At 40.1% G+C, this 1,153,433-nt stretch overlaps 10 protein-coding genes and 2 long non-coding RNA genes across 33 annotated transcripts; 5 read left to right on the top strand and 7 right to left on the bottom strand.

Moving 5' to 3' along the window:
* Window positions 1–1,065: 1,065 nt before the first annotated feature.
* On the bottom strand, window positions 1,066–51,265 carry PXDC1 (PX domain containing 1). Of its 2 annotated transcripts, XM_054058104.1 has the most exons (6): window positions 51,132–51,265; window positions 27,371–27,489; window positions 13,538–13,629; window positions 13,135–13,252; window positions 8,481–8,592; window positions 1,066–2,709 (listed from the first exon to the last, which is right to left on the bottom strand). In XM_054058104.1, exons 1-6 carry the CDS (start codon window positions 51,170–51,172, stop codon window positions 2,592–2,594), a joined length of 600 nt encoding a protein of 199 aa, XP_053914079.1. In that variant the 5' UTR covers window positions 51,173–51,265; the 3' UTR covers window positions 1,066–2,591. The 2 variants fall into 2 exon arrangements, with proteins under 2 accessions (XP_053914079.1, XP_053914078.1); XM_054058103.1 differs by lacking the exons at window positions 27,371–27,489; window positions 51,132–51,265 and adding an exon at window positions 26,757–27,115 and having other exon boundaries at window positions 1,067–2,709.
* Window positions 51,266–88,810: 37,545 nt separating this feature from the next.
* LOC128851175 (uncharacterized) lies at window positions 88,811–125,069 on the bottom strand. Of its 7 annotated transcripts, none has more exons than XR_008448434.1 (7): window positions 124,767–125,068; window positions 123,129–124,416; window positions 118,031–118,170; window positions 116,332–116,466; window positions 115,330–115,464; window positions 108,630–108,753; window positions 88,811–104,128 (listed from the first exon to the last, which is right to left on the bottom strand). It is a non-coding gene; the product is annotated as an uncharacterized LOC128851175 (long non-coding RNA). The 7 variants fall into 7 exon arrangements; XR_008448435.1 differs by having other exon boundaries at window positions 116,332–116,419; window positions 124,767–125,067; XR_008448433.1 differs by lacking the exon at window positions 116,332–116,466 and adding an exon at window positions 111,583–111,726 and having other exon boundaries at window positions 88,812–104,128; window positions 124,767–125,067.
* Window positions 125,070–125,267: 198 nt separating this feature from the next.
* Window positions 125,268–147,596, top strand: PRPF4B (pre-mRNA processing factor 4B). Of its 3 annotated transcripts, none has more exons than XR_008448429.1 (16): window positions 125,268–125,425; window positions 129,273–130,451; window positions 133,429–133,602; window positions 133,843–133,998; window positions 134,699–134,780; window positions 136,327–136,537; window positions 139,004–139,077; window positions 140,530–140,620; window positions 140,998–141,145; window positions 142,348–142,485; window positions 143,668–143,821; window positions 144,380–144,494; window positions 144,979–145,130; window positions 145,601–145,687; window positions 146,265–147,037; window positions 147,551–147,596. XR_008448429.1 is itself a non-coding variant. In XM_054058102.1 (15 exons), exons 1-15 carry the CDS (start codon window positions 125,388–125,390, stop codon window positions 146,466–146,468), a joined length of 3,003 nt encoding a protein of 1,000 aa, XP_053914077.1. In that variant the 5' UTR covers window positions 125,268–125,387; the 3' UTR covers window positions 146,469–147,596. The 3 variants fall into 3 exon arrangements, 1 of the variants encoding a protein (XP_053914077.1); XR_008448430.1 differs by having other exon boundaries at window positions 146,265–146,542; window positions 146,903–147,596; XM_054058102.1 differs by having other exon boundaries at window positions 146,265–147,596.
* A 13,928-nt stretch (window positions 147,597–161,524) lies between these two features.
* Window positions 161,525–192,930, bottom strand: ECI2 (enoyl-CoA delta isomerase 2). Of its 4 annotated transcripts, XM_054059627.1 has the most exons (12): window positions 192,773–192,903; window positions 181,345–181,400; window positions 180,665–180,854; window positions 177,104–177,266; window positions 175,555–175,653; window positions 173,773–173,964; window positions 172,865–172,934; window positions 170,924–171,026; window positions 169,200–169,320; window positions 166,399–166,488; window positions 162,822–162,965; window positions 161,526–162,057 (listed from the first exon to the last, which is right to left on the bottom strand). In XM_054059627.1, exons 4-12 carry the CDS (start codon window positions 177,209–177,211, stop codon window positions 161,902–161,904), a joined length of 1,083 nt encoding a protein of 360 aa, XP_053915602.1. In that variant the 5' UTR covers window positions 177,212–177,266; window positions 180,665–180,854; window positions 181,345–181,400; window positions 192,773–192,903; the 3' UTR covers window positions 161,526–161,901. The 4 variants fall into 4 exon arrangements, with proteins under 4 accessions (XP_053915601.1, XP_053915604.1, XP_053915602.1 ...); XM_054059628.1 differs by lacking the exon at window positions 181,345–181,400 and having other exon boundaries at window positions 192,773–192,787; XM_054059626.1 differs by lacking the exons at window positions 180,665–180,854; window positions 181,345–181,400 and having other exon boundaries at window positions 161,525–162,057; window positions 192,773–192,930.
* Window positions 192,931–399,967: 207,037 nt separating this feature from the next.
* On the top strand, window positions 399,968–506,130 carry CDYL (chromodomain Y like). Of its 3 annotated transcripts, none has more exons than XR_008448686.1 (8): window positions 399,968–400,153; window positions 449,235–449,901; window positions 483,244–483,288; window positions 494,613–494,869; window positions 495,493–495,665; window positions 498,191–498,401; window positions 499,582–500,165; window positions 503,154–503,286. XR_008448686.1 is itself a non-coding variant. In XM_054059432.1 (8 exons), the coding sequence occupies exons 1-8, from the start codon at window positions 400,130–400,132 to the stop codon at window positions 504,459–504,461; spliced, it is 1,680 nt and encodes a 559-aa protein (XP_053915407.1). In that variant the 5' UTR covers window positions 399,968–400,129; the 3' UTR covers window positions 504,462–506,130. The 3 variants fall into 3 exon arrangements, 2 of the variants coding, with proteins under 2 accessions (XP_053915407.1, XP_053915408.1); XM_054059432.1 differs by lacking the exon at window positions 499,582–500,165 and adding an exon at window positions 504,303–506,130 and having other exon boundaries at window positions 503,154–503,297; XM_054059433.1 differs by lacking the exons at window positions 483,244–483,288; window positions 499,582–500,165 and adding an exon at window positions 504,303–506,127 and having other exon boundaries at window positions 503,154–503,297.
* A 19,522-nt stretch (window positions 506,131–525,652) lies between these two features.
* Window positions 525,653–540,466, bottom strand: RPP40 (ribonuclease P/MRP subunit p40). The gene is made up of 8 exons (XM_009564120.2): window positions 540,244–540,466; window positions 537,526–537,670; window positions 536,189–536,257; window positions 533,736–533,831; window positions 532,780–532,905; window positions 528,769–528,967; window positions 527,764–527,898; window positions 525,653–526,489 (listed from the first exon to the last, which is right to left on the bottom strand). The coding sequence occupies exons 1-8, from the start codon at window positions 540,370–540,372 to the stop codon at window positions 526,291–526,293; spliced, it is 1,098 nt and encodes a 365-aa protein (XP_009562415.2). The 5' UTR covers window positions 540,373–540,466; the 3' UTR covers window positions 525,653–526,290.
* Window positions 540,467–561,427: 20,961 nt separating this feature from the next.
* On the top strand, window positions 561,428–569,580 carry PPP1R3G (protein phosphatase 1 regulatory subunit 3G). Of its 3 annotated transcripts, none has more exons than XM_054058829.1 (2): window positions 561,428–564,831; window positions 567,944–569,580. In XM_054058829.1, exon 1 carries the CDS (start codon window positions 562,388–562,390, stop codon window positions 563,270–563,272), a length of 885 nt encoding a protein of 294 aa, XP_053914804.1. In that variant the 5' UTR covers window positions 561,428–562,387; the 3' UTR covers window positions 563,273–564,831; window positions 567,944–569,580. The 3 variants fall into 3 exon arrangements, with proteins under 3 accessions (XP_053914804.1, XP_053914805.1, XP_053914806.1); XM_054058830.1 differs by having other exon boundaries at window positions 561,428–564,164; window positions 564,328–569,580; XM_054058831.1 differs by lacking the exon at window positions 567,944–569,580 and having other exon boundaries at window positions 561,428–563,415; window positions 563,904–564,041.
* Window positions 569,581–569,785: 205 nt separating this feature from the next.
* Window positions 569,786–661,219, bottom strand: LYRM4 (LYR motif containing 4). The gene is made up of 3 exons (XM_054057878.1): window positions 660,732–661,219; window positions 638,084–638,204; window positions 569,786–571,203 (listed from the first exon to the last, which is right to left on the bottom strand). The coding sequence occupies exons 1-3, from the start codon at window positions 661,217–661,219 to the stop codon at window positions 571,141–571,143; spliced, it is 672 nt and encodes a 223-aa protein (XP_053913853.1). The 3' UTR covers window positions 569,786–571,140.
* An 8,163-nt stretch (window positions 661,220–669,382) lies between these two features.
* On the top strand, window positions 669,383–917,594 carry FARS2 (phenylalanyl-tRNA synthetase 2, mitochondrial). Of its 2 annotated transcripts, none has more exons than XM_054059316.1 (8): window positions 669,383–669,997; window positions 670,769–670,855; window positions 719,816–720,449; window positions 730,384–730,543; window positions 738,270–738,401; window positions 810,127–810,287; window positions 833,969–834,120; window positions 873,137–873,458. In XM_054059316.1, exons 3-8 carry the CDS (start codon window positions 719,832–719,834, stop codon window positions 873,159–873,161), a joined length of 1,248 nt encoding a protein of 415 aa, XP_053915291.1. In that variant the 5' UTR covers window positions 669,383–669,997; window positions 670,769–670,855; window positions 719,816–719,831; the 3' UTR covers window positions 873,162–873,458. The 2 variants fall into 2 exon arrangements, with proteins under 2 accessions (XP_053915291.1, XP_009562416.1); XM_009564121.2 differs by lacking the exon at window positions 873,137–873,458 and adding an exon at window positions 915,179–917,594 and having other exon boundaries at window positions 669,405–669,997.
* Window positions 917,595–967,501: 49,907 nt separating this feature from the next.
* Window positions 967,502–996,434, top strand: LOC128851411 (uncharacterized). 3 transcript variants are annotated; one of them, XR_008448787.1, is made up of 7 exons: window positions 967,502–969,465; window positions 969,976–970,093; window positions 970,702–971,775; window positions 972,745–972,762; window positions 979,235–979,395; window positions 982,854–984,462; window positions 985,606–996,434. It is a non-coding gene; the product is annotated as an uncharacterized LOC128851411 (long non-coding RNA). The 3 variants fall into 3 exon arrangements; XR_008448786.1 differs by having other exon boundaries at window positions 970,702–972,762; XR_008448788.1 differs by lacking the exons at window positions 979,235–979,395; window positions 982,854–984,462; window positions 985,606–996,434 and adding an exon at window positions 975,645–977,787 and having other exon boundaries at window positions 970,702–972,762.
* A 35-nt stretch (window positions 996,435–996,469) lies between these two features.
* Window positions 996,470–1,008,264, bottom strand: NRN1 (neuritin 1). Its single transcript, XM_054060536.1, has 3 exons — window positions 1,007,916–1,008,264; window positions 1,003,698–1,003,842; window positions 996,470–1,000,800 (listed from the first exon to the last, which is right to left on the bottom strand). Exons 1-3 carry the CDS (start codon window positions 1,007,968–1,007,970, stop codon window positions 1,000,569–1,000,571), a joined length of 432 nt encoding a protein of 143 aa, XP_053916511.1. The 5' UTR covers window positions 1,007,971–1,008,264; the 3' UTR covers window positions 996,470–1,000,568.
* Window positions 1,008,265–1,038,472: 30,208 nt separating this feature from the next.
* Window positions 1,038,473–1,114,468, bottom strand: F13A1 (coagulation factor XIII A chain). 3 transcript variants are annotated; one of them, XM_054058637.1, is made up of 16 exons: window positions 1,114,315–1,114,467; window positions 1,113,218–1,113,366; window positions 1,107,439–1,107,627; window positions 1,096,373–1,096,624; window positions 1,089,718–1,089,836; window positions 1,084,154–1,084,261; window positions 1,080,850–1,081,024; window positions 1,075,966–1,076,104; window positions 1,067,986–1,068,089; window positions 1,067,088–1,067,176; window positions 1,065,989–1,066,142; window positions 1,065,150–1,065,437; window positions 1,060,990–1,061,150; window positions 1,057,898–1,058,034; window positions 1,053,830–1,053,980; window positions 1,038,473–1,039,673 (listed from the first exon to the last, which is right to left on the bottom strand). In XM_054058637.1, the coding sequence occupies exons 2-15, from the start codon at window positions 1,113,363–1,113,365 to the stop codon at window positions 1,053,836–1,053,838; spliced, it is 2,208 nt and encodes a 735-aa protein (XP_053914612.1). In that variant the 5' UTR covers window position 1,113,366; window positions 1,114,315–1,114,467; the 3' UTR covers window positions 1,038,473–1,039,673; window positions 1,053,830–1,053,835. The 3 variants fall into 3 exon arrangements, with proteins under 3 accessions (XP_053914612.1, XP_053914613.1, XP_009562471.2); XM_054058638.1 differs by lacking the exon at window positions 1,038,473–1,039,673 and having other exon boundaries at window positions 1,052,823–1,053,980; window positions 1,060,990–1,061,066; window positions 1,114,315–1,114,468; XM_009564176.2 differs by lacking the exon at window positions 1,038,473–1,039,673 and having other exon boundaries at window positions 1,052,823–1,053,980.
* Window positions 1,114,469–1,153,433: the final 38,965 nt, after the last annotated feature.

Genomic DNA, 1,153,433 nt, shown 5'->3' on the forward strand with positions numbered 1-1,153,433 from the left:
ACTATTTTCTTGCAGGATGTTACTAGTCTATAATCGGAGCTGGTTGAAGAGAAAAGAAAAAGAACATTCTCTGTGTTTGTATTCAATCACATGTTCAAACTAAAATTTTTTTTACTCACCAGTAAGGTACCTGCACACGTGACTCGACCATATGTGTAATTCATACTCTGAACCTCTCCCACTTGTAGAGACCTGATCCACATGAGAAGGTTGCAGTGATTTAAACAAAGAAGGGGTTTAGAATTGACTATATGGACAAAGTAATACAAATAGTTAATTACATCTTTTTGATGTATCAAATAAACATAATTCAGCTAAGAGAAAAAAAATTACATGGCATCATCTCTGGAAAATATTTGATCAAACTGGTTTTTAAGTAATTCAAGTGAAATGGGTGCCACTTTTTTTGCAGATTAGTTCCTTTGCCATAGACCCACCCTTCCCTGAAGACTTTACTGTGAATGCAACTCAGCTGGCTTTCAGATGAGGGTGTATGTTTTAAAAATTAGCAATACTTGTCTATTTTTAATCCACATATTTTAAAGTGCTTTAAAAGAGATAAGTAGTTCTCATGTTAAAAATTCATAGGAAAATTCAAATGAATCAGGGGATGATGCTGCATCAAAAGCCAATGACACTCTGCTTTTCAAAATATTATTCAAGGAAAAATCAGGGATATGGAGATGAAGTAGAATTACCCAAAGTGAAACAGCAGGCTGACAGCAGGGCCAGGAACTGAAATCAAATACTGAAGTTCCCAATACAAGGCACCTGCTTACTAGACATTATTTCTATCCCATTGTGGTTAACTGAAAGCACAGACAGAAGACTAAAACAAGTAAACAAATATACTTCCCTCTCAGTTCTAATTCAAGAGGCTGTTCAGAAAGCCTTTGCATAAGAGAGAACACATCCCTTTCTATTCCAGAAATTTAACGCATAAGAACTGCCTACACTATAGGCAATACATGGAACACAGAAAGAACTGCCAAAGCTCAGAAAAAGAGAATTTAGCATGTCTAGAATGTACCCTCAAACAAAACAAAGGAAGACACTGTCTTAAGCTGCAGAAGTGTACTGAAGACGAGTTATATTTTATTTCATTAAAATATATTTTAAAAACATACTGTGTAAAAGAATTAGGATTCTCAATAATTTATTATTTACATTAGCAAATTCTATTTGAATGTTATTCTATAGATAGAAATGAAAAGTCTACAGAAAGGAGTTGTATCAACTTCTTTGGGACCAAGTAAGCAAGCCCCTTTACCAAGAAACAAGTCCAAAATGTATTCCTTCCCATTTCAATCCCTCCAAATTCATGTTTGCGAACAGATTGCAAAAAGCCCAATGGAAGGTTGCGATGGCAAGCACTAAGTGCTCACAGTGAGAGCCAGGATTCCAGGGCACTCCGCAAGACCTCAGGAAGATTTTAACTTTGCACTACTCAGTAGTCAAGAGGCTGCAGGATTCCATCTTGTTCTTGATTCCACTGTCCTACTTCCACTGAAATCCACAGCATTACCTGACAACAAGGCCTGCACCCAGACCTGCAGGTGGATCTCGGAAAGCTGGACAGACTAGTTGAGCCAGGGTGGCACTGGAGAGAGTGTTTTTTGTAACACTGTAGACACATTGTAGCTTATAATTCTTTTTCAGTCCAAACACAACACAAATCTCATTGTCTTCCTCCCCATCCTCTGGGGAGAAATATGCATAGGGAATTATCTCTCTGACGTGAATAACTGTAAGCACCATTCATATTTGCTGGTCCACTTAAAAAAAATCATATCCAGGTGCCTGCCATAGCCTTGACCATTCTTAGCAGGGCAGCTCAGCTTTCCCATCAGCTTTCCAGATCTCTGAAATCATACAGGTACCCAAACATCATGCACAGTCCATTGCAATGCCAGCTGCTGTCTTCTTTATTATTCCAGAAAAGAGCAGTTGCCTCTTCAGTGATTACATAAAACCCCATGATTAAAAGAAGGGAAGTGGTCAGCTCATGTGTTCTGTTTCCTGGAGGCACTCCATGGTATTTCTGACGTCTCGTGTAAGGCACCAGTCGTCTGGTAGCTGAGCAAAAAGTGACCTGCAAGACCTCCATTAAGCAACTGAAGAAGGAGCTGACAAAATTCAGCTGGTTTGCTCACCTTCTTGCTGACATAGCACTACAAATGTGGTCACGCCATCTGGGGAAGTTTCTCATGGCATCCTAAAAGAGGAAGCCTCGAGTTCCACTGCAAGCCAAGGAGCGTACTGCAGCACAAGTTTCCAATGGCTGTGTCAAAGTGGCAGTTCCCACAGACATAGCAGAGATTTCCTCGAGCCCGAAGAGGCCTCTGCTGCCTTTCTTTCACAGAAAACAAGTTTGTTGTCAACTGCGAAGTCATTACCTCCTTACAACACGTCTCCATTACACACAAGGGAGGGCGAGACTACAAAACCAGCTTTGTGCTGTACTTGCTGCAACTTCCCTTCTGCTGATTCTGCCCACATAGCCTTGTTCCCAGGGATGCAATGCCGGAGACAGCAGAACCTAGAGACGAAGAGGTTGGCTGGATGCTGGCTGATTGCATTACTGAGCAGCCTCAGTCCAGAATATCAGTCTCAAATGGGACCAAGTGGTAGTATGTCAAATTGGTGACATAAGCTGTTGGATCATCACTGTCTTCTAGCTCTGAGGTAAAGTCACTAACACTTTCAAACCTAAGGAGAAATAAATCGAAAACAAAAAAACAAACAACAGAAGGCATTAAGTCATTAAAGTTCATCTAGAAAAACAAAGTCAAAGGAATTGGAAGAAAAGTACTGAGGGAAAGGGAGAAGGCTAGACTATCTGAAGACTGATCCCTGGAAATTTTGGGAAAAGACATTTGTGAGGGAAAAAAGGCTGCAGGCAAGAATACTTCTGGTGCTACTGCAAGGTAAATTGCTGAGTAAACGTAGCATGTGAACTTGCTTCACACCAGAGCAGTGTTGCAGTGGAAATATTTCTAACATTGTTTTACAGTTGCAGCTTTGTCTAGCTCAGTTTGCAAGACAAAGATCTAAGAGTCCAAACTCTTCTTCCAAAGCTTCAATATTTCACTCCCTCTCTTGGCAGTCTGAAATTCTAATTCCTACTAGAAGTTGTCAAGGAAGTCCATGGAGATCAACTATGAACCATTAAGCTATAGTTTCTCTGACATTAGCCTATGTAACTTTGTGCTAGCATAACCCACTGGAGACACCCACAATGGTGTCTCTTTCATAAACCAAGATTCAACACTTTCTAGAAAGAGCTGAGAATTAAAGGAAACCATTACTTTCCACATCCTTAGATAAACAGAAAACCTGTCTCTCTATAACCTATGGAAATGAATGGACTGAAGAGTTTGGTTTAAGTAAAACAGGATGGCTATTGCCTTTTAAAACTGTGCTAAAACACAGCTGTGCAGTAGACTAGGAGAGCAAGTTCTCATCCCTTTAGATAGCAGTCTTCAGTGAAAGGGACTTTCATGACTCCTCACTAGTATGACACTGACTCTTCACAGCATTCATCATAATAATACCTGAACTTCACACCTCATGACACATGGTTGCTACATTGTATTTAAGATTAAATGGATCAAAACCATTATTAATTTGTTTTCATGCCCCAGGGCTCCCTTCCTACAAAGAAATGAATGATTTCCCTTTTTTGTCAGAGAATTCTGGGTATCTCTACAACAATATTTTTATGTGTCTAGAAGAGCGCTTTCACTATGGTATTGGAAAATCTTCACAAATAATACTCAGAGCCCATCCCATCCACCACCTCCTCACCACACCCATATGTATATGCATAAAACATAGGCCAGTGACAACCATGGTGAATGCAAGCAAATTATCTTGTCATCTCTGACTTTCAAAGCTACTAGGAAGGAAGGAAGGAAGGAAGGAAGGAAGGAAGGAAGGAGCAAGTGAACTCTGGAAGAGTGAATCACGCAGCTGAGATCTACATCCTTCCATTTTGTTCTCACAAGTAGCAGCAACACAAAATGCCTCAGTTCACACACAAGAATGGAAAGGAAACTGCCTTTGTTTCCCAGCTTAACTTAGCCTCTCACACCTTCACTTCACAGGTACCTTCTCTGGGTTTGGCTTCTGTTTGAGGCCAAATGTCAAAACAAACAGAAACAATGACTACAGTGTTCTTCCTCCAGACCCTTGCTGTCCTCCCCATGGCACGAGATTTAGGCTTTGACAAGAGGACATCCAAATAAAAAGAGATTCCCAAATTCCATTTCACTTGTTTTGATATTTTCCTTCCTACTTCCTAACTCCTGTGTTACAACATGAACTTTTGCAAGGATTACTCAGTGTCTCACACCTACTTTCAATCAGGAGGCATCAACTTGTTAAAACCCACACTTTCCCCAGTTACACATGTTCCTGTTCCAAAAATGCTTGCATTTCTGAAATAAGAAAGCATTTTACTTCTCCCAGATAGACTAGGAGTTAAAGGCAGTCACTGCAGGCCAAGGATTAAATCTCATCTCTGTTCAAGCATGGGACTTGAAGAACTGTCGGGTTTCTTTTTCACACCCTCCATCTTTAATACTTTGAAAGAACTTGCATTTATTCTGACAGCGAAAAAAAAAAAGAAATAGAAACTGAAAACTTGCACAAGATCAAAAAAGAAATCCTAACCTATATCTGACTATAGGACATGTTTATAACACCTTTTTAGGCTGGCATACTTCAGCTTTTTGAATAGCAGATAAACAGACGACCTCACCCTAGAGAGCCCTAAGAACCAGGTATTTCAGAGGATCTGAGGGGTAAACAGACAAATCTCCCACTCCCATCTCGTCACAAAACTTTCCTTAGAAGCATCACAGGTTATTGGATTGCATAGTCCATACATCCTGCAATGTATGGACACAGCTCTGTCTTTTCCACACTAATACCTGGTCCTTCTCACCATTTTTTTAACTCTGAGGACAACAATGATTTCTTGGGCAGAAATTCATGGATTTCCTCCTGCAGTGCTGTTGTTGTGCTCTTTACTTACAAAGAGACTGAACTTTGAATGTTTATTACCTTCATTCTTCTACTCCCTCCAGGCTGTTTGCTTGCCTGCATGTGTGGGAACATGAGCAGAAGGGATTTCACTCGGTATCTGGCAAACACTTCACGGATCACATTGTGCTGTCTTACGGTCCACGAGTGATCCAGAAATAACTGATCAGGAAAAAACAGTGGGACAGACAGAATGAAGAAAGTAGAAGAGGGGTCAAGAAGGCTATGCAGAGTCTGCTCTCCTTCTTTTGTCAATTGTATAAAACTAGGTTATTACAACTGAAAGGCCCCACAGATTTTGTGGTTGTTCAGCCTCACTGATAGGGTACTAAAAGCAGTATGTGAGGTACAAAGAAGTGGCATTCACATGCTGTGGTTATACAAAGAGCTTTCCCTGCTGCCAGACAGGAACTGTGGGCACAGAAGCTTGCAAAGCACTGCTCAGGAGCACTCGTACAAAACCGGAATAAATAATCGAGGACTGTTTACTACAGCTAGCAGCTGTATAGGACACCCAACAGTCAAAATGCTTTTGTGCCAGCAGGTATTTTTCCCAAAACAGAGCTCAGCCTTGTCTCTGCAAACTACTATGGATGTGCAGACTCCTAATGCCCAAACTGCTGCTGTTGCTACTTTTATCAAAAGTACCACGATAGACACAGTGTGCCTCACAGGGCCTACTCTTCGTGCTGTAAGACAACTGTCTTTGTCATTTTAACTCCTGGTAATGCATTACAGTTAGCAATCGCATTTGCCAGGAAGAAGAGAGAAAACACAGCACGCAGAAGCCCATTAACTCACAGGAGCAACCCTAAGTGTAAACATGACGCGAGATAACAGTCCAGCTCCTTTCATCACCTTATGAACAAGCAGTACCTAAACAGAACTCTTCCCACCTAAGACTAAAAAGCCCCAGGGAAGCATTATCTTTTCTTGTCAAGGGTAGGATTTCATTTTCCTGGAAATATCTTGTATCTAACTTCACCACCTCCGTGTCACTTTCGCATTGCCAACCATGAAAAGATGCTTGTGATAATGGTAGCACCGTCCTGAAAAGGTACATCTGGTGATTCACTGGAGTGAATTTGCCAAAAAGGCTGTATGTCCAATGACACAGCCGCTGCTTCTGGCTGAAAAGGCAGAAGTGCAAACACTCCTGGCAGAAGAAGGCACCTCTCAACAAACCAGAAGCATAGGTTTGAATGCATTGTTTTACCATCTTTCCTTTCAAAAAGACTGCAGAGTACTCCAAGAAATTCACATAAAAGGACTATTTACACCACATGGATGCCAAGCACACTAGGTTGACTACATTTTGCAGCAGTGTGGTGTAGAGCCAAATAAAATTAGAGAGAAAATGAAGGAAGCAGAAAGCAACTACTTCAGAACAACAGACTGAGCAACTCCAACTTGCAAAAATTCTATAGTTTCTTCTGCAACAAGCTTGAGACTTTTCAGCTGATGGATCACTCGGCAGGGAGCACTGCAGATTATAACAGTTAATCAGTGCAGTAGGACGTCAGGGAATGATTACTGCCACCGGAAGCTCCAAGTCCTTCTCTCCAAAATATACAGGTTTGTTTTGCAAAATATCTGCTTCAAGTATATTGACAGCCAAAACCCCAAAGTCATACAGAGTTTAATGGTTTTGAAAGGAAAAAGTTCTCATCTGAGGATATACAGGTCCATAAGGAATAAACTCTGATTTAAGAATAGAAAACACCAATCCTTTAAATCCAATTTTACGGAAACCAAAAGAAACTACTTAGGACTTTGAAAGATTTTAAAGCTCTTTTCTGGCTACTGAATTACACTTAAAACAACAGTATAAAAAACTTCTGCTTTTAAAAAAAACTATCAAGTTTTACAAAACAGCTGTTCTATATAATTGCTGTTACCTCCAAACCATTACCTCTCAGCTATAAAATACAGCTAGAGATGGGCAAATTTAGGGCACCATGTAAAACAGACATTTGAAATTTATTAGCTTCTTGACTTCTGATTTAACTTCATTCAGGAAAGTTAAAATACAAAGGCACAAAGCCAAGTTGTCATTGTGATTTATTTCTTCCACCACAGTTTCTAGGAAACTATGCCTACCACACAGGTTTTATCACGTTGATATTTTCTGCATTAATGTTCTCTGACTGCAATGGGATGGCAATTAGATGATGACAGTTTCTGATCCCAGCCTGTAAATTTTGCTTGGGCTGCAGCATGTTTTTAAAATCAAAGCTAGATTTTCAATAATTAAAAAGAATTTATATCAAAACTTTTTAATTCACCAAAATAAGGCAGAAAAAGGCTTTCTTTGGTGATTTGCTCCTATTATTTGTCACTCTCAGTAATGAAATGTGATCCAGTATGAAACTATGACAACTTTAATTTCCAGACACTGGCCTTACAGAATTACGGCCAGTGTGTTACTTCAGATACATTGATACAAGCTTATGAGCTTAAATGCTGTTAGTAAGGTCAAGGCTCAAAACACTAACTGATAAGTTACTAGAAAGATATCAAGGAATTATGCTGGAGCTACAGATATGCTCCTGCCCCTGACAAAATCTTAGCAAGCTCTAAACCCTTCCATAGACTGGTGATCACCACATTTCAAATGCGGCAAGAGAGAAAGCACTACGTTCAAAGATAAAACTTCCATAAGGCTCTTAGTGCTGTTTGCATCATTTTGATGGCTCTAATGAAAAAGTAGGTCAATATTTATCATTTGAAAATATTTAAACGCTTCACTATCTCAGGCTTTTCAAAATATCAATCACCTGCCACGACAAAAATCTGTAGGAATGCATTTTCATCAATAACCATCTGCCAATACAGTCCCTGACTTTAAGACCTGCATGAAAGCCCTCCTGGTTACAGGTTTCTGACCCTAGAATACCTACATGCTTTAGGAGGCAGAATTTATGAATAAGATTAGTCTACTTCCTTCTCCCCTGATGAAATTCACATGCTGCACTAAGTCTCAGTATGCCACAGCACCTGAGCAGTTTCTCATCTTCCTTGCAGAGGTGTGTTGCCCTGCTCTAAGGATGGCGGTTTGCCTCCCAAATAAAGCATGCCCTTTGTAACAGGATATTCCATTTGGATGCTTAAGTTTCCAAATTTGGGCTCAAACCAGCTCTCATCACAGTCATAACAGAAAGAAAAAACTCTTCTATTTTCACCTGGCATGACCCCTGTGAAAACCAGAGTATTTTTTCACACATGGTCCTTGGGATCAACCATTCTCACCAACAGCCATTTTATCCGTTTTAATGGAAAGAGCTGTGAAGCCTTGGCAATCAGACCCAGTCATCTTTAACCAGTCTGAATAACAACTGTAGCAGTCTTGCTCATAGACAGAGGATAACTTCTTGCTGGGGGTGAGGAAGGGGAGGGGAGAAAGCTACAGTTTATCGGAAGCTGACAGCACTTACAAGTGTTCTGCTGAATCTATGTCCAGATGCTTCTCTTTTCCATTGGGTATACTGTGGTCAATGACTATTGTTTCAGTGTTGGCTAAACAAAATCCATTTGATCGCATGATTTCTGTTGGGAGAAGAAAGATGGCAAGATGAAAATAGAAAAAACATCTGGAAAACAACTGCATATCATATGTAATTGACATAGTTATGAAATGAAGCTTGTGTGTGACACTTAAAATCTGAACATGAAAGCGGGAATGAAGAGTTGGTTTCATAGATTCTTACATCTGCAAACTGCCAGTGCTTAAGCACTTTTATTCACACAATCAATTCATGACACAGAGCATTCAAAGCAAGACTCAGTATCAGCCCTGTTACTGCAAGTGGCAACATTTTCATCACCCTTAGCAGAGTGACAGTCCATCCACATATTGCAACCTACTGCTACCAGAACATAATTGTATTTTTCCTAGACCTTCCCAGCCTTAAATCAGTTAGGCAAAAAATAAAAAAGACAGGGCAAAGGAAATAAAAAAGAGGAAAAGAAAGTGACCTTCCAAGTTAATTCAACCACCGTCTTTAAGCCACGTAAACCAATACCATCTTCTACACTGCCTTCAACTCTGCCTGTTTCTCATTGTGCAAGAAGCCTCCAATCCCAAAGAGCTATATTTTACACTTTGTTCCACTGACTTACTACCATGAGGATAATTTGTAATTAAATAATAATATTTGATGTGAACGAGAAGTTAATCCATGTCTTTAGGCAAGTCACAAGGATTTCTTCCAGTCTCACAATCTTGGATGAAGTTCGGGCCACTACAAAATGAACATATATCTCTCATATAAATCAGCACTGACTTAAGTGGGATGACTCCCTGTGTTACACCCTTGCACTATGAGCACAAACTAAAGGAAATTAGTCTGTGGCAGAAAAATTTGGTACGGACAAATCACGCATACAAGGAATCCTCAAACAAACCAATTTCAACTACACATACAGTTCAAGGAACAAGGAGGAGAGGAGATGGGAGAAAGAAGGGAGGTAATTTTTTGAAGTGTATGTTTACATGTTCTTACATTAAGGTAAAGTCAAAACTCATTTACATATTTTTCTTGAGAAAGTAATCTTTGAATTTCAGCGTGTATTTTATTGTGACTCACTTCAGTAGAATATGTTTTGAGATGGTCAAAGAACACTGAATCCCAGCAGAATCACACTTCCGTTGTGATTCATGTTGAAACAACATTGTACTGCAGAATAAGATTTACCCCATAAATTCAAATTCAGCTTTTATCTAAGAGGGCAGCTCTTTCTCTCTTCCTCATCACCTACCACTCTGAACATGATCATGTGAGGGATAGCTTGTTTTTTTCAAAGAAGACAAAAAATTTTTGCCAGCTCTTCTAAGACTGCAAGCCATGTAGAAATCTGCACCGTAACTAAAATAAATGCCATAGTGTTTTCCTAGTGTCCTTGACACAACCTAAGAGTTACAGCATTTCACTGCCGTGCGAACTGCTTTAGATGTTAGCATTTACTGCCATCTACTGACAATGCCACCAGACACTGAAACAATTTCCAGTGTGCAATATTCAGGCTAGGCAAAAAATCATCAAATTCCCACCTATGTTCTTATATTCTCTGTAGCAATTACTTAAATGATAAAACTAATTACAACAAGATGCTTTTGGATGGCTGTACAGGTAGGAAAATCTTTCTCCAATTAATTACGTATGACTTGATGACACCAAGCTGAGTGGTGCAGTTGCCACACCAGAAGGACAGGATGTCATCCAAAGGGACCCTAACAGGCTGGAGAAGTGGTCCCGTGAGAACCTCATGAGGTTCAACAAGACCAAGTACAAGGCCCTACAGCTGGGTTGGAGCAATCCCTGATTTCAGTACACGGTGGGGTATGACATGATTGAAAGCTGTCCTGCGGAGAAGGACTTGGGGGTGCTGGTTGATGAGAAGCTCAACATGAGCAGGCAAGGTGTGCTTGCAGCCCAGAAAGCCAACCGTATCCTGGGCTGCATCAAAAGACCTGGGGCCAGCAGGTCGAGGGAGGTGATTCTGCCCCTCTATTCCTCTCTTGTGAGACCTCATCTGGAGTATTGTACCCAGTTCTGGAATCCTCAACATAAGAAGGATATGGAACTGTTGGAATGGGTCCAGAGGAACCTCCTGTGCGAGGACAGGCTGAAAGAGTTGGGTGTATTCAGCCCGGAGAAGAGAAGGCTCTGAGGAGATCTTATAGTGACCTTCCAGTACCTAACAGGGGACTATAGGAAAGCTGGGGAGGGACTGTTCACGAAGTCTTGTAGTGATAGGACTAGGGACAATGGCTATAAACTGGAAAGGGCCAAATTTAGGCTTGACATAAGAAAGAATTTATTCACTATGAGAATGGTGAGGCACTGGAACACGTTGCCCAGGAAGTTGTGGATGCCCCATCACCAGCGGTGTTCAAGGTCAGGTTGGATGAGGCCTTGGGCAGCCTGATCTAGTGGGATGCCCCTGCCCATGGCAGGGGGATTGGAACTAGGGGATCTTTAAGGTCCCTTCCAACCCAAACTGTTCTATGATTCTATGACTGGTCTCTACCAAAATTAATTGAGAATTAAAACAAAACATGTTATTATTCAGATAATGTGGTCCTTCACACAGAGAGTCCTTTACACGAAAGCTGACAGGAGGGCTCCCTTTGCTTATAGCCTGTCCATCAGCCATGCACCCTCATTCTGAATTTCTGTTCATCTTGATCATTTCTTTGTTGTACTCATCCTGTGACATATTTGGTCGTGCACACACAAAGTACATGTCCCCAAAGGGGGTACACACCTTCACAAAAATTACACAGACCCCTTTCAAATACCAAAAAAGCCTCAAGCCAGAGAAGCACTGCAGTTTCTAATCAGTACAATTCCAAAGACATCTATTCTTTTACATTTGGCTGTTTGAAAAAGTACAAAGTATCGCTAATGGCAGCCACCCTTTGGAAAAATTTCATGGCATATAGTTTGAGGATCCTTCATTTCATAATGACCCATTTTGCAAAAATTCTACCTCAGGTTTCCACATTGACTCAAGAAATCATCTAACCCTCCCTAGTCACAGATAGGGTGTGAGACACACCTGCTGGTTCCCATCTCTTGCTCCCAGGAAGCCAGACCTGCGTGACTGTCCTTTGCAGTATGGCCCTAGGGGCTCTTCTTTATAGTTCCGGCGCTGTACTGCAGCCTGGACTCAGGGTGGGGCTATGAGAAGGCACCAGCCCAGGTGGGCTGGCAAGACCACCCCTCTCACTGGGGCTCTGTATTGCACAGTACATTTCTGAAGAGTTACTGATGGGCTTGTAAATCATTTACAATTTAATTAAAAGAATAGATATTTAACATCTTATTTAGAATCAGAGCTCAAGAACAATTGCAAAAAATCTACCCTGTGTATAAGATCAGTCTTGAAGACACACTGTTTATACCTTTAGCATGTTAACCTGCTGATGGGCCATTAATCAATGGACTTTTAGTACCTCAGAAAACTGATACTAGTTTCACGTTAAACACTTCATGCACCTTGGAAATAGACTCTTCTGCCAACACTAAACCAGCAGTTGCCATTAGGCTCACATAAAACATTTCAGTATAAAAATACAAAATCAGGCACAGTAAAAGTCCACGAACTGTTTAACAACGGTCAGTAGCAGATGCAGATGGGAAAGGCTGAAAGGATAGGCAAGGACAGAATAATACTGCTCTCCATTTTACCTACCAACAATCTGTGGCTTAGAAACTGCCTCTGTCTCCACCTGTGACAGGTCTCAATGTAATTTTCCTCAACTTGCTTGCCTAATTCCTTTTTGAAGTAATTTATGCTTTCAGTTCCACCATAACCTGTGACAATGAATTCCATTCCTCAACCGTGTTCCATACAGAAACAAAACAATATTATAACCTATTTGTTTGTTTGTTTAAAGTCTGTTGTCTGTCAGTGTTATTGCATAACCTACAGTTCTTGTTTCATAAGAAGTACAGGGTAATCAACCCTCTATTCACAGCTTTGTAGAATTCCATCATAAACACATTCTGTCATCTCTTATCAAAGCTGAAGTGCCCTTCTTTATTTAACCATTTTCTTAGAGAAGCGTTCAATGATCTGAATCCTTGTACCCTATTTGTATGGTTTTAAATTCTATTGCATCCTTTCTGAGATGGAGAGACCAGAATTGCGTACACTGTAGTGAAGGTGGGGTGGTGCTCCTTTCTTCTGCTCACCCCTTCTTTCCTAAAAATATCTAATACTCTCACTGCTGGTTTTGCTCACCACTTGGCATTGACCTTACATTTTCACATAACTGCATCAATAGCCTCAAAATCTCCTTCATAAGTGGCAATAGAACTATCATATGTGACAATAGCGACGACTGCATTTTCCTCACATCCACTGCTTCGCATTTATTTGCCTTCAATTTCACCTGCCACTTTGCTGCCTAAATGTGTGTTGCACATTATGTCAAGGCTAATAATATGTTCTATATTATAACACAGACTATGGAGAATTATCTTTTTAATTGTTGGTGGAAAAAGAATAAGGGAAACAACAAACAAAGTAATTTTACTTTTGTTATTCTTGTGTCATATGTAGGAAGCTAACAACTCTTACCTGATATTTTAACTGGACTTTGGAAGCTTGGCTGAATCTTATGGACATTGTCATTTTTTAGAACTTGGTCCAAAGGAGATCTCTCAAAGAATGTGAGGACAACTTCAGATCTCGAATACTTAAAAAGAGAAAAAAGAAACAGACATCTGTTTTTACCAGTAGTTTGCTTTGTCTCTCTTCTTCCTTTCCACTCCTCCATAGTACAGTAGAAAAACTTATTACGAGCGACAGCCTGGAGATACCATTAAATAATTCTGGCACTCAGCACTTCTCCAATATATTCAATAAAGTGCTGCTTCTTATAGAGTTTGGCAAAGCCCAACACTTTCTAATCTGCATGAGAATGCGTGTCACCATCAAGGAAGAGTCAAGCTGGGCTAAATGAGGAACTCGGCTTACTCACCTTCCAGGGCATGTTTATAATAGTCTTCAGAAGCTTTTCCACTTCATTAAGTCTGGCTTCTATATCATGGGCTTCTTTTATTGTGATGAGCCCTAGAAACAAAGTAAACAGATCGTGAGTATAGACAAAAGCACATCTTAAGTGCACACTTCAGCAACCAGAAGCAACTGCTCAAGAAGATGTAGAACAACCTCAGATATCATGCCTCCCAGAAATGTCTTTTAACCCACACTGATGATAAAGGGTGTACCTCAAACTGAGGCGGGTGTAGTTACAAGCAAAGTTGAAAGTCTGATACAAATTCAGCTGTTTATGATCATATCTAGGAGTTGCAAGACAAGCAGAAGTAGAACCACCTACTCCCTAACCCACAGTTTCACTACACAGCATTCCCAGCAGTGATAATCATACAGCCTGTTTTCTATTTCCAAGAACCATGATTCACCCTTTTTTCTGTCAATAAAAAGCAAACAAAAACCCAAGAAAACAAAAACGGGCAACCCATAGATAAGAGGAAAAGGTTAAACACAAGCTAAACAAAAGGCTTTGAGGGCAGGCTTTTATTTCTCTGAATGTAAACCCCAGTGAGTGGCCCAAGGAAGATTTCTCAGTATCCTATTCTTCAAATGCAAAACAACTTTTGGATTATCTTTTTTATTACTCACTGATTTATCACAGTGCTGCAGAAGGGATTAAAATGGAAATTTTGCTGTCCAATGTCCAGAATGATGCATTACAATGATTCTTATTTTGAATTGTTCAGTATGGAGATCTTCAACTGTAACATCATATTTCATGTGTATAACCTGCAGGACACCTGTAACTTCCCTTTCCTCTAGCAGATTCAGGAAAATTGTAGCACAAGTTACATGAACGTACAGGAAATATAAGAAGTAAACCCCAAAATGTTGCATCCCTCTAGTAGCCCTTTTATTTCTGATCTTTGTAACATACTTTTTCTAACCCAATCATCATTTCAGATCTACATTTGGGCAGCTTTTCCAAGGAACAGAATACATGCATGAAAATTAAATACCTTACAGACTATTAAATTTAACAAGCTTCACTGCTAAAATAAAAAAATACAAAAAGCTAGAGGAGAAAAAGATCAAACAAATAAAACCCATCTAAGTAAAGACAAAAACTAAAAATCTGCAATACAGTCTGTGAAAAACCACTTCACTATACTAAAATAGTAAATGCTAAAATCTTTATGCATCTCCATCTCCCTATACAAAAGCCAAACACACAGAAAGAGCCATCAAACATGCATGGTGTGAGGGCAACATCCACAAAACATTCAGTCTGCATCAGTCCTTGTTGCTTGTTACTGATGAGAAATGATCCTGTACAAACTTTCCAGACTAAAGCGCGACTCCTCAGATTACAGCTCTAAAAAAAACAGAGATTGTCTCCAGAGCAACCAGGTTTAGTTGATAGTTGTCCCACAAAAGTAACCTGGTTGCATAAGCCTTTCTATTGCTTGACAGTCCCTCATTTTGCCTACTTTTGTTAGCACCGCTACCACCTCACCCCAGTACACCTCACTCCCTCTCCTGACGGTGGAGCAGAGCATACTAGCAGGCACGTAAAAACGGCTGCCATGTATCCTGCTTTGACCAGTGTATACTACAGTCAGGTTGCTTTTCATGGAAATTCTCTGAAAGGCTATAAATGTGAAATAACTCATCTGCATGGGTCCTGAGACTGCTTATTAGCTGAGTTGTGCTTGATGGTACAGACCTGAATTGCAGACCAGAACCCCTAATCTTCTTAACTAATGGGTGTGAGCAGGCAGGGGTTCACCCCTTCACAAACACGTTCTCATCCCACATCTGAACAAAGCCCAAACCTTTAAAAAAAAGTCTTTTCATCTTCCCTAAAAAGAAGCTGCTAACAGTCTCGTGGTTCAGGCACTCGCCTATGATGTTAGAAATATGCTGTTGCCCTGACACAGCCCACATCAGAGAAAATGGAGATGGCCACCAGAGTGCTGGTTTCCATGATGTGCCTCCACTTCTCCTGTTCGTCCTGCTCCAGTCTGTATAAATACTGATTGATACAGATAGAACAGAGACCGCCTGACTGCAGCTCCCAGCTTCCAGGCTAACACCTCATTGCTGACCCATCTGGAATTCAGCATTCAACTCCTTTCTCTCAAATCTGTCCTCAACCTCGGATCTTTTCCCAAATAAGCATTTACTGTTGATACTAGTATTTTCTCAGGAAAAGGGATACTTTCAAATATATTAAGATATTAGGACCATGGGGAGAAAAGGGAAAACACAAAAAAAAAAATCAAACCAAAAAACACCTCAGCAACACTGAGCATTCATCCTGTAAGGAAAACCAGCCAAGCAGTAAGGATTTGCTCTCATTAGTAATCAGTGAAAGCATCTGCAGATGCATATAGCCTTTTTATGCTTCAGCAAGAGAAGTCAGACAAGGCTGTAAGCCTGTCGCACTATAACAGATCACCCAGTGGGAGGTTTTACAGCTTCTTGCAGTCACCAGGAATTTCCAGCTCTGGTATTATTTCCCTTTCCAGCTCTTGGAAAGGCACCAGCCATGCAAACCCACACTCCAACTTGGAAACTGGCACAGACAACTTGTAACATCTGACACAATAAAAACTATTCCCTACTGAAGCTTTTAGTCATATCAAAACCAAAAGGCAGACAGCGTAGGAAGGAGAGTAAGTGATACATCTGCCTGGACAGCTGCCTGTGTATATGCTTAATGACTACAGATGTACAGCTTTGAGGTTTAAAGTTGCTGACCTTACATGAATTCCCTGCACAGGGAATTCAGTTTGGCTGGGCTAAAGCCTTCCTTTTCATATGTCTACAGTCCACATACACAGAAACCACTTGACTGGCTATATATATATTTAGAACTCTATAATTTCTTCTGCAATAGCCACAAAGTTTGTAAGGCCCTCACTTATCTTAATTCTACAAGTCTGATTTAATTTAAGAGTTAACAGATGCCCTCATGATTTTTAGTTAGTCATAGCCTATGATCCCATAACCCAAGGGATTGCTTACAACCCCACAGCCATGCTTCCCAGAGCAAGGCACTGCCTGCCCAAGTAGCCAGGACAAGCCCTGGTCCTTCTTTTTGTTTTCTCCCAGTGCCCGCTAAATGGTTGCTGTCATCAACCACAGCATATATGTGCATGAGAAATGCTGTGGTTTCATGAGGTGAAGTCTCTGGTGGCAACACTGCTTTAAGGTGCTCTCACCCTCTCCTGCAAGTCATTTCCTTTCCCACACCGCAACACAGGGCTGTCTGTGCTCTGCCAGCACAATTAGGTGAGCAGCGGGAAATACCTCCAACCACTCTTGTCAAAGGCTTCACCTCAGGAAACCCCAGCCTTCACAGAAGCAGCAAAAGACTGCAAGTTGGGATGTCTGATTTAAACTCCTTTCTCACCCAGGCACTATGTGTTCATTTAAGTAGCTCGACTGAGTTTGAGCAGGAATCAGGACTCGTATAAGGAAGGGCCACAGAACTGCACCAGAGCTTTCCATCTTCCCTTTGTGGGGGTTTCTACCCTGCCTGTCATCTTTTCCCTGTTTGGAAGCTTTGATGAGAAAGAGAGAAAGAATAAAAAAAAAAAAAGAAAAAAGGCCAGAGAGTGGTGTAGGATCTCCAGAGGCTGGAAAGTCTAGACAAACAGATAAAAGTCACATGCCAGCTGACTCCACAGTCAGAGCACAGCACCTCCAATATTCATTAGCGCTGACATCAACACACCACAAGCTGGATGCATCTGGAGTGCATGGGATTCACTGGTCACATATGTAGCATCCATACAGCAGCTACAACATATCCTGAGGCTGTTGTGTCTCTGCCTACAGACCATAAATACATGTCTATTTTCCCATCTGAGACTTTTAGACCCCAAGTACCCTTTTTCAGACAGTTTGCTACAAAATAAAAATATGACACCAATAAAGCAAAAAAGTAGCCTGGAACCAGTTGCGAGTTCTTCCACTTGTTCAGTCATGTAACAGGGCTGAGCTCAGAGCTTGGAAATCTCTTTGTGAGGTCATGGTGAAAGGCTGTTCTCATGCCTTTTTCTCTGCCCTGGCCGCTGTCTGACTGCTAATGGAAAACACATGCAAATCCCTCCCAGGAAAACTTTGCTTTCTGTCTTGTTACCCGTATTGTGCTTGAATAATTAACTCTCATTTCAAGTGATTTAAATGCTATAAACAACTACATTTATAAGGCTTGAAGTAAACTGGAGCCCTACCGGCTCCTTTTTTACCACAAACCCCGTTGCCAGATACCACAAACCTCTAAGATTTCTTCACCTTGCACACAAGCAAGCTCACACGCTGTCACGAGGGACAACACAGGCACACCACCTAACCCAGGGTCACACTCAACTGTACCTGGGATATTTGCTTCTATCAGGGGTCTACTGGGTGTACAACCCCCTAGCCAGTGACCTCATTTTAGGAAAGGAGAAGACAATCCCTTTGGTATCTTCTCTGCCTGTTTGCTGACCAGCAGTCCCAAGTGGAATCCTTAAGACTGAATAAAAGGACGCAGTTTGAGACCATGCATACATAGCAACTTTAGGCATAACAACACGCCTCTGGAAAAACACAGCACAAACAGCAGCAGAGGCCTGCAGCATCCTTCCTGCTCTGGGACTCTGGTGCTGAAGCAGCTGCAGGAGTCTGAAAGAGAGCAAGCAAGCAGCTGCGTACCTGGCACACTGGCTCACAGCGTGGGTGAGGGGCCCAGAGCTGCAAATGAGCAGGAAACGAGACCAGCAGAGAAGAAGAATGAATGGGGAGCCAATTCCTGATGTCAACACACAAGTCCTGGTATGCTTGTCTTATTGCTGCCATGTGAGCCACCAAATCTGCAACTAATGTTGTTCTGACAATCACAGATAATGCTGTGTGCTTCTACCAAATGACGCAGGACAGGAATTACAGCATGTGCTCCATAGCTCATAATGAAATCACAGTGCAGTCCTGGTAGTGAGTTTCCACAATGAGCACATTGTCTCAACAACCCTCTAATGCCTTCCAGAAAAGAAGTCCATGCATAAGTCAAACATGTCTCATATACCATCTCTCAATGATGACACCGAGAAGTCTGTTTTCTGGAGATGTGTTGCTATGTACAAGTTGCTATGTATACATGATCTCAAACTGTGGGCAAACCTTATTTCTCCAATCCGAAGGACTCTACTTCAGGCTTGTGGTCAGTAAAACGAAGAAAGGCTGTCCAAGAGATCTCCTACTTTGAGGCCAAACAAGAGCAGAAGCCAAGGTGTGCTTTCTGAAGGTGTGTGCAAGAAGGAATGATTATATTCCTAAATGCTGTGCATTTTAGTATGTACATGAAGATTAAAATATTGTATTGAGCCTTCCTCAACTAATCCTCTCTCCATGCCCTATGGGAAGACTGCAGAGTAGATTTCAAAGTGGAAAAAGGAGTAGCAAATAAATCCAGGGGCAAATCTTATTGTGTTCTACTAATCTACACTGCAAGAAAAATTTAAGGCCTATAGATTCAGATCTTGACCCCATCCTTATCTCTTTGTACAAGTCCATGAGCAGCAGTTACGGATTTCAAATCTTTAGGGAGGACACATAAGCTGTCTTGCACAGAAGACTGCTACTCTGCTCTCTCCCATGACCAGACTGTATGGGTTTATCAGCAGATATGCTCCTTTTCACCAGTTACAGTACTAGTTAACACTGCAGTGCTCGATCTTTTTCATCCTGAACCCTCATTCCTCTTTTCCCTCAGATATGTTGTAACCCATGTGTGTGCACACACAATTCAAGATTTAGGTGGAGTAATAGCTGGTCCCTCACGCTAGAACAGCCACAAGAAGAGATATAGAAAAATCACAGAATAATGTTCAGTGGAAGAGCTCAATCCGGTTCATCCAAAGAAAGGGCAAGTCCAAAGTCAGATCAGGCTGCTATGGACCATGTCTTGTTGACTTCTGAATGTCCTCACAGATAGATATTCCACAGTATCGTGCAGGAATTGAAGCTACTCAGCTGGGACATGGATCAGAGCTGAAAGGTGGCAGCTCAGCTCAATGACTTCAGTTTTTTTGCTCCTTTGTGTTGTATCCCATTTCCTCTCTCTTCTCTTCTCAATACAACTTCAGCTGGCATCTTTCCCTGCTTTATGGCCATATCACCTCTCTCCTCCCAGCTGCTCCCCTGGTCGCGTCCCTCTTCCCCACAGCAACCCTAAAAGTCGCTGTCTGGGAACTACAGGATTAGCCACCTATCTCAGATTGGACTCTGAAGAGGCCAAAACTGCCTCTCCTCTGATGGAGGAGAAGAGAATAAAAGGTTGTTAGAAGGACAAAGGAATACTCAGGGGTATGTAAAGGCAGGAAATTGGAAAAAAAAAAAAAGCAGATGGGAAAGCTTGTTTCACATAACTTTTCTTTAATAACTCTGCAGAAATAACAGCACAGGAATCCCTTAAGTCCAAAGACATGATAAGATCCAGAGAGGGGGAGATAATTATAGGCAATCAGGGATATCAGATATCCAATTACTAGAGACCACTACTGTCACTTTTCTGTTCTCTGCTGGTTATTTATGCGGTCTTCTGCAGCCTCTGGTTCTCATGACTAGGGACAGGATCCCAGAGCTAGCTACAGCGATGGTCTGACTTAGTTTGGCAGCTCTGGCAACTCCTCTCTTTCTTAATTCTACAACAATCCTCTCTTGAGGCAGACACACTTTCTCCTTCTTCTCATGGGAAAAATTCATCTATCTCATACGATAAGAGTCACTACAGTCTTTACAGCCTTTACAAAGGACTAACTGTTTATGCAGTATCACTGACAGAATCCATCTTGATGGCATTACTCAGGGAGCAGCTAAAAGGATACTACGGAGTTGAAAAGACGGGTTAAGGTAGGTGTAGATTTTTAAAATGTGTTACATATTGTGCTGCCTTTCTTAAACTTGATGTTGAGCAACAAAATAGGGACAGTTTTTTTTAAGAGGTATGAGTACCCAAACTGCATGTGGGTCACTTTTAGAAGTCCCACTAGGTAGCAATGAGCATCTTGAAGATACTGAGAGAAATATTTTAAACAGAGAAAGACAGAGAGTTTTCAAAACCCTGCCTGCACTGCACACATCTAGCTCCAGCACAGGCCATTTCTTCTTCTAGAGTTCATATACAGCAGATGTAAAAATATGGATGGAGCAGACAACTGTCCAACTGAAAGCCCCCAGAGCAAAGGTTGTGACCATGACCACCTGAGGACCCTGGCACGTCCGAATATGTGTGCAAAGCACAGGAGGCAAGGTAAAAGCCTTGAAGTCCAGACCTTCCAGTGGATGTGTTTTCCACACATGTATTAATAGTTACAGGATCTCTTAGGATCTCTGGAGGGGAGATGACACCTCCTGGTGACAGAACTCAGCAGACAGGTTTTCCCCACAGGGCTCCCTGTCTTGATGCCTGATGAGTCACAAGACACAAAAAGATGTCAAAGAAGCGTGAGATAAAAGCAAACAAAGCAGTCAAAGCCTGATGAAAAATGCAAGATCCTGCAGCCATTTTTAGCACTGGTTTCTTATCAGGTGAGACCTGTCATGAAAAAAAAACCTTATTTCCATTCCTTTTTACCAAAAGCCTCTCAGACACCTTGCTTCAACACACCACAAAAAGGCAACTTGTGCCTAGCTTTATAATGACACAGCCAGCTTAATTTATCTCCATCATTATCGATGAACCATGAAATTCAGCTAATAAAAAACAAACCCATAAGCCCCAAACTTGATTTCAGTTACACAGTGCTGCTAGAGCCTGATAACCAAGAGCTTCATCCTTTGTCTGCCAGACAGAAGCTCTAAGCAAGCTCCACTAATGAACTGTTGACAATGTCAACATGAAAAGAGCACAATAGATGCAGTGCATTTATCTGTATTGTCACAGCACCCAAACACAGCTGCTGTCTGTGGAAACCACTATGCTGCTCCATAGAACTCCCTGTTCTCATAAATCACACTCCCAGATGGTCTTGTAAACAACAACATTATAATGCAGTATATAGAAAAACGTAAGTTATGAATGTGACATATGCAAGCAAACATAATGTTCTTGGGCAAGCTCTTTGAGAACTGCCTTCTGCTTTGTCTAAGCCCTTCTAACGGCAGTCTTCGAGGAACTTCCCATGTCCTTCCTGGTGCACAGCCACTCGGACAGAGAAAACAGCCGATCACCTCCTTCTCACATGAGGCAAACATGCTGGAGAGCAGGCATGAGCCTCGGAGCTAGAGCTCAGCATTAGTTGTCTGGTGGGGACTGCTCAAGGTCTGCTGCAGGGGAAGAGTGACTCTCTTATAACTCTGTGCTACAAGGGAAGCTACAGACACCAAATTCCTATAGGAATTCTCCACCAGCTTCTAGAGACGGACAGAGCTTGAGGGCTGGCAAAAGACAACAGAAAAGTCCTGGAGAGCCACAGATAACCACGGACAGCAGCAAGGTGGTGAGGGAAACCTGGAGGCAAAGAAAGGAAACAGAAAGTGGCTCAGGGAAAGCAACTTAGAGAAGCAGAGAGGAAAATAACAGAAAGGAAAGCGAGGGGAAAAAAAGGCCACGACAGAGCAAAATGAGTCAGTGAAGGCATGGAAAGAAAGAAAGGGAAGGAAAATCAATACTATGGGAAGAGAGAGTCCATCTAGTGAAAAAAATAATCTGTAAGACTTCAAAGAACTTCTTACTTGATGGCTCAGAGTATCAGAGCAGGACCAGACGCTAAATGTAGGTGCAATATGAACTGCGACATTGGAAAAGTATCTAAGCCTCAGTTTTGATGACAAAGACGATGAAATAGTGGCAGAGGAGGATTGCCAGAAACCACCCTTCTACTCCAAGGGCGAAATATATCCCAACTTTGAAAGGCTGCTAATGCACCCTTATGGCTTCCTGCTCCAGCACTTATGGGGCTGATCCTGCCCATGTGGAAGTCAGAGGCAGGTGTCTGACTGCACTGAAGCTGAATCAAGTTCTAGGATAAATATCAGATGAGAACCCCTTAGAAGTAATATACCTAGAGACAATGGGAGGGGAGGGTACTTTTCCAGGTTTATGTATACTTCACTTCCAGTGACTATCAGGTCTGTTGCAACTATTTCTAAATCAGCAATTTTAAGTTGGTTCTAAGTCCATAGTGCTGTCCTTCTCATTAAGACTGATTTACATACAATAGTTGCTTATTTTACATATAGAAGCAGACAGTTTAGTAACATTAGGCTGTGTTCTAGCTCTGCAAAGAGTGAACTAGCCTGTGTTTTTCTGTGATCCTCTTTTGTGCACTTGCCTGGAGCAAGGGATAGGCACATTTCAGACACAAACAAAATACTAGCAAGTTACTAGTAACATCACAGTGAATCACACTTAGTCATTCACAGGTATGCACATATCTAACCTTGTTTACCAGCTTACTAGTAAGATGGTTTGTGTTGTTGAATGTCCTTGACCCTTAACATCACGGTAAACTCCAGATGCAGAGTGCACTTTGCCACGTGTTGTTATTAGTTATCAAAGATGAGACCAGATTGAATGGATGCCATGCTCCTCCCTGGGACGTCCTCTCTTCTCATATCAAAGAAAGGGTAAGATGAACAGCCAGTGAAGAAAAATATACCTCCTATCCTCTTCTCTGTAATCTCAAGGCAATCTGCAGCTCTGAGAAATATGGAGAGGGAGAGCATTGTGGAAGTCAGCTCGAGAGGATGGGGTCATGTAGAAAGGAAAGGAGAGGATGGGTTTGCTATTGCTGAACAAGAAAAGGAGCACGCTCCTCCTCAGTATTAGCTGTTTGCTGAAACCAGCTATGATGGTAACAACCAACTCTCTCTAATACTGCTGACGCTTTAAAAAAAAATCTTTAAAAATGTTAGTAACAGCTCAAGCTTGCGCTTCTCAAATACATCCTTTAAATGTAATGCACTGCAGCGTGACCGAGCTGTAGGATAGTGCTAGTCCTTTTAATGCTCCTCAGGCAAATCTGTAGGAACTTTGGAATCCTTCAATGCAATGCAAATTTGGTTTGCAACATTCTACCACTTCCTCCAGATAAAAGGCACAGCTAATAGTCACCGTCTTTCAGAAAGCCTGAGATAAACACACACACATATGCAAACTCACATACATATGCAAATGTGTTTGTATGTATATAAAAATACACACAAACATATATGACTGAATACTAACACACATAAGAGTATGCTTTTGTCAGAGGTTTTTGTTGGGTTAAGTATATTGAGCTTTACTGTAGGGAGCAGGATGTCTACTTTTAAACAGGACATGAAGAAACCATGCTTACCCCACCAATTTTCTAAAGACCGGACGTGCCCCGTGCAATCGCTATGCACAGCCAAAGCTCTGCATCAATGTCACCTGGTTAAATGAGATTGTCATGTTTTAACTTTGTGAAGTTACACAAGGCTGTGGCCAGTCACTTTAAAATGCTCGTATGATGTAAGTGTTCTGTATGCAGAGAAGCATACTCTGAAAAGTGGTTTTCTTTAAAGCAGGAGCAGCGTGATTTTAAACAAAGTGTTACTGAAATTGTGAAGCATGCTGCCATTACTTAGAAACTAATCCTGATTTTTATTCCACCTCTGTTTCAAAGTTAACCCTCACCCCTCCACGAAGCTGAACAGATCAGGATCTGCTTATATTGGGTTTCGGTTTTTCAAATCCTGGTCTGATGCTTTGCTCATTCCTGATTCTACTGAAACCAGTACACTTATTCCTGAGAAAAGGATAAGTGAAAGTTGCTGGCTCCAGGTTGTAGGCAAGAACGGAGCATCACAGGCTGAAGATATTTCCTCTTTCTTGACTGTTAATGCACCAATGGTGTATGTTACTTGGAACCTGATATAAAGACAGTGCAAGGGACTGGCTCCAACTGCACAAATGATGTCTCAGAGAGATGTGGAAAAGTTTAATAACTTGTGAAAGGCATGACAGATCTTGAGGCAAGAGAGAAAACACACTCACTTGAGAGGGGCACTCAGGAATGAGAATGGATTTAGGATGCACAGGGGCTCCTGTGCCTAAGCAATGAGGAAGGCACACAGTAGAAGGGGCAGGAGGCCACGGCCAGCAGGGAGCAAGTCCATTTCCAGCCAGACCCAGCACATGCCCCAGCCCAGCTGCCAAACTACTCTTCTGACCCCATAAAGCCAACAAGTACAAGGACTACAGGTGCCCTGGGAAGTCAAATTTTAGTTACAGTGACCCTGGCAGGTGCTGTGCCCGGCAGCCTACAGGCAGACTAGTTCCAGACATACCTGCATCCTCGAAAGCTGTGGCCCAGGTGCCATATCATAGAATCATACAATAGTTTGGTTTGGAAGGGACCTCAAAGATTGTCTGGTTCCAACCGCCCTGCCATGGGCAGGGACACCTCCCACTAGATCAGGCTGCCCAAGGAGCCATCCAACCTGGCCTCGAACATCTTCAGGGATGGGGCACATAGACTTAAAGGCCATGTTAGTTAGAAATTATTGCCACTCAGCACTACTAAAAATCACACTCGGAGTACTTCAGGTAGGGCACTCACAACGGATAATGTATTGTCACAATATTTTAGATCCGTGGTCAGCAACCTCATTGTGTGAGATACTGGAAAAGTACGCTGTGCCGGGCATACGGCAGGGCTGAGAGATGGGGCGGGGAATCTGCAGGAACAGCCAGAGGACTCCCCCATTTCCAGCCTGCCCCTAAGTGGGGGGAACCAGCCCCAGTGCGGTACCCCAGCATCTCCAACCCCGCACCTCGGGGCTGGCGGGGGGGGGCTGGATGGCGAGGCTGCAGCCACGCCGGCAGCCCTGCTCCTGTCCTGGCTGTCTGCAGAGGGCACTCGGTGCCTGCGAGTGGCGGCTGGAGCCCAGCTGCCTCCTCCCGGCACCGGGAAAGCCCAGCCGGGGAGCGGGATGCGGCTCCCGCACCGCCGCGGGAAGAAGACGGGGAGAGGGAAAGGTATAAGCGCAGCCCTGCCGCTCTCCCAGAGGTCAGGCATCTGGCAGGCCAATAGAAAAAAAACTGTCTCACTTGAAGCACCCATCAGAAAACATCCTTGGTGAGTAACCCCGGCAGAGACCCGCCGGCGCTGCCTCCTGTCCGGGAACAGAGCCCGCTGTCCCACAGATAGGGCTCAGAAATCAATCCCAGGAAGGAGAACCAGCGCCGGGAATGTCAAAATACAGACCCTATGCAAGGCGAGGGGGTCAACACTAGCAAAGTGTGAGGCAAAGAGAGAGCAGGGTCTTCCCCATCCTCTCACAGAAGAAAGCAGACAAGGAATATCTGGTTCTCCCCATTTCTGTTCAATCAAATCATCTATAAGTAACTATCTATAAGACTGGAAGTGCTACGAACACATCTATTTTCAGCTGAATGGATGTTCCGCACCACTCTACACACTTGAAACACAGAATAGTTAGAATCATAGAATAGTTAGGGTTAGAAGGGACTTTAAAGATAGTGTAGTTCCAACCCCAACGATGTTAGAGAAAACCACACAGCCATGTCTAAAAAATACCCCAGAGATTAAAGAAATCAAAAGCAATCTCCAAAACAGCTCACAAGTACTTTCTACTCTGCACAGAGAGGCCTGAGCATGGGCAACATCCCCGGAGCTGGGATAATCCACTTCAGACACAAAAACACAGAACTGCTGGTGCAATTCCCCTGTTTTGCAGAAGTTATGCGAGGAATCATGCCAGCTCCCAGAGTCGCTCCATCTCCTGGCAAGCGTCGCTGACTCTTCCCCCCCCCTCGCTCTCCTTGTGGCAAACAACATACCAACATGGGGAGATTTTTCAGCTCCAGCCCTTTTCCTGCCAACACCCCGCTTGCACAGCCGGGAAGGAGGCCGGAGGCAGCGAGGAGGGGCACGGAGTCCCCTCTGCCCCCCAGCCCAGCGGGGACAGCCTCGGGGCTGGGCTCTCCTCCCTGCGGGACTCGCCCCGATGGGTTGCTGGGGCAGCCCTTCATCCCACCCGTATATCGACAAAATAAACGATACAACAGAAACCAACAGGAGGAGTTTCCCATCGCCAAACGCCCCCGCAGCTCCGCTCCCCCCCGCCCCGTCCCGCAGCGGCTCCGGCTCCTCGCCCCGCTCCCCCCGTTCCCCTCTCCCGGGGAAGCTCCGGCTTGAGCCCTCGGATGCTGCTCGAACCTTGGAGCAAAGGAGAGCGGGACAGCTCGGGCCGGTCCTCGGGGAAGGAGTCGAGGAGGCGCTTGAAGAGGCGCCCGAGGTCGGAGTAGCTGCGGTGCAGGTAGAGGATGTTGCGGTCCGACCACTCGGTGCGGATCTCGTAGAACTCCTCCTCGTCGCCCCTCCGGCTGATGATGAGCCGCCGGATCCCGTTCACCCAGCAGCCCCGCACGTACATGTTCACCAGCGAGGTGCCCTCAAACACGGCCGAAGCCATCCCGCCGCCGCATCCCCCGCCGGAGGGCGAAGCGCGCCGCCCCGCGCCGCCGAGCGAACAGGAGAAAGGGGAGGAGGAAGAGGAGGAGGAGGAAGGGAGAAGGGGGCGCCACCCGCCCCACGGCCACCCCCGGCCCTGCCCTGCCCTGCCCTCCCCGCCGGAGCTCAGCCGCCTCGCAGACGGTCCCCGCGCCGGGACCCTCCTCTTCCTTCTCGGGACGATTTCGTCGATGCCACAGACATGACGAGGAAATTTTTTTCCCTTACTGTGACCTCAGAAGTTTTTTTCCTTTTTTTTTTTTTTTTTAAATTGTTAAATTTCCATCCCGATCAGCCGAGAGAGGAAGGGAATGGCTTACGCGCTTCCAGCTGCTGCACCGAGGCTGTCTCGCGGGGGAAAAACGTCCCTCTGTGCCCTGGAAAGCCCAAACGGAGACCCCCGGCAGCCGTGCTGGCATCTTCAGGGAGAGGGAGGTCCCTTACAGAAAAGAAAAGTATGAGAAAGTGAATCATAGGATCATAGAACAGTTTGGGTTGGAGAGGACCTTAAAGATCATCCAGTTCCAGCCCCCCTGCTATGGGCAGGGACACCTCCCACTAGATCAGGCTGCCCAAGGCCCCATCCAACCTGGCTTTGAACACCTGCAGGGATGGGGCACCCACAGCCTCCTTGGGCAACCTGTGCCATTCCCCCTCATCCTATCGCTACACGCCTTTGTAAAATACCTGTAACAGCACTCTCGTCTCTGGGCTCTGCTTCATACTGAAGTTGAAGCAACTGACAACATGGTGACATGGGATGCATCAGCCAGGCCTCCGCTTGAAAGCAGTAGCCTCCAGCACCAGGCTTTCTGCTGCAGAGATGTTCAGTGAGGCAGAGGAAGGCATCGGGCATCTTCCTGGGGTCACGTCATGCCATAGCCCAGGGTGGGAGAGACTCTTCCTGTTTGCATAATTTGGGGAGGTCAGAGGTCACTGCACTCACACTATGTATTATCAAATTTAAGCCAGTTTTTGCCAACATGACATCTGCGGCTCAGTGTGCCAGGAATTCACTTGGTAACAATTAGGGTGCTGTTAACTGCTCAGAAAAATCAGCGGAGCCCAGAGACGAGAGTGCTGTTACAGGTATCAGCCAAAATCTAGTATTTGGAGAACATTGCAGATGGATCAGCTTGGAACAGCACATAAAAGCACAGGAGAGGTGAAAAATACTTACTTGTTTTCTGTAAAGTGCATAATTAAATAACTAAATCTTTTCAATAGATAACATGTTGCTAGTAACTGCCTAAATCATTCAGATGCCGCATGGCTCTGTGGTAAACCAACACTAAACCAACAAATGCAATCGCATCCCAATCTCCCTATCCACTAATTGTATATTTTCTTGATTTGTCTTCTATGTAACAAAACTGGGTTTAGTTCTGAAGCACAGTCATATGTAAAGAATGCAGACAACTGAGCCCTGTCTCTCCAAACAGAAAGTCATGTGCCTGTTTACTGCAGCCTCGCTCTACAGCACCTGAAGATATTTCTTTAAAGAAATCAGCATTTTTCAAAACAGGATGGGCTATACTTAAGATGTCAGAGCAGATCTTGAGGTGCTCAGCATCGGTTCCTACCAAACCGATTTCATTGAGAGCAGCACTGGGCCTGTAGCTGTGATATAAACCAAACAAAGAAAACAACTTGAAGTCACACACTTTCCAAGGAGAGCCGTGTTTCTCTTCATTAAGCAAAGTGTGTGGCAGAGGCCCACCCACTTCACCTTGCATCACTACAAAAAGGATTTTCATATTACTGTCAGGCTAGATATCTCCTGAGTACCCCATGTTTGGAGTATTTAGTGTGGCTCCACAGGAAAGGAATTGTTGAGAGCCTTTGCACTGTAGGAAGATCTTCATACAACTTCTTTTGTTTGAGGTAGGCTTTTGTAATCCCTCCTCTTGTTCCAGTACATGGTGGTCTTCCCAGTTCTTCCATGTGAAAACAAAACAAGAAAACAAAATACCTTCTGTTCTGACAGTTGCTCAGTAACCCAACATAACCACACATCCTAAGGAAGCAAAACTTCTAGGAAGAGAACAGTGAGAGTAACCCCTGTTTTTTAAAGATGTCAGCCTTGCTTTGCTTCTATTTAATCAAGGAAAGTACTTGCCCTCTGCTCGTTCTGAATGATATTTTTCTGCCTTTGCAATGGAACAATTTTTTTGTGTTGTAGGCCTGCCCACAAACTCTGTGTAAATTAGCAGACCTCTGAGGCTCTCAGCACCTTATCAGAGCTCTGGCTTCAGTTGGATTCTCTAAGGTCTTGGTTGGGAGTTCGCAACTTCTGGTGGATTAAGGATGGCATGCACTGTCCTGTAGGCTTGAGCATTAAATGCTTGGTTCTATTTTTCTCTTTCAGTCTGACTGGTGCCACTCTTCCAACTTCATTAAAATAGGAAAATCACATAAAACCCCACATGCCTGTCCCTGCTTGCTCATATAAAGTGAGCCTATGCCAAAAATTCTACATCTAAAGGGCTTGAAGCTGACATGCTGATGCCAGATCCTGAATTTTAGGAGTCCGAAATGTAGAAGTACTCCTATGCCTAACGTTGCACGTGCAGCATTTCTAGGATCAGTTCATTATTCTCCCATATGATACTGTTCCAGAAAGAGGAATCTTAATAGAGTAAGTACAGAAATACAACATCCCCTTTTTGGAGTAAAACTGTAGGACAGCTTTAAATCCTGCCACTGAGCATGTGTGGCATGCGTACCCTGTTGCTTGTGGTTCTGTCAGTAGCCCACTGCAACTTAATCTCATTCTCAGCTCAGGTGGCAGGGCATGCATATATAGGTCCTCTCACCTCCCAAGTATGCTCCTGAGTGTCCCTATTACCTCACTGTAATGCTGGCTAGCCATTAAATATGGGCACAATTGCTGTTTATGAATGTTTGTTTAGTAATAATCATCTCTTACTGTGTGGTTCCAGAGAAGTTTTGCCAGGGAAATACTCATGCACAGAAAATAAATATTTGTGTTACTTTAATGGTGTGCTGAGGAAGATGTCAGGACTCGCAAGTTTACCTGTAATGTGGAATGTAAAATGGATGTGCAAGAATGATGGATAGTCCCAAAGGATAGATGAAATTATTCCAGATGAAAGTATGTTTTATTGTCAGCATCTTTTATTATTGCTCTACAAATTGTATCTTTTGTTCCATTTTAAGAGTTCATAAAGGGCTGGCATTTGCATTGGACAAGGTTTTTGTGTGTATGCAGCATGGACAGAGGCAGTGTGCAGCAGCTGCTCTTCAGCAGAAAATGGGAAACATGTATTTGCCTTTCTTCAAATACAGGCTTTTACTAAAACACGTTTTATTCCTTCTTGTGTGACATGTAGCATTACTATTTTCCATATTTAAATTTCAAGACAAAAGTAAGTAGTGGCAATTGCACCTTAAGAGAATGAAGATGTAGGCTGAGTCTATGTTTTATCCCCTTGCACTGTTGGGATCTTACTGTCTCACTGATTTGAGCCATAAAATGTTATGGGAACACATGTATTTTCTTGGCCACTTATTAGTTTGTACTCTACTTATCAATTGTCCAATCTTCCATTTTACTTTTGCAAAGTGGCAAACAATCTCATTAATTTAAAAGACCCGCAGAGTACTTACCACTTCCTTCTAATCAGCTTACTGAAAGGACTCAGGCCCTGTGAAGGTTACCCCGCCCAAAAACTCACTCTCAATTCTTCATGTGATGCAAACACAATGAAAGTGATATGGCAAAATTGTCTGAATTTGAGAAGAGGCCAGGACCAAATCACAGGGCTTGGAAGCCCAAAGACAGGTAACTCTAGCCTCTTAAATTTGCAACGCGAACCATGGCTAGAAACACAGATGAAGTTGAGAAAGCCTGTGTTTCAAGCCTTGTGCTGTGATATGACATCTGTCAGCCCTGTTTTTTCAGGTTTCTTCACTGGAAATTATAGGGATGCTTGCCGTCTGTCATATACAAGAAGGGTATGAAGAATTCTGAAAGCTATTTCCATACTATCTACATTTTCTCTACATGTCTTACACCCTGCAGTCCACTGCAGCACTTTCTTTTGCCCTCACCAGTTACAGTCCTCAACAATTATCATTTCCCAGACTGCATATGCATTTGGCATGAACTTCATCAAGATAAGATATCTCCCTGTTATTGTTTGAAAGTAATTTTAGAGCTCCCTTTTGCAATGATGCCCTCAACCCGATTAACAAAAAGGTGTAATGATTCAGCCTCTTTCTGTCTATATCCATGAACTATATACTTCGCAGGGTAGGAACAGGCTTTTGTAGTGTATTTGTAGTTAAAGCCCTCATTTTGGCGACAGGCTTTATAGCAAGCAATAAGGAGTATCTACTACTGCAAACAAGGGATAAACAAAGTGATTTTCATTTTATGGAAAAAATAGACAGGCTCTTTTCTGAGCACTCCCAGTGAAGCTGGCAGGTTTCACTACTTCAGTTTAGATCATTAGCCTCTTTGAAACAAATGGATTATTGAAATATCAGCAGTCACTAACCAGCCAATATGCAACTCCACCCAAACCAGGTGAGAGGTGTTGCAGAGTCTCTGTGGGGCAGGAACACCTAAAGGCAATGATTGTCCTGGAAGTGTCAAGTTGGAGCTCAAGGACAGAGGCAGGCTGTGATCTGAAGGCACCCTATCTTTGCCAGCTCTGTCAAAGGGTTACATTTTCCTGCACTGCAGTGATTACCCCTGTCAGATGATCTGAGTTAAAACAGTATTCAGGTATGGAACAGGAAGAAACAGCCAAGGGCAGAGAGGGGAGATATTTCCCTCAGCTGATACTGCCACCAAAACTCAAGTGTTGGAAAATACTGAACTAAGGAAGGAGTCTGAGCCTTGGTGCATCACCCCGGAAAGAGCCTGAGAGGGGCAGGAAGGGTGCACTGCCTGCCTTGGGGTAGGAGGCTTGCTCCATTAATATGTTAATAGCTCCTTCTAACTTTTCAAAACTCCAAGATTTCATCAAGCCACTTCTTAACAAGTCAAAAAGCAGTCTTGGGAGTCACTGAGACTGGAGTCACCAAAGTCTTCTTGCCTGGTGACTTTTAAAAATAATTCCTGCTGTGAAAACATGGACAGCTTGGACTCTACAGTAAAGGACTGAGTCACATTTTCAGCCTTAGCTAGCAGATTTGTAAACACAGGAGACCAGAGCCTTTGCAAAGATGCTCAGTTAACTCATTCTGCTCTGTTGCCAGTGTGGTGCTGGAATAAATAAAATGCTTACCTGTTGCTCAACAGTACCAAAAATAATTCAGAAAGTAAGAGGGATTGAAGTTTTATCTGCTTACATATTGAAATTAAGATAATGAGGTTTAAAAAGCAGCCCACACCTCTGTAATACCTGCAAACAATTTGGAGTGGGCATTCTTTTTATGTTCTCTCATGATGTACACCCTTCTGTTAACGCTTTTTTATTTTTAAGATGTGCAATCCAAAGGCAAAGCAGCTCCTCCTGTTGTAGCGTTTAGTTCATTTGACCAGATCGTCCCTTCCTGAACACCTTTGGTGAGAGAGAGTCCTTGATGAAATGAGCTACTGACTGAAACATCCTTTCATGCTCCTGTTGGGCAGTTTGACTGAAAAAGGTTTGCATACACAGCCAGAGCACTGCTGGGACTGTGTATTCTCACTTTGTTCTACTCCTCTCTCCCTCAGGCTGATTCTGTGAAGTACTGAGCCATCCTGGAGCCAATGGGAGTTGAAAAAGTGCTCAACATCCTTCCAGCTTTGGCTACCTCATAATACAGCCATTAATATATGCACAACCTATTTTTAGAATCTGTAACATGTTTTCTGAGTAAAAAGCTGCTTTAAAGACCCCTTCTTTGCCTCAGAGTTGACATTGAATTTGATTTAATAGAAAAGCCTGAAATTCTTTCCATTAAAAAGTGTATTATAAATGCTCAAGGAGCTGTAACTGCATTTGAAAGCTAGGTATATTCCTGCCAAAGGGTAAACTAGCTTCATCTAATAGGAGAATATTCCTAGTGGAACAATTTACCCTTTATGAGCCTTTTTCCTGGAGACAATATAGAAAGTATATCTTCTCTACATTTCCAGCAGAGCAAAATAAATTAAATATTCCTGCAGGTTATGAAAGAAAACACTGGCATAAAAATATGCAAGACAAAATTTATCTGTGTTTTCAGACTCTTAGCCTAGTGCAATTAGCCAGTCGGGCAGTCAAAGGTCCACAGTACTGGCCCATATAGTTTGTAATGATTCTTTGTATGGCCTAATGCTGCAAATTTGTATTGCACATTGAAATGGAAAGCCCTGAAGTGTCCAAAAAGACAAGCATTATTATTCTGAGTCTGCAGAAGGGGAGACACAGCCACGGAACAGAGAAAGTAGCTTGCCTAGGACTGCAGAAAGAGGTTGTCCTAAAGGCTGGAATATTTGTAGCACTTGGCACATGGACTTGTATTCAACCCTTAGAGAACATACTGTTTTGCAGAGAGGAAAAAATCACACTGTGTATGTCCACTAGAGCTGTAAATGCACAACAGAGCCATTTGCACATGCTAAGGAATCTTAGCAATTTTTTTTTAAGGATGAAGCAGCTCTAATGTTCTTCTTTTTTTTTTTCTTATTATTGTGAAGGAAAACCACTCAGTTTAAAAACAGTAGGCAAAGGGTAATAACTTCAAGTTGGGCATTTCTTTCTGCTACTGTTGTTAGTAATTGGAACAAATTCTTTCTTTGCTCTTGTTACACTGCCCCAGGATAAGCAATTGGCCTTGTTTTAGATGCTGAAATCTCTGGCTGTATCCTAAGCAGTGGTAACTCTCCCTTAAGACATACGAGCAGTCCAGCTGACCTGCATTAGACTACTTGTGCTCTTAAAATTAAGGGCACACTAAGTGCTCAACTATGTGAATATGGAGCCCTTCAACATCTGCTCAAGGCAAGGAGAAGTTCTCAATGAAAGAAATATACAAGGAAATCAAAGCAACAGGAATGCGGAGTATGAAAGACATGCAGGATTGGGCCCTGAACCTGATGAACAAGTATTACTGAATTGCATTCATTCACATAGCAGCATCCATAAGATACAGCTCATCAGTGTTTGCTTCTTCAAATACTTCAAGTCAAAACAAGCGTGAGTGATTTGATGTGTCTACATGGCATAATTAGAGATATAAACAATGACTACCATTGCAGAAACTAGAGCAATATGCTAAGTAATTACCTGAGTTATTTTGGTCTGGCTATATTCTGCATCATTAGTGTAATTACCGGAATTAAATTCAAGCCCATCATACTTTCAGTTCATGCACAACCACCTCATCCTCAATTTTTATGATGTTTCCTCAGTCACCAAGGTGGCCCATGTTCTCCTCCGTTTTTTGTTATGTGAGCTACAAAGGAAAGACCCGTTAACAAAAACAAGGTTAATTATGCTTTCATCAGAATGGATTCATAAGGGATTCCTTCTGAGAAACAGCAGAGTGGGGAGTCCATTCGCTCTGTTCCCTTCCCCCTCAAAAAAATAAAGTAAAACCACACAATGAATGTCTCTATTTACATTTCAGAGTTCTTTTCATGCCTAATATGCCTCTGTGAATGTACCAAACACGAGTGAAGCATGAATAATATGTGACTATTTTTCCTTTTTTTTTCCTATATTGCTCAGCACTCTATTTTTCTAACTGTTCCTGAGAGCAAGAAGGAAACCATTTCCCTGCCCCCTTCCTCTTTGTTTCTTTTTCTTCTTATTCAGGACAGGGCTTGTAGTGAATCTGTTAGGACTATTGTACTGTATTCATCAGTTCTACTTGGTGCAGCTTATGTGTGAATCGAGGCTCTTTTCTCTAAGAGAAAAGATATTTCCCTTTATAGTGTTCTAAGTCAATTACTGCTTTGGCCTTGTGTATTTTTTTCCTTCCAGACAGACATATGATAAGTATTTTCCCTAAAGCCCTTTTTATTATTTGTCATATTATAAAGACCAGAGTACCTTAGAACATATATATGGTTCGGTTCACACTGAAAAAGGTCATGGAAGGTGACATAACACCTTCTCCTTATAAATAAAGGGAAAAATCTGATGGGCAACTCTGATCACTCTCGACATAAGAAGGTTAACAAAGCACCTACAAATTTGTTTTGTGTTTGCATAGGACAGCAATTATTTTTTCCTTAATAAATAATGTCTGCTACCTCAACCAAGAGTTGACTCTCAACTGAACACACTGTGAAGCCTCAAAAGAAAGTGAAAAATGAAGCAAAAGTAATACAGTGGTTTTAGTACAGATTGCTGGAAAAAAACAACCCCTATGCAAGCTAAAAAACCTTTGGGCTTGATTGCATAAATGCTCCAAGCACAGAAATTCATCAAGTTTCAACATTAATGATACTTTTGGGGTTTTAATTTGGGAGAAAATGGGATGCAAAGCTAGTGGGAGTTGTTTGGTTCTTATTTCCATACAATTGAGGTATAAAGCTCATTGTGTTCAGTGCTAACCCCACTGGACACCAGCTTAAGTTTCAAGCACAGTCAAGCCCAAATTAGACCAGCTAAAAGATCTGCAGAAGCCTCCTGGTTTCAGCACACAATGTTGTCATGTCCCATGGGACAGAGCCAAGAAGTACTGTAACATGATGCACCTAATCTTGTGGGAGAAGGAGAGTCTTTACAATCAATGTTGAAAATACAGGTCCTCAATTTCTGCTGCAAACAGAGGCTATGCAGCAGAAATCACTGCAATAACCTACTGCAATGTTACTTTAAATGCAATGCACGTTTTCTTTAGGCGTTTCTAGCAGAGTTTTACCCCTAGTCATCACTGTAAGAGCCCAATGCAGTCCTTAGTCCAAGACCATCTCTTCAGTGAAACTAATAGAAATAGAAACAAATTGTACTTGAAGCTTGCAGTTGTGCATACAATCACTGACCCCAGAAAATAGTTGGAAATAAAGAGAATTCAAGGAGCTCTCCCCTAGGACTAGGTTTTAATGATGATTCAATGGTACATCAAAAGAATTTGACTTAAAAAAAATAATAATGCAATACAATGAGTAAGGCAAGAATGATGCAATACAGACTTCTTATGGAAAATGCATAGTCTCTAAGCAGAAACAAAAATTAACAAAACATGAAGCCATAAACTTCTAAAGACGAAACGTTTCTGAAGAACTCTGGTAGGGAATTTACCAATGAGGGCTGAAAACCTTATTTAACTTCAATTCAGGGACTAACCATCAAACAAGTTTCAACAACCTCTGTAGATGGGAAGTCCGCATGAGCAGGGTTTCATTGCTGTGGGAACACCATCTTGGTGCCAGATGGACTTTCACGCCAGACCCTAACAGTATCATCTCTAACATAAAATGATTTACTTATACAAGGCAAAGAGATAAGATGATACAAACTTATCTTAATTTAAGCATGGTGAAAATTGCATTTACCGGTTAGTTTATTGATCAAGATGCTTCTCTTCAATTTTTGCCTGCAAAACACTAAGGCTTGTTTTTCCTCTCCTACCACTTCCGCTTCTTAGTTGTCTGATTTCCCATTAGCCTCACTCAAGCTGAGGTGACAAAAATTGCCTAGAATGTTTACTTGTAGCTGCTAAAATAGTACTCCCATTTTTCCTTCTCCAATCTTTACTGACATCCTATGTCAGTTCTTATATTACCTCATGGTAACTACTGCACTTAGGCCTACTAAAAAAATTAAGATTAAATGAGAAGCAGGTACAGTTAGCTAGATGTTTCTTATCCAAAAGAGAGATCTACATCCTACTATTATGTGCAATGTTCTTTAAATTGTATTTACCTTTGGAAACTTGTTTGATAGCGTAGATTCTCAGTGTATACTCTGCTTATAAATGAATGAATGAATGAATGAATAAATAAATATTAATGGTTTTGCGAGGATCTGGGGTTTTTTCTGCAATTGCTTTTTCATAGTATTTGTATCAAAAAAATTCACTGCTGCTTGTGTAGTGAACCTCTTAAACAAAAAGCTCTGGAATTAAAAGCACTGTTAATATTAAAAGAATACTGTTTGCTCACAGAGTCCCAACTGCAAAGCAAGACGTGTTAGTTGTTGCAAGAAATTTCTAATAATTCAGCTTGCAGGACTGGGTGGGAAGAAAGGGGGAAGAGTCTTTGTAAGGACTAAAGGTAAAAGGGGCACCTTCTTCCTCAGACCTAAAGATATTCCTCATAAGAACTGTAAGTTTTTAAGCCTCTGAACACTTTGGAGTGTTCATAACTACACAAACACAGCTTCACTGGTGCAAATCACTAGAGAGCTCTGATTGCTCCCATGTACAGCTATGTGTTAGCACAATCAAACACACATGCCAATGAAGCTCATGCAGGATTAAGCATAGAATCAGAGCTTTATAGTGAAATGTTTCAATGGGACCAGAATTTAAGTTTTCATTTCCTTCCTAAAAGGAGTCACAAGGAAGACAGAGGCATCTACATAGACGAAAAAAGAGATAAGAGACCTTGGGAAGACCTACAGGGAATAAGAAAACTGTCAGTCTAAAGCTTCAAAAGATCAGCTGCTTTCTTGTCTTTTAGCTACATGGAAAAATCAATGTTAGGGCCCTGTATCTTCCTATACTGAAAGGAAACAAGAAACACAAAGACAAACCAGCATCAATATCAGCCATATGCTTCGGGGACTTGACAGTCGCATGCTTTCCAACAGATGATGAAGAGATGCAAGCCCGTTCCTCTGGCTGGCAGGACAGTGGCAAGCTTTTGTTCTTGCCTTGCCTCAACTCATAAATGTCATCTTCTTTTCAACAAGAAGAGAAGATCTCTCTTTAGTGTGGCTTCATTCCACCACATGCCAGAAAAAAAAACCCTGTCTCCAAAGTAGTTAAGAAGATAACTATTTTATATATAGCCAGTCCCTTGCACAGCAGCTGAGTGAAACAAAGGAAACTCTTTCAACTTCCTTTTCTCCACTGTTTTCATTTTAAAAAAGGGGGTGTGTGCATGTGTGTGTAGATTCAACTGCCTCCTAATTGTTCCCCAGCTTCCGGTCAAAAAGGTCTGGACCTAAGTCCCAGGAAACTTCTCATTCTCTGTCTGATGCAGAACTTGGGAGAACAATAGCTGGCTACAATCAATGGTGCTGCAGCAAAGATGTGTTAAAATACATGCTTGCATTGCTGCCTTCTATTGTCAAATGTCAGTATATATTAACAGCACATAACAGTTATACTAGAAAAGTATTAGTAATTCTAAGTGCTGAAAATCACCAACTATTTTATCATTTAGCTTCTCTGACAATACGTAGCAAGAATTATCTCCTTTTTAAAAGAAAACCAGGTGGATGGAATAAAAAGATGCACAAAGAAATTTACTACAGTACCACCCAAACCCATGACACAATGGTATTTAGAACAGAAGAGCTCATTTTTCCCAACACCATCATTTTTCACCTCGATTTCATTTCCAAGGACTAGTGGTGCCACAACACCTGAGATGGTGAAACAGGGTGGCCTTGGAGTCATTATTCTTCACATCCTTCTCAATGCTATATCACAACATTCAAAACTATCAGCAATTTCTTTTGGTGTAAGCCCAGAAGCTATTTATCCCATAGAAGTTTTCCAAAGCCATATTCGGTACTCAAATGAGTTTTCCCAATTTTCCCAGAAAAAGAAACCCTTCTTTGCCTCCTGAAGCAATGACAAAGCTGCCCAGCATGGGAGACAGAGCCTGAGTAACTACCCCTTCACATGATGACCACTACCAGACAAGAGACCCCACATGACTGAGGGAAATAAATATCAGAATACATAACAAGACTATGTCCTTCTATGAAGTTGCCATTGTCTCCAGCTTATTTCCCATCATTGTCAGCATAAAACTGTTAAAAATACATAATATTTTCCAGGTTGCTTCAACACATGTGATAAGATCTCCTCTATAAAGGTCTTCCTCTTCAAATCCTTCTCTGATTTTCTCTGATAGCAAGGGACATAAAAAAAAAGTAGTAGATTTGAGGCTGACTTCTTTGAGAAGAAGGTGAAGTGCCATCTCTCCTATTTTTCTCTCACATTGCTGACACTTAGTTGAGTCTCCCACTCAGCATTGGAACCATCCAAGATATCAGCTGTTCCCACAGATTTGAAAACTTGAAAACCCAATTCTGAAAACAGCGACCAGGTCTGGCTTTAAGGCAGAACTGCATATTGAATGCAGTTCTTCTTTCTGCAAGAAAGCACAAAACATAGATGTGGTTGTATAAGCATCAGCAGCTTACCCAGGGAGATTGGGTTGGATGGCAACACATCAGATAAATTAAGAGGCCAAATGGAGAACAACATCCTCTGTCCTGTTGCGAACTAGGAAATTTGGTGATCAAACTCTCTCAAAATCAGGCTGCTTACTAGAAGCATCTCTGCATATGAATGTCTGGTGCCTACCCACAGGCGCTCAAGCGTGACCGAGTCTCACAGCCTGAAAATGTCAAGATCACCAAGGAAATTCTGTGGAAAAAAAAGGAATAAACCCCTTATTGTCCCATCACTACAAGGCTTGCTTTCTTCCTTTGTTGCAGTAATTCATTTTGTACAGATTTAACAAGCTAAATCTTAAAAGTCCTTCCTGAAACAGATTTGGAACCAAGCTGCTATGCATACTAGCTGGCATAACGGAGGTCAGAATTCAGACTTTCATTCTTCTTCATTCCTTTCCAGGAAGCACTCTTGCTCCTTCAAAATAAATTGTAGATGCCAGTTACAGAATTAAGAGTTCATCTCTATGTAAGCAATTAGAAGTACATTTTTTTGCAGTACTTTTTGTCTTATTAATAGCACCATGGTATTTCTGGAAAGTAATGGTGGCCTTTAACAACTAATAATAATTTTAGAAATAGAAGTAACTCTTAGCTTTGCTTTTCCTAATAGGCTTAAAGAAACACACTGTGCAGTAGAAACCTCTCTTGTGCATCTCAGTGCCCTAATGAGATCATTACTGGGGTGCATGTGTTTGAACAGAAGCACCATCCGCACCTTTCTATTCCCAAGGAGAAGAAAGACCACTGGAAGAAATTCATCACGGTTATTAAGCTACAGGTTTCTTGTGCTCAGAAAGGATCACTGGGCTCTTAACTCCTTAAGGAAGTGGTCTTCAGAAAGCCCAAGGGCTTGGTTTGTGACATGGAGTAACACTGAGGAACAATCCCTGGCTTCAATGCTGGCCGGTGCCCATCAGGCTTGGAAGCTGCACTGCTGAGAAGGACCTTGTGGTGGTAATGAGTGGCAAGCTGGGCACTAGCCACAACCTGCCCAGCAGCCAGGAAGGCCAGCAGCATCCCAGGCTGTACCAGTAGCATCACTGGCAGCAGATCAAGGGCAGTGGTTATTTCCTGTTACTTGGCATTCGTGAGACTGCACCGAGATTATGGCATTCAGTTCTGGCCCCAGGGTGAGAACAAGGACAGTCACGTAGGACATGTCCAGGGAAGAAGGGCCAGGGGCTGTCACACAGGTCTGTGAGGAGTTGCTGAAGGACCAGGACCACAAATGGCCACAAACTGAAACAGAGACAGAAAAGGGAAAACTGCCCATTGGGACAGTCGGGCAGTGACTCAGGTTGCTGAGAGAAGTTGTGCAACCTTGGTCCTTGGAGGTTTTCAGGACTTGACTGGATAAAGCCCTGAGCAACCTGGTCTAACATCATTGCCAATCATGCTTTAGGCAGGAAGTTGGACTACAGAACTCCTGAGGTCCCTTCTAACATAAATGGTTTTATTAAAAAACTACAAAGCAATAAAGTTGAAAGATATCTACACAAAGAATTAATTAAAAAAAAAATCCACCCCTTGTCACAGCAGAACTGTAAAGTTTCAGGAAGCAGTATTTTTCAGATGCAATGGATCAAACCAAAACCAAACACTCCCTCCTCTTCCTCAACAATATGTAATATTGAGCCATTATACTAAAATCTACTCCAGATATCATTATCTTACTCTTAAACTTTGTCCTGACCAGTCACTTCAGAGATTAATGCATTTGGGATTGAGAAGAAAGAAATCCTTTCCCTTCCTCTGGCAGGTATTCACAGCAAAGCAATGAAGGGAGTGTATTATTAAAGCTTAACTGCCGTTGGAGCTTTTGAAATAGACCTTTTGCCTGTTTCTCCCAAGAAAATCCCTCTACTCTACAAACATAAAACCAGACTAAATCCACTAGTGTCATCCAGGGAGATTCTTATCTTATTTACACTGGCCCAAGACTAAACAAGTCCCCAAGAAAGAAATTCCTCTTGATGTACATGATGGGGACTGAGAAATGCACAACTTACTGAATCTCAGTATAAATAACTGTATAAGAAAAAAAAAAATCACACTAGGTATTATGTAACAAGAATTAAAAGGTATCAAAAGAAAGCAGTTGGTACACATCAATCTTTGTTCGCCCAGGCAGGATTACATTCTCTGCTCCTAAATTTATGTGCCATGTAAGTTGGCCAAAGGGGTCTGGGGGACCTGAGCGGGGAAGGCTGCTCTTCCTAAAGTCCTCTCAGTGGTACAGGGATATGCATGAAATGTCCAGAGTCCTTACTGCATGTCCCATCAAAGGGCCATGCAGAGTACTGCCTTCTCACAGAAACAAAACGAGTCAGAAATGACTTACAGTTTACTGCTGCATTAGCTCTTTTAAAATTGACACTCATGAGCTTGGTTTAGTTCTTCATAATTAAGTAAGTGACCAATTTCTCAAGTTAGTGATGACCAACTTGAGAAAGATGTGCAGGATCAGGTTCCACATGAAGAAGAGTTTTTAGGTAGAACCTGAGTATATTACAAGTTTTTGATCTGGAAAGACAGTCTTTGTGGCAACTTATAGGGTAAAGAGTAAGTTTTGCGCTGAAAACTTACTTCATTCCACTCTTTGAAATGCTACACTTTTCAAATTAACTCCCATTCCTGCTTGGGTAGTGCAAGTTTAAATACTCCTTCATATATGTCTGTATTTTAAAAAACACTACAGAATGAACCCCCCCACCCCACAAGAAAAATGCTTTAGGGAATTTGTAGGAGGGTAGAGCTTTAATAACAATATGCAGAATAAAATATTTAGATCATAGAAAGTCTTTTCAGAAACCAGCCTTTCAAAAAGTGGATTTTCTCTGGCAGTTCTGTGGTAGAAAGCCCTGCCCATGAATCTTCTTTGCTTTGAAGTCTTAGCACTTTTGCAAATAGGAAAAAATGAATCTAGAGCACAGGGTCTGTAATTATACTCCATCATTCAAAATAAGGGTGAATAAAAAGCACATGCTTCCTTGAGTCTTAAAGCTGTAATGCTCATGACCATGAAGGAGATGGTAAAGCCTTGGGATAAAATTCCAGCTTTGCTGAAGTTGACAAAGGCATGGTAGACATGAGATTTTACACTTCAGTTTTCACTCCACGGTCTTGAACCCAGCCTAGTGCTGGTGTAGGTCTTGTTTGAATGTTGGTATGCAATGACACACAAGCCCCACATGTCAATGGGAAAAACCCTGTATGCAAAATTTGCCTTTTTGTCTGCCTCCTCCACACAAAAAGAAACACTCAAGCCTTTAGTTAAGTAAATAATACAGGAATTTTCAATACACAGAAAATAAATTTTTGTATGTTCAAGAAGAACAATTTTCAATTCTGGATAATATTTAGCAGCCTGTAATTACATGAAGTTTACAAAGCTTTTCGTTGCAAAATATAAGAGATAATTAAACCCTTTCCTTCAAAGAAAGTATGATGCCATTCACTATAACCAAGGTTATAAATGGGGCTAATGAAGAATTTTATTATGTGTATGGACTGCATTTTTTTCACGAGTGTGCTCTCTGTCTTCAACATACCCCTCTCGACAGAGAAAGATGTTCCATAAACAAGCTAGTGTTTATAATGGGGAAGAAGGCAAATGATCACGAATGATTGTATAAAACAAAGATTAAAAATAGTACTTTTACATTGTATATACATCCTAGTAAATGTAAGAAGGAACTATAAACAGTCAGATGATTTAATACTTCCCTTTCTTGTAACATTTCCAGTGTGAATTTTTGGAGTTCCTACTAACAATCCGTGACAGAAAGTAAAATAAAGAATAACATTTAAAAACGGAAATCCCATTGCTCAGTTTTGCTTGTCTACAAAACATGTATTGCACGCAAAAGAAGACAAAGGAAGTTAAAAAAAAAAAAAAAAGCAACATCTTCTTTAGTCCTGGTGGAAAGCAGAAGAATATCTATGGCGTATTTGCTGGCAAACTCTTGCAAACCGTCCTGAATCATGATGGCTCCCATTTAGGGAGCAATTTCACCCACACTTGAAGTGAAAACTTTCATGAACATATGTTTGATTACATTACAACATATTGCCATGCCTATGAATCATTCTACGACTCTACCATTTTATGCAGCACCATGTGTATGTTTAGCCACACACAGTGATACACTAAAGATCAGTGATACAGGTCACACATACTAAGTATTTACCATTTGATCCAAAGGAAGCGTATTTTAGCACTACTGCACTCATACCTTGCCTGCAAATTATGTTTTGTGTCATGCCCAAAACGCTATAATTCTGGTTGGATGTGATCATCTGCCATGGATTGTTACCAAGACCTGGCTAGAAGTAATACAGTTTTGGTAAAGCTCTCTTAGAAGTCTTTCAGGTCATTCCTTCTCTCTCATCACTTCTGGTACAGGCCTATAGCTCCAACCCAAGACACCTGTTAGTACTTTACCTTGAGCTTAGCATATATTTTGTGTACTCTGTTGCAACAGGCAATATTATGTTGTTATGTTCAATTGTGCCGTGAGTATATCTCCGCAGGATATTACAAACATTTCAATTTTAGATTCATTTTCAAAGACTTTGGGTAGTTCTGAAGTTCCATATTTACCTTCATTTTAATCTGCTTTCAAAGATTAAACCTCAAATGTCTTTGCTGTATCCAAAGAGAATTAAATGTACCAGAAATGTTAAAGCCTATAATATCATATTTGTTTCTTCTGCCACATTTATGGTCATTCCTTGTCCTGTGCTACATGATGGATTCATTTCCCTGAAAGCCAAGGTGGGACAGTATAGAAGGTAACAGGTTCTGTTATACTATTAGCATGCTTTAAATGACAGATATCTCTTACGGTCACTGACTGTAACAAAGCAGTCATTCAAGTGGTTTTGCACTATGTTAACTGTTCCAGGGTCATTTGGACTAGTAAATGAAATAAGATCTTTTCTTGACATCTATTCTCCTCCCAAAGGAGAAACCAAACTAATTCAGATAAGCACAACATAGTATTATTACAGCATGTTGCACTGGATTACACAACGCTTCCAGACTAATGCTGACTTCTCCCTTTGCCTCTATAGTCCCCCCTCAGCAGTAAAGAGACCAAAAAACTTGGGCGCGAGATCTTCCACTGTGTAGAATACATCCACATAGTCTCAAAGCCGATACCTGACAGTGTTGGAACTCAAGAACTTCAATAATTTACTGTAGTTCAAAATTGAAGTCCTTATACTATCTAGTAGCAGAAAAATGTGGTCCAAAAGAAGTTAGGGAATAACAGTATCTATTGAATCCTTCATGTTGTAGTTTTCATTAAGACCACAATGATTTATTATTTCTCTGACTGTAGGTTTAGACATTCTAGGAAAAAGTAACAGTAAACACATCAGAGACTAAAGGAAGAAAGAAAATGAAGTTCTGATTTGGTGTGACTATTTAAAGATAAACAATATCCCCGCTCATGCATGCTCTTTCCTGGTCTTTCTGACATCACTGGATTTTGACTGACATGCCTTTTAAATCCTGCCTGAAGAAAAGACTTTCCTAATTGGAGACTGAATAGCTCAGAAAGCAAAAATGAGGGCTAACCCAAGACCACATCACCAGAATTTTACAGTTAAGTAAACAAGAGACAATGAGAGAAGAGTAGAAAACTGAAGGTGCTCTGGAGACCCAAAATCCTCTTGGTGTCACCTTTGACCTCCACTGTGGTGTGACCCCCACAAATACAACTGGCAACTGTAATTTAGATCATGGGAATAGGGGGGCTTTTCTTCACCCCAAGTGTTTGTCCTTCTTAACTTAGTGATAAATGCTGGAGTGGAAGATGACATCTGACTCACTTCCACAGTAACTGATTGTGATTTCACAGAAGAGTCATTATGTTATTGACTCAAACAGAAGGAAACTGAGATAGATAAATAATAGTTAACAATTACACATACACCAACTATAATGATTTGCACTTGTAAAACCCTTCATTCAAGGAATTACAGCTCATCAGAATAAATATCATGGAAGATACATGGAAAGCATATATAATAACATATTTTATCAATGACAAGTGTTCCTACTCGATAAGTGGTTCAAGCATAACATGGACAGATACTCTAAAAGGTTGCTTCAGAATAAAGCACTGAACCAGGATCAAGGAGATCTAACTTCAATTCTCCCCAGCAACAGAGGTTTCTCCTGAAACTTTTAACGAGTCTCTTCTAATCAGCATTATCTGTGAAATGATTTTCTCTTGTCTAAAAAACTCCAGTATTTCAGTAACTTTCTTTAACTTGTGTCAGTGCCATAGGCTTTTCAGCATGTTAACAGAGACCAAGCCTGAATGCCTTGACACAGATCAAGAATTCAAATGTGATCTAAACTTCAAGCAGTTTTGTGGGGGTGCAAACGATCAGTTTGGCTACAGGACTTCACCTTTGCTAATTCTCTTCCATAATTAAAATTCTCATCCCAATAACAGGTTTCCAATCCTAACACTTCAGAAGCACAGATGGTCAGCAACCACTCTTCAGTTCAGTTCAGTTCGTCCAGATACAGACAGCATTTCTCTTGGTGTCTCATGGCCACAACATGATGAAGTATGCATTTAGCTTTGCTAAGGCAAAATGGCTCAGAAAACAGCATATTCAGGACCCCACAAATAGAGCTTCTTTCAGCTACCTGCAGAGCAGAGCTGTTTCATATGCTTTGGTCCTTTCTTGCCCAAACACAGCAGTTCGTTCACCTCTAATTATCCTGATAAAAATACTTAAGAGATCAATCCAGAATGCAGACTGAACTAGGTAAAAGAAGAAAGCCTTGCGTTTGTAAAAACAACAACAAAACAGTGGCTTCACCCTTCTGGTTGCATAGCATAGCCCCACAAACAATTGTTCTGGTTTCTGTTTGGAAAAGGAGGGCAGCAGAAACAAACAACACTCAAATCTAACTGGTTCTGTATTCTAGTTTCATTTCAGACAGCAGCAAATCTCACATTTACTTTATTAGAACTTAAGTTTATACATGTTTGCTTCTATTTGTCACTTCAAAAGCTCAGTTTGTCAAAACTAGTTCCTGCTCTGAGTTTCCCCTTAAGCACTTCAAATGCTCTCTGTCTAGACACTACTTCTATATATCAGCTCAAAATTATTTTCTGAGCTGTGCTCAGTTCTGGGCAGTAACTCCCTCCTGTGTGGTAAGTGCTACAAAGACCTTCCCCTTCAAAAATTGAAAGGATAAAAGTGGCATCTTCCTCACATAGAAACGGCTCTCCCTTCCCTTTGTAGACTTCATGGAAAATGTTTTAAAATGAGTTTTCATTGAAACTCTTCCCACTTTCATTTGCCTACATTTTCATTTTGAGAATTGTTACAAAAGGAGCAGAAGAGCAAGTTTCTACATTTGGTTGGTTGTTTTAAAATCCATCAAAAGTTTTTTCTCCTCAATTTCATATCCAAAATGTTTTCCAGGAAAGGAAAATAAAAAGTAATAGAAAGTAATACCAGCTTCTCTTCTTTCCACCAGCAATATTAGTTTTTTAAAGAAAAAGAAAAGAAAAAGAAAAGAAAAAGAAAAGAAAAAGAAAAGAAAAAGAAAAGAAAAAGAAAAGAAAAAGAAAAGAAAAAGAAAAGAAAAAGAAAAGAAAAAGAAATTATGTTCCTTCTATACACATACATACATTGACTTTTCTATCATCTCTGACAGAAATCTAGGACATTTAGGAGAATTTTACTACTCTATTGATTTCCCCTCATGATTTTATTCATGTTTGCAGAAAATGAGCATAAGCATATTAAGAGCTCATTTGGGAGAAGACCTTATCAGAAGTTGCTCTTGTTTATGGAATCAGACAAGGCATTCCCAGGCACAGCACAACCCTGCTCTGTTAGCAGCTCTATAATGAAAGACAGATTCGGCTTTGCCCATTACTTCCTGCTTTAATAAAATTAACAGAAGGGTTGAAATTTCAAGGGCTGGTATGTGTTCAGCCAAGACTAGTAGATGACTTCTGCCTTCAGCAGCAAGGAGGTAATTCCACCCTCAAAGAGCGTGATAGCTGCTGACATCAGGAAGGAGCCTGGAACACCTTCAAAGTCAGGCTCAGCCTTTACTTCACAAACACAAAACCGGAGGAACTCCATGTATCCGTGGCACTGCACTTGGGACTGTACACCAACAGAATTACTCTGAAGTTGAATCTTGGTTACTGGGGACAACAGGGGTATTTGGGTACACCAAGAACCCAACACAGAACCAACCTAGGCATGCTGAGACAAAACTAATGCCTCTGTGAGGAGGAGAGGAAAAGGAAATTCTTCACACATACACAAACAGTCTTCTATCATTTGAAAAGGGTTCTTTTAAGGACACTCCACAAGGACAGGTTTGGGAGTTTTTTTGATAGCTGCTATGTCACTTCCTTCTTGTCTGGCAAAAGATGAATTGATGCTTTTTGACAAATTCATACCCACAACTCAGATAATTCCTAATCAGCCATCACATACCGTACAATTTAAAACAGCATAAAAATAAAATAATGTGGAAAGTTTGGAGTTTTTAAGAACAACCTTTTACAATTTCAGCTTGAACTTGCTGCCACCAAAGACAGTTGGTGCTCTGGAGCTTGCAATAGTGGTAGACCTACCTTTCAGCTCTGAACACTTGATCCAGAAAGAGCTTATTTTCGGTCAGCTCTTCTGAAAGCCCAGGTCTAATGGTAGAGGACATTACCGCTATACCATCACTTAAAGACCATTTGCAGTTACAAGCTTAAGCAATTTTTAAATAGGAACCACTGGACAGTATGTGCACTGGGCTTGCTGGTGTATATGTTTGGGAACTAAAATAAGGAAGCAAAATAAGAAAGATCTCTTTGTATTGCTGGATATCGGCCTACTGAAGCTGCAGAACTGCAATTCCCGTGAACTCCTAACCTGGCCTTGATGAACTTAGTAATGCAAGGGAAATTAGAGCTTACAATGTAGAAAAGAAGACTCCTAGAAGAGAAGACATGGAAGGTTAATATGAGACAGTGAAAAGGCATTTTTTGCACCTGAACATTCACTTACACTTTCATTGCAAACATAAATGGGACAGTTGTAGGATAAAAGATGAAGACCACAGAAATGCCTTCTCTGAAAACTTTACTAACAGTATTCTAATACATTCAGTGCATCCTTTTGAGACTTATTATCCACACACATTAAGTTCTTATTGCTGCTTTTAAAGCAAAAGGGTCTCTGTGAAGACCCTGGATACCTTAAGTGATGGAGACTGTCTAAGAGCTATCGATGCAGAAGCACATACAGAAACAATATTTTCATGTTCAAGCTGATGTTCTTGGGCTCTCAGTATAAACTTCCATCACTGCTGAATCATCAGTCCTAACAGTCTAAGGAAAGCTGGAGACATCTATGGGCAGAAACCTATTGATCTGAGTTGGAACAGGTTTAAAGTCCCCTTCCAACAAGAAGGTGAGATAAAGAATGTCTATTACCTCGTTGGCAGCCTGGGCCACATCTACAGTTGTGCAGATCACACAACAGCAGGTACTCCAGTCTGCTGCTGCTCCCTCCCTTACCTCAACTCTGTTTGTCTCCTGGCATAGAATCACAGAATCATAGAATAGTTTGGGTTGGAGGGGACCTTAAAGATCATCCAGTTTCTCCCCAGCTTACTTGTAGCCCCCTTCAGGTACTGAAAGGTTGCTATAAGGCTCCTCGGAGCCTTCTCTTCTCCAGGCTGAACAACTTGAACTCTCTCAGCTTGTCCATGCTTTTGAAAACTGGCAGTCCGAAGGCCAAATGGCATAGGGCAGTATGGGGCACATCAGAACGCCCTGGTAGGATGGACTAAGGAAGGGAGGAAAGGAGCAGTGAGAACTCCACATGAGAACAGAAAGGAGGCTGTTGTACAGCAGCACTAACAGCCCTGCCAGGAATTTGCAGGACATACACTCTGAGAGGGAGGATGGTAAGAACACAGAATATTTCTAGTCCCAAGAAGCACCACAATGTAAAAATCCTCCCAAGTGCCAGGAAATACAGTCTACAGGAGCAACAAAGAACATAACCTTGTAGTTCAAATGCAAAATCAAGTTATGCCGTGTCTTAGTAGGTGACCTCTTAGATGTATGTATACATGCATAACAAGATGAGACAGTCGTGTGCAAAGGAAGAACAAGCACTGGTGATTGGATATAAAATGACGGGCCTTTTCAAAATAATGCACTTGTTTCAGAAGGTTTAGACTAACAGGCTTTTAGAGCAAGCCATTGCAGTCCACCTAACCTCACAAAGGCCACAGAGCTGTAGAGCTGGAAACCAAAGATTTAATTTGAATATGATTCTAGATCAATTTTGAAAAAAACTTCCAGAAAACTATCCCAAGGTGGCAACAGTCACAGTGCAAGGACTTCCAGGGCTGTGTCAAAGGCTCCTCTCAGGTCAGACTCCAACTTCAAGAGGAGGTGGACTACCTTCATGGAGTTTCAGATCTTACCTAGAACCATCATCTGCACCTGGGGATCGGCATCTGGAAAATACATGTGTATATGCAACAAGGGAGAAGCACAATGTGCAACTTGAATTTCTCTCCAAAGGAAAAGAGCAGCAGGCAAGAAAAATAAGACATTCCATATAAAAAGGGAGGAGTTGGCTGCAATAAATGTGACAGCTCAGAAACAGCACTTTCCAGTTTGGAGGCAATAGAAGTGCAGTCACAAGCAAGATTCAAGGCAGAAAAAGTCACAGAGGTTAATTGCCGAGAAGAAAAACACCAGATGTGAAGCACCAGCTCACAAAATCACGAGTTTTGCCACTGATTTCAGTGCAGTCAAGTTTTTCCTGCACATTTCTTCTTTTATGATTTTCCTACCATAATATTAACTGTTATCTCATTCACAAAACACACAATTAACTGTACCCTGCATCTTCTCAGAAGACCTGTGAATTGCTTGTTTGCACTATAGCAAGGGAGAGTTAGTGCTATATTTGGGACCATTACCTTGGTTGAACCTGAAAATCTGCTGATTTTTTACTTATTCAGTTAATTTCTTTGTTTGTTCAAAACCACTGACCTATGAGGAAAGGACTTTGCTGGCTCACATTATATCATTTAGTGCAGCGTCTACAGAGCATCTTATAGTGTTGGTAAACATAATGCTAGAGTAGCAGCAGCAATCCTGTAACTGAGTCACAAGGGACAACTATAATAAAAACTGGCAGCATAGACCCTGAATTATCTAGGCTGAGTTTCTTCAACTGATGAGGGCTTTGGAAAACACTGCAGAAAGAATTTTGAGGTGTACTTGGGTTTAATTTCTCTGCGTATTGCCCAGAAGTCAACTAAATCACTGCTAACAGCTGCTGGAAAACCCACGTGATGCACAGTCAACTGTTTTTAACCTTTTCACTTCAAACCTCCTCTATGACATTTTGGTACTTGCTGTTGTTTTTACCTGGAGTTTGTATAGGTTTCAAAGAATCCTAGACCTCACTTGAGGCTTTCTGGTGAACAGGAGACACAGTGCCCATGCTGCTCTGCTTTGGGAAACAGCTGTCAAATTAAGAAAAATGTCTTTTGTTCTTAAATATTTTTCTCTGCCCATTGTTTTCAATTGACTTCAGTAACTCAGTGTCAAGTAATTAGTTTACAAGGTTCGTCAGGATGCAGCACTCAAGTCATGATTCTTAAGGAAAAACAAAAGAAAATGGAAAAGACTGTATCCAGCGACTATTGCTGCTAGGGAGTGAACAGCAGGCAGTCAAAGTGTTTGCTTCTTACCTGGAGGATGAGATAATTGTATCGTGCAATCTTCTTGGCATCTGTCACCTTGATGAAATGATAATGCAGAGCTGTTCCTGCACCCTTCCATGATCTCACAGGTTTAGCCACCACATAAGCTCTTGCTTTGACTCATGTGGAAGACGGTTACTGCCAGTCTACATCCTGTGCACTGGCTGCAAAACAAAGGTAAAAAACCAAGGTCCAAATGCATCACTCATTAAAGACTACCAGGGTTTCCTTTCACTTGAGATTGCAGTGCTCGGAGTTAAGAAGTTTTATTGCTATCACGTCAGCATGGGAAGCCTTTGATCTGTGAAATCATTCATCTTGCCAGCATTTCCTCTCCTGAATTTATGTCCTTCAGCCAAGTCAATCTTCCCAGTGTTTCACAATGTTGCAATTATCACTGTCTCTCAGCATCAAAGCAAGCACACGGTGAGGAAGCCTGCACAGGTAACCACAGGAATGGCTCGGGAGACGCAGCAGAGTCAAGCTGGTGAGTAGTGCTGAGTGACATTATCTCCTGGAGGGGTTCAGCTACCTTCCCAGCCTCTAGTAAACACATCTTTCCCTCTGGCAGAAAAGAAGACTCATCACGAGGCATTACCTCCTCCTGCTATTTGTGAGCCTAATACAAACTTTGAGGTAGCTTGATAATTTACACAGAGAACTTTATTAACTTCTAATGGATCCAATTACAGGAGGGAGAGCTATGGCACAAAAGCAAAGTAAAGCACCATGGCTTCAGTTTTTGAAGGTAAATAGGTGATATTTACATGGCATTAAGAGGCCTAAATGTAATTTTTGAGAGTAACTTAGGTCTGTGGACCAAAGTCTTGATGACGTTCAAGGGGATTTCAGTTCAGTCACAGCCTGAGGTGAACTTCAGCCATCTCCATCACACAGGCCATGCAAAAAGTGGAAGGACACCCAGTAACCTTTAAAATTTGACCCTGGGTGCCCATTCATTACCCACTCTTAACTTTAGCAATCTACATTTTATTTCTTTTCTAAGGGGTTCAAGCCTTTACTATTCTACAGCAGAGTGAGCAAACCACAGACCTGATAGAGGGTACAGGCAGCACTTGATACACCGTTGCAAATAATCTGGATCCACCACATCCAATTTGTTTCAAAACACAAAGGCAAAGTGGTCTTTTCAAATAGTACAACAACTAGTAATAATACAAAATATTTACTTCAGAGCAACAACTATTTGAAAAGGAAATGTAATTTATCTTTATGTATCCTTTAGATATCTTTAGATATCCCTGTTGTATCCAAAGCCACCTTGGAGAGCATTTATAGGAATGGTTGGACCCATGATCTTAGAGGTCTTTTCCAACCTAGTGATTCTATGATTCTATTATTCTGCAAATCAAAGGAAAAAAGGGCATGAGAAATAACACAGCCACTCAGGTGAGCAGATTATCCAACAGAGCATGAACTCCTTGGTAATGTCAAGAGAGCTCTGCAACACAGAAGAAAATGGGATTCTTTTAAGAAAATGGTTGTAGGTAAAAAAGAAAAATACTCCAAGGAACATCAAAATATGGCCAAAGCATGTGATTTGTAGTAAAAGAATCTCAAAACTGTTTTGAGAAAGCATCTCTCTGAAAAGATCAGACTGCAGAAAATTTGCTACCTTTGTAGAGGTCCTGATTTTCAGAAGCAAATGAACGACAGTCACGCTTTCTTAGCTCTTCTACTGTGGATCACACATAAGGATCAAGAAGTAAGATCAAACAACCCCCTCAAGTTTCCCAATAATGCTATGAAACATTGGAGAACTGCCCAGAGTTTACCAGTAGAAGCATGGAGCCCCTGAAGGCCTTTTGTATGAAACCCCTGCTTAAAAAGAGCATAAAAATGCACCCTTTGCAAAAAGCCAGGCCCTGCAAGATGTGGGCTGTTGCTGAAGATGAACACCCCCAGCTCAGGGTGTACAAAAGGGTATGGGATGGAGCTGTACATGGGGAAACAAGCAATGCAGGACTGCAGTGAAGTACTGGGTGGGTAATGATACGAAGCGGGTAATATAATAGGGCAATCATTTTGCATAAAGGCCTAGGTCCTTTTCAAAGCATCCTTTTACTTTAGCACACGCTTGAAGTCCTAAATAAGCATCATTTGAGGCAATGGTGCAGATCCTTGTAATGACAGTGACATGAGGAAGAAGTACCATATGCCTTGGAAAGAAATTTCTCAGGAAACAGACAGCAAAAGCCAAGCAATACCTGTAAAATCTGAAACTGTCAGATTACGATTCATTTCCCCGGGAAAAGAGCTTTTCATGAATGCTTAGAAGGTTCTGTGTATTTTCCCAGCCCCACAACAGCTATTTTCAACATGGCATGTGATCCAGACAAAAACATTCAGTCACATAACTCTGCTCTGGTCTTGAACAAATCCTGGCAAAGTTAATCTCTGCATGGACTTTCCCATATATGTCCTCCACATGAAGCTGGCTTCATTTGCAGACCCCACACATTTCTATGGGTCAGATAAGAGTGACTTGCAATGTCAGATCCATGGTGGGAATTGTTGTGAGCAACTCTCTGCCAGGCAACAAGGGACGGAGATAACCTAGGATGCCTCTGCCCATGTGGAGGTTATTTCTGCAGGTGACAAAAAGGTTCTAAGGGAAGCTTCAGAATGCCAAAGATGCCAGATTCCTTCTTTGCAGAGAGCATAAATCTATCACCACTATCTTGTCAAGAAAAATTACTTAAGCAGCTGCCAAGCACTTGATAAAAGGTCAGCATTGCTACAGTAGCCAAAGCTGTGTTGGGGACACCAGTTATGTAGGCTCAGAAGTCCTACAACCTAATTTTCATAGGAAACATCGAGCATTTTGGTGGCCGGAAGGAAAGCAAGTTGTACTGAGCCAAGGAAATTATGTGGGAGTTAGCAGCTTCATTGAAATTTCCAGTTCATTGCTTTCCAGATCTCTCTTTTGTAAACTGTGGATGAAGTTTCTCTAATTGACGGAAGTGTTTTGAGAACAAGCTAATGTTTATGAAAGTAGAATGGTCACAGTATTATTTCATTGCATCCAACTTCTCAGTTCCTGTGAATCATTGTTCCATAACAAGACCTCAAACACTCTTAACAACTGTTTCTTTACATTCATATAGCTGTTCAAAATGGATTCATATATGAATTCATGCTGTTCAGTAGACAGATCTTCATCTAGACCACTAAATGGCCACTATTATTTCAGGCAAAGATCTTGAGGCACATATTCCTCCATTATTTCAGTCCATGGCCCAGACTGTGTCTGCAGACAGCATTACAGCATAGGCACACAGAGCAGTCCTCTGAATGTTCCTAGTAAGAGACTGCAGAAACAACATGAACCAATGAAACAAACAACAAAGAAAAATACATGTGAGTAAGATTTCCCTGGCTTCTCATGTGAGCATTTCCATTAGAGAGAAGAATCTCAGGGCTGGGGTGTCTGAGCTGGTCATCCACTTTCTAGGTTGCACCAGATGCTGCACATTATCTGTAGGAAGCAAAAATGACCTTTCTAGGAATATAGACGGTGTCTAAAAGGAGCTGTTGGATTGAAACTGCAGCTACCAACAGCTAACAAAAAAAAAAAAAAATAAAATATCAATAATGCATTTACGGAATAAAAGCCCAGACCAGAGGAAGCATATTCCAGCCACCTACTACCATCTGAGAGAAAGGGGCAAAACTCACTCAGCTAGCTTAAAGGCTGTGTAGCTAATTCCTCTTGAGTTTTCCGTTCTAGACAACGTACCTAAATAGAAGATATTTTTTCTCGCCCACATACATAGCTAATTAAAAGTAGTCATGGTGTTGCGGGACATCTGTAATTGCTCTTGTGTGGAAGCTCTGTATTCCACTGGTAATTGTAATTATTGTCCCACTGCAACCAACTTCAGCTTCACTAAATCAGCCATTTATTTTCTCAGCTGTCAGGATCCTGGCTGAAAACACAGGAACTATTCAACTCCCACCCTCCTCTTTCACACTGCAAATTACAAGAAACCTCTACATATTCTTCAGTTTTCGTAATACATTTTATTCCTTTAACTCGGAGCAGATTTCCTCCAATAATGTACACATTCAAAGTAAAATCCAGTTCCTTTTGGATGGCAGGCATCAAATACAAAATAACTCTTTGCTTCTTTTTTGTTTTCCTACAGTTATATATCTCCCTTCAAACTGCTGTTAGACAAAACTTCAAGCTGTAACACGCAACACCACCAAAAATGTCCTGATCCTACATCACCCCATAGTCTCAAATACAAGTTGGACCTTCAACCTGTGTTAGAACTAGGCAGTTTCATGTGAATTTCATAGAAACAGTAAATAGCATCACTTTGTTTTTGAGGGACTTCCTTTGAAATAGATTTTTCAGACAGTTCTAAATTTGGCATCAGTGCAAGCCCGCAGAGTTCATTAGAAATAGCCTTATTTACTGTGCCTCATGGAGAAGAAAAATGGCCTGAGGCTCTGGAATTCCTGTCACTTGTACGCACAGCATCAACTTTTTTAAATTAAGAATTCCCAGTTGTTCCTGGGAATTTCAGTGCTGATTTTGGTGCAGGCAAACTATCCATGGAGGTATGCATAGGAACCTGAATCCCTACTCAGGAAAGAGTGGCTAAAGCAGGGAATGCCAGCACTGCTTGCTTACACCTGGACCTTGGCATGCTTTGGGGCTAAAATAGCCAACTATATTAAGGTATATAATATGTTATATAACACAAAGCATCAATGAAAATGAAGTTTTGTGGATGGATGCAGCAACCTACGTGTTTGGAATAAGATGATTGAACAATTTAAATTAAAAGAACAGGAGAAAAAATAAGATAGCCAAAACAACTATTTTGACATCCTCAAAACAAATTCTGCTTTGAAAATTGACTAAATGTAATTTTTAAACTAAATTAAAGGAGGTTTGAACAAATGTAAATGCCTCAACAAAACTTGGATGCTGCCAAAATATTTTATGCAGTCAAAACAGTTTTGTTTTGTTTACTTTCCCAAGAAAAAGGGAGATTGGGAATGAATCGCTTTTATTTGTGCTTTCCTCATATGCAAATAAGAAATTTGCAGCATGTGCTAGAGTCGCCAGTCAATGTCACATCTTGTGACTTGACGTGACTAACCCACAGAAGGTCTAGTGGTTTCTGACTGGCTGCTGCTGCAGTGGGAGTGCTTGCTAGCCCCAGTGAAAGCTCCCTGAACTCTCAAAGGAAAATGTGACTTCCACACATAAAGCTGCCCACTGTTGCAGCGTTTTGCTCTTCAGCCTTGTGCTTGCACTACAAGACTGCCTTGCAATGGCAAAATATAAGGCTCTAATTAAACTGGTTTTAAACACTCATCATTCCTGAGATTTCCTTGCAGTGAATCATGAGTTTATTTCCATATGCCTGTGCCAACCATGCCTGCCGCGGTGGCACTGAAGCTGCTAGCAGGAAAGGGCTTTGCAGGGACAAAACCAGGTGACATTAGTTACCGTTTTTACACTACCTTTTTTCCTCACCAAACTACGTCTTAAAGGTGATAGAAGGAAATGTGGTGCCTGGGGCTGCTTGCTGGCACCAGGCAGAGAGACACCCTCAGCTGTGGCTTTGGATATGGCATAGGTGATGCTGACCTGGCGCAGACCTGCTCCAAAAAACAGGGCTGCTAGGAGACAAAGTGGTAAAACACAGTGACTTCCCCATTGGGCTTCCTTCTGTGAGAGCACCCATCACCTGCAGAAGGCCCTCAGCACCAACCAGCTTCATAAAAGCATCTTTTGCAGGCAGAGTCAGAGAGCTTTCCTGGCCAAAATAAACACAATTCTGAGCATCTTCACCTGCCACGGCAGGCCATGACCAGAGCCCTGCTGACAGCTGCGGCTGCTAGGAAAGCTTATTTTAGCAAACCACCGCTGCACACCATATGCAAGCTACTGCAGCCTCACCCCAAAAGGCATAGCACCCAGCAGGCTGGGATGCTTGCTCCTTCCTGATGCTGAGCTATTTTCTTACCTTTGCTATGATTATCACAGCCCGCTTCCACCCTTTTGATTTCTTCCTGACTTGATCTCATGGCTCTGCCAGTGACATTCTGAACTGACCTGCCCAGCACCAATGCTGCAGCCAGTTCACTTCCAGCAACTGCTTTGCTTTACACACCACTTGTGCCTATTGCAAATGAGCACAGTTAGGGAGGAATCACACATGAGACGGGTAGTCTAATTGGCTACACCTCCTTTTTCTGTACCTTTTTCTACACTACACTCCCCCAGAGCAATATAGAGAGCCTGGAAGAGTGGCACGCATTACAGAAGCAGTGCTTGCAGCAGGCCTGGGAGCATGCACACCCTCTGCTCTCTGTGTTAGCACGGTGTCTATGCTTCAGCTTCTCTATCTCTAGAGCAGAGCTGAACACCTGGGTCATGCTGCAGAGGTTAAAACTCAGCTTTTTCAGTCCTTTCAGCAAGAGGCCCATAATACAGGAAACAGATTCAATGTGGTTTTGTAAAATATTTTCTATGTTTTGAGTCTATTGATACAGAATCCTTTTTCACTAGTTTGCCATGAGGTATGACTTTTTAGATCATTGTATTTTGTCAGTAAAATGTCATGTTTAACATCAAGTTTGTACATTCCTCAAAACCAGGACACGTTGGATAGGAATAACGGTACAGATGCCCATAAATTTATACAAATAAAGTTTAAAAAACAGTTTTGAAATCAGCACATACATGTTTTTGTTCCTCACCAATGTATCTCTGTCACTTTTACACTGGGACATGATTCCAGATACTGCCAACGATTTCTATTTTATTCTTGCATTGCAGCAGGTGCAGAGACAACCTCTGTCTATTGAGCCATAGCAATGTGTTTGATTTCAGAGACTCTTATCAGCCCTGCCACTGAGTGGTTCTTAAGCCAAAGTCCTACTTCAAAAGGAAAATTCATCAACATAAACATGCTTCCTTAGCCTCTCAAGATTTTCCAGTTAATCTCTTACCAAATAACAGAAGCGCAGTCTCAAGAACCCAGGGGTAAAGGATATCAGGTTGTGATGAGTACCTGGCAACTTCCTTTTCATTATCTTAGGAAACAGATAAATTCTTTGCAAGCTTTGTGCTAGCAGAGCTTTCAGGAATTGCTGCCTACGTATAATTCCTATTCCTAAGGAGGGGAAAAAAAGGAAATCCAGCCAAGCGAACCTGCATTCACAACTGACTAGAAATGTAAAGAAGATTAGACACTCCTAAGAGTTTCTGTACTTTTTTACAGATGCATAATCACCTCTTTGGATTGGATTTTACTTCAATACTTTCAGCTGCTTCCCTTGCTACAATTTACACCTGCGTATCTCCCACTTGACTTGTCATTACTGATAAAGCTTACATGCCTATGTCTAGTATTATTTTGCAGGACAGCCAAGAAACCAAACTGCTTCTGCCTCTGAGCATCACTCTGCAACCCTTCTCACAGCAAGGGCTGCATTTTCCGAGGCCTGGGATCGGATGCCGAAGCACTGATGTCACTTGCCTGAAGTGCCAGGCCCTTCTTTTCCTGTTTCTCTTTGCTCAACAAACTCCTAGATAATTCCAGCTCCACCATGTGACTCACACACAGATTGTTCCATAAATAATTGGAAGTAGGAGGGAGCCGAGAGCAATAAAAACAACCTGAAAGAACTGAAATGAGATTGGTTGTCTTGGTGTTGGCTTTTTTTTGTTTTCTTTTCCATACGGAAATCTGCTCTTTAAAAAGGGAAAAAGAAAAGTCAACTGATTTATTTAGCAGGAGTAGCAATGCATGCTTTTTTCCCTGAAACCAGCCAAGCTGATGTCACCACCAGCAGCTGACTAATAAATATTTTTCAGTATAACTTCATATATTCCTCTAACCCTGGGGCTTCCCCCAAGTCAACTCTCCAGGTCCTGGATCTGACTTCATTAGGATGTCTGAGGTGGGTCAGGACCAAAAGAGACTTCCCAGCTTGTCCTTGCTGTCTTTCCTGTCCTGGAGCATCTGCATGCTGTCCTCAAAAAATTATCAGGCTCATGTCTAGAGGTATTTGGATTTTTTTCCCTAAGGCAAACATTCAAACCAGGAAATGTTGCAACCCATAGCAAAAGAGGACTTAAAATTAGGAAGAGAAACTCGAGCTAAAGAAGGAAGAAATCTGCTGGTTGCTGCTGTCACCACAGCATTATCTCCAAGACCGTTTTTCAGCACAGCAATGCCAGGAAGACAAAATTATCAGGGAGCTACCAAGTAATTAATTTTAGCCCAATGCTAATATTTGCCCACACCATCCTTTCCCATTTGTAACACAGCAAGATCTGTCTTAAAAGCAGTCATGAATCCCACTTGTAGGGCTACTGTTTGAATGCTAGAAACCAGAAATTTTCTAATTTACAGTTAAAGTTTATTCTTGGTCATCTGTATTCTAAAGTGTCCATGGCTTCTTTTCTCCTCCTGGTATTTACCCACCTGATGCATTTCCAGATAGCAAACATATCCCATCTCTGCTTTTGTTTTGCAAGGTTAAACAAATCATTCCCTTCAATTTCCTATTGTAAATCAGGATCCCTGTTCTGCTGATCTTTCTCACTGCTCTTTTCTGCATCTGTCAGTTCCAATTCACCTTTCTGCAATGAGAGTGATCAGAACCATATGTGGTATTGTAGTTACTAGCTACCTCAAAATAAGGAGAAGAAGGATCACTTTGAGAACCAGCTTAAAATTTGTAAAAAAACCACAACATTTATAGTATACGTTAGAACTACCGTATGCTATGCATTAAATCTGTGGAAAAAGACTTGAAGAACAGCACTATCGAAGAACAGTCTAATGATCAGGTGGTCAGTTGGTCATTGTGTTATAATTTGATCCCCGACTCAAAAAGAAATTGGCAGAAAATAAATTGTAAGGTTTGTGGGATGTCTACTGTGTCATGGTAACATTGGCTTCTGTCCTTGAATGTGAACTCAAGGGCCTGAGGCAAGGATGGAGAACTCAAGTCAAAGTCTGTGCACTGATTTCAGCAGGCAGAAAACTATCTCTAGAGGAGTAATTTTCAAATTTCTGAATAAATGGGCCTTTGCAAGTCCACAGAATTTCCTTTCTTTAGGCAGGAGTACAGTATGGTGCGTGGAATGCCTAACAGCTGTAAGGCCTCATACATTCTTGTAGCCCTAATGTTTGCCACCTACTGGGATGCGTCAAACACAAGCCCTAATGGAACCCCTGCAACCAGCCAAAACTACTTTCTGTAGCCTTCTGCCCAAGGAGGGTTCCCTTGAGCAGAGTTTGTGCAATGCTTCCTTAGAAGCATCCTCAGACACATACAGAAGTGCATGGCTCTGCCTGGCAATCATTTCAGTGACTTTCTTTCTGCAGTTCCCGAAAGTATTCCTTTAGTTGTGAAGGCAGCAAAATGCAACCACAGCAGATAGTGTCAACTTGCCACACTAGGATTCCGTCCAGGGAAAAAGCCTGTAACCTTCTGATACCACTCTATCTTGCATGGATGCATCCTGCAAGTGGGAAAAGGAGAAGGCCAAGAGATTCCCGCTGCCATCTGCTTTCTGTCCTTCACACCCTGAGAATTAATGTTATGAACAAAGAAAGGAAATATATACGGGCTCTGGAGCCATAGTGCCAGTAACATCCTCAGAGTATTGGCCAGGCCTTCTCTACAGGCTGTTTCTGAAGCCATCAAAAACAGGGGGATTTCCTCTGTACTTATAATAGAAATAAAGTTCAGGACAGAAAAATGTCATAGCTAACTCAAGCCATAGCTCCACTTTAGCGCTGAATGTACCACAGTTCTCAAAAACAAATATTGTTCTTATTGAACCAATTTAATTCCAACTGTACATGTTTTCTAGATTATATTTATACCGACATAACCTAGTACTCTATTCACATGTAGCAGACAGGAGCAACAACCTTGTGTTTTAAGTTTCCCAACTGTCATCCTTTCGAAGGTCTATATTGCACACTTACTCGGGTTTGCATTGCAATGGGAACAAGAGATGTTTGCTTCTAGGTCTTTTAATTTGAAGATATATGAAACATATGTATTGTTTGCAGCACAAAAGGTTTTTCAGGTTATCACATGGACATAAACAAAACACACTTTTGCCAGCATCAGCTGAAGTCATGGAGAAGTCACAGTCTTAAACAGGATCAGTTGAACAGGTAAGCCCTGGCTTTCACGCCTGCTCTATTTTCTTGGAGGAGGCTCTATGTTTACACATATTTATTCAAGGGAGAGAACTGTAGGAGAAGCAGAAACCTGAGTTTTAAATTTGCTTACCAACATTTTCTTGACGTAAAGCCCAACATACTGCCAGAGAGAAAAACATTAAAGTAACTGTAAATACAAAATTTCTGGTGAAGGGATGGAAGCCAACTCAAAAGGCTGAGCCCTTCCCCCAAGAAGTCTATAGTAGGCAAGAATTAGGAGAGAATCCAGGACGTCTAACGGTACTTAGTATCTCAGGAACAGGTCCTTAGATTGCATTTAAGTCTCCTTTTCTCATCACAAGGACTTGTTAGGTCATCTGCCTTAACGCATAAAGCCCTAATAGTAAATTCAAGCATGCCCACAATGTGCCTATGCACTACAACACTGTTACCTATGCTAATAAATTGTGGAAGAGTTCCCTGGTGTGAATGTAGCTAATTAGTGCTTTCCCAAGCAGCTTCTGGACATGTTTGGGTTGCGGGAGTGTGCCAGGAACCACACCCAAACAGCAGCTTTCTTGCAGCCACCTAGCGCAGGCAAACCCAGTTCACCAGCATAGAAGCAGGCTGTTCCATGCCAGTTGGCTTCAATGGCTCAGAATGTTCCCAGGCACGTTTAATGTAGTGGTATAAATGCAGCAAGTCCTTTCATAAAATTACAAGGTCAAATCAAATCATCACTGAAAAGCTGTTAAACATACGGTTTTAATAGCACATTGTTTTGCAAGTGCCTGGCATTTTCCATGCTCGCTACGCTAATACTGTGCTCCAGTTATGTACACTGATACAATTTCACAGTTAACAGTAGAATTGCTGGAGTGGAACTCCAGAAAGACTGAGATGAACTGGTTCCTTTAGAATGAAAAAGGTGGAAGGACCTAAAAAAAGACTTTCTAACTCAAGTTTGGCCATGATCTAAGTTGCTATCACTAAACCTTTTCTACATGTGACAATCTTATGATGATTTTCTGCTGTGTCATTGCAAATGCCTCCCACAGCCAGGCAACATCTGGAACCGGTCCAAGAAAGAAACTGCTCTACTTTTGTGACAGCAAAGTTGGAAACACAGTTGTGATCGATTGGAGGTCTGGCAAACTTCAAACTCCAATCACAAGATCTAAGGTGTCCCATTAAATTACTGAAATAAATAGAATACCTTATGTCCTCCAAAACCAGCATACAGTCATTCCAGTTGGAAAGGACTTCCAGAGGTCTCTAGTCCAACCTCCATCTCAAAGCAGATCTAGCTAAAGCAAGTTGCTTAGGGGCTTGCACAGCTATGTTTTGAAGATTCCTAAAGGTGAAGAGATTGAGATTATTGCTTTTCTAAGTACATGTCCCAGTGTTAGATCACCTTCACAGTAAAAAAAAATTTACTTATACAAAGTTAGAAATTCTCATGTTCCAGCATGTCAGGAAGGCACAACTGTCTGTGGCCAATTCTCCGTAGGACAACTCTGTCGGAATAACTGTCTGTAGGGAGCCATTAGTGTTAGGTTTAGGCTTAGGGTTAAAGATGTCCCATGTAGAGTTGTCCTCACATTGAGTTGTCCTGTGTTGAGTTGTCCCTGCAGAGAGTTGGCCGCATAGATTTGTCCCAGATCCCTACCATGTGTTTGATTCTTCTCATCCTGCCATGATGTGTCTGAGACGCCTGGCCCAATCTTCTATATACTTTCCCACGATGTAGCTGTAGACAGTAATAAGATTTCCCTCAGCTTTGTCCAGGTGGGACAGATGTAGTACTCTCAGCCACTTTTCACACATCTTGTGCTCTGAGCCTCTAATCATTTTGGTATCCCTTCACTGAACTCACTTCAGTATGTCAGTGCTTTTCTTGCACTGGTGAGCCCAGAACTGGACATAAAATCTCCGATGACTTCTTACAAATTTCCATGATTTCCCAGGGTCTGAGGTCAGTCTGAACAACCTGTAGCTCCTTGGATCCTCCTTCCTCTTCTTGAATGCAGATATGATGGCTTTTCCCAGTCATCAGGAGCCTACCTCAGTCCTATAACCTTTCAAAAAGGATAGAGAACAACCTCACTATGACTTCGGTCAGCTCAGTATCTTAGGTTTACTTAGTACTCCCTATTGTATCTACAGTAAGTTTGTATTCCACATACTCTGCTAGAACGCTCAGGAAAGTAGGAAGCATCAAATTAGATTATTTTGGTTTCTATACCTTTTAGACACAAATCTGGTCAGTCACGTGCACTGAAATTGTAAAAGTCAACAAAAACTTTACTGTAGTCTGTATGCCCAAATGGGCCAAATTCAGATTGCACGGAGACGTTAATTCCTTGTCTTCTCAGTTCCCAAGGTTGAGACTATAGAAATGTTTTTACCAACACAGGATTTAGAATATATTTGTAATATATTGTAAAATGCAAGATTGAATACGAAAAGCTTGACAGCTAAAAGCCTACAATTTACTCTGTCTCCCAACTTAGAGACAGATTAGCAAGGCCAAAGAGATTTCTTCTTTTCACAGTAAGGACAGCTAAGCTTAGTTTGGGTCACAATGATTGATGATAATTCTGATTGCTTCCATTAGGAGGCTTGCTGTACTATGAACAGTCAGGAAAAAACACATCACCACCTTCATTAGGATAACTTTTATACCATTTAATAAAAGACAAAGCCATCACACCTATGTTTCTCAAAAGCTTTTCCTCATCTCCCTCCTAAAGCACTTTGTTGGGTCAGAGCAGGAGATGATGACACCATACACTGAGCATTTAGGCCAGTGCAGGCACATATCATGACATGATTAGGCCCTAGGAGAGGCATCAAAGATTAATTACAGAGCATATTCTTTCCAACAAAGGGTCAAAACCTTGTAACAGAAGATACACTGTGCTCTGATAACTACTACTAGTACTACTACTTGTACGAACTGCCAATGAACCTTGTTGTTTGGTCTGCATCTTTTGCAGTAATTCATATTGTGGCATATTTGTCAGAATACTCACATATACAAAAATACATGCATAGGGCAAACAGGAACAGCACTACAAAAGGAGGTCAAATTATGGTTCCATTAACCTTGAGAGCATCTTTTTAAAAGGAGATGAAAAACAAAACAACAACCAACCAAACCTAACCTCCAGCTAAAAACACGAGCTCTTCAGCTGAGCCCTTTTGTACCACAGCAAATATTTATAGATTGCTCAGAAATGCAGAATAATAGGGGATTTAATGGAGTCTGAGAGGTTCCTAACTAAAACAGTGCTATCGGGTACTATGATGAGGTTTCTCTACCTTTTACTACAGGGGCCACTGTGCCAGCAGACAGTATGCAGTTTCAACAACCATGGATAATTCTTGTTACATAAATAATGACTCCTCAGAGGAAAGCAAATGATCATTCCTGGAGCTTAACAGCAAGGTAAGTGGGTAAATAAATAAAACTCACAGCTTTCAGATTTCTGTTACATCCATCAGGAAAATCTCAGAATATAATGCAGAGAGAAAGACCTATTGAAAACAAAAGACAAAACCAACATCATCATGTTTTTGACTGCCATCCATCTGCAACTGGAAGTGATGAAGGATTTGAGGCAGAGGGACAGAGCCCTCAAATTACCCAAACTGCATGTTTTTATTTAAGAATTTCTAGTGTTCATTTTTAAACTTTCCACTGGAGAATAAATGGCTCACTGTAATGTCAAAATCTGTCAAGAAATGAGCAAGAGATCTGCGAATTTTTCCTTCCAGCCCTAGGGAGGTCTGGAAGGCCTGGTGACAGCAGACAACCCAAAATGTGTCTGGATAACTCAGATGCTAAATCCTGTTAAGAAAGAGTGGGTTCTCTTTGCTACTCATAGCATTACGAAACAACCTCCTTTCCATTCCTTACAAACCCACCCTGACTCTTTTTTCAGGGCACAGGATTTTACAGGAGCTGGTGGGGTAGTTCAGGTCTCAGTGACAACTCAACAGGCTGAGATATTTGGCTCTAGAGCTTGGTTTGGGCTAACTCTAAAGACAGAAGAGAGCAACAGGGACCAGAACCAAGGCTAAACCTGGACATCTCTGGACTCGGCATGCTCATAGTTTGCATCTGGAGCATCCACTCATCTCTGCAGCAGGACTGGAGAAGTACTAACAGTTACAAACATGCTCAATCTAGTATTAATCCCTACGACTTTTTATCTCTCCATTTCAGAGCGACTTTGTTTATGACTCAAACACCAAGATAATTCTGGAAGCTTTTATTTTGGCAATCCCAGAGCATTCTTTCCTGCTTATGAAGACGTTTGTATTTCTTTGGGGTGTGGTATATAACTTGGATATAAACTTTGGCCGAGGGCTAAAGCTAGCTAAGAAGAGTGGGAATGACATTTTGTAAGAGATGAACCTTCTTAATTTCTCTTGGTCATTACTGTGAACACCTTAGGCACTTAATTTTGAAACAACATAATCTAAAGTACATTACAAGGCTAAAATATACATTGCAAAGTACTGATCCTAACACTACTGAATATAGAAAAGTTCAGTGCTAGAAACTGACTTTAAACCGGTAAATAAACAATGTCTTTTATTTTGTTTCACATAGCTGCAGAGTAGCCAAATCACAGATCAAAACCAGAAAGAAGTCCAGCTTTTATTTTGCTTACAAAATAAGCATATTTTCATCCTCCTGAGTGAGCATTCCAAAATAATGATTACTTAAAGAATTTGTCACCTTTAAACACAACATCTCTTTGACTTTGCATATCATTACTGTTTCTCTGAGTGCCAGCCATAGTAGCAGTATGTGCCAGCTACTGTCCTTTTCCTCATAAATGCCTGCCTTCCTACAACTTTGGCTATATATAACTACTAGAGCATTTGAGGAATTTGGGGAATGAAAAATCTCCAGCAGATTAATTTGCACAGATCTGTAATAGAAGCTCAAGTCCTATCTCTGCATTTCCTAATTAATGGTAATTAAGGAATATCTATTTTGCTGGCCTCTGTATAGTACATACAACTGCAGTCCACCCAGACCATAGCTTCTGGAGGGATCTCTCAGTGGCAGTGCCCATGTGAATCTCCACCAAATCTCATCGCCTTCACAGCTATCCATAATTCATGTGCTTAGTGGTGCCAGGACACTGATTGATTAGAAACTTGTGTTTGAACAAGCCTCAGGTGGTATCACTTTGCTCATAGGAAACATTGATTTGGGATGTGGTTATGTAAATTAGCTATAAAGACCACAATGTGAACTGATCAGGGAAGTGATCTAGGTTTTAAATCAGGATATTTTTAACCCAAGTAAGATCCCTGATCTGATTCGTCATTATAACTAATAAAGAATGAAAAATAAATGAGGAGACTGGTGGTGCTGGAGGCGGCACTAGCATCAAGAATGTCCATAGATGTCTTAAGCTTTCTTTCTATGCCTACAAACATCTACCAAGCTGCTTTATGCCAAAATTGATGACTTTATTTTAGCTGCTGATGGAGCATATTGACATCTGTGTAGGCCATGAATTAAACCTAAAGGTAGCTTCCCAAGCAAGAAATAGGAAGACCATTCAAGGAGTTCATCCTTTCCCAGTGATACTGGGTTCAGATGAAAACACAATGATCTGGAGGAGGGCTCTGTTTCCACCTGCGCTCAGCATGTGCAAGCTGAGGGCCATCCCTCTGGGCAGAGGTGGACAGAAACTGGATAAAGCTTGTAGAAAGGACTCCAGGCATTTCTCAGTTCAAGAGGAGAATTTATGCTGCCCAAGCTTAGACTGATTGTACAGGGAATGGAGAGAGGAAAGCACTGTCATGTAAGCACTATCGGTCACTCTCTGGAGGTCCCATTGGCTGCATACGATGCCCACAATTTTATTTTAGGCTCTTAAGCCATACAAAAAAGTGAGCTCTCCATATATGTCTCTCTATTTACTATGTCTTTTGTCACTTTGTGGGCTAAGGGAAATGAAAAGAGGGTCTAACATTGCAGACTGCTCAAGCCCCAGAAGCACTATTACAGATGTGTGTTTGCAAAAGCCATCAAACAGCAGTATGTAACAAATTGTTCCGCAGAAAAAAATTTCAGTTAGTAGTTGAAAATAAGATCTTTTTTTAACCATTCTCTTATTGCAGTTTCTCATACCACCATTGGGTATTTGAAATTCTATCTGGACACACAGGTAAACACGAGAACTATTTCCATCTTCTTTATTTTAACTTTGTACTTTGTGGTTTGTGTGGTTTAACCTGGCAGGTTAAACACCACACAACTGTTCACTCACATCCTACCTGCAGTGAGATGGAGGCAAGAATCAGAAAAAAGAAGTAAAACTCATAGATTGAGATAAGGACAAGAAAATGGAAGGAAAATACTAATTAAAAAAATAATATACAAAACAAGTGATCCATAATGCAATTGCTCTCCACCTGCTGATTGATGCCCAGTCATTCCCTGAGCAGTGGCTTCTCCTAGTCAACTTTCCCAGTTTATATAATGAGCACGACTTCATATGGTAAGGAATATCCCCTTGGACAGTTTGGATTAGCTGTCCCGGCTGTGCCCTCTCCCAGCTTCTTGTGCACCCCCAACCTTTTCGCTGGCACAACAGTACAAGAAGCCAAAAAGTTCTTCACATAGTGTACATAGTGTAAGCACTGGTTAGCAACAACTAAAACATCAGTGTCATCAACATTATTCTCATACTAAATCCAAAACAAGGCACTATACCAGCTACGAGGGTGAAAATTCACTCTATCCCAGCAACCCCCAAGGCAGTGGTACACAGACTTTATCTGGATCCCACTGTGAATTTTGTGCTTCACACTTCTCTGTTAAGGCCACAGATGGAGCAGATGCATCAGCAGGTGTTAAGTTTCAGACCATCTAGCAGAATGTTAAGAGTTCTGAAATTCTTTTTCATTTTTTTTCTTAGCAATATTTCCCATTCATTGAGTAGACTGAAGATACATATCTACAGTCTTGGTTCCTTGTAATACACTTTATTTTATTTTTCTTTGAAGAGGGAGTAGGAAAATCAGTTCCTGGAACAGCTGGGCAAAGCCAACAGTTTCAGTAACTATCATTATGCGATGCATGGTCAGAGGTGCTTACCTGCAACACAGTGGGAACACCACCCCCACCAGAGCTTTATAAACTATGCTAAAATCTTTCTTCACTGTTCTGTCTTAACACTATCAAGCACAGGTGTGACTAAGATGTACCATGCAATAAGCTTCCATAGATTTTTTTATTTTTTTATTGTCTAAATGCATCACAGAGTTCTCATGCATTTGTGCACTTGTGCAACAGCCCACAGGGCGGATTTTGTTGCCTCCATGACAGGCATGCGGCAACATGGGCTGACCATAAAAAGGAACACATAGAGAAAAGTTACAAGGTCTCAAAATGTCAATGGCCATTTGCCTCTGTTTTTCTGTGGATAACAACTAAAGATACTCCTTTTATTAGTACAGTCTTGGTAAAGAATAACCTAGATTGTTTTGGTTTTGTATATTGTTCTTCTAAATCTCCACTGCATTATACTTGTGAGCACACATCCACACACACTCTGCTACAAAATTTTCTGCTGTGATCCTGCCAGCTGAAAAGCATTACAGCCACTACTGGCACCAGCAGAGAATGGAAGGAGGCACAGCATATTTTTTTTACAATGATGCTAAGCAAGCTAATAAATAGAATTTGCTATGGTCAGCTTCATTCCAGAACACTTTACTGAAGGCACATTAGTAGTGTATCCTTCCTAAAATATTTTGTCCTTTAAGACTCAGGTTCATGCAGAAGACAGATGTGCATCTGTGGTTTGCAGCCTTCCAATAAATAAATTGCTTGCAACTAAAATTTAACAACCTGGAGAAAGCAACAGATGAACCCAGCCTCTAAAGAAGCAGATGAAATTTTCCTGCTACAAGGATGTCACACACAAAACTCCGTGAACAGAACATCTGTTGCCTATAATCTGATAGTATGATAGTTTCTGTGCTGCACAAAGAGATCCTAAAACTTGGGCAGATGTGTGGTTAAAGGCTGTGCACAGGATATTCCCCATCCTGTGCTACACTCTCCCTTCAGACAGAATAAAACTTCACGCCTACCAGAGTGCCATCTCACTGTCAGCATTCGTTTGGACGAATAGCCTAAGACCTTATGGCTTGTTTTATGGAGTACCAGCCTTGTATCAGTCAACCTGAGCTTTTGTCCTTGTGAAATCATGCCAAAAAGCTGCTCAGGCCAAGGACAGATGTCCTTTGTTCCAGAACAGATGCAGCCTTGCATTGGGCCCTTTCTTTCATGGCCTCCTGGCTGGGGCTGTAGTGGCACCTTGTCCCTTAAATTTCCGTGTCTGACATCTGCCATCACGGCACAGGGGACATCCCTGCCTTGGATGCAGAGCAGCTGCATGAGCCATAAGGAAGCTACTGCTGTGCAACTGCCAGGATCAGCTCACTGCTGCTGCGGCCATGCCGTACTGTGCCATGCTGTGTGTGTGCATGGCAAGGGGTAAACATGTGCCTGTGCTCGCCTCCCTGTCCGCGTTTCATGACTGCAGGAGGTGACACGTCCGTGACTGAAAGCGGTGACACCCCTGCTGAGGAAGCAAAGCAGCAGGATGCGGGGAAGCACTGGAGTTGCTATGGCTGAGTCCCAGCCAGTCTTGTGCCTATTTATCTCACAGCAGGCTGCAGCAAGCTTCCCATTATACCACACTTGCTCAGTAAATTAGAAAAGTGCATTAGAATGGTCTCAGCTCTCCCAAAGTAGAACAAAAACTACCTGACTACATCCCTGGGTTGGCCGTTTCTGCTGTGAACTTTGCAAGCAGAATATTGCTTTTATTTCATCTTTTGCAAGACCAAAACAACATTCCTACAGAATACATTGATGGAGTCAATGGTAAAGACATTTAATTCTGCTCCCCTATAGACTTCTGTTTCTTTACCGTCATTCAGAAAGAAATTCTATGCCCACAACTCTTAAAAAATGCCTATCCAACAGAAACCATGGAATCACTATGTGTGTGTCTAATGCAATCTTAAGCTTATTGTAGGATGTTGGATCATCCAGATATTCTGTCTTTGTAGACTGTCTCCTTACCTTTCCATTTGTGCCAGGAATAAGTAGTATAGCAACTGGAAAATAAGCCACTTCAAGAAGCTTAAATTTAATCTTTTAATACTTGCTAAACTCATTTTTAGCCAAATCCTTGAACCATTCCACTGTCTAATAACAGAACTACCTGGGGTGGGATCAAGCATGGACTCATGGCCAGTTGGATTTGGACTGGCTTCATAGATGAAACTATAATCTCCTTTGAGAAGGGAGGCCTCAACGAACACGACTCATGAAATGACCTGGAAGGTTCAAAAAAACTGCAGTAAGTGATAACAGCAAAGCCCTGGGCAGAAAAAAGGGTGAAAGATGAGCCAGGCAATGTGAAGTAAGGTGGTGTGCTTTCTGAGTGGCCAACCCCTTGGTGAAGCATGTAATGCCTCTCTTTTTCATGTACATTGTTATTTGACTGCCTCATGGCTGAGGATTAAACTTTCTAATTTCTAATCACTGCCTGGCGTAGTAAGGACTTACTAAATACACCTTCTAGATGGAAAAGCTATGAAATACACATCTGTGAAGCTCAAATAGAGAACTATCTTAAGACACCCAGATGAAGAAAAGGTCCCTGTGAAACCTGAGACACCTACAAGTGATAATGAAACTGGGGGGCGTGGGGAGAAGATATGAGTCTGCCTTGAAAGGGTGAGGAGAAAATACCACTATTTTCATAGAGAAAGTATCCAAGCATATTTTCAGTCATCACAGGAATACCCCAGCAGCTGGAAACTGTGGAGTGATTTAAAACTGTAGAAAAAAAAAATAAAAGACATGTCACCTGATGTCTCATGTTCTCTTCCTGAAGTACACATGATAGTCACGGCTTTTGATGTTTGGTACCACACCTTTAATTTGTAGGGAATGTTTCTGTAAGTTGTGATGTGTGAGGGCAAGTGAAGACAATGTTCTTTGTCCCCAAGGGCATCTGAAATTACTTTTGTCTTGGAAAAAAAAGAATCACTAGGTTGAAGTGCACAGGCTTCCTCAGCAACCTTACTTTACTGGGCAAACTACCTGAAATGGTGACAGTAGGAGTTTCAAAAATACTATCCCATTGTTTTCTGTAATATTTTTTCTCACCGAATTCAGAAATACTTTCAACCCCAGCATAGTCATTCTACAAGACTTCTTTTTCCTTCTAGCAGCTGAAGAGGAACATGTGTCATATCATCAGCCTGGAGATCAGAGCCAGCAGATGAATGTCAAGGGTTAGCCTGCAGTGAAATACTAAGCATCACTCTCTTCTTCAGGCATTGACACAGGCTTCATCTCTCTCCCTCAGGACCAGCCATCTCCCAAAGATTATCTTTCATATACAACTTCTTTCAAGTAGACTAATCTCCATCATTGTCTAGATTGCACAGTACAGCCCTCAAACAAGAAATGCACATGAGGACATTTGTATGTTCTCTCCTCATTCCTCCTACATGAACAGTCAAGAGATCTGCAGGGAATAGAGACTTAGATCTTGGATTCAGTTTATACACTGCAACAAAACTGCAATCCAAACTGTAATAATATGACAGGAGAAGGATTCTTTGGGAATATTCATGGACTCCACAGGCATTTCCTCAGAGATAGTCTTTGAAACTCTGGGCAAAGAGCTTCCTCCTCAGTCAAAGGGTTTTCTCGCTTTTCTACATTACTTGTTGCAGAGGGCTTTCCTTGGCTGCCACTTGGACTCCAGTTTTCTTTTCACTCTCTTTCTTTGAGAAACCCTCAGAAAGCTTTTAGTGCTGGCATTGACCCCCCCGTGGGAAAACCTGTCAGTGCCAAGGAAGAGGAGGTGATGTTTATAGTCTGCAACAATTAGGTGGCTCTCAGCCAACAAGAAATGAGGTCCAAGGGTCATGCGTGTCCTGCTCTGCTGCCTATTCTGAATGAATATGAAAGATCCTCAAAAGATAGATATTGATACAGAATTGTGCTGCAGGCTCTTTGTTGGTGTTTCAAGGATTTTATTTTGAAAATTATTTTTCTGTCCACAGTTTCCATCTGTTTTACCTAGGGTGGGTGGATGGTCAATTAAATACAGTTTGGGAAAATCAGCAGCTTTTTGTTTGCAATCATTCATGCAAATCTTTCTCTGCCTTCAGCCTGAACTGATTTGCAAAGACAAACAACTAAAACAAACATAGCGGTAACACTGCCATGCTCAGAGTCAACTGAACATTCAGCTCTGGAAGTACTGAGTGATTTTTAGGTAAAAGCATAAATCAGTTTAAATTTATTTCATGTTTGAAAGAGATTGATCACCAGATGGGCCTGCCTTGGAGCCAGCTGCTGACAGAGTTAGACTGCACTCACACTTCCTCCCTGGGAACAGCAGCAGCAACTTCAGAGAAAATGATTACGGAGTAAAAACTGAACCTTGCATAGGACCCTCAGAATTTATTCTTCTGGGTTTAATCCTCTTCTTTGGCTCCTGCACTGACAGGTCCAGAGAAAACACCCTTCAAATAGTTCCTGGCTTATTCCCCTGACTTCCCTGCCCCTTTCCCCATGCTGTTCACCTCTGCCAACACAGCTCTTTGCACAGCCAAACTGTAAAACCAATAAAGGGAAGAAGAGTCTAGCTTTAACACCAAACAAAAAAGCCCAAACCATGCAGAGGAAGGAAATAAGGAGTTATAACCCAAAGTGGTTCCCCTAGTCCATTTCGGGTGGGATCCCACCAGCCACTGTGTTAGCCCAAGTGAGTGGTGAGCCTGGAAAGAAGAAAGGGAAATCAAGGCAGGCAGAGATGGAGCAGGTCTTGCTGCTGGGCACAACAGCTTGTGAAACCCTGACCTGACGCAACAAGGACAGGAGCTCCACAAGCCAGCACTGCTGCTGCTGCAGCACCCATCTGATCATACCACACAACAGAGCAGAATTAAATCCCTGTGGGTCTTCAAAAGAAAATAAAAAGTCTGTAGCTTTGCAGAGGAAAAAAAGCAGAGGGTGTGTTTCACTGCTCCTCATATTTTATGATTAGATACTGATCTAAAGTCTGATGAATTAATTTGAAAGACTGTTACTGACTTCACCATTTTATATCAAGACTTCAAATAAAATATTTTAAAGGCTTTACCAGTTCTTCCGCTGGCTATAAAGCACTAAGGATGCCTGGCAAAGGATACAAAAAAGAGAAAGAAACACAGAGACAGAAACAGCTGTACACCACTGAAAGAGGATGCTATTGCGAGATATAGTTTATAATAATTAGTTGATCAACATGATAGGCAAGGGATTTTTTACCATTTTGAACCAGTTGATGTGCAGATGGGGTCTATAATAGAACTGGTGTGTGCCTGGATTCTTTTTTAAGGCTGCATAATTTTACAACCACCACCAACATTTGCAAGTGTTGATACAATTGTAAAGGTACTGAAATTTCTGAGAAGCTTTTCAAACTGGCTTCCCGCCCATAAGATGACACTGAAATTGCAATAGTTTTTGTCTGGAGCAGCTGGAGTGGCTACAGCCAGATCGTGTAGATCCACAAACGTCTCCTAAGTAGTAGTAACACAATCCGAAGTTACTTAAGAAACTTAATTTTCCCCAAGTTTTCATTCAGAGGCACAGTGACAGCTGCTTTGATGAAGATCAAGCAATAGATCTGCTTTTAAAGCAGGAATGAGCTTTCCTGACTTCTGTCCCAGTGCTCCTGCCATATACAAGGTTTCCATGTGAAAGAAAGCATTAGCACACACTATCCATATAGGTCACATTGACAAATCACATCCAAGAGCATTCCCAAGTGCTCCAACATGTTCCTTTCCACCAGTTAATTGCCTGAACGTCCTCTCTGTCACAAATATAGTACATCCAGCCGCATGCTCCTCAAATGATCACCAGGTATGGTGTGGCAGTTAGAATGGTCTAGGAACCATTTCCAGGAGGTGGTTTGTCTGTGACAAACCTATTCTGGAGGTGACAATAGACCCCTAGCCCAGAAGTGGGCTGTCCTGCACAGGCTGCCAACCACTTGGGTTGTTTGTGGCCAGAGTCATAGAGGCTACTTCATAAATGCACCTTCTGATAGCCAGTTCACACATTTATAAAGCGGCCAGATTTTCTAAGGCAAGTTTGAGGAAGAATCATTACCTCTTCCTCATTCACCTGTAAAAGTGAAATGGGAAAAAAATTAAATCAAATAACACCATCAGTAATAAGGAGCCTCAGAAAAAGAAATATAAGTAAAGAAATTTATATTGTGCAGTGCTCCAAAATGTAGGAAGTACATTTTGTTCTGGAACTTCCACAAGGAAGCAATTAATTATTGGAGATTAGCAAATAAATATGAGTCAATATTTTAAAATCTGGATGTGTTAGAAAAGATCAGCACTAGGAAAACTCACACAAACACACTTTCAAAATCCCTCTAGTGCTATCAGTTCAGTTGAATGCCACCAGGTCACATGAAGTGCAGTGGTTCCCTAAGGAACTCAGCACCTTTGAAATACTTATTTAAATATAAGTCAGCAGGAAAAGCCTAGCCTTAAGCTATGTATCTCTCAGAGACTCATACATAAAACATTACACTAAAAGTAACTATTCCAGCATTCTGCTACTCCTAAGACTTGTCCAAAATATTATGCAGAATTATTGGAGGATGTGTCCTGATCCCTGGAACACAACCCAGTTGTGATATATGCCACTGCAGTCATATTAGTCAGCATTTTAAAAGAAAGGCCTGTATAGGGCTAATCTGACCAAATCACAAGCTCAGTGCTTGAGCAATAAAACTGCAGAGTTTTATTGGTCTTTATTACTGCACAAGTCTTAAAACCTCTGACATGTAATACGACATCTAAAAGACTCTTGATAACTGCTGTTAAAAGTATAGCTATCCTAGACAGCAAAACAGTAGAGTAGAAATGTAGTAATAGTTGAAGTAACCATGATCCAACCAACTAGTAATCAAGAGTCTTTCTGGAGAGTTTTCTATTTTAGATGGGTTCTGCTGATCCCTTTTATTTGTTTGATTTTATCAGCAACATCAGTGAATCAAAAGCCCTAAGAGCTGAGGCCAATACAGGCAGCCACTGCACGGCACTGGACCAACATGAACCTTACTGCTCCAAAATGAGCTGCAAATTCTGGGACATTGGGTGAACAAAACCCACCACCACCAAAACAGAAAACTACAGAATGCGAGCTCTAAAGCTCACACAAAGAAAGCAATGCTATGCTAGGAGAGCCATAGATTTTTTCAAGTATGCTTGTCATTCAGATTATTGCCTCCTCAGCTGCTGGTAGCTGAATTCCCATCTCACAAAAGCTTTTTGGAGGAAAAATTTCTCAGAGATAGTCTACTTGCCCATTTTTTTCTTCATTTCTTTAGCTCTGTGGAAGGCCCACCCACAGTTTTGGCTCCCTATTGCAGCTCTCTATTCTCTTTCTGTTTAAGTTCTTTTCTTGCTCAGTTATTTGCAGCTTCCAACTAGAGCAACATGTCCGCAAAGAAAGAAAGACAGAAAGAGAAAGAAAGATCTTCATCCAAGTGCTGAAACCAAATATGGAAGGCTACAAATATTCCAAAATACATCTCATCTTTTTCTTTGTTTGGTTGGTTTTTTTGTTTTCTGTCCCTACTACCTCTGAAATTATTCACTATGATGGATAAGCACAAGAAATATACCATCACCTATAGCAGCAATTCTCAGCTCAAGGTTTGTGAACCACCATCTATCCATGGTGCTTTCCCTCAAGAGATGCCACAGTGGTTCTCAGAGGGCAAGGGTTGAAGATATGCTGAAATTGTCTGACCCATAAGAGTTGTATGATCAGCTTTTTGGCATAAAATGCTTTCTTATAGAGTGGGAGTTTTCACTTGGGTAACAAGGTACTGTGATAGCTCATGAAAACACCTCCATAGCTCCACGAAAGCATATAACCAGAAATAAGAAACACCTGTAATCTAGCTACCTTCTTTAAGTTCTGCCTGAAACTTAGACTGTGTATGCCTTTAACTTTTTTTGTAGTACATGTTTCCTGTCTCAAATCCGCACTCTGGTAAAGGTGCATTCATTAGTTGATGTCTTTTTATAATACTGTTACCTGAAATCTTCTTATTGCACAGTTGTCTTGTAGCCCTGCAAAACACTTTTCATTGCACTACCATTTTATTTCACTTAGTGCAATTATAAAGTTGCATATACACCAAAACATAATAAATATTATTATTAGGAAGGCAATAAATCCTCTGTACCACAAGCAATAGATTTTTTTATATAAAGTATATTTATATTTTGACACATTGTTATATTAACTCATGAAAAACAGAAGTAATACCCTCATTATTTATCTAGTCTAACATTGGATGCTCTAGCAAGTTCTTTCAGGAAGAAAGGGTATTGAATTTTTGATATATGTGATTCATGAAGTCTACAGTGACCTCTTCTAGTATTCTGTATTGTTAAAAGTCATCGAACCTTACGGAAGAAGAGGAACAGTTGTCATGCATTTAAGACAATTTCACAAAGCCATTAACATTCTTGAAGGAAACAGGTAACTTAAACTGATAAGGAACTTAGCCAAAACATGGGTAAAAGTCAACACCCAAAACAAAAGGTCATGAGAAACTGCTCAGGGTTTGAGTTCTGTGCCTGAGTGGGATTTCCTACATAATATTTAATGTTTGTTAGAAAGAGACAACAGGAACATCTCCGGATTTACCTCTTACTTTCAGCACCAAAATTTCAAATTACTACAATAACTTTACTTTTTCTATAGCTCAGCCCCTCAGCAAATCTGCTGGCTGCTAAAAACAATGTAGAAATGGACCCAATGTGTAATGAGCTCCAGAATCATTATCTCCACAGCAGCTGAATTGCAGGCTCTTTCCATCCAGACCCTAAGACAGTAAGAGTGGACAATGCACGTAAATGGGATTTTGGCTTAGGCTCTCCTCCAGCTCAAAAGGGTCAGGCAAAACCAAATCAATGCTTATATCTACACAAGTAATAACCTGTGGTCATAATTCAGTATTAACTAGGTTTACCCCTTCCATGATTCCAGAGCTGCCCATTCAGCCAGTGCTCACTGCCTTTTCCCAGCACTCAGTGGTTCAGGGATCCTCCCTTGCTGGCACATCCCAGCTCAGCTGTTGCTGTGGCAGATTGTGAAATTCATTCTCACACAGCAAGTTTGGGGATGCTACTGCACCCAGTACTTACTTCTGCAGTAACTGTGCCAGCTCAAAAGAGCTTTGTAGTTTTGCTAGGAGGTGTGGCAAGGGAGGCAGCAGAACGCAGAATTCCAGCTGTGATTGTGTTTCCCCTTCCCTCCCTTCCTGCTCCACAATAGCTTCAGTGTCAGACACAACAACAAACCGCAGAACTGCATTTGTGTTGATCCCCAAGTGCAATTCCTGTCAATTTCAACCCCTAGTTGTAGAGATCATTTTCTTAGGCACATTGAAGTAGCTCCACGCCCCTACGTCGGTCTAAAAAAGCAATATCAATTATTACTAAATGATAATACATAATTAGTAGCAGTAGTCAGAAGCAGTTCTGCCTTGCACCACTCTGGCTACTAGCTAATCAAGCTTTACACTGAAGCACGCTAGAAGATTAATTTTAACATTATCCTATCATTTAAAGTATATTTCTCCACATATTTCTAGGGTAACCAAAAGGCAACAACTCCATTCATGGAGTCCAGTACTGGCCAGGTGAACCCATGCTACAATACATATGTATATTTATTAGTCAATGACATGAAATATTGTATGAATTATACAACATGCTCAGAGACAGACTTTGTCAGAATTATAAATGGTGAGGGCCAAGTAACACTAATGAGATAGCAGTACACAGATACACAAACTGGTATTTGCCTGTGGGTCTACAATAACTGTCTGATCACTGTCCCTTTCCCTTCAGAGCACTTTCCAGAGGCATGGTGGGACAGCTAGGAGCACCATCCCCATCCTGCAGAGGAAGACGAGGTGCAGGTAGGTAGAGCAGCTGGCCGACAGCTCACCAGCAGAGCCAAGAGCAGCAGCCAGGTGCACCAAGCTCTGTGTCGACATCCTACCGAGCCAGCCACATGCAAAGGAGTGCCTTGCTAAAACAAAGGGAACATTGCCTTGGTAGAGCTTCCTACACAAGTATGTCAGAAAGAGATTTTGGGTCCTGATCCTCTCTGCTCAGGCCCTTTCTCAAGCACTGCTTTCATTTCAGAAGAATCTACTGAAAAGATTCATAATTCATTATCAGCCTTCGCACCACACTTTCAGCATTAACTACTGCAGCTCTCAAACCCACAACATAAATTGAATAAGCAAGACCAGAGCCACAGATAATGAAAGAGGCCATCAGCAGAAGAAGAGAGTTAAATAGAAAAGTGACTTTCAAAGACAATCAGATCACTTCAATGCCCACTAAGAAATGACAGCAGTGGCCTTCTTTGGGGAACAGGAACCGTGTTTGGTGTGGCATTTCATGAGGGAAGTGGTTTATTTATGAATTTGATTTTGTCTGGAGACTTTTATCTTGACTTTTGTGGTAGGAAAACCTGGGGCACAGGGCAGATCATCATATCATCTTCTGGAAGAAAGTCCCTTTTCAAAGGTTGTACATAACAAAGCGTTATCAATTTTGCTTGTATTAACATCTGTTCCCCAATACCTAAGAGTGAGTAAGAGTCTGTTTCTACACTTGGCAGAAAGAAACAGCAAAGGCACAGCAGAAATGGTGGTGAGGGCACTACACTATATGGAAGAGTAGTGATCCAGGCCTGCCTGACAGGCTTGCATGGATTTTAACCCTCTTTTGTCCTTCTGCTCCTCTCCCAGGCTAGAACAGAACTATTTTGGCACCACTGTTATATACAGTCTGTGTATATTGCTCCACTTTTGTTCACTGATAGATTTTTCTTGTAAAAGAAGAGATTTTTTTTAAGCATCACAGAAAACTCTTCTGGGGCTTTTTACATAGCATGTCGTAGCCAAATTCTGACTCCTACACAGCAATAGATGTACAACAACTTGTTTTGAAGTGAACTCTTTGTTTTTTTCAAAGCACAAAAAGCATTTCCCTCTCCTGCTGGGAGTAAGGCTACATATTGCTGATCACAGTGACTTCTCACAGTGATCACTTCCAGAGGCAATAAAATAAACTGCATTTCAGCATTTGCTGACCATAAGGCTTTAACTGTTTCAGCTATGAGCAAGCAATATATTTTCTTTTCTCTCATAGGTGTGTGAATTTCAGCTGTAAACTCTTAATATCATGTACCTTTTCCTGTTATGTTTTTCAAAACGCTTTGAGCTGAACACTTACTTCTGTACTTTTACTTTCTGAACCAAATGGCTTTAATGCTCTCCACACACTTTTGAGCTATGAAGCCTCATTTAACTGTCCAGTCTCTTCCTACATGTGAAGGACAAATCTGAACCCTGAAACAGACACTATAAATTTTTGGAGATGCATTTCCACTTCTGTCAGACACAGCAGAAACCACTCTGTGCTAGAACTAATCTTATGAGGCTTCCCTCATTTTGACCTGAGCAGCCTGCAATAGCTCAGGGACATTTAAAAGTGCTGGGTTTTAAATGCCTAAGTTTTCAGAAAAATCTTACCTCCTTTCCATCTGTCATTTTTCTCCTTGGAATAAACTGGCCAGCTCATGGCTGCCTTCTGCTGTGCTGCCCTAGATGGAGGAGTTACTTGTACAGAGCTCCTTCTTACATTAGGCTTAAAGAATTAGTGCATATGCTGTATTTTTCTTGGACTTTCTTTCTCTTATATATTTTTTTGCACATACACAACAGCAGTTCCAGACTTCTACTACTAACCACAGTGATCTGACCTATGAACTTCAGCCTAGCTGAACTGAACTGAACTCATGCAGTCTAATCACTGCCCTCCCTTTCTCCTGATAACAGACACAACTAATATAGCTGCACTTGCTCTTCTAGGTGCACCCTGTAAACCCAGGCGACGCATCTTGCAGGAGCTTATTCCAAACAATGGCATCAGGCTACAATGCAAAAGATGCTTCAGGAGTCTCAGATGCACTACGCAAGCTCTGGAGAATGTGTGGTTACAGCGAGTGGAATTTTAAAGTTTCTCCCTTTGCCAAGTTGTAAAGCCATCATCTACACTGAAATGTAAAGTTCTTGCAAATTGCTTTTGCCAGGGCTTAAATACTTTTTATTCACACCACCACAAAGACTTCTCTGTGCAATAGTGCCCGCAATGTCTAGAAACTCTGCTTGGCTTCATTTATATCTCTCTGGATGTCATGCGTACTATATTTTCATACATTAAGGATTTCTATAGAATTTATTGTTAGCCATAATGGTTTCCAGGAGAATTGCTGGCTCAGCTTTAAGAGTGAATAGCTTCATCCTTAGTTTAGCACTTCTGTCAGGCTAGGATCAAACCCAGACACTCTTTCAATTTCTCTTTTAGGGGACCATCTACACTTAATCTTAGCCTCTGACAAACAGGATTAAAACCTCTCTATTTTTGTTCAAGGTCCCAACCCCATATATAAACACTGTAATTTACTACATAATGGCAGTTGTTTCATGGTATAAGTGTAAGTAGCAATAACAATTGTGCCTTTTTTAGAGAAGTTCTTGTTTCCGGAGGTAAAAACCACATAGCTGAAGCAGTGTGACCATGACCTTCACATGCCTGATCTTCACAATGCACTGAAAATCCTGCTGCAGAACAGGAGGATCAACACGGTCCCTTTTCATCTAGAAAATTGAATGAGATTACATAGAACAGCAACAATTTCTCACCTGATCCCTCCTGTAAATGAGGTTTGCTAAATTTCCTTGGAGATTTCAGAGGGCAAATTCACCGAGTTGCAGGAGTTATGGCAGGGTTCAGTGGTTTCAGTACGGTGAACAGCTTTTGAATACTGCTGAGGTTACAATGTGTGCAGAGGTAATGAGATGAAATTGCAGATTAGGCAAGGCTTCAATTGCTAAGATATTTTAACAAAAATAGAATAAACCTATGGGTCTAGTAAATTTTATTAAATATTATTAAACCAAAAAACCCTCAATCCAAAAACCCTAAATCATTTTCCATGGAGGCTTTAAGCAAGGTGAGGAAGGGGTTTCTGAAGTAAAATGTCTTGTTTTCCATTTAACAAACAAAAACATTTTCTGCTATAAAGAGTTTTGAATTAAATATTTTCATTTCTAGTGAAAAAAACCTTTTAGGCCAAAATTAAAAATCCATTTGGCGGGGTGAGGGGAAGGTTTTGAACAACAACTGAAAATATTCTGGGGAAGCTTTGCCTTCTAGTACAGCCATGGCAGGCTAGAATCACAGAATAACAGAATCACAGAATCACAAGGTTGGAAAGGACCCATTGGATCATCAAGTCCAACCATTCCTAACACTCCCTAAACCATGTCCCTAAGCACTTCATCCACCCGTTCCTTAAACACCTCCAGGGAAGTCAACTCGACCACTTCCCCGGGCAGCCTGTTCCAGTACCCAATGACTCTTACTGTGAAGAATTTTTTTCTGATATCCAACCTGAACCTCCCCTGACGGAGCTTCAGGCCATTCCCTCTTGTCCTGTCCCCTGTCACCTGGGAGAAGAGGCCAGCTCCCTCCTCTCCACAACCTCCTTTCAGGTAGTTGTAGAGAGTAACAAGGTCTCCCCTCAGCCTCCTCTTCTCCAGGCTAAACAACCCCAGCTCTCTCAGCCGCTCCTCATAAGACTTGTTCTCCAGCCCCCTCACCAGCTTTGTTGCTCTTCTCTGGACACGCTCCAGAGCCTCAACATCCTTCTTGTGGTGAGGGGTCCAGAACTGAACACAGTACTCAAGGTGCGGTCTCACCAGTGCTGAGTACAGAGGGAGAATCACCTCCCTGGACCTGCTGGTGACCCCATTTCTGATACAAGCCAAAATGCTGTTGGCCTTCTTGGCCACCTGGGCACACTGCTGGCTCATGTTCAGTCGGCTGTCAACCAGCACCCCCAGGTCCTTCTCTTCCGTGCAGCTCTCCAGCCATTCTTCCCCCAGGCTGTAGCGCTGCATAGGGTTGTTGTGCCCCAAGTGCAGGACCCAGCATTTGGCCTTGTTGAACCTCATCCCATTGGTCTCGGCCTAGCAGTCCAGCCTGTTCAGATCCCTTTGCAGAGCCTCCCTACCCTCCAGCAGATCGACACTTCCTCCCAGCTTAGTGTCATCTGCAAACTTGCTAAGGGTGCACTCAATGCCTTCATCCAGGTCATTGATAAAGACATTGAACAGAGCTGGACGCAGTACTGAGCCCTGAGGAACTCCACTTGTGACTGGCCTCCAGCTGGAGTTAACTCCGTTGACCACCACTCTCTGGGCCCGGCCATCCAACCAGTTTTCAACCCAGGAGAGTGTGCGCCTGTCCAGGCCAGAGGCTGACAGTTTCTGAAGCAGAATGCTGTGAGAAACTGTGTCAAAGGCTTTACTGAAGACCAAGAAGACTACATCCACAGCCTTTCCCCCATCCAGTAGTCGAGTGATTTTGTCATAGAAGGTGATCAGGTTAGTTTGGCAAGATCTGCCTTTTGTAAACCCATGTTGACTGGGCCTGATCACCCGATTCTCTTGCATGTGCTTCATGATAGCACTCAAGATTACCTGTTCCATGACTTTCCCTGGCACTGAGGTGAGACTGACAGGCCTGTAGTTCCCCGGATCCTCTCTGCAACCCTTCTTGTATATGGGTACAACATCAGCCAGCCTCCAGTCTAGTGGAACTAAGAAGACAGTATATACCAGCTGTTATAAAAAGCACACACTTAGATTGCCCTGTTCTTACTTCCTTTATTGCTGATCTTGCAGAAACAACAGGCCAAGGGGAAGAAAGACTCCTATGAAGCATCCCTGTGCTCCTCACTGGCTGGTTTAGTCCACATCTCCCCACTCAGTCCCTAAACCAGACTGCAGCAGCTCCAGAAAGATTCCCAGGCAAGGCACTGTGGTGTTTCTTCTTTCATGTTGAAGTAATGACAATGTGTATAAGTAATTTTTTCTCTATTCCCTCACTATTCCTGCAAAGAGCTGCTAACAGAAGCTATTTATCTGAACATTGTGTTGGAACAGTGAACACGGACCTAAAGAAAAGGGAGCAGGGAAAAGGGCAATATTTTTTGCTTGTTTGAAAAGTTGGGTGAACCCTGATATATCAAAAGTACTTGTTACAAGAATTTCTTTAGTGCATGAGGTTTTAAATTAAGAAACTTTAAATAAATGAAGAGCTTTACACAGGGATAATAGGACTGAATAATATTCCAGCAGAGAATATTTCAGTGAGCCACACAGAAATGAGCATAATAAGAGTTAAATTGCTCCTACTCCAACAGATTTTTCTTAAAATAAATGCAATGAAAGCACCATCCCCTGAGTATCATTCAGTATTCTGGAGCAAAAATCCTCTCTTATTTACCCATAAATCTAAGGGCCTTATTCACAGGGAACCATTTACCTTGACTCATTTCCCAAGGCATACTCTCTCCATCACCCTATGTACAACCAACATCTGCAGTCAGGTTGTGGATCTCAATGGACGTTTTCCAGAGATATATCAGGATAACCACATTCAGAGCTTAATTCTCATACTTGGAGCTAATGAAAGCCCGATGTTGCAGAGGTTTATGTACCAGCAGAGGCCAGCAATATCTGAACAGGAGTAGTTTAAATTACCATGTACAACAGTGTTCAGACTCCTTTTACAGAAATATGGGGGGGGGGGGAGGAAGCCATTTGAATCTAACTCAAGAAAGGCAAGATTATTACTCAAATCCCAAGGAGATACAGTTTTTGTGATGAAATGAAAATGCTATTAGAGAAGAACAGATTCCTGTTATGATAGGCCAAGTAAGTGCTGGTTTCACTGGCAGACTGTTGATTACACATTCACTCTTTCACATAATAAAAAAAAGTTTGATACAGTATTTACAAAAGAGTCTTGCACATTCGCATATAATGAAACCAGAAGTGACAAATGTCAGCAGTACCATACACTACTGCCATGAATAATGCATAACACAGAACTGTGGAGCTAAAAGCACAGAAATAATAAAAAACGTTGATCTTTTTTTCCCCTCCCTCTCTCTACAGGCAGATAGTCTAATTTTCCAAGCACTTCAAACCCGAACATTTTTAGGGATTTGATTTCATACAGAGGAAAGTGATAAATGGTCATGGCAGCCTTCACTTTTAGAGCATCAGTTCTCGTCTGGTCAGTCAAGCATCTATCTGGCTTATTTATCTGCCAGTGGCACTGCCTGGGACTTTATTTGACCATTCCCAGTAGAGGCCAGGATTTACCTGTTTTTTCTCTCCGGGAGCAGCATCTACATAAAAATGGTGGGGCTGATAAGAGGAAATGTGGAGAGTAACCATTCTCTGCTGTATTTACTTTGGTTTCTAAGACTTTTGCTTGTCAGCTGGAAGCCTCTGAAAGGCTGCTTTGGAACAATAACTGAGGATGGAGAAGCAATCCCCATATTCACTCATGCTATATCCTCAAACGACACCAGCTAGGTTACTGAGTTGTGCTTTCTGACAGCCTGGCTGGGCAGATGGTACCCAGACTCTGCCAGATCAGAAGTTAACGTTTCTCCACTGGCTATAGGAGGCACTGCAATTGCCTGAGCTGAGGGTTTGCCTTGATAACAATTTGATTAAATAAGCAGATGCCAACTGACTTCAAAAGGCACCAGAACAAGCTCCTACAGAGGAGTCAGCATAACCAGCCCCACCAGGGGAGAAATGGAAACACTCCATTGGGAACGGGATACAGAGGAAAGCTGGGGGAGAGTGGTGTTGCTGGTCTGCAAGGATGTCTAGGAGGAGATTTCAAGTCAAGCAGTTCAGTAAACTGATTTCTCTGTCACGACTAGTATTTAAACTGGAATTTGAATAAAATCTGACCTGAATGAGGCAGCACTGATCTAATTCTCCATTGATAACACCTCACACTACCACATGAACAAGGAAGGTCACCATCTCTCTGCAGTCATCTCCAGACTAGAATAGGAAGGAGATATTACTTAGTTCACAGACAAAACACATTCATGGGAAGCTGTAAACTTCTTATTCAGCATCATCTTACATGGTTGGTTATCTCCATCACCTATGCTACCCTCTACACAGTTTCTTAATATATGTGCAAATTTGTTGATATTATGTAGCTTTTAACTATTGGTTGACATTTCTCAGCATCACCGGTCTCTTTTCCTACACAAATCCACATTAAGAGTTCCAACAGGATCTTTAATCATGTTTCCACTGCACTATACACTATGATAGTCTTCTAATAATTTGATCATACGCTGTTTAATCCATAAGAACTTAGTCTTGGTCCCTCCACAGAAAAGATGGTGTCTGTAAATGCAATAACATTTTAAAACAATTTCATTTCTTTGTCATTCTGGGTGTGTCATCGATATCTATCCTGCAAACAGTGTTCACTGCACAGATCTATGCAATTTTGCCCAGTCTGAAAAATTCTTTCTATAGAACTAAAATTATGGGTTTAAGTGAAAACAACACACATTGCAAAGGGAGCTAATTCTTTTTCTTTTTTTAAACAAGGAAATTAGGAAAGTCCAGGAATGAGGGCAGAATATTTTAAATACAGAAATTCCATCATGTGATACAAGAATATTTGGTCTGGAAAGACAAACTTCTTTGCTCAGTGCAGATAAGCAGTGAGATGGGGTCACTGGCAGCATGAGAGCGGACACTCCAGGAAGCTTGCTTACTTCCACAAACATCATCACAGACCACATAACAAGAGCCTTTATATATTAAAATGCAACATTCTTATGCATGCATGTGCAAATACAATGGACGACTGAGAGACTGTCTATTCAATGGGCATTGCCATACTATTTATGTTCGCATGCATGGGCAAAGCTAATGAAATGCAGAGACAACTTGGTTTATTGTATGACCAATAACAGTATATGCAAAAGAAACAGATTTTTAAGAGACTGTTGATTCAGTCCTTTGAGAATCTGTTTCTTCCTGGCGCCAAAAGACATACCATCTACCTTGAGATAGCAGTCCAGTAAAAAAAACCTCAAGCCTATGCTTAATTTCAGGCTTATGCCAATGTGCTGTAAGCCCAGTTACAATTAGAAGCTAAAAATTCAGAAGGCACTTGAAGTTTTCCTTACTCACGGCCTTGGTTTCTGTCGAACATGTTCTCATTGTCTCTTGATCAGGTCAAATATCAGTATAAAAATGTTACGAAGGTTGGTTTGGGTTTTTTTCTGGAGAATAAAAATCAAACATTTTTTTGTTGTTCTTGAAAAACTGCTAAACTTCCAGAGAGAAAAAAAAACAACAAAACCTGTTGATGTACCAAGAACAAGTTGTACAAGTATGAGCCAAAGAAGGAAATGCTGGATTAGACTATCTGAAGAGCGTGAAATGATGCTTAGCAACCAGCTGAGGACTTGCATCCTCCCAGATGCCAAAACAAACTGGCCCAGAACAGGATATCAATTTCCCACATTTCAGCCAACAATACTTTTAACCATTCCTGGCTTTTAAATCAAAATGACACTCCCCTCTCCTGCATATTTCTAAAGAAAGAAGTAACAGCAAAGAGCAAAAACATTGCAAAAAGTCTGCATTAAACCCAGAGAAAACATAATTTGATATACACTACAAAGCACTAAGGACCTTGAGGAATATGATCTTTTAGCATAGTCCTAGCACTCTGTAGCAACTAAGTACCAAGCATGTCTGCAAGGCAGAAAGAGCTCTGCAGAAAAGCAGAGGACTCGCATATTTTGAGGATATGCTTGTCACTTCAGAGGCTGGGATATAATACTGCATGTCTCAGTTTTTATCACTGTAAGTCATAAGTTAACTTTCTAGAAGACATAGGAGTCCCCAAACTGTGCTATGTGCAGTACTAAAGGGACATAGGCACCTTCAAAGTGGTAAACAGTCTAGCAGTAGAGGCATTCTGCTAGCATTGATTGTGTATTCACACATGCACCTTGCTTGGCAGCCGCTTGCTATTTACTCTGGAATTCTTATCCAGACAGGCCGTTAGAGGTTCAGCACAAACAAGCAAAAAGGGACTGATAAGAAATGAAGCCCAAAATACTCAAAATTATCTTATGTTGCCCCTCCTTGCAACTGTACTTATGACATCAAAATGGGAAAGAAATTTAGCTGAGAGAGAACAGGAGCAAAGCAGCTCCTAATCTGTTTGGGTCCCTCCAGGCTTTGCTCCCTTTAGAGGCAAGTGTTTCTCATTCCTAAAAGCTTAGGAACCAAAAGCCTGAGCTTGAAACTGAACTACTTTAAATCCCACTGTTCCAGAGTGACAATTCATACTGCATTTCAGGTCAGGAAGTAAACTGGTTGTTGCATGCTACTTATAATTTGTTTTGCAGATCAGGAGAAGACACAGTGTAATACTATTCATACAACCTTCTATTTCAGTTAACCAAAAGTGAGGGTAGGGAAAACCAAAGACAGTTAAGAGCAGACTGCTGTTGCCCCATGCTGCAGAGTCTTCTCCTGCACTCTTTTGCCTTGGTAGAACACTACCTGCTTACATGATTACAGGTGTAGGTCAGCAAGGTCTTAGAGTTGTATCTATCCTAGCTTCCTGTCCATCACCATGCTTCACCTGTGTCCATCACCTGCCCATCCCTCAGTACATCATCACCAGAGCAAATGCCTCACATATATGTGGTGTGAAAATTGGTATCCTTTGATGCAACCTATCCTGCTGCCACGACCTGATGGACTCAAAGCCTGGTATCCTGCTTCACTGACTCTGAGGGAAAAGTTTGAAACCAGAGCTGCTAGAGTTACTCTGGACACTTAGGAATATAGTTTTGCTAATGCAACTTACAAAAGCTAACAAGAACCTCGAAGATAGGTGCCTGCACAGCCATAGTGGATGCTCTCACACTACCGCAGCTAGTTAGGTGGTTATGATACACTAGGAATAGCCCTCCAAGCAGAAACCCAGAAGAGCAATTATAAAAATGTTACTGAACATTATGAAAGAACCATCAGGGACCTTTCAGAGAGGTGGCTGTATCATGTCTGCCTCTGGCTTACATGATCCTTTTCTGAGGTTAATGAGAACGACAGAGTTCCTCCAACCAGAATACTTCAAGACTGTTATATCTCTTAAGAAAATATGCACTTTCAAACGCTGCAGGAACACCTCAAACACCTGGACAGATCTTATAGCTTATAAGGTATATATATCTTATAGCTATAGAAAGTCAGTAAACTGGAATGGCCCCAACTTTCTTTAGGGACGCTTTCTATTTCCAGATGAGCTGGTCAGATTTTTCATCATGTCAGGTCAGCACAAGCTTTGACAGTCCTTTTAAAAAACCTTTCCTGCTACTAGTTTTAAATCTTGTCTCTTCTTTTGCTTGATGTACTAAAATTTCTCAACTTCTCATCCTCACATGAAACTTCCTTGCCTGTTCCAGGTAGCTAGTGATTCCTGCTCTGTACTTTACATTCTGAGAGTGAACTTGGTTTTAAACCCCTCCATCAATAAGAGGGAGTAAGTTTGGTGATAAGACAACCTACCAGACTGCCATCTGGAAACCAGATTTTAGAGACTTCAACAATAAATACAGATATCTGCAACTTATAAATATATACTTATAAATATATAAGTAACTGTATAGTTATTTAAATTAATAAAACTAATCTTTCAGAATGTCCATCTACTTTGGAGGGTTAAGTTCCTTAGCTCACTCCCCCACAAATCAGTACTATCTGGGGGCAAAGGGCTGGTTGGTTATTTTTTATGCCAGGAAGGAAGCAAATTCAACCTTTTACATTTAGACACTTCCCAGTTTTTTTAGTAAACTCTGAATTAAAGCCATATTTCTGATGCAGGCCAAATCACATAATAACTATCAAAACTACATTATTTTTTCCAAGGCTTACAGAATGTAGATTGACAACAACATCGACCCACGGGTAAGATTGGGGGTTTCAAATACTAAAGCCTTTCTTAAGTAAGCGTGTCGAGTAGTAACATTTTCTACAAAGCCCATCTGACATAACCAGAATTTGGGGGTTTTTAAGTGTAAAGATGTCCCTCGCTCTCAGCAAATCTGCTTGTTTGTCTCCTGTGATAAGCACACACAACAGTTCAATGGTGCTAACCTGATCAGCAACATAACAGACACCAAACCACAGTGGATGGCCCATGCTGAATGACTTCAAAATCACTTTCCATTGGCCTTCACAAGAGACACTGTAACAGCAAATAGAAAACTTGAAGGGTAAAACAAGAATTCATGCCCCAAAATATCTCCTGAAGAGATACACAGCAGAAATTCTAGAGAAGATTTTTTTAAAGCAGAGCAGGGATGACAGTTTTGGATCAGTGAGAGGAGCTCATAATCTTGCTTACCCTAAATGTTATTAGCTAGTGTGTTTTCCCACGAAATATTTGGACATGCAGTGAATCATCTGTGGCAGTCCATATGGAAAAAGTTCACTTTCCTTGTTTGCTTTTACTGGATGACGTTGAAGAATGCTCACCACATCACCGGATCAGGCCCTAGGATCATTTACTGTATTACACTAAAACTAGCAGTTAAGCCTCATTTTCCATCCTTTTGTCTTTATGTCATTAAAAATGGGTTTAAGTGTCCCAGATGTGTTGCAGAGAAACAGAGCCTCAAGGTTTCTTCATCTGCCTACCGAAACAAGGTGTTCCACTACAGCTCTCACCAGCAGTGTTGACTGTAGCAGTTTTCCTGGTGGTACTTCACTTCACTAGTTCTCAGCCTCATTTCAGATCACACATACAAAAAATTCTTTCTTTTGCCTCTGAAGGTTTTTTCTTCTCTTCTGATATTTTTCTCTGCAACGTCTTAATTTGGCAACATATTCACAGAGATGCCTTAAGAAGTCAGTGTGAAGAGGAAGAATTAATAAAACTAGTTAGAGAGATTAAAAATCCAAAGGTTGCTTTATTATAAGTTTCAATAGAAGCCTCCTTCAAATTCTACTAGTAAATGGATACAGTCATCAGATACATGCCCTAGCTGAATAGCAAGAATCATTACGACCTATCTAATAAGGATTTATGCTGCATTGACTGGAATGTAACAAATCTCAGACACATGGAGACCATACGTGGAGGGGAGGGATGTGAATCCTTCCGGGCACATATAAACTAGAGATTAATGCAAGTGCTAGTGTACACATAAGAACAAATTTGTCACACTTTCCCCACTCTGCCATCAGTATCAGTGCTTAGATTGTCCAAAACTGCAACAAATTACAGAGCAGAAGAGTTATAACTCTCTAAGAATCCCTGTGCTGGAAGCATTACTGCAAATCATGTTGTTAAAATAAAGCAAATAGCTAGAAAAAGTTAGTTTTATTTCTTCATTCTTCCTCTAAGAGAGCAGCTTGCTTATTTAATATTACTAGCTCTGTTTATTATTCATTTCTGGAACCTTGTTTATTTTTAACTAGGCAAAAGATCACCAGCACTTTTTCCAGACAAGGAGAAACGCTCCATAAATAAGGAAGGGGAAGGAGAAAAGAGCTCTGTTAGATGTGAAGCACCTGCTGTTCCCAGGGAGGTACATGGTTTTGGGACTGGGATGGACTGCAAAAGCACTGGGAGTTAGGTTGCAGGGTAAACTTAGATGAGATGCAGTATTGCTTCTCCTTCATCACTCAAACCCAAACATTGTATTATGTTTTTAAATCCCTGCAAAACATTTCTACTTCCCTTGGTATTACACATCATGTATTTTGGTAACTCTTGACAAAAATCAGCATTAAAACCCGGCAACCTACTGATTTATGAATAAAACACATACTTTTTAAAATCTACTTTTCTCCTGTGTTGTGCTTGCAAGGGGGTCTGTAATTACTATTTTACAAGTGCCATGATGCACGGGCTGGTTTTGGCAGCTTTATCCAGTCTTCCACAGTTTGCTGAAAGCCTCAGATCCCCCATTTACCTAAAGCCTGCTAATTATTAACTGCTGTAATAAAGAAGTCAGGTCTTAAAAGATTATATATCTGATCTAGACTAATAAGACCTTCTGCTGGAGTAACTGTTTCAGCCTATGCAGCCAACAGTGCATGCCTAATGGGGATGTAACTTAACAGCAGCACAATCACTGTATTCGGCAACCCTTCTGAAAGACATCCTATAACACTACAACACTTACATAGGTGTAACTGCATTTGCATTTGGAGGTTTTTCCAAGCCTGGCTCCACTAGCCACAGCTCACACCTTCTCATATCCCTGGCTAATACTGCTGTGTCAACAGAAGTCTGCTTCTATCTGGCTATAGATGTCCCTGCTGCTACTGATGATGAACTATATTCCATTAACGTGACTGGGTTGGACAGTTTGCAGGTGGACCAAAGTTACATTTTCATCTGAAGATATGTTAGGTTTTTTACTTGAATTATCCAAGCGTTTAAGATTTTTGCCTCATGCTAATGAGAACAAATTCCTTTGCAGTTGCCATGTGATTCAGAAAAATAAATTATAAGGAAAATTGGTGTCAACACTTTTTACTATCACGACTTCTACCAGCTACAGACCTGACCTCAAAAACCTGTACTGATACACACAGTACAAGTCAAACAACATAACACAATGCCATTTCCCAGTCTTAAGCCTCCCTCTAGCACCTCTGTACTTCTCATGCTTTCTTGGGAGATCAGTGACTAAGTTTGGGGTATATACTAGTTTATCCTGATTCTGTAGGTTTCCTACTACTTCTGCTGCATACCCATAGGGCTAAGCCGAAATTGGTCCCTTACGTTAGTTGTCAGCACTGAGGAAACCACCAAGCCACATGCTCCTCACACTTCACCAAGTTGCTTAGCAGTTCCCATGGCTTTTATTTCAGTTGTCACTGCATGGAGAGTTTAAATTGTTTTCTCCTTTCCTGGACAGCAGTCAGCACAACACACAACTTCAGGCAAGATCGACGCAGAGTGATCAGAGTGAAAGCATTTCACTAACAGAGTCACTAACATGAATAGAAAATAAGAAAAGAAGGAAATGACTTGTTACTAATGGCTTCATCTCCTCTACTTTTTAGCACATGACATCATAACCAAACCCAAGAGTGCAAAAGTCAGAGGGCAAAGCCAAAGTGAACATGTGAGATTTACCTTCTGACATGCACTTCATTCTGCTACCCAGTATGCAAAGCACAGTACCAGAGCTAATAACATCATGACCTGAAACAAGCAGAGAAAGATCCTGAGGGTGTGGGCATAGGAAGGCAGGGGTGGGTAATGAACAGTGTATAGCTACACTTCTCAGTCTGAGCAATTTCCTTCAGCATTTGCCTGCGTTGTCATTGTCTTACCCATGCCTGAGTCACAGCAGGGCTTATGAGTTTTTATCTCTGTTCTGATTTAGTTAAAGCACCACATAAAAGACAATGGGATTTGTGAAAAGGATGAGATCATACAATTATCCTCCTATGGAGATACAATAATTCAGGTGTGTACAGTCACTCATTAAGGTCATGCAAATTGTAAAGCTGGAATGATAAGCCTTTAAAAGATTTGGGTTTTCTTCCTCGACAAGGACAAAAACCACAGCCTTCCAGCAAATCTACCCACAGATGATTAGGCTCACTCACCACTTCCATGCTGGATAAACTGCCTTTTCTACTACACAGCTCTAAAGCGTCAACAGCTAGGTCTTCAATCAGCACTTTTTCTCCACCCATTATCTCAAACTCCTCTCCCAGCCATAGAGCAATTGAGCATTTCTCTAAACCACTGTTAATGGTGTGCCCAAAAGTAGCCAGCAGTGAAGCACAAAAATCGAGCTTTCAGATGAGAACAAGACATTTGCTATTCACTGAGGATTTCTCTACAATAAGAAGAAACACTGAAGAAGCATCAGCCTTAGTTAACAGGTTGAAGAAACCCTTGCCTGGAAAAGATACAGGGAATGTGTTTTCCATCTGGATTTCTGCCAGTGATCACCTTACCTCACCCTCCTTACACAATCTGGACAAGGCCCAAGATACTTGTACCCCAGGTCAAACACACAATTATGGAGTTCGATTTTAAGTGACTTTAATTAGAAAAGATTAAAATGAAATTTTAAGGGTAGGCTAAAATTAAGCTTCCATTAAGTTCAATGCTAACATTCAAGTGAAGTAACAGAGGCCTGTTTCCACTTTCTAGATCAAGTTTTCCATGTCCAGCAGCACAGGCAGACAGTATTTCACCTGGGGACAGTCTTAAACACAGACAACACACCTTACAGCTGGAATTTCCTCAATATATTACACTACACACAAACAGTTGACTTAACATATTTCACATTGCTGACTCTGCATCCTTATTCCACCATTACCAGCAATGTTTTAGCACAGATTTTGTAGTTTTAGAAAAGTGACAAATCAGCTGCCAATTGCTGGCATTTAAACTTATATAAGGTTACAAGTAGCTGTCTTAGGCCTGGTCCCTGTGTTTTTACTCAGCCAAGAGTTCCACAAAAGCCCACAGGCTGAGAAAATATATCCTCAGTAACAAATCTCTCATTTCTTCTTCACTGAAGATGGCCTGCAGATACACAACTTTTGATTTGACTGTTCCCATTACTATTTTCCCTCACCGTTAGTGATAGTCTAAAACATATTTGGAGAACCCTTGGGGGAAAACACACTGCTCCAATCCAAAAAGAGTGTGTTCACAGTTAATATAGACATGTTCTTAAGACTGGGCTTCTCTTGAACTTAGTATCATATCTAAGGCGTCAAACACAGATCATAAAGGAAGTCTCATCTAAAATATCAGTTTACCAGAGAAGTGTTTCTGTTGCTTCTGGCTCTGCAGAAGACAGCATGCTCTCTAGAAAAGCACTCTCAAAAGAAGCATGAGGGAGAAAAAGAAGAGCTCTAAGAGCAAATGTATACAGACATCAAAACACAGAAAATGTCCAGAATTTGTGGTGAGAATAGGAAGATGACTTTAAGGTAGGAGAGAATCAGAACGCTGGAGCCATTTTCCAATGGGTGAGCAAATGACAAATCCCAAAATGGAATTTGATAAATTAACCAGAATTCATCTAACTCTTGGGAGAACAGAGATGAGATTCAATGACCCACAAGATTCTTTGCAGTCCTGTATTCAAGAAGTGATAGTTTTGTAATTATTTTAGCTGTCTGTTTTAGAACTCAGTTGCATATATAGTTGAAATTTATTAATTATGTCCACTCCCTTAAATCAGGCATGTTTTGCCAGTACATCTTGCTCTAACATGAGATGGGCAGAAACAGATGTTGGCTTCACTCCTAAATGACTTTTAAAGGACAAAGAAAGAGTACATTTCTTCTAGGTAGGACTCCTGCCAGCAGTTCTGGAAGCTGGAGCTGTTGTCCTTATGCTTAGCAATACCGATATACAACACCACTTCATTTCACTGTAAGGAACATATGGTTTGTCTAGCATGTGCTTGAACTACTGCCATTTCATTCTAGCCTGGCTGTTTTGTAACAACAAAAGAATCTGATTTTCAACCTATCCTTTCTGTCAGTAGCGTTGTCTTAAACCCATACAACTTATCACTCAGCTAGAGGCACAGTTGCTGCCAGCTAAGTTTTAACTTTGCTTTGCAGCAGCAGACAAAGAAAATGACCTGCCAGCACTTAATCACTGAATATGTGCAGTTAAAATGCTCCTAAAAAAAAAAAGGACACTAGCACATTCTGCATAATTAATGTTTAGCCATAAGGTGAAATAGTTAACTTGTATCTATTGATTATCCTCAGAGACTAAGGATTAAGCAGATCACTGTGTCTGCGTGGAACAGCCACTGTTCCAGAGATGACTCTTTCATGCATCAGACAGGGGCAAGTTAACAAAACTGTTGCAAGTATTTACCAAAAAAACCCACAACAGGATGACAATTCTGGATAAAACTGAGACAAACTGTAAACTTAATAACATTTGTTTATTATTGTAATTAATAAATTAATAAACTATTACTTCCAAAGACATTTTTAAAAGAGCAAACTCTGGTAAAACACATGCTTTTTCTGCTTACAGCTTTAAATCTTCTGTGATGGTAGTTTGTCAGACAAGTTAACATAACAGAACAAGCCTGATGCTTCCCCTCTACAGGGCAAAGAGTTGCATCAATCAGGATCGCTAATGACACGTAGAAAGGAACAGCTGGCAATAATAAGTTTAAATTGGTTTTCATAGAGAGAAAAATTGAAACATTGTGATAGGCCAACATCTTCATGAATGCACACACTGCCTGGCTTTGAGCAGGGTATTTGAGGATCTCAAAGGAACAGCGTGGTTCAACAAATACTTGCTAATGAATGCAAGAGCTGTAAAAGGAAAGCTAAACATTATAAAAATGCAACTCCATAAATTAGCTTGTTTTACAGCTTGTACTGTGCTAGCATCTTCACAGCCACATTGGAAAAAACCCCAAACAGTTGATGTTGCCATTCTTACATTATCTTATGTTTTTATTGTGCAAAGCAGATAGGAAAGAGGATATCACTCTCTTTCTGCAGGTTATTTGCCAGCCAGAAAGCATACAGAGTCTGACAAGTAATTTAGAAATTGCTTTTTGACCACACTGGTTACAATCACAGAGTGAAAAGCCATAGTAACATGAAGGCTAGAGAAAAGGCCCTACTACAGGGGCTTAAAGAGTTCAAAGTGCTGCGTTTATCAAAAACAAAATCCAGAATGATCCACTTACAGCACACACACCCCCCCCCCCACTTCATCGTGAAAACTTAGAGGGTTGTTTAACCTAGCAGAGAAATGAACTGCAAGAACCTATACTAAAAAATTAAAGCTAAAAATAACAACACAGATTTAGAAATAAAATAAGCAAATCTTAACTGTGACACACTGCTGAGACAGATGATGAACAGAAGCAGTACATTTCTTTTTCCGCTTTAAATTATATAGTATTTTCGTAAAACACAAGCCACCTCTTGTCTAAGCAGAGCTGGCACACTGAAGTTCTGTGGAATGAACTACAGAGAACAAGCAATGTAACAGAACTGACACAAGTGCCTTTCTGTGCTTTTTGGGGCCAACCACACTTTGAAATTAGTAATTTCTCAATACTGTTAACACATCACCACACCTCTCACTCTAAATTTGTTGCCAAGTTTCCTACGAAAATAAACCACGTGTCTTTGTGCTCCACATAGACATGAGTCTGTCCACTGCCTCTTAGTAATTCTGGAACCCAGTGGCAAATATTAACCAACAGAAAGAAAGGGGGTTTCTAAAACACTAAACCCTTAAATAATTGGTGAAAATAAACAGAATCTCATATCCCCTCCCTACTCACCTCCCGCGCCTCCCCTGAGAAATCTGCCACAGCATTAGACACAAGAGAATTCCAGAATTCCCATGGGAGGAGGCAAGACATGCATAGACACACTGAGGAAATAAAGCTTCATTAGTTTTGCTATTCATGGAACTGAGAATACTGCAAAACCAATTTCGTGCTATGACTACCGGCAGGTTATCTTCTGAGCTAAACGTGGTCTGCATGCTGCCTGGGAGATGTTGATCTAATGATCTCTTTTGGCCTTAAAAGCTATGCTAGTATGTTACTCTGTCTTCAAATCTTTCACATAGTAGGGGTCTTTCACCACTCTTAGTCTGAGGAGCTTTCTAAAATATCATGATGGACAATACTGCTTTTCTTATTCATCTGAATTCCACATTGAGCAGTAGACTGCAGGGACTAGTCTTTTTCTAATACCATTGCAATTTTCAGACAGATCCCAAAAAGGAGTTTTAATAACCAGTTTGACTACTCAAGGCACTTCATTTTACTGAAAATCTAACCTTAAAATGGTCCCTAAGCAGATCCTGCTGTAACATCAGGTTTGCAGAGAGCAGAGGTAACAGCTACTAGAACAGATCCTGCTGTGGTTACATCTAGGAAGTGACCACCTTGCTACCCCACAACTCCCAGTCAGGTGGGAGTAATTACTCCTAAGAAATAAATACTGCCTCCATTAGCTCTAGAAGGAATCCAGGTGCCCAATTTTAAATGGGATGCATGACTTTTTAGGCTACTGAAGTTTGGAAAGACCACCCATCTGGACCCAGGAGAGTTCAAAATTAATACAAGAGCAGGTTGGAAAGATTCAGTAGCAGCCAGCATGACCTCTTCTAGCAGAGTGGGGAGTAAAGCCATTGCCTGTAGATGCAGCACATGAAATCCTCGCTTCGCTCTCAATAACTTGACTGGTACCAGCATTTAACCATATCTGTCATCTACAGGAAGAAAAGTACAATAGAAGGAAGGCCAAGTGAAGTCCATCCTTAGGAAGTAGGCGTTTTGCCTTAAGAGATTTCCCCAAATCTTTAACAGGACATGTTTGTCTCAGTTTTATTAGAGACAGTTTCTATTAAAAGACCTGTTTCTGCCTGTTTCTCCAGCAGTGACCAAGACAGGTTTAATTGTGGAAGGTGTGCTGCATTGCTCACTTTCTGCTAAGGAAACAGAAATGAAAGGTGCCACGTGAAAACTGAACTGCTGCACCTCCACATAGCAGATGGCAAGTGAAGAAAAAGCATTCCAAACACCAAGACATCATTTCCGAAATACAGACAACAATCAAATGCCTTAAGCCAGTCACACCAACTATTGCTGATGCTTTCTTAGGATATAAAAAGATTACATTATTTATTTCCTTGTATTTGCGTATGAACAGAAAAATTACAATAAACAGTGATTTCGCTATTTACCATTGCATGGAATTTGCTAACACTGGCTACACCCATCCCTTAAAAACTAGAAGCCAAAGAGGGACGCTGGCTCACAACAAGTGCATCAGTAACAAAACCTGGGAATGAGCAATCTCATTCTGGACAAGAGCTGCTAGTGCACGTAACCCCAGTGCCAGAGGAGCCACTGGAGAGACAGGTGGGACAAGGAGCCATAATTTCTTGCCAATCCACACTGGCAAGTAGAAGAAAATTCTGTCACAAGTATTCCTCATGACACAAAAGAGCAGTGCTACAGATTCCTTTCCCCTGGGATAAGAACTACTAATAATTATAGCAGTACACTTTGTTCTTCAGCAAGACTTGAACTGACAAGGCTATGAGCCCCACCTATCAAAAGGAAAATTCCTCTGTTCCTACTAACAGCTATTAATCAGTACAATTCAGACCAGAATAAATCAAGACCAGTTCAATTCAGTCAGCACTTTGAGAAACAGCTTATGGGCATACCTTTGAATATGCCTGCTTATGGACACAAAAAGAGTTTCTTTCTCCCTGGGCAATAGTGGTTTGTCACTGCTGTATCACTATTACTCACTGGGTGTGGAGTTCAAGGCAACGACCCAGAAGAATGCTGAATATCCATTTACAGCACGGAACTTTCACCTACCCCATCCATGTCTGCTTGTTCATCTTCACATGCCATCTCTTGGCATGTGTTTTCTGTATCTAAGAGTCCACAGGCAGCTGCTTATTGTGAAAATTATCAATACACTTTAAAAGAGGAAAAATAATCCATAAATGTTTAAGACATTTTCCACTGACCGCGCAGCTGTGTTAGTAGCAAATTTATTTCTGTTGGCCTTTTACATTTTCTGTTATATGCAGAATTACCTTTGAAAAGAGGAATGCTAAGTTAAAAACATTGATTTAGGTTATCAATAAACTTGAAAAATTATTCAGCATGCTTTCGAGTAATGCAATCAAACAACGTACATCACGTACAGCACTACGTCCTATTTAGTTATGATAAAGAAAAGAATAACAGACTAATACAATACATTGCCTTGCAGCAAGCAGTGCTTTAACTATTGGTCCTCCAACAAAAAACAGGTTTGAGCATTCCATCTAAGTCAAACTTCTCCTTCCTACCTTTTTTAGTTTTATTAGCTATGCTGAATTTGTTTTCAAGAAGAATCTAAGGGAAGGGAAGGAAGTTACCTTTCTTCTTTATTCTTGCTACTGTTCTAAAAGGACAGGTATATTTGAAAAGACTGATGCATAAAACAGAACTACTTTTCCTTATATAACTTTTGCCCCGACTTGCTTTGTATTTTTAATACATGTTCCAGTTAATATAGAAAATTTAAATGTTCGCTGGAATAGAAATTAGAAGCCTGGTGTCCTCATGCATAAATAACACTTTTATAGGAGCACTTGATGAACCTCATTTCCAATAGGTTTTACCTTTTTGTACTCTCTTGGGAAACAAAGAATATGAAACCCTACCCTCCTCTGCAAAGGAATGATCTGAACCACCGTGCAATATCTTCACACATGCAAGTAAACTAAAGTAGAGGCTCCAGGATTTTCCCTGGCTGTGTTTTGTCAAAGCTAACTCCAGTCATCAGACAAGGAGGTAAGAGTTCACAAGTGAATCATGATCAGCTGGAAGCACTTAAGTCTGAAGATTAGGGGTAAAACTCAATCCTACATTCAGCCTTGCTTCTTAATCTGAAGGCTCCTTGCTCAATGTCAGCATCTTCTGCATTGGACTCTGAAACACTTCAGCTCACCTGTAACTCAATCCATACCCACCTGGGCTGCTCCAGGTGTCTAGTATTACTACAGCATTTTCTAAAATCAGCTTTCAGTCACTCACAGAAGGATTTCACATCGCTTAGGAGTTCTACATATTTAAATCTTATTTCATTCCTAAATTCCACTTCTTATAAGCATTCTACAGATATGTTGCTCAGGCTTGCCCACAAACAGCAGGAGATTAGGGTGCCCAAACTGGACATCAATTGGACATTGGGCCACCCTAATCTGTTTCTCTTTTTTTTTCTACAGTTCTACAAGTTGGGTGGGGCCTTACTTACTGTTTTAGCAACTATAAACTACTAAAAAGAATGTGCACATTTCATGTTGACACTGTCAAATGAGTTTAAAACAAGACTGGTCAATGCATACAAACAGAAATTATCCAAAGTAAAGAAAAAAAATCAATCTGGTGCAAAGGAAACTAACAGCCTTCATGCAGATTTCTGTTCACACTTATGCACCACTCGGGTAACTGTTGGGACACCTTAACTGAAGTTGGTAGAGTGTTATGTTTAAAAGAGGCCTTCAGCTACGTTTTTAAACCAATCTAATTAAAAAGGCACAAAAAGGTTGTGCTCACTCTCTTTGACTGATGGGTATTTCAGCTTCGTGAACTACCCAGGTATCAGCTTAGCCAGGGTAATTGTGCATGCATGCCTAAACCTGTGGAGAACATCAGGCACAGCGTGATTAATCCCAGGGGAATCTGGCAAGAAATTAGTATGCTCATTATCTGCTTTTACATTCATCCCCTACTATTAGTTAAATTTACTTTCAGTTGATATGGTGCATGATCCTATTAACACTAACCAGGAGAAATGGAATCTAGAACTCTCAAAATCAACGGGCAGCCAGTTTTGTCACAGTATGTAAGGTAACTTTTATAGTATACTGTGACAGAAATTCCCAGATGATTACCTAGGCATGACATTTTTCTTAATTTATAGGAAGGAACTCACTAGCACAGGTAGTACTAATAAAAACAACCAACCACAAATTTGAAGAATGTGCTGTGTGTTCAGCATGTAAGCAGAATTTGCCCCTAACAGATTATACTGAAATCAACAAGCCTATAAAGACTGGTATTTCCATTTGCAGTTTCTAATTAAAACATGCATTATTTATAGCAACAGAATCTTTGCCTGAGTATAACAAGACAAAGAATCCTTTGTTGACTCTGTTACAACTCCTAATCTATGCTACGGCTGCACTTTGTAGAACTACTACTCTATGAAAGATCTTTCCTGACAGCAAAGGGAAGTAAGAAGGAAAAGGTCAATTTGTTCAAGAGGAAGCATGGTTAACAGCTTTATAACAGAACTCCACCTCAGTTCCTCACACACTCACATAAGTTGACATTCAAAAAACCCACAAACATCACTGTTTCCTGGTCTACACAGAAGAAAACTCAAAGCATATTAACTCAGATATTCCTAGAAAAATTGTGCTTGGAGATGGAAGCAGACTGGGAAGACACATGTGACAGCTGTACTAGAAACTAATTGTACAGATCGAACTATATTTGGAATATTTTATAATAATAGACTTCTACACAATAGCCACTTCAGTCTGAATGAAAAAAGTATGTATACTTTTATTAAAACACTAGTATTCCAAGATGTTTTACACAACAAACAAGAAACATGTCAAGATTATTAGTTTCTGTATCTAAATTTTGTTCCTTTTCTGTAAGGCAAAGATGTATATCTGATAGATAGTCATATTTGTATTGAAGGATCACACAAGGACATACCAAAATCCTTCACTTCACTGCAGAATAACTGTACTGCCTTAGGCTGGTATAAAGAACAAATTAGAATTTGCATCTATAAATCACACCTTATGCGTACCAAAGCTGCTATCAGTAGTCGGCCTTTTCAGTAAACTAGCTAATGCTCAGTATTTCTGTCCTCTTACTACAGGCTAACAGATAGATTAAAAAAAGAAATAAAGCACTTACTTTTATACTCAAGATCCCATTCCTAATTAACTTATGAAGTCCATTATACAACTTGCATAACAACAGTGGGAAAAAATTGAAAAAAACCCAAAAACTCCAGCACGTTAAAAATTCTAATGGGCATGCAACTGCACCATTCTATGCCTGCAGCTCTACTACTTCAAGCTGTACTCTGGCCTGTTCTCAAATGCCAAGGTTCAGCTTAGTGCTTATATGAAAACTAAACCCAAGATAGAATGTTGCCAGCAGTAATCTCTAGTAATTACTAGTAATTTACTAGAGTGGTACAGACCATCTCCTTCACAACATTACCGAATAGATTCCCTAGAAAAGTAGCTATTAGATTGCTTACACCACAATTGTCAAGGTGACATCAAAATGAAAGCTCAGTTCACTTACCAACTATTAGAAATTCCCTTGTGCTTTCTGCAAGATTGGGACTGTTGATCTAAGTTTTGGCTGAATTCCAGTTTGGTTAATGAAATTCCACATATCTACATTCCCTCCACAGTTCATATCTTTTGCTACTGCTAAATGCTATTAAACAATCAGCATGTTAAGTCAATGTCCTCTGGGCCTCACATCAACAATGATCAAAAAATTTCCCCAATGCAAAGTTAGTGAAAAGCTGCTAGAATCCCTTAATGTACTGCTGTTGCCGTAAATGAGTACCTACCATTCAAGAAATTAAGTTAAAGAGCCATCTGACTATAGTACAAACAAGTTAAAGTATTGCAACATGAATTGTATTAAGGATAGAAAATATTTCCCATTAGCAATTACGTATGTGCTCAGTTGCAAATGCCCAACTGTTACAGATCTAGATGAAAAAGAGCCAAGTATTTATGCTTGGTATGCATTTCCAATCATTTTCTGTTCCAACAGTACAGCAGGAAGATGAGGTCTGTGATGCCCATCAGTTCCTAACTGTATAAACACTATCTTTTCTGAACGAAGTTTCTCTTTAATTCTTTAACAAGGATTCTACCTACATTTTGCTAGTCGGTACTCTGCATGTAACTCTTTTACTAAGATTTCGCTGTATATCAAGAAATCTACAAACTTATCTAAAGGGAAACTTTTATCCTGTTGAAGTAATATATTCTTTATAATTGTATTTAAGAGAACAGTGTAAGCAACATTTCGGTCACTGTTTGCTTCTGTCTGGTAGGGAGCTGCAATGTTAGGTTTTCTATTACGTTTCCTAAGTAACGTTCATAGCTAATAACAGACTCCATAAAACCACCACAGTCACAGAATAAACATGGAGTCCTAGAGTAAAACCAGTAAAACCAGCCTAAAGTTAGAAAGCATTCCATTCTTCCAATTTAATCTTTTTTTTTTTTTTTTTTTTTAACGTGAACAGTTTCTGTTTGGCTAAATAAGGTACAGATATATTTAACCACTGAAGTTTCAAGTCAAGTTTATTTGATGTCATATTTCAAGTTTGTATTTTCACTTTAAAATTGCATTAGCTTTTTAAAATAGGCATATTTTGCTATTAAAAATAAGCATAAAGAAATACAATGAAACTTTTTTACCACATTATAAGTAGATTTTCTTGAACCATTTTCAGTTTTATACAGAGACCTGTATCAGAAATGAGAGACGTAGTCCAGAAACCACCTGAAGGGTTCACTGTCTGCTTTGGTACATTAAGTGTGCCTTAAAAAAGTCAAGTTCTTAATTTGTAAGTAAGTGGCATATGTCAGCAAGAAGTAACCAGAAGAAAGATAAACATGTCCATCCTTTGTGCAACATAAACCTCCATGCTCCTCTCAGCACATCGGAGTTACTACCTGTACCACAATGCACACAAAGCTTTTTGGGAAGACCATTCTAAGTGCTTCTAATTACTATATTAGGACCATTTCTTCTGGCCTCCAAGATGACCGGTGGCTTTCAGCACAGAGACAATGCCAACAGCTTCTTTATTTGCCGGGATGCTTTGGTGGAAGTTTAAGTGTGAAGACCTAATGTTCCACAGGAAGTGATTTGAGGGTAAAGGAGGACTGGGAACTGGTTAATGACAATCCTGAACCGGGCTGATGTTTCTTAAAGTGTTTTCAGAGAGGCTGTTTGTCAGAGGAGAAGAATTGCAGCAAAAACTACAGCCAAATACTGTATCACCAGTGTGATGTCAGCGCGTATGAAGGTCCAAGCTCTTCTGAATGCTGTAATAAATTAAAAATGTATCAGTCATTAGTATTATCAGAAGCAGTGAGTACTGCACAAACACAGGCAAGTCAACCTCTAGCTGGACAAATAGCCAAAACAGACAAACAGCAGGTCATGGGATGAGTCATCCCTAGCAAGACCTCATGGCTTTACGCAGTGGCAGGGCTAGATCAGAACACAGCTCTTCTGACTTGTGGCCCAATGATTTCACTTACAGCTAGCTGTATTCCCAAGTGAGGGTTTCTAGGCCTAAAATGTCTCTAATTTTACACAACAAAGATGACGTCTTTCACCACTTTTTCCTGCCACTGGAGTAAGTTAGTGGAGTTTACACCATGTTTTCACAGTATTTCCATTTTTGTGTCACTTGTGGATCTGTGGATATATCTGTTCCTCGAAAATAAAATATCTGTACAGACAACAAGAATCTGAATTCCTACAAGCACTAGCATCCCAATTTACTTTTTAGTCTTAATAGGACCTGTATGCATTTACATTGTTAGGATACAATTGCACCAGCATGCCCCCACACACACCAGAGATGCACACGTTTCCAGGTGCACATGTATCTGCATGCAATTCCAGCTCAAATTAGTGGAAGCTGCAAACCAATCTGAATACACTGATAAGTTTTGACCTTGCATTTGTTATTTCACACTACCCACTTTGCATTATGACAGAGGGACATACCTCAAAATAAAGAACTTAACTGTAACACATACCATCAAGATTCTTTCTATACTAAAATGTGAGGCCTGGTATATACCTACTATGGGTCTAAATCCTGCTCTAACACAGTGGAATTATTATCTGATCCTAATTAAAACTTCAGTTCTTTCAGATTCAGGGAATACCAAATCTAGAATCTAAATCTTTGGAGTTTGCCACTTCCTCTGTAAAAGGCCAACCTAGAATACAGTTGTACACAGGCTGTAAGAGAATCCAGACAGATTTGTGGGTTGGTCTCAGCACTTGTTACCTAACACGAAACAATCAGATTTCAAAACTTAATTTGTAGCATAAGCCTCTCTGGATTTAATGTTCCCCTTAAACAAACATTGAGGATCTGTTTATTTTGGCAACAACTATTTGCAGTCCTATGAGTTAGAAAATTAAAATAGTTGCCTACAGCAGGATTCATCCCACACTAATTTTAGCCAACAGGCATATTATCTTCTAGATTTCCTTTGTAAAGTTAACTTTAGGCAGGCAGAAAGTAACTCTAACATGGGTGCATTATTCTACACATTTAAGCAATCTTTCATATGAAATGAAGATGTTCTTGGGGGAATATACAAAATTTTCCACCGAGTTCAGAAAGAGATCCACAGAGAGGTCAGATTAAACAACTAGGTATGTATAGACTGTACCAGTTTAAAAACTTCATAGTTAGTGATGTAAATATTTACAGGTTTTTATATTGGGTGCTGTGTTATTTACGTGAATGCAATAAGCAAAAGACTCTAGACTTTGTTCAAGTATGCTTCATCAGAAAAGCATAATTTAACCCCCCTTTCCCATCCCACCTAACAAAAAATGTAATTGGTTGATCTGGCACGTAAGATAACATTTTACTAGACAGGCATAAAAAACATGCATTTTCAAGCTAAGAATTACACAAAAGATGAAATATTCCTCAATACATTCTTACTAAAGAATGCACAGCATTCTTACTAAAGCAGCACAGAACTCTTCCTATCTCTATAATCACCAGGAAGGAACAACTTTCAGGAAATTCTTACTGTCTTTGATAGCAAAACTACCAAAATGTGAACCTGTCGGATTCTGTGCCATCACAAGCAGCCATGTGACTTTTCCAAGTCACTAAGCAAGGCAGATACTTCAAGCAAATTTACATCTCTTTTTCTGCATGGTTCTAAGCTCTCAATAAGACAAAAGCCTTAAAGTAAGAAGACTAACTGTTATAAACAGCTCAGCTAGATAGACATTTTAAGTCTTGAGTTCATTAAACAGGCATATATAAATATATATATATATATATCCCTCTCAATATATGCAGAGATGCACTGTAAAATTAAATTCCACTGTAATGTTGAATTTTGATGAGCACTTCTCACTGCAGATTTCACTACATTGTTTTTCATTCCATGTATCTGGTAAACTCAAAGCACAAATAATGGATGAGAACTTGAGTAATCAAACTCGTTTCTAACTGAGTATCAGTGAACAATATATATTTGTTCCTGAAATAAATCAGAACACTAAAAAAGTTTAGAGATGACACTTCTCTGTATATTTCATCACTGCAGTTATGCCATCCAATGGTCTTGCTTACACTCAGACCTAGGTGGTCAAGTAGGATTTCTACCCTTCAGACCTCACTTTTGAAAGCAGCCCACTGAATCGGTCAATGTGTTCTCTGTGGCTGTAAAGTATATGTTTCTTGACTGGAAAAGGCCTGAGTTTGCTTAGAGGGTTTTTTTCTTCTTTAGTATTCCTACCTTTCGTTGTATTTTTGATACAGTTCCAGCAAAAGAATATTCTAGTGCACTTAAAAATCTTAAGACTACTATAGACCTAAATAGATTACTCATGACAACCAAAACTTAACTGTATTTACCCAATTCAGGCAAACTGAATTGGGCAACTTCAAAACATGCAAACTACTTAGGTCTGAAGCACTATGCAAGCATTTGCAATTACCACTATACAAACAGGAACTAAATAGTTCGTAAGTATAGATTATATATATAAGAAAAGAATACTTTCAGTGTTACTGTTTACTATTACAGACACTGGTTAAAATATTCACTTCCTGATCTCAGACTCTCACTGTATAAGTTTTTAACCTATTAAAGAACAATTCCATTAACTTCAAATAGAACTAATTCCACAGTAAAGTTAAGCAGGCAAGTGTTTATATTATGATGGCAAATGTGCATCTTATTATGATGGCAAATGCGCATGTAATAGGGAAAAGCAGGCTGGTGAAAGGAGGCACATCGTTAATTTGAAAATAACGCATGCTTTGATCCCTGTAAATAAGGATGTCTTATCACATATGAATGAAGAAGTATAAGCTTATAAAGTAATACTGCAAAAGGAGGAAAAATACTATGACAGATACTACCATTTATTGAAGAAATAAATTTTTAGTAGTACAGGATTTAATGGCAGTCCATTATTGTGCTTCCCTGTATCCTATAACTAAAGCTTATCTGATAAGAGAGGAAACTAGATTTCTTGTGCTACTACAGCAATTCATGAAGAGTAATAGGTTGCCAGTGTTTTCCACTCTATTCCCCTCAAGTTTTCCAAACATTGTTTTTTTCCTGCTCTTGCATTAGGACATACATGATACTTCCTAGAAAGTAAATATCTGCAAACAAATAACTGCCTTTGTAACAAGGCCAGTAAGTGACAGTTCCATTATACAAATGTCCTTCTTTTGTTGTTGCAGCATTTGGATAATGTTTACAGATCTGCATTTTTAGACAGCTGCCACAAAAATTAGGAAAAAGCCTTTTTCCGCTCTTATTCCATTACCGGATACTGAAAAAGCTCTCTGTGAAGAAGCAACTTACTTTGAGCTCAAAGTATCTTAGCACTTTTGATAGATGTATTCCTACATTTTAATTCTGGCATCAAAAGACTCTCAAAAAGGAACGTTAGTTTTGTAATCCAAATTATTTTTATCATGACAGATAAAGAAACAGTAATTTAAGCTTTCCTCCATGTAAGTAACAAAACAAAACTATTTAAGCTGTCTCCCCACCAGCCACTGTATGCCTCAATGTGACTTGTGGACATTAGCTTACCCTAGTTCGAACTTTTTGAGTTTAAACACAAAGCAAACACTACATCATTTAGCATACAGAGTTTAAACACAAGAATTTAACACTTAAACAGCCTCTAAGGCTGCTAAATACATACTTTCAACATGTACTTTGGCTTTACTAAGACTAGCTAATGCTTCCACTCATCACATGACACATGCTGCCAACACTGCAAGATAAAATGTGTTAGCATTGTCAAGAAATGTGATCATTTCCTCAGTTGGTGGGGGTGGAATCAAAACACTACAAGCAAAGCTGCAGACAAAATCACAGTGATAAAGCAGAACAGTGCACCCAATACAACAAATTAAGACATACAGCTGGTGAGAGAACACGTTTTTGTTTTTATACAGGTCACTACCATTTGTTCCAATATCCCTTCACACAAAGAGACAGATATTATCACCTTCTTCTACTGGATACTTTTTAATTTACCACATTAGCGTTCCATGCATCTTCCAGCACAATCTACACAGTAATTATATACAGAAAGAGTTGTAAAGATGGGACAGAAAGCAATCCCTTTAAACAAAAAAATCCTTCACAGAGCTGAACTTCCAACAAGAATACAGTTAAATGTTTGACTTCACTTTTATTAATGGCTATGACTGCATATCTTAAAGTGTGGGGGTTTGTAGTTATTTATGAAAAGCCAACAGATTTACAGGATTTATTTGACAGAGGGATTATTTATACTTACCAACAATATGAACCAAGTCAAAATTTGTTGGGCTTCTCACTAGCATGTGTTTGGAAGTGACACTGCAGAGAGCTTGCATCAATGGAGGCATAAGAGCAGATTTCAAGTTTGAAAGGCTTCTTGCCTACCCAGAAATGGAAAGCAAATATGAAGGATGAGAACATAAAATGCGTGTAGAAAACTCAAAAGAAAATCAGCGGATTAGCATTTACAGCGCATCCTCAAAGCCATCACTCATCTTTCATGTGATCTTGTTGCTAATGAAGCATGATCTTAGATAATGGTCTAAGCAGTTAAAGGTTATAGTCTGTTTTACCAGTGAGGAAACCCAGGGCATCTCATTTGGCTTCCACCATAAGTCTAATCAAGAAAAACCAGCCAGAGCCTTTCCCAAATATAGCTTTGATCTTCTTTTTTTTCCTTGAATCAATGTTCAGAGGGCCAGCTTACAGCCTACTCTATCTTGAAAAAATAAAAAAAACAACAAAAAACCCACAAACAAAAAAATTGCTCAGGAAGGGGATATGTGACAGAACAGGAAATTGTCAAGAAGCAAAAGGAAATGACATTAAGGGAAAGTAATTTTAACTTAATGAAGAAAACACACAAAGACTCTTCTGTAAAGACAGCAAGGACAACACTTAGGTCACAAATACAAAGTAAAACAATGGCTTTCAATAACAACAACACTGAGAGGTAGATTCTTAAAGGACTAGCCTCCCCTTTCATCTACATTCCCGTTGATAGTTTCTAATTTACAATATTTAACTTGATACTTTTCTGATGCATGAAAATTCTGAGATACTAGCCTTACGGTGGAAAACCTGAAACGAACCTAACCAAAAAGAAAGCAGAGACTGAAAAAAAGAAAACCCAAATAGAATGGTTGAGGTTGAGTGGGAACTCAGGAGATCGTTTGGTCCAACCCTCAAATAGGCAAACCAATTTTCATTTCTTCAGCCAAAATTCAAAACAAAAGCCAAATAAATACATTTGAGTTAAAAAATAATGAAAAGTGAACAGATTTTAAGAATCTACATCCTAACACCAATCCTGGTATGGTGATAATTCTCAAGACAGCATCTCACATCAGCATTATCACATGTAAATCTCCAGCTCCAGTTTTATTAGTGATATTACACTGCATGAACATTACACAGACAGCATGACGTGGAAATAAAAGCATTTTTAATGTTTACACCTAGTTGTCAATTGGGAAGCAATCAGGAAGAAGCTGATATTTTCAGGAGCAGTTATGAATAGCTCAATGTTTGGATAATAAATTACATTTTCCTGGGGAATAAGCATTTTCCTAAATCTCATTACAGGTGTTTGCTGTAGGTTACACAGCAGGTCAGCAGCACAACAGGGAATAGGAGACAGTTCTAGATTTGCAATCTTTCCACTAGATGGTGACTTCCTGTCTTCATTTTTTTGCAGGTTTCATTTATTTTGTATGGTTTTGGTCACCTGTCTATTTATGCACCTGAACATGATTAACAGTGCCCAGCCACACTGCCTAGCCAGTCAGTTACCTCTTCTCTGTGTATCCTGTAGCTTTTGAAGCCCTGTCAATTGCCTTCTAGAGAAGCTAAGAATATTTAATAGAGCAAATGTCTGTCTTTGAAGACACGGCATACTTGCTGCCACAGAGACTGAGAGCCATCTGTCCCAGTAGCATGAGAAGTCTATCAGCCCCCTTCATAGCTAGGTTTCCTGCCAGACATCTGCCTACTCTCCTCTGCCACCATGTGTGATGGTGCCACCATGATGTCATGGCTCCAACACTGTGGGATGGAGCACCACCCACATCACCCAAGTGTTGGAGCACCACCGCCAAACCACTGCAAGAGTACTACATTTCTTCAAGTTGCAGAAAAGTTAATTTTGCCAGTGAGGACAGAAGTGGATATTCCTTATTCATTACACTGAAGGTCCTATAGAACAAGTTCTCCGCAAGTAGGTTTATTTAAATATTACCACAAGCAGCTATTTGGCTTCCCACTGTCCTGTCCATCCACTCACTGCACACATCAAGTAGCAAATTTCAGAAGGCCATTAATGCAACATAACACATTCCCATCATATTCATTCAAACTCATTTTCTAATCCTGTAAAATGCTCAATTCAGAAGAAAGGAGAAAGGCTTCACTTTCCAAATACCAACAAGATGGAGCAGATCCAACAGTTCCAAGCAGACAGTGTTGCAAAGTATTTTCTTCTGTGTACTTAAGAATTTCTAATGCAAGTGCCTTTTTGGCAGAATGATAGATTTAATATAACCATGGCAACGCAAAGTCTATGTAAACAAATCACTTGACCAAGACAGAAAGAAGCATCAGTCATAGAAAGGCTGGCCCTTTGACAGAGGTAGAACATTTAACTCAACCAGAAAACTGAAGCAGGAAGCCTTCCATAAAATAAAAGTGAACGTAGCCAAAGTGGACAAATAATCTATTATATTAAAAATATTGAATAGGTCAATATGAGAAGACATTCGTGTTCTCTCCTGGCCATGGAGTACCAGTACAGGAAAAAAAATGACAAACTGGTTCACATTCTCTGAACTAGCAAAGACATCCTTTTCAGTTAACAAGCCAGTGACATAAGCTGTCCCTGTCTTTTCAGTATCTATACCTTTACATCGGTGTTCTCTGAATATAAATTCTAAACCAGGATCAAACATATCCTTAAATACCAACGTCCTTAAATGCCATAAAAACCATTTCAGTTAAAAACGTGCCTCTTTTGTTAAACTGGGATTACAGTATTTGGGTTTTGACATTCAATGTAAAATGGAGAACTACCAATAGGTAAAAAATACCCCTTTTCTCTAAAAATCCTTTTCATGTCATGAAAGAATCACTCCTACACAGCAATCAATATTCAACTGTACAATACTCTAGTTCTTCCCCAAGCAGTTTACCTAAGTGGTAACATAAAGACAACATACCTGCAATCCACCTGCACGCATTTGCATCTGCTGGATCAGAAAGGCCTTGTGCCTTGTTTTCTACTCACAGCGCTGGCAAGGAAAGGCTTTGATGGAGGCACATGCTCCCATGTGTTTCTGCAGAGCTAACTACAAGAACATTTCCTGCCAGAAAGGAAATTAACCTTGTCACAGCTGGAAAATCATCAACTATTCTTCCTGTGTGAGCAATCTGAAGGGATGACCTTTCTCAGTTACTGTGTAAATTTAGGATTTTAATGCCTTTTATCATGAGTATTTAAGGCTATTAGTTAGGAAAGACCGATACCACTGCGGAAGAGATGAGAGCACAAATATTCTTATCAGACCTGTCTACAATCAAATATTTCATTTATCAACTTATTATCTTCCAATTATTTATTTATATTCCCAGACTGACATAACTTGCTGTGTTGCAGTAACTTCATAGCAGCCAATGCTGCATAATGCAATGTGATCACATTGGATTGCTGTATTTGGATGTCTGAATGGCCCAACTAAGTTTTCTAAGAATGCTGTCTCTGGATGAAAAAGAGAGATTTTATCTTCTCCACTGCATGACCTGCTACTCTTCTAGGCCTGCAAGTGGAATTTGTTTAATGGAAAAATAACACATACGAAAATTATAGGTGTGCTTATATAAAGAGAGGATTCCTAGTGAACAAAATTGTAAAACATTTGAAAAGGCCTACACAGATCATAGTTCTGCTGTTCAAAATTCTTTGATTTTCCAGATTCTTCCCTGCATTGTGCTCAGAAGATCTCAAAACCATTTACCTGTATGTCTCAAGCACCTAAAGTCCCTCAAAACTCAGCAATAACACAGGAAGCACTGGCTGATCATAAAGAAGTCTATAATGCTGTAAAGTCACATCTTTAACACACAATAATTCCAAAGGAAGAAATAGAAGAATAGAACAACTTTAAAACTCTTGTCCTGCAGGAGTCAACTATCACTGGTTTAAAAGGTCCTTACATCTCAATGCACATTATTGATCAGCGCTCAGCAAAAGGAAGCAATGTCCTTTTGGATCACACCTGTAAATAATTACTTTCTAAGTAAATATTATTTTCAAATATACGCACTACAATCACATATTAGATGTAGTCAACAGGATTATTCATTCTTTAAACACTGTAATGAAAACACAGCTATTTTCACAACACATTTGTGCAGGAAATTAAAGGCCTGCTATCTTGAAAACAATGATGTTAGTTTACATTATACTCCACACTTCTACTGGCAGAAGTATTTGTGATAATTCTAAACTGAGTGAATCATACAGCTGTTATTTTAAGCAACAGTATTTAAAACAAGAAAGATGCAAAAGGGGATTTAATCCTCAGTTATCTGCATGGATTAACACCTCTTTGCACCACAGAAATAAAGCTTACATTGCTCAAAGAATAGAAGTCTAGAACTTGCATGAGGGAACTTAAGTCCTCAGGGGAGTTGTTGAAGTGTTTGATGCTTAAGATGGTGTGAAAGCTAAAACAATTATAGGCCCCTGGTTCTACCAAGATATGGAAAAGTCTGGGATTTAAACAGCAGGCTTCAAGATGAAAGTAAACTCTGAAAGACAAGCTGTACCATTCTGAATAACTCTTTGTATTAATTTTTTCCATCTTCCCTAAACATTTGAGATCTGACAAAAGGAAAAAACATTTAAAAAAACTGTTAAAGATCTAGATTCTATACTGCTACAGGACAGACAGAACGTTTTTGGAGCTATGAAGCAGAGACCAAAATGCAAAACCTCATTTCTAGAATACTTTTGTGAATCCAATAAAATTACAATACACCAAAGGTATAACATGCCAGTCACAGACCAGGAAAATATTCCTTGTTACCATTTCTATTCAATTACAAATTCTATTGAAATTAGAATAAAAAAAAAATACTTTTTATACATTTAAAAGTGACATCTATTGCAATGAGGTAACAGAACCGCCGTCATTTGTTAGCGGATTAAATGCTTTGTAGAAGAGAAGAGCTATTTGGATTTTCTAGCTGTTTGAATTACTCCTTAAAAAAAAAGTGTAAGCATATCTGCCTATTTCCAGCACACTCTGCTTCAAATGCAGATTTCAGAATTCTGATAATACCATGGGCAGTGTGCCTGCAGCGCAAACTTCCCACAAATACTGATGTATTCTTTTTTCTTCAAAGAGAATGGAGAGAAGACACTGTTACTAGGGTGGCTGATTCAATCTTCTGTGGTTAAGGAACAAAAGTCCAAAAGAACCTAGAATTGTAATATGGATAATATGGTTGATTTAACCTTTCATCCTTCAGATGTAAAGAAGATGTATTTGAGACAGTGGAAAATTCTGACTCATTCTTACCAAAGGGTCTTGGGTACTCTTAATTAAGCTTTAGGCTACATAAAGGTCCCACACGCATCATAACACTTAGGATTTTAATGAAATAGGTAAGATTACTAATAAATCAGTCTTCTTAGGTATCAGTTCCATTCTTCCTAGTCAGCTTTTGAACACTGATTGCAGGCAGCTGATCCTCACAGATACAACTATGATTTTTCCCTTCTTTATATGAACTATTGGATAAAACTCAGCAAATGAAAAGGTTAGACTGCCCCCTCTCTGTAGCTTCTTGCCAACTACGTGATCTGTAACTTAAATAGAATTATGGCCACACACTTTCAAGAAATTCACAATGATAGCTATGAAACAGCACTTTCCCATGCAGTCATAAAACCTCCAATACTCCAAATCATTAACACAGTAAACCTCTATAAAATTTTAGATGATAAAGCTGTACTTTGTTGTAGAAATAAGATAATAATATTTAGTTATACTGTTTAGTATTACTAGTATACCCTGCAAATTGAGGTCTTTTAACTTGCATGCAACTGTCAGCAGAATACACAAGCCAGCTCTGTACATGAATGCATGAATGAATACATGAAAGAAAAGCATCATTATATTTAGTGTATACTCAGTTTTATTTTCTGATGGGAGAAAAATGGCCATGAGAACATTATTTTTTAATTGTAACGTGATATTAATTTAATTTGAAACAGAGAAAAATATTTGAAAGACTCAAGCAAGACTCAGGCGACTTTAACTAAGTCATGGGGCTCAGCTGTTCAGTTATTTTAACCTTTGAAATATACACAACCCTAATGCCATAGGCATAAAAATATTCAACCCTCATACAGAACTGCCTTTTTTATAAACTTGAAACAGATTTTACTAAATAAATTCTGCCAAATACGAAAAGAATGAAGATTTACAATTCACATATAGGAAATGTAGCAAAATAAATTACATAGAAATCATAATTTTAAACTAACATCAGTAGGTAGTCTGCACTGAGGCAAAGAGGAGCACTGAAAAAGCATTTGAAAAGTAGAAGTCAGGGTGGTGACGTCCATTTGCTGCCCCCTTCTGGGGAAAAACAACAAAAAAAAAAAGCACCACTGGGCAGTCAGGAAAACAGCCTTGCCCTGTAGTTACTTACACTTCTCCGATAACTCAACATTGGGACAGCATATCTTTTTCAGTTTAAAGGCTTTCTTTTAAAGTTCTAATTTTAAAGTATCAACAGAGTCTCAAATATATTTCCCAAACGAGCCTGTTAATCTAGGCATAATGAGAAGTCGTTCTGGGAAGAAGAGAAAATGAGGCTTCACTTTGGCACTCCGGGGCTCTGCGTAGCAACACAGCCTGTGCACTCAAGAGTTGCAGCCAGCACAGCAGCATTACCTTTATGTCATTCTGCCATCAGCTATTCAACCTAAGCTCCAGGATGCAACACTGGGACTTGCAACAGATTCTGTTGAACATGCATGGTTCCAAGGAGAGCTCCAGGGACCCAGTCTGTAAATGTTTTTTTGATTTCTGAAACAGAGAGGTAACACTTTCATCATATTTCCTATGTCACCTCAGACTAAGTTTGGATTGCCATACTCGGCTCGTTCAAAAACGTTTTCAAATAACATAACCAACAGACATGTGGCCATAAACAAGAGCAACAAAAAAGCATACCCTCAAAACCAAACTTGCATACTTAGAAGAAACCTAGAGAAACAGAATGTACACTAACTTCTCTACCTAAATACTAGAAAAGCTGTCACTACACTACAGTGTGACATCAACTCATGGGCAGGTGGCTACTAGAAATCACAATCTTCTTCATCAAAGGAAGATACATCTTTTCCAAATTACAGGAAAGAATCACAGGCCTTCTCAAGTTCTCTTTAGAAGAGATGATGCACTTGAGGTCAGACAGAGTCTTAGTGTTAACTCTTTCAACAGCAGATAAGGGGAATTTTGCATTAACTGATAAAATTGGTGCTTCAATAAATGCGGCTCTTGGAAATGCATCTCTGACTGCAAAGGAAGCTGTACATTGTCACGGTTTTCATTTAGTGTACATGCAGAATTTTAAGAAGGTTCACAGCGCATCTCTTGGCTCTTCAAAGAGTACTGCTTTGTAAAAGAAAACCTTCAGAAACACCTTTGTATCAGCACCCTTACTTTATTCATCAAAAGACTGGTATTATCACAAACCAAGTAGAAGACAGCCATTTGAACAGGGTACCTTATTTTTGTTCATGCTATCTGTGGGCAACTTTCTTGTAAAAATCAGTAAGCAAAGTAAGTAAATGTGCCACACTATCAATCGTTCTGCAATGAAAATGTACAGAAGTACTTGGAGTACAACAAACAAAACGCAAGTTTTGCTGTAACACAGATCATACCTACCATAGGTTCTAGATGCAAATTAAATTGAATCTTTCTTTATAGTGTGTTTGGAGCACAGAGCTCTTCAGCTTTCTCTCTTCTCTTTCATCTGTTTGTAATGTCCATTAATTCGACATACGGTTTTGAGTAATTGATCTCAAAAAGATGACATAGGTAGAAAAAAGTGTTGTGATTTTCCATATGCTCATACAACTCTGTTCTACACTCCTTAACTTATTTCTTAAATGGCAAGCTAATTTAAAAAGAAACCCAAAATACAGTATCAACAAATATTTTACATTTCTATCAGTGATTGAAAAGTATTAAGAATCTGAGATAATATATTTTCAGGTGAATGTTGTAGAGGGACTTTTGAGGTAGTGTAGCACTGCATAATTCAGTGCACTAATAGAGAAAAAAAAACTTTGCTGATCATTCTGTGTTAACACACACAAAGGGGAAAAAATAGTTTCCAAAAAATCTAGATAAGCCATTTGCTTGGGATTTTTTTGTTGTTGTAGTTTGTTTGGGTTTTTTGAAACCATAGGGCAGCATTAGATCCAAGTTGTTAAATACAGATGTACTGTGCTGCTCAGCACAAAATAACAAAGTGAATTATAATGAAAAAGTCATAGCACTCGTAAAGTCACTACTGTATTTGACACACATGCCGCCACAATTTCCTTGTTTTTTAAAAGTGAAAAAGCAGGAAGGAGAACCATGATTTTCAGGAAACTTATATGAACTGAATTATTTAGGGTTACCAGTTTACAAGGTGTTCATCATATAAATCCTTTATCTAACAATGGACATTTTAAATATTTGTCTAAGTTTCTTCAGCTAAACTTCCAATGATCATTATACATGCACATAAAGAACAAGAAACCTATTCATGTAACTTCCTTGAAATATAACGGATGTATTATTTATTTTCATGTTTGGAATATCCAAATACCAAGTTTCCTTTCTTATACTGTTCTTAAAATAGCATAAAATTATAAATACATTGTTAAGACTAATATCAAGATCACTGAAACAACAGCCATTTCCAATCTAAAATATAAACTTAAAACCACAGTGCTGCATACACTTTTAAATATATAACTTCAATTGTAAGACTAGGAAAAAAAGAAATAAGCCAGTTAGATGATTGAGAAGATAGCCAGTATTTACTTCACAGCAAGGGGAATAATTTCATCCACAGAAAATATCATTTGGCATAGAATCATTTAGTTAGCTCATGCAAAGTATCAAGAATTCTCTTCTTGCTCACTCCTCCCCACGTCTATAAATAAGACATAAAAGGCAATAATTATGTAAATGAATCAATCTCAGAACAGTTGCACCAATTCTGAAGACGAGTTGTAAAAATCCAACAATTTAAGCAGTATGTACCAAATTCTCCCCGCAAGGGCTTGGTAATGTAAGACATTCCAGCACACTGCTGCTTACAGGAAGAGAAAAATAGAGACTTTTTTTTTCCTTGCCCAGTTTCATTAAGCCTTATTTATTAAACTGTCAATTCCTTTTAATGTGATGACACAGCAAGCACCAGATTACAAACCTTGCAGGATTAGGAAACCTCTAGTGACTGGGGGAAAAAGGAGGATTAATTGTCAGTTTCATGACTGTTCACAGATAAAAAAAAGTTTTTTTAAATATCTTATGCTTTTTTGAGATGGTATAGTCTAGATAGATTTATGAATAAACAAACACACACCTGACCCTCCATTCAGTGTACACCAGCTTGGCGTTTCAGCATCGTTCAGTGGTCAGTACATTACCACCAACACACTATATGTTAGGATGTCATGATAAATCTGAAGCCAGTGACCCTGAAGAGTATAGATGTCTCAGGACCTAAGGAAGAAATATGCAGACTTTTATATAGCAATGTACTGTACAGTCTCACAGCCTATTAAGATCATACAGCATACACAAAGATGATAGCACTTTTCATAATTAATTTTTGTTTAAGGTAGAATCCCAACATATTTCCCAAAACACAAAATAAATCCTATATAAAAAAACCAAAAACCTCCCAGCTCATTAATGCTGTTAAGCCAAGAAATAAAAATTAGGAATTGCCAAAATTAAAGTTGCCTTAGTAACCTTCATTTTGTTGCTTTTTGTGTATACAGTATATGCTTACTAAACAATAAACAAAGGCTAATGAAGCACTACCCCTTCTACACACTAAATTTTGGAAGGATCATGGGTGGCAGGGCAAAATTCGTATACAGTTAAGTCAGGCAGCTGAAGATTTTATAAGTGTATCCACCCACACAGATTCAGAATGTTTGATTTTGCAACCTTTATCATGAGTTTTATTTTTTTGTGTATTTTTTTTTAAAAAACCACATTTAATATGTTTTAGGCTTTATTTTTTTGAAACAAAATACTGAAAAAGTTAAAATATAAATTCCATATTTCACAATGTGGATTGTATTTAGGCTGGCTGGCATTGCTGAAATCCTTAGATATATCAGAAACCTCTGATGCTTGAAATAACTGCCATCTGAGTAATGACAGCAATAGTAAACAGAAGTGACCGTGTATCCTGTTATAGTAACCCTGGTTCACATAGCTAAGACTCTTAAATCCTCCTGCCCACTTCAAGTCACCCTGTTGCTCAAGTCATTTTCATTCTGTAAGGCTCTCCACTTTGTTTTACTCTCTGCCCACTACATCCTGTCCCACTTGCAGTTTTTCTAATGTGCCAAGTTCTGCTTGAGGTCATCTTCTCATCTCATCATGCCCTCTAGCAACATCTCACAGGTTTTCCAGTTCCACTGGTCTTTATTATCCAAATTTTTATACTGTCTATGAAATAACAAAAACCTTTGGAGCCAGTTAACAAAGGAAAACAGTAAGTTTTCTTAGTTCCTGGTCTCCACCTCCACAAGACAGTGTGCCACAACTATCTTCCTACTATAAACTGGCCTTCATCGTACCTTGCATTTTTCAAAGGCTGGGGAGAAGCCAAATCTTAACAGGCTTTTGCATCAGGAGGGTGCTTTTCATCTTTTCTAACAGAAGGCACCATCTGAAAAATGCTTAGATCTTTCCCACAAGCCATGGAACATCAGGGCATTTTAAATAAAAGGTATCCAGTGTCTTACTGGTTCCCTATGAAAATATTATGAAAAGGAAGTTCACACCCATGTGCATGCTACTAAATTGGTTGATTCATTTCATTTGTTTTGTTTTTAAAAGAAAATATCAGTTGGAGGCAAAGAAGAAACATAAAATTTCAGCCAGTACAGTTTAAACACAAACAAACAAGGCAGGTGAGCAAGTGAAAACTTAAACAGCACCATTGGTAACAAAGCAAAGCATCTAGTGTGGTAAAAAAAACGCAGTGTGGTTTTGGAACACAAAACATGAAGCAAGCATACAAGGGTCAAGCTCTCTTCTTTGATGGCTGGCATCCATTACAGATCTCATGTGTCTTTTTGACCCTGATTTCAGAAGCATGCGTTCCTGAATTTTGTTCCTGAGTCCAAATCCCTTCTGACACTGAGACCAGCTCAGGACCTTCTCCCTGTGCCTGTTCTGCAGCATCAGTGGTGATGTAGTCATAGAAGGAGGAGGGTGATGTTGTATATCTGTATATATTTTATTATTCTTCTATTAACAGTATTTTCTTCATTACTATTATTGTCCCATTAATGCTCTTTCAGTTTCCAACTCACAAGTCTCTCTTTCCCTAAAGGGGCAGGAATAGGTGGGCGTGTGGAATCAGGAGCACAATTGCTTATGAAGGTGAGCCGAGGCTAAACCACATCAGGCTTTACAGTATGAGAGTGTGGTTTTTTTCTTATTTAAGTAATACAAGGCTGAATTTGGCTGAGATGCACAGTATTTCAAAAGAAAGTGCAAATTTTAATTACAGAGACACAATTTGACCATGTGCAGCAAGAACAAGGTTAGCTCAGCTCTAAGAATGCTCAATGCAGTCGTTTCCCCCAAACCAAACAACAAAAAACCCAACCATGATAACGAGTAGTTCTCAAAGATTTCAAACCACAAGTTAAGATGAGTTAGCAAAATACATACTTGCAGCGGAGTTACTGTGATGTGAATTATGGAGCATACAAAAAATACTGAACGACCAGATACTTCAGGAACATCAAAATACCCAAGCTTTGAAGGGTTATTTTTAGTGGTGAGATGCAATACACAACCATTTTCTAAGCTCGTCTGCTGACAGTCTAAATCTGGTTAGGAGAAAATACTGGTTGAAGGCTGTGGGTTTCACATGAAGGTCTTATGTTTAATGGGAAATGCAATCAAGACCACTAACTCTTTCTGTAAAGGTTTTAACGTAAAAATCACTCAACTTTGTACCAGCCTCTGAACTCTTTTTTAAGGTTAAGATTCAAATCCCAAAAACGATAGGCCACGGGACTAGCCTTTCACATCTTTTCCCTACTTAATCCTAACGCAGATGTTGAACTCTTACTATACAGTCTATCCAAATATCAACAACCACTTTAGTTTAGATATGTAAACAATAAATAACACTCCAGAGTCGCATAAAAGAATCTCTCAGCATGACAAACTGATAGCTTTGTACCAAATAAGAAATTAAGAGGACACATCAGTATACTCCACCAAGGTATTTCAGCAATTTGTGTATTTTTTTCCACTAACCAGTTAGACTTTCAGGTAGGTTAAAAGCTATACCAAGCATACTGTAGCAAATAACATTAGCAGTCACAGCCAAAACGAGACACAAAGTTAAACACATGCTTGGTGTTAAGAAGCTACAGTTAAAACTTACTTAAAAAACCTATCCCTATAGCAAAAAGAAAGGCTCAAATACCGATTGTTATCAGTTCCACAAGCATAATAAACTTGCAGGCAACAGTTTTGTATAATGTAGCAGTAAAACTCCCTTTAATGGCATGAAGCATCTGAAAAATACCAGCAAGCTGAAGGCTTCACCCTATTTCTTTAATGTTTTTTCACCTCAAAAACGTGTAGAAATTAGCACATTAAACAGATACTGAGAAAGCATTCCTTTGTTCATATTCATCACAGAAATGCAAACAATATTCAAAACAAATGTAAAAAAACTCACAATTCTGTAGTAACACCAATAGCTTATAAAATTGAGTATTTAACCAACTAAATTTTTCAATGAGAAGCTAAAATTATGTAAACTTTCTGCATATGTTAGCACAGCGGTGAATGGTTCCGTTAGAATCTTCAAAATGTATTGCCCCCAGAGGTAACAGAAGTTGTCAAAAAAAACATTCCAGGTTGCTTTCTCACTAAGTTGTAAGGGAGAGATTTATTTCCCCCATCCTGTGTCTCCAAAAATATGGAATGAGATTACTCATTCAAGAGACAACAATTTGTCAACACAAACCAGTTATCGTTTCACTTAGGAAAACAATGTTTGTATAAGCACTCATAAATCGTTTCACTGTTGTGGTCACCTCTGTTTTGAAATACTGTGAACTTCTGCTGTCCTTCTATGTGTTCTCCCCAGACTCTTAGAGAAGAGGTTAGACTGGACTGCAGCCTTCTTGTCGGCTTACAGTCACATATGATTAAGTGGAGATGCTGTTTGCTATTGTGAAGCAAATAAGAGACTCATTTTGCCTTTAGTTCTAAAACTAATCCTTTTCTTAGAAGGTTATTGCAGAATTTCCACAGGAAAAGTAACTATCTCCTGCCCTTTTAAACAGTAAAAGCTCAGAACAACTCCACTTACTCTAAAGGCAAGATGACTTCAAAATAAGACTGCACAACACAACCTAATCTAAACTCTTCAAAACCTACACCACAATGCCCAGCCTGGCTACAACCACAGGAAGCCCTGTTATTCCACATTCCGCAATGCTCCTAACGCCTGTTTTCTTATCTGACCACTGCCACAAACCTCAGAGCACTCTAACGGGCCATCTTATTTCACCTAAGTTACTTGGTTTTACACTTCTAAAGCAATCGGAACCAAATCAGCAATTCAACCCAGACGGCAAGAATTTGGTCTATATTAGCAGTAGCAGCCATGAAAACCTTGCTAAAAACAATTCTTGCAATCTCATCCAAGAATGAATGGTTAGACTGCCCTTGTACTCCAATCTTTCAAGATTTCACCTACAGTCTGGAAGGCAAACACTAAGTGCATGAATTTATTGAGGGCAAAACACTAGCAACTAGTAACAGGAACATTTTTACATCTTTCCCTCCTTGCTTAACTAAAGCACAATTGGTACAAAAGCAATAAGTAGTAAACGCAAAGGAGAAGAGCACTGGAATACCAGAATTGTGTATTTTTGTGACTTAAGAGATACAGATTTTGTTACTCTGCCAAGATCGTTCATTTATAAATGGAGATAATATCTAGCTATTAGCAGTGTCACAAAATTTAGAAATAAAAAGCATTAACCTTGATAGAAATAACTTTACAGTAACATGACATAGCTATTAAAAGCTAATAATATTGCAATTATTGGAATACAAGAGTCAACTACTCCTACAAATATTCAGAATCCATGATATAAAATGAGACGGGGCTTTGCAGAATGAAGGAACACAAAAAGTGAACGTTTACAACACTTATTAGAATTTTTCTTGTATTTCTTTTTTTAAACTAATATGAAGATTTTACTGTAGTTTATCACTGTACAATTTACAGCTGACACTGTAACTCTCTAATAAATATTGCATTGACCCAAGTTATGTGCACAGACAACCTTATAGCTGAGGCTTTGTGTAAAACATAAATTTGACTTACTGGTAAAATCATTGTGAGGATATTTAAACATATCCTGGTAACAGCAAGCTACGGGGAGATTTCTTACCTGCTCATTTTCAAAAGAGAATGAATATGCTGTGCACTAAAAAAGATGAGGTTTCTTCTGATGGCTGTGTCTGTGAACTTTCCAGACACTTTGTGATATAAAAAATTTAACATATGAGGCATCAGCAGGTTTCTTTTATTCATTTGTGTGATTTTAAATAATTTTCTGTTAAGTCCCTCTCAGTCACAAGACAATAAACATATTTAAAGCCAGGATCCTGATCATGACTCTTTTTATAGATTTATGAGCATCTTCCAATGCAGAAATGCTGCATTCTCTCAGAACTTAGGTTTAAGACACAAGCACCTTTGTCAGGATGAACTAACCCTTTGCTGTCACATCTAGCTTTCTTCTGATTTGGCAATTGTTACAACCTGGTTCAGCTTCAGGGGTTTTAATCTCTGTTGTTAAGGTCCAAGTTCCAACACTGGAAACACGCTAAGATGCACAGACTGGGCTGCTGCTTCTTCATCTGTGCTCTTGGAACATGAAAGAGAAGTCAGCACTACAGAACACAACTCCTCAAAAGCTGCAAACGAGCTGCTGTTCTCTCAAACAAGGTGTTCACTTCACAGAAGAGGCATGAGGATTACTATTCTGACTGCTTGGTCTTACATCACAAGAGTGAGGACTCCTATTTTGAAGCATCTGGTACACAGACAATAAGACATTTTTTGCAAGATTTTCTTTGCTTTCCTTATTGTCTTGGTGAGCTTCATCTCCCATGCTATGCAACTCATTTTCACCTTGGTCCATTTTCGGACAGCTTGAAATCTGAGATGTGTTATCTCACGTTGTGCCAAGGAAGGTTCAGATTCGATATCAGAAAAAACTTTTTTACTTCAAGTTTACTTTAATAGCGATGAAGCATTAGAATAGGCTGCCCAGGGAAGTGGTGGAGTCTCCCTTCCTAGAGGTGTTAAAAAAACATGCAAGCATAGCACTTTGTGACGTGGTTTAGTAGGCATGCTGATGTTGCACAAACGGTTAGACTTGATAATCTTAGAGGTCTTCCCCAACCTTAATGATTCTATCTGTTTCATGCATATGAGCCAGCTGTGTTTCGGTCTTACTTTTGATGCTGCTTCTGAACTGGCAGAGCCTGCACCTGTACACCTCTACCTGAAGCATTTCCACCAGGCCAGCAATCTGGGTTTCAATACCTTCAAGCAGAACAGCATACAGCTGGGGTGCTGCAATTTCCTCGGAGTGATGGGGGTTCATTGACATAACACGTTCGCATTTGTATTTAAATTCATTCATCCTCCGTAGCTGCTGGTAGGTAAGTCTATAAAAGGCAATAAACAAGCCAGTTAAAATTCAGTTTATTACTTCAAATATCTTTTATCAAAACTCTAGGCCACAATGAAGCCTAGATTCAGACTCCAGCCATAGGGACTTCTGTAAATCTGACTATCTGAAAGGAGCGAGAGTTCTCCCAGGAGAAAAATTATGCCATCAATGATTACTCACATAAATTAGAAACAAACAACCGATTAATAACATTACATCATATTTTGCACTAGGTTTGTAACAGCTCCAGCTAAGAACGAAGCAGCATTAATCCTAAAGGAAAACGCGCTGGTGAGAAACCCCCAGACCGCAGCCATTCCCAGGCGCATCCCTGCACCCCGGTACCTTCAATCCGCGGCTGGAGAAGCGAACTGAGAAAAGCAACGCCTTAAGAGACGCGCCCCGAGCGCCCTTCCCCTCGCCCGCACCGCTAGGCCCTCTCCGCACTCGAAGCAGCAGCACCCGCCGAGGCTCAGGCCGCCCCAAGAGATGCGTGGTCCCCGCTACGATCGTGCGCGTGGGGGCCAAGCACCCGCCCAGCACTCCACCTCCCTCCGCGCGCGGGGCACCCCCCCACTCTCGGCAGCCCCGGGGGCGGAACTTCCGGCGCGCTCGCTGCCAGGAGCGCAGAACTCACTTCCGGCCGGCGGCTGCCCACCCTCCCCCTTTCCCGTCCTGGGGGCGGAGCTTCGAGAGTGTTCCCTGCCCAGCGCTCAGGGTTCACTTCCGGCCGGGTGTCGTTCCCTCCCCCCCAACCTCCCTTCGTCTTCTCTTCCGCGGCGCAAGCGCCCGCCCCCTCCCCCTTGGGGGCGGAGCTTCTGGCGCGCTCTCTGCCCGGCGCTCTCTGCCCGGCGCGAGAGGTTCACTTCCGGCTAGCGGCTGCCCGCCTTAGCTTGCCCGGTCCCGCGCCTGCGCTGCGGCCCCGCGTTCTCCCCCAGCGGCAGCGAAGGAGTTTGGAAGTTCAAAATGGCCGCCGCGGCGGAGCCCGAGCAGCGAGCGACCGAGTAAGAAAAGAGACCGATTAGGAAGGCTCAGTCCTCGCCGTGGGCGCCTTGGGGAGGAGGGAGGCGGCAGGGAAGTGCGGACGAGCGGGGAGGGCGAGAGGCGGCCTGGGTGGAGGTGACGAGGGAGGGAGAGGAGGTGATGGGAGAAGGTGGTGGCCGCTCTGGAAGGAGAAGAGGGGTTGCTCTGTAAGCCGTTCGTCTGTCCGTGAGGGGGGGGGACTTGGGGGAGGCAGCAGACCGTGGTGCGGGGCTGAGGAAGGGGAAGGGGAGGGGGGAGGCCGCGAACCGGGCGTGCGCCCGGCGGCCCATGGCGGGCGGGCCGGGGGGGGGAGTGGGACCGGGGAGCGCGTGCCCTCGGCCCCGCGTGCGCCTTCCCGCCTCGTGGAGGGGGAGCGTCGATCTCCTTTCTCCTTTTGCCTCCTTTCCTTCCTTCCTCAATTCCCGCTCCTGCCCCTCCCCAGGGAAGTGGGTTTGCGTCGCGGGGAGGGAAGAAGGGAAAAGGGCGGAGGGTGGGGGAGAGGAAACCCTCTTCCTCCGCGTGGTTGCGAGGCCGCTGCGCTCCCGGGCGGCGCGCAGGGCTCGGGCATCCCTGAGCGGGAGCCGGTCTGGCGCTTCCCCAAGATTTCCCCCCATCCCCGCTCCCTAAGCGACGCCTCCCCGGAGGAGCGAGAAGCCGGGTCGATGGGTGCCTCTGGGCTCTCCCTGCAACGAGCCCACCTTCCCCAGGCGCTCTCGCGTTACAAGGAGTGCCTGTGCCGGTGGAAGCAAAAAGCGATTTGTTGACGCCAGCCCCTCCTTCTAGTCCTCGAAATGACTGGCAACTCCCAGTTCCCGTTGGTAGCGAAGATCGAGTTGCCGCCTTCCCGCCGGACTGGGGCTCCAAGGGTGCGTTCTCCTGGCTTCCCGGTTAGCGGCTTGAGGTTTACGTCTATCGATGCCCACGAAGTCATGAACATTTTCTTCTCTGAAACTTTTGTGCATAGCTGACAACCTAAGCCTTAACTTTATTGCTGCTCTTTACTATACAAACATTTTAGACTCATAAACCACTTTCTATATATTTTCTCCCTTTAAAAGTAGCCTCTTGAAGCTTTTTTTTTTTTGTTAATCATGGGAGTAGAATGTATTCGAGGAAAAGTAGTGGATGCACATGTGAACCATGTCAAACACATAAGCACAGGAAAAAGTGTATTTAATATTGTACAGGGAAACATAACTAAGAGGAAGAAGGTAAAAACTGTCGATGAGAAGCCTGAACATAAGAAAAGATGGGTGAAACCTCTGTGCAAATTTTCCTGGACTTCCTGTGATCTTCTGTCTGAATTCAAAAGCAAGAAAAAGTGGGGCTATAACAAAAACATGTCACAGTTCCTCCCTAGCTAAAGCCATTAGTGCCTAAACATGTAGCTACCTACTTGCCTTATCACCTTTTAAAATCGAGTTCTCATCCATATCATTATACCTCTGAAGCACTTAAGTGAAGTAAAAGTTTATTTATATTTTGATGCAAGTACGTGAAATAAACATTCCTGCATGTTAATAAACTGTTGAAATATTTAATGCCTATCAATGAAATTAATAGCAATTTTATGATTGAGGTAGAAACCAAAGGAAGCCAGCAGTCATTGTTAGCAATCTGTGGCGGCCTGAGATACTGCTGTGGGGCTGTGTCTAATCTGGCACCTTCGTTACCAGCTTGCTGTTACAGAAAGTAAGGCGAGGTTATTACTTAATATTAAAATACATACAATAACAAAACAACTTCCTTTTAGATTCCAGTGTCACTTTCTGCTATTAAGAGAAGAGAGACTTAATCTGGAGTTGCTCAACTGGATGTGTTTTTTGTTGGTTCTATAATATTTTTGTAGTGTATTTAAGTACTGTTAATATGTTATCGGGGACTTGTGCAGCCTGTTACATCTCACTTAAAGAAATCCTGAAAGATGCATAGTTCCCTTAAAATTCACGTTGTGACATTTCTCTGCCTTTAGCCTTTATCACTGGCATACTTTTTCTGGATTGCAAATCCAATAGAAAAAGTTTTACATATAGTACTTTTTCCTTCTTTTTCTTGTATTTTGGGTCATATGCAACGTAGAGCAAACTCATTTTAAAGCAGCTTGCCTTCTTTCTGATATTCTGTTGTCATAATGCTGTGGAGTGTCGGGACGAAGAAATTAAAAACACCCTTCTTTATATATGTACTTTGAGTAAGCAGAAGTAGTGGGAAAGATGCAGAAGAAAAAGCATACGGCATTCTGAATATCGCATATTTTTAACTCAAACAGTCAGTTCCCTTAAGAAATTTCTCGTCTTGGAGCACTAAAATGCTAATAGTTTAGCAAATAATTTTATCACATGTTGTGAAACAGTCTGGATTGTTTACTGGTACTAGAATTTGCTTTGACTCAAGCAGGAGAGAATCAGCAGCTGCACTGTTTGAAGATCTGTAATTAGGAAGACACTAATCAAATTCATAGTGAAGTGGCATCCTTTTAGCCTGGTTTAGAATACCTCTGATGTACTTATTCTATTGGATCATCGATCATAATCTTCAGAAACATCTGTTGTATGAAACTAGTAGAGTTTGGAAGATATATGGTCATCTCTGTGTTCATCACACTACCTCTCCTGACCAGGGCATTCAGGAAATTTCTCTTCAGTAAATGTGGCTTGGGATACAGAAAGAGCTATATGTAAGTTATTAAAGTGTTAGCTAGTAAATTCCAAAAGTGTAGCTTAGGTGGAGTGAGTTTGTAGACAGGTGAACTCTGGCACCTATAATATTTGGCAACAAATTTCAAGATGTGAATAGCCGTCTTACTACAGAAGGTAACTTACCTGATATTCTGGAGGAGATCAGGAGGTGTGTGCTAAGCACTGTAAAACAACTGTTGGTAAGCCAGTTTCAGAGTCTCGGGAAGATAATATAAGTGCATGCATAGTGCCAGGACTGAATTTTATAGTTTTCAAAAGTATGAAGAATGCTATTTAATTTGCTTATTCCTGTCACTAGCAAATTGAAATTATTATTTAAAAAAAAAAAAAACCAACACTGTATGTTATTGTTTTAGTAACTTGCTGTAGACTTATTTTCTGCTGTTTTGGCCAATGCCATTTTGCATGTCTAAGAGTTACAGGTCTTTTTTTATTTGGGAAGCTGATAGTCTGCTGTATACTATCAGAAAGGTTTTCTGAAATTAGAGTTTTTTAATTACCTTGTGCACCAATAGTGTTTCCTCTATTGCATGAATAATATAAATGCAGTATTAGAACAGTTCTTGATTTTCTCACTGATGTGTACACTTACAGAAAGAAATTCCAGTGAAGAGTCAGTCGACTCCCATGTGAGATTTTGAAGGATAGTTTCTTTGGGTGGTCGGTGTCATCCTTGAGATAAGTTTTGATCTTTAGAGCACAGCTGTATCCTATCGTTTGAAAATACTTCAAAAAGACATTGCTTGCATTTGGCATCAGAGTGGAGCAGCAGATAAGACAGATGGTGGACTGATGGGATGCGTAGATATGCAGCACTGTTGTATACTCTTAACAGATATTATCAGTATTGAACCTAAAATCGTAAGCATTGGTTTCATCCCCATGATCTGTTTTGTTAGTGCATTTCTGTATCTTCCTTCCATAGTAGTTCTTTTTTCTGTCATAGCTGTCTGTTCTTGAGTAAGTGTATCCGCTGTTGTGACTTAGTTACATTAGTCCTACATTTTTAATTCTCCTGAAGGTGGGTAATTAAATGCCAGTTAGTTTCTATCATAAAAAAGACCGTCAACACAAGATTAAGGACTGCAGTGAGTTGATAGTACTGATCTGTACTTTTTATTTATTGTAGGGCTGAGGATGCTGACGCATCTGAGAAAAGTGTAAATGAAGAAAATGGGGAAGTATCAGAGGCAGACCAACCTCAGAACAAGCACAGCCGGCACAAAAAAAAGAAACACAAACACCGAAGTAAACACAAGAAACATAAACATTCTTCAGAAGATGATAAGGACAAAAAACATAAACACAGACACAAACACAAAAAACATAAACGGAAAGAGGCCGCTGAAACCTCTGACAAGGAAGATGGACCAGCTAAAAGAACTAAAATTGATTTTTTAGCTCCTCTGGAAGACTTGGAGAAACAAAGAGCATTATTGAAAGCTGAACTTGAAAATGAATTAATGGAAGGAAAAGTCCAGTCTGGGATGGGATTAATATTACAAGGTTATGAGTCAGGATCTGAAGAAGAGGGGGAAATTAATGAAAAAGTGCGAAATGGAACAAGACCTGCAGCTAAGTCAAACACTAAGGGGAAATTAGAACCTGTGGACAATAAAACTAGTTCCAAGAAAGGAAGTAAAAGTGAATCAAAAGAAAGGACTAGGCACAGATCTGACAAAAAGAAAAGCAAGGCAGGAGTTGATGGAATCAAAGAGAAGACAACTAGAAGCAAGTCGAAAGAGAGGAGGAAATCCAAAAGCCCTTATAAGAGAAGTAAGTCTCAAGATCAAACAAGGAAATCTAGGTCTCCAGTGCTTAAAAGACGATCTCAGGAGAAAACCAGAAAGTCTAAATCTCCCCCTGAGGACAGAAGTAAGGCTGATGATAAGAGTAAATCAAGAGATCGCAGAAAGTCTCCGGTTGTAAATGAAAACAAAAGCAGAGATCGTGGCAGAAAATCTAAATCTCCAGCAGAACTAAGAAGCAAATCCAAAGACAGAAGATCACGGTCCAAAGATAGAAAACCTAGGAGATCAGAGACTGACAAAGAGAAAAAGCCAATTAAATCTCCTTCTAAAGATGCTTCTTCAGGGAAAGAAAACAGGTCCCCTAGACGACCTGGCCGTAGCCCCAAGGGAAGAAGCTTATCTCCCAAACAACGAGAAAAGTCAAGAAGAAGTAGGTCCCCCCTCTTTAATGATCGTAGGTCCCCCTCTCGAACCCGGTCTCCGGTTAGAAGACTGAGGAGTAGGTCTGCAGAAAGGAAGAGAAGAGAATCAGAAAGGAGGCGTCTGTCTTCTCCCAGGTAACTTAGAGATGTCATGAACCATCACAAAAATGCATTAGACACTGAACTATCTTCTACTTCAATGTTTATTTCTTTTATTCTGAAAATAGCTGTTACAAAAGTTAATCAGATTGTGCATTATGTTATGAGCTTACCTTGTATGTATTAGTTTTTTAAAAAATACTTCCCCCAGCTGTCAAACATGCAAATTCAGCTTTGGTTGTTGAAGTGCTAGGTTCTTTGCTTCTCATGTCATTATTAGGGACAAGTTTTGTAGCTCAGATTCTTTTTGTCACTCAATTGGATTCTTAATTTGGCTTCTGTTTTGTTTTTTAGTTAATAGTTCTGTTACTTTCAGGAATGTCTGTGGAGTAAGAGTACCCTCTGCTGTTATGTATCAATATTGGCTACGAAGTGGGTAATAAACCCCCTTTTCCTCCTCAAAAAAGGTGCAAATTATAGAGTCGTCATGTGAGAGTGTAAGCAAATCTTTTGTATGAAGATGTCCTTATCCCAGTCAGTGTTTTCTTAGACATTTTTTATTTTTCACTTGCTAGAGGTATGGTAATGTTGCTTCATTATTTGTCTGTTGCATATCGTTACCATATTTTGCATACACTAAAAGGAGGAAGATTGAAATCTTTTTAAGGTGTTTTTAGTCTTGACACTTTTTAAAAAGACAATTTAGCCTGTGAAAGCAGTTAACCTTCAAATTTAATATTAACCATGAGACAAAAATTACTAGCATCTCCTTCCCTGAAGCTGTTAAGGCCTAGATGGCAAGTTCCAAACAGAGAATGGTATAAGTTTATACATTTTGGAAGTGAATTCATTAAATGTAAGTAGTTCAACAGACAGGAGAGTTCAGCATTACTTCTGGATAATGAATAGTTTAAAATGTTTTATCATGGGGTTTAGCTTCACCCACTCTAAAAATTAAGAACAAAGTAGTATGTATTTCAAACAGCGTATTGAAATCACAAAAATCTAGCTCGGTGGGTAAGTGCCTAATAAGCGTGAAAGTCTTTCTGCCTGCATCACTGAAGGTTACTCTGGTTCCAGGTATGGGGTATCTTTTACAGGTGCATTATTAGCTTATTTGTCTGTACAAAGACTGCTTAGCAATACTGCAGGTACTTTGGAGGATGACCCCAGTGGTATGAATCAGATTAAGCAAGTACTGTAAATGCTGGCAGTTTATTTGACTGCTTTCTGGTGAATCAGAAATGTATCAATGCAACCGAGTTTCTTTAACACAGCGTTTGACTTTTCTTCATAGCATTTTGCATCTTTCAGTTTTCATTTCTCATGACAGCTTGCATTGCAGCCAGTTTGAATTAGTTTCTCTAGATATTATTTTTGCTTGTGTCTAGACTTTTACTATCAAATTCATACTCCTGTAACACTGTGGTGAAGCAGCACATGAGTCCGGGGCTACCAAGAAATATTTTTTGCTGGAAGTGTTTGCAAATCAGCAGGAATAATCTTTCTTTGAGTAACATCCTGAACTAACTGCAACAACTAATTAGTCAAGCTGCCAGAGAATTTTAGGAGCTTTAATGAACAGTTTTAACTAAAAAAATCCCAGTAGTTTTATTTTCTGTGTTTGTTTCCAGTGTTCTAATCATATAAGATACTTCTCAGGTCTTCTCAGGACTGCAGTTACTCATTAGATGATGTTACTATGAATCCTTAATCAGCCTCTACCTTTTATCTCATAGCTGTGATCCCTGAACTGATTTAATTTTTTACAGTTACTTGAGTTTTGGCAGTGCAACTACTTTGTTAGCCAGGAAACCTGAATCTGTCAATTCATCCTGTGACTTTCTTTGTAATATTGTTCACAAGAGCAGGATGTAAACTAAATGGATTGAAGGCATCAGCCTGCTTCCAGCACTTGAGTCTGCAGTTATTTCTTATAGAAACTGCCAGTACTTCTGCATGTTTATGATTTTTCCTTATGTCCCACAGTTCATTATTTTATACCAGTTCTGTACGCCTGGTAATCATACATCACTCAGGTAACTAAAACTAATAGAACAGTCTCAAAACAAAAAAACCATTACAGAATGGGTGGAATTAATCTTTCAGACCCAAGAGATTTTGTTCATTTAAGTGAGATAACACCTGAAATAACTTGCCCCAATTTGATTTAAAAAAAAAAAATAATAAAAAAGTAGAGTAGCAAAATTTTTGGAAAAAAAATCTAAGAATTTCTGTGGCAGCCTCATTTGAATAGTTGTTAAATATTTTTAACTTATATCCTTTCCAATTTTTGATGATGTCTTGCTGTCGTGCAAGACAGTTAAGCTTTTTAATGTAGTTGTCTCATCAAGGGTTTTTTTTCTTAAATAATTACATATCTATATAGATGAGAATTAAAAAAATTTGTGTAGTTTATAGTGTGAAACTTGAATTATTTGTTAATTTGAGTAGGGCTAGTTTACTTGTTATTTAGGAATTTTAGTTTTCACCTGCTGTATTAGAATGTGTGAAAGGTTGAAGCCATCCAGTTCTAGTGCCCAAATTGAAACAGCCAGTAAAGCCATTGCTATGAAGTAGCACTGTTCTAAATTTCAACACAATGTTGTAAAGTTGCTGAGAAAATTCTCAAGCATTAGTTTTTGGGTTTTATTTATTGTTTAAATACTGTTTCTGATAAACATTAGAATAGAATACTGTTTTATATAAGACTTAAATGCAAGCTTTGTTTTAAAACCTGTCTTAGCTTTGTGGTAGCAGTTAACAAGCTCTTGTTTACAGAATTGTCCAGAACTAGATGTGTGTATGGGTATGTATTTTCCAGGGTGGGCAGACACACAGTAAGGGCAGCAAGCTCTGCGATGTACTTGCTCATCCATCTCTCAGAAGCCCATCTGGTGGTCCTTCATCTGCAGTGAGATTTTGAAGTGAGCTTTTAGAGGGAATTGTGATCTTTTTTTTTTGTTTTCAGCTTGCTCCTGATTTTACTACTGTTCTGTTCCTCTATTTTAAGAACACGAACCAGAGATGATATTTTGTCTAGACGCGAAAGGTCAAAAGATGTTAGCCCACCCAGCAGATGGTCCCCATCCCGAAGGAGGTCTCGTTCACCCATCAGGAGGAGGTCTCGTTCACCCCTTCGACGTAGCCGATCTCCAAGAAGACGGAGTAGATCTCCTCGGAGGAGGTAAAGACACACTGTGTTTTTTAATCTATTTTGTAAAATGTTACTGTAAGAATAAAATTGCAATCTTATGTGGAAAGAGGCAATGCTCTTTTTTTTTTCTTTAATTTATTTTGTCCTTTGTGAATTTATTTCCCTTATAGTCATAATGTGCCTTTGTTTTTATGAATCGGTTTTCCTCCTTTTCTTCAAAAAAAACCTAACCAAACTCCCAAAACTTCAAACCCCTCTTATTGTTACCAGGGATAGAGGCCGAAGAAGTAGATCTCGCCTTCGAAGGAGGTCCAGGTCACGTGGTGGCCATAGACGTAGGAGCAGAAGCAAAGTTAAAGAAGACAAATTTAAAGGTAGCCTTTCTGAGGGTATGAAAGCTGAACAGGAGTCTTCATCAGATGAAAAGTAAGAATTAATTTCTAACTCATTATGATTATCTAAAAATACAGATCCACGGATTTGGTGTATGAACAGACATTTATCTCCATGATGTACTTTTTAGATTGTCACCTAAAACTTACTTTAATCATGTTTTAGTAATTGTGGTCTTGTCAAATTACTGTTGAGATAATCTAGAAAACTTTGGAGCATGCAAGAAATATGATGACCTGCTGGTTAATGGGCAGACTTGAGGGGATGATATGTTGTTCAGTTTCTAAATTCAACTTGATCAGCATCTTGTAAAAATATTTTTTCTATTTCCTCAAGCTTACTCCTTGAGGAAAAACTGTACCACCTGGAGGTATTAATTGCTATTTGAAAATTGTTTTCTATGTGCTAAATATCTGCTTAATCCAATTGCACAAGTGTATAAATTCTTAATCAAATTATCAAGGAAGAATTATGGTGGAATGAAAATGAACAACTTTTTGTTTGTTTTTCTCATTAAAGCAGTTACTCTTAATTGCAGTTAAAAATTAAATACTCGCATCCCAGGGAGATAGCAAAACATACGTTTTTTAGAGTAAGATGACGTAAATATACACACTAGGGTTTAGCTCACCTTTGCTTTTTGATTCAGTTGAACAGCTATTGGTTAGTATATTGTGTGCTTTCAATGCCAAAGACTGCATTTGGTATATAAAAATTAATTGTATTTGTATAGTCTTGAAGACTTTGATTTGGAAGAAGAGGATGAAGAAGCAGAGATAAGACAAAGAAGATTACAGCGGCAAGCAATTGTTCAGGTACATGGTTGTTTTATCATTTGCGTCACAGAAAGTGATTTTATGCTGTGTAAAATATTGAGATAAAGGAAGGCTCTTAGCCTACTACTGTGTTATTGTAGTTATTACTATATTTTTCCAATTAATTTATTATAAATCTTAGTCTCCGTTAAACTTCACGCTGCTATTGCAACAGCATTGCTTTTAAGACTGAATCAACTCTTCTGCAAGTCACTTTTGTGCTGTGGTTAAACATTCTCTGACAGTTCTTTGGCATCTTAAAAACGTTCGGTTGTGTTAACCCATAGGTTTTCTTCCTAGCTGTATCATTGATATCATAATGCAAATGTTGCATTAAGTTACATATCAATTAACCTAAGAGGTCAGTTTGTTTCAAGTAGAAGGTGTCTTTGTTTCCAAAACTTCATAAAGCTACTGTCCTGGGTTCTTTTTTTGTGAAAGTAGATAACGTATTCAGTTACATGTTTGAGTTCCTGCAAAGACTCTTTGCTGGTAAGAAGGTAGCAGTAGTGACACTCAATACATGATCAAGACCCCTGAAAGGGAGCTGTGGCCAAAGGGAATGTAGTTCTACAGCACAAATCAAGTATCTTTTGAAGTTTGGATTTGACACAGAGTTAGAACATAGTGAGCAAAATGCTGTAGTGTATTTACTGAATATTTAGTTATAAAAGCAGTGGTTATAATATGCTGCTTATTTTCGTCAGAACTAAAAATACCGTTCATTGTTTGTCTTTTATGCAAAGCTAGTTGTAAAATCCTTCAGAATTGTAACTGAGCAAAACCATATAAAGTAAATTATTTTTCAAGGCCAGTTAGACCTGTTATTGGTCCATACAGGAGCCAAATTTCAGAGCTTCATTCCCTAAATAGGAAACGTCTGCTTTTATTATTGAGTAGTTCAACCTTGATAACTGAGAGGTATCAGCATTTATTCAGCTCGATTTTTAACTTTTGGAAGAGAAAGTGACATTTGTGTTATTTCATGCTTGAGTTTTAAAAATAATTTGTAAAGGTGTTGTCTTAAACTTTTTTAATGCATCTGAAATTTTTCAACAAAAATGAGGGAATAAATAGGATTTCCAATTCAAATAAAGAACCTGAATCTAAGAATTACTTTTCTGTACCATAACACTAATAAAAATGGAAAATATAATCTAGGATGTAAGATGTAAGATCGTTAGTTTTTCCTTGAAGACTTTATTTCACTACTTGTGTACCAGCAACAAATCAATTGGTACTGACATTTCGTCACACACAACAAAATAGTTAATCATGAATAAAAATAGCTTTTTGCAAAAATAAAATGCCTAAAGGGCACATGAGTTTTTCAGTCATCTTTTATGGTCCGGGCTGTGGTGCACTGTACAACGTGAGTTTTCAAAATCTGTATCTCATTCTGCAAGTAATTTACTGCCGTTAGAGACGTAGGTGATTATGAAGGCAGAGATTAAGGTTAGGCACAAACCATTGAAAGTGTGAGTATAAAAGTGTCTAAATTGGGATAAGATGTGATGGTGAGATTAATGATTAAATTTCTTTTCAGAAATACAAAGGCCAGACAGAAGACAGTAATATATCTGTACCATCTGAACCAAGCAGTCCTCAAAGTAGTACACGTAGTCGCTCAAATTCGCCTGATGACATCCTAGAAAGAGTAGCAGCTGATGTTAAGGAGTATGAACGGGAAAATGTGGACACATTTGAGGCATCAGTAAAAGCCAAGCACAACCTCATGACAGTCGAACAGAACAATGGTAAGAATCTGAAATCTCACTATTTAGTGCAATTTATGAAAGCTTGACTCTTAAGCACTCTGAAAGAGTCATTTTGCTTAGTTTCCTTGTATACTTAAAGGCTTGGAAGCAGATTGACTTTTTGGACAGAATTTGAGAATGTTTCCACAACTGTTATCGTACTTAAAATATAGCATTAAAATAAAGCTTGTTCATTAAGGAGGATGATGTGAATGGAAGATCTCCTCTGTATTTCTAATAACTGTTAACATGATTCATGCTATAAATTTGGAAGAGCGGTTAAAACATGTCTGTCTATATAGTGAAGAATTATCCTTTTTATCTTAGAAATTTTTATTTTCACTTAGGCATGTTGTTTTCTTAGGAGCTTAATATAGTTCTAGTCTTTATTTTGAGGTGGATTGGAAACCATCCCCCCTTTGTCCCTTTTTTTTTAGTCAAAGCCACTGTGTTAAAAGAATATAGATGATCTGCGGTATTTTAGAATTATTAAAACTTTTAAAAGTCATTGCTAGTTAAGTCCATTTTGGTGGCATAACTTATTGCTGAAGAAATGAAATGGCTATGTCCTCGTGTCCTTCCCTGCACGTAATCTGTAGTACAACAATATTGAAACGAAATAGATCTTGATGTAAAACCTGCATTGTGCCTGCTGTGGCAAAAGGAGCATCTCCCAGTGCAGCCTGTAATACGGAAAATCTACTAAAAAAATATTTTTTTTTGTCTTTTGAAAGTGGATTACTGTATGTCTTCCAACTAGTAAAAAAGGTGTGACTAGTTGCTATGTGGATATACTTGAGCTAGTTTTAACTACTTTAGTTTCTATTTAATTGTAGTTGCAACACGACACTTTAACAAGGGCTGCAAAACCTGCCCAACCCCCTCAGGACATGGTTGGACAGTTAGCTTGTATTTCACGTGTTGCGCTAGATGTCTTTGGGAGCTAAATATGCTATGTTCTAATGAATGCTTCTCTTTGAAGTAATAAAGCTGCATCTCTTTGGGACTGCTGTACTCTGTAGTTAGTCCTAGTGTTCCCTTGAGCAGTATACTTGCAGATTGTTCTCCTGCAACGTAGGTGGAACAACTGTCTTATGCACTTGTCCTTTATTTGTATATCACAAGTTTAGACTTAGTTATCTTATGGACAATATAGTTTTCCTTTTTTTGTCAAGGCATGTACTGCTTTCTAATTTTGTCCACTACAGTATACGAAAGTATAACTAACTACATAGATATTTTTGAGATACAGAAAAGGCTTGTTTTTAAAAAACAAGTTAATTACACTCAGATGTGGGAGTTTTCATGTATTGGTAGGATTCTGGGTTGGAGGTGACTGTAACAACAGGTGGAAGTAGTAGATTATCTTTCTAAGAGCCATTTTTTATTTAAACCCTTAACCTCATATAGAGGCAGGATAGTAAGTTGCTAAGGAGCCAGTTAATAACTCATTGTAGCCAAGTGAAAGTGTGATGAACTGGAAATAAAAAGAAGATTTGAGAAAGTTGCTGGAAGGGTTTGTATCTTGGAACAATGGCGTAACCTGTGTCCCCATAGTGTCAAGTGACAGGTCTGTGCCTTGAAACAACTGTGTCAGCATGATGGATGAGAGTTTTTGATGCTTCAGAAGATCTCAGTCTAGTTATTTTATGTGAAAGTGGTTGGCTGTATGCTTAATGAGACCTGAAGCAACTGAGTTCAACTGTTCGTTTTTCTCCTTTGCTTGATACCCTAAAAGGGATGTCTGTGATTTACTGTGGTCACAAAGGGATGCTACCATAACGTGTGTTCCGAAATAGTTTAAAGTTTACCTGCTTTCACTAATATGTACTTCATTTGTATTTCTTTGCTTTTATCAACCAAGTAAAATGTCTTTGGGACTTTAAAGATGATCAAAAGGTGAGAAAGGGATAATCTTGCCCACGTTAAAAGTATATCTCTTAAACATAATAGTTAACATTGTCTTTGACTGAAAGCTACACACAAGGTCCTTTTGACAGGGTGGAAGAAAACATTTTTCAAAGAAACAACTTCTGGTCCTTACAATTTTGGGTTTTAGTAAAATACCTTGTGATTATTAGAAATGCCTGAACTTGTATATTGAAAATGAGTCTATTTCTTATATATGCACACAGTCATTTTATATTTTTTTAATGCCTATATATAGTCACTACTCATGTGTATGTGCTTTTCGCTTTCTGCTGTGTGAATTGTTTGAAAGCAATTTTACTTAATTTTTCAAGGAAGTGTATATTTTTGAATGCTTTGAAGAACTTCTGCAATTTGAGTTTTGTATTTCTAGAATGCAAAATGATGTTTGCTAGAAACATTAGTAGAGCTACCTGTTTGCTGACATACTAACCTTAGATTATACAGTAAAGATACTAAATCACAAATTATCCTGGTAACAGAATTATTATTAGTTTGCTGCCTTTTCATGTTGAGTAATCTAAGTTTCATTTTAAGGTTCAGCTCAGAAGAAACTGCTAGCTCCTGATATGTTCACAGAATCAGATGATATGTTCGCTGCATACTTTGATGTAGGTAATTCTTGGAGATTACATGAATGGGTCTTTTGCTTGATTTTTGTTAGAGAGTTACTGTCACTTGAGGTTTGTGGGAACTTTGATTTGTAAAAGCTTGTGTAACTGAGTGGCTGGAATGTTCTGAATCTTTTGATCAGCCAAGGTAGACAAAGTAGTTCCTAATTAATATTCCAGTGAAAGAAAAGCTGCTGAAATTAATGGGAATTTTATCATAGTAAGCAATTAGGCAATTCATCTGTTTGAATAGGACCTATAGTGGCACACAGTAACAAACTTATACTTTATGTTAATGTTACTGTGCTGCACTGTTCCAAATACATGCTTTTTTCAGAGGGTCATGCATGGTTAATTAGAAAGCATTTGTGTACGATACTTTAATTTGCTAATGATGCTGTGTTGGAGTAACATGGTGTTTTACTGGGGGTTCTGGTTTGGTTTTTTTGTTTTTAATTAAGTTTTTTATTAAGTGGTGTATTTCCTGGTTTTACTTCTGTAGTAATTCAGCAGTTTTTCCCCAAATTTGCTGAAGTGGCCTGCAAATCATGGGGTCTAGTGACTTGTTTTGAGACTTTACTTGCTGTTGTCAGATTTACAATCTGCTTCATTGTTGCTAATGCACAACACTGAGAAATCAATCAACAACTTTCTCCTTAACTTAGAAATTCTCCAGTTAATTTCTGTTTGTCTGACATAATCTATTAGTTTTGACAGAAACATTGGTGACAAAAGGCTGTCATGGTGTCACTCTAGTAACACCGGTAATAAAATTTTAAAAATCTAAACCCCTTTGACCCTGGAAATGACGAATACTTAAAGGATTGTATGTGGAGGGGTGCCTTTAAAAATTTGAAAGTTGCAAGTTGGTATTGGTAGCTTGTAAGTGTGCAGTTCTCTCTTCCAAAAACTGTTCTTCAATTGAAGATATTCTCTGATACCCATAGATTTTGATTTGTGATATTGCCAAATGCGTCAAGAGATGTCAAGAGCAATTGTAGTAATTTTATGATCACAAATATTTTAAGTATCACGGTATGAAATCTGTGAAGTGGCATTGAATGAACAAAACCTCAAGGTTTAAATAGTTACATTTTCCCTGCAAATTGCTAAGCTTTATTACTACAAACATACTGTAATTAAGGCTCTTACTCGGATGAGCCAAGATGTGCGTTCTAGCAAGACTTGTATGATTTTTTTGTGGGTATCAGTTGAAACTTTACCCATTTATGTTGACTAATAGTTCCATGGTTGTTCCCATCCTCTTACCTTGCATCAGTCTCTAAATACTGGTGTGTAAATAGCATTTTGTGTTCAGTAGTTTCTTCGCATAAAAGATAAATGTATCTGTACTGTGGAGAGGAACAGTGTTTTGGGAGGGCAAAGGGGCTTTTGGTAAGCTAACATCAAGGAAAGACAGCACACAAGCAAAGCTGTTACTTTTTATTTCAGAGTGCTCGTCTACGGGCGGCTGGGTTTGGAAAAGACTTCAAAGAAAACCCCAATCTCAGGGATAACTGGACTGATGCAGAAGGCTATTACCGTAAGTTTTATTTTGTGATTTGCAAAGACAGCTAGAATGAGGGTGCTCAGTGGAAAAGATCCCCAGATAAAAAGCACTAAGTCGTTATTCTAATGTAAATGTACCACAGTGCCCACACTGAATGTTTGATATAATGAGTGAAATGAACATGCAGGTTTTAATCTCAGTTATGAAAAGACTCCAGACTTGCAGAATCACAGTTTGTTCCCTGTAATTTCCACAAAGCCAGGGGATATAAAACATTGTGCCTTCTGAAATTAAGCGATAATACTGTTTATGCTGTTTTTCTCAATTTTACGGAATGGTTTGTTTTCATAAAAAGTTTTACAATGTATGTCTATCGTAACTCCTTGAATTGCTTGATTTTTATCCTTCAGGTGTAAATATAGGTGAAGTTCTAGATAAACGTTACAATGTCTATGGTTACACTGGTCAGGGAGTCTTCAGTAACGTAGTGCGAGCCAGGGATATGGCAAGAGCAAACCAAGAAGTAGCGGTTAAAATCATCAGGAACAATGAACTTATGTAAGTAGTGTTTGTGTTTAATAATAAAGCATGTGTAACAGTTGGAAGTTTTTCATGATGTGATTTGAATCTCCCTTTGTTTCAAGTGAAGTAACAGATTACAGCTGGTTCCTGCCTTTTCTGCTAATATGAGCCAGATAATGAGAAGCACTTGAGGACTATGTATCTACACTACTTTACAGCTGTCACAGGAGAAGGGTACTGGCATTTTCATCAGGCACTTTCTCATTTGCAGACCTGCAGGGAACAGTAGTAGCCAGAAAGGTTACAGTTAATTGAGGCCTGCCCATCACTAAATTTTTTTACATAGGAGTTGTGGACTGCAAATATTTTGTTTTGATGGACCGAATTGATTTGGCAGGCTACAAGTTGGGTCCTAATTAGTTATCTGCAACTTGCAAAAAGACATCTGTTCATTAATTACTTAGAACATTCTCTATGTGTTTGCATGTACATAAGATACATGCTTGTTCAACAAGCAAAACCAAAATTACATCTTTCAGAATGCGTGAACATTAACGAGTATGATCGATTAAATTATATTATGTCAGGACTTGTCTGTAATATTAATTTTCAGCATCTTCTGCAGTATTTCTACAGTCTTGTGTTATGTCCTCTTTGGTTAAAGACAATTTAAATGAAAATCTTTTTTCATGCATTTTACTTTGGAAGTTTTAGAAGTTTTTTTTGTTGTATGTGTAATTGGGTTATTTTGACTTACTTGAATAGGTATGTAGAAAATCTTTTTTTAAAGGGGGGAGTGGTGATAAGCTATTTCAGTTCGGTATGTTGTATAGATACTCAGTTTGAGAGTGTATTTGACTCTAGTCAGTTTAGCTTAAAACACTTGAATGTATATGGTTCAGTGCTTTTTTTAGTAATGTAAACTTCTCAAGCGTGTGCTATTTGAAACTAAAGTGTCCTGTTGCAGGAGGAAATCTGAGTTTAGCTTTACATGCAACCAGGAGGGGGGGGAACGGATAGGTAGGTTGCAGAGGCTCAGTGAAGATCAAAGAATTAACTGAGTGTCTTGGCACCAATAGCAAATCATTGTTCTGATCTTTTGATTTTTTTATTTTTTTTTTTAAGCAGAGGTATGTTAAGTAGTGACAAGACACTTCTCATCTCCTGATAATTATAACCGTGCGAGTGAATGTCTAGATTTTAAAAAGGTATTATAATGTCACTGATTTTGTTTTCAGGCAAAAAACTGGCCTAAAAGAACTGGAATTTTTGAAAAAGCTCAATGATGCAGACCCTGATGACAAGTTTCATTGTCTACGACTGTTCAGGCATTTCTACCACAAGCAACATCTCTGTCTGGTATTTGAGCCACTCAGGTAAGATGACAAATGTTAGAGATTCTCTCTAAAAAGTAAAGTACTATTGAGTGATCTTTGACTTTCTTTACTTGGCTGTTGTTTTGATACCTTGTTCGGTTGCAAAGATTCAAGAATGCAAGGAACTTTTTTTTTAATGTATGTATTGTCTGGAGGTACAAATCACACACTACTGTACTATTTCTCTTTTATTTAAAGTATTGTGGTGAACTTTCTCTGGACAATATATGAAACAACACAATGTATTATCAGACTGTTCATCTTGCCACCGGTGCTTTTTTCTTTTTTTTGTGTGTAACACAATATTAGTTTTCGTGATTTTTTTGTTTTATGGGTTTGGATTAAGAACGCATACCCAGAGAGGTTCATCAAATGCTGTATATTCTGTGAAGAGTGCATACATAGCGAGAGTCTGCGGAAAAGAATTGTTGGTGCTTTGCATGCCCAGATTTGCTTTTAACTCATTAGACTCTTCTGACAGGTTAATTGTAGACACTGTGTTTTATGGTAGCTCTGGATATATTAATTGCCTGCGGTCCCATTTCCGCTTAGAGACTTTGGTTGTTCGTATCCTAAGTTTTCTGTATATGTCTTATTTTTAATTTTTGCCACATTTGAGTTGAAGATAAGTTATGCTGAAGCAAGGCAAGCTTTATGGAATTACTATAATATATTCATTAACAAGCCATGGAAGAAATTACTTCTTAGTGCTGTAGTATCTCTCTATAATACACTTGTTTGTTATTTATATCCAGTGTTTTGTCTTGAAATTGTGGTGGTCTTATCTGCTGTTTAAGTTATCAAAAAATTACCTCTTCAACCTGTATCTCTTGCATGCTTCCTTTTTTATTTATTTCTTCAGACAATGGGTACAAAGGTGATATAGTTAAGAAAATGGTGCTCATGTGCAAGTAAATCCTCTCAAATTAATCTTGATGAAAAATGTGTTCCTAGACCAGTCTAGTAAGTAATTATACAGTATAGGATAAAAGTGATTGACTAGCTTTTTTGTTTCATTGCTGTAGCTAACAGAGAGCTACGTTGTAGCTTAAGTTGAATTTTGCTTTTCTGGAAAGATATCCAAAGCTGACTGGTTTCTTGAAATTCATCTTACAGTTTAGGAGGCCACTATATTCTTCTTGTTAAGCTTTATTGTTTCTTTCTCCTTTTTTTTTTTTACAGTATGAATTTACGAGAGGTGTTGAAAAAGTATGGGAAAGATGTTGGACTCCATATTAAAGCTGTGCGTTCCTACAGCCAGCAGTTGTTCCTGGCTTTAAAGCTTCTTAAAAGATGCAATATTCTACATGCAGATATTAAACCAGATAATATTTTGGTAAGTTATAAATAATTGAAATGTATTTTGCACAGTCTATCCTGTAGTTGTTTGAAATGATACCATTCTGTTAATTTAGTTGAAGTCAATGTCTTCTTTAATTGAAAATGCTAAGGTTTCGTGTTTTTACTTTATTTAAAATGTTTCCTTCTTGCCATTCATCACAGCAATAGTCTATGTAGGCATGATATATGTGAATGATGTGCTGGTTTGTGAGTGGTACTCTGGATACTAGAGCTGGAAGTCTAAACTGATATAATTTCAGTATCTGGAATGAAATCTGGGTCCACTAATGATAATTTGGTAAGAGAAAAGTACGTAAAACTGACTTTTTTTTTTATTTGCTAGGATCTGAAGACATTCACTGTCACTTTCAATTTAAGAAGGCTTTATAGTTTCCTTAGAATATGGAGAGGAGGATTAAAATATAGGAAGGACTTCCTATTTAATGGCTGAATGTTTTTCTTATTTCTGAATGAAATTTATTGTTGTTTTCATGGTGCATTTGGTGATTCTGTCTACAAATAGTGCTAATGGATATCTATGTTTAACTTTCAGGTGAATGAGTCTAAAACAATATTAAAGCTTTGCGATTTTGGATCAGCTTCACATGTTGCAGATAATGACATTACACCATATCTAGTTAGTAGATTTTATCGAGCTCCAGAGATCAGTAAGTACCTTTGGATTGGTTACATGTATCATAAGCAATATCAGGATATATTGGTACTAGCAAATGAGAATTTGACCTGAACTTACTGTCTGTCTGCTCTTAGCAAAGCTTCACTCTAGAAATACTATGACTTTGAAAGCGTGCTTGTGTAACTCTTCATGTATGTTGTTGGTCAGCCTAGTGAGGACAGGGAGAATCGTTCTGACTGGTTAAAGTTACATTTTAATTTAGAGGCATTGTTCTGACTTCTTGTCTTTTACTAACTTAATTTATGCTGGTTAGTTTAGGTGTTAGGTAAAACCTCTCTTTCTAAAATAGAGATACTGTAAAAGTTATAAGTTATGCTACGTTCTTTTATGGTGATGACTTACGCTTATGAGGAGCACCAATGTAGTTCACAAATGAAAATTTTTTTCATCTGTTTTTTTGTGATATAGCTTTTAAGGCTGTCTTTATGGAATTAACTGGAATTGCTCTGTTTCAGTTATAGGAAAAATCTATGACTATGGTATAGATATGTGGTCTGTAGGCTGCACATTATATGAACTTTACACAGGAAAAATACTCTTTCCTGGCAAAACCAATAACCATATGTTGAAACTAGCCATGGATCTCAAAGGAAAGATGCCAAACAAGGTAAGAAACTATATGATTTTTAATTAATAACTGAGAGTGCTGTAATGAATGGTAGAACATACTTTTTTCTCTCTGAATTCTATTTCTTACCATATGCATATTCTCTTAACAGCAAGTAAATATCGGACATCGTTCTGACTGTATAATTAATATTGATTTAAAAGCTTATGAAGTAGAAGTATACAGCTTCTTTTTCATAGACTAAGTATAAAGTGAAAGCAGAAACCTAAGCACTGAACTGAAAAAAAAAACCAAAACCCGTAAGTCAATGAGAGATACTGTGTCCTTTTTCAACTGGTTTGAACTATTTTTCTATCCAGTCTAGATATTTCTTACTACCCTTGTGATATATTTTTAATCATTATTAAATTATTGATGTTTGAATAAGTTAGTAGACATTGATGCTAATTGTGGCGTTCTTAAGACATGGAGAACTTGCCTGAAACTCATGCCTCTCCCTTGTTTTCCAGATGATTCGAAAAGGTGTGTTCAAAGATCAGCATTTTGATCAAAATCTCAACTTTATGTATATAGAAGTAGATAAAGTGACAGAAAGGGTAAGTCCTTAATGTGTCAACTAATCTAGTACTTTTTCTGAAGCTTTCCTACTATTATCATCTTTCAAATGTCTTGGCATCTTAATTAAAAATAAAAATCTATAAATTATTGGAATGTCCTTTTGCAGTGGTGTATGTACAGGTTACTTGGCTATAAACTGGCAATGGATTTTTTCCTACGATTTAGGAATGCATTTAAGAGAAATCTGAGTTGAACCTTGGTAGGTATACAGTGTATCTCCGCGTACTCCATTGTCATTAAATTACTAATATAAGAAATTCTGCCTTCATTTTAGAGAAGGATGTCCAACTTCAGTGTGATGTGCTTATTTTGTAGGAGGACACTATCACTTTTTTTGCATCATTTTATTATAGTACATTTACCAAAAATTGCAGAATTACTGCTCAGATAAGGGAACTTTCCACATGGCTGATGTTCTCAGTTAACTATTATGTTAGGATTGTTGATCAGATCTGAGATAACCTTGTAGAAAAGTTGCTGCTGAAGCTCTGTAGAAGGGATAGGGGGTTTGTGCATCGCTTCTGTTCTACAAGGCTGCCATTTTTGTATTTGTAGGAGAAAGTTACTGTTATGAGCACCATTAATCCAACCAAGGACCTGTTAGCAGACTTAATTGGGTGCCAACGACTCCCTGAAGACCAGCGTAAAAAAGTACACCAGCTAAAGGACTTGTTGGACCAGATTCTAATGTTAGACCCAGCTAAACGGATTAGCATCAACCAGGCTCTGCAGCACGCCTTCATCCAGGAAAAAATTTAAGCCAGATGAAGAAGTTCAAAGGGTTTGAGTAATTAAAATACAAAGACTGAAGAAATTTCACAACAGTTATTAATGTATATAAACATAAATATTTCCCCTGCAAAGTTGAGGAAGAAATGATACATTTGAATTAACATCAAGGCTGATATTTCTTTTAGAAATGTTAGAGTAATTCTGTTTTGTGTCTTATGTGAAAATTTTCACTGTAGAACTGTTTTAATTGCCAAGACTGCACAGAAGTACAATGCTAATGTATATGGTTGCAGTTCGTATATATTATAAAAAGAAAAAAATGCATCTGTTATAAAAAAAAAAAAAAAGAAAAAAAAAGAGCAGTAATACTGGGTGGTTGATTTGTTTTTAGCAGACTTGGCTTCATTTTTGTCTTTAAAAAATGGCCAGCATAAATGCTGTTTATATTCACATTTTCCTAGGTGTGTGTGTGCAGGCCACAGCAGCATGCCCTTGGTGTAGTCAGTGCCGAAGGGGGTCTGTTTCTTCTTGAGCCTGCCCGCAGGGATGGTCTCCTCTTTTAAAGCAGGTTGTGTACAACTTTCAGTACACTGAAGGTAAGCTAACCCATCAACATCACTGGTGTTTAAGCTGTTATTTTACTGGAACAACTGACAAATGAAAGACAATAGCATTGTGGCAGAATTCCCTGCATGTTTGATAAATGATCTTGTTTTATTTTCTGGCATTGCAACCGTGGCATAGTTACAACTTCTGTTCTGTTCATCACATTTAAAATTTAAAGAGTGCGCACTTGATGGATAGAGCGCCTTCAGTGTACTGTTTCTTATTACTTTAATTTTTTTATTCAACTTGCTATAGACTTTGTATACATTTTGTTAAATACAATTCACTATGACATAGAACCAATACTTACAGAAGAGTTTTCATTTAGTAATTACATATGTTGGGCTCTCATTTGAAAGACCTTATATCTAAAGGATAGATAGACAACATAATGAGATTTTTAACTATTTGTATGTCATTTTGAAAGTGTACTGCTTTATGCTAAAAGTGTTTCATTTGTTCATTGTTTTCATTATTTGTGATCATGTTGTCTTTCAATACAGGCATAAACCTTCCACTCTTGAACAAAGCAGCTGCTTTTTAAAAGCGGTAATTGCTTCTTTACCTTTTATTTCTTTTGTAAATGAAGCTTTTCTTTAAGAAATGTGACTTTAAAGTGTTGTCTCTTGCATAAAACAGTTGACACTTACTTATTGTAAAGTGAAGATTGTTCTGCTGCATGTAAAGTGGACCATGCAGATTTCTGTATGTTTTCAGTATGCATCATTAGATAATAAAGTCTTTTGTGAACAAGGCATTCGTAGCCATTTTTAAAAGAATCTGTCTTCAGTGATGGTAAATCAGGTAATTCATAAGAACGGCCCCTGCATTTCCTATTAATCATTTAATTAAAGGGATTATTAAATGTTATGATCTTTGGGAGAGTTATAGGCTACGTTAATTAGATATGTAATTATCACTGCTTAAACAAAAACAAAGCAAAAAACCCTACAGATAATGTCTGTCTGCTTTCATTGTGATGAAATTATTCCTGTAGGACATGGGATTAAGTTCAGGCTTTAACTAATGTTTGTGCTGTTTTTCTCACTTTTCCTTTTGATGGTGCTGAAAGAGAAAAAGGAAAGCGAGTCACAGGCCACTCAACGCCTACTCCATGGGTCTGATTTGCTGAGACACCAACTTCACCTTCCTAACAAGGTTATTTCTGACAGCATGTGTAGATAACGTTTAGCAACAAGTTAAAACAGCTTGAGACATTTGAGTTGGTTATACAGCCAGAGGAAACCAAAATCAAACTTTGCAGGTCCATGCTGCTGTTTAAATCTGACAATATTAAGGAGTTCATCTCTTCAATTTTATTAATGTATTCTGAAAAGCTGTGAAAACCCCACTGGTTTCACATACTTGATAATACATCTTGGAACTAAGAAGGGGTTTTGTATCCATCTAGGTACTTGATGGCAATGATCATGCACTCTCGGTGCACTCAAGAATGGAAAAATGACACAAAGCAGTTATTCTGCTGGTGGGGAATACCCCACCGAGGAGATGTAATGAATTAACTACAAAAACAAGCAGGAGATGGGTGGTTTTGTATGCGTATTTGGAACCTTCAGCCTGTCTCTTCTCAATTTAATTTATAAAGAATAATATCTCCTTATTTCCACATGTTAAGGTACCTTGTTCGTACACGAAATAAAATTAGTTTTCATATTTAATTAAACTACTTGCTTGCTAGTTAAGTGCAAAAAGTAACTTGCACTTTTACAACATAGGCAGTGCTTCTGAGGGCAAGTTTGAACAGATGTAGTAATAGTTTAGTCTTTCTGTTGCTTTGTACTTTATTCTTAAAATAGGAATAGGAAACAATGAAATGAGTTGGCGATACAGAAACAAAGCAGTAGAAAAGATGCCCCTTAATGCCTACAGAACTGTTTTAAGCTATTCTGGAGAAGCATAAAGTTGCTCGTTCACTTGTTCTTTGTGTTGTAGGTGCAGCTCAAAAGAAGATGATGGCTACCAGAAGACATGAACAAAGGTTTCTGTCCTATAAAACATATGAAAGATACTCCTTGTGTAGTTCTGTCTTAATCTTTTGGTTTCCACCATTGCAGTTTAGAACTGATTAGCATGGCTGCAGTCCTGCTAATTCCTGAAGCATATTTTTACTGTATTAGAATTTGTTACATAGACGGGCTTGTTTCATTTCTGGCTGAAGAGATCTTTTTATTGTGATGAAATGTGGGTAAATAAACATTAGTCTTTAAATGCATTTTCTTAAAATGACAGAATGATCAGTACAAAACCTATCAAATTTAGGAAAAAATCTGCCATTATATTTAGTTAAAACACATGTGGTTTAACTAGTAAATATTTAAGCAGATGACACTTTTTTTTCTTTAACATAGCTGATTATTTATTTTACTTCTGTCAAACTTTATTGTTGGTGCAGAGGAATTGAGAGGACAGGGATTATTCAAAGAACAAGTGGATTTCAGTCCTCCATCCAGTATTGGCTTCAGCAGACAATTGTTGGCAACAGTAGAAAATCTTCAGTGCTGGCTTCAAAAGCCTCTGGAATTGAGGACTTCTAACATTGTTAAGGAACCTCTCCGGTTTTAGGCAATACCTATCCCAGCAGCCTGTGGTCTCTGAGGAGAGCAAAGTAGCTGCTTGTGTCACTGCAGGCAGCTGCATTTCTGTGGTTGGAGCTTGGTGCAAAAAGAAGAGCTGTGCAACTAGAGCTTTTGTGTTGAACTATTTCTTAGCTACTCCAAGAGGGAGGTTAATTTATTTTTTCTGCCTGTACCTGAAGATGTAATTTTTATCTTCACCTAAGGTCCTGCATACAGAAAGTTTGGCTAAATCTACTGCACAAATTTCCATTTTCTTCTCCCTCATGGTGACAAGTAGCTTCATACTTATCGTACTTAGTTTGCCAAGTGTTCAGAAAAAATGAGATACCAGCCCTATGCAGTTAGAATGTGGTTTTATTACCTTGTATACTACTATAATTTGAAAATTAAGAACTGTTTAAGAGTTTTTTGATAGACTATAATGATTCCTTTAAAACCTTTTTAATAATATTTATCTCCATATATAGGGTAAGTGGCATTAAACCTCTGAAGAACCTTTAAATGTGTATTAACCCCCGTACACTTGGGAAGGCAGACAAGTCTGTGGTACTGCTGGAGATAGAGCGATCTACAGTATGTGTAATATTGTAACTCAGGTGAAGGATGTTGGGAAGTGGCAATTGCTTGAAATTAATAAAGTACATTTAAAACTTACTTGCAGCCTGTCTTCTGTCATGTTCACAAATCATAGTGCAAAGCTGCTAAATGTAAGAACAATCTTCAAATACATTAAAACCAAAGTATAGTTCTTTGGGGTTGTCTGTTTACGTGTCAGAGATACTAAAAGATCTGTGACCAAAAATCCTCTCAAGTATGTGTAAAACGGAGCTGTTGTCTTTTAAGTTGCCCCTCTCCTGGCCCTGTAAGTGCCGATGACTTCATGTGGATTTCACTTTGATTTCCCCAATGCCTTTTTCTATCTTTCATAGGAGGTACTAGCCTCTGTGAGTTAAGGTTGAAACAGTTGCATTGTATTGCAGTGAAGGGAAGCCAAATATATTATAAATTAATGTTTTTAAGAAAATATTGAGGCTAGTCGAATGGGAGAAGCAGCATGGTGAGGTGGGATGGAGGGTGTGTTCATTTCTTGTGAATCATGTATCAAATTAATCTAAGTGTATTAATTGTACTTGGGTAGGTACATAAGTGAAACTATGAAATCCTAGACTTTTGTGTCTTTGTTTTGTTCATCTTAAATAACTGAAACATGATTTAGACTCATGACAAATAATAACGTTCTCTAAATGAAAATCTTTGCCCTTCCTTCCATGATAGCTCTTTGAATGCATCATTGTCTCAAAATTATTTTCTTGTAAACACTCTTGTTTATGATTGTGGCCCATCTCTTTCTACAAAGTAGGTATGAGCTAATTAGTCATGAAATAGTGGAAACCTATGAATATTTACACAGGGGTTCCCATTAAGAGCAAAGACAGAACCCCAGCAGCTCAGCCCTCTCTCTGCGTTTGCAAGGGGCAAACCAATCCTCTTGAGAGAAGAAAGCAGACTTCCATGTCTGCTACATGTCAAAATCCTCTATTCTTATAGGAAATGTATCTTTGCATAGACTGTTAAACTGTCTCTGCCATGCTCTACAAGTGTTTGGAAGCCTATTTAGACTTGCAGCTATGATAGAGCTGGGCCTTTGTAGAGGTAAATTTATCATAGAATCTGATACGTTATCAGGAAGAACTACCATTTCCTGCAGTGAGGATGCAGGTGAATTTCTGCATGAATGGAAACACTGGCAATTACCTTAACTCATCTGCTGTCTAAACACAAGGAATGGTAATAGTCTGGGTTTGACACTGCATATCCACTTTTCTAACAGTTCCATAGCTGCTTTGAACCTGCCATTTGCAAAACTCTGAAAAAGTTACTCTGCATTCAACAAGACCAAACGCTGAGCAAACTAATTTACCTCTGTAGCTGGCCGTGCTTTGACTATGGGGATGTAAAAACAGATGACCCATAGAGTATGGATTGGAGAGGACTGCTGTGATTGGAGGGGAGGGTGTCTGTCATTTATAAAGGTTCATTTAGTAGCAGCATTGATGTTTTTTAATTTTTTTTATGCTATGTACCTTGCAATCAATGAGGTTTTGGTTCTAAAGTAAAATGTGTCAAACCTTTCATAAGGCTTGTACCTCTCACCATAGTTTTTTCCCAATGTATAAAAACCTTAATTAGAACGGATTACAATATTTTACCTGCAATTTATTGGATTGGAGCTGGACCCCAGCGAAGAATAAGTATGGCACAGAATACATTACAAGAAAGAGCAACAGAACTAATCTTCATGATCTTTGAGGTCCCTTACAACCCAAACTATTCTATGATTTTTGACAAAAAAAAAAAAAAAACAACCCAAAAAAACCCGCCAGATTTCTTCTGCAAATACTCTTTGACAGTAGCTTTTAGCCACATTTGCCCACCTGTGTACTTGTCTGTATTCTTTCTGCTCCTAAACAGTGTTCTCAAATGAGGAAGCTGAACTTCATGAGTTACATATTAAAGGAGCTTTACCTTACCAAAATACACCTAAAGCTCAGACATTCTACAAATCTATCCCCTACATTAAAATAAAGCTCATCCTATAAACATTATGCAGATGAGATACGCTGTATAGAATGGCCCTACATTTGGGCTGCAGTCTTCTCACAAGAAAGAAATAAGTTCTGCTCAACAGAAGTCAAGCTGAGCTTCATACCATGCTTGTGTATCTGCTAGACATCTGAAAAGGTAACACCCAGAATTCCACTTATTTTTCACTGAATTTTGTCTGAATCCAGTAAAGTCACCATTCCCTTCAGCCTCTTGAATGACAATGTCTCATCATGGCTCAACAAGAAGACCGCTAGCAGTCACTCAGCGGTGAGTCTTTCATTGGTCTGCACTCAGGAAGATGGCATCTAGACACTCTTTCTGGGCGTTTTAAAGTTAAATCTGAAACACACGCGACGCCCATCCACTTTCTTCCCCTAGGAGGCTTAAATTAGATAAATTTGGCTGAGCAAATCTAGGCATGGAGTTCCCTGCCTCTTTTACAGAAAATCCAAGCACTCTCACAGGATGGGAAACAGGTGATTTCACAACCAGACCCAAGCTGCTCTGCTAGCTCATTAAAGCTAATAGACTGAGTCCACTTCTATTTGCAAGTAATTAATCAATTTCTGATCAGAAATGCTGAGTAAAAAAAAATCAGCTCTATTTACATGAGGATCTCAAATACTGCGTAGGTCAACATGCTTTTTTTTCTCAAGTTTTTTCTCCTTTAATATATAAATTCTCTTACCATGGGGTAAATTACAGAGTAATTGCGTATATGAGCTGACACATACACAAAACCAACACAAGACTAACCCTACAGCCTGGGAACCAAAATTGGGGCGGGGGGGGGGGGGGGAGAGGCAGTGATGGTTATAAAACATGTTCTAACCTGTCATGGTGAGACCAGTCTCAACTCTATCGCTTCATTCAGTGCGAGTAGACTCGTGTTCAAGTATAGAACTGTATCAAGGACAGATGCGTGTTCAAGTATAGAACCATAGCCTGGGCTGCATCAAAAGAAGCGTGGCCAGCAGGTCAAGGGAGGTGATTCTGCCTCTCTATTCATCTCTTCTGAGACCCCATCTGGAGTATTGTGTCCAGTTCTGGAATCCTCAACATAAGAAGGATATGGAGCTGTTGGAATGGGTCCAGAGGAGGGCTACAAGGATGATCAGAGGGCTGGAGCACCTTCCATATGAGGACAGGCTGAGAGAGCTGGGTTTGTTCCACCTGGAGAAGAGAAGAGAAGGCTCTGAGGAGAACATATAGGGACCTTCCAGTACTTGAAGGGGCTACAAGAAAGCTGGGGAGGGACTGTTCACAAAGGCTTGTAGTGATAGGACTAGGGGCAATGGGTATGAACTGGAGAGGGGCAGATTCAAACTAGACATAAGGAAGAATTTTTTCACCATGAGAGGGGTGAAGCACCGGCACAGGCTGTCCAGGGAAGTTGTGGATGCCCCATTGCCGGAGGTGTTCAAGACCAGATCGGATGGGGCCTTGGGCAGCCTGAACTGCTGGGAGGTGTCCAGGGGAGTAGGAACTGGATGATCTTTAAGGTTCCTTCCAACTCAAACTATTCTATGATTCTATGATAGATGTTTTCTTGCCCTTGTCTGGAAAACGTGCACCAGGCCACAAGACTTTGTGGAGCAGTTTTTAACTAACAACATCACTGTGCTTGAGCACCCACCCTATTCACCAAACCAGGCTCCCTGCAATTTCTGACTCTTCCCAAAGATCCAGTCAATGCTCAAAGGAACATATTTTTTTTGCTAGTAGATGATGTGAAAGTAAAAACGACAGAGATCCTCAATAGCATTTCAGAAAATTATCTGCAGAATTGCTTTGAATGTTAGCAGCATTGTGTGCAGCTTCCTCAGAGGGGAACTATTTTGAAGGTGATGAGAGTTAATTTTCTTAATTTGCTAAATAAAAAGAGTTACAGGCACAGTTTTGGTGTTTTTTTGTGTTGGATCTCATATACAATTAAGACCAATTTAAGACACCTCACAGAAGGCCTGCATACCTAAAGCAACAGACAGATTTCAAAGTGACAAAACTAGCAAAATTCATGTGTGGGAAGCTCCTGTACACAGAGAAAGTAATGAATGCAGTCTAAACAAAACACATAGGTAATGGAAACAACCCTCTTATAGACAAAAAGATTAAATCAAATACGTAATTTACTTATAAAGTTTAAGGAGATTTTCTGGGAATAATCACCATCCTCTGAAATCCAAGAGTCCACAGGAACATGTTCTATTCCTACATTCTGAGAAAGGGGTAAATGTATTTACTTAAATCACATATATATTTGACTTTCAGGCCACACATTATTTGGTCTCAGGCAACAGTCAAGCTACCAGTAAGCTGTTTTACAGGCTATTCTATTTATGCCAAGGTAAATACAATCGGTTCCACTGGAGCCTGAAAAGCTTTCAGCCCACACCTGTTATACGCAGTTGGAATGTGGTCAGAGACTGTAACTAAGTGATACCAACACTTTCACACTATTTCAATGTATTTACGCTCAGTAACAAATAATTATCATGTAGTCTGTATGCTATGTTTTATTACTGTTTTACAATTATTTGGGAAAAGCTGTAATTGTAGCAAGGATTAGCCTCTTGGAAGGCAGTTAAGACAGCTAATCTTATAAGCAGGTCTTACACAATGTTTCAAGATGCCAGCTTGACATTTTTTTTTATTTTTTTTTTTACAACACATTTGTATTCAGTTCCGATGAGGTCTTCTAATTCTGATGAGATCACTTCCAAACAGTAAGAAAACTCTGACTTAACTTATAAACTACACTAAACTAGCAGTGCTGAATGATACTCTTTCACAGATAGGAATCCAAGAAATCGATATTATTCAATATTAGTGTATTTCAGCTTTGCCATGGCAAGAGAGAGATTCTACCTTTTAGACAAGACAAGAGCTTACTCATTAGTGAGCTTCTTTCTGAAGAGGTTTGGATCCTATATTGTTCATATTCAGTGGTATAGAAAGAGTAGGGTGTAGCTGTAGTTGGTGACTGTGTCTTCGAAGTTACTAAAACAGATGAATGAGTGGTTGGTTCAGCAACAGAGCAAGTGGAAGATCTCCTCGTGGGCAAGTGTTTAAAATTGTGGGCATCTTAGGGCTCTCTGGAGCATCATGTGACACTGTAATGTCCCTCATACTGAAATGCCAGCAGCTGGTGTTCATTACGCACCTGCCTGTTCTACAGCACGGACAAACACACACATTTTGAACAGGTCTGTTCGTGTGTACAGCAGCTGGGTTTTTTTTCTGGATTAAAAGCTGTCTGAGGACAGGGAGAACGAGATAGGTCTGGCTGGCTGATGTGTGGACTTTGAAGAAACAGGCTGATTACTGACAACCATCGGAGGAGCAGCTGTAAAGGACTGGTCTTTTCCTGGAATGCAGGAAGATGCTACATTCCTTTCATTTCCAGTAGATGCGAGAACAGTTTCACACAAGACCCTTCACGGGGCGGATCAAAAGCTAACTTGTGGCTATCCTATTTTGAGAAGACTATCTTTTGTGAAGACTAATGAACAGTGAGGGGGAAAGGAATATTTTGTTTTCATGTCTGGATATTAGTTCCTCGGTTGTTTCCTGTTGCTTATGGCTTTAACTTCAAATCCATGCTTTTGAAATATTTAGGCAGACCATCATTTATCTTTTCATTCTCAGATGCATTATCTTCTTCCATTAAAAGACCATCCTCCATGGTACAATTTTGTAACCCAAAACTACATTTGGGAACAGAGAGGGTATCTTCAGTACTGCACTCAGTAGCAGGCTCAGAGTTAGAAATAACAGCTTCAGTACCAATCCTGAAAAAATATCCCATTTTGGATTTGTTCAGCAGATACTTGTTGAGAGTACGTGTTGCAATGTTAATAGTCAAAAATAGTCAAAAAACTATCCAAACTGCAGGAACACAGCCAGATACAGGGCAAAATTAACAAACCCCAGAGCAATGTGGGCTTTGTTTAAAAAGCACACTAGCTCCAATCTCCTTTGTTCTAATGATCGCGGGAAGCCTAGTGCGCCCTGTGAAAAAAATAGAGTGATGTCAAGTTGTGTATCTGCAACAGGAATCATAAAAGGAAATGAAGATTCAAAGGCACCAGGGAAACTGTGGTTTGTTTTAAGCTAATTTTGCACCAAACGTAAGTGAAAGGAGTTTAAAAATGTTTTAGTCATTTCTTGGTTTACCACGCATCACAGAAATAAAATATTACCTGCCTTTTCTGAGCACTGCTTAAGCCACTGGACTTCCACAAGGTTTTGCAGAATAAGGAAGGAGAGATTGACAGAGGCCATCATCATGGTTCTCCTAGTTTCCAGTTGACTCCCAGTAGAGAGAATCGAACATATTTTCATTGCTTTCCTGATTTTCTATTGAAGCAGATGGCACAACTACCACTGATACGTCCTATAATGGGAAGTGCAATCTCACAGAGATTATTCCTAGATCTTTTGAAATACAGAGTTTACAAAAAGCTTGCAAAATCATATGAAAAACCCTCCAAAAACCTAGCAATGTGCTCTCTGCTACGTACAGCACAGAGTAGCAAAACTTGAGAAAATTCCCACTCTATCCCATTAGACTCGCCTTCCTCCATGTTTTCCAACTAGCACAACGGAAGAGCACCTTCTCAGAGATGAAATACTAAGAAGGAACTGAAAGGCTTGGGAAGTGCTTAATAAAAGTGGTTTTGTATGTATTTTGGGTTCTTATCTATATGGTAGAATTTTTTCTCCCTTGATCGGCAGATGGGTGAGAACTAAATTTCAGACTAACATAGTTCAGGTTTTGCTAATATAAGATAATCACTATTGAAATAATCCTAGGCAAGCATTTTAGAGCAACTAAGTCAGTTTGGGAGCTATCTAGTTTGAGCATCACTAGAAGACAATCTAGCAATCAGGAGAATCATCAAAAAAAAATTCAGTAATATTTCGAGTGGAAAGATGCTTCTCTGATTTGAAAGTCATCCTGTTGATTATAAACAGTCCAACTCACCAAAATGATCTTAAAAGTTGGTGTTCACCACATATTTTATAATATAATGCTTTCTCCTGACATATTTATGAAGCCACAGAGTGAAAACAGCACTGCAATGAACTGTCAGATTCCAGTCTTCGCATTCTCGCTTTGATAACCTGATGGCTACTGCTCAGTAGATTGTTTCAGCCAATTCTACAACTCTACAGATGTGATTTAATTTAGATCACATTTCCTGGAATTGTTTATGGCAGCTGCATCGCACAACTGCATAAAACCTTTCTAAACTTACATTCCCTGCTATTTGCTTATACACCAAGCCAGTCATACTAATGAAGGAAATTACATCAGTTTGATATTGTTTGTCCTTGACAAATACAGGTTATGTTTTGTTCTGGTTTATGCTGCAGGGTAGGGAGGAGAATTCCAAGAAACTCTCTCCACTAACTTTATGTACTTAACCGTGCCTTCTGTTTCTTCTCCTACAATAGTAGACCTCGACAAAAAAACCTTAGCATTAGCACGCTGTCTTTGTATCACAAAAGAAAGGTAAAGTCACACATATCCGGTAGATCAGGGCTAATGGTCAGAACTTCACTTCTGCCCTTTTGTTACTCAGTCACCTTTTAAAAAGAAGTTTTAAAATGTTATTCAAATCTAATCACTTTAAACATCAAAAAAGAAACAGAACAATATTCAGCAGCACCATGAGAGAGCAAAAATATCCCTTCAATCAATGCAAATTGCAACAACTTATCGATTGTTTTGTTATCTTCTTTTAGGTATGCTGTTATAAACTCCGCATAATTTCTGTAACTACTTTCATTTCTATATTTTTTTAATCTATGCAAATCTTTTTGCAGATTTTTAAATTAACCATTGTATCAGGACGTAAAGAATTCCTTATTTAATATTTGTAAGAGTAGTCATTCTACTTCTTTTCTAAAATGCCAGGTAAAAAATGCATTTGCAATAGATACTTTACTGGCTGAAAAATGTGAAACACTACCCAACGCAAAAGGATTATTAAGGGGAGCACATACTATCACGAGGGATACAAACTGGAGATATCATCAGTTTATTTACATATACATTTGGGGGGAAAAAGGTAAAATAATTATTCAAAGTTCAGGTTGAAGTTTTCAACCTGCCTAAACATTTCCTATACATTGGAACACAAGGTACATAAGAAATGTCATTTGTAATCAGAAGTGCTAATATGGTTCTTACAGTTCTAGAGTTGTGACTAATTTGGAAGGGAAAACCCAGTACCAGTAAAAGAAAAACAGCTAGATAAAAATCTCCCTCTCTGCTGTATACTGCTCCTTTAATAATGAAAAACTGCATCAGATAGAGCATATAGAGAATCTACTGAAGAAATTACACTAATAATGGAGTTAATGAATTGTACACTCAAGATGTATACAAGCATCCTTGAGTTGTAACAACAGTACAAAATAACATGCTCTAGAAGAGACTAAAAGGCTTCTACTTGAACATACTGTTTTCTACCTCCCAAATGCCCCTCCTTAACTTTAATGAAAACAAATTCACATCAATTAATAAAAGCCCTTGAAGTGTTCCCATTCAAAAACATATAAATTGATAATTACCTGTTGATAATTAATTCCACAAAAGTGCTAACATGTCTTTACATGCATTGCTCTCACCTGTTCAGCCTGGCTGGCTGGCTATGACATTAACTACTCCACTTAATTTGATATTAAAACATTATTACCTGCTCACAGCAATTTTTCTTTCATTACTTATCTTCTTCCAGGCATGAAACACTCCTTCTCTGCTGATATTTTGAATTAGCTAAAGTAAGGAAAACACTTTTTTGGTTTTTTAAATATCAAAACCATCTTCCAGAACGTGCACAAGGAGCATGAAATAAAACAGGTTACCCAATTTATTTGACCAACAAAGTACCTTGCTACACTTATTTTCAGATGGTCTTAAATCTAACAATAGGAAAACTGCAAAAGCCCTGAAAAAAGAACAAACCAATTTGGGAAACAGTCATGCGAAAATACTTCTAGGAAATTATCACTTACTTTTTGTCTTTGATATTTTACTAGAAAGTTTTAACCCATTACATTCACGTATCCATTTTTAGTTCCAGCTGAACCTAGCTTTTAACAAAGTATCTTAAATGCTGTACCTGCATTTGAACAAGATGGGGATTTTAGGTAGGGAGAAATTACTATAAAAGAACCTACCGTTTGGACTCAGTGATCTCAAAGGTTTTTTTCCAACAAATGATTCTATATTCAGAGAAAAGAAGTGTGCTTTTGAGGATGAGAAGAAACAGCTATGTGCCAGAAAACTTTTCAACTTTTTACACTGCACTAACCGCTTAGGTGCTGTGGCAGCCCTGAGCCTGCCTTGTCTTCCGGCAGTGCTTGGCTCCCACTGGTACCTCTGCCTTGGCTTCTTCCCTGGCCACACCTGGGCCTCAGCCTCTGTTGACTGTGCATGGTGCCCCACAAAGCATCCTTTCCCCACAGCCTCCTCCATTCTGCAACAGGTGGCCACCACATTGGGAGCCTGGAGCCCACTTTCTGGGCACTGGGAGGGCGTTTCTGTTGCCTCCACTTCTGCCATCCTGTGGATGACAGCAGACTTGGTTTGGCTGGCAAGCCCGTGTGGCCGGCATTGACTCTCACAGAGGGTTAAAGAGGACCCCTAATCTATTCGATACTTCTTAGCATCAATTCTAACTGCTGTCGCGTAGCTGACTGGTCCATACCCACCCTTCTTGTTTTCCATTTCTCTACCCCCATTCCTCTCCCTTTTTCTTTCTTGGTTGTTAAATGCCAGTGGCTTGGTACCACACTGGAGGCAAAGTCTGGATTTCAAGACCTGCTTTACCTTAAGAGACCACAGTGCTGCTGCCGAGCAGCCATCCTGCACATCCGCACTGCCCAGGCACAGGCACATTTTTAGCAGCAGCAGCACAAGTCTCTGCCACTGGGTGCTGATGGCACCTGAAGCCATCCATTTCTGGCTGCTTTGCTCCAGCATCTCCCACCGCTGTGCTGCACCCCGGCACTCTGGCACTCACATCCAGACAAGAAATGGGCGCCCACCTCAACTGCTGCTGCACGCACACCTGTGGGAGCAACACCAACTACACGGAAGATTAATTGAGACTAAGCTAAAGCATGAAGCCAGTACCAAGCATATTAGACTAAACATTATTAAAAAGACCAGGTGTTCAAGACACACAGAATAACAAATCCTCAATGTGTGAGGAAGCCAGGCTGGAAAAACCTGCCTGGGAATAAGCGGACTGGAGACGTGGCTGAAGGTCACAAGAATGTAGAATAGACAAAACAAAATATCATGTTTGTTGTCTTAGTTAGGGAACCAAAAAGCTGTATAAATCTGCTTGAAAGAGAGAAGCCAGAGTAATTCCTTAATTTGGCTTCTGTACACCATGCTGATTAAAAGAATATACTTATAGAAAACTGCGAGGTCTGCTTCTCCTTCATTGCCACACACACCATCTTCCCTTTGTATTGCCTGCAGGCATACACTGCACTCCTCTTTTATGTATGTCATTTGATGTTTGTACATGGGGCCAGGATTGGAGTGCTGCCTTTTGTGTTACTTACTGTCAACGCTCTTGAGATCAGTCTAGAGTACTTAAAATAACTAACTAAATGACTAACTAACTAAATATATATACATATTTTTTACAATAATAAGCTCCTTGTCACTGAGAGGCTTTTCTTCATGAGCAAGCGCTGCTTCTCCACAATTCCCTTTTGTTGGCATGAGCTAAACGCCTACCTACTTCCAGCAGCCTGACCTTGTTCTCTGCAGCACGTGGTACATTCTCTATCGAAAGACATCTGTGAACAGTGGAGAAATTTTCTGTTGAAAAATAATTGTTTTGTTAAATTAACTCCAAAATGGCTACAGTAAAAGGTCATACTGTCTCTAATGAGATTTTTCACAGAAAAAGGGCAATACGAATCAATTAATGGAAAAATATATTTAAGAATAGAACTATAAAGCTCACAACAAATAATTTTTTAACAACACAAGGAAAGAGACGACTTCTAATTAGAAAAAAATCTCTCTCGTGTTCTCCTAAGTCAGGCCAGATTGTTCATGCCCCAGTAGCAATTATTCTCATGTAATAAATAACTAAGACAAAGAAGGCAAGACTAATTCAAGTTAGTGAAGTGAATACTTTTTCTAAGACTATTACATCAATACACCTCCAGGAACTACTTCCCCTCTCACTGAGGATGTTTAACAGAAAGAATAAGAATCAGCACAACAGCAATTAATTTTCCATTTATTTTATTTCCATTATTTATGCAGTATTCCCTTCCCCACAGATTAATATAAAAATCACTTGTAAGACATCAACTGAAGAGCTATGAAAATACAGTGCTAATCTGTAGCTTCTTTTGGAAGAAAGGCTGCTTTATGACTATTCAGAAACATCACTGATGGCTACAGAATAATGAACCTCCTTATCCTCCCACCTATGGATCCAAGGCACATAACATTATATTAATTTTATGAACTGGTTTTAACACAGTACTCAGAACAGAAATATACCACATCAAAAGGTATAAGAACTATTTCTTGAAGAGAAAGTTTATTAACAATGAGGGCAGATTAAGCTATTGCCAGAAGATGAATTATTCTATGGTGAAGATTAGAGTTTTGATCTCTGACTAAAGAAGCTGACAACAGCATTTACACATTCTTCGGACAACCATCTCCCCTGCAGGACTTCACACTCCTTACTGTTGACTGCATGGAGCTTCTCCTTTTCCATACTTCGCATCAGTTGCTTTGTCACTGCCAAGGACTGGAGGAGAAAGAGAACATTAGCAAGTTTTCTGTACCTTAACGTTTCAGAAAATAGCACAATAAACACACTGGAAGCCAAAGAGGGTTGTATTAACATTGTTTTAGCTTCTAGTCAGCTTTTTAGCTGGAAGTAATTATTGCGTTTAATTACTAATAAGGTGGAGGATGTTCATGGAAAATGAAGTAGTCCACTAAACGCTCGTAATTGGAGGAGATAGGCATATGAAGTGAAACCTGCTCAACTGCAGTGCCAAATGCAACCTATATTATTAGCAGTTGGCAAAAACATCTCCTCTTGTCCAATGTAATTCAAGTAATTATGCAAAACCTAAGCTAGTGAGCAGGATGACTGAATTCTGTCAAAAGTAAAGCCACCCAGTGTCATCTTGAGCACCCACAATGCACACTGTACAATTAACACTGTAGAACCAGTGATAAGGCTCTTAAACCTAAACTACTACAAAAAAAAAATCTAAGAGAAGGCATGCAAGGCGCACATGCTGAGAGACTGCAAGTGGACTAATTAATTAGTTTTTAAGACTTTTCAGCCACTGAGCTACTGAATCTGTGTACAGTGCACTATTTTGATTCAGCCAGGGTAGAAGAGAACTACCTGTTTCCCAGATCAGTGATTGAAGGAAAATATGTTGAGCCTTGTTATTTCAATTAAGGATGAAGCCAAACCAGGCAACAGGATAGGTTTGGCAGGAGGACTGGGAATGCTACAGGCTTATAAGGTGGAGGAAAATTTAAAATACTGACATTTTTTGGGAGACTTGCATAAGCTTCTAATCTTTTCCAAACTTCCTTCTGAAAAGTCCTTTGAGGGAAGACTTCAGTCACAAGTCCTTTGGCACAGGCTTCTGCTGCGGTCAGCTTTTTATTGAAAAGCAAAATCTCACTTGCCTACATAAAGAAAAGTAGAAAGTGTGATTCAACAAGACACAAGACTTGAGTAATCTAACCAGAAAGGTACAAGCTTCCAAGTTGCATTTACTTTACTTTCTTGCTTGTTAATGTCTGCCCTCACAGAATCACAGAATAGACGATGACAAAAGAAACCTCCAGATACTGCCTAGCTCAAACCTCCTGCTCAAGCAGGGTCAGCTGGAGCAGGCTGCCCAGGACTATGTCCTGTTGAGTTTTATCTCCTGGGATGAAGACAACTGTCTAGGGGTGAAGCCTACATAGCATCTCTGCACAACCTGTTCACTAAACACTATACAAACACTATAAATTTATTGTTTTACATTCAGGTGGAGTTTCCTGTGTTTCAATTTCTACCCCCTTCCTCCTGTCCTTTTACTGGGCATCACTGACCAAGAATCTCTCTACACCTTCTTTACACTTTGCCATCAGGTATTTATAAATATTGGCAAGATTCCCTCAAGCCTTCTCTGCTTCAGGAAAAAGAGTCCCACCCTCTCTCCACCTCTTCTCACGTGCAATATGCTAGAGTGCCTTAACCACCTTTGTGGATCTTTGCTAGGCCTACTCCAATATGTCCATGTCTCTCTTGTAGCCAGAGCCCAGACCTAAATAGAGCATGCCCGCTGTTTTCTAACCGAGGTTGAGCAGAGGGGAAGAACCACCTCCCTTGACTTGCTGCCAATACTTGGTCTAAAAGCAGCCCAGGATACCACTGGCTCATGGACAACTTGTCCAACAGGATGCACAGGTCCTTCTCTGCAAAGCTGCTTTCCAGCAAGTAAGCCCCCAAAAGGCACCAGTGTGTAGGATTTCTTTCCGGGTACAGGGTCATAATGAAGAGGTTAAATAAGTATTGGACCCAGTATCAACTACACTGGGCTACACCACCAGTGACTGGCTCACTTCTGTTGATCACCGAGAGACTATATGTCTTTTTAAGCAGAGTTTCAAGGTTGTCTCCTGAAATTACCTCATCAAAAATTATTTGTTCACTTCCTGCAGTGACTCCAAGATTCCTAGAACATGGACTGGTAGGTTCTGTCTCCCTGAATAGACTAACCTTGGTACCTGGATATTTATCAAGCATTTGCTCTACTCCTTACAGATTTAAACTCTGCTCAACACAAATCACTCATATTAACATAGGCAATAATATCAGTTAAGTATTTAAAAAGATCCAGATTTTTCCTGTGGGATATCAAAAAAGCAGAAGGGGAGTTATGCTGTTCTAAGGAATAAAAATGTAGATTCTGCTGTCTTTTTTTTCTTTTAAGTTACTATTATTTAGTGTCCTTATTTCTAGAGTAGAGAGAGGAAACGGAGTATGGATGAAAGACCAATACATATTAGAACAAAATAGGTAATATAAAAATTCTGGAAGTAACACATAAATGGATTGTTTCACATTCCCATTTGGAGGAATGGTTGAACACAAGTTTCCCCCAGGCTTGGCAGAAACCTTTAGAATGCTTGCTCCCTTGTCTGATAAAGACAGTCAACCAAGACATTTCTTAAGAGTGCTCTTATTTTCTTTTTTTAACCCTTTTTTACATCATTTCCTCCCATTGCTGGAATAAAGATACAACCTTTTGCAGGACACAAAAAGTGGAGGAAGCCGTGAAAAATAAAACTTTCATTAGCATCACAGTACGGCTTTAGTAGTGGTCACTATTCTATATGGTGTCTGTGCTGACACAGTCATTACATTTCTTGATCTCTGTTTCAAAAGATGTGAACAGGAGCTTTCTTTGAGGACTCTTGCTGTGATTCAAATTGCTCTTACAGTTGAAGGATATCAACACACAAAGGTCAGATGGTCCCACGTACAGGGCAGACATTGCTTTAGAGACTCGCTTGCCCAGCTAGACGCCCACAAGTCTATGGGGCCGGATGGGATCCACCCAAGAGTATTGAAGGAGCTGGCGGATGTCCTTTCCAAACCCCTATCCATCATCTTCCAGAGGTCCTGGCTGACTGGGGAAGTTCCACTAGACTGGAGGCTGGCTGATGTTGTGCCCATATACAAGAAGGGTTGCAGAGAGGATCCGGGGAACTACAGGCCTGTCAGTCTCACCTCAGTGCCAGGGAAAGTCATGGAACAGGTAATCTTGAGTGCTATCATGAAGCACATGCAAGAGAACCGGGTGATCAGGCCCAGTCAACATGGGTTTACAAAAGGCAGATCTTGCCAAATTAACCTGATCACCTTCTATGACAAAATCACTCGACTACTGGATGGGGGAAAGGCTGTGGATGTAGTCTTCTTGGACTTCAGTAAAGCCTTTGACACAGTTTCTCACAGCATTCTGCTGCAGAAACTGTCAGCCTCTGGCCTGGACAGGCGCACACTCTCCTGGGTTGAAAACTGGTTGGATGGCCGGGCCCAGAGAGTGGTGGTCAATGGAGTTAACTCCAGCTGGAGGCCAGTCACAAGTGGGGTTCCTCAGGGCTCAGTACTGGGTCCAGCTCTGTTCAATGTCTTTATCAATGACCTGGATGAAGGCATTGAGTGCACCCTCAGCAAGTTTGCAGATGACACTAAGCTGGGAGGAATTGTCGATCTGCTGGAGGGTAGGGAGGCTCTGCAAAGGGATCTGAACAGGCTGGACTGCTGGGCCGAGACCAATGGCATGAGGTTTAACAAGGCCAAATGCCGGGTCCTGCACTTGGGGCACAACACCCTATGCAGCGCTACAGACTGAGGGAAGAATTGCTGGAGAGCTGCACGGAAGAGAAGGACCTGGGGGTGCTGGTTGACAGCCGACTGAACATGAGCTAGCAGTGTGCCCAGGTAGCCAAGAAGGCCAATGGCATCTTGGCTTGTATCAGAAATGGGGTCACCAGCAGGTCCAGGGAGGTGATTCTCCCTCTGTACTCAGCACTGGTGAGACCGCACCTTGACTACTGTGTTCAGTTCTGGACCTCTCACCACAAGAAGGATGTTGAGGCTCTGCAGCGTGTCCAGAGAAGAGCAACAAAGCTGGTGAGGGGGCTGGAGAACAAGTCTTACAAGGAGCGGCTGAGAGAGCTGGGGTTGTTTAGCCTGGAGAAGAGGAGGCTGAGGGGAGACCTTATTACTCTCTACAACTACCTGAAAGGAGGTTGTGGAGAGGAGGGAGCTGGCCTCTTCTCCCAAGTGACAGGGGACAGGACAAGAGGGAATGGCCTGAAGCTCCGTCAGGGGAGGTTCAGGTTGGATATCAGAAAAAAATTCTTCACAGTAAGAGTCATTGGCTACTGGAACAGGCTGCCCAGGGAGGTGGTCGAGTCACCTTCCCTGGAGGTGTTTAAGGAACGGGTGGATGAAGTGCTTAGGGACATGGTTTAGGGAGTGTTAGGAATGGTTGGACTCGATGATCCAATGGGTCCTTTCCAACCTTGTGATTCTGTGATTCTGTGACATTCTTACCTTGGCTAAGCCCATGATTTTTGGAAATGTGTAAGAAGAACATCCTTCTGCGCTTTGTCCAAGTTGACTAAAAGGGGTGTGAAATGTAGCCTGGAAAAGTTAAAAAAAAGAACAAAATAAAGCAAACCTCACAATAGAGCACAAGACTGAAGAATCATTTCATTTTGAAGCTTCTACTGTAACAGAGTTCACCAGAAATAAATTTGAAATGTTACCCTAATAGGTTTTAATACCATCTGGTAACACTGCTTCATCCTCTCAGTGCACCCAAGAGCTGACTTTGTATAATTCAATTCCTTAATCATAACAACCTCATTGATGAAGTTATCTTATCTGAATACAGAACTTAGAGAAACTAATTTGCATGTGCAAAATCTTTACAGAAACGCTATTCATATACAATTGCCCTAAAATTTATTATATACGTAGTCCAAATAACTTCAGCAGTAAAGAGCATTTTGCTTTCTGAAGACACAGTAAATTTATTCTGCTTATGAAAAATTCAAGTCACCACATCTTCTCTCAAATTTTATGCAAATTTAGAAAGAACCTGTGGCAGAAATGCATCACAGGATCAGACAAAGCAATACCCTAATTGCAAGTTACAAATGCACTACAGAATTTTGTTTTGACAACTCACATCAACTTTAGGCAAGGAAGACAAAAGGCTTGTCTTTATTTTCATTTAAAAATATGAACTGACAAATTAAGAGTGCACAGACTGTCAATACAGCTTTACTGTGATAGAAGGCAATAATCTCTTAATGTACTGCAGATGGCCGCACATTACAGCAGATCAATAGTCTTCCTAGCAAGAAAGCGACATTTATGTCATCATAAGAAAACATCAGACAATATCTAATTAAATAACAATTTGGATGAGAATAACCTTTCTGCGTAGGAGTTCACAATCCTGGAAAGGGAAAAATAGACAACAATCACCTTGAGAAGGCTTTAATAAATTTGAAGTTAATAGGAAATTTCTCATGAAGACTAATCTAAGTGAAAAGCTAAATTGGAACCCTACAGAGACCTCCAAAGAACTGTTAACAAGGGCATATTCCCAGTTACCTGTCCCAGTGCAAGGGGATGGTACCAACAGGTTGCCTTAGCTAAATCATGAGGTTGTCACTGACTTTAAACACAAATACACAGAAAGCGAAAACTACATAAAAAAACAAAGTATAAAACTAACATAAGCATGCAGAGACTGAGAAAGTAGAAATACAAGGTAAAAATAAGATGCATATACCAATGATTATGTATACGAGTAGCAAAAGGAAGTTCGACTATCAAACCATTCAAGAAAGGAGGACAATATTAACACAAAAAAAATATTTAGCACTTATTTGGATTAAACTTCAACTAAATCTATACTAACTTGTGGCTGTAGGAGATATTATGCAGATGGAGAAGCGGTTAGAATCCAAAATAGTCTTAATATAAAGAAGAAGAATGAAGAATATAATGAGCAAGAAGACTACTTAATATACACAAGTTAAAGCTTGGCACGAATAACCTGGTATACAACATACGATAGGAACAACTGTTTAACTGGCAAATCTACACTAAAGGATCCAGGTAGCATAATCCAAAGAAGTTCTTCCGCTCCACATCAGAAAGACACGAGATGGAGTGACGTTTCCAGTTTGAACTACAGTGCTTAAAGAGATACAGAACAACTGGAAGGAGTTCAGAGGAATATGACTGTCGGTTTAAGAAAGCACATAAGGAAAAACTGAATGAATTGCAGCTGTTTAGCTGAAAAAAAAAAATAGAAAAGACTGAGAGAGTGGATATAAACCTGAGATATCTAAGTACCCTGATGGCTAAGCACGCTTACGGCTATTGCAAGGGAGGATGAAAATACTCAGTTCTTTAAATTCACAAACAAGAAAAAATAGGTTCACCCTGCAGCTAAAAATGATCAGATGGCAGGGGAGGAAAAGGGGGAACCCAACAATTTTTGAAACAAAGAAGACATCTAGAGACTGGAATAGACAGAATAAGTCATGCACATTATACAAGCACATGTCAGGAGTGACAAGGTCTATCTGATCCTATCATGCGGCAAGCAGAAGGAGTTTGTCCCTTGTAGCTCTATTTTCCCAAGTCTCTCAGTGACAAACCAAATCCAGCAGGGACTTTGAAGGAAAATCTAACACAGTGCTGAAGCAGGAGTCAAAGTACCCCCCGTCACAGACACTTCTGCAAGTAAAAGCTTGCATAAAATTAATTAAGACCTTAGGTTAAGTTCCACATCTGTTTAATAACCTTATATAAATGAAGAACAGGGAACACAAAAAATAAGCCATATAATGGGGTCCAACACTGTGCCTTAGATATAGCTTTTGGTATGTATTTGGCAAGTTACCTTAAAAAGAATCTTAAGTGGAACAAACCAAAGCTTTTCTGAAGTAACCATGGAACACAAATCAGATAAAATGTCAGTGCGCTTCCATTCCACAACAATATTTTGTTCTCCTTCCCACACCTGAAAAGCACCTTGTGACCCTCATTTCACGTTAGCTACTCTTTCCTGTACCCACCAATGCAGGAAAGACTTTCTAAACTGGAGTCAGCATCTTGATAACCATAACTATAGTAGGAAATTCCAGGCATGTTAACCACTAGCTGATGTACCGTGTGCTGGTAATTAATATTAGTGTTCCTTAATGTGATATAGAAAACCTTTACATTTGTGTGTTCTTTTCTGGAGGAAGATTACTCCAAACCAAATAATATTTGCTACAGGAAGAGCCTTGAAGACTGCCTCGGGATCACCTATGTAAGTTACTTACGCTGTCAGAAGCATACACGACATCACATAATCCAAGGAGTGTTACAGAGATTCCAACAGCTGGGCCATTTACTACTGCAATCAGTGGTTTAGGAAAATCAATAAAATGATCCACAAAGTCTCTAGAGAGAAGGAAAAACAGATTGTGAGATGCACACCCTAGGCTTTTCCACCAAATATAAAAAAACTTTCAGAACATGATTGGATACCGCATAACAAATATAGTGGTAGGTTCTAGGTAGCATATGTTTTTTTTTCCCAAATGAATTCTGACAAAGAAAATAAGAACTATTTGAAACACATGCACTTAGAATCAGATGTGTACATGTCAGCACAGCTATCCTAGTTCCTGCAATCAAGTTATGAAAGTGCCATCTTCTTCAGCTTCAGTTACTGAATACATCTCACTAACAAGAACAGTCTTTTGCCCTGTTTATCTATCTGCTTATATATCTATCTTAATTCCACCCATGGGATATCCATTCCCTTCAGATTCTGTTCTGCTGTGAAGTCCCACCATGTACCAAAACGGCAATGCTATCGTAACACAGAATTCCCAAGTGCTGTTCTGCTCATGTTTTAGAAACAAATGTTTTGTTTCACTTGACAGCTACTTCTCCATCCAAGTGCAAAACAGCACTATCAAAATATAGTATTTTTCTAAAGTGAACAGTGTTGTAAAAACTCCACTTCTCTGGCATTTCTATGCATCAGTTGTAATGAAGCAATATGCTTGTGTAAAGGTAACAGCATAGTAAATACAGTCTTCTCACAAGAGCAAGATGAAAGATCATAAAGTACACATGAGAATACACACATCCTACAAAACACTGGAGGCTGGAATGCTTGCCAGATACCACTGAATAACATTTTTGCAACAAATTTGGACTGCCTGATCATCACTTTGTACGGGGAACTGGGATCTACAGACAGCTTGCCTAAGTAAAAGCTGCAAAACTGAGTACTTTCCCTGCAGTTCATCTTTAAAAAATAAATCAAAACCACTGTTTTTTTAAAATTTTTGTGTATATTTTGGATTTTCCATCAGTCACAAGTGCCTGAGAAAGCAATCCAACTTGCAAGCATCTCTCAGATGTAACTGTCACATACAGAAGTAAAAAAGAAGACAAAATGTGCTTAAATAGGGAAGAAACAAACATGATGTTCCCAAAAAAGCATCTCAGCCACTCTGCCCCGACGTCCTTGGCCTTAGAAAAAGAATTAATTTAACAAGCATACTCAGACACTAAAATGGAACCACAATCTCAAAATTCTTGGGCAATTTTGAACAAGCTCATTACATCTCATCTTTATTCCAAGAAACCTGACAGTGAAGGTATTTTGGCACATCCTGCCAATGTGAGCACTGCTGAATATCAGAAAACCCACATTTTTTTTGTTGCAGCTTACAAACCGTACAGTCAAAATCATGTTTCTGTCATTATAGCCGCATGTAATTTGGAGACTAAAACATAAAAATGAGTCTTTAGCATCACTGTACTTGCACCACATTCACCTAATTTCCTCATTTATTTCACACAATTAATACTACATCTCCCGCAGGATCTTTGTGTTTATGCATACCTGGAGCCCTTAGACACAGTCATCTCAATAGACATAGCACAGCATAACTGGGTCCCTGCCGGCACGTTTTCAAACAATGCCCGCAACTTATATTTTACCGATTACAGTATCTTATGCATATATGAAATGAAGATATTCTACTTGAGTAATATTGCTCCATCTTTTGCCATCTTCTCCGCTTCACCAGCTAGGGCAGAAGCAAAATTATTCAGATCATTTCCACTACTATAGTAGTCTCCATTTCCTGCAGAGAACACATATGAATAAATGCACCAACAGTTTCTGAGTAGGTAAGAGAAGAGAAGTTTCCATTTATTACATCTACAAAAGAACTTCATTCTAAATGTCTAACATTATTAGGTAATTAGAAGGATTGTCTCAAAGTATACACACTACCTTAAAGGAGAACTATGGTTTAAAAATAAGTTTATACTGACAAATCACTGAAAACAATGGGTAAAAAAGCTAAAGAACATTAAATTTGAAAGATTCAAGGCGGGGGGGGGGAATTTATTTCTTCCATAATAGTGTCTTACTTGCTCAGGTTTGGTTTTTTTTTTCTGTCAATTCTCCATCATTCAAACAGTGAGATGCAAGAAATATTTTTTTTAAGAAAACGGAAATGTAAGTTTATGCATTTCCCTTCATCCCTCTTCAAACTGCTGAAGGTATCAAAAGTAGACAGAATAACCTATTAAATAGATGGTAGAAGTTTCACATTTTTTAATGAACATCTAAGGAAAAGGCATAGCATTCTAAGGATAAGACTGACAGCACTGCATTGAAATCATTGTACTGAAAGATGTATTCTTCAATATGCAGATAACCGGTTAGTGAATGTATAAGTCAGTTTGAGACACCATCAAAAAAGCAAGGAGTATTAAAAGCTAGACTGCATGACTTAATTGTCGAACTCATCCTGGGTTCCATGAGGACAATCACAGGATGGGACTTTTACTGCTTAGCACATACATTATGTTATGCTGCAGTGCTCTTACTAACTACATAAAATAGAACAGAAAGGTTTGTGAAGAGGTGTTCACTGTAATATTTACTCCTAGCTATACGTGTATTAGACATTCCAGTTGTGTGAACTACCTTTCTCATTTTGTAAGGGTAGTTGTGCCTAGTCTTTGCTACTGAAAGGAAATTCAGCATCTTAGAAACAGAAGGTTTTGGTAAAGAAGACAGTGGAGAAGGGTATGTATGCAATTATCTCAGAAGTAATGAGTAAACGGGCTTACGCCCTAGCTCTCCGTGCGTCCTTACTACTTTGCTGCCAGCCAAAATTCAAGCTTTGGCTAATTTCCTAAATGCACACCTCTCTGCAACAAAGATGGGCCAGGCAGGCGGCACCTGCCCTCAGCTGTTCTGTCCCTCCTGCCTGCCCCTGCCATTGTGTTGTTCAGTCAGCATCAGGGACGGACAAGATGGTCATCTAGAGAATCCAAATGACACGTCCCCAGAGCAGCTAGACTTCACAGGCAGCATGAGTTTGGGTTGCCCTTTTACACACAGTCATTCAGCTGCATGCATCTGCTCACTAGGATGTATACAGCTGTGCCAGGTTGAAGCCACAGAAAAAAAAAACCAAAAAAACCCCCAACAGAACAGAAAGCAGCAGGTTTTCCCCAATGATCTTCAGTAAATACGCAGTGTAAACTTTCTACTGGCTATGCTGGTGAATAATTTGAGTGGCTTGTTTTAGTATATTTAAATGTATTACAGAGGTAGAGAAAATTGACTAAATCCATAGCAATGAACTTCAAAAGCAGCAGTGAAGATGCTGTGGAGCAGAGATATCAGCTACTCAAAAGCAATAAAGCTCTTAGGAGTATTCCATGTCTATCTTCTCATCTCAGAAAGATGTTTTGATATAACAGCAAGCTTAGTCAGCAATTTGAAACATCGCCTCGAAAGAATTTTGCCAATTTTTGGAAAATCTTCAGTCTATGCTAGAGGAAGGAATTACCTCACTTACACAATTCTATCTTAGTCTAAATACAGGTAGATAGTTCATGTCAGTATTGTACTTTGGCAAAATATAAAAGAAATCTAAGAGAGGCATATGAAGTGTGGTACCAGTAATAACTGCTATGGTAGAATCATCTTTTCCAGCTTCTTCAAGTGCTTTCATAATTTCTCCATACATCTGCATAAGAGGAAAATCAACAAAGTACAAATGTGACGCTGCATAAGATCATAAAAAGAAGGTTCACACTGACAACAAGAAACTTGAAAGACAGATTACCTGATTAACTATGGTCCTTTTAAGTACAAAAATAATTTGCATCCACAGAAAGTCAAGTATTACACGTGAGGTATTTCTGCCCATAAAGACACGTTTGTAATACTCAACGATCCTGATACAAATCTAAAGGACAAAATAAGGTCCTTTGGGAAACAGACATTAACCAGAATCAGCTAGTTTTAAAACCTGAGAAGTAGTTTAAGTGGTCAAAATAATATATTAAAGAATTAGCAGCAGTGGGGTGATATCCCTGTTCCAGTATCTTTACAGGTGTGAAATGGGATGATCAAGTTTTTAGCAGGATGGACTTGCTCAGAAGATAGCTATGGGAAGTAGAAGGCTATCTAAACACACACATAACAGTGCTGAGCCAAAGTAGGCTGCACACACCCTTTGTTATTCATTAGGCTACAGTCAAATCTCGTATTCACAAAACAGGCTGATCTTCCTGCAGTCTGCCATTTTAGTTTAGTGGAGACTGTAATCCTATAGTATGAATGATAAAACCCCAAAAGACATAGAAAAGCCCACTCTATTAAATTTGAGCTGAATGGTTTCATTCTGTAGTGGAAATTTATTGCTTATTTTGTCATGGGAGTCAAGATGCTAAGCCTTCATAAAATTCAGACCACCATACTCCAGTCAGTTCTGCTAAACCTGTGGTTATGATTCATTAAAAACTTAGGTAGCTCATACAGGAAATTAAAAATCATGAATCTACCCAAGTTAGTTTCTTTACCTTACGGTTGATGGCATTCTTCTTATCAGGTCTGTTAAACATTATCTTTGTGATATTGTTTTTGGTGGTAACTAGTATTGTTTCATAGCCATCATGTCTGCCCTCATCCGGAGAATCATCTTTCTTCTGGTCAGCAGATTCTGCAGAGATCAGACTTGAGACAAGTTCTGTATATTTCTGCCTGGCATTATCCTGCAAGAAAGAAAAGAAAATAAAAGAAAAAAAATCTAACTACGCAGGATTATCAAAGGTTGAAATGGAAATCAGTTTGTTATGCTGCTCATAAAATGGGTACCAGGAGTGGGAGACAACTGTGCTTCAGGACAAAAGAAAAAAAAATATCTCAGTTAGAAAGCATTGTAATTAGGATGAGAAAAGCAATATGCTGCGATTCAAACACTGCAGATAGTGCATAAGGTCATGTGGAAAGCAGCAGCAATGGATTTGCAAAATGAAAGTACATAGATGCTTATTTATTTTGTTGGAGAAGTGCCCCATCTACACTTAAGAATACCAGAGAGACCTCTGCCATATTCCCAGCATTCACACATTTCTATGGATCCTTTGTTTCTGCTTTTCAGCTGGACATTTTTCCAACAAAATAAAAGTTTTTATTTTAGAATATGTGCACTGATAATTAAAGAGCTGAAACAGTTCTATGACATTCTAAAATTGCTTGAAGACACTGGTTTCCATGTAGCACAAACGCAACACGCAAAAGCCTCCCTATTTCTACAGTAAATGGTGATTTAAAAGAACAGCAAGTTCTTGGTTGTTACAACCTATTTTCTTGAAAGGATAATATACTTTGAACAATTCTACAATCCATATTCTGTAGCATATGAAATCGTCTATTCCACCTCCACTATAACTTTAAAAGCAGATTATTTTCCATAAGTATTTCTTGGCTATTCCTAGAAGTTGCAAGGCCAACTCAAAACAATAACCAAACAAAAAACCTCACAGCAGCATGAGAGAATATGTTATGTTCATGAAATTATGCAAGCGTGTTTTCTTTTAAAATAAAAAAATGCAAAAAATACTTCTGTATTAAGTAATATCCCTGACTGACCTCAGAAACTACTTCTGAACATCAGGCCTAATACAGCAACACAGCTGGTTTGTAAAGCATATGTTTCTTTCATTTAATAGTAGCTGAAGAAATGTGGTAGCTATATGCGACATCAGACTTACTACAGTCTGCATGAAAACAGAAGGCTTATCTGTCTTTTCATTTATATTCTTCCTGCTCTCTTCATTTGAAGTAAAGATTTCTCTAAAGCTTTAGAAATGTATTAAAGATGTCAAGATATACCGAGAAAGAATGAAGAGCGTCTCTCAATACACCACTTTTTTCTAGACTTTTTGTCAGTGGCATGAGACTGACTTTTTAAAATGACAAATTTATCAATATGCTGGATTCACAAATTTGCCCTTTGTTGTAAGAACCAAGCAGCTCAATCCATCCTTCTTAAAGGGAAGAGCAGAATAGAACATAGTGTGGAAAACAATATATTTTTTGAAAGTCAACACATATGTATGATATCTTATTATGGTACAAGCTGATAGTAATAACGCAGAACTAGGCTTACAGAGGAGAAAAACCTTCAAAAACTTAAGCAGTGAAATGACTGTATAACAGTGCAAAATGTTTTGTTTTCTCAAGCAGAGTCACTAAACCAGCATACAGCATCTTTAGACATCAGCTATTCACTTACAGACCAGGCATTTCAAGGAAGAGTAATCTACAAACTATCTAAGTGAAATTATAGGTATTATCACCTGAGATAAATCACCAAGGGAATTCCATGCATCCCACTTGGCTTTTTTGACAAAATCCAGCATACTTGGTTTGGGAGAATTGCAGGGACCTTCAGTAGCCTGAAAAGAGAGTGAAACAAAACTTATTTAAACCTGTGATGAAAGTTCAGGTGCCTTGGTAGAAAAGATGACGACTGTTAGGAATATTTATCTGATTAGGATACAGAATTCATCTGACACAGAAGGAATATCTAGTTTATATTCAAACAGTTCACATACCACGAAGTTTTCAGTGCCTGCTCTTTCCTAATACCCGGCACTGGGCTTTCAGAAGCACCTAACCAATAGGAGACACTAGTTTCCAAAATGCCCATGCATGTTAAATTCTCCTAAGTAAAGAACTGCAGAAATTCTATACTTGAAAAGAAAGTTAAAGACTCTAAAGCTATGTGAACAAGGAAACCATTGCAGAGGATCTATTAAGCTGGTTCTTAATAAAATTAAGCTGGCCCTAGTGTAAGCAAGGGTGTTGGACCAGTCAAACCACAAGACTCCGAACTATCCTGAAGTATTCTGCAATCAGATATCCTAAAGAAAAATTCACTACTGAAGAGAAATATTGCAACTGGGAGGCAGGAAAGGAAGTATATTTATAAGCTCGTTATTATTAATTAAGAGAACTACCTGGGACAGTTAGTTGTCTAAGTTTGTATTTAAAGGAACAATTGATTGCCTTCTTCAATACAACAAGCCACAGCCTGTACTATACCGCCAATCTTGATCAGAGAATCATAGAATAGTTTGGGTTGGAAGGGACCTTAAAGATCACCTAGTTCCAACCCCTCTGCCATGGGCAGGGACATCCCACTAGATCAGGCTATATCCCACTAAATCAGGCAGAGTATTTACTGGTATTTGAGAAAGTATTGGTGGATCAAGCCAACACTTTCTCAAATACCAGTAAATACGCTGCTAAGGACTTGCAGCTATACCTACAAAGGTCTCCTTCCATGCTGCAGGAGATGTAACCTTCACTCAAAGTGCAGAGGAGTAGTTACTTGAACCAAAAAACAACAAAAAAATCTCCAGCATACAAACCACTACAACAACCAGGCAAAAAAAAGAAAGGAAGAAGGAAATCCCCAGAAATCAACCTTCAAATGTCAATACCATTACATTATATGCTCAGCAGACTGACTGTAGGTACAACAAACTTAAGAGGAAGCATGTTGTATACTTTTCTTTCACTAGGCATAAGCCATTTTCTAGAGCTGCATCAATATATACTATATTCCATGGAAGGCATCACAACTGATGTAATTTGGCTCAGTTTCTTCGAATATAGGTTTGTATTCAAAGCATGATTTATACAATGAAACAAGTTTGGCTTCCCTCAGAATTCAGGCAGTGTTTACCGGGCTGGTGTTTCAAGAACAGAATTTGAGCACCTGGAATTAAGAGCTTGCTAAGACATGATACATTTGAACAACTCCTATTTTAAGTAAATATTTCACATGCCCATACCCTCAGACTATATATGCCCCTTACGAAAAAAATAAGTCAAGCCTACCTGCTTAAACAAAGCATAGAGCTTCAACTTAGTTTCATTCCCAGGATCATTTTTCAAAAGCTTCAGTTTTTCTTGAGCCTTTTCAAAATCTTCCTGGCTGGCTTGCATGGTGGCTGCAGTCACGTGCAGGTGAATTGCTGGAATGCAAACAGCTTGTGCCCGCCTGTTAGTAATTGGGAAAGAAATCCCATTACTTGTTTTTTGTATAAGACTACAGCAGAAAGAAGCACGCTGCTTCTTAAATACGTTTAAATGAAATGTAAAACAGTAATTATTTATATCTGCACTGATTAAAACAACAAAAAGCAAGATACTGAAAAACACAAGAAAGTTGCTTCAGAAGTTTCCTTTAGCTGCAACATAATTAACATCTGGAGAATATGGCATTATCTCTCTTTTGCATGTAAAGTGCTGGATTTAATGCTGCAACAAAGCAGCTACACAGTAATATCGCAGATGATCATATATAGACCACTAAATGGCAGTAGCAGTAAACTAATGTTTTGCTGTTTCTGGAATACATCAGAGCCCTACATCAGGTCCTGTCCATAATAAGCAAATAAGAAACACAACATTTTATTAATGATTTAAATCTCTGTACGCAACACCAACAGCTTTTATATGTCTTATAAATAAAAATGAGTATGCAGCCTGCTTTTCATGATCTTTTCAAGCTTGCACATTTCTACCTAGAAACACTTTAATCAAAGCCTGGTTCTCCAATCAGGGCAGCATAAGCGAAGGCTAATTTCAGAACGTGCTTTAGAAAAAGACTGGCTGTAAAACAGCCTGTAGACACTTGGAAAAAAGAGACCAAATCTAACCCAACCCTATAATGCTTCCTAAAAGCCGTTCTACTTCACCAGAGTTTGGAATCAAAACCTACGAAGTCTAAACATTTAGGCTTGTTTAAACAGGGCAAAGCATGCTGTCTCAGCTTTCTTAGGTTAAATTGCAATATATGTTTATTTTTACTCTATTTAAAATGTTAGCAGTTTATGTATCAACATTCCATCTCTATTTTAGTTAAAAAAAATCCCCCCAATGTTCCCCATTCTAACTTACAGACATAGCTGTCATGTTAGAACATCATATACGAAAGATTTCATAACCAGTCACATCTGAGAACTTAACATAGACTGATAAAATGTTTACACATTAATTTAACCTGTTAGCACTTCAGTTACAGAATCATAATTTAAAAATCATACCTAACATGATTATATACACTTTTATACACACTTAATGAGAATTTAAAGAGAAATTCTGCCTACTTTGAAAATATTCTCATTGTTCTTATTTCTTGATACAGTTTATTTTCTTAAACCTAAAAGTTGCAGGCAGAAGTATGAAGAATGTCAGTTGTGTCCAATTCATTTTATTATTCTTTAATTTAGTTCAGATAGAAGGTTTTAGCTGTCTTGTAAAAACGTTTATAAGGTATATTGGTTTTATGTCCTATTACAGCCCTTCTGTATGAACAATATCTAAGTTCCTGGTATTTTGGGGCTACCGAGTTTGAAAGACAGAAAAAGTAACTTCTTTTGAAAGAACTCCTCAGAAGAAAGAATTCAAGAATCTGCTTCAAAATCTTATCCTAGTAAACACAAATTTATCTGAGCAATATAAAATGCAATAGGCTACCAAAAAAGGCTGCAGGAACAGAAAGCCTTCTTACCTAAATTGATCAGCTGTAGGCCTTTATTAACATAGCAGTCCAGACAGACAGACCTGGGTTAACAGTCTGCCAGTTTAACTAACATTCAGATTACTGTGTTCAGAAGACTGTGTCAGAGTTTATTAAGTTTATTCTTTAACCAACTGGAAGGCTATTTAGCCAAATTGTGGACTTTACCTCCAGCATCAATAAAAGCCCTTTGACAGGTAAAAGTGTACCTAAATGGATACAGATACAAGTTTTATAATACTGAGTTGCTTTGGTTAGTCTGTCCTGGAGTCACTGAAAATGATGCTTGCTTTCACATCTTATCCCCAAACATGGTTTTAAAGTCACATTTACAGGAAAAAGAAAATGAGGGCATCAGAATAACTACTAGTGGTTTCTTCTGGTTTTGTGTTTTTTTCCAGTCCAATTTTGCTAGCCATCTTTGAAACTACTTAAATGCTGCTGTTCCCAAGATGATCCATGTATCTGGCACAAATTGTTTTTGTCAGTCTAGGTAGTGACTATACTGTAGTGGATTCAATGTTTAAAAAGTGAGATTTAGGTTTAAAACATGTTTGATAATTTGGACTGCAGCTTGGCTATGGCTATGGTTAATATTATAAACAAGCTCTAAGAATCTCTTTTACATACAATTTGATAGAGACTATAAATTAACACAAATTGAGGATGAGCACCTCGGGGAGAGGGGAACATCACAACAGCCAGTCTGAAGTTACATACGCACATGTATTCAAGGTTAAGGGTTTCTGGTATTTAGCAAGTTACAAGTTCTCCTCCTTATTAAGGATACAAAGTAGACAAGCTAGAACAGGATGAGAAAATTAGGTGACCAAAAAAACCTCTGGCTGGAGAAAAGTGGAATAGTCTTTCAGTAAAGCCAAACTCAGCTACTTTCCTTTGCTGTTTGATGGTATCCAGTTTTCCTTCTTAGCTACAACGTTTGGATCAGATATAATATGTACCCACTTCAAATACTCCACCTTTCATTCTTCTTTTCTTCCTTACCTACTTCTTTATAATAGCAGATTGTGCAACTTAGTTGTTTATTAAAGTCTGGTTATAAGAAAAGGTCTCTTTTCTTTAATTCTTCCTCACTGCTTGTGGCTCAGTTTTCTGCAGGAGATGATCTATCAATGATTCATTCATTTCTTTCTTTCTCCTTTCTGATCTCAAAGGACATTTACTATACGTTAGTGATGACCAGCAGTTCTCAACATGCTAAGCCTAAGCTGACTTTCTCTATTAAACTAATGAAGGATAAGAACACAAAGGGAAAATCGAGTTATTTCATGCTTCATTCATGTTGGGCAGGACCTTGTTCTTCAGAGACATGCGTGAATAGCATGAGCAGAGGTCCTTGACCCCAGGCAGATCATATAAAGAGTAAGGTGGAAAGGACTCACCACCTGTCAGCACACACAACAGCACTGCCATCTCTGGGACCCTATAGTGATTCCATGCCATAAACCCAAAGACCAAGGAGCTGGAGAGGCCGCTGTGGTCCACTACTGGGAGTACTTACTCCATTCACCTGCTGCTCCCTTGCTGTGAACACTGAATCCTTCTTACACCCACACTGAGCAAATCCCTGCCCCATTTTACCAGCCTCACTGAAACCACACAAGACATTGCTGCAACCACACGAGGCAGGCAAAGAGCCTGGAACATGACCTACAAACTACTAGTGTTGAATCTGCACTTCAATCTAAGCAGAAAATAAAGGTAGGAAAGGCAATCGACACCCCCCCCCCTTCAGTCCCCCTTCTCATCTACTCACTGTAACAGAGCTAAACGATTTCTTTCATAAAGCTTCCTCTTTATTGCCCTGCACCCTGTGGGCAATTAGCTGCCACTGCCCCACTGCTAAAAATTACCTTTGGTGTACCGGCACCTGTGGAAGAGTGGTGAGGGCCTGGCAACCTCCCCCAGCTGGGCAAAAAGCCAGCTCCCACCAAAGAGAGAGAAGCAAGTGGAGTCACAACTTGGCAGAGCAGCCACAGTCCATGACAAATGCCTGCAGACTCCCGCAAGATCATTCATTTGGTAGTTCACAAGTTGTACACTCTGCAAAAAGAAATAAATCCTGAGCATCACTGCCTGAACCTAAACATCAAGGCTGACAATCATTTCGTATTTACTCCCATGCCTCAGAGACTTCTGTCACCATTCAGTCACTCAGGACATCCTGCAAGCCAGCCACACATCCAATTCACTCTACCTGTTTGCGTAAGTGTCTCTTATCCTGTAAACTTTCAAACATAAGGCTCTTAATTAAGATTCTAAAAATCATTTACACTGTAGTTTCTTGATGTTTAAATGATTGGCAAAGACTGTAAAGACTGTTAAAGACAAGACCTCTCATTACAGTGTAGTTCCATCATTTGCATAAGGACTTTTATAGAGTCAAAAATGCCAATTATTCTTAAAATGCTGGCTGCTCACTTTCTAACTTTTAGAGAAATTAGCAGTGTCCTCATTAAGACCAAACAGAAGCCAAAAGACCTCTCTGCACAGGAAATATCAGACACACTCAGCAAAAGAAAGGGATGGATACCTGAACTCCATCTTCCTTTTACTTAATAAAGGTTTTCCTTTAAACGTTAGTAGATCCTGGGGAAATAAAACACAGACAAAAGCAGTTAAAAATCCTATCAGAATTAAAACCAGTGGGTGGTGCTAGAAACATGTGAGTTTAAAACTCCCCGCAGAACTGGGAAATGCTCCTTTTGCATTACTGTAACTAGCTTTAGAGACACAAGGAAGAAAAAGAATAGGGAGTGTTATCAGACAGAAATAAGCAGTACATTAAACTGTCCCTTGGATGAAACCTGGAACATATACTTAAGAGAAGATGTGGATATCTTTTGCATATTATGTGTAATACTTCAGATAATGCATGCAACATCTCTCCTTTGCCACAATCAATCTTTTTGCACTGTTCATTCCAGACATGCCTCATACAGAACAGCAAGCAGCATGCTAAGTGCCCCTGGCTGTTTTAGTATTACAGCATCATCAAGTGGCAATATTTCTGTTCAACTTTCCCAAAAAAGTTCTCAGGCTCGTTCTGTTAAGTCCTTCACTGCTATCACCCGTTAACATGCACATGGCAGTAGGTTAGTAATATTCCAAGTTAGTAGGTTGCAGCAAGTTAGCAGTAAGTTTACACCATCTTAGCAAACAAAGTAATTTTATTTCTTTGTGTAGCAACACTTAATGCACAAGTCTGCTTGGTGAAGCAACACTATTGTTCACCAGGCTCCTGTCAACATCTATTGTAACAAGCACATCGCCTCTTAGATGCGAAATGAGTAATCTAAGAACATCACCAAGGTTATCCTCTAGAAATCAAAACATTTGGTTCACTTGGGGAAATATCAAATTCTATTAATCCTGGTGATAACATGGAGGTGTTGATGACTCAACAGACAGAACTCCAGCTTTCCTAAAAACATAAGAAAATAACTCTCTGTCCTTGTTTTACCAGCACAGTCCCTGGCAGTGCCACATTATACTGTAGCTAGTATGGAGTAACTAAAATGTATTGCTCTCAGGTAACAGGAATGCTGCCAGCATTCTGGTATTTCCAAATTATCTAGCTAGCAGAAAAGATCAGTGCAAATGGTCTATAACCAATTCACTTACAGCTGCTTTTAATAAACAGAAATACATTAAAGTCAAATCATTTCCTCCTTTACATTAGAACATTTCAACAGTCATTCTAAATGCAAGTTTGGTGTACAAATCCTTATCATCTTTTCCTATTTTACACTCCTACACTGTTTTGACATATAAAAACTAGAAGATAATAATGTGTCTGTTGGCAAATTGAAGTGCTGAATCACTGTTGTTTAGTGTAAGTGGCTCAGCTGTGCTTGACAGGTTTTTTTTCTAATACTAAAGAAGAGCTAAGAATTAAAGATCTAAACTACCATTCACTGAGATGTGAAATGGGCTGCTCTTTGTGCTCTAAACAGGCACAGTTAATATTCTCTCTTCACAGCTGCTGGGAGGGAAAACGGCATCATTTGAAATCTCTGAAAACTCTCTATCCAGCAGACTTATGTTAACTAGACATGGTGAATGACTAAGGCACAAGAGAATATCGTGTACGTCTTCAGTCCATATAAGACATCTCAGCAAGAGGGAAGAATTACAGGCAGGTATCCTCTGAAACACATTTGAAAATTATAAACAAGAACATTAACACAAAAATAGAGCTGTGGTACTCATATATATAACATTTACTGAGACTCATTTAAAGATTATTGTAGTATTTGGAGAGCAAGAAACTCCATAGGTTCTTTATACATCCTTATGCAAAGTGACCTTAAAAAAACAGTTACGAACAAAAACTCAAAATCATTCTGCTGCTAATGGAGAACAGAAAAAGCCATTTTTGTTTGGCTTCTGGAAGCAGGTCCTACTGACTGTATGGAGAGCAAGAAAGTGTACATTTTGATGTTAATGGCTTTTGGCCAAGGTAGGTTTCTGACAAGGATACAACTAGCTGCTGGAGCCCCCATTCGCATTAGAAACCCCACCAACACTCCTAGTAGTTCCGCTGAATCAGCAAGACGATTTGTCTGAAGCTTACTTTCTCTCCTGAATCCATGACATCTAGATACAACGAGGATGGACACAAAGAACACTGAACAAATTATGAAAATAATGAAGCAGTAATTTTCAATAGCTTATCCTGTTCTTACCCACAATTCTTTCAGTTAATTTAGAATTAAACAAATTTGGTCTAAACATAAAGTAGCACAGTACTTTTTGTTTTGGCAGTATATCCAATGCCCACAAGCAGACAAATTCACAGGTGTCCTATAAAGACCTGGGCCAATTTACTCAACTTAGGCTTACAGCTAAAGTTATCACATACATGAAAGACTTGCGAGTACACTTCTGTCACGGCCTAATTTACAGCTGCTCTAGGAATGTTATTGAAAGGATTTATCAATTTTCAACTGATAACTTTCTCTTTAGATATCCTCTGCAATATGCCTTGCTCTTAATCAGAGAAAGATTAAGCTCATAAATGTGACACACTATTAAGCCTTGTGTACAAAATAAAGCACTGAGAATGTTTGTCACTTTTAGAAATGAAAGTCATGCACTTTTCAAGGACTTCCAGTCATTCCTTACTAAAACACCGTAAAAAAACTTATTTCATAGCATTTAGAAAGCTGCATTTATAGCGGCAGCTCCCAAGACAGAGGTCAGAGGCTCACGGTGGATCTGGCAGTTAGTAAATGCAACATGTACAGAGTCATTTTGGCTTCTGCTGTCACTGAAGAGATTACAAAGAACCATTGGTCTGGGGAAGTAGATGACAACTCAAATAACTTGGAAGTTCTTCTCTAGAATAAAGGTGTGTTTCATCTGGCATCTTGTTAGCAATTAGGAAAAACAACACAAAAGCAACCAGAAAGATTCTTTTGTTTCAGGAAAGCTTGCTATACTGATGTTTTTGAAGTAGTAAGCACATTTATCATGGTATACAACAGCAGCATATTTGAAATAAAAATTGTACTCTATTTTACTGGTTGGCTTCTAAGGATCAAATAATGCAAGAATTATTGTGCATTCTACAAGTTATACACTCCTTTTACCATACTTTCAGAATAAATATTATCAGAGCACCTTACTACAAAAACAGCAGCCACCTTTTTGGAGGGCCAAAGAGCCAGCAAAGAATCCACACAACACAATTAACCTAATCCTCGCGAAACAATTTTTATTCTCAATTAAGAATGGTATCCCCTCTGCTCGGCACTGATGAGGCCACACCTGGATTACTGTGTTCAGTCCTGAGCTCCCAAGTACAAGAGAGATACAGACATACTGGAAAGAGTCCAGCGAAGGTCCACAAAGATGATTAAAGAACTGGAACATCTCACACATGAAGAGAGGCTGAGAGAGCTGGGACCATTCAGCCTACAGAAGAGCAGGCTCAGGGGGATCTTATTAATGTATTTAACTACCCAAAGTAAAGAGGACCGAGACAGGCTCTTCTTAGTGGTACCCGCTGACAGAACCAGAGGCAATGGACACAAACTGAAACACGGGAGACTCCTTTTCAACATGAGGAAACACACTCTTACTGTGAGGATGACTGAGCACTAGCACAGGTTGCCCAAGGGAGGTGGTAAAGGTAAAGTCTCAGTCCTTGGAGATGTTAAATAGCTGTCCAGATGTGGTCCTGGGCAACCAGCTCTAGGTGGCCCTGCTTGAGCAGGGAGGCTGGACCAGATGTCCTCCAGAGGTCCTTGCCCACCTCAACTGGTCTGTGGTTCTGTGAAAAACAAATGCATTTAACCCCACCAGTTATATCGAAGCAGTACACAAGCAGCCCACTAACTTTAACAGTTCATCTCTAGACTAGACTTTGAAGCCGTAACTCTTCTTGCCTTCATACAAAAGCCTTCAGAGTCTATTTCAAGTAAGGAACTGGCATCATCTATTGTAGGACGTTCAGAAAACAGGAAGACTACATTTGCTATTGAACTGTGACTTTAAATTCTCAGCTGTCGGGCTCACTCTGTAAGTCAATCTACATTCAATGACGGTGCTGAGATGGATGTACACATCCAGTCTTTGTAGCCAAGAACTCCAATTACAATCATCAATCTGCAGGACCATGACATGAAAACAAATTCCCCCAAACTACTGACTGTCTAAATTAGTAAAGATCTTTCATAGACCAAAATACACCATTAATTCCTTGAACTCACACCATCTGCTGACAGCAAAGTTCCCCCCTCTGGCGTTGCTCAATAGTAGACCAGGCAAGGATAAAGGGTAGGTGTGGATGCTCTCTGCCACAAAGAGATTCATCTACAAGCTACTCACGCTAGACACAAAGAAAGTGAAATGTCAAGAATTACATCAGGACCTAGAAGGGACAACTCTTGTGCAGTTTCCTTCTCCAACCTAACACTACTTTTGGCAGAGCAATAAGATCACTAGGGTGAAGGAAACGGAGAGGGTGGAACCAGATTGGGAGGTAAAATAGAAGAGAGAAAAGGAAAACACCTTTTTCTCTGGGGAGTCAGTTGCCAATAGAAGACAACAGTTTTGCAAGCAGGTTAAAAGGACTCTGCCATATTCAGACAAGAGGAATTTTTTATTTTATTGGTGGTAGGGGTAATTTGTTTGGCTTTAAACATGGTTCTGCTCTACCACAGTCAGAGCTACTATGAACTATGTGGCCAGATAGCACTGAGGGCAAAGTTGTGTTTACTTTCTAAACCAAACCAGTGATAATTTCCATCTAATCTTCAATTAAAACAGACTTCATTCACTGACTGGATCACAGAGGTTTCTACTTGAAGTACTTCATGTTATCAGAAAAAGGGTAGCTTTCATACACACAGCAAAACAACAACATAACAAAACATTACACAAGTTCTCTTTGGGTATCAGCACAAGTGAAGTTTGTCTGAATATACTGCCATCTAGCGCTGCTGTCCTTTCTGTAGGCGTTCAGGTCAACGCGAAGAGTCAGTAGCTTATGAACAAAATGATGAAGTTATTAGTTCACTGATAGTGCCTATGGCCTCCTTGTGCCTGCCTAACCTAAATTACTTAATGCTGCTCATATTAAAAGCAAAAGCTGATAAAATAACTATTCTGTTACTTTTAAGAGTGATGTTTTTTCTTTAATATCATTGCTTTCGGTGATAAATGATTACCATTGGGATAATTAAAAAATCAGGATGTTGGCAAATTATGAAGTTGTTATGTGTTAATCACTGCCAGATCTCTCCAAAGCCAAACAAATTGCACCACTTATTCAACGACCTAGGCCTGAGTTTTGATGGAAGAAAGAAGCCTCCCACAACCCATTCCAGGAGCGTGTCTGCTTCCTCTTTTCTGGTGAAGCATCTAGTACTGCATTACTTGGCAATGATTTCTGTTTCTCTGTGAAATAAAGGATGGTTTAACAAGACCTTTAAAATCCTACCTCACAGTTTTTGCCAGAATTTACTGATTACACTCCAAATTTTATTACAATGAACTTCAGAGGAACTTGAAATATGCTTGCTCTAATCAGTGGACTCATCACAATCAAAAGGCTCAATCATTTATTATATCAGAATAATGAAGAAACATCCAATCTGAACTGCATATCAGTATATGATAGTTTTAGGCTGATTATTTCACACTGATCAACACTTAAATTATTCTTTTAAAACAGACCAATCAGGAACTAGGAAAAAACGCCCACAAATATTCTTATGCTGAATACAACAATAAAGTGGAAATAAGAAGAGACCAATATAACTGGTTCAATCTTCTGCATGTGTTCACTCTAACAAAGATAATTACCAGAGAAACCTTTAGGGTCTGCTCTGGCAATACTACAAATGGAGGTTACTTGTAAACGCTGTTTATTACAGGGAATTAAGACTGCATATCAAGTCCAGTTATAACGTCATGTTTTACTCTATGAATTCTGACCTCCTGACATTAAAGTGTTTTTCATTTCTTCATACATGCAATGTACCAAAAATTTTGCTAGAAATAAACAGACCACTTTCCATCCTAATGAGGACTGCCATGCAAGGATGAAGTATAGCTTGCTTGCTATCTTCACTAGATCACAGATGCAGATAGAACATAATTGCACAGGTGGAGAAGTACAAAGACAGAGAGAAATAAGTGGCTTCTTAAAATGGTATTATTCAAAGACATCATCTACTATCCTAGCAAAAACTCAAAATTAATTCCTAGCACCATATTAAGTTAAAAAAAAACCTTGAAACATTTGAAAATGTATTTACATTCCCCTCAAGAAACTTATAACTAACTTCTGATGGGGAGAGAAGTCTTAAAAAGCAAGAGCAGAAAGAGACTGTGGTTCATGTCAAGTGGGAGCTACTTGAGAATTCTCTTTGGGGAGAATGGCTGTTCAAGCCTAGTGTGTAGTTGACCACCACCTGATTTGCATTCTCACTACCAGATTCTTTTGAATTCGGCAGCAAAGCTGCTACAGAACCACCTAATGATCTTAGGCAGACAAAGCTGACAAGGTAACACTGATTTCAATGATCAGCTGCTTCAAAGCAAATTAACTACAACTGCAAACTATGTTCCAACCCAACCCGCCTTCAAGACTTCTAGACACCTTGGCTTGATATTAGCTACGAACTGTCAAATTTGGCTCAATTACACACAGGTAGTGAGCTTGCTGCTCTGGATTTTGTTTTGTTGATTTTAACTGCTGTGTGTATTTTGGTTCAAAAGAGTTTAAGAGGTTGCTTAAATAAGGTCATATGTTTATTGAAATGCTTTTCTGGGCAACTGTTCAATTGTTTCACCACTCCCTTCTGTCTTTTAAGTTGTATTGATAAACCAGCTTGTGAAAACAAAATGTAGTAACATCTGCAAATAATACCATTACTTGCAGAAAAAGCCTCCCATTAAGAGATTTAATTGTTTGTTTTCCATTGACAAGTTAGGCTATTGATACTATAGTAGCTTCAAAGAGGTTTTCCACAAGACAAGACTCACATGCACTCTGGGTGTGCTAATATACGCAATTATGTCCAAATGAAGGAAACTTTATTGCATATCTGCAGCAGTGGATGACTGTGTTTCCATCCTCCTCATATATTAAAAAAAAGCAAATGAAAACTCATAGTGCAGTTAATAGACTCTTAACAGCAATAAAGAAGTATTTTCAGTGAATGACCTGGAATATTGAGCCTCTTCTCACTGAGAGAGGCCCCAGAGCACAGCCATTCGATGAAGCCAGAAATAATCTCTCTGCTGCAAGAGATCAATTCTTCCTCCACTCTCAACAGAGGAGTTTTCTCATAATATACATAGTTGCAGTGCAAAGACAAATCCCCTGGACCTTTCTCCAGCACCTTACATCAGACTGGCATAGTGGATGGGAAGGCAGAAAAGAGCTATATTAGGTCTGCAGTCAAAGACAGCAAAAGGAAGAGAAGCAAGGGTTGTAATGTCATGGTATGCCATAAATGTATCAAAAGGCCCTTGATATAATGACCATAGAATGAAACTGCACTACTAAGTACAGGATAAGCAGTTCAGGAAGCAGGTTCAATTAATTCCCAGACAGAAATAGCAAAGGGCTGCAGAGACTGAATAGGACTGCTGAGTATTGTGCTGGGACTTAATACCACCTGAGCTCCTGCCATGTGGGTGGGCTGTAAACATCCAGATGTCTTGTCATGAGATGATGCAGGGAAGCCAACAAGAGATTTGGGACACTGTTCAAGAGCCAGGATGGAAGTGAACTCAAATCCTTAAGACTGCTGCCTCCCTAGCCAAAGAGCAGATGCTGTGGTAAAGACAGATCTACTGTAAGCCAGAAGCATGTCAGGCAAAGACCAACAAGGCCACATAAGCAAGGATGAGCCAACAGCTTAAGAGAAAATTAACCATTTTTCAATCCACTTTAAATAAAGACTAGCAAGTCTCTAAGTTGATGCTAAATCAGTTGCCCTGATTTGTGCTACAGAGCCCTCTTGGTGCATGCAAGTTAGATCCATTCTAGATGACAGAAAACTGGGAGATGTACTCCAGCTGCTGACAGGCATTCAGTGCCACGATCATACTACAACCAGCCTAAACGAAACATCTGAAACAAGGATAACATGGATGCAGGTTTCCCTGCAGCAAATGCACTGCTCTCAGTGCTCTGACCTGCTGTAAACACAGACACAGCCGGTCTCATAGCAGCAGAGTTGTGGGGAGTTGTCCAATCTCAAGCAGTTGCATGCAAGAATTGACAAATGGCTACACACCCAGTAAGACTCCTTTGAATGTGCATTTGTGTCAGCATCCCCCCTCCTCAGACCAGTTCAAACTTGAAAAAAGTACATATTGCAATAGGACAGGATAAGAAGTGGGCAGGTGGGAGAAGAACCCATAGAACTCACGACTCTGAGACTGAAAGGATCAGGAATGTCCTGCTTAGGAAAAAGAACCAAAACAACAAAGTAGAGGAATTCCTGAATTTTGCCTTCGTATTTGTATAAGTCTTCCTCTCCCAGCAGTCCAAGGATTTGCCTCTTTTTTTTCAGTTTAGACTGCAAAAAAAGACTGCAAGGCTGCCAGACCTTTTGATATAATTCTGCTAGTATGCTGTAAAGCCCACCTGTCTGGTGTTCCACACTGGAAAAACTGCATAATTTTTCTGTATTATATCTGATCATATACTAAAAATATTAACCTACTATTAATACTGTTTTACGACCTTATTTCATGTATTTTGCCACTTCAAATACATCTAACTCCACTAGCCTAATGTTGTCCAGCAGGCTAGTCTGTTGCATGTTTTCCAATTTAGAATTGCTTTCTCTCCTTCTCATTATAACAACTCAGCTATATGAAACTAATATTATCTATCTGTGGAAAGCTGGCCTAGAGCATTCTTCTTTTGAAATAAGGGCAGAAGTCATGTCGATAACACAAATTGCATTCGCTTTGTTTCTCCCTGTATCTTAAGATGTTCCTGTACATACTCCAAATAATTTTGCACAAAATTTTGGGAGATAAATATCACAGTTCAATGCATAAATGACTACCATTATCTGGTCAAGATGCACTCATGCTTAATGGAGATAATTGGATACTTGAGTAAAAGTATTTCACTTATGAGAGTGTGCATTAAACCAGTAAAATTTGCATATCTTTAACAACCAGAGTATCACAGGTCTTTAATGTATTGGTAATGATGACGCCTGATTCACCATTCTACTTAAGAACTTGCTTACTGATAACACACCTAATGCTGACTTTTCTTTAACAGTGTATTTATTAAGCTGGTTTTGATAGGAAGAGGAGATATTACAAATTGACTTCTTTTGTGATTCTTATTCATACACAAACAATCTTATAGAGGAATTTCCAATTTAACCATTCCCAATAAAAACAAGATGTCAGTCCTGCAATTCTAAGTCTACTCACCTGTCAAGCCATCCTCCCTGCTTCCCAGAGCCCAGCTAGAGCTGAAGGTACACAGCTGCCACAGCAAACACCACTGCATGTGACACCTTATTTGGAAACAGCTTAAAAGCAATAAGTAATAGAGGCACACCGCAGGAGATATTACGTCATGCTTTGGAAAGGCAGAGTAGTCGTAGCAAGGAGCCTTAGTTAGTTGGACACCCAAATAAGCTGGTTTTGTAGGATTGACGAGGGGGGTAAAAATAAAGGCAAGAAAACACAGAGTGACACATTCTTCTCTGTATTTCAGTATGGTTTCAGATGCCTTGGCCCCAGCCTAACCGACAATTTCTTTGGCAAGTCTGTTCACCCTCGAAAAAAGACTGAGCAGAGACCTCATTACGGTCTACAGCTTCCTCACAAGGGGAGGAGGAGGCGGCACTGATCTCTTCTCTCTGGCGACCAGTGATATGACCAGAGGGAATGACAGGAAAATGTGCCAGGGGAGGTTTGGGTTAGGTATTAGGAAAAGGTTCTTCACTCAGAGGGTGGTAGAGGACTGGAACAGGCTCCCCAGGGAAGTAGCCATGGCACCAACCCTGACAAAATTCAAGAAGCATTTGGACAACACCTTCAGACACGTAGTGTGAAGGTTGGGGCTGTTCTGTGCAGGAACAGGAGTTGGACCCAATGATCCTTGTGGGTCCTTTCCAACTCAGGACATTCTACAGTTCTATGACCTGTAATCATAAGTAAAATTCAAGTGGTATCATTCAGGACATTCCATGATCCTAAGTGGGTGAAGGCCCCGTTGAAGGAATCAAATGCAGGGTTCTCACTCCCACACTGCGTTCCATCACTTAAAAGGCAGGCAGCAGGGCTGGAAGGGTCCCTCTCCTATGCAGAAAATGATCTCATTCACCCTACGATGAGCACAGTGTCTCATCCTGTATAGGCCACCCAGAGAAAGCCAACCCAGCTCATCAAGTGGCACCAGGCAGGAGGGCACCTGGTTTCTAGGCCAGGTCTTGGCATGAGGGCACATGGCTCCTGCAGCACGAAGGCACGTGGATCCCATGGCAGGAGTGCACCTAGCTCCTGCTGCATGAGGCTCCAGTGATGCAAGGTCACGTGGGCCCCACGGTATGAGTGCATCTGGCTCCCAGGGCATGAGGGCACCCGGTTCCTGTGGCAAGAGCACACCTGGATCCTGTGGCACGAGGGCACATGGCTCCTGTGGCACAAGGGCACCTGGGTCTGATGGCAGGAGTGCATCTGGATCCCATGGCTCAAGGGCATGGCTCCCGCAGCACAAGGGACCTGGATCCCATGGCAGGAGCACACCTGGATCCAACAGCACGAGGGCACGTCGCTGCTGCGCATGAGGGTGCCCAGCTCCCATGGCAGGAGCGCATATGGCTCCCACAGCACATGGCCCCAGCAGCACAAGGGCACCTGGATCCCATGGCAGGAGTTCACCTGGCTCCTGTGGCACAAGGGCACCTGGATCCCATGGCAGGAGCACACTTGGCTTCACTGCGCGTGGCTTCCATGACATGAGGGTGCATGTCTCTTGCGGCACGAAGGCACTTGGATCCTATCACAGGTGCACACCTGGCTCCCGTGGCATGAGGCACCTGGATCCCACGGCATGAGGGCGTGTGGCCCCCTTGGCTTGAGGAAACTTGGCTCCCGTGGCATGAGGTTGCGTGGCTCCCATGGCAGGAGCGCACCTGACTCCCGTGGTACGAGGGCACCTGGATCCCACGGGAAGAAGGAACCCAGCTCCTGCAGCACGAGGGCACCTGGATCCCACAGCATGCGGCCCCCTCGGCTCGAGGGCACCTGGATCCCACGGCAGGATCACCCCTGGCTCCCGCTGCGGCGGGGGGCGATGGGGCTGCCCCAGCCGGGCGGCAGCGGCAATCTCCCGGGGCAGGACGGGCCGGGCTGGCACCCCGGGGCCGCGGCCGGAGCCCAGCGCGGTGCGGGGAGAGCGGCCCGCAGAGCGCGGCCGCCCCGGGCACAAGGACGCGGCGCGGGCGATCGGCGCTCACCTTATCTCGCAGAGAGGCCGCCTGCACAACCTCTGCACGGCGGTCAAGGTTGGGGACACCATGACAGGAGAGAAGAGGAGGAGACGGCAAAACCCGCCCCCGGAGCCGCCAGCTCTCTCCCTTTTCTGCGCGGAGCCGCCTCCAGCCCCGCGGAGAGGCGGGAGCGGGACGGGGCGGTGCCCGGAGCCGCCGAAAATGCCCGCAAATAAACTCTCTCAGACTTGTTTCGGAGTTCTAGACAGCGAGCGTCCTTGATCGGGCCTGGGCAACGCGAGGGAGCGATACCCCACAGTCGTGTGCAGCGAGACCAGAGTTGGGACGGTATCTGTTTCCCACTTACATGCAGATGTATAAACTTCCCCAGAAATCTTATGCCTATTCTATTACTTTCCAAGGTCTAATTTTAATGTTATTGTGAAACTTCACAACGGTCAAAACTAAGTTGGAGCTTTGGAGACGGCTCTCTGCTTGACCTTCTATTTGAGACTGGGAAAGGCTGCGAACAGAGGTGGTTACAGAAGAAGACATCTACTCAGCACAGATCACGCTCAACACAAGATATAACGGTGACTGGAAAAACATTATTTGAAAAAAAACACTGTAAAAGCCATGCTGTCGGACGGACATTCTTTCTAGCTTATAAAAAATACAGTTACTTGGATGAACTTAACTGTGCTTTAGCTTAAATCAAAGTATTCCACTTTTTGTCATACTAACTACTTCTTGTGTCACATATTCTATTACTTTTCAAGGACTAATTTTACTGTTATTATGAACTTCAGCCAAATCTCTTGCCAATTTTGGCACTGACTCCAGCTCTACCTGACCTTGCATTTGAGATGAGGAAAGGCTGCCAGCAGAGGTGATTACAGAAGAAGACACATCTGTTCAGCACAGATCACGCTGACCACAAGACATTATCATTTCCAAAGAATGAACAGTGTCTGGAAAAACACTCTTTGAAAGAAAACATGCTGTCAGAGGGACATTCTGTCTAACTTCCAAAAAAATACAGTTACTTAGGTGAAACTTAACTCTACTTTAGCTTAAATAAAAAATATTCCACTTTTTTTAATGGTAACTACTTATTTTATCAGGCTGGGGTGGGCCTGGTGGGAGCAGAGAGGTGGCGGTGGGGTTTCCACCAGCAAGAGAGGCTGGGATGGCAAATCCCCTTTCCTATCACTGTAAGCAGGCACGCACAGCTGCGTGGCAGCACTCTGAAGAGAAGCTGGTGGCTTGTAGCTTAGACAGGTGTACTCTTCACTAGGTAAAAATCTTACTGGATGGCCTAGTCCAGGGAGTTGGGGTGAACTTGTGGTGCTTAGTGCCTTCTTTGTCTCCTCTTTAGTAGTAAGGCAAGGTATTCTCTGGGTACTCAGCCTCAATGAAGGTCAACGAAGCTTGTGAAAGGGCTGGAGAGCAAGCCTTATGAAAGGTGTCTGAAGCAACTGGAGTTGTTTAGTCTGGAGAAAAAGCAGTTGAGGGGAGACCTTATCACGCTCTACAACTGCCTGAAAGGAGGTTGTAGCGAAGTGGGTGTTGGTCACTTCTCTCAGGTGACAGGTGATAGGATGAAAGGAAATGGTCTCAAGTTCCACCAGGTGAGGCTTCAGGACATCAGGAAAAATTTCTTCAGCAAAAGGGTTAGTATCGGGCACTGGCACAGGCTGCCCGGGGAGGTAGTTGAATCACCTTACCCAGAGGAATTTAAAAGACAGGTAGACGAGGTGCTCATGGATATGCTTTAGTAGAGCCCAGGTATGGCTGGACTTGATGATCTCAAAGGTCTTTTCCAACCAAATGATTCTATGATTATATGATTCTAGGAATGGATTTAAATCTGGCTGGGAGCCGGTCACAAGTAGTACTCCCCAGGGCTCAGTGTTGGGGTCAGTCTTGTTTAATATCTTTAACAGTGATCTGGATGAGGGGATTGAGTGCCCCCTCAGTAAGTTTGCAGATCACACCAGATTCAGTGGGAGTGTTGATCTGCTTGAGGGCAGGAAGGGTCTGCAGAAGGACCTGGACAAGCAGGACCAGTGGGCCAAGACCAACTGTGTGGGATTCAACAAGGCCAAGTGCTGAGTCCTACACTTCAGTCACAGTAGCCCCATGAAACACTACAGGCTTGGGGAACAGTGGTTTGAAAGCTGTCTGGCAGAAAAAGACCTGGGGATGCCAGTTGACAGCCAGCTGAACATGAGCCAGCAGTGTGCTCAGATGGCCAAGAAGGCCAACAGCATCCTGGCTTGTATCAGAGATGGTGGCCGGCAGGAGTAGCGAAGTGATTGTGCCCCTGTACTTGGCACTGGTGAGGCCACTCAAATACTCCATTCAGTTCTGGGCCTCTCACTACAAGAGAGACATTGAAGTGCTTGAGCGCATAAAGAGATGGGCAACAGCTGGTGAATGGTCTGGGGCACAAGTCTTATGAGCAGCAGCTGAGGGAACTGGGGTTGTTTAGGGTGGAGAAAAGGAGGCTGAGAGGAAACCTTATCACTCTCTACAACTACCCAAAAGGGGGTTGTAGTGAGGTGGGTGCTGGTCTGTTCTCGCAACTAACAAGTGATAGGATGAGAATAAATGGCCTCCAGTTCCATCAGAGAAGGTTTAGATTGGATATTAGAAAAAAAATTCTTTACCGAAAGAGTGGTCAAGCATTGGAACAGGCTGCCCAGGGATGTGGTGGATTCTCCTTTATGGTGGTATTAGGCTGATGATTGGATTGGGTGATCTTAGAGATCTTTTTCAATCTTAATATTTCTATGATTCTATAAGGCCATACTCTGGAAAATGTTTTCAGGGTCAGGAATGAAGCAGGGTGTTATACGAACCTGTCAGGCAGCCACAGTTGCCAGAGCGGTCTATGAGATATGAACAGATGCAAACGCAGAACCCCTCCATGGGCAAAAGTCATGAACTCGGCTCAGCCCTCACTGAAAGTACCTTGTAACAGACATCATGTTATTTATCACAGCCATTACTTGTTATCTTTCTGGTTTTGCATGCTAGGTAGATTGTAAAAACATTTGTGCTATTGTTTTTCCACACGAATCACCCAGCAGGCTGCTGAACAGCCTCCTGTCTGCACCTCAGTAGGGCTGGTGTAATAAGTGTGTAGGTGAAATAAAGGTGTAATAAATGCTAGCACCAGGGCCAACTAACTTAAGGGCAAAAGACATAAGTGTTTACTGGTGATTTTTGCTCATTCAGCTTCCAGCTCCTGAGGTATATTTAATTTTTTCCTGTTGTACATATGCTCTGTGAAAGATGCTTCTGTGTTTGGTCAGGTGCTGGGAATATCTTCATGATTCGAATACTCAGCTCTGTCAGTCTCATTTCAAAACAATCACCCAGTAAAATCACCTTTTAGTCCTTAGTTTGTTTTCTTTCCTCTCCCTGAAAGTAAACGCATTTAAGACTTTGAGTTCTTCCTTAAGGATAAATGCTTCAAAGCCACTAATGAATTGTGGGGTTCTCCTTTCTTGTTTGATTACAGTTTTCCAGAAGTGTACATAACTACTAGAGACTAGCAATTAGGATGGCACCTTTTCTTACTCACACTGTGAAGCTCCTGATGTGTGACCCTGGTCAAATCATACGTAACTGGCTTTTCCTAACATAGTCTTGGATTTAAAGAACAGGTGTTCTTCTTTGAACTTGATACACTCCGAGTTTTATTTATGATTACAGATCTAAAAGCCTGGCATTTGTCAGTTTCAGACGCAAACTTTATTGGCTTGCACCTCTAGCTGATCTACTTAAAATAGGTATTTATTTGCATTTTAGCCTCTCTGTGGCAATTTCTTTCTCAGCTACACAAGGCTGTGAGGTGACTCTGAAAGCACCCTTGCAAAGGTGGTGTAGTACATGCCATTGTTGTTACTTAACCCTAGTCAAGCAAAACTCATGGCTTTGAAGTATGAACCTTGTTAGACAGAGACAGTATTTTGAAAGCATAAAACCAAACTATGGGCTAAAATTTTGCTCAGAGATATAGGAATGAGGTTTTCTGAGAATAAGAAAGAGGAGAATTTGGCTCTAAATTTCTGGCAATTGTTTTGTTAAATAAAAACATTTTCCTTTTTTCACTCAAAGCTTATGCACCCAACAATTTTAATCTTGTAGTTTGAAAAGGCCAGAAGAATCATTACAGAAATGTAATACAATGTACATCAGTTGAAAGTTTAATGTAGTAGTATTGTTAGCACTAATGTAATGAATCTAGAGAGGACTCCCTAGAGAACTAATTTGGTAAGATGCTTCAGATTTATTGCTTGACAAACAAGTCCTTAATGACAATGCCCTCTCTAGTATTTTATTGTTAATGGTAAAATGAAGGGTTATTCCTGGCTACATTTTTATTCTTGTGTAAATTTCTCATATTCTTTCCGTTAGTTCAAAATAATACAGCTTCACATTTTGTTCTACCATCTAGAAGCTACATGAGGAAAGAATAAAAATGTACTTCTGCTGAATTCTCTGCCTTTAAATGATTACCCTCTTAAAAACATAAAAGCCTTTTATATATTTGCTTAGTTTAAGATAACTAACAGTAATGAAATAGATCCATTAGACCCAGCTCACCAATTTCAATCCCAAGGCAAAATAGTCTTTTGCAGTATGTTTTCTATTGCTTTTGTGCAGGTGAATGCAAAGTACCTGTGCTTTATTTGAGAGTTTCCTTCTCACCCCATAGCATTTGCAGAAAGCTTTTGCAGTTAAATATCTGAGACTGAATACCTAAGACTTAATTTCTTTCTATTGAATATATGTCAGTTTTGATAGGCCTTCCTTTTAGATAAAGTTACCCTGGAACTTCTGAGGCTGAATTAACATTTTCCAGTTTCACCTGAAAACAGCAAAAAGGCATCTCTGGGTTCAGTCAAAGATGGATTGTATGCTACAGAAATTAAATACAGACACCAGCAGTATTCAGTGCACACCAGAGAGAGGCATAGAGAAATACTAACTGCAGTGACTTCTTTCTCTCACCACCTCTCTAAGATACATATCACAATCCATGTATTGTGTCTACAAGACTGCCATTTGCTCTATGTGTCTGTTTCTAGAAATCTATACCTCCAGATGTCCTCCTCCCTTTTTTCCTGCAGACACACTAACAAGGGTCCAGAGAAGGGCCACTAAAGATGGTCAGACGACTAGGAAACCTGCCATATGAAGTAAGGCTGAGGGAACTGGTTTTGTTCAGCCTTGAGAGGAGAAGGCTTAGGGGAGATGTTATTACCCTGTACCAGTACATAAAGGATGTCTACCAATAGGATGGAGACTCTCTTTTTTACAAGGAGTCACATGGAAAGGACAAAGGGAAATGGACATAAGTTGCTCCTAGGGAGATTCTGATTGGATTCCAGAATAATATTTTTCACCATGAGAATACTTAAACGTTGGAATAATCTCCCCAGGGAATTGGTAGATTCCTCTGCACTGGACACTCTGAAGGCTCAGCTTAACAGGGTTCTGGGACATCTCATTTAAACTATAGATCACCTAACAACCATGGACCAGATGATCGTTGAGGTCCCTTCCAACCTGGCATTCTATTAATCTATACTTAGCTACTCAGCAGTCATCTGTCTGCTCGGGTAAGTTAAATATTAAAAAAACATTTTGTGAATGGCATGTCACAGAATTATCTTTCTCTTCTATTGGTGGTGTTACCTTTGACTTACATACATGATATTACGTATTTTCTTTGCATGTCTTTAGCCATTTCTTCTTTGCAATGTATTCTGGCTGGTGGAAGTGGGATCTTGGGGGATCGAAGTCACATACCTCATAGGATGGGATTTAAATGTGGCTTCATTTTTGTTCTGGCTCCTTGTATGTGTACGTAAGTACATTTTACCATGTATATCCTGGTGTAATAACTATAAGCCATGTATATGCTAGAGAAACTATTGTGCCCTTATTACAAAACTGAAAATCATGCAGTAATTTTCAGATCATTGGATCCTGATGTCTTGGTTACAGAATGAGTGGTTTGGCTGTTTGGCTGTTGTAATCTGTACCTGTGTGCTATGTGTTTCAACATAATTGCAGGTTCTTTGACATGCTTATACAAAGCCTGAGCAAAAGGTGTTTTGCATAACTTTATGGTGGAAAGGAGGAATGGTGCTGACATTATGGGAGCTGATTCTGATACATCAGGGTGATCACTCTTCTCATCTGCATCTGCAGTTTCTTCGAGATTGCAAAATAGTCTACAATCTGACCAGCATAATAGTGGTTTTTTTTTCCCTGTAATAGTAATCCTTGCATCTTTGCAATTATTTCTGCAGTCTTTATATTAGGTGTTTACCAGTTTTTCCCATAGATTTTTTGAAATATGCTTTCTGTAATGTCACTGAACTCTGCGTTAAAGAGTCGAATGTTTGTCATCCTTTACCATGACAAGGCAGCTGTTCTCTCTTTGATAGAAATTGCTTATCCAGGCAGCAGATGTGTTGGGTATTTTATTATTCAGAATTTTATTTCCATGGCGCACAGTTTTGCATTGTCACTACAGGGAACTTTAATACATATTTAACAGAAAGTTATCTTGATGATTTGTTCACCTTCCCCTTGAAAATCAGTCCAATAAATCCTGCAGGACCTATTGTGTGATGATATTATCATGGTTTTTGCGCAGATGATGACAAACCATTTCAGGTATGTGGGAAAGGGTTTTCCATAGTTTTGCTGCTGCAGTGTAGGAAACTACAATGTTAGCAAAGGGCATGAATCACTGATGTCTTTGTAAGCTTGGTTTTGGAACCCTCTAGTTATGTAGGCCACACTCTTAACTCAGCATGAGAGATATGCTCAGTTCCTGACACCCAGGAAGAAATTATCCAGTGCTGTATTCCACTTTTCTTGGCTTCAGTGCTGGTTCATGCTCACACAATCAGTAATTCTGGAGGGATCTCCTTTTTGCCACGTTGTTCTTATTTCAGATCTAAAATACCAAATTCTTAGTCCATGATTCTCATCAATCGACCATCTCGATTGGTCATGATGGTGCATGCCTTGAGCTGTCTCTGTCTTCTCACACTCTGCAGTAATGTTCCATTCGAAAACATCCCTGCTACTCCAGTTCATTGCAGTCCTTTCACCCTGAATGCAAATTAATTGACCCCATCTAGCTGCAGATTACTCTAATATTTTCAATCTTGAATTATGAATCTTTCTGAAACTCTTAGCATTTAGTAAAGTTGGGCAACACATATCTTTTTTATCATGATCATATGTGCTGGATTACACCTTTAGGCCTACCTCACCGAAATATTTTCACAAATGAGGATCTGAAGACTAAGCTTCACATCTGGAAAGTGTTGTAATTATTTAGGCACTTTGCTGCTATTGAAGGACTTGCCTTGTGTCATAAAGTTAGCTGTCACATCATATTTTTATTGCTTAGTCCTCCTCTCTATGTGCTGTAGTGTTTTCTGTCAGTATTTCACCGTACAGTCTTTCTGAACCCTTTAAACTACAGCTACAGGAGGCGTTGTGCAGGGTCTAGTACAATTTTCCTTAGGTAGAACATGGACAGATTCCTATTTACTTCAGTCATTCACCATTTGCTTCCAGTATTCAGAGGGAAGGAAAGGCTGTATACACTGCAATCATGGTAACTTTTGTGCGGCTTCTCAGGAGCACTAGGCTGCTCTTATCAGTCACTGTTGCATGTTTAAATAAACTATTTGGCAGTCTTGTTTTGAGGCTGCTCTTTGTAACTGGTGTGTCAGTCTTCAGAAATTGCTACACTTTCTTCAGCAGGTTGCTTAGTGTATTGACTGAACCCTTAACTTCATAGGAGTGTTATTCTTAAGGTATTTACCCAGAATAAAAACAAAAGTGCCATTAGAAATATTTTTTTTTTTTTTTTAAGGAAATAACATACAAAACAACCTCAATGAGATTTTGTAAAAATTTAGCTGATAACCAGCAAATCTGTATATTTAGCTTTTGAAAGAACCTTGGTTTTATATATGTTATGGATTTGCAACCACTATTAACACTCTATGGAATGTGTATATTCTCATCCTGCTGTTCTGAAGTGCTACAATTATTTGTGAAAAGTTATGTATCATACCCTCTTTGTCAAGACTGGTGAGATATCCACTTAAAAAAAAAATCTGTGAAATGCAGGAAGAGAGAAAGTACTGTTTGAATGCATCTCAAGCGATACATTGGGTTGCACTGTTTTTTCACACGAAGAGCACCTGGGAAAGAAACATTACTACCAGGACTTCAGTCAGGAGATGTGGTTACAGGGATCTTGTTTGAGATCTGAATCAACTAACAGCAGAGTTATTGTTAATTAAAGGAATTGAAATGTTCCTAAACTGGAGTCTTTTTTAGTTTCCTGGAGCATTAAGTGATGCAGGTGTTGGCTGTGGCTTGTCTTACTCTTACCAAAGAACTGGCACTCTTACTTTTTGTACTTTCACTTTTTAAAAATGTAGTATTTTGGGCCATTATTTCACAGTTTAAACTTTAAGCCAGCATAAGAAAATACTGCTACTGAAAGGAGCGGTCTTTGTATATCTCTCCATCCCTCCTGGTTCACTCCTGTGCCTTCTTTTCTGCTGACACAGCTGTTTTCATGGCCAAGCATTGAACATGTTCAGGGAATTGATCTGAGTTACAATTAACCAGGAAAAAACAAGTAAGTAAATGAATAAAGGTTAATTGTGAACCAGATCAAACCCCTGATCCTTTTCATCACACAACTGAATACACACTTGTGTCAGTGCCAAGGAGGGAGATGCATGGGAGCCTGGCAGGCAGTAGGATTGCTTCTTTCAGTGGCAATGCTTTGTTGCATCAGCTTATGACATTGAAGTATTAAAGCATAGCCTCTGAGGGATTTGACTTGCTTCCTGTTTTGGACTGTTTATATTGCTAAAATGTTTTACTCTTGTATTGCAGAACTTGTGTCTGTAAGTAGGTATAAATGGGGCTGTTATCTTGCTGCTCTAGGAAGTGAGTTATAAAGCATTAGTAATGAGCATCTATTATGGGTATAAACTGGAGAGGGGCAGATTTAGGCTAGACATAAGGAGAAATTTCTTCATGGTGAGAGCGGTGAGACAGTGGCACATGTTGCCCAGGAAAGTTGTGGATGCCCCCATCCCTGGAGGTGTTCATGGCCAGGCTGGATGGGGCCTTAAGCAGCCTGATCTAGTGGGAGGTAGGGGGGTTGGAAATGGGTGATCTTTAAGGTCCTTTCCAACCCAAACTATTCTATGATTCTATGATGAGCCTGTTAAAGCCAAAGCTGGCTTTGTTCCTAAAGACTTAGTTCCTTCACTAGGTTCATATATCTCACTTTCCATTGGTGACCACAAGCTACCTAGGGTAGATCTTTGCCTGGCTTTATTAACATGAACATTTGTGGAAAAGGTATCAACTACCTAACAACTCCTACCAAGCTGCTGAATTCAGTGCAGCATAAGCTTAGAGCAGTTAAACCATTTAAAACTTAGATTTACCAGTGTTGGGCTGCATTTTCTACAACTCCAGCACTTCAGCAATCCCATCTTGGCCCAGTGAACATCCAGGCTGCAGGATGGATGTGTTGCCTTTTGGCTGTGAGGTGTGTAATTTGCCTGTTATGCAGGACTACTTTGCTTCTCAAGGGCAGAGTTTTTTTTCAGGATGGTGTCAATTGGACTGTGAGGTAGTTCAACATGTTTTTTGTCTGCATGTTCCCCAAATACTTCAGCTTGTACTTAATGTACCATTTTGCTATGGGAGGATTTCTGATCTGATTTTCTTCATCTAGGGCAGTTGTGTTTCACTAAGGGCAAAATTCAACCTCAAAACTTCCCTGGTGGATCTCTTTAATATAGTAATGTCCTTCTCATTTGAGGAAGGGCAGCCCCCATTCCATTTCTCACTGCATTAGCTTTTAGGTCATAGGTAATCACACCAATCTCCTAACAGAGTTTAACTGTTGGCATTCTTTCAAGTAGCAATTTTTCAGTCTAGCAAAATGTATCTGTGTTGCTTTGAACTTTAGTTCACTATTCCCTTTTGTCTCGCCAAGTCTGATGGACAGTTACATATTTAGATCTGTTACAGCACGTTGCTGCGGTTTCTCACCTTTCCTGGCATAAGACTTGGATAATACATTCAGACAGTTAACCTATAGTGAAAACCCAGAAGTTTTAAACAATCTATAAAATAATGTCACTTCACTAAACAAGTTTCATACTGTGCTCTGATGATTATTTGTTGATATATACATTGCACCTCCACAACCCTTAATCTCTCTCTGCTGTTGCCTAAACCAGGATATCACCATTACATTCACCTTCCTTGATAGCATCTCCTGCTTTCTTGTAGAAATGATTTTGCTTAAACTGTGTAGCCAAAGTAATCACAAACAATTTCTTTGAAAAATAGTAATTGTGAGTTATTTCAGGTTTTTTTCAGAAAGAATATTTGTCAGAATGTTTTGGGCTCATCTGCTGCAGTGCAGTTACCGGAATCCAGGCAATTTGGTACTTATTACTTAGCAGTTGTCTTGAATGGTAGTGAATTTCTAGTTAAAGAATATATATATATATATATATATATATTTATTTTTTTTAAATGAGGACTGGCATTCCAGTTGGCATTTTCAGATGACAGCGCTTATATTTTTTTTTGCTTCTTAAGATTTAGGTGATTTTTAATTCCTCCTTGATTTAGTCAAGTACATGCTTAAATTGTCCCTGTGGTCAATATACATGCATGGTCTAGTTTGTATTTAGCACAGAACAGCACTGAATTTCTGAAGGGGACCAAGCAAACCACTGGATGGTTGTTAGGCCAAAGTTTTGTTTCTTCATTGTTTAACAGTTGTCTTGTGGTAGCACAAGTCACATTGCTGCTCCCAATATTAATAGGTTTTGTACAGACAAAGGACAAGAAGACATTCCATCTAAAAAGGAGTAAGGTTTGCAGTGTCTTATATGACTGTAAATCAAGAGGCAACATACAGATATGAATGAGACAAGGCTTAACAGTGACTACACTAGTCAAAGGAGCAAGTGATGTTCTCAGGTATGCCAGCTACATCATATTTGTTAGGTATAAAAGAGAGTATTAAAATACTTACATTTGATTGGTTTTGTAGCCTCAATTTATTTTACATTGAGAACAGGATCCATTCTGATGCATTCTGGAGACAGTACTAGGAAAAGGTAGTGAAACAGTGGTTCTGAGGAAGTGGTGGTAGATATGCATGAACTGTCAAAAATTTTTATCCAAATGGAAAAACATCAAATAAAAGAACCCATCTAAATAAATTCCAGGCCCTGATCTTCTAAAGCATTTTCCATGGCAGGGAGTTTGGAACTAGATGATGTTTATGGTCCCTTCCAACCCAAACCATTCTATGATTGTATGACTTTCAGTGGAAAAACATCTATAACCACAGCCACATTGGCATGAGAGTTTATGTACCTGCTGATAGGTTCAGCATCCCAAAGTGTCATACAACTTGCTTTCACTTTATTTAAGTGATCTCTATCTAAAAGAGACTGATGTGCCACCTACTGTTGTCTAGCTCTTAATCCCTCATGCACTTGTATGAGCAAGAAGGACCTCAGAAGGATAACATTAAAATTTATCTGCTGTTTAGGGAGCTGCCTAAAGCTCACCAGCTTGAACCATTAAGTTTAGGGGAATGCTTTCAGTCCCACTTGTCTCTAGAGCTTACACATGGTTATAGATAGGATCACCCTTCAGTAACGGGAGGGTGTCCATAGGATTCTCCCAAGGATACGTACCTATATTCATTCCTCAAGAAAACTCTAAAGAATTTGTTCTTATTTTAACTCAGGAATGAAGGAAGGGGATGGAGCAAGAAAAGTAGATGTCACCCATCTTTTACATATTACTCCCAAGAGAAAGGACCCAGCTAGGCATTCAGAAACTAAAGTTTAAGTCTACAGCTCTTTCAAATAACTTTAAATTTAATTAAACAATGCTTTTGTAGCATTCTGCAGTTTTCTCAGCACTTAAGCCATGTACTGTCTGTCCTCTCACACCGATTTTAATGGCAATAAAATTAGCATAGTACAAATGGAAAAGAAAACCAAGTGACTTTGTATCTTGAGGGAACTTCAAATGTGTTTTGCGCTGCCCTCTCAGCCTTGGCTTCCTCAAGCTCTCTGCGTGCAGGGAGTGACTGCTTTCTGCTGGCTGCCTGTGGCCACTGCCCTACTCCTGCTGGCTGATGGCTGTTGCACCTGTGGCAGATTAAAATAGCCACAGCTGGGCTGGCTGGAGGCCATGGCAACAAGTTGTCCGGCCGCAATATCTGCTTCAGCTTTGGCCTGGCTTGCAAGCTCAAGAGAAGACAAAAATTATTTGTTTTCCCTTCAGGTAAGGATTTCTATATTGATTAAGAAGTCAAAATTGCCACTAGATTTCAGTTAAGACTTAGCACTGGAAGACAGCAGTCTTTCCTTTTGATTGTAATTGTGCTGTACAGCTCATAATTTCCAATTTATTAATTCTCCTAAGTCATTAATTCTGTAAGGTATGGAACTGTAACATGCTTTCTATTTTTGCTGATTTCAGTGAGACTGTTCAGCTGAATGAAATAAAATACATGCGTGTTGGCTTCATAGTAGCCTTGGCATAGATTTGCTGAAGTGCTGTTTTGCAATTATGTTCTCTCATTCTTATTGTTTGTATAATATCAATGTTTTCTAGATATTTATCTAAAAATATGAGTCACTTCTAGCATGAGGATAATTGATGTTCTCATGATATTGTATCAAAATTTTCATGAAGCTGAGAGCTAAAAGATAGGTATAAAGCTGGGGAAAGAAGGAATTTTAGCAGTAAATCGCAACTGGGTTTAGAGGCAAGTGGAGCAGGACATTCAGCTAGGATCCAGTGTCATTTGGAGACTGACTTCTGATAATTCCTCCAACAGCCTTGGGCTTAGATCATATTGCAGACTCCAGGTCATGACAAACCTGTTGGCAATGGTATGATGTAAGTTCATGCCAGGAGCTGTGCTTGAACTACTTGCAAGTTCAGGTGCCAGAGGTTGGTCGCCTGTCTTTAAATGTGAGCTGGTGATTTTTTTGTCTGTGTATTTATGATCTTGGAAGCTACTCTAACTCTAGTTTTCCTTTGTAATTCTTCTTTGTGCTGTCTTTTAGCGTTAAGGCAAGTTTAACTTTGAAATGTGATTTTAGTCAATCTCTATTAAAAGATCTCTTAATTAAGTGAGATTAATAGAAATTATTAAAAAAATAGCATTTGTAAAAATATAGAGAAATACTGTATGTTGTTTTGATATGTTTTTTCTAAAGAGTAACAGAGTTAAGTGTGTAAGGGACCTCTGGCAACCATCTAGTCCAAGTGTCCTGCTCAAAGCAGTGTAAATTTAGAGTAGATTATTCAGGACCATGTCCAATTGGGTTGGAGTATCTCCAAGGATGGACACTGTATAAAATCTCTGGGCAACCTGTGGCAGTATTTGATCACTGTCACAGTAAAAAAGTGGGGTTTTTTGTTTGAATGGAATTTCCTGTGTTTCAGTTTGTGTCCATTGCCACTTGTCCTGTCGCTGGGCACCACTGAGAAGGGTCTGGATCCATCTTCATATCCTCCATCAGATATTTATACACCTTGATAAGATACTCATGAGGCTTCTGTGCTCCATAATCTCCCAGCCTCTCCTTGTGTGTCCAATGTCCCAGTCCTTTAAATGTCTTAGATTGCAGACTTCCACCAGCATGTCCTCTACTGAGCAGTCTAGAATAGGCAGATAGTTATAATAGAAAGTTCCATTGATAACATCCGTTTTGTGCTGCATAGCAATTAGGACAGCTGACTTTGCATCTCTGTTCCCCGTTTGTATGAATTGGACTGAAATGCCTCTACATCATATGCTTCTTATGAGGTTAAGTGAAAGTATACATGCTACCTAGATGCTTTGATACTAGGGCTATGTTACTCTGAACTGATGAGGTATTTCACATAATTAATCTGAATGGCTTAGTTAATTTGTTTTAAAACTATAATTTTCTTAAATAATTTGGTTGATAAGCAGCTTGTATAAAGGAATCGACTAATCATTAGAATAATAGCAGTACTTCATCAGGAGACAACCCCTCCCTTTTTTGAGGAATCCTGTTTACTTGAGAGTCAATCCAAGTAAAAACATACTTGGTAAAAATTTTCAAATCTCTATATTTAAAATCTAATCTACCTTTGCTTTCTCTTGAGTATTTTCTCTCCTTTCTTTCTGTAGATTTTTCTTCCCTTTATCTTGTTTCCTTTTCTCAAACTACCCTCTAAGTATTTATTCTCTTGTGCTCCCCTCCTTTAAATCATTAAGTAGTTGTAATGGAAACTGAGGCATTTATCTGTTTGGCAATGATCTGACCCTCCATTGCTACTTTTCTTTCTGTTGCATGGAAGCACCAGCAATGAAATCAGAGGTATCTCATGATTATGAATGAAGTGAGAACTTGGGCTCCCACTTGGTTACAGAATGAACTATGGCAATCCTGGGGCACTGTACTTTTAATTGAGGGAACCTGAGCATCACCAGCAAATGGCCTCGAGTTGTAGGTGAAAGGAAAAGCAAGACTACGTTTGCTTGAAAGGGAAGCCCAAGCTGTATGAGATGGATTTGGCGTGACCAGGAGTATAAGCTAGCATCTTTCAGTCTATGGTTCGTGGACTTCATAGCATGCTGTGTAACAGAAGATGGCCAGCAAATGACTGCAACAGCAGCTTTAAGAATGGCAAAATGTTACATTAAATTGCCTTTTGAGATCCTGTCAAATTCTAATGTCACCTGTTTTGTTCCAATAAGTGAGACTTTTTCTCAAACAACTTAGTAAAGTTTGCTGAAAAACACGATGCCTTCTTCCCGCACATACATGCTCAATCTGTGCAACACACCAGTGCTATAAACACTGTAAGCCATAAGCACTGCCTCATTCTTAAAGAAGCAAGCCATGCCTTACAAAGAACTTAGTGTTGTTGCAATGAGTCGGTGGATTTTTACTCTCCCTCTTGTGGTGGAAACACTTGGTTAAGGAAAGAATAATGGCTTTCTTCCTCCAATATATAGTGGATATCCTTTCATTTTCTGTCTCTAAAATGTGCTTTTAGCACAATGTTTTTCAGCTATTTGCCATAAGATTGAACTATTACTTATTTGGAAGGTGCAGGGCCACAATATGGCTCTTGGAAGATTTGAACTGATTTATCCTTGGAGACTCTAAATGTATCTGTTGTGGATTTTGGATTTGTTCTGGCAATACACAAAGAAAATGGAGTGTTAGTTTATTGAATGAGTACCTGGTGTATGCAGTCATATTCATGACAGCAGCTTTTTTATGTATAGTTCCAGTTCATATGAGGGCCTAGGGACCCTCAGCATAAGTGATGAAAGTTATTAGTAAACTATTTCAGTGCTTCAAATTATCCTGTTCATTATAACCCTGAAAGCAAAATTGTAAAGTTCCCTCAATTAAAATGAAACTGCATTATTGACTGAATACCCTGGGATGATGTATTTGAACAACATGTCAAGTTTGGTAAAAAGGATTTATTTTGCAAAATAAAATGCAGTCCTAAAGAGGCATACAATGGAATTAGATTAAGCTTGCTTCTAATTCCTAGTAAATAGGTGTCCAAATCATACAGTCACCAGCACCATGTCATGTTGGTAGACAGCAGCACACAGTAGAAAAGCAAAAGGATCAACAGACATGAAGAGTGAACTGATTTGTACTACTCATATGTTGGCAGAATAAGAAAGAAAGGTTGAGGCAGAAGAAATATCAGCTGATGGCTAAGTTTCTGATTCAGGATAGAGAAGGCTAGATGCTGAAACACAGAAAATGCAATGAAAAGAAGGCTTTAGAGGTATTATTTAATTTATATACTTATTTCCTGTTAGTTGGAGAAAAATTTGTAGTAATTTTCTCATCTTTCTCTGGTTCACAAAAAAAGCGTGATTAATCTAAATTAGGAAAAATTTAAGACATTTTAAAGTATGGTTGGCTTGTGAAATATTTGTTATGACTATTGCTTTGATAGTATGTTCACAGTATGCTGTTGGTGGTTTATGTCTCTATAACTAAATAGTATATCTGCTGTAAAATTGAACAGGAAAAACCATAAATTTCCACAGGCTTCAAACAAGATTCTTGACTATTTTCTCCTCTGGGATTTAAAAAACTATGTACACTGACTTTTTTGGAAGATATTAGGGTGTAAAATATGCTAATCCATTTTTCCTTATTCTCTGGAGAAAACTCAACCAGTACAGGCTTCAGTTTGTGGTTGACTTGTCTGCTTGAAGAAAACTAACCCTCTTCTACAGAAGGGACCTTTGCATACACACACACGTCACTGTGCATGAATCCCAGTGCTAACAGTTGGTTCCACTCATCCTGCATTTGGGAGAAGAAGTGGAAGCTAGGAACCTCAAAAGTGTTAATCAAAAGAATAAAAATTGTGTTGGATAATTTTGGGAGACAAGTGTAGCATTTGATTTTCAGCTGTGCTAAGTATTCTGATTATAAATGTTGCTGTTACCAGTGAGCTGAAATACTTGTTTCCGATAGCGCATGAGTCTAGCAAGCAAATGCTTGCTACTTGTGTGTTTGAAGATAAATTTTCCGGGAGTTTTCTACCTCGCTATGTGGAACTTTACAGCTCCTCCTGGTGGTAAAGCATTGCAAAATGAGGACAAGGAAGATGTTGTCTTTTGTACTGGAGCACCACAGATAATCAAATATAATACATGAACAAGCCCTAATAAAATAGTTCATAATCTGTCAAATCCTTAAAGCAACGGAGTGTGGAAAGAGTACTGTATATGCTTGTTTTTCTCTAGGATAGCTTTCGGATTGCAAGCAGCAAAGAATTCAAACGTGGTCTTCTAGAATGGGCAGGACTGAAAGCAACCTCACTAAGTAAATGAGTAAGATCTGAAGCATTAGCAATTTGTGACATCTGAAGCATAAATTCTAATTATCCTTTCTGATAAAGCATCTCTATGCCCAGGGTTTACTAGCCTTTCGAAACTTTGGACATAGCAACATTGATGAGTATTTTTAATGATGTTTCCATCTCCCCTACTGGCAAATCCCAGTTGTAGTGCTTAAGCTGTGTAGTAATTAAGGATTCTTAGCACAACCTAGAAAATATAACACATACCCGTGCATTATAAATAAACCAAATATTTTTCTTCTTGGAGAAAGGCCACTGGATGTACTGTAAGGAATTAAGTGTAAACTTGAGAAACCTACAGATTCTCTTCCCACCAATCCACTTCAATATGATCTTTAGCACCCTTTACTTCCCTAGTGTTTTGAACAGTGTAAGTTTGGGCTAATACAGCTCTATGTTCTAGGTCACTTGCTGCCAGAGAGCCAGTTGGCTGTCTGAAACTGATACTGTGGGCCAATACAGCAGAAATCTTCTGAATCTGGTTTTACCCTTACATAGGCACGCACTGCATAGGTAGCTTCTGCACAACAGGAGCTGTCTGGAGCGAAGCAGTAACCTTCTGGAGCAGAAGAATTGCTAATGGCTTTCACTAGTATAAGCTACTGTACTTTTAAGGACATATCTGTGCTTTGTGAATTCCTGAAAATTCTGAGGCAGAGATGGAAAAAGTCCAGACTTGCTCAAGAAGAGGTCTGCTGATAAATCCACCCATTTTGCAAAAACTACTGTGTTTTTTTTTTTTCACTTGCATTGTGGATGCAGGTTGTAAACAGGAATCCTGCAACACTAGTCACTGATGTGCAGGTATTGATTCCAAGGGAGCATACTCTCTCGTTAAACTTTGGTTTGGTTTCCCCCTCACTCCTTCCTTTTCTAGTATGTTGTGCAGGATTTCATTGCTGTATTCCCCTAGTTGGAGTGCAGGGACTTTTGTGTCTTCAGAAACAACTGATTTATTTATACCTACTGAGAGCAAAACAACAGTAGTGGAGTTCTCTTCTACAGACAATATGAGGAGTTAGGCTTCCTCACAGTAATCTTTGGCTAGAGGAAAGCAGAGAAACTGCTTTAAGTATCATAGAAGTATAATGGATACCTTTGTCGCGCTTATGCTTGTAATGTCTCTTTAACTGTCCTTTCGGTCAAGCATTTTATAAAATCGATGAAACTATGCAAAAGAGGTATTAATGTATCATATTGTATTCTGCATCTGTGTTCTTAAAACAAACACTTTTATAAGTCTCTGTTGTACCTGTCAGCACATTTTATTGCTATGCCCCAGTACATATGGATTACCACATCAGTTCTTGATTTTTGCACTGTTTTGCTTTGCCATTGACGGGGCACTTTCCACAAACTCTGCAAATCACTACTAGAAGTTCTTGTGCTTTGGCTTACTCTTAAGCCAGCAAAAATAGCAACCTAGCCTGGGGCTGGTTGTAGCACGACTTGCGTTCTTTGCTGTTCTTTTTCCTGAAGCTGCTTTGTTCTGGGTATTGTGGTTTTTGGGGTTTTTTTTGTTTGTTTTTTTTTTAATCATGACCTGTAGAAATTATGATTTTCTTTCCTTGAGAGCTCTGCACCCTTTTCTTTCAGATGAGACTCAAAACCATGTTAAGTTCTAGTAGATATATCATTATGACATTTCTTTCTTTTTTTTTTTTTTTCAAGGCATATCTGGAAGATGTTTTCTTTTTGCTCCTAGCATACGGTAGGACTTGTTTCACAGGCTGACAGCCACCTGATCACTGCTTGCTGGATCTGTCCAGTTGTTCTTGAGCATTTTGAGCAAGATCACAACATCCTCTTGATCTCTTTGACTCCCAGGCTTCTGTCACATGCAAGAGTTCAGATTAATTATTCAATTGTATTGTGTTTATCCAAATGTCTGTAAACAAGTGCTTTGGAGGTCAGCAGTTCTGTGATACCTAGTCCTCTCATGAGACTGTATTTCAAAGCCCTTTTGAAAATACTCCCTTAATCCAGTTGGTAAATAATGCTGTCGTACTTCAGGGGTTTTAAAAGAATTCAATCTGAATAAAAATCTTCTATTTTCATATATGTATAGGGAATCAGAGGGCTAGCTGACAAAGGTATTGCATGTACATTATAGTCAAACAGGTATCACAGATAGTTCAGCTTGTCTGACCCTGTGTGCCCTTAGTAATTACCTTTCTAGCATCCAGTTCCTTTTAGTAGATGCCTCTACTTGTATGGACATGATGGGCACTATACCGAGGAGAAACATCCAAAGAACTATTAGGTTTCCACTGCTACTATCACACATGTAAACAAAGAATGCCTCAGTAAACATATTGTTTGTGAAAATTAATAAGTCTGAAAGATAGTATTAAATTTTTCTTGGTAGGTGTAATCATAAGTACTGTGATCGCTTGATCACTTCAAGTAGGCAATGCCAGTGAAGTAATTAATCCTTTGTGATTCCTTTGTGTCTGGAAGCATTTGTTTCTTGTCTGACAAAAGAAACATTCTGCTTCTGTACTGTTGTTTCACATGAAATTTGTCTGTTACTTCGTAGAAATTTATTTCTAGCTGGAATTATAGGCACCTTGCTCTTTTGGCACAATAATATTGGAATACTTTTTCAGTGAGAACAGGGGTGCAGCACTTTATTTTACCTGTTTTGCTTAAGACTAGTTCAGGTATTCAGGCAACATGTGGTTTTACGATATGATTGAAACTCTGGGAAGGTCTTAGAAGAGTATCCCATGAATTAATGCTTTGGAGCAACACTAGGTGGACACCTGGATCTTCTGAAGCTTTGTGAATTTTATATTACTTGTTTATGCACCAGATCCTGCTTCCTTGCTACTTCCATACCTCTGGCACTTATCCTTCAAACATGCATTCAGTATTATTGTAAACAACATCAATTACTTGCTTGTCTTATGGAATTAATTGCAGTAACATTAGGTGCAGGAACAACAGTTAGTTTACTGCACTCAGTGTTGATTTCAGAGCCTATCTTGGAATAGCTGCTCATGTGGAAGAGCCACTCTGTACGCTATAAGATTCTCATAACCCCTATGAATAGACTTGGCATTGTTGATGATTCATTGGATTTTTATCACTCTGAATGACTCGATGTTGAATAGAAGGCAGGACAGTCTTCTGTCTCACGTGATGTCCTGGTATGGCCACTACTGATAGACACTAATGAAGCAACAGTTTTCTTTCTCCTTGTGAAAGAGGACAAATATGTGGAGTACTGCAAGGCAGTAGAGATGTGAGAGACCCTATTCTCAATGTAATAAAATAAGAAAATTCAGCCTTATAAGGCAAAGCGCAAGAATCCTTTGCTATTTGCAGGATCACTTAAAATGAGTTCAAATTATTTAGCTGTTTCTTTAAGTTTTTCACATGCAGTAAAAGGAAGTCATGCCTTAAAGTAAAGTGGTTATGGTGGGCATCTCAGAAAAACTAGCAGACCTAAAAGCAGATGATTAAATGATAAAAGAAAGAAACTCTGAGAGGCAGACATTTAATATTTTGCACACGCAGGCTGCCAGAGCTTTATGGTTGCACTTCAGACATAACGCTTAGTTCTTCGATCTTAGGTAGAATTGCATAGGGTAAGGTAAATATGATTAATTCTCTTCAGAAGTTTATTACAGACACTTAATACAGTTTTCAGGCCTAAATAGATGAAAACTTTAACAGATTAATGTGGCATAGCCCCAGGTTTCAGAACACAAGCGATTCTCTCGAGAAAAACATACAAGTACTAAATAAAAACAAAGTAAGTCGGGCTTCCAGAAAGGTCAGTTTTTAATTTTGCAGTTGCTTAAAAGTGTTGGGAATTTATTCACATAGCTGAAAGGAGAGACTAATTTATTCAAAACGTGCTCAGAATAGATAGTCACTGCTGGAAAAAAAAAAAAAAAAAAAGGTGTTCCACACAAAGTACTGACACAATTAAATGGTTCTGATGTATAGACACAGACGACCATATAGAGTCATTAGTCAGTAGTCCCAAAATCACATGCTGTTTTGATAATGCTGTTTTGAATAGACTACATAGCTGTAGACTGTGTTCTAGTCTGTTCACTGCAGCCGTTGGGATGAGAGTTACTCTCAGTACTGAACTGTCTGAAAAACGTGGATCCTGTGTCAAGTAGTTAGACTACCTCTCTATTGACCTGAGTAGTGTCATCTCCAGAGGCATATATTTTGTTGCCTCTCCTAAGCAGATTGTGGCATTTTTGGTAGTGTGTGCTAAGCTTTGGAAGGAACTCAGCTTATTGACTAATTGTAGAAGGGATGGTGTGTGTACTTGTGAAAAAGAAGACAGAGAGAAAGGGGAAACAAAGCCTTTAGAGACAGGCTGTTTGGGTTTTTTTTTAACTTTTTTCACCACCCATGAAACTTGCACCTGTGCTCCTGAGGAGGTATAACTTTTTTAAAGGCAAAGTTTATTCTGCATGATTGTGTGTCTTTGAAAGCATAATGAAACGTCGGTGTTCCAGTGTTCCAAAGCTTTAAAAAATAAAAAGTAACCTTTCACTGAGCCTAAGTGTATACTGTAAAACTTAAGTACAAATATGCCACTTCTTCACTGGAGGTTAATAAGAATTCTGTTCCCCTTTCCTGAAGAACAATATCATGTTCTTTCAAATTTGTCTTTATTTTTTTAACAAAACCACTCACTGTAACAAAGATAATTTTGTTCCCTCTGGCAATAGCAGCCTATAACTTGGTCATCTTTTTGTGCCTTTGTCTCTTCAGAAAGTTGATTATATCAGTAGATTATGTATTAGGCAGTATTTACATTACACATAGCTGAAAAACAACATTCAGAACAATCTTCTGCTCACTGTAGCTGAAACTATCATCTTTGGGAAGATATGTATGGAACACTTTCTGGAATTTGGCTGAGCTGGGGAAAGGGGGGTCTAAAATGTCACCTTTGTAGGTACAAAAATAGAAAAAAAAATGCATGAACACGTGTTGCTTAGTGTTATGGTAAAGCTTAGGAACCTCATTGTACTGGGTGCTGTCCAAAAAAATCCCACCACAAAACAATGAACAAAAGGATTTTCTGCAACAAAGAGCTTACAATTTAAGAGACAACAGGGTGGAGAAAGACAGTGAAGCATAAAGAAATAACAGCTGCTTCTGAATTCACAGGAGACTGGTACAGTTGTCATTGCTGGACATTTAAAAGAAAGTGGATAGGAGCACAGCTTCAAAATCCCCTAGTGCCTATTCTATAAAGAATAAATGTATTTATGTGACATGTCAGGATTGATAACTGTATCTTGTAAAAGTTGATACAAATTCCCCTGAATAATGAAATACATATGTGCACACAGTACAGCCTTTGCTATTCCCTACACTTTTTTAGGAAAGAAAAGAAAGTAAACATATTTTCTGCTGCACAATGACTCTTCCTGTGCAAGCATTTTGAATTCTGGAACTTTAGTTTACAGGAGTGATCTCTACTGCATGTGTTGTAGGACTGAGTACCTCAGCCTTTCAAACACTATGATCTGACATGATGTGGTTTGTTGATGAGACCAATGGCAGCCTTGTCTTTGATGGCCATGGAACAGCAATATTCAAAATCCTGAAAGGGGTGAGGTAGGTGAAGAACGGGGAACAGACTCTGAACTTCAGAAGAGAAGACTTTGGCTTATTTGGGGAACTGGTAGGTGGAATCCTGTAGCAGGCAAGTCTGAAGGACGAAGGAGCTCAAGAGAGCTGAGTCGCTTAGAAGACACAGTCCTTAAGGAGTAAAAAGTTGTCTGTGCCAGGATGTGGGGAAGCAATCATATCTATCACAAGACTGGCTTGACAAAGTAGGGAACATGTGACTGAGCTCCAATGCAAAGCCAACATATTCAAGAGGTAGAAGAAGGAGCAGACTAACAAGAAGGAATGTAGAATTTGCCCAGGCTGGCATGGGAGACAGGAGGAAGGCAAAAGTCCAGCTAGAACTGAAACCAACAATAAACATAAAGGGCATGCTTACCACTACATTAGCAGCGAAATAATAAGTGAGGAAAATGTAGACCTCTGGCTAAATGTGATAGGTGAATTAGTGGTAGCAGATAAAAATAAGACTGAGGTATTCAATAATTTCTTCGCCTCTGTCTTTAGTAGCATCTCCCAGGCCTTTGTGCTTGGAGGCAGGGTCAAGCAGGAAAGGAACTACTGGTAGGGGAAGAGGATCAATTGGGATTCTCTTGAGAAATATCAACCCAAACAAATTCATGGGACCAGATTGGTCCATCCCCAGGGAATTATGGTGCATGTTCTCTTTGAAGCCAGCTCTCAGCACATGAAGAAGATCTTTGAGAACAGACAGTGTGGATTTGCCAGGAGTATTATGCTAGACGAACTTGATTGATGTTATAATAAAATTACTAGATATACAGATGAGGAAAGAGCAACAGATGTTGTGATAAGGTCTCATGCAGCATCCTTCTGCCTAGGTCGGGGTGTTATGGTCTAGTTGAAAGAAAAGCTGTCAATTCTAAGAGTTTCGGTTTATTTCTCCAGTTCATTTTTGTGTGTTTTCAGTAGTGCTGCTTCTACAAATGGCTTTTATACTGTCCCACATTGCAGTTGTTCCTACCACTAAAATAAACACCAGGAATTTTTTTTTTTTCTTCTATTAGTGTTCCTTTTCAGACATGAACCTCATGAGATTGAACAAGGCCAAGTGCAAAGTCCTGCACCTTGGTCAGGGCAACTCCCAGTATCAATACAGGCTGGAGAATGAAGAGATTAAGAGCAGACCTTCTGAGAAGGACTTGAGGGTACTGGTGGATGGAAGCTGGACGTGGGCTGTCAATGTGCACTTACAGCCCAGAAAGCCAACCATGTCCTGGGCTGCATCAATAGAAGCATGGGCAATAGGTCATGGGAGGTGATTCTGCCCTTCTACTCTGGTGACACCCCACCTGGAGTACCACATCCAGCACTGGAGTCCTTAGCACAAGGAAGTCATGGACATGTTGGACTAAGTCCAGAGGAGGGCCACAAAAATTATCGGAGGGCTGGAACACCTCCTCTGTGAGGAAAGGCTGAGAGGGTTGGGGTTGCTAAGCCTGGAGAAGAGAAGACTCCCGGGAGACCTTATTGTGGCCTTTTAATACTTAAAGGGGGCTTATAGGAAAGATGAGGATGACTATTTAAATACAGCTTGTAGCAATAGGACAAAGGGTAATGCTTTTAAATGAAAAGAGGTAGGTTGAGACTAGATATAAGGAAGAATTTTTTTTATGATGAGGGTGGTGAAAAGCTGAAACAGGTTGCCCAGAGAGGTGGTAGATGCCCCATCCCTGGAAACAGTCAAAGCCAGGCTGGACCTGAGCAACCTGATCTAGTTGGAGATGTCCCTGCTCACTGCAGGGAGGTTGGATGAGATGACCTTGAAAGGTCCCTTCCAACTTGAACCATTCTGTGATTCTAGGATGTAACGATATGAAATAGCTTGCTCTGTCCTGGCTAATAAGTCATCCCTCCCTTCCCTTGTGCCTCACTTAGGGTAGGTAGTTGTGGGGTTCTGGGCTTTTTTCTCCCTCCCGTTGACTTTTTCCTGAGTTATGTTGTTATTGTATTCTGTGGCTCTTCCCAGTGTTAATTCATGCAATGCTTCTATCACACTACAAACATGCTCTTCTGTGAAATGCCTTCTAGTTTCGTATTGCTTTTCTTGAGTTGAGTTGCCCGTTGTAGTGTTGATTTATTTATCCTGGGTAAATAAATAATCTAAATTTTCCAGTCCTTATAGTTATAAAGAAGAGTTAAATTGCTTAAACAGCAATTAGACTCTTACCTTCTGAGATTATTCCTTCTTACACCACTTTTTTCACTGGTGCAATACTACTGACTTAGACACCTTGATCTTGGTGTAAGCAAGTTTGTGTAATTTGTATAGGTAGATACATCTATTAGCAACAAATCTGCCTTTTCAGAAAGTCCTCACTGCAAAGAGGGATCGATGAAACTTCCTGGAATACATAACAATCATATCACAAACAGTCGATTTCATGACCAAAACAACTTAGAAGGGAGCTTTATGAGCTTGGGTTTTAAATGGGCTGGCCATTGGGGTTCTCTGATTTGTTTTAACACAGTACAGAAAATACTCGTGAATGCATAAACTTAGATCCGTATTCACTGGCAGGATTCATTGCATACTCAAGATTTGGTTCAATGGTGAATATTTTGCCTTTTATCTACTGAGGAAATGCATCTGAAAATTAATTTCACTTTGCAATTTTCCTTGATCTTAATTCACATAGTATAAAGGAACAAAGTATCATTAATATCTTAATAAGGCTGGTAGTAAATTAGGATTTACTTATATTTTAGTGTACCATAGACACTTATAATCATATATGCATTATAGAACAGGATTGGTTTTTCAAGAAAGCAGTTCTTTTGTCATGGTCCTTCACTGTAAAGAAAACACGGTATTCATGTAATTCAAACACCTCTTTAAATGGCTTCAGTTTTAAATGGTTTTCACATTTCATTTTCAATCTGAAATGTAGCAACATCCACATTCACAAATGTCAACATGAATTTGTATCCTAGATTAATTTAATTACCTGGATATTGAAAGTAATTTCACACATGCAACTCTTGCCTAGTTCACAAAAGGCAACATAACTATCCTGGCCACAGTATTCCAAACAAATTGTTGCTCTAATGGTGTACTTCTAAACCTATTACATTTCTAAGTTTGTCTTAGTCTTCATCTTCTTGTCTTGGCAAGTTTGGTGGCTTCAGAATAATGCTATTTTATCACCTGAATAATTTGTTTAAAATATACCCGTATCATGGCATCTGAAGCAAATGTCTCAAAGTATATGAGTACAGCATTTGAAAAAAAAAAAAAAAGTTTGGCACACAGAACAAAAATTGTACTATTTTTTTGCTGCGTCCTGAAAGACCAAATGCAGAGATGTATCACATCACTGTCATAATGTATCATTTTAATTGTGGTGCTCAACAATGATGTGGTACTGTTATGACTGCAATCTAAAAGGCTTTTCTGGTACCTTCCTATTTTTAACTTTTCCTGACATTTGAAGAAAATGCAGATTATTTTTTTAAAAAACACGTCCTTTTTATTAAAGTAAAAGTGAAAAGAAGATCTTGACTGTTTTGGTTTTGTCTTAAGATTATGGGGAGAGAGGAAGAGAAATAAAAGAACTTGATTTAATTCATTTAAAGGGTTGCATAAATAAAAATGAAACAAACATCTTGGTTTATCTGCCTCAATTATCATCAAGCAAATGCTGAGTTTGAAATAAGGGGAAGGCATATGGCTCTTTCTGATCCTGTCCCAGGAACAAATGTGTATAAGTTGGTGTTCAACTGGAGAATCTTGTGGTTGGCAGGAAGTGATTATTTTATGATGTTCCGTCTAGACCTGTGTTTCTCTGCTAAAGGAGATGAGAGGTTACTGTCCCCTTCCTGTCTTGAAAAATGGTGCTTCCCATTCCTCATTTTCATCCTTCTGTCCCTCTTTCTGTTCTTATGTGCCTTGGAGCCTCTCTGCTGCTCTAGCTGGTGCAGGAAGAACCTGTCCCTCCTGTCTCAACCTAACTCAACCATCATGCAAAGAGTAAGTCACAACAGAAATCAGCTACCTCTGAACTCATTGTGGGTGGATAGACATTTCAATTAAAGAAAATTTGAAGGACTTCTAGTGCTTTAGAAACCTTATTCCATGTAGGAAGACCCCTGTAAGCAGACCAATAACCATGATATTTGAAAAGTCGTGGCAGTCAGGAGAAGTCCCTGGTGACTGGAAGAAGGGTAACGTGTCCATTTTTAAAAAGGGTAGAAAAGACGACCCTGAGAACTACAGACTGGTCAGCCTCAGCTCTGTGCCTGGGAAAATCATGGAACAACTCCTCCTAGAAGACATGCTAAAGCACATGGAGGACTGGGAGTTGATTAATCGCAGCCAGCATAGCTTCGCCAGGGGCAAGTTCTGTATGACCAACCTATGGCTTTCTATGATGGGGTAACCACAGCAGTGGACATGGGAAAACCAATGGATGTGATCTATCTGGACTTCTGTAAAGCCATTGACACAGTCCCCAACAACATCCACCTCTCTAAATTGGAGAAATATAGATTTGACGAGTTGACAGTTTGGTGGATAAGAAACTATTTGGATGTTTGTATTCAGAGCATAGTGGTCAATGACTTGAAGTCCAGATGGAGATCCGTGACAAGTGGTGTCACTCAGGGACCCGTACTGGGACCGGTGCTGTTTAATATCTTCATCAGTGATGTTGACAGCGAGATTGAGTGCACCCTCAGCAAGTTTGCAGATGACACTAAGCTGAGTGGTGCAGTTGTTGCACCAAAAGGATGGGATGTCATCCAGAGGGACCTGGACAAACTGGAGAAGTGGGCCTGTGAGAACCTCATGAGGTTCAACAAGGCCAAATGCAAGGTCCTACACATGGGTCGGGGCAATCCCTGATTTCAATGCAGGATGGGAGATGATGTGAGTGAGAGCAGCCCTGCAGAGAAGGACTTGGGGGTGCTGGTTGATAAGAAGCTGGAATGGAGCCGGCAATGTATGCTCACAGCCCAGAAGGCCAAATGTATCCTGGGCTGCATCAAAAGAAGTGTGGCCAGCAGGTCGAGGGAGGTGATTCTGCCTCTCTAGTCCTCTCTTGTGAGAGCCCACCTGGAGTATTGTGCCCAGTTCTGGAATGCTCAGCATAAGAAGAATATGGAGCTGTTGGAACGGGTCCAGAGGAGGGCTGCAAAGATGTTCGGAGGGCTGGAGCACTTCCAGAGGACAGGCTGAGGGAGTTGGCCTTGTTCAGCCTGGAGAAGAGAAGGCTCCAAGGAGACCTTATAGTGACCTTCCAGTACCTGAAAGGGGCTACAAGAAAGCTGGGGAGGGACTGTTTACAAAGGCTTGTAGTGGTAGGACTAAGGGCAATAGCTATAAACTGGAGAGGGGCAGGTTTAGACTAGACATAAGGAAGAACGCCTTGGGCAGCCTGGTCTGGTGGGAGTTGTCCCTGCCCATGGCTGGAGAGTTGGAACTAGATGATCTTTAAGGTCCCTTCCAACCCAAACTATTCTATGATTCTACAACTTCTTTTTTTTCCTGAAAACTGTTAGTAGAAATAAGAGATTTGAGAAGAGTGCAAAAGCCTTCATAAAAGCCTGAGATGCAATAAAATGAGGCTGGATACATGAATATTTAAGATCTGTAGTGGGAGGAGATGCTAAAAAAGCTGTGGGACTTGTGTTGCAAATAGACTGATGAAGGAAGTCTTATCTTCTCCTGAATTCTTATAAAGTTTCCTGGAAAAAAACTACTGTTTTCAGCTGACTACCACATTGATGGTACAAATATTGTTTCAAAATCCATCTGTATCTGTTTCAGAACAGTGCCCATAGCTTCCCTATATCACAGATAACAACACAGCACTCTCCAAAATAGTCTCTTGAGCCACTCTGTGTGTAGACTGTAGTTCAGTCTAGAGTAAAGATATTAGCTGAGATCTGGAAGCAGTGTAGCAGCACCTGCAGAGGTTTTGCACCAGGGTGTTTTGGCTGTCTACAGTGATCTTTGGCTCAGGTTCTTACAGACCAAAGTTTAAAAGTGCCCTTTCTTAATTTATTTGCTTACACCCAAAATTTTCTGCAAAAGTTTTGAGGTTGTTCTTGTAGTAATTGGCAGTAATTGCCATTTTCTGAAACAATGAGGAATTCTCCTAAACACACGTATGCAAACGAACGCTGTTCATAAAATGTGGGATTCAAGCACTTTTGCAGCAGGTACAGCTGATGATGGGGTTGCGTCTGACAGGCACAATGAAGTGACGGAGTAAGGGAGCCAGACCAGACCTCCTAGTGGTCATGAGGCATAAAAAGGCAACTAGTTTGTATTTATTTTAATCTGGATTCTTCCAGATTTTCACCTTTGGCTGTCAGTAATACATACAGAGTCTGAAGGTGCTTTGATTTGTAACAGAGGTCACAGATGTTTCCCTGTTTCCCTTTTCTTACTGTCTATGATTCTCTGCTGTCCTTGCTGGGTTCCCCTGCAGCCTGGTCTTTAACAGACCTGTTCTCTTTCAAGGCCTGCTGGTTCCTGGAGCCCCTTGTTTTACTCTGTAGACCCTACACAAGGAGGCAGGAGGCAGAAATAAGGAGTCAATCTGATGTGTAGTAACCCAGCAATTGCAACTTTGGTAGTAAATCTAGAAGATGCAAAAGATGCAAGTAGTCAACTCCCTGCCCAGTTTTCTAAGCTGTGAAGCTCTTCCTGAGGGGCTTTCCATGAGTTTCAGGGCTGGACTATTTCCAGGGAGGTAAACTCCTTGCACTCACACCAGCTTCCTCCTGCTATAGCTTTGACCTGGTAGATTGGTCTGTCCTCCACTCGCACATACCAAAGATCATCTGATCTTTCCTGTGTTACATCAAGGTTGGCTAAGAAACACGTGAAATGTGATGCCTGTTATGACACTTGTAGCTGAACTGTCCTTGGCAGCTTCTCCGAGTGCTGTGTAATTTCTATGTACGTCTGAGGAAAAAGGATAAAAAAGAGAGAAAAGGAGACTGTTTTTCTGTCAGGATTTCTAGAAAGAAAAGTGTAATATGAGTCAAGGGGAAAAAAATTTTGTTTTAAATAAAAGTTGTGAAGAGGTTGATACTGGATTCAAAGCGTGATTGTGGTCTCGCCTACTCATTTTTCACTGCCTCCAGTCAAATTACACATCACTGGTGCTGGTAGAAGGGTAATCGGGGCCAAGATCCTGAGAGCTGGCAAATTTTATTATAAATGATCACATAGTTTCAATCAGATTACTTTATTGTTTAGCTTTCAAGGAGTATTAATATTTTGGATAAATTTAAGGCCCAGTTCTTTGACTTGCCCTCAACTCCAGAAGAATTACTAAATGCGACTAAATAGAACTTGGCTGGTACTCAGTTCAGCTATTGAAATCAGTAATAATTGTATTTGATATGAATAGTTTTATGAACGAATCATAGACCAGTTAGAATCCTTCCATCCTTTTTGAGCAAGTGAGAAAAAGAATATTGCAATTGTTAATGTACTTCTCTTAAGTCAATTTCAGATATACTTAAAATATAGTAAGCCTGATTACTTTTTCAAATGAAAGGGATTTTTTTCTCCCTGTCCATTAGTTGGCAGTGAATGCCTTTAATAAAAGCATAGTAAACTTCAGTTGCTAAAGTCAAGTGTACTAATGTTTTGTAAACTACAGGACTAATTTGAGAGGATATTATTCTGAAAACGAACTTCCTAAGCTGGAACAAATATCCTACCTATAATTACAAAATCCAGTGTCCAATAATAAGGAGGTAACTTCAGTCAGTCGCTTGAGTATTTTTAAAGATAAATCCATAGCCTTGTATTTGATCCAAAGTTCAATATTCCTGAGTTTTAATGGAAATTTCACTCTGCTGGCTGAAGATTAGGTGTTCTTTTTGAGAGAACTCCACTTAAACCAGTAAGTTTGGTGATATTATTTGCAGGGATAAACATGTGTGGTTACATTTTAAGGGGAACTCTTGGAAACTGCTGTGTTTAGTATATGTGTTATTTTAACTTTTATATAATATTTCTACTTAATATTTACTTTAGAAGAGCAGAATGGTAAAAAATTACACTTTTTTCTTTGTATTAGGACAAAAGCTCAGCGCGTTTCTTCTGGTCTTGATATAGTCAAGCTCCTAAGAGACGACATATGCTTTGTTAGATGTGCTTCTTTTAGTCCTGATTGCGCTTCCGATGAAATCAATGGATGTTGGTGAGATCAGCAACTGCTTTTGACAGTCCTTCAAATAGATGTCAAAATTCTTTGCACAAGTTAGGTAATCTGTAGTTTATAGTGTATGTATTACACAGTGCACCACATGATTGGTATAATTGCTTTTTCTGGGAGGTTTTGTTTTGCTTTGATTTTTTTCTTAGTGGCAAGTTGTAGGAGTTGTAGGAGTCTTTTATTTGCATTTACAGTTATCTGAGTTTATGTCTTCCTAAATGAATAAAGTCAAATTATAAACAAGGTAAGAAAATTAGGAGGGATGTTATTTTATAGTTAAAGGAAACTCAATTCCAGTAGAATCCAGCATCAAACAGGTGCTTTCAATCTGACAGTGTTTTCTGTTGAACATTTTTCTCTGTAATAAGAGCATTAGCGCATACCTCAGATACAAAGTCAACAAGCACACCTAAAACTGGATATGGATTTCGTACTTTTCATCCACAGTTCCCTCCACAGTAGTCTTCTATCAGCCTCAAATCATCCATAAGTATTTGTTCCGTTGTTGTAGATGACTGCATTTGGCTTGAAGGAGGTCTTCAGGATGAGTTGCATATACCTCAAGTTTTTCTGAATGCATATAGCATAGCGGACTTACTAATCCAATGTATACAGTGTTTTTCTACATGCAGGTTTAGGGCAGAAATAAAGTGAACAAACAAAACTTTTAGTACTCCAGCACCTTCAAACAGACCTAAACAAATTCATAGACTACAGGTCCTTGCACATCTGCATCTCTTACAGTAGGCAGTAGCTGAAGAGGCTTGTGCCAAGAGGTATGCCCGACACCACCTGTCGCTCAGAGTTCTTCCATACAGTTAACTTCTATTCAGTCATGGCAAAGACTAGCAGGAGGCATGGATCATCTTTTGGGGTTGGTTGTTTGTTTGTTTCAACACTTTTTACTTCCCTAGGAATAATAGAGTATTTCCAGACAAATTATTTTTCTATTTTTTAGAAATATAATTTTATCAAAGAGATTTCTTTCCCAACACATGTATTAACATTTGAACTAATAGAAAACTATACGCACGTTTAAAGAAATGGAAAAAGGGCAATAACAAATTTCCTCTTTGTTAATGCAGGTGTTAAGCAGTATCAGTGCAAATACCAAGATCAACACTTTAGAGACATTTATATTAACTGTCTGTCCTTTGGACATTGAGCTCTTTGAGGCTGGCAGTTCAGCTAGTTTTCTGCTCACGCAAGCCGTTCCTTTCCAGACAGGCTGAAAAAATGCTTTTGTGGAAAGTGATAAAAGCCTTACTAAAGTGAAGGTAAATGACATCCACTTCCATCCCATTATTTGTTGAATCAGTCATTTGATCACCTTCATCTTCTTCATGTGTCCAGAAATTATGTTCAGGAAGATTTGCTGTATTTTCTTCTCAGGGCTTGAGGTAAGACTGAGCAGCCTGCAGCTTCCAATACCTTTCTTCATCAAATGGGAGTGATGTTTGCCAAAATAGCCTCCTGCCGTGCCTATTTGACTTACTGCACATCCAAAAGGACTGTTGTCTATGTTCTGATTTTGCCCTGGGAGGTCAGCCATTCTTCTGTTCTCTGTCTTGTTAGGAAACACAGGAGATAGATACTATTTTGACTGTAGTTCTATTAAAATCAATGAGACTGGTCACATGCTTATAATTGGACAGAGTATTAAATATGTCTTCAGTTGAGGTGTTAAAGCGCTCTGATTTCTAATTGGCAACAAAACAGACATTAGCTGAAATATATCATGTTCAAATGTCTGATTTTGTATTTCCGTTTCAGGAGTTAGAAAACAAATCAGAAAACCAAACCCAAATGTTTGCCAAGTGTTGAGGAAAATTGATCTTCGGAGTCAGGCTTTGTTTGTTAGGTCTATCTCTAGTCAAAAGACCCATCAGTAGTGCTTAATTTCTGAAAGATATAGCAGTGGGAAAACTAGTTTTACGCTGTTGCAGATGATCCAGTATGCTTTCCCTAACTGGATTATATGTATCGGTGGGACCCAGGTCTTTTTGCAATTGTACAGCCAATATTTCACCCTGAGAAATTTCAGTAGGAATAGTGCCAAGTTTTAGCCCATCTAATTCCAAATTCAATGCATTCTTCTAATTGCTGATAATACTTCCTGAAGTTGCTAAATGCTTCAAGAGCAAATCATTATAGGTACATCAAGCTCCTGAATGTTCATGAAAAGACTGGCAATACTCCTTAGCAAATAAAAGTACACTTATTTAATTTCATAAAATCTCATTCTTTCAAGATTTCAGAGAATAGAAATAAAATGCAAATGACCAAGCCCCTAATTGGTAAAGGAAACATGCATACTATCAAGGATGAACACTTCGTATATTTTTCATGCAGTTTATTTAAAGTATATACAGTCATTGGTCTTCTCTCTGGGTACTTTCTAATTGTGGAATTAAAATGCCATCAGAAATTTTTGTTTGTGGCTGGTTTGGTTTTGCATCAATCACAGATTTCACACTTGAGTACCTTTTATCTACAAAGGAAACATTACCTGAACCTTATGTATGTCATCACTGTTCTGGAGCTTTGCCTTTTCCAAAATTATTTCCATCTTTCCTGGATTTGATCAAACTTGTTGGCAATGACCATTTGGTTTATGTACTTTTCCCAACCATTTTAGCATGGTAGGTCTTCCTCTTCTTTTTCTTGCCTTCTCTTTGGTGTGTTGCAGAAGTTTGCGCTGCCGAGCCCTGTGTTGTGATAGCGATTGTCTGTGTGCTAGACGAGAGATTTTTCACAATCTTAATTCCTTCTGAGAGTAGTGACGTTTACAGACTTTACTACAAAACGGGATAGCTTAAAAGTATACTTTACAATACATAAGCTGAAGATGCAAAATTTTATACATTCTATACCTGGTCAAACTTGTCAGAAATGTTGGTGTTCATTTAAATCTGAAAGTATTTGAAGTTTATCTGATTATCTGGAATGTCATGCGGAATCACAGATTGTCTCAGCCATATTGAAATCATTGTCCCGTATTGTGATTATCTCCAAATTTAAAGTAGGAAAATAATTTTATACCTAGGCATTATGTATGCCTTTATTATTACTACCATCGAGAAAGTGCGGTTCTTAATAAGTCTTGCAAAAAGCCACTTCTTTTTGAAAACTTTCAACTACTTCTCTCAGTAACGTTGCTTTGACCACTTAGACCACAAAAAACTTGCTCCCAAATCTGTATTCTCAAATTTAATAGTTCTACTTTATTTCATTTCACTTTAGGTAGCTGTTTCCTTCTAACAAAAAACACTTTTCCTGGAAGAAAATTTTAGCAAAACAAAATTATACCTTAAATTTCTGGCTGTCTTTGTTCATGCTTCTGCTGGAATATTCATGCTTCTGCTGGAATATTTTGTGGGCTTATTCCAGTTACCAGTTTAGCTTCTGCTTGCATGCTTACTTCTTTCAAAGAAATTTAGAATAGTGGGAACTGTTTTCCTACATCACATCGCAGAGAATTCATGTGGCTTTTGTCACCAGCGCCCCCTGATTTTTTTCATAAAGATGCATCAGAAATTTTCCAGTGTTGCATTTTTTTCCCCTCAGAAACTAACAATTCTGTGATGTAGGGCAAGTTCACAAACCATACTTTTTATACGCCCAAGAGAGTGTTTATCAGACATTCAGAGTTCATGGACACTGAAGCCTCAACCCGTGGAGCTTGTCAGTCTTTCCCAGGGCAGGGGTGAAAGCTGAGCTGAGAATGCTCTTACCAAAGACCCAACCAGGCTTAAAGGCTTCCAGCCACAGTAATGAGCCACAGAACATCATGAAGTCTCTTCCACTCTTCTTGAGAACCAGATCCTTGTTGTTATTCCAACCTTTGAACAAATGACATGTCTCATTTAAGGAAAACATCTCTTTGTTCTCTCTTCTCATGCTTTTATTTCTCCTCTCTCTACATCTCCCATTTTCTTAAGAAAATAAGTTTCATACAAATGTGATAGAAATCAATATTTCATATTTTTTACCAAATCAGAAGGTCAGATTTTTTTTTGGTTTGTTCTTGAATGCTTGTAAACAGTTCTTCAATGTGTGAAGTTGACTTTCACTCTATTTCTTTGGTCTTTCCACATCTCCAGAACAGCTGCAATAAAATATATTCCAGTTTAGAAAGTGTGCCATAGTGTCTTTGAAAAAGATATTTCCTCTATTTTTCTGGTTTGCAAGTGAGGGGATTTGCAAGAAGCCTTCAACAGAGCATCTGGAAAGCACAAGCAGGGCAGTTTTGGAGCCTGAGGTTTGCTGGTAGTTTAAGTTCAGTGCTAAGGACCAGCACTATAATTGAGCACAGGAGAAAAGCTGACAGGCCGCTCTGTAAGCCTGCATGAACAGCAGACTATATAAAAGTCACAAAGACCATTCAGTGGTACGATCTTTGTGTCCTCCCTAGATGTATTTGCAGGAAACTGGGTGGTGGTGACTAAGCAGGAGGCAACTCCAGCAGCAGGTGGAGCTGTACATTTTTCTTTATGTATGTTTATATCACTAGGTCATTGCAGGCAAACGCTGAAGTGATTTGGAGCTTGGTTTCTGACCCACAAACATACATGTAAATACAGGTGATGCCTTTGCAAACTAGGAAGATGTTGGGCCCCGCTAAAGAAGTCGTCTCTAGAAGAATGCTTAAAGGAAACCATGTTAGGAATATGGTCAAAAGAAGAAACAGAAATGAGTAATGAAATTGGTGAGATATAACAATGAGAACTGAGAGAAATATTCACCAAACATTTGATTTAGATATATGTCTGCCAGTACAGTTTCCAGTCTAATAGCTTGGTAAACGAGGAGCTGCAAAGAACTGTTTCTATAACACTCATGTGAGAGAGATTGAGGCATATGTACTTCTGTGTTGGCAGGGGAAGCTTGTCCTGCTTTTCCCTCTGCACTTTTTGTATTCCTCTTCTTTGGAGGTTTTGTACATTTTCCTTCCCACAAAGTAGTGCCACTTTGTGTGCAGACCATTCTCTGCCATCCAAACTCACCAGCAGATCAACTCATTGTAGATTATTCCTTTAGTAAACCACAGAGTAGCTGCTGTTATGCACATGCAAGGCACTCCAACCATCTGTCTGAGGTTCAGAAAGACCTTCCAGAGGTACTTCCTAATCCTCCTCCTTTCTTTTCTGGTTCATCTGCAAACTTCGTTATCAGTAGCTAGAATACCTTTCAATGCAGATTTTTTTAGTTTTTGTTGTTTTGTTTTAATATCAGCTCTCATTCTCTCTGAAAACTTATTTTTTGCCCTTCTCCCCCCTCGCACTAACATGCATTTTTGCAGCAAAGAAGAACCCACTATAACACAACCTCATTGCAGATCATACATGACAATATGATTTTCTTCACGGCTGTGCAAAAAGAAAACAGGCAACAGAGCACAAAAAGAAGAAAGTTTTAGTGTTAATAAGGCAGATGCCATGCTCAGAGGGGTGAATCAGTGCAGCTCTACAGAAGTTAGTGGAGACTCACTATCTGTGTACTTCTGCCTGAAGGCTGTTCCCTCAAGCAGTGGGTGTTACAGACTGATCTATTTTATTGCCTTCACCATGTTATCAAGTTGTCTCTTCGATAAATTTAATACTGTAGTTTTTTAAGAGCTAATTGACATTGCTGTACAAGAGCCACAATTTAATTGGGAATACTGTAATTGCTTCAAGAAAAATTCTAATTCATGTATTTAAAACATGAACTTAGGGACTATTGTACTTAAAGGATATAAATTTCAGGGTTATGTATTTTTTACTCAATTTGAACTGTGGGTTTTTTTTAATACACTATTTCTTGTTCTACTGAATCCATAATTTTATGTTTCTTTCTTCTTGTTCCTCTTCCCTTTTGCTTGAAGTATACTTAGGCTTCCTTAACTAGATGACGAGATGAAGGCTGATATTGTTGCCCTTCCATTCCTCAGTGTCTTTGAAAAATATATAATGATTTTGACATAAAAGCAACTCATAAACTCTACATTGATTTAAAGGCTTGATTGCAAAAATATGTTCTCTCACATAACTTAGAAGTTTAATATAGATGGAGATGGATGGTAGATGGAGAACTCATGCTTAATATGTATTTAAGTCCCTGAAGAGAGCTGTCAGGATCCATCTTTCACCCTTATTTTTGAGTCCTCCATATGAAGACTTTTGTCGCTGCTTCCTAATTGGGACTTCCCTTGTTAACATACAAGGTATTCCCTGATCTATCTTCAGAGCAGATAGATCATGAAACAGCTTATACATTTATACAGAGGGATTAATTTATTACAGTCACATACTGCAGTGTGTAAGTGTCAAGAGAGAGGGGAAACATATTTTGTTTATTTTTGCATTGATATCCATGGTGGCTGCACTAAGGAAACACTGTAGACTCCCTGGCCATAAAGAAATGCGGTCCTGTTGGGCATTAACAATGCTTTGTAATGGAGCCTCCCAGCAGGCTCCACCATCTGATTAAAATGTTACTGCTGCTCTCTGTGTTATAACATAAATTGGGGAATTCCCCCTTGGTCATAGCATCAGGAGCCTTTGCAAATTGTGCTTGACAACTGGCCCACAGGAATCGTTCAGCCCGTATAATCGGAAATGCCAACTTTTGTGCAGCTTTGGAGCGCTTCCTAACTGAACCTTTTTGGTTGGACAAAATTTAGAAACAGTAGCTGTGCTCTGTGTGTGATGCACTATAGTTTATTAGCAGCAAAGAGGTGCTGAGCATGTTTTTATGAATCAGGAGGGGCAGCAGGAACTTTGGTTTTCACTTGTAATGAATAATGCTAATGAGACACACAGTCAGAATTTCAATGTGCTGAAACAATGCAACATATAGCCAAATCTATTCATGGCTTCAGTTGCTGTGATGAGACCTGGGGACTGAAACTGACTGTCTTAATATCACAAGTAAAATGAACTTGCTTGAAATTGTGCTTTCAATAACATAGCAGAATTAAAGTAATTAAATATTCATTTCCTTATTGTTGGAATGCTTCATGGATTAGTGCATTTGGGAGTTTGGGGAAAAGGTCTTCTTTTTCAAAGAAAAACATAAGAAAAAGAGAAGAATAAAAGAGGGTTACATGTCAGCTGGTCTATGACTAATTCCTAGTGTAGTGTTTTCCAATCAGTGTTATCCAATGTCACTTATGTCATCCTAACTGACAGTTTCAGAAGAAAAACAAAAGAAAAAGATTTGGCATGGGGAACGAACTGAGCTCTTGTCCTTGTAAAAAGGAAAGAGGAGACAATTCCTTGAAGAAGGAAAAGGAAGGGTAAGATGTTGAATGACCTGCTGATACATACCTATATATAAGGTGTTGAAGGAGCAAAAAAGATTTTGAAGAGCAAAATGAGCAGTAATAGAAGTATTGGTTAAATCACATGCTCTACAAAATGCTACATTCTGCAACCAAAATGGTTTGAGTATTCACAGTAGGATAGTCTTGACTTTTCATGTTTGTTATCTGTAAAACTTTTAGAGGTTGTCATGGAAAATAGCCACATTTTCTTCATCATAGATTGCAGATTGCTATAGGTACAGCCTGTAACAAAAGTCCACAACTTTTCTGTTACGCTACCTAACATCAAGTGATTAACGCGTATTAAAAGAAAAAACACCCATGCCATCAACATCGAAAGTAGCTAAGGATTGGTATGGGCAAAAGTCCATATTCCTGGCCATTCCTTAGGTTATCAGTAGAGTGTTCCTGTAAGAAGCAATCATTACGGGGGGGGGTGGTAACCCCCTGCTAAATGTAGACATGTAGACAAAATACAGTACTGCCAATATGTGTTTGCTCTGGAGTGCAAACATACAGCAGTCAGAGGTGTGACTGCCCTTAACTAGGAGGTAATGTAACAACACCCATTAGTATCCACCTAGTTTGGGAGGGCACTCTGGAATCATGACATGGTTTGGGCCCTCAAAATGAGTATTTATAATCCTGGACAGCATTGCTGAGTGGCCAAAACTTCTCTGCTGTTGATAGGCAAAGTAGATTGAAATTAGTGTTGGTGGGCCCCTGCAGAGCAGATGTGTGACCTAACTGTCCCAAAGATACATTTTGAGATCATACTTACTCTCTAGAATTTCAGTTCAGCACTTCTCTTGGCACGATGACTTTTTTTAATTTTTATTTTTTTAACACCACAGTCGATGGTTTGTGAAGATCTCTTCTCAGCGATCGAGCACACTGCACTTGGATATTTTGTACTCAATCTAAATGCCATTGCCCAGAAACTGGCCCCATTACTTCTCTGTGTGGGTGCACAAATGATTTATGTTAATTATCCTCCTGAGGCAATAACCCTTGAAGTTACCGCTGTTATTTCCACTCAATGTCTTGGCATGACCTGTTGGGTTTTCTCCCTTTTGCAAAATTTTGGAAGACAGTTTTCTCTTTTGCTATAGTTTTAAGGCAGGTGGGATTGACTGTGCCAAACTAGCAACAGTTGCTATACGAGTGTGATGTTATTTAAGGAGCTGTCCCTGGAGGGACACTTTGCCTCTGAGTGATGGGTGCGGTCATTGTTTTTTATGTAACAACTCATTACATCATTTGACAGGTTGTGAGCTCAGAAGGGTTAACAGAAAATTCAGCGGTGATGCTGTAATCCTCCAGGACTGCCAGCATGCTGCACTGTTGTTGTGTCAGATCAGGGGGGTTTGAAGGAAGCTGTGCTAGCTCCAGCAGCTGCCTCAGTCACGTCTGTCATTTTGGGTCTCTGCTCCTAACAACATGGCTGGCGTAGCAGGTAGAACAAATGACTCCCATACGGAGCATACGGAGCACGAAACTATATTCTTTCACTCCCTAATGCACCCAGAAAATGCATGGCCTCTGAGAAAGAGCCGTCACCTCAGAAAACTAACACAGCGTGGCAGAAACATGTGCCCCTGTTGTCAGGAGGGGAAGCAAAAACGCATGTTTGACAAACAACAGTTGTCCAGACTGGAATGGTGAATACAATGCAGGTAAACCCAGCTGCCCTCTGCCCTACTTGTCCTCTGCTGTAAGCAATTAATTCTCCAGCAAAATAACCAGAGGGAGCACTTTTTCCACAACACTGCTATTTTCTAAAATCTGCATTGACTTCGTCCTTACATTGACATTGCAACCATCTGGTACGAACCGTTTGATATGAAGTGGGGCAAATCCACCCTCTAGCTTCGGAAGCACTCTTAGTGAACCATGCTAGTTTTCCCTTTTATTTTTGAAAAGTGCTTTAAATTGATGAGAGCAAAAGCGGTTTGGAAATGTTGGAGCTGGACGTAACTACGGCTCCATTTGCAGTCATGTAGTGTAAGTTCAGGTATTTTTACAGTTCCTATCTCAATTATTATTGAAACAACTGACACATTTAGCTGCATAAAACCCTTGCAAGATATATGATAAAAAAACCCAAATAAACCAACACAAAACCACCCCATCGTTGTTATCTTTTAAATGGAAAGCCAAGGCATAGAAAAGGTGAATCCGAAATCACAAATCTATCTATGGCTAGCGTATCACTCTAATCTCTGGATTACTCTTCCATGCTTGTCTCTCCCAAGGTACTGACAGCCATGATAAGAAAAGCTGTATTTTCTTGGTTGACATAGGTGGGTTTTTTTTTCCTTTCTTTTAAATCTCTGTTGCGCAGAATGTCATAAGCTTCAGGATAATCACTGAGCAAGGCATGCAGCAGGCCAAGGGCAAAGCTGAGACATCGACATATATATTCTGGAAGTCATCATAAGCGTGTAATGAGTCAGTGTTTGCTAGAGTCCTAGAGGAAGAGGTCTGGTCCAAAATGTACCCCTGGCATTCCTTCCTCTAGCAGGCTCAGTAAAGACATGGGAAATTTGGCCACATCTTCCAGTCTTCCTGGGAGAAAGAAACCAAACCCACAAAAATGACCCTAATAGATGAGACTGGAAAGTCAGATTTCAGCCTGTTAGAGAGGCTAGTAATGGATGTTTAGGGAAACATAATAAACAAGATAAGTAGGCTTTTCCTGTGGTATACCTTTCCATCTTCTAACAATAGGTGGTGAGGGATTTTTAGATTTGTGGCTTACATCCAGACCGTCACATTTAACAGGGCTCAGTAGACCTGTCTATGAATTGGTCTAGTTCTTTTTAATCAGTTTTTCCTTTTGACCTCCACAACATCCTGTGTCAATGAGTCCCACTGCTTCGTTCTGCAGTCCATGGAAAAACACTTCCCTTTGTGATTTTTTGATCTTGAGGCTTGATAATTTCCAGTGGGGGCCTCTTGCTTCCATCTTTCCTAAGAAACAATGAATAGTTGTTCTGCTTGCCACTCTAGGTATTTTAGTTATCTGATAATCTCTTTGTGTTTTCTCTGAGTCTTAGTCTCTGTCTGAGCCAAACATTTCATTGTTTTGATCATCCTTTCTGCCCTCCTTTGTTCCTTTTCTAGTTCTGCTATAATATTTATGGGTTAGAATGACTAGAAGTACATTCACTATTCAGGCTATGAGTGCATCATGGATTCATATAGTGGCACAAACCTACTTTCTGTTATATTCTTTACTCCCTTTCTGGTAACTGTAAAATTACCAGACTTGTGACTAGTGCTAGGGATTCACATGACATTTTCTGAGAAATATTCACAGAGAAAGGAAGAATCATAGAATCACAGAATCATTTATGTTGGAAAAGACCTTTAAGATCATTGAGTCTAACTGTAAACCTTACACTGCCAAGTCCACCACTAAGCCATGTCCCTAAGCACCACGTTCACACATCTTATAAATACTTCCAGGGATGGTGACTCATTTACTTCCCTGTGCAGCCCATTCCAATATTTGACAACCCTTTCTGTGAAGAAATTTTCCATAACGTCCAATCTAAACCTCTCCTGGTGCAACTTGAGGCCACTTCTACTCATCGTATTAGTTGTTACTTGGGAGAAGAGACCAATACCCACCTCATCACAACCTCCTTTCAGGTAGTTGTAAAGAGCCGTAAGGTCTCTCTCAGCCTCCTTTTCTGAACAACCTGATGGAACAACCCAAGTTCCCTCAGCTGCCTCTCATAAGACGTGCTCCAGGCCCTTCACCAGCTTCATTGCATTTCTCTGGACACGCTTCCGTACCTCAACATCCTTCTTGTAGTGTGGGGCCCAAAAATGAACACAGTATTTGAGAGGCCTCACCAGTGCCAAGTACAGGGGTATGATCACTTCACCACTCCTGTTGGCCACACCATTTCTGATACAAGACAGGATGTCTTTGTCCTTCTTGGCCACCTGAGCACACTGCTGGCTCATGTTTAGCTGTCAGTCATCCAGCACTCCCAGATCCTTTTCTGCCAGGCAGCTTTTCAACCATCCCCAAGCCTGTAGTGTTGCACGAGGATATTGTGACTGAAGTGCAGAACGTGACACTTAGCCTCCTTGGACCCCATACAATTGGCCTTGGACAATACAGCCTTTGTGGAATCTTCCTTCCCTTAAGCAGATCAACACTCCTGCCTAACTTGGTGTCATCTGCAAACTGACACTTCATCAAGGGTGCACTTGATCCTCTTACCCAGATCATTTATGAATATACTAAACAGAAGTGACTGTAATACCGAACTGTGGGGAGTACCACTTGTGAGTGGAAAAGGAAGGCTTCCCATGATCTGTACGATTTAAAGACAAAACAAACTCATTTTAACACGGGAATAAAACATCAATGTTTTTCATGGCTTTAGCCCTTTCACTGCTGGCTGAAGCAAGCTAACACTCCCCTCATCCCAAGATTTGGAGTGGTATCTTAGAATGAGGGCTATTGCAGGTTGAAACTGTCACACATGAAGAAAGCAGTTAGAATTAAGTCATCACAGCCCAAGAATTTCACTTGAAGGTTGGGTATAGGGAGAAAACCTAGACTGGATATGGAGTAGGGAAACAAGAGCCGATGTGCTGTAGGTACCTTGTCTCACTTGGAAAGAAAAGTAACTGATTTAAGTCACAGCATTTTACGTGGTGAAATTGGGCAGGGATTGAATAGATTAAAAGGCTGTGACATTGTGAAAGCAAGGGCAGGTGTATTGACAGTTTAACTGTGGAACAGAATTGGGAAATTCTCCAGTGGCAAACAAAAAGCTGGCATACTTTACAGCTGACTGGGAGCTTAACTTATTAATCATACTATTAAAATATGATTTAAATACTAGATAGGATTCTGGTGGTTTGGATTTATCAATACAGATGGGATTTGTGAGTTAACCTGGTGTCCCTGTCCAACGGCAATTTAAACGCAGGGCTTTCTTCCTGCTGTTTCCCCGGCTAACAGCAACATGAGACTCGTTCATTGTGATTCATGGCTGCACAGATGATTGACCTTGAAGGTCATCATGAAGCAGGACTTTCTCAGCTGGTGTATAGGTCACATCATTACCTCTCTTCTAGCCTCCTTTAAGTTCTCTAGTAGAAGGGGACCACATTTGGAAGTACGTAACAAATTGTGCAGGAGTGTGCCCAGAACACTCCTCTGTGACCCAGAGGCAGTAGACACACAACAGGCCATGCTTTGTCTTTGCCTCAGGATAAAGCAGCTCTTCAACCAGCCCAGGGTGAAGAAAACAGAATGGCAATGTAAAGCCACCTTCGTTTTGCTGTTCTGACCTACTGAACTCTGTTTCCAGGGATGAAAGGTCTGTGCCAGAGGAGGACCCAAGGTTTCCTCCTGCAGGTCTGTCAATGTCCTTGTAATTTCATTTGCAAGGACCATAGAGATAGGCATTTCACATACTCAGTTGCTTCCCCTGTCTGCCTTACAAATGAGTCATGTATTTCTGATGCCTGAGCCTTCTTGCAAGGCGTGGCAGCACTGCCATCAGGACATCCAGGCTCTCTCTGTACCTTTCCTGTATTTCATGCATCAAACTCGCCGTAAATCTACAATTCTTTTCACCATTAATAACTGTCTGGGGGGAAAAAGACATTAAATGAGAAGTCATTATTGCTCATCTCTATGTGCGTGGAGCTATTCAACTGGGATGCATGCTCAGACAGGGAACGTTTGAAATGCAGGAGGCAAGATCTCCTGGCCAGACAGCATTTTTAGCACACATTCCAAATTCCATTCTTAGTTATAATGATGCCACACCACTTCCATCTCATGAATTGGGATAAGAGAGCAGAATCCAGCCCTTAAAATAGCATGATAGCTCTGTTTCTATGAAGGTGATTAGCACAGAGGATAGCAGCAACCATTGCTAAGGAAATGCTGAGGTGCAGTTCCTGACCTGCCACTGCTCCTGCTAGCTTGAAATGCTACTAACAAAAGGGTTTCATCAGCAGTGCTTGGAGCAGAAAGGACCTAAAAGAGAGAGGCTGTTAGGAGAGGTTTTGTCACATTTGTAAAGAAATGTAACTTTGTAAATCAATGAACAGTTTGCCACAATTGTAAAGGTACAAAAAGGACTAATGACCCAGCAGCAAGAAACTCAGTCTCTGCTCTTTACAGTAACCAGGTCACCTAGCCCCTTGGTCCCTCAAGCTGGACCTGCGGTAGTAGCTGCAGGAAAGCTAAAGAACTGAGGTGAGTTAACACTGATCTTCAGTTGAGGAAGAGCATTGACCTCGCCAGATACTCCAGGCCAAATCCATCCCTAGTGTGACATCGATGGAGTTACATCAGGCTTAGGTTTTGCCCAGGTATCTGCACTGGCTTTCACAGCAATAAAACTTTCCCCTTCTTTCTGAAGTAAGGGTGGTGAAATGAATCAGGTCAAAGGAGACTAAACATTTGATCCCAGTTAGGACTTTTGCCTGCTCAGGGACAGGGTTTGGCTGGCTATAGTAATCATGAGGCGGTTATGATGTATTCCAGGCATTGCATAACTGCTGGCTTAATTTACTGCAAATGTTACTCAAGGCTGAGGGTTTAATTCTTTTGAACATTGAAGCTTACAGCTGTGTAACCTTCTCTCCATAAGTCACTGTATATTATTCTCACAACAGAGCTAAGGGATATAGTCCTATTCTTTTTATTTTTATTTTTTCTTGCTATTGACAAGTTTGGTAGTTCTTTTTCTCCCTTAACTCTTTTTAGATTTTTATTTTCAATGTGCACATGATGTGCATGTACATCTTCAATCATCACAAAGTTTCCACATATACTTTTTATTAAATTCATTCTGTTCCTTTCTTCAACATTGTATTTTCTTGCATGCTCTGCAGGCTCTTATTCTTTGCTTTTGCAGTTCATTCAACTGAATTCTGACCACTGGACCAATAAGTGTAAAGATCCATGGGCACAGGTCATTTATTTTTCCACTGGGTTTGTTTATTTACCACTGCCTCTTTGATCTTGACTTCAAGAAATACAGATTCTACCTCAAAGAACAGCACCAGGAGGTAAACTCTCTTTAGTTTAAAAGGAGGCAGATGGCTTTTAGTGCTTTTAGTGGTCTCTAGTGGCCTCTGAAGGTCAAACAGGATCGCTTCTTACTTCTACTGACCTGTATCATCTCTTGAATACTGTTAAAAAATTATGCTGATTATTCATAAGAAGGAATTTGGTTCAACTGAGCTGTTATCTGTATCAGATGTAGAAGCTTAGCTGCTAGTAACAGTGAAAACTTTCTTGTCATTAAAGTCATTACGTGGGTTCTGAATACACAGAAGTGGCAGATTTGTTCAGAAAAAAAGTGTTTATGTAGAGTTTGGTAAGAAAGATAAGCCACCATGTATGCTGAAAGAAAGGAGTCAACAAATCGAGTTGAAAAAGAGTCACATAACCTACTACAGTAACACTGGAATAGTCTGGTTTGGACTTTTGACTTTGTAATAGCAGATAATGTGACCATAAATTTCTCAGTTCAAGCGTTCTGTTGAGATTTTCAGAATTTATTAAGATACTTTTTTATTTCACAGGTATTTATTTTTCTTAAACACTTTGTTAAGAAAGAAGAATGGCTCTTTTTCACGTGTACATAGTATTTGTAGTGTCATTCTATTTACATTTGTCTCCCTTTGGCAGAAAAATTACAAGATAGTAAGCTGCATTACTTTAAAGCCTCTTCACTAGCACTGGGTAAATTACCGTACCTAAGTTCCCCTTCAGAAAAGATGGTAGTAATAAAATTGATGTTACACAGATTTGCCAACCTCTTAATTGAAAGTAAGGCAATGTTTTATTTCAACATCCCTAAAACATGATGTTATAATTTTTATCATGGATTTTTTTTCAATTTTTTGGAACATCTTTCCTTAAAAAAAAAAAAATTAATGTTGAGATAAAATTTCTTTGCCTGAAAGGAATCTTTCTTTTTGAATGAATGAAATACTGTTTAAAAGCCCTTTTGGGCTAATTCATGATTACATTTTTTAGATTTATTGTTTGTTTGTTTGTTTTTCCTTTCCAAAAGTACCAGTAACATGAGAAAATAAGTTCTTGGCAAAGTTTTACTCTTTGAATTGCCAATGTCACGTAGAATGGACTCCTTAAAAATGAAACAGACTGTCTTCTACAGATGAGTGATTATTTTTTTTCTCTCAGTTATCAACAGTGTTCAATGCTTGGCAACTACCCATCTTTCATCTTCAAGTACATTGCCTGAATGTACAAATCGAACTAATTTAAATCCTTTGCACAACCACAGCTGTAGCATGTGAGACTGTGCTAATGGAAAGGAGGAGGGAATCGGCCTACAGCCGTGTTACTTCTCCCAATAAACTCAAACCTGCAACTTTTGTGTGAAGGTCTAAATTGTGTTAATGAAGGTACTGACTCATCTGTTCTTGAATCAAGCGTTTAAATGAGCCTCAGTGCTATATAAGTGCCAAGAAAAGAAGTTTGCCTATTCCAAAGCAGTGCCCAAGCTCTGTTTCTTCCAAAGCTCAAACGAACTGAAAAGCATTTCTGTGAAACAGCAGACAGAGAATTCTGGGTAATGATGGATGAATAAATATGCTCAACATCCTGCTTTCCTTCAGAATTCCTATGTACTGTACACTGTAGTGAATATTTACATTTCAATAAGCAGATTGCTTCCTCTGTTCTTTTAAAGTTGTGGTATTTGAGCAGTGGAGCTGCCCAAACAGGTTTGGGCTTTACTGGGGATACAAGTGTAATTCAAAAGAGGGACATTTGTTTTGTTTCCTTGTCCCCAACCCATCAGGAATATAACATTATAGCTCCTTTACTAGGTGAATAGTTAAGGATAACTCTATCTTGACAAATTTTCTTCTGAAAGCCATAACAGAATAACACTACTTGAAGTGATTTAATTTATTAAAAATTACTTCATGTGACAGATATGAGTTGATGCTTTAATAATGTATGCTACCAGATGCAAAACAGTGAATATCTCTACCATCAACTTTTTCATTCTATTGGAAAAATATATCCTTGCATTAGGCTGATCTCTTACATGTTTATTGCGCCATTAGTCAATTAACTGAATAGAAGGAGAAGGGCAATTAAGACTAGGTAGTATTTGGATTGGATTTTTTTGAAGAGGTTTACTAACTTGTGTGAATATGCCATGGTTACTTAAAAATTGATGCAAACGTTGACAAATAAATTGATTGTAAAAACCTCTGAAGCAATGTGACTAACTTGTATGTCTTCTAAGCAGTCAGTAACAGAAGGTGGATATTTATTCGTCACTGATTAGAGTGATTAGATCTTGTTAACACTTCTGCGTTACAGCAGCCCTAATACTACATACCAGGCTAGAGTTTATGTGTATATATAGAAGTATCTTTCTGTGGGAAAAAAGCACATGTCCTGAAGAATTTATGATCTGGGAAGCTAAATTTAATGTTAAAAAAAAAAAAAAAGGCATGAAGATGGCCAAGACAACAGACAGAAAAACACATAAACCCATCAACCTTATGCCATCATGAATTAAAATGATACAATATTTTAAACGTGTTTTAAATTTTTTTTAAAAAGCCAAAGCTCCAGCACTGCTTCCATAAATACTCATGAGCGATTGCTCTCTGAAACAACACAAATATGTTGGAACTAGCACAAAACTCCAAGGGGGAGCACTGGCTGCATGATGGAATCACCTGGAAGAGACACCATAAAGTTAGTTTTATGTACATGGATGAAATGTGCACAAAATAAATTCAGCTGTGATGGCTCTATTTAGAGTTCTTTTAATAAAGATCCAGTTTAGTTTGATTAGTATGGAATCCTTTGAAGTTATTACTTAGCATAGGCAATATTAAAGAAGATGAACCTCTCCTACACCCAGTAGACATATTGCCCTATGAAAGACAAGTAACTGTGAAAATTAATCTGAAACTGAAGACTTCTGAAGACATTGTGTTTTAAGTTGGAAATAAAAGAGGAAAACCAGCTTCAGCATTCTGTAAAATACAAAATTCCCAGATAAATTTTAGTTTGTAGCGAGTAGGCCTGAAAGATGTTGTGGCTGAATCCAGGGCATTTTCAAGTTAATGGAAAGAAAACCTTATTGTTTTCACTGGTGACTGGGTTAGGATTTTAAGACACTTTAAGAACTGGGAGAGAGATAAGCTTTTCATTATATTCATTAGATTTCCATTATCAGTTACTGAAATCACTTAAATCTCTGTGCATCACCTTCACTTTTTTTTTTATAATGGCTATAAGAACTTATGATTTCCCTTTTCGTTCTCTGCACCCATTTCATTTACTGACATTTCAGGGAAGTTTCTTATTTTACATAGATCCAATATAGAAGTCAGGAGGACTTTTATGCTGGCTGTGGCATTGCAACATAACTGATGTGCTGCTATTCTACTCTGTATAACATATATGTATAATATATATATGTATAATGCTCAATAAAAGAATAAGGCAGACATCATCTATGGGGTCCTGTACAAGGACCCCATACTTTGGCCTGTTCAGAAGGTTGATTAGCAAAGTCCCGTGGGAAACAGTCCTTCAGGGCAAGGGAGCCCATGAGGGTTGGGCGCTCTTGAAAAATGAAATCCTAGCAGCTCAAGAGCAGGCCATCCCTGTGTTCCGGAAAAGGAGCTGGCGGGGGGAAAAGCCAGCTTGGTGGAGCAGGGAGATCTCAAGATTCGTCAATAATAAGAAGAAGCTCTATGTGCTTTGGAGGAAAGGACAGGCATCTTGGGTGGACTACAGGGATGAAGTGAGATCGTGCAGGGAAAAAATCAGGAGGGCCAAGGGCCAACTAGAAATAAAACTCGCTAAGTCTGTGAAAGACAACAAAAAGTCTTTCTACAAGTACATTAACAGGAAAAGGAGGACGAGGGAGAATATCCAGTCTCTATTGGATGCAGAAGGAATAACAGTGACAGGGGATAAGGACAAGGCTGAGGTACTTAATGCCTTCTTCTCCTCAGTCTCTAATAGCAAAGAAAGTTGTTCCTTCTGTTTACAAATCCAAGAGTTAGAGGGGCAGATTGAGACTCCCATGATCCAAGAGGAGGCGGTTAGAGACTTGCTTGCCCAGCTAGACGCCCACAAGTCTATGGGGCCGGATGGGATCCACCCAAGAGTATTGAAGGAGGTGGCAGATGTCCTTTCCAAACCCCTATCCATCATCTTCCAGAGGTCCTGGCTGACTGGGGAAGTTCCACTAGACTGGAGGCTGGCTGATGTTGTGCCCATATACAAGAAGGGTTGCAGAGAGGATCCGGGGAACTACAGGCCTGTCAGTCTCACCTCAGTGCCAGGGAAAGTCATGGAACAGGTGATCTTGAGTGTTATCATGAAGCACATGCAAGAGAACCGGGTGATCAGGCCCAGTCAACATGGGTTTACAAAAGGCAGATCTTGCCAAACTAACCTGATCACCTTCTATGACAAAATCACTCGACTACTGGATGGGGGAAAGGCTGTGGATGTAGTTTTCTTGGACTTCAGTAAAGCCTTTGACACAGTTTCTCACAGCATTCTGCTGCAGAAACTGTCAGCCTCTGGCCTGGACAGGCGCACACTCTCCTGGGTTGAAAACTGGTTGGATGGCCGGGCCCAGAGAGTGGTGGTCAATGGAGTTAACTCCAGCTGGAGGCCAGTTACAAGTGGAGTTCCTCAGGGCTCAGTACTGGGTCCAGCTCTGTTCAATGTCTTTATCAATGACCGGGATGAAGGCATTGAGTGCACCCTCAGCAAGTTTGCAGATAACACTAAGCTGGGAGGAAGTGTGGATCTGCTGGAGGGTAGGGAGGCTCTGCAAAGGGATTTGAACAGGCTGGACTGCTGGGCCGAGACCAATGGGATGAGGTTTAACAAGGCCAAATGCCGGGTCCTGCACTTGGGGCACAACAACCCTATGCAGCGCTACAGACTGGGGGAAGAATGGCTGGAGAGTTGCACGGAAGAGAAGGACCTGGGGGTGCTGGTTGACAGCCGACTGAACATGAGCCAGCAGTGTGCCCAGGTGGCCAAGAAGGCCAACGGCATCTTGGCTTGTATCAGAAATGGGGTCACCAGCAGGTCCAGGGAGGTTATTCTCCCTCTGTACTCAGCACTGGTGAGACCGCACCTTGAATACTGTGTTCAGTTCTGGGCCCCTCACCACAAGAAGGATGTTGAGGCTCTGGAGCGTGTCCAGAGAAGAGCAACAAAGCTGGTGAGGGGGCTGGGGAACAAGTCTTACGAGGAGCGGCTGAGAGAGCTGGGGTTGTTTAGCCTGGAGAAGAGGAGGCTGAGGGGAGACCTTATTACTCTCTACAACTACCTGAAAGGAGGTTGTGGAGAGGAGGGAGCTGGCCTCTTCTCCCAAGTGACAGGGGACAGGACAAGAGGGAATGGCCTGAAGCTCCGTCAGGGGAGGTTCAGGTTGGATATCAGAAAAAAAATTCTTCACAGTAAGAGTCATTGGGTACTGGAACAGGCTGCCCAGGGAGGTGGTCGAGTCGTCTTCCCTGGAGGTGTTTAAGGAACGGGTGGATGAAGTGCTTAGGGACATGGTTTAGGGAGTGCTAGGAATGGTTGGACTCGATGATCCAATGGGTCCTTTCCAACCTTGTGATTCTGTGATTCTGTGAAGGAGATGAGAAATAGGTACATGCTATATTCCTCACATTAAAAGCAATAAAATTTTAATGTTGGGGTGAACAATTAATTTCACTCTATGCTGAAGTAAAAATCCTTCAGAAATTTTGAAGGATAATATATCCTCTTGGTTCTGAATAAATACTTTAAAATTTTAATTCTGTGGTTTACAATTAGTTGTTTATATAATTCTGACAGTAGTACATTGTTGTGTAGAGCTGAAAGAAATCCCAGATCTCCATGCTAAATCATTGTTTTTAATATCTTTAATAAAACTTGCAAAGAACATATGTTTGATAAATCAGAAATTCCACATTTTTTTTCAAGTGGTGATCTCAAACGTCCTTTCCAACCAAGCAATTCTATGATTCTATGAAACAAATTTCAGAAAAGCAAGGTAAAATAATCTTTGTCCTGTTTAGACTTGTTAGGAGTAAAAATAGATGATTGTCACATGTTCATCACTGTTTACTGGTTTCCATGGAATTTTTTTCTGTAAGAAGCAAAATTTTTGGTGTCCTGAACATAGTAGTGCCAACTCACTTATTGACAAAAGGCATGACATTTCTGCTTTGTAGTACACTTGAAGAAAGTCTAGTATATTGCATGAAGAGTGTTTTTTAAAAAAAAATTTGAACTTGCTAAATCTGTCTCTGATACTCAGAATAAATTAAGTGTGTTCTTCTAAATTTAATGATCAGTTAGGTGGAACTTCCTTTCCTGCTGATATTCTTTTTATTAGGGAGTGACATTTCCTTAGCCTTGTTTCATGCATGAACTTCGTTGCAACAAAATGAAAGAATGCCGTGTCTGTAAACCCAAATTGTCTCCTTTATTATGAGAATTATTTACAGAGACATAGCAGCAGAAGCTCCAATCTCAATGCAGCTGAACCCTTTCCTGCTGCAAACTCTTCGTTTTCATAGAATCAGAGAATTATTAAAGTTGGAAAAGACCTCTAAGATCAGCCAGTCAAACTGTCAGCCCAACACCACCATGTCTACTAACCCATGCCATGAAGTGCCACATCTACATGTTTTTTTAACACCTCCAGGGGTGGTGACTCCACCACTTCCCTGGGCATCCTGTTCCAATGCTTCACCACTCTTTCCATAAAGAATTTTTTCTTAATGTCCAATATAAACTTCCCCTGGAGCAACTTGAGGCCATTTTCTCTTGTCTAATCACTTGTAACTTAGAAGAGACCAACACCCACCTTCCTAGAACCTCCTTTCAGGTAACTGTAGAGAGTAATATGGTCTTCCCTCAGTCTCCTCTTCTCCAGACTACACAGGCCCAGTTCCCTCAGTTGCCTCTCATAACACTTGTTCTCCAGACCCTTCACCAATTTTGTTGCCTTCTCTGGACACACTCCAGAGCCTCAATGTCTTTCTTGTAGTGAGGGTTCTAAAAATGAACACAGTATCTGAGATGCAGCCCCACCAGTGCCGAGCACACGGGGACAATCACTTCCCTGGTCCTGTTAGCCACACCATTTCTGATACAAGCCAGGATACTGTTGGCCTTCTTGTTCACCTGGGCACACTGCTGGCTCATATTTAACTGGCTGTCGAACAGCAGTCCCAGGTTCTTTTCTCCAGGCGGCCTTCCAGTCAGTCTCTCCCAAGCCTGTAGCGCTTCATGGGGTTGTTGTGAATGAAGCACAGGACTTCACACTTGGCCTTTTTGAACCCCATACAATTGGCCTTGGACCATTGATCCAGCCTATCCAGATACCTTTGTGGAACACTCCTGCCCAACAGTCATTCCACTAACTTTAACAAAAGTAATGCTGCCTTGTATCAATGTACAAAAGAGTGCAATTCAGATTTGGTTAGAAATGCCCTCTACATGCTGGCTGGATCTGTTCTGCTGAAGAAAGAAATTCCTTTTTCTTTCTTTTTTTTTTCCTAAATAAAAACTTAAAAGATGGCAAATATAAAGGAATAGGTCAATACTTTATGACAACAGGGCCTGATTTCCGGAGCTGGTAACTATGCTAATTTCTAATTGAGACCATTTGGCGCTTCTGAATATTGGTCATTATCTTTAGCCAACTAAACATACATGGCTGATTTACAGACCTATGATATTAAGTATCTGGAGTTTCTATTGATTTTATGTCTGAAAATCAAGGTTTTTTTTTTTATCTAGCTGCTAATTGCAGCTAAGCCACTAACTTAAATATCTCCAGTTTGAAGATCTGGCCTGGGCTTTTGAATACAAATGTTCTTTATAAATCTGAAGTAAAAATGAAGAAACTGTGGTATCCTGCGTTATTTCACTACATGTCTCAAATATTTCTCATTGATTGCTTTCAGTCACAGTCCCACAGTGTTTTAAATAGGTGCATGTGTTAACTGTTGAAATATGACAAAAAGTATCAGGGATACTTTCCAAGACACAAAACATTTCATGGAAGTTTGAAAGTATCAATGTATTTGAAAATACATTGAAAGAAAAGAGGCTTATACAATACCAGCACTGCTCTGGAAGCTTGTTAGTACAGCTTTAATGTCCCAAGGTGGTGTTCTTACCATAATTTACATATAAACTTTTCAAAATATCTGCACCTGCTTCCTAAATACTGAAGAGTCAAAGCAAACATTTGCAGGAACAAAAATGTTGAAAAAAGTATATTGTCTTGAATACCCACTTCTAGAAATAATCAAATGATTGACATTAAAACCTGGTCTCCATGTGTTTCAGAAGGTTTATTTGCCAAGTACCGAATATGCATTTTTAAGACTTCTTTAATTTGAACTGTGTGTTTTAGATACATAGTGGTATTAGATGGAAAGATCCATGTTAATACAATATTCAGGCTGAAAGAATTTAGATGGTACATGCAAAAATCAGTGTTTCTCATAATATCAACACAAACAAAATTCATGGTATAGTAGCTGTATATCTTATGTAATAGATTAACAAGAGTAGTGAGCAAGATATCTAACCCAAAAGACAGAGAGAGAAAATAGCTGGTGACACGACCTAATCCTGCAGCCAGATACTTACGCTTGACTGCATAAACAGTTATTCCCGCTTGCTTAAATGAAGCCACATAATGGCATATAGAGAGGCTTCTCTCTATTGGATACAGCCCTGTCTTTTCTAGGTAGTTACCTACTTCTTATTTCCATCTTTACATGTATTAATCTTTAAATCGGTGCTATGTAGTATGGAGATACTATTATCCTTGTAGTCGGGGATAATCTTACTGTTGAAAAGCTAAGAAGCAGGGAGCCTTTAGGAGGGGAAGAAGGAGAATTCATCTTGCATCTGGACACTGTCTGTCTCTGTGGGCTGGTCATCTAGGCTCAAAGTATAGGTTCAACAGGCTAGGCACTCATCCTGTCCTGTGACAGGCAGGAATAAACTTTGTGGAGGTGCTGGTCTCTCTTCCCTGGCTTTAAATAAGCACCTAGTTGACTTGTATATTAAATACACGAATTTTCAAAGTGTGTAAATCAGTTGAGAAGAATACATCTGAAATCACTAATCTAATGTTGCAGAGAAAATTCTGTGGTGCCTCATCTTATGTCCTTGAAGCTCATATTCTCTCCTTCGAATGCCATAATCTGTCTTAAGTATGGCCACCTTAAATGATGTTCCTGTCACTGATATTTAGCATTTCCTGAGACTGTCTGTGGTTGTAACTATGAAAATTTCATTGAGGATTTAATAATAGACTAAACACATGTGTGTGTGTGGGAGAAAGGCACATAAATTTGTTTTTCTCCTGACTGTTGGATGTTTGGATAATTACTTATCCATAAGTTCTTCAGCCTGAAAAACTGTCTTGTCTGTTGTTTCCTCTTTTCCAGAGAATTTAAAAGCTTAATATTTATGCAGGTAATAAGCGTTATATTTCTGGTTCAAATATGGGCTAAGGAAAGGGATTTTTTTGAAAGCACTAGTTATTAGTCTTGCCCTACACCTACTGAAGAAGAGTGCCCAGTGACTTCAATGACACAAATGTTAATTCCTTGTCAAGAAGAATTTTCAGCTCTTCCATGCTTCCGAGTTGAGCATGTAATCTTTGCACCAATGTGACAATTGGTTTAAAATAGTATAGGATTTGGGAAAGATGTTTTTGTGCATTTACTTTTTCTGACATAAAGACTGTTTCAGCATTTACTGACATAAATAACAATATCCTTTGTCTGGATGAGTCTTTTGCAAACCACATCTTCAGGTTTAGGAGCCCACAGTAATCTTCTGTGTCACCTCCCCAACAGCAGATGTTTAGGCTAGCATGTCTCTGACTCAAAACCAAGTATTATTTTTAAAACAAAGAAGGATAACTCTCTCTGTTAAATACAGTGCACCTGATCTAAAGCTCACTGCAGTTATTGTGGGTATTTACGTTAATTCCCCCAGGCTTTGGATTAGATTGTAAATTCTGTGAGTTTCAAGAAACATTTTGTTCAGAAACGGGTGAGTAAAATAACTCAGAAATACTAATGTGTTTTACCCTAACTTCCTTTTTCTACACATTTGAACACTCCTTCATAGCTCTTCTCTACAAAAATAGACCACTGATAGGCAGAAATAAAGAATAAGAAGTTTCATTTCAAGAAGTGTTTTCAGAAAGCTGTGAACACACTAAGGTAGTGTCATAACATGGAAACTCTCTTGCAGTCTGAACCACTGTGTTTACTGATGTGACCTGCTATAATTAACTTAGCAAAGTGAGTTGAAATGCTTATTCACTTGAATACTTCACAAAACCTGAGTGAAGCATCAAATTAAGTAGGCAAAATAACTTTTCATCTTGTTTTCATGATGATCTCAGTATTACAAAACTGATACATTGGAGTGTGTTTTAAATTCCCTTTTGCATTGGCAAAGTCATGTCCTTTATTAAAGACTTTCCAATTTCATTTGAAGAACATACAAGAACAAATGAGTATCTGGAAAGAAAATATTTAAATGTTGACTTTGAAATTGAATAATCAAATATACTTGAAATTATAGAAGTATTCTTTGTCTATAAAAAGTATTCATACTCTGAGGTCCCACTGTAGGGGAGGATCAGGTCCTGAGGGAATTGGCAGGTGTGGTGGCCAAGCCAGTCTCCATGATATTTGAAAAGTCATAGCAGTCCAGAGAAGTCCCTGGTGACTGCAAGAAGGGCAACGTTGTGCCCATTTTTAAAAAGGGTAGAAAAGATGACCCTGGGAACTACTGACCTGTCAGCCTCACCTCTGTGCCTGGGAAGATCATGGAACAGATCCTCCTAGAAGCTGTGCTAAAGCGCATGGAGGGCTGAGAGGTGATTAGAGACAGCCAGTGTGGCTTCACCAAAAGCAAGTCCTGCCTGACCAACCTAGTGGTTTCCTTTAATGAGATAACCACATTAGTTGACATGAATATAATCTACCTGGACATTTGTAAAGGCTTTGCAATGGTCCCCCCCAACATCCTTGTCTCTAAACTGCAGAGATATGGATTTGGTGGACAGACTGTTTGCTGTATAAGGAATTGGTTAGATGCTTATTGATGAGAAGCTCAACATGAACTGGCAGTGCCCACTTGCAGCCCACAAGGTCAACCATATCCTGGGCTGCATCAAAAGAAGTGTAGCCAGCAGGTCAAGGAACGTGATTCTGCCCCTCTACTCCTCTCTCGTGAGACTTCAGCTGGAGTATTGTGTCCAGTTCTGGAATCCCCAACATAAGAAGGATATGGAAGTGTTGGAACGAGTCCAGAGGAGGGCTACAAAGATGATCAGAGGGCAGGAATACCTCTGCTATGAGGACAGGCTGAGAGAGTTGGGATTGTTTAGCGTGGAAAAGAGAAGGCTCTGAGGAGACCTTATAACAGACTTTCAGTACCTGAAAGGGGCTTCAAGAAAGCTGGGGAGAGACTTTTTATAAAGGCATCTAGGGGTGTGACTAGGGGCAATGTGTATAAACTGGAGAGGGGCAGATTTAGACTGGACATAAAGAGGAATTTCTTCACCATGAGGGTGGTGAGGCACTGGAACAGGTTGCCCAGGGAAATTATGGATACCCCATCTCTGGAAGTGTTCAAGGCCAGGTTGGATGGGCAGCCTGGTCTAGTGTTTCCCCACTAATGGCAGCAGTGTTGGAACTGGATGATCTTTAAGGTCCCTTCCAACCCAAACCATTCTATGATTCTGTGATTCTATGATTCTATGATCATACATGTGATAACATTACGAAAAAAAAAATACATCCCTCAAAACCATAAATGTAGCATTTATAGTTATAAGGTACTGTCATATCTTGGTTCCAATGTCTATGTAAGTTTTTCAACACAGATCTATGACTCCTGTAACAGTGGTAAGGAAACCTTACCAACTGGAGCATTTTGGGGAACATTCAGCAATGAGATTTAGTGAAAATTCATAACAGTGTAATGTGGTCATTGCTAGTTTAAGTAGATTTCTTTCAGACAAATTCCCAAGGCGGTTAGCTGAAGTACCAGTATTTTTCCACAAGGCAGAGAAAGGATTACTTAAAGTGGTATGAACTAACCACAAAAAATATCATGGTGGCAAAGCAAAAAGAATCAACAGCAGAGGAAGCAGCAGTTAACATTTGGCTAGCCGAGTTGCTCAGCTTAGTGAAGTGTGAATGCGAGAGATCGCCTGTAATAGCACCCATGCGTGATGTACATTAGTATTGTTGAGTAGTTTAGCTAACGTGCTGTTTCAAAGAATGCTCGCAAAGATCTCTCTTAGCAACCAAGGGTGCAGTTTCACATTACACCTAATACAGTATGACTGCAGGCTGCTAAGAATATGAGCAGTCCCCATCCACTACCCACAGCTGTAACTTCCCACACTCTTCCTTCCTCTCAGTCTAGCAATTGTGTGGCCATAGGGCAAAATCCTTCAGCTTTCTGATCTGAAGGAAAATAAATCTTTCTCTTTCTTTCTCTTTTTTTCCTGCTTTTTGTGGGTTTTTTTTTTTTTTTTTTTTTCTTTCCTATGGAGGATGTGTGTTTGTCAGAGCAGCAAACCCAGCCAACTCCACTTGCGTGACTACAGGAGCCAGTGTAAATGTAGGAGTGGGAGCCCACAGCTGGGCCAAGAGGGCTGTTTCAAGTGGTCACAGATAACATACCACGTCTGCCAGTTAGGAAAGAATCAAGTTCAGACTTAGCTTGCTACCACAATCAGTAGCTATCATTAGATGACATCAGATAAACCTGGATTATACTCAAGTTTAAGGTCAATTTTATACTCTTTTTCAGCACATTTCCACATCAGGCTACTACATGCTACTTCAATTCCAGAGAACATTCTCACATGAGAGGGCTTGTTATCATATTCTTTATCCCAGAAAGGAGACTGAAACACAGGCTTAAGTGTTTTCTTGAATAGGAATTTAGAATCAAATCCTGCTGTAGCAGAATTACTTACCGTTCCAGAAATATGGTTTGCCTGGCTTCTCTGATTCATCCGTGATCAGTGAGTCAGAATGGGTTTGAGAACTGGATATTTTTTAAATAATCCAAATTTCCTGGGTTTTAAAATGCAAAATAATTGAGATCATTGAAAAGATGTAGATCCTTCCAAATGTGGCTTGCACAACTTATCTGCTAGATTTATGATCTCGTGCTGTGTTTCTGTTCCGGTATGAAGTCTGAAATGTGTCTTGAGCGTGACAGATTTCTTCTTAATACTATTTAAAATTTCTTACATTCACAATATACTGTTAAGAAAGAATAGAGGATTTGTCTGAATTCGGAATCTTTCAAGGAAGGGAGACACCATAATAGACACACAGAGAAAAGTGTGCAGGCAAAGGTGCAAATTGGATGACTGGTAGGATAAAGGAAATAGTCCCATTTTTGTAACTGGAAGAATGCAGGAGAATTTACACAGGAAGCCCACAGGAGAAGCAGGAATTGAATCCAGGCATTCTAAATGCCAGCCCAGAAGTTCAGCTTTCCTTCTTATTCAAGAAAAAAGATGAACAGGAAAAAATAAGCATTTTATTTACTTATGTATTTATTTTCTGAGGTTTCAAAATGTTTCCCATTCCATACAAGCCAAAATCTTTTTAAAAATTTTAACAAAAAGCATAGTGGATGGTTAATGACTTCTACAAAAGTAAAGAGCTTCACCAAGAAATTCTCTGATTTCTTCTTTCTGTTGCTTTTCTGTAACTTTCAGGACCTTTTATGTTCTATCCCTGCTCTTGTCACCATCTCACAGGCAGTATTTAGCAGCATGACTGAGGTGCCATGATCATATGGCACAGGCAGTTAAGCAGTATACCCTTGGCAGGTGTTGTCCTGTTGCAAACAAGCTGTAGCAGCAAATCACGATTTTTCTCTCTCACATCCCATGCTGGTGGTCCAATCACTGGACCATATGCTACCCTAGGGTAAACAAGTCAGTGCTTCTCCTTTCAATCAGAGGTGTTGTCTTTGTCAAAAGTAGGAGCACAGTCTCATTTGTCACATTAGGGACAGCGGAAGTGGTTTCAGATACACTTTTGCATCCCCTTTGGGGAGGGACTTTTTACAAAGACTTGTAGTGATAGGACTAGCAGCAATGAGTATAAACTGGAGAGGGGCATATTTAGACTAGACATAAGGAGGAATTTCTTCATGATGAGAGTGGTGAGGTACCGGCATAGGTTGCCCAGGGAAGCTGTGAGGTATTCAAGGCCAGGCTGGATGGGGCCTTGGGCAGCCTGATCTAGTGGGAGGTGTCCCTGCCCATGGCAGGGAGTTGGAACTGGATGATCTTTAAGGTCCCTTCCAACCCAAACTATTCTATGATTCTATGTTTCTACAATTTTAAAACTGTAAACTTATGCCAGAAGATGTCCATCAAGCTCTGTTCACAGCCATTTCTTTGCTTCTAATAAAAAGACACTGTTACTGATACTGGTTGTAGGGCATGGGGAGATGGTTAGTTTGCTGTCTAATTCTCCAGAATACGTTTGAGCTGTGCAGAGTCCACATCCACTATGGGATACACAGAGAGCAGAAAACTACACCCTGTCCATGTTGTGTGCCCTTCACACAGGGAGTTGCCAGTTAAGTCCTCCTTCACAACAGAGGAATACAGCTGTTTAGAGACGTGAAATAGCTATGAACAAGAAAGGAATGTCATACAGATTGTTCTAAGCAGAACTACAACTTAGCTTGTCAACATCACTGTGTGCTTGTGCAACTGCCGTTCACATAGTCCCACAACAAAACTCCTAAATAATGCATTTTTACATTCTCTAGATAGTTAAACCATGCCACTAACTACAGCTAAAGTAATTTTGACCTCATGAACACATTAGAAATGGTCCCATTAGAAATGGGAGCAAACGTCTGCTCAAACTGGAGCTTTAAGGAGGAGATGATATGATTTGCAAATATCATTGCTCCCTGTCTTTTTGTATTTGGGAGACTTCTATGAAAAACTACTCTTTCTCTCCTGCTAGTCTCTCATCCCATGACCAAAAACAATACTGGGAGATACTAGCACGGAGCAGCACATAATGTCTGTAATACCAGAGATTGTTGCTGCAGGGGGAAAGAAAACAAAGATCTGAAAAGAAAGATGACAAAACCAAACCTGGTTACCAGAGAGACTTTGAGGAGTTAACACCAGCCACATATCAAAAAAGCAGATCTCTCACAATCCTCCACAGAGTTGAGGATTTGTGTGGTTAAATCTGATGGAAGGATTTAGTGGGCAGGGTCATTGGCCTAAAAAAAGTAAGAGGGGTGGAAAATCTTGCCGCAAGGAACAAAGCTGTGAAATAAATCAAGATTTCATCAAGAATAAAACCACAAGGAGTTTGTAGAGAAAAATTGTAAAAGAAGAAGAAATATAAGAGTGAGGGAAGGAAGTTCACAGGAGGTGTAAAGAAGGGAGTTTCTTTTAAATACTTCAGGCAAGACCTTCACTTCTTTGTGCAACTGGAAGCAAATCCGACAATCATCACAGACTGAGGCCAGAGAGCTCTCTGTACCGCTGCCAACAAATCCATAATATGAAGATTGTGCATTTCTAAACTGAAGGACAAGATTCTGAAGAAAGCTATAGCCTTTTAGTGGGGAGGACACAAACCAGAAATGTTTCAGGGTCTTCACTGCCTGCTTTAAGGGAGAAGAAAAAAGTGGACAGTATTATGACCTGCTTTAGAAAAGCAAATATAAAATATAGAGTTTTCCTTTCAACTACCTTACTATATATCAAGGACACATCATAAAAAGAAGAAAAAGGAAAAGATTAGATCCATGAAGAAGTGAATGTCGTTGGAAAGCAGTCTAGAAATACAATCTGAATCTGATATAGACGTCAAGAGACAGCACCATGATACTACATAGCAAACTTGTAGCCAAAATAAAGACTTGATTAAAGTATAGTGATAAGAAAGCCACAAATAAAAAAGAATTTCACAACCATGAGTATTTAAGGGGATTTGATTAAGATTGAAGGACGATCTGAAGAAGAGAAGAAGGAGTGGAAGGTGGAAGATGACAGGAAATAATAGAGGTGCAATGGAACTCCTGGAAATGGATCCGGGGAAGGAATTTTCTGAGGCTAAAAGGAAAGCATGGGGAAGAAGGTACAATTGTAGCAGAGGAGTAAGTGAGCCAGAACACCAGTCTTCGACAAATGTATCACAGAGCTGCAACTTCACCCATGTTCCCAGTCAAGAACCTCCCACCACTCCCCTGAGGAAGGGCTAACCACACCTGTCTAGAAGAGGAGTAGGGAAATCGAATTTTTAAACTTTTTCTGCAGTAAAGAATATTTGTATTTCTGGGAAGGTGGCAAGGTTAAACAGTCAGGGAACATTGATGACGAAGTAAATTCTGGCTAATTGTCACTTCCATAAGAAATTTTAGGGCCCTAATGTATACTAGGAAATGTTTTGAGACCGAAAAAATGAAATCACAGTACAATGACAAGACCTAGAAGAAGGAGAATCTTCAGCCACTCTTTTAAACAATGAAATTATTATTAAAATAAACCCCTTATTGTTACATATGCAATGATTTATAAATACTTGTAACACTTAAGAGAAGAAGAGACACTTTAAAAGTGAAAAAAGCAATAAAATAATACTGTTAGGATGATAGAACCAATGGAACATACTTTTAAAAATTTTAAAGACCTGACTGAAATAGGACTTTACAAAGATCAGAGTAGAACACCTGCCATTATGCCACTACAGGAAAAAACTTTTGGAAAGCCTTGAAACAGAGCCATTCCTCTTTCTGGAGTGGCAATTTTATACTGGCTCAATATTTAGCTCGTCTTAAAAATCAGGTCGCTAGATGAAGGAGGCAGATGCTTCTGATCAAAAGTTATCTAAAGGCAGGATTAACAACAATTCCTATCTTAAGTGGGTTTTTTTAATTTTTCATTTTCTTTTATAGCTTTTTAGATTTCTTATAATGTTCAGGGAAGAGGAAGCTACCTTCCTGGAGGGAATTTTAATGAAGTTCAGCTGATGAGAGAAAGGTTTTAGAAAGCTGATTTAGAAAGGTTACAAATTTGTTAAAAGTGCTGGATCTGAGTAATATTTGGAGGGTGCTGCGTCATGATTTTAGAAACTCTGTTTACTGTTCCATACCACGATACACGTCCTATAATGTCTTGAGGGATAACACATATCCTTCAGCATCTTGCTATATCATCATACCACTAAATCTATGGTCATCATCAGATGGTCTGAACACTCCCTGATAGATCTAATCTGGGAAGTCATTTGGATTCAACCAGCTGATAGTCACAGAGACAGAAAGGACTTCCATTATGTGACCAGTTAAAAGTATAAGAACTAGAGCGTGATTCTCAGAAATACTTAGGAGACAATGATAAAAGCCATATAAAAAATGAAATGTGTGCTGGCGAGACCAAAAGAAGAGTCAAGAGGCATTGTTGCCTATAAAGCTTTGTCTCTTTAGAAGTCAGAATGCAAGATGAATAATATTTAATAAAGGCCTGTTTTGGAGATCTTAATTTAAAAAAGGGAGTGGATATGCCTGTAAAAATCTAAGATAAGTAAAGAAGCAGTTCATGAGAGTTAAAGGCTGAATTTTAAAAAAGTTTTTTAAAAAGTTTTCACTCCTATATTAGTAGGCATTCAATGTGATCAAGCTTCCCCTAGAAAGGACAGGGGGAGAAATGTAGCAAGGTATACATTATTGCTATTGTACTTTCTGTACAGGAGCAGGTTTTATCCTCAAAGGAAGTAGACATAATTGTGATGAGACACAATCACAGACTATATACATCCAGGAGTGTTAAGTTTATTAAGTTGGAAGTATTCAAACTGATGACAACAAGAAACAATTATTAAATATATACTGTCAATTCAGTATCATAATATCTGTGAATCTAATCTTGTGCCCTATTGTTCACAGCCTTGCACAGCTCTGGATTTGCTGTGGCCATCCACCTGTCATCCTCCTGAGATATTGCTACATATGACCCATCGGCTCCAGCAATGGGGAAGGAGATGGACTGGTCTAGGCTGCACTACCCTGCTGCTTTCCAGACTTGAGGTTCTCCTGATTCACCTAGGAAAGCATCAGCAGAGCTTTTGCGTATATAGCCACCAGGTGCCAGAAGGAAAATGTAGAGGGAAAGGTCTATTCCAGGAAAAGGATTATTCCATGCCCCTGCTGGAGGTAAAAGGAGGAGGAATTTGCTGCATGTTCCTGGTGAGGAGATACTTTGTTCAGCTTTACGTGAGTTTGGACTAAATGGGCATGAAAGTTACTGACGGAAGAGGAGAAGACCCCTTCCACTATCTTGGAAAACCACTGACCTCTTCTTGAAAAAGTATGACAGTACTGTGAGATTGTTCATGGGGAGAAATATTACGAAAGATTGCAGCCTATAACTGGATGTTGCCCTGATGTTGCTGGGTGGGACAAAAGACATCAAGTCAAATGGCTAGGGGAGAAGAAAAGAAGAACAGGAACAGACACTGAGAAGTGACAGAGCACATTCATACCTCTGAGGCAAGTAAAACTCCATTGTGCAGTTTTCCTAACCTAATCATTTTCTTTGAATTTTTTTTTACATTAAAGTTTTTTCCTCCATGCAATGCTTACATCACCAGTTTTTCTGTTACTAGTCCCCTTTTAAGCCTCTAATGCTTTCAACTCGATCTAATTCCTGTATGCTCACTTCTGTTTGACCACCATTGTGGTTTGCTTGTAATCTTGTGTCCCAAAGATTTTTTAAAATGTCAGCTCATGTTTCTTCTTTGGACCCTAAAAAGAGTTTGCTCCTGTGTGGGAAGGTGTAAATAGCTAGTGATGACAAGAGAGAGCAAAATGCAGTTAGTTGTCTTTGTCCTGGAGAGTGGTAACGCCTTGGCCCTGTTCCAGATTTGCAGACAGCCAGCTGAAGTCCCAGCTAGTCAGACCCTTTAGAAAAGGGATTGTATACTGCTGAGCAAAAACTCTGTATGAGCACTGCAGTGCGGGACAGGTTCTTGGAATAGTTTCCTGTGGAAAATTTGACTGCTAGTGCACACTGTCTTCTGTCCAAAGTATCCATGACAAAATATGTTGTAGGTTTAGTATGGAGAGAGAAGTTGAGGCTGGAGTGAAGACAGTTTAAACAGGAAATCCACATTTCAAAATGCTGTATATGTAAAACAACTTTTTTGCTGGTTTCTGTCACAGAGGCTGTCCTTGTTTAGATTGCCTTCTGATTATTTGCTTTTATAATAGCCTATATATTTACGAAGGATCAGCCTACATACAAGCCTCATTTAATGTCCATTTGCTACCATTTGCACCACATTACAAACTCATTTACAAAGTGAATGTGAAAACAAATGTAAGCCTCCCAGAAAGCCTTGCTGAGCCTGTATATGATTGCAGCCGTATGTAACAGCTCATAAACGGTGTCGGCTAGAGACCGTGCTTAAGTACTACAGCGCAGGAGCTTGTCATTTCCTTAACCAGATTGTAGCCTCTGTATTTCCCTTGCCCTTTTCCTCGTGCTGTTATGCCAGAGAATTTTTTCTAGAGCAGTCATCCTAAAAGCCAAATAGCTCCTCTGGAACAGTTCGCAATGCTGTCATCTTTAAAATATGCCATTGTGCTGTAAAACACTCTTAAGAGCTGCAGCGTTCTGGCTTGCATACTACATTGAGATGCACAGCAAAATGAAAACCGGAGTCTCCAAAACAGTTGGACTAGCAGGTGAGCTTTGGTAGCAAACGCAGAAGTTGAGCAAACAAGAAATTCTTACACTGTCAAGCAGCACCTGGAACCCAGGTCTGTCCTCAACTCCAATACATTCATTAGCTGCGTCAGCCCCTTGCGTTCCATCTCACCACAGTCAGGTAGACGGCTTTCAAGGAAAGAAAATAACACTAACACATTAACACGTATGAGTGAATAAGAAATGTGGCAAAATGCCTGAGCTCAGAGATCCAGCCATGCTGCCAAGGGTTAAGGCCTTTCTTCAAGGTTGTTCACTTAGATACAGGAGCTTTGCAATGGAAGCATCTATCGCATTGCAAACAAGCAGCCTCAAAACACAAGCATCAGAACCAGCCTTCCTGTTGGTCTCTTTTTGGATAATCACTCCTTTTTTTTGTTTAAATATTAAGCTTGGCTCATGAAATGTGACTTTTGGGAGGCATGTGTGTGGCTAAGCAGCACTGACAGACTTTAAGCAACAAATATTATGAAGAAAGTGAAAGACTTAGGAAAAGCTGATCCAGCAGTTAAGAGTAAGAGACCTACCTGCTGTTAAGTGTGTCTTGTTCACTAGAAACACTCATCTGGAAGGGAGAAAACACAACTGGGAGAACAACTAGCACAACAAAAGTAAATTTAACACTTGTTCTCTGGTATGCAACTTAACCACACTGTGAATCTCCACGTGTGCTTTCTCTACTCCTTATACAACAGATACAAAGCATCTGAAGTGCTTAAAGTGTACATAAGAACTCCAATAACTCCACTGGATTGAGACTTGAGGTGCTGGGTGAAAAACAGATTTATACAGTCAAATAAAGCATAATAAGCATAACACTGTCTATACTCTTAACAAATGTCCTGTGAGCATCAGTGGCCATCGTGATCGAGATTGTCAGGTGAAATTTGACCCTTAGTTTAATGGCAGTTGCCTGCAGTTATCATAAATCCTCTCACTGAGCAACCTGCTAAGTTTCATCTGATGCTTTTTGAGTATTCATAGATGCAAAGTCAGTTTTGTGGGTCTTATGGTTGTGTATATGTTTGCTGTTTTGCAGTTTTTTGTGGTGGGCTTTTTATTTCAATAGACCCAGTCCTGACACAAAATGCAGTCAAGACTCTCACTATCTTCAATGCTAGAATATGATTTAATGCTTATAAAATCTGAAGAAAAGCAAATCAAAGCAGTTATATAAAGAGTCATGCAGAAATAAAGGGAAATTCCCTTTATTTTCCATTTCTGCTTATAGATGAGCATGTAAAATGATCTCTAATTGACTGCTACAGAAAAAAAGGCAAAAAAAAGAGTTCTGCCAAGGGATAATATTATACATAAATTTACACTAAGTATTTGCGTAAGGTCTTCTACATAATCATCTCTAATATGAGTAGGAAAAGTCATAAATCTTTTCCTTTCAGTCTGCTGGCTGAATTGTTTTCCTTTTTGTTCTTATTGCTCTGAAATTTATTTTAAAGGTAATGTCTTCTCATCTGTCACACAGTGATGGTGAACCTAGTGAAGTTTGAATTTTGCATCTTTTAAAAAAATTTTTATATAATTTTTGACATGACAGAAGTTTTATCTTCACCTCTTGTAGCAACTGGAAGGAAAAATATGGTAACTGGGCTGCCTTCTTGAAATTATTGTGCTGTTGATTATTTCAGTTACAAGAAAATAGCAGTGGTTTCTAACATGGCTTTCCAGTGCTCTCTAAAATGAAGACACATTGAGGGACTTGAAAGTATTTGTGGGTGAGTGGAACATGCAAAGGCTGGCTGAATTTCTTTGAACTTCAGTTTGGTGGTGTTTTGTGGTTAACATTAAGAATTAGGCCAGCTCTCGTATTATTCAGATAATTTTGCCTGTCCTTAATGGAGCTCTTGAAGCAAATAATTTAGTGTGATAGGATGACTGTCTAAAATTTTTTTCAGGATAACAGAGATTTATTTCTTTTTTTTGTGAAAGGAGACAGAAAGATATATGCTCGATGTTTGGAAGTGTGATTTTTTTCTAGAACAATTTCATTTGAAACTAGGACACTACTCTTTCAAAAGATGAATTACTTTGTAATGGGAAAGATAATATCCCATGAGCCAAACTGATGTCAAGTGTTGCATTACATATCCAAGAGTCACAATTCTGAGACAGTACAGATAATCCTTGGATATGAGAAAATAGAGCTGGAACAGATATAAGGCACCTTATGGGAGTCCTCATAGCTATTTGTGACCCAGCGTAGTACATGTATTTAAGTCCTTCCTTGCTTTTTTTCTGCATTTTGTTTTCTACTCTTGCTAAATGAACTCCATTTCAAAACAACTCTTACCTCCTGTTTGATTAAGCAAAGACAAAAGGTCTGGTATCAGTTTTTCAAAGACAGTTGTAGCCACAGTGAACAGATGTGGGAGGGTTGTTTTAGAAATTGAAGTTTAGAAGATGTAAGTATCTCCAAAGTTGAAAAGTGAATAGGAAAAGAATAGTTATTGAAGGAAAATTAGAAAGGTGTTAATATTATCATGTTTTGTCATTGAGAACAGTGGGACTTTCTAGTGATCTTTTATATATTTTATATCACTAGAAACAATATTCTGAATTTTAAATGGCGTCTGCTTTGCACTGTATGTTTGCAGGTTAAAGCACTTTTTTGGTAAAGTGAAAGGTTTTGCAGTGTTTATGACGAGTTCTAGTGTTCTTTATCCAATTCATCACATTGAACTTCACAAATACAGGACCTGATACAGCAAATATTTAATCTTACAAGCAGCTTGATGTAAGCAACTGTGTTCAGGTCTCCCATATATTTAGCATTACTGATATTCAGACTCCTCTGAATACATTATTTTAAAAGGTGAGCCTGGAGTGCCTTCAAAGCAAATAAATTTTGGGTCGTAAAATACAAAAGGGAGAAGTTGTACTTTCAACTCATCTTAAAAAACCAAAACACAGCATACTTGCTTTTCAGAATCCACGTTCATAACTGTATTAACAACATCTAAGACAACTACCACATGTTTAAAATCTCAAGAAATCTGAGCAGTTTTCCTGCTTTTTCTGCCAGAGGGAGTGACATAACAGGAACTATCTACATAGTTTTCCGTTTTAAACCTAATTTCCATTCTCTTTGTTTATAGTTAAGGTCACATACTCTGGCAGTCACAAAAATAGTAAAGTTACGTTAATCTGTAAGGCAAAATACTCCTGGCTCAGGATGAATTGTTTGTAACTCTATTTACCATTGCCAACCTCCCTAATATTTGCAGGGGACACTTATTTCCTCTTCCCAGTCTCTTCTACCTCTCCCCCAGATCACATAATTAAGCTGTGAACTCCATCAAGCAAGGGCAAGGAGGGAGCACCATCCAAACATCCCATCATCAGTAGCAGTCATCTTAATGAAATAACATGCTGTCGAACTGAATGTGTACAGCCTAAGAATGGCTGTCTGCTCTCCAGAACACTTGTGCTTAAAAAAAAAGGAAAAGCTTTTAACCAGCCTCAGGGGTAAAAAGAGAGAAGAAACGAGAGAATATTAGGATAGACCTAGCAAAAGAAAGAAGTTGCCTGCAGAGCTGAATAGATACAGAGACAAATAAGCCACCAAATGAGGATGAAAGGGATGTCAGCGTATCTGAGAGAATGAAAAAGGGGGAGAAAAAAGCACTGGTATGAAAAGAAAAGATAGTGATAATGGACAAAATAACTATATATGATTTTCAGCAAAGTACACCAGGAATGAAAATCAAAGCTATACAGGGTCTATCTATAAAATTTGCAAAATCATGGAAAAGAAATATTTCTTTGCACAATGATAGTGAGAAGTCCTAGAGTTTTTTGATTTACATTTTCAGACCTCACTGGATCAAGCTAACAAACTTTACACTACGACAACATCATAGCACATGATTGAAAAGCAGGAAGAAATGTGAAAAGACAGCTGTATTAGTATGGGAGAATTAGAAGGATTGTATTATGAAGAAAGTCATAAATTAGTGTGTTTGTGTACATGTTTATATGCATGTGTATGCGCCTGCAGGGTTGTTCTGAAACAACCATTCAGGCTTATGAACTGAAGGTTAGAACGTATATTTGTCACTGCTGTTATAGTTACTATTAAATTAAGCAATCACTTCTGGCCAGATTTTGCCCTGTCACGGCACACTTTACCTATGTAATCGTGTAATTAATGTTGTCTAAATCCTTGACTGAGATACTGAGAGATACTTAGAGGAAGACTGCCTCTCTAAGGCTTGGGCTAAGCCTCATACAGTGATTTCCCAAGCCCCTAGGCATCTTTGGGTTACTGGAGAGATAATAATACGACAAGAAGCCTGCACTAATATCTGACCCCTAAAAACTCTCCCTGAATCTTACTGATGTGAAGACCTGTTGTCTACCTTTATGTCTGATTTCTTACACTCTTGAAGTGCTTGCAGAACAAAATCAAACCACAGCATGACTTGAAATGTTATCTCTGTATAGATAATGCATTTTTGAATATATCATAAAAAGGAATTAAAGGGAGAACATCAATGTATTTTGAGGTTACAAAAGGAAAGAAATTCCACAAGACTGTAGCGTAGATGATTGTATAACCAGGAGTAAATGACTCATGTTAATAAAAGAAAATTTAGGCTGTGTGTTAGGAAACCTTTGTGTCAGTGATGATTTTAAGCCTAAAAGTAGTCCCTGGTGAGAATACCAGCCTTCCACATCCAGTTTCCAGAAAAAAAGGAAAGCGTAAGCTCTTCCCTTGGCCTCTGTCCTCTTTCCTCATTGAAAAGGTCCTTCCCCTTCAGTGAGGGAGAAGGACTAGAAGGGCGAAAGCAGGACAGTGGCCAGGTAAAGATGAGATTGGATAAAGAAATACCATCCCTGAGCCACAGTACCACAGGAATTCCTGGCAGGGTTGTAGTTTGCGTTGCTGATAGAATTTCCTCTGCAAACAAGCTTTCCACTGAAAAAAAAGTCTTCATCAAACTCACAATAATTTCTGATATGACACATTCTCAATCTGCCTGTCAGTGCCAAAGTGTTCTTATTGTTGATCCTATTGCCTGACTTGTTCCAAAGTACTTAACACGATTTAAAGCTATTTAGACACTATAGTTGCAGGCTTCATCTATAGTTCTTTTGCTTAAACCCGCCTTCGCTGAAGGGGAAAGACTACCATTGTGATTTAAGGACCTGTAGGTCTGACCTCCAAACCATGCAAATTTGTGGAATTTATGCTAGAGGATATATAGATAAATTCTAGGGCTTTTGTAGAGGGATGTCACATCTCATAAATCTGTTAAAACACTCTGAAGGAGTCAGTGAGGTCATGTTTTAAGATTCTCTGGTTATCAGCAAAGTATATTGCATTTTCAAAAGCCATTCACAGAGACTCACAAAAGACTCCTATGGGAATCAAGCTCCCACTGGACTGAAGGGAAAGCATTTTTCTGTACTAGGAGCTGTCTTACTAGGACAGTGAAGATGTTTGGAATGGGCTGATGTTTCTAATGGAATTTCTCAGGCATCTAGTTCTTGGGACCACTCAGTTCTGGTATGATCTGGGAAAGGAGGTAAAGGGTGAGAAAAGGCTTTCATAGAAGAGCCTTACAGTATCAGGTAAGATATAGACCAGATGGGGGGAAATAAAATTCTTTGTCTGCTGTGTTTCTTTTCTTCTTTCTGAAATATCTGCTACTGGCTATATTGAACTAAGTGGCTTTTTGGCCCACCAGGCATGTTCACCTGAGTCAGGTAATTTGAAAATGTGTGGCCTTTTTTTTTGTAGCGTGTGGTCAGTGTTTTTGATTCACTATGTTTTTGAGGTACAAACCCTTCCATGTGAAAGTAATTAATGAAGATTTCCCTGTGCTGCTTTACTGTTCTTAACCTTGTTCCCATTACCCATTTCTTATGCTCTTCATTTCTAGAGCAGTATTTTCCTTCTTCCAGCTGGTTTTATCCATTCCAAAATGCAGAATAAATATTTAAATGGAAAACATGAAAAAAAAGCGCAATCTTCTGCAATAGAAGAAAGGAAATTTCTGCTTACTGAGAGCTGAAGAGAGCTTTTTAAACCCATTTGACAATCCTCCCACTAACACAGACTTTAGTGTCACCCAGCAATAACGCAAGTATTTACATATAAACGTACTAAACAGAGGTGGGCCATGTAAAAGATATCATGGTTCATATCTGCTGTACTGGTAGCATGTAAGCCACCTTTGCTCCAGGATATTAGACAACACAAAGTTATCTTCTGCTTCCTTAGGACACAGACATTTCACAAAGCTCTCAGGTCCCTCGGGAGCTAGTCAAATCGAGACTCTGAGGGAGGATGTTCACTAATGCCAGCAGTAATGAATTATTAATAGGGTTGCTTTTCCACAACGGATGTTAATTCACCAGTGGTGACAAACTAAGTTGAAAGAATGGAGGCTGTTGGCACCTCCCTTTGTCTGTACCAGGCCTTCTTCAAAGGGTCCTGTTGAAGTAGATACAGCAAAAATAAGTAGAGAGAATAGGCAGCAAAAGAGCCTCTGAGTGTAACAGTCTTGTATGTCGCAGCAAAGCAGCTCTAATTTCTATTTGTCCTAACCTTCACCTATAAACTATTATAAATATGAAGGTGCAGGAGATAGTTACAACCTTGGAAGCTCTCCTTGCATTTGAAGCAGCAGCCTCCAGCAGAGAGCAAGCAGGCAGCCTGGAGCTGTAACTACTTCAGCCATTCTCATTTACTTTGCTATTGCATGTGAGCTGACATCCCAAGCTCACTGAAATCACTGCACAAATATAGCATTCTTAAGCTTTCCAAACAACTGTGGCCCCCTCACTGCTCTTGATTTCTTTATGAAAGGGAAAGAATGAAATAAAACTGTCCCTGCCTACAGGCTAGAAGCCCACTGACTTTCAATCATTTTAATAGTCAATTACAATCAAGAATATTTGTTTTGCCCCTCCTCCATGACCTCACACATAGACCTGCCCTGTCACAAATCATTCATTGTGGACTTAAAGAAACTGCATGCATAGCTCCCAGCTTAGCCATTAATATCACATAATAAGCCATTTATAGCCTTCTTTTAATTGAATATTCAGATAACAAAGAAAAAGTGAGCACTGCTACTATATCTTCAGGTCTGTTTCAGGGCTTGTGAGATAGATTACACGTAGAAAGGCTTGTGACTTGAACATCAGCCAGCTGTAATATTAAGAATGATATCAGAATTCAGACTTTGTAAATGAAAACATATCAGCGGATTCTGCTTTGATGTTGTTGTAATTGGTTTTAAACAAATATCCTGTAACTGTTTAGAATCTGGTGGTAAAATTGAAAATATTGATATTAATAGTGAAGCAAACCACTCACTGCCAGGTTCTGATAAACGATACTGTATCTCACTCCAGTGGAGTTACTTAAGGAACAAGGTGCTATTTAAACATAATAAGAATTTAGGCATCTGGTCCAAAGTATTTAAAATTTATAGTTACAGTCACCAGTCCCTAGAAAATCTCAATTATAAAATATTTGCATAGTAAAAGCCAAGTTACTGCACAAATAAATTGTGTTCTGGCAGATGTGAAGAGAAAAATGTCCCTCTATGAAACCCATTTTTCTTTTCAGACCACATTACAGATGCAACATTAAAACAACACTTGAAACTCTGAAATTTCCAAAAGAAATTGGTTAATAAAGTTGATCAGCACTTACTGGTTGTTGCTTTGATAAGTGGTGCTGGGATTTGCTTGCACTTTTTTTTGGATAGTGTCCTTTTTAATAATGTGAAGAATTAATCAAATCCTCTTGCTTCAACAAATGTCTCTGTTCCTCAGGGTTCTGCTTCCTTTGGAATAGTTACCTACTTCAACAATTACCAATCAGTACTGATTACCAACAGAAAAAGAAACCCCAGAAACTATATTCTGATGAGTAAAATGGTCATTCCTACTCTCTATTCATCTTAATAATTTCCAGTGCTATGCAAATAGCAACAGACATTATCATGAGTCATGTGGAAGAAGTTATCAGCTGCACACTGACTTCAGAGAAATTCTTCTTAAATATAAGTGATGTAATTAGAGGTAAAGAACAGCAGGAATATGAAGACATTTACTTTCTGGTTCTATGCTGAACGTTCCCGCTACCATACTGCAAATGCACATGTGAATCAATACAAATACTTGATGTGATTGGACAAGTCTAGCAATGTAAATATAAGCCTTTATTCATTATCTTGCATTTTCATGGCACTCTTGGCCTCAGTCCATGTGGGGTTAAAGATGTGTGTAATATTCAGCACATCTGTACCTCCATTGTGGTCCTGTGAGGGTAAATTGCAACCTGTAGTTATTTTTTCACATGTACTGTAAAAAGTATTGCAGTAGTATGAAAACAAAATAATTCATACAAAAAGGTTTGTGTGTTTCTTGTTTCAGCTCTCCTTACTATTAAATATCAGTACAGAAGGCTCTTTTATTTTCCACTTCTGCAACTGATGCCTCTGTGATTTGAAATAAGCATTGATGGGGGGATGGTATGAAGTAGTTAGCACACTGTAAATTCAAATGCCAGCTTTATTTTACAGCAACAGCCCTGTATAGATAGGACTCCCGTGGCTCCCTGAATAGGCAGATATGCTCAGTACCTGTGGACCTGAAAATCTATTAAAAATATGGAGATAATGTGATGACCCAGCAGAATATTCTGTCTGTTGGTCAGAGGTCAGGGTGCATCATCTGAATGCTACTGACAAATGAGACTGAGATGTTGACCAGCTGGACAGTAATTTTCATTTATAAACCATAATGATTTCTTAATGCTAAGTCATATGCCAGGTCTTTTTGAAACTATCTGTTTGCCCAGTCTTCTTCTGCTTGTTTAATGTGCTCAGTGATGGAGTGGTGATGTAAATAATATTACTACCGATACTAGTATATGCAAATCATATGAAACCTCAGCATTATCTAAGACAGAATCTGATGCACTTAGACCTCATCTAGTTAGGAAATGTATGTTGTGTGTTGTGAATCATAGCCTGCACCTGCAGTTCAGAATCTCCTTATGCTGTAACAGGGTCTGGTTGCAGCATTCTAGCTTTGAGCAATCTGGAAGTATTTTGGGAAGATCACAGCATAAAACATAGTTGTCAGGTGGTAGGATTTTCAGCAGTCTGCTGCCAGCAGGTTCTGTTTTCTTCTGTCAAAATGCCATAGTTTAACAGGGCTGACCATATGAGATGTCAGATCATTAGGTGGGTTGAACAAGGTGCTGGAGCACCTCCCATACAAGGACAGGCTGAGAGAGCTGGGGTTGTTCAGCCTGGAGAAGAGAAGGCTCTGAGGAGACCCTATAGTGACCTCCCAGTACCTGAAGAGGGCCTACAAGAAAGTTGGGGGGGGGGACATTTTACAAGGCTTGTAGTGATATGACATGGGGCAATGGGTATAAACTGGAGAGGGGCAGATTTAGATTAGACATAAGGAGGAATTTCTTCACAATGAGGGTAGTGAGGCACTGGCACAGGTTGCCCAGGGAAACTGTGGATACCCCATCCCTGGAAGTGTTCAAGGCCAGGTTGGATGGGGCCTTGGGCAGCCTGATCTAGTGGGAGGTGTCCCTGCTAAGGGCAGAGAGGTTGGAACTAGATGATCTTTAAGGTCCCTTCCAACCCAAACTGTGCTATGATCCTATGATTCTAAATGGAGAGTTTCAAATACAGCAGAAGGTTTTGATATTCATGACCCTTTTGGCTCCAGTGTCTTCAGAATAGAAGTCTGGTAGGGCTTTGTTAGTCAGCACAGGTAACACAAAATACTGGATGTAATTGCATGGAGCTGTATGTTGGCTAATGTAGTGTGAGGCGAGAAGGTAAAAATCTGAGGACTATTCTCTTTTTTGAGTAGCAAAGTGACAGCAAATGTTTGAATATTATGCATGGTAGGTCCAACAACTTCGTCAATAGGTTGTTGCAATTATTGACACTGACAGCCTGTGTTATCAGATGGGCAGGTTAAGTCAGAGATCTATCAGGAGAAACTATGAGACAGAACAGACATGGACTGTATTCCTTTAATTGAGAAACTAAACTTGGATTACAAGAGAAATTGCAATAGTGAAACATTCAACTTCAGATGCTATTTATGATGGTATTACTGCTGAATCATGTTTCCAGTTATTTTCAAGGTCAGAAAACTTCTAAGAATTAATACTCATACAGATATATTCAAGTCGGACGATTTACAAACTCAAGTTTCAGGCAGATCATGGATGTACAGGTTTAAGAGTCAACACTGTTTCAGAGCCTAGAGGTAGTCCTTTGAGTTGACATTTGCTGAGTGCCATTCATGAAGACCTCTGAGCAGTGGCTGAAAAAAATAAGCCGCAGATTTATGTGAACTATTTTGGGCAGTTTCACCAGAGAATCAGTGAGCTGTGACATGTTAGTAGGTGGAAGTCAAATGCAGGACAGTATTGCATTTTGCCTTTTGCATTAGTTTTCAGTGTGAGCTGTCAGTGGAAGAATTTGATCATACATACTGTAGTCGTAGTGGAAATCATCTTGCTCTGTAATGAGAAAGATGCACATCATTGACAAAACCCATTGAAGGATGAGATATCCTCATGCTTTGTAGCAAACAACAAGCAATCTTACAGCACAGAAATTACCTCCATGGCATAGATGCTGCCTGTTTTTTACAGGTTGGCCATCCTGTATTTAGCAATCTGGATCTGAGTGCAAGCACCAAGATATCTCAGGAATTGCCTCACAGAGCTAGCCGTTTTTGATTCCTTGCATGTCTTCTTTAATCTACTCATCAAGATACATTCTTGAGTGTTAATATATGCAATATTAACATATGGATTAATTAGATGGGATGCACAAGTAATCCCAGATTTATCTGTGGCCTTTTGGTGACCACCCACTCAGAGGTTAATGCTCCTTATAGGGCCTGTAGAGCATTTCTGGTCTAGTTACCAATGTCCTACAAGGAGAATCTCAGCATGTTAGTTTTGTTAAAATTAGTGTCAGGAATCTGGATAGGAAGAGAGTTGAAAGTAAACAAAATACCAGGGCTAGCATTCATTTTAATTATGTTTACTTTTCCTCTTACGGAAAGAGGAGGCACTCACCATCTATTTAAGTCACTTACTAACTGCATAATTAATAGGGCTAGGTTAACCTTGACCGTGAATTTCCTCTGGAAACTGGATGCCAACGTGTTTGAAGTTCCTTTGTTCCCATCTGAATGGGCCTGTAGAGGGAGTGCTTCCGACTTATTTAATGAGATGATCAGTCTTTTCAATTTATTCTAATATATTTTATAAACAGAGAATACAGCACGTACTAGACTGATCTGGGATTGTACAAAGTAAGAGGATACCATTTGCATGTAAAAGTCTTGGGTCCACTTGTTCCTTAAGAATAGAGTCCTGTCCGACTGAGCTGAAAAGAGACACTCCTAACTAGTTCTTTGGAAGAGACTAAAAATGTTAGGAGGGGAAAGAGGTATTTATCAGGGTATTGTACTTGTAAGTATTTCACACATGACTTACATGACCATGTTTATCTCAATGATTTTCTGCCCGTGGTCAGGTACTTGTGAGTGGTTCAAAGCGATTAAGAATGGCAAAGCTGTTGTCAGTCAGTTTGAATTCACTCTTCAGATTCCTTACTTTCATGGGAAAATGCTGGTGAGTCCAAAACTGGACTAAACTTGCCAGCTATCGGTCTATGTAATAATCAGTGTGCAGCTAGGTCAGTCAATCAAAATCTTTGTCTGTTCTGAGAAAAATGTCTCCATGGGGACTCTATAATGTGTATGGGATGGTAATATTAATCAGTTGTTGGTTGTCTTCGCTTTTTAGAAAATAAATCTAACCTGAATAGCCTAAGCCCTATCACTCATGAGCTCATCAAACCTCTTGTGAAATACAGCCTAAAAGAGTTTTATATGAGGAAGGCAGGTGAATATCTGTTCTGGTTCTGCACAGATTTTTCCACTTTAAAGACAAATTTAAAAGCTCTTCTTCTAGTTGGTTGTAAATTTTCTGTACCTTCTCTAAATAACTGCTTACTAGCTCAAAGGTAGGAGTTTTCCTGAAGATTTGCTGGACTTGTCCAGGTACAGCAACAGAGCTAAGGGCTTTGGCTCTGCTCTTTTCCTTGAAAGCCTTGTTTATCTCCTCTGGTTGAGTAGGGTGGATAAGCCACCTCTATAACTCTGATGTGGGAGTCTGCAGTTGTTACAAAGACACCCATTTCCTCTAAACTATGTGGTGAATCATTTTTGTAAAGCGCTAATCAGAATTTCAGAAACTGGTCAATGATAACTTTTTGGTGAGCAATTACTCACCTTTGATCTAATGCAAATGGCATTGTTTTCAGACCTATCGGGTTCTCACCCTTACTCTGTATGGAATAAGCTTGTCTTGCTCAAAGCCTCATATGGCTGAGTTTAAAAAAAGTGGGGCAACTTCAGGTTGAACTGAGAGATGCCCATTTACTTCATGATAATGATGAACTGCTTATGTAAGACTTTATTGGGGTTGAGAATGTCTGAGAATTCTGGTATCAAGCATTTTCCTAAATCTCTGACCTATTTCCACTGGTCCTTCTCCACCTTACTGAGGACAGAACAGTGCCTGATCCTTGTAAATAATTTTTTTTCATGTCCCATACATTGACATTTGTTTTATGAAAAATAAGCCCATATTGCCAAAAAGTTTATCTTTTAAAAAGACCGAATGCCAGTTTCTATCTTCCAACATGCTAAGTTTATCTGAAAAAAAAAAAATTGCAGGATCTTTGATGCATAATAAGAGATTGTAATTGGCATAACTTCATTATTAGGAATTAAGTTCCTTTCATATTCAGCAATAGTGCAGAGGAAGCTACATATGAATAGGTAGAAATGAGAGATGGGAAGAAAACCAGGTGTTTTTACAAGACCAGTAACATTCTCAGATAAAACATTTAATGGCTTATGAATATTGTTTTGAACAAGACTTTAGCTTGTCAAATCCCCTTGTGAGAGGTGGGTGAACTGAAAAGCTTCTCCAATAGATTGAAACTAGCACTGCATTATTCAGACATGAATTTCTTTATGAGTTTTCATTTTACAAATAGGCTGTATGTTTCCAGATCTACAGTAAAACTCAGTCCTAGAAAAATGGTTGAGACAGAGTGAAAATGCATTAGGAAGGCTAAAGGAAGGGTTGAAAGTAATGTGTAGCTGAATTTAAAATGTCATAAACTAGAGAATTCTGCCTCAGTTTTCTGCTAAATTCTGCCAGTGCACAGGGATGAAAATAAGGCAGGACCAGTGGAACAGTCAGGCTTTATAATACTGCTTTGCTGCCAGGAACTGTAAGAGGAAGAACAGAATTCAGGCAAAACAAGTGTGTTCATGCTGTGGATACTCTGACCCACTAGCAGCAGCTGCTGAAACTGGTCCTTGCTTTCTCTGCTTGGAACAAAGAGCAAAGATCAAAGTTTAATCGAAGGCAGTTCCTTTTCCCTGCCCATTTGCTCTACCACCTACTCCCTCTGCTGGTAAAGTGAAGAAGACCTAAAGGCAAGAAAATCAGAGTTGGAAAAGAAGACAAAATGGTGGGCTTACTATTTACAGTTGGATGAGGAACTGAAAAATGAATTTTAGTGCAATATTAGCCCATCTTTTAAAATACTTCATGTCATCTTGTCCTCATCATCTTTGGGAAGAGGAGTAATCTGTTGTAGTAATACTGGATTTCTTTCAAACCTTTGCATAATATAAAGCATCCTGTTCTCCTTTTTGAGTTTAAAAGTTTCAGGAAAGAAAATAGTGTAAGTTGGTTTCTGACTTCAGTGGTGGCTTTTCACATGTTGAATTTGGTCCTCTTTTCCATCATATTCTTAAAGCACATCATGGAAATTCCAGATTTTTCAAAGAATGACATTCTATTTATTATTGCTTTTCGAAAGTTAAAATAAAATAAAAATATTTGGTGCAAAGGAAAAGTGGTTTTCCTCTTTTCTAAAAGCAAAATTTCACAGTATAGGTGTCACAAAATGGATCAGTCCCTATTGCACCTTTCTCTCCAACACACTCTCAGTTGCATGTCACATTCCCTCCTTTGTGCTGTCTCTGGCATTCCTCCAGCTGCAGACTGAACCAATTCATCCTCCTAAAGAAACAAAAAACCTGGGTTTTTTTGCTAGCTTCATTTTATCCTATTTTAATAAAGTAAATCAGCTGAGCACAAAGTCAGAAGACAACCAGAGATAGCTCCAGAAATGGTGCAGTGGCATGCAATTAACCATTAGATCTGCTCAAGCAGCATGGTACAACTTTCACCCAAAGTTCTGGTGGAAAGAGACAGTAAACATTGCTAGTAGATAAAACACATTCAAGTCTCCCTCCCTGTAAGCAACTGGTTCTTTAACAATCTTGGGATGAAATGTAAGGCTCTTGAAACATTTTAGCTGAATATAGTTGCTGGTAGCATTAACTGATGAGAAGCCTGACTAAAAAAAGGCATAAAGATCCATAGTAGCTCCTTCTACTAGAGTTTGTCGGGCTACATGCTATGTTAAAGATTTGCTGTTGTTTTTACCATGCTCTCCCTAATCACCAGCTAACATCATAGTGCTTTTTTTTTTTTTTTTTTTTGCATCCCCTCTGAAAGATCGCAATTCTCAAGCTGGTTCTTCTTGATCTTACCCCAATCCCATTTTGTCTCAATAGTAGTCTTTCTGGTGCTTTTTCTGAAGACCTCGATGCTGCTTTTCACGAGGAGTTTCTATTTTCAGCTTCCCTTGTTCTCAATGACCAACCATGCATGCTCATTTTACTTAACACTTTTTTTACCTCAGCAACATCCTCAGATACTTTCTCAAAGTAATTCTTGTCATATAGTAACATGAGAGGGTCAGATGCTCCTTGTTCAGCTGTCTCTATTCCAAGGGACTGAATAATAGCCTCCTTTTTGTGGTGAATTGGGCAAATAAGAAACTCCATTAGTACTCTTAACAGAAGAGTGAAGTGCTGCAGAGAAGTATTTGATTGGTCAAAGTTGAAGAATATATGATTCAACTGTATGGATTTGTATGGATTTTAGGAGGCAGAGAAGGAAGCTTTGGAGCTCTGCAATTACTCTCTGCTTTATGTCAAACCATATGTGATTCCTGAGCTTCATGTTAATCTTTGACACAATAACTAGTTGAGCATGGAGTATACCAGGGAGTTTAATGTACAACATAGAGCATGAGAAGATTGCCTTTAAAATTCACTTTCTGCAGACGTTACATCACCTAAATATTCTTAGACAGCAAACATAAAAGGACATGAGAACAATCAAAGTTAATTCTCTTTTACTTTTAAACAAAACGACTCGTGGAAAATATTTTCTGTGTGGAATAGAAAGCTGTCTGGAAAAATGATTTCTGTGCTGTGAGGAGCCCTGTACAGGATGTGCCTTATTATGGACAAAACTATCTTCCTACATGTTGTCACCTGTGTTAGACACATCCATGCTTTGGTGATAATTGACATCAATCATTTTAAACAAGCCTATAAATTTACATTTTCTTCTCTTTTGTTTACAAATAAGTGGCTACATACGGAACCAGAACTGCTACTGAACTATAGGGACCAGTAGGGGAAAATATTACCCTGTCACCTAATTTTGGGCATTTTCAAAACTTTTTTTTTATTGTTCCCAGTTGGTTATATAACTTCATTGCATCAGCAACAGCAGATGATATTTTATTGAGATTCTTTACCCTAAATTATCTTCTGCCTTTATATTTCCTGTATGAACTTCTTATGGTGTGTATGCTACCTCTGTCACTATTAATTCAATAAAGGTTTGATTTTTTTGCTTGTTTTTACCTGAGCAGTTTCCCCACCTTCTTTCAGTATGCGTTTATAATTTCCACCTTCTTGTTGATCTAGCTAAGCTATTCGCTGGACACACCATACAACTACCATATGTTTTCTAGTGTTGAATTCATGATGACCATGAAGATGAAAGGACGAATCTAACAAAATTATGACTATCAGAGAAGTGATTAAACAGGAAACTCCTCTGCATTGTGGTTGAAAGGAAATGAGTAGGTGTCAGGCTAGAGAGTTGTTCCATATGAATCAAGCTATAATGAGTCTGTTTTCCACGTGTCTTCGACGAGGACTCGGATTCATCCTTTAAATGTCTTGTCTACTGACAATTCAGAGTAAGATAACATCACATCCCTGCACTCCAAGCCATCAAGTAAAAGTTGACATAAGAGTGGAGCAGACTGACGGAAAAAAAAGAGCTAGATATTTTCCATGGTCTTTAATTCTTCTGCTGAGCAATTGCAGTCTCAGCTTATCAAATGCTCTTTCCTTCCTCTAATTGTCTGAGGTAACAGCCTCTTGTCCTAAATTTCTTTCATAGCTCATCTGTTTCAAACATACAGTCTGTAGCTGACCTATTTCTCCATTTTCAGTCTCAGGTGGAGAGTATTTTCCTTCATTAAATTATTCTTTTTTTTTTTTTTGTGGTCCTAAATAATATAGCCAAGTTCTTCTGCAATCAGAACTTTGGCATTTTAGCAAAATTTTCCTTCTTATATTAAAGGATCAGATCGATTAATTTGATTGGTTTGTGAATTATCTTAACACACAGTATTTAGTGATTCCCCTGACAAACTGTCTCTGCCATATAAAATAAAATGTCCCTCCTTAAAGGCTGTAGCAATGTAAAGAAGACCCTGAAGGACATTTGTTTAGGTTGTGTAAACCCATATTCTTTCAAATTGAAATGATTCTCTAATCCATATCATCACTGTTGGTGAATACAATATGCAAACATAAAAACTTAGGTGTGAAGAGACAATCCATGAACAATCCAAAGATTGATGGAAATGAATACACTATTGATAAATGGTTAGCTGTTCAGGTCTATCCCAACCTGTGTATCATATGTAATGACTAACTCACTCTTTCCTTCCTTTTATACATCATCACTGGTCTCAATTGCAAAGCTGTTTCATTGTGTTTCAGCTACCTTCTTTAAATATTGCAAAGATTATTATTAGTTAATGACGGAAAAGACTGTAATCCCAAGGAAATATGAAATAAATTGTGTGTTGACTATATTATCAATATCAAACTGATCTATATATGTAGATTTACACAAAGACTTGTCACTAAAATTCAAATTGCAAAGCTAGGCACAATTTATTTTCATATTTCCTTCATCAGTAGTGAATACTAAAGACTAACTGTGGTTTGTGCAGTCTAGTCAAATGAGAAGAACATATATTTGGATTTATTTAGCATTCTAACTGTTTAAACACTATGGATTTAAAATAAGGTGCTGCTTCTATTGTTCTTAAGCATTGTTTAACTAGATTTGATTTTTTAAAAAGAACATTTCTTCTGCTGTCTGTAAAAAGCATGCAGATTGTAAAATCACTCTCCCTCTGAAGGACAGATGGAGAAAAGCTAAATAGTAAGATAAGTGCCAGAGATTCTAACATCTGCAGTTAGTGGAAGACCTGGGTAGTGCATTTTAAGCAGTGCATTTTAAATGGGATTGGGTTCGGGATGTGATACATATTGGCAGGAGCTGATTCCCAGGAAAAAAAAAGAATCCTACAGTTCTAAGGAAAAAAGTGTTTTCCATGGCTCTCTTTGGCTTCTCACTTCGAGAAACATCCAAAATATGCCATTCAAATTCTGTTGTCATATAGTAGGAAAATGTGTGGGAATGGCCTACATCCAGGCAGGCCCGAGTAGACAGTGATTTATAGTCTGAATTTTACCTGAATGTGAGTTGGATATTTTAGTAAAAGCAGTCAAGTCATGTCTTTGAAGGCAGGATTTTCCAGGCTGTACAGAGAAGAACTGGTTCTACTGGTTCTTGAGGTTGGTGCTCTCAGTTCATATGCCTCCACCACACCCATTCCAGGCCCCCTGCACCTCTGAAACGCAAACAGAGCAGGTGAGATTTTATCTGCTGAAATATTTTCAAAACCACTGGATTTTGGTCTTTCAAGTCACTGGTCTCTACTACTGGGAAAGTAAAGACTGTATGGACAACTATTGCTGTCTGCAGAAACATTCACACTCTCAAAGCAATCTCATCTTTTTTAGTGCAGTGATTGTTTTCTCTGAAAATACTGATATATTTTAAAGCATAATATTCACCTCCAGTTTAGAAGCTCAGCCTTGAGTCACAGAGCAGAAGGAGTGCACTGGAAGGATTTGGTCACAGCCTGCCACAGTTTGTACAAGTTCACTCAAAACATGTTTTCATACAAGCTGCTTTCCTGATAAGTCTTGTTGATTCATTGCATTGACTGTCATTGCTCGTCAACACAAAAGTAACCCAAGTAAAATTCAATATGATAGGTTATAAACTGATTTTAAAATATTTACTATAAAAGGCAAATCATCATCTAGCAGTTACTGATAAAATCTGCAGGCTTCACAAACTATGGGGGAGTGCTGAATTATAATAAAGACAGAACATCAAGACAGCGACATGAATTATGCGGTAAGCCGGCTGCAAGAACACAAAATGTATTTCAGACATCTTAAAGGATATAGGCCACCCTTACACAAGGTGGGACAATAGTATGGAAAGCAAAAATTGAGTGTTGTGAGTAACAGCAAACTAAAGAAATCTCCATAGTATGATGGAGTGTCTAATGTGGTCTTTGGGAAACAGCAGGTAAAACAAGAAGTTTATGTTATCACTGGAGTTAGCACTTACATAATCATTGGTTGACTGTCTACCAAAATGCTGTCCATGAAAAATGTGCTCTTCAGAAAGATGCTAAGTAGTTGCTTTGGAAGAGATGCAGATGGTTAAAGAAAGAGAGGCATGACTTGCAGTAAGAGATGTAAAAACCTCACTGATGCAGAGGTACAGGGTGATTTGATTGCTGTCTGTGAATAATATGCACTAGAATGTAGCTCTTATAACTAATAAGAATGTTGCAAGTCACGGCTAGAGATAAAATGAAAACGTCTTGGGATAAGAGAAATCAGCACCAGCACATCTTAGCCAGAACTGTAAGAGATGTATCACTGGAAATTTTCAAAGCAAGATTGTTCTTGGATTTGAAGTAGGAATTAATTATAAAACTTGTAGCCTTTTGTGATACAGGGAATCATTAGTGCAATATTGTGTTGTACAGCATTCCTTTCTGTGTTTAAAATCTATGAAGCTATGTTGTTTGTAGATGGATCTACCCAAAATGTTATAAATATTTTGAATAGCCTGATACATCACCAAGTATTCATAGAAATAAAAAAATAAGAGCGCTCCAACCACTTTTCTGCGTTCACTATTAATTCTCCATGAGCTTGTGTGTGATGAAAAGTGCTTTGAAAATGTCTTAAAAAATATGAAAATACATCTTAAATTACTCATTAATCATTATGTATGTTATTGAAATAAAGGTAATTCTTACAAGGAAAGATTCTTAAATATTTGTCTTCTAGTGAAATACTACATCATAAAAGCACTTATATAATGCACTAGTGACATTAACCTATGTTTATCCAAAACTTAGATGAATAAGCAATAGCTTAGACAGCAAGGCTATAGTCACAGTACGAGAACCCAAACAGAACATAAATTCAGCCAGTTAAGCTTGTCATAAAGACTACAGAGATGATGGAAACGACTCTATAGTAAAATAAATCTATGGCTAGGTCTGATTAATATTTTTGACAAAGTGTTCTGTTGAAAAATGAGGCTTTGCTGAAATGAGGTTCTTTGTAAAATCTTTTATATTTGTTATGAACCTGGCATATAGGCGGGCTGTTCTTGCAAAGCTGAAGATTTGGCAACCTTGGAAACCTTGATCACACTGTATTATACCTACAAAAGAAGCAAAAAATTCGATAAAAGACAGCTCTTCTCAACTGAATACAAATTCAGGCCTTACCAACAGAATAAATGTACTAATGTCAATATAATCTCCATCTCCCTTCATTTTTATACTCTAAAAAAACAGGAAAAGGGAAATCGCCCAGATAGTAACTCTGAGGAGTCTTTTACTTTGAATGCAACACTGTATAAAGTGTTGGAAGATATTTGAGGGAAAGAATAATTTAAGCCCTGAAGGTAAATGTAAAATGGGATAATCCTGGTTTTTATCAAATGTAGATAGTGTCAAACTAAAATCTTTTTGGATAAGATAATTGACTTTTTACACGGGGCAATGCGATAGCCTGGATTTTCACACATATTAGATCAGCACTTGTTGTAGTGTGAAGGCAAGTTATTGCTGAAGTGGAAATGATGAGGATTACAGCAAGAGCTGATTAGGTCAATAAGGTGCTGACTAGTGTGGGACTGCAATGCCTGAAAAGAGAAGTTCTCAAGATGACGAAGGCGATCTGCTGACATTTCCTCACAGCACAGTCTTGAGACTTATCCTACCCTGTCCAATCACTTTCAGTTTAAGGACAAGTGACAGGAATATTAACGGGTTCAGTAGCACAAAGTCATGCATGTATGGGATATTAAGCCAACCGGAACTTTGCAATGGATCTATTTAGGCATTCTTCCAGTAATCTCTTCAGAGTAATTAAAAACAGGCTTTTAATCTCAAAAGACCAGGTTTTACTTGCACAGACACTGTAAGAGTTTATGTTTTAAACAAAGATAGCTCAGTTACTAGGTGAGATGCAACAGAAGTAAATAAATTTTCAACACCTTCCCTCCTGTCCACAATGACCTTGTTGGCTGGATCCTTCCTTCTAGTTGTGATTTCAGTCCACTGATTGGCTTTCTGGGTTGCAGAAACTGTGTGGTCCTTTCTTGGACAGTAAGAAGAAGGTGTAGAGATCTAGTCTTGGTTCTGCTCCCTTCTCCTCAGAGAGTAGTCCCTCAGGTCCTCTGCTGCTCTGCAGGACTTTTTTTGCCTCTTCCTCTGCCAGCCCCACCCTTCTGTCCTTGAAGTGTCTCTTCTGGTGGTTGCTTCAGGGTAACAACAGTCTCCCCTTCTCCCTAAGGCCACAGTGACTCTTCTTTCTTAAAGCAACATAACATGTGAGATCAAACAGCTGAAAAATACCATCCATTGAAGGGAACCAAGTGGAAGAAGAAGATGTGCAAAAGTTACCAGAGGGTGACTATTGACAACTGTTTTGAAGCAGCTGTTAAATGCAGTATTAGGACACTTTGGCTGAGATGTTTGTATTAGAGATAGGGATGCTGGAGTCGCATTGTACAAAGCACAAATAAAACCTTTTTTTGAAGTACTGCATGCAGGTTTTCACCTGGGTTCAAGAAGAGGTGATTAAAATGAGAAAGCTGCAGAGGAAGGAAGACCAAAAGAGAATTAAAAAATATTATAGTAGATAATAAGAAAGGAGAAAAACTGAAGAATAACATCATCACAAAATTAAAGAACTTCAGAGATAAATGAGGAAAAAAAGTCCTAATGGTTTTCTAGGGCATGACTTTAAATGGTCTTGCAAACAACACTAGTGAGTATAAGAAACCAATGGTGTATTAAAAATTGAACTTTACAAACTTGACTGCAGGACTATATGGCAGAATTAGAAAATTTCTGCAAATGGGAAGTTAAAATCCCTTGAGCATTCAAGGTATTGGTATGTCCAAAAAGCACATACTTGAGAGAGGATGATTCACCGTTTGTCTGCAATTTCCTTACACAGTAAAAATCTGACATTTGGCTTCCCCTCGTTGCCTGTAAAAGTCAGAAAGTTAGTTGTGTGTTCTGTCCTTGTGCTCAGAGGAAAAACAGTGGTCAGATTTAGAGTTAAAGCATTTCACTTAGGACAGATTGACAGGCACCATTAGCTCTGGGTGTCTTACTATTCCCTTTTGTGAGGACCTTTCTTTGCCTTCCAAGATACTCTTGGAGTTTTGTTTAGGAACAACTCTGCTATTGCAGGGTCATAGCACAGCGATGATAGTCTTGACTTTTTTTCCTGCAGTAATTTATAGCTGCAAATTGCCCCAACTTTGTGGAGTATTGTAGTTACAGAGTTCTACAACTGTAGAACTATATAAACTAGACATGTACAGTACGTTTACCACAGTTATAGGTAACTGTATGATCTTTAAATTCTTGTTCCCGTGGTGATACTCTGATTAGGGAACAAGAATGTTTATACAGACAGTAAAACTAGAGGAACTGATATACTGACAAGAAGTGTTATGCTGGTAAGTCTTCCGGTGTAGGCAAGACCTTGGTAAAATTTAAATCATGGATTCAAATAAACTCAGTAGTCCTTTGTCTGGGTGTTTAAAGCACAACAGAGATAACATATCTGTGCTTCTGTCTGGAATGACAATTGCTTTCAACTTGTCTCTCAATTAAAACAGAGGAATAGAAATAAATCGGGGAACGTATATCAGAGAGAAGGAAGCACTGGAGCCAGAAGCAGTAACGTTTGGTGCCATATTGGAGAGCTAAAAAAATACATATTTTTAACTACAGTAATTTGAAAAGAATTAGGGCCATCTGCTATTCTCAGGACATTAATTATTAAAACTTATGAGAAATTGAAAGCATAATGGCTGATAGATTCTAAATTGTTATAAATTTTATCCATGCTCCTTCCTCTACTCTGTCTGAAGCAAATAGCTCATCAGCATGTAGCAGAAAGGATTTAATCAGAATTACAGTGAATCTAAGGGTAAAACTGTAGTTCTTTAAAATATGCTGAAGGACTTGAAAAATTACTGCAGTACAATTTTGTAATATTAGGCATACCTATACACAAAGTTGCATCTGTTTATCCAGATACATGTTCTAAAATTTAGTTAAATTCTTACAAGATCCCATGTGGATATTCTTCATAAGATTATAAACTAGCATAAATTCATTAGAATTAAGTTAGTCCCCTCCAGGGTTTGAGGTTTTCAGCCATGTGCACAAAGGAATTTGCACCACTGTCACTAAATTAAACCATCAATTGTGGCTCAGTTAGTGCAAAATTTATGTAGGGAAAAGCTCTCATTTATTGATTAGTCCAAGCTGCTAATTGTACATCTAAGTCCAAGCCTTAGGAGAATACCAGTATGCTGAAACACTGGTTGAGGCCTATATATTTGTGTAAGGAAGTGTGAAGTGAATCCCTCTGCTAAGATCTCCTGTGTATTTTTGCAAACTCTTTTAGCAAAAAATGCGATTTGGTTCAGATCAAATCTATGGGTAAGAGTAGTTTTAAACATAAAAGCACGCAATGAGTCTGAAAGTATATTTGCAAAGTGTACGTATAGCCATGTCATTTAATTTAATGGTATATACATTGCAGGGAGAGCAGGCTAACAAATCTGACCGTAGGGTTTTCACAAATTATAGGACTAATAAGTTTGTATTAGCTGGGGTTCATCTAAGCAAAGAGCAATATACAGGTAAAACCACACAGTCTTACCATACAGACTTCATAAAATTGTTATCTTTGTATTATGATATACACTTGCTTCTGAAAGGAGAAAAAACTTCTCAGGACTTATGAACTGCTGTTGTTCATCCATGGATAATGCTAGAAATTAGACTGTTGGCATATTAAAGAGATTTATTGTTACTATTACTCAGTATATTTTGAGAATGTACCACTCATGACAACCAAAACTCAAAATGCAATCAGTCGCATAAAATATACCACATTGTTTTCTGTAGGAGATATAGAGATAAAACATGGTCGAAACAACATAATTTACAGGTATGGAATTACAAGTCTAGTTTCAAATCAAGTAGTTTGCCAAAGTGACTGTTAAACTACCTGAGAAAACAGGAAGAGACTATCAGATATTATAGTATTATGAAGCATGAGCTTAGAAAGTAGACTAAATAGAATATTCTGCTGTTCTAGGACATATTCTCACAGCTGCATATGACTGAGCAGCAACTGGTGACAGACAGATGGTACAATCCAGAAAGCTCTACTCAAAGTGACAGCTGAGGTTAAAAAAGCACTAAAAGCCAAAAGTTAAAAAACATTACTTATGAACAGCCATAATTTACAGGTGTAAGCATGTATATAGGAGTAAGACCTCTTCCTGGGTTACCTGTTATAACCTAAAGTTTTACTTCCTCTTTGTAATGTATTTAGTATTGAAGCCAGATATATCTTATGCCTGAGCAACTAACTTACTGGCATTTGCTATAGAGGCTTTCTGATTGCCAGCGGAGTGATGTGAACTATTCCTTCAGAACAGATTTGCAAAGGTATTTCTCCTCCTAGAAGCACTTAAAGTCAATGGGCTTTAAGTGCTTAAGCTCTTCTGCAGAATGTGCTAGGTGCCTCTTTGTATTATTAAACAGCTAATTACCCTTCTAAACCTGTCCTTAAGAATAGTCTGGTATGTAGGTGTTCTCCTTTGACTAACCAGGATTAGGGCTTGGTTCCCTTAACTTCAAAGATTCCTGCACACTCTGTTAGCAGGAGGCAGCCTGCTGCATCATTCATCTTTGCAAAATATTCAGAAATTATTTTCTGCCGTATGGCACCCCACCTTTGGCATTGCATTACTGAACTGGACAAGCTTTCTGTTACAAATATGAACACATTGTGATGTTTTTGTACCGTTTTGTACCATCAATCTACCATTGATTTTGTAGAAGCACTGTTACCTTACTCTGAAAAGTATGTCCTGCTCAAATAATTCAGTTCATGTGATGAGTTTCTAGTCAGGACTTCATTTGTTATCATTTCTGGGGGGAAAAAAAAGTGACTTCCTGAGAAAAGCTCAGTGCTAGTTTTGATTACAAACTTTCATTCAACTTGAGTGAGTGAATTGCTGACTGTCATCATCTCCAGTCATAGACAAATGTTACAATAACCTTACATCAGGGTCCTGTAGTTTCAGTATCTTGAGCTGTAGCTGAGGTCAGTACCGGGTGCTTTCTAATTGCTGGTGATTACGTTGTATGTCAGCTTCATACACAAAGGTAAACTGATGAAATCATCCCACTCCAAAGAGCACAACCAGTGCAAATGTGGGACTGGATTAAAAAAAATGATCAGACATATTCATAGGGTAAGGAGTATGTTAATCACTGTGCTCTGAATTCAGCCTTTGGATCACAAAGCTCCTAAATGTCTGACAGTGAGAAGGCAGGGGATTGAAATAAGGGGGAGATCCTTATCGTTGTCTTTTTCTTAGTCTTTCACAAACTGCTGACAGTGGCTGCTGCCAGGCACTCCTCTTCCGTTTTCCATGGCAGAGCCTTGTTAAACTAGCAATTGATTTGGGCATTATCTTTGCATAATGTGACCCTACGTCTCCTTGGAGACCTGAGAGCTTTGCAGGGCTAGCAGCCTTCAAAAACAGTGTCTCTCTCATATTTTCTTTCCCCTTTCAATAGCTCATTTATTTTTTTTTGCTACATTTTGCTGTTCTTCAGTATTGCTTGATAAATGTTATGAAGTTTCATTGCCTTCTGGTAGGTTATTGTTTCCTTTTGGTAACAGAGTTGGTCATCAGGGTTAAGTAATTTTTTAGATTTTGTTCTAAGTATTTGTGTAAAGTCTCCCTTTTCCCTGTGTCCTATCACATCACCCACAACTGGTAATGTTGCTACAGGCTGAGGAGACAATTTATGCGCGTTACTACAGCCATGTTACAGCTGCCTCCTCAATTCTGCTACAGTCCTGCAGGTCACTAATCTCACCTCACAGCTGCAAAGGAGGAAACTGAGTGTATGCCATTTGCACTACACATAAACTGGTGCTACCAAAAGTCTCTTTTTCATAGCAAGTCTTGGTGTGTGAACCGCTTTTATTCTTCTTTTATCAGCTGCAACACTGGGATATGAAATTAATCTCATTTTCAACATCCTTGCCCCTAGCCACGTTTCAGTCTTCTTTCTGTACTGCTTTCCATAAGAAGTCTATTGGATTGTTGTCTCTGTTTCTGGCCAGTTTGTTTCTGCTGTCTTCATTCCTTTGGCTTGAGTTGCTCTTGATTTCTTCCCTGCAGCAATGTTTTAGATGAACTGGACTTGTGTCCCATATACTTTTTCTTTAATAAAGGAACCTTTTAATGCTTTAGAAGGAAAATGTGGATAAGCCTCTAAACACTGCAGTTCAATGCTTCTGGGGAGGTAAAAAGTGTGTATCCTTCTACAACAGCCAGCAAACACCTTTTTCTGCACCTCCATCATACTGGTCAGCTGTCTAACAAACCGGACTACGTACTTTTGCCATTACTTTTTCCCACGGAGAGAGAAGAAATAAGTACATTGTTTTTCACCACCGTTCACCATGTCTGCAGGCTCCACTTTTGTACCTGTTGGTAACCTCCTGCAACCTGAGCATTTCTCCCCGAGTACCAGGCAAGTACCTGGTGAAAATGAAACAGAAGAGCAAGAGAAGCAGCCAGTAAAAGGCACAGGTTGCACAACCGCCTGCCGGTCTGCTGCAATAACCTCAGCCAACAGCACTGCGTGAACAGGAGCACAGATTGCAAACTCTTTAGATCGAAAGTCCAGAAAAAGAAGGAAACTAAACATTCCCCCTGCCACTCAGAGGGCCCCAGTGCCTTCTGCAGTAGGGCAAAGGCAGGCAGCTCGCTGTAGCTACCTACACGCTCTCCCTTTCTCTCTTTCACATGTGAGCCTGTCTGCTAAGCTCACTTGCCTTCCCACTTCATGATGGATATATTTCTGCCGGTATACAGCCGTCCCAGCCTATGGATGCAAAGAGGTTTGGTCCAGGAAAACCATTTTCCTCACTGGCATTTTAGAAGTGTGGAGTAGAATTAAAACATATTATAACTTGACGTTAGTAGTAAAGCAGTGTAAAAGCTCAAACAAAAACTATAATAGGGCCTTAAGCCACATAACTATCACTGTAAAGTCTTACTTAACATCTTTGGAATCCACTTGTAGCGCATCTTAACTACTGCTCCAAACAGGACAGATTAAAGATAATTAGGATCAGGCAGGATAATTGGATATAATACACTCACAGGCAAAAATTCTTGTACACAAGAATTTATAGCTATGTAATTCCAGTTGGCTTCAATAAGGTGGAACAGGGTTTTATATCAATGCAGAATGCACTGGTCTGCAGTGTTCCGTATATCACAAATGCACTTAAAAATTCCAGTTCTTTCCAGTGTTTTATACAAGCATTAATAAATGATGTGCATAACAGAGCCTAGCAGAACATATAAGATGTAAACCCCAGCTATTTTAACCAAGGACCAAGTACAAGTTCCCAAATTCCAGATAAGTATTTCTTGCTTAGCCATGGCAAAATCCAGCATCATCTGCCACAGAGCTGATAGCAAAGTTCCCCTAAGAATATAGGTAATTAATATATATGTCGTGATGTTTTTAAATATAAACTTTGAAAATATCTGGAAGATAAAGGTCGGTACTGCTACTAAATTCTAAGTCTCTCAATGCTAAAATGTCCTCATGATTTAATTTTTGGAATTTGGAAATATAAACACCTGATCAACTCAATTGCTCTTACTGATCCATTAAGAAGAATGCACCTTTTCCGAATTTATTAATTTGTTGTCATATCCCAGTAGAAATGTTCATTTTTCCTGTTACTGAAACTAGACCTGTTAGGTAAGCCAATTAAAATCAGAATTAGCTTTTTGTTAATAATTAATTACTTCATAAAATATTATTCTAAGGTAAATATATTTTAGTACTCAAATAAAAGAATAAGGTTGAATCTAGATCTAGCTGGAAGTCTTCTCACAGTTGTCAAGAATATTGCCTTTCCTTGAAACAGCAGTTATCTTTAGGTGCAAGGGCCACTGATTTTGCTGCAAGGATAGCAAAGTCGTTAAGTACCAAATAAGAGGAAAAAACCACCAAAATTAGAGAAAATAAAGATCTTCCCACCCTTTCCTGCACCAGATGAAGTTATTTTCATTGTTGGTCAATATAGAAATAAACCGAAATAATATATAGAATATATAGAAATAGAAATATAGAAATAGGTCAATATAGAAATAAACCTTGTTCTGACTTTTTCCAAATAGCATGTGAAATCCATTGGTTTAACTACAAAAATCTGCCTTACGGATCCTAAAAAAATAGAAGGGTTGTGGAGGAATTCTCCCTGTTATTTCATTCATTGCCAAGGTCATGGAAGGCAGGAAAAGTTCTGGATTATTATTTATGGTGAAATATAATCTCAGAGGATCAGTCTTTCAATGATAGAAAATATACATACCTTTGAAATTAGGTTAAGTTGATTTTGTGAAAACTATAAGGCAAGGTTTTTTTGAAATTCACTCCACACAAATACATCATCCTGATAATAGAAATCTTCATTGTGAGTGTGTTGTGTGAGCCTACTCTGGGCAATGCTTCTGAATAAAACAAAACATCTCCCAGTGCTCTCAGTTTCTGTTGTTACATACATTTTCAGACAGCAGGGCCACAAAAAGTATTATTCTTTTCCAGTCCCTTAGCTGTCATGATAAATCGATAAAGTTGTAATAATTTCACCTACATGTGGTACTTAGAGAGAACAGTCTGAATTCAGTGCCTGCTTTCAATCTGTGGTCTGTGCAGACATCACAGGAGGGATGCCTGAAAAGAGGATAGAAGCTATTTTTTTTCCTTCTGTATCTATATTATATAATACCTCTATCCTGAATCTGAAGACAAACTGTTGTTTATCACTGTAGAAAAGTGCACTGAGGGAGACTTTAAGTGGCAGTTGAAAAATACAGGATGGAAGATCCGTTCCTAACATGTGCCGAAAAAGAAGTGTAAATGTAATAAATAATGAAGTGGCTGGATTCAAGATACAGATAGAGTTATAAGAAAATGAACAACCGGAGACTTTTTCTTCTGAAACACCTATTTCCAGGACTCCTTTTTGAGCATGGTGCAGACCAAGTCCTGTGTTTTCTCCCTCAGCATTGCTTCTTCCTTTCTAGCCTGTTCTCAGTAAGCAAGAATCTCTGTTACTCTAATGAGGTGATCTTGCATCACTCTTCTAGTTTGCTCACCGCTGTCATCATGCCAAGTGTACTTCATGTTACACCTTGATCTCACTCTTCCTAAGTGGAAATGCTCATGATGGGAGATATACTAACGAAGTGCAAAACCACAGCACTCAAGCACCATGGTTCACATCTGGCCTGTTTTTACCATGTCACAGAGATGCCATTACCCCAAGGCTGCATGATATTAGCTCTGGGCAAGCCCTACTCCAATGGTGTTGTTTGTATGCTTATTTATAAGACGTGTTGCCCCTGCCTGTGGTGAATAGACTAAACCTGCATTTTAGAGTGTGAGTCGTCACATCTCTCTGTTGGAGGGTCGTCTAGTTTTAATGTGTGGTTACAAAAAATAGGCAATACAGAGGCATCAGTAGCCAGGAAAAAGTTCCTGAGTCCTACTGTTTTCCAATCTAAGTGGACAGTGCGGAATGATTTGGATTGCCTTCAGGCCTATTTTGAAGATAACCTGGATAATACTGACCTGCTATTACGAACTTGAAAAATAGTGTTCTCTAGAGCAAACCCACTTGTTGTCAAAATCCCAAGCAGCAACAGCATTTTTGGAACAGATTATTTTACTGCTTTAACTTCTTTTCAGACACAGTGCAAGCATTTTTTGAGGCAGCTTTTCTGCCCACTGACTGTCTAGCAGCAAACCCATCAACAGTAGAGTACTCACAGGCCTGGCCAGGGTGCATTGTCTTGGATTCTATGGCGAATTTATTTTAAATTATTTTCCTCAAACATCTTTGACGCAGTGTGAAAAAAACTGCCCAATACAAGTCTGCAGTGCAAATGACATGAAATACCTTCACTTTTGAAGACTGCCAGTGGCTAAGCTCTTTCTGATTTTTTTGAAAAATAGACTCTCAATGTATTTCATCTGGATTTAAATAAAAAAAATTTGACCATTGATAGAAGAAAGCACCTTAAGTTCCTCCTCATAGCAATACTACTGAACATGTCAGATTCAAAGACACAGTTGATGTATCTCAGTACCTGGAATTACTGTATCGTTCTTCAGCAGGAACTGCTCCAGCACATGTGCTGTTTTCTATACCTGGTGAATGACATCTGGCATGCGAGGATAATTCACTGTCTCTTAGTTACGACTTATGCCCAAGTTCTGCTCTGAAATCATTGCAATTCCTCTTGATTTTCACTGTTGTTGATGAGAACATAGTTTGGTCTTGAACATTTTTAGGGTCACTGTCTGCTTGTTACTAGGTCTGGTTCTCCACTGTTTCATTCATGTTAATCTGTTGAACTGAGCAGAGTTGCCATGCTGTAATACTGTGGATTTGATTATCAAGGCCCACGAGCTAGAGAAGACCTCCTGCTCTGTTTTTTGTCTTATGCTGTTTATACACCATTGGCTTCTTGGTGGTTTCTCACACTTTCAATGAGGTGAGAGGAGAATTAAATCCTTAGACTGAATACAAACTTCTGCTGGTTCATATATAACACTTTACTCTCTGATACCTAAGTAAGTGACAACTCTTCAAATATTCCTTGCTGTCAGGCTGATTCTGCCTTCACAATGCTCAATACCTTATTCCCTGGAGAGTCCCGCTTAGTTGATGGTATCTTGCCCAAACAGCTCAGTCTTTTCATTGCCCTCCAGGGAGTGCTGAGAGATACAGACTAAACCCATATAAACAGGAGTTTTTCCACATCTTTAGGATGGCAAAAATTCTCTAGCCACTTTGTTTTTTGGGATAAGTCTGAACTGGAGCACATCATAAATCTCAAGTCCAGGCACGATTGTTGGCTGCATGCCAGTCACTCTCTAGACTGTAACCTCTGTATACACCATCTTTTCCAGCCATTGATTTCCCAGTGGCAATGGGAGGGAAAGTGACTGTAATAGGCCAGAACGGAGCATTGCTACCCAGCCAACTCTCCACTGTGGAGAACAGGGGGGATCAGGACTCCAGCACATGCTCTGACACACTTCTGTTGCTCAATCTAGACACAGGCAAATGTCTGCTTATTTCCTTAATGTAGAAAGGCTGTACTGCTGCTGAAGAACCCATTTGTGAAGTTCAGCTTGCACTTCATTGGATGCAACAGTACAGTATTCCCCTTGTGTCTTCTAAAAAGAGGAAGGAAAAACTAGAGTAAGTGGAATTATCTTGTTAGGAAGACCTCTGGTGGCTCCTGAAAAGGTGGAGATTCTCTATGTGTTCATTCTACTTTATTCACTCACTTAAGAGTAAGCCCAAGGAAATCTGGACTTTTTGTGTAGTAAATTTGGCAGTACTGAGCCTGCTGTGACCAGACTAGCACTGCAGGAAGTTGCATGCATCAATGGTTTTCTTGAGCATAAAGATTAGAATCACAGTGAGTCAGCAGCACTATCCCAGGTCCACTGTCCTATCAGGGTATATCTTGCATATAAATGTATGAACTGCAAGGATATACTTTGGACTACATCAATGACTTAATAGATCTGGGTAGAAGCCCCTTATTTTGTTTCTCTTGGGAGATTCTGACATTTCCTAATTTGCTCTGGTGTGAATCAGAGTGGAAAAAGAACAGCCTTTGCAAAACAAAATTTAGAACAACAGCAACAATGGCAACTAAAAATCATTTGAAAGGGTCATAATATTTGGCTCAAGAAAGCTGAAATATTTGCATCCAGTTGTGTCACACTGCTTTATATTACAACAGCATATCAATATGTAACAGAATTTAAAGAATTCAGGAAAATTCAGAACGGCACATAGGAGAGGTGACAAAAAGTCACACTTTTCCAATTTCAGCTGTAAGCGGCACTATAATTTCCTCAGTGAGCCACTGGAAACTGTTTCTTAGGCAAATTGGTTTTCATGTTTACAACTGGTACACTGAACTGTGCATAGATATGGTATGCTGGCACAGACACCAACTAAAGCAGAAAAAGATGCAAAGAAGAAGGATGGATAAAACCACACTCAAGACAAATGTCCAGGATCTGATAATTGGTGGTATGAATGTGAGGGATGAATTAAAAAATAAAAAGTCAGCGATTAGCTAAGTCATAAAATTCATGCATAATGTCCCTTTGGTTCTGTCACATAAGTATATAGAGTATGAAGTCATATGATATTCTTTAACTGGTCAGACCATAAACGACAGTAAACACATTATTTTCAGTCGAAGATATGGACAGTCACAGTAGGATGCTACCATCTATAGAAGAACAGAATATGGTTGTGAGCATGAACTGTTGTGTTCTGTTTTGTTCTGTTCTGGGAAAGAGTAAGATATAGCCCAGGAACATGACTGGGTGTTGCTATCTTCCTGATTCTTTGTAAGTGCAAAGATAGCTTGGCAAAGGAGGCATACAAGGTGAAGCTGAGGGTGCATTTCAGGCCATTGCTTTGAGACGATGAAGAAATCTCACTATAGCTTGTATGGGAAACTTTTGAGAAAGTGATACCAAATACTTCAGAGGAAGTTATTGGAAGTCATAAACAAAGTCAAACTGGACAAGTAACAAAATAGAGTGTTACAAGGAAAGCATAAACAGCCTAAGTCTGCTGGCAAAGCAAGAGCATGATCAAAGCAGTGAAGAGATCACAAAGACAGCACAAGCAAAGATTTGGGAGAAAGAAGCTCAAGAACTAGAGAACATATCAGGCTAGCTAGAAAAACAATTTACATGGTGGATAAATCACACAGGAAAAGAAACTGAGCTAATACTTCTTGTGCTAGGATGGCTAACAGTAACATGCCAAGTCATAAAGAGGTGCTGGAGGTAAAGAAGGGTGTTTTGATAAGATGTATTCCCTGTAGCTGGTGGCACATGCATTCTGCGCATGTAGTAGGGAGAGGACAGCTTGCAAGGCAAGATCATACGACTCTTAGAACAACAAAGAATCTCAACACTGAATCTTCATCCATAGAAGAAACAGAGCTAATACTGAAGAAAATAAGTGCAAAAGATTCCAAAACACATGACATTACCACTAAGGTTGCAGAATAATTAGGAACAAGCGTCTGGAATGCACCGTATTTAGAAAGCATTCACGAGGATGCCAATCAAAAAAATTATATAGATAAAATATATAATACTTAAAAAAAGTAAAGACTTTGACACCATTTCTCACGGTATTCTGCTTGAGAAACTGGCTTCCATTGGCCTGGACAGGCGCATGCTCTGCTGAGTAAAAAAATGGCTAGATGGCCAGGCCCAAAGAGTTGTGGTAAATGGAGTTAAATCCAGTTGGAGGATGGTCACAAGATGTGTTCTCAGGGCTCACTGCTGAGTCCAGTTCAGTTCAATATCTTTATCGATGATCTGGATGAAGGAATTGAATGTACCCTTAGTAAGTTCATGGGTGACACTAAGCTGGGAGGAAGTGTTGATCTGTTGGAGGGTGGGGAGGCTCTGCAAGGGATCTGAACAGGCTGGATTGGTGGACTGGGGCCAATGGGATGAGGTTCAACAAGGCGAAGTGCTGAGTCTTGCGCTTGGGATGCAACAACCCCATGCAGCACTACAGGCTTGGAGAAGAATGGCTTGAAAGCTGCCTGGCAGAGAAAGACCTGGGGGTGTTGGTTGACATGAACATGAGCCATCAATGTGCCTGGGTAGCCAAGTAGACCAATGGCATCTTGGCTTGCATCAGAAACAGCATGGCCAGCAGGACCAGGGAAGTGATTCTGCCCTTGTACTCATCACTGGTGAAGCTGGACCTCGAATACTGTGTTTGGTTTTGGGCCCCTGACTACAAGCAAGACATCGAGATCCTGGAACGTGTCCAGAGAAGAGTAACTAAGCTGGTAAAGGGACTGGAGTACAAGCCTCATGAAGAGCAACTGAGGCAGCTGGAGTTGTTTAGCCTGGAGAAGAGGAGGCTGAGAGGAGACCTTATCACTGTCTACAACTATCTGAAAAGAGGTTGTAGAGAGGTGGGTGTTGGTCCCCTTGCCCGAGTGATACATTGATAGGATTAGAGGCAATGGCCTAGAACTGCACCAGGATAGGTTCCTATCAGACATTAGGAAAAACTTCTTCACTGAAAGGGTTATCGGGCATTGGAACAAGCTGCCCAGGAAGGTGACTGAGTCACCATCCCTGGAGGTATCTAAAAGATGGGTAGATGAAGTGTTTAGGGATATGATTTAGTAGGGGACAGTACAGTTGGACTTGATGATCTCAAAGGTCTTTTCCAGCCTAGGTATTCTATGAATCTGTGAAAATTTATCACCAGATCTAGGGGAAGCAATTCTAAAAGTATTTGTGAACTCATTAAGGTCACTTTTAAAAGAAAAAAGAGCTATAAAACGAAGCAGCAAGACCTGGCCACAACTATATTGATTGAATATTCAAGTTTTCAGAGATGACTGGGAAAAAAGTACAAATAGGGTTTAAAGCCTTGTTTTAAAAAAAAAAAAATCCATTTTTTCCCCTTGAGTTTATAATAACATTAAGTTCAGCTCAAAAGGGAGCACTATGAAAAGTGACTAAATCAGACTAATCAGGGCTATAGATAAAGTGACAACAATGCAAGAAGGTGTTTATAATGACTCTTGCTGTCTCATAAGAACTGATGGGTGGCTGAGCAATGGATTCATTTCAAAGGCTGATATAAAAGAAAGGGCCATAGAGCTGTTCTTCTTTTTCATCATTTTCTTGAACTATCCATGATGAAGCCCAAGTGTGACATTACATGAGTTACGTTCTTCAAACATTCTGTTGGAAAAGGCTTTATTCCATCATAAGAGGACTGCATACCTCAATGCCTCCTCTGACCTGCCCTGCAAGTGCAAGCATGTCTATGATGTGACCAAAATGAAGATGTCCCTGTGTGTCTGATGCCTGGGGGCCTCTAGTTACATGGCTGGTCATACAAGTAGTCCCTATCACTTTCCTCAACATTCGTATGTGCTTTTGTCACAGATCATACACTTTATGTGATGTGGAAAATCTTACACTGTTGCTATGTGGCAAATACAGTCTGGACACTTCATTCTCAAAAGAATTTGAGAAAATAGGTTGGAGAGTAGCAAACTCAAGATATTCAGCCTCTGTCTTTCTCCCAAATTGTATCTGAAGGGCCTGTGATAAGTGTGTAGCAGTCAGTGAATTCCTGGACTAAAATTGTTTTGACAGGCTGGATCTGGTCCACGAAACTTTTTTTTTCTGCTAGAGAGTTAAGCTTCCTAGCTTGTGTAGATGATGTCATATAATTGGCAGACAGACTTGGATTGATGAGAGGTTCTTGGATTTCTTAGAAAATTGGTGTAGTTGCCTTGGATTCACAACAATGTTTAGAAGATGGAATGGTTGTATCTAGAAAAAGGGGGAATGCATTAAGTGTTGTAATGGAGCAGGAATAGTCTTATATAATAGCATCTTCTATACACACCAAGAAGCATTGGTGAGTGTTGATTATCAGTAACAAAGCATGTGCTTCAGCCACAAGAGCTGCACAGAGACTGAAGGAATTCCACATGAGATAAAAACAGGATGTTTGGAGGAAGCTGCACTACCTAAAGCTGAAGTCAGAACTAGGGAGGCAATGGACATCTGCCATCTCATAAAGCAGCCATTTGGCAACTGATCACAAAGACCTTCTTCCCCAAAGACACTTTGTCCAGGAACTAGCAAATGGCTGTTCCTTTAGAATATGGCTGCTCTATTCAATGTGCCCACACAAGATCAACTGTATAGTTTTTCTGAGGTTCAGGAAGCCAGTTTCAGCACTGTGTAGTCAGGAATCTTGCAGAAGTGCTGTGCACCTGCTTCCCAGCCAATCAGAGGAATACTGAGTAATACAAAACTACTAGTGACATCAAACCTTTGAGATGTAGATTCAGGCAAAATTTATTGAATCAGTGCTTTTTCCTAGTACTGACAAGATTTATCTCTGTAATGGATTGAATTGGAGAGACGTTCTTTCCTTATGAGTATTTTTCTAAATACAATGTGTTCCATTTGCTTGTTCGCAGTGTCCCTGTTATTTGGGTGGTCCTAAATCTTTCACATGGTTGTTTGGTAAAACTTTTGGTACGCCAGCTGGGTCTTTTACTTCTATGCAGTTTTTTGGGTGATCTGACCAAGGAGATAATTTGTAAGCAGAAGATAGATAGAGGAAGGTCTTTGCTCCTTTGCAGGACTGTATTCCCGGTAGTTGTGGAGTAATGTCCTGAAGTTGTATGACAGCTCTGTTGTCCACTGAAGTGAAAAGTTCAATAGGAGATCAATACTATAAGGCCACACTGGCTATAAGTTCAAAGGAAAATACTAAAACTCATTGCACTAAAAACAAATGCCTCCGCTGTAGGAGATCCAGTACTTTGCTTTGAAATGACACGCAGTTCGTTTGAAACACCACTTGGCAAATGTGGGAGCTTTGCCATCTTTCCATGATGTAAAGGACCATTGAAATGAGAGGCCTATAAAGTCAGCTGTTAAACCACACTGAGACTCGGGGACTTCAAATGCTAAATATTGTATAACTGACACTGGTGAGAACTGAGCATGTTTTCAGAACCGTCCCTTTTGCACTACAGAAAATTATTTCAATTTATTATTAAAACAACAATCATGATCAAAATCAACCATTTGTGGAAAACAGATACACACAGATCTTCAAAGCCCCAGCATCTTTTCCAGAGTACTGAAGCAGGAGAAAATACTCTGGAAAAAAGCCAGCAAAAATAAATGTCTTTATTAAACCATCTTATGGCTTATGTAGATATGATTTAAAAATTAAAATATGAATAGTTTTAGAAAGATTGAGTGGCTGAGGTGAGATATTGTCTTTAAAGACACTCTTTAGCTTGGTTTTGGCTGTTGTGTCATTGTATTCTCTCTCACCAAGGTGATTTGTTTAAAATCAGTGAATGAGATGGGAAAGGCCTAAGAGATAATGATTGTATCACACATCACATCTTTAATTCACCTTTAACACACCATAAGAGCAACATTACTTTTCTTTTTAAATGCAAGGACTGTGCCTTAGAGCTTGGACATGCTCTGAGTGGCTGAATGGGACAGGATTTTCACCAGCAGAACTGCTGAAGCATTCTTATCACAAGACCTGTTTTCTCCAAGTTTACACATCAACAAGATATGGATCTAGCCTGACCTGCTTATTTAAGCTCCCTCCATAGACAGGTATCTTCAGAGTTCAACTTGACCTACCCTAGTTTGTGCGTTTGAGACAGGTTGTACCTATCACCTACCACCAACCACAGGTGGGACATGAAAAATCAGCATTGACTGAACTGAATGTGTAATCTCTGGCACTCAGAACTGGTCTGAAATTTCTTTTGGTGTTTTCTAATGAATCTGTCCTAAGAATCATTGAAAATAAAAACCAGAAATTTTGAAGGGTTGAATCTTTTCCATTTTGAAATCAGTTTCCCATACAAGTATTTACATCTTCAACAGTGATTTCAAAGGTGATGTAACCAATTTCTATTATAAATATTTCAAGAGAAAGCTTTTTGTTGCCTTTTTTGTGAGAGGTCTTCCTTTCTCCATTTTTCTCATTGTGCTTTGCCAAGTTAACACATGAACATCTTAGTTATCCCTAACTGGTGATAAAGTCTGTGTTTATCCTGTCAATCCACGTGAAAAATGCCATGTGAAAAGTCACAGAACAAAGTCAGTTCCAAATATCAGATACCAAAGTGCTCTCAGTTCATGGATTCATAGAGTAAAATCCACTGGCTTGTTGCAGCCTGCAGTATATCTGCAGCTGTTCTGCAAGTTCTGCAAGACTGAATATGCTGAGTAGATAATATTTACGGAATTATCCACTTTTGTCTATTTTTGGAATTGTTCCTCTTCACTTACGAACTCAACTCTGCAGGACTCTCTGCCTTACTCTCTATATAGGATTGCTACCTGACATACCACAGGGACAGGCACTATGAGTATAACCTAAAAAAGCTGTTTGTATATTCATATGATATTCATCACTCATAAAGGATAATATTCTCTATATCTTAACAAGAAATAATTGGAGTATATGAATCCAGATGTACTTTTAGATTTTAAATACCTTACAGCTAGGGAATATTCACTGTTAGAAGCTTGGTTTTAGCCAATACTTGTTAATAAAGGATGCAATGTTGCAAGTTTCCCTCAGAGTTTTGGTGTTTGTTCTAAGAAAGAAAGTTACTAAGCATTTCCCTATTAGGCTAAGAAGTTCATTTGTTCAGAACCCTTTGTTCAGCAAGAGATTGAAGGCAGGAGTTTGATTCCTCAACCAAACAAGCATCTTCTCTGAAAGAAATCTATACCTTTTTAGGGCTAGCACACAGCAAGATAAACTCATTTATAAGTTCCAAAACAGAGGATGGAGAATGATAGTGGGGCAGGAAAAATATACAACTGCATGAATCAAGTATGTTTGTTTCTTGCTTTTTACTGCAGTTCACAGCTGAATAGCTTACACTGACTGTTCAATTGTTCTCTTTTCAGTATATGTGTTTAAAACTTCATGGAAAACATGTGAATGTGAGAGGGAATAGGTTGTTGGATGTTTCTTCAAATCTTGGGTTCTCAAAAAAATTCCTTCATTTAAGTTCAGGATTTTAGACAATGCAATATTACTGTTGATAACTCTACCCCTCCCACCTCTTCTGTACAATCTCATTAATGTTACTCTTCAAGAAAGAGAAGGTACAGTTTGATACCATGGTGACAGTTGCCTCCTGCTATTCCTTTTAGAATCCTTCAGTACACTTACATGGTTCACTTATTAACCTAAGACATCCACTGGAGGTAATGCTGGGACTGAAAGAATAAATCAGAAACCATGAGAATTGAAAAGGTTGTGTTTAGCACTCCAGTCAGACAGTTGAGGGAAACTCTACAGTCATTTCTGGAGATAAGAAATGAAGATTCAGGCCTGTAGGCTGCATGTGTGTGAGCCTGCAAGGAAAGCATACATAATTACTGTTATATTAATGTAACAGTAGTGACCCTCTAGCATAATTTGTCTACCTGCTCTAGTGCATTCGCTGAATTCCACGTTGTTAATAACAGCTTAGAATTAGAGTAGCTGTTTAAAACTCTCCTAAATAAAATGCAAATGCTTATTCATATTTTTTTGCTTCCAGTTTTACTCAGTTACTACTCTACTGAAATCACAACAGTGTGAAGTGTTTGATTTTTCCAATGACACCAATTTCCAGTGTTTGCAAGACCATTGGAATATGCAGGCTCTTCAAAACACAAACATGAGACAGTCAGAGGAAGAGGCTATAATAGTAAAGACAGCAGATTCCTTAAGACTGGATGAGGATTTTTAACGTGTCCTTTCATTTGCTCAGTATTTTTATAACTTTTTGATAATGCAGTCAACAGTAGACAATTAATAGAAAGGGCCACTGCATAAACAGAAAATGATTTCTGTCTGAATTGTCTTCCTGCTTTATCCAACGGACATTTCATGCTTTTATCATGTAATGACAATGTTTCTTTTTCAAAATACAGGTCAAGGATGGAAAACAACAGAAATAAAGAAATTCAAAACTCTTTAGTTGAAATAGATGACCTTTTATATTATGAGTATCTTACTTCTGATCTGGACATAATTAAGTTGTAACTCTTATGTCCCTAACACTGTTTATTATTCTACTCGTGGCTGATGAGTAAAGGTCATGCTGCGCTTACTCTCAATCATTCCTAGAAATGTCACACTGACATGTTGTAAGCTCTGGTTGGGGCTGTGACAGCTGCCTTTACTTCTCAAACACCTTAACTATGTCTTTTTGTCTTAAATGTTCTTGATCAATTGCACCATGGGATATTTTTTCCTTGCCATACAAATATGTTTTGCTGGCACTTCCCAACAATGACAAGAAATTTAGCCTTTCTTCCTGCTTGATGGCTGCCAGTGAATAGTCTGTGATTTCACTGCTTGTTCCCATTATTCTAGTGTATTTGATAAATTATTAGTGCAGATGTCTTTGACTCTGTGGCTGGAGTGCTAATAGCCCTCCTGGGATTTTTTTCATATCTGAGTACAGACTGACTAAAAAAATCCCATGCCATTGTTTCCATTCTCCAATTTCATAAATATGGAAGTATTTCAGCAGTAATACTTGTGTCTGACTTTAAAATTCCTCTCCCAAGATTACACGGGATTCAACATTTTGGCCCTGGTTTCTTGTGAACATTTATGCCACTGAAAGATCATGAGACTAGCTTAAATATCTTGAGTTTAAATTTTAAAATGGATGAATGTTTGCTTTGCTTTTTGTAACAATCATCTGTAATTTTTTTATAATCCTTGAAGTATTACAGGTAAGAATGCGTATTAATCTTAAGCCTTTGACTATACCTAGTCAAAATGTAGGCTGTGACAACTGCACCAGAAGTTGATATTTGGTGCGAATTACATGCCATCTTCTGTCTTTATTCATAACAAGTGTGGTGTGCCATACACCTAAAGTTCACTTGCCTTTGCTTTCCACAACTTCATTTTTCAGGCTGGCTCTTCAACCAAGAGCAACTCCCCTGATACTGAGAAGTCCAATGCTGCATGTGCTGCATAAAATTGCAAATTCTATACAAAAATTGCAAATGTTGTTTTGCCATGTAGTTTTACATTCAATGCAAGAAACTTTGCTGCAAAACATTCACTTAGTTAATAATCTCATTTGACTACCCCCTAGAAGGAGTGGTTTTTGGAATAAGGCCAGATTCTGCCAACTTTATGATCAGTAGTGGGAAAACTCAGCGTAGGTAAAGCTGGCAGAAATTAATACGTGGAAATGCTCAATAGACGCTATATTAATGGATTTCTATTGTACAGGAAAATGACAAGACTGATGTGAAGAGGCAAGCTCCTCATATGACATGGGCATCTTTCTATTGCTTGGCACCAAGTTTAACGTACTTACTCACATGTCTTTCTCAACCTTTATCTATGGTATATCTTCCAGGACTCTTATTCAAACCTCTTACTCATTGTGGTGGGTTGACCTAGGCCAGCTGCCAGATGCCTACCCAGCTGCCTGGGACAAGGGGGAAAAAAATGTGGAAAAGTTTGTGAGTCAAGATAAAGACAGGGAGATCAACTACAGTCAGACCAAACTGGCTTGATTTTTGATTTAATTTGCTGTGACTTACAAATCGAGTAGGATGGTAAGAAGCAAAGACAAAAACTAAAACATTTTACCCTCATACCTCTTCTTTCCACGCTTCACTTACTCCCTCAGTCCTGATTCCTCTGCTTCCTGCCCTCCAGACAGTGCAGGGGGATGGGGAATGAGGGGCTGTGGTCAGTATATAACAGCTCCTCTCTTCCACTTCTTCCTCCTCACACTTGTTCCCTGCTCAGTGTGAGCTCTCCATACATAGCAGTCCTTCGGGATAGACTTGCTCCTGAGTGGGCTCCTCTCCAGGGGATGGAGGTCATGGTAACAGCCTGCTCCAACATAGTCTCTCCTTGGGCTACAGCTTCCTCCAGAGCATAACATAGAATCATAGAATGGTTTGGGTTGGAAGGGACCTTAAAGACCATCCAGTTTGAACCCCCTGCCATTGGAAGGGACATCTGCTACTAGGTCAGGTTGCTCAAAGCTTCATCCAACCTGGTCTGGAGCACCTCCAAGGATGGGGCATCCACGACTTCTCTGGGCAGCCTGTTCCAGTGCCTTACCACCCTCAGAGTAAAAAATTTCTTGCCAATAATTAATTTAAATCTCTCCTCTCTCAGCTTAAGATTGTTACCCCTCATCCTGTCAGTGCACTCCCTGATAAAGAGCCTCTCTCCATCTTTCCTGTGGGCCGCCTGCAAGTACTGGAATGCTGCTATAAAGTCTCCTCAGAGCCTTGTCTTCTCTAGGCTAAACAAGCCCAACTCTCACAGCCTGTCCTCATAGAGGAGGTGATCCTGTCCTTTGGTCTCCTGCTCCAGTGTGAGCTTTCCACACATGGCAGTCCTTCAGGATAGACCTGCTCCTGAGTGGGCTCTTCTCCATGGGCTGCAGGTCATGGCAGGAGCTTGGGTCAACGTTGGCTCTCCTTGGGCTGCAGCTTCCTTCAGGACGTATCCATCTGCTCTGGTGTGGGGTCCTCCATGGTCTACGGCCTTGATATGTGCTCTGGTGTGGAAACACCTGCCCCATTGGGGTGTTTCCCAGGGCCACAAAGGAATCTCTACTGGGGTACACAGAGCCTCTCCTCCTGCTCTCCCCTTGAAGCTCACAGGGCTGTTTCTCACAGTTTCCCTCTGCCCTGGTTGCTGGACAGTGTTTTGCCTGACTCATGATTTCCCTGAGGCGCTTGCCCATGGCTGCGGGGCTCAGCTGTGCCCTGTGCTGGGACCATTGCAGCCAGCTGTTACCAGCTGTGCCTGGTACAGATCAACCCTGGCCACCCCTGCAGCCCCCATCAGCACCTTCCCACAGACACCTTGTAACTCTATTGCTTGCTGAAGTGTTTCTTCATATCTGAGTTACCACAACATCCTCGATACCTCCATCCCTTCTTTCCAAATTGTGCACTGTCTTTCTCTCCTTCAAAGTTTTACTGTCATCCAAAACCCTGTCAGTCTGCGGTGAATTTGATCCAGCCGCTGTGCGGGTCTGATGGTAGATGAAAGTGAAGCACTGAACACCTCATACAACCTTATCCACTGGCAAGACAAAATGCCTGTAATAGTCATTAATAGCAGAAGAACACTTATTTTTCTTTGTACAAAGAAAAGAATCATTAGGTATCTTTCTGGCTAAACAAAATGGGATCTTGATATGCTGTGAGGATGGCATGTTTTCTGTGCTTCATTGTGGCTTTCTTGGTTGCAATCGTCACACATTTTATTTTATTTGGCAGCTAGCAAAAAATTTATTTTATGTCTGTTTTCTTTAATCATACCTGTGCTTTGTCTTACTGTAGACAAACACATCAGCAAATTAAACATTAAAATGGACATACTTAGGCAAGTTAGCACACTATTAAGATGAATAGAGCAATTCTGATTCCTTTAGGTACTATGGAAGTGTCTCTGCTGTGAACTTGCTAGGAGGTTGGAAACCTGATTTATGCAACTTGCTGTAGAAGGAAAGCTTTATAAGGTAAGACTATCTTAATAGAAAAAAAAAGTAGGAACTTATGAAATGGTAGAGTGTGGCATAGTCTACTTTATGGTACACAGATGTTATAAATTTGTGGAATAAGACCATTTTCCACTGTTGCACATTTCTGTTGCCAGTGATAATGCACATTAGGTTGTATTTATTGTACGACATTATTCTCTAAGTACAGTGCCAGTAAGTTATATTTTATCTACAATATCTCCCTGTCTCACTATTTATGTTTGCAACTCTTGACTACAGAGAGTACAAAAGGATGGGAGAATACTTCAGTAGATGACTTAATTAATGAATCTAATGCAGAGTGCACACACTAATAATAAACTACTTATTTTGCTCTCCTGTTGTTAGACATCTCTCACTAAAATAGCACTCTAAATTGCAGGTGACCTCTAATTCCGCTGTGAAGAATTAATGATCCACTTGATCTCTGTACTCTGTGGAACTGACTGATCAGGAAAATGTGTGTTTGAGTGCTAATGATTCAGTATGTCCACTCTAAATGTTTCATTTCAATGCTGTTCTCAGCCTGTCCTTCTACTACACAGAACTACAATATTTTGCTCCCTGGACACTTATCTCTGAGGCTCTAGTAAATTTTGAAGGATCCTTCAGAGCATTGTGGAACTGTGAGAGGAAAGATTATATCCTGCTGAGTTTCTAGGAAAATTTTCATCAACCATTGCCAACCTCTTTTCTTATAACAGAGGCCAGGGAAAATGCTCTGCTTTTACTCTCATGAGGAGAAAAAAGTGTCTGCTAGAGTTTCTGTACTGTCAGCTGGAACTTCATGCTCACGTAGAACTTTCCGGAAGCATTCACTTAGACCCATGCAAGCTCAGAAAGAGCTCTGTATGGTTCTGTGGGGTGGTGACATCTGTGGCCTTTTGGCTTGGTTCAGTCAGATTGGTCAGACAGACATGTTTCCAAGTTTTGAGTTACACTGCGAATGTTTTCCCTGAGAAGATGTAGGAGACATTTTTGTTATCAGACCACACCTCTAAGATGACAGCACTCATCACTGGCAGATTCCCAATACATTTTGGCCAGTCCAGCCAGTGGTGCTCAGCTGGGCACTACATCAGCTTTAGGCAGTTCCTGACATGCTGATATGCAAGTGTGTATGGAAATCAGTGTGCTGAAGAAGCATTCAAAATATTGTCATGGGTTTCTCAAGAGCTGTTGATAGAATTCCTGTGCCTATTCTCTTATCCCTTGTTTTTTTCCATATGACTGCAGAAATGCTCCATAGGAAAGGCATATTAATTAAGAATTAATGCAATTTCATGTTCTGAGGTGATAGCCATGGCAAATTTCTTGGGAAATTCATCCACCTTTCAATAGGAAATATTAAGATGCTTACCCAGCTATCTCCAAATTACAATGCTGTTTAGGGAAATAATTGTTGCATTGACAGCACATAGGTTCTCTTTAGAGCTTACTGCCATAAGCCTGCTGTGTTGTGCAAGTTTAGTGAGCAATGCATTTCTGCTGGTTCTTCAAGCCCTTAGTCATAGCCCAGAGTGGTTTTAATTTTACCTTGTTCAGCTGAATCCAGCTTTATTTGTCTTCTCAGTGGATCACCGCTTCTCAAAATAGTGAAGGAAAGGGAAACAAATTCATGCTCCTGCAAATGACTGCTATGAAAATAGTGTGGGGCATACTGCTTGCATAGGTTATGGGCAATATTTTCCTTGATGGTCAATGGGGGAAGGGACTTGGAATGTTCATAATAAGCTAGCAGCACTGCCCTTCCTACTGTCTCTACAGATGTAGCTGAGAACGTGTTATGGTTCATCTAGAGACAAACAAAGATGACAACTCCATATAGTGAGGAGTGTTTGTGCACATTGTTTTGTACAGTGTTACGTACCCTGACGGGCAGGATGGCATGAGATATTGCTCTATGAGTAGATAAAGCCAGTGAGCTGTGAAGGCATATAACCTTTCAGTGGCTGTGTCGATGACGAGCTAATGCCAGTATTTCCAAAGCTGATACTCTGTTTTGTTTGGAGAGATGATTTGTGAGTATGTTTTTGAAAGCAGAGTAACAAACCATGCAGCCTAAGGCATGCTCTCATTCTGTGATGGATGTAAGCCATACAGCATTCTTGTCAGTTATATACCACGTTCAGTCTTTTGTGGGAAGAAGACCCAGCATGCCTGTGTAGGGAACAAAGGTCAGGCAGATGGGAAGTGAATCCTACAGAACCATGATGAGTTATTTTAAGTCCCACATTTAATTGATTCATGTAAGAATATCATAAACACCCCTATACCTTCTATTACAATGATTATGTATACTGCAAGATTTGCTTAATGAGGCTTACCTAAGTCCCTGCCAGCCCTACCATTCTGCAACAAAATGAATAATGGAGCATTGTAATAACTGAGCCTAAAGATGCCTGTCTGTAAACACAGAAAATTTCTATGAACAGAGATGATTTCTTTCCACTGGAAGGGCAGCGTGGGCCTGCATGTGTGCCTGCTTGCACGTATGTGCACAAGGTTTTAAGGGGTGAGGGGTATGTGTTTGCCAGAGAACAAAAAGTGTTTGTGCTTGTAATGTGCAAGTAATTAAATTTGTTGAAGTATTATTGGTATTATACACCAAAGAGAGGCTTACTTGGCAACAGTAGAAATGTAAAGGCTCTGGTAGAGAAAGAAGGGTAGTTTGATATATGCAACACTTCTCACAATAATAATAAAAACAGGAACAGAAGAGGAGTTCTGTGTTAGGAAACCACACAAAACTCTTGTTTTTTAACTGATGTATGTCAGAACCAAATAATAGAACAAAGGCCAGTTCTGACTACACTTATCCCTTAGTAACTCTATCATAACTAAAAGGATAACACAGATGTGACCAAGCAAAAAATTTGGACATAATAGAAGAGAAAAAAAAGAGTTTGTGAATTTGGGAACAATGAAATTGATGGTGTCAAAGATCTCTTTAAAAGGCTTAGAAGAATTCTGCTCTATTTTCTGTACTGCTGAATTGTCAGAGAAAGCACTGCATGTTGTGGAGGAGTTCATTAATGTTACAGTTGGTGCCACTGCTTCCAGTTGTCAGAAAATTGGGAGGCCCAGGAGCTGGTCCAGGAAGAGAATATTTATCCACATCCTGGCTAGCTGACCAGCTGCGCATTTAGTGGGTGTGAAGTGAAGATACCTCACTGGGCTGCTGGCTTTCTCGAAGCTGTGTCGCAGTGGCAGGAGGTAGTGGTAAGCTAAGGAGAAATGCCCTCAACTACAGCAATAACCAGCTTTCAACAAGAAGAGATGGTCAACGTGCCTCCAGGGAGCCCTGGTGGGGCTTGTGTGGGAAAGACAAATAACTATCTAACTGTAAAGAAGTGCAGAATATATTCCTGCTGGACTCTGTCCCAGATTCTGTAATTCCCAGTCCCACTTTTAGTCTCAGGGGAGCCCAGAATGGGTTTCTGGTTCGTCTGTATTTAGGGGTGTTACGAGGGAAAGACTCCCAAGCCCCCTCCTCATTTGCCCAGCAGAGCAACAGAAGCCATGACTTGCTGACTTTTAGTGAGTTAACCATATTCATTTTCAGTTTCTTACTGCTGCAATTAGAAATCAACAGATAACTTCCACCTCAGGTAGTTTAATGTCTCCTAGGGTCTCTGAGGCTTCCCTTTCAGGATCCATGCAGGCAAATGGAAGACAGAGGAATGGCCAGCTTACTATTAGAGACGTTGTCAGGTGCCAACTGGCAAAGATGGAAAGTGATCCATTTTTGCTGATTATTCGGAAAGCTCTGCTGGTCTCCATGACTCTGGCACTGCCTTGTGTGGCAGGAGTCACTATATACAAAATCATCAACTGAACTGCTTCCTAGGGATTTACAGTGTGAGTAATAGTGGGTTAATTTCTCTGGAAATTTCTGAAGGGGATGACTGTGTGTCAATAAGTTGTTCCAGATGACTAAAATGAAGTGTTGGAAAAGCCTTGAGGGATTCATGTGATATTGTCAAGGAGACTCTTTCCTTCTGTTCTTAAAGGTGGCTTGCTTACACATAAAAGGTTTTGGCACTTAGTGCTAGTTTTATGAAGGAGGAAGAAGACCTGAAAGTTACTTGATTTGGTTAGGCTATCCTTACCAGTTTCTTCAATTTAGGAACATCTACTACTTTCTCTGTTTCTTCCTGCTTTAAGATGAAGTATAGGGGCATGAAGTTCATACTTTCTTAGCCTTTAATTGAAACCAAGATTGGTGGGCTGGAGCTTGAGCCTTTTTTATGCCTTTGAGCTCTTTATGTAGCTCTTTGTGCTCAGGTGTCTGAGTTGCATAAGTGTTAACCAAAACAAAGTATTACATTACGCAGCTTTTGTAGTGATTTAATTAAATTGATGCAACCACAATTCAGTTTTGTTAGATCAGCACAAAACCCCATGCTTAGACAAGCCCAAAGCATTTTAGAGAACTCAGTAAAAATTTCCTGGCTTTGACATTTTACCCCAGTTTTATATCACTGGTTCTTCTGATGATGAAGGTTACTAGTCCACAACTGGTCACAGAGGTTTCTGGGAACTAGAGTGTAAACAAGACCTGAGTAAAAAAAAACAAGGTGGAAACCACTCATCAGCTTTATCCCTGCCCTTTTCACTTTTCAGGCATAGTACTGACCCTGTGGGAAAAAGCTGAAAACTCAGAAGGGGTCTGTGTGCCTTGTAAGCATAAGACATTTTGTCTGCTCTGGGACCTGGAAATCAGTCTGCTCTACACTGATCCTTCCCACCAGACCTGAAGAACAGCTACCCTCATGCAGAAGAAGATGCCTGGCAGCAGGCAGCAAAGCCAGTGTAGGAAATAGTACTAAGACTGTGCTTCAAATTGGCACATCCTGCTAACATGGGATTTGTTTCTCCCCACTGTCATTCTGTCTCAAGACTGTAAAGAGCAGAAAGTGAAAGCTGTAGTTCTGTGACTTCATATTAATCTTGGACAAGAAATTGGTAGCACTTCTTCAGCATAGGAAGAAAAAGAGGTGTGTCTTAACATTTTAAGGTCTATCAAGGAAAGAGATGACCACACACATTTGTTCTAGGGATACCCTACACTGCATTGCCCTATCTTCTTTTTTGTCAATTATTCTATTTACTTTGTCCATGTGAACAAAGATAAATGTGGCCATTTGCCCAAGATTTCTAGGCCTCTAGCCTGGATAGTAGAGCACGGATAAATAGCCATATTCAGGCCATCCCTGTTATTGCACAGATGGTATGTGCTTGCACAATAACTCAGTTGTAGCTCAGATACCTCTCTAGTGTGTCAGACTCACTGTGGTGCATCACGTAGTGCAAGCTCACACACTTCTGACTATGAAATATTACAGAAATACAGACACTTTGATTACTTTAGACTTGTGAGAATTTTGCATAAGTGAAACACATGTTTTTGTAGTGATGCAGAGGTCATAATTTCTCTCCAGAAACATAAGCAATTTTGTGTGTGCTCTGCAGTGCATCCAAAAGCCATCATAAGCAGTATGGCAGTCCATACTCCTTCTGCCTCACTCCTTGCATTAGTGGTGATTTGTGATAATAAAGGGATTAAAAATAGGAACAATGTAAAAGCTGTTATATGAGGAAAGTAAGTGCTCTGTGCAGAATGTATAATGTGCCTGCTCTAAGACTTCAGTATGCATTTACACTCTTTCCTGAAGTTTGCATCTTGAAAATGTTATTTGGTACTTCCCAGAAAAAAATCTTATCTCTGACAACTCTCTTCCATACGATTGTACGATAATTTAAGTTGAAAGGAACCTTGGGAGGCCCCTAGTCCTACCTCCTTCTCAAGCAGATTACCTATGAGATCAGACCAAGGTTATTCTGGAATTTATCCAGTCAGATGTTGAAAAGCTCAAAGGATGGGGACTGCACTGCTTCCCTGCTGACTTGTTTTTCTATTTGACACAGGAAAAAGTTTTTCTTGATATCCACCCCGAAGCTCTCTTTGTTTCAGTTTATGCCTGTTCTCTGTTATCCTCCCACCATATGCTGCCATAAGGAGCCTGGTTCCACCTCCTCATACATACTGGCAGCCGGCTAGTTAGGTCCCTCAAAAGCTGTCTCTTCTACAAGCTGAGCAAGCACCATTTCTCTGGACTAGAGTGTCCCTCCAGGACAAGTGCTCTAGACCCTTGAGAATCTTGGTAGCCCTCTGCTGAAAGTGATCCATCATATCAGTGGATTTCTTATACTGAGGAATCCAAAACCGTACAGAGTGTTTTAGACATGGTCTAACAAGCACGCAGAGGAAAGGGAGATTACAACTTTCCTTTCTGCTGAAACTGCCCAGAATACTGCTGGCTTTTCTTGCTGCCAGGCAGGTTGTTGGCTCTTGCTGACTAACCACTATGATTCCTGGGTCCTCCTCAACAGAGCTGCTTCCCAGCTACTCAGTCCCCAACCAGTTAGTCCCCAGCCTGTGTCACTGATGGGGTTATTCCTTCTCAGATGCAGGACTTTCCATTTCCCCTTGCTGAATTTGATAAGGTTGTGGTTGACCCCTTCCTCCAGCCTATCTACAGTTCGCTGTGGATGGCAGCCCTGCCCTGAAGTGCATCAACTCATTCCCCCTGTTCGATGTCATCTGCAGACTTGATTAGTGTTTACTCCATCACCCTTCCAGGTTGCAATAAAGGTGTTAAAAGACAATAAGATGTTAGATTATGAAGGTGTTCCATATATTTCCTTACATAAGAAATCTTCTTGAAGGAGGGCTTACTGCCAGTTGTACCCATCCAGTTGCATATAAGCTGAGGAGATGATGTTTGGTGAGATGCGTGAGTTGTGTGGCAGGCACAGTCCAAGTCCTATTAGACAGTTGTGCTACATACACAAAAGTGCACAGCTGCAACTTTGTGGTTGGCTTCTGTTGTGCCGTAATCATATAAATGGCTGAAGCAGTTCTTATCCCTCTGGCTTAGAACCCCTCCAAACCAGTCCTTCCTGCAAATGAGTCATATCACAGCTAGGAAGTGTAGTCAATGAATATAACCATAAATTGATATGTATATGCATAGTGTAGGACTGAGGGTATACAGTTCTCTGCCTAAGGGAAAGGGTATGGCCTCAGGAAAGACTGTTCTTGGATCCATGTGATCATGAATAAGTCAATTATTTCTTTTGTGATTCAACTTCTTACCTATAAGGTAAGATTAGTAACATTGCTGTATTACATAAACATTATTTCCAGGTAACATTTCAGAAAAGTTGGTAAGTGGTTTTGGACTGAAGTACTTTCTTCAGGCTCTAAGCGAGATCAGAAGCCTGTGCATTTTGCCCCATGTATACTTGTACTGTGGGTCATGCATCATCCTCAGATTGAGGTTTCACATAGAGAGAGGGAAAATGGAGGAAAGGGGAACATGAGTGATAGAAGCCTTACCATTATTTACATAAAATATTTTCAAACTAGGGAAGAATTGCTGCAGGAATGTATCATCAACAATACACCCATTCTTTGGGAAATTCCTCTTCAAAAGTGTAACAAGAACTTTGTAGCAAAATTGTTTTGTGTCTAGATTTTATAATGCAGAGGCCAATATTCTCCTATATAAATCTTAAACTGTGACAGGTGTGACAAAATAATCTATCTGCAACTAATACAAAAACATTTTAACTAGGAAAATTGATTGCTGTTTGTTTAAAAATCAAGTTCTGCTCTCACCATATAGATCAACTGCTCATAACCACAACTACACCTGCTTATACTTTTATTTCTCATTAAGTGTATAAACAAAGCAAAACAAACTCTTAGTGTTGAGCCTGATTCCATGCCCTTTGAAAACAAAGGAAGAACAAGACTCCTGGTAACTTCAGAGGGCATTGCATCCAGCCCATTGTTTTTAAAAGTCAAAAGCTAATACAGATTTTTCATTTCCTGGCATTGGCATCAGCAGTAAATGGGATTGCCTCACAAAACGTTTGCTCAGTCCTCTGGGGACAAAGGATAAGAGCATGTTACATTGCTCAACAATGATCTCCTCAACCAGCTACACAGCAGCACTGTTTCATTTCAATAGCTCATTACCTCCTTGGCGAGTAAAACGAGACCATGGAGTTCAAACTATGGGGAGAAGAGTGAAAGCCAGCAAGAAGGGTGGGTCTGAAATACCATTCTCGAACATTCCCTTCTTACAAATGAAACAAATAGGAGATAGAGTCTAGTGTTATGGCAAGGCAGCGAAGAGGTGAATTGTTTGTCTGAAGAAACATAAGGGCTGCTTGATGGTCGTAGCCCTCTTGCTATTACTTTAGGGCAGGAAGTATCTCTCTGTGTTTTAGCCTCTGCAGTGTAGGCATCTACACTGCATCTACACAGCATTGCCAGCTGTCCAGGCTTCCTCCATAGTGAATGGACAGAAATAGGCCTTCCTACTCTATCTCCTAAATGAAGGTGATTCATTTAATCTATTTTAGACATCGGAAATGGGATGAGAGGAGCTCTGCCCTCAGAAGGCCTGTTCCCTTGCCTTAGCAGTTAGCTCAGATACAGACACCTACAATGCAGAATCTATATTTGGACAGATGAATCCCACTCCTGGTGTTTACTATAAATAGGGAAGTGCACAGTATATTTAAAGCAGAAAATCCATTGGGTGCTGCTGAGATTATTGTTAATGCTGCTTAAACTAGTTAATTAAATAACTAGTCAATCACCCCCTAGTGTGGAAAGAACTAGCCGTGCAGATAGTGAAGTCGATAGTGGAATTAATGCAGGCAACAGGAGGCACTGATCAGTGTCTGTGTATAACCGTGCACTGAAGCAAGAAGAAAACCGAGCCTTGGTTCTAGATCTAGTGCTTTTAATTTTTTTTATATTATGGCAATCCAAATATTTCATTCTGCTGGTTGTAGCAGAAGGGAGCAGCTGCAAAGCTCAGCTGAACATCTATTGCTCTCTGTGTGAGTGTTCCTAGAGTGCCCAATTACAAGATACAAGACATTAATGTAAACCTGTTTCAAGGATGTTCACTGCTCCCCAAATATAAGACTCTTCAGGCCTGAATTGCCATTTAAGACCCATCACTAATAAATCTGGGGTAATGGCTTTACAAAATTAAAAATCTGGCCTTGAGAAGTTGCCATATCCTAAGACTGACAGCACTGAATATCGTCAGTGTAAACTAGATCAAATTGATGATTCTGGTAGCTAAACTGCGAAAATGCAGCGCTTGATACTGCCCAATCATCTATAGCTATAATGGCCATAGTAAGAATGTGTTAATTTACTCCTTCATAAATCACTTTGAACTGTATTGTGGAAACAGCATGATAGGCAAGGGAGGCATTTGTGTGATATTTTTATAATTAGAAGGAAGAAAACCTTTCATAAGACAGTCTGCCAGGTGGCCAACTGCCATCTCTGAGAGAACGTGTTGTGAAACATTGGGCATGTTTACCATGGAGAAAGACTCACCAGCCTAAAGGATTGGATGGATTTTTTTGAACTTTATTGTCGTTAGTGGAAATCCTGAAGTCTGTTCTTGGAATGTAAAACAGATTTACCCATGACAGCTAGATCAAGATCCTTAGTTTCCTCTCTGCCTTATTAGAGGATTTAATGGCTTTAGTGGAACCTCACATTCCAGTAAGCATCCCTGGCTGAAATGAAACACATTTTGTTACTTACTTATCAGCTTCTTCCTGCCTTTGTGATAACTGGAGACTGCATGTCTTTTGTAACTATGAAACTATCTCTGAGAAATTGGTAAGAGCTCATAAAGTGCTACAATTTGCTCTATGAATTAAAGATGGCTGAAGGGTTAAAAAACTGAGATGAAAATCACTCATTCAGAGAGGTCTTCCTGATCTGATCAAGGGTGATATGAAGACAATATGTGACAGATAAGGAAAGGGTGAGGTGAGAAATTAGTGGACTGAAAGAGGTGAAAGAAATAAAGAAGGGATGGCTTGTTTGATCTCACATCATGTGTTGAACATTTAAACGCAAAATAACAGGCATATGGTAGAAGAGGTTTCTGAAGGGATTTGTGAAGAAAGGCCACTGATTGATTTCTTCCTCCACTGAGCAGCTTCCATCAGACCTGAAACGCGAGAAGGTACTTGGCTACTCCCAACAAACCAGCAACTTGACAAAAGTGAGGTCCTGCGTTGCCTTTCTGTGTTCTCTGAGTCTTTCTTTTCCCTTATTATCTCATTTTTGGTTTCTCTCTTTCTGTCACTCGGCTTTTAAGCTCGCTTCGACTTGGTCTGTGCTGCTCTGCCAAATGCAGGCTAGCAAATGTAAGGAAGGAGAACCTGAGACTGCCAGTCAGGAGATATTCAGTATACACAAGGGATTTGGGCTCTAGGCCACCAGTTACCAGGAATGACTGGCTTCTCCAAAGTATTTTCTGTGACTATTCAGTTGTCTTTTATACTGAAAATCTCAGCAACAGCTATACCTCCTCTGCTTTCCACTCTCTTGACCTTTCTCCTTTCCCTTTCTGTATTTATAATCAAAAGCAGGAAATCAATCTTTACTTCTACAGTCATGAACCAAAAGATGAATAAGAGAATTAAACATTTCTTCTTGTGCTAAGAAGCACCCATGGATAGCATAATGGACTTTAAATTAATAACCTGTGTCTAGTAAAGGAACTTTGACAGATTTTGATTAAGTTAGTCTTGTTTAACCACTTGATTTCAATTTCCAAATGCTTTGTGTTTTGCTTTTGTCCATACTAATCAATATACTCGCAAGCTTTGGCATGAATTTCTAGTTCAGCTGCCATGTGACTGAGCAGGCTAAGCTCTCTGTACTTAAAACCACAAACCATGTTAATGGTTTAACACTTTACATTAGTAAGATCCCATTGACACCTATGACTGAAGTCTCATTTGTTCTGCTGAATCCAACACAGTGTGGATTGTTGGTTGTATCTGACTGGTGTTGCAACTGATGCCATGCTTTATTAAAGATACATTTGTTCAAAACTTCTGCACCCACTTTGGACCACCTAGATTAGCAGGTAGAAATAAAAATCCAGGTTACTTTATTTTTAGCTTATTTGACCATGTGAATGTCAAAGTCAAATATCCTGAAGACAGAACCAAGTATTGATGTTTTGACAAGTTATGAGCAAAGGACAAAATGAGGGCACTGGTGGTTTTTACCGGTTACTGCACTTAACATTAGTACATTGTGGGAGAAGTGTAAGTTAAACCACTATGTATTATAGAGATAGTAAAGTGCATGCAACCTGCAATATTTTACTCGGGATAAATGCCCATGTCCTGTTCTCAATGAAAAGGAGCTTGGGAGCCCATGGAATGGCAGAAGATGAATCTCAGTTTCCTTTTACATGTCCTTTCAAGGTGAAGGAGGTCAAATACAGCAGTCTCTAAGCTTATAAATCTCTCTGTTAGGCTAGCTTAAAATATATTTCTACAGAAACATAGATGACAGGTTTTTAAAATGAAGATAAAAGAAGTTGCTGTCAAGTAGTTGATTTGTTGAAGGTTTTCAACAAGGACTTTGGAGAGGAAGGAAAAGGGGAAATTCTGAAGGAAAATGGAAAACCACTGGTGGGTACAGTTGTTAAGACTGAAAAACTGAAGAAACCCTGGGATTCAAGAGCATAAGATCTCTGGTGAAAGGAGGGAATGGATGAAGTGTATTTAAATCCAGTTATAAATAAAGTGCAAAACATTACTGAAGAGAAAAAATCTTTTTTATAATGAATTTGCCTTTTATTTAGAATTTATTATAGTCTTCATATGTCTTAACAACACCTGAGACACAGACTTTGACAAAATATCCTGCAAGTTTTCATGGCTCAAAGATTATTCATATAAAGATTATTTAATGTGAAGTCAATACAACATGGTAGATATTAAACTGGGTTGTTTTAAAAACATCCTTATTAGACACGAGCAACTAATAAGTATGGAACAAACAAGAGACTGTTGTCTCAACATTTTAGACATGAAGAATTTTAGGCTCTTCCACACTGTGAGAAAGAGCATATGTGTTTTCAACCATGCTACAGTGAAGTTTCAAGTAGGAACAGAAAGGGGAACGGTGCTTTTATTCATGTTTCTCTTCAAGCAGTTCACAGGCTGATTCTGACCAGCAGGCACATTTTTAACCATTACTGTTCTTCCCTGCAGTATGAGCAAAATTGTGTTCAACATTGATATTACTTGACATGTTTCCTACTGTAATGCATTTTCCTAAATCAAAGAGGGTAAGAGGGTTTTCATTGGCAAGTCTTCACTTGTCTCACCAAAGTGAAGGGCAGGCTGGTATGAGCAAGCTTATTGTCAGTGATCTGTATCAACAGGTTCTGTAAATTATTTTCTTCTAATGCCTTACGACAAAGCAGAGGAGTTCTGTGAAAGTGTTGGCTGTCCACATAACCCTTCTTCACTGCATAAGGGAAGATACTAGGAGAGGTTTAGTCTCCATAGTGTAGTCATTTTTATCAGCAAGAGGTCCTCTCTGCAAGAATGACGGGTTGAGGGACAGTGTCATTGGACATGTGCCCTGGACAGAAATGGAGGCAGGTCTGAAGAAATAACTGAGATAGGGGACTTTCTGTCTTTGTTGCTGATAAGAGACGATACGATTTTTGATACGCTCATGAAGGTTGACAAACACATTTTCTCCTGACATATTTGAGCTTTTATACCTGATTTGATTCTCCTATACTTTTTTCTCAATACTGAATAAATAAATCAGTCAAGAATATTACTGTATGGAGACATAATTATAATTATAATTATACACAGGGATGAAGACTGAACAACCTTAGTCTGCCTTCCTTGTTTTGTTACGTGTAACTTAACTAAACTGCAGTCATGGTATACATGCATCTGTTGGCACAGAAGGTTACAGCTACATAGAGAAGCTAGATTTGAATAGGAAAATATCCCTTCTTTGAGCTTTACTCCCTGCTGTCATCCTGTCCTCGAGTTTCCTTCTTGTCACAGCTCTTTCACCAATTCATTCTTGAACATTTCAGTATTATTAAAGTTATCCATGTCCAGGGACGTACTGAACTGCTGCTCAGTTCTGAGGAGTAATCATTTTCATTCACACTGAAGTTTTTTACTGGTAGCCATCTTGAGTGTCTCATTCTGCCACCAGCACATGTAGATACTGGAATAATATAAATAATAGCTAAAGCCATGTCTTTTCATTCCAAAAAGATACACTGTTTTGGAAAGAGCATGGGTTACAGTCAGTAACAGTCAGTATTTCACTAATTAGTAGAGATGATTGCTTGTGGTGAACCTGAAGTTCTCTTGCTGATCCTTGGCTGTCATTCAGTTTAGTTTCTAAAGCATGTTTCACACAAAGCCTCCAGTACCTGGACAGAATAGCTACTGTAGTTTACAAGTGGAGGTACTCCTTCTGGTATTGCTCCAGGGGTGGTCTGAGATGATATTTAATGTCTTCAGGAGAACTGCTGATTCACACAGTCAGCTACAGCACAATTTCTTTACAAGCATCTGCCAACTGTCTGCCACTGACATCAGAAAGAACGGAAGAGCTTTTTGATTGAATAAAAGACAAATACACCCACAGAATGGAAATCAGATTTTTATTTTTTTTTAAAAGTGAGCAAATACTGTTTCAACAGCAAGAACAATAAAAACAAAAAAACAACAACAAAAAACAGAATGAAAGAGAGACTCAAGATTGTACTTCATATTTTTAAGCACTGGTGATTTGGAAGCCAACCATGAATGCCAATAGTTGCTTATGTACTGTACATGCTGTACTCCAAAAGCATATCTGCTACAACAGGCCAACCAGAAGGGAAGGCATGGAATTTTCCTTTGAAACAGAAAAGGACTCATTGCTTACAAGCATTTTGCTCTCAAGATAACTCCTTTTTTTCTTCTTTTCTTTGTAAGGCTAACCCTGCATTTGAGTCCTATAACACCTCTGGCATTATATTCAAGGATTTGAATTAGTCTCTGATGTTTAGTCATTGCTACAGTACAGTGTTATTTAATTTTCCTTTTCTCAGTTAATACTGCCAAGACTTTTCACCTTTGCTGAGGGCTTTTGCTTTCTTTCTTGTCTGATATTACTGTTGTTCCGTGGTGATAAACAAACTGAAGGTGGACACAGACTAGTCCATGGCCTGATCTGAAGTCCAGGGGTTCTGTCGCTGGGGAACACATAGTGAATGAGAATGAGTTATTGTGGGAAGCTGTGCACGAATTCCATAACTGAATAAAGAGCATTGAAGTCACCAAAGCAAGTTACATTATCCTGAGGGAAGAACAGCATCTTCATTTTTATGTTTGCTGATGCAGAATCACAGAATCACAGAAAGGTCAGAGTTGGAAGGGAGATCATCTAGTCCAACCCCCCTGCTAAAGGAGATTCATGTAGAGCAGGTTGCACAGGATTGCATCCAGGTGGGTTTTGGATATCTCCAGAGAAGGCGATTTTACAACCTGGGCAGCCTGTTCCAGTGCTCTGTAGCCTTCAAAGTAAAGCAGCATTTCCTCATGTTCAGGAGGAACTTCCTGTGCTCCTGTTCATGCCCATTGCCCTTTGTCTGGTTGCTGTGCACCGCTGAGAAGAGTCTGGCCCCACCCTCTTGACACCCGCCCCTTAGATATTTGAAGAGCATTGATAAGATTCCCCCTCAGACTTCTCCAGGATAAACAGATCCAGGCCTCTTAGCCTTTCCTTTTAAGAGAGATGCTCCAGTCCCCTATCATCTTTATGGCCCTACACTGAACCATCTCCAGTAGTTCTTTGTCTTTCTTGAGATGATTAGGGCTCTGTGTCAAGAGCAGCCAGAGAACAGCAAGAACTTCCAAATCTAGGGAACAGGATTCTGTTCTCCTATCACCCAAGTTTGGTAGTCACGGCTCTTTGGAGATAATTCCTGGATGTAAGGAGAGAAACAGGTATGGCCCACTTTACCCTCAGAAAACAGAGGAAGAACACCACTACAAAACCTGTTCTGTTTAGGGAATAGAAATTGCAAAGGAGCTGTGGGAAATAATCCAAGCCAGATCTCAGTAGGAAGATGTTGATGCTCAGAAACGGAAAAAAACCCAAAACTATTAACAGATGTTTGCCTACAAAATGGGATAACCATAAGTATTGCATAATTTGGTAATGTGGATATGATTTTAGACAGTTTTATTATGTTCTTTCACTATTGTATTTATTTATTACTCATGTTTGTTGCAGGAAATCTCTCTCTAAATACTTAGAGGGAGGTCTGCGTAACCTCTCCCCTTGTCTCCTCTGTTACTTTTGTGTACTTTCACATGCGTTCACTTTGTGACTAAATAGTTTTGTTATGTGCAAGTATTCAGCCACAGGTACTTTGGCATCCTAGAAAAACACTGTACTATGTGGAGAAATGCTACTGCTATATGTCATGGCATGTATACCATTGCGTACATTTCCAAGCCTCAGCCCCGAAAAAGGAAGGAAACCAAATGCTTTCGTTACACTAAAATACGGCAAAGTATTATGCCTATAAAGGTAAGACTCATTCTCCTTGTGTATTTGAGGGCCAGGACACCCACACATTTGGCATGTTGCCACATACAGTTAGGTAAGGTAATGTTGCATGCACAGCAGGCTGTTCTTATCCTCCATCTGTTCTAAGTCATGCAGATTCAGGTTGTGTGTCCCTCAAAAGTCCACTTTTCCAGCACCATCCAGCCTGCAGCAAACAGAGGGACAAGGATGTCCCAGAGTATAGGTTCTTCATTACTTGCGCTGGAAGGGCAATGGAGTGAGGTGGGCTTTTTTTGCATTAAGGCTCAATTCACACAGCAGAGAGACAGGCTTTGGGCTACAGTTTAATCTCTTGAACTTGAAAAGTGTATGTGTGGCAGGTTGTTGTTCAAATTAGTATGTGAGGTGTTCAGTTGTATTTGAATAATGCTTCAGCCCATTCATGGCTTAGGCAGTCTAGCTGAATGATCTGTGTTTCTCTGAGCTCATCTATTTTATGTACATGCTCTGAAAGTATTTGTAATGTTCCAAGTCCTAATAATAAATACAGAGCAGTTACAATAGTTTTTCCACTGGGACTAAGTTACACATAAGTAGGGGTGAGGCTTAATGTGCAGAACAACAGGAAAAAATAGATATAATGTTCTCAACAAAAATATCATTTTTTATATGCCCTAATAGTTTTTTAAATGCCGGAACAGTGGATGTTACTTAGAGATAAAAACTGATGCATCATTTCTATTCTTCCAATGAAAAACAATAGATTAGGGTACCATGAAAGCAACCACTGTTCTCTCAATGTTCATAGAAGTTGTCTGCAAGCTGTTATGTTCATTATTTAACTTCTTCTCTAGCATTGTCATAAAATGTGTATGTTGTGTGATCATAACATGCCACTGTGAAGAGCCACTGTAGCATCAACAAACAAGAGAGGTGAATTAGATTTACTATAGCAATCCAAGGCAGATTCTGATTGTATTGGTGTAAATACAGAGTCACTTAACCTAATCCTAGATTTACAGCATTGTAACTGAAATAAAAATGACACCTCTGTAGCTGCATTTTCTAACTCCTGTGAAATTCTGGTCTGAATCTTGACAGTGGTTAGCATAGTTGCTTCCATTTATATCTTCAATATTTCTTTCAGTTTTCTATTGTCTTCCTTTTTTCTTCACTTTCTGTGCAGCTGTCATCATAGCATTTCAACTCCATTTAGAAAAGCAAGGCAGATGTCTCCCAGCAGAGGCTTTGCCAGCATCACTCCAATGACAGCTGTGGGAGCGGTACTGTGATAGCAGCATGACCACCAACGTCAACTGAGAATGACCACATCACATCTGCAAAGCTTTTTAGCTTCCACTGGCTTAGGACCTACAGTCTTAGTCTGCACTTTTATACTTGAGTCTCTCAGCTGGCAGCATTTAAAACTACTTAGCCCTCTAGTACATTAGATACATTTAGGTCTATTTTGTTTGGTTTGGTTTGTTGTTTTTTTCTTTTTTGAAATTTGAATTAGCACAATGTATTTTAATCTTGGGTTGAGAAGGACTTTCACAGGTGCACCTTCCTGAGTTGGTCCCTAGGCCTAGATGTATCCAAAAATCTAACTGAAAGTTGCAAAACATTACTAAGAACCACAACTTTCAGCTCTTCAAAATGGAAATTAGTGTGACAGTATAATGAACTACTTCAACATTTACTAAAAAAAAAGAGCAAATTTAAAGGCAGCAAATTTCAATAGCTAACAGAAAGATACCTGAAAACAATACTTAGCTTATGTCAGTTTTGTGTTTAAAGCTTGTTTATGTATAGTTGCAAATTGTACCAAGGAAAATATTCCTAGGTGAAAAGAAATTAATTTCAAAAAGAACATGCTTGTTATGGAAGCAACCACATTAAGTTCAGTGACATTTCCACATGCTTTTTTATATACTAGGGTCTGTGAAGGGATTTTATGTCTGATTAAATATTTTGTCAAGTGAAATTCTAACTTAGGAACAAAGCTCCCTCATATATCAGTAAGTTGTACCTTTGCTTGCCCAGCCCATGCAAATGCCTCTATAGGGTTCTCGCACCATTGGGTAGGAGAGTGAGAATACTACCAAGGGCTTCCTCCTTTCCGTGTCTACAAGCAAAGCTTGCAAATTAGTACAGAGAGTCTTTATTTATTCATTACACTAAAAGTCAAATGGTCACCCTGACTTTTTAGCAAGCAGGACTCTCAGTAGGTATGTAATTACTGTTCCTTATAAAGTAACAAACATGGTGTCCATGGTTCTCCCCAGGGTTGGTAGTGCAACCCAGGAACACCATGATTCTCTTGAGCTGCTGAATTGAGCAGAAAGGATGTCCCAATCTCCACAGCTGATAGTTGTGATAACCTTTATCAGCCACCAGACAGACTCGTCTCTAAGTTACACTGTGCAAATACAAAGCAAACCCATTGTTTCCTTGGAGGTATTCCTTACACAATTTGCCACAAAGGCTCATTGTCCTGAATGATTAAAAACACTCATTGCTCTAAGTAAGACTGTCCCCACTTAATATAGAGGATGACACAAATGCATCTAAAAGCACACATAAGTTACAAACTACTGGTTGAGTCTTGTCTACACAGTAATGCCTGTAATTGACTACAGTGGAATTTGGCAAATAGTATTGGGTTAACCACGCACACCATTTTTACAATGAATGCTGTCATATCTTGAATTATCTGAAGCATTCAGCCTCTTCCTGCCTCCACCCCCTCAAAGGTAGTTCCTCCAGCTGCAGAGTTTTCTCACTTTTCTGGACTATCGGGTATATCTGATTCAGAAGAGAAGATGCTGCCTGAGGATTTCCACAGGTGCTTCTTGCAACATTTTTATACTGGAGGCTGTGGGAAGCTGGAACTTGTGGAACTTGTAATATCTGAAAACAGACTTTGGTCCCATTTCAGGAAATTGTCCCTGTGCAAAAAAATCCTCATTAACATGTGTTTAAGCTCTGCAGATGGCAGTGAAAAATATGCACATTCTTAAAGTTAATCAGGTACTTTCCTGAGAATCTCAAAATGTAACTTGATATGGCCGCAGGTGTGAGCTTAGGAAGGAAGAGGTTTGCTGAATCTGGAGAAGATAGGTTGTATCTCTGTTGTTGCTGTGTGTCGTATACAGGATGAGGGTTTTCTTCCCCACAAAAGGGACATTATAAAGAAGACTATTTGGGACATTATTATTTATGTATTTAAAGAAGAAAGTCTGATCCGATTGCCCTAAAAAAATATGTGATTCATTTTTAATACGAGCAAGCAGGCAAGTGAATTGCACTTAATTGAAAGAGGAAATAACTTTAGTCAGCTTCAAATTCTTTTTGCTTCAAATACTTATTTGGCTCAAATATTTGTTTGAAAAGATGCTCTGGTGAAAAATTGAACCCTATGATTAATGGCCAAAATTTTCCCATCCACATCCATCCATCTAAACCATCCAAGAAATCTTTCAAAACCAGAAAAGATTTATTTGAGATCTCTAAGTACACGGCAAGCAGAAATAAAGTGTTTTAAAAATATAGGTGCTTATAAAGCTTTTATTTCTTAACGAAGTGAAAAAGAGCCAAAATACATTTTCTCTTTTTCCTCTTACCCATCAACAAATCGTATTCTGATATTAAAGTCCTGCTTGGATCTCTCCACTTCGCCATAGTGATAGTGTTATCTGAACTTTCTCCTTCGGTCCATTTGACTTCCCAGATATTTCAGATAGAGCAACATTTTGGAACTCAAAGAGTGGACACTGACAGTCCAAAGTAGACAACTGCTGGTAGGCTTTCAGAAGCAGCCTTTTTTGATTACTGTACTCAATGTGTCTGTTATGTAGTCTGTGAACAGCTAATGCCAAATATCCAAGAAAGGAATTTGGCTTTGTCTAAATGCAGGATTTTTACTGTCTGTGAACACTTTTATTTAGAAAACCGTTGCCCTATTTCTAAATAATGTACTTTTAAAATCTATGTTATTTCACAGTTGAGCACTGTTGTTCTAAAATTATACCACTCACAAAGACCTGAACTACCATAACTGTAGGCATAATATATAAGCCATTTTGTTATTTTGGTTCCACTTAACCATGCAGGCAGATCCTTATGTTCATGTAAAAACAGTTATTTCAGCTTATTTTGTATCTGTGAATTTTCCTGCTGCCCTATTTTCTCACTCAGATGATGGGTTCTTTGTATGAGAACTGATCTGATTGGTGCAAAACAAAGGACAGTTGAATGATAGTCCTATACACTGCCCAAATCTATTTCTAATCAAAGCAGAGTTAAGGTACTAGATGTGTGCTAGCTCATCCTTAAGTAAAGTACCTATTTTTTCAAAGCCCAGTTAAAATAGTTCTGATTAAACTAGAAATACACCGATTTTCTATAATGCTTGCAACCTTGTACAATCACCCTCTTCAAGTTGAAAACACTTCTATTTTTATAGAATACAGCACCATACCAACTCAAAATTCATAGCATGGGAGACCATTACAGAAGGTGATATACACGTTACTCTACAGCTTAGGAAGAAATGTCAAAATAATAATAATAAATAACAATAAGTTAAATCTCATGACTGTTACTAAGTCAACATTACGAGTGCTAAGCAGGACTACGTATCATTTTCCTCAAGCTATTTTCTTACCTAGTCGCTTAATTAAAACCAACTACTTAGTCTTTGACCCTCAGATGTAATCTGACAAAAAAATGGATAGCTTTAAAAGAGAAATTATATTGAAGTCAAATAAAGCAAAATCTCACGTGTACCTGCCAGACATCTGTGGTCAAATATTGTGTATATAGTGGAACTCCAGGAATATTTAGGTGTTTCAATCTCAGATAAAGGCATTCAACGCCTCACTTAGATGCTTCTTTGCTCTGAGGCATATTAAATCTCTAAGTCCCTGAGTTCTCATAGGAGGTATTTACTAAGTCTAAATAAATGAAACTCGGAGGACTGGTGCCTGAGCTTTGTATTTCTCAAGGAAGGTATTCTATCCCTTAGACTGCAATAAAAATCCAGCCCAGAAAACACTCTGAGTATAGACATGTGGGATTGGGCTTGATAGAAAACATGGCTGGGGTTCTCTCATCACTCTTTCTACAGTTTTATTCTTCAGCTAAAGAGTTTAAAGAGCTCAGCTGAGACATGGAAGATACTATTTCTTTTATTCTTGCCTCTGTATTTTGAATAGTTATTTCCCACCTTCCAAGGTCATTTTCACTTTAGGTGTAGTGTGCTTTCCAGAGCAAAGGCATTCAACATCCATTCTATCTATGTTTTTCCAGTGGGCACTGAGTAGCAAAATACTTGTAAGAACTGACACAGAGCACAGGGAATGAAGAAAAGGAGTATAAAATCTAGTGGGATAATACAGCTCAGTGGTAGGCTCTCTCACCTAAATAAAGAGAGGAGTGAATCCCAGTCCCTGCTCTCATGATTACTTAATACTGGATACTTAAAATTTCATTGGCGCAGGCACTGAGGCCTCTTCTCTTGTAGCTGAGTGCCTTGAATGCTAGGCAATAAAGTCTTGCTCTCTCTTTTGCCTAATGAATATTTAATTATTCTCAGTGAAGTAAAGCAGCTTCAACAAGAGAAATTATGACTCTCTTCTGTCCTCAAACTAACCACAGATCTATTGGATCAAACTGAGCTTGTGGCTATGCCCTTCTTTGGAATACGTGAGCCCAACTGTGCATTCAAGGTGGTAAGCACCAAGATAAAAGAAATTTCTTGCTATAGCCTGAAATTAAGCACTTAAATACTTCAGAGGACCTAATATCCATAGTCTTGCTATCTTTTATTGACTTAATTGGTATCCTGTTCAGAGTGCTGTGAGTCTTTGAGATCTGCATTGGAGGCATCTTACTCAGGCCTGGTATATAGCACCTGAAAGTCAGATACTAGAACATGCAACATGAGGCTGCCTCTGTCCTTCAGGAATCTAGCTGACAGCATCCACACTTCTTCAGAAATGAAACCATAAAGGGTATATAAAGGCCATATGCATTCAGAGTAGATGGTGTTAAATGAGAAAATAAAACAGAGGAAACAGAATGATAGGGTAAATCTCTTAGGTTAATTTTATTGCTTTTGTCACTTAATGCCTGAAAATCCACAGGATCTTCTCACTGAAATAGTCATTTCACTGAAATAGTCATTTCAGTGAGAGACATTTTCTAGTGAGGCAGCTCATGCAGACACACTCCTATTGTCTTCCAGTCTGTCCAGTGCTTATTAGTCCCCTGTGTTCCCCATCTAGTGGTCCTTTGAGACCTGCATCTAGTTTACAGATATCCTGAATTGCTCTAAGCTAGTGTGGGTCGGTTTTACGACCAGCATGCAAATCAGAGACCCTGCTGCTAGCCCTTTGCAAGCCAAAACAGATAGTGCCTGGGTGAGAGGGCTGGAGCCAACACTGAGTGGAGCCGCTGAAAGAGGCAGATCTTGGGGTTACCTGTGCCTTTGGAAGAGATGGATTGCTGGCATTTTGAAATCAGACACTATGTCCTTAAAGGGAAGAACCATGCTGTGGGAAGAGGCACCAGATTTGAGGGTTTATTTCAGGAACATCCATTCCTGAGCTTAAATGGTAATCTTCAAATTCTCAGGGACAAAAAGACAGCTTGTCGAAAGAAGGTACCTAACCTGGAGGATACGCACCATTTTTCAGTGTTCTCAGGTATCGGCTTGACACTGCTCTTTCATAACTGGCTGAACTGGAGGTGTTATACTTTGGCAAGGAATGTATCTTCTGGGAATTAATTGGTGTGGAAAAACTGCAGATCAAAACACTGACTTTGGCTGACAACGTGGGTTAGGGCCCCTGAACTGCAGACAGGGCAGAGTCCTAGCCACGTAACTGTTCTGAAGCAGCTGTGCTTAAATATGCTCTACCAAGTTTCGGGTCCTAGTCTGCTGCCATACAATCCAATATCCATAATTATTTCTCTGTCAAACTTTGATTGAAAAGCTGTTGACTTGTTTTATATCTGTTTCAATTACTCAGTACTGCTGATACAAAGGTTACCAGACAAAAACACTAAAGGCAATTCCTGCAGATTTGATCCCATAGTAAGATTCATCTATTCATAGGTTCAAAGCTTCGTTTATAACTCATTGGTCTGAGAAAAGACATTTCCCACATCTGGATGGACTGGTAGGACCTTAGTATATTTGGATTATATTCTATTGTACTTTCACTCTGTCTTTGCCCTTTACTCTTCACCTTAGTTTAGAGATGGTCTTTGTTAAGGTGGTCGTTGAATTATTGAAATGGAGGGCCTGAAGGTTTTAAATTTTGTTTTGCTGATGCTTTATGTAGTGCAGGTGAAATTAAGTTAAAGAACTGAACTTGACTCAGTGGTTCAGGATTCAATCTCTGCCTCTTTCACGTTTCTCTGACCTGCAAGTAACTCACTCACATGCTGTGACTTCCTCCTCTGTTAAAATTGAAATAATGGTGGAAAGAAGGAAAATCTATCCAACTATGCTGTTATTCTTTAAAATAAGGTTTGCCTTTTACTGTGTACTTGCACAATTCTTCACACAATGGGACCCTGATTGCTACTGTAGTACATAAGTAATGATGATAAGGTGAAGATTTTATATTTTCCACCATCCGCATGATTCACTCTAAGACTTAAAATGTTACTGTTTATTCTATACTGCTGTCATTAGAGAGCAGCAAAAATTTCATGCCACTTAATTTATAAAGCTACAAATACTCAGCAACAAGTGAGGAGTAGATTCGTATTACAATTATTAACATGCAATGCTAATGACAATAATATTGTGCCAATACCTTATATTTACATAGCATCTCTCATTCCAAAGTGATTAAAGTTCCTAAGCGAAACACAAACCACATAGAAATGTGGTAATCCATACATTAAGTGAAAAATAGAGACTTGAGGAGACTCTGCCAAGACCTTATTCTGAAAAACGGAAGGAAGGAGTAAGCAGAAGAAAAGTATGAAATAAACAGAACATAAGTGCTATCCGTTTATGGAGGTATTTTGTATTCATGATGTGGTACTACCAAAACAGCTTTGGTAAGTTCCTCTAGTTGGATGACCATTAGAAAAAGCACCATAACTTTCAGTGGAAAGATTACTGATGTGATAAATATAAAATTGCATCTCCTACTGGATATAACCAGACAGTGACATTGAATCCTATACTTAAAAGCATAACTTGAGATAGCTAAGCATACTCAGTAAAGACTGTCTAGAAGAGAGAAGCACAACAGAAACAGCCCAGCATGATGGATATTCTCAAATATGAGACCTGCCATGAAAGATAAGGCATCTAATGTATGCAATTTGTAAAATGTATGTCAGAAAAATTCCTGAGAAATCACAAGAAATTTAACAAAGTTAACATAGATCTGTTTAAATTAAACATGAACATTTAGTTGCTATTATGTAGCCATTATTTCTAAAATCCAAAAAAATGGATTCACAAAAACAGATCACTGCTTCACTTCTAAGCTAGTTATGCCACTGTGAGAAATGGGTGTGTACATTTTTTAAAGTTACAAATATTTATACTAACCAGAACTTTTTGTATGTTCAAAATCTAACCTCATTAGCTGACCTAATATATTTCCTGCATACTTGTTGAGTACTCCCAAGTGAGATCTGAGCATCTGTGACATTTAGGATACAGTACTTATCCTCTCTGGTATTAAATATGTGCAAACTTCTCTTAAGAAGACCACAGCCTACAAATCACTGAGAGTATTTCCTTCCACTCTTCTCACAGTTGGCAAGGCCTCAGATGGATTACAGTGTCCTGCTCTGGGCACTGCTCTTCAGGAAAGGAGTGGACTACTCAAGACAGTCCAGAGAACAGCAGTGAAAATAATTGCAAGCCAAAAAAACTCATTCAGTGAAACAAGACTCAAAGAACTGGTGTCGTGTACCCTAAACAAGAGAAGACTTTTAGAGAGAGTGATAAACATTGTTCTCCCAGTGTATGGAGACAAGATTTCTTGTGTGACAAGGAGAAATAGACTTAAATTGTAAGAAGAAAGAATCAGGTTAGCTGTTGGGGAAAACTTACTGAAGGTAGGGGTGCTGACAATGTGGTGTAGGTTTGCCTCAGGAGCTGGTAAAGTCACTCTCACTGAAGGCTTTAATGCAGGTTATACAATCTATCAAAATTGCAAAAAAGCAGCTGTTGTTGGTGGCTGGAACTTGATGACCATACAGCATGCTTCCTTGTCTTTCATTCTGATGATTTTTGGTTTTATGGTTTTAATTGCCTATTCAAATCTGCTGGAAGAGTTTTCTTCAAACTCTCTGAAATAATTCATGTATGGACAGAGGCCAACTGTGGAAATTATCTAGGACAAACACCTTTTTGAAAATATACATATATATAAACTGTATGAAGTGGCCATGGACTCTAAAGTATGACATTTGCTACTACAAATACCTTCATTAAATGGGTGAATTTACCACAGAAATATACAGAACATTAATATCGCTGGATTTTCTACTCAGAAATGTATGATGTCACCTCCACGCATGATGAGCATCTCTGGTGTGCAGCAAAGCTGCTGGAACAGCTTTTTGAAGTTGTAGCATGACAGGCTTTTGGCAACTGCTTGGAACAAAGCTGCTCTGATGGCTGTTTGATTAAGCAAATCTGCTGTGGTAAATGTCTGAAGCCAAGCTGTTTCTGCAGCTGTTTGAGCCAGAGCTAGTCCTGCAGTTTTTGAAGAAAGAAGGCATTTGTAAAGAATGGAGGAAAGAGTTGGAAACAGAATGGAGGGAAGACAGAAAGAAGATATCTTGAAACATTTTAACTAGTTACAGCATTAAAAACAAAAGTATGTTTGTTCTCAAACAGCTTTGTAAAACAAAACTATAATGCCATCTTGGGGTTTCGGTGCTACTGGCGATTATAATGTGTAGAATTCCTAAGGCTCTGTATGTTTGTATAAAACATATCAAACGATAGGCTTTGAGAATATCATTAAAGCTGCAAAGTCAAGTAAGCAAAAGGTAGGAAATGCCAGAAGTCAAGCAATATGCAAACTTTACTTATCTCCCCCATGCAAATGCCTTTAGTTACATATACACAGGGGTTTTTTAACAAGATCCAAGCCTCGTACAGCACTAAAGGGTGACAGGTACTTTTCAAATGATATCTGGTATTTTTTTCTTATCCTTGTTCAGTATGAGTCCCTCCACCTTGCTTACATCACAGTATTAAAATCTTATCTGACAACAGAATGATTAATCTCCTCTTGATCTTTCCAATGGTTCTTGTCACTGTACCGAGAAAAAGAAAAAGAAAAAGAAAAAGAAAAAGAAAAAGAAAAAGAAAAAGAAAAAGAAAAAGAAAAAAAGAAAAAGAAGATACAAAAATAAAATAGCTAGATATAGAAGTTAACAGGAAGTCATGTATGAGTTATTTGTATTTACAAAGTACTTAGGAACTTAGGTGACAAACCCAGAAAAAGAGAAACCATATAAGAAAAACTTTAGTGCCAACGTTTTGCTAAAAATTACACTAGGATTTTGAGAGAGAAGGTGTCTAGAGCTGTTGCAAAATAAATTAAAGAGTTAAGTAGTAATCAATTAAGAAATGTGTTCACCAGAACACAAAGGAGCCAATATATATTCTCTATAATTGTAAAGCTTTAGTTTTTCCATTTCCTAACTTATGAACACTTCTGGTTTGGACTCTTAAAAATGTTCCATCATACTTTTCTGTGTGTAGGTAAGTTTCTTTTCCTTTTTTTCCAAACTAGAAAAAAAACTCCTACATGTTCCAGCTGCCATGGAATATCAATGGATTAGGAAAATGTAGATGCCCCACATAGTCTCCTGATATTTAAGCTAACAGAATAACTAGGAATAATGTTGTCTGTCCTCTCTGTAGACCACAAAAAAAAAAAAAAAAAAAAGATAGAATGTTTTGATAGACTGTTTTCAACCTGTTTTCTGACAATATCAAAGTCAAGATTCTTGACCTCCACTGCAAGGTCCAGATTGAATGCACATCCACGGGACACAGATTCTTGAATTTATTCCTGCAAGCATTATCATGTGTGGCTCTACCAGTAACTACCTCAGTCTTGTTTTCTCCTTAGCCTCAGCCTGTATTCCATCTCCATTTCAATTTCTCAGCACATTTCAGTTCCTTCCACTGGTTCCTTTTCTTTTGAGCTTTTAATATCTTCAGTCTCCTGGTCCCTCTTCCTTCTCCAGCGTAGGTTTTTCTGTAGAGTGATGTCCAGTACCAATGCTTTACCCAGACTGATGGAATCCTTCAGTTTTTCTCACTGTTGACAATATTTCAGCAATGCTTCTTAATTTTGTTTTCTTTCCTGCTGGCTTTTAATCTCTTCACCTCCATTTCCATGCGTGGTTTACTGTTTCTGTCACCATAACTGTCCCAGTTCCCTCTTCTTTCACTCTGCCTCTGCATTCTGGTATCCTGGTTGCTATCTGCTCCTCATCTCCAGGCAGATCAGCCTTCTGCAAGCTCTGCTTTTAAATAGTCAGCTTCCTCCTTCTTGCTTCCTGTTTGGAGTAGGTGGAAGAAATAGAGCTTCTGCGCTCCATCTTGGACTGTAGCCCAGTCTGACGTAGAGTTGCAGTTGCAAGGAAAATCCTGCTCAGCCTCAGCCTGGAACATGTTCTATAATTACAGAATCTTTGAGAAATGCAACTGCTGACACCTGAGACTTTTGTACTGAGCATGTATGCATTGCTTTTTTTTTTTTTTTTCTGAAGGACTAGAACTTAGTAAAATTTGAAAAAATTCTCTTAAGAGATGGAGAGAGTTACAGCCTTGAAATAAAGGGAAGCCTCTGCCAAATTTTAAGCCCATTCTACAAGTCATGGTAGCCCTAAAATTTTCAACGGAGCTCTGTTCATTTTTTTAATGAAGAAAATGACGTATTTTCCCTCAGCCTTGATCTCAGAAATGGCTGAGTTATTTGTTTCCAAAAAAAACAAATTCAGCCTGAGGCAGATGCTCACTGTGGAAAATTTCAGTGCAAATAATTAAACTTTGGCAAAGTTACAAATAACTGAAAACAGAGTCTCATAATGGGAAATGTTGGACAACCTTGCTAGGCATGTGTGCATCCAGGCCCATCTATAATACATGCCATTGCTAGTTCCTTTTCCATTTCATTTATTGTGGACTAAGAGTCTGGATATGGAGTAGTCAGTTGATGCACATACTCTTCTTGTCAAGGTACGGCAAGTCTCTTGTGCCTTTGAGCCTTTTTTTACACTGACTTCCCAAGTGGGTTTAAATTCCATATTTTTTGTACTGACTTAACAGAGTATATCTTACACCCTTGAAAATTAAGAGAGCATGTTGAAGGCTCAGACCAGGGCAAAGCTGCAGCAGCATCTGAGCTCTTCTCCTTTGGCAGCAACAATGTATCTGTGGCTGGTACCAAGAAAGGATTCTACATTTAGATAGTCTGTAAAAACTCGAAGAGTCACAACTAAATTTGGCATAGGTCAAAGAGTCTATGGCTGTAAATTAAAAAAAAAATAAAATTCAAATTGGATTAATTGAAGTTCATTTATTTAGGAGAGCTTTTTCAAGGTAGTAATTGTGTGGCACGTTGGCTTGTCTTGCAAAGAAAGCTTAAGAGATCAATAGATAAACCCGAATCATAAAGTACCAAGCATTGTACAGTAATGACATAAAATCTTTGGACCCTCTTAGTACCAAGAGAAGGGAGAGAGTGTTTACTGCTGTAGAAGAAACTAGAACAAGAATGAGCAGATTTAAATTAAATGAGAGACTACTACATGTAAAATTTATGGCAACATTTCCCTCATTATGCGATCCACAAAGATGCTCAGGAAATCAGTAGACCTCCAGCTACCTTGAACCTCTGGAGCTAAATCGAACAAAGCAATATGCAAAGCAGTTGCAGACAGGTTACCAAAATGAATTGTCACGATGCTTAATTACCAGAATTTTATTATTGAAACTCAGAAAATATACTCTTCCTCTTTCTTTAGAGTACTTAGTTAAGCTAGATATAAACTGTCTGTAGCTTTGGATTGACACGTTGAAGTTGATATAAGGTTAACTAGGTAGAGAAAGCCTCTAAGGGAATGGAGTGACAGAAGTAGCATAACTGAATAATTCTGAGTCTCACTACATTTATTCATGAATATTTGGATAATGGTATCTTGTATTTCATCATCTACAGTTGGACAGAAGGTGCCAGCTCCTCAGATGAAATGCATCTCTGTGAGCTTCGGCTGCCTGAAACAGACAGCTGCACCTGAGCTCATCACCTTAGGTTCCCTTCACTGTCAAGGGAAAGAAATAAACATCTTGTGGTGGCCAGTCCATTTCATCTAATGTAGGCATCTGAAGGTACGCAAAAGTATGACACTTGAGATGACTATTTCTTATTGTGGCCTATGATGGCTGCTTAGGACAAATAGCTACCCTTGGGATGACATAGCTAGGTGAAATGGCTTCTTCATTTTTGTCCAAGGTGCACCTCACTACAGGTTTCTTTGTTGTGTATAAGCTGAACTGCTGAAAAAGTCTATGATGAATGGAAATACACTAGACAGGCATTTCGGAGCTTCTGGAAAACATAGTTCATCAATCATAGTATGCTAGGTTGGAAGAGATCTCAAGGATCATCTGGTCCAACCTTTTTAGGTGATACATAGTTTAAATGAGATGGTCCAGAACCCTGTCAAACTGAGCCTTAAAAAAGTCCAGTGTAGTTGCTCAGCTCCTGAATGGGATGGAACAAGCAGGCTCCTGACACTACTTTCCTAAATTCCATCCTAATTTCAGGTATGCTTCTTGTGACAACACAAAATGAAAATGCCTATTGTTAAATCCCTCAGGTGTTTAGGCCTTGTCGTAGCTGTGTCCTGCTGCTGACTCAATTAAGGCCCCCCAGCATGAGATTTGCTCTTCTCAGCAGTCTCCAACAGCCTGCTTTCAGCTTGCTGGATAAGGGTGTGCTGGTCCTGTGTTCTGCTCGCCTTGTGGTCCACTGCTTTACTTTGCGCATAAAGAAGAGTACGACATCTGTCCTTACACCAAATTGCAGCATCCTCTTCTCTTAGTCTGAGGGTGAGTTTTCATGCAATAGCTAAGAGACTCTATTGATGGCAGCTGCTGGGAAGCATGGTTTTCTGACCTGACGTGGCGGCTGACTGACCCAGTGAGAACAGTTTCATTTTTTTTAAGAGTTAGTTTTCCACTAGATCAGCCAGTTGAACTCACACACCTTGCAGCTGCATTTTTGTTAGGTATGATTTTTATTAGGTATGATTTTTGCACGGAAAGCAAAGGGAGTACACGGTCATAGACTGACTAGAGTACAGGACTTCTTCCAGCCCTCCAGCTGCATTGCTGCATCATCTTAGATGTAATATAAAATGGAAATGATTTCAGTATGGACTGTTCATCAAGGTAGTTTTTACTCTGTGTGAACAAAAGGTTTTCAGTGCATATAATTGTTTATTGTTATCTAATTAATCAGGTTTGGTTTTGCCATTCTGTAAATAAGTTAGCATTTTTAAGGAAAGCCTTGAAAATCTCATGTTTTCTGAGGTTGGAAGATTCAGTTAAATATGTTTTAAAACATCTGAAGATACCAAAGGAATAGGTCTCGTTTATAGCTATTCTGTAAGGCCATATCAGTGCTAAAATATGATGGGGTTTTTTGTTGTTGCTGTTGTGAAATGAGAATGAAAAAACATAAGATGGTTCTCCCATGAGCTGCGTCACTGCGCCTGCCGTGCTAGGCAAGTTCTAAGCAGTAACCAAATTCAGAGTGACTACTAGGAGATTCCTTGCAGTTCCAGCTGCATGTTGCATCTTAACTTCCTGTTCTAAAATACCGGGAATGTTGCTATCAGCATCTAAACATTTATTGCTTCCTTTCCCAGACTGCTGCTGGGAATTCATCAAACTATGGAACCTGCCCCTGAAACTGATAGCACCTCAGTAGGTGAAGGGCTTTTCATGATTGCACCCGTAACACAGACCCTTTTGGTTACAGGAAACATGTTAATGCAATTTACCATTATCTTTCACAGCAGGAGTTCCCTTCAGGGAAAGACTGCTGCTTATTGTAATACTTGAATTTCGTGAGGTACCTTGAGAAGAGTGAATTATTCGAGATATTGGGAAGATGTTAAACTCTCTATACAGCAAGCAATTTGAGCATGACTGACAATTAGCTGAAAGTGCATCTCTTATCAGGATTCCTATGCTGTGTGGTTTTTTCTGATTTTTTCAAATTATTTTCAGTGCTTCTTTTGGCAGCAATCTCCAAAAATAAGAGCACTTCAGGCATCTCAGCCTTAAGTACTCAAAATAACTACTTGCTTTTAAAAGCTTTGGCCTTATGGTAATACCACACATGTAAGTGGAAACGAAATGGGTTTGTGCAGATTTGCTGTATTCCACTGCCACATCATTGTCCCAATGCCAGAACAGCCAGCCACAAATTGATTCCACCAGCACTGAAGGAAGTATTATGTATGAAAAAGGAAATTATGTCTAAAGTTTGTGAAAGAGCCTTAACTCAGGATTTCCTGTACTTTTAGTTTTTGTGTTATTTAGGAATGACAGTCAGCAACCTTAACACCATTTTAATGCAATTTTTTGTGTGTGTGTTGGAATTTCCCTTGTGTTTTTGGAATGTAAGTGAAATGAACATGTGGACCGAGCTGAAATACAATTGAAAATAGATTTTTTAATGTAAGTAAATAGTAAATTGTAACTTTTTACATTTTTACTCATGGAAGAGAAGTTAATAATACCAAACACGCCAAAGGCATCCTTTCTTGCCAGCCAACAAGGAGTTCCAACTCCTTCTGGCATCATCTAGGAAGGGAAAAGAGGAGGGAATTTCCTCTAAGAAAGCTCTTTGGTCTAGTCCACCACCAGTTTCTATAGAGACAGTATTCTGAAAAACCATCCTCATTTATAGCTATAAATAACTCCCAGTGCAAAAGCGGAGCTTAGCCATAGAACTTACTGGGCATAAGTTGGATGTTATTTTGGAGAAATGGAAATCCAAGGTAGATCAAATGTTTGTTTGCAGTTGTCAGTGAGAATTTATGTAGTCATTGGGGGTGGAAATGACATGCAGAGGCTGCTTGTTAGTGATACCATTTCATTCTGGGAAGACTGTATCTATTGCTGTTATCGCAGGGAGGAATATTACTGCGCTGTGAAAGGGGAGTTACATGATGCACAAAACTGTATTAATAGGAGGACTAGTACTACCTTAGCCCCTCCTCCTACTGTGTTCAGTTTTGGTCCTTGCTATACAAAAAATGCAGACAGTCTGGAAAGGGTCAAGGGAAGGGCCACTGAGATTATCAGTGGACTAGGAAAACCACCATACAAAGTCAGGCTAGGGATCTGGGTTTGTTAAGCCTTGAGAAGAGAAGGCTTAAGGGGAGACCTTATTACCATGTACCGGTACATAAAGGGTATCTGCTAAGAAGAAGGGGACTCTTTTTTTACAGGGAGTCATATGGAAAAGACGAGACATATGGGTATAAGTTGCTTTTAGGGAGATTCCAATAGGGTTCCAGAAGAAAATTTTTTCAGCATGAGAACAGTTAAACATTGGAATAGTCTCCCCAGGGAAGTGATATGTTCCTCTGCGCTGGACACTTTGAAGGCTCAGCTTGACAGGGTTCTGGGACAACTCATTTAAACTATAGATCACCTAAAAATGTTGGACCAGATGATCCTTGATGTCTCTTCAAACCTGGCATTCTATGGTTCTATGATTTAACCCCTCTTCCCTTACTCGTAATACAGTCCTTGGGCAGACTAAGGGTCACATGCTTCTTGGTTGGTGTTTGTGTGGCTTCTGAGTTCTGTAAATTTGTTGAAGTGTTTTTCTTTATAATGGCTGTGTGAGGAAAGAGTTATTGTCTCTGTATTACTGATGGGGAAGCAAGTGCCAGAGCAAGAAAGAGCTTGATTTTTAACATACTTTATTAAAACACTCTGTTTAGAAGCTTAAAACTATTTAGATACTTAAAGATGTGGGAAAGGCTCCAAGAGACCTTCCCAGTGTGTCAGCTGTGTCAAAGTGCCATCTCTGAAAGGAGCATCCCTGTCTCCCCATCCTGCACCGTGGTTTCCATGGGAAGGAAATCTGTGCACACACGTTGTAGAGCCCTGGAGTGCAACTGCTCTGCCATTGACATGACCATAGACATCTAGACAGGATTTTTGAAAGCACCAGGTGCCTAATTTTTAGTATTCTTTATGACAAACAGTCCCTTGAGTGCCTCTGGGAATCCTACTGACTATTTACTGCATGCCTCTCAGTGACTGCTCGAGATCACTGAAGTAGCCTGTGGATACCATGCTGACCACTGGGATGTTCTTTCTTCTGTGCCAATAAAGATTCATTAGAATGAATTAAATTCCCGGCAGGACTAGACACTTTTCCTGATGGGGCAGAAATGAGATGTGAATTCTCTGTCAACTGTCAGGAGGGGCTGGGGCTTCAGGCAGGGCCTAGATACTAGGGAATATTTCCAAAACAGGGAACTTGGTGTGTTTATAAAGCTGGTTCTGTTATACTGTCATGTCCCAAAAATCTTAACTGCTGCTAAATGTGGGGTTTTGTTGGTTTCACCACAGCAAAATACTTTAAATTGCTTTGCATATTCCCTGTAAAATACTTTCGTCGACAAATGCATTACTGTAAATGAAAAGTTATGTAGGCAATATTAAATTCAATACATGCTCTTTGTAGTAGAGATCATCAAAACAGATTTGTGGATAACTGCGCTTTGGAAACTTTAAGTGTATTAAATTAAAACTAGTTGAGAACAGCATGTAAAAAGAAGACTTCTAAAAAATACCTCTACTTTTTCTAAACCTAAAGAACAAATCAGTGGATCTATACTTTCTATAGGCATATACAATGGGAAATTTTTATAAGCTTCCTGCAGGAAAATTTCACCTTAAAGAAAAGAGGAGCCTTATGGTTTAAAATTAACTTAATAATCTCTTTTGCCCAGAGTACCACAACATGTTGACAGTTCTTTATAAGCTAGAGATCAGAAGTCTTTACTAGATTTCTGTGCTTGCTTCTGTAATGCACACCACACCCCGGAAGGCTAAGATACTGAGTTGATATCTGAAATAGATTGTCTGTGTGGCAAACAACAATGTAGAGATACCTAAAGTGGAGTTAAATTAGCTAGTTTGAATATGGAAATAATTTTGGACATAACAACACGAGTCAATTCACAGTGCTCCTTAGCAGGGAAATTTAGCTTTCAGGACCTCCAGGCTGCTGCAGTTTGCTTGCTTCTGGCCTTCAGTGTATCTTCTGTAACTCTAGCTTGATAACTCCGCTTAATTACAAAGTGCAGTTTAGACAATTTACTGTTCTGGAATCCAAAGGTAGCTGATGCAGCTCCAATTTTCATATCATGCTATTTAGCCTGAAAAGGTTCCTTTGTTCTATATAAATTATGTTTTTATAGAGCACTTATACTCATATGTTCATCTGCAGTATTGTATGGCTGTCTTGAATGCTACTTCACTTGAACAGTCATAGTCTTCAACTATAAAAATAGCTGCAACAGGAACGGTCATTTTCTTTACCAAAACAAAATATTATTGGGTCTGCCTGCAAAGGTTAACCCACAACACACAGTTACATGCAAATATTCAAATATTTCAGAAGTGACAGAACCTCTTCCCTTGAGAACCCAGTCTAAAACCAATAATGAACCCTCAGTGCTACCTAAAGTCCAGTTTGTTCAAGACAGCAAATGTTTGCAGTCACTATATTATAATACAAGTCAATGTCAAGCATTAATGAAATAATCAGCATAATCTATGAGTGTCTAATATGTCAATGACTGATGTGTTCCGCACGGAAATATTTTTACCAACAATGGAAATATTTTGTTTTCCTGTAGAAGAATGTTCATCATTTTCAACTGTTGTCATGAGTTTAAAAATTAGCTAGAACTCTGTGGCTTTTTAATTATGCCTTTGAAATTGTGATCACTGTACCTTTAACTGTGGGAGGTCTTTCATCCTCATTTGCTCTTTTATTTCAATTTCTAAGAAATGTCTTTCCATTAATAGCATTCCCAGCTTTTTGTTCACAATAGGATCATTTCCAGAACCAAAACGAATGCATCTCCAGGGCAATAACTCTCTCAGAAGAGGGTGAGACCTAATTGCCTGCTGGAGTCATGATCCTGAGTAATAAATGGCAGCTGTACCACCTTCCCCTTCTCACAGAGGGGACAGCAGCACTCCTGCTGCCATTCTGGCTCACAGAAACAGCGAAGCAGGACATGGGATTGTGCCAGTTCCTTTGCCTTAATCAAGGCTGAAGTTTGGCGTATGTTAAAGCACTTACTGCCAGTGCAGTCAGTGAATGCATCTTGGGGTGCAATGATTTCTTGCGGGTGAGTGTTGTGGGTGGGTAGGAGAGGCAACACTGGCTGCCTGTCTGGTGTAGCTAAATGCACCAGATTTTCTTCTCTCCAAAGCCTGTAGTAAGTAGTAGTGGTATGATTTTTCACCTCCTTAATTTCCAATATTCTCTTCTTTATGTAGACAAAGCCTCTGCTTGTTATGCCATATCTGTGGCCTGCTCTTTTATTAGCCACAAAACTTTCACTTTGAACAAGGAATTCCTAGGACAGCTAAGCCAATTTAACTAAAGATACAATATCAATGAACAGAAATTAAACCTTCATTCATCATCAAATGGAGTCAATCTAGCTGCTACCCCACTGCCCATAACACACTCCCACTCACTCCCTTGTGCAAGCCCTGACACCTGTAAAATGTACACTGAACTAATCCCACTCACAAATCCCCAAAAATACACCAGAGAAGCAAGTGATTGTTTTCTAACATTGGTGAGTTGAACCAGCTCAGGGCAAAGGAGCAGATGTGACAGAATGGCCAGAAGCGGGAGGGTTCGGAAGGGAGGAGCAAAGAGTAGGACAGCCCCTTTCCATAGCAGCAAAACATTAGACATATTATTGGACAATTTGTTTTGAGGCACCACAAAGGCGAGAAGCATTTAGTGGGAGGAGGAAAAACAAAGGCTCATCAACCAACGGAGGACTCTGTGAACAGCAGATACAAATGAGGTTTTCTCTGGATTTGCATCTCAAGATTGGTCTTGCATGTGTATTCTGCCTAGTCTATGAAGGTCTGAGCTCACATTACACCTTTCCTTCAATTAAGGGATTTGTAAGGGTGTCTGCCACAAGGATCTGTCTTTTCTACCTCCTCAAATCTTTTTATAAACTTTGTAGGAATTTGTCAAATGTCCATCCCTTGCAAAACTTGATTGAAATTGGTCAACAGGATCTGAGTTATCATAGGACAAGAAGCGCTTGTAGAGACTGAGACAGAAAGTGCAAGGACACAGAATGTATTTTCTCAGAAAAAGAAAGGGGGGAAAGGTGTAACACCATTCATTTTCCATTCTTTAGATTGGAATTAAAAGAAAAAATATCCCTCAAATGTCAACATTGGAAAAGAAAAATTATTACAATTTTATGAATTGTTATTCAAAAGGTGCCGACCAGTCTAATAAAGCCACAATCCAACATGTATTTTGTGCCTTTATGGATCCTTAAGCCCCACACTCCAAGTGGAAGTAACAGAAATATTTCATAATATGTATACCTTTCCAGGCAAGCACCCTAGTAAAGACAGCTCAAGATTAGGCAGACAGTTCCACCATGGACCTGTCAACACATGAGTTGTAATTCTACATTACAGCGGCAATAGCACACCCTGCATGAGCCTCAGTTGATTCAATAACATTCTATTATTTCTAAGAGCTGCAGAATGAACCTTTATCAGTCTCCCAACACTAAATATATCAAGATGTGACAATGACTGCTTTCCTTATGGATTAAATAACAATTTGAAATGTCGTATTTGGATCTACTGAGCAATATGCCTGCTGCCAACCATTGAGAACAAACCACAGTAGTTAATTTGACTCTATGGAACATTTGAAAGCAGGCAAGCTTGAAGCATGAGCATTAAGGATGTTTGAGGTTTCACTTATGTATTTCAGCAAAATGATCATATATACCTGTTAATATGTTCAGTTATTTTCATTTAAAAGTACCTTCATACTTGGTAAAGCACAACAGAAATGGATGCTTGGAGATCCTAATGTTAATGAAGTGCTCTGAGTTGAAATTCTTCTCACAAACATCCTTATACAGGGGAAATATTTTTCCCCTCACAAACTTCACTCCCATTACAGAACATTTTATACCTTGACTACAAAATAGAAGGAGATTCTCAAAGCATCACAAGCCTTATTAAGGTAAACCATGTAATCACCTAACTAAATTATAAGCATTCTTCTGTAGGGTTGTTGACAGTTCTCACTTCTGTTTCACCTGTCCATCTGGACTAGATCATGCATTATGCTTCAACGTCACTATAAACAAAAGCCCAGTCATTTTTGTGCAAATTATCCCTGCACATAAATTTGGAAATAAGTTCTGAATTTGTCCCTAAATTCTACAATTATATTACCACATTTGGGGTTTTTTTTTTAGATTCTTCTTGCTGCAATGTTTTCCTAAGGACATCAAAGCACCGTCATAAAGGTGGTATCAGCTCTGGCCTTTTGGTTTTGTCAAAGTAGAACACTGACAGACAGGAATTGCATGTGCCACTCGGGGTTTGAAGGGACATGGGTGAGAGCAACAAGGACCCCCATTTGGTGGAAACAGCCAAGAGAATGGCAGTGCAAGCTGTTATCCACCTCAGAATCTGTTAGAAAAAATAAGTTAAATACTGTCTATAGGCATAGTTCTTTATGACAAAAGGGGTGAACATAAAGAAGCTAAAGGAGATACGACCTTTGCTCATGTTGACAAAGGTTTCCCTGGCTCCTGTTGTTTCCTAATTGATTTGGCTTTTCTCAGATACCCCACTGTTTACAGTGGCCAACCCTCAGATTTCTCCGTGTTCGTAATAGAAATGGCATCTTTGGCTGAAGTTGCACCAAGCCTCTCCTGGAGTTTAATGTGCACATAACAAAGTCAGCAAAAAGGAATGTTCCAGCCAACTTCCTACAAAACCTGGTACAGGGTTGGTAACTTTGAGTAGAGAGGCTGAACAGGGAGCTGGGGGCACAAACTTCTTAAACTGCAAAAGCAAAAGCTAGATTTGCCAGAGCTTGTCTGACCATGCCCTAACTCCCCTTTTTTGAAGTGCACAACAAGCCTACAAAGAGCCAGTGCTGCCCATTAAAAAGTCTTTGAAGATACCTTTAAAAAGGTAAGCCAGGTTGATTATATGATTACACGTTTGTGTGAGAAAATAGCAGATTTAATTACAGGGGTCTCCCAACTGTGCCTAGTTTTATATATCAGAAGCAAATGCTAATTTGTCAAAAAAGTAGTCTATAAAATGCTGAGAGAACTGGTAATAGCAAGTAGGTCCTTTGCATTACAGACTGTCAACTGAAACCCACCATAATGAATCATAGAATCATAGAATTACTAGGTTGGAAAAGACCTCTAGGGTCATCAAGTCCAACCATTCCTATCAACCACTAAACCATGTTCCTGAGCACCTCATCTACACATCTTTTATATACCTCCAGTGACTGTCACTCCACCTGGGCAGCCTGTGCCAGTGCCTGATGACCCTTTCTGTGAAAAAAATTTTTCTGATGTTGAGCCTGAACCTCCCCTGGTACAGCTTGAGGTCATTCCCCCTTGTCCTGTCCGCTGTCACTTGGGAGAAGAGGCCAGCTCCCTCCTCTCCACAACCTTCTTTCAGGCAGTTGTAGAGAGCTATAAAGTCTCCCCTCAGCCTCCTCTTCTCAAGGCTAAACAACTCCAGTTCCCTCAGCTACTCCTTGTAAGACTTGTTCTCCAGCCCCCTCACCAGCTTCATTGCTCTTCTCTGGACACGCTCCAGAGCCTCAATATCCTTCTTGTGGTGAGGGGCCCAGAACTGAACACAGTACTCAAGGTGCGGTCTCACCAGTGCCGAGTACAGGCGCAGAATAACCTCTCTGGACCTGCTGGCCACGCTGCTAGTAAAGAAGTAAGTCAGTAAAGTCAGTAAGTAGGAATGTAAGTCAGTAAAGGGAGCCCTGAGGAACTTCAGTTTATCTGATGGTGTTTTATAACCCAATATGAAATAAACTATTCATTTCAGTGCAGATCCTAGTAAGGAGATGTTACTAGCATGAACTCCTTGCTTTCAGTCCCAAATAAAAAAAAATGCCAGCTGCTATTGTATCAGAGAAGCAAAACCCTATATTTCTCATCTGAACATTTTCTGTTGTTCCTTGTGGAGGCCTGTTCATAGGATCAGACGAAAAGATGTCATTGGTACTGCACAGAAAGTTCTTGTTCTGTGGATGAATAATTCAGTTTCTGATGTTGCTAATCCAGTGCCTTTCAGAAGCATTAAATTAAGTTTCAATTAGCTATGTCTGATGTCATTCAACTGTTTATGGTTTTGTTTTCTATTCTATTAAAAAATATCTGAGAAATACATAGAAAGAAAATTTCAGTGTGCAAAGGCAAGCAGGAAGTTCTATTCTGAATTACTGGAGAACTCTTGCAGTAGTGCAAACAAGGTTTTTATTACACCTGTTTTTGTTGGTTTTGGTTGGTTTTTTTTTTTAAATAGAAGCTATGTGGTATTTTTTCAGCTTCTTCATACTATAAATAGGCATCATTTTTCAAAATCTCTCAAAAGTAGTAGCGTTCTCTGCCTAGATGTTAATCAGCTTATACAATGTATCATCCTCATGTCCCTTTAATGAGATTAAGCTTCTATTGCTGAGTGCAAGATTTCCTGAAGTGCTCTGTTCTTCTTGCCATTTGTATAAGAGGAAGACCCCACCCATCCTGTGTCAGGTATTTTACAAACATACTAAAAAGTTAATCCCTGCCCTGACAGAAAAATAGATTTTTCTCACTCTCTAACATTGAAGGGCAAGTTTCACAATACCTGGTGAACCAGTGACTACCACTGCCAAAATGTGTAGGTCCCCTTCTTGGCCATTCATTCTGCTTTTGGGACCTTCACTGACATACAAATGCTTGTAAACTAAGAAGCCAAACTCAGAAAATGTGAGTATCCCTACTACTTTGGCACAGGAAAGACTATTGACTGCACATTGTGGTTCTTTGGGCCACTGAAGCCATCTTGAGCAGCCCCTGTTGCCTTCTTATTTGTGCCATTGTATTTCTTCAGCTGCAAGGTGATCTAGATTTGAAATTTATTTCAATTAAAAATAGTTTTACTATTTCTCCAACGATTTTTTGCCAGGTTGCATCATGTAGCCCTGTAAAAGTGATATCAACTCAAGTGAGTGTAGCAAGGAGAAGCAGGGAATGCTTAGGCTATTGTTGTGGCTGAAGAACAGTCAAGTCCCATGATACTACCCCCTAAAACTACGTACCTGTGACTTAAAGCAGAATAGGTAGTTGTCAGTCTTCAGTCCACTGTGTCTTTAGTCAAAACTGGGAAGTAGAAGTGATGATTTTTTAGGAGTATAAAAGAGAGAAAGAATAAAACTCTGATGAAACAAATCAGTCTTAACTCCACAGTGCATGTATGTACTTGGTCTATGTACAAACATACAGACATGAAGAAACACTTCTTTCCTTGCAGACAATTGTCTAATTCTCAACCATTAGCTGTTCTCTACTGATTACTTAGAAGGTCTATAATGCAAGAAAGCGTCACAGCCATGCTCTACGGTTTCCTGTTGCCCTTGGGTGTCTTATGCCAGCAACAGGAAAAAGGAGCATGGAGAAATATAAAGTGTTGCTTCTTTGTCTTCTCTGCATCAGGCTTTAGACACAAGTAAAACAGTCTGTTGCCAAAGGCTGCAGCCATGGCTCTGTGACCTGCTTCGCCTACAGTCAAGCACCTTTGGAAAGCTCAGTTCTCTGCTGTTGCTGAGAAGATTGGCGCGTCTGCGAAGCAGTTACAGCAGTGAATTCTTCTTCCCACAAGAACAGATATTCCTCATCTTCTTAGGCTTGTTGTTCCCATTGCCACCTCTGAGTTGGATTTCCTCCTCATGCCCCAACCTGCCTGCTTCCCTCTCCTCCTCAGCTGTCTGTAGATGAGCTGAATGTTCTTCACCTCTAAACCATTCCTTTCTAACATAATTCCTTTCTTTTTTTTTTTCTTAGCCCAGGAAAGGCAGTAATATCAGATACTTAAACCCTTTATCTAAAGAACAGTTAGTAGTTTGGGATCAACTGTTAGAGGCTGATGGTAAACAAGCATGTCTCTGCATATGGAAAAAAATAATATTTATGAGAAATCTTGCCCTCGTGTCTTTAATACACAGAATTTCGACACATCAGGCACTTTCTGCCTTTTCCAGAAGGTAGTGGGGATTCTTGTACCAGAACAGGGAAGACACTGGAGCCTGAATAAAAGCTATAAATCACTTTGCCATGTCTTTCACCTTCATTGTCCCTTTTGGGAGGCACAGAAATAGTGGAGACACCCAATCTGGGAACAAAAGCCACCTAGCAACTGTAGCCTGAATGAGGGTTTAAAAGGCTCTGAGCTTCATTTATCTACTCTGTCCCTCCTGGCAACCAGAGAAACAGCAGTTGAAGGCACGCCCAACTCAGAAACCAGAGACCATCTTCTGGTTCCCTCCTGCTGCACTGTACCTGGCACAGGAATCAGTTAGGTAAACAAATGCCATCACTGCCCCTGCGACACTGAAAATGACGTAAGCTCTCCATGCTGATGAGAAACACAGTCTGTTTCTGTGTCCACAGAGCAGCTTGTACTTCCTGTCACAGCACGAGCCAAGCCTGTTAGCTACCACCTTTTCTCGCTGCAAGCACATGTCTGTACAAATGCTCCCCACTCGGCAGTGTGTCTAAAATCTAAACTGGATGCAACCTTGACACTAGTAATTGAAGATGAACCAACAGGCATTTCATTAAGCAGTTTTGGTGAGAGAAGAGAAATTTATTCCCTCCAAACTCCTTATTAAAACCACCTTAGCCTACTCAAGCGTAACATCAAGTATGAAGTCTAATAATCCAGCACTTTATTTATTCCCAAAATGCACAAAATGGGAGGATAGAGCTTCTAGAAATTCTCACAGAAGAAATATAATGTAAAGAACTTTTTTTCAGGTAATAAAAGCAAAGTCTTGGGCTCATATAGAGACTGTATTAAAGTGCAGATTAAAGATGCAACTGTACTTTTCCAGACAATGAATATAAGTCAGCAGATCTGGAGCTAAGGGTTCCTCACTTCACCAAGACTAATATTTGGAGTAGAAGATAAATTACTTTGTGTATATAGGAATACACTTCAATCACATTATTCAGAACAACTAGTGTCTAAGCCTACAATTCCACTCATCTAATTGATAGGGGTTCTATATTTGTCTTATTCCAAAAACTATTTATTTGTATTCAGTTTACTGCTTAATAGATGTCTTTGTTGTTACTTTCAGAAAAATTATTTTGGTTTTATTTTTAAAAATGGGTTTCAATTTTCCCTTGCCATTTTTGCGTTAGACTATGAAAATATATCCCTGTATATTCTTCACTGTGTTATTAACACCCTTTTTTTCCTTGAGCTGGTAATATTCTCATGCAAAAATACAGGAAGAAATTGCAAAATCAGACTGTCAGCATGACTGTTTCCCAATATTGTAGAGAGGACAAGCAGACCATCTTCAGTTCCAACCCTCTGCAAGCACTTAAACCAAGAATTAATTTGGTGACAGTGAAAGCATAATTCATTTTATCATGTACTGAATAGATCTACCAGTCTACACTGTTTAAGTTGCCGATAGCGATCAGAGGTTGTCCATCGCACCATCTGCCTTTCATTCAGCAAGCTTCCAATTTCCTACGGACAGTAGAACAGCTGGGAACAAGCCAGCCTTGAGGCGTAGAGCTGGGTGCTGTCAGCGTATTGCTAGCATTGTAGCTTACGGCATTCAACATTCTTTCCCAGAAGTCTTGCTGAAGTGCTCTTGAATAGGAATGGTGAAAGGTCATGAGTAAAAGGAGTAGCTGCGGGTCTGCCAGGAATGATCAAAGCCATCTTAAAGTATAACTGTTCATCCTGGTGAGGTCTTACAGTCAGGTCTGCAAAACCTCCTCCCTACTTAACAACGTCAAAAGCAGCAAAGATGTTGAGTATTATTAGCGTGACAATTCTGGCTGAAATAATGACGACAGTATGAAAGTCCTCATGTCGGTCCCATTACATCAAGATGCTCATTACAGTCTGTAATGGAATAATGAAAAGATTTGTCAAAAATTGCTTTTTTAAGCTTCTCTTATCAATACTGGCAAAACAAATCAGTTTTTCACGAAGGCATTTTTAATTTAATTCCCAAACCATTTTGGAAACATAATAGTTCATTAGAGTTTACAAGACTTGAAAGGTTTTGATAAGTCTTTCCATGATTTTTAATTAAAAATAATTAGAAAACTGCAAAACTCAGAACAGAAATGTTTCAAAAATTCTGACAAAGACAGATTTTCAGCTTCTGATAAATTCAAATATTGATGTAAAGTTTGGTGTCCCAGAAGAGCGTTGTTCTGTGACTGGGCATTTTATTGACATTTTATCATTGGGTCAGTGCTTCCATTGTTGCTGCAGCTAAGACAACTGGAAATTGGAAACCCATTCATCATGTTAAGTTTCTTGCTAGAATAAAAATACAAGGAAGCCACTATGACCAGTCTTTCCATCTCCCCAGACAAAGTGAGCTTATTGATCTCTCCATGGAAGTGAATGCCGAAGAACAGCATTATCCAGTGGTTAGCATAGGAGACTAGAATTGAAACTACATGTTTTCTCCTCACAGGTCTGCCATTAGCTAAGTGAGCAGTATTTAACAAGAAGCATAATGTGTCCATTCCTCAATGTGCCTACCTGCAGAGCCTTCAGGATATCCATATATACTAAAGTGAATGAAATACCTAAATGTATGTGAAACTGATGTGAAGTATTCATTTGCCTAAGGAAGTAAAGTTTATATAACTGAGATGCCTTTTGTTTCACACTTATTTTTGTACCTGATCAGCAAGTTTAAATTAAATTAGATGGACACGGAGAGCATTTGCAGTTACTGAGTTACAGAAATTTTCTGAAAATTGTCAGATAAGGAGAGAAAGAGCCAAACTGATGCTCCCATTTTCTTTACACTGTTCTGTTAGGGAAATGCTGCAATGTGACCCAGACACTTGTGTATTCTGCTTGTCCTTCTGACTCTGCAACTGTTGTGTACATCAGATCTAACCTACCTACGCATATGGAGCTACAACTTAGCCACTGCATATGCTGTTTCTTCTCATCCTGTAGAGGAATATAAGAGAAACCTATGGGTACTACAGAATGCAGGGGGAGAAAGGAGAGTCACATAAGGGAATTACGTTTTCAGTTCTTATTTCTTAAAGGGTTAGTGAGTTGGCAGGGCTCATTGAGAGGTCTTTAAATGAGGTTTGAAGGGGGACAAGGATAGAACTAGGCTCACTAGAGATGAGCTTAGGAACATCATGCCGATGTTGGGGCCAAAATCGATAGTCCAGCTCAGGTGTCTCTACACCAATGCATGTAGCACGGGCAACAAATAGGAGGAGCTGGAAGCCATTGTGCAGCAGAATAGCTATCACTTAGTCACCATCACAGAATCATGGTGTGATGACTGTCATGACTGGAGTGCTGCAATGGAGGGCTATAAGCTCTTCAGAAGGGATAGGCAGAAAGGGAGATACAGTGTGGTGGGTCTGCGTGTTAGGGAGTGTTTTGATCATACAGAGCTCAATGATTGTGATTATAAGGTCGAGTGATTATGGGTAAGAATGCAGGGACTAAGAAGGTAGACAACCTGCTGGGAGTCTATTACAGACCACCTGACCAGGCTGAAGAGGTAGATGAAGAGGTAGTCACATAGCTTGCCAATGTGACTCCCATCTACAAGAACATCCAGAAAGAGGATCTAGGGAGCTATAGGCCTGTCAGCCTGACCTCAACACCAGGAAAGACTGTGGAGCAGTTCACCTTGAATATGCTCACCAGGCGTATGCAAGGCAACCAGGGCATCAGGCCCAGCCAGCATGAGTTCCTGAAGGGCAGGTCCTATTTAGCTAACCTGATTTCCTTCTGTGACTAGATGACCCACCTAGTGGATGAGGGAAATGTTGTGGGTGTTATCTACCTCGACTTCAGTAGAGCCTTTGACACTGTCTCCCATAGCATTCTCCTAGAGCAGTGGGCGGTTCATGGCTTAGACAGATGTACTCTTCACTGGGTAAAATACTGGCTGGATGACCAAGCCCAGAGAGTTATGGTGAATGGAGCTAAATCCAGTTGGCAGCCTGTCACATGTTCTGTTTCCCAGGGCTCAGTGTTGGGGCCAGTCTTGTTTAATATCTTTATCAATGACCTGGATGAGGACATTGAGTGCTCTCTCACTAAGTTTGCAGAGGACACCAAATTGAGTGGGAGTGTCAGTCTGTTTGAAGGAGGAAGGCTCTACAGAGGGATCTGGATAGGCTGGATTGGTGGGCTGAAGTCAATTGTATGAGATTCAACAAGGCCAAGTGCCTATTTCTGCACTTGGGTCGCAACAACCCCATGCAATGCTACAGGCTTGGGGAAGAGTGGTTAGAAATCTGCCTGGTGGAAAAGGACCAGGGGATGCTGTTGACAGCCAGCTGAACATGAGCTAGCATTTACTAGTATCAGAAATGTTGTGGCCAACAGGAGTAGGGAAGTGATTGCCCCCTGTACTTGGTGTTGGTGAGGCTGCACCTTGAATACTGTGTTGAGTTTTGAGCCCCTCAGTAAAAAAGGATATTCAGGTGCTGAAGAATGTCCAGAGAAGGGCAATGAAGCTCAAGAAAAGTCTGGAGAACAAGCCTATAAGGAGCGGCTGGAGGAACTGGGGTTATTTAGCCTCAAAAAGAGGAAGCTGAGAGAACACCTTATTGCTCTCTACAAGTACCTGAAAAGAGGTGCTAGTGAAGTGGATGCTCAACTCTTCTCCGAAGTAACAAGTGACAGGACAAGAGGAAATGGCCTTAAGTTGTGCCAGAGGAGGTTTAGATTAGATATTAGGAAAAATTTCTTTACCAAAAGAGTGATCAAGCATTGGAACAGGCTGCCCAGGGAAGCAGTGGAGTCTCCTTTCCTGAAGGTCTTCAAAAAACATGTAGACCTGGCAGTTCGTGACATGGTTTAGTAGACATGTTGGTATTGGGCTGATGGTTGGACTGGATGATCTTAGAGGTCTTTTCCAGTCTTAATGATTCTATCAGTCTGTTCTTTGATTCTGTGGTGTAGGATGCGACTGCATAAGAAAGAAGGCTTCACTGGTTCCTCTGCTTATGGGATAGCTCATTAGGAATTGGTTGTGACCTATCAGTAGCTTTAAATTTAAAATCAATTTATTTATATTCCTTTGCTCTTATATAGTAGGACTAGAGGAATGTCTTCATGTAGAAGTCATGTCCCCATCAAAGGTGTGTTTTTGTTTAATCTTTTCTATTTCATGTTTGTGGTAGATCGTTCACTCCAGTTATTACGTTGCAACTGAACAGGCATAACCTCCAGCTGAAGGATGGCAATTCATTAAATTATATAGTTCTATTACTTTATGTAGTCAAGCTTACCTTGAGGAAAAAAAACAATGTTTTAAGGAGAACTTGCCAAGAAATTGACTCCAATTTAAATTAAGGTAATGCAACCTTTGTGTAAATGCTAGTTTAATCTCTGGTTGTTTCAGTTTATTTTAAACCACTTGGAACTAGCATATACCTGACCGAAATAAAGTGTCCCTGTAGGAGTTTGCACTCATTCAAGTTAGTGACTTGATCCAAGGAGTGAAGCTTCCTAATGTGCACAGATACTGAGGATTTTCTAGCATGTAATCTAGATTTACCAAGTACCTTGCCTCTCACTGAAAATGAAAAGCTAATGAACTGCAAAATTATAATTTCTAATCTTTAAACAAGGTACGATGTATGTAAGAGATACAATGCTAAAGAAACATATTGTTATAACTCAGTTTGTTTATTAAAGCCAGAAGAGGAGCATTATTTTAGTAGTGCTACTTCAGATTTTCTTTATTGTCCTATTTTCCAGTCCTGTTTTTATTTTTAAAATTCCATGACTGTTCTTGTTTTTTCAGCCTTTTGTATTTCACAATAGTAGTTTAAAGATTTTTGCAGGTAATCTGGCTGTTGGAGATCATTTTGAAATTCTCTGAAGGATAGGAAAAAAATCAAACAACTTCAAGACAGGAACCAATTTATTTATATTTCAGCAGGAGTCCAAGCAAAAAATGTAATACAAGACACCTCAATCCAATCTTAATCTGATAGCAATGAAATAATCTCTCAGTTATATTATCTGATCTTCTAAATTGTGTCACAATGCAATAGTAATTAATTTAGCAGTTCTCTTAATACTACTGAATTGGGGGGTTTTAATAAACTTATTTTTATCAGCTAGTGAATATTGACTACCAAGTCAGTCATAAATGAAGCTGTTTAGAGGTTTATGTGACTTCATGTCAATCAGGCAACCTTTCCCTTCAAACTTACGTTGCATGTTTAATTGGTTTTTCTCATCACCTCACAACATGTATGAAGCAGTTATTTTCACAATAGTCTTGTTATATTGCATTAAGACTGAAGACCTAGAAAAATAAAGAATTCTGGCCACCCATAGGCTGTGGCAGAACAGGGTGAAAGGCTAAAACTTTCGAATGAATGTTGAAGAACTGAATCTAAATCATTCTCATTGCAGGCTAGTCCCTTAACTCTGAAACTCTTCCTCTTTTCTTGTCTGCAGACTCTGATGTCAAGTATGAATCAACCAAACCACCTGGGTTCTTTCCCCAAACCTGTTTCTTTAAATGCAAAATGAGATACTACTTAAGGTAGTTCAGTGGGCACTTCCCCAAAGTAAGTAAAACTAAAATACTTAATACTGTTGAGGAAACGGCCATTCAAAACAGTAGCTCTCTATCTTTCTAGACCAGAACTTGCAGTTCAGTCTTGAAGATCTGTGGCAGGCTACCCACTATCCGTTGTTAAAGAGCGCTTGCACCTCAGCATCCAGTAAAACAGACTCCCCAGTGCAAACCAATTGTTCAAATCCTGTACCTCAGCTTCCAGCAAAATATCTTTTAATTCCCCTACCCTTAGACAGTTTTTCCTACTCTTAGCTGAGTCTACTGAAAACTCATGTATTTCCTGATGTGTCCTATCAGTATTCCTGCCTTGTACTTCAACTCAATAGGGAAGCTCTGAAGAACCCCTGTTTCTGTCTCACAACTGACAGCCAAGCCCTGTATCTGCCCCTAGCCAGTCAGTCTCTGCTCCCGTTGGAAACACATCTCTCTTCACAGATGCTGGTTCTGTTGCTGTGGTGCATTTCACAAACTCAGTACAACTCACAGGGAAAGATGGAAAGAGCCAGCCATCCACCTGCAACTCTCTGGAGCTAAATCCACAACATCTGGCTCGCTCTCATTAACTTGGAGTAAATATTACATACCTCACACAGCAATTTGAGGAAAGAGAGGGGAGGAGAGAGGAATAGACAAGGCAAAGGTTAGTGAGCTCTTCTTGGGTTATGCCTCCAGAATACCTTTCATGCCCATAGGGTTGGCTTAGCATCATCATCCTTCATGGGGAAGCACAGCCTTAGGCAAACAGACACCTACAGGTAAATGGGGCCATTTTGTTCTGTGTATCTCTTTCTTACTAATAAGATCATCAGGAATATCAATATCCAAAGCTAGTTGAGGAAATCATTAAAAACAGGAAAAATATATACTTTGAAATGCTGATTTATTTTTCAAGTTTGTTTATGTTTAACATTTTTTAATAAGATTTAATAATTAGATCTAATTATTTAATTGGCAGGATTGCTATAAATCTCTACCTTTAGTACAGTGATTTGATTACCTTTGAAAACATAGCAACAGTCCAGAAATATCATCCATGTCCTCATCAGCAGAGATGTGAAAATACAGTTTTTATTTCTAAGGTCTTATCTACTCATCTTTTATTCTCTTAACAGCTAAGAATTAAGCACCGTCAGATTAACCTGCAGTAAAATTTCTTTGTTTATGATAATGTTTAACATCTAATAATTTGCCTTGATGTTTCTGTCTATTGACTGTTCTTATTTTAAGTAGCTTCTGCTACCTCTCTCTTTCAGCTTTCATTGAACAGTGTATTTCATTCCCCTAGCCTTGCTTATAGCCTTGTTTTCTAAGGTTTTCTAACCACATGCAATTAGACCATCAATCAATCCTTATTTTCTTCCTTCCCTTCTCCCTCCAGTAGTTTTAGAACTTGTTGTCTAAAGTCAATCATTTTTGACAACCTGCATGCACACAGCCTAGAGCTCACCACAGCTTGTTCATCTCCTTGCCAAGCTCGTGGGTTACTACTCAGGAAAGTGCTATGTGTAGGGAACTGTGTAGGACAAATGAAAAGTGTTGCTGTGGGTTTATGGGAGGTAGCAGTTTTGCAGTGGGAGTGTGAAATAACATAGAGAAAATGTTCTTTCAGGCTATTGGATTATTTAGATATTTATTTTGTAGGAAAGATACTCATCTAGATATATATATACACTTACATATATAAACATATATCTCACAATTGGAAAAAAGTTGCGTATATAATACATACATATCACAATGGAAATGTATTTTCCATATAATTATGGTAATCTAATACACACAGGTGACAAAAAGAACACTGGTAAATCTTTGCAATAGATAGTAAAGTAGATTTTTGCTATCAGGTTGTAACAGATTTTTAGCAGTACCATTTGCTGGAACAAAAGGCAACCCCTTCGGACTCTCTGATGATATGGATTAGCATGGATTATAGGAAATTTGTTTAGTATTCTTGATTCATCAAAAACAAGGCAACACATGAGTATACAAAGGAATACCAACTTAAATTTCTGTCAGACTTCTGAAATGAATAGGCTTTGTCCCGTCCCATTCTGCTTCTGCTTGCACAGAAGAGGTAACATCCAAGAAAGAGACAGGAGAAGATAAATAAACCCCACAACTTTTCAAACTCTACTGCGGGATTTGGCAGAGGCTACTTGCAAGAGCTTTGTCATATCATCTGACCTGGAAATACTTGCCCTACAGTTACTAAACTGATGGCTTGTAGTTGTGATTATGTCTACAGAGCACGACGTATTGCCGTAAAAAGATATCCAGGTGCACACATACAGTGGCAATGTGGCTTAATGAGAACAGTGCACAGGGGATTCACAGTAACAATGTAAATATAACCCAACCAGCAGAGAGAACATCCTAAAAGCAGCTAGAATATCCTTTCTGCTGTATTACAGATTCACTATTATTTCAAGAATGTGATGCAATAAAGAAAATGAGCTGGGAAATTCTAACCCTGATTTTACATGAATTAGCTGAGATTCTGTTAGGAGTGTAGCTGTGGCAACCCAAGAGACCGGTGGCTAAAGATGCTGGGACCTGGGCATAATAAGGAATTTCAGTTCTATCCTGCCAAGATAATATCATGTAATGCACCTATTAGATTACCCTGGTACACATCTGAATGGAGCTGAATAGCTACATGGCTGCAACTGTTTTATATGATGCAAGTGAAAGCTGGATGGGCTGATCCAATGCAGCAGTAGTTTCAGTCTGGATGATCTCTTTGGTGGATGAGCTGGTGGTTGGACAGATTTCTTCAGATCCACTGCTGATACTAGAGACAAGGGGCAGGTTTATGCTTCAATCAAGAAAAGTGGTTAAAATTGTCATAGAGGTTCCCACTCTTGTTTCACAAGCATGATATTTACTTTGGGAGGAAGATGGAGAAGAGATTAATTTTCAGCATTAGCATGGACCCATCCAGGACCAAAATTACTAATGGGTTGCTTACCACGTGTCAAGGCCTGAGTCTGGGTTCACATAAGATAGCTGAAACCTTAGGTGAGCACATACTGTTGGACAGGATAATTTAGGAGACCATTATGAATCCCTTCCCTCCAAAAAGAAACAGATTTAAGAAAGTGGACTAATCAAAGAGTTTTCCAGTTTTAGAACCGATCTCTTAAGCAAGCACTGCAAAATATAAAGTAATTTATTAAAAGTAAATGAGAAGTTCTGTGGTTTAATCGCATTTATAACACCACATAACAAGAGTTTTGAAAAGCTGCCTTTATCAGGAGACAGGAGAAAAGAGAAGCATCCATGCCAGGAACCTTTCTATCTCTGTGTTGAGACACTGTAGGCTGCACCTTCTTTTTTTTTTACATTTTCTGTTTCCAATTTTCCCAGTTTTCTTCAGATCTCCTAGTTACCTGTGGCTACCTTTTTTAGGTAAGGATGGGTAGGTTCATTTTATGGCTATGTAACTACACCTACCAAAAATATGCTTCTGTTTCCCACAAATCTTTTGAGATGAACTGGTATGAGAGGTACTACAACATCACACAATACGATTTTTACAAAACAGATCAAGGATCTTATTTGCTTCAGGGCTTATTGTATATTGAAATGTATAATATTTTTGCCCAGGTTTTGTGTTTTAATTGAAAATGAAAAAAATTCCAAACACGCTGTTTTATTTTTGGTCTTGTGTTCTTCTCTATTTGGCCTTTCAGCAGGACTTCTATTTTGTTGTGTGATATATATTTATTTCTCCTTTATTTCTCACTTACAGGTGGACTCTAACATGCTACCATTAGTAGTAAAGTATATATATCGTAGGGCTTTGCCAGAAATCAGGAGACTGGTCAAAAGAGATTTATTTACTTTTTTGCAGCATGTGTGCATTTCATAACTGACTGACAACATTTTGGAAACTTGAGAATCTCTTCTGAGGCAAATCATGTAACTGAGAAGTCTCTCTCTGCTTATTCTCCATACAAGATCAAAGAACATCAGAGGTTTAGTATTTTTTTTTCTTTTAACTCAGTCTTGGAATTCTAAATTTTTAACATAAACCACTTCTACTACAGTAGGTTTTATCATTACCGAAAGCACGGCCAGAAACCAAGCTGAAATAGGTGCACAGTAAGTATTTAGTTCCAAGCAGTAAAAAAAAAAAAAAGGCCCCACATGCATATCTTTCCAGTTCTGGTTCTCCAGCCCAGATGAGCACAGAGGAATGTGGGTGGAACTCTCCCTTCTGCCAAGGCTATTACCTAAGCCCTATTTTGATGGGGATTTAAGTGATGATTAGGCCTTGCATTGCATGGGGGTGAAAGGGAAAAATCACAGAAGCCTCTGTAGATCTTTCTTCAAAACAAGGCTGCAGAGCAAAATGTGTTGATTTCCAGAACTGGGAGGTAGTCCTTTGTCCCAGAAGGAAAGGGATTGAGTGGTCACAGGATTACTTGGTGCCTCTGTGGCTGTCATGTTGATGGGACTGGTGCAACTGCAACTTGCTAACTTCTATCCGATTGGCTCCAAGAAGGGCTCCGAGAAAAGAAAATCCCAGGTTTGGTTTTTCTAAGTGTTGTAGCCTAAAAAGGTGTGTCTGCATTTTCATGTAATGCTTAATGAATGCCAGAAACTGTTTTAATGCTACTTTGCAAAAGATTAAAAGAGAATGTCTGAAGGGGATATTGTGAGCATGGGAGGATTATACTTTAATAAAATTAATCCTATCTATAAAGGAGGCCTGTAGCAGTGTCCATCTGAGAAGTTAAATTTGTTTGCATTTGTTTAGGAAGGAGCAGAAAAACAGTAAAATCCTTCTCAAGCTAGGTGAAAAGACTTGGAGGACTGAGGATTTGGGAGGACGCAAACTACAAAATGTCTCTCATTTGCTTTAAAAAAGAACCTGGACTTGGAAATTATAAACAAACCTGTCACTGGTCATCCTAGATAGACAAAGACAGCAGGATGGATTATCTAAACATTTCCTAGAGAATGTAGATGATCTAGGATGAGCAGGGGAGAAGGAGTAGGGTTGGCACTCTTGCTATACTTCTCCAGACAAGTAGCAAAACTGTGGTGAAACCCTGCTCTTTAATGCCTAATCAGAAGCCTGAAGCTTGTTGTTTGACCGCAAGACAAAATACATTCATCCTAACAGACCTTTACACACGCATACACATTTTAGAACCTTCGCCCAGGCTCCAGAGTAAATGCTGAGGAGGAAAACTGCTCTCATTCTCATGCACTCTCACTCACTCTCTCCCTTCTTAAAAAAAGAAAAAAAAAAAAAAAAGTAAAAGGAAATGCTGTTTCTTGCCAAGGAAAAAGGTTAGTCAGCTGAAAACTAAGCACTCACATGTTGCTGCTTGTGCAGCTGAAGCACCTGTGCTCCCAGTCACCAGAGGTTTCCAAAAGGAAGTAGCCTTTGGCCATCTCCTCCAGGGCCGTGCCCTACAGATTCCCTCCCACCCACTCCACAGGTACTCTCCCTGCCTCCCTGACATGGTAGGCTCGGGTCACACGTGGCTAGGCAGACTGCTAGTCCTCCTGATGGCTGGGAGGCAAAGACATTAGTCGAGCCCAGAGTTTTCAGCCTTGTATGCTTCAGCTGTAGTGTGGCTCTTCAAGGCTGATGAATTACATCTGGCTGCCAAAGAGGGTTAACATGCCTAAGGAACATGGCCCCTGGAAGTGTTCTCTTGGATCTAGTTGTCTGCCAAAGAGATTAGGATCTAATTCCAGAAGGATCTGGAGGTGAAAATCCCACAAGTCAGTAGCCTGACTCTCCTCAAGAGGAGATCTAACTGATGCCTCTCACTTTTGTAGAGCCAGAGGATGCCCAGAGAGCACATGGTGCCAATGGAGCAGAAAGCAGTACTGAAAGTAGATGTTATATCTTGCTTAGTCTCATATAAAAGCCCTAGATGACCACTCTCTTGTCCATAAGGAAATGGTAACCAATAAGTATATCATCTACATAAAATGTACACATGTAGTACATGCTGAAGTCTTTAACAGAGCATTTGAGCTATTGAAAGACAACGGTGTGCCAATACGTCATCTCTTTCTGGTACATGAGACGTTAGCTCTGTGCAGTGAGGGAAATTAATTTCATGAGAAGAAAATTTCTCTGACACAACTGGATAATCACAGCTTGATAGCCTCATGGTTCCCGTTATACTGTCCATCAGAATTGAAATCAACTTTGATGTCATAAAAATGAAGCGTTGTTTAGAAAAGAAATCACTCGATACTCAGCCCCAATACTTTAATTTAGAGTCACACCTTCCATGTGGATAACAAAGCTAAAAATGTTTAAAAGCCAACATAAATAAATCAGTCCAAGGTAAGCAGAGACTGTCTGCAACCTGTCCTTTCCATCATTGGCTATACACAGTTTCTCTTTAGAAGTAATGGCTATTTGTCTAGGCATATGAAATGCAATAAAAAGAGTAAACTTACTATAGCCCTGACTACCAGATTGTTCCTCTTACAATCAGAAACATAATTCTGTGCCTCATATATCTAACAATTAACAGAACTGTTTAATGTAAACACGTGCTTCAGAGATTAGCTCCAGTGATAGAACTGGTTTCAGCAAAATGTGTTAAGAGTTGAAGGATTAGGATTAGTTTCAGAGTCATGGGACTCCATCACTGATTTTTGCTTCTGAAGTTCTTTTATGGCTAGTATGTTTGTTCTAAGATCATTAGATAGCTTTATTTTTCTTCATAATTGCTGTTTTGGCTGCAATTATGGACCTTGGCTAACACAGAATTAATTTGCCTCAGCCTTTCCACCTCCTTGTCTGTCCAGGTCTTCAGCTGTATGTTAGCATCTGAGTAGGAAAACAGCTTCCAGACCATGTGGATCTGGTGATAAGATTGATGCCATACTTTGAGACCAATTAATGGAAAAGACTAATAATATATGCATTCATGAAAGAGTGTTACTTGAACCTAACCTTACATATTAAAGGAGGGCTCTTATTCTAGCAGGCAAAATTGAGTTGGTTATTAATAATGCAAAGATGGTTACTGAGGGAAATACTTAGCTCATATGAGTGAGTCTTATTAGGAGAGACTGGAAAAGCAAAATTCAAATGGGATAAGTGCAGCTTAGTGTTTAAAGCATTACCACTGCAACCAGAAATCTCCCAGATTTATATTTGTGTTTTCCTTTATTTGCCTGTAGCCACACCACTTAGGTCTAAGATCTCATCAGCTCTTACTAAATAAGCAGAGTCCAGCTAGGACAGAACTGTTAAGGGTAATAAGAAGCGATGTTTCTGCTTCTCTTCAGTAGCAGCTTTTCTCTTATGGCAGCACTGACTCTATGGATTAATCTGATAACAATTGCACTGAGCTGCAGGTGATGTCAAATAAGAAATAATTCTTGATTTTCTGTTATTGTTATAATTAGTGAAAATCCCGAGATGGCTTTTTGATGGCAGACATTGGCCTTCAATAGGCAGATGAGACTCTGCTAATATAGTTGCTTGTGTAGAAAGGAGGAGATTACAGCCTCGTATCCCCAGGGGGGCTCAGAACACAAGGTACAGCCCTAAAAGAGTAGGTGCACGATTTGCAGTCAGGGATATGGGGTAAAAACTAAGCAAGGGCCTCAAGAGACAGACACCTGAATGAAGGCTGACAAAACAAGTGAATATGTGTTTCTGAGAGAAATCAAAGTAAACAGCACAATAACCAGTCCTACATGGGGTCCCTGTTTCATTGCCAGTATTGAAAATACTTTTTCATTTCACAGTCATTAAATACTAGGATTGTGCCTGAATTCCTTTGTAAATTCAAAGATATATGTCTGCATGTGTGTTCCAGTCAACACTGTGTTGTCTTTTAAAAGCATGATCCACAGATAATTTTCAGTATCTTTTTGAAGACTCCAATTACTGAAACCAACACAAATTATTGTATACCTTTGTGACTTATATGTCTCAAATTCAAACTGTGCCTGCCTAGAAGTTTTATCCTACGCTCAGAAAATTTAACAAGTTTTAACATTTATTTAATCTGAACAGGAGCAAGCTCTAAATGCTACCTGTGCTTATTCTAGCACAGTTAGACATGAAGGACACTTCAGATCAAAGTGGGTGATGTGTACTACATTACAAGCCAAAAAATCAAAGCCCACAGTGGTCTGCCCCCAACTATTTTCTCTTGCCAGAGTGCAGGGAACAGATATTTTGCCATAGTTGTGCGACAGTGAGCTTTCTGTAAAGTACTTTGAATGCAGGATATGGCACACAATTCAGAGGAAAAAAAATAACTTTGAGTTGGTAGAGAGCACTAGAATCTCTTAGAACAAATATTCATAATGCTTATATAGAAAGACAACATAAGTAGGTCAAGTTCCACAAAACTATTCTTTATCATCTCTTCTGTCCTTTCTGCTTCTAAAACCAGGTAAACCGACTGCTTCACAATGTGTTATCATTTGAAAACTATTTGTTTGTAGTTTAATGGTACAAAAGTAAAATATGCAGTATTAAATTCAGCTTTTAAAGATAAGGATGACAGGATAGTTTAAACATATCTGAGGTTCAGAAATATTTTTAATTATACCTGTCTACAGTTTGTTTGTTTGTTTTAATCACCAGTAAACTATTATCATGTTTGTGACACCTTAAAACAGTTTCAGTTTTCAAACAGCCAGTGTTTCTCACTTTCTGAAAACATGCCCTGTTAGAGAAGGTAGAAGATATAAACTTCAAAAAGTGAATGAAAATTCGGTTTGTAGTTCCTGTATCTCTCCTTTACATTCAGATTCTCATGATTAATATTCTGAAAACCTTTTAACAAGTAGGGAGCTACCCCATGAATTTATTATTCATAAAACCAGACCATATATGTCTCTTGAAAATAAAATATTTCCAGCTAGCTTGTGGAGGAATAGACAAAATAAAACCAAAGGACACTCTAATGTCAGCTGTAGAAGCAAGTATCCCTTTAAGACTGATGCATACAGTTTTATCAAAAAAGGTATTTTAGGTAATTTTCAGCAGTAAACAGAGATGTACCATCACAAACTTCATCTCACTTTTTTCAGGTGTAATACAGAAATAATACCACTGAAATCATTAGGATTACTCTACCTTTTTATACAGAAAATTTTGCCCAGTCACAAAAACATTTCTTCTTGCTTTGTGTACAGTCAGACAGTTAGTAATGGTAATGAGGCCCTTGCCTCTCCATGAGACAGGATTAAAATGTAAGGGAAAAAATGAGTAAACATTAAAATACTATGCAAGAGTTAAGAATTCAGTTTGTCTTCATTTTTCTGACAATGAAAAGCCCAGAATGAAGTGCTCTGAGGGTGACTGGCACACTAGACCAGAACTTGCCAAAATTTTGGATGAAAAACACTTATTCCCCATTTCAGTAACATCTCAAAATATACAATCCAAATTCCAATAGCTCTCTTCAGTGATTTTCAGAGTATTGTTACGCGAATAACACAAGGTAAGCAAGGGTAATGACTTACTTTACGACAGTGAAAAGGGCTGATTTTATGTCATTATTGTATTTACATATTGTATATCATTAAGCAGTGTAACTTAACACTTTCACTGTAGCATAGACTACCTCACATTTACTGAGTAATACAAGTATGTACCCGGCAATTAACATGGAGTAATACAAACATTTTAAGTTCACACCACTGTTTCTTCTATAGTAATGTTCTCATGGGACTGTACATTACACTACACTCTTTCACTAATTTGCTGTCCATTCTTCAGTGAAGTTTCCTCTCATTTAAGCACACGAAGGAATAAATGTCTCTGATTCCTTTCTTCTTCCTTTCTCCTTACATCAAATATTTATTTGTTCTTTCCTATATTTACTTTATCTTCCACATCATTATTTGTAGATGTTTAAACTATATATTTTTTCTTCAAAACATCAATGTAGATATTACATGACCTAAAAGGCGCAATAGTCCTTGGCTTTGATTTTGTAAATACAGATTTCAGCTGTCTTGGTTCCTGGGGCTGGTGTTAGATCTAAGTTCTAATCTGTTTGAACTCCTCCATGTTACTGCTCTTGACCACCTTAAGGCTGTTGGATTAATGGTATACCCACATAGTATTTTTCAGATGCATGTGCCTCACATACCTATACTTTAGGCTGGAGATGCTATATAGCACTGTAAGCTAAGTGATAAACCCCGTTAACTATATTTTACTATTTAGCAGAGAATCATAGATCAAACATGGAACTGCAGTAACCATAACTCCCTGACATCCACCTATAGCTGTTTAGCTCAGTCTGTAAGCAAGACTTGTGCAGCCTTATCCAAACAGGATTCAGAGGAACCTCTTCCCTTAGTTTAGGCATTAATTCACTGAGGATATTTTCATTACATTTTACTTTTGAATCTGTTCTCAAACTCAAATCTAACCCAATTTACATTCACATTATTGAATATAAATCCACACTTGACTATCCCCCATCTTACCCCTCAGATCTGGGGCCATTCAGTGTCACAAGTTAAGGTTCAGGCTTTTATGTGATAAGTGCTTATCTTTTGGAAAGGGATGGAAGTAGAAAGTCATTTGAACCAAAGGAACGTATCTTTTCTCCGTATCAGCTTCCTGTACCAGTTGAGTGTCAGTATTGTCTACTGATTCCAGGGTCCTGCCTCACCAGGCAGGGTGAGGAGAAAGTGCTCTTGAGATCCAAACACTGTTCTCCCTCTGTGCATGCTTCTTCTCAGTATCATCCTAGCAATATCGCAAATAATGCTGCCAAGCTGCCAGGTAGAGTGGGAACTGAATAAACGAAAACTTCATGTAGCTTCAGAGTTCTCCATTTCTCTCCAATGTGGAAGAAATTTTTGGATGCTAGCTGGGTAGCAGCACCTAAACGCTGTTTCAGTCCTGCTAGTAGCCCAGAAAGAGAAAAGATAAATCCCCATACAAGCTCCTGTATCACCTAAATGTGGTCATGAAAAGATCTGTCCCCACTCCTCTGACCATCCCTCATCTTCTCCCCTATGACCAACGCCAGACTAGACACTGCACTGAGCATTCAGTGGATTGGCTGTACATGAGCTTTAGCCCTGACTTAAAATACAGTGCAAAAATCACTGTCCAGGAGTCACACAGAATGCGAAAATCACCTTCACATCCATCACCTGGAGTCATTCTCTGGGTATCTAGTTAAAAATCTGTTTCCTAGACTGAGGAATACCAACCCGTTTGGTTCTCAGAGGTGAAAATAGTAAAAGTTAAATAGTAGGTAAATAGTCAGGTCACAATTCCTTACACAGTATTCTCCCTGTCACAGGAGAACTATGCAATTTATATTTGTCAAGAGGTTGTAAACTGTAGAAACAGAACTGAAACTGAAATACCTCCTCTCGGAATTTTTCTTGTTACACAAACTGTCTGCAGTGGAGGAAGACACATTGGAGGAGGCTCAGTTTGCTATTGAGCTTCAAAATGATAAAGTCAAAGAATTCCTCATCTATTTAGTGCATGACTTACCCACTGGGTCTATGATTTTTATTTAGGTTATTTTTGTTGATTTGAATATCTTCTGAAAACAAGTGACATCTGAATTTTCACAGTAATATTTCAAAATTTCTCTATTAATTATAACTATTCTGCTTTAATATTTTTTTGTCTTTTAATGCCCTGACTTTTTTGCCCCTTCCCAAAATTTATCTTATTCATGTAGGACTTGGTTGTTTTCAAATCTCTTGAAATTATTCTAAATACAACATGTTTTAAGACACTCCCAAACTCAGGATCAAGGGGAGGTGAGATAACATCTTTTCAAGTACAGATGTTTTCTCTGTTTCTGCCACAAAAGGGAACAAGCGGAATACATGGACCTGCCAATTTAAAGAGGTGGGAGATGAGGCAGTGCATGCAAAAGGGGAACTAGTGACTCTATGTCTACATTAGCAAATACTGTGGACATGTAGAGTGGAAGATTTAGATCTGAGAACCCAGTATCTGTATTGTACACATTTCCGGGTTTACTGCTCATGATGTAAGCAGGGCTACATAGCTCTGATGTTTCTGCAGTCGTTTCTGCAGTCTTCTTCATTCCACTCATTGTTTATGAGATATAACTACTAGAAAGTCTTGCCTAGGCATGCTGCACAAAAGATGCTGAGGGCAGCTTCTTCGTTATTTGATGGGGTGTTTCCACCATCCTTTCTGCAGAGTCTCATTCTTAGTATAAGTTCATCAGTGTGAAATTCAGGAATAAAAAGACTCCTTGTTTTGTTTCTGTGAGCATAAGTTTTGGGAAAACTGAAAACTGATGAACTGGGTGGGTTTGTAGTCCAGTTTCTATGCCCAAAATAATATAAGAAAGAGTAAGATCTAATGATGTAGACCTGAGTATGTCTTCTATTAATAATGCAGATATTTGGGTTGTCCCTAAAATTCACTACTTTGACAACCTGAGTCCATACATTTTAAACTGTAAAAGAATTTAAACATACATCCAGTCTTTCTGTTATTTTTTACTAGCCCTAGTTAACATTTACATGTCTGTGCTTTATGACGTATTGTTAGAAATTTCATTACATAATTTCTCAACACCTGTTTGAAGAGGTTCTGACACTTGCTTTTGGTTACATGAGCAACCTTACTGGTTTGCAGAACAATAAGAAACCAGCACCATAACCAAAATAATACAAGCAGCCTTTACCTTTGCAGGATCTGATGTGTATTATGCCTTCGTGAGCAATATCAAATCTCTCATAATATCATCTTGAATGGAAGAAAGGAAGTAAAAAGGTGATCAATCGAGGGTTGATTCAGAAAGTCAATTCTTAACCAGATATTTTCAGCCTAAAAGCAGTCATGAAATAGAATTTCCAGAGACTATTTGACAGCATCACTTTTAGTCACTCTAGAACATATTTAAATCTTTTGTATGCAAAAAAAGTTAATATGACTGAGTCTTCATATAAAGTTAGCTTCAGGTGGAATCAAGGTGAATTCATGTTAAAAGGCTTAATATAGACTGTGTCAAATCAGAAAGCGTTCTTTCATGTTTTCTGTTGGTATTCATTCATTAGTTGTCATTATGAAAAAAAAAGATATTGTTTGCTCTAACACGTACATTGCGTAGTTCAACAGCAGTACGTTAGGAGACTTGGATTTTGCTGACAACATAGTTTTTCCAGGGGATACCTCAATTAGCATGCAAGCAAAGATTGAAGGAATATTCAGCATCAAAAAATTGATTTAAAAAAAACAATTATTAAAAATACCTAGCAAGAATTTCAGTAGTTCCAAATTAAGTATTATCTTAAAAGGCAAGGGAATAAAAGAAGTAATTTAGTTTACATATCTGCTCTGGGCAGCAACGTAAGAATATGAGCATGGTTGTACATGGTCTGTGTAGCCCAGTATCCTGTTTCAGATGGCTGCCAGGTAGAGGTGGAGGTACAAAGCTCAAAGCTATAAGGTTTTGTGTGGCCTGTATTCTGACTTTCTCGCTGAGACTTAGGTTCGTGTCCTACTCATGACGTCAGAATTTAACAGACATAATCCCTCTTACTAGTCGCAGTTCTTCAGGTAGCTGCTAAGGGCAGCGATCAAAAGTAGATGTCTGAAAAAGACCACAAAAATGGAACAAGCATATGATGATACTTTTTCAAATACTCTCTCAGCAGCCAGAAATTTGAAGAAATCTGGGAGACAATAAGAGTGCGGAGGATATCCCACTACCCTTGTGAAAGGAGCATGGCTAGGGACCCATCCAAAGTGCCTGTCCACAAATGCACAGAGTCTGGGAGCAAACGAGGAGTTAGCAGTCCACGCAGTTGTAGACCTGTGGCCTCACTGGGATTACAGAGACATGGTGGGATAGCTCACAGGACAGGAGTGCAGCAGTAAGCGCATACAGGCTTTTCAAGAAAGATAGACTGAGAAGGTACGGAGGAAGGTTTGCGCTCTATGCAGAGGAGTGGCTAGAGTGCACAGAGCTTTGCTTGGAATAAGTGAAAAGCCAGCTGAGACCTTATGGCTAAGAACCAGAGGATACATCAGCACAGATGATATTGTGGTAAACATGCTACAGACTGCCTGACAGAGAAGACAAAATGGATAAAGTTTTCTTAAGACTTCCAGAATCTTCATGGTAGCATATCTAGGCATTCAATCACCTAGGGTGCATATGTGCTGAAAGGACAATAGGGCTGCAGCAAGCAACCCAGGAGGTTTCTGGAACAATGACAATTTCTTGACATGGGTTATAATGGAGCTGCTTAGAAAACATCGTCTCCTTGACCTCATACTAGGAAGTCACTGATGTAAATATGAGCCATCTTAGCTGTTGTGACTGTTAGAACATGGAGTTAAAATCCTGAGAGGAGATAGATGAAAAGTAGGACTTCAGAAGAGTCCAGAGTCTGGACTTATTTAGGGATCTGCTTTGTACGAGACTCCCCTACACGTAGGAGACTACTCTAAAGGGCAACAGGGCCCAAGACAAACTGTTGTTCTTTTAGTAGAACTTCCTCAAAACACAAGAAAGATCATTCCAATGAGCAGAAAGTTGATCCATCTCATAGCACATCCAGGAAAACCAGATGATGAGGGGCCCACTCAGCATAGGTTTATAGAAGACAGGTTGTGCCAAACTAACACGATCATCTTCTATGACAAGGTGACGTGCTTGATGGATAAGTGAAAGGCTGTGGATATAGTGTACCTGGACTTCAAGAAAGCTTTTGACACAGTATCTCACTGCATTCTACTAGAGAAACTGGCTACCACTAGCCTGGATGGGCATAGCCTTTGCTGGGTTAAAAACTGGCTCAATGGCTGGACCAAAAGAGTGGTGGTAAACGGAGTTAAATCCAGCTGGTGGCCGGTAACAAGTGGTGTCCCCAGGGCTCAGTGCTTGGTCCAGTTCTATTCAACGTCTTTATCAATGAGCTGGATGAGAGGATCAAATGCACCTTTAGCAAGTTTGTGGATGACACTAAACTGACTGGGCTTGACTGCCCATTTCCGTTATCTACTAAATGAATTAGTGGGAATGTAGAGGCAGGTACAATTAGGGAGCTCTTAGGCCAGTTAAGCACATACAACCCATGTAACCAGATCAGGAACATGTAAGGGTACTGAGAAAAGGCAGACATTATACCATCATAAGAAGGGCAAAAATCATGGGGAAGTACAGACCTCACCTCAGTTCCTGGGAAAGTCAAGGAGCACATCCTCTTGAGAGATATTTGCAGCCACAAGAAGGAGAAGGTGGTGACTGGAATAGCCGGAATTTATTTACCAAGGGTAAATCATGTCTTCTAACTTCTTTTCTATGATGAGCTGGCTAGCTGTATGGATAATGGGACAGCAGTAAATATTGTACACTTTGAGTTTAGCAGGTCTTTGACAGTCTTGTGGGAACTTTATAGGCAAATGAGTAAGACAGGGACTGGATAGCTGCGTGATAAGTGGCTACAAATTTGGGATGTGGGGCTTGAAACTTAGTGGGCAGCAGTAAGAAGTCTCAACAGACAGGCAGTTACTAGTGATTATCCCTCAGGGGTCAATACCAGTGGCAAAACCATTCAACATCTTTATTAACAAGCCAGATGATGCGCTAGAGTGCAATCTCAGCAAGTTTGCAGACGATAGCAAACTGGGCATAGTGAATAAGATGTCTGCCTCCTGTGTATTTTTATAGCCAGATAAACTAGAAAAATGGGCTGAGAGGATCTTCATGAAGTTCAATAAAGACAAGGGCAAAGTCCTGCATCAGGAATAATCCCACACAGTAGTACAGGCTGGGGACAAGACCAACTGGTTAACAGCTCATCCATCAGACATCTCAAGAAGGGACTTTCTTCTCAGAGGTGCTGTGCAAGAGACAAGGACACATCACAAAACCTGGGAAATTCTCCCTCAAAGGGAAAATAATTTTTGCTACGAAGGTGGTCAGATGCCAGGTGGAACAGGTGCCCAGCGCAGTTGTGTAATCTCCACCTTGGAGGCATGTGAAACCCATCTGAACACAGTTCTGGACAACCTTCTCTGTCTGTGCCTGCTTTGAGCAGGGCATTGAACTAGAAAGCAGTCCCTTTCAACCTATGTCATTCTGTATTTCTAATTTGCAGCTTAGGGACACCATGCGACCAAGGCAGTTTTAATGTCAACTGTAATTCTCACTGTTTCATAGCTCTGCAGCTTAACTATGTCATTTGTCAAGAATCACTTCTTCTTCCTTGCTTTCAGTCTGCTGCCTACTTTTGTTGCCTTCTAATTCTTGTATCAGAAGAGATAGTGAATAATTAATAATTTCCTACCTTCTCCGTGCCACTCAGGACTTTATCAGACCCTGACATTTCCTCCTCAAACATCTTTTCCAGGATGAAAAGTGCTAAGCTATCTATGCTGCTTGTTCAGAAAATATTCCCATAGTCCTTCAGCCTCCTCTAAACCTTTTCCAGTTTTACTCTCCCATTTTTGGGAGGAAGGGTATTGACGGAAGAGGTAAGCAGGTCCTCACAAAGTATCCAAGAACCAAGTTCAGCATGGAGGCATACAATGTTCTTCCCTGTATTTTCTAGTATTTCCCTAACAATTCATAATATTCAAATTACTTTTATGACTCTAATTAAGTATTGAGCTAACATAACCATGCAAGCCAAGGAAACATTGAAAAGGATGTTTTAAAATGTTATCATCTGTATTTACAAGCTTAAACAAGATTTGATTAGCAAGAACCTAGAGCTTAAGGAGCTACTTATCAGTTTCCGTTGAAAATTTATTCCAACACAAAATACATATGTGAGAACTAGAAAGCCAAAAGGGGTAGAAGCAAATGTCTAAGCCTTTTCAAAATCAAATGCCTGAACAAAGTACTATGTATTACATGTTCACATTCATCAGAAAGTTTAGCGGACCCTCTTTTCAGTTATCCACAAAGGAAAATAGAAATATTTGAGGCACATATTAAAAATGAACGAAAAGCACGTGCCATGTCATACTTGTCACTGAGCAGCTGGAGGAACACACATGTGTCTAAATGAAAAAAAGTCCTCCAAATATTACTCAGTGTGGGTAAAAACTATGGGGACTAAACAATGCCAAGCACATGCATATGAAGCATATGAAGACCAACCCAGAATACTTGATGGCAGTTTTGTGAACCTTTAGTGGTGTCTAATTTTGGAAGGAAGGATTCAAAATCTGTCCAATGACTGAGCTTGTATTACTGTGATAGGAAGGTAACATAAATAGCAGTCAGTGAAAAGTACCCTTGTTTACGTTTTCGCATTATCAGATCCCATACCACTATCATGGCTTATTAATCTAAGATTCCATTCCTGCAAATGGCCATTTGCAAATGGTGGTCTGCTGTACCTGTGTACTTTAGGTTTGAACTACGACATAAATGAAACATAACAAATGGAACAGCAACAATGTGATTCAATGACATTGCCGGTTTACTCTGTCCAGGCATTTAGAGAAATTGATAACTCAATTAACAGCTGTGAGTTTTTGGAAAAATATTGACTTGATTCCTGTGGTTTTCATGAAAGAGGCAGATCTTTAAATAGAGATTTGAATAAGCAGAATCAGCCACTGTTGTTTATCCAGCTAAAACAGTTTATTCATAGCTGTCAATTAATACATTAGATGTCTTCCCTTGATTTGCTATTGGCTAACAATCAGCACGTGTAGTTGAAGAAGTGTGGTAAACATGATTGGCTGCTTATTTTTATACAACTCAGCAAGAGAGCTAACAGGAAAAAAATTATCTGCCTCCTTTGTAACTGCATCTATAATTAAGATACAGGCTACCTGCTGTCCTCAAAAAAAAAAAAAAAAAAAAAAAAAAAGGATCTGAATGCTTATTTTCATCCAAATACCAACTATTTGCATTGGTTTCTCCTTCATAGTGGCTAGGGTAGGGGTAGTTTCCCAGCAGGCTGGCAGGCACATTCTGCATAATGTTCCCTCCTGCTGTGCTATTCTGTTCCTTTAGTAGGAGGTAAGAGTAGAATTAGCAAAAAGACAGATTAAAAAAAAAAAGTATTAGAAAACCAACCTCTTCACATTCCAGCAAAGCCAAAGGGAGTATCACCCACAGGTATCTGCAGTTTCACACCCACTCTCCAAAGGAGACCAAGTGTTTGATCTGTCAGTCTTCAGAAGGTACTTTAAAACCCTATGGTCCAAAGGTAAGTCAATGGAAACAGAAGTCTTGGAAGAGTCTGTTTAATGATTTTTAGAAGTCACTACAGTTATTAATCCATAATGAACATGACTTACAGAACGTATATCTTGTTTAAAAAAAAAATAAATTTTTTAGGGATTACAAATGTCCATTGATATTACCTCCTGGTTTTCTCATCAATTCTCTATATTCTTGATCTTTCCTTTCACAATAAATGTTTTCTTTTCTCTCATTTCTAAAAAAATCCAATCTTTCCCCTGATTTCCACTTCCTATGTTCACACTGCAATTGCTGTCAGGAGTCTCATCCCCCAATTGAATCCACCTTTCAGCTCAGCTGAGCTTTCAGAACCTTTCTGTTCTCCTTTTCACTTTACTGAAGCTACAGTCAGTGTTATTATATTGACCCATGTCTACTTAATGCTCAAAATCAGTACCCTCCCCTTACCACCCTCGCTCGTCTCACACATGTTTAAACAGCACCTCCATGCAGAGATACAAATTTATACCTCTACTTCATCCACAATATCTTGGCTTGTCTCTGACATCTTCCAATAGCTATTAGCTTAAATTAACTATAACTAAAGCGTATCACACACTCTTCCCTTGTCAGTCCTTACAACTTCCCTCATTTATATATAATGTGATCACCGGGCTTGTCAGGCAAGCAGATGATGCAGACAGATTTTTAGGCCAAAAAATCAGATTAAATTTCCATCTTGCATACTATTTCTGGAGCCTATAACTAGCTACAAAGTTATAACTCTTTTCCAAATTCCCATAATCTTTGTCTTCAAACACCATAACATTTTTCTGCTGCTCTTAACAGAAACAATATTCATACTACTGCTAAAAAGACCATTTTTCTAAGCTTCCATTCTATTTTACTATCTCCACTGGCTCCTTCTTTGCTATCCCATCAAGAACAATTTTATTTTTTTTTTTTAAAAGAATGTCTTGCAGACTTATTCCCACTTTTCAGGCCATTTCACTTATTCTAGTATGACTGTTCTTATATGTAACCTTCCCATTATTCTAACCTTTTCTCTCATGTCTGCTAAATAAAATGACCTACATGAGTTTTCTTGAGGTTTTTGTTGATTCATAATTTTGAAAGGATATCCCTGCATATTACCACAACACCTGTCCTGGTGGATATGCTAGGAATAGGCATCCTTGAGGCTACAACAGTGGAAATAATAACGATTAACATATACGACACGAATTTTGAACCTGTAAAATCAAGATCAGATATCTAAGCATCACTGAATCACAGATCATATACACTGGAACAGACCAGCAGTTGTCTCTAGTACAGCCCCATGCTCGAACCAGGCCCAAGTGGAGCAGGTTTCCCAGGACTATGTCCAGATGGGTCTTCCATACCTCCAAGGTGGAGATTCCACAACTGCCCTGGGCATCTGCTCCAGTGTCTGACCATCTACGTAGCAAAAATTATTTTCCCTATATTGAGTGAGGCTTTCCCAATCTTCTTGCTGTATCGCCTCTTGTTCCTCCACTGTGCATATCCAAGAAGTGTGTAGATTCATCTTGTATACAATCTCCAGTCAGGTATCTGTAAACAGGAATAAAATGTTCAAACGTCTCTTATTAGAAGCAAAACTGTAGGTTGAATGAGTAAAAAGAAATCAAGAGTTTAAAATTGGTGCTAGACACAGTCAGGTAGGGAAGGACATGCCCTTTTTTTTTTAACTGATTGGAAATTAACGAGCATGAGGTTTAACAAAGCCAGGTGCCGGGTCCTGCACTTGGGGCACAACAACCCAGTGCAGTGCTACAGACTAGAAGTGGTGTTGGTTGACAGTGGGCTGAACATGAGCCAGCAATGTGCCCAAGTGGCCAAGAAGGCCAATGGCATCTTGGCTTGTATCAGAAACAGCGTGACCAGCAGGTCCAGGGAGGTTATTCTCCCTTTGTACTTGGCACTGGTGAGACCACACCTTGAATATAGTGTTCACTTCTGGGCCCCTCACCACAAGAAGGATATTGAGGCTCTGCAGTGTGTCCAGAGAAGAGCAACGAAGCTGGTGAAGGGGCTGGAGAACAAGTCTTACAAGGAGCAGCTGAGGGAACTGGAGTTGTTTAGCCTTGAGGAGGCTGAGGGGAGACTTTATAGCTCTCTACAACTACCTGAAAGGAGGTTGTGGAGAGGAGGGTGCTGGCCTCTTCTCCCAAGTGACAGCGGACAGGACAAGGGGGAATGACCTCAATCTGTGCCAGGGTCAACATCAGAAAAAAAATTTTCACAGAAAAGGTCATCAGGCACTGGCACAGGCTGCCCAGGCAAGTGGTTGAGACACCTTCCCTGGAGGTATTTAAGGCGTTTCCAACATAGTGATTTTATGATTCTAAGTGAGAAGCATATGTTTGATTTTTGTTGCTCATGGCCCAAGTTAAAGTTCAACTTCTCTCTCTACAATAAATCTCAATGAGATGTTAATGTCTTGGTGAAGAAAGTACAGGATGAGATTCTTTGATTTGTGTTATGCAGAATCAGAATTTAAGTCTTAGAAATGCTCATTTCTTCCCTTATAACGTTTCCCAGATAGCATTTGGAAGAAAAGAGGAGTTGACCTTGAAGACAATGGACTTTTTTAAGTGTACAATGCTACAGATGATTCCCTTCTATTCTTGTTGAAGGCATTCTGCTTTTACAACAGTGACACTCTTCAGTGTCATACATAAGATGTAACTTCAGGTAACTCATATAAAGCATTTATCAGCTCTAAAATATACTGCACTAACATGTAATTTTTAAAGGAACATTTACACTAGCAGGGCTGCTTAGTTAAGAAGGCAAATCAAAAAAAGAAGACAAAGGGATATTCTTCATTAGCTTTTTGTGGTGGTGGGTTAACCTTGGCTGATGCCAGGTGCCCACCTAACCACTCTATCACTCCTCCTGTCTAACTGGACAGGCGATAGAAAATATGATGAAAGGTTTATGGGTAAAAATAAAGATAAAGACTTTACTCAGCAACTACCGTCATGGACAAAACAGACTGAGCTCAGGGAAATTAGTTTTATTTATTACCAATCAAAAGTCAAAGGATAATGAGATATAAAATCAAATCTTAAAACACCTGCTCCTGAACCCTCCTTTCTTCCTGGGCTCAATTTCACTCACGATTTCTCTACCTACCCCTGCTCAGTAGTGCAAGGAGATGACGAGTGAGAGTTGTGGTCAGTTCATCCACGTTGTCTTTGCTGCCCCTTTGTCCTCACACTCTGACTCTGCTCCAGCATGGGGTCCCTGCCACAGGATACAGTCCTCTGTGGACTTCTCCAATGTAGGTCCTTCCCACAGGCTGTAGTTCTTCATGAACTGATCCAGCATGGGTTCTTCCATTTTTTTTCCCTTCTTAAATATGCTATCACAGATCTACTACTATCATCACTGATGGGCTCAGCTTTGGCCAGTAGCAGGTCCATCTTGGAGCTGGTTGACATTGGCTGAATCTGACACAGCGGAAGCTTCTGGCATCTTCTCACCAGAAGCCACCTCTGCAGCTCACCCTCCGATTTCCCTGCAACCACAACCAAAATCTTGCCATGCAAACCACATAAATGCACCTTTATTCTGGTCAATGTTGTTTATATCATTGTAATATTAATAACACAGGAATGAATCCTAATGTTTTCATACACATTGTCCAAATTTTAACATAATGTAGGAAAAATTCCATTTTCTGCTGAAAGATGGACTATTTCTTTTTAATAAGCACTTCTAATTTTACTGGCACTTCAATGAAGTTCTTTTAACAAATTTGCTTTCAATGTGAATTATTTAAAATCTATTTAAAAATAATTACAACCAATTTCCTTGTCGCCTTTCTTTCTTGATACGCGATCTCATATGCACACTTCACAAATAGCTCAGTGTCACCAAAATGTACCAAATTAATCCGCTTTGCAGCTTCTTTGGCATGTTAGCATAAAATAATGCAGAGCAAAATAATGCTAAGTCTATCTTCACTGACCAATGCTTCCATGTCTGTCTAAACAAAATGTCTTCATTCACATACTATTCTCTGTTTCATGGCTCAATATTATCATCCATTCTGTGATAGGTTCCTTTTTTTGTCAGTAACTGACAGTCCTTTTGAGGTGTTTAGAGTGGTATATAGAGAATATGAAAGATGCATAAAATTCAAACATCTACTCAGAAGCTAAACAGAGCAATCAATTTGGTAGAAATATTGCCATTGAGAAAACTTGCCTTTCCACACGCCAGAATTTCATTAAAATCTTCTGACACTGGTTCTGTGCTCCAGAAAGTCCACCCTCTTCAGTGTTGAGTGATTGATTTGTTTTGTCAGGGGCTAACAAGACTTACTGTTTCTTCCATTGCCTTAACACGGATCAGGTTCTTTCAAAATCCCACCTGTAATAATGAAACCCTAATACTTCAGCAAGGCTTATGATCAATCTCACCTGATTCTACAGTATAACTTCTATATCTGAGCTAGTCATATTGGGCTCACTCTAGCCAAAAAAGAAAGAGAATTTATAGGGAATGATTCATCTGACCTATTTTAGATATCTACCTTATGCTTAAGTAAATCATGTCTAGGAGTACCATTCTTTCTCACTGGTTATAAAAGAAGTCTAGACAAAAAGCTCAAAGATAGACATTGTTGACATCTACTGTGGGTCAGACAAATCCTACCTTTTGTTCCACTTGAACTTTTACAGACATTTCAGTGATAACACTCAGATGTCTCACTCTGACATATTAGGTCCAAGCACAATTTATTGGTACGGTGGAGCCTTTATATATTCCTATTCTACAATGTTTTATATATATAATGGTACAGAATAAGAATGCATCCCTCGTTAGGGTGCCTAAACCAAAGTTTAGACATTTCTATGTCACCATTTTTGAACGAGTGAATCAGCTGTGTTTGATAGATTTCAGATGTACAAGTGGTTAAGAAAAATAGATACCTCAGTTAATATTCACAGAGATTTGAAATGCTCTGCTCTATATATTGTGCACACACACAGTTAATCTTCTTCAAACACAGCTCTTGAAGGCAAAACTGAAATAATCTCCATCATTTGATATCCTTACAAAGGTTCTTTTTAAAGATTTGAAGAGTAACTGGAGAGGATGGAGAATATTGAGGAGTAAAATAAATATGATAAGGATATTTGGTTATTTGTCTTACAAAACACATCTGTGAAAGCAGCAACATTTCTGATTATGGATTTTTTAATGCTGTTTTTATTTTTAAAGTAGCAAACATGAACACAGCTGGAATAATATACTTGTGTGACATCCACAAAAGGATTAGAAAAGAAAGCATTAAGAAGCAATAGACTGCTGTCTTTCTGATCTCGGTAAGGGTGGGATTCAGATCACTAATATTAATCATATAAAAGCTAGACTCTACATGTCTAAGTGAGCTGTCAAGGCTCCCTCTATAGTCAACAGAGAGAGATTGGCACTCCCCAACAATGATTAATCAAAATGTAGGCTTAATATCTGAAGGGCATCAGCTGAGGCCTTTCTGAAGTTCCTATCTCTATTCCTTGATTGTAAGGAAGATCCATGTAACTAGGTTAGAGTAAATAACTAACTTTTAGATGCCTAGAATGAGTAGACTTTAAGACAGATCAAATTTTACCTTATTCGTGTAGTACCTGTTACTTATAATGTCTACCAGGCCTTGGCCAAGGACAAATATGAAAACATTTTGGTATTATTTTAGAGATCAAATTACAACAACCATCTGGGTGCCAGGGAAATCTTCGTAGACTTATCAATTCAACATGCTGGTTGTAGAAAATGTAAGCAAAATTTAATTGAGCAATCTATAAAGTATCTTCAGTTAATTTGTATGAGGCAGAAAATGGAGAGTATAATTATTGTGGGTGAATGTTGAATCCTATTTTCAGAAAAGAACTTTGGTAATTTTTGATACATCGCTTGTTAGGATCCTTTATCTAGTGTATTTTTAATAAGTAACTTTCCCTTGACTTGTTAGAGATTTCTCAAAGGAGTCTTACTCTATGAGTGTGCCAATTTAGTTGCTGCATGTTATCAAAGGATATTAAATGTCTGATAAGGAAGGTTCCTCAAAACACACCTACCTTTGATCCAGTGCACTGCTAGGATAGTGATCTAATACTCAGAACAGGGGGATGGAAGAACTATTTGCAGCTCTGACGTTGGCTCTCTATGACTTTGCATAAGTCACAATTCTGCAAAGTCAGAGAAAATGACTAAGCCAAGGGGGAAGGGAGGAGGCTCCTATCCACTTTCAAAAGTAGTCTGTCCTCCCTCTGAAAAGTAAAAAGACTGAGAATAGAATTCAACCCCCACGATGAATCTAGCTCTCAGGAAAATTTTATTCCCCCTAATTAAAGATTGAAATAGTACAAACAGATTTTATCTACCAGCACTACTGAAATGGCACACCCATGACCCATTAGCTTTTTTTACAACTGTATTTCAGTTCATCTTCTATAATTGTTTGTGATGTCACTGTTTTAGCTTTTATAATTGGCATTAGGTATCAACATGTTCCAGTGGATGGATCAGAGTTCTCCAAAGGATGTACAGAAAATTTTATTATGTGTAGAATAATTACATACTTGGTTACTGAAAAATAATTTGTTTCAACAGTGAGCTTTACTCCTGGCTACAGTGCTGATTCTCTAGGGAGTTTCCTCACACCTGCACAAAATCATGCTGATGTTAATGGGGCTTCATATGTCATCAAGAATTGACCCACGAGATGAGCTTGCAAAATTAGAGCCTTAAAGCTCATTTTTAAAGCTCTGTGACCTCAAGCAGCCAGCCAAACAAGTAGATCATAAGAAACAAGCTCTGTTTAATCAATTGAAGTCTACTTACTGCCAAGTTCTCACTCTGATTCTCTCCTTTTTCCCCTGCAATGAATAAAATACTGACCACTACCAAGAATATCCTCCTATTAATTTCTACAGTCCCTACCGGACAGGTTAGAAACTACCTAAAGTGGTAGGTATTCAAGAGCCAGATGGATTAACAAAGTAGGTAGGATCTCCCCTATAGTTAGTACTTTGTCTTTACATGGTTCTTTACCCTTGCTTCCCACTTCTGTTTTTTCATCTGAAGAAGGGAAAGAAGGGGAAATAACTGATTGGTTTTTTATTAGCTGAACCAGGTGCCAAAGGAGATTGATAATTGGGTCACTTACATTGACACGTCAGAGGACTTTACCCCTATTTTAAATTCATGTGTCATTGTTAAACAAAATGAGGAAATTGCTGTTGTAGTTGAATGAATATTACCATAATTTCCTCATTCACTTACAGAAAAAAATATTTTATTTGACCAGAAACACCACCAAACCTTTAAAGAAACCCAGAGGCAGCAACAAACACTTAGATATACAAATGACTCATTAGGTTTACTTGCCAAGGAAAAGTGACCATACTAATGAAGCTGTTACTCTTCTAAGACTAGAATATTAGAAAAGTGTGGATTAAAAATAAATTGGTCAACGCAAGTCAAGTAGTGAACGATAGTTTGAGGAGGAGGGTATATATTGGTAGCAAAGGGGGTGAAAAGACCATGGAGTAAGAAGACAGGCAGATTCTGTTTGTGATTAAAAAATTGAGAAAGATAGAAGACATTAGAAAATAGGAGGACACAGGAAGAAAAGGAAGTCCAAGAATATATCCCAAAGGTTGCATATGTAGTTCTGTAGTAGATTCTTCATTTCGTCAGAGAAAATTTGAACACACAACACAATCTTCAACCCTTTTTCTTCTTTCTTTTTTTATTTTTTTTTTTTTGCATGATGACATCATGCCCATGACATAAAGGACTCGTGCTTCTTTGGTGAATGTAGGGTTATGACTACATTTAGACTCATGGCTTCTCAGTTGTCTCAGAAGGCTATAAGTAGGCTACAGAGGTCTGTCAGTACACTCCAGCTTCTTATGCTATTTATTTGTGTCCAAAGTTCTCCCTGTGATATGTAATGAATGATATCAACATTCTAATGGTAAATATTTTTAGCATAAGAATAAGAAATTTTTCCATTAAATCCATGCTACCCGTAGTCCTGGAATCTGTGGACGACTTACGTAACAACCTAAGAGATGCAGGCAGATTCATCAAAGGGTACAGATGCTGACTCAGTGAATATGACAACTATCTATGATACGTACCTGAAACTCATGCAGATGTTGGCGATTATCCCAGGCTTATACCTTAACTTCTGCTTTGTCCTCCCAGCTGTATCATCATTGGGAAATTTGAAGATGGCAGCTTACTAAAATGGATTATCTACTATTTCAAAATAATCCTGTTTTACTGTAAACACAGCTCGTTCCGTGTCAGAATTTTATCAAGTACCTTTAAGTTTTGAGTGATGGAGGGTGAGAAGTATACACGGATTAGAAGTTGTGACACTTAAGGAATACCAGGAAAGAGACACGATATGGTTCAGGAACAAACAGATAACTGCCTTGTCAAAATTGTGGGTAGTATAGAGAATGTAGATATTTTTGAGTTTGGCTGCAGTCACACATTATACAGGGGAAAATGTGCATGTAATTGTCCCAAGTAAATCATGTGGCTGGTCTAAAGACTGCATAGGTTATGATGCAACTCTGGGAAAATTGCTAGCTAAGGGCAAAAGGCTAATCATTAGCACTGGTGTTTGTGCTCATGTGATGAGAGACATAGACAGGCCAAAAGAGCCATTCATCCCCTTCGGTTTGATGTAACTCACATTTAAAGAGCACTGGCATGCTTTAGCCAGTTTGTGCACTGTTATGCATACTCCCTTTTCCAATGCACATTCTCTTGTGCAACCCACATCTCTGAAGAATATTTTCCCCTCATTGGTTCTTGATCCATCTTATCCATGACTTCTCCGTATGCAAGGAACAAACACTCACAGAGTTTCTTACCTGTATATTTATAGATAGAGGCGTTTCACTTCTGCAATGGAAGTGTGATACACTGCAAAGGCACCACTGATATTCAGCAGTGTTCTGTAGACATGAGATAGCACCATGGGAATAAGCTGAGAAACTGAAGGAAGGTCATTCAAATGACTGCTAATACTTTCTAAGATCAATCATCCACCTGAAGATAGATAATTTTCTTCATAACTGAAAGATACTTAGTGTTAGAAGAATACTGCAATAAAATGGCACTGCACTTACAAGACCTGAGCTTGCACCTCATTGTTGTATCATGAACGGTGTTAAGTTATTCCCCAGGAAAAGAAGACCATAAAGGAGTATGTCCTTGGGGACCGCCCTATCAGACAACAATAAGTAGGTTTCTCTCCACCCTTAGTTTCATGTCACATCACATTGTACAAGTTACAAATGTAATGTAAGCATGTAAATTACATAAGTACCTCATGTAATTGTCTCAAATGAGAGTCTATGACAAATTTGGCCGTTGTGATTATCTGTATCTGTTGCATTCTGTGTTAAGGTACTAAATTGTAACCTACTAAGGATCCAGCTAATTTTTAGGGTAAAAAGCTGGCACACTCTAAAAACACTGTTCCTCAAAAAACTCATGTGACATCAAACTGACATAGATATTTTAACATTTTTTTGTACATTTCGGCCCCAGTGTTAGTGCTGATCCTTCTTTAAATAATTATATGTTTCAGATCTGGCCACAAAACTTCAGTCTCCATAGGGAAAACAGTAAGTTAAAAGATCCTGAGAAGAGATAAAAGGGAAGTCCCAGTAATGACCCAAATAAAATAACTTGTACAACTCGAGTTCAGTCCAGTTATAAGCCAAAGTGTTTGCAGACAGGCTAGTACCAGAATAAATGGGTGGCTTACAGTGAAGTGTTGAAGCCACTAAACACAAACAGCACTTGGTTGAGTCTTGCCATTTTTAAGAATTTTTATATGGGTTATTTGCATTCTGAAGGAGCTCCTTCAGGAACATTTGCCCTGAAAACAATGATTCAGGTTTAAGAGCCAATATTTCAAAATGCTTTATAATCAATGTGCATACCCAGATTATTCTGAAAATGGATGTGTCTAGGGAAGGGAACAATTAAAAGTGCAATTTTAAGATCATTTGTTTTAGTTGCCTTTCTGCTCGAAGGAGCTTATTTTCATAATCAAGGTGCTTGATTTACATACATAAGTGCATTGACTTGAAAACTGCAATAGTAGGGACTGAAGCAGAATTTGAAGTAAAGATTTCAGATCATTTGATAAAGGCATTTCTAATATGCAATGCCTGTGGTACAACACCTTTCAACTTTAAATGTGTTCTGAAGTCTATGTATGTAATTGAATACCAGTGTGTGCAGACAATGAATCATTTTCTTTTGTGGGAAAATTTTGAGACATTTAGTCCAAGCATTTCTCAGATGTAGCTCTTCTCAGGAAATAGTTGATTTGATTATTTTGAGTGTTTTAAATTCCTTGTTGATAGAGAAGTTGTTTGGAAAACTGATAGACTTTGAAGGAAGGTAGGTGAACGCAGCCCAAGGTGGACAGGTTGTCTCAACCCCCAGGAACCAATCTGAAAATCTCTATTTATTTCTATTGACTCTTCTCAGTGCATCTCTGACTGGTATGTGTGAACTATTTCATATTTACTCCAAAGAGGCCAAGGTCCCTTTCTGAAATACTATCCAATTAAAATCAAATAAAATATCTAGGTCTCCTCATTATAGTTGTCTTACGGCAAGGATCAAGAGACATTGGCATCATGGCCCATCAGTTACCATGATCTTTCCTTTAGTCCCCTATCCTCCTTAGTTCACAAACCTTTCTCACTGTGGAAAAACAGCTTAACGTGTTTTTATCCTACCTTGCCCTGGGCTATTCGTACCTGCTTTTGCATAGGAGTTCACGGCTCAATTTGGTTGTGCTAATATGACTCTGTGAGGCTGTGCTACAACCATGACCAGCAATGTGGTTTAAAAAAGAAGTTGAAAAAAATCAGTGTTCTTTTACCCTAATTCAAGTTGCTCGTAACAAGGAGAGCTGAAGGATTCCTGGAGATCTGAGCAGTAGAACCTGAATTTATGTTCTGAAATGGTGGCATATATATCTTCTGAACCTTGAGAGTTATACATTTCACCTTAGCTCAATTAGATGCATGGCTGTAGGTTTCTTCTCTTCTTCATTCCTCAGCTCCATAGTTACTACAGTTTAGATTAAAATTGCAATAAAATAGATATATATTTTGAACTCCATGAAAGCTGACAGACATCATGTAAGTAACAGCAGTGCAGCAGATGTACAAGTAAAACTAATGTTGTGATATCCAGCTTTCATTAGGCCAACTGTCTTCTCATTGGGACAACTTTCGAAGAGTTTGTCAGATGGATAAGTCATCTCATGCAAAAAGTTTACTCGCAGTTCACTAGCTGTCCATTTCAAATGCTGCTGTTTCAGATGGCCTCTGTTACAAACCTAAACCATCCACTATCTATCAGGAAGCTTCCATGTGACATCCCACATGCAAGTCGCAGTTGTGCATCCTTATAAAAAAGATTATACTGAAAAGAAGGGAATACTATTACCACAAGATTTAGCTACTAAAGTTCAGCGTAAATAGTGATTCTTTACATTATTCCTGAGTGTGAGCTCTATCTATACTTAAAATCACAAAAAATCGATAATACTAGAAAAGCCTTTAAATTTGGAGAAACCAAAAAATACAGGATGGAAGTTAATGCTAGGGAAACGTTGAGAGCAAAGGAATGAGTGTTTTCCTGTTATCCATATTTCTACATATAGAGATGTATACTACATACCACAACAATGAGCAGTAGTTTAATTTAGTATTTAGATTTTCCTAAAACTTTGGGCAGAAATGTGCCAAGATTCTTTGGAGTGGATATAACATACAAGAGCTGTGATACAGCGGAGAGTTATCATATTTATCCAGCAAATGTCTCTAAGCTTTCGCAAATAGTGCCATTTGGTCTAATAATTACTGGCCAAATTTTCTAAGAAAGGGTAATAACCTTGCCACCACGACTTCTTTGCCCCTGTGCTGGTTTTGGCTGAGATAGATTTAATTTTCCACATAATGGTTAGTATGGGGCTATGTTTTGGATGTGTGATGAAAATAGTGTTGATAATACTGGGACGTTTTTGGTTTTTCAAAACAGTACTCACACAGTGTCAAGGCCTGTTCTGTTCCTTGCACCGCCCCACCAGTGAGAAGGCTGGGTGTGCACATGGTTTTGGGGGGAAACACAGCTGGGACAGCTGACCCTAACTGACCGATGGGATATTCTAAACTGTATGCTCAGCATATGAACCTAGGGGAAGAAGAAAGAAAGAGGAATCATTTGGGGTGGTGGTGTTTGTCTTCCTAAGCTACCATTATGCATGATGGAGCCTTGCACTCCTGGAGACAGCAGAACAACTGCCGATGGGAAATAGTGGATGAATTCCTTGTTTTGCTTTGCCTGTTCTGCGGCTTTTGCTTTAGCTATCAAGCTGTCTTTATCTCAACCCACGAGTTTTCTTTTCCAATTCTATCCCCATCTCACCAGGGGATGAGTGAGTGGCTATGAGGTGCTTGGGGTTAAACCACAAATTACTGTAATATTATATCTACTAAGTTAGTTTTATTCTGACACAGAGTTGGGGGGTGGAACACAAAATGCGTCGTTTTATGCGTCGTTTCAGGAAAAACTTCCCACAGAAGCTCAAACTGAAACAGAACTTCTGGAAAAGAATAAGTCCAAAATGGAGTCCAGATGGCTTTAAAGTTTTTCAAAATAAGAGGCAGGTGAAATCAAACTCATAATAGAACATGTCAAGCAAATACTGAGGCTGCCTGTAACAAAAAAATTACTTTTTAATATTTGGTTTGAATAGCTTGAGATGAGCATTATGCTGTGAAGAAATAAATTCTTTCATGAGCAGGGGAAGCACTAAGGAAGCCTGGTTTTCTTTTGGTTTCAGTTCTTTACCCCTAAACACCCATACCATAGTACATGCCTTTCCCTCAGTGACAACTTAATGGGATTAGCTAACTTGCTGCTGATTTCCACTACATTTTAGGGAACTACAAGATCTCTACACTTCTGTTAAATTTGTTTTAAATTTAATGATTCTATGAAATTATTTAACAGGTTTATAGGTCATAAGAGAGACTCTAATAAAAAAATATCACATAAGTTATAATTTACCAGGCTACCAAATATAAGCACTCTTTCCGTTCCAGAATGAGGAATTTCCTTATGAGAGAGTACCTTGTAATACATAGCTACACAGCTAATACAATTCATATAAAGGGCAATTTTCTCCTATGTAGGCAAACACTTAGAATGCAGTCAGGTAACAAAACTCAAGTCAACAAGAACTTAAGAAGCCAGGACGCTTCTTATGAAACCATCTCTCAGATAAAATGCAGTAACTGACAGTCTGTGTATTTTCAGCTATGCAAATGTAGATAAAATAAGTTAGCAAGTAACTCTTTTAAAATAGAAATAAAACTGTCACGACAAACAGTTATACAATATTTCCAAAGTTAAATAACTATTTATTAGTGACTAATGAAATGTCTCCCTCTCACCATGATAGTGACAAATGTTAGATGACTATGCAGCAGCTTTTTTTCTAAACCTCGCTGAAATAATATATTGTGTATTCTTTTCTTAACCTTGCTCTGAGAAGCCTAATAAATAGATTACTAGTTGTTAAGTGATGCCTTCTTTTCAAAGCATCTATTTTAAATTGTTGTGATCCTGCTTAAAATACTAAAATTATTTTATTGAGATGCTCATATGTATTCCTGACGTGGGTGAGGGACTTAAAATTTGGCAGCAAAATAGCTTCTGTGTCAGAGATGAGCCTTTTGTAATTTCCATGATAAAGTGCGACAATGATAAGCCTTTTATGAGAACAGTCTTTGCACACGCTCAGTAATGCCTAGCCACAATTTGACAGCTACAGTCTCTTAAGAGTCTTTCTTCACTGAGGTGTTGAGCTCGACAATCTCTTCCGCTGCCTCTCCAGTGCTATAGAGCACTGTAGGAGCAGGCATGGCAGCTGAAAAAAGAGGAAGATTATTCTCTGTATTCTTGGTGTTCTTATATTGCCAAGTCAGTACTAGAGAACAAACCTGAACAAAACACAGAAATGAAGGAAAAACAATAAGTCTGAAATGCCAAATGTAGCAAAAGCTTCGAGTGGAGGAGTTTGGGTGGACTCTAGGGACCAGGCAACTGGTTGTTGTTATTGGCAAGTTGAGAAAAAGGAAATCAGTTTCAGGAAAGGGAAACTTGGGGCTAAGATAGCTAGAGAATGGGAAGGCTGAAACAGAACAGGAAGCTAAAGGAGACCCTGAGGGTAACTAAATGAAGAAACGGAGGCAAGATATCTGGGTTGGAGGAATGAAGGACTGGGAGATGGGAACTGGCAAGGAGGACAATGAAGTGGGCAAAAAGCTGGTGGAAATTGATGGTGGGACCGGGAGAAGAGACTGTGATCATAGGTATGTTTGAAGACAATTAAACAGAACAGGGAGCAGGGAGCAAGGGCAGCCCGGGAACGGCTAAGTTGCTGACCAGAACAGAAGACAAGTTATGGGCCACAACAAAAACCATGAAATGGGAGAGGAGGGCTGGAGCTGCAAGGGGAATCCTGAAATTGAAGACATACATTAGTCTAGCAGGAAGTCAATGATAGAGAGACTATATTAAATTCGTGTAGAAAAGAAAGAGTATCTACAAGACAGATTTGAGTGGATAGGGACAGTAAACCTCTAGCAGTGGTGAAAAGAGGAAAATCCTCTGCTCACTAGAGCAAACCCTGGCAGCACTTGGACCTGAACCAAAGTTTCTGGACTATTAACATTCTTCTTCTATCAGCAAGTACCTGTGAAACTCACTAACATTTGGGTATCTCAGTATCCGGTCTTAAGTGGATTTAAGACCATGCTGCCACTGAAAAGGATGTACATACATTCTCTCCTGCCTCTGGCTGCCCTTTCCTTGCTTCAACGCCAAGGTGTATGGACCTACAGTAATGCAGCTCACAGATCTGATCAGACACTAGATACTACTTTGCAGAGACAGCTTTCAGTGAGATCAGTGAGCTGGTCTGAGTTACTCTTGCAACACTATTACTCATGCCGACAAAAAAGTGAAATAGTGGAAGCTGCAGCAGAGACAAACGGAAATGCAGAGAGCATTTCCACTCCCGAAGTGGTTTTGACTGTCTGGTCCTGCATCCACTTACATCAACCTTGAAATGATGCCCTCTTTCCTCTCTGTTGATGGACCATATGGAGGTGGGTAGCTTACTGTTACTCACTAACTGAAATGGTAGAAATCTCCTTTCTGTAACTAAAGGTTTTAACTCTGCTAATGAATGTTAATATTGCAATCTGTATGATGCCACAGAGGGAGATCTTGGAGTTCTGTCTGCATCTTTAATTCTGTAGGAAAATGAAAAAGAAAAAAACCCCTGTTTTATCAGATTATGAAACTTGTAAAATAAACATTCTGAAATAAGAAGTTAAGGTGGCCTTGTGGGAGAAAAAAAAAAGTATGTAATTGTATAACTAAAAGCAACATCATAATGCCTATAAAAAGAGAATTTCATTAAGGTAACTTAGAGTTCTTGACTTTACAACTTTCATAACATTCTTTTAAAGTTTACTGTGCATATGTAGTAGCGTACAAGCTGTTTTGAATCTTCTCTTAAGTATTTTAGAAAGGATGAAGGAAGAGGAGAAAGAGGCATGTGTGTTTTATATGTATAAACAAGAGAACTAAAGATATCTTAGCTGAAAGAGAGTGAATTGAAAGGTTCTTACATCATACAGTTTTCCTGCAATAAAATGCTAAACATGCCAAGAATTCTTGAATATTCCCTTGAGGTTGATTATTGCCACCTGTAAAGCAAAAAAAGATCTCTTTGTATTGTATTCATTATAATGTCTTTCTACTACTACAAGTGATGCAATAGTGCTTTCTTTTTCACTCTGAGGGAGAAGGGGAAAAGTCAGTACCAGCCAATTTGTTTAAATAACAATAATATTAATTACCTGGAATTCCATAGACAGAATTCATGTACTTGTGCTTAGAATTTGTTTGACTTGTATAAATGTAAAAAATTTTTCAATAGCTGACAAGGGGAAATGCATGAAGCCTGCAAAGAATGACCCCAAGTCACAGATTCACTCTGCCTTTATAGGAAGTGGACTTTGGTTTGGTAATTAAATTCAGAATCAACAAACTCAGAAAGGAAACATTTCCTTTGTACAAGCTTATCTACTTGGAGATTGTATACCTGCATAAAATGTGCTTGACTGGAGTAGGCTGGCAGCTGTATTGCAGAATTGGCTTCTGAGAATTATTTTACCAGACTGGTAGCGTTGGTAGACCAGACTGGACTTCACCAAGGGGACTGATTAATGACAGCAGTAGTGTCAGGTTTGTCACAGCCTGATTTGTGGTAGAATACTGAACCAGGTAGTTGCACAAATAAGTTTGCCCGAACATAAGTGTTTTTCTTAGACAAGAACAAACAACAAGAACCTCTCCTTTTGCCACTCTTGATATCACTGAAATCAGACAGATTGATGGTAGGATGACTTCTATTTGTACCTGTAAGGTTGATCATATAAATAATTAAATAGTTTTGAGCGGTCTGTATGAATTTTTTTTTCCCACTTGGCTCCAAATAAAAGAGAGTTGCAATCATGTTCTCAAAAGACACTGCAGATGCTAGAAGATCATTTACAGTGATAGCTAAGAAGGTTTCTTTTCCATTTCCAGAGCCAAAAAATAACTATATGAGCTGGAGGTGAGACACTCTAGGCCTTAGTGATATTTTGTTTCTAAGACAGACAGGATTGATTCACTTCAGCAATTTGTAACTAGCAGAAGACGTATATCTTAAGACTTGGTCAGGATTTTGAGTTAGCATCCCTTTCTATCAGAGCCTTCTGGTAGTGTGTTAATTGGGGAAGATGCTCATTTTGATGTGTTTTTGAAATTGATATGACATATGTGATATATATGATTTATGTTTTACAGTCTTACAATGTTTATCCTGTGGCTGAGTACACATTAGAGGACTGCTACAACTGAATGTGTATTGATCAAAAGAACACCCTCTAAATCATTATTACAGAAGCTTACAACAAAAACACAGCCAAAACTATTTCGCAGAAGTTGTAAAATGTTTGAGCAGAAGGTGGATTTACCTGTTGATAAGAAGGACAATAATTACACCAATCCACCAAAGTTGTCAGCATTACTGGAGGCTCTCTGAAGTGATGGGGGAAATATCTGCGAATGTAAGAAAGTTTTAGAAGATGGTTTCCACCACTATAGTAGTTGCTCCAGGAGAGTAAAAGCCTGCTTAATTAGAAGAAAAAAGCTTCACTTTGACACATGTGAAAGGCTTGTTGAGCTTTAACTCAAGAGCACATCCTGAGGGTACTACTATATCACAGAATGGGTTAGCAAAGGCTCCAGAGAAAGTATAAGGAAAAAAACCCTACACTGTGTTTGTGCCAATTGTCATTATTTTCTCTGGATGCATAGCATTATGTGGTGAAACAGTTTGAACATGTCACCAAATGTGTCATGCCCACCTGCACTTTAGAAGTGCAGGAAATTATGTCTGAGGAGAAAAGAAAGATCAACAGAAAATCTCTGAAGAGCAAATTTGACATTATACACACTTTGCAACTCAGAAACACCAACGCTATTTGGCATAAAGGTGTTGCAGTTTGGTAGTATGGACAGTGATGGGAATCTTTACTACATATTTCTCAAGTCACTCCATACAGGACAAAAGTATTAAAAAGTATGAAAAGCGTCTTGGTCACAAATGATTTACACCAGGTTGGATTTGAAAAGGATTTTTTAACAATTAGTTGTTTGGTTAGGTTTGTAAAAAGAACAACAGATGCATTCTGTAACTCACATGCACTTAGAAATGAAACTAAATTGAAATTATGCCTTCTGAGCAAAATCATGTAATGAGGTAGCTGTGTGGGCTTCCAACAGCATTGTGAGTGAATCCTGAAGTATAACTGCTCCAGAGTTGCTCTGGAATTTAATACATTATGTTCCTTAGATCGAAACAATCATCACCTCTTATTTAAGATGCTGTCACAGTTTAGCCTCGCTCCCGGCCTGGGTGGCAGATAAACACAGGCAGCTGTGTTTCCAGTTCCACATACATACAAACAGAGAAAGGGGAGCGGGAAATGAGGAGGGGAGACTTGTGGGTTAGAAACTAAACCTAAATCAGATTTAATGAAACAATAGTAATAGAAAGGAAAATAATATTAATAAGAAAATAATAAATTATATAAAAATATACAAACCCCAAATCCCCGATGATTATACATCACCACTGATGCTACAAGGCAAGCATGGGGAAGGGTTCCTGGCTGAACTCAGCAGCAAATGGGAACTGGACTCAGGAACTGGATTCAGGAATGCACAGATTGGAACTAGAGGGCAGAAGGACAGACTGGGTTCATACTAGACGCTGGCCATCAAAGAAGAGGGCTTGACTGTCATAAGCTCTGTTTTATACTGACTATGATATATGTGGAATGGAATACTCTCATGGTCAGTTCTGGGTCACCTGTCCTGTTTGCTCCTCCCTGCAGGTGCAACCCTTTTTTGGCCCTTTGATTTATGGTATTCTGCCAACTCAAGGATGGCCTTGGTTTCTACAGAAATGAGTATATGCAATGGCCTTTACCCATAGCATTCCCCCACTACTTTGTTGATAGCTATAAATATTAAGTATTACCACTCTAGAGACAGATACCATCTGGAAAACATGTTGTTAAACTTCAGAAAATGAAGTTACTTAGATGAGGCTTAGATGAAAAGTTAGAAACTTGGTTCTGCTTTAGCTCAAACTTGAAGAGATGCCACAGTCTAAAGGCGTCAAAACTAAAAGAAAGGGTTCTCCAGGTATGTAAACAACAAGCAGAAACAGAAGGAAAATATTGGCCCATTGTTAAACAGGAGAGGTGAATCTGAACAATGCTGAAAAGACAGAGGTTCTCAACACTTTCTTCACCTTGGTTTATTGGGTCCTGGGCCTTAGGAACAAAAAGCCAGGTTGATGCAAACACAGATGCACCATGAGTGAAGGAAGAATTGATGCGAGAACTGTTACAGGAGCTTGACCCCTTACACAAGCACGGGCCCTGACACCTGAGGTTGTTAAGACAGCTGGCTGACATTGTTGCAAGGCTGCTCTCCATAATCTTTGAGAAGTTGGAGAGATCCAGAAGTCGCAGAGATCCTACAAGGCTGGAAGAAGGCTAATGTCACTCCTATCTACAAGAAAGTCTTAAAGGAGGATAAAGGAAAGTTACAAGCCCATCAGTCTTACTTCAATCTCTAGGAAAGTTATGGAACAAACCCTCCTATGGAATGTCACAAGTCAACTGAATCACTTAATTTGGAAATGCCAGCATGAATTCACCAAGGACAAACCATGCTTGACAAACCTGATCACCCTCTACCACAAAGTAACTTGCTTAGTTCATGTGGGGTGGGTGGTGGACATCATCTACCTGGATATTTCCCAAGGCTTTCCATACTGTTTCCCACAGCTTCCTCCTAAAGAAACTGATGGGTTACAGTCTAGACTAGTGGTCTGCGCAGTAGATGGGGAACTGGTTGACAGGCTGCACCCAGAAGGTGGTGGTAAATAGCTACTTTTCAAACTGGCAACCTCTCACAAGTGGGGTCTCCTAGGGATTGATATTGTGTCCAACACTGTTTAATATCTTCATAAGTGATCTGAATGATGGGATCAAGTGTGCCTTGATGAAGTTTGCCAGTGGTACCAAACTGAGTGGGGAAGTGAACACCTCAGAAGGCAAAGTCACCCTGCAGGAGGACCTGGATAGGCTGAAAGGGTGGGTTAACAAGAACCCCATGAAGTTCGATGAGGACAAACATCAAAGGTCTTTCACCTGGGAAAAGTATAATCCAGAGTGTATCACAGGCTGGGATCTCCCTGGATGGGGAGCAGCTCTGTGGAAAGGAGCTTGAAGGTCCTGGTGGGTAACAAGCTCAATATGAGCAGTCTGTTGCTGCAGCAAAGAAAGACAATGGGACACTGGCTTGCAACAACAAGGGCAGCAGCAGCAGCAAGAAGTCATTATCCCACTCTACTTAGTGCTTGTCAGGCCTCACCTGGAATAGCGTGTTCAGTTTTGGTGACTGCTATACAAAAAAGATGTGGACAGGCTGGAGAGAATCCAGAGAAGGCCCGTGAGGATGATCAAAGGACCGTGAAGCCTGCGATATGAGGAAAGGCTGAGAGAAGTAGGTTTGTTCCGCCTTGAGAAAAGAAGGCTTAGGGAGACTTTATCACCATGTTCCAGTATTTAAAGGGTGGCTACGAAGAAGACAGAGACTCTCTTTTTACAATGAGTCCCATGGAGGGATAATGGGTACAAGTAAATTCTGGGAAGATTCTCATTGGACACAAGAGGAAATTTTTTTCAAATTAGGACAATCAGCCATTGGAATAATCTCCACAGGGAAGTGGTGGATTCCCCAGCATTGGACATTTTTAAGATTCAGCTGGACAGGATACGGGGCCATCTTATCTAGATCATGCTTTGGCCAAGAAATGTTGAAATAGGTGATTGTTTTGGTCCCTTCCAACCTGGTATTCTATGATTCTATGATTAAAGTGAACAGGAAAAACATATCTGGAACTTTTATCCCTTAAATCACAGTAAGAAAAAAACCCAACTTGTGTTCTGTGTATAATCAAAAAGAAAAAAATAATTTATCTTTTGATTGAAAAGATAAAGTGAATTTTCAAAAAAGCCAACATGAATCTAGATCACAGCATTTGTTTCACAAATGGCAGGAACTCAGAATTAGTACCAAGGAAGACAAGGTGTGAAGGAAAAGAAAAAATAAACACCACAAGAAATGACAAGAATTATTATTAAGCAGAGTTGCTGATCTTTCAGATTTCACATTAGTTGAATATTCAGAAATAAATGATGTTGTTTCTTAAGTACCAATTGACAACAATCCAAAAATGTAAATTTCTTACCAACCTTTACATTAGTGGACACTTAACATCCAGAACTTGAAATTCTTCAGAGGAATTGAATTGTTTTCTCTCTTTTCAGGCATGGGTTCGTTTTCTGAAGTAATATCGATGTGAGGATTCCTTATTTTTGTTTTTATTTCCCCAAAAGACATTTATTATTCCCCAACAAAATTTAAACAGAAAGCATTTCTTCAGCAAACCTGAATCAGCAGGTCATTAGTTCACATGCTGAAGACTATTTATAGTGGAGGAGAAAATCTATGTGTATGCACAGGCATCTTGCTTTAAGGTTTATGTTCTGCTGAAAACAAAACTACTTTTCTTTGTGTCCTAAAATATGAAACAAATTCTCTATTCTGGGCAGCTCTTCAAAACATAAGGATTCTAACAGCCATGCAAACACTCTTTTAAATATTTTTTAGTGTGTCAGGAATAGCATAGAGAATGGTTATTAATCTTCATCTTCATAATTTCCCTTCATCCCTTTAGATTCCAAATTAGCTGACTGGTTTGAAAATTCTCCTGAACCCGTTGGACAGAAAATAAACCTACTTATCCTGTTCATTGCTACATTTTCATCATTAGGAATGTAGTTGTGTTTCATGTTACTGAGAAAGTACCCATGATGAAAGCTAGCAAAGGCTTCTATGGAACAGAATAAAGAAGGTAGAAAGTGGACTTTGTATTCTATTTGTCTTCAATAACTATTGCATTGTTTTGTCTCTGCTGAGGATACACCTAACAAACAGTTGTTCTCTTCAACTCTGTGTAAGTAAGCTAGCATTATATTTCATCATGTGAAATTTCCATGATGATGACGAACAAATATTTTAACTGACCTTAAAATATCAGGTAAATGTGAAAGTATTATAGCCAGTTCTCTTTCATTGCTATGCTTCTGTTTATTTTATTTTTGCCAGATACTGTTTTCTTCTTACATAATGTAATGGGAATATAACTGTGACAAATGTGTGTGTGACTGAATAATTTTTCATACTGTGTTTGGTTCTGTCCTTAATATGAAATTTCTGTACCATACATAAGGTACTGGAGACGTGACTTTCAGGTGTTGAAGTGCATCTTAACTTCCAGCCACATGACAGACATGTGTCTGAACGCTTGGATTAACCTTCTTTGGATGACAGTATTCCCACAATGAAGTAGTGCTTCCATAATATCCCCACTGTTTTTTTAACTCATCCCTATAAGTCAGGTTATTTGAGCTGACGTATTCTTTCAAAGTTGATTGTGTCATTTGTTAGAAGTTGTGTGTCCTTGGGTGTGAGGGGAGAAGCCATTTGATGTCTATCAGCATGACTATGTTATTCCTGCATATCCCTATGAAGTGGATTGCTTCCAGCTGGACCTTAACCAAAATTGAACTAAATGTGTGCTTGGGCTCTTTGGTATTTCTGAAATCCCCTTTTCTCTCATGCTTTATTTCAACTGCTGAATAAAGACACCTTCTTTTAAGGTAGCTCTTTGTAAATATCAAAAGGAAAACAGGTGCCTGAAAACAGTCAGATCTGCAGGACAGGCATTAGCATATACAAGATAGCACTTGCCTTCTGCCTGAAAATAAAAAAAAAAGGCAAGATTGCACACAAAAATAAACCCAGGAGCAGACAAGTCAGAGAGTAGCCAGAAGTGATGTCACTCCTGTAACACTGAAAAAGACATGTTAGGATTCTATAAAAGCTGATACTGACCCTGCTGTCTACTCTTACACTGAAGGTCGCTGCGAAAAAATAAAAGCCCCTTTTGAGTTTATTCCCCCCTGAATACATACACATTCTCTGCCCAGGAATGAATGCTTCTCTATAGCTACTCTTAGAAGTCGCTTTATAAAGCTTTAACCCATCTAAGTAGATGAAAGTTTTATCACCTAACTAATGGAGTACGACCATAAAGCACAACAATTTGTTTTGTCTTATTATATGCAACTTACCAATTATTTTCTATGGTATGTTTCCAGTATATTCAAGAACAAGTAATGTAAAGAATATGATTTGAAGTAGGGCCTGAGTCCTTAGCTTCTCCAGTTTCAAGAAGAAGCAGGGGAGTTTCTTCTGTGATGCCACTGCTGGTTTTCTTGACATCTTTCACATGACATGTTCTCTGAATTGAGTCAGGAAGATGAACAGTCACTGTTTGCTGCTCTGGACTTAGACACTTTTAATAGAAATGTAATTGATTTGTGATATATTTTTGGTAGCTGACAGGGGTGTTTTTCCTTGCCATTCTGCAGAGCTTTTAGTAAAACGTCTGTTCCTTTGGGAAGTGCCATTGTGCCAGCCTTTGTAGGTGTGGAAAATCCTTTATTGCACTTTAAAACCGCTTCCATATACCAAAAAAGTTTTAAGTAGTCCTGAGGTCTTTTGCAGGTATTACTCCTAAGCCTTCCTCTTGTCTGAACTTTGAACTATAGCAGTCAAGTTAATTATAGCAGCCTTTATAGGCTCAAAATATACAGATAACAATTGCAATAATGTTTTTTTCAAACTTTCAACAATATTCTTCAAATAGCTCCTCTCTGGTATATGTACTATATTGAAAGTAGGATGTGATACATAAAGATGTAATCTTCTGCATTCATTTGGGATGCCCTGTATGACTAATTCATAACTACGATCTTTGTGAGTAATGGAATCACCCTATATTTATTTTCAAAAATCTTCATTCTGTGTAGTGTTAATGCATGCCTGTGCTGATCTGAGATTGCATCTTTGGGGATTGAATTACATGTTGTGTTATACTTGTTTTATTATAGCAAATACCAGTAGTAATCCTGCAGTTAACATTGCTCGACACTTTGTAGTGTAAGACACTTTGCATTGTTATCTTTAGTGAGTTTAAACCATTTGGACTACAATTTTTCAATGTATGCCTCTTGCTGAATTCTTTAGAAGAATATTTCACCAGAAAATATTGAGATTGTGGTTGTTGGTTGGGTGGTTTTTTTTCCCCAGAACAATGTTCAGGAAAAATATGTTCTTTGAATAGCTTTTGTAATTTCTCATTATTGGGATGTGCCAACAATACAACTTGACAGCTGCTTGACTCCTTGAGCAAGTACTTACTGGAGTGTCCTCCAATTTCCTTTGCTCACTGCTTTTCCTTACAGCTGCATAGTGATCTAAGTGAAAGACTTCAAAAGGTAGATGCAGGGAACTTTTAATGCAACGGTTCCTTCCGAACTACAGCAGCAATCAGTTTTGGAATTTCAATGAGCCAAGCTGACATAAATACACCAATATGGTTGGCATTCAGTTGGTTTTTCAGTTTGAGTAGGCATGACTTTAGAACATTGTATTTTATTATCTTTTTGTTGTAGTATTTTAGAGTAATGGATATTACATTGCAACATAAATTGATTAATGCCAAAATAAAAGGTAGGTATTGTGTCTGTCTCAGGGGCTGACCTTCTAGAGGAAAAGTCATTCCATGTTGCATTGCTGAAGAAACAATGATAGAAACATATCCATGCCCTTGCTAATACACAATCTCCTTGTGCGAGGACAATGAACACAGTTCAACATGACGTAAAGGCTTGATGGCAAAACCTAGTAAAGCGTTTATGAGTGAATTACCCCTGTCTATCAACAGCAAAACTTGAATAACACTACCGAAAGATCACCAGCTAGCAGCTGCTAAAATTTAACAGCAAACCCAGTAGAATTCAGCCTATCCTAATACAGGCGATCTTCTGGAACAAGGCCTTTTGTTCCAGTGCTGCCAGTCTAAACAACAAGGCTATTGACTGCATGTGCCAGCCTTTGTTAGTGGGGGCTACCTGAAAAGATGAAAATTGCATGAACGTGCAATTTCAGATCCATTAATTCTCAGCTGCAAAACCTCCATCTGTAAACTGTCCTAAGAGGAGGGGTTGTGTTGACTTAAGTTTCTGTGTTAAAGGATCATATTGTCATAGTCTATCCCTAGGAAATAAATTTATTTCCAATGGTAATGCTGAATAAGTCTCAAGAAGCCATGGCATGGTTTTGATCTTTCATATCACAACAGTTATTGCAAAATGTCATTATTTCATCTTTGGACCACTGGTCAAATCAGTAAGCCCTACAGACAACTTCAGACAAAGATAAGGAAACAAATTAAAAGGCATTCAGATCACTTCCTCTTCCACTTTGTCACCGTTTTACTAAGCTACACACTGACATAAATACTCTTCCCCAAAAAAGAACTACTCACGAACTACCTCCAAGAAAAGACATTAATTCTCTCACTAAAGATTCCTTACTGTTTGCACCCTTTCCTTTACAGATCATAACTTTGGTTTTGTTCAAGCTATATTGAATCCACAGTCAAAGCTGCAGTTTAATGGTGAATCATAGAATCATAGAATCATAGAATCATAGAATCATAGAATCATAGAATAGTTAGGCTTGGAAGGGACTTTAAAGATCATCTAGTTCCAACCCCCCTGCCATGGGCAGGGACATCCCACTAGATCAGGCTGCCCAAGGCCCCATCCAACCTGGCCTTGAACACCTCCAGGGATGGGGCATCCACAACTTCCCTAGGCAACCTGTTCCAGTGGCTCACCACTCTCGTGGTGAAGAAATTCTTCCTATTGTCCAGTGTATATCTGTCCCTCTCCAGTTTATACCCATTCCCCTTCATCTTATCGCCACAAGTCTTTATGAATAGTCCTTCTCCAGCTTTTCTGTAGGTCTCGTTCAGGTACTGGAAGGTTGCTATAAGATCTCCTCTGAGCCTTCTCTTCTCCAGGCTGAACAGCCCCAACTCTCTCAGCCTGTCCTCGTAGGGAAGGTGCTCCTGCCCTCCAACCACCTTTGTAGCCCTCCTCTGGACCCATTCCAACAGCTCCATATCCTTCTTACGTTGAGGATTCCTGAACTGGACACAGTATTCCAGATGAAAGTCTCACAAGAGAGGAATAGAGGGGCAGAATCACTTCCCTCAACCTGCTGGCCACGCTTCATTTGATGCAGCCCACGATGTGATTGGCCTTCTGGGTTGCGAGAGCACTTTGCTGGTTCATGTCAAGCTTCTCATCCACCAGCACCTCCAAGTCCTTCTCTGCAGGGCTGCTCTCAATCACGTCATCCCCATCACTTACTGAAAACGGGGATTGCCCCAACCCAGGTGTAAGACCTTACACTTGGCCTTGTTGAACCTCAGTTCTCACAGGCCCACTTCTCCAGTCTGCCCAGGGTCCTCTGGATGACATTGTGTCCTTCCTGTGTGGCACTACACCACTTAGCTTGTGTCATCAAGCAAACATTTTACTTTACCATCCCTATGCTGAAAGGCAAATTGGAAAGTTTTGTAAAAAGTTTTTGTATCACCAAGGCTAAGTGTTTAACATAATATTCTCATATATGAAGAGAACTTTTGATAAGAGGTACTGGTAGAACTAGACTACACTGCAGTCCACTGGCTAAAGCTACTTTATGATGATTACAGAAAGTCTAAATTTAATCCACTATATAGAAAATTTTCCTCCAGACAACCAAGGGAAATAAATCACTACGTCCCATGTACCTACATCTATATTCCCAGTATTGAGGGGAAGCTGCAGTACTGTTGAATTCTGAGAGGCAAGCACAGAACAAAGTGATCAGACCTAAGCAGATGATTCCATGGATATTTGTTTCTTCATCATCTTCTTCAAAAGATACATTACAATCCTATGTCACTAATCCTGGCTGAGACATTACAACAGTATTTCATATTCTGACATGACCACGTTAAAGTAAAATTACCTTTTCCAATCACAGAAAAGTTGAGAGTTGAATCCTGAAACTGTAAGAAAAACAGAATTTTGATCCACTTCAGATCTGCAAAAAATCAACTGGTAGATCAAAAAGTTCATCATAGAATCATAGAGTTGTTTGCATTGAAAGGACCTTAAAGATCAAAGGATCATTTAGTTCCAAATGCCCTGCCATGGGCAGGAACGCCTCCCACTAGACTGGCCTTCTCATGGTGCCCATCCAGCCTGGTTCTGAACACTTCCAGGGAGGGCGCAGCCACAACTTCTCTGGGCAACCTGTGCCAGTGCCTCACCACCTTCATGGTGGAGAAATTCTTCCTAATGTCTAATATAAATCTTCCCCCTTCCAATTTAAAGCCATTCCTCCTCATCCTGTCACTACATGCCCTTGTAAAAATTCCGTCCCCAGCTTTCTTGTACAACCCCTTCAGGTACTGGAAGGCCACTATAAGGTCTCCGCCAAGCCTTCTCTTCTGCAGGCTGAAGAACCCCAACTCTCTCAGCCTGTCCTTATAGCAGAGGTGCTCCAGCCCTCAGGCCATCCTCTGGGCCATTCCAACATGTCCTTTATCATAGCTTCCAGAAGAATCTGTTCTACAATCTTCCCAGGCACAGAGCGGGGGCTGACAGGTCCGTAGTTCCCAGGGTCACGTTTTCCACTTTTTTAAAAACAGGCACAATGTCAACAGGGACTTCTCCTGACTGCCATCACTTTTCAAATATCATGGAAAGTGGCTTGGCAACCAAGGCAGTGAATTTCCTCAGGACTCTGGGATGTGTCTCATCGGGTCCCATAAACTTATACATGTTCAGGTTCGTCAGGTGGTTACGAACCTGATCTTCCCCTACAGTGGGAGGGGCTTACCCCTCTGTTCGCCATCTTGTTGCTCATTGATCCAAGAGGGGTGAGGAGAGCTGTTGCCAGTGAAGACTAAGGCAAAAAAGTTGTTAAGTACTTCAGTGCATTTCTGTTGCTCTGGAAGATAGCTCTCCTCTGCATTTTTCACTTTTCAAGATCAAGGAGTTCAAGGAAGTAGCTAAAATTTTTTATCTCTGATGTTGCTGTAGACATCTACACACTGCTGGTAACCAATAAGATGAGCTGAAAGGGCAAGCAACATGACTGCACAAGATTGTTTTTCTTTTAGATTTCCAGTTTGGAGCTTCTAAACATGAACATTTAAAAAGTCAGTTAATACTTGTACACCTTCACTGTGTGTGTTCTCCAGTCAGCTATCTGCATTTCCTCTTCCATGGCACTTCTGCCTTACACAAGGCACAGAATGTCTTCTAGGAATAAATCAGGGATATGTAGCAGACAGATTTACCAGGGCCATAAAGAGACAGTAATCTCATCTCTGTTACCATTGACTGCATGGCTACCGTAGCCAGGGCTATCTGTGCCTATTTCTGTGTACTGATGGAAGCTGGTATATTTAAGATTCCAGTTTCATGTGTTGTGAAACTAGAAAGGTAGGTGGTGAAAGAGGTAGGAAGGTGGAGGAAGAGAAAAGCAGGTCCTATAGATAAAACATGCATTTTGTCTCATAAGATTACAACTTAGTCCTACTTCTGTCACAAAGCTTCCATTTGATACTAGGGAAGTCATTTAAAACATAGTAGTCATGGATGGCTTCTATATATGTATCTTTGGAAAATCAATTCAAGAGGCTGGGTACCTAGCTGGAGATACAGAAGCATCTAGCATTTACACCTGTAAGAAATAGCAGATACCAAATAAGAATGCTACTTTTAAAATAAAAAAAATAGTAAAATGTATATAATAAAATATATTCTCCTAGGTACTGAAATCTAGGCCTTTTTAATTGATTGCCAGAAATCAGTGGACATCTCTGGCAATATTTAACTTCACTTTTCAGTTCTACATAAGTAGAGGATGGACAACAATACAAACTCATTTCATGGGTAAGTTGTAAAGCAAAATTAATGGTTGTTAAAGAACAAAAACAATCTTACATTAAGCCTACTGTTGAAGTCCACAAGGAAATGGTGGTGTATCTGCCAACATTCTTTGAAGGCAAGACTTTGGGGAAAGAAATTTTGTCCTCATCAATAAAAAACTAGATATGATGATGTCAATCCACAAAAATTAGCAAGAATCTGTTACTATAAGCATAATTACCGTTCTTTTCTTCAGTTAAATCTGATTATGTTACTGTCTTAATCTAATCTAGAGGTCAATGGTTTGCAGATCAATGAAAGTAATGTCTTAGTAGTTTAGATAATTAGGAGGCTCTCTCTTCTAGAACTTCATGTGAAGCTTCTTGTTTAACAATCATTCTTTCAAGTGATGCCATTTTCTTCAATGTGTCACAGAACTAATCCTTCTTTCTGCCTGAAAAGACCTCTATTTAAACTGCCCGGATACAAAATTGGAAACATAGTTCACAGCTCTGTGTTGGAAGTATTGATACAGATTGCAATAAATATTTCTTTATAGCATCTTTCTTTCTTCATTTTGACTTAAGTGTCTCAGACCACTTAGAAGACAAGAGACTGAGATGGACATGAGGACTTGGTGACGAAATGAAGAGGGACAGGAATTACAGAGAGTATCGGAGTGCAAGGATGGGCCACATCCTAGGTGTTAAGATGAGGACAAATGAACATAGGATCACAATAGGAAAGAAAAAAATATTACGTGCAAAAGGATATAATGTATTTCATATCTAATCTGTCAACATATTTTGGCCAGTATGGAGTTTTAAATTATCCAGTTGTCTTAGATCAAGAAAGCCTGGATCATAGAAACATAAGCAGGATTAATAACACCTTTCTTTAGGCAGTTGCAGAATAGTTGCCATACTTCCAATCAGTAAAAAAAAAACCACAAATAAATAAGATTTAGACTTCAGTGCATCTGACCAGACAAAGGCATCTACTTTACGATGAGATGAAGCATGCCATGAATTACATTGAATATGCTGACTAGCTTTTCATTGACTATGAAAAAGTAGCATAGGATGATTTGATCAGATATTAATGCTTACAGCATGGACCACCACACTCAGCCATATCAGTCCAACCTTTTGAAATCCTTCAGGTAATCACTGACTGTATCTGAACTCCTAAATGCTTCATTTCCAACCCTTACTCCCAAATGCTAAAAGGCAGATAATCACCTTAATACATACAATCACAATTTACTAAGCCACTTTATTATCAAGAGTTAAGAACTTGTGGATAAAATAAGTGCACATCAGATATGTCTGTGATCCCTTGGTTAGAGCAAATCCTGGAGATGTACACCCATTCCCATCTAATATAGATGTCTATGATATTTTTCAGTACTGAACTTTCAGCTAGCTGTGGTGTACCACCATCACTGTTTTGGATTCAGCTCCTCCACCACCTATGAACGTCTTTATAGACATCACAATGCACATAAGTGATCTCAAAATGGAGTTGACCTTTCAAATAGACTGAATTCCACAATCTGTATCTTGCCATAAATTAGAACACTCTTTACTCTGCTTAACAGAAGAATGACTTCCCTCCTGACTTTCCCGGGACTGCCATTACAGGCAGTTGTCAACTTCAAACTGGAAGCTCTGTATGCTTGTGGTAAAATTTCCTGCATGGCTGACATTGTCTGATTCTTCCCAAAGCTGGATTAACAGAGGCTGTTTCAAGCAACTCTAAAAACTTTTGCTATCGCTGTCAGAACTCAGGCTGGGCCGGCTTTTCACTTTTCCCAGACTACTCTATTACTGTATTCCACACAACTTCTCTACTAGAAACATTATAGCAATGTTAGTAAAGCCATTTAGGAAGTCAGCAGGAAAACTAGTCTCAATGACCAAAACACTGTTAGAAACTTACGTGCTCTGCCTAGATGAGGAAAGTGTGAAACACCTTCAGACTTGGTGATCTAAACCATTCACCGACTTTGAGCAACTTGATTTTTTCTAGAGAAAGCGAGAGGAAGCGATTGTGGAACTTAGTGTAGCAAAATTCAACTGCTAACCCTGGGCACCAGTCACAAAACCTCTTAGATGCTTGAACCATAGCACTATCGCATTGTATTTTTTAATAGTATGGTTAGAATAGAGGGCAAAGAAGAATTAAAGGCAATGCAAGCAATGAATATGTGTGACAGAAGAACTTCTTTCACTGAAGATGAAATGTGGATTGTGGTTGAAAGATTAAAAATTAGTAATAACTCTGAGCTTTTGTTGTTTCTGTGAAGTACTAAAAATAGAACACTACTGATGAACTGTGTTTGTTTTAGACATCCAGAAGATCAAAACACCTAAGACCTGGTTTACTGCAATTGTAAGATCCTTAGTACAAATTAAGATGTTCTATTCTTATGCCTTGCAAGCAAAGTAACATCTTCATCAGCCACTGCTGCCACCTCTTTGCTAAAATATGAGTACCAATTACTTTAAAAGATTGTCCTTCACAGGGTGGCTACAACGATGGTATGCTGGGTAGAGCTCAAAAAGGGTTCAGACCACATCTTAGGAACTGTGAGAACCATGATTAAATTCTCATCTCCAGAAGGCAGTAAAAGAGTTCCTAGACCTTAATCATCTCCATTTTGTACATAGGCCTATCCTTCTGCCAATGATCTTGTTAGTGCCATTGAATGGCACCCCGTTTCACTGCTTAGATTGAGTTTATCTCTTGAAAACCTCAATAAATGGTTTAAATACAGTTCTATCGTTTTCATAGACTAGTTAGAAAATTAGATAAATATGAGAGTTATCGAAGCTTTCAGTTGTTTTGTCTGCACAAATGATGTCCATCTAGCAGTGCAGTACCAGAATTCTTGTGATCTAGAAGAAAGATGTTGACCTGGGAGACATAATGTATTTGTCACAAGGAATGGCCAGGTTAATCAAGTCTGAGGAAGGAATCTTCAGCTCTTTATATATAATTCACCTAAAGGCCACAAACTGATAAGCATTTTCCAAATGGATACTTGCTGGACAACAGGCTAGAACTTGTTTACCGAAGTAGAACACGGAGGAGTTTCTTGGCTTTCCAGAAATGTTTTTGAAAGACATTGAAAAAAACCCAAACAAACCCCAAACAAACCTAACAACAACAAAAATAAGAGCTAACTAGATAAAAAATTAGTTGAGTGAATGGGTTGATTGATGACACAAATGTGATAAACTCTGCTTTAACTTGTCTGTTCTGTCCCAGAGTATGGTGTGCAATGGAATAAGAAACACTTGGTGGAACAATTGCCTTGGTGGGATAGAACTCATGGTAAAGCATTCCTGTCTTGACACTGTTCCCAACACTTCATCCCTTTTGAGATCAGAAATCACAGAATCATAGAATCCCTAAGGTTGGAAAAGACCTCTAAGATCATCCAGTCCAACCATCAGCCTAATGCCACCATACCTACTAAACCATGTCACAAAGAGCCACATCTACAAGTATTTTGAACTCCTTCAGGAACAGTGACTCTGCCACTTCCCTGGGCAGCCTATTCCAGTGCTTGACTACTCTTTAAGTAAAGGAATTTTTCCTAATATCCAGTCTAAACCTCATTTGGCACAAATTGAGGCCATTTCCTCTCTTCCTATCAGTTGTTACTTGGAAGAAGAGACCAGCACCCACCTCGCTACAACCTCCCTTCAGGCAGTTGTAGAGTGTGATAAGGTCTTCAATCCATTGTTAATGGCGCGTTATTTGCACAATTTCCAGTGGAGCACTCCCAGATGACACATGAGGTGACAAGAACAAGTTGCGTGGTGTAACTAGCACTGGACTCATAAGAAAGTCAACAGCTTCGTCATTTTCTGTTGACCCATCCTACCAGAGAAGCCTTGGGGCCTTCCCAATTTGGAAAACACAGTCAACTGGGAGATGTGAGCCACATTCACACCATTGCCAATGGTCATCGGGGGGGCTGCTGATTTCCTTGCTGGATTTGCCCACTTTCTTTCACTCTCCCATGGCAAAGGCATTCAACCAACTAAGTTTGGAATGGTGTGTGGAGCCGAGTTAGAATGTTGCTTACTCTAGGGGTGGTGGCAGGGCAAGGCAAAGGCTGTGGGCTGTGGGGAGCCCGTGGGAAAGCGGGTCTGGGAGAACCTCGGCGGTCCGAGGAGAGGGATGGGTGCGGGGCCACAGGAGTGAAATGAGGAGGTGGCTGGGGAGCTGCGGGGAGCGACTGCACGTGCGTGGGCCCCGTGTCCCTACACCCAACCCCCCCCCCCCCCCTTTTACCCCCCTCCCACTCCAAACTCCGCTCTCCCGTCCCGCGGCCCCTCCCTGCGGGCTCAGCCGAGCAGACAATGGGAGATCAAAGCTGGGGGGGGGAAACGGGGGGGGGGGACACGGACGGACGGACGGACGGGAGGAGGATGGTGCCGGGGAGGGGGGGAGACTGTATCCGAGGCGGAGAGGTTGCGTGTGGCGCTGTCTCTGAGCTCGATTAGTGTTCCTGGGGAGGGAGCGAGCTGAGCCGAGCCGAGCCCGGGGGACAGGAGGGGGTGCGGGTGGCTTTGGTTGGGGGGGGGGGGGGGTGTGGGATGTTGCGGGGCGCTGCTGCTCGCGAGTGAACGCGTGTGTGCGTGTGTGTGTGTGTGTGTGTGTGTGTGTGTGCGCGCCCGCCCGCCTGCCGGGGTGTGCGAGAGGCAGCGCGAGGGCGAGGGAGCCAGCGAGTTGCGCAGCTGCCGTGCGCGCAGCCCCGCCGCCAGCACCGCGGTGGCATTTAGAGAGCGGAGCTGCTAGTTGCGCTGGAGAGGGACGCGCAGGGAGGAGGAGGAGGAGGAGGAGGAGGAGGAAGAAGAGAAGGAGGAGGAGGAGGAAGAGGGGAAGAGGAGGAGGGAGAGGGAGGAGGAGAAGAAGAAGAAGAAGACGAGGAGGGAGAAGGAGAAGAAGAAGAAGAAGAAGAAGAAGAAGAGGAGGAGGCCAAACGGACACCAACTGAAACAAAGTCTTTGCAAACCAGCACCCAACTCCACCTTGTGAGGTTCCCCAGCATGGCTTCCGAGGAACTCTACGAGGTAACAGCCCCCGAGCGCCGGCCCTGCCCCCCCGGACCCGCCGGCCACCCCACCCCACCCGCCTTTTTGTTGCTCTCGGGAGGGACCCGGCGGTCCTTGTCACCCCCTGCTGCTGCGGCTGCCCCTTCCCGCTGGGCCCAGCGCCTACGTGTGTGTATGTGTCCCCCTGCCCAGCCTGGCCCCCAGCCCCCCCCCCCGCCCTCCCCAGTTTTGCTGGAGGAGGACGGAAATGTGACTGTAAAGGAGGAGACGGCAAAGTGTTACCCGATGGCCTTGCGCTTCGCTTTCCTTTCTCTCCCCCCCCAACACGTTCACACCACACTTTGACTCCAGAAGGAGGAGAAGGGAAGCGGGGTTGGGGGGGGGGGGGGGGGGCGGCGGGGGTGGATGGTGGGGAGCAGCGCTGACAGCCGCCACTCGCTCCTTGATGTGCAAAAATGTGTGCAAAAATGTGTGCAAAGCCGAGTTATTGTATGTGTCCGGGGGGGAGGGGGGGGGGCAGAGAGAGAGAGAGAGAGAGAGAAAGAGGGGGGCTTTCCTCCTGGATTCGTGTCTGTACCAAAGTCCTGTGCCACCATCCTTGTGCCTTGGCCGTGCGGCGAGCTTTTGCGGTGATGCAAAATATTAAAATTTCAACTCTTCGTGCTCTAACGACGCACGGTTGAGGTTGTGAGGGAAGCCAAAAAGATAGAAAGTTAAGGCTCTGACACGCCATCCTTCCCTCATCGCTCGGGAGGTGGTCGAAGGGTGTGCTGATGGGAGAGGAAGGGTTTGGGGTGAAGAAGGGAATGAGGTGACAGCCTAACTTTGGATTTCCTGTCTTATGTGTGGCAATTTCACATCCTTGCCCTTAATTGAAAAGCATTATGGTTCTCTTGGATTGAACTTCCTTGTTTTTATTTTTACAAGAAGTCATCCCTGGGAGTGGAAAGCCGTTCTTGTTTTGGAGCCATTCTCGTCTTTTGGATAAAGAAGTGGCCATCCAAAAGCAAAAATGCTTTTATGTCATAGTTAGTACCCATCCAGGCAGTGCTCTATAAAAAAAATATATCTATGCACAGGCTGGAAGGCTAAGGTCAACGGAAGACAGCCAGCCTTGAGGACACTTGACTGAAGATGTCTTACTCTTCTGTTGGAGCACGTGTATCTCCTGTTAATGGAGTTACATCGGTGCTGCATTGGGTGAACAGACTGGCAGAAGCCAGTGAAAGGTGCCCTGGGTGGGCTTGTATTTTAACCAAGTTGAGTGCCGAGTGGAGGTGCTGAACTGATAGACTAGAAGATGGAAGGCCTGTATTCCCGAGACAGATAAATCATGGTTAATTGCTTTGGCAAGTTTCCCCATCCTCATAATGTGGCTTAAGCCAATCTTGAAGGGATCATCCCTGGAAGAAGGACAAAAATTTAGGGACGACTCTGCATGTAAAAAGATTGCCAAAAACTTGCTTTGACTTTGGAAAAAGTTATGTTGGCTTTGTAGAGTTGGGACTGTAGATTGTGCTGTGGTCAATGCTTGCTCTTTGTGTGTAACTGTGCTTGATCAAAGATGGACAACAGTGTATTGGTTTTGATAGGCATAAAAAATGACCATAAACATTCTATTTGATGGACATTAGGCTGAGGTTAAGAGTGACCACTGCTTCTTTATCTTCCTGGTTGTCTTAAGTTGTGTCTGGAACGTTGACTTGTGTGAAAGGCTCAGTATTTCGTTGAGTGTGGCCATCCTCACTGGGCAGAGGAGATCCATTGGCCAAAACCATCTTTTCCAAAATGCCTGAAGTGATATGCTAATTTTTATTTTTAAAATCAAACACACTTGTAATTGTATAAGTGCAAAGTTTATTTGAGATGCTGAAATTGTTAATGCCTTTGGACTCGGATGCAGTCAAGCTGTCTTATTTGCAATGTATTTTTTCCTAAGTTTTGTCTTGTAATGAAATTTATAGTCATGCTTGAAAAATCATACCCACTCCCAAATTTAAATACACTAATTTAGGAAGTACCTGACTGCATGTTGACCTGAAATGTTGACTATTATGCAATTTAAACCCTTTTGTGAACTGCCCATAGTATTGACTGGACCTTTACGTCTGTTTCATATCTAGTTTCTTTGTAATTCATGCCATTCTGTACTCTTTGAATCTGATGATTAAAATCCTGTGCCATTTTTTATATTTCCACTTTTCCTTCTGGATCTTGATATTCTGTTGTGATTGAAAAGAGTGTATGATCTGTTTGATATTGTTAGACTAAGTATGACTGCTAACTATTCCTGCTGATGTGTTGTGATTCTTCCAAAATACAAATGCAAATTCCTCTTATAAACAATGACAATGAAGGTAAGTCCCTTTTTTGTTGGTTTTAAGAAAAAAAGGATCTTTATGGATTCAGTTGTTATGTGTGGGATGATTTTTATTTTTACTCTGGGTATCATCTTTGGAGAGAGGAAGTGAAACTGTAGGCCATTAATTTGGAATTTAGGGTTTGAAACCTTGAAGTATACTAATGGACTGGAAGGATGGCTTTTTTGAGCTGGCTGTATATCCTGTGTGTCATTTATCCCTAAACATTTTAGAGGCTGTGGTAGTTATTACCTGCTCTTTTTTTGAGGGCTGAAAAGATCTAAAGAAAATACAAAAGTTTTATTGAAAAATGTTGGAAAGATTATTTTTCCTAGATGGAAAGTGAAAGAGGTAGTAATGTTGCCAACCTCTGTGAGGCAAATAACATAGTTTTTCTGCTTGTAAGTTTTATTCTTGGAAGTGACAACATGGTAGTGAGGTGAACAGACTTGGAGAAACTGGTGAACAAGCCAAGTAAAGGAAAACATATGAAAGGGTGCCCTCAAGTATTTTCCCCCCAGATTTGTTACAGTAAGCATTGACAATTCACCACATCTTTCTTCAAGGAGGCCTGTTGCCATTTGTGTTACTATGGCTTTTGCAAAGTCCTTTGTACAGCTGCTTGAGCAAACAGTAGGGCTACTTTTTTTTACACTGTGATGAGTTTGCTTTGCTTTACTAACCGATTCCCACTCATTGGAAGATTGTTGCTTATGCTCATCATCTTCACGAGTGTAACTGGAAGTAAGGTACCCAACACATTTAGAAGGTTCATTTGGAAGCAAATTATGCTTGCTCTATCTTCAGTCAAATCATTTAACCACCTCTGTTGGACCTTTGCAGTGATGTCTAGTATTGAAGCCATCCTGAGTTGTGGTTGGCATGATGTATTTGTTTCGTGAAATGTGGAAGTGATCCCATAGAAACACTCCCTAGAACAACTCTGTGTTAGCCAGCAGGTCAGAAGTACCAAATGGTTGTTGGTAGACAAATGCAAAAGCTGTGCTGAGTTTGGAAGAGTCTCTTTCTTCTAAAGTGTAATAACTTTTTTTGGTACTACACACAGTGGAGACATATTGAAGTTCTGTGCCTGTTGGAAATTGCATCTAATCAAACCACCATGTGTGTCCATCTTGCCCCTGAGAATTAGCGGTACAGCTCGTGGTGTACATGGCATGCTGGATCCATTTGGGTCACTGTAGTTAGACTTGGGCCATAATTGCTACTCACACCAAAACATTCCCACTGTGTTTTACCAAGAAGTCAGCAAAAGAGTTTGTGTGAAATTTCCAAGTGCACCTGAGCATCGGTGTCTTTTCTTCACTCTGTATTTCACCTTGACACTGCTCGTAAAGCTAGCATTTTAAGGTGACTTAATTGATTTCTATTAAAGTATCACAGGTTAACATATTTAAAGTCCTGTAGTTCAAAATTATACATTTTTGTATGTTTTATAGAATGGAAAATATCTTTTTTTAAAAAATTATTTTAATTCTCCAAGTGTCTTGCCTAGCACATAGGCATTTTTTTTCATCTTGATGTCTAGTGTTCTCAAGGTGATACTTCACTTCCAATGATGATTCGGTATTTTTTATTTTATTTTTAGAACTAAAGCCTCTGACATTAAATTATACAGATACAGTGAAATTACAAACTGAAACTAATTTCAGGAACAACTGGCTGAAGTTCTATCGCCTTACATTAGGTTATATGTCAGGTTTGATCACCTAGTAAGTAAGGCCCAAAGACATACATTCTATGAACATTTAAACTTTTTGTATACAGTATCATTGGGTGGTCATAAGTTAAGAAAATGTTTCTGATGCTGTGGGCTATTCTGCAGCTACTGTGCTATTTTTTTGAATGACAGAGTATAGAAAACCAAAGGAGAAATGCTGTCATTTAGTTGAAAATTTGATACTGCATGGGAATTACCCATTTAAACCCAAAGTTTTTAGCACAGTCCTAGTTACACTGCAAGGATCAGGTCTTCATCATGTTTTGTGTGCGTTTACTGGGAAGTTTAAACATTTGTTTTGCTTAAGTTAACTGAAAGGGTAAATCCATTACCTACAGTACACAGCTTGGAGTTTGTTGTAATTTCTTATGGCTATTTGGTGAAAAGTTGTTATTAACAATGAATTAGAATTGCCTGGTTGGGCAATAGACATTTTTCCTGGCATTGAAATAGGCTGGGTTTTATTCAACCTGTCTTGAGAGAAGTCCAAAATACCTTGGGACCTTTCTTCTGCTTCTTGTTTCTGATGTTGTGATTCCTAAATCTTGGTGAAGAATCAGTGACACTTGTTCATAAAGGGAGTCTTCTAATCATTGAGCTATAATGCCTGAATCTTTTTGCTTTTATTTCAACAGCAAGTGGTGTAAATGTTATTGCTTGTTTCAGAAGAGGTAAAAGACTAAGATGTACTAGACTAATCCTAGCCAGCTAAACAAGACTAGGAGTTTACATCAGACCTGTTTGCATTGCTTCCACCCCTTAGGAACTCTGCATCTGACTTAAAGTAGAGAATTGGTTGGTTATCCTCCTTTGCTTACTTTCCCTTCTTTAAACCAGAGCACTAATGCAGGAGCAGTGCAGGAATGGAGCCACCACATTTAGTGTAAAAAATGTAGCTTTTTTCTATGTCCCTTGCCACCTTGCTTTTCACCAGATTGTTATCTCTCACCTCGAGTCCCAGAGCTTCAGACAGAACCAAGGAGGCCTGCTGCTCTGTCTTCTGCTATTGCTGCCAGGGAAATGCCTGAGCCCCTGGGGCTTCTCCGGGATGCCATGTCCTTTGCAGTGCCACTGGCTTGGCAAGGCACTAGTGGCTGCTTCCAGAGTTCCAACACCCACAGACAAAGGAGTGAAATTTTGCCTGGGTCCTGTGTAGGATCACAAATGGTCCACAGATAAGGAGATAATTTAGCAGTTTTTATGCACAAAACACTTACATGCATGCAAGTGTCATAGGTATAATTAAGAAAATAGGTTGTTTATTTGTTTGTTTGTTCGTATTGGGTTTGTTTTCTTTTTTTTTTTTTTTATTTCTGTCTAACTTCTTTTAAATTCCCATGTCTGTCAGGGAAGAAAAAGAATGGGAAGGAGAGAAAGTGAGAGAGGGGGAGAGATGTCCTATCCACAAAGCATATGAGACTGATAATTTTTTCTGTTACAGTCTATGTCTTTCACAGCAGACTGTGACTGCATTTCTTGAGTTTTTTTGGTCAATCAAAAATTGGCTAATGTGGTACCAGTCATGTTTTAAGTTATGAACTACTCACTTCCAACTTACAAGGCTGCATTGTTGCAGAAGGTTATTTCCACTATACTGATGTTCAGTATCTCTTGAATGAGGGTAAATCATTGAACACAGAGGAATTAATAAGACACACCACAGCCCCTTGTTCTTTAGGAAGTCGCACATAGCTGGAACAGTGTCAGCAATGCCATGTCCTTCTTTGACTTCTTGGTAGAAGCAGCTTCATTTCTTTCCGACTGCTGCAGTGTGTCTGACCTGTGCCAAGGTGGTGGGAAAAACAAGTTAGTAACAGTTAGGGTTTCATCTCTCTCTGATAAATACTTCACACTTGCAAAGACTGTATTTGATAGAAAACTTACAACCAAAATGACTACTTCAATACGTGATAACTGGATTTGCAGATCTGTTTGATATAACTGATATGGGGGCCTATAATGCCAGTCTTACTTTCCTGTAGTAAACTCCAAATCTGGTGCTACTGGGCCATGTAACGTTTTTGGGTATGTATTGGAAGCATGGACTCCACTGGCTGTATTTGCAAGGTGAAAATAGATGTGCGGGTCTCTCCTTGTTAATGTCTTCTGTGCCTTTGAGGTTTTAGGTGGCTGTATGGCATGTGATAACCTTATTTGCCCATAAATACAGGGTGGTTATTATTGTTGATGTTTGTCTTTGAGTAAAACATTGATAATTTTCGTAGTAAACATACTGTGTGCTTTCTCTGGCAGTATGTTCTTAGTCCAGAAAATATCTTAAAACTGAAACTTCTGTGTCGTTCATTATCAAATTCTCCAAAGCCATAGTATCTCTTTAAGAGCTTTTATTTTTCTGACTTTTGATGGGCTTTTAGTATTTACACACAAGAATTTTGTGTTCTTTGAAATAATTTCTTTGAACTTCTCTCCATATTACTTGGAAGAAAAGAAAATTGGCGTGTTACCGGTTCAGTACACTATAAAGGCAAGAATATTTACTGGTTTTTTTAATAAACATCTTCAGAAGATTTACATGTGTCCCTTAATGGTGACCTGCTGTAGATCCTTTTCAAGGAATCTATGAATATGTATGAGTACACAACATAGAATGGATATGGATAAAATAATTTTTAATAATAAATTTGCATTTTTACATTATTTTTAAGCCGCTTTTCTAGCATAAATTGCAAAATAAAGCAACTGTTTACTAAATATCTTTTAACTCTATTTATTTTTATTGAATGATGAAACAAAGTAACTACTGTAACTTTTTTTTGTTGTGATTCTTCAGTGAGGCTTCACATTTTGTAGTCGTGCTGCATAAAGTAAATTAGTACAACTGTTAACAAATCTTCCTTCTTGGTCGTGTTGTGTCTGATGGTTTGTTTGTTTCATTTTTTTTTTGTGAGGAAAGATAAGGTATGTGTTTTAAGTGGCCTAACCACATTTGTAGTTGTGCCTCTCCAGGTCTTCTGCCCCCACAGTTTCTGAAAGTTTCACAGCTTTTAAGTAAATTAAGTCTTCATATTCAATCTTTGCTGATTGTCACAGTAGCATCTAGAAAATCAAAACCCAAGTTTTTTTTAGTATCTGGGATGAACAGGGAAGGAAGGAGATGTACTGTTTTCTTTTTCTTTTTTTTTTCCCAGAAGTGACATGATTTTGATTTTGCCAGGACATTTAAATACCTCTTCAAGCATTTCCACTTCCTGTAAAACACTGGTTTATGGAAACATGCTTGGGTTAGGACATAATAAAAAAATCGGCTTTGGTTTGAAGATGCCGTAGTTTAAAGCAAGCTATGAGAAGTATATCATGATGTGTGTATCACAGACAAATGCTAGATGTACATTTACTAAATATGCATGATGATGAACCATTGAGGTACACTTTTAAGAGTGTTGAAATTGATATATATTTTAACTCCAAAATACTTCCCCAACACTGTGGTGTGTAGAATGTTGTATTCAGTGGATATTAAGGAGTCTATAAATAATTTTGAAGTTCTTTCCATAAAATGCAATTCTTCAATGAAATATCATCTTTGTTACTAGTAACAATGTAGATACATGAAGGGCGCAAAACAATTCAAAGTAACTTTGTGAAAGTTAGGTGGATTATAGTTTGGGTAGTTGCTAAATCAGGCTAATTTGTTCTATTTTGATTTCAGCACCTGATTTTCACCAGTGAAGTATAAAATATAGCTTGTGCTAGCACAAGGTGACTTTCCCATCACATTTTAGAGCCTATGACACTTACGAGGCTAAAACTAACAGATGTGGGATTGTGTCTCTAAGTAAGAATAAGACTGTAAGACTATATGTACTGACACAAAAGATCAGTCCAGTTCTGCGTCCTGTTTCCTATAGCGAGCCCATTATGTATTACTGTAGAGAGGAAAAATGGCAAATGTGGCATGGAGATAATAGTTGGGAGCTTTTGCAGCTGGTTTTGTTGGGCAGATTTCAGTCTTGGTTATGAAGTGCCAGCAGCATAACCTGAGCTCCCTAGATGTTCAGAGACCACCTTGCCCTCTGCACATCTGCCCAAGGCTCACGGATGCAGGCTTGGGCAATGACAGGCAGATTTGTGGGATTGGCACCAGCGACCTCTGAATCTGGGACCAGAGCAATGCCATGTGCATTTCTGTTGATCCTGGCAAGGCATGATGTAAGCAGAAGGATAGTAGGATTGCCAGGTCACTCACTTGTGTTAGCACAATTGTTCGTTGGGCTAAACTTTCATAATTTCTCTTCAAACAATATTTCTAAATACTTACTGGAGTCTTGTTCAGCTGGTAGAGTTCATGGGTTTTGTACAAATCTTTTCTGAGTTATAACCACTGAATAGATTGCTGTTGCTGAACACTATTAACTTGAATGAATTCTCATAAAGAGGTTGCTACCATATATGATCAGACAAAACAGAAACACCAACTCTTGAGTGAAATCTAAAGTCATCAGCAATGTGCACTCCAGACACCTGTGAAGATTTTGGTGAAGTCTTCATATGCTTAAGGTCTGTATGCCCAAATAAGGTCTAGCTAACTGCTTTGCATGAGTAGATTCCTAGTCTAGACAAATTCAGAGAGGAATATGGCCACAGAATAAAACTGATTGTAATAGCTCTTGTAATAACAATTCCAGGAATTAATCTCACTATTTGAAATTAATACTATTTTGTGAGTGTAAGTATAAACCGTAGTAGATTGTACTGGAGTATAAGCATTCTAAAATTAGGAAGTTTGATGGAATACTTTTCATTAAAGAGAAAAATCAGAGATTTTTTTTTTTTTTTGCTTTGTAGGGTTTTCTTTGCCGTACAGTAATGATATACCCTAACTCTTAGATTATGCTTCATGTTTTCAAGGCTGACACATTTTTTCTCACTTGCTTGGGTCACAGATAAGGACCAAACTTGATCTTTGAGAAACAGTGTTTTCTAAGAACAAAGAACTAGGAAGAAAGTAAAAGCAATGATGTTTACATGAGACTGAGAAACTTGAGCTTTTGTTCCTAGGGTACTTTTCCATGGAATTAGATCATAAATATAGTTATTCTAAGTAGATGTATTCAAAGCTGCTCAACAGCTGCTTGTGTGAGCATTTCCAACTAAATGATTTCTGATGCTTCCTGAAAGTGATGCTGTAGAGCCTCTTCACCTGGAAGATCCAGGCATCCATTGAAGCAGCTCACCACTGTCCTTTGCGGATGAAGGAATAAGTAGATGTCCAAACATTCCTGAGGGCAGTGGAAGTTTTAAATCAGTATAGTTTTAGAATAGTCAATCATTTTTCAGTTATGATATAGTAAGGTCAGAAGTTTCAAAGTTAAAATTTAAACTATCAGTGCACATCAGGTTGTTTATAGTGTATGTATGTGTCTACAGAAGGTTAAAGCCTGGCTTACAAATTGTTTTCAGATTTGTTCCTTCCTTTTTCTGGTTTATATGCTTGGTGTGTTGTAATTGTTTAAATTTGATTGTACAAAAGGGTATGTGTTGAGTGGGAGAGTAAAGGACACTTGAGCTCTATTTAATTTTAATTTAGAAGAAACATCCATAAGACAATGTAATACCAAGTCCAGGACACGTTCAGTATCATATGACTTTTGAGAGGCATGACTTCCAGACAATTAACATTGAAAAAAGTTATATTTTTGCCCAGATGCTGATGGCAAATAAGGTAGCTTTTTCTTTCAAAAGAACCATCAGCATTTCAGATTCTATCTCACTTGTGTTAGAGGCATCCCTCTTATGTAAAGGCAGCTTTTTAATTGATTTGTTTTTCCTTTCTCCCACATTATACTCACCAGACCTCCTGAGATGTGTGCTTATTTCTTTAAACTGCCTAAGAATAAAATATGAATGGTTCTGAATGAGAAGATGGAATTTATTTTACTTAAGGATGCTTCTTTCATGTAACATGGTAGGAGTGTTAAAAAATGAAAGCCAGGGGATCAAGTTGTTGATTTGACAGCTTGTGTCCATGACTATAGAAACCCAATGGATATGAAGGAGTACTACTTCACAAATCTTTAAACCCACACACATGAAGATGGAATCTTGCTCATTTTTTCATCAGCAGGATACAAGTGTCATAATTGTATGCAAATGACACCATGTTTCTCTGTTTCTATCAGTAAAGATTTAATACCAGGTTTGTTTGTATTTCGATGGATTTTTTTTGAATGCCTATTGAGATAAGTCATTCAAACACCTTATCTTTAAAACCAATTCTTTACAAGGAACAATTTCAACTTTAAGTTGAGTTTTGCCCTGAAACTGGTACAATGCGAAACAAGCATATTGACTAAGATGGTATTTTGGAGGTTATCTCTGCTGCCATTACTGGCAAAACATGGATTTAGTGAGGACGTATGATGAATATTAGGACTTTGGATACTCATGAAAATCAGTGAATGGTGGGCAGATCTTAGTTGAGTTCCTGTTACAATAGTGTGAGTTTTGGGGTTTTTTTTAAGTGCAAGTAATCTTAATTGTTCTTTACTGGTATTGGTCTGTAAAAGGGAAGTTTTTGTTTCCATTGTGGTGTGTTATTTGAATATATTCAATATTAATTGAATTATTCAACTTTAAATTCCTTACTCGAGTAATTACAACCTAGTTTATGGTAAAGAATTTAATCCTCTGCACTTCAACATACATCTCTTTAATAGAAGCTATTAAATGTAAAACTGATTCCTTGCATGCACACAAAATAATTTGCTTTATTATGACATTCTTATTGTCAAGTGAAAATAATGTCCTTTGGCTTCTTTGCTTGTTCATTATGGACATTTTCATAAATAATAGGAAATAGTAAGAGTCATTATTCTTGCATATATATATTTGGGTTTATTCTGTTCATTAGTAAAATAAAACTTTATTTGGCTCTTTTCAATTTTTCTTCTGTACACTTGTTTATTTTTGTGAATCTTGAACTAAAAATGAATGGAAGTCACATGGATGAGAATAGACTTTAGATATTTATATGGCAAATAAAGTCTTAAAGTATACGGAGACATAGTGATTTATGAGAGGGAGAAGAAGAAAGTGTGATTGAACAGTGGAACCATGTGATAATTTTATGATCTGCTTTTCAGTAAATGAATTAATTTGTGCCTTCTGTCAAATCTTTGAGCTCTACCTTTCCAGAATCTTCCCAATACCTGTCTCTCTTGTTCTCAGTCAAACCACCAGAAAAATCTTTTTCCGTCCAACTTGCTTAGAAAAGGACACTTTCAGCATGGAATCGGTTGTCTATTGATTCTAAAGTAAGGATAATTTTTATTTTTCTGAACAACAAGCTGGATTTTTGTTATGTAGTTGAATAAAAGCATATCCTGCCTAGAACTGCCTTATCTTTTCTAGAAAGATGGATGGGCAGGGGTTGTAGGGAGAAAATGAAAGATCTCATCATTAGGACACCTGAATGCTGTCTTGAAAAATGTTATTCTCCCTTTTGTCTGTCATAGTTAGTCTGGCACTGAGCATATCACTCACACTGAATATTTCAGAGATGATTGTTAATCATGTGCTCATCTCTGACTAAGTTTGAATCCCTGAGCCAAAGCATAAGCAGAATATAGCCTTTTTTCTTTCCCCCTCCCCAAGTAAGTATTGTCAGAAGATCTTAGAATAAAGTAAAGTGGGTTGATCGGGTCTTGCGAAGAGAAGCTATGCTGCAAATACAAGTCACAGACAAACCCATCGTCTTTTATGTTGGTTATTGGCTTGAGTTTTTTGGTGGGGCTAAATTCAGGCACGTATTTAACTAGCATGCAGTGCTATCTTTGATATCCTCTGTAATCAGTGATGAGTGTGATCCAGAATGCCTTTCAGACCATCTGAGTGAAATTCCTTTAGGAGGTCATCAGCGTAACAATTTCAACCTCTTTTGTTACAAAGAGATACAGAAAGGCTAGTTAATTTAGTCAGTTCAGTTACATATGCTTAAATGCGACCTCCTCAGCACTGAGGCTTTTTTTCCTTTTTCTGCTGTTTTCTGAATCTAATGCATGATGAATACATGATGATACCAAACTTTTCATTCATTACAGATCTTCCCTTGGGACTGTAAACTGTGTTAGTAGGTGAATGTTGTTGAGGGATTGTCTTATTGAAGTATAAAGTGTTCAGGCACAGCACTGAGCTACTGTAGTGTAAGTTAAGGTTTGTTATCTGAGTGACAGTAACCGATCAAATTATATTTTTAGATCATAATTGTTGTACTTTACTTTGTTTTACCTTAAATCTCAGAAGATATTTGGGTGGCAATGCTTTGTAATTGACTCCAGGAAGTCCATCCTCCAATTCCTCAGCTGTGCCTTCTGTTGAGCCACAACAGCAACTTGGCCACATGGAAAGAGGATTGGAAAATTGATATGATGTAATTAAAAACAACTTAACAAAACAATAAAACCCCCCTCTGGCTCCAAAGATGTTTATTTGGTTCATTCAGTTTTTCAATCTGGTTCATTATATGGCCGTACATGTTTTTGCCAGGATGATGAACCAGGTGCAGAAGGTCATTGGAGTTGTTGACCCACCATGTACGCAGAAGAACAGCCTCAGTAAGCAAGCCCTGTGACTGAGGAAGAAATTTGTATACTCTGGAAGTGTTTGTGTCAGTTTTCCTCTCTTTCTGTTGATATTTCTTGGAGTGGCTTGCTGTTTAAAAGTTAGTTTTGAAACTTACTAAATATTAAAGAGAGAGACTATTCCTCTTCTCCTTTCAACTGTAACTGTGAGGACTCTCTTCTCTACAGCTGAAGACAATTTAAGTGTTGCTGCCCTTGCTTGCCTCTTCCACCAAGCCCCCCAGGTTCTTCCTACTTCCTGTGCGCAGACACCGATCTGTGTTGCTGGTTCAAATGAATACCGTTTAAGGAAGCCTGTCTAGCTGAAGTCCAGCTGCTGCTTTTGCAGGAATAGTTGTCTGGCAGTTTTATGACTGACTCAGGTTGAAATCCAAGAGGTGCGACTTCAAGTGAAGGAGCAGGAATATATAGCATGGTTGAAGGAAGACCGGAAAAAGAAATGGACAGTTGTAGGGGAATGGTGCAGCAATGACTTGGCTCAGTTTGAAAAACAAAACAAAACAAAACAAACCCAGAAAAGAATCTATCAAGCTGCATGTTTAATTTTCAGCTGGATCTGAATACTGACTTGCAGTGTGACTGCACAGCTTCTTGCCCTTGGCTTGGACTGACTCATGGATCCCATGTTCCTGGAGTACACCTTGAGGTCATGCAGTGCATACAGGGATGGGGTGAAGAGCAGTGTCCCTGAGAAAGGGGCTGCTTCAAATGATGAGGTGATCACGTTCAAAACTGAAGATGCTGTGCTGTATAGTTTTAGTGGCTGATTAGGCTTCCACCTTAATGTGAAAATGCAAAACTTGTGCTTGCAACAATTTGGGATTCCAGTTACCTCTCAGTGTAGCCTAACTGCTACTTATTAACAACTCTCTGAATTAAGTGTAGCTGTTACAAAGCTTGCTGAAACTTTTTGTTACTTTTAGTGTGTGAGGTAAGATTTGAAAATCCTGCAGCCTTGTAGGGTTGACCTTTACTTGTCCACCTTGATTGCATTCTAATTATACTCTGATGCTGTTGTGCAAACCCAGTCTGAAAATGGGGGGTGACATACAAGAATAGTTGAAATAATTTACATGATTTTATATATATAATTTATTTCTAAGGATTGTAATTATTTACTGAGCGGGCTCTGAGCAGGGAGTGGGGTGGGATGCAATATATCCTCCTAGTCGAGCTCACTTCAAGTTACATTTCATGTAAAATGCTAATGTTCATGAAGATTATTTTTAGCTCCTCCAATGGAATTAAAGTTCAAAGTATACGTGCTGTCAGTATCTTTTGGGTAAAAACTTACGCTTTAATTACTTTTGGTTTCAGTTTCAGAGGCAAGGACAAATTTTTCACTTTGAATGTGTTTATGTGAAGGTGGGAAAACTGATAAGGAAAGGAAACCATGTTGCTCTTTAAGTCCTTTCAACATATAAATAAAAACCGGTTAGGAAAGAATAATATCTACTAATATTAAAGACTACAAGGCTAGTGCTGTATTATGGAAGGATTTGGGAACATAGAGATGGTAATTGAGTGAGAATTTAGAAAGCAGCCAAGTAGTTTAAGTGCCCCAAATCCAGTGTTCTAAGTTCTGTGTGTGTATGGGCCCTTTATTTTCTTCATATTAAGCAAAAATATTCTGTCAATTGTTTAAGTGTAGCTAATAATTAAGAAATGTATTATTTCTAAATGTTAAGTGTGATTATAAAAAGACTAGATTATGTTTTCAAAACAATTTTCTTTTATTAAAAAGGTTTAATATACTTATTATGAACTTAGTCTGCTTTTGTATGCATTTTGAAAACATAAGATAGATTAAAATATTTGTTATTTCAAGGGTGTAGCACACAAAAATTAAGTTTGCATGAATGTATATTCAGATGACTCATTGTTTTAACAGGTGCATGAAGTAATAAGTTTAAAAGCTATACTTTGCTTCTAAACCAGCACAATTTAATGTCATTGCCAGCTATTAGTATTGATCATTTAGGTAAAAAAAAAAACAAAGCAAAACAAGACAAACCCATTTATTATGAAATAAATAATTTGAAAGTGCAAAACAAGCTTACAGACAGTTTAAAGAAAAATGTTCATTCATCACCATCTGGAAACTTAATCCAATATATTTAAATTTATTTACTGGCTAACAAAGTATTTTAAACAAAACCAAACAATGAACACTTTAGAATACTTATGAAAAAATTACTAAGTCAAACAGACTTCCACTGGGCCAGTTTTTATTGAGTGCCACACTTTATTAAGAGTAGGAACAAATTATAAAACCAGGCCATTATTATTGCCCCTTCCATTTTTTCCTCTGTGGTTCAATTCTGACATCCTGGCCTAGGCACCGGTGTTGTTATGTACAGAAAGGAAGAATGAAAACACTGCATTCTATTTTTGATTATTTGGAAGATAAGATCAACTAAACAAAGTGCAGGCTTAAGGATGGAAAGTTGCCTTAAAAAAACTCTGTATGGTCTGGACTTTCTTTTTATAAGATAAAGACACATTTTCTTCGGATTTATGTGACAGAGGAATCTAGATGCAAAGAAAGTATTCCTTTTTATTTCAGAGCGATTACATTAGGTGAACATTACTAAAATTTTCCTGGAATTTCTAATTTGTGCAGATCATTCATCATACTTTTCTGAGAATAAGGAATGTTGTTCTGTTCCATTTTACTGTAACAAAAATTAAATTAAATGTAAGATCACTTAACTTCCATGAAAACAGTCAGCACTAAGTTATTACTGCTTATTTAAATCTCTTCTGTCCAGTACAGGCCTAGTCAATAGTATATGCTCACTTTGTTTAAAAGGATAGTTTCCTAAAAATAATGTACAGATTTTACTGAAAATGTAAAGAAAACAATTTTGTCTGCAAGTTATATTACTTAAAAATAAAAGTTATCCTAGGAGGTTGTAAGTCTTACAATGAAAAGTCAGTATGGATAGGTATGAAACTGTCATAGTGTAATAAGGTAGAGGTGAAGATTCAAATGAATTAAGGTTCAGAGAAAACGCCATGAACTATTAGCTGTCCCAACAGAAAGGCTATTCATAGTAGATTATATAGACACAAATCATAAAAATTCTGTCAATGGAGTTAAGAAAAATATAAAAACTGCCTTATGTTTTGAAAGTAAAAAAATGCTAATAATGACATGCATCTACTAGACAAGGACAATAATAATTGAGAAGAGACAGAAATACTGCAAAAAAAAAAAAAGAATATATCTATAATTGTGTTATTCTTTTAAAAAGTGCTGTGAGTCAAAATACTGTTGTTCTCTGGCCAAAATCTGGATGTTGTGTTCACAGTTTACATTGATTATTAAAACCCCCCTTTCTTCTAGTTGAAATGCATATATTTTTTTCATTAGTCTACAGGAGTCAGGATTTAAAACAAATCTACTGAAACACCCCAACCAGCTGAAGACATGTAAGGTATTGGGGTTTATATTTTGTTTTTTCTTAAGTGTTGTAGAAATGTAAATGAGATAGGATAGCCCAGGATATAACATAAAATACTGTTCTGGACAGGTTGATAATGAGAATTGCAGAGCATAAATTGAAGAAAGCAGAGTCGCTGCTTGCCCAACTGTTTGTTTGTGCCAATTAGAACTTGTCTGTGTGTATTTCTTTATTCTGCGGCTCAGAGTTTTGGGTTGACAAAGATATTCATGTGGGTGTAAGTAAGCTTTTGTCATACTGCATGTTATTCTGATTTTTAAAACCCAGCTCTTTGCTAAGTTAACATGGCCCATATTAAACACATTTCAAACTGGTTAATTGACAGATCATAAAGCAGTAATAGATGAAGGACGTTCATATTGGATTTTATAGAAGTTTTTCACAGCCCATTGCTTTGAGGATTTGGATAATGATCTGGAAGAAAGTAGAATATAATCTCTGCTAAATTGCATACGTGCAAAAAATTGATGGATTGATAACTGTGAAGGATGGTCTGTACTTAGTTAATGAGGATCACTTCAACATATGTTAATATAGCTAAATATACCTGTCTAGACAGTAAGAACGCACATGTAGGAAGGAAATTACTACTTTGGAAAGTAGTAGTTTGGAAATATGATGTAGTAGTTTGGAAATATGATACAGTAGTTGAAATGCACAGTGCAGTCCCTGGGAATGGGTGCAGGGGATCTCAAGTGGAATTACATATGCTTTTATTTTGCTGTATAGCTCAAGTGAGATAATTACATCCTGTTTGAGGTTAAGATGCAAAAATACCCCAAACCTAGACAAACTTACAAAGATTAAAAAAAAACATGTAAAGGACAGTTGAAAACCTTAAAACAAGTAAGTGAACAAACACTGTTGTGTGGTAAGACCCTGGAGAAGCTTGGTCTACTTAGTTTAGCAAATGGAATTTTAGAAAGTGACTGATGGCCTGTGAGTATTTCTATGGGACAAAGATTTCAGAAGGAGCAGTCCTTTAGGTATAGTAGGCAATGGTATGACAGAATGCAGAAGCTGTAAGCTGAACTCAGGTGTATTTCTTCTAGAAATATAATAAATTTAAAATGAAGTTGTATATCAGAATAGTTTATTTAAGGATGTTCTGGATATGTCAATGGTAAAAAGCTGTGAATTTTTCAAAAAAAGATGCCTTTATCTCAAATGTGATATGATGACCCATTGCAGGAATTTTGGAGTGAAATTATCTGTTATAGAAGAAGGCAAACTAAATGCTAATTGCTTTGTAAAACCTGAGAGTTTGGATAATACGCAGGTCATCCACAAAATCTGACAAAGGTGTTTTTTTGGCATCAAAGGCACCGTGTACTCAGTTGCAATGTGTGCCTGTATTTTTGAAAGGAAGGCTGAAAAGAGAAGGGGAAGGAAGAGTTGGGGAATACGGTGGGAAGATATTATAGAGAAGAGTTTAATTTGTATATTACATATACAGGCGAGTTAAGTATGTGATTTATTAAATCAAAATATGTAATCATCCAAGCAATACAAACACCTTCTATATAGCATTTTGAAATATTTTAGCATGATAATTGTGTGAATTAGCAACCAGATGGGAACAATGCTCTGCTATTTGTTAAAGGAGAGAAAATGAAGATCTTCTAGACAGGAAAAAAATCTACATTGTTAACAGATGACCTGAAAGTTCAGCTCATTGAAAAGGCAAATATTTTGACCAGGAGAATAATTCTTCCTGTGGAGCAGTATGAGTTGCCATGCTTAAGCTGTACTGCTATTATCAGCCATGTCGCAGCTATTTGGTTTAGACTCCAACTTACTTCACACAGTGTAAAACAAAAATGTGTCTTTCTCTTTGATATATGTAGAGGTGAATATGTCAAAATCATTTTTGTTGCAGTTTTTGTTTATTTTGTGTTATTTCTATATCAATTTTAATAGTTCAGATGTAGATTTTTATCTCTTGTCTGTATCTGCCGTGTTTTTTTCATTAAACTCCAGCAGCACTATTGCATCAGAGTAACTCCAGGCAAAAGCTGAAGTTGCATGTGAAATAAGTGTTGTTATGATCAAGGGGAAAAAAAAGTAAGGCTCTGTATAAAATCTGACTTTCTGTGAATAGCACAGGTACAGTTTTCTAAAAGTTTGTTCTTGAACACTTCTGTGGTTTAAAAATTTTATTCCAGTTTATGGCAGCTTTACAATAAAATTTGAGCTCAATATGAGCTTTCCAGCTTGTCTGGATTCTTTCAGATGTTGGACTTGAGTCTCTAAACTCTTTATCAGAAAATCTTTAATTTCCTGAATTCTAGGTGTTTCTAGTTTGAACGGTGATTTTGTTTACTATGATACAGATCTCTGGATTACTTTAGTGCTTTCTAAGAGTAAAGTTGTACTTAAATTATGGAATTTATGATTCTTCAGTCACAAGATATATTAGTAATGTAATTAAGATCTTACTGCAATATATTTGGAGAAATGAAATGCTATTTTCAAGACCTATGCATATCTTAGATTTAAAATATCTCATTTTTTTGAGATAGTGTGAGGGAAAATGATATATCAAGGAAAATCTATTTTGACTTTAAAAATGGGCATCGTTTAGTAGACAGGCTTGTGTATCCAGGTAGTTCTTTATGTTGACCTCTGATGTTTTTTTATGGTACGCCTCCTGAGATTCTGTATTGTGTATCTAAATTCTGGATGATTTCTTTGGAACATTCTATAGAGTTTATGCTTGCTGTATGCATGTACACAAGTGTGTACTGCACCCTTTGGGAAGAAAACGATCATCTTACCTCTTTAATTACCATGCTCTTCCTTGCTGTAGCTTCTCATGCTTTCAGGGAAAAAAAATAGTCTCCAAATAGGAGAAACAACTATGAATTGCACAGAGTGCAAAGCTCTTTGAATTTTTTTTCATTTCCGCTTTTGCAATTAGTGAGTATGGTCACTGTATCTATCTAAAAAGTGAAATTTGGTCAGGTCTGATCTTTTCCTTATTCTTTCAACCACTTCTGTGCTCCCATGTTCATGGTGGGTTTGTGGGAAATTGTAAGGCAAGCACAATGTACTAAATTTCACGATAACTTCTTTGATTATTTGATTGCAGGCTGAAAACAGACCAGACTACCTTTTAGTGTTGTTCATGGAAATGAACTAGGAAGTGTAGCCTACACTACAAATAACTAATTTGACACTTTTTAGAAAGACTATTTGACTGGTACAAAAAAAAAAGTGATAGAATATGATTGAAACTACACCCAGTCTGCTTTGTGATAGTTAACTGGCAAACGCAGATGTGCTCCTGAAAAAAAAAAAAAAAGACATATTTTTTCTTTATAGATTCTATATCACATCATAAAAAGACTGTTATTTACGTCACAACTTCAATCACTCTAGATTGAGGAAATTCCAGATTTATGATTGCCTGTGAGTTCTTAATTCTCTTTTTCTTCGTATCTACTTTGTGCACAGACTGGATCATGGGTCCTGTGGTCGGGGTAGAAAGCTGTTAGCAATCATAACTGAAAGAGTACTAGAAGGTGCACAGCTAATCTACCCTTTCTCATTAATTCAGTGGGAAGGGGTATTTTCCCTTTGGTGCTCCCAGGAGAGAAGCGTAAGCCATGAGTGAAAAACATGGTACTGACATGTTTTTGTTCTCCTGTTTGTCCTTATTTTCAGGGATTAGAGATTCCCTGATAGTGATAGCCCACCTTTCCCCCGCCTCCTCAGCTGGATATTCCTTCTACCAATAGTGGCACTCAGGATTTCATGCAGGGTCAGTTTAGGGAGCTCACCTACCTGTAAATTATTCTCCCTCACACTCCACACTTTTTTTTAATCTCCAGTTTTGCTTAATAGGGTTAGTTTGAGGCCAGAGGTTCTCCAAGAGCAGGTACAGTTTAAATTTTGGCAACTCCATAAGTACTGCTTTAAGCAGCTGTGGAAAAGCATCTTTGAACAGTCTAGTCTGATGAGGTTTCAGAAGCTGCTGGCAACTTTGGAGGTGGTATAAACTCTGAAAGAGCTAGTCATCATAAGGAAACTTTAAATTTGGCATTATTTCACTACCACCCTGCCTATAATGAAATATCTTTCAAGTAGCACGCAAATTATATTAACAGGGTAACTTTATAGTTGAAATACCAACTTTTTTTTATTTGTAGTTGGAAGCGTCTAGAATGAATTTGTTTGTTAAAAACTTGAGTTGCGTCTACTTACAACAGAAATGGAAAGCCCAAATTATCACTCTGGATGTTAAAAACCAAATTTTTTTAGAAATTTATTGACTAAGGCTGCCTGTTGTTTTTCACAGGAGACAAGACTAATATTTCGGGTTTTTTCTAGAATCTGCTCCTTATTCTTTGTTGTTCAATAATTTTCTTAACTTGGAATGCACATGAATAGCTAATGATTCTATGTTCCCATCAATAACTATATAATAAACAAACAAACAAACAAACAAACAAACTTTATATCTGGCTGTATCGGTGAGGAGTCAATCGTATTTCCCTATACCAACAGACCTATCATTCATGATAATGATTTTGGGTTTTTTTGTCTACATGGATTCCAGTTAATGTGCTTGACTCCATGTGCACAGGATCAATTTTCTGTGCTCTTGCCTGCTTCCTGGAAGCCATTGCTCCTTGACTGTCCCCACTTGAACTTAAGAGTACCTAGTTTTTAAGAGAATAATATATTTCCTGTCGATATATCTTCTCTTGCAGTCTCTTGTCAAGCTTAGAAAACAATAGCAACCTGCCTACAACGTATATTTACAGTCCACCTTCAGCAGTAGCTTTGTCAATGGGGAAGCAAGTCCACCCCAAAACATTCATCCCTGCCCTTTACCTGGGGTTACTGCCCTCTCTGGTCCACTGGCTGAGCTGCTCATGGGAGCTCTCCCTAATCCAATTCGGTCAAATTGAGCCATGTTAGGAAAGATTTGTTATTTAAATTACTTAAGCTGATCTAGCTTATTTTGACTGACATGTTTAGGGAGTTCTTATATATGCAGCTCAGCTAGATTTGAGAAGTGGCAACTGTCAGCAGGATGTGATGATAAGCTGAGGGCATGGGTGGCAAAGAGCATGTCTTTCCCAGCTATGCCTAAACTGGTTGAGGTATATTCATCTACACTCTTAAGCTTTTTTGTCCATTAAAGAAAGAGAAGACTGCCAACAACAGTCCTCCTCTGAGTGCTCCTGTTTCACATGGAACCACCTAGGGTATATTGGCCAAGAGGCTTTGATTGTCCACTTTTGAATGACTCCTGCCAGCATTTTCATAGTTGAACTAAAGTGCACATCTCCCTCTGGTGCCTACTTTGTAAAAGCACAAGATTTTATAATTGGGCTAAGCAATTGAAAGCCAAATTTATGGAGAAACATTTCTTTGTTGTCCTGGTAATAACAGTTCTGAGAGTGCTGACAATAACGTTAGACAGTAGACTACTTTTTTCTTCTGGTACATAGTGATAATCTACATATAAGTTCAGAACTTTGTGTTCACTGTCAGCTGCAGCAGTGCTTGTTCTCTGCACATCTTCTAGCAGTAAAATCTTCTATTTGGGAAGTATATTCTTTATTAGATACAAGGAAATAAAACCAGAGGATTTTTGTCAGTTTCTGATCCTTTTTACTTCCTTTATGATTCTTTTTAGCTGTTCATTTTGGAAATTACTTGACCACCCCAAAATTGGTCTTTCTTATGCAACTAAAAGTTTTCTGCCTTGATGGATTTCAAATTGTGACAATCAAGATCTAATTTAAAGCCCCTACTGCACTAATGGAAAGGCTTAGAGATTGGAACGTTGATAGAAGTGCAATACTGCACATGTCCCCAACAAAATGCTAAAAACTGATCTCATCACTGAGGGAGGAATCTTTCATTTAAATCACCTTCCACCTCAGAGCCTCTGCCCCTTCAGAGAACCATGTTTTACATAATCGGCCCTACCATTCACAGCTATATATGTGTAAATTTTTCCATTCATATTCCCAAGAACACACAGTGCAAATGTTTCTCAGAAATATCCCAGTTATGCCATACATCAAAAGAACTCCATGCATTTTGGACTTGGTACTTTTTTCCTGTACCTTGTTGACTTTGAGAATACCTTGACATATCCTGATATCAGCAGGCAGTTCTCAAACAACCACAAGCAATGTGTATGACTCAGACCTGCATGTTGGTGTTTCCAGAAATAAGCCTGCTTTAAAAATGCTCAAAACAGTTTAGAAATACAGTTCTAGAGGAATACTGGATAGTGTTTCATACACAGGATGTTCTCATCCTTTGTTATGAATCAACATATGTCTGAAAACTTCCCTGGTATGAGAAATGAGAAACAAAGCAACATAAAGGACTGATGTGGACTGCCTCAACGTAACCAAGGTCAGATTGATGCTTTGAAATGATAAACTGAAGGCAACCCCCCTGTCAGTTTACCTGGTTGATACAGCCTTACACAATAGCAGTCTAACCCTGCATTTGGAGCTTGCCTGAGGGTATCCCTGCGGACAATGTCCAGCACAACAGCCTGTTCAGCCTAGGTTTAGTATACATTTTTTCTAAAGCAGAGGGAGGTGAATCCCATGTTCTTGTGATGTCCGTTACTGTCTATGTAGGAGACAAGCTGCTAGCCCTGAAAAGAAGCCAACATGGTCTTTTGGCTTGCTTTGTGCTTTAATGCTCTTCGAAAAATTGCCAAGGACCATGATGATCAGGTTCTTTGGGGGTTAATGTAAGGCAGGGTGATGTCAGCCTTTAGTCTCCCTATATTTCTCTACTCCCTTGATATAAAAATTGTTTCCCCATCTGAGTGTTAGGCTGTAGCTTTTATATGTATGAAGTCAATACTGCAGCAGGAATAATGAGGGAGGAGGTGACGTTTTGTTTTGGGGGATTTTTTTCCAGTGTGCTCTCATCAGTTATGCTGGCTCATCTGTTTTTATGGCTGAATGTGAACCAGGTCCAGAAATGCAGCTAAAACATAAATATTATCCTGGTCTGTTTCTCAGCAGAATTATTTCTCCAAATGGGTACAGTATGCATCTGCACCACAACTATGCCAGCACAGAGCTGGGGGAGAAACAGAAGAGAAAGTCAAGAAAAAGATGTCCTTTTAAAATTTATATTTAGAAACATTTTTAAAAGGAAGGAAGCAGGGATGAGCAGGTAGCAGGTCACCCAATGGGTAACACTTTCCTGCAAATTACCATTAAAGGGCTTCTGTTCATTCTCAGTAAGATGAATTCTTAGCTTGAACATCTGGCTGTAACTGTTCTTGTTGACCTCTTCTCCCATATTTTTCTAATTTTTTCACAGAAAACAACGAAGTGTTGAAGAAGCTCTTTCACGCTCTCCCATTCAGCTTTCAAAAGGAATAAATTGGCCTCTAAATGCTTTGCAATTGTGGTGCTCTCAGAGACGGGTCAGCGACCTCCTCTAAGAGCAAATCAGAGTACTAGATTACTTTTTCACTGCTAGCACTTAGTGCGTCCTTAAATTCTGCCCTTGAGTTTAGACGTCCTCTCAAAGAAAGACAATCTAGGTCCCAGTGGTAACAGATGTACATGGAGAGGTGGCAAAAGATAGCTTGCAAGGCACTCTCATTTTTTCAGTGGTGTGAAAAATTGCTTTGTTCTGGAGGCTCAGTGAGACACTTTATATGAAAGCCTTCTGAATCTTACCTTTCCATTTCTTTCCCGAAGAAACTTCCTTTCTTCTTGTGATTGTACTGACTTTAAGAATTTGTTTGCTTATAATCTTCCAAAATGTCTTGGAATCAGAGAAACCCTCTCAAGAATACTGTGTTTTCAAAATACGCTCAGTGCTGTAGAGCAATATTTCTCAAAAACACTTCATAATAAAACAAAGAAGGCACTAAAGCTTACTGGAAGGTACCCATATCTCTATCAGTGACACATTATGGGAAACTTTGATGAAATGTAGTTGTCCATCTATCTGTTCACACTTGACCGCATCCTTAAGCTGTGAATCACAGTAAGGACTGTACTGCAAACCAAAAATGAAAAACTTTATTTTATATTGAGAACTCAAGTTCAGACCTTAGACCAGTTGCTGAGAGGAGGAAGTGTTCAAAAGAATGTATTGCATGACCATAAAGATACTTCAAAATCTCCAACTGCTTTCCTTGAGAAAGACAACACCTTTCTGGAAATCAATACTTAAAGAAGATGATAATTTCAATGCTGTCCAGTTCCATTGTAGGAATAATTCTTGTTTAGCCTGAGAAAAAAAGCTAAGTGATGGTGTAGTGCTGTTTCTCAAAATGGCCCCTTTTCTCATTCAAATTTTTTCAGAATTGCTTTAATTACTTTTACACACATATTGAGTAGCTGAATTTTGCATAGACTTCAGTGAAATCTGGCTGTTACTTGTAGTCTGAGCATATCTACTAGACCTCAGCCTTCACTGGGGCCTAAGCACATTCTTGATTCTTTGTGAGTCCTGATTGAGTTTAGCCAGGAGCTAGCATCTAGCTTATCAAACCACAGTACTGCTGAGCATCAGCCAGGCAACTGTCTTTAACAGCTGTGTTTGCAGTGCTGTAGCCCACTTCATACACAGTGTTTTTCCCACTTTTCCATTTGGCCATTTTACTCCCATCTTCTACTCCAAGTCACTTTCAAATTTGTGATTACATACAGTGCTAAAAAAGCCACCTGCTTGTGTTTTTGATGAAACTACTGCCCTATGTTATGGTCTACATGCAACATTTGTATCTTTGTTCTGTCCTAATCCTCACTTTCTTTTTACTTTGCTTCTTTCACAGGCAGTATTCCTTCTTCCCTTCTACTTGAGTCTGTATTCTCAAACATTATTTCCTTAAGCCCTTGTCAAAAAAACCCCTATTATTCCACCTTGAGAACTGAACACACTGAGGTATGCAGAGTTGTCTTATAATGCTCTTTTACAGAATGTACTCTTCATTGTTCTTTTCTATTGACCTTCTTGTCCTCTACACCCTTTTCCTTCTCTTACTGTATGCTAAATCTTTTTGGATCAACTATGTTACTAAGTGCTTATCAGCAGGTTTTCAAGTTGTTTGGCAGGTGCCAAGCTGAGCATTGTGTTAGAATTTCTCTCATGTCACAGTAAGATCTGTCTCTGCTGATTTTGATGTGTTAGCATTGGTGGTAGTCAGCAAAATATCTCATGAACTGTGTTGGTGTGATTGAACCATGCTACTAAACGTAAAACTCGGTGGTTAAAAGTGAGTATATTTATCTGTGACCCTTGGTTCTCACACTACTCTAACGATGAAAGCATATACTGTTGAAAGTAGATCCATTGTACCTGGATCCACCACTAAGGAGAGTTTTTTGGTAAAAATTCTGAATTAAGTAAATTTTGGTGACTTGCTAAGTAGAAAAGAACACAAAGCCAATCCTGCAACTTCTATGTGTTTTCTTTATGTGGAAAACGCATACTCGGGCAAACCTTTCTTTAGACTGGGATTTTTTTCCCAAACAATTTTAAGATATTTTTTAAAAAAATATTTGTTTCGATTTTTCATGTCTGAAACATGTATGTATGTAGATTTTTAGGCCAGAAGCAGTTACACGTGTACCTGTATTGCATACACTACATAATAATATGTGAAAGGAGCATATGTTGATTCCTAGACCTAAAAATGGTTATCTGAACAAATCTTTATATTCTGTACTTGAGGATCCTTGTGTTTCTTCTCATACTTCCCCAATTAAGCTGTTCATTTCCTAGATTTAAATAGCTGTCCTCAGCTGTTGTGTGTTAGCAGATCCCTACTGCTAGTCTAAAAAATAGGTTGAAACTGTTTTTTAAATTTAGAATTTGGTCTGAGTTTTATTTACCCAATGTTTACTACCATAACTTCTCTCTGGAGAGAGAGGTTTCGGCAGTGAATTAATAACACTTAACAGATACAGTAGTCTGAGGAATTGTAAAAAAATCTCTTCTTGATAGAACACTTTCTCGATAGAAAGAGACAATATTATGCTGGATTAGTAAATAAGATTAATATAAAATTCTGAATATATGATGATATGGCTAGCTGTATTTTTAGATAAGAATTTAGTGTTATTGAAAAGCATACTTAAAATACGATACATCTATTAAAGGGTGAATTTCTATAACCTACCATGATACAGAGAACTACAGAAAAGTATAAAATACTGTGTATTTTGCTGCCAGAGGATTACATCACTGAATCAGTCATGGGCTGAGCTTAGACAAACTTCAGGTTTAAGTAGCTAATACATTCTTAGCAGTAGTAGCAACCTTTTTTATAGATGCAAAGGTATGCTTTCTTCATTTCAGCTTATTCAACTTGTCTTAATTAGTTGAGTAAGAAAAAAAAAGCTAAGAAAGCCTTTATATTTCAGAATTCAATGCCTTATATATTCCTGTCTAAATAAAAGAATATGTGTAAGTTAAGATATTCTACGTCCAAAATCTTGAAGGATAAATGAAAAAAACTTTAGCCTCCTGTTCTCAAAACCATTTATAATAAGATCATTTTAAGTTTAAAAAAAAAAAAAAAGAACCAAGTGTTTAAGTGCATAAGGTATTTTTAGATAAACAAAACTAAAATAAACGATCAGAAAGATCAGCTTTATGCACTGTAGTTACATTTTAGTTTATATCCAAGTAAAAAATCGTGCAAGTTATAAATAAAACCCTGGATATTTGGAGTTTAATTCTTTTAGGATTAAGAATGGTGCATTTCTTGGCTCAACTAAAAAAAAAATCCATTAAATCTTTTCACACCTTTATCATGACACTAATTATTGCTATGTTCTCCTGTTCAGCGAAACCTGCCAAATTTGGTTAAAAGATGGTATTTATCATTTTGAATTAACAATACCAACTAATGAAAATAGGCCTTTCCTTAAAATGTAGGATGCAGATGCTGTTAAAATGTAAGATTCAGGTAAGCAGAAACCCTTGATTTAAACCATGAATCTGCATTGGTCTTAGTTTCTACTTTTTTTTTCTTCTTCCAATGAATCCATTCCAGTGCTCCCATGCCTCCCAGTTTAGTCATTCTTATTAAAGCTTCTATCTAGTGCAACAGGGCAGCATATACCCAGAAAGAAGTACTGAACAAGCTGAATCATAAAGGATTTGTTCCCAAAATGTAATGAAAAAAACAAAACTGGATCCTGAATCTTTGGAGACTGCAGATGTGGTTGAAGAGAATGGATGAAAAGACCGTTGAACGGAGCTGGAGAAAGCAACTCTCACTACATTGATCTGATTTATTTCCATTTTGTGTGAGTGTCCAGGGGAGATATAAAGAGCAGGAAAGAAGGTAGGAACAAATCCAAGTTAAAGTAAATATGATTGGTGGCTAGAGAAGGATAGACCAGGAAAAGTAAATTTTTAAAACAAGTTGAGTAAGAGCTAGTTGAACTTTGTTCCAGCCCATTTGTAGTATCTGAAAGGTTCTTTTATTGTGTCCTTTAAACTTAGCTTTCTGTTTGGTGTGGTTTGGTTTATTTCCTATTCTCTGCGTGCAGTTGGTAGGCTTTCTTTCTGATAACTAACATTAAAAAAACCCCACCAAACACATTCAGCTGCTTTGAGAAAGGGGGTGTGGAGTTAACTACCCGGCAAAGTGTAGGATGACTCATAAGTCAGGTGTCTCCTGGTTTGAAAAGGTACTCCATTACAGGGGGCTGGACTCCAGACAATAGGAGGTGGAGATGAGCAGCTTCAAGGTGCATTTCTATTGCAGCTTTTAAGCTGAGTTGAGTGGGGACTTTCTGTGGTTCCTTTTTGGCCCATTCCAAACTACGGTTTCCTGCCTTGCTTGAGTGCTCCTCGTGAACTGATCTCTTGGTGAAGAAATTCAGAGAGCTGGTGAGTTTTACGGTGGGTGGCGGCACAGGACAGAAAAGGTCGCAGAATCCTCTCCCTCAAAGATCAGATGAATTCTAGCGCTGTTCCCAAGGGAAGGAAGGAAGGGTCTGGGACACCTAAGGGTGGAAAGAGTGGAAGTGTGGTAGAAATGTTTTACTTGTCATCATGAAACTTCCCTTGTAAGAAAGCCAGAGAACTGGCTAGGTGACGTGAGGAAATCGCCTTTCTAAGGCTTTGGCTTTATTTGCTGAATGGGGAGGAACATTTAGTACTTCATCATTTAGTTAATTGTCTATGGGCTCAGTTTCTAGGAGGCAGTTGTGGGGAGGAAGAGAGGAAAAGAGAAGAGGGAAGATAAAAACAGGCTGTAAGACAGAATATACTGTGAAAGTGGGACAAAATGTTCCGTGCCACACTACAAGAAGTCTTTGGACATTTTGGTATCTGCGCAAGAACAGTAGTGATGGTTATCACTGAGTAGTGCCGTGTCTTCTTACAGTCGCTGGGTTTGTCAAACCACATCAAGCAAGAGAGAGAGCTTACAATTCCAAGGAAGAGCTGGCTTCATTAGAAACTATATCTGATGCCTGCAGAGGCCCTGAAAACCAACAACGTGGCCTTTGAGCTGGACCCAGCTATTCTTTTGAAGACGACTCTTTTTCTGTTTTGATTTCATCCTGTAGTTATTGTCAAAGTTCTTGGTTTCAAAGTAATTAAAAAAACCTTTCTGATGCCTGCTAGGTGACAGAAAACAAAAAGGAATAAAAAGTAAAATAACTCACTTATTCCCTGGAATGACTGAATTTCCATTGATTTAAGTAATGAAACTGATTCTTCAGGAGCTGCAATATCCCTATAATTGATATAAGGGAAGAGGGAGAGTAATAGTGAGATTATGAATGATAGTTTATAATTTTCCTGCTATGTAAAACATTACCTGTGAACATCCGTATACCTTCATTCTGTTCCATCACGCCACTGCTAAAATTAATGTTATGTTGGCGTAAGTTACCACTGGTGCCACAAAACGCAGAAAAGTTATTTTCTGTGCCAGGCTGCTCCTTCCTGTCCCTGTGCATGACAAAGCTTTTGAGCATTAATGGCACCACATGGTACTGGAAACCAGTTTTAATTTTAAAGTACTTTTTTCCTTAAACTGGATCAGTTTCCTGGGCAGGTTCACCGTGTGGCTAAAAACCTCTGTACTAATGTTGGGGACAGGGCCCAAAGAGTAGGGATTGCTTAAATTGGCATCACTGCCTATACAAAAAGAAAAGTACCTGGTATCACTGTGTTAGACACCACTGTCTCAGTTATGTAGGTATTTTTAATTTATTCCTATGGAAATGTGGGGTGGTAGTGTGGTTTGTTTTATTTTAATTTAGAAGGCAAAGGTTTTGCATGACCACGTGTCTCTGGCATTGGTATTCTAGCTATGTGATTGCCTGAATATCAATCATCTTGCTGTAGGATATGGTTGAGTTTCATTGAGGATGTTAAATCTGTCATAGAACATCTTACTTCTGGTGTCTGGTAATAGGAATCTTACCTCTATGGTGGTTTTCTGCTCTAAAATCGTTAGGTGTTTTCAGTTGTCCTCTGCTTTGCCCTCTTTGAAGCTAATTAACCTTGAAACATCAGGGTGCTCACTGAAAACATTTCTGTGAAGAACTAGCTAAAACTGAGAATTTCCAGCACACAGTAATTCTGACAAACAGGGTTTGTTTGGGTTTGGAGGATTTGCGGGGAACAACAGAGGGCAGTGGGGGTTTTTATTGACGAAGTCAATTGAAGTTAACTTCTTGTCTGTAGTTCTCATCTTATTTTTTCTTGAGATATTGAAGTCGACCTGTTTTTCATACTTCAACCCGCATTTCACCACTGTGACATATTGTTCTCAGCGTACTATCTTTTAGGAAGCTCAATATATTATTTACCCAAATGAAAGAGGAGCTTTGGCGAAGTTACTCCTCACAGAATGCACTAAGTTATGTCTCTTGTGCTTCCTGCACAGGCAGGTAGGAGGCATGCCTGCACAATGCTTCACCTTCCTAGGGAGGGCTTGTGATCCTCTAAGAAGGGTGAAGGCTTTAGAAGCTTGGAAGAGAGGCTATCATGTCAACTTTTATAGGAGAAGAAAGTTAAATTTGTTTTGAAATACATTAAAGCAGAACACTTTGAGTTGTTTTTAATATCATGTTGAGGTGTTCCCTCTCAAGTTAGACAAAGAATTAAAAAGTGGCTTATGATTTTGTTGATTGGAGAAAATAAAACTTTCAGGAGAACTGAAATTCTCCATGGAAACATTGATTTAATGAAAACTCCCATACTGATACGAAAAAATTTCATTTGAAAAATTCAACATTTATATTTAATAAGTTGTTGTCTTTATGTTCCCTATACTTTCCAGATTTCTGATAGTTCTTGTCACCTGAAATCATCTGAAAAATATAGAGAGACAACTGCACATGTGATGTGGATAATATTGGGATTTATAGCAAGCAGTACTTGAGGAATTAATGCAAACTTAAAAAAATTCATTAATTGTGTTTTGGGGATTTCCAGCTTGGAAAAAGGTCTGGCGTTCAGCGTTCAACATTTTCATTTCTAATGAGTTGTTTCAGCAAGAACAACCCAGTGGTATTGGGAAGTACGAAAACAGAGGGTGTTTATTTTTATTTGGGAGGAAGGCAGGATGTGCTAAAATAGTCAGAAAAAGTTAAGACAAAAGCAAAGTCAAATGGCCACTAGTTCTTATAAAGACCTGTCTATAGGATTTGAGATCTAGAGTGCAGTTCAGCAAAGGATTCACTTTTACATGTAGAGCAGAGCAGAATAGCTCAACTTACCAGTCCTTGCAAATATCAGGAGTTCAAAAATGAAGTCCTGCAGATCACCATCTGTTTAGGACATTGGATGGTTAAGTTATTTGTCTTGTCTGTCCAGCCCCACCCATAAAAAATAAGCATTTCCACTCCATAGACACTCAAATTTTAAATACAGTCAGCAGAACCTTATTTTCAGCTGTTAGTTCAGGAAAGTCTTGAAGCATTTCTCTTTAATGCTGGTTAATGTAATTTTAATACTACAGAGTCAACTCCAAAGTCTTTGATAAATAGAATCACAGCAATTTAGTATTTGTAATACTGCTGTGTAGTATGAAGTAAATCCTCTCCCCCAATGATCAGTAACAGTGTAAAGAGTTTTCAATTAACATTATTAAAATGACAAATAATACTGCAAAACGTACTTCCATGGTCAGTTGTTTCCACCTTAAATCTACTAATCTTATCTGTCTAACTGAATTTCTCCAAATTTGGCTGCAACTTTTAATAGGATTTTTGGTTTTTAATGTCTTAATATTTTTTTTGAAGGAAGAACTTACTCCACATTGCTAGAACAACTCCCCTAATTTGTGACGGTATTTTGAGTTCTGTTTCCCTCCCTTTTTACATGAATCTACATGTTGCCCTTCATTGAAATATAGTCTGTTCGTGGTTACTACATCCAAGTATTAGTAAGTCAGTCTGATAATGTGAATGGACTATGCATCATGATATCCAAATATACCCTTATCCAAACTGATGGTTACATCTAAAACTGCAATAGTAAGCATTCCACTGTAAACATATATTGCCTTGGAAAAACCTCTGAGGAAAAAGGAAACACTGGTGAATCTGATCTTTTTTTTTTACTTTATTCTTTTTATTATTTTTTTTTAGAGGGGAGAAATGGAGATGTAGACTGCAAACTGGATGCCTTGGTCTACTCAGAATGGTGGCACTCTAAAAGCTGTGAAAGTGTGAGAGAGATCAGCACAACTTACACAGCAGTGCTTTGGGGTGTGAGGAGAGAGATTGAAACAGTTGTATTATGGCTAATAGCAGAAGAAAGCTTACACTGCTTCTAATACATGTGTACACTCATCAGAAAAGCTGCTGCCTTCATAATGTTAAGCTAAAAAAAAAAAGCAAAATAAAGGTGTGCTCTAGCAGTGGTTGTACTACGAAAGTGTCTCTCTCTAATACCCTGTTACAGGCTAGTAGGTAGGAAAGAAAGCATCCCATTATAAGTTAAGGTAACGTGAGCAGGGTGTCTCAAAGATGCATACACTCAGACGCATACAAAATCCTTTAGAAGAAATAAACCATTTTCCCCTAGGTTTCTTTTTGGAAGTGACACTTGCTGTTTGTGTATAGTGGAAACTGAAATTAAATTTCCCATTCATCAGTAACTTTATCCTTTAAGATTAAAGAGGAGACTGTTTCACTTCTCTTTCTCCTTACTCTAGTCAGATGTCACAGAGTTCAGAAAGCATCAAGAAGAATAATTTCATTTAGAAACTGACATCTGAATATCTGGATTAAAAAATACACGTGTATGCATGACTTAAATGATTTTCTAGTTTGGAAGCAGCCATGCATTGGGTTTTTTTTTTAAACATGGTTTGAAACATTTCTCTGAATGAAGATTCCAATCTGGCCCTTGAGTAATTGTTTCTAAATATGGGATGACAAGCTAAAATTACATTGTGTCTACTGAACAAAAATAAAAAATTTTAAGTAACTCTTCTTGGGTTTATGCTTCCTTGCAAAATGTTGTTTGTTTTCTGGATTGGGATCGCTTCATTTTTTCTTATCCTTTTGTTTAGTTGTTAGAGAGACAGACTTCTTTAAACTTCTAGTCAGGGTAAAGAATACACAGAATAAGAGACAAAGTCCCAATCCTTTGTTTTGATAATACATCGTACTTGATTACTGTGAAAAGACTGATGTCATAAACCAAATTATTAAAGATTTTAGATAGAAAAGCTTTTGGAGGAGACAGGTGTTTAAAAAATGGTGATATCCTTGTGTAATTGAAGACAGTTCAAAAACAAGAAGCAAAAGACAAACATATGCAAGCAAGGAATTGGAAATTTTTTACTTCATATACTTTACAGTATTCCATAAAAAGTAATTAATTAGTCTTTAAGAGTTGTAGATTATGAAATAAATTATCTTTTGTACTTTTTGTAATTATTTTCATGCATATAAACTCAGTATTCAGTCTTTAAAGTAATCTGCAAAAATTATGCATTCCTTCAGGTAACTTCCTGCTCTGGGGTAAATTTCCTTTGTGTTCATGACAAACCCATATAAACCATGATGTTATGGAACTGCGGCAATTTTCACTGTAATTCCACATTCTCATTATTCAAGAAAAGCTCATCGCTGGTGTATTTCCACTTACCTTTTTTTCTCCCTGCTCTGTCCCACTTCCATCACCGAAGTGCAGGATTACACAACAAACCAGCTGAAAACCAAAACATTTTTGGATGTATTTATTTTTAGGCAGATCCATTCACTACTTTAATTCATAACATTGCTACTTTTTGGAGAAGGAAGGAATCATCTGTGTTCTTCACAAAACAGAGCCAAGTTATTCCAGATTCAACAGCATGTGAAACAAAGGTGTTTGTTGTCATGGATTATCATTAAGAGAACAAAGGATTTTTTAAGACCTCATCTGTTGACGGGTAAAAACCTAATTCAGTCTTACATTCCTCCCAAAATGTTGCAAATGCATTACTAATGTGCCTTTAAAAAACAAATTTTAAAAAAAAAATTAGGAGGAAAGCACATTTTAAAAGGGGAAAGAAAGTTAAAGGATATTTAAATTTACCCAACAACTGTTTCCATGATTTCAGATTAAAAAATCCTTTTCACTTTGATGGCATGACTAATCTATAATGAAACGATACGATCAAAAAGCAATATAATAAAAAACATAGACTTAAAATCCAAGTGTAGATCAGTGAGATATGTCTTGGTGACTGATTAGTAATCATAAAAATAGCAAGGAAAAAGCTGAACCTATGGGTTACTCAAGTAGCAAGGTGTGAAAGATGCAGACTCTGAGCTACATGACAAAGTACAGCAGTTTGGACACAGTTTTGAGGACGCCCTTTTGCAAAATCATTAGTGGATTGCATTTAAATTTGTGCACTTATTTTAGAGATTCGGTTCTGTTCTCCGTAGCACTGCTGTAATAGTAAGAATAGCAATTAATTTAGTTTAATTTTTGAGCGACTGTAGAGATAAGATTAAATTCTGTGCTGAGCAGCAGTAATGATGCTAAAGTATTAAAAATACTATCAGAAAGTGTCACAAAAGGCCTTTTTGTGCAAACATCTTTTTTAAAGGTATGTTTTACAACACTTTTGAGTTAACCACTACCTAGTCTGAATTTACAGATAATAATGAACATTGCCTACAGATAACTAGATTAATTACCAGCACCTGAAAAAAGGGAAATTATCTATTTTAAAGAAGATCTTGAATTTGGAAGACTTTAAAAAAATATGACAGTTTCTAGAAAATGATGAAAAAGGAATTTGCGGTATAAATTCTTTAGATGCAGTATAGGTATGTAGTAATAAGCTAGGTATAATGACAAATGTGTAAAGAGAAAGCAACTTTCACCTGTCATTCAAGTCAAATTTGAAAGAAAATGAAATATGCTTCTCTATTTCAATGTTACTGTAACTGTATTTTGACAAAATAAGTTCAATGCCATATTCCTCAAATCTGGCTACTTGCTTCTAAGTAAATTATTTCTATTTTATGGAGGCAGGGATTACCAAGGCTAGAAACTTCGAAGACCAACATGCTAGACTTTATCTAAGCATTCCCTGAATTTCAGGGCTTCTTTGTCCGAAGAAACCGACTGGCATTACTTCTGTGGCAAAGGTATTTTGTGGGACAGTAGCTGCTTCGGAAGGGTAACTCTCCACTGCTGACAATTGTGATGATTGTTAATCAGTGCAGGCAGCTTGTAAATAATGCTTATGTTGCATTGTGAAGATAGTATCATGTGAATTTTTAAATTCTTATAGTGGCATTAGTTTGTATATCAGTTTCTTCAATAGAGAGAGGGCAACAATGCTAAGATGTTATATATTAAAAACAGGTCATCAGTAAAAAAGTGTTCACTCTTACAGTGTGTATTTAAACTGTAAATTTTTATTTAAACTGTACTTAAATGTGAAAAGGTATAGTGATGGGGAAAATAGGTGTTAATGTATTACATGCTCAAGGCTTGATTCTCCATACACACATTAGTGAGTTTGCCTATTTCATGAACAAAGAAGTGAGACAGTAATTTATTCTCTACAACCTATACCATACAGAAATAATAATTTGAGATCTGTCAGTGAACCTGTACACATAAGTAAAGCAAAAAAAAAGATTTGGTCATGATACCACAAACCACTGCGTAGATTAAAGGGAACACAATGATTTTTAATTTTTTAGAATATATAACCAATATTATTTTGCAAAGTGTTTTACAAATCACTTCTGTGTTGACACTAGTGAAAGGAGTAAGGGCTTAATATGCTGTTACAGCATAAAATGTTGAGCAAAATAATCCTCAAGACATTATTTGGAGGTCTTAATCCCACTATGATATGGGATTAGGAAAAGCACTACAAATAGCAGTATCAGATTTAGACAGGGACAAACACAGGGAAAGGAATAAAAAGCAACAGAGACTGAAGGAGATGGCATGAGAGAGGATATGTTTTCTTTTCCAAGAGCTACTCTTAAACAGATGAAGTGTTGCCTTAGAGGTGTTGCCTCACCTCTGTGCCTGGGAAGATCATGGAACAGATCCTCCTAGAAGCAATGCTAAAGCATGTGGAGGACAGAGGTGTTTAATGGCAGCTAGCATGGCTTCACTATGGGCAAATCCTGTTTGACTCACTTGGTGGCTTTCTATGATGGGGTAACTGCAGCAGTGGACACAGGTAAACTGACGGAAGTGATCTATCTGGACTTCTGTAAAGCCTTTGACACAGTCCCACACAATATCCTTCTCTCTAAATTGGAGAGATATGGATTCAATGAGTGGATGGTACGGTGGATAAGAAACTGGTTGGATGGTCATATTCAAAGAGTAGTGGTCAATGGCTCAAAGTCCAGATGGAGATCCATGACGAGTGGTGTCTCTCAGGGCTCTGTACTGGGACTGGTGCTGTTTAATGTCATTATCAATCATATTGACTGTGAGATAGAGTGCATTCTCAGCAAGTCTGAAGATGACACCAAGCTGAGTGGTGCAGTTGCCACACCAGAAGGACAGGATGTCATCCAGAGGGACCTGAACAGGCTGGAGAAGGGAGCCTGTGAGAACATCATGAAGTTCAACAAGGCCAAGTGTAAGGTCCTACCTCTGGGTCAGTTCAGTCCCCATTTTCAGTACATGATGGGGGATGATGTGATTGAGAGCAGTCCTGCAGAGAAGGACTTGGGGTGCTGGTCGATGAGAAGCTCAACATCAGCCAGCAATGTGTGCTTGCAGCCCAGAAGATGCTGGGCTGCATCAAAAGAAGCATGGCCAGCAAGTCAAGGGAAGTGATTCTGCCCCTCTATTCCTCTCTTGTGAGACCTCAACTGGAATACTGTGTCCGGTTCTGGAATCCTCAACATAAGAAGGATATGGAGCTTTTGGAACGGGTCCAGAGGAGGGCTACAAAGATGATCAGAGGGCTAGAGCTCCTTCCCTACGAGGACAGGCTGAGAGAGTTGGGCTTGTTCAGCCTGGAGAAGAGAAGTCTCAGAGGAGATCTTATAGCAACCTTCCAGTACCTGAACGGGACTTACAGGAAAGCTGGAGAAGGACTATTCATAAAGACTTGTGGTGATAAGATGAGGGTGAATGGGTATAAACTGGAGAGGGGCAGATATAGACTGGACAATAGGAAGAATTTCTTCACTATGAGAGTGGTGAGGCACTGGCACAGGTTGCCCAGGGAGGTTGTTGATGCCCCATCCCTGGAGGTGTTCAAGGCCAGGTTAGATGGGGCCTTGGGCAGCCTGATCTAGTGGGATGTCCCTGCCCATGGCAGGGGGATTGGAACTAGATGATATTTAAGGTCCCTTCCAACCCTAACTATTCTATGATTCTAAGCGAATACAGTGGGTGAGTGAGGATGCACGAAAAGCCAATACAGTACCCATATCGGGTGGAAAATAGAGAAAACTGCTTTCTTCTTCTACAAAACACCACATGGTCATTTACTTATAATAATTTTGTAGTAATAATAGAAAGTTGACAGGTTATTTTATATGACATCTCTGAAAAAAGAAAGACTTGTATTAAAGTAGAGATAAAAATTTGTGCCTGTAGAAAACTTTTGATCAAAAGCTTTTGATGATGGCCTATAATTGAAGTTGGAGTGCCATGACATTTTTGCCTAAATGAACATTTCAGACATGGTTCATTTTAGGTAAAACCTTTAGCTTCCCACAGCCTTTGAGGAGCACTGGCAAAATCTGCAAAACAAATAGTGTTTCTTTAATATCTGTGTTGTGATCATAAAGGCCATGGTTTTTAACTGTGCCATGGCTGCTTCATGCTACAGCAAATTTTGAGACATTTTCTGAGCAAAAGTAATGGGTAAGAAAAAGTGTTTTGAGTAACAAATAATGTTTTTTAGTTTATGACCTCATTCTGGAAACTGCATGTATTTTTCTTTATTTTACTTAATTCCAGAGGACAGTGAATAGAAGATTCTTCTGAAGGAGGTTTTTATATCTATATTACTTCACAAAATCTTGTTTGCCATGTAATAGAGAAGTTGCTGCTACCCAGCTTTTTTTATAAAAAGATCTGAATTATTGAAAAACAAGTTTAATTGCCACAACAGAGGCTGCTTTAGTGAAGCTGACATATTCCAAGCTTAAAACACTTTACTTTTCATAGTGTTTGTTGCCACTGTTAAATCATGAAGGATTTTGAGATTGTCCAACATGTTTTATCAACCAGCACCAAGGTAATCAAATTAGTATCAAGTGTCTGTTACTTTTAGAATGCTCATATGAACTGGTAGTGGATAGGATCAGTAAATAACAGAGCCTGAAACAGTGCATAAAACAACAGAAGAAAAAACTTGTAGGCATCAGTCCCTTTGATTCAGGACTTGTAGTATCAATATAATGTGTTATGTTGAATGACTGTTGATGTGATGTTAAAAAGTATGTATCATCCCTAAAGCGTTAGATAGATTTCAGGAAAAGCATAATTATAGGAAATTTATTTTCAAACGAATTACGCTAGAAGGAGTTGTATGAATGTTAAAAACAGCAATACAGCGTAGGCTAGTTTATTTCTGATTGGCATATTTGAAGGATGAAGTGATGGGGCTTAGGAGCCCTTTAAAGTTACAAATATTAGTGAAAAGAGAAAGTCATTTGAACACATAGTTTATTGCAAAATTTGTACTGCTAATGTGCCTTGTGCAAGCCTAGTAAAAAGTGAATTTTGTGCAAAGATCACAAACTTATTTCTGTGTATTCCGAAGTTGTTTTTTGTTAGGAAGGTCTACATGAGAAGAACTTTATAAAACTCCCCTGTTTTTATGAATAAACTTTCAAACCTTGCAAGATGGAAGAATCTTTGCAAGCACGGTTGCCAGCAACCCCACCATTTGTACCCCACAGCTGAGCTCCAAAAGAAAATGGGAGACTGTAGTCATTGAAGCTGCAGTGGTATTAAGTAAGAAACAAGAATTTAGATTCAGCCTAAAAGCTGGGGAAACAGAGGGACTGGAGACCTAAAACAGAGGAATGCCTTTTTCCAGCTGGGAAAATAGTTCATCTACTAATACATTCTATGGAGAAACAGAATGCCAGAACTAAGAGGCAGCTGTGCAGTACAGGGGTGGATTAATTAGGGGAAATTTCCATATCACGAGCTTTTCTAGATGGGATTAGATCAAGAGAGAAGTGACTGGGGACCTGTGCTCATACGGCATGTTCTTCTAGGATGTGTTGGAATTGTGGTAAGGAATAGAAATTTGAATGGTTGGACTCGACGATCCTAGACCTCTGCTCCAACTTAGTGATTCTATGAAAGAGCTAGTAAATAATGCTGTTCCTAACTATGATCTGGAATTGTTTAGTGTGTTTTTCCCTTATTTGAAAAGAAATATGCTGTTATGGTCTTGTATCCAGCAGCTAAATTCTGCCTTGCTGAAGTAATCTGTTGGTGCAAGGGTGAGAGAAGGTGGTAGGAGGCTGCAAGTCTGTATTGTGCCTTCTTGGAAGCAGTGATTCCAGAGAAAGCTGTTGCTACTATCTTTATTTAGGACAAGCATATCACGACCTCTAAGAGAAAAAAAGGATGAAGAGACTGCTACTGCATAAGCTTCTAAGAGCTTATATGAGGTCTGCATCCCTTCTTTCATCAAGTGATCTACAGTAGCAAACTCATGTCACTGTCCCTTCTGCAAGCAGTAGACTGCCAAAAAGCCTTATTTGGTGTTGGTAGATAAAAGTGTTATTGTAGAATTAAGTGAAATTTGATAAATTAAGTACAGCATACCAAGCTGACCCTTCAACTGTCCTGTGATTTTCTTTTACTTGCTCCTCCTTCTGGTTACAGTTCCCATTTCTGAAGTTTGCTTAGCCGTGAGTGTTCTTTAACATAATTTGGAGTGTGATTTTGCTGTGACATACTCCCACCTCAAGACACCCTTTTTAGATAAAATGTTTTGAATCCTTATCAGACACTTGTCTTTATGGAGTCTTTGTCATTGAGCACTGTTGAAGGTTCAGTTACTCCTGCTTTGAAAGAAAAGGTCTGTAGTCTTTACGCTTAATGTTGACAAATTTTTCATCTGCTACTCTATGTTTTTCTAGCGGAAGGATAGAGTGACAATATTTTGTTTGCTGTGTCCTCTAAATAACTAGTAGTTAAGCTGTTGAATCTCTTACTGTGAGGTAGCTTTAATTTATTACTGTATTTCCCCAAAATACCATGTCCCAAAACATAGTCATCTTTGGCTGAGAGTTTTGTCTTTCTTGTTGCCAGAGGTGCCAATAGTACATATACATTTGAGTTTTCTGTAATGTGTTTTTTCTTTGGGATAGTGTTGCTTGTGCCAAGTTTAATTGAGCTGACAAGGGAGAGTGGCCTCCTGGACCTGCTGTTTGTGAACAGAAAAGGCCTTGTGGGGGATGTGACGATTGGAGGACACCTGGGACAAAGCGATCATGAGATGATAGGGTTTTCAGTTCTAGGTGAGATGAAGAAGGGGATTAGCAAAACAGTCATATTAAACTTCCAGAGGGCAGACTTTATACTGTTCAGAAGGCTGGTTGGCAAAGTCCCATGGGAGACAGTCCTTCAGGGCAAGGGAGCCCATGAGTGCTGGGAGCTCTTAAAAAATGAAATCCTAGCAGCTCAGGAGCAAGCCATCCCCATGTTCTGGAAAAGGAGCCAGCAGGGGAAAAAACCAGCTTGGTTGAGAAGGGAGATCTTGAGAGGCATCAAAAAGAAGAGGAATGTCTATGAGCTTTGGAAGAAGGGACAGGCGTCTTGGGTAGACTACAGGGAGGAAGTGAGATTGTGGAGGGAAAAAATCAGGAGGGTAAGGCCCAAATAGAAATCAAACTGTCTAAGTCTGTGAAAGATAATAAAAAATCTTTCTACAAATATATTAACAAGAAAAGGAGGACTAGGGAGAATATTCAGTCCCTATTGGATGCAGAAGGAACAACAGTGACAAGGGATGAAAACAAGGCTGAGGTACTTCATGATAACACTCAAGATCACCTGTTCCATGACTTTCTCCAGCACTGAGGTCAGACTGACAGGCCTGTAGTTCCCTGGATCCTCCCTGCAACCCTTCTTGTAGATGGGCACAACATCAGACAGCCTCCAGTCCAGTGCAACTTCCCCAGTCAGCCAGGACCACTGGAAGATGATGTAAACGGGTTTGGAAAGGACATCAGCCAGTTCCTTTAATACTCTCAGGTGGATCCCATCTGGCCCCACAGACTTGTGGGTGTCTAGCCAGGCAAGCAAGTCTCTAATCACCTGCTCTTGGATCATGGGAGCCTCATTCTGCTCCTCTAACTCCTGGGTTTGTACACAGGGGGAACAACTTCCCTTACAATTAAAGACTGAGGCAAAGAAGGCCAATGGCATCTTGGCTTGTATCAGAAACGGTGTGACCAGCAGTTCCAGGGAGGTTATTCTCCCTCTGTACTCAGCAGTGATGAGACCGCACCTTGAATACTGTGTTCAATTCTGGGCCCCTCACCACAAGAAGGATGTTGAGGCTCTGCAGTGTGTTCAGAGAGGAGCAACGAAGCTGGTGAGGGGGCTGGAGAACAAGTCTTATGAGGAGCGGTTGAGAGAGCTGGGTTTGTTTAGCCTGGAGAAGAGGAGGCTGTGGGGAGACCTTATTGGTCTCTACAACTACCTGAAAGGAGATTGCAGAGAGGAGGGAGCTGGCCTTTTCTCCCAAGTGACAGGGGACAAGACAAGGGGGAATGGCCTGAAGCTCTCCCAGGGGAGGTTCAGGCTGGACATCGGGAAAAAATTTTTCATGGAAAGGGGCATTAGGCACTGGAACAGGCTGTCCAGGGAGGTGGTTGAGTCACCATCCCTGGAGGTGTTTAAGGGACGGGTGGATGAGGTGCTGAGGGGCATGTTTTCGGGAGTGTTAGGAATGGTTGGACTCGATGACCCAGTGGGTCCCTTCCAACCTAGTGATTCTATGATTCTAAGTTTGGGACCTGTCCTTGCAGTGACTGGAGTGGAGAGATACTAACAACAGAATTTGACAAATGCAGATGGAATATTTACCTCTGAGAGAAAAAAGATCCGGGATTTACTTCTTGGGACATAGCTTTTACAAATACTTGTAAAAGTATTTGTAAAAGAGTTTGGAATTGTATGTGTGAGTGATGCTGAGATCTTCTAGTAATTAGCTATGAGAAAATTTCTAATAATTTAATAACACAGTAATACTTACGTAATAGCTTTGCCTGCCCAAAATGCATATCTTAAATCAAATGCTAGTAGTTTTTAATAGTTTCTTCTGATTGGGGTCATTTTCATTTAAGAAGATAAGCCTCTTTGATGCTACTTGTTCTTATTTCAAAAGGAGGAAAATTGTGCCTATTTGTTAAGAATACATTGTTGCAGATATTTTTTTATAGTCAGTATTTGTAGACGTATTAGCAGCTTTTTATGTAATTTTTTTCTGCTTTTATACAAAATAGAAAGTGTGTCTGTCTTATCTTTTTGTAAATAAAAGGTTAAAATAGTTATGAACAGACAGTTGATGAGAGTAATATTTTTCTAACTATTTTGGAAGAGAGATAACTAATTAGGGTAGAGCAGTTGATAAATTCTTCAGTAGATTATAACTTGCATCGCAACTTGCTGCGATTATTTCTATGTAAATTTTTTTCTAGAAAGATCGGTGGTGCTGACATTTTAACATCAATCATCAATGGTGACTTGTGAGGAAGTAAATCTCAGGCAAACTATTTCTTAGTGAGTTAATTCTCTAAAGTGAAGTGACTGTGTCACAGGCTCTGCCTCATCATCTATTCCTCTTGTGTCCTCTATGAAGAAGGTTTCTTACTAAGATCTTTTTTCTGATTTATGATTTACTGAAACATATAGTTCACAAAGAGTTGCAGGTGTAGTGATACTCAGTTTGTTGAATGTAAGTACCAGGCATAAAACTTCCTAAAGTGGCTTTTCGGGAGGTGGCTGTGCAGCCAGGCATGGCAAGCACCACAGCTGTGATTCCCTGGAACCATTGGTGTTGATGAGAATGCAGTAATTAAATCATTTTGTCTACTGTCTTTGTTAAGACTGTGGAAGGATATAAACCATAAAGTTGATGATAAATTATGAGCTTGACTGAGACAATTGTATTTTTATAGGCAACTTGATTAGAAATTTATACAGAGGTCAAATTAAAACTTTCATTATGACCTGCAGGCCAGTATATTAATTGAATATTGCGGATAGCCACAAAGTTAGCTTTTGCATGACTTGTGCCCAGGAATCCTAAAAGAACAGACAGTCTTTGATTGAAATAAAGCTTGGTAAAGAGAGAAATCTTAGTATTTGTTTTAGCACAGTTATTTAATTTTTGGAAGGAAGGTTGAGATATACAGTTCTTTTCATCACACTGCTAGTGTGAAAGACCACTAGAAGTGTATTAGCACTTTACGTGACTCCTGTTCATACACTTAAATGTGTTCTAGCTTCACTGCACACACTGCTTCCTCAAAAGGAGGCTGGGAGTGGCTGCAGGTTGTAGAGCAATGATGCTTTATGAACTCATCCTGCTGGTTCCAGTTGCCAGAAGACAGTGAAATGGGTAAGCTCTGTGTTGGCAGGCCTTGGGCCAGATTAGGTGTCCTCCCTCATCCCAGAGTTGCCGTAAAAGTAACACAAAAGCTGTGTCATCTGCTTTAGCTAATTTGACAGAAAGGCAACAATCTGACCACATCTGATCCATGTTTATTTTGTACAGCCCTGGCTTCCAGAACAATGTACATGTAATACAGTTGTCATCATAGCCAGAGAGTTGTGGCCCATATAGACACTCTGGCCAGTCACACCATTAAGGATGCAGCAGCACAGTTTACAACAGTTCATCGACTGTTAATCCAATCACTCTGTCCTGCTAATCAAATCAGTCAGCTCCAGGAGCATGAGGCAGCAGAGTTACATTCACTCCCAGGCTAACGCGAATGGAGCAATGTGGAGCTGCAGTGAAGACAAACCCTAGGATTTATCTGATATCCTAGTGTAATTTTTAATGATATTCCAATTTAAACCATACTATACTATGATTTTGGTGTTCTGAATGTACGCACATCAAGCTGTTAAAATTTACCTGCTGGTATTCACTGCAGTGAGCAATGCTATGAACTGGCATCAAGTCATAGTATTGGAAATCATATGTTTTCTGATAAAATGTGCACTCTGAAGATTTTAATGCACGTTTAGCATGCCTTCAGGACATCCTCTTCAATTTCTTTTTTTTTAATAACTGTCATTTCCAAACTACTTTCTCCTTTTACTTTAAGCACAATTTGGCACTTGAACTATTTTCATGTGCTGTATGCTTCTATATGTTAGTAGTATTCGATTGCGTAGGAAGCATTTGTTTTATTTACAGTAAGAAGTATTTGAATACTGTTTATCATTGACATCTGTAAGATTTTAGTAAATAGAGGATGTAGTAATTCATAAACTTTGCTGATTGCTAATGGGTGATCACTTAGGTCTCATTCATGCATGGAACAGTTTCCGGTTTAACCAAAGGTTGAATGTTCAAATGTTGCACATACATGTATGTAAGACTTGCATTTATTCTAACTTCAGTCTCTGAATTGTGGAATGTCTGCAGTAGTAATTTGCCTCAGTTGGAGAAAATCAGTAGAGTGAAGCAGTTGGTGCTGTGACCCCCAGCTCTACACATCCTGCTGCGCAACAGTTTTATTTTGGACTAGATTCTGTGGAGCCTGTCAGGATCAAATATCCATGCCATAACATGTGTTGAAACTGTTCAGAGCTGTTATTTGCTTAGACCTGTGTGCCCCCTTAGGTGCTGAAGCATAACAGATAACACCATTGCATTGATAACACCATTTCCATTTTATATTTCTCCATAAAGAATCTACATCACTTATACAAAAAACTGGTCTGTGAAAAAAACATTGCACAGTATGTGGGAGTAGTGTGAGGGGCGAAAAGGATTTGCTTCTAAATTGCAGTATTGCTCTGAACCAAAGCACTAGTGTAAACATAGCCCTCAGCTAACAAGGCCTTTTCCTACATTTTTCAGACAACAGATAGATTGTGAAGTCAAATAGATTCTATTATGTTAACTGTAAATTAATTTAGCCTGACAGGAATGTGAGGACAGAGAGGAACACCATGGGAATGCAAAATGGATTTATGATAAACAAGGCAGCAGTCACTGAATATTTGCATGCTTACTTATATGTTTATTTTGTTAATTCTGTTTTTTTTGTTCCCTCCTCAACAGCTGTATCTTTAGTTTAATCTCTTCAAATCTTCTGTTAAATTAAAGTAGGATCTTTTATATACATTTATATATAACATATGTATGCACACACAGAGACTTATTTAGAGTGTACAGATGTGCTCAATTTACAACTCTTTGGACTTGAGAACATCCTTTTGAATTTCACCCCTACTTTGATTGACCTGAACGAAAGCTCTTGCACTGTGGATGAAGATTGCATGCCCTTTTTCTGAGTGTAGTAGAACAAAGAGCTTACTGTACCTGTCCTGCCCATGGATGTTTGTTGTCCCATCTTGGAAGTTGCAGTCCTCTTAGATGTGTCAGAAAATACCACATATGTGGCTGTTCCCCAAACCAGTTATTTCAGGATGCCTACATAAGCTCAGTTATTCTTAATATCTAAACCAGGTCACTTTGACAGAACTACATTAGGGAATAATTAATTACACAAAAAGTTGTGCTGACAGGTGGGGAGGAGCTGCTGTCTTTGAGCACAGGACAGGGAGGAGCAGTCACAGTGTTGCTGTTTGGCTACAGCTGTTCCAGGTGAGAACAGCACTTTGACCTGTAACCTTACCTTGTTCTTGTCAGCTTTTTTTTAAAAAAATAATTATAAATATAGTATATTTTGTTAATAAAAGCAATTAAAATCAAAGTATCTGCTTCTTCAGGGAGAGAAAGCAAACATGAAGTGATTGTCATCACACACATGGAAAGGAATTTACCATTTTACAGACAGGAAATCTCAGATATAATTATGGTGTAGGGGATAGTAATTTGGACACTCCACTGTTGGATTATACCTCTGAGCAGTGTGTTGTTTTTCTGTCAGTTTTCCTGTGGGTTGAGTATTTTAATGTTATTGATTAATACCCCATGTGGGGAAAGCGATAAATTATCATGCTAAAATAAACTGGGAGATGTTATCTATTGCCACCCAGATAGTTTGCCTTATAACTTTCCTTCACACTTGTTTAATCTTTTTATCCTTTTGATATAATTCTCCTTTTTGTTTGGGCTCTTCCATAACTTTTGAAAACTAACCATTACCAGCAAGTCATGGCAGTACAGAACCTTTTAATTACTAAAAACAAGTATTACCCTGTGGCAGAAGGCATTGGACAATGTACAAATGGTAGTTGGCACGGACTAGCTCTCACCAGCATTTCTGACGTGGTCATGGCTAAGGATGTGGTCTAGCTCTTACCCTGCTGCCTAGAGGCACTCTGCCAGTTTTTAACTCTGAACACACTCTGCATAACATCAGAAAAGCATCAGCTTAGCTCCAAGGTAACAATAGTGGAGTGACAAGCAATACTGACCAGGTAGATGTTGCCTAGTTGCTCCAACAGGTTAGCAGTACCATCAAACCGTATTGTAACAGGTGTTTCGGGAAGTAGTAACGTAGACTCCCCAGTTGTGTTTTGTTTTCATTTTAATAATTGGATGTAAGCTGTTAGTATCATCTAACACAAGACTTTGAGGTGTTTTGCATTATATTTCATGTCATGTCACTGCTGTATATCGGAGTAGAAATGAATGACTTGGGCAAGCTTTCTTTTCCAGTAGGAAAAGAGAAGTACAAATTTGCGATTTCTGTTTTGGCCGTGAAATCATGTTTAAACAGCTAGTTCAGGATGAATATTCCTGTTCTATACCCAAACCCTCTGTACATTGTGGAAGTGCTCCAGTTTCCTCTTCACAAATCTGAATGAGAAACACATAGGTATTTGTTATCGCCAGCAAAGGTACTGAAGGAAAATATTCCTGAGACATTTTTCAAGGGGTCTTAGGGAACTTAAACTTAATCAAGCAGAGGCAATCAAAAAATTCCATTACTAAAGCGCTAGAGCCACATGATAAATTGTGCATCACAGGTTAATTGGAATAAATTTTGTGTTGTAAATACAATAGAAATAAGATGTCTTCTAGAAGAATTAAAAGGTTAGGAGAAAATTCTCCTTTTAAGCAAAAAGAGCAATGCCAAAGTAGGCTTTCTTGCAGATTTGGACAATAGAGCTAAATATAATGGTTTTCTTTATGCATTTCTGTTTGCTCTATAAATCATCAGGTTGGGAATGGATTTTTGTGTCTTCTGTTCCAGAGTTCATCTGTTATCTCTGCAAGGTGTCTGGTTTTTTTGATGAGAGGGATGGTTTCCTACTTGGAAAGAGCATGTCCTTAATGGGTGGTCTTTCAGTACTGAAAGACATTAGTAGAACTTCGTGCCCAGTAATCAGTGTTGTTTGTTACAAAGATTTCCTGGTAGAAAATAAAAATACCTTGCCAGGAGTAGAGGTCTTTCTCTGAGAATCATGTTTTTCAAATCTATTTTAGAAGGTCAAGAGAAGCAAGACTATAGCGCTAAATAACTGCTTTTTTGACAAGTTATCAAGTTTAATTCATGAGTTTGTTCTTATATTTAATTTAACATTCTGGCTTAATACTTAAAGGTATTTTACTCAGCCTCTGCTAAAAAAAAATTGAAGGCATATTTTTCCATAATGACTTTCTTATTTGGGGTAGCATTTTTTTAAGATGTTCTTAAAAGATGTTCTTTTCATGGGAAAAACATAGTTTCATTTTTCTGGCTGCATATTTTTTTAAGTCCAGTGACTACTAAAAATTGAAATTATCAGAATAAAAATAGGTTTTATGTATTTTAACATTTTAAATAATATTTGGACAATTTATATTGTATTACTGTACAAAATTTATTGAATTGTACAACTGAATTGGGGTTTTTAAGCCGTATGCAAACACAGCTGTGTGACATCCTTATGAAAGGACAGCATAGTACAACACCTGCAGGGTATCACATGAAGTTGTACAATGTATAGCTGTAATGCTGCTGAGATTATAATAATAGTAATCATTTAACCTCACTGCTGAAAACCAAGCAGTCGATTATGATAACATTCTACATACAAAACTGATACACACTGTTGAGAGGATCTGTTGCCAGGAGTCATGTGATTCAGTAATGAATCACATAGCATATGTGTTCCATACGTTCCAATATTTTCCTTCCATCCTTTCAAATTGTTCTGTTGATGTTCCATTTGGTTAATGAACTCCAGTAAATGTTACCGCTCTTCAGAGGTTCGTCTAGGGATGTGTGATCTTAGCTTACCTGAGAGGTCTGTGTTCATAAGTGGATAGGAGTTAAATTAATAAGCGATAGTCATATGTCATTTCATCCCTGCCCACCTCCCTTTTTTTCTTTAATAATCGAAAGGAAGATAGAGATCAGGAAGAAAGCTGTGTTGGTCCTATAACTGAAATGAAGTGGACTGAAGGATTTAGCCAAAGGATCAACCTGAATAGGAAAAATGAAATAAAAAGAAATCCCAAGATTAGACTTGCGCTTGCATCTCTTCTTCTGTAAAAGAATTCCCTTTCTGCAGGGCTAACACAACTGGCATGAGTTTTGGTACAAGGCATGAGCCTCTGTCCCTGCAGCTGCTGCTGTCTGCCCTGTCTGCTTCACCCTACTGCCTGAATTCCTCTAGCCTGTGGGTCCCACGTGCAGTTGTAGCATGTGCATGCTTAATACTTGTGACATAAATATGATCTCTATTTGCAGATAAGTGAGGCATGGTAATTTGTTCAAGTATGTGTATCAGACTGGCCAAAACAAGTTCTCTGTTTTCATAAGAACAGCCTTTAAAAAAATATCTTCTGTATTTGCCCGTATTTTTGAGCTGTACTTCGTTGAGGTAGCTAAAGGATATCTCACTGTAAGTAATAGATTCTTGAATAGGCCTTATGCTAAGCAAGGAAATTATTCAAACAATATCAAATTGATAAGTTTTTAAGGTAAACAACCTGTGTTTATACAGGATATTTAAATATGATCTCTATATTCAGAGAGAGAAATTGCATCCACTTTGAAGCCGATGTCAAAACTTTGTTGGGGCCAGTGCTGACTGTCAACTGTAATGTGTCATGTTCAGATTCTTGTGCATGCAAAATACTTATTGAAGGACAATTTGGTCATTTTATAACATATTTTATGAGATGGAACTAACAATCTGAAGTTTAAAGAGAGTGATTCCAGTAAGCAGTGAAAAGACTAAGCTATAGAGTTACAATACAGAATTACAGAGCTACAAAAGTATTTTTAAATCTATTTACACTTAACAAATTATTAGCACGCAAGTCGCTCACTGAAGTTGTATATCTGCCCATGTCTGATATTTAATTTTCCTTTTTAACAGGTAGAGAGAATTGTTGACAAGAGGAAAAACAAGAAGGGGAAAACAGAGTATTTGGTGCGATGGAAAGGATACGAGAGTGAAGATGATACTTGGGAGCCAGAACAGCACCTTGTTAATTGTGAGGAATATATACATGAATTTAACAGACGCCACAATGAAAAGCAGAAAGAAAGCACATTAACCAGGACAAACAGGACCTCTCCAAATAATGCCAGAAAACAAATATCTAGATCTACCAATAGTTCTTTTTCAAAGACATCCACTAAATCTTTAGTCATGGGTAAAGACCATGAGTCAAAAAATAATCAACTCTTTTCTGCCACCCAGAAGTTCCGGAAAAACAATTCACCATCTCTTTCTGGAAGGAAAAATATGGACCTTGCAAAATCAGGTATTAAAATTCTAGTACCCAAAAGTCCAATTAAGAGCCGGACAACAGTTGATGGCTTCCAGAATGAAAGCCCGGATAAAATGGACCATATAGAGCAGGATCAAGAAGACTCTGTAGCACCAGAAGTAGCAGCAGAAAAACCAGTGGGAGCTTTATTAGGACCTGGTGCAGAGCGTGCTAGGATGGGGAGCCGACCAAGGATACATCCGTTAGTGCCACAATTGCCAGTGCCAGTAACAGCCACAATTGCATCAGCATTAACAATAAATGGAAAAGGTACGTGTATGAGTTGGTCATTTTTGTGTGCAGTTTTCATTTGACTGATCTTTTTTGCTATTCAAATGCAAACAAATTACCCACTCTATTTCAAGTCTGGAGAACTTCACAACTTTATTTTACATAACTCTATGACTATAAAGCCATTTCAAATTTTGCCAGCTTTTGGTTTCCTCGCAGAGATTCATTGGTATTTGTGTTTTCAGAATCACCATAAAATACATCTGAGTTTGCCTTGACATTGTGTGGTATGCATATTCCTTGTATCCCTTCCAGAGATTACATCGTTGCTTTAAGTTTCTTTAAATAGGTCAAATTTGTTATCTGTATTAGAAACATAAATTATAGGAGTAGATGAATGATGTGAGCAGGGATTCTTCATAACATTTTACATATCTATTTTGTTACAAATATTGCCTAGGGAAAAAAAACTTAAGAGGATGATGTTGCTTATAAACCGAAGTTGATAAGTTTTGTTTCAGAGAAAATTTGAGCCAGTTGTGGAATAACACATGCCTTCTGCCTGGATTGAATTTTGTCTTCGTTATATTTTATCAATATTTTGTTGTTTATACCTTAATTGACAGCTTATTTAGGTTTGATGCCTGGAAGTAGATGACAGTTTCTTCATGTTGTACTGTAACATTTGTGACACGAATGAAATCCAATCTGCTTTTGTGTGAGGAAACTATTTGTTCCCCAGACCCAACTGACAACCTTGTCTAAGTCTTCATGGTCCTCATTCTTCTGCCTCAAAATTTTTGTTCTTTCCAGACCCAGGTTGTTGTGCAGTCAGAAGTGTCCTCATTAGCATGATTTTGAAGCTAAGTTTTCAATTATAATACTGCATCTTTGAATAAAATGCAGTGTGTAAATTCTGCAGGTATGCTATTGATGATGGCTTGCTGGAAAAATTGCTTGAAAACCAAGGACTGGGCCTGCCAAAAGCCACATTTACAGACAATCTTTGTAGGTACAAAAATGTGTTGAAAACTTTGGGAGAGTTTGTGTTGGGTGTCCCAGTGTTGCTTGTGTTCAGATTTTCTGGAAAAAAAAAAGAGAAAAATTGCAGTGGAAGAAGTCGCAAAGCAGTGGACAAGAGAGGATTACACTCCTGGAGCTGGTGTCAGGTCATGGACCAACCCATTTTGCTGCAGATCAACTAGGTAACCATGGTAATGCACACACGGATGCCAGGAATATCTTTTCCTTTGCATGGGCTAAAGAAGGAATGTAACTCTCGGAGGATGTAAACAAAGCTGGAGGGGAAAATGCAAGAAATGCCAATATGAGTTTTCTGAGTAGGTGAGGTAGAGGAGTGCGTTTGCGCATGTGATGGTTTTTGTGATAAAATATGCATTTTGGAGTATAGTGTTGTTCCTAGTGAAGTGATTGGTAAGTGCTGCCTTCAGCATCCTTTTTTTTTGCCTCATGGCATTCAGAAATAAACCTGGGACACAAAGGACCTTCTTGGGTAGATCGTAACCACAAATGATTAACTCATTCCCACCAACCTTACACTCTGGTAACAGTGGTACAGCAAGGGCCTGGTTACAGGGCATCAAGTGAAAAAACCTGCACAGGAATGGAAGTGACAGGTAAAATATTGGCTGAAGTACCATATCTGTTTCACTGAGATGTTGCAATTTCCTCAGTTCGCACTACCTCCTTCAGCTCTTCAAAAGCATCTGTCTGGGCAATGAACATTCAAAGCTACCTACCTTCATATTATGGCAATATGAAACTTTTCTCATACTTCGGTTTCCACGTGGTCTTAAGGTGTAGATCAAGACCAGGATGCTAAGGAGATAGTCACAATATGTGGTTGCCCCAAAGTATGCTATATTTTTCCACCTTCTGTCTGCTGCAGGTGGGATATTAGTTCAAGTACATTAACTGAGGCTTTCCTTCTCTGTCCTGATACACCGCTGCCAATCTTCAAGCTGAGTTGTGCAGCCTGATAAGAAATGGATGCCAAATATCCAAATTTTTTATGACTTTGCAAGCAGTTATGCTCTTCTGCGGCACTTTTGGGGATAGCATCCAAATCAGGCAGTAAACTTGGAAACAAAGTTGCAAAAGAAAAATATTTGCAATTGTATCTGACCTAAGTCTCTTTTCCTAGCTTTTTAGGGTTTCTTGGACTGTTTGTCTTTCTCATGGAAGCCCAGGCTCCGTCTCAGCTATTCTGTATGGCCAGAGAAGACATTTATTTAGAGACAAGCCAAGAGAGGCAGCCCTGTCTCCTAGAGTTAGCCTGATCTTCGAGCTTTCTGAGCTTACATATTCTGTCTCCTCATTAAAGCTACACTCTTCTCCTTGCTGTTTCTATTTTTAATGTTACACTGCTATTCATTAAAATGTATTAAACCGATGCTCCCCTGCATGGGGTTGTCATGGTTCAGGATCCCATTTCACTCCTTACTCAGGACATTCCTTCTGTCTTAAATGGACACCTCATCACATTTTTGACACCACCTCGGGAACCATGCATCATGAGAGGTATTCATTGTACAGAAACAGCATCAAATTCATACCCTTATCTTCATATGCAACAGATCTGACATATTAATAATACAGATGATAGATCTGGCATTTGGAGCACTCTTTCCAAACTTCCCACCTCCTCCACATACACCTTCTGTTAATTTTAAGAGTTCCTATTTCTACATGGAGCATGCTATCAGGAAAACAAAAGCGTGTTTTGAAAAATATCTCTTTACTTAAGCTGGCTTAGCAATTTTTTATCAAAACATTTTTGTTGAAAAAACTCAGCTAATCATAACAGAAATTACTAATTGGAAAGTGATTTTTGAAAGATTCTAGAAAAACACATATTACGTTTAAAAACTTGCCTAAATTTTTTTTAATTAAAGCTGATTTAGATTTTTATTTTTTAAAAAATAAATATTAAAGCAATATTGGAAAATCATTAAACATTATAATATGAAAAAATTATGACTGATTTCGAGATTATGCTATGACTGCTTTTGAATTGTGTGACTTGTGCTGGTTTTTAAGTCCTTCTTCAGGGCAGTGAAGCTCTTCAGCATTTAGTGTGTTCTTTGTTTGATTTCCCCAGCTTTGATTTTTTTACTTTAAAATTTCATCTGTAATAAGAATACATACCAGAGAAAAGAATTGTATGCATAGGAAAATCCCATGACTGCAATTACTAGGAAACATTAGTATTATTGTAACATCTAGATATGCTTTTCACGAGACAAACTGCCATGATGTGGTTCTTGTACCAAATTTCCTATAGTCCCAGAAAAGACAACCAGCAAATATTTCTACAAATATGCAGGGGTGGACACCAGGGGAATAAAATAACAGTAATATTTGCCCTCAGAGCTGGTGTTTTCAGCGCACTAAAATCAAGCTGCTGTCCAAAGTATATTTTTAACAAAGAAAATCATTGTATCAAATCTTCATATTTTAAAGGCTTAGCCTTGGAAGCAGAGTTGATGGAATGGTATGCTACATACAGGTCTAAGAAGGGTGATAGATGGAAGAGGTGGGAATAGGTCACTGAATGAACATTGCTGTGGTTCTGGTTTATTGAAATATGTGGTGATCATCAGCTGCTACTATAAGTTGATAGAAGCAATCCTTACATGGATGAATGAAACAGAAGAACACCACCAAAGATCTGAAATGTTGTGTGAAAGATGTTAATGGTACTTATTACTCAAAACTAGCTGAGACAAAAGTGACCTCATGTTTAACAATAGGTCCTGATGCCTTTGAAGTTTTTGAAAGCTTCCTTCATCAGAATTGAAGAAATAGCTTTGAAATTTTATTGCAAATGTTTTAGGCATAAAACACTCATAAATGTGGAGAGAAGTTCTATTTAATAGAGTACATGAGTGAAACTGTAAAGGGAACCTAATATGTCAGTCATACAAGGTTAGAGAGTTGTCTTGTAATTTTAGAAAGTTCTAAAAGACTGGATTGATTGTTCACCACCTGCAAAACTTGACCATAAAACAAGTGAATACCATTGTTTTGCAAATTCTAGTTGCCTTGCTATATTTTTTTTCTGGGTCACCCTACAGTTGCTATGGTTTTTTTTCAGCTAACATTGTCCAACATGTGGATATAATTCAGAATAAATGCCACAAGAAGGGAGATTTTGAGCAAAAAGGCATGCAGAGCTCAAATTATAAAATGAGCAAGAACATCTTGCTACATACGTTGTTATAGTTGGAATAAGGCAGGCTGGTGGCTGGATTATAAGAAGAAAAGAAATACAAGAAATTATATCACTTGTTAGACAGACAAGCACCACCAGCATGCACGGTGGCATTAGCATCTTCCTCCTTGCACATATTAGTTCAGATGAATAACTTTCAGACCAGTAGGCAGTCTGACAATACAAAGATGAGTGAAGTATTTCACTCTGCAAGGAACAAGGGTGTCTGCTGATTTTTCAGTTTGATAATGGTGCTGGTTTTGTCTCAAAACAAAGGTATAAGCACCAAAAGAAAAGCCTGGCATTAGGAGAAGAATGATTGAACTTAAGTTCTGTTTGTTACCTGTTCTCTCCCTTACCCAAAGCAGCTTATGGGATTAAACCCCACAGATTCAGAAAACCAAAAATCCACTCTAACATCCAAGGAAAATAGTGTCTGTTGTTTTGTTAAGTGTCTGATAGCTTTAGTCTCGACAGGAACCAAGCAAGTGTAGAAGTACCTGCAGAGGCAACTGGAACCAGGGAGAAACACATGTTCTCAATACAATACCAAGCTGAGCTGAAAGGAGTTCAGCTGCTCCCTATTCCTTAGGGTGAGGGGAACTCACCCAGCTCCCTCCCAGGTAAATTCTCCTGGTTACTTTACTCCTTGTCCCTGTGCCTGGGTGTTGGAGAAACAGTCCACTGTCACTAGCACAGTTTATTAGTCCGCCCTTGAGAGTCCCATGGGAAGAGTGTAGCAGTTGACAAGCGTGCATTGAGTGTGAACCACATTAATTGCCCTGGTGGACCACAAGCTATGCGTGTGACCATCTCAAAATCCAAAAGTTAGCAGAGAGTCACAGAACCTCATTGATGTGTGAATTAGAGCGGACGGTGCAACTAAAGGAAAGTTAAGGTCTTGTGTTACAGTTTGTCAGATTTCTTTTTAGTATGCTGGAAGGACAAAAGCGCCTTGAGCCCTCCTTATGTTTGTTTTTGTTTTGGTTAAGTAGTAAAATGTGATTTCAAAAAAAACCTAAGACAGGAACTTCCTTTTTCAATGTGTTTGTACATTGCACTCGGATGGTGGCTTGATCTCTGCTGAGCAGTCTGGAAAGCAACCAAGTATTTTATTAGTGCAAACAAAAGCCTATGAAATGGGTTAAAGTCCTTTGTAAAGCCTGCCTAACTGCTGAAATTACTGGTTAAACTTCATTGTCAAATGCAGCAGCATGTAATTTTGTATCTTTTATATTGTGTATGCATTTAGCAAATGCATAAGAGTAAAGAGTAAAACAGTTTCTATTGAATCAACCTTAAAGACACCTTTGGTGGTTTATTTTTCTTCAGAAGTTGCATTTCATTTACATTCTATTCTTTAAGAGCTCATATTATTACAAATTATTGTGACTTTACACGGTGCTCCAGGACTTTGAACTCCTTATGAAAATCTTTCATTTTCTGGGGCATGTTGATATATGTCAATAGATTATTGTAACAATAAAGAATTAAAGTGCAGGGTTTGCTTGAGTTTTAAGATGATCCTCCTGAGAACATATGACGTAAGTGACTGGTTTCTTGTTCTTTCTGCTTTCTGCCATCCTCCACTACTCAGGACAGAGATGCGTCAGTTGGATGCAACATTGGTGTAGACTTTTGATACAGCTAAGCTGATGTAAAAAGTAGCTACTTTGAAAAGAGTGGTCCCATTCTTTTCCCCCTTTCCCCAACACCAGGTTATAATATAGACTAACCAACTGCTCCTATAAGGGCAGGATTATTTTTATCAGACTTCTGGAAGTGACAGTTTGGGAGAGGATGTGTCCCTGGGGAGGGAGACAGATGTGATTTTTCCTTGTTTTATTTCTGTCCCTGAAAAATCTCCAATGCAAAGTCTGGATGTAGTGTATAAAAAAAAAAAAAAAAAAGAGAGAGAGAGAAAGAAATACTCAGTTTGGACATAAAATCCTCTACCTAAGTTGACAGAAAAATATTTTCACTGATATTTGTATTACCCCTGCAGGCCTACTGGTAAACATAACGCTCTCAGCTGTGCAGTTCTTCTGACGTTGCATCAGTTTACATGGACTGAGGATCGGGAGTCTAAATCTCTCTTGACTACTCAGCCGTTATGTCTTCCTACAGTACTTGTACCGATATGAGACAAAAGTAATTTCTGAGGACACATTTGTCGTACCTGCTGTGTCAAAACTCAGGAAAGATGAAGCACAATGAAGCAAAAGCTGTTTACAAGGCTCACTTTCAACCTACTTGGTATACATCTATGCAGAGAAAATGTGGAAGATCAGAGTGAATGATAGAACAGGAGTGTTGAGCTAGATTAATTTATTTTTCTTTCACCACTGTCAGAATTGTAGAACTTCAGAAAGGCTTTTAATAATACAGCAAAAATGTGAAGTGCAATCAGAAATATGGTGGGTTTTGCAGTTGTACCTGGCAGAGTAACCAGCAACTTTTTTTGTCTCTTGCTGTTTTAGCTTTTTAAAAAGTTACATCTCCTATATCTGTTAAAGCTGTGAAGTGGATAAAATGTGTTTGCTATAGAAACTGTCATTATTAATCTGTTCTCCCAAAAAGAAGATTAATCTTAATAGGCTGATACAAAAAAATCCTTTAAAAAATGGACTAAAACAATCATGATATGGTTCAGGAAAGATTTGCCTAGATCACATTATCTACTTAAAATAAAAGGAGATACAATGAGAGTACAGTTAAATCTTCAATCAAGAAAATATCCTCATAGGGAGACTCTTAACAGGTGGGATAAAATATCATAGAAAGAATTAGTAAATGAACTATTACAGGTTTTTTCTCCATCAATGCTTAGGAAAGAGAGAAAATTGCTGGATTCAAGGAGATGCAAAACTGAGATTTTTTTAAAAAACATTTTTTTAAAGCTAGTTGCTTTAAAAACAGGAAAACTGGAAACAGTTTTGCTTGTTACAGGTGATTGAAAAAATATCTTTTTTTTATGATGAGACCTAATAAAATAGCCAGATCCTGTATTGCCCTGGGATAGCTGTACTTCCTACTCAGCCAGAGAAACTGCAGTACTCAAAACTGGCAAATGATCCAAAACGGCTGCTGTGAGTTGTTATTATTGCTGACAATAATACAGCGAAGTTCTAGTCTTTTATTTTAAAAATAAATACAGAAGCTGTACGTTTGTGATACTGTATGAATTTTAAAAATAAAAAGAAGTAAATTAGCTGCTGCACATATCATTTAAATTGGAAATGCATTTAAGGACACACACTAAAATACATTAGTCCCCAAATTATCAAACAGTTAACCTGCTCTAGTGATTGTTTTCTTAATTTTGCAGTCTTAGAATGCATAAAAAAGCTTTTGTTTTTCACTTAGTATTTTAAATTCCTAACACTTTAGTTATTATGTTTTAGATGCCTGTAGGAAATAAAGGCAAATCATAAACACTAGTCCTTTGAACTCTAGTTCAAATTCTGGTTCAAATTCTAATATTCTGTGTTTCAAAACACCTGAAAGCTGAGAATTTTGAAGGTTTAATGTAGAAGACGAGAATGAGCATCTTACAACTGTATTAAGAGTTCTTTCAACATTTCAATGAAACTGTGGATAAAGGATTGCAGATTGTCATGTATTTTCTTTGGAAATTTTCCTTGAAGGAGACAACTAAAGGAAGTAAGTAGTTGTGCTTCAAAAGGCGTCTAAGAAACTGGCTAGGAAGATAGAAAACAGAGCAGGCTTAGTGTTTCATTTTACTTGTGTTAGAAGGTTAACAGTGGGATGGCATAGATTTGTAATAGGACCTATGCTTATTTATATTTATTAATGATCTGTTAAAAAAAAATGCAGTGAGCAGCAAATGTATAAAACTTGCAGAGGAACACTTAGTTATTTATTCCTTAAGAAAACAAGCGTCAGAGGGACGTATCTAAAGCGTGTGGCTAAGCAAACTGATAAACAGCGGGAAGATAACTTGAATTGATCATTTTCCTTGCTGGCTCCTAAATGGAGTTGATATTCCTGTCTGGGATGGAGACAGGAATACCAAAACACTGCTGAGAGTGACTCCAAGAAGACTTGGCTTAATATTGAACTAAAGAAGTTCTCAAGGTTTCTCTATCACACATTTGTCGCTACTCTTCAGTCAAGCTTGTTGTTTAATGAATGAGTGAATAGTATGTGTGGGCTGGCATAGTGTCTTCCATGTGTTAGCACTGCTGTTCCTCGAATTTCAGCTTGAAATGTTCTATCATTTTTAAGATGGGCTAGAATGAGAGGGAGTGCTGGTTGCCTTTTCAGATTAGTTCCTTGTGAGAAGTCTACAGGTGAGCTTCCATTGTGTACATCATGGGTGAATCTAGGCCAAGCCATTGATGAAAGCTGGCACAACAGGAACAAAGAGGATACGAAACAATAATAATAAAACATCATGTATGTGAAGAGAACACTGAAAGGCTTGCACATGGTTATTTTAGTAAAGAAAGAAATTCTAGAGACAGAAGTAATAAATGATATAATTGGAGATTTCTATTCTGAAACTGAATGCCTAAGACAAGGGAACATCTAAGGAAATCAGAGGGTGTCAAATTCAAACCAGAAGGATCATAGTTTGTGATATAACTTCCATTTAGTCTTGAGAACTCTTTGCAAAAACATATTTGAGTCCAAGAGATAGAGGTAACAAATGTTTAAAATAACTAAGCATTTATAAGGATGATGGGAATAAACTATATTTATAGGAATGCTACAGTTTTACAGAAAATGTGAGTTCTCTTGCTTTAGAAGTAAGGAACCTTTTTGTGACATATCTGAAAATCATAATTCAGGGATTTTTATACCGCTTTCTGCACTACTAGCCATTATTGTGTATGGAATAACTCACTCACCGATCATTTGTGAAATTAATTTTATACTGTGCAAACATTCAGAGATTCTAATAATTGTCCCATTAGGATATTAGGTAAGGCAGTGGAAAACAGTAAACAGGTAGAACTTTGTCTGGTTCCTACTAAGGTTCTTATTGTGAAGGACCTTTCTCTACTCTAGATCCATAAACGACATCCTTTAAAAAATGCTTAGAGAACCATATAAACCAATCATTTTGAAAAAAAAACAACACCCCCCTCCCCAAAATTTAGATACTTTAAGTAAAAAATACTGATTTCTCATTCATCGTCTTTTTTTTTGCAGAGGATAGTCAGTTCAAAAACCCTTTCAGTGTAAAGAGATTTGTTATATTGTATTCTCCCTTCATCCTTTGGTTTACTGGACAGATTTAAAATTCAATGGGCACTTTTGGGAAATACAGGAATGAGTTGAAACCAACTGTAAATGCAAAGCTAATTCTTATTTTAACAGACATAACATTTTATTGACAAAGATAATTAAAAATTAATTTTCAGCTTATGGAAAGAATATCCTGCTAGGGCTTCTCTTACATCTTCACACAATCACTAGCTTTATTTGTGGCAGTGCAGGGCAATACCCTGTCACCAAGGAATTCAAATGTTTTTTTTCTTATATTGGTGCAAGTAGGAAAACTTAATATGGTAATAATAGGTATTTCAAACAATTTACTGTGTGTTTTGTGATTTTCTGTTCTAATTTCTGTATACAAAGGATAACTGATTATTCTGCTTTCCTTAGTTTAGAGAATCATCTATTTTTATTTTCTCTGCATATGTAGGCAATTAGCTTAAAACTTGTTTTAAATATTCAAAAGTTTACACAAAACACAAGTTACATCTTTGATTACCATTGTAGAAATCTAGTGAGACATTTTGTTCTCTTATTTCTTTGCTTTGCACATTGACGGTGCTTTTTGTTCCATCAGCTTTATACTGAATAGTCAGTTAGGCTGGGGACTGTTTTTAAAAATGACCTTTCTGAGCACAAACAATGAAGCAGCAAAAAATCTTTCTTTTAAATAAGTGAGAGGGAGAAAAAAAGAAGTTTAGTCAAGTTGTTTATCCGATGTCCTTAACAGTAGTGGGAAGCTTTCCATTAAAAAAAAAGTAAAAATCAATAAAAATCTTACAATTAATAAAAATGTGTGCTCTGTAATACCCATACAGTGACATAATGGGTTTTCTCAAATGTTCATCTAGTGTAAAATAGTGATGATAATAAATAGAGTGGCTGCTCAAACTATGGATCAGGATCCAAGAGCTATTCTGGAATAACTCCCCTGAAATGAGTGTTTTCTGAGCTTGATCTAGCTCTGCTTGATGTTTCTGCTCTTAAGAATCTTAGGAAATATTTATTTTAAAGGCTTTCTTTCTCATTCTGGAATGCTAGATTCAACAACCCCTTAGATATTTTAAAGTAAAAGGAAAAAGTAATAAATATATTGTGCTTAATGAGCTTTGAAAGTAATGGGTAAAATTATTCAAGAAAGAGTGCCTTTAAGACACATGACAAATCAATGGTATATTTGTTTGTTTGTATTGACAGTTTAGATACCTATTGTATTTATTGAATTCATGGGGAAGTGCTGATGTTCTGCATTTTTGGAAATCAAATTTCTTTTGATTTCAATTTCCAAATATCGTTGTAGCTAGCTAACATTAAAGGCTGAGGTCTAAGTCTTCTGGTAATGTAATACAAGTCAAAACAATCAGTACCCCTAACTGATCTTTACTCTTTGTCTCACTGACACTTTGAGGAAAAAAATAAACTTGTTGCAACTGTACGTTAAAGTACTTTGCTCATAGATCCCTTCTATTTTGGTATTACATTTTACGCTGGCACAGTGGTTATCTTAAAAAAAAATATTATTCCTCTTGTTATATCACGTAATAGCTATGGGTTACTGTTGACGTAGTCCAGTTCTAAATGTCATCTTATAGCTGAATAGAGTTTATTAGTAGATTAGTGACTGATGCATGAAATGCTAAGGAACACTCCATGCTCTTTTAAATGTCTTTTGTGTATCAATAATACAGAAGTTTGATTAACAAAATAATAAAAGACATAATTCCAATTGCATAAGCTGTTTTTTTAAAGACAGCAAGTTCTTATAATAGAGTTGGATTTATTCCTAAGGTTTTTAAAAATATTTTTATTCCTATTTACAAATTAATTTATATGATACTTGTTTTAGGTTATGGCAGTTGAAATTTAGGCCCCAAAGAAAGGAATACATCTCTCTAGGTTCTTTATAGCAGAAGTGTAATATGAAGAAATTACTACTGCATTATTGGTTTATAATCTATAATACACCATTAGGGTAGCGTAATACAAATAGGCCATGTGTTTACATATGCTCAGGTTAAAAAGGGTGGGGCTAATACTGAATAAAAATTATTTTAGCATAAAGCTGTATAAAAGTCACTCAGTGGGTCTGTAGGTGACCTGGCATTAATATCCCTAGAATTTGCTGTAATTTTTTCTAATATTTTAATATTCAGTCAGCATAAGAATAAACTATTGTTATGGTCTTCCGATAGCTTTATTAAACATGATGATCACATTTTTGAGTGTTTGTCTCTTATGTGTTGATTTTAAAATATATGTATATTTTTAGTATACCTAAATATTGACCTATCTTCCTACTGTAAGTTCTTCCTATATTCTTTGGATAGGCCTCATTCTTTGGAGACTCCAAAAAGAAAAATCCATTATACTGCGGCAATTTTTGATGGGTTTCAATTACAGTTTCACTATGTATTTCTATTTCTAAAGCTCTTCTCTCTGCCCCCAGTTTTATGAGCTCATTGGTTTCTCTGTCTGCTGCCTGAGCCCTGCTATGGTCCTAGCACCCTGGCTGAAGCACTGTACCTGCCCTCCCTCTGCCCAGGAATGAAGCATCAGCATAGGAGTGAGTTCGGCAGCACTGTGCCAGGGTTACGGAAGGCCCTTGGGCAGTTTTTTTGAGCCTTTGGATGAAAACTGGCATAGTCCAACATCCCTGGCAATCCTCAGCAGTTAAAGAGGTTTTCTGTTGGTTGCATAGTGATATTTATGTCATTGTTGTGTGCTTTTACAGACCTTGTTTATAGGTCAGGAAATTCCTTGGTGTGTGTCCAGTTTTCAAAGAATTCTTGCAATTCTGCTCTAATTATACTGTGACTTCTCTTAGAAGGAGTAAAATCTTTTTGTAGGGATTGAGGTTGGGTAGGTAAATAGGTTTGGTGTTCATTTTATTTACATTTAGATTTTGCAGAAATCGCTGTGAGATTCTAGAAGTGCTCTACCCAGTGTTTTTTGTACCTCAAATCAGTCTCGTTTACATCAGTTAGATACTGTGGAATGACTATTTTGATCAAATCAACAAATTAAATACAGTACCATTTCAGTGCTATTTTTTTATGCTCAGGCATTTAATTGATTGGTTTAAAACAGAATCATAGAATCACTACATTGGAAAAGACCTCTTAGATCATTGAGTCCAAACATTCCTAACAACCAGTAAACCATGTTCCTGAGCACCTGTCTTACCCGTCTTTTAAATACCTCCAGGGATGGTGACTCAACCACCTCCCTGGGCAGCCTCTGCCAGTGCCCGATGACCTTTTCTGTGAAAAACTTTTTCCTGATGTCCAGCCTGAACCTCCCCTGGTGGAGCTTGAGGCCGTTCCCCCTTGTCCTGTCCCCTGTCACTTGGGAGAAGAGGCCAGCACCCTCCTCTCTGCAACCTCCTTTCAGGTAGTTGTAGAGAGCAATAAGGTCTCCCCTGAGCCTCCTCTTCTTCAGGCTAAACAATCCCAGTTCTCTCAGCTGCTCTTTGTAAGACTTGTTCTCCAGCCCCTTCATCAGCTTCGTTGCTCTTCTCTGGATATGCTCCAGAGCCTCGATACCCTTCTTGTAGCGAGGGGCCCAGAACTGAACACAGTATTCGAGGTGCAAATAAGGTCATATATTTCAAGAACTGGGCATAATAAGCTGAAGAAATGTGAAGAAATCTTGATTTGAAATTTTGTTCACAGTATATCTAAATTTGTGGAAAGAAACTTTTATCTGGAGTTAGTCAAGGTGAAGCCCATCAGAGGAAGGGATGAGAATGGGAGTGTACTCTATTCTTCTCTTAATGGGAGAAGTAATGCCCTCTTCCACTTCTGAATTTTCTTATCCACGGTGAATTTTAAGCTCCCTAGTTTGCAGAGGAGGTTTTATTCTCATCAGGGAGTAATTAAAAAGTAAAGTCAAAAGGTGACTACCTTGATTTCAGTATTTCTCAGTTTTAATGGGTGAGGAGTTAAATTATTTTTAAAAATCTCTGTATCTTGTGAGATGCACATTCAGAGTTTGGGGGTTTTTATTAGGAAAAAGAGGTGTGGGCAGGTCTGAATAGCTCTTTCTTAACAGCTAAGTTGGTAGGTCTTCACTAGTGTTGAGCCGCTAGTTGGCTGGATTTCCATACAGGTAGTTGTGGAAGAGCCAAAACAAGGAAGAAGATTTAAAGTTGGCAGCTCCTTCGTATAGAGCTGTTAAGAGGGTTCTTGATCATTGCCTCAACTGTGCATTCCCAAAAGAGGAGAGAGAACATAACATTAGACTGGCTGGCAATGCTTGGAAATTGTCTGGACATCCACTTCAATATGAAAAGCTAAAGAAGAAAAATTTCACAAATATGAAAAACTGAAGTTTTAGCTTTCCTTGGCAATCTCCAGTGATATTTGGGTACCTGTAAGTCTTTGTAGCATTCTGGATGTTGCAGAGAGAGAAAGAGTAGTGATGTAGACTAATCTTTTCAAGGGCACTTAAGTTAGGCAAAATCATCCAAATAATGATGGCCCAGGCCCTTCTAAAAATAAGAATTATGCATTAAACGAAACCTAAGTTTTGGTTTTTTACTCATGTTCAGGCACAATAAAGTAAAGTGAGAGTAAGTAATTGATAAGAAATGGAGTAATCACCCTAAAACTTTTATATTTACCTACTTAATTTGCCTTTATAAATATAAGATGAGAAAGAATGTTAAACTTTCTACTAACAGAACTATGATTTTGTAAAATTTATCATTCTTGATTAGGAGAACTTTGGATACCGGTCTCATTGGATGCATTTAATTTGGCAATAAATTCAACTTCATTTCTCTTCTAACATACAGCACATAGTAGTTGGTCCCAACAGGCAGGTCACAGGTGTAGCTGGGCCCAGAGGATCCATCCATCTGTGGAGTCTGCTGCCTGTTCCTAGAGGAGACGGAGAACCCTTTGGGCAGCAAGTGCCGTCCAGATCCTGAAGTCCTTCCCTTCCTTTGGCTTGCAGGGATTCAGGCTTGCAGCTCCTGCTTGTGGGACGGAAGCTGCTAGCAGCAGCAGCTGCTCCATACTTCCTGCAGCAGCTGTGTGCTGTCCTGGCAGCCGTCCCCTCTTGAGCAGTGGCTTAGCAGTCTCAGGATAGTGCATGCAGGACCAACTGTTTCCAGTGGAAGAAACGGAAAGCAGAGCTATTTGTATGGGACAGAGAGAAGAGGAAGGACCTCCTTACACAGAGAATGGAAGGTGATGATCGTGTCTGAGGATGCAGGGGAGGCATTGAAAAGAAGCTAGAAACACTGGCAGGAAGGGAAACAGACCTTAAAAGCTAGATGTGAATGCAGCGACTGCTGAATTTGGACCACTCTGGTACAGTCCATAACACAAAAATTCCTCGAGTCAATATTAGTATTCTTTCAGCATTCTTTTATTTAAAAACAAAACTGGTAAATTGTTAAATTTCTGTTAAATAGTAGAACCATCATATTCTACATGCAGAAAATTCTAAAATCACTTCTGTTTGTGGGATTCCCTTATATTTTTATTTTGTGTTGTATGAGGCTGTAATGAGAGAATGACTTGCTTTTGGCATACTGTATTTTATTATTGTATGGTAAATGAACCTCTGTACATCAACACTCTTGTATATATATGACTTCTCTGTTAAAAGGAATTAATGTAGTATCTATTAAAGGTAGCACATAGTGGTCTCAGAGCTGAGGTTTGAAGTAGAAAAGATCAGGAAAGGGGGAGTATTTCACAGTATTTGGTTTCCATCTAAATTATGTTTTATATGTATGTAGTGATATTTTCTTTAACATTATATCCTTCCACAAGTCTTTGTAGTGGTTGCTTAAGCTTTGCAGTGAATGGAGATTAAAGGTCATGACTCAGGAGGAATTGCATAAAAACATAATATGAAAGCTATCAGCAATGTCATGCAGAACACTGCAATACAGTCATTGCATGACAGTATTACTAACATACTTTATGATAGGATTTCTTGCCTTTTGTTTTCCTTTGTATAAATACAAATTGTTGCATGGGGCACTTCTAACCTTAGGTCACAGAGTTTGTACATCAAGTGTGCTCATCAGCATGGAGGCTGCAATTTGAAATTTTTTCCCCTTATGGTCAGAGTGCTTTTTTTATATAATATTTAAGTCAGAAGATGATGAGGTCAACTATTCTTGCTCTACTGTATTACAAGTCATTACATTTCATCACTTACTGCTATATTCTGAGTTAGCTTGAGTTAGCCTAGAGTATTACCAGACTCTGGAGACTAAATTTTTGTTTGTCATTTAATGCTGAATAGCAGGGAGTTGATTAGAAAAAATATGCTCAGATGAAAATACTTGTTTTGTGTGTCATGTTCGGCATAGCATCTTGAGAGGATGCCATCTGCTTCTGAATAAACAAATAAACTGTATTCCTATTAAAAGAGCTTGCTTGCAGAAAAGCAGCTTATGTTTCAGCCCTGTACCCATAGCCCTGGTAATATGCCCTCCAAACACTTCCTTCTGGTAACCTCTGCACTTCCCACCAAGACCCATGCAGATTGTTATGCCTCCCAAAATGCCTGAGTATGCTGACAATGAAAACCGGTATAGGCTGGTTAATAAAACTTCTGTCGAGGTCATCCTGCTAAGGGGATTGCTTTCACTACCAGCAATTCCTTGCTTTAGTGTCCTTCTCAGCTGACTAGGGGAACAGAGGTGGGATTAGGTGATTCCTTGCCAAACCTCTGCAGCATAAACTCCGGATTTTCTCTCACACATCAAAACTGAGTAGATATAAGGGGCTTTATGAATATAAGGGAAGCATAGATGGGGTTTCTGTTATTTTTTTTTATTAACAATAAAATGTTTAGATTTTTTTTTGCGGTGGGAATTTTGTGGATTTTTGTTTGCTTATTTTCATTGCATTTGCCTATAGAGTAAAATATGAACAGAGAGACTTTCCAACTTTATGTGTGTCAAGCTGAGCTTTAGCCTTGAAGGATTCCTGTGGGAGTTCCAAACTAGGGAGATCCGATGTGTATAGATTTTAAGGTAGAAAGTCTCATAAACACACTGCATTTTTTTTGTTGTTCATGCATCATGTAGACTATGAAGTGCTGGAAGAAGCCGGTTTCAGGAACATCCTCATGTTCCCTGTACCAAGCCCTCTTAAAGGTGAGAAAGGTCTTGGGAAAAAGAGTGGATTTTTCTCTCTAAAAAGTGTTTAGGTTGTTTTCCCTGTGCCTTGCTGAAGTGTCTTCTCCAGTTTCATTTTGTCTGTTGAATGCAGCTTCTTCAGTATCTTCAGTCTGTATGGCTTCCTTGAGGGGCAGGAGAAAAACAGCCACAGGTCATATATTTCTATTAGGCAACCTAGACCGAGCCAGCTATGTTTCCCCCACCCCGTCAGTACTGTGATTAAAACATTAAGTGGAAGTGCTTCCTACACCTGCTTGCACAATGTCTTTTTTCCTTCTATCTGTCTGTCTTATCACTTCATGGTTTTGGCTGCTTATTCCTGTCCATGTTCTTTAATTTATGCCAGCCCACTTAAACAGCTGAAACCAGCAGGCATTGGGCAGAGAAGGATCTTGAAACTGGCACTACTGTTTACAGAATCATGCCCTAATGTATTTTGAAAATACTTGTTTCCCTGCTTAAAAATAGCTGGTAAAGTGGTAGGGAATAGAAAAGAGCTGGTTTCTTCACTGAGCAAAAGCCCTTGTTACAATAAGCAGAGATACAGAGATAATTCCGAGCTCCTCTAATTAATGGTCTCTTCGGTGCTTATAACGCTGATGTAATATACAAATCTGCACCCACCTCATAGAAGCCAGCAATGTCACTGAGTAGGTTCCTCACTTACAAGCAGTATGTAATCCATGAACATAAAAACCTCCAAGCTGAGTTTTACAGCAGTGGAAAAAGTGCTTTATATCTCAGCTAAGCTAATTCAGGGCCCCATTAATGGCAATTTCCCTTAGCCATCTCCACTCTTCGCATTGGCAGCTGTGTCCCTGTCGATGATAGGAATGGAAGTAGCTGACTTGAAACATCACTTCATCCAAGAAGTTTATGATTCAGAGCCAGCAAAATGGGGCCTGGACCACTAGTCAGTATGAATTTTTTGAACTGCCTGATGAAGGAAGATGCCTTTTGACTTTGTTAGACTAGTGTGACAACAGGTCACAGGAAGACTGGGGCTAAACAAATTTTAAAAGGTAATATTTAACAGAAAAAATATGTCTCTATTCTTCATTCAGCTCTTTAATAAGAATAATTTCCAAGATCTAGGAGGCAGTTCAATGAACAGAATACATCAGGTTGTATTTGGTTATTTAAAAAAAATTATGTGATTCAGCCTTGTGCTTAAGGTCCTATTTTTTTGTTTTGCCTTTCATCAGACATTTGGATATCCTCTTGAAGGTTGCTCAGGGCTTGTTTAAAGTATCTTCAAAGGTGAAGATTCCACATCTTTTGGAGACACTTGTTCCAGTGCTTGAATACTGCATTGTAAACTTTTTTTTTTGGTTACCTAATATCTAATCTGAATTTTTCTTCATTACAACTTGTTTCCATTGCCCTTCATCCTTCAATGTGCACCTCCATGAGTAATCCAATATAGCTACATGTTAGGTAGTTAAATGCAACACGAGTAGGATCATCAGCTCTAGTAAGGTGCCTCTTTCTAACGTGTCAGGCCATCCCATGTAGGCTGTGGGAACTTAAATCTGAATAGTTCTTGGTTTTCATTGTTAACTTTCAGCATTGGAAGTCTGATTTTGAGGGAACAAGAAGAAATTTCTTAGTTTTGAGAATCTCCCATCTATCTCATCAAATAGTCAGATTAAACTTGTACGCTGTATTCAACCCTTGTGTCATTTGGTATTAGTTACTGTTTGAATAATTTGATCATTTGGACCTACGCCTTCACAGTCTTTGTTACAAATTTGGAGAATTTGAGAAATCCATAGAACTCCTCAAGTAGATGCTGTTACCAGATGGTAATTCTGTGGTGTGTTCTGGAGTTGGTTTAAATCTCTTAGAGGGGTAATGGTCTCATTGGCTCTGTCTTTAGTGGTATGGATTTCTATCAACAGCTTCAAACTAGCAAGATGTTTATGGTAAGCCTGTTACTCTAACACTTTTTCTCCGTTTAGAAATCCCTAACAATTTAGGCTTAGGAGGTATGTAGAACAGCGTGTCAGTGAAGCAGTAAATGTTGACCTTTGTTCAAATTGTGGTAGCATTGAATTCTGGAGTGTGCATATGGAAAGCAGATTATTTGTTTTTAAAACTTCATGGGTTTTTGTTAGGGCCGCAGCTTGGACTAAACGAGATGTTGATCAGCTTAGTCCATCCTTGTACTGAGGCAGAATTGAGCCAGTGTTTGTTTTCCCTCACGGGTTGCATAACCTGTTCTTAAAATACATCCATAATGGGGATTACACCATCTCTAACTCCCCATTCATGCAGCTTTAATTAGAAAAGTCCTCTTCCTTTTGTTTCCCCAATATATTTAATTGATACAGGTTAAGCCAATTCCATTCAGTAGTGATTCTTTTAATGAACAATTCAGATTTGATTTGCTCATGCTGTTGAATACCTGTCAGATCTCTGTACTTACTTCTTGTTATGGACTAAAAAGTCCCTATTCCTTTCATCTTTCCTTAGATGTCTCATTTTTAAATCTCTTGTCATTGTTGATCAACCTGGGAGAGTCCAAAATCTCTCTCTTTAGGTTTGGTGCCCAAAACTAGATCGTTTCAGCAGGTACTTCACAAATACTTAGTACTTCTTGCATGTGCAATGTTTCCTTATCAGTGTTTCTCAGAACCAGGCTTCGCCCTTCTTTCTTACACCACTTTGTTTCCTTTGGTTTTGTTTATACTTTGTGATTTATTATAACCCAGTAAACTTCTCTGTGTTCTGCTTCATAGTCTGTTATTCCACATTTTTAGTGCATGTTTTATTTCTCTTCTGTAGAAGTAAAAACTCAGTTTTCAAGCTGTCTTCCACATTCAGCCATATAATTTAGAAATGTGATCCTCTCCTTCTGAAAGCTTGCAGTCCTTTCGGTTTTATGTTTACTGTTCATTTCATAAGTATAGTTTCTCTTCCATTATCTAAATCTTGAATAGAAAATAATGACTAGAACTGGGCCTGAGGCAGACTTTTGTACTTGAAAAGTATTTTTTAGTTTGACAGTGTATGAAGAATAATGTTTCTGCATGTTTTTTCAACTATTCATATACCTTACTTTTCTCGCCTCTCAATGGTTATTAACCATAGACAATAGTTTCTTTTCTTCTTATGCCACCAGTGCCAAAAGCTTCTGCTAAATCTTTTTTCCCCATCTCCGTTCCCCACTAGGCCATTTGCTTGATTTCAAGCAACCTGTAGAGGTTGGTTGCAGATGTGGGGCGATGGTGGTTTGGGGGGATTGGGTGGGTGTTGAAAAGAGCAGAAGCCAAAATTTTATTGGAAAAAATAACAGCAGTGGTCCAAGTATATTTACAGGTGAAATGTAATACTTAAGTGGGTTTTTTTTGCTTCAGTCCCTTCAATCTATTCATATAACCATGCCCCAGTAACCCTCATGATCTGTCACAGCATACATTTTTCCGCTTGTCTGGTCCAGCAGCTACAATTACCTTCCAAGATTTCCTACCCTTGTTTTGCCATTCCTCAAACCTAGGAGTGATGTTAGCACCTGTGAGACTTCCTAGATTCTGCAAACCTCCTCATTTTATCCTTGCAAATCTAAAAAGGTGCCATGAGATTGGTAGAGTTTGGTTTTGTTTTTTTCTGACTGACACCAGAAAGGGTGTCTAGTGTTTCACTGCCCTCAGGACAAGATTGGGCTGCACTCACTGCCCTGACTTTCTCTGTGGTGAGGAATAGTGTGTGTGGGCTGTCAAGTTGTAGCTCCTTCTCCCAGAGAAGACTTCTACGTGCACTCTAGGTGGGCTGTGTGTGATTGCAGCCTCAGAACTGCCCCAAGTAAGGTTTGTCCATCCAGCTATCAAGCCTGACCTGGGGCTGCTTTAATTTGTGACTGCCTTACGTTTTCATTAGGTTGTGTGAATCAAAGTCGTGCTGTTCCTTAATCAGTTACAAATTTGAAAAGTTTTGCCTGTCAGACTTTAACCATCACTCTAGAGATCAGCAGCCCAAGTCAGTGTGCAGATGTTGTCTTTACAATGTATTGGTCACTCAGTCTGGTCAGGTGGTGGCATTTGCATATATTTGCAACACACAGCAAATTCACTTCTATCTTCCTTTTAAAAAATTTATTTCTTCACACTTTTTTTTTTTTCAGTGTTGAATTTTATTGTTCTGATTTCCTTTTGGTAGCATTAACTACATATTTTGACCAAGGAAGTCTGTGCTTATAGTTATTTTAAGTATTGATTTTGGTGGTGGAGTGATTTCAAGTGCGTCTCTTGCCATGGGAATCCTTCCCAGTGTTTATAGTGCACTAGCTCTTTTATTGCATAGTGACCTGGAGTTTCAGTAGTTGACACTGCTGAATCAGTTGCACTTTCTGTTTCATTTTTACCTCCAGACATTCCAAAAAGTTATGCACTACTTGTTTGAATTATTTGGGTTTACGCTTGTTCCTGCTCATACCACAGTCACGATGCTTTATTTTCCCAGATATTTCCTACTCCTTGGGCTGGTACCTTGTAGGAGAAAACAGGTAGTTTCTTATGTTTTGTATTTGTTTCAGGTAATGATCCTCATTGTTTCTTTAAAATAGTGCCGTAGTTATTTTAATCTCATTTTCTCTGTGAAGGTAAATGATTTATAAATCACTTTAACTCTAACTACATAAGTTAATAGCCTTGTTAGTGGGCTTCAGCTCATATAAATTAAGTTTTGTGATTCAGAGGGTTGGAGAAATACTCATTCTCAAACAGAATATGTAGTAAAAGAATGACTTTCAGCATTTTTTATATCACTCTTGGCTTGAAATAATATGAGAAAGACAGCACCTAGTTCCTTATTGTTTGATAGCTGTACAGAATTATGGAAGGTTTTTTCGTGCTCAAACAAAATACCTGGTTAGGACTGAAAAAAAAGGTACACAAGGGGTGAAGTTGCTAATTATAAACTGGCAGAGCTTCAATTGAGTGAATTTTTGCTGAGAACTTTTCCTTTCCAGGCACTGGCTTCCTGTCCCACGCTTAAAGAAATAGCATGCCTATCCTAAAAACCCACTTGTCTTTTTGCCCTACATGCTTTTCACTTCCAGATTGTTACAATTATTTTTGTCATAAGCAATGAAGCATTTGCTTGAGACTTTCTTGAAAACCTTAGGCTCTTACTGGTTTTAAACAAATTCTAGAAAGCTGACAAATCTAGCCTGTGTTGGGGTTTTCTTGTTTGCAAGGTAAATATCCTTAAGCTTTTTAAGAAACATCTTCACAGCATCACCACTGAGATGGATTGGAATAATTTAGAGTTGAATTTTTATGACAAATTATCTATGTTTAAGAAAATTCATGAGTAGTGTTTGACCTGTAGTTTTTCCTTTCTTTTCATCAATATACCAATGAAGATCACCTGATTTCAAATGTTTGTGCAACAGTGTGGTGAATAAAAGCTCCAAATTTAAACACAGCCTGCGTTTCATGGGTTATCACAGTATATGTAGAATTAGCTTTACAGTTCTATAAGAGGAAACATTTTGCTAGAAGAAAGAGGTAATATACCTTCCAGAAAAATATACCTTCCAGAATAGCGTACCTTTCTAAGGGAGTAATACATTTGATACTGGATGGTGACAGGAAAGGTATCCTAGGTCACTGGGCAAACAAGAAACTCATCTTAGTTGACAGAAATACTTAATTTAGGGCCTTTTGTGGTTGCATCCAATTGCATCTTTGTCTTTTGTTTTTGTCAGTGGTAAATCATAACTACTGCTATGTGAAGGCTGTTCATAGCTTCACTCTAGTGCACCTATGAGGGAAGTGGCATAATATGGTTCTCAAATGTGGATGTTCTAAGAAGAAGCCTTTGTATACTTATTTGATAGTGTAATTTGTAGTGATGTGTATGCATAATACTAGAAGTGCGTTATGGACAATGTGTAGAAAGAACTTGTGTGTCTATTATTACATGTGTCTAATATTAAGTATGTCTAATATTATCTGCCCCATAAACTTTAAACTCTGATGCCCAGTTATGTCATCGCTCCTGTGCTTCAGAGACTCCTGATTGTAAATTTACAGGCAGTATTACTACTTACATAATACATACCCAAACTAGTTGGGAAATTTTGTGGTCTATAGGTAATAAATAATAACTGAGAGGTGGGGTATTGTTAAATCTGAGCTAGATTAAATCATCTTTAAGCGACATTATTTTTTTTTTATTGTCAGTGTAACAGGCTTTTGCCCACAAAAAAATATATTTGTTGGACCCTAGGATCAAGTTTTTTCTTTTTTTTTTTCCTTAAATTGGGGAGAATTCAAATTTCATTGCCTGAGTCTGCTGCTCTGAATTAATAACATGATTAAATCTAAGAGGTGACAATCTCCAGCTCTCTACCTTACATTTAAGACTGCAGAGTTTTATAAATTTGGTGTTTTGTATTTTTTTTTTGCATGTTATTAAAGGCCAGGATAACAAGATCCCCTGAGACTGTGCCTGTAAGTACACGGAAGTATGAAGTCACTCAGACAGATTTTTAGGCTGGTAGGAAATGGTACAAAAGCATCAGGTTGATCTAAAGTTTTATGAAGACAATTATGTTTGGTGAAGAGTAATTTCGTTCATGAACATTAAGGGTTCTTGCTGCCTCTTCCATTTCTTTTAGTCTTCTTGTGTTTCTTTCATGTGATTCTCGGAAAAATTCAGTCCAGTGGGAGAAAGGCTCAATAGCAAATCATTGAATGATTTGTAGCCTATGAAATGTAGTGTTTTAAAAAGGGATTCTGACCACTATTTTTTGAGACCATCTAATCAATTCTTTCCCATGACATGTCTGAAATGACTTTAGTGGACCTCGTTTCAGTACATAATACAAATAAAACACGTGGTCCCAGCTGTGAGGTAGAGCTGTCTTGTTTGCATTACAGAGTATAAGGTTCAGAATTTTATAAATGTCTTCCAGAAACCTGCAATAATGGGTAATTAATTGTAGTATTCCTGAGATTTAGATTTTTGTCTTAAAATAAGCAGCTGCCAAGGACATAATGCTCTTCCAGTACCACATAGCTGATCTTATGTGATGGGACATACGGAGTTGTTCTTTCTTACAGAGTTTTTTTCTTATTTCTGGTGTGAGCATTCATTAAATTCACTGGCAGGTGTTTGATTTTCTCATAATTAAAGTAAAGCCGGTGGAATTCAAGTTGTTAATTGCTTTATAATTGCTCAGGTAGTTTGCCGTACTCTGATCTTTCCATAAAGGAACTAATATATCTTCAAAGCTCTGTTTTGTGTTTTTAATAAACATTGAATTTCACTTGTGAAGACATGCAGATATGTTTTAGGGGCTTTTTGGATTTTTTTTTTCTTTAAACTCAGTTTATTCTTTTATAGTAGAGGCAGATACTAGGATACTCTCCTGTGCTATTACTCCTGCTCTTACTCAAACAAAAAAGCCTTTGCCTGATACCTCAACACTGAGTTGAGATTTACACTTTTTATTTCTCTGTATGTTATCTTACGTCTTTCTGTCCTCTTGTTTTAGCTTTTCAGTACCATCTCCATAGTAAGGTTTTGGGGTTTTGATACTAATAGGTTTCTTAGCTTTTTGGCAGGTTGTCTGGTTTTTCACCCTCACTGTGTTACATGATTTTGCCGTTGCTGTGAGGTGAAAAGGCATAGGGAACAGTAGTGGGATGGAAATGAATCCTGCAGAAAACATGTTACTCTTATTTCTAGCTTACTCAAAAGGATTATACAGTAAAAATCTATAAGATTATAACTTTTTATGAAAGTGCCACAGGCTTTGGTGAGTAGAAATACAGTAAAACATCTCCTACTTTGAAAGCTAATTCCCCCAGGTATACCCAAGTTTCCTGAGCAGGGCTGATGGCACTGTATTGTGATGATTGTTGTTCCATAGCCACCTTTTTTTTGCAGTTACTTTTAGTGTGAAGGATGTTCTGTACTTTGTTTGTTTGGTCTTGGTTCCATCTTTGAAATATTTAGCTTTCTCTGAGATGTCAGTATTTGTGGTTGATTTAGGGACTACGTTTGTTTTTGTTCCTCTTACCACTAGTGTTAGACATTTTAAATTGTGAAACAGATAAACAGCTAAAAGATAAGTATTTTAAAGTTTAGAGGGTATTTGCTTTTTCTGTCTGTGTATCTTACTCTCAAAACATTGTACATTCCTGTAAACCAGAGGAATTCCACAAACACTCTTTTTGACCAAATGTGTTTGCCTGAAATACCCACAATTCTTTTACATTAACTTTGTTACAGTTGTTACAAGTGCTGAGGAAGTAATATTCCATCTATGCTCCACTGCTTTAGTGGTTAGCACTGCCACAAAGTTGATGTTGTGATAATGTTGATATTCTTACTCTCTCTTCTCATAAGGTTACCACCTGGCTAATGCATTCCAAGTTCCATTGGCCTTTTTCACTCTAAATCTTATGTTGGTGTTTGTGGAGTACTCTTAAGTGTTAGGGGGAAGTTATTATTTTATTTATTTATGAAACTTGAGCACTTGGAACTTGCAACAGGGATGTGAATATTTGCTTTGAATAAGTGATTTTCACAATTTATCAAGTTTAGGATAAAAGCAGATAAATGTCTGTATTTCTAATTGTTTATATCTGATTATATTTCACTTTTGCTCTTCTATAGAAATATCTAAGAGTATGTAATTTGTCATATTTTTTATAAGAAAATGGATCTTAATGTGGTCACACTGATAAATTAACCAACAAATAAGCCTTTGCCAAGAGATAACAAAAGCAATTTTTGGATATATAGGTTATAGATGTAAATTAGATAAGCCAATTTTAAATTATTTTAGTGAAGTTTAATACTAAAATCCACACAATAGAAGAATCAATTACAATAGCAAAAAATTACAAAAATGGAATTAAACAATAATTGATTCTCTTGAATCATAAATGCAGCTTTGCTAAGCATATGAGAAGGAAAAATTTTCAGTGCAAATTAACCTCTTTTACTGTGATAGATAAAGGAACATTCTTTCCATGAAGAAATTTTAAAAACAAAAAAAGTTTTTATGGAATTTTTAGTGTTTGTGTGTTCTCACAGGCTAACTTTCAGTGGACAGCAAAATCTAATGGATAGATTTCCACTGAAAATGTAACAGGGAGTCATTGTCATATGTCACATTTGCGAGGGTTGGATTTGTTTTCAGCTGTCTTACAGTACTTAAACTTCAGGAAAACTATGAAACTTATTGGCTTGAGATTTTAATCTTTTGGGAAGAGGAGGGGCAAAAACCTCAGGCTTTTCACCTATGATCCAAACTTAAACACATTATCAGAATAATGAAGGAAAGAAAAAGTAAAGGAAAAAGCTGATAGCAGAAAGTTCTGTGGTGAATATCAGGCTTGCATCAGAGGAAATTATATGGAAGAAATGTATGGGATGTCAGGAATTCCTATATCCTGAGAATGTCATACATTGCTCAGCAGTTTGCTTTCTGCCTTTTCTTGGCTGTCAAAGAAGACAAGTGATCATCTGCTCCTCATACAAGCCTCTGTGAAATGATTTGCAGTTTAACACAGCTTTGGCTTTTGTGTCAGAGATGTGCTTTTGCTATCGTGTTAAAATCTGTGCAGACTTTGCCACGTTTTAAATCTTTCTAAAAATGTTTGACTATGCACACTCAGCAAAACTCTCTTCGTTTTTTATCCATCACATTGTCTGAAGATCACCTACAGTGAACATAGTCTGGCTTGGAAATGAATGCAACAGTGCCTGCAAATGTTTCCTACTAACACAATGCTAACAGCAGAGAAAGCAGTCTCTTTTTAAGTGAGTGGATCTGCTCAACATAGAAATACTGCACCTGCTAGCTAGGCTTCTTTAGAAAGACTTCTTTTTTTGAGGGGAGTGAGTTTTGTAACTGGCTTCATTTATGGTGGCAGGGCTGTGCCGGCTGGAGTGGGAACAGCCGAGGCTCTCTCTGAACAGGCCAGTTGGGAAGGGGCTGCTCATGAACATGCAACCAACTGTGGCTGCCTCTGCTGGCGCACACCTAAAAATTCCTGCTTCAACTCTTTTTCTCCCGCAATCCTTCCCTTTTTGTTGAATTTCATCAGCCTTTTCTACCTCTATAACGTAATCTTGTGATTTGCTGTCAAAGAATGACTCCGTGCCCTTACTGCATCCATTCTGTGCCTGCCCAGCAGGGAGCCCACCACCTCCTGCCTGCCAGTCTGGGATAGCAGCTGCCAAAGGCACTGCCAGGGTAGAAGACCCTCCCGTGACTCTTGTTCAGCTTCTCAATGCTCTTTTGGCTCATGGGGGTGTTTGCTGGACAAAGTACTGCTTGATTTAGGAGAATAAAAAAGAGGAACCTGAAGACTCTCTGGAGGGAAATGGCTCTGCTTTGGCTGAGACTTATGGAAAACCTGATTTTGCCTTCTCCCCCAGTATGCTTTGGATGATCAGGTGATTTCAGCATTCAGAAGTAATATAGTACCAGTAGGCAATGCTTGACAAAGTAGGCAGCTGCAAAACCACTGTTTAAGACCAAGAAAGAGAAAAAAATAGCGCTCAAAATGTAACTGTTGTCATCACCCCCCAAGAAATGCAGTAAGACAGGGAAATGTGAACTTTTTATGTTCACCCTTACAGCTGTTCTATCAGATATTCCTGGATCCCTCACATCAGGGGGTAGGTGATTTTACTACGATCTGCACTTAAATGCCAATAATATTAGAGGGATCAGACTGGCTTTACTTATTTTGCTGCAATCTGACAAAATTCTAGCTGAACACCAGGAACTAAAGAAGGTCACCTCAGAGGATGACTCCTAGAGTTTGCCATAATGTCCTTTGGGCAGTCCAAAATGTATTGCAAAAAGTTTATCCAATAAAAGCGCCCATATTTAATTTAGATAGTATTTTGGTTGTGCTGAAACCAAGGAGATCAGCCGTTTCCGCTGATGGATGACTATGTTCCTTACCCTTGGAGAAAAGGGAATTGTCAGTTTTAATCTGATCATTTAGAAGTTTCCTCTTGCCACAGGCTATTTTTCTCATTGTTATTTTGAAACTGTTGGAAGGTTATAACTTCTTGTACCCAGTCTAAGAGTCCAGTCTCCTGATTTGGAAGTATTTTAAAAATAATGCATAAAACAGGACTAATTAATTTTCACATTGCGATCAATTCAGAGTGAAGATTGCAATCCATAAGAACATTCTTAGAAAGACCTTACATAACATGAGACCCTGAATTTTATGGCAGGGGTACAGATACATGTTGGAGCTGTGGTTGTGGCTTCCCAGACAAATATTCAGGCATCTCCACAGAAGAAGATTTTTTTCACCAGGGTTCATTCAAGGACACAGGCAGAGAGCTCTGCATCAGGACTGAAAGCAGCAGTTAGCTAAGAATCTGACTATCTGTCCACAGTTTGCTAATGTGCTCCTAATACTATCGGTTCAGGTAACTTTTATTTTTATTCCAGCTTGTTAAAAAGTAACTGCCTTTAGGTCAGCACAAAAAGGCAGAAATGCTGTGTAGTGTGATCCCATATGCATCACAGAATATGAGGAATTATGGCTGGATGAGACCTTTGTCATCTAATCCATCCCCCTCCCCCCAGGCTGCTCTGCAGATGTGGTTGTTGATTCAGTCGAAAGGGTTTTCAATGAAGGAGAATCAATCTATCAAGGTCACTTGGAAACACCTGTAGCTCTGTAGTTAAAGAATGTGTCAGCTAGTAGAAAGGCTGATAGCTGTTGAGTCACCAAGCAGTGATAAAAGCAAGGAACTGCAAAATGGAAGTAGGTTCTCTCTGAGGGTCATCTGGTAGAGCAGAAGGTGGTTTAGGTAATATGATAAGGTCAGTATGCTGTCTGCTTTTGAGACTTTGACAATATTGATAATTCTAGCTAGTTGGGGATGCAGGGGCAAAGCTTTTTACTGAGGGCAATTTTCAGTGAAAATACTTCACGTCTCTGGAGATGCTTGGATTTTTGTTGAAACGTTTTTGCCTATAAAACGGGTGAATCTCATTTTGCCTTCAAAGACTGGGCTGGTTTTTCTTGTCAAAGTATTTAGTTGCACCAGAACCTTAAAAGATAGCCCTTAGGGATGTGAAAAGGTAAAATTGCAACACAGGGCAGTAGATGTATGTTATTTTAAATGGACCGTACTTTACTTTTTTTGCCTATGGGTCTTGGTTTTGTAGCATGACTGCACAGGACTATCAGCACTACTTCACTAGTGAGCCTGTGTAGGATAAATGCTTTGGGTTTTGTAGAGAAGTCCTGGCTGAGAGAGGAATTGTTCTCCAATGCTTTTGGAAGGAAAATAATTGCGAGAAGTTGTTTCTAACTGCCTTGTGACCACTGACACGTGTAGCTTTTTAAGCTACCAAAGCAGAGCGAAATCACTGACAGACCCTTTCAAAGACTGGTGTTGAAACAGCACAGGCCTGAATTGAAGTCATTGGTTTCCCTCTACCACATAAGGGAAGCATCTTTCCAATCTTAGAATTTAACATTAAATCATTTCTGGCTTTCAGCTAAACACATGTGGGACTAAAGTTATGATTATTTAGAAATCGACCTGAAGGATATATTGTTGGATTTGTTCTGCTTCAATTTTAACCTTCCTCAAGGAGGTCTATTGTGTAAAATACTATATTTGCAAACTTTATTATGTTTCTTATCTTTTCTTTAAGTAACACAAATAATATGTATTCAGGTTCGTACAGCAAAATAATTAAAACTACTGCAATAAATGAAGTAATACATGCTGTAATTAAATCACTCCCTAATGAATATGGGCAACATTTTTTATAACAATAGAAATTTTAACAAAAGCAGAGCTTGGAACAGGAAAAAAGGAGAATCTTATTTACAAATAAGCCCAATTTATTAAATACACAACTGACTTTGTTTTGAAGCAGAATTTTTATTTTAATTCAGGACAGTTTGAAAGATGTTACATAGGAGGAATAAATCTGAAAAAAAATCCCTGCCTATTTTAAGTTTTTTGTTGTCTCCACTTCACCCTTTAGGCCCAAATCCATTATTTGCCCGCTTCTGCTCTTGAGTGCTTCCTGCTTCATGGTAATCATCTTATTCGTTTTTGTTATAGATGAAAAAGAAGGGGAAATTCTAAACTTTAACGATTAATGTTTTAAACCTTAACCAGCCTAAAAGAAAGGGAAAGTCTTTGCTTGCTGGTTGGTGTACAGAGTGATGCATAGTGGAAAGTCTTATCTTTGGAAGAAGCAGTTGCGATACAACCATCCAGGGTGGCATGATGTCAGTCTGCCTCTGAAAACAAAGCTGTTTCATGGGCTGGTAATGATGGGCAACACGTCATTGCACATAGAAGGAACATGTTTTGATGTGAAGTCTGCTATTTACCATAGCTATTAGTTTAGAAAAAGTAACTTTCCCAGTATCTTTAGAGGCTGTATCAGTTGCAGTGTTTTCCGTGTCCTTCAAAAGCCTAGCAAAGTCAGCAACTATGCAATCCCACATCAGCTTTATGAATACAAAATTCTCAAAGGTGTCAAGACACTCACGCACAACCTTTTCCAGGGGCCTACTGGAGCATTTATCAGACTGATTTGCAGAACCTCAGCTTGAACGTTAGTCTCCTTTCCTATTCCATGCAGTTTACTCTAAAAGTTATTACATTCAAAAGTCATGCTATAGTCATGACAGTCCTGGACCTAGCAGGCAGTCAAGTCCCTGTGTGTGAAGAGGAGGTGATAAATAGTTGGAGCTTCTCTGACTGTCCTTGTTCATGCTTCGTCCCACTGCAGGCTGAGACAGCCTCAGCGGATGCATGGCTTTACTTCCCACCTCCCACTCTAGCTCATGTTGCAATGGGCATCCTGTCTGATTCTGATGCCATTTTCTTTTCTGAGACAACTTTTCAAATTTCTTTGGTTTCCAGGTAAGTATAGATAAACTACAACTTCATGGCAGAGTTGAAGTGTGCTATATTGCCCTCACCGGTACCTGCTGCAGGTTTTACTCATGATTTTTCTGTTTGGGGAAGTTTGAAGAGGTTACATCAAAAGGCTGTTTTCTGCAGTATAAATAAACTAGTCCACAGATTTGTTTTAAACTACAAGTCACCTTATGCTTAAAAAAAATCAGTTCATAATCTCAATATTTATTGAAATATTAGAAGATAGATTCACAGCAGGTTGTGCTTTTATTGGGTTTTTTAAACACTTTATAGGTTGTAGAGCATGAAAGAGCGTGTAGCACTACAATGATACCTGTTCTCTGATTTCAGTTCTGCCACTTTCCTATGTGGATAAATCAGTAGCATTGGAGTTTACTTGGTAATATGGGGGCTCAATCTCGTAATCAAAAGGTTTGCATGAGAAAATACCTACTCTTCTCTATAATTGTTATCTACTAGTTAGTTTGTTATTTAAACTGGAAACAGATGTATTGCTGTTCTCTTTAGATATGCTTTTCACCTTACTCTCAGTTATTCTGCCCTCTCTTTCCACTGCCCCCTTCCCACACATTCTTGCTGCCTGCTTAGTCAGCAGCAGCACTCAGGAACTGATCAAGCTGAAAGCTAACCCAATGCACCCTGCAAAAACGTTTGGCTTGTTCCTGCTTTTAGATTGTCTGTCAGTTTTTGTAGGGGTTTTTGGCATGTCTTCATTTGTTTATGTCAGTTTATTACTCATTTCTTGCTACTTAGTCATAAGTTGATCTTTCTATCCAATTAATGAGCCAAGGGTAGGAGAACACTAATACTTTTTCCCAGATATTCTGCTGTAGTTAAACTATATTTAAGGCATTTTGTAAGTTTGGTTTAGGATTCCGGTTGTCTTACAGAAGACTAGGAAAGGAAAGTAAAACAAACACTGATGGTAAATAGTTTTAAATTGGAAATTGATTTAACTTTGGAAGTTGTGATTTGTTCAGCAGATTCAACTGTGGAGGGATGGAAGGTATTAAGCAACCCAGCTGCCCCGTTTCTGGGTTAGGCAGAAACACCGGTGATGAATGACTTTTTCTGGTCTGGCAGACTACACGGGGAAGAAACAGAGCAGTGAAGAGAAACAAATCTTAATTTTCATGTTATGTAAAGTAGATTGATACTTAAGCGTTGATAAGTTATTCAGTATGTGCTGCTTGCCCAGATTACAGGGGCACGGTGAGGTTCGTGGAAGGTCTTTGGCTGATTTTCCTGAACTTGCCAGCTAAGTGGAATGACAGTCTGCTGGCAAGAGCAATTGAGCCCAAGGACAGACGTGCAGTAGACTTCCTCCTTGTAGGAGGCATAAATTTGGTTAATACAGTGTTGGTCTCATCTGAGTCAGCATATGATCATACTGCTTCTTGCTTGTAGGCCTTTATCTCGTTTGGAGGGGAATAATAAAGTAATTGTTTAAAAAAGAACAAAACAAAACACCACGTTCTCTTATAAATTTCAATAAGCACATAATTTTATTTAGTAATTAATGAAAATGTAATGTGATCCTTCTGCAGCACTATTCTTAATTATAATGTGCTGAAGGTAAATTCCTTTGAGATCTCCGTAGTATTTTAACTGAGTTGTGGGGGGCAATATGTGATGGCGTAGTATCTTCTGTGATGTAGCTATATTGGAAAAGTCATCTATTGTAGTAATTAAAAATGGACCAGGTGCTTGAGTTTGTAAATCATCGATATGTCGATGTATAGATAAAAAGCTAACGGAAAGCTACAAGTGATATCTTGTGTTTCAGTTAACTATTGGCCTTATAGTAGTGTACTAGTGTATGGCAACATATTCTGAAATCAAATGGAAATGAAGAGTGTATTATAACTCTGTCTATCAAACTCCCAGTGGTAGAAGATGTTACCATTCTTATCATACAACAAATCTGAAATGCTTGTTGATACTAAATTCCACCTTTTTGCATCAATAGAAACTTTAATGTTTTAGGATTTTAGAAAGTAAAATTAATTTTAAATAGAAAAGTTTTACTTGTCAATGTCTTTCCAACTTTATATTACTATGAATTATTCTACTTATAGACCTTTGATTCTGAGCAAATTGGAGTTCCTCTTGTATTATTATTTTAAAATCCCTAAATTTACGTTAGATGTAAGTATATGTAACAGAGAGGCTTCTGATGCATGTTTTGAAATGGTATGAAACTGCAAAATATTGGTAAAATATATGGCAAGTAATGAGTGAAGTCTTGTAAGAAGGTGAAATTTCTCTGGAGTGTCCAATGTGGCTCTCCTGAGTATTATTTTTGTTCTCCAGTAGGTTTTAATTGGAAGAGCACTTTTGAAACATGACTTTGAGAGCAGTCTTGTTCATAAACATAAATAAACTCAGAAGTTTAAGGCTTCTTTTTATTTATTTTTTTTTCTAACTCTTTCAACCTGTACATCAGTACCGGTTTTATTACTGACTTACTATTATACCTGTCCTGTGTAGACTACCACATTTGTCTATTTCTCTTTGTTTGTTTATTTTGTTGGAGTTTTTTACTTTAAGCCAACAATCTAACCATTTTGAAGCCTTTTAGTCTGCCATTCGTTATATGTACAATATATTCATACTCACTGTAAATATTTTCTGGTTTCTTACGGCATGCTGGTTTCCTCACTAATATTTTATTTGACTTTGTAACTTACACTACATTTCACTCTTTATTTTTGGTCTAATTCTCCTCTCTCTTAACTTGTTTTTTAACCACTGGAAAAATAATTCGTGTTTAGCATCTGTAAGTATGAGAAATTCAGAGTTTTACTTTGCATTTCTAATACCCGTTCTTTATCTGTTTTAGCATCTCCCTGTATTCTTCCCAGTGTTCTTTACTTCCTATTTTCTTGTAAGTATAGCATATTCTATTTTTCCCCTCAGTTTTTATTGACCTGTTTAATCATGTGGACTTAATTGAAGCTACGTCTCACTCCTGAAGAAAATTACTGTATAAGTTTAGCTCTATTTATACACTCTGTCCATAGAATTGAGTATTTCAAGCAATATCTTTTTATGGAACACATCTATCTAAAATTTCACAGCATTCATCTTAGTAGAAATTAAATTTCAACTCCATTTGCTGATACTGTCATGTTTCTATTTTCTTTATTCTGTTTGTTTAGAGGTCGGAATCTGACTTGAACTGGTGGGTCTCTGGCAGGCTTCAGGACACGACCAGTCATGTAATTAGTCTGTCATTTTCTCATCTATGACATGCTTTAAATGGTTCCCAAATTAAAATTGACCTCACAATTGTGACTAGTTATATACTCGTCCCATTATTTGTGTGTAGAAAATCTTTGCTTTACTTAATAGTAGTTCTTCTGTCTTTTATGTAGTGACTTCCTCTGGTATTTTTGGCTTCTCTGTGTATTTTTAATGGATTGTTTCCTAAGGCAAGATTCAGTATTTACAAGTCTACTGTATCTAAAGATGTTCAGAGCCCATCACTCATGAACCACCTCTTAGTAAATGTATGTCCAAGCACAGCTTTATGAACTTCCTGCTGAATATCTGAGGCTCCAGTGGTGGACTTGGAATTGCATCAACAGGCATTGCAACGATTCCCAAGCCCAAAAGCAAAAAGGAGATTCCCTCCCCCCTCCCTTGCTTTCTCAAATTACCGGATTGAAGACTTCTAGTCTAATCATTCATTTGCAGTGATAATATATCTTTTTAAATCTACAAATTGGCTCTTGAGCTCTTGTCACACTAGTATGACTCCCGTGAAAAGATATGCTCCTACGTCCCATATCCAAATAGTTAAATAAACTTTACTTTCCTATTGCCAGCTATACAAGCTATAAAATTCTTTGAGGCCACTGTACACTTCGATCTAAGGCATCAGATATTACATGCTTTGTCCTTTTTTTTGTGTAGCAACAGGTGTTATAGTACCTAACTAAGCCTCCCTTGATTTTTTACATGGTTGATAGTAGTTTTCAAGTTCTTATCTCTAAAATAGATCTCAATTGGTTTGCCCCTTTTTAAACTTGTTCCAAAATAGTGCTTATTCTGTTGCTTCCTTAGCTGTCTCTTCTGACTATCAATAGTGTCAATACTGCTACTTATACATTATTCTAGATACATATAATTTCTGCAAAGAAAAAATACCTAGTTCTTTATCAAAGTAGTTTTTTACGGGGGCAAGTAGCTTTGGGGATTGAGATACCTGTAACTGTAATAATTCTGGCTTCTATACCAACTTGCTCTGAAGCCTGAGGGAAGTCACTTTAGCAGCTTTGCAGCATTTTCTATGTATGGCAGCATGTATTAACTACCTAATTAGTGCCTTCTGGAGTTACCAGTTTAGGCTTTTTTGTCTGTGAGATTTTCCCCTTGATAGACTGTTCTACTTCCTTGACTGTTGTCATATTTATGAAAGCCTAAGGTCTTAAAAAGAAGCTGATTTCTTTCCTTAGTAATATGAAAAGCATGCACCCAAATGGTGTATGTGGTACATCCTGTTGTGTAACGGCAGCTCACTGCCTCCAGTTCCTCCCAGTTGCTGGCTGAGATTGAAGCATTGCATTCTCTGTTCACTGCTATCATTAGTTATTTTCCTATGATTCCTATGATTTACCCTGGGTTTTTCATTTGCTTATTTACCACTATATTCTCAATTTCAAATTTTGATGAAAACATAGAATAGTATTATGGAATTGTTTAGGATGGAAAAGACCTTTAAGATCATCAAGTCCAACTGTAAACCTAACACTGCCAGGTTCACCACTGAACCATGGCCCTAAGCACCACACTTACATGTCCCTTAAATACCTCCAGGGATGGTGACTCCACCACTTCCCTGGGCAGCCTCTTGCGGTGCTTGACAACCCTTTCGGTGAAGTGATTTTTCTTAATATTAAATCTAAGCCTCCCCTGCAACAACTTCAGGCCATTTTCTCTTGTCCTATCATTTGTTACGATGGGTGTTTTTCCAAGACTCCTAGCCATGTTCAAGATCTTTGCTATCTCTGCAAATCCCACAAACTGGAGAACTGTATTATTTGTGCTGGGGCCAAGATGGGGGCAAGATGGTGTGGAGACAGATGTCTCCTGTGTTTTCTAGTAGTTGCCTACTGTGATAGAGGGCAAAGCCTAATTTGGTGGATATCATGTAGATGTTCCTTGGGCAAAGTCTTTTACACTTGGAAGTCTCCTAGTGCTGACTTCAGGATTTTTTTCTGCTTTTTGTTTGCAATTGTTATTGGTTTTATTTATTATTTAATATAGGAAGAATAAAGAAGTCTGGATATTCTCTAGGAGGTTTCCAGTTCAGGCATATCTGCTGATCCTAGCTAGTATTGCCAAAAAATCAAACTGGACAGATCATATTTGGCTTGAGAGCACAGGTCATATTTATTTACTCCTTTCCATCATACCTCATTTCAGCTGTTGCCAGTAGATGTTTGGGATGTATTCCTCTCCAACAATATAAAAGGACAAAATTGGCAAGATGATACACTGTTCTGAATCACTTTTTCAGTTCAGAGCATCTAACTATCCAGCACCTGTTGCATGGGATGCCCAAAGATTCCTTTCATCATCCTGCTTTTAATGTGGATTTATTTTCCTAGATTATTGGGAAAACTGGGGGAGAGTTTGCCTCTAGAACAACCCTCTTTAGAAGTAGTGTAAACAGCAGTTCTCTGCTTTGCCTAAAAGCAAGGTCTTCGAGAAAGTCTTGGCTCAAACCCTTGACTCTCTAGTGGAGGCGGCTTTCCGTTGAGTGCCTCTGAATCCAAAGTAAGAACATGCTTGGCCCGTGTATTTCTGAATGTGCCATTCACCCTTAAGAGATATCCAAAAGATTTGAGTGAACACTCAAGAGATTCCTCCTTTGTGGTTCAACCTCAGCCAGTTATTTCTGTCAAGGTCAGTAATTTCTGATGAAGGGATGCTGCTGCAGAACAGGTTGCCTGTGTTAGCAGCAGCCAGCAAGGCTGTTGTATTGCAGGCTACCCAAGTACATCGTATAGCTGGCGGTGTTAAGGCACACAGCTGCATGTACATTGCGTTCTGGAAGATGGCCTCTCTGCTGCAACCTCTTACCAGCTTCAGGGAACTAACTACATATTACTGCCTCTTAATGAACCTGTTGCTGAAAGTCCCACAGAAAGTGAAGACATATTCTATTAACGACAGATGTCAGAGAATGGCTGCAAAGGTACATTTACCTCCTTGAGGTAGATACGTAAAAACAGAGATACTCCTTATTAACAGGGATGCTCATTCCAGATACTGTGAGTGCTCAAGAGGTTAGGGTCTCCAATAAAACACAATATGTACACATCAGTGCCTTGAACCTCTGAAAGCCCTCTAGCCCTTTTTGCCTACTATTCTTCTGCACTGAAATGCTCAGTGTTTCTATGGGCAGTTGTGAATAGAGGTCTTGTGAATTCTGGTATTGAAAAGGCTTGTCTATGCAATAAGAATTAATGTGAATACCTATTGACATCTTGTTTTCAATAAAAAGCTGAATGAAAGTATTCTGCCAACATAGTGATGCTATGCCCATCTATCTAAATTTCATTCATAATTTCGCTGAAATGATCTAGAAAATGTTTGTCTTTATCAGAATTATGTCACGTGTACATGGCATGTATGTTTGTGTCTCTACAGAAAACTGCCTGGAATGCCTTTTAGCAGTACTTGCTCTAGGCTAGCCTTACATTAGGACACTCTTATTCCATGTGAAGGGAAACATTCTCTTCAGATCACTTTGGGGATTGGATTAAATTGCAATGAAGTGTTCTTAATATAGAATGTGTTCACCTTAGGAGTTAGTGTGAAATAGCTGGTATACTTACAGTTTAAGCCTTAGCCTATTTTGCTATAGCTTTCCTCTATATATGAGCCCCAAGAGATATCCTTATTTAGCTCTCAAATTGGAGAGCATTTCAGAAGAACACTGTGGTATCATAACCTGCACTTCCAAGGATATCAAAGGACAAGATAGGCGAATTCTTTCTTAGAAAATGTTCCCGATGTTAAAAGACCTCAAAAAGGCATCTGTAGCCTGGGGAAGGTTTTTCTTATTTGTATTTATTTGCGAGAAAGAGAAATACAACTAACTCTTTACTTCTCTTATCCAATACTTCGGTGCATGCTACTTTGAAGTATGGCTGGGATTTCTTGATTGGAGTAATATAAGAATGGCTGGGGATATTTTTTTTTCTTAGAACCACCCTTGTATAATAGCTAAAATGGTGAGAAAGATGATGTTCACAGTTTTCTGTTTATCAGTAGTATCCTGACTATAGAGTCGATGGAAAAAAAAATCACTCCAAAGTGAGTCTAAGACTGAAGTGGGAGGAGAGAAGAAAGTGATCCTAATTCATCATGATGAAGGAGAAAAAGAATTTTCTCATTTGAGGAGGGTTTATTTATGTGTTTGCAGTGAAATAATAAGAATGGAGATGTACTTGGAAAGTTTTTTGCAGTAGTTGAGAGGGGAGCATTTTTTTCACTGTAAGACAGCATGTGGAAGGCTTACTTGGTACCTTATGCATAAAAATGCAGAATTCCTTTTCAAAGGTAATAGAACTTAGACTTTTTAAAAGCTTTGTTGCCAAATTACATTAATGATGTTACCCCTGTTGTTTTCATGGGCATGATCTTAACTATGGTCTTAAATGTTAGGTCTTATCTTGTTATTCAAGTCTTTTTGAAGTACGTAAAGTTTCTTTTATTTCCACTTATGTGACTTAAAGTAGTCAGACTAAGGTAAACCTATTTAACTTGAAAGCGGAGAGAAATCGTTTTCTCTTGTAATGATTACTTACTTTCAGTGATAGAATTTTATGTTCTGATTAATTCCGTGTTTGGTTGGCCTTACAAGTTTCTCTTTAAGTGGATGCTTACGCTTACATTAGAGAAAACATTCAAACCCAAAAATAATTACATGGCCTATAATGTATGTCTGATGCAACCAGTAATGCTATCTTCCTAACAGTTTCACCAAAAACGTAGATATATTTGATGCTGTAAGTAATCAAAGAAACAGAGAAAAATATCTACAGAAGGAAAAAAAAATGTCTACTATATTATGCTAAATGTGACACGGCAGCCAAGATAAAAACTGATGTAGGACTGAGAAACTCTTAATTGAGGAGAGAAATATTACTAAAGATACATATGTCTGTGTGTGCTTCTTTGCTCATGTTAATTTTGTCCACAACAACAGTATCCCCTAAGAAAAATATATTTTAAAGGCGCAATATTTCAAAATGGCATTTAAAATTAACTCTTATACAAAATATAAGGAAAAGAGGAACTAAGGACATAAGGAAGTGGGGGTTTTTTAGGAGTTGAAGACAGACATTGCCAATCAAGTCTGCCAGCCACTGCAGCACTGTTTACTGCTGACATGTAGCGCTGATGTTTCACCAAGTACTACCACAACAATTTGCCTGCTAGCCTGTGCTTAAAACCCACATTCTTTGTGTATGGAAAGGTACCGTATTTGCAAAAGCAACAGAAGGTGGATGAAGAACATCTAGTGGTTCCCTGTGTAACCATTTCCTGGAAACAGAAGCTTTTCCTTTTTTTATTTGAAAAGGGAAAGTTAGTGCACACATACCCACTCCCAACTGTAAGAGTTTTGAAGAGGTTTTGACACCAGTAAGTATTATAGCAATCAGCAGCCCATAATTTGAAGAAGTATCACCCTTTCCTCACCCCTTTCTTCTCCCAGGCATCTTTGGGGATGCCCATTCTAATGCTGGGGTATGCACACCTTATTGTTATTATTATTATTGCTAACACTGTTTTATGTGTTTTATCAATTCAACACCATATTCTGGAAGGATGTGAGTGAAGTGTATCTTTCATAAATGACCTATACCTTCTCAGACAGTGTTCAGAAACACAAAGCAAAACAATGTTTTAGATGAAAAGTACCATAAATTCAGTATTTTTTTCCTTCTTACAAATATTTATAGTAATATTCAAAGGAAGCTGGAATTTTTGATTCCAGAATGTAAGCATTGTAAATATGTTTGACACCCACCAAAAAAAAAAAAAAAAAAGAGAGACTGTGCCTGTAACTCTTTTTAGTTAATAAATTCAGAAAAACAACTATGATCACCTTCCCTTCTGAGCTGACACACAACTGCATACAATGCTGCCAGTGTTCAAAGCAATTCTGCAGATTGTTTTCTGAAAGGCTGTTGAGAATCTCGGTATTTTTTTCTTTCACATCTTCTCCTGAAAAAATGGCTTCCTTTCATCATCAACTTGATCTTTTGGAAGAAGGAGCCAGGTCTGGTGAATAGGGTGAGTGCCCAAGCACAGTGGTGTTGTTATTAGCTAAAAACTGTTTCAAAGACAAAGAAAAGCACACACCAATATTTTCTGTGCAACGGTAGGAAAACACCTATATTTGAACACACACATCCACTCATCTAAGTGAAGTGGTTGAGTTGAGCCTTCTCTCACTGTGACAGGTTAGGACATGATCTATAGCCATCTCTTTGTCTCTCCTCTCAATATCTTTGTTTCCAAACTATAAGGTTAGTCTGTTTTTTTTTGTCTGACCTTGTGTACTGGGACAAAAAAATGGGCACATATATCGAGTAGCTTTTTGGAGCACTTAAGGGTTTGACAGTTTTTAGAACCCTCATTTTGAATTTATATCATTTGTGCCAATACACTGCAATTCTAAGAAATACTTGCTGTGTAATTGCTAAAGCAGAGGTGGAAAAATTACTGGAAGCTTTTATATATTATGATTGCATTGCAATATCACTGTCCAGGGTTAGTGTCTCGCTGTGTGAAATATTTCATGTAGTGCAGACTTAAGACTGGAGAAGCATAACAGTGTTTACAGTTAGAGCTTGTTAGTACATACGGACATGTAGCAAAACACCACTGTTTGTAAGCAGAAATGGACATGAGGCAACCTGCACTGGAAAACTAATGTGAAGTCTTGTGAATTATATATACAGAGGACTATAAGGCAGTGAAAGTACAGAAAGAACTTTGCACAAATTACGACTTACAATAAATTAGTGCTAGAAGTATTATTGTTGTTAATATTATTATTAGCATTACTATTATTACTATTATTATTTCCTAATCAGTTTTGTAGATCATATTTTTCCTTCTGTGTTACTTGAGTTGTAATCAGTTACGATTACAGTAATGGTGTTTTTTGCAGTTAACACTCTAAGAAATTGTTGTTGCTGGTGTTTGTTCATTTGCTTATTCAAGTGGGATGCTTCTTATTAACTGTTCTGTCACTTAGTAGTGGTCAAAAGAGAAGGCTTGAATAGGCTGCATTATAAATTCCCATCTTGAATATTATGTGCCATTTTGGACCCTGTTCCAAGATTTAGCAGCAAAGGAAGAGGCATGAACAAGAATGACAGGCTTGGGCTGGCTTCTGGAAGTAGAATTAAGAGTACCAACACTAGTACATGTGTACCTGAAAAGAAGGATGCAAAAGAGGCTTTGTTGTCATTTGAGCGCCTGCTTGGCTGTGTCCCCGGTATTGTTTCAGGGAAGGGAGTGCCTCTGCTTCCTATGTAAGCAAAACTGTATTTATCCAGAATTTGAGAGACAATAACAATGAGGCATGGACAGCTTAGAGAAGAGGTAGGGTTTGATTTGTTAAGTTGTGTGTTACTTGTTTTGATTTTAACTCTGTTTATCTAGATGTCTGGCATAATGTATTTTAATTGTTATCCCCCTCATAATTTGGAGAGGTAGCATATTTCTGTCTTTGGCCCGTGGAATGGAAATGATACCTTTACTGTTCTGCCTTTTTTGCAACTTCTGTATTTGGTGTCTTATTTCTTTTTTAATAAGACCAGTTCCTTCCTTATCCATTGCTCATAGCTTTTCTTTTTCTTTTTTTTTTTCCCCTCTTAGAGCAGTTGCATGAAAATGGTGAATGTAGTCAGGTTTTGATCAGCAGCTGCAAAACCAAGCAGTCCTCTAAATTTCATTTTGCATCTGTATGGTGAAGCTTTGCACTGCAATAGCATGTTTTCACCTTTGAGAAGATCACATTAACAGTTTGCAATTGGAAGGGTTTTTTTTTTAACTATGAGTTGTTTGTTTACTTCTTAAACAACCATATTTCTGCATTAGTTGACAATATCCAGAGTAATAGTCTTTTTTTCCAAGTTCTTACTGGTTTTGGAAGGCTCAGTTTGGAAGGAGAGTGCTGTCGTGTTTTGTCTGTCTTTGATATGCTATCAACATTAACATATTAAAATGTAGAACTGCTTTTGGTTTATTATGGAATCTGTATTTTAGAATTGTAAAATATTGTTGTAATTGACCTGAAAATAAGCTCCCTCAATACAAAATTTTCACTTGAGGAAGTCTATGGCAATAAGGTTAATTCTCCCTGGCATTTTTTCTTTTATTTCCATCATCATTTGCTGCAATACATGTCCAAGACTGTTCAGTGAAACAAGCTTTGCCGATTTATATGTGGCATGAAGTACTGCTTTACATCTCTGAGTTGTCTCTTTGGTTTCGAGGACGAACAACGAAAGAGTGAGCCCCTTATAATTTAAGGTGCAGAAGGTCACAACCTTACAGCAATAACAACAAACACTAACAAATGTATTTTAACTCTGTTGTTGTCATTTTCTAGTCTGTACCAGCTGGCTGACTCTCCCTTTGCAGAGGTGTGCTTTCTAAAGCCGACAGGTTTCTGATTCCAGTTCAAGTATCCTAAAAGTGTGTTTACGTGATTGGATGTAGGAGACTTATTCCACTCAATTGCAGCTGTCCCTTTTTTGTGGTTTGAAACTGCGACTATTGACAAGTGCAGACAGTTTTTATATAAATTCAGAAGGTTTCTTGCCAATTCAATAAGCATGAAAAGTGGTGTGTGGTGTTTAAATCTTGGTGGGTCTTGCCAGAAGTTTCATCTCTCAAAGTGTATAATCATTGCCTCTTACATCTAAAAAGTAATTTTCTGGTATTTGAGTATGTCTTTGGAAGTATGAGTCGTGGGAAAAGATCTACTCAAACCTCTTACAAAAGTTTACTGACTCTTTGTTTGGGTTAGTCTAGTCTATTTTACTTTTTCACTACAGTTATGACAGAAACAGTAAAATCTTATATTGGAGTTCAGAAATCAGAGCTGATTTCAGTTGTTTTAATTTACCTTTCCTATGGAAAACTGAACTTTTGCAGCCAGTGATACTGTTTCATCTTGTGCTCCTAATGAAGTACACGGCCCTAAGAGTAGTGTTCTTGCAAATTCCCTTTGAAAGGAGTTCTTTCATAACAACATAGTGTGTTTTATGAGGGAAAAGTATCAAAAGCATCCCTCATCAACTTCATATTTGATACTTATCAAATTTTTATTTATTCTGCTGAAATAAAAAAAGGAATTTGAATAGCTGTGGAAAATTCAGGAATAAATGTGAAACTTCCGTGACAATATTAAATATTAACTTTGTTTCATTTTGTTCACTCCTGTTGTCTCTGGGACGGATCATAAACTGAATATAGTTTCTTATTCTTCCCTTTAAACAACTGAAATATCTTGTTGTCTTTACCTTCTGAGTTAAAGGTACAATTTATCACACAAAAAAGTGATATAGTAAGAGGATTAAATCACTAATACATCACAGAAGACTTTAAAAAGTTAAATAAAACCTTATTTTTCTATAGCTCCTTTGACAACTTGCCTGATTAATCCTAACAGATTTATAATCAAAGATTTATATTAAAATATTTGATATAAAGACTTTGCTTATTATATGTTTTAAGGCAGTTTCTGAAATACAAGTAAAAAATAAATTATGTTCTAAATTTTATTAGTCTTTATCTTAATATATCTGTCATACTTCACGAGTAAGCAGCATTTGAATACAGTTAATATGTGGAGATATTGGACATTCCAGTTATTTAGATGAGCCTGCTTAATGTCTTCACTGGATCCACAAGTGTCTGAAGTGTCTTGTGGGGGGTTGGGGACTGGTTGTTTTAAAAAGCAACCACCATTCCACAGCATTTCATGTTGTTAAAAGGTGAAGAATACAGCTTTTTCAGAAAGGTAAGGATTAATTAAGCAAGATCTAGCAATAGCATTAAATTAACAATTTATTTACGCATGGGCTAACTACTCTTAAGACATCATATTCATGATGTCCTGAAGTAGCTGTTCGTGAGATAAGGGACATGGGTTTCCAGTAAATTTTACCAAAGTTTTAGAAGTCTGTTTTCAGGAAAAGGGTTTCCCAACTTTCCTATTTTGGCCTTTAAGACATTTTTCTAACATCTTTAACCCTACTGTCTCGTCCTTCCATGCATACTCCATTACTTTAGTCGGACAAACTTCATGGAGATTTTACATGGAGACTTTAACATAAAGATTTATTATAGATCCAATACATCCTCTTATTTTCTCTTACGAATGCTAATTATTTTGTATTGTTTCTAACATGGAGTACAGAAAAACTTATCCCTTCATGAGGAATGGCCTGTTTACTTGCATGCCTTGAAATTCTGTCCATTCAAGTGACTGGGAACAAGACCAGAAAGACATGAAGCTCTGTTTGCCAACTCTTAATAGAAAAAATTGTTTAGACTTGGGAAATATTTCATAGTCTATGAATCTATTAAAATATCCGTAACCTCATGGGCCTTGTTTCTCTCTCAGAAGTGTAGTCTGTATTTCTTCACTTCCATTCTCTTTTAGAGATTATTATGCTTTGTATGATCTTGTCAGTCAAGTTCTTTATTTGGCTTATTGTAGGTGTCATTTTCTTCTGTGTATTAACTTCTTGTGAAACAAAAGGCTTCTGCTTTCTCTTTGCAATCTTGATGCCGTTAGACAGATTAAAGGTGTTGGAAAGGGAAAAAGCAGCTCATCTACCTACTGAACTGCATTGATATCAGAAAAGTTAAATAAACCTTTTCTTTCCTTCTAAAAATAAGTATATGATGATCGGTGTGTTTTTTTGTGTAAAATTTATTTTCGCACAACTGTGAAATGGATTTGATGGATCTCTTTGTCACTTTAATTTTGCACTGTGCACAGTGTGTATTTCTGTAAAATTTTGGTAACTTCCAGGAGACTGAATTTCATATTTACTGTGTCTTCTTGATATGACTAGCGTTTTTTCATCCTATTTGGGATTTAGCAATGGCTAAGCTATTAAAATGTAATTAATGGAATATTACTGTTTAAATTACACCCAGGTACATCCACCTTCATGGAAGCATTAGCAGCCAATGGTACAACTAACATACAGACATCCGTAACAGGAGTGACAGCCAGCAAACGGAGGTTTATTGATGACAGGAGAGATCAGCCTTTTGATAAAAGGCTACGTTTCAGCGTGAGACAAACTGAAAGCGCGTACCGGTACAGAGACATTGTTGTCAGAAAACAGGATGGATTCACACACATTTTGCTATCAACAAAATCATCTGAAAATAATTCACTAAATCCAGAGGTCAGAACAATCATGATTTTTGATGGGGGGCGGGAGGGTGCTGGGAAAATTCTAAGTCTCTGCTTCATTTATGCCCGTTATTCAGACACGGACATACACAAAACAAGATTAAGGTTGCAGTTTGCAAGATGTCATACAGGCGACTCACTTTAAGTGTAGTTCAGTTGAATTTAATTACATTATCTGAACATGTAGATGTAATGTCTTTTATAAGGCATGTGGTGATTTATGAAGTGCAACTTGGAAAAACCTTTAGCCTGAATTAAACTGCTTTTTTTTCTGTACTGGTTGCATATGCCATCTGCTGTCCAAATTACAGAAATGCTGAATGAGGGGTTTAGTTACAGATCACATCTAATAGATCTTTTCTTAATAATTTCATTATCTTAGTCTAATTACATTTTTGAAATACAAAGCTTCTAGTACTTTAACTTTCTTATTTTTGGATAATGAAAAAAGTTAACTTTTTTAGTATGAAGGTTGAGTGGATCCTAAGGAAAAATTAAAGATATTGAAGATTGAGATTTCCTTGGGGGAGGAGAGGGGAGGAGAACAGTATGCTATTTTATAATGACGTAATAAAAAGATTCTAATGAACTTTTGATTTATTTTTTTTCTTTCAGGTAATGAAGGAAGTCCAAAGTGCACTGAACACAGCAGCTGCAGATGACAGTAAACTCGTGCTGTTCAGTGCAGTTGGTAGCATTTTCTGCTGTGGTCTTGATTTTATTTATTTTATACGACGTTTAACGGATGATAGAAAAAAGGAAAGCACTAAGATGGCAGAAGCTATTAGGTATGTAATATAATCTTCAGTCATCTGAGTAGATATTCTTCATCTGGCTTATTTTATCTTTTTTTTATTTCAAAAGCTTCTAATTCAACAATATCTCAGACATTCACCCGTTATGTGATACAGGGTGCAGCACTTCTTTATACTCGCTGTCCCTTTCTATTTGGGTTGTCATTTCATGCATCACTATTTTAACTACTAAAATTTAACTATGAGAACTGGTACTATGGTAATACTCCTCCATCTGAAACCAATTTTAAAATCTTAGCCATAGGATTTCAGGAAAACAAATTTAACACTCAAATACAAGATGTGTACTGAATATAGTACACTCAGAGGAGTGGAATGATGGATATTTTAGAGGAGTGGATTAATACTAGTGAATATCATCCCAACACCATATACCAAACCTAACATTTAAACAAAAAGAGCCGAACAACTGCAAACTAGAAGAATGTGTATGGGAAAAAATATGGGTCTTAGACATAAGTAGCTTATCATTCGAATACTGGTTTTGGCAGCCGAGGCTCTGGGTTTAGCTCTTGTATGGTTCTGGAGTATCTATATTCCTTCAGAGACATAGGTTCTGTTGTCGTTATCAATACTGATGTCCTTAAAAAAGGCCTTGTAACATGTAAAGTCTGTTTCATTGGAGGCACAATTGGCTCTCAGAGATCATGATAGTTATTTTTTCAAAGGAAAATTTTCAGTCATTCTATGTAAAATTTGCTCATGTAGTGACTTTAGATGTGTCCAGGGGACAGAGGCTCTTAACACTGAGCTTCTGTCACAACTTTAATTCAAGCCCTTCCAGAAGCATGATTTGTCATCTATTAATCATTGTTAATAAAATGGATCAAGATATAGGTAACTTAAAGCATCTATGAAAACTCCCTTCGAATATAATTATGGTATTTTTCATAGATATGGCCCTTACTGGACCATTGAGGCATGATTAAATTATCATCTTAGGTCTCTGGGTGGGATGTTTATATGATGGCTTGAATAAGATGGTTTCAGTAGAAATTGTTTTGCATTCATCTATTTCACTTCACAAGAATGAGTTAACAAGAAGCTTGGTAACCATTAGTGATGGATACAATATACTAAAACTGTCCTGTTTTGCTGAAATACAAAAATATGTGATGTAAATAAAAAGCAAATTTAAAATTACCACTAAACCCCCCCCATTAAAAAAAATCATTAAAAACCCATTCTTCAGTATCTAATACCAAAATGGGTATATTGTCTGTCACTCAGAGCAAAGGAGTGTTTTGCTGGTGCAGACTCAGCTGTATGTTATACTGTGTACTCTAATCAGGCATCAGAATTTATCGTTAACTTAAACTAAATATGGGTAACTTTTTTATTATATGTGGTAGCTAATAACTGAGAAATGACTGCACGGCAATTTTGAGGTTTTAGAAGTCTCCACTTGGTCTGATGCTTGCGTACACATACATGAACACATGCATGCTTTTTTCCTAAGAATATCTTGAAAGTGTTTACTGTAAGGAAGTGTTTCCTGTTGTTCAAAGGGAAGATCCTGTGTTTCACTTTGCACTCATCCCACCTGGTCCTATCATAGGACACCACTGAAAAGATCCTGGTCCATCCTCTTTGTACCCTCCCCTCACGTATTCATACAACTTTATGAGATCATACTGAAGCCTTCCATTCTCCAAGCTGAAAATTCCCAGCTATCTCAGCCTCTCCTCATGTGAGAGATACTCCAGTTTCTTAATCATTGTAGTGGACTCTTTGCTGGATATTCATCACTAGCTCCATATCTCTCTTGTACTGAGGGGGCCAAACTGGACACACTACTCCAGGAGTGGCCCCATCAGTACTGAGCAGAGAGGAAGGATCACCTCCCTCAATATGCTGGCAACACACATCCTAATGCAGGCCAGGATAACATTAGCCTTCTTTGCCATGAGGGCACACTGCTGGCTCAAGTTCATCTTGGTGTCCACCAAGACCCTCATGTCCTTTTCTGCCAAGCTGCTTTCCATCTGATGGGCCCGCAGCATGAACTAGTGCCTGGGTTTGTTCCTCCCAAGGCACAGAACCTCACACTTTCCTTCATGAGCTTCCTATTAACCCATGTCTTCAGCCTATCAGGTCCCTCTGGACCCAGTATTGGACAGTATTGGACCCAGTACTGACCTCCTGGGGTACATCACTAGTTACTAGACTCCATCTAGACTTGGTGTCACTGATCATCAGCCTCTGGGCCAGCCATCCAGACATTTTTCAGTCCACCTCACTGCTCATCCAGTTCATACATCAACAGCTGGTCAGTAAGTCTTATGGGAGACAGTGCTGAAAGCCTCACTCTAAAGTCTATGTAAGCAATAGCCACTGCTCTCCCCTCATCCACCAAACTAATGACCTCATCATGGAATGTTATCAGGTTGGTTTTGAAAGTTATGTTGCTGTGGAAGTGAAATATTACATTTTCAAGGACTGGTATATTTTACTCTTTCTGTTTGTGTAGTGAGTGCCATGTTTCTGTTTCTCTTCAGGAATTTTGTGAATACTTTTATTCAGTTTAAGAAGCCTATCATTGTAGCGGTAAATGGCCCAGCCATTGGACTTGGAGCATCTATATTGCCTCTGTGTGATGTGGTTTGGGCTAACGAGAAGGCTTGGTTTCAGACACCATACACTACTTTTGGACAAAGTCCAGATGGATGTTCATCCCTTACATTCCCCCGGATAATGGGCCTGGCTTCTGTAAGTAGCTTGCAGGGCAGGGGCTGACAGCTTCACAACGCAGTTGAGAGATTTTATCCAGAGTGATTTCAAGACTTTTTACCATTGCTGTGTTGTCTTTTCTTTATTTTTCTCTCTCTCATGAAAATGTTTCATGAGAAACCTGTGTTTATAGCTTCTCTGCTCCATGCTGTCACAGCGTAGTCTGTACCTGAGTACACAAAGCAGAAAGCAGGCATGGGACCTAATCCCACGTCATGGGCACCCTTAACCCTGACGGTGGCAGAAGAGGAAGGTGCGTACCAGGACACACCTTCCCTGCTGATGCCTCATGAGGACCAGCAACCAGTGTCTTGTGTTCAGCACGGCGTCAGAGTGTAGAGGAGAATGGGCTGCTCTGCATTCAATGTTACATAGCAGAGCACTGTGTCACCAGCTATTTGCCATCAGGTGGTAGTATGCAAAATAAGTAACTCAGCTTTCATGTACTACTTGTTCTCAAGAAGTCGTGTTGAACTTCCTTGCTTTGTAGATATCTGCTGATGCTTAACACAAGTGTGTCACGAAAGAAATACTCAGTTCAACTTACCTTTGTGAAGGATTATTTTTTTTTAGTCTTATACTCTATTTACAGTATTGCTAGATTCGAAAAAAAAATGGTAATGCTTTGCATTGTTCCTGGAAATATAAACCACATGTAACTTAGTATCCCTTTCTTTTGCCTTCCAATTATATGAAATAATCAAACGTAGCTTAAAGACTATTTAAAAATGTTTTACCTACATATTTTTCATATTGCTTATTATTTTTTATGCTCTGTTCTTTGAAAACTGTTAGACCTACCCCCATTCCAATTTGAAGTTGAATAGCAACAATATGAAACAAGTCCTTGTAGATACACCTGTTTTTCCTAAATTAATGTTTATAATAAAAGCCAATTTTTCCCTTCAGATATTTATTGATTTTAAAAAATACATATTTTGTTACATTAAAAGCATCAGTTTGAACAGAAATAATGACTAATTGTGTGATGTCTGGATTTAGTTATTATAAGAGAACAGAAAAGGTAACTGAAATAGATTAACAGTTATTAGAGTATCTTTAATATCTTAGCATGTTTCAAACTACTGATTGTTGCTTTCCCTTTTTATTTGGCCATCCATCCATTCATCCATCCATTCCATCCATCCCTGTCCTTTAGAGAGTTGTGGTTGTTATTTTTTGTTTCTTTAGAAGTTGTACAAAACGCACAAGAAGCTCTTCTCCAATATACTTTCACGTGTGTTTGTGAATGCTCTCATTTTTAAAGACATAAATTGAGAGCTTCTAGTGATAATAATTCAGTAATATTAAGTGCAAAAGGGGAAAAAAGTCCACTTTCCTCATACTACCCTCAACCCTCTGCAGTACAGCAATGTCAATGCTGTATTGGTTAAAGTTGGACTTTATTCAGTTAATTTCCTTAAATATGTTGAGTCCATACCAAAAGTTTTGATAAAGTAGGATGCTCACTATCTGTAAAAGGGAGCAAGAAGTCAGCAGAAAGAATAGGTGGTATCAATAAGATGAGAAACATTTGGGGAAACAAAACTAAAATATTATTTAATAAAAAGGAAAAAATTAAGGGCTCTGCATGCATCATAAAATTTGCTACAAATGTATTATTTCAGCAATATTAGTCCCACACTTAACTCTTGTAGGTCAGATTCTGTGCACTCTTTTTATCACCAGCAGTTATGAAAAAATCTTCAGTCGCAAGATTGCTGGAAATGTCTTCTCCACCAGGTTAGTTTTGGCTGGTGAGCAGGTCTGCATGGAGGGGTTCAACAAAGTTCATTAGTACTGCAAATCCAAAGCCCAGACCTTAGCATTCAAAACTGATAGTATATTTGGAATATTAAGAATTTTAGAAGGTTTCTTAAACTTGGCTTTTGCGTTTTGAAAATAATCACCTTAAGGCATCTGAAGGTGCCATCTCTCTGGGGGGTATGTTATTTTTTGTCTGCTGTGGAGTTCTTGGTCTGGCTTTCTGGTTCTGGAAATAAAGCAGAGGATCTGCGTGACTGAGCTTCGCATGCTGGTGTTTCCTATCAGTATCCAGCATGCTTAGCAGTACTTATGCTTTTCTGTCAGCAATGAGGGATACGCATTTCCATAGTGCCTGTAGTTGACATCACAGCCAGGGTCTCGGGCTGTACAGAGACCAGCTGCCTCCTGATCATAGCTCCTCATACCAAGGAGCTCCATGGCAGCCAGTGCCTGCACAAAAGGTACCCTGTGAGCCTCAAAGTACTCACTGTAGAAGAGGGACAAGAGGATGTCCCATTGAAGTTCCTCTGTGGAAGGAAAAAGACAGATTGAGTAGGAAATGGGAGTTGTTAATGAGAATCTTGTATTAATGAAATATTTTTGTTGTCATCATTTTTATTTCTGTATTACAGTTCTTGGAAATAAGCCACCATTGTTTTAATTTTCACAGCACACACAAGGCTTAAAATAATTTAGCAGTGGGCCTCTGGCATACATTGTATATAGATCAAAAGTGGAGATGCCAGAGCAAAACATTCCCCTTCAAAACCTGTCAACTGACAACACTAATGGGAGCACTCATTTTGTGTGAGGTTTTCTGCTATTGCTGTGCTAGAGCTGGTAGAAATAAGATAACTGCAGTGTTATCACTTGTGGTTTTTCACATTCAGGAGGACTCAGCAGTTGCTGCTGAGTTTTAGAAAAAAAAATTGAAGTTTTCCAGCATTCATTTCTAACCGTCTTAGAAAAGATACATGTGAAGAATATGTAGACCTGACCAGCTACCTTAAATTTCTGACTTTCCCCTAGTTAGATTGACTTCATGTTTTGATCTTTCATATATAATAAGTGTTAAGAATTTTTTAAACTGTTGGGGAAGGTTTTTTTTCCCATGTCTCCTTAGGCAAATGATTCCAGTTTTTAGACAAACCTCTGTATATCACTGATTTTTAGCTAGTATTTCAGAGTAGTATCATTTGCATATAATCTGGAAAATTAAAAGGTATAGTTGTGATAGCCTGGGGTTTATTGGGTTTGGGGCTCTTTTTGTGGTTGTTGGTGGTTTTTTAAACTAATATATATGAATCACAACTTTCCATATTAACTTATGAGAGGTGTGCTAATGATAAATATTGTGTAAAAGATCCTAGGAAACATCTCTCTTTTTTTTTTTTTTATGTGAAATAGACTGGGAGTCAGCAACCAAACTGCCAGTGGAATCCAGACTTTGTACTTCATTACAAAGGAAAAGTAGTACACCTTAGTTTTCAAGTTTCTTCATGTGTACTGTAGGCAATATCAGGAGTATTGCCTATAGTAACAAGATAACTTGAGATCCTTAACTGAAAGTTGCTGTAATAATTACAAAAATTCAACTATTGGAAAAGATTTTAAAAAGATTCCAAAATTTTGTCCTCAGAAATGCTACACCTGTTGGGCTTGAGTTCTTTAAATTTTACAACAGCTTTGTTTTCTGTATTCCAAGTGTTCAGTGATGGCTTTGTTGTATTTCCGATGTAGATTAGTCATTAAGGAAGAGTAAAACTGACTGGGATTGCTTTGTTTGCTTTTTTTTAAGTTAACAGTTACTCTGACTTTTTAATCTTTGCTGACTGTTTCATGTGCAGATGCCACTGCAAACAGAACTTCATTAAAGTTAGAATAAGCTTAAGTATAAACAGTTGAAGAATGAATTGGTTTGGGTTTGAGGGGACCTTAAAGATCATCTAGTTCCAACCCCTATGCCATGGGCAGGGACACCTCCCACTAGATCAGGCTGCTCAAAGCCTGATGAGATTTTAATGGGGAAGCTGATAAATAGTGAAGTATATGATAATTACAAATCAAAAAGATTTACAGAACTAGAGATCACCTTATTGCATAGACTGCAGTACTCTGTTCTGTACTTTTATTAATTAATGTTTTCAAAGTGCGTACAACATCTTTTAAATAGTGGCTTGGGTTTTTTAATAAGACTGATAAGCTTTTGAAAGGATTTATCAGTTCAGTAATGAACTCCTGAATAAAACAGGAATGCTTGTTTACTATGAATCTGATCGGAAATTGGAATATACCCTGCTCCCTTCAGTGGGTTTTGGGGGTCAAATTCTGGGATGATCCAGCAATTTTAAATGTTGCATCATAAATGAAATACCATAATGCTGAAAATAAAACATATATTTAGGTTTCAAACATTTTCAGAATTAATCAGCATTTTAGTCTCTAAATATTTAGCTGTACTTTTTAAGAAGACTGCCAGTTCATAAGAGGTCTGCCACCAAAACTGGATTATCTTTATAACTTACAGATAATGTAGATTTTTAGCGAAACTTCATTGCTGCAACTAACATTACGATGAAGGGCAAGCTAATATATTCATAGCTGTTTTACACATCTGTCAGGCATTGTAACATTTTAACACATATATAGTTAATGAAGTCAGCAATACTGCAAGAAAAGTAAAGCTAATGAACACTTGTAAATCAGAAATGACAAAAGATGCTTTTGCATTTAACTCTTAATCGCAGACCTCCATATTTTTATAACTACGGATGTAGTATACTCAACAACACCAACCAGCTATCTAAGGCAATTCCTTTTCTTTAGTAGTTAAAAGTTGGAAGAGCTGTAACAAAACTATTTCAATTAGTGCAGGCATTTCCCTTTATTTGTTTTGAACATTTTTCCTTTAATGAGTTTTGTCTCATTACATTTCATACCAGAAGTAACTTTTTATCCCTTCAGGCCAATGAAATGTTGTTCAGTGGAAGGAAGTTGACTGCGCAGGAAGCTTGTGCCAAAGGACTCGTCTCTCAAGTGTTTTGGCCGGGAACATTCACACAAGAAGTAATGGTTCGAATTAAGGAACTTGTCACATGTAATTCAGTTGTAAGTTTTTTTTTTTTATTTCCTTACAACACGTTTTTATGATTAAATTAGCAAGACTTAATCTAAGTATTATTGGACTACATTATTATGTCCTTCTTAAAGAACACCATTTTCATGAAACCAGGACCGCAACAGCAATGTCTTTTAAGACATTCTCATGTATCCTTTTGTGTTTGGGTTTTTGAGGATTTTTTAAAGTTTGTATTTGACTCTTCTCTATCATATACCATAGTACAGTGCGGTTAAGAACTTTAAACCAGCGTGGGACTTTTCAAAACATATTTTGGTTGCCTAAGTCCAACAGTATAAACAGTTGCCAGAAGAACTGCGCAGAAACACAGAAATCTTGAGTTATCCTGAGTTGTAATTTAATGTCTTGAGTTGTAAATTACTGAGGAAATAAGTGAAGTCTTTGACATTATGTTCTGTTGTGCTTAAGTTTTATGAGTAATGCCTAGTGTATTCATGATTGTGTGCGCTACTGGCAGTTGCACAAGGTAGCTAAAAGTACCAATATTTGATTCTTTATTATGAGAAGAGATGTAGTACAAATTAACTGTTCTGTGCATTAGCAATTTTGGATTTTGAAACCAATTATTAGTTTTCTAAATGGAGAAGCAAAGGAGACTTTTTAGTTTATTTGGAATGCTCAAGAGATTTAAGGTCTGCCTGGTTATTAGAGCAGTTCTGGGTAACAGAGTTATGATTAGCTTTCACCAAAGTGGAGTCGGGAGTTTTCTCTGCTTATCAGTATAAAACCATATGTATTCATAGTTATGATTTTGTGTTCTTCATAATTTCCACATTTTTGTGCACTTGTAAATTGTGCTGATATAGAGTAAAGGAAATCCTTTCTGATGCTATGAGAAACATTTCTTAGCACCATAGTATTTCCATGGACTGAGAAGCTTAAGTACTTAATCAGCCTCAGGATTCTTCCATATAAATCTGTATGACACTAGGTTCTCAGGTAATACTAACCCAGCTCCCTTTTTCTTGGTGCAGGTACTTGAAGAATCCAAAGCTTTAGTACGTAATATCATGAAGGTAGACTTGGAACAAGCAAATGAAAAGGAGTGTGAAGTTTTGAAGAAAATCTGGGGCTCAGCACAAGGGATGGACTCGATGTTAAAATATCTGCAGAAAAAAATTGATGAGTTCTGATGACATGCCCATTGACACTGGAATTGTATTTCTCGGACATCAGGGCAAATAAAATATGCCCATTTAAATAAACTATATAAACTCACCCCTTGCTCAGCTTGGGAACAGGAGTGGACGCCCCCTCCCCTTTTATTGTCAAGGGGTTTAAAAGTACTGTATTACTAAAATTTGAACAAAACTCCTCTCTCCCTTATTGTTACATATAGAGATATATACACACACAGAAATGTGCTTGTGTATATATATCTTTTTAATATATATATATGATGTAATATGTGAGTGTGTATATAGACACACACCCACACAAGCTAAAAAAAAAAAAAATGATAGAGTGCACTACCAAACATCTCTTTTAAAGGCTCTAGTTTTTGTTATCTTTGGCTAGTACTGTATCAAATAGAGAATGGATTAAAAAGTGAATGGTGTTGCATTATTTTCTGTGTGGCAGGGAAGTCTGGAATAATGCTTTTCTTTCTCATTAGAATACAGAATTGAAACGGGTATTAGCCAGCCCTTACTTTCACTACCCAACGAGTCAGCTAAGATACGAGGCACTGTCTCACAAGAAGGTTGAAATACCTCAAGTAATGGAACATTCTAAAATTTGGGGGAATTAAGCCCTATTAAAATTAACTCATGCATATCCCCAAAAAGAGAATGTGCTCAGGATTAATGCTAAGAAAACACTCTGTCCTTTTTTGGGGGGAGGTATACAGGGGTGGGAGGAAGGGGGCAGGAATATGTTTAATTCTTACCCAGATAGCATGAAGAAACCACTGTCTCTTGGGGAAGGGGAATGAAGGGAAATGGGAGGGGTAAGAAAACAAAAAAGCTTGTTTTGCAGTATTAGTGAATCACTGAATATCTTATGTATGAATATCCTAAGTTATAAGTTAGTTTAGTGGGTTTTTAAATAGTCTCTCTGGGTTTTTTTGTTTTGTTTTGGTTTTTTTTTCTTTAATAACTACATAAGTGCTTCTGTTTCTGGGTGAGAATACTACTTTATATACATTTTGGGTTTTGTTTTGGTTCTTTTTTTCTTATTTGCTGGTTTTAATTGATGTATTACACCAAAAATGCATTTTATGTTCATAAATTTTAGGTTCACTTAGAATATATTATTTAATAAGTTAAAATTCATTTGGCACACTATTAAGTAAAAAAAAAACTCCTTTTAAAAAAAAAAACTACCTTATATTAGATGTTTAATGTTTTTTGTCTATGCTTTTTTTATTATTTTAAATATACACTATATACAGTATGGTGTAAAAGAGTGCCCTGTGTAAATAGACCTATTTCGCATTCCTTTCAGGAGTGGTTATTAATTCCTGACTCCAGATATCTATTATTACTTGGGTATCTGTGCTTGCAATCTTATTGAATGTATTATGAAGAATGAAAAAGAAATCAAACCTTATTTTTGTACAGTTTTGAAGTTTTTACTTGGAACTGACCCACCTCCCCTTCCCAGTGGAGAGCTGTACAGTGTGTAAATCTGCCTTTACCTTGGATTGGTACAGTATTTTTGCATCTGTGGGACCTACTTTTTTTGTTCTAGTAGTTTGAACTATATATAAACTGTACAATCTGTAAAGTTTTTATAGAATAAATATTCAGCTGTGAAAACTGGTTAAATAAAACTAATATTTCTTAACACATTTTAAATATGGTTCTCATATAGTTGTCTTTTTCAAAGACATTCCAGTTCTGATTTTAAAGTAAGAGTTGCTGAAACAAATCTTGCTAACTGAAGACTTTAATATTTACGTTTTATTTTGTAAACTTACATAAACTTTTAATGATTTCCTTCAAATGGAAAGTTGAAAATTCATTTATTGTTGTAAACTACATAGAAGTTTTCTCTTAGCGCATGGGTGGGGAAGAGGACATATAGGAAATCATTTTACCCTTAATTTTTTGTTCCACTTCTAAAAAAAAAAATTCAGTAACTGTTTCTTTGCAATATCTTAAAAATGGGTCATTTTCCCTACAATTCTGTGGTAAAAGGAGAATTCCTTAGTTGACTTTGGTTTTATTGAAAGGGAGAAGGAAAGAGACCTTAAAGTCCTGTAATGTTAAACCTTTTGGTGTTTGACTCAAAATTATATGAAGATCCTTTTTTTTGGCATCTGTGAGAAGCACGTAGGCATTAATTGCATCTATTTCAGCTGGAGGATTATTTTTGCTTTCCTTAAATATCAAAGATTTTTACTGCAACAGAAGACAGTTTCTAGAGATATTTAAGAATTAAATTAGTTGAAGGTGCAGGCAATTCAAATGGAAAATAATTCCACTTGCTTTATTTCTGTGGTATCAGGCTGTTATTTTATTAATTTGCATATTAAGATATGAATAAGTTGGTAACCATGTAAATTTCTGTCTGACTGGAGAAAGTCCACAGTTCAATGAATTCATATGTACCGTCACTGTCACAGAGAAACTGCCCTACCTTTATACTAAAGCAGTAACTAACTACATACTATTGACAAATTATTTAATTTGTCAATATTTTTGACAAATTAAAAAACAATGTACACATTTTGTTAATAGAGTGGGCTATAGGGATACTGTTTCTTTAGTAAAACACTGTCCTGTTCTTTTCAGTGTAGGTCCACAAATATCCTTTAATGTGTATGAAAGTTACAGTTAAGTCTAGTTTAATCTTTGCAAAATAATAACAGAACAAAGGCGGAACAATTGTAGACTTCTAACAGGAAGCAATCGGGCCTGAGACATCACAAAACCTGATTTAGGACATTTTAAAATGAGTGTTTTCAAGGCTTTCCTTTACACGAGACAGGTCTCTGCCTACCCTGTTTCATTGCTGATACCTGTGCTGTTCTACTTAAGTTTGCAGTACTGCACAGGCAAATTAACCTGGAGCTTCAGATTTAGCTTCTGATAACTGGATGCATCTGTAGCCACAGAGGATTGACGGTGCCCAGGGTGAAGCCAGCATTACTTCTAAGGCACCAGATGGCTTCCAGAGGTCTCTTCCAACTTATACCATTCTGTGAAAAAAAATACTTGCATTCATTTTCCTACTATCCAGTCATCATCCATCAAACCACCTCTATGCCTAGAACTGCAGACTTATCAGGCCCTGGAACACAATATGTTTTAGTGTTTGAGACCCCAACATCTTGTGCTAGATGATACCAAATCACCCAGGACAAAGAGAAGTACAGATCAGCTTGCAGGTTCCAGGTAAGACAGAGATCATCCTTTCCCCTGTCTGTTAAATAGCATAAAGAAAATTTGTTTGTTCTAAGAAAAAGAATGTATTTGTTTCTTCAAGGATAAACAGAACTGCAGTACTTAACCAAAAAAAAAAAAAAGCATGCCTTTTACAGTATCTGAAACATTGCTTAGGCCTCAGCAGGTCCTTGAAATTTTGCATTTTTTCCAAGGTCTGCCACAATCAATCGAGCTGAACAGTAATTCTGCCACTGGCAGTTATACTGAAATGTAGCCACATGCGCTATTCAAGAAGTCAGCACATAGGATGAGCTATTTACATAATAAAGACAACTTACTAAACACACTATAGACCAACTCTGTAACTCTGCAGGGCAAGAAATCAACTCGTAATGCTGTAATAAAACAATATATCCTAGATGCTGCTTTCCAAGGCTCGTTCGTTATAACCTTTTAGTTCCACCTCAAGGAAAATGTTCTGATTGCCAGACAGAACCTAGAATATAAACAACCTTCAAAGTCGACTTGTCTTCCCTCTGCTCCTCTTATTAGTTTTCACTAACATCAGTCACAGTGAGAAAAAGCACTCACTGAGGTCATGCCTCAAAATCACCCCAGTCATATGCTGGGCAAACTGGCTGTGCCAGTACTAACTTTTGTGAAATTCAGATGATGCTCCTTACAAATATAACCGTATAATTCCACGAGCTCATCAGGTTGGACTGAGATATTCAGTCAAACAAACAGTATAAATAAAAAAATGACAAACCAAACCTAAAACCACCTGCTAAACCAGGAATAACCAAGACACACACATCTATAGAAATCAGGCTTGTGCTACATGAAGTAAAAATAACAAACAAGATTGTTTTCTTTCAACATTTAAACGTCAAAAACCAGACACATCCCCATATTCCTTTTCTTCTCTCCACCATGCTTCCACTTCTGGATTTTATGCTCAGAAAGAGTGACTGAAGGTGGAAACAATTAACCCTGAACTGTGCTGGAAGAATTATTAGTGGATGCTAAATAACAATTAAGAAAATTAAAACAATGCAAAGCTGGGAGTTTTTTAACTGGATGACCCCTTGAATGAAGGAGATGAAAGTAAGAAAGCAAAGGGAAGCCACCTTGTGCATACACCAGAAGTTTTCTGGCTTGCTTCTTGGTAGGCTTCTCAAGATGGATCACGCCAAAACAGGAGCCTGTGAGCTTAACTTTGTAATCTCAAGAGCTGAGCTGTAACACCCACAGAAGTACTCGCGAAGGCAGCATTATATTGTGTCTAGGAATAATTGAAATCACACTTCCATTTTTTAATGTTTCTGAAGGAATTACATGTTCCTTCATGCTGACAGAAAATTGTATTCTGGATAGAAATTAAACAAGTTTGGGTATCCAAGGGAAAGGAGAGGGGGGAAAAAAAGCACAGTCTTCACATCAATTTTCTTGAAGCAAAATAAACTACGACAGCCAATCCGATGGTGAAACCAGGGGCAACAATTCCACAATCTTTTAGACATTCTGGACAATTTAGTTCAGCCTATGAGAAGAGATTTGTTTTCCACTAGAATCATAAGCATCTGAAATTATTTATATTAGTTAGTGGAGCAGCAGGATTATTTCTAATTCCTTCAACAGAAGATCTTAGCAAATTGTTAGCTGTAATGATGTAAAGCAGGAAATTTGGAAGCCTTATATAACTCAGCTCTGAAGCAGAATAAACACTTAAAAAAATAATTCAGATCCCCAGTGCTTCTGTAATGTCCTGGCACAAGACAACAGGCCATTGCACTTAATCCTTAAAAAGATGCAGCCTCAAGTTCAGTTTCCCTACAATGGATATCCCCAGCTTCGCCACAAGCCATTCAGATGGGGGAAACAGCAGTTTTTCATATTTACATAATTCTTTTATATTCTGCTACAGAATTAGGTATTCTGGCTGAGGAAATAGATTTTTCACAGGCATTAAATGGTTTAAACATAATTGGGTGAAAATGTAGTTTTTGGAAAAAGTGGTGAGTACACAAGAATGCTACTAACGAGGTACCTCAAAACCTGAAAATATGAGAGGATTTTATGGAAGTCTCTGTCTAGCCTATATTAAGATGCCATTCAGTTCCCTCACTACATTTCCTAAGTGTGGAACAGGTCCGCCCAGTGCTTACGTGATTAGTTAATTCTTTGGGAGCAAAACTTGCTGAATAACAGATGTGTCACACCTGCTTCTAAACAGTTTTGACACCTCTGTGTTAAAATTGCAATATTACTGATGAATCAGTTATCAAAAATTCTCAGCATCTCACTAAAGATTGCTCTTTTTCAATTCCCCTTCTGGCAAATTGGTTTTCATCACTGAACTTTCAAAACCAAATAAGCAAGGAAGACATACAGATACAGACACACACACACATATACACATATATATAAAATAATTAAGTAAGTCATATAAAAAAAGAGGTTCCTGAGACAGATTGGTTGCCTGAAAATAAATTTAATTTTGGCAGTTTCTAGAAAAAAAGATACACAGAATCCCTGACTTCACATTCAGAAATCTCAAAAATCTTCAGCAGAATTTTGTACCCCAAGAAGTTGGTTTGAACCCAGGAAATTCCCCAACGGAAAATTTCTGGTCAGCAATCACAATAACATAATGTGCTATCATTATTTCCCCGTCTCTGACGTTCCTGGTACTCCTCAAAGTTCATACTGATGAAGAGTAACTGTAGCCTGAGAAGAGCTCCAGCACTAAGAAGGACCCATGGTGCATTCCCCAGAAACGCGTTATCAGTGACAACGCAGCAGCCCAGCAGTACAAGGTGCAAGCAAGATAAGCGCTGGATTTTCTCAGACCGCTACCTCATCACAAACTGAAACCACTTGCACAGACAAGGGGGAATAAGAGCATCCTACCAGGAACCTACAGGAAATGCATGAGCGAAGCACAGCTCCTTTGCAAGGATGACAGCTGAGATTAAGGATCTTTTACATCTGTTTTTCCTATCACGCACAACAGGAGCTCTGTTCGAAGAGCTGTGCAAAGGCGTCCATTCGCCGTGCCTGGACCGCTGCCATACTCGACCCTGCAAATCACTGATGATTAAACAGCAGAGTACAATGTTGCTAAGATTACAGACTCGCTCAGTTTTCCCACTAGATCAACATGCTATCACCACCTCGCAGACTTTCTGGTGAAGGAAGCTGTGACCTCAGCTCACACCAGCAACGTGAAACTGCACCTTCCAGCACGCTCTCCCTGATAACTAAAGCTATCCACATCTATGTGCAGCCAAAGCGGCAGACTAGGAAGAACTGGAATAGAGTTATCTAGGAGCCTGACAGGAGCAGTGGCTTATTCCTCCTGAAAACCATAAGGCCAGACACAACAGAGAAGTAAATACTGCATTACCTGTGGGCCTTCCAAGTATGGGCACCCCACAGTAGTCCAAAAACTGCTGGGTGGTCAGCACCTGGTGCCAGTTCTTTCTTTGTCCATTCTTTGTCTGCTGGCACCTGCCAAAGAAATATTGTGGCCATAAATGAGAAACAAAGCAAATGCCAAAACCTCGAACCCTTCAAGATAGATGTATATTTAGAAATTCAGTCTTAAACCATAACATTAAAAACTTCAAACACTGTGGGTCTCTTAGCAGTAAGACCTGGCTTTATTGATTGGGGCCAGCAGGGACTTGATCCTGAGGAGCGACACTCTTGTTTGTTGCTGGAAGGAGTACGTCTGTCAAAGAGCTGGAAAACTTCTGCGAGTCTGTGTCTCTGTGGGAACCCCCAAGGGGAAAATGAGGGTCTTCTCAGAACTGACAGGAAAATTTAAGACTTCCTCACAGAAGAAAAGATTTAATGCAGAAGAAATCTGAGGCAAGAAGTGGAACTACTCCTAACAATCATGATAATTGCAGTTTTGTAAGTTAGGCTGGCTAGGTGCCCAGAATGGGTAAACAACTCCAAACCAGTTTAACTGACAAGCATATCACAGTTTGCATGGCCCTGGAGCAAAGGAAAATGACCTCCAACTTTTCAAAACAGCTTGGCTAAAGGTCTTTTCCCATCCCTACTTTTTTATTTGTGTAAATTAATAAATCTGTGCTCTGAGATAGTGGTGAATTTTGATATTTCTAACAGAAACCATGAAGTTTGGACACACAGCTGTCAATAAAAGCAAAAGGGAAATAAGTTTTGCTTAGATCTAAATTCTAAAAAATCTCTTATTTAAAATATATTTGCAATACATAATTTTATGCACACAATGTGTAACATGCCATCTTCACATGTATATTCTGCATGGAAAACCTACCCAATAAGTTTTAAAGGTTTTACAAACTGTAATAGTTTTAACCACATTTTTTTCAGTAACTGTAGAATTTTTATTTTTTTAATGTGCTTCACTAATATGTTACCCAATTACATTTGTATCAAGACAGCTCTAAATGCAATTTGATCCCCCTGTCACACTGACCCAACATTGTTCCAGCAGAATTTCTGAATTCAACACTTGTAGTTTTACGAACACACCGATATTCACAAAAATAGGCCTGCTGGCACAGCTTCGGGAGCTTCGCTTTTTCTTGATGTTCTCTGTCCATCTACACATTTAACACCCTGCATCTCTCTGTTGTGTTGCCTTTATCCAACAGCAACCTTGAAGCAGAACTTTACCAACACTCAGAAAAGCTTTTGACAAGGACACGTAAAACCGTTTACCATCCAAAGTTGGCAATACCCAGGTATTTCTCCTGGGGTGGCTGAAGGAAGCCTGGCATCCTTCTAGCTTGATCTACCCACAGCTGCTACTACACAGCATTAAAGATCCTTAGGCATTTAGGCTTCAATCTCCCATTCACACATACATGAAATAGTACATAAGCATTTCCAGCTACAATCTGCTCAAAATTATATTTACTACCTAATTTTAATGAGTTTCTCTTTCGTAGTGATCATTTTGTATCAGGAGTGAATAAGCAGTCCCTTGGGATCCGGTTCTGTTTCTCCTTGGGATTTTTTCATTTCCTGGTTTTCCAGCCCTTGATGCCAGCTCCCCACATACTCAGAATCACATAAATCACAACTTTGGCTAATCTGCATCTTTTCAAATAAAAAGCAAGCCCATTTTTCTCCTAGCATTATGTCAGCATTCATCTTTGAAGTCCCACGGAGCTGCATCCAATTCATACCAGAGTACAAAGATGACTGAAGCACAGCAATCCTTTGGTTGCCTTCATTCAAACCCTTTCGTCTCTTTTGCTGTTATCCATGTTTCCCACAAATCCAACTCGATTCCTACTAGAACAATGCACAGCACGCTGGCTGAAGACTTGTTTATGCTACTCTTGACGCTTCTCTTTTTCCTGCTCCCTAGCATCTCAGTGCTTTATTTATTCTTCCAACTTGCGCCAAACACTGAAGTCATAGTCTGAGTTTTCAGTTTACGTGCACCCCCAGCTCTTTTTCTTATTCTATAGCTGCCTCCTCCCTTTCCTCATAAACATTAACAGGTTTGAATAACTCAGTGTTTTTCATACCTGCCACGTATTTACATAATGGACAACTGTGGTTTATTTTCCTTTTTCCCCTCTCACTAAGACCTGGCAGCTCACAAGGCTCAGTTCTTGTGCACTTGCACATCATCTGGGAAAAACTGGACTTCACAGTGACACAGAGGTTAAGAAATATGAAGCTTATTTTGGCTCTGTTGTGATTCCGACTCCTAGCAGCCAAGTTGTCTCTTTCAAAATGTCATTTTTAACAAAACCCACAGGCTTTAAGACTTTAATTCATCCCAAAACTACATGCAGATGAGCAGGCTCCGGCCAGCTCTCACTTGTGGTGAAGCCAACATGCTAATAGATCTCCAGCTCTGCTTTCAAAAACCTCATGACAGGCTAATTAATTAAATAGTCCAGACTTCTCTTTGGTTGGCTTCAATTCCCTTTCCAGAAAGACTCCACTAGCACTTCTCAATATTGTGAAACTGGTTTTCACTATCTCAAACCATTACAGTTCTTGACAGTGTGTCTCAGGATTTTCCATGTACCAGCCTTTTCCATCACCAGGGCCAGCCAGATGCTATTGAGAAAGAAGAAAAAAAATAAGGAGTGGCAGATCCCTTTGGTAATTCCACAATACTTCCAAAACCTGGTAAATAGGACATTATCCTGCTGGCAGTAACACCCTCGGAACACCTACTACAGGGACAAAATTCAGCAGGCTACATGTGTAACCACAGTACCATGTGGCAAAGAAAAATTTTCTGAACCTTATTTAAGATCAATCAGGTTTGATAGCATTGACTTGGGGAAAACACTCTGTAGTGCATTTCTCTCTAGTCTCCTATACCCAGTAACAGCAAAGCCATTTGTGCAGCTTTACCACTTTTCTCCAACTAGTATTAAGATTGGAATATAGAATCCCTAGGTTGGAAAAGACCTTTGAGACATCAAGTCCAACCATAGCTGTCCACTACCAAATCATATCTCTAAGAACTTCATCTTTGCATCTCTTAAATACCTCCAGGGATAGTGACTCAATCACCTCCCTGGGAAGTCTGTTTCAGTGCTTGATAAACTTTTCAGTGAATAAGTTTTTTCCTAATGCCCAATCTGAATCTCCCCTGATGCAGCTTGAGGCCATTCCCTCTCATCCTATCACCTACCACTTGCATGAAGAGATGAACACTCGCCTCCATACAACCTCCTTTCAGGTAAGTGAAGAGAGTGAAAAGGTCTCCCCTCAGCTTCCTCTTCTCTAGGCTACACAACCTCAGTTCCCTCAGTTGCTCCTCATAAGACTTGTTCTCCAGTCCCTTCACCAGCTTCACTGCCCTTCTCTGGACGTGCTCCAGCAGCTCAATGTCTTTCTTGTAGTGAGGTGCCCAAAACTGAACACAGTATTCAAGGTGCGACCTCACCAATTACAAGTACAGAGCCATAATCACTTCCCTGGTCCTGGTGACCTGGGCACACTGCTGGCTCATGTTTAGTTGGCTGTTAACCAACACCCCCAGGTCTTTCTCTGCCAGGCAGCTTTCCAGCCACTCTCTCCAAGCCCATAGCGCTGCATGGGGTTTTTGTGTCCCAAGTGCAGGACTCTGCACTTGGCCATGTTAAACCTCATCCCATTTGCCTCAGCCTATCCATACAGCCTGTTCAGATCTCTTTGCAGATCCTCCCTACCCTCAAGCAGATCAACACTTCCTCCCAGCTTAGTATTGTCCGTGACCTTACTAAGGGTATATTCAATCCCTTCACCCAGGTCATTGATAAAGACATTAAACAGAACCAGACCCAGTATTGAGCCCTGAGGAATCACCACTTGTGACCAGCCTCCAACTGGATTTAACTCCATTTACTGTAACTCTTTGGGCCTGGCCATCCAGCCAGTTTTTTACCCAGCAGAGGGAGCATCTGCCCAAGCCAGTGGAAACCAGTTTCTCAAGCAGAGTACTGTGAGAAATTGTGTCAAAGTCTTTCCTGAAGTCCAGGTGTACTACATCCACAGCCTTTCCCTCATCCATTAAGAAGGCCACCTGTTGTAGAAGGCAATCAGGTTTGGCAGGACCTGCCTTTCATAAACCCAAGCTGAGTGGGCCTGGTTGTCCTGTGTGTGCTGTGTGATAGCACTCAAGATGACCTGCTCCATGACCTTCCCCGGCACTGAGGTCAGACTGAGAGGCCTGTAGTTCCCTGGATCCTTCCTCCAACCCTTCTTGTAAATGGGTGTAACATCAGCCAGCCTCCAGTCAAGCGGAACTTCCCCAGTCAGCCAGGACTGCTGGTAGATGATGGAAAGGGATTCGGAAGCACTGGAAGGCAAAGAGAGTCCCTTTTTACACATTAGTACAGCACTTTACACAATGCTGCTAGCAAGCTATAGCATTTCATGTTCAGTGCAAGAACTGGTTAGAACCTCAGTAAGGTGCTTAGGAGTTGCGTAGTTTCCCTCTAAATGCGCTTCTACTGACAGAATCATAGAACAGTTTGGGTCGGAAGGGACCTTAAAGATCATCCAGTTCCAACCCTCCTGCGATGGGCAGGGACACCTCCCACTAGATCAGGCTGCCCAGGCTGAAGCCTTCACTGAGAACATTCAGGAAGTTAATGCAGGAAGGTTTTAGACAGCAGGAATCAAGTTTATCCCCCTGTAATTTAACTGCAGTAATTTCAAACTACAGATACAGTGAAATACAGCGGCGAGAGCGGGAGGGTGGGGGTCTTAAATAAATCAAACAAAGAAAGAAAACAAAACACAACACAAAATAGTCCCCAAAAATAAACTCACCAAAAAAAAATGCTAAAAATCTGTGAAGTCAAGGGAAATTTAAGTCTGCAAGAACGCAAGAACACAAGAAGGCTGCTGCTTATTTATACTTCTAAATGGAAACAGGATTCTTTGAAAAATCAGACTTGATATGGCCCTCACTCAGGGTCACACACAACAACTCAGAGATGATGAGAGGACACAGCTATAGTGGCCACCACCACCGGATGATTTAGTCAACAACACACCATCCACAATGGTACTTACTTGCAAGTCAGCATACTCACAGGTAGTTTAACAAGAAAATTAACATGCCTTTCACAGGCTTTTATCAAGAGGTTATTATTCCTTGCCATAGTTGCACATGGGTAAGAAACCAAGAGGGTTTATTAAAATGCTGATCAGCTTCTTCATTTTTACCCAAGTAATGGTGCTTGTAGACCTTCTCTTAGAATAGGGTGGTATCTCATCTTGTTTGAGTACTAATGGAATAAATCTAAACATGCTTTGAGGTATTTGGCACCGTAAGTTATTTGTTCATTAAGAAGAAGAAAACATGTTTTTACCAAATTTAGGATACTATGGAAGAACCTGCAAGTTCTATATTTGCACTGAAATCAACCATCTTAACCCATTCTGTTGTCTTCTGCCCCCAAGGCTCCTACAGAGTCTGGAGAAAAACATACCAGAGACTCAACTTAGTCTTAAAATACTGTATCTTTTTCTTTATCTAAAAAATTTGAGGCAAAACTTTTCATGTTTACTCTCAATCCAAGGACAATTTCTAAATTCTAGTTTTCCTTTTCTATCTACTTCAGCTTTTTTTTTTCAATTAAAATTTTCTTCCTTTATCCAGTCTGAATTTACCATCTTTTAGTTTAAAACCATTACCTCTTGTCCTATTGCAACAGGCTCTGCTAAAAAAGTCTGTCTCCATCATTCATATAGGCCCCATTTAAGTATTGAAAGGCCACAATAAGGTCTCTCAGAGCTTTCTCTTCTCCAATCTGAACAACCTCCAACTCTCTAAGCCTTTCTTCACAGGAGAGCCCCCTGATCATTTTTGTGGCCCTCCTCTGGACCCACTTAAATGGGTCCATGTCTTTCTTCTGCTGAGGGCTCCAGAGCTGGGTGCAGTGCTCCAGATGGATTCTCAACAGGGCAGAGGGGCAGAATCACTTCCCTTGGTCACACTTCTTGCGAGGCAGCCCAGGAAATGGTTGGCTGTCTGGGCTGTGAGCACTCATTGTTAGTTCACGTTTAGCTTTTCATCCACCAGTACCCCCCAAGTACTTCTTGGCAGGGCTGCTCTCAACCCCTCCATCCCCCAGCCTGTATTGATCTTGGGGGTTGCCCTGACACAGACACAGAATCTGACCCTTGGCCTTGTTAAAATTCATATGCTTAGCCTCAGCCCATCAATCCAGCCTGTCCAGATCCCTCTATACAGCCTTCCAGCCCTCAAGCAGATCAGCACACCTGTGCACTTCGGTGTTATCTGCAAACTTACTGATGGAGCACTCGATCCCCTCATTCATATCATCGATAAAGTTATTAAACAGGATTGGCCCCAAAACTGAGCCCTGGGGAACACCACTTATGACTGGCCACCAATTTGATTTAGCTCCATTCACTACAACTCTCTGGGCTCAACCATCCAGCCAGTTTTGTACCCAGCTGTTGACCCACCAAATTCATACCTCCTCAACTTAGAGAGAGGATGTTGTGGAGGACCACATCAAAGGCCTTACATATGTCCAGACAGATGACATCCACAGCTCTTCCCTTGTCCACAGATGTAGACACTCCATCACAGAAGCGATCAGGCAGGACTCCAGTTGGTGAAGCCGTGCTGGCTGTCTTGAATCACCCCTCTGTTCTGTTTCATTGAAACTTAGCAGCAACTCTGCTTTCACCCCCGAGGGAGGAAAAGTCAGCGTAGACTGTCATTCACAAAAGAAACAAAGCTACAGAATAAAAACTGGCTTTTTCACATAGTCTGATACTAGTGAAGAGTTTTGCATAGAACACACGTACTTTCTTACATGGAAGTGTCATGGCAATGATCCAAGCTCCCAGCTCCATAGGAGCCATATAGAGAGGTTCCCACAGCCAATAATACCTGGGGGACTTGAAAGGAAGCTACAGGAATTCTTTGTTACTTAAAAAAGCACTCTCTTCTCTTCAAGGGAAGGCATGAATGAGAGAAGTTCTCATGCAAAGTCACACAGGTGTGGCTGGGCTGGAAGCCCTTTTCAAGCCACATCTTACGTAGCTCCCTGAAGTTGTGCTGAATCCCTGCTGAATCTTGCAGCTCTAAATCTTCACACAAGGCCTGGAGCTTTGTGTTCACTTTCATTTAATTGGGCTTCATGTCTACATGTTTTGAGTATTGCTTGGGGAATAGCAAAGGAAACCTGGCAGCAAGAACTCAAGAAAAGGAAAGAAAAAAATTAAAGTCTCTGACCCTTTGAGAAATCAGGGAACCAAACAAGCATCCTACTAATCCTGCAAAGTTTAAGGGACTTCTATCAACAAGGATCAAAACCTGGCTCCTAAAACTCACATGTAATCCCCAAAATAAAGCACTGGCTGCTTCCCAGCAAATGCATCAATTTCTGCCTAGATCACATAGAACTGACATTCTTATAATGGAAGGCATAATTAATAGTGTTTCAACAAAACAATACATGGGAATTTGGCCATGTCTCTGCTTGACTGAAAGGAAAGTTTTACAGCTAAAAATCTCAGTCTTCCTCTTGGGGAGAACAGAACAATGAATCTTGCTTCAGACTGACATATTCCAGGCAATTACAAGAGCTTCAGACCTCAAAGCCACACTCTGAGCATGACTGGAACATAAATAGATTAGCAACTGCTAAGGACTGCTCTCCTCCTGATTTGGAAAGCATGTTCCAACTTTGCTTTTGTAGCCTTTAATAATGCTCTCCTCCTGATTTGGAAAGCATGTTCCAACTTTGCTTTTGTAGCCTTTAATGATGCACAACCATTCTTTTAGCAAGAAAAGCCATTTCACATTTTTATAAATACCCCAATTGCTTAAGTTACCCTTAGCTACTCTTCATCTCGCTGTTCTCTACAATGCTGCTGACTAAATGGAGTCATGTTTTCCAACACATTACAGATTTGCCTTAAGCAAAGTAAACCCCATACCACTTCCTCCACTTACATCACCCTCCAGGCAGGTAGAGGAAAGAAAGGACTTGTTTTGCCTTGGAGCCCTGGTCAAAACCACCCCTCTGTGATCATCAGTCTTCAGAGGAAAACGGATGCAGCAAGAGCGAATTCTATGTTCCAAAGTAAATTTTGTGAACACTAAATGATAACTTATGGCTCTCTCAAAGAGCTTTACAAAACAAGTAGCATCTCTAAGTCTGTTGCATTGTCTGGGAAAGTGTCAAAGCAGCACAGAACCGCAAAGTATTTGTGGAAGGTCATGCAGCAATTTGTTATCAGAGCTACAAGTAAAACCCAGATGTGTCTATCACAGTTCTTCAGGCACCCCCACCTTCCTATGTTAAACCACACCCCTTCAAAGAAAAAAAAAACCAAACACCAAAACCCAAGCCAAAAAAAAAACAAAAAACCCAAACCGTTACTTCCATCAGAGCAGTCTGAGCTAGAATCTGAAGGTGCGTTGTAGTCCTTCACATTGTCTACCGTCTAGTGCAGGTAGCTCCCTACTGAGCATGCTGGCTTTTCTGGATCTTTGTGCTGAGCACAAGAGTACACGCACTTTGCAGGACTGGGTATGTAGCCTGAAGGCCATTAATGCCATTAGGGAATGAACTGCCTACAAGTAGGCACCACAGTGCTTTACTTTTACAGATACTCAAAAGTTTTTTAGAACTCTTCAAAGTTACATATGCACCACAGCATTTTACAGATCTAACCTGGGAGTGCCTACATAATTTTGAAGACTTAACTCATGGACCTTGCAAACCCATGCTGGTCACACGAATACCTATAATCATCTGGGCCAAGGTATCCATTAGTCTGAATTGCAGCCCACTATTCCTACTGAACTTTAAGACCAGCACAGGTACAGAGGTTCCACATGTCTCAGACTGTGATTCCACAGTATCTAACATGAGATGTAAGTATGACATCCTGTATAGTAGTACAAATTGCAGTGACATCTGGAACATGTGACCATTTTCTGTCAAATCAGTTGCAAGTATTTATGCCAACTATGGGAAAACTCAACTATGGTACTCAGCTATCATAAAACCCTTCTACTGAGCTGTTCATTCCCACTGCTCAGATGGTGGAATGCTCTTATACATTTTTATAAGCTTTATGAAAGTTGGGTACATCTTCTGACACTAGGAGCTCTTAAAGTTGGATTTAGCACCTAACTGAAAAATAGGCTCAAGAACCAATACATCACTGCTTGGTTCTGCGCCTATCCTGCAAAAGCTGACCATCTAAACTCTTAATATGTTTTAGCAGCAAGGAAGAAACACCTCTTTATGAATAGTAAGCAGTGTTGTACCCATGGATGTGTGGCCACTAAATTGTTCTAATAAAGCCAACTAATAGAAACTTGGCATAGCAAAGGTCCCCTGCACCTTGCTCTTTGGAAAGCTGAAAATGCTCAAGTCACTTTAGCTGTCCCTTTTTTGCTCCTGTATACGGCTGCATTTAAACAGTTTTAAGCAGTGCTGGAAGCTACTTCCAAGGATGAAACAGAGGCCACTCATTTATGAAGAGTTTCCTCAGTTTACAGTAGATAATTCTGAAATACTCATTAATATTCAGAATGTGTTTCTTTAATAGCCTACTAATTGAATTAGTGTCTGGTTTTGCTCTTTAAGCTCTACTCTGTGAATAAAAATGATTAAGAGAAACAGTTCAAACGTGTGCCAGTACAGCTACCATATAAAGAAACACTAAAGATAGAGTCAATTGTATGCATTAATCTTTAATTAACAGCATCTGAGGAACTATAATCCAGACTACTGGACTAGATATGAAAAGCCTTCATTCTAACTCCACATCAGCCACCAATTTGCTGTGCACCTCCCATGAGAAAGGAAAAAGAAACACGCCTCTAAACTCTGTTTTCCTTTTTCCCTTTTGTTTGCCTTACCCATTTATTTTTTAAGTAGTTGTAGCAGGGATGTTGCCTACGTATGTAAAACCACACGCTGAAGCTGCAGCTCAACTACTAATTGCAACTAACAACAATATCAAGATCACCCAACCTATCTGAAGACAGTTTAAAATCTTTGGCGTTTCTGTAACACTCAGAAACCATACAGATAAACCACAAAGAGGCAAGCTGTGGCAAGGAACAAAAGCACACAAATTATTTCCTGCAAAACCATTATGACCCATCTTTGGGCAATCCCACTCACTTCCATGATTGCTATACAGTCCCCAGGCTGATAACTTATGAACCTGTTTTCTTGTTGGCTTTTTTCCAGACATCCAACTATACTTCTTGGTGAGGCTCTCAGGAATCGATATTTGCTAGTGAAGGACAGCATGAACAAAGTTTATGCTTCTCATTCTTTTTAGCCCTGTCACCTCCCTTCCAAGAAGTCTTAGATTAGCGTTCATTCTTGTCTGTCCTGCAGTCTCCAGATCTGAGCTATGCCAAATCTTGCTCCTTTCCCTCTGCAACCACAGCATCTCTAGGATCTATTCAGATAGTGGAGTTCTTTTTCTCATCCTTATCTCTAACTTCCTCAGAGTCCCTCATGCTGGTATTTCCTTCCTTATACAAAATATTACCACCACCATTATGCTCCCATTCTTGCCATTATGGGACACAAACCTTTACTTCTCTTGACAGGTTCCTGACTGGCATTTGCAAACCAAAAAGTCAAACATATTTTGCATAACACACACTATCCAACTGCCTCAGATTTTATCTCCATTCTGTTAATATGAATGTTTGGTTTTTATTTGCTCTGCACCCACTAACATCTGAATACACAGAAACACTTACTCAAACATTGGTTGGAAAAGCACATGATCTGGGTGGCCCATTCCCAGATGGTTCTGCTACTCCTCTGTAACCTCTCAACAAAATTCTCATTCCTTCCACCAGCTGAGAGGCAGGAATGTACTGCTCGGTAGAAGGGCTGGGGTTAAGGCAGTTCCCTGGCTCTCAAGGAGTGCCTTATCACTGTTTGTCTGCATACCAGGACAACAAAAACCTCTACTTCTCATGCAACCAGCTTGCCCCAGGCCTGTCTCTGCATTCAGATATTTGGCTTTCCTTCCCCCATGGTAGATAAAACACTCCCTAGAGGCAAAACATCTTAGTAAGCACTCAGCTCTTTGATCTCCGAAGCAGCTGGTGCACAGCTGCTCCCCATTACTTTTGCAGCTTTCAGGAACCTTTGGGATTTTCCAGTCCTCCCTCACAGGCAGGCACAAAGGGCACAAACACCGCTAGCAGCTATCTTTCATACTTATGCAAAAACTTTTACCTCCATCTCAAGTGCCCTGTCCAATTCTTCCTTGAATTACTGCCCACCTGGCCCAGACACAGCTCTTCCCTCCTAATGCGTTCCCCCAGCACGTGAGCAATGCCTTCCTGTTCCTTTTCTCAGCAAGTCTTCCCCATGCTTCAGTTTTCTGGGAAGACATAGAACTCCATCTGTCCTTGCAGACAGTAAGGCAGGGAACACGCTGCTGTCCCTCAACACAGGAAAATCTTCCCTCAGGTCACAGTTGTTTGCAGGAAATGTATTCCACCCCACAGCTTCTCTTCTGTGCAAGTCGAAAGCCCAGCAAGCGCAGGAAAGCCTGTCTCCTAAGAGCAAGGCACACCATTGGACCTCGCTAAGAAAGCATGGATTTGGTTAATGCAGTATCCTCTCACAGAGCCGGAGAGTAGAGCAGCTGCAGTGACTATTAACAGCACAAAATTTTCAATGATACTTTGTGCAGGTTTAAAGAAAACAAAGAAAAGCCAGAAACCAACTCAGCACCTCAAGTAAGTTGCAAGATCCAGAGACAGGATTTTAATCCCCTTCTCAGCTGGAAAAGCTATTTGAAACAACCACCTGTCACATCCAGATTCCTGACCCAGACTGAGTCCCCACCCAATTCTGGGCCAAAGCCAATGGTGGCAGGAAAAGGGGAAAGGTGACTCCTTCGTGGATCCCCTGGGTGGGGATTAAGGTGATTAATACATACGGAATGTACACAATCAGCTTTAATAGGAAATTTCAACGGAACAAATGGACTCTTAGCTGCAACTGATTTAAATGGAACAGATATGTTGTCCAGATCAACTGTCTTATAATATCTATCCAAGTAGGGCTGCCCTACGGAAAGTCAAGGAAAGCCTTGATTTACTTAAGAGAAAACAGAGAGAAGAGAGAAATAAAGATGAAAAGAGAAGAAAATACAGATCTTGCTAGTCCTGAACCCAGCACTGGATCTGCCGGGTTTGGTGTAGAGTCCACACAAGACTTCCATAGCCCTTATTTATAGACCCCAGTCCCAGAACTTTGGGAACTTTCTCTCCCCTTAGCCCCAGGAGTGGCTGAGACATCTGACAAGTCAAGAGAAGTGGCAGAAAACCCCTCCCCGTAACATTCTGGAACTCTGAGACATCAGCCACATGGACGATCAGAGGACAGGGGCACCTCTGCTATGAGCACAGGCTGAGAGAGTTGGGGTTGTTCAGACTGGAGAAGGCTCTAGGTAGATCTTACAGCTGCCTTCCAGTACCTGAAGGGGGCCTACAAGAAAGCTGGAGAGGGACTTTTCACAAGGGCATTTGGTGATAGGACACGGGAAGGGCTTTAAAATGGAAGAGGGAAGATTTAGATTAGACATTAGGAAGAAATTCTTCATGGTGAGGGTGGCAAGACACTGGCACAGGTTGCCAGGGAAGTTGTGGATGCCCTATCCATGGAAGTATGAAAGGTCAGGTTGGAAGTCGGTCATCTTTAAGGTCCCTTCCAACCCAAACCATTCTACGATTCTATGACCCCTTGAGGCAGGGCCTCTGGGCTCACCATACTGTTTCTTGGGTCTCTTTCCTTACACCACCAGAAGGCAACTAGGGATTGGAGGAAGCAGCATAGCCAAATGACTCTGCCTCTAATGCTGAGCTTTGAGAAATGTCTTGCCTATGGATACAGGAGGCAAAATGAACTGTTAACCAATATGATATTTCCCCAGATATCCATAAAAGATTAATCTGAATACTCACATGCTGAGGAGAACCAATAGAGCTGAAATGCCTACTTTTCAGCTTGCCTTCCAGAATTATCTCAGTGAGACTACCACCCTGCACCCATCAGCACAACTGCAACAGCTCCCTCATCAACAATCGCAAGGTGCTCTGCAATCCAGTGCCAATTAGAAAAATCAATTCACCTGGTCCTGCTGCTGCCATTTCAGAGCCGAGGCCAATAGCTGCTGCACTCCTACTGGGACTAGTATGAAGCACACACAAGACTTCACTTCTTTCTCTCAGTTAATAAAGGAAACAAACCTACCGATACAAGATCCTTACTTGTGGAAGCCAGTCGGGTTCTTTCCAAGCAGTACGCATTACACTTGTGTGTGTATACACATTGTGTGGGAAAAAGTTAAATTTTACTAGAATCTGACAGAAAGATGAGAACATTTGCTGGAGCAGCTACAAACTTCATCCAACTTTTCACAAAGAGCTTTCATAAAATCCTCCATAAAGATTTAAGATTTTTACCTTGGTATTAACTTATTAACTTGCTGCAGGTGTAACTTCCAGGAAACGCCAAAGTTTTTAAGAGACTTTTTGAGCAAAAGCAAAGGAAGACACTTCTGGGTAATTATCTCTTCTGTGGCAGCTGACACGTGACATAAGCCCTCAACAGACACTTTCAAGAGCAGACTTCAGTCAACAACTGAGGCCATTTGCACTGATGCACAGTAATGAAACATGTTTGAGCCAGCCATGTTAAATACTCACCAGCCAAGCCTCAAGCCAAAAACTTTCCCAGACTTTTGTTCAATTTGTGATCATGTGAGTACGTCTCTACATGTGACAAGGTGGCACTTCTGCTCCTGGTAATGTACTGGAAATGTCTAATGGCAGAATAATTTTGAAAAACAACCAAATTATTTAGAAAACTGCTGATTCATCAGAGTTGTGTTTGTGAAACGTGTAACAAAACTTTTAGCAAAAGGGGTCATGTTTAGCAGAGGTGTATGACAAACAAATACCATACAGAAAACATCTGGGATTCTTCTAACTGAAGAGAGACAATAAACAGATCAAAAAAGAAAGCTTTCTGCTTTTCTGTGCCATTCACCCTGACGGGAGATTTTGATGTTTCTACTACAACTACACCATAACTTGTACCACCAATCTCTCACTCCATTGAGTGAACAACTTCCACTTTAGCACTGCGTTGATACCTTAATGATACATATCCCCTCCATAAAAACAAAATACAAACACCACCCATCCCCCTTAACCTCCCCGACCACCATTCAACCTTTCAGGGATTTCAACACGAGTTAACCTGGATTCTTTATAGCTGCATATGCTTTTGGCATTGCTGTTTACTGTTAACAAAACCTGTTTTGCTTCAACTGCACATTTTGAGGGTACATCTGTAGCATTTTTCCCAGAAACATGCATCCAATAAAATGACAGTGAAATCTTAGCTTTTAAAAGTAGTTGGGGTGGTGGGGTCTAAGTGTGTGTGTGTGTAGGTCAAATAAGAAAGCAAGCAGCAGCCTTTTGGTTTTTAACAGTGATGCAACTTCTTTAAGATAACCAACTGTGATCTGCAAAGTCCAAAAAGCAGGTCAGTAAGCGCTCACTATTTCTGTTTAATGGGTGCTCCTCTCACTGTCATATACCTCCTTCTCCATCTTTTTTCTCCACCTCCCTACCAAATTATGGAGAACTCATCTTAGGGTTTTTTAGTGACGAGCATGTAGGCTGAAATGTCTTAAACACGAATTTGAAAGTTTACATATATTTAATGTAAAGAAAGAAAACATTTAATCCGAAGATGAGATTCCCTCCCAAATATTTTATATGCCAATACGTAAAATTTACTTTTCAATTCCAAAATTACTTCTGGATAAAAGGAAACCACCTACAGAGAATTCCTGAGAATTTAAACTCTCAGAAACACATCTTTTCCTTAAAGCTAAAGTTGTGAAGGCTTCCAGAAGACAGTGTGTGACAGTGAAGGAACAAAAATCCATTCCTTTTATTGGAGATCATCCCTTAAGGGTTATAAAAAATAGAAAAACATATACAGCCTTTTAGTACTTAACTTGTTACGTTATTACTTTTATAAAAGTTATCTTTTTAGATTCTTATACATCAACATGGGATTATTAGAAGACTTTTGTAGACAGAGCTTTATGGAGGACAGTCATCATTAGTTCCTACAGCCATCTGGAGCCAGTAGTCCAGATTTCTAAAAATGACAAAGTTGTACAAGTTCTCTCCTCCCTTGTGGAAACCATGTTCACTTTCTCTCCAGGAAACAGGACTGTCTGCAAAACCATGCACAGTTAGGGTCAGCCAATATGCCAGTTTTGGTTCACCAAAATAGCAACTGCAAGGAAGAAGACAAGGTAATCAATAATTATAATGGAATAGACAGCACGTTCACATATACAATATAAAGTAAAAAAAAAAAAAATCCCAGGCACAGGCACTTTAATGAAAATTTGTAATTAACAGTTAAAAAAACCCAGCTTTAGTAAACAATAAATAAATTCAAAAGAAAACAGTCTATTGGAAGACATTACGAAATTAAATAAGATTGACCTTTGATTATTCCTATCATACTTTTAGGCATGGCAAACCTGCAAATCATAGCAACTAGAAAAAGTCTGAAGTTGTAAAGCAGCTGTTGTGAATTTTCTACCGCATGCATTGTCTTTCAGAAAATAGAACATTTACTAAGAACAGTTGCTATCAGGACAAAAAAGATGAAGAAAGGAAGGAAAGAGGAAGAAACATAGTCAGGCTATGCTTGTACAAATACTTTTACCACTAGAAAGCAAATGGATTACAAATAATCAAAGCCAGACATTATCCACTGTTCTTTAAACCAGAAAATAAAAGCCAAAAGAAATTTGTGTTCCACTCCTAGCCTAAGGAGGCTTTCTGCATGAGATTTGAAAATTGCTCAGAATAAAGATCATATTCCACACAAAGCCACAGTAATGTTGTCATGCGTCAGTGCTACAATCATTAGGTACTGTAAGAACTGTCTCATAGATAGAGCAAGGAGCTTCCAGAACTGGCTGTGAGTAGCACTAGCAGTCGATACAGACAGATAACACACTGATCCATGATACAGTATTATCATGTAGTTTGGCACTGCACTAGAGAACTACAGCTGCCCTAATCACCACTGTCCATTTTCCTACATTACAACACGTGATTCAAAAAACTCACTAGCAGTTAATTCATTCTAATAGCATAATAACCTTTAAGTACCTTGTGATACTCTTTTTGGTATCATAAAAGGATTTCAGTCATATTTTCTATCGGTAGTTAAAAATACTACATCAGACATAGTTGAGGGCATGTGATTTTCACAGACGTTTGAAAAATGCAGAGCTCAGTAGAGCTACTGTTTCTTAGAAATTAAGATAAAAAGCAAAGTCATTACTAGAATACAGTACAGGCATTCTCCAGTTTGGAGTATCCAAAATTGCTTATTGCTTTTTTATACTGAAGTCAAGCTTTCAGCTAATTTCCTAATTAAAAGACTTCATTTTGTATATATTACTATTTACCTCCAACAGCATCACTGAAAAGTAGCATTTAAAAGCAATTCTGAAAATCAGAAAGTAACGCAGTCTTGTCAGCCCTTACCATAGCTGCTCCAATAATTGAATTATCTTCTCAGGAATTATGAAGCCTGTAATTGTGCACAAAAAAGCTTTTTCCACCACTACGCTGGGCTGAGGACAGCAATAGGTTGATAAGAAGCTGGATGATTTGTTGTCTCTGAAAAACAAACAAACAAACAAAACAACTACATAAATATCCTTCAAATCCTCTACAGAAAGTCTTAGCAGTCAAAACTTGTGCCAAACAAGTAGTACCTATGTATATCACCTAAATTAATACCAAACCAACTAACAGTCAAGCAATTAATACACAAGACGCCAGGGTTCTGTGGGTTAACCCTGGTAAGCACCTGAACACCACACAGCTGCTTACTCACTCCTGCCTAGCTTGATGAGGCAGAGAATCAGACGGTAAAAGAGGGTTGAGATAAAGGAAAATTTGCATGTGAAAGCAAAGCAAGCTAAGGAATTCGTTTACTATTTCCCATTGGCTGGCAGATGTTTAGCCAACTCCAGGAAAGCAAGGCTTCATCATGTCTAACTGCGACTTTGGAAGACAAACACTAACTCTGACCTCTTCCTGTTCTTCCTTTCCCCAGATTTTACTGCTGAGCATGCCCCCATATGGTGTGGGATATCCCTCTGGTCAGTTGGGGTCTGCCAAGGTGTCCGTGTTCCCTCCCACTGGGCAGGGCAGTGCAAGAAACAGAAAAGGCCTTGACTCTGTGCAAGCACTGCTCAGCAGTAGCTAAAACATCCCTGTGTTAGCACTGCTTTGGTAACAAATCCAAAATACCACACCAGCGACTACCCAGAAAATTAACTCTATCCCAGCCAAAACCAGTACACACCGGTACCTCAAACCACAGGTAAGTTATTTAAGACTTACAAAGACACTAAGTGCCTAACAGACTTCCCACTTAGGAATTAAGAAGGATGCACTTCTCCATTAAACTCCTCCTTAAATGAAATTGTGGCTTTCCTGACTTAAAATGTGTTTAAAGACCAAATAAATTCAAATACTTACAAGCTAACTTGATTCAAGACAGCACCCAGCCATTCAAACAGTTCCTCTGTACCGCAGGACTCCTCTGGCTGTCCTTGGAGTTCGTTACTTTGCAACACCGGACATTGCAAGTCCCTTAGTGTGCTGAATGTTATTTTTGGCTTTAGGGCCCGTATTTGGTTTTTTGAAAAGTATGACATCAGTGTTGATCCCTCTGCACCTTAACAACACAAACCACAAAGAGCAGTTATTACAATCCTAAACAAAAGGAGCACTGAATACATGAAACCTTTGAGTATGTATACAAGAAAATGCAGCATGTAAAACTGCTTACATGCTGTTATCTTTGGCAAAAGCCATAGAATCTTCAGCTTCCTTAGTTTCTTGGAAATAAAAACTAGTGGTAGATCCAGCAATTCTGTATAGCTCAGTAAATTTACTATTTAACTAGCAAGTACAGATCTGTCAATAGAAAATTCAAGCAGAATGAACTGGCAAGTAATAAAATGAAGCAAGAGGAATTCAGAGTGTTCCTGAAAAGGAACATATAAAATCAAGCAGGAACACATTAACTGCTTCCCAAGACAAAGTGGTTTGCAAATGCACTGACACTGTAAATATATCCATGCCTATACAGAAGGCCAAAGAACATTTTGCCTTACTGGTGCCCATACACACATTCCCTCCACATGCATGCACAGGTGCTTGCTGCTGTTGAAGAGTGACGTTTGCCTCATACCATTAGGCCATCACTAGTGCAGTAACTCTAGAAATCCCTTGGGCATTGCACTGTGAGAGGGAGAACATATGTACTAGATGTACATAAAGATAATGGATCTCTAAGACCACGTAAAGGGAACCACGCTCAAATTCAGGCAGTATTCCCTCCAAACCTAGTGAGTGTCTAGAGGGATCCTAGCATCACTAGCTCCTGAAGAACTGCCTCCTAGAGACAGCACGGCATCTAGAATCTTGAATAACTTCAAACAAATAGATTCCTGCAGATCTCAGGAATACTTTGGAAAAAGTTATACAGTGCCATTTAAATTCTCCTGGAACATGCCTTTGCAACTGCATAAAGTTTCCCTTTTGTTGTCCTAAAAGGCACTTGGTATTCTATCCAACACGTCAAGTTAGTGGGTCTCTTGGTTCTCTTAGCTGAGTATAAGAACACAAAAGAATCCTTCCGAGAGGTCTGATCCCATCACTAAAGACCACTAAAGACTTCCTACTTGTGATGGCAAACATAATTTAGGAGGGTTCTGGAGGAAAATTCTTGATTAATCTGAGAAATCATCTTCAGATAAGGTGTACTTGGAAGGTCGTGTAGCCATCAGGACTAGAGACTCTCCTACCCACCTGGCTAAGTCATCTGCCACCCCAGAACACCGTTTTCCCTGAATACTAGAAAAGTGAGCAGGTTTGAGCACAGATTTATCAGTGATGTCAAGAGGAGCAGTGATGTCAAGAGGAACAGTGACATCAAGAGGATAGTCTGGGGGACAAGGGCATAGCAGGCAAAATTCTCAGTAAATTCTAGACCAAACACCTAACCTAACCTAAGTAAGCATATTGCAGATTAAGAGATATTAACCAGCATCGTCAGACAGTAAGATAATTGATGTGGAATCAATTATCCTAAACTTGAAATCCCAGATAATGTATTCTATTTTCATAAAGGCGACCAAGAAATAATACCTTATTCATGAGAAGTTTGAAGACCAGAACAGCATTTAAATATCACAGGAAAGGCATGTACGAACAGAAGAAATTCAAGAACATGACAGAGCTCACTGCAGAATACAATATCCAAGACTCACTATCAGAAATTATGGACTAAACTCCATCAGCCACATCTATCTCATCAAGGAAAATTGCAGGACGAAGTTGAAAAAGAAGGGCTAACCTGATGTTTTTTAGTCATTCTTCAAAAAAAGCCTGTCCTAGTACTAAAGGACACAGCGAAAAAGACAGGCAGCCACTGAATTCTTGTTAATTTAGTATTTTTATACAGATACTTTAAAGTCTGAAGTGTGCTAGAACAGTTAATCTTCCTTCAGTCTATTGGCATTTGTTAGACTAACAGGCTCAAAGAACGTATAATGTTGGCCTAGAATTCTTAGTCAAATATAAAAAATTATGCAGTTTAAATGTTCCCTCCATATGAGAGTCCCAGCTATAGTCCTAACTTCAAGAAATCTCAAAGACTACAGTCAAGATTCCAACATAACAATTCCTCTAGCTACAGCAAAACTTTCCAAGTCAACAACAATCAGGCACACTGTCAAAGGTTTTTGGAGGCCAGTGAGTTTCAGCCAAAACACATTTAAAATTGGCATAGAAATTACAGCAATAGAAAACAGAAGAGAAGATTATTTTGCCTCTGTCACTAAAGACATGAGGTACTCCACATTTCTTTTTTATGTTCCTCTTAGTATCTGAACCACTAGTAGGAAAAATGGATATGAAACAAAAAAAATTTCTGCTTTTGGAAAGTGACACGAATGTTTCAAAGTTTTTTAGCAGTGCCGGCCATTGTAAGGAACACCCATTATCAGCAGGAAGCTGAAAGCAGAATGCTCATGGAGGATATGGATACCCTCAACAAAAGACATCCCTCTTTCCCCCTTCCAGCAGAATCTACAGGATGCCTCATGTCTATTAATAAAAATCTATAAAAGTTCTATTTTTGTCAGCACTAAAGAACTATGAGCCTTTTGTGCGTTACAAGCACAAGATTCCTGCACAGAAAGGCATTCAGATTTAACTCCATATTCAGGAAATGATCGATCTGACCTGGTTTTTAAATGTAAGTACATGAGGAAAAGGAATGCTGCTACACTGGCAGAAGCAAAAGCAAGAAACGTACCACCCCAAGAGGTATTTTACTCTCCACCCAGGGTCAATAAATCCAAGCTAGCTGAGCCTGAAGATTGGTCACCTTAGCTGGATTTATGTCACCATTTATGGTAGCAAGAGTCTTCACTGTAACTCTTCCCTGAGGACTACAAGGACTGGAATTGCAAGCTTTTAAACAATTTCTGTATGACAAAAAAGGAAGGATCCTTGTTGTATGATTAGTACTTGAAAATGGGGAGGGGAAATGAAGGACTAAAGGGAAACATGGGACACTGCTCAAGAAGCTTGTAACCACCTTTAATTTCTCAGATCAGTAACTCCCTCTCAGACTTGGTCTTGAAGAGCCAGGAAAAAACACACCAAAATAATACACAGCTATGATAATGAAAAACATTTTTTTGCAGTACAGATTCCTGCAATTTTTGTCAATTTTATGTAAATGTTACATACTTCTTGATACAGCCTGTTCTGAAGTACTATAAATAACTGAAGACTTTGGAAAATGACCCTCAGAGGAAGAACAATAATTTAATACCAGAAGAAAAACTAGTGTAATTAGAGAACAGTAGATAAATGAAAACTACAAGGTGATTTGAGACAATACAATTTCTTATAACATTAACCTCTGCTCTACTCCAATCCTGAAGAAGTGCTTGAGAACAAAATGATAAAACAGCGGACTGCACATGTATCAGTATACACAGCACGTGGTAGAAATAGAGACTCTGTACATGTCCTGTAACTACTGATGAAATGAATGTTCCCCATCTCAGGTACTACGCCAAATCTGTAACTTCTGTGTTTTAATAATAATAAAAAAATGTGTATTAATAATGGTTATGCACAGCACAAATTGATAAAGAAGAGGCAACACTACCAATAAGCAAAGTTACACCAGAAAGCCTGTGCAATAGAGACAAGGAAATGAAGCAACTAACATATCTCCCATGAATCACTGTTGTGTTCCTAAACTGAAATGTTCTGCTGTGTGGGAAGTAACAACCCCCCTTTGCCAAACAAATCAACAAAACAAATAAAAATCCACCCAAACACATTTTAATCTGTCTTTTCTCTCTACTAAAAACTCATTTGTACAATCACTAGAAGAGTAAACTGAAAATATTTGAACTTCATAGTCAGTTACATTTCAGTTTTAGGTTTACTTCTTATTACCTGCACTGTGCCAAGCCATCAGAAAGTCAAATTCTAAAGGTTTCTTTTCTTTCAAGGCCCAAAGCACTCTGTTATGTTTCTTGCTATCAGGGTGAAAGCTGGAATCAGCCAAGTCAATAGTTATTACTGCAAAAATATACAAAAGCAATAGTTACTGAATTGAAATAAATTTTAATATTAAATTATGACCTAAAAGAACACAAAGAAATCAAAGAAGGTTACAATTCCTTATCATATATACAACATCTTTATAAAGTATTTGATCAGGCAGATATGACTCCCCATTACATACATAAACATTCGCCTCTGCTATCCTTATTTTGATATAATCTGGAACTGCCTTCATAGTGACTGGAGGGGCAGATGCCTTTCATAATGGCAGTGACAGAAGTCCCAAACCAGCACCTTAAAAATATTTTGGTAATTAGACAAGCTATTAGCACTAAAAAAGGTAGAATTAAAAAAAATTACAACATTTTCAGAGTACATGGTATACAAAGACTTCCATTTTAAATGTGTCAAATATAATACAACCCTCCCATTCAAGCAAGTGGTCTTCGGTGAAGTTCTTTACTGTTTTTTCTTACACAGCATACAAATTTTAAACTCTACTATTAGCTTAGCATTTTCCCACTTAAATCAGAAGGCATAGATACTATGCACAGTATACAAAAATTCTTGAGTCCTACATCACTCCAGTATAAAACACCACAACAAAACCCAAAGAAATTAAAAATTTTATAGAACACTCCCCCCCACAAAAAATTACACATTTGTTTCCTTATAGCTGCTTTATTATTTGGGAAAAATATTTTTTCTCATCATGCAGTCCTTGTACAATAGACAATAACCAATTTTAAGGAAAGGAAAGTTTCAACATTGCTGGTTTAACATCCTAGTACGGCACTTCACAGACAGATCTGACATAAGTACTGTTAACATAAAAAAATACTTACTATATCTCATTACTTTTTTGCCAGAATACCGAGAAGGGCGACCTTGCAATCCAAGTTCTTCATAAGTATCTTTATCCACTGATAGAATTAGTTTTCCTATAAACAAAACAGACTTTAAAGCAAATAATCTTGTACTTAGCTCCCTTTAAAGTCTTCTGATAACTGTATACCTTATCCAATAATAGCTTTAGATCAACAATAATATTGATGTAATCCAGTCTCCTTAATTCCAGTTAAATGAATTACCAGATTAACCCTTATAAAAATGTTATAACTCAGTTACTCTTTTCTTATCCAAGAGGTCCTTATGAACTACAGTAAGTTTATTTTTATTTCTGAGATAATCGCAGCTTTTTAACTGTACTACCTCAACTCATTGCTTCAATCTTTCCCTGACTTGTCCCCTAGCATTTGCTGTGTCGTTAGTTGAACGCCACATTACACTAGGGCTCGACTTAAACATTCATGTTTGCACTGCTCAGCTAAACATAGAGAAGCAGTTCCTCCAGCTCCTGTGGGACTATTCACACTAAGTAAACTACACTTGTTAGTGATGAGCAGATATGCGCTGGAACAACTCCACTTCCATATTCATAAACCACATCTGGCAGCTGCCACTTGGTACAGCATTTCACACAACAGATCTCCCCTACAGTATTTATTCTACTGCACAAGTAACAGCATAATATGGAGCACGAACAAGGTCATTGCTGTAGATTTCAGATGGTGACATCATGAGGAACTGTAATGCTGGCTCTGCATTACTTGTGCATAGCTTGTAATAATTTTGTCATATAAACTCAAACACTATCAAATACCCATTTCACTAGGAGTGTGCTAACAGCACACTAAAGAATTCCTCCTCTGAAGAGTCACAGAATAGAATCACAGAATGACAGAATAGTTTGGGTTGGAAGAGATCTTAAAGATCATCTAGTTCCAACCCCGCTGCGATGCATGCACCCCCCACCGGCCCAGGCTGCCCAAGGCCCCATCCAACCTGGCCTTGAAAACCCCTAGGGATGGGGCAGCCACAACTTCCCTGGGAAACCTGTGCCGGTGCCTCACCACTCTCATCGTGAATAAATTCTTCCTTATGTCTAGCCTAAATCTGCCCCTCTCCAGTTTATAGTCATTGTCCCTAGTCCTGTCACTACAAGCATTTGTGAACAGTCCCTCCCCAGCTTTCCTGTACCCCCTTCAGGTACTGGAAGGTCCCTATAAGATCTCCTCAGAGCCTTTTCTTCTCCAGGTTGAACAACCCCAACTCTCTCAGCTTGTCCTCGTATGGGAGGTGCTCCAGCCCTCTGAACATCTTTGTAGCCCTAATCTGGACCCGTTCCAAAAAGTTCCATGTCCTTCTTATGTTAAGGATTCCAGAACTGGGCACAATATTCTAGATGAGGTCTCACAACAGAGGAATAGAGGGGCAGAATCACTTCCCTTGACCTGCTGGCCACACTTCTTTTGATGCAGCCCTGAACATGGTTGGCCTTCTGGGCTGTGAGCACACATTGGCAGCTCATGTCAAGCTTCTCATCAACCAGCACCCCTGAGTCCTTCTCTGCAGCGCTGCCCTCAATCACATCATCCCCCGTCCTGTACTGAAATCGAGGACTGCCCCGTCCCAGGGGTAGGACCTTGCACTTGGCCTTGTCAAACCTCATGAGGTTCTCAGCGGCCCACTTCTCCAGTCTGTCCAGGTCCCTCTGGATGACATCCCGTCCTTCTGGTGTGGCAACTGCACCACTCAGCTTGGTGTCATCACACTCAGCTTGGTATAATGAAGAATCTGAATTTAGTTATACCATAATGGGCACCTGGTACATTGCAGCGTCTTAGGCTAGAGGTCTGATAGACCAATCTATGCGTTCATTGTGTCTGATATAATATTAAGTGGAAATAGATGATATATTTAAAGCCCAAGACAGCTTCCTTATTTTCTCTGCACCTAGAATCCCACTTGAGGTGTAACATTTTGTCATAATACTGGGATGGAACTGCGGCAGAGTATTTTAATATGTTACATAATTCTCTAGGAACATTTAAAAATTGTTCCTAAGCAGTGCTGATAGAATTTGTACCAAAATGGAAACTGTCTTTAAGACCAGCAGGAAAAGAGAAATTGGAAAGCAATGTTTTCACAAAAATGATCCTCTGTAGCAATTGCAATTACAGTTGAAGCACTGACAATCTGGTACTATAAGTAAGTGAAGTTGATTTTTTATAAATTTCCTTTAGATGAAACAAATAATTTAACAGCATGAATGAAAACCATAAGTTGGAATGAATATTTTTCCAATTCAAACACATTTCTAATAATGTTGGCAAGTAGAGCAATCATTAAATTTTCCACTCTACATCACCCCAAATGAAGAAAAAAAAAAATGCAAACCCCCAACCCAACACCAAAATCAATATGTATGCATTACTAAAACAAAAACAAAACATACCATTTGGCAATACAGCTGCAGTATTATCTTGATCGATTTTTGTATTATAGGTTAGCGCGTAGCACGATCCTTTAATAGTAAAGCAGAAAATCATGAGATTACACGGCCTCTAAAGACAGACCTGACAATATGAAAGATTCACCTCAAGATAATCAAACATCCCAAATACCCTTTGAATCATTCTGAAGCCTTGTATTTTCATCAACTTTTTTTCCATCTTCTCAAGCAAAAACTGCATTTTGTTACTATGTTTATAAACAGTATAGTAATTTTAAAATGTAATTTTAAAATTACATTTTAAAAGACCTGTAATACAAATAACATTAACAACATGTCCCAATATGAAAATGTTTTCTTTCCACCTGCAGCCTACCCCGCTCAGCAAATAGAAAACCTCAATTTTTGTCTCAGTCATATTTCAATTATTAGTCCACATGAAGGCAAGGTGAAAGATACTCACATTTCTAAATATATACTGTAGCATTATTTGCCACAATTTTGTTCTTAAAAATACAACAGACATCCTGTAAACTTGGTGTACAAATGTCAGACTTCTTCCATAAAACTACTGGGATAAAAGCCACTAATGAGAGCAAAGGAAATAATGAAAATAGTCACACGTTTTGAAAGCAATGGATATCATTCTTACATTTTTCCCACGTTCTCTTTTCTCTTCTCCTTTCCCTTTAAAGCTTTTCTTTTCCTCCCTGACAATTATCTGTAGGGTACAACATTTATCATGAGCCAAATGAGCAGGGTCTACTCAATGAAAACAGCATGATCCGAGCATGCAACAGTGCATTAGCTGGGCAGAGGCTGCATCTTTCTTGATACCCTCTTTGTTCTTAATGTTTAAGGATGAGCTGCTCCAGCTCCATAAGCGAAAAAGAAAAAAGAAAAGCAAGAATATTTTTTCTCTTTTTCTCTTGCCTGCTGTGGGGGACAGTTAACAGAGCTCTATGTTAAAAAACGAAGGAATGAGAAAGGGAGAAGGGAGTCAATTTCTGCAGGAGTCTGCACAAAGATGCAGTATAGAAGAAACAAGTGTGAGGATAAACAGAAGCCCTCTTGATACTTGGCTTGCAGAATGAAGATGGAATAGGGAGAAACGAGGAGGGAACAATCCTAGAACTTCTGGACCCACTGGGGGAAAATAAATGTTGATACACCACAAAGCAGAAAAAAGTACATAGAGAAATTAATACAGAATTTTCTTAGTATTTTTCCTTCCCTTCTTTTATAATATTTTTCAGAATAAATAATAATATATGGATTTTACCATGTTATGAAAAAAATACACTCTTACTGCATCTGTCCTGTTCCAATTTCCTCCTTACCTTTCTTTACAAAAGCATCGATGAATTCATGAGCGACAAATTCATGAACCGATAAATTCTTCACCAGGTAATACTCCCCAAGATCTGCAATGGTACTTTTAAGTACTTCGGGAAGTATGCCACATTCAGGGATCAAAAAAGATACCTATTAGAAACATATTTGTAATTAAATAATAACCTAAAACCTGTTCTGCAAAAAACCTAAGAAATACAAAAGAAAAACTCTGCTTTTCCAAGCCATCGTTCTCTTATACAAAAATGAGATAAAGAAAAAATAGTATCAGGCTATTTTTTTAGAACACATCAATTCGCAGAAAGTCTTCTAGGTATAAAAAAGGGGGGTTGCACTTTACATGCTATTTAACAGCATCTGAGGTGTCACATGAAGGCATAATTTTACACAGCATGAGTTAACAAAAGATCTTGTTCTACATCATTATAAAATTAGCTTGACGTCACACTGGAGCATTTCCTTCAGCCCTTGCTTCAGGAAGCAGTTATAACTAATAGTTTGGATTGGAAGGGACCTTAAAGATCATCCAGTTCCAACTTCCCTGCCATGGGCAGGGACACCTCCCACCAGCCCAGGCTGCCCAAGGCCCCATCCAACCTGGTCTTGGACACTACCAGGGATGGGGCATCCTCAACTTCCTGGGCAATCAGTGCCTGTGACTCACCACTCTCATGGTGAAGAATTTTTTTCCTAACGTCTCTTCGCCCCTCCAATCTAAAACCATTCCCCCTCGCCCTATCACCACATACCCTTGTAAAAAGTCCCTCCCCATCTTTCCTGTAGCCCCTTCAGGTACTGGAAGGTTGTTATAAGGTCTCCCTGGAGCCTTCTCTTCCCCAGGCTGAACAACCCCAACCCTTTCAGTCTGTCCTCATAGCAGAGGTGCTCCAGCCCTCTGATTATCTCTGTGGTCCTCCTCTGGTCCCCCAACAGTTCCATATCCTTCTTATGCTTGGGATTCCAGACTGGACACAGTATTCCAGGTGGGGTCTCATGAGAGCAGAGTAGAGGCAGAGAATCACCTCCCTTGACCTGCTGGCCACACTTCTTTCGATGTATCCCAGGATACGGTTAATGCTATTATGAACATCACAACAGTCAAATGTCTTGCTAATTCAGAGCCAGCTTTGCCTGACCTTGCATTTGAGATGGGGAAAAGCTGCAAACAGAGGTGGTTACAGAAGAAGACACATCTGTTCAACACAGATCACGCCCAATAAAAGACATAACAGTGACTGGAAAAACACTGTCTGAAAAAAACATGCTACAAAAGCCATGCTGTCAGAGGGACATTCTGTCTAGCTTACAAAAAATACAGTTACTTGGATGAACTTAACTCTACTTTAGCTTAAATAAAAATTTTCCACTTTTTGTAATAGTAACTACTTCTTGTGTCACATATTCTATTAATTTTCAAGGACTAATTTTAATGTTATTGTGAACTTCAGCCAAATCTCTTGCAGATTTGGAGCTGACTCCAGCTCTACCTGACCGTGCATTTGAGACAAGGAAAGGCCGCCAACAGAGGTGATTGTAGAAGACACATCTGTTCAGCACAGATCACACTCCACGCAAGACGTAACACTGACTGGAAAAAACAGTATTTGAAACAAAACCACACTATAATACTGGGACCAGTACTGTTAAATATCTTCATCAATGATATTGACAGCAAGATTGAGTGCACCCTCAGCAAGTTTGCAGATGACACCAAGCTGAGTGGTGTAGTTGTCACATCAGAAGGACGGGATATCATCCAGAGAGACCTGGACAGGCTGGAGAAGTGGGCCTCTGAGAACCTCATGAGGTTTGACAAGGCCAAGTGCAAGGTCCTACCCCTGGGTCAGGGCAATCCCTGATTTCAATAGAGGACGGGGGATGATGTGATTGAGAGCAGCTCTGCAGAGAAAGCCTTGGGGGTGCTGGTTGATGAGAAGCTCCACATGAGCTGCCAATGTGCGCTTGCAGCCCAGAAGGCCAACGGTATCTTGAGCTGCATCAAAAGAAGTGTGGCCAGCAGGTTGAGGGAAGTGATTCTGCCCCTCTATTCCTCTCTCGTGAGACTTCATCTAGAGTATTGTGTTCACTTCTGGAATGCTCAACACAAGAAGAATATGGAACGTTTTGGAAAGGGTCCAGATTAGGGCTACAAAGATGTCCAGAGGGCTGGAGCACCTCCCAAATGAGGACAAGCTGAGAGAGTTGGGGTTGTTCAAACTGGAGAAGAGAAGGCTCTGAAAAGACCTTACAGTGACCTTCTAGTACCTGAAGGGGCTACAAGAAAGCTGGGGAAGGACTGTTCGCAAAGTCTTGTAGTGATAGGGCGAGGGGGAACAGTTTTAGATTGGAGAGGGTCAGATTTAGATTAGACACAAGGAGGAATTTATTCATTATGAGAGCAGTGAGGCACTGGCACAAGCTGCCCAGGGAAGCTGTGGCTGCCCCATCCCTGGAGGTGTTCAAGCCCAGGCTGGATGGGGCCTTGGGCAGCGTGGTTTGGCGGGATGTATCCCTGCGCATGGCAGGGGGGTTGGAACTGGAGGAACTTTAACCAACAAAACCCTTCTATTATTCTGTAAAACCCCACGCCGTCAGAAGGGCATTCCGTCTAACTTCTGAAGAAATGCATTTACTGGAATGAACCTAACTTTCCTTCAGCTTACACCGAAACACCCCGCTCGCCGTGACAGCCCCCCCGGACTCACGCCGCAGTTGTACGCGTGGTCCCGCACGTGTGCCGCGTGGCGGGAGCGCTCGTGCCGCACGTGGCCCCTCTCGCAGACCAGCAGGTGCCGAGGCGCCTGGCGGAGCCGCTGCCACGGGGGCACCGGCATCCTCCGGTGGGGATGGGCAGCAGGAGGAGGAGGGAGCACCGCCTGGGAGGGAACAACCTCCAGAAAGGGAGAGGAGAGGCGGGGAAAAGGAGCTGCGCCGCGAGGTCACTTCCGCCCGCTGGAGGCGCAGCGGCAGAGGCGGCGGCAGTCGGTTCCTGAGGCGGAGGGGCGGAGCGGCGCGGTGACACCGAAAGTGCCCGCGAATCAGCTAAGGCTCGTTTGGAGTCCTACACAGCGAGCATCCTTTATAAGCCTGGGCAACACGAGAGGGCGAGCTCCATCAGTCGTGTGCAGCCAGAACAGAGCTGGGATGGAATCTATTTCCCACTTACATGCCGATGTATAAATTCTCCCAGAAATCTTATGCCTATTCTATCACTTTCTAAGGTCTGATTTTAATGTTATTATGAACTTCACAATAGTCATAACTCCTGTTCATTTGGAGCTGGCTCCAGCTCTCTCGTTGACCCTGCCTTTACAGTATGAAGAAGCGCCAAATCATAGAATGATGGAATCATAGAATAGTTTGGGTTGGAAGCTACCTTAAAGATCATCCAGTTCCAACTCCCTCACCACAGGCAGGGGCACCTCCCACCAGCCCAGACTGCCCAAGGCCCCATCCAACCTGGCCTTGAACACCTCCAGGGACGGGGCAGCCACAGCTTCCCTGGGCAGCCTGTGCCAGTGCCTCACCACTCTCATCATGAATAATTTCTTCCTAATGTCTAGTCTAAATCTGCCCCTCTCCAGTTTATATCCATTCCCCCTCATCCTATCACCACAAGCCTTTATGAATAGCCCCTCTCCAGCCTTCTTGTAGCCCATTTCAGGTACTGGAAGGTCACTATAAAATCTCCTCTGAGCCTTCTTCAGGCTGAACAACCCCAACTCTCTCAGCTTGTCCTCGTATGGAAGGTGCTCCAGCCCTCTGGTCATCTTTGTAGCCCTCCTCTGGACCCATTCCAACAGTTCCATATCCTTCTTACATTCACAGAATCACAGAATCACACAAGGTTGGAAAGGACCCATTGGATCATCGAGTCCAACCGTTCCTAACACTCCCTAAACCATGTCCCTAAGTACTTCATCCACCCGTTCCTTAAACACCTCCAGGGAAGGCGACTCGACCACCTCCCTGGGCAGCCTGTTCCAGTACCCAATGACTCTTACTGTGAAGAATTTTTTTCTGATATCCAACCTGAACCTCCCCTGACGGAGCTTCAGGCCATTCCCTCTTGTCCTGTCCCCTGTCACTTGGGAGAAGAGGCCAGCTCCCTCCTCTCCACAACCTCCTTTCAGGTAGTTGTAGAGAGTAATAAGGTCTCCCCTCAGCCTCCTCTTCTCAAGGCTAAACAACCCCAGCTCTCTCAGCCGCTCCTCATAAGACTTGTTCTCCAGCCCCCTCACCAGCTTTGTTGCTCTTCTCTGGACACGCTCCAGAGCCTCAACATCCTTCTTGTGGTGAGGGGCCCAGAACTGAACACAGTATTCGAGGTGCGGTCTCACCAGTGCCGAGTACAGAGGGAGAATAACCTCCCTGGACCTGCTGGTGACCCCATTTCTGATACAAGCCAAGATGCCATTGGCCTTCTTGGCCACCTGGGCACACTGCTGGCTCATGTTCAGTCGGCTGTCAACCAGCACCCCCAGGTCCTTCTCTTCTGTGCAGCTCTCCAGCCATTCTTCCCCCAGTCTGTAGCGCTGCATAGGGTTGTTGTGCCCCAAGTGCAGGACCCGGCATTTGGTCTTGTTAAACCTCATCCCATTGGTCTCGGCCCAGCAGTCCAGCCTGTTCAGATCCCTTTGCAGAGCCTCCCTACCCTCCAGCAGGTCGACACTTCCTCCCAGCTTAGTGTCATCTGCAAACTTGCTGAGGGTGCACTCAATGCCTTCATCCAGGTCATTGATAAAGACATTGAACAGAGCTGGACCCAGTACTGAGCCCTGAGGAACTCCACTTGTGACTGGCCTCCAGCTGGAGTTAACTCCATTGACCACCACTCTCTGGGCCCGGCCATCCAACCAGTTTTCAACCCAGGAGAGTGTGCGCCTGTCCAGGCCAGAGGCTGACAGTTTCTGAAGCAGAATGCTGTGAGAAACTGTGTCAAAGGCTTTACTGAAGTCCAAGAAGACTACATCCACAGCCTTTCCCCCATCCAGTAGTTGAGTGATTTTGTCATAGAAGGTGATCAGGTTAGTTTGGCAAGATCTGCCTTTTGTAAACCCATGTTGACTGGGCCTGATCACCCGGTTCTCTTGCGTGTGCTTCATGATAGCACTCAAGATTACCTGTTCCATGACTTTCCCTGGCACTGAGGTGAGACTGACAGGCCTGTAGTTCCCCGGATCCTCTCTGCAACCCTTCTTGTATATGGGCACAACATCAGCCAGCCTCCAGTCTAGTGGAACTTCCCCAGTCAGCCAGGACCTCTGGAAGATGATGGATAGGGGTTTGGAAAGGACATCCGCCAGTTCCTTCAATACTCTTGGGTGGATCCCATCCGGCCCCATAGACTTGTGGACGTCTAGCTGGGCAAGCAAGTCTCTAACCGCCTCCTCTTGGATCACGGGAGCCTCAATCTGCCCCTCTAACTCTTGGATTTGTAAACAGAAGGAACAACTTTCTTTGCTATTAAAGACTGAGGCGAAGAAGGCATTAAGTACCTCAGCCTTGTCCTTATCCCCTGTCACTGTTATTCCTTCTGCATCCACTAGAGACTGGATATTCTCCCTCGTCCTCCTTTTCCTGTTAATGTACTTGTAGAAAGACTTTTTGTTGTCTTTCACAGACTTAGCGAGTTTTAATTCTAGTTGGGCCTTGGCCCTCCTGATTTTTTCCCTGCACGATCTCACTTCGTCCCTGTAGTCCACCCAAGATGCCTGTCCTTTCCTCCAGAGCACATAGAGCTTCTTTTTCTTATTGACGCATCTTGAGATCACCCTGCTCCACCAAGCTGGCTTTTCCCCCCGCCGGCTCCTTTTCCGGAACACAGGGATGGCCTGCTCTTGAGCTGATAGGATTTCATTTTTCAAGAGCGCCCAACCCTCATGGGCTCCCTTGCCCTGAAGGACTGTTTCCCACGGGACTTTGCTAATCAACCTTCTGAACAGGCCAAAGTCTGCCCTCTGGAAGTTTAATGTGACTGCCTTGCTAACCCCCTTCTTAATCCCACCTAGAACTGAAAACCCTATCATCTCATGATCACTTAATCCCAGGCGTCCTCCAACCGTCAAATCCCCAACAAGACCTTCCCTATTCACAAACAGCAGGTCTAGGAAGGCACCCTCCCTTGTTGGTTCGCTAACCAGTTGTGCAAGGAAGTTGTCTTCGATGCACTCCAGGAACCTCCTAGACTGTTTCCTTTCTGCTGTATTGTACTCCCAGCAGACATCCGGAAAGTTAAAGTCTCCCACAAGGACAAGAGGCAGAGATTTAGAGACTGTCCCCAGCTGTTTATAGAAGAGTTCATCAGCAGCTTCTTCTTGGCTGGGTGGTCTGTAACAGACTCCTATCACAAAGTCCCCTTTCTTGTGGGCTCCTCTGATTTTAACCCATAGGCACTCGATCCCGTCCTCACCGTAATCCAGTTCGAGAGTTTCAAAGCACTCTTTGACATAGAGGGCTACCCCGCCTCCTTTCCTACCCTTCCTGTCCCGCCTGAAGAGTTTATATCCCAACATAGCTGTAGTCCAGTTATGTGAGTCATCCCACCACGTTTCTGTGATGGCAATGACATCATAGTCACCTTGCCCTACAACAGCTTCCAGCTCATCCTTCTTATTGCCCATGCTGCGTGCATTGGTGTAAATGCACTTCAGCTGGGCTGATGAACCTTCAGCCCTCATAAAGGGAAGAGAGTTTATTCTCGATTGACTGGTCCTTGGAATAACTAATTCCACAGACCCAGTTTTATCCTTACTGTCCCCACTTATACTCGCCCTCACTTGCCCTATTGTGGTGTACTGGTGGTCCTCTCCAGCACACCATTTCTCAGCCGCTGGTTTCCCACTTCCAGGCTCATTCCCAACTAGCCTGGTCTCCTCCCCTTCCCCCTTCACATCTAGTTTAAAGCTCTATTTAAGAGCCTAACCAGATTTTTAGAGATAACTTTAGTTCCCCTTCGAGACAAGTATGACCCATCCCTAGTAAGAAAACCTGGGGGTGGGTGGGTCACCCCATGATCAAAGAAGCCAAAGCCTCTCTCCTCACACCAGGCTCGGAGCCAGGCATTAATCATCTGTACGTTCCTGACTTCCTGCTCCATATTCCTTAGTATTGGGATGGAGCTAAACACCACTTGCGCTCCAGAGCCCTCAATCATCTTCCCTAAATCCCTGAAGTCTCTTTTGATGGCTTTCAGCTTTCTGCGCTGTAAGTCACATTGAGGATTCCTGAACCAAACACAGTATTCCAGATGAGGTCTTTTAAGAGAATAGAATTCTCACAAGAGAACAGAAATAGAGGTGGTTACAGAAGAAGACACATCTGTTCAGCACAGATCATACTGCACACAAGGCATAACAGTGCCTGGAAAAACACTGTTTGAAAAAAACACATTATCAGATGGACATTCTGTCTAACTTTTGAAAAATACATTTGCTTATATGAACTTTACTTTAGCTTAAATCAAAATATTCCACCTTTTTGTAGTAGTGATTACTAATTGTGTCACATATTCTATTACTTTTCAAGGACTAATTTTATTATGAAGTTCATTATGAACCTCAACCAAATCTCTTGCTAATTTGGAGCTGAGTCCAGCTCTGCCTGACCTTGCCTTTGAGACGAGGAAAGGCTGCCAACGGAGGTGATTACAGAAGAAGACACATCTGTTCAGCACAGATCACACTGAACAGAAGATATTGTCATCTTCAAAGAATGTACAGAGTCTGGAAAAACACTTTGAAAGGTATCGTGCTATCAGAGGGACATTCTGTCTAACTTTCAAAAAATACAATTGCTTAAATGAAACTTAGCTCTGCTTTAGCTTAAATCAAAGATATTCCACTTTTTGTAAGAGTAACTACTTCTTGTATCAGGATGTACATTTGTACTCCATGATCTTAAAGGTCTTTTCCAACCTAATCAATTCTGTGATGCTGCACTGCTCCCCAATACCTGCAAGAGCACCTCATGAAGCGCACACATGCTTTTCATTATTGTGAGCTGCAGCTGCTGCACCACAAAACCCACGTGGGTTTTGCTGGCCTGGTACAAGAAGTAGTTACCGAACACTGCGAAGTCCACCACTAAGCCGTGTCCTTACGTGCCACATCTACCTGTCTTTTAAATACTTCCAGGGATGGTGACTCCACCACTTCCCTGGACAGCCTGTTCCAGTGCTTCACCACTCTTCCAGTAGAGAAATTTTTCCTAATATCCAATGTAAACTTCCCCTAGCACAGTTTGAGGCCATTTCCTCTCCTATCACTTGTTACTTGGAGAAAAGACCAACACCCACCTTGCTGCAACCTCCTTTCAGGTATTTGTAGAGGGTGATCAGGTCTCCCCTCAGCCTCCTGTTCTCCAACATCCTTGTTCCCTCAACCACTCCTCATAAGACTTATTCTCCAACCCCTTCACCAGCTTTGTTGCCCTCCTCTGGACACACTCCAGCACCTCAGTGTCTTTCTTGTAGTGAGGGGCCCAGAACTGAACACAGTATTTGAGGTGCAGCCTCACCCGTCATCAGGGCATGATCTCTTCCCTGGTCCTGCTGGCCACACCACATCTGATACAAGCCAAGATGCTGTTGACCTTCTTGGCCACCTGGATGTGCTGCTGGCTCATGTTCAGCCATCTGTCAAACAGCAAACCCAGGTCATTTTCTGCTGGGCAGTTTTCCAGCCACTCTTCCTCAAGCCTATAGCATTGCATGGGGTTGTCGTGTCCCAAGTGTGGGTCCCAGCACTTGGACTTTCTACAACCGCATACAGTTGGCCTTGGCCTATCGATCCAGCCTGTCCAGATCCCTCCATAAAGCCTTTCTTCCCTCAAGAGGAAGAGCCTCCCAGTGTAAGCCCCTAGGGTGAAGTGCTTAGGGACATGGTTTAGGGAGTGTTAGGAATGGTTGGACTCGATGATCCAATGGGTCCTTTCCAACCTTGTGATTCTGTGATTCTGTAGGGCTCATTTTCCAACAGGGAATGGTTTTAGGAGAGATGGATGGCTGGATGGATGAGCAGACAGGTAGAAGTGTGTCCTGTGGTGGCTGATGTCACTAGGCAGTGCAACTGGATCTATATTTCCAGTCTGGTGAATTTATGTTATGGCTCCAGCTTCAGGGGTTGGTACACCCGAGTTCTGCTTCTAGCACAGACCACACATTTCTGGTGCTCTGTCTATGCTTCAGTCTGCCTGATGTTGCTGCCCTAATAGCTATAAACAGCTAGCAGTGTGGAAAGGCCAGGCCTTGCAAGGTCTGTGTTGTAACAAGGTCTCTGTTGTTGTGATCATGGAGAACTGTGTTTGCTCGATGGAAGAAGGGGTGCTACTAAGGAGTTTCTAGTTCAGCGCTTCTGGCTTGTTCGACTCATGCAGACCTGCTTGTGCAGGGTGTGTGCTTTCTATGTGCTTGTTTACTGAAGTGGCATCAAGACATGCTGTTCTGGACTCAGTGATTTGTATCCTCAAATGCGTGAGACTGAGATGAAGCTACACATCACATCACTGGCTCATTAACTTTGGTGGAGGAGGGCTGAATTCTGCACTTACATTGCCTGTATAAATTGGATTAATCGGATTATTATAGATAAAAAAACCCTGTGTAATCACAGCAGACTTCTAATTTAAAGAGCACAGCCATTAATGGGAAAAGCATTGTGTGATTAATGTTAGTTATACCCACAAGCAGAAGCCTCTGTGCACAAACAAGCATCACACTGAGATGATCAGAAAGCCTGTTCTGCTGAAGAGGTGAAAAGTTCAAGCCTCTGATCGATAAGCCCAGTGATCCAGAGAGGAAATTTCGACTACACTCAAAGCAGCATGTGGAGTTCGGCTTTTTTTTTTGTCGTTTGGCGTTTTTTGTGAGCTACTCTATGCAAATAAATTTTACACTTTCTGCTAGGAATACACGTGGGTGGGAAAAGAAATGAGATAAAAATATTTTGGGAAAAGGTCAAGAAAGTCAAGATTCATGGTTGCATATTCAGAGTCAAGTCAGTATTTTAGGGATTTTGGCAGGAGTATTGTTCACTGCAGCTCAGTGGAGCATTGAAAGATTCACATCACTTTTCTACTAGTTTGGTTCCTCTGTCAGGCAATGAATTTTATCCCACCCTTAAACTGGCTGTCCTGTTATAGTGTATGTGTGTTTTAAAGAACTCCCTGAAGATACAGAACTACATTAAAAAAAGATCCAAAACATTTAGCAGTCCACTAGTCTGTGCTGTAACATAATTTCCCTATTTTCAGATGGGCTGTATATATACACACTAATTTTTGGTAAATGCTAACATTTTTATAGCAGTTGTTATAGTTTTCTGAGTAATTTGTTGTGGGTTTCCTGTATATTGTTAAAAAAAAGGCATTTTAAAATTTATATAATTTAAGTGAGACAGCCACTGTAAAGCTCGTCCAGTTTTCCCAAGGGTTTAAAACCCATGTGTGAGGGTCGATCAAAGGATCAATTTCTGTCTCAACATTTCTCATCAGGTGCTAAACCACAGGCACAGGCCTTGCAGTAATGGCCGAAGCTGGTATGCCTTGCGCCTATCAAGATTGGTACAGGACAAATGCTTTGTACCCGTCCCTAAACTTTTACTATTGTAAAAGATCCATGAAGCAAGGCGAAACTACAGACCCAACGACTCCCTGTTAACTACTATTGTGAAAGATCCACGAAGCGAAGCAAGAAAATTAATGCTGGAACTTACCACGACCCATACCCCAACACAACATGCGCAAGGACGAGTTCATTTAAAGTGCAAGGTGAAGATGACTACTAGCCTTCATCGGGGACCCCAAAAACGACCACTGCCGCCAGGAGAACCGCATGCGCAAGGGGAGAATACCTGCCTCCAACACTGACCACGCCTCAGACACTCCTCTCCTGGCACATGTGGCCTGCCACGTGGAGTTTGGCATATCTCCACAGGACTGAGGTGGGACAAAGGCGGGTCACCAGGAGGAATCAGGTGCATGGACTAACATAAAAGTCAGCTCTGGAGCAGCTGAACTTTGAAGATCTTCCCCACCGTGAGATCACATCGATCGAAGACAGAAGCAGAGGAACCCCTTCTGGACCGGGAGCCCCCCGAGACGCCGGACGTCTGTGGACCCGTGGTGGTAGCTATAACCCCTTTTTCCTTCCCTTCTTTTTTTCCTCCCCATCCTTTCCCTTTCTCTCTCTTTCTCTCCTATCACAAGCCGCTTTACAGGCACAATTAATAAAGTTCCTGTTTGGATTGGAATTTAATTCCCTTGACTTGTTGAATTATTGCTTTGCTTTCTTTTTGCACTCCGAGATCATAGCTGAAAAGAACCATCATGCTTCCACTTATGAGTGGACCGTGACACCATGACAGGCTAATGCAGTTTTACAGAAATTCAGTTTCTGCATGCTTGAAGAGAGTTATAGACTGGAGTCACGAGAAAAGCAGTGCCTTGAGGCAACCTGTGGTAAGAGCTTAGAGTAGGGAAGGATCTCTAAAATATTTTATGGAACTGGTGAAATTTGATTCTGGTTTGGTATAAAGTTACTGAGTTTGGAAAGAAAAATCTGATCTTGACATTATGTATGCTACCTCCAGCTGCAAAGCCCAGCTGCTTCTTTCATGATTTTTTCCACTATTGAAGAGTAATCTTAATTCATTCTTTTGATTGGATTTTCTGATTAAAAAATTAACATTGTTAAAAAACCTATAGTTTCACAAAATAAAATCTAAACAACAATTTGTCACAGATACTTTGAAATTGTTTTTTGTCTTTAAGATGAATCAAAACATTTTTCTTTTCAGTCACTTTTTTTTCTTAAATATTATTGACTGCAGAAGAGAAGGGAAGAAAGGAAGGAAGGAAGGAAGGAAGGAAGGAAGGAAGGAAGGAAGGAAGGAAGGAAGGAAGGAAGGAAGGAAGGAAGGAAGGAAGGAAGGAAGGAAGGAAGGAAACCTCACACTCACATTTGTGATGCTGCAATGGGAGAAGAAATCAGAAGGATAATTCACCTGTCAAGCTCCTGGGGAGCAGGAGTGTATTTTGTCTATAATCAAGCAGAGTCTTCACCTCCACTTGCCTCCGAAGGACCAGATTTAGGCTGCACCCTGCATGGTGATGGGGAGTTTTCATGCACTTTCTCTCTCCCTTGAGAAAGACACATGCACTTTACAAGATGCCTGCTGGGGCAAGCTGCACCACCGTCTTTGAGGAAGAGTTGGGAATTTGTTCCCTTTTCACACTTCCTTGCAGAAGGTAAGAAACTGTCACCATGTTCCCTGGGTTGCTCCTTCATCTTTTGGGAAACAGGGAGGATGCTTCCATACCCACCTCAACGTTCCACAGGCAATAAATATACCTGTCCCTGTCTTTGTCCCATAACAAGACAAGGAAGTGCTGCTCTCTTTTCCATTGCTAAGGTCTCCTCGCCCAGCTCTACAGATACTAGGCACCAATTTCCCACAACTGTACTAACCAATTAGCATTGATCATGTCAAATTCATAGCAATCTTGTTGTCAATCTGTACTTAACTTTTCTGGTTATGTCAGTTGGTCTGTTATAAGATACCAGTGAAAGGATATGCAAAATTTGCCTTAGTAATATCCTTAGAGGATCTTATTTCTGGTAACATTAGTGCTGCTCCAGAGGTTCCAGCAGTTCACACTGATACTTTAATACACTGTCATGAAGATATGGAATCCAAAGCAAAGAGAAAATAAAACCAAGCATTTCCTCCTGTACAAACTTTTTTTTTTTTTTTTTAAATGTTATGCTGGAATGTAATGTTCGAAGTAGGGAACATTTTCTCTTAAGGTCAATGCAGAATAATTCTTTCCTGTCACAGCTCAGGCTTCCAATCTGCTCGAAGGAGAGGATTTGCCATTCCCACCAATAAATCACTAGTATTTCCTGTGCCTGTTATTGTGCACTCCTTTGCATGTTAATGCACATTGTTAATAAGTATTTGGATTGCAAGACCACTGACGTTTTTCCCCACTTTTTTCTTTTACAACCCTCGAGTTATAAAAGGTCCCAAGCTGCACTTCATACTTCTGCAAACTCGCATGGAGCTGGCTGTAGGTGTTCTGACTGAGGATGGGCAGCAAAGTTTTGCCCTGCAAGTTCAGTGCAGTAAAACGTCAATTATCCTTTCGCAACTCACCATCGAAGTCATGTGGTTGGTTTATTTCAAGCACAAAGCAGAAGGTGGTGTCAGCAGAGGAAGAAAGCCAGAGAGAGAGAGAGGAACCTATCCTGTCAGCCAGCTGGAAACCTGTTTCTCCATGGCTGGATAGCAAGCTTGCCCTAGCTACCCAGCCTGTACACAGGTAGTCAAAAAGCAGTCCCTGGAGTGCCCGATTTCTCACTTCATTATTAGTTATGGAAGTAAGCAATGAGAATCATGTAGCAATTTAAAATAACCTAAGTTTTTAAAAAAGCTACATGTTTGAGGGAAGGGCAGCATTTTAAGGAGGATCTACGGACTTAGGAAGTGGCATTTTCAGAAGTGCAGGATGCAAGCTTAGATTTAGAATTGTACGTTTCATTCATTTTAGCAAGAGTCAAGGTTTAAATCTAGAAATACACTAAAATAGTTATTCTGGAAACCCAAGTTAAGAATGATTTTTTTTTTCCATATAAGCCTGTTTCAACGTACTTATTCTGGAGTAAATCACTTCTTTCCCATCTAACTTAATTTTATTAGGTTAAGGATGTTCACATACTGAGTTATTTATATATTAAATTATGCACATGACTTTAATAGCCTGCCATATTATAAATTGCTTTCAAAGTTGTGACTTAAATTTTCAATTCACTTTCACTTAAAACCTTTTAAAAATGCTGTTCTCTATTGGCAGGCTGTCCTTTTCGTTCCAGTTCATATTTTTAGTGCTTGGACTCTTTTGTAGACTACTGTATTACTCAAGCATTACTTGTACATGGGTATTTTGGTGCCAAAGTATGGTATTTTCATAAGCTGCACTGAAGTCACTGTGTATCTCTGTGTCAGACAGCATTCTCACACTGAGACTTAAATGAGAATTCAGACTTTGAATCTTTCGAAGAAGAAGTGCACAGTAAAATGTTATGTGAGCAGACTGTTCTAGTCTGCTTTCTTTTTTCTCTCATTCTTCCCTGCCATGCTCATGCATACAGTCTCAATTACCTTTATGTTTTTTTCCTTACTTCTGTTTTTTTGCAGAACGACTTTGTCTTCCTGTTTCTTGTTCTAAATCCATACTTTCAATTAAATATTAAAAGTGCCACTTCAAAAGTGCAATTCAGTCTGTGAATGTTGGTTTAAATTTAACTTTTAGTGAATTTAAAACAATTGTGTCTCCTATAAATGCAATTTTATCCAAACAGCTGCGCAAATGTGAAAGTTAGTCCCTTATTTTTTGCATGCATAAAGTGTTTGAGAAAAAAATTGTAGAAAAGGTGTCACTACAGGTCAGGTCTTTATCTGAGGTCCAAGGATCTTCTGCATTATTTGATACAAACCGCGTTCACAGCAAATCTATTTCTGATTGCCATGATGGGAAAGAAAAATAATATTTTTTTTTAGAGCTTTTTTTGGTTTTATATTCTGACTGCTAGTAGTTTATGTTCAGATGAACTTATTGCCAAAGTGGTTGCTACTGCTTCTGGCCCATTAAGTTAGGGAACAGGCAAACCTTTGTACATGCTTGGAATTTCATTTTAGATAAAAAAATCTGGACAAGAAACTGCACCGTCCATTCAATCAAGTGAGCAGTGACACAGGACAATCAAGTGACACAGGACAATCAAGTGACACAGGACCTCAAATAAGCTTTTAGACTTCACTGGGTGCCTGGAGCATTAGAGCTCTTTGCAGAACAAACTGAAAACTCACCACCTCACTTCTATTATCCGCTGTACTTAAACACGAAAAATAAAGAAAACAACTTGCATCTTATTGCAGTTCAGTGCCAATACTTTATAGGTCTCCCTGTTCTGTATAAGTAATTTTTGGTAAATGCTAACATTTTTATAGCAGTTGTTATAGTTTTCTGAGTAATTTGTTGTGGGTTTCCTGTATATTGTTAAAAAAAGGCATTTTAAAATTTAAATAATTTAAGTGAGACAGCCACTGTAAATAATCAAGAAATTATGACTACATGGATTTGGTTGTAAACCATAATGATAAGACACGCTCTGAACATATGGCAGGAAAGAGACATAGAATTCTACATTAAGTCATTAATCTTCAAATTTGAAAGTAAGACAGGCTTCACAGTTAAATAAAAGCAGTCTGCATTTGGCCAATACAAACCTTTTGTTCTTGGAGTGAGAAGGAAGCAACTTCTGTGGGGAATGGATGCATCCTTCTTGTAGAAGGGGTGAGAAATGCCATTTTTTTCTTCACTTGACGGGACAAGTAGAAAACAGCATATAAAATTAAATGAAAATAAAATACAGTCTTCAGGATAATGGGTAAAAAAGGAAAACTGGGAAGGAGGGAAAACTGTTCTTGAAATAGGCCTTTGAGGTAATTTAATATAATCATTGAATCCATTCAATATTCAGAATGAAAATTAATCCATTACTCTTAAACTCTTGCTCAGTTCATTAGTTCTTTCTTGCCTCTTCACTGTTAAGCTGCTCCTCCTTGTAACTCCAGCCCAGTTAATAAATCAAGATAAGTAAGGGCTCCAAATTTTGGTTCCCTAAGACTGGCCTGGCTATTCTTGATTTCATTGAGTGATCCTGAGGTCTGCAACTGAGATGCTTGGTTTGAAAGGATCTGGGGATATGATTAGGAAATTGTGGTACATAGGGGAGAGGGACATTAGCTAAAAAATCAATTTGTAATTGAGACTCTACAGTCTATGATTTACTTAGAGGATTTGAAGTTATGTCCTGTGGTTGCTTACAGCAGCGTTAAGTTTGGAATTACGCCCTTAACGTCAGCAAAGTTATTCATGGTATAAAAAAACATGTCCAATGTGAGTGGACAGTGACCTACTTACTGCTGTTGGGAACAGAATAACGCAGAGCAGTAAAAACTTTCTGTTCACTTTAATTGTGCTTATACAGGGCGTGAATGGCAATGCTTCTTTTTAAGGAACATCTTTGTTTTGAAAAAGAAGTGTCTTCTTTCAAGTGGATTGTTTATGAACTCCATACACCGTGGCTTCTTCTTGAAATATTTTCAGAATGAAGTGAGTTGAATCCTTCTTCACCAAATGAAAAAGATAAACAACTCAGTTTTGTCACCATTAGGTTGCGCTTACAGTCTATCATATAATAGAGACATGACAAATCACAGAAGTAGCAGCCTTTAAATGTCTTGTCAGTTTGGAAGTGAAGGGAAATAAGAGACATGGGATTTGTCTTTTTGGTTTAGTTGGATATGAAAATAGGGACAGAAGCAGAGTTGCAGTAGATTAGTAGTCCAGATACCAGCAAAGGAAACATATTTAGCTAAACATACTTCAACATTTACAGTATGATAATGTGAGCTATGGATTATCTACTGATGGCTCACAAATGGAACTGCCCTGAACTGTGCCAAGCTAGTACTGGGGACAAAGACACTGAAAGAACTTTATTAAGGTCACAATCCCCATTCATGACTACATGAATTATGATAATGTTATTTGATAAGGCTTTAATGTCACAATCACATTCTAGTTACATGGCTGGAGGACTTGGAGTTTAACTGCATCTAATTGCAAAGAATCCAAGGAGTCAAAGGATGGTCCTGCCGCGGAGACCAGTGATTTTTAGCCTAAAGGGACTATATTTTATTGCTACTCCTGACATAAAGCACCTAGCAATGCTATCTATGCAAATTGCTTAAACTAACTTGGTTACCTATTGCATGTTCCCACCCTCAGAACCCAAGCAGCAGATTTCTGAGGTACTGAACACTTACAGTTCTAGCTGAAATAAAAATGAGCAATGCTCTGAACCTCTGTAAAATCTTAAATACTGATAAGCAACCTCAAAAGTCAAGTTACACACTTCCAAAGTGAGCACTTAGAATAAATCAGCACTTTTTACCTTTATCTTTCTGGAGCTCAGCTCTCTAATGGTAAAATCAGGAATATGTAATCTTATAGTAACATACTGTTTCTGAAGGTGTTGGAAGATATCATGGTGCTGAGCACTATGGAGGATCCTGTGAGGAAATCCGATCACATCTCCAAAGCAGGACTGGAATACTGCTCAATAAACAAGGCCTGCAGCTACACATTGAGCAATGCAGAGAAAAACAATGACACCACCACTGAGTAGCCTTCTGTCTTGTGTGCTTAATGAGCAATCCTGCAGGGGGAAAAAAGGCCTAAGAATGCATAATTAAGGGATGTAACCTAAATGGTACACTGAAAAAGGCTGCATTATGGTGACAAAGTCAATGTGACTTGGGGCAATTTCTGACATACTGGTGCTCAAATCTGTATTCTCAACATTCTTTTAACATAAGATTTTTTTTTTTGTGTGTTAGTAATGAATACTAAGCTCTGCTCTACTCTTCAGAAAAAAAGTAACCATTTGATGAAATGCAGCATATATCCCCACTGAAATGTGGGCACTACAAAAGAGTAAACAAAGTATATTTTATTCCCCTGAGTTTGCAGGACAAGGTTTAGCTGTGTTTGAGATTGTTGTTGTTTAGCACAAACTTTGGCTAGGCTGCTGGGACTGGTCTTTGAAGAAATTACCATGAGTTCTTCATTAAGCAGTATCAGACATGAGTTTTTACATGAAACTAGGCATAGACCTTTAGTCGCTAAATCAAGTATTATTTTGCCCATTAGTTTTAGAATTTATCATGCTTATAACATTTTATAACATCAGCTTGGGGGAAGGTATGTCCAAATCCTGCTAAGCAGTGACTTCGCTGAAATTACTTAGATGGTGCATCTACACAGGTATTTACAATCAAATCCTTGCTAAAATAATTTGTAGGCTTAGGTCGAAATATTTTACTTGACCATCAGCATCACTCCAGTTCATTCAGCAATTCTTTGCAAATATCCAGTTCAGGTATTGGTCAGCTTGATCTTTGTTTTACCTAAGCCTTTCTATGCATCCAGGTTCCTCTACTGCATCTGTCAATGCATTCAAGCACTCTACCATTTTCACAGTGCAGGCAACACAAGCATAGTGGAGACAGAGAATAAGAAAACAGCTTCCTAAAATGTATTATTACACGAAAAAGTGATTAAAGTATCTGCTTTAGTTCTCATAATAAGACATTGCAAATCTGTTGCAGCTAGAACAGTGCAAGACTTTTGAAGACAAGAAATACTGTCTTTTCAAACAAAATTGCCATTTGTTCACTGAAGTAAGTCTCTTATAAAAACAAGTAACTGACAAATGGCTTGTTTCCTTACTGTGAAATACAGCAAAATTTTAATACCTCTGTAAACTTTCCATAAACTTTTATATGACGAGTTGCAACCCTGACTTCACATCACGCTCCTCCTTCATCCTCTAACTAATCTTTCCTGCCTTCTCTTGCCTGCACGCCAGGCTCCAGGAGGTCACCTCTTGAAGTGTGCTAACACACTCTTTTTATTTTTGTTAGATGATCTATTCCTGTCTTAGATTAATACCCTGACAGGATCCTGTGTGCCTTGTATTGAAAGGCTTCAGCTCTGGTTTGCTTGAAACTGAAGTCATGATTTTAAAGTGTTTTCTGATTTTAAAGTGTTAGACTATGCTTGTTCAGTTTGAAGGACAGGTACTTCAGGTTTTTATTTTGTTGCTGTAGAAGAATGTATTTGCACTTGAACGAAATTTAAAAGTAATTATGAGCACCCACGCCACCAGATGGAGCATTTTTTCTGCCTTTCCTTCTGATGGTGCTGAAGCTGTGGGACCGAATTCGATGAGACTGTGGAACATAACTGTATTTATAGTCAATGAAATAGAAAGCTCTCCTTTTTTTTTTTTTTTTTTTATTTTTTACTTCTGGTGATGCAGGACTGAGCATTCCTTCATTCATACATGGCTATCTCAGTGATTTTTATTTGTATACCATTGATGATAGCTACTATTGTGCCAGTGCTTTGCTTTTGCAACTTTAGGCTGTCATGCAGTCCTGTTTCTTGTTCACGCACTTCTGAGTTTTCAAGTATAGGCTTACTTGTTAGAATGGTACTATCATGTATTTCTGCACTTACTTTTACTTTTTCTTACTGTAAAAACTATTAACATTCTTTAGAAATGCAAGTATCTGTTCAGATCACTACATGATCTATTTTATTCACTGAAATTCAGCTCTGAAGTCTTCTTTTTGTGCTTTCAGCAGTAATATGTTGTGTCATAAGATACCTAGTTTCTGTATATATATATATATACACACACACACATACATCAGCTGAAGCTATGATATTCACGAGTCACGAGAATCAATATAAATGACTGCGATAAACATTCTCTTACACAATATACTCTATCAGGTACCTGTTTTGCTATCCACTGTCATAGCTTAGCAATTGAGAACAAACTGTAACTGAGGCAGTCCTGGGGAACTGCAAAGAGACAGGGTTGAATTTATTCCTTTTTAGACAGTTTGAAAAACTACACATTCAAGCAAACAATTTTTAATGTAGGATTTATAGAGCGAGATTACTTGGAAAGCATAGTCCCCCTGTTTTAACCCAAGTGAAAGAAATGAGAGTGACGTACAACTTACCTGGCTGTGATAGTTGGACTGAAAAGGTTGTCCTGCATTTGCCAGGAGTTATTAGAACAGCATATATTGCACAACTGTCTTTTCCCCAAAGACAGTGAGGTATCTGATTTGATGAGGTCAGGTTACCATTCAGTTATGCCACATCAAACATGACTCTAAAGATCAGCACAGGCTTCACCAGTTGATGTCATGAAGGTCCTTCTGACCAGCTGGCCAATTCTGTTGTCCTCTGAGAGTCCAAATGGGTTCATGCCACTATTGATTTTGACTGAGCTACACGCATTGCTGCTTGTGACAAACACAGAAATACAAACCAGAATTAATGTGGGTACAAGTTCCATTCGTTTTCCATTTTCACATCTCATTTCCAATGGGCAAAACCCTAATGTCTTAGAGGGAAAAAGGGGAAAAAAATTCTAATGCTTCGGACATCAAATGTTCATGTGCTAACAACTCAAAAAGCTGGTTCAGAGATGTGTTGTTTTGTCATTTATGTTTTATATACTTCCTAGGAATTCATTTTGAAGGGTACCTCAAGCATTTGGAATTTTGTAGTGTCCTTAGTCAAGAGGTAAACACATCTTCTGTCTGAATAAATTTCCCTACAGATCTTTAAGGAGACAATGGGTTTTGCTTTTCAGAGGCAGTCTGCTAGGTGGCAGGGCAGAAGCAAAATCCAGAATTTTAGGACAGACAACAAGAAAAAACCCATTACTATGTTAATAGCCCAGCAACATTTTTGGGGAGTAGAATTCCCTTTATATGAAACTATTCTGGATAAGATGGAGCTTCTTTCTCACTGAAGTCCAAAGCAATATAATAGCATAATGTAGGGCAAGAATTTGATCCAAATTATATATTTCCTGGATTGCTAAATAAAAAACATATGTATAAACGTAGAGGCTTTATATGCGAGCACCTGGATCCTAATGTTCATCAGAAACCTTTGGAAGAGATGTGGTTCTGCAGCTTTCTGGAGATACACTTTAAAAAAAACCCAAAAACCAAAAACAAACAAAAAACAGACTTGAGAAAGCAAACCATGGATCACTTAGCAGTGATTTGTGCATTCATTTTTTTTAAATGTCATTCAGTAACCATCTTAGGACTCGGATGCTCTTGCAAGATGTGTGTGTGTTAAAGGCAGACTGGGAACAAGGTGAGCAGTTGGGAAACAGGGAGAGGGGAAATGAAAGAAGTTGCTGTGTTGGTCCTGTGTGTAGTTTATGACCTTAAAATGACTGGACAAAGCTCAGGGAATACAAAAAGACTCCTGACTGTGAATCTGCTGTCTCTTGCTAGGAAATCCCTCTGCTTTTATCTCAGCATTTTCTTTAATAACAAATGTAAATAGTACTTAGACATCCAAGACCCGCATTGCCCTTTTCTTTGAAGTGAATCCACTTTGAAATACTTAAGAGACAACACTGAATGCCTTCCTAACTAATGTCCACTGGCATAGTGTTTCACATGGGTGAAGACCCGTTGTAAAGGTTTATCTGTTTTTAGGTTATTGCCTTTCAAAATGGTACCCGCTGATTATCATTAAAAACTTAAAAGACTTCCCTTATTTAATTGCCTTATTTCGGTTCTTTCCATGCAGTGCAGATTCCTGATTTTGCTTAATTTCTGTAAACAGTAGCCCTTTTTGCAGGCCTGTCTCGCAGAGATATGTAATATGTAAGAAATGTATATTAATTGCTACAACATTACTTAACGCTTGTCAATATTTACAGTAAGTTTCTCTTTCTGCTGTCCCTTATTTTGCTGGAACGTTTCACATTCTTCTGTAATTTCTAGCAGCCCAAATGGTTTTGCCTTATCAGCAAATGGCACGGTTTTTCCCTTTCCTGCCTAAAACATTTCTCAGTGATTTGGCAAGCTGAGGAAGCATGCATTACTGGAATAAACACAACATGAGGAAGTAAGTGCTGTTTTCTTGTTTTCTTCATTTCTGTTTTCCTCACCATGAAATAGATATTACTTTGAGAAGGTAAAGTGGTTTATTTTGTCTAAGGACTCTTGACAATATTGTGAGTGCTAGGCACTGTTACCTACACATCATATGTTAATTTTTCTTCTTTCCAGCTTGGTAATTTGAGGTTCCCCAAGCCTTGAATGGTGGGGCCATGAGATCTCATTTCCAAGCACAGGGAAGGAATCCCCTCCATTGCAACCTGCTTGGTCAAAGTGAATGCTAACAGCAGAGTGGCCAAACATTGCCATCCGTGGCTTTATTCCCTATCAGCAGGTCGGGAATGATGATGAAAGCAAGTGAAACCAGTGCCTTCCCTGCCAACAGTCATGTGCTTGGAAGACCATTTTCCCCTTCTTCTTGTGTTGCACCGCAGACCTCAGCTGAGTAAGTCAGGAGCGTATTCTGCGGTTCAGTACCATTAAATTAAAGCTGCTTAGTACACTGACCTTAAAGGCTGGCACCGCATCTCACTTGGACCAGAGTCAGCAAAGGCAAAGGAACACTCCTGTGAAGAGTTCAGCCTGGCGAACGTGGCAGCTTGCAGCAGAGCAGTGGCGCAGAGCACTTGATGGCAAACTGGCATTTGTCATGTTTTCCATTAGCACAGTCGGTGCCAGGGAGAACGCTTGTCCTTTGTTTCTCGCCTTGCAGTGCTCTGAACTGAAGTACTAACAAATATCAAGTGCATGGCCAGAAGCTACAGGATTCAAATTATTTGGCAGTTCTTAAGTAACTATTCACTGTTCAGCTCTTTGGTCAAGACGCAGTGAGAACATCCTCACGGTGGTGTCTGCTAAGGAAACTGTTTGGTGATGTTTCTGCTGCTTTGACATTCTTCTGTGAGATCCAGGCTGCGCACTCAGTTGAACTGCACTGTATTCACTCCTGTCGGGAGGCTGCTTTTTGGCAACTAAACTGATACTAAAAATAAAACAAACTATGAAAAAACAAAACAACCGTCTGATAAATCTGTGGAGGGAGTGTATTGCTTCAGAAAGTACTGGCTTATTTGCATATTTTCTTTAGAGTTTCTTCCATGCGAAAAAGAAAGGAGGGGAGTTTAATAATCTGGTATTTTTGCAATAATCCATGCAACTCACCCCCAGACAATAGTAGTGGCAAGCATGAAGTATAGAATTAAGTTTAGAAAATCCTCAGATATGGATCTCACCATACTAATAACAGTATCTTATTATGAGGATGCTGTTTACTACATCGTGTTGAGAAAATGAAACTGAGGATTCTAATTATCTTTCTTTGCTTAAAAGGTAAAGACTGGATTTTGGTTTTCTTGCTTTTTTTTTTTTTTTTTTTTTTTTTTTTTTTGTTATTAAGTGGAGACTTTGAAGACATTTTGACCTTGCATGTGCATATGTGGCTCTGAGCCTTTGGACTTGTTTTTCCACAAGCAAATTACTGTCAGTACCAAGTGTGGGTAAAATATCCTTTGTGTTGGGAAGTAGATCAGGTTGCTCAAAGTCCCATCCAAACCTGATCTTAAATAGTAAAGAGAATTGCTTAAGAAACACATCATGCTTTAAAAAGTGAACGCCTTTGGTGTTCTGATACCTTTGGGGTTTTCTTCTCAAGTTCAGGTCTGACCGCTTTTCCCTGCAGTTAGGGTGAGTGGAAACTGGGTTTAAAACGTAAGAGCCAGGGGGTCTCACAGCCTGGCAGCCGCAGGACATGCACACCTGATGATGGGCACGGCTGCAGGACTGGACCCTGTGCCACTTATGCCCAGGCAGACAGGGAGTGGAGGCTCAGCTGGGTGCTCGGTTCCCCTCCACCTGCCCATCCCGGGGGCACAGCTGCTGGTCCTGTGTGATGCTGGGCCATGTCCTACTAATCCTGACCCTCATCAGGGTATCTCACGATGGGTGGAAGCTTAAATAACGATGAAAATAAAGAATTATAAAACCAATGAAGCATGCTTCGGCAGCCCATGACCATGAATTTTCCCCTAGCCTGACAACAGTCTGCCCAGGGAAGCTGTTGAGTCCTCATCTCAGGAGGTGTTTAAAAGATGGGTAGATGAGGTGCTCAGGGATATGGCTTAGAAGTGCTGTACAGGTATGGTTGGATTCGATGATCTCAAAGGTCATAGAATAATAGAACTGCTAGGTTGGAAAAGACCTTTGAGATCATCAAGCCCAACCGTACCTGTCTACTACTAAATCATATCCGTAAGCACCTCATCTACCCATCTTTTCAATACCTTCAGGTGCAGTGACTAAATCATATGACTGAGCACTTCATCCACCCATCTGTTAAACAGCTCCAGGGATGGGGACTTGACCACCTCCCTGTTCCACTGCTTGATAACCCTTTCAGTGAAGAATTTTTTCCTAATGTCAAATCTAAACCTCTCCTGGTGCAACTTGAGGCCATTCCCACTTGTCCTATCACTTGGGAGAAGTGATCAGCACCCGCCTCGCTACAACCTCCTTGAATCATAGAATCATAGAATAGTTAGGGTTGGAAGGGACCTTAAAGATCATCCAGTTCCAAACCCCTGCCATGAGCAGGGACACGTCCCACTGGATCAGGTTGCTCAAAGCCCCATCCAACCTGGCAGCCATAGACAGTGATCAGATCTTTACGGCCCAAAGGATTTTGGGATGATGTGACCCCAGGGGATGCAGAGGCAAGATGTGGAGTAAGGATGCAGAGGGTGATACGGAGAGGGGATGTGGAGGGGGGATCATAGAATAGTTTGGGTTGGAAGGGACCTCAGAGATCATCCAGTTCCAACCCCCCTGCTATGGGCAGGGACACCTCCCACTAGATCAGGCTGCCCAAGGCCCCATCCAACCTGGCCTTGAACACTTCCAGGGATTCTCAACTGATGCAGCATAACTTCATTCTTTTAATTTCTGACCATACTATATACATGTTGGTAAGCCAGCTTGTGGACAGATTTAGAATCATAGAATCACGGAATGGTTTGGGATGTGGAGAGGCATGTGGAAGGTGGAAGAGGAGTGGGGATGAGGAGAGGGGATGTGGAGGGGGGGATCATAGAATCATAGAATAGTTTGGGTTGGAAGGGACCTTAAAGATCATCTAGTTTCAACCCCCTGCGATGCAGAGTGGGATGCGGAGGGAGGATGTAGAGGGCGATGAGGAAGGAGGCTGCGGAGAGGGGCTGCGGAGGGGGGATGCAGAGAGGATGGAGGAGGATGCGGAGTGGGATGCGGAGAGAGGATGGAGGAGGATGCGGAGGGAGGATGCGGAGGGAGATGCCCGCAGGCACAGCGCTCCCTCGCCTCCCCCCTCCCTCGCCCACCCAGCGGGCGGAGGACGTGCGCGCGCTCCCGTCCCGTCGCGGCGGGTCCCGCCCCTCCCGCAGCCCGCGGGGAGGCTCCGGGGTGGGGGGGCGCTCCCCGCCCGGTCCCGCGCCGGGGGCTTCGGATAAAGCCGTGCCGTCCCGGGCTGCCGGCACCGGGGCGCCCCGGCATGGCGAGCCCCGCACACCCGCGGCGGGAGGAGGAGGAGGAGGAGGGAGAGGAGGAGGAGGAGGAGGAAGAGGAGGAGGAAGGCGCGGCGGCGGGCGAAGGCTGCTGCGGGAAGTGCAAGAAGCGGGTGCAGTTCGCCGACTCGCTGGGGCTGAGCCTGGCCAGCGTGAAGCACTTCAGCGAGGCGGAGGAGCCGCTGCGGCGCCCGCAGAGCCCGCCCGGCGGGGTCCCCGCTTCGGCGCTGCCCGAGCCGCCCGAGCTGCCCGATCCCAGCGCCGAGCGGCTGCGGCGCCAGCGCGTCTGCCTGGGGCGGCCGCCCGCGCCCCCCGAGCTGCGCGGCACCGTGCGGGTGCTGGGCTGCCCCGGCGCCAAGGAGGTCACGGTGCGATACACCTTCAACGAGTGGCTCTCTTTCGTCGACGTCCCCGCCCGCCCGCTGCCCCCCGTCCCCGGGGCGGCTCCGGACCCGCTGGCCGAGCGCTTCGGCTTCGCGCTCTGCGTCCCGCCCGGCCTCGGCGAGGGCTGCGCGCTCCACTTCGCCATCCGCTACCGCAGCGCCCAGGGCGAGTTCTGGGACAACAACGGCGGCCGCAACTACACGGTGCGGTGCTGCCCCGCCGCCCCCCGCCGCTGAGAACCCCGCCGCCCCCCTGGCTGCCGCTCCCCGGGTGATGCTGCGCGGGATCGCTTTGCCGTGGCTCGTGGGATCCATTTGGTTTGAGAGGACGAGGAGACTGAGTGGTGTGGGCTTTCCCCCGCTTGAAGTGAACTTTTGAGGTCTTGATTTGGGCTTGGCGTCACTCACCCGAGTAGTCAGAGATGCATGGAGCACTTGTGTGAAAACTTAACTGCGTGTTCTCCACAGAATTTAACTTAGCATCCCAGCTTTCCCTTTCTCGCATCCGCGTTCTCCACAGATTTAACCTAGCATCCCAGTTTTCCCATTCTCGCATCCATATTCTCCACAGAACTAACTTAGCGTCCCAGTTTTTCCATTCTTGCATTCTTGTTCTCCACAGAACTAACTTAGTGTCCCAGTTTTCCTGCTCTCGCATCCGTATTCTCCACAGAATTTAACTTAGGATCCCAGGTTTCCCATTCTCGCATCCATGTTCTCCACAGAATTTAACTCAGCATCCCCGTTTTCCTGTTCTCGCATCCGTGTTCTCCACGGAATTAACTTAGCATCCCAGTTTTCCCGTTCTCGCATTCATTTCAGAGACATAGCACTGCGACAGCGATGGTGTGCTTTGTTATTTCTTTAGTTCAATGGACTCCATAACGATACAGTTCACTGTTGGGAGCACCTGTCAAACTCAGCCCACCTTTGCCGTGCCCGTTGCAGCTCTGATCAACAGGCAGTTGGATTGAGGATGGATCTGGTCCTGGACTGGGTGGCTCTGTGTTTTGTCATTCAGCACACTTGGATACTGCTCCCCGCCTTCCCCAGGCTCGTGCGTAGATTCCGTCTGGCTAATAGCAGCCAACAGGGACTTCTGCAGAACATTTTTGCTTAAAATAGACTGGTGAGTTCCTTCCACACAATGGACAGTTATGAAACCGGGACAAAGGAGGAGTTAAAATATTTGCTGATGCCAGGTTTATCAAGGGAACTTTGGTAACACCTTTGAGTAATGCACTGTAAAGTGAAAGATGGTGTCTGTCTCACACACAGTTCTGTATTTTCAGATCTGATATTTGGATGACCTTCTCACTGAGGAGTGACAATGCGATACAGAGAGGGTGTCGTCAGTAACGGATGAAAAAAACCAAGTGCCTTAGTTCAGCTCTCCTTGTGTTACATTTTGCACCACATTTCTCAATTATTTATAATTTATTCAGCTTATTTTGCTACATATTTTTCAATATTTGTATGTTGTCGGGAAAGCGGTTTACTGAGCACACCGTTGGACTGTTCTATAGTCTTCACTCTTGCATTGCAAGCCTAGAGGTTGACTACGACGGGTGTCCCAAGTCCTGAAATTAAGCAAAAGGTACCAATGAAAATGGGTTTGTAAGAATAAAAAAAGCTTTAAAAAAAAGTTAAAAAGCTCACCATTCAAATCTTTTTTTTTCTATATAGCAAAACGTAACAGGATACTTCCTGGTTTTGCAAGCTGGCGGTGCCGCTACCCTGACGTGTGCGGAGCAGAGGGCATCGAGGGGATTGTGAGTGTGCCTCACGATAACCAGGTGTGTTGCTGGTCCGTAAGGGGCATTTAGGGCTGTGGCCAAAAATGGCTGTTGTCCTGAGAGCCACAGGGCAAATCGTCCTGCAAGTATGTGACGGGCCCGTAAGCTCTTGTAATAAGCACCTTGCGCAGAGCTGCGATGTGAGAGTGCTTTACTAGCATGGGTGGAAAACGGGCAGGTTCTGGTTGAATTTTGCTCTGGCTCTTCTGTGGCTTTGACTCTGCTTGTTTTCTTCTGATACAGTATCTCAAAATTCGGGTTAGTATTTTTTTAGATAAAAAATAAGTGGAAAATCATAAAAAGGCAGAAAATGTTCTGACACAGATGTATGTTCTTCAGCAAGACCTTGGGCAATTATTTTCCGTTCAAAAACAGAGCATACTATTGAGTTTTCTCAGGTCTTTATTTCCTGTGACGATATAAAACATCTCAAAGCCCACTATAAGCACCATAGAAAAATTTGCATGTCTATAAAATTCCTTATACTTTAAAACAAGTTTTTAGATAACCTGCCTCGTGAGAGAGATGATACAAAATCAGAGATAGAAACACGGGGCTCCCTGGGGAAAAGATAGGGAGCTTCAGACTGAAGTTCCTGCGGTTTTGAAAACATGCACTCTGCTTCTGAAACGCAGCCAGCCCTCCCTCTCCACTAAAACCCCATACATTACCATAGCATGAGAATATGGTCAAATATAAAGAGAGGTTTAATTCCTTCAGAAACCATCTTGCTGTTAGACTAGTACTAATCTCTTTGAAAATACACAGTAAAAGTCCACGCACGCAAGTGGAAAGAAGTTCTTATTGTTGTTCTCCAAGTTACATGTAAACTCTTGCCAAAAGCGTGAAAGGTTTTAAGAAAGAGCAATGAAATCTGCTACTGCCCTACATAAATTTGTTTTAAAACTATCGTGCATTACAGGATTACAGGATATTACACGGAATAATCTGGTATGAATTTGCCTTTATTCAGATAAGTCGTTTCAATGAAATAGCATGCTCTTAAGCTGATACATGTGATACTAACAGCATTAAGATTGATGCTTCATTGAAGTACAATGTAATGTTTGTGGCTTCTGGAGCCTATTCCTTATTCTGTGATTTGTTTATTAATTGCTTCAGAGAAGGAAACTTTGCCAAAAATGGGAGGGGAGAATATAAAGGAGTGGCTGTATTCTGATGGCTGTGCCTGGGCAGAGGTGCAGAGCTGGTACCTTCAAGAATCCCAGCTGGCTGTGCTTCTTGATAGAGGGCTAGAAAGGTTCTCTGGCACATTGTGAACTATGAGTAAGGGGTGTAAGACATCCAATTTCAGAACATGTAACATTTACGTGTTCTCTTCAGACACGTTATGTGAAATTCAAAACACAAGAAACTATTTCCTGAGACTAAACGTTAAAATTCTTTTGAATGATTCAGAAAACCAGTGCCAATCTAAAATCCTGCAAATTGTAATAATTAAAGCACAACAGTTTTTGTGTGTTGATAATAGGTGAAGTGCTGTTATTTAGAATTACTTTTTGTGAATGAAAAGGGCCAACCTCTCTCAGATGAGGATCAAACATACTCCCTTTTTAATAGACAGTCCTTTTCTGAGCTTTTATGATGTTATAGAAGCAGAGATTTCCAAAGCAGGTTTCAAAGACTGCCTACACACAGTTCTCTGTACTTTCATGGATGAGGTTACTGGCAGCTACAGAAATGCCAGACCTTAGCAAAGATTATATTGGGCAGTAGTGTAAAAATCAGATCTGGACCACGCGTGTACTGAACGCCAGCAAACCCACATCAGCAAAGCTGCTGCTCGTGGTCATAGGTTGAGATATGGCATTATTGCAACCTTATTCTCAAATAAATATACTCAAAATGAAGCAGCTAAGTGAAGCACTCTTCTTGCTTGTTTGCATTACTGTTAATGTAGTATTTTATGAAGATTCAGAGCATAACTTTCGGAGGATGTACTCCTAAATGTCCTCCCTCCCCTAACTTAACAGATGATAAATCTTTGCTAGCACTCAGAAAAACTCCAGCTTCAAGATTTTCATTTTATGCATATTTCCATTTTCTCCATGGATTAAGGGCTTATGGGAGAAATGGCTGCCAAGTGGTTTTAAGGTGCATATAAACCCAAAAAGTTTAATGTAGTTGAAACTTTACAGCACGTAACTGTGAAAGACATCAAAGTTAAATCTTCCTTAAGCAATTTTTTTGCCGCTTACACTTACATTTAAATTGAGATTTAAATGATTCAGAAAAGGACTGTGAAGCTAAATTTAGTTTAGTGTCATGAGGAGCTGCAAACTTGCATGCAAACTACTTCTGTTTTATTTAAAACTGGGGCTTTCAGTCAGTACTTGAAAAGCCTGGCTTCTGCTCCCATTGGCTTCCCAGGGATTTGGATCCAGCCCAAAGTACTGCAGGAAGGTAGGGGAAATGATCTAGCTTTAATTGTCTATTCTGTTCAGAGTCTTGTCTAATGGGGTTAGGATAATATGGCACTGTGATGAATGTTCATCTGTCAAAGAGTTCAAAATCTGCTGTCTATGTGTGGCAGTAATTAAATCACCTTAATTGTTTTTCATGATTATTTTCAAGAGAGGGAAAATTACTTGCCTTAGATTAGCATATTGCCAGAGACTGGTATAAATATTTATGGAGTGCACTCTTTCAATAGAAAGCCTGTACATTCTTCACAGGTCTACATAGTTGTCTTACTGCGAACGCAGAAGAACAGTCATTTGAATGCACTACTTACCATCACTTCCCTCTCTTGTAAAGCCTCAGTAGCTATCAGGCTTAACAGTAGAAAAGGTAAGTAGTTTAAAAGAAGCATCCCTCGCAACACACTGATGATACTTCATTTCCCGTGTAAGCTGCAGAATCCTTTGAAGGTGCATTTCTGTAACAGGTTTGACAGTTCCAAATGTTTTCCTCTCACAGCTGTAGAAAATACACAGTGCTGGAAGAATTATTGGTGTCTCTCTCTTTTTTCTTGCTTCCACATAAAGGGCTCATGCACTATTTTTATATTCTAAAATACTGAAAAAAAGAAAAAGTAAGAATGCAAACTCTCGATAAAAGAGCTACACGCCTTCCTTATTTTTTTATAAAGGTCATCAAGAAAAACATACCTAAGAGTATGAAATAATTATGCCTGTGTTAAGAACCGTGGAACAAAGCGATCGGTACATTCTGGACGTGAATAATGCCAGGATTTCACTGTAGAACATTATGGAAAACTCAGGAAAACAGTCAGCGCACAGCTCTTTCATGACTCTGTTGATGTGTACGTATGGTCCTTGCTGGGTGTCTAAGAGATGCGTTTATATAGCATGACGGGAACTATACGTTGAGGTACTTGTGTTTCTCCATGAAATTATTCTTCTGCCTGCTGATATTGGAGAGTGAAAGTAGTGCTTTTAATGCCTGGGAACTTGGTGAAGTTTTATATAGAAATAGTCTTCTAGAAATGTGGCTAGTAAGTTAAAATCCTCCTTGGCCTGTTTCAGCGTTGTATGTAAAGTGTTCACATGCTGCTCTCTTGGGTTGCTTTCCTCCAGGACGGCCACACCTCTTACAGGTGTGGGCATTTTGAAACCGAGCTTTCAGTTGCAGTAAAATCTCCTGAGAAGTTGTAATACGCAAGAGGAATTGCCTGCCCTTTAAATAGTTATGAATATTAAACAAATTGTTGTTAGTTTTCTCTCAAAGTACTGTTTCCAAGTTTATCCTGCAAAAGTCATGGCAAACTTCAGTATATGTAAACATAAAAATGTTTATGTATACTGCTGAGGCTAATAGTTTGCTAACATGTTGGGGTCAGGAAGAGACATTTTTTGCTATAATACAAAAACAAGCTTGTTTTTGCTAAGATATTGCAGCTTTGGATATTTATTGAGCTCCCTTCTATTCTAAGGAAAAAGTATATACTTTTTATAATAGTGGACATTGTACGTAAGTCACAGGATCATTCCTTTGTGTTTTAACTATTCCTGTTGTTTACACTGCTTTGGCAAAATCCAACAAAGCTCCTGACACTGTGCCAAGAGAGAGATTTAATGAGTATTGCAACGTAAACGGAACTGGTTGAGCACAGAAGGTGCAGCTGTAAGAGCCAGCAACTCTGAGGCTGGACCACAGTGCCAGCTCTCCCGTTTGCTGTCTCCATCAGTGACAGGATGCCTAGCCAAGAGTAAAGACAGGGCAAGTGGATACAAACATAATACTAAAGTCTTCCCAACCACCAGCGGTCAGAGAGAGAATCTGGGTGGTAATCTTCAAAGCAGGGGCAGATGGCATAAATTAGGAGAGCAGTGGTGTTGTATCTACCATGTAAAATGTATCTACAATGTAAAAAAGTAGTAAAAATGTTAGTGATGGAGTAGTCACTCTTCACAAATTAGTCCTGCAATATTTATAAGGATGTTTGTTTCCTAGCATACATTCTCAGAACTTGAATTGGTATGCAGTGATTTTTCCAGTAATTTCACCGTTTTAAACAAGGATTTTGCATGCACTGTTTAAGGAACCAAGTTCCTTAGAGTGTAACACTGGCAGCCCTTCCAATCCTGTGTCCTCTAAAAGTGCAAGATGTAATTACATTTCTTGTAGTTTGCTGGAAGCTTAAATAGTAATCAAACCTTTCTTACCCTACACTTTCACCATTAACTTAAGTGCACTTAATTATCCAGTTGTGAGTGTGGGGATTTGAATTACAGAATGTAATGTATTTTTACCTATGAGAATAATTAAATTCCATTTTAATAACACATTCACTAAAAGCAATTCATACTGCAATACTTATACACCTAATACGAGGAGAATTATTATGCTATTTGCCTTTTATTTGAAGGTGAGAATGGAGGCTACATTTGCAGTCTCCAGTACTCACATTATCATATTCTGTACATTATATTCCTAATGGAATGCATTACTATACATTTCAATCTAACTGTACAGAATTAAATGAGACACTTTAAATGGCAGTGAGGAATGGGATTTCCGAATTAGACTATTTTCCTATTCTCTGCTTTAATAATGTTATCACACAGCATGAATAACACAAAACAATAGAAGTTCTAAACAAAGATGAATTTTGGGAAGCAAGAAAAATCTGGGGAGGTTTTTTAAAGGCCACAGTGTCATGGAACCAGTTTGAGTTTCTGTTTCTCTTCATAAAAAAACCCACAGTAATCCCCTGAAGGGAAAAAAAAAGGAAGCTTTTTTTCTGTTTGGCATTATAAAACTTTGCATTGCTTATTTTTTTTTTGCAAATTTCTAACAGAAATCAAACTCAAGCACAGCAATGACTTGAACAAAACCTGATCAAAATATTTGCTTGCTTTCTTCTTAACATATTGTCTTAAAAGTGTTGACTATTCTACAGATTTAATAATAAGCAATGAAATGCTATACTGACTGTTCCACTTTTGCTAGGCAAAGCTTTCTACCAATTTATGACTTACACCACTTGAGTTGTTGTCACAGTTTGGTTCTTTTTCTCCTGGAATATTCAGGAGCTTTGTGAAAAAGGGAAACCTCGCATAAAGTGCTGTGATGCTGCACCTCAATAAATGCAGAAAAGGCCTTGTTGATGAAAATATATTTTGAGTAAAGCTCCGGGTCTTGGTGATGCAAGTCCTGCATTCTGCTATTCTCATCTGTTAATTGTTATAAAGAAGATGAGACTGGTTATTAGCTCTTGAAAACTAGTGAAATTCTTACGTCACTTCTTGAAATGTCAAGGGATGCTCTTTAAGGAAACCACACCATGCAGCTTGTGATACTCCTAAGTATCAAGGTCCAGGAGACGAAAATCCTGTTCATTTCTGGTTTTAATATTTAAAATGAACTGTGTATTTAGTCATTTAATCCAGACGCTGTATATTTTTAAATGAAACAGGGTCAATAAGAACTTAGTCTTAGTAACTGGATGAGGGGTTTTAAATCTAACACATCTTTCATGCCCAGTGACAGAAAAGGTCAGCAGCAGAATAACGTCTCTGGTTATAGATAGTTTAATGAAGTTCTGTTGTGAAAGCAGGGCAGGAACTATTTCGACACATGGGACATACAAGCAAAGAGATTTCTGGACGACCTTACATGCTATTATAAATCACAGCAATATACTTTATAACACGTGAATCATTAGAAAATAGTACTTTGGTTGCCAAAAACTGAGTCTCTCAGGCATTTCTTCTGCTGAACAGAAAAGCTCAGACATGTGCAGTGAGTTTATGCATCTGTATGTGGCACTGTAGGATGCTGAAGATGGTCCAGTGTTGCTTCAGGATGAGCGTCTTCTCATAGCTATGTGTTTTCTGGACTCTCAATAACCAATTTCTGTGTGGAATACAGTTGGCCAATAGTAACCTGAAATCAAATGAAAATATCAGAAAGTCAAAACTGGACAGTAAATAGATTATAATTTCAGCTCCACAAGAGAGATTAGAAACAAACCAAGAACCATGGAGCCCATATATTAAGCTTTTTCATAATGACATTTTTCTTTCTATAAGTATTTTTTTCGTAAATAATGTTATCAGCCTAGACCTTGAGAAAAACAACCAATAAATAAAATACCTGAGTATGTAAATTCTTGAAATAATGTTATTGAGGATAACTATTCAAAGGCTCATATTAAAAGTTAACATTAAAGTCACTACAGAGGAAAAATGAATAGGCTGTACATTTACAAAAAAGATAAATATAATAAAAATTAATAAGATGGGTATAGTCAGTAGGTATTTCTTATGGTTTTTGGATGGAGAGCCTAGATAGAAACTGCACGGTATGGTTTTGTTTTCCAGTTCTTTAGGAACCCTTATTTAATTTGCCCTACAAATGGTGACAAACAGTTCAGCAGTAAGATTTTACATACAATGGAAGTGACCTCTTGTTCATGAGGTGGTCTTCACGCCTCATATATTTGTGCTTTCTAATGCAATGGGGAAATGAAAAATGACAAAAATGCAACACCGATGCTTTGATGCATTTTTTTCTGTAGTAATTTTTAGTCTGTTTTGTAACATTGGTAAATTGTAGTCAGATACGCAGTTGGCTATAGTCACAGACAGCTATTTGCTGAACAGTTGAGAATAGACGAAACAAGTTTAATGTAAGTAGGCTACTGTAAGCAGAAGACAACTTTTATTTTGAAAGTATGAATTTTGGAGTCTAATTTTTAGTATCTATTATGCCCTTTTTCATCCCTGCTTTTTCCTGAAGGCCTGGATGCACAGTAGCTCTGTGTACTTTTCACAGAAGAAGTTCATATATTATGTTTAATTATGGAATTAGGACAAAAAAGGCTAGATGCTTAATTTCACTAAGCACAATATATTTTGTAGAATTTAATACTGCACAAACTAAGCCTGACTTGCGGGCTCTCAAAGTAGTAAAAAATCACGGAAAGAAATTTTTCAGCATTTTTCATTTACCATTTTTGAGGGGAAAAAGTCCTGGCAGCTCTTTAATAAAATTGTCTCACCTATACCCTCACGTAAAATATAAATAATATTGCCTTTTAGGAAGTGAACAGCTCATCTGAAATGTGTAACACATTGATTTTAATCTTGAAATATTTATTATAAGGAAGGATCTATGAGCCATTCTTAAAGGAAGAGAAGGTCTCCTTGCTCGCAAATTCCTATCTTTTGGCACTCTGAACTAAGTCAGTAACAGCATATGAACAACTCTGATTATTTTTCAAATTACTTACGAAGTATGTTGCACATGGAATACTTAAAACAAAGCCCATCCACGACCGTGGCATGTGTTACCAACAGAAATTTTAAGCTGTCAACAAGCATTACTTATCAAAGAGAATCCGCTGCTCTGGGTTATGTGACAAGCTATACACTTTAGTTGCTGCCTTACCACAAACCATGCTGTAGTACTTAATTTTTGTATACTGTGTTTCGAAGCCAAAAGAATCTTTAATCCTTTCCCACACAGTACAGCAAATTTAATGGGAGGCTCAGGGGGATTACAAAAATGCTGAAACCTGAATTGCATTTTTTTTTTCTCCACCAACTGGGGAGATAGATGAGGCTGAGTACGTGACTTCTCAGTCAATCATATTCAGCTGGGGCTGATGGCTTTGTAGGAGAAAGGTACAAGCTGTTGTTTGCTGTCCCTGTGCTGAGAGGTGATATTATCTGCTGCTGTACCTCTTGACTTGAATGCAATAAAATCAGAAATGTGTGTGTTGAGCTGCTTCCTTCGTAAACCACAGGCATGCAAGCATTTCAGAGTGCAAAGCCCCCAGCGCTGTGCTGTCTGCCTTTGCTGGGCTGTCGCAGCCTGCCTGCTCTGGTACCTCCCTCCCATCAGTGATACCACGACATCTTTAAGCTGAACTTTGAAACATAAAGGATTTTTTTAAACAGTTAGCCTTGAATTTCTAACATTATGATCAAGCCTTTCCCATGCACTTCAGACAAAACAAATAGACCTTCCGTTTATAGCTGCTGAAAAATTCACATCTATAAACATCTACTGCCTCAGCAGAAAGACTGCACCAGTATTTACACACGCTGACACTCATTAACCCTCTGACTCAAACCAGTGTTCTTACAGTGTCCTCTCCTAGGCTAAATCTGAAGAAGGCACTTAAGCAGCAAGCCTTGCTGTGGATCATTTTCACATTAAAGACTTAAGTGGGTATCTGTTGCGTTCCTTTTCATCGTGTGTGTTCTCAGCTTGTGCACCACATGTAATTTACCCTTCTGGTCGGTGGCTGGAAGCCAGTGCCGAGGTCAGTGGCAGGGTATTTTCATTAATCACAGGAAGCTTTTGTGGAAAAGGGCTCTACCATTTGCTCAGCAACTCTCTTACCCAGAATTTTATTTACCTTTGTACAGTCACACATCGCAACTAAATTCTGCAGCGAAGAACGCACAATAAAGAACCACTTTGTCACGAGGAAAAGAAAAGCATTACGATATATAAAGGCTGCTTTTCAGATCTTACTGAATTACTTGATGTTTAAATTCTGCCTGCAAAATTATGCACTTTAAAAATATGTCTGACAAGTCCAGCCCTCAAAATCTTACAGTTTGTCCTTGTTCAAAGATTTAGTACGATTCAATATGGTCAGCTTTTTCTTGAGAACTTGGAAAGCTTAATCCTGCCTTCCGCCTGAATCCAGGACAAGGCTTGGGATTTCGGAATGGGATTTATCAGCAGAGGTAAGAGAGACAACAAACGGGGATAAAGAAATTACTGAACAGCAAGCACTGGTCCATCCTGTAACCCAATCATTCTCTGATTATTAGGTAGTTGTGTGTTCACTTGGCCAGTGCCAGAGTCTCAGGGACACCTTTGGCTGGTGAGCAGGTTCTGTGTAGCTTCCATGCCAAACCGCACAATAGATACAGCTGCAATGGGACAGTGGTGAACTGGGATGTAGCCTGAATCCTGGGGGCTGCCTTCCTGTCTGACACAGTCAGCGGAGCAGATCCTGCAGATCCACTGCCACTGCTGGCAACATACTACTAGAAGACCTTCGAGTTTTGGAGGTATGGGGCATGTCTTGTCATTCGTATCCATATCAATATTTTACTTTGCAGCTTATTGTTGAGCGAGAAGTGACCACTCCTATTTCTTTACTAATTTGCCTTGTCATTTAGAGTGCATAGTTCTGCTCTGAGAAGTATGATGGCATCTTTCCTTGACAGCTCTGTATGTATTCAAAATGACCGTCCACTTAAATAATTACCACATTTTTCCCTCTTTAATTGTGTTGGCTCTGCCGTGCAAAGGTGGTCAGGCATATCTCTTTCCCCTGCGTACTTTACAGAGTTGTAATTGTGTGGCAAATAACCTGTGAGCTCTGACGAATCCTGCTGGGCCCCTATGAAGATACTTTTTCTCACTGTCACCAAACTACTCATCATTATCTCCCTGCCAAAACTGACCATCTCCAATCTACCAGCTGTCTGCTTGGGTGAGGTCTCACTGACAAATTTCAATCTGAATGGCCTAAAATTACTCAAGTAGGAGCTAGGCAGCAGAGCTGAAGAAAGGTGATGTCCAAAAAGAAGTGGCAGTGTACACCCAGACAGTGGGTGCACAGATCTGAAGAAGGATGTCCACAGCTTCAGTAAATAAACTCCAGGTCAAACCGAAAAGAAATCTGGCTTGTAATACCTCTTAGCAGGATGGACACATGAAAAGTAAAGACAACAGTTGAGGTCTCAGCCCTTGAAAGAATCTTAGCATCTTGTACAGCTGGCAATATATCCTTACTGAGTTCCCCAGCACATAGAAACATCATCTTCCTAATTGCAGTCAGGGTATATTCTTATGTAAATCAATGCAATACGACTGCAGGTCCTCATAATGGAACTTTTACTATCGCTTTCTAAGCTAAGGCAATATAAGAGTAATACAGAGGAGCTCCCTTTCTCTGTCTCACTCCATTCATAATGCAAACAACAAAATTAAACAACAGTGTTTATTTATTTAAGAACTCTGCCCTCAGTTTCCAAAGTAATCCTGTGGGAACAATTTTCTGCCCTCAAAGGTAAAGCAACCCCAGAGATTTTTCATGCCACTGTTTATTTTTTGATAACAGACAAAAGCAGGAGCGGCCCAACAGGACACGGTGCAACACTTCTGTTCTACACAGAATTACCTTATTGGTAAAGACAAGGCCTAAACATGTAAAAGTGCCACCACAGCAAGGGAATATGAAAATGCTGTAACACAGAAATTCCTTTAGCTCTCAATTATTTAAAAATTGATTTCTTAAGCGAGTCATCACACAACAGGTAAAAAAGGCTTCTTGTTTTCTTAAAGAAATGCAGATCATGACTGAAGCTGATTTACTACAGATGATTTTATATATTAAACACATTTACATATATATATAACTACATGCATAAATATATACAAAAATTTATTAAAAAACAATCTCTATAGACACATAAGCTGTCTTCTCTCAAATTTGCTTGCAGGGAAGAAAAGGTTACCTTATCACAGCCAGGAATCACGTATGAATATATGCACCTTCATGTTTTTTTATTATGGAGAAAAAGGAAAAAAACCCTGTTTATTACTATAGCCATACTATACACATACATGCACATATATATATATATATATATACTTTAAATCAGACTGGTTTGTCCTATTGCACCTTAAGAGTCGACAGGTGTATCTCACAGGGACACTGCTGAATCTTAACGAGGGAGAAAAATCCCCGATGACACCACAGTCATATCACATACACTGCTGCTAATCTCACGCTATGATTATAAAATACGCATTAAGTGAATGCTGACAAGAGCAGAAATGTACAAGAATAATGATTATTTTTAAGAGACAGCACAGTGTTATAAGTTGTTTATCTACTATCTTTCCTGTTGGATGATGTGAACCGGTTTGCAATACTACTGCAAATGTGAGTGAAGTGGTTATTATTTTTAAGAAGCATTATCTTTTCTTCCCACACCCAAAAGTCAGATACGTTACACACAGCACACTTTATGATAAACATTTTCATATTAACTAAAGCCAGTTTCATGTTTTTTAAATGAATATGGACAGCATTTTGTGAAATGATCTTGTATTGCAGTAATAAATCGATGTAGTACACAGTAGTTTAGAAAAACTCAAACCAAAACCTCATCAATATCTGTTCAGTGCTTTGCAAATTTTTGTGTTAGTATTAAGTGCTGTAGCAGCCGCCTTATTTATTTTTGCTTAGGAAAGAATGTTGAAAAACTGCATTTGGTTCCCTAAATACACAGGCTATTTCAGTTCTTCAGAGCTGGAATCGGTATGGAAAAATCTGTATGATTTTGGAGAAACTTCCCTTATTTTCAGTGATCCATTTTTTTACACAGGAATGGGAAAGGAAGCATGAGGCTGAGAAATTCCACTATTGTACAGTCTACTTTTCCTTGTGTTTTGCAAATGCTGTTTACTTTGTTCGTTTGTGCTAAGACAGCTATTGCTCATGGCAGGTTGGAACTGCATGGTCCCTTCCAACCCAAACCATTCTATGATATCCAAAGTAGAAGCAGATGTACGGTGATAACTCTTTGACTTGGTGAGATCTTTGCATGCTTTCAGCATCCTGGATATCTCCAGGCTCTGACCTCTCTTCTCTTCCTACTCGTTACCTGCTAACACATTTCAACATCTTGTCTTTTCTCTCTTGTTCACATATAAAACCTCTACTGCCACAGAGTAGCTCAAACTCTTCAGAAAGCCAAACACAGAAGAAGCAGGTCTTCTAAAGAGTCGGTCCCACATGGGTAAAGGGAGGAACTTAATATAGACTGATCTTTTCTCAACATAGCATGCAGAAGAGAAAAATCACTCATTTAAGATTCTGAGTGTGCTAAGGAAAAGAATACAAAACATTAGTACTTGAAAATACAGAGACAAAGACCTGGATAACATTGTGCTGAGTGTGGTATAACAGGTACTCTAGTAATGCTGAGACATTTGGTATGTAAATGCCTAAACCATTCACAGAGGACCCCATGTTTTGTAGCAACTACATAAGCAGAATTCATCAAAGCCAGTGGGAGTGCCTGCCTTACTTTTGTTAGTAGTATAATACAACCGCCACTGCCACAAAACACTCATTCTGCACTACATCCAGGAAAATACTGTAATGTTTGAGTATCACAGCTAAACTAACTCCACAATACATACAAGGACTAAATTGTCATTATAAAAGGAAAACGTTTCACTCTTCAGTGCCCTCTTGGATCACTAATTTTAAGAGACTTCTGGAATGAAACACTAAAGAAAATTTAGTCCTTACAGACAGGTATGAACAAATAATAAATATGCTTACTGAGAAGTGTGATAATGTCATAGCACTAACAGGCTTTCCTACTGTGAACTACTGCAGAACTGAAATGAACTGCCACTTTATGCTTGACCACAGTACTAATTTAAAGACTGCCTTTTACAACATTTGTATTTGAAATCAGGTGCTAGAAATGCAAACTTTAGCCTTACTTCTCATGTAAAGTGGGGAACACAGCTGCAGAGAAGAGCTGCAAAACAGTTACACAGGGATGCATATGGCATGTTAATAGGTTAATGTCTTTCAGAAAACTACTTGTCCAACTGTGCCCTTCCCTGCACTTTTTAATCCAGCACATCACCTTCTACATTTATCCTCCCTCCTAGCTCTAGAAAATTTCTGCACAATTCCTGATTTTTTCCTAAACCACTGGAACTCAGAGAAACTTACAGAGACAGCGAATGGCATACTGTCCTTTTGAGTTTTTAACTAAGAACTGCCTCTCTAAATGACAACTGCCTAAAGCCTTGAGAAGCTCGCATACTTTACTATATTTTTTAGTAAATTATATGTAAAGTAAGTGCAAGGCATCGAAGTATGTGCTTTGGGAAAGGCTGAACTTCAGGAACTTAGATATCTTGAGACAGCAGATACTGAGGACTGAAAAGCAGTAGCACTGGCTGGCTGTAACTCTGGGAAAATACACGTGAGGGTCTGTGTACAAGAAACATGCCAGAGAAGATGTCTGAGCTCACCCAAATCAACAGTTCAGGACCGCGCAAGCCCAGCACGGTGAGAACACCCAAAGTCGATGATTCTTCAATGAATGCTGTCAGTGCAGTAGCATAAGACAATGTAGATTGCTCTAGAAAATGTGTTTGGCTTGGCAGCATTGAAAACCTTGGTCACCTGCTGCCTTTGAAGCCAGCAGCTATTCTGATCCCAGCTGAGCTGGCGCTGGCCTCCATTGAAAGTTCATACCTGTAGTATTTTACATGGCACAATAGTCACCCATGTGCACTCGCGACACTTTCATTTGGATTTTTATAAACAAGCTTTCACAGTATCTGCAGTACTAAAGCACATAACTGCACGCACACTTGCAGTAATAACTCCTCCATGAGACAAATAGTAAACAAGTACACAACATTTATTCATGCTTGTGGACCCTCCGGTGGGAGCTGAGGGGACATTGCTACTTGCAGGATCCTGCTCAGTGTTTTACAGAAAGTATATACAGGTAGCAGAAGTGCAGAGAGGTGTAATTATTCTTAGAGCTCTGATCTTAGAATATCTTAGATTACAATACAGTATTTAACTAAATAAACTAGGATTTGTTATTTTACTTATTCTGAATCTGATCCAATACACCAACACAAAGGGGAAAAGTTCAGGTGACTCAGAACTGTAATACTGTTTAACCTAGCAGTTTAAATTTTCTGTTTTGTTAATGACCTTTGAGCCACAAGAATATTTTGAAAAGGCATTTTAATCTGCTACTGATGCTATATTTTGGGACGTGAAAGACACAATGAGCTGCGGAATTTTTACATGAATGTATGGTAGCTACAGTTTAATTATTTGTTGGTGATACATCTGCATCAAGATTTCAGACTGTCCTTGCTGAGATTCCTAGTGCTGGTTACAGGATGGCACCAGGTACACTGTATTTTGTAAAACTGCCAGGTACTTTAATACCATGTTAAAGAAACAAGGCCTTTCGGCATTCGGGAGAGGGGGGGAATAAATCAATCCTATAACATATCCACTTTTACAAGACATAAGACACAGAGAAATTACTTTTTTTCCCTATCCTTCAAGAAGGCTAAACCCAAAGATTAAACTTAATTTTATATGAGGAACAACTTAGTTTAAAGTTCAAACGTGTCACTTTCTCTGCACTGATGTTACCTTACACAGTCCTCAGACATGATTACAGTGCATGTAATCACGTGCACATTCAAATTACAAACTTAAAAGACCAGAAATAACTAACTGAATTTATCTTTAGAAAATATATGTCTGTTTCCAAAGATAAATTTTGTGTTGAATGTTTTTGATTCAACCTGAATCAGCATCCAGAAAGAAGCACCTCATCTATGTAGCTACTTACACATCAAGTCCCTGTTGCAGTATTTAGCTGAGGAAAGGAACGTAAGTTTTTATTTTTCTGCATTAATAAGACTTCCTTTTTTGGCAAAATTCTAACAGATTACTAAATTACAGTCATCTGTTCCTGACAGAATCACAAAGATGATTTCCTTGTTTATCTGACTGTCTCTGATGGAGGATATCCAAGGATTTATTTTTCTTGCTCAGCCAGCATTCTCTGTTTAGTATCTCCAAATCCCACACCTAAAAGTGACCCAAGCTTCAAAGGAACATTTTCTCCCCAACTCATCTTTTGGAAGAGTTCTAGTGAAAGCTGTACGAAACACACATCTTTGTTCTCATACCCTCAGGGAAACAGAGGTAGTCCCTTGAGCTCTTGAGAATCAAAGGCTCCAGCACTTGGAATTGTAGCCGGAAAAAGCATTGTGTCTTCAGAAAACCTGAGTAGGGAGCAGATGAGAAGAAAGGACATTGATATTTTAGGATTGAGGATGGATTTGTTGAATGTCAGTCAAGGTTTGAGACTGTGAAGTTACCACTTGCCATGTATTGTACCATAGACATCCTGTGGTCAATACTGTGGCTCAGCTCAGTTTCCAAACGAACACTTCAGTCAAAACACAACACTGATCTACTTTATGAAGGAGCCTCCATGAAGCCATAACCACAAGCCCAATGAACCACTCTGTCCCTCTTGAACATACTGCAGGTGAAGTCGGGTGGACTTCTGTCCTCCTACAGCTTCTCCCCTGGGGCAGGAATCACTACCACTGCCTCAGCATGAAAGCAAACACAGCTTGCAGCACTGCACTGAGCCAAATCCAAGCCCTCAAGCTCAATCATGCCCTCGTTAAGGCCCTTGTTCTGCCATCAAACTGCTCACCAGCTGGTGAGCTTGTGCTCAGCCAGTTCCATACACAAATGAGCTAATTTCCCAGTGCTCCGAAGACCAGCCCATTTTACAAACACTAAGAAGAATTAACAAGGGTGGAAATAATTATTTGCAAATCCTCCAGTTTCTGAGCAGGAGATAGCTGTGTTTGTGTGGATATAGGCTATAGCTTACATTGACTTGTTTAACCGGAATAAACTATAGCAGCACTTTTTTATTTTTTTTTTGGCAAAGATAAATTACTGGGTTTATCACAGCTGGTAAGAGCTAATTATGTGCAAAGAGTTCTTTTCAAGTAGTGTGGGTGGCAAAGCACTTTCATCAACTGGCTTAATTAGTTCCTCCTTTGTAATAGCACAGGCTAGTTTGCAGAAGAAAAAAAAATATTGTAACAGAAGACTTGGTATAAAACAATCCCGATGCTCTTCTGGCTCTACCAATTCTACCCTATTTAATGTCACACTAAATGGAGGCTTGCAGATAACAATTAGGAGTAAGCGGTTAGCACTTATTCCAAATATAGGCGGGGAACAACCTGTACCGGATAGAGTAGGGCATTCCTCAGTCAGAACACTGGCTAAAGCCAAACAGTTGCACAGAGAGGGGAGCGCCACAGAGGGCTTTCATCTCATCAGAGCTACCGTATGGCTTGTGGGTGGCTTATTTAGTGAGGAATGGGAAGCCCAAGCCGCTAACGAGACTTTCTCCCCACTGCAACCTCTGACATGAATCGTTTATATGACAAAACCCAACACGGGTGCCAAGTACAATCTTTTCAGCTTCACTGCTCCCAGCGTACAGCACATCAACTGCAGTGTAACAACCCACTGCCACAGACAAGCACCAACTTTAACACACAAACACCTTCCTTTCTATGCGAGTCAGCCAAAAGCACTTGGGCTCTTCCAGCAGCGCACACGCGGACGCGAAAATGCTCCACAGCTGTTAGCAAGACATAGCTCCTACCAGACAAAAACCGGGCTTGCAAGATCCACTTGACCTTCTGAATGTCAGTGAGATAAAGGGTGAAAGACCAGGAAGGGCAACAACATTTGTGCTTAATACGCTGTTTAGGAAACAGCAGGATTTTTTTTCTAGCTGTTCTGTTTTGAATAATGACTGTGGAGCCAGTTACAAATCTATTTAAAAAAACCCGACCCTAATTATTACAAGCCATTACCAATGTTTCTCTTTCTCCAAACTAGGCTGAAGAAAGGCAGGATCATGAAAATTTTCTGTTAGGAGAAACTGAACAGTGTGTGGAATACCAAATGAAAACTGAAGAAATATTTTATGAAGACAAAATAACCAATTAATGAGGAAACTCTCCAGATATCCGCCCCCCAAAAGCAGGCAGTGAAACTGGAAATAACAAAGTGTTTACCTGTATTTACAGTTCCTATTTTTTTTGAAATTATTTTTTATTTGTCCATTCACTTCTTTCAGCAGCAACTAGAAGACAGGAGATTACTCCTATAGCTAGTATTAGGCAGACTGATTAAAACCAAGAACTGATCAAAACTTTATGTAAATTCCCACTGCTCATTTATGGTATGAGCTGCCTGATACAGAGAATAATATTTTCTAGTACATGCCTCTATGTAACAGTTGTTAGAAAGCCTGTGGAATGTTGGTCCTTGAAAGTTTGTTGATGAATCTTAAAAAAAAGAATGTTTATATACACTTTTTGAGGAAAAAAAAGCCAGTTAAGGGGAACATATTGAATCTAGGAATTTGTCAATTAAGAATTCTGTCAGAAATAACTTCTCATAAAACACTTTCCAGTTTTCGTGTCTTGACAGCTTACAAAGTTCTTAGTTTTCTTTCCACTTATCTGTATAAAAATACAGAAATAAAAAGGAAATTGACTGACTATAGACAGAAAACAGTGAAGCAACTTCCACAAAAGCTACTGTGAGGGAGACAAATGAAAAGCAGAGATTCCCCCATCATCTCTCAGTACTAATCATCTCAGAGTTAATTTTAACAAAAGGAGTGCAAAATTAACTGGCAAGATATTAGAAGTGATCTTTTAACATACATATGCACCCCAAAATACCCTGCTCCTTCTATGCCAGCTTGTTAATTTTGCTATTTGAAAAAACTGTATAAACTTTATGTATCAGCCTGTATACAAAAGAAATTCCTCTTTGGGAAATAACAAAGGAAAGTGAGCCAGTAGATGGCATTGTGGCACTTCAAAAGACATTCCAGAAAATCCCACTTTAAAAAAAGCAAGCCTAAGTACTGTCTTTAACCACTTACTGCTTGAGGAATGCAATATTTTGTGCCTGCTGAATGCTACACATGCACAACTGAACAAACAAAACCACACGATGTAGTTGCACTGTCATACTAGCCCTGAAACAAATCTTCTCTGCTCTGGTTCCCAAACCCAATTAGCTCTGTATGCCAGATTTACAAATCCAGACTTGAAAAGCTGATCCTTATTTGATGACTAATGTCCCATGAGCCACGGCCATCAAGGGGAGACCAGAAATGATGTGATTAGTTGAAAAATATTTCCTAAAATGTAATCGTATACAAGATCTTACAGTCAATGCAGATGATACGATTTTCTCCTATACCAAAACTACTGCAGAATAGATACTAAACCTTAACAATAAATTTCTGGTGTGTTTTATGAATACTCCTTTTTTCCCCCCCCCCCCCCCAGTTAACCTGCTGATATGCCCTCATAGCTAGGGATAAGAAGACTGTAGCACGCACCAGTTTCTTGCACAACATAGCAGTTCTCTGTATTGCTAAAACCACAAAAACTTGAAACCATTTTGCAGAACTCAATGTATAGAAAAACACAAGCATTTACATTAAGAATTATATTTCATACAGAGGCAAACTTATCTGAACTTAATTTAGAGTTGCAATTATCAATACTTAATCAGCACGCTACTTTTTAGATAAATAGGCTTTCCTTGACCAGCTCTAAGCAGAGGGTGGGACCAGGGACCTCCAGAGGCCCCTTCCAGTCTCAGGCATTCTATGAAGCTTATCTATCAATGCTCCTCGTGATATTAATCTTTAAGAAAAGGTATGGTTTTACTGTGGTATTCATTTAGTCAGGAATTTCTACAAATCCTTATATCATAAACAAAAACCTTCCAAGATAGTGTAATTGAATCTGCCTACATTAAGGACTCATAATTAAATTCAGTAGTGTACTTTTAAGCGTCCAGTTGTATATATTCATATTTTTTTCCATGTCACTTCTACCAGAGCAAATTAAAGCTGTCTAATTTTCCTGAGGTTGAATTTCAGCTTCAGGTCTCCATTGGCTCATAGGTTAATAGCTGGATTAAGAAACAAACAAGCAACCGAAACTTCATCCACAAATGAAAATAACAGCTCAAATATTTTTGCAAATTTAATATGTTCAAAACTTTCATGCTGACTTGAACAGGCTTTTTATATGTGGAAACCCCTTTCTTTTAATTATGAGTAGCTTTTAAAGACACAGGAGAATATGAGAAAAATGTTTCTTCTATCCCCTTATGAAGCTATAAGCATTAGTGTGAATGTTAAAATATTAAAAATGAATGCCTCCTTTTCTGGAACAGAGGTAGTCAGGTTGGACTGGAGCACCCAGGAGAATAGGGGAACAGTTCCTGCCTCTTATCATCACTTTTTTCTAAGTGATCCCATCTGTGGAGGTAGACGACAAGTGTTACAAACCCCAAAGCATTTCAAAGAGAAAAGAATGGCATAAGAGAGAAGAAAACATAAGCACTGTGGCACGAGATCAATTTAAAGATCCATCTTTTCCAGGACGTTTTCACCACCACTGGCCACGAGCAGATCCGTAGAGAAAGGGAGCATGACTATGACACACATGCATACATCTTTCTGCTTGAATGTCTCCTCTGCTTCCAGTGGCCACAACTTTTTGGCAACTTGAGGGCCATGTAGCAATGACCATACAATCATTTTAACGGACTTGATTAATATGCATGATCCCTGTTTAACTCATCTACTTGCTGGCCTCCCCAGCATGCTGTGGCAATGAGTTTTACCACATAAATGTGTACTTTGTGCCTTTGTAGAACTCTCAGGCTTGATGGCTGATCATTTTGCTTAGGCCATGTAAAACAGTAAGACCAGTAAGAAAAGTCACTTTAATTTTCCTCATAAATATTTTTCTCTTGGGAGAGCTTTTAAGTAGGAAGTTCCTCACAGAAAGATTCCTTCCTTTGTGTACAAATATCCAGATACCAGGAAGGAGGATAACTGCATACAACAGAAGTACTCAACCAGCTAACATCTATGCGATCAGGAGCACAGAAAGCAGGGCTAACAAATGACATGATTTCTGAACAGGCTGGGAGAGCACCTTGACACTTGCAACTGATCTGACAGCAGAAACCAGTTCTAGTAGGAAAAGATGACCTGATTGACTGCTTTTACTATTATTAAGGCAGAGGCTTTCAGAGCACCCGGCTGTTTCTAGTTACCACAGTCTGGTTCAGAAAGTCTACTGTATCGGAGCAGACCCTTGATACAAATACAGTGTGGCCTTGCTTGGTGGACTCCATACTGTGGTGGCTCATAGGCAAAGGAAAGCATCCTTCACCCTCTTTATGATATGCATTTGGTCTTGTATCCTGTGAGGCTCAGTGCTGGGGACCGTCACAGAACCAGCAGGAAAATGATACCTGGTTACCCAATGGTTTTTCCTTCCAGGAAATTCACATGCAACTCGAAATTGTTACAGGCCTGTCTGGCCAGCACTGAACTGTGATTTGCAAGGACACCACTTGTGTGTCAGTGAGAAAAAAATTTGGTCTGTGTTCATCAGTTACCCTCTGCTATTGCAAAAATGCTTGATGAGGAAGGAAGGCAGCCTGACCCATAAAAGACACGCCTTTTGTGTCAAGGTTTGGCTGCTTTGACTTTGCAACTTAATCCATGGAATCTGATTTCCTCACAAACACATCCAAATGCTCAAGCTTTCTGTCCTTTGGCATAGTTTAAGTGTCAATTCTTCCTGTGCAGCCAGTGCTTCAGCACAATCAGAGTTGAAGCATATGCAAAAGTATTCGTACTCTGATCACGCCAGGTAGTACTTTCTCAACCCGTCCAAAGGCTCATGGTACAGTGGCTGGCCGCTACTAACAACTCATGCTGTATCTAGGATTTGTTTGGTTTAGGGAAAGGCAATTATAGCTAACTCCAAAGAGAAGAGACTTTTTTGAAGATGACTGTTGTTTCCAAATCCACATTGTAAACAACTGGTATAAATTAATACGGACCTTTTTTTTTCCCAAATGGGCTTTTGGTGCTGATTCACTAGAGCTGAGGCCATTGTTTAATCCAGCATTAAGTGAAGGCAATTTCCTCAGATGCTAATGAATGGTGGCAACTGCAGTTGAGTCATAGGTTATCATTGCTCTTCCAGACCAAAATTATAGTCAGAAAAGAAATACTTGCCCCTACTTGCACAGACATAGGGAAGATTTGTGGTAGACTTCACATAGATTCTGAAGTCTTCCCCTGTTGTTCCACTGCTTATAGAACTGGTAACTGTGAAAGAGCAACTTCCTAAACCATACCCAAGTGCAACCATGGAGCATCTGGACAAGGCAGGAAGCTGTCTTATGGTTCCTTCAGGCTGGAGGCTCCCCACTGACAACATCTGTCTAGAAGGAAAAACAGATAGCCAACTTCTCCAGACTCTTCTGCCCACCTGACCTGATGTTCTTTACATCAGGGACTTGGGAAGATTTAAAGCAGACTGATAAAATCCCTTGGGTACATTAAACAGTTAATTATGTGACAGTACTTCTAGGTCCTAAAAATTGGGCTTAATCGCTGGGGCTCTCTGCGCACTTTCACTAAAGAAGCAGACCAACGGAAAATGTATTACTGTCAAGATACCACATTTGCTAATTTGCTGTACAATTCCAGGGTTAATTGACAACTTCTTGCCATTCTGAAAGCAGTCTGACAGATTTTTCCAGGTGCTCTGACACTGCCTAGAGCTAATCTATGTGAGGTACCATAATATCTACCGCTCACAGGTAAAAAAAAAATCTCCAAACTCAGCAAGAATTATGTTTCTTAAAAATAAATAAATAAGTAAATTAAAAACCCTTACAAAGTAGTGCACAGGATTTTCTGTACAAATCAGCATTTATAGACTAATATTTCTCACTTTGTTGCAAGCTCACAATCCAATCAATAGTTATATTAAAATAGACCAGAAATAAAAAATAGAAAGAAGTAGAGTTAGCCAATTAGGAATTTCTTTAAACTGCAAGCATGCAAATCAAATTTAGCTAACAAGTTAACATTTTCTAATCTTGATTTTTTTTTTAGCATTTATATTCTTCCCTACATAAGCTCTTTCTTTAACTGCATAATTAGTTATAGGAAAATTCTTTCAAGTGGTATTTAATCCATTTTCCTAAGCCTAGTAAGCTTTTACGGTTACCCTGTTTGTATTTTTGCTGCTAGTCATTTCTGAAGCTGCCAACTCACATTTACAGTGGAGTAAAAGATATTAAGTTCTCACAAGTTCCTACGGATACCCAGCAACCACCTACAGGAGAGACCCAAATTAATAGCCTCTATGAAGGAGAAGCTATAGTTAAAGTGCAGATCTCTCTGGTTAGCCAACAGAGAATCAATTCCACAGAGGGAAGCTGTAAATGTTTTGACTACAGGGTAAGCTTACACAGGACATTTTAAGTGATGAGAGAACCATGACAATATGGCTGTGAGACCAAACTACACAGAAAAGCAGATTTCCTAAATTCATGTGTCCACAAAACTGTCCTTTCAGAGTTTAGACAAGACAGATCAGTAAGCTACCACAAAATAAGGGAAGGTGTATTCAGAGTCATCACCAACTCCCAAGTGTCCCTCTCCATGCGTTGCTAGGTATCTCATCGCCTACTTTTCATTACTGGTCCCCACTTCCACTGCCAGCTAAAGCTACCTGTCAAATGCAGGGCAAAAGCCGTGCAATGTGATGGTCCCAAATTGATAGTCATTCCTTTCCTGGAAAGTCACACTTTAGACTGTCCCATGGGACAGCAAATACCTGCCAGTCTCTCTAGTTTTGATACAAACCCTCTACCATGTATAAATCGGAAGTACCCAGTCACAGTGAGACCTTGTATCTCACTGTATTACTTTGTCCCAGCTGATGCTAAGGGACATGAATTCAATTTTTTTCAGTCACAAAGAGATACGTTCAATTGTTAAAGGACAGTGTAAGAGACAGACTAAAATTTGCCGTAATTACTACAGACTGCCTGAGTCAATACGCAAGTGTTATAAAACTTCCTGTGCAAAGTGAGGAAGTTAATCTTAGAAACAAGAATGATCAATGCTATGCTTTCATCAAAAAAATCCTTTTTCTTTGAACTTCTGATTAGACAATAATGCTGTACTTTCCATTTTAGGAAGAAACTGTCTCAGGAAATACAGTGATAACACATTTATAATTTTCTGTAGCTCAGGTGACAACTGACATGAACTCTCCTCCTTAGGTCCTCCCTTCCCAACACCCTGCCAAACTCTAATGCCTTAGTTCTACAGTGATGCCAACTTTCCTTTCAATACGAAGGCTGTGAAGAACTGCAGAACAACTCCTTAGGTCATGGTCTAGTTAAAAAAAGCACAGAGCAAAATAGTCTGAGCAGATGGAATGTTTGGCTTGGTTCATGTTAGATTAGTGAGTTTTATACTTCATGTTTTTATACCTGAAAAGTGAATTAATGTATTTTCAGTCTCTGTCTTACTCTCCTTAAAAAAAAGCTGTAGCTCCTGCAGATGATGCTGCCCTGAAGTAACCCTGCTAAAGAGGCATCACTCTTACATAAACGATCTTGAGCAGTTTGTCAATGCAAGAATCTGGTCCAGGAGGAAAGCAGTCAGGCCCCTCTGGATCTGACAGCGGATCCTAGGTTCTTAAGTACACATTTCTAAGGCAAAAGTCAGTCAGACACATGGAATAAAATGACAGTGTTCAACAGTTCCAGCACCCCACCTGCTCTGATGTGAAGGAACTGCGGGAGGGGAAGCTATTTCCTAATGTGAGAGCAAATCATCACTCAAAGGTCTATTCAGTAACACAGGCTGAGAAGTCCAGAAGCAAGTAATAGTAGGCCACAGCTAATGTAAACAAATAAACCAAACCCAAACATTGGTCAGTGTCAGACAAGAAGAATCCATTTTTGCAGGTTAAAAAGATACTGGCAAAAATTCGCAATAAATTAGAAATGATCCACTATTTTCATAAGTGGCAGGAGCTTTCCATCTGTTTCCAAACAGAGTAAGTCCCCTTGAAGTTAGACACCATTTACTGCTTAGTTAAATGATGGGAAAGAAAATGCTACGTATGAGTGCCCAGAATTTTAACACACTGAATTTGCTTTTACATCCATAAAGGACCATCTCTACACTGTTAAACGCTGAGAACATCAATTTTTACTGAACGTGTTTTGCTTCTGCTGTAAAAATATAAGAAAGAAAAAAGTCCCTGGCATAGAGATTTGGTCTCTCTCTGCCAATAGTGCTAGTCAATATTAGCATGTATAGTGAATCATTAAAAACTTACTGTTTGATTATCCATTCCCCAAAACCATCTTAATTAGCAGAAATATTTATTTTACAATGTTCAGTCCTAAAAGTTTAAGAAATACGAGCTGATAAACCTAGTCCTGAATAATAAAAAAATAAACTGGTATAGCAATAAAATTGTAACAAAGGGAAAACGCCCTCTTGCATCTAAATTGAGTTGCAGTAGACAACAGTTTAAATAATTTTAGTTAGAATGCTGCTGAGGCAATCATTTATGGAGGGCTGCCTTGCCAAGCAAGTCACCAAGTGCTCTTTGAGAGGATACGATTGTACTTTTGCCACAATGTACTGCCTGGTTCAAAATATTCTCCCTGAAGTATAATACAGTCATAGCACAAAGCAAATGGTGCCAAAGGTCCAGCTATCAAGGAGAAAAGCCACCTGGTCTAAATCCAGTTTGTAAAAAGAACGACAGAAAGTTTGTGCTTTTTCATTCAGTACACAAAAGAATCCTGTCAGCAATTTTTTTCTAGACATCTATCTAATAAACTTTTTCTTTTTATATGAATAGGAAATTCTGAGCACCTTTTCAGTCTTAGAAACCTGTAGCACAGTTACAATCAATGGACATATTTACAACAGCAGAAATCTCCACTCTTCTTAACATTAACTCTAACAGATAGACTTTGAAGTCTGAAGGTACAAGCATCATTTATCACCATTTCCTTTTGTTTTAAAGCAGCCACAGTATTGCCAGTAATTCCTAAGACAAGCCTGTACCTATTTAAGGTACAGAACCTTCACTTATTTTACATCCTGCATTAGCACAAGCAATTTTAAAATAAGGTGGCCACCTTCTACAATAAGAGATTAAACACTCGTTAAGTGCTCAGAATGATCATTTAATGGAAGACTCTTGTCACTTCCTACGTTTTTTACTAAAACACTCCTCTCTCCTCACTAAAAGACACTCCTCTCTCAACTCCCTAATTTCTTTAAAGGACCAACCTACACCAGTAGGTCAACACTCACACAAAATGAGGGGGCAAACGATTTTTAAGTAAAAAGAACACATTTTAATCCATTCTTCCTTGGAAGTAAATGTATCTTCCAGGAGAGATAAAAAGCTTGTCTTAGCTGTAAGTCAGTCCTTATGTAAAGAACTAAAGTAAATAACTAAATCCTGACTAATATTTGACAGTTGCTGCCTTATGCAAACACTGAGGTCTGCAAGGACAGTGGCAGAATGATTAAATGGTAAAACAGTATGTCAGCTCTTGAAGAGATTAAAAAGCAACAGCCTGCATAACAGCAACAACAAAAAAGATCAACAGGACAACAGCAAGTGGTGGCATCAGCATTACCAGAAATGTGTGTGTAAAAGAGGCTTTAGTTCCTGTTTCAGCATCTAAGTGAGTACCTTAATTCTTAAGCGTCTTGAGGTGTGGAAAGCAGCGAGACCTAATAAGGTTCAGTCTATTGAACAAATGAAGTTTGTCTAAACATCAGCTTGGGAACTGGTTTTTTTTCCCTTTCTTTCTTTTCTTTTCTTTTAAAGACATTTTTGGCAGTGCTGGTGTTAGTTCTGAGTGCTGAGTGCCAGAGCACGTCCCCTCCCTGCTGGTGGGGCAAGCAGCCCCAGGGCCTAGGACGTTGCTGCTGAGAGGGAAACTTGTGCAGAGCACCTCCATGTTGCTGCTCCCCAGTCCTAAGGGTCATCAGATGGTGCCTCAGGTGTGTTAACATGTCTGTAATGCCTGTCATGAGTCATATGCCACATCCCTGGAAACATTCAAGGTCAGGTTTTACGAGGCTCTGAGCAACCTGATCTGATTGAAGATGTCCCTACTCACGGCAGGGTGGTTGGACTGGATGACCTTCATGGTCCCTTCCAATACAAACCATTCTATGATTCAGTATACTTAATGGAACACAGACAGGACTCTAAAACAGTACCTCAGGTAGAGTGTATATTGGCACATTTCCTTCCCACTTGCAAGAACCAACACTCCAGATCTTGAGGCTTTTGCATGTCCAGAAAAATGTGTCACAAACAGTCAAAACCAATGAGTCTTGAAAGCTACAGAAGGTATTAAACCCCTCCTATGCCTCTATATGTAAAAGAGATGGTCTAAGAAAGTCTTCTTATGGTTGCCCATGATCCTTCAGTTCCACCTATGTCAGCTGTTCAAAATCCAATGCAAAAGGTAAACTGGAGGGACCGCCAGTATAAGCATAATTGCGAGCAGATCTGCCCTTAAAGTTGTTTAAGGAAGAGTTGTATGGACAGTCAGCACCAGTCAAGAGCTGATACACACTGAGTCTCTTCCTGTTGTCAACAACAGGCAACTGTGAGAATGGCAGCCAGAGGACAGCTGATTCAGGGAGTTTCTGGGTGATGGCTCTAGGCTAGATCAAGTACACAACTACAGTCACCCCATGGGCTTCCTATAGATGGTGGCTACTGCTGGGTTGCAAGCACGCAACATTACAGCAGCTCAAGCTTACAACTAGCTGTTTGAAAGCTTTCCTTCAGATTGTTTCAGCTTTAGGTATGTTTTTGTTTGCCTTTCATTGACTTTATTAAGAAGATTAATGATGAAACCCATATCTGATGGAATTTGCTTCTGACTGTGAATGATACCTTTGAAGTTAATCTAGGACCGGGCAACGGAGTCCTTAAGTCTGCTCATAAAACTCCTCAACGGTTTATTTAAGTGGATGCAGCATGCTGCTTGGACTGATCTTTAGCCATTTATCATAAAAACCTTAACTTATGTTACTTAATTAGCAGAATTTACTGAGAAATTAATACACAAGACAGGTAGATACATGGACTTAATTAATAAGGCAGCAAATAATGCAAACAGAAAAGAAATATTATCTACTTAAATATAATTAGGTAAATGCCTATAGAGATAGTAGTTTTTAGGTCATAATCAGCAAAATTGTAACAACTGAAATGGACTGGGTACTGATTTCTACCTGTTACTACAGCTTCCAATTGTCACTTTTTTAGAGTGTTTAGTACTAAACATTGCATACTCTTTTCAGCACTGCAAATTTTTTTCTGAAATCATTGATTTGGAAAAATATGTTCTGCTCTCTCTGAGTGAGGATACATAAGGCAAACTGATAAAATTCGAGAAGAGTGAATCAGAGGACCCAAGCGGTACCAAAATGAAAGCGAAATGTTACTATGTTGTCTAAAACATTCCTTACCAACTATAACTTTTATCTTTACAGATTTTTCTGTTGACGTAAGTTCCTGATCCAAAGAAAGCAAGAGAACAAGACAGAGGCTGATAATATCTAATATGGAATATTATTTACAACTGAACAATCAAAGACAGTGATCTGGTTAGGTCACTACTGCATTATCATTGTCCTGCTAACGAATTTTGTACGAAGATGGATGTACTTAGATGATCTTTTAAGGATGCCAGCAAGAAGCTTCCTAAGTAGTATTTTCTTGCAGCTCCGGAGCAATTTAGAAATGTTCTCTTGTAGTACAACCATGACTGCAATAACATGAATACAAAGGCTTTGCAAAAGAAAGCACCAGTTAAAATGACTTGTGCTGCCTGCAAGGAAGGACACAACTTAGAAATGGACCTTCCAGGCGCACAGTCCTGTCAGATCTTCTAACTGTGAAAGAAGTTAAAACATACAAACTAACCCTAACATCTCCAGAATTCAAGCACAACTGCTGAGTTACACACATACGCTGGCAGCTAAGTCTTCCCAAATTCTGAAAACTTCCGGTGTCTGTAGAAGACGACAGGTTGTGGATGAATAGTGCCAGAGGCTGTCCACGTATGAGGAGACTATGTACCTCACTGATGTCTCCAAACAGTAGCTATTAATGGATCAGATACCATGGACAGGAAATGACTGTTACTAGAAATCTCTGACCTCTAAGAGTGTGCATTGTTCCCTATGGTATTATCCCAGGGAACAGGTAGGTATCAAATGACTACATTTTCTTGCAAGCTTGAGTTCTTAGGCATGAGACTGATGGTTCAAAATCACAACTTTGAGCGAAGTGGAACTACTGCCATTATTTTTAATAAAAAACCAAAATCCATTTCTCTCAGTTATCATGTACTGATGCAACCTTCAGCAGTCCCTCAGTTTGTGAGAGAGAAAAAAAGAGAATACAGTGTTACTTTCCCCACAGTCTTTGGTGTTCCACTGTGTACCCTAACACATTGATCCATGTCAGGCATGTAATGAACAGGAGGTGGAAGAAACCCTTGCTGACTTGGCTAGTTCTTCCAGTGCCAACTCACTGCATGGCTCAAGCAGCTCAAATGGATCTCCTGTTAATCTTCAGGCATCATGAAAAACACTCTGGTGGACCAGGATGTGTGAAGTGTTCTACGCTCCTGGTCTACAGATTCACTTTATACTTTTCTGTTATCCAGCATTAATCCAAACTACAAGGAAGTGGCCATACAGTTATTCATTCATAAAATTCACGACTGACAACATGCAAACATTTATTAAAGACAGGTGTGGAAATAAAAGAAAAAACATAATTAACCTATATACATACACTAAGGTATCTTACATCTACGACATCTCTCTCTTCCTCCTTCATCTCACCTTTTCCTTTCCTTACAAGATGGCAGTCAGGTTTCCAGCCTTTGTGTCCCCCCTTCCTGGCAAAGTACCTCAGTTTTACAGCTGGTTAATGAAGGGGAACATCCACTCAACTCACCGCTGTGCTATGAATGATATCCAGTCTCTCTCTTCATCAAGGCATAACTTTAATATATTAACTTCTGACTTTTATATTATGTGTGTCAAATGCATGACAAATGTTAGTGACCTGAAATCTAGCAGCATTTTATTATGTAAAGCTAAACAAAACTCATCCTCTAAAATACTAGTGTTTCATGCCAGGTATATTAAGAATAATGTTATACTGAAGAATAGACCAATCTTCCTAACTTTTGTGAAGGAAATGCAGGGGTTCTGACTCAATTAGGTCCCCTCACCTAACGGCTTCCTCAATAGCCATGAGACTGTGGCTGCAGAAAGTACAAATATCTGCAACGATTCTTCTCTACCCACATAAACCAAGATGCAAAATTGAACCACCAATCTACTTCCCACATGTTAATTAATTGAGGAACTTAAACCAGCTTACATTTAATAGGTGATTTTTAACACACAGCTCAAATTCCCTAGGTAATTCCCCTGCTGTATTTTCTGAGTAAGCATAAAGTGGCCTTGAATAAAGAAAAAACCCAAAACAAACTGACCCCCAACAAAGCAATAAAACACAGCACCATGCAGCATACCTGATAAAAGAATTCTAATTCAGCACAGAAAGAGAAGCAAGGGACAACAAAACAATTTTTTAAATTTTATTTTAGAAAAATCAAATTCACAAGTTAGAGCAGAACTTAGGCAAGTCTAAATTGACATTCTCTGCAGCATAAATATTGCTTAAGCTCTTTTAAAACTTGCTTTCTTGCCAGAACAAATATTTTCATTTAATTGGACTTGCTAGGCAACCTCCCAACATAAAGTGTATGGTAAAAACTCTCTCCAGCAATATTAACGCTGGAATATTTATTAAAAACATTTGTGATCCATGAAAACAAATTCTAATTCTGCACATACTCCAACCATGAACTCCATTTTGTGTATTTAATAGCATAACAGAACTGTATCTAAAATAGTTCTCTTCATATAGGAGAAGAAGAGGTGATGGCGCGTGGGTGCTCTTCTGTACATTATTGCTAAGATTTGACCTTCTGAGCCACCACAGACTAAATTTAGCATGCTTTAATTTGAGCTTCTTTGGATGCACATTGTACTATGTTCCACTGCTCTACAGTAGAATTAGCAGCAGGATTTAGAAGCATTATAAGGTATTTTCTTATGAGAAAATAAAGGGCATATTAGGACACAAAAATGTGATGCTGTCTATACTTTTCAGTCTGATATACCTAACACCATGCAGGCCTGAACGCCTACACCTTTCAGCTACCACCAAGAACCATGATATATATTTCCCTACCACTGTAGCCGCTAAATAATAGAAATGTTAATGTGGAAGAGGACCTGCTGTTGTGGTCTAATGTGGGAGAGCTTATAAATAGTTCCATTACATGCCAAGTCCCACTACCATGGAATATCTCATCAATTTATAAAAAGCCTTGTTCTTGCATTACAGTTACGAATCTTTAAGATCCATCAAGATCACATCCTGTTCTTTTCAGACTCTGTGGTTGACCCTGGTCTGTTAAGGAGAGGGAAGAAGGAGCTTTTATGTGACTGAACAAAGAATTATTATGATCCAGTTTCACAACATGGTTGAATGCAACGTTCAATAGTATTTATTTAAGCAAGAAATACCTTTCTGAAATGACCTGAATTCATAATGACTGCTGTTGCTTGAGTTTGTTTACAGTGAATTTCACCCATTCTTGAGAGATATGTAGATGAAATAGGAAGATTTCTACTATGTACAAACCCAGAAGCAACATTTATTAGCATTAACGAATGGAAGCCGCAAAAAAACCACGTGACTTTTGGAGGCTGATTTCTAGGATATTTGGTGCTGAGCCTTTGTATTGTATACAAATTAATAGCAACATGGCTATTACTGTCTTCATGGGTAAAGCTTGGTTCTTAGAAAGACAGAAAGCTTGTTGAGGTGGATTGTTATTTGCTGGGCTCTAATCTATATTCTCAGTGGAAACCCACTTTGGCAAAAGTGCTGTGAAGTTCATTCATGTCCTTGAAAGGATCACACAAGAAATACACATTGACAGACCAGTTTTCAAACACCTGACATTTATAACAAGAAGAGAGAAAGAAAGAACAAGATCATAGTCACTGTCATCTTCATACTTAAAAAGAAGAAACGCTAAAGACAGAAAGATCAAAAACTTTATGTTTTTTAAAATCATCCACTGGAGTTTGGGGTCATCTTATAGTTTGACAAGCTTTTTCATAAATCTCCCAAACGCCTAACTGAGTAACCAGTCCCCACCAATGTCCATTCCCTGCTTCGTTTTTCACCTTCTTTTATGGTGGCACCCAACCATTAGATTGTAAATCCTATACAACCACAAAAGTAGCAATGGTCTTCATAGTGGTTTTTACCACCTTTAGACTGAAACTGTCCTGGAGGAAAAGGAAAAAAGAATTCACCACTGTATTTTCCTGCGGGCCAATTTCTGCAAACTCCTGTAAACAAAGCACAGAAATAGCTTGTCCATTTTTGGGTATCACAGCAGAAATTAGTAGCTGAGTAACAGTTGGGAATTGATCAGATGAATATTGGAAAATGAGGACTACATGATGCAGGTTGGATCAGATGCAGAATAGGCAGAACAGACCTTTGCATTAGACTACATTCACAGCCATAAGCTAGCAGAAGTGCATACCTGTAAAGAATCAGCTTCAGTATCGCAAAAAAGGCAGCAATTAAACAAAACATTGAAGCATCTCCCACGGATCTGCTCCTCAAAAAGATTTAAAGCCACTGACTTGCAAATGCAATGCAGTTATTTTAACTATGGGGAAAAATGCTAAGGATTGTTTGAAGCTTGCACTACCCAGCAAATAGGAATCTGATCCCCCAGGATGATTTAAATAAGTTACTTTTTCTTTTTTTTTTTTTGCAAGGTCAACATAAATGTAGTAAAAAAATTACTTCATCCCAGAGGATGAAAATACACATTTCTGAAAAACGAGTAACTGTAAACCAGTCTCATTATAAGAAAATGCATTCCTCAACAGTGATACTGACAGTCTCCATCAAAGTGTGTGTGTAAGGCATCCAGACCAAACTGATGACAATACTTTCCAAAATATCTAAAAATATTACAAGTTTGCCATTTGCTGAGATAAATTACAGTAAGTGAAACAGACGACAAAACTTTTCAGGTACAATTCTTTTGAAATTCAGATGTTCATCTCTCAATACATTGCTTACTTAAATTTCCTAAGAATTAAAATCCTTTGGAGCAATGTAAAAAAATTGTTTCAGCTTCAGCCTGTCCTTACTACCACAAACACTATTCTCAAACTCCTGAGACTACAAGAGAAAACTGCCTAGTCATACTTGCATCCATTAGAAAAAGACTGAAATTCACACCAAATATGAGTCTAAACCTTTGACTGAAACTCAGCACATATTTTACACAAGGCCTATACAGAGGTACTAACATATGAAACTTTCCAGGAGCTTGTATTTTTCTTTCTCCTAGCATTCTCTTTATAAAACAAGAAACACACAATGCATTCATCCAAACTGAGGAAAACCACAGCATTTCTGTCCTAGGAGGTACAAGGCACAGCGTTTGCTCAGTTTATTTCTAGTTACCAAGGTCTCTCACACAGCTGAAACCTGCCAGATAGAATATATAAATGGAGCTGCGGCTGCACAGCCAAGATTCCAGCACACACATCATGGGCAAAAATAACAGCAGCACAGCTGAGCAGAAAAAGCACGTGGGGAGACAACATTTTATAGGACAAATAAGAACAGTTAACAGTGACGGTTTAGCCCCATTTAGGTTAGCTAAATTAATGGATCTCTATATTTGTTATTATAAAGGACGTACTTGTCAGGAAGTCTTTTTCTACAGAATCAGTGGGGGAAAAGGTGGAAGCTAATCCTATTCTTGATGAGTCTATCAGCAAAATTCCCATGTGCCCTAGATGGGATCAAATTTTGTTTCTGGGATAATTTTTGATTTGTTTGCATGAATTTTTGATAGAAATTGAGAGACAAAAGAATTTAAAAAAGAGATAATCCAGATTGTTCTATCCTTGATTTTTCTAGACACACAGATGCTACTTTAGCTCAAGAGCAACTGTCTGCCTCAGGAAGCCCCAAAGTATCCAGAAAACAAATTTAATTGGAGAGACTGAATTCACATGGAAATTTTCAGATTTATAAGCTTACCTAGTCACATCTGTTTCCCTCTCTGCCACTGAAAAATAAGGAAATACACCTATAAACCAAACAGAAACCACCAAACCATGACAGTAAAAAAGGGTTTTAAAAGCAAGACAGAGGCTTGTAACTGGTAGATGAATCAATAAGATTGTGGCTCTTCATAGAAACTGAAGATCAATAAATGACCGTGTATTATTCCAGTGGTGCTTGTAAAGGATTTTGTTTGCGTTCCAGAGAAGATGCAATTACAGGGCCGATCAGTGCTTTGCAACTTTGTCACACACTAAAATAAAGCCATGCTTTTTAACTTTGCAGCCAGAAAAGTTGATTTTTGTCTCCTTTCTTGCAGTAATATAAGCAGCATTGAGCATCTATGATGAAACATTGACTAATCACAAGTACTGTGCTCTAAAAACTGTCTTGATCCAAGTTTGTACAACCTAGAGTCCTCCTAAGTTCTGCAGAAAGTTCCAAAGCTTCACTTACTACGAAATGTTGCGTTTAAGCTGGTTTTGTTATGACATGTCATGATTAAGTACGTCACATTTTGATCTTCTGATTTATCATATAAAAACCTGTCATTTATGGTCAGCACAAAATCAACAAGCTACTTTTGTGTCAACTCCGCCAGACTGATAAGGTTGAATTTTGGCAGTGGTGGACAGAAAATGACAGCCATGCTACTGCTTGTTTACTGTGCTGAACTGGTAGAAGTAAAACAGAAGCCACTGAGAGACTCTGCATCTTCTTTACTGCTGATAAATCCATTTCCATGCCTACAAGAAAGATGGGGAGGGGCTCTTTATTGAGTGCAGTGATAGGATGAGGACTAACAGTTTTAAGCTACAAGAGGGGAGATTTACATTAGATATTAGGAAGGCATTTTTTTCTGTGAGGGTGGTGAGGCACTGGCACAGGTTGCCCAGAGAAATCATGGATGCCCCATCCCCGGAGGTGTTCAAGGCTAGGCTGGATGAGGCTTTGAGCAGTCTGATCTAGTGGAAGGTGTCTCTGCCCACGCAGGTGGGTTGGAACTAGACAATCTTTAAGGTCTCTTCCAACTCAAACCATTCCATGACTCTGTGATTCACAGCTGCAGAGAAACACGTCTGCACTTGGCAAGGGCTCCAATTAAAAAAAAAAAAAGTTATCATTGTTTAGTGGACATTACAGAAACAGAGCTCCCCAAGTGAATCCAACACATTAATAACACCTCTTTAACCGCTAATGATTTCCGCAGACACAAAATTGAATATTTTACTATTATTTTCAGCCATCTGTGCTGCATTTTCTTTCATCTCAGGTTTGCCGAAAGTGTAATGAATGCCCCTGTACTTTATGCTATCACATGCTTCTTAGTATCAGTACAACACTTAAACACATCACTGGTGTCACAGGTATCAAGTGCTGGGCTCTCACACTGGCAAAAGCACAATTCAGTTGTGTTCATAGCCATAGCCTGCTAATTATTAAGCCATCTTCCTAGTCTACTGTAAGGTTCCTCTCAGTAGTAAAGTGAATTCAGAGGGAAGCTCACCCAGAAGTTACAACACAATGATAGGACTCAGGAGGCCAGTGCTAATTCCTTGTCTGACCACACTCTCTTGTTATTGTGGACAAGTAAGTCTTTTGGAGTGCAGCTACACGGAGACTTTACTTTGCACACAGAGCACCCTTGTAAAGAAAACTGCATCATCCTCCGTGCTTGGCTTCACATTGTGGCCCAGCTTCTCAAAGTGCACAGGCTGGATTCTGCTCCAACTAAACCACCTGGGAGATCTCCAGAACCATGACAAGTGTGCTCCAGCAGTAAGTGAGCGTTACACTGTCAGGACTAGATAAAAGCTAGTCCACAGTGAAAAACAACCCACAAAGCATATACAATTCAGACATCAGGTTCCTGGCACAAAGTATTTTGCTTTATTGATATGTTTCTGCAGTTCTGGTCTACACATTTATATGGACATTCTCTCAAATTTTCAGCCCCCAGACAGACTGTATCTATCAGGGATGGTGGGGTTTGAGCCTACCACACCTACGTGGTGGCCAAGCTGATTATACCAACTTCAGCAGGTCCTACTGCCACCACCCATGACTCCTTAATTATTATAATAAATACTTTAATGACCATGAAATGACCAAGATAACTTTCTTATAAACACTAAAAAATAAACTGGAGAGTGAATGACACCACTTCTCTTCCACAGCAGTAAAACAAGCTACTTTTCAGCTGGACTAGCTCTGTTGATCTACATCACTGTTTTGGCTTCACAAATCAAGACACTATCACAAAAAAAGGTGAGGAACTGCTTGTTTTGACACTGAAAACGTGTTCATAAGACTGTGGCCTGAAGCACCAACATAAAAATGCCACAAAATCTTCCAAAACAGACGGGACAGTTACATTTATAATACTTGAATATTTTAAATATTATCAACTTTTAATCTATTCATAATAGAGAATATTCTCACTACTAGCACAAAAAGCAGGGGTGCAATACACAACCTACAAGTTCAGGGTGAAAAGTAACAGTTCAACCAGTAATGCTTTCAGAAAGATTCACAAAACATTGCAGAGGTTTCTCTTTGGTCCTGGTGGTTAAAAAGTATTATCCTCTATTAATACGTAACCTGCTGTCAACTCTTGTTCTACTGAGTGATATACTACTATTTTCCCTCTCTTCCCTGCATTCCTCACCATTTGAGCAAAATGAATACCATGTAAACTAAATAAAGGAAAAATTAGAACGCAAACATTTTTTTTTCTGCAGTATTATCTGAGGTAGTGCACCCGGATTTATTTGCATGCATAATTAGAGAAAGCCTGCTGCAAACTGACAAATCCAAAGAAGGCTCACTCACAGGTAGCAGCAATAGGATTGAAATTTTTCACTGCAGCAGAAGAGGATTACTGAGAAGGAAAAGACTTAAGACATGTATGGAAAATAAAATGATTTTTTCTTCCCTTTTATGCTGTTTTTTTAAAGAAAGGCAGCTAAAACCAGAACTAATACATAAAGCAGAAAGGCGATTCTGTACAGTACAACTGTCACACAGAAATGATGTATTTCATTGCTTTGGTAGACATATATTTGTGAGCTGCAATGGGGCTCAGCAAGCCTGCACTTTCCGTCACATTTCCCTGGACAAGATGTGTACTTTTTCCCCATCTCTGCCCTCCGGCCATCAGTTTCACCACACAAGTTTTGTCATTGAGGACTTCTCCCCAAAGCTAATTTAATAGCTATTTTTCACACACCCATTCCCAAGGAACATTTTTAGTACAACACAGAGCCTGACAACTCACATTGGGGTAAGAAGTTCTAATTTTTCAGCTGAGGTACAGGAACTGACTGCACCTGTGCTCCTAGTCTACCATGATGCAAAATGAAGTAAGCTTACTTAGGTACCACTAGTTTTCAATTGCATTGCAGCAGGCCAGGGATGTACCCGCTACTGGTTACTGCACCTTAGCCAGAAGAGGAGCAACTTTCAGCAGAAGGATCCACGTCACCAAAACTAGCTCAGCTACTCTCCTTTGTCTATACTCTCAAAGCTCTTCTCCAGCCCCACCTTTCATTCTGTACAGCAACACATTTTACATATTTGTGAAGTGCCTTCTGTAACTAATTAAGATAAAACTACCAAGAATAAAAAAAAGGAACAATTTGTAGTAAGTAAAATGAGGGTGCTGGGAAGGAAGAAGACTGGGAAGGAAGGCAAGTGCAAAAAAGGAGGAAGACAACTAGGTTCAAAAATTTTCCATTAAGGCAGGAAAATATATATCCTTATAAAGTGACATGGTCAAAATTTGCAAGTTCATCAAATATCATCAAGTAAATCAAGGTAAAGATCTGCGCCTTCTAGAAATTTTTACCCAATGTGGAAAAGTTAGACTAAAGCAATAATTTTAGGTTCAGCAGGCTGTGATCTATAGTAGCATTTAGCTATTGACTTGTAGGGGCAGATTAAAAACAAATTTGACACAGTATTCCAATAGCTATGCTAACACCCTTGACAAAAAAGACGTCTTGGCAGCAGCTGGCACTAAATTAAAGACACTGATACATATTTAATATGTAATGCTACCTTCTCTCAAGCTATGGCCCAGCTGAGAATGGTCAGCATGAGAGGAAAATCTGAGCTATGCAAAAAAGGTTTTTAATGATTTAATATGTAGGATTACTTTTTTCAAGATAGTTCTGGCAGAATTAATACTCAGAAAGAGTGGGGACTACTTGCCTCCTATGATCTTTAAACCCTGAGATGCGATGGCCTTGAAGCTACCCCTGCTCATGTAGTTTGGTTGGTGTTTCCCTCTGTAGCAGCACAGTCTACCATGGGCTTCTCCTCTGCTGTTTGAGTCTCTACCATAAGCTGATTGTAAGTGATTGATCCTCCAGTCTGGGAGCTGCCTATGTGTCTTCACTGGGAAACCAGCTTCCTGTTTCTCTAAGGTGGAGCTTTTCTTCAACTGCAAACTGATGGTTGTAGTCTATCCCCCTGAAATTCTCCTTCGATTGGAAAAACATATCCTGCATTTTTCCCTTGAGCTGCTGACTGATTTGGCTTAATCCTACATCACAGGCATGTCTCAGTGAGGTGGCTAACTGATGTCTCTGAAGCGTTCAAGTTTCTGCTTGAGAGCCAGCAAAATTCTTTGTAATACCTCAATATACCTTTTACTACACAAGATCTCATTTTTAATTGTGTTCAAACTGCCAAAAGAAAAAAATGTGCCAGGAGTAACAGTTTTAAGTTATCGAGAAAGCAATTAAAGCAACAGCTACGCTACAAAATAAGTTACTTCTACAACAAAGATGCTTTTTAAGGAAAAACAGTGCAGCAGTTCTATAGAAAGTATAGTCAATATGTTTTGCAAACAGCAATAAATCAAGCAAAATTTATGCCCTTGGTGACAGTTGTCTATTTGATGGTAGCAGGAGCCTTTTCATTTTCCAGTATACTGGGTACTACTTTACATCAAATGTATTTATTAGAACAGCAACAGCTATCTTCTACATCTGTCTTACCTGAGGAAAAGTATGTGGAAAGCACTATTGTATAACATTAGATTCTTGCTGTGCATTTTTGTAGGGGTTTCTTCAGATCGCTACAGGCCATTAACCTTTCACTTCAGGTAAGTAATGAACAATGACTTTTCCAACAAAGGAAATCAGCTGTGTTACCAGTGGCAACTCCACTTTTAAATACATGCACCAACCCCCTGTGCATGCTCGTTATTTTATTTTTTTTTTCACAATCAATTGTGGTATGAAATAAGAAAGGTCCCCTTTGGTTTCACTTTGAGCTGATAATGAACAAACCCTCAGTGAAGCCTTACTCCCAAGGAAGTCTTCCTTAATAGCACTGATTAAAATAAAATGAAGTTTCTAGTTAGGAAGCAAAAGATGTACTGCTTCCTGCTTTCCTTCACCAGGGTATCTCGTAGTTTGACCAGTGCTAATTGGACACTTCAGCCAAGCCATTTAATTTAAAAAGGAAAAAAAATGAAAGACTCCAATTTCCCTTGGTTTCTAACAGAGTTAGTGTCATTGACCAACACCAATACGCTGAACTGTGAAATCAACACAAGTCCTTAATTACACTGGGGGAAAGTGCAGGAAAACCCTGGTGGGGTTTTTGTTTTTAATTTTATTTCTGTATCAGATTAATGTACATCTTCAATCAGAATATAAAACTGTTTCTTAAAGAATTTGCTCTGATTTAACACTCCTTGTAGAATGGTAGCACAGGAAGAAAAGGTACAGCTACCCCAGGCTGAAAAATGTCTCTGTAACATTGGTGAGATTTTGTGTCTGTATCAAATCATCAGCTATAAAGCAGGTTAAATTTTTTTGACTGACATCAGGGCATTACAAAGGAGGTGGTAAAAGCTGACAGTTTCAGGACAAGTTAGAAGAAACAGAGACATAATTAAAAAGCAGACACTTAGGCAGACACTATTTGGGAAAGACTTCCGTCTCTCCTTTTTTTGTTTGTATGTAGAGGTGGTCAAACCCACATGAAAATTAACAGAGAGCTGAAAATCTTAAGTAGGGGGAATGCAATAACAACTAATACTTCTTTTTCCTTTCCCACCCTGCTTCATTCTATCTGTTAATTTATCCTTAACCCTCGTGCCCTGAAGTCTTCTCTTCCTTTCATCATTTCTCCTACTAACAAGGCTTCGTCTTCTCCAAAAGCAGCAGCTGTGAATGACTTCCTTTTCACGTCTCATTTCCAAGACAAACTTCCTCCATGAAGCGTGCACACACCAGCCTGCCTCAGCAGAACATGTAAGAGCCTCAGAGAGGAGTTGGAGAACAAAGGAGAGCTATGGGAGACTCTGCCTTGCATCTTCGAATGCTGCCTTTGCCTTTGTACCTTTTGTATGGCAAAACCACTAAAAAGGATGCACTGAAGAACTGCATCATACTACTTCCTTCCTGTAATTCCATATATTAGCATTCATAATTAGATTTTGTTTATGAATTTTAAGGCAGATTTTATTTCTTGCTAATATGGTGATAGCCTTTAATTTTCTACAAAACACTTGTAATATTTCTGCAGCAGCGATATATAGCAGCATAATGCCTCCATGTATTTTATTAAACTTCATTCACACTTCCTTAATATTCTGCACACAGAAACTATCATCCAGTAAACTGCTGATGGGCTGCATTTCTAAATTCTGCATTGCCTCAAATACTAGCTTGGTAAAGACTTTAAAAAAATCATTATTAGAAGCCCCAAGAGATCAGAAAGACTGCTATTCTAATCTGTTATAGAAAGACAGATTCAGAAGAGATTTCCGATTCTAGCAGTATAAAATTCACAAGCCCAGAAAGCCTCTCTTTCCTTTCTTTTCCCCCAATGAAATAAAATACATAATGCAAACATGTTTAAACAATGTTAAAAATGCATAACCAAAGACACAAAAATGATCTGACATTTATTTGCTGAATTAAACAGGGCTTACAGCACATTTTGTACTTTTAGACCTCCTGTCACATAAGTATTATGTAGTTTCAATCAACTGTTTCTGTATAACCATGAAAGAAACAGTTCCCACAGTGAACCTCTGGATTCCACATTAATCACTGCTCTGTAAGACTATTTAATTACAGCAAGAATTAAATACAGCAAGAATCTCAATATTTCCCCAAAATTGTTCTGCACTCTCCTCAGAATTTTCTGCCATGTTCTGTCTTTGTATGAGACCCCTTGTTCCCTACCAAGATCCAGGGAAGCTCTACCTGCAAAATAAGAAACAAATACAGATTTTTGCTATTCAGACTGCCTGCTAGCTGTATATGCTGGCTACTTCCCTTCCCCAGCTCCTTCAACGTGTTTTGCAGGACAAGATTGTAGAAACAGATAATGTCTAAATATTTGCATACGAAAGATTTTGAAGATTCCTACAATTTCGCTCTGTATGTTCAATTCATCACCCTACAACCCAGTGTGAAGATGCTGATTGGGCTACCCTTAGGTACGACAGTAGCTTGAACATGGTTTCTCCAGAAAGTTTAAACAGTGAGTGATTCCACAGACCTGTGAACACGGTTCTAAAGTTTCAACAAAGGACCAAAGGAGACTCAGCCACAAACAAGAGACTTCAGCAATATACTTTCAGGGGATTAAATTAAAATAAATCCATTCCAACAAGTATATGAGGTATTCCTGTTTTTTACCTATGCATGTGGAAAAAAAAGTATCCTGCCCAGCCTTTTTGTTTTTTCTTATGCAATTTTCTTACAATTTCTTATGCAATTTTACAGTAACTGAATTACTTTACAATGACGAGCAAAGTCTACCACGAAACTTACAGGTGGCACCTTTCTTTTAATTCTAATTTTCAATCTAATATTTTTGCTAGCATCATGGTAGTATCAACTAATACAACATAATCTCATACTAGAGATAATGAATAGTAAGTCAAGTTCTTGCAACAGACTATTCCTTTCATTAATTTTGTTTTAGCGTTAAACATACATCTCAAAAAGGGATTGGTTGCCTTAGGAACTTAAAAAAAGTACGGATAATTTTCTGAATACTATCTCTATTACTATGGGTACAATCCCATGAAATGAACTTTTATTGGTTTCTCACTTTACATAACAGTGATGTTAAAATAATTTGTTGTCATGCAGAAAACACAACCATTGCATCAGGTTGGGTTTTTCATTACTCACATTGTCCAGTAACTATCAGGCTGAGACTTTCTCTTGCACTGCTTCTCCACCTAATTCCTTGGTTGTCAGAGATGCCCTTTCTGGACTGAAACCATGAAGTAGTATGCAGTGCTGTATAGTGTCAAGCAAGTAGTTTTATTTGTTTGGGGCATTTTAGCTGGATTGCTTAGCAGTAATGACCCTCTTGATGTAACATCACAGTTCTTAATAAAACATAGTTCAATGCCACAGCAACACTGCTATGCGAACGTGACAAGCATTACTGCGGGGAATTCTCCATTAATTTACAATCAGAAACAATCACAGGTTTCATTGTAGGCATCTTATAACGCCATATCAGACCTCTGAACTTGTTGCCATTCAAGTTTGAAGCAGATTTTGTTTCAGCCTGCAGAGACCTTCAGCATCAGTTGCCAAGAGCCACATGATAGCTCCATTAACAGGCATTTTTGCAGATATCATTAACATTTATTACAATTATACTGCAGAAGCTAAAACTCGCTTAAAATAGCATAGATGTATTCACTGGGCTATGATGCATTCAAATTTTGTTCATAATAATAAAAAGAATGGGGTAGACTGGGACGCTTTATTGAAAATTGCTGTTTACTTCTAGGCACATTCTGTAAAGCAGAAGACCACTGTTACTACATATGGAGGATGCAGGAGATTAAGCAAAACCAAGACCTAAACACAGTAAATGTAGGTATAGTAATCTGTGAAACGAAATACAAATGTTCACGCAGTACTGCAAAACTAAATGCATGCAGACACACAATAACGAACGGCGAACGATACAAATATTTTTGTGGAGAAAGTGACCCTACTCCTGTAAGGGTCACGGGGGATATACATTGTGGTGGCAGCAAAGAATGCGGTGTCCACACCTGTGATGTAATACCAAAGATGGCTTGTACACCTATTAAAAACTTGAGTGATCATCAGCTGACAGCTCAGTGTTGGCATGGTTTCAATGGATGCCAGATAACAGCAATGAACAAGAGGTTGGTGAAGGAACGCGCAGCTCTCCCCATTCTTCAAAGCATCTGCCACCCAAAAGGTGATGTAACAGCCTTGGCATCACTAGGAATATCTGCCTGCATGGACATGACTTATGTGACAGTCATTCCACAGGAGACAATACATACCATAAATTTATGTAGACATCCATCATCACAAGATCAGCAAGCTTTTGCCAGATTCACTGAAAGAACTATATATAACCTATGCTATCTTCCCTCCTCTATATCTAGGCTTTCTGAAGAGGTGTGCAGAACTAGCACACTTGTGCACTGGAACAAAAGCTATGCTTTCTACACGTACAAGAAACAGTATTTTGCTTCTTTGCAGAAGTGCAAAAATAGACTCAAGCAATCATTCAGTGAATTGCCTAATGCAAAGGAGGCAAACCTTCGAACCTGTTTTAGAAAACAAAAGCATGGCTGTGATTACTTTCCTCACATGGTAAGGAATGACATACACTCTTCTTCACTTTCCCCTCTACGTGTTTATTTTGGAATATGAGTTTTCTTTCCCAATTTAGCCTTTAACTGCTTCCTCAGAGACAACGGTGTGCTATGGGAAAGAAGCTTTAAGTTAGACTAAATTCTCAGCCAGCTTCGCCCTTTTCTGCCTGGCTGTATTTACTGGCAAACCTTACATTACTGAGTCTTGAGCAAGCACAAAGTCCTTGCAGAAATGCTGCTGCTGATTCTGAACTCTCCACTGACAGCGAGACCGTTTGTTGCACTCACTGCAAAACAGGGGTAGGTGGCCATGCAAGACAGAGCAGGATAGCAGGCAAATCTCTAATATAATTATTGTTATGGCTTTGAAAATATTTTTTTTGCTCATTTAAAAGAACGATACATTAAAAAGTCAAAAGCTCTTCCCACACTCAGAAGAAAAGACATTCAAATCATATGTAGTGTTATTATTCACTCAACCACAATATATATATCAATCAATCAATCAATCACAAAGTTCCAACATGTCCTTCCCTAACTGATACGTCTCCTATACTATGTAGTTTGCAACTGAGCATAATGATTGAGAGGAATTCTTGCAGCGCATTAAGGGAAATGTGACTAAGATTAAAAAAGGAAGTGACGAAATTCTGACGCCCCTTCCAAAAAGGAGCACTAGAAAAATGCCGCAACTTCCAAGGACTTCACTCTTTCGTGTAAATACCAGATTGATAAGGTATGAATGACGACTGATGCTTTCTCATCAGCTTAAAAGATTCTGGAGTGAGGATGTAATCAGAGGTTTCTGTGATGAAGCAAGTAAAACTGACATAAAAATGCTTGAAGTCCCTCTGACCAAAGAGAGAGGCAACAGCCAGATGCTGTACCCTCTGAATGCAGGCCTGGAAGTATACCAGTATTGAATGTAGAGTATGTTATTTTGTCCTTTCTTCCTTCCCATCATAACCAGCCATGATCTGCTCTGCTACAGGTATCTAGAGCTTCAGGGGATTTAGGAAATCAAGTATTCAATAATTAATTCTAGAACTATTTCTCCTGAATGGATTATCTCCCCTATACAATATAATGCAGTTGAACACAGCATAGATGCTAAATACTCACTGGAAACTTGGCACAGAACAACATTGAAGGATAAAGGGTTACCTTACCACAGCTCTGATATCTGTTGCTATTGGAATTACCAGTGAGGTATTTTATGTTTGGTTCAGAAAACATTAAAGCCAGAAAATATTGAGTGGAAGCTGAGGATCTCAATAAGCAAAAAAGAAGGCAATACCACACAAGGAATTAGACACCAAAACAAGGCTGAGGATGTGAGTTTGTATTGAGGAGGCAAAGTTTTTTACTCTTTCATTTTCTGAGTTTGGAGGTAATAGACTACTTTTAGAAATGTGAAAATATCTGCCAAGTGCATTACTCATGGCTACTTATGAAGTGGTAAAACCAAACAAAACCTCATCCTTATAACTAATCATATGGGCCGCAGTATTTTATCCACTACAGACAATTGTGAAACAAATCGCCTCTCAAAATATCTGAAAATAATATTCACACATATGTGAAATGTGTGATGCTCGGCTTTTTGTATTGAGTCATAAAAATTCTTTCAGTTGCATCTTCTAAATAATTTCTTTGTTTTTAAAAGCATGTATAAATAACACAACACACCTTAGAGCTCATATTTATTTTCTCACTTGAGAAAGCCACCTGAAATAACTGGGAAGTTTAGTCTTTTGAAGAGATCACTAGTCTCACAATATGACTAGTCTCCTACAGCTGGGTCAGGGCAATTTGCGGTTTCCATAGAGGATGGGGGAGGATGTGGCTGAGAGCAGCCCTGCAGAGAAGGATTTGGGGTGCTGATTGATGAGAAGCTCAATATGAGCCAGCAACATGCACTTGCAGCCCATGTGGCCAACCATATTCAGGGCTGCATCAAAGAAGTGTGGCCATGCAGGTCGAGGAGGTGATTCTGCCCCCTCTATTCCTCTCTTGTGAGACCTCATCTGGAATACTGTGTCCAGTTTCTGGAATCCTCAACATAAGGATATGGAACTGTTGGAACGGGTCCAGAGGAGGAGGCTACAAGGATGATCAGAGGGCTGGAGCACCTCCTGTAGGAGGACCGCTGAGAAAGTTGGGCTGTTCAGACTGGAGAAGAGAAGGCTCCGAGAAGACCTTATAGAAACCTTCCAGTACCTGCAGGGGCTACAAGAAAGTTGGGGAGGACTTTTTACAAGGCTTGTAGAGATAGACTAGGGGAAATGGTATAAACAGGAGAGGGGCAGATTTAAATTAGACATAAGCAGGAACTTCTTCATGACGAGGGTGGTGAGGCACTGGCAAAGTGCCCAGGAAGTTGTGGATGGCCTCATCCCTGAAGGTGTTCAGGTCAGGTTGGATGGGGCCTTCAGCAGCCGATCTAGTGGGAGGTTGTCCCTGCCCATTCCAGGGGGGGTGGAAGTGGATGATCTTAAGGTCCCCTTCAACATCAACTACTCTATGATTCTATGATTGAAACCACATGTTACAGGTTCTCTAATGAACAGAGGAATGAGGCTGGGCTATGAATTCTTTTTAATGTACAACACATCTCAATGAACATCAAAGACTGATAGACAATCATTTTCTTCTCAATACTTGCCCCACATACTTTTGCAGTGGGCAGCCTGAGGAAGTAGCTTATGTGGAGGGAAATCTTGGAGTTCCCAGGCAAACAGGACCTGTAGGACAAGTTCACTAAACGTAGCATTACACACTGACAGCTCTTTGATGCCGTAGAGGCACAATGCCTGTGTTCTCTGGACAAGGAACCAAAGTCTGTGCATACTTTGGATATTCCCAGCGAGCAGCCAGAGGGAAGACTCATGCAGGGCCCCTAGGAGGAAGGGAAGAAGTCAGTGTAGGCTGCAAGTTGCCAATGCCAGAAGAGGACCACATTTTGAGCACTGACAGAGAAGAGATCTATGCAATGAAAAAAACTGGAGCAAACTGCTCGCAGCTCTAATAGGGCAGATGAACATTTTGTGTAGTGATGGTGCAGGGGATTGCACTAATGCTCAGTCCATAAGGAACTGACTGACAGAAGTGTGAAGTGCTCTAGATTGCATCTTCTTGCAGGATGACAGAGTTATTCAGCATCAGCTGGCAGGAACAAAAAGGAGAACAGTGCTGACAGATGAAAGAAAGGAACAAGATCCTGCAGTATTTGAGGTCCTGCTCATCAAGCTGGAAGTGAGATGGAGTACTGACAAGACCTCTGGTCCTTGAATTTCCTTATTAGAACTGACTCAGCTTGAGCTGAGATCTCAATTTCCTTCAGGCTTACAAGCCTCCTAAGGCAACTTGCAGGGCCACGAAGCAAGGCCAAGAAGGAAAAAAACATTCTTGGGATCTATCTCAGTAGATCAAGACTCTCTCCAGTATAGGAGTATGCAAGGTCACTTAAGAAAACACCAACCCCATTATCTTGGTAACCAGCATGAGCGTGTGTGAGAATGAGCCTGTAGATGGTTTCAGCTGGCCAGAGAGCAGCATTTGAACAGAGACCTAACGTCAGATTACACAGTAGGAGCAAGGAAGAGAGAATTGCTTCTCTACTACAAGAAATGGCTGAAAAGGAATAGGAACTGAAAGATCACAGGAGTGAAATTAAAGCAGAATGAGAAACAGGAGCACCCCTTCCCCTAAACCTAAAAGCTCCAGCCCAGGGCCCTTGAGAGAAACTGTGATACCATCATAGAAGTCTTGCTCTGTATAAACTACATTTGTTATTATTATAGTTACTAACAGGGCATTGCTGGGAACATTTCTCATGGAAGATTGCACTTTCAATAGCACATATAACAGAATATCTAGAACACCAAGTTTTGGTAATGACCACAACATTTCTGTAAAAAAATTGAAGAGTACAAAATAAGTAATCCAAAATGCCCATATCTTTGCTAATATACCTCCTGCAAAATACCACACACCAGAGACAAAATCAGTAAAAAGCTTCAAGCTGGAATGAAACAACATTGATGGGAGAAAATAAATGGAAAAAGAGGTCCTCCTGCTCTTTTCCCCCTTCCACTGCTTTAGATGTACACACTGTCAGGCCTTCAGCTTTGTTCCATTATTACGTGCAGGGGACTGGAATTCTCCAAGTGTTTGTGTGTGCATGTGGAGAGTGTGAACCCTACAGCAAAATGCAATGTACCATGCAAACAAGTTAATAGGTCTTTTAAACTACTGAACTATTCTTTAAGCTTCTCCTGTTTCAATTTCTCATTAATTAAAATTCAATAAATCTAATACTGAATCACTAAGCAATTCGCATCTGCTTTAATAAACAACATTTGATCAATGATAAAAAGAATGACATGGGATAGTATCACCAAAAAGACTCATGCATTGCAATATATTTTATCCATCCTACTGAAAAAAAATACTGTTTTTACTGAGAACAGTACTGTCTAGCAATGGCAGACCCCTTAAGAGTGGAAATTCGAGGATGCCATTATTCTATTGTGACTTGTGTGAGGGATGGTACAGAATCTGCTTGTTTTTTATCTCCCCCAAGTGGTCAAGCGAGTTTGTAAGTCCACCTCAGAGAAGCAGCTTCCTCCTTCTCTAGTGCATCTTCTATAGTCAGAAGAAAAGGCTAGTGATAGCATAGAAAACTTAGAGCTGAACAAAATTCATTAAGAGGGTAGAAAGCACAGGAAATGGCCAGTCTCAAAAGTACCTCAGTTACTCCACATATCTCATATACTCCTAAATTTAATTCCTAACTCCCTTTCCAGCATACAAGTGACTAAACTACAACTTGAAGTAGTACCCATGTTTGACAGTTTACAAGTGGGTTTAATCACCTTGGTAGAGACTTACTAATAATTTATAATCCAATTTGTCTGTGAAGTAACTAATATTTCAAGCACCTGACATCAGAGGGATCTGAACTAGTATAATCGTATTGCAATTAACAGCCTCAAACCATTCAATTGCAATCCATCACTATTTCTCAAACAGTACTGATTACAGTTACTTTCAATTTTTCTTTAATATCTTCTGTGAATTACAGTAAGTAAGCAGATAGAGGTCAACCTTTTAGTCACATGTATGTTTAAAAAGTGGTGAAAGGGGTATGGAAAAAGAGCTGGAAATCCTTACTGTTATTTTAACTACCCTCTAAATCTGTTACAAATATTAACTGGCTGTAGCCAGTTCAGACAGGATATAAACGACTGTCCTACATTTGGTCTTTCTTCAATCATTAAAGTTTACTTAATATTCATGAAAAATACATTACAATCCTAGGAAACTAAAAGCCTCCTTTTATTCACAGAACAATTACACCTCTGGCTGTATCATAAATTACCTACATTGTTAAGACAACATACTTATAACCTTATCCGGAAGACTAGTACTAGGTATGAGAGATGTCATTTGTTTTCATGCCTAATGATCAGTCAAAATGCTTTGATGTTTATTTAAGATCTATAAAGAGTGGTCTTTATTTATGGTCGTTAAATATTACTAGGATCACTAGGAAACCTTTTGGTCACTGAAAAAACTGAAATAGGGGTTTTCCCACTACTGTTTGTGCTTACTGTTAACATACTGAATTTCCTAAGAGATAGATATGAAATTTTGTGATTGATCTCCAAAGAAAGGCCTAGCTGGAGGCAGCTGGCTTGGGTTCAGAAAAAGTAGTCATCAACATAAGCATCTTTCTCATTGTGACAGGCAAGGGTGGCATTGAAGGTGATATTAAAACACTCTTCTTGCCTTGTCAAGCTGTCCTGCAATTGCTATGAAACATACACAGCTTTCACAAACTGAAGTTCAAATGCACATCTTAACTTCTACTTACCATTGGAGAAAAGAAAAAGAAAAAAGCAGTGTTTCGTGGAACTGACTTATGAATACAGTTGGGCTTCAGGTCTAACCTTATGGAGCCACTGCTGGCTTTACGCATACAACTTTATATTTTCATTTCTTATAGCAAGTGCTGGATTATACAATAGCCAAGACTAAGGAGCTGGTTTAGTTAATTTCCCATTCTCACTCTGCAAAAGTTTTCAGAAAAATTCATTACGTTGATGGAAATTCCCATGTTATCTGTTCCCAAAGCAGTATTTTCTCCCACAGAGTAAGAACAAGATGATCCCTAAATCCAGTAGGGAATACAGTACAGACCATAAATAAAAACATCCTTTTGATATAAAAAGAGATTGTAAATATTCTGATCTTAAGAAACACAGCTAAAACAAATATGCTTAAAATCTGAAGCTGACACAGATAGAAATCTCTGCTAAATACTAATTAAATGTCAATGTCCACAACCAAAATAATCCTTGTAGTACTTATACCAGAGTCGTATGATTACTTTTAGAGGAAAAAATGGAAATTACAGTTTGACAAGTATATACCATGACCAAATTAAACACTGCTTGTCTGCTTTGCATAATTTACAAATACAGAATTCACTTTTTAAAACAGTATTGGCATTTGAAATTTATTTTTTATATAACAATAAAAAATATGCAACATTACTCTGCTTCAAGTTCCCTAGCTCATTATGTATCTATACAATAATGTTATCCTTAGTTCATTGTAGTAGTTATGTAAAGTTTCTTTGTAACCAGTTCTGGCAAGAATTAAGCGCACAAGTAAAGAATAAAATAAAAAAAAAATGAAGTTCCTTTAACATAATACTGTTAAGAGCAGCTTTTTGTTCTTTAAACTAAATGAGTCGCTGCTGATGCTTGTTAGTATGGTAGCAGAAAACAGTATTAGCACTAGCAACTCAGGATAGGTTTGAAGCAATTTCCAGCTTCCTGGCTTTCAACCTTAAAAAAATAAAATTTGAACAGCAACAGTCAAATACCACCAAATATAACAACCACTGTATCTCACTTTGTTCTCATTGATCATTACAAGCTGAGTAACGGCTACCCTTGTATTTGTCTTTTGGTATCAGATACACAAAAGAAAGACCTAATTCTTAACAGCTGTGTGCCCCAGTCTGCACCGACAGGGGACTTCTTGCCTACCAGATAGAGAATAGAGGGCTACAGAACTGGCAGTAAAGGGGTAAGTGGCTTTTTTTATATTATTATATTGCGCATTTCTCCTAGTGACAGTTTTACAATGTATCTGTATACGGACTGTGTATAACTATAAAAGCTGTGCAATATAATAAAGAAAAATGCCACTTACCTGACTTTCCATAATTTGGTCTACAAGAGTTCAGCAGTCTCACTAGTATGCTAAATATTGGGATGTCCTAGGAGAGCAAAGAGTCAGTATTTTGACAACGACCGAATGTCATGTAGCCTAAAAAAAAATTACAAAGGGTTTTTGCTTCTCTAAAGGAAAAACCAAACTATATTAATTTTTTCTGTTAAGCCAATCAATAAGTTGTACTTCAACGAAACAAAGTGCTTCTGCCACTTTCTGCCACTCTTTCACAGATGTTCTGCCACTTCACATACCATTTCTATTTCCTTCAAAAGAGAACCATTAGTTTTTCCTAAATGTTTTTTCACAAATGTGATTCTCCTCATAAATAGAGATTACCTCCAATACAAACATCACTTTCTAAATCTATTTAAACCACTTTCAGGAGCAAGAACAAGAGTAAGAAAGTTGGAGATATTTTACAGTCAGATATAGAAAATTACTGTCAATAATCAAAATGACTGTTTCAAAAACTACAGAAAATTTACTGTAGCTTTGTAACATTCTTTAAGTGATCATCAGGCTGATATATTAAGAACAAAAACTCCAAATACCTTGGATTAAGAGAATACATCAGGTGTCTGAGAATCCTGCAGGTGTCTTTACATACTATGATAATTAACATTAAAGAAAACATGCATTATAAAGGGCAGGACAAACACATGCACATCACACATCCACCTCCCCAAGAAAACAAAAAAAAACCCCTATCAAATTCCAGAAGACTTAACTGCAGTGTGTTTATCAGTAGAATTTACACATCAAATTTTGTTTAAAAATATAAAAAATCGCTTACCCTTTACATACACAAAACCCAACAGATTTACTGAAATCTGATATATAAAATAAAGGCAATCTATGATCCTCCTTGTGCAACAAAAGCTGAATTAATGTGAAAATGTAGGTCCAGTTTCCTGCAAAAGTATAACATACTTCACTTGTACTCAATAATCAGACCAGACAGACACCTAACGCCCAAGTCTAAGCATCCTTTAATAAGGTGTAAAGAAACCTCAGGTACAGAACTTCATATGGAGGCAAAATTCAGTCATCCTCTGACTGTGACTAACTGAAAGCTAGCTTTAAACGTGAGATCATTAAGAAAATGATCTCACATTTCTGTGATCATTAAGAAAATGATCTCTACATTTCTAGACCACTGCTATCTTTGTGGTGGTGATTGTAAGATACTGTTGATTCTTCCAAAATAACAGTATGGTTTACAATGCTTTCATTTCCTTCTTATTCCCAATATGCCCAATTCAAATAAACAGTCATTAATGATAGTCCAGGACATTCAATTACAAATGCTCACAAGTTTTTAGTAAAATGTGTCTACTGCCTATTAAGGTTCCAGCTCCAAAAGCTTACTGGGAGCAGAACTTAAAACTGAGGAAGCACAAGTAGACAAGAATTTCTTCATAGATTACACAGGAACTAAACCAAATTCTCCTGATTATTGAGAACAAATTCAAAACTCACATGAACTTTAAATCCAAATCACTCTAGACTCTCTCACGGCAAAGTTGAGAATCTAAAGACAGGAATGGTTCATCTTGAATGCGCTCACCAGACATTTGCAGGACAACCAGGGGATCAGGCCCAGTCAGCATGGGTTCACAAAAGGCAGGTCCTGCTTGACCAGCCTGATCTACTTCTGTGACCAAGTGGCCCACCTGGAAGATGAGGGGAAGCCTGTGGATGTCATTTACCTTGATTTCAGTAAAGCCGTTAACACCATTTCCCATACCATTCTCCTGGAACAGATGGCAGCTCATGGCTTAGACAGGTGTGCTCTTCATTGGGTAAAAAAAATGGCTGGATGGCTGAGCCACAAAGTTTGTAGTGAATGGCGCTGAATTCAGTTGGTGATCAGTCACAAGCGGCATTCCCAGGGCTCAGTGTTGGGGCCAGTCTTGTTAATATCTTTTATCAACGATCTGGACGAGGACATTGAGTGCTCCCTCAGTAAGTTTGCAGATGACATGAAATTGGGCAGAATTAAAAGGGTGATTTTTCTAAAATTCTGTTCCTTGAAACTAAACAGTTGATACCTCACAGCCCTTGCTGTGAGTTTTTTAGGTATCTAAAAAAGAATATGCATAAATACATGCTGCTTTGCCACTCACAGGGGGAGGGATGACATTATTTTATCCTTACAAAGTTTCATTAATAGCCTTTAATGTTTTCTCTCATCTCAGGAGAGTCTACTTTCCAATGCCATGTTTTTCACATTTGTTCTTTAGCCATGGAATCGTTCTCCATGTATTCTGTTTTTGATGGACTAACATTTATGTTTCAAACTGTTCAAATAAAAAGACTATGCCAACAACTATTGTACGACAGATGAAAAATCTCAAATTATGTTTTAAAAGGCATGCTACAACAGCACCTTTTTGTTGCCTTATAGTAAGTGCTCAAAGGCAGTTTGAAAGAAGTATGTTCCAATAAGAAATGGCTATACAGCAAACATAACTCTCTCTTACAATGTCTTCAAAAATTCTGGGGAGAAAGAATATATTACATGCTTTAGCCATTGCTTTCCAAAAGACTTCTGATGAAAAGAAAGTCAGTTTAGCTAATGGTTAAAACAATCAAATATTGGCACAAAGGATTTGTAAAGATCTTATAAAAAATAAAAACCAAACCCACAAAATACTGAAAACCAGAACAAACCCACACATATTTTAGATAGAAAAGATTACCTTAATCTTTCACAATACTCCTACAAAGGAAAATCAAACATGAAATCACTCAACACTGTATTTTGGACTTATGGTTCTAGGTCTCAAGGAGGCTGCAAGGCGGAGCCGTCATGAGGGGGCTATTTCCTTCCTCTCACCGAGGTCCCTATGAGAACCAGAAGCTCATCTCTCAAGGAGACAAATAAGAGCTTGTCATCTGCACAATACAAGGTGGTACTTGCATCCTCTTATCTTTTCCACCTCTGCGTGGTATAGGATCTCTGCATCCCAGGCCCTGGGATACAGAGACCCTCACCAGCTCAAACTATGGACTCCTCTCCAGACAAGAGCTAGAGAGGGCAGCTGCAGGACCAGGACAGGCATGCAGCCTCCTGCAAGGCAGGGAAACACAAACGTCGTCAGGATGAGCTGATGCTTTCACAATCACATATATGCAATGATAGTGATTTTTTTTAAACAGGCCAGTACTCCAACACCTGAATCTCAACTAAAACCCAGTGGAAAATTTTTGCAATAAACATGTTTCTAAAAATGGCACACTATATCAACATACTACAGCACAGATTTTTACTTAAGGGTCTAAGTTTTTCTCAATAGGATATTGGAAACAGCATTTCAGCATCATTTTAGTCACAGTCTCCTGAATGTGATAATAGAGAACAGGAAAGTTAATGCAGGAAATGTCATCAACCCCTCCTCTTCTTCTCAGGTTTTCTGGCATGTCAAGCTTGTTGTCACCTTGACCCAAAACCAACACAAATGAGACCTGGAGACACAGACTGGCAGAACAGCCAGTTGGATCAGAGCAGATGTGGCTTCCTATTTCAGCACTTACAGCCTTGTCTCTTACAGAAAACTCTTTTAACACAAGCTGCTCCTCTTCACCTTTTTTTTTTTTTTGCTTTATTTTAAACTTGGATTGAAGGATAATGGGGTTTAAGATTAAGGTTTAAAGTCATCTGGAGTTGGATAAGCATACACAGAGAGCCCACAAAAGAAAGGAGAGCACAGCACTGTACTTAAATAAGTACAGGCTACCCAGAGCCATTTAAGATACGAATAGAATTGCAAGAGCAGCTCCAGTGGAGGTAAAACCTCTGCATGCAGTCTTCTTCATGATGAGCACTGAGAACACAAAAATCACATGAAATGTTTACAGCTTTGTTTGCTTTTTACCTTCATATTGGTCCTGGGATCAACAATCATGCCAAGAAACCAAAAGCAGAAGTACAGTTCATCATATGACACAGTACTTGATAGTCTTCCCATATCTGTCCAAAACCCTAGCATTTCCAAATCAGAAATATCTGCAACTGATTCTTTTAATATAAGAATATTTTCCAGAATGGATATTTGCTTTAATGGATCTCAGTGACAGAATTTACATTGTTCCACTCATGACTTCTACCAACTTTTCCGCTTATTCAATATGATAAAAAAGGAAACAAATGGAAATCTGAAATGCTCCCATTATTACTCTGAAGAAATGGCACTGAATGATTCTTTGTGTTAAATTAGGAGATCAAGCTCTCAGCTTTTCAAAAAATTTTAGATGGGACTGGAAAGTATTTCACATTCTTTACTACAAAAGCATTCTGACCTGATGGGTTCACAGTGCTAAACTGTTCAACGCCATTCTTAAGAGACACGAGAATAGTGAAGAGAGGAACATTTATAAATAAATGTAACAATACCACAGGTTAAAATGTCAGGTTGAAACACCAAGTCTTTCTAATATCATATTCATATCTACTCCTCTCTCACTTCCTGCACAAGGAAAAGAAATGAAACTTTCTATTACTTACTGCAATCAGGGACATTCCATCTGGAAACTAAAAAGAAAAGGTAAATTTCTGTCTCTGTATTGCAAAAAAACCCAGATGTTAACTTCACTGAGACTGCTTAACTATTGCATCCATACCCTTTATTGGCATATTCCAGATCTCATGTTGCACTCTTTCATGTGTGATTCTAATAGCGAGGGCAAAACTGTTATGTGGAATTGAAATTTTTTGCAAGAGTGGCGGGGTTTAAAAATGTTGCATCTAGGCTAATAAGTGTTAAACACGTGCCATTTGACAGATTTGAAAGCATGCTGATTCACAAGTGCTACTGCAATTCCTACAGCACTTCAGAAGCTTCACACAATTAGCAATTCATACATGTAGGTTGCCAAGGATTAGCAACAATGCTGGAGTTTAATTTTGCTGCTTTAACAAAATCTTTCAAAGAAACTTACCACTACTTCACACCTGAGATCTACAGGAGAAGAAGGGGAAAGGTCTTCTCAAGTACAGGAGCTTTTCTCTAAATAACTTAAGCCAGATTATTAGTTTAGTTGAAAAAAGTCATGCAACCCAAAGTGCTATCTGATTATTCACTCATGTTTCTACAGTTAACACACAATAAAGTATCATAAATCAAACCTGGATTTTGGGAGACTTTATGTCTCTATGACTGAAAGTCAAGTATAGAAAACAAATTCCAGATCGTACCATTGGGTTATATAGTTTTTGATTTTTCCAAAGCACAGCCTAACTACTAATTATAGATGTAACTCTCACACACAAGTGCTTCATTATTTAATTTACAAAGCAACAATCTGACCACGTCTCACAATGATTCAGAGCGAAGTTAATTTAACTCAGAAACTGCAAGCTCAAACCACGGCAGAGTTCAAAATTAACCTTTCTGAAGTGTTTCAGGTCAGTAACATCATTTCATCTCAGGATCATTCTGCTTTAAAGTAGTTGCATTGCATCTCAGGTGCTGGAAGCTAGTTCCCTCTGGCAGCAGCAGGAAATATAAATTAAAATGTGTATGTCATAAGTAAAAAGCAATGAGCAGTTATCAATCAGGAGTGACCTCCCTCCACATGCCTGCTGTTGGCTAGGAGAAACTCCACACACTGTAGAAGTGATATTTTTCATCACTTATCATCAAGTGTGCTGGCATTGTGGTATACATCCTATCAGCACGGTATGATGTATGGCTAAGAGCAGACACCAAGAGTAATTAAAAAAACCAAAAAAACAGAACAAGAAGAAATGATGAGCAATAAGAAAGTGGGTAAAACATTATGACTTAAGATCAACATCTGTTGTTTTTTAATTACTGATGCAGACTTAGCATAGATATGTAAGCAAGACCATGCAATATCAAAACTGCCTACATGCTGTGCAGTGGCCCTGATCAATTCTGCTTACCGTGGAAGTGGCAGCTGGGCAGAACACAGCTACATGTATTTCAGAACTGGAATTGTCTTTGTAAAACATGTTTTGTTGCTCCCTATTTCCAATCAATCACATGTGAGCAAGAGGACATATCTCACCGTACATATATTAGCTGAGTAAGCAATTAAGCAGCTGAAATCCAGGCCAGTAATTTTCTTCTGTACAGAGACTGGCTTGTTTGGCAGCAATGAATGCCATGGGCAGAAAACTGTAAATGTCTGCATGTGGTTGGAGATGCACAAAACCCCCTCTGTACACAACACTCTAGGTGAGAAATTCTGGTTCCCAGGGAAAGACAGACCTTGGGGAAGATGATGGACCAGGAGGATGAGGATGAGTAAGTGTGAAGCCAGTTGGGGCATAAGAAGCCAGATGTTGATACGAGGCAGAAACATCCAGTTATGTCCAGGGTGTTCATTTGACTACCAGTTATCCTGATATAGGGAAACACAAATTATTTTCATTTCCACAATTAAGAAAAACATAGCCCCACGCCTAAAAGACTGGTCCATCCTCACCCAAAGTCCTAATTATGTGGTCTAGTTACATTGTTTTAAAATACTTCTTCATTTGTTAAAAAAGACCAGCCACTATGTATGCAGTTCCTAACATGCCACCATGACGAACAGAAACTCGACATTTTAGACAACAGATCTGACTGGAAAAAGGAGGAAGCTGAAGCCAGTGCAGCTCTTGCAGAGTTGATACTGAAGCTGCTTTGAGTCTTTATTAGTTACAGGCAATTACAGAGAACCATGACCACAGCATTCTGCATTTGCATTTATTTACTGTACTGATTGACTTCCAGAATGGTAGAAACAGATCTACCAGTAGCCCACTAAGCATAAATTTTCATTCCTGTAAGAAACATCACATTAACAATACCATTCTGAAAGTCATGTTGCAAAAGATGTGGTATTAATCTACAAGTGCAGGAGCCCCAATAGATATGCCTCACTGTAACAAGCTGCAATTTAGCATTTATGAAACACTGGACAGTGGGTATTCACTATCCCTCTGCACATGCCCAAGAGAAACTCCTTTAGCTGTACATCTACTCCATAACCCTAAAAGCACCAAGCCAAAATGAACTATGATGCATTGTGTGGTTAGAAATACCAACTTTAAGAACTTAGAGGCTGAATCTAATGCATAAAGGTTGGATGAGAATTAAGGAAAGAAAATACAAGCCCCAATTATCCTGCAGTAAGGCAGGCTATGCTTTTATTCCATTTGTTGAAGAGACTCAGGAAAGCATTACTATAAAAACATGTTAAAATGAGAAGCAAATGGCATTTAAAACAGCTTCACTTCCTACTTATGGTAGACTTGAGAGCAAAGGGAGCAAGCGTGTAGGAAGGAGAGTGCTTAAAGAAAGACATAAAAGCACAGTAGCTAGCACTTCTCTGCAATAATATTATCAGCCTGCTGAGAGCAATTACAAGAGCACAGACAGCCCTTGCTTTGTTGTGACCTTATTGTATTAAATCTGAGGAAAAAAACTCTGCGATTCAGCAGGGAATTTATTAGAAAATTTTAATGCCAACTTAAATTTGATCCAAAGGCCTCAATATTACACATCATATCCATTACTATATGGTGTGAAACCTTGGATCTCTCTGTTCCTATGTTCCACCCTTTCTCAGTTTTGTTTTCTTTTATAAGAGTAGGTCAGACTCTCCTTCTTTCAGCTCTGCAGCACTCCATATTAGAGTTACAAGACTGCTATTTATATTTTAAAAAGCTTTAGCCAGCAAGTCAAAGAACTCTAATCTTAATTTAAGAGAAAGGTTGAAAACAGAAACCAAAATCAAGTAGAACTGATGAAACTATATGCTACATAACCAGATTTTACCATCTTACACATATATACAAAATATGTAACCTGGTCTTCACTGAATTACCTGCCACTACCTCCGGACCAACAGGGGATTCTGGTTATGAACAGGCTACTAAATTGCACAAAATAGTAAAAGCCATGTAGAGGTTTGTTTTTTTTTTTTCTAAAAAAAAATTAAAATAGGTCTTAACTCTAGATCATTACAAACCTTTGAAACTGGAAGTACCATCCCTGGTACTGAAGCTGAGCTTCAAAGGCTCCTGGCTGTATATTGGCAAGCACAACAGTGGCAACAATTACTGGGTACTTGTTCAAATCTCATCATAAAAGGATATAATGACGAACTTTCTTACAATGAGTGTGGTGAAACACTGGAACAGGTTGCCCAGAGACGTAGTGGAGGCCCCATCCCTGGAAACATTCAAGGTCAGGTTGGACAGGCTCTGAGCCACCTGACAGACTTAAAGATGACCCCCACTCTGGACTAGATGACCTGTAAAGGTCCCTTCCAACCCAAAGCATTCTATGATTCTCCCACCCAGAACTTTCAGGTTTGCAACAGGAGACGCACATGGTGAGCACCTGTGAAAAATATCAAGTGCACCATATATCTCATGAATTACTGCCTATAGTAAGCATTCCCCTCATATTTGCAGTATAGCTATGAGGTTACTCTTCTTCTAGCTTAAGATTTAGGAAAGAATTAGAAACATAGATGGCCTGCCCTCTTCTAAAACATGAAAAAGACCATCAGTTCTGCATTTACACTGTATTGATTTTTTTCAAACATGAAACTGTATTAGAGGGAAAAAGCTCACGTTCTCAAATGCATATATAATTTTAGACCTTACACTACAGTGACTTCCAAAGTACCTTGAGCTCTTCAACACCTGTATTAGTCCACATAAATGTGTGAACACAAGTCCAGATCCTTGCTCTCAATCTGCTTAGATAACCTCTGAACAAAAGAGCCATCCTCTCTTCACAGTCTATATGAATATACATTTTGTATATTCACAACACTCCTTACTTTCTCAGTAGCTTCAGTATTCACCTAATGCAGGATGTTTGAGGAAAGGAAGAAGGTTAAAAGACAAGTTTTCCGTACCAGGCTCGATCATCTGGTAGCAACAATGTCAGTCTTCCTCAAAAGTACTGGAAAACCTGGCAATTGAGCCAGTTTAACCTACCGTTCAGGCTATGCTGGCATTAAATATATTTTTGGAGGAGAGTGCATGAAAAGCACCTTTTCTGAACTTAATTCGCAAGAGATTTCACGTGCTTCATGCTAGCAGTCAAACTAAATTTAGTTTCAGACACGTCTCGGGTATCTTAGCAGATTTAGAAGTAAAAGGGCAAATACAACTTGAATGGCACTTCTTTAGACTTCTGTTCATACATTTGTATGCTGACCCAAGCCGACCCTTTTAGACACGGATGCAAACAAACTTTAGCTCTGAACCTGCACAGCAGTGTCTGAGCTGACATGCCGTGTCAGCTGTACACAAGAATGCCTGCTTTTGAAACTAAATAGAACTTATTCACATGAGCACCTTATTGCAAAGTCCTCTCCATGAAACATGAGTGTACTTAATCTGCTGTGCTAAAGAAAGCGTTGGTGGTTTTGTCTTCTGAATTGCTTTACCCTTCACAAAGAGATTGATTACATATCCTTGCTTTAATGGGATTTGATTACAGTAACCACTGTAATTTTGTGCATTAGATAGCTGTGTCTTATCAGTCTTGTCTCATTCAAAAAAGGAGAGAATTAATTTATTAATTCTAACATTTGCAAGACATCAACAAAATGGCTGCTAGACTAGACTAAAACTGAAACATTTAATATTTTAATGTGTCTTTTCATATAAAACCTAGCCTTGATGTTACAGTACAGACAGATATTTTAGTTTTGTACACTGAAAACAAAATTCCTGAGTCTGAATTTTTTTTTTTTTTTTTTAAGACCTGGTGAACACATGACTTCTTCAGTTAGTAAGAAGATAGGAACTACAGAAACAGAAATTTCAATCACGTCACTGGGTAGGATGACATCAGGCTTCATACTACTGTTTAACTCACCTGCTTGCTAGCTATTTTTCTCTCATACAAGTCCAAAGATGTGAAATTAAAACTATCACTCTTACCAATAGTTCTCAATTAGCAGTATCTTATCTGAAATACAGAGTAATGCAGTATTTTACAGTATTCTACAGTACTAAGCCAGAGTCCTATGTGAGTATGGAGCCAGGACAGAGAAAAAGAAAGGCAAGAGGAATGGGAATACAGACAGGTCTGATCTTGAATTGCTCAAATGATAGTGAACCTTGCTATAGTTGCATCAAGATTTGGATGTTTAAATCAGTCCTTTTGTTTCCTAGGACTGAGATCCTGGTGAATTTTTCACTTACCCTTTGAGAAAGGATTTTTTTATAATCAGGTATTTAAATATTTTTGTCCTACTGTTTCCACTGACCTAAAGAAGTTAGGACACTCCTTCTGCAGCTCTTTCCAGCTCCTCACTTGTTGTTCTTTCCCAAAATAAGCACATATTTTTCCAACTTAAACAAACGGTGTATCTCAAACTCTATTTAAATACCATTTAATTCTACAGCTTTTCAGATAGCAACTAATTTAGTCACAGTTATTTCTACAAGTAGCACTGTAAAATTAGGCCCTATACAGTAAGGCATTAAAATAATTACTTTTATATTACTTACTTTTATCTGAATATTTGTATGCATAAGTATGCCTCCTTGGAAAACTGCAGTTCACCTTTAGGATCTCAATTAAAAAGACAAGTAAAATTGCAAAACCCACAAACAACTGTTTCCCTACTTCTCTCTTGTCCTATGCTGGTGTTCACACTGACTCTTAACTAGAAAATAACAGCATTAACTGTTAAAGTCTTTCTTCACTGTTCATTCAGCAGGATTTTTAATTCTTATACTGTTTTCTGCGTGGCCCATAAAACATGGTAAGACTGATACAAACAATGTGGTCAGCATACTGCCAGCTTTCTGGCTAAGCAGATTTTCTTCTCCAGTCTAGTGCTACTTGGATCTAAAGGGGATAGAGAAGAGAGCAAGGTAGATAATAAAGGGATACCTACTGAGATAGATAGGGTTGCAAGACTCTGAATAATCACGCTTTAATTCCTGCTGTAGGCATGTTTTAGGAACCTGGGCAAATAATTTAGCTCCGTACGCACCAAAAACTTTAAATACATGCTTATATTTAAACAGAAGTGTCCTCCTTCATTTCCACCCCAATATCTCAAGGACAGGCATGTGGTGAAATGCACAGCTAAATTCAGGGTGCCCTGATCTCCCAGAGCTCACTGCTACTTCCATAAAGGAGCAATAGTAATAGTAATTCTCTCTGCCCTCTGCCTTGCTTGTAAGCTGAGAGAATGGGAACAGTTCTAGCCCAGACAAGTCCCTTGGGATAGCATTACAAATGTATGTGTACTGTCATACTCACAAAATTATTAGTAATAAAACTAGCACTGTGAAAAGACTTACTTCCTATTTTAGCCATAAAGCATACCATGCATGTGGTAAAGGTATTTTACTGTCAATGGGTTAGTTCTTCAGTATTACTCTATAGTGCAACCTTGCATACCAATTTTTATTCCTTTTCTCCCATGAGCATACATACTAATAATTTAAAAGCAATTTACAACATGCCAAAGTGCTTAAGGAGACTCTTAAAAATCTAATGTATGAAGTTAACCACTGGCATGATTTATTATTGAAGTTCCACTGTTATAACTTGACAATTAAGAAATATTGATAAATGTAAACACATTACTGATGTCAGTTAAAAAGCACAAGATTGATTAACCTCTCAGAGGTACAGTGGCACAAGTAGTTAGAGAGTAATCACCCCCAATAAGTATTCACTACTGACAAATGTGCACAGAAATTAGACTGCTGTGAGTCAAAAAGTACTTTCAATTAAAATTTAAGATCATTCGAACACACAACCAGAGCATTGGGTCAACAACAAAATCAACAGAATTACAAATAAGATCTGTATTAATGTGCAAGGCTAAGTGATTGGGTCACATAATGCTCTCATTAACCACACACTTGGATAAAACCAGTTCAAAATTACCAAAGCAACTGCTTAGCAAGTGAATTATGCTCATAGGAGAAAGACTGAGAACATATTATTTAGCCACTGCACTGCAATATTTGTAACTGCCTTGATGAGGAACAAGATCTTGTTTACCAGGCAAACAGCAGATCTTGGTTTCAAAGTATGTATTTATGTACATTGTACTGGTGACCAAATTATGAAGGTGAACTCAAAACTGCTTAGTAATGGTTACTTTCCCGCAAAGCAAAAAGCCTAGGAAGGACATTTAGGCAGGTCCATACCTCAAAGGGGGTAAGCATATACCTGCTGCACCTCAGAGAGATTAACAACAGGAATCACTCAGTTTGTGAATAAAATAGAACTGGAAGAATTTGGGCTCCTTTTTTCTTCTTCTTTTTACTTGTTTTCAGAATTAATGTGCTGGCATAATGCCTGTCACCAAGATGAAGGGCACTGCAGCGATAGCTTTTAATGGCCAAAAAAACCCCAGGCTCACCTCAGAAAGCACAGAGCTAAGGACAGCAGCAATGCACCACTACCAAGGAGACTGCGTAAACAACAATTAAACTTCTCTCTACACTCTTGACTAGAAAACAGTTTTCCCTACTTAAACTTCAAGAGCTGGATAAGACATGCTGATACTGGAGTTTAGCTACTTCCCCTCCTAAAGCTTGGCCTTTGTCACAACTTCATGTATCAAACACATTTTCCTCAAATGCAAGCAGCTTACTACAGACAATTCAGAACACAAATTACTGCAAAAGTTTCTTTGTCTGAAAGAGCTTTACATGAAAGCCATACATATTTATGCTTATTACCAAAATAAAACTATATCACCGTGAATTTTTCTGGCTGCAAATTCAGTCAAATGGTATTAGTGACATAGACCATGTTTGGTGCTGCATTAAACCACAGGGGTATTCCACAGACCCTCAGAGTGGGGCCCCCAGAACATTACAATACATAGCCTGCTTCTTCTTTTTTTTTTTTTTTAAAGTAACTGCAGGTTTTTTTCAAATTTTTATTAAATGACAGTTAAAATTCATGGAATTCATAAACAGGTTTAATTATGAGAAGATTTTTTTTTTAAATAAAGAAACAATTGGCACCTTTGCAAATGGAGTAATGGAAGAGTTTTAGTGACGGAACCAACAGAAGCAGCATGACAATAATAAGATGCTGAAATAAAAAGCCAGATTCTTAGAGCAAATAGGACAAATAGAGGTCTTTGCAGGCTGGCCTTATGCTGAGAATGAAGAGGAGAATAAATCCTTTAGACTTGACAAACTAACTGGAAGAAACAAAAAAAGGCACCTGATTTAGAGTGGCAGGTAAGGATTTTACATACTGCATTTTCCACGTGCTGAGGGGAGATACAAAGCCATCTGAAAGGACATAAAAGAATGCAAGTAGCTTAAAGAGGAGCTAAAATGCTCCCTCTTCCCTTTGTTAGCCGTAAAGGCAAAAACTGTAACCATAATATGCTGAGAGACTGATGACTGAGCATGGGGAGAGAAAATGTCATTAAGAACTCCACTGTACCACAGCTACAGGACTAGGCGACTTGGTGGATAGTGAGGGCAGCAACAGAAACATCATCAACCTGAATTAAGGACTGCAGTTCAAGGGCAGCAAAACACAGTTCTGGGGATCTGAGGCATTAGAAAAATGTGCCAAAGCTTCTCCTAGAGGGAAGTGTGCTTGCTCGGTTGCAGTGCTATTGAGCCTGACACAGTCTCCTTTCAATAAGCAATACAAAACCAGGAAGGAAAGTTTTCTCAGCAAGAAAAGTGATGTAAAAAAACCAGCAGACTAAAAAGCAACCAACAAACTGTGGGAGACCAAAATAGAGATCACTCCAACAGCACTGTTGTCTTTTACTTTTTTCAGGAGATGTCAAAACAGCAATCCCTTTCATTTCCTCACGGTCTAGCTCTACTTACAACTGGTTTACTCCATAACAACACTGAAAAGGGACAGTCAGGAAAGATCTATGTTCTGACATGAACTTAAGTCACAATACAAATGCAAGGCTTTTACAAGTTTAGCCATTTCATAAATAACAAACAAAACTGCCATATTTCTCTTTTTCCTGTTTGGTAAAAAAAGATGTCCTACACAAATGTTCTGCTCTGCAACACATGGCAAGAAAGACAGAAAGGTGCTCAAAGGTTAATGTACTTTGATGTTAGAAACTCACTCTTCAGCCCTCTCTCAACTGGCACCACTATAAACCAGACTGGCAGGCATCAACCCGAGATCACACAGTCAGATTAGAAACATGGCAGAAGCAATTTCAGCTGTGATCAGAACTACCAGCACTTATTGCTACCTTCCCTCCTTTGGCAATATTTTATATGTGTACTACACATGCACTTTCTGTCACTCTCCTCATTTGGAAGAGTCCCCCTTAAAGTTTTGTTGCCACAGCCTCCCATATGAACTGTTTTCATTTACACACTATGCAGGAGCCTTTGCGATATCAAACACAAGAAAGCAGAAAGCAAGAAGGGATGAGTGGCAAATAAACACAACTCCCTGAAAATGTGAGCTTACCTTGCTTCCGGAGCCTTCTTCAGCACAGAATGGTTCAATCAGCGCTGCTAAGTGTTTCAAGAAGCTACTGACCAGGCAGGCTGATGAAACTTTCTCTTCTGCATCTGGAAGTTTACAGCTAGCATGTATTTGATCAGATGTGACATACTGCCAGCCAAATTGCTCACTAGAAAGTTAAGTCCTTCTCCTGTCCTCCAGCCATACCTCCTCTGTGCATAATATCAGATCCCAGAGCTCTGGATGCATTATATAACTACTTACTATTTATGATAAGGCCTCGGCCTCACTGGATTAGCCACAGAATACATGTAACAAAAATAATGACAGCTCTTTATGGCAGACAATTAAAGTATTTCAAAAGCAGCTGCCTACACTCAACAGTTTATTTTTTATTTAGGAAAGGTTTCTGCATACATCAATTGCTATGTTTTACACTAGGAGTCTTTGATCAGAAAGTCAAAGCCTCATTGCTACCTCTGAATTGCCTCTGCTTGTAGCCTAAAGGTTACTTTCAATGCAGGGTCTACTTAAATACTTCAGTATTTAACACTGCAGGCAGAACCTGCCACATGTAATTTAGTCAGCAGGGCAAACACCAGCAAATCACTTGTGAAAATACTATCATGCTCTCTATCAGGAGAGTTAAACGAAAGCCTAAGGACTAGCGCTGCTCCGGAAACACACAAAGGTATAACCTGGAGAGCCATGTCACCTGAAGATGAGTGTAATGTCTGTTATACTTGCTGCGCATACAGATGTTAGAAATTAAGCCGACATGACAGTTATGGGCTTTCGGCATCTGTTACAATATTGCATGTCTCCAAAGCTATCCTATGGGCAAGATGAAAAAGCTATTTGATAAGGCTGGCCAAAGCGGACACCAGCACTAATATGTCCTGTGAAGGGCCAAGTCCTGATCCACCTGGGTTTCTATTCAAATTTATCAAACCTTTGCAAACTCACTACTATTGCATTTTTATCTTTGTTTTATACCCTCTCCCCCCCACCATCCCATATGGATATTTACTCCACATAAAATGTGTTTACTGTCAGACTGGAATATAAACCCAGTAGTGCTCTGAACTTAATGCCTCCCTGTTTCAATTTCAAGATTTCTTTTCTTTACTAAAAGACAGAGATTATACATCCTGACTTATACCTTCCTTCACCTGCATCTGTGTCTCTTTCCAAGTAAAGAGCACTGAAACTTAACATATGTTAAGCATCTGTTACTTTCTTAATCATATTCTTCATTGCAGACTACTGTTATAAAAGAAGAAATAAACAAATGTATATTTCTCGAGTCATGTTTTCAAATCGCACCTACAGTAAGGGCAACTTGACCATAACGAATACTACTTAAATGACCTTGAGGGGAAAAAAAAATCTAAAACCATCACCCCAAAGAGCTTTGGAATTTAAAAAAAAAAAAAATCCATAGAATTATAGGATCATTAGATTGGAATAGATAGGCAGCAATAGTTCTTCCTCTGCATAATGCTGGCTCTATCTTGGTTGTCATGTGTAGGTGCAATTGTAATGAACAGAAATTTACGACTCTGGTAAAAAAAGCAGCAAACTACTAAGGACAATCCTCTTAGCTAAGAGCTGTAAGTTTATATATTTTTGTAGGAGAAAAAAGGTATTTGCCATTTGAAGCTGAAAAAAAAAATAATCAAGGAGCTTCTCAAGAAAAGCAGTCAATTAACCTCCGATTTCAAAACTTCCCTGTAGTGATCAACTGAATAGAAGGAAACCATATTAAAGCTCCAACATAATTGACTGCCAGCAGGAAAATGTAACTTATATATATGTGATATGACCATATCATATCCATCCCTGAATGTGTGGGTGCTTCACCCTGTAACTCAGATTGCTTGAAGAGATTTTCCAGCAATTCTTTCCTCCTGGCTTCAAAACTGCTACTAACATAACCAAATACATTACACAGTATTTTGTAACTTTCTTACATGTTCATAAAACCTGGACAGAAATTACTTGTAGCCTGAAACCAAAACTACTAATAAGAATTTTCATAATGAACCTTCTCCTGCTATGGGCAGCCAGCCTACAGTGCTTTGCAGTATAAATAATGGTATCTTTAGATACAGAGACTATTTCTCGAAGGTTGAAAAGTTCCTTGAGACAGTCAACTCCAGTATCACTCACAACTGCGTAAATTGGTACCAGTGCCCTGAATGCTCAATACTATGCTTTCAGTCCAGAAATACATAAACCCTGGCTTTTACTAATTTATCTGCTATTGCTGCAAATCAAACATAGGGTAACTAGAACTAAACTGTGGAAACCAGTGGGAGTATTTACTGATAAAGCCACAAACGATCAGCAATAAAATCCAAAGCAGGTGCAGTAAACTAAGGTACTTTTAGCTTTTGTTTTTTATAGTAACTCTAAGAAATTGCTTGTCTTGTTAAGACTTATTAAACATGCTTTAATATTTATACTGTTTTAATTAACAAAAATATGCTGCCTTATGCTGTGGTTCATAATAATATGAGTGCTGTATTGGTACATTTACTCAGTATATTTTCTACTTCCATTTACCTGTTATCTGAATCTATGATATTGTATGATATTGTTAAGATGAGATTCTCTGAATGAACCCCTCAAGAAGGTGCAGTACTGGGCTACACACTGTAGCTACCAGCTGTACTGGCAACTGAGCTTGCTAAAAAAATAAATAATCCAGAAGAGCTGTTGAACTCTTTGTACACAAGCTTCAAAACAAGTCCATACTAATTATCTTTTTACTAGAAATGGCAAATATGGAGAAACACAAGAATATGAGATCAAAATTTCACACTAAGTACGACATGGATTTTTATCAAGGCATAGTCTTGAAGAATTTTATTAAAAGAAAGGGAGCTAAAGTTACTATAATCAATGAATACTGCAAGGATTAGAATGTACTTACAATATGCTGCAAACACGAAAAATGCTGTGAGTACTAAATAGTTATTATCAGTGCAAATTTTTAACAGAGTTTTTGTACTTCAAAATCACATTCCTTCATTCTTTTACACACCTTAAGAGAACAGCTAAGAGAGGTCAAGCCTGAGAAGACCAACTCAAATTCAAACTCGAACGAAAAAGTTCAACTGCTCCCTTGGGAAACACTGGTGACCAGCCAGCAGAAGGAAGCAGATCCACGCCACCTGATGGTCTAACTGCTTATGCAACGTTTCCTGTCTTCCTGCTACAGGTTTGTGCAAACAATGATTCTCATCAGTTGAAATAATTTAAAGGGACAAACAAAGGCTCTAAAATATCACAAGTGTTCTACTGAAGAGTACTGCAGTTGTGTGATGTCAAAACCAGTACAACTGATAGTAAGACTTCAGAGGTGCCAGATAAAACAAATTAATCCTTCTCAGTTGGACAACAATATGACAGGTAGTTTCCAGCTACAATCTAAAATTGGGGAGAAAGTACTGTGGGGAAATAGGTAAGAATGAGATGTTCCATAAACTAAAACAAGGATTTAATTGGAGCACAAAGGTCTAGCATAGCTTTTGAATGTCACTTTTATATTTTCAGTTAAAAACTTGAGAGGCAGCATGCCACAAGAAAACCTGTGAACATTTCAAAACAGTATTATCCTTTCTTCAAAGTGGCTTTTATAAATCTTGAATGTCAGCAACTGCAGTAAAGTTTCAGGGCAAATTCTGCTACTGCTAACACATTCCAACAGCAATGGAAACTCACCAATGAAGTGAAATTTCTATTTCAAACTTACTTGTGACAACGCATTTCTCACAACACCCTTCTTTACAAGGAAGACACCACAAACTATGCTGTTTACGCAGTAAGCATACAAAAACAACTTTCACAAACAGTGCTGAGATTATTCTTAAATAATTCTATTCTTAAATCAAAACCAATAACAAGCAGAGGAGGACTAAGGCAGAGATTAATGTCCTCCATGCTTTTCAGCTTTATAAAGCTACTTATACAACATTCAAGCAAATTGTACAGTGACTGACATGAACAAAATGACAGTAATCTGTCACTATTTCACATTTCCCACTAGGCTGATTCAAATAGTTATTTATGAACCTTACACTTCAATGGTCACTTTGATGACTAAACCATAAATTAGAATGTAAAGTGAATATAAATTTGATTTTAGAGTAACAACAAATTGTCAGCAAAGTGGGACATTATTTAATTTCTATCGACACACTATGAAAAAGTCAGCAATACCACGATGTGCTACATCATTATAAACCCCAAACTTAGCAAAAAAATGTACACTAGATATCATGTCTGCTTCAGTGCTCCTGCATTTAAAAATAAAACCACTTTATATTATGCTTCACTAGTTTTAAATATAAAGCCTTAATAATGTCAGATGTCTTCATTACTTAGATCTTAAATTAAACAGGAGGCAAGAATGAATTTTTTTTACTCAGAGCATGATTAAATTTGACAGCAAGTAAATTTTAATATGAATTTAGATGCTAAGGCTTTTAATAATTCTGATGAAAAGCTTGCTTTTGAGACAGTGTTGCTATTTTCTCAAATATTTATCTCTTGCTTTACAGCTGAAAGTGAGATGTCACTGAAACATAATACAAATTATGCAAAGAACAACAGTTCTCAATTTTTTAGAAAAACTTTTTTTTTCAGGAGGGGGGCAAGGTATGACTCAGAAAAAAAAATCCTTATTACCCAAACATCAACTCATGCAGGGGTCCACATGTCAAAAAAACATCTCGATAAACTAATTTTCTTTTATCAGACTATTTTCTATTAAAAAAATCCACTGCCTATTAGGTTACTGTGTGTTACTGTCTGTTACTCCCGCAAACATGTAAGATAAGCACCTATATCCTTCCCAAACTGAACGCCGTATTATTATACTTTGTCTAGAAAATTTCTAGAAGAGACATACAAGAGATTCAATGTAAGTTTCACTGTTTTAGTAGTGTTAAAAAAGGGAAGATGCATTGAACTCTTTAATATTCCTTACTTTTCAAGTATATTTTTCCTGAAATTCTTACATGGAATGATACAAAAATGTGACCCAATTTAAAACTACTTTAGGTTCAGTAGATTGGTTTTTCATGTGGGATTAACTCCTTTAACATATGAGATATGAAACAACAAAAAAACCAAGCAAAACCCTGCAGTTTTAACAACTGATGCCATTCTGCATTATTCTGGTTTGTCCTAGCAACAAAGATACTCTCCAAGTAACAAACACATAACAGAAAGATAGCTACTTAATGTCATTTGCTTGATAAAGTTTGATTATAATATATTTAAGATATTTATATTCAACACTAGTTTTCTATGTTTGCAAAAGTAAAACATACATGGAGAGATTTTAATATTCTGAGAATTCAAGCAGTGCCAGGCCAGGGAACTGGAGCCTTATATGCCCTTTTTGCTTTTGAACATCTTCCTAGCTGAAAAATTGACACAACAAATAAAACATTTTAAAGCAAGATTTATGTATTACATGGCAGAGCGAAATGTGGTTATCAATGACTTCTCTTAATCTTCAGTCAAGAAAGCTTTCTTAGGAAACTCCTTTGCCATTTTTACAAAGTAGAAAAATTAAAAAAAAAAAGCAGGCTAAAATGGTTCTGCTGGTGTTATTAAAAAAGTAGAATTTGTGCTAAGAAAAAAAGAACAAACCTTATCTGATCTTCTGTTGTTTTCTTGAATGAAAAACATTCACACATGCACAACTTTTTTACCAGTGCAAAATACAGGCTAATATATGAAACAATTACCTATTGTTCACATACAGACCTGTTGGACATACTTGTGTATATATGTACGAGTTTATGTATGATCAAAATGTTCACTAGAAAGCAATCAAGTAAAACTGTCCTTAAATCCAATTACCCCTTTAGAAAGGGCAGTGAGTGGGTATACCAGTTAGATTAATTAAGCCTGCCTACCCCTCCTACTTTTCCCAAGGCAGCTAAAAGACCTATTTGATGGTACAGGACAATTTTAAGGGTTAAAAGAAAACCTCCTAAACGATGCAAGACAAGATCCACACCCTAGAAGGAAAAGAGCCTGCCCTGTCAAGAGTCTGTTTTAGAGAAATGGTATCTTTTCTTCAGGGTCTACAGTAACAAGGTCATCTGGGTGTTCATAGGACTCAGAGGAGAGAGGAGTTTAATTTTAACATCTGTTCCAGCCCTATGATAACACAGAAGAGTCAACAGAACCATGTTTTGTCAAAGGAAAAGCTGGAAAGCTTTTGTTTTAGCAAGACTTAGAACTGTCTTTTATTACTTTGGCTAATAGAACCAGTGAGAGCCAAATTCTACCCACATCAAGTCAGGGTACCTCAAACATTAAGGCACTGAAAATCACTGTCCTCCTTTCAGGATCCCAGATACACAACCATCAAATGGAACAATATTTCTTACCTATCTCAAGTGCTTTGATGCCTTGAAATTGAACTTCCTTTAGAAAAAGGAAGTACTTGCTATTATAAAAAAGTTGTGCCAAAGAGGTCCTAGTTAAGGTGCTTTAAAACACAAGTAAATTTAGTACACTTCAGTCATCCATTTCATGGCAAAACAGTTGTTGTAGTAGCCTCACTAATATTTTCCTAACTAATGAAAGATATGGTGTTTACATTCTTTCATACAACTATCACCAAGCATTTTCTGACATGCTGACAGGAGTTAATCTTAGCCATAATCTAGAAGAGATTTTGTGTAGCATTTTACAATAGAAGATCCCACATCCACAAATAGTAACCTCTTTGATGCAGATTTCTGTAAGTGGCAGAAATTGACCCCGTACATTCATCTTTTGCCAACTCCTATGATGGATGTACTCCTCCTGTTTGAAGTAACTGAACTGCTCCAGGCAGATGGTCAACAGGTAGGCCTAAGCGAAGTCAGCCCTACCGTATGAGGTTATCAGTGAGAACTCAGCACCAAACACCAAAAAAATTCAGTTTTGACTGAAGATTGGGCTGATAAGCAGCCGAAACTACATTGATACAGCAGAAAATCTGACTACAAATCAGCTACTTTATGCTATAAACCTCTGCAGTCATCAGAGTCCGTTGACCTCTCCATAGCAGGTGGTTTGTGAGGTGGTGATCTCCCCTAGGGACGCCACCCAAGGTTACCCCTCGAGGCTGAGAGATCCCTCACCTGACACCAGGAATCAGTGGGTTGGTAAATGACATCTTTTGCATCAAGTAGCATTTAAGGTACATACAGTAAGCTTAAGCAATAATCTTTGTAGTCCATAATAACTTTCAGTGTAGTATGCAGAGTAGTGACTGTACTTAAATATTTTAAGTACCTAAATTTACTGATTAGAACTCAATAAACTAACTGCTAGCTCAGATCTGTTTGAGTACTCTCTGACTCTTCTGTAACAACTTTTCCCTCGTTGTCTTCTCCAGCTTCTAATACTCCCCTAGAGAATACGGGATATTAAGGCTGTCCAAGATAAAACCTGAGAAAGATGAGCTGAAAACGCTACTCATCATCTACGGATAGAAGAAAACACACACCAAAATTTAAATATAATTGCATTGAATCAATCCAATCTGAATTGCTTCTTCAAGACACGGCTTTAAAATACAAAAATAGCAGTGTTTGGGATAAAAAAGATAGCAAAGTTATGATAGCACAAAAGAACACCTGTTCTTGGGAGAAAGAATTTCAAATAAATAATTTAACATGCCTCAAAATATTCATATTTAATTGCCAAATCAAAGAGTCCAGCTTCCTACTGAAATAAGAATCTAGCTAAGTGACCTGCTAGCCGTGGAAAGATCCATGTTAAAACAGGCTATGGAGGAACAGGTGCAAACATTCACTTGATATTTAATAGAAGTACTACTGAGCTCTGCGCGGTATCAGTAAGTGCAGATTTTGCAAGGAGGGACAGCTTAAGCACTGCAAGTGCCCTTGGAAAGTTCACGCATAGAAACTTGCTTTCTTCAAATTTCCAGTGGTCACTTTAGATAGACAGCGGGTATGTGTGAGAAGTAATAAAGCATGTGAAATTCAACCAAGTGTCATTCATGTCTAAACAATATGGTACCCAGTGGAAGGAACACAGATGCTACAAATGCTACTCAGACAAGGTCAGAGAAAAATATTGCCACTGAATCAACTTTTTCCAAAGCCTGGACACATTTAGCCAGCATTTACTTAATTCACTTTAGGGTTTTCTTGTTCTGCTGCTGTTTTAACACTGTGTCAGTTGGTGGGGAAAACCAAACACAGAAGGTAAGACTAATTGGATTGAGCATCTCTGCCACTATCTAAGCCTAGGATGGACCGATTAAAGTGTAAGGAAAGGAATCCAATACATGTGAGCTAGAGAAAAGAGATTTAAAGGGAAATTACAGCATAACAAAGAAGAAGAATGAAGGGACAGTAAAACAGCAAAAAAGGTAACAGAAGAGCATATAAACTTTCTGCAGCAAGGCCTCTTCTGGTTAGTGGAACAAAACACCCCTAAATTCTCTATTGTAACCATCATGGATAAACAAATGTTTCCCACCCTCTCAATCTCAGACATACAAAACTATCCAGAGTTGTTTTGAGCAAGGATCATTTTCTTCCATCTGTAGTGGCATAAAACAGTTGACTGAAGACTGTACAACTCTTAGGTAAAATGAGAGAAATAAACATACCTGCCGATGAATAATCTCTAGGTTTGCTTTCGCTTTATTCACTAGTTCTTCTATTTTTTCAGAATCCTTTATATTCTTGTTTTCTCTGAAGGCATCTCTTATCCTTCTGATGGCATACATTCTAAACACAAACAATTAAAAGACATACATTCACAGATGTGTCACAGTTCATGACATTTCAGCATTCTTGAAAACATGTTGATTTTTAAAAATAAATATATGCACACGTACATGTATATTTTGCCTAGTTTTATACATATATCTTTTTATTCAGGTTCTTGTCTTGCCTGAGTTGAAACAGTGACTAGATTCTTCAATTACAAAAAAAGTTTTACTGGAAGTTATTGTAGAAAGATTTCATATTTCACATATCAGTCCAGTCCTTACTACTTGTTATTGCTGTTGGATGCCCAGCATGGATACTGCAAAGCTCAAGAATATAACAAAAAGCCTAAGAATAAAAAAAAATCCCTCCAATTATTTTGTGTCAGTGTAATGATTCTTATTCAGCATACTCTAAAGGTCACTGAGCTAATCACTAAGTACATTACACGTCATTACTAGTTCCAACTTTGTAATTTAGCAAAGGCAGACTGATGGACCAACCATAACAGAAAGGGCTCCTTCTGTGTCACCCCTTTCCTCTCCTGATAAAGAATCTTTTACCTTTAAGTCCAACACCTCCTCATCCACTTCCATCCATTTTAAGAAGCAATAACAGGACATGATCTCTGTAAGGAGGAAGAGGTTAGGATCTCTGCTTTCCAAGAGCAAGATCCAAAGATGCAACTATCTCCAAATTCTTCCTCTTTCTTTTCCACCCAGTAAACAACCTTTATGTAGTTTATAGTGTACTGCTAAAAAAGAAAAAAAAAAATAGGCCAATTTCAATATTAAAACAAAATCTTCAGACTGAGCTTTAGATACTTTCACTGCATGCATACTTTGGAGGGGAAGGACAAATCACAGTAAACTGATCCTGCTCAGCTATCTTGATAATGTCCCACTTCTATACAACAACATCACATCAGTATCATTTTTACTACAGAAAGTAAAACCCTATGTGGGGCGTTGGAAGGGAAAAAAGGCTGCTGCCAACACCATAAATAGTGTAGTATTTCAACAACCATTTTCAATCTCATATAAAACTGAAACATGAGACACAAAATTGGCTGAAACGTGATCATAAAAAACTCTAAGGACAATGTTGAAAAATAAAAATATTGGGGAGGACAATGAGGAAGGGAGAGGAAGAAGGAAGATGAATAGCCAGTGGCATTCCATACCATTAGGTGGTGCTATCCAGCTCCTAATGTGGCCTCCACCAGCCAAGTGGAATATTTTCTCTTTGAGCTCATAAATAATACATTTCAATCACAGGAATCAGAATGGTTATGGAGTGCCACCCTGCTGCCACATACTGGCAGATGGTGCGTGCTTTTAATTAGGGTCTGTTCACCTATAATGTGACACTGGAGTGTGTGAGTTAGTGAGTGCGTGTTTATATGTGTGAAGTTAATAGAATGTATTAAATATAGAAGCTCATTCTCATCTGCAGCTGCTGTCCTAGCAGGATTTGAAGGGGAAACCACTTATTTCTTCTAAAAAAGAAGCAACCTCAAATCATTAAGATGTACTGTAATTTTGTTGCTGGATAACGGGTGGATTTCAAATCACCTCATATACATAGGTAGGGTTAAACTATGCAAAACCATGTATTATTTCACAAGAAAGAAGAGTTTCCAAACGATACAAAGACCTAATACATACATATATATTTAGCATAAAAGAACAAACAACAAGAACAATCAGCAAGTATTCATCACTGGGTACAAGTCTTTCAAAATGCAATACAAATGAGTAAATGCTATCTACATAAAAGAGATAAATGGGACTAAAGTGAATTCTTGTTCAGTTCAACATCTACAGTCTGGGGTTTTTTGGGCTTTGTACATACAGTGTGTTAATTGCTCCATTTTCTTTCTCTTCCTCTCATTACACCCAATCATTGTTGAGAAAGATACGTACTTAGAAAGCATCACCAGATCAGTTTTTATCTACAGATAGAAAGTTGCAGTTTTTCCCCCTTACAATTTCTTCAAACCTTTATGAAAGTTATTACCCAAATGAAGCTATTTTACACAGGTTTTAACGCAATCTTAATTCTAGAGCTAAATCAATACATCCCCAATATTCTCTAAACACACTTTAAAGGCTATCTCTATATCCTGGTACTACTCTTTACTAAGGCTACACTGAGATTCACTGTATCATTTACGGATAAGCTGAACTCAAAGCTCCAACCAATACTATAATGCCTGTAGAACACCATTTCTTCCATACTGAGAGATGCCTGGGGAACATTTTGCCAACACTCAAATTCTTTCAGAACGATGTAAAAAGTGTTTCATCAAGATTTACACAAACTGACATGTTTGGGTTTTTGTTTGTTTGTTTGTTTTAAAGATTAGCTTTTTATATGCAACAACAGCTGTGAACACCATCAAGTCCAAACTTCAATACTCCACACTTAAAGAGTTTCTGAACTGAGTATGTACTAAAAGCTAGTACTGACATTAGGGCTGCAATATTGCTGCAAGACCATGAACAACCAAGTTCTTCTGAGGGTACAGTAATGCCTATAGCAACAAGTAGTAAAGATATACATGCTGAAAAAAACCCCACTTGTTCATTGCAACCTAAATCTGTTGTTTTTTGTAAAAGGCAGTACTCCAAAGACTATCTTGTTGATGAACAGACTGCTCAGGAGATCAGCTGCTCTAATGGTGTGTATTTTCAATTCCATATGCATACGCATCAATATCAGCTCAAAATGCCAGTGGCAGGGGACATATCGCTATCTTGATCAGATTTTATAACACCAACCTAAAAGCAGCACTATCTGAAGACAGATTGATAGATGAAAATCATACCAGCAAGTGAAATGGTTGCTGTACTTTATGGATGAGTAATTACCCAAGCTGGCACAAAGGAACTGAGGGCACACAGCGTTGTGACAATTAAGCCAATGTGAGTGAAAGGGAGCTGCTGCGATTTTGCCACCCTCCCTGGTAGACACAAAACCTCCCTCTGCTTCCTGCAGACCAGCACAGCCAGTTTGATGTTTGTCCCTGAAGTAAGACAGTCCAACTTCGTAACCTGACAGAGGTCAACCTACCAAAAATACTGATTTAGATGGATAGTTTGCCATAGATCCCACTCAGAGGGGCCAAGCAAGGTACAAACCAGGTATAAATAAAATGCATTTTTCCTTATTAGCTTAAGTTGCATTTAATAAGTTAAGGGATCTAATCTCTAGGAAGGCCACTCTGATTAGTAATTCTGAAATGAAGTATAATATGTTTTTGTTTAAGAACATAAACTGCAAAAGTGAGATACTGATTTACAATATAGTAAAATGTGCACCAGGTGATTTTTCAGAATTACATTTAATTTAAAAATTGAAAGCTTTTATAATATATAAATAATTTTATAATAAAAATATCTGAAAAAAAATCCCATTTCAGCTTATCTTAAACTTTAGTTAGGACTAGTGAGAATGTCCATATGTGTCAAATTACTTCAGAGGGAATAATTATTTATACATGTGTACCTACTTATTTCCATATATAATTTTATATATGACCTCTATAAAGGTCTCATTAAAATACATCACTAGACACATTTTCAGCAATGCCACTTCAAGTTACAGCACAACAATAATAACACCTAAAAAATCAAAGCAAAGTCTATTCTTGGAATCAGGATTTGCTTGGGGGAGTACTGGCTGAAAGCTGGGAGGGGAGGATAAAAGTAAAGAAACTGAAAAATCAGACTGTTAACCCAGTATTATTTCCTTGAATTTTCTAATCAGAGTCCTTATATAGTCTTCACAAAAACCCTACAGGATGAAACCTACAAGCCACTACTTGGTTTCTTGGCTAACATACAGATGAGTTGCAATGGAATTACCAAGAAACACGTCTGGAATAGAACAGCACTAGACATCCTTTATGAGACAGGATTACTCGACACACTGGACAGCTGGTGACGGTGACCCAGTGCATGAGATGCATGCTGTACAAACAGATACATGGTTTTGTAATTTATTTCTAAAGCAAATCTTGCTTCTTTGTTTCCTATACCTCAAAAATTCTGTAGAATTCTAATAGACTTCAACCTTCAAGTGCAAGTTGCCCTAGATGAGAAAAAGCTTCTTACACACATGCCTATTTCAAAAGCTTCATTTTCTTTAACCAATCTAAGACACGAAAATGCATCCCCACTTTTACATATACAGAGAGAGAGTGAGAGGGAGTCGGGGGAAGACCTGTGGCTGACCCATTTCAAAGAAGAGAGCACCGAAGACCACCTGATCAACAGGATCACATTATCATTCACACTGGAAAGCAGCTTGGGAGATCTCTATTCCGACTTCTACGAAAGAAGGGTCAGAAATGGGATCAGGCCAGGCTACTCATGGCTTAATCCAGTCAGGTCTTGAAGAGCAGGATGGTGACCACGCCACTTCTCTGGGAAACATGCTCAACTGCTTGGCTGTCCTAGTAGGGAAAGAGCTTTTCCTTAAAGCTTCACTTCTGCTATCTCTTGTTCTCCCACCAGGCACTTCTGTATACTTTGAGGTACTGGATGATAGAGGGTTCCTTCAATGTTGGGAAGCGAAGGAGCCCAGCTCCCTCAGTCATTTCTCATATGGCAAGCGCTTCAGCCCCTAACCACCCTGGTGGTTTCTGCTGAGCTTCCTTCAGGTCATCTATGTTTTTCCTGTATGGGTGGTGGGGTGTGGGCAAGATGGACGCACTACTCCAGATGTGTCTAACAATCCCTTGTGTAGAGGGGATAATCACTCCCCTCAATCTGCTGGCTGAGCAACTGTTGCTACATCTCAGAATGCTCTTGGCCTTCCTTCCTGTCAGGGCGCACAGCTGGCATCTCTACCCTCTTTTCATCAGAGCTGCTCCCTGGCCAGCCAGTCCCCAGCCTGCTCTGTGGGTGAGGCATCTCCTTTCCCGGTGTAGGGCATCACACATGTCCTTACTGAATTTCCTAAGATTGCTGCTGGCCTTTCCTTTTAGTCTTCTGAGGTCCTTCTGTATGATAGCTCTGCCCTAGATCACACTGGCTCCCCAGTTGGGTGTCATCTGCAAACTTAAATTGCAAGCACTGTTACTTCCTCTAGGACACTGATAAAGATGTGAAACAGGACAAATCCCAGTATCAACCCCTGAAGACTCTTTAACCACCATCCTCTGTGCCCCAGCATCTGAACTGTCTAAAAGGCATGTGGTTGTCCAGACCACAGCACCCTCACTTGGATACAAGAATTTTGTGGGAATAAATGTTGAAAGGTAAACTACATCCACTGCTCTCCCCTTGTTCAGAAATCATGTTGGTCAGGCATGATTTGCCCTCAGTTCCCAAACATCTTCTTCAAGGTCCCAGAATACTATCAGTGCTATTCATAGTTAACTGTGATTATTTTTGCAGTTCTTTGAAACATATATTTTTGTTGCTATACTTCTAAAAATAGAATTAATCCAATAATAATTTTTAAGTGTAAAGAATCTCTGCAGAAAGGAGTGCTTTTCTCCTCACTAGTAGGACAGGGTTAAATGAAAAAAGGAAAGATGTCCAAATGAAAGTGTACTTCTAATCTTAATGGGAGTTACAACTGTAACGTTATATCGCTGCAGAGGTTAAAAAAGAGGGTTACCAGTGGAGGACCCAACTGAACAAGTCATTCAGTTAATGAGGCACTGGACAAGGATGCGCTGCAGGAACTAGAAACAGACTTTGCCACAGATGAAAAGGGTCCTGATAGCCTGAAATGACAAATAGCTTTCACTGCCAAGACTCTGCCAACTGCTCACCAGGATACCCAGGTAGCTCAGCAGTCCAATTACCAGGTGGAGAATGCCTTGAACCCACAAGTTCGAATCCTGACAGGGCCGATTTCTCTCTTGTTCCGTTTGAGGCAGATACCTACTATTGCGCTTGGCATGCTGCTATTTCTGAACAGTTCTGAGAAAAGGCCTGGCCTGCTGTGAACTGCCATTACAAATTCCACTATACTTTTCTGGGAAGATTAGACATTTAGACCAATGATGTGGTCAAAATTTCTCTCTTCAGCATGGCTGGGGGTTTCCTTCCATTCTAAAGAGGGGTAATCTTATTGTGCCTCTGGGCGACAGTAACTGTTCATTTAGAAATCCACTGGGTGCTAAGCAGCCTTGCTGGATTCAAGTATTTCCCACTTGTAAGTGGCAAATGACTTGTCTTTGATGAAGCAATAGTGCTTAGGTGTTTTTTTAATTAAGCAACAAGGCATAAAGCCTTGGGATATTCTAATTTCTCAGACTGCAATGTGGTTGGTCTGGATGACAATGAGATTTTGATAGGGCTTTCCTGACACACAGCATTATTTCTGAAAATAAAGATTTAGATTTAGTAAATATCTGGCAACAGTACACATATTATTCTTTTATTGTGGAAATGATAAAAATGCCAACAGCCTAGAAAACAGAAAAGGGATCGAATATCAGAAATATGTTGACAGCATACCATTTTAAAATAGTAACTGAGATCTTTTGACTTATGAAAGACTTCAAAAAACAGTTCTCTGAAGGTTATCTGAGGTGAACCTTTGCTGGTCATTTTGACAGCTAGCGATTTTTAGCATACAGAACAGATTCCTAAGAAAGCTTTACTTTGCAACAGTGATCCTTGGATTCCAGTAATAAAGGCAATTAATTTTGCCTCTTGATTTTAGCTCAAGTAAACTTGTGCTATTTGAGAAAGAAGAATTTAAGCACCAGAGGTCCAAAATTAATCCACTAAAAGAAATTACATTGAAGTTAGGTAGGATCCAGTAGGATCCTACGACAGTTAGGTAGGATCTTACAACAAAGACAACGATAAACCATAAACATAGCTTATTAAACAATCTATATGGTTTAACAGACCACACGTTCTGTCTGCTTATAGACAACACAGTACAAGGTGTAGGATTTGGAATACTGGAATTACCCTCCAAACTTTATCCTCTCATCTATTTCTGTCACCTTTACAGCTTGCCCCCCAATCTTTGTTTCTTATAACTCAGTCAGTAGCAATAAGCATCCGCTGGACCTCCCATCACCATATGGTTCAATGACCTCCCCTCACTTGCAGCGAAGCACTGCATGTTTAGTTTAGCAAATCTGCAACGTCAATTTTGACAACAATGATGGATATTTGAAATTACAATGTAATACATAGCAGCACATAAAAATCTAATATATGCAAAGCTCATTAGTGAAATCTAGAGCCTAAAAAAATCCATTTAGAATGCATGACAAACCCACCATCCTACTTTGTACCTATAACAGAGTACTGAATATTATTTGAGACATTTGAGATTATAAACACAGTGCCTTTGGATAATACATTAAATGTTTTGGGAAGCTTAGACACAGACTACCATGATTATGTTACCAGAGGCTCAGAAAAAAACAAATGCGTGTTGTTTTGTACACTATGAATGCTACCTAGGGCACAAAAAGCCAAGTGAACTAGATCTTTCCCTCTCTATATTTTTCTATTTAATTAGTTACAGAATATGGAAGTCTTCACAAGCTCTACAGACGGTAACACTAGCACAAAAGCAATGGTGGCTGAAAAACGCAGCCTCAGCCAAGAGTGGAACAATAACCCAGAAATGCAACGGGTACAAACCCCGGGCATCACTTCATTCCCACCGGAAATCGGATGCAGCTTCTTATATGATAAAAGAGAAGGAATCACGGGTGAACAAAGGCAAAGGGAAAGGAATATTCTGCTCAGCAAAGCTGATTGACTGGTTCACTCACAGACCACGTCACAGAGGCAGATTCGAGGTTTTGAGGCAGGAACAACTGATCTTTATCCACACGAACTACGCAGCACTTCTATGTACTAGGCGTACTGTGCCAGAACTACCCACCACAGCTTTCCTCACTGTATGGCTCTCCACTCCTTGTACTTCCCAGATGCTATTGATCTGTGGAGCATAATGTCAGCTAAGACATACCCGAGACCTCCATTAAAACAAATACAGCTTCTCAAGATCTGTATATCTTACCTATCTTTCTGGAGTCCAGACATAACATATGAATCAAAGTAACACTAAATCCCAAGTGAAGTAATACAGCATTCTTGAAAGCTATTTCACATTAATAAAAAAAGAAGGGTCACACACATTTTCCTATTTTTTTTCTACAGTTACTCCTACAAACAAGGTAGTATGGATGATCACCATTCCTGGAAGTGTTAGAAAAGTGTGTAGACATGCCACTTCAGGACATGCTTTATTAGGCATGGTGGTATTGAGCTGATGGCTGGACTCTGTGATCTTGGAGGTCTTTTCCAAGCTAAATGATTCTATGATCTATCTGCCAATCATGCAGCTAAGAGCATCTACCAGACAAAAGGTTTCTTTTGGGCTATGCATGGCCTCCACCACTAAAATTGTGGTGCCTAGACTCTTACTCTCCGAACTGTAGATCCCAGCATACAGTGCAATGCTTTGATGTGACCAGACAACATATAATTTAATATCAGACAGAAAAAAACAGATTAAAATTGAAATTTAAGCTATGCTAGTCCAGTAAACAGAAGTCATTTATTAATCTGCCAACAGATCTGTGCACTGAAGCATTTTAACCCCTGTAGCAGAAAAAGAGATTGGACATATTCCAGAAGACTGAGAAAGAAAATTGATGTATCTCTCTAAGAAGAGAAACACTGAGAAACTACTGTATTTTAATCTAGTTGGGTCTGAGTATGTTAAGTTCAGATATTAAAATTTAAAGGTGAAAATAAAGCTAACAGAAAGGTTAGTAATTTTTAGAGTTTTCCAGTGAGCCTCTTAACACCCTCTCTCAGGGGCTTATACTATTGAAGGAAAAAAACCCCACCACCTTATTCAATTTCCATAGCATGTATGTATGTATGTATGTATGTATCATTCTATCTATCTATCTTATATTGAACAAGTTCAGATTGATACATATATATACACACACACACACACACATATATATCACAAAACATTCTGCATTTCAAGCCAAAAATGTGTTACGGAAAACCCCAGATAGTACTTAACAGCCAATTAATAGTCACAAGAAAATATTCACTCTCATGAGTGATAGTAGCACTTTTTGTCCTTTATCTATGAGCAAGCAAAAGAACCATACAGCAAACACCAACTCCTTTCGCTCCATAAGCACATGACTGTTGAGCAGTTTTTCTCGGATAACAATTACTCTAAATGTGGAAGTAACATCTGGTCTAAAACTCAATAAATCAGATGAGTACTGGATAAGTTACTGTATGAGATATTAGGAGAGGAAAAGAGGTATGAAAAACAGTCTATTTATCATAACAAGGTTTTCACTATATCATTTTATGACCAGGGCAGATTGCCTTTCCTTGACACGTGACGTGACCTTCCATTCCCCAGGGCAGTAGAAAAGGTTTCCAATCTTGAAATAAATTACCCACAGAAGTTGGAGAGGCACCAGGTCCATAGCTAATGGTAGCAATAACCCACACTGATATAGAATTTCTCCTTCAAGGATTCCAAATTGTTGGGAAATAAACCTCCACAGTTAAGCCCCCAAAATCCACATAGCTTAGTAAGTACTGCTAATAGTTCACAGAACAACGAGTCTTGTGTATGTATATAAGTATAGTATATTTATTTGCCCAACACTGCATTGCTGTAGCTGGTAGGACTATACTCAACCTACTTTCCCATTGCTTTTGGAAGTGATTGTAAAAGTACCACCACCAGTCTGAGAAATATTCATGTTCACATTCAAAATCTACAAATGACGGGCAGCAATTTTTGCTATAAACTACAAATTGAAAATAATAAATCGAAAAATTTTGTAAAAAATGTGCTCGATAGCTCTGGAAACCAGGAAACCTATTTAAAGGGTCTACAAGAAATAAATTTCTTAGTATTGTTTTGTAAACAAAACACTTGAACATTTATTTTCATATTGTAAATTAGTCAGACCAGGGAGAAAGCATTATGAATGAGACACGAAATTTATTTAGGACAGTGATAAAACTAATTAAATGAATCAATAAATGTTCCTCCTTCAAAACTAGTTTACATACAAAGACCATTACTTTGAAAACCTATTTGATATTTTATTGGACTAGAAAAATGATGTGATGTTTGAGATGAGTTGAAGATGTTTACTGGCACATAGCAGGAGGTTAGTTTCAAAGCAATGAAACATGCTTCTACTTGACACTCAGAACATAATTCCAGCTATAAATTTCTGGGACGTACTGTGCCTTGTACCATGTCTTAAACACTTCAGCTGAGCTGTAGGATTTTAAAACGTTTTCCTGAGCAGGAAGTAGTGTGATCCTATTTAAAGAAATAAAAACATTGGTTAAGAGGGGAGACACATTTTTATGGATGAATGAATTATTGTTTCACAAAGAATTCTATTAGCGATTTATGTAAAACTTGACTAAATATGAGGGCTTGTACCCCTTCCATTCTCAGTCCTCCTGTTCTCAACTGTGATTAAAAATGCAAATAAATGATGACTTCTGAACACACCCTCCCCTTGCTACATTTAACCCCTTCACTGCTATTCTGACATGATGGGCAGAAAGTGTTACAACGTTGACTGAACATGTAACCCTCAAGCGTGGCTATCCTCCAGGTAAACTGATTCTTTCCAACACTAAGGCTCTAAGGAAACCTATGTCTGCTTTCTCTTGCTTATGCAAATGATGAACAGATGTTTACATCTGCCTGTGACTGCAGGTAAGCATTGTGATAATCTCTATATTTGTTAAACAATCAATGCCAGTAAATAAATGCTACAAAGTAAAAAATCCCATGTATCTCAAAATCAAATTCCATTTGTATGCTAGGCAAGAGAAAAATGGAGACAAGTCTGTAAAGACTGACCTCACTGGATACAACAGATTATTCTCACAGGCACTTAAAAATCACATAACTACGTTAAATTATATAAGCTTCAATACCATAATGGCCAATATATATATTCCCAGTTTCAGGGATTTTTTTAAAAAATCATACTTTCTCTGGCAACTAAAATAAGACAATCTTACTTTTATACAAACTAATGATTTAGAAACAGGTCTTTAATGGTTCCAGACCAGGATATGCCAGAAAACCAGACTCTGAATGCCTCGCAAGACCTGGCAATGAAGTTTGTGGAGAATGACTGCTGTCATATTCAGAATACAAGACATTTTGAAGGAATGGCAGCACAGGAAGGACGTGGATCTGTTAGAATGAGTACAGAGGAGGGCCACAAAGATGATCAGAGGGTTGGAGCCCCTCCCATACAATAACAGGCTGAGAGAGTTGGGCTTGTTCACCTTGGAGAAAAGAATACTCCAAGGAGATCTCATAGCAGCCTTAGTATTTAAAGGGGGCTACAGGAAAGCTGGGGAGGCACTCTTTATCAAGGAGTGCAGTGACAGGATGAGGGGCAATGGGTTTTAAGCTGAAAGAGGGGAGATTTAGATTAGATATTAGGAAGAAATTTTTACTGTGAGGGTGGTGAGGAAGTGGAACATGCCCAGAGAAGTCATGGATGCCCCATCTCTGGAGGTGTTCAAGGCCTCGTTTGATGGGGATTGAAGCAACTTGACCTAGTGAAAGCTGTTCCTGACCATGGCAGGGGGTTGGAACTGCATGATCTTTAAGGTCTCTTCCAACACAAACCATTCTATGATTCTATGAAGCTCCTGCTGATTTGATATAAAATGTTCATGGATCTGTAATTACTTAAATACAAGTTTCTTTCAAAGGATATAAAAAATACAGTTAATTATATCAACTTATAAATCAGCATTTTCTAATCTTCAGTTAAACATCTTTTGATCTAAATGCTATCAAGTAAGACTAGCCTACCTATTATACTTTCACAGCTTCCACAATGGATTCACAGGTCATGTAAAATGCGGATGTTCAGGAAAGGATTACTAGGATGGGGCAGAAATAAATTCCTGACTTCTTTATACCAATACATTCATACATGCATATGCACACACAGTCTTTACTTTGTGCACAGGCTTCTTTTCTTTAGAAGACTTAAATGTGATTTAACCATCTGCTATTTATTTTAAAATGTTAGAAAAATAGACCTAAGCATGAGCTTTTCTCAACACTTTGCAACAAACATGATGCTGATTAAAAGTCTAGTCCCAAGTATTATCAGTTTCTGAATACCAGCCAAGCCTGGCATTTAGCCATTAACAGTGCAGGACCTACACATTTTTTCTGAGGAATAATTTAAAGATTTTATTTCATACACATACTGTTAAGAAAGACTGAATCTGAACACAATTGAATTATTTTGCTATTATCATATTAAATGTTCATTTGTGCATTGTGGCCTGAGAATAATGTTAAAATTTTAAACAGCAACCAGGTGAAAAGGAATAGAATAAAAAGTAGAAAAAATGCAAGAGAAAAAGGCCATTTTCCATAGTGCCAACCTAGCCAGAATATTGTCTGAATGATTTGTGGCATCTTCATTCTTGAGAAAGAACTATAATATCAAGAAGAATTGCCCAAAATATTCCTCACTGAGGACACCCTCTGTTCAGTGAAAACCAGTCATGGAACAGCTGAACCAAGCATTCACACATGCAAGAAAACAACCAGGAAAGTTTTCTTGTCATGCCCACTTATCTTGAAAAAGCAGACAACCATCTAGGACTGTACTTTCTTACTTTCTTGGTCAGCAAACTAAAAAAAAAAGCAACATGGAAAAACCTTTATCAAAGAGGTAGGTCAGACAGCATCCTTGCTAAGTGTTGGTTCTAAACATTGCCTGATCAACTGCAGCTTCTTTTTTTTTGCAAAATTACTTTGATTTTTTTTTTTAAATGCAGATCTTCTAAAGAACACTTGAAATAATAGCCTGTGTCTACTGTGTCTTGAATAAGTTTTGATGTTATGAGGTCAGCATCTTTTCATCATGAGCAGCATAAAGATGGATACAGTGAGGAATTAAGTGTTAAAGCCACATCCAAGAATAAGGAAAGCAGAAGGTGAGCTAGGACAGCATTTCAATACTTAAAAACTATTACTACAAAGTGTTTGTTATTTACCAGAAATCATATGCATATGTCTATTGGTATGAATTACTGCCAGAGGCAGTAATTTTTCTATTACTCTCATTAGCTCTCAAAAAAATTCTACTTGTAATTAAATCTGAGGTAAAAGAAAAATGATCCTGTTTTACTGTGCTATACAAAGAATGCAAATAACGTCTAGGATAACAACCACATCAAATTTACTCAATTTGTGTCCCTTTATCAAAATAATAAAGTTCATTAAACAGTCTTTTGAGGAAGCCCCCATACATTTGTCTTCCAAATATAAAATTTCAGTTCTTCTGGATCTCTATGCCATGTACGAGCTCCAAATTCTCTCTTCAAGTTATCACTATTCCAAACTCTACTCTGGCAAAAAAAAAAAAAAAAAGGAAGGCAAGAAAACTATATCAAAACTCACTTGTAGATATCCTTTATTGTTTAGGAAGAACATAATTTTACAAAGGTAAATGGAATATATTTAGAAGACGACAATCACCATGGTACCTTTAAATACAAAAAACAACTCCTAATAACACGATCAACAAAACTTTAATGGAATGACTTTCAATTGGGAAATGTTAAATCAAAAAAAAAACCCCAACAAAACATCTGGAAAACTTGCTTCTATTTGGTTTAAAATTTGTTTTCAGAGAAACGTTTTGATAGTCTCTAATGGTTATGTTCTAACAATTTTGTAATAGAACACTTTAGTTGTCTTTCCAAAATATTCTTCCATCTAAAATATTAAAATCAAATGGAAATATTTCAATACTGTCAGATCCAAATCCGGATAATCCCAAATAATGTTCTTATGCCTCTAGATACATTGTTTTACTACAATTTGGAGTATAATCATCTCAGTCCTTTTCATAGTTCCAGTCCTAATCAGCAGATTGAGCACCATCCAGAGCTTTTAAAATACCAACATCTGCATACATGATTGTGATAGAACAAAACAATATACATAAAAAGATCCTAAAATAACATGGCAAAATACCTGCATGGTATGTGGTAACTGAAATAATGGCCAAAATTTAACTCCCCAAAGAAAGAGATATTAAGAGATACTAATGCTTTACAAAACTGATCTGCAAATGTGCAGTCTTCATTTGCCCATGGTTTTGGGTCATACAGCTGCCAGGCCAAAACAAGTGCTCGAAACAGGGTAGGATGGAAACCACTCTGCGCCACTCTAGGCTCAGGAACACCACAGCTGCTTACAGCCTTGACTTCTGTTATACTTTTCAAGTAGATTACAGAGATAGCCACGTACTCGTCACATGGGAAATTAACTCAAAAACTCCAGAAGTTGGTTATCACTCAGTACACAGCCAGTAATTAAACAGAGAGAAGGAAAAATAACTTACCTACTTTCTTTGTACAGTCAAGGATAAAAAGGATATTGTAAAGCTGCAGTTCGGTCACATTACTCCTATAAAGAAGTTGGACAGAACTGACAATTTTGGTTTGTTTTTTTTTTTTTAAAATCACCATTTTGTCTTTTATTCCTACTAAGGCACAGACATGCCTAGAGATGACAATCTGCTGGCAGATCTTGCCAATCACAAACTTCATTAGGAGAACCCGCGAGAACAAGGCTTATTCAGCTTGGATAACTGACACATGTAAAGTTTTAATATGGTGTTAAATTACCCGAGTGATAAAAGTGCAAAAAGAACCAGTGACCAGAATCTATTTAGTAGGGACTAAAAGCAAAGTCATTTTGATTGAAGTGACTAAATAAGGTATGTTGGGAGGAAGAGAAAGAAACCTATTTTTGAAAAAGATGTGGGCTTTTTAAAATTTTATTTGGTGTAAATTATGTTGTGAAACGAGTTGTTAGCAGAATTTTAAAAGCCTCTTTAGGCCTCTTTGAAGAGCACATCATTATGCAAGTATAGGTCAATTCAACCTATACTTGTGCAAAAATCCATCTGCTCTTGTGAACACTCTGAACTGGTGCTCATCTGTATCTGACTATTCCCACAGCCTGCTCCTTTCGCAGTCTGAGGAGAGATTGAGCATACAGCCACATCGAGGAAAACATACAGCCTGATTTGCTACGGCAGTAACAACTTACTCCTGGACATCCTCTCTCCTACAGCTACAGCAGTAGGAGGCACCTCCTGACCGGTTCCTCTCCTTTGTGTGGGCCCATCTGGGCCAGAGAAGCCTTCCCTGAAATCCAAGAGCACGAATCCCTCAGCCCATAGCCCATAAGCAGAAAACCCTTGCAGCCTGACAAACTGACCAAATCAATCAGTTCTTACTAACCCTCTTTTCCAAAGGGGCAGACTATAGGCTAGACCAATATGTGAAGCAACATGGGAAAAGTAAGTCTATTGCATGGACAACACAAAATTTTATCTAAGGTCAATGATTTTGCATGTATAACTAGTCATACAAGTTTCTATATGAAATATGCTGCAAGAGGACCCACAAAGGTCCTATATATTGAATTAAGTTACAATATTCAAGAAAGCCTCCAAGTTCTATACATAAGAACAGAATCAAGGAACAGCTGCAATACACAGATTGTGCATTCATGCTCCACCAGAAGTCCATTTCATTCCAAGCGACACAAGTTATTAGATGGCTAGATGCAGCATCAGCGTCCAGTTGCCAGGGAATAAGAAAAAACACTGTGTCCGTTCTCAAACAACTAATAACTCTCAAACAACTCTGAGGCTACAGAGGGCAATAAAATGAGCTTGTAAGCAAAACAATCACCTGGAAGACAGAAAAAACAAAGAAGACAGAGAGCTGAGGTAGGATTTAATACAGACATGGAATTATTTTTCATGTTGCTTCTTAAAGAAAAAAGAATTGGAACTCCATCTGAGAATTGAGAGAGTGAACACATTTAGATTGTTTTTAATATCTCATGTTAAATTTCTGTTCAAGGAGTATCCTACAGCAGTTTCACATCTTTCTCCAGAGTGTAATATCTAAGAATCTTGTCATTCAGCACAGAGGAAAAATTAAAACAACAAAGCACATGCCAATGTACTGCTATGTCCCAGCTCTTCACCTGAGCCAGAAAAGCTGATCAGCGCACACACTGCTTCAGCAAGATTTTGACTTGTCTATCAGCTAGCAAGGAGTCTCAAAATGGAACACACTGATATTAGTGGAACAGCAACAGAAACAACAAGAAATGGTGCACTGCTAAACCAGACCCCTTGTCCAAATACTCAAGGATGGCTCTTTGTTTATGTTTGTGTTTAAACAGCAGTCATGATCAATCTTTACATAACAGCAGTTGGCATCTGACACAGTTCTTTTCCATTTTCCTATTTGCAAAAAGCAGACTAAATTTTGCAAACACAACAATGACCATCAGCTGAAATATTTCCTTAAACATACATAAAAAAAAGATGATCTGTATCAGTAAGAGTTACCACCTCTACACATACAGAATACCCGTCCATCCATGCCAAATTTAATGACACTGAATATAAACAAGAGAATTCTTTTTTTTTTTTCAGACACATCTAGACCTATGGGAGTAGCAGCTTATTGCCACAAAGTAAAAATAATTAAGCATTTTATTTGAGTGATTACAATTGCTCTTTACTCCGATTTCATGCATTCAGAAACCTCAAACTGTAGAAATTTAAGTTCTAACATTAAAACTTCACATTAAATTCAGATATTAATCTTAGTGCAAAAACACAGGCATCACAAGTGTTTTTCAGAAGAACACCTTTAATGCCAAAAGATTAAACACACCTTAACAACATGCTCCGTCCTGTACAGTGGAATCTCTGGATTTTCACTTTCTAAAATTTTATTCAAAACAAAAAAGACACACTTATCATATGCATATTTTTTACATTGATAAAACCTTTCAGAGAAACACTAAATCAAAATCTGAATAGATTTTCACGAAGTGCAAGGCCCTGCACCTGGAAAGACACAAATGAAGAGCCCAGCAGAAGCTGGTATCTGTGTGTTCTGGTGGACAATAAGCTGAACACAAGTCAGCAGTGCACTGATGCAGCGAAGGCAAATTGGATCTACAGGGACATTATTAGCACAGACAGAGATGTGATCAATCTCACTCGCTCCTCGTCAGGCTGCATCTGGGGTACTATGACAAGTTCTGGTCCACACAATCCAAGAAAGATGCAGACAGACTGCAGAGGTTCAAAGAAGGGCCTCAAAGATCATCTAGAGATGGCTGGAGAACCTGCCCTGTGAGGAAAGGCTGAAGGAGTTAGATCTCTTCTACCTGAGAATACGAGGTTCAGGAGGGATCTCATCACAACTTTCCAGTAATGAAAGGGGAGCTACAAAGAGAGTGGAGTCTCTCTCTTCACAAGCCACACGTAGAGAACAAGGGGCAATGGTTACAATTTGTGCTGGGATAGGTTTCATCTGGATATCAGAAAGAAATTTTTTGCAGTGAAAACAATCATTCACTGGAGCAACCTCCCCAGGGACACGGCAAAGTCCCCATCACTGGAGTTTTTCAAGACATGACTAGACAAGTTGCTAGATAATCTCCTCTAGGCTCCCTTTCCCACCAAAGGCTAGACCAGACGATCTTTGGTGGCCTCTCAACCTGGGCTGTTCTATAGTTCTGTGTTCCACAACTCCCTAAAATCAAATCAACAAATATGTTGTTCAAAGCAGGAAAAGCAATTGGCATTGCAAAAAACCAGCATAAATTTATTTTACTCACAGAGATTTGCAAAAATCAGATTAAGTAGTTTTAAAATCTTCAAGGACATATCTCATATGAAACTGCATGCATTCAATGAACTTGTTTCCAATGCAAAACCCGTTTTGACAGATTTCCTTCCTCGACTCTATATTCTGGGCGGTTTTATTAATTAATCAAATAATATTGCACTTTCCAATAGAAAAATCAAATGTCATTAAAATGCAATTTACAAGAACAACAAAAATATATCTAGAAATAAAAACACAACATCTACCAGTTACCAGAGACCATAACAGTTATCCAAAAATACCTTAAAAAAACATAAAGAAATTATTTGCAGAAGAATTCCAACAAAGAGACTTACAGCTTCTGACATTGCTCATAACTACAAGAAAATAATTAGAAAAGAGACCAGCCAGAAGCATGTCATATGATGTTAGTATCATGTTAGCCAGTGTTAGTATCTTTATAGGCCAAGGATGGCTGGGGACCTGAAAATCATAGTAATGATGGTTAGCTAGAATCACTGGAGCTTATCCAAGCCAACCTGCCACTTGAAGCAGGTCTATCCACAACAAGGTCAGGTCAGCCATGGTGCTGTTATGTTAAACCTGTCATGAAAACGTTCAAAAATGGAGATGTAAAAATCTCTCAGCAACTTGTTCCAGTCCTGTGCTACCCCTCCAGAGAACACGTCTTCCACTAGATTCCCGTGTGTTTAGACCACTGAGCTTCAGTCATATTAAACAAACAAGAAAGTTTAAAGCTCAGAATATCCTCATTTGCAACTGATATGCTTTAACAACTTTTTGTATTCTCCAACAAAAAAGAGAGACAACATAAAGCCATTATTTAAATCACAAATGAAATTCTATTTAGAACTTATCCCTTAAATCAGATTAGTTGTGGCTGTGATCCGACGCATTATAAACCATCAGAGGGTCTACTTCTTGTCAACCAAGCAGAAGACAACAGTACGCCCATTAAGAACCACCTTTTTGACTCAAAAATCTAACTTCCCTCTTCACATATTGATTTTCCTGCAGTACAAATCACCCTTTCTTCCTCTGGCCATCTGCATGGGTAATAGAGCAGACGTGAAACTACTTACAGTCTACTAAATTCTCTCTCCTGGCTGTTAAAACCTAGCCTACACATTTGGGCCCCCAAACACTCCACAACATTTACTGCAGGAGTCTGGAGAGGCTCCTGCATGTTGTTATTCTGAAGTCCATCAGTGATTACCTCAGTTACTTTAAGATATGGGCGCTACTGTTCACAGCTAGGGCACCAAAATTTCTTTTGGGTAGTAGAAGAAAACTACCAGATGACATATAGAGTATAATTACCGGGAAAGTCATAAAAGTATTGAATTTTCCATCACAATCTATATGTAGACATTTAAAAGAAAATGCACAGCAAGCAAATAAGTAGACAAAAGCCAGCTAACTGTACTCCACATGTACGCTTACAAATACGAACTGTTAGCAGTAATAAAATATTCTGAAATTCTTTATCTGAAATAATTAATCAATAAGATTAATCACTGATAATTTTCACTTTGCTACAAGTTTCTTCTTTAGAAAACCATTATGTTTACTCCAGAGTATCACCATATCACATTACAGCAGCCCTGAGGACAGGGCAGGACTACTTATCTTGGCATGGAAAAAGCTAGCAAGGAGTCTATTTTAGCGACAGGTGAGGCATAAACACCAAGGCAGAATTGTTGTTGTGGTCCCAGCAGATCTCTACATAATACCAGCTGCTGATAATTTTTTGCTAGAAACTGCTATAGCTTTTAGAGTTCACAAACATTTATACACTGCATTTGCTGATTTTATAGTATCTAAGGACAGGCCCATCAAAACCTGAGATCTTTCCTTTAAGGATAGGGAAAGCTTGCACTATGATATCAAAAAATCAGATACCCATGGTAAACACATATCTTATGATTTCTATCCTTTAAATTTTGCTTGTATAAAAAAAACTGAAGGAAATAGAATGAAAAGTTTTATGTGCCGTTTAACAGAAAATTCATTGGTGCACCTATTGATGTGACAGCTTTGCCTTTGAGCTGCATGCCAACATCTCCATACAGCAAAGACCTCCCACATACATACTTCACTTCAGGGTGAACTTGGGAAGGGGTCTGGCTGCCAGGTTTATAGAAAAGAGGTGGAAACAATTTCCCAAGTCCCCTTTGCTCCATCATCAAGGGGATGAGCAGAGGGAGGGTCCACATGCGGTCTGTGAGGCTGGTGCCACCAACTGTGAGATGGTTCTGGCGTGCTTCTTCCCACTGCTGTAGGCTCTGCTTCTTCACTGATGACCCCCCAGCACAAACCCATTGCTGAAAGTACGCCATGGTCCAGACAGGAGCAACACTCAACTGTTCACCAACTGCACATCTCACAGATCTCAAGCCACCCCATTACATACAATCCTCACTTTGCTAGCCAGAGTAACGGCAAGCTGGGAGACTCAGGACAGCAAAAAGCAGGGGGAAGCCTTCGTAGCACAGGAACTAAAAGAGGAGGAAGGGAATGTGATGCATATACGTGCTGCTGCATGGAGTTAGCAATGAGAGTTTATTAGCTCCTGCTCAGTTTCAGCTCCACAGACTTTCTTCACAGGGCACTCCCTCACACATGAGGTTTGGGGAATAGTTATGCCTTGAAGAGTGCAGAGCTCACTGTGGTTATGCAAGTTCAAAGGCTTCTATTCCCAATTCTTGCCAGGCTAGAGATGATTCACAGCAAAGGTAGCTCATGTGCCTCTGCCCACGGTCCATCTGAGCGATAAAGTGAAACTACCAGTGAGTAACAGAATCTTGCCAGTGCTGGTGGGGACACAGCAGACACCCGATCAGATCTATGCCTGTAGCACACAGGCAGGCAAACCCTTTGCAAAAACCAATGCACGTCTTTCATCACCAGCCAGAGAAGGCAGCCAGCCATGCAGTGTGGCATCCTCTGTGGCGGAAGGGATGAATCTTGTTCCTTCATTATACACAGCACCCTGAGCCTTGGCACACCACATGGTGCCAGTCTGGCAGAGAAGTCGGCCTCCCTCAGCACAGGCAGGGCTGCAACTTGGCCCTGGCTCTCCCTGGCCAGGAGAAGGACAGCATCCAGACCAGTCACGACCTTCTTCAGACTGGGATAATCTCTATGCTGCCCCTTTCTCCTACAACAAGGAGGGCCCCTGCCATGGTGCCTTTAAGGCAGACCAGGGGCCAGGCACAAGGGCTCACCCTACCCTGCACCCCATGTTGAGCTCAGGCACAAGGACTGAGGACTCACCTTCCCCTGCACCCCGTGTTGAGCCCAGGTAGGAGGACTGGGGGACTTACCCTCCCTTGCGCCTCAACTCAAGGCCAGGCACAGGGTCTTGGGGGGGGGCTCACTCTCCCCTGCGCCCCAACTCAGGGCCAGGCACAGGGTCTGGGGGGGCTCACCTTCCCCTGTGCCACAACTCAGGGCCAGGCACAGGGACTGGGGGGGCTCACCCTCCCCTGCACCTCAAGTTGAGGCCAGATAGAGACACAGACCCTCCTCTGCACCCCAAGTCAGGGCCAGGCACAAGATCTGGGGGCTCAGCCTCCCCTGCACCAGCTCAGGGGTGGGCAAAGGGTCTGAGGGGTCACCCTCCCCTGCGCCCTGAGCTGGGGCCACACTGAGGCACTACCATAGACCCTCCCCTGCAACCCAAACCAAGCCCAGGCACAGGGGCTGACCACCCTCTGCACACTGACTTGGGGTCAGACAGAGTCTCCTCTGCAGACTGACTTGGGGCTGACCCTCTGCTGTACCCCGAGATGAGCCCAGGCACAGGGCCTGGGGGCTCACCTTCCCCTGCACCCCGAGTTGAGCCCAGCCACAAGGTCTGGGGGCTCACCTTCCCCTGCACCCCAAGTTGAGCCCAGGCACAGGGCCCGGGGGCTCACCTTCCCCTGCACCCCCGAGTGAGCCCAGGCACAGGGCCTGGGGGGCTCACCTTCCCCTGCACCCTGAGTTGAGCCAGGCACAGACACTGGGAGGCTCACCTTCCCCTCCAACTCCAGGCTGAGCCACAGGCACAGGGTCTGGGGGCTCGCTGTTCCCTGCACCCGAGCTGGGGCCAGAGAGAGACACTGGCATAGACCCTCCCCGGCACCCCAAACATCGAGCCCAGGCCACAGGCACAGGGTGTTGACTCTTCCCTGCAACCCTGACTTGGGGTCAGGCACAAGGACTGGTGTGATGACCCTCCCCTGCACCCCGAGTTGAGTCCAGGCACAGGCACTGGGGGGAGGGGGGAGGGGGGGGAAGGGGGGCTTACCTTCTCCTGCACCCCGTGTTGAGCCCAGGCACGGGGACTGGGGGCTCATCCTTCCTTGCACCGCAGCTCAGGGACAGGTACGGTAACAAGCGACTCGCCCTTTGCTGCACCCGAGCTGGGGACCAGACAGAGGCACTAGAACAGATTCTCCTCTGCACACCCAAAACTGAGCCCAGGCACAGGGACGAGGGGGGCTCACCCTCCCCTGCACCCCGACTTAGGGTCAGGCACAGGGACGAGGGGTCTGACCCTCCCCTGCACCCCGACCTGGAGCCAGATAGAAGCACAGACACAGACCCTCCCCTACACACCCAAACTGAGCCCAGGCATAAGCAGAGGCACAGGGGGGGCTCACATTCCCACTGTCACCCCGCGGTCAGCCCAGGCAGAGGGACCGCCCCGCTCCCGCCCCTATGGCGCAGCTCGGCACGGCTTCCCGCTCCTCCGCGAGGTCCCCGGCGGTCACAACTTCCCCCCCCAAGCCTCTCTCGCACCTCCCAGCCCCGCACCCTGTAGTTGTACCCGCCGAAGCGCTGGCTCTCTCGCAGCAGCGCCCGGTACAGCCGCAGCACCTGGGCCCGGACTGCACGCTGCCATGTTTTCCCGGGGGCGGCTCCTCCAGCTTCCAGCGAGGTCCCCGTCACTCCCCGCGCGCGACGGGGCGGGGGCGGCGGCGGGCGGCGGCGCGGTGAGCCGGGGGCGCGCGGTGAGTGGCGCTTCCGGGCGGCGCGGGCTCCGCGCGCGGCTCCAGCTGCAGCTACTCTCAGCTGTTCCAGCTGCTCCAGCTGCCCTAGCGTGGCCGCTGCAGGCGCTGGCCGCGTCCCGGCTGGATGCGAGCGGAGTGTGCGTGTGGGAGGAAGGCCTGAGAGGGTGGGGGAAGGGAAAGAGGCGTTCGAATGAACGGTGGGGTCATCCGGAATAAGGGGAAGCTGGGAGACGCAGGCCAGCGAGGAGCAGGGGGAATGAGGAGGAGAAGGGTGATCAGGATGCATACGCATGCTTGACAAGAGGAGTCTGAGGGAGACCTATATTGCTCTCTATCAACTTCCTGGAAGGAGATTGTAGAGACAGGTAGGGATGCTGACCCTCCCAAGTGAGAGGGGACAGGACAAGGGGGAATGGCTTCAAGTTCCCCAGGGGAGGTTCAAGCTTGACATCAGGAAAAAAATTGTTCAGAGAAAGGGTTATCAGGCACTGACGAGAGGCGGCCCAGGGAGGTGGTGAGTCACCATCCTGGAGGTATTTAACGGATGGTATAAGAGGTGCTCAGGGATGTGGTTAGTGGCAGATAGGAATGGTTGGACTCAATGATCCGAGAAGTCTTTTTTCCAACCTGGTGATTCTATGATTCTATGAAATAAAGAAGGATGAGGGGATCAGGATGCATATGCATGCATGGAGCTGGCAATGGCGGTTTATCAGCTCCTGCTGAATTTCAGAGTCCAGGTATGTAGAAAAAGAGTGGACAACAGTTTCCCAAGTCCTCTTTAGCTCCAGGTCACTTTCAGCCCAGGTTTGTAGAAAAGAGATGACAATTTCCCAATGCCCTGTGCTCTATCAGCAAGCAAATGGGCAGAGGGGGGTCCACAATGCGGTCTGTGAAGCTGGTGCCGCAAACTGTGAGATGGTTTCTGGCTTGCTTCTGCCCATGGCTGTAGGCTCTGCTTCCTCGCTGGTCACTCCCCAGATGTGGCCCAGACAGGAGCTGCGCTCAGCTGCTCACCAACTGCACATCTATGGGCCTCAAGCCATCCCGTTACATACAATCCTGTCTTTGTTAGCCAGAATAATGCCAAGCTGGGAGACCCAGGACAGTGAAGAGCAGGGAAATAAAGAAGGAGGAGGGGATCATGATGCATACATATGCATGGAGCTAGCAGCTAATGGTTTATCAGCTCCAGGTCAGTTTCAGTTCATGGTTGTAGAAAAGAGATGACAACAATTTCCTCAGTACCCTTTGCCTCATCATCTAGGGGGGTGGGCAGAGAGGGGGTCCACATGTGGTCTGGTGAGGCTGGTGCCACCAATGGTGAGACCGTTCTGGCTTGCTTCTTCCCACTGCTGTAGGCTCTGCTTCCTCAGCTGATCACCCCCCAGCACAAACCCATTGCTGAAAATGTGCCAAGGCCCAGACAGGAGCTGCATTCAAACTGTTCACCAACCACACATCTCACAGGCCTCAAGCCGCCCCCCTTATATACAATCCTCTCTTTGTTAGACAGACTAACTGGCTTACTGCTCTTCACTGTCCTGCGATACTCAGGACATGAAGAACAGGGGAATGAGGAAAGAGGACGGAACATGATGCGTACACACGCTGCCACATGGAGCTAGTAGTGACTGTTTATCAGCTCCGCTCCGTTTCAGCCCAGTTTTATAGAAAAACAGATGACAACAATTTCCAGGTGCCCTGCCCTTCATTGATAATTTGGCACAAGAAGTAGTTGCTTTTACAAAAGTGGAATATTTTGATATAAGCTAAAGTAGTGTTTAAGTTTTGTCTAAGCAATTGTGTTTTTTGAAAGTTAGACAGAATGTCCTCCTAGTAGCATGTTTTGTTTTAGACATTGTTTTTTCCAGACAGTGTTGATTCTTTGGAGATGATAATATCTTGTGTGAAGAATGATCTGTGCTGAACAGGTGCCTCTTCTTCTGTAATCACCTCTGTTTGGAATTTCCTCCTATCTCAAAGGCAAGGTCTCGCAGAAAGCTGGAGCCAGCTCCAAGTTAGTAACAATTTTGACTGTTGTGAAGTTCATGATAATGTTAAAATTAGTCCTTGGAAGTAAATAGAATACACATAAGATTTTCTGGGGAAAATTTATACATATGTGTGTAAGTGGGAAACATATTCTGTAAGTAGCTCTTGGTCTCATTGCTCTCGCATGTTTCCCAGACCCGATAAAGGGGTGCTTGCTTTCTAAAACTCAAAATGAAGTCCTTAGCGACTTTTATGTGCCGGCATTTTTGGTATCACCATCATCAAGGGGAGGGGTAGAGGGAGGGTCCACATGCAGTCTGTGGAGGCTGGTGCCACCAACTGTGAGATGGTACTGGCTTGCTTCTTACACTGCTGTAGGCTCCGCTTCCTTACTGATCACCTCCCAGCACAAACGCATTCCTGAAAACAATATGCCATAGCCCAGACAGGAGCAACACTCAACTGTTCACCAACTGCACATCTCACAGGCCTCATGCCCACCCCATTACATACAGTCCTCTCTTTGTTAGCCAGAGTAAACGACAAGCTGGGAGAACTCAGGACAGCAAAAAAGCAGGGAGAAGCCTTCATAGAGCAGGGACCTAAAGGAGGAGGAGGGGAACATGATACCTACACATGCCACTGCATGGAGTTCACAAATGAGAGTTTCTTAGCTACTGCTCAGTTCAGCCCCACAGACTTTCTTCTCAGGGCACTCCCTCACGCAAGTGGTTTGGGGAATAGTTATGCCTTGAAGAGTGCAGAGCTCACTGTGGTTATGCAAGTTCAAAGGCTTCTATTCCATTTCTTGCCAGGCTAGAGATGATATCTCTGTGGTATGTTTTGTGTGCTCACATACTTGCTTTGTTGAGGTTTTGCACGGGGGGAGTGGGTGCTGGCAGGGTTGCATTGCAGCCCAGGAAAGCCAACTGTAACCTGGGCTGCATCAGAAGAAGTGTGAGCAGCAGGTCGAGGGAGGGGATTCTCTCCCTCTACTCCACTCTGTTACTCATCATCTGGAGCACTGCATTCAGTCTTGCAATCCCCTTGCACAGGAAGGGACATGGATCTGTTGAACGAGACCAGAGTAGGGGCCACGAAGATGGTCCAGAGGGCTGGAGTACCTCCCATAGACGCTGATGGAGAGAGTTGGGGTTGTTCAGCCTGGAGAAGTGAATACTCTGGGAGACCTTATAGCAGCCTCCCAGAATGTAAAGGTGGCTACAGGAAAGCTGGGGATAGATAGGCTCTTTATCAGGCAGGTGCAGTGGTAAAACAGAGGTATGGTTTTAAGCTGAAAGATGTGAGATATTAAAAATTACATACTGGGAAGAAATTTTTACAGTGAGAGTGATGAGGCATTGCACAAGGTTGCCCAGAGAAAGTCATGTATGCCCCATCCCTGAAGGTGTTTCAAAGGCCATGTTGGGTGAGGCCTTGACTTAGTGGAAGGTGTTCCTAGCCGATGGCAGAGGGTTTGGAACTGGATGATTTTAAGGTCCCCTTCCAACCCAAACCATTCTATGATTAGGACAGGGCCTGGAAAGGAGCAACAGGTAATATGTGCTTGGTGTTTGTATTGCAGTCATGAACGGAATCATAGAATACCCTGAGTGTAGGAAGGGACCCACAAGGATCGTTGAGTCCAACTCCATGTCCCAGTACAGGACAACTCCAGAATTTACAATGTGTGCCTGAGGGCATTGTCCATATGCTTCCTGAATATTGTCAGGCTTGATGCCATCTCTGCTTCCCAGGGGAGATGTTCCAGTGCTTTGCCACCCTCTGAGTGAAGTACCTTTTCCTAATATCCAACCTAAACCTTCCTGCCATTCCCTCGGGTCCTATCATTGGTGTCAGAGAGAAGAGATCAGCACCTGTTCCTCCTCCTTCCCTCATGAGGGAAACTGCAGACTTGCAATGACGACCCCCTCAGTCTCTTCCAGGCTGACAGAGGAAGTGACTTCAGCAGCTCCTCATACAACTTCCTCTCTGAACCTTTCACCAACTTTGTGGCCCTCCTCTGGACACCCTCCAGCAGCTTGATATTCTTCTTATACTGTGCAGTGAATGTTTGTTTGCGCCGCTGTATGAGGGCCTGATGTGCTATAGTGGTGTGCGAGCTGATCCTCTCTCAGTATCCTGTTTTAAGTTGAATTTCTGTTATTTAAACTACTTGACCTGCATAGTTACAATTCAGACACTAAGTTAGCAGTGAAAGTCTCTGAAGGAGGTATAGGAAGGATTTCTGCCTCTGTGCTTTTATTTTCAATGGGAAATCTTCACTTACCATTTTTCTTGCTTTTTCCACTGTCCAGAAAAGTGACTACACTGGTTTTCTAAGTGCCCTCCCCTAAGGTTCCTCATTTCTGCACATTTTCAGAAAGTGAATAACTGCATGGGGCTTCAGGTGAATGTAACACACAGGCTGGAAACAGCAATACCCAGGCAGGAATCAGTGTGTGTAGTGCCTATATATTTTACAGCCCACAAAACAATGGGTTACCCGAACAATTTAAAAAGTAGGTTCTGCCTGTTTATCTGCTAAACCTTGGGTTTTATTCTTCTCTGCTATGAGGCTGAGTCTTTTTCTGCTTAAGCATCTCTTTTATCATTTATACTCAGTCCTTTTGATGCTGAAAAACAGCACGTAGGTAGCAGCCTCTTCTGCAGAAGTTTTGCCATTCCAGGATAAACTTGACTTTCTACTTACAATGTGATTTCCCAGCTGTATTTAATACTGATTTTTAAATATGATAAATTATTATTTAAATATTATCCATACCATCTTTGGAAGTATGCTATATTTTAGCAGCCTTCTTAGGCTTCTAGAAACAGAGATTTTCCATACGTACCAAATTGTTTTGAATATTGTCTATTCAAAAATCCAAGCTAGAAATGTTAGAGCAAGTGTTGCATTTTTGTAGAAAAATGCAAGCAACAGTGTGATAGTATCATGTTTCTGCGGCCTTCCCTTATAAGTCACAAACCACTGTGTTTTGGGCTAGCTTTTGGCATTCAGGAAACTCAAACAAAAAATATAAAGCAAGTATGCTCTCTAGTTGCCTGTGGGCTTGTAGCCCAAGCCTTGTTGACATGGGTTGCTGTGCCAGAAGTGGAGTTTGAGTGAAGTGATGGTGCTCCTCTGTTTTTGCAGCTGTTGATTGCTGTAGTGCTTAATACACATTGAAGCAGAGCTCTTGCTTTGTGCCTGCAGATTTGTCATCTTTCCTGAAAGGAGTAGTGGAAACCCTGCCCATTGTTTTGATCGTGGGCTTCAGACAGCTTCAAACATATGAGTCCGTCATGTACAAAGCCAAAAGCTATGTGAAATTTTTTTGTAGATGAGTGTGGCAGTTATTCCATTTAATTTTAGATTAGGAGGAATCTCTAATTTTAGATTAGGGATTTCTGCCCAAGGAAGTGTGGCTGCCTCATCCCTGGAGGTGTTCAAGGCCAGATTGGATTCAAGGCCAGGTTGGATGGGGTCTTGGGCAGTCTGATCTAGTGGGAGGTGTCCCTGCCAATGGCAGGGGGGTTGGAACTGTATAATCTTTAAGGTCCCTTCTAACCCAAACTATTCTGTTATTCTATGATTCTGTGATTCTGCGATTCTATGTGTGTGGCAGATATTCCATCTAATTTTACAACAGTCCTCTTTGTTATTGTGAGAAATCAAGTTTTGATGCTACAGTCTTCAGCTCTAAAAGGTGAAAGAATAATTGGGAAGAAAGCAAAACAGAGTAAACAAATTTTGTTTACAAGAATACTATTGATGTAATATTTGTAAAGTAATTATAAGTGATTTTGAAATAGCCTTAGGTGCTAGTCCCATTCCTGAATCTTTTTGACAGCTTTTGTGATTTATTTTTTTAATTTAATTTTATTTTTTTATAACACCATGTTTTATCTTACAGCAGCATGGAAACCTCAATATGTTAGAATAAGCAATAAGCACCTGCAGTCTACTACCAAATGTAAACATACTGAAGGACAAAAGACTTTTCTCTTGTCTCATTTCCCAGCTTAACCTTTATTACAGTTAAGGAGGGAAGAAGAGTTTTTAGCAGAAATTTGTCATCTCTGTGCAGTTGGATTGGCAATGTTGACTGGAAAAAATTATTTTCTTATGTATTTTATTATTGGAAGCAATGGATTATGGTCTCAGAAGTCCTGTCATTCTGCAGAAATTGAGCATTGGTGTACACTTATTTCAGCTAGCCTTCTGCTTACGTGCATCACTGCAAGCCTGCAGAGAATTTGAAGGATAGCAGGTCCCAGATGGCCACTGTTGTTACGTCTTGTGTCACTGGAGCCTACGTGCAGGGAAGCAGTAACTATCACTTTGTTAACTCCCTCCTCCTTCTCTACGGGGGGTCCGCACCTGAACACCAAACCAGCACCTATGAAGGCATGGAAGGATGATTCCACCCCCCACTCTCATTCCTTCGAAACCTCTCTGGTCTAAAACTCTGTGCTGTTTTGTTATTACATTTTATGGAGGATATTTTCTTACTTGCAGTGATACATATAATAGTTGTTGAAGGGGATTCGTGTTCATTTATACATACATCTTTGCTTTTGACATTTGATCTGAGGAAGGAAGGTGGCCTGTGCCTTTCTGTCTCTCTCAGGACAAATCAGTGCTTTGAGAATGATAGAATAGTATCTGGAATAGTTACTAATAATTTAAATATGTAGCTGCTGAAAAATGAGGAGTAATTTGCATGAAATACCTGCAGCAACTGTGGAATGGTGTGAAAGGAAACAGCTGTTATATTCTCTGGGACATATTGGATGTTTTGTCTTATGTTGGCAAATTGTTCCTTGTGGTACACTATTTCAGCTTTATGACATGACACTCAACACTTTGAAGGAGTGTGTGCTTCCCTGTTACACTGCTGATGGTGTTCATTATTTTTCTTTGAGGGTTGGAATGATAATTGATTGTCGTGATATAATATTTTTTGTTGTTTTTCAGTTTGTGAAAATGTGCTAACTTTTCCCTGCTGCTGTGGTGCAATTTCTCTTTCTTTTTCTCTGCCATTAGTGCTTAATGAACATGCAGAGTGAGACCCTATTGAGTGCAGAGTAGGACCTTTAAAATAAGGACTATAATGATGAACATTTTGGAATTTTAGTCACAAATATAACAAACTATAATTTAATTTTCCCCTACAGTAAGATTTCTACAATATCAGAAAGAGGCCTTAAAGAACTCTACTTTTTTTAGAGAAATATATATTTATTTGTATACCCCATGGGGAAAAAAAAAACCATTTTTAGTCAGGAGGAGATATTTCTGTGTTTCATATTCATCTGTGCTCCTAAATTGTTTGTGCATTTTCCAAAATTCTACCTATGAGTTCAGAGAGAAGAAAAAACTCAGACAGAAGTAATCTCTCAGTCACTTTTTGTGAGTTACCCCATCTCCTTCCAAACTGAATTGCAGAATGTTGTGTACAATTTAAAGTAAGACTGTAAGAAGAGTATTGATAGAGGACCTCCTACTTCCCCTACTCACCCTGCACACTAGTGGGTTTTCTGTTGTAATACTTGGATGTGTAAGGAAATATCTGTTTTAGCACTGCTGCTAAACCTTTGTTTGTTCATGATCTCTCTCGTGCTGCAGCCATTGAAATGAATTTTGCTTTACTTGTTGGCCTCAGTTTTAATCTTCTAATTTCCTGTGGCCATGCGCAACACCAGAGGATTTAATGGGCATTGTGTTGCCTGCTGAGCATGTATCATGTTAAGCAGCTGGATGGTTCAGCAGTTGGGGGATAACATCTAGATCAATGATATGCAATGCAAATATATATCGTATTGAATTTGAAAGATGTTGGTAGTGGACATATATTGGTCAAGTGCTTTGAAATGCCTGAAACAAAAATTCTATAAAAGTCTAGAATTGAAAGGATAATTTTGTGTTACAGTAATAGGCAAGATAATAAGTGATGAGGGGTTAAAAATATATCAATAATGCTTAAATAGTTCAGTACATAATAGTTGCATCAAATGCAAATTACACTTCCAAGCTTAACGCTGATGAAATCCAAGGTATTTTTCAAGAGAAGAAACCAACCAAGTATTTTTGCTGTATCGTTGTTTGTTATGCTGAAATTTTAGTGAGAAACCTCATCACGAGAAACAGGAAGGACAGGGTTTATTATATGTCCTCATTCATGACCTCATCAATTCAGAAGTGCTTTCTTTGCTGTACTTCTCAGCTAATTTAGCCTTGAATAACTTCTCTTTCTATGGGAAAAAATATTCTACTTTATATTGTATCTTGCTGTTATAAGAAATATTTTCTGACACAACCTATGCCACACTCTTTCCTAAGTTCATCCCATGATTTCATTTATGCACCTTAGAGTCATGTTGTGGAATTGCTCTGCTCCCTCTGTGATTTACACTATCATCATATTTTTCCATAACTGTCATCCAGCTAGGCTAACTTATTTAGGTGTTTTTTTTTTTTTTAGGTGGATGTTGAAATTTTTAGCTTGGGAAGCAAGTTTTGCAGGAAAGCAAGGACTGATATTGTGTTTAAGAGCAACTGAGAGTCCCTTTGCAGAAACCCCTCTATCTTTTTTGCTGACTTGTGATTTCCAATTCACAAGGTTCGTTACAAACTTTTGTTAAAGAACATGGTGGCACCTAAGATGCTAGAGCAAAGTTTTTTGTTCTCTTGAGTTTATTTTTGTCATATATGAATGTGTATGTGAATATATATGCATGTATGAATATGTATAAAATCATGTGCACAGTCATGTGGTGATCGTGGCGGTGAAGGTCATGCTGTTCATTGCAGATTCTCCATGCTGCAGCGCTGGGGGTTCATGCACAGCTAGCACAGTGCTGTAGGGTTTTGTTTCTCGTTACCCAGTCCCGTGTCCCAGCTATGGGAAGTCGTAGACAACCTGCTGCTTGGGTGCATCCCAGTCCTTCTCCTGCTCCTGACATTGCAGGCATGGGCTCTCTTGTCACAGATACAAGGGGCTAGCTTCACTCGAGTTATGGACTATTGTTCAAGTCCTTCCTGAAAATCCGCATCACTAAGCATCTTCATGTAAGTATGTATTGTGCGGTTATTTCCTGGAAGTAATTCCTAGAGCAAAGTATCAAAGGGAGTAGTAGTATTAGATTGCTCTAAGGTAGAACTGCAGAAAGGATTAAGTGTATTATAAGTAGGCTATTTAGTTTTCAGACTGTGTGATGAGGGTAGGGGAAATACGACTTTCCACTTTCCATGTCTTTTCATTTTCTGTGATGCAGTGCATCTATATGACTTTTTGTTCTTGTAGCTTGGACTTTTGGTGCAGAAAAGAACCTCAGTTCAAATATGAGACTGAAGCAAAGAATTATAGAATCATAGGATGGTTTGTGTTGGAAGGAACCTTAAAGATCATCCAGTCTCAACACCCCTGCCACAGAGCGGGAAAGAAATCTGCTGAAAGAAGTCTAAAGAGAAAGTTTCTGGAGTGGGAAGGAAATTATGGGGCAATGTTTTAATTAAATGAGGAAAACAATGTACATGTATTAGCAAGCTGTAGTAATGGTAGAGTTTAAGATAACTTATTTTTGCATGATCCTTGGCATTTTTTATTTTTTTGTCTTGTGTCATTAGAAGTTTTATATCCCCAGAGCTCTGGCCAGCATTCCTGATAGTGCATTAGGGACGTTTTTCTACATATATCATGCTTCTGATGAATTTGTAAGATAAGATGAATTGTCAATATTTCCTACATGCCTTCACACTTCTAAACAGAACCCTCTTTTCATTTTATTCCTGTTTCAGTCTTTTATATTTGGAGTGACTCTGCCAAAATTTGTCTTTCAGCCAGTCCCTGAAGAAAAGAAATAACACACTGACTGAAGCTAATAGGCAAAGGAAGCAGCGCTGAGGAAAGATCATTTCTGGTTGCAGGTAAGTGAATTAATTTAGCTTTCTGAATCTATTTTTGACACCAGCACTTTCTAGGAAATAACAAGTTCTCAGTCCTTGGTAGGCTAACAATCTAACTTTGCTTTCCATATAAAAGTCATGGATGTCCTCGCTTATAATACCAAGACAAAGAAAATAACGACACTAACTATATAAAGATAGGTAGGTGATAATAATAGATAGGTAGAAGATAATAACCTTCTGAAGAACAAATTCTGTCATCTTTATGTTGGAGTATGTCTTATCTTTGAATATAACCCCTTTTAAATCTGTTCAACTACATAAGCAGTAAGTTACTGTTCAGTGTGAGAATAAGTGGCAGAGTTAGGTTATCCTTACTTCACAAACTATGTACATTTGATGCAAGTTACAATCCAGCATAGGATACTCTGGTAAATGGGGAGTGAGCTCAGTGAGGTCTTGGGAGAGGCAATAGTTATGGCCTTGCAAATACCACTGTTAGCCTTGTAGTGTGTTATGGTCCTGTTCCTGTGGAAGAATAAGCTAAAGGCCACATGTGTCCCTGTCTCTTATTAACGTTTTATGCTCAAACTGGTATGAGGGTGAATTAGTGGTGGTACTGACCTATGAAATCAAGCTGCCAGCTTTCCTACAGGGATGGGTTTAACATCCTGCAGAAAGGCAGGAAAGAGGAATGGGGGAAAATGGCAAGATTTATGAGGGTTCATCTCTAGATCTAGAGTCCTGAATTATGTATCTCCCCGTTCCAGAGTTTCTGTAATTAGCTGCTTCTGGTATGTTTCATAGCCTGGGATCAGTTTTGCCCAAGATCAGTTAGTTTGTTTGTTTTCCTGGCACTATACATTTTTTGTTTCCTTTCATTTATTTTTATGTGGGTGATATTCATAATTTTTTTAACTTTTGCCTTTTTTGGAAATGATTCCTGGTGGAATGTGTGCTGCATGTAAAATGGAGAAAAACAGACAAAAGAAATTGTCAGGGTCCTGACAGAGTTTTAATGGTGCTTCTTTTAAATTTTTTTTTAAGTATGATTTCAAAATTGAATTGCCATTCTAGACCTTCATTGAGTGTTCTTACTTTTGTGTGTATTAGCATTATATTTTCATTGGTTTATTATTTATCTTGTCTGTAAACTTAGCTCTTTTTTGCAACATTTGTTTTTACTTTGATTTTATTACGCTAATTACGTTCAGGGTAAAAAATTGTGGAGTGTATTACACCAGCTCTTCCCTCAGGAAGATACTGTTCTAAAATGGACAGATACAGTATTGTACATGTAAAATTATCGGATGTTGAAGAGGTAATTAAATATCAGCTCCATATAGGTTTATGGAACTTTAAAAAGCACATAGCTTTTCTTGTTGGCAAGAAAAGAGCTTTGTCAAGTTTTTTGGAAGAAAATTGTTTTAAAGAGATAGAAAGATGTTGCTTGATAAAAGTTAGCTTTTACTCTCTCTGTTTTGCCTTTTGTCCCTCTCTTTCCCTGGACAGATTGTGTATTTTTATTTCCCCACCCTTCCACTCCCAATGTATAATATTCTGTTTATGCCATTTTTTCACTGTTTTCTTGTGGTAGGTTACAGTGTTAATATAATAGTTATTCTAGAAACACAAACTGCTGGATAGATGAAGACTTGAAATAAATATGTGGAAACATCATGCATATTCTAGTTTCTCTTATCAGGCTCCTTGTCATGGTTTTTAAATGATTCTTTTATAAACATTAAAAAAAAAATCACAGGTTCTACCAAATCCTATTTTCTCATCTGATATTAGGAGTTCATTTGACCCCAGTGTCCTCTCTCACTCCAGACCCTGAGTGACAGAGCCTGCTGGGCCTGCGTGGAACTTGATCTTTTACCATGTTGCAAATTGCAGTTCTACCAATGAATTTGAAGAAAAAAAATAAGAACTGTTATTATGTTTTGATTCTCTCACTACACAAAGGACATGGCATTAACTGAAGATTGTTTTGTCATATGTGACCTTATAATAACACCTTATTCTTCATTAATAATAAAGATTTGATTCTTTCATGTTATTATTTACTTTATTCTGCTAACTTATGTATCTTCTTCCATCCAGTCAACACATATATGTTGGCTCAAAATGCAAGATGAAGGGATGTTGCCTTTGTTATTTGAAGACTGGACAGAGAAATACTTCTGTGTGCCATAGTTTGAGATGTGTATCCTGAGCTCTGTCTACATTTTCTTTCACAGAGGCTTGCTTTGGAGCTAAATGTGACTCTCAAGTATCTGGTGCCACAGAAGGGTTCTCTGACAAAATTAAAATATAGGGCTTTCTCAAGTTCTTTTAAGCAAAGGTTTTCCTTTGTTCTTTTGTGCAGAGCTTTATCTGGAGTAAGTATCTCAACATTAGTAAGCCTTACAGATGTTACCTGGTAACATAAAAGGTAATGAAGCGTGAAGCTGCTTGGGAACCCATCATTGTAGGTTGCTGTGAGCCATGGACTCAAATTTGTCCTGTTTTCTAGCTTTAATGACGAAGAAATAAGTTTGTGATACTGATCTTGTTCTCTCTACTCCAACACTCAAACTTTTTTTTTTTTATCCTCTGCTACCAGAACTGGATGGAGGCATAAATTAAGTTCCTACTTCTCTTGGTTTGCTTGCTACAGAACATCTTGGAACTAGTTCTTCTTAGCAAGTTATAGGACACTTCAACACCTCTTAAACAGTGTAAAAGTAATAGTGTGTAGACATAATCAAATACAGTGTTGCAAGGTAGGTGAGCCTGAATACTTATGAAGTGTCATTGAGTAAATTAATCATAGCCCTAAACTTCAACAGAAACAGAGCACAGCTGTAGCAGGAAATTAGAACAGGATTAAGCATATCCATTAAAAAATTAACTTGTATTTATCTGAATAGGCAGAACTTTAAATTGAGGGATTTTATTATAAAATTTCTAATGAATATTTCTCAGGAGCATTGTCTGTAATTCAGTAGCACTTGTTGCAGTTAAAGTATTTTTCAGGAAAAAGACAATGCTTTTTTACCCTTAGGCTTTAAACATAGTTAATGTATTTCTTTAGCTACATTTACAGAAAATCTTTCATAATATAAGTAGCATATTTGCAAATCGAGTTTTCTGTCTTTTCGTAACTTATATACATCATAACTATAGAATATACAAACTAAGATTTTTAAGCTTGTTAATAGAGCTTGGCTAGGCAGTTCATTCTTGTGAGTCTTCTTCAGTACACTTGTTCCTAAAAAAGCAAAGTAAATCTTTCATCTTGCAGCCCAGCAATTTGTTGGAAACCTGAGGAGGCAGCACTGAGGCTTGATAAAGTCTTATGTGGGATTTTGAAGAAACATGTTATCCATCCAGCTGTGGTAAATTTTAGTGCTGAAACCCAGGAAATAACACCAGAGTGGTTAAAAAATAAATACATACTAAATAAGTTTGCTAAAAAGACCATGGTAAAGGAAACCAAACTTCAAATGATTAGCAGTGCGACCTTACTTCAGTTTTGTTTCACCTTCTGAAATTTGTCTTGCTGTGAGACCAACTGTATTGAGACAGATACTGTGTGAGATTTGCTGACAGAGCTGTTTGTATTGCTTGCAAATCCTACCATTTGTGTGCATCTGACATTTTGTGTAGGTTAAATGGATTGGAATGAACTGTGTCATTTAGAAAATTATGTGATGGGTTAGTTTTTTCCTTTTTACGACATGCCAGCCAGTACCACGCTCTGAGTAGGCTAGCTGCTTATCCTATAACTTTGTTATAGCTTTTCCTGCTTTATTACTATATGCAGCCCATGGGATTTGGGATCAAATGTAAATGATGATAGAGAGTTTCTAAACAGATTTTGTTTGCTGTAACATAGTGTGTATTTGTAATTCCAGTCTAAGACTTTCGGTTGATGGGTTTTGTGAGATAAAGTGATCTTCTGTTTCTAAAACGCATTAGCAAGTAATGGAACACCACAGTCTAAAACTGTCACCATGAATGGAGGAATAAAAGAAATCTGGTCATTGGTTTCTGTTTCATTCAGTCAACAGAAAAGTGCATCAGCAATAGGGAATCATACTAAAGCAGTAAAGGCTTTTGCATTAGGTAAAGAAAAAGTGTTGGGCTAGGTAGAATTTACTTCTTAGTACAACTTGTAGATCCCATTTGCATATTTCAGACATGGTGGGCTCTTATGTAGGAAAGTGGGCCAACAGCAGTGCTTGAAAGTCAAGTCTCTCAAGTGTTTTTCAAGAGCAATTTTAGTGCCTTGGTAAATTTGTAGAGATCAGTTTTTGTTCATTGTATCTTAAATTCTAACAGTCTATGTTGTTATGCAGCTATGACTGTACTCAATCAGGAGCTGAGTTTAGAACTATTTCTTACATGTCTGGACCTAGTTAAAAAAAACCCTACTGGGATAATTTTTAATTGGATGCCTAAAGGTGGCTCTGCAGAAATCTTCTCTGGCAAAGCAAAGCACAAGAAAGATGGTAGGAACTCAGTCATTGTTTTCTGACATCTCTATCTAATCTGAAGACAGAGGTTGACTGAGGAGACCCAAGCTGACCAGGAGATCATTTCACATTCCATTTAAAGATTTTGGGCCTCCATGAGGGAGGGTTTTGTACTACATGGAAATAAAATCCTGCTGCTCTACTGCCCGGACGCAAGGTTCCCAGTGGCACTATGCAGGCATCTGGACTTCTGAGTAGCTGCATCAGAGGAGACCTGAGGTGTGGTAATAGAGATTGTAGCAATACCATTCCCTTCCCATTGTTTTTCATGTGGTTCTTTAGCATGAAATAGAGGGATGCACTAAGAATAGACATCTTTGCTTATACCTACAGAATTTCTGAACTTGGATGTGATAGATTTGATCAAAGGAAATGCCTTTTCTAAAAAGAAATGACAGAAATCTGCCTTAGAGTAGGAAGGATGTAAGGTGACTAATAAGGCAGCATTGCATAACAAATTATATCGAATCCTTGTCTAAACACTGCTTTCCATTTAGGCTTGTGTCCCTGTATAGATGAAATGTGAAGTTTTAGGCATTGACCATTTTTCTTGTCGAAAGCTGGCAACTTTATTTTCATTTAACAGATTATTGATTCTTCAACAGAAAAGATTATTCTTCTATTATTTAATGTCCTATGCAATGCTTATTAGATTTAAGACATTTTTTATGTGGTAGCTAATAGCAGTGACGCTTATATTAGATTCCCAAATAAAGATTTTACAGCAACTGCTGTCCAGCTCTGCTTTAAATGAATGAGAGCCTGATCTGAATGAGGCCGGTCTGAACGGTCATCTCCCAACACTCTGAGAGTGTGGGTGACAGAACAAAGTATCTGTGCAGCACTGGGAGCTGAGTTTTGAGGTACTGAAATAAAATTCTCACTTTTAATACAAGCATTTGTTGAAAAATAAAATGTGAAAAAGCATTGCTAACAAAAATTGAATCAAAGGCTATTCACATAGGTTTCATAAATGTAATGTCCAGTCTAATGAAGTTGTGTGACAATTGTGAGATGGCATTTCAAAGGTAATTAAAAATAGATACTTATTTGATCTGAACATTCATTGTTTATTTGGCTTTAGATGACTTTAGATTATCTTTCTGTTACTCTTAGGAAGCTTTTTAAATTTAGTGCTCTATTTCCAGTACATTGGACTGACACTTTTCATGCTCAGATATGGCAATATATTGCTACAGTGGTGAACAATGTGGCACGTAAATAAATTTATAATGAGGGTAAACCTGTATGTGAAAGAAATAGTTGAAATCTTTTAAAGCTATTGATGTAACAATAGTAGTGGTAGTCTGTTTTCCTTCGAAACCTGGAGCAGCCTTTAATATAGCTTTATGGAAAAGATTACTTAATTGTATGTAATTGTAGTCAACTGTCAAATAATTAATTTAAAGCTCAGATCTGAGAGGAGTTATAAAATCTGTAGACTCATACAGAGTCCTCTTTACTTTCACACTATTGGAGTCCTTTTGATAAAGAAGAAAGAGGATGGAGTAGCAGCTAGATGTCTGGAACTGATCCATAGCTCATTGAATTAAATGGGAGTTTTTTTCATTAACTTTGATCATCCTTGGATTGAACCTGTATGCATGTGATTTAATTAGTAGCAAGCTTGGGGAATCCTGGCGTGTTGGCTTTTCTAGTGCCTTACCTACGGGGATGTTAATTACATAAACCAATGTATTTGTATATCTATGGTATGGCAAGTGTGGAAGTACACACAGTTGGCTTTTGTAGTGCTGGACCTTCATTTAAAAGCTGGAAATTTTACTGCTAAACCTCTTCTTCTTTCTTTCTAATTGTAACATCATGTCTGGTCATGTCTGGTCTGCTTATATTGCACATAAACCAGATCTGTTTCTATGTTTCTATTGAAAATATTTTTATGCTGAAAAAGGGAGCAGATTGTAACTTTATTGTATGTCTACTTTGTAACGAGATCTGCAAAAATAAATTGTTATATTTAACACTAAGGGTTAAAAATGCAAAGTTTTGTTAGGTTGTTTTCACCATGGATCACGTTGGAGATATCTCTAGTAATGCTGCCATTTTTACTTGTTTTACTTTTCGTGGGTTTTTTATTGTAAATTGTGTAAAGTGCTGTAGCTTCATGTTGAGGGGTGCCTTTACATGTTATACAAGTTTCAGGGGCAACTAGAAGAAGCTTCACATAAAGCCAAGTTTGCAGCAGGTTTCTAGGCCAAGCCATTGCATTCATAGTTCAGAATGGCCAAATGTCTCATCTGAGCTTCTGCAACATTTTTACTCTTGACCAGATTTCTATCGCATTGATCCATGTGTACCAATCCGTAATTGTACCTTTTTAGGCGAGCTTCCCCAGTGCCTTAGCTGTGGCAATTCATGAAGTTGAGATATTGTTCAGAGCAAGCAAGGGTGAGTGGTGGGAGCTGGCTGCGGGTATTGACACTGAACACACAGATTCCATGTAGATGTGTCCTGTGTTTCCTTTGCAAATATCGACAGACCCTGTTGTGAGTCTAAATGATTTACAGCCTAAGAGTTTATGAAAGCTACCAGGCTTCTTATGTATTAGTAGCATAAATAGGAGTAGTGGGTGTAAATACCAAGGTACAAAGTGGGTTGTTAGCTTATAAGCCTTTCTCTATTTAGCAGTTGTGTAACCCGCCATAAATCTGTTACTTTGGCTTGCTTATACTTTTCATAGTTTGTACCCAATTTTTAGCACAAGAAATAGGGATTCTTTAAGGTGTCAGTTGCATACCTGTCAATGAACACCAAACTAAAAAAATTAGATCTGTGTCAGTCAAAAAATACTAAAAGGAGCCTTGATTTTTTTTCTCGGGGCATTTAAGAGTTACTGAAACAACATTAACTATTATACTGACAAGATGCTGAGGTTTTAGGTGGTATTTTCTCTTCTGTTTCACAAGAAAAAAAGCTTCCATAGCGACTGCAACATAGCACAGAACATATGCCACCCTTGAGGCAGGCATTACCTTCTCAAATAAGTACAACATATGCTCAGGCCACACTGGTGTGTGATTGTGTATCATCTGCAATGATTTGGGGGGACATGCAATAGAAGAATATTTCTGTATGCTTTAGGGAGCGATCCAGACCTAAGAAAAGGAATGGAGTAGGTGATCTAAGTCGTTACTGTTCTGTCTCTAGCTGATGATTGATAAGTTTAAATTGCTGCTTCTGCGTTTACATTTCAGAAGAGACCTAGGTAAGCAAAGGATTTTTCTCATTTGCCTTTTTTTCTCAAAAGATTAGTAACTTCTTTTATTTATAAAAAGATTTATATTTTTAAGGTACAAATCTGACAAACAGGAGAATGAAAAAGTATATATGGTCTACTTTTTTAGTGTCAAACAGAAATAAAGACAGGAAAATATACTTTAATATATTATTTAATCTATTTTGAGGCAAGATATTGTATCTTCCTTGTTATATCTCTTGAAACAGCATAGGTAAATGGTGAGATTATTGTTGTACAACTTGGGAAAGCTCTTGCTCTGTCACAAACCTGCTATTTGATGAGTGCCACAAAACTTTCAAGTATATAATTAAAGAATAGTTACCTGACCTCTGCTGATTAGGATTTGGGATTTGGTTTCTTGTGTTTGAATATGTCAGTTCATCAGCTTCTCTGGCTCTGATGTAGCTTATTGTTTTTCTGTAGTCCACTGTTTAAAACAAACAACTGTCATCGTTGCTGTCATACCTGCCAACACCTTTGAAAAAGCGGACCTTTAAAAAGCAATAATTCTCATTCTGTCCAGGATCACCAACAGAGAAAAGTGCAGTTTATGTTGTACAGTCCCTCTGTGCATGTGTAGTTTGACTCTACATAGTTTTGCTAGTAATCCGTGTCCATCTACAGTGGAATACATTGGCACCTTGTTTCAGATTTTTGGATGTTAAATCAATCTGTTTACACTTAAACTTGTTGCAGCCCATGAAAGCAGTGAGTATCCTGTAGGAATGGTATCAGAGAAGTGAAATGGATATACATAAGTGTAATCAAAGTGGCAGATTGCCCGTGTGTTGTTTAGCTTGTACTTTATCAGTGAGAGTAGTCTAAAAATGTGTAATTTTTGAGAACTGGAGTGCTACCTTCATGTAAGCTGTTGCTGGGCTATGTTTTGCCATCACTTTTTGAAGACACTGTCGGATTGAGTTTAATGTTAATTCTTAAAAATTCCTATTTTTAGGCATAGATTCTTAAGGAAATGACAGCTGCAAGGTGGTATTTGTACATCTGCTGTCAGCCCTCCTTTTTCCACTTGAGTCAAATTTCACAAGGGATGTCCAGATCACCAAAGACATCAAGTTACAAGGTGTTGTGTGGGAATAAAGGGTTTAATAAAGGAGAGAAACACTATTAATGCCTCAGCTAAAGCAGAGGTAGCAGAGTGAATTTGTTCCTTGCCACTGAATCTGCAAACAAGCTTTGCCTCCAGACATAAAGGGAATAAAGTTTTACTGGTTCTGCTGCTTGCAAAAAAAGCTTACTATAAACTGCTTACCCTGAGGATGAATTACATTCCGTTAACTTACATATCTTACAGAAGTGGAAAAGACAGTAGTGCTGTCTGGAATATTTTAAAAGAACTGATGGATGCTTTATGAAAAAGAAGTGCATGTGTTGTCTTTCAGACTATTTTAGAATAGTGTGTCTACAGGAGAGGACTTGAAACAAAAGATGCTGTTTTTCCCAGTCCTGGAGATCATTAGCAGATGTTGGAAATTTATAGAAATTATGATCAACTGTAAATGTAAGCTGTTGTGTTGCTGTAGAAGGAGAAGGCTGTGTAGACAATAAACTTTACAGTAATGCGTTTATTTAGTTAAAGCTGTCGGTGTGTTGCCATCATCTGGAAAAGTATAAAATAGCTTGTCACATACCAACTTTCCTGCTCAAATGATCATCTCCATTGGTGATGTATGAGATCTTAAATGAATTATTCTTAAATGAACAGGGATAGTTTTTTCAAGCTGCTGGCCCTTCAGGCTCTGCTTCAGATATTTAAATTGGAATGAATCCTTTTGCTGATTGTACTTCTGTAAATAATGGTTTCCAGAAGTATAATTGTTATGGGTGCCCTAGTTACCAAGCTCTTTATTTTCAGGGAGGCTGGCACTGACTGTTATTAAGTCTGGTAACCTGGATGGAAAGGAAAGGGAAGGAAACCTCTGCTTTTGTATTGTGATGAACAGATACAGAATAATTCTGTATACAATCAAGAAAAAGATCTTTTGAACAAAGCTGTAAAAATTTATGGTCTCTGTGGAGAGCAAAATTTCACCTGTAAGGGAGGTCACAAGAGGTCAAAACCTGATCCTGCTTCCAGTGAGATAAAGAGAGATGTTTCTTCCTAGGAAGATTTTTGAGCTCAGATTCTACAATGCTGAAATATTTTCAGGTCTGAGTAGAGTAATACTAGCTAGCTATATTTAATCTAATGTGAATGCAAAGCAGATTAAAAAGTAAAATGCAGTATAAAATTGAAACCTGAAGAGTTGAGTCAAATTGTGGTGTTGTCATACACATTTGCTTTTTAAAGACAATACTGAAACTTTGTTGTTTTTTGGGGGTTTTGTTGCAAGTTTTTAGCAAAGTGAAATGTTTTTAAAGGTTAAAGTTTAGGAATATATTTGTTCACGTGATTACAGTTTCTTCTTATGTAAATCAAGTGTTGTGCACATTAAAGGCAGGACATAGTACTCTGGGATGAATCCTGTCCCCACAAGACTCTTATAAAAGGCTATGGTTTGAGATGAGTGTGTAACTACAGATCAGTGATACTGCTTTTGGGTGTGGTTTTTACTTTTTCCTAACGAGGAGAACAATTTAATGAATGATAAAATTAGAAAAAGTATTCTATCTTTAAATAATTTTTGGTCTGTACTGTTCTCAGAGGCATGAGGAGAAGTCTTCAGCAGAGCCATATACAAGGCCTTTTAAAATCTATTTTTCTGTGGGCACTGTCTCTGTTCATTCTTGTAGCATGGGCAAGATCTGTCTGCCACAGCAATACCTCACTCATACCATATTGAAACACAGATGTTTTAAAAGTAAGATGCAGTAAACTAAAAGAGGAACTAGAAAGAGTATTTTGCTACTAACATTGAATGATTAACATTACAGGAACATTAAATTTTCTTCTGATGCATCTTTGTAATACTTAAAAATTAAGGATGCCTGTCTTTTATGTGAGTTTTCAGTGATGTAGACTTCACTCCAACTGTTTCATGAAAATATTTATTTTAAAAAACCCAAAAATCTGTTTTTATTGGACTAGAAAGGGGATGCCATGTGAATAATGCTGTAGTTAAACTCTTAAGGTTGGGTTACAGGTTTTTATTTGCTTTGGTGGAAGGCTATGTTCATTTGAATTTAAGCAGTCTTCTGTTTGATGATGTATCTGAGAGTTCTTACTCTGAAAATCACATTATTTCAAAAAGTGTGGGCCAGTTCATGGATAAACCAAATCACGTTAGCTGCTTTTTATTACTTGACCTTGGGTTGATGTTAGTGCAGGGAATACAAAACAGTGCAAATAATGCGAATGGCTACAGGGTTGTCTTTTGTGCTTCAGCTGGAACAGTTGAGTTTGGAACTGGTAAAACTTTTTGTTGCTCTTGCTGTGATAAAATATTTTGAAGACAACGAAGTTTAAAGGAATTTACACAGTCAAAATAACTTTAGTTTTGAAGAAATTACTTTCCTGAGTATTAAATTGAACAGAGGGATGAGCTTTCAGTGGGGCATAGTTTTTTTTGTATTGCACCCAGTGCGGTATCTGTCTACTTCATTTTGGTATGGGCAGTTTTTAAAACTGCTGTTTAGAAGTTTTAAAAAAAATCTGTTGTAATAAGTATGAAAGTACTCTGGCCTTATGCATACAGACATTTATGGAATTCCAGCCTACTTGGATACTTGTTTGCTCACATTTTGTGATTTGTATCTCCTCAAGAGACCTTTTTGTCAAGTTCTTTTTTCTCTTTATGCATGTTTATATAAGCATATTTTTAGTTTAATTCTGTCACATTTTTGCCATATGAAAGGCAAATGTAGTACAAAACATTTATGCACAAGTAATATAATAACTTCGCAAAGATGTTTGTGAACATATAAAGGGCTGGATAACTATGTGTGAATCCAGACAGTTTTATGTGATTGAATTGCTTTATTGAAGTGGTAGACTAGCTGATGTTGAACAGAAAGGGTTTGTTGGTTTTTTTTCAACTATGTATGTCATCTATGAAAAATAAATATAGCTCTGAATCAGAAGGCCAACTTGGAAATAACTTGGTTTTAGCAAGTTTGAATTTCTGCTCCAAACCTATGCCTTCATTCATTGCAAAAACAATATTTGGAGCTGATAAAGGTTAGTGCTAAATAAAAGGCATTTTAATTCGAAACTCATGAAAGGAAAACAACCTGTATGACTTAGTTTTATCTTCCATCCCACTCCCATGAGGACCTGGGTATTCTTCATTTCACTTTCTGCCAGCACCTCCTTGCTCAAGCCACATTTAGAGTACTTGTTGCCATTCAGGGAGGCCAGCAGAGGAGGTAAGCTGAGCTTGTACCATGGTTCTTGTACTTCTTTTTCAAAGGAAATATTTTCTGCTGCTGTTGTCTCCAGAGGAGTACTAACTTTTCAAATTCTGAACTGCCCCTTCTGTTTAGGGCTTTGCCATCAGTTCATTCAGGTGGCCAGCGATCTGTTTTTAAAACCATTTTGAAGGATGTGATAATTACTGAGCTTTTGCTTATTTAAAAGGATGTTGTTGGAGCTTTTTGTTGTCATGAATTCTTACACAGCTACTGACTTGCCACATACTTCCAAGGGTCATCTTAAAGCATTGTTGTGTTCACAGGCAAGTGCAAGTAGTTGTTAAGCCATATAAGATTCAAATAAATATTTTAAACAAACAGGTCTGCTGAAAGTGTGTGAGTAGTGCTAAGGGAATTGTATTCTTTTATATTTTTTCTAGTAAGGGATATTTATTATGGTGAGCAGATGGGCACAACTCGATTTTTGGCATTCATTGATAAGCCAGTTACCTCTCCAGGTGGCTCAACAAAACTGATAACACTGTGGCACTGCTCCCATTTTATTTTTATTCCTCTCAGACTAGTTAGTCACCCGTCTCTGTTCTCCTCATTCAGAGCCATCTGCTGGATCTTTTTGCTTCTGTTTTTGTGGTTGTTCTCTATTCTATATTCACCAAGGGATCGCCAGTGGGAACTGGTGCAGTCTTTGCATGTTTGCTGAGTATTGGGCTCAAGGATGTCTTCTTTTTGTCCTCTCTGTAGCCAGCTTGTGAGTTTTATTTTCTCCAGCCTGTTCTTAGGAAGTAATCCATGCAACACTGAGTTATGATTGTCCTTAGTAGACTATTCTAATACTTTTTGTTATTAATATAGCAATTCTCTATATAGCTGTATTCAGCTTTTGAGAGAGCACAGCTTTCGTATCCCTTTGGAGAGCCAGTACTAAGCTGCTGGCCCTTATGCCCAGGTTTTCAGTTGTGGTTGAAAAGTTTATTCTCTAATATGATATTAAAAGTCATATAGGGAACACTAGAAAAGTCAGTATAGATGGGCGTACAGTTTAACTTTAAATGTCTAAGTAATCACCACAAGTATAGGAAAAACTAAAAATTACTTGTTATTATTTTCTAGTTATTAAGATTATTGTATCATGTTGCTCTTAAGTTTGGGGAGCACTGTTATTACTGATCTTACTGCTTGTGGCAGTACTGTAAAGAGTATGTGGTTTGAGTTTCAGTTCCAATTCTTCTTTCTTGAATATGTTTACTCAAAAACAATAGAAATGTCTTTTTCTTGCCGGTATCTGGGATGTCTTTTCCTCCTTTCCCCTCCAGACATTCTACTGTCAGTGCATCCTTTTTCAGCTCTTGCTCCCAGCTGCTTCAATTGGGACGCTGAATATTACCAGATCTTTCTTAATCCTTGGCTTGCTCCTGCGGTGTCCCCCCCCGCCCCCCGACTTTTATGAGCTGTATGATTTCCCCTATCTTGTACTATATTGTGTTATGATTACCTATCCTTATGTCTATTCTTGCTTAGCTGTTTTAATAAATAGCCATTGTCAGTGATACAGAAAGGACAGAGGTAAAGAGTAAAGTTCTACAGATTAGGCTTTTTGTTGTGTTGCTGTGAGGTTTTATAGTTTACTTTTCCGGATGGTAGTGTAATGTCTATTCTGGGATTTACACTCATAATAAATTATTGTAATCAGTTCAATCAGCAATGGCTTGAGACCACTGAGAACTGAGGTAATCTACAGTGTTAAAGCTACTGGGTAATCAAGAGTAAATTTATAGATATTTACATATGATTATACTTTTACAGAGTTCTTTTTGTGTTCTTGCAACTATTCTGCATGCCAGTTTGCCTCTGGGCAATGACGTATTTTATCCATGGCTTTGAAGTCTCAGTAACTGTGTTGGTTTTTTCCCACATATTTATTCTGTTTGATGACTTTGCATTTCTGTAACATTGAGCTTCAAACTACAGTAAGCAGACTGAAGTGATGATAGCTATACTTTGTCATTTGTGATGGAGAACCACGTCAACAGAGTTGAATTTTCTTTGACCTCAGTGATTTTTTTCCCACCTCTAAATGTCAGTACAAAAAAATTATCTTGATATTTTTCAGAAGGGATTTCTATACAAAAGGGAGTCAACCTGCTTATTTGGCTTTTAACATTGATGATCTGGACCAGTGAGCAGTGATATGCATCTATCTGTGTCAGTCAGAACTGCTTGAGGGACAACCTCCCTGAAGTCCATGTTGTTTTTCAGTAGTTTAAGTCCTCCATCTCAAGTTCATAGAATCATAGAATCATGGAATAGTTTGGGTTGGAAGGGACCTTAAAGATCATCCAGTTCCAAACCCCTTGCCATGGGCAGGGACAAATCCCACTAGATCAGGCTGCTCAAGGCCCCATCCAGCCTGGCCTTGAACACCTCCAGGGATGGGGCATCCACAACTTCCCTGGGCAACCTGAGCCAGTGCCTCACCACCCTCATCGTGAAGAAAGTCCTCCTTATATCTAAATCTGACCCTCTCCAATTTATAGTTATTCCACCTCATCCTATCACTACAAGCCTTTGTGAACAGTCCCTCCCCAGCTTTCTTGTAGCCTCTTCAGGTACTGGAAGGTCACTATAAGGTCTCCTCAGAGACCTTTCATCCTACTTAATTTCTTGCAATTAATTTTCTATTCCAACTCAAACCTGTAGAGAAACCTACCTAGTGGATATATAATAGGCTGCATTTTGGAAGAAGGTAGAAAGTGTAGACCCCAAAGCCATGATTGGTAACAGGAGCATCCCTTCCAATGTAAATCACAATACAAATGGCCCAGTATCTAATGGAAGGCATATGTAACATTATTTCCTTGAATCAAGGTTTACACATGTAGCTAATAACATTGAGGCATTCCTACATTTGTTTATTTGATAATGTAGAATAAAATAGTTTTAAGAGAGTAATAAAACAATATGGTCAAAGTCTAGGTATTAACCAAAATGCTTTGTTAGTGAGCTTTTTTTAACAGGTTTTGTGGTGAAACTTGCTTACTTGCCTCTTTTGGGGCAAGTGTTGACCCCAAGTGAGCCCTTCAGACCGAGGCAAAACTGAAAGTGTCTGTCAGTTCTAAATTTCCCTCGCTGCTGTTGCACGTCCTTATTTATGTTTAGAGCATTCTCCTTTACTGCTGCTCTTCTACTTTGTGCTTTTTTAAGCAACTGGGCTTGATCCTACTGTCAGTTAAACCAGTACAGCTACATGAAGCATCTGACCCATGAGTCAGTGTTCTGTCTTTTGTTCTCATAAAGGGCTGAGATACTGATATGATTACCTACAGAAGAATTGCAGCGTGATAGAGAGTGGATGGCATGCAAATGTGGGAGATCTTTGAATAAAACCTAGGTCTTTTTGAAAAGGAGAAGTGAAAATAATTAAAATAAAAAAAGGATCAATACTAAATATTCTAGAACTACATCCTGCTTGGAAATTCACCTTGAGGAAGGTTCATCTAGAGAGGACGTATGGAGAGGGAAATGCACATGAACCCGCAGTTCTAAAAGTCTTTAAAATGTATGTTTTTCTCCTGCTTGTCCTTGATTTTAGTATAAAATAGCAAAGTTCAGCTGAGCAGATTTCCTATCTGTGCATCACTAAAATAGTTTCAAAACCAGAAAGAGACAAACTTACTTTTAGGTGCCTGCCTTCTAACCATTTGGGTTTTTTTAGAGATGACATGAAAACACCTCCAATGAAGAAAGTATGGAATTACTTTTTTTCCCCTACAAATATCACAAAGAATTACTCCTCCCTCCCCAAGTGTAAGCAGAAAATGAACTGATTTTTTTTAATTGTTGAATTGTTTTTCTTCTTTTTTTTTAATCTCTACAATAATTCCATGGTATGTTCCATGTTATGCTAGTGTGTTATCACTTTTTCTTCCTTCTAAAACTGTACACACTCTTTGAAGTAATCAGCACAAGTTTAGGGTCACGTCCATAGTTACTAAAAATTGTGAATTATGATGGCAGACACTTCTATTAAGTTTATGGGGTGTAGATAAAGGCCTGTAAGATTTTCAATTAACTTGAAGGATTAAAACATTACAGCCTTTGTTCCTGCCTTGTGAGAGGTGAAGAAATGCTAACCTGCTCATTAGATATGGGTAGTATTTAAGAAGGAAAATCATTCTGTTTTCTTAACACTTCGGGAATGAAATTACTAGGTACTTGTGGGGTTTTGATAGATTCCTAAGTAAAGAGATGAACGATAATTAACCAGGACCTACATGAGAGCTACTGCAATAAATTGAGATAAGTATCATGACACTGGAGAACAGATGGACCAAAATAATGCTTATTCTGGTTGATTGTGCATGTGGCATGCATTACAGGTTAATCCAAGGCCAGGTGAATCAAGTAAACAAATCTTCTATTTAGTTGATTGAAGGAAAACTCTCGTTCTTCAGGATGCCCAGTGTTCTGCTTTGATCTGCTGAAACAGTTGGGGACGTTTAGTTTTAAGTATTATGAAGACATTGAAAAGTCTAAATGCTTTGCTGCGCTGGTGTCAGATCACACAGTGACTTAAAGAAGGGGAACTAGAGGCTAAAGGAAATTTAGAGGACTGAGAAATATTTTTTAAAGAATTAATGGAAGACTGTGGCCAGAGAAGGTAGGATATTTGTAAAGAGTAGAAGGATGTTGTTATGTAGGAGAGTATGCTTGCCTATGCCTATGGCTATGGCTGTGTATGAGTTTGTTGCACTGAGAGGGAAAAAACAGGATATGGAGCATATCTCAGTCGGATTAAAAAGTTGAAAAGAAATAGTGACGCGAGAAAGAGTGTAAAACTTAATACTTTTTTTTTATTTTTAAATTGGCAAAATGCTCTAGGAGAAAAAAATGTGAAAAACAAACATGTAGTTAAATAGGGCATTGAAAATGTCTAATAATTATGTAGGGAAGATGGAGTGGATTAAAAAGAAGGTTAACCAGGAAATGTTTTATATGCTGCAGGAAATCCGAGAGGTGTAAGTGCAGACTTTCTCTCCATTTCAAAGGTGTCGTCTCCATCCCTTCCTGTTCACACTTCACTGCAATTTCTGCTAACACCCTCTAGATGGTGTTAGGGGATACCAGCATGTTGAGTTTCCCCTGAGTCTCTGAGCTAGGATAGATACGTGGTGTGTGGGGTTTTTTTTCTTTTATATATATATATATATATATATAAAGTTATTTTTGAGAAAGTGTTGGCATAATTGTAGGTGGTGTTTGAGCCGCTGTAGATTTAAACATTTAGATGAGCAAATCAAATAACAGTCATGAAGAAGACGGTGTGTTATCCTTTACTTAGAACATTGCATGGATACTGTAGCCTGTTATTTCGTGAGGACTTATGAGCATACAACAGAGTACTTCTAGGGAACCCATCTCTAGTGACGATTATGTAAGTTTTGACTCAGCTTTCCTTTGGGTCACATGCCTGTGTTTCTCCAAGGCAGGACACTGTTGCAGAGTTCCACAGTTTTCACTTTTTTAAGCACAGCTGAGAGCTTCTACCTTTGCTGTCTGATATAGTGGAATCAACACAATCCTTAAAGAAATTCCTGTATTCTCATGCATAATCTGCAAGTACTTGCAGTCGCTCTGGTGTTTGGATCTAGACAACCCACCATCCCCCATCTACGTGCCAGAAGAAATGGAGTACCACTGCAGGAGTATTTCTGGCTTGTCATATGTAAGAATGGAAGTTAGCGTGTTACCGTTTGTGGGTTTGTGTTTTCTTTTTTTCCCCCCTTTTCTCTGCTTTCATTGAAAACAAAAATCTTAAATTATTTTTTAAAATACTGGAAGGCTAGAAGTTGAGTATTCATCCTTCCTCTTGAAAAATCACCGAATATTTTAGAACATTCTGCAGGACACAAAACATATGGTGTTACCTCTTTAATCATTTTTGTGTGGTGAGGACATGCTGCTTTGCTGTGGAGTATATTAAATGTGTTCCATGGTTGTACAAGCTTAATGTCAACCATGCATTGCAACAGTGGCAAGTAAAAGAGATTGAAACGCCATTGAACACAGGGCCCTAAATTTCAGGAAAGAAGACTTCCAGCTCTTCAAGGAGTTATTCAGTAGGAACTCCTGGAACATGGTCCTCTGGGACAAGGGAGCAGAACAGAGCTGGCAAATATTTAAGGGTGCTTTCCATAAAGCACAAGAGTGCTCAGTTCACAGATGTAGGAAATCAGGCAGAGAAGGGAAGAGACCAGCGTGGCTGAGTTGAGACGTGCTGGTCAAACTGAAGAGCAAGAGGCAACTGCTTCACTATGAGAGTGGTGAGACACTAGAACAGGGAAGTTGTGGATACCCATCCCTGGAGGTGTTCAAGGCCAGGTTAGACGGGGCCTTGGGCAACCTGGTCTAGTGAGCGGTGTCCCTGCCCATGGCAGGGGGGTTGGAACTAGATGACTTCTATGGTCAAACCATTCTATGATTCTATTGCATCATTGTTGCTATATTTTACTAGGATAGTGCAATCCCTTTATCTTTATGGCCCTTCCCTGGGCTTCACTGAGAAGCCTAGAGCTGGATATAGCACTCCAGGTGTGGCCTTATTAGTACTGAGCAGAAGGGAAGAATCATCTCCCTTGGCCCACTGGCAGCAGTCTTTATAATGCAACCTTCCGCAGAATTTTTTGCAGCTGGTAACAATCATTTGAGCCCAACAGTCCAGACAGTTTTCAGTCCATGTCACTGTCCACTTCTCTAGTCTAACTTCATCAGGTTGTTTGTGTGGATGCTATGGGACAGTGTCAAAAGCCTTGCTAAAGTGAAGATGAACACATCCACTGCTCTCCTCTCATTTGCTAAGGCAGTAATCTCTTTGTAGAAGGCTAACAGATCAGACATGATTGCTCCTTCATAAATCCATGCTGATGGCTCCTAATCAGCTTCACATGTTTTGGAAGTTATTTCCTGTATTAATTGCTCCACCAGCTTCCCAGGGATTGAGGTGAGACTGACTGGCCTGTAGTTCCTCAGATCCTTCTTCTTGACTTTCTTTGAGGTAGGACTGGCATGTTTTCTCCCATCTCTGTTTTCAGCTAAATTTATCTAGAGACGATCTTTAGGTTGCAGTTGCATTTTCTTGATGTAACTTGCTTGTTCTTTTTGTAAAGAGACTGCAAATAAAATCATACTGTTCACTGAATTTACTATATTTTGATTAACTCTTCACCTTACAGTTGGAAGCAGGTCAAATATGTCCTGCATATAAATAAGGTTATATACTAAATGTAGTGTAATATTTCTTATTAAGGGTGGGGTTTTTTTCCCCCCTCCTTTCCACTTCATTAGCTGGAACCAGCCCAGGCTAATTGAGAGTTGGAACTCTATTCCAGACTACCATCTTCAGAGAATAATTAGTTTTCCCAAGAGCATCACATGGAGATTTTTAGCGAAGACACTCGTAAAGGCCTTCCTTTGATGTGTATAAGAAATCATTTATGCAAGCTAGCAGCTCCCTACTAGCTATGAATATGAAACTTAGCAACATTCATTCTGGTCATGGAAGGGGAAGCTTACAGGTTGGTGGGAGCAAATCAGGATATCAGTCAAGCTGAATGGATTAAAATAATAATTAAAAATGAATTCTTTAAAAGAGTAGAGAAGCTTTTGTGCATTTTATGTTGTTTTCCTTGAAAATGCTTGGTTTTCGATGGCTGGCAAAAAGTGATATAAGTTGTTTGGTAAAAAAACGCTAGTCTTTTATGCTAAAGTAAGCACTGATTTTGCACTTCTAAGCAATTATACAATCTAACACAAAAATAGCTAATTTCTTAATATTATGCATTCTTATTTTATAAAATAATGATCAGTATATTTCTTGCTTACCAGCTAATGATTAATTTTCATGTAGGACACATAAAGTTGCATTTGGATGGAAATTTGAATTTAATTAAAAATACAGAAACCTAACATTATACAATTTCCCCTCAAAACATATTCCACATTTAAAACTAGTGGAATAGATTAGACAAAGGCAATATCTTTATTGAACGAAGCACATTGTTTCTGCGTTTCATGGTCTTCCTGTTTTTATAAATCTTGAGTAGAAAAGGTGCAGTTTGCTTTGGTCTGACAAGCCCGTTATGATTTTCTTCTGGAAAGTTATGCATGGAGTGTGACAACATGATTTTTTGAAGTGGCAAAAAGGTGTCTATGTTTTCTTTCAAGTTCTTTAGAGTTATTCTGTTCTATGGTTTACTACAAGAATTAAGTATTCCCAGGTGTTAGCAGGTGCTTATTTTACTATGCAGAAAGTTAGTGTCCCCAGCTTTGTTCTTTATTTAACTTTGCTTTGTGAATGGATTTAAGAATTGAGAGCTTAATTTTTTTTTTTTTAGATATTATTTTAGATATCATTTTGACAGAAGAAAAAATATGAAGAAACTTTCTATAAAATATCTGTTTCTTGGTTTTACTTCTTTTTATTTGGTTGTGGGATCTGTGAGATGAGGACTGTGTATGTACAGGCAGAGCTTAGCATATAATTCCAGCTTCCACCCGGGCTTCAATCCAGGCTTCCTCTATTCCAATAGCTAAGTGGAGGAAGGAACATACATTTCTTAACAAGATTTAGACAAATATTTATTTAAATTCCATCTTGTCTGACGCTCTCAAGTGAGGAGACACCTTTGTATTATCTTGGGTCTGTGATGCTTGGGGCAGCAGGTCTGTCCTTTCAAGTCTTGAGAGGATCATCCCCCAGCCTGCCTGGAGACGTCATGGTGGTGGTGGGGCATGATCATCTCTTTGCTTTACATCGGGAGAAAATGCAGGCTACCTCAAACTTCATGCTATCTGAAATTCAGACCTCTGCAGCCGGTCTCTTTCCTGGGACACTTGGTGTGCGGTCAAAGCCCGAGATGGTTTGGCTGTCAGGAAGAATTGGTAATGGCTGAAGGGAGTGGTTGTTACGACTGTTGCAACTTGTGCTTCAGTACTGTTTTACTGCCTTATTCTGACAGTGAATTAGGCTTAGGATGCATGGGGCAAATAAAGAATAATGGACTAAAGTATAAATGCATGGACTCTATAAATCTACCTCAGAGTGTGCAGCGTCTGAAAGGTTAATATAATATGTAATAGTTAATGGAAGCGCTGACAGCTCACATACTAAAGTGGCTCCTAAGAGATAGCTGCAAACTTCCTTATGTTGCTAGCTGAAAAAATCTAATTTCTGTGTTTTGGTGATTTTAACCTGCAAGTAAAATTGTGCTATTTGAAGCGGAAAAACTTGTGGTATTTTGATCTTGCCACAGGAACCCTGAAATCTTTAAATCAATGGAATAGTATTATGCAACAGCATTTGCTAAACCAGCATGTCTTATTACTTGCTTATTTTTAGGGAGTCTGGTTCATCAAGATTAAACCCTATCTTAAATTAGGGTTTCCCAGCCTTTTTTTTTTTTTTTTTTTCCTCCAGTGGTGGTGGTGCCTGCAACATCTTCCAGCTCTGAGCAAAGCTGTTACATATGTGCACATGGAAGTTTTATGTTACCTTGGCAGTGTTTATCCTCTGCTTTGGAGTAGCTTGCCATGATTTGAAAATATATTTCTCTAATGTGTACTCTGAACATTTTGACTTCAATGTTAAAGGAAAAAAATATTATGGACTTTTGTTACTTAGTGCTTTCACTCAGATTGAATGAAACAGCCAGTGAGGCAATAGTTGCTAGAAAGGGGAAGACGATTCTGCAGTTACTAAGCTTCTGTCTGAAAGCACCTCCTTTATCCAAACCTTGGAAATTTATAATTTTTTTGAATTAGAGATTTTTATCACAGGGTATTTTGTTAGACAAGGAAAAAAACCCCAAACATTCCCCAAGCCAATTGGCATTCATGCCTGCATATGATTGGATAACAGAACCTGAGGGGAGTAAGGACTTGCTTTGGGAAGTGATTCTTAGAAATATCCCGATATGTAGCTCATAGTATTATGTAGGACTTGTTTGTTTTGCTTCCTCTACAAGCTGAAAGCCTTTAGCTTTGATGACTACTTTTATTAAGCGATTAACGGATATGGTTTAAAAACAGGTATGTCTGGTACAGACCTGTCTTTTACTGGTGTGGCCAAATCTGACATGCAGGAAAAACTGAGCTGATTAAATGAACAGATGCCATTCAGATAGTAAAAGAGTAAAAAAGTAAAACTCAGGTCTGGCATTTTTCTGCAAGTGCTCAAAAAGGAAACAAACATTTTTATTGAACAAGTAGTTATTAGTCTTTTAATGTAAATTGGTTTTATTCTGCAATACTACTGCTGCTTCATTATCTGTTGGTAGGTCTTTCTAGGCGAGGTATCTTCAGTCTCAGCAGTGCTGCTGAAGTCAATGCAGTTGCTCTGCACAGTTAATTTACACAAATAAAGAAGGTGTGCGTGTGACTGTTGTCAAATGAAGGCTGATCACTTTCCCTTCTTTCCCTCTGAGTTCTTATTGTGCTGCAATTTACTTTAAGAATTTGCAAAAGAAGGGTTTTCATCCAACTTTCAACTATTTAATTATTATGTAATTTTTACAGCATCTCAGCAGGCAGAGGTCCAAAAAAAAAAAAAGAAAATACCACCACACCTCCTCTGTACATCACTTAAAGCTTTAGGAGATCTGCTAAAGTCTTTTTCACTTTAGACTGCAGTAGTCATGGATTGGTATTCACAGATGAAAACAGCTTTTCCTGTTTTTTGCAAACTCTATTTTAGGTTCTTTGGGCACGGACAGTTATTTTGCAAGTTGGTATCATCCTAATGTGCAGATAAAATTAATGGTTTCAGATATACTTAAAACTGTGAGAAGATATATTTCAGGTTAAAATCGGTGGATTGTTCCCCCCTCACCCTTTGCTATTGACATGAAACTTTTGCTATGCAGCTGAATCATATGGTTTAAATTATGGTGCAATTCGGCATTTGAGGATGTGGGAGACTGTTAATTTCCACTGGGTGATGCACATGCTTACAGCTCCAAAAAAGGGTTCCACGAAGTGTGGTGGATCAGATAGCGCTTGGCTAGCTTCAGGTTTGTGCTTGTGCTCAAATTCCAATGGAATCAAGCATGAGTCAAATCCAAAGTCCAGTAGTTAAAATACATTTGAAAGACTGTGAGATGACAAGACTTAGGGGCTTTGGTTTGGCTTCTTTGTGGTTTCAGTAAGTTTTGCCAATTGTACTGCTAAAGCCTCATTTTTCTCAAGTACATAACTAGCTTCATTTTTACCGTGCTGGTACCCTCTGTGAGCCCAGGTAAGGTCCTTATACATTGAGATGCTGAGCAGAGATGAGAACGTTTGTGATTTTAATGGAAAGAGTTGAAAAATCAAGCAGGGTCTAAGCTGATGCCAAGACAGACTTGGCAGGGGAGGAAGAGAATGGTTGATTATCAAACGGAAATTCAGCGAGGTCTGAGACCTTGTGTGCCTTGTGAATAAATGCCCCAGCATTGCATATGCAGTATTGAATTTTAATGCAAATATCCCCAAGTGTTTGTGTGCTTTTATTAATTGTATAATCAATGGAAATAAGACATTTAAGATTTTAGTATTCAGAATAGGGATGGCTGTCACATGTCGAGAGGGATGAGATTAATGTCACAAGTGGGTAAATCTGAAATTTTATATGAGAGACTTCAAGAGGAGAATTTTATCAATCTGTTTGACTCTTTTTGCCCAATAGTATTGCAAGGGTTGAAAGTATCACTCAGCCTGCTAGCCAGAGTCTTCCAAGCTGACAGTGACGCAAGGGTGCAATGCCCAGCCTGTCAGAACTGTAGCAATGACACAACGGTAATTGATATCGTCCATTTTCCTACATATGCAATAGGTAACATAACAATTGCACAAGGGTAATTGATAATCACCCAGCCTGTCACGTTCCAAATCACTTTAAATTCGACAGCGTAGCAAAGTCAGTAAATTCAGCCTAGCTGGTCGAAGTAGAGACTGTACTTTTAATCCCTATAAACAGTTACAACAAACTGCAGAGACTTGTGCAAACAAGTTGATTTTATTAAGAATAACAGCTCATGACTCAGTAAGTTTTGTTAATAACTGCAGAGAAGGTAATGTTTGTGAAAATACATTGAACAACCCAGTTTATGATACTGCACCCAAACGCGTACAAGCATGTGAGAAGCAATACATGGAGCAATAACAATCAGATGCAGGTAAAGATAATACATAGATAGGATTAGAGTACTAATTAGCTTGATGTTACTTAGCTTGATGTTAAGATGTATACACAAAGTGCTTACCCCAATTGAACCTGGGGAGCGGAGATGAAGGGGGATGGGATCCAGCCTATTGGCTGATCCTAGTAGCTTTGATCATGTTGTCACCTCCACTCTCTTGCTTACCCCATGAAGTCACTGGGGGTGGGGAAGGGGGAATGGAGTTCAGCCCATCAGCTGATCCCTAGAGGTCTGGTGACAATTTTCTTTTCTTCACACCTGCCCACCTGCTGAAAACATTTCCTTTGTTTACACTTTTTATAGTAAGCTTACACCTAGGGATGGAAAAACTTGAGTCAATGTGGTCACTATATTAATTGTTGACTGGTGGAGAAAGAATTCTCACTTTGCATGAGAATTAACTGTGCAAGTGCGGTAGGTGTGGCCATGGGAGTGATTTGCCTCAGAGGCAGGTAGCCTTAGGGGTGGAGGTGTGTTTTAGTATTATAATAATATTACAATGGTGAGTGCAGGTCATCTGTAGGCCAAGTTGTCAGGACACCAACGGCAATCTATCTCCTTAGAAAATAATTGGGCTCTTGTCCTTGGCAGGGCTTTGCTTTGGTAGCAGGAGCTGACTCTGCCTGCTCCCAGACATGTCATCCTGCACTTCAGATACTGATATGCTCTTGATGCGTTAAGCTAATTTCTTTGTATTGAAGGCCTTGTACTCAACCCATGGCAAGGAGGGGGGAAAGAGGGGAGAGAAGAGAGGTAGAAGCACCCATTCCCATTTCTCCTGACATTCAGCCCCATTCCCATACTTGGCTTTCATTACCACATTCAGCCTTATTTCCCACAATGGCTTATGTTGTAAGGTAGAAGAGTTTTACCATCACTTCTCTACGGCAGTTCATATTACAGAATCACAGAATCACAGAATCACAGAATCACACAAGGTTGGAAAGGACCCATTGGATCATCGAGTCCAACCGTTCCTAACACTCCCTAAACCATGTCCCTAAGTACTTCATCCACCCGTTCCTTAAACACCTCCAGGGAAGGCGACTCGACCACCTCCCTGGGCAGCCTGTTCCAGTACCCAATGACTCTTACTGTGAAGAATTTTTTTCTGATATCCAACCTGAACCTCCCCTGACGGAGCTTCAGGCCATTCCCTCTAGTCCTGTCCCCTGTCACTTGGGAGAAGAGGCCAGCTCCCTCCTCTCCACAACCTCCTTTCAGGTAGTTGTAGAGAGTAATAAGGTCTCCCCTCAGCCTCCTCTTCTCAAGGCTAAACAACCCCAGCTCTCTCAGCCGCTCCTCATAAGACTTGTTCTCCAGCCCCCTCACCAGCTTTGTTGCTCTTCTCTGGACACGCTCCAGAGCCTCAACATCCTTCTTGTGGTGAGGGGCCCAGAACTGAACACAGTATTCGAGGTGCGGTCTCACCAGTGCCGAGTACAGAGGGAGAATAACCTCCCTGGACCTGCTGGTGACCCCATTTCTGATACAAGCCAAGATGCCATTGGCCTTCTTGGCCACCTGGGCACACTGCTGGCTCATGTTCAGTCGGCTGTCAACCAGCACCCCCAGGTCCTTCTCTTCTGTGCAGCTCTCCAGCCATTCTTCCCCCAGTCTGTAGCGCTGCATAGGGTTGTTGTGCCCCAAGTGCAGGACCCGGCATTTGGTCTTGTTAAACCTCATCCCATTGGTCTCGGCCCAGCAGTCCAGCCTGTTCAGATCAGATTACGGTGACAATGCCATGTTGTTGCTTGCGAGTCACAAGTGGTAATCTTAAAATCACGTCAGTAAAATTTTTATGCTATGCACTCACTGTTGTGATATACAGTACACCAAAAATGTTTTGCTGGAAAGAAGTTTATTTACTAACAGTTGTAGAGGGGTTTAAGTTTTTATTGTAGGTAGTTTTCATTTCTCTCATCTGTGAAACTACTCTTTAGTTATTTCATTGCTGCATATAGTTGAGAAAGGAAAATATTTTAATGCACATATAAGAAGCCTGAAAGAATTGCTTGTAGTAAAATTCAGTATCTAAACAAAGTGTCCTTAAGATTTAATACCTTGCAACTTTATAGGAAATAAAAACTTGTGCTCTGTAGTGGATGAAAGGTGATAATACACCTTTTCCCATAAGAAAAATATGAGATCTTTGAAACAGGTTCATGATTTACAGTATAACGTTGCCTGTCCTGCTTCAAAAGGCAGAATAATTCTGGAAGAGGAAAGCCTTAATTTTTATGGTTTTTTTTAAAACAAGGAAAGTGAGGAGTGGCTGTATTGTCATGATATTTACATAGTATGATTAGTTTATTTATACCTGTGTGGGATGAACTTTAATTGAAGTAGTTTGATCATCTAAGAGGATTTGGAAATATTATAGGTTTAACTGGTTTCCAAGAGTCATAGCCTACATACCCTGTTGGATAGGGATGTTCCAGAAAGGTGTATGAAGGGGACTTTCAGAAACTGATATTATGCAAAATATGTAGGAGATCTCACCTGAAATTACCTAATGGAGATGTCACACGTTCACTTCAGATCTGTATTGGGGTGGGAAATTAATTTAAATATATCAAAAGCATTGTCAGTTCTTGTTTTTTCTTTGACTCTTGCCTTTAAAATAGATGTCTTGGATTACTTATTCGGTGTCATTTAAGGCAGTTGAGTATTATTAAAGTTTAAAAAAATAAAAATCTACTACAGGGGTTTCTCAGAGTACAATTAAGCTTTGTCTGGAACATATTCCTCCAACCTAAATACCCCCTAATTACTGTTCAGTGTTTCTTTTTGACTGACTGGACATCGCATACTTGCGAGCAACCCCTTTGCTCAGGCACTGAAGTGAGGCCTGATGAGACTGTGCATCAGGACTGTCAAACTGCCATTAGATTTATAAGGGCAGGAAGAAACACGGACATGAGTTTTACGTTTTACTTGCTACATTAGGTGGAAAGCTTCAACAGACTGTCAGATCTCTGGAGAGACTATATCTCCATTGTGCCAAGGCTGTGGTTAGCATGCTGTGTACAATGTCCTGTCCTTTCTTTAAAAGAAAATTGTATCCAATTTAATCTACACAGGGTATCCACAGTCTTTTTTGGTGTGCTGTCTTGTGGGACTGGATGACGCCTTGCTGCTAATATGTTTGAATTGACTATCAGTGATTTCTTATGTTCCGTTTCGTTTTTTTTTTTTTTTTTTTTTTTGGCCCAAGTGAAGGTTCTGTCCTGGAAAAGCACTAAATCCACAGTTTCTGTTCAGGGCTACTCAAAAAACATCCCCCTTGGAGACCTGTGCTTGAGTCTTACACTTGCTAGAAGCAGAGCAATGCAGGATGCATTTATTCTGGCTGGAGTAGACTTGCCACTGAGAACAAGGACTTCAAATGAAACCCGTTTTGGAGAGGGAGGAGATGTTTTGTTTGTGTGCTTGTTTTATTGCACTTCTCGCCTGAGCATATTGGGAACCTGTCTGATGAAGATGGATGTGTTAGAACCTCAGAATGATGAGATGTTATAAGAAACAAGAATATGACCTGAGGAATTTGCTTTAGCAGTCAAGAAGCAATATGCTTGCCAAGTGACTGCTTTTCTGTCATTTGTCTATGCAATTTAAGGAGACCATTTTACTTAATAGAACTGATAGAGAGAAGGAGAGAAAGGGATTGTTTTCTATTCTGAGAGTGTTTGTGATGGATACCCTTTATCTTATATTTGAAAGACCAGTGGGAAGTCTACCAGGAGAAGGGACAAAAGCATGTTGGAAGGCATACTGGACATGGTTTTGATGGGGTGTTGATTTCATTTTTAGGCTCTATTTGTCTGGCTTCATTGAAGAAATATTTGTGTGCTAACACCTATCTATTGCATCATCAGGTCTGTCCTAGAGATTTCTGTTCTGCAAAATTCATTAAGTAACGATGTGTGATTTTGCATGATGAATGTTTTAAAATTTCTACAGTATTTGATCTGTTTCTTGGTGGGGGAAAGTGTGATTTCAAGCTGCTTTATAAGAGGGCTAGGCTGTTTCTTTTCACAATCTAGTTTAGTTTTCCTACTGTCTTGTTCTTTCTATAATTACTGACTTGTATAGATGCCCTTTGTTGACAGCTGTAGGCAGCTAATAGTTATGCCAGGCTCATTCAGTCAGCTTCTAGATGTTACTGCCCTCCACTTTTTTTTTTTTGTGACTGCTTGGGCCTACTTGAAACAGCATTTTTCAGAGAAACAAATCCTGTTCTTTGTCTTGCTTTACCTCTCTCCACTCTTATTGCTGAGATGCTAGATTAGGAATTTTAGTCCTGCTATAGTAGATTCTGTGATTATATAGAAGTGCACCTTGAAATATGCTCCTCACTGCAAGGAGAACTCTGTGGTATGGACTGCAGTGAGAAGAATGCCAATTTCAGAACTGCATTATTAGATTTTTCAGTAGTTGTGCTTAAAATTTATCTTCAGATTACTTTCTTTCTATGTTGTTGAAACACATAAAACCATTAAAAGCACTGGCACTTATTATGTATCAGACATCCTGCATGACTTCCATGGTCATGAGCTTTTTTCAATAGGAGGCAGCTGTTGTCACTAAATGACATACCATTAAGAAAAAAAAAAAAAAGATTTTGCTAAATACCACAGGACAGGTAGAAGAAAACCGACTACTTTTTTTTTTCCTTTGCTTTTGCCAGTGTTCTCTTCTATTACCTTCTTGTTTTGCCATGAAGTAAAACAGTATTGACAGTGAAGCATCATTTCTGTATTGCTGGGGTGTGCACATCAGACCTAGCTAGTTAGGAGCCACTGTTGTTAATTTTTCATAGTGATGTACAGAAGTGAAAGCTTTGTAAATAAAGTTTTAGTATGTTCCTTGCACTTCTGTTTGAATCTGCTTAGGGGGTTTGGGGTAACAAACCACAGGCATCACACAGGTCCATATTGTGTTTAATTTTTAATCTCACTGTAGTCAAGAGTACAGCCAAGATGAGGAGATCACCTTCCCAACATTATTGCATGTTTCAGGGATATCAGTTGAAATATTGAATCTTGAATATTCTATTAAATTTTAGTCCCTTTATTTTTCTAAAAAGAGAGATCAAAGAGAAATCAGTAGAAGTTACTCAAGAACCTAAGTGATACAAATGATGACTTCTGTATGAAGGAATAACAACAAAAAAAAAGTTTAATAGAAATGCATTATGTACAACTGCAGTTTGAAGAGTGGAGTATCTTGTCAGCTCAATATGATTTCCACAGATGTTCCTGATGTCTTTCCATTAATTTCAGTGGGAGTTTGTATCTAGGCCACCTAGAAATCTTAAACACGAATTGGATGAAATAATGAATGGAAAAGCCTAATCCAGGTGGATTTCTCTGCCTATCCTATGCTATGGAGCAAGATGAAGTGACTAATTGAAACACAACTATAATGCATTTGAAGTAAATCAGGTATCATTGCAGCATACAATTAGCGGGTGGTGTCTGTTTGAATGACCATTGCAGTTTGTCTGCTGTCATTATTCCTTCTATTAAAAAAATTGCCGAGAATTTTTGTTGTAATAGGAAAGGAACACTGCTGTGTTTTGTTTACTCATAGTAAAAAGCTAACTGTGGCTGTCAGTGAGCTCTCAAACTTTCTTTTTTAAAATTGCTATGAATATTTGTACTCTTGCCAGTTAATCTGAGAGTGGGAATGCCAATAAGGGAAATAAAATATGGAAAATAATGCTGTGTTTTATATAGCACCTGCCATACTCTAGAATGTTAAAGCACTTACTAAATAGATGCTGAGATGGATAAAATATGACAGCGCCTATAAGCAAATACATCACCTGCGAAGCTTTCAGCAATATAACTGGCATGAAGCCATAAGCAGCATTAAAACTGTTACTGAAAGAAAGACTTGGCTCGATCTATAAGAGATAACCACCTATTATGTGTTTCATTAAGAAAAAAATTGTAATAATGATCAGAGAAATTATCTTAGACCAAAACAAGACTGGAAAGACCTTGAGATACTGACTTGTCTGTTCTTTTGCCCCCAAAGAAGACTGAATTTTATGTCTGTTCTTTTAGTACAGCTGTTTAGAAACCTGCGTGGAATAATACATATACAGTGGGGCTCACACAAGCCTGCTCTTATCATATGTTATTCTATTTATAGGAAGACTTCTAATAACTGCTACAAATTTTTCTGTCTTTGGTTTGGATAGATAAGTCACTGCTTGTCCTAGCCTGTGTTTGCTGGAGACAAGGTGAATTCCATAGGATGTACAGTTTTCTTTCAGATTTGATGATAGTGAAAATGCCTTAAATTTTTCCCCCCTTTCATTTAAATAGTCCTAGTATAGTCAATCTTTCCTACATAGCTCCTCCGTCAAGACTTGTGGTAATTTCTGTTACTATCTTTGGACTCTTTCCAAATGCTTCATGGTTTTACAAATCAAAACTTTGACTCTCTTCTATCCTTCTGTTTAGGAGGAAATGCTTCCAATTTTATAGATTATGTACTTCTGATTATATTCCTGTAGGATGGTTTCTTTTTTTTTTTTTAAGTCACGTTTTGAATTTCTGTTCAGCTCATAGTCTAGATAATCCTCTGAAGAAGCTGCCATCTAACCACTTATGTAATGTGCTGAAGGTATGCAGCTATCTGCCAACTTGCACTTGCCTCTGCTGAATTGTTATTTTTCTGACCGCTTCTCTAGTTTGACCGAATAATTTTGAGTTCCAGACCTGTTATCCAATATACCTGCAGTGTCAGCTTGCAATGACTGGCAGATTTCATAGAATCATAGAATGGTTTGGGTTGGAAGTGACCTTAAAGATCATCCAGTTCCAACCCCCTGCCTTGGGTAGAGACACCTCCTGCGAGACCATGCTGCTCAAGTCCCCATCCAGCCTGGCCTTGAATACCTCCAGGGATGGGGCATCCACAACTTCCCTGGGGAATCTGTACCAGTGCCTCATCACCCTCATGGTGAAGATTTTCTTCCTAATTTCTAGTCTAAATCTGCCATTATATATATATCTATTGCCCTTAGTCCTATTGCTCCATGCCCTTGTAAAAAGTCTCTGTCCAGCTTTCTTGTAGCCCCTTCAGGTACTGGAAAGCCGTTATAAGGTCTCCTCAGAGCCTTCTCTTTTCCAGGCTGAGCAACCTCGACTCTGTCAGTCTGTCCTCATAGTAGAGGTGCTCTAGCTCTCTGATCATCTCTGTGGTCCTCCTCTGGACCCGTTCCAACAGTTCCATATCCTTCTTATGTTCAGGATTCCAGAACTGGACACAAGACTCCAGGTGGGAAAGCATGACCTGTGTTCAGTTATGTAGGTTGCTAATGAAAATAGTCCCTGAAACTTCAGCGCTGCAAAACCCCAACTCTGTGTACCTTTTCATTTCTGATAGTAAGATATTAACAGTTTTTCGACGGTTATGTAATCAAAACACTTTACCTTCATTCACCAGTAATCTGTAGAAAATACCTGTTTATAGGAGTGTTAACTGCCTTTTCTTTGATAATGCAAGCTGGAAAGCCTAAAAGGCAAATTGGGAACCTCCTGGTTTCTGGCCTGTGCTGTCTTTCCCCCACCGTTCCTCAGTGCAGTAGAACAGAAGTCTAAAATTTTTAATGATCTGATGATGCATAAGAAATAGTACTAGTTACTCTGATGAGCAACGTATGACTTTACTGTTGAGAAAGTATCTCATAGTACAAAAAAGTAAAAAAGGTAGAGGTGCTTGTTTGCATATTAGTAACTACATGTTTGTCAGTAATTGGATGTTCAGATCATCCATCTCATTCAATCATTAATGGCGTACAGGAAAGCTGAGGAGGGGCTCTTTATCAGGGAGTGCAGTGATGTGCAGGACAAGGGGTGACGGTTTTAAACTGAAGGAGGGGAGATTTAGATTACATATTAGGAAGAATTTTTTTCCTGTGAGGGTAGTGAGGTACTGGCACAGGTTGTCCAGAGAACCTGTGAATACCCCATCCCTGGTGGTGTTAAAGGCCAGGTTGGATGGGGCTATGAGCAATCTGGTCTAGTGGAAGGTGTCCCTACCCATGGCAAGGGGGTTGGAACTGGATGATCTTTAAGGTCTCTTCCAACATAAACCACTCTGATTCAGTGATTCTATGATCATGGTTTTCTGTGGCTGTCTTAGGAGCTTTGATAGTCAGGCCTGTGTTTTCTCAAGTTGGACTGTATGCTTGTAACAATGAAGATCACTTTTGCTAGAGAAGAAATAAATATCAAAGTATCCTTTCAAATGACAGAGGATAATTTTTCATGTTCAGAACTTACATTTCACCTTCTTTACTGGTATAATTCATGTCATTATGGAATATGCTCTTATTTATTCAACATAGAATCTATAGTAGGAAATATGTCATGAGCTAAATTGTATGTCATAAAGGCATTATATGACATACTGAAAAATACATAAAATTCAATGGTGTTTTTTTTTTTTGTGGAGTGGGTGGTCCAAATAGAGCATCATGACTATAGCTCGATGTAAAGTCACTGATAGTCTTACTGTGGTGTTTTAGTGGTGATGTCTTATTAGCCTTTGGAATTGAACAAAACACTGATTAAGATGAATCCAAGTCTGCTAGTAATTATATTAATTGCCCCCAGGTTGCTAATAATAAACTTGAGATTTTTGAGAGAGATGGTGGAAGTTAGCATGACAGATGTACCGACTGCAATAAATTTCATGCTCGTGGAACTTAAACTGAATAGTGGATACTGTTAGGATGGAGATTAACATGGTAGTTATTTGAACAGTTGAATGCAGGTCAGTCATACAGAGGTGTAATGTTAGTTACCAGGTATACTCAAAAACACTTCAGGTATGTCAGAAGCCCACATTCTAAGGCTCTGGAGAAAAAGATTTGAGATCAGGCCTTAAACTCCTGCTATGGGAGATACATCTGCTGCAGGATTCAAGCATCAGAACGGTATATAATTTCACAGGTATCTTTATAAGGCTTACCTGTGTAAGGGACAAGCCCCAAGAAATGGTATGGTGAGTCCAGAGGCCCCACCTCAAGGGATATCTCAGCTGCTCCTGGAGCTGGGGCAAGAGAGGATCACAGAATTTTTTTAGGTTGGAAAAAACCTGTAAGATCATCAAGTCCAACCACAAACCTAGCACTGCCAAATCCACCACTAAACCCAGGATGTTTTGGGCAGGGACCTGTTGCCACTTCTCTTGATGTGACAGGTGTCTCAGCTGCTACTAGAGCTGGGGAGGAATAAAGTTCCAGAAGTGCTGGGACCGAGGTCTATAAATAGGGCCACTCACAGCTTCTTGGGACTCTACACAAAGCACCCTCTGGGTGGCAAGTCTGATGCTGGCTCCAGGACTGATCTCTCACTTTTCCTTTCTTTTCCTTTCTCTCTCTCTCTCTCTTTTCTCTTAAAGTTGATAAGTAAATCAAGGCCTACCTTGATTTCCCATTAAGCTGCATAGCTTAGATAGATAGATATTTGTAAGACGGTCGATGCACACAGCGTATCTGATCCGTGTAAATCAGTTGCTGCTCAGAGCCCATTGGTTCCATTGAGATTTCCCATTAAAGTTGATTGTTTGTGTACGAGCTTCGTGTGTTAATTATCTTATTCCCTGCTGAAGGGATCCATGAATCTGAGTCACTCCTCCCCCTTTTCTGTCATGTATCACTTTGACTCAGAACTGGGTGGAGTGGAGACTCAGTCTCAGGAAGGAATCTGGGATGTGACAACCTGACAGTGAGCCGGGTGTTACCCCTGTGCAAAGCGATGAATTTTAGCTTTCAGTGTTTAGTATATGTCAACTTCAGGTACTCCAGATTTCTATCGTTTATGTCTCAATTTTCAGCAAACTTGGCAAAAGTGCTACAGAAAGTACAGCAGCTTAAGAAGCCACTGAAACTTAGCTTTTTTTTTTTCTCATGAAACCTTTTGCTTCAGCTACTCCACATGGTTTAAAAATAAACATGAGAGCAGAGAAGTCATTTGAAAGCATGAAAGAGAAGAGACAGTAAAAGAGCTTTGTTTGCTACTTTGTTGTGAGAAGAAACTAACCTAAAATCTTAAAGGAAAAAAAGCCTTACTGAGTGCTTTATAGTTATTTTGATTTAAAATTGTGTACTGCCAGATAAGACTGAATGCCCACAACAGGTCTATGCTAGCAATGACAATGCAGAAAACTACCTTTCCCCTCCTTCTGTTGTAATTAAATAGCATCAACCTGGAAGCAAGAGGTTGCCATTTTTGTTATTTTTATTCTTTCTGTCTTCCTTTGTACACTATTTCATCGTTTCCTATAATTGTGAACAGACATGCTGATTCTAATAGTGTATTTTTTTATGTGATTTTGCAGTAGTCTTCAATTGAAGGCGCCTTTACTGGATGTAATTCTTCTTTAACTGATGTTGAAATGTTAACATCATGCCTTGATTGTTTTCTTTCCCTTTGAGCTGTGTTTCTTGGCAGCTCTCTAGTAAGAAGTAAATGAGAATTGAAAAGACAGCCTTCAGTTTCATTTTGCTTAAATGCTCTTCTTCACATCTCTCTCATAAACTTTGCTATGCAGTTAACTCACTCAACATTTTTTTTTTTCAAATAACTTGCCTTAAAAAAAGTTCATTTTTATGTGGCATTGCTCTTCAACTTTGCTGAAGAAAATTCTAAGTATTCCTATCCAGTCTATTGATCTGTATTTAGCAAGACTCCTCTCTGTGGTGTCAAGGAATCAAGTACAAACTGAAAGCAATCAGCAGCTGCTTGAGTCAATCTAATTATTCTACTCTGCCTCCCAGCACACGACAGAAAGAACTGGAAAAAGAGTTTTTAGCCCATATGCCAATGTGTGTGTTGGAATGGCAGAAAATTAAATGCTGTAAAGGTCCAGGATGGTGGCTTTAACTTTAAGAATTCAAAAGACTTCATCCTGAGACTTTTCATCCTTGGCTTAGTTACCTTGTTGATTTTATGGAAATATTTCCCATCAGAATTCAGTTGTTTTAACATGTCAAATAAATGTTAAAGGCAGCAATTGGGCATTCAGGTTTTTTATGGAGGGGTGGCAGAAAATATTTTTTATTAAAAAAAAAAAACCCAAACAACAAACATGAACACCACCTTCCTCTACCCCAAACAACAACCAAATGACAAAAAAAAAAAAGCCAAATAATTTAGACTGAATGATAATGGATCTGATAATTTAGGGAATGATTTTCAGTTCTTATGTTATTCATGGAAATAATATTTTTAGTTTCAAATGAGTAACTTTTTTTTGGGCAGTGTGTGATGTTCAGTCTGACTTAGCTGAGAATGGACCCCAAAACAGTTTCAGAAACCCTTGGGGTCTCGTGGTATGAGTTATGAACAGAGCAGAATCCTGAATACGCACGTCATCCAGCTGAGCACACATCTTCGTGTGGCTGGAGGGAGGTGCAGGGTAGGAAAACATAAACAACTAGAAATGTTTAGTTATAATTTACAAGTATGAAATTACCACATGCAGGTTTATTTTATAGCTAGAGAAGTTGAATGTTTACAGTTATGCATATAAATCTTTGCAGTTTTGCTTACATGCTTTTGAATGTATTGCAAGTTCACATTTGGGCATTCAGTACGTTTGTAGATAAATCAGGTTCATCAGACGATGAATATGGTTTTGTCTACTCAGCCTTGAAAGTGAAGTCCAATGTTCATATTTTAGTGTTGTTTAGAAAATGAGGTGATGTGCCACACTGGGCTAGATTTTATTAAATCAAATGGCAAGCTGGGCAAATTTCTTGCAATTCTTTTGGTTCTTTGAGTAGACATAGAGTAGCAGCATGAAAATAAAGTTAATGCTTGGGTTTGTGGGGTTTTTTTTTTGGTTTTTTTTTAAAGAACCAATAAGGTAATAGTAACTGCAGAGAAAAAGAAAAAACTAAAAATAAAATCAAAATCAATTGCCATATTGGTTACTTGATGGCCTCTACTTGGGGAATTATAATTTTGAAATTAGCTAGCAGGTATACAGAACAAATGATTGTAAACCATGTTTTTTATTTAATAGCTCTGGGTGGTGTTCCCCTGAACTCCAGGAATTTAATATGAAAGGTTTATGCTGAAAAACTGTTAGTACACACAATAGATCTATGTGGCTGTTACAGTCTGATGTTGTGTAGATGCTGATTTTGTTTCCTTTGCTGAGTGAGACCCGATTGCCTTTACTCTGCTTCCATAGCAGTTTGTTATAGCAAGAGTCCATTGTTTTTTATGCATTTAAGGGAGAGCGATTGTGGCCATGCCTTTTACCTAAAGTTAACTCATTGTGACCTTCTCAGGTCCTCTGTAGTTGATTCCGGCCTCAGGGAGTCACCTTCATTCCTCTGCATAGTGAGCCCTGCATCTCCCACCCCTCCATGCAATTAGGAATTGATTTCAAAGCATCCTATAATGCTTCTAAATCCTATTGGTAAAGGTTATGATTTAGAATTTAGTGCTAATACGTGGTATCTGCCACTACTGACCTTGCATTTCTTTCTGATTGCCTACACTGGTGGCACTAGGCATGATAATTTTGCTTTCTAGGTGCTGTATCTTCATATTTTGTATGTAGCTTCCCCGGCTTCAGGGGCTACTAACATGGCAGTAGAGAGATGCCCTCTTCGCTGCTTCATGACACTGATTGATTGCTTTCTTTTCCCTTTACTCTGAAGTTGTCATGGGCTTTGTATGAGCTCTGCTGAGCTCTTGGGCCTTGGTTCTGCAGAACTCTTCAGCAAATGGTGATGGCTGTGCCGGGGCAGTGCACAGGTGCTTTGGACACAGCTGAACCAGCTCAGGAGGATAGTGTACTGTTGCTTTTGGCTAGGTTTTCACTGGTAAATATGACTAGAGCTTTCTTATCTTTATTGCCTGTCTTGGGCCTGGATATGTATTGTGTTTATTTGAATCATAGAATGGTTTGGGTTGGAAGGGACCTTCAAGATCATCCAGTTCCAACTCTCCTGCCATGGGCAGGGATACCTCCCACCAGACCAGGCTGCTCAAGTCCCCATCCAGCCTGGCCTTGAACACCTCTAGGGATGGGGCATCCACAACTTCCCTGGGCAACCTCCAATTTAAAGCCATTTCCCCTCATCCTATCACTCCACGCCCTTGTAAAATGTCTCTCCCCAGCTTTCTTGTAGCCCCCTTCAGGTACTGGGAGGTCGCTATAAGGTCTCCCTGGAGCCTTCTCTTCTCCAGGCTGAACAACCCCAACTCTCTCAGCCTGTCCTTGTAGTGTAGATGCTTCAGACCTCTGATCATCTTTGTGGCCCTCTTCTGGACCTGTTCCAATAGTTCTATGCCCTTCTTATCTTGGGTGTCTCAGATGACTTTGTCAGCTCTCACAACAGCAGAGACCACCTGCCAGGTAATGCCCTTTTTTTCCTGTTTGGTGCTGATGGGCTGATGTGATTCATTCTGCAGCAGCAGTGGGTTAGGTATTTTGTGAAGCTTCTCCAAGAAAGGCCCCTAGCAAACATATAGTTTCCTCATCAAAGTAAATGCTGTCTTTGGTTCTCATAAATGTGGTGATCAGAGGTGAAGCCGTAGTTTAAAGATGATTCGTGAATGTTGTGTTGGTTTGCACGCCAGCCCTGCTGTGGAGCAGATAGAATGGCAATGGTCTCATGCCGCTTCATCCAGTTTGTTTCTTACTTCTTTCATATCCCTGTTTGCCTCAACAATGCTTCATTTATTTACCTTCCCATCTGCCCCTAAAGTCTTCTGTCTTTCCAGTTGATCTCTCCTAATCTTACTAAGTACATAATTGTAATGACAGTGCTGTTAAGGACTATGAAGTTTGAGACAGAATGCAAACAGTAATGACTCTTCTGGCTCAAGGAATGTAGGTTTGAGTCTTAAAAATCTGCATATTCATGGGGAAGGTTGTTTCAATGGTAATAGCTCAGTATTTCTGAACTGGTGTTTGGCATGACTCCTAATAGGCGATTTTTGGCAAGCTGTTTTCAGAACGTTTTGACTCTGTGATATTCACAGTAGCCCTTATAGTTAAATTGTTGATGAAATGATATTACAAGCAACAAAAAATTCTGAACATGGAGAAAAAAATAGCAGTACAACAACAACAAAAAAAAAAAGGAAATAAGAAATAAGCAAAGGCCAAGATGTTGAAATACAGCACTTTTGAATTGGAAGCTGCCATACTAATGGGTATAAATAATGCAGTGCTTTTTCCCATGGGGTTATTGTAGAGCTTAATTGGTAAATGGCTGAAAAGCACTTTGGGATCCTGTGTGGAGATGTGCTAAGCAAGAGCAGAGTGATGCTTAATGAAAGTCTAAATGCTGCTCTGTGACACTGTTCTGTATATGTGTCAGTGTGTCTGCTTGGTGTCATTGGTGATCGAACCCCTGGAATCACATTGTTGGACATGTTTAACATTTAGCAAGGTAACTGTGTGTCTCGTTTGGTAAATCAAAGTATATAAATAATTTGCTTTACTTGCTAATTGCACTACCCTGTTTTTTTAATAAATTTTTAAATTACTTTTCTTTGTAACGTGCGATGATACCTTTTATGCTTTTCAAATTTGCTTACACTAAAAATTAGCAACATCCCTTTAAAACCTAGGCCTTCAAATTTATTATATAAGTACTGTATAAAGTTACAGAATATCTGGCCCTACAAGCATATGTAACATATTTTAATAAGTTAAAATTTTATCAAAATTTGTGAATAAATGTAAACTGGGGAAAAAATGGTCAGAACGTGGAGTCTGAATCCTTTCTTAAATTTTTATTATTTTTTTTTTACAAGTACAACTGATGGAGAAATAATACTTGGAAGCTTCTGGAAGTGATTTAGTTCTTAGAGATTTTTAGGAAGTATAGATTTTGACATCTGATTTCATACAATGATTACAGTTTTGCCTTCTTTATTATTGTGAGGAAACATCAAGAAACTTTTATTTTTTATTTTTAGTGACTGTCCATTATGAGGAATTTTTTTTTTTTTTTTGCATTTATTTATGTGAATTTTCAATAGTTACTTGGCTTCTCTCATGACATCACATACTACATGGTAACTAATTTATTTGCAAAGACTGTCACTAGTAGTAATTTCTTGGAGGAATCAAGACTGGAAAACTTGAATTCTAGGTCTTAGAGCAGCTCACAGTCCGTTTTAGAAATTATTATTACTAAGCCTGAGTCCAATGAGTTTTCCTCTTTAAATACTCCTATTCATTGATTTATTGTTTTCCTCTAAAGTTTATAAGCATAGACAAACAAATTAAAGTGATTTGTAAAAAAATTTTGGTTTCCTTCCTCTTTTCTTCTTTAATTGCTTATTTTGTACTGCCCTAGCTTGGTATCTCTTTGCTTGCCTCTTTGTGTGGCTGCCAAGGTTTCTTGCATAATTTTCTTGACAAATGGCTTACTCATTAATATTTCAGTCCCATTCCTGCCAACCTCAGACAAGTGGTATGCCCCAGGCAGGGAAATGCAGTTCCTTCCTTAAGAGCCTTCTAATCTTTTCCTTAAATGCTTTGTCAGAGTGTGTGACAGATAAAGGAAGACAGTGCAGTTCAAACTAGAGATGACTTCTTTGTACACGTGTGATCATACATTTTCTAACTGGGAGGCGATGGGCTGCAGTGGAGTCTCCCCTGCAAACATCTACGTTTTCTTTTATTTATCTACACTCAAGTCCATGAGACGTTGATTCTGAAGTAAAAGCTGTAGAGGAATTTGTCTCTTTCTTTTTTTGATTGGCTGTTGAAATATATATAATCCTGGTAAAGGCTTTATCTGTTCACACACTTTCATTATTTTTATAATAGAGACAGAGTAAGGCACAATACTGCAACTGAGTGAGAGTTTGAGTTGAGATCGAGTTCACATCACAGCTAGGTCTGACATGAGTTGTGTTTATTATTTCATGTTAATATTTAGATTATTCTTCTAAACTAGAATTTGATATCTAGGATATTACTAAGAAGGGCATCTGGAGATCTATGGCAAGTCATAGATTTCCCCAGCTCTCCTCAAGAATGGAAGGAGATGGTGGGAATCAGAGTACTACCAGGAGACAGCAAGTAAAGCTGAAGACTTCTAGTTTATGGATGAACTCACTCATGTTAGCCACCTCCTCTGGCGTGATACATCTAAATAATTTGGTTTTCTTAGTGTTGGGTGAGCTGGATTTATTTCTCAAGTTTAATTTTTCACTGTGACATATGAGATGTCTGAAACTTGGGTATTTGGGCATGTTGAATGTTTTGTGGGTAAAGGTTAAATGTAGCCCATTAGGTAGCATATGTGTTGAATCTGGTACTTAAGATGTTGCTGTGAGATGTTTTCTGCCTTTTCCCTGACAGTTACTATTTGATCAATGAATGATGCCCTCTGAATTGAAGAATACCTTCTTTGTTTACCACAGGCACCTCCAGAGGGCTGGACTGCTCCTCCGGTTGCAATTGCCAGGGAGGTGCAGCCCTTCTCCAAAAGGGAGATTGCCACTTCCTGGCTGGCCCAGGAGGAGAATCCAGCGCTTCTGGTGGTTGTGGTTGAACCATTCAGCGTTAAATTGTAAAACCAATGCATTTATCTGTAGCTTAATGCTTTTCTGAAATGTATTGCAGTGTGCATCTTCATCCCACAGAGACCACTGACACCTGGCCATGCACCTAGAGGCAACTTTCTGTATGTGAGAAGCAGCGCTGAAGTTTGAGAGGTTGTGCTCTTCCAAGTGTACCATATGTACTATGTTTATCACCCCCAGTGCTGTGAGGTTGTTGTTTTACAGTGTAGGGTTTTGATTACTATCATGGAAATTATTAATATTTAAAATGAATTACTTAAACTTCTGCTGTCCTTTACAATGTTATGAAGTCTGCATATATCCCATTTTGGCACTTAATAGCTGACTGCAAAAGAAATTATTACTCCCCCTTCCTGTTAAGGCAGGAGGAGATCTCTGTTTTATTATGTCCAAATGGTATAGTTAATCAGAGACAACTAACGTAGAATACCACTACACGTAAATACTACTACTATCTAATTTCTAAAAAATTAATTTTTACTTAGATAAAACTCAATAGGAGTAAAATTCTCAATGGCATTACACCTCTAAAGAAAAATATGGATAATTGAGTTGCAGATATTGGTGGAAAAAAGAAAGCTGGAGAGAGAGTGGTAGTCTTGACTGCAGTGAGGATTTCATAGATATTTAAAAGTCTCTGTGCCTTTCTTCTGACAATTAGTTATGATAAGTCTTTAAGGAAGAAAGTCAGTTGGCAACATTTTCAAGGTACTGGAAAAAGAATATTCCCTCAGCAATCAAAGGCAGTGTTTTTTTTCAGATTGCATCCCTTGAAAAATTGGTATATTTTAAAGCACATTTGAGAATAACTACAAATTGTTTCTGTATTGCCTTTTTGCAGTCTGTACTTTGTAATGTAATGTGTTCAAAATATGTGTAATGAACATCTTCTCTTAAAATATGGAATTGACTGTCAGCTCCTGTCTTGTGGAGGCAGGGAAGAGCACGTGTATGGCAGCAGGAACTCAGGTTGAAGCTGCTTAATTTTCTGTAGAGTTTTGTGTGCCTTAGTCATCACACACTATTGAAAGTTTCCACTAACAGGCTTAATTGACATTTAGTAAGTGAAAACCAAACTGTTTTAGTTTGTGGGAAAAGAAAATAAAGACATAATTAAAGTATCAATGAAAGAAAATTAGATGCTGTTTCTGAGCAGGGTGATTTTCCTTAATTTCATCTACTGTCATGCATATATATATATATATATATATAAAACCCTGCCATAGTTTCTTTTCTCTATATCTGTTTATTTTGGTTTTATTCATCTGGGTTTTTTTTTCTGTTCAATTAAAAATGGTAGGATTGGACTCCCCTCTGAATTTTGCATGTCATAGTTTCATGTCTTTCCATCTTCTAGAACTAGATATCTGAATTTGTTTGCCTTTGGTCTTTAACTTCTAACGCTAACTGCGCTGCGTACTTTTCTCTTTTAGAAATTCTATACTTTCTGAACAATCCATCAATCTGATGTTCCTGATAAGCTTGCTGGTGACAAATTCCAGCGTGTGGATACTCTGCTTCTGAACTTCTTAAACCAAATTCACTACAAGTTGCCTTGAAACCTGATTATGTCTTTGAAACAGGGTTATACCAGCTAGGCAGCACAGCTACAGAGTTTCCAAGTATTTTCACTACTGAAACACATTTTACCTATCTTGAATCATGTGTCTTGAAGTATTATCCTTTCAGTAAGTAGGAACCTTATGGATAAAACTGAACAATCTTGGGAGTGACACTGTGTATCAATGAAAACCAGTGCCTGTAGCATCCTTGGGAGGACTGCACAGGGAACTGCAGCTTGTTGCAGTATGATGCGAATAGGACATTTGTAATCACTTGCAATATTCATCCTGAAACTGAGTGGTAAGTGCACTCAAATGATCATTCAAAACTTTTTAAAAATGGTACTTGCCCTGAGGTCCTTGCAGAAGTGTTCTGCTCTAAGACTTGCTGTCCACTGTGAATATCTTGGCCCACCCTGCAACCCGAAGGAATGGTGAAGGTGATTGAAGGTGTGCCTTAGAAGTATGGACCACATTTTCTGTGCTTGCCTTTAGGTGCTCATGTGTGTAAGACGGCATGAAATGCTGGCCTCTGTTCAGACAATAAGCATCTTCTGGATCTGTGAAAACTGTGCTTTTTTGTTAATACCTTTTATTTCATATTTAAGAAGGTCTTACTTGCAACACTGAGAGAAAATGTGATCATTCCTTATCCCAGAAAAGGGTTTTTTAAAATTTTCTCTCTCGATATTGCAAGCCTCAAAATGTTGCCAAAGGCGGTATCATGATTAATGTATCACTATTAGAGAGCAGACAGCAAGCCAGCTTATGACACATTTTTGCTTCAGTTAAGAAAACTAACAAAAAAAAAGTTATTCTGTATATTTCTTGGAACTTGCTGATGGATTATTACCTAGATGAACTCCAATGAAAAAATGAAACAATCAAAAGCCAAATACTTGAAGGCTATATTATCTTGCTCAGTACTTTGTAGTGCCTGCTGTATATTGTTCTACTGGGTGTTTAGCCATCAGCTGGAACATCTGAAAATTTTCTGCCCCTGAAAGGTCAGATTCTAAAATGGATCTGTCCTAGGTTGTCTGTAAGGCTGTTTCAGAGGTCTGCGTGCTCAATAAGAGTGAAAGTCTGTTTGTGTGCGTAACACTATGTCTACATTTTAAAACGAGCATGGAAAAAAAATATGAGCTTGCTATTAGTATTTCATGCAAAATAATTTCTGTTATATCCTATGCAATGTAGATATGGTCGTGGCTATACAATGATATTTGCTGCTGTATGCCTACATAGTTTTCAAAACTAAAATTCAATGCTTAGCTAAATTGCTAAGCAGATTGGTAAATGTCCAATTTTAGCAGCCTAGCATATGTTTATAATTTTTGTTTTAACATATGCTATGTTCGTTGAACTCCCCTCCCCACACATACGGTAGATAAAAGCTGTCACATCACAAAATGGTGGCAGCCCAACTTTTCTAATGTTTTCTATGGCACTTCAGAGTCTTGCATTAATTAGCTATTCTTGGAGAGGAGACAGACTCTCATCTTTGTAGAATTTTGGTTTCAAACCTGTCATGTACTTTGGTTTATGTATGCAGTAGCTCATCTGTGTTTCTGCAGCCAAAACTAGTAAAAAGCACCGGGCATAGAGAAAAGCGGTCACTGGGCGTGAGGATTCCTAGCAAATGGCTCTGACAGCAGGCCCATTGGGTTCACTGCTGGGCCCTAGTTTGCTCAAACAAGACCTTTCTCCCTCTTCCATTTTTCTAGGAGAGGCGGGTGAATAAAACAACACTGGTGCACAGGCCTTTTTCTTTTCCTTGTGAGGTGCTAAACCACACCCCTTTTCTCCTCCTTTTTCAACACAAGTGTAGAGAGGAATTTCCCGGAGTCTACAATTCTTTCCTAAACGTCAGTGGAGCAGAGGGGACTTTGTGACAAATACCACTGCAGCTGTGATAATGCTGTCTTAATCCTTGCTACGCTGTGACATGGGAGCCTGGGTTTAGACATAAAAGGATGTGCCTTATCAGTACTACAGTGTAATCCCTTATCATATCAAACTGACTTTTGCATGTGCTCCAAAGTGACTATTTTTTGGTATCTGCCTGCTGTTCTGCTGTTGTTAAGCTCCTGACTCTGGTGCATTTCTGTATGTGGAATGTCTGCTGTGCTGCTGCATGGAGGATGGTTGATTGGTTTTCTGTGGGGGATGGAGGAGCCTCACCCATCAACTGAAACTGTTGTAGATGTGGCAAGGGGTCTATTGTAGAGGATTGTGTCTGGTTGTATCTGTGCCTGGTCTAACCACAGCGTGGACAGGGGTCTTCTGATGCCTTTATCCCTGGCTGGTATAGGAGCAACCTCCTGCCCTCTAGTCTACCTTGTAGGTATGAGCTTTTGAGCAGCTTCATGCAGGCACAGTGAAAAGGTATTGCCAGAACGTAATGTGTGATGATATCCTTATTGAAGATCTGAGTTTCTGCAGCTGCATTAGACATCTCAGTGTGGAGATTGAGGTACAGGCCCATGAGGAGCTGCTGAGGCACCTGGGAATGTGGCAGTGGCAGCATCAAGGTAACTCCTGATGTAACAGGAGATAATGGGGCTTGCATGTTTACCTGCAGGGCTTTGAGAAACCCCAGTAGGAACCGCTGGCAGAGCAGCTTGCTTCCAAAGCCCTGAGTTGGCTCCCCACTGTGAGTCGGCACTGCTGTCAAGCCCAAAGCATGTGACCCACTGGTAATGCTGGTGGAGTACTTCATCTTTTTATTGTAGATGCTAGTGGTGGTTGTTCAATGTTTATTTTCTATTTATGTATTTGTTTTTAGCTACAGGACCTACAGCTGCTGTTTGGCTTGCTGTGGTTGTTAGCTGGCTGGCAGTCTCTGCTGTGGGATTATGGTTTTGTCAGTGTGCACAGAAACCAGTTTTGTTTTATGTTGCCAAGTAATAAGCATGGTGGAAATGAAGGAAGAAAATGATAAATTTAAACTGTGACTTCTCAGACTTTTGGATAGATGGCTACTAGAAATAACTGTTATTTATTACAAGCGAACATAAGTAGTTAGTGTATCCTTAACATCAGTTATTTATTGCTAGCAGAAAGGTAAAGACATTTCTTTATTTTCCAGTGTTGCTCTCTGCCCTAGAAAATGTTTTGTTGATATTGAAGGTTTCTTGTATGATGAAAAGAGTGTAAGTTTGGCTTTTTGCTTCCTTCTCTATGGCTTCTCTCCCCAAATGCAATTTATCACCAGTGGAGTTGAATTAAGTCCTATACAATTTTTTTTTAATGATTCTTGAAGTAGCGTAGATGAGTCTGTGGTGGGAGAGGGCAGCAGAAGAGTGTTTGTGAAGGACTTCAGTGTCTGGTGCTTTTGTGTGATACTGTTTTAGTGGCTCCTTTACTGCTTGTTCACAGTACTTGGATGCTGAATAACTCACAGAGCAATGCTGGATAACCATAACTTTTTTTCTTATGGCTCAGAGTGAGTTTTGCTTTAGATTAGAATAATAGTGCAGATAGTAATGCAATTTAACTGCTTGATGCACAAACATAATGTTAGTGTGAAAACTCTGATAAAAGTTCATCTTATCTGTAGGTTTATCTCCTGAACGGGTTTGTGAAGACTATATATCACTTGCTAAGAAAAATTAGCATTTCTGAACTATTAGCAACTGATAGCAGTGTTGCACATTACAAATACTGAAAAATCATCAGGTAAGATGTTAGAGAAGTGTATGCTAGTCTCCCTTAAAAGTAATGAGTCTTAAAATAAACAAACAAGCAAATGTGTCCTGTGTGTCCCCCTGCCCAACACTTACGGTTCTCGTTTTATCTTTTTCCATAAAGGTAATAATCATGAGAAGAACTGTTCATGTGGAAGTTCAACTTCTTATATGGCTTTCTGATTCTCAAAGGGATGGTATTTATGAAAGCAGCAAACATCACGAGACTCACGATAGAATCATGAGTTCTTCGTACATTACAGTTACACATACAAGTTTTGAATCAAATTTTTTAGAAAAATAAACGGATGGGCAGATGGTGATATTTTCTTAAGGGAAGCTGAATTCATTATCTGACTAGAACTGGGTGGTTCAAGCAGCTGTTTAAAAAAGAGAATTCACTTCCCATGAAGGAGAACATACGTTTGGGGAAAATCATAGAATCACCAGGTTGGAAAGGACCCACTGGATCATCGAGTCCAACCATTTCTAACACTCCCTTAAACCATGTCCCTAAGCACTTCATCAACCCATTCCTTAAACACCTGCAGGGAAGGTGACTCGACCACCTTCCTGGGCAGCCTGTTCCAGTGCCTGATGACTCTTTCCATGAAGATTTTTTTTCTGATATCCAGCCTGAACCTCCCCGGGTGGAGCTTGAGGCCATTCCCCCTTGTCCTGTCCTCAGTCTCTTGGGAGAAGATGCCAGCTCCCTCCTCTCCACAACCTCCTTTCAGGTAGATGTAGAGAGTAATAAGGTCTCCCCTCAGCCTCCTCTTCTCCAGGCTAAACAACCCCACCTCTCTCAGCCGCTCCTCATAAGACTTTTTCTCCAGCCCCCTCACCAGCTTCATTGGTCTTCTAAAAATGGAGACTAATTTCAAAATGTAAGGCTATCCCTTGTTTTAGACTGTGTCAGAGAGGTTTCGTGTGTGTGTGTATTCATTTATGGAAAAACCTTATCAGTATGGGGAGAGAACTAATTTGGTGAAATAGTTTCCCAAACCAAAAAAAAAAAAAAAAGGCAGTCCTATCCAGTTTCCAGTTTCAGAATGAGATAAAAGTTGTTGCTCTTTTTTTCTTAAGCTATTCGACCAGAGAAAGGATTAAACCAAATATTTAGTAATCTTACGCTGCCCTGCCAAATTTAATTTCTAACTACCCAACTTGCCTTTATTTTGATTTATTGAGATACAATTACTTAAGGAAGTAGACCTGTAGAGAACATCCAGGCGTAAGCCAGAAGAAAGGAAGCCAAATGTGAACATACTCCTTATGTTTTACAGATTTGTTTATTTTGCACACTATATTCTAGAATGTACCTGTTCTATTTGCATATATATTTTTTGAGCTTAAGAATATGGAAAACAATCTTAGCTTCTTTATTTTTTTTTTATGCTTGTTTCTCTTATGTTTCTGTGGAAAGGCAGCCAGATACTGTAATCCTAGTGTAAAGATGGAAAGCTATCCCTTGAAGACTGTGATCTGTTCATGGCATATGCCCTTTCATTTCCCATTTCTTTAAGTCTTTCACAGGAAATTCTCTCACCTAGAGAACCTATGTCCCTGGATTTCATGGCTCATAGACAAATACAAACGAGTTTAATGTTTGGGGCATGTGCCTTGCCCCAGTCACTTAAATTCTAATGCCTCTGTTTTTCCCATTTCATAATAAGCAAATTGGAGTGCTTAATTATTTCACTGGAACCTATGCTAATATTTGTGAAGCCCAACTGTGGTTTTTCAGGTGATTTTGCATCTCAGAATGGGTTTATGCATTTGAAGTGACTGAAGGGCTTGCGATTCTCAAAACTCTGGTTTTGGAATTACTGTCTTTGAATACTAGACCGTAATACAGTAGTGCACATGTGCAGCACAAAGCCAGTTTTTAAATAGGGCAGATGTGTAAAGATGGCCCTTTGACAGGAAACAAGTTGTTTAGTTCAGACATCTTTCTGAATCTCATGACTTCATTGATTTTCCTGATATTTGGAGAGTCTCTATGCGCGATACAGCAATGCAAGCCATGAAAATGGGCATTCTGGAAACATATGGAAAAATGGGTTTGTGCTCAACCCCAAGTGCTAAAACTGATCTGACTGTGTGGAGCCTTTATTGTGAATCTTGTGCAATACTCATATGTGAACTTAATATGCTGTTTATACCTAAATATGTGCCTTGTGGTCTGGCCATCTGTTTTTTTCACAATGGTTTAGTGGCTTGAAGGGTTAAACTGGTTTTGTTTGGCATTAAGCAAGAATTAATGATGATTGCATAGTGTGTGCCACATGCATCTGGTTGATATGGAGCGCCTTCCGTAGCTTCTGCTAATGAGGGAAGATGATACAACAACAAGTTAATGCTTGGGGTTTTATTACAAGCAAGTCCCAGACTGCTAAGGGGCGTTGTTACATTTCTGAGTTTCTCCTGAGTGTGTTCAGTTATTGCCTTGTCTTCTAACCAGATGAAGAGTCCTATTCCAAAGCAGGTCTGATGTTTATTCAGCCTGAAAGAGTAGCACTATCTGGAATGGGGTTAATGCTATAGACCTAGAGTCATTAATACAGATGCAATGATGCAGAAGACTGATAATTGAACGAGATAACCTAGCTGAAATTTCATCACAATGAAATGTTCCCTCCTCTGAAGTCAAAATAGTGGTTTATAATGGGAACTTTGTCATATTAACCAAACAGACATTTGGATTTCACTTACCCCTGAGATACTAGCAATTCCTGCAGCAAGATTGCAGTTCCTAACACAGTTTCCTTAAATTTATTTTTTCTTTTTCTAGATTGTAAGAGTTTGCAATGGCAATGCTCTGGAAATTCATGAGAGTAGCTAAGTATTCTAAAACAGCTTTATCATCAAAAGTAAAGGCAAGAGAAATTCCCACCCATTCAAGGCATTCTTCATCAAAGACTGTATCTTCAGATTTTGCTGCCAACACACCATGCTCAAATACTGTGGAACTGCTTGGTAAAGCTTACCCTCAAGATGATTACAGCAATGTCACTGAGAAGATACTTTCCAAAGTGGGGAAGAACTTGCACAACAAAAAACATCACCCTTTGTGGCTAATCAAGGAGCAGGTGAAAGACCACTTTTACAAACAATATTTAGGACGCCGTGGGACCCCGCTTTTTTCTGTCTATGATGGTCTTTCTCCAGTGGTTACAGTACAGCAGAATTTTGATAGTTTGCTTATTCCACAAAACCATGCCAGCAGAAGGAAAGAGGATAACTATTACTTGAATCGTGATCACATGCTAAGAGCACATACATCAGCTCATCAGTGGGACTTGATACACTCTGGCCTAGATGCCTTTCTGGCAGTGGGAGATGTCTACCGGCGTGATACAATTGATAACACCCACTACCCAGTGTTCCATCAGATGGAAGGAGTTCGACTCTTCTCCTGTCATGAGGTAGGAATTCTCTAGTTGGGGTGAAAGATTTTTGAGTAAGTTTCATGCTCTTGTATTTGCTGTAAGCAAAGCGCATGCATGTAAACATGTTACAGCAACAAGTCATATGCTGTACGTTGATAAAGATCAAGTGATCGGTCGTGTATTTATACTTCTAATTGGTGGAAAATGTTGAATTTGAAAACAACTCTAAACTTCCCCAGAAGAATGTAAAAAAAAAAAAAAGAAAGATGTTATTCTTGAAAGTTAGCAAAATACAACGTTTCCTGAAAGGAAACAGTTTGTTCAGTTAATAAGCTGCATGATTCAATTCCAGTTCTATCACAAGTCTCTTCCTTTGAGGTCACTTTACCAAAGACTTAGTCATATTAATAGTTGAATTATTCTTGGATGTGAGTTCTTGCATCTGCATCCAGAGTGCAGTTTTTATTCTGTCACCTTTTTTCTTATAAGAGCTCCAACCTTCTGTAAATTAATGCCTTTTTTAATGAATTGTTCCATTCTTCCTCTCATCCTAAAGACGTCTGTTGCAGCTGATAGTTATGGTGTGTGATACATACACAGTAGTCTTGGAACCCATAGGCATCAGCTAAAGAGCTCTAGGTAGATGCCCAAGACGAGTTTATATGTTTTGTTGGCTCAGGTTGTGTGTTCTGCAAATGCTTGGTGTCGTTAAGTATTCTACTGTAGCATTGATCAGCAGTAAATATGAGCCAGTTTGTTTTCCAGATAGTAATTGATTTATATAATTTGTGTATGCTTGTAGCAATACTGCCAAATTCACATTGCTATAACTAAAAGTATCTTATTCTAATAATACTGAAATGTAGATCATTCTTAAAGTGGTTGCCAGTGGGTGACAGGAGCTTGGCAGGGAAGCCTGATGGGTTTGGATGCCTCAGGGGAAACCAGGGTAATCACAGAGCACTGCTTTTCTTACTGGTAGGAAGGGTTTTGTGCTGCCTGCACTGGAGTTTCCCACCCTGTGTTGTCACTGCTTCTTCCACTTCGAAAACGTACCTGCCTCTGCAGATGTCCTGTAAACTATGTGGTGTCAAATATAGCTTTCAACCGCTTCTTTGATAACCAGAAAATGGAAATCTTGCAGATTTATCCAGTCTTGTTTGTTGGCTCTTCTTTTCTCATAGGTCTGTTTATGAATACAATCAGGGTATCTGCAAGAGAAAATTTTAAAATATTGCAATAAGAAAATACCATTTCTTAATGTTGTATGTTCATGACAAATTTTTTTACTTGAGCAGGATTTCAGGCATTCAGGTAGATTTTTATCTGTCACACAATTCTAATATTGACACTCTTGCAGGATGGAATGTCTGCAAACTTAGGTGTGATTGACCTAATTATTGAAATCATTGGTAATGAATATGTTCCTTAATACGTTTTGGTCCTAATGACAGACTATTTATTTCTTCTCTACAAATTTAATAATTGGAATAATAGTATTTTAATAACTGGGGAGAAAGTTACATAAATGTTCACTGACATAATTTATCTATCTAATACACCGTGTATAACAATCTGATTCATTACATTGTACATTTCTTGTTTATTTATCTCTTCTTTCTTTTTCCTCAAGAAAATGTTTGAGATGTTATTGGAGAATGCTAATACCTGTTGAATTTGGTGCTGGGAAATGTCTGTCTCTCTGAAGACTTTTTCTATACTGATGAAGGAAGAATAGTGGTCCGATGCACAAGGTGTAAAGTTTTGTTTGGGCAACATGCATAAATGCTAATCCTTAGCATGATCTAAAGCATCCTTTTTTGCTTCAGTTGCAGGTTAAATACCGATACATTCTTGCAATATGTAAAACTGCTTACAGTCGTCATCACAAGAGGCTTGTGGAAAAAATTGTATGTCTAATTCTGAAATTTTGCTGGGGACTGTTTCTGTGGTTTATATTCTGGTTTCCTCTTCAAAATAACACAAATGTAAATAATTCTTGAAGGAACTGAGTGGAACAAAGGTTAAATGGAGGTAATACCACTTGAGAGGAATATTTTTATATTCATTTATTTATACCCATGTTTAAGTTGTAACCCACTGAGCAGAAATGTGTGAATGTCAGGCCTGTCATAATACCTTATCTCAGACTTTTCATTCATAAGAGGACTGCAATCTCTGGTGAGAGGAAATTTGCACAGATTTGGAACTAAGAGAAAAACTGTTAGCTCTTAGCTACAAGCCCTGGGCACATTTCATCTTATGGTCAATAAAATAATTTTATTTTATATATGCTCTACTCAGTTTACTGCTCTACTTTGTTCTTTTTGATTTATACTTTTATCTTTTGGTGTCTTCCCAGTGAAAGTGACAGAACTGAGGGGTTGTAAACAAACCCTGGAACACAGAGTAATTTTATAGGAACTTAAATTTGGAGAAATTTGAGCCCTAAATAACATTTTTTACCCCAAATAACATTTCTTTTTTGTTCTTCTCATTCAGCATCCCTATTTTCCTTCTAAAAGGCTTATGGATTTGTTTTTCTTATATTGTGTATGCCTTTTTTTCTTCATTCAGTCCCTTGGATTGGCAATATTGATACTACTGTGGTCAGGTTTGAACGGGCAAACTTTCCTGGGTGGACTGTAAATAAATGATTTCTGTGCTATGCAGTGGTCTTTGGTACAGTTCTTTACCTACCCCCATTTATGAAAAAGATTAAAAAAAGCCCTCAACTAAATTACACTTTGTGCATTTTAGCCATTAGAGGGAGCCAGTATAAACCCAATGGCAATCGCAGAACATTTTCCAGTTGACAACAGTGTTTACACATTGGAAGGAGACTTCATAAGGTATTTTATAGTCTGTACTGAATTATACATAAATTTTAGGGGGAACAGATGTGAAAACATAGGAATTGCTCTTCTAATTTTGTAATCTTGTTCCGATGGAGGCCAATACTAGATGTAAATTTTTAGTGTTCCTTGGAGCATTTACAGTATGTGTGAGAATATTTGTGTATTTAACCACGAGTCATAATAGCAATGTTTAGCTGGGCACTGAGGAAAAAATATCTTAAAAGGCTTAAGAGGACTAGCCCTCTAAAACTTGAGGATAGGGAGAGGCTTGTCCTCCCCTTCATGGATCCACGCTTGTTCCATATCTTGATCATACTATGTCCATCCCTACATGGATCCATGCTTTTTCCATCTCTTGATCATACCACCATGTGCCAGCAGTTGCTCTACCTGCATCTTAAGCACACCCAGGCAATGGAAGCAGTGCATATATTTTGTGAAACACTCAGCTCAATAAACAGCGGATGGTCTTTGAGATGTTGATTGTGAGCCATCAGTTCCAAGGAGCCTGGGAGATGGCCGCCTTCTCTCAGGGAGCAGGGAAAAGCATACAGGAGCAGAGGCACCTGAACTGGATGCACCATGTTAAAAGAAAGAACAGCAACATTACTTTGCCAGAGTATTCTGGTCTGGATTTATTCCTGAAGCTGAAATTTGTCTGAGTGCTAGGAATAAAGGGCCTGACTAGTTCAAGTGGAACTGACTTCACTCTTGGAGATGTCTGCCCAGGTTCTGAGTGTTGTACCATTCACTATTTCCCAAGCTGTGATGTATGAATCATGCCATAATAAGTAGAGCTTCAGTTCTGAGGCCCTTCTGAGGACCAACATTGTATTCTTTGTTATTTTTAGTTTAAAGTTTGCCAGTGAAGGACATCAGAAAATCTGTGAGCTTTTCATACTGGTTCATGGTCTAGAAAGTTTGGAAGCCACTAGTGCATCTTCTCTTAGAAAGAATTTGTAGAAAATATTTTTTTCAAAATATGTTATTATTTGTGTCTCATCCAGCTAAAAAAAATAAATTAGAAGTCTTACAAAGTTTTTCAGAATAAAGCAGTTAAATCTATTCAAGGCAATGTTGAAAGTGTACGGAAAAAAAAAAAGCAAAATACTTATAATGGTATTTGGGCAGTCTAGGGTGCTTAAAATAAAGGATTTGCTTTTACCACAGAAAGAGATATGTGAGTCCTATCCCATATCCTGAGCTGCATCAAAAGAAATGTGGCCAGGAGGTCGAGGGAGCTGATTCTGACCCTCTATTCCTCTCTTGTGAGAACTCCTCTGGAGTATTGTGTCTAGTTCTAGAATCCTCAACCTAAGAAGGATATGGAGCCGTTGGAATGAGTCCAGAGGAGGGCTACAAAGATGATCAGAGGGTTGGAGCACCTGTGCTATGAGGACAGCTTGAGAGAGTTGGAGTTCTTCAGCCTTGAGAACAGAAGTCTCCAGGGAGACTTCATAGCAGCCTTCCAGTACCTGAAGGGGGCTACAAGAAAGCTGGGGAGGGACTTTTGGAAAGGCATGTAGTGATAGGATTGAGGGGGTAATGGTTTTAAGCTGAAAGAGGGGAGATTTAGGCTAGACATTAAGAAGAAATTCTTCACAATTAGGGTGGTGAGGCACTGGCACAGGTTGCCCAGGGAAGTTGTGGATGCCCCATCCTGTTCAAGGCCAGGTTGGATGGGGCCTTGAGCAGCCCAGTCTGTTGGGAGGTGTCCCTGCCCATGGCAGATGCATTGGACTTAGATGATCTTAAGGTCCCTTCCAACTCAAACCATTCTATGCTTCTATATATCTGCCCAGACCATTCTATGATGTATTCTATGATACAGCCCAGGATACACTTGGTTTTCTGGGCTGCAGGTGCAAATTGCTGTCTCATGTTGAGCTTCTCATCCACCAGCACCCCAAAGTCCTTCTCTTCAGGGCTACTCACAATCCATACTCTGCCCAGCCTATAATTGTGCTTGGGATTGCTCTAGCCCAGGTATAGGACCTTACACTTGGCCTTGTTGAACTTCAAGAGGTTTGCATGGGTCCACCTCTCAAGCCTGTCAGGGTCCCTCTGGATGGTATCCCTTCCCTCCAGCATGTAGACTGCACCACAGATCATTGTGTCATTGGCAAGCTTGCTGAGAATGCACTCAATCCCACTGTCCATATCTCTGACAAAGATGTTAAACAACACTGGTCCCAATACTGACCCCTGCAGAACACCACTTGTCACCAGTCTCCACTTGGACATTGAGCCATTGATAAAAACTCTTTGAGTGCAACCATCCAGCCAATTCCTTATCCACTGAAATGTCCATCCTTCAAATCCACATCTCAGTTCAGACACAAGGATTTTGCGCTGGACAGTGTTGAATGTTTTTCACAAATCCAGGTAGATTATGTCAGTTTACTCTTCCCTTATCAGCCAACTCTGTGCTCCATTGTAGAAGACCACCAGATTCATCAGGCATGACTTGCCCTTAGTGAAGCCATGTTGACTGTCACCAATTACCTCCTTATTTTCCATGTGCCTCAGCAGAGTTTCCAGGAGGATTTGCTCTGTGGTCTCACAGAGGTGAGACTGGCTAGCCTGTGGTTTCCCCAGGTCTTCCTTTTTTTCCTTACGTCTCATAACTGATATGTGTGTATCAGTGTTGATTTTTCTTTCCTGTTCCAAACATCTGTATGGCTTTCCCTTAAACATGGTGATTTTTTTTTCAGAAACACTTCTATTACATTAAAAAAATATAAACAGAAATAACCTTTCCTGCTGTACTTGGAGGACTGAAAACCGAAGAATCCAGAAATTCAAGTGGCCAGTCTGCAAGCCTTGTTGCTTGAAGTGATTTTTGCCATTTCTCCCAAACCAAATGCTTATCAATAAGAAGTCAAGAGCATTCTGTGGACAGATGTGTATCTCTTTGGCACACGAAACTGCCTGGATGAGGGTGCAGGTTTACAAGGTTCACCCTCTTGGAGGCTGATTGGGACTGGCATTAGATTTTCTTTTCGATGAGCCATCTTCGAGTGGCATCATCTTCATAATTCTTCATCCATCCATTAAGTGTTAGAGCACATTAAAAATGTTGCGGAAATGGTTTGCTATTTGTAAGTGGATTTAGAGTGCAGCTGTTTTTTTATTTATAGGGATATTCATCAAGGTTAGGGAGTCAAAATGCATTTGATGTGGCAAGGTTGAGTGCTGGCACATGCAGAACCTCATGCAGAGCTAGTCTTAGGTGCTGGTTTGTCTGTAAGTATAAGTACATAAACAAGATGTATTCATTATCTTAATTGCTGGTGTATGCATGACTGGCAAGAGGCATACACAACTGCATTGTGAAAAGACAGGATGTATTATAGTCACAGATCTTTCTGATCTGAAACCTACTATGAATGCTGTCCTGTCAAGAGACAATCTTGGAGGGAATCCTAAGTGTATGGATAATGAAGGCTATCATAATGGATAATGTTTATAATGGATAAAAAGCCTGTCAAGGGACTGAATAAATCTTGGGGTCCATGTTCAAATCACACACGTGACTTCTTCCCTCCATGCCAGGCTGAGAAATAGTCCAAAGTGCTTTTGAAGGTTGTTTTATTTGTCTGGTATTTGTCTAGTTAAACCCCAAGTCTTCTGGCCATTACATGTTGCCAGATTTGGCTAAATTGTGAGTAAATTTCATGCCACATGGTGAGGTCATGTTGATTCCTTTCTGCCTTCTCTTTTGTAATGCAGCATCAGTCAGATATGCTGGTAAATCGTGGTAATTCTTATTTTTTTTTACTTCTGCATGATGACACAATATTCAGTTTTTTGCACACCTTCACTTAAAGAAAAAACTTATTGTCCTTGCACTAGACAGACACACAGGTGCTTTATTTATGGTGACTGGTAATTTCTTTTCTGGTAGTAGCAGTGTTTGATTGTATTCAGTACAATAAAATAATGCATTTTATTTTACTCTGCACTAACGGAGTAAATGGACATGGAATTGTGGCATTTTGGATGTTCTGGTGTTTTATGCATTTGCTGAAGTATCTGTTTGAGAAGAATTGACATCAAAAAGGAGCAACTGTAGGTGATTCTTCATTTTACTCAAGCTTTGACTTTTCAGGCTTTATGTATAGAGAAACGTGGGAGTGTTTCTAATCCAAGACACGTACTTAGCACAGTTCAGTCACTGTAATAGTGAAATTGGTATATCAGTTTATAGCTGCTCGTATTGACATAGCAGTGTCGGTGAATGGAAAGAAAAGAATAAATATTAATACAACTGTAAGGCATCTTTTTTTTTTTTCTTAGTATGACTCCATCCACGTTTGTGCTGGAGTTGACAGGAGCTGATGGAGCCTCTGTGGAGAATACCAAAGTGCCTCTCAGTGCCTGACTGTAAGGAGGCTTTTTCCTTGCTGCTACCTGTCTTTTGAGGTCTGCCCTAAGGCCGTACTTTCACAGCCTTCATGAACTGGTGTCCACACCTGTGCCAAAAGTGGCCCAACCCTGTCCTACGTGCCAGCCGAACTGTTGGTGTCGCTGGTATGCTGATGGTTGATTACTGAGCTGGATTTCATCGTTTTCACATGCCTTGGTTTCTTCCCTACTTCTGGATTACTTCTTATGCAGATCCAACCTCCCAGCATGGCTCAGTGCACTCCCGCATGGACACGTGGAGAGGATATGATGCATGTGGCTGGTTTGGCAGGATGAAGAGGCTGGCAGGTTAGACGGCTGGTGTATCACAGAACATAATGGTTCTTGCATTTATTTTATTACCACGTCTGATACAATCTACTAAAATAAAATTTTACTTCAGACAGTAACTGCAGTATCAGCGTTTTGGGAATAATACACTGGTAAGGAAAAGTACTTCTGTGTACTTGTTGATGCAAATACTGTATTTTAAAGGCAATGTCCAGACTACATGTCCCTTGCAGTGGTCTGAGGAACCAGTTTTAAGCTGAGGGATGAGCGGAGGAATGAAGGGGAAGAGGAAGGAGAGAGTTTCATGTTCTAAAACACTCCTTATGGGGAAAATAACAATATATTTTCTAATGTGTAACTACAGTGTAATCTAGTCCAAAGCAGGAAAATCTCTGTGGTCTGAAGGGTGTTTCTGGCTTACTGAGTGTAGTTTCTTCAGTCAATAGAAAGAAAAACAGCTACCTGCAGAGGTAGTTCAGAGTGGGAACCTAATTTAGTTACTCCAGGTTCCTGTATGAGGGAGCCTGTGTCTGTCCATTGACCACCCAGTGAGCCTAAACTAATTAACCTCCCTAGGCTGATGCTGGCCTGGAAATACCCCCTGGCTTTCAAAACCACATGCTGGGTGACTAATGATCTGCCTGGCTGACAGTAAATCAGTTAGAGGGTGTGTATAATTTGCTTCTTACAGACAGTGCAAAATAATGCCAATATGAAGGAGGGAGCTTAACCTTTCAGGTGAGCACTTGAATAATCTGTTATTTAAAACTGTAATACCTAGTTTTGTCAAGGTGCTGCCTTTTGATTAATAAAGACTTTTTTCGTTAAACTGATGGATAACTGTTTTATTCGGTATTCCTCTTTTTCCTTTTTTTTTTTTTTTATTTTGTGTTTTTCTGCAGTGCAGTAAAGATGTTAACTTGGGGGGTGTTTTCTGAGTCTGCCAGCCAAGCCTCCTTCTGACTAGCAATACAAAGTTAAATGCTACTAATGAATTTTTTTCTTTTATTCCCTCAATCCATTTTGCTGCTAGTTTGCATGCTGTCTAAACTAGACTCCTTCTGCATGCAGTGTCTGTATGAAACATGCTAGAAGCTAGTCTTAATTAATTGTGCCCAGCATTTGTAGGCTACCAGAGGTTCACTTGAACTGTTTTTAGAGCATTTACTGCACTGAAAACATCAAACTGCAATTAAAGCAACCTCTGTGGGCATCTGTGAGTTGTTAAGGTTGCACACTGTTCATGGCGTCACCTGAGTAAGAGCTAGTTAGTCCGGGAGGCTTAATGTGAAGAAAATCTCATTGCGTGTTTTTTTTCCCTTTGTGCATTTAACTGTGGGAAGGTGGAGGAAGAAAGGTAGTAAAGGGCAGTGGAAACGCTTTTACCGTTAGCTCTCCTTACGCTTCAGACTTAACAGAGTTGGATGTTGTACAACTGTAAGAATTTCTAACAAAAATTCTCTTTAGAGTGTAAAACTGCTTGCTTGTTTCCCCAAGACACAGAGCCTCGAATGACGGGGCTAAGCAAGATATTATTTTGATCTCTCTGAGAGGATGTAAATTTGCTGGTATGTATTTGTTTGAAATCACCTGGCCAGAAACATATGGGGAAGTAAGGGAAACATATCTTCAGCTTGCAGCAGATGTGGTGCAGAGCAACCCCTGCATGAAGACCAAGTCTGTCACTTGCTTTTTCACTTTGCAGCCTGTCCCTATGCTTTTTAGTTTACCTAGAACCCCCAGACTAAGACAATAAATCCTTAAATGCTCCATAGGCAAAATTCCTGTACACAGAAAGGTGCTGTGTGTGGGAAAACACAGGAGAATTCTTAAATGAATAAACTGTGCCCAAGATGAATCAAATATAAGCAGCTTAAAGTCTCATTATACTGCCAGGTTTGGGGGTATTTTTTCATTGTTGTTTTGTGCGTTGGTTTTTTTTTTTAATTTTATTTGAGTATAGCTTTTAAGAAGTGTTGGGTTTTTCTTGGTATTTCTTTTACATCATTCAGCTACTAAAGTTGAAGCTGCGATAAACACCATCGTGTATTGTAGTTTTGGGGATATAAGTTACATATGCTGTACAGTATGCTTCGTTCTGCATGATAACTTTCTAAATAACAGAAGCAGGAAAAAACAGAAATTTCCTTTATAAATTAATATTTTGCTGTAGCTAATCATATTATTTGAAGATATGGTGCAGAAATAAATCTTGTCTGAATATTTCTGTTCTTGTGATGTTTTATCTCTTTGTTTAGTGAACAGAATTTGTATAAAATAAGTCCTTACATTTGTTTTTCATGGTCCAGACTTAGCAGGTAAGAGTCCCACTTAAATCAATAAAACTTCATTCTCTTGTTTTCATTTAGAAAGTCATTGATGCAACACTCTGGTGTTTTGTGGTTTCATTCTAGTTGTTCTCCAACATTAAAGATGGTGAAGGCTTACAGTTGTTTGAGCAAGGTCATCGCACTGCACACAAGCAAGAGTGTCACACCATGGAGGCAGTGAGGCTGGTGGAATTCAACCTGAAGCAAGTGCTCACAAAACTCATGACTCACATCTTTGGTGATGGTAGGTTCTTGCGCCTTTTTTACTGGGCTGCTTATAGCTGTAGGCCTCTGGATTTTTGAGAAGCACTTTGGTGCATAATAAAACCAGGAGGTTTAGGGATGTTGTTGACAGGTGGCATACTTGAAAGAGCCATGTGGGTTTTTCTCTAATGAGAAATAGTAATAATTTTAGGAGTCTTCATTCATATACCTTACTATTATTGTTTTGTCTTAAGTTTGGCCACAATTCTGTCCCATTTAATGTCAGAGTAACTAGCTAATGATTGACCTTTCAGTCAATCTGTATTGATATGGTATTGTTCTTTATTGTTATATCTACACTGTATAAAATTATTGAGTGCAGCCCAGGAGGCCACATACACTCCTCTCTTGGATTTCTGAAATACTGGTGCACACAACACTGTGTTGAATAATCAGGTTTTTGTGAAAATGTTTTGATGTGCAGCATGTTAGGGTGATGTAGTGGACCTGAATACAGGCAGGGACACGTGCCAGACCCAACTGCAGGCACTCATCTGGCAGAAGCCGTGCATTACAGTAAATATAGTGTATCTGTCAGTGTGGGTCTTGCAAGGACAGGCAACTCCAGCTCCAGTGCGAAGCTATGTGGACCCCTTCTGCTTTGTCCTCCTGGGCCTCCCTCATTCCTAACAGGACAGAGCATGGCTGTGGCATCATACCTGGGGATGCATCAGAGCTTGGGCAGTGCTGGGCACGGTGTGGGGCAAGGATCGTATCTCACACCAGCAGCATGGAAAAGGGCAGGAGAAGGGAAGGGGTATGTGCATGTGCTGCTCTGCTGCATACACACCCGAAGTGCCTTGAGCATTTCCATTGTGCAAATAAATTAAACCTTGCAGCTGAGAGGACACGGTGTTTGCTAAGTTCATACCAAGTTGAAAAATAATTTTTTTTTGGTACTTAGAGTGGAATGAGGAAGGGTAATGAATGTCTGTGTATACGAATGAAATATCCTCTGCTCAGAAATACGTGCTCTCAGTTTCAGGAGCTGAATTTATAAATGGTCTGAATCAAAATTGCTCTATTAATGCTGTTTCCTGGCAAGGCGGCTTCTCTTCTGAACAGATTCATTTTTCTGTTGAGGAAATACTGGATAGGATTAGAATGCATGGAGTATCCTGGCTGCTTTCAAAGCTCTTTTTAGATCCCCACTGCATTTAGAGCAGTACTTCTGAGAGTGGATTTATAATGGTAGCAAGTCATATATATGACGGTTGGAATATTTTTCTAAAATTCTGAAGTCGAATTTACAGCAAGCAAAACTTTTACCAGTTTTTGTTCTATTCCACCTGGGCAAATTTTATTTTATTTTAAGTTCCTGAGTTCAGATTTTCTTGTTCTTGTATTTTACTTAACAGCGGCCTTTTGAAACATACAAAATTAGGATCAAAATAAGTAATAGTAAGAATGATATTTTTAGATCAACCTCAATGCTAAGGATGTTATTTAAAGTGAGAAATTTCTTGGAGTTATTAGTGATACCTGAGACTGCAGTGACATTCTCTGATTGTTGACAGAAGCTACACTTCAAGCTTCAGTGTGCTGGCTATTACTAGTTCTTCTATGGTCCACAAAGTAGCTAACAAGACATTAAAAAAATATCTTCTTAAATGTTTGTAAACGTACAGACTAGAAATAGGTGCCACCTTCTTACCTATGGATTTTTATTTCTATGTGCCCAATATTTTTTTCAGAAATACAAAGACAAGATACGGTGCTTTAAATTGAATTATTTCTTCCTGCACCATAGAAATACTAAGCTCTCTTCCCAGCACCTTCTTGATCTTCTTGCAAGCTGTCAGTACAAACAGCAAGGTAACATTCAAAGAAACAAACTTCATGCTAGCCACTAGACATATGAGATGGGTGCAGCGCAAGTGACCTGGGCACACATAGTTAAATCTGTCTTTTCACAACTGTCATCTTTCAACTTTAATTTGAATGCTCTTTTTTTTTTTTGTCTCAATTCCTGTAGATTTTAACTTAAAATTTAAGATGTATTTTACTGCATTTATTGCTCTTTGAAAAACTATATATTTTTCCTTCATGTGGATATTCCATAAGGCTCCACGGTCTGTTAAAAGCAAAAATTTTGTTCCTTTTATACTTCACATCAGTTGTGTTCTTCAGAGCCTGTGCTGTCAACAGAATATTGCATTGAAGTTGGACATATTTTCCAGCAGGATAGCATGATCATAGCTGTAGTAAGCTACAGAAATGATGCACTGTTATACAGTCAACTGTTATTCGTAGGCAGATTGTTTGGATTGCAACGTAAGTCTACCATCAATGCACAGACATGCAATGTAGTTTTGCATAAAGTAGCTTAGACCTGAAGTCCTGGACTTGGATAGTTGTTCTTCTGCAGTGCTTTTCTTCAGGAAGGTCAGTTCACTGACCTTTTTCCTTTTGTTGTTGTTGCTGCAATTCAGATACGTATCGCATTAGATTAGTTTATGCAGTATTTTATGAGCTAGTCTTGTTTTACCTGAGTCATCCCATATTATCTGGATACCTTAGTGTAAACTGCACATGCCAGTAACCAGTATAACAAAAGTTGCTTGAAGATCACTAGGTTGTCATTAAGAAGGTCAAAGACTTGGCAATAACCTACATTTATTGCCAAGGTTTGTCTTTTTGTTTCTTTTGTCTTTGCCAGCAGGCAAAGGAATGATGGATATTAGTGAGGGGGAAAGATCTGGAGCATGGAATCAATTGTCTTAAATACTTAACAACCTAAGATAGTTCCTTTTATGACATTTTCCACTGGTATGCCGTGTTTGGTTTAGAGTTCTACAAGTGATGGTCTCCCAGTTTCTTTCATGAGATTTTTGTGGCAGGAAGCTATTTCAAGTATTACGCCTAGAGATCACCTTTCTTAGTTTTCCTCTATTGCCTCCATGTATGGTGCACACTTAAAATCCACTAATTTTACTTACACCTCCATCTCCACATGCAGATTTGACAATGTGTGAGAAGTGTGTTCTATCTCATTTTAGTTATCTTTTAATGAGCCTTTCCAAGGTTAGCTGTCTTAGGTTTCCTCATAAAGTCTTTCCCAGCTCCAGTTGTTTCTCTGGCCCTCCTGTGGTTTGTCCAAAACTTTCTGGACCCTGAGAGATTCAGGAGTAATCTTACTATAGCAAATGGAAAAGAATGACCGTGTGCTGGTTCTGTGATTTTTTTGCTTTACTATAAATGGCCCCAAATTCACTGCTGTCTCATGTTTATCTACCAAGTTCTTAGGGTCTGGTAAAAGAATGTGGGGTAGTGAGTAATGCTGTGCTTTGAATGCTGGCTCTGCTGCCGCTGGTTCTGACTGAACAGCCACTGGATATCTTTTAAATCAAACATGTTATTCTGCTCTTTCTTAACTCTGTTGTACTGATATCTCCTTGCAAAAAAAAAAAAAAAAAAATCATTTATTGAGGACATAATGGCCTGGCTGATAATAATGTGGGCTAACAGGTTTATGGGCAGTCAGCTCATGTCTGCTGCAGGTGAAGTGAATTAGTTGAAACAATTAGGTGCAGAGCACTTAAAAATCAACTCCCCCTTAAACAGCCATAGCTTGATGCCTTCTGTGCTCTTCAGCACTAGCCCTGTGCCCCTCTCCTTTTCCTCCCATAGGTGACCTCTTTAAAAATGGTTCTCGCAGCAGCAAAGAGAATTTCTGGTCAGTGAAGACCGTCTGGGTCTCTGGCTTTGTGGCTTCTGTGCTGTAGCCTAGCAATAGGCTGCTTTAATGTGTTGGGGTTTTTTTCTTTTCTTTCTTTATTAGTGCCTTTAGTCAAGTCTTTTTCATTATGAGACTCAATTAGGCTAGCACTGACAGATACTTGTTTAGCTTAATATTTGGTAACATCATTATTTATGAGTACAGGTTATGACCAGTTTCTTACCTGGATTCAGTATTCAGGAATAACAATAACCATTCACTTTTTCTTTACTCCTTGAAGATGTGAACAGTTATGTTCCTCTGTTGGGTTTGTGTGGCAAGGCTTTAGTTGGGAAGGGTACAAAGGTGGCTTCTGTGAGAAGCTGCTAGAAGCTTCCCCTATGTCTAATAGAGCCAATGCTAGCTGGCTCCAAGGTGGACCTGCTGCTGGCCAAGGCTGAGCCCATTGGCAGTGGTGGCAGCACCTCTGTGATAACATGTTTAAGAAGGAGAAATAGTTGCTGCACACCAGCAATTACAGCTGAGAGAGAGGAGTAAGAATGTGTGAGAGAAAAAACTCTGCAGACACTAAAGTCAGTAAAGGAGGAGGGGAAGGAGGTGCTCCAGGTGCCTGAGCAGAGATTCCCCTGCAGCCCATGGAGGAGATCATGGTGCTGCAGGCTGTCCCCTTGCAGCACATGGAGATTAATGATGGAGCACATATCTGCCTACCGCCCAAGGAGGACCCTGTTCTGGAGCAGGCAGATGTCCAAAGGAAGTTGTGACTCCATGGGAAGCCTGTGCTGGAGCAAGCTCCTGGCAGGAAGTGTGGACTTGTGGAGTGGAGCTAATGGCTGGCATGATTTGTGACCCCATGGGGGACACGTGCTGGAGCAGTTTGTGAAGAACTATAGCTCGTGGGAAGGGGTCACGCTGCAGAAGTTAATGAAAAACTGTCTTCCATGGGAGGGACTCCATGCTAGAGCAGGGGAAGAGTGTGAGGGAGCAGCAGAAACAACATGTAATGAGCTAATCCCAGCCCCCATTCCCTGTCTCCCAATGCTGCTGTGGGGGAAGAAGGTCGAGAATATAAAAATATTATATTTATATATATAAATTAATATAAAAAGTAAATTTAAGCTTGGGAAGAAGGGAAAGGTGGGTGGAAGGTGTTTAGACACATATTTAATTTTTGTTTTCTCATTATTTTCCTCTGATTTGCTTGGCAATAATTGAAATTACTTCTCCCCAAGATGAGTCTCTTTTACCTGTGATGGTAATTGCTGAGTTATCTCCCTGTCCTTATCTTGACCCATGAGCATTTCCTTGTATTTTCTCTCCCTTATCCAGCAGAGGAGTGGTAGAGTGGTTTTAGTGGGCACCTGGTGTCCGTCCAGCATCAACCTGCCACAGTTCCTGTACGTACAGACCTGTACGTACTGGAAGGACTCCTGTGAACACTGTGAGGCTGTGAAATGTGCAGGTGTCCTCCGCTAATAGAAACCATCTTTTTGAACTGGGGAAATTACCAAGTTTGTATCTAGTGATCAGTCTTCAGTTAGAATCAGCATTGTGCCATTTTAGGTACCTCTCTGTCTTAAAACAGATGGGCATTTCTTGGCCTCCTAAAACTTCTAGAGGCCATATTTGCCAGCATTTCATAGGCTGTATATGAATAAATAAATTAGGTCTAATCAGATACTGCAGAAAGCCTAATCTTTGTAATACTTTTAAGTCTTTAGTGGTTTAATTTGCTGAGTGTGAGCAATGCCCTTTGTTCCTTGGGAATATATTGAGCACCAAGAGAATATTTTGTATCTAAATAATAAATGTTCCCATTTATCCTGCAAGTGTATAGAAATGTAGTTAGAAGGCTTAATCTTGCTGAAGGCTGAGCACCCTCTGTTTTTCAGTAAAGCCTTCCAGAGCCAAAAAGTCTGAAAGAACACTTGAATGTAAATTATAGAGGTATTCCCAATTGCCCTGGCTACTGTATGAATAAAATTATTGTGGTATATGGGATGTACTATTAATATAGAGAACAGAAGGAAGGCGACAGTTGTTTCTTCATTTTGAATTTGCTTTATTCAGATTTTTGTTTGTTTGATTATTTACATTTAAAACAAATGCCTCTTAAGTAAATTCAAAATATAAAAAGAGCTTTAAAATACCTTTTTTACCTTTTAAAATGTAATTAAGAACAAAAAGCAGAGAAATCCTTTCCCCCCCCCGAGCTTCATTTTGAAATAATGAGAGGATTAAAAAGAAACCATTATCTGAATATTGTTACTAAACATGAAACGACTTGAATATTCAATGTCATCCTTTCTGCAGCTGCAAATTTTGCAAAGTATATGAAGGTATTTTATATGCAGTGAATGCAGAGTTGTACAGCCTTAAGATTAAAAATGAATTTGTGCTGAGATAAGGAAGTTTAAAAAGAAATGTTTTCTGCACACCATACTATTGAGTGCACATGACTTTTAAAAATCTATGTAATTTTTTTATTGTTATGCAGACAGAAAAGAACAAAAGTGATTGCTGTAAGTCTCACTACAGTTATGAATGGTGTAATTGCTAACACCTCTAGTTTTCTGAGTTCTGGGTGTAAAATTATCAAAATGCTTTTTTAGAATTAATACCACTCCCTGAGGTTGATTTTTAAGAGAAAAAAGAAAAGTACCAATGTGTTTGTTTTGAGAACTGCTTCTCCATCTGAGGGCTGATAGCATCCAGAAAAGTTCCCCCTAATTATTAAGTATTTTATGATTTGGCTATGTATGTACACTTTTGTTGTAACATATTGTTTCAGTAGCCACATTTAATATTTCAGAAGTAATTAAAGAAAATCTAATCCCTGAGGCTATAAAAAGTGTTTTAATTTGAAAATCTCCCAGTATAAATCAAGCAATTTTATGTTTTAAGTTCCTTTTATGAAACAGCCCCAAAAGAGCTTGAAAATCAAACCAGGCTCATTAACAGTTACCATCACCCAAAACAGCATTTGCTGTGCCTCTTATTTTTATAACTGGTCTTGCCTGGCTGTTAATGGGCCTAATGCTGATTAGCAGTTGGCTTAACTGAAGTAAAAGATGGGCTTGCTGTTAAGGCATTAGCTCACAGAATTTGCAGTTCAATTCTCTTTCAGGGTTTTACAGTTCACATTTTGGAGACTTCTTTTCCCCTGACACCTATTGTTTAGAAAAAAATTCTTTACTGAAACAAAGCTTGTGTAAATCATTACAAGAACTGAAACTCAAATATAATGAGGGGCTTGACAACACCTCTTCTTTTAGTGGCACCATAGGCCTTGCCATTTTCTGGCTCTGCTTCTGTGAGATGCCAGGAATTTCCCATCTCTGTGCAGTGGTACTTGCAGAGGTGCTGATCTGTGCAGGAGGGAGAGTTACCCAGTGTCACTTTTCTCTTGTATATCACATGTACAAAGTTAACTCTTGTTTCCTGGGTCCATAGTACTCCATGTGTGTTGGTATATAGCATATCTTAGTAGTGTACAACTCTGTATATGTATTTGTGTGTTTAAATATCTATTTTTAACTTTCCTGTTTAAACATGTACAGAAAGAATAGCTTTGTAGTCTAAATAGTTTCTGCTGAAAAAAAGTACTTGCCTAGATCCATAAAATACTAAGTAAAAATTAAGGACTTTGCTTTTCCTGTGAGGAGCAGTGAGTCATTTCCTGGTGCAAAGAATAACAAAATCACTGACTTTCCCATGATCTTGACTCATTTTTGTTCAGTGTCAGGTGTTTGCTAGAGTTTGACAAATGATTGATTTGGTTTCAAAGGGTGCTTGAATTGCACAAAGCGTCTTTCATATTAGAAAAGACACAGTCGTTTTTTTCCCCACAAGTTTTAAGATTTATCACCTTGCACAAGTGGTGTAAATTAGTTTCGTTGCTATTTGTTTTCTCTGGATTGCTGTAATTGGTGTCATTAGTTGAAGGGTGAGATTTGCAAATAGTTGGAGGGATGGCCTTTTAAACATACGCCCTTCATATTTTTGTATTTTTTAAACACTGCTACAGGACTGCAAGTCAGATGGGTGGACTGCTACTTCCCGTTTACTCACCCGTCCTTTGAGATGGAGATCAACTTCCAAGGAGAATGGATGGAGGTCCTGGGCTGCGGGGTCATGGAGCAACAGCTAGTTAACTCAGGTACTGAAACTCCTTTTCTTCATTGACATGTCTATCAGAAAACACTTCCAGCACATGCAGCTTCGCAGTCTGAAATGCTCCCTTCTCCCCTGGTGAGTGAAAACATCTCTGTTCATGGCAGCAGCCACAAATAGTCCTGAGGAGGAATGCAGCCTTGCAGGCTGTGTTTTGAGTGCGGTGATTGAGTGAGCGTTCTGAAACCTGCAAACAGAAAGCTTGCCTTTTCTTTTGTTCAGTAAAGAGACAGATGTCAGCGTTAAAAGAGAAGCTGGTGAGTTAGGGTGTGCATTTTGCCAGCTTCCAAAAGATGTCAGGTGCTTCATAGTTATGATTTAAAAGTTTCATAAACAAATAGCATCCCCTAATATTTGGAATTTCGAAGTACTGCTCTTTTTTTGAAGTGTAGAAAGAGGAATGCGATGTCTTTCATATTGCTGTTTGCTTGCTGGGTAAGTGGTAGGTTTATTTTCTTTTGTCCTCAGAATGGCTATTGAACTGCATTAAAAGCAACATAATTTATTTTAATTTGAATTATTACAGAGCAAAGTCACCAGATGTTTTTGATTTTTAGAACTTACATGTAAGTACAAAGCAAGCAGAGTAAAAGTTGGTGGGCTTTTTGTGCTTATTTTTATACTGAGAATTTTACATGCTTGTTCTTTCATGGGCTGATAGTCAGCAATTCTGTGTAAGCCAGGACAGACTGAATGTGCTCAGACTCTGTCATTCAGTGTCTTCTAGTACTATTCATTAGATATCGGAGCCTTTTGGAATATGATCCATTTAGTTCACACAAGCGTGCTTTCAGGTAGCCAAGTTTTTATAGCTGTTGTTGTACTTTAATATGCTCTAAATTCTTTCTGTTGAAGTCCAAGTATGATAGCTATGAATGGCTCAATTTTTGACCCAGTTATTTGGCGCAGCTTGTTTTCTTCGAAGTTTTTACGTATTTTAATGTGATCATTTTCTTTTTAATAGATTAATCCTCTTCCAGAGTTTCTTCCCAGTGGGTTAGTGGTTTATATTAATGTTCTTTTTTCAGTTATCATGTACATGGTGTGCTGAATATAATACAGGTTCTGATCAGCCTTGGAAGTGAAAAACTACTGTGTGATATTATTTCCGTTAGATGTAACACACTAATGGCCAGGCTTTCTTCTTGAAAAATACATCGCTCAGTTCTTATGTTTACGTTCATTTAAGGTGTGTGAGAAGAGCTAAACTGTGGTCTCAAAACAATTACTTTATATATGTGTCTGTGTATGTGACTGAATTTGCATGAAACACCAGTGGGCAGGTTTCTACAGTAGTCAGAATTCTCAAAATCTGTTTCAGCTCCTTTTCACCTTTCTAAATGAGAGTTTCAAAATTATACCCCTTCTACACCAAAACTCTCCTAACTCTTTATTATTATCTTGTAATTCTAATCTTGCAAGAACTCATGAATTTAGTAATTTGGATTTAGCTTTTGAATGACCTTTAGACTTACATTATTAATGAAAACAAACAAACAAACCCATATTCTTTCACTTTAGTGGTAAGATATTTTTAGAGGATTCAAAGTCTATTGTGGAAGTGCAAATCATTCTACCACCTGATTTACACAGAATTTCACTTTTATTTTGTGTTTCTGCTCCATTCAGGAACTTCTCAAAAACACTTGGCTACAAAAGCTGAGTCTATTGTAATTTTTGCATTAGAATTTCGTTACCAAAAATAGTGAAAAAGTTTGTTTATAATTTGTGTTGGCTAGCAGTTAGCTTATTTGTTTTAAAGTAACAATGAGGACAGGGTAGTTCACATTTTTAGTCAGGTAAAGGGTTAAACACCAGTCTTGTCTGCCTACTGCTGCTCTGAGTATTTTGTTTTTTAATCATCTCTTGCAGTGATTTAAAACCCCAGTAGGTTCCTGCCATCTCAACTTGCATCTGTTTGTGGTGAAGACAAGTTTGCTTTTACTAGCTGATAATTTTGGGATTTTTAGAGTGTGTTATGGCAGTAAGCTACCCTTGTCCAGAACTGAAAATGCACAAGTCCAGAAAGGAGATTCTCTGTGGAGAAGTATGAAGGGGGAAATAGTCTTTCCTAGCTCATTCATCTTTGTTTGCTAGCTGAACTCAAGTGCCTTCTAAAGCTATCCCACATTTAAACAGCAGTAATTTTTAAAGTTTCTTTAGTGTTTTGTTGTTTGGGTTTTTTTGTCTTTAGACTATCCTTAATGTCTCCAGTTTTCATGATGAATGGATATTTCTTACTACTCTGGTCCCATGCCCCTAAATCTCTCTGAAACACCACAGTTTTAGTTTTAAAGCCTTCAACTATAAATGAGTGCACATCAGCAAGGAATAGCATCTTCACCAAACTTGGGAAGGACATTTGTGACTTCCCAGTAGGTCTGTCCTTGCGCCCTTTGTTCTGAATACTGCCTGCTCATTTTTATTGGAGGTTATGTTATTTTCAGTCAGTGAAGATTCCCAGTCAAAAGAAATTGAGCTGAACTACTCAAAAAACTAGGTTGTGTGTTTTGAGATTTGTCGTTGATGTTGGTTTCTTTAATCATTTGTTCACTGATAACTATTTCTTTAACTAAAGATAAGTATCCTATCCCTTATCTGTACTTTCAGATAAGTATGAAAGCATCTAACCTCAGAGCCCTGACTCACACCACAGACCTACTTCCTCTGACAAGGGAGTAAATGCTGGTGCCTAAACCTAGATGCTCTCTCTCCATTCTTTGCCAGGTGTCTAGAACAGGCATGGCAAACTTCCCCGTTCCTGTCTCAGTCTCTTTAAGGGCTCTGTCAGAAATCAGCTCAGTAGGACTGAATGAAAAAGAGAAATGTTTTCTTATTGTTTGGCTAGCTAAGGTGGTGCTGAAGGAATATTTCAGTCCTGGTGTACCAGTTTACCAGGCAAATGCGGATATTTTCATGGTGTACTGCTACTGCACAGCTTGCTGATTAAAAACTGGAGAAGAAGCTGATGAGTTTGCAGAAATTCCAATTTTCTTTTAATATACTCTGTAACACTTCTGTATCTTGCAGATTTGCGTTATTGGTTTATGGGTATTGGTTTATTTTTGCTTCATATCAATTACCAAAATGCATACTTCTGAAATGTGGTGTTTTCTGGCAAGCGTTGCTTTTGATGCCATAATAAAATATTTTTCAAAGGGATAAAAAGAGAGCTTTTACCTTCAAAGTCCTCCAGTCCTTTTGCTTGTGTGTTATTGATTGAAATACAAAAGACACAAACAGTCACTCAAAGCAGAATTTGGATGTGTCTGGATATCTATGGTGATTGTAATTTAAACAGGATGCTTCATCAGAGATGCTTTTTTTCATTCTTTTTTTGTGGAAAATGTGTATATTCCTATATCTATATATATATGAAACAAACAAAAAATACAGAGAAACTGAAAAAGCCTTGTGGAGGGAAGAAAAGACAAGGTCCATGTCACAAATGGGCCAGGATGTTAACCCTACGTAGCTGTTTCTTTACATTAGCAGAACTTTCTGTTGGACTGGCAGATCTTGTAATGACAACACTCTGCCCAAAATAGCTTCGCTGCAGTTTCTTGGAGGTTAACCTCCTCATGGAACACATTTTGGTGGTATTGACACACCATATTAATGTTTTTAAAGTCTTGAGTGAAGAACAGTATTGTAGCTTTAATGCCCAGGCAATCAGCATTAAATTTGTTAAGTTATGAGAATATCCTACTGAATTTCCCTGATGTTTCAGAAGGAGCTTTTCTTTGATTTCAAACACTTTTAAATAGAATGGGATACAGATATGCATATAAATAGGAATATATTTGCTATAGGGGAAAATTGTCAAATCTGTTCAACTATATTAGTAGTTCTCTTCATCACTCGCTTTCTTACTCTGCTCTTTTTGCCTTTTGTGGTCCGTGAAGAGTGTCTGTAGCCTGTTTTTTTCCTGTATGCTTCTTAACAAGCTAGATTTCTAGTTTCTCACATAAATCTGCACAGCAGAGGTGTGATAAAAAACCCAGATGTGAGAGACAACAGAACGAAAGAGCACTTATTGATGCAACTCATTCCTCTGTCTTGCATGGACTTCCGTAGCACTGTATCTCAACCTTGAAATGCCACATTCTTAAAATGCTAAACCAGATTTGGATTTGCCTATGGAGGGACAGCCAGCTTCATTCTTAGTCATTTACTGGGTAGTGGGGATGATCCAGTCTTCTGAACCATTCAGATTTTCAGTGTTAACAGCAGGCAAGTTTTCTGCTTTCTTGGATTGTGGATAAGCAAACACAACTTGATAAAGGCTGTAGGTACCATTTCCATTAAAGAAAATACAGCTTTTGAGTATTTTTAGAGGGTGGTTTGAATTCAAGCAAGTCTCCTGCTACTAACAAAATGGAGAATATGGTATTGTTTACTATTTTATAACAGTGATAATTGCTACTTTTAGTGAAAATGGTTTTATATAACTGTTGGAAAAAAAATGCATTGCTGCAAGGATGCACAGAAATGTAAGGAATGATATTACAAGTTCTCATAAGGCTGAGGGTGGTAAGCTAGAGTGATTATTTACTGTAATGTGAACATATAAAATCACTGTTATAATCTTTCAAGAATAAAATCTAACTTGATGTACTATTTTACTTTTATTTTTTGTGTGCTTTTTTTTTCATTTTAAAGTGTACCTGAAAATAAAACTTTAATTGGAATGTTATATATGAAATTGTTATTAAGAAAGTTATTTTTTTAATTCTGTCTAATACTTAGAAAAATAAAGAAACTTTACAATATAGTAGCAAGTACTCATGTTTTCGGTCCGTGATGAGGATACAGGGAAATTTTATGGTTTAGTAGAAGTAATATCAATTAGCAATTATCATTAGCAAATGTAAGGTGTTTTTTCTGTGCTTCAAGAGTTTGTTATCCAAGATTTGCAAGGGTGGTATTCATTGATAGGTACCAAAGTTCCCGCGTCTGCCTGGAGTTATGTGATTCGAACCTTTGAATACAGGACATTGCTTACTCAGAGGCTGTGATCACATAGTGTTGCTTAGTACGTGTGAAATTGGAAGCAGTTAGGGTGTGATCTTTTGCTGATTGAAATCAATGACAATGTTCTCAGTGCTCAGTGTTGCAGGATATGTTACCTGGGGACAGAAACATGAAGATTGGACTAAGTTTTACCTCAAAACCAAGAGAATAAAAGCCTCAATCACTTAAAAACAAATCAAAACAAACCAAACTCGAACCCACAAAAAAAATCCCCTATAAAATGTAATTCTATGATTTTTTGGTAAGACTTCTCATGATGTTTTTTGAACTCCTGAGATATGCAAGAAAATAACCAAAGGGTGGCACACCAAACCAAACCCAAGTCTGGAAGTCCCTGTATTACGATAGCATCCCAATCAGGTGCCTAAAGATGGGTAGGGCAGGCACGGTTATGCTGATCCTTCCCTGATGTGCTCCTGCAGCTGTCCATTCCCTGATCTGAAAATGTACATTTGTTTCTGGTAATCCTAGTGCAATCTTCTTCCAATCATTTGTTGGAAGCCTTTTTGAATCCCTGCAAATCTGTGCTGTCTTGTGTAAGAAATTGCATAACTTAACTTGCACGAGGAATCACTTCCTTATTGTTTTGATGATCAAGTCAGAGTTACAGTTAGAGCTCCTCTGTCATGTGAGAAGAGACAGTGAGTAGCTGCTTCTTTTTCCTCGTTGAGGGCAGTCAGAATTTGTTTAGATCTCAGTTGTAACTCTTGTCACTGACATCTTTCCAGGCCAAAGAGGCCTGATAAGATAGTCGCTCCCTGCACAGGAACTGGTCCATATGTTGTGATAGTCATGATCACTCCTGCTGACATCTTCTTCAGGTTTTTGCTATAGGAGATCAGTGTGTGATGTTCAAGCTGTGGACATACACTGGCATAAAGACTTCTCGTTTTCTTTTCCTTTTCTTATAGTTTTTAATAGTCTATTTTGCTCTACTGACCTTTAATGAGCCTTCAGTTGAAAAATGAAAGGAGGTTTTGGTACGATGACTGCTGGAGATGGTTGCCTTTGATCACTGGCTGGTGGTTTGAAAGATTCTGGCACACAGCCAACAATTCCAACTCTGGATTTGAGCTCAGGTTGAGGTCTCATTACCTAAGACCACAGATCATGAAGGCAGCTGTATTTAGGCTACCAGTAAGATGAGTTTGTAAGCATTTCTTGCTGTATGTAAATTTTTCTACCTTCAGCACCATTGATATTTAGTCTTAAGAAACCCGTTTTATTTATTTTTATTTTTGCTTGTTGGCTTGACTGTAGGAGGGAATGGTGTAGCGGTTTGGAAGATGAAATGTGAGCTTTCCAGCATGAATCGTAGGAGATCGTTGTGGCATTAGGAAGAAAATGAGCAGGCACTAGGCTTTCAATATGACTGAATCCCAGTTTGAGGTTGGAGAAGAGAAGAATCCTGGAGAAGAGAAGAATCCGGGGAAACCTTATTGCAGCCATTCAGTATTTAACAGAGACTTATAAGAAAGATGAGGATAGACTTTAGTAGGGCCTGTAGTGATAGGATGAAAGGTAATGGTTTTAAACTAAAAGAAGGTAGATTCAGACTAGATTTAAGGAAGAAATTCCTTAAACACCCTTCCTTAAGGTGGCAGAAGCCTTATCCCTGGAAACGCTCAAGGTCAGGTTGGACAGGGCCCTGAACAACCTGATCTAGTCGAAGATGTCTCTGCTTACTGCAGGGGGGTTGGATGGATGGCCTTTAAAGGTGCCTTCCAGTCCAAGCTATTCTACTATTCTAAGGTTATGGAGGGAACTTACTTTCAATAGTTTGCATACAATTGTTTTAAAAGTTGCTGGGCAGTCTTAGTCTTCCAATTGTGAATTTGTAGCAAAGCTGGTTTTTCTAGTAGTGTATTTTGTTAATTTTGTCTACTTCTACTGAAGGAAATATTGCTAACCTTATCTACACGTCTTCCTGAAAACTGCTGAACATGACAAAAGGAGTTTATCGTAACTTCTGCAAATAATTCCTTTTGTTTTAAAAGGTGGAAGCCTATTTGTCATGAGTGTTCTCCTTAAACCTGATTCTTGAAATATCAGTCTTTGCCATTTTACAGGTCAGTTGCAGGGCTTGCTTCCAAAGTTTAAGTAGTACTTGGCCCAGGGCTGCCACCTTCGGCTAAATCCAAGACTTCACATGTAGAACTTTGGCTTCAATGCTGCAGTAAATAAATCTTTCTTTACTCATTTTTTGAAGATCATCAAAATTGCTATCTGAGAGGAAGTAACAATTGTAAGTTCATAACCTATCCACTCCTTTTCATTTTGTTTTTAGCAAAAGGATTATCAGTTTGGACAGTTCTCCATGGGCAGCAGATTAGAACTAACAGAAAAATTATGTGAATGTTACCTTGCTGACAGAGGACTTTTTTAGGTTGCCCCCTTTTTTTTTTTTAAATTATGAATATATTCTTAAATCAAATTTTAGTTATGGGTGAGCTAAGTTCATATATCAAGCAGCAGGGGGGGGCGTTGAGGAAGGGAAAATTTAATATCTTTCATCTAGCAGGTTTTTTTCCTGCTTGGCTCTTGCCTGGTAAATTACATTAAAATGTTGGAGCAGATGGTGCATGTGGCTCAAATAGTATGCAGACCCGTGTTTTGTCTGTGCTAACAGCTCTCTGCAGGGACCTTGAAATAGTTAACGCTGTATGTGTCTGTATGGATGTAGTGTACAGGGGTGAATATAATGCATTTAAAATATGTTCCTGCCACTCTTCAAGGTGAAATTGAAGTTACAGTGGTATTGGTGTCTTGAACATCTGGAGCCTTCCAAGAACATGAGGTTAAACTATTGGATGGGCTGGTTCTTCCCACACAGTATCTCCAAAGCAATTCAAGTCTGCTGCGTAAGCTTCACAGCTCTCCATCATAGACTTCTCAGGGGTTAAAATCTTTTCTTTTAAGGGCAGTGTCTGTCTCCTGTGCAACCACATCACTGAATTACCTTGATGTCTCCCAGCCTTTCCTCTGCTTATTCACCTGAGACTGTTAAAAGATAGTGAAATTGTTGTTGTTCCTCTTTTAAGGACTGGAATGAAAGTGCACAGGAGGCTGGCACACGTGCATGCTGCAGGCAAAGACTATAGCTGCCTTAGTTAAGTTAGCTTTACTTATACAGTCAATAGAGAAAGAAGGTCTTCCATTGTGTTTTGAAGTTATGGAGCTTGTTTTCTGACCAGTTTGCTAGGCATCCTCTTCGTATGTCTGGCTGCAAGGGGAGTCCATTCTTCTAGTTTAGGAGGGTACCTGAAGGTAAAATGAACATTCCACAAAAAGACAATATCTCAGATTAAACAAAATTAACGGAAAACTAGGAAGCATCTGAGTTTGAGTGACTAACTAATGGTCTTAGAAGATGCCTGTAGCAGAAAGTTGAGTTGAATACAAGCTGTATCTCAGCTTCTGGGTCACCATTGTTTCAATTCATCCTAGTGCTATACATATATACATACACATATAGGAACACAGAGTGAGACAAACAAGACAAATAAGTAACCAAATAAATACAGAGTGAGACAAATGTAGCTTTTTAGATTTTTGTGTATGTGGTTTTCTCCTCCCCACAGTGCAAACAGGAATACTAGTTGTCACAGCTGGCTAATTTTAGAGACACTCTTCTGAGCTGGCAGCTGCTGAAATTTTGCTTTGACCATTCAAACACAGACCTGGTGTGGAGTTGTGAGCTTTTAGGGAAAGATATGACTGAATTTTTATCTGTATTCTGCAGCACTTCATATAGATGCTTACAAATGTATGTACATGGCACATCTTGAGAAGTGTGTACCCCAGGCGGTACTGAACGGTTTAAAAGGGACTACGTAATAGAACAGAGGACCAGATTTTCCCTAAAAATCTGTGGTGATCCAGCCTGTCTGTACACAGAGAGGAGCTGTGATTGTGGTCACCTGGGTGGCTACCAGCAAAATGGTTCAGCATGAGCTTGACGCTTAATCTTAATAGTTCATATAAAGGCCCAGACATGTAAGTTGAAGGCTGTGGGGAAGAATTAGCTGTCCTTAGTTGACTACCATATCTGTTGGCTGAAAAGTAATTTCCCATAGCCAGCAACAGCAGAAATGTCAGCTGCTTCCTCAGCATCTTCAGTCTAAGAGTGTTAGCCTCTTTGCAATTGCAAACCTTAGTGGTGGTTTGCTAGGCTTCACAGTCTAGCAAACGGAATGGATGCAGCACTACCCCGTGTTTACATGGGAGCTGGGCCATAGCTTGTGCTTTTAGTTTTTGCAGGATTGCTTCTGGCCTCTCAGGACTTTGCAGGCTCAAGTTTCTAAAAAGCATGTACTTTTAAATTAGGCTCTTATATAGTAAAGCTATTTCTTCTATCCTTTCATCCCACCCGAAGAAGAAATTGGAGAGAGTTTATTTCCTGCTTTTGCATCAAGATTGCCTCTTGGGATCGATTTTGTTTTGGTTTCTTTTGAACTGACTGGAAGTAAGTCTTGGTCTTTCCTTGATAAGTAAACCAAAACACAGAAGTGAGTTACACAGAAGCAATGCTCCAGTCAATCAAAGGGCACGCTGTTTTATTTCTTATCTGTTTTTCTTGTTTTGTTACCAGTGGCTACACCACCAGGTCTGATGTGTGTGCTGTTATAAAGTTATACCTTTCCTTCACCCTTTCCTTTTCCTTGTCAAGATAATTTGCCTGTTATCTCCTATTTAATTTACAGCTCTATTTTTGAAACTGTTTTTTCATCAAATTTTTCATCCGGAAGGAACCAATAATGTTTTTGAAATGTTGCTTTCTCTGATTTGATTGATCCATCGTGTATATTAGAGTTGATGTTCCTAAAGAATTAATAGAAGCTTACTCCCAATCTGTTTATGTTCGTGTAGAATGAACAGAAACAGTATTCCATTTTACGACCATTCCACTACCCCTATTTGTAGAAAATGTACTATTTATTTACAGGGATATTTTGTGGAAGAATAAGTATAGGATTGAATCTTGAAGTAAGTGGTTATTACAGAATTTGAATGGCAGTTTGAGCTCGTGGCTCCAAATGATTTTGCCAGCTGAGTGTTAGAGTAGTACTGTTAATGGGTTTAGAGGATAATTTCCCTTTCATGGTGCAAGACTACATTTTTGGTTGTTGGATTTATGTTCCTTATCTTCACAATTTAGGAAACTAGTTTGTCTTCATGCTGCTTTTTCTCCTGCAACAAAATGCCTATGGAAAGGGTTAATCAAGTCTGACGCTACCCTTGAAACCAGCAAGAGTGTTTATTTGACTGACTAGTAAATGATATGTCTCCCCATCCAGTGAATGAAAGTTTCTCCCTAGCATTTGTGAGGCTGAATTTATTCCATTTGAAATCTAAAAAAAGAAAAAAAGGGGTAGGAGAATGTGCAGTTTCATCTTCCAAACTTTCTATTGCCTTTGAAGCAATTTGCCCATGTGTTGTATGTATTGCCTTTCTTCCTCCCTCCTTTTTTTTTAATCAAAAGTAAATTAAAGGTTTAGTAATTCACTATGATTTGTCTCCTTGGGATCTAGCAGGAGGACTAGAGCACCAAACACAAGAGAAGGGTAAATAATGATGGATGTAGTTTATTAAGCAGCTCCCAAGTAAAAGAAAGTGCTACTCTCAGAAACCTTGAAGAACAACAATTTATAGCACAGAGAAGGTGTTTCCCTTGGCTTTATTTATGCAAATGAAAATACAGCTAAATAATACTATTGATTTACTACACTGTTATGTGATGAATGCTGAATGTTTTTAATCAGCCAGGAGTTGGTCCACTGAGTCTAATATAATTCCTCATCAGGTTAGGATACCCTGTGGCTCTTTTCTGTGGTGTTGTAATATTAATTTTTGCTGTTCCCAGGACATTTATCAGGACTACCCAACTAAGGGTGGAGAAGAGATTTTATAGGCATGTCTCTGACTGTTCCTGACTCAGCTACACAAAGCTCAACTGAGATTAGATCAAGCATTTTGGGAAGTATTTTTCTTCACTAGATTGCAAACACACACTTGATTTCTTGTTTCTGGAGGGGGAGGTTGTGGTTAGGATAGGGGTTTTTGTGCATCACTTCTTATTGTTCATATTTCTAGTTGGCAAGAGGAATGGGTGAATACAGATCTCCTGCATGACTGCTGCAGGCTGAACCCATGTCTCTCGCCCTCTCTGCTTTGCTATTGTATTAAGAAAATAACAAACTGGTGGTAATGTATGATTGGTCAGCCTTCCCAACTCCAGACCATTTATCAAGAGTCTCCCATTGAGTGGTGAGACACGTCTTTAAAGGGCAATGAGTGGGGAAGGGAAACCCGAGTGTGTCTCACAGTTGAAAGAGAGTGGCAACTTTCCAGTGATGATGGGCAAGCTGTGGCACTAGCCCAGGCTGAGCCCGGGGCACCAGACTCTCATGACTTGTTTCGGCTGGAGGCTGAGATGATCAAATCACCCAGCTGTCTGTGTGCCAGTGCGTACTGCTCCACTGCTGACCATGCAAGCCAGACTTGGCTGGGGACCTTTGTTTGAATTACATGTAAGTAAACACAGAACAGCTCAAGAGCCAGAGTTTGGCCACTGCTTCTCTGCCATTATTGCCTGCCAGCAGAATAACCTTTCATGTTGTTGTAAACTCTAGATTTGTAAAAGTAGATAAGTCAGCTCCACTGATGCAGTTTTGGCTTGTATTACAAAGAATAACCTAGCTTCAATTTTGCTTTGATATCCGGATTTGCTTTCCTGTTCAGCATTCATAAACAGGGAGTGTTTATGAACAGTAGAGGGAATAAAACCTACAATATGTAAGTAAAAACGTGTTCAGAAGGAGGTGATTGTGCTGTGAAGGATAATCATGTTTCCAGGAGGAAAGAAGGAGTCTAGAACAGGTTTGGCACCTCCATGCTGCTGGAAGCAGCACAACTACAGAGAGGAGACAACCTGTTCCAGGCAGCATGTGAGTCAGTTTTGAGTGGGATCAGCTGCTGCACCTAAAATGAATCGAGGGAAAAACGCCAGCCTTTATTAACACTTTTCCCTATGTAAATAACAGTGGGAGGTTACTAATAGATACTAAAGCAATGCCTCTTTTTTTTTTTTTTTTTCCCCGAATAGCACTAATACCATAAATTACATAGTCTGATGGCTATGCAGTGAGCATCAGTTGTAAGTTTGATCCTGTATATTCTGGCATAGTCCCAGGAAACTTTTGTATGTAACAACAAATTGGAATTTAAGAGGTAACCACGGTAGTCATCTTGTACCTGTGTTCTCTTTGGCCAAATAAGAGTGGAGGGGGAATGTGCTTGTTTGTTTCCTTGCTTTTGAGAACATTTGATTATTTAAAAACTTTAGCTGGATATTTGAAAAACTTGGCAAGTTCTATATTCTGTAGGTCAGATTGTTTGCTTTATCAAGAAAGAGAAGAAAAAAGATCCCAACAATAAGGCCATAGGCTAGCTACAGTTTTAGAGCTCTTTGGCTCCTCAGCATGCAATGAGCAATAACTTTCATCTCGCCTTTACCTGAAAATTGTGAGAAGACAGGAAGAAGTAACAGAATAATGTTTCTTCCAGCCCTGAAGTTTGAGTCACTCATTCAAAACTACCAGTCCTCTTTATGCTAATGACAAAGATTGTCACTGACATTGTAGTTCAGAGCTTTTTCTGATTTAAAAAAATTAATTAAAGTGGATTTACCTAATTTTATTTCAGAACAGTGATTGACACAAAATAGCAATGGGGATTATAATAGAAGAAAAGTTGGTAGGATCCACTTAAATAAGGCAAGAGGCTCCGGTTAGGACTTAATCTTTGACTCTATGGGTTGAAAAGTACTTGGCTAATAAATTATTCAGAAAGAAGTAGTACAGCAAGGGGAATCCTTTTTTCATTAGTTAGACTTGCTTAGTATGTTTCAAAAATGACAGTCAAAGGTAAACTCCTGACTTGGGCTCCCTTTTTAATCTCAGGGAAATACATTCTTAATACAGTACTACTGTGTGGCCCACAACAGCAACTATAATTGCCAAGATATCTCTGCTACTGTATTAGAAGCCTTGGTATCACAATTGAGACGGGCAGAATTACTCACTTTTACAGGTGCTAAATTGCTTTCTGTTCTTATTGAATAAAAGCTGGTGATCTTAGAAAGGAAAACTGTACTCTACCTATATTGGGACTTCCTACTGCTATTTATTAAATAAAGAGCTGGCAGTTCATCTTGTAAAGGAGAGGTTATTTTCTCTAGGGTTCTTTACTAATGAGGGGCAGATTGTTTTATGGTTCCTTGCCAACTGAGGTTCTGGCTCTGTTCAGAGGAGGTTGCAGCTCTTGCACATCGTAGGCATACGAGCATAGGAACAAAGAAAGTGGGCATTTACTAGAGCCACTCCAGAACGAGAAGCTGGAGTCCACTTAAGCCATATGAAGATGCACTTAATTGTACAGTAGTTTTAAACAAAAGTTTTTTTCCTATGTCGCTATCAGTTTTCATGCATCAATAGTGAAGTGGAGCAGACTACATAAAAGCATTCGCCGTGTTCTGCATATGACTGATTGGAGGAGCTATAAGCAAACAGTAGACAAATGTTGCAGCATCCTCTGTAGATTTCCTAAGCTGTGCTGTGCTGTGTATGTACTTTTTTGGTTTTGTAATAGTTCCCAGGTGATGAGAGCGAGGCACTGGTGAGTATCTTGATTTCTTTAAATGTGACCCTATTATGAGCTGCTGTCCTAGTGGGACAGGAACAAGCTGCTGCTTTGTTTGGGCAGCATGTGATGCTGAGCAGAGTTGCTTCTAGCTCAAAAAGGTGTAATTTCTGCTGTTGCTGTTTTTTTACCATTAATCAATATAACATTATCTTAGTCGAAGCAAACCTGTACATCCTGGGATGGAGAGAAAGAAGCATTCAATATTATATGACTGTAATTCAGTGAAATGAAAAGCAAGTGATTTTTTGTGGTGCACCATCAGTAGTTCTGTATTCATCATCTTTGTGGCTGTCACAGAAACACTGAGTCTTAAAAACAGAAGAGGGATTGTAGGGTGTATGCATTAAGTGGACATGATGTTTGCATATGCAGGACTTGTAACTAACTCGTTGTTGTTACGTTACAGACCATTCATAAAAACTGGCACTATCCTGGAGTTTTCTACCGGATACTTTTAAGAAAATGGTATTTAAAAATGAGAGGGAGTGCAGTTAAAAGATGGAAACTTGGGTCATCCTAAGCCAAGTTTAGGAGCAGTTGCAAGAGTAGTGCAATCAGTTATTTCCTGTAGACTTTTGTGGGTGCTCTGCTGTTGGACAGAGAATGGTCTCTTGTTCTTGCCTCCTCCTCATCGATCAATAATTAGATCAACCTTTTGTAACAGCTGTCAGAGACCTCCCCGTTTATGGTGTTCTTCATTAAATTGGCCATGAGGCTTAGAAGTTTTCAGGGAAAGGGAAGGAACAGGTACCACTTGCAACAGGCATGCCCGGACTGTGAGATCAGGTTGGCATTGTTTTCATAGACTAAGTTAAGATAATAATTAGATTCTTACAGGTGGAAGCACACCTGCAATAATTAAAAAAAAAAAAAAAAAAAAAAAAAGGCAGATTCTTTGCTTCACTTATTTTCAAAAGACAGCCTCCGTCTTCTGTGCTTTCCACCACACCTACAGATGTGATACTCAACAGTAAGAGAAAATCATTAATTCTTTCCTTGAAAGGCTCAACTTTGAAAAAGACAGTGTTCCCCTATAAAGACCTTCTTGCTGCCTTATGATACTCTGCAGGAAGAGAAAATCAGCGACTCTTTCCTTGAAAGGCTCAAATTTGAAAAGCTAGAGTTTCCCTGCGGCGACCTTTTTGCTGCCTTACTCCCATCTCCCTTTCATTACCTCTCTTCTCAAGGGGCTTGAAGAAAAATGCATACACCTTAAGTTAGGGAAAAGCTCTGTGACTGTACAATTCACAGGTGAAGTTTAAGGAAGGTGAACTAAGAGGCTTCGAATCTCTAATTTCTTTTATGTGTTCCACACATTTGTGCAATATAGAGCTGGCAGGGTCTTCCCAGGCTCCCTGGAGACACCCAAAAGGCATCATAGCAGAAGGCAGTAATTGCAGCAAGTACACTAGCAGCTGAAGGAAAACCCCAAGATGATTTTCAAACCACAGCTGAGGAAAGTCAAGGAAGTGTGACAGTAGGGGAGATGCCTGTGTGAGCACATCAGCTCTGTTCTTCACTCCCTATGGAAGTCTTGTGTGTGACACTGAATTTGGAGGGCTAGGATTTGCCCTAGGCATTGCTTTACTCCTGGTTCTGGACAAATGCCTTGAACAGGAAAGGTGTTTGACAGGTGATTGAAGGCTTCGGCTGAGGGCCTGTGACCAGATCCATTGACTTTGATTTTCATGCTCAACTCCTAGCCTGTTCTTGTAGAATGACAGTTTTAGTTTGGATAATCCAATGTATGGACTTGCTTGCCATGTCTGCAGAGGTGTGAAATTGGAGCTGAAGTCTTCCTTTGGGACAGCAGAAAAGCATGATGAGGAGTCACAGTGCAGCTAAGGGTGGAATTGGAGTAAAATACCTGAGCGATAAGTATGACGAGTTGAGCACTGGTGAAAATGGGAATGAAAAGAAGAAATAGCTGTTTCTTGGTAGCTGAAGTTTAAGACACAGTAGCACCTGTAACTGAAACAGAGGAAAGAAATGCAATGAGACCGGGTTTTGGCTTAGTTCTTTTAAGGAGATGATAACTGAAGAACCTCAAGGTAAACTGTAGAGCCTGAGGGCTTGAACTGTAGAGTCTGAGTATGTTTTTCTAAAACCTTCCATTCCTCTTCTGCTGTTCCTAAGCCATACTGGACTTCAGGCTTCCCACAGTGGAGTTCTACCTTACTGAAAAATTCCTCACTCGCTGTTTGCTATCATGCAAATACCCTTAAAGTTTGATGCTTTGGCACTAATTCAGACTTCGATCACTTGTTGTAGGCGTCATAGCTTTGAAAAAGTATCAGTGGATTGATATGCTAACGTTGCGTCCTTTTCAGCTGCTGAAGTCCATCTGAAACTCCTGTTTGATGAACCCATCGGGTTTTTTTTTGGTAGTGGTTATTTTGTTGGTTTTAAACATAATTGAGAGTAATATTGCCTCTGTGTGTCCTCAGTGAAAGAAACATGGCCAGTCTTTGTTGTTCTGCTCGGATGCCCTCTGGTGGGCGATAATAAAATCGGTGCTGCTACGTAGCACTTTTCAGCAGCGTGCCTTGATAGATTTATAAAAGCTATATTATTAGACATAGGGAAAGTGTGACACAACTCATGGTCAGATGACTTACCCCATGTCACCTTACCATCCACTCAGAGAGAGACTGGCCTTCTTTGCTTGTTTTTTTTCTCACTAAGGGCAGCATTACTGCTACTTTGTCACCTTCCACTTGGAAGGTAACTCTTCCCTTCCTAAGTTTCATTTTATGTGATTATTCATTACAACATTTTTTCCTGAACATTTAAACTGATTCTGAACATTGATCAGTTGTAAAAGTCATTGTTTATCTCAGAAAACTTGCTGGTGCTGGACTTATCTTTTGTTTTCCTTTTTACCTGAGAAGCTCTGAGCTGGAGGAAGCAGAACTAACACTGAGTAAAGTATGTTCCAGTGTTGTGTGAGAACTCCCTCACATTCACAAGATTTTTTTGTAGTAGCCACAAATTTTATTTTTGGAAAGATTTTTTTTTCTCCTTTCCTATAACTTGTGATTGGCTTGGTGCACATCAACTTGGACCTGCAATTGGTGCATTAGAAAAGGTTTGGAAAACCTTCCAAAATTCCATGTTAACAATATCTCTGGAATTCAGTGGTACTCAAATTCCACATGCTACATTACAGTTACTGTGATTAATTGCTGTCAAACTAGGCAAGATTAAAATGTACACGGGATATCAGTCCTCTTGTGTCAAGATGGATCACTGACTGCCTGAGTTGTAGCATCATCTATAGGCATGTTATTGCATAATTACAGCTTCTGGTTTCTGTACCTGGAAAAACACCAAAACAGTCAGATCCTTAGGGCTGATCCTATTGTAGAAGATTCCTGTATATGATAAAATTGCTAGGTTTTCAAATCAGCTCTTAAACATTTGAAGTTTTTATCTGAATGTATTTGTAGTCTTTGTCTGTACTGCAAAATTGTATGCAATTTCATATAGCAATGTCATTTATCTCTGCCCTGGTGATTAGTAATCATGTCCATGCAATAGGTAGCACTTTTTCTATGTTGAATAAGATTAAAGAGCAGACATGCTTACTGCTAGGAATTGTTTTATTTGATTTGGTGTTTGCTTTCTGCACAAAAATTGCATAGTCAACTGGATGGAATACTGGTGTCTATATTAAAACTATTCAATAGGATTAACTTGAAGTTAGCATCTCTGTTGCATTCACAGTCTTCTTCAATTTACTTGTGTACAAAATGGAGGTGAGAACCTAGCAAGTTTTCACTGAGGCTTGATTAGTCGTTGCAAAATGCTGTCATACTGACTGGCTGCCAGTCAGCAGTTGTAAAGTACTGGAAATCAGTAAGTCCAGTAGTTGAGTTGGAAGTCAGTAAGTCCAGTAGAACTAGAGTTGCCCAGCCTTGGATTTTAGTGAGGAGTAAGCAACCCATGGCATGGATGGCAGCACTGCTTGGTAAGCAGATGCTGAATGGTGTGCTGTAGAGCTGGAATAACATTGGGAATACATACTGCTGAGAGAGGAGCAGCCTCTGAGTCCTGGGAAATGCAAAACCGAGAGGCCATAGGAAGGGCTGTCTGATGTGGAAGTGAGGTGTTGAGGAGAGGGTTAAGTGGACAGCTTTGCTTAGTCCAGGTACAGGTGATAGCTGATAGAGCTGCTCCTCCAGCAAAAAGGTTTAGTAGATGCTGTGCTTCCAGAGGCAGAGCACCTGTGAGGCTGTGAGGGTTTGTAGTTAAAGCTTTTAATTGCATCAGTGCAAGGAGCCCCCCAAAGGCATTACTGTTCTTGAGCATACCCTGATAGAATAAAAAATACAAAAGAATCCCCACTAAAAAGCTCACAAAAACTAAGACTGACCTGACAAGTAACGAGCAAACAAACTAAGAAGTGTAGGAAAAACTGATGCAAGTTGTCACCTTGGAGTGCCTAACTAAGGTAGTAGCCTTCAGAGTGTTATTGGTCACAGTGCTGTCAGTCAGACTGTCCAGTTTAACGTCTCTGCATTGGTGTTATCCAAGGTCTGCACCACAGCCACACAAATGAGACCTTTGCTGGGTATTATCATACTAGTACATTTTTATATTATTCTTTTTACTGACTTGAAGATAAAAAATATATGCTGACAAGGCTCATGCTGAAGAGTTCTACTTTAGCTCTCTGATCAAAATTTAGCACCGTTGTCTACCGTACAAACTCATTTTGAGAGGTATCCAACTTGAACAATTTCCAGAATCCATTTGTCATTGTTGCTTAGAAGCATTCGATGTTTTTGATGCATTTTCAATCACTGCTTACAGCACTTGGATTGGTAGCTGCAGTCCTTTGCTGCATAGGTGGTTGTTTTTTCTTTTAACTCTGCTTAAAACACTCTCTGCTTGCAGGAGCTGTGACTTGTGGCCATCAAGGTAAAAAGATAGTGTTTTATTGCTGCTGCAAATCTTTCTTCACTATGTGCTTATAGGTACCTAGCGATATAGCAGCCTCAAACCCAGCAACACTGGTTGCAAAGACTCTGTGGGGGCAAAGTGAGACTAATGCCTATTTCCAGCCCCTCTGGTGAGAACTTCTCGGAGCAGAGAAAAACCCCCTCCGTCCTCCCCAGCACATCAAAATCTGGCATCTAGCTGCTAATTGCCTTTACAGTGATTCACATGCCATCTGCCATTGCTGGGATCTTTTGTCATCTAGGGTAGGCTCTAGACGGTTCTTCTGTAGCTCTTCTGTCAGTAACACCAAGTCAATGCAGCATGGTAGAAACAGAAATTAATTAAGACACTATTTACATGTTGTCACCCTTTCTTTTGCCCTTGAGAGGACAAAATTCTCTGGAATAAGGAGGGAGAGAAAAGCAAGATAATTTCAATTGTGTGCCACTAAGGGCTCCCCCACCCTCAGAGAAAGCAATTCATGGATGGTGGGAGAGAGCTGTCAAAAATATAAGTGCATAGGTTTATTATATATATGTGTAGCACGCCTAATCTGCAACCCAGGAGTGAGCAGAGGAGAGCGTGACCTTCCTGCATGGTGGCTGGGGAGGCAGCCAGAGCCCTGCTTGCTGGGAGCCTGGGCAGGGAGAGTTGAAGGTGCTGGTCCTATCCAACTTATATAACAGTTGCATAAGAGCGCTGGTGCCGTGACTGTCAGAAACACGCAGAAAGGACAGAATTTTTCCCTGCCTCTGCTTCCTTATGGGTTGAATCAGGAGCTAAGTCTGAGACGGTGTTGTTTACTCCTCTGTGTAGCTGAGGATTTTTCCCCACCCCCTCAACCTCTCACCCCAGGGAACAGGGGGAGCTCCTGCTTCTGTTTAATCCTGTCTTCTTTTGCTCTTAGTTCATGTCTCTCTTCTTTTCTCTCTTTTTTCTCCTTTGCCTGCATTTACATTTGGATACTCACTACTGCTGCTACCGTGGCTCTCAATAATTAAATGTTTTATTAGCACTTTCTAAAGCCATGTGGTGACTGCTGAAATGCCACCTTGTTTTAAAGTGGTCTCTTCAAAGCAGAAATGCTGCAGAATCTGATCCATTTTTTAATTCTCCCATTCAAGCCTTCTTTGAGGATACTGATATGCATCATCTATAAGCAGGTGCATAAAATGACTTAATATGTGAATGCATTAGGAATTGGAGTGGTGAGGGATGGTGAGAGCATGATATTATCCAGTTGGTCCGTTCAAAGCTGCAAACCAAATACTGTTTTTCCAGGCATCTAGGCATACACCATTGAAGGGTGTTTTACACTTCAATCAGTGCAGGCTGGCTTGCGTGCCAGTGAATAAATTAATCCAGGAACAAGAAGTCAGAAAGGTGACTGGGAACGCCGGCCTCCTCATTCCCCAGGCAAGCCTTTTTGCCAGCTGAGCTGGGGGTCAGTCGGTTCATTTAGCTTGGACAGGCAATGGCACTTTTGTATAATCCTCACGGCTCCCTCCAAACTTCTGTGGCACTGATCCTTTCTGCTGCAGCAGGGCTGCTGTTGCAGCAATTTGTTTGTTTCTGGGTTTGTTTGTTTGTTTTTTTTTATTATTATTTGGGTTTGAAGCAAAAGAGAAGCTTTCGGTTCGCCTTTTTATTTCTTGTTAAATGCGTGTAATTATTGGAGTCCAGGAAAGTGAATGGATTTATATCATCTGGTTCGCTGGTGTTGACGAGGTGATTAGAGCAATGCCTCAATCAGCTGGGGGATTCCCTCAGGGCAGGTCTCATCCCACCGGAGCATCCGTGGCCTGCTCCACACAGGAGGCAGCGGGGCTGCAGGATGCTGCGGCAGATGAGGACCAGCCGTTGCCATGGAGATCGCTAATACAGCTGAAAGGCGGAGAAAGGGCACTCCATGCAGCACACCAGCTCGACGGAGACTGAATGGAGAACAAGCTGCCCGGAGGACAGGACCCCTGTCAACTGTCCCAGATGGGAGTTTTAATTTTCTTCCTCTCCCCCCCCCCCACCTTTGGCAGTGTTCCTTCCTTAAAGGCGGTGATATTGAGCATCTGAGCTGCCGCGGCACAGCTCTGCCTCTCTCCTTGCCTCCCAAAGGCCAGGGGCAGCTTATTGATGGTTGTGTAATGGGGAAGAGGGGAGGGGAGCAGGGCACGAGGCTTTTATGAAGAAGTGTGCACCACTTGCCATGGGGGCTTTAGTGGGTGTCATGGGATTTGTTTGCAGCATATGCGATGCTGTTAATGATTGAAAAATTACCACAACAATTAGTCATGGATCGCTGAAGGCAAGACCCCCAAACACTGTGGACAATATGATTAAAACCATGTATGTGACAATTAACTCTCCTGCAGGTTTATCCACCGAGGAGATGGGAAGAAGATGGACAAAAAAAAAAAAAATGACAGGCGAAAATAATGTGGCAGAATGGACCCGATACAGCTGGCACTATCAATTTTAATCTGACACGGAATTAATCACACTTGGATTAATCCTGTTCTTATTGCACCATTCTGGTTGTCTGTTTATTTATATTCTTCTTCCTTTGTGTGCTACATGGAGGCATGACGAATTTAATTCCTGTCCGTTCCATGTTTTTAAATTTAAAAGGCAAATCCTTCAGTCATGCCATGTTTGAGTTAGTCTATGGTGCAATTATCTCATAAAAAATGAGCAGAGTCCAGATGCACCATGCCATGAATCCCCTTCTGTATCACAGCTGAGTAACTCTCAATAAATATTTGTTCACCCAGTATTCTCACTGGGTAGACCTAGTGCTGCTTGTCTGCCCAGCCGGCCAGACACACGAGTGATGCTTTGTTTGTGCATTTTTGTTGCCGTTGAGTAAAATTTGATATGTGTTCATTAGTGATTCTTCTTATGCTTGTAATTTTATTTTGAGGTACCAAAAGCAACCGTTTTGTAATGTGTAGATGTTACGTTACTAAGAAGATTCAGACTGGAAATGGAAGAGGGTCTGGTGCTGGATCTGGGGAAGGGCGGTATAGATGATCTGGCTGAAAAAATTTAAAAAATTAAGGCTTTTAAAAGAAAAGAAGCATTAATGTTTGCTAGGCAGTGCTTAAGTCTTGAAAGAGAAGCAGTGTGTATAAGTAGACAATCTGCTTGAATTAGCCAACTGTGCACCCTTTCTAGAGAGTGAAGTTAGTTTGCTTACTAAACTGTTGCTGTGCCTGCTCCCTGACAGGTCTCTCGTTCTCAAAGTGGCTGGTGCAGTTTGATGATTGGACCAGCCACAGTTGGATTTCACGTGTAGCTACTACACACCTCTTCTTTCTTCTCTTCCCATCCTTTCTTTCTTGTTTTTATTTTGTAGTCTCTAAAGAAGATGTTTTAGCTTTGAATTCAAGTTGGCTCAAGAGATGTATATAGGCATACTGTAAAGATTCAGTTCTTACTGTGTCATTTTACAACTGTGGTCTGCAACGCTTAGCGTTATTTTAAGCATTCAAATTACTAGTCTAAGTGTCTTACCTTTCCTGGCTTTTGAAATTCCAGTGAAAACATTGGAGATATTTAACTGTGTTCTTAAACAAGGTGACATAAAGGCATAAGTATTTCCATTGAAATGACTAATAAAATCCCTGCTATTTTCAAAGGTCAAGGTTTTTATCCAGAGTCCTCTATTTATCAGTAGCTTGAAAACGCAAAATAAACTGTAACTGAACCATCTTCTTTTACAGTGATAGTTCTTGTCCTCTTGTTGCCAGAGAACACAATCTGTACTCCTTCTTTGACCTGTGGGCTTAACCACAAAGAAGTAAGCAAGTCCTGTGAAGTCAGTGGGCAATAAAAATATCAATGACCTTAATCTGTAATTCAGTGCCCAAAGGAACCTTGTCCTTCTGTTGACAATGTACCTTTCAAAAGATGGTTCAGGAGTAGGTGCATGAAGCTAGAGGACGTGAATTTTCCTTCTGTCTGTTTGCATGGAAAGGCACCACACTGCAACATAGATCAAGTGGATATCCTACTCACCGATTGAGTAATATTTCCTAAGTGAAGGTCAAAAGAAACTGCTACGTCTAGAAAATTTGCAGTAGGTTCTATTCAGTATCTCAATCTCACATTCAGCAGTAGTATTAGACATCATAGCCCAAATAAAGCTAAATTTGTGTCAGAGCTACTTCTTTCATTATGTCTTTCAGTCGTTTCTCCCACTTCATATATATCTGGGGTCCATCTGTATTTGGTTGCATTTACTCCTTTTTTTTTTCTTTCTTTTTTTTCTTCATTGAAAATCTTCAGGGAAATAAGGAAATGACAACCAAAAATATTTTTAATTGGGAGGGTTTAAATCCATGTCTTCCCAAGTACTGATCCTGGGTTCTGATAGATATGTAGTAACAAGTGGATAGTAGGGCTGATCTGGCAATAGCTTGATTCTCAGAATACCCAAAGCAATAGTAAAAGAGTTTCTTTGGGTTTGGTTGTTGTTTTGGTTTTTTTTTTTGCATTTTTTGTTTGTTTGTTTGTTTGTTTGTTTTGTTGTTGCTGATTTGTTTTTTTTAAAATTTATTTTATTGTGTGGTGATGACAGTTTTAGGTTCTCATGCTCTTGTAGCCCCTGGCAGCTTAGAAGAGGAGTTGGGCGTACTATAAACTTGCACAGACGATTGCTAGCTCTGCTGGGCAGAAGCGATAAAATTTACATCAATAGCAAAATACTGTCTGTACTGGTGACATGAAATGCTAACAATGTGAATTTAATTTTTTCTTGTCTTCTTCCTGCTGCTTCATTCCCGTGATGTGGTCTGGTGTTTTGCAGTTGAATTTGCTGCTGCTGCTTGAGGGGTTGCAAATGCTTGCCGATTTTGTGACTAATTGACAACTATGGAAGTTACTTCTTTATTAAGCCATTTATCAAGTGATTAGGAGACCGTTTATGTAGATTCTGTTAACATCACACCAATAGTTGAGCGCATCAGTAGGAAGAAACTATGAGATGATTTGAGATGCATTCTTTAAGCAAACTTTGTTTCATTTCCTATGAGACTTCAAATCATGGGGGTATGATGCATTAAAACATTATTGCTTGGGGCTTATACTGGATAGTCCGTTGGCCAAATATGCGTTATATTTTGCACCAATCAAGGTTTATTTAAATTTAATTAAGATTCATCAGTCTGATTTGCTGTGCCTGCATTATAAATAGAGTAAGATTGACTTGCCTTAAGTTTGGTTAACAAGAATTGAGCTGCATCGTGCAGTTACAACATCAGTAAGTGCTATTGGCCCACTTAAAGTTACAAATGGATGCTTCGCATGTGACAGTGCTTGGAACCCATATCAAACCTGTGAACAACAGCGTTGTTAAGCATTTTGTGCGTGTGGGTGTTGGGGTCAAGGAGCAGGGTTGAGTGTGTGCATACGTTGATTGCTTGGATCAATGTACAAATCAAAAGCATGTTTGCTCACTGGCAGTAGAGATGAGCTTGAAATGGAAATGAGGGAAGAGGCCTGTCAACAAGAGAGTAAATGTTTTGAGTACACAGAACTTGAGGGTGATATGGTGAATTCCCTGGTATCCAAATCTGAACCACTGAAGTGACTTTAATCTTTCCAGTGGAGATGTTTCTTCCTTAGACCATGTTCAAGCCATGGTCTGGAAAAAGGAACAATTCTCTTTTTCGTTCCTCCCACCCTAATATGTGTTTTTCATTTCTCCTTGCATAGATGGAACTGGATAGGAACAAAACAACACCCCAAGTGCCAAAAATATTGCAGTGTGGCTGTGAGAACAGAATTACTTAAGGCACTTCAGTGTTAAAGACAATATATTAACCCAAGCATCCTTCTCAATAAGTACAAGGGGAATCCGTGCACAGGGAGAAAGATCCCATAACTTTGGAATTAAAACTGTTGATAGAGCATTCGCATTCTGCTTTCCTACCCCTTAACTGAACTAAAATTTTACTTTTTAATTTTTTTCCTCTTTATGTTTTGGCAACAAAACACTACCTGGGGCCCCACTTGAATGTTAAATATTTTTCTCAGAAGGTCAGATGAAAGTAAAATGACAAGAATAAGTACTGGATTGAATGTGTGGGAAAAATACCATCCTTTTGTTAGTGCGGTGTTAATAGTTCTTTTTTTCTTGTGATATATGCATATGAATCCAAAGGGTTCCTTTGCACAAGTTAGGAGTTGACCTGCTGAAAGCAGGTCTGTGGAGAAAGGCCTGGAAGTCCTGCTGGACAACAAGTTAACCATGAGCCAGGAATGTGCCCTCTTGTGTGGCCAAGGGCAATGATGTCCTGGGGTGCATTGAGACGAATGTGGCCAGCTGGTTGAGGGAGGTTATCCTACCCTAGTGAGGCTGCATCTGGAGTACTGTCTCCAATTCTGGGCTCCCCAGCTCAAGAATGACAAAGAACTACTGGAGAGAGTCCAGCAGAGGGCCATGAAGATGACCAGGGGACTGGAGCATCTCATATGAGTAAAGCCTGAGAGACCTGGATCTGCTTAGCCTGCAGGGGAGATGACTAGGAGGGAGGGAGGGGATCTTATCGGTGCTTATAAATGTCTAAGGGAGGGGCGTCAAGAGGATGGAGCCAGACTCTTTTCAAAGGGGCTATTTGTACAAACTGGAACACAAGAAATTCCATCTGAACATGAGGAGAAACTTCTTTATCATGAGGGTGACAGAGAACTGGAAGCAAGCTGCCCTGGAAAGCTGTGGAATCTCTTTCTCTGGAGATACTCAAAATCCGCCTGAATGTGCTCCTGTGCCACCTGCTCGAGGTGAATCTGCTTTAGCAGAGGGGTTGGACTAGATGATCTACAAAGGTTCCTTCTGACCATTCTGTGATTCTGTGATTTTGCATTATAAAGGTAGCTAGGCCATCCTGTGAAGAATAATGGAGAGGATTGCATATATTGACCCAAATATGGCTGCTGTATTTAGCAGTGGTGTGTTAGCTCTGGCTGTGCACTCGCTGCACAAGCAGGGCAAGCCAACTCCGATCTAGAAGCTAGTGAGACATACTAGCATTTGGCAGCGCCTCTGCCAGTAAGTTCTGTCTTTCTGGATCTTGGCTTGCTGAAGTATTATTATTAATTTGAGGAGAACTTGAGCTGGGGAAGAAGCAGGAGACATAGGAAGTTTCTCTTTTTGGACAAAGTTGCTTTTTTAATTTTCTTATGGGCATCAAGTTGGTAATTAAAGCAATTTTTTTCCCATTTGAAACAGAGACCAAAGGATCTCTTGTGGCAGTTCAAAACAATTTCACATGGTCTTTATTTTATCTTGAGTTCTATTTGTAAGAGTTTAGACCATCACTTCGATTGATTTAATGATCTGTGGACACCACTGTATCTGCAAGTGTAGATTATGATCTACAAGGGTGAAGATGGGATGAATGAAAAGACAGGATGTAGTAAGCCAATGAAAGGGTGTAAGACCAGGTTCTTTGCAGATGGCTTTCCTGTAGTGCTCTTTTCTTTACTTAACAGAGAAGTAGAGCAGATTCTAGACAAAAGAGACCAAACCTGATCTCTTTTTCAATAATGAGGGTATTTAGGAAAGTTGAGAGCAAATGTATTGTTTTTTATTCCTCAGAAACAGTTGTAAAACAGCAGACAATATATAAAAAGTATGTAAATATGTTTTTATTTTTGTACATCTCTATATGTTTACCTATTTTGAGTACATACACACATCCACATGGAAACTCTTCCAATATTATTGAAGTATCAGAAAAATTGTCTACAGATAAAATCCAAATAAAGATTGTGGGTGTTAGTACTAGCCTTTCTTAAAATGCCTATGTGGAAACAGATGACTAAAGAAGTAGAAGCAAAAGAAAAATGATTTCTTGAAAGCTTTCTCTTTGCTTTTACTTATGTTAATGTGCATGACCAACTAATGTGTTTGACTGAAAAACCATGATTATTCATATATGGTTTTATTACAGACAAACCACTATTATTAAATTTTCTGTGAGCATATAATAGAAAAATCTGTATATACTTTTGTTTCTTAATTGTATATGCTACAATTTTCTGAAGACATGGGTAAATAGGATGCAGGTTTTCAGGTGGTGTGTTATTTGAGAGGCATACTCCTCTTGTGCTTTCTGTCACACTGATGATGAGCTAGTGAATTTTGTGTTGGTATGATTTATTACATGCAAAGAAAATATATATGTCATGCTTCCTCATATGTTACCCAGTAGGAATCTCAGAAGAAACAGATCAGCTTTTGCTGGCAGCAGCAGTATCGTGTGGTACCAGAAAGCACTAAGCAATTCCCCTGCATGCTTCTGTACTAGCTGTATGCCTCCGTAGTTACTCCCTACCTTGGCTTTAAAAGAACCTAAGTACAACAGCCTTGGGGGTGATGGCAATGTATATTTGAGGCATAGCAAATTAGAATTGCTAATCCAGTTCAAGTATTTGTATAGGGTCAATGCTGGTGTACTTGTTTCCTGAATTGCCTGATACATAGAGTGTGTGAATTTATGATTTCCTCTGCGCTGTGCATGCAGCTATTTCACTCTCAGGAAATGCAAGTATATTAAAAATACTTCTAATATTTGCCCTTTACCACTCATAGCTTGCTTACAGAGGTCCACCCTTCCTAAGCAGAAGTAAATTCTTTGTCCGGCTGGTTAGCTAGGAAAAAAAAAATCTCTCTGAGACCTTTGCGAGGTCATTAGTGAAGCTTTCTTTTCAGAACGTGAATACGCCACCTGCCTCTTATAGCCCAGGGGAGCCCAAAGGCAGTGTGTGTCTTGGAGCACACTGCAGAATAGCATCTGCATACTGCCAGACTGATCTGCTAACAGCCAAGGGAGAGAGAGAATTGATGCCAGGGGTGAAGAGAGATGCTGAAACCTTGCAAAGTGTTAAGCAGTGCTCACCTATTTATTAGACAGTTAATGCTGCCTGCAGCGTTACCAGTGGAGGATAAAAGAAGTGAGGCATGTTGCAGATTGTTAATTGGTCTTAGAGCTGCATGTTGTAATTACCAGCTCACTTTCTTCTCTACAAAGGAAGAAAATATCCCAGAAGGGGCCAAAGCTGAGACAGTTTTCGTGTGCATCATGCTACATTTCTAAATGTTTCTACTACTTTTTTTCCAAAGAAAGAGGAAAAATCATTTTGCTTGCAGACTGATAACCTGCCAGAAGGCCCCTACCCAATTTTGACACCTTTAATGATCAGCCTTTGTATGTGGTGGGGTAGAAACTGGTGATTTTCTGTGTACTTTGAAATTGGTTGTGGGGCATGCATTTGTCTCTGGGACAATAAGGGAGGTCATTTCAGTAGTCTCTGATTTTGCTTTTAATGATGAATTGAGAGTTATGGTTCTGCGTACAGATATTGTGTAGATTTGAAGAGCGTTGGTGGGAACAATGGACAAAACTGCATGGAGGTGCAGGAGAGGTGAATGGCAGAGCCATGGGTGAAGGTACACAGTGTTTTTACATTACACGGTAACATATCTATAATGTTACATTATATATATGCTGCAACTGCAAGTGTAAAACATGTTCTGCCCCTTAGTTCCATCCCTGCTGAGACTTTGTTTACAACAGTTGCCCTAGTAATTAGCTGGCAGGTTTTTTTTAATCTCTCTGTAAAGCTGCCATATGAGAAGCATCTGGGGTTTTTTTGCTGTCCCTTATAGATTTTCCCCTCAAGGTTGTGCTACTCGGTGATCTAATCCTTCATCGCCAGTTTGTGAAAACTTTCCAGACTGAAATGTCATGACCTGTCATATCTGACAAGAAGGTGCAGATGTCATTCATCTCCCCCGTTACCCTGTCTTGCATAAGGCAAGTGTTTAAATGATGTATAAATGTGTAGGGAGAGATCTTCAGTTGGTGCAGGTTGTCATGAACCCAGCTGACACACGGCACAAGCTGAATTTCCGCCTTTTTATTTGCTTTTCTCTCAGCATTTTGCAATGTCTAAGAATATACAAAAGCACCCTATCCAACAGTATCCCTAGTTAACTGAACAAGTGAGTTATGGTTTTTTGTTGTGGTGGAGCACGCAGTAGTACTGGAGCTGTTTGTATCTCTCAAAGTGTAAGTGCAAATGACATTTTTCGAATGTTTTGCAGAGAACACAAGTTCTGTATGTGTAATATGGTGATGTGTTAAAAATACTTCCACAAGGAAGCTGTTTAAAGTCAACGTGCTGGAAATACACAAGGTAATTAGTTAGTTAATTTTTTTTGGTGATTTTTATTTAGGGTGGGTAATTTTCCTTTGACTGTTAATTGACTTTTAAAATATTGATCTCTCTGTAGAAATACGTTCTTTCCTCTTTCTTTTTCTTCTTTCCATTTCATCATTGTGATCTTGCAGTTTGGTCCTCTCTGAGTGTCTAGAAAAAGACTCTACGTTCTTTTTCCAGCCACACTTTGTCACTTGCGCTCTCATTTACTCCAGGCCTTGCAGAATAAGAACAAAACCAACAGCAACATTAAACAAGAGGCTGAATTTTTAACTGTTTAATTTGACTCCTTATTTTTGGGAAATGTCCTCTCAAATAAATTGATTCACAATAGCAAGAAGGACAATGGTTGATATTTCTACTATCTGACAATGCAATATTTTACCAAGTATTGACTTGGTAAAGATTTTACTCTTAGTTTATATAAGAATTAGTTTATTTCCCCTTTTCTGGCCTGTCTGCTTGCTGCAGGTTTATTGTAGTGGGTTAGCAAACAGTTGTTCTAAAACTAGATTCCTTGATGCTGAGTGACGGATTTATGAGGGGGGTGGAGAGGAAAGATAAGAAGGAGATGACTATCTCATCTCTATTGGTACCATGAAGTGCAGTATGTGTTCTGATCACGTGAAAGATTTGCAGCCCTTCCTCCTCCTCATTATTATTCCCTCCAGCCCTGATTTGTGCTTTCTTTTTCAAAAAGACAAATCTAACCTACACTTATGCATCTCCCCCATCTATCCCTGCCCTTCAAGTTCCCCCAGCAGGCACGAGGACCTCCTCCACCAGCCCCTGGTGGAGCAGATGTCCCTCCCACACCAGCAGCAACTTTGGCTTCCCCTCCAGCTTTGTTGGCATTTAGGGTAGAGGCGATTAGAATGTATTGAAAAAAACATTTGGCTTAGTTTAATGGTAATGTAACGTTAAGCCCGTGTATTATATGGCCTTACAGCAGCTTCAGGTGGAAAACATTTTTTCCATTATGCACTTTTTTCCTTTTTTCATATCTGGAGATAAATGAAGCTATATGTTAGAATGAGTTCTTCCTTTATAAGGCTTGTCTGCAGCTAAGGACTCAATGCATAAATACTTCTTGCTTGCTTAAAATAATGACAGTGTCTTGAAAATAATTTATTTGGAATTTCCTTCCTAGCTTATCTGACAACTTAGCGTCGTAGTGTTTGGTTGCTAGAACACACGCCTTACTAAGAGACAGGACAAGCTTCCAACTGTGCATGCAGAAAGCATTTGAATTTGAATTTCAATTAATTCACGTACAGCATGAAATAAAAATGTCATGTTTGGAGGAGGGTTATTGTTGTTTATGCAGTTTTGCTAGAAGACTCGCAGAATAAATGATTGGCTTGTACTACAGCACAGTATTAGAACAAGAAGTGATTGCGTTATTAGCTGACAAGTCATGAGTGGCCTGGATGCTTTAGTTTGCTCCCATGTAAAACTGCTTTGAAGATTATGGGTCTGTCTGTTATGTCTCTCATCCTTTTTAACATCATATTCAGGTAGCTGTTAGCAATGTTACTTGCCCTATGACAATTCATTGAGCTATCAGCTACAAATATTTGTTCAGCCTAAGGAGGCCAGGCAGGCGTAAGAGAAAAAAGGTCAGATCATGAGGGAGAATGTTCTGTGGCCTGAGTTTTTGAGTAAATTAGTGTTTTACTTTTGTTCATAAAGGAATTACAGTTGGAGCTGTATCGATTAATCTGTGTCTGCGTGCATGTGCTCTTGATTGCTCGGCAGCTAGACTCTGCTTTGATTTTTGGATTGGCAGAAGTAATGATGCTGGAAGGCCCAAGTACAGGAGAATAAGTGGCCTCCAAAGGGCTTTGCTCCTACTAAACGCTAGCAGAAACAGCTGTGCATCTAAGCATGCACAGCTTCCTTTAGGTGAAGACACTCATTGACAACACAAGGTATAAGACTGATGAAAGATTTTCTCATTAAAATGTTGCTTTGAGCTGAAAAAGCTATTTTTATTCAAAACCGAGATCTGTAAAAAGAACCTTGTCTATTTCTGAGAAAATGTTCACAATAAATTGTTCTAGAAATGACTGTTTTATCCATCTTGACACTTCTTGACATGAAGTGTTTTGACTTTTTTTCATTGTAAGCCATACTGAAGGGTGAAATATCACATTTCTAAAATATCCTGGGGGGTTTTGAAGGTGGGCTTTATTATGAATTTAAGGACAGATTTTATGCCAGTGTTTGGAAGACCAGCCCAACAGAAGCAGTAGCATGTAAGTGCTTTATGGTTGGACTAGATGACCTCTTGAGGTCCCATCCATCCTGAATGGTTTTATTCTCCTATATACGAGGACAAGACTTCTTTTCTTCTCCCGTGTGTTATTGGCTCTTACTGGGGCCATCTCAAGGAGTTGCTGTAAAATACTGCAATCTGACCCAGAGTACTGTAACATTATACCAAAGCATCAAACACTTCAATGTAAAAGAGCAAACAAAACAGCTGGGCAGCAGAAGAGAGAACTCTGTTGGACTTGAACGAGGAAGAAAAAGGCCTGCTTTGAGACTTCAGGTGTATTATGTATTAATGACCTTGGGAGTATTCACACCCACCTGTGTGGGCACTGAAGTTGCTAGGCAAAAGACATGAGGTGCAGGTATTAGAAAAGATTCAGCTCTGCAGCTGAGCCCTTTATAAGACATGAATGAATTGAAAGAGGTGTGATTAATATCTTTAAAAAATGGAAAAGAATAGTAGCTTAAAAAAAGAGTGGAAAATAGGAATTGCTATTTGCAAATCAGTTAATTGAGGTGTAAGTATGGTGTTCAGTTTTTTGCCATCTAGCACATATTTGATTGATTTGACTAAATCATTCTTACTTATAAAATATGACAGTGCTGTCCCATATTCTGACCAGCTTTCCCATCGAGTATGCCATAGAATTGTAAATACAGGAACTGCCCAAGGGTCTTCCCCTGCTCACTGCACAAGCACACCGAAATAATGTTTTGTTTTACTTTTTACCTGAGTTTCAAAAAGTCTGTTTGAGGCTTTTGTTTTCATTAATGACCTATGTAATTTAAAATCCCCCAAGTTCCCCAAGCTGATAGGGGTTTGAGACTGTTCAGCTCTTAAGGAGCAGCACTTTTTGTATTGGTATGATAGTATTAGTAAAAAATACTCAGAGATCAGTGAATCCCTGACTTGTACACTCTCACTTAAACTGCTTGTAACTCTTTCTTCCTTTGGGTTAAATGATGTGCATATTTTGTTAGGTTAGGGTTTTCCTGATCACCTGTTCAGCTGGGTGATCTGCCAAGTATACTGCCTTGTCAATTTTTTGCTCCTCCGTGTACCAAAAATATGTCTAAAAGTTAGATTTAACAGGCGGTAGATGAGGGAAATGTTATTTTTTCCCTGATGAAGGAATGTGTGAAATTTTATCTTCAGAGTTTTCACATGGAGGCAAATTGGTGTATCCTTTCTACATTCATCCTTGAGATGCCCTTTTAAGAGGAGAGGGTGTTCTAAAATCCATTGATACTGCTGGCAGCTGAAAACTTAATAAAAAAAGATCTAGTGATTTTTAATTGAACTAAATGCATTGTCCTACACAAGAGATGTTTTTTGAAGTTGTAAGGAAAGTAAATAATGTCAGTGATGCATAATGACACGTTAGTAAGATTATGGTGGCACCCGCTCATTGCTAGGCGCTTACCAAACAATCTCAAATAACAGATTTTCTGAAGAACTTGTTGCATAAAAATAGATATATGAACAATCCACTAACAGGATGCTATCTTCTAAAAACAATCCAGAAAACTAGCCCTTAGTGGCTTACAGATATATTTATACATGTTGAGAGTGCATCTCTGGTAGTTTTTGGAACCAAATTATGTAAGCCTGAATCATGAGAAAAAAAGCAAGAAAGGTATGAGCAGTAAATTGTGATATACAAAACTGACCATAATACAGCCTGTCTGAACTAGTCTTTCCATATATCTATATTTCACCCCAGGCTTTGCTTCTGGCATTTAACATCAGCTAGGCAAAGTCTTTGGTCACATTAATTTTTCAAACCTTCTAGTTGGTTGGGCAAGTTGAGGAATGGAAAGGAAATCTTCAAAAGCTCAGGTAAAAGCCGTGCTGTAGAATTTGTGTTAAATCTGTTGCCTTTGATTCTTAATTTATCCATGAGCTTTTTCTTTAATAGAGAAAATGCCTACAGAGGAGGGTTTCTGTCACAGCAATAGTCAGTTGAGCTGGAGGGTCAGGTTACAGGCGAATGGGAGGGAAATCAAGATAGGGAAGCATTGGGGGATTTTGGCAATTCTTGTAGAACAGGAAAGCCATTTTTTCTAATTTATGAAAGTTGTATGCGAGTGTCTTAATTTGACTTTGCATACAGTATGATATTAAGCACATTCTATTTTAGGCATGATTTAAAACCATTCATCAAAATGGGGAAAAAAGAGAGCTGAAAATGTGCATTTATAATAATGGCATATTGGACCAAGACTGTGCAGTCTGTAAGATGCATAGAGTATGTGTTTTCAAGAGCACCAGCGCTGAAAATATTGGGCAAGGATTAAAATATATCTTCCTGATCTTTTGTTATGTTGCCTGAATTGGTTCATATCCCTTTGAGGCAACATACTATAATTCCAGTAAATACTGTGTAATCTTTGCGTAGTGTCGTAGTGATTTCTTTCTCCTAAAACCTGTCGATACTCATAATGAAAAAAGAGAAAGGAGAGGAATCTTCTTCTATTGCTAAAAGACCTGTGTGAGAGCTTGGCCTCACATGCTGCCTTGGCACAGAACCGAGGTGATTCTTGCCCTGAGAGTTTCGGGAATGTTTCAGCTGAAGGTTCTGGTGATATGGCCTTCTCTGAGGCTGACTTATGCTAGCTAAAATGGTCCCTAAACCCCAGCAGTTTGTTTTCTTTCCTTGCCTTTTCTTTTCCTTCAGGCTGGTCCCTGGCCTGTCTGGGATGTGTGAGGCAATAGATATACATTTTGTCAACTGGACCGAGCTGTTGGAGCTTTGTTAGAGACCAGTCACCCACAGACTTGCGCTGGCAGAGCTGGGTGGAAGACCAGGAGGTGCCCTGTCCTTGAGGCACCTGCATGGGGAAGGCTGCAGTGGATGACCGAGGGGCAGTGACCCCCTCTTCTGTCTCAGCCATGGAGCATCAGGGACACACGAACCCAGAAGCCTGAGGTGACGTGACCTTCCCGACTTCTCCAGTGCAACTCCATGCTCAGAAGTTCATAGTGATGAGGTGAAAGCCAGCGTTCGAGTGTGTGCTGCTTTCTGTCATGCTCCCTGGGTTCTGAGTTGAGGAGGGGCTGGACACAGGGTGGGAAGGATGGAACAGGAATGGCCCCTCTGTCGCTGACAAAGGGCTACTGCTGAGCTTCCTCTCATTCCTGAGGCTGAAGGTTTGTATTTGTGAGCTTTGCCTGTGAACTAATTACAATTAATTTATCTTGACTTTTTTTTGCAAGTTATTGTGTGATTGTCCTGGACTTTTGTCTCTGTGCTGTCACGCAGTAGTGTGATGTGACAGACTTGCTTGCAGCCAGCCTGGTTTCTAGAATTACTTGCCGGAGCTTCTAATGGTGCTTCATCCTCTGTGCATATCACTAAATCCTTTGCTTTTGCACCTGAAGATGCCTTAGAGTCTTTGCAATCTTGTGTTGGCTTTCATTTGAGGAGGGGGATCTAAAAGTAGCTGGCTTAATGTCAGTATTTGAAGTAACAGTTGGATTTTCTTTTAAGAAATCTTCCAAATTCACCATACTTGAATGTACAGCTTTTGTGCATTTCTGCTGCCACTCCCTGCTCTTCAGAACCGGCCTGTGACTTTGTTCCTCTGTCCTTGATTTTTTTTTTCTCCTTTTTTTCTAATGGCAGTTGTTCCTGATTTTTCTGTGCCAGAAAGTTGAGAAGAATGATCTTCTGCAGCGCTATAATGCTTGTCAGCTCTTTCCAATCCTGAGTTTTAATGAACAGTTTAGTTCCTTCCCTTTGCGCTTCTGCCTTTGCTGTTTTGCTGCTGTGCTGGAGCTTTTCCTATGTAAGCAAGGGAGCGCCTGGCAGAAAGACAGGATTTCTGTCTTTCCTGCCTAAATAATTCCCTCTGACTACATTTATCCAGTCCCCTCTTTGTCATTCTTTCATTGCCTTCTTAAGAAAGCTAGAGAGAAATGCCACATCCCTAGGTCCCTTTATACTCGTTGTGTATCTGTATTATAACAGCAGTGCTTAGCACTTGCATAATCTTGCTCCCCTGCATAATCGCTGTAATCATTTATGCATCTGTTTTATAACAGGAGTGGGTCAGATTCTGAGACAGAACATAGCAGTTCTGGCTCTCCACTGTGTGTGTTTGTTAGTCTAGCACTTGCCATCGCTCTTTGGAGTGTATTGTATATAGTGTTCTATGTGTCAAAACATGGTAAGCCAATGTCTTGTGCATTTGAGGACCACCTTTTGTTCCTTTGATCTTTACGATTTGTTCTCGGCGCTAAAGGTTGCCCAGCTTTGGGAAGAGGCAGCAGAGTAGAAGCAACACAGCTGGATTCAGGTTTGTTCTCTCTCTAATCATTTTAGGCAAGGTGAGCAAGAGATATTTATACTCTGAGTGAGGTAAGATGAGACCTAGTGATAAAATTACCTTCCTGAGCCACAGACTGTGGGGTGACTTGAGAGCTGGCAAGTTCCTGACTGTCCTCTGCTCTCCTCTCCAGATTGCTGCTGCACTGCAGATAAACCTGGGAGGCTTAAAGGCCCTCTTTCCTAATCTGAGGGAAGATAAACTACTGGTAAAGGGAGGATTTCCTCACAGGTTTCTATATTAAGGGGCCATTTGGATGCAATCTCTGCAGCAAGCAGAGATTCTACGAAGACAGTGTGAGCAATGTCTGTGTTAAAGAGGTCAAAGAGCTGCATCATCTGTAGTCATTACTGCACAGCGCTGTGCAGGGAGTGCAGCACCAGAGTCGGCACCCTGGAGGAGCATCTCTGGGTGGAGCTCTCTTCCTCCTCCATCACTCTTTTCTTTTTCTCATTGTTGACCTAGTTTATTAGTGTTAATTTTATTAGCGCATCTGCTTCATTTTTGTGATTATTAAATGCTTTTGGGGCTTCATAATTTGATTATTTCAGTGCCTTTCTCAATATAATTGAAGCCCAAATGAATGTAGCCTGAAAACATACTTTATTCTAACTTGATAAATCTTGTGCAGCTAAACCAATTTATGTTAATACTTTTTTCTTTTTTTTTGCAACCTTGTGCTTATGTAATTTGTTTAGTGGAGAAATATTTTTATTCTTTTTTTACCCAGAGTGCCTGAAATTGTGGCATATCTCTCTACTAGGTCTCTTTCTGCCTTAAAGTTTTAAACACTTTATGTTTAGGGCCTTATATAACATATCCCATCTCTGTACTAGGAGGTTAACAATCCAATTAGACATCCGTTGATTGTCCCCGTCCGTTCATTTGCATCGTTGCCTCCTGCTGTGCTTGTTTCTCTTATGGTACCTTTTTATGTCTGCCCTTTCACATTATTGCTAGTTCATCTTGTCTCAGGTGCTATGATACTTTCCTCATTCCCTGCCTGTGCCACAATTTTCATAGCCTTTCATTTGCTGCTGCATTTTTTTTCCTTTATCTTTCATTGCGGGTCTGAACTAGAATTGCTTTCCCATGGTACTGGGGGAAAGTTTCCAGTGCTGGAAAGGAGAAGCTTCAAACCCACATCCCCACAAGAAAAAAACCATCTGAACTCCTGTTTTCCTATGCTGTCATTTTGATGCCTTGCTTGGCCTGTTTGCTCTGAGGTGAGTGTGAGAAGCGTAGCAAGGCCCTTCTCTTCTGCCTAATCCAATACATATGCTCACTGAGGGGGTTGGGAAGGAAGAGGACTAACACATCGTTTATCTCCTTTGGGGTGCTGCCAATGGGCAGGCGGTGCTCATCTCTTCTCACGAGAGCTTTGACTTTGGCTTTCTTTGAACAGGAAGGAAATGAAATCAAGGTGGGCTTGGCAAGCACCTGCCCATGAAGGCCTGGAGGTCCTGCCAGAACCAACCATGAGCAGATCACAACCTGCTGGGTTAAAAGGCATGAAGTTGTTGGTGGTTCACCATAAGGCAACTTGACAAGTTCTTTAGACTCTTGAGCAAAGTCTTGCTGTAGATTTAGTCCTAAAAATGTAATGGCTCGTTTTCCTATGCCCGTCCTTTCTGTTTGTACATCTCTAGTAATGGTTTTGTTGTAGTTTAACTATGTTATCATAGTTATAACATACCTCTTGATATAATTCTCTTGCAGTTTGGAAGGGCTTAAATCACAGCTCAGCTGAGGGCCTGTCCTTGATGGTAGCTTGCAGAGTTTTATAGAGCTCTGACTTGGCAGAATAACACAGATTACTCTAGAATTTGCTGTAGACCTTGTTCCATCAGGAAGCTGGGAAAACCTGACATCTGGTTGAACAAGGAGTGGTAGGAGTGAAGAACTCTAATGCCCCAGAGTTTCCATTACTACTTTGGATCCAGTGCAATGTATTCTTGCAAGGTACAAGCTGCAGCATGCAGTCGTCTGTGCTGTGGCATTTGTCTCTTTCATTTTCTGTGTAATCAAAAGTCACAGACTTGATTGTATTTGTTTTCTTGCCTCAGTATGAATTCAAGCACTAGAGGAGCAACAGTTTGTTATGGCGCAAAAAGGGGTTGAAACCTTGCCAGAGATTTTCCATAATTAAAAATGGAACTGGAAATATCAACACCTTTTCTGCTTGTTGTACTGATGACTCTCAATTTTATCATAAATATTAGGGTTATGACAAAAATGGAGGCAGGGGAGTCAGTGGCTCAGGGGATTAGTAATTGCGTTCAGAGCCTTTCACCTTCAGGTCACCATTCTGCATCTGGCCCAGGTTGGTAGTGACCAAAAATCACTGTTTTGCTGCTCAGTGACCTGTGCAAAATGGATTTGTGCTTGCAGGCTGGGTATATCACCAGCCCCCCTGGGAAGGATTGGCAGTGATTGATACCTTAGTGTTTTCTGCAGGGAGGGCCAAATGAAATCAAGCCCTTTCTTGCAAAAGCACTCCCCCCAAATACAGGGTTGCTGGGAGCTCTCATCATGCCTGTCTTGGTTGTATGGGCTCTCTGCAATACATAGGTGGTCTTGGTGAAGGGAGTTTTTCAGCCAAGTACCTTTTATTAATAACATTGGTACATTTAAGATATGTTCAGAAACAATCTCTGATGCAGGACAATTTGGAAACACGCTACATCAACCTTCACCAAGCAGAAAACTTTCATCAGGTCCTTACTTATTATGATAACATGCTCTAGAACTTCAAGGAAACTAAATTAGAAATACTCTAATACTACTAAAATAGTATAATGCACAGGTGGGTAGGATATACAAATATTTAACACAAAAAAGTTTTGAAGTGGTCTGGATTGATGTTTTTCATTTTAAGATATGGCTACTGAAATTCCAGTTTAAAAAACCTGTGTTAGTTCCCTCCCGTGAATTACTTGCCAAAAATCTTGGTGCAATAAAGTGATCGCACTTTTACAGGACAAGGGAAGATGTTTCTTTTTCAGTTTAAGGAAATGTTTGGCATACAGTGCCTCAAGCATCCACTACGTGGTATGTGTGCTGAGTTGCACCTACAAAACAAGTAGGCGAAAATATTATTTTTGACCGCATGAAGAAAGGAAGCAATTTATATAGTGGTTTCTGTGTAGTGGTTTCTCTTCGTGGCAGAGATGTTTTAGACAGTTGGCAGAGATAATAGCTTGCCTGGTGAAGTAGATGCTGGTAGTATCTTACAGAGACACTACTTGTGGTTTCATGTCTTGCAGCAAGATTTAAAAGACAATAAAAGCAAGTCACACAAGAAAAATGGAGGTTGAATCCAGGCATGTTACACAGATCAAGGTTTCAAAGGTACGTGGACTCTTTTCATGTTGGTAATTGAACCTTCCGATTCCAGTGGAGAAGATTAGACTTGTTATTTTGTCTAGCTTGAGCTTCCTATAGGGTCAGTAAACCCTAACAGTGATATTTAGTATTTGTTATCCTTGTGCAGGGTGAAAGACAAACATCAAAGACTGTTCTGGAATGTAGATTTGCAAAGATGACAGGCAGGTTGCACCTGTTCCAATGTCCAAGTAGATTTTAGTCCAAACAAATGGAATGGGAATTTTCCTTCGTAGGTGGGGAGAGGATCTAATGATCTCCCTGAAATATAGAATAAAAATATCTGAATGCTAAGGGCAACATACTATGGGATTTTTTTTCTTCATAATGTTAATAATAATGCCGTATTACAGTATAATTTCATTTCTGGCAGTTAAAAGCTTATTAAGCTGCTATCATGGTAAATAGGTTATTAACATTGAAAATGAATGTCACTAGCGTCATTTAAAATTCTTTCAATTCCCTTAATATCTCTTAAATGCTCAGTATAATGTACCAATCTGTTTAAGTTTTGGATCTGAGGAATTATATGTTCTTAAAAAAAAAATCAGAAAACTTTTTTTTTTTTTGTTGCTACATTGCATATTTCCCAAGAACAGAGAACTAATAAACATTTCAATGCAGTATTTAGAGATCTGTCCACCCAATGATTTATTTCACATTGTTGCATTTGGAATCAAATTACTTTTCTTGTATTTCTCCATATCCTGCTGAAATTGACTCCAATTTAGAAATAATATGCCTAATTACTGCAGGTTGATTTTCAAAAAGCAAATCTGCTATTTTCTGATTTTTCTACTATATTTTTTTTTAATGAGGCTGTAAAATTACTGTCAGAATGGCATCCAGAAATTCTTGTGTTCTTGATGAAAATGAGAGTCATGTTTGGAAAGAGAGGGATCAAAGATAAACTTAAATACACCTATTTGATTTGCATGCACAGAAATCAGCAGTAATTCTGCTAAAGTTTATGGATTTTAGCCTTCAGCAGAAGCGGCTCCAAAGCAACAAACTGACTGTAAAACATTGAACGCTTCGCTTTGTAATTTGACTTGGGTTTGAAATATTTATTTAGAAGGATTTTCTACCTTTCCATGCAGTGAAATCAGCAAAGCTGTGGAAACAAGCAAAGAGGTTGTTCTGATCTTGAAACACTCTTCACATACAAGGGATTTTTTTCTGAGATTGCTGGTTGGGGCTATGTCTTGGCAGTGCTGAAGGTGTTTAAAAGGACGTGTCTATGGTGTGGGACAAACACAGAATAATGAAAGAATAAAGCAGAGAAGATAATGCTGTGAAAGCTGAATTTTCTTTACGCTTTAGTGACCTTTTTGAAATGCATCATCTTTAAGGGACACAAACAGTACTTGGATTTGTAGCGTATCAAAGTGATGGCATCTTCAGTATCCTGTGTCCCATCTCAGTTTACTAGATAATTTTTAACATATATAGCAAGAGTGAAAAATATTACCCATGAAATAGCGCAAAAAACATAGCAGTGTTGTGGGTAAGTATCAGGAGGTATTGGATCTGCTGTTGCCTTCTTGTGTGACTTATGTCTAGGTCATTTACGCCAAGTTGTCCTGAGGTATCTGAGTATTGTGGTGCTCTGTGTCTAATAGAGTTGGTTCCCTGGAGCTGTGGGAGCTGTTTTGCTCCTGTAAGCGGAAGGAAATTTGGTTCCTAGGCACTTCTTGAATGCTGAGGATAGTGAGCACCGGGAGATAAACAGTCCCTTGCAGACTGTCCAGTAGCATATAGGCACATAGAAAGAGCTTGACCATCTTTGTGGAGCATATATTGTATCACTTTATGACACAATTCTTCATCTGAAAACTGTGATTAAGAATGCTTCTTTCCTCTCATCTATTTAGGCTGTAACCTCTTTGGAGTGCTTAGTGTTTGTTTATGGAGTGCTCAGAAGATGAGCCTACAGTCCCATTTGGGACATCTCTTTCAACCAGGCCATCACAGACATAAAGTCTATCAGAACTGCCTGCAGAATCTGAATTTTCTTGAACAATTTTTAACAAAGCACATGCAATATTTACTTTACATGGTCTGAGTGCTGAAGCAGCAGGAAAGGTAATGTCAGGGCCCATTTGAGAGAGATTTAGCCTTTTCTTGAGAGCTACCTCAAACAAGTAAGTTGCAATGTCACATGTATGTACTTAAAGACCCCCTTTTCGGGAAAATATTCCACTGACAGACCTTTGGAGGAGGCAAGGGGCTCTTATTTTAGCCACTACCTAGAATTGATGACTGTGGTGTGATCTAGAGTAGCTTCACAGCTCTGTGTGTTTCTGTGTATTCCTCTTTTCTCCTCTCTCTATTTGCCAAGTGTGCAATTTAGCCAGCTCTAATGTTTTCAAAACCTCAGCTCAGTGCAGAGAACTGTGGCTCTGCTAGTTCCTTATTTCAAAACCTGCAAGGCTTAGTGTGTATTTAATACTAAATTTCATGTAGCTTCCACATTGTTCATTTTTAATCCATGATGTCGAATGTTTCTGAATTTGCTCACTACTTGGTACTGAAAAGATTTCTTTTGAACTTCTAATATTTGGAGGAAACTTGTCAATTGAAGCTTAATGCCCGTTATACACCTGCTTCCAGCTGCTTGCTGTGATTTCACTCTCACTAGAAGCAATGCTAGTTGTAGTTGAAGACACTACAGATGATGCTAAGCCTTTCAAAAAAGATGCTTAAAAATGCTAGGTGTGGGTTTCGTTTACTTTTGATTCTTCTTCTAAGCCATATCTTTATATTGCCACAATAATAAACATTACTTTTGAAACTTCTGAAAGCTGTAGATTCCCATGTCAGAGTCTGGGTGGAAAACAAACAAGTCTGCTAGATATGGAAAGACTTTGTTAAACTAAGTGAGCTGACAGCATGGAAAGCCACTTTCTTTTTTTCTGGAATACAGATTTGACTCAGCTTAGTTCTTACCCTGCTTAAGTGTTTCTAGATCTAGGATCTATATATCCTAGATCATCTGCTTCTTAGATGCAAAGCTCAATCCCCAGAATAAGAACTGTGAAGGAGTAAAGCCTGAGCCATATGTATGAAACTCTGTCTACATGCTGCAAGATGTGTTTAAATGTGTGTCCTGCATCCAAAATTGTCATTCTGGGCTAGGGTGACAGTAAAAGAGGACGAGGAATATGTTGTTAGGAGAACTTAACAAGCAGGCTCCTTTTAGCTTCCCAGTATAGAGAAAGTTGCCAGCTCCAAGTGGGCCATTTGAGTGGATAAATTGCAATGAATTCACTTGACATAGAGGGGCTGTTTCATTCGACATTATGAATAGTGTCTTTTCAGAGGACTATTTTGTTTTTTTTTTTTTTTTGTTTTTCCTCCCCATTCTTATTCTCTCCACTCAGAAATGAAGGGGCTGAAGTTTCCTCATTTATATATGCCTCTTCTAGGGTTTTCTTTTTTGTTTACTGAAGAGAATCAAAACTACAAACTGCCACAGAAAGGGATCATATTACCTTCGTAATGACATAGATTTACATATCAGTTGAACAGAGGAGACTGGAATAATTGTCTTATCTCTCAAAGAAGGAATGCACAGTACCTGTTGTTTGTTTGAGTCTTGCTGTGCTAGATTGGACTTCGTCTCGGTGATGAGTAAAACAGAGTTTGGGACTGGCACTGTGCTCCTCACTCTCATTTTTGTAATTCTTATGAACATGTCTTGGTCTTTTTGTGTCCCAGAACTCCCCAGTGTAATAATGATGCAAAGTGACAGGTGCAACTTTCAGTTTTCCAGATGGTGTGCTTTATAAGGTGTTGCTACAAGCAAAAGTTGTTACCTTTGTACTGGCAAAGGACTGGAGTTGCAAAGGAACCCCAGGACTGAAGAGAGCCCAGGTAGTGTTTATATTTTGTAACTAAATTCAGAAAATGGTGAAAAGTGAAACTGTTCTAATGGCCACACTAAATTTTTTAAAAGTTTGTGTTACTAAAACAATTAGAAAGTCTAAAGCAAGCTGTTACCCATAATTTCTTCCTGAATGTGAATTGCAGAGGGATGCAACTCAGTTTTTCCTAGCTACGGCTCAGTGAGCTTCTTGAAGAATGGTAAATGAGAAGAAAAGAGTGCTGGAGGAATTAACACTTCAGGGTCTTCTTTCATTCATCAAAGAGTTGTATTTTCAAACTTAATATAGTTTCACACATGCTGCCATCAGCAAAATCATTACATTAAGAGATTTCCAAGGTTAGTAGGGTATTAAGAGAGGCATGCTCTGAAACTCCGAAGACAATCATACAGACGTCAAAGATTCCTTTGATCTTCTATTTGTATTCCATAGTTCCTTCAATACAGGCATAAATCACTGACTATAACCAGAACAAGACATGGTTCTCTGAAGCAGAGTTCCATCAGCAGCAATGCTTGCCAGAATAAAGCCTCATCTCTGGAAGTACAGCAGAAATCTTGTTCTGACACCAAAATGAAGTTGAGTGGTCAGACAGAATGGAGACTGTTTTTATTGTTTCACCTATTTGCAATTCTGCTCCTTTCTATTCCGGTGTTTGTATGTTTACCTGGAGACCATGGATTATTCTCTTTATTAATCCTTGTATTTTTATCTCTCCCAATTTCTACATGAGTCAACAGAGTAGCAGTTCCAAGCAGCTTATTCTTTACGGTGGGCTAGCATACTTTTAGGGTGTCTCCTTGATCCAGCCCAAGTTGTGGTGATTTCATGAATTGGTAGGGATGCCTTCCGCCAAACTGCTCGGGGCAATTTAGGATGTTAATACATGATGCCACATTTGCGAAGTGAAAACTCCACCAATAAGCAATAATCAGGATCTCTTTCTCAGTCTTCACACTGGAAGAAGACAGCTTCTGGTTTTGAATGTCTCATGCTTGTGACCAGGCAGTGTCAAATTCTGCCTTTCTTGTTTATTTCCTGTCTTGCATTTTCTTTGTAGACTATATAGTATATTATGGAAAAATAAGTAATCTTGGGAAAATGTTATATTCCCAACGGATGTTGAGTTTAGGAAATGTATGAAACACTTTTTGTGAAGAACCATCACAAATCTGTCTTAGGCCATCTTTTAGTTTTACACAACTCCTAGCTCAGTCTCATTATACAATGAGTGCTATATCAAGAGCTGTCCCTGCTGATGAGATTAGATATTACAGACCGAAGAACAAGGATATTTCACGTTAGGTTAATTTAAGATCTTTGAGAGAAAGGATAAGATCAGTTGCAGGATGGACAGGGAAAGATACAGTTTGCTTCTTGGGTATCTGTCTATTATCCAAAAAGCCGGGCGGTCACATGCTGTCTGTGAGCCAGCAAGGCACCTTTACTACGAAGAAGGTCAGCAGTTTCATGGGCTGCATTAAAAAGAGTGTTGCCAACAGATCAAAGGAGATGATCCTTGTCCTCTGCTGAGTGCTGTTCAGACTCATCTGGAGATTTACGTCCAGTTCTGGGCTCCTTAGTTGAGAAGCGAGATGGACATGCCGGAGGGAGTGAGTCCAGTGAAGGGCCACAGAGGTGATTAAGGACTTGGAACATCTGTCCTGGGGGAAAGAACCTTGAGAAGCGAGAATGCTCAGAGGGATCTTCTCAGTGTGTATAAATACATGATGTGCAGGAGTAAAGAAGATGTAGCTAGACTCTTCTCGGTGCTCAGTGAGAGAAAGAGATGCAGTAGGTGCAAACTGAATTGCAGGAAATTCCATTTAAGCATAACTAAAAACTTTTTACTGTGAGGGTGGTTGAACACTAGAACAGCTTGCCTGGTGGGGTTGTGATGTATCTGTCCTTGCAGATAGTAAAAGGCCAACTGTATGACATGGTCCTGAGTAACTGCTCTAATTGACCCTGGTTTGAGCAGAAGGGGTTGGACCAGGTAGTCTCCAGAGGTCTCTTCCCACTGCAGCCATTCTGTGAAACAGACAGTATTGAGGAACAGAGGATATCTGTTTAATACTTTTCACTCATCAACATCTGGAATAGGAGGGGATGTCCAGGTACTACATGTATGATCTGTCTGCCCACAGAGGGGTTCTTTGGTATTTACTTGAACTACGTGTTTTTCAGCACTCCCAAAGTTCTGATTTTAGTCAAATTGCAACCAGTCTTAGTTTCAAACCCAGAAATAAGTTGACTGGAAGACGTTTAACCACCGTCCTCAGTTTTGCAAGATGTATTATGTTGGCATAACAGTAATTGCTGGTTTTAACCAGCAACTTTAAAGCAGTGTATCTCAGCTTAGAATAAAATTTATTAATCAAAATAAGAAGTATTAGAATCTATACATATTTGCTGACAAGAAACAAGTCTATTTATTTTGGTAGCATGGAATTCTAGCATCCTGGAACTGATGAATTCTTCAAAGGCATTTTGAGCTGCTGCTTGGCTGTGGAAAACCTCTTGCAGGAAGTTGGCAAGATGCTTGAAAATGTGGTAATCTGTGGAAGAGAGGTCTGGTGAGTAAGCTGGGTGAGGTAGAGTTTTGTAGCCCCTTTTGGGCGGCTTCTGTGGAGCCATTTGTGAGCAATGCAGCCAGGGACTGTCATAGAGAACTAGTCCTTTTCGGTTGACCAATGTTGGACATAAATGTTGTGGTTCTTGGTAAATTTTGTCAATTTCATCATTTTGATAATTTTGCCATTCAAGAAGTTATACTGGATGATTCCACTTGCTGACCACCAAACACTGGCCATAACCTTCTTTTGATGCAGTTTTGGTTTGGAGAAGTGTTTTGGTGCTTCACCTCAGTCCAGCCACTACACAGAACACCACAAGTTGTCATATAGAATCCATTTTTTTGTCAGATGTCAAAATGTGATCAAGAAATGGATTGCTTTTATTGTGCTGAAGAAGTACAGAGCGGCCTTTGAAGCAGTGATTTTTATTTATTTATTTATTTATTTATTTATCTATTTTTGTTCAGCTAACGCGGCACCCATCTGTCAAGCTTTTTTTATTTTTTCCAATTTGGTGCAAATGTCAAACAACTGTTGAATGGTCAATGCTTTTGCAGGCTCTCAAGTTGTTTTGCCTAGATCCCCTTCAGTACTGTCCCTCGATTGGTTGTCATCTATTACAGAAGGACATCTATGACCCTCCTCATCTTCAAGGCTCTCGTTTCTGTTACAAAATTTTTGGAACCCGTGTTGAGCTGTATGTTTGTTGATGGTTCCCTGGCCAAATACTTGGTTGATATTGCTAGCAGTTTCCACTGCTTTATATCCCGTTTTGAAATCCTACAACAAAATTGCTTGAATTTGCTTTTTTTCCCATTTTTAATTTGAAAGCATAATATGAAAAAAAACCTAAACAGTGAAAACATCCCATTAGCATAAATAAGTAGACCAGATTTCACACTTTAAAATGGTACAATACATGAACACTGTTAAATAAACATTTAATCCAAAATAAGCATCACCATTTACAACGAAAAAAGCAGCAATTATTTTTGCACTAACCTAATATTTCTGGAGATAATGGTGGGTGACTAGTAGGAAAAATGCTGATAGTATCAGGGGAAAAAAGGAAGAGACAAAGGAATGATGACCCATTTCTCTACCACCCTTGAAAGAAGGAGCTTAGTGGAGTGCTGGCTCACACTATGGTAATTAAGTTATTAAGGGTTAAGATTTTTATTCAAAAGTAACCTATCACTTTGGCACAGCTGTATTTCATTTTATCTATCTATATAAATAAAAATGGCAATAACAATTTACAACAAAGAGAGTAAATTCTGAGGGCTAGCAGTTCTTTTGCTGCTAAATGGTACTTCCTGACATCGGGAAGGCATTTCTCCATTACATATTGAGGAATGCTTAGACCTGCTGAAGTGTACATAGCTGGCAGGAGGAGTACAAGCAGATATGGACTTTTGAATGTGATAGATCTCATCATTTCCATTCAGTTGACAAGTAATTTAAACAGTACTTTTTCAGGGCTAGAAATTAAGCACTTAGGCAATGATAATTAAGAAAGCATGAAAATGGCTTGGATACATTTTTCTCTGTGTTCAGAGAAGACAACACATCATGAATAGCTGGTGGTAAAGGGAGAAAGACATGTTGTAGCTTGATGCTAGTTGGTTAGTTTTGGCGTTTTTTCCTTATCTTTCTATTCCCTAGCTGGCCATACCTCTGTATTCAGTGTTATTAGTTATGTGTTTATGACTATGAATAATTACAAAAATACTTTCCAATTGATTATGAAATGGGTGTTTCCCTTCAGGCAGTTTACCTCAGTCATCATTGGTGGGTTAGCCATATTGTTTCTCAGTCAATGTCCAAAATTTACAGAGCTCTTTCTTTTGAATTTTTGATTGCTCCCCCCCCCCCCCCGTTATATAATACTAATCAAGGCTATTTTCAGTATTTATGTTCCAAAAATGGAACAGACTGTACAAACTTGGACTATGCTATTTGTGAATTTAAAACCCTCCTAGAAGTTCAAAAGTAAAATGGTATCAGGAAAGTCAGGCTGTAACAACAGATTATTGGGTGTGCTTTTTGTGCTAGAGAGCAGCTTTGTGGTGTAAGGCCGAAAGGCTAAATGTATATTTAAAGAATGAATGCTTTTGTATTTTTTCCTTCTGAGAAAGGGTTTTGAATTCTCAACAAAGGATTTTATTTTTCAGGTTACACTCTTTAGCGCTCTCTGTTCTCTGCTGTTTCAAGTTTCAGATTATCTTAAGAGCTGGTCATCTTTGAAATCTGACCTGGCTAACCTTTTTCTGTAAAATGCCGTAGCTCTAACCAGTCAAACAAAGAGACATTTTGAAATTTGACACTGTTGATTGACAGAATGGGTATTGTTAGACAATTTTATAGGATTTTGGAACAGCAAAATCATTTCTTGAACCATACTGAGATGGCATTTGTCAGTTTTCCATGTAAATGTTGACTGAAATGTGTATAACAAATTAGCCACATTATAGTCTAGGGAGAAAAAAACCCTGAAGGTGTCATAAAAATTCCAATACACCTCTTTGCAATTTTTTTATATACAAAAGTTGTGGGGCACATTCTTACATTCAATGCATGTGCGCATTCATGTATTCTACTGAACATTCTCAAATTGTTGGATGACTGAATGTATGAACAGCTATTGATTCTGGATGCTTTTCACCTGCAACATTTATTACATGGTAAAGCTTCGAAAACAAGATAATTGTGAATAACAGGTTAACAGAAAGACCAAAATGTACTGAACTTTATACTTGGCAGGTAGGGCACATCAATTCTAAGCTCTGTATTATGTGCATAGCCACTGCCAAGAAAAGAGCACAGACACTCTCTGTTATACTATTAAGAGCATATTTAATTAAGACAAAATGCATAATTATGCCTTTCAATGTAGCGTAGTTCCTTCCCAGATGAATCAGAATTTAATGTGATGGTCTCCTTAGGTGTTTGCTGAATACTTTGTTCTCCCCTTGTATTACTTATTCATGCAGTTTCATAAGCATAATTGCATGCAGTGACATGTTCACACATGATGCATGAACATTGTACCATAATCAAAAGTTTTGCTCGCAGATATTCCCTATTAAATAAAAGAAGTGCAAACCTGATGATCACTTATCTTAGTTGCTTTTATTTTTTTCTCCTCTAAGTGTATTCTGAAGCAGAACAAAATGGTATCCGAAATGTCAATGTATTTCTTCTAGAGTACTTGGGGAGCAGAGACTCCTGAATGTGTGATCTTTGGGATCCACAAAAGACTGCTTGCAAACACAGTACTTCCTTGCTTAATAGTAGCACCTTCCTCTGTGGCCACTGTCCTGAATAAATCTCAGAGACAACAGAGGGTTAGTATTACAGAAAAAAAAGAGAACGAGTAAAGTGATGCTTATGAGAGTGTAGCCCTTTCTTCTACCTACCTATGACATTTGGTTTGGAGGGTAAGATCGAGGTGGAATCCAACTGTCTTGCTCTACCATCTTCTCTGATTTTTCTGCCCAATGTCATTACCGTTTTCCAGGGTTTTCCCCTGCCTCTCTTCTGGTCTGGATTGTTTCGTGCCTGACCGTATCAGAAATGTTTAGCATGTCGTCAAATTTTACTGAAACGTGATTCAGTCATGAGGAAATGTTGAGGTAGTCGTGTTTTTACAGCTGCTTCCCAAACAACAACCACAGAAAGAAAAATGAACAGAACCATACATGTTTCCTTCATTTCCAACAGAAAAAGCTCATGGAATAACTTGCATTTTGTGTTGTGTGGTGATAATTTTAAGTAGTAAAAATGAGTGAGAAATAATCATCTTAGTGGTACTGGCAGTGCAACCACATTGGTCATTATTGGACACATGTAACTAGAACCCTGTGGCACCATCTCATTTTTATGTGCTCTTAATTCCTTAGATATAGGTACATAAAAGATTTAGAGAGCAGAGGGCCATACTTTTCGTTCTTTAATTCCTGCTGCTCATGCTTGTTATGAAAAGATTCTTCTTTCTATGGGGCCAGATACCAAAGTTCCTTGGAAAACAATGTGAACAAGAGGTGTTTTGTCTTTTTTAAAAATCCGATTGTGTATCTAGTTTGTAATATACTTTAATGTGTGTACTGCTAAATTGTATGCAATTTTATGGGGGTAATATATAATGCGGTGAGCAGAGAATGGTTTGTATATGTTTGAAAAATCCTGGAGGTCTCAATAGCTGTCATGTTACATCCCCAAAAAGAAGTAAGTTAACTATCAATCCACAATTTTGTCTTTGTACCTTGTTGCTTAAGATTAAAGGGACTGAGCAAAATGAGAAATGTTAATGCGCATCTATCTAATACTAGTGATTCCAACATGTCTGAACAAATACCACCTCTTTCCAGACAGCAATTTGGATTTAGGTGAGGTAGATCCTGGAAGAGAAAATGTAGGATTTAACAGAAGGGCAGGTGTTGAAGTTTCAAGGTGGAAGGGCGTTCAGAGCATAGTAATTATTTGTGTAGAAAGATTTTTCTCTGCGAGGATTAGTAGTGGTGAAAGAAAGAGCTTTTCAGCTGCGTATGGCTAAGAGAAAATTTAATCTTGTTGACGAACTACAGGCTGAGAGGAGTTTCTGTGATATCTGCAACCATAGCAGATATTGGACGTCTTTGATGTTGTTCCTGTGTGTTGTAGGAGCATATGTTTCTTCAGCACTGAGGGAGAAACGCTGGCATTACTTTCTTGCTTTGTAGGGTTCGCAATTTGTACCTTTAAGGCCTGTGGCATGGTCTGGTTTAGTATTCTTTTAGGCCACGGGGGCACGTGTTGTCTCTCCTCTCTTGGCATGATACTTCAGGCTGCTCCGTTCAGCTATTGTACTGTACTGTTATTTTTTAGGCAATCTCTACTAAGGTTTGCCCTCAAGTGGAAATTGTGAGTTTAGTTCTTAGTTCTTATTAGCTGTTTGAGCTGGTAAAGCTTCTTCTGTATAAATCCAAAAATATTAGTTCCGAAAGACGGTGTGTCTTTATGTGGAGTATATGCATTGCATCTCTCTCACTCTCTATCAACATATAAATATGCATTGTTGTGTGTATGTGATCACACATTCCAGTCCAGTAAGCGTAGAAGAGATATTTTTTCTTTTATTTTTACCGTAGGAAGGGCCAGATTTTGGATAAGTTGTGTTTCTCTGGAGGGATTTGTTCAGTCGTCATTACTCTTAAGATCTGCCCTTGCATTTGCAATAGTGATTCCAGATTCAGCATTGTAATGTTCGTGATAAACTGCCCCTACCTACAAACATGCATTTGTTAATATGGTGTGAATTTACAGTAATGCTTTAGTAAATGTCCCGAAATGTGGCAGAGAGAGCAACTTTACTTTCATGCAGGTGCCCTTAGGAGTGCAAGTGGCAGCTACTAAGACCCATCTACTTGACTATGACTGTTTATGCCATAAAAGGAAATTCACTCTTATGATTATATTCAGAATTATAGAAAGCTGTTGCTGCTTTAGACTATTTTATCTCTCTGGGGAAGCTTCCCTCAAACATAACAGCCTACATTTTTACTTTGTTAATTATAAAGCTGTGAACAAGAAAATGCTAAACAATCTCTGCTATTCTTAGTGTAATAGTAACTTCCTAAAATATTACTGCCTGTATGAGTCCCAGTGGAGGATCTTTCTTTAAGGGGAAAAAAGACTCCACCATCCTATTGCAGAAAAGAGGAAATACATTCTGGATGTATTAGGCAAAAAATCAACAGATGTTAATCATGTTCTCCTACAAATCCATTCACTTAGGTTTTCTGCAGGTTGGTTCATGATTTCTTCCTCATCAAAAACAGATGTTGTTTATTCTTTTGACCCATTAGCTTGTGTGTTTTCCGCCAGGAAGGACAGATTAAAAATATTCTCTTTTCTTCTTTTGTGCTGATATGGAAGAGCAGCTGGGAGTAGTATAGAGTAATACTTTGCTTTTGGCTACTATTGAGGTCTTTGATAAAGATGACAATCTTTGTATTGCCCTCCTATTGGAATGTTTTTCGGAGTTCTTAAATAATGAAGGTGTTACAGGCCTCTTTATTTCTAAAGAATCTTATAGATGAAAGTCTTAAGATATCAGAGAGTATCTATGGAGAGGAATAATCACTTTGTCTTGTCTGTCTGGAATCTCAAACAGATGAAGATCCTTCGAAAGTATTTGAGGCTTTCTCCAACAGTGTTTTTGCCTTACTCATGGAAGTCAGCTTTCTTGCTCTTTACATTGCCATTCATTACTTCCAAATTGCTTGTCCATTTTGGTTGTTACAATCCAGAGTAGTGGCTTGTGTGAATATATTTTCCCAGCTCATTTTCAGAAGATGGGAATTGCGCTATGTTAGGCTTATGTTTTTCAATGAGTATGTAAAATGCTCTTTTTCAAGGTTTTGACTTATTCACTGTTACATAAAAGAAGAGAAAGGAAAAAGAAGAGCAACCCAGAAGACAAGGTATCCTAGTCAGCTCAGCTGGAGATTATTGACCTGTGTCACTCCATCCGAGGAGATACTCAAAACACACTTGGACCCAGTCCTGCACAACCAGCTCTGTCTGGCCCTGCCTGAGCCAGCATGATCTCAAGAGGTCCCTTCCCACCTCTACCATTCTCTGAGTCTGTGTGTTGCAGAGGTTCTCCAGAGAATTCTTTCCTTTAGTGCTTTAATATTTAGTGTTCCACTGTCATCAGTTCTTCTGTTGTGTGTGATAATTAAATCATTACAGTCCTGCTCCTGCAAGATCTTTGCAGTTATCCTTCTCAGACCATCATCAGTTTCTGTGATGCCTAGTTGCTCAGCACTTCTAATTGCAGGACTGTCACTGAACTGATGCCCAAAAGTAAACATTTGCTGCATTTTGAAACCATCAGGCATGTGAAACCAGAGCTGCTGTGATGTGCAGCTGCTTTTTGTTGTGTGTGTGCTCCCCCAAAGCACAGCTGATGGAAGAGGCTTTATTAAATAGTAAAATCAAATCTCACAAAATTAGAACCAGGATGGCTCAGAGTGCAGTGTGTTTACTGTTGGCTTCAGAAGTACCCCCTAGCACCATTTTGCTCTGAATTCATCAGCAAACCATTGTTGTCACTCAGTTGAGCTTTACAGAAGAAGGCCAAAGAAAACTTCTTGCAAAATAAAAATTGATTAGTAATGATTTCGTGTATATATCTCGAGAATGTGCCATAGTAACTCAGTCCTTTGAAGCTTGTAAGTGCTTTCGGGATGGTCGCTGAGCACCAGATGGATTTGGCTGCTATTGTTGAAATAATCAGACCTGGCTTTTTTTTGACAGGCACCATTTAACAACCTGAGTGATAGCCGTGTGCCTTTGTTTCTCCAGTGAACCTTATGCTACCTTAAGAGACCACTGTAAGCTTCTGGGATACCTTTAAATCTTTATTGATCATTTTCACTTGTCTTACTTTTTATTAATCTTTTAAATCAAATTGGTAGAAGTGTTAAAGCAAATGTATCAACCATGACAAATACATAGAAGAGCTCCCTAGTGATATTGAGGACCCAAGTGTATGTTTCTTGTCTCAATCAAACCGTGTCAACCTTGATATCATCAGTGCTCTTCCTGCAGTTTAATATTCTTTTTCCTCTAATCATCTCCTAGTACTGTGTTCCTTTTTGGCACATATGGGCATGCAGAGTACTTTACAACACATATGAAACACAGAATTTGTACCCTCTTTTCAGTGGTAGCCGGGAGGAGTGGGAGATATTTGCATGTAGTCTCCTGCAAGTCTTTTGTCCAGATTTTGCTCTGGTAGCCTTTGCATCCTTCTGGCAATCTTCATGGTCATAAAATACAGAGCATTTTAAGCTCAGAGAACAGTACTTCTTCTTAATTATTTGGATGCTTTGCTTGAAGTGCAGTTGTGCAAATTCACCTTCCTTTCTTACTTGAACTATGTGAATTTAAAGAGAGGAAAGATCAATAGAGGCAGACTTTGTAGTTTTCCTGTCATAATATGTCTGTGTGACTGTGAATTTTGTGGTAAAAAATTTGCGAGGATCAGTACACGACTGTGATAAGAGCTGGCAGCTTTGCCAATTTAAGATGGTCTTATAAAGCTTATGTAGAAATGAGTTTTTCTTGAGATTAGTGGTAGGAGCAGAAGACTGGTGAATAGCGCACCAGTTTTTGGGTCACTGGAAGGTGCAAGTGTGTTCTGCAATCTTGGCAAATGAGTAAATCCTCGAGATATGTTTGCCACAGACAGATTAGCTGTAGCAGAGCTGTCTGGTTTACCTTGGCAAGAGAGAAGTAGGATAAATCGTTCTTCCTGGAGCTTCCAATTGACCTGACTTGACCAGAACTGGCAGCTGAATTAGTGCAGTCGAGAAGTGGCCTGTGTATTTTTAAGCCTTTGTGCACTGCATGGTCATCCTCACAGTTTCTCTGCAGCAAAACAAGGTGAGAAGAGGGCTAGTTTGTTAATCTGAAAGGATGGTCTAAACATACTGTAAATATTAACTAAAGCTAAAACAAGGAATGAACAACGTGACTAGCAATTTTACTGAATTCAGTTTCCTCACCATGCTGTGATAAGGTTAATATCAGCTGTGGAGAACTGTGTAGTGGCTGAACCCTTCTATTGAGAAGTTGGAGAGTGACAAAGTGCAGATGCTGGTCTAAACTTTCTTCCATCTTCCCATGGTGGGAAAGGGGTTTGCAGCGGCCTGTTTCAGCTCTTCTTGGTTTGCTCTGTGTTCTTACAACACTTGAATCTTCTTTAGTTTTTTAAAGGTGAAGTTTTCCAAAGCCAGTCATAAGGCTTCTAATAAACTTTACAGCTTGGCAGGAATCCTCCTGCTTTGTCTGACTTGACTTTATGGGATGTTTTTGAAATCTGAAATAAGGTGAATTTAATCTGATCTGAAATGTATCAGGATGGTGTTGGATAGCTCAAGCGGTTGTGCAGTCCATAGATGTTTATGAGCAAACCTGTGGAAACACAATACTTCTGCTTCCCCTCCTACTTTTGCTGCAGGAAGCTAAGAGTAACAGCGTTGAAGCCAGTGATACATGTTGTGTGCACACGCATGGAAATTGGAATAAATAAGAACAGGAGCAATTTTTTTTTTTTTTTTTTTGCCATTTGGCTGGTGATCACTCGGATCTCATCTGGTCTATATTGGCACAGCTTTACTGATGTTGGAGGAGCTTTTATACTAATTCACACCAGCTGAGCTTGTTATGCAGTCCTGTCTGTGCAAACATAGGGTGGTGTTTTTCCCCCTTTTACTTCTCATTCTGTTTTCCATCTTGTGCTCTTGTGCTTGGTGATCTTTTTGTTCTGCCTTTCATGTGCAACTTCCAACTCTGACCAATTGACTGCACATGTACTAGAGGCCTGTTTTGGAGTAGGGCTTCTTTATGTGCATCTAGAAGCCTGTTAGTTTCGATTTCAGATTGCATAGATGTATAGAAGATCTATTTTGAAACCAAAATAGGGATTTGTACTTTTCTATAGCTTTTTATTTTCCAATGAAAAACACAAATTAGTTGTAATGGCTGACTATGTTTCTGAGTAGGCAGGCCCTATTTATTTAATTTGATTTTTGAGGACTCGAATACATAATGAAATCTGCTACTGTTGTTGATTCTTTCTTAGAGTTTGGCAGAAGAACTTCTGTTTCTGTTGTGACAACAAAAAGTAGAAAGGATTTACATTCATTCAAGCATCACTATGTCTTAGAACATATCCTATCTTATCTGACTTGAGGAATTACATACATTTCATAGAAAGAAAGCTTATGCTAACGTATGTGCAAACTACACGTGATTAATATCCAAGGACACCTTGATTAATCTGGTTGTATTTTAATGGCTGATGACATTTTAAATTGTTCAGGGAAGTAGGCAACCATGATGAAAACAGTGCTTAGAAGCTAGGAACCTCATAATTATATATGCAACTGGTACATAATGCATCTTAGGAGTGACAAGAAAAATGAAATTGTGATGTTTCAGTTGCATTTATAATATGTAAATACTAGGTCATGCTTGTGCAGCTATAATGATTCCATGGTATTTTGTGGTTTGCATCCTTAGAGGTATGCGTATTTTAAAAGTATGTTAATGAAAAAGAGATGGTGAAAGTTAGCAAGTTTCACTCTCCAGCTGAGCCGTGGTCCATCTCACTCTTCTGTCTTGTGTTTGTATCAGAAAAACGTGGGAAAAATCTACAGCTGACAACTGTTTGCATTTACTTCTTTCTAGCCAGGAATCCTTAGTAGTTAGCTTACAAGGCAAAATTTGATGATGCTTACTTTCCCTTATATACAGTATACTGCACACTTGCAACTGTATATTTTATTAAGTGTAGCTTTTTCATATATCTAATCTGGAGATACAGAGACAGGAAGTTTTATAGTCTCAGTGTCTTCTGGTCAAATGGATTATTTAAGAATTTTAAACGCACAAGCTGGATTCTTGCTTGTATTCAGTTTGTCATAACAAATTCCTCACAAACATTATGACTAGGTAACTGATTAGATGAAATAATGTAAAACTGTATTATTAAGTTAATGTGTGTTAACACAGCACCGTTGTGTAGAATTTAATACGTTTGGAAGTTCAAAAGCTTCACAAAGTTGGAGCAGAGTACAGAAACTTCTGTTGAAGTGCATTTTCATGATTCAGACATCAATTCAATAATTTGGAGCTTTGTCGTTCACAATGATTTGATTTCTTTGAGGAAATGACTAGTATGCTTCAAATTTCATCGTTTCTAAGACAAGGTTAATTGTAATACTTCCCTAAGGCTTGATGTTTGCAATAAAATATAAAGAATTGTGCTATAAAGATGCTTCAGAAATGTTAGTCTCTAGGCTGTGGCTGGTCCTCTACTCTGCACTGCTGCATCACTGTTGGAAAATTATTATCTTTTATTGTTTAATTCCCTTTGGGTTTGAGATAAGCCAGATGGTGAGGTCTCCTTGTAGGGGAGCTGTCTGCTTGGCATTATTGATTTTCAAATCCCTTATTAGTAATGGAGGAGTTGCAGTGTGCAGTCCGCTTTGGTCTAGATGGTTTTACATACCTTTGTGTTGATTTGGTAATTCCTGCTGTTTCTTACATTTAACTTCAATCCAAACTCAAAGTACGGTACAGAAATGGCCATCTTCCAAGTAACAAGTAGGTACTTTAAACATGGTATTGCTAATTAGTATTTGGGTACCTTTGCAGGCTTTTTCTCTTTTTTCCTACAGACTGTAATAACAACATTATAGAAATGTCAAGGGAGTTTAACCACAAAAACATTGCTTTGTCTTTTTGGGGTAAGCCATATTCCAAAGGCTCTAATTTGCTTTTTTTAGTATATGTTAAGACATATCCTTTTATGCTTACTTTTTAGTCGCAGAAATCTAACTCCTGTCAGTGATGTGAGAGTTCAGAACTATAACATTGATGAAACTGTAGAAGTAAAGTCAAAACAGTGATTGCTGAACAACTGAGAGGACCTGGCATTATTGTTTGTTTTCATCAAGTTCTATTTGATTTGGATGAATGACTATTTATACCAGGATTATAATGTGAAGCATTGTATACCTGACAGAGGTTTCTGCTTTCCAAAGTATTAAAGTAAAATCCAAATTATTATTCATAAAGATCTAATGAAAGAAGGCAAAAAATACTATTTAACATTATTTGCAGGTATAACATAGATTTTATAGTATGTGAAGCTCAGCAGTTTACTATGTTAGCTAACCCTATGCAGAATTTAATGTCTTCTGTCACTGGACATCTTGTATCTTCAGTAACTTGTGGGAACCCCTGAAATCTTACATTTTTATTTTGTTGACTGTAAGCATCCTACTGCAGTATTCTTAAAGATGTGTGTGAATGTATGTGTGGAGTTTTGTTTTCATTTAAAAAAAAAATAAACCAGTGAGTGGTGGGTTGCAAGACTAAGGGTTCTTAGAAAGTATTGTAAATTAATAGCCAGTTTGCATAACCTGTATGGCAGGAGCTTATTAGTTCTTCCAGTCCCCCAAAGCCCAGAGATGGGCACCCAGAAAACACACAGTTCTTAATGAGCTGTTGGAGCCCCACTCTTTCTCATCTGTGAAATGGTGCCATAATCCCAAGAGCTGTGTTAAATATTAAGTAGTTTGTCCACCATGCCTCGAAATGATGAAGTGCTCCACAAATGACAAGTGACATTTATAAAAGTTCTTCTGATTGTGGTTTCACAAGGAAGGTAAGCCAAAGACGCTACTTAAAATGTTGCCATGTAAAAAGCATGCAGTTATCTACCCAAAATTACACACTTAACGATTCACCACAGAAGGAATTGACAAGGAGCTGTATGTAAATTACATCAGAGTATGATAGTTTGAAATGTAATCTATCGAGAAAGAATATCTCACTGTAATGTTTTTACCTCCTTTTTCTTTTGGCAATGTTATGACAGAGTATTCCAGGCTCCTTTTATTTTTCAAGCCCACTGAAGTCACGTGTAATAGCTGTATTTGAAGTTTTCTGTTGAGATTAGCATTTTGGGCTTTTTCTTAGCTGAAAATTTCTCTTTAGGAAACATTGAGCATGATTTTCCTACAAGGAATTGTGTCCTTACACACAAAGCCACAATCACAGCATCATGAAGGTCTAAGGGAACCTCCAGAGGTCTGTAGTCCAACCCCCAGATCAAAGCAAGTCCAGGCAGAATAGGTTGCCCAGGGCTTCATTCAATCAAGTTATAAATTTCTCCCAAAAATGCCCATGGCCATCTATCACTCTAGTAAAGTGAGCTGTCCCACCATGTCTCCAATCCCAATGAGGCCATGGCTCTGCAACTGTGCTTAGACTTTTAATTTCTCCCGTTTGCTTCCTGTGCCATTGTGCATTTGTGTTCAATCTTCTTTTGCTTTCAGGAGAGAGGCAGATTATTCCTAGAGCTGGCTGTGCCACCTTTTAAAATAACTGTGGGTTTGCATTGTCTTTAATATTAAGCAAGAGCCTTTGCCCTCCAGAGGGAAGGATGTCAAGCACATGCTGGTCTAGCACAGAGCAAGTAATAGGATTTGGGCTGATTACATCTTTTATCCACAACTATGCTGATATAACTGGTATTTGCAAATACTGTTATTTAGTAGATCCAATGGGTATATGTACATAAACTGATTATGTGTGTTCAGATATTCATTTACAACATGCACAAATGTACATCAGCTGCTGAAAGCTGGCCCCTCAGTGTTTTCATTTTGCTGTGTTTTCTTTTTCCATTTCCTGGGAGAGGTAGGGTGTGAGGAGGCAAATGAATTCTTAAGATACCTTCTACTGGAAAACCTGATGCTATTTGCTGTAAAAATGGCAAATATTAGTTGAGATAACGACCTAGAAAACCTCTATTAAAGTAAAATGCAAAGTAAAAAATAACTAAACCATCTTATTTATCCTTTCTACCTCAAAAAGTAAACCAAACGCAATAAAAAATGCCCATATGTAACTGGAGAGGGAGTAAGAAACTCAAGATAGTTGTTTAAAAAAAGAAAAGGGAGTGGAGAAAGTCAAGAAGAAACAGTTTCTATTGACTTCTTATTTCTCTTTTGGAAAGGTCACTGCAAATTCCGCGGTGACAAAATAACAACCCAATTAGTATCTGTCCTGTAAAACTAAATGTTAATATATTTCAGATTCTCCTCTATTGACATGTGGGACTGACATGCAACATGGACTTTTCTAAATGAGTGCAGGGCAAAAATTACCAGGCGCAGTTACAAATTTCTGTAGCAATTGCTGTCAACTTTCAAACTGTAGAGGAAACAAGGTATAGTTAAAAAATATCTGTAGTTTTATTTTTTTAGGAAGAGCCTACTTTTACTTATATTTCTGATATAGCTATAAGAGACACTATTTGAGCATGAGTGTAAATCTTAAAAGCACAGCTGTCCCTTTATCTAGCACATTAAAAAATTCCCAGTGGAAAACAATATTTCATTAATTGTCATTACATAGGAATTACAGAATTAGAGGGACTAACATTTCTTTTATCATTCATTTCTTTAAGTGTCAGTGGCATTACCTTTCCAAAATTAAGTTCAGTGCATAACAACAAATTAATTACCAACTGTGAAAAAGGAAGATTGGTTAGAATATTAGTGACTTTTAGTGAGAACGGAATCTCTTTAATAAGAGGGTTTAAATTAGAGGTTTTCAACGGAGCAAGAGAAATTATTTTTATTAATATATTCATTTCTTCAGAAAGAAAAGCAGATGAATAGTATTCTCTGCTAATTCATTTTAATATTTTAGCAGTGAATTAAAATACCGTGTAATCAAAGCAGTAACCTTTCCTGCGTTGCATATATTTTGGAATATTTTTGTTCATATAGTCCATGAGGAAGATACAAATCTCACTCACTGAAGCTCAAATCTTTCCTATTGTGGTGCTGTGATACTCACCCCACCACCACCCCTCTCTGTTTACTCACTTGAGCACCTCTCTCTTTCCCTGCCAAGATGGTCTGTCTTCCGTGCCCCTGCCCTGTGCAAGGAACAAGGTGGTGTTCGGTGATGAAGAAACTTTTTCATACCTTACTGAAATCTGTGTGGGGCTTTTTTTCTATTGTCTTGAATGAGCTTCAGATTCGGCGATGTATGCTTGCAGCCCATGTGGCTAACTGTATGCTGGGCTGCATCAAAAGAAGCGTGGCCAACAGGACAAGGGAGGTGTTTGTGCTCCTCTGTTCCTCTCTTGTGAGACCCCACCTGGAGTATTGTGTCCGGTTCTGGAATCCTCAACATAAGAAGAATATGGGGCTGTTGAGACGGGTCCAGAGGAGGGCTGCAAGGATGATCAGAGGGCTGGAGCAGCTCCTATACGAGGACAGGCTGAGAGAGTTGGGGTTGTTCAGCCTGGAGAAGAGAAGGCTCTAAGGAGATCTTATAGGCACCTTCCAGTACCTGAAAGAGGCTACAGGAAAGCTGGGGAGGGACTGTTCGCAAATGCTTGTAGTGATAGGACTAGGGACAATGGATATAAAATGGAGAGGGGCAGATTTAGACTAGACATAAGGAGGAATTTCTTCACCATGAAGGTGCTGAGGCACTGGCACAGGTTGCCCACGGAAGCTATGGCTGTCCCATCCCTGGAGGTGTTTGAGGCCAGGTTGGATGGGGCCTTGGGCAGCCTGATTTAGTGGGAGGTGTCTCTGCCCATGGCAGGGCATGTGGAACTGGATGGTCTTTAAGGTTCCTTCCAACCCAAACTTATTCTATGATTCTATGATTCTGTACTACTGTAGTTTTCAGCCAACTTCTAGCCAAGTCTACTTAAATCTTTAGCCTGCCTTACTGGCAGTTTTGACTGCTCAGTGAGGGACGCTGTTGCTTTGGAAGGGGTTAAAAAAGACATACAAACGGTGCACCTGTATTTAGTAAATAGTGCTGTCTAAGAGGCTGTGCCTGTGAGTAAGGTTGAACACCACTTGAGTGAAGGGTTCAGACATATTCATCCACAGGAGTTTGTTTAGCTCTGGGTTCCTCTGGAAGCTTGCAGTTAGTGCAGGCTCAGTGGTGCCATGTCTTACTGTCAGCTGAACTTAGCCAGTGTTCGCCCTGGGCTGGGCATGGGCTGAGTGAGGTTCTCTGCAGTTCAGTCTGGGGCTGTAGGCATCCATCAGCCCCTTTCCAGCATGCAGGAGCCTTCCTCCCTTGAAACCTCTGTGCTGCATCCCAGCCAAAGAGACAGAGAAACTCCCTTGTTTGGAAAGCTGGAGTCCTGGAGGGGCTCTTGTAAAGGATGACTGTTAGACTTGGTTTCCAGGATGATCATCCCTGTGTGGATGAATTGGGATTGCTGGGTGGAGTATGCTGCACTTGCAAGCCTCTGCCTCAGTGGGAGAAGAGTGGGAAAGTACGAAATGGGTGCCTTTAATGACAGCAAGAAAGGACAGTCTGTGCACTTGAATGTTGCTCTGCCTTCTCTTCCTTCTTGAGTGAAAAAGATTCCTAGCTGAGTGTAGGAACACCTCCAAACTCAAACTTTTCACTGTGGGCTGCTTCTTGTTTCAGTGCCTGATTTGAGACCCTGGGTTCTGATTTGTAGAAGTATTGAGTGCTCACGACTGCAGCTGTAGTAATAGGAAGCTATACTTTATTAAACACCGTGTAATGCTCGGTGCTCAGAAACGTCACGTCCCAGGTATCTCAGATGGGGAGCAAAATTAATAGATGCTTTTGATCTTAGAATCTCTTAGAGTTTCCAGCCTGCAGTACAGGAGCCAGCAATACTTCCTCAACTCACGAAGACATGTGGAAAAAGAAAAATAATTCCTTAATGTTTTTCAAGCATTTAAATATTGTGGGACTAAGTGCTTCGTTGGGAAGCTTATAAAAGAAAAACTGTGTCTTCAGAGCTCTGCTTGAATATTGCTCAATGCATAAGGCACTTGAGGCATGTGTTCACAGTACAAGGAACACAGCAGTAGTCATTAACCATCGCCTTTTCTCTGTGCTGAACAGAACAAAGTCTTGTGTAATGATGAATACATGATTGTCTCATTGAAAACAGCATAATGATATATTTCTCAGATGAGAGCATCTTAGTGTTCCTCAGGCAACCTTAATTCTAGCATTTCAGAATATCTGAATGTTTCGTTGAAGCACCAAGAGTTGTATTAAGCCTTGCTTTTGTGGGTCATTTCCTGGTTGTTTTAAATTGAAAACTGAAAATTGGAGATATTCTCTTGTATATCATCACATTCTTGCAAAGTCATCAGTGTAATATAATTGCAAGCTTTGTGGAGTAATTCTTTGTGTATATACCTCTGTAATTATTACACATACAAAATATCAGATATAATTGAGAGTTTATATGAACAAGGGAAGGGAGGAGGAGCAAACACTGATCTCTTCCCTCTGGTGACCAATGATAGGATCTGAGGGAATGGCAGGAAGATGCGCCAGAGGAAGTTTAGTTTGGATATTAGGAAAAGGTTCTTCACCTGGAGGGTGGTGGAGCACTGAAACAGGCTCCCTAGGGAAGCAGTCATGGTGTCAAGCCTGACAACATTCAAGAAGCATTTGGACAATGCCGTCAGAAACATGGTGTGAATGTTGAGGTTGTCCTATGCAGTGAGGGCAGTTGGACTTGATGATCCTTGTGGGTCCCTACCAACTCAGGACATTCTGTGATTCTATGGTTCTATGATAGTGAGAGAACCATGATTTTTTTCAAGCACCTGTGGAAGTTGGAGTGCTTTATGTGGCAGTCTTTGTCATTTTTTAGTATCTTATATGAGGAAATTCCCTCCTTCTTCAAAGGTAAATAAAGCTGTTCTGTGTTGTGCTGTTAGTCCTTGTGTACGGGAGTAAACTGTTCTGTACAGTACATACACTTAGGAAGAGGATGTTTATGGGGATATCCTGCAGCCCACCTTTTGCAATGAGCATTCCCTCCATATCTGGCTGTGAGGGGTGTAACTCTACTTGCTAGCTGTAATTCCAGTAACGTAACACATCAAGATTTTCTGTGGGATGCTAACATGTTTTCATAAGCCCATGTACAGCACTCTTTGGATATCACCAGTGTATCAATAACTCAGTGTACTACTTGATGTTCTATATCACACACCTTGTCTATGCGTCTCACTCCCCAGCCCAGTATAGGAGAGGTCAGCCAGTGTAGGTGTGCTGTAGATGTGCTTCACACTGGCAGAATCATGTATTTTGCTGCTGGAATTATGCTGATACAGATCTTTTGCTGATGAAAAGGTACATCAGTAAGAAGCTCCTCAAGCTTTCCAAAAAAACCCCAAATTTTAACAGTTCACTGTGTTGGGGAAACTTTGTTATGTTCTAATAAGATAAGATTTTGTGTTTCGTTTTAGCAAAGCATATACTTCCCTGGATGCCCATCATACCTGGGAAAATGCTATTTCATGTGAAATGGGACATTTTGCTATTGATGCACTTTACTAGGAAATGTCATTGGAGATCGATAGCATAAAAGGAGGATTACAAGATGTGCATTGAAAGAATACATACAAAATTAATTTTGAATGCATAAAATAGCAGTGATATCTTGCAAAGATGTTAGTCTCTGAGGGAAAAGCAAGTTCTTGTACGATTCTCCTTTTCTATTGGTTTCATTTTCTGTAGGGTTGTTGTAGTCTTGCCATTTTAGTAGAAAGAGTTGCAGAGCATATTCTGCTTCACTTGTATATTTTATTGCTTCTGCATCTGTTTCCATCATTTTTATATGCCTTGTCAGCTCCATGGCAAGAGTAGGCAAGAAGCCTCTACCAAGTGTACAGCTAAGGTGCTTCCACAAATTATTTCAAGGACTTCAGGCATAGCCTCTCCTTATGCCTCTTCTTAAGCTTTTCTTGTGTTGTTTATATGGAACTTAACACTGTTACATTTCCTCTAACTGCAATATTGTAGAAGCTGCTGATAGTGAATTGTGTGAAACTTCTTCAACCACTTTCTGTACAATTGTAATACAATTTATGTTTCTTTCTAAGATATCACTATTTTTTAGAAATAAGTGCACTGCTGCCAGAACTCAGGAATTTCATACAAATTAGAAAGTAGAGGATAAAGAGTTAACTTGAACTTTAAGGAGCAGTCGCCTCCTGTTCAGTATTTTTAATCACCTGTTTCATATGGAGATGGTGGGTTTTAAAAATAGTCACTGACTGAAATGTTCTACTTGTAAGTAAGAAGAGCTTGGTGTTCTGGCTATGATCCTGTAGTGTTACTGGTGAATAAGATGAGTTGAAACCAGTGAAACAAATCATAAGTAAATAAAAAACAAAATGGCTATAGGCACTTTCTGCAGTGTAGGAAGAGGGAGATAAGGACAGGCGAATATTCAAAATGTAATTTCCATTGTATTTCTGTCATATGAATTCCTAAATCATGAAAGGGATTGCTAGAAATGATGAAACTAATTAAAAGAAATTTGAGAAAGAAATCCAAAAGAGAAATTAATGTGCGGTAATTAGTCAGAGATGAAAGATTTTTTGTTCTCTTCCTTGTAATTATGCAGGAATGATTAAAAATTTAAGCTGAAATGGGGATACAGGGTGAAATTCATCTAATCTGATTTACCTGTATAAAATTTCTGTGTTGTCTGTACATATCTTACGATAGAGTGAATAATTATTTTTGATTGTCTCTCCCCATTTACAGCAGAGCTGAAGTGGCTGATTTAGACCAGATACCTAGCAATATGTAGTGGTGAAGCGGTCAATGGTGTCCCCCAGAATTACGCTTCTGCTGAACATCTCCTTGCAGATATTTCTGCTTCTGCTTGGATGCCTCCTCAAATCCAAAGCGAATACATTAATAGCCATCAGGTTGATAATGACCAGATACCCTTTAAAAAGATGAAGTGAGTAGGAGGAAGAACTCCTTTGCCTTGAGTGAAACCCTTTCAGTTCCTGCCCCAGAAGAGCACTGGGCATGGCAGTACCATTCCAAAATGTCTCTGAGGAGGTACAGGGTTAGGCACAGCTCAAGTCTTTTCCCAGCTGATGCAGTTCAAAGATCTGTGACCACATATAGTCAAGCAGTGCACTACAAGCTAAAGAAACTAATTTGTAAATACAGGTTTTGCTCCGTCTTGGTATTCCTGGGCATGTGGGCATGAGAGAAGAAACAGGAGATTTTAGGCCCAGGTAGAGGGGCGGGCAGGTCATGGCTCACTGCATCTTTTCCTGAAGCACAGAACTGAGTTTCCTGAGGAGTCCATTAATGTTACAGCTTTTTGCTTTCCCTTTTATGCGTGCCTTGTGCTCAGAATGTGCCAGGAAATTAGTTGGGCATCTATAGGTGTATTATAGTTGCAGATAAAGATATATGCAGGTAGCCAGATTGACAAATGCCAACTGGAAACACTACTCAGGAGAGAAATGTAAGAGAGGCCTTTTGTGACATTGTCTGCAAACCCTGTTTGGCAGTGTCTGATCTCATATAGTACTTACTTCTTGTAATTATGTATTTAAAACGCATACATGTCTTTGAATAGCATGAGACCTATTGACAGAAATTATTTTGCCCAGGAACTTGGAATGGTAGAATTTTTTTGGATGGGAGATCAATAAGCAGACATGGCTTGGGAAGCCAGTCACACTTTGAAGAGCCCTGTTCTGAGCAAAAGTGAGAAATGCCCTTTAAGCTGTTGCAGCACAGGACTGGTGGAGTAGTTTTCTAGTAAGAAGAAGGAAGGAAAACTGGGGATAGTGTTTCTGAACAAATATTTTTTTTCAGCTTGTGCTATGTAACAATATGTTTAGGTACACCTGGACCTGTCACGTTGTGATTTTTTTTTTTAAAAATAAATGAACTGCGTGTACCTGGAACATTGTCAGAACTGCTGTGAAATATTGTGGTGGGATTATATTTGAGTTCATTGTGTTGGAATATATATGCTGCAGTTCAGTATGAAATCTTTTTATTGCTTTACCATCAGAATGCAGAACTACTATTGACAGAAAGACTTTGAATTTTAATGCTTTGCACTTACTTTATCATACCTGAATCATTCTGGGAAAAGAAAGACTTATTATCCCAACACCAGTTCTAAGGCAAGTGATGCCTCCATGATCATGAGGCATTTCATAAGTTTCTTCCAAAGAGCAAGTTTGTGGCAGACGAGGATAGCAGTTAAGTCATAAACCTTACCTGTCTATGATTTTTATATATGTAGAGCAAAGGAACCCCAGTCATGAGCTGAAGCCTTCCTTATGGTAGGTGCTATAGAAACACAAAATGCGGTGTCAGTCGCTGCCTGTAAAAGTTGAATTTACTGTGCAGCACCAGGTTTCCAGAGTAATCATGAGACTGTCCTACTATGAGCTGAACACAGTTTTTAGCCTTTACGTATATGCAGGTTTTCTGGCTGTATCTTTTGAGGACATCTTAATCTCTTGAAGCTCGTATCGCATTGTGACGGTCTTTGTGTTCGTGTTCCTTGCTCTGCCTGGTGTTCTTGAAGGAAAGACCATTTCATAAGACACTAAACATTCAACTTTGGTATTGGTGAAATTTTGCCGACAGAGTTGCATCTGGGTGCAATGAATGTATATAGAGTGAATCTGTCTGGCTGTAATTATACCCCTGAAAAGAATGAGATTGGCAATTGAATTTTTTAACTGTACTGTAGACTTGGTCTTTCTGCCAAGTGGCAGCCCCTCACATATTTCTTTATAGCTTCTGTTCTTTCAAATCTATATGGCCCTAATGTCTAGGGAGGTTTAATGGTATTAAAAGAAAAAAACCTCAAAATCCAACTTTGCCTGAATGAACAAAACGTTATGATAGGAATCAGAATTTGCTTTCACATACACAGAACAAAAAGAGCAGTACTGGTGCCCACAAGCAGAACCAGGGGAAATACACTCAAGAAGTCCATTAATTTTTTGCTCTATGACAAAAGTTAGGACAGCAAATTGCACTGACCTCCATGTAGAATGTACGATCTTGAGACATACAGGGGTAAAGGGAAAAAACCGTCATAAATTCAGTGAGCCATGGCTTCAGATACGTAGGCTGAAGTATCAAGAATAAGGAAGAGCACGTACCATAAAAGTGTTTGTAGTTAATGACTAATATCTTGAATTGCACTTGGGAGTTAAGTGGATAGTTTGTCTTACATAATTTGAAAGGTTGAACGTTATTGCAGTGTATGGTTATGAGCTTTGAAAAAATATCTGAAGTTTTAAGTAAGGTTCTGTTTGATGGTGGTTTTGTCATTGATTTTGTTGTGAATACTTAGGACGGTTTGTGGGAGTGGGAGAAGTGAACTCAGGCAAAATAGAAAGATTGGAAGGAGCAGGGGAGGAGGACTGACAAATTCCTCAGAAGCAGAAAGATAAAAGAGTTGGAAAGTAAAAATATCAGTCTGAGGTTAAGAAAAAAAAAAAGAAGCAAAGTTCCTCTTTGTTATTGCTTTGGTTTGTTCTTTCTCTGCTTTCTCATCTAGCTTTCATGTCCTCTTTGGCTGTGGTCCTCCATTTCTCCCTATCACAAATGCTTTCCTCCCAGCTATTTGGTCTAGTGAAATATTGGTAAAATGGTAGAATGTATGTTAATTACACATTAGAAGAAAGTTGAATCTGGGGGACAGCTTCCCTGGGTAGAAATTTTTTAGACTGTTCCTTCAGTATGTATCCAGCTATTTTGATTATGGAACAAAAATAAACATGCATCTTAAAAACTCAACCAAAGCCTTTAAAGTTCTTTTGCTTAGTTTTCAAGTGAAGCAAACAGAACAGATCAGTCTGACCCAGGAGACAAAGCTGTAGTCTCACAGTGACTATTATTGTTAGAAAATTATTCCATATATGAGATTTAGAAAGATAAGTTCTTTCTCCACAGAATAGGCATAATTGAATGTTTACTTCTTTTCTTGAGTTCTTGAGGAGTGGCTTACTTGACATGCATAGTCTGAAAGCCAAGTCTTTATTTTAGGAGGTAATTTAAACTGAATTGTACACAGGAGCCTGAATGCATCAATTTAACAGAATTAGAGAATCATATGACAGTTTTGATTTCTGCTTTCACTGAAGAAAGAAAAGAAATTCCAGTAAGCTTTTTGTCCCCAGTTGCTTAACATCCCAGCCGCCTAACCTTGCACTTTCAGAAACTCCTCTATATTAGACTAACACCTTAGTAATTTTTTTTTTTTTCATGTAAAACCTTTGACTCCCAACATACAGTAGTTTTATCTGGAGTAGGAAATAATTTAAAACGGCTTATTTTTAACATGGGTAAACATGATTCACCTCACTGCTGAGGCCCTCATGTAGAGCAGGCATTCCTAGTCTTTATCGATGAGTAAATACTTAATTTGCACAAACATTTTTTTCAAAGCCTTGTTCATAAGCTGTCCTTTAATCACATAAAATTCAAATGTGGGCATGGATCTTTGCTTCAGGAATTTCTGATGTTTTTTATCAAGTCACATGTTCATTATGTCTATAACTTGCTTTCTACACAGTCTAAAGTACTGATTTTTTTTATAAAGCATGATGCGTAGTCTGTGTATCCTTGAGAATCTGTTCACCTCTCTGCAAACTATTTTAGTTCCTGAATTTGCTCTGTGAACAGCCGTGGTTTGGACTGAAAGCAAGAGATCAAATTCAAGTCTGCTTCTGGAACTCATCCTAGCTTTCAGCTGCATGTATTTTGGGTATATTCATTTCTGGGCATTTTGTGAAGAACACCTTGTATGCAGGCTGTTGTATGCTTCTGACTTTGCCTCAATCCAAGATCAAAATTTAATTTATCTCACTTCTCAGTAACTGCTGACTATAACAATTTGAAGACCCAGTTTAGGCTGTATTGAAAGAAAGATTTCTTTATTGGCAGTTTTACAGCAGTAGCGAAAATTGTTAAATAAAAGCCAGCATAGATATAAAAATAAGCTTGACTAAATTATATAACAAAGAACTTTTGTCAACCTGTTCCTAACACTGCATTGAAAAATATGTCTTGAAATTCTTGTACAGTGCAAAATGTCTTGCTTCACATTCTTTGAGAAGGTAAATGTTCCTGTCTGTGGGTATTTCTGAGGACTGAGTTGTGATCCATAAGCTCTGGCAGGTTATATATGCCTGAGTGAGTAATTATGATGCTTCCTATTCCGGCTGATCAAATTTAGCTTTCATTTAACAATGTTTTTTTGAGAATGGCTTGATTGGTCTATGTTTAAGTGTAAACTGATTCATCTGGGCTGGAAGCTTAAAAGTGAGACAAATAGATACAACTTCTCAAGGAAGACAAGGACTCTTGAGCTCCCCTATATGACACAGCTGTAACGATGCAGCCTTCTGGATTCAGATTGGACTGTCTCAGCCCGCAGTGTGGGAAGCCATTCAAACCATTTATCCTTTCATTTTCCATCTTTGGCTACCTGACATGCAAAGCTTCCAGAAATTTTCTCCTGGTGGGTAGTCAAGTTCTTCACTTGAGGCAGCAGGAGCCTGGCAGTGTACAAACCTTTGAGGGCCAGCTAGGGAAAGCTTTTGTGTCAGGAACTCTTTATATGCTGCATTGACTTGAAGCTTTAGAAAAAGAAAGCTGGAGAAGAGATCAGAGACAAAATAAATGAAGATGTGGAGTACAGTGGAGATCTGCCAGTACTGATTTAAGGAGGAGTTCTAGGTACCTGCATTGTACTTTCCCTTCCCCTCTTTTTCCTTCCCCTTCCCTCCCCACCTCTTCCCTCCCCTACCCTCAGGTTTAATGCCTCTGTTAAGTTAAAGCAGTAGCTATTCAGAAACCTCATGGATGTTGCTCCAGGTGCTCAACTTTACCTTTGGAGGAGAAAGTAGATTGTGTTAATCAGCCTACAGAAATGTCCATAACATGTATGAAAGTCTGGCACTGTTGAAATGGAGTTTTGCTACTGAGGCAGGAGTTGATAATCTAAGACAGACAATCTGGAAGTTTGCAGAAGTAACACTATTGCAATGAATTGTATTCCCTTCTTCATAGCCATAAACCCATTATTACTTCTGCATACTGGAGTATGAAGAGAAACTTTCAGCTTGGAAAAAGAAACAGTTTATAGTTAACATTTTATAGTCGAAGCTCAGAATCTTTCCCAAAAACAAATTTCAACACATTCTGTGTAGCCACTATCCTTTCTCTAAAAATAACTCAGTCGACAGCAGCAAATCACACAGTTCTTCATGTAATGTAGCATGTGTGGGTTTCCAAGGTCAGATTATCTCAAAGTCTGTTGGCTCGTGAATGCATTCTAGTTGAGCAGCTCTGCCATGAGGTACTTTTTGACTTCACACCTAGTTCTCTATTTCTTAGGACTTGCACAATTCAGTTGATTTAACTGTCTGATTTCGAAGGGCAGAAAGTGCAGGTGTTGCCTATGAGCACACGAGAAGGGACAAGGCAAAATATCCATACTCCTTTGGGGAATGCTGTTATAAAGTTGACCAAATTCCCGTGGGAGTGCAATATTGCTGAGGTAGCAGATGAGACACAGAGGGGATCTGCTGGGGACTTAGTATTCCAGGTAAATAGGCAGGTTCAAATTAATTAAAAGATTCAAAGTGATGACTATGTCACTTTTCCCAAACTTGTTATGCCTGCCTTTGTTTAAACAGGACTCTAGGCTCATTTGTCTGAACATGGAACGTGACAGCATACCTCAGGGTGTCGTCAATGCCCAAAGGAAGGGAACTGTCTCCTTTCCAATAGTAGAGACAAGGGTCAGAAAAAACACTTCTGCCTCTAGCCTCATGCATGATGGTAGGGAAGCTACCCAGTTAAAAGTTGCAAAAAAATTAGAGTTTAAATTAATACTAAGGGAGGCAGGTAGGGCCTTGTTCTAGCTAGATAGCTGTGAGATACGCAGAGACATTATATGATTCAGCAGCACATTGCCAGGGCTGATGGTGAACAGTCAAGTCTGTCACACATACACACATCCTTTCAGCATAAGTGTGTTTATTTAGGCATTTGTTTAAGTTTTAAGAAGCTCTGAGCCTTTGCCAGAGCTGCTGGGCTCTCAGCTTATTTCAAAATCAGTAGGATGATGCCTAAACAGGGAGTTGGTTCCTGGTGCTGAAAAAAATCTCAGTTTAATGACTCGGTGCTCCTGCCCTGTAACTGAAGGAAGGTATAAATATTTACTTTCTTGACAGAGAAGTAGTGTCCTTAATATCAGTGCAGCTCTACTCTGTTAAACATTGTTGCTTTTTTACATTTAGGGCTGAAAAAAAGAGATTTGTTTATGTGGGAGCAGTGGCTTGTCCCAGGGGCAGCAGCCCAGGAGTGCCCTAGTGAGAGGTGTGATGCTAATGCAACAGTGCCTCACATCCCATTGCTCTGTTTCTTCTAATGCCTTGAAAGAGACAGTTTTGATCCTCTCAGATGTTGGTAATGATGTTAATGCTGCATAGGTTTGGCCTGTCTGTCAGCTCAAGTGAAATGTTCTGAACTGGATTCATGTTTACATGTCTTCTAAAACACAACTGAGTCATGTGTGAAGTGCTCAGCTCTAAGAACAGCTAAGGGAAGCAACATACAGCATTATGCAGCATTTCTCAAAGTCAGTCTGAAATTTTGGAAACAAATTGGCGAGGGTGCAGCTTTATTTTATTACCACTTCTGGTTCCAGGACCCATCGATATGCCCAGTATTGCTGCAGTTTTTGATGGAAGTAGGATCTGTCCTGTAGCCTTTAGATCTTTCGTTGGCAAGGTACTTGTAGGCTTTTCTGCTTGTAGGCTTTTCTGTCTCACCACTTAACTTTTTTTTGTTTTTTTGGTAAATAGCTGAACATTTACCAGCAATTTTTCATGTTGTGAACTTGAGCTCTTGAGTTTTTAACTTCTTTGTTTGTTTATTGCAGCTGGTGCTCAGGATAAAATTGGCTGGGCATTTGGCTTGGGTTTGGAGAGGCTGGCCATGATCCTGTACAATATCCCTGACATCCGACTGTTCTGGAGTGAAGATGAACGCTTCTTGAAGCAGTTTATTGTGCCTCACATTTGGCAAAAAATAGAATTCCAGGTAAAATAATATATGTATAATAATAATTTTTTTTGTCAGTAATCAGTATGTGTAGCCCTAGAGAATATTACATAATTAAAATTCTGTGCCATTTTTATCAGAACAGGTTTTAAAGCAACAGCTTTCCAGCTATCAAGATCATCTGATACACTGCAATAAAATCCAGCTTTTGATGATAACTTCTTTTTTCCCAACAGATAATATTGTGAATTTCTGCTGATATGCAGTGAATATGTCTTTTCTGAGTAATAATACTTAAGCATATATTTGACTTTTAAATTTGTCCAGAATAGGAGTTGGTTTAGGCTTGTGTCTGGTTTGGGTATGTGCTTGAATTGTGTCCGTAGTTCTGTTTCATTATTAAAAATGTGTTTGATGCTAAGAGTTCAGATATTGTAATACATTCCAAATTTTTTCCATTGTTTTTACTCTACATTTATTGAAGTAAATGTGAGTTGCATTGTTAAACTTCGGCAAAATGCTTTGTGAATGTGCCCTGCTAACTTCAATACGTCAGCTCTTTCCTCCAGGTAGTAGTGAGGCGAGAGTGCAGGCCCAGCTTCTGTTTCTTTTTAACTCCTTTACAAAAGTGATTTTTGTACTTAGCAACCTTGTCAAACTTTCTCTGGTTGCAAAGTAATCATGCGTAACTGGATTGAGTGGAAGAGCTACTTCCATAATATTCTTCATCATGAGCATGAGAAGGTTCAAGTCGGCTGGTATCACTGGTCTTTGGGGCAGTTGAGCTAACATAGCTGTGTAGATCCTTAATGAGTACTAAAGCAGCAAAATACTTTATGCTGCCTTCTACTATTTTCCTTGCTCTATTTGTGAACAGCTTGATAATGTTTTTTTAAGAACTGAAAATATAAAAAGGGAAATCAGCAGTGGTGCCCAGGTGATGTGTGAGCAGTCTCCATATCAGCTCAGTAGCAGCATCTATTTTTTAATTCATGGCAATTCTGGAGCATCTTTAGTAGAGACAAAAAGTCAAAATGGTATTTGGATAGGTTTAGGGAGTGGGTTGAGTTATATATTTTGTTTGGGTTTTTTTTGGTGATACTGGTATTGGGGTATTCAGAAAGGATTTCTTACAGGAAGAATAAGTGTTTGCCACTGTTCCTGAAGGTCTGCCTGTATGTTTCCCTGATCTCCTACAGAATGTTTGTTGTTCAATAAGGAGTGCTCAGTTCTCCTTCTATTCAGCCTATATCTTCCTGATTGACATTGTTCCTGAGGAGCAGGGATTGTGGCTTTGTTTATGGATTGCAATCTGATCTTTGCTAGAACTCAAATGAGATTTCTTGCTTCCTTTAAAATTGTGGATCAGCCTCAAACTGCTATTAGAAGTAGGTTGGGGTTTTGGGGATTGCCACAATTATCTGATCTGATGTTGAAGGTGAGCCAAAGAGAAGGCTGAATGTCTGGCATCTCTTAAGTTGCATATCATTTTCATGTTCAGCCGCAGATAAAATCAGGTGTAATGAACTGATCTGAAGGTGACAGAGGCATAGGTTACTGTGGATAGGCTCAGAGGAAGGAACGTGCTTTCTAGGAAGCTAAAAATGAAATAAGTCGTTGTCGTCATCATCGTCGTCTTCCTCTTCCTCCTCCTCTTGCTCTTCCTCCTCGCCCTCTTCCTCTCCCTCTTCTTCCTCTTCCACTTCTTCTTCTTCTTTTTTTTTTTTCTTTCTGTTTTTTTTTTGTTTGGTTGGTTTTTTTTTTGTTTTTTTAATTGGTGCTGTTTGGTAACCTTAGCTGAGCAGGAGTCACTGGGAGCACATGGTTTTGCACTGTTTTACTGGGTAACTGTCTGTATCATCAATAGGAGAGTGGTGACAAGGTCTTGATAGATCTTTAAGCATTTCTTGTTGCTGGGCAGAATTGGTTTTATGCTGCCATTGGTTCAACTTGGAACAAGATGAAAAGTTCTACATCCCAGAACTGCTGTAGAGAGAATCATGAAGTTGAGGCTTGCTTATCTTGAGATAACAACATGAATCAGGAGGTATGATGCAGTAGATGGGAGACTTTAAGGAAGAGAAATTATCTGCTGCCATTGTGCTCTAACTTGGACTGAAGGGCAAGACCACAGTAATGTTATTGGGCCACTACCTATTGCCTTATTACATTAATACGTTGGCAGTCGTCATAGAATCATAGAATCACCAGGTTGGAAAGGACCCACTGGATCATCGAGTCCAACCATTCCTAACACTCCCTTAAACCTTGTCCCTAAGCACTTCATCCACCCATTCCTTAAACACCTCCAAGGAAGTCAACTTGACCACCTCGCTGGGGAGCCTCTTCCAGTGCCCAATGACTCTTTCTGTGAAGAATTCTTTTCTGATATCCAGCCTGAACCTCCCCTGTCGGAGCTTCAGGCCATTCCCCCTTGTCCTGTCCTCTGTCACTTGGGAGAAGAGGCCAGCTCCCTCCTCTTCACGACCTCCTTTCAGGTAGTTGTAGAGAGTAATAAGGTCTCCCCTCAGACTCCTTTTCTTCAGGCTAAACAACCCCAGCTCTCTCAGACGCTCCTCGTAAGACTTGTTCTCCAGCCCCCTCACCAGCTTTGTTGCTCTTCTCTGGACACGCTCCAGAGCCTCAACATCCTTCTTGTGGTGAGGGGCCCAGAACTGAACACAGTATTCGAGGTGCGGTCTCACCAGTGCCGAGTACAGAGGGAGAATAACCTCCCTGGACCTGCTGGTCATGCCGTTTCTGATACAAGCCAAGATGCCGTTGGCCTTCTTGGCCACCTGGGCACACTGCTGCCTCATGTTCAGTCAGGTGTCGACCATTACCCCCAGGTCCTACTCCTCCGTGCAGCTCTCCAGCCACTCTTCCCCCAGTCTGTAGCACTGCATAGGGTTGTTGTGCCCCAAGTGCAGGACCTGTCATGTCGCAACAAACAGGCCAATGAAAAGTATACCAAATGGGAGAACATGAGCTATGGGAGAGGGGCAGCAGAGGTGGAAAGATGGATTATTGTCAATCTTTTTTTTTCATCTGAAGAAAGGATATGGCCAATGTTTTATGAACAGAATTTTTTCTGTGGTATCAAGCACTTCTTAGGGATTATTTTTCCTTTTTTTCCTTTTTTCTTTTTTATCTTTCCTATTTAACACATATATACACATAGCCCCCCTTGGATGTTCCATCTTCAGTTGTTGAATAATTCTCCCTGACTCTTAGTTTATATTTTTCAACTCTGTCTCTGAATATAAGAGACCAGAGTCAAGCTTCTTTAAAAGGAAGTCTGTATCCAGCTTTCATCTAGTATCTTACGTTGAGCTTTTTTGAGCTCAATATTGTACATACTTCTGATATGTGCTGGCATTGCTTTTTAAAGGGTTAATGACCCTTTAAATGAGAATACTGGGAAATAATCCTTGGTTTTACCATAAGACCTCAGGTAATGTGAGTTAATAAGCCAGTTTTCTCTGTTATTTTTCAGGTATGCTGAAAAACCAAGTTTGTGGACCGTCTGCACCTGTCTACTTTCTAAAGAGTCATAATTAATGAATCACATGGTTTATTCATACCATATTTGAAATAAAACCTTTAGCCTGTCTTCCAGTGTTGATGTTGTAAGAAATCTCAATGGATATTAAAAAAGCATCGGACCTTTTGCATGCAAGGCCATGTAGTGCTTTTTAGCCTAACTGAACGGAACCAAGACAGACCAGGTGTTTTGAGGGCCTTTCATTACACAAATTGAATCCTGCAGCCTCAGAAGGCTTGGGTAAATGTCCATCCATTATGTGCTTAAGTGAGATAGACCTATCAACCTTTGGAACCCCCCCCATCCATTCTTACAGTCTGAATATTATCCACCAACATAAATATTTTTCTGTTAATTAAAATGTTCTTCAAATACTTGAAGTCCACACTACATAGCAATAACCTTTAATAATAGCTGGGCTATTATTATTAATAGTTCTTGTTAAAAAATGAAATTTAATTGGAGTATTTTCTTGGCACTTAGAGTATATGTTTTTCTGCTTTCTAACAGTCTGAACGTATCAGACTTTTCCCTGTGTCATCAGTTGCTCAGTATAAGTGTGCAGGCTTCAGTAGGTCAAAAAACTGCTGGGAAGAGCTGACAGCGCTTCTACTATTGTGGCCTCTCAGCGCACTGGTGTTAGAGTGCTGCTCCCCACAGATCAGATTATTGCATTGATTTGGATTACCAAATCACTCTAGCTATAATTTGACACAAGTCACAGCAGTGTGGGGGATCAGAGGCTGGTAACTTCCCTTCAATCACTTGTGTAGGGCTTCTGCTCAGGCCATGAAATGAAAGGTTGAGGATGGATGGGGCAGGAAAGACTAAGCACCTGCAAGGCATAATGTGATAAAACATATAGCTTGGATCCGATCTAGTATGCTGTGCTACATCTGTGTTTGTCAGGGCTCTGAGCACAGTTGCATGAAATCACTTTCCCGTTCATGCTGAGCCAGCATTCTTAAAAAAAAAAAAAGATGTCCGTGGGCTGACAACTCTCAAGAAAAGGTACAAAAATGAAATGACATTTAGGAAAGGAAGGCACCTGCAGTTCAGATGAAGTGTGGTGTGCCCAGAGGTGTTGATTAAAACGAATGGGCTCTGGCAGCAGAACGGTTCCTGGAACCTCCATCACTTTGCTGCCACGGCGAGCAAGCGGCATGTCATGTCAATTGACTGCTGATGCATTCTCTCTCATAAAGTCACTTTCATTTGATGCTGCTGGCGGCTGTAGCTGCTGTTGTTTTAAAGAATTATTTATTTCAATTGCAGATGAGCCTTGTGGCCCAGACTGAGGTCAAGCAGAAGCACGTTTATGCTGTTCTAATAAGGGAAGCACTGGTACAGAGGGAATCTGGATGAGATTTTAGCTAAACCACAGTCTCTCTTTGGGACATTGTGGGAGTTTCTTACTTCTTCCTTTCTTCTTTTCTACAATATCTGCAATATTCTGCAATATCAGCCATAAGCCTATCACCACCTACTTTTTACCACCCTCTTCCATCAGCTTCAGGGACTGCTCCTTTCTTGTACCTGCTGGCACATGCAGTCAATCCAAACTCAGTTGCTTCATAATCTGTTAGCTTTAGTACTCAAAATAATGGACTTTCTAACCAGTATCATTCTGATGATCCTGTCTGGGGTGGACATAGGCTAGTAACCTTTGGCTGTGGAGTGAGGAGAGTTGACAAGCAACTTGAATAGACACTGTTCATCTCTTGCACATCTGTAGACAGAATGGTGCATGTGGCTTTAACCTAGGAGACCATCCCTGCTTTGAAAAGTGAACAGTCACGGTTAGCAAAAATGAGAAAAAGTTTATCTTCAGAAAGATGGAGTTGTGTGGGAAGAGTGATGCATTATATGGGAAAAGAAATCAAAGTGGGCTCATCTTTCTCCTGTACAAAATAGCAAAAGCTGGGCCTCACTCACTCCCTTTTGCCTCTGCCCAGTGCGTCACAGGAATTAGCCCCCTATTCTAATGACAAGGAATTTATCCAGTAGCCCAATTTGCAACGTTTGCTATGTATGTGAGCCCTCTTGTTCACACAGTTACACAGTACAACACTTTTACCTTACTCTGCACTTTTTAGTTTTCTGAGACAGTTATCATCCCTGTGCATCCTTCCTGTGCACGTACCTGATTGTTGCTGTGCGTCATATAGCTTGTCCTGAACCTTTAGAAGATGCTGAATGTAAAATGCACTGGCAGTTTCCAAGGGGAAACTTTTGCAAATTAAACCATCTTAGTCTATATCCTTTATTCCATGCTCGAGGAGAGCATCTAATGTTTAAGCTAGCCATTTCAACCGGTTTGATCTTACTACATTCACTGCACAGGCTGGGTCTGTCTGATCGATCATTAGTATGCTACTCCGTATAATTTATATTTATCTTCTTAGTCTGTGATTAGCTTTATTTGCCAATAAAAAAGTACATAGATTCACTGACTGCTACATTTTGAGTTATTTTTCATCAAGATTAGGTAACTCCATGCTTAAATGGTTATTCATTTATTACGTTTACTTTCTAATAGTGCATCTATTAAAGGCAAATACGCAACCATTAGTATGTAAATTTAACTTGGATGTCTGAACAAATGAGGTACAGCCTTAACTGTGATTTATTGTCCAATTAGTTTTACTGTAATTGAAGATATATAATGTGTGTGTGTATGCATGTGGAGGTACAACAGAGAATAGATGATGGTGTAGCATAAACATTTTATTGGCATGACTTTGGAAAGGTTGAATTTCTTATGAGTAACTTACATAGATCATCTTGAATGGACATCAATAAAACCTTTACAGTTCTCTATATCATCTCAGGTTTGTCTGTATACTCTGCAGAACATCATGAAACTCCTATTTTTTAAGAAATTGAATAGCCATAGGAAGAAGGCAAAAGAATCTTCATTGTAGAGATGCTGCGCTAAGCTGCATAATTGGATTAGAATGAATTTTGTAAAATCTTTGATGCAAGCTTGTTCTACTGATCAACACCTGGGTAAAGAAAGTCAAAAAGCAAGCAAGAAATGAGAGAGAGAATGGATGGACAGTCACATGAGGCTGGATACAGGAAAAACAAACCACTGAGATAAATTAAGAGTAAGGTAGAAGAGCTAAGAGGTGTACTTTAGGACTTGTGGGCAATATGAAAAGGTCTGGGGACAAACAGAGAAGCTTTAAACAAGATGGAGTGAGGCAGGGTGGGAAGAGGACAAAGACACAGAAAAGGAGAGCAGGTTTAAAGCAAAAAACTGTTGAGACCAATGTAAAAGTCTTATTCTAGATCAGAAAGTCTTCCCAGGCTTTGTACTGTACACAGCTTCTCTTGATCTCCTTTTGAGAAATCAAGATGTATGAGCGAACACAAAAATTATGACCACAAGCCATCAAAGCAGTTCTGTACTTCAAGTATAATCATCATTATAATTGTGTAATTGTCGGGATGGGAGTTGGTGTTGAAAGCAAGGAATGTGTTGTCTGAGCCTGATGATTGAAGGAATGATTTGGACATTTATAGCAGCTGTCCAAAACTCAGGCATACCTCAAAAATGGAAGAAAGGTGATGAAAATTGGAATATTCAGTGCTATCTTATCCTAATTTAATTTCATGGACTTTTAAGTCCAGTTCTAAAAAATAAGCAGCTTACATACCAGTGAAGTGAAAACGAGTAATATAGTGGCATTTCCATTGTACAATGTAGTAAAAAGATGCTCAGATGCACATGCAATTTCCCTGGAGCACAACTGGACTTGTATGCTCAGTCTTCCAAGGTAATGAATTTTCCAAACACATCCAGTGCTTGCTTTCTCTGGCTATTCTTAGCTTTTTATTTCCCAGGTGAAACCTGAGTGAGGATCCTTTACCACAGCTAATGGTTCTATAGACTACTTATCTCTTATTTAAAAGAGAGGTTGTGTCTGACACTGTAGAGAAGTGCAGGTATAGAAAGGTGTTGGAAGAGTGTTGCCTATATGAGTTCTGTGTGCTAGGAACAGCAATATGGGAATCAAAGGAGTACCTTGTCTAATCTTCCCACAGCATCTTTAGCTTTCATTCATTTTCATAGTCTTAGGATCTAAGGCTAATTCAAGTTTGAAGGGATCTCAGGAGAACTCTAGGCCCCTCTCCTCCTCAAAGTAGGGTCAGCTCTGAGATCAGGCCAGGTTGCTGAGGACATTATCCAGAGGAATCTTGAAGATGGGAGCTGTACAAGCTTTTCGGACAACCTCTTCTACTGCTTGACTGTCCTCATGGTGAAAAAGTTTTTTGTAATATCCATTCTGAAATTCTCTTGTTTTGACTTATGTCCATTGCCTCTCATTGTCCCACCATGCATGGGAGTGAAAAGCCTAGGTTTATCTTGTTGATGACCTCCTTATACGTACTTGCAGGTTGCTGTTAGGTTCCCCTGAAGCTGTCTCTTCTTCAGGCTGAACAAACTCAGTTCTCTCAGCTTTTTCTTACCAGGCAAATGTTTCAGCCTCATGATCTACTTTGTAGTCCATTGCTGAAATTGCTCCAATTTGTCAATGTCTTTCCTGTATTTGGGGGAAACCAAAACTGAGTGCAATACTCTAGCTGTGGTCTAGTGAGCAATGAATAGAGAGGGATAATCACTCCCCTTGGTTTGCAGCCTGTAGTCCTGTTTGTACAGCCCAGGGTGCTCTTGGCTGCCTTTGCTGCTGGGATGCACTCATGCCCAGTCACTGTCCACCGGGAGCCCCCAGGTCCTTCTCAGCAGAACCAAGTTCTTCTCTTTGCATGTTTTCTTTTTATCCCTTTTGTGGCTTATCAAGATGTTTTTCTTCACTGTCTAGGCTCTTTATAGCCTGTTCTCACCTACCAGCTCTTAGTCTTTATGCAGAAACTGATGCCTGCATCAAACTGCACAGAGATTTCAACATTTCTTCCCATTTATTAAATCCCTGCATTTTGGGTTTTCTCTGATATTGCCTCACATCGGGGAGGAGCTCTCTGTGATATCCACTTTTCTGTCCTCTTTCAAACCTCTCCTTCACAAACTCCCTGTTTCTTGCAAAGCCTACCAAAACAGCTGGTGGCAAATATACAAGGTGGTGAAGAGCTGAGAGACCTGTTTGTCACTATTTTGAGTTTTATTTCATGGTTCTGGTGGACTCTACCTCCAGCCTTCTTCTTCTTGTTGTCATTTGTCATACAGTTAGCACATCAGCTTTTAGATGCCGGAACCATCAGTGGACTCCACATTTTGACTCTGGATTTGTGAAATGCTTAGTGTGCTGGCACACAGGCCTATGGCTAAGGCTGCACTAAGATGGTACTATGGAAGCTCTTGGTAAAAATAATTACTGACGGGAGATGTGGTTCCCAACAATACAGCTGCTACCCTTTGAGGCAATACTGATGATGCATGTTTTCATGCATACCCTGATTCCATGTCCCCACCCACCTTCTGCAATCTAGTCTTACTGATAACCTCACATTGAACCTGAAGAAATCAGCAGTAGTTTAATTCCTTTCTGCTTGTACTTGGAAAAATGTCAGTAGCCCTCTGTGCTTCAATTAGTTAGTGATATTTATTTTACGTAATATCTCCATCTGTTGTCTGGTGGAGCACCAAAGAGTGAAGCAAATCCATGTTATCCATCTAGCAGCCACCTTGATAATAGTCAGGTGTACAGTGAAAGCTATGATGTTCATTAGCAAAAGCATAGCTCTTTTCTTCTTTTTCATTTATGTTCCTTGAAAGTACTTGAAGTAGTTCCAGGTTGTTTTCACAATCCTAGAATATTTTAAAACTGTTGTGTTTATCTCTGTTAAGTTGTCACAGTAGCGGGTTTGGTCTTGCTTGTGTTGACTTGAAGCAAAATAACTGGTTTGAGCTGTTATTTATGGATGTTATGAGTTTTCTGCTTTGCTCACAACTTTTCCAGTTGGAATTTGTTTAGAGTGGGTCGATTATGTTTATATGTGTATATATATGTGCGAAGAGCAAAATACTCCATTCTTACTTTCAGTTTTCTGTGCTAACAGACAGCTGAAGCACCAAGGAGTTCTTATGACATGGCAGATAGTTCTAAAACCTGAAATTATGTATGTGTTTCCTCGAATTCTTAACTATGTCGGAGGGCCAGGGCTTTACTAACTAACCTAGAGAGTGTTGGGGGGGGGGGGGGGGGAGGGCGGGGAAGGTGGTCAGAAGTTTGTAGTATGAAATACCAGTGTATCCACCTGGAAGATGTCCTTTCTTTTGACTGCAGGTCAAGTCAGAGACAGCAGTTGAAACTTCTCTCTGTCTGGTTGTTTTGTGAGTCCTCCGTATCACTTGTTGCTAGAGCTTGGGTTCTCACAGTGTCATGATGAGAAGCACACTTTTTTGTTTATTCCCATGTTCCCGTGTACTATTCTGCGCCACTGTTCTAGTTGTGCTGCAGCAGCTACTTATATGGCTACATTGTGAGGTGGATCAGGGACCCTTATCCTCTGTGGTTCCTTAAAGCTGTATCAGTTCCCTGAACTGCTTCTCAGTTGTTGCCCCATGCCCTCAGCACATTTCATTTTGGAGGCAGAATAAAACCAGGAGTGACTGGGGAAAGATGGGAGGAAAAAATGTGTAAGGTGACTTTGCCGCTTGATAGACAAGCCTTTGCTAGCTAAGAGTTTTCTACCTTTTCCTTCCATGTACCTTGGGTATCCAAAACCTCAGTCATGGAAGAAAGAAGGAAGTCACTATAGAAAAGTCAAGGACTAGGCAAGAAAGGATAGGGTAACTTGGATGAAGACATATATCTGTTGTTATTGAAAGGTTTTTGTCACTTAGAAGCCAGTGCTGACATCCCAAATGAAACACAACTGTGCAATACTCACAAGATTCAGAGACCACTGACTCTGTAGATGTGCCCTGTGGATTTCAAATTGGGCTCTCCATATCTTCCCAAACAGGTGCTTGCCATTGCCCTTCCATTCAATTAATGTAAAAATACATTCACGTAAAAAAAGTAATGTTACCTATTCAAAAAAAAAAAAAAAACAGGAAAGAGTCCAAATTACCTTTTTTTTTCCTGACTCTCTGTAAAGTTGGAATGAAAAGGGAGAACCCCAGCCTATCACAAGTCTTCAAGAGCGATAACATTCACAGCTTATCCCATGCAAAAGGCTTTGGCACAAGCAAATGGAAAAAAAAAAATAGTTCCTTGGGAATGCTCACTGTGGGTGTGGCTGAATTTAAAACATGTTATTTTAGAAGACAATGGGTGAAAATGTAGAGAAGGTGGTATACCCAGTAGGTGTGATCAAAACAAGAGAAAGAGATTCTCAGCAACTGGATACAGACCGCTAAGGATTTCCTTCGAATTTGTTTAGGACCAACTGTAGCCTTGACTGCATTTTGAACTCACCCCATTGTTATGTAAATAAAAAATTAATTTCCATTTGTGAATATTGTCGCAATGTACAGTTGTCAATAGAACCATTTTGCTTCTGATGTCTTTTTTTTTTTGTAGGCAAAAGCCAATGCAACCCAGTCAAAGTACACCTGATACTATTTAAATGATTACTTAGCAAAATGTGCTTCAAAAAGCATGTGTTAACGGTGGTTTGCTCTGATCTCTAAACCTCATATATTTGTAGTTTGTCTGGTTGAGGCTCTTTAAAACAAATAGCTCACAAATGAGTAATTCTGCTGCTGAATATATCAACCAATCTTTATTGCATCCCAAATGATGAAGTATAATGGTTATACAAAGTGCTTAAATAAGCCATGGAGCAATTTTCAGCAGTGATATATATGCTGAAATCTGTATTAAATTAATATTAGGTGAAGGAGTAAACCTGGAAATCTAAAATAACAATAGATTTGCATTGTTTATGTGAAGCTATCAGAATCAGCTGCTAGTAGTTTCAGCAGGAATCCGTAGATCTTCAGAGTTTTCAGTCTTACTGTCTGCAGAAGTATCTAGTTAGTAAGGAGGGTAACTTACACTTTTGCTAATATTTTTCCTGTGTTGGTTTAATTACAGTGTGGTGAATAGAATTCAGGCTAGGAGGTTGGCACGGTAACTGTCTTGACTTTATTTAATCTTTGGCCCCGACCTGAGAATTGACTCTATTTCCCTACTCAATAATTCCGTTTTCCATGTTGTTTACAGTTGCAGTTGTCTTGTATCTCCTGCCTCAGCAGGTCTTCTCCAATATAAACCTGAGGCAGAACGTTTTTCAGGACAAGGACTATAATTTTGTGATTTTGTCCTCCGTATACCTAATGGGACCCTAGTTTCTGACTGGCAGTCCTAGGTAATTATTGCAATCTGAATATCTGCATGTCTACAGCAGGGTTAAGTGCGTCTTTGTAAGTGTACATCGTGCATTTGGTGTAAGAATAAACTTGTGCCTAAGTACCTACGCTATGCAAGTGCATGTCTTCAGAGATACAGGTATGTATTGGTATGCATATGCGACCACAGAAATATAAAGCAGGGGGAAGAGATCTTGAAGCCAGTAGGAAATACACTCTAATTGTTTTTACCAGTTTAGGTTTTGTCATACATTAGTTTATTTGATAGCTATTTTAACATTTAACATTATTTTACAGAAAAAGTTTGCAAAGAGCTTTTGATAAGTCTAAAATCATGCCTAAACCCCTACAGTGATCGGCTGTATCATGATTAGCCCTTGCAGCTCAGATGTAGATTCTGTGTGCATGTGTGCATATGCACGAACAGGAGCACCTTTTGAAGTACATGGTGTTAATAAAAAAACCACAGCCTTTCAGCTACCAATTCTCTGATCAGAATATGAATTAGGCTACAGAGAATAGCCAAACAACAGAAGGCACAGTTGAGAAGACCTATATTATTCTTATCATACCCATCCTCAATTTCCTTCATTTTGCTAGTGTGAGACACACATGGAGTATAGTAGTGACAGCCTAAACCAAAACTTGACAAGTAAGTAGTGCTTTGGGGTGCATATGCTGCAGAGGATTTGGTTTTGCATTTTTCTAAAAATAATGGGAACAAATCGCCTCTTGTGAGGATTACTTGCATCCTCCTGGTCCTGCACGTGTGTTAAATCCAGTTTGCATAATTCCCACATGTAATGTGCTCCTAAATCAGCAATAGTGAACCTGTTTACTGAATCTTGTAAAATAAGGAAAGGCATTAAAGCAATACCTGCTCTGCACAAGGATTCTGCTTGTAGGGATTTAAATGTTCTTTACATTTTGTCATTGCATAGTTAAACACTTAGTGTACTTTTTGTGCTTTTTTTGCTTGTTTTTTTCTCAGCTTATGACTTCTCTGTAGTTTTCTGCGTCTAAGTGTTGTTGCGCTTTAACAATAGTGTAGCTTTAGGAGTGCTTAGGGTCTGCCTGAAAGGAAAAAATAAAGGCTTTTCTCCCTCTTCTGATTATTGGACAAGTAAGTAGAGCCTTTCATTTCTGTTTCTCTCTAGATTACCTACTGTTCTTTAAGGATAGATACTGGGTTTAGCTTGCTACCCTGGTGTTTTAGTATTGGTTTTGCACCTTGGAGGTTGTGAGTTGTATGAATTTAGTGCTTAAGGGGGAAAAAGGTCAAGTTTACTACTCTGGAAACTGAAGTGCTGGATTTTGGTAAGAGTAATTGCAGCTTGGGCAGATTCCCCACGTGGAGAAGGAAACCCAGCTATTTTAGTGGCACTGGAAATCATGAAGAATATTTCAAAACCACCAGTAATCTGTTCGGGTAAATTGCTGTATGTGGCAGCTGGCATCTTTTAAATTTTTCTAGGGAACATAGATTTTCATGATGCAGTATCTACTGCAATGTTTCCCAGATGATACTAATTAGTTCGTAAGTCTGAGAAGTGTAAAAAGATGGGGACATTCCTCAGTAGCATAGCAGTGTCCAGGGCATTATGTGAAGTGTACCTGGCCAAGAAATAAGAAGTATCATTGCCATTGTCTTGGAAATATATATACATTTTAGGATGGAGAAAAAAAAAAATACATCTTGTTAGGTGGGAAGAAGGACATTTTCTGGTGCTGCATCTGCCTGTCAGATTTGTGATGCCAGCTTATTTCAGTGTAAGTCATATTCAGGGGTTATGTAGATTCTGCTATTTAAACAATAACTCTCCACAATGGTGGTTTTAATGAGCAGAAAGGGAAATATAATCAACAGTGCTTTATATGAGATTCTTGGTCTAAGCTGAAATAAAATGTTGAGTGCACTTTATTTCCATTGTTATGCTACATATTTGGAAGAAATATATCTTCATATTGCTGCAGTCTGTTTCCAAATACTTGCATTCTTTATTTAGATATAAAACTTCCATATGAATTGTTGATGTGTGCAGTATTTTATACCACTGAGCTATTAATCTCAGCATTATTATTAAGCATAAGGAGAAAAAACATAGAAACCAAACCATCAGAAAGGAAAAAACTTGACTTCTGAGCATGGCAAACACTGAATTCCTGCAGCAACCAATGCCTTCTGCAGGAATTGCAGGTGCTCAGAACTGCTGAAGAAGAAATTCATGTCTTCTGAGAAGTGTGTTTCTGCTGATTTACATCAGTTTACTGCCTGTTCCTTTCAGGCAGAGTAACTGTTTTGTAGAAAAGTGCAGGATTGGTATGTATAGTCTTTATTTGTTGACGGGGTCCTATTCTGAGGTTTGTTTCTTCCCTGCCCCTTTTACCCATGTTACAAAAAGGCTGATAGAGTGATTCTGCCTGTGAGGTGAGAAATTTGGGTAGGAAGGCCAGACAGAATATGGACAGACTGTGCAAAAGACAGTCTGAAGTGTTGATTATTAGATTTGGTGTGTGAATCCACTTTACCATTTGGTGAATCCAAATTGCTGGATTTCTTCCCAAACACACAAACTTGCTCGTTTTCTGTAGATGACACCATAAAATAATAAATAGATTGTTCCATCTGTTCCCCTTTGTGTCACAACAGTTTTCTGGTAGCAACTGCTCAAAAGGAGAAGTGATACCAGGAACATAATTTCTTGACTTCTAGTTGTTTTGCACTGATATATATATATGTGTTTGAAATGGGATAAGATTAACACCGTGAAACCAGCCAGCTGAGCGGGCCATCAACTTGGAAGTCAGGAAAGAAGCATAACGAGAATCCATGTTTTTCCAGAGTAGACCTAGAACTGCTCTAGGAACATGTCGGACTAATCTCTTCTTTGCCCTAGTGCTTTCAAAAGGGGGTTGTAAAAAGCTGAGGTGTGGTAGTGAGTAGCAGAGACATCCTTTTTGGTGATTCTGTCTATTAGTCCTGTTTGTTCTATGGGAACGAGAAATTATTTTTGACTAGTCAAACACAGAGGCGGGAGTCACTGGTGTTCAAGAATTATTTGTATTTGTCTTTTTGTGTTTTTTATAATCAGATAGCAAGTGGTGAGGTATATCCAAAAGCTCAAGTGCATGAGTACCTGGAGATACCTCTCCGCTGTGTACACTGCAACAGCCCTGCTTTTATTAGGATTAGGTCAATCCTTTCATTTTTTTGTCTCTCTCCTGCACTTTTTCAAATCCTTACTGATCATATGAAAATAATCTTTACAATTGCAATAGAAATGGTCCTTTTGTGTCTGGAAATCATCTTAAAAGCCATGTGGTTTTGACCATAGGTCAGATTAAAATACATATTTGCACTCAGAGAAGTATATGGCAGCTTTAATCTTGGAGTACAGTCCATGTCAAGTTTAAATGAGCTTGACTTTAAAATAAAATGCTTGCAATTGAAAATGATGTTGTGCATAGGAACATAATGTCCCTTTCTGGTGGGACCACAGAGGCTTAATAACTAGCATTACTTTTGGATGAACATGTTTAATGGCAAGCTTTCTACTCACTCTTTCTGCCACAGCACTAGTCCTGTCATGAGTTCTTAGTGGTGCTTGGAAAAGTTGGAGCAGCTTCTCTAACAAGTTTAATCTTTTCATTGGCTGTTACCCATCTTAATTTTTCAGTTTCATATTAGGTATTGACTTTCTTTTGTCAGGCAAGCTCCTCTATAATGAGGTGTAACTTTCAGCATGGTAGAAAGGTTGTATTTGTTCTTGTGTATGTGCACGTATGTGTGCATTTGTAATGAGTTTTCAGGATTTTTTTCTATTCAGAAGTACTTCACTAGCATTAGAAAATGTGACTAAATCTGATGATATGAAGAGCTACCAGATGACCACTTAGGCAGAATGGACACAGTCAAACTCCTTTTTGTTTTTCTCCTTCAGGGAACCTATAGTATGGCTGGAGAGAAACTTATACCTTCAACAAGACTCCATAGTGCTTAGCTTAGGTGGGAATGACACAGAGACTCCTTGGTGATATGCACTGTGTAGTAGAGAAGAATCTGGTCCACAGATTTGGTCAGGTACAAAGCTGCTGCTCCTGTGAAGGGCCTGCAGCCATTTCATCCCATGTTGAAGGCTGAGACTTATCTAAGAAGACAATTTGTGCCCCATTGCACCTCCCTGCTCAACCTGGATCTAGAATGTGTGTTTCACCTTTGAAAACAGTTTAATTTACTGCGTTTCTTGATAATGTTGTTTTCTTTCTTATGTTTTCCACAAAGTTCTTCCTATATTTCTATAATTCCATGACTGTATTTCCTCAGGGATGAGGGAGGTAAAGGCAAAGAGAGTGCTTTGCCAAGATGAGGAACAGCAACGGCTTGTAACCCAGTGCTGTTTTTATTGGGAAGGCTGCTGCTGACAAACAAGCCAGTCTTTCTGCCAAACGTATGATTTTCTTCAAGGTATTGATCTCTAGAGGGAAGTCTGACAATCCTCACACTTTTTCATCCCCATGAAGGGCTGTGAACTGCAGTAGTTAGAGTGGGAAGTGGGATTTTGTTTGATTGACTCGACCTGCGGGTGTGTATTGGCAAGTCCAGTCAGCTACACTACCTGTATGCTGTATGTATGTATGTATGTATGTACAAATGCTTCTTGTGGCTGTTGTAGCTTTTGCCTGGGTTCTTGTCTCAAACGAGCAGGGCCAGAACCAAGCCTTAAACATAGGCTAGAAACCAAACATGTTGGTCAACTGTGACAAATTAAAACCTTTAGGAATGCAAAGGAACCAGGCTAGCTAGGAAGCAAAAAGAGGAAAATAGGGTTGGCTGTGTCTGGGCAATCCTTCCACTTCCCTCAGCTCTAGAACCCCTAGAAGATTTAATTGCATAATACTGCTGCCATGCCTAAGAAAAGTTGAATTTAAAGTGGTGTACACACAGTTCTCTTCAGTAGCTCAATGTCTTTGCGCTGTCCTTCATACTTGCTTTAAGATGAGAAAACTAAAGTAGAAAAACAAAGGAGATTTGGTTTGGTAATAATGTCATTACCAGAATGGCATGAAAGTAGCAATTTTCTTGAAGATATGTAACCTGTTATGCCATACCTGACCATCCAGCTCAAGTATTCTGGCTCCCATAATGGCAAAGAGCAAATTCTTGGACAACAGCAGAACAGCAGAGCAAGTATGAAAAGAGTGTGATCCTTTTCTGATTTACTGATCCTACTTAAAGTCATAAGAGAGCTACTGAACCAGAAATGTAGTTGGATTGCTGTTTAATAGTGACTAGAGGATCTGTTCAATCCCTTTCGGTTCCATGTAACAAGTACTTAGTTATGGTATGCACAGTGTGGAAAAAATTCCCCCTTTAGTTCATTTGAAGCCTGATGCCTCTCTTGATCTTTCTCTCCTTTTCCCATTGCTTCTCTGAGAAGTAGTGAAGGGTATTTCCCTTTCCACATTGAATGAATTAATGGTTTGAAGCCATTTAGGACACTCAAAGGTGCTCACATGATATTCAAGCTAAGGACAGAGCATTTTCACCCCTGTGAGAAAAAATCCTCTCCCACTCAAAGTGGTCCTTGTACAAGCAGAGTGCCTGAAATCCAGGGAGCGTGTGATGTTTCCATGGACACATGTTGTTCCTCATACCTGTATGCGAGCTTGCTGAGGTGAAGAGCTCTGTTACAGGGAGCAGATTGCTCCCCCTACTTGTGTGTTCTTTTCACACTTTTGAGTACTGCATCCAGCTCTAGAGCCCTCAGCACAGGAAACATATGGACCTATTGGAGTGAGTCCAGAGGACAGCCACTAAAATGGTCAGCAGACTGGAACACTTCTGGAACACTTCTCCTGTGAAGAAAGGCTGAGAGAGTTGCGGTTGTTCAGCTTGGAGAAGACTCAGAGGAGACCTTATTGCATGCAGACTTTCTATACTTAAAGAGGACTTATGAGAAAGGTGGGGGGAAAAAATTATCAGGCCTGTAGCAACAGGACAAGGCATAATAATTTTAAACTAAAAGGAGAGAAGTTTAGATTAGCTATTAGGAATAATTTTTTTTTGCTGAGGGTAGTGAAACACTAGAACAGGTTGCATGGAGAGCTGGTACATTCACCATCCCTGGAAACATTCAAGGTCAGGTTGAATGGGGCTCTGAGCATCCTGATCTAGTTGAAGATGTCCCTGCTCACTGCAGGGGGATTGGGCTAGATGACCTTCATGTTCCCTTCCTATCCAAACCACTCTACGATTCCCTGAGCAGGTCAGAGCACCACTGGAGACCAATGCCCTTCTGCCCACAGGAGGACAAAGCAGTACATCTATCCTGAACTGGACCGTTTGCTTTGGTTTTAAGAGCTTGATCCCAGAACTTATCTATATGTCTACTTATCAGACTTTATAGAAGTTCTCAATTGAAATTTCTCCATATTGTCCTTTGGATATGAGCGTGTATGTGTTTACACCTAAATATGTATGTGTGTGTCTACGTGTATGAATATATAGAATATACTATATATATCAATGAAAAAAATTGCTTTGATGAAGGGATGGGTAGAAAACTTATCATAATGGAACATTGTGAAAGCGAATTTTAAGCCATGACAGCCAAGGAATTAAAAATTATGTTTCCTGCAGCAACCGTAATTTGTCTATGCTAGTCAAAAATACATAAGTGTAAATCTAGGAGCATACACACTAATACAGGAAACTTCATTATGTGCAAGGGGTCTAAGTTACAGTTGTAAATTTGCAAATTTTAATTTCATGCCTGTTACGTGTTTAAATTTCCTGTAATAACATTGAATTAATGTAATTTCACCATAGAATATATTAAGATTTAGCTATTATTGGACTGTAGCTTTCATTTTGATGAGAATATGATGTTGCAATAAAACTGTATAGTTTATGTACATATTTCTCCAAAACATGGGTAGTGCAGCACTGCTAAAGCTTGACAGCTGCTAAGTCTCATATTTTTCTGACTTAGACTGGTGATGGCAGTAAAGCATGGCTGGCTTTTTAATAATTTGGCTGCTGTGGAGTTGCTAACCCAGTTTTTGGGACATGTCATTGTTAACCTTGCATTTTTGTGGCTGCTGTCAAAATACAAGTATAGCTTTTTCCTCTACTGTGTTTGTCACTTGCTTATTGTGTCCCCTCATCTGCAGCTAGCACCAGGGAGGGAACTGAGTGAGCAACCACAGCTCAAAACTTCTCCTGGCCCTTTGATGTGTTGCAGTCATGGATACTGCATCTGGGAAAGCGTTGGGTGCTTTTTTTACCTAATGCCAAATATTTGTGGAAAGTGCTGAGATTCATCCTCATTTCCAGAACTCTGGGCTAAAGACACTCTGTGGCCCTCTGCCAGCTTATTCACTGCCATGGGCTGTGCATTATCCCCAGCTGTTTTTCCCGCAGAGGTGGGAGCTTCTGCTATGTATTGTCTTTTCTCTCCTGTACAGCTGTGAGGTATATGGATCCAGATCAGATGATGATCCTTTGCCAAGTGTGGATAAACGGAGCCTACTTTCATGGTGACCACTTGATTCCTACGGCCATGATGTCCATGGCAGTGGCCTGGTGTGGCAACGTACACAGAGCCCAAATATTTTCTATTTTATGCTGACAGATGAATTTTGGTGGATCCTGTTGCTCTTTAAGACAGCTGTATTGCAATGCCTCAAGCTGCTGCAATACTTCATCCAGCTTATATTAGCATAAACCTCCAAGAGAGGCAATTTTCAGCTGGCTATAAAGTAATGTGAACTGCAGCGGTGGAGGAACAGCCATGTGTTTGTTTTATCAGCTGCTGCAGGGGTGGTAATCTTGGACAGAAAGGTAGAGCAGAAGACTGGGGATTGAGAATGCCCTAAACTATCACAAACCACATAGAAGAGTCACAGTCCTGAGTTTTCAGTGAGGCACTCCTCAAGTATATGTAAGCATGGGTGAGGCATGCTGGCAGAGCAGGGTCCAGAACTGGTGTCCAGCTACTCAGTTCTATACTAAAATTAACATCCTGAGAGGAAAAAGTCTGCAATTTTAGTAAGTACTTGGCTTATTTATTAACCAGAGAAGGAAGTATGGCTAATGACTAGTAAACATGTATTATCAAGGGTAGATCATCATAAGCTTATTTTAGTTTAAAAAAAAATGAAAGTAATTCAATACTCCTAAATGTTGAAAAATGCAGCGTCATTATATGCAATATTCCCTACAACATGGGCTAAGTGGAGTCCTATAGATAGTGTAATTACTGGGAAAGCACTCTTGTTTTCCAGGGCTGTTGAAAAATGTCAAAGGTAGTGTACTGCAGTGTTTGAAATGGAAGTAAATGGAACATTTAAAGTAGCGCTGTGGTGACAAAGCTATGATGGGACCAAAGAAATTTTGCAGAGTTGTCTGTACATCAGCAGTGCTGTCTGCCAGGCCTGGCCATTGCCTCACAGCAACGCTCTGCAGGTGGAATCAATTCTACCTCTTCCTAAAACTTTCTTCAGTTTCCCAAAACGCTAAGAGTAGGTGGTCAAGCGGTGGGAGGAGGGACACTGGAGCTTCCAGTCTTGGACAGCACAGTAGAAGTCAGCCAACACACATGGAGTTAGCTTCTCCAGGCATTGTTCTGGAGAACACCTAAGTCATGGAGAGGATATAGCTGCATGTGGTTCATTGAGGTGACTGCAGAGTGGAAAATGTAGTGGGAAGAACACATTGCTCTGAAGAGGGACTCCTGAAATGTCAGTAAATTCATAAGGAAGTAGTCTTTGGGGCTACCATTTGTCTTGAACCTGGAAAGGGATGAAAGTCAGTGGGTTTTAGACTGCTCTGTTGTTGAAGGACAGGAGTGTATAGAAAGAAGGATAATGATGGTAACAGGATCTGTTGGACCACAGTATATATTTGCCGGGATGTCTGAGTAAAAACTTTTAATGTCATCTTGACCTGCCAGTTGAGATTCTTATCCTATCCTCCTGACATTTTATATGTAGGTTATAAACAATTATGTGGCTCTACAACAAACAGATCAATATGTTTGAGGACTAAGAATTTTATCCTTATACTAACTTTAATGTTGATATAATACTTACTGTAATAATATCGACTGCAGCCAGGTGGTGAAGGGACAGTGTAATACAGGATTATTGCCTTGTCTTTTACCATAAAAGATTTTTCTGCATTATAAGGCTCTGAGAAAAAGTTAATAATAAAAAAGTTATGTTTGCTGTTTTAAGCACTTGTCCTTCCAGTCTATGTAACACACAAAAGCACACAGATATGCATGGAAACATAAAATTACAGCAGTTCTGTATGTAAGCTGGCAACACCATGGATTGACTCGAAGCAATTTTCTTATAGAATTGATAATCCAGGAGGGCCAGACCCTACAGTGTATTACATCTTTAAGTAACTTTGCTTACATGGAATTTGATGACACTGATGATGTAGGATTGTTCCAAGTATGTTTGATCACAATGGGTCCTTATGTACACCTCATTTTAAGTGTGAGAAAGTGTGCTTCTTTCATGTCCCTTACATAATCCTGCTGCTTTTGAACTTGATAGTAGATATTTGCACACTCATATAGTCGCTTGGTTGGAAAAGACCTTTGAGATCATCAGTTCAACTGTACCTGTCCACTACTAAGTCATATCCACAAGCACTTTGTCTATCCATCTTTTAAATACCTCCAGGGATGGGGACTCAACGACCTCCCTGTTCCAGTGCTTGATAACCTTCTTGGTGAAGAAGTTTTTCCTAATGTCCAATCTGAACATGCCGTGGCGCAGCTTGAGACCATTCCCTCTCATCCTATCACCTGTCACTTGGGCGAAAAGACCAACACCCACCCCCCTACAACCTCCTTTGGGGTAGTTGTAGGCAGTGATAAGGTCTCCCCTCAGCCTTCTCTTCTCTAGACTAAAAAACCCCAGCTCCCTCAGCTTCCAGGCAGCTTTCCAGCCACTCCTCCCCAAATCCGTAACGCTGCACGGAGTTGTGTCCGAAGTGCAGGACTCTGCACTTGGCCTTGTTAAACCTCATCCTGTTGGCCTCAGCACTAACTATGAATTGTGGCTATTCTGCTACTTTGGGGGTTCAGGGTATTACTGAGTTACTTGAATGTGAAATTATTTTTCTTTAGTGTCCTTATACTTTTGGAAATGAAAGAAGGCACCTGCCAAAATGGCATGGTCATGCTTAGGCTCGTGAGCCACATCTTCTAATTGATAATTAAATATACTGAAGTTGGGAGTTCGGTGAGTTTTGGATTAGTCCCTGCAAGCTTAGAAGTGTATTCAGTAGGTTGCTGAAATACAGCAGTGGTAAATATAGTGGTAGATGGAGGGCAGATGAGAATATAAGGGTCTGCAGCAGGACTGTAACTTTATTTACACTAACACATATATCAGGTTGTTGACTGAGGAGTATCTCCAGCATTTGGAGCTGTGTCATTCGTGTAGCAGATGAGATGTTTACATTGAATTCGTTGGTGTTTGCTCAAAACATCTTGTGTAATGGCTTTATTGTGTGGTTTGTTGTTTTTTTTTTTAATTAGTGTACAGGATATGAATGCATTTGGCAAGTGTATTTCTTTAACAAGTTGCATAATCATTGGTGATTCACAATTTTAGTCACTGGAGGTTTATTAATTTAAAACTTGCATTGTATTCCTTATCAGATATTTATTGACTGGTTTACATTGTACAGAACAGGATCTGTGTAAATCAGCATGCTGTAAATTTGTCTTTTTAGCAGGTTTATTGCTTTAGCAGGTATTCACTTAGGATTTCACTATTTCATCATAAAACATTCCCTGGCATGGAATACGTTTTTGAATGAGATAATGTATTGCATAGACCAAGATGTACACATCAGCTGTCACATACATATAAGCAAAATAAGAAAAGATATTTTTTTTCTGCAGACCCCGAAAATCTTGTGCAGAAGTACTTATTTCAACTGCAGTGCATTAGTGCAAGGCCAAAATAGGATACTGCATGACATGTAGGGCATGAAATAAGAGTATTACCATTTTATTTTCTCCAAGGGGGAAAAACTCTCAACAAAGGCAAGATCTGAAATGCATTGACTCCAAAGAAGTTTCATGAAAACTGAAAAACTAATAGTTGTCTTGTTTTCTTCCTCTTTGTTACCTGTTTTTGCAAATAACAACTTACGCTGTTCTGACCACAAGATGAGGACTTAACTGTCTACAGCAAAGATGCCCCTTTACGTTTAAGAGTCTGTTGTGGTGCTTTTGGAATTAATAACTGTGCTAACAGCAATCAATTTTTTGTTGTTGTAGATGTTTGAATGTCTGTAAAATCCACTGGGGAATGAACTGCTCCTTCTTTTTAAGTCAAAGTGTATTTCTTATTGTAGCCTTTTAATAAGATGAGGCCTATTGACAAGACTTTCTTAGCGTGAAATTGGACAGTACAAATAATAAACATATCGTTTATATAGGAATGATATAAAATCCATATGTTTTAAACATGAATGTGATATGAATTTTTGAACCTGTAAGAAAATGTTCTTACAAAGTGCAATTCTATGCAGTGAATAATCGTATTAAAATGATCTCTTCCTTTTAAACAGCTCCGATCCAAAAGTGTATTAAGGCTTATACATGATGATTTTAGCAAACAAAAGAATTTTTTTCTTACGAATGAATGAATCAAAGTGATTATGAAGGGACCTTAAACAGGCATTTTCTAGTATAAAATCTTGCATCTCAGCTGTTTACGAGGTCAGTTTGCACTTCCAAAAAACATTTCAGAAAGCTGCTATAAATGTGTGCTGTGTGTGTTATACAAGTTCAAAACAGTTGTAACTACACCTACCAAGTCCAGCCACTGATTAAGATATATTTTTTAAATTTCTTTCAGCCACTCAGCAGATATCCACCTTTGATCAATGACATATCCTTTTGGCTGCCTTTTGAGACATACTCGAAGAATGATTTCTATGATTTGGCTCGAAACATTGGTGGAGACCTGATAGAGAAGGTTGTCCTAGTTGATGAATTTACCCATCCAAAGTAAGTAAAACTTTTTAACACGTTTTTCCTGTGGTCAGAATATAAATATTTTAGTTCTGTATACCAAGACATTCTTGATTCTTACACATTTCATTTTTTAGCTCCAAAACATTTTTACAACGCTTTCAGGAACATATATTTTTACTTAAAAACATTATGTTATATATAATTTTGTACTAGTACTGAGCTTTTTGTATTCAAACTGCAACCGCAATGTGTTGTGCCCAGTTAACCACAGCAGCAGTGAACAAATGCCTTCCTCAATACATCTGCCAATGTGTGACACTCATATCCATAACCTCTGATATCCCAGTCCTGCTCTTTGCTGAGTGACTGGTGTTTGTCTCCTTGTTCTTCTCCTTTCTTTTTCTAGTCCTGATTCACTAGTAGACTTTTACCATAAATATCAGAGATAATTATTTCTTGCAGAATACTGTTGTTGGTATTCAACAGGGAGTAAGAAAATAGATTTGGGTTTTTTTTCCGATAAATATTTATGTTGTTGAACAATCTTTCAGGCTTCAGAATACCTTCTTATTGATAGACTAGCACTGACACAACTGTTGGATGCACGGGTTACTTGTGCAACTGATCATTTGTCTCAAAAATTGAGAAGTATCAGCTATTATAGATGCACTGCTTTTCAATCTTCTCTTTCCAAACCTAGAAGTAAATATACTGCTGAATACCCAACATTTTAAATTGAGTTTTAAAATAATCTCTCCTCATTCAGAGGAGAGGTGCTGTAGAAAGACAGGTAGTAAACCTCACTGCAGTGTTTTTTAAGTTAATGGGAAAATGGTTCATATGCTCCAACACCTGTAATTTTTTCTTCTTCCTACATCCAGATATTTAGCCCTATTTTTTTTTTCTGAGTTGCAGACTAGATGGATAAATTATTCTGTGGCCTAGTTTTCATTGTGGTTCTGTGGATTAATATTTATTTGTTTTTTTCCTTTTTAACCGTTTTGCATGCTGTTATATGAGACTGTTTCTGCTGTGTGAAGAAACAGAAATGCCAATGGAATTTGTGTGGGAATCTGAAAGCTTTGAGTTGTTAAGTCTGGAGTGGTCCTCACATGCAAATCATGGTAAACTATCTTAACCCTATACTCAAATCAGAATGTCCAGCAGAGGAATGTAGGCTAAAATAAGAAAATGAGTACAATTCATTGTAAAGAACAAGACTGTATCTTACAGAGAAATTGAAAGGCAAGTTTATTGTAGATATGAACAACTACACCATAGTATCAGTTAGCAGAGGTGCATAGACTTTGAAGGCTGCTTACATGGATACTGCTAAAAAAATATTTAATTGTCTTTTATCATGGTGCTTAGAATGCAGTAGAATCAATATTAACATTTTTAATAAAAATTGGGGTGTTGCCCCCATTTTTGGAACTCGTTCTTTCAATTTGCTCGTGTTGAATGTTAAACGCTGTTATACTTACAGTACTGTATACATAGAAACACTGTGTTCATTGCCACCTTTTTGTCTACATTATTCCCAGTGATACCAAATATGCAATCATCTCTGTTATTATATCTTCTCTTTGGGGAAAATCCTGCATTCTGTGTAAGCAACTCTGCCAAGGCCGAAGGTCTGGAGAAACCTCATTCCCTTCTCCCTCAAATAGAGGCAGTGTTATTCTGTGATTACTCTTGCAGCTTGCAGGAGAATTCACGTACATGGAGAGGGTTTCACCAGCAGCGTTGCATCAGTCATGGCTTAGCTCATGGGTAGTGCTTCTCTTCTTTACTGAAACCAATATCTTCCATTCTAGCAGAGTGGTGAAATAGGGATAGGATTCACTGCTCTGGATTTCTAGTAATATGTGTTTTCTGCTTTGATATACTTTGACACATCCTGAATATATACCAGGAATGACAGTTGTTCAGTACAAGGTCTTTTCTTCCTCCACAAGGAATACACCTCTGATTCCCTCTGCAACTTCTGCAAATAGATGAGAAGGATGACTGCTTGCTAAGAATTGTCACACAGATTTAGAACTTGCTAGTATTGTCCTCTAAAGCCATTAAACCCTCATTCAGCAGACATCCAAATATGTTTTGACACTACAGGGAGGAAACATTTCTTGCTTTCATAGCTGAAGAATTTGAGTGGTGACACTAATGCATTGTTGGTAAGTGATGTCGTAGTCCTCTTAGTTTATTCAACTGCAACAAAAATAAAAGAAATCTTCTAAAATATCCCACTAAAAAACCCCCAATAATTCCAAGGAGATTATCTATCTCATTAAAAAAAAAGGATTATAGATAAAGACTGCCTTTGACTGAATGGTTAATTTGCCCTCACTTCTTACAACAGGGTATGTGCAGATATGTAAATTGCAGACCAATAACACAGACCATCTAAGTAGTTTTGTCTGTTCTCCAAAGCCTTTGGAAGACTGACTCTTTGAAAAGAAGAGAATTCTGCTTAGTCTTAATTCCAAGATAACTGTCTTGTTACAGGAACAATACAGTGGCTTCTTTAATTCAGTGTTGCAGAAAAGCCTCTGGGCACAGAAATTATCATAAGAGATCCTCAGTGTTGCTATGGATCTCTGTGTTACAGATCTAGGTCCTTGTAATCATTATCTTGAATTTGTAGTGATTCTGATGTGGAGCATGGAAGAAAAGTGTATGGAATAGGGAAGCCTGCAGTGCTGCCTTGAATGTTAGTTACTTACAAACAGCTTAATAAGTTCATGTTTGTAATTAATCACTTCTGGAGTTTAAAATTCAGACTTATTTAATCCTTTAAAAATACTATTTTCATGAGGAATTAGGACATTTGGCAGTCATATTTTTCCTTCCTAAACTACCTTTCTTAGTTATAGGACTATAAAGACTGGAAAATAGAAAGTGCTATACAAATAAAATTAATTTAGAACACTGAAGAGATCTTTTAATTAAGATCCTTTACAGAGGCTGTCTTTGTAATACTGATACCTTACAGACTTTTCTGTACTTGAGAAACCTTTCAGGGTTCCACTGGGCTTCAGACTGATAACCATGCTACAGTACATCACAATTACAGCGTGTGTTAACAGTAAAAATGTATTTCTCTAAAGGGAAATGGAAAGGGGGTGGAGGGGAAGCATGAAGCAAGTAATTGTTTAAACAAGGAAGAGATGTCTGGGAAAAAAAAAAAAGTAAATCTTGATTATCCGCTTTGTAAGGTGATAATGTTAAGATATCTTCCAGGAAAGCACAGGCAATTAAAAGATACAGCAGGAAGGAGTCTCATTGCTGAAATGCACAAATTTAGGAGAATGCCAAGTTACTGTGCTAGGATTAATTAAGAACCATTCCAACCTAAATGCATCCTAGTTAAATTTAACTAAACAAGACACAGCATTGAGGTAAACTGAATATTGTGTGATATGTGAAGAAGGCTTTACAGAGAATAAACTGTTTGGTTCAGTTTAGTCATTTTTTTTCCTTATAGCTGAAAGTATAATAATTGTAATGGATGCCAGCCTAGTGGAGCTAGATCAATTGTAAAATGTTTCAAGCAGAAAATTATTTCATACCGCAGTCACATGTTACTTTGAGGTAAAAAAATAAGCACTCTATTAGAAAGTAATGTACTAGCAGTAGTTAGAACATGTAGACATTTCTGTATTTACCCCTCTTGAATGTTGTCACTCCTCTAAATTCCTGTTCTCCAGTCCAACAGGTAGACCTCACAGAGAACTGGGTTTTAGCAACTAAGTCAAGGTAGGCACCTTTTGCATAAAGTGATTCTGGAAACCAGGATAACTGTAGGAATGCTCAGCAAGAGTCCTGTGATCTACAAGAGTTTCCTCCCTTTTGTTTAGTCCCAGGAATTCCAAACAGGTCCACTTGCCCCAAACGCTCCTTTTGAATTAACAGTATTGAACTAAAAGGAGAACATGGATTTTTCAGGTGTCTGCAATTCCCACATGCCTCTCCGCATTACAGGTATGTGTCAGCACCAGGTATCCCATGAGAGGAGATGGCCTGTGGATTTCAGCTGCCAAACAGTGTTTGAGACACTGTCGGCTGCTCAGGGAGTTTAGATCCGTGGTCAAAGTGGGAAATCTGGGAAGAGGGCATCCTTGAACGATAGGTGAGCATCACCTGTGCGAGATATGGCTCCTTGCATTCAGAACATGCATCTAGGGGAGGAAGCGAGTAGTACATGATAATAGTACATGATAATAGACTGATAATATCAGAGGATAATCCTGCCAGCTGTTGATGCATTCTCATTGCCCATAACATAAAAGGCCATCACAGACCTGTACAACCTAATATGGATGGGACAGTAGGGCCCACTGTCACCTGATTTTTAGGATATTCTTCAGAGCTAAATGTTGCATCAGGCTTATCCTGATAACACGGAGAGGGTGTAACTTCATCCAACATGAATAACGCAAAGCGTGGCAGTAACACATTCATTATTCACACATATAAAGAACAAATCAAAAGATATAAAGAAAAGGTTGTGGCTTTGCTGAAATAGCAAAGAAACTGAGTGCAACTATGGTGGTTATGGCAAGAACAGAAGTGAACAATATGTAAGGCAAGCAGAATACAGAACAAGCATCTTTTTGCAGTGAGCAAAATATTTTCCACAGTTTATCTTGCAGATTTAAGCTCTTCTTTGCTTGACACATTAGCCACAAATGTTTAGATTTTCCTATGTGTGATTAGTGGAGAATATTTGTGTGTGCATGGTTTGTAAAATCAGTTTACCTGACTTGCCTTAAGTTGTCCGTTGCTGTAAGCTGCATGAGCTGTACAACCAGCCATAGCAAGGCAATGGCACTGTTTTGCTACCTGACTGAATTATTCCTTTAAAATCCTTGGAGATCTTTAAGGACCTTTAAGAATTGCAGTACAAATACATGATGAGTAAGGATTTGTGGCTGACATTTTTCCCTTTGGAACTTTCTAGTGAACAAACATTTGCGAAAACAAAGATAATGTTTTGGACTATATTGATAGTGAAGGGAGAAAAGAAAGAGTTTTTTTCCTTAATCTTTGCAATGGTTTTTGACACTCTATAGTTTTACGTTCAGGTCTTCTACTCAACTTGTCTAACCAGTCTAATCAACCTCTAGAAGTTATATTAGAAACTAATCCCCTTTTTAGTGTTCAAGATGTCTCCAGTTTCAGGAAGAAAACAGATTGCATGAGAAAAAGAAAGGGTGGTTGAATGGCTGTCAAGAAGTAGAAAGGTCTCTGCCCATTATGAGTAAGGAAACCAAAACTGCTGCCATGCAGATAATCCCAGTAATGGTAGTGTCTTGCATTTCTGAGACATTCAAGTAGGAATCGTGACTGCATACAAATGGAATTGCAGGGATGGTAACGAAAGCATACCTGTCCAAAGAAATAGGGGAAATACTGGCTAATCACATGTGGTGGAATATGTGGTAGAAGTGGCAGAATATATTTTTGATCTGAGCTGTCACCGATGAAGAAGATGTATAGAGAGAGAGGTTTGGGGGTGAGTACTTGTCCCTTACAATGCTGCACCACAAAGAGAAACCTCAAATGCCAAGGCTGCTTGTCTTTGGTTTCGGTGAATCCTGAAAATGTATTTTTGGAGCTTGGCATTCCGTATCTCTTCTTCTAGGTACCTTGCATCATCCTATCAGGGGTCACATCCTCAGTCTGAAAAAGTATTTTCTGCACTTTGCGGAAAACTTGTTTTCCTGCTGGGCTGGGATCTGATTTTTTTTTAAATTTCATACTAAAATTCTCTTTTATTAGAAAGAGAAGGGGGGGGGGAGGGGGGGATATGACTCCACATCTTCCTTTGTAAGGAAGATACATAGGTAGTCTGAAAAAGTATACAAAACTGTAATCAAGAAATGCACTGTGTCCTCAGTGGTACTTAAGAGGTAAATTTTTTATCAGAGCAACTAAAAATACTCTGAAAAGGCAGTGTGGGGACAGTAAGGGGGAAAAAATTGATTTGCTGTGTTTTGACCGCCATGCTGTTAAAAATGTAAGTGGGAAGGGAATAGATAAGAAAGGATTTTTTCTTATGTTTGAGTGAATTACTTGCACACTGCTAAGTGAGATCTGCACATTTGTAGCGGTCTATTAAGCAAAGGAGGAGGAGTCACTGCTGTGATGGAGAAAGGTGGGTGCGCTGTGACACCATCTTTAGAAACTTTAGGAGTACTCAGGTGACTTGTGTTTATTCTTTTCCAAACAGTAAAAGGAATAGAACTTACAGTGAAGAATCAGATCCTATTGACTGCTGTGCTATGTCAAAGCACACGAATAATGTGTTAGTGTATAGTCAAAGCAACATAACAACATAATTTTCCTTTTTATTGCCAGATTTGTTGCACCTTTCCTTCTATAGATGGAGATCAAATCAAATACTTTTAGGTTTGATTATTTTTTGAAGCTGACTTGGTTTTATCTTGCTTCTGGAACAGGTGAATTAGGCAGAGTAATGCTGAAGCTCTGCTTGCTGCTAGTATTATGCAAATTAAAACAATCAGTTCAGTCCCTGAACACCTTGTTGTTCTTCAGCCTGAGCACTTTACAATTTGCTGAGGGATTCTTTGAGATTACCTTTAACTGCTGAACTGGCAAAGTCCCAACAGCAGCCTCTCTGCAGAAAAAACAACCCAGAGGCTGCTTTTGACAGTAGCTAGCAGAGAATTGGGTTTCTATTAATGAACAGTGTTCTCCAGCTCTGGATTTTATTTCTTTTTTTCTCTTATTTGGTCAAACGAGTATAAGACGCATATTTTTGCAATAGATTTATTGGAGGCTCTCTCAGTGAATACTGCTTGACTTATTCAGCTGTTGCAGTAGAGCATGACTATATCGTGGCTAGTTACAGCACTACAGTAGTACCCCCAGTCCCTCTTCTCTTTTCACTCTCTTGTCCCAGCCAGGAGCAATGCCACCTGTTTTTTCTCATGAATGACAATGTTTTCTGTCATTTCTTTTGCCTTATGGGTTTCAACTTAGAAAACGTATCTGTAATGGAGTTTGCATGCTTTTGAGTGCATTTCATTCCTGGTGTGTGCATGTCAGGCGTTCCCATATGCCTCAGACAACCCCAACGGCCAGTGGTGTTTGCTCGATTCACAGTCAGAGTGGCCCCAACTACTCTTCAGTTCCTTCCTCTTCCCTGCCTTTTCTCCTTTCTACAGCAGCTGTGTAGAAATAGCAGCTCTGTTCTCACAGGAGCTCCTGCTTAGATGTGGTCAGGGTCTTCCTGGCCAAATTAATTTAGAGCCTGCGCTGCCCAGAGAGAGGTGCTTTGTGAAGACATATGGATTCTGCTCATGTCACACCAGAGCCCGGATAATCTACCACCTAAGGGCTGAGATGGTGAGGTTTTCATCCTGGCTGCCTAGAGGTTTAAAGGAGCCTGGAATTAGGCTCTGTGTCTGTAACTACAAGGTAACCCTGCCATGCTGATTGCTACATGGCTCCAGGGTGTCTTACACTTCCCGCTTTCTAGAAATCTTGATGCCCTGCTGTCTCCCACCAGGCCTGAGACTGTCAGAGTTTATTTTTCCCAGATATCCTGCTCAATAGCAGGGGCATTCTCAGAGCACAGGGCAGCCATCTGCTAGTTTTTATTGTTAAGGAAATTGAACTGGAAAGCTTTTAATGCCTTCTTTTCCCCTCCCACAAAAACATTCCATATTGAAATTAGTAAAGTGAATTAATTAAGTAAATATACACACATTTTTGTTTAAAAAATGTTTTTCAGAGATTTGAGGAATTCTGAATTTCAAACAGTTCTGTTCCAGCTTCTTTATAGTACCTACTGAATGAAGTCAGAGATAGCAAAAATGAGCATGCATTTTTATAGCACGAGCCAGAAAGTATTGTTTTATTTGGAAGTAGATGTTTTCAGTGCTTATTTATTAAGTATACATGTGTAGACTTGGAATCTGTCTGTATATTGTTGTTAAGCATCCTCTTAAAAGGTTTTTTAAATGCTGGGACTAGGGATTTTGAATTCCAGTGTGGATTCAGGCACTTAATTCCCTCAGTTTCCTTTGAAAGTCCCCCAAATAGCAGTTCCCTGCCCAAATCTAAGTGTCATGAAGAACTATGAGAGGAGTGAGAGGAGGGACAGAGAAGTCTATCCTATAGAAACAACATGCCCTTGAACTGTTCAGCATCTGCTTATGCTGGGTAGTTCTTGCTTCATCTGCAAGAAAGATGGGCTTCAGAAATACTGATAAAAGCCTTGACTTTGTTTTACAAAAAAAAAAGAAAAAGGAAAAAAAAAAAACCCAACCAAATCCTTGCTTTATGCAGTGAAGTGTGAGTTCTGTGGCTTACAGCTTTTTACACTGCTTGTGACTGCCAGTTCAGACCTGTGAATCCAGTGTTTATTTGAAGGCCATCTGGTGGGAAAAAAAAAAAAGAATAATCAACTGATCAGGAAAGACAGACTCTACCTTCCTGTCCTTGGTGTTCAGACAGGCACCATACAAATAGCTGTTCTTAATGGCTTGCTATTGAAGTCTGAGATTTCATCCAAACCACTGAATTCAAATCAATTGTGGGGCAGACAGTGTTCTGCTGTACCGTCCCTGACTCTTCAGAGACTTCACCAAGAATATCGTCTTCACTAACTGAAAATAATTTACTATTAATGAGCTTCGGTGGGAGTCCCATTATTCTTCTTTGGTAGGAGGCTGGTGGCTAACAGACACGCTTATGGGAGGATTGCTATTCAAGAAAGGAAAAAGATGAAGTAACCACAGGTTCCCATTAGAGGCGAGAGGGGGAAAACAGCACTGAAGTGTGATGTATCACCAGTGATATTCCATAGGAAATGTAATCACCCTTCACGGGTAATGAGAAGAGAGGAGAACTTAAGTACATGAGCCACACAGAAGACAAATGTCAACTCCCTTATGTATTCAAGCAGATGCAGAGGATAGCCTCCATGTGTAGGAAGGGGATAGCTGGAGTCACAATGAATCTTTCTAAGAGGCTGCTCTGCTGAAGAGCTTAACCTTTCTTCATCATGTCAACCTGGAGTCAGCCATTCACCACCAGTTCTCAGATGCAGCCTTGAAATCTTTGCCACAATTCCCGAAGCTCTTCATGGGAGGCATCACAGGAATTAGCACAGTGATTTATTGACATGCAGCGAGCTTGTGAAAAATGGCTAAAGCAGTCAGCTGCCACAGGATGCACAGGAGAATAGCAATAGGCTTGTGAGTGCTTCTGGTTTCAGAGGAATCCTAGTGATTCACTGGCCTTGTAGACCAGTGGTTGAGGCTACTTCAGTGCAAAGCTGTTTTTTCATAGTATGTAATTGTGAACACATTGCAGTTTGAGGAACATTGCAATGGCTGTGAGTACGTCAAAGAGAGAGTGAAAGCTTTTGTAATTACATTCATTAGATTTTAATTATTGTGTCCTCTGAAGAGCTCAATATCAGTTTTATCTTGCAGTACCTTTTGAAATTGCTCAACTCAGCAGCTAGGATAGGAGAATAATTCACTACATTTAAGAAGTGAAGAGTCTTTCTTTCCCCTGGTTCCTCTTTGTCCCTCTCCTTCTACTTCATGTTGAAAGGGTTTTCTCTGCCCATGCCATTGCTCTGTCTCTGTCTGCCACTGCCTGGGATGCTCATCACTCTGCTCTGCTCTCTGCCTTAGAGTGGTATGCAATACCCTTTCCCTCTTTTTTTGGTCTCTACCCCGTACCATCCATTCTCCCACAGTAACACCATAGCTGGCCATTCTACCCCAGCAGGCTAGGAAGTCAAGGTGGACCGGTCCTGTCAAGGCCAGCAGTGATTAGATACTCATGCTGCAGACTGGGAATCCCTTCGAGAGAATATGGGTGGGGGAGGGAAATGTATTTTGGCTAGGTCTCAGATCTGTGCCTGAAACTAGTTTTTCTTTAAAACAATAGACACATTCTTTGTATAACTCTTGTCCCACTCCTCCTTAATCAGCTTTTAAAATTTATTTCAGTGTGATATTAGGGTATAGGTTTTTTCTGTGGTGTCCGAGCAGTGTGAAGAAGCAACATATCTGGAGCTGATCCTGAGTTTCTCTCAAATTTGCTTCAGTTCTTGGATGGCGATCTGCATGGGAAGGTAGAAATGCTACCATTTGCTTCTCTCTTACAAGAATCTTTCTAGTCACAGAAAGTAGCCACAATCCTGAGACAGCCACACCAAGCATTTCTTAGGATAGTGAAGGACTTTGCTGTCCTCTGTGTGTTGGGATATGCAGATGTGAGGTGCCTTGCACACGTTTGTAGTTCACAGAACTGTTGAGGCTGGTGATATGGTGGCCATTCTTTGGCTAGGTTCAGCCAGCTATACATCCTGTAAAACTGCCAAAAAGCCTTTATACGTCCCTCTTTGCTTCCTGGTGTTACTGCGCAGAAGAGAGATGGAATTAGCACTAAATAATTAATCCTGCTCTTTATATTTTATGGACCCAGAATATATTTTTGTAGGGAAAACAACCCTATAGCTAGGAAGGATTTCTTGAAGCTGAGTCAAAGCATTAAGCGGATCAAACATTGTTTATCTCCATGCTGGAAAATGTCAACACTTTCCAACAGGCTGAGGAAATAAGATTTACTTTAATTTCAGACCAAAAAAATGTCAGCATTCCTGAAACAGATTACAGCATCTTCCCATTGTTTGCTTTGTGCTTGATGGATATTTTATTTTAACCTACCAGTTAACTTTAAATAATTTGTTTTAAAAAATTGTTGTTAAGTTCTATCAAGTAATAAATGTCCTCATCTCTGCCTAAATTGAATCAAAATTCATGGTTCTGTGTACCCCTTAAGATCTCTATACTGTAAAGATAGACCTGAGCTGCTAAAGGTGCATTTGGATGGTGACTGCTGCTTTCCAAGTTCCTCCAGAATTCAGGTTTTTGTCCTGCTTCTCTCACACACTGTCTAGTAACATTAATATTAACACTAACACCATGCAACTGATCTATTATTTATCAGATATCACTCAGAATTGCAAGGGAAGAGTGCCTTTTAAAAATTATTTTGAGGATGAAGAGAAGATTCATGTTTAGTATTTTCATGCCTCTTAGTACATTTGTGGGCTAGATGGGTAGTAAGGAAATGAATGACTGTTCATACTTGTAATATTTGAACAGTTCTTATTCATACTTTGTGAATGAACACCAGAAAGGAGATAGATGAAGATTAATTTAATGTTGTTCTTCTGGGGATTTTATTACCTTTATATATGAAGGTCTTGTGGTTCTCACCTGAGATACTGCCACCCACATCCCATGGACCAGTGAAACAGAGGAGGCCAGAGTGTTAAGTGACATATCTGAGAAATTATGATGGAAATGTAACCGTTAAGTTAGAAAGTTGTCTTCAGCTTAGTTGGCTACATGGGTGGGTAAATGGCTAGGCTCAATTATGCAAAGCCAAGTGTGCGTTGTGTCACTTAGACATTTTTCTTAGTGTCTGCTAGTGCAGATATTCCTGGGTTTAGCTTTATAAAATGAGTTCTTATTATTTTATAAATTATGCCTCTTCTGAGGGAAGAGAATATATGAGAGATGTTTAAAAAAATTGAAGGTGATGGAAGAAACCAGTAGGAATGACTGTCTTCTCCGTTGTATTAGTCCAAGAGGAAACATCCAAAAAACTATTATAAAATGTGCAGTCTGATGCATAATTCTGTAGTCATGGCTATCTTTCAGGCAAATAAACCTCTATGGTTACATGAAAATTGCGAAGTCTGTCAATTGTTATGCTTCAGAATATAAGTGACATCTGCCTGGGGTCGTCATGAAATGCCAATATGAATTACGGATCTGCAGTATTTATAAAATCACAGTTCTATTTCATACCAAATATTTCATATTTCATACAGTCCTGAAAAATCTGTTACTAGATGATTCTACTAGCAGGATACTAGATTAAATGGTGTCTTCTTATACCTTAGTATGACAGTACATATTTTCTGCATGTTTGGATAAATAGAATATCTGTATGATCTCAAACTTCCCTCTTCATACAGTAGTTTCCTCCGTGGACCTCAGTGGGTCCTTTTGGACTTTTGCAGTCCATTTTCTAAAGAGGAATTACACATATATAGCAGTTGTGGAATTGAATATTAATTTAGTAGATCATGATAGTAGCTATTATGGGCCACTCAACTGAATGTGTGTTTACACAGTTGCAAAGTGGTAGATGTTTAACATTACAAATTCAAGGTCTTCTGCTGTCCTGATTACTAACCCAGTTCCTTGTGTTGATTTTTGAAGTAAACCCACTTTCAGCTTAGTGAAGAATGTTTTAAGGATAAATTTCTAAGCTAGTTCGGTACAAGTGAATTAATGTGCTTCACTAGTGTATTATTGGGCTAGTTTTATATATGTTGTGGATCTACTAGATTTTAAATCTGCTTGGACCTCTTGCTTATTGTCTTTTCATTCCTCCCTCTATCAGATGTGGTCAATTGCATCATACACAATGTATTAGGTCTCTGGGAAGAGAACATTTCTGTCTACTAGAGGCAGAACTATCAACCTAGGCAAATACAGAATGGAAAATCGATAAATAACGTGGATTCAATACTTGCTTTAAAGTTATTTTCTGTGTAATTAGTACTTCTACCCCATTCACTCTTTTCTCCCCCTTCATTCATTTTCAAGATCTGTTCTTTTTCTGTTTTCCTCATCTGCAATCCTTTTAGCAGCACACAGCAAGCAGGATGTATCTGCTGAAGCAACAATGTCCATATGTGGAAGAACTTAAAGCAAAGAGGTTCTCCTCCTTCTAGTGTTATTAATTCTTTAAAGGTCAAAAAATCCAAATGAACCTATCAACTAATGCAAGCTAGCTGAAGCCTCAGGATGATTCAGGGATTCAGGGTATTTCTCTACTGCCTTTCAGCTTGCAGTTTTGTTTTTGAATATGGCAGTGTGTTCACAGGGTGAAAATTCTCACCTAAGAAGCAGTATTTCTGCTTGGAGCATTGGGCAATTTTCATTGGCCAATGAAAGCTGAAGGAAAGCAAAGGTGAAAAAAAAAGACACGGGGAAAAAGCACCATAACTAGAAAAGACCAATATCTTCAAACATGACTGATGACTTTTCTCAATAAATGAATTAAGAAGCTTTAAAGGACCCTGATTCTCAGAAGCTGATGCTTAGCACTTCTGAAAATAAGAAGTGCTGAGAATTCACAGAGCTCACAAAGAGTTCGCAAAGCACCTATATTTTTTGAAAATCTTGGCTGCGAGTTTAAAAAACATGCATATGAGAAATAACTGGCCAGAATTCATGCACATTTTTTTTTCAGAATAATTAGACTTCCAAATGTGTTCAGGTGCCAGCTTTGTCCCTCCAGAGCTGCTGCCTACCCAGGTATTCCCTGTTCTGTGCTTTTTTCCTTTCTTCAGTGGAGCAACTCGCAGCAGGTGAACCAGTCTTGTCAAGTGGCACGCTACATACCAAGAGCGCACTCTAGGTCGGGGGGATAAGTCTTGGTCCTTAAATCAAGAATCTGTTCCTTAATTCAGGAATTCTGCTATGGATTTCAGTATGACAATACACCAGGAACCTGAAGGTTTCTAAGGTTGGAGATGGGAGCATTTTGAAGTTAATGTGTTAATCTCCAGCTCTCTTCTTCTTTCATTTATTGATCGGTTTTGGCCAATAAAATAAATCTAAAAAATCTATAAAACAGATCTCCTTTGACTTGTAAATTCAGACTACTTGGATTTATTCTTTAACCCTGTTATGGAGAATACCTACTGTTTGCTTGCCATTTTCATTGTAATTATGAATAAAAAGAAGCATCTACAGGATAAGAATATTTATGCACATATTCTGTGATAACCAAGTAGCCAAAGCTGTTGCAAGATTGATGGGCAATAGCTAAAGATCTGTGACTGGTCAGAGTAACAAATGGAGGAAAAGCTGTGAAACAGTTCCGAAGAACACTTGTTTGTTGACCCCAGCTGTATTTGTGTAGCATACTGATAACAGAATGCTACGGTCGTGACTGTTAGTTTTAATTGAAGAATTTTGCAAAGAAATGTTGAACCAGGTGATCCTTGGGGTCCCTTCCAACCTAGTGTTCTATGATTCTGTGAACTGTATCCTTAACTCAAATCTCACGTGTAATTTATTAAGGTCATTAAAGAACTTGCCTGATGAGTAGTTCGGGCATGCACTGAAGTAATGGCTTGCAAGGCACAAAAATAGAAAGAAAAATACCATGCAGGCAGGAAAAAGCTGTTTTTTAAACTGCATGTTATAGAGGGAGGTTGGAACTAGATGATCTTTGACCCTTCTGACCCAAACCATTCTATGATTCTGTCATTACTGAAATGATAAATGATAAATGGGCATGGAGGTGATTAATGGCAGCCAGCATGGCTTCACCAGGTGCAAATCTTGTATAATCAACTTAGTGGCCTTCTGTGATGGGGTAACCGCAGCAGTGCACATGGGTAACCCAACGGTTGTGATCTGTGTGGACTTCTGTAAAGCCTTTGGCACGATCCCCCACAACATCCTTCTCTCTATGGATTTGATCAGTGCACAGTAAGGTGGATAAGAAACTGGCTGGATGGTCATATTCAAAGAGTAGCGGTAAATGGCTCGAAGTCCAGATAGAGATCCGTGAGGAGTGGTGTCCCTCAGGGGTCCGTACTGGGACCAGTGCTGATTAATATCTTTATCAATTATATTGACTACGAGATTGAGTGCACCCTCAGCAGGTTTGCAGATGACACCAAGCTGAGTGGTGTAGTTGCAACACCAGAAGGACGGGATGTCACCCAGAAGGGCCTGGACAGACTGGAGAAGTGGGCCTGTGAGAACCTCATGAAGTTCAACAAAGACAAGTGTTAAGGTCTTGCACCTGGGTCTGGGCGTTCCCCATTTTCAGTACACAATGGGGAATGACGTGCTTAAGAGCAGCCCTGCAGAGAAGGACTCAGGGGTGCTGATTGATGAGAAGCTCAACATGAGCCGGCAATGTGCACTCGCAGCCCATGTGGCCAACCATATCCTGGGCTGCATCAAAAGAAGCGTGGCCAGCAAGTTGAGGGAAGTGATTCTGCCCCTCTAGTCCTCTCTTGTGAGACCTCATCTGGAATACCGTGTCCAGTTCTGGAATCCTCAACATAAGAAGTATATGGAGCTGTTGGAACAGGTCCAGAGAAGGGCTACACAGATGATCAGAGGGCTGGAGCACTTTCCATGTGAGGACAGGCTGACAAAGTTGGGTCTGTTCAGCCTGGAGAAGAGAAAGGTCCAAGGAGATCTTATAGTGACCTTCTAGTACCTGAAGGGGGCTACAGAAAAGCTGGAGAGGGGCTATTCGTAAAGGCTTGTGGTGATAGGATGAGGGGGAATGGGTATAAAATGGAGAGGGACAGATTTAGAGTGGATGTTAGGAAGAATTTCTTCATCATGAGAGTAGTGAGACACTGGCACACGTTGCCCAGGGAAGTTGTGGATGCCCCATCCCTGGAGGTGTTCAAGGCCAAGTTGGGTGGGGCATTGGCAGCCTAATTTAGTGGGATGTCCCTACCCATGGCAAGGGGTTTGGAACTAGATGATCTTTAATGTACCTTTCAACCCTAACTATTCTATGATTCTGTGAAATAAGTAGACTTGAAAATAAAATATGCTGTCAGCCTTTAAGTTCTAGCAGAAAAGATTATAATACATTTGGAGCACTTCACTGCACTTTCTTCTTCATCAGGGTTAGCACAAGATGAGTGTCATCCAAAAAAGTTATTTTTTTTGAAAATGCAATCTGAAATTCAAAACAGTTGATTTTTTTCATGCTTATGACAGGGGAATTTCCATGTTGGAGGAAGTGGTAATCTTAGTTGTCAAAGAACCGTTCTTCTTTGAGTGACTGAAACTCACTCCTGGTTTCAGTGAGGCTAGGAGGGTGAGAGGGGCAAAGTCAGGACATCAGAGCTCCATCCGAGGCCAATGTAAATCAGTAGAAACCATCTCATCAATTTAGGTGGGATTAGGATCAGGCCCTGCGTGTTTCTTTTGCTCATTAAAACCCAATCTGTTGACAGAAAAGACAGTGTCATTTCTCTTCTGTGAACCTGGACTTCATTGCCAGTGAATTCAGTTCTCCATTAAGAAATATGGTGACTGATGTTAGAAATACTCTTGGTATTCAGGAGGGATGTGCTAATATTTGTTCAGTAGAATGAAGTGGTAGTTAATAATTAGATTTGCGTTACAGTTGCATTCAGAAGTCCTCCAAGTTTTCTGATATTTCAGAGCTATAGAAGGCACCTAGATGTTGTAGCAAATAGACTTGCACTCTGCTTAGCTGCATTTTTATGTGTTATGAAAACTGGTCACCTCTGACTGAAGAATCAATCATCCCCAACTTTATTAAGGGCAAATAAAAATACAGATTCATTATCAAATTTTTTCATATTGTAGCACTAGACCAACTAGTTATAGAACATGAAAGAAAAACTAAGGCTGTAACTAAGAATGTAGTTTTTCCTACATATGACAATGTTAACTCTTGCAAACATGCAGCTGGGAAGGAAGGGAGGAGGTAACTAGCCATTGCTGACTTCAACTTTGCCAAGCTGAACTTTGATGGTGATCATGCTTCGTTTGTCTGCCTAGGAAACGGGTTCCTTCATAGTGTTGCTTGGTTTATTGTTTGCCATTGACAGGCATTTAAGCAGATAGGTCTATTATCAGCATTTCTATTACTGAAGGATTCCCTCTTTATAAAGAATCTTATTACCTTTAGGAGAGCCTTTCTTAAACAGGAACATAGTTGCTTTGGAAGAGACTCTATGTACTAGAGAAGAGACTACTGCGTGTGTACTGTCACAAAGATGTGATCAAGTTGTACTGTTCTTGGTTTTGTACTTATCTACAGTCTGTTCCTGGGTCTCAAAAAATAACAAGATTAATAACTTTTATATTAAATTAAAAGATGCAATCATAGAATGGAAAATAAACTCTCAGAGGAATAGTTTGCTTAAGCATTAGACAGGGCTGTAAGTGAGATTACAAAAAGTTTACCTTAACTGAAGAAGTTTGACTTTTCTAATCAAGGCTACTTGATAACAGCTCAAACATCCCTTAAAGGATATGAGCATGCTTTCAAATGTAAAATCTAGCTGGTTCCTAGTACCTGCTGCCACTGAACAGTTCTGGTAGCAGAACAGCCTTGGAAACACAGGGAGTGCTGGCGTAATCTGAGAGTCCCTCTAGTTGAATGTCATGTTGTGAGCAATAGCTAGTCAGGGATGCTGCAGAGGGAGATATATAAAATCCTTTCCTAAATTGTGACAAATTGTTCCATGGGTTATCCAGCCACTGTTTCTGAAACAAAGCATCAATTTGAAATGTGATTTAATTCTGTTTGGCTTTGTATTAGGAAGGAAAGTAAAAAATACTTCCTAATTAACTTTCATTATATTGTGTGTATTTATTCACTTCTCTAGTTATCTTTCAGATAGTCTCAATCTTGTCAGTCATTCCTAATTCAGTTCTCTGTCTCTGACTAATAAGTTTTGCTGCCTGGCTCTAGGACCCTTTATTGACTCCATATATTTTTTAGATGTGGAAATCAGAGCTAATCTGTATCCAAGGTGAGCACATGACATTGACTTTTCTGCTAACATTATAATATTTTAAGTGTTTGGGTCTTCTTGTTCTTTTGAGAAGATTCTAGCTTTTGTTTACCATTTTGTGCTAAGCAAATTTCTCGATCTTTTGTAGGATGATGTGATGGGCTTTCCTGCAGTGGACTGTTTATTATGTTGCTGGATTTTATTTTTGCCTGTTTTTTTCATCAGTAAATTGATTATTTACCTTCTCTTTCTTACCAGTGCTTCTTGTGTACTCTTAGTCAAAGGGTGGACTAGATGTTGGGATCAAGAGATGGAAAGGAAAAGATAAAGCCACCTTTTGTCTTGGGTAGTTGCCTCAAGTGGGTTGTTTTTCATTTATTGTCCACAAAATGTGTGGACTTTGCTCAGTTGTGGGTTTGTTGGGTTTTTTTGCACATTGTTTTTGTGTATGTAGAAGCAAGAACATACTTTTTTTCCTCTGGTCATTTCAGTGGTCTGTGGGAAAAAAGCTAGTAAGAACTATCTAAATCATACACAAAACTGGTAACAAAGCCATAATAAAATATATTTGCCCAACACTTTTTAAGAGAAATTCCCAATGCCTTGTTAAGGCTACCTAAGACTTTTCATTCCAGTGCTCCCTGAGCTCAGCCTGGCTCCTCAGTTGGAGTAATGCCTTTTTAGGTGCCTTTTCCCTGAAATTCCATTGAATTTCTGCTGAGGTGCAATGTTTTAATGACAAAAAATAGCAATCAATGATAACAGCTGAGTAAAAATTTCACTTAAATTATGAAAGCAGTTATTCTGCTGGCTTGGGAGTGTTGAAGAGAGCTCAGTTCTTTGTGACCCCTTGTATCATCCTTTGGTTCCAGTGTTAGCATGAAAAATCCATCTATCCATCGTTTCCAGCACTGCTACCTGCGCTGTGGCTACAGACCTATCTAAAGGAAGACCTTAATGAACACTTGTTTTGTTAGTTTTGACTACAGGTTCAACAAAGCAGTTATTTTCAAAGTAAATAAACCAAGTAAATTGTCTGCAATACCCAGCCTGTTCAACTTTAGTTTGCCACTTTATGGGTGTGGATCATAAAAGTTTTTAATTCCGAAGTCTGTCTGAAATTACAGATGCGCAGCCTTTCTCAGTGAGTGGCACAGGCACCTGAGAAGCCAGAGCTGAAGTTGCAGAGGTGATTAAATGGTTTCTCTTAACTTTTAGGCTATTAACTCTGTGAGCTAAATGCTGTTCTTGTAATAAGAATTAGAAAATATGCTGTTAATTCTACTTCTGCTTTCTTGAGGGCTTCAGTTTAAGCCACACTGATGGTTGAGCTCCTGCCTTCTGAAAATGTGTGTCCAATTTCTAAGCCTGTAAAGCCTGCCTGAGCTGCAGCTGAATCTAAAATCTTCTATTTGCTCTCACAATTCCTAGCAGTGCTGGGACAAGACCATTTGGGGACGCTTCTTGGTGCTGTGTTTTAAATAGGGGGTATACTCCCTCCTTGCTAAGAATGTTTTTTTTGTGGTTTTTAAGGTTCTTTTCCTCAGCATTGGCATTTGCCTGTTTGTCTGTCTAGCCCCCTTCCCTCCCTCTATCCCCAGTTTTCACGTTCAGTTATTTTTGTTTATGTTGAACTTCTGCCGCTCGGCTGCAGCAGAACTGTGTTGGCAGCTCGCCTTGTGTTGTACAATTCTATAACTTCTGCTGCTTAGCAGCATGTTGGAAATCTCTTTGAAATAAATCCATGTTGGACCAAAAGCAGCATCTTTGTTGTTACCGCCACAGAATAATTTTGTTCTATAATTGGAATTCACATTTGAAATAAACAAACATATTTCTGACCTATAGGCGGAGCTGGATGCGTAGTCACTGAAAGATCCGTGCGTGCAACTCTGTCCCTAGATCAGTGATGCATTTGCAAAGCACACATGGCACCTTTGGTGCTTTGGGGCAGGTTGACACTGGAGGGCAGCCCCAAATCCCCGCTGGGCCACCTTGAGCCCTGTCGAATGAATTGTTTGCTTTGTACTGCTGTTGACATGAATGTGCTGCAAGGATTGTGTTTCTGTTCTTGTGTTTGGACAGCTGATACCCAGTGGCAGGAATAGGAGGCTGTGGCTCCACCATGCTGCTGCCACCTTACTAGTCCTTGGATGACATGTGGGAAGGGAGATGAGGCTTTAGGCTTTCATGTAGGCTGAATGTTGCATGCAGTCTAGGATATCCGTTTCAACACAGGTACACTGGAAGTTCAGAGAAAGGTGAAGGGTCTAGAGCACAAGTCTTGTGAGGAGCAGCTGATGGAACTGGAATTGTATAGTCTGGAGAAAAAATGGCTGAGGGAAGACCTTATCGCTCTCTACAGTTACGTGAAAGGAGGTTGTAGTAAAGTGAATGTTGGTCTCTTCTCCCAAGTAACAAGAAATAGGACAAGAGGAAATGGCTTGAAGTTGCATTAGGGGAGGTTTAGACTGGATGTTAGGAAGAATTTCGTCACTGAAATGGCTGTCAAGCATTGGAGCAGGCTGCCCAGGAAAGTGGCGAAATCACCATCTCTGGAGGTATTTAAAAAATGTTTAGATGTGGTGCTTGGGGACATGGTTTAATGGTGGTTTCGCAGTGCTAGGTTAAGGGTTGGACTCAATGATCTTAAAAGTCTTCCAGGGAGGTGATTAGTGGCAGCCAGCATGGCTTCACCAGGGGCAAGTCCTGTATGACCAACTTAGTGGCTTTCTATGGTGGGGTAACCACAGCAGCGGGCACAAGAAAACCGATGGATGTGATCTGTCTGGACTTCTGTAAAGCCTTTGACATGGTCCCCCACAACATACTTTTTCTAAATTGGAGAGATACAGATCTGATGGGTGGACTGTTCTGTGGATACGAAATTGGTTGGATGGTCGTATTCATACGTTGGATGACCGTAGTGGTCAACAGCTCAGTGCCCAGATGGAGATCCGTGAAAACTGGTGTCCCTCAGGGGTCCGTACTGGGACCAGTGCTGTTCAATATCTTCATCAATGATATAGACCTTGAGATTGAGTGCACCCTCAGCAGGTTTGCAGATGACACAAAGCTGAGTGGTGAAGTTGCCTTACAGGAACAAGAGGATGTGATCCAGAGGGACCTGGACAGACTGGAGAAGTGGGCCTGGGTGAACTTCATGAGGTTCAATAAGACCAAGTGCAAGGTCCTACACCTGGGTGGGGGCAATCACTGATTTCAATACGGGATAGGGAATGATGTGATTGAGAGGTGCCCAGCAGAAAAGGACGTGGTGGTGCTGGTCGATGAGGAGCTCAACATGAGCCAGCAACATGCACTCACAGCCCAGAGGCCAACCATATAAAAAGAAGCGTGGCCAGCAGGTCAAGGGAGGTGATTCTGCCCCTCTAGTCCTCTCTTGTGGGACCTCATCTGGACTATTGTGTCCAGTTCTGGAATCCTCAACGTAAGAAGGATATGGAGCTGTTGGAACAGTTCCAGGGAAGGGCTACAAAGATGATCAGAGGGCTGGAGCACCTCCCACACGAGGACAGGCTGAGAGAGTTGAGCTTGTTCAGACTGGAGAAGAGAAGGCTCTGAGAAGACCTTGTAGTGAGTGACCTTCCAGTATCTGAAGGGGGTGTACAAGAAAATTGGGGAGGAATGGTTTATAAGGGCAGGTAGTGATAGACCCAGGGGGAATGGCTATAATTTGGGGGGGGGAATAGGTGAGTTAATACAGAGGAATATACTGAGACATGAGAAGTACATAGAAGCAAGTTGCATATCAGGAATGCTTTGTGCTGAAAACAGATTAGAGCCCAGGAGAGTATTAAAGGCTTGTCCTAACACACATACACATTGGCTTGGTTTTTAAATTAAGGTATCTACTTATCAACACTGTTTAGCTGTGTATCATGAGTTTGTGTGGTGGTGGGATATTTCTTGTTGCAGATAGGACAGACCTTTATAGCCTTTGGTCTGGCCCGAAACAGCTGTTTGTGTGGTCTTGTATGGCCTACTTCAGTAACTTGAGATTTATTTATTTTTTTACTACCTTGAAATGTGGGTATTTTTGCTGCAGGCTGTTACTCTTTCTTCCCTGTGTCTCCATATTTGCAATCAGTTGTTTGATATTTAGAAAAAAAATCCAGATCTTCTGAAACCTGATTGCATTCAAATCTGGTGCTGTAAAGGGAGTGTTTAAATCCACTTAGTGCTCCTTTAACTGAGAAATACCTAAGACACAAGGACTTGAAATTGCTTTTTCAAGCCAAGAACGTGTTTGTTGTTTGTCTGTCACACCAGTAATGGTTCCAAGCATTTTTGTGAATTCAGTCAAGACACAGACTAGTGCAGCCAGAAAAGCAAAGGGTGAGAAGGTACTGATGAGATAAAAGTGAGATGTGGGAGACCTGCAGCACAGCTAATTTGCAATTAGCATCTTCCTGCAATTCCAAAGGAGGCAGAATGAATTCAGTTTGAGAGGATGCTAAGGATGGCTGTAGAAAGCTGACAGGACTGCAAATAGACAGAGACGTGTCTGTGGGCGCCAGCAGAGGAGGAGCAGGTCATGCCCTGTAAGCTTCTGGGGAAGGAGTCATTTAGCACAGCTTGATGGGAATTGGGTAATGGCAATATGTTTGGAGATTAGATTGAGGAGTAAATGATGGATGAACTGCATAGCCCCAAAAATACTGTATACAGCTGTCATGCCTGTGTTCTCAAGATCAATAGCTGTCGTAACAGTAAGTAGATGTCCCTACACTGTCCCCTTTTCCTCCCTGCCACTCAACTCCCCATTGCACTCCTGTTGCTCAGTGATGTGGTAGCATCTATGAAAAAAAGATGTAATCTCATAGATTGTATTTTAAACATGATTAGGAATCTTAAGGGGCCACTTTCGATTGAATTTTTCTTCCAAATGGACTTGTGCATTTCTTGAACATAATAAAATGAGCGAACCAGTGTTTTTTTCCCTTTTGATTTATCTGACAAAATTCCTCCCTCGAATTATTAGTGATCCATGCCCCAACATTCCTGAAGAACTGTGGATATTGAAACTGGCACTGGAGAAAAATGGTCTCTAGGAAAATCTTACTGGCTTCTTCCAGCAGTGAGTTAGCCTATGGCTTACCGAATTTATAAGGCAAACTTTTTAGAATTGTGCCTTTTTTTTGCTATTGCCTCTTTTCGGGCTGAAAGAGGAAGACTTTGAGGAGCTTTCTGAGTTGTTTGTCCTAGAAAGTTGCCCCTGGATCCGTGCTGGACCTTTCTCCTGGCAGCAATCTTTTTTTGCAAATGCAGTAGGTAGAAAGAGACAGAGACAGTTTCTTTGCTTTTGATTTCTGGACCTTTCATTTTGAACTGAGTATGGGAGCTGCAATCACTCCATCCCACTAGAATCAATCCAGACTAGGGGAGCATCTTAGTCTATAGCTTGGCTTCACTTTGTGCTTCACTTTAGGAAGTATCCTCTTACTGTTTTAACCACCACTTCACAGATGAGCTTTCCACTGCTTGCTACTTTTGATCAGAAAGAAACGTGTTTATGTCATCACCGTAACTGCAGTCTGTGTGCAATGATGCTTGTTAATAACTTCCAGTGTAGTACTATTGCATAGAAAACGAAAGAGCCACCTCTGATGCTTGGGAAGTTTGCTAAGTATGTTTTTGAAATGGATGCTGTTGTGCAGGTGCGAATTAGCCAGTCATGGACCTGGGAGAAAACATGGTTGAAGGAGGTTTTTCTGTACGATTCCTATAAAATTATCTAGAGAAAGTAATGTTTTTGGGTAGAACTTACACAGCAAAAAACCACCCACACTTAAATATGATGACTTTAAATTGTAAAGTAAACTTTTGTATTACATTTTTTTATTAAATTGTGGACTCTTTAAAGTTATTGTCTTCAAACATAGTTACATTTCTATAACTTGATTATTTTTGTACCTAATAAAATTCTAAAGAATTCAAGATTATTTCTTAGTGCTTAGAATTGTGTTGCTTAGTATTGCTTTTAAAATAAGTTGTTCAAACTATTCAAAGTGTTTATACAATGTGCCTCTCTTTGTACTCCTTCAAAGCTAGATAAAATCCCTGTTTCCAGGAGGTATGTTGCTGCAGGAGGCATGTGCTTACGCCCCTGCCTGGCTTATTTTCCAGCATTTCCCATGCCCTGTGGCTACAGACCTGATCCTGATTTTGGTTCCATCATCCAACCTTCTGCTAAAAGCATGGTTGACACTGATTCCAAACTGTGTCATTCAAGGTTTTATTCAGTTTGCTCTTGACAGCCTCCAAGGGTGGAGACCACACAACCTCCCTGGGCAACCTGCTCCACTGCTTGACTGGCTTCATGGTGAAAAAGTCTTTCCAGATATCTGATCTGACCCTCACTTAATCTTCATCTACTGTTGTCACTCGTTCTCCTTCTGTGCACTGCTGTAAAGAGACTGACTCTATCTTTTCCATAACCTCTTTATAGGTACTGGAAGGTAACTATTAGGTGTCCCGAACTGTGTCCCCTTCGGCGAGGCTTCATGGCCCGTCTTCACAGGGCCTGTGCTCCAGCCTCCATCTTCCTCGCATTCTTCATCACTACCCAGTTTATCTTTAATTCTATATATTTTTTTGCCTGGTGCTGATCTCTGTCTCCCTCTGCTTGAGGATTTTTCTTTACAGTCAACATTTTTGATCAGCCCGATCAGTCCATCATAACGGAGAGCATGAGCTGTAACTTTTATGGCTAGAGACAACAAACTCTTCTGTGGTATTTCAAACCTGTGGCATCAGGCATGGTGAGCAGGGGCACTACTGGCTAGATCTGGAAGCTGAACTGGACTGTTAATGTTACGAGCACAGTACAGTACCTTAGAAACTGGGGAGAACTCAGTAAGAACTGAAATGCCTGTTGATTTAGTGAGATGTAAATAAAATACTTGGCCAGAAGAGAGTCCTGGTTTTGCAAGAGTTTGTTTCGTTTGAGTGGGGGGTCATCTGTGTCCTGGTTTCACCAGGTGGAGGAAGTGATGATGATTAAAAGGAAACAGAAGTCCATCTGGCTTAAAAATGAGGAATTGAACCATATGACAGCTGGAGGAACCGATGTTTAATTGTTTCTCAATAAGGCTGCAGTTTTATTCAAAGACTGGAAGAATGCAGGTGAATTGGGAAATCCATAACACAGATTCTCTACTACCCTGAACAAAGTGACAATAAACAGGGTGACAATGCCAGTTCAATTCTGTGGAAAAAATGAATTTTAAATTTTCATTTAAAAAAATTTAATTTTCTTTAATTTTGAAATCAGTGTATAACAGTCAAGTGTGAAAAAGGCCTCAGCAAGTTTAATCACGAAGCACTAAATTATGGCTATGTTGCAGGTTTAATTTTGTCTTTTATTTCTTTTGATGACACAGAGGAACCTATTGGTTGTGATGTTTAAATAATTCCCTATCACAATGTTAGCTGTAATGGCACATGATTTCTTTCTGTTTTCCACTTGAAAAATATGTTACACTTGAGGAGAAAGAATTAATTTTTTCAATTTTTTAGATTTTCATTAGCAGGCAAGTGTATTTTTTAATTCAATCAGGAGTCGTTCTTGTAAAGCTGGGTTCTTTTCTTCTGTAAGGTTGTGCTTCTTGGTCATTTTAAGCACAGTTGAGAATGTACCAGAAATGCCATTGCCTCTACTTAATTTTATTTCAGCTTTTCTAAGTGTCTGTGCATAGAAGTGTTTTAATGGAAGAACTTGCTTGTGACGTTTTGCCTTCAGATTTTTCTTCCTCTAGGGAAGCCTGTTAGTCTTTTAAAATGGCATAACAACTTGCTCAATAACCAGCCTGGGAGTTTGAAGTAATCTAGGAGGAATGTTGGAAGGAGAAGAGACCTTTTGAGTAGCAATTTACTACCTGTATGTGGAATGCTGAGTTAATATAAAACTGTATTACTGTACTACCAGTGCTAATAATGCATAACATTATTCTTCTGTCTTGCATTTTTAAATAATGTGTGTGTACAAATCAGTCTTCACAACATCCTATGAGAGGGGTAACTATCAACATAGTTCTAATCCTTATAGTGTATTAAATGAGAATAATGACTGCTTCAAATGGAGAGTTCAACAAGAGGTAGAAATAGCAGTTTTTATCTCAAAGTCTTGCATCGGGTTGTATTAATCTTCCCATACATCTTACTCAGCCCAATTATTACACTTTGTCTTTGCAAAAACATCATTCTAATTTTGCAAATTTCCTGTTTAACTGAAAATCATAGAGCAGCCCAGACTGGAAAGGACCTAGAAAGGTCACCTGGTCCAACTTTTTGGGGAAAGGAGACCTAGGTGAGGTTGTCCAGCACCCTGTCCAATCACATCTTGAAAACCCACAGTGATGAGGATTCCACCATGTGTCTGTGGAAGTTATTCCAATAAATGTTAGTTCACAATGTAAAAAATTGTGTAAAAAAAAGGTCTATCAAGATGAATGTTTTTTTATATAAGATCAAAGTGCACTTCCAAATGACCCATAAATGATTATTCAGTAGATTGCTACATGAAAGAATCGTGTGTGTGTGTGTGAATCCACCTGTCTTCCTACATGAGGAAGGGAGGCAAAAAACAGTGCTCTCTAGAGGAGAAGTCACCAGGATTTCAGGATTGCAGTTTCAGGTTTTTTTGAGTTCACTCCTTTAAGGCTTCTGACCATACCTATCCCTTTTACTCAACTCCAGCCTGAAAACTAGGAGAAGCCATCACATTTTTGTCGCGATCTCGACTTTATTTAGCACCTGTCCACATGATTGAATGGAGGGTTGGTTATATAGGCAGTGTAGTTAGCAGGAGACGAAAATACACTTACTGTCAACTGAGAATAATGGTTATTGAGTTAGTACTGATATAGATGTACCTTATTGGAAAAGGCCTTAATCTTACTAGAAATTAATCTGAACTATTGCAGAAGCACTGTGTGAAATCCTTTAGCAGCATAGGGAAGTAGGAGGCTTTAAGCATCTTTAAAGTGACAGCATGTTAATTGGTAGGTCAGTGACAATGCTGAGGTTTCTCTGGTACATTTTTTGTATTCTGCATTTGCCTAGTTGTATCTTTGTTTCTGTGAACCACATAAACTCCATTATTTCATGCATAAGTATTTGACTGAAAGTGCTTAAATAATTAATGGATATATTGCCTATGCAACAACCTATCAAACTATCAAAATATAATCTTTTCCATTATATATTGCCCTATTTTAACCAGTTTCTAACAAACACACCTAACTTGCAAAAGATAGTTAAAATCCTCTTCAAAATTCTTTATGCAATTTTTCCACCATCTTGCTGACCCAGCTCAACCCTACTTCACTACCCGTTCACACTTTTCTTTCTCCTCTTGGCTTCCCCTTCCTCACTTCAACTGTGAGCTTGTTTACTCAGGCGCTTCAGCAATCAAAAATTCTCTTATGTTTTTTTTTCCCTCACAACTGTTGTTTAACACTTTGTCTCTAGATATTACATTAGAGCTCTTTTTCTTTTCAGTTACAGTGATGCTTTTAATTGTAAATTGTGGTGTTTAATAAAGATTACTGCTAAATGAAAAAATAATAATTTTATTTATTAATTCAGGGGCAAATTAGACTCCCAGGTGTGATTCTGTGATTACTGTAATTACTTCGTTCTTTGGTAACTTTGGTTCTGCAAGTTTAATTTTTTTAAGAAACCTTCTCTTCTCACTTAGCTACCTTTAACAGTTGAATAGTGATGCACTGAGTCATTTTAATGTTAATCCATTACAGCTCTGCCCAAATCAGATTACAGATTTGGAAACTGTTTTACACAGGACATTCACTGCTGGGGACAATCCAGGAATGGGACTGTTAGTTCTGGGTTTTATCTGAAAAACCTCCTTTTTCGGGGGACATGGCTAAGGCAGCAGTGGATTTATTCCCCATTTTTCCTATGCAGTGAATCTTCCTGTTACAAGGAAAAATACAAAAAGTCTGTACAGTTCACAGTCTTCTGCAGTGGATTGTGCGTCTAGGACTTCTTTTGCAAGTGCTGTGGCTAACATCAATGTCCGTTTCCCATATTTTTTTTGACAGGTATTTCCCAGTTCTTGGCGTAAGACAGATCATAGTTACTCACACAGAAAGAGTCAGTTCTGATAACCTGTTTGAAAATCATGCAATACTATGGATTTAAAACCATCTTGCTGTGCCTCAGCTGCAAATTTCCTGTACAGTTAAGTGAATAGAAAAATAATAAAAAACAAAACCCAAGCAGAAGTCAGAAAGTTTGGTACTCCTTCACCTTTCATTTGCCTTACCATTCTTTCCAGTTGTACAAACATATGCTAAAGCAAGCTTCTGCTTCCTGCTGCGAATCTGTGAGGCATCAGAGAGATTCTGACCTCAAAATTTCATTTTCCTTTGTTCTGTAAACAATGGTAGATGTTAAACTAAATCAAGTTCTGTTCAATGAAGACTGTTTCTTTGCTCTGAAGGTTTAATCTCCTCTTTCATGGGAGACTTCCTCCATGGCACAGTTTGCCAGCCAGTTTTATCAATAGATTATCTTTTTTTCCAAAGCTTTTTTTACCATGGCTATCCAAACTTAGTATGTGTTTTCTGAGAGTCTTGCCAACTTTAAAATTCCAAGTGTGAAAGTACAGAATCAAATTTCTAAAAACTTGGCTTGCTGCTTGTCTGACTTGAGTTCTGTAAAAATAACTGAATATGAAGGTTTTAAGTTCAGCCCCTTGAGGTGTTAGACTGCAAACATTTTCATCAGGACTTAGGGAGGATTTTTGTCGATAAAGATGTAGTGAAAATCTGATTCATCCTGTCACACACTTACCAATTCTGTAAAACAAGGATTATTATTCTGCAGCTACTTGACGGCATACATTTCTTCAGCAAGTGTTAAATGTACTCCTTTCTTCATTATGTTAAACTTTGCACCACTTTCATTATGACAAATTTAAACTTCCATTTAGAAATGATACTATTTAGTTTTGGGATTTTCTTAATAGAAGTTGCAATAGACAATCTAGTGAGAATTATGCGCACGTTCATTTGACAAACAGTATACAATACGCTTTTCATTTTATATCTGCTTCTGACTTGGAAATGCCTCATAAGATAACTACAAACTAAATAAAGTAGGCTTGAGGGTGAGGGGGAGCAAGGCAAGTGGCAAAGTCATTGGCTGTTATGTTTCAGTCTTACCTACACTGACTTTCCTGTTCCTGAGCTAGCTGACATTTATATATGTAGTACTTACTTGGTAGTATCTGAAGGACTCTAGAGGGGAGCTACAGTGATAACTTTACTTGGGGCTGCTGAGCCTCATTACCAGCTGCCAAATCTGCATCCCAGGGGGGTGAGCACCGATGCCCAAATGAAGTTGAGCTCTGTTAGTATAAAACTAGTATAAGCAGAAAGCAGTAGGCTCATACAGTACAGATTCATGCTCTGTCTCCCAATTCATTTGGCTTCTGCACGTGGTAACTTTAGTGGTATGGGTAGTGCTTGGGGGTACTTACAGGCTTTCTGTTAAGCAGATCTAAGTGCACGCCTGTCACCTTTGTGTCCAGTCTTGCAAAAATGGTGTATGTAGGTTTGCATTTCATCTGCAGTTTCTCCAAGTCCAACATTCTTAAGCTTGCCTAATTTCAGAAATCTATAAATACAGGAGCTCAAAGGTATGTGGCTATTAATATCAGGATGGCTGCATAGGCCATTGTAGCAGAATGATCTGTACATTACAAGCCTCAATACCATGCATTAGGTAATTTAGTGTGTAGTTTTAAAGAAACATTTTAGAACATATAGAAAAATTCTAGCTGGAATTTCACTTCCAAATATGGAAATCTCATTTTACTATATTGTCCGCTGACTTCTTTAGAATCACCAAATCTCATTTAGTCTGTGCATTTAGTAACAAGGGAAGCTCTTATTAACCCAAAGATCCCATTAAAAATTACATACTCCAGCTGGCCTGGGTGGTTGAATCTGACACTGACATTGGCATGTCTTATATTCTGGGAAATCTGTGGTTTCCTCCAGTCAGCGTTGATAGACTTGCAGGTAGCCAAATATGGTCTGAATGTTAATGCTGATCATTCACCTGAGACAGACTTTTGCCTGTCATGAAACACAAATTACATTACTTGTTTACATGAAACAAAAGTGGCTAAAGTACTAAAGAGCTAAATTTTCTATTTCAAACATACAGTCCAGGCTGCTGATGTTAAAATCTGTAACATGAAAAATAAGACAGAGCAAACAGAGCATATATGTAGATGCATGCAGACATGTATTCAGAAGAATGCAAAATTAAACTATCTGCTGTGTAATAGGCACTGCCTGCAACTATATTGTATCTTAATATAAGGTGACCTTTATTGTGTCTAGAGGGAGTAGAAGAAAGGAAATGGTTCCTTTGAGGCATGGGGTGGAGATCAGATCTGATGATATGCAGGTTCATGTGCATGTTGCCATGCTAGAGTTGTGTGGAGCGCTTCTGGTTGCTGTTCCCTGGGAATCCAGTGTATGGCTAACCTATTTTGGGTGTTGGATTGATGTTGCTTCTAGAGTAGAGCAAGCAGTTAAGTGGCAATGTGTATAACAGAGCTTGTGTGGTGATAAAAGATAGGGTGCCTCGCTAGGATGAATGAAGGTAATGTGCACTAGAAAGTCCACTGAGGCTGATGAAGAAAGGACATGATGTTATTTTCTATTTGTCTGTTTTACAGCAGCACTCAACAAAATGTAAATAATCCCTTGGTGGCACATGTAGTTGCCAGGTCGAGCTAATGGCAGGGTATCTTTGATAGAGCAGATCTGGGAAAGGGCGTCTTCTTTCATGCTGTCCTCATTGTTTGTAAGAGTACCAGCCTAAGGCTCTAGAAAACTAGTCACTCCAGCTGTGATTTCGTGAGCTCATTGAGAACGTCAGGATTGCAATCCAGATTGCAGAAGGCTTGAGGAGACATATTAAAAGGGAAGAATCTCCCCAAAATTATGCAAAGTAGTTTGAACACTGTTGCATTGCTGTATACAGTGCACAGTGTATTGCAAAATGGTTGACCTGCTATTCAGCTGGGTACACCTGTAACTGATAAAGCCTTACTTATGTATTACCTAAGAGAGAAGTCCATTTTTTCTCAAAGAGAAACGAGAGTCCCTACTGTGATACTGAAATATGGAAAGGGTGAGAGCACTGAGGTATGTTTAAGCAGAGGTAGACTGTGTAATGATAGGAGAAATAATCTATTGGAACATTTCCAATTAGCATTTCTGAATTGACTATCTTTTATTTCTTATCAACTTACTACTCTTGTATAATGCCAGGTTTCTAAACAGGAGGAGAGCCTGCCTTTATAGTGCTCAGATTGCTCTGAGGTACTTGAATAGCAATTGTCTTAAAATTTTACGAGTTCCTCTATATCAAATATTTTTCAAAATTTGCTATTAAGTGTGAGTCAGGGGAGCAGCCTCATCACTTGATCAGTGCTGCAGGGGACCACACCAAGCAGTGAACTGGCACAAAAATGTTTGTTTTGAGATTACCATTTCAGATCCAGCGATGGCTGAGCATGCTGTGGGGATGAGTAGCTGCAGTTGAATTTTGAAAGTGTTTATCAGTTTTAAATCTGCACCATTAAGAAAATAGTGCTCAAAATGGACATTTTTGTTGCTTTATCCTTTGGACCTTGGAATGCAAAGATATGGTGATCAGATGAAATGTTAAGAGCAACTGAAGGTCAAATACCAGTGCGGTAATTTCCCCACTGATGGATAAAGAATTACTCTGCATGAGTAAGAGCATCAGAACACGTGGCCCTGTTTTTGAGAACAGGCTTACATAGTCCAGAAATGTTAGTAAAAAGAGTAATCTAGGAGAAGTTTGAGTGCTTCAAGGACCTGAAATTTAAGTTTCCAGGGAGAAAAGCAAGTTCCAAATACACAAACTTGATCTCAAAGATTATACAGGATAAAGAGCATTGCAGGTTTTGTCAAATGAAAGTGAGTCGGGAAATAGTGATTGTAAAAACAGCATTGTAAGGTTCTTCCTTGATGACTTGCATGCCAAATTTATTCTGCTTATACTTTAAAGGAAGAGGCAATTTTTAACTCCCTGTGCTGCACAGTCAGCCTGTGGTCTAAAATAAACCTATGTGCTTTCTTCCTCTTTTTGAGTATTACTACCAGCAAATATTTTATACTCAAACAGTTTTTTGACTGATGCACAAAGCTGTTGAAATTACAACTCTAACATTGTATGGCTGATTTAGTGCTCCCTTTGTAGCAGAAGTAACTTAGTTATCTTGACCTAGTGTATAGATCTGACCAGCAGCTTTGTACTACATGTCAGGATACTGCTTAGTATTGGATAAGGCTATGCTTCTCTGGCTATAAAAAAATTATAAACAAGAGGGACTGGAAGCTTAGAGTGTTTAGTATTTTAAGTATGCCACTAGGGATACGCAGGAATCAAATAACAAATATGTTATGGAACTGTCAGCTCCTAGAAGGTTCTTCCATTATATTACCTGTATGCAGCTTCCCTGATAGTGTGGAGCCTCTGTGGTCATGTCTGGGACACATTCCTCTTTCCTCATCCTATGTTAACAGGATGAGTGAGGGGAGAGAGTATAGTTTAGGTTTCCCCAGTTCATCTGATTTGTGCCTGCTGGTGCAAGTCAGAGCAGTATCTATGGCTCTTATGGCTCTATATGTTGGGAGACTGGATCCATAAACAGGCTGTGACTGGATGCATGCCCAGGAGGCCAAGGGCCAGCTTTGGTCCCTCATCCCTAAACACAGTGACTCTGAGCTGGTTTGCAGTAATTGCAGCAGAGGACCTGTATCTGTAGCATAGGAGTCGAGGTGTTGGTAATTCCTTAAACCTGAGTGTGCACAGACCCCAGCTGGATACTGATGTAATTAATAAGCGTTATGGCTTCTTTCCAAGCAGATACTGAAATACTTTACCTCCTTTAATTGCTGCATGGGAAAGTAGAGCAGGGGATTGTGAAAATCTAGAAAAGTGAAGAAAGGTGACAATTCCCAGTGGAAGCAGAGGCTTCTGCATGCTTCTGTCTGTGTGTATTAATTGGCTGTTTGTACATACACAAATGTGAGTGAAGTAATCCATGTTTAAATATCCTCATATCAGCCACAATTTTATGGAAAGTAATTCCTTTGTTATACATGAGGTGAATATTGATCCTAGCAATGCAACATAGATGTGAAGTCCAATGCATTACCCCAGGATAAAGAAAGAAGAGGACACGGTATGTACAAATCAGATGGTTAGTGCAATTAAAAATAAACACAAAATGCATCTTCACTTTGGGCATGGGCATGAAAAAATACTGCTGAAGTGGAAAATAGGTGATCAGAAATGAACTAAATCAACTATAGAGGAAAAAAAGACATTGCCCTTTTCATTTCACTTGAGGGAGGCAGTGGGAATTAACATTGGAAAAGCGTATAGTTTGGTCTAGTCTTTAGAATAAACATCTGCCTATCCATTGTGGAGGGTTTATGTTTAAGGAAACAATACTTATTTGCCAGAACTGATGCTTCTATGAAGAAATTTGTCTTGGTAGCAGCCTCAAGAGAGTTACAAATATGTTTTAAGACAGTTAGTCTTCATTCTCTCTTTACTGGTCTTGCAGTTTAGTTCTACTCTAGCAGGAGATCCAATACCTTCGTAAAGGTGTGCTACAGGATAGCTGTGATAAAAGAATATTAAAAGTTATTTTGTATTTTCAGTCACTATTATATGAAAATCTAGTAGACACAAGCTGGTTGTAACACTTAAAATCTAGTGCAGGAATCCGCTCTTCTCTCAAACAGTCATATGAACAAATGCTGGGCATTACTTCCAGCATAAAAGAGGTGAAAACACCAGTGTGACATTTGTAAACCTGCCTGCAAGATGGTCTAAAGACTTTATTGTCTGTAGACCCAGCCCCTTTTTGCACTAGTTTAATAATAGCCAGATGATTTATGGAGAAAATATCATTTTGCTTTTATGTTGTGAGCAACAGAAGAATGATTGCTTCTAAAGTGTTGCTGTTTAGTGAGATATTAATGGAGGGATAATCCATTTACATTTTTACAGCGGAAGTTTTATAATGCTTTTGGGATTCATTTAATCTTTGCATTTGTCAAATAGCCTCTACTGAAATAATGCAGAAATAATTTGCTGTGGAGGAATAAAGTATTTTGTCAAAAAATAATTTTGGAGGCTCCATACAAAATCCTGCTGTTGAAAAAAATCATTTGCTTTTAAATAAATTTTAAATATTTTTTTCAGACATCTTATAAAGTGGATCATAGTTGTAAATTCCACATGCTATATATTCAGTAAGCACTGTGTATGCATTTTAACTATGTAGTTTTTGTTGATCTGCAGTAGACAGTGAGATGCATAAATATGGGTGATGTTTCAATTTGTATTAATCTCCTCAATAGCAGTTGTTTGCTGGTTCTGCCCTGTCCCGTCTAAATTCTCTTTTAGGTCATCAGTGCTTTGGTCTTCTCCTCATCTGCTTCTGTTGTACAACCCTGCCAGGAAAAGCACCAAGATTGCCATTATTCTGTGCTAAGAGGGCAGTACAGAGTGCAATTTTCGTTTGCAAATAAGTATTATGTTACTCTACTGTTTTGGCACTGCAGGAACTAGACAGTGATTATTTTGAACTGCAAACAGTGTCCTGCTTAGATGTTTTCTGCTGCTCAGGTAACCTTTGCAGAAGAATTGGGGCAGTGAACAAGGGAATAAAGATGGACTGACAATGCAGGTCTGGACAGGCAGCTTATTGGTAGTTAGGTGTACCTTGGAAAAAAACGCATGTGATCAGAACTGTGATACAGCTGACCAAGATGCTTCAGCACTAATAACGAAAGAAGCTTGAGCAGGAAAAAAGCCTTCTGTATTGAGGGAACTTATCCCTTTAGTAAAGTCTCACTGCATTCTGTTTCTGTCAGATCTTTTTGAGGATCGAAACATTTTAAATTAGAAGAATTATAATTTATAATTTGGCCTGCTCTGCACTTTGCATTTCTATATGATGTATTCATGGTATTGACTCTTGACCTATATGCTTTTGTATGCATACATTGCAAACAAAAGCAGGTGATTTCTTGACTTCTTTTTAGTATTCAGCTGCAGTATCAGTAAAAATTGGACAAATGACATGATATTCACCGGTGTTATGCATGGTGTAGCTGTGCGTGAACACTCAGCCTTGCAGGTCAGAGAGCTCTCATGGTCTCTCTGAAACATGCCACTTGCTATGTGATCAGTAAGTGAATAGAAGACACATGGTAAAATTACCCTTCGTGCACTTAGCTGTACAGCACGAGACTGTGGATGACACCTAGAGCAGCACAGGCTTCTGAAAACATAGCAGAGGAGGGGAAAAAAATCTGCTGAAGTTTGCTTCTTTTTGTTGTAAAGAGACCATGAAGTACATTGAGTCAAGGGAAAGGAAAAAAAAGATGATCAGAGGACTGGAGCACCTCCCATACAAGGACACACTGAGAGAGTTGGACTTGTTTAGCCTAGGAAAGAGAAGGCTCTGGGGACACCATATAGGAGCCTTCCAGTACCTAACGGGGGCTAGAGGAAAGCTGGGGAGGAGGTCTTTATCAGGGAGTGCAGAGATAGGATGAGGGGTAATGGTTTTAAGCTGAAAAGGGGGAAATTTAGATTAGATATTAGGAAGAAATTTTTTACTATGAGGGTGGTGAGCTGCTGGAACCTGCGCAGAGAAGTCATGGATGCCCCATCCCTGGAGATTTGAAAAGCCAGGCTGGATTTTGAGCCACCTTTTGTACTGGAAGATGTCCCTGCTTGTGGCAGGCATGTTGGGACTAGATGATCTTCCACTGGACTGGAGGCTGGCTGATGTTGTGCCCATCTACAAGAAGGGTTGCAGGCAGGATCCAAAGAACTACAGGCCTGTAAGTCTGACCTCAGTGCCAGGGAAAGTCATGGAACAGGTGATCTTGAGTGCTATCATGAAGCGCATGCAAGAGAACCAGATGATCAGGCCCAGTCAACACGAGTTCATGAAAGGCAGGTCTTGCCAAACTAACCCGATCACCTTCTATGACAAAGTGACTCGACTACTTGATGAGGGAAAGTCTGTGGATGTAGTCATCTTGGACTTCAGTAAAGCCTTTGACACAGTTTTTCACAGCATTCTGCTTCAGAAGCTGTCAGCCTCTGGCCTGGACAGGCACACACTCTCCTGGGTTGAAAACTGGTTGGATAGCCGGGCCCAGAGAGTGGTGGTCAATGGAGTTAACTCCAGCTGGAGGCCAGTCTCAAGTGGGTCTTCCCCAGGACTCAGTACTGGGTCCAGCCCTGTTCAATGTCTTTATCAATGACCTGGATGAAGGCATTGAGTGCACCCTTAGCAAGTTTGCGGATGACACTAAGCTGGGTGGAAGTGTGGATCTGCTGGAGGGTAGGGAGGCTCTGCAAAGGGATCTGAACAGGCTGGACAGCTGGGCTGAGACCAATGGCATGAGCTTTAGCAAGGCCAAATGCCGGGTCCTGCACTTCGGGCACAGCAACCCTATGTGGTGCTACAGCCTAGGAGAAGTCTGGCTAGAAAGCTGCCTAGAGGAGAAGGACCTGGGGGTGTTGATTCACAGCTGACTGAACATGAGCCAGCAGTGTGCCCAGGTGGCCAAGGAGGCCAATGGCATCATGGCTTGTATCAGAAACGGTGTGGCCAGCAGGTCCAGGGAGGTTATTCTCCCTCTGTACTTGGCACTGGTGAGACCGCACCTCGAGTACTGTGTTCAGTTCTGGGCCCCTCACCACAAGAAGGATGTTGAGGCTCTGGAGCGTGTCCAGAGAAGAGCAACGAAGCTGGTGAGGGGGCTGGAGAACAAGTCTTATGAGGAGCATCTGAGAGAGCTGGGGTTGTTTAGCCTGGAGAAGAGGAGGTGGAGGGGAGACCTTATTGCTCTCTACATCTACCTGAAAGGAGGTTGTGGAGAGGAGGGAGCTGGCCCCTTCTCCCAAGTGACAGGGGACAGGACAAGGGGGAATGGCCTGAAGCTCCGCCAGGGGAGGTTCAGGCTGGACATCAGGAAAAAAATTTTCACGGAAAGTTTTATTGGGCACTGGAACAGGCTGCCCAGGGAGGTGGTTGAGTATTTAAGGGATGGGTGGATGAGTTGCTGAGGGGCATGTTTTCGGGAGTGTTAGGAATGGTTGGACTCAATGACCCAGTGGGTCCCTTCCAACCTAGTTATTCTATGATTCTATCCCTTCCAGACTTAATAATTATATGATTCCACGATTCTATGATTCTAAGTACTGGGTAGCACATTTCCCTCTGGAAGAAGAGAATCCAAAGCCAATGCAAGCCTACAGGTTTCTTTCCTTTATTAATTAGGTCAGAAAAACAGAGTGTGGTCAGTTTTTCTTAAATACTATTACAAGTAGTAACAAAAGGGGAAAAGTTTCTGCGTCCAATTTCAGAGGTATATCAAAGACATGTAGGTGTGACACTTGGGGATGTGGTTTAGTGTTGGACTTGGCGGTGTTAGTTTTATGGTTGGGCTCAGTGATCTTAAAGGTCTTTCCCAACCTAAATAATACTTTGATTCTGTGACAAGGATAAAGAAAAAGCACAACCATGGGTTGTTTTTTTTTTTAAATAAGCTTAGCAGAGAGAAAAGATCTCTTACCCAAATTCAGATATTTTCTGAAAGATCATGTTTTGCTATAACCCATTAAGTCAGTGACTTCAAAGCAAGTTACCACGAGGTGAAATTCTGATGTCTCTACTGTGGGTGGAGATCAGACAAGGACCCCATGATGGTGGTATTGAACATAAGAGTTATGAAATATACCCTTATGAACAACTATGTGTAGAATACATAGTGCTCTAAAGCCTCCTGACCTAGTCACAAAAGTCTTTCTAATGAGAAAGCATTGTTGGAGACACAGACAACACGCAGGATGGGGCTGTACTATATTGAACTTCTCTCTCAAATAGCTGGAGCATGCATATGGCTCCAGCAGGTGACAGTGAGAAGGCTGCAGAGATGGATAGAGAGGAGAATGTTACTGGTAAATCTGTCTTAAAATATGCTGATGTGCTGGTTGCAAGCTGCAAGTATGTCTGGAAGAGAAAACTTGCCACAGCCCATACTACTTTATACTACTTGTGTAATTATGTTCTTTTTAACTGCAAAATTTAGCAAAGAGAAATATATTCTTGAAAAACTCTCCTGTAGCAGCAACTGCAGGAAGCTGTGATGGCTTTCACTGAACAAAGGAAAAAGACATAAAACAAAATTTAGATTAATCAGCTTTCAACTATCCTTTGAAGTGTCTTTAAATCATCGTTTTAATATCATATTCACACTGAACCTGATTTACATTCACTTACAAACTTCAAATGTGAAGTCCCTGGCTAATTTCAGGGTGAATTCTAGATGGGAGACAATATGTCCCTGAAATGTATCATTTATTTTCATATTTAATACTTGTTCAGAAATGGAGCCAAAACATTATCTTCAGTGCTCAAACAAATTTTGTAGATCACGAAGAGTCCTAGCCAAATGGTTTATAGAAAAACTATACTGAGTTAGAGGTTATTCTTGAGAAGTTACCTAGTTTTCCGTGGGGAGACTTACTGGCCATTTATGCTACTGAGTGTGAGTTTTTTAAATAAAAGTTTTCATAATTTGAAGATCAGATTTCAGGCCAAGGTCATTTTAATGAAAATTGCTTTCAGATGGAGAAATATCATCTTTTATAAAAAATTAAAGTGTGATGCACAAAGCAAATTAGGGTTGGCTAAGGTTGCATTTGCAATTAAGTATAGATTCCACAATGCAAGATTGTAATTTTCTGAAAAACAATTGCCCTGTTGCTAAGACAACCTATTCTGAATCTAAAACTTTCTGAAGTTTTGCTGGTTTTATCCTGAATTTCTGTCCAGCCTATGTTCAAAGAAGACCTTCAAATGTGAGCCGTATTTAAGGAAGTGCATTCAGCCAAGTGAGTTAACCTGATATGACTCCAGGAGGAATGATAAAAGCAATTGTAGCAATTGCTATATACAATAAACCTGAAAGAAGAAAAAGAAATAACTTTCTACAGGGAGATCAATAATGAGTAGGACTCATGTCTTCTAAAGACACCAGGAATGAGCTCGTAGCTTAACTTGTTAAATACTGCTGACACTAAAAAGACTGATACCTTTTTTCCCCAGAAGGCTGAAGAGCAGCAGACCTCTGAGAATTAAGACCTTTAAAAAAAATGTCAGTTTTGACTTCCAAACCAAAGACATGCAGGGAATCTGTTAATTGGGCTTGACAATCTTGTGGGCCTTGATGTTGGAGACATTTCAGCCTGTGTCTTTGGTCAACTGAAGAGGATATATTTCTCCTCCTCTAGGTCTACGACTTTAAACTTGCAGTGAGAACATGTGATTTCTTTTTCTGTGCTCTGTTTGTGCCCTGTGCAATATTGTTTCTTGGAAACTCGTGAGGAAGAAAAGACATCTGTCTGATGACTGTGAAGATGATCAAGACTGTGATGACTGATGTCCTGGAAATGGGAATTGTGATCAATTCCTCATCTTTAGCAGATATTTGCTATATAGCAAAGAAAATGAAATGTTTGGTAGTGTGTTTTCATTGAAGACAAAACTTTCAGTTCACTGGATGAATCAATGATGGAAAACCGATGAAGCTACTAACCTAAAAGGAACTAATGGCAGCTATCAGGGTTGGGTTGGTCCATCATTGGCAAGGTACAGGTAAGAATTTTTTCTCATCGTATTGGTACTGCACATCAGTCTGGAGATCACCAAGCAGAGAATAAAAATCATGCTTTTTAATGTATTTGGTGCCTTTTTTCCTCAAAATGTTCACCAGTAGCTGGAGCGCAACATAACCTAAAGTTGAAATGCTTGTTTTCTCTTTTTAAACTGTGACATTCTTCTATTGCGCCTGGTGCTTGATGAAACTCCTCTGCTTGTGCTTCCTTGACTGGCATAGCAGAAAGCAGCATCAATAAGTAGGAAGGCTGTGGTTTTATGGCCAGGATTTCCTTGCATCTTCACTCTACAAACCCCTGGAAGGTTGTGAAACAATTTGGCCATATTTTAAGTTCTCTCTTTAACTTTTTTCTTAACTGTGATGTTAAGACCCTGGAGAGGGCAGATTTGGACTAGACGTTAGGAAGAATTTCTTCACCATGAGAGTGGTGAGACACTGGCACAGGTTGCCCAGGGAAGTTGTAGATGCCCCATCCCTGGAGGTGTTCAAGGTCAGGTTGGATGGGGCATTGGGCAGCCTGATCTAGGGGGATGTCCCTGCCTGTGGCAGGAGGGTTGGAACTGGATGATCTTTAAGGTCCCTTCCAACCCTAACTATTCTGTGGTTCTATGATTCTAAGTGGTGTAATGAAACATTGAAGAAAACTCAGGTTTCCTGATGATCATTATAAATGTTTACTAGCCTTAAAACTACACGAGCTTATGGGGAATTGTTGTGTGTTCTGACTATTTTATTAACAAATGCTTCATATTTTAATGGACTGTTTCTCTCAGGCGTTTGAGGTGCTGTAATGCTAGTTACTCAATTTTATGAAGTTAAACAATAAACATTAAATGTAAAACCTCAGGAAAATTGCCAGAGTGCAAAATAGATCTGTCCCTTGGCAGATTTAATTTACTTTCATTTTCAAAAGGTTTTCTTTTACTCTAGTAACGTGTATTTAAGTTTTAAGCAAGGAAAGACAGACTTTAGCCTGAGCCTTTAGGTCTAAAGGCACAAAAAGAATCGATGTGTTTTCTTTAAGGGGTAGCAAACTTTGGTTTCAGTTAACCCAAGCATTTTCAGTATGGGGACTGTTAATGCTTCTGCACTTGCAGTCTTTGTGGCTGAACCATACCTGAGTCAAACTTGGAAATCAACCAGTAAGAAACTTGGAATGGTCAAATTAGAACAAATAAATGGATGTTGTATGTTTACCTTTTATGTTTTCTTCATTTACCTACTTTGATAGGCATTACTGGTACATTTGGGGGATTATGCAAAACTATGTTATTTGTTTAGCTGTAGTCTCACTCTTGCATGTGCATGAATCTGAGTGATTCTATATTTTGTTTGGGCAAAGCAGGGAAAGTAAATACGCAGCCCAGGGGGCAGGTACTGCCTATTAATCCCTTTTATTTTCACCTAGCCTGCAGGCATGTAATTATTTTTCACATGTTACTGTCAGAAAATCCTAAGCTGTGTGATTAATATGAATCTATCAAGGTGTAGAAAGATGTAGTTATTTCTCAGGAAGGCATAAGACCTCCCTTCTCTAAGGTGGCATATAAATCATGTGGGCAAGGAGGGAAGGCAGGCTCCACATTATGGTAAGCACAAAATTTCTAGGCAGAAAACTCTCCTGCTCTGCACAACTGTTACTTACTACTCAGGCCCCAGGCATGAAAGGCTTAGTTTCATTGCACAGATGGCATTTCATCTGCCCAGACAGCTGGGCTAATCTCACCCTTGGACCTGTTCTACAAGAGGCCTTCAAAAAGGGTTAAGAGCAGTAGGATTTGGTCACTACTGTTTAATATATGTGTTCCTCTCAGTTGCTAGTTTGCTGAAGACACGGTACAAGCATGGTTATCACTCTGGTGCTTTCAAAGCACAGAGCAGAGTAGAAGTGCTTGTGATCATGTTTTAACCATTTTTCAGTTATATTCTTGTACGTATTTTTTATTTTAAAATGGTGTTTTAAAAAATATTTAAAGAACCTGGAAGAAAGGCTTCTAAGAGGGATCGTAACATTCCCTGTGGTCAGGAGCATTTCTGTTCCCCAGTTGAGCTGTTAAAGGAAAGTAGCAGTACGCTGAACTGAGTATATAGCCAGCTCTCTTATTACCTGTGGCTCTGGAGACAGAGGCACCTCAAACAGCAGACAATTTCTGATCACCCTGTGGCTGATAGGGGCTGATGCCAAGACTTGCCAGGGACTGCTTTGCATAGCAGAGCCAGCTCAAGTCTGCAAGGACTTGTTAACACCCAGCGCTGCCTGGGACAGCCAAGCTGGCCCTGGAAACGGTGACATTGCATTCAGCAGTCTTGTTTCTGAGTGAATAAATCCATCTGGGCCTGAGCTGTGGATGTGGGGCCAGCTCTGATGTCTCTCCGTCTGTAGCACAGTTAACTTGCAGCCCCGCTTCTTGGGATTCCCCAACTTCAACTGTGCCATCTGCTTCCTCAGCTCTTGGACTGAGCAAATTACTAATTACTGTGTCTGCTTGTATTGCCCAGTTGAAGCATTTCTGCAGCCCAAATTAGTTGATCTCATGGGTCATCATCTTGTTTAATGCATAGAAGGCCTGTACTTCTCTGTGCCTTTTGGTTCTGACTTATGTTGCATAGTTAGTGGAGCGGTTCTTTTTTTCCCTGTAGGAGAGGAGCATCCCTTTAGCTCTGGACCCTCCAGCTGGGTCACATTCAATAAGGTAAGGATGAAGATGAGGATTCAGAGTGACTGGAAGGGAAGCTCCAGCACCAGAAACTGGAAAGTGGTGGGGAAAGTTCCCTTGATCTACAGTTGAGAGGCTAATCAGGAAAAACTACAAGCCGGCATTTCGAAGAGTTTTTAAGCAGTCATGGGAGAAGCTGCATTAGAGTTAAATCCTTCAATGCATTTGCTGCAGAATTTTTTATCCTTAGATGAAAGAAGATGAAATACAATGAGTGCTGAGTAAAGCAGTCTTAGCTGTAACCAAAGCCTCTTGAGTAATAAAAGCAAATTAAAAAAAAAAAGAACACAAATATGCCTAAAATAGAAAACTTAGTGGAGCATGTGAACACTTCCCAATTCTTTGGACCTGTTCTTGGGTTGTTTTTTGTTTGTTTTGGGTTTTTTTTTCTCCTTCTCTTGTTTTCCTTACTCCCCTGTATCAGGCTATGCTTGATATTTTCACCTTGTTGTCATATTTTCTTGGGGAAACAAATCTGTCACAGCAGTTTCCTGTCAATACCCTGTCTTGAGTTAGCAGCATGTGCCTAGCTCCAGCACTGTAGGGTGATGTCACTTTTGCTGATAAAACCCACACTTTTCATTATCTGTTGAAGAATGAAGTGCATGCTGGCATTACCCAGATTTGGAAACCAAGTGTGCTGTCAGAGACAGAATTTCTTATAATTCTTTGAAGTCACAGTTTCAGCCTGTGTGTAGTTTATAACTTCAGATTGTTATGGGGCATAAAATGATTCATATGCTAAATGAATTCTCTGATGTTCTGTGGTTTTTTGACCCCATTTTTAATTTTTTAGCATTTATATACAAAAACACATATGTGGCATTAATATTCCCAATGCTATGTTGTACCCATACATAGGAGTATTCCCACAGAATGCTGTCAGTATTTTTACTTTTCTCTTACTCGTTGCTTCCTTCTCATTAGGATTTTGCATTGCTTGGTGTACTGATAGTGCCAGAGAGGGTGGTGGCGTGAGGAGACTGATAGTATCAGAGTTATTTAGTGATTACCAGTACCAGGCAGTTCACCAAAAGGTATTCAGGTAACAGGAATCTAAAATAGAACTGAATCAATCGAAGTTAAATGGTAGCACTGTTTGGACGGTGATATATCATAAGAGCAGATACTTAAATGAATGGAAAAGACAAGGACTAAGCAAATGAGTGTGTTTGTCTAATCAGTTAATGAAAATCACTGCGTGTTTTTAGTGTGAAAATGTGAATGTTATCTTGGGAATAGCTTCACTAAGTGTTGTCTCAGAGGTTAAAAATGATAGCTCTGCTTTCACCAAGATATGAAAAGCAGAGATTCAGTAAATCCCAGCGCAAATAGTGCATGTGAGAGGATGGAGGCCAAAGACGATAATGTACATTAGTCTACGTGTGTGGATCCACATATATCTTTCTGGTTGTTTTATGTTTGCCAAGTCTAAATTGGAAATAATGTGGTTGCTTTTTTTTCTTTTTCTTTTCTTTTTTTTTTTAATAATCACTGTCTACATTGAACCATTCAGCTCAATTTTGTACAATGTGGAAAATTCCTCCTGAAATAAAATGACCACCTGCAATTTAAGTGGAAATTTAGGCTTTGTAATGCAAAAGATCAATAATGATGTTTCCATTTATTTTTTTTTTAAAGAGATGTCCTTTTAGACCAGCAAATGGGCTGAACACTGTCTTCTAAATTATGCCATTCCTTGTGTTTTTAAAACTTACAAGTCCATTTGTAAGCATTATGTTATCAGTACCCATGTTGATGAGTGACTACACATAATAATGCCTGAAGAGCAACCGAGAGCAGGGCTCCATTATGATGTTAGTTGTGGCTGAAAGAAAGTGTGCTTGAAAAAGCTTTTTGAAGACCAAGCACATGAGAAGAAGACAAACACTAAAATGACTTAAAGCACTCTGAGGCAGAGCGAGACTGAGGTGAGGAGCCAGGAGCCAACAAGTTCAGGGAAAGATGGTCCAGACAGAACTGGAGGTCCCTAAAGGCCCTGTTTTAACAGCTTCTGCAGCAGTTTCTCTTGGATCAAATCCTTCAAATCCCTGCAGTCAATCCCGAGATACTGTGTCAGTCTTAGTTTTCTGCAGAATTTGCTGGTTTAGAATTTTATGCATCCTCTTCCAGTGCACTTGCTCAGCCACTTCTGCAGCCACTTCCCCTGGCCTGGCTTGGTGTTGAGCTGTCTGAAAAGAGCACTTTCCTCACCAGTGGATTGGCCCAGGTTTGGTGTTATAGTGATTGTAGTTTGAATGTGGTGAGTGCTGCAGAAGTGGCACAACCATGGGAAGATGAGCTGGAGTCTGTTTATTGTACACTGTCAGCAGTACCATCCTCTAGTGACAGGATTGCTGCGAAAGATATGTGAAAAGATACAAGTGTTGAAGAGGCTCCAGAAGGAGCTTGGGGTTTAGCAAAATATCTTTCTTTTCAAACTGACAAATTAATAAATGATGGAATCAAAACTGGAATCCTGCAGTGTCACTTCAGAGTTGGTGGTAGAAGCAGAGCAGCACTTTAACACTTTGCCTGGAGGGAGCAAAAAAAAACACTTGTCATGAGTTAAAAGGAGAAGTGTTCATCTCATAATTGCCTGGCACAAATTTGTTTACAATGAACTGTCAGTTGCAATTTTCAGCCTTCAGAAATAAGTGGCCTGGTATTCAAGACTGATAAGTACCAAAAGTTGTATGGGTCAAGTTGCATTGAGAACATAATTGAAAACAAAGTAGCAAGACAAATGTTATGACTTCCGTAACTTTGATTAGCAGGATGGGTGTACTGAAAGAAGAATGCAGCCTTCTCTCTCTTTCAAAGGCCACTCAGAGATTCTTAGAGCTGCTTTTAAAACACCAAATCAAATCATTTCATTACATTAAAAATTAGAGTATTTGGTTTTGAAGCCTTTAAGACGTGGACAGAAGGATCCAGGATGCCATTTGAGGCAGTGAGGTATTTCTGAGTTTTAATATTAACCTGTCTGTCTCAATGTGATACTACTGACCTGTCCCACATTGTGAGGATCAGTTACTTAGCTTGCTGTGCCACTTTCAACACGTAAAGCATATTTTACATTAGGTAATCAAAAGATTCAAGAAAGCAATAAGCACTGTTTGGGTTTATTTTCTTTTTGAGTCATCTGGTACTACCTTTCCAATCCAACAATGTACTACAGGATGCATTTATTCTGGACTGAAGGGAGGAGCAGACTGTTTTGAGATGTTTTCAGTTCACTCAAGCCATTTTTGCTTGCTGTAGCTTTAAGTCATAAATTGATTTAGAATATGTTAACAATTGCTGCAGGTCGTGAATAGACATTTAAAATGCTGTTTTCAGTGAGTATGTCCTTAATTCCATAAGCTCCTCAAGAAAAGATTATCCTAACAGACAAACTTCAAACCTTTATTCTTTTTGTGTTTCATCATGTAGAAAAACCAAAGCAATCCTTCTCCCAGCCTTTTGAGGGGCAGTCATGCCTCTCAGCTGATCATCGGGGAACTGCTGTTGGCTTCCAGGGACAGAGAAATCAAAACAAATAAATAAACAAGGCCCGTGTATGTTATAGGGAACTATAAAAGAGCAAAAGTGATGTCCTAGAGATTAGCTTGAACCAAACTCTAGCATGGTCTGAAAAAAATGAGAAGTGCAGATTCCAAAATTTGCAGGAAAGTGGAAAAATAACTGGATTGGCCTGACTCCTAACAAACAGTTCCTGATCCTCTGAATTGAACCAATCTCTTTGTGAAATTAAAAAAAAAAAATTAGCAGATGAGCAAAGTGTCTCCCTAAACCTCTCTGACTGTAACTCATGTAGCTGAATACTGGCTCTAGACTCAGAGACTACCTTTGCTTCTTTATTGAAATAATTGACCGAAGGTCAATGGATAAGAAGTTCTTTTCAGCAGTCTGTTGTGCGAGTGGTGGTCTGGTCTCCTGCGTCTGAGTGGAACAGTTTCTTTCCAGATCAGAGCGCTTCCAGCAAATGAGATATTTCGAGGTAAGTTCTTTCCCATGGGGGCAGTAGATCCAATCTGTTCTTTTTTTTCCATTGCTTTGCTAGTCCCAGCCATTTATACTTCTTCACTTTGGGCTCTAATGAAGTAAATTCTCTTTTGCAGTGACCTTTGCTTCAATTGTCCGGTGAATGGCCCGGTCTGTCTCTATTCTGCTCTATCTGTGATACAGCTTTTCACTTCTGCCTTTTTTGTGTTGAAGATACTAGAAAGGAATTTCATATATATGGTATACCATGATTTCAGACTACCCTAAAACTCGTACTTTAGATTTTAACATGTTAAAAAAGTGACAGTGGTGGTTGTCTGATCTAGACTAATGTATATTTGTCTATATGTGTGTATTAAGTGCATCAGCAACTGTAACATTCTACTGGCATTTCTCCAGTAACATTTTTCTTCGTTTACTATCATTCCAGTGAGATTCCATGACCAAGGTGTTTGTCAAATAGATACTGTCTTGTACCAATGTCAGCAGTCAAATCTAAAGAGAGGGTAGATTGGATGGAAGTAAGCTTTGGTTTTATAGTGGTATTTTATCCCTGCTGCATGTTCAAGTACTCCATTCCTCTGTGCACAAGTTCTGTCAGCTCCCCAGTAAATCACCTGCTCTACATAAAGCAGGGGTCTTTCAAGTGAAGGAAGATTTTGGATCTACTTCGTTCTATTTTGTCCCTTTGGGCCATAGGTGAAGCCCCAATTGTATGTAACTAATTGTGTGTAACAGTTAAGATGTCATAAAACCAAATGACCTGGTACATGAGTACAGGAAAATCTAGGCAAAACAAGTGGTTTAGTGTCCTTGTGCTCCTAGAAGTCACTTTTATTGAACTAGTGTGCATCACACATTTTACCTTCCTCTAATGCAGCAGCTGAAAGATGTTTTGCTATAACAGAATGTAGTAAATTTTAGAAGGAGGAAAAGGGTCAGAAAAACAAAGTTTAGGACCATGTTGTTATTTCTTGTTTGCTTTTCTGACTGATGATGATGCAAATAGGTATGCACTTACTTGATTATGCACCTGTTATGGTTTGTGTTGTACAGCCAGCAGACAAGCCAGTTTTGCAAGGTGCACTCAGATCTGATTTGTCTGTGTTGTGCTTATTCACAAACCCTGTTCTTTGCAGGTTTTTTGCTTCTACTTTCTGAGTGACATTTCTGTCACATTTTTGGACTAATAAATAGTGGTTGACATTTTTATATCCAGAAGGCTTGGAGAGAATTTTAGTACATGTAGAAAAAGGTGCAAATCTGGAAATGTATCTTTGGATGGGGGTAAGTCTTTCTACATACATTAGTAATTTAGGTGTTTTGAATGCCTGTTAGAAGGACCCTCTTTTTCCCTTTCAATATAGCATCTCCTCAGCAGCTGGTCTAGCATAACAGAAAATGCCATCACTAAGAGGAATCCTCTTTTTTCCTTTCCACTGAACTGATGTGACATGATATACAGTCAAAATAAATGCCAATAGCAAAACAAATCTTTCGGGGGAAAAAAATGAAACAGCTTCATGAATCCAGAAAGTGGTGGTGCCACAGTGGTTGGGTGGAAGACTGACAAAGCAGCTGCCACTGTTTCAAACATGCTTTTCAGTGGGAGAGTCCAGCAGTGAGAGGATAACATGTGTAAGTGCCTCCAGTGAAGGAGGGCATGGCCCACAATAATGTCTGATGGGACGAAGGTCTGCAGGAGTTGGGTTGCTGCAAGTCCCGTCTCTCTTCTCATCTGGGGATTATTCCTTTTCTTGTGTCTTTGGGACTGTCTAGATTTCTACTGGCTGGAGCAGTTCAGGAGACCTCTTCCTCTGTCAAGGTTAATTTCTCAGACTAAGCTAGAGGGATTCAGGGTCTGGTTCTGTTTGTGCAACAGAAACAAGGCCTCTCAGGCAGATTATATGTGTATATTTCTTAATTAATGATGCTTTGATGGAACATGAAATGCTAACAGACAGATGGACAGATCTCTAAATTTTACAGTATAGTAGGAATGAGGGAGTCCTGCACAGCAATTGGACAGAAGAAGTGGCAAGGTCTTTGTAGCCCCAAACTGCTCTACTCATTGCTACTCTTTCCCCACAACTCTCTATGCTACTTTGGGTGACATCACTTCTGCCAAGCCTCAGTTAACTCATCTGTAAAATAGGGCTAATCAGATTTGCCTACTTTATGGAGATTAATTTATTAAACTTATATTGCAAAGCAGTGTGAAAGCATAAAATGTTATGGAAATGTTGAGTGGTAGCCATGTTATATTAATTTTGTTTATTGAGTCCCATCACACATAATGTCAATGAACTTCTACAAATTATGGCAGCACAAGGTAATCAAAATGTAGGCTTTTCTAATGCTGTTTTTATTTTGCAATACTCTTGCTAGTTTTCCAAATCAATTTAAATTGAGTAAATAAATAAATGGCCTATCTTTTGTTTAGCAACACAGGCCATTTTAAAGTCTCTGGAATCTAACTGGGAGCTTCACTTTTTTCTGTTTCCTTTATTCTGGTCATCTCATAATTTTAACCCCTCTTTTAACTGATTATGCTATGCTTAAATCTCTTTGGCCCTTGATATTAACTTGCTGAGTCTAGTGCTATTACTTTCAATTATTTTAATTGGTGTTTCACTATATCTTAACATCCCAGGTGGCAGGTATAAAGTCAGTACTAAATGTTTACATGTGTAGCCCCCATGAGGAAAAAAAGCCCTTCTAGTTAATCTGCCAGGGAATACAGTGATTAAGTGTACAGGACTGAAAGTTCTCCTCTACTGTTCCCATCACAAACAAATGTGCTTTCTCAAAACCACAACTAAAGAAGGAGGTAGTACTTGGCAAAGAAGTTTCCATTAAAAGCACTTGCTGGAAGTGTCTGCATATTGTTCCTGAAAAAAATGAGCTACAGGGCACTGTACTCTTCAATTTACATTCTTTAAAATGGACAGAGAAAGAAATTTGTCAGTGGACCTAGCCTAGGTGTCTTGTTCAGGAAGCTGTTGTAAGATACAGAAATCCATCACAACCTGAGCCACTCCTAAAGCAAAACAAATCCTTAGATGATCCTTGAGTTCCAGATTTGGGCGATTCAAGAGAGAAAACCATTAACAGTGACACAGAGGGCATGAAGTCCACTACATAAAGAGTGCTTGTTTTGGTCTTTAATGTAGTGGCAGAATGTGATTAAATGTTCCTGTAACATATCATTTTCAAGCAGAAGTATTTTGAGGTGAAAGGAAAAGTAGAAGTTGGAAAGATAAGTACAGTGCCTGTATTGGAATGATGCATTCTCCCAGAAAACACTGGCTGGAGAGAAGTGCCATGTATAGTGTAGGTGTTTTCATTCTATTTCTACAGAAAAGCTGTCTTTGAAGGCGTGGGCTAGGTTTTTTTGTACCTCTGCGGATGCCTACATAGCAAGCAGTGTGCCAGGGACCAGACAGTACACCGTGCACTTTCAGGTTTTTCAGCCCCAAAATGTCTGGCATCCCCCAAGGCTGACACACAGCAGTAACCCCAGGGGGATTGGCCTAGCCAGTAAGCACTGCTTCCGGAATCAGAGAAGTTGATCTGTTTCCTGAGCTGCTTAAACTGTGGCTTATTACGGGCCAGATTTTGATGTTCGTAAGAACATTTTAAACCAGAAGAACTTGGCTGATATTGGTAGGTTACTTCAGGGGGTGTTGCTCCAAGTCTGGCACTTTCCAGAAGACGAAGTGGATTCTTCTTTCAGTAGTGCTGTCTCAGGCTTCCTGGAATAGAAACTTCCCAGTGGCCCATAAACATGATCTTCTAATCCAGGGAGGTCCTGCAATGTTGGTACTTAGTGCCTTTTCTCTATAAAGGAGCAATTTCTAATTCATTTTTAATAGTCTTCAATGGTTTTCTCTTGGGACTTGTGTAGTTAAATTCTTAATAACTCATTTGTTCAGCTATTCATTCTCAGGGAGTTGAATGTTCTCCCTGTGTTCCTGTGGGAACGCGCCAGGCTCAGACTTTGTGTACCAACCCCACATGGACAAAGACTTGATATCACACCATCTGCCATCACGTATTCATTCTGCTCAGCATTTACTGAGTGTTTGCTTGCCTATGGGGTATTCCTTGATCAGTGTTAGGATGGCAGTTCAGTTGAATGGGGATCCCTCCCACCACCAGGAGCTTAACAAAGGGAGAGTTTGGTTCTCTTGTCCATGCTGTGGAGATAAATGGGGCTGTGATAACATCCAAAGATGGTGTTCAGGAGCGGGTCTTCATTGTGAGATAAATACAAATGCCAAAATGGACAGAGGGCACAGGGGCATAAGGGGTAGAGAGGAAGAAAAATTGGGAAACTATAACTTTAGGTGATAAAAAGACAATGGAAACAGACTGGATTTATGCAGTTCTATTGGTGATAGAAGAATATGAGGCTGGAACTTTGCATACCCATGGAGTATTAATGGCCTGGCTACCAGGGGCTCCACATAATTAAAGATCTTTGTTTCTTTAGCATCTACAACATATGGTGTCAGAAGGCCTGGAAGTGCTGGATTTCCTAGCCTGGAAACTGCAGTTAATGTTTTCAATGCATGCAGCTTTGCCCTTGCTCCTTTTTTCTCACATCTTAATTAAAATGCTCATGTCAATTAGCAAATGAGCAAAAAGTTGAGCCAAAGAGGTGCACTTGAAGTAACTTAGGATGAAATTTTATCCAGCAAGCCAGAATGTTGCCACCTGTACAGGTGTCTGCAGTGGCAGCCTCCTGATGCAGGAATCAGCTGTGCAGCTGTAAGCAGCCAGTTCAGACAGAAACTGAGGTGTCAAGAAATCTATAGCATGAGAAGCAGGAACCTAATTAAGAGGAGGTCACAGTTTGGGCCTTATAAAGATCAAGCCAGGCTAGGTTGATGCATCCCTGAGAAAAAGGAGAATGGACAAACAGCAGATGTTAAAATTAATAAACAAAATGAACAATGTACAAGACAAGAGTGGTTTGGTTTTCTACAACATACACAGGTGTGGCTTTATCTTACCATGGGAGATGCTGTGTCAGAATATCAGTCTATCAATATTCAACACGATCTTTCAAAATGTCCTTCTACCAGATGCTGGCTGAATTGCGATCCCTTGGGTCAAACAGAGGAAAAGCCACTGTATCTGGCTGTGTTTCTCTCCTGTGAATGCCTTTAGCATTTCACTTTCATATGCTTGTATGACAAACTACCTCCAACCAATAACTCTTTACATGTACCTGTAAAATTAAAGTGAAGTGTATCATTATAGAAGCTAGTACAAATTAAATTCGCAGATTGAACTGACAACAAGGAAGAAGAAAAATCATTGGCTGTGAGGGAAACTCAAGGAATATAAAGTAATGCGGTTTTGAGACAGAATGTTAAGCATCATCATTTAGGCTAAAGTGGTATGATTTCATAAAATCCTTATAGTATTGTAAGACTGTCTACCAGGCAAAACATTAATATTGCTGGTATTTATTACATTGAATAAAACATGGTGGGTTTTGATCATGGGGAGTCATGTAAATCTTGTTTCCATTCACGTGGGTCCACATCTCCTGGGTCTTGTGCAAAGAAGGAAACCTAAAAAAGCTTAGAGCAAATTTCAAGTGAAACCTAAGCATAAGGGGTTTATTTAGTTATTTATGATCCCTAAATATTATTGTTGATTTAAATTTAATTTATTTATAAGCCAAAGCTTTATTTATGTATTTATTTTCATGATTCCCATATGATCATAATTTTTTTTCTCAAAAGTTATTTAAATTTATTAAAATTAAATTTATTAAAAAGTTGCCAAAACTTTTTTTTTTTCATGGCAGGATTCATCAAGCTGTTATGTTAGTAATAGCATCTAAGCTCAGTGATTTTTCTATTTGATATACTGTTTTTTAACAACTGATTTTTAACAGCTTTGATGGGGTTAATAGAATTGTGTACTATACTTGCTTGGAAGCAAATGATATTGTGAAAGGAATAATTATGTTTAAGATACTGAGTAAAATTTTACGAAGTGATTTTACTGTCAGCTTAGGTCAGCAATGGTATTCATGCTTCTGAAGTTAACTGGGTGTAGGCACGTGCATGTTCTTGTGCATATGGACCTCAGGCTCCTCGAAAGTAGACCTGATGTTCCTAAGCTCTCAAAGGACCTTTTGAAAATATATCCATTTTCTGTAACTCCAGAATTTTGCCCTGATATATATATTTTTCCCAACAAATCTGTCGTGTTCCATGTTGTACATAATGAAACTTGGACACTTTGCAGAATGGATGATGGTAGAAGGATCAGAGGGAGGTATTTGAGCATTGCAGCTGGTTGTGTACTCTGGTGTCTCCCCTGCATTGTAAAAGTTTCGCAGTGTGGGTACTTTCTTAAGCTAAAATGTGCGACTGTGGAAGAAAGACTACCTTATTCAGAACAATTGTTGCTGTTGGAAAAAGAATTTGAGACTATTTCTTAAAAGGTATGAATGAACCTTTCATTATAGTAAGTGACGTGAAGTAGGTCAGTGTGTGTGTAGCCAGCTCTAAGAGTTGCTAACTTTTGCTTGAATTATGAGGGAAGCTCCAGCACAGATGTAGTGTATTTTTACAGAAGAGACATCTTCTGAAAGAAACTGAAGTTTAGTGCTTAGGCAAGGACTCAACTTCAGATGTGAAAAATCAGAGTTTCATCTATTTTTATTTCAATAGCATTAGAGAGCAATGGAGGGGAAAGAAATCTACTTCTGTGCTGCGAGAGTAGCTTTGACTGATGACTAAGTGCCAGCCTGGGGAATTATAGTACCTGTGCGTGGAATGCTTTAGCTTTCCTGAATTTTGAAGAAACTGCAGAGTTTGAGCTGCAGGTGCCAGCTTGGTCCATTTTTAAAATTTACCTGTAAAAGGCATTTCAGAAGAGGCAGCATGTGCTGGTTTCAGAAGCACCATCTGTCTTGCTCTTACAGAAGAAGCTGAGCCGTGTTGGCTACTATGAGTAACAGTAAAAATTTCCTTGGTAAAATTTCCATAGGGCCAATGGAAATCAAAGCCTCTGCATTACTGAGCATCAGCCCTCCCCATAACTCTGTCTTGCTGGTTACAGGCTCTCAAGACAGTGGACAGGAGTCTGCAAATCTGGGTTGTTCCTCCAAGGCAACCTGGCTGCAGCTAGCAGCAGCTGTCCTGCAGCTGCTGACAACACAGAGCTGCAGGAGCATCACTGTTTGTTTCTGATTTCACCTCTGGTATCAGCCTGTTGCAAGGGTTTAGAGATATCTTTAATCCTTGATTTGCAAACCTGCTTCATACCTGTATCTTCATATTGCCCATTAATCGCTGGGGTTGGAGCTGTGAGAACCATTACAATTGCTAGTCTGAACAATTTCCTGACCTTAGGGGATGAAATGTGGATCCCAGAGAAGTCAGCAGTTTGTTATTAACTTCAGCAAGACTGATGTTTCACTTGTAATGTCTGCTGACAGCAGGAGGAGGGTGACAGTTGCTTTGAGGAATGAGTGTCTGAATACATACATGCACTGTAAGCAAGACTGATGAAAATACAAAAAAGACGCTGAAATTTTATAAGCCATCAAAGCAGGAAGATGTTAAGGATATTTCAGAATAGCTAACTGACTTGCTTATGGGAGATCCAATTCAACCAGCTTCTGAGTCCCTCGGGTAGCTCAGCCAGGTTTAAATGAGTCACCTTGTCCTGGAAGTAGCCTAGTCACCAAAGACTAGTGTGATCTAACTATGAAGAAGTGGGGTAAATTGTCCTGCGCCAAAAACTGTGATGTTGCAGTTGGATTGCTTCTGCTTCAAACCTAGGTGTCATAATGCTAGCTTAGACACCTCTGTACTGCTCTGCTGTCCATAGTGTGGATGTGCCGTCTATCAGAAGGATACCTGCAAACAGTAGTTCTGGGAGGGGTAATAATAAAGCTTAGACATGTTTGAGAAGGAGGAGTTTGGAGCAGTCTTGGCTCTTGTGAGAACTCACTGGAGTACTGCATCGAGCTCTGGGGCCCTCAGCACAGTAGAGCTGTTGGAGCAGGTCCAGAGGAGGACCACGAAAATGATCAAATGGCTGGAGCACCTCACGTACCAGGGCAGGCTGAGAGATTTGGGATTGTTCCACCAGGAGAAGCGAAGGCTGCAGGGAGACCTTTTAGTGGCCTTCCAATACTTAAAAGGGGCTACAGAAAAGCTGGGAAGTGCTTGTTATCAGTTAGTGCAGTGATAGGATGAAGTAATAGGGTAATAGTTTTAAACTAAGGGAGGGTAGATTTGTACTGGATATAAGGAAGAATTTTTTTACAGTGAGTATGGTGGAACACTGGAACAGGTTGCTCAGAGAGTAGTGGAGGCCCCATCCCTAGAAACATTCAAGGTGAGGTTGGATGAAGCTTTGAGCAACCTGATCTAGTTAAAATGTCCCCGCTCTGGCAAGGGGGGTGGGACTAGATGACCTGTAAAGGTCCCTTCCAACACAAAGCATTCTATGATTCTATGATTCTTTTCAACATACTGGCACTCTGTAAGGAGAACTACTCCTCAGCTGAATAAAAAGTCTTATATCCTACACTTTGATTTAATTTCCTATCCATTTGATTGTTCCTTCTTCTCATTAAAGGAAATGAAATAAAACATGGTTGCAAGCAACTGTAAATATTATGATGCTATTGTACAAATGGTGGGCCTGTGCCTCTTACGAGATGATGTGTCTGTAGCTGGTCCGTACATCTTGACAAACCTCAGGAAAAAAATATCGAGGCAGCAGAAGTTGTCTTAGACGTGAAAATGCATGAGACATGAGGATGAATGAAATGCATTAGAACTGCTTAGATTGGGGAGGAAGCAGATGACAGGTGACATGATAGCAGAATGTAAAAATAATGAATAGTGCAGAGAAGGCTGGCTGCATGCTCGTACTTACTGATTTGCAGATATAACAAGAACATCCAATGTAATTAGAAGGCACCACATTCAAAACAGTTAAAAAGAAATCTTTTATGACAAAAGTGCATAAATAATCACTGACACAAGAATCTCTTGAGCAAAAGAGCTCCAGCGGGTTTGTAAGAAAATTAGAGTAACGCATGAATGACATCTTTCTGCTTTGGTATATAAACCCAGTCATTAATGGATGAGAAAAATCTTCCTCTACTGGCTTGTTATCAGAGAAATGTTTTTTATTGGACATGGGACTACATTCTCAATGAACTGGTGCTGGATGCTTGAAAGGACCAGAGCGCTCTTGATCCATCTGACAGCACTAACCCTTCTGTTACTGTTGTTTCGTTCTGTTAAGTTGTTTAAGGCTCATTCCCCATACCTCTTTCACTTCTTGCTATTTGAGTTTTTTTTCTATGGGTTAACAAAACACTAGTTTTTAATTCACTTGCAGATGACTACCTTCAGGTCAAAGCAGCACGCAGTTTTTGTTGAAATTTAACTCAGAGACCTAGATTTATCTTTGTGTAACTTTACAGCAGCCAATAAACTTACCAGAGACACTAGGTAGGTTGAGGTTGTTCAGAAAGAAGCTATTTTTATACTGAATTAAAAGCTGTTGGATGAATAGCAGTCACAGAAGTAGCAAATTACAGTGCTGGTGCTTTGTTGCTTATGGAAGCAAAAATTAATGGGATGTGAAAACAGTGGACAGTGCAAGGATACAAACTGAAGGAAACACAGTCACAGCTCTCACATTATTCTGAATTTAGAGTCAGAGCCTAAAGGCACCCCACTGCAGCAGGAAAGATGGATTCCAATCCCTCATAAAGGTCAGAGTTTTCAAACACAGAAGCATCTACTATATTGAAATTTAAAAGCAGAATTTGAGGGGAGGGGAGGTAAGGTGAATTTTCATAGGAAGGTAGGCTCAATAAAATACTTTAATTTTTGACAGTACAGGAAAGATATTGACAGACTGAGTCCTGTAAAGGGCCACCAAGAGGTCAGGGGTCTCAAGCATACAACACATGAACAGCTTGGGTTGTTCAGGCTGAGGAAGGGAACTATCATAAACGAGAGCAACCTCAAAAGTGGTTTAAACTGGGAGTTCCCAGCCTCACTGCTGTAGGTTTCTCCTCTTCAGTGTTACCTTCTCTCTGACATTGCTATGGGGTTCATAAGGCCAAAAGGGACAGCTGCACTGAGTTATGTTGTTTCTCATGCTGTCTCTGGCCTCCATGAAAGCCATTAATATGGCTGAGATTACCTGTGCCTTTTGATTCCTGCCATGTTTTATCCTGGAGTCCTAAAAAGTATCTTCACTGCAGGGTGCTTCCCAGTGAAAGGATTCTCCCACAATTAAGTCTGTTTTTGAAAGCGTGTGTCCTGGTATTATCTGGAAAGGTGAAAATCTGGGTCTGTAATTTTAGAATGGAATCATATGTTGTCCCTTCCTTCTGAGAACAGCATGCCATCAAGGACATGATAGGATGAGCTTTACTTTTTTCCCTGAAGGGACTGCCAGTGAAGTTGGAGCATATGATCCCCAGTGCGACAATGAAAGAGAAGTTTTGAAACATCTTCAATAACTTTTTTATCCTCTCTCCAGGAGGACAGAGGTATTAATAGATCACAGGATAGTTTTTCTCATTTGATTACCGAGATAAAGTTTCTAGGTGCCTTTTTCCTTTTTTTTCTTTTTTTTTTTTTTCTTCTTTAAAGATGAAAGCTTAGTCTCCTGTGGTGGGGTTCCCCTTGGTCCAGCTGAAACATGGATTGGCCACTGTTTCTGTATTAGGTGACAAAAAGAGATTTATGAAAAATGCTCTGGCATTTTGAAGGTGAGGGGTGGTTCCTTTCCTTCCTTCCTTCCTTCCTTCCTTCCTTCCTTCCTTCCTTCCTTCCTTCCGTATATAAAACAGTGTTTTTCCAGTGTCATGAAAGCGTTCATGAAAAAGAATCTTTCCCCAGAGATTAAATGTTACCAATGCAGTTCGGCTTTGACTAGTGCATCAATGTGACTACAGAGTTTTTATAAATGCTGAACTCATCAAAAGGACATTCTTGATATCAATATCTATAACAGCTGAGCATTTAAAATGCAACCTGCAGCCTTATCTGTTTTCCTTCCTTAGCCCTTTGCTTCTTCTTGGGTTTGTAGGATGGTAAAGTGGCTAATCAGAAATATCATCTGTAGTCGAATTTAATAAATAATTTTGAATTAGCACAATTGCATCTTTGCAAGGAAATTTTTCCCCTAAGTGAGAGGTATTTTTCTTTTACAAATGAAAATATTGGGGGATTACTGCATTAAATCATAACAAAATGAAAATTCTCAAAAGTTTTCCAAGTCCAGCTCTGGGTCTGATCTTGTAAGCTGATACATGTGTTCAGCTCTTGGTGAGCCTAGAGGGAGGTAAAGATAATTGCAAGTTGCACATCAGAGTCTTATGCAGAATGTCCACAATAAAAGTGAATTCTGCACTCACACAAAGTAATTTTTTCCTGAATATGAATACAATTATATTTCTTCTATTATGTGTTTAACAAAGACATTGGAGCATGGAAAAGGTTAGATAAGCTTTATCTAAGTGCTAGTAAATGAATGCTTCTGTTGTGCAGAAGGTAAGTCAAACACGTGATACAATAAATGTCCTGAAAAATACATTTTGCACTATTGGATAGGGTTTTGTTTTATTCATTACACAACAAAAAGCATGTCAAACCCAACAAGTAATGAATGATTTAACAACTTCATTTGTAACATACTTAATATACTACTTTTTTGGCTTTTCCATTGAATTAGTACATTGGGTGATTTAGTGATTTCTGTTTAGACCTAGCCAAAGTCTGATAGGATTTACATCAAGACAGTCATAAAATTAAAACAATAAATAAGTACTGTGACAGATTCTTTCAATATTAGCTTAATTCTTGCTCCAACTTATCAAGGGTGATATTTATTACAGACCTAAAGGGCATGGAATTAAAAACGATATGAATTAGCAGAGAAATCCAAACCAGCAGTGAAAGTCAATTTTGTAGCCAGTGTGCTTCCTTGCATGACTAAGTAGGAAGGTTATGTCCTTAAAGCAATAAAACAGCTTTGGGGTAGGTAGCAGGCAGAGAGAAAAGCATGCAAGTGTTGGATGTCCATGTAAATATGTTCTTGTGCCTATGGAATTAAGTGGATGAGCTGAAGTGTGGGGAGCAAGCAACAAAAATTTGTGCCTAAACTTTATATCCTGGTGCATGCTATAGCATGTGGTGTTCTCACATTAACTGTCTGTTACCCCTCTGTGCACTGTCTCCACAACTAACTGTGGAAAAGTCCTGGTGATCTAAAAGAAAAAGATATGGTCTTTACAAAGAGAGCATTGTAAACCAGGAGCTTGGTAGAGAGTTACAGGAGGGAATGAGAAAAATGTGCAGTGGCACTTACTACCAGTTCTGTAACTCACTACCTCTGGTGGATGGCAAAGTGGTGACTATTTGCCTGATGGAATTTAATGTGAAGAGGGCAGGACTGGAAGTTCCTCTTCCTCACATTTTGATACCAGGCTCCTCTAAACATCCCTGCGGCACCATGTGGGTGTTGGGCTCTGGGCTTGGCATTCCCCAAAGGCTAGAGCTTAAACCCTGGATCGGGATTGTGAGAGCTTCATGGGTGGAAGGAAGATGGTTTAAGTCTCTCTTTGGAGTTAGAAAGCTGGCTAAGTCACCATTCAAGCACTTTTCTTCTCCCACAACAGGTCTGTTTGCTTTGGTTTTGTGTGTTTTCACTCTTTTCTGTTCAGTGACAGGAGAGCTACAGTTCATGTTGCAGGAAAACTCAGCAGCGGTGGCTTTTCAATTTTTTTGAGTGTTTTTTTGTCTTTGTTAAGGAGAGTATGGTCTCTGAAATGTCCGTCTCTCTGCCTTCCTTGCTGCCGTAGTCTAAACTGCGTGTTGTGTAACATTTAAATGTGCATTCAGTGCTTGTCTTTTTCGAGTAAAGGTAGCAGCCTTTGCAGAAAGGCAAGCTTTGCAGTGCTTTGTACACCCGTCTCTTCTGGAAAACCAATACAGAAAATCTCTAGGGCAGTTCATCAAAACAGATGTATGAAACCTTCAGGGGACGCCTTTTTCCCAAAAATAGGCCCTTCCTCTATATGCACACAGATATGTTCCGGTAAGCAAATTTACCAGAGACGTATCTGACAAGCAGCGCCTCGTTTTGTGCTCCATGTAATGTAAATCTCCTGCTTCATTGAACTAAGATCAACAATTCCTGCTTTAAACGTGAGCTTGGGCTTGTATTGCACTTGAAATATTTTCTTTCCTGATTTTGGGAAACACCTTATGCAGGCAGGAATTCTTAACAAGTTGTGAAATACCCACATTTTTAATTCCTCATAGGAAAGGATACTGCCTGCAACACTGTCGCACTGTAAAGGAGCAGAAGGAAACCTGTAAGGCTGCTTGCTCTCTCAATACACCAGAAAGAGAAGTTCATGGAAGGAGCGAAGCCTGGTGTGCTTGCAGCTTTTGAAATCTGTCAGTCATCCCTCAACTGACAGCAAAGGGAGGTTTGCAATATCACCCAATGCTGCTCTGTTGGATACAGGAGGACTCTAGTCCAAGACTCCAAGCATATCCCTCTTGGATTTCCTTCTAAACTAACACTTAAGCGCATATTGGTTGCCAGCTTCAGGGATTGCTTCAAACAATCTTTCTCATGCTGTCCCACATCTCCCTTATCAGTTTACCTACCTCCATCTGTTTTACTTACCCCACCTTCAAATTTTGTGGGGTTACTCCTTTTCATCTCAAGTGGAGTCAGTAACATGCCTTCCTAGTTCATCTCATTTTCCTCTATGTTCTTACAGTGATTTATGTTATGGGATAGATGGATGCAACACTTCACTAGGTGTGCTGCTCCCTCCATATTCTGAATGTTCATCATTAGATTTTGGTTCTGCTTTTCATGGTAGTAGTGGCCATCCATTGACTTCAAAAGAACCATGATTATAGTAAGGCGATACTTGGTTTGTGCCAGGTGTCATAATTTGACATGTAGTATCTTCCCCTCTAGGGATAATGGGCACACACACATATATATGTGGCTTTTTTGCTTCCCACCTACCTTTCCTTTCCAAATTCCCTTCCTTGGGGAATTTCACAAATAAATTACTGGTAATCTAGGCATAGAGGAGCATACTGAGTAGCAGTGTTTAAAAATAGTTTGTCTCCTGTAAAATGGATCATTTTCACAGCTAAAGTATTTTTGCTCTTGTCTCAGAGGAACATTGAAAGTGCAAGGAAAATGTTTTTGCAACAAAAATTATTGGCAATTTTCAGCTAACACAAAAATAATGGAAGCACTTGTGGGTATTTTTACTTTGTGAACTCTACTTAAGCGCTGTTCTGTTAAATCTAATGATATATAGTTGTATTATAGAATATATGTACTACATAATACACATCAGTTAGAACTATGTTTCCATCTTCCCAGTTACGCTTACTTTGCTTTTCATTATAAAGATAAAGATATAAAAGTTAAACCAAGATACACCGTTGTTTCCCCCAAATTCAATTCCAGTATTTATATATTTATGCTCTTTTAATTAATTATTTCAAAAATCACACTTGTCTCTTGAAAAATCTAAATGCAAATGGAAGATATCAATAAAAGGCTGGCCTTCTTTTAGAAAGCCTGTGCACGAGCAAGTGTGAGGACAGGGAGCAGTCTAATACAGCAGCGCAGAACCTGGTGCAGGCAGCAAACTTTCCCAGGAAGTAGGGCAGGTTTACTGTGTGGGCATCCCCATGCTCACCTGCAATCAGTTGTTTAATTATGGCTTATTTTGTGATTTTTTTGGTAGCTATCGCATTTCTGAAACGAAACACAAATTAATCAGATTCTCTTATGCCTCAAGCCAGACAAACATCCCAAATCCCTCAAGCCTCTACTTGCTTTTCCGTGAGTCTCTGCAGCTGTGAGGAACAGAAAAAAATTTACTTACAAAATGAATGTATTACAAGGTGAATCCACCTAAGTCTTCTCTCAGTTCTCATACGGGTTACAAACAGGCAGTATCATTTACATTGCAATAACTCACACTGAAGTTAGTCAGAAGGTTATGAAGCATGTTGTCAGTCACACAGTCAGAAAGGCCAGGTTAGGAATTTCAAGCATTGGTCCTAGGTGGTACCCACTGAAGATGTCACATCTTGCATTGGCAGTTTCTTTTGAGATCCCAGAGCATGTAGGATCTGAGCTGGCAAATTCTCTGGGTTTGATCCTGGAATCATAATCTTAGCCTGTGGCCAAAACTTTTATTTTGATTAACCATTCTCAGTCTTCTGTCCTGCATTTGTGATGTTCCCTGTGTTGTGGCATTGAAATCAGTGGACTAAATCAGGGAGCTGATCTAGGTGAAAACCCATCCTCCAAAAAAAAAGCAGGAGGCAAGTGTTGTGCTTCAGCCAAAAGGGTATCTCTTGGTGGCACAACCAGTTGTGTGGCCACAAAGCAGGACTGGTGCTGCTGCAGCAGTGAGCAGGGCAAGAGCTGCTTCAGCTGCGTTTGCTGTTGAAAACCTTGCTGCCTGCTTTTTCCAGAGGAAAAGGCTGTGGTAGGACAATAATCCATGAATATGAAGGATGTCTAGCAGATACTTCTCTCAGGTGCCTTTTTACCTTCTCTTGGAGACTGTCCTTTTCATGCAAATATAGTTGGTGACTGCCTTTCAGTTCTGCGGGTAACCTTTGCAGCCATTGCCACATCAAAGATTACAGTTTAGACTAATCATATTTTTGTCTGGACCTACTGCTCTCCTCACCGTGTTGGATGAGGGGAAACAGACTCTTTTTATCTGTTAAGCTTGAGGGTGACGGATCAGCTGATAGTCATTGCTCTCAAATCCAGTAAACCACCATTTAGTCTGCTCAGATGTTTCATAATGGACTGCTTTGTTCCGTATTGAAATACCTGATGAAGATGAAATTTAAACAGATAATTATTGCTTCAGTAATTTTTTTGTAAGCATTTATGCACAAAGTTTTACCCTCCTTATTTTCCAAGGTTCACGGTAGGAGTTTTGCCTTAGCATGTATTGCTACTCCTTACTGCCAGATTTCCTCTGAGAAAACATTTTGTCTCATGAAAGAGTTGAGTAGTCCTGCAGCAGGACTACAGGTATTCACAGAAATGGTCCCGTGCATGAAATCTAAGTATGTCAAATCCTTATATTTTCTTCTCCAAGGATTTCAGAGCCCTTTGTTTGGACAGGATCTTCTACTGAATTGAGCTTCTTAGGAAGGCTGTGGTGCCTGCATTTCTCTTCACATATGAAGAGGTTAAATGATTAATTGAATGACATTCAGCAAATCCTTGTCACTCACTGTCCTTCTCAACCCTGCTTCCCCTTCTGATATCCTGCCATGGTCAGAGACGCCTGATGTTTGTCAGAAACGAAGGTGTTAGTTTAGGCAGGCCAGGCTGCTATAAATAAGGTATGAACTTGTAATTGGAATTGATCCCATTTTTGTAGCTGAATGAATTGCCACCTCTGCTCATTTGCATAGGCTGGAAGTCTTCACATTCTTGAATATGTTTTTTACTGGAGCAGTTTAAGCTAATATATTTTATTGTATCGCTGGTATGGATAGAAACATGGGCATGGTTGCTTTCAGCAGTTCAGCTGATGAATGGTAGCTTAGTAAATCTCTGTAGCTCAAGTATCACAGTATGTGAGTGCACTTACATTTCATTTTGGTATTGTCTGTAATTCTTCAGATACTCCTGGTTTCTAGCGGAAGACCACCTAGTTCTTTCTCTCGGTGCTTTTCTTCCTTGAGTCTAATTTCAGTGCTGCTTTCTACCTCAAAACAAAGCGTGCATAGTTTCTTGTCATTGGAGAAAACAGAGAGAAGGCAAGTCTGCTTGTCCTGAATAGGTTTGGTTCATTTTGTGATTAAAACAAATCTCTATTATTTCAATCTAGTCCATTCATTCCTTTAGTGGTAACCTTTGCAAGCCACACAACCCTTCAACTGGGATGTCTGTAGCTCAGTGATGCAGGGGCAAAGGTAATATATGCCATATGCTGAACTGAAATAATGGTTGTGATCATTTGCCATCAGAATTCTACTACCAAATGGATCCAGTTCATCTAGGTCAAGTTTATCTTTTGTGGTGTTCTGTCTGCGATACCTAATCAAAGAAAAAATATATCCTATATCAAGGGTCTTTAAAAGGGCTGGAAAGTTAAAAAAGACACATGAAAGACACATACTGATAAGAAACCGAAAGAGAAGTGCTGAGTGCAAACACAGCAGAGAAATGTAATTGTAAATCCTCTCCCAGTCTATCCTATGCTCCTATGATTTGCGTGGTGTTTCTAGCGGGCTGCAAGTGAGAGTGACCAAGTTGCTGCCTCTGTGCTGAAAGTAGTTTTGTCTAGTTTTTACGGCTCCTTTCCTTTGAATTTCCCAAGTAACTTCAGTTGGCTCCATGTACGGGATTCACAGCTGAATGCCAATAAATGCCAATCAAAAAAAGAAAGTTGAAGGGAGAAAAAAAGTGAAAATCCAGAAAAAAAGAAGACTGAGAATAGTTGCCATTTAAAAAAAAAAAAAAAAACAAACAACAAAACCAAAAAGCAACAACAAAAAAACCCAAACAAACATACAAAACTCAACAACAAAACCCATTAGTAGAGTAGAGTGACCATGTGTAATGGTTATGAATTGCAGTGCTCAAGACAGCACTGCAGTTGAGAGTAATGCACTGATTGTTCTTGTGGTGAGTGTGCAAGGACATCTTCAGAAGAGACACTGATTTTGTGTGCAATGCTGTCAATATTGCCTTTGAGGAAAATCACTGGAGAAGCTTATTTTGTAGTAAAAGTTCTTCCCTCATCCAGCTGGACTTCCTTTTCCCCCTTCCCATATGCTACGGAGTAGCTGCAGAGACCACCTCTCCCTCTTCACAGCAGAGAGAGTGAAGAAGATGCAGTTCCCCGTTTCTCCTTGTCCTGCCACTCTGTGCTGCACCACAGACTGATGCTACACTGAGGGCGATAGGCACTTCACAGGTGCTGTGCAGAGAGCCTTTATCTCCAAGAGGCCTGGTGCTGCATCCCTGAGGATCAGCAAAGAGCAGTTCACTGCTGCTGCCTAGGAGGTGCCAAGCGCTGACATACTGAGTATTCAAGCTAAATTTGGTGTCTTAGTGCAAAAGTAAGAAATCATAAAGAGAAGTGCCCTTTTGCTGTCTCTCTCTTACAGTATTCTTTACATGGCTGAGTTGTGCCAAAAGATACAAATTGTCTTTGAAATGATTTTTAAGTGTAAATTTGACATTTCCTCCACTAACCACACTCTCTTAAGGTGAAAGGTAATATACTTTTCTGACTAGCTCAGCCCTGGATCTTTGCTTGAGTAGTTACTCCAGAATGAATTATATCCATAGTGGTGGTTTCGTAAATTCTCTTTTTTGTATTAAGCTCTCATCACATTTAGCATCTCAGTTTGAATGTGAAAATATTCTAAGTGGCGAAATATCAGTGATTTATGTGTACTACCCAGCATCCTTCTCCCCAGTTCTCATTTTACTTTAAGTTGATATCTTAACAGACACATCAGTGCAGTGAACGTACTGTGTTTTTTCTCAAAACATTAAAAACTGATATTAATTTCATGCCCACTAATTCTTAATCACAGGATATGTTAAGAGATAATGACAATGTAAGTGTGAATGCCATATAATTATTTTTATTATTAAAATTATTTCTTGAAAATTCATGTACATGTATGCTTGTTTCCATCTTCTTGCCTAACCAGAAGTAAACCACTCAATGTGTCTCACCATATGGATTTCATATGCCATCCAGAGCAACCCAGTCTTGTATGATAATGACTCAACAACTTACTGAATCCATTTAGCAGCTTTATAGATGGTAACTCAAACTACCTCATAGCTAAGTTTCATAGCAGTCCCACTTAGATTATCTCACATCCTCCGTGTAACTATTCATTTAAAGCAATCGTGCCTTCTATCAGCGAAGGGATGATTCACTGTTAGTTTTTCTTTCTTTTGATCCCCACACCCTACTTCTATCCAGACTTGCTTCTTAATACTCAAAAGCCAAACAGTCAACTTGGGCTGATATCACACAACAGAAAAGAGTAGTTAAAGGCAGTGATCTTGAACAAATTCATCTTTGATGGAAGTTAAAGCATCTTAAGCATTGCTGCTATATTTGATGAAGTACTGAAAGAATGAGCTTACAAGCACAGGTCCTATATTTCCAGAGTCTGTATTACGTTTTCTAGAAGGAAGAACTTTCCTTGTATAGAATGAAATCTGTGCTAGACCAGAGGCCTTATATAGGTCCCTACACACATAAGGTCTGCTCAGACAACTGACCTCAGGCTTAAGTGGTGGCAAAAGAGGTTACACTGTTGTAAAGGTCAGCTGTCACAGCTGGTTTTGCTTACCTCTTCTGATACTGTCATGAACACTTTCATTTCCTAACTGAACTGGTGTATCCTCACTTGTAAGAAGCGAATTGGACTGGCTGCTTCTGCTGATCAGTTTTAAAAACATTGTTGCCCAGGAACCTCTCTGTCTTGTTTCCTAAAACATCAGCTAAAGCCTTAGGAAAAAAAAAAAAGCAGAAAGAGATGTCATCCCATGGCCTCCAGTGGGAACAGGTCAGGAGATTTGACTCAGCAGCATTTAGGGGCAGCCAGACGGGTTTTTTTCCTCTTCTTCTCTCTTTTATCTTAATCTTGTTTTGAACATAACGCATAAATATTTTTACACAAACTTTGTGGGGGTTGAAGAGGATGTGGTTTAGTACTTATGTGGATTCAGTGAATTAACAGCTTGTACTCAGGACGATGTGCTGGTTTGGTACAGCAGGGCAAAACTGAGAAGAAGGAGAATCCTGGAAACAGTATTGGAGAAGGATTTGTGCAATCATCCCTGCGGCTCAGTTTTGTTGACTTGCCCGTATGCTACTGAAATGCTTACCCAGTATTTGGGGAAAAGAAAATAGATTCAGGCTCAACCTTAAAAAAAAACAAAGACTCAAAAATTAATCCAACATGCTATGGTTATAAACATGGACTTTGTAGGTGAACAATGAGCTTGATCCAAACACTTTCACGGTTTTCCTGTGGAGTGTCTGTGATCTGTTGTGGCATATATGCAATCAGAACTGAGATCTGTGGAGAAACAAGAAACTAAGCTTGTCCATGCCGGTGCACATATGCTAGCAATATAAGAAAGCTCTCACTGGGCTTAGAAGTGCTTGTAAGTGTTTTGACTGTCCTATAGCTGTCCAAGTCCCATGCAACCCATGCTTTGGGCTGATGCTTCTGCGGTGGGTCACCAGTGAAGGGTGAGATTGTTTTAACCTTTCCTCATATGGATGCAAAAGTAATAGCATGGTAGCTTCAAGTATCATGATACAGATTAAATTCTGTGGATAAAAAGCATGTAGGTTTCAGGACTGGGGTCTACAGGTGTCTCTCTGCCTTTATCTACTTCATGCTGCTCAGCGATCTTATCTCACTGGATTGTCAAAACTGTGTCTCTGTGTCTTCAGCTTTTGGTAGAGACTACAGTGCAAAATGTCACAGGGACATTTAGTCTCTCTCTTCTTCCTCTTTAAGGGCTACACTGTTTCTTTTGTCCAAAAAATGCCATTTTAAGGAGGTATATTGCCTCCCTGAATCCACACACCCAGTACCTGTGTTTGTTTGGCCATCTCTGCAGAGATGTACTGTTACTAACTGGGGAGAAGAGTTTGAGCAATGGAGAGATATGGTGGATTTAGATGATTCCGAAAGGAGCCTGAGTAGAATTGCAACCCTGTCAGCAGTATTGATGCCTAATAATTTTCACGTTCTCTGGTACTGTGTGTGTTTCAAAACACAGTGTTCGAATGCCTGCCATCCTGGCTGGGCGTGGCAAGAATTAGGCAAAGTAGAGAACAAATTCTTCTGATTTTAATGGTATGACCTCGAAGTGACGCTTGGCAAGGTGATTGTTCAGCTGTAGCTACTCGTAATCTCAGAAGCAGCATCTTCTTCCTTGTTTGTAACTGCAGTTTAAATGAAGATCTACGAGCAGAGGTGATGGTGCTTAAGCTCATGCCACTAAATTGCTGCAACTTATGGATAATAACTACCAGCCTCCTCTTCTGTAACTCCAAAGTCAGTAATGTAAGAATAACTTGAGTTCATTTCAGTTAGCTATCTGAATTAATAGTTGCTGTCTGGGGGCAGCTGTATGGAGCCTACACTGATTCACCTACAAGTAAGGCAGGTAGATGAGACTGTGGTGCAGGAGCCTGTGGTATGGATGAGTCTTTCTGCTGTGCCTTAGACAATCATGTCAAGAATTTGACCTTTTTTTTGAGGAGAAAGGAGAGTATATGTCTTAAACTTGTTTAGGAGAATCTCCAGTTCAGGGAACAACAGACTGCAGTACTTTCAAAGTAGTACATGCCCCCATTAAGCCATTTTTCATTACTGTGCAGGCATAAGTCATAAATAGTTTATCTGTTCCTTGGCAACTTTATATTTTGTGTAAGAATGAAAGAACACATATGCAACGGAACTTTCATGACATCAACATTTAATCCCTTAGAAGATTTAGTAAACATCAAGATTTCCCTACTATTGGTGATCTTAACAGTCCAAGCAAACTTGCAAAAGCTAATAAAAAAAATAGCCTTTGCAGCAATGGCTATGAATGTATATATTTCTTATAGAAGTACCTAGGTTACTCTTCCTTGTAGCAGAGTCATGGCCTTTCATTCTCTGCTGCAAAAGGCAGTCTAGGTAGATAAAGTGAAAGACAGTTCCTTCCACCCAGCTTTTGCATACAGAAGGAAGAGGTACAATAAATGAATACAGAATACCAGGTGAGTGAGAATGGGGAGGCCAGGTAACATGTGCAACTACAAGGGAGTCATGGCTGGCTATTCAGAGTATTATATCGAGGTGCCATAACATGAGAGTTCTGTAACATATCTGTGTATGTATAATTTGAGATTAGCTGATCTTCAGGATGTCTTTGGACATGTAATTTCCTTAGTAATTTTCAATCTGTCTACCTGCAACATAAAGGACATAAAGTTAATCAGATTCTATGTCAATGTTGTTGTCCTTCTCAGAACTAAGTATCCTGCATTCAAGATTTGGTGTTTCAGATGTCTCCTAGTCTCTCGACTTCCACAAATTGCTTTGGGTGCAGATTTCCAACAGCCTTGTTTGCAACATTGTCTTTTGTTAGAAGAAAGACTTCTCCTTATTTTAAGATTGCCTGGGGTTGAATATGAACTTGGAAAGCTGAAAGGAAAGGGTTAACCTCTTGATATCAACTCAGAAAAACGTAAAAGAGAAATATGCAGTTCAGCCTATCAGGGATATGCAGCATCTATTGTGTCTGTTCCTTAGAGCTTTCCTAAGGCATCTCTGAGCCCTGAAGCGAAGGAGACAAGCAGATGAGTGACATTCTCCCTTTGGGATGCTGTCTTACAGAGTGGACTTTTCTGGGTTTTTTTGTTTGCTTTTTTATTGGCTTTAGGCAGTGAAAGGTAACTCAGCAGCACTTTGCTTCCCGACCTGCTGTATTTCAACATTGGCCTATAAGGCTTAGTGAAAGGGTTGCTGGCCTAAAAATGTTATATCATTTTCAGGGGGTTTCTTTCCTTTCTCAGTCTGTTGGTCTCTGCTGCTCTTCAAAAGGTTTTCCGTGTTTGCTTTCTTTCCTGGGAATCTAGTGTTAGTAACATAGAGCTCTTTTGCCAGGTATAGCAGCAATGGTTTGTATTTCCTACCTCCTTGGCTTCCTGAACTGGGCTTTGTTCCCCATCTACAATGGGATAAACAAATAGACAATGCTATTCATTTGGAGTTATAAGGAGATGTCTTTGCTGCTTAAGTAACTTTCTGCATTTTAAAGACCATTACGTTACTTTATGCTAAGAAGTTGAAGAGTACCGCCACCTAGTTCATCCTCCTACTCCAAAACAGGAGCAGCTCTACTTATAGCATTCCTGACAGACATTTGTATAACCAGTCCTTAAAGATTTCCAGCAATGAGGATCCCACCACCTTTCCAAGGGAATTTTCAAGCTAAACATTTCTGCAATATGAGCTCATTACTTTCGTCTCCTGCCATTTGTGAATGTTGATGAACAGATCATTACCTAACTCTGTGTAGCAGCATTTTATATATTTGAAGATTGTTTTCATGCTTGCTCTTCTTTAGGTTGAGGAACCTGTGTTCTCTCCGTCTTTCTTTATAATTTGTGTTGTCTAGACATCTGTTTGTTCTGTTTGCTCCCTAGCTGATTTGCCTCCAGTTGCCTCACATCTTTCTCGAGGTGTGGGAAGGGTGTTTCAGCTTAGCCAGCAGCAGTGTTGAGTAGGACAGAAGGATGTTACTTGGGCTGCATTCCAGTAGCTTGTCCCACAGTGGTGCTTGCTTAGATTAAAGCAGCACAGCAACATCATGGATTCACTGTTAGCTTGTGATTCTGACTGGTCCTTAGATGCTTTGTGCAGAACTGCTGCATGCCCAGTTGTTCCCTATCCCCTGTGCATGCAGCTAGTTTTGCCTGGCTAAATACAGAGGTTTAGGCTTGTGCTGGTTGAATTGTATTCTTCAGCCTTTACAGTCAAGATTATTCCTACCTTGTCCTCAGTTATATGTACTGCTTTGCCCAGATTACTATAATTTTCCAGTTAACAAACACTTCTGTTGCATCTATTCCATTAATGAAAAAAATCCATCAAACAGCAGCCAGGATCCTTCAGATTTGGCTGTGAACTGTGGACAACCGCTTCCAGAAATAACAGATTATTAGCAGGTACTCCAGCCATTTAGAATATCACCTTCTAGTAGTAATTGTGTTGATTACCGGGTTCCTAATCTACCTTCATGCAACCCTCCATGGAGAAACATTTGGGAAGACAGACCTTTACTATCTAATTTTACAAACCAGATTTAGTATTTTTTGAATGTTTTTTTTCTTTTTGATATAATTTTTAAAAAAATTCATAAGATTTTTCAGCTTTGCCTGAAACTGCTTGCAACTGCCAATGGATGCATGTTTTCTGCCGTATTGATCTTAGACCGTTTTTTCTTATCTGGTTTACCTGATTATGGATATACGTGCCATATGCACAAACACACCTCCAACACACACCTGCTTCCCATGGTGTTTGCTACATCTTGCAATGTATTATTTCATTTATTGATTATAGATTTACTAGACTGTTAGCTACAATTAGGTGGTTTTGACTAGATTTGCTCTATACATCCGTGTTTGCTACGTTTTCTCTTTTTGTTGTTTCCATTGAGTGCTCACAGGTGGTTTGATTATCTGCAGCAGAGTGTTTCTGGGAATTTAAAGTAAAAGCAAATCATATATAGCTCATATGGCTTCCTAGGGCTTTTTTTTTTTTAATTTTCAAAAATAAGCACTGTGTTTGACCATTTCCAAATATTTGGTACCTTACTTGTCCTCCATGAACTCTCAAAGCCAACTGAAAACAGCTCTGAGATTTCTTCTGCTCATTCCTAAAGTACCTTAGGGCAAAGTTCATCCCTTAGACACTTTGAGAACATTTGATTTACTCTAGTGTTCCCTGTGTATTCCCCATTCTGGGGTGAAATCTTATCCCTTCTTTCCTGTTATTAATTCCTGCCAGTGAGAGGATCATTTGGTCTTTTTTAGTAAGGTCTTAGCAAAAAAAGATGGTTTGATCTTCCTCGTGTAATGTCTCAATGGCTTTCTTTCTTTTCTTGAGTGTTAGACTAATAGTTTCATTGTACTTAGAGAATTATGCATCTCATTTTGTACCTTAACCTTTTGGTCTTTCTGCCCACGTGGTGTTTTATTGCATGCTGCTCAAATCATCTCACCATAGGAGGTGTTCACTACGTATATGTCCTATCACATTCACATTTATTCTTTCATTTCTCTTTTCATAAAGAAAAGCCATCATATTAAGGGGGCAACATTCCAAACATGGCAGCATGATGGTGATTTTGACAGCTGTAAAACTTCTGGCCAGTGCACCTGATTGGTGTATGTTGTCATCATTTGTCTAATTTCAGTGGTTGCTGTGACATTTCCCCCATCATTATATTGTCTCTCATTCTGATCCAAATGTGCAATCCTGTGCAAATGGGACCCAGCAAAAGAAATGTTTAACAGCCAGACAATTTCTCAGTGTGTTAACAGTAGTTTAAGCTGCTGGGCAGTAGTTTTCCTTACTTTGAGGACTTTTTCTGAGTTTTCTTCTCAAGGCAGAAACTGTCAGAAAAGCAGTGAGAACAGGTTTCTTGTGACTGTTTGTGCTACCCTCGGGGAAGAAAAGTGGGAAGAAAAGTGGGGAATTTCTGCTTCTCCAAAATAAATCCAGTTATCCAGATTAAGGCTCATAAAACCTGACAATTCTGAGAGGAAAAATGGACTGGAAGGAGATAGTAAACAATACTTAATTGAGCAGGTAGCTGCAGAACCAAGTTTAACAGATGCTGTAAGCAGTTCCATTGAGAAACCCCATGCATTTGCACACATGTTTTTAAGTTGCCTTCTAGTACTACAGACAGCTCAGGGGTCAGGTGCTTTTTATTTGTTGGTTTTACACATAAAGAGCAAGTGGGTTTTTTTAACCTCTGCTTTTGCTTTTTTTTAAGTCACTCATGTCTTCTGCTCTCCGGTTTATTGACCTCTTCTTGCTCCTTTCTTCTCCTTCTCCTTCTCCTTCTCCTTCTCCTTCTCCTTCTCCTTCTCCTTCTGTTTTCTCCTGATTTGGGATTAGTTTGTCACTTAACAAACAGCACATTTGGTTATCCTGATGTTGGCTCTGCGCTTTTCCCTGCCCTTTTCATTGTGTATGGGATGAGTTGCTTTTTCCTGCTGTAGCCTGTTTTTTTTCCAAGTCTGCTTTACAATTTGCAGAAAAGAAGGATGACTCTGTGAGCATGGAAAGAATAACTTCAAAGAAGAGTAACTCAAAGGATCTGCAGCTGCACTTATCATTAAATGCAATAATCATTTAAGTTCTTGATCTGAGTCCAGAGCCATGTCCTTCTTTACCCCAATTCTCTAGAGTAAAAGTAACTTAAACGCCTTGCTCCTGGACAAAACCACTAATCTCAAGGATGAAATTTATACAAGTACCTGAAACAGCACCCAGTCTGTTCCATGCACTTGTCTGCCACTCAACTTTGTAGATACTTCTCCACTTTAGAGATACTTCTGAACCATCACTCCCATGCATCTTCATTTCTTAGGAGAATTAATTGTTTTAAGTTCTTATATAAATTCCCTTTTTACTGAATCATGAAATATGTTTTAATTTGACACCAATGTTATTTTTAGTAATATTTTTCGTAGCCATTAGCATTAACATCTAGTTGGGGGAAAAACTGCTAAATATTTATACTTCTCTTCTTTGATCTTTCACTCACAAGAACTGAAAAGGTATCACACTTAACATTTTTATTATAAATATTTTAGATAGCATTTGAAAGAGTCCAAATTCACGTCTCATGTTGGATTTGTTCAGATTATTGAGATGGGTTGTCACTCTTAAGTGCTTTGAGGTGGCGTTTCATTTGTCAATGGTTGGAAACTTTTGAGTGATACCGTTGTGGCTAATGACTAATGATGGAATCATTAGCATTGCTGCTTGACAGGAGCAGGACCAGAGTCTCATCCATCAGCTTACTTGCATGCTGTGGCTCAGGAAGAGGTAAATATAATGTCTTTGCACAAGAAGCACAAAACTGCAAACTCAGTGCATCTTCCAGAGTCACTCTTTGCAAACAGGTTGTGTCCCTAACCCACTCCAGTGCTAGCCAGTTGCCTTGAAAAGGTACAAGGGGTTGTGAATGAGGGAATAATAAGTCATGAACTTCTGCCAAACCCACAGAGCCTGTTGCTGCCAGAGCTGCCTCATTCTCCCATTGAGTTACGAGATTTTTAGGAAGTCACGATAAATGTGGAAAAGTGGGAGGGCCAGCAATGACAGAAGCATTGTTGATTTGCTGTGGTTTTACTCACTGAAAACGTAAATTTTTTCTGTAAGAGCTTTCTGGCTAGCAGCCACAGCACCTCAGTTGCCAGGACTTCCAGGTATCACATGCTTTTTTTCTCCTCAGTATGCTCTGATCAGGCGTAGCAGCCAAGTTAACTTTTCCAGAGAGGGGAGGTGATGCATCATAGGAATTTTTGGCTTTGGCCTCTCATGGGAGATGTAGTCCTGCTATGGGTTCTGAAACACAGGGAAAGAGAGAGTCAAGGAACTTAGATGCCAGTTTCCAGGAGGCACAATATCCAAAGAGAGTTGTTGGTTTTTTCCTTTTGTTTGCTGGGCTGGTGAATGTTTCAGCCTCTAGTGGTCAGTTTTTAAACAATGAATAACAAAAGTATTACCCCTTACATTTTGGTTTAGCGAAAACATGTCTATATATTGAAAAGCATTGGCCACCGAACATTTTCAGTCAAACCTCGGGAAAGTGAAGCTAAAAAACAATCTGGGCTGTACACAGAACAGGTATTCTGTCCTGTCTGATGCTGATATTATCACGTTTCCCCTCTTAGTTTCAGCATCCAATTATTTTTCTATGTTTAATACATAAAATTGTCTCAAGTATTTTCCTGAACAACCTTCTTTGTTTGCCATTGCAGTGGGTAGAAGTTATTTCTCTGGATTTTGTATGTATACGTTTTATTTCACTTGATATTATATGTGTGCACTTGTACTGGAAATTTGCTTTTTCCTATCTTTATTCCACCTATTCAGTTCCTGTATATGTCATAGTGATCACCCTTAAGAAAAAGTAGGTTTTCCTATCCTGTTCTGAGTCTCACAGGCTTGCACACCTTCTGATCTTTATGTGCATGCCCACTGCATAGCTTTCTTTTATTCCTGGAAGCCTCAACCTCAGTAAGCTGAGAGGCGCCTCAGCCTCAGTAAGTTGAGAGATGTATTCCATTAGAAGCATGTAACTGGCATGATGAATAACTCCAGGGTTACTATATGGAGAGCAAGGCAAGTCTTGAAGACATTAAGCCTTTAGCATAGTCTTGAATCTTCCTGGATTTAAATCAGGTTTTTGAATTGGCTCACTGGATGGAGTGGTGAGCCCCTAAAAACTGAGGAGGTCCAGTATGGACTGAGAGCACAAAGCTTGTCTTACAAGATGGACAGCTCTCTGTCACATCCGAGTTTAAATCCATGTGGAATGGATTGCTCAGTATTGATGTAGATCAGATACGATAAGAATTCTCTTGTCTGTACTTGATAGATGATTTTCCTAAAAAGATGGAGGTTGGAGGAGAAGCAGTCATCTGCTGGAATCTATCCCCTTGAGAACAGGTTTCATGCCTGCCATACAACCATTGATCATTGCTTTCTTCAAGGAATCAATGAGTCATTTAATTAAAAACAAAGCACAATCCCAAACCCCAACACTTTGTAGAGGGTTTTTTTTGCCTTCTCTGCCAGCTAAAGTCTGTGGCGCAGTTAGCTTGTGATCCTGTGGGGGCTTTGGATTTTCTTTTTATATAATGGAGAATATTTTTCTCTTTATTCTTCACCTTAGTGATATTTCAATGTTGTCTGCATGTAATGGATTCCATTACTTTTGATGCTGTGAGGATTAAGAGCTTTATTAATAGGAAGAGCTTGGATCTGAGATGGGTTGACTGTATCCTCAGCTGGTTACTGATATGACTGTAACAGTGCACAAGGGAAATACTCTCCGTTTCTTGTTTGCAAAAGTTCCCTCTCCTCAGGAGCTGGCAGAAAAAAGCCCTGCACCACTCACCTTAGTTGTTCTTTTGCTGGCATGTGTCAACAAAACAAAGTGGAGTGAGAAAAGGTCATCGAGGGCTAAAGTGCTGGCCCTAAGCACAATTTAGTTGATGAATTGTTTCTCTAAACTTTTGGTGAGTATATCTAACAGCCAGGAGGCTTTTGCTTTCAGGTGATCTTTATGAATTATTTTTTTCAGTATGTATCTGTTTGTATCTCTTCCTGCATGTAAGAAATTAGGAGATAGATTTAGGTAGAAAATGAAAATCATGATAAAAACTTTCTAACCAGTCCAAAGTTTTCAAATACTTGACAATGGCTGAGGTCCTATTTATGGCTATTTAACAGTGTCTCAGTGGCTGAGAAGCTGAAAAGTTTCAGAGTGCTTTCATGTTTCATCTACTTTTCATTATCTTAACTAGTAAGTGTTATTTATGTACTTGTCCAGTGCACCTCATACTGTGTTCTTTATCTCCCTATATAAGCTGGCTATGAACAGAATTTTGACTTCTTTTTCTGCATTAAGAGAAAAGCTTAAAATGGAGTTAATGTTAAAGAAAGAATGAGTGAAAAGGCCAAGTAGGTTCAGAGTTTGGTATTCAGATAGAGATCTCACCAAGTCCAATTAGAAAAGAGCAAAAAGTCCATTAATGTCTCAATTTTGTGTAATAGAAGAACAATATTTATGTCCAACCATCTGACAGTGAGTATGTATCTCTTTTAAAGTGACCACCAGAAGAAAAATCTGCAGTGGTCAAATAGTGTTGACAGTCTCAACATGGTTATGTTGACCTGAACTTTCTTTGAAGCTGAACCATCCTTTCGCCAGGTGTCTGGTGGAAAGGACATGTAACAGAAATAGATCATTTCATGCTTTCTGTGGGTTTAAAACAATTCTTTCTTCTAGAATTGATTGAGTGCCTTTCACTAGCATCAAAATCACCTTAAACAAAAACATGTCTATTTTTTAAAATACGCTCTTGAATACAATGCACTCTTCCAGCGAAATGGAGTATTTGCATTTGAAAGGACTGACGAGAATGCATCTTTGGGAGAGGCCTTTGTTCAGAGAATTACTGCCATATTCTACATGCGTATCACTATGGTAATTGAATTATTTGCCATTGACAGTAAGGTATATAGCACAAGCTTTTTGCCATTTTCCATGATGTGGTTCCTAGCAGAAAGTGCTATTTGTCACTTTAAAATTTATAGTATGACATTTAGCAGTTTTGCCTACTGTCACAGAGGTGGATGTGGTTTGAAAGCGTGAAACAAAAAGAAAAAGGTACTTACATCTTCTTGCAGTTTAATATATCCTCCCCATTGCCACTTAAAAAATGAACCGTCCTGGAACTGTTGGAGCCATAAGGCAATGCCAAAGCTGTGCTCTCTACACGGCTTCGGCAACTATGGTGCTGTTAATATGACACAGTGTTTTCTTTTCTTCCCATCATCATCCCTTTCAGAATATCATTGCAAACAAAACAAGTCTTTCTCTTCCCTAAAGCCATTCCACATATACTCAGAGTGTGACTTAATCTCTCAGGAGCATATAGTGGTCATTGAATACAATGTGAAAGTTTATGTAAGGTAATGGCATAGAATCATAGAATAGTTTGGATTGGAAGGGACCTTAAAGATCATCCAGTTCCAACCCCCTTCCATGGGCAGGGACACCTCCTGCTAGATCAGGCTGCCCAAAGCCCCATCCAACCTGGCCTTGAACACCTCCAGGGATGGGGCAGCCACAGTTTCCCTGGGCAACCTGTGTCAGTGTCTCACCACCCTCATAGTGAAGAAATTCTTCTTTATGTCTAGTCAAAATCTGCCTCACTTCAGTTTATAGCCATTGCCCACTAGTTCTATCACTACAAGCCTTTGTAAACAGTCCCTCCCCAGCTTTCTTGTAGCCCCTTTCAGGTACTGGAAGGTCGCTTGGAGCCTTCTCCAGGCTGAACAACCCCAACTCTGTCAGCCTGTCCTCGTACGGGAAGTGCTCCAGCCCTGACATGGTCAATCTTTGTGGAGATATAGGATGCAAACTATTACGGCAGGAATTGGGAGAGCCTCAAAGAATCTCATTAACATGACTCACTTAACAGAAGGAAAGGAATCTCAAATACTTTCCTTACCATGTGTCGAGGAAGATTGTTCGTTTTGAATGGGAAAAGGTGCAATATAGATATGGTGGTGAGTAGTACTGCTTAGTGCACTGCTCAGAATAGAAAAGAGATGGTATTCTTTTTTGCCTCTTGATGCTGTGAGAGATTGTCTTCTCTGCTTTTCTGTTCCTTAAAGTAAATCCAGCTTTCTAGAAAAAAATGTCAGGTTCTGTGTTGTTCTCACTCACCTAAGAGCAGGGGTAACCTCCCTACAGAAATCTCTGTGATTCCATGCTTTATTTAAGATGTAGGGAAAGTAGAACACAGTTTAAAAGTGAGATTTTTTTCCCCAACTCAGTGCTCCCCTTTTGTCTCTCTCTTCAGATACAGGGTGGAGAAATTTTCATTCTTGTTGTGGTATTGCATGTGAGTGAGACAAATGCCAATACCAGGCATTTATTCTTTAGACAACATTTGGTTACCAAATGACCTTGTGTCTTAGTCTTATCTAACCATTGAGTCAGGTTCCCTGGTATGTTTAGATGTTTTGCTCTTGCTGGCTTCTGGGGTCAGCTTTCTACCCAAGCTGTATTTAAAACATCTCTCAGTGAACTTCTATGCAAGGAAAGCTAACGCACAGGTATTAATTTCTGGTGCCTAATGTTACCTTTCATTCTAGCCCTGGTCTCAGTGTCAGGTTACTTTTATGTTCTTTTTATTAGACTGGTGGGAGACCAAGGCCCCTAATTTCTTGCTGTGTTCAGATATGAGACTGAAATACAGGTGAAATACACTGACCTTCAGGTTGGCCCCATGCAGTGAATCTGATCTGGCAGTGAGCAGCTCTCTAGCACATGGAGGCAGCTGTGTGCCAATTCCTAAGCATAATGAGACAAAGCTGTTTCCTCAAAAAAACCCATATGAAAGTGCATTAGGCATTGTTTCACTCCACTATTTGTTCACAGAATGTGTTCTTGTTTCCTCCTGCGGCATCAGAATAAATCCCTATCTTCCTTTTACCTTTGAGCACTGCTTCATTGTATTCACTGTATTTCATTACCTGAAAGCCGCAGGCTGGTGCAGAGGAGACTTGTGACACTAAGATCAGCTGAAGCCTAATGGGACAGGAGTCCACATGACTGTGAGCCATGTGGACTTGTCTGGTGGTGCAGTTTAGGTAAATAAAACCCAATGCACTCACTATTAAGCTTCTAAATTTTTTCTTACCTGGTAAATCTGCTGTTCTAGGTTTCGGCCTCAAATTTTCTGTTGCTCATGATAGAGAGCTAATGCTTCTGTATCATCAGGCTGCAGCATGACATGCAGGAGAGAGTTCATTATGCATAAGCAAAGCCGTCTTTAAGGTAGGAAAACACTCTGTAACTCTGCAGAATAAAATGAAAGCAAGAAAGGGAATCAGCAAGAACGTATTATTTGCTGACAGTGATTGTTTCCAGTTGCAGCTGATGGCAGTGATTAATCATATTATCTTAGTATTTTGGGGAGGATGGGGAATAGGTATTGGGGGAAGACAAGCCAAGAACTACTCTTCTCCATGCTCTTGAAAAGTTAGCTAATACTACTCTGAAACCAATGCTTAAGGTTTTGAAACCTGCAGTGTTTCTTTTATTGAAATAGCATTGAACCATTCTATTCCTTCTTTCTAATTAGCAACAAAGATGCAAATAAACCTAGCTAAAAGATGGAAAAAAATGTTACATACCAATCACATGAGTTTTGTATAGCTAGCCATGTGTATCAATATTTACACTATTTTTGGCTATAATCAAAATTTTATTAATTTCATTTAATGCAATCCCTGTTTTATTTCTCCTGCACCAACGCTTAACTTCATCTGCAGCTAACAGAACTTTAGTCCAGTGGTGCTCTGTAAGACCCCTGCCCTTTCTGAATTTAAATGCCTCCTAAAGATGCTGATTTTCCACAACACCCACAAGAAACTATTGCGTCCTATTCTGACCTATTTAATCTGTCTTATGAATGAGCTGCTTGCCAGGACAGAGGAAGGGGGATGTATAAACACATGGGTTACCTTCGGTTTATCCATGACCAATGAAGAAACAGTGCTGTAGTTATCCCTATGACAGCTTACATATGTTAAGCAAACCTGTGTTTACATCACATTAAATGGTGGCAATGAGTTTTCAATTATGGGATATATTCCCAGTATATGCAAGATCAAGCCTGTGACTGTACATCTTCTAAATAGTTTTTCAGCCAAAGCAATTTGCAAATGTTTTTCTTTAGATAGGATGCCTACCTAATGGCCTCAAGCTCTGCCAGGGGAGGTTTAGGCTTGACATCAGGAAAAAATTTTTCATAGAAAGAGTCATTGGGCACTGGAACAGGCTGCCCAGGGAGGCGGTTGAGTCACCTTCCCTGGAGGTGTTTAAGGGACGGGTGGATGAGGTGCTGAGGGGCATGGTTTAGGGAGTGTCAGGAATGGTTGGGTCCCTTCCAACCTAGTCATTCTATGATTCTATGATTCTATGCCGTAGCACTGTTAAAAGCTGAAATACTACCAGCTGTAATGGTATTTGCCAGCCTGGTTTTGAAAATTGTTTCTGTTGAGCCCAAATTAATTATCCCTCTCTCTTATTCAAATTTTGCTCTTACAGTGTAACATCTGGCCAAAACGTTGTTATTCCATTTACTTGCTTCTCCCAACTCTGTCCTCTCAATTGCTTTGCAGAGGTAGAGCAGAGCAACACCTTCTCTGCAGTTACACCTCCCCCTCTTTTCTTGAAGATCACTTTTCTACAGTATTTAACCTGCACCCAGGGAAAGCTCTTGGCTGGTTTTTAGCAGTTAACTGCAGTCAGCATAACACTTTATGAAATGCAGTTTGCCCTTTCCTATGCTAGGCAGATTTAACTTGCTTTATCTTCAGAGCACACAAAAATGGGGGAATGCTTTAATTTGCAATAACCTTTTTATTGTGAACTGCCAGTGAGAGCAGGGCGGTCTTCCTACCCATGTTAGGTGGGTCAAAGTTAGTATCAAATAGGTCTTCTGAGGTAAAAACTACCTGTGCCTCTTTCTAATAGGATTTGAAGTTGAAATTACTGTTTTGAAAGACTTAGGTTTGTGTATGATCACATATAACCTTAGTTTTAATCAAATAGTCATAATAAACATGGTTTCTAACATGAAACAGTTTTCAGGAGAAAGATGACCTGAAGCTTTCTGAATGCCTTCGTTTGTCATTAAATGTGAAGTTCTGCTATTTTGGGAGATCCTTCTGCCTAGTACTAGTTTCCCATTATTTTTCCCCTCAGATTCTTGCACTGAAGTGAGTGTTTAGCTTTGAAAGAAGATGTGTAGGCTCCATTTGAAATCAAAAATAAAAAGGAAGCCACAACTGCCATTTAAATTCACTAATACAACCACTGCAGTTGTAAAGATGCCCCTTGCAAGAGCTATGTACTCCAGCCTGGTTTTCGTTAAAAGCAAGATATTTTGCTATCTTGTTCAACTTACTGGTTTGCTCCTGTTTTTTTCCATTAACTTGTCTTTGCCTAATTCGGGCTGGAGCCTGGATAGTGAGGCTTGTGAGACACCCCATGTTAGCTAGCAACATTGCTCTCCAGCAAAAAGAGATTGTGCTGTGTTTTCCTCATGCCCATCGCCCCCAGCCCTGCTGGTCTGAGGTGGGTATGTATGCCTAGTGCTCCACAAGGCAGCTGTATTAGCACCAAAATGAGAGAACTGAGGTGTCAGCAGCATTCAGTGGTGTTAGCACAGCTCTCCTCCTGGGCTTGTTTGCTCTGTAAGAAACTACCACACCACAATACAAGTTGAGGTATAGGGTGGACTTTAGCAAGGTCCTCTGCCAAAATTAAAATTCAGCTCAGTCCCACCTCTCCAGGCTGTGTATTCTAGCATTAAGGTGATTTTCAAGCAACAGGAACAAAATTAGACAGCAAATAAGAAATGGTCCACAGGGTAAGTGTTTGGCCTCATATATTTGCATTTGTAGGCACGTGTATTTATGAGTCCTCTTTTGGTTTATATTTTGTAGGACAAAGAAGGTCAGCCATTGCTACCGTATCATTTACCGCCACCCGGAGAGGACTTTAACACAGAATGAGGTGCATCGCATCCATCAAGCTATTGAAGAATCAGCAATTCGAGAACTTGGGGTTGAGGGCAGGTTCTAGCATCTCTGATCCAAAGTCCTTATGACAGTTGCTTTTCCTTTTTTTTCCCTTTATGATGTTTACAAATAGACAGAGGTGTTTTGTGATGTAGCACATGGAAAACAATTGATAAGTGGGCAGTCATGAAATTAACAGATAATAAACATTACTGCTGACAAATCATTGACAAAGCACCGGTGCTTTATTTTAAGAAATGGGGGAACAGTGGTAATGTAAGATTTCCCTCCTGTTACGATAAGAAATACACTGCCTGGTGGTTTTCTGTTTTGTTAATTGGTCCCTGGGTTCCATTAAACTGTAAATACTTGGCATTATTTCTGTGTTGACAGGATCTTCTGTCTCTGTAACAAGTGAAGCAAATCAGAGACACAGATTAGCTCTGGAAAGAAAAACTATTTTAGCCTTCCTTGCCCCCATCTTTTTTAAATAAGGAATGGCAAGTTTTGCTGCAAGAAACATTCCAAGAAGTACATCTTGCAAAGTTTGGCTCCCTTACCTTCAGAGCCCATGTGTATTGCTTTCATCTGCTACAGAGAAGGAATCAATGCGAATCTGGGGCCAGGCTTGGCTGTCTTCGGATTCTGGATGTTTGGTGAGTCTTTCCTGTTGGATCTCCATGCTCCCACAGAGCTGAGAAGAACCACTTAGCAAGGCGCTCCAAGCTGTGCCACCTTCCCCAGCTGGGTAGCTCCCTCGTCTCAGGTTTCCTCACACAGGCACCAGTGCAGGATAAGTCTATTCCCCTGTCACCATCAGAGGACTTATATCACATTGGGCAGGATGACAGCAAATATAAACTCTTCCCCACAATGCCCTGAAAAGTGGCTGCCTTGGTCTCTCATAGCATCTTAATTTCTAGCAGCAGTGTCTGCTCAGAAATCTAACTTTTAAGGCAATCAACCAAACTGAAATGGCATCTCCTGCTACTTCAGGCACCAGTCGCCTTACAGGATGCTTGGCTTTTTAATTGCAGGTTATAATAAGTAAATTCGGGCAGTGGTATGATGCTAAGACCTGTGGAAGTGTTCAAATAGTCTGATAAATACTTGATGAGCCATTGCAGATGCTGATATATAATATGAGACCTGTTTTTCCTTGTAATGGTATTTCATACAGCCTTGCAGGTCACATCTGGTTGCTGTGCAGGCAACATTCTCTCCTTCAGGGAAGAAGGCAGTAAAAGTGCTGCAATAAACAGCATCTAACAGTGATTTATACCTTATCAAGAAACATCTGTGCAGCAGGTCTGTACTCAACCATAAGAAGCCAGCTACTATTGCAGATGTGACAGAAGCAGAGAGCTCATTTTAATTTCATTACTCGACATATTTAGCAGTGTAAACAAATCCTAATCTAAATCGCTGTTGTGTTATCCAAATAACTTGATTATGTAAACAATATGCTAGACTTTCTACAAGGCAAAAAGAATGGGTGTCATTTAGGCAACAGAAAAACCTACTTGTTTATTTTTAATGTACGATCTACTAAGATCCATAAATACTGCCTAGCCCATTTGATGTTTTTACGTCTTCTTTAGCCTTTGCCTTTTCAGGATTATCAGTGAGGACCCCTGAGGAGGAGGAGCACTCTGCTGAACTGCACTAAACAGTAGTTGTTCCAAGACAAAGCTTGATCGATGCTGCTACATGGACCAGCAAATTATGTGCAGATTAATTGATGGGATTGCATATGGAAGGAGTACTACAACCTGCCACTATATGAAATCACTGTCTTTTGGGAAAACAAGAGACTGCTTGGGGTGGAGCAGGCTTTAAGATTCTCCTATTAACTTACTGATTAGTGAAGTTTCCCTTTTCTGTTCTCCAAATCCTTCTGTTGTTCTGTCATTCTGGTCAGCCAGTTTTGGGGCATAGAAATTTGGGGAAAGCAAGGAGGAGAAAACAGGTCGGTGAGCCATTGTCATTACAGCCTCAGGCTGACATGTCCAGCTTTGCAAGGAAACTTGGATGTTCTTGAATCAGCCAGTCTCCAGCCACTAGCACCAGCTGTGTTTGGCATGTCTGGCTGCAAACTGTCTGCACTCTGGTGAGGAGGGACTCCCTGCAAGAGCCAGGTCTTGTTGGAGTAATGTTATTCTTTGAAACATAAAAGATTAACCTCATGGGCTAACAGGATAAAGGGGAAATACAAAGCTAATACAATACAAATATAAAGGGGAGCAGCATTTGTGTAGGTAGTGTACATGCTGACTGTCTAGTGTAGGAGGAGGCACAGGGCCCTGCTTCTTGTTTTTATCAACTGCCTGTGTTTATCTTTTTATGCGCTGCTGGGTTTTATATCCACATCCTTTAATAAAAGAGAAAAAAATCAATTGTAGCAAAAAGAAGCTACACACCCCTGGGAGAACTTGCTGGGGTTTTCTGACTGAACAGTGTGTACTGTTTTAATTTTCTGGGTGCTGGTTTTGTTGCTAGTTGCCACTGGTTTTCAAGCTAGCTGTGATTCTTGGAAGACTAAAGATTTTGCTTTAACAGCCAGTTTGGGCTCTTCCCAGTAAACTGGCAGCAAATTTATGGTGTGGTGAGACTTTCCTGGTCTTGATGATCTCGTTAAAGGTGCTGCGATGGGAGGGTGTTGTAAGGTAGATAAGCAGTAAATTGCTCTGTGTTTTTACTTCAGTGACCTCTGCCATGGTATTGCCTGTTGCACAAACCTGAAAGCAGTTTTGTAGTGAGAATCCAAACTAGATTAGTAAACCACTGGTGGTGGTCTCTTACCTTCCACTGGGAGTGTTACTCCTGTCTCTTCTACATGTCAGTGGCCATACCTCAGCACTGAATTTACTGTCTTCTTCCTCTGTGCAGCTCAAGCATTGACAAATTGATTGAATAATTTCATGGTGGGGTTAGCTTTTTCTTTTTAAATAAGAAAAAACAGTTGTGGGGTGTTTCTTTGTTTGGTAATTTTTACCTGCAGTGACAAATGTGTTTCCTGTCCCAGGTAAAATTCATGGCCAAGAGAAGACTCTATGGTAGTCCATTGAAGGAAACATGGGAAGTCTCATCCCAAAAAGGAGAATTATGTGCATCTGATTGAGTTCATATTTGGGTAAAACTAAAGCACCTCGTCTTCACTGTGAATTGACTAAAGGCTGGCTGGTGCTTGTTAGTTAAACTGAAGTCAGAAAGCACCCTCTGTCTTGCCATCACCACACCAAACACACAAAGTAGCTTTATGAGCAAGGAAGTTCTGTCTCATTCAGTGCAAACATATTAAGTGGTTGTACTGGATATTTGAAGCCTGGTAGTTGATGGCACTGAAATGTTTCTGTCAGAATTGTTGCCATCTGGGAGAGAAAATGGGTTTGCACTTCAGCTCTGAAATATTTTTAAGGCTTTTTTATTTAAAAAAAAGTATTTCTAAAGCTTAGAGCTCACTTCAGATATTGTCTGTTGTACGTCTTTGCTAAGAGAATACTGTTCATGTAAAATAGGTTTGCTTTCTATATAGACCAGACTGATTGGCTGATTACACACATCCTGATCAAATTTTATTACATGAGCTTTGTCTCCAAAGGGCCACCAGAACTGAAGCAATCTTGTGAGGACCTTGAACAAATTTGTAGGGGACACAAGAAATCAGTCATTGGCACTTATTACCTGCTTTTAAGCATTACTGCAATTACATCTGAATTTTAAGCCGAGTATCTCAGAAGAGATGATTGTGATTCAATGCAGAGCTCGGACATATGCTGGGTGAAGGCACTGACTTCTCCAGAATCTGTTGTATAAGGTTTGATCATGATTAACATCTGATGCATGCGCATGTTTGGCAGCTTTCATGCTTTTGTGTGTTTGTCAGATGGCCTCTGTTATTCTATGTATTCCCACTGTTAACTAAGTAGAGTCTGTTTTAGTCTGCCTTTTATACTTGGAAAACTCTGCCTAAATTACTTTTGCCATGACCTAGCTTTCTCCTTTTAGTTTTGCTTACCTTCTCTTACATTTCTTGCTATTCAAGTTTGGTATAACTTGGGGAAGAAACTGTGTCAGGTTGTAGGCAGGGAAATTTATTATACCACACCCTAAAGCCTGTGCTCCCACACTGCATTATTGCAGGGTCTCTCTGCGCTAACCCTCTGGATGCAGGTGATTAACACACAGTCCAGGGAATTCTGCCTGTCTGCTCAGTAATTTGCTGGGCAGCACCACAGCCATCTAGAGCAGCTGCCACTTCTCTTTATTTTAGTGTCTGCGACTCCACTTATATCACAGTAGGATACAGCCAGCAGCACTGTGTTGGTATTTGCTGCAGCTAAGCATCAATTAGATGCATCTCGTGATATGGTGGCTGTGTAGCCGTTTTTCAGTGGAATCACTGTGTACTTGCGAATGGCCGTAACCATATTTATCTACAGACATGAGGCACACTGAAACTAAGGGTCAGGATTAAATAAGTATTAGACCTTCACAGGTGCAGATAACTTCTTGTGGGGTTTTTGTCAATGTCTGTGAGGATCTGAAAGTCCCACTAGGCATCTGTCCAAATGTATTGTCACTGAAACATTTTGAAAACTGGATTCAGTGACTGTGATGGCACTGGTGTCATTTTGGGAGAGGGGAGCAGGTTTAGTGAGAGATCACTGGGTAGCTGAGACACAAGGTGGGAGGAGTTGTCTTCTGATGTCCTGGGCTCAAAGTACCTTCACCACAACACTACTGGAAGGCACAAATGTGAGTTTGGCTGCCCACCTTTGCATAGACATCACAGCAAATAATTAGCATGCACAGCCAGGCTTTTTGATCATCAGTTGTTGTAATTGATGATTAATTTAAGGCATTATTGATTCCCATGCCAAATCTTTACTCACTGGTGGTAGAGAAACTAATAGTCATTCACTGGGTCTCAGTGTGGGAATCGAATAAATCAGTGTGGGAATTGAAGTGTAGGTCTGTAGGTTGGTTCATGTCTTCCTCATCATGACGGGATTGACAGAAGCTTAGCTTAGTTGAAAGTCAGACTTCATGTAGCCACTCCAAGGCCCTTTTTGTTGGGTGCTTAGCAGCTTGGTGGATGCTTTCCGGAGGGATGGGACCATCTGAGATCATCAAACAACTCTCCAGAGGCATCTGCCCAGTGTCCCTCAGGAAGCCCTTGCTCGTGTCCTGGGGGCTCTGAGCACACACCAAGCCTTGCACAGCAACACTGGTAGAGCCTGACTGCCTTCAAATCTCTGTCCTGCGCCCACAATACAGGGCAGCCAACTTCCTTGGGCCCTCTGCTGAAATGCTTCTTTGCTTCTACAGCCTCTTAAATGCTATTTGAGCTCCTTCCCATGACCTCAAACCTCAGCTCTTCATCCCCTTCAACCACAGTGCCCTGCTCAATGCCTAGTGCCGTGCCAGAAGCTTGCTTGAAGGGCTTTCATGGTGGCTGGCCAAGGGGCTAAGCAAACCAGATTGCTTGCCCCTGTATACATGCATTAATGTTTGGGTCTCTTCTCTCAGCATAGCTGTTGTTTTCCACAAAGTCTGCTGGAACATCATGCCTTGGAGACCCTCACTCCAAAATCAAGTGTGGATGCGTTTATTCCAAGGGGTTCAAAAGTCAGCAAAGGTCACTGACAGTGGAAGGATGGACATCATCACTACTGTGCACACCCTTGCTTCCTTAAGAAGATGAGACAGAAATAACAGGATTGTAATGAAGGCTGTCAGCGTAAGTAAGTGTATCCTAACTGAAAGTTCAGACACATTAGTAAGAATCTGATGCCCAACATGATCCCGGGCATGTACTTCCAGAAAATGATTACAAGTATATTTTATATAAATAATAAGAGCAGCCCTGTGTGTGTGTGTTTACAAGCTGCTGTGTTATTTTACTGTGCAGTCAGCATCACTTTTCATTCCTTTCTGCTTGCTAGAAACTGAAAAATTTGAATTTGGTTCAGAATGAAATTGTTTCCTGTCATTTCTGGTCTTGCAGCATTACCTCTTTTTTTGAACAAGGAGGGCAGCCCTGCATTGCTGAGGAGGTCTTCAGCATCTTGCCAAATTGTGTTATTTGTGTGCTGCACACACACACATATATAAAATCAGCTGGAATGGGTGAGGGGAGCCTTATTTCTGTCCTGCAGATACACAGAGTTGTTGTTCTCCATACTCTGTGTGATTAGAGACTTTTCTCTCCCACTGCTTTGCTCCGATACACAGAAAATCACCTTTTTCCAAGAAAAATTCAATCCTTTCTGATGCCTCCTGCTGTCAGAGAGACAACAGTCTTCTGAGCAGTCTCCCTTCAAAGAGCAGTCAGATTTGGGGCAGAGAACTCCTTTTCCCACTTGAGAGGTTTTCCTTTCAGCCTGATAGACTGTCTGGCATCTGTTTCAGGCTCCTGTGCAACACTTGCTGCTGGTGACAATGCAGGTCTTTTTCTGGCTTGTGCGAAGAAAGGTGATTTACTAGAAAGGCCATCTTTATAAAAGAAATTTGAACTACTTAAACGTCTTGCCATAATAATACTACTACTAATAATATAATTTTTTACATCTTAACAAATATTAATAAAAGTTCGTTTTGATCTTTGCTAGAGGGCAGGCTTGTGCAGTGGTAATATTTCCACATCAGTGCAGCCCATGAAGTTCTAGGAGAGGAGAGCTTTGCCACTGAAGGCTCTTTCATTCACATTTGGAAAATGACTTGGTAGTTTTCTGGTTTCCTTTCTGTTTGGTCACACATCTGGATTCATTTACTACGCCTTCTCTGCTTAGTTCCTAACACCTTCTGTGATACTTTACAGATTGAATTCCTCGACTGCTTACAGTGTTGGAGTTGTTAAGCATCCTTAGGGCTACTGTGAAATATATTACCAGGAGATTCAGGCACCCAGCTCCTGAAGTGCCCTTTGCATTACTCACTTGTTCCTGTGCAGTGAGAACAGCCGCCAGCTCAGCTGCCTTTCCTAGGAAGTCCAGCCTGTAGCTCAGAGCTTGTTCTGCAGGTGCAACATAGACTTCTGGAGGGCTCTTGTGCTTGGGCATGGGTTTGCCAAGCTGATCAGGAGCCAGTGCATCTGTGAGTGCATTTCTGCCCAGATAGTTGGGTGGCTGCCTATGACAGCTGGAAGAAGATCTATTTTAAGGTCAAGGATGACAACATAAGGTTGAGATAGGGAGGAGAAATTCCTGCCTTGGGTTCAGTGTGTTTCAGGAGAGCCACTGTATCAGTTACATGCCTGAAAGGAACCTTGTCACCTGCCAGCAGGAAAAGGCTCTGCAGTGGATGGGGCCACAGATGGGAAAGTGGCTTTTAACTTTCAGGGCCTGTTGATTGCTACCATTTTCTCTGGGCTATGAAAGAAATCAGCTGGAGCAGAGGTTGTCCAGGCACAGTGGTGCTTCTCCCAGCACTGGTGTTTCAATGGAGACATGAACAGGAAGAGAAGTACTTAAATTTGCCAGTGGTGAATAGATGTCCACATGAGACAGTCAGCCCTGCATCCAGATAGAAACAGTTACATGCTGCTAGGGAAGAGGATATTTGTCTGATGTAGACACAGATGACATCATGCATGGCCATCTCCCTCTGGAAACCACCTTTATAGTCCAGGCTGATGTTGAGCCAGACCAAGAGCCTCCTTACAATCTTCCTGATTTGGAAAAACTTAAGTTAAACAGCTCTGTGCAACACTCATATAGATCATGAGGTCCACAGTAGGCCATGGTGATCCCAGTTGCCTTTCCTGTATGGCCATTGAGTTGTTTTGTGAGTAAAGCCAGATCATCCTGTAAGGGTCCCTGTCCAGAAAGCTGTCTGGAAGAACACACCCTGTCAATGGCATGGGGTATGCTTATTGTGAAACCCCCCCTCCCTTAAGGATAGATCTAAATAAGAGAGGCAAATTTGACCATAAATGTGAGACTTTTTCTTGGTACTGCAAATAACACTAATCTTTCCCACAAGATCTTAGGGGTCTTAAAACATTTTTCACATTAAGGTCAAACCATACACATTTATCAGACATGCAAATGGAAGGTTGGAGAGACTGAGGGTTTTATCTGGTGCTGCAGATTAAGCTCTGAATCCAGAAGTCCCACTGTCCCTTCTGATCCAGTATCAGAGTCCCATTCTGTAGGTTCTTACTCACAGCAATGACGGAAGAGGAGACCTTAGTGCTTTACCTAATCCTTGCTACACTGGTCAGGATTAGGCCCCACTTCACTGCTCTGTTTCTCTGCTTTGCAGTGACATTTAATAAATTACACTGGATGCTTTCTCCACCTGAATTTGCAAACTCAAACCAGACGTGTGAGCGACAAAGTATGAAGGAAGGAAACTGGAGGGTGAGGAGGGTCACCAAGCATCTAGTTTTCCCCACTCCTCACCGGCCCTCCCTCCTTTTCAAAGCATATGTCAGGTGAGGCTAAAGGGGCAACTGGCAGCACCTTCACAGGACCTTGGTCCTCTGGACTTGTGTCTTCTGCAAGGACCTCAGTCTAGTGCATGTACTGAAACTATATCAGGAGCTGCACAATCACTGCCTGGGGCTTTAGCGTGCTTGGTCTGCCAGAAGATTTAACATTCACGAGTTCTTGGGTATCTTGGATCTGCTGTAATGAGGGAGATAAAATGCTTAGTGGTGAGTCTTAGCCCTGCAAGGGCCATCACTCCAGACATGACAGTGCAGAGAGCCACAGTGCGTCTCTTCCTTTTGGTCCCTCCCTGCACCAAGGCCAGTGCACATTGGCAGTGCTCCCATTGAGGTGACTTAACTCAGACGCATCTTTATAGGGTTCCACGAGTGATAAGACTCATGTGGTGATGACTGAAGCATATTTATCATGTATAAGGCTGGTGAGCATACTTGAAAGCATTCTTCAAGTTCTCAAATAGCATTTTGTTTTTCTTGTCTCAAAACTATGACTGTGGCTTGGCAGTCCAGGCAATTAAATACAAGATCATATATGTAGGAGATCTCAATGCATTGTTTTTCTTCCATGAACTTATTCTGTTGTCCTTTGTACCCATGCAAACTACTGTCATTCATGTCCTGTGGCAAGAAGCTCAGTTTAACTAAGCTGTGTTAAAAAGAAAATGTGCTTTGAATTGGTTTGAACCTGCCATCTAGCTTTGCCTGTGTTCCAGGACCCAAAATAACTGGTGCAGTCAACACCAGGCTCTCGATAACCGGAGAGGTACTGACAAATCTGGAAAATTTTTGGAGGTGAGTGACAAAGCTCATCAGGAGATGTGGAAGTACAGGTAGATGAGTTCAAATTAAAAACGATGCAGAGCTTAGCTCAAGAATGACTAACAAATGTGTGGTTTGTGAGACATGCAGCTCTCTGATGAGTATGAACACCCTCCTACTCTGCAGAACGCAAGAGAGGAATTTTTAGTGTGACATGCAGGGATGTAACAAGGGCTAATAGTGTGACAGTCGGGCTGAATGTAAGGTAAAATTTCCTGACAGTGAGATATAGTTTGCTGTGGAACAGTCTCCCAAGGGAAAAGGTAGGAGCCCAACTGCTTTGTCATTTTTAAAGCCAGACTGAGCAAAGCATTGCTTCAGAGTTTAAGCGTTGGTTGACAGGGGAATGAACTGGTGATCTAATAGGTCCTTTCCATTTCTAGCTCCTATAATATGATATTCTCTGTAATGAGTTTTGACTGATTTTAAGCTCAGAGGGTAGCAGGGAGATAAAGCCGAATGAAAAAAATTAACAATATAACTAAGAAAAAACCTGTAGTTTTATTTAACAGTCATGGAAAGTGCCCGACTGAGAGTTCCTTAGGCCAATGGTGCTATTTGAAAATGGCATGGCAGATGGAAAAGTGAAAATGGTTAGACTTATTTTTATAGAGCCCTGGTAGGGCTCCAGAAGGATCCAAGAACACGTTTCGGATTGGGGATGTGCACATGTGCATCCATGTAAAAGGAAAATTGGTGCAGCTGACACTGAAATGTAGCAACTGTCAAACTGAAACAACCTGTTTTAATGGCAAACAGCGACATAGGACAGCAGTTTATGATGGGATATAAATAATAACTTCTGTAATTGAAGCTATAAAAGAATTGCTTTGCTTTGTCAGAATTTTTTTAACTGATTAATTATCTAGGCAAGAATTTCTTGCTGGAGGGGGGCAGATTTCGATTGGAAATTAGGAAGAATTTCTTCACCATGAGAGTGGTGAGACACTGGAACAGGTTGCCAAGGGAAGTTGTGGATGCCCCATCCCTGGAGGTGTTCCAGGCCAGGCTGGATGTAGCCTTGGGCAGCCTGGTCTAGTGGGATGTCCCTGACCATGGCAGGTGGGTTGGAACTAGATGATCTTTAAGGTCTATTCCAACCCTAACTATTCTATGATTCTATGATTCTTTTGCAACTGCCTTTCGCCATGACTTTGCTTTTAAGATAGCAAGGTCTGGCAATATTGACCTGACTTCCTTGGTTACTTTTTGGGTGGGCAGGGAGAAATCTGCTGAACTAGCATGATCCCAAGCCACATTGGACTGGCATCAAGGATGGGCATGGGATTACTCTTGCTGGTCATGATATCACTGGTTCCCTTGGCCCTCATGACTCTCAAGCACTTAACTCTTAGAAGGCTTTCGAGAAGGGTTTCCCGCAGGTGCTGCATTTTCCAGGCTGTTGATTCTAGACATTTAGTTCATGTTGTAATATCTTGTTCTGGGCCTGTTGCCTGAGTGTGGCTGCTATAGGCAAAGGCTGCCTTTTTGTTTTTCCTAATTTCCAGGCTCTGAATTCCTCAAGGACAAGGGGACTTTCATTTAGTTTAGCAAAGACAAAAAGCAAGCTTTCCTATTGGAAAAGAAAAGTTTGAAAATGTGACATAATAAGGTCTCTGTATGGAACCAGAAAAGGCAATTTGTAAAAGCTGAAATATATTACTAACTGCTTTTGTCATTTTAAAGTGAACTGTGTTGGTCAGCCTTGAGACTAGACTCAACTATGTTGGTTAGTCTTGACATTAGACTTTCTTAGGTGACAGCCCTGAGGTGTCATATCAGTCGAAAGAGGAAGGAAATGAGCTATGTGAGAGCATGCAGGTTGAACATGTCGTCCTTCTGGAGCCACATGTTTGCCATAGCACTGACTCACACGACATTAAAAATTGTTTGTTCTCGTTTACACTGTCTGCAACGCTATGTTTAACGTAATATTTGTTAGCTTCACAATTAATCAAACACAATCTGTTTGTTAATGAAGGTAGCAAATGTTCCTGTATAAGTGCCATTGACTACTGAATAGCTGAGGTACTGTATAGTCTGACTACCTCTATTTGTCACAAATCACTAGACAGATCTATGCAATATTCAAGATTTTTGTTCAGTAGTCACTACAGATTTATTTATTTTGGCTGTTATCTAGTCATGCATAAATCAGTCAAAACTTTACTTTGAATGCTTTTATCATTCATAGAGGTTGGTTGGAGTTAGAGCTGTTACTATATCCAACAGAAATCTTAGCATTTCAACAAAACAAAATACATATTCAAGCCTGAGACAAAATGTTGTCGTTCTCATGCTTCTGCAATATCAGAGCCCAAAAAATATTTATTTAAAAGCAACAGATGTGATAGTCCTCTTTTTTTTTTTTCCACCAGATTGGTGAGGCATTCAAAGATGTTAGAAGAATTTCTACTTCCTTGTGTGCCGGTGAGAAGTCAACTTGAAAGCCACTGTAAACCTTCATGATCTGGGATTACCAGGTCTTGCAGGTTCTTAGTGTTTTGGCAGCTGACAAAATGGTCACACCAACTTGCACCATGTGAGCTGCCAAAATTGCAAGGTTTCTCTAAAATGGCTCAGGGTTTTTTTCTGGATCATCTTATGCAAAATTTCTCTTGTCTAAAAACTTTCTTCTACTCCCAGAACTTAGACTGTAGATTAGTAAGTGACTTTCAGTAGGAAACATGTTTCTAGGCTTCTTTTTTTGTGAGTGGGACTTATACTCCTTTTTCATGTAGGTGCCTTAGCAATACCTTTCTTAGTAACATGGTAAAAAAAAAGTCTCTAAATCTGTGGTTTGTTTATTAGCTGCTGTTACCCAATACAACATTCAGTCTGGGTATACTGCCATGTTTTGGGAGAAGGATGGCCTCTGGCAAGAAGCTATACATCCCTGGCTCTGTTTGCTTGGTGGCTGCTGGTATGAGGATGCTGGAACAGGATGGGAAGGGACCTCATCTGGGATCTAGCAGCAAAATCATGGTGTTGGTGAGTCAGAGATCATTGTTGCTTACTGAAATACTAAATTCATATTAGGCAAAAGTAAGGATGTGATTCCAAATTTCAGACACGGGGCAAATCCTGACTGGTCAAGGAGGTCTGAGTACCATAAAATATGATGTGATTGACTGAAAAGAATTGGATCTCTGCTTTTTATTTGCTGCTGTGGCACTGACCAGTTAGACCATGAAGAAGTCACTTCTCCTCAGTTTGCCAGACTATAAAATGGGAATCCCAATGCCAGTTTTCCTTTGCCACATATTTTGAAACCTCCGGTGGTAACACACAATAAGCCTACTTTATTAGTTTGGATATTTAATGAGACAATGGTTGCATTTACATCATTTTGTATCTCAGTCATACAGGGGCTATCTACAGTATATAGTGCTGTACAGTGAGAAGGACCACTCAGAAACAGTCCCTGAACTTCAGTCAGTCACCATGGAAACAGAATAGCTTAGCACGGCAAGGAAACAGAAAAGTGAGATATTCTGTTAAGGATAACTTATGGCATCAAGGTTGCACTTTGAAATATCTCTGGTTTTCTGGCTCTAGGCATGCAGGACACATTGCTGAGCTCTGGGATTTTGTCCCTCTGAATCCTCATCTCTAGCTCACCTTGAATGAGCAAATACAGACCAAAAAATGAAAAATCTTGATGGTGAGAGAACTGCAGGGTAACTTTCCCATAGCTTTTTTGTTGATAGGGTGGGTGGGAGGGGAATCTGCATCTCCAAAGCCCTTCTACGTGGACTTTGTGCTGAGAGATGGTGAATATCATCTGCTGGCTTACTTTCTATCCATCATTTCATACATGCAACTCCCAGGTGCTCCTTTAGCCCCTGGGTAAGTTATATCTCGTGCAAGGACTTCTCTTCCAGCCAGCCCCAAGGGAACTAGTCACCATCAGAACCTTGAGCGTAGAGCAGGGAGGAATGCCCTCATGGTTCAGGCTCCTTAGACTGCAAGAGGCTCTTAGTCTGCACTTTGTAGCAGGCTCTGGCATTGCCATGCACTGGGATGACCTGGTTCCAAAACCTCACAGTGGATTTTATAGCAAGCACCAGGTGCAATTGGAGGAAGTCCTTGAGGAGAGGACTATGAAGAACTGTTACCACCTTAGAGGGCCACATTCACATCGCCCATGTTTGTCCAAGGAAGATTTGCAAGGCAAGGGAGGTAATATCTGTAGCATGGTGTGGATTAAAGGTTTCATTGTCTCTATTCAGGGCCTTATAAAAAAGCTAGGCTGGGGGACCATGCTTGGTTGCGGAGATCCAAAATCAGGTACCTCCACATGAAGGAAGGGTTGGGAATGGCGGTGCCTTGGCTGCCGGTTGAAACATGCAGCTTATATGTAACAGCAGTTTCCAGTGGTTTTGTGTCTTCGCTGTGTTATCAGATGTGACGTCCCTGGCTGATGATGCTGTGTTAGCATCTTACACATGGGCCCCATTCCTTGGTGATTTCTGCTGTTTCCAAGATTGTCTGCAGTTGATCTCCAGGAGCGGATTCTCCAGGCAGAGGCGGTGGTTGGGGGGGTGCAGCCGTCATTGGATGTCACATCCTGATGGGCTCAAGAGGCCTTTTCCTTGCTGACCCAGGCCTGTGTGACTAGAATCTGCTTGGAAGAATGCATTGAATGGTCTTCTGGTGGCACAGATCCTAAAAATTGTTTCAATGAAAGATAGAAAGTGGAAGGAAAACCACTTTTGAAATGGGCAGAGTGACAAGTGGTTGATGGTTGGAGGGTGCCACGTTAAGTGACATGAGCTTCCTTGCACTCTGCTGCTTTGATTTTATAGTTTGGAGGAAAAACTGGTGAGAACTTTCCTGCTCATGAAGCATCATACAAATGGACATGGTTGCACGGTGAGTGCCACAGATTTTTATAAGAAATGATAAATTTTCACCACACTTGGTGGTAAAAGTATGACTGAACTTCTGAAGATGGGAGGCAGAAGACACGGGTATAAGAAATCTTTTTTAAAACTAGAGAAAGCTTAGGGAAACATAAAAGAAAAAAAGATAAAATGGCAATTGCATATAAGCCCACACAAGCACTTACTCTCTTGCTTTCTCTCTTACACCCACACATTCAAGCACATCTTTCTGTCCGAAACAGGAGGGAAAAGACATCATAGCCCTTATTGTCAAGTGTAATTTCTCTTCATATATCAGTACCATCAAATTCTCAGAGCAGGTGGATATATTGCCAAAACTCATCTGCTTTCTTTCTTTCTTTGCTAAACCTGAACAAAATAAAGAAAAAAACCCCTGCGAACTGTTGAGTTGAAGAGCTGTATGCTGACAGCTCTTGGGTGAATGAAGGCTGAACACAAGTATTTGTGTGCCGGTAATGCAACACAAGGTAGCAGGATGATTGTGTGAGGAACCAGGACTTTCTTTTCCTCACAGGAATGGCTTTTAACCCATGCCCTTTTGCATTTGGAAATGTCAGGGAGTCTGGCTGCAGGTCTGTTGCATGTTTCACTCCTGAAATGCTTTGCAGCCTGGAGGATTTTTCCCTCGTGTTCAGGCTGCAAGGTGCATCACTGGAAATAACTTGCTGGCTGCTCTAGCTTGGGAGCGAGATGCCACACAAGACCTTTTGGTTGTACAGGCTGCACAGCAGCTTTACACAGCAGGATGAAGACTGATGGCTACCAGCAGGATTTAAACTTGTACCATCCCTCTAGGCAGTTGGCAATAGCACTAATTGCTCAAAAGGGCTGAACTTCAGGTGTCTCTGGAGAGAGGAGGCCATCGTGTGCTTAGGTAAGATTGGCATAGTCAGCCTGGATTACATGAGCAAAAGCTTGGGCCTGCATTAAGTGTGCTTGGAATCTACCTTTCCAATATATCTTTTTCCATAGGCTTGAACATTCATACAGCAGGTTACACGTAGTTTGGGTCTTTGTCTTATGTTCAGTTGATATTGTAAATGTCCTTGCTGGATATTCACATGGGACCTCTTGGCTTTGGCTAGTGTTTGTGTGGCTCCATGAGACTTTTCATCCCAAAACTCTCAGGTGAAAGACTCCACCAGCTCACTGAAAAATGAAGTTTGTTCATCATAGTCATGTTCCATGCAGAGAGGAAAAACGGCTTCTGGATTGTTGTGGATTCCTCTGTAAATTCATTCTTGGTTGATGGCCAGGAACTTATAGTATGCAAGAGAAGATCGCTGTGGTCCTTGGCAAAGAAAGGAATTCTGTATTAGCAGATTTTATTTCATTTTATTTTATTTTATTTTATTTATTTGTCAAAAGGCTAAATAAGTACCTAAGACTCCCTCAATCCACTTCCAGTGTTCCCTTCTCGCTGCACGAAACTACTCAGCCTGAATTGAGAATGCATAAAAGAAATGTAGAGGTTTTTTATGATGCTTGTAAGAAAATGGATTTGCAGAATTTCTCTCCTTAAATGTGTCAACATAAATGACGTCCTAGCAGGTCTTGCAGATTGCATGGCATAGGCAAATAACTGCTATTTATTGCATGGACTGTGCAATTTTTTACTTAGCTGTTTTGGCTACATGCAGAATAGATGAAACAAATTTTCCTTATACATTTATGTAGTGCGTGTCAGGCGATGCATGCGGTGGTCTCCATTAATGGTCATTTGTGCCATGATTCTTTTTCCAGGATTTAACCCCTCCCAGAGGAAAACTGCATCGTGTCTGTGATACCTTTTACAAAACACGCTGGATCCTATGCAGCATTCTGTTTGAGGTTACATGTGGCATTTTCCTTCCCTTTGGCTTCCGTAGTCTCTTCCTCTGTAAAGGCAGCCTAAGGCACTACTATCACAGAATTACAGGAGAGAAACCTTGCAATTGGCATTAGAGAGGCCAGCACTAAAGTCTCTTCGTCTTTAGCTACTGGATTGTTTCAAAGGGATAGCAACATAAAAGAGAAAAGTGTTAAAAAAAAAGAAGAAAAATAAGTCAAGCGAGGCTCAACAAGGAAACTCAAATACTGTGTGCCTGAATATCAGGAATTGTATGTAAACACATCAGATTTAATTTGATTGAGGGTTTTTATGCTAAGGAAAAAAAAAATAAACTATTTATTTGCTCCTTGCCGTCTGTGTTACTGCAGCCATTTGCCCCACTGGCTTTGGGTGTTCTCTACCAGTATATTATTTGCAAAACATATTATGCCACAACTTGTCCTCTGGATGCGACTATTGCTTCTGTTGCTTACAGCTGTCATCAGACGGACAATGCGTGTGTCTAAAAGTACCCTTATATTTTGCTGAATCAGATTATGGGTTTCCTTCTACAGTAACATATTGCAATTCTCCTCTCCATCATTGATCTAAGTATCTCTGTTCAGCAATACATACAAATTATATCCGTGATACAAACATTGTGCACATGTGTGTCTGTATCTCATTTTCTTGGGCAGAGCTTTTACCACTCCATTTATTTTTAAGAAAAAGAAAGGTCTGTGCACTTAGCCTGCGATGACAGTTTTGCAGCAGGAGAACACTGAACAAGAAAAATGAAGACTGCAGAAGTGGAAGGAGGAAATGAAAGTTGCTCTACCGACGGGGCTACATGAATGGTGGATTAGGCTGGGTGTTATCAGTGATGATGAAACACAGCAGACTGTGGTAATGAAATATTTATGAATGGGGAAATGATACTGCATTCTGCAGTGCAGCACAGGGGAAAGTGAAATTTCAAGAATACTGTAATAGCAAAGCCCTCCATTAATTATCGAAAGCAAGCTGTAATGCCAGTTACCAAGACAACAGGGTCTCCTATGTATTTTGCAACATTTGGGGGGGTGGGGTTGGAGGGGACTGCTTCTATTTACCCGAGTGCATTGAATTTCTTTTTCTGTTGTAGTTAATAATGACTGTTGAAGCCTGGGACTATGTGGTTAATTTCAATTATAAAATTATAAAGTGATTATTGCCTAAAATATGTGGAAAACTTTTAATAAGTAGTACTGGTCTTTCTATTTTGGAAAGAAATAAAATGCCCCTCCTTATATTAAGGGACAGACTATTGTTTTTCTTAATAATCTTATATAATATTAATGCATCATAATGTAATACTGAAAAGTGAAATGCTGCTAGAATATAATAATAAATTTGACCGTGTTAGGTTTTCACCCGCAAAGCATTTTAGAAGCAGCAATTAATTAAAATGTCAATATTGGCATACTAAATCCACCACTATATATCCAGATAGAGCAAGGGAATGTACAACCTCTGCCCGCTTATTTTTAATTACTGCTTATTTGGTTTCTTAAACCCATGACCCTCTTTGAGATTTTTGTCTTATCCTCAGCACAGCCAAGGTTTTTTCCTGCCTGCAGCTCTACATGGTGCAATGCATATGAGAAAAGCAAGGAAAGCAAGGTATAGACCATGATAAGGCAGAGGGATGTTGGCTGAAACGTGTCTAGGGTCTGTGACAGTGTACGTTGTTAAGGCAGCTCTTCCAGCTTTCGGTATGGCATACATTTGTGGACACCAAGTCTATAAATAGTTGTTAAACTGAATATGCAGAGATGTACCCTCCAACCCTTCTAGTCCAATGATTGTATATCTGGGAAGGATGTCAGTAATGGGCCACAAATGGTTACCAGACTGACCAGCTTTCACTACATAGCACTTTCTACTGCCACTGTAGGAGGCAGAGCACTCCTCTGCATGGACCATAGCTCCGGGCCAGTCAAACATTCTTTATATTTTTATCTTATTGGTTTTAGGCTTAATAGTCCTGATTTTGCTCATGTTGATCTTGCCAAATGCATGTGGAGGAGAAATCCTTTGGTTATTTTTTTGTCCGTGCAACACCCCTGTCTTCCACTCCTTGCAGTTCAGAACCCTCAACTCTTTTTTTTGATGCCTTATTGCCATTGTAAAGCAGAAATCACCTGCCTTGACATGGGTTAAGACTGGAGCTAGGAGTCCCCCATTCCCTTTAGTAGCCTGTACTTCCTTTTTTAAAAAAAAAAATAAAAGAAGAAAAGCACAAACCAAAACAGAGCATTGTGAGAATGATGTGAACCCTGTGAGCAATAAACAAGAGAGTAGCATAATCTGGCCTCCCACTGCCTGATGAATGGCTGCAGGAAGCCAGCAGGGAAGGAAAGGGCTTCGCTTTCACTGTGATGAGAGATGCCCCAAAGGACTGATACGGATGTGAGCTTTCCTCTCCTTGGCTCCAAGGCTAGAGGCATCCAATAAATAGCTCAGACTACAACTCACTTACTTATAAGCAATGCAGGAAAGGACAAGCCTGGTACATGTGGGAAAGAAGAGCAGGTCATATTGGTTTAACAGTTTCAGAAACTTGACAGAGAAGGAAAGGTTCTAGTAACTGTTTGTTTAGTGCAGAAAAGGCAAGAAGTAGCCACGAGGAGGTGAAATGTAATAATAGTCCTCAAACACAGTGTATGAAGGTCTGCCAGGGACAGGTCAGATATATTAATTCTTCCTCGGCACATGGGGATGGCTGGACATCCCCTGTAGCTCTACCGTGTGTTACGAGCACTTCATTCATATGCATCTTGTTGAGAGAGGATGTCTGTCAGTAAGGGACATGGTTGGGCTTTGGAGAAACCCAGCTCCAGCATTCAGAGCCACATCGTCTGGGACAGAGGATAGGGAAGGCCTTGTGTGCTAGAGAAAAATCACTAGTCCCAGGGCTAATTTTAGGATAAAGGAAATCATGCCACAAATAATTCCCTTCACTACCTAGAGGGCACTGCCTACGCCTCTGTGTATTTGATAATGCCTGCAGGCCCATACTTGAAAGAGGCTGAACTGGGAATGTCCTCTTTTCCTCTTTTAAAGCTTTTTGTTTGGCAATCTCCTCCGGGTAAATCTCAAGAGTGTGCACGTGCTTACATGTATGTGTGTGTATGCTTTTGATCATTGTCACATATGTCATCAGAGTGATTGCAGGAGTAATCTGGCAGACACATAAACTTTGTCTTCTCTGAGATGGAAGACGTTCTTAGCAGATTTTGTACATCTTTGTGTGGAAAAGGCAAACTGTGTCCCTAAGGCGCGTTAGCCAGCCAGGGTGAGCCTTTCCTGGCCCTCTCAATTTGCTTTATCCAGCTGCTGCCAGCTACAGTATAAATTACCCATCTACACAAGGATTAACCCATGCATCAACCCATGTCAAAAGTCATCCTTGTTGTCTCAAGGAGGATAGAGCTGAAAGTTACTATGCTACAAAGATTTGCACCAGACCTTAGGGTCAGTCTAAAATAAATGTCAAATGTCTACATCACAAACATTTAGAAAGGCTGGCATTTCAACCTGTTGGACTGAGAGCCCAAGTCACTGAGCTTGAGAAGGCAACCTCCGAATGGCACTAGAAAATGCAGTGTATGAGCAGTATATGTTCCTCTGCCTGCCCGGCATATAGGAGGGTGGAGGGAACTCAGAAGGGGAGTTTGTTTCTGGTTGCTTCTGCTTCTGACATCCCCAAAGGTGCTAGGGGGAAAAAAAAAATAATCCTTGCATTATACACGTTTGCATCACTGTGTAAATAAGGAAGAACGACAGTCAGACTGAGCAGGGGCTTCCCTCAGAGGCATGAAAGCTGTAAGGGAGGAAATCTAGAGCAGGGGGGCATCAGTTGTATTACTGGCATTTCTCCTACAAACTTGATGTCCTTGTTGCAATCCAGCAAATGCAGGCGGCCATCTCTACCCGAGCCTGTGGTAAGAGCCCTGTTAGTAGTAAATCAGCGAGCAGAGAAGCCCCTTTCATTAACTGAGGGATATTATGTTCGTGCTTTGGCTGTTCATTCTTTCTAGTACTATTCTGCTCAGTCACTGCGGGGACTGCTAAGAGACACAAGGGAACAGGGAGCACTCAGTCAAGGGCAGAAATATTTGGATGCAGTCAGCAATAAAATGAATCCCTGAAAATTATAGATATTTTCCAGACTTGCTATTTTCTCTGCCTGCAATGTTTCATGTGTTCCATGCTGAATTACCCTGAAGTGCAATTAAAATACTTTAACGTTTGAAATCTGGAAATCCTCAGTCCCACAGTCTTAATATCATTCCTGGCTGTGAGAGAGGAGGGGAGAAGGGAGGGATTTATTCTCTCCAGGCTGCAAGGGGATTTACACCGGCGGTTTTCATCCACTTCACTGCAAATCGGTTCCGATCAATATGCAGGTATGCAGGGGGAAGGCAGAGGTGCTGGTGATGCCGGTGTCTCCCCTGCTTCCAAACAAGTGGTGCAGCTGTGAATGCTCCCTCCGTGGCCCTGACTCAACCAGCTCTGTGCCTTGCTTTTGGCAAACCTGGAATAATAATTTTATATCAACTCCTTTGGGAGGTGGCGTAAAGCTAAGACTGCAGTTCTGCCTCTCAAAGTTCACTTTTTACTTTCTTCCAGAAGAAGGTAAGCCCTGACCTTTGAGGATATCAGAGCAGGGATAGAACCGTGGTACGGGGTTTAGTTTGGCTCTAAAGAGACGTCCAGAGATGAGCTACCAGAGGATGCTGTACATCTCTGCCAAAAAAATATTGGAAAGCTGTAATATGTAAGGTCACTGTGACCACTAGGGAAGGAAGGAAAGCCAGTTTGTTCTTCCCTCAGTTCATCCTTGGCCCTCTTGCACTTTTGCTGCTTTCCACAGCTGTCAGGCGGAGTGTGTGTGTATACGCATCTGGATGTGTTATGGAGAGAGAAGCACTCAATAAGCCAGGGAGCAATCTCATTGCTAAGCAAACATTTAGATGAGGGATATCAGACTTCTCTTAAAGACGATGAGCTTCATTCAAGACTCAGCAGCCAGGTTGAGACAATTTGCGTGTGCTGGCAGACAGCTGCCTGAGTGAGTGATGGGAGCCCCCAACACCTGGAGCATAGCCTGCTGAGTGAGAGAGGCTACAAGTCATCATCTAGGTACTTAGAAGCAATGTCCTTTAAGATCCTCTGATTCATGGGCAAAGAGCATCACATAACTCAGGAGCACTTACAAAGCCCTGTGGTACCATCCTTCAAAGTTTCGCTGTAGCTACTTCATGATTGACTCCAGGCAACTCTCTGACTCCAGGCGTGGCTGAACAGGGAATCAGCTCAGGTCTTCACAAGTAGAACTAGTTAAGGCACTTATTGGTACAAGACAAAAAGAAGCTGTGGAGTTTTCCCAACTAGGAAAATTCATGGTGTTGGAAGCATAATTAACACTAAGCAGCAAAAAGAAGGATGAAAAAACAGATCCCTATGGTTGACGGTGTGGCCCCTAAACCTGCTCACAGCTCTCTACCACTGCTGCTGGTTTATCCTCTGGCTAGGAGTCTGCCAAAAGAGTAAAAGCCTTACCTACCTGGTGCTCTCAACACTCAGAAGAGAAAGGGAGAATGAGTGAGGATGCCACATTCGGTGTCCGGTGGCTAGAGAACTATCGATGAAAACACCTGTAACTACTGGCAAATAAAATCCACAGACGTTCGGGCTATTACATTGCAGATATGGGTGTACCAGCATTGGTGGCTGGGGGCTGTAGGCCCCCACACCAGCAGATGCTTGTAGCCAGCTAGACCTCACTGGTCCCAGCAGCTATGGCCTGTTAGCACACTGTTTGAGCTGTCATAGTATGCCAGCACAAAGACAGGTAAGAGGTGTCTAATGGTGATTTAAATAACCTGGAAGACTTGGTGCCAAAGCAGGCAAGGAATGATCTCATGATTCACCAACAGCTGAGCTGCAGGGACAGTGAGCTGCAACACGAGGCAGGTGGAAAAAGTGGTAGGGACTTTAATGTCTTGAAATACCATTGGCTCTCCACATATTTGTTTGTGGGCATCTTATTACTACGGAAATAGCAGCCAGATTAACGATATTTGAGGGGCAGCAGATTTTGGTGCTGCTGATACATTACCACCTCATTCCACTGTTAAAACAGACTTTTGTTAAAAAGGTCTTTACCCAGCGTATGTGCTGAGATGTTAAGCATTTTCTGTAAAAAAAAGCTATTTATTAAGCAGAGAGCTTTGAGAAAGAAGTGTCTAGATTTTCTAGGAGGAAAAATAAAAATCTTTGTAGGTTAAAATTAGCTTTCAGATTGTGGGGGTGAAACCACCTGAGGTTAGAGCCTTGCTGCCTTTTAATAGGGAAATGAGATATTTTATGAAGAATTGCCTTTATGTGACTGTTGTAATGAGTGTCATCTTTCAACAGCACCTTCTGCAGCGTGAGGTGTCTCTCTCCATGGGAGGAACAAAGCAAGGAGCCAGGTGAAACTGCCAGGGAGACAATGGATTCCCTCTGTGCCAGGGGAGCTTCACAGTGAAGTGGGTATTGCAGTTTATTGTAAGTGCCCTGCCATTAACTATTCATTGTAATGTATTAAATGGAGAGATCTCATCGGGCTCTCATGCATTTCCTCAGAAGTGTGCCCTGGCTTCCCTGAAGTATTGTTTGAGCTGAGCATGACAGCACTTGTCAATGGAGCACTTGTGGTGACATGTTTGAGAGTCCTAATGCACTTTTTAATTCTCCCCCATCAGTCTCTTACACTTTCTTTCAAATTCAGATGTGAATTTTTCCACTCCGTCCACCCCAGAGGATGAAGGCTGTGTTTTTTGTGGTCTTTGTTCTGCTCTTTGCCTTCCATGTGGGCTGATGCCTGACTGTCTGTGTACCATCCCTTTACCAGAGTGTGTCCTAACTCGTTTTCCTCTCCATTTTTCTTCCCAGAGGACATGTCCTAGCTCTGAACACTGAGGACTGGTAACCGCAGGGGCAAGTGACAAGGATGATCAAAGATATGGACCAGTTTCCTCAATAAGAGCAAATAGATAGATTTCGGGTCTTCAGCCTCCAAGACTCAAAGGGGGTAGGGTGGAGGCTTGCTGGAACCTGAATGGTGTGGAGGGGGAACTGCAGCTGTTTCAGACAGCAATTCTCTCCTTCCTTCATACTACGAGCCATACACGTAAGTTAGCACGTGGCAAGCTCACAGCCCGCAAAAGAAGGTCACTCTTCACACCACAGAGTTAGACTATGGGACCTGCTTGCCACAGAAGGGTGCAGGTGCTGGGAGTGTCTGTGGGTTCAACAGATCATGAAGCACGTTCACAAAAGAGAAATTCATTGAAAGTTATTACATACAAAGACTTTGCTTCAGGTTCATGAAGCCCTGGAGGTGCAAGTGACCAAAAGCTTAGTGTGGTAGTATCACACTGTGTTTGATTCATTTTTATGGTCCTTCCCAAAACTTTGGTTTCATCTCAGCAGGGTAAAGCTGCTGTCACTAGCTACAAATCTGCCCCTCTTCGAAGGTCTATTCCTTTCCATTTGGACTTCTGGTCTGCATTTTACTGATAGAAATTATTCACAGCACCCACTAAATATTAGATGCTTAGAGTGCCCGAGATATGATTAATTCTGAAGTATGGGAAGCCTCCCCTTTTTGCTGGCCGTTGTACTTATCTGCAGTGCATGATGCCTGCTAAAGAACCACTGATCAGTCTCTATTGTACTGTTATAATAGTTTGTTACATATATTTATTTTGATTACTACATTATTATTATTACTATATAATTGCTTTTAAGTTTTAGTTCTAATAATGTTTATCTAGTAAGGAGTTTTCTATAACCCTTGCTTTCCTGCGATGCTTGGGGCATTTCAGGTGCTGAGATTGAAGTACATCCATTGGCAAATTTGCAGCAGAGTTCAGTACCTCAAAACTTAGTAGGACACACTATCTTCCTAGGCTGGAACGGAAGAAATGAGTATCAGGATGTCAGTGATATTGGTATGTGTTACCAGGGCCTTCCCAGTCTCCCAGGGTGTCTTAGTCACATCATCTCAATGTGGGATCATCTCAATGATCCCTGAAGGACTTGAAATGCAATAGGTGCAAGGGAGACAGCTAATGAGGGAAAGTCTCTGTGGCATCAGCTTCATTGTCATGAACACTGTCTCTGAAACAGCTGATTTATTTTCTGTGCTGCCTATGATGCATGAAGCAGGGGGCTGAAAATCTATTTTAATGCCAGTGAGTGGTGTCAGGTGAATATGAGCTGACATAGGAATCTAGACAATTAGAGCAGCTTCCCTTGACCCAATATTAGCAGAGGGTTTTCTGCAAGCTATGATAGATGTACATCCTCAACCATTGATTTTTTTGGTACCTGTCCATGAATATTATGATAAAGTGTTGGTTGTGTGAGGGTATTTTTTTTAAAGAGAGTTAAGTTGCTGCAGCTTTGTGAAATATTGGTGATGTAGTTATCTATGAGCCATCTAAGCACCATGACACACAGAGCATTAGAATTCATCATGCTTGTAATTGTCCTTTTACAAATGGCTTTATGCCAACCAGTTGAAGCTTGGGACTGAAAATGCAGCTACACAGGAGTTGCTACACATCATCTTTTGTGCAAAGAGCCTGATTTCATAATAAAAAGGTTCTTCTAGGGACTATAGAAATGAATTTTTTCATGAAGAAAATAGGGCATATGGACTAAATACTGAAGTCAGGAGAGGACTGCAAATACAAACGTGACAGGAGTTTAGGAGAATATATTTGTGAATGAAAGGTTCAGAAACTCAGAGAACTAGGGAAAGCAGAGAGATGCATTTTTGTTCGAGAAGACTCCATGATGGCTTCATGACACCGCTTCTAAGCTGATTGATAAGCTTCTAACTGATTGAGTTTTAGGACTCATGGATTCCTTGCAAATAGGTTCACCTGCATCTGAATTCTTCTGTTTTCCTCCAACAACACCACCTTTTCAAAAGACTCAATTGGCTGACTTAAAATATATTTTTTCCATTACTTCAGACCTGTTTATCAGTTCTGGTTCCTGGGCTGAATGGTCCTGGGTGCAACCATTTCTCCTCCCATCAATCTGTTATGTCTGTCCAGGAATTCTTTCAAGTTTTGGATGCAGTTTCCTCTCTGACACTTGGATGACATTATCATTGAAACATCCAGCAACAGATACACGATGTGCCTAGAATTGCCAGGGACCTCTTGCACAGCCAACAAAGCTCCTGGGGACAGCAGGGTGAGGGGCAAAACTCCTTAACATACCTCTGGAACTGCACATGATGTGCTTGTGGCAACCAGGACAGAACCATCTTGTCTGAGAGCCAAGTCTTCTTAGTGGAGGCTTGGGGCTGTGGCTGGCTCCAAAGAACACTAGTGAAGGAGTCTCTAGACTGCACCATAGTGCATAAAAGAGGGGTAAATGTGCTCAAATTGGCAGTACTTAAGCATACAGAATGAAAAACTTTGGTTTAGGTCTTTCACCAGAGTAATCGGAATTCAATCATCCCTATTCAAGAGGTTAATGCAGTGTAAAACTAACCATGGTGCAGCCAACATGTGCCTACTTTCATCTTAGGGAAGACTGTACCCTCCAAGTGGAGATAATTTTATAGCTAGTGGGTGATTGCTGGACAGTTTTGTTGAGTTGTTATCCCAGTACTACTGGCCTGAGAAAAAGCAAATTTTATCAGAGAAAAAGTCTCATGGAAGTGAAGCAGAATAACATGTAAATCCATTAGTTAAATTACCTTCTTTTGAAAACTGCAAATAAATCAGAGCACAGACTTAGAAAATCAGAAAAATTAACACTCAAGCCATAGAAGTGGGCAATAAAGACCTTACCATTATACTTGTCCTGAGCATCCTGTAGGAACAGATGAGGGATATCACTTGTCTGCAGCTGGAGGAAGACAGCAGGCATAAGTCCTACCCAAGACTGCTGTTGCCTTGCCAGTGGGGTTGCAATGAGTCTTCCTGCCTGAGAAAGTACAAAACCACAAGGAAATGTCTGCATCATAGAATCATAGGAAGTTGAGTTGGAAGGGACGTAAAAAATCATCCAATTCCAACCCCCTCGCCATGGGAAGGGACACCTTCCACTAGACTGGTTGCTCATAGCCTCATCGAACCTGGCCTTGAGCGCCTCCAGGGACGGAGCATCCACAACTTCTCTGGGCAATGTGTTCCAGTGCCTCATGACTCTCACACTAAAAAATTTCTTCCTAATATGTAACCTAAATCTCCCCTCTTTCAGTTTAAAACCATTACCCCTCATCCTATCACTGTCCTCTCTGACAAAGAGGGCCCCCCTCCCAGCTTTCCTGTAGGCCCCCTTATGTACTGGGAGGCTGCTGTAAGGTCTCGCCAGAGCCTTCTTTTCTCCAGGCTAAACAAGCTCAACTCTTTCAGCCTGTCCTTGTATGGGAAGTGCTCCTGCTCTCTCATCATCTTCGTGGCCCTCCTCTGGACTTGCTCTAACAGATTCATGCTCTTCCTGTGCTGAGGACTGCAAAGTTGAACACAGCACTTGGACGAGATCTCATGAGAGCAGAGTAGAGGGGCAGAATCACCTCCCTTGACCTGCTGATCACACTTCGGATGCAGCCCAGGATATACTTGGCTTTCTGGGCTGCAAGCACATATTGCTGGTTTATGTTGAGCTTTTCATCCCAAGTCCTTCTCTTCAGGGCTACTCTCAATAATTTATCCTCCCAACCTGTATTTGTACTTGGGATTGCCCCAGCCCAGGTGCAGGACCTTGCACTTGGCTGTGTTGAATTTCATGAGATTTGCACAGGCCAACCTCTAGCACTGTGGGTGATAAAACCCCCCTTCTTCTGTCATCCACCAGTGGCCAAGCAACTAAGTGTTCCACCTTGCAGCTGAAGAGGGACCCACAGATTGATAAAGTAAATGTGCAGGGCCTGCAGAGGTAAGCACTGATGGAGGCCTAGAGAGGAGGCCCTACTTCATGGTCTATATCAGAGTCAAAGCATCAGAGTCTCTGGCACATGTCATGCTCCAGATAAACTGTTTAAAACAAGCCCAGGTCATATATAAAGTTTACATGTCTCAGCAACACTCTTGTTTAGCACAGGTTACTCTAGGCTTTCAATTCAATTGGTAGATTATTGTTAATTATCTTACCCTAATTGTCCTTCTCTGGTCTCGTTGAATTAATTTTTTCAATCCCTCCCACTCTGTCAGATTTCTTACTTATTAGATGTCCTCCAGTGTTTCACTTAAGATGTTATTATGCTTTTCAGAGCAAAATCATTTTCTGCCTTCTGTACAACAATGAGAACCCCTGTCTCTGCTTATTCCCTGATCTAGCCTTGCTGCTACTTACTCTTTTCGTCATACAGTCAGTGGGGCATATTAATCAAGGCCTGGTGGGGTCTTTCTCATTTCGGTTGCAGGTGGTGAAATACACAACCTTTAAGTCATAAAAAGTATGTCCATAAGCAGCAGAAGCAATACAGTGGAGTTTCCTAAGGACTTGTCTAGAGATTGAGCTTGGTTGTCTAGTAAAAGCTATAATGACACTGCTGTTTTCTCCTCAGATTTTTTAAATCATTCCCACTTTGTCAGCTGGACAATGACTACAAAATTGATTGTGAAAGGCACTGGTTAGAAGGAAACACAGGCGTTATCAGAGAGCTTAGTAGTGGGCCTAATTTCTTTAGGAAATAAGTCTAAAACCTTGCAGCAAAAGTGTGATTTGGGGCTTGCTCAAATAGGATAGGTGATAGGGATACTGAAAGTCTTAATTATTAGTGTGCTGGATGACAGTATACACTCTTGTCTCATAATGGCTAGATAAATAAGACTTCAGCTTTCAGTGTTGGTACAGCTACTGAAGAAAAGTGAAGTGAAATAGATCTTGGTTTCCTCCACCACAGCTTGGCCTGCCAATGAAAAAGATGCGCAGCAACACATTTTGCAGAATCTGTGTGAACTATATAAAACATTATTATCAAAATGTCTTTGATGGCTGTGCCCAAGTAGCTCTCTGGCATGTTGCTAGGAAGCTTTCAATCCCAGAGGGATTTCTGGGATAAATTCAGATTAGTTGCATTACAGATGCTGCTGGGCGAGCTCCTGTATTTCCAGTAGTATCGCTTTCTTAGAGCAGAATTGCCAAACACACTCTTCTTAGAGTTGAGAAAATCAGTCCCTGGCAATGGACATAACCATGTTGCTGGCAGTGCGATCTGCCCGGAGTTCAGCCAATGGCATCAGCGCCAGCCCCAGCAACTGCACTTTGTTTCTTGGTAGCTATAGTTTGTAAAGAGAAATGCACATTGGATCCTATTATCATTGTAAGAACCATAGACTTCGGTGAACTAAGTTAAGCATTTTTTTTTTTTTTTTTTAATGTTTACTGGATTTATCCACACTAAGAACAAGGACTATTGCCTTGCAAGATTAGAAGAAAGATGCATCTACCCTGGCACCCCATTCCTGACAGTGACCAACAGAACAATGTGGAAATGGTGAATGAACAGTAAAAATGTACAGGGATGCAACCCAGGTCCCAACAAATTGCAGATCAGACATTCCCTAAGTCAGATGTATTGTCTTTGTGTTTAAGAGTCCTCAACAGATTTTTTTTCCATGTATCCATCCAGTCCTTTTTGAGCCATGTAAAATTAGCATCCAAAGCATCCCATGTCAAGGAGTTCCACAGCCTTGTTAGACCCTTGGTGAAAACTATTATTTTGACTCTGCCATCTGCCAGCTTTGCTTAATGTCCCCTGCTTCCTATCTTGAGAGGGACAATGACTAATCAACCCCTAACCCTTACAAAAACATCTTTTTATTCTGCTGCTGGTTTTCCAGGTTCTTCTGTTTTCCCACCAATCTCCTTGTACTCAACATTGCTGATTTCAGAATTAAAGACATCAAGTCATCACAAAATAACTTGCCTTTTGTGATGAATTCCCAGCCAGGAGAGCAGGATCCTCCAAATTCAAAAGTGTGTGCAGCAATGATGCATCAACGGTATCTCTCATGTCTTCAGAGCAAAAGAAGCCCTGGAAAACAGGAGCTGCTAAGCACTTGAAAGAAGACAACCCTTGTTAAAACACTGCTGTGGCACTTCGCAGAGGTGGTTCTAAAAGCATCACCCTCTGCCTTGTGCAATGCTTACATGATTTCCAGGGATATAAGAAAAAGCAATTTGTGCTGAGACTATTCAGTCAACAATAAGAAGCTATTATACAGCAGAAATACTTGGCTAGTGTTCTTGGTGCAGATGACAAGTTATGAACAGCTGTGTTGCAGTATGACAAATGTAATCAGACTGTCTGGTGAAGATGGTTGAGGGACAGTCGGCTGCAGAAAGTAGGGCAGCCTCACATGTGCACGGGAGGCTGCTCGCTGCTGTACATATGTCATGATTACAAAGAAAAGTCTTGGCTTCACAGAGGCGCTGAACCTGGAAGTAGCATCACTAGACCCTCTGAAAGGGTGTCAGGCTCGGGGTGGTGTGACTTTGATTTGGTGAATTCCTAAATGTGTGGAAGAACAGATTTGTTTCTACATAGAAGTTTTTAAGCTGTGATGGTTTTTTTAATTGCTTGTCTGTTGCACAGAAGAAAAAATAGGGAAGACTAGCGAGTGGATGTAACAGCTGGGTACCTGGACTTTGGAAGTAAAAATCTGCCTGGTGTTTCATTTTCAGCCTGTTGCTGCATAAACTGAATCTGAACTTTGAATTTAAACAGTGAAATCCCTAGCTGGTATCAAATCTGACAGTCTGCTGTGTACTGTCTTGCTCTGATACGTCTGAACTTCCCTTTCCTCACTACCAGCTTCAGAGACAGAAGAACAGCCCTTGGGATGCCTCTTCTTTGTAATTCAGGGTGCAGCCTGATAGTGGGAACACTACTTACCCTCTGTGTTTATCAGGGTGCGGGTGCAGGTGCCGAAGGAAAGTTAGTAGGTGGTAGAGCACAGCCCCTGCTCAGAATCTCCCCGTGTGACTGCAGCACAGACTGGCAGGAGCTGAAGAATAGTTGGAAGCTATTTCTGTTATAACTCCTCAGATGAGATATATTTTTAACAGCCTTTCAGCAGTCAGAGCTCACATCCAGAACTGCAGTAGGGATGTGGGGTGGACAGCAATTTTCCCTGGTAACATCTTTCAGTCTCAATATGGAGACTTTTGGGTTTTGGTCTCCATATTCAATTCCAGTTGTGCCAACTGGGAATTCCCTTTCGAACAGCCAGCTGTGGAGATGGATTATGTGAACAAATGCCAGGTGTGTATTTCTCAGAGAACAGTTATTGGAGGTGAAGTATTTGTATTTTCTTCCCATCTCTGGAATGTGAACATGTCACCTAGATGTAAAAAGTACATATGTTAAGCATCATTTGTCACCATTCTCAGTCTTAAGAAAGATTGCCATTTTTTTCAATTTATTTTTGGTTAACCTGCCGTATAAATGAAGCTACACTTTCTTCGTCATAAAAATAAAATGAACAGATTGGAAATTGGAAATTCCTTGGGGCAGAGACTGTCTTTATTGGTGCCTATTATAGCTCACACTGCCCTGAGAGGCAATGCCTCATAATTAATTGCTAAATAATTAATAATAATACAAAGCAGATACTACTCAAGAAGTAATTAACCTGCTTATTCTTACAGGGGAGGCCTATGGAATGGAAGGATAATGAAAGGCTTTTTAAACAACACAGAAAAACACCCTCTGACTTCGATCAGGGCAGGTTTAGGAATTTAATTGATTAGAGTATCCGTAAACATAAAAAGAAATAACTTTATTCCTGTGGGTAAAATTTCCAAGTCTGATACTTTTGGTTAGTCTATACAAATTTGCAGCTTGGATGAAAAATTTTGATTTAATTTAAGTTAGGATAGTATGAAGCACTTACTGATAAGGTATGCTGGAATTTTCCTTGACAAGCAAACAGGTGGGTAATTCATGTTAAAATAGAAGGCTTTAACAATTTTGTTCAGACAGTAACATACAATGGAAAAAGGAAGACCTGGATGGCAAAATTAGTTTGCAAGAAGGATCTTTGGGTAATGTGATCCACATTCTATCCACAAAGGCACAGAGAGACAGTTTAGCATCTTTTCTGTTCATGCCTGAATGGAACTTATGCAGTCATTTCAATGTTCCTTCAGATGAATTCACACAGTCAAGCAGAGGAGATGTGAATTTTCTGGGACTTTGGAGCTGTCATTGCTGAGAGAACCGAAAACAGGTAAGAATATCAGGTCACACAACCATTCGATATTGCTTGATTGAGGTAAGCCTTGCAACTCTTTGTTCATAACTTCATTGGTTTCTTCCTGCAAATCAAAATGAAAAGAAAGACGTAACCTCCCCAAACCCGTGCAAGGTATTTTTAAATCAGGCTGAGTTAGAGCTCTGAATTTCATTGTTCCCAACAGTGTTCATAATGTGCCTCACTTGAGGACGTGTGTCTCAAGAGTGTCTTGATGCACTGATAATGAACACCGTCTGGTTTTCAAGATTCACCAATGTCCTTTGTAAGTCCTTCAATTTTTCTGTATCTTCTTATTATAAAGGGTATCTTCTCTCCTGATACCAGGTAAAGGTGATTGCATCATGCTGCTTTTGTCAAATGCATGATAGAGAGTATGAGAAAATGTCAGTCATTTTTGTTCTGTCTTTGGGGCTCTGAAAAAACTTCTGCTTCTCAAAAACCTTCTTATTTTGTCACCTCAGATGTACACAACAAACTTAGAGGCTAATACTTACTGGTAGTGCAATGGAAAATGAAGTTACATTATATTCTCTTGAAGCCACTTTTGATGGAATCTTCTGTACGGCATGACTTCACTGTTTCAGATAATCCACCTTACCTTTATTTCTGTCCCTGATGCTTGTGCCCACATCAATTGTAATGGCCATCCTTGAAAAGAGAGGTGGCCCAAGGCTATGCCTTATCCTTGGTGCAAATCTGGAAAAGACCACTGAGTCTCTGAACTTCCTGTCACCGTTTGCCAGTGCAGTTCAGCCAACAGCTCCAGGCTTAGGCTTGCTGGAGCCCCTGGTCCCACCCCACTGCATTTAACCCCCAACCCATCAAAGGAAACCTCAGCCATGTTGTTCCTTCACATCTGGGAGGACAAGAGGTTCCCCCAGCCCTGGCTCTCCTACTGCCACTGGCCAGATGTCCCTTCTCCTTTGAAAATCAGGTGAATGAAATTTGGGGGGGCTGTGGAGGAATAGCAGAGAGCAACTAGTAGTGGAGGGCGCTGGCGGGCACTCTGCACACTGAAATCTAAGCCCCTGGATCACTCTACAGTGAGCTCTGGGGAGAAGTTCCCTGAATGTCTTTCTGCCTGCTATTCATGCCTAGTCGTTTTTCTGTGACCTCTGTGGAAAAAAAGCCCCCACTACTTCTCTGAAATTTAGAAGACAGGATTTAAAATGCCTGTGAGGACACAGCTTGCTGTTGTGGGGCCAGTATGGTCACTAGCAACTTCCCCATCTTTAAATCAATTCCCAGAATGAATCTCCCTTTGCCCTTTCACTCTAAGGCTTCTTAGTGAGAGGCTGCATCTTCATGTCCCTCTGTCACACAGGTCATGGAGAGCACTGGAAGACAGCAGCCCTGGGAGATGATGCAGTGAAACCCACTTCTTCCCAGCAGCCTGGGTGTTCCACCGTGTTTGGTGCCTGGTCAGTGTGGCAAGAGGCCAAGTAAATTAAAACTATTTATTTTAATGCTTGTTGCTGCTCTAATAACAAAGATTAATTTTAAATCTCATTCTGCCCAGTGCAGTGTGAACCCACTCTTTAAAAAAAAACCCAAAACCCAAAAAAACTCCTCTGCAGGTTTGATAACTCTATTTGAGAAATATTTTACCTTGGAGATGAATTGCTGTGCATTTGCCCAGGAGCAGGTAATGGAGAAAGATTTGGAGAGGTGAGGCGGGCACACCGGCTGGCAGAGCTCCCCTTGACAACCCCACTCAGAGTTCCTGCTCTGAGTCCTTCCTGTTTCACAGCCTTCAGGGAGGGTGCAGCAGAAGTATTTAGGAAGTCTACTATCAAACATATTTGTGTTTGGAAGATGAACATCAACAGTCAATAGAAGTTAATTAAAATTAAGGAAAAGGTGACCTTGAAAAGATTAATTGATATTAGTGACAGCTTCGCTTTCCCTCACGTTTCTTGAAACAGCCTCCTAGTCTGAATCCATAAAAACCTGCTGTGAGCTTTCAAGGCAACTTTTTACTTACTTTTCTCTGAGTCAGTATTTGACTGTTATAAGTAGGACTTCTATCTGAAAAAAAAAAATCAGTTAAAATAAATATATTTTTAAAAGATATTAAAAAAGGAGTGATTTGAATTTTCAGAAACTTCTAGGTGAATTAGGGTCTCCTGTTTGCTGGCATACTTACTCTGACCAAGATGCTGACTGCTGTGGAAAGAACAGATGTGGCTTTCTCCCTCCCCCTTGGCCCACTGCTGCTTTTCTTTCCAACTCTCTTGAGTTAGTTGAACCATGATGAAACCACTAACGAGATGAAGTGGTTGAAAACACAGCCCCACACCCCCAGCCAAGAGTAGTTTTCGAATGGTGTCATTGCACTGTAATTACAGAGTCTCTGGATCTAATGCAGGGGAGATGCAAGAAACACAGAAGAGAGGGCGAGACTGAAACAGCCCACAAAGTCCTGCTGATCCTATTGAACACCAGTCCTACATTTGCTTTCCTGTGATTTATGCACATAGGAAATTCCTGATCCAAGGCAACTTTCACTGAGGTCCTCTCAGATAAGAAGGACCTTCTCAGCTGAGATTCTTGAGATGAACTTACAGCTGTATGCCACGGTCATGGCTGGGAGAAGAGTAGTCAAATACAGCTGCTCTGCAGTACAGGGGAGCACTGAAAGCTATAGGATCTCCCACAGAAATGCAGGGAGACAAGACATGCCTTCTATGTTGGTGTGAGTGGGCAGAGCCCTATACTATCCCCAAGTGTGTGTTGATGAGAGGGGATCATGGTCAAGGGAGAAATGGCTATTGCTCAACAAACTCCCCTCTTTGGGGCAAAGCACTGGAACCAATGGGATGGGGTAGTTCACTGCTTAGACATCATTCGTGTTTTTATCCCAAGAACAACAAGCTTGTTAGTGAGGTATATCTACTCAACCATAGGTTATAGCTCACAAACAGTGTGAAAAATATTATGCTAGTTTGTATTAATTATTAATACTACATGTGGATTTGCCCCATCCCGCTGGCTTAGCTTATACCTGGGAGACATGAAGATTAAATACCAGAGAAAGTCATCATGATATCCCTGATCACTGCATCGCATCCAAACAGCTTGAATAAGAAACAGAAGAGAATGAGGTAAGGAAAAAAAGCCCCCAGCAGAAGAGGTGTGGGCTCAGGTTATGGCAGCATGATAGATATTCTTGGAGGGAAAAAAAGTGTTAAGGATATTTCCTTCCTGCTGACACCTGTGCTGCAATTTCCAGTGTCCTGGGAATTCTCTCCAGCCAGGCTGCTGACTGAAATGACCAAGTTACAAGAAAACACCCAAATTTCCAATCTTCCATGCCATAGCCACTGTTGCGCAGCAGCAGAGAGCCCTTGGAGTGTTAAGAAACACTTGAGGGCCTCTAACATTTGGTGTCACCGTATCCTTGCTGCAAGAGTGAAATGGTTCCAGGACCCCCAAGGGAATTCCTGCAATTTGGTAAGCTTGCTCACCTGCACAAAGATACCCCTCCATGCAAGTGCTTGCAGGATCCAGCATCCTGTTTGAATTCAGGTGCTCAATAGAGGCATCCACACTGTAAAATGTTGGACTATAACTTTATAAAACCTCATAAAATTACCTTTCACCTGCAGGGCACTGATGCTTCAGTCCCTTGTTGTGGAGGCCTCTCTGTTACAGTGTGTCAGGGACTTGTTTTCCCCCAGGCATGCAGCTGGTGACAGCAGCAGACACTGTATGTGCTAGGAGAAAAATATGGTTTGAGCCTCCAGTTCCCACCCCTAATATTTATTTTAATGTTTTGTTCTGACTTAAGACATTATTTCGTAAATGAAATGATCTACCACTGCCCTAAGGGGATGTTTTAGAGTGTTTTGATTCCTTTATGTTGTTTTCTTTTATTCTGTATGTCAAACAAAGCAGCTAGGTGCCTAATGCAGAGACTAGGAAGATGGAAAGGTCCCTCCATAACTAGGATGCAACCACCCCTGGAGTGGCAGGTGGCTGAGAAGGTGAGTAGAAAGAGGAATATTCTAGATTTTAAACAAGAAATCTCAAGCAAGATTGCATTGAGTAGGGCTTCATGCATACAGTAAAACTATCAGTGGTAAATCACAATGTAAAATACCTTGAGAATAGGCAGCTAGCATCAGCCCCACTCAAAGTAAATCCATCCTCTCAACCCTAACCATAGTGTTAACCCTACTCTGGACCTCAGAACAGACACCTCATCCTCTCAACAACTAAAAGCCCTGCAGAGGAGATTATTTTTGACACCCTAAAGTTCCTGTGGTAGCCCCTGCCCAGCATCACAGTAAATGTAGCTCTGAGATCTCTTTTTCAACTCTATTGACTTCTCAACTTTAACCACTGGCTTATCTGTCACTACCCACTGTCCAGATACTCAATATTCCTCAGAGATCAATTCTGCTATCAGTTCTCCATTTCCTTGGGCAGCTTCTTTCAGCCCTACTGGCACATATCCAGAGGGTCTGCAGGCTTTCGCTTTTCCTTTACATTGGCCTTCACCCTAGTTTGGTCCCTAAAAACAATACCCTAGACTAAGCATTGCTCAGCAGATAGTTTTTCCAGATTTCGTTCTTGCCTTGTGTCCTACTGCCAACCCCCATGCTGCCATAGTTCTGGGCTTTCACTTCTCATGTCCCTGAGGGAGCAGACCTGCTCTTGCTGCTGCTGAGAATGCCGCTGTACCCAGGGCTTCAGATTTCCTCAGAGGACAGTTCATAAAAATCACACAGTAGTTGAGATGGGAAGGGATGTGTGCAGACCACCTGACCCAACTCCCTGCTCAAGCTAGAGCTCACCTAGAGCTGATTGCCCAGGACCATGTTCAGGCAGCATTTGAACATCTCCAAGGATGGAGGCTCCACAACCTCCCTGGACAATCTGTGCCAGTATTCAGTGACCCTCACCATAAGAGAGTGTTTCCTGATGTTCAGAGGGAACCTCCTGCATTTCAGTTTGTGTCCCTTGCCTCTGGTCCTGTCACTGGGCATCCCAGAACCTGGCTCTGTACTTTTTGCACCCTCTCTCCATGTATTTTACACTCTGATGAGACTCCCTGAGTCTTCCCTTTTCCATGCTGAACAGACCCAGCTCTCCCAGCCTTTCTTCATATAAGAGATGCTTCAGTCCTCTTTGTGGCCCTTTGGCGGACTCTCCCCAGTATAGCAAGGAGCCCAGGACTGGACACAGTACTCCGGGTGTGACCTCGCCTGGAAGGGTGAGCAGAGGGGAAGGATCACCTCTCTTGACTTGCTGGAAACCTCCTAATGCAGCCCAGTATACTTTCAGTTCAAACTCCTGCCTTCCCTTTGGCGGACCTTTCCCAGTTCTGTTCCAAGTGTAGCTCTGAGGGGTCATGATTTATTCAGCCTTAGGAAGAAAAGGCTGAAAGGGAACTTTATTACTGCTTGTACCTACTTGCTGGGAGGGTGAGAGAAGATGGAGCCAGGCTCTTCCCAGAAGCACACAGTGACAGGAAAAAAAGTCCACAAAACACGAGCTGGGATTGGAAAATTCCAGATAGATCTTACGGGAAAAAACATCACAAGGTTGGTCAAACACTGGAACGGGTGCACAGAAACACTGCAAGATCTCCATCCTCAGAGATATTAAAAATTCAGCTTGCTGAAGCCCTAAGTAGCCTGATCTAACTTTAAAACTGTCTGTGCTGTGAGCACAGGGTGGGATCATGTGACAACAGGAGATCCCTTTCCACCTGAGTTACTATATGATTATGCTATTATGTACCTCAGCCTTGGTAGATTTGGAGCCTAGTCAGACTACCTAAATGAGAACAAGATGTTATGTCTTTAGAAGCGGAATTAGTCTTTACAAATGCTGCTTTTTTTGAGCAACAATATCACAAGACTGATATCTAAACAATTGCTGGCCCACTAGCACACATCTTTCCAGCATTTAATAACAGTAGGAAATGGTTGTAGCTGACCCAGAATCTGCCTCCTCAAAATTTTCTTTGAACAGTTTTTTAGATTTATAGGACAGGCATCCAAATTCATGCTTTGCCTACTCTGTGCAGTTTAAAGGAAGATGGGAAGATGACTCAAACCCTTTAGAAAATTGCTGGCATGGTAATGGCAAGGAGACGGAGTTTCCATTCCTGGAGATGAAAGCTGGGAAAGCCCCAAATAACCCAATCGCTGTTGCTTCTTTCCTCAAGTGATGCAAGAGCCCTTCTTATCTTCATCTCCTACTCTCTCACCCATGAACAAACTAAAACCTCCTCATCATTGCCCATTTCGACTGGAGGCTTTGCATAGATGCTTTCTCAAGTTGTTTTTCTGCACGCAAGTCACCTGGCATCCTCACTGACATTTTTTCCTTTCATACAGTTGACTCCAGACAAAAATCCCCCAGCACTGGGGGATTTTTTTCCTACTTTTCTCCTTGTCATTCCTTCTCCTCTTCCTTGCCTAAAAAACTGTTGCAAAGAAAAGGAGGCATTAAAACATATGTACTTGCTGTGGGAGCAAGGAGGAGCAGTTACTCCTGGCTCAGTGTGGTATTAGATTAGGGCAGACTGATCCTGGGTTCAGTATGTCATGGTATGCTCCAATGGCTCACTCAGATAGTCCCCCAGAGGGGAAAGTGTTTGCTTTCCCTGTGAAGTCACCTGGTAGAGCACAGTCTTTAAAAAGATGTAGAATCTGTCTTTGCCACAGGATTATTACAAGGGTTTAAAAGAAAACATTCAGTGTCATATATATTTTGTCAGACAACGCCTTTAAAGTCAGCTGGGGAAGCCAACTCTCTTCCCAGATGAAGCATCGGCCTGAGGAGTGCCATGTACAGGCACAGGTGAGCTCAAACCAGTCCCCCCAAGCAGGGAAACTCAGAAATGCAGAGCCAGTGTAAGGTTCACAACATCTACCTGATTCTCCATGTTCTGTTTAAGATGGCTCTCTCATGACAGAAAATACCATGCCATCATGAAATACTGCATGTACAACATCTCATCCAGGAGAGACCGAGGACAACTCCATTAACCAGCAGACAATGGTCTTCCCTGCTCCTTGTGCCTCAAGCCCGTCATACAGCCATTTTCATGCGAGTTTGTCTAGTCCCTCTCTGAACCCTGCTTAGCCTGATGGATTCTGTGGCAATGAAATCTATGGGTGAACCTTACCCCATGTGAAACTATATTTTCTTCTCTTTATTTTCTAAAACCCGTAGCCTGAACTTTTCATCAGCTGTGCAAGAAACACCATTTTGCGTCATGACCTGATCATAGCAAACTATTGTTGGCTCCAGTACCTCCTAGCTAGCTGCTGGGGAGACATGCAGGTTTTTAAAAAGTAATCCTTTTCTGGGTATTAGATGTGCCTTCATTGCCGTTCTCTCCCCTGCCAGAGCACAAAGCATGAGTGACAGCACTCACAGATTCAGTACAAAGGCTGATGCTACAGTCTGTCCTGGAGTTTCTCTTCACCCAATGAGTTGAGTCCCAGGCAAGAAGAAAGGCAGGTGCTCCAGGAAGCTAATTTACTTATTTCTTTTCCTGCTCAGGGAGTACAAGCAAACATGATTATTATGGATTTTGTATAGTCCCTTTAGGGACTGTGATAAATATAACCTCTTCTTCGCGATTAATAAACATGAAAAAAGTGTCCATAATGGACCGAGATACTGAAATAGAGATGTTTAGTTAAGGCAAGGGAAGGTCTTGAGTATTCCCATTTTGTCTTTGCAAAATCAAAACCAAATGTACTGAAATACAAACGAAACTAAATCAGAAATGTCTCCTTTTCAGCAACAAACCTCCAGAGAGGTACCTTCATCAAAGAAACTGGAAGCAAAACCAAACCCCACATCACTTGTGATGTGCTATTTCTGTCAATATACAGCTGAATGTAATTCAGGAGTGTCTGTTTTTGGTATAGCCTGTACTTTGTTCTGCTGTGAATGCTTAGTTAAGGTACCACGCAGAAGGTGCAACATCAGATTGACGACCATTTTAGTCAAGTGGCTACTGAAGCTAATTTATCAAAGTAAAAAAATGGTTGTGAGGCATTAGTGGCTACTGAGGCTTCATTCACCTTTCCCTTTCTTCTTTTTATTGCCTTAGAAATGAAGACCAATTGCTATTTGTCATTAGGCAAAAAAAAAAATACTGTTTTCTATGACATTAAGAAACACTCTTACTATCCCAATAAATAAAGGCCTTGAAAGTGAGAGAGGATGGGAAGGAAGAAGAAATAAGAAATAAGAAGAAGAAAGAAGGAAGAAGAAGAAAGAAGAAGAAGAAAGAAGGAAGAAGAAGAAGAAGAAGAAGAAGAAGAAGAAGAAGAAGAAGAAGAAGAAGAGGAAGAAGGAGAAGAAGAAGAAGGAGAAGAAGAAGAAGAAGAAGAAGAAGAAGAAGAAGAAGAAGAAGAAGAAGAAGAAGAAGAAGGAGAAGAAGAAGAAGGAGAAGAAGAAGAAGAAGAAGAAGAAGAAGAAGAAGAAGAAGAAGAAGAAGAAGAAGAAGAAGAAGCAACAGAGCATTGTGAAGCCAAACTGGTCACCCAAACTGTTTTATCACATAAACTTTCAGAGTGGAGGCAGGAAGCAGACGACAGAGGAACATCCTTCCTCTTATTATATTTCTAAATGTAAGAATTGTCTTGTCAAGGTTGTTGTTGTAGGGTATGTAGCGAAGAAGGGGAGAGAGAAGGAGACAGGAATTTTGGAGGAAACAAGGCAAGAATATGCAAAGATTTTAGGAGGTCCCTGTCCAAAACAGGCTTACAGCTGCTATTCTATCACCTTGTAAATTAGCAATATTATGCATGATGCCTCTTCTGGAAGCAATTATCATTGTGGTATCCTAGTGTGCAGATAACAAGCACACTAGGACTGCAGCACACTATGCCTTTATCTACAAGTGCCTAGCATCACATGATGCCATAGAAACAAATTTTACTTGGTACTCGTAAAATGCTGAGAACTGGTAGAATTATAATTACGAGTTTTCCTGCACGACTGCTGTACAAAAGTAAGTATGGCAGAGTTGACATCTTCGTGGAGGGAAATGAGTAAAATATCTTTTTATTTCACAAACACTAATATATCACAAATACAAACTCCCACTACTATTTGAAATCATGATGATCCTGGTAGAAGTGATGGCCTGGAACCTTTTTCTTTTGTCTGATTTTTCCTTTAATCATCTGCGAACAATTAATTGCTACCTATTGGCATCATAGACCTTGTTAAAATAGGCCTCTTTTTTACCTGATTTATTACAAAAAAAATTGTTCCACCTTAGTGCAGTAGACTTGTCATAAACATTTAAGATGTACTACAGTGTCATATTTTCTAGGCAGTATAATAGCATTCCATTTATTGTTTCCCAAGGACTAAACTTGGAAATTAATGGCTTTATGAAGAGGCAAGTCTGATATTAAAGTTGATTGATTCCATTCATCCTCCAACAGGCTCCTCAGCAATACAATTTCCCCTTAATTAAGCAATATGATGTAAATTACATGGTAATTGATTTAATAAAAATATATGATGCAAACTAACATAGGGAAAAAGTCTTACAAAATAGCAGAATGATTCTCTGAACAGAGCAGGTAATAGGAAGACTGCTGGAAATGAGGCTAGAAAAACAATGAAAATGAAGCTCTTATAGATTTTTCATCAATTTGTTTCCCTAGCAGTTAGATGGAAGAATCCCCTGCCACCTCCCTCATTTTCTAACATTAAGGTTCTTTGAGAAGCTGTCCTTTTTTCCTCTCTTCTACCTGATTATTAATCTATATTTTAAAAAAATAATAATACAATCAGTTCTAGTGTTAATGAATTCTGGGGCAAATAGATGTACTTTTCTGACTTATTTTTCTGATCTAGATACTCTTTTGAGTTTCAAGTGAGACAGATTTTGAGTTTTAAGTGAGACATGTTTTTACACCAAACTGATGAATTCCACAAAGGGGACAGAAATGTACTGAGAAGTTACAAGAACGTGAGCAAAGGACTGCAAGGACGGGGGAAAGTACACAGAGAGCTGTGAAAGGGCTGATTGGAGCAAATCTTGGGCAAACTCTTGCAAATCAGATCCAGAAAGACACGTGATCTCCATATAGATGCTTGACTCTTCTTGAAAATCTTGCAAGTTGGACGAGCACTTTCCCTTATTGTTTCAAGGCCTTAACATGTGTCTGAGGTGGCAATGGATTTACATCAAACAGTGATTTTAGTGTGATTAGTTGAAGCTCTCCTGTCTGCAAAATTAGTCCAACAGCCTCATAAGTGCAATTTTTCTGGAAAGAGCTAGTATTTTTCCCCAACTTTACTTCAAGACAAAAAATCTCATACTGTCATTTTGTGAATGTCATTTATTCTGATCTCAGCCAGAGTCAGAAAAAAATAAGCACAAACACAAAATGTTTTCTTTTGGGTTTAGGATTAAATTAAGTTTCTTTAGGAGTCCTTTAGAAACACAAATACATCTCAACTCAGGCTGTGGCCAGAGCTTCAGGTTCAGAATTTATTTTAGTTTAATTTCCTTTACTGAAGTAAACCATCAGTCTTTTCTGGCAGGCAGTTCACCCTAACTATAATATTTTCCATAATCACCTCCAGATGGGCAACATCCTAATGTATGTTTTTAAAGAAAGAAATATCCAGAGTCCTGATGCCTTCCATCAAAACAGTAAACAGTGATTTCTGACCAGCATTTTCCTCAACAGAGTAAACTAAGGGAGAAGCAATCATTGCTTTCTGAAATCAACAATGTCAACCCCCTTGACATAGAGGAGGTTGCTGAAGAAAGGTTAGCCTTGGTGTCATCGTGCCATTAGGTCTGAATGGCTCTGAGAGATCACTAGCACAACCTGCCATTCATAGCCCCCCAAGGATTTCTTTTTTTAAATGAAAGGTTGCAAAAATCTCATTCCCTATTCCAGTGCTGCACATACAACATGTTCCCTTTCCCCCCATCAATCTGAAGGAAGTAATGGGAATGAGGTCCTTAATGGAGGACAAGTGGGAAGGCATAAAGTATTCGCCAGCCAACCTGCTTTGAATGATGGTCAAAGCAATATTAATACATGACCTTTATCATTTTCACTTCTCATTAAAAACCTCAGGACATTGGAACCAAGGTGTTTAAAAACACTTCTGCTTCCTGGTAATCAGTGTTAAAAAGAGAAATAAAAATGTATCTATGCTCTTTGTATTTGTGACCAGAAAGCTTCTTCTAGACTGTTTCTAGTCTTAGATAACAACATCCTTTATAAAAAAGATTTTGAATGCAACTGACTGTGAGAGACACATAACTTCTCTGTATATCCAAGCAACATTTGTCTATGGAGACGAAGAGATAAAAGGTTCTTGCTTCAGCTGCACCTGTTACTGGATTATTGCAATGACCTTTTCTGCCCAGCAGCATTCAAGAAAGCTGAGGAAGGTCTAAAAGACTAGATCTACCTACCACACAAAGGCTGAATGTAAAGCTTAGTAAGTGTTGTGTCTTTTCCTGAACGTGTTGTGGGGTGACAAGAGAGCTGTTTTCAGCAAGAATGAGCTAGGAAGGTTTTACTATTTCCTTTTTCAATCAATGCTAATAACCAAGAGTATTTGCATGAAGGAAGCTACCTTAGTGTTCAAAGACAACTTCTCTTCATGAATGTCACTAACACCACAGATGGTTGAGCTGGGTTACAATCAGGATAAACATTATCCCATCCATTCTTTGCCATGTGGATGAGGACAGCTGTATAGGAGTGATAGAATAGATGGCTGGAGGCTGGAAGCACAAAATGTAAATGTCAGGGATGTGTTACTGGTGTTTAGGGGTCATGCCACAAGCTTCCTTCAAGAGACAAAGTGACCTCATTTCTTGGTCTTAACAGATCCTAAACTCCTTTGTGTCTCTTGGACTCAAGATTGTTTATTGCATCATGCCTTTGTCTGTGGTACAAGGTGAAATCCTGAAGCTTCCACAGTTAGCCGGAGATTCTGACCCGTGTTTGATACTCCACCCCAAGGCATTTTTATGATCTTGTTCATGGGTGAATCTTCCTAATGAGTTAGAAGGTACTGCTGAGGAAAATTATACAAATGTCTGATATTAGTAGTTCTGGGTCATGCAGTGTTACAGATATGGTGGTGTGAAGAGCTGATATTTGTTCCATACGTGATAAGGATGCAGAAGACTTGGGGCCAAAATTACAGCAAAAATGAAAATTTTTTTCAGTGCACTTTTTTTTTACTTGTTTTAACTTGAAAATCATTGTAATATAAGATCATAATTTTAATCACTTTCTTGTCTGCCTGTTTCCGGGAGGTAGGAATATTATTTCCCTCTTTTCTGTTAGACCAAGTTATCCTGCCACTACATTGACTGTCCTATGGCTTTGCATCACCCTGGAGAAAAACTAAGCATGGACCAGAAAATTAGAATTGGGAACCATGTAAGGGAATAAATTCTTGTGGTAAGAAAGACATTTATAACACCTGAGCATCTAAGGTAGGCTTAGTGGCTGGTGGAGGAGGGAAGTCCTCCAGAGATTCATTTCCCTAAGCAGTCTGAATTCTTTGTCACTGCTTTCTCTACATGGTGTGATGAAGAAAAGTGTTGCTGTTTAGTGTGTTGTCAAATGTCCAGGGTGCTTAGGACTGCACCTCTGGTGTGGAGTGACCAGGACAATCCTTGATCAATATCTTCTCTGATCCACTGCGCAACATCTGTGATTCTGAGAGATGGAGATCACTATAATGTGTGTGTAGGGGGTTGTTAATCCAAAGGGCTTTAAGCGCCAAGGACCACTATGTCACAGAGTCCTCAGTTGGTGCCTGCTAAAGGGTATATGACCTGTCCCCTGTGACAAGTGGGAAAAGCCGCAAGGCTTGCCAGGACATTGCTGAGGCTTGTCCTGGGAGGGAAGAGGTGAATACGATGGCATCTGTGGGCATGATGTCTGTCTGCAGTGTTCCTCCTTCACTTTTGCTCAATTTCCTCTGAGAGAGAGATGATTGATTTACTCCAGAAGGAATGAACTGCCACATAGGCACTGCAGAAGGCAGCAGAAACAAGCTGGAGAGAGAGAAAAGATAATCCCAGCTCAAATCTTTATCTTAATTGCACCCTGGGTACAATCCCAACAGTAAAAGAAAGAATTGGTCTCTACTATTACAGTGACTGTGGGCCCCGTGACACACAAAAGACTCTTAAAAAAATATAAATTGTCCCACATGATTGCTACTCCAAGTGATTGGTCCCTACAGAAGAAGAATGCAAAGCCTAGTGGCCCCTGCCCAGTCATGGCAATACCAGTGTTTCATTTCCTCAGCTCATCTTGCCACATGTGGGAACAGGTTTGTCCATTGTTGCTTTAGGCTTTGCACTTTTTCCCACACTGAAAGGGTATGGATCATAGCAGAAACCAGCTGCTTTCTGCCTCTGGGCATTGGATGAGTGTAGTAATCTGGGTAACTTGGACACATTTGCAGACCTTATCCGCACCCCTAACTCTGATGTCAGGGGGCAAATCCCTGCAATAAAAGAACATGTAGAGGAGGAAGGACCCTTGCCAACCTTTGTCTTCTTTGTAGCTGTATAAATATTGTAACATTCAGCAATATGCTGGGCTCATGAATGTTTCCAAATTCTTCAAACCCTGATCACAGTTATAAATCGGACAACCAATCCATGTTGTAAAAGAGTTTGAAGATAATTTCCTCTTCTCAATGTAAATCCTCTCACTACGTCTGTAGACCTTGCATATTGCAAGAAGTAGTTATGCTTCTGACATTTTATATTTCCCAAGCTATAGCTATAATCCCAACACAAACCCTGATGTTATTATTCACAGAGAGGAGGTGATACCCCTTCCAAAAGGAGCATCTAATTTTACCTCTGCTAACACCAGCTGCACTTACATCATTGAGAGCCCTATAACGATGTATGCACCATTAATGTGAATTACAAAAGCTAAGCCCTGTGCCTGCCATAATGTGAATTACAAAAGCTAAGCCCTGTGCCTGCCAGTAGCCAAGGTATTCTCTTGGTATGGAAGGTATGGGAAAAGAGAACCTATAGCATTGGTTACAGCACCACTAGTCCTTTTTCTAGCATTCCATACCCTCTAGAATAAACTTGCCTCTAAAAAATGTCAGTCTTCACCCTAATTCCAATCCCAACTCTATCCTTAATTGTGGCAGGAGGATTACAATCAGAAAAAAAAAAGGAGGAATTGGTCCCTGATACCAGCTTTCTGCCTAATTCTAGGGGCTCTGTAGAATCCAGAAGGATATTGAGCATTAGAATATATCTTTACCATAAACCCAAATCCTACCACCAGTTCTCCTTGTACCTCAGGAGCTAACAAACATAGTGAAAGAGAATGTGACACTTAGAAAGGTCATCCTCCTTCCTACAGCTGTGGGTCCTGATGTAGTCTGTAGACAACTACACTGTTAAAGCTCCTCCTAGGTATATTGTCCTTGAGGCGGTTAGAGACTTGCTTGCCCAGCTAGACACCCACAAGTCTATGGGGCTGGATGGGATCCACCCAAGAGTGTTGAAGGAGCTGGCTGATGTGCTTTCCAAACCCCTTTCCATCATCTTCCAGCAGTCCTGGCTGACTCAGGAAGTTCCACTGGACTGGAGGCTGGCTAATGTTGTGCCCATATATAAGAAAGGTTGCAGGAAGGATCCGGGGAACTACAGGCCTGTCAGTCTGACCTCAGTGCCGGGGAAAGTCATGGAACAGGTGATCTTGAGTGTTATCATGAAGCACATGAAAGAGAACCGGGTGATCAGGCCCAGTCAACATGGGTTCATGAAAGGCAGGTCTTGCCAAGCTAACCTAATAGCCTTCTATGACAAAGTGACTTAACGACTGGATGAGGGAAAGGCTGTGGATGTAGTTTTCTTGGACTTCAGTAAAGCCTTTGACACAGTTTCTCACAGCATTCTGCTGCAGAAACTGTCAGCCTCTGGCCTGGACGGGCGCACACTCTCCTGGGTTGAAAACTGGTTGGATGGCTGGGCCCAGAGAGTGGTGGTAAATGGAGTTAACTCCAGCTGGAGGCCAATTACAAGTGGGGTTCCTCAGGGCTCGGTACTGGGTCCAGCCCTGTTCAATGTCTTTATCAATGACCTGGATGAAGGCATTGAGTGCACCCTTATAGCACGTTTGCAGATGACACTAAGCTGGATGGAAGCATGGATCTGATGGAGGGTAGGGAGGCTCTGCAAAGGGATTTGAACAGGCTGGACCGCTGGGCTGAGACCAATGGCATGATGTTTAACAAGGCCAAATGCCGGGTCCTGCACTTGGGGCACAACAACCCTATGCAGTGCTACAGACTAGGAGAAGTCTGGCTAGAAAGTTGTCTGGAGGAGAAGGACCTGGGGGTGTTGGTTGACAGCCAACTGAACATGAGCCAGCAGTGTGCCCAGGTGGCCAAGAAGGCCAATGGCATCTTGGCTTGTATCAGAAACGGCGTGACCGGCAGGTCCAGGGAGGTTATTCTCCCTCTGTACTCAGCACTGGTGAGACCGCACCTCGAGTACTGTGTTCAGTTCTGGGTCCTTCACCACAAGAAGGCTGTTGAGGCTCTGGAGTGTGTCCAGAGAAGAGCAACAAAGCTGGTGAGGGGGCTGGAGAACAAGTCTTATGAGGAATGGCTGAGAGAGCTGGGGTTGTTTAGCCTGGAGAAGAGGAGGCTGAGAGGAGACCTTGTTACTCTCTTCAACTACCTAAAAGGAGATTGTGGAGAGGAGGGAGCTGGCCTTTTCTCCCAAGTGACAGGGGACAGGACAAGGGGGAATAGCCTGAAGCTCCGCCAGGGGAGGTTCAGGCTGGACATCAGGGAAAAAATTTTCACGGAAAGGGTCATTGGGCACTGGAACAGGCTGCCCAGGAAGGTGGTTGAGTCACCTTCCCTGGAGGTGTTTAAAGGAAGAGTGGATGAGGTGCTGAGGGGCATGGTTTAGGGAGTGTTAGGAATGGTTGGACTCAAAGATCCAGTGGGTCCTTCCCAACCTACTGATTCTATGATTCTATGAAATCAGAGATCCTGCAGCAAATAGGTGTAGATGGGCTAGTTCCTGACTACTCAAGGCTATCAAGCTCTGGACTAACCGTAACCTCCTTGCACAGCAGCTGAAACATTAAAAACACATGCTCACACGTGTACACTCACATACACATACAAGGCATTTTCTCTGTTCAAATTAGTTATATTAAAGACATGACCCTTCATAGAAGGGCTTTTTTTATTTATAATAGGAAGGTCATGCCACTCTCTGTCCCTAAGAGGAAAGGTTTAATGAGCAGTCTGCTCATTCTGAGGCAGAATTGAAGGAATGCCTCCTTTGGAGGCAGTCAAATTTCCTGCTTTCCAGGTACCTTCTCTTTGCAGACCCTGGAAGATACTGTCCTCTTGAGGTGCCCGAGTTTCACCTTGGATGCTCATTCCCAAAGGGAGCTAACATGCATATAGGATGTGTAATCAGTGAAGCCCAGCAAAACAGAGTGACCCAATTTGCCAGTACAGGCACATTAGGCAGCTACTACCTTAATTACCTACTGGGTGTCTCAGTTTAGGTGATGTGACAATTTGCCAGTGACAGCAATTATCTTTCCAGGCTGTGATTCACTTTTTGGTGGGTTTATCAAGGCCTTTTAGATAAAATATGCATGAGCACATCTTGCCCATCCTCCACAACTAGACTTCTCTTACCAACAGGTTAGCAGGCATCCTGGTGTAGCTTGCAGCTTTGGAAACACTTTCATCCTTGCTGCACCACTGCAGTGGTGGAGAGCTTACTTGCAAGAGTCCTTGCAAGAGTCTTTGTTCTTGGTACCATTTTCTTGATCTGATTTCATCCATATTTTACCAGAAAGCAGTGCAGAACAAACATAGGACTAAGTCATAGCCTTTGAAAAAAACAGAGATACAGACAAGATTATGAACACTGTATTTTATTTTCACTTTGTCTCATTCCTGAAGCTGCCTTCAGCAATTTCTATAAGAAGGTATTGTTGTTAGTTTTAGTAGTAATACAGTAGCATTCAGCTAATGACTTTCAGAAAATGGTTGCAGAGATATCTATTTGCCTGTGTGTATGTGAAAGAGAAATTTGCCATTTATATAAAATATCCTGTCCATAGCTGTATCCAGTTAGTAGTGAAAGACTGCTTATAGACTCGGTTGTACTCTGTTGGTGCTAACATTGATTTCTTGGCTGAATTATTTTGCAATAGGATAAACCTACTAATTGTGTACCTAAATAAAATTGCATTTTAACAAATTGAGTTACTTTTATTTTACCTTGGATGATAATTTATTGACACAAATAGAAGTCTCTAATTAAATTTGGCATAGCCAGGTCTGCTGAGGACACATTAAACCCTTTTGCCATGTGATTTCAGTGCCTTTTTTCAAATTTGAGACCATCCTGATATTCCTAGATTAAATTGTGTTTATTATGGCTGTACAGCCAGTCAATTATTTTCACTATGCAGTTCTTAAGGATTCCACATGGATTTAGCATAGATCTTCTGTGAAGAAGGACTATTAATTTATAATTTCTCATTAAACACATCAGAGATTGAAATCCATTGTTGCTATTCTAGAAATAGATATCCTAATTCAGGAGTACCTAGCCTGCAATCTGTAAAATGGAAGAGAACTGAGGAGGATAGAGTTATATTTATCACTGTCTCTCAGACTGCAGATCTCAATAAAGCTGGAAAAGTTTAGCAGAAAGGAAAATAACTGCAGTACCACCAGTACTCTCAAGAAGGTTGAAGACACACGACCTCACCTACACCTCTACAGAGATCATCTCACCTAGAGGAGAAGCCAAGAAAGTGGTCCCGTCCTCTGCAGCAGGCATAGAAGAGTGATAATCCTTGCAACATGGGGCCCTGAATCCGTCCAGAAGACCGACTTTTGTCTCTATGATCTTCTGCTTTGTGGATTGCAATGGAAGATTCATCTAGAAAGCGAATGTCCATAAATTTCCACTAAAGCTTGAACCAGAAGTATGCATCTGTGAGTCTTTTACCACATCAAAGAGTAGGGTTGACATGACTGATGGTCTGCTCTGCAGAATGAACCTCCAAGATGCTGGTAGAGACCTCTTGATCCCCAGTGAAGAGTGCTGCCAACCACTCACCCCCTTAAAGTGACGCAACTGTCACCAGCCAAGCAGGTAAAGAGCAAGGAGCCCTTCTAATGAAAGATCAGCAGATGTCTTCCCACTCAAAAATCAGAGGCGGGAGGGGGGAAGCCTTAAAATTGAATTCTTCATTTCATACTTGGAAGAAAACAACAAGGTTTAAATTCTAATTTTTTTATTATGCCTCACCCCAAAAAAAAAACACATTATTTTTCTTGATTCCTATATCCACAATGGGTTTAGATCTTATGTTGTTGTATTATACCAGTACACATTGGTACTACACCCAGATGTTAACATTCAGAATAAATACACAGAGGAAGATTGCAGCTGAAACCAGCCATCAAACACAGATACATGCAAAATCAGAGTATATGCCTCAGACTTCAGTTAAGATTTCCCCCTTTCCTAAGTCTGCAAATACAGTGCTAAATTGTTTAGAAACAATGAGATATCTGATTTTGTCTCTTTGCTCCAGGATAGCCTTTTTGGTTTGAAGGAATATTGTCCAAGCAGTCTAGCAGGTTTGAAAAACCTTCTCTGGGTTAAATAGAGCAGTAGGACTTTGGGCTATACTGAAATTGCACATGTTTATTCACAGGTAAAAAACTTGGGATGCTTGAGAGCCACTGGTTACTGCCATCTTTTGCCAGTAGCATCCTTTCTTGCTTTCTCCCAGTTCATAACTCCATTTTGAAGTCTGTCAGCCTGATACTTTTTGTGCTGTTCACTGGCTTTTCTATAGTAATACAGCAGGCAGAAACTATCAAGCAGCTCAAAACAACCTTGTTAGGTTTTCAGAATAAGGCTATTAGCCAAGGAAAAGCACAACTTCTTCCCTTCCTTACCCATCTGGTGTCTGCTCTGCAGGGGTGAAAACTGTCAGTGCATACTAGGCTGACAGGGAACTAAGAAGGTGCCCTTCGTTACAAGGAAGGAATTCATATTTGTATGAATCTAAGAATTTTTTCTTCCCTTAGTTTCTACTAGGGAAATAGGCTACTTACCTGCATTTGGCAAGAGAAATGAGGAAGAAGGAGGCAAGGATGAGGAATGAAACTATAAACAAGACAGCCCCTTGTTGCGAGCCTTCCTACTTTGACACATGCTCATATTTTTTCAAGTGCAGCACATTGAAGTTGATTGTTTTGGCTGTTCTTGCTCTTGGTTCTTGGCTCCAATCCTGGCTTCTGGAGTGCAGGGAAGAGTCCACCCCCTGCCAGTCTCACAGGTGCAGGGGAGCTCACTCACCAGCATTGTCTGCCCTCTGAAAAGCTAGTACTCTGCTGGGCACATGGAAGGATATAGGTCTCGGGTGAGGTGGCAGGACTGCCAGCTGCCACTGGGCATTTCAAGGGAGTGGATGGTGCAAAAGGATATAGAAAGCCAAGGCTGATGTTCAATCCCTTGTTTTAAAAAATTATCAATCAGAGAACTTAGTACAGAAGGTGGGGCCAGGGTTGAGGAGAAGCCAAACCAAACATATTCTTTTCCAAATGGGTATAATATAAAGTTTTGGAAAATTTCTGAAGCTCTCTCAGTTATAACACCTAGCACACAAACTTTTTAACTGTCTGCTGGCACTCAGTGGGTAAATAGCAGCTGTTGTCCCCTTGTTGACCTTTTCTTCTCTCTCTTTCAGATCTGTCTGCTCACCTGATTCTCTCTTAGTCAACTTATTGTTGTCATTCATGTCCAGCTAGTGTTGTGTCCTGTGTGGGTCGCTGCACTCTGTGAAGAGCGAAAACTGACTGAAGAAGGTCCAGAAACCCACAATGAGATATGTCTTCTGAAGAAAGATTACACTAACTAGAATGGAGGATGTATATGATAATTGCTTTCAAGAATGTGAAAGGCTGCTGGGAGGGGAAAGAAATACAGCCACAGAACCACAGAACTGCCGAGTTTGGCAGGGACCTCTAGAGATCACCTAATCTAAGCCCCTGTTATGAGAACAGTCAGCTAAAGGAGGTTGCTTACGCCATACCCAGTTGGGCTTTCAATATTGCCAAGACTGGAGATACCACAACCTCTCTCGGAAACCTGTGCTAGAGTTTGATCATCCTTAGAAAGGTTTTGTTCTTATATTTAAATGAAATTTCCTGTGTGTCAGTTTGTTTCCATTTCTTCTTGTCCTATCACTGTCCATGACTGATAAGAGTCTGACTCTGTCTTCTTTATTCTTTTCCATCAGGCATTTATATGCATGGAACTTTTCCTTCTCCAAGCTGAACAGCTCCATCTCTCTCAGCTTGTCCTCATATGTCAGATGCTTCTATCCCTTAATCACCTATGTGGCACACCACTGGACTTGCTTCAGGATGTCCACATCTCTCTCTTACTATGAAGGCCAGACCTGGATCAAGCACTCCAGATATGTCTGACTAAGGCTGAGCGAAGATGAAGGATCACCACTCTCAACCTGCTGGTAATGCTTTCCGAATGCAGAAAACAAGGCTTTTGGCTTTCTTTCCAGCAAAGCCACATTGCTGGCTCAATGTCATCTTGGTGTCCTTCAGGACCCCCAGGTTCTTTTCTGCAAAGTTTCTTTCCATCCACTTGGTCCTCAGCCTTTACTGGGGCATGGGTTTATTACTTCCCAGGGGCAGGATTTTGCTTTTCTATTTTGTTGAACTTCACGTGGTTCCCATCAGCCCATTTCTCCAGCCTGTTAAAGTCCTTCTGTATGGCAGCACAATCCTCTGGTGTGTCAGCCACTTCTTGCACTTTAATGTCATCTGCAGACTTGCTGAGGGTGCACTCTATCCCGTCATTGAGGTGATCAACGAAGACATTCAGCAGTCTAGGCCCTTGCATCAGCCCTGGTGTCTGGCCTCCGGTGAACTTCATGCCACTGATTGCAATCCTTTGAGCCTGGCAGTTCAGACATCTTTCCGTTCATCTCACCGTCCACTTCTCTAGCCTGTATTTCATCAATTCTTTATCATGCAATCTAGTCATCAGCTTTATAGTGGGAAGGACAAGAAGTCATAGCCATAAATTGCAACTAGGGAGATTAATATTAGACAAAAGAAAAAGGCTTTCCAATGTTGGCGACAGTGAAGCACTGGGACAAGTTTTGTGACAAGGTAGTAGATAGAACAGATGATCCATTAAGGTCATCTCCAGCCTTTTTTTCTTTGATCCTTAATAAGATTTTCAGAAACATCAACTCTGTGTATTTATCCCTCAGTATGAGCTAAAGTGGGACTTGATTAAGTGAATGGTCCCAGTAACTGCTTAGGAAAGAGTGAAAGGTAAAACAGTGGAAAGACATTTTCACTTTAAAGCAGATGTATGCTCCAAGGTGGGAACTGCCTCAGCCCACCCTGACACCACTTGGGGGTTTGAAGCTCAGGCTGAGACCTCTTGCACCACAGGAGAATTTTTTTATTCAGAACTGAAATATTCCCATATTCTTTAAGCATCTTGGTTATCTATTAGTGCACTTCAGCATATCAAGGAGAGTTGTTTATTTGCTAGATTAAATATAATCACACGAGTATAAGGAAGAGCAAAACAGAAGTAACCATTATGGCGCGTGCTCCTGCGGAGGGGAATAGAGGCTGGGGCTTGGGAACAAAATATTTTTTCCCTTGGGCAAGCAGGATTGCCTGTGTCTCTGGCCCAGATGGAGAAACAATTGTCAGTAGCAGGAGAACCTGGAGAATGTAGATTGTTCTGCAGTCAAGGGATGTACTGTTGGTGCCTACAAACAGATAACCTCTCTTTCTAGAGGTTAACCTCACTGCAGCTGATATGGTGGATATAAACAAATCCAGAGCCCTGGGGTGCAGCTGAATCTGATGGAGGCAAGCACATCTTTACTCCTGTGAAAGTCTAGCTGACTCCTGTCTACAACTCCGTGTCTGTCATTTGCCTCCTTCCCATATTTGCAAGACAGGGGTTCCTGTTACAAACTTAATGGTTTTTCCAGACTGAATATGCTATGATTTCTGCACCAGCCTACTGGGAGATGGCTCCACATAGCCAGTATCTCTGCTTACTTTGCGATAGCTTCCCTTGAGTCGCATACTTCACACAGCGCCCCTGGGGTCACTTTTTTATAGGTTTAAGCCTTTGTCCAGGCCCAGGAATAAGATAAGCAGTGAAAGCGCAGAAACGCCTTTCTTCTCTGATCCCTGTCTGAGGGCAATGGGCATCTGGGCAGTCTTTAGTTGGGCCAAGAGACTGTGGAAAGGAGGAGGAAGAGACACTGCCCAATTGAAAACGAGACAAATGTTCAGTTCGTTATCCAATTCCTTCTTAGAAGGGAAAACCCAGAGTTAGGTGTGTTGATTTCGAGGCATGCTGGTGGGGGTTGGTGCAGGAGCACACATTCTCCTTAGCTCCAACACAGAGTTTTGGTGCAAGTTGAGACTTGCATGTTCGGGGCTTTAGTTCTGCATGTGAGAGAAAAGGATGGCACACTCTGTTAAGAGTCTGAATCAGAAGTGATTCATACTCAGATATTTCATATGGGTGCCATAAAATGACTTGAAGAGAAACTAAAGTGAAATATGAGGCTGGATGAAAGGGAAAGGACCACATAGTGATCCACCCACTTTTAAGCCCAGAAGAGACCATTATTGCAATTCAGTCAGACTTCTCCCACAGCACAGAACTCAGGACTTAACTGAACTCCTACTGCAGAGCAAGAGCTGCGATTGAACTAGAGCACTAGCGTATTTCAAGAGAAACTGCCCAACTTGATCTTGGAGAGAAAATGAAATGGAAGAATCCACCACTGCCTATGGTAGGTTGTTTCTTCTCTATTAAACATACGTTTCTTGTTCAATTTGTCTTGGTTTGGCTCCTGACAGTCTGACTTATTTCATGCTGGTATGCTAGCTAGAGGAGCACAATGTCACCCTAACTCTGTTCCCTGGGCACGGGACTCTGAGCATCACTAAAGGCACTGCATAGATTTTTCATTTATTAAGCTAACTAACTCCAATGATCCCTAAAGCTATGGGTGAACCAGGAGATCCAGAAGCTCTCTTTAACTCTTGATTCTGGGTGAGTGCCTAAACTGTGAACTCATTTTGCACAGAGGTGCACACAGCCTGCCCCTGCTCTCTGTGCTTTGCTTCTGTGCCAGAAAAGCCCAGGTGAACTGACTGGACAGAAAGTCCTTTCATCTGTGTCTCCAAGGGACTGAGGACCCTACGATATACCACAGAATGTATGCCCAAGTTGACCTAGGTGGATGCACAGAATTTCCTACCCTAACACCCACTCAGTAACCTGTGAACCTGTTTTTCAGGCTCATCTCTGAATCCTCTCTAGGGTTTCAGCCTTGCCCTGTGGACCCAGTCTCCAGATGTACTGTCCCAAGGCTGGTCATGCTGGTGCTGAGCACAGCTGTAATGAAACTTTCTGAGGTAAAATGCCAAGCAAATGTTCTGCAGTTTTCTCTCCAGTTTTGATTTTGATTTCATTTGTATGGGTTTGTGCCTAATTGCTTGCCTATTGTGAAAACTTGATGTGTTGATTTTCCAAGAGCTACAGAGCAGCACTTGGAGAACAATCAGTCAGATGTTTTGTCACATCCCAGGCAGCCCTAGCAGAATTTGCCTGAAATGAAATGTAACATCTCTACACTGCAGGCAATATTTTTGCTGATAGCGCTTCTGCATCTCTTGCTAAATAAAAATAGATCCCTCCTTTTGTTGGTTCAGACATCAATTAAAAGCAAAACCAAAACCCCACTTACATTAAGATGACACAGAACCAAACTGGAAGCTGAAACCATCCTCCACATTTGACCGAGGTCACATCAGGTCCCAGACTTGATCCTGAGCCATCTGCTAATTGCTGCAATTTTGCAATCATATATCCCAAAGCAAATTTAGTTTGTAAGAAGCTGTTGGAACATGGATTCATCCTTGGAAATCATATTGTGTCTCTGTTAATGGGCACTGCAGATTGCTAAGCTGCTCCAGCCTGCTTTGCCACAGCATAAACTTGGATAATGTTCTGTATTTTCCAGGTTTCTTCACCCTGGGGTGTTGAGGAGCTTCAGAGAATTCTGCAAGCTAAAGGAAGCCTGAGGCCATTTGTCTTTAATACTGGACTCAAGGGCTGTAGAGACACTGAACCTGCAGGCATGATAGGCAAGACCCCAGTGCAGCCAGCAACCCCATATCAGAGCATGCCAGCACCTTTCCTGCCAGCACTCGGGAACTGCATTGTCAGGCTCTTATGGGGTACACAGTGCATGGGATACACAGTGAGCAACGTTCCAGGATGCTCTGGAGATGTCTCTATCCAGCAGCCAGCAGCTGCCAAAACTCCAACTGCAGCATTCTCTGCACCCCAGACCACTGGCAGGAATACTAAGAAAAGGCAGAGGCTGAATGCAAAAAGTGTTCAGACCAAACTGGGATATTCAGATTACTGAAAGCCTGCATGTATTCCTTTGAATGCAGCAGTGACAACAGCACAAAGTATTTCCGGTGTTACTGTAACAGCTTTCCTGGGGGCCTTTGTCCTAGACAAGGTTCTGTCAAGGGTATTAGAAATATCAGAATAAACAAAACAATATGGAAAGATAGGGAGCAATTTGTCATCATCTTCTGCTGTTATAACCAGTTCTCTCATGATCTCCATTACACTGATGCCCCATTTGACTCAGCCTTTTAAGGTACTTGTCCTCATAACACCCTGGTGAGGCAAGGGAAGTGCTGCAGATGGGCACAGACACTAGGTCTGTGTTAATAAAATTAACAAACGTTCGCAGGGCTGTCTGGTGCCCCCAAAGCCAGAAGCACAATCTGGGTTGTGATTGATCACAGAGTCACACCTAAATGGAACCACAAGAAGTGGCTCACTGCTTCCTATGTTACCTGACCCATACCATGCTCAGACAGTGGTCAGGAATTAAGTACTACCTGGCACAAGCCAAAAGGACGATGAACATAATAAACAGTAGAGGCAAATGTGCTGTTGATCCTAGGCCTTCATCTCATTTAGTTTTTTGGGCAGGGGTATAACCAGAGAAGCTATGTCTTGTTTTCCTGCAGATATTGCCCTCTCTCATCTCAAATTCAGCCAGACATTCTAGGTAAGCACACAAATATTTTCGTAGACATTGTCCCAATCATGTAGCCCACCATCATGTGGGAAATCTATGACAGAGGAAGAAACTTAACCTGCATTAGTCTGGCTGCTGTACTCAGGCTGCTCAAGGGGATGAAGTGAGATACCAGAAACAGGCAAGGTGGGACCTGTGCTCATCATGGCAGGGGTCTGCCTTTTCTTCATTTGTCTGCAAAGCACATAGCTGTGGCCTTGTGTAAATAATGCATAACATGCACGGTCATATTTCCTACATGTCCCTGCTGGCACAGAAGGCTTCAGTAGGAAAATGTCATTGCTGATCATTAAAAGACAACAAACTCTTCAATTACCAAAATAAATAAGTGGTATGTTGTTGGCTCTTACAGTGAGTAGGATCCTACATGTTGTGGGTTTTTTTCCCCATGTGTGCACCTTCAGCAAATTGATTTGATAAAAACCAGTTCCAGACATCACCTTATTTCAAGTACAGTTACCTAGGAAACCGCAATGTACTGCTGGGACGAGCTGCCCGCTCCTGCTCCAGTTGGAGCTATTACACACATCAGCTCTTCCTTCAGGAAGAGCAGAATGCTGTTAATGCAGACTTCTAGCCTCTTTATGCAGATACAGGCTGTGCATGCGTGCGAAGACAGACACACAGTTACAAATGCCTGTGGGAGGGAGACACACATACTATCCACACCTACGTCTGCGTACTAAAAATTGCTCATTTAACTATGAGCCCACATGTAGATGTTGTACCTACCTACAGCATATGAATGCATAGATCTACACAGTAGCTGTGTGTACATATGCACGTATACACATATGCCTACGCAGAGTGGCTGGTGTGTGTGTGTCTGCTTGTACACGTAGGTGTTGCTTCTCATGAAATGACTTCAGGGCTTCTACAAAATTGTAATTTTATTTGTGGATCTGAGATAACAAGGTCTTTTTTCTTTTTTTTTTCCAGTGGACTCATTTTTGAAAGGTGAGTTCATCTACTTCGCGACAACAAGGTATTTGCACTTTCTGCTCTGCATTTTCTGCAAAATTAGTCCCTTGAAGAGCAACTCTAGCATGTCACAGTGGTACTTGCAAAACGAGTGGATGGCAAAAAGCCCAAGCATCACAGTTCTTTTGTGAAATAATTGATTTTACTAGATTACTGTAGTGTGTCCACAGCAGCGGCATGTCTCTCAGGTGTGAAATATTCAGCTGCACTGTGTCATAGAGACATGAGAGGCTCAAGTGCTGGGTTGAAGGTGGGAAGGTATAAGTGAGTAGTTGGATAGGGGAATCCCATATCCCTCCTTGCACCAAGGCCCAGGAGCTACACCTCACCATGGGGATGCAAACACACGCATAGTCAACTCATCTGCTCTTGCTATATCACGGGTAATATTGACTGGAGCTAGTTTTTATTTAGTAGACAGCCCTGTCAATAAGAAACCTGTTTTTCCCCATGCTGTTATTCAGCAATTTTCCAGAGGCAGTGGATGGTTTTAATGTTTTCTTTTACAGGAATATGGAGCCCAATGTGCATCTCATGGATGGGAAAATAAAATCTGCTGTACATATCTCTCTGATTAGTTTGCTCTGTGTCATAACTCATGTAGTCATCTGCAAGTATCTGCAGCCCTTTACCCTGTCTTTCACCAACTACAAATATTGTGTCTATTCTGGTACAGAAGAAAAATATGTTGAAGAGGTAGAAATGGTCAGAGAAGCTGCCCTGAGGCACACTATACATCTTATATTATTTGCAGATTTCCAATACCTGTTCCTTTTGCTATCCTGTATGAGTATCCAGTGAATAATAGGGATAATAAACTCACAAGAAGAAGAGGAGGTTAAATCCTTCCTCTTCCCCATTCCTATAACCTGCATCTCTGGGCTAAGAAGCAGTAGAATAAATCCAGTGTATGGGCTAGATCAGTGGCCCACAAACATCCACCTGCAGGGAGCAGGGCTATGCCACCCACCTAGACGTAGCTGTGTTGGCTGACCTGTTTCCAACAATGTCTTCTTTGGTTTTCCTTCAGTTAACCTGCTGGCAAAGTCCGTTCCACCACTCCTGCCTTGTTAGTGCCTCATTGGGTACCCAGTGCAAATATTTGTCCCATAGGGTCCTTTCCAGCCAGGTGAATTTAAAGTGGTGAAAATGATCAAAGGCATAAAATGTTAGGCTGCTGATTTGCTATATCTCCCCTCTCAGGCTGCCCTTTGGATTCAAGCCACCCAAAACTTTGATAGTCCCTGAGAAGGGAGGTACAGAAACATAATCACTCTGCATGGATGTACTCACAGCCTGCAGAGTTGTGTATGACCCTGCAAAGGCCACCAACAGGTTCTGCTTCCTCCAAGGGATAGCTCACATTTGGGGAAAATCAAAGGCATCCCTTCCCATCCACACAGACTCCCAGACCTGTCCTGCAGTGCACCTGATGTACAGCTGCTGTTTTACTTGAATATAGGGTAAGCTGGGAGCTAGGAGCAGCTATGAACTGCTGGATGGAGAGCATGTGGCTGCTGGTTTGTCTTGGGCTTGCTATATACACACATGTGCGCACACGGATGCAACGATTGATCTAATGAAGGGAAGAGGGAGCAGCATGTCAGAGCTCATCTTTCAGTAGAGCCATTTTAGGGAGCTACAGGTTTAAAAATGTATTTTCAGCTTCTTCTGATTTGGGGGTTGTGGCTAGGCCTCAATCTAGAGGACATCTTCTATCCATGATAGCACTTAAACATATGCCTTGGTGTTCTGAGCTGGAGTTTGAGTAGCGCAAAGGCAAGAACTGTTCATTTGCTCTACAAAAGGCCTGCCTCACAACCTGTTTGGGTCTCCTCATGTCTGTCAGTATAGACAGGAGCAGGCGGCATTCACGCTAAGGCATGAGTTATTGCATGAAATAGTTGCCAGGCAGCAAGTTGCTCCTAGGACAGCTGCCTTTGTCCAAAATATGCACCAAAATTCTAGAACATTTTCAAGTGTGCTGATGTTGCCCAGGAGTCTGACTCACGTGCACAGGAAAACGAGAAATGTATTGAGGGTTTTGTCTGTCTCCTCCTCCAAGGTCTACCTATCCTTCTGACTTGTCCGCCTAGAGACTAGCTGACCATCAGAGATTCTAGTAAAGTCTCTTTTACAGAGATAGTGTAGCAAGTGTTGGAACTCTTGAACCATGGTATACTGCTAGTCAAAAAATTACCAGTGAGGTCTAACCATTCAGCAGCTAGAACCCAAACAGTATGAGTCGTGCCTTGTAGAATACATACCTTTGATAAATATGTAGAATGTATGTAATACTCTTTCTAATATACTGCATTGCGTTCTCACTAATTGAGTAAAAAATATGTGCTCTCCATACTCATAAAGCAGCAGGTATCCTTATAAGTCATTTGTCAAATACATACCTGCCATGTTGGAGCTCTTAGGATTTGCAAGTAACTTGACCTACTTATTTTGTGCACATCTAGATAGACAGACAGATCATCAGGTAGGTATTGAAAGTCCAGTTCAGTGACTGAGAAACCTTTAATTTCATCAACGTGTCAGCACTGGAATTATCAACATTTATTTGGCATTACTCAGTCTAAGATAGACTCCTGTAGTTCCTTGTAGTTCCCTTGTTGATTGTTGCATGTAATTTCTATAACAAACTTGGCTCATTTCTGTTATGCATACTATGTATGTCTATGTGTGTATACATACATATGTGTATGAATATACTTACACACGTACATACGAAGACCTCTATGTATTTGTATCTATGGCACACTCAAAAGACCCTCCATATATTTTTCAAACTCATAAACAGCTAATGTGGAAATTATAGACACAGGATTTCTCTCATCCTCTGTCTCCAGAATGAATTGGGGCGTTTTAACAGCACTGAATAATGCTGATGGAGTGAGCAACAGCCTATCCAGACCAAAACCTCTTCAGTGCATCATTGCCTTCCTGGGGCAACGGTTCAAGTGACTGGGGACCTGCTTTTATGAACAGATATTCAGAAAAGGGATTTGCCTATAGTAATTTTATCAATGCCTGGGACTCTTTCCTGGAAACTTCTATATGTGTCAGATTTGTTGATTGAGTTTATGTGTTGTTCTGCATAGCAGCGTCTCCAGAAGGTTTATCTTCCTGGCTACCTATAAGTCATTGATCTTTGTGTAATTATATCCTGGAGGATATTATGTTTGCTTGGATACATTTCTCATTTGAAATACTGAAAATTGTGAATAGAGAAGCTTTGGCAACCATCAAACTTGTGATAATTGTCTGAGCTGTAAAAGCTGCTAGGGCCTCACAGAGACAGTGGCAGCAGATGCATCTGTGCCTGTGTTACCCTGCTTTCCCAACATCCTTAAAGCTTGACTGCTTTTTTTGACAACATTACAAAAGCAGTGTAGAAAGGAAAAGAAACACAGAGAGAGTAAAACATTTACTTACTTGTAGAAATGACTCAAGGTATGGCTGATGCTAAAAAGATAGAGTACTGGCTGGAGGGCAGTAACATCTAGGAATAGGTTTTTTCCTCTGGCTGATATTTTTCATGTCCTGTGCCATGCTATATATAATCCTGTACATCTCTTCTGTAAGGAAACCTATGCAGGCAACAGAAAAAAAAAAGCCCCAAACTGCAGCAGCTCTGCAAGCCTTGATCCACAGACCCATTGACTTTAGTTATAAGAACTAAGAGCATAAGGGGAAAGTGGAGATTTCATATCTTCCCCCAGATGAGGTCAGAGTTTGGCCTCTTCTGGATGTCTCTGTGAATATCCAGTCAGTGACCCAGCCTCACTACAAGCAGAGACTCAGGTTCCATCCTTGGCCTGGAACTGCTGATGTTACCTGAGAAATTGGTTCTGCCACCTCAAGGCCACCTGACCCTTTCCATGCTAAACTCATGTTATCAATTCTTTATTACTTAGCCTGAGCATAATACATTTTTTGGAAGATGATCATATGACCGTATGATGGGCTTCTAGGTCCAGACCAGGTTTGCCCATTTTAGGAATTAGGCACTTCAACTGGAACAGGAGCAGAGCAGAGACACCAGTGGAAACAGAGTGGCGGACTGGCTGTCTTCTGAGAGAAGACTGAATTTGTCTTGTTTAGCCTAGCAACAAAAAAAGCTGACAAAAACTAGAATTGCTATCTGTAAATACCTCAGAGAGGGAAAAGAGTTTCTTAAAAAAATCAGTTTAGCATGATAGCAAATGTATGGATCTCAGTGTAGACTGGAAATGAGAAGCTCTTTCTAGTATCAACGTGATGAGATCCTCCCACAGGCTTCTGTGGCATGCCATGAAGTCAAAACAACCCAATTAGCTTTACAGTGAAGCTTGAGTAACTGATAAAAGGGAACCCACAAAGACATTGCCTCAAGTGCAGGACCCTGGATTGCGTGATCTAGGACATCCCTTCCAGGATGGCATTTCTAAGAGGAGAACTATGATTTCAACACAATATGTGGATACTGAAGTTGTAAATATCTCTTCTTAGGTGTTCAAAATCATTTAATTCACAAGCAAGGCTTTACTGTCTCTATGATTTTTCTCTAGCAGTGCTGCTGAGTATAAATGCATCATTGCTTTAGCTCTGCTCAAGTATTTAGACGTGAGTGTGTTGGAAATGTTCATGGGAAAATTAAACAATTTTCTGTTTGGTGTTTGTTATATGTGCTGCATATTTTATTTTCCTTCAAAGAAGTATTGATGTATTTGGACAACACTTTCTTTTTTTAATTATAGTGTGTCACCGCGTAGTTGAAGCTTGAATTTTAACACATGATACAGTTTCTAACTTTTCCACACCTTTTCTGTATGAAAGCTTGAGTTTTCAGTCTTATCACTCTTTTAACATAGAGACAGTTTGACTGTAGTAATGATGAGGTGGCTGCAAGAATGGTCAGCTGAAACAAGTTTTTCATCAGTAGTGCTGTGCTGCTAGGATAATAGAAAGTTTGCATAGTGTTAGGTAATAAAAGCTAACAACAAAAAAAAGAGTTGATTTACTTTCTAGACAAATTATAATTGGACTGCTTTGAGCTGCATTTAACTGAATCTACTTGCAAGAGTTGGGTAACACTAAGACAAGACAGGGAATTTCAGTGCTGATAACATTCTTATTCCTAAAACCAATTATTTTCAAACATGTCATCTACACTAGCTCTCATTGAGGATTAACTACATGACAGGCTTGAACTTCTAAAAGCAAGCTAGTCTTAAATTATGAAAGAGCAGGGGGAGAAGGTGAGACTAATTTTTACCATATGGAAACGTGAAGTTTTTCAGTGTCATTCAATGTCTTTTGCCATAATTATAATGAGAAATATTACCCTTCTTTTCTTGACTCCCTAAGAGGAAACACTTTCCAATTGGATAGTGTAGACTAATTTTTAATGAGTCACTTATCACATGAATAGTTTATTGAGAATGAGTCTTACTTATCTAGTCTAGGAACATTTTTCTCTTAATTGCTTTGGAAGTATTTAAGTGTATTTGAACTTCACATTGCGTGGACCAACAATAGTTGGATACTACATTTGTAATGTCTGGCTGGACAGAATTCACACCAAGAGCTAGATATCATCTGACTCTATGATAGTCAATTCAAAATCCAATTACAGCAAATATTCATGGACATTATGTGAAAAAAATTATTCTCTCCATCTTCCCAGACGTATACCTCTGAGAGTTTTCAGAGAACGGATCTCATAATTCTCACACTTCCTAAATCCTCCTAGGTTAAGAGACATACTGCTGTTGTATCCCTCTTCTTGAAGCTGAGACAACATGAACACTGCTGTTAGGTATTTGTGGGAATGCTGCGTATACTCTTCTAACTGCATGTAGGTTTTGTGAAATGTTTCACCCCAAAGCAAATACTTACAGATGCGGGAGTCTGGTTGTTATTCAGGATTTGATTTGCTACAGGTAGTGCAAACCCAGTGAAATTTTCACTGATGAGGTCTGTGTTACCAGGCTGTCAATATTCCACACAGACCACCAAAATTATAGACAATCAAAGTCAGGTGAATAAAAGGGGTCAGTAAATGCACTCATCCGAGACACATAGAAGAACATCAGCATTTCAGTATGACCTAGGCTGTCAGAGTTTCCATTCACATCTGTTGATGTTCACTCTTTACATTTTTAGGCTTAGAGTGGCTTAGCTGGTGTCCAAGGATAAATGGCCCACATTTCTCAGGGCTTGTCACATAAATATTCTCCTTGACTGGAGATGTTATTGAGGGACATATATCCAAGATGGGAAAGAATATCTGGACTGAGAAAATTTAATCCTGAAAAGTGGAAGAAGAAGATTGAAAGGCAGATAATCATAAGTTTAAGGATATAAACTTCAGCAGAGTAGGAATGAGATCTGTAGGAGAGGCAGTCTGCCCCACATTTAAGGTTTTGGGCTGATTGGGGGTATTTATCATTCACAGAGGAATTCAACCTGCCCATTCTTGGCAAGATAATGTTGAACAAGATGGGCAACACACTGGCTTCAGCACGGCGGCTGAGGTTGCTTCCCTGGAGCTTAAGGACTCAGACACAGCATTCAATGGCAGCAACTTAATGCTTATTACTTACCACCAGGCATAAGGTAAGCAATGGGAGTTGATCCTATGCATTAGTCCACAGCAACTGTGAGATTAATTACATTAGCTTAAATGTCACTGAAGGAAGTTTGGCTGACGTATGCAAGCTCATTAAGCCACTTTAATCCTAGCACTGTAGGAAAAGGTGGTTTCAGCAGACTGAAATAGGATGGGGAGTCCTCACTGCATGATGCAAAACACAGAGCACAATACACAGCTCTTCAGGCCAAGAGACAGTAGGGAGGTTCTGTCTTTCAGGTGGAAAAAATGAACTATGCAGCCTTTCCCTTTCTGTAGCACCTCTGCTTAGCCAAAGCAATAAACAACCACATGAGGCTCAAGGAACTAGCCTGGCACAGGGCACAGGGCTTAGGCTGGCACACCTTATTCTCCAGTTCCATTCCTCACAGAAAAAAAAAAGGCATTTTCAGGTAGACATGGCTGAAATAGCTTCAGTCAAAAGAGAAGATCATAGATTTTTTTTCTATTAAGCACAATCATAAAACTAGGTCCTATGTCTTTGTCAAAGAAAATCAGAAACATCCCTCAAATATATTTTTCTTTTGCTAAAATAGCACTTAGTTATTTGTTTGGTTTTGTTTATTTATTTTTAATGGGGAAGGATATTCTGCATTGAAAGTAATACATTTATTTGAGAAATGATAAACTGCAGAAAATATTTTCTTTTCCTTGCAAAACAAATTTTTGAATGGGTTCATCAAAAGACATGAACTAGATATTAAAAATAGGCAGAGATTTTTATCCTGCCAACTGTCAAGCATACTTCCAACAAAGGCATTTCAGCTCTATTCTGAATTTTTAGCTCACCAATAGCTCTCCTAACCTTGCAGAGATGGCCTGAATTCTACTGGTTAAGCGTGTTCTCATCGACTACTTGATGGCCAGCCCAGGCTTTCAAGGCTGTAGAACCCAACTGGCAACTCAGAAAATAAAGACTGTGATTTTTTTGTTTTTAGCTGACAAGTGTACTGAAGGCCAGTTTAATTTGATTTGACACAGGTAGTCATTTCAGTTGACAATCATCCACCACAAAACATGTCACCGTTGGCTAATGACCTAGCTTTATCGATAATCTTCTGACATCTTTTCCACATTGAGTATGACATGTGTCTGTGAACTTCCGGCAATAACCCTTTCATGTTTTTAAATCCCTGAGGATGAAATGCCTGGCTCCAAAACGTCATTTCTTCCTCACAAGAATGCACCAGCTGCTAAGTGAGCTTCCTGTGATGCTCTCTCCATCTTAGCCCTAGAGGCTGGTGGGGAGACACATATAAAATGCCACGGGAGGAAACATCTGCCCTCTGTTTCCATCCATCACACCAGGCTAGGCCACAGCCTGAAGGAGATGGAGCCAATGGCCTGTCTTTCCTTCAGCCTTCCCCTAGAATTGAGATGGAAGGATGCTACATTGCAGAAATGTAGATCAGGAAAGGAGATCCCTTTACACCTATGTTTTTAAGGGATCTTGATAGTAATTATTAATGATCCCTAATTATTCTAGATCCTTTTTTTCTCTACATCTGTAATGATTTGGGATCTTTAGTTTTGCCCTCTGAGCTGCCTGGTCACTTCTGAGGAGGAATTTTACCCTTTCGTATGCACCAAACCTTTAGAGCCTGATCCGTAGTCCTCTGTAATCCATGATTTCCTGATCAGACTCAGGGTTATATGACACAACATCGGCTACTACCAAAGTAAGTGATGAACAAGATATTTGAATGATAAAGTCTCATATCTCCATGCAACACATTCAGGTCACTATTTGAAAGACATTTCCCAGCATAACCTTTTGCTAAAATCCTTCAACCCAGTTTACATTTGTTTACATCACAAGGCTATTTGTCCAATAGATTAAACAGTCAATATATGTAGTGGCCATAAATCTAGTGGCCATCACTAACTACCTTAAAACTGAGGAGACTGCTGTTCTGCCTCCTTTACTTCATCTAATAGTTGTAGCAGCAGTAGCTGATCTAGCTAATAATCTCAGTAGTCTGTCTTCAACTATCACCATTGTAGTGTCATGGGGAGAGAGTGTCAGTGTCAGGCACTGGTAGAATAATTTTTCTCCTGAAATAACATCCTAATATCAAACAATAAGAAGCTCTGGGACATACTAACCTGGTTGTGGCATACTTTTCCCTCAGCTGAGGTTGGTTTGCCATCATGGAGAGAAAAAAAACCCTCTGGGATCTGATGCTGTTTGACTGCTAACACTTGGCAGTCATTCCTTTACGTGAGCTGTTGGGAATCTCCATCACTGTGCAGCCATCTGAACCTTGTTTCTGTAAGATCCCAAAGGCCTTTACAAGGTTTGTTTATAATTAGCCTCATTTAGCTCTCTCATGACTGATTTTGAATATAAGGAAAGTAGATCCTATTAAAAAATTCATGCATTACTATCTAGGACACAGCGTCAAGTGTGGAGTAACCCATATTTTGTCATCATATTATTAAATAACAAGAATTAATTTACTTTATGGTGGCTAGCATAATTTGCTTTATGCTGGCTAGCACGGACAAACTAAATTTTAACATGTGGCAGTGAGCTGACATCTAGTAGTTTACAGATGTCATATATGGATCCAGGATATTTTATGAAAATGATGAGTGAGTTGTTCCTGATATCACAAATCACCTTGTTATTCTGCCAGGGAAATATTTCCAGTTTGCAGTGCCCTCTCTGAACTCTTGATCCTAACAGTGCAGCCCAAGCAGGTGCCTGTAGATGACCTAGAATTCCTGCGTACATTTTTATGTTGTATATACCTCTGTGGGAAGGAGTAGTGTTTAGAAAAGGAACAAGATTTCACATCCCATTGAAGAGTACCTACGGAATGGAGCTTTGGGTTCCATCTGCGAGCAAAATCCCCGCGGTTAAAGCTGTGTTTGATGAGATGTTGTCCTATGTGGCAGTACCAAACCCACTTCCACCCTTTGCTATGCACATCCACCTAATTTGTTGTGCTGAAAATCTGTTTGTTAGATAGTGTTGCGATGTAAATCAAGATAGCGACATCAGACCTGCAAAGTCAGCTGTCATCACCCAAAAGTCCTGTGCATTTGCCTCAGCAAAAATGAGGAAGGGTGGAAATGGATGGCAAGATCTGGCAATGTGCGATGCTGGTGTTGTCACCCCTGTCTGCCCCCACCAGCCCACAGGCCACCATGCCATTCCAACTGAATTTCTGGCGTATGAGAGTGAATAGTGATAGAGCTTTTGGGCTTACTGTGCACTCCACCTTTTTAAAAGAAGAATCATTACAAAAACAAAGGTCATTTAAAAACATACACCCACAAAAAAAAAAATTTAGATTAAAAAGTGATGCAAGAGTTTGACTTTTGCTGTGTCTTTTGCCATGATTCCTCACTAGAGCTTTATATGGTGTTTGTGGTCATGATGCTTTATTATTCCCACTGCTTTGTTTCTTCCCTCTAGGCAATAAAAACAGCAAAGCTAAGAAGCACAAATTTTAGTTAGGAGTGGTTGACCTACCCTTTGCAAACACCAAGTGCACTCTTGGGCAATTCACAAACAGGAAAAAGAGACGAGGTCAATGATCAACTCATTTATTGTGTCTTGACCCATCTTACTGACTCTACAGTTTGCTCCTGAGCTCTTGTGGCTAAAATCTCTTCACGCAGCAGTGTTTGGGATTTGCTGATTGAGCACAGATCAAGGGCCTCTCCATCACAAGGCCTCCCAGACTCACCTTGCAGGCTGGCTGGCTGATTTTTAGTGGATTGATGAATGAATTAGGACACTGAGTCTCACTCTGAGCACAAGGACTAGAGATCTCCATTCAGATTTTCAGGCTATATCAGCTGTACAGAGATATTCAGAAGAGAAATTTGCTGTGGCACAAGGACACTTTGGGGCAGTAAGAAAAAGCCCTCCACCACAACAACAGAAGGACATATGAGCATTAGCTTGTATAGGGGCATGGAGTTTGCCATGGAGAGTCCCGCATGGATCAGAAAGTGGTCCAGACACAAGACCTCTTAGAAACCAGTCCAGTCATTAAAATGGACACTCACATGACTCTAAAAAGTGAACAAACAAGTCATACAGTCTGCTGTGAAGTCCCTCAGCTCCTTTAGTGAACAAAACAGAGCACAGAGGGAATAACCTCTGCAAAATGCCAGTGATTTTGTACTGTTCAGCCTGTTCTGGTGCACTGAAGAGCAGCAGACTTTCCTGAGCCCTCATAACCTATAGCTTTTGTCCATCTACACAAAGGATCTCTCCTCTGCAACTCTCCGCAGCCCACAGAGGAATAACACTAGCTTCTTGATCCTGTCACTAATGTTGAAGAAAATGAGAGACAAACACCAGATAATGTCATCTGATGACTACAAGAGAAATTAGTGATGTGGCTTATTTCGAGTGGAAAGGACCAGGAAAACCTGACTTTTGTAGCTCTTCTCTGGAACCCAAATCAGACACACACACGCTTGGTGAAGACTACTACTGCATTGGGCTTCTCTTCTCTTCCCAGAAGTGCAAGTTTCCTCTGGATGTCTGTCCCTCACTGGAGATATGAGAGACTTGGTCCAAAACAGTTTATTTCTCATACATGAGTGAATATCTAACTGCCCATCTTCAATCTGACTGATGACAACCTGTACAACTTAGCAATCTTCCTTCTTCGTTTGTGGATCTGATAGATGGCTGCTCTTCATGAGTGCTGCATGCCAAAACAGGCAACACTCTGCGGTGAGCAACATCTGTAGGAGAAAGTCTATATGAGAGTGAAAAGGTATTTTCCCCAACTTGTTCTGCAAGGACAATTCAAACAGCGTATCCCATCAAAATGCTGGTTTAGTGTCCTTTGGTTTCTTTCCTTTGTCCTTGCTGACCAAGAAAAGACAATCCCATTTCTCTTTCCCAAAACCTCAACAGTAAAATTCATTTCAGATCATCTCCATGAGCTGACTGGATAGAAGAACCTCTCATCAACATATTCATTACATTGCATTCATTCCTCTAAGATAATGAATCATGTATCCTCGGACTTGCCTGCACTCGAAAGTTCTCACTGATCAAGGTAAGGTGCAAATATAAAGAGCTATTGCTGTTTCTTAAGAGCAGCTCAAGGATTGAGTTAAGCAGGAACAATGCACTCTGCTTTTGCAATAAGAGCATCCACACAAGGTGTTAATCAGGAATAGATGATTGGAAATGACTCAACACAGAGGCTTGGCATAGGTAAATCAGCTACACTCCCTTAAACCCCTTCCAGAGTGTGCAGCTGCCCTTGCCAACAGCAGGAGAGCATGTCAGGTAATCACCGCTGAAGCTTCTACAGATAATCTCAATTAATACTGTACATGTTGGAGTCTGTACCATGGAATGCAATAGTTGCCTTAAAGCAGCAGTTGCCTTAAACCTTTAATATTAGTTGAATTATCTGCTAAAGGATGGCTGAGAATAAAGGTTGGTGTGTTTGCCCGTTGAGCAGTCAAGGAAATTAAAAGGCATTTGACAAAATGTTCCAGTTGCAGATGAATGACAGAGCTAGATGAGACTTGTCCACAAGAGTCTGTGATGGGTGATGGTATTGCTGCTCGACCAAGTTGTTGTTAAACAACAAAGCTACGAAGGAGTATTTAGCAGGTTGCAAATGCTCTCCTATCTTTCACTTTTGCAAATTTTATTGAGTTATCCATTGAGTGATGCTGCCCTTATTCTCTAATTGTCCGCGGTCAGTAGAGGTACTTGACAAGCCATCCAGGAGGATCTATCATTGCACAATCTCATACTTGACTGTCAAAGCAGTTCACCTCTTTAGACTTGTGCCTACTCCTTTTGTGCAGCTGATGACACCAGGCATTCCTCAGGTGTCCTTAAGCATGATACTCGGGTAGGGGGGGGGGGGGGGGGGGGGAAGAAAAAAAAAAGAAACAAAACAAAAGAAAGCAAAAAAAAAAACCAACCAAAAAGCTTGGAATTTGCATTTCTTCTATATTTTTTTTCTATATTTTCTCTTAGCCTAACCCAAAGTACTTTTTTTGAAAAAGTACTAGCCTGTTAAGGAAAGGTGTGAAGGAATTAGGTCTCTGGTCTCTAATTTATATGCAGAAACAGAAAAATATCGAAACAGAAAAACCTCCTACCCTTACTGTGATTAAAGTGACTGTGAGAACTATTCGCACTTTCAGACCATCTCTGGTCACTTTGTTCTTTTTAGGCCATCACAGGTATCTACAGAGACAATTGCAGAGGCTCCCAAGTCAATGCTCAGTGAAAAGCAGGTGCTTCCAGAAGGCAATGCCAGGCTGGGCTGTGTTCTTCCAGGGAACACACAGACTTGTACCACTCAGACTTGTCCCATTCAGACCTGTGACAACTGGACATGGATCTGTGACTGCCTTTGTGCTGGCCTCTACACCAACCACCTGTGAGCTGAAGAGTGGCGAGTCCCCCTTTCTCCAGTGCCGTGGGGTGGCCAAAGGCAACTCTGTGAGGGTCATTCCTGCCTTGCAACTCACACAGTGCTCTACTGCAGCTGTCATCTGGGCTCAGCCTGTTCTGGGGACCCGAGCATTCCAGAGAGGACACAGAAAGGGTTCTTCAGAGGCAGGCTGGTGGAACAGTTTCAGAGTGTGGAGGCACAAGTGCAGGAGGAAGAAGATATACTTCTTGATACAAGTGCATACCACCAAGCCTGTACTTCAGCGAGGACAGATAAAGGTGTTGGGATACAGCACAAAACCCACCCAAAATGGCCTAAGACTATTTTCACAGTTTTCTTTTTTAATTTTTTTTCTTTCAAGAATAACCTTCTCATCAATCCAACCCTGAGATAGTTAACACCTGGGACTAAAAACTACATCTGATGCATATCTGCACAGTAGGCTAAGAACAAAACATTTTGTTTGGGTCTTGAAGTCCACAACTCAACAGTTACTTAAGCTTGAAGATCAGCAACTACAACTCCAGCTGATAACACTGGGAACTGAGAAGATCTCATACCTTTGAAAATGAATCCCAGAGAGACTCAGAGAATTTCCATTAGTGCCAGAAACCAAATGAAACTTCCTGATGGTTGCGTTTTGTATTTGGAGTTTCACTGACCTGGAAAATAATACATAGAATATATATTCCATGTATTCCTCAGGCAGCTTCCATGTGGTCATCTCCTGCACTGACGGCAATACTCCTAGCTGCAGTCAGTGAATTCCTTTGCTCTAAATTTGTCCTCCAGAGCTATATCTCTCCAAAGATATAACATGACTTAGAACTCCACTTTTATGATCATAGAAGATTTTGTTCTCACTCTAGTCTTTAACAGGTGCATCCTGAGACTAAGCCCATTTTAGGAACCTGTCAGAGGAAAAGAGCTAAAATGAGTTGCTAAAGCTGCTGTCTGACCTTTAAGTACATACTTAGAGCTCCATTTCAGGGCTCCACAGGCCCAAGGGCTTTCTTTTCTCAGTGCCAAACTCAGAGTTTGTGCAGGTCTATTTTGACTCTGGCTCCTCCGAAAAAGGAGCTGAGTCCACATACTAAAGCCAAAAGCTGTCTGCACAGAAAATTGTGGGAAAACTTTGCACATCAGCAAGTAACTTTCCCGTACACTAAGTGGAAATATTCAGGGTAAGCCTTTTCCTCTTGATTATGTTTTCTCCTACACCTTGTTCTTCTGAAGCAGCTCCTGTAAGTAACCCGAGATACGAAATTTGCATTCCACAGTGTAAAAATACTAAAGCTCCATTGCCTCATAGTCTGCTTCCTGTGCTGAGAGTCCATCAGCTCTCCAGGACGTGCTGTCAGGAGACACTGTCTAGGATAGAGTTTGACATTTGGAGGTCTCAGCGGATCACAGTTATGATTGGTGAGGAGAATATAGTTCACAAAGCTGCTTGGGAAAGGTGTGTTGGAAAAGAAGAGGAACCATGGGGGAGAAGGGCAGCCAGCTGAAGATGTGGTGAATCTGACTGAGAGAACTTTCCTCCTGCCCAAGTCAGGAGCTGACACCAGCCACCTGTCCACTTGGATTAGAGATGTTTCTCTGACCTTTTAAGGAATGGATGCCACCAGGCAAGAAGGGAGCCACAGCCAGAGCCTGTGCTTGTATGACTGGTACCTAAAATGATACCATAGTGGCGTTTTTTCAAGTGTCCCCCTTGCCACATAAGTGACTGGAGTATTTGCTAACACTGCATAAACACAAGGAGGCTCTCAACATTTGTCATCATTTCTCAATGGAGAAATGTTTCACGGTCAATCCTGGCACAGATCAGACTGCCCAGTGGGATGGTAGTCTCTGGAGGAGGCACCCATGCTATGCATCTTAGAGCATGTCAGCTCTCTTCTTCTCCTACTTGGATGTCAGACTGGAGATGCTGGCCCAAAAGTGGAAAATGGTTTTCACTTCTTGTCCCCAGCTGGCATAAGGTGCCTTAAGGAACAATACACGTAGACAAGTTTTAGCCAAAATGTTAGCAAGTTCAGTCACTGGCTTCCTTGGAACACCCCCTCTCTGCATAGCCGTATCTCAGGCTTGGTTAACTCTGAACTACAGTGATGGCAAGCTTAAGGGACACCTAAAGGGCAAAAGGCAAAGAGGGCCAGGAGAGCTGGATGTTTTTCAAGATGGGATTATTAAGGGCACAGGAGCAGGCTGTCCCCATGTGCTGTAGAGACAAACCGACAGGGAAAATGACCGGCCCGGCTGAGCAGAGAGCTTTTGCAGAGACTCACAAAAAAAAAAAGGAGAGCTTATCACCCTTGGAAGAAGGAGTAGGTGACTCAAGAAGAGTACAGGGATCTTCTTACGTCGTGCAGAGAGAAATATAGAAAGGCGAAAGCCCGGCTAGAACTCATTCTGGCCAATGCTGTAAGAGGTTAAAAAAAATATTTTTTTATGAATACATTAATAACTAAAAGAGAGTAAAAGAGAATCTCTGTCCTTTATTGCATGGTGGGGGGAGAGGGAATCATTGCCACAAAGGATGACGAAATGTTGAGGTGTTAAATGCCTCCTTTGCCTCGGTCTTTAATAGTCAGACCAGTTATCCCCAGGGTATTCAGGGAGCTGGAAAACAGGGATGGAGAGCAGAATAAACCCCTCATAATCCGTGAGAAAGCAGTTAACAACTAGCTGGATAGGATCCACCCAAGAGTACTGAGGGAGCTAGCAGAGGGTCTTGACAAGCTCTTCTCTGTCATTTATCAGCAGTCCTGGTTAACAGGGGAGGTGACAGATGACCGGAGGCTTGCCAATGTGACACCCACCTACAAGAAGGACTGGAAGGTGGTTCTGGGAAACTACAGGCCTGTCAGCCTGACCTCAGTGCCAGGAAAGATTATGGAGTGGTTCATCTTGAGCACATTCATGAGACGTGTGCAGGACAACCAGGTGATCAGGCATGGGTTCATGAAATGCAGGTCCTGCTTGATCAACCTGATCTCCTTCTATGATCAGGTGACCCACCTGGTGGATGAGGGAAAACCTGTATATGTTATTTACCTTGACAATCGAAAAGCCTTTGACACTTTATCCAACAGCATTCTCCTAGAGAAGCTGCCTGCTCATGGCATAGACAGGTGTACTCTTACTGAGTAAAACACTGGCTGGATGACTGAGTCCTGAGGGTTGTGGAGATTGGAGCTAAATCTAGTTGATGGTCAGTCACAATTGGCTCCCCAGGGCTCAGTGTTGGTTTCAGTTCTGTTTAATACCTTTATCAGTGATCTGGATGAGGGCATTGAGTGCTCTCTCAGTAAACTTGCAGATGACATCAAATTGGTTGGGAGTGTTGATCTGCTCAAGGGTAGGAGGCATCTACAGAGGGATCTGGACAGGCTGGATCAATGAGTCCAGGTAAATTGTATGAGCTTTAACAAGACTATTCTGTAATTGTGTGATTTTTAAGTTATTAGACATGAGCGATATTTCTGATGGTTGCCTGGTTGCTTGTTGTGGAAACACTGCTTGGGATAGTTGTGTAGTAAGTGTCTTGATGTAAGCAGGTCAATTTTTTTTTGTTCAGATGGGTTTGTTTTGAGTGCTGTAAGTCTTCTATTTATTCACCTTGCTATTAAGGTTGAGTTCTCCAGACACTTCAGTGCACATTACCTTTTCTTATTGTCTCAATATTTTCTTCCAAGATAGCATCACTGCAGACCTCTTAGTCTTTGCTCCAAAGAGCCAAGAACATAAGGATTTATGCAAAACCGTACAACAAGCAGTTTGCATAATAAGTGCCCACTGTCAAAGTACCTCATTACTTACTGGGCACTCTGCTCAGGCACGACAGTTATGCTGTGGTCTATAGCGCATCTGTACTTGTACCAAGTGATGAATTTGGCCACTCAGTCAGAGGACTTGTTCTTGCAGATAACCTAAACCAGCAAGGCTGAGTGAAGACAGCACTCATTGCCATGTGGGCACTCCAGCCTGGATACAACCATGGCTCTGTCATAGGATGCAAAACCTTGCTGCAGTGCATACTGCTCGCAGCAGCGAGAAGCACGGCAATCATCTGAAAGTAACCATTCCCTACAGGTTAACTTAAATTTATGTTGGTTTAATTTAAGACAGTCGGGAACAGTTTTCAAGCTGAAACAATAAAAACCACTCCTAAAGTGAAATAATAGATGTGGAATAATTAAATAACAGAAAATATTGACATTTGGCAATAATTACAAAGATGTACTGTCCACAAAAAGTTTGCTGCTGATGAAATGGAACCAAAACAAGTTTCTATGTAGACTATAACCCCAAGGCATATAACTCTTAGGCATGTTTGAGAAGAGGGTTCACTGACCTCAAACTCTACTTGAACAGGGCAGGAATTCCACAGACCAGATAATTTTTTACCTTGTGCTTTATCAAGAAGAAAGTTGAGGCAGGCTTACAGGCACAAAACACATGCTTTATTCACTGGTTTTGTAGTTGATGGCATACATCAAGTCCAAGGTTAAAGGGAAAATTGTCCCCAATGGCCAACCAAAAAGAGATATAGTTGGCGATCCTCAGATGAACATCCTGCCTCAGATGTCTGCTCCAGTGCGGCAAGGGATCATAGTCATACCAGCAACCACCCACTATAATTTTCCTCTGGTAAAATTACACCCTTCATTAAAGCCTGTTCAAGTTGCCTTTCAGTGATCTTTCCCTGATAACAACATTGGCACTGCTGGATTATGCTTAACTAGGTACAAATGTTGCACTCTAATTGTCTGCTAAGCTTTGGACACATCTGTAATTACATAATGCTTATCATATATTAAAATTACTATTATTCAATATCATTCAATTATTAAAATTACTATTATTACTATATATCTGTTGTATTTGTTCTAATATGGAGTCATCAGTCTAAAAGTCATCAAGTGGACAAGGTGGAAGAACTTCAGTGCAGATTACAAATTATAACTAGACAGCAATGCAATAAGAAGGTAGAGGACAAGAGGACAAAAGGACAGCTGAAGCATAAGAAAACAAGCCCTTTCTTGGGGAATTTGACATAACAAATGCATTGGTGCAAGGCCATAAGGAAAAGACCATTGACATACCAGGCCAATAGGCTGCCATAGCAGCCCCAGAACATGTAAGTGAAAGGCTATAAGCAAAAAAAGCCCTCTAAAAACTGCAAAGGGAGGGCCTTCACCAACAGGCAAGTACAAGCACTTAAGCACCGTCCAACATTTGGATAATACAACTGCCTCTGAGCCTCGCAAAAATGATGTAGTAATAGGGAGGGGGGTTTTGAGCTTATCCTGCGCTCCAGGTACACCCAGAGTTTCAAACTAGCTGTGCATTTGGCATACAGAATTTGATAGGAAGGTTTGAGCTTTTATTTTCTAGTTTTCATTAAGTACATGACCTGCCATAGGCGGGGAAGATTAAAGAGTAAGGAACACCTATATCTAGAAAGAAAAAAAGCAGAGGTCAGGAGCCAAGTGTCAGTGACTGCATCAGGTGCAAAAATACAATTAGTGACATAACTACTGAAATAAAATACCAATTTATATGAGTATTCACTATATACTTTTGACAGCCTCAAACATTGTGCATTATCAAATAAAAACAGGATGACAACTCTCTAATTAGTAAAGAAGGAATACTAGAATCATTAAAGCTCATTTAATGGATTTTATTCTGTAAGATACAAAGACAGAAAAGTTTTTAGTGCACAGAGGTTAAGTGCTGAAAAATACCCAGTAAAATCATGCATATATTTGCAGCTATTAAGACACATAGCAGCTTTTCTAGAACACAAATGTGGTACACAGAGTAACAAATCCTGCAGCAGCACCATGGAAAACTTTGGTCTGAAGGAGAGAGAGGTAAGAGGATCGTTCCCTCTTGGACAAGACCCAACTCCCTTCAGATACTGCAGGTACAAAGGGTGCGTGTTAGCTGTGTCTGTGTCTTCCTCTGGTCAGTAGACAGAAATGGGTACCGGAGACAATTCTCACTATACAAATAGCCACTTACGGTGCCTGGTGGTGAGGTGAATGCGAGTGATTTTTCTCCCCTAGTGATTTTCCCAAGAGAACTTGCCATCACCTGGAGAATATTTTCTCTAGCATACCTCTCCAAGGTTGACCCTTTAAATGTGCAAGAGTTCTGCAGCCACAAGACAGTGATTTTTTTTCTCTTCAAAACATCTTCACTTTCTCTCCCACCTTCCCTCTTTCCTCCCAGTGCTTAGATCCTTTTTGCTAGCAGGATGGCATTTTTTTTCCCCCGTTGCTATGTTGGTAGCCTAGTTTCCGAAGGAAAGGGCGTTTATGAGACCACATTGTCTGTTCAAGTGCCAGTCAGTCCCTCCTAAATAATTTTCAGGCCTGTGAGCTGAGTTTGATCAAACTTGACAGGGGATGGAAGTCTCAAAGGTTTGAGTTGCCTACAAGTGCTGTGAAAGTGGGCAGACAGAGGAGAAAAATCCTAGGAGTGTGTCCACTGCAGAAACACAACCGTATTACTAGGCACCAGAGAGTCCTCTTAGGAGACAGTCATTACCATCGGAAGATACAATTTCACAGATTCAGCAGCTCACTTGATTAACAGATGAGCAAAATGTTCTTCTCTCCTTCTTTTAGAGCGCAAGTCTTACAGCTACAGAGCAGCAGGGGGAGAAGCCCAGAAATGGCAAGATGGCAGAGTGAATTTAGAGCTGACTGCTGCTGCTTCTTACACCAGTGCTCATGTGGAAGTCTGCTTTAATTCCCTTTAACTCCAGTATCCCCATTTGCATGATCTAGTTAACACAAATGATGAGATCAAAAACTTCAGACCATGGATTAATGTGAGAGGAGCAAGTCCAATATTGCCCTGAGCTGGCACAGCCCCACCGTAGTTGGTGAAGCTGCCTTATAGTGGGCCATCACTTCTAAGTGCAGCTCCATGGCTAAGCATCTGGCTCATTTTCCTTTGCATTTGTCTATATTGCAGTTGCTAATAGCATTTTGTTTCACATGGGCATAAGTCAGACCATAAGTTGAAGACCAACAAAAGCTGTGCCTGCTGCATAGGCTGGCTCTCACTTATTCCCGACATGGCTTTTCCAAGAAAGCCAGCCACCTCAGGACTGCCTGACTAGCGAACCTGAACAAGCTCCTCACAATGCCTTGTTAACACTAGCAATGGGGAAAAGCAAGCTATTTGTGCAGGTGGGATTCAAAGAGAAGCTGAAATCACTTAGCTTATGGAAAAAAAACCAAAGTAACCGCAGCTGACATCAACATGGAGACTGGGGAGTTGTGCAACTTTGTGCATTCAATGAAATATTGATGCCTTTTTCTTCTCCTAAGTCCTTTAAGTTTTGACAAGCCAGATCTCTGATTTAGGTGGAGAGAGCACATATCATGACACCTAAGGAAAAGAGAGGGAAGGGAAAGAAATGAACCATTGATGCCCAGCAAAACAGGGAACTCACCAGCAGTGTGACATGGCTGAAAATGGAGATCTCCACAAGAAGGACAGGTATTGCAACTTGTCCTCGACAGCCTAGCCAAGGGCACAGGCTGAAATTGACGGTCTGGAACACCTACTGCGCAGCATCTGCATCAGGTCGGTATGCTACAACATTCTTTAAAACAAGGCTTCTTAGGAGGAAGATGTGAACCGCGACTCTTGTGCTCTCAGAGCTGAATGTGTTCTGTTACATAGCAGATCTATGAAGCCCCAGCGAAGCATCTTTTACCTATTATTTGTTGTCATTTCAACCCAGATGTTTTTCTTCCGATGAAAGCAAAAGGATAAAATAAGATTGTCCTAATTAATAATGCTTACATCCTCGCGTAGCATTTTTCACCCACCAAAGATCTCGTGGTACTACTCCCACTTAATAGACAGTAGAAGTGAGGATGAGAGAGATCAAATGAAATGCCTTGGCAACAGAACAAAACTGAGTCTTGCATCACAGGTCCAGTAAAAGGGCCAAGGGTACCTCTTAAGTCCTAATAAAGAGCAAATCTTAGGATAGTTTTCTGACATATTGGATCCTTAAATAAGGTGTTGTGAAACAATTGTGGCTAATGCCCCATACTAACAAAATATGTTTTGGATTTTTCATCTAACAACATAATTTAGGGATTTCTTGGAATATAGGAAACAAAATGGGGCAGTGGCATTACAGGAATCATTCTTTTGTAAAGGCAGCTTGTGCCAGAGGACTGGAAAATTGAAAGTGCCCCAAAGGAGCACAGGAATGGATAAGATCTCTTTCACTATCAAGTCAAAATAAAATGCAGAAAGGAGCCTAAGTGCTGAATGATCAAATTACTGTAAAGCTTCTTGTACTTAAGAACAACTATTACAAGCTCTGACTAAGACAGATTCTATACTGGACACATGATTTGACTCTTGAAGAGGTACATTTGGCACAATTAGACCACATACCTAGCTAGTCCTGAAGAAAACCTTACTGAGAGTGTCTGCAGCAAAGAGGTGACATAAGGGGGGATAAATATGATTAAAACAACTCCTGTCAATGTCAGCAATTTTTTTTCTTATGTTTTCTTCCTTTCTTCCTTCTATGTTTTTTCTCTGTTTGGTTGACTGGGTATTTTTGTTTGTTTGTTTGTTTCCTGCCTTAGGGAGCACCAATTTGAATATCCACTAGTTTCCAAAGCGTTATAAAAATGGATTGTGTTAAAGTGGTATTAAAGGATGTACTGCCCATCCACTCTTGAATCTGCTGCTTCACAACAGAAAAGATGCCATGCAGATTTGATCTTTGATGGCCAAGAGATTCAGTAAGCTTTTCACAGTCCTTAGTAAACTGATATTATAGGCAAGAATCCTGGAGGCACGAAGTATGATGCACACACAAGCACTTCATACCTTGGTGCATGAACCTGGAGTTCATATTCGGGTACCATAGCTGTCAGAAGCAAAACTTGTCAGAGCATTCTAAGTTCTTACCAAGGCAAAATGCATATTGACTTCAGAGGATACTTTTTCCCAGAGAAGTACTGTGTAAAAAAAAAGTCAGGACTAGTTGTTTGTCCCCTGCAGCAACGCTATCTCTCTTACTGAAAAGACTTCCTGCATCTGTAGGCATAGATTTCCACTGATGGACACCTGCACTCCGGTGAACTACCTGAACTCCAGCCTCACCCTGACCTTCAGCAGGCTATTTCCAACTTTCCCTCCTATCAGTTTAGGAGTAAAACAAAAAAACCCAAACAAAATAAGACAAACAATAAAAAATAAAAAGCTAAAGCAGAGGTCACAGACTGGGTTTCTGATCATTTGAATAATTTGAAACAATTTCTGAAGTATATCCTCAAAGGCAAAACCTATGCTAGTGCTGCCTGCCTGTCCATTAGCAAACTCGCGAGCATGGGGCTTTGAGTAATATCTTCCAACACAGACAGAACACAGGGATTTGAGGAGGAAGGAACAACCAGTAACTCACCAATGACAGTGTTGCCTCACTCTCCCATGTCACCTCCAGCTTTTCTTCTTACTGGTGGAACAGGACAGCAGAAGGTCCTTGTCCCAAAGCAAACAAAAACCCTTTGCTGTACCACCGCTGCAACAGGCCTTGGGTTGAAACTGTTTCTCTGGAATGACAGCAGCCAGCTGGAAGCGTATTTGCCCGTAGCATTGTTGATCATCAGATGCTGGTAGCCTAAAGCAACTCTTTTGGACAGCTAAAATTGCATCTGATTTTGTAGTAAAGATTCCTCTGCAGTCCCCCTCACTTCCCCCATCACAAAACAAAGACAAACCCGCTTCTTTGCTCTGTGATGACGAGGAAAATGACTGAAAACCAACCTGGCTTGCCACATCCTCCTGCTAGTCCTGCTAGCCACCTCCGGCACCAGCCTCACTCTGCAGCAGCCCAGTAAGCAGAATCTGCAGCTAAAGCAGAGAAGAGGGAAAAGCTGGAGGAGGAGGAGTGAGGGGAAGGCAGAGAGGCTGCATACCTAGAAAGCCAGGGTTATTCCTGCTGCCCACCCTGGAGGCACCACCTCCACATCAGGCAGGAGTAACAGAGGGAGAATCTGACTCTCCTGATTTAACAAGCTCACTTTCCTTTAGCTGGAGTCCTCAGGCAGTGCTGTAGTGCACCTAATGGCACTAATTATTAATGAATCAGCCTTGATGAACAGGAAGGCTGTACTAGCCTCTGTCTCTTTGGGTTGACAGCACTTCACATAGTCTACTGGATTTTACTGGGCAAGAAAGCAACTGCACAGACTTAAACAGGGCCCTGGAAAGGAAAAGGACTGAGATAGTCACTGATGCATTTGTCCCTAGCCTGTGCAGACAAGCCAGGGTCGAACAATGCCTTGCTGTGTCTTCTGGGGCATATATAGCTATCAGAAAGTCCTGTGAGACAAGGGTACTGCACCTTACTTTCACAACATCCCTTCCTGCTCCCTCGATAAGGACCAACCTGTTTGTCCTTGCTACCATTCAGGCAGCTTCTCCTTACTTCTGTGTGTACCGGCTCAAGATTTTGCTCCTAACACAGGCACTCTCCACCCCTCTGTTACAGCCTTTGAAAAGAGCAGATGGGAAAGGGGGTTGCTTTTATTTTTTTTCCCCCTGTTTAAATAAAAAGAAAAAAAATCGACCGCCTTAGCTCAGTGCTGGTGCAGTCTCGCAGTGTCCGAGGGCAGCCCAGGCAACGCACTGCCCTCTCTCCAGACCTGAGCCAGGCTGCCAAAAGGTGGAGGCTGACAGAGAGCAGCCTTTTGCCAAGCACGGGTTCATCCAGTTCTGACGGGGAAGGAAGGAGCCAGCTTTCTGCTGCCCTCCGGGGACTGCGGGGCTGCGGTTGCTCAGTCAGAGCTAGGGACAGGAATTAGGGCAGGCAGAGCCGCAATGGCTGCAACTCTCCTTGATTATCCAGCCAGGTAGAAAGGCACTGGCTTGCTTTTTTTGTTTCAGCTGCGGGTTTATTTCCGCTGTTGATCTGTTTGGGCTTTTTTTTTTCATACGTGTGTTCGTATTTTTGCTTTAAGTAGGTGATAATTTTACTGTGGTTCCTGTTGACGTTTGAATGCTTTCCTGTTGCATTTTTTTCCTCCCCCAGTTCACCATCTCACGTTTTCCCAGGAGTTAAGGGGTATTCAGAAGCTTGAACCTCTTTAGCTTTTGCTTAAAGGTGCCCCGGGCAGCGGCATCAGCCCGGCAAGCGACAACCCAGCGTCCCCTCGGAGCCCTCTCCTGCCAGCCCTTACAAACCTACAGGTGCAAGGCGACAGAAGGCAAACCGAGGACGCTCAGTCCCTTTCTGGGACTCAGGGGAGAGCTCATGTTTCCTTGGCCACAAAACAAGGCGCGACAGAGCAATCATCGCTGGCTTTTAAAAAATAATAATAATAATAATAATAATCTACTATTGCACTCAGGCTTCAGAAATAACACTTGAAAGGGGGGAAAACAATACCTTACACACGGAAGGGCTCCTATAAAATGAAGAAAACGAAGGAAGGGAGGGAGTTCGTTGGTTGGTTGTGCTTCCCGAAGAAAACACTGAGCTGGCGGCGGGTTGAGCCTCGCTTGCTGGTTGCCCGGGGGCACCTGGGGTTTGCTGCTTTCCCTCCGGGAAATCCCAGGAGCGCAAAGCAAGGTTTCACCCGGGATGCCGGCTGATCTGCCTGGCCATTAGAAGCCCAAGACGGCAGACTCCAGGGAAGGTGTCCATGGTTCAGCAGGATGGGAGATGCCCAAGCACAGCCACTGCCATCACCGGGCTCCCTCCCGACCCGCTCGGCTGTTTGCCACCGTTTTATCATTCGCCTCCACGGAGGGCCAGTTGAGGGATGTGCTAATTACGGAGAGATTATCCATCAGTAATTCAACCTCACGCGAGGTTAACTCGACTCCAGTAATGAGCTTGAAATCGCCCCCTTATTACAGAGTTTCAGCCTTCTACAGAGGGGTGAGGAGAAGCTGGGAGGCTCCCTTCCCACCATCCTCCGAGGGGTGAGGAAAGGCTGGGAGGCTCCCTTCCCACCGTCCTCCGACGGAGGGGCACAGTCTGACAGCCAGGAAGACGGGGATCGCCTCTGGATCACTCCCGAGGAGCAAAGTAGGCTGAGAAGTGTTGCTTTGCCACCTCCTCCATGGTGGCTCCAGCTAGCTACAAGCAAGCGTGAAAACATTTGAGGTAACCGTGAATCTCTGGCACTATTGAATGTCCTTATCGGCGACCTGTTAGATGATGATGATGATGATGATAATAATAATAATAATAATAATAATAATAATAATAATAATAATACAATAGCTGCATTTGCCTAGAGGTTAAAGGAATCGGTGCTATTCTCCACCGAGAAGAGTAAATGAGATGGTTTCGCGAAGCGCCGCAGGCAAAGGGTCCCTCGAGCCCCTCGCACCCCAGCAAGGGCTCTCTGTCCCTTCTCTCTCCTCGGCAGCTGGCAATTTGTGCTAGAAGAAATCGTAACAGCAGTGCCTGACCTCATGTATATAGAGATGTGCACAGAAAAATCAATTTAGGTCTAGATCCTCTGTGGGGAGGGAAAATAACCCAAACCATTTAAACAAAGCTCTGCTCTCCAGGGTTTTCCTTTTTCTGTGGTGGTAGGGATTGAGTCTAGAGGGAGGGCAAAGGAAAACGAGATGCTAGCAGACCTGTGTCTGCCGAAGTGAGGCTGAGCTCTGCAAAGCCCCCCTGCCCCAACACACACATAATGTATTTTATCATTAAAAAATCAACATTGCTTCTAGTGGTAAAGGCGCCTGGCTCCAGTTCCTGAGCGCATTCGTTGCTGGGATTCAATCCGTTTGGGAAATGCAGATTGGCTTGCGACCCACTGTTTGATTTATGAACTGTTACATTTGCTATTGCTTACACATTACATTGCGGACCTCGGGAAGGAGAAGGAGCAGGGAGAGGGGAGAGGGGGCGAAGGATAGAGAGACCCTGCCACCCTAGACGTTGGCGAAGGAGAACTATTGCACAGGCTCCCCACCGGAATAAATCACCTCAAACTATTTCCCGGCCCCTACCTCCCCATCACCCACTCATCCACCCACCCCCGGTCGCCAGCTGGGCTCTCGCCTTATAAGTAAAAAGACGTGTTTACTCTTTGGTGTGTATTTCTTTATAAAGGCATCAGGCGCCTATAAATAGCCGAGGTTAGAGCAGCTTCTGCTGCGAAATCAATACCCCGTCCCCACTTTTCCCTTGCTTCTTCGGCTGAGCTGCCTTATTAATTATGAAAGGGCTGCTCTGCGCTCCGGCTCCAGCTCCGCAGCCTCCTCCTCCTTAATGGTGGTAGCTGCCCTCCTCCCTCCGCGCTGCTCCGCACCCGCGGGACTGCTCCGGGCAGCTGGGAAACGGGGGTGCTGCCTTCAGAGGCTTCGGGAGAAAAGGGAGGAGGGGGGCAGGATTTATAGCGTTTTTTGAAAGAAAGACATGGGGGGGGAAGGAAGGCTCAGACTAACCGCTTCAGACGCTCTGTCCTTGTTTGAACTGAAATTGCCACGTTCATCAAGGGATCAGTTCGGGATTTAGCCTTTCTTGCCTCAAAAGCCCTGTCCTTTTCAAGATACTCCAGGCGTATTTTATAAAAAGGACGACAGCCTCATTTCAAACAATAATTTTTATTTTATACGTCTGTCTATACTTTGTAGCAAATCTTTTTTTTGTTATTTTTTTTGCTGAATTGACTTTATAATAAACTTTTTTTAAATTACATTTTTCTTCTCTTTTAAAATCAAGGCTCTTTTTTCAAAATCATTTTGCTGTTGTTTTTTTGTTTCTTTAGGTTTACATTTAAGCCCCCTTTTGTGATCTCTACGGTTGGATATTCAGGTATTTTACTGGTATGTGTAACATCGAAAAACAAAGGAGGAAAAACTTAAAGGCAGTGAATTCGGAAAGATGCCTTCGAACAGCAAGTAAAGGTAAACTCTCAGAGATCTGTTAGCAGCATTCCTTCACTCCTCCGGGCATTTAGACACATCTCTTTCTTTTGCTCCTTCCTTCCTTCCTTAAGCGTTCGTTTCCCTCTCTGGCTCGCTCGTTCGCTCTTTTTTTTTTTTTTTTCCCCTCGAGGAAAAATGCTCTTATTTATATATTTATTTATTTAATTTTTTTTGCAGTGGAATGACCAAAAAACAAGCGACTGTGGAGGAAAGATGAGAGATTGTGAATTATTCACCATATGCTTCACACGTGGACATCTGCCCTGGATTCATCGCCAGTGCCTTTTTTTTTTTTTTTTTTTTTTTTTTTGTCTGCGGTTTTGTTCTCGCCTCGCACACTGCCACATTTTTAGAGGAGCCCGTGGCCTGCCGAGAGGTATCCCGGCCGATTACAACCTTAGCATTAGGTGGCCCAGAGCCGTTCCTGAGATTGCTTTTGCACAACGAGGGCTCGAGTTTGTATCTTTTTTTTTTTTTTTTTTTGTTCTATTTTTTTGATTCGAAGCGATAGTAAAGCTGAGGTCCGATTTGGGCTGCTGCGCCGCTGCCTGTTTGGTAACATTTGGCAAATAAAACACAAAAAAAAAAGAAAAAAGAAAAAAGAAAAGAAAAGAGAACGCTTCCACAGTCCTTACATGGGTGTTTCACCATCATCAGCCACCACCACCACCATCATCATCAACCACAGAAAAGCACAACGTCCCCAAAGCAACGGATGGACACTTCCTCTATAGATCCAGCACATGGAGAAGGTGTGGGTGTGAGTGTGCTCGCCCTCTCTAGAAAGGCAGCCAGGTCACTAGTGCAGCCCACAGAGCCGCCAGGAGCAGGGGCAAAGCCGGCGGGAGGAGGGACGGTGCCGCGCCGCTGCCGCCTCCGCACAGTTCAAATAAGCTGCCTTGGAAATCGAGGTTTTTGGATTCCCGTCTCAATTTCTCCCAGAGGTCTGTCGCTCCTTCCTGGCAATCGGTGAGCGCTGTGAGGGTGCAGGCGTGGAAATCATCCCAGTACCTGCAGGAGGGGGAGAGCAGCCGGCATCAATAATTTGGCACGCACCCCACCTTCCAGGGGGAGGGGGGCGCCCCCTCGGACCCGCCGCCCCCGGAGGAGCGGAGTGGGGGGCATCCCTTCAAAGGGGCTGGTAGCCGGGGGGGAGGAGCCTGAAACCCGGCCCCTGCTCCCCCCAAGACACCGATTTCTGGGGGGGTCCCTGTCCCCTCGCCTTCTCTGGCAGCCCCACGCTTTACTCTGGGCACCGGCACCCCCTGCAGAGATGGGGGCTGCCTCTGGCTGTGGTTTCGGGTGTCCCCCCCTCCCCCCAAACCCGGCCCCCGTCACCTGCTCGGGATAGGCGGGATGAGGCAAAAATTGTTTTGGTGCATCTCTTGGCGAAGGGGTGTCTTTGCCTGACGCGGGGGGGCAGAAGGCAAGAGCCCCTCGGGTGGCAAACACAGCCCGGGAGCCCACGGGCTCCTCTCCAGGGTTTCTCGCTCGGGGTGGGGGCGGGAGGAGGGCGTGGGAAAGGCGGAGGCAGAATCCTGGAGGGTCTCGGTGAGGTGTTGGAGACTCTTGGGAGGGATCCCCGGGGGCAGGAGCAAGCCCCGACTGCGGGGGCAGGAAGGGAGGAGGAGAAGGAAAATGAGGAGGAGAAGGAAGAGGAGGAAGGAGCATCTTTCCCTCCTCAACGCTTCCTGGGAGCACTGGCCCGCGGCGAGAGGCGCGGGGGGCTCCCCATCCATGGCAATTCTGAGGGAAGCGAAGGGTTTCTCCTTCCCCAGGATAATTTCCATCTGTTTCCAAACGTTTTCACTTTTTTTTTTTCTTTTCTTTTTCTTTTAATTCCCGTTCCCAAGGGAACTGGAGCAGGGTTTTCTACCGGGGTAGGACCCGTCCCACTGTCCCACCTTGGGGACGGGTGGATTTTTCCTCTCCATGTCTGGGTTATGGAAAATCACCCCGAAGCTGCCCTCTGCCTTTTATTTCCTCTCTTGCCTCAAGGCAGGCGCCTGCAAATTTGGATCTTGATTCTTTTTTTTTTTTTTAAAGTAGTCCTACAGACTCTAATTTACGAGCACAGTAAGCTGGTTGTAGACTTCCAATGTTTGCTACATTTGTAATAAATAACTAGATACCGAGAAGCCGCAGTCTGAGAGTGTGCCTCTCCTGCAGTATTTCTGTTGTAATTGCATCTCCCAAAGGAAAATTAAATCTTTCCCCATCTTCTTTCAATACACATCCCTGCACAGGGCAAAGGCAATCGGGGAGGTGGTCGGGGAAAGGGTCTTGCTTGGAAAATAGGTGGTTTTACAGGTCAGGAGCACCTCTGGTCCGGCACTCCAGGCGGACTAGGGTGAAAGGACATCACGTTAGGACGCTGCTGTCCCTGAGCATTCATTTCTCGCGCGGGACACAAGGTAAACAGCAACTCAGCATTTACTCAGCACTCAGCGAGGTGCCAGCCCTAGTGGGTGCAGCAAAGTCATGCTTGGCTCAGAAACCTCTAGGTAGGGAGAGAAGAGAGGAGGGTTACAGAGTCTCTTCTCTTCTCTTCTCTTCTCTTCTCTTCTCTTCTCTTCTCTTCTCTTCTCTTCTCTTCTCTTCTCTTCTCTTCTCTTCTCTTCTCCTCCCTCCCCTTTTCCTTTTCTCTCTCCTTTTCCTTTTCTCTTCCTTATTTCTTTTTCCCTTTCCTCTCCATCTCCCTTTCCCGTTTCATGTCTTTCATCTTCTGCTTTTTGTGGAGCAAAATCGAAAAAAAACCCACCCACCCTATTATCTCTTTTCTAAATATGACTTACGTTAATGTTTTTCTCGGCAGAGGGAGTTTGTACCTAGAAACAGAGGCCGGTGGATGGGAGAATACCCTGTGAGGCCGGATGTTTTTTTGCTGTTGTTGTTGTCAGACGTAACAAAAATTCCCCTTTCTGCCTCCCTGCCGAGACCCCAAAGTAGAGCAGCCTCCCTAGGTTTCCCTCTTCCTCGTAAGATTCACTACACTGAACTCTGGGGATAATTGTCCCTAATTTAGGGCTCCTCCAGCTGTCCCAGTTCCTCGAACTGGGGAGGAGGGGAGCAAGGGACCGATTCTGCAAGGAGAGCTCATCTTGTCCTTTTATTATTTTTAATTGTTGTTTTCCTTTCTGGTATTATTTTTCCTCCCTTTATCGTTGCCCCTTTCTTTTCCTCCCCTGTGTGCCAGCAGTGGGGTAAAACTGGGGGAAAATGGGCTTTCCCCCAGGGATCGATGGGCGGGGAGGAGAGGAGCGCCGGGGGGGGTAGAGGAGAGCTGCCGTAGGGAGATTAATGTTGTAGCTGGGATATTTTCATTTTTAATTAAATTTTATTTTCCGAGAAATCGCCTCCTTAGCCCCGGCTGGAGTGACCTGCCTCCACCCGGCCCTACTCTGCTTTGAACTCCTTGGGGGGGGAGGGGGATCCCAGAACCTGCCAGGGAGCATGGGTCCCAAAAGCAGCAATAGGGAAAGGGATAACAAGCTTCATGCAGCTGGTGTCAACATCCCAGCGCAAAGCAGGAGAAGGGAAAGAATACAAGCGAAGATCTGGGCAGGGACGGGAAAAAAAAAAAAAAAAAGAAATGGGGTAAAATACCCAATCAACAACCCACCCGTATGAACGGAGGGAAAAACTAAGTAAGACATTGTAAAAACTCCCTCCAGACTTCACTGTTGCCCCAGGAGGGCCTGTCCCCATGGCAGTGCTCTTGGAGGGACCCTGGTGCAGAGGATACAACCCCAAAGCACCAAGCCTCACGTTTACTTCCTTTTCCACCGCGGCCATCCAACTTCTCTCCCCCTTCTCCAGCCCCGGGTGACACTCCTAGCCCCCTCCTCCTTCCTTTTTCCCCGTCCCCCTCCCCGCGACCCCGAAGGAAAGAAAGAGGAAAGACCTACGCGCAGATCGTTTGGAGATTTCTCTTGTCGTCCAGGTCCTGCGGGTAGTTGGCCATGTTATCGCCCAGCCGCAGCAAACAGTCCGAGAAGCCCCTAAAGACCGCATCGCACCGCCCCGCCGCTCTCACCGCCTGCACCAGGTACGCTGGGGGGGCAGGGGCACAGGTCAGCTCCGCAGCCTCGGACCCCCCGAACCCCTCCCTGTGTCCCCCCCCCCCGTCGCTAAAGGCGCTTCCCGCCCGGGAGCGATGATTTGGAGGCAGGAGGAGGGCGGTGGGACCGGGTCAGGGCGCTCGGGGACTTGAGTCGGGGGCTTTTCGCCCTTTTCCTTTTTAGCACTGGGTGTTTCGGTACCTTTGGACTAACGGCCCTTTTAATAGATTTTTCTTTTGCTTTTTTTTTTTTTTTTCCCTTTCCTTTTAGTTTTTTCTTTCTTTTTTCTTTCCTTTCCTTTTTTTTTTTTAATTTTTTTTTTCTTTTTGAGGGGCGGGCAGGAGAGGAAGAAGGTGAAAGATGCGCTCCCTGCTCCTTTGTTAGGAAAATTCCACCTCTAAGCAAGCAGGCGCATTTCTCCGTGCAAATACAGGCGCGCACACACGGCTCCGGGTCGCTCCTTAAATATAGTGCAAGACGCATAGGGAAATAAACAACAATAACAATAATCATTTTTAGAAATATATAGTAGAAAGAGCTGCCGTAAAGAGCCGAAAAGAAGGGACCGCAAAGCCACGCGGGCGGCTGCGAGTTCGCCTGGGCTCGGGGCAGCAAAGCGGGAAGGGGCAGGGATGAATCTCGCTCCCTCAAACCTGCTGCCTCGGGCATCCTTCGGGATTATGCAAGGAACGGGCACAACGGTGACGAACCCCAAACCAACCTCCAGCAAACGGGGAAAGAAAACAAATTAGAGCTTGCACGAGATGGTGAGTCCCCCACCTCGGGTATCCCGAAGTGCTGGGACAGGCCCTGCGTGGGGATGGGATGGGGTGTAGGAACACCAGGCTTCCCACAGGACTTTGTTCTCTGCAGCCCCGCAGCATCCCCGCACCGCAGCCGGCGGGCTGAGGTACCGGGGATGCTCATCTCCAGCCGCTCTCCCGCCACTGGCGAGGGCTGGGGACGCCGTGGTGTTCCTGGGCTCGGAATCGACCCCGAATGTCGCCGAGACCAGCGGGGGCGGGAGGAGTTGCTTCCCCCCTCCACACCCCCCCGCCTCCTTTAGGAGGAGCCCCCACGTAGGAGGAGGGGATGAGGGTGTTGAGGTGGGGGTCCCCTCCCCATCCGTGTCCCCAGGGTATGGCTGTTGCGGTGTGTGTTTCCTTGCTGGGCACTGATTACAAGCTAAATGGCTGACTCCAAAAGATGACTGTTTCAGCCTAGATTCCCCCTCTTGCCTTTTGATTCATCGCTAACACGACTTGGTGGCCACTCCCCTCCACACACACACCAGCACCAGCCGTCACATCAAAACCCCAGCAGGCTGCAGACATTGGCTACGGTAGGAAAAAAAACCCAAAAAACAGGCAAACAAATAGAGAAGAACTGAAGACCATCCCGAGGGTAAAACCATGTCCTATAAAATCCGCGCCATCCCACTCCGGCAGCCAAAGCAGGAAAGGGGAGGGGAAGTTGCCACGAATTTCTCCAAAACCGTGACGGGCTGCACTGAAAACGCGGGGTCCAAAGCAGAGTCCTGCGCTGCACCGGGGCCGGGGGTGGTAGAGGGTCAGGTTTGGAATTAGCAGGGCTCAGAGCATCCTGCCCCTCCAAAAGGCGGCCTGGCTCTGTGTGCCCGCTCTGCTCCCTCCGTTCAGGTTATCCCTGCACCAAAGCAGCCCCTAACTCAACCAATAATGACAATAACGAAAAACAAAAGCAAAAGCAGAGAGAATCCTGCATGGTCAAAAGGCAGCGTGATTTCTCTTGAACTAGGTTGCTTGTGCTTTGCCGTGGCCTCGACCTTCCCCCTCCCCGTCCTTCAAAGACAAGGGTGTGCAGCAATTTGCAATGCAGCAGGACCGCAGGAGCCATCCATAACGGATCGTGCCCCTTCCCGAGATTCGCTCCCCGTCCTCTCAGCCCGCTTGTCCTTTGGATGCGGCCGGTACACACCCCTCCTAGCTCCGGGCGCCTTCTGGGGAGACTCAGTCCCCGCTCCCTCCTCCATTCCGTCACCTCTCAAAATGTTCGGGATTCTGGACAGCTCCAATCCCCTCTGCCCAAATAAACAAATAAATACATATATATATTTTTTTCCTTAAGCCTCTCTGCATAGGCATATTGAGAACGAGCCGAACATCCATTTCACACTAGCCGGGGTAAAGCCCTTTGCAAACTCCACATCGACAACCAGAAGAGGATTCCGGGGGTGGGGGTATGAGGGAGAGGGTTACCCGAAATACAGAAGGAGGAGCAGAGAGGAGAAAAGCCCTCCACGAGCTTCAAAGCCATCCTCTGCCAGGGCACCGCAAAGCCACCGCACCGCCACCGTTTCCGCGGTGTGCAGCAATATTTGGGGGTAACTTTCCCAGTGACTGCTCATGCTCATGCCAGCCCGGGAACAGCGATTCCCATTGACTCTAGCTACCTTTTCGAATTTTCACCGTGAATAAAATCCTCCCTCGGTTCATTCAAATAAACACGAATGAGAGAAAATCCTCCTCTGCCAAACGATAAAACAAACGAACAAACAAAAATGCAAGGACTGAAATCAAGGGTAGCATCCAAATAATGCCTTCTCCTTTTTTTTTTTTCTCTGACAGTACAGAAAATGGCCTTCTGAAGAGTTCAGCATCAGTTAAAATGGAACGGTAATAGTAATGGAGGGATTTGCATTGTATATCCACAGTTTCCAGAGGTCAACATTTCAATGCAATATTTCTTATTCTTTTCGTTTCTTGATGAGGAAAGGTTCAATGCACTTCGCCTCCTTCTTTTCTCTCATTCTTGTTCCCCTCCTCTCTTCCCCCCTCCCTCCTTTTTTTTGGTACCCACAAAATGCTGCAGAGATTGTCTGAAGAGGAGGGTGACCGAGTGAAAGGATCTCTACATAGCAATGCCGAGCATTTTTTTTATTGTAGCAAGATTCCTTTGCAGGCAAATATTTTCAAAGGTCTCTTCACACCTGCCAATCCAGATAATGAAAGATGCGGTTTAATCGCCCTTTCTTTGAATAACAGTTTTGGATCATGCTCGGGAATATATGTATTCAATATATTATCTTTAAAATTTGCCTGTACAGGACCAAAGTGGTCATTAACTTGAAGATTGTTTAACGTCTGTAACAACAACAACAACAAATTAGCAAAGAAATATCTAACACAATGAACCTCAGAGTAAACCGAAAAGACCCCTATAAAAACCCAAAGATATTAAAAAATACCACAGCAGCGAGTACACAAAAACACATACCGGCGTGGAGGGAAACCTGTTCTATTTTAAGTAACACAACATATATAGACAGTTTTTGGAGCAGCTTTTTTTTTTTTTTTTTTTTTTTTTTTTTTTCTTTTGACAGCGGTTCTCCGAGCACAAAATTAACGATTTTGCGGTGGGACTTGGCGATTTTTTAATAATTTGTATTTATTTAATACTCACAATCTTGTGTTTTGGTTTTTTTTTTTAAGTTAGCGATGGATTTTGTTTTCAGGCTGCTCTGCAAACAGAAAAGCCTCCAAGTTCCCAAAGGGAGTCCTTCCCTTGTCCCCTTGATTTTCTGCGAAAAAAACTTTCCAGCTAGATCTCTCGCAAGCCACAGTTCTTATTTCTCTGTACCTCGGGGAGCGGGGTGGGGGGGATTTCTTAGCACTGGAGTCCCCAAATTGTCGGTGGAAAGGAATAGAGGGGGATCTCCGAAAAGCAAACACAAATACAGTCCTTTTCGGGGACGGGGAGAAAAGGGAAGGGAGGAAGGAGGAAGAATAAGAGGGAGACGGGCACAAAGTATGAACGATCATGCACCGATGTAGGAAAACGAACAACAAAAGTCATTTAAAAGGAGCAAAGAATCGGCTCCCTTTCGTGCTGCCCCTCCCCTGCCTTGACAGCGTGAAGAACCGCGAAGATGCCACCAGGAAGGAGGCAGAAAGAGCAGGGAGCGGGGCTCTCTCCGCCACCCCAAACCGCGGTCGCCAGCGCAGGTTATTCCGACATTCCACTTCTGCATGCATCAGCCGGGCTCTGGTGCGCACCACTTGATACCGAATTTGGCAGTCCACTTACCTATCTGTACAGCAAGGATCAGAGAAATATATCTGCCGTTCAACTTAAGTCCCATCCTACATTTAGTAAAACCATTTGCGGCTGCAGATCTTTAAATAGTTACTTTGGAGAACGTGGGGGAAAGCTGAAAAATAGGCATTGCCAACAAGTTCCGAGCAGCGGAGGACTTTGCAGACAAGGCGGGGGGAGACAAGAGGAGAAGGAGAGAAAGAGGGAGGCAGAGGGAGAGGGCGAGGAGGACTAGCTGGGAATGGTTCGCTCCATTAGGAGGGGGCGGGGGAAGTACAGCCTCACGCCCACCACCGGCCCTGACGCGGGGGGATGACACCGACAGGGTTTTTTCCCCCCTCCTTTTATTTTTTTTTTCTCTTTTAAATGTGCACCTCGGAAGAGAAGCGCCATTTATAGTCATCACAGATTGGATCTATCCGCTCTCCCCGTGTCCCCCCGCCCCATTAATCGTTGAGAAACTCCCCCACCCGCTCCCCATCATCCCTCCCCCTTCGCGTTTCTCCTGTCCCGAGTGGCAAAGGAAAGGAGGGGCGGCAGCCAGGACCGTCCCGACGGGGCGGGAGGGATGCTGAGGCGGGGGATGCGGGAGGGATGCGGGGGCGGGAGGGATGCGGGAGGGATGCGGGGGCGAGGGGACGACACACGGACAGACGACAGACAGACAGACACAGGAGCCGCCCCCGCGGAGGTGGGGATAGCACGGCAGAATCCACCACCACCACCGCCCTCCAGCCTCCCCGTCGGGGCTGGGAACGGGGAGGAGGGAAGGGAAGGGAGGAAAGGGGGAAGATCCCCTCCCCCTTCCCGCCCCTCCCCCACCATGACGTCACCTCCAGGCTGCGTTGGGGAGGGAAGAATGGGGGGAGCTGGTCTCCCCCGTCCCCGCTGCGTGCGGTCAATCGCGGTGTCGGGCAGCGCGGCTGTGGGGCTGCAACGGGGAAAGGGGCTGGGGGAAAGAATGGCACCAGCTGGGTGCCATGGGGGGCTCCTGCGGCCCGACACTCTCTCGGGAGCCTCCTCAAGGCCATCCCTGCCTGGACAGCAGCATGGATGGAACTTAAATGTGCTAGGATGGGTTTTCCTCTCAAAGCAAAGTAACCAGCCAATACTCCTTCCCCATGGGCTTTTCCACTTCAAAGGTATTCTCTCTCAGCTCATGGCTGACCTTCTCCAGCCAGCTGTAGCAACTCCAGGAGCCAAAGGGGGACTGGTTGGAAGGAGAATTACTGTAATCTTTGCTCCTCTTGGTCTCAGGTCCCCCACTTTTTGCGACCCCACTGTGCTGGTAGTGCTATGACACCCTGGACAAGCTGAGCTATCAGTTGGTCCCTCTCTTTTAAAAACCACCCATGACAATCCTCAGACCTCAGTGACAGAGGGACAGCAGCTGCCAGACTGGGTCCCTATGACCCGCAAGTGCCTGAAGCCCATTAGGCAATGACAGGGACTGCATAGGTTTAAATGAATCAGTGCAACTGGAAGTAAGCAGACTGAAGGGCAAGATGAAATGCTTCCTTGCTGCCATTCACAAAATAGTGCTAGTGAATGCCATTGCCCATTTAGATCTGCTTAATGTTTGCAGAGGCAGCATGTGTGCACATCCTCTTAAAGCTGTCATGAACCCCCAATTCCTGCTTCTTCAGCCTGAAAGCAGGAATAATGTTGGGTAACTACTCTAGCAGCCACCTGGGGCCTGGCTTGTCTCCTCTGCACCTCACCACTATTCCTTTTTGTTTCCCATTTTCTTCTTATTTATAGATTTCTACTATGAATGTTAAACTGAATTAGAGGACTCAGCTGGCTGAAAATTAATCTGAGGAATTAAAAAAAGGATAATTTTCAGCCAGCTCTGAGAGCCAGCTCAGCATGTGGACACCCAGTAGTGAGTACAAAGCAAAGCACAGGTAGTGGGTGTCATGTCCCCCTGGCAGTTTGCCCTTCCATTCATTCAGCCATGAAGGTGCAACCTAGAGTAGAGTTGCCTTTCACACACTCCTAGACAGTGGTGGCAGTGAGTAGGCTAAGGCTGCGCTTTGGACTGTGCACCATGTTCTTTTTCAAAGGAATGAAAGGTTTGAGTTTAAGACAGACATAGGGCAAAACACTTTTACCCTGCTCTTGGCAGCTGTGGTAATGGGTACTTTTGTAATGGCAAATGGAGACTGAAGTGGATTGCAAAATTTGAAGTCCTGTCCTTTTCATGGAAGGATAGATTAGATAGCCCAAACGGTCTTTTGTGTCTCAGTCAGCACATTATCACCATAAAAAAAGAATTAAAGGAGTATGGGTTGAGGTGCATGGATGCTAACATTGAACCTACCAGCTCGTGGCAGCTTGGCCACTTGTGGCTGTGCTTGCTGTTAAGAAGGACAAGGAACCCTTGCAGGAGCACCAGGTTGTGGATCCTACAGCAACAGGCATTTCTTGTTTCATTCTTCTGCCCTATTGATAACTGTATTGCTTTATTTACACATTCATATCTGCTATGGTTTTGCCTGCAACTGTTTTTTTTCTGAAGGCAGACAAGCCATGGCTTTAAGTTAAAGGTTGGGCTGGCTCGAAGAGGCTTGCCTTGAACATGGTTTTGACATTAGACTATGTAAATCTGCTTTGGAATGAACTTCAGGACAGTTTCCAATGCACAATCAGGAAGAGTTTAATATGTGGCTTTTGGTATATCCATCACTGCTGAAACTACTGGAGCCTCTGGCAATCTAGCCGTGAATCTCATGAGAACAGGCATTTCTGTTTTGTTTTCTTTTTCTGGCCAAACAACAACAGCAAAAAACTAACAGCTAGAGGCATCAATTACAGAGGCAAAAAGGGCCTGGCCAAATTCCTGTAAATGTTCTTGACTGTTGGGGCAGTTCAGCCCTGTCTGAAATTCAAGCCTGTCTCCAGCTTCACCACCTTCTCTGTCCCAGGAAGGGTCCTGGCGGGCTATAGATTCTGAACTAAAGCCAGCAGTTTCAGCCCATCTCAAATAGCAGCACTATCAGCTCTGCTGGGGAAGCTGGGGAGCAGGATTAGGTGGGGACAGTTGTTTATCTAACTCTTATTTTTTTAATTTCATCATAGTATTTATTAGAAGGCGCTTGAATAGCAGCCTGTCTCTAAGAGATGTCTGTGTATCATAGAATCATAGAATAGTTTGGGCTGGAAGGGACCTCAAAGATCATCCAGTTCCAACCCCCCTGCCATGGGCAGGGGCATCCCACCAGATCAGGCTGCCCAAAGCCCCATCCAACCTGGCCTGGAACACCTCCAGGGATGGAGCATCCACGGCTTACCTGGGCAACCTGTGCCAGTGCCTCACCACCCCCATGGTGAAGAAATTCTTCCTTACGTCAGGCCTAAATCTGCCCCTCTCCAGTTTATACCCGTTTCCCCCTCGTCCTATCACTACAAGCCTTTGTGCACAGTCCCCTGTCTGCCTTCTTGTAGTCCCCTTAAGCACTGGAAGGTCGCTATAAGGTCTCCACGGGGCCTTCTCTTCTCTAGGCTGAACCATCCCAGCTCTCTCAGCCTGTCCTCGTATGGAAGGTGCTCCAGCCCCCTGATCGTCTTTGTAGCCCTCCTCTGGACCCGTTCCAACAGCTCCATATCCTTCTTATGCTGAGGATATGTTTTAGAAGAGGCATTTCTGATGGTGCCTTGCTAAATTCTTGTTAGGGCAATTTGCTCATCAGCACGATTTTGCCCTTGTTTTTAAGAAAAAGGGCTCCATCCTCACGGCAGCCTCCTGCTCCACTTGTTAAGGTTGGCGGCAGTGTCATCCCACAGCCGCGTGTGATCACTGCCGCCGTGGCAGAGGCAGACGGACGGAGCCTACGACTGCTGGCCAGATATAGCTGTGCCAGAGATAGCAGCGGAGAGCGCAGCGTGGGCAGCGCTGTGTGCTGAGGTGGTTGGATAAGTCTTTGGGTGGGCAGCCCTGTGCTGTCACTGCTGGGAGGAGAGCAGCGTGCTGGGCAGCTGATTTAAAGCGAGCTCAGCTCCATCTAAACCATCTACCACAAGGGGACCCACCGCGTTTAAGGGATGCACTTCTGCTTTAGCATTCGGCTGGCTGTCATGGCTGAACCTCAAAAGAGAGGCAAAGCTGGCTCTGCACCTCTGCATTTCTTTCCCCCTCCTTTTTTTTTTTTTTTAAATGTGAAATACCTCTTCAAACAGCTCACACCGTGGGTTCCTTGGTTCGGGGCTGCAGGCTAGGAATAGGGATAAAACTGAATCTTTGGTGCTGTCAGTCAGAGGCTGAGTTATTCTAAGCATCGGCTTAGGTTGAAGGGGAGGGTCCGGTGATCACAGTGATATTTAAAAGTCCCTCCTACGGGTGTGTGAGAAATGTATTCACTCTTAGCTCATCCTGCAGTAACATTGCCTCTACAAGGCAGTGACCATTTGCTTTTATTCTCCCTTACGATCAGCCTGATACCCAGCCCAAACAAAGCTATGATGAAACAGAAGCCAGTGACTTCTCTCTACATACCCTCTCGTCTCACAGGTACCCTGAGAAGGGAGGACAGACCGACAACTTTACAGTCCTTCAGATACTTTACATCTGAGCCATACCTTAAGCTGTGGCTCCCAGCCCTCAGCTGCTACTTTCCCTAGAGGAAGGTAGCCAGACAAGAAAATACGTGCAAATATCAAACCTAGCTGATAAATGTGTAGCTGTTCACAGTATGATTCTCCAAGATTTTATTTAAGTAGAAAAATAAGGAGAATACACTGGAAGTGTGACAGGTAGGATTAAAGAAATACCTTTTACTAACGGCCATACTTCTAAAGCTTTTTTTTGTGTGGCCTTGTTCATTAGACAGCTGGCTTCATTACTGGCTGGATGTGTCTGACTTTGGTTGAGCAGAAAAATTATGCACCTGAGACCAGAATTTGCCCCATATCTGCCTAGAAATTAGTACTCACATAGTGCTTGTCATTCTCCATGAAAATCATTGTCATTTGATGTCTGTGAAAATGTATTTCTGAAAAAATAAACTGTTATTATGGTTCCAAACATAAAACTGGGAAAGAAAAAAGTATATGTCTGAGTGGATGTAGAAACACGTGATTGCTCAATACTGAATCTTTGAAAAATGGAAAATGCCGGATAAAGTATTTGAAACCTATCTGACACAAAAAGCAGTGATCTGCTACGAACTTAGAAAGTGATTAGAATAATGCAATCTTCAGTCTCAGCTTCTGGGACTTTGAAAGGGGGAAACCATAGTGCCATACTTCTCTAGGTTTATTTGAAAACCTCAGCCTCTATGTACATTCTTCAGTAATTTTTTCTTTCTAAAAGCAGTCTTAAAAAACAGGATGTCACTTGACCATGATCAGCTCATGGCAGCCAATCCAGTAAGGAAAGCACTATCTGTTACAGAAATAGTACTGTTTGCATTTAACTGCACCTCCTTTTTAGAAGGGTGCCTGTGTGTGCAGTCAAAATTCTGCATCTTATTAGCGTGACCCCTTTATATCAGATTGTGGCACTTGCATTGCTGCTGAGCCCAGGCAAACTGATGGGAGGTATGCGAGCCTGCACTGCTCTAGCCAGATGGAGTTCACACCCACTACAATTATGTTTGCAACACATGATTTGCTTAAGGTGCCCGTGGATGTTTCAAAGAGTAGGATGGTTTCAGTAAAGCAGTCTCAGAAGAAAGCAGCATCAATCCTTAGCATCTTTACCATTGAAATTTTCCTTCAAGAAACATAAATCTAAAGTCAGTCTGTACAGTTTTCATCATAGGCTGGAGGGAAGTATATGGGCTTGGAAAATGGCTGTGAAAGGGCTGATACATGTGGACTTCCTGGCATCCAGACTTACCATTGTCATAGAACATAGAACACAGAACCATAGAAGAAACCAGGCTGGAAGGGGCACGCAGACATCTGGTCCAATCTTTCATGGAAAAGGGACCCTAGATGAGATTATCTAGAACCCAGTCTGGTTGCATCTTAAAAACTTCTAGTGCTGCGGACCCCACCACATCCTTTGGGAGGTTGTTTCAGTGATGGCTTCATTACGGTGAAATCCACACTGCGTAAGGAATAGCAACGTTTGTGATGAGCTGTATGTATCATGCCAGAGCGACTGATCACTCTCTGACATCCTTAATAGATACCATGTCTAGATACCAGTCATCCTGAGTGCATGAGAATAACGTTGAATGTATTCCCGTGGTCTTAAGATTGTTTCAGTTTCTCTGGTTGCAAATACCAGTAACTGAGTTCTGGATCTTGGTTCAGAACCAAGCTGCGAGTCTGGCATAACAATGCCTTTGCCGGAACACAAAGTGGCTGCACAAAACCTTTCTCATCAGTAGGTTTCAATAATTAGTCCCAAAAGTTTCTGGCATGTGAACGTTTCCTGCTTCCAGAGACGTCAACACCACAACTTCTATTGGCCACAGCGAGATGGGCTGTTCCTCAGTGGGGTGATATTCTGATTCATGTGTTTTTTCCATTGATTTATAGAGTATCTACTGCCACAGCAGCTATTGATCTTCAGTTACAGTATGACTTCAATAACTGAAATACCACTCTGAATTTTCTTTATAACAGTCAATACGATTTGTTCTAGAATAAACCATAAATATCTATTTGAAGAACCAGCCACACCAGATTTCCAGCTATTATGGGAAGATACTGCTTCTACATTTCAACGTTTTCTTCATCAATACATGGTTGTGAAAACCAAAGATTGAGGGGAACTTGGGGATTTAGGGAGCAGGAAAACAATGTATTAATTAACTGTGGGCTGATGAGAACATTGCCAGGACAGATGTTCTGCCAGTCACACGTGCATTACAAGAACTTCAAGTGAGATCTCACTTTCTTAGAAAGGATGAAATCTGTGAGGAAGAACGTATATAAAGGTGAAAAGAGCTCTGTGACAAGGAAAAGCAGGGTGGATCCGTATATTCATTTGCAACCTGATTTGCAGAGATGCTGAAGACATGCAACTTCTTCATCCCCCTCCTTCTCCACTATTAGCTTTAGGAACCTATTTAGGATGCTGGAAACTGAGAAATGACAGAGTTAAGTCCTGTGAATCTGAGTAGAAAGCTGCTTCTTGATGTGAACTGGAAAGTAGTTTCACAAATGTATGACTTGAACCAAAGTATATATTCATTAAAAACCATCCATTTTCAGAACCCTAATTTGAGCTACATTTGTCTTGTGTGTGCTACAAATGGCATAATTAACTCAAATATCCTTGTTGCTTGTCATGCAAGTGATTGCAGCCGGAAAAGTTGCAAGCAGTTCTTCAGCTGCTGTTCATAGGTGCATGGAGTAAATAAACAGCCAGCAGCACCCTTGAGGGCTTGTCTTGCTCCTCAGCATGATCTAGCAGTGCAATAAAGAAGTTAGAAAGTGTTGTGGATAGCTGTGGACTAAGGTGTTTCATGCATCACTTATCCATTGCCATTAGTTAACACACATCCAGGATCTAAAACCATCTTTGTGAGCATCAAAGGCCTTTGCCTAGTAACATTAAGGAGTTACATCTCTTTCTTATGTTGTTTTTTACCTGTTTTGTTAATGAATTGTTTACTCTGCTAGACCTTAGTAATTTGGGACTGAACTCTAAAGGCCTTTGACAAGATGCCTCCACTCAGGGAGCACTCAGTCAGTATTCCTTAGAGGCAGACTGGAAGGTGGCAGGCTATTGTAGTTTGTCTGTCCTGTCACTAGAGTGAGACATGCTCATAAGCATCCTGGGCTGCTCTTTTGGGAGGTGCTGAGCAGGTCTGTGGGATGTTGGTGCTGGTCTGGCACTGGGGGTGGCACTGTGCACTGTGGTAGACTTCGGCACCCTCAGCACGCTGAGCCTTGGGATCAGAATCTCTCCAGGTTACTGCATTCTCCTGCAAACACATATTTTTTTTGTTTTGTTTTACAATTGTCATAAAGTAGATATTGTGGGTCTGAGGGTGGGAGAGACCCTAAAAATCCTTTGTCATGACCTCTTGATAGCTGTCACTACTAACCCCCGATTCCTGTGCATATGGGTGTTTGACTTGATCCATAGTCCTGCAGAGTTCAGCAGCATCTTTCTACTGACTTTCAAAAGACTTTGAGTCAGACCATCACACTGCTTAGCCTGAGCAAGACCGAGCAGCAAGGTATCTATTGCAGATATTTCTCGTCAAGGCAGCAAGGAGAGCAAACTTTTTACTGAAGGGTAAAAAGACAGTGATAGTTCTGACATCTAAATAAAATGACTCATTGAGAAACTGCTCTCTCTCCCCATCCATGACACGCCCACCTGAAGACCCATGATTTATGACAATGTCTTTCAGAGGGTCCTGTAAGGACATTTTTTTTTGCCTATTCTTTCTTTTTCTCAGAGCAAAGTGTGATGCCCTGCTAGTGAGTGCCTTGTGCAGGTCCAGACAGAGAAAGCAAGCTGCTAAAAGGTAGTGATTGCTGCACTGATCTCTTGCAGACTCTGCAGTGTGAGGAGGTGGTTCTGAATCACAATGAACTTAATTGAACAAGAAATGGCATTGATTTTTCCTTTTCAGCCCTCCCCACTGCTCACAGCAACAGTGTACTGAACCCACTGCCCATGCCAAGTAGCAGAATTGCACAGCACAGTAGAATGGAGATTTTTTCACTTTTTGTCTCATAATTAGCATGTATTTATTTTTAAATAGGGTAAAAACCAAAGCTCTCTAGGCTTTGAATTGTCATCAGGGAAAAGCACTGCCTGTGCAGTATGAGTTTCAGGAGCACAAGGAAGCAGGTTATATGAGAAACTGTGGCTTACTTTATACTACCCTGGCCAGGAAATAACATTGTTCTTGAGTTTATCTGATTGTTGAAACAACTAGAATGGCACAATTGGCAAGATGCTCAAGGGCTCCTAAAAGGTCATTTTATTTTTCTTTTCTTTAAATTTAGATAAAGGTGTATAAGCTGACTTCAGTCTGTGGGGAATCAAGGAAGAAAAGCATTCCACAATTATTGAATCATTGCAGGTTTGTGCCCTGTTAGGCAGCCATGTAAACACGTAATTACATGTTTGAACAGCTAGTGATTTCCTGTACAACCTGTTAAATATATCTGTGAATATACCTGGGTGTTTAGTCTTGCTTAGAACCGTAAGAGAGGCTTGTGTATTTTCCAGAATGTATCGCCCTACTTCCCTAAAAATGTAATAAAAAATAAAATTACATAGATACCTGGAAAATTCTCTAACAAATTCATGACAGCAGTGCTAGTCAAACCCCAGATTCTGGCTCTGGTATCATAATTGGGTTCCCTGCAATGCACAGCTTGTTTTGTTCTTGAAGGGAAATCTTCAGTAGGGATGCCAGGGAAGAATGGGTAAGGGAAATTTATGTGCATGACACTAGCTAGAGCAGTGCATGACATATATCACAGTGAGATCAGCTTCGGCTCTTAATAAACAGCTATCCTCAGTAGCAGGTACTGGACACGAGATCATTTTGATCTTATCTTGGAAATGGGAGGGGTGAATGAACAGAGTTAGCTTGTGTAGTTTGGCTGGGTGTCAGTGACTTCCTTCCACGTACTAGGCTGGCTCTGTGCATGTTGGGAGCTGTGCCTCAGAGCAAGGGAATGGTAAAATGACCTCCTAGCGGAAATCCTTGGTGATGTGGAAAGAGTGACCCCTTGCCGGAAGGTGGCAGGGGTCCCTGGGGGAAGGGAGCACAGTCACCACACCTCCACCATGCTGTTGAACCAGGGTACCAAACCAGCATTTTAGGGCTGTGATCAGCTTTAATGCTTGGGCTGATCTCAAGAACTGGCTCACTGCAGAGTCAGCGCGATGAGTTTCTCTTGTCTGCCTCCTGCCACTTGATATTTTCATTGCTTTCTGAGGAGCGATTAAATGGATAGTGAGCAGGTATCGGGTTTCATGGAAGTCCTGTCATTGACTTCAATAAGAGCAGGGTCAGACTCTTCTAGAATCAATATAATTCACGAAAGCGCTGAATGTTGTACAAGAACTAAAGCAGTGTGTCATGTTGCAATGCGATACTTATAACGAAATTACTGGCATCCAAGCACTCTGTTTAATGGGGAAAAATGCATCCAAGAATTGCTGTTACCGAAAGTAGGAGCTGAGCTGGGTGGCCTAATAAACAAAACTCAAGTAAATGGCAATATTTTGGGTCAGCATCCCTGTGACCTGCTTGGACAAGCTTTTGACACATCTCTGCTGCTAACTGTCCACACTTTGCAAACTCACCTTCCGGCTTGGCAAGGAAGGCCGTGGATTTCAGCTCGGCCAAGTCTGCAGCAGAACAACAAGAAGCTGGGTTTGACATTCAAAGGGAACTCGTGTTATTTCTTCACTTCTGACAAAGCGAAGCCTATAAGCAGCCGAGTATCTTGAAGAAACCACCCAAGACCAGAAGCACCAGGGCAATGCTCACAAACTATTGGTAAGGACTAGGTGGGGCTAGGCTTTTTTCCTGTAAAAAAAAAAAAAAAAGAAAAAGAAAAGAAGCAGAGCAATTTGTCACAGCTCACAGTAGTCATTGTGGCTCAGTGTGTCTTTTTCCAGCACAACCTTCAGGCCAGCAGGTGAAGGCTATTTGCAGACCCTGCAGCCCAGCGCCACAGCTAATGCACTTGTCCCTCAGGGATGAAGTTGCTGAGAAATTGCAGGCTGGGTATGAACACCTGGGGAATGTCTTCCATCAGTCAGCACAGCGTGTGTTAGAGGATAGAGCTGCACCATGTATCTCAGAAGTGAGACAGCTGTTCACCTGCTACAGATGTATTGAGTTTGCATTCTGCTGTTCATCAAAAGAAGGTCTCCAAACAGAAAAAAAACCATCAGGAAAAACAATAAGAAGCCTAGCAGCCTGATAGTCTATTAATACAACACAGAGAGGCTATGAGGTGTAGGGCTTAAAACCAAAAATATTTCATATATTAAGAAGCCTCCAGTGATTCCACTGTGAAGATTATGCCTAGCTCTACATGCTAACCCTCATTTTTCTGACTTTCTGAATAAAAGCTGCTTTCTCCTTGCATTTTTTCAATTATTTCCTCTAGCCAGCGGAGGATTTTTATGTGTATAAAGTCTGAGGTTAATCTGACGAGGAATCTTAGATATATGAGCATGAAAATTGAAGTTAGGGTTTCCTGTTGGTACAGAAATTTCTTCTATTTTTTAAAAAAAATTTAAAACATCCTATCTCAAAACTCAAGGCATGGAAGCCTTTAATGTGATTATTTAGCTTTATTCCCTGAAAAATTATTCTCCTGTAAATATTTTAACAAGGGCATTGTTCAGTTCAAAGAATTCTGCAGTGCAATTGCTTTAACATATCCCTCTGTTTTTAATCTGCTGCATGTCAGCAACAACCTATGCCCTTATTTAAACAGAAAGTCTACCTACCTGCTAAGGTGCTGTGCCTTTACAAGCAAAGCAGGCAAGGAAACATTCCTCTGTCTATACTAGAGTTTTATGAATGAAAAGAAATAATTAGGCAAATCAGGGAAAACTAGGCAAGCAGCTGAAAACCTCCTAGAATATCCATATGTGTTTTTTTCTCTCCCTATTTTCTGTAGTTTCTTGTTTGTTAAACAGGTTGCTAAGTGTTCTTCTGTGGCTTCTCTTAGTCGATGTGGTGATATAGGCAGGCACCAATGGCTAAGAACCTCGGTGGTGTGTGCCTGGTTAGGGGATGCCCCTATGACAGGACTGTGTCATGTGAGGGGTGCAGGGGAGATGCTGGTGTTTTTAGCTTTGCTGATGCTGGGTTGATGCCAGCCAGCCAGGGCTGCTGGGGCTGTTATCATCAAATTGTTGTGAGGTCCTGTGTCAGAAGCAGCCAGTCCGCTTTGTGAAGACACCACAGACGAAATAGCGTTATCTTCTCTCTGTTGATGACAAAGGGCGTGCTGGAGTTCCTAAGGAACAAATAAGATTCAATTATATAGTCTATATAATAAATCTTATAGTTTAGCTGTTCCTTATATCATCTAAATAATTTAATTATATAATAATTTAGTTAGGGGTTGGATCTTTTCCTTTTTTCTTCCTTTTTAAATTTTCCTCCCCTCATTGCTTACTCTAATAGGCAGGAAAGACCTCTGTTCCACATCGGTGGGACTAAAACACAGTACAGTGAAGTGGAAGAGAAATCTGAAGTGCTATCAGGTTTCTCAAGTTCTAGCCCATGGTCTGCTCACTGGGGACTCCCTCGGCTCCACAACTGGCCTACATTTAAACCTTGTGGATTTTACCCTTGGAGCTCCTGGGCTTTAAAAAACAGACCTCCTGGGATATCACCTGGGTTCTTTCTATTACCTGCTTCATCCCAGATTTTAGCCTTTTAGAGGAATGGTTGATGGAGCTGGCTATTTCTCTCATGTTTTGCAATGGCTATGCACTGTGGAAAATAACTTGGTTTTCCTTGAACAGTAAGACTCTATCAACAGGAAATAATGTTTCTCTTTTTCTGCTCTGTCTCAATTGCTTTTCTTCCCCCACATAGCAATTTACTTTAAAATCATGGTTTTTGCTTACCTATGCCTCTTTTTTTCCTTGTGCTTTTCTTCTAACATTTATGGTTCTTTTCTTCCTTTCATCTTCCTATTTTCTTACTGTTTCTATTCACAGACATGTACTTAATCAAAAGGCACTTCACAAAGCATTACCAGCCACATCATGTGGCTTTTCAGTGCCCACAATGTGCAGTCTACATTTTGGGTGCTTGTCTAGGTTGTTTCAGTCATTTCTTTCCAAGATGGAGCTTAAACTCCACTCTGCTAAACTCAGTGTGACTTTCAGGCCAAGAGACTCCACTCTTACTCAATCATAGCACTATTTCTTAAATTAGTAGGGTGGAAAATTATGACTGTATTTATGATTTATTTTTTTAACACTTTTAAAGGTTTTTAAGGAACCATCTTCAGCTTTACTCACTGTATTATGCTTCCTTACAGCAGCAGCTGCTACCTGTCAAAGGTCCCTCATGTCCTTTTACATGTGAGCTGACTGGACAAGAAGACGGCATCTGCTACCATTCACAGACATCCTTGTGGAATCTGTCTTCATCCTGGATTAAAAGCTCCCTTGATAGATCTTCCAATGGGATCTGTTTTCCTGCCGTAAATCTGGAAGAGCCACACAGAATGGTCAGTAGTGTGAGCAGCAGAATGTTCACTTCACTATAGGAAAGGTCAAACAATTAATGTAATCAGCTCCGCAAAGCGTATAAGAGTGAAGATAACTCAGATACACAGGCTTAGAAGACAGCAGTGTAACAAATTCCAAAAACAGTTTCACAAACTTAAGAAAATTTTGAGGCTATGATGGCACTTGTCACAAGAGGGAAAAAAATCCTCAACAAACCCAAACCAAACATTTCTCCTGTGTATCTTGTTCCAGGTCCTTGACAGTAGAGGAATGCTAGGCACAGAACTATTAGTATTACTAGCTTGAAATTGCATCCCAAGAAAGTGACTGAACTTGGAAAGCTGGGGAGAGGAATTCCACTGAGGAGCCGCAGAGCTTGTGGGGGACATAAACCTGTTTATTATTCTTCAGGTCTGGGGAAAATTAGACAGAAGTAAAGAATTTATTTTGAAACACATTCTGGGTATTTCAGACACTAAGTGAAATTTGCACCAGCTGAATTGTTGACATACTGCTTTTTCTTGAAGGGAAGAAAATTGTGTAAAATCATGGCACACGAGGGGTGCATATTCTTTTTAAAAGTGAGATCTAAATTAGTGCAATCTAAATTAGTCTGATAAATTTAGAGAAAACTAGTGTGGACTGTTGTAACTGGGAGCCATACCACCATGCAATGCAGTAGACAACAGATACACCACCTCTTAGAAGCTGCGATTAAGGACTCGGGTAGTGGCTCATTCCTACCCCAAAGCTAAGCCTACCAGGAGCTCAGAGAGTTACGAAGGAAATGCTCTTCCTTGATCCTGGGTTTCCAACAAGCTGATTTAATCCCTCGAGCTGAGAATTGCTCTAACTTTGTCTCTAATTTCTTCAGGATATCTGGATGGCCTCAGGGGATAGAAAAGTAATATTTGCTGGGAAGATCATAAAAGAAGAGCTACTCCAGGCTAAATTTTGCCTTTTGATGCATATGCGTTGATGATAAAGGAGTGTCTTGGGCTAAAGAAGGAATCAGGTTTACATCTCACGTCAAGGCTTGGGTTTACTGCTACAAGATTAAAAAATCAACTTTGATTCAAGGTTTTATGGCAAGTGATAGCTGGCTTGATTTTGTGGTAACAGACAACATTAGAGAAAGTTTCAGCTTCTTATTAAAGACACAAAAAGTGAGGGCCAAATGGTTAAAACACTTGAAATATAAGGCAGTAAATTTTATTGTACCAACATCTTTTTTGCTGTTGCCCTATTAGAATGAACATTTTTAATTTTACTGTATTGATGATTTTAGGGGGTTTCCTCCCCCCTTGTTTTGGGGGAGAGGAAGTGCTGGCAATCTTTCCTGACTTACGGAAATGACTAATCATTCTGATTGCTCCTTTAAAGAGTCAACATGCAACCCACATACAAAGTGAGAAAAAAAACCCAGAGTAAATCCCATCACAGAGGATATTGTCTTCAGCACTGATTTTTTTTCTGACAACCTGTCTGGAGAAACACAGATTCATAACAGCTGCTCTAGGATGTGGCAAGCTGCTAAGTATGTTTCATTGCTCTGGGTATTACTTTTAGGATGTTTTTTGGATCAGACATGATAAAAGATGACTTTGTCTTAGCTGGTTATTAGTTAACAAGCACAAAGAACAATATATAAACAAAGAGGAATAAGACAGTGAATGAAAATGACATAGGAGAGGGAGAGTGGCTGCAGGAATCATTGAGCCGTATTCTAGCTGCAGCTGCAGGTGGTGCTGCCAGCCCGATGTAGTCATGTCTTGATGACAGCTGGAAGATGCAGCCAGGGTGGTGATGTTGTCTTCTTGGAGAAGGCCACGTTGTACCTTCCGCTGGCCTTGAAATTAATAAGGCTCCTCCAGGAAGTGTTGTAGCATTTAATGTAACCGATCCACACATTCAGGCTCTTCAACTCACATCAATCGCTGACATTGGCAAGCCCAGGCAAGCCCAGGAGGGTGTTGTCTGGTCTGTACTGTCTTTAAAAGAGAACTTTACATGGGTGCATTTTATCTCCACTGATTTTTTTTTTAACACTGTCATGTATCAGACTCAATTTGACCTTCAACACTTCGAGAACTGGCATCTTCATCAGCATGTACGTAGGCACAGAGAGCCCCACTGCGGACAGCATCATACATTAAGGTCCACACTAAAACCAAAGACCCTGCATTTTAAGTTGAGTTATGCCTCAAAAATAAAGTTTTTACTTTCTGCAGATAATTTTGATGTCTTCAGGTAACTTCAGTCCTCCACAACCTGAGGATTCATCCAACTTATGTCCAACGAGTCACTACCCTGTTCTACCCTGAAGCTGGGGTCCTAGCTATCCCCCTTGTGGTGATGGGAGGGTTAACAGAGTTTACCATTGTATACAGCAATATGGTGAGTAACACAGAGAGAGACCATAGACAGCTCTATGGCAAGCTTCCCAACATAAGATTTCCCTCAGAAAAGCTTTGGACAACTTCCATGAAAAAGTAGTTGCCACCTGTGTATGTGCCACTGCCTTGAGTCTGTGTGGAAGCTCATGCAGCTGGACCACCAGGACATCACCAGAGTCTAAATTTGCAGCTATAAGTTAGCTGTTTCACCTCTCATTAACAAGACCAATTGATAGCTGCTGCAGCCATGGGTCCAGTAGGTATCATGGCGGTTCTTTGCAGCTGCAGCTTGGCTAATATCTGTTCCCTCAAGGGCAACAAAACAGCCTTCTTAACATCTTTCAATCACAGTTTTATTAGGTATGACCACAGGGCAGGAAGATCTAGGGGGGCTGCAAGTCCCCTTACACAGCTCAGGGCATTTCTGAAGGAATAACAGAACTTACAATTCCTTCATATAGTTTTATAATAAACTCAAATTTTGAAGGAAATATTCTCTCAAGCTGTTGTCTAACGTCTGTTTCCATGCAGATACCCATTTGGTAACTAGTCTCCTTGTTTATCCTACAGAAAACAGTTTTCCAGCATTTCAAATTTTCAAGGTGTGTTGAGAAGGTGAGGAGCAATTTTGTTTGTATGCAAGCTGTGGGAGAGCATTGGTGTTTCTCTTCACACCAGTGTGTTTCTGTCTCCAGATGGGACTCATCGGAGTCCCTCCACTTGTCTGCTGCCCTGCTGTCCTCTGCACACAAGTGGCTAGATATCCATTTTCACTCTTTTCTCCAGTCCACATGATTTTGTAATCCGATTAGAAAGGACATTATATGCACCGAAAAATGATAAAAAGTGGCAAATCTTGTCCCCTCATGAGTTTCCTGATATTATCTTTCACTTGAGCTGCCAGAAAACAGCTTCTGCTTGCCTGGTTCTCCTGCCGTTTGCTCTGCATACTGAAGGAGAATCCTCTTCCTCATTTTCAGCCACGCTTTGCCTCCTGCTTTGCATCTGCATCTTGTTTCTGCAATTATTTTCTTCACGTTAGTTTGCAAGTTTTAATTTAGAAAGGAGAGAGCAAATGTAATTCTTCCCAGACAGAGTTATTCTCTTCCTTATTGATCCACTGAAATGCCATGACTGGCTCAGGTCCTTCCTTATTCCTTTCCTTCCTCTTTCTCTGTCCTCAGATTCACTCTTTCCCAGGCTCTGCTGTTTCACCTCTCCTTAAGGCTTGTCACGTCTGCTTTGTGAGTTGCAATGGGATTATCAGCTCTGTTGTCTGGTGCAAGCAGGGCTTGAAATAGCGTCTCTGCTCTGTGCTGGGAACTTGGGGTGCCACACACAGCAGCTGGGGATGCTGGCCAGCCCCAAGCACTGAATGGCATCACAGCCAGTCACTTCTTTGTAGAAGAAGCCAACTGACAACAGTTTGGTGGTGATGGGACAGAGCCCAGTGCAACTTACCTTCTCTATTTTAAATTCCTATAACCTGGAGGAAAGGAGAATTGCAGTGGTTGCATTTGGATTGCTGGAAGAATGTGGTAAATTCTGGGTAAATCCTAAGCAATCTCAAATGCCTCTGACCCCTCAGTCCTTGTTGTTATCCATAACAATCTATAATTCCCAGCTGTTGTGTGACATTGGTCCATTCCCTGTGACAACTTTTCCAGGCCCTGATAACTGAGATGAAATTGGCTCAGAGGCCAAGGCAAATGTTTTCTTCAACATACACCAGTGCAACTTAATACAGATAAGCTGCTTGTGAAACACATAACCTTGAAGGAGTTGCCATTTCTAACACAAAATTTCCATTCAGATGGTGAGAAGAGCTAATGTCCGGTAGGGCCTGCTGCAGTTAACGGTGTTGTTTGAGCAACAAGCACTGGCATTCAACGTGAGTGGAGGCAGTGGGGTTTGACCTGTGGCTTCTATCGAGCACTCAGATTCATCTCCAGAGTCTTTGGCCTCTGAGTAGGCAATGGCATGATGCAGCTGTAATATAGCCCTGGCGAGCATTGAATGCAAATGTGCTTCCCTATCCATTGAGCAGGAAGAAACATTCATCTGGCTGCAAACATCCTGACTGTTAAAGAAGGCAGTTTAATTATTGAATCTTGGTGAAATTCAGCTTCATTGAGAAATGAAGTCTAGTTCTCTTCCCATGGGGGTGACTGCACTTCTATTTCCTCAAGGAATGCAGTAATTTCTTTCTGTGGTCCTCATGGTTGGTTAAAAATCAATTTGCTTTATCCTAATTCTATGTACAAAAAAATCCTGCAGTGTGCTAACCACAGCCACCCCCCTGAGCCCAAAAGGCTACCTGTGTTGAATCTTCTTAGGTGAACTTCACCTCATAAGCGTTGTGTCATTATTTAACATGATTATAAGCTATTATAGTGAGTCTATATAATTAAAATGATTAATTTAACTAATTACTTTTTTCCCTAAGAAAAACATCTGTACATAATAAAGTAGTGTTTTTTGTCTTAATCTTCCATCTTATTTTTATAGAATTCAACCTCCAACATGTAAAATAGTAAAAATAGAATAAAGCAATTTAATGGGATCTAAAAATTCTTCAGGACAGGTAATTAGGTGCTTGGTCTATTTGTCTGCCTAGCTTTCATAATCTGCCAAATACACTTATATTACTGCTTCTGGTCTAAAGGCTGGGGGATATACTTTAGCAGAAGGTCTGATCTAGATTGTGTTCCTTTCAGAGTAGTGCACACCGAAATGTCTCATATGTAAATATTTGAGCTTTTGATACTCAGTGTGAAAGAATAATTTTTCATTAAAAAACAATATTCACTTGTTTTTTGTTATTCACCCCACCTGCTGTCCCAAACTGCTCAAATCCAAATGTTTTGACACCACAATTATGATATCTACCTGTGATTGTAGAGATAGAGTCTTTTTTTAGGTGTTGAGGAACAATACATTGCCAGTTCTTCACATGCTGTAAATTGTCACACCTTTATTGAAGACCGTTGTGCTCTGTTGACTTCACGCTACATAAATAGCTGGTCCATTGTATTCTGAGTCTTTATCCAGTTCTCATTAAAATCAAAGAATACTCTTGCCAGCTTCCTAGAAAGTTAGATCAGACTCTGGAAAACGATGGGCAAAACAGTAATTTATGTGGTTTGTTTTTTTTTAATATTGTATGCAGGGAAGATATTTATGCAAATGTCCTTGGCTAAAATCCAACAAGCAGAGATGGTGACTTCAAATGACTTTCAATCCCCTACCTTAAGTATCCCAGAACAAATGCAAAGAACTCTATAAAATATTTAAATTTCAGGTCTGAGGCCACTAATACTAAAAAGCACTCCTCAGCTTCAAATTCCAACCAGCTGACCAGAGCGAAAAAATTAATGAAGTTCCTGATTTCTGATAGGATAAGAAAAAAAAATCTTAAAGTTTAAAATTTGTCCTTTCATCTTATCAGCAAGCCACAATGGATGAAAGTAATGTGCTATACAATTCTAGTTCAGCGAGAAGAGGGAAAAGAAGTGTGACAATGAGTCATCTGGTTCAAAGCACTAGAATTCAATAAATCAAGCAATTTTCTTTCCTCATTTTTTTTTTTTAGGCAAACTGCTTTTATCTGATAAGGTCTGCATGACAGCTGTGTGTTTCCAAGACTGCCACTCTCTGGAGGCAAGAGAGCATAAGAATACTGGTAACTCATGGGTAACCTACTTCTCTTGTGTATTAGCTCTCGTGCTCTTTTTATCAGAGCTTCTATCTCAGTAAACCAGGGGAATCACGGGAAGTGCACATACTTATAAAGCTGTTCTCCTCTGAGACTGACCCCCGGCCTCCAACTCAAGTCCTTGGACTGCTCACTTACAGATTTACAATGCCCTCAATCAGTCCTACAAATAAAAACAAGGAACAAGGACTGTTGTTAATAAGAGGCTCTGAATTAGAAACCTTGTGATTTGCTGCTGGCACAGACAGACCGGCACAACCTTGTCAGCCTTGCTAGTAAACTTCAGTCACAGTTCTGACCTGCTGACAGGCTCCACAAACTGATGATATCTTGCAGCTTTTGAGCAAAGGTTGCTTTGCATGTCAATGTGGACGACTTCTTTATTATATTATTTTTAGATTAATGTTTTTATTAGGGAGCTAGAGTGGAAACAGAACCTGAGGAAGAGGGAAGGGCTGTGACATCAGTATTTTCAAATGCTTCTGCCTCCTCCCTACCCCTTAATTTATGCTGAGTCACCATTCAGTAATGGAGATTTGCAGTCCCGTTCGTCCCCCAGCAAAAAGTCAACGAAGTCAACATGGCAGTGCTGGAAAGAGAACAAAACACAATTCATGAAGGGGATCCTAATCCCAAGAACCTTCTGTCTCTATAGAGGATGACAGAGAATGCATGGGTTTTGGCAGGCAGCAAACAGTGAACTAAATGACTACAGGGCTCGATATAACCATTTCGGCACTGCTTTGCACAGGGCTGCTTACTGACACCACTCTGTCTACATACTCAACCCTCATGAGCTCACCCCTCTGTTGTCTGCATCCACACTGCACATCACAAGACATACCTACTGAGAAGACCCATGTCCAATGCTCCACCACCTCTGGAAAGCTCCTGGATGCTGCCCCTCAGCATACCCACCACTAGCACTGCATTAGCATGCAGCATCCGGATAGTGTCTGCTTGGCATTAGCTGACTGACACTGTGCCTTGACAGCTTTGTGCTTGCATCCTCCAGACCCCTATTTGAGGAGGGTGAGGGGGCACCAATGAAGCAAGTGGGAATCAGAGTCAAACCAAACAGCGAGGGACAGTTCTTCATGCAGCAGTGACTGGACCTGCAGGACTCTGACAAAGAAAGCTGAAGCTCCTTATGGTTTACGTGAGTTCATGCAAGATTGAAGTCACCATTTAATAACTGTTGGAGGTTACTAATTATACAAGAAACCACCTCCTCCTCAGAAAGGCCATGAGGAAAATATAGTTGAATCCCGAGGGAGTGTCAGTAGAAAATATCACATATATTTGCCCGTGACACATGTATTCCTTAGGCCCCTGTGTGTCACTGCTGGATATATGATGTGGGGGTACCTAGACCTTTGTTATCACCTTCTACGTGATCACAGTGTTCAGTAATGAACAACACGCATCTGTAGGAACATATGTCCTAAGAGTGGCCCACTGATATCTGGATGTGAAAAGTTGCCTTCAGTGGTTCTCGTGGTGTTTCCACTTTGGGTAGTAAGCATGAGTATTCATGTCCTCTTCTGGGTCCAAAGGCAAGTGAACTTTGCAGAGATCTCCAAAGCCATACACTGGCTGGTCAAGCCACAAGTTGTGACTGTTGAAGATGTATAGAGTGATGCTATGACAAAACCCCTTGCGCTGGGACCACCAGTGAGGCACGTTCTCCTCTCCAGTGGTGATCACTGCTCTGTTATCCAGTGGGGCACCACTGATTGGTGCAGGAAATTTATGCACACACTTTGGCCATACTGGCCATGCACATGGTTCCCTTGGCATATTTCAGTGCTGCCTAACTTGATGGTGGCCTTGATGCTAGGTTGGAGGAGGCCAGTAGAGCTCATCAGGATATCCAAGTCCCTCAGCAAATCTGTGCCTAGGTGGTAGAGAGCCTGACAATCTGTGCAGCAGAAGCAAGCAGGCCCTTGGCTCTCGGTTAATGTGATTCCTACAAGAGACAAACAGCACATACATTGGGAGAGTCCCCTGTATCCATAACCTTCTATACCACTTTGCACTGTGACTAGTAATACTTGTGCTACTGTCTACCCTTGAGATGTCTTTGTCTCTCTTTCCATCACTTCCATTTCTATCCCTTCTAATAGCTTTACCTTCTCTACTCCTTCTCTCTTCACATGGCACTCTTCTATCACTGCCCCACCAACCTGGCTGTATTCCCCAGACTTCCTCACTGAAATCCTCTCAGTGAAAAAAAGTGTCAGTCCTCTTTCAGACTCTTCATTGTCTGAGGTAGGAGGAGTATCTCCACACTGTGAGGCCCAGATGCCCTCCCCTCCCTCACATTCCCTCAAAAAAGGCTGCATGGCACTCATGCTGGAGGACACACATGACAGTTTGCCATGATCTGAATGTGTTTCCCTGCCACATAAACGTTCATGTCAAGAGAGACAGAATCTGCTTGAATGAGGCTAACACAGTCAAGTGTGATCTGACCGTCTACCTCAAGCAAGTATAATCAGGTCACAAATGAGTTCTTGGCTTGGTCAAGGCTGAATGTGGTGAGGGAAGAGACTAGCCCAGTACCAGTATCACAGGATATAAATAACATACGAGATAGTCTCGTATAACTCCCGTATTCCAAGGTCTGCTCAGCACCCCTAGCTTATACACTTTTCTACTTTCTAGTGTCTTTTACACATCATCTGGAGACAGGTGTAAGTTGTAGCCAAGTCTTCACAGCTTAAGTAAAGTGGCAGCCTTGTACATTTCTTGTCCCCCTGTTAGTCACCGCCTGAGTGCTGTACACTGCCTCAGGGTCCTTTGATTGTGCCACAATCCACCAATACTCAGAGAATACACCTTTGTGTTACACAGCATTGGCGGTGCCCAGCACATAGATGATGCTGTTCAGTGGATCATTTGTTAAACAGGACCCAGCTGAACATTCACACAGCTATACACAATATTTTGGAGAATATAGTGATGCTGGAACTCATGTGGAGCGTGTGACAAAATCTTTTCTCCTGAATTATCGCAGAACTGCAAAATAATGAAACTTATTTGTCATCAAGGCCTACATGGATGCTACAATGAGGGGAGGGGTAAGCTGTTTCTAAATATCTCTGTACTTGCTGCAGGAGGAAGGTCCCTCTGGAATTTGCAGACCAGAAAGGAAATGTTAGCCGCAACTTCCTTGTCAATAACTCTCATTGTGCCAAGGTTAGGGGATCACACACTTTAGAAAGATCTTGCTGTTGACTAACTGGGATGTCTGAAGAGCTCTCTTCCCAGCCAACACTTGAAAACATAGGTTTGGTCTTCCTCATGTAGATACTCCAGGATAAGGATGAGCAGGAAACTGCGTAGTTTAGCCCTTTCACATGGCCACCATCACTAGTGGGTAGTTGGTTAGACAATTACATGAATTCATATAGAAGCTTCTGGAAACCTGGTTAGTTTTACACATCGTTTGCTGTCTTGGATCTTCATCTAGGCCTTCTTTGCTTCGCTTCAAGCTCATGCCGTGGGAGGTGCTTGCAGGGCCACTCCATGCTTCAGCATAGAAGTTCTTAAAATGATCCATCCATGGGTCGTGAGGCCTCCATGTGTAGGTGGTAAATGGGTGCCATTCTTCCACCACTGGAACAAGGCGTATAGTGTGCCCAGACAGAAGGGCTGAGCACCATCCATTCAGGTGGTGATGAAGTATCCTTTTCATTAAAGTCAAATGCTGTGGTTTCAATCCTTGTGTGACCATTTAGGCTTTGTGCCAACGAATGCTTCCCCTCTCTAGCTTCCCAGAGCTTGCAGACTGTCCTATGCAGGTGACTGGTAGCTCACTATGGCTGACCACCATGGCTGGTCTGGGGCCTGACCAAGAGATACAGCAAGGCTCTCCTGTCTGTTTAAAGCAGTGAAGTGAGGAATGATGGCTTGGGGCATTTGCCGGCTAAAGATCTAGCCCTGCAGATTTTCATACAAGACAAGCTGTTGTATGAAAATGTTGTATGAAAAGAATGAGAAAATTTGGAAGGAATATCTACCTGGCAGCATCTCTTTAAACCCATGACTTCTCATCACAAGTGCATTTCTGATTCTCTTGCCATTCTCAAGGACCAATATCTCAGTTCATGAAAATTGCAGGCAGTTGATTTTCTGTCTGGTGTTACAAATTCTGCCTAACAGATGTGTGTAGTACAGGTGACTTCGTTATGAATGAACTGTGCTCTGTGGAGGAAATCCATCTGCTTTTTCCAGATCCTCACCAAAACGTGTGGGTCTGACAGGGGACCAGACTTCAACATATTAAATGGAGCAGAGATGGAGGAACTGCTGCTCATATGCTTATCAATCGTAGCCTCAGAAAGCAAATAACTTGGATTCCAGGGCTCTGCTTTGGAGACCAGATCCTTTGAATCGAGGTCCAGGTCTAGTTATAAAACAAAGTCTCTCCCACATTATTGCATTGATTATTGTAATTATGCCCTTTCATGATCCTTCCAAGCTACATTATAGTGAATTATAGCTGTTTTAAATACCTTTGTACTGTACATCATGTGGTGCTAGAGAAAGGAGGTAGTAGATGTATTTTATTCAGCCTCCTGTTCTTACAGTAAAACTTTTATGGATAAGAGAGTTGGCATTATTAATATTCTTTATTTCACTGATGTCTATATCTGAAGCTACCTTTCTGAGCACCATGCCAAAAATGTACTTATCTGTGTTTCTGCAGTGCAGAGTATTCAGTTATAAAAAGATTTGAGGAACAGGCCCTGCATACTCTTGGCCCATTCTTTTAAGGTAGGATTTATGCACTGAATTTTTATGCACTTTGTTTGCAATAGGATAAATGAAATTTCAATATCATTGAAGTCCAAAGCAGCGGTGAAGTTGACTTCAGTGAGAACACGGTTTCTCCTTCAGTATCTTCTTATGTGGATCGATTCTGGGGAGTTAAACCTTTTGGGCTCCCTATGCAAGGGAGCAGCTTTCCAAGGAGAGTAAGTCTAGATTTTTGTCCTACATCCTTCTTTTCCTCCTCTATGGCTTTACAATTTGGTTTTGTGTTTTGTTTTTCTTTTTGTTTAATTGTTTTGAGTACTTTGCTTGTTTAAACTTGAAGACAAACAGCACCAAGACTTTATTTTGCCAGGCTATGCATCCCCTTTTCCTCTGTGCAGAGGGTAAATGCAATACTGATGTGTGGATTACTTCTACCATCTTTAATATATTTAAAAAATCTGTTTGCCTTCTTTTGATTCTCTCATGGGAAATTATCTCAGACTGGGAGAAACTTCACAAAAGAAATTCTCAGATGGAAGTCACAGTGTTTCCAGTTCTGTAAACTCTCTCCCTCTCCTTTCCCTTTCCCTTTCCCTTTCCCTTTCCCTTTCCCTTTCCCTTTCCCTTTCCCTTTCCCTTTCCCTTTCCCTTTCCCTTTCCCTTTCCCCTTTCTTTTCCTATCTTTTTCCACCCAGCAGGCAAATAGTAGAGCCATTATTGGAGATGTCAAGTTTTGCTCCTGGGGTCTTTGTTTCTTCAATATACACCTGACATGATAAAAATGCTTCACCCCATTAGCATGCACGTGATTACTTCATATGTAGACTCTCATGCTTTGCTGAACCAGAAACAGATGTAGTTTTACAACTGAAATATCAAGTGTCCCTATGAGGTGCAGTTTTTCCTCTGCAGGCTGATTCTGGGCGCTGCGAATTACTCTCCCTTGCTCTGATCCTCCTTCCTAGACTGATATCCCCTGCTCCTTCTGCCCTGATCCTGCCAGTCTCTGGCAGCGTGACCAGCCTTTCTGAATCAGGCCCATTGGTTGCGAGTGCCTGCAACTTACCAGCTGCTGAGCAGCTGACTTGGCAGGCAGCTCTCCCAACACGGCACGGTTTGAGGCATTGACGGTTCCCTCTGGGCCAGAGAGAGAAGAGGAAAAGGTGCCCTGTACAGTTTGGCAGCCTGCTGGGTCAAGCCTGTTCATTTAAAAATAAAAAGAAAGGGAAAGGGATTATTATCCATTTTTTTCCCCTTGTTGCCCCTCCGTGCTTTCAAATAGTGAGGGTCAATACTTAATTGTGGCATTTCCTGTGCATGTTATCAAGTGTCACCAGGAAAGCAGATCCAGGTGAGAGTCTGCAGATGTCCTATGCACCCTGCTGGTCCCACTGCTCAACTCTCAATGGTGCTGGCCCACCATGGCTAGTTTACGTGATGAACTAACCCCAGCAAACCTAGGTTCTGAATTACATTTAGGAGCATCAGACGCATGGTTTGCGTTGTTATGAGTTAATGTCTTTTGGTCTCTGAGTCACTGCTGATGAGTGGTTGGATGCTTGAAGCCTCATCCCCTTGTACGCATGAACATTTTCCAGCAATTTTAATGAGCTTTGCAACAAATCGTTGTTGATCTAGAGCGTACCCAGTGTCAAGCGGGGCAAACCAAGTGGGAGAAAAGTAATGTGCTGCTATAATGCAAGCCTCCTGATAACCAAATTCTGACCTTTGCTTTGTCCTATGTCAAAACACTCATTTCTAGTCAAAACCAGAAAAACAAAAAGCCCTACAAACCCAAAACCTAATTCTGTAATATGTCTGAAGGGGATGCACGATGCCAAAATGTTCTAAATCCCCTGAATATGTATTTTTTTAAAAAGTGACCAGAATCGTGATAGATTTTTACTTCTGTGCTCATGCAGACCTACTAGTCTCTATAGTTGCTCTTCTTATAGTAGCAGGCACTGAGATCCTGTATGTAAATCATGTTGCAGACTCATTAGTGTTACTGCTGCTTGGTTGCTAGCTGAGACACCAGTTCTGATTTAGGGTATTTTGACACTTAGCAACAAACTAAGCTTTAGTGAGCAGGTGGCTGAGCCAAAATAGTAGCAGAGTTTGCAGTTAGCTGAAATAATAACAAGGAATTGCTGGTCAGAATATGCTTTCTTTCTTGATTTATTAAAACAGCCTAAGAAAAACTCATTTGTGAAGAATCCACTCCCACGAGACACCTGTTTCAAAACCACTGTGGTACAGGTGTGTTGCTTTGCACACACAGGAACAGTTCCCATGCTTGGACTATCCAACCAGCAGACCTATTCACTTGTGATGGTCAAAGCAATCAACAGCATGTGTCACCCTCCCCAGGAGATCTTTAATAGTTCAGTTCTAGGCTGTCCTAGCAGCTTCTTGCACCTGCAACTTTAAATCCACCCTCCTTTCCGTATCTACATTGCCATGCTCTCTGCCTGAAGAAACTGAAGATGTCTCAGTTGGTCTGTAGGAGTCTCTCACAGATCTGGTGCTTCATTTCTCTTTCCTCTCACCCCACTCAGGCTGGACAGAGAGGCTAGGCACCTCTACCTTTCTTTTGAGGGTTTCAATGATACCTTGGACTGAGGACCTCTTCTCACTAGTTTCCAGCCTGGCTGTCAGAGTTGAACATCAGCTGCTTAGTTCCACACACATCTTTTCAAGAAATGTGGACAGCATGAAGTTGTCACTCTGCTTGTGGTGCCCACAAGCTTTACTCTTCAGAGAGGGAAGGAGGTCACTGCTGCTGACAGCAAGACCCTCTCAATGGGCCAAAGAGACAGATTAAAACAACGGAAAAGCCTGAAAATGTGAGGGGAATTCTAGCTCTCCACTTCAGACAATGCATACTTGGTTGTATGCTTGGGTCGTTTTTTTTTTCCTTTATGCTGTGTACTTATGGTCTAATGTGGGGATATAAAGCCCAGGGCTGAAGGTCAGACATAGCCTGAAAATTAATCTCTTATGGCCTGTGTCAACTCAGTTTTTTAAGGCATGATCATTGGCTTTCCTGAAGCCCACAGCACCTGGGGTGGCTGGCTAGCAGTTATTGAGAGAGCAGCAGAGCTCTTAGCAAGAAGGCAGGTCCCACCTTGGCCTTGAGGCTGGAGGAAGGTTCTCAGGAGGTCTGAGCATCCGGCTGCTCATTGCAGCTCTGTGATTTCTTTGCAGGCCATGAGCAAGCCTCTTCCAGAACTCTCGTGTTCTGAAAATGGGCCTTGAAATAGAAATTGTTCTCATGTGTGAGACTTGCCATCTGTTTGGAAACCTTGCTGGCAGGTTCACTGGCTGAAAGTTAAGTGTTAAAGGCTTTGCATGGGAGAATGAGAAGGTGTGTGTATGTGGAGGGGGGCAGGTTGGGGTGGTTGCCTTGCAGGGACTCATGCAGCAATTGTGCCAGCGGCAGAGGGGACTGGGTGCTTAGCCCTGGTAGAGACCTCTACAGGTATTTCCAGTGTGCTGAGTTGGATGTGAGGATCCATGCTCTGGCCCATAGGCCAGTGAGTGGTAGTTCCGTGGTAACACAGGCATGCATTTTCTTGGTCTCTTCATTATGGGTATTCAACCTGAACCACTTTAGAGTGGCAAAACTTATTTTCAGAAGGCAGAGGAACATTCTCTGGAAAAACAAGCTTTCTTGCAGCTTCTCAACTTGAACTTGTGAAAATTGCTAGTCACTCTCAAAACTCTTGACAGTTTACATTTACAGATGACTATGTAGAAAGAACTAAGTTTTACTAACATTTCCAGAAGAAATCAATGAAGATCTTGCAGGGAGTTATGATCCCAATGAGGAAATAAACTCCAGGAAGAGGAATGGTTAATAAGCAAGGAGCTTTTCCCAGAAAAATACCATTGCCATTATTAAGAAAGCATGAAGAAAAGTGGTATATGTAACTGAGCACATGAGTGAATTGTCTGGCTTAGGGAAGAAGGCAAGGTAGAACTGATTTCTAAAAGTTATTTTTAAGATATAAGGAAGTCTTTAAAACAGAAGCAAGCATTCTGCATATTGCATTCGCTAGCACAGGGAATACAGGTAATGAGCACTAAATCTGAAGGCTCCATCCCAGATGATGACTCTAATGCAAGGGGTTTTTAAGTGTACCCTTGGAGCCACATGGAGGGATTGGACAGGGACCTCTGTGACAATTATACTACAGAAAAGGAGGAGGAATGATCAGCAGTGCCCGTAGTATAGACTGGAGTTAACAGAATAAATTCAACCTTGCAGTAAGAGGTCAGATTCTGGTATTGCTTGTATGAGTACATAGCCTGATTATTGCCATGTGTTAAATTAGATTATTTCTTAGCTGTAGCCCTTGAATAGCCCTTTTCCCATTCATGAAGAGATATTAAAAAAAATAAGTTTCTTTCTTACCAGCTTGAGACAACTTAAAGGGCCAGGGCTCAACACAATTGAACAGCTGAGTGTTTCAGAGATGCCTGAAAGTAAGCGTGCATGTGTATAATGCGTGTATGTCTAGACATCTCAAGGGCGTCTTGGTAGATGATGTCCAAACATTTAACCAGAATGACTCGAAAGACTGCTTAAGATAAAATGAATGCAAGAAAACAGTTTCCGCAATGGATGGTGAGCAAGAAGCACAGACACTTCGGCTTCTGATGCTCTTGCCCTCCCATCTCAGTGCCTGATTTCTAAATTGTCTTAGAACTCAATAAGGTACTGAAGATTACTGAGTCAAACAAGGCCGGGCTCAGAGTGCAAAGGTATTACAATTCTTCTCGTCAAGCCTCCAGGGGACCAAGCTAACATTCAAACTACAGGATATACAGTATACCACAAAGTTGACATATTTCTATGTCAACAGTCTGTGTATGTGTTAATATTTCAAAAATCAGTAGGCCAGTTTAAAAGAAAACAATCGGTAATGCTTTAGAATCAATATCGACTGAAATGACTGACTCAACGGCAATAGAAAACCATCAAGGCTGTAGCAATACAGTGGATCAGGCTTTTATGGAGATATAGTTGTGGCTAATTTTGAATGAAATGCATCAAAACATCACTGGATGTTCTTCTATGGTGCCAAAAAAGTTGCATCAGTGAGTCGTTCCATATCACACACAGTCACTCTGGAACAGCCTTCAGTGTAGTGAGACACCTAAGACAACTTACAAATGCATCAAGGAAGGAAACACAGGTGAAAAGCATTTCCAATGCTGACACAGCTGTAAAAATTTTGATGTCTGATGAAAAAATTGGAGTGTGGAGGTGTTGTTTCACTGTGCTTGTCGTACAGCAATGCTCGCTTGATGTACTACTCAAGAAAAATTTCTGAGTCAAAGATAACATAGCCATGTCAAGTTCAGTGTTCACACTAGTATCAAATAAAATTTATCAAAGACTCAGGATGTAAGCATCCAACCTGGGCTAATTAAAATAGATCTCTCTGTTTCAGTCAAATAGTACCTCTTACTCAATGAAGAGCACAAAGCCAAACCAAGACCTGATGTAAGCTAGTCCAACTCTGACACAAGACCTGCTTTTGGTATTACTTCTACCTATCTTTACAATGCAACAAAACATAGTTAATACTGATTGTTTTAAAAGCTGGCACATTATCAATACTCTTGTACGTGTTCTGGTAAGACACATGTCTTCTTGAGAGGAGCCATGTGCTTTCACTGAAGTCAGCGGGAACCAAGCAATTTTTTCTCAGTACCCTTAAAACAAGAACCCTGCACCTCTCTGCAAATCAACCCTCACTGAAAACAACTATCTGGGTCATTTGTTCCTGGAAATGTAAACAGACAGGCTAACTTCATCTCCTCTACCTACTTCTACATTACATACAGAATTTATAATAATTGAGTGTAAGAATACCAAGTTTCTAAGACTTAAAAAAATTCACAGCCCAAGTAAGGCTTTGGGGAAAAATCCCCAACTTTCAGACCACCACTCAGTTTTTCATTTGAAGCCAAGTATTAGAATTAGCTCATGCTTTAGAATTTTGTTTGTTCTTATCATTTTTCCCCATTTTTATTTTCTGTGCAAGTGTGAAGTTTTTGTGAAAAAAACAGCAGTGATTGTTCTGAGAATCACTTTCTGGAGTCTGTGGCTCAGCTTTGATCCTTGGTTCCAGGCAGTGCTTGCAAGCAGTACAATCCCTTCCCTTTCTCAGGACACAAAATAGAGAATTGGCTTGCACAAGGATGCCCCAAAGTCAGCTGCAGAGCTGATTTGTCCTGATTTACCTTCCAGCTCTGTCTGGTTCACTTCATTGCCTCCCTTGGAAAATGACTTAAAAGCAGAAATGTTTCCCATTTTCTCTGGCTTCAGTAGTGGGTTCACTTCATTCCTGTTATATGAAGCTATGGTCCTGGTTCAGATTCTCTGGTTTATTCCTATTAATCCCCTTCATTTTCCTGTAGATTTTTGGAAATCCCCTGAAGTTAGTATATGTTACAGCAATGAATAACCAGCCAGACTTTTGAAGAAGATTTACCAGCCCTTCTTTGTGTCATTGTGTACCTCTTCTTGTGCGCCCTAAGGAGACTAGTGCTGCTTCTGGAACTGACTTATTTGCCCCATATCCTCTACCAGGAGCCTGACAGGGTGGATTGCAAGTGTGGATAGATCTACTGTAACCCAACCAGACATCAAAAATATGCCTCAAAATTCATGAAGCAAAAGAAATAAAACAGGAGGGAGAAAAACACTGTGGGCTTTTAATTATTTGTTGTTTCACATCTCTTATTTTTAAGTGACAGAGAGAGAAGTGCAAACTTGACTCTGTCTCTCTCTCCCCTCACCAATCACGGTGATGGGTCTTTATGGCCAAGAAAAGTGGATGGGATTGGATTTTCTGATCTCTGCTGCTACAGCCACTTGCCAAACTAATTTGAGCTATGTCAGTCTTCAAAACCAGGCTTCAGCTCCATCACCCTGGATTTGAGTTGCATGAAAGCCCCAAGGTGGTAGGCTTGATGTGGGGCTAAAGGACTGACAGTCTCTGAACTCTGTCACACATACACATCCAGATTATCCAAATCCAGCAACCTTGTTGGTGGTGACTTTTCCTAGGGAAGTTCACCAGGCTGAGATTTGCTTTAAAGCCCTGATCCTACTGGAAGACGAAAATGTTCAGCCATCCAGATATGCAATATCAATTAATATAATAGATCATTAAAATAAAAAAATGATAAGAACTGCACAATCAAGTCTTTGTAAATTTAGTTATTGCAGTGGCCCATTGTTTCAGCCACTATTGTCCTGCTGAAAGCAGCATGAGATACTCCCACTCTCAAGCTGCTGGTGCAGACAGCCCACCCCCACTGAGTGTTGCCACAAATATTCAGAGTTGAAAGGGGTATTTCCCACCACTGCTACGACATCCTGAGATGACCCACCCCTTGGCCAGGATTTTTACCTTCTACCCTCCATCCCTATGACATCTGCTCCTTTTGTTTTTTTGTGGACATTGCAACGTGTTTGAAGTTTCTGTCCCAAATTCAGTAACGCCAGGAAAGGAGAGAGGGACCTTCAGCCAGGGCAGGAGGAAGGAGTCAAGGTGTACCGCACACCCAGCTTGCCCTGCTTTTCTTTTTCACTGATGATTCAAGAGCAGAGATTCAAGATTCAGAAAGCGGAGTTACTCTTTCTTCTTGGGCTCTTCTTTTGTTTTCAGATAATCCCCGTAGTACACAGAATGGTGAAAGCCAAAAGTTACCTGGAAAATTGGGTTGATCAATTAACAGCTGATTTTTGGGAGGAGTTAGACTTCCTGTTACATTTTATGGTTCAGAGTGTGACGCTTGTTAACTTCTCCTGCACCAATGGGTATGGTACCTCTGCACACAGGAGCTTTGTGCCTGCAATCCATCCTCCAAAGCTGCAAACACCTAATCACTCATCCTAGGTGGACCCACTAGTCCACTCCCAAGGAATCCAGTGCCAGTGAGGGCATACACAGCCTAAACAGTCATGAACCTCATCTTGTTCTTCTTCTAATCCTTATCCACTACATTGTCCCTAAGTCCTGGAAGAGACAAGGCTGAGATCAGCAGGCAGAGGTTGCACTCGCTTCACTGTCTTCCTTCATGCACCACCACTCACCCACCCATCCTGGGGAAGGTAGAGACTATTCCTGAGGGAAAAAAATGCGTAATTGGTATATACAATGGTGATGACTGCAAAAGGGCTGACTTTGCATGAATCAGTCATGCACTCCTATATCTCAGCGCTTGACTTTGTGACCTGTTAATGCCTTCTATGTAGACCCCAGCAAGAGTAAGGGAAAGCAAGTATCTAGGAAGACAAATTTAACGGACTTTGTTTAGATGGTTGGACTGTCAGTTGTGCACAAAACAGATAGAATTAGGGGGCACAGAGCTGCTAAAATCTTGAAAGGATTGCAGCTTTAAACTGAAGCTGAATGGGCAGCATGCAGCCCACCAGTACTACTATTCCTAAGCACCGTTCTTTTTATGGACAAGTTTTGTGCAAAAGAAAAGACCTATAGGCTAAAAAAATTGCAACAGCTGAAACCCTCTTTAAATACCACCATTTAAAGGGCTTTCAGTTCTGGAGCTGAGCTCATGTGAAGCACTTCTGAGGCAGTGGGGAGGACAGAAGGCTTTTGGGTGATATGGGAAGGAGGGTGGCCACTTCGTACCCAGCCCTCCTCTGACACTGCAAGGAGATGCATCACCTTCCCAAATTGGCCACCATTGTTCTAAGTTGCTTGGAAAAATTAACTATGTTAACTATGCTTTTATTGAAAGCTCATAGCGTCAGGCCCTTTGGGACAGTAAGAGGTACACAGATGTGAGCAATGTTGCAGGCAGCAGTGCCACAAAAGTACATAAGTGAAATGCAACACTTCTACCCTCCCAAGTTTTTTTGTGTGATATCTTAGCTCATCCATTCTTCACATTCCATTAAATGACCCCTTTCATAACTGCATAGGATCTAGTCCCTGATCAGGTCAGGCAGCACCCCATTTGACAAATCAACCCATCAAGTAAATTGCACAGTGGCATCCCTAGCGGCAAGTACAATTTAGGCGCTCATCAATTTCTCCAACACTGTGGCAAAACCAGATCAGAAGCAGAAATACCAGACAAAAAAAGTCAGACGCAAAAATGTCACAATCTGTTACAGGAGTTCCCAAACACAAGCCTGCTTAGAATCATGAAAAGCAGCTAAAGAAAAGCTAGGCAAAACTATTGTTGTCACAGAAAGGCACTCACATAGAAAAAAAGAAAAATAAACCCCACTTTCTTTTCAATACAGACTGGTTTACTGGATCTGATACTATAGGTACTATAGGCTGTGTGTGCTTCTCATTAATTGCATAATTCTGCACTGAATGTAAAAGCCAGAGTGGCCACTCTTGCCTATTTTTGCTTAGACACTGAGTAATACACATTCCATGTTCAGTAAGGAAGATGTGATAGAACAAGTTCACACCGCTCTAGTGCACTAAAATACTTAAGTGACTGGTAACAGTATCTAGCCAAGATCTTCCAGGTGATCTGCTTGAAAGCAAAGCAAGCCCATTACATGTCTTTTGCTGCTCAGCTATAACGGTGTCACTGTTATAACATTCATTCAGCAAAAAGCAGAAGAAAACTGAAATAAAATGAAGGCATCCAGCTCAATACAATTAGTCTCCATAAATGTTACCTAAGGAAAATTGTTCTTAGAGGACATTTGATTTAGGATGGCCAAAAGATGCGTCTTCTGCAATGAGCAAAATAGGACTTCTGTATCTGTCCCAAATACTACATGGCTGGCAGCTTGGACGCCTGAGTTGGCACTTCCTGAAGGATAGCTAAGTTCTGGCAGCAATGAACCTAAACCAGCCCTTCACAGGAAGAGAAAATATCTCCGTAGAGGAGTCTGGGCAGCTCCAATGACCGTAGAGCCATTGCAGCTATTCCCTCCACCAGTCTACAGAAATAAGTCTAATAAATTCTTGATATCAGAGCTTTTGTCCTGGCAGCTGCCTGATACCTCTCCTTAGAGGGGAGCTCCAGCTGTGATGAATGAGAATAATGATGGTGCCAGGGTGGATAACTTCCTAGGCATTTCCAGAATACTGATGGGAAAGACAGTATTTCTCATCATTCCCAGTCCAAATGAATAATGTTATCTCTACAAAGCATTTATTACAGCATTTTGAAGAAAAGTAACTTGGGAAGAGTATAGAGATGCTGCCTGGTTGTGTAGGGATGAGGTCAGGAAAGCCAAGGCTCAGCTAGAGCTGAACTTGGCAAAGGAAGCAAAGACTAACAAGAAAATCTTCTACAGCTATGTAAACCAGAAAAGGAAGGTTAAAGAAAACATACCCCTACTGATGAAAAAAAATGGTGATGAGGAGAAAACTGAGGTATTCAATAACTCTTTTGCCTCAGTCTTCACTGGCAAGTGCTCTCCTCACACCTCCTGGGTGAATGAACAGCAAGATGGAGATCAGGGGAGTTATAGCTCCTCCCACTGTAGGGGAAGATCAGGTTTGTGAGCAATTGAGGAACCGAAACATATATAGGTCTATGGGACATGATGAGATGCATCCCACAGTCCTAAGGGAATTGGCAAATGTGTTTGCCAGGCCACTCTCCATGATATCTGAAAGTCATGGCAGTCAGGAGAAGTCCCTGGTGACTGGAAGAAGGACAATATTGTGCCCATTTATAAAATGGATGGAAAAGATGACCTGGGAACTACTGACCTGGCTGACTACTGCCAGCCTCACCTCTGTGCCTGGGAAGATCATGGAACAGATGCTCCTAGAAGCTATGCTAAAGCACATGGAGGACAGAGAGGTGATTTGAGACAGCCAGCATGGCTTCACTAAGGACAAGTCCTACCTAACCAACTTAGTGTCTTTCTATGGTGGGGTGACTACATCAGATTTAGATTAGACATTAGGAAGAAATTCTTCACGATGAGGGTGGCAAGACACTGGAACAGGTTGCTTAGAGAAGTTGGAACTGGATGATCTTTAAGATGTCTTCCAACCCAAACCATTCTGTGATCCTGTGAATGGTGTGGAGGGCAATAGAGATGTTTTCACCACACAACAAAGGATGTGAGCCATAAAGTCCCCTTCTTGTTCCCAGGGAGAGAGGTATTCAATCACTGTTTGTTTGAGCAGTGACGTAAAGGAACCAAGACTCATTTGGTGCCAGGAATTATAGACATCAGAAAGAAAACTGCATAACCAGTTTGCCTGCCAGCATTTCTGTGTTGTACTTGATACGGTCTCTTCTGCCCCTATCCCTCATCATTGTCCCTACTTGTCTAATTTTCCCTCTGGTAATCCTTGTCTAATCCTTAAAAATCACATGCAAGACTTTTCAGCATTCTGTGCCTTATAGGATTTAACAACCAAACTGCTGAATGAAGGAAACATACATGTCAACAACTAGCCTCCAACACAAACTGTTTTCTCAGGACTTCAAAAATTAACTGGTCATGGAGGGATCTGGTTGAGCCTATAGGATAGTATATGGTGACAATCAGAAATCGATTACTGAGGATTATCTCCTTCTACAAAGAATTGACGTCATACATCTCTAAGAATAGCTGTAAAACGTGGGAGGAAGTATAGGTGGATGTACTAGCACCTTGGACTTCCTCCAGCTCACTCTGTGTATGTAACCCAGGGCAAACAGGGCACAGTGTGCATAATACCGGCGTGGCTTCGGGACCACACTGAAGAGCTGAACTAGGGATGGACAGAGCTGTGGAAAGCATGATGATGGAGAGAGACGAAGCTGATATATTTTATCTACACTAGAAAGGAGTTGAAGTACTGCAAAGATGAATGTAGTGTCTTTACCTGGGTCCATTGTCTCAGTGGAATTTTAGAAGTCCAGCTAATGAACGTCTGAACAAATTAAAGGCCGTTTCCCAGAAAAAGTGATATTTTACAAGAACATCTTGATGTTATCCAGCTTCACTAGAAAGACAGCAATAAGCCATTTAATATTTATTTTAATTTCTTATATACCTGACATCCTACAGTTTGAAGTCTGCTTTCCCCCCCCTTTTTCCTCAAAATGATGGCTCTTCCCATACGCCTAGCCTCACACCTTCAGTTGTAACCACAGTTGGATGCAAGCTAATTTGCAGTTTGACGATGACACTTCCCCAATGCTAAGCGTCTCTGAACACAAAGGTATTTTTTCTTGGGTAGCAGCAATGGTGATGAGGCCAACAGAGCTTTGGGAATAAGTTTTATTAGTCAAACTCTCTTCCAGAGCTAGATGATTGGAGCGCATTGTTTTGTAATGCAAAACTGTGGCTACCTTACTTAACCAGTTGAAAAGCAGAAATAATTCACTAGCATGTTGCAGCGGGGTTTATAACAGCCTTGTGCAAAGCTTATCTCAATACACAAAAATGTCTTCCTATAAACTCAGCTGATTAGGCAGCAGAGACTTTGGAACAATCATCTATATAACAGTCCCTAAATTAGCTCAAGTTGTTTCCTTTATAAAGGACCACAAACCCAAAAAACTTCTAAGCAAATAGGAAGGGTAAACTTCTACATCTCCAAATGGGATTTAGAGGCAGTGTTCGTCACTGATGTTATATATTTAATTTGGTTAAAAGTATACTAGCTCCCCAAACATGCATCTTGGTACAGTTATGAAAACAGATACAGATAAATTAGTGTAAAGGTACTTTCAATGATCAAACCAGGTCAGAGCATGCCACTCTGTAGAGGGCACCAGGAATTCATGTTTATAAGAAGCTGGACCTGTGGGAAATGATTTTTTTCCCCTTAATGTTAATATTCTTAATACTATATATGTATATATTTAGCTTATACATATTTATAAATATTATCTATTATAGATACTGTATTTATATTTATTTAATTTATATGCTTAGTTTATTCTAACACTTCTGGAGGTGCATGTTGGTTACTGCTTGCAGGGTACAGTGCCTCCTAGAGGAGTGGGCTGCAGTTGTGTGGGTACTTTCATACCAGTACACCTACACAGTGAAACATCAAATGCTTCAATGCTCTTGGATTGCACTAACCAGGCAGATCTTTGTCACGCAGTTGTCACAGGCACTGAGCTCTTGACCATTCTCCCCACGCTCTGACCAGGAACGCGTTTTTGAAACAACAGCTTATAGTGCTTTGGTTTGTATCAGAAAGGCCTTGGAGCACACATTTTTTCAGCTCAGTTCTGTCTGAAAAAGGGGATTGAAGAGTATACCAAAGGCTCTCCAAGTGGTCATAGCCGTTCAGACCAGATGGGTAAGACCAATATGAATCATCCAAATCACAGTGTAGCTATGGAGTACTTGACATTATCCATTTCACTCTACAGATCTGCTCCTGTTAAACTTACTAATGCAAGAATAGATTAACAATCCTAAAACTAAGTTACAGCTTGCAGGATTTACCCCTTTTTCTATGAAGTTTTGGCTGTTCAGCTGTCTGAAATTCATAACAGCATTTCACTATTATTCTGCAGGCTATTTCCAAACAAAGGAATCTTGCAATCAGAAAGAACAACCTGAAGGGCACGTAACACTGTGATACTGAGATGTATTTACTTTAAAGAAAAGCAGAATGTCGATAACATTCAAGAGCATCTCAGAACCCTATGAATCCACATAGTGATGAAAAATCAGCTGTATTTTTTCAAAAGTTGATCCTAATCAACTAATCCTTGTTAGTAAATTGTTGCAGAAAGCCCATCCATCGTCTTTTTAAGGGCAATCCCACTGGTGGTTGTATAAGACAGTGGGGAATTTAAGGAAACACTCCATGCTAAAGAACAAAATGTGTTCAACCTTGACTGTGCAGAACTTGCAGCCAGGACAGGTTTTGAATCCATTTATTTCCCAAGTGACAGAGGACAGGACAAGGGGGAATGGCCTGAAGCTCTGCCAGGGGAGGTTCAGGCTGGATGTCAGAAAAAAATTCTTCACAGAAAGAGTCATTGGGCACTGGAACAGGCTGCCCAGGAAGGTGGTTGAGTCACCTTCCCTGGAGGTGTTTAAGGAACGGGTGTATGAAGTGCTTAGGGACATGGTTTAGGGAGTGTTAGGAATAGTTGGACTCGATGATCCAGTAGGTCCTTCCCAACCTGGTGATTCTATGATTCTATGATTTCAGGCATAGCTGGGTCCAGGTTTAACCTAATGAACCTGGATCCCAAAGGAGCCATACTTTCCTTGCACATGTAGGTCATTCACTCATTAACACTGTCCATTCAAAATATAGATGCTTAAAAAAAGTGTCTTATTTGTAAGTGGTACTTAAAGTGATATAAAACCCAGCGAAGAAAAGAGAAACAAGAATGACCATAAGCGTGGAACACTTTCCGTGCCCTAAAGTAGGACTCCTAAGTCTCCAAAACATGATTTGGGAGAAATACAGTACAGATATCTATGAAATTATAGACGACATGGAGAGGGAAGAACTTCTTCCTGATTCTTCCAGTACCATAGATACATGGCATAAAGGAGGTCAGTAGGGGAATGAGATTCAGAGTAAATATGAGATGGTTCTTCATATCTGTCAGTAGCACACCTGGGGAACTCTTTTCACAAGCATAGTAGGTACTAAAAGCTAACAAATCTGCAAAAGCTCACAGAAGAAAAAGCCACCAAAGCTACCAGGGAGACCATGCCCAATAAGGAACCTACTGTAACACAGGCAAATTATCTGCATCTGCAGTGCCACTCATTGCTACTACAGCTTTCATTAGACTAGATATTTCCTACTTTTCATGATCAGGGGTGCTATAATCCATTTGAATCACTCAAATTTACAGGATAACATACCCTGTAAATTCAACTTTACTTTATGAACACACTAGGAAAGAAAATAAACACTTTAAAAAAGGGCTAAATCCCCTTTGTATAAACTAGTACAACATAAGAGTTCACCTATTAATAGCTTAATTACCGAGATTTCTAACTCACAATTTCTCTAATTCATAACTTGCAGCTCATGCACATATAAAAGAGTTCACCTATTAATAGCTTCATTACCGAGATTTCTAACTCACAATTTCTCTAATTCATAACTTGCAGCTCATGCATATATAAACAAAACAGTTACTTAGTCAACAGAAGAAATGGTCATTCTTCCTCTACCATCACCTTGTGGATATCCCCTGTATCACACCGGGAAGCATTAAAGCCTCAGCGTTCTGGCCACTGTTGGATCCACTTCAAAAGACTTTTGGGTAAGTTGATGTGTTTATACCTCTAAAGTTGGAAAACTGATCTACACCATTTCCATAAGTTAGTAGATTCTGAAGAAATTGTCATACAGTCAATATATGAATATTACAGCAGTGGGAGATTGCAAGGTACAGCTGATAAGAACTGCATCATGATGTCTTGCCCTCCCTGTCCATGGTATCCTGCCTACAAGTTGTTCTTGCTTTGACTTAACAGCACTGTTCCCAGCAAAATCACACCTTAGTATGAGCTGTATATTAGCCAAAATCTGAGCAGGAATCGAGTGATCAGTTGTGAAGGATCTGTTTTATTCCCAGACTAATACTGTGGAGGCAAGATAAATACTACAATGCTTGGGCTGAATAGCAGATGACTTAAGGAAAATGTTGAGCCCAGCCTGGATTTCCTCATAACATACACTGACCACTTTTTTTTCAACCGCTGATTGCCTTATGGTGCCCAACCTTCCAGCACCCAACCCACTTTCTGACTTTCCCTTACCCTCCTTGTGCACAGAGCTTGCTCCTGAGACTAGGCACAGCATAGGCTACAGAACTACCTGCAAAGGGGATGAATCTCTGTGCTGCCAGCCCACATCCAGTTCCAGCGACTGCCAGGAGATCTGCCTTCTGGCACCACTACCAGTATCTCCTGTCAATTCCCTGCATTAGGCAACATGGTCTTGAGACCTTCCTCTCTTACACCTTGCTCTTCTCCCAACCTGTCCCCACCAGGAATCTTCCCTTTGCACCATTTTGGCCATGTTTTCCCTCTTTAGCATGCAGGTTTTGTTTTCTTTCTTAATATTCAACTCAATTCTTCAGATTTCCCTTTAAGCATTGATTAAATTCTTCTCATCTGTGTGTCAAAACCTCTTAGCTTTTCTTAAGCACTACCTTCCACTACAGGTGCTACTCCGATGTACATATTGTATCCCTACTTGGTACCAGCTATCATGCCAGCTCCAATATATGGGACAAGCCCTCTCCTGTCATCAGCACTCACAGTATACTTTGGCTTTTCTCTTTCATGATGGGGCTATTAATTTTGGTTTGAACAAGTTCAGATGCTTTTCCCACCCTCTCTGACCTGGTCATCTTCCTCCATCACACCATCACCTAAATTCAGAAGCCAGGGCCAGCAGCCTCCACCAGCTCCAGAGAAACAAGGACAAACATGAAAGCAATGGGTTGATGTAACAAAGGAGAACAAGTGACGAGGACCTAGCACAAGTAATATGCATCCCATATAGCAAATTTGAGTCTATTGTGGAGCTGTGAATCAATGAAGAAAGAACAGGATGTGGATTGTCTTAGTAAGCATGTAAAAATGACCTCTAGTGGATCATATGGTGAAGAGGGACAAATTTTCAGTTGTGCCTATCCCAGCGAAGAGGAAAAGAAACTCTCACTGCTAGTGTCGGATTGTGTTTGGTGGAGGACCTGTGACAATGATGACTTGCCACTACACCAGACTGGAGATGTCAGAGGTGCAGTATACTGGTATATATAAAAGCAGAGACAGAAGACTGTGCTAAAAATGTGTGTCAATTTTACCTGATATAATTTGGACTATAAGTATTACTATTATTGTAATAAAAACACAAGAATATAAATGCACCACCTAATTATCTCAGCTAATAATAATTCTTTGATTGAATTATTTTTAACAAGACTAAAAATATATTCTTCCTAGGTCTGCATGTAAAGTATATTTCCTTTTGCTCATAACAACATTTCGAATATGACAAATTCATGAGAATTGAAGCAACAAGCTCTGTATCTTGGATATACCAAGTTGGTAACAAATGAGGTGAGCTCTCAGCAGTGAACAGACTTTTGTTTGTACTTGGCTTCTCTGAGCAGCTGGAATGTGGAATCTGTGGTTTTGAAGTTTTTCCTCCCCAATGCACCTCTGAGATGTAATATTTGTGCTGAGGACACAAGTTCACCCCACTCAGAAGAGATCCTCAGTTGAAGAGTTTGACCTCCAACTCTTTTCAGGTTCAAAGATCCTCTAAATCTGACCTTATTATTGATTACTTCCTATGCGTACATACAGTGCTATCACAGCATTCACTGCATCTTCAGTCAGATTTTGCCCATGATTCACGTGACAGCCTATCCACCGGGTGATGAGTGGCTGAAATCCTGGAGGCTGTCCTCATTTTGTACTCATTTTTCTGTGAGTAGCTCTGTTCACAGCAACATCACTGGTAATGCCAAGAACTGATGACATCCTTGGCCTCTATTCCCAGGCCTCCTTCACAGTCATCACTGAGCTTCTCTTTTCTTCAGTATACCCCTCTATAAACTATCAATGAAAATACTTCATATCTCCTGATGAACATCATTCGGCTTAACAACTGTTAGTAAAATGCCTTGAAATATTTAGCTGAGAGAAGCACACTTGTAGGTAAGGTTTCATTAGGAGCATACTGGTCTCTTAATGGGCTCTGACATGTTAAAGCAATTTCCAGGGGAATCTGAGGATTCTCTTTGCTGGCACTGTGATGTGCTCTGCAAACTGTCACCTTCTGCATTACATTAGGCAGTCACTTGTTAAAACAGAAGGAAAGAAAAAGGTCAATCATTAAACTGAGCCCGTATTTTTTTCCTTTTTTGTTCATTTATAGAAAGATTGGGAATTGTCCTTAGCACCAAAAAAGGAGCACCTTTGTTAGCATGGCTCAGAAGAGAATTTTTTAACTTCTACAATTAAGATGAAGCAAGTGCTGCCTGTAGTGTTGCTATGTAGAAGCAGATCAAAATACAGAACACAAGACCTAAGTGTAATCAGACATGCTTTATTTCAAATTCTTATTACACTGTGGTTATAAAAAGTCTGGAATGGAAAGCAGGTTTATAGGCAAGAGCAAAAATGGATAATTTTATTAGATGATATAGGCTCTGGTAAGCCTGCTTAATTACTTAACAGAGGTGGTCACCTTGCATTTATAACACACTGTTCAGTCCTTTGTACCCAGAGGACTTATATGTGAGACTTGGACATTGCAGAGTTTCTGATGCAGTCATATAAGCTGTACAAAATGAGTGCATGTCCATGCCTGAAGTGAAAGTCCCAAAAGTCTGATGTTTCTATATCCAGGGGTACCCATTTAACATATGAGGTGGTATTAATCTTTGCTTTGTTCCACATACTTCAACAAAAGAGCAGCCTGCCTTTCTCTTCTCCAAAGACTTGCATATTTTTAACAGCTGATCACAGTTTTTTCATGAAGCAATAAGTGTCAAGAAGAGAAGGAGAAGGCAAGACATGTCCCTTGTTTTGTCACTAACCAGACCACAAAATGACATGGCCAGAAGCACAACAAAGCCTCAGTGTTTGGTAAGCATGAAGCTCCTTTCAACTTTTTGTAAAGCTTAGTTAGCTCAACTGTGCCATGAGTACAAGTCACAGTGATACACGCTGTGGTCAGTGGAAAGGAGTTGTTGCAGCTTGTAGCACGAGCATCTTTGCCTCGTGGCAAAAGATCCTGAGAAGAATTTCAGGGTAGATGAGGAATGAACACGCAAACACAGACACACACACTCTAGCACAATAGGGTATATGGTGTAAGATGGAGGAGTACCCTGCATGGAAGACTAATGGAAACCAAAGATTCAGAGCAGCCTCTTGGCCAGAAGGGCCTCAGGGAAGAAGCAATGCCTTAGGAAGCCTTGTTGCATCTCACAGGCAGGAAATAGACCCAGCTTGTGTAGTTTCCGATTCTCAAAATACATCTTTATTAAATTTGCAGCTGAGTTTCTGATCCTGTATCTTCCTGGCGTTGCTCATGTAACAGGACTTCATTCTGCAATAGCCATGATTCCCAGGAAACTTTCAGGCATTGTTTAGTTTAGATTCATGCCCACGTGACAGCTCCACTGCAGGATATTTGCTAGTCTTGTTGGACTGGCAGGAGAAGACTCTCAGGCTGATCCCTGCACTCATCTCTCCTTCACCCATTTTGTCAGCTGGCAGAGTCTGGATTGCACTGGGACAGACTCCTTCTCTCTCTCACACGAACAAAATGGGCCTACAGGGTATGTTTAGAAAAGAAGAAAGAGCAGAGAAGGACGAAGAGAGACCACACCATACGAAAGAGATCAGACCGGGAAACGCAAATTTGTTGTGACAAACTTTGAGCAGGGGCATGAAAAACTCTGGATTTTCATCAAGTAGAGGAACAGTGTATCAACCGTGCATGGGTTGGAATGAGGGTATGAAATAAAAGAGTGAATATTTGTGGATGCCTGTACGCATGGAAGAGTAAGAGAAAAAGCAGAGGGGAAGTAGCAAGAGGAAACAAGTTGCTGGGAATATTCTGGACATAAACACATACTGGCATGCTTCCAGCAAAGTGAGCTCTTTGTGAATCCAAACATTATACTATTTTAAGATAAAGCAGTCCCTTTACGTAGACATACCTGTTTTTGTTGCAGCCTGAATGATCCACTGTAAGGTCAAGCAAAACCACCATAAGCCTTACATGATCGAAGGGGGTGCTCCGGGATCAACTCAAACACTCAACAAAAAGGAAGCTAACAGAGGGTGGAAGCAGGGCAGGGATATGGAGAAAACTGAGCCACTTAATGACTTTTCTGCCTCAGCCTTCACTGACAAGGGCTCAAGCCATACCACTGAAGTCACAGGAAGCAAAGGCAGGGACTGGAAGATCAAAAAAATGCCCGCTGTAAGAGAAGATCAGATTAAAGACCATGTAAGGAACCTGAAGGTGCACAAGTCCATAGAAACTGATCAGATGCATCCACACATCCTGAGGTAATTGGCAGATGAAGTTGATAAGTCAATATCCATCATGTCTGAGAAGAAATGGCAGTCTGATGAAGTTCCCACTAACTGGAAAAGGGGAAGCATGACTCCCACTTTTAAAAAGGGAAAAAAGGAAGAGCTGGGAAACTACAGGCAAATCAATCTCACATCTGTGCCAGGCAAGATCATGGAGCAGATCCTTCTGGAAACTCTGCTAAGGCACACAGAAAATAAGGAAGTGATTGGTGAAAGCCAAAATGGCTTCACTAAAGGTAAATCATGCCTGATGAATTTGGTGACCTACAATGGGGTTACAGATTGCTGGATAAGAGAAGTGCAACCTGTGTCATCTACCTGGACTTGTGCAAAGCATTTGCACTGTCCTGCATGACACTGTTGTCTTTAAATTGGAGAGACATGGATCTGATGGATAGGCAACTAGGTAGACAAGGAATTGGCTGGATGATTGTGCTCAAAGGGTTGCAGTCAACAGCTCAATGTCCAAGTGGAGACAGGTGATGAGTGGCATTCCTCAGGGGTCAGTAATAGGACTGGCATTTAACATCTTTGTCAGTGACACAGTGAGATTGAGCGTACCCTCAGCAAGTTTGCCAATGACACCAAACTGTGGCATAGTTGACATCCTGGAGGGCAGGGATGCCATCCAGATGAACATTGACAGGCTTGAGAAGTGGGCCTTCATAAAGTTCAAGGCTAAATACAAAGTCCTGTGTCTGGATTGGGGAAATCCCCAGTATCACTACAGTCTAGGGGATGAAGAAATTGAGAGCAACCCTGCAGAGAACGACTTTGAAACACTGGTGGATGAAAAGCTGGAGATTAGCTGATAATGTACACTAGCCAATATGTTTGTCCAAAAGGCCAAACATATCTGGTCTGCATCAAAAGATACATGGCCAGCAGGTCAAGTGAAGTGACTGCCCCTCTACTCTGCTCTGATGAGACCCCCCTCACCTGGAGCACTCCCATCCAGCTCTCAAATCCTCCACACAGGAAGGACATGGACCTGCTGGAACAGGTCCAGAGGAGGGCCATAAAGATGGAATGTCTCTTCTATGAAGACAGGTTGAGAGACTTGGGATTGTTCAGCCTGGAGAAGAGAAGGCTCTGAGGACACCTTATAGAGGCCTTTTTGTACTTGAAGGTGGCCTACAAGAAAGCTGGGGCGGGACTTTTTACAATGGCATGTAGTGATAGGAAAAAGGGTAACAGCTTTAAACTAAAGAAGGTAGATTTAGATTAGATATAAGGAAAAAAAATCTTAACTATGATTGTGGTGAGGCACCGGCACAGGTCGCCCAGGGAAGTTGTGGGTACCTCTTTCCTGGAGCTGCTCAAGGCCAAGTTGGGTGGGGTTTTGAGCAAACTGGTCTAGCGGGTGGTGTCCCTGCCCTTGGCAGGGGGTTTGGAACTAGATGATCTTTGAGGTCCCTTTGAACACAAACAATTCTATGATTCTATAAAGGCTGTGTGATTCAGTCTAAGAATTTATAACACTGGATTCTTTCTTTATCCTTTTCAGTGAAATATCAGGCCCTAATTAAAACTAAAGTTCAGACTTCTTTGGTGAATAGAACTTTCCAGATTCCCTTGCAGCACTAATGCAGAAGACCATAAATACAAGTGAACTATAGGAATAATGTGGCCTAGAATTTTCTTTATTTACGTGTATCTAATTTTAAATCATTCACTATCCAGGTGCTTCTTCAATTTCTCCCCAGTGTTACTGATTATTTTTCCTTTTCAAATTTTGTTCAGCGCAAGGATCACCAAAGGGACAGTGAGTAGATGTCTAGCTTTTTTTTTTCCTCCCCTCTAATGTGATATTTTGAAATACAGCTTAATGAGGGATTAAGGCAGCACCTTTGTTCATAGTTTCTGAATCTGGACGTTCAGCTCGCCATACACATGCCTCAGAGCATCACAATTCAGGCTTGCAATCAGCTTCCGTAACCCTGGTCGTTTTGGGGTGAATTTTACTTCCCAGACCAAGGTAGAGTTCATTGGGATTTGCCTGTAAGGAAAAAGGAAAATGTTGTGATCAGTCAGTCAGTGCTCTCAACCTGACCCACAACTGGAGAAACAGAAGGCGGGCGGTATAACACATCTCCGATTTTTTTATGTTTCACTCATTCTCATAAGTGTTCTATAAATGATTCTTTATATCTTCTGTTCCTTGCAGAACTGACTCTGTCAATGCCTTTTCTAGCCTTTCCTCCAGGCTAATTTTAGATTTCCAAAATGAAGCGGTTCTCCTCTGCCTCCTGTCACTTCTTCTTGCGATCACTTTCAGAATGATCTTCTTTACAGCTAACTTCTTTTTCTACTTTATAATTTAATTTTACTTCTTTATTATAGCATATTGCCTGTTTGTGATTTCTTAAATGGTTAAATAAGTCCTTGTTTTGAAGTGACTAGGGAGTTTCCATGCAAATCTGATGCAGTGCTGATGAGATACTGAGCCCATCACCAGCTCCTACCCTGTAGCACTCTAGCACATTTGTAACAACAGAGGGTCTCCCGACTGGGCAGTTCAGATGACTTCTTCATGTCCATACAGATAAGCCAAAGTGTTCTTGGGAGTCCTGCTGTTAGCAATTACTCTTTTACATTACGTATTAGACTTGATAACTCATACTATTGATAACTCATACTATAGAGCAACTGTATTCCACTCTGCTCTTGATTTTCAATTTTCACTACAATTAGGATGCATGGGAAGACTTGAGTACTGGGTTTCTATGTTTTCTCAGTGCTTTCGCTATGTTCTGCATGCAGATTTTGAAGGCTGATATTGATTGATTATGTCTGGGGGATGTCAGGATAGAGCTGCTCCAAAGGAGCTAATGGAGAAGTTAAAGTAGAAGGGAAGCTATTTATGAAAATGAATGTTCTTTTCCTCAGCATTAAGAGGATTATGAATTTATCCAGTGTTCTCATCTCACATGGCTATGCTATTCTGCAAACAACTGAATAAAGTGAGAGTAAAGTAAGCCTAAACTTTAGCCATTGTTTCAAATTCTCATCTGGCAGGATTTGGCTCTCAGATGCCATGTCCTGTGTCAGGGTGTAGACAGAATTGACTGCTCAGGCTTAGCACAAGTCACTACAAAACAAGAAGCCTTAATTAGTTAACCTTCTAGCTGAATTAGGGATTCTTCTAGCTGAACGTTTGTTTCAGTGCAAAATTTCCCCTACTAAAATGAAAGGTATTCTAGCTCCTGAGATATTAGCTTAGATATCTTCACATGGCACTGCATTGCATTTTGCATATACAGTCATAGTTACGCCAGGACATGAACCTAGTTTTACAAAAGATGAAGCAGAGGAAGATCACGTTTTTGGTGTAAGCATGTGCAGACTGCTTCCACCAAGTGTCTTCCTTCTTTTTATCTTTGTTCTTAAGGAGACATATTCTATTCCAATCAGCTGGCCTGCCTGCTCCACCAGATGCCCACTAAAATGGTACCTTAATAAAGCAACGACTTCCTTTGCTGCATAAAGCTAAATACCTTTTAAAATTTAGAGTTGTTGGTAACTATCTGCAAGGGATGATCTGTATGGAAAGTGAGGAAGATAATACACAAACTCGCTGGGCAACAAGGTTTTGTTTGCTTTCTTAGTACTCAGGGGCCAGATTCTGCAAGGATGAAGGTTTCCAGACCACATCTTCACAGTGCCCCAGTGAGAGATGGCAGTGTTACCACCTCTGATTTAAACAACTATCATCTCTGCATATGTATTTTTTACATACATATATGTGTGTTCAGGAAGAAAATGGCAGTGCTGGGAAAAAAAACCCTACCTTTTTGTACTTCTAAAATAACTTACTTCTCTCTACAAATGCTAATACTAGCTGAGCTTTGACATGTAGAAACACTCAAAATTAGTTACCTGCTAGTGTGATTGCATGCTTGGCTAAAATCCTTTTAATAATATCCACCACTGCCTGGTTAATTCTTATTTGCCATGTAAAGACTATGCCCCACGTAGGAACTGCTGCTGCCAAAAGTTTTTCTATAAGTTATGCTCATCCTCTGTCTCAGGCTAATAGCTAAATATTACTCTATATACAGCTCTTCTCAATGGTCAAGACTAAAGCCCCCAAACCACTTCATTCTCAGAACAGTGTTCTGTCAGCTGGATCATGCATTCCTGTTGTGTGGAGTCACTCATATGACACAGAAAAGCTACCTTAAAAATACAGAGAGGTAAAAAGTCTCATCTTCAAAAATATTACAAAAGGCACATCCTGTATATGACAGTCCTCAATGGACAAGGAAGTGGTGGAAGGGTGGGGAAAGCCTAGGATAAGTTTAATTCTCTTTGCAAATGGAGTAAAGCTGCCCTAATCTCATTTTCCTGGGAGAGAATTCAGTGATAAATGGTTCTGTGTAATATGCTGAGCCATCACCACACTGGAGCCATTTATCACTCTGAATGCACAGAGGCAAATGTGATTATTATTTAAATAAACTACAACTGCCCCCTGCTCTGTCCTCCATGTGTATAACCTGCAGCCTTCATTCATCTTAGAGAAGTTAAATCTTAAAATGACTAAGCTGATCCATTTCCTTTTTAAATGATGCCAAGCACACTACTGAAAAGGGGAAAACATGATGACGTCTCTTCTGTGAGTCATTTTTCTCCTCAGCCCTAGTGCCTGGGATGCTCCTGACAACTTCTGCATCCTTGAAGTGAGAGCAACCCATGGCAGCTTTGGGATCAAGAAGGATGCAGAACAGGGGAGGCTAGCACGGCTGGGCAGCAATGAGGGCTATTGCTGCAGCTTGTGTAACTTGTGTGGACTGTGCTGAGTCATGTTCAGCAATATCCATGGCATACCACGTGCACAAAGCAAGCACAGTATGATGCCCCTTTATAGTCATCTTTTTTTTTTTATCCAGTTCTACTCTGGGGACTGGTTTTGATCTTTTTATACTGGCCCAGGTGCAATCAGACTTAGACCTCCCCTACTGGCTGCTGATAATGCTGACAATTTATGCAGCTGCTGAAGCACAGGCAATTCTTCAAACTTCTTTTGCACACACCTGGGGACCATCAGCTCAGGCAATGATAGATAACATTGCTTTGGCTGCCCAAGACTGAGAAATGGCCGTGAAATTTTCCAAGGATCTCAGTGATATATCCTGGAACTGACTAATGCTGGGCTTCTAACACTGAACTCAAATGAAAACAGGGTTTAGGAAATAGCTTGCTTAGCATATAGGTACCATTGTGTCATTAAGAGGTGCAGGTCTGAGTGTAGTGAAGGGGGCAGAAGGACTTTCATTTTGCTCAGGCTTGGGAGCACTCTGTGTCGGAGCACATCTCTATGCCAAGGCAGCCCTCTGTGGCACTACCTGGGGGAGCTGTGTCCTCATACACCCACTGCAGCTATCCCAGCAGGCTCTGCTGCATCCAACACACACTTCATGTCTTGACATAAGCTTGCAAAGATCATCTGAGGTATCTGAATGTCTTGTATAATCATGATTAACATAAGCGGAAAAAAGCCCTTTTTGAAAAACAGCACAGGACTTGATTTGCACATACTGAGCGAGTGGCAGTAAACACTTCGTGTGTAGGATAAATCTGTCTTTCTTTCTGTGATAGCGACTTGTAGGTGTTATTGTCAAGTGCTAAAAATAATGTAATACAGTCAAAAAGCAAACTCAGGCTGCATTAGGTACTACCCACTATCATTACTCCTTCCTCCAACACTGGTGAAATGCTCTCATAGACTATCCGCACAGTCTCTCTGGACAGCCTGAGTTCTTCTGACTATTGAGACCTATAGCTGTCCTGTGTATTGAATTTTAAAGTAAGGAGAGGCTGTCTAAATTGAATTACTCAACACAGTGTTAGTTAAGTGTCTCTTGTGAGCAAGCAGGGGGACAAACTCCCAGGTAGTTGTGCTTTTTTCCTTACCTGAACTCCTTTTTCACAGTTCTCAGCAAGCCAGGTCCCTCGAGGCGGAGTGTGACATTTTCCAGGGTTTGTCTCAGAGGATTGGTGAATTCCACAGTCACAGACATTTCTTTACCAACTACTGTCTCACCTTGGGTCTGCAAGACATGGAAAGAGCAACTCTCCACAAGTTGATAATAATAAGATGCCACATGGAGAAATCTGCAGGTTTAATTACACAGTGCTTGCTAGGAAGAAGAGGAGGGGGAACGGAACACAAAGCAAAGCAGCAAAGCAGAGGACGCCTAGTTAGGAGAAAATTGTTGATTGGGCCTATAGGTACCACTGCAGATTTTTCTACCCATTGCAATTTTCCCTCAAGCCACGTGGCATGTCAAAATGCAGGCTTTCGTTTCCATAGAGAAAACAGAAATCACTGTACGCCGTCCTGGAGCTGAGTGTCCAGATGAGAGCGAGACTGGCGGAAAGAGCCTCTCTTCCACATTCTGCCTTTCTCGCCAGGCTCCCCCCCACCATGAAGTTCATGGCATGCTCAGGATGTAAGCTCCAGAAGAGAGAAGCAGGTCTCACCCTAAATCAGAAACACCAGGTCACATTGCTTGCACCCCCCCAAAAGTGTTGTGCTCATCCTCTTCCTGCCTTGCAACCGCCTCTCATGCTCTGAAGGGTTTCTAACCCTGTGCATGCACTCTATGTAGACCCAAAAGCCAGTTGTCCTCCAAAACCCTTACACAGTGAAAAAGCAATACATTTTGCTATGAAAAATATTAAACCACAAAACTGATGAGCACGTTGACTTCCACATGTGTTACAGTACACAGCTTAAGGAATCTGTCTGTCCCTTCAGATCAGTGTCAGAAGTACAGCTGCCTAGAAAATATCTCCAAACAAAAGTGGTTTTAAACAAAGTCTACATGCATGGAGATTTTGTTCCTCCTTGCCCCCCCATAAACACAACATTTTTCCAAGAAAAGAAAAGGCTCAGGCAAGGATTTTCAACCTTTTGCTGGCAGATCCCAGCTGGTCCATGGACTATTTTAAAGGGCTTTGAGAAAGGTAACTAAGAAAACCAATCATCTTGTCAATAGATTTAAAGGGGGCCTGCAGCCCTATGGCAAGTTTTGAAGGCACACGACGGTTGCAAAAATCTGGAAAGACGGGTCTAAGGGATCCCTTTGGACCAGATACGGGTATATTGACTGGAGCAAAAGATAAGATGCTCACAGGTAAGCTAACAACAGCATTTAGCCTTCTGAATTTGCAAAAAGACACGAGTGGCATTTTCAGAAGTCCTAGCTCAATTAGAGGTCTTATGTCCTCCTTATCTTAATTGCCCATTTAAGATCATTGTTTCATGGAAACATTCAAAATCATCCTGAACTCCCACACATGCAGCTGAGACTATGATATATATTTGCTGAACTTATTTTTTTTTAGCTGGTCTCAAGCTAAATTAGAATAGGGCATAATTTCCTCAACTGTTAACTCTGGCACTCTCCTTAGCCCAACAGAAAGATCAAAGGGGCACCTGAAGACATGAAGGGAAATACTTTTTTTGTTCTTCTCTGTTACTCTCATACTAAGAACTCCAGTCTGTCAGTCACATTCAATGAAGAAATCTGACAAGAAAGCTAGGGAAACAGATTTCTTAAAAAAGCAATGAAGCAAAGTTTCCTAAATGAATACATAGGTGTATATATACGTGCACACACACTCTCTTAAAAAAATCCTGTTATTCAAATTTCAGCATATTTTCTACACATCACAGTGAAGCACAGAAGAGACAAACTCAGTTTTCCTAGAAACCATGGTTATTGTACAACAACCTATCCTACACACTAAATATCCATTCTTCATAACAGTAGGGAGGATGAACTATTTTGAAGCTGAAACTGGGAATGCTGCTGAAGATGTTTTGTTTTAAGTATTGAATTGAAAGAACTCTCTGCTTTTAAAATCTGGTTATTGAAGACAGGTATTTGAAGTAGATTTTATCTATATTGTTTGCCTTCTCTAACACACTCAGGAAACCAAAAAATTTTGTTTGAAAATACCAACAATCTGATTAGATCATTGTGACATTTCTGCAGACCATGAAATGGAGTGGATTTTTGCAAACTTCACTGTAGTTTGAAACTATGTTTTTAAAAAGTACTTTCTGCAGAAGACTACGGTTACTACATAAATTATTATATGGAGATCTGAACGCTGGTTCAAATGAATATACAGGGAGAAATAGGTCTATAAACTTAGATTTATTTCAAGGTTCTGAATTTTAGGGAGCTGCAAAGCTTCCTGAACAGGTGTTCTGATTTTTTTTTTTATTATTAGGAGAAAAGCAGATACAAATGACATCATTCAAAGCAGATGAAGGATCAGCACTTTTGAAAATGAGGCAATTTATTTGGATGCCAACTTATGAGTTGAGAACTCTAAATCTCAGCCCTGCTTTCGTTACACATGATAGGGTCCTTGTCCTATCACAAGCATTACACTTCTACATTGTAATAAGTACTGTCTGCAAAATTGCTTGAACTTTTGGGGAACTCCACTGACAGTACATTCACAGAGTGACAGCAAAGCACTGAAATCCTGAAAGCATGGTCTCAAATCAGTGCTGCCCATCCAAGTCCGGAGAAGCTTCCCACAACACCTGCAGGAGCTTTCTGAGCAAATTCACCTCAACAGCTATGTCCTTCATTCTTCAGCAAGAGGTCTCTGTGTTGTGTTGCTTTGAATATAATAGACTTCTGAAGTAAAGACTTGAAAGACTTGAGTAAGTAATCGCTCTTAACCTTTGAGTTACTCAAGCTTTCTCAGGTATTTTACCCTCCCTCCTTACTTCAGCCCTCCCCTACCAGTGATGCTGCCAGCCTCAGACTTTAATGTAGGGATACTTAGCACAATATACAACATACCTGTACAACCATGTGCATTCCAGGCAGCCACTGCTTTATAAGGCCCTTGTTAGACTGAAGGTCTAACTTGCACACTCACACATACATCCCCATTTCCAGAATTCAACATGAAGCCTTGTAGAGAACAGCCCACAGGCATGGTGGTCACTCCCTTTCTCCCCAGTCCTGAGCTACCTTGATTCGCAGGGCAGGAATTTCCAGGACTGTCGCCTTCTGCATGGCCAGAATCTTCCCTGTTTCATTGATCCGTGCTGTCACAAAGAAATGAAAGGAGGCTTGGTCCAGCAGGTCACTCAGATACTCATTTGATTTGACCACAACATCAAAAGCACTGGCTAAGGGGAAAAAGAAAGAAGAAAAAGACATCTGAAGCAATCCAATGGTTAACTATTCCTTCCCCCATGTCCAGTGGTGGTTGCATGAGTTCCTCGGAATAAATGACTTCTATTTTTTATTGCCCAAACTATCTTAAATTCTTTACCTCATCTTTCCACTCTCATCTTGCTCTCTTTCTTTTTAGGCCATGAGCTCTATGGGACAAGGGCTGGTTTGTGCATAACCTCTAGGTTGTGCTCATCACCATGGAACCAGGTCCCTGCTGAAGATCTTCAGGCATTACCACAAAATAAGTGAAAAGCAAGGCTGGCAATAAATATCTACTGGGCATGTAGATACAAATCAGTTTTTGAGTGTCATCCCTGTAAACATCTGCTCTTTCATTTTATTCCTTCATTTTCTCTGCCTTATTTTGTGGCAGAGGAATGCCACCAGGGATGCCACCAGAGCAGCTACTGTAGGTTGTGAGTCCACATAGGCTACTTGGGAGACCACCTGCTTTCCAAGGCATGTCTGGATGTCTGCCTTTGTTCTACAATGGATGTGCCTGCAAAATTTAGCCAGAAGGTCCTCCTGTCACCAGCATGCCCTCCAGAGAGCTTTCATGTGCTCCCTGATGATAATTATTGGAAGGAAGGAGATGAAGGGAATCGTTAATTTTAATTATATTGAACTGCAGTTCCCAGGCTAACAATGGTGTGAGAATGTGATGCAGAGAAGCAGACGTGCTAACTAAGTGACCAGGCAGAATATGTAGATCTGGAGCTCTTGCCTCTATAAACGTTCATTATAACCCTAGTAAAGATACCAAGACCTCCCATCTGTTAACTCTGATTATTGTTGTTATCCATTGTTAGTATTGTATTTGTGAGCTACACTGTACACACTGAGATAAGCAAACACAGTCGGGTAAATGACATTCACCCCTTTTCACTCTTTTAATCACTCACATCAAAACCAGTTCCTTGAGTTGGTTTCAAAGCTATTTGCTTAGTGACCACCTGACCTGGATTTACCAGGCCAACCTGGAATTTACTTCATGTGCTCCCTGTCCTTCCCTCAGTCTTCCTCTGTATCTCTTCTAAAAGAATTTACCATTGTACCCCAAACTGTAAATTATAAATCAGGCAAGGTATTTATCATCTCTGTAAAGTAAAGTAAATAAATAAATAAAAAAAATACAGACTAAGAGAAATTTACATTACAGTGGAAGTAAAGATGAACTTTTCTGTTTAAATCTAATCACTACGGGTCAGGGGCGGGGAATAAAAGGAATAATAGTCTTCCATTCCCTTAGCACTGACTCTGCTGGTAAGTTGCCAGTGCTACTTACCGCACCTGGGAAAGCCAAGGGAGACACAACACCAAGGTGCCTTACAGCCCTTCAAAAAACCAGAGGGAACTAAACATAACTGAGTAGATACAAAAGCAACTTTCAAAGCACTGGAAAGTTTAAGCCATTCAAATCCTCAAAGAAGTTTTCAGCCCACACGAGTCCTTTAATCACTGTTCTGAAAATCATGCATTCATTTCCCGTTTGCAAACTTAGTTTGCTTCATTTTTTCAACAGCATAAGCTGAAAGAATGACTTTGACACTTCTTTATTATACTGTATTTTTTTGTTACCCCTGTATGCATAGACACATCTCTTACCATGAACAAACCTACAAAATCTGCCTGACTGCCTCAAAAGGTATGCTATCATCATACCCTTGACGGGGTATTCTCCCACAACTGCAAACTATCACCCTGCCACTCTTTGCACTGCCCACCTGCTCAAACACTCTTCCTGATTGCACATGTACTTCCTTCTGAGGCAAAGCTAAAATAATTCAAGTTCAGGTTTTATGTATCTTCTTCAAAGATGGCATAACCAGTGAAGCGTTTTTTCTCCTTTTGTGGGACAAAGTGCTCCATGGCAGCTCAGCTATAAGCTTATTTCCACCCTGAAAGGTGATAATATCTTAAAACATGCTTCTTTGGCCATAGACAGTGATGGGGACATACTTTTGGTACCTAGGCAAAAAAAAAAAAATCATGTTCTGTTCCCTCTGGTGCCTGTCACTAGTCTGTGTTCACTTGCCATCAGTCAAGTTAGAGTTTCCAGCACAGTTTCAAGATGCTTTTTACAAATGATTTACTTAACTTAGAAAAAATGCATTATGAGGCTCAGTGATGCTTAAACATCAACTGTTCATTCCATTTCTTGCACAGAGGAGATAGATGAACCTCAAAGCACTACAGAAGCTGTGTTTTAGGTAATGGTACCTTACACAAACTTTTGGTGTAAAAGCAGATTTTTTCCCTGTCAGAGTAGTGGTGTAGAATTTAGACCAAGCCGTTTAAATTGATTATTATTTTTACTGTATCCAGCCAAATGTCACAAAAATTACACATCAAGTATTTAGTAATGGATGTAAGGCAATATAAAAGCCCACCCTGTGTTTTTATAGGCTGTATTGGAACAATCCAAGGCAACCCAAATTCAGGCCATTTCCAGACCACTTGCAAATGAGTTGGAGGGTTAGGAAGAACCAGCAAGCAGTTCTCAGGGCTTTGTTATAGATGAAGGAGAGAATTTTTATTAACCTTCACCTACAGAACCCTCTAAGTGGACTTCTGCTTCATGGAGATTAACCAACTCAAAACCAAAATATCCAGCTTTAGATGAAACTTGAAATTTCTTCATGGCACAGTGGGAACTGTGATTCTACGGAAGCTTCTCACAGAGAGAAACCCCATCCTTTTTGAGGAGAGAGGGCTTGCAGTGTCTCCTGAGCTGGGATGAGACAGACAAGACAGATGAAAATCTTGGGGTCAGTTAAGGTTGCTGCGAACCAGCACCAGACCCAGATCAGGAAGCCCATACTTTGGCCTCCTAGGGTCCTGCCACTCCTGTTGTGCTCAGCAGAGACTGCTTTTGCCCAGTAGCACCACCAAGAAGGTAAAATGATTGTTCCTGACTTTCTCAGTAGGGAACTCAAGAAGAGGATCCTCTGACTAAGCCTCCATAAGAACACATTCTATTCAATTTTGCTGAGTTGAAGGCACTGACCCAGGAGCACAAGCCAAATAGAAACCCAAGTGATTGGCAGTCACTTTTTACTGAAGAAGCCAGGCATCTACAACCAGCCTGCTCCATGGTGCTTTGGAGTACAGCAGGTCCTCAATACTTGCTGACTGTTTTCCAAATGAGGCTGCCATGGTTGACAGGAAATAAATTGGTTATGTCCAAAATAAAAAAGGAGACGATTCCTTTTCTTTGAACAATGCAAAATCCTGCCATCAGACTGATGAGCAAGGCTTCCATGAACTGCTTTTCTCATGAGAAGACAGGGACAGGATCTCCTCATCACAGTCCAGAGGTCACTAGGAAAACCGAACCCTGCATCTGTAAAAATAACCCAATTTTGGGCTGCCTGCCATGCTGACAAATGTCCCAGCTCTATAATGGCACTTTCTAGTTACAGATCAATTTTTTAGACCACTGTAAATACAAAATCCTGAACCTCCCAGTTTTCCAAAACTTGAAGTTCACTTGGATCCACTCAGCTTGTCAGCTTGTTTCAGGAAAGATAACATATTCACTTTTTCATTCCTGTAAATGATACCCTGGGGAACTTGAACTTTTCCTTCACTGGCTGAGATACTGTTGGGAGACTAAAGATATGAAAAATGATACTTTGCAGCTTAATACCTGCACTCCTTTTCTTTCTTTCGTATTAAATAAGAAACATGAACAGTTCCTAGACCTGCAGCTTGGTGTAAGAGAGCATTATGCAAGGAGCAACAGCCTGAATAGAACAGCCTCATCTCTAAATGACACTGGTAGCAGGGCCAGAGTTGGAAGTGAAGCCTCCTGATACCCAACAGAGTATCCTAGCCCTAGCTAGTAGAATTAACTCTGATTAGAGAGCATTGGTTGGAGACATTGGTGACAGTTAACAATACAAAGCAAAAAAAGCTAGCAGGTTTGAAAAAGATTATACAAGTCTTACATGAGAAAGGTTCCAGTTTTGCACTGAAAGAGTGTTTCTTGAATTCATTTTTTGTGACTCCTGTATAAAATACAATGTTGCCTGAAAGGTATGTAGTAGCAGTGTAGTAGTTGCCACTTTTGTTCCTGAAAGTTACAGTGACTTTAAAGTCACTGCCAAGGATTGCTTTTTGCACTTGGAAGTCCATGTCAACATCTCTCTGTGGCTGATATGCAGCATCTTGGGTAGTTTGCTTTTTAACACCATACATCACAGCAGTCTCAAGAGCCAGTCTCTCTTCCTCTGAGCCTAGAAATGAATGAAAATCCAATTTAGATGGGAAGAAGGGGTACTGCACAAGCCCACTCACCAATATCATGGGTGCATCTTCCATGAGTTGTGGCAGCTAAAATGAATTGATGAGGATGACGAACCTTCCTGTGGTGAAGACAATATTAATAGAACTTCCAAGGGAGCTGGTCTTAAAAATTTAAGCCATATCAGATAAATTGACCTAGCTTAATTGATATTAATACACTGATGTACTCTGTGCAAACATCTGGCTTGAGCAAGGAATATCTAAACAGCTGCACAAAAAGCCTTGATTTATTTTGAATGCTTTGAGTTTCTTCTTTTATTTTCACTGCAGCTCAGTCCAAAGCATTTCTGAGCAGCAAAGTCTGTGCTGTTATCCAGGCATCTGCAGAGTTTCTAGGATGGAGTTACAAACAAAAAGTTCCAGAGGGCACCTTGGCAGCTTTTCATGTAGCTCCTTCAGTGCCAGAGGTCTGCAAATTCACCATCCAAGTTCTGACTGAGGTAAATCTACATTGGCACCATCCCATCCAAATTCAGATTACCTTCTCGGAACTTGTACTCCTCAGTAATGTCCAGCATTCCATCACCCCCAACTTCCTTGGTCACAATCAACTGGCCAATATGGTTTGTATCAATTTTTTCTACCACTTGGGCTCCGTTTCTCTCCCTTCTTGAGTAAACAATATCACTATTCACCTAGAAAATTAAATGAAAAAGGATTGAGATACATGGAAGTAGAGAAAAGAAGGAAAGTCAGCCTAGCTCTCCTCAAAACAATGGAATGCTGACATAAAGTCCCACTTGCATCAAAGTCCTTTGTTTAGAATTAGTCTTGCATTATAATAATAACTAGATTAATTTCACTGTTTGCAACACCAGAACAACAAACAGTGTAAACTTAAGTGGGCTACAGAGATGCTGTTTGGACTTGGGGAGAACATTCTGCACATTCCTTGCAGCAGAAAGCTTTAGACTGTACAGACAGGAATGCATCATAGATAAAATACCTTTTTTCTCTTTTGTCCTAAGCTATATTTAATTAAATTACTACAGCTGCTGCAATTCCGGACAAAACAGCTCTGGTGGTGCAAGAGGTTAAAACTCCAGATCAGGCCCTCTTGCTCCCCATGGAGATTTTTCCCTCTCAGATCTGGCAGTCAAACCATCCATGTGAGCTCTCCTGGACCCACTGCAGACAAAATTAACGTGGTGAGCAAAGACCTCTTTAAAATCACTGCATCCATTTTGACTGAAATAAGCAAAGGAGCCTTAACATAAGCAGCTTTGCTGGGAAGCCTGAGAAGGAGGTTACAGCTAACAAGGGATGAAGATGAGCAGCTAGAGCTAGTTACTCATTTGCCAGCCTAGCTGGAATCTGGGAAGGATAAATGACAACAACTTGCAGTTTCATTGGAGCCAGAGAAGCTTTTACTCCTTCGTACACAGTTGAGATTAGAGACATCTCTGTCATTCATTAGAGCCCTACCACACTTACTGGCCTGCATGTCAAAATATAATTGTGAGGTTTTACTTTGATGTGGAGTATACATGAAGTAATAAGCTGCAGAGGAGCCCTATCTTCTTTCTCATCTATGGTACCACTGATATTACTAAATGCACTAAAAATTTTCAGGTATGTACCTCAGCATAGACAAAAGGAGCATCGAATTGGAAGCAAACATGACCATGTTTAATGGCTTGAACTGAGGTTGGGCCACACCTGTACATACCTGTGGAGAGAAGAGAGATAAAGTGAGAAATTAAATTAATTAAAAAGCAGGTCAAAGTGATACATTTTCTCAAAGTAAAAGGATTCTTAGTGTTTTCTGAATCCTTTTAATAGTTTACAGAAACTTCTGACCAAGGAGTGAAAAGCTTAATACTGTTGTCAGCCCTCTGAACGACAGAGACTCAAGTCTAAAACAACATAATGGTTTGATACCTTAATGGCACCGTAAACTCCACTCTAAGTCTTAAGTGCTTGTAGTCTTAAGTTAAAGCTGGTTTTACTTAAAGAAAATAATTTTGGGAGGGCTCATACCACAGATTGTGAAAGAGCTCACCACAAATTTGCTAAGAACGCCTTTTAAGAACTGGAAAATTAAAGACTGGGTAGAAATAGTAGTTGCTTTTCACTTTTTCTCTCCTGCCTACTGCCAGAAGTTTATCAAGGGCTGCAGAAACTGACTGATATATACTGAGGGAGAATTAATTTGGTCAGGCTCCTGCATAGGTTCTCTGAAGTTTTAGAAGCCATCTTCTGGCAACAAAACTACATCTCTTTAGTAGAAAGCAGGGCCATTTTTATGCAAGATTTTGTGCACATACACCATGAGCAGTATTATAATGAGGACAGATTTATTTTAGAGCTCAAAATAAATCAGAAGGTGGCCCTGAGCACAAGTGAGTGCGGATATCAAGTGAAAGAGGTTGTCACTAGCCATATGGTAGCACTGGCTCAGCTATTGTCACTTCATTGTTTACCACAAAGGACCCAAGAATTGGAAAGAAAGCTAACGAGGACTTCAAGCAATATTACCATCGCTGGTTTCTTGGGGTGTTGCATCAACAACCTGCCATCCTCCAAAACCAACAGGAAGATCAGGTCTGGTCATCCAAGCTTCATTCCAGCAATGATAGTTCCTTAGACAAGAAATGAGGCCAGACTATTAAATTCTTGGAAAGAAACATGCTGACTAAACAATCTATGTATTTATGTCCTGCCATTGCTTCAATAACAACATTTGCCAATTTAGGGGTGAAAAAGTCAGCTCTTTTTAGAGAGTAGTTTTTTAGATCTAAAGGTTTGATACTTATCTGTTAAATCTTAAGGCCATAATTCTTCATTGTAGTTTCTCGACTGCAAGCTGGAGAAAGTTTTTCATTCTTCTGATGTATTCTGAATGCAAATGTCTCTCAGAAAACTTTGCAGAGCCTGAAGATTGTTGAGTTATTTGAAGATGTACACAACCTACAACCCCTTTCCAGACAGACACTTCCACTTCAGTTTGCCTGCAAAAGCAAACTTGCAATCTTCTTCAAGTAATTAAAGCATGATGTGCTCTATAACTATGAAGACTGAAGACTCGGTGCCTCTTCTGAAGAAATTTCAGGGTCAACTTCATAACACACAGTGTGTAGTTTTTTTTTTCATAGCTCAAACTTAACGTGTTTAGCTGATTTCCATGTTGGTTGAGAAAAAGGCCCTGCACAGACTTTATAAGATTATCTTCATTGTGGATTCCTTATAAAGTCTTCTCAGTCTGTCATGCCAGTGGGGGAAATCAGATCCAGAACATGCAGCTTTCCATAAAACTGACCTACAACCACTGTGGGCCAAGTCTTGCCTTTAGGGCCCAGGATAGAATGCCAAAATTTCTGTGAGAGGTTCATCTAGGTGCTTAGGGTTGAAATGCCCTTACTTGGCAGGGTGCTCAGGAAAAGAAATAAAACACTACAACATCCTCATTGTATGCTGAGGATGTTTCAAAGAACAGCAGAAAAGAAAGATGTTGTAACTTCCTGCAATGCTATCAGTGCTCAAGGGAGAGCACAAACAAGGAAAGAGAGAATATAGAGACAGGATCTTGCAGTAAAGCCAGCAAAGTGTTTGAATTTCATTACTGTAAAAAATAAAAGAAGGAAGGACTAGAGAAAGGGGAAATTTTGCTTGCAAATTTTACATATCCTATAGCAGATAGGAATAAAATTATATCTGTGTAGCTGCTAATACAGCCCCTAGTACGAGAAATTATATTAGCAACCAAAATGGGGATTGTTAAACTCTGACCATTTAATTAATAATACGTGAAAACCAACCATGGAGCAGAGTAAGAAGGATCCGAGGCTTGTCTAACAAGACATTTCAAAGTGGAAGTGAAAGCTTGGATCAGGGTAAAACTTGTCAGTTAGGAGAGTTAATGAAGCAGCACTACAGAAAAAAGGAATTATTCAAGGAAAATGACGCACACTCAGAGAATTTTTGATGCTGCTGAGAGTAGTCAATGTTGAATCATGATTGCAGAGCTTTGCTTAGGGCTACCAGAGAATGGGGACACACTTTGTGGTAGGTGGGTTTTTGAAAACTGTTATGCCAACATGTGAGAGAGACAATCCCTGCTCAGAAGCCTTCACTGGTTCACTTTGAATCAAACTCCCATGTTTCATTTTCTTTGTGTTCTGCGAAAGAAGAACCTGAAAAGCAGGCAGGAGGGAAGGATGATAAAACCAAGAGGGAAGATAACTGTAGCAAATAGCAGCTCTGCTTTAATTCTGTATTAGGTAATGCAGTTTCTTCTGTATTTTTTTCTATATTCAACCCAGGGAACAGCAGGGCCTTTCATGCTGGTTTCTGTAAGTGTATCTTTGGGCACAGAAGGAAGGTTTTTTCTTTAGGTCTGCTGCCGTGCAAATAACACATACACTTAAGGACACTGAATGCGAGTGGACAGAAAGATGTTGCTTGTAAAGCGTGTGAGCATTCAGGAAAGGTGAATGAGGGAAACATTTGCCTCTCTAAAATGTAGGAGAAACTTCTCTCTGGTAGAAGTGAGCACAACTGAGAAGCTGGGTCTGTAGCTATAATTTGTTAAACTGATTCTGTAGTTCTTGTGTTCTACAGCAAGCCTGAGACATTAAAGAAAGCAAGAATGGCTATACAGATCAATGTGGTGACCATTAAATATTTACAGAGATAATTACGAATAGACTAAACAAAGTGATGGGCAAATTAATAAAAGATGACCAGGTGGGTTTTATGCCTGGAAGACAATTTAAGAAGGGTACTTTGTATTGCTTATGAGACAGGCATATGCTAAAACAGCTGGTGCCCTTTCATTAGCTATTAATCCCGGGCACTGAGGTTGAGAGAGGCACTGATAACATTAACGAGAAATTAGAGAAGAGTCAGCTGGAAGTGACTTGGAAAGTAGAGGTCTCAGAAGGTCTTTCACCACAGGCCTGGACTTGGATGAACTCCAACAGGGCTGGGTGACTTCGAGGAAGTTTATGCTGAGGTACTGATGTTGGTCTGTTTGGACGTTACAGTAGGAGTGAGCCTTGATTCCCATCCAAGAGAAATATTCTTTAAGTGTCTTTATATCATCATTAAGAAAGACAAGGAGAACAAAGTAAGGGGACAGAGGCAGTACTGATGGGCCCAAATCCGGCCAGCTTTATAAAAATAACTTTTTGCAAAGTCTGTGTAATTTTGTATACGTGTCTTGTTGTTGTTGTTGTTTCCTATCCTGAGGGAGAAAATGATCTTTAATAAGAATAAACAAATAAATGTTAGATAACATTGAGAGGGAGCAGCCCCACACTCAGAGATTGATTGGACTAAAAATCCTGGCTCCAAGTATCCCTGAAGTCTGAGGATATTTAAAACCTAAGGACAGATCAGCTCCTGCAGTATATGGCAACAGAAATGATATATTAATAAAGAAAAAAAAGCTTTGTTTCCAGTTATATGAGATTATAAATAAAAGTGAGAAATACATTAACAAAAATCATTATGAATACCTTGAGCTTGTCCTCTTTAAAAAAAAAAAAAAGAAAGAAAGGAAATAAAAGAGGCATTATAAATAAAATCAAGGTTAAGACACAAGCAGTTTAAAGTCAGCATATGGGCTGCCATGGAGTGTTACAGAATGATGAAAAGAAAGGACGCAGAGCAGAAATGAAGAGACAATGTGTAATATATTAAGTCATGCCCAAAGGGTTATGTGCACCATGCACTAATAAATGTACCGGGAGGATAAAGGATGAACAAGGCTGTTCAAAAAATAATCAAGCCAGAAAAAAAACCCCAAACCTGGGATGGGAGGATGAGATGGTGGTGTGAAATTGCTTATAGATTTCAATGGAGCAAGGATAGATTTGGATGATCTAGTCCTGCCTCAAAGGAACGGAAAAAAACAGGACTCAATAAAGTAAACAGCTGGGGGAGTGGAGAGAGAGAGAAAAGTAAAAGGAAATGTCAAAAGTGGGTGAGAGTTATATCATGGAACAGGTTAGGAGAAGGGAGAAGAAGAAGAAATGAGGCAGTGAAAAGTCTGAAGTGTTGCAATGATCCGTTACTGAGTGTTTATGGATTGAGCAGTGAGGCAGACAGTCATTTGGTCTTGTTTCCCATCATTTACAGACAGAGCAGGTTTCAGTAGAGTGGCTGTTCCTTCACTGCTCTATGAGCCATAGAAGGACTATCCCCCATGAACCCTACTGAGGTCCTGCTGTCACACAGACCAGACTTAGATTAGCAAAGTAGGGACACTTAAGGATCCTGACAGGAAGGAACAAGGCAAATAGTAAGACCACAACCCTGGATTTTGAGAAAGTAGACTTTGGCCTGTTTAATGTCCTGCTAGGAAGAATCCTGTGGGAGGCAGTTCTGGATAGAAAATGGGTCCAGAAGAGCTGCTTATTTTGCAAGGATGACCACCTCCAAGCCTAAGAATGGTCCATCCTTATGTGCAGGAAATCAGCAAGAAGTGGCACAAGGCCTACATGATGAACAAGATGGTCCCACCTAAATTCAAATTAAAAAAGTGCACAAAATGTGGAAGCAGGCACAGGTGACCACAGTGAATATAGAGGCGATCTCTGAGCATGCAAAGACAGCATTTAGGAAAGCCGAAATTGAAACTGAACAGAGGACATCAAGTGACATGAAGGGCAATAACAAAAGCAGGTATGTCAGTATCAAAAACAGACTGTTGAAAATGTAGATCTATTGTTGAATCAGGAAGGGGACCTAGTGACAGAGGACTAAGAAAAGGCCAAATTACTCAGTGTCTCTGCTTTCATTTTTACTGCTAAGATTTGCCCTCAGGAATCACAGGCCCTTGAGTGAAGTGTGTAAGTTGAGAGTAATGAAATTTTACCATCAGTAAATGAAGAACAGGTTAGAGATGTCTAGACAAACTGGATGCACACGGAAGTCCAATGGATCTGATGGGATAGACCCCCAAATGCTGATGGAGCTGGACATTGTCATTGTAAGACCACTCCCATTTATCTTCAAAATGTCATGGTGACTGGGGGAGGTTCCTCAGGACCAGAAGAAAGAAAATATCACTCCTTTCTTCAAGAAAGAGAAGGAGGACAAAGGGAACTGTAGACTTGTCAGCCTCACCTTGATCTCCGGGAAGGTTATAGAGCAAATTCTTCCAGAAAACATTTCCAAACATATTAAGGACAAGGTGATTGGCAGTAGTCAGCATGGATTTAGAAGGGGATAGCCATATCTGATCAACATGATAGCCTTCTCTGATGAAATGAATGACTGAGTAGACAAGGAGAGACAGGTGCATGGGGATTGTTTCACGTTTTTCTCAGTTTAGCACCATCTCCCAGGACTCCGTCATAGGCAAACCATTGAAGTACGGACTAGATATGTGGACAGTAAGGTGTTTTGAAAACTGACTGAACTGAAATCAGACAGTTGTGATCTGTGGTGTGAACTCCAAATGGAGCCTCGTCACCAGCTCTGTACCCAATGGATTGATGTTGCATCCAATACTGTTTAACATCTTCATTAATGACGTGTATGATGAGACTTACTACTCCCTCGGCATGTTTGTAGATACAGAAAATTGGAAAGAATGGCTGATACACTAGAGGCTGTACACAAAGAGAGGCAGAGAAAGGTGGGGCTGAGAAAGCTGTGACTGTTCAGATCGGAGACAGGAAAGCTCAACGGGCTCTTATCCATGTGTGTAAATATATGATTAGGAAGCTGGGGAGTGGAAAAACAGAAACAGACTCTTCTCATTGGCCCCCAATGACTGGACAAGAAGCAATAGGCACAAACTGAAACACAGGAAATTCTGCCTGAACATCAAGAAATACTTTCTTATTGTGTGAGGAATTAAGCACTGGCACGGTTGACCAAAGGGGTTGCAGAGTGTCCATCCTTGGAAATATTAAAAGCTCAATAGGGTATAGCCCCGAGCAGTCTGCTTTAGCTGAGCCTGGAGGGCTGGATGCCTTCCAAGGGTCCATTTCAGATTTGACTATTCTGTGATGTTGTGGTACAGGTTTCAGATGCAAATGAACCTCATTGTTTTCCTTAGAGTCCCTCTCAGTAGCAGTTAATGGAAATCACACAAAAGAGGTTAAAGCAAGAGGTTCAGTCACTTCCTCCACCACGGAGTGAGTTTATTTCAGAGTCAATGTAAAGACTTCCAGAGATAAAGTTTTTAATGAAACTTGCTGATGAGCATCTATGCTGATGAGACGAAGATATCATTTACATAAATCAGGCATGTTAACACTGAATAGGACAAGTGTCTCCTGAATATGTGACTGGAAGAAGGGTAACATTGTGCCCATTTTTAAAAAGGGTAGCAAAGATGACCCTGGGAACTACCAACCTGTCAATCTCACCTCTGTGTCCGGGAAGAGGAAGATCATAGAACACATCCTCCTAGAAGACAAGCTAAAGCACATGGAGATGGGGAGATGATTAATGGCAGCCATCATGGCTTCACCAGGGACAAGTCCTGAAAAACCAACTTCCTGGCTTTCTGTGATGGGGTAACCAAAGCAGCAGACACGAGAAAACCAGAGGATGTTATCTATCTGGACTTCTGTAAAGCCTTTCACTCAGTCCCCTACAACATCCTTCTCTCTGAATTGTAGAGATATGAATTTTATGGGTGGATAGTTCAGTGGATAAGAAACTGGTTGGATGGTTGTATTCATGGTTGTATGTAGTGGTCAATGGCTCTAAGTTCAGGTGGAGATCTGTGACAAGTGATATCCTTCAGGGGTCCATACTAGGACCAGTGTTGTTTAATACCTTCATCAATGATATAGACAGCAAAATTGAGTGCACCTTCAGCAAGTTTGCAGATGACACAAAGCTGAGCGGTGCAGCTGCCGTACTGGAAGGATGGGATGTCATCCAGGGGGACTTGGACAGGCCGGAGAAGTGGGCCTGTGAGAACCTCATGAGGTTCAACAAGTGCAAGGTCCTACACCTGGGTGGGGGCAAGCCCTGATTTCAGTACACGGTGGGGGATGATGTGATTGAGAGCAGCCCTATGGAGAAGGACTTGGAGGTGCTGATTGATGAAAAGCTCAACATGAGCCGGCAATGTGCACTCACAGCCCAGAAGGCCAACCATATCCTGGGCTGCATCAAAAGAAGTGTGGCCAGCAGGTTGAGGGAGGTGATTCTGCCCCTCTATTCCTCTCTTGTGAGACCTCATTTGAAGAATTGTGTCCAGTTCTGGAATCCTCAACATAGGAAGTATATGGAGCTCTTGGAACAGGTCCAGAGGAGGGCTACAAAGATGATCAGAGAGCTGCAGCACCTCCCGTACGAGGACAGGCTGAGAGAGCTGGGCCTGTTCAGCCTGGAGAAGAGAAGGCTCCGAGGAGACCTTACAGCAATGTTGCAGTACCTGAAGGGGGCTACAAGAAAGCTGAGGAGGGACTATTTACAAATGCTTGTAGTGATAGGATGAGGGGCAATGGATATAAACTGGAGAGGGGCAGATTTAGGCTTGACACAAGGAAGAATTTCTTCACTATGAGAGTGGTGAGGCACTGGCACAGGTTGCCCAGGGAAGTCGTGCATGCCCCATCCTTGGATATGTTCAGGGGCTGGTTGGACGGGGTCTTAGGCAGCCTGATGTAGTGGGACGTGTCCCTGCCCATGGCAGAGGGGTTGGAACTAGATGATCTTTAAGGTCTCTTCCACCTCTAACTATTCTATGATTCTACAAATATAGGAATATGCATGAGGTCATATTCACTGTTTCACTCTGAGGAGGAGAGGCTTGAGTCCGAATAACCCACACATAATTTCTACTGAACACAGCACATAATCAATATGTGCTATACTTCTCCTGTCAGACAGGAGACAGTAAGGGTTTGAGGAGGAAGTTAAAATACTGTCTTCTCCAGAAGAGTATGTATTCTCTGTTTCTTGTTCCTAAGAGGTTTTCTTTTTATAAATCTGGTAACAGCATTGCAGTAACTTTTATGATACCCTGGCTTTCTTTATCAGCTGAACTGGATTTTTTTTTTTTTTTTTGAAAATACTTATTTGCTACAGTGACTGCATCTACACAATGTAAAACCAGCCTACAAATACAGGAACCAGGCAGAAGCAGAACAGGAAAGGTGGTTTTCCATAGATATTGTGATATCTGTTTGAGCTTGACTCCAAACTGATGGAAGTGCCCATCGTACCCCTTTCTAATTTGAGAAATGGCCTAGGCCAAAGGGTCACATACCCATTTAAGCTCTCCTCCAGTATGTTTAAATGTGCACTGTGTGTTAACATTTAAGTATGTTAACATTATTAGTGATCTCACAGATACCCTCAGATTTGCCTCCTTACATGACAAGCACTTCATATTAGTCAACCTACTAACAACCCATTCATTCCATTTTACATAGACTAGCAATGTTCTTTAATGAACAGAGAACTAAATAAACCAGAGACATTACCGTCATGTTTAATACTTATATAGTTGACACACTAAAGGCATTTGCCAGAAGAACTCACCAGACAGAGTCCTTTGTAATTTTGGTGTCCACTTTCCCTTCATCATCCAGAAAGAAGTCCAACTGTAAATTGGCATTGTTATCATGGGCAGAAGAATAGTTGGTAATGAGTCTTGCAGGTATCCCCAAGCACCGCAGAACTGTGGCAAAGAAAGAAGCATGAGAAGAAGGACAAATATGAAGACTATGCTCGTGGATGACAAGATGAGGAAAGAGAGACTACTAGTAAATTGAATAAACTGGGTAAATTCAGTCAAATAAATCTGAAGAATTCCTCCTGTATAGAATATATTTAATATTTATTTGGGCTCAAAATGATAAGCCTTCAAGATTTGTAATGGCACAATGGTTATAACCTAAGCATGTCGTCACCAATAGTTTTAGGAAAGTCTTGCCTAGTGACTGCACTGTAGCTTTTCAGCGCAAATGTGAGTGCAATGGGTCCACTTCACAACCAAATGTGGTATAAAGAAAAATAAGCTTGAGCTTGAAAGAGATGCAAAATGTATTAGGTCTCCTGGCATCACTAAACCAGGAGGATCAGGAGACTGCTAAAAAAAGAAAATTAATAAAAAGTGTTTCCTTTTGGTTGATTTGGAAATTTCTTCTTTGGCAGTTGCCATCAGAAGGGGTCTGGAGAAGACAAAGAGTAAAGCAGAAAACTATTGCTAACAAGGGGGGAAAGCTGCATTATTTGCAAGTGAAATGTCAAAGATAGAGAGTCTGAACAAAATATATTACATAATTTGCATTGATTCCTAAGTAATAGTATTTTGGAGTCAATAATCCCTTCCCATAAAGGATCTTAAAAGGAAGATCGAAAAAAGCTCCTACACCTAAATCTCATACCATCACAATGTAGCACTTACGAGTCTTCTACCCATTTGACAATTGGTAAATTTGGGATATGTGGAAAAGCTATGGCTATGTCTGAAGTGCAGTAGCATATCATTAGGCTTCTGTGTTTGCAGTGTGCCCTGGCTGATAAATAGGCATGGAACATGGCCCCAAGAGGGAAGCGGGGCTGCAGGGCAACACACCACTTCTATAGATGAAAGATTTTGTCTCTCAGCCAAAAAAAAGTTCCTGTTTTCCAGTTTAAGAGCCCAGAAAACAGAGCGGATTTTTTTTTGCAAAGGAAAAACATTTTTATTGAAAACAATTTTTAAAAATAGTTCTAATGTTGCAGTGTTGAATGGCCCTTGCAGCTACTGCTGGGTTTTGTATATTCATTAGTGTCACTACTGTGATTCCCAATAAAGTGTAGCACTGCACATTCCTTTCAAGTTCCTGGATGATAAATTACCTGGATGCATCCAATACCATATGCACCTATTGATTAAACTTAATTCAAGCACCCTCCCAGGCGTCCAGCACATGAGCCATCAGGGCTCATTGAAAATAATTTGTCTGACAATTTCAAGATTAATGACCATTTTTCAGAATGTTTTAGCATTTTTAATGGATGGCTATCCAGGGTGTACAATGTAGTCACCTTGGAAAGCTGGACTGGTCACAATGTTAAAACATTGGCACTTGAGAATGACTTAAAATCAACTCAAAACAACCCCACACTGCTGTTTGGACCTTTGCTGTCCCCTCTGCGGAGTGGTCAGCAGCTGGATGTGTCAGTGGGTACATATCAGATCAGCCACTGGACAACATTTTCATTTCATATCGCTCAACAAACTTTATACTTCAGCAATCCTTGCAGCAGTACAAAGTGCCAGGTCTCTGACTAGACTCACTTAGTCAGCAAACTGAGTCTGGTTTTGCCCCAGATAAATACGCCTCTCCATTTAACACAGTAGGCTCCAGGCCTCTGCAGCATCGCCCCAGTTACGCAGTAGCCTGAGGCAAAATACCATGCAGCGGTGATTTGGGGCCAGTGCAGGGGGAAGGTAGAGAACTGCAGTGTGTGTTTGTGATCTGCAGAAATCCAGATGAGGCACTGGGTACAGAAAACAAAGCGGCCTGGGGAAGCCACTGCAAGGAATTGCATCCACAGGAAACATTTCCAAGAACATTTTCAAACCCATTGTATTGTGTAGAAGCTGAGGAGCACCAAGTACAGATCATGCAACAAGTACGCATCATGCGCACACATGCACGCACACTCTCCTGGGTTGAAAACTGGTTGGATGGCCGGGCCCAGAGAGTGGTGGTAAATGGAGTTAACTCCAGCTGGAGGCCAGTTACAAGTGGGGTTCCTCAGGGCTCAGTACTGGGTCCAGCCCTGTTCAATGTCTTTATCAATGACCTGGATGAAGGCACCGAGTGCACCCTCAGCAAGTTTGCGGATGATACTAAGCTGGGTGGAAGTCTGGATCTGCTGGAGGGTAGGGAAGCTCTGTAGAGGGATCTGAACAGGCTGGACCACTGGGCTGAGACCAATGGCATGAGGTTTAACAAAGCCAAATGCAGAGTCGTGCACTTGAGGCACAACAACTCTGTGCAGTGCTACAGTCTAGGAGAAGTCTGGCTAGAAAGCTGCCTGGAGGAGAAGGACCTGGGGGTGTTGGTTGACAGCTGACTGAACATGAGCCAGCAGTGTGCCCAGATGGCCAAGGAAGCCAATGGCATCTTGGCTTGTATCAGAAACGGTGTGACCAGCAGGTCCAGGGAGGTTATTCTCCCTCCGTACTCGGCACTGGTGAGACCGCACCTTGAGTACTGTGTTCAGTTCTGAACCTCTCATCACATGAAGGATGTTGAGGCTCTGGAGTGTGTCCAGAGAAGAACAACGAAGCTGGTGAGGGGTCTGGAGAAAAAGTCTTATGAGGAGTGGCTGAGAGAGCTGGGGTTGTTTAGCCTGGAGGAGGCTGAGGGGAGACCTTATTGCTCTCTACAATTACCTGAAAGGAGGTTGTGGAGAGGAGGGAGCTGGCCTCTTCTCCCAAGTGACAGAGGACAGGACAAGGAGGAATGGCCTCAAGCTCCGCCAGGGGAGGTTCAGGCTTAAAAATCAGGAAAAAAAAATTCACAGAAAGGGTCATTGGGCACTGGAACAGGCTGCCCAGGAAGGTGGTTGAGTCACCATCCCTGGAGGTGTTTAAGGGACTGGTGGACAAGGTGCTGAGGGGTATGGTTTAGGGAGTGTTAGGAATGGTTGGACTCGATGACCCAGTGGGTCCCTTCCAACCTTGTGATTCTATGATTCTATGTGACCTTAGGCAGTGAAGGAGGTACATGTCTCTCACATTCTTTGGAAGTGGATGATTGCTCATTATCCCACTCAGGAATAAAAGGAACTATTTCATGTGCTGAAGAACAGAACACCTACCAGCACTTTCCCAAATGAAAACAGGAACCTCTCTAGATTTATGAAAGAGAAGCAGAGAAATCTGAAACTGCCTCCCCTGCTGTAGCTATGAGAAGCATGTGCCAGTGGAAGACTAGATGGTCAGAAGATAGCTTTATTTCTGAGGTCTTTACTGTTTTGCATAGCTTTTGAACTACCTCAGGTAACTGAAATGAGTTATGAAGTTCAACTGTCTAGACTGGAGGAAAATTATGTACAAACATAGATGTACAGAGGAAGCAAAAATTAAGTAAAAACTCAGAGATGTCCAAGTCTGTCTGAGGGTGAAGAACCAGTCTTGTAATTCAAGACTTAATTATTCAATTTCCATGTTTGTTGCAGAAGATGAGTGATTAATATCCTTCATTTTTGTTAGAAGTAAAGAGAGGTATAATGCTATTCCTCGAGACAGCAACATATGACAGTATTAAGATAAATGAAAACTGGAAATATTTCACAGAGAGTTTTTCTGTAATTTCCTTTTCACATTTTAAATACAAGGACCAAAACTTAGACCTTCAGCTGTGGATGAAAATCACTTGGTAGAAAGCAGGCTCCAAGCCTGCAGAAATACCCATTGTGTCCCCTTGGTACTAAGTTGATTTGTTTCCAAGCTGATCTGATCCCCTCTAGTTTGACACTTCAGACGCATATGTTGTAAGGGCCTCTAAGGAATTTCATATGGGCTTAAGAAAGATACTTTTAGTTTCTGTTCACCTTCTTCTTTTGGCCAGTGCCATAACCGTAGGAACTGCCTTACTGACTCTACTTTGGCACTTGACATAAACACTCCTTCTAATGTCTGTTCACTGTTATCTGTATAATGCACATTTTTTACACTCCCAGTGTCTTTCTTGACTCCCAGTATGCTGCAGTGTATTAGTAGTGTTCATTTAGGATACTGGTGTTGGCAATTGCAAGACAGTAAAAACATCAATCTGACACTGCTTTCCCTTACTAAGTTTTATGGCCTGCAACACCCCATTTGCTGCAACTTTGGAACTCTAGTTTGAGCAAGCGTGTTCAGACTTTGTAGTGCTAGACAATTCATAAATCAGACCAGCATTTTCCTCATTGTTCTTGCTCACAAACTCCATAGGAAATATTAACAGCTCTCAGTAGATATATAGTGGGACAGTGCATGTCAGTTTTGCTGGGAACAATTCTTGTTAGGTGAGATCTGGCCTTTCTGAAGCAGAGACACCATCACATATCCCACATTGGGCAATAGTTTCATGTTGCAGGTCTAGATAAGAAGTTCCCATGTCATCTCACATTTTCTAACAGAAATGTGGACTGTACCAGAAGAATTATTTTCTCTCTCCCAAACTTACCCATGTGAGTCACTGCATATATTTTACTGAACAAATAAGTAGTTAACAGATTTGTGTGGAAGAGCAGGTGAACAGAAGGAGATGCCAAAAGTTTATTTAAAGACCATCTATTTTAGCCATGTATTTTTAAGTATTTATACTATTTAGTCCTGAACACCACAGAGCCAGGAAGTACTTTAGCTAGTTTAAAAGCTCTCTCTATTGTGCAAGAATCGCATAGCAGTGGGCATTTTTTCTCACTGATACCTACATGTATTGAAGACACCAGCAAAGACCCAGCACTGGCCATATCGCACAGGTTGCTTGGAACTGTAATACTCCAAAAGAATATCCACGCTTCCTGTCCAGGCTGAAGGTGCGACCCCGTAGGTGTATGTATTGTCCCAAGATCCAGCAATCACACCATTATCATCCCTGGAGTTGATCTAAAGGCAAAGGAAATGAGCATTAGGGATGTCAGAGACTGAATAATAAAGATTGTTTTAATCCAGCAGACAAAGATAATATGGGAGAAACTGAATATAGCCAGGTTTAGGCTAGAAGTAAGACAGAAATGTTTAATTATGAAGGTACGAAACAAGTGGAGCAGTCTTGCTAAGGGCCATGGATTCTCCATCACTAAACGATTTGAATGAAGGTCAGACATTTAAAAATAATGGAGTAATTAAATCATGCTGAGTATCTATGTTGCCAGTTTAGTAAGTTCTATTAACATTAAACATGCTTACTGCTCAGTACTTCCAATAAACACGATCAGTTATACAATAATAAGCAAGCCTCAGAAATACTAAGCTGGATTCTTCCCTAACATCATCTATTTTTTCTGTCCATATCAGCTCAGAGATTTCGTAAAATCACTTCTCATTTGCAGAAGATTGAGAGGAAAACCAGTCCACTGTTATTTTTAGAGTAGAAACTAATTTCTTCAGTCCAGCACACATGAAAACAAGAAGGAATTTTCTGTATAAGTTTTCCCCAGCTATGATTATACAAAGCAAAGAGTTTTGCTGACTAATGGCTATACTGATGGGCATTAACGAGCACTACATTTCCTAGCTGCAGTTTGAACCAAACTAGTTAAGCCTGTGCAAAAAACTCATTCTTTGTGTAACTTCTAATTATGCTAATGTGGAACAGCTACACATCAGCCAAATAAATCACAATTCTCATTTTAAAGCTTTTGGCTGCATTAACTACTGTTTTATAATTAGAAAATCGACTTCCTGTGAACCCTAGGACTGAATAAAGATAAGTATTCAGAGTCATAACCAAAAGGTTAAGGGGTTGCGCCCATCGCACTGTTGTGGGAAACATACCAAGAAAAGAGGCACTTCAAGGACAGATCAGCATTTTGATCTTCAGGCTCTCCTCTGGCTGTAAAGAGACAAAGAGGGGAGTACCTCATCCTGCTCTGCAATGCCAAGAATTCTCAGAAGGATCCCAGCATGGGGCACATCCTCAGATGAACTCAGCAATGCCACATCACTGAGCAAGAATGAGGGTAAGGAACATGGGCAGGACTTCCAACACATCTTGGCTACTTCTTACTGAGTCTCAGACTTTAAACAGCTAAAACTGCCACCCAGCTATGGCCTAATCCTGCAGATTAGATCTAAAGTCCATTAACTTAATCCAACACAGCCCTACAAGTTTGATGCCAGTGCTGTACAGCGGTCTGCATCAGAAGAGGCACAGCCAGCTGGTCTGGGGAGGTGATTTTGCCCCTCTACTCCACTCTTGTGAGACCTCAGCTGAAGCACTGTGTTCAGTTTTGGAGTCCTCAGCAGAGAAAGCACATGGATGTGTTAGAGTGAGTCTAGAGGAGGGCCAGGAAGATGATCAAAGGTCTGGAGCACTTCCCATATGAGGACAGGCTGAGAGCATTGGGCTCATTTAGTCTATAGAAAAGAAGGCTCCACGGATGCCTTATAGCAACCTTCCAGTATTTGAAGCTGGCCTACAAGGAAGGCTGAGGAGGGGCCCTTTATCAGGAAATGCAGTCATAGGATGAAGCGTAATGGTCTTAAGCTGAAAGATGGAAGATTTAGGTTAGATGTTAGGAAGAAATCTTTTAGTATGAGGATGGTGAGGCACAGGCACAGGTTGCCCAGAGAAGTCATGGATGCCCCAGCCGTGGGGGTGTTGAAGGCCAGGATGGATGAGGCTTTGAGCAACCTGATCTAGAGGAAGCTGTCCCTGCCCATGGCAAGGGCGTTGGAACTGAATGATCTTTATGTTCTCTTCCAACACACACCATTTTATGTTTCTGTGACAATTCCTGGATTTCTAATAATGAACACCTCCACCTCCCAAAAATGACTGAGTGGCTCAAAATCTAAGTAATATCCAAGCCCCCTTTGACTTCAGATACTTTGTGCTTTTCTGCCTGTATGGCTTCCAGAGTCCCTGATGAGGGAACTACGTTCAATTCTTACTTCTGTCTGAAGGTCTGAAACCATATTTCTAAAGCTTCAGGTGAAGGAATTTACGAAAAGTTTAAAAGAGAAGTGGGTATGCTCTCAATCCTCCAGAATAGCTTCTTGCTGAAGCTATTCTGCTAAACTTGAAGTTAGGCAAAAATCAACATGTGGCACTGAGAAGTTGGAGATATCATTTCAGTGTTGTGTAAGACAAAGAGCTGATTCTCTTAAAGGCTGGGAAAAGGCCGTGACAAGTAGATTAAAGAATCATTCATCTCTAGCAGCCATGTTTTGCAGACAGTCTATTTTAGTAGCTGACTTTGGAGAACATCTAATGATGCTTGCTTGGTGACTAGGGTATTCTGGGAAGCAGAAGCCATCAGTTCGACCTTGATAAGTCTGGGGAGAGGATACAGCCTCTGTGTTTCTCATCCTAGATGAGTCTTTCATCTTGCATAGTGGGGACAGGGCTGCTGTTGTACCCACAGCATGACTCCTGGCACCTAGCAGCTGGAAAGCATGGAGATATGGGAAGTCTTCTCCTTATTTTTTGCTTCTGATTATTTTACGAACCTGCATTCTGAATACATTAAGTTTTGTGGGCCCCATGTTTAAGAGCACATCTCTCCCAGTGCGCTCGTTTGGGGTTAAGGTATATTATGTAAATGTCATCAGCTTGGCTAGGCCATCTGGGGCTCAAAAATCAAACACAGGAACCTCCACTGTGTCTTACATCCCTTTGAGGTTAATCATGGAGTCCATATAAAGTCTCTCAATTCCCCATCCCAAATTCCACCCATCGTGCCACCTTACCATCCATGGCAGAAACAGTTTTCTTGATCATCTCAACTATCAGAAAGGGAGCAAAGTGTCACATGGATTGCTATAATCCCTGGAGTGCAATATCTAGAAGTGGCTTTCTTATCACTGAGGTGCCACTCTAAGAAAAAGGTGATGAGCTGACATAAACATTTCACCTTTAATAGAGTAAAATAAAATGCCAGACACCAGAAGTCAGAATGGACAATTGATCTAGCTCTGTTGGATTCAGTGCATAGAGGCATGAGGGCCAGTTAAACCAGCCTAGCTCTCATTTATGAGTTTTGTCTGACACATCTTAGGCATGTTACATACTACTGCAGAGGCAACACGGCAGATCTTGATGGGGTTTCCACGCCCAGAGAGCTCCAGTTCTGCTTTGTCCATCAGAAACAGGCAAGCATCCAGAACGTTTTCTTCAAACTAGATAGACAAAAATAAAAGGAAAACAGATGAAAAACAGAGTCACTTTTTGTTCTGGAAAGCAATGGAAAAGTTATCTTTCATTGTTATAATAGTTGATCAGCTTCAAAATTAGCTGGTCAAGGCAAAGTTCTCTGTTTAAAAATGCAAGTTTTCTTCTAGAATAATTGCCCATGTATAGCAAAAAAACTGTGAGATATTGTGAGGGAAAAGAGAGTGTCATTTTCGATTCAACCTCAGTCTAGTTTCCAGAAGGTTAAAATGACAACATAGTCTTTCTGACAGGACATAAAATTTTAAGTGCTAACAAGTATATAATAGGAAGATATTATAATAACAACTACAAGAAACTAGTCTGCTCATGAAGGACTTAATGTCCTTCACAGATTCCAGACCTGTTAATTTCAGGACTTCTCTGACACAGCCAGTGCAATGCTGGGAAGCTGAACAATAAATAGTTTGACAAAGTTAATTTGAATACACTTAGATTTTATAATTAATTTTTAATTATGTTTAAAATTGACAAGCCAAAAGCTGATTATAGAGGTTTAGACCGGTCTACGAAACTTAGACTTCAAAAATACCCAGTGACCTAAAGCAGTCTTCTTCAGAAATAGAGTGAAAAGGTACCGTTTCTTCGATCCAGCATGAACAAGCACAAGAATGAATTGAGGGCAGAGGTGCCTAAATAGACCAGAAACCATTTGTCACAGAACTTGCCCTGTGTTGTATTTCATTTTCCTTAGGAGAAACTGCGAAGCAAAAGAAAATACCTTTGTCCTTTGGAAAACAGCAGGAGACAGGGAAATGCACATTAATAAAACAAATATCTTCTAGATACAAAATCTTATATTAATATTCAAGGCTGGTGCAGAAACTCCACAGAGCTCATCCCCTTGCTTTATGTTCTATGCTTGCATTCTTCGAGTTAACAGGATTTTTGCTCTCATGCTGCTACTAGGGTTGGATTGATTTTGCAACTGTCTCCAGCCTGACTTAGGCCACCTTGACAGATAAGGTTAATGTGCATTTTGCCTCCTGAAGAAAGTTAGCACTAGCCCAGGCCAAGCAGCTGCTTTGGCAGGCCAGAGACAGGCAGAGGAAAAGGAAGGGTGTGGCAAGAGATCTAAAAAGTAAGCCCCAAAGAGTCATGATGGCTGCTGATGCTGCAGGGAGTATGGGAAGGGTGGAGTTGACATCCCAGGCAGTAGCTGAGCTCTGGCATAAGCCAAGAGAGTGGAGGCAGCACCATGTTTCACCACCCTCAGCCATTTCCTGACCAAGGAAAATCCTTTTCCTTGCCTTTAGCTCAAGCCTGCCAGCCTCTCGTTGCTCAGGGCACCATTGCTGCGTGGATTCTTTTTAGCAAACTTCTGCCATGGCAGCACACCTCTCTTATCTTCCCCCACACTTGTATTAAATTACTTTCTCTGAAGCAGACACTCATCAGCGAGTAACACCTTATAGTCTGAGTAAAACTCAGACATTGTGTTTGGGTCAATAGGGTAAGAGGAGTCAGTGTTTTCCAGGTACTTACTCCTAATATTGGACCATTCTTGGGAAGCTGAATAATTGCACGGTAGACTCTCCAGTCCACTCCACTAGTAAGTGATGCATGTTGTGGAGATTGTCCTTCCCAAGGAGAATCCTCACAACAGAGAGTGGGCCCCCATAGCCATCCTTCCTGCTTCAAGTTCAATTTTCTCTTAGTCTGGCCCAATGATTTATCACCTTCAGGAGGATCAAAATCTACTTTCTGCACCTCAAGTCAACAGCAGTGCCTAAGATTGGAGTTAAATCAATAAGAAGTTTATCCTGCAAATTAAATCTTTCTCATCTACAGTTTATGAGACACTGTCAATCTTGCCAGCATGTACAGGAAGAATAAGGAGGAAAGAAATTGCTTTCAGGGTTGTTGCCTTCCACCTTAGCATTCACAAAATTACATGAATGCTTGTGAAATGATTGGATTAACAGAAGAAAAGATACAGGACAAACTGTAAAGTCTAGCCGCCTTACACTTTTGCACTAGTGTAAGATGCAGAGTAGCCTTAATTCTAAAGCCAGTTTTGCCCTGCTTCACTATCCAGAGATTTAAAAACATCAAATAAAAGTAAATCAGTTTAGTGCTCTCAATCTTGGCATGAAAATACTGTCTAGAAGGAAGCAGAATGGAAACATAGCTCTTGTAAGGCTGAACACTCTTGAAATGTCAGGGGAAACAAGAGCGGCAGTAGGCAGCCAGGACAGGTGAGTGATCTTGGGACAGGTGCAGGCACTGCCTGCTCAACACAAGCTGAAATTGAAATAAACCAAATTCAAGACCAAGAAACTTTGGCAGAACCACCTAGGAAAGACTGCAGGTGAAAAACAAGGCATGAGAAAACACACAGACCAAAGGGTTTGGTTTGCACACAGACCAAAGGGTTTGGTTTGCACACAGACGTGCCTTGCATTACAAAGCAATACATTTAGTCAGATTGGCCTTCAGTGGGCATCCTCTTTCATGCTACCCTGTTTCTAATAGATGACCTTCCATTTAAATCAAAGTAAGAGATGCTGTATCACCTTTTGCACTGGTTGAATTAGGGTTGTATATCTCACTGTCAGTTGCAGGCAGATGTGATCTCACGCTGCTTGTGGTCTGATCTGACCAAATGCATGTGCCATCAAATTATATTTGCACAGTGGGCTGCAAAGCTAATGCAGCTCAACCTGTGGACAAGACATGAGACAACTTATGATGGCAACAAGAATTCTATGCCCACCTGTTTTATTATATTTTTCTTACCAAAAAATCAACTTTGAATGATCAATATAGCTTCCAACTTTTGACATTTCTCAGCTAGAGAATTCCTACATGCATAGATTTCTTCCAAAGCCAGACTTCCCCTGAATCCCCTGTAGGCTTTTGTGAGTGACTGGCTATTTATGCTTTTGTAGAAGAAAGGAATCACAGTTGTTTTACAAGTAGCCCTTCCATCGTCATTCATTACAGGCATGTTTCAACTGGTCTGCTGTTTTTTCTTCCTTGGTCCATGTTTCTTGCCTTTCTTCTTCTCACGTTGATGCTGCTCATTCAAGACAGCAGCTGTGAGAATTAGCTCCCACTAGTAACTCAGTTTTGAACTGCATGTTCCTTTTTAATTCACAACCTGAGTTAGACCTTCCAGCTGTCATCTCTCAAAGCAGTTTTTTTAACCTAAGGGTATTGCCATACACCAGTATATCTGTATTTTTGTGTACGGGCATACAGCTTTCACCTCTACGATTGCATGAGGCCCTTTGGTTTTTACTTACTCTGTTGTACAGGGCTATATGTCATAAATAAAAAATACACACATGTATGATATATCCATAATATAGGCCTTGCTGCAAGTACTTCTACACATTTGCAGCAATGCTCTTATCCTTAACATCCAGGACTGCTGAAAATGAGGAAGAACCATGGCTGAAAATTGTCAGGGTAAGATCAGGAACATCATCACATCCTCCATCTCACTGAAATTGAGGGAAGAAGAAAGATCCTCCTTTGCATTGAAGCCTGAGATGTCTCTCAGACCCATATAAAATGACTGATCCCATCAAAACTCCTGGCTTGAGTGCCCTTAGATGCATCTGCCACGCTCAGTTTCTAAACACGCAAGTCGTAACAAAAGGTGTACCACAGCACACCACGGAAATCAGGTCCTCCAATTTCAGACAACACAGGAATGAAAGTATATGACAAAGAGCTATGGAGAAGCCCTAATCTCCCAGACAGAACTACCTTCTAGCAAAACCAAATAAATAATGCAGTTTCTCGAGGGAGGCTGATGCTTATGTCAGGAAGGTGCCAGATTTGCAGAATAAAAGCACCTCAAGCCAAGCCACCATAGGCCATAAATTCAGCATCTCAAGACGTGAATCCAGCATCTGGTTTAAGCAGCACCATCCACCTCCAGTCACTCATTCCTCTTTCTTCCTCCCCCTTACATCTGTCATGGAGTGAATCCTAAATCTAGGAAATGAGCAACCCCGAAAAATAATCCAGAAGGAAAAAAATCAAGGTGATGCTTATTCAGCTAGATCAGCTCTCCAGTCTGAGTCACCGAACAAGCACTTGCAGGGGGAAGAAAGGGCCAGGAGGGGGCATTTTTGGTCAACTTAAATGCACACCCAGCTTTGGCCTCAGGATCTGGTCCCACATCTCATGTGTTAAGGCACCGTCATGTTATGGAATTGTCCCTGCCCCTTATTTAAGGGTTATTTTTATCTCAGTCAGAGTGACAATCAGACCCTGCAAACAAAGACACTGACACAACCAAAAGAATGGTGCAGAGGCAGGAACTCCCTGAGGCAGCGCTGCCACAGGAAAAAAAGATGAAATTGTACCCTTCAATAAGGAAACAAGAGAGATGTGAGTTCAAAGAGCTCTCCAGGGCAAGCACACTGGCAATCCATCCAGCTCGAGCTTTGAGATTGTATTTAGTTGAGGGAAAGAAAGCAAAGCAGGAAGGCTGCGCTGGGGAAGTGCCACAAAAACGGAATGGATCCATCAGCATAACACTAAGGAAATAATTCTGTACTTTCTTAATTATGCTGTTGTGAAAATCCAGGAGTTGAGTTGAACAGAATTCATGATATCCACTAACCGTCCCCTTGAGTGACAGCTAGGGTTAGTTTTGCACCTTTTGATTCTGCTCCTTAATGCCTTTTCCCTGTTCTCAAACAACAATTTAACTCTTTCATCCCACAGGGACTTTGAGGCTGGTTAGTGCTTACAAACAGATTGAGGGAAAATAGGCAAGCAAATGGTAAGGGTCTGGTGTTATGAAGGCACACCAATATTGTACACCAGCCTGGTGGCGGTGTGTCCCTCAGGCTGCAAGAGGCCACTGGAGACTGATGTTGCCAAGTTCAGGCAGAGAGATTCCCCTTTGTCACCGTGGCAAGGAAACTCTGGGATTAAATCCCAGTTTGCCCTAGGAAGCCTGTGACAAACTGATGCCCCCCCCACTCCTTGCCCCTGTTCCTGAGCAGGTGAGAATAATTTCCACCAAGTGGCTATAACTGACAGAAGGAATAATAAAGAAACACAACATATTGCTGAAAAATGAAAAAAAATCTTTACTCTTTCACCAAATCAGTTTGATCCTGAAGCTGCCACAGCATAGCAGCAGAAATACTGCTGCACTGTGGAAATCTCAGCTAATCATTATAACTTTCAACAGGCAGCCCCTTGGTATCTTAAATATATGCCTAAAAAGAGATGGTTAAATATTAGTAATTATAACATTGCTTTTCTGGACCAGGCATATATCCACTTCATAAAATTTTAAAATTATGCTCCTTGTTTTTCTGAAGGAGACACCAGTAATGTGCTCCAGAGCCCACAGTCTCAGCCACAGTCTGGTGTCAATTAAATTCACTTGCTGTCCTGTTGGGAGTAGCCAGAGAAGTTCTAAATAGCTCACCTGACCATAACTCCAGCTTCTTAATTTTATGTCGCTGATGTTCCCATGGAAAACAATACCAACATCATTCAGGACATATTCTTCCCTTTCCTTCTCGTCATCCAGATATACAGCATCCTCTGTATCAGTTTTGCAAAAGTAAATGTTAACACAGCTACTTAAGGTTTCATAAAGGACAGATAAAAAATCTTAGCATATAATATTAATCTTTGATGAAAAGTATCCCTCTTCCATCAAACAAAACATTACTTCCTTCTACAGAGTACAAGAATAAGGAGGTAGTGACCCCAGTTAGGAATATGATACACAACTTAAAAGCAGGTAAGGTGTAAAAATTCTGACAACTCCTTCCTTTTTTTCTCAGGCTCTGTAAAGTATGATTACAATGTCACATCTTATCAAGAATTTTATGATTATTGTGTACCACTAATTTAATAGTTGGAACACTGTGACGCAATTCTGCATCCGTACAAACAAATCAAAGAATAATTTCAAACCTATTAATGTTAATGGAAAACAGCTCAAGTCAAGAGATCTAAAGAAAAATCTGTAGTGCATGGAGAAAAATTGGAATACTGTTTTTATAGTGAATTCACACAAGAATTCGATTGTTTTTTTGGTATGTAAGTTATTGACTGGAGTGTCCTTCCCCCATGTAGCTTGACTGACCAGCTAATATGATAAGAAATTCAAGTGTCCAACTGAAATTTTGAAGCAATTGGAAGAGATCTTTTCAAAACATACACTGAGGCTATCTAGATTGGTCTCATATTAAGAGTCAAGTGCATATGCATGGATCCCCACCTTTTAAACAAGGTCCACATATGTAAATAACACATTATTAACATACTTAAATAATGTGTTAATGACATGAAACTGTTCAGACTTTCATAGGTATATATGAAGCTGGTTGTGATTCTGTGATGCTAAAACAATTGAGGATTTCTTTCCTGTGCCAATGCTTGCATTTTAAGACTAAGAGGTACAGCTTACCAATTAATGGTAGAGGAATTAATTAATTTGAGGAAATCAGTAGTATGGTACCAGACAGGAAATTAGAGGGAAGCAATAACTTCTGATAGCTTGATACAGGCAAGTACAAAAGTACCACTCACTACTGCCATAATGGATTTCTTCAGCATCCTACTACAAATTACTAGAGGATCATTTCACTTTTAAAAGCGTATTGATTTGTTGTATTTTGTTGAAATGCAAATCAGATTTGTAATTCCTTGTAAATCTCGTCCTCAAAAGCTTGTTCATTTTCCCATAAAACTGCAGATAAGCTGGAGATAAACTAAAATCTGAGCCCTCTGAAAACATTAAAGGCAAAACTCATACTGGCTTCAGGTAGGTGAAAGCTTTTTCCATTCTAAACACCTGATCCACAGAAGGCGTACGGTGTGCAAGGAATGGTGGAGAAGCAGGTGTTAGGTGTAAGAAGCCTTTATTGCATTTGAGGAGATCAGCTCTTGCCATCACGCTTTTGAAAGGGTTGCAGTACAGGCTTTGCAGACTGTGTCTGAGTCCAAGCGAATGAAGAAGTGTGAGGGTTCAATGGGTTTTCTCTGTGGAGGGGAGGCTGGAGACCTGGTTTTGCATTTGGTGGGATGGTGGTATTCCCCTGGCTTCTAAGGGCTGTGTCATCAAGAATTTTATTTTCTTTATGGAGTAGTCTCTACCTGTGACCTACTCAACCTCCACCCGGCATGTAAAAGTGGAAGATCACAGGTTTATTATATTCAGAAGCTGGGTGAAACAGTGTTAAAACTTGACATTGAATCTAAAAGCTGTAGTCATTTATGCCAGAAGGAACTCTTATACTTATGAAACTGTATATTACATGACTTTTTCGAGGCCCAGCTCTAAACAAGTATTGCATAATACCCCACCAAAAATGCTGCAGGTACTACAGATCATGTAGGCTCTGTTTCACTAGGCTGGATATGTCTCATTTGCTGATTGAACAACTATATGCATTCACTCACCGATCTTTGGATTTTATTAAAGTACATCTCTACAAATGGCACAGAGAATGTATTTAAAAAAGGAAAACTTACACCTTCTTCCCTACAGTTACGCATTCAGTGGAGTGCTTGCATATGCCTCCTTGACAGCTGTTGTTTTCTTTCAGGGATTAAAAATATCAATATTGGTCTGGTTAGAATCAATTGAGATGCTTATGTTATTTTCAGACTGCATGATCTTTGCTAAATCAGATGAAAATTGATTAACTTCTCTGTCAATTATTTTAAAATATTTGTGTTTTTTATAAAATAAAAAAAAAGAGTATTTCATAGAGAAGCCAGATGCTTTGATTTTTGACAGCTTTCACTTCTCTTGAGACTGTTTAGAAGAAAATACGAGGCATTTGTGACTACTTTGATGCTAAGCGTGCTCTACATAGTACAACTCCTAATTATTTTGTCCAAGTGGATGCTCACATCTGACAAATGGAAGAATTTCATGTAAATGTGCTGAGTTTGTTTGTTCTTTTTCTCTACCAGGTTTTTTACTCACTTCTTTTATCCTGGGAAATTATGAAGACAGTAGCAATGCTACAAAGAAGCGAATTAGCCTCTACAGCTCTCTGTCTGAAGATGAATAAGGTGAAAATACAATTCATGTGAAGACAGTATTGCAGGCAAGGAATCCCACTGGATACTGACTCCTTGTAAAAGAGATAAGGAGTGCAGAGAAGCCCTTTCTATGTGGGAAAGTGATCAAGCATGAGAGGTTCCATTTCCAGCACAGAAGCTGGTGGGAGCTGGAAATGCTATTTCTTCATGCAGACAGTGACCACTGAGCACAGCAGCAACAGCAGATGGGTGGAGACAGAGGCATTGGGCTTGCCCTGAGCACACAGCCTCCCTTCAATGTACTCCTGTGTAAATCCAAGAATGCAAGGCTGGGCTTCGCTGGAAGCACAAAGTTCTCAGGGCTCTTGCTGGGAAAAAGACAGGAATGGAGCAAACAGAGAACTGCAAGAGACAAATACAGTTATCTACAGAACGCACTGCACCTAGGACCAAGCTTAGTATGCTTCCTTGCAACTGCTACTGCTTGCCTACACTAGTGTAGCTTTATAGGAATTTCACCCACATGGAATCTATGATACAAGAGATTAAACTTAAGATTTAGCTACAAATGCAAGAGAATATTATTGGGCCAGATTTGGATGACTGATAACATGTAAGAGGAGTCCAAAGTCAATCAAATGTTACTAAACCTCAAACTCTATTAGGACATTTCAGGTCCATAAGCTAAAGAAATGTGCAAGTCACTCAATAAAGTTGCAATATACTTAATTGCTTAAATATACTACACCTTGAAGAAGGCTTAGGTGATTGGAACACACCCCTTTGCCCACAGAGTCTGCAACTTACTCAAATATACTGTGCATCTCCTGTGAGTAAGCCACACAAGTCAATGAAAGATCTTTTCATAGTAAGCACTGAATGTTCACCAGCAGAAAGTTACCGGGGCTCAGCACCTGCTTGGAAAGAGCTCACAATATCCAGATCAAAGGAGCCCTTTTATGCTTTTATGTAGCCTAATACTGCTAAGCCTTAAGTTCAACTCCAAGAAGTTATCTTTCACTACTTGCCATTTGTATCTTCCGTTTCAGAACTGAAGAGGGCCCTGCATGCCCAAAAGCACATCTGCTTTTCCCAACTGTGCCAGATGGCTGAAGAAAGGATGCTGCCATTCCTCATAGGCTTTATCTTTCTTATTAAGTAATGCAGATTTCACACTGAGTACCCGAAATCTCAATCCACTAGCTTGCTGAATCCCTAGATGTTTGGGGCTGGTGTACATAATTTTGCAGGATCAGGCTCTACATCTGCATCTTTAAAATATTCTTGATGATCAGCCTTAAATACAGCTAAGAAGATTAAAACGTACAAAAGTGTTTGATGATTTTGGAAGCAAACTACACTGTAGTCTGACTGGTAAAGTATTCAAATTTGTTCTGAAACAGCAGAAAAAACCCTTACATCCCTATCTGGGAAGATATGTCAAATTTGAACTAGAGTGAGAAAAGGAGTAATAAAAAGGGCACAAATGCCTCTGTCTTAAAAGAAAAGCTCATACCAACATACTGATGTTTCTCCAAAATGATGAGTCGGAAAGCTTCACTAGACACTGACAGAGCCCATACTCTGCTCACTGCTATAACAATCCCCATTCATTCCTGGCATCAGCGTTGTCTCTTTTTAATGAGGCTTTTCACTCAGACTTGTCTGCTTAGCTATTAACTCAGCAAACAAATCTAAGAGATTTTCAAACTATTGTTTTCTCTGCACTTTAACTGCCTGAGTTTTTATACCCTTTTGTCATTCCACTGAATAATCTTTTCCAGCTAGGGAATAAATATGTGAAACAGTCCCTGGTTTTCTAACACAAGGAAGGGTGGAAAAGCAGATATAGGAGCCAATTAGCCCAAACTACCTAGGAGTAGAAGTCAGGGCAAGAAATGAGAATAAATCCAAATCCAAATGAAACATGCAGAAAGCAAAAACTATAATAGCCATCAAGGGCCCAGGACCTGAAGTTGTTGAGACACACCTGAACAAGCAAGCTGGAGACAAAGACATGGTCTTCTAGGGTTGACCCTAAGTTGCCTCCCCTGTGCATGGGGGCACACAACACATCTTTGGTGCCTGGAAACTCTCTACTTCTGCTTTCCTGAAGCAGATATTTTCCATTGGCCTTGCTGATGGCTGCCACTGGAGGCAACCGCTACACGTCTTGCTCCTTACGGGTTTGTCCATACACTGTGATTTTAAGCTTGATGGACTTTGACCCAATTCAGCTCAGGTGTGGGAGACAGACTGCAAAGGAGAGCAAACTGCCCATGTGCCATGAAGAGATTTGGACCAGTCAACACACAGAGCTGATGGTGAAGGAGGTGAGAAGGGATTGATTTTCCCTTTTCACTCCCTGGCTAGCATGTTGGACCAGCCTGTGTGGTCCCAGTCACACCACAGCAGGGCAGCCAAGGCCCTCTACATTGTTATTTTTCTCCACATTATGACTGCACACAGCACTAGCTGGATATATGCTAGTCATGGGGCAAGCTGAGGTAATTTAAGAAGCTTTTTCTTTGGGGCTTATCCCTTTCAAGGAGGTACTGAGCTACTGCATAGTCACCGCACTGGCTAACAAATTGGCTGTTACGACACTAATGGCTAAAGCCAAGGGATGCTCTGCTTGAGGTGGAGAATTGCACCTTCCTAGCTGGAGCTAGGACAGGCTGATGCCTTCACAAGCCTTAAGCAGCTTGGTCTGGTTACAGTGGGTCATAACTTTGGCAATGATTCCTTTCTTTCTGTTAAACAATCTCCTTCATCTCCTAGAATAAACTTAGTGTGCTGCTAAGAGATATCTCCCTCTATGCTGCTTTTAGAAGTATCTCATGGAGTCACAGGGCCTTGGGCCATGCCCTACCCTCCTGTTCCTGCTTAACTAACTCCAGTTTACTCAGCATTAACGTGTATCTTCCTAAATAATGCATAAGCTAATCATTGCTTATATTCCCTTGGACCACGGGCAAATAATGAATTCAGCACAAATCATTCGATGTAGTGACAGTAGTGCAGCTGAATAATGGACTCTATTAATAACACTAGGCTTACTCGTCGCTTGGTAAGATGGTCCTTGCTTTGTATGGGATTGTTTGATGCAAATACACTTGTAAAAACATCAAAAGATGAAGGAAGGATGGTGGGAGAATATTAAGGTTAGCTGGTGGCCTAAATATACAGCAATATGTATGCCAGACTTGGAGCCTTAAAAGTGTCAAAAGCTGAAGTAGAGCTACAGCCTGTCAGATGGTTGAGCCAGATATTTCAAGTACTCCTTGCCCTCTCCTTAAAGCCATACATGAAGTTCATTGAGTGAAATACAATTCTGTCAGCATAAGGGCTGATTTTACCTGGGATCCATGAAAAATTTTATAAAATTGTTCTTCATCTCACCGGATTATAAAAAAAGGCTCATTTGCGAAATATTCTGTTCCTCACAGAGAACAGGATTGTTGCTAATTAGTCGCCAGTAAAGGGGAAGTTATAAGGGCAAATGTCATGTAGTAGTGGAAAGGCACCACAGATCGGCTCCATCCAACCTCTGCAGGAGCAGCAGCTCCCATTGAATTCCCACAGGCTTTTGGCTGCAGATGTTCAATCATACATGTGGCAATCAGCAACGTAATTCAACAGAACATGGGGCTCTGCAATGTCCCACTCCACACCAAATCCTGGAAAAATACCATGCCTTGTCAGTTTAAGGGACACGCAGGCAGGCAGGAGGCTTATGCCAATGCCTGTTAAAGTCAGAGCAAATACTTGGGGTATATTCATCACAAGAAATGGAGCACCATCACACTGCCTGATCTGGTAAACACAGGCTTGGCCTCATAAAACTGCAGGGTGCAGCTACAGCACAGGCAGAGGTTGGCAGCATGGAGCCCCGTTCACACAAGGGCTATTCCTCAGCCCAAGAGACTTGCCTCTTGGCATAGTTACTGTAAGATCTCCAGACCCAAAATGGCGTATCTTCAACCTCCTGGGTACCAAGCTCCCCTTCCTGGACCAGCCCCTCTCAAAACCCAATGAGCCCAGCAAAAGTATGAACCATTGATTCTGGTACTTACGCTGGCACCAGGGATTGAACAGGATGTAAGTGTCGGTTGCTGGGTTTCTGCGTGTCCGGAGGATGCCAAAAGGAGTCCAGACAGCAACATACAGGCGAAACTTCCCAATGATGCAGTTGGCAGAGGACATGATCGACATGTGAATGGAATTGTTCTCCTTGCGGGTTATCTTGGCTCCCCACTCACCAGGTTTCAGCACATCACCTACTAGGATTGGGATGTAGGTGCCCTTGTTTTGCTGTGGGTAGCGACCTGGAGAGAGAAGAGCAGGTAACTCATGAAGACGTTCACCTTGTTTTGACAGTCTCTTCATAGTTTCTGTAAGTCCTCTATCCCTTTGTCTATTTTGAACAGAGGTGGCAAGTTTTAGTCAGTGGAAACCATCTATCTCCCTCATCCCTTCACGCAGTGCCTGGTCACTTGGCAGTACAGCCACATGAATACATGCAAAACCTCCTAGCAGGTAGCCTGTGCCAACAGTCTCACTCATCTCTACTCCAGCAAGTTTTAGTAACTCTGATTTGGACACCCCTAGGACTGTAGCCCATGCAGCAGGAGCAGGGATTGTCCCAGGCTTTCCTTGTTCACCACAGTTTTTCTTAGTGCAGCAAGCTGCATTACAGCTTGCTCCTGCTTTGGTGCTATCTACACTGTTGGTAAGCTTAGGTAAGAGCCCCTTCTCCAATTCAGATGCACCTATCATTCTTGTCATTAGCATGCAAGTGCCCACCACAGCATAGAGATTGGGTTTGGGGATCTTCAGCAGAACAGAACCTCATTCTTCTCACTGCACTACTGTGCTGGCAAGGAGAAAAAAAACACTCTTTCATGCCAGTCCACATTGATGAATGAAATACAGTCAGTCCAGCAGCAGATACTTAACACTCAGTTCCTCCTGAGTGTCCACTCCTCATGGATGGAGTAGGAACCAACTCTGGACACCCAGAATATAATGAGCACATCTGGGCTCGATAGCCAAACTTTCTTTGCAAGCAAAGGGTCCCAAAGCATGACACACCTTCAAAGTACAGCACACCTCAGAAGTATCATACATGATAATCTATCTTATAGTAAGACCAATCACATCCCAGAGAAGCCTATTTTACTCTTACAACTATAAAAAAGCATCTAGACAGATAGACTTCATGTAAACACGTACACTGCCAGGATTCAAAGTTGTGTGAGGATCCACCCTTTGAGCCTGATGTAGAGCCAAACTATATCTGGAAGGCAACCAGCAGCATAGACAGAAAAGACACTTGTGTGAAGGCTGAGTTCCTTATCTCATTCTCAAATCTATTCTTCATTTCATATTTTAGGATGAAATTCAGACTCATTCAAAAATAGGGTACAAAGCAATGATGGCATACAGAGAGACAGACTTCTCTATTTTTCATTCTTACTACTTAAGAGCTTCAAAATTATATTCACAAGCGCTTTGATTTTCCTGCTTGCTTATTTTTATACAACTGATACAGAGACAATCCCAGATCTGAACACTGCCGCATTCTGGGAAAGGACAACTCCAGCTTTGAATCGGAAGCTTGTGATCTGCCATGAAACTTGTGTTTCTAAGAAATCTAGGGCTACTGTGCTTCATCCAAGACATTATTCAGTGCACACGAACTACTGTTTTGCAGATGGTCTGTGCACATAAATAGACCTCTTTCCCCTGTTGGCTAGGGATGCTGTAACCCATAAAATCCATTCAGATCAGTGAGGGGTGCAACAGAAGGGAAAGACCTACAGAACAAATAAAAGGACTAAAATAAGAAACCAAAATCAATAGAAAATACTAGAAGATAAAGCACTGGACACTTCAAATACAAGCCATCAAAGGAAAGCCAGTGTAGAGAGAAGAGCCTATGGAGGTAACAGAGATGAGAATCTTGTGCCTGCTAACAATTGCGATCTAAGAGCTGAGCATATTCTTTTTCTTTGTAGTGCAACTGGGTATGACCCAGCTTGCCTCTGCAGTTGATAGTTTCCTTCTAGTTTTGACATAATTTTTGTTTTTGAAAAGCAGTCCACGCAAATAAAACAGCAGAACAAACCAAGTAATTGAACTGATATACTTGAAAACTGTTAAAACTTGCTACTTTTTAAAATATCTCCCATACCTCCTTCAGAAATGTGGGAAGGGGAGAGATTACTGTTTAAATGTGGTTAGGAACACCGTCATATTCACTAGAAGGTGCACATCTGTGTAAGAGACCTTTGGGGACAGAAGGAGCTGTGCTGTGACAGGGGCTTTGCACCATGTCTGTGTATGCCACACACACACAAGGAGGCTGCAGAATCACTCCCCAGTAAATTTGCACATAGGAAACAAGTAGGATCGCAAAGAGGTCATGGGGCATTTGCCTTATAATGTTATGGAGACCCCCCACATAGGCACCTATAGCAGGATCAGCAAAGTGCCAATCCTCTGATATTCTTACTTTTCTAAAGCCCCAACATGAAAAACCTGTTTGCCCTTTCAAATTGTTTTGTAGCTGCTGCTGAGGAGTATGCAAGGTCATTTCACCCTGGAGCCTGTACAAGTCCCATGCAGCTTCTCCCATGTAGTAAGATCACTGTGCTATCTTGCCCACCTGTGAGGAGAAGGTACTCTGGGGTGTTGCCTACATCCCTGCAGACCAAGCGGAATGCCAGAGAAGGGCTATCCTAGAAGTCAGGATAGTTTGCAGATGTTATAACAGTACACACAAAAGAACATTGTTTGCTTCTGACAGATGAGCAGGGATCGTTGCCTAACAGTTTTATAAATCCTGAACCCATGAGGAAGCTTGGGAAGATGGGCAGAGCCCTCAAAAGCACAGTGAGCAATTTCCAACATTTTTCTAGAAGGAAGGATAGGTTCTCTGATCTTCCGAAACAAAAAACCGAAAACAAATGTGAAAGTAAGGGAGTTGTTACTTCTGACAAGAGCATTTGGAGCTGAATTGTAATCACACATCTAGACACCTGGCAGCAGCAGCCACACTAGGTTTGTATCCACATATCTGTTGTCTTGATACTAAAGTGCTATAAAGCTGAATAACTCTCACATTACATGCTATGGTTGTTGGCAAAAGAATCCTTACATAGATTCAGTACTATGTTTATCAACATTGTAGGAATCTCAGGATGGTTTGGCCATTTGACTTTTATCTACATCTTGACTTTAATCTACATCTTGAACACACATTTCTGGCTGCAATGGAAAAATAGGGCTATCTTTGGATCTTTGGATCTTGGGATATCTGTAATGTCTGCTCTCTTTCAGGAAGAATAATGTGCAGTGGTGGTTCCATTGAGAACAGAGTCTCTAAGGAAGTAGATTCAATGTTATCCAAAGACTCATTACCAAATGCCTGTGATCACCTGGCTGAACACTCTTTGCAGGATCTCTGGTGCCAACCCAACCCACAGAGAGGCAGGAGGTTGTTTGGGTGCATGTCAGGACCAGGAGCCATGTAGAGAAGATAAACTGTTTTTATGATGACAGGAGGGTGCTTCTGCCAGCAGCATCAGCTGGCTCAGGATCCCTCTCACTCTGATTTGCTCCAGGAGCTGGCAGCCTGAACAACAGTCTGCAGCCAGTTCTTTGTGGTAGCTTCACTCCCCAGTATTCACGTGTGCTTTTGGTGTAGGAGGCCCTGGCCCTCACATGAGGACATTTTACAGCCAATTGGTCTGGGAAAGACAAAAGTTGTTGTATGACATCATGCTGTTGGATATCTCCATCTGTTCTCTATAACAGCACATAGAAATGGGAAAACCTAGCCTGAGAAATCAGAAAGCCTGGAGGTTCCTGCTCTGTTGCCACCAGGCACAACGTGAATTTTGTTATGGGCTCCTTTTGCAGTTTTGAAGTTATCAGGCACTGAATGGGGGCTGCTGACTGTCCTGCCTTCGGGGCAAGGGAGGACAGAAGAGTGACAGTGACTTTTCCTCATGGGCCTCCAAGTCTTTGCATTTCAAAGTGAAGTACTGATCTATAATACTGCCAGAAGACATAATTTTTACAGATACCTCCCTTGTACAGAAGGTTTAATGGCACAAATATATCTGCTTCCCCTGCTGCACAGCTCACAGGCCTGCAATACTTCTTATCCATTCTTATCCCACCTTGGTTTCTGTAGCTATCCAAGCTGGGCTCCTAAAGCTCCTGCTCACTTCAGTTGCAGCTGCGATCAGTACTACATCTCCTGGGATTTCCAGGCATCCAGGAAAGGAGAAGCAATATAGCAGCTGTTGCTTTTAAAGGAGCTCAGGTCTCCCTTAGTGCTGCACCACAAGGCTTTGAAAGTAAATAAATGTGATCGAAGGTCTACATGATGAAATGCACCATGACTGAAAGATGTGTGGATATAGGCATGTATAACATGCCCCCCCCGCTTTTACAGGGTCAGAATGTGGGTTTCTTAAGGCTTGCCAAAATCTATTTACACAACAGCAAAAGAGTGATCTATGTGAAACACAGAACTGTGGCCACACATACATTCACAGAGAGTTATTTTTAACATATGCCTCATCTCCTTAGCAAGTCAGGTCCAGAACCACCAGGCATGGAGGCAAGCTGTGTTTAATTTGGGTAGAACTGCCATTCCAGAGGGAGATCTACAGCAACAGAGAGAGGGAAAGAGATAAGTTCAGTTGGCAAAACACGAGCACTCTTCCTCCGGATATCCAGTTCTGTTGCTGATCTTTACCAGGGACCAGGGCTTGCTCAGATGATACTCTTCCTCCTTCTCTTCCTCCCCTGCCCAAACCCTGGAAGCTCCCACCTCCATCTAGCTTATTTTTTCCATTGAACATACACATTGCTGTATGCATGCACACATTAAACAGCTCCTAAACAGCCACTGCTGAGTTAGTACAGTGAGTGGAGGGGCTGGCAGATAGATATTCTTGGATAGGCCCTACAGAAATCAGTAGCTGTTTTACTTTTAACAGGGAGAGGGAAAATTTGGTAGCACAGAGATTAGAGATGTGAGCTTCAGAGGACATTTCCTCTCTGATGCAAGTGAGATATCACAGAAAAGAGGGAGGTGAGCAAAGGTATTTCTCATCAGTCTTATTAGGAACCCACCTTAGAAGACTGTTTTTTAAAGGAGTCAAGAAATCTGTCTCCCTTTGGGACATACATAACATACAGCGAGGTTAACAATTTTCCTGTTAGATTAAATCTTATACCTAGATACACTCTTCCATACAAAGGGTAAAGAATCTATTCCAGTGCCAACCCTGGAAGTATAATAATTGAGGCAGGTTGATATATGAATTGAAGCTGGAAGCTAGTGTACAGTAGTTGAGTAGCAGAGGAAAGTCTTTTTGTAGCAAGCAGCCTGAGGATGGGTGTTAGTATACTGCGAACATGCCTTATTAATCACTATGAATAATACAACACGTCAGAAAAGGAAAAACAGAAAAGGAAGAAAAAGAGAAAGAAGAAGAGAAAGATGGAGGAGGGGAGGGGCTTTTTTGCTTACGGCTCCAGTTAGTAATTCTTAACATCTGACCAGTCTCCCCCAGGAGTGGATGTTTCTAGTACTTTACAGTGGTAAAAGGAACATCAGAGTCATGCACCTTATCTATTAAAACTATTGAAAAATACAGCTAGATTTTGTGGGCCACTTGATACCGCTGCAGCGGTGCAAAGGGAGAATATGAGAAAGATTCCTTTTCATGAAATATTGACTTCATGGAGCACCTCCAGGGGCTTTCTCCTCTCTATTCCTCTGGGGCCTGGCTGGAAATTCCAGAGGGGATTAAAAAATACCCCGAGTTCAGAAAGTGGAGAGGTTTGGTTTTCGCTGACAGCTAGAAAACAGATACTTTCTCTGTCTGGATTCAATTTCTAGGAAATTGGTTCTACTGCTCATGAATTATTTTTTTCTCTCCTAAAATGGGTACCCATGTTCTGACCACCAGGTGTTTCTGTATCTTTGTTCAATTTTTGTAGTTCCCTGTTAAACAGGGATATAGCAATTTAATAAACTCCCAGCATTGGGTTATGTACCAACAGCAACAGAGTTTGCCCCCAACATGAGAGTTAGTTACTCTTTTACAGTGCCAAATGTCCTAAAAAAAATCAAGATCCAACTTTTTCCAATCAGTAAGTTTTCCGCAGAGGCAGAATGCAGCTCAACATCCCATCCAAGGTGCCAGAGGATACCTCATGTCCCAGCCACTCCATTAGCTGCCACCTGCCCTGCTCCAGAGCTGCTACAGGAGGACAGCTAACAGCATGGCTAACAACACCTCCTACTAAGACAGGTTTACTAACCTGATAAAAGGAATAAAGTCTCAAGCTTCCTGGAATAGCCCATGTCCCAACAATGCTGTGAAATTAAGGAAACGCTGTGGACACTCCAGGGCTGCATGGAGAGCTCCGTTGATTCTGGTGTGGGTGCCCTGAATGGTTATTTAGTTTTACTCAGATGTTCCTCTTACTAGAAGTGGGAATTTGGTGTGACCTAAATAAGCCCTGTGGATCAACTCTAACATATTTATGTTCTTAGCTCCTTTTATGTGTTTATAACTATTCTTCTGGAGAAGGCCTGGGAAGACTGTAGAAAAAGGAGCACTAAGTTTCTGTTCTCATCTCAGGCCAACAGCCAGTGACTTATAGAAGTTTAGGGAGTGTGGATGCATGGGTTTCCATGCATGCACACATGTGGAAAGGTGATAGTAGCCCGGAGGGCTGGGATTTATGATCATTTCAGAAGTATGCCAATGAATAAAACGTTTGTAATAATATCTAGGGCTAGACCAATATATATGAATTTATTAAGCCATTTGAGGAAAATACAAATAGACAACAATTTATGAGGATGTGGGGAAATATATCATGAGAGTAAAGATACATCATATAAACTCATCAACCACTCTGGGATTTACAGCCATGTACAGGAAACTACTACTAAAAGCAAAATTGAAGGCCATATAAACCCATCTAATCATATATCTGCTTTTCAGAGAAATCACTAGCAGTGCAGCAGCGACTGTGAAACTTTGCAGCTCTCATGCCAAGCTGGCTGCCCCAGGTGCAGGAACCATGCTTAGGCAAGTTGAGCCCCACACAGTGGAAAGCCAAGAGCAGTTCAAAGTATCCCCATCACTGGGAAGGCAGTAGTCAGGAGAGATCAAGATGGGATAAGGAATCATTGGCTCCTCTGGCTACCTGGAGCTCCAAGCAGGCTAAATTGTTCCCATTGTAAAAACTGCATTTACACTTCTGTTGTGGCTCTTTCATCTCAACCCCAGACCAATAAAATGAGTATTTCCCAAGGGGTGATGCTCACCATTCCTCTCATTAAAGCCAGGAAGTGGGCTGTGAGGAAGGAAATTTGTGGTGATGGAGCAGTGCCCAGAGCACAGGTACTGAGATAGGGCAGCATTACCGCACAAAAGCTAGAATGACATCCCATTACTCTTCATAAGTGTATTTTTTTCCATGTGTGGATTTTTTGGCACATTTATTGTTTTCCATACTTTGGCTTTCAGGTATGGTCCTTATTTAATGAAGTATTAAATGCAAAATTGAATTACAATAATTCACATGTTAGCACTTCAGTCAGTTTCACGAATTCTGACTCTATGGAAAACAGTCAGAGCAAAAAGGACTTTAGTCGTAAGGAACCATCTCAGAAGAGTATCAGTAAAAGTGAATTTCTAGAGATCAGGGTGAACTATTTCTATATTTATGTACATATATTCGTTTATACAATTTAGCCTATGAATTATAAACTCTGTGTGAGTGGCCTTTAAGTGGACTGTGGATTAAAAAATGTTACTGAATATTGTTCTGTGAGTGTTTCAGACCTAGTTTCACATTATACAAGAAGTATTTGTCCCAGGTACCCATGATTCATTATCAACTAGATATCAACCATCCCTACTTGCTTCATTAATCATCCTTTTAATGATGCAAAAGAAGCAAAAATAGGAGACAGAAAAAAAAAAAGAAAGAAGTAAAACTGAATTTTTGTGAATAAAGGAAATAGAATAGTTCTGCACAAAGAGAAGATCAAGTCATTACCATTGTCACATTTTTCAGGAGTAAAATTAGTCTTTAATGGATAAAAATTCTGTGATGGATTAATGTCAATGCTGGCAAATTTCCAGTGCTGGGAACTATGTATTTCTGAATAGCTTTATATGGTGCTTTTGCATAAACAGCCCTCACTGTAGGCACAGCCCTGCAAAAAGGGATGTTGAGTTTTCCTAGCTCCATCTGAATTCCTTGGAAAACAAGACCAGCCGTCCCTACTAGAATTATCTTTGTACCTTATAAGAATACGGCCTTGACACACTCAAAAGATTCTCTAGCTCATGGACAGCCTAGTTCACATTGCTTGGGGTAACTTTCTCAGTCTTTGAGATACTCAATACTTATCCCCAGGTCAAGATCCGGAGAAACGTGAACAAGTTGGACCTGCTTTGGTCAAGGACCTTCAGAGAGGTCACACCAATCTAGGTCATTCCACAGTTCTGCTGCACCATTTGAAATCCACCGTTCAGGCATGCAGTGAGCTCTTTAGTAATGTCATTTTTCAAGAACCTGCTGATATTGCTTTGTGTCTGTCACTTTGATCTCTCAAAGTCAGCACTTTCCTAAGAAGGATATGCCGTGTTTCAATGCAGAAAGCTTCTCTGAGCTCAAGCTGCCTCTGCTGTATGGCTGTTCCCTGAACCAGTCCCTAGGTGTAGTTTCTGCGTGACAGTAGTGAAGGGTAAGATTTGCCTCCCTTATCTTTGGTGATCTTGAAGTCAAAGCCTGGCCTAGGAGAAAGAGTTTAAGAAGGAAGGCAAAAAATCCCCTAGAGAGTTAATCCCATTTTAAGACAGCAGGGCTAAACTGCCACCTGGAGGTTCCTGCTTCCCTTCTTGGTAGGCAGAGGCAGCCTAGGCAAGAGTTTTTTGTCTGGGCTCTGGTTTTTAGGCAACTGGCATTATGAAAGGTGATTGTCACTCTTCAGGTAGAGAAACAGAAAAAAAATGGTTGTAAATGGCCATGTCTCCCTGTGACAAAAGTTTGAGAGCACAGCACTGAAACCTTGCACGCTCAGTGCCCTTTCCTAAGTAAAAGAAATCTCTTGCTCCCATTCAAGAGACCCAACTGCCCTGCGATGAGCAGGGAGTTCAACTGCATTAGGTTGCTCCAGGCCTTGTGCAACTTGACTTTGGATGTTTCCAGGGATGGGAACAGATTTCTAGGCAACCTGTTCCAATATTTCACCAGCCTCATCGTCAAAAAATTCTTCCTTATATCTAGTCTAAATATACCCTCTTTTAGTTTAAAAACATTACCTCTTGTCCTGTCACAGTCAGCCCTGCTAAGAAGTTTGCCCTGATCTTTCTTATAAGCTCCCTTTCAGTACCAAAAGGCCTCAATAAGGTCTCCCCAGACCCTTCTCCAGGATGAACAATCCCAACTCTCTTAGCCACTCTCCATAGGACAGATGTTCCACCCTTCTGTACTCTGGACTCTGGACCTTCTCCAAGAGTTCTATGCCTTTTCTGTGCTGAGGGTTCCAGAGCTGGATGCAGTACTCCAGGCTAGTTCTCACCATAGTGGAGCAGAGGGGCAGAATCACCTCCCTCAACCTGCTGGCCGCACAAGGTACAAAATACAGACAAAAATTCAAAGTACAAGCCATGGACAGATGTATTAGAAAAGAGCAAGAGAAAAATAAGTGATTATGTTCTTTCAAGTGGATTGTGCAACATCAAAAGAAGTGTTAAATTTCTTCTTCCAATATAGAATATCTCATTAAAATAAATGCAAACTGAACACAATACAATAAAAAACAAATGTTCCATTTTCTACTTCTTCTTGACACAGCTGTTTGTTTTAGACATATAAAGATTAAGGGAACAGTCTTGAATCTAATTAAATCCCCAAAGAACTAATGATATTTATGCATATTAAATTTTTAAAGGCACTTGTGGCTGTTCAGCCAATCATTCACTGGACTGTCATAACATGCCTTCTAACCCTAATTTAAATTAGAGGGAAGACACCCATGAAAAAAAATATGCAGACAGTAACCTTTTCACTGCACATATGTTCAAGAGATAAACGCCTGTCTAGGTTTAAAAGGCAACAAATCTAATAAATGGCCACATCATCATAATTCAACGGTGGAAAAAAATCAATGATACAAATTTTGGAACTGCATCTCTCAGGACAGTAAATTAAAACATCAATTCAAATCCACTTTAAAGAGTTTATAAAGTGAACATTGATGTCATAACACAGAAACTCCCAGATCACTGTAGACAAAACTGGGGCTTTCCCAGAGCTGTGATGTAGGGAACAGAGTAAAGTGGAGCCATCTTTGGAGCACAGCAGGAAGCTGCACTCTGTTGCTTGCTTTTCACCCTCTCTAACAAGGTTATGCCCTTCTCTAATCCTTTACCTTCAATAAGACAACAGGTATATTAGAACTCAAGTGCCTGATGAAGAGCCCTCAGTGAGAGGAAAAATGTTTTCTTGCTGTATTTGCAATAAATCAAGAAAGACTCTGATGTGGCACTAAGTCTCTGGTCCAAAGCTACAGTCTCCGAATCTTCTCCTTTTTACTGAGTTGGCTGTAAATACAGGCTGCTAAGTTGCAAGGCCTACTGTGCTTTCACCCTGTGTATTTTTCCCCCTTTGCCTACTCAACTTTTTGTTATCCCAGTTCTTACATAGTCATCTCTTCCACCTCAAACAACAGACTCCTACCTGCATCCCCTAAACACTTATAAAAGATGTTTCCCACTCCACCTACTGTTCAGCACTGTCTTACAACAGTAACCAGAGATAACTATGAAACCTCAATGAAGCACAGCTACTTGCTAAAGAGAAATCCCCAGATACTATTCCTTCTTCTCTCACAAGAAATTCTGCTGACTTTCTTGAGTAAGGATTCAGAGTAGAAAAGCACTTCCTTGCCTATGGTTGACCCTGATTTTATGGTTTATCAATTGAAACAGGAAAAGATTCAGATATTTAGAACTGCCATGGTCCTGCTTATGAAAGTCTTTTCAACCTTACTGCTGATATGACACAGCCTTTGCCAGGCACTTACCTATCAAATACTCCAGCCAGAATTGGTCTGTCTCTGGCTTGTAGGGTCGGTTGAAGTCAATCTGGATTTGGAAAGGCTGTCCCCGCCGCACTATCAGCTTGGGGTTATAGTACTTGTCAGTGTGATGCTGCTGCTTGTTAGTCTCATAGGGTTCCTTGAACATATGAATATCCACAACACGCAGGTAATCTGCAGAGACATATAAATGAACAGAGAGGGAAGGAGTCAGTATGTTGGAATGTCATTACTGATATCAACATCATTAGAGGCCCTGTCCTCCCCTTCCCCAGGTTACCTCATCAAGGAACACCGTGCAATGGAACATCCTGGATCTGCTTGGGGCTTACATATTCAGAATTGAGCATGGACACTTCTCTGTCCACTTGCTATTTTCACAGACACTGCAAGGCTTCTAGTGAATGGTGATAGCAATTGCAGGAAGAGTAGGATGCTACCGGTGGAAAGCTGAATATGCCCAAGGAGAGCTGGGCTCCATCTTCCTTGGACATCAGCTTTCTGCAAGTATGGGCCTTGCTGTCACAAGTTTATCAGTACAGTCAGTGAGTATTTGACAACTGTGGCCTACATGCAGCCCTCCATTTGTAAAATGCAAATTCACTGGAGCTTTGTGGTGATTAAATACATTAATGTTTGCGAAGCGCTAGTACTATCGAATGCTGAAGAGCCTGAGAGGCAGTTAGTGATCTTGCATTCAGATGAGAACTTTGATTGTCTATATTAAATAAGATTTTGGAGTATTGTATGTGTCTAGACTCAGCTTCTCAGTACACCTCCACTGCTATTACTGTCTTCTTAGGAAAACTAAATATAACATTACAGTATGTAATTACAGCATAGAGTTATAGGCAAACAGCAGTAGTATCTATAACATGCATGGACAAAGCTTCACTCCTTTCAAATTCAGGCTACATAAAACAGCCAACCACTGCTAGAAGTGAGTCTGCTCAGCCAATGCCCAGTGTGTAGTGGCAGTGGGATAGCCAAAGGCACTTGTGATCACCACAAGCCATGTGACTATACCTTAATAGGAATATTCACAATGGGAATCTTCTTACAGAACGAGTAATCACATGAAAATGAATGGGACATCATTCTTTCCCTTATATGCTTGGGCAGATAATCATGAAACCTCTGGCATGAAGGCCTTTGCTACTCACTACCAGTAGAGAGACAGAAGGGTCAATCTTGATTTGCAGTTCTCAGCTTGTCTTTCCAGGTGCGGACAGTTAGGAACTAGATAATTTCTACATTTTATACTGATGATGATAGAGCCAAACTCATGTCTGGCAAACAGAGGTGCACATTTACAGCAGCTAATGGAGCTGTGTGTACTCATGACAGTAACTAATTTGTCCTGATACTGAGTACACTGTGAGCAGGAAAGATGTTCTCATTGAATGAGTCTGGTATTCAAGTCACTGGAGGGCTAAACACTGCCCATTTCACAGAAGCTCAGACAGGAGCTTTGCACACTGTTTTGACTTGAAGGCAAGGAGCCACTGCATAGCAGCTAGCTCTGGACAAACAGCAGAACATCTCCTTCACAGATGTGTAGCCTCCAGGCTACAGCAGTGTGTGCATTAGCCCTGCCCTTCTGCTGGGATGTGTTCAAGACATCAGCAGAGCCCTGCAGGCAGCAACTCCCCTGGACACCAGCATGGTCCTTCTCCTGACGCAGCCAAGCCACTCAGCCTGGGCTCTGGGCAACAGCCGATTGGGAAATGAGGGCAGCAGCAGCAGGTCCTGCTTCTGCATTGTCACCAGCAGCTGCCTAGCCCTGCCTGGCGGGAAACATAAGGAAAGGAAACTGCTTGAGGACACATCAAGATGAGGATCCTGTCATGGAAAAGCCGTAGAGAACTGAACCCCAAACCATCTGCCTCCTGTTAGCCCTAATCTGCAGAAAGGCTGGAATACCCTGTTCAAACCAGAGGCAGGCCTGAAGCCTCATGGCAATGTTATTGTTATTCTCCACTTGACTTGCCAGGCTTCTGGAGTAGCTTCTGTAGATCCCCACTGGCTTTAGCATGGGATTGTTACAGAGATAGCATTTGTGAGAAACACTGGATGTATTTTGTTCAGAAATCATCCTCATGGCCCCTCTGTGAAGTGGGGCATGTCTTTCCTTCCTTTCCTTCCAAACTTACCAATGCTCACTCGTGGTAGTGCTGGTAAAGCCCACAGTTCAATTATGGGAGACGGGAATTTCCTGGGCCAGGGTAAAAGCAGGTGCAGGGGAGAGTCTTTCTCACTGCCTGTCCCAGCCTCTCCCGGGCTGAAAGCACTACATGTAAAAGCTACATATATTGGGGTTCTGAGAGGGGTGAAGCCATCAGTAAGTTTGGCTTAGTTTCTCCTTCCTTCCAAGGAGCCATAGAAACGGAGTTGAGGATTTGCTGTATTTTCATCTTGTGTTGTTAAATAAAAGGCAGCTGTCACCCTGCCCTTCATTTGTGTGCTAGCCCCTTCAAGGACCTGCAAAGCCAAGCCACCCTGGGGTGTCAGTTCAGTATTTGCTTCGTTTTATCTCAGGAATTTCCACGGCTCCTGTCAAACACAGCCATACACTTATGCAGAAAACACATTTCACTTTCACTCTAAGTGTTAAAATGTACCTTGAGCTTGCCAGATGAAGATAACCTGTGACTGAGCCTGTGTTAATTACAGCAATGGTAATTATGGAGGGCAAAACACGAGCAGGGTAATAGGATGTGCTAAATCCATCACCAGGTTGCTATCAAAAGGAAAGGTCCAGGCACTTGCACATGTCACTGCTCATCTGTTTGCAAGGGACAGGTTGTGACCAAGGACTCCTTTGAGTCAGGTCCATTTGACAGTTTGCCCATAGCCTGGCCTGCTGTATAGTGAAAGCAGGTTTGCCTCATGGGTGGCAGCAGCCTGATGCTTTCTTAACGTTGTTGCAGTGTTAAGCTTGCATGGAAATAAACGAGCACAAGCTTGAGCTGTTTTTCAAACGACAAGAATAGCCTTCAAACATCAGGCTTTTGTGGAGGATCAGAGAGAAACGGCTCTGAATTACAAACTGAATAGCATGGGTTTCTAAATAAGGTGCCCATCGCTCTCCCGACAGGGGAAGCACGATTCCCTGGCAAGTCGCTGAACTTTGCAAAGTAGGCTGCGTGGGGAGCTTGCAGACTGAGGGGCAGCAAGGCTGTGTCCTCCCCCCGCGCGACTGTAACCCACTCCTAACACATTGTGGTGAGATGGGCTGGCTGGGAAGAGCCAGAGGGAGGACACAGCACAGGCAGATTCACGGAGTCACAGACTTCTCGCTGAAGAAGCACTTGGGGGCTGCGCATTCTCCTCACTGAGCATCTCCTCCGGCAGCAGGCAGCCCTCTGGCTGGGCTGGGGAAGCATCCATCCCCGGCAGCCCCCGCCGCTCTTTCCGGCTGTGAATCAGCTGAGTAGAAGTGGGTGTCAGCAGAGAGCTAGTCAAGCACAGGGTTTTACCTCATCCTCGAGTAGTAGCTAAAATAGGTCAAATGAATCACACCCTAAAAATGCCTGTTTCTCTCTGTTGGCTGTCAAGAGAAATGAGGGTGAGTGGCTCAGCTACAGACACCTACACTGCACGGATCAAGGGCAGGATTCAGTTAAATTTAGGCATCTAAATGATGTATGTATTTAGGCATCTAAATGATGTATTTAGGCATCTAAATGAGCCTGGTACGTAACCTTTTATTACAGGCCGTCGGTGGCTGGTTGCTGCAGCCAGTGGAGCTGAAAGAAGGGTACAGATCACCTTGAAAGTGACACCCACTGCCTCTCTGGGCAGCCTGTGCTCTTGCCTCCGCTTACTGGCTTCCTCTGTGTTGACTAGGATCTGACACAGGTGAAGACACTGACATTTAGATGTTTATAGCAGGTGTTCAATCATACCCCAAAGGCTAGAAAACACCTCAGTTGTAACAGCAGGGTTAAAAGCATTTGCACATTTTTTTCAGCTTGTTATGGCAATGGAATGTGGGAACCACTACAAAAAACTCAGACAATCCAGAAGTGTAGAGGTGTTCCAGAGAAGGGAAAGAGGTGTCATAAGCACTTCTTTGCAAGGATGTGCTCGGGGCGCTAGAGCCCTGCTGTACTCTGCTGCTCCTGCTCTGCCTGCGGACACTCACTTTATCCCCAAAGCACAACACTGTGGATGCTTCAGGCAGGCTCAGCTCCTGAATGTAAATCCCAGTCTGAGCTACATTGGGCTATAAACCTTTAACGTGGTCTGACAGGTGACTGAAGAGTCCCACCCAAAAACTGTGTGTCCAGGGACCACACTTACATCAGCTGGTGTTACAGGCTTATATCACAACTAACTGTGCGCTGAAACAGGAATGCTGCTGCGGTCCCTTTCTTTCAGGTCAGCCTTGTTGTTGCTACAAGCGTTGCAGTGCTGAACAGCACAGCAGAGAACTGCACAGCAGAGCTGATCAAGCTGTACAAAAAAAGTTCTGTTGTTATGCATAAATTTATTTTTCAGCCATACCAGTCCCACAGCCAGGTTTATGCTATGGCCACACAAACTCTTGCGTTGGACAAGGGCTGTTTTTCTCTCCAGCAGCATCACTTAAACACGTTGGGTTCCTGCCTCAAGTCACTTGACCTGACATACCCGTTTCCACTGCATTTCTGAAAAGCAAGAGGCTCCCACCCACTAGCACCACACTCCATTTGGAGTCTGATATGAAGCACATCAAAAAGCGATAGGAATCTTTCTCCTGGTAGTGGTGGGCTTTAGCTACAGGCTGCATTCCTTCTAAGGTATCCCACACCCTTACATATCTTCAGTTTCTGTGAATGTGCTGGTTTTAAAATAATATCTAGTTAGGACCTGTACTGCATTACATTTGAAAATTTAAACACACATACTTGCCCAAGAGCTACAGGGCTGCTCAAAAAGGTTCAAGCAATTTTTCCACAGTCTTAACATGCCGATTTGTTTGCTCAGGCATTTTTTAAAATAAAGATTTTTTAAAGGAATGTTTGTGTGTTAAAATGGGGTGAGGGGATGGGACAAGACATGACCACACACATGTGGTTAAGGCAGGTGATTAGGATTACACAAATAATGGTTTGCAATAAAAATTTGAACTTGTCACTTAAAATCTCCTTCCCCATTTCCCAATGTATAAAATCTAGTAATCAGTGCTTGCTCACATTTATTAAGCACTCTTTCAACCCTGAATGAAAAGTCCCATATGAGCATTATTACATCTGGCTACCTAGTTGCCACATTCAACGAACTCTGCTATTCATTTCATATAGGCAAAAAAAAAAAATATCATTTGGTTGGTGCCACATTCAGGTGCCAATTCCGACTTATTTTAAGCCAAATCTTACCTATTTTTTTTTTCAAGTTGACTCCAAAGATTTGGCATCGAGAATGTGGTTTGATTTGCCCATCCCTTATATGATGTTGTTTCGTCTTCCCACATTCTTGCCTTTTTTCTTACCACTCCCACAGTTCAAGCTGAAAACTGGTCACTCAGCTTCTTCACTCTTCACTTTCCCTACCCATAGCCTGCAGTAACATTTCCATGCACATGGGTGTTTTTAGTAAGTTTTTGCATGAGTAGGCCTAAAAAGCTATCTGACATCAAAGCGTGTAAGGAGTTCTAGAAGAATGTAGGACACAAATTATAATACTAAGCAAGAAGTAGTTTGGTTTTAATTCACAGATCTAGGCAGATGTGAGTATGGAAGATGTAAAATTCTACTCATGGTTTAGCTGTACACTGTACCTTTTGGATTAAATCCTCTAGGTATCAGTCCAAAAGCCTCCATCTCAGGGACTTCATTTTCTTCCTCATTGGAGTTGTTTGATGGGAGGGCTCTTCTCCCGTTTAGAGGAGGCTTCTTCCCTTCATTGATGCTTGTTGTTTCAGACATCCTGTGTTAAAAATTTTGCAATACCATAAAAGAAAGAAAAAGTGGAAGGCAAAAGCAAACACGAGCCAGTATGGCACATATAGGATGGGAGAAACCAAAACCAGTGTGGGGTGCCAACGAGCCACACATTTTTAAACTCACATAAATAAAAACTGAGAGGCAGAAAGCATCGGTCTAATGATGGAGTACAGATCTCTAAGGATTCAAAGGCATTTTGTGTTTGTCAAAGCACATGAATAAGAGAAGAAGGGGAGGTGGGAAAAGGAAGCCTAACGCAGAAGTATTTGCCTAGGAGAAGCAAGGCATTAAAAACATTACAGGGTTTCAGGTAAAAGGACTCGGAAAATCATTCACTCATCCACTCTCCAAAACAGCATTATTGAACCCAAAACAGCAAATTATATTTCCAGAAAGTGCATCACACACTACCTCCTCCTGATAAAAATGACATTCTAAATTATACTGCAATCATCCCAAATACTACAGCCTATAACATTCTGTGGATGATTGCTGGATAATTTTATTTTTCTCCTGACGCACACAAACACCCAATGTCTACAGGGCTAGCTCCTGCACCCAGAAAATCCACTTTTGAGAAAGAGAGAGAGAAAGAGAGAAGGGGAGATTGGGGAAAAAAGAAAAAAAAAGACGAGGAGGGGGGAGAAGAAGAAAGCACTTATCCACTTATTTCTCTCCCACTAGCGACCTTAAGGGAAATCTCAGATGTAGGCTGATCAGAGACTTTTCTTTGAGGTAGTCAAAATTGCTTTCACATCTATTTCAGTGTAAGCATGTAGCAGTGAAAAAGCCATGTCACGCTTCTAAGAAAATATTCATGGCTGATAACATAACTTCTTCACAAAGCTCCTGAAAACAGCCATTCAAAATGTAGCAATTATTTACTAGCAGTAAACTCTTAAAATAAGTTTTTTTTAGTTAGCAAAGGTACCTTCTTTTCAGATAGCCTTTTTTTTCCCTCTTCCTTGCAGAATTTCTGAAGTGCAATAGAAGCCTGGAAAAAGTTGGGGGCTTTTAAGTAACCTCTGTATATCCTCCTCCTTCCTGTTGCAATAGGACAGTGCTGAAAGGGTTGCCAAGCCCTCCCCACACCACCTCTGAAGATCTGCCGCCACTGGTGGCACGTCTTTGCTTACTCCCTTCCTCTCCCTGCCTGTCTTGCCCCAACTCTGCACACCAGTAGCATTTCAGAGTGCTTGGGCTAAGGAAACATCTTGGGTACAGAAGTTTCAGTTCTCAGTGAGATTGAGTAGAGCTGCTCATGGTACAAGGGCATATGAAGTGGGAGACCGGAGATTTTCTGAGAAACACAATCCAAGAAGCTATGCTTAGCATGTTGCAAGTCTCAGGGTGCCTGCAATGCAACTTTATGTGCTGGTTTTCAGAACAGTCCCAAGCAGACACACTGATGCTTCCCCTGTCTGGTGTCTCATGGTAGTCCTTTCAGTGGACTATGGGGTACATAGATGTGGAGAGATCATCAGTGGCCCAGTGGAAAGGACTTTTTTATTGAGACTCTGCAGTTCAGGATGGTTAGGGTATTTTGCACTGAACAGTTATATTTGGGCCAAATGACTTTCAGCTCTTGCCCATGATAAAATGTACATTGTGTAACAACCAGAGTCTGGGGCACTAACTGGCAGAAACGTTTTAGTTCCATGCCATATTTGTTCAGTTCCACCAAGCTTGAAGATAACTGGGGCCTGTGTGACACCTTCTCTGTCAGACATAACTCCACAGACCAGAGAATCTACACAGACAAAAAGCAGCATACAGGGAAGAATTCAAGACCACTGTACTGACAGCTGCTGCTGTTTCGCAGCAGAGTCACCTACTGACATGCCTGGGCAGTGGAGAACTCCTCTTATACACATGGGACCAGCCATGATCACTTAATTGACTTGGCTGCAGGGTGGACAAAGGAACAGAAAACAAGGTGAAGAGGACTCCATACTCTTTCAGAGAGCTATGGCTTTCAACATCAGTGAAGCCTCAAACCTCTTCAGGCTAAGCACTATTGAAATCAAACCAGGAGGCAGAAGAGGGGACAATCAGGTCACATTTGTGTATTGTGAAGCAGCAGGTAAATAATCTGAAAGAAAGGATGCCCATCCTGGTTCCCTGGAGATTTCCCAATAGATACCACAGTGAGGTAGCTCCCCACAGCCAGGATACCTGTACAGCGGAGGGCACAGGTGCCAGATAGGGACCTGGAGCAGAATGGCTACACCAACACAGCATTGTAGCCAGGCTAAGGAGCCTGCTAGGGCAGATTGCCAAGGCATGGCACGAGGCTGCAGTGGTTTTGGAGGCAGCCTCGCTACCTGCACGCAAGTATTGCTCTGCGCTGTCTCACGGACAAAGAGCCCACACTCTCTCCTGCTTTCACCAGAAGGCTGTTGGGCATGTAGCACAGAAAGCCACTACCTAGCCCGGGAACTCCCCTTCCACTGCCCTGCTTCCCTAGGACTGCAGGCACCCCATGAGGAGAGAACTGGTCCCATCACTGGCATCCTGAATTGCAATTTCCATTGACTCACTTGTACACAGATGGGCCCTGTGGTAACCATCTGCAGGGCAAGCGGCACCCCTGGCACCCGGGAACACAATGAGCTTTCTGGGGGAGGAGGCTAATCGCTGATTTTCTTTTTTTTTTTTCTCTCTCTTCCTTCCACCCTGATTTCTACATGGCATGGTGTGCTTTGTGCCTCTCTCTCCACTGCCAGCCAGCGCTTCGGTTTCCAAAATTGCAGCTGCTGTGATGATGTTACAAAAACTGATATAAATATTGCCTCGGTGCCATGCCTGCTGGAGGCCTGCAACACAAATAAGAAATGCTGTCTCCTGAGGAAGTCATGTGCTTCCCCAAGTGGCTGCAGTGCTGTCAGAGCCGGGAGGAAAACTTTCCGTCAGAGCAAGGCAAGGGAGTGAGTGGTTGCAGCCGAATAGATCCCACTCCAGCCGTTGCTCTGAAACACCCAGCAGTTGCAGATGTCTGCCCTGCGCCCATGTGCATCTCTTCAGGGCTTTCAGCAGAAGCAGACAATCATGCGGGAAGAGGGGAGACCAAAAGTTTTGGTGGCAGAAGCAGAAGCAGGGCTTTCCATCTAGGGAAAGTAATGTTCTGCAAGCTGTAATTTATTTATTTTGTGGGGAGTGATGTAAATTTGTGCTTATGACAGCTCCAGATGGTAGGTATTTTCTCATTACCTTGACTTCTTAGCATTTGCTCTCCCTTGCCTATTAGACTAAACTGGCCTTAATTTAACTTCCATGGGTTGAAACTACTGACGTCAAGGCTGATGCAGGAGGGGGTACAGAGAACACAAAGCCCTGTTTTTTCTGTAGGGCCTTATATTTAATGGATGATGCACTGGGATGACTGATGAAAAAACACACGCTTTTCCTGAAGTTGCTTGTGCACTGCATCCTGTGGGGACCCATGGGCCCACGCCCATTTCTCAGAGGCATCCTTCAGATGCTCCTGGCCTTTGCCAGAGACATTTGCAGTCGCAGACACTGTTCCCACTCACTACAGTGGGCTTTGGATGATGGACAGCCTTTCCATCCAATCCCCACAAAAAAGCTCTTAAATGTCTGGAAAGCTTGCACTGTAAAGGGTTATGCAAAATGCAGTTTCCTGTTTTTGCCAGAGCCTGTAACATTCTGTTCCAAGTCCTCCCATGACAGACAAGAATTTGTGGGGAAAAAACCCTGCAAAATACAAGAGTCAGTAAAGCTTTACAGCCAGAGGGGACAGTGTGCCAAGATCTGTCGCAAGCAAACTGATCAACCAGGTGCTCACATAAATGGGTTGCTGTGCTGTGTGCCAGCGGCTGGATGGGAGGGATATTTTGCCTGCCACTACTGTAGCTACACCAAGCATTCCTCAGGAGCAGCTGAGCATTATAATGCTCTGCAATAGCGTGACTTCCTTTCTTCCTTTTTAAAAATATTGCCTTTGAGCCATTTGCAGCCTAGATGGGTGTTCAGATGAACTGGGACATTATACTACAGCATGTGCACAAATGTGTTTGCAAGGACATCATCCTCACTCCCTGTAAAGCAAACTCTTTGAACTCTGGTCTTCTATACATAATAATATAACATTAGCTCTCTTTTCTTCTCCGAGCATTTGAGTGGAACTTCTTACACCCTTTCTTATATGATTAAGTCTGTCCTCCCCCTCCTTATGCATCAGTACTTGTCTCCCAGAAACTGATGTTGCTTTTCCTGTGACGCCTTGCTTTACCAAGGCTGCAGGCAGAGTAGAGTGGATTCTAGCAGAAAATATGAATAAAAAATGACATTTTTAAACAGAAGAAAATTTCAGAAATGTTCATTTGGTGGTTTTGTTTGCATATTTTGCTTTGGATTTTTTTTAAAACCAAAAGCGGTTAATATATCTCTCTGTGTGTAACAGCTCTGGCTACCAGACACAGAGGAATATATTTTGAGTTAATGATGAAAATTTAGAAGGCCCAGCTCTGAAACATGGCATGTGTACACGTCTGTATGTGTGAAAGAGGGGCAGAGGCAGAGAAAGATAAAATGGTAGCTCTTCAGATGGTAGAACATTTGGAGAAAGGGATATAGGGCCAGTTTTCAAAAGATATTGTTGCAAATGTTTCTGTTGCAAGAAGGAGAAAACTACATATATATATTCTAACACACATTCTGGCAGGAAAATGTAGCTTAGGAAATTTAACTCTCTGAAAAATTGTTGTTCCAAACTGCAAGTCTGAATTCAAACTGTAGATCCAGAGAAGCATCTACATCTGAGCTGTCCATCTTAGGCTCCCTTCTGCACAGATCTAGTCTAAGCAGTGATTCATCTCCTCCTACAGCAGACATGTAAATAGGTCAGATGAATCATGGCCTAAAAGTGCCTGTTCCTTGTATTGACTGCAAAGGGAGCTTGGGGTGATGTGTCCTACCATATGTGTCTACGCCACCAATGTCTACAGTGAGATGAGAATCCTAGCCTACACATGATAAAATAAAAGGAATTTATTTTGGTTTTGAGTCCTGGCTTTGAAGTGCTAAATTATCCTTTTCTTTTATGGAAGATATTGCTGTAAATCATGAGTAGTGACACACAATATACAGTTCAGTTCACTTTTTTCTCTTACAATGTGTGGTTGCCAATTTTGTAAAATATATTTCTTAAAATAAGTGTCAGATTACAGTAAAATACGCATCAGCTCATGAGTTCAGTCTTAGGAAAACACATGCATCTTTTCATACTTGTCTGTGAAGGCGTTTTGGTTCCTGAGACAGAAATATATCTGTACATGTAGTAACTGCAACAAAATAAGAAAACAATCATATTATTTGTTACGAACATACTATCCAAGTTTCCACTCCTATTTCTACTGACGTCTGAATCCAAAGCGTTCTGTTGGTTCGATACTAGGGGCTGTCCTGGTTTCTTACAGAAAGAACAAGAGAGAAGTCAAGCTAGGGCAAAGGGGTCTTTCATGAGAGACAATACTCACAGACTGCAGGTAAGTTTACTGATTTATGTTTTACTGGAGTTGAAGCCTTAAAGGTTCTCAAAAATAGGATTGGACAACTTCTCTCCTGCAACCAGCTGACCCAGAAGCTGATAGAGACACGAAGGCTGTGAATCTTAAATGTTTGTATCAACCTCAAAAGAAAATGACAGGACATCAAATGAAAGCCATAACTGCTCACAAACTTAAGCAGGAAAAGCCATTTTAAATAAAGAATTAGTCTGAATAAATTTCATCATGCATGTCATATGTTTGGGCCAAAGAAAGAGACTTTTCTAAAGCAACCATTATCATGCAGGGAAAAAATCAGGAGGGCTAAGGCCCAACTAGAAATCGAACTGGCTAAGTCTGTGAAAGATAATAAAAAATCTTTCTACAAATACATTAACAAGAAAAGGAGGACTAGGGAGAATATTCAGTCCCTGTTGGATGCAGAAGGAAAAACAGTGGCAAGGAATGAAGACAAGGCTGAGTTACTTAATGCCTTCTTTGCCGCAGTCTTTAAGAGTAAGGGAAGTTGTTCCCCCTGTGTACAAACCCAGGAGTTAGAGGAGCAGAATGTGGTTCCCATGATCCAAGAGGAGGTGGTTAGAGACTCGCTTGCCCAGCTAGACACCCACAAATCTATGGGGCCAGATGGGATCCACCCAAGAGTATTAAAGGAGCTGGCGGATGTGCTTTCCAAACCCCTTTCCATCATCTTCCAGTGGTCCTGGCTGATTCAGGAAGTTCCACTGGACTGGAGGCTGGCTGATGTTGTACCCATATACAAGAAGGGTTGCAGGGAGGATTTGGGGAACTACAGACCTGTCAGTCTGACCTCAGTGCCAGGGAAAGTCATGAAACAGGTGATCTTGAGTGCTATCATGAAGCACACGCAAGAGAACCGGGTGATCAGGCCCAGTCAACATGGGTTCATGAAAGGCAGGTCTTGCCAAACTAACCTGATCGCCTTCTATGACAAAGTGACTTGACAACTGGATGAGGGAAAGGCTTGGACTTCAATAAAGCCTTTGACACAGTTTCTCACAGCATTCTGCTTCAGAAACTGTCAGCCTCTGGCCTGGACAGGTGCACACTCTCCTGGGTTGAAAACTGGTTGGATGGCCGGGCCCAGAGAGTGGTGGTAAATGGAGTTAACTCCAGTTGGAGGCCAGTTACAAGTGGGGTTCCTCAGGGCTCGGTACTGGGTCCAGCCCTGTTCAATGTCTTTATCAATGACCTGGATGAAGGCATCGAGTGCACCCTCAGCAAGTTTGCAGATGACACTAAGCTGGGAGGAAGTGTCGATCTGCTGGAGGGTAGGGAGGCTCTGCAAAGGGATCTGAACAGGCTGGACTGCTGGGCCGAGACCAATGGGATGAGGTTTAACAAGGCCAAATGCCGGGTCCTGCACTTGGGGCACAACAACCCTATGCAGCGCTACAGACTGGGGGAAGAATGGCTGGAAAGCTGCACGGAAGAGAAGGACCTGGGGGTGCTGGTTGACAGCTGACTGAACATGAGCCAGCAGTGTGCCCAGGTGGCCAAGAAGGCCAACGGCATCTTGGCTTGTATCAGAAATGGGGTCACCAGCAGGTCCAGGGAGGTTATTCTCCCTCTGTACTCAGCACTGGTGAGACCGCACCTTGAATACTGTGTTCAGTTCTGAACCCCTCATCACATGAAGGATGTTGAGGCTCTGGAGTGTGTCCAGAGAAGAACAATGAAGCTGGTGAGGGGTCTGGAGAAAAAGTCTTATGAGGAGTGGCTGAGAGAGCTGGGGTTGTTTAGCCTGGAGAAGAGGAGGCTGAGGGGAGACCTTATTGCTCTCTACAACTACCTGAAAGGAGGTTGTGGAGAGGAGGGAGCTGGCCTCTTCTCCCAAGTGTCAGGGGACAGGACAAGGGGGAATGGCCTCAAGCTCCCCCAGGGGAGGTTCAGGCTTGACATCAGGAAAAAAATTTTCATGGAAAGGGTCATTGGGCACTGGAATAGGCTGCCCAGGGACGTGGTTGAGTCACCATCCCTGGAGGTGTTTAAGGAACTCGTGGATGAGGTGCTGAGGGGCATGGTTTAGGGAGTGTTAGGAATGGTTGGACTTGATGACCCAGTGGGTCCATTGCAACCTAGTGATTCTATGATTCCATGATTATCACTTTGTCTTCTCAACCCTGCACACCCAAAGAAAAGCTCTCGGCCTAGAGATCTGTCCTACTTGGTTCATCAAACAATGAGACTGAGAAAAGGTAACTTGAAGAGCAGGGGAAACATTTTTATTATCTCCTTTCAGAAAATATTGACAGATACCTACTCCCTTTTAACAGCCATTGTATCTAGAGATAGGGAGAGCAAACAATATAGTCAGTCTGATAAGACTTTGTCAATCATTCTTGCTATATACTCACAGAACTGACTTTTTTCTAATACATCAGTCTCCTTTTAGGGTATGCCAATTCCACCACACTGAAACATTTTGCAAGAAAATGACAATTGACTATGGTGAAACAGTTAGTAAGAAGTTACTAAAACATACTTAGCTTCCACTTAATGATCTTAACTTTCAAGTCTGCAAGGAGGCTGCAGTCCCCACGTGCAGTGTGCTGGGATATCAATGGGAACACAGGCTTGGGAAGCTGAGGGAAGAAAACCTTAAATTTTCCGCAAAGACCCAGACTGAGTTTAAGTAGCTGCAGCTCAGTCCTGCACCTATGGTGCAGAGCAGCAGCCTTCAGCTCCAAAGGGGCTCACTTGTCACATGCAGCAACAGATTGAAATGAGGGTCGTCCATTTGTGCTCTGCCCAAATTACTGTGGCTCCTGTGCAGTGCAGAGTCATGTTGGATACATCCAGGCCAGAACCTATAAGCCAAGCAAAACCCAAACCACCTACAAGCACAAGCCCTTGTCCCTGAAGTACTCGTGTCAAAGATCTGGTACAAGACACTTGAAATGTCCCTACATAAAGCCATCTGGGCTGAGCAGAATTTAATAGGTCTGGTTGTACACCCTGCATGGATGAATATCCTTGTTTTAGTGTTTGGTTGGCCAACAGTATTCATGGAGCATTGCATCTCAGTCAAGAAGCTACATCAGATCAGAGCTCTTCCAGCATTCAGGGAGTGAGTAATACACAACCCAGGCAATCCCAGTATGCTTAGTTGACAGTTGGTTCTAATTAATTTAGTAACATATGTGGACATGCAATGTTTCAATCTTAATGTCACAAAGCATTTCAACATTACTGACACAATGTTTCAAGTACGCTCAATTACAAGATTTACGGAATTAAAGATTTCCTAAATTTCATTTCAGGGCAAAGCTTCCTGTTCCAGTTCAGAACAAAAATACATCTTAAAATGCCTGAATGTCTTGTGGAACAGCTTTTCCTCTTAATACAAACACAGATGTAGTGTGTAGGCCCATACACAACAAAACACTTAAGCACATCTTAACTTCAGTCGTGTAAGTAATTCCATCTTTAGGCATATGCCTTAATCCTGTAATGGACTCAGCTCAACAAAATCAAGGCTGTATAATATCTGTTTGTACAGAAACACTTGAGCTGCCTGTCGATGTCGCATTTCTGCAAGATGATGTTGCAGTTTAACAAGTCTCTAGTGCAACTCTTTCTTGACTCGTTTCAAAGATGGCTGTTGATCTATCTTTCAGTCCCAAAACTGACCTTATCTTTTTGCAAATGAGCTGAGTAAGTGCTTATTTAAGGAAGTGTGCAACAGTTTGAGAAGTAGGTTGAAATGTGGATTGTAAAACATCACAACTGTTTGGTTTGTTAATGGCAGATGTTCTGGAGGGAGAAAGGAAATTGAAAGGATGAATCATTATCCAGATGAAGTTCAAAAGCAATTTAAAAGTAATTTCATAATCACAGATGTGTGCCAAATATACCCATCCAACACAAGCTGTAGGCTTTGATTTTTGAAGTCTGCAAGTCTGCAAGTTCTTTCCTTCGCCATTCCCACTGTAGGCTTTTTCAGTAGGTTTGAAAAAGGAGAATATAAGAAATGCATGCCTTCTAAATGTTCCACATACCTGTCTCTTTCTACAGTGTTGTGCTGTATCCACAAAATTAGTGTCAACTTGCACAACGGAATACAAATACTTTTCCCTTTGCGCTTGTAGTGAGCTCATGGTTGGAGTAAAGATAAGAGTCAGATCAGCTGGGAGACACTGCATCAGGAGCACTACTCCAGTACACATGCACAGCAAGGTCCCTGACTGCTCAGCTAATGTCAAAATCCTATGTTATGAAGAACAGACATGCACAGTATTTCTCTCACATGTCCAGAAGCTGTGTAAATCCTATCAAAGCCATACAAAGTCCAAGTTAATAACCATGGTCAACAGGTGTTTTCTCCATTTTAGGCTTATCCATTCTCTCCTGCAATCCCACCTCTGGTTGTGTGCTCCTAAAAGATCAATATCTGCAAAGCTTTAGGCTGTGAGCCTGCAAGAAGGCATACCAGGACAAAGTTCTGCAGGAAGATATCTTTTCCTTGACTCCTTGATCTCTTTCTAGCCTATATCTCTCTCAGCTGTAAACTTGATAAACTTGTGCAGCTATCACAGGAATGGTATGATCTTTTGCTTTCAAGACATTTTCCCCTTTTCCTTTCAAGACATTTTCATCCACAACCTTACACTGCTTTTGATTTCCTCTCAGAACATCTATGGTTGGTTGCTGGGGGAGCATTTACTGCTTCAATAGTAGATTGGAAACTCATCCAGAAAACAGTAGTACAAAGAAATGGGAATTGACCTATCCTTTACATTAATTGATCATTTTCTCAGAAGGGCCCCTGGAATTCTTAATTTTCAGATTTGTAAAAAATTACAGTTTGTTTAACTCATACAAAAAGAAGGGGATATCTGGCTGTGGCTCAGATATCTTGACCCAAGTGCCTTGTCCGCCTGGGATTCCTCTTGAAACTCTGTAGTTCCTCTGACTTGGATAATTCCTTGGAGATGTGCAATGAAAATGAGGTACAAGCAGCGAGTTAGGAAAGTATAATAAAAATGGTGGTAATGTTAGATTAAAGAAGTAACCAATGTATTTTCAAGTAAGCATAAACATGCTTCATAGTCATCTGCTGGTAGAAATGGGTTCATTCAAGTCTTATCCCTTAAAATTGTCCATGTCACCATCTTGCAGTCTGATTTCCTACCTCTCGCTTGCAAGAAAGACAGATAATCAATGAACAGAAACAATGTCATAACATCATAAAGAGCAGTTACTCGTTAAGGATATTGAGAAAAAAAGTAATCTGAATAAATGGCTTTTGAACAAACAATAAACTGAATTTGTTTGAATTATAGCACAATAAATTTTAATCAAAACACGCATTCATAAAAAGTAAAGCTGATTCGTGGATCTCCGAAGGAAAATCTTGGGCATGTAGGCAAATTGCACTGATCTGCTTGTTTAACATCTCCCATTGGTAGGGCCATTGGTTCACTAATACTTCTATACCTGATGACAGATGGTGTTCAAATGCTGAATCTACAGCTCTCTGACAATACTGTTGCCAATATTTTCTACCGTATTCAATGGTAAACAGGAGGTCCAACACAAAAAAAACCCAAGACTGTGCCTATAACTCTTTTTATTTATCAAATTAAGAAAATCAACTATGATCACTTTCACAATAGTTCCCTTCCGAGTTAACACACAGCTATATATTATGCTGCTAACGCTCAAAGCTATTCTGCACATAATTTCCTGAAAGGCTGTTGAGGATCTCCATCATCTTTGCTTTCACATCTTCTACTGACAAAAAATGGCTTCCTTTGAGCACCGACTTGATCTTTGGGAAGAGGGAGCCATGTCTGGTGAATAGGGTGAGTGCTCAAGCACAGTTATGTTGTTACTAGCTAAAAACTGCTTCACAGACAAAGCGTTGTGGGCTGGCACACAGCAACATTTTCAAACTGACAGTAAGAAAACGTCTCTATTTGAAGACACGTGCACTCATGCTAAGTGAAGTGATCGAATTAAACCTTGTCTTACTGCAACAGCTCAGAACATATTCTATAGCCATCGCTTTGTCTCTCCCCTCCCATTCTTGGTCCCCGAGATATAGGATTAATCTTGGGGGTTTTTTGTGTGTCAGACCACCTTGTGTGCATTTTTTGTGTGTGTCAGACTGTTTGTGCCTGTAACTTGAAATATCAGTAGCACCTCTTTAAGAAATGTGGCTCAAAATAAAATACATGATTTGTGAGAATGAAATTCAGCAAACACTCAGAATGTCTAAAGAGACCATTGTTGCAAAACTTATCTAATTAATATTACCTTCATGTTGTGTTTAATCTCAGAGAAAACATAGCCTTTCATGAAGGGTGCTGACTTACGCATCCAGAGCTTCAGGAATAACACAAATTATGATCTAAACTCACTGTTCCCATGATATCTCTTAGAATGAACTCCCATCAGAACTATTCATCCTCTTTGCGGCTCTGAAGGCTGAAAACATTACACCCTTTCAAGACTTAAACCATTCCAAAAAAAGAAGTGCTATCTCACTGTAATAATTTTGTCTTAATTATGTACAATACTTAGCACTAGTTTTACACCAGATGAGTCATAGTAGAAGCTTGTACTTAGCTGTTTGACTAAATCCCACAGCACTTAGAACTCCCTGCAGTGAATGCTTACCAGCTTGTGCTCAGCTCTTCTCTCAGACCACGTCTGCTGGATCCTTCGGGGGAGGTTGGTTTGAAGGCTGTTGCAACAGGATGAGCAGACATTGTTGTTGGAAATAAGGGCTCAGAGTGAGTAAGAACACACAAGAAACATGTCTTGAAAGCTGGCCAGGTGTTTATGCTTCTCCAGTCATGCCCATTCCAATTAATTTGTATCCTAGAAATCATAGAGTTGGGTTCCATTAGTTTTTTTTAAAAGGCAGTTAATCTTCTGAGTAGAAAGGAGGTCATTTTTCCTCATCTTGTGATGTTTGTTGTAGCAATTAAGAGAATGTCAAAACGGCAACTGAAACACTTGTAGTGACTTATGTAATCACTGTTTACTTGCCTTACTCCATCTAATCTTCAACTGATAAAGATAATCCATAGACTCAGATATCTATGTTTTTATGGAGAATTTGGTTCTTCAATGAGATAGCGTAGTCTGCTGTCCACCTTTTCATTTGTGCAGGTTTCTTCTCCTTCCTGTGTTTCAGGGCTTATTGAGCTCAATGAAATCCCTGATAAGCACTTGATCTTCCCCTAGACCCCTTCACGTGCTCATTTCTCTGGTAAAACTGGTCATTTTCGAATCAGTTGTTACCTTGACAATTCAGCTCTCTTCTTCTGAAACATGAATAATAGCACTTTCAAGCATTCATAAATGGCATTGGAAATTTCAAAGGAAGTTACACTATTAGAGACATTTTTTTTTAAAGGTATTATTAAAGTTCAAAAGCAGGTGGACTTGCAGCAGAGTATACCGCAGTCTTCATTCACAGTCAGCAGGAGAGACAAGCTCCAGCCTCAGGTTCCTTGAATCTCTGTCTGGAAGACCACATAGAAAATCTAAACTTAGACATTGTGAAAAATTGTTCCCATCTGCCTCCTCTCCTTTGCCCAACAGATTTGCAGAGTGCCTAAGTACCTGGTTATCACAGATCACTGGGAGAGAGTTGCTGAAGCCTCTGAATACACGAATGACAAATATTGTATTCATTAAACATCCTCATAATGCATGTCCTACTATGGCACCTTCCAAGAGACTTTTGATTTACTGAAAGAAGTAAAAAACTTCAATTTGAAATAACAGCTGGTTATGATACTTACCAGTATCAGCTGACAGTCTAGAGACATACACTTCGTGAGGAAACTTTTACTCCTACACATTATTTTAAAAGGAGCTGGTTTTGCAAGCTTAGTATCTCTAAACTGAATTTGATTACATTTGGCTAGTAGGGTATTTCTAGTTAACAGACAGTGTTTTTCAAAGTACAACAGCTTTCTTATCAAAAGCTTTATCCAGAAGAAACCATAAGCAGAGATATGCATGCCACACTATTGTGTGGTGCTAAGAGAACGCATCCCAGTGAAAGGACAAAAAATCATTCTGCTCACAAAATCTTTTAATTTCCATTTTAGCCAGGAACACACTAAATAATGTATCATTCCTCAATGACTCAAAAGGTCACCTTTTGGTCTATGCACAGCTGCAGCAGCTGTGTTCCCCTGAGACCCTGCTGTGAGCACAGAACAAAGCATGAGAGCTGACAACAAGCTCAGAGGATGGACGTATGGGACAGGTTTTTGGAGGCCTCCCATCAGCTCCAGTTGAGAACCTGCCAAATTTCCTTTCTTTCATTTTTTACTTCAACCCCAAATAGCCTCCTTTTCCTCATCTCCTTCCTAAGTAAATTAGTCATATGTAAAATATGACAAAACAAACAGCCAACTAAGATTTTGACACCATGAAGGGAAAAGTATCCATGGTGATTAAGGACTTCCTACTCATCATTGATTTCCCATCATATTTGACAAGAAGGTACAACAAAGGGAATAAAATAGCTCCCCACGAAGCCACTCTGTGAGGCCAAGTTCAACTTAGAAGCTACTGAGCTTTTCATTCTGAAACTATAATGCAAGGTAGATAATTCTTTAACAAAAATACATATGCAGTAGAAGCATCTGTCCCACAGCTGGTCTAGATATATCCCCGATATTTGAGACTCATCCAGCAGATGTGGATGAAAGAGATTGGCAGCTTCTCAGATATTGTCTCGTTATCAGGAACACAGATATGAGTTTCGCAGCTAGGAATCCATTCAACTGTGTAGACCAGGGTGTTGGTTATAATATACAGACCTAATCTGGAGGGACAGAGTTTAAAAGGGAAAGAAAATCAGTATGAATTATCATCCAGTTCAGAATGTATCCTTGTAACAGGTAGGTTGGGGTGGTACAGAGGAGACTTCCTGACCAGACTTGGCTTTGATGGGATAGTAGGTAAAATAACATGCTGTTCTTGTAGGATTTCTTCACACCAGAAGGACAGGATGTCATCCAGAGGGATCTGGACAAGCTGGAGAAATGGGTCTGTGTGAACATCATGAGGTTCAACAAGGCCAAGTGCAAGGTCTAACACCTGGGTTGGGGCAATTCATCGTTTCAATACATTATGGGGGGGGGGGATGATGTGATTGAGAGCAACCCTGCAGAGAAGGATTTTGGTGGTCGATGAGAAGCTTGACATGAGCCAACAATATGCATTCACAGCCCAGAAGGCCAACTATATGCTGGGCTGCATCAAAAGACGCGTGGCCAGCAGGTCAAGGGAGGTGATTCTCCCTCCCTAATCCTCTTTTGTGAGACCTCATCTGGAGTATTGTGTCCAGTTCTGGAATCCTCAATGTCAGAAGGATATGGAGCTGTTGGAACAGTTCCAGAGAAGGGCTACAAAGATGATCAGAGGGCTGGACTACCTCCCGTATGAGGACAGGCTGAGAGAGTTGTGGTTGTTCGGCCTGGAGAAGAGAAGGCTCCAAGGAGATCTTATAGCCGCATTCCAGTACCTGAAGGGGGCCTACAGGAAAGCTGGGGAGGGACTGTTCACAAAGGCTTGTAGTGATAGGATGAGGGGGAATGGCTACAAAATGGAGAGGGGAAGATTTAGGCTAGACATTAGGAAGAAATTCTTCATGATGACAGTGGTCAAACACAGGAACAGGTTCCCCAGGGAAGTTGTGGAAGCTGCATCTCTGGAGGTGTTCATGGCCAGGGTGGATGGGGCCTTCGGCTGCCTGATGTAGTGGGAGGTGTCCCTGCCCGTGGCAGGGAGTTTGGAACTGGATGATCTTTAAGGTCCTTCCAAACTATTCTATGATTCCTCAGTGGTATTTTCCACAGACTTAATCCTGTTCCGTTTCCTGAACAGCTAAATCAAAATTGCCTACAAGGAGAATAACTTTTGTTTCAAATTAAATCAAACAAGCCAGAAAAGAAATAACAACTACACAAGAGAAAAACAAGCGTGTAACTCACTGTAAGGGCCATCTTGCATTGATGCATTGCAATCCCTCCAAGACTACAGTCTGGGGAACACTTTGTTTTTAAAGGTCCAGCATACAAGAGAATTGCAGCAGACATTCATCTAACCATATGCACCAGGCATATCTTTCCTTATCCAGAAAAACAAATGAACTTTAAAAAGAGATGGGGAAAAAAACTACTGAAGTGCAAGAACTGCAGTAAATATAATGCAAAAAAAAAAAATCCAGTGCATATGTTTCCTTAGCCATCCAAATCTGCTTTCATGTCCTCTAGTCACTCACACATCACTTGCAGCAGACCTCCATGAATCTCCCCTGAGCTCTGGGTTTCCCATCTCTGTTCCAGGGTGATGTAGGATTCATTAAGTCCAGCTGCCGCTGTTAGGTTTTCCTCACTGTTATGGTTCAATGTCACTGCTGGCCATCACAAAACCCTGCCCAAAAGCACATGTCATGTGGCAAGGCTCTGCAGTTCAGCAGGCTGTCAGCCCTGGAGCCACAGTGGGAACAGCAAAGTGGTACGTATCAAAAGACAGAAAAGAGATCTAAGGGTCAGTAGGACCACAGAGTTCCTCAAATGAATTGGTAAGCAAATTTTAAAATTTGCACTTAAAAAAATGAAAAGCAGATTATTGCAGAGCTACCAATTTTACAATAAACTGTTCTTTGCAAGAAACTGGAGGTAACGCCAGTGAAAGGCAGAGACGCTCTGCAAACCTGATCAAATTTAAATCTCCTTTACCATAAACAGCTGGGTTTGGCCTTTATTTTGTAACACCTTTGCTCCTTCATCCCCTTGGGATGCACAGTCAGAAGCCCTGCTTGCCTGGGTTACATTTTCAGGAGGGTTCATACTTGCTCAGAAACATCAAGGCTGACATTAAGAGTAGTTGTGTGTGTTATTCCCCAGGCACAGGGTTTAAAAAAGCTACCTCTTTCCCTGTTAGCAAGGTTAATGACTGCTCTGCAGAGGAGGAGCAAGACGATTTCATTTTTTCTCTTCATTCCTGAGGTTGCAGAGCCAGCATTCCTCTCCACAAAGATGATGGCAAATGTCATCTCCCTACCATTATTTATACCTTGATCAATGAAGGTGTTGGCAGAGAAAACTTAAGCACAGTGAGAAAAGAAGTACAAAACTTCTCCTACTGATGGAAATGGCTAATGACAAGTTATTCCTATTTGTGGCCTGGGCAGTAGACATGTCCTTGCAGAGCTCACCCAAATTAAGATTGGTAGCACCACTACCATTCCAGACCTATAGCTCTACCATTGCATGGCAGTAGTCCACAACACACAAGGAAGTGTTGATGGGTGGTAGCAGTCCAGCCCTCAAGCATCCTGCTCTTGTCTCCTTCCCTTTACTTGGAACAGCAAACCAGAGTGTCCTGGGAATGGTTGTGTTTTCAAAGTTGCAAAGCTACTTTCGTTTGACTGCTTTTCTATAATCTGCTTTACATTGAATTCTCCTGTGGGATTAATCATGGAAAAGGATACCGTGTGGTATAAATGAAAACAGACTAAATTGGGCCAGTGAAAAGTTGTTGTCTCATTTAGTCATGGTTTACTGAAAATTATTGTTTGAGATGAAATTTCATTTGTCTAGTTTAAAATCCAGGACCAATCATTCAGGAAAGCTTACAATTCTGTTTCTCCATTTTGTATCTCCTATGGGTGTTTTCCACCATTTAAAACAATTTCCAGATTATTATTGTTTGAGGTGCGAATGAACAAGAGGCTTGTTTATTTTCCATTCAGGCAAACAAAGAGTGACATTCAAAAAGGTTTTATAATTTCTATCATTGCAACCAAGTGTGTTTGGTGTACCCAAATAAACCAGATTTGAATATATGTTCTTGAGGTGAACTAACAGAAACTACCACAAAAGATTTTTTACAATGGGATTGCAAATTCAGGTGATATGAAACTGTATGTTTCCTTCAGTTTCACAAGAAAAGCTCCTAGAATCGTAGGTAGAGAAGCTGTAGGTAGACAAACAGGTGTGTATATATTTATTTATACACAGACACACATATGCATTCACTATGAACTGCATTAAACATGATGACAGAATACCACAGTGTGGATGTACCTATCTCTTTTGTTTCTCACTGCTTCTCTAAAAATGTCAGTTTTTTTATGATTTCATCTGCAAGTTTTCAGTAAGTGCCAGAAACTCATGCCTTCCAAAAAAGTAATGTGATTCTCCATGATCTTAACACTCCCTGGATACATGCTGGTAGATTCAGAAGCCTGTTGATGCTGCAGATCACATCACAGGCGGAAAAAACCAACCTGTGCTGCACTGATGGAATTAGGACATGGCTTTCTACCACCTTTCCTCTAATACATTCTCACCATCAATAGCTCAGAGAGGGCACTTGGACTCCATCTTCCTACTGATCCCTAAATACAATGCATCAGACCCAAATGACACATGCGTGTGCCTAGACTGTGTCCTGCATGATAGTTTGGGGATGTCCTGGATCCTGTGCAGTGGCTGAACAGGGATTCTGTGCTTGTGTTCATCCACATGATGCTAGCAAGCCTGCCACAGCTGCAGGCAGCATGTTGCTTCTCCATGTCAAATCCCTCACCAGACTGTGCAGGCCACAGGCAGGCTTGTGACCTGAATAATGCACTGGCATGGGGAGGGCAGGGTTTGACAGCTGGTTTGATTTCACCTTGGCTCTCTCTATGCCCTGTCCCATACTGTGATGACACCACTACCAGAGTAATCTGTGGGCATGCTTTTATGCATAACGTGTACCTGTGTATTCTTGACCACACTATGCTTTAGAAATGACACAATGCTGCAAAGAAATGAAGTGACAGACCTGAAAGTTGGGAAAAAAGTGTGCTGGGTCAGCTGAACCTCTTTTCTAGGTAATTTTAAAGGATTCAGATTTCACCACACAGACTCACTGTAATTTAAACCCAGTCCCACTGAATGAGAAACAAAACCAAAGCAAAAACTCTCCTGGACGGAGCCCAGTGTGCCTATAGCTTCTTTGACACCTCTTGTTAGCCATAAATGCCAGGTCTCATTTCGCATGCCCAGTCAAAGGTACTAGATTTTGTTTCATTTTGTTTTAGTGTGCACAAAGCCTTGACCTAACTGCAGCTTCATGGGACCAGACTGAGCCTTCGAAGTCCTGCTCTGCCATGTTCGAGTCTATTTCCATGCAAACTGTCTGCATCAAGGCAACTTTCCAACACATACTCCAAGCAATTAGAAGTTTTCCTACCTGCTGTAAGGCAGCCTTATTGTGAGTATATATCATAACATAGCTTGTTACATGTTATTCCACACCAAGATTACTGCTTTTGTTGCAGAGGGCTGAGCTACAGCCCCTGTGGGAGCTATGAACAGTACATTTGCAAGCAGAATGTAGGTTTCTGTGCTATTTCTGAAGCTCTGCAATTCACTTCCTGCCTAGCACGCGGACTGGGGTTTTGCTTAGATGCAAAGCTCAGATTGAGCTGTCAGTCACAATATACTTCTCTTTTTCCTGTTTTAGAAAAGGGATTTATATCTGTAAAGGATGCACTCAGCTCAAAATCTTATAGCCTTAACTACATTGGCTGTGGAGCGAAGTATCAGAGAGAGATGAAGGCAGGTGATGGAATTAAATCCGTGCTATAAAGCAAGCATAAGGTGTCCAAGTCCCAGCCTTGCTGAAGTACAAACAGTAGTATCCTTTGGCTATACTGGACTTGGAATCAAATCCCTGCAGAGTTTGATAAGAACTTGTCCAGGTAAAAACAAACTGATTTTTCTTAACAGCATATTTCCTAGCAATTTCAATGATTCCTGCTGACAGTTCAGTTTTAAGGACCAAATTCTCTGGCAATAACTTATGACCCAATTCTGAAGTCAAGAATACAATTCACAAATAATTTTCTCTATGCATCCCTCAGCAATTTTGGAGAGAAAAGATGCTAAAAGAAGACCATAGTAAGCACAAAAAAGACAAAACAGTTGGCCAGATATTAAACCAGATAAACTTAAGCAGATTTTCAGCAGCAGTTTTTGCAAACACATAGAGGGGAGCTTAGCACCTCGTAACTCTAGGAAGGTAAGATATTGACTAGTTACTTCACTAGTAAGTAGTTACTTTGCTAGGGTGAGAGCATCTCACAGATAAAACCACAGTGAATTCCTTCAATTCTGATTGCATTCTTTCCTCCTTCCCCACTAACAAAGGCTATTAAGACATTTATGCATCTTCAGTCAAATCAGAATCATAAAAGACAGAGAGAGAACTTAATTTTCAGGGAAAAAAAAAAAGCTAGACTACAATATTTACTGTCTCACCTTTCTCCAGAGCTTAGTTTTGAATTAGCTTTGTGGCTTGGCTAATTAGCTGACACACTGATATTTTTAAATTATGATTAATTTTTCCAGCTGCTTAGTATACAGGCTTAATTCTAGCAATTGCAGCCGCTCATTGCTACAGCTTGTTAATGCTCGTTTAATCTTTGAGGCCTCAGCTTGAAGCCTCTGTCTCTGGATACCTTTAAGGAAGAGTTAGACACACATCTGTCGGAGATGATGTTGATATAGTCACATCTGCCTTCAGAGGGAAAAAGATGGTCCTCTTAAGGTCCTCTTCAAGGCTAATTTTCCGTGACAAAGTCCAATCATAACACAACCTAACAGTACGATTTCAAGATAAAGTTACCCCATGCCAGGGGGCACTCTCCCCCATCCACTTCTCTTCTGTTTGTGTTTTAATAAATCCTTTGTGTTTAGTGTAGTTTGGCCATAAGAAAAGCAGGAAGCATATCTTTGAGAAACTACCCTTAGGCCAGATAGACAGGTGAAACACAGGGGACCATGGGCTCTGTCTTTCTATTCTGCCATCGGTTGTATGTGGCAAAACGCTAGGGTATTGAACACTAGGAGGAGATGGGTAAGACAGAGTCTCACCAGAGTTTCAGACACAGGTGCTGGGTTTCCCCACCAGCGGAGCACTCAGCAGTATAATTCTGATTTAGACTCGATCTGGGCAGAAGACTGCATTTCTATGTAGTTGTAGTACCTGAGATACGGGTAATATCTGCTCTAGCACAAAATTTATCATTGCCATTTCTAATCTCAAACAGTCTTTAAACATTTGAGCCACATATGGAGACACCTGAATGATATCCATAGCAGCAGTGCTCTACATTGTGTGGCCACTATGTCTGTGAAACACTCCTGGGGACCTTTCTCTCAGGTTTACTCTACTGACAGAGTCTGCTCTAAAAAGAAATAAGTGCCTTGGATCCCTGGAATTTCTAACAGATGTCTTGAGGCAGGTCTTATAACAATTATGATGTTCATAATCCATATGTGTATATTTTTATAAAGCAAAATATTCCAGAAATTCCTGTGTATTCTCCATAATTTCTACTTTCTGTGCTGATTTTCTTTTTTTTTTTTTTTTTATTTCCATTCTCTCACCTATTTAGTAAAGATCAAGTCATTATGTTGTTCTATTTGAAGGATCAAACCCCTCTAGAATAATCTCTGCAATGGCACAGAGATCTGCCAACATGTTTCTCTGGAAAAAAACAGCATTTCAATATTGTTCAGTATATTATAATATTTTGCCTGTTCATTTTTAATCGCCTCTAGAGTGAAACTTTATGTTTTTCATTTGAACACAAAGATTTCTTTTATGCCTGAGATGTAAATTATTGGTGGACAAAGCAAAAAAGAGGAAAGCAGAGAGTTGAACATTTCACCTTCCAGCAGAGAACAATGAACCCACAGCAAGCTACAGAGTATGCATGCCTTCATCTAAAGCCCTCTCCATCTTCCCACCACTCTACCCTCATTTGGTGCAGACCCAAGCCTACATACTCCATATAAAACTCCCATTTAAATGCCCAGGTCCTGGAGAGACTTTGGAGACCACCACAGAAACTTTAAACCTCCCACAATCAAACTGAGCCTTCCCCCATTGCTTCTTTGCCAAAACCATCTGACGAGACTTAAGCAGCGCACTTCTACAGATGCTATTTCCTGAGCTGAGGCTGTGAAATGTGGCAAGCCACAGCAGCAGGTAACTGAAGCCCTCTAAACACCTGTGTTTGACCCTAAAAAGGGGTTTGGGGATGAGGAGGTAGGAAGAGAGCAGACTACTTCTGGCAGCACTTGAACATACCAGAGTTTTTGACAAACACAGAGTAAACTGGAAGGGGACACTTGGCTAGTAGCCTGCTGACCACCAGTAGGGAAAGAAGCAGAACACTAAGAAAGTTCCCTGGCCACAGAGGAGAAGGAGAACGCTGGGTTATCAAAAGCATACGGATGTCAAGGAACCATCTGAACATCTTTCTGCATTTTGCAGATTATCTCCAAATATTTAGTGGAATGCTGCTCCTCATGGGTCAGAATGTTTGCTCATCCTTACAGGAGAACCAGTAACACACAATTAGAAATTAGTTTTGTAATACTGTATCATTTACAAACATGCTGTCTGTGAAAGGATGAAAGTTGGTTCTGGTTTTATGTGATTTTGGTTTATATTCTAGTTCTCTAAAATTAATCATGGTAAACCTGACGGCATCTAACAGCCAAATATAGTAAATTCAAACCTTTTTTGTCTCTCTCTAAAATCAAGCAAAGTACTCTTTTGTTTTCAGTTCTGTCCTTTAAAATCCTCTAACTGCAATTTGCTCTGACTCCTTAGATAAAAAGAAGAGTCTGATCCTCCACTACTGGCTGTATACATCAAGGGGACAGTACTGGAGACTATGACATTACTCCAAATACATATAACCATCAGCAAAGTGGTACACCTGTGCTGTAACCTGCTATGGAGAACAGCAAATCTCTCTACATCCTTTTGGTACAGCACATCCTTTACCCAGCCCCATATACGACAGTCCTATGCTAAAACTGTGCACTACAGATAAGGTGTCAGAGATAGTAAAGAGGTACCAGAGAATAACAAGTTTCATTTTCTGATCCACTGTCAGTACTGAGCTTTCTTTACCTAGGGAGTGAACCCACAACCAACATATTGTTGCCTCCCAGAAAGGTGTCCTTTGGAGCAGAGCATGATGGGATCCAGCTTATCCCAAACTCGCTTCCCACCCTCTGGTCAGCATAGTGTCTTAAATGGTAAGATCTTACTCTTAATGTGCTTTGTGCCCAGTCTCTCCTGCAAAGGTTTAATGCTGTCTATGAACATAATTGCATCAAGAATTATTCCCTCTATGCTGGGAAAACACATAGTATAGTCCCTCAAGGAGTTTGGTTTGGGTCTGATGAAATATATTAATGATGCTGCACTAATATAGTTCTCACAGTCTCTGGTAAGAAAGACCCTGGGTGTTGCCAGAACATTGCCTGGTTTACACAAAACCAACAATCTCTTAGTTTGTTTCTTAGGAAGCACATCATTCTTCTGTTTAAAATATTCTGTGATTTGTCTGGATAGAGTTTTTATGCAAGCACATGTCCTTGTCTATTGGCTTTGTCCTGGCCTGAGGTGTTACATTTTTCCCAGCATAGCATTGATCACACTACAAACTGACCTCAAATATCCAACCCTAAAGGCTGCAGTATTTCAATACTGTTTGAAGTCATTGTGTCTGTAAACCTGTCCCCCGAAGGATCTGATGAAAGGTGCTAGTGTACACATAATTTTTAAACTGTACACCAGCTAGGAAAAAAAGGCACTACATGGGAAGTATCATTATTGTGAATTGGATTTATAACATTTAAAAGACCAGCAAGTGGACTGGTAATGTGACATACCTACAGAATTAGATGCTAACTTCTCACGAGATGGAGTACTTTCACTGAGTGCTGAAAACTGAAACTGGTTATAGAAGAGATCCTAATTTTATACCAGCTTGGCCAAATGTAAACTTCTGTCAAACAGAATGTTGCCAAAGATTTGTCAAAGATGTAAAAGAAACCCATGTTACTGCAGAAGCTGCAGCAGATAACCTAATGGTGAGTTTCATCCCTACCCTAATGAATAATCTGGTTGTATACAACAAAGACAAGAGCAGTCTGGTCAGACTATGGATACTATGCTATGGGCCCCACGGATACTGACATTTAACAACGCAGCTCTGAGCATGCAAAGTCACACTCCCCTTGGGATGCCCAAGTAGGTTGGCTCTTGACTGTCTCTAAGCATTCAAAAAAACTGAGGGGTTTCAATTACAACCGTCTACAATGCAAAAAAAAAATTAAAAAAATCAAGTACATTTGAATTTTGATGTAATTTGTTTCAACAAGGAATAAAGTACAGAATGGTTCAGCTGCAAATAAAACCTAACTGTTCCTAACAGCATCCTGCAACTCTGTTAAGGACCTGTACATGGACAGCAGGATCGATATAAGCTAAGCTTACATTTCATAGCTAGAATCAGAGCCATTTCACACTGACAAAATAATAAAAAAGCAAAAGAACAATGAGATACTCTGGCACATGTACATTTTCTAAAACTACACATAATGACTTTAGCAATGCAGAAGTCTACCTCCCAGCTCAAAGTTTTATTGGCCATTATCTCACTAGATTAGGAGCAATGGCTCTGAATGCAGTAAAAGACATTTATTTTTCACAATGTTTCCCCACATAACTGACAAATTTACTATTGTTATAAAAAAGACACAATTTTGAAATCCTCAGAATGCCTGACTCGTGCCAAATATGTTTCTCTTTTCATTAGCATTCAGAGATCACTATGCCCAAATCAACCTCATCTACTTTCTCCACTCACATAGATCCAGCTGATGTTGAATCACCAGCCATCTTGTTTCTTGTCCAAGGTAATAGGTTTGGACTAGAGTGATCAGATATACTTAGAGACTGTTTCCAAATTAGAATGGAAACCTCTAGGTGTCCCCAACACAGCCTCCCACTGGCCTATTTCATTTTGATGTGATGTCTGTGAAAATTTTTTGGCTGCTTAACCTTACTGTTTGAGAATTATAAACACTCCTGGTAGAATGTTTTGTTTTACTTATAGAATGTTTTACTCACAAAAGTAGATATATTCAGAAATTCAAAAAATTATCAAAGAACTCACAAATGGTACCTAAACCTCTGGAATGCATGTATTCTTCAACAGGTTTTGCATATCTTCCCCTTCCAAGGATCAGCAGCATAGTAACTGTCAGAAGAGGTCACAGGCAAAAGAAGGACAGAAATTAACAGGATACTTAGTCAGTCAACTTTGCAGGAAGTACAGTCATCCCTTCATATTGCAATGCTTGCAAAGAGCAGGAACTTGAAGCTGGAGACCTGCTACTTTCTTTTGTGGCCTCTCAGCTCTTTGCAGCTCAGCCCAATGACCCAGATTCCAACACCACACCATTCTGAAAGTATTTTTTATATCTTGTCTCTGTCTTTCTTGAAGTCACTTTGGGGGCCTCATACAGGACAGAAAACATTATTTCCCCTAGCTGGACATGCTTAAACTTTCCTGGAAGAAAGCTGCTTCAGGAAGGCTACACATTTTTACTTCCCTCTCTCATTGGACACTTCAGTCTTCCACCTCTCACCCCATCCACCCTCTTGGTCAACACAGATACTTGTCTTTTCTTTGCCTACAACTTTCCTTTCTCTTAGACACCCATCCTGGAGCTCAGCACAGCCAATGACACCAGGGAATGAGATGTGGTGGCCGTTCATATCATCCTCTGCTACCTCCTTGTATAACTCTTGCATCAGTTGAACCTATGTCCTCTGGGATAGCCAGGTTTCAGCAGGCAATGGTATCACAGTGAGTACCTTTAACTCAGTTACACCCACACATCAGTCTGCCTTACAGAGCCTGCAGTAAGGATCTGCTGCCTTTATTTCCACTTAGCTTCTCATCTGCCTTCACTGTAGCCCTCATTCCTTTTTTCTTTTTTTCATTATACTATGATCTAGCCCAAGTGCATGAGGGCTGCTTACTTCTCCTCTAACCACAGACAGCTACAAATTTGGCATAGCCTATGCCAGTTTTCTGTGCTTTCTCTGAAGTAAATGAAAACAGGTCCTGGGGGCTGTTCATCTCATTTTATTCAAGCGCATCACTGAGTTGGAATTCACCACCTTATAGAGAACAAGGCAGCAAACTCTAAGATGAGAAGCTGAACATTCTGATGGCTACAGTACGGCAGTGGCACCCTTACAGCCAGAATAATAAAGCTCTGAAAGACAGAAACTGAGTGATTGATCAAGAGCTTCACTCCTCTGGAATCCTAGATGTCCTCTCCTTTCCATTATCCCTTTCAAGATGAATGGAGGGGTGGTGATTTCTGGGGTCGCCAGGAGACTGTGAAGACCATAAGGGCATACTCAGCTCTAGTCTGTGATGCTCGCATCAGTTCTGTGCAACATCATGCTCAACATTAAGTTACCATTGGGGTCAACAGCCACACATTTCTTTCAAACTTCTTTTCAGACTCTGCATCAAGGTTAAGCCTAGTTCTCGGGGATCCACATCAGTCTCCATTTAAGGCAAGGAAAACAAAGGAAACAGTTCCTTTGAAACTACTAACGATTGAAGCCTTTTAATTCTTTTCCTGTTTGCCATTAATTTCTTCCCCCATGAGTCTCAGAGCTTGCTGCTTTATCTTCTAAGCTTTAGAAGCTTTGTTTTCCTCAAGGACACCTTGGATTTATGAACATTTCTTTCTTTGTTCACCATGCCCTTCCATTTTTTTTTCAGAATCAGGAAGTCATTACAGCACCAGTTGACTCTCTCTCCTTGCCAAGTGAACTTTGAGTTTGGAAAGTAAGTGTTTTCTGTATGCAGGGAATCCTTTCTTGATCATTTTCCACATAATACAAAATGCCTACTATAAGAAAGAAATCTCAATATATTCTTACAAAAACATGACACTAATAAAAAGAGATAAATCTAGATTGATCCTCAATTTCTCCATCCCAATCTTCAAAACAACAAAAAAATTACATATTATCTACTTTCACTGAAAAGATTGTCTTCTTCATAAATCAAAAAATTCACTTTTTCTCAAGCCTGCTTTGCATTAATAGTCTCACATATGTTTTTCTCCTCACCTTGATTCTTCCCTCTCTGCTCATTATAATTAGAATCCTACTCTTAACAGGCATGTAAGTGGGAATCTTGAAGACATTACTGATGTCCACCTCTATAGTCTCATTTTTCCTTTATATCCTGCCTCTGAATCCAACCTAAACAATGCATAGTCAAGTCAGACTTGACATCTTCATTGACAGTAAGTTCTACTTATAAACACAAAATAATTCAATCTTCTCTCCTGATTTCCCAAGTCCACCTAGAAGAATATTCCTTCAGTTTACGATATGTCCTGATAATAGATTTAAAAGTTATTTCAGGTATTTTTATTCTCCTTGTACAGCTTTTTAGGCAGACATTGTCCAAAATACTGTTAAAAATATTTTTTCCTAGTTGTTGTGAGAAACCTCAAACAAATCAATAAATGCCTTAAAATCTTTGCTGCCCCAGAATTTATATGCACATTCCAGATATATAACTAGAAGAACTAAGCAAAGCAAGTCTTTTTGAGTATCACCTTGTTTTACTGGGATGGTTTATGCAACATACTGCTTGTCTTACCAACTCTAAAGATCTTAGAAGGAGCAAGAGGAGAATGATAAAAGAAACATCACAAAAAAAAAAAAGGGTTAACCAAGATTCCATTTCAGAATCTTCTAGTGTGGTACAAAAGCTATACAGCATGTTGTAATGCTGGTAATCTCTGCTTTTCAGCAGTATTACACTTCCATTTCTGGCTCTTACTCTGGATATTTAGAGATTCTTGAGAGACTTGGTAGGTTTCAGACCGAGTAGAAATTGGGTATTTAATGGTACAGAATAAATGCATGTAATCACACAGCTCTGAGTTTTAGTATATCAGTATTCTTAACACCTATAGAATATTAAAATTTCTGTGTCACCAAGTAGAATAACTCATTTAATTTTCAGTTGAAATGCACTCAACTCATGGGCAAAAGAACACCATTGTTTGACTATGTGTAATCATAGGTAAAGGAGCAAAGAAGAGTATCACATTCAATTAGTGAAAGCTGCAGAGTGGGGTGTGGTCATTAGCTGGAGGGAACACTTATAAAAAAAGAGATGGGAAACTTCCTCATTACAAATATAGCTAATTAAAAGAAGGATTTTTCCATCATGCAATAAATTCCAAGATACCAACATCTGGATTTTATTCAAGACATAAAACCCAACCCCTTAAACACAACTTTTCAAAGTCAATACTTCAAAATATTTCATGAAACTATTTCATGAAACAAAATAATCTATAAATATTTCATTTGAACAATTTTCAGAAGGCCTGAAAGGATTGTTTAGAGAAAATCATTATCTTTTTTACTTTTACATAGATGAATGGAATATAATATATCTGAAATGAAAATGTCAATAAAGCCAATAGGTGCTTCTGTTAAATGTTTCAATTTGTCAGTTGAACATTGCAACAGTAAGTTTTCCACCAGGTAGACATACACAGTTTGGATCATTAGTTCATGGCAAAAAGTATTATGAACTTAGAAATGGCAGTCAGACAAATGCTTTTCACCAAAACCCAGTGAAAATTAGGTCACATGTTCCTGCCTTTCAAAAATTCCTTTCTCTCCCTACTTGTGTTTCCTCCTGAGTATTCTTAGAGGGGCTAAGGATGTGCAGGAAGGTTACAGCTTTCCTGACAAGCTGGGATCAAATCGGAATCCACGTAGATGGCGAGAGCTGAGATGAGCAGGACAAAATAGGCTGTGCAGCAAATAAGGGCTGGACACCTCGTCTTGCCCTCTCCTGGAGCTCTCGTTCTAAGTTACAATGTCAATATTAAGTCAAAAGTTGTGAGAGACAAATTTTATTAGTTTGAAAGACCTCTAATTAGAAAGGCTGTGGAACCAATTGTTAGCCCTGGAAAAGAAACAACCTACAGTAAATTAAATTTAAAAAAGAGAGCACAACAAATTGATGTAAGCTTTGCCAGAATAACGTATTAACCACAGGACCCTTACCTCACTATAACTACAAACCTTATACTGACAAAAACCCACAAAAATAGCAAAGTAATCTCACAAAACAAGAAAGAAAATAACCCAGGGAGATTTAGAACAGCATTTGCCCCAAACATGTTTTTTTAAAAAATATTTTGCCACAGACGAGAGGACTTCACTTAAAGATATTTACTTCCTTTTCTTGGACAAATGTTTGTAAATGAGAGAGGAAAACTGACAGTAACATTTGCTTGCAGATTCACAGGAAACTTTAAGTTGTATATTACAGGACCCTTGCTACCATGTGAAGGTGATGTCAATCAGTTTAGCTGGGATCAAAACACAATAAATTGTAGAGATTTTCAATAAGTGAATGTCTCCTGTGGCTTCCCTGCCCTCTGACTAGTCATCCATCTTTCCACGATTTACAGGATAACACATCCCTATCCTACAGGTAACTCCAAACAGCAGCAGTTTATAAATCCACCTACCTGGTAAAGCTCTCCTTCTTGCTGTAAATTAGCTACCTACAGGACTATTCTGTAGCTGCTGCTTCTTCTTTCATCCTGCCAACACCAAAATAAGAGCTCTGAGACAAAAGATATGGGAAATCTTCAGGTTTTGCAGGGAGCAGCAAAGACTTAGTTGAAGCTTTGGAAAGTCCTGAGGCTTTCATTTAGTATCATGAGGTTATTAAACTTTTCCTGGGATTCTACAGTCACCTTTGAATTCTAAAAATTAGAACTTCTAACTAAAGCATTTGTCTTTACGAGCAGCTAAAAACAGTTCCAAATTATTTTTCCAAATCTATCTAAGTTAGTTCTTAATTAATTCTACTGAGTTATGTTCTAGGAAAATTCACATGGTTTATAAGCCATACAACTGGCAAAGCCACAGCCCAAATAATACGTATAATCCTACACCAACCGCAGCACCATGCAGTCTCTGATTGATTAACAGTGTTTGCATGCATATATACCCACAGGAGGAAAGTACCCCAGCATCAAAAGTCTTTCCATGCAGACCACATATAAATGCATGGCTGGTGACTAACCCACAGTGACCACATCTTGGCTTCTGTTTCAGATCCCTCCTGAGATACACCCATGTGATGGTGGTCAGGGTCAGGAAATCGGGGCACCTTGAATAGAACACCCAAAGAGAGGCAGATATTTTCCGATCCTGACAGATGCCATCTATTCCATAAGTCCACAAGTCCTTGCTGCACACATGAAAGAAGTTGGTTTGTGCCCTAATTGAAGGCACGAAGGAAAAAATACAGAGGACTTGAGAGACAAGAAGTCATGGAGAGGCAGTCTTCAGCAGCTTCAATAAGACTGTACTGACCAGAAGAGACCTACAAATACAGCATCCAAGAAAAGGATGGAAGTGTGCAGGGCATTTAGTGAAATGCAAGGTCAGTAATGTCAGCAGCAGTGTAGTAGTAAAGGGTCTTGAACAGGAGAGTGGACATGCAAAAAAAGGCTCATCACTACCAATTCAGGAAAAACAGTAATAGCAGAGGGCTGGAACTACTGAGAAAAGCAGCTTTCTATAGCTCTTTAACCAGACCAAATCTTTTGGTTTACATTTTTACTGAGCCCTTATTTATAAAAGTTTGCGAAGACATTTATGTGGGGATGTTTTTCCAAATGAAAGCTGAGTAAGAATTTGGCCTAGCCCAATTTATAATGAAAGAGCCACGAAACTACAATAGAAGAGACTGCTTTTGGAAAGATTAACAAGGAGCACTGATACTGTTGCCAAGCTAAGGAAGATCATTCAAATATGTTTGATGAAAATTAAGTATAATTCCAGCTGTTGGCATTTCAGTGTGATGTGTTCCAGTACACACAGAGGAGAAAAGTCCATGTGAATTCAATTCAGATGTGATTAACCTGTCCCAGGAGTGGGACTTTGGACAAATACATTTTGTAAGAAACACACCTTGTATTAGTATCGCCACACTGGAAAAAGAAATTGCATCATACTTAAAAGGAGTTTAATAAAATATGTATGAACCTGTCTCTCACTCTTAAACTAGAAGCAACTATTTGTCAGATGCGTGGAGTTTGTTCTAGAGCACTAAGAAAAGCATAATGATAAAAGAACAGTTTTCTTATTGCCAAATGACTTAGGAGTTCTCTCTACCTTCTCCTGTGTCTTTTGATGCACCATGACAACCCTAGCATATCACAGGGCAGGCAGAGCTCTGATTTTTTGCCTGTAAAGGGTTGAGTCATTTTGTTCAGAGCAAGTTCTTGTTTCACCAACATGGGACCAGTAACAATAGCATTGAAAGAGTAGCTTCAATTGGATCATCAGTTATTAAGGGAGTAATTTTGGACTCTGAGCTACATTACTGTTTCTGGAAGAAAATTTTGGCTAGTGCTGTCTCTTACTGACTTGAAGAAATCCACGATTACTTGAACACACACAGTTCTGGGTACCATCTAGTACAATGGAAGGAAACGGAGAGTAGGCTGTTTGTAAGATCAGGCTCTCCATGGCCATGTGTGTCTCCCTGACTCAAATGAAATTTTCTAGGTGGAAATTCCTTTAGGATCCTTCTGCTTTCTGCTAGTTTCTAGTACAAGGCTTATTGCTCAAGATATCAACATATCCAGTCAACAGATCCACTCCAAACCTGGTTAGCTACAGCAGTAACCATTATCAATCAGCTGAAATTTTCAGTGGAAACATCCATCACATTTTCAAAATCTGTGGAAGAAGCTACAGCAATGTAGTTGTGATGTTCAGGTTTACATTCAGATGATCCAGTTTCACCATTGTAAGTTTTCTGCTTATGTCTTTGGATCTGTACGGGAGTTCACAAAGATCACCTTCATCGAAACCATGTAGCCAGCCTGCCAGGACAAGAAATGAGAACAGGCTTCAACATTGACACAACAAAACTGAATCTTGACCTCAGGGCAACAAATTTTTCTAGTACAGCTAGAGATTTGTGAAATGAGCAATTGCATAAGAGTTCTCAGAAGTCAAAGGAGGTTAAAAGAAAAACACAGAGGTATCTTCCAGAAATACATCGACCCCGTACCCTAGCTGATGCCAGACAAGAACTTTGACATCAGCTAATATCCTCTTGTGCAACTGGGCTAAGACTTCTTAATTTCTTCATCACTCGTCAAGGACTTTACGTTTCAGGATATGGGAGAAGAAGACTGCAGATAGATGCGACTGTGTGGTGAAAAGGGGGAAAAATACAGAAGGGATAATTTCCAAGAAAGTGAGATTTTTCTTAAAAAAAATCGCACGGCATTTCCTCTTTCAATAATTACATTTCTCTCTGCTTGTTTTTGTCGTATCAGCAGTGTACTGAAATATCACCACTGTGGTACTGAAATCTCTTCAGAACTGAGAGGTGTTGCCCATGATTTCAGTTCACCCCTTTGAATGCTTGTTATTCCAAGGTCCATTGTCCATTTAGTTTTGAAAATTTCTGCTTCCTTCATCCCTTCCTAACATGATTTTACAAATATCTGCAAAGTAAGTATCTTAATCTGTATCTGAGACAAGCTGAGAAAGATGTGGGTAAAGCACAGGAAAGGTTTGCTCAGGTTTTGGCTATCTAAATGTCATGTAAGAATAAAAAGATTGCCATCACCTTCAAGTCATCAAGAAGCTCAAACTCATGATTTTATGAATATCTGTCCTGGTACTCCATCACTGACAGGGTGGAGTTCAACGCTATTCAGCTGCTGCCTGTAGAGGAACTGTTCCATGCCTTTGAACAGCTTGATCTCCCTCTCAATACTTTTCTTATCTCTCTCCAAAGACCCCTCCCTGTGAGTTCTGCAAGCTGCTACACAACTATTTCTCTCAGTATTTCTACGGTTTTTCTGGGGTAGTTACTGAAGTCCTACACCAGTCGTGTCTAGCAAGACCTAACAGCTACCATTCAGGCAAAGATCTGTTTGAAGACTGTAACCCCCCAATTACACTATTTCAGAGCAGGCAGACAGTCTCGTATCATATACCCCCACATGCAACATAGTAGATTAACTGACCTGAGCTACTCTTTTTCTTGGCTTCTAGTCAAATTCTGGCTCTGCTCAATCCAACAATCTTTGAGCTATAACTGTCTCAAAGGATGTCTTGCTGGTAGCAAAGTCCTCTCCAGTTTACACCTAAAGTCTGGTTCCCATCACAGTCTAAGAAGGGCCTCTGAATCACACGCCTGTGCCTTTCCAGCTGTGGGATGTTCTGAACAGAGAAATTTCAAAAGACACATAGAAATAAGAAAGTGCTGATTTATAGGTACTTTACAGCAGGAAAATAGAAGCATTTCTTCAGCACACTACTGAAATATCTTTTACTTCAGAACGAACACGTCATTTTAAACACTATATTGTGAGTCCATATGTATGTCACAAATTCCTTTCTGATCTCCAGTGATGTGGCTATCTGCTCGCCTCTGTTACAAGTCACAGATTTTTCCCAGATGTCATTAGTCCGTGGAAGACCCTTTTCGTGTTCCTAGTGCCTCTGAGATCAAATCCCAGAACACCCCACACTGTTTCTTTAGTCCCATCCCAAAAGAAGTGCGCTGAGGAAGTAAGTACACAATTTTCTTTTAAAGAGCCTAATTTAGGATATTCTATTACTATACATCTAGTATTACTGCTATCTAATTATAACTTAAAAGTAAACGCATACAGGATGAGTAAAAACACTGTAAAATATTTGATAAATTTGGCATTGTCATATCTAAATACTTTCACATCCTTTACCCGAAAACAAATAATTTTTTTCCCAAGAAATACAAAATATTTGGCTTTTGTTTTGAAGTTCAAACAAATGCATTAGAAATAATGGGATTTCCTGTGGAACTGGAATTTCAGTTCCTAAACCCCACAAGTTTTAAGTTTTTAAACTCTGGTTTGCTTTGTGTTTTTAAATAAGATCAAGTACTATTTATGTAAGATACTGGATAGTAAATAACACCTGCCAAAATGAATAGTTCATATAACAATATTTGAGCAACCAATAATGATTTCGAGAGCTTCTGAAGGTAGCTGAATTTTATAAATTATTCCCTAGGCAAGGTAACAGTTAAAACCCAAAGATAACATAACTCCATTTCTATTCCTTCAGCTGTTAATTCTGAAGAAATATTGCCAAACTATTGTTACTCAGTTCTTGGGAACTTGTAAGAATGAGCTTTTGCTAAAATCTCTAGACTAAAAATATTTTGTTTAATATTCTCATGGGAAGAACTTGAACTAATAAAGAGAAATATTCCTTTTTACCGGTTCCTATCTTAATAGAGATCTTATAAAATGGACATCATTCCTTCAAATAAAAAAAAAATATAGATTCAAGCTTATTTTTCCATTTCTCATTTTTGTATCTATATATGTATGTATGTATGTATGTAAATATTTTTTCAAATTCAAAATGGATTGTTTTAGAGAGACAGATAATTTAGGGGCCTGAATTTCAATACAGATATCTAAAGATACAGAAAGGAAAACTTTCTAAAATAACCCTTCTTAAAGGAAAAAAGCTATAGTTCTGTTGCTCAGAAGAGCATAAAGTATTTTCACTTCACCTCATCAAATGCTTTTTCAAATTCTTTTAAAGATTCCCTATGTAGACCATCACTGGAAATGGCTCCTTAAAGTACGGAATGCTATGTCAAATGAAAGTTCTAGGTCAAAAGTAAGAGCAAGCATACTAAAGCCTCTATGGCACTGCTCAGTTTCACTGGAACAGAACTGGAAAGCAGAGAGGTGAGACAGTTTGGACCTGTAACACATTAGAGCTAAGAGTTTGGATTGATGTGAAGGAAAGAAATGACATGCTGTATTGAGGTTATTTTAGGAAAAAGGCCTGGAATCTGCCAAAAATAAGAGTATGAGTTAAGGAAACAGTCACCAAGAAAGCTAGCTGGTAGAAGCCAGGTAGCATCTGGTGGGAGAGGTTAAGAGAAGGGACGTGAGAAGGTAAGAAGATGTTTTGCCTATGCTACCACTAGCAACACCTAGTCCCACATGTAACCTGACTGAGCTCAACCTTTTAGATAAGGGTTGTGTCTGCTCCTGGAAGCACAGTGGCATCTGAAAAAAAAGACGAACACTTTTTGAATGGCATGCTGTTAGTAAGAGCTGAGGAAAGCTTCATTTTAGTAGGCTTAAGTCTTTAATGTATTGGCTGAACTTTATTCTGACTAGTGAAGGACCAAGGGGAACAAACTGATACAGTCAGAATCTAGTGGACTTTGGGTATCTTGTGGCTGCAGCTGTGTCTAGCATCACAAAGCCACCACTCAAAACACACATGTGAAGTGTGTGAAGGTGCTTTTGTTCTGGAGAGTTATAACAGCACAGCTAATACATTTATTGAGTCAATGATTGGGTGCTGCTCAAAGAGACTTCACATCTGGTGCTTTAAAAGTAATGTTTAAGACTCGAGTGTCACCACAGAATTCCAGAAAACCTAAGCTACCTCATTTCACCACCTACTTATTTTCTTTTAGCTTTTGGAGACAACTTTTTCGCCTGTCTGAGATTTTATAAAAATGACTGTCGATCAGAAGAGGTGGCAGAGGTCTGTTTTTTTTCCTTTCAGCAAACCATCACAGTAATTTTTCTCCATCTGTGTAACATTGTAATATTAAATAATGCAGTCTTGCATATTGTGTTAATTGCTTTTTTTGCCTAATCTTTGAAGCTTGTTATTTTCTTCACTCAAAAGGCCAAGAGATACAATTTCTTTAAAGAGAACTGTTTTCATTAAAGCAATATCATTTGGTCAGCCAGAAACTCAACACTACAAAGCTGGCTTTAACAAGCAAGTATCAATAATCTGGTCATTCTTACTAATAGATCACAATGATAAATTTACCCCATGACTACTGATTTAATGTGTATTTACAAGAGATGTGAGAAGCAGAACTCCAATTTGATCTATTACTTAGACATATTTTCCTTACATGGACCTCCAGGTGTAATTGTTACTGTCATTACAGTCAGAGCTGTTCCAAAGAGATGTTTGAAGAAGCACTTCAGTGGCCACGATTGGGACTTCAGGCTATTATGTTACTAGGAGACTAAGAATTGCTGTGCTTTCTAACCTTGCTACTGCATTCTGGAAATACAAGATTATACTTCATACAAGAAGAAGAAACTCAACAGGATATTCTTAGAAGTTTCAGATACATTTGATGCTGTTTATCAATTTTATGTTCCTAAATTTGTCTCCTCAGGGAACATTTCTCTACTTTAAATCTGCTCCTCCCAAAATTATTTATGACTTTTCTCTTCAATGATGTCAATATCTTTAAAAGACCTGAGACTTGAATTAAAACCCAGAGACCATTAAATCATGGCTATTCCATGGCTATTCCAATGCTGCTTGATATTCTTTGAAGATACCTTCTATGACCTTCTGTGGTTTGCATTACTTAGAGATACACTGCCATGGTGGAACAAGAATTTGATAAGGACAGAAATTGTTATTTTTCTTCAGAGGTAAACAAATGCTGAGATTGCAAAGGTCTGTTTTGGAATGAGTACAGGGCGTTTGCTTCTAACTTGCTCCAAAAGCACTGCAATCCATCCTCATGTCTCTCATCTCCTGGTGCTATAACTCACCTCCCAGTTATGGCCAGGACTCTTTACACAAGCTATTCATACGAGAGATTACCAGAAAGTTCTCCAGAACAAGGTCTGTTATTTGAATATACCAAACTGATCATCAAAAACTATTTCAGAGGAAAATGCCAGTTCTGATAAAATAACAATCAGAGTTTTCTTGACTTCGAGTGTAGTAGTTGTCTGCTGATTTTCAGAGAACTCAACTGAGACATGAGAGAATCACAGAACAGGAACTTTACTATCGATGCCCTTCATGAGTCCTTTAGTCCAACAGGCCACTCTTTATCTGAGCAAAAGGATAAGGGATGATGGATTCTCCTTTGCAACCATGAGAATTATTACCATTGCAAATGAACTGAAAAGTGGCACTGCACTGGAAAAGGCTTTTTTTTCTCCAGCAGTAACATATATAAAAATTCAGTATATGTAGGTACAGATATAACTCAAGGACTGTCAATACAATGAGTTTCTTGTGAAAGGTTAAATCAAAGACCTTGGAACACCTAGTAGAGGCCTCAAGTTTCAAGAAAGTTTCAAACTAAGGAAATTTACATCACTGATTCCTAGTAATTATGGAGACTTGGATTTGAGAGTGGTGTGACTTAAAGTAGATCTGGATACAAAAAAAAGGAGATTCTGATATCCTGAACAACAGGCATCTCTCTTTTCATGACCTTTGTCATTTAGGCTTCATTTCAGGTGGCTTGTCTTAAGTGTTTAACTCATTGGCTGAACTTCATTCTGACTTATGAAGGACCAAGGGAAACAAACTGATGTGGTCAGAACCTAGTGGACCTTGGGTATAACATAAACCTCATTAATTAACCACCTTTTCCTATTCTGCTCATTACCATATTCTGTAACTCCTCCTTCTCTGTGATTTACTTGCTTTAAAGACTTGATGTATTTTCAATGTTCCCTAGCAGCTACATTTTCCTTTTCTCTCTTCCATAATGTATTTATCTCAGTTCACAGTGTAAAAAGAGACACCCGCAGAGAGAGCACCATGGAGAAGCAAGCCATGAAACTGAATTAAAAAAAGTAAATGCTAAGATAGCCCTCCTCCAGCAAAGACGAGTAGCAAGAAATTCACTCAAATAAAGGCATTTCCTCATCCTTCATCCACTCTTTGAAGATATTATTAAGAGAGGCTGTATTTCAGCCCTGAAGGTATTGACTCTGCTAACTAGGAATCATTGTATTATTACAGTACTTACAGTGCCCTCCATTATGGCAACTATAAAACAATTTACCTCTACTGTATTTTGGCATTATGCCATTTTTGGGAAGGAGGCTGGATAACCAAAATGGGGATTTGAACAAGACTTCAGGACTTAAGGCTTGCCATAACAGGGAGAAACAGAAGACAGTCTGCGTTTCATGATAGGAAATGTCTCTCTTCATATCTCTATTGTATTAACATATACTTCGGTGAAGGCTGCAGATTCTTATTAAAAGCAAAACCCCATGTTTGTTTAGAAAGACAGACAGCACATCCTTTTTTAAAACTCACCCTTTCTCTTCCAGAAATAGCGTGAAGTACTTTTAAGAGACTGCAATAACCTCACTGCTGAGAAGCCCAGCACAGCAGATGAAAAAGGGAGCTGTGCAGAGGCAGCAATGTGTTGTAACACTCAGGGAGATCTTGGTTATGCATCAAATGAGCCCAACCTTCAGTGTGTAGGTGTGCTGAGATTTTAAAGAGGTTCCAGTCAAGGAGAAAGAGGATCTTCCATTCTAAATTACATGTCATGTTCCATGTGGATTAAGCAAGGTAAATTCCAGTATTTTATGGAGCTTGCTCAGGAAGCAGTAAAGGTATTTGGACAGATAAAAACTCTCTCTATGCTGCATTTAAAACATGACTAATTGAGAGACTGACCTGCACTCTGTTTATGGTCCTTGATACCAGGAGCAGGCAGCACAGCAGAGAGACTACAAGGTGGAAAAACAAAATAATGCAGGAAACCACTCACTGCCTGTCACAGTGTAGCTGGAATTTATTCATTTATTGGCCTCATTCATTCGTCACAGGTCTAAACCTTGGTCGTCTGAGAAGGTCGACTTATTGACACACACTTAGAGCCATGCCTCAGCTTCTACTTGCCTTCCTTCAGGGCCTCCCGGAGAGACCATGTTTCCACCCGCAGTGCAGCATTTGGCTGTGGTTCCTCTACATGCATAAATAAAAGCACAGGCTGAGAAGGAGGGTGTGACATCCTCAGACCTGGTATGCTGCCCTTTGGCAACACGTATCTCTGCCAGCTGACACCACACTGCAACTAGGCTGAGAAATGTCATTCTGTGTGCATCCTCCTAGACCATGGGGACACCCAGCCTTGCCCTGTCCCGTCAGAGAGACAAGCACAGGTCTCATGCTCCTCTTTTTGTAACTCAGAGTTGGGATGGCTTTATAGTATTAAGTCACAGTGAATAAAAATAGGAGCACTACTGACATCATAACGAAGTACTATGAAGATGCTTGATAGAAATCTTTTTTCCTTTGTCTCAGGATCTTGCAAAAGCTAAGGGCAAGGGCTTACAAGACCTCACTAGCACACCAGTAGCAATATAACAAGTGTATCCATTTATATAAATTTTTTATTTGTTAAACCAAATCAAGTAAATTCTGAGGGCAAAATAGACGCTATCTAATTCAGTAATATTAGCCAAACAAGACTGATGTCTCAGGGTGGCACAGAGCTGTACCTGTGCTACTTCAAAATAAATCTGTTGATCTAAGGTGGCAGACAGAGAGTCTGGCTCTTTTCCTCTGAGTACACGTATGATCTTTTAAAAGATGTTTTATGGTTCTTATTCATGATTAGCCAATGTACCTGATCCTAAATATCAGCCAGAAAATATTTGTGGCCAAAATCATCCACCACCTGGCTCCGCAGTGTGTCCAGAGAAGACCAACAAAGCTGGTGAAGGGGCTGGAGAACAAGTCTTACGAAGAGTGACTGAGGGAACTGGGGTTGGATAGCCGTGAGAAGAGGAGGCTGAGGGGAGACCTCATTGCTCTCTACAACTACCTGAAAGGAGGTTGTGGAGAGGAGGGTGCTGGGCTCTTCTCCCAAGTGCCAGGGGAAAGAACAAGGGAGAATGGCCTGAAGTTCCACCAGGGGAGGTTCAGGCTGGACATCAGAAAAAAATGTTTCACAGAAAGGGTCATTGGGCACTGGCAGAGGCTGCCCAGGGAGGTGGTTTAGTCACCACCCCTGGAGGTATTTAAAAGACGGGTAGATGAGATACTCAGGGGCATGGTTTAGTGGTTGATAGGAATGATTGGACTCAATGATACAGGAGGTCTTTTCCAACCTGGTGATTCTGTGATTCCACTTGAGAGGCATCACAGGTCTGTTCAAAGTCAGACTTTTTACGGTAATTTTTCTTTGAACTCATTTTACCACACCGACTGTGATTACCCAACAGCCCTTCCCTTACCTGTGCAAGTACACACACAACTTCTGGGTTTCTCTTTACCTCAAAGTCAAAGGCTCCAGGCAGCTGCTGATGTCTTATCAGGAAGATGTGTTTTTTCACAGGCAACATTCAGATGGTGATAAAAGCAGTAGGAATGCTGAGCAACTTCATCATTCAGACCTCAGCCCTGTCCCCACGGGGATGGCATGCTGCCGACGTCTTGGAGATACAGAAGTAACAGTGGGGAAGGTCCCACCCTTGTAGCAGTTCCTCAAGAAAATACAGAGTGATGCATCAACTCCTTAATTTGTCTGAGAGCTTTTTCACCCTGACCTAGTGCTCTGGTGCTTCTATTTCACTGTGCATTGAGGTACCTCCCCATCCAACTCACAGATGAATGCTGAGCTAGCAAAAGGCTGGGTACTGTTTTCAGGGACCACATATGGAGCACAAGACAGCACCCAAGAACATTGTCTCCTCCACCCACTGCTCTAGCCCATACC

Source organism: Cuculus canorus, chromosome 2, assembly GCF_017976375.1.
Source record: "Cuculus canorus isolate bCucCan1 chromosome 2, bCucCan1.pri, whole genome shotgun sequence".
Taxonomy (NCBI): domain Eukaryota; kingdom Metazoa; phylum Chordata; class Aves; order Cuculiformes; family Cuculidae; genus Cuculus; species Cuculus canorus.

Bases quoted from the DNA above. Each gene is read 5' to 3' on its own strand.
- PXDC1 (XM_054058103.1), bottom strand. From the start codon at position 27,012: ATGGCTTCGGCCGTGTTTGAGGGCACCTCGCTGGTGAACATGTACGTG. The intron at 13,253-13,537 runs GTGAGTAAGCCG...TCTCTTTTTAAG, and splicing joins TTATAAACATGCCCTGGAAG to TATTCGAGATCTGAAGTTGT. The intron at 2,710-8,480 runs GTAAGTGCTGTC...ATTTCTCCTTAG, and splicing joins ATAGATTCAGCAGAACACTT to GTTTGAAAGTGTTAGTGACT.
- PPP1R3G (XM_054058829.1), top strand. From the start codon at position 562,388: ATGGAGGAGGATGCGGAGGGAGGATGCGGAGGGAGATGCCCGCAGGCA.
- NRN1 (XM_054060536.1), bottom strand. From the start codon at position 1,007,970: ATGGGACTTAAGTTGAACGGCAGATATATTTCTCTGATCCTTGCTGTA. The intron at 1,003,843-1,007,915 runs GTAAGTGGACTG...CTGCCCCCCCAG, and splicing joins GATCCTTGCTGTACAGATAG to CGTACCTGGTGCAGGCGGTG. The intron at 1,000,801-1,003,697 runs GTAGGTCTTTCC...CCCCTCCTGCAG, and splicing joins AATCTCCAAACGATCTGCGC to GTACTGGGATGATTTCCACG.
- ECI2 (XM_054059626.1), bottom strand. From the start codon at position 192,834: ATGGTGTCCCCAACCTTGACCGCCGTGCAGAGGTTGTGCAGGCGGCCT. The intron at 171,027-172,864 runs GTACCACACTTC...TGTTCTCTGCAG, and splicing joins TACCATAGCAGTTATTACTG to GAAATGGAGACTACTATAGT. The intron at 162,966-166,398 runs GTAAGAATGTCA...TTCTTTATGTAG, and splicing joins AAATCATGGGCTTAGCCAAG to GCAAGTGAGATTTTGCTTTT.
- LYRM4 (XM_054057878.1), bottom strand. From the start codon at position 661,219: ATGCGTATGCATCCTGATCACCCTTCTCCTCCTCATTCCCCCTGCTCC. The intron at 638,205-660,731 runs GGTGCGGGGCTG...GTTTGTGTTTAG, and splicing joins TTCGGCGGGTACAACTACAG to AATGTATGCCATCAGAAGGA. The intron at 571,204-638,083 runs GTATGTTTATTT...ATTTGATTTCAG, and splicing joins TAGAGATTATTCATCGGCAG to GTTACTATTGGCCAACTGTA.
- PRPF4B (XM_054058102.1), top strand. From the start codon at position 125,388: ATGGCCGCCGCGGCGGAGCCCGAGCAGCGAGCGACCGA. The intron at 139,078-140,529 runs GTAGGTAATTCT...TTTTTATTTCAG, and splicing joins TGTTCGCTGCATACTTTGAT to AGTGCTCGTCTACGGGCGGC. The intron at 142,486-143,667 runs GTAAGATGACAA...TTTTTTTTACAG, and splicing joins CTGGTATTTGAGCCACTCAG to TATGAATTTACGAGAGGTGT.
- F13A1 (XM_054058637.1), bottom strand. From the start codon at position 1,113,365: ATGTCTGAAACAACAAGCATCAATGAAGGGAAGAAGCCTCCTCTAAAC. The intron at 1,068,090-1,075,965 runs GTGAGTTCTTCT...TTCTTGTCTAAG, and splicing joins ATTACAAAGGACTCTGTCTG to GAACTATCATTGCTGGAATG. The intron at 1,053,981-1,057,897 runs GTAAGGAAAAAA...TTTTCCTTACAG, and splicing joins ACTGTGAAAAAGGAGTTCAG to GCAAATCCCAATGAACTCTA.
- CDYL (XM_054059432.1), top strand. From the start codon at position 400,130: ATGGCTTCCGAGGAACTCTACGAG. The intron at 483,289-494,612 runs GTAAGTATAGCA...AATTACACCCAG, and splicing joins TCTTTACTTCCTATTTTCTT to GTACATCCACCTTCATGGAA. The intron at 498,402-503,153 runs GTAAGTAGCTTG...TTATCCCTTCAG, and splicing joins GGATAATGGGCCTGGCTTCT to GCCAATGAAATGTTGTTCAG.
- FARS2 (XM_009564121.2), top strand. From the start codon at position 719,832: ATGGCAATGCTCTGGAAATTCATGAGAGTAGCTAAGTATTCTAAAACA. The intron at 720,450-730,383 runs GTAGGAATTCTC...GTTTCATTCTAG, and splicing joins GACTCTTCTCCTGTCATGAG to TTGTTCTCCAACATTAAAGA. The intron at 810,288-833,968 runs GTAAAATAATAT...AATTTCTTTCAG, and splicing joins GGCAAAAAATAGAATTCCAG to CCACTCAGCAGATATCCACC.
- RPP40 (XM_009564120.2), bottom strand. From the start codon at position 540,372: ATGCCGGTGCCCCCGTGGCAGCGGCTCCGCCAGGCGCCTCGGCACCTG. The intron at 532,906-533,735 runs GTAAGTATTTTT...ATATTTTTGCAG, and splicing joins CAAAAAAGTAATGAGATATA to TAATAACTATTGACTTGGCT. The intron at 526,490-527,763 runs GTAAGGGCTGAC...TCTTCCTTGCAG, and splicing joins CAATTATTGGAGCAGCTATG to TTGCTATTTTGGTGAACCAA.